This window comes from Schistocerca piceifrons, chromosome 2 (assembly GCF_021461385.2).
Source record: "Schistocerca piceifrons isolate TAMUIC-IGC-003096 chromosome 2, iqSchPice1.1, whole genome shotgun sequence".
NCBI lineage: Eukaryota > Metazoa > Arthropoda > Insecta > Orthoptera > Acrididae > Schistocerca > Schistocerca piceifrons.
Window position 1 is genome coordinate 394767745 of NC_060139.1, and position 1110513 is coordinate 395878257.

At 41.7% G+C, this 1110513-nt stretch overlaps 6 protein-coding genes, 2 non-coding genes and 1 pseudogene across 9 annotated transcripts in view; 5 read left to right on the top strand and 4 right to left on the bottom strand.

Annotated features, from left to right (window-relative positions):
* Positions 1–115765: 115765 nt before the first annotated feature.
* Positions 115766–142304, bottom strand: LOC124775063 (DNA polymerase subunit gamma-2, mitochondrial). The gene is made up of 7 exons (XM_047249858.1): positions 142191–142304; positions 118404–118809; positions 117647–117894; positions 117391–117555; positions 117120–117306; positions 116235–116458; positions 115766–116152 (listed from the first exon to the last, which is right to left on the bottom strand). The coding sequence occupies exons 2-7, from the start codon at positions 118612–118614 to the stop codon at positions 116093–116095; spliced, it is 1095 nt and encodes a 364-aa protein (XP_047105814.1). The 5' UTR covers positions 118615–118809; positions 142191–142304; the 3' UTR covers positions 115766–116092.
* On the bottom strand, positions 118662–119183 carry LOC124775424 (glutamyl-tRNA(Gln) amidotransferase subunit C, mitochondrial). Its single transcript, XM_047250257.1, has 2 exons — positions 118894–119183; positions 118662–118809 (listed from the first exon to the last, which is right to left on the bottom strand). Exons 1-2 carry the CDS (start codon positions 119181–119183, stop codon positions 118662–118664), a joined length of 438 nt encoding a protein of 145 aa, XP_047106213.1.
* An 800-nt stretch (positions 142305–143104) lies between the features above and the next one.
* LOC124776214 (GPI inositol-deacylase) lies at positions 143105–323607 on the top strand. Of its 2 annotated transcripts, none has more exons than XM_047251065.1 (15): positions 143105–143432; positions 158518–158671; positions 171704–171927; positions 179286–179558; positions 198311–198484; positions 203091–203350; positions 210001–210148; positions 235226–235494; positions 237393–237512; positions 241221–241439; positions 259422–259616; positions 264295–264457; positions 298271–298788; positions 298868–298969; positions 323225–323607. In XM_047251065.1, exons 1-15 carry the CDS (start codon positions 143295–143297, stop codon positions 323382–323384), a joined length of 3117 nt encoding a protein of 1038 aa, XP_047107021.1. In that variant the 5' UTR covers positions 143105–143294; the 3' UTR covers positions 323385–323607. The 2 variants fall into 2 exon arrangements, with proteins under 2 accessions (XP_047107021.1, XP_047107022.1); XM_047251066.1 differs by lacking the exon at positions 143105–143432 and adding an exon at positions 147039–147068.
* Positions 323608–345211: 21604 nt separating this feature from the next.
* On the top strand, positions 345212–974924 carry LOC124775425. The gene is made up of 15 exons (XM_047250258.1): positions 345212–345596; positions 680815–680930; positions 866499–866826; positions 873683–873756; positions 875167–875382; positions 880032–880165; positions 886936–887020; positions 887125–887220; positions 887352–887524; positions 895556–903266; positions 908035–908097; positions 922929–923114; positions 935798–935957; positions 958226–958366; positions 973113–974924. The coding sequence occupies exons 1-15, from the start codon at positions 345494–345496 to the stop codon at positions 973826–973828; spliced, it is 10302 nt and encodes a 3433-aa protein (XP_047106214.1). The 5' UTR covers positions 345212–345493; the 3' UTR covers positions 973829–974924.
* Positions 358278–358395, top strand: LOC124778670 (annotated as a pseudogene).
* Trnat-ugu lies at positions 602517–602591 on the bottom strand. Its single transcript has one exon. It is a non-coding gene; the product is annotated as a tRNA-Thr (tRNA).
* Positions 691499–691582, top strand: Trnas-gga. Its single transcript is given in 2 exon segments — positions 691499–691538; positions 691548–691582. It is a non-coding gene; the product is annotated as a tRNA-Ser (tRNA).
* A 34802-nt stretch (positions 974925–1009726) lies between the features above and the next one.
* LOC124776345 (WD repeat-containing protein 13-like) lies at positions 1009727–1099773 on the bottom strand. The gene is made up of 10 exons (XM_047251294.1): positions 1099660–1099773; positions 1099396–1099451; positions 1086253–1086369; positions 1085984–1086148; positions 1085748–1085901; positions 1085488–1085654; positions 1061402–1061545; positions 1059618–1059796; positions 1012096–1012214; positions 1009727–1010218 (listed from the first exon to the last, which is right to left on the bottom strand). Exons 1-10 carry the CDS (start codon positions 1099739–1099741, stop codon positions 1010001–1010003), a joined length of 1401 nt encoding a protein of 466 aa, XP_047107250.1. The 5' UTR covers positions 1099742–1099773; the 3' UTR covers positions 1009727–1010000.
* A 165-nt stretch (positions 1099774–1099938) lies between these two features.
* The window catches only part of LOC124774918 (ras-related protein Rac1), a 101692-nt gene continuing 91117 nt past the window's right edge, over positions 1099939–1110513 (top strand). Inside the window, exon 1 of the mRNA XM_047249595.1 lies at positions 1099939–1100054. Within this exon, the coding sequence (XP_047105551.1) occupies positions 1100020–1100054 (35 nt within the window). The 5' untranslated portion in view covers positions 1099939–1100019. The remainder of the gene's footprint in view (positions 1100055–1110513) is intronic.

Consider the following 1110513-nt stretch of genomic DNA (forward strand, 5'->3'; position numbering starts at 1 on the left):
CCTCTGATTGAAACTAGAGATACTCAAAAATTGGCTGGAAAAATAGGTTCATCCACTTGTAATTCAGCCAGTGCAAAAAATCAGTTATTGTTATTGCATCAGAATATCCGAGGACTAAGGGGCAAGCTTATTGAGTTGCTTATTTGTGTTGAAGAATTAGTTGAGCAAACCAGTTGATATAATCTGCCTCTCTGAACATTACATGACCACTGGTTTAGGTATGTAAAATGTTGCAGGATTCAAGTTAGCTTCTTGGTTCTGTAGAGAAAATATGGAGAAAGGAGGAGTTGCCACGTTTGTCAGAAACTGTTTTGATTCCAAGAACATTGATATTAATAAATTTTGCTCAGAGCAGCACTTAGAAGCCTGTGCAACGGAAGTAGTATTTCATAATAAGTCCTTTATATTAGTAGGTATATACAGATACCAGGTATATCCTATCCACATGAACCATGGACCTTGCCGTTGGTGGGGAGGCTTGCGTGCCTCAGCGATACAGATGGCTGTACCGTAGGTGCAACCACAATGGAGGGGTATCTGTTGAGAGGCCAGACAAACGTGTGGTTCCTGAAGAGGGGCAGCAGCCTTTTCAGTAGTTGCAGTGGCAACAGTCTGGATGATTGACTAATCTGGCCTTGCAACACTAACCAAAACGGCCTTGCTGTGCTGGTACTGCGAACGGCTGAAAGCAAGGGGAAACTACAGCCGTAATTTTTCCCGAGGGCATGCAGCTTTACTGTATGGTTAAATGATGATGGAGACTCTTGGGTAAAATATTCCGGAGGTAAAATAGCCCCTCCATTCAGATCGGGGCGGGGACTACTCAAGAGGACGTCATTATCAGGAGAAAGAAAACTGGCGTTCTACGGATCGGAGCGTGGAATGTCAGATCCCTTAATCGGGCAGGTAGGTTAGAAAATTTAAAAAGGGAAATGGATAGGTTGAAGTTAGATATAGTGGGAATTAGTGAAGTTTGGTGGCAGGAGGATCAAGACTTTTGGTCAGGTGAATACAGGGTTATAAATACAAAATCAAATAGGGGTAATGCAGGAGTAGGTTTAATAATGAATAAAAAATAGGAGTGCAGGTAAGCTACTACCAAGAGCATAGTGAACACATTATTGTGGCCAAGATAGACACGAAGCCCATGCCTACTACAGTAGTACAAGTTTATATGCCAACTAGCTCTGCAGATGATGAAGAAATTGATGAAATGTATCATGAGATAAAAGAAATTATTCAGGTAGTGAAGGGAGACGAAAATTTAATAGTCATGGGTGACTGGAATTCGAGACTAGGAAAAGTGAGAGAAGGAAACATTTTTTTTTTTCATCAGTCTGCTGACTGGTTTGATGCGGCCCGCCATGAATTCCTTTCCTGTGCTAACCTCTTCATCTCAGAGTAGCACTTGCAACTTACGTCCTCAATTATTTGCTTGACGTATTCCAATCTCTGTCTTCCTCTACAGTTTTTGCCCTCTACAGCTCCCTCTAGTACCATGGAAGTCATTCCCTCATGTCTTAGCAGATGTCCTATCATCCTGTCCCTTCTCCTTATCAATGTTTTCCACATATTCCTTTCCTCTCTGATTCTGCGTAGAACCTCCTCATTCCTTACCTTATCAGTCCACCTAATTTTCAACATTCGTCTGTAGCACCACATCTCAAATGCTTCGATTCTCTTCTGTTCCGGTTTTCCCACAGTCCATGTTTCACTACCATACAATGCTGTACTCCAGACGTACATCCTCAGAAATTTCTTCCTCAAATTAAGGCCGGTTTTTGATATTAGTAGACTTCTCTTGGCCAGAAATGCCTTTTTTGCCATAGCGAGTCTGCTTTTGATGTCCTCCTTGCTCCGTCCGTCATTGGTTATTTTACTGCCTAGGTAGCAGAATTCCTTAACTTCATTGACTTCGTGACCATCAATCCTGATGTTAAGTTTCTCGCTGTTCTCATTTCTACTACTTCTCATTACCTTCGTCTTTCTCCGATTTACTCTCAAACCATACTGTGTACTCATTAGACTGTTCATTCCGTTCAGCAGATCATTTAATTCTTCTTCACTTTCATTCAGGATAGCAATGTCATCAGCAAATCGTATCATTGATATCCTTTCACCTTGTATTTTTATTCCACTCCTGAACCTTTCTTTTATTTCCATCATTGCTTCCTCGATGTACAGATTGAAGAGTAGGGGCGAAAGGCTACAGCCTTGTCTTACACCCTTCTAAATACGAGCACTTCGTTCTTGATCATCCACTCTTATTATTCCCTCTTGGTTGTTGTACATATTGTATATGACCCGTCTTTCCCTATAGCTTACCCCTACTTTTTTCAGAATGTCGAACAGCTTGCACCATTTTATATTGTCGAACACTTTTTCCAGGTCGACAAATCCTATGAAAGTGTCTTGACTTTTCTTTAGCCTGCTTCCATTATTAGCCGTAACGTCAGAATTGCCTCTCTCGTCCCTTTACTTTTCCTAAAGCCAAACTGATCGTCACCTAGCACATTCTCAATTTTCTTTTCCATTCTTCTGTATATTATTCTTGTAAGCAGCTTCGATGCATGAGCTGTTAAGCTGATTGTGCGATAATTCTCGCACTTATCAGCTCTTGCCGTCTTCGGAATTGTGTGGATGATGCTTTTCCGAAAGTCAGATGGTATGTCGCCAGACTCATATATTCTACACACCAACGTGAATAGTCATTTTGTTGCCACTTCCCCCAATGATTTTAGAAATTCTGATGGAATGTTATCTATCCCTTCTGCCTTATTTGACCGTAAGTCCTCCAAAGCTCTTTTAAATTCCGATTCTAATACTGGATCCCCTATCTCTTCTAAATCGACTCCTATTTCTCCTTCTATCACATCAGACAAATCTTCACCCTCATAGAGGCTTTCAATGTATTCTTTCCACCTATCTGCTCTCTCCTCTGCATTTAACAGTGGAATTCCCGTTGCACTCTTAATGTTACCACCGTTGCTTTTAATGTCACCAAAGGTTGTTTTGACTTTCCTGTATGCTGAGTCTGTCCTTCTGACAATCATATCTTTTTCGATGTCTTCACATTTTTCCTGCAGCCATTTCATCTTAGCTTCCCTGCACTTCCTATTTATTTCATTCCTCAGTGACTTGTATTTCCGTATTCCTGATTTTCCCGGGACATGTTTGTACTTCCTCCTTTCATCAATCAACTGAAGTATTTCTTCTGTTACCCATGGTTTCTTCGCAGCTACCTTCTTTGTACCCATGTTTTCCTTCCCAACTTCTGTGATGGCCCTTTTTAGAGATGTCCATTCCTCTTCAACGCCTTACAATCCAGTATCTGATTTCAGAATCTCTGTCTGACCATGATGTAATCTAATTGAAATCTTCCCGTATCTCCCGGCCTTTTCCAAGTATACCTCCTCCTCTAGTGATTCTTGAACAGAGTATTCGCTATTACTAGCTGAAACTTGTTACAGAACTCAATTAGTCTTTCTCCTCTTTCATTCCTTGTCCCAAGCCCATATTCTCCTGTAACCTTTTCTTCTACACCTTCCCCTACAACTGCATTCCAGTCGCCCATGACTATTAGATTTTCGTACCCCTTTACATACTGCGTTACCCTTTCAGTATCCTCATACACTTTCTCTATCTGTTCTTCTTCAGCTTGCGACGTCTGCTTGTATACCTGAACTATCGTTGTCGGTGTTGGTCTGCTGTCGATTCTGATTAGAACAACCCGGTCATTGAACTGTTCACAGTAACACATCCTCTGCCCTACCTTCCTATTCATAACGAATCCTACACCTGTTATACCATTTTCTGCTGCTGTTGATATTACCCGATACTCATCTGACCAGAAATCCTTGTCTTCCTTCCACTTCACTTCACTGACCCCTACTATATCTAGATTGAGCCTTTGCATTTCCCTTTTCAGATTTTCTAGTTTCCCTACCTGTTCAAGCTTCTGACATTCCACGCCCCGACTCGTAGAAAGTTATCCTTTCGATTATTATTCAATCTTTTTCTCATGGTACCCTCCCCCTTGGCAGACCCCTCCCGGAGATCCGAATGGGGGACTATTCCGGAATCTTTTGCCAATGGAAAGATCGTCATGACACTTCTTCAATTACAGGCCACATGTCCTGTGGATACACGTTACATTTCTTTAATCCAGTGGTTTCCATTGCCTTCTGCATCCTCATGTCGTTGATCATTGCTGATTCTTCCGCCCTCTTTGACAAGGCCGTTGGCAGAATGACGCTGACTTCTTATGTTGGAAGTCTTCGGCCGCCAATGCTGATTATTTATCAAAATTTAGGCAGTGGCGGGGATCGAACCCGGGACTGAAGACATTTTGATTATGAATCAAAGACGCTACCCCTAGACCACGGGAAGGAAACATAGTGAGTGAATATGGATCTTCGGCCGCCAATGCTGATTATTTATCAAAAGTTAGGCAGTGGCGGGGATCGAACCCGGGACCGAAGACATTTTGATTATGAATCAAAGACACTACCCCTAGACCACAGGAAGGAAACATAGTGAGTGAATATGGATTGGGGGACAGAAATGAAAGAGGAAGCAGTCTGGTAGAATTTTGCGCAGAGCATAACTTAATCATAGCTAACACTTGGTTCAAGAACCATAAAAGAAGGTTGTACACATGGAAGAATCCTGGAGATACTAGAAGGTATCAGATAGATTATATAATGGTAAGACTGAGATTTAGGAACCAGGTTTTAAATTGTAAGACATTTCCAGGGGCAGATGTAGACTCTGACCACAATCTATTGGTTATGAACTGTAGATTAAAACTGAAGAAATTGCAAAAAGGTGGGAGTTTAAGGAGATGGGACCTGGATAAACTGAAAGAACCAGAGGTTTCAGGGAGAGCATAAGGGAACAATTGACAGGAATAGGGGAAAGAAATACAGTAGAAGAAGAATGGGTAGCTTTGAGGAATGAAATAGTGAAGGCAGCAGAGGATCAAGTAGGTAAAAAGACGAGGGCTAGTAGAAATCCTTGTGTAACAGAAGAGATGCTGAATTTAATTGATGAAAGGAGAAAATATACAAATGCAGTAAATGAAGCAGGCAAAAAGGAATACAAACGTCTCAAAAATGAGATCAACAGGAAGTGCAAAATGGCTAAGCAGGGATGGCTAGAGGACAAATGTAAGGATGTAGAGGCTTATCTCACTAGGGGTAAGATAGATACTGCCTACAGGAAAATTAAAGAGACCTTTAGAGAAAAGAGCGCCACTTGTATGAATATCAAGAGCTCAGATGGGAACCCAGTTCTAAGCAAAGAAGGGAAAGCAGAAAGGTGGAAGGAGTATATAGAGGGTCTATACAAGGGTGAATGTACTTGAGGACAATATTATGGAAATGGAAGAGGATGTAGATGAAGATGAAATGGGAGATACGATACTGCATGAAGAGTTTGACAGAGCACTGAAAGACCTGAGTCGAAACAAGGCCCGGGAGTAGACATCATTCCATTAGAACTACTGATGGCCTTGGGAGAGCCAGTCCTGACAAAACTCTACCATCTGGTGAGCAAGATGTATGACACAGGCGAAATACCCCCAGACTCCAAGAAGAATATAATAATTCCAATCCCAAAGAAAGCAGGTGTTGACAGATGTGAAAATTACCGAACTATCAGTTTAATAAGTCACAGCTGCAAAATACTAACGCGAATTCTTTACAGACGAATGGAAAAACTAGTAGAAGCCGACCTCTGGCAAGATCAGTTTGGATTCTGCAGAAATGTTGGAACGCGTGAGGCAATACTGACTCTACGACTTATCTTAGAAAATAGGTTAAGGAAAGGCAAACCTACGTTTCTAGCATTTGTAGACTTAGAGAAAGCTTTTGACAATGTTGACTGGAATACTCTCTTTCAAATTCTAAAGGTGGCAGGGGTAAAATACAAGGAGCGAAAGGCTATTTACAATTTGTACAGAAACTAGATGGCAGTTATAAGAGTCGAGGGGCATGAAAGGGAAGCAGTGGTTGGGTAAGGGAGTGAGACATGGTTGTAGCCTGTCCCCGATGTTATTCAATCTGTATATTGAGCAAGCAGTAAAGGAAACAAAAGAAAAATTCAGAGTAGGTATTAAAATCCATGGAGAAGAAATAAAAACTTTGAGGTTCGCCGATGACATTGTAACTCTGTCAGAAACAGCAAAGGACTTGGAAGAGCAATTGAACGGAATGGACAGTGTCAAGAAAGGAGGATATAAGATGAACATCAACAAAAGCAAAACAAGGATAATGGAATGTAGTCGAATTAAGTCGGGTGATGCTGAGGGAATTAGATTAGGAAATGAGAGGCTTAAAGTAGTAAAGGAGTTTTGCTGTTTGGGGAGCAAAATAACTGATGACGGTCGAAATAGAGAGGATATAAAATGTAGACTGGCAATGGCAAGGAAAGTGTTTCTGAAGAAGAGAAATTTGTTAACATCGAGTATAGATTTAAGTGTCAGGAAGTCGTTTCTGAAAGTATTTGTATGGAGTGTAGCCGTGTATGGATGGGAAACATGGACGATAACTAGTGTGGACAAGAAGAGAATAGAAGCTTTCGAAATGTGGTGCTACAGAAGAATGCTGAAGATTAGATGGGTAGATCATATAACTAATGAGGATGTATTGAATAGGATTGGGGAGAAGAGAAGTTTGTGGCACAACTTGACCAGGAGAAGGGATCGGTTGGTAGGACATGTTCTGAGGCATCAAGGGATTACCTATTTAGTACTGGAGGGCAGTGTGGAGGGTAAAAATCGTAGAGGGAGACCAAGAGATGAATACACTAAACAGATTCAGAAGGATGTAGGTTGCAGTAGGTACTGGGAAATGAAGAAGCTTGCACAGGATAGAGTAGCATGGAGAGCTGCATCAAACCAGTCTCAGGACTGAAGACAACAACAACAACAATAGCAATATACTGATCACCTTCAGGAAATTTTAACCTCTTCATAAAAAAATCTGGATGCTCTGCTATCCCACCTCATGGTTAAAAAAAAAAAAAGAAGAAGAAGAAGAAGAAGAAAATAGTGGTTGCTGGTATTTTAATGTGGATTTATTGAAAAGCTCTGTCTGTTATTGCAGTCAGTAACACTATCATTCAATTTAGTTAGTACTGTGAACTTTGCTACTAGGATATGTAAATGCTCTGAGACTGCTATTGATAATATCTTTGTAGACAAATCTAGGGAAAAAAGATCATATCACAAAACCAGTAATAAATGGGCTATCTGATCATGACAGGCAGCATCTCGTGTTAAATGTTGAAACTTGTTAGGATAAAAGGCCTATTAAATCTGGGAGTACAGGAGGGTAATAAATAAGTAAAAAATTGAGAAATTCAGGAAATTGCTCAAAGACATGAACTGGATAGATGTTTACAATACTTCAGACTCAAATGGAAAATACGAAGCATTCATTAATAAAGTTACCTCCACTTTTGAAAATTGTTTTCCCCTGAAGGTAACTCAAATCTCACACAAGTCAAAAAATAAACTGTGGATTACACAAGGAATAAAGATATCGTATGGGACAAAACGGAGACTGTATCTACTATCTAGGAACAGCTCTGACGATAGAATTGTTATGCATTACAGAGAATACAGCAAAATATTGAAGCAAGTAATCCAGAAATCGAAGCAGCTTTACTACAAGAAATTACATCAGGCAAAAAAAATAAAAACTGTATAGGATATAGTAAAGACAGAGACAGGTGGGGTCAAAAAGAAAGAGGAACAGATAGCTCTAAAAATAAATGAGACTTTGGAAACAACTGCATGTAGTGTTGCAAACCTATTAAACAAGTGCTTCATTTCTGTTACTGACAGCTTGGGGTTATCACGTTCGGTGAACAGTGCAGTGGAGTATCTGAGACCAGTCTTTAAAAATAACTTCATAAATATGGAAATGCCACTCACATCTCCCAAATCATAAAATCTAAGTATTACAGTGGGTTTGATAACATATCAATAAAGTTAATCAAAGAGTGCTCATGCGAGTTGAGCTGTGCCTTTAAGTTATTTGTGTAATCAATCTCTTACCAGTGGAACATTTCCACACTGGCTAAAATGTGCTGAAGTTAAGCCTCTTTACAAGAAGGGAGATAAAGAGATATCATCAAACTATCGATCAATTTCACTTTTGCCGGCTTTCTCAAAAATATTTGAAAAGGTTGTGTTCAAGCATCTCGTTGAGCATCTGACTGCAGATAATATATAGTCCAAGTCACAGTTTGGATTTCTTAAGGGTTCTGATGTAGAGAAAGTTATTTACACTTATAGTGGGAATATATTTAATTCGTTACATAATAAATTAGAGCCTACTGGCATTTTCTGTGACCTGTCATAAGCCTTTGATCGTGTGAACCACCACATTCTCTTGAGTACATTAGAATATTATGGTGTCACCAGTAGTGCTGCAAAATGGTTTGAGTCTTATCTAGCTAACAGAAAACAAAAGTGTCATTGTGAAATACTTGTGCAGTAAGCAGTCAGTCTTCATCTGACTGGGAATTAATTACATGTGGTGTTCCTCAAGATTCCATCTTGGGTCCATTACTTTTACTTGTGTACCTTAATGACCTCTCATCTGTTACATTGCCAGATGCTAAGTTTGTTTTGTTTGCAGATGATACAAGCATTGCAATAAGTAGCAAGTCAAGTACAGATTTAGAAATAGTTGTTAATCAAAATTTTTACTGGCGTTAATAAGTGCTTTAAAGCTAACTCACTGTCATTAAACTTTGAGAAGACCCACTATATGCAGTTCAAATCCTGTAAGAGATTTCCTTCCAGCATGCGTAAAACATATGAAGGCATGCCGATCGAAAAGGTTGACAGTGTTAAATTTCTGGGATTACAACTCAATAATAAATTCAGTTGGGAATGACATACCACAGAATTGCTTAAGCTCCTAAACAAGTATGTATTTGCAGTGAGAATGATGTCATATGCAGGAGTTATAAAAAAAAATGGAATACTTTGCTTACTTTATTCTATTATGTCATATGGGATCATATTCTGGGGAAACTCACCAAACCGAGCAAAAGTTTTTAGGGTGCAAAAGCATGTGATAAGAATCATTTGTGATGTAAATTCAAGAACATCGTGTAGATACCTGTCCAAGGAATTCTGTTTTATAATCACTGCTTCTCAGTAAATTTATTCCTTAATGAAATTTGTTGCAAGTAATACATCTCTATTTCTGACCAATGGCTCAGTACATAATACTAGGAATAAGAACAATCTATATAAAGACCTAAAACCACCACCTTGGTCCAAAAAGGGGTCCAATATTCAGGAACAGACATTTTCAATAAATTGCCAGCAATTGGTAGGCAACTGTATAGATGAATACCTTAACAGAGACTATTACACCAGCTTAAGTAAAAATGTCCATTAGATTTCAGTTTCGACAGCACTAGGTCACAACAGTCAAGATTAGGTATTTTGTGTGTGATAAATGTATTAATAGTGCATAACAATGTTTCATTCTGACAGTGTATTAATTCTGTAAATATCAGCTGTTCCAGTTTACCACATTGTATTCACCTATTTTGATAATCTCTTGACAAATGATCATGGCAGTAAGTATTATATTCAAATGTTCTATGTTATACTTTCTGTTCCACATCCACGAGAATCATCTCATTTTTTGGGTCTATGGAACAAAAACTGAATCTAATTTAACCTAAAGACAAGAATGTTGCCATATTTTGAATACTTTCATTCCTTGTCATCTTGTGGAATTATTTACTGATGCAGCACAACCAAAGTAAATAAAATATCTTTTCAACAGAAATAAACAGTAAGAATATTATGCTGAGTAAATAACTATACATCTTCCAGAGTCCCTTCTTAAGGACTTGGAATTCTCACACTCAGTCATTCACTCCTTAATGTATTTTGTTGTCAACATTAAAAATTAGTTTCATAAGAACATCACGAAACACAAAAATGATTTCCATGTAGACTATTCCTTCCTGTCTAATGTTCGTAATGGTGTTAGTACTCTCGTGCAAAGTTATTCAACAAGCTCCCATCTAACCAAAAAACTGGGAATCTCTACTAATTCAAAAGGGAATTAGAAACTTACCTCATTATCCGCCTGCACAAGTTTTTTGACTTCCTAGATTGAAGGCTTAAACTGTCCTGTTAACAGCATGGCTAGTAGCAGTGGTCATTGAAAACCTATATAGCAAGTATTTGTGTGTTTTAAAGAGACCCATGTTTTTACAGATGTATGTAACTATTTTCTTTGAAAAATATTAATGTATTCTAGTAAATCTTAAGCTATCAATAAAAGATAAAAAGCAGGTGTTTAATATAACAGAGACAGCAGCAGCTTTCCTTCTAAATTGTTAGGTTACTTTTAGTTGACGTAAGTATCCATAATATTGGGCAGTACAGTAATAGTTTGTGTTAATACAGTGTACGGATGAAGGTTATGCAATTTCCTCATCTTTTGTTAATGTATACTTTGAGTCATGTGTTAATGTCATCTATAGAACAAAATGAATGAATAAATCCACGGAATTTATGGTGAGTTTGAAAATCCTCCACTGCAAGTGGTGGATTGCCAGAGTGTTGAGTTGGAAAAGCAGTATCTCCACTTGGTAGAGGTGTGTTAGGTGGTGTGTAAATAGGTATGTTCATGTTGGATTTTGCACATCAGTAAGATATAGCTGCAGCTTTTATGTCAGCATTGTAGAAGTTCAGTTCAAGAATACTACAAGAAACATCCTCTTTCACAAGAACAGCAGTTCTGTAATTGCCATTCCTGTTGCTGTAAGCTCATTGTATGGGAAAATGAAAGTTCTTAGCAGGCTTGACGTAAGTTACATAAATAGCACAAATTGAAGATGTGTTTTAGCTTAGTGTGAGAGACAGTTATTAAATTTCAGTGACCCAGCATTCCATTATGTTCTTAAACTTTTTTTGCCATCATTTAATCCCTTAAACCTGAATAAATTTCTAAAATAGTGGCACTTTCAAGGTAGCCAAAACACCCAGGAGAATGCAACACTTGTCAAAAGAATTGGTAGCTCCATGCAGAATTAGCACCAACCAGCACTGGCACTCAAAAACAGTTAAACTTCCAATTATTAGCACACTGTTGGTATTCTGGGAATTCGCGACACTCAGCATTAAGGTGTTAACTAATTGGTGCAATGAGGCTGTGTTAACTAATTGGTGCAATGAGGCTGATAATATTAAGTTAAATACTCTACTACCAAGTAAATGCTCCCGGTTGTGGATGTAGTAGTGGTTGTTGTAAAAACTACATGACAAATAGTATTGTATTGTTGGAGAGTGGTGAGTACGAAGGTATTGATGTGATTGATTATGATGTCTATAGATAATGGAGTACAGGTTAGAACTCACCATATAATTGAGCTGCTATAGCTATGTGAACGAGACAAAAAATGTTGTAGGTCTTTCGGGCAATGCCATTCTTAATTGTTACAGGGCTAGCTAGTACAGAGTACATATGGAAAGATAGAGAGAGCACCTAGCTTTGAGAAAGATAATTTCCTCAAAACGTAGCTTTGTTTTCAGTCTTGTCAATGTGCATTTTGACTACTCAACACCTCAGCTATACAGTGAGTTGTTATTTTTACTGCATCCATTATTTACATATTCCACTCAGGACTTGCCATTATCATGATCAGGAAGTTTTTCAATTGTCTGCATGTCAATTGTAACTGTGGGGCATAAGAATTCCAGGACAGTAATGCCTTGGCTACTCCTTCACCTGCAAAAGAAACTGCGGTATTTCTTTATATTTGTCGACAATACATACTGGAATGTTGTACTTCCCATTTTGTATTTATAGCCTCAGTTGTGGCTTCAATTGATACAGTAGCAAACTGGTCCACAAAACTACTGTCTAATGTCTTTCTCATCCATTTTTTACAGAATCTTAGAAAATATTTTGAGCCCAAGTGCAATGAGGTACCTCTAACAGAGAGAGAGAGAGCTTTCACGCCAACCGGCATGGATTCCAAAACTCATCTTCTGCTTTCCTCACATTACATTCTGAAAGTAATGGATTAAGGCAATCAAATGTAAGAAGGATTCATTTACTCCCAAAAAGCATTTGAATCAACACCACACAAAGGTACGATATTAATAGGTGTCCAATAAAAGTTTTGAGTAGATTGGGGGTTCAGAGTGTTATCTCAGATGGAGAGTCTTCAACACCAGGGAAGTGTGTTGGCACCCTTGGTGTTTTTGCACAACAAGGCAGACAATATAAACAGTAAACACAGACATTTTGCAGATGATGCATTTATCTATAATTAAGTTCTCTCTGAAAGAAGCTGCACATTATTCAGTCAGATCTTGATAAGGTTTCCAAGTGCTGCAAAGATTTTCAACTTACATTAAATGATTTAAAATTGTGATTTTCACAAAGTGCAGAAAAGTAGTAACCTTTTACTACTTACTGTGTCCCATGCAACAAAGACTTTGCCGTTTTCCTGGTGGGAACAAACGATGTCACAAGAAACGAAAAACAAGATCTGTTGCTTTCACTAAGAAGGCAACTGTATGAACTAAGATGTACTAACGTCATTGTATTTTCAGTACCACATCGTCATGACCTAGCGGAATGGTCCTGTGTTAACAAAGAAGTGGAAAGTGCAAATAGTGAGATGAAACAAATATGCAAACGATTCGAAAATGTGACTTTCATTGATATAAGCAAACTAGGAAGGAGATTCCATACTAGACATGGTTTCCACTTAAATAGATTAGGAAAAAATTTCGTAATTGCAAAAATAATGGAAATAGTAAATGCCAAAACGAAAGTAAGTTGTGACACTTCAAACGTAATTCCCCTCAAGGGCAAGACCCACAAACTACTTGGCGAATCTGAAAATGAAGCATCACCACTACAAGACAAGTGTGATGTTCTGACATTGCAAGAAAACACCCCAAGTGCTAGCAGTTCACAAGGAAGCATATCAATAACAACAGAACCAACACCTGAAGTATCAGAAACAGATACACCATCATCATCATCATCATCAACAGCAACAACAACAACAACAGAAATAATCAATGACACCGGGAGCTACACCAACAGCAGCAGCAAACAACTCACCATATCCCAGTGAACGACCTACAAGGTGCAGAAAACCTGTCCTTCTGGAGGATTTTTGGTACCTCGCCAGGGCAAGGAACAGAGTATGACACCACAAAATGTAAATACAAATGTAACCAGTTCTCATCCTCATCACCTGCAGATTCTAAGCTTAAACATTCAGTGTCTTAGAAATAAATCATTAGAACTTGAGGTAGCTATGAACAGTGCAAATATTGACTGCATGTGCATTGTGGAGCATTGGTGCAGAATTTTTGAACTAAGTAGCATTAATATTCATCCGTTTAAGTTGGCAAGCCAATATTGTAGAAAAAATACCAAAAATGGAGGTGTGTGTATATTTACCAAAACAAGTATCAGCTATAAAAGAAGGTGTGAAGCTGAATCATTGAGTGTGAAAAATCGTTTTGAAGCTGCAGCTGTGCAGTTGAATGAAATACAGGGAAAAGTCATAGTCATAGCAATATACAGACCACCTACTGGTGATGCAGACATATTCTTTAACCAATTAGAAATATTGCTTAACACTCTGTTCACCGATAAAGCCACTGTAGTTGTGTGTGGGGACTTCAATATTAATCTTATGAGTGAAAGTAGGCTAAAAGATCAGTTCCTAAATCTGTTATGTAGTTTCAACCTGCTTCCACACATACACACACCCATAAGAATAACAAATAATACACTCAGTCTTATTGATAATATATTTTCAAATGTAGGATGCACAGAAGTTGAAGTGACAAATACTGATTTGGGATTATCAGACCACAATGCTCTTGTCCTCAAAATCCCTTCAAGGCCACTGAAAGAGAAAAAAACACACTTCATGTATAAAAGAAATTTTTCTACAGAGACCTGTGTAGAATTCATAAATATGCTAACTAATGAGGCTTGGGCAGAAGTACTATCCCTAACAAATACAAATGATGCATATAACACATTTTCTTCCATGTTCATGGGATATTTTGAAATGTGTTTTCCAAAAAAGCTGTCAAAAATCAGGTCACATGGCAATACAAAGCCAAGTTCTTGGATCACAGCTGGCATCAAAACTTCCTGTGGAACTCTAAAGAGACTAATTTCCAAAATGAAAACATCCACAGACCCACAATTCATAGAATATGTCAGGAATTACAAGAGGGTATATAGAAAAGTAATTGCTAAAGCAAAATTCATGAGTAATGATAGTTTTATAAGACAGTCTGAAAACAAATCAAAAGCCATATGAGGTATTGTGAAGACTGAAACGAGGAAGAGTTGTGAAAACCAGGACATTAGCCTCAAAAATTTAAAAAATGTCAATATTAATAAACAAGATTTGCCAAATTATATTAACAATTATTTCATAAATGCAACAACTTCATTAAGCTTAAAATTTACAAACGAAGAAAAACCTGAATATCCAAAAACAGCTTGTAGGATGAGGGTAGAGCCAACAAATGAGGGTGAAGTGTTGAAAGTGATACAAAGCTTGAAACCCAAAATGTTGGCTGGCATAGATGAGGTGCCTGTGTCAATCATAACAAGGACAGCACCACAAATTGCAAAGCCCTTTGCACGCATAGCCAGTTTATCATTCAGTGAAGGAGCTTTTCCAGAAAGGCTGAAAATTTCAAAAGTGAAGCCATTATTTAAAAACAGCGGCAAGTTTAAGGTAGAAAACTATTGCCCATAATCTCTCCTTCCAGCATTTTCAAAAATATTAGAAAAACTGATGAAACACCAAATCAACACATATATCTAAATGACCAAAATTTACTTAACAGAAATCAGCATGGCTTCCAAGCACGTAAAAATACCGAAACAGCAGTAATGTGCTACACTGAACAAATAATCAAAAATCTAGAAAAAGATTATAGTGTAGTAGGAGTAAATTTAGACCTCTCCAAAGCTTTTGACACGGTGAACCAGGACATTCTCTTAGAAAAATTGAAATCGTTGGGTATACATGGGATAGGAAAAAAATGGTTTGAATCATACCTAAAAAACAGAACACAGGTTGTAGGACTGACATCAACTTACTCCAACCACAAAATAAATTCAGTATCAGAGGCAAAAAATGTAGAAATAGGAGTACCACAAGGCAGCATCGTAGGGCCCATATTGTTTCTTGTCTATATAAATGATTTTCACACCTCAGATGATGCAGCCAAACCAATAATATTTGCAGATGATACTAGTGTGATAATAAGTGCACCAAAGTAGTTGCTACCAACAACTGCTGATAAAGTACTAAATTACATCCACTCTTGGCTCAACGCAAACAGGTTGACATTGAATGTAAATAAAACAAATTATATGCAGTTTGGGAAAAGATGTCAAAATGTAAATCTTGATCTGGTGTGGGGTGACAAAGCCTTAGACAGAGTGACATCCACAAAATTGCTGGGGATTCATGTGGATGAAAACTTAAATTTTAATGACCACGTAATAAAACTTGCACAGAAACTTAATTCAGCCCATTTTGCTCTCAGAATTATTGCAAATGTTTGTACCTCAGAGGGTGCCAGAATGGCATATTTCAGCTATTTTCAATCTCTTGCCACATACGGAATAATATTTTGGGGTTCCACAACAGAGCGCCTAAAACAAATTTTTTTGTTGCAGAAGAGGGCCATCCAAATAATAACTCACAGTCATCCACAGACACACTGCAAACCCATATTCAAAAAGCTTAGAATACTTACTATACCATCATTATACATATACAAATGTGTATTGTATGTCAGGACCCACATTGCAGATTTTCAGACAAATGCCGACTAAAAAAACTACAATACCCGTAATAGCGCAGCACTCCATACTCAGCGAACAAAAAGAATGAATACGCAAAGGCATGTGAGCCATATCGGTGCAAAACTGTACAACGCACTGCCAGTCAACATCAGGCAGTTAGAAGATGATAACAAATTTAAAACAGAATTTAAAAAATTTCTAGTAGAACAATGTTTTTATTGTGTAAATGACTATGTAGCTCAATAAATTTTTTCTGATGATATTTATAAAGGCAAAATGGAAAATACTCAGTATGTACCTAATCATTCATTACCCAATCATTCATTACATTACATACTTAAAGGACAGCTGTTGTGTGATGTAAATATATACTTAAGCGGTGTGGTGTATATAAGGAGTTGCCGTTTAGGGAGGACAAAACTAAAACCTTATGAAAAACAGACTATGCATTTAAAATAACAAGCAGGGATGTATATAGGCTATATTACTTACATTGTATTATTATTAACCTCATTGTATTATTTTGTTTTGTACTTTTTTATGTATATATTGTTTGTGTCCATTTCTTTGAAATGGCTTGACAACATCCATACAATATTTATTGTCAATGGATGGATAAATAAAATAAATAAATATCATGGGGTTGATGGGAAAGTCTCTCATGCTATTCTGCTTTCTGCTTGCAGAAATAAGACTTAATGAAAAGGATTGTCATCCATTACAGAATCCCATTTTGTTTAATATTCTTGGGCTGCTCATTATTAAAGAAGGGATATGGATGTTATGTTGTATATTATGAAATAATTAACTTAAATACTGTAAGTTGACTCAGTTATAAAATTTAACCCAAACTCAGTCATTGATATTTAAATGAAATAATTAAGTAAATAATCTTCAGAGCTCACAGCATGAAACAAATGAGAGCATTATAATGTGTGATGCATTTTGGTTTCAGTCTGGTCGATCTTAGGGTTGAACTGGCATATGATCTTTTTTATCACTGTGAAATTAAGTATCTGCAACTTTCGGATAGTTGTCACAGATTCAGTATTTTCCGTATACCATGAAGGTCAATTTACTTTACACTGCATACCATCAGACAGGACACACAAAGTCGCAAACATACTACCATATACTTTGCTTGAAGATGTATGACACATTGTAACTGTCATCCATTGACACAATTTATTTTAATTATATACATATTGATGTACTAAAGTATATGCAGTATTTTCTGTTCCATGACATTTATACTGTCAAAGTGGTGAAAGAAATGAGAACAAAGCAATATAAAAAATAAAACCAGCAACATAATGAGAGGGGCAGATGGTCATCACTGGCATAATGTTATGATTAATACATTTTCATAATAGCTTGCTTGCATTAAGTATCCAATCAGAGTTGCTCAGAATTAAACATAGGAGGTTAGTAGCAGTTTTATCCAAGATTCAGGAATTTGGTGCAGTGAAATCTTGTTCAGCAATTACATTAGACACTGTTAGATTGATTTTTTTTGTATTGTGACACTACCACCAGTACTACAAGTGAATGCATAGTGCAGTTGGTACCATGATTAAGTATTTTAATTCAAGAAAGAGCTATTATTATTTAAAAAACGTTATTAAATGCAGGTTGTGGTAAAGACAAAAAACGCAACCAAAGATAATGTAGCTGAACTGAGTTCTGAAGCAGAAGTAGGAGCAGGAAAACCAATTGATAGATCCATTAGCACACTATTTCAGTAATTAGAGCTGATGTCTTCCATGATGTGCGATCTAAAGAACTGTGTAGGTGAAATTTTGGAGCAGTGTTGCCAGCAGTGCAGAGTGATATTTCATGCTCTGTAAAGGAGGAGATAATTTGTAAACAGTATAAAATCACAGTAGAAATGGGAACACTTTCAACAAAGCATAATGTTTTTGTGAAAGAATTATCAGCCAAAATAACAGCTTTAAAATTAGCACACATCTGAATACTTCAGACTGTGCAGAAACTATATAAAGAAGTAAATGAAATTTAAAAAATGCAAACCGATCAATCTGAAACTTATCAGCAGTTGTCTCATAAAGAAGACAATATTGTTGCTGAACAAGAGAAATCATTAAGTGATAAATCTGAATCACGATGATGGCAGATGATAACAGATTTTGCTGCTTGGATGTCTGGAAAGGATGCACAAATCCATCAGTTAGCCAGTGCCAAAATCCAAGAAGCTACTGGTAAAATTTCTAACGAGACCATGCCAGAATCTCATCATTCTGGTGGTCAAACTTGGGTTGAGTTGTATTAAGCAACAGAAAAACTCAGCCAAGATACATCACAATGGCAACAGGCTGTTAGTGAGCAAGAAAGAACTAGCAGAAACAATAGTGATAGTACATGACGATAAATTAGTTGTACAAGGTTTCAAGGACATTTTGTTCGCAAACCTGTGCTGCACAATATGTAGTGTGTGCAGGCGGAACAGTCAACTCCATTATCGCACAATTCAGCATGTTATATGGGAGCTGTGCCATACTTGGCTTATTTAATATGGCACAGACAGTTTCAAGTGTACTTGCCAGACAAGAAAAACGCCCACCCAGTCATGTTTATAAAAGCATTTTGTGGAGGAATGCTGCAATCCTGATCAGATTCAAAAAGAAGAGTATCTATCATCAGTTTTATCCAGGTTGATGGCACTTTCTGGGCAATAGATGTAACAGAATACTGCAGGACATTTGAAAGTTCTTTTCTAGTCAAATATTTATCAGCTGGAGTGCAGAAATGGCTACAAAAAGAAGTTTTTAATCCAGAATCGTACCAAGGCAACCTTAGGAAATATTTTGAAAAATAAACAAGACTATGTACGGGAACAATCCTATGTTGAACTGAGATTTGGTGAGAATACTTAAGGCAAAATTGCCCATACACTGCATGGAAAAAATTGATAAATGTGTCCAATTCGAACATGGAGGAATTCGTGTCAATTCTAGATTCCATTGACTTAATACACAAAAATGCAAAAGTCATGTCACAAATGTGAGATGTGACAGAGAAGACCATTGCACAAATCATACTGGTCAGCATAGTGTGTCAGGAGATCAGTGCATTAATAAATAGAATAGCAACAACACTCAGAGCCATAATCATGTTGATAATAATAATAATAATAATAATAATAATAATAATAATTTTATTGTCTTTAAGCCATTACAGCAATAGACAAAGTCATACATATAATACAATACAGTACAGTACATGCTATAGAAGGACAGAATTGTTAAGAACTTTACAGTTTAATATCACAGGTCATGAAATCCTTTACATTGTAGAATGGGTTTACAACTAACCAGTCATAAAGTGTTTGTTTGTATTGTTGCTCTGGTAAATTTTGTATACCTTGTGGAAGTTTGTTAAATAATTTGTGGCCCATAAGTTCATAACTGTTAACTGATTTCGACAGTCTGTGGTAGGGCGTATAGATAGAGCTGTTTGTCCTAGTGCTGTAACAATGTATATTTGCCCTGCGTTTTACTTTAGGTAAGTTCTTTTTTGTGTAGATTAAAACATAATAAATATATAGGTTTATTACTGTCATGATTTTTTGTTGAGTAAACAAAGGTTTACAATGAGCCTTGTATGGTGAGCCTGTAATTATCCTAATAGCTTTCTTTTGCAGCAACAGTATATCATGCACACAAGTGGAGTTTCCCTATAAAATAATGCCGTAAGATATTATGCTTTGGAAAAATGAGTAGTAAGATACTCTAACATAATTTTTAGGTACACAGTGCATTAATCGCCTTAACAAATAGATTACCCTAGACAATTTACCGCTAATATACTTAATATGTGGATTCCAAGAAAGTTTATCATCCAAATATACCCCCAAAAATTTAACACAACTAGGATCATCTGATGGAAACTTGTCTTTTAAACTAAATACCATCTGCTGGGTTTTGCTTTCATTAAGCAAGAACCCATTTGCTTTAAACCAGAGTGAAGCTTGCTCAATTGTCTCTGTAACACATGTTTTAAGGCTATTAAGATCATTACTGCTGTTCAGAAATGTTGTATCATCAGCATAGAGTACTGTTCTGGATTTGATAAATGATGGCAGGTCATTTATCATTATTAGGAAAAGGAAAGGGCCCAGTACGGATACCTGCGGAACACCTACCTCAACTTGTTCTATACTGGACATTTCTTTCCCAACACAGACAGCTTGCTTACGGTTTTGTAAATATGATCTTAATAGCTTAAGGCTGTTACCTTTAACACCGTAAAAGTCCATTTTTTCGAGTAGCAGTGTATGTTCTACACAGTCAAAGGCTTTGCTTAGGTCACAAAAAGTCACTTGGGCAAAGCATTTATCTTCAAATACTTGATGGATGTATTTAACAACATTGTCTATGGCATCAATGGTTGACAGGTTTTTCCTAAAGCCATACTGTGATCCACTTATTAATCCTATGTTATCAAAGTAAACAGATAATTGTTGGTAAATTATGCATTCTAGAACTTTTGAGAAAACTGGGACTATGGATATTGGCCTGTAACTAGAGACAGAATTTTTATCTCCTTTTTTATGTACTGGAACTACCCTAGACAGTTTAAGCTCATCAGGGAAAAAACCCTCCAGTATACACTTGTTTATACAATATGTTAGGAGGTACACTATACAGTCTATTACTTTCTTAAGCATGTTACAAGACAGGTCATATATGTCTACACTGTCTGATGATTTTAACTGCTTCATTATTCTTAACACAAAACCAGGTGAGACCTCAGAAAAATTGAAGGTACTTGTGTTTGTTGATGACCTAGCAATATTTTTTGACAGTAACTGTGATGAGCTGATTTCAGGTTTAATTATAGCACTTCCTACTTCCTCAACTGATTTAATAAAAAAGTCATTAAATTCCTGGGGAGAGATACTAATTTTGTCACTTCTTTTATCTTTGGCGACACTATTTATTAGAGTCCATGCTGCTTTGCACTTATTGGTGGATTTCTCAATACTTCTGAGATTGTGTGCTTGTTTGGCTTCCACAATTGCTTTTTTGTACTCATTCCTAGATCTAACATAAGCTAGTTTAGCATGGTTGGTTTTCAGATTTTTATAAATATTGTACAACAACATAACTTGATTTTTCATAGTAGACAGCTGTTTTGTGTACCATGTATTTTGTCTATTTGGAACTTTTGCTTTTAGGACTCTGTCAGTTACTTTGCATTTCTTTATTGGTATGCAGTCATTAAAGTGTCCCAAAAATGCTTTGAGAAACCTATCAAATAGTACCTTTGCTGGCAGATAATTGCTTAGAGTATAATGTGTCTCATCATAACACAGGCCAAACCAATCTCTGTTAGAAAGGGACGTACGAAACCGTCAATTTTCTCATCTGTGACTGGTCTAGTGACCACAACTTCTGGGACAAACTTATTTACATAACTCTTATCAAGAGGGAACCTACTTGTATAATTTAAAGATACTGAATCATGATCAGAATACGGAAATACTGTCACAAAACATGATTCTTCTGTTGTTTTAAAATTTACAAAAATATTGTCAAGACATGCATGTTCTCTTGTAGGTTTGTTATTGACTGAATGTGAGTTGCACTGTCTTAGTAGGTTTTGGAGTTCAGTGACAGTACGTTTTTGTGTTGTGACATCGAATTCAGCATTCACATCTCCACCTATCACAATATCATAATGTATCCATCAAGTATCTGTAAGTACATGTAACAGCAGGTCCAGTTTTTCTAAAAATACATTGGTTATATCCTTAGGTGATCTGTACAGGGAAATTATAACTAACTTAAAACTGTCTGTTACTATACCAGCAGCTTCAAAGTTCTGTTCATCACACAGAAAATCTAGATCTAATCTATTGAATGTACCGCTAAATGACTTGTTAACATATATTGCCACACCACCTCTTAAATGCAATTTTCTGCAGTAGCTACTGGCTAGAATATAATCATCAAATTTAATAAATGTAAGTTCACTCTCACTAGCCCAGTGTTCACTTAAACAAAAGATATCAAACTTATTTTCTAATCCAAAGTCATTGACAATAAATTCTTTATCCCTTACTCCTTCAATGTTAAGATAACAGATTATAAAATCAAACCTGTCTTTCTTTACAGATGCACTATTTTGCTGAGAGGCTATTAAATCTCTGGCACTATTTATCTTATGGGCTTCTTCCCCTTGCTGCCTTCTACTAAAAAATCATTTAGACGTAATGGAGGTACAGTTTTCCGTTTGCCCGCTACGCTTGATACTGCTTCTACTCTTGGAGGTCTCTTCGCGTCTTCTTGTTCATGGCATGCTGTAAGTGGCTGGGTTCCCACTGTAGGTAGTTCAAATGTTGCTGCGGAATGGACAGCTGGATCACCTGTTGGTACACTTGTTGCTGAATGTGCTGCCACTTTTGCTGTTTCTGTTATCTTAGTTCCTGAATGAGGTGTTCTACCTGTTGTAACTGTAGTTACAGCTTCCTCTCTCCCAGCACATTCTTTTGTAATCAATGATACCTGATGTTGTGTTACTGCTGCAACTGGAGTACATGGTAGGGAAGATACTTTGCAGGCGTCCTTTACCAGTGGTAGTGGAATAGGATCACTTTTCTTACATATAGGAGAAACAATATCCACTACCATTTTGATCTTTTGACTGAGCAGTGATTTGCCGCATTTATTTAAATGCATACCATGTGTTGTGAAGTGCTGTCTTTCAAGATCGTCAATACTGAGGAAAAAAGCGTTTGAAGTGGTCTTGCAGATCCTTTCATACATCCTGTTTGCTTTTTGGATTTCTCTGTTCACACAAGAAGATTCAGTAAGGTCATGTCTGTGTGGAATGCCTACAACAATAACTTTTTGATCCTCTGTTGTACGTAGCACATCTCTTAGCACTCTGTTTGCTACTATTAGTTCATTCTTATATACATCGTTTGCACCGCCCAATATTACAATGCATTCACTTTGTGTCACATTATTATTGTTTTTATAGTTTTTCAAAACTTCTTTTAGGCCTGCTCCAGGTTTCACAACACTTGTCACATTGAGATCCTGCTGGAAACGAAGAATTCCTGCAATTCCTCTTCTGTGGCTGTCAGCAAGCAAAACTGTAGGCCTACTAAAGTTTTTAGGAGTCACTTGTTTGCAACATCGAGACAGTTACGTTTTACTGACTTATTGCGTTTTGTAAATTTCCTGTCCGCCAATTCCGATTCGTAGTCTTGGTGTGAGTTGCTTGTTTCAACATTTTTAAGTTCACAATCTGTAATAAGATGTTGAAATCGATTTCTTAACGGAACTTTTAACGCACTGGAAACAAATTTAGGTTTTGCACATTTCTTTGGTTCACTGTACTCTTGAAGTTGACCGAGTTCTTTATGTGATGGGTCAGATAGACTTTTAATAATGTTTTCCAACAACAGAGCATGTTCTCTTGTGGCTTTTAGTTCTTTCTGCAGTGATTCGAATACTATGATTTCACGATTTGCACGGCACATTTCACTCGCTGCCAGACGTCCGTTACACTTTGTTCCACACGTACACGAGATGTTTTCTTGATAGGAGTAAATAGAAAGATCATGATAACACTATAATCAGGATTACATGAATCACAGTAATAGTAATCAGGTGCAGTGTTAGGAGTACCAACCAAACCAAAATTGGTGTGGTACGATTCCAGGAGGAATGTGATGGGCAATGTTAATTGGCCATTGACTTCAACCCAGGAAAACTAAATGCAACCACATTAGGCCTCAGAATGGTGGTTGAGATATGGAATAGGGACAGTAGCAATCAGTTCAACTAATTGGGTATCATCACATTTCAGACAAGCTGTATTCCACCATCGCTGGCTTTGGTATGACACATGACCATGTCGCAATCTGCCTTAGAGGAATGCATTGGAAATATTCCAGCCATGGTTGCACTGGATAAAGGTGCTGCAATCAATGTGATCTTGACCATCTTATTCAAAAGAGTTGTGAAGATGTAGATGTTCGTATCCTTTCCACTGATAACTATCAGATTCTGGGAGCAGTAGGCACCAGATCATGAAATGTGATGTGGCAAGTATGCATACATATTAAAATAGAAAATGTAGGGACTTCAGGCATGTTCCTAAGAATAGATTCTCTAGTTGTGGACTGCATTATAGAGGTGGAGTTCCTTCATGAGGAAAAGGCAAATATTAACTTCTCCACAGGGAAATGTAAATTAGTAATTGACAGATTGGAGGTAGAACTAGATATAGTGAAAACAGACATTGGTCATGGTAAATATCACCCAGGCCTGAAGGTGGGACTTATAAGCAACAACCTATGGCAACTGCTGCTACCACTGTAAAGGGCAAGTAGTGAATAAAGTAAAGGAATCCACTTATTTAAGTGATGATCAACGTACAAACTTAATATCTATTTTGTTAAGTTATTCCAAGATGTCTGAGTAGAGAGATGACATAATACAGGACATCATTGTCAGTCCACACGGGATATTCTGCCACATGTCTTATTCCATCCCCTGGGCCAAAAGGCTATCTGTCACAAAGGAGATTAGAAAAATGTTTGAGTGGGATATCATAGTGTCTTCTATGAGTGTGTATTGTAGCCCACTGATAGCTGTAGCAAAACCTGGAAAAAGCACCCAACGTGGTTTCATTGCGATAGCTATAAATAAGATTGTTGTACCTGTTTGGACAAGGCCTGAGAATACTGAAGAGCAGATACAAGGGTTTGACAGAGTCAAATAATTAACCACTATTGAGAGTTAATGCTCATCTTATTGAAAAGTGCATTAGATGAGGAGTCATCGAAAGTACACAGCATTTCTTTATGGTGGACATAACTATCAATTTACAGTATTATCTTGCAGTCTTAATGTCAGTGCCAGTGTGTTTATTGCCACACTGGATTCTGTGCTCAGCCTAGAGCTACTTGAGATAGTGACGCTATTTGTCAGTGACCTCTTGATCATGATGCAAATGTGGGAGGACCACAACTGTATAATTCAGAAAGTACTGAACAAATTTCAGGAGGCCAGCAGAACTACCAATCTCCAGGAATTGAAATTTGGACATGGGAGACGAAAATTTGTATAATCACACCTCAAGGAATCCTTCTGGGCAATAGTAAAATAAGAGAAATTAAGAACTCCGCAAACCCCAAAATGATAACAAAAAAATGAAGGCTTTTATATGATTAACATCATTTCATCTTCGGTCTGTACTACACCAGCTGCTAAAGAGCAAAACCATGTTGAATCTGCAAAGAAAGCAAGTCACATTATATTGGTCAAAGGAATGTCAGATAGCATTTGAGAAAATTAAGATGCATGCCATGTAATTTGGCAGGTGAGGTCTGGACATGCAGAAGCATGGACACATCACGTGACCTGCTGACCCATAGCAGTCAGCAGCACCCAAGTTCACTTTGTACAGTGTGGAGTGAGTTTACAACTGGTTTTAGATTCTCTGTAGTATTCTTTCAAAACTTATTTGGAGGCCATCTGAGCAATAAGAGTGGCAAAAGCAAACCTAACTCAATATTACACTAGCAGCGAAAGAAATAGTGTTTTGCATGTATCAGTTCTTTAGATGGGAGTTGGAAGCAGCATTGACATCTGATCACAGAGAATTCCCTGTGTTGCCAAGTGCCGGGAATGAACAGCTGAGGCATGCAGTATCGGTTGAGAACTGTTCGATGGATTGCGAGTGAAGCCAACATGTCTGTTCAAAAGAACGGTTCACCTATTTTAAAGTGACCTCCTGTTGATATGTCAGTCTCCTCACATTCCATTGGCAACCTAACAGCAGAATGGAGATCCTTAGGGGTACCTTTGCATAATTTTCTTCATTTATCCAATGGTAATCTTCTTAGGAATGTGTCCAGCACTCTTTGCTCAGCTGTCTGCAGCAAAATTTTATTTGGTTTATCATTCTCTCCCAACTCATATGCATGTATTTTCACCTTCCTTATTCTATCAGCAAGATCTTCTAAGGGTTCTCCATGCCTCTTTGTAACACTACTCATTCGTTGCTGAAAGAACCATGCACTGTTCTACTTTTTGTACCTCCGCAGAAGACCTTGTTTCAACTGCTTGAACATTTCTGCACTCCTCAATGCTTCTGTATATCTTGCAAAGGTTTCTACTTCTCCCACTAAACATAATTTTGCCACCCGTAATAACTGATTGTTGGACCTACCACCCTTACCTGTTGATGTCATCAGGTCCTCCATAAATGACACCACACCATCAGACAACATTCCAGAAAAGGTAAGGATTAGACTAACACCAGCTCCATCTACCTCATGGTCTGATGACTGAAGCAATACTATTTGCTCATCATTAACTGGGGTTTGCCCCTGCAGTCCATGTCATCTGCTGACAACTGTGCTATCTTTTCTGTCAACAAACACACTGCCTTTGATTCCGAAACATCCCACGTCTCTGACCCACCCATTCAACATTCTTACCCCTCACTCGCACACTGTATAAATGTGCAATAATTCACAAATTGAAAAAATTAACACCAAATGAAATTTTATGTGTTATCGTTAACTATATAGACTCCCCACATTGCCTTGTGACACAAACATAATAGTGGCAAACAAAACAAATTACAGCTACTGACTCAGCACATGGCATGGAAAGCTCAAGCAGATGCACTGTGAATATCTAACAGACACCAAGTAGCAAGGTGGTGGTGACACAGAAAGATGTGGATGTCCAAATAAATATTTTATTTTCTGCTCGTACATTAACACATCAGTGTGGGGCAGCTACCGCATCTGTACTCCATGGAGAAAAGGGCTGTGTGGCCAACAAGAAATCAGCTAGTGTCTGACCAGCTGGCTGGTACATATGCACGCCCAGTTTTGATAAAGTCTGTGCTTAGTGCATGGCATGTGATTTTGTTGCACAAGTCGTGACACAAACACGTGGAGTCAGTGGCACATGAAGACGGCCGGAAATCTTGCTGTGGTAGCCAGCTCTGTGATGGATGACTATTTCCCAGTGGCTGTTGGTGTACAGTATGGGGGCACACCCACTACAGTGGCAGAAGACATCTGCCATCCACGGGATGCGACACACTGCCCCCTGGGCAGCCATTCGGCTCACTGCTGGAGTGGACCTGGGAGGCCAGCTGCACTGTGGCACAAAGTATGGTGGGTAGGATTGGTGCTGGAAACTGGTACTGCAATGGAAACTCAGACTCTTGACTGCTGCTGGCAGCCTCATATCACCCCCTCACTTGACATAGCCTCCATGTTCTGGTAGAACTGCTGGGCTGTGAGTGTAACTGCTACAAAAATAACGGCTATTTATACAAGATAGCAGCACACCTATTATGCCAATGCACTGATTCTAATCATGTACTCGGCAACATCACTGAACCCCCCCCTCCCCCCCCCCCCCCTGATGGAGACATCCCCTTGTTGGTGCTGTGTATTACTGTTGCATGGGCAGGTTTCATTGACTGACCCTGGCACATCTTGCAGTAATTCAAAAGTTCGGGTGCTATAACTGAAATGACAATGTACACCTGTTGCCTACCAGCAGTTGCTCCCGTACTCCTCCACATGTTGTTGTTGTTGTTGTTGTTGTGGTCTTCAGTCCTGAGACTGGTATGATGCAGCTCTCCATGCTACTTTATCCTCTGCAAGCCTCTTCATCTCCCAGTACCTACTGCAGCCTACATCCTTCTGAATCTGCTTAGTGTATTCATCTCTTGGTCTCCCTCTACGATTTTTACCCTCCACACTGCCCTCCAGTACTAAATTGGTGATCCCTTGATGCCTCAGAACATGTCCTACCAACTGATCCCTTCTTCTAGTCAAGTTGTGCCACAAACTCCTCTTCTCCCCAATTCTATTCAATACATCCTCATTAGTTATGTGATGTACTGTAACGGAACTGAAATGATGGTGGGCTGACACTAATTTGGAGCCCGCGCGTCGGAAACGGGCGCGCTGGTGTGAGACTGCCAGGGAGTGCACCCTGATGCCATCTATTGGCGAAACTGGGAATTAGCGCTGCCTGTCAGACAATGCACTAAGCTCTCGGAGTCAAATGTATTCTTTTTCTTGGTAATTATAAGTTATTACTGTATGATTTAATGTTATAAGCGCTAGTAGTAAATTATTATGACTGGTATGAACTCCAGGGTAATAAATATAAATATTCTTAAATACTAAACGATTTCGGTGAAAAGGTGGTAGGGGAACGCCCCCACTCTTGGTGATACGAGCGTAGCTAGAGGTAGCTGGAGACACAGGGACTGAACAATGGACTGGCCTGGGGAGTGTTGACGTGATCGGACGTGCATAACTGTGCTCACGCAAAAGCGATTGTGCAACAGCGAAGAGGCGAGTATCGTCGCCGTTTGTGGAGTAGAACGCAACGAAAGGTTGTCGAAGCCGTCTCTATGCCACTGGGGCTGATTGTAAGAGTTCCTGCACCCAGATTTCATGGCGGACGTGAAGTAGCTTATATGAGTGCTACAGCTCATAGTTCCAGCCGCCATTGAGGGCGTGAGGCGTGAAGAGCTGCGTTAGCCACATGCATCTCACCACCAGCACCGACACGTCTACCCAAGGCAAGACTGCTTGCAATTGTTAAGTCGAACTTTGTATACATGTAAAAGGAGAATGCCAGTTTTCTTTTGTGCAAGTGCAGAGGACAGAATATAGTAATGAGTAAAATTACGACGCATGTTGTTCATTGTAAAGTGTAGTAACCTGAAACATAGTGTAGTGAAATCAGACTGAGGCAACCATCGCCTCTTTCATTTACAATTCTTTTGGTTGTAGAATACTTTAGCGCATAAGAATGTTGAAAAGAGCAATGGTCACACCAGAATGAGTCGCCTATTTATAGTTACTTAAATTTTTCTGAGTAACCTTTCAAGTAAAGTCACTTAACTAATTCTATATCAATTGTCCAAAGAGTAATATCCAAAATCATTAAATAAGTTGAAGGATAGAATTTTGTTAACCTAAGTTGCATAAATTGTCTTGGTGGTAATTACCAAGCCAACTCACAGAAATTGAGAGAGTATTTGCTTTGTAGAATCACCTAGAATGATCAGAAATAGTAATATTCAGAATTAAGTTTAAATTCAACTCAAGCCGTTTCACTTTGAAACGAGCCAAAAAATTGATTTATTCTTTTGCTCCTTCAGAGCTGGCGACCGTAGTTATAAGTATTTTCAGGAGGATTCGACGGTAAGTCTGCTGCTCTCGTCGTGCTGATAGGATTATCCACTGCTGCTAGCAGTGGTGATTGGATACGTAAGCTCACTACCAAGTTAAGTGGGTCAGGTAGGCAGTGTTACCGTGTGAACTGTAGGGCACTGTAGGCCGTGGATCGAACCCGTTCAATCATCACAGCTCTTTGTGAAATAGTCCGGTTAGGAGTGTACTAATCATTAGGTAAATACTGGCGAGTAACGGTCAAAAATGTATACGCAAGTGAATTTAGCAAGGTCCATGTAGCACCTAGTTAATGTGGTGCAATGGCGAGGGTAGGAGTGGAGTAAAAGTGAGCTGAGTTTGTGGCAGCTGTGCTGTCTCCAAAGATTAATAACGTGAATTCACTACTACCTCTTACCAAGAGGGCTGAGCTATTTACGGTTACAATACGTAGCAGTAAGCGCAAAGGCGTGACAGCTACAAGTCCGTATTGGCTTTATACATACGGAAGTAGGAAGCGGGTCATTCCGTCAGTGGAGGGGTTAAAACAACCGAGTCAGTTGAGAACATACCCCATTTACTGATGGAAAGATCCGGCGGTTCGGTCGCAGTACCCATATAACTTCAGCATTGTTCTGTAGCACCACATTTCGAAAGCTTCTATTCTCTTCTTGTCCACACTAGTTATCGTCCATGTTTCACTTCCATGCATGGCTACACTCCATACAAATACTTTCAGAAACGATTTCCTGACACTTAAATCTATACTCGATGTTAACAAATTTCTCTTCTTCAGAAATGCTTTCATTGCCATTGCCAGTCTACATTTTATATCCTCTCTACTTCGACCATCATCAGTTATTTTGCTCCCCGAATAGCAAAACTCCTTTACTACTTTAAGTGTCTCATTTCCTAATCTAATTACCTCAGCATCACTCGACTTAATTTGACTACATTCCATTATCCTCGTTTTACTTTTGTTGATGTTCATCTTATATCCTCCTTTCAAGACACTGTCCATTCCATTCAACTACTCTTCCAAGTCCTTTGCTGTCTCTGACAGAATTGCAGTGTCATCAGCGAACCTCAAAGTTTTTATTTCTGCTCCATGGATTTTTATAACTACTCCAAACTTTTCTTTCGTTTCCTTTACTGCTTGCTCAATATAAAGATTGAATAGCATCGGGGAGAGGCTACAACCCTGTCTCACTCCCTTCCAACCACTGCCTCCCTTTCATGTCCCTCGACTCTTATAACTGCCATCTGCTTTCTGTTCAAATTGTAAATAGCCTTTCACTCCCTGTATTTTACCCCTGCCACCTTCAGAATTTAGAGAGTATTCCAGTCAACATTGTCAAAAGCTTTCTCTAAGTCTACAAATGCTAGAAATGTAAGTTTGCCTTTCCTTAATCTAGCTTCTAAGATAAGTTGTAGGGTCAGTATTGCCTCACATGTTCCAATATTTCTGCGGAATCCAAACTGATCTTACCCAAGGTCAGCTTCTTCCAGTTTTTCCATTTGTCTGTAAAGAATTTGCGTTAGTATTTTGCATCTGTGACTTATTAAACTGATTGTTCGGTAATTTTCACATCTGTCAGCACCTGTTTTCTTTGGGATTGGAATTATTATATTCTTCTTGATGTGTGAGGGTATTTCGACTGTCTCATACATCTTGCTCACCAGATGGTAGAGTTTTGTCAGGACTGGCTCTCCCAAGGCTGTCAGTAGTTCTAATGGAATTTTGTCTACTTTCAGGGCCTTGTTTCGACTTAGGTCTTTCAGTGCTCTGTCAAACTCTTCACGCAGTATCATATCTCTCATTTCATCTTCATCTACCTCCTCTTCCATTTCCATAATATTGTCCTCAAGAACATCTCCCCTGTATAGACCCTCTATATACTCCTTCCACCTTTCTGCTTTCCCTTCTTTGCTTAGAACTGGGTTTCCATCTGAGCTCTTGATATTCATGCAAGTGGTTCTCTTTTCTCCAAAGGTCTCTTTAATTTTCCTGTAGGCAGTATCTATCTTACTCCTAGTGAGATAAGCCTCTACATCCTTACATTTGTCCTCTAGCCATCCCTGCTTAGCCATTTTGCACTTCCTCTCGATCTCATTTTTGAGACGTTTGTATTCCTTTTTGCCTGCTTCACTTGCTGCATTTTTGTATTTTCTCCTTTCGTCAATTAAATTCAGTATCTCTTCTGTTACCCAAGGATTTCTACTAACCTTCATCCTTATACCTACTTGATCCTCTGCTGCTTTCACTATTTCATTCCTCAAAGCTACCCATTCTTCTTCTACTGTATTTCTTTCCCCATTCCTGTCAATTGTTCCCTTATGCTCTCCTTGAAACTCTGTACAACCTCTGGTTCTTTCAGTTTATCCAGGTCCCATCTCCTTAAATTCCCACCTTTTTGCAGTTTCTTCAGTTTTAATCTACAGTTTATAACCAATAGATTGTGGTCAGAGTTCACATCTGCCCCTGGAAATGTCTTACAATTTAAAATCTGGTTCCTAAATCTCTGTCTTACCATTATATAATCTATCTGAAACCTTTTAGCATCTCCAGGGTTCTTCCATGTATACAACCTTCTTTCATGCTTCTTAAACCAAGTGTTAGCTATGATTAAGTTATGCTCTGTGCAAAATTCTACCAGGTGGCTTCCTCTTTCACTTCTTACCCCCAATCCATATTCAGCTACTACGTTTCCTTCTCTTCCTTTTCCTACTATCGAATTCCAGTCACCCATCACTATTAAATTTTCATCTCCCTTCACTACCTGAATAATTTCTTTTATTTCATCATACATTTCATCAACTTCTTCATCATCTGCAGAGCTAGTTGGCATATAAACTTGTACTACTGTAGTAGGCATGGGCTTCGTGTCTATCTTGGCCACAATAATGCGTTCACTATGCTGTTTGTAGTAGCTTACCCACACTCCTATTTTTTTTATTCATTATTAAACCTACTCCTGCATTACCCCTATTTGATTTTGTATTTATAACCCTGCATTCACCTGAGCAAAAGTCTTGTTCCTCCTGCCACCAAAATTCACTAATTCCCACTATATGTAACTCCATATATTCTCGCCAATTTGCCCACGAAATGGTAGCAGCCCTAAACGACTGATTTACTAAGGAAATCTGTATATTATGACTACTTGGAATTTATATGAAATTGTTAGGAAAAAAACTCCTTTTTTGATGAAACTCAGTAAATGTCTCATGACACTGTGTGCTCTCTCTCTCTCTCTCTCTCTCTCTCTCTCTCTCTCTCTCTCTCTCTTTCTCTTTTTTTTACAATTTCCTTCTGGTTTCCCATGAAACTAGATCAGATGGTGAGGCATAATTATAAATTTTTAAAAAATCCAACCTCACAAGCAGAAATGTAAAAATGACAACCCTGATTGCATGTTATATCAGAAAAATAACACAATAATAGTGTGAAAAATGGGATACTGACTTGAATGTAATATATAATAATCAAACTTTATTCAGTATTAAAATGAGAAAAACATGATGACAACAAGCAATGTTCACATATACAGAATGTAACATAACAAAATAATAATCTGTAACTAAAGATAATCTTATCCTAATCTCCTCAAGTCAAACCAAAGGCAAGATCAAAACCCAGTGTGAAAGAAAATAATTTATAAAACCAAAAATAGAAAAAAATATATAAATAATAGCAAAAGCATGTAGAATTAGACTGCCATTAGGATTGTTTACTATGTAAATAAAGGCTACGACCACTATGGGCATTGTAATGTATCTTATTTAGATCATGGTTGTATCTTATTTAAAGTATGTACTTCATAATACCTTTTGTTAAAGTTTTGTGTTGTAAACAGTCTTATTTAACAGAATGACATTTAACTATCACTGTCTTATCAGACACACATTGTTTTATGCTCTTTGGTGCAATGGAAGTGTTGTTTATCACTGTTAAGTGTTAAACTGTAGACTTTTAATAAACCAATGTTTTTGAATGAAGAGAAACGTGTTACTCCAAAATAATCAAACAGGTTATGGGACCAGGTGTGCTACTGCATAATTTAAAGTTAATTGAAGAAACATGAGTTGTAAGTTTCATATGTAAATGAAGTAAATTTTGAAATAAGTATATTGCAATTTTTGTACATCGGCATAATGTTTGGAGTCAGCTTGTGAATTTTTACTGTGAATTCAACAAGATTGATAAGCATTGATTTGCTAGAACGACAATCAAACTGCAATAAATGGTAATACAAAGCATATGTCTGTGTATGTGATATTCCTGGAGTGCTTGGTGTTATTGAAGGTAGGTAGTACCTGCAGAAGATGCTATTGGTCAAGTAAAAGAGACATAAGCACACATTGCATAATTATCTTAAGGCAGACAGCAATGCTTTAATTGTATTGACTATGAATATGATAGAGGAAACATTGCAGGAAATAATGGGCCCTATATATCACGAGAAGTATGGCCAGAATTGCATTAATTATTTAATGGTGTTTCTGAAGATAAAGTTCATGACCTTTGTGACTTTTTGAATTTGTGAAACATTCTAATGATGCAGCAAATCATATATCACAGCTGAAAAATATGTGGAATGATTTGGAGCAAGAAATGGCCAAAGATGTAGAAAATAATCCAGAATTACCAGATTTATTTTTAGTTTGTAAAATGTTAAGCACACTACTGGTTGAGTATCTTTCATTCAAATCAAGATTGATGCTTATGTCAAAAAGTAGTAGGACTGCTGATAACTTGACAGTTCTAAAAAGAAAATTATTATTTATGATTGAAAGAAGCCAAATCATGATCAAGATATGCTGAAAGTTGATTGCAGATGGTAGTTCACAAAAGCATTAGAAAAATGATGTGTCGGAAGCTGATGAAACCCCAAATATGAACATGGTTCTCTTTGCTGAATCTTGGGTTGTTCCATTATCTGAGTGTGATACTGTTAGCTGGTTTATAAATAATGGTGCAACAAGTCATTCCACCAATACTGACGAATTTTTCAAGACACTTTAACCATTTACTGCAACACATACAGTTATATCAGCAAATTGTGATACTGTTGAGGCTTTTTGCAAAGGCACCATAGAAATGGAAGCAGCAGCAAATGAAAATCACTTTAAGTGATTTATGGTATGTACTAAAAAATTAAAAAGTAAGTATTTTCTGTCTTATTAACACAAGATGAAAAAAATCAAAAAATTACATTTTTATTCACAACAGAAAAGCATTATTTTAAAATTGGTGAAACCAAAAAAATAGTTGGCAATAGTGATCATTATGGAGGACTGTTTAAATTAATGACAAGAAACATTAGAGAATGCCTCCCTTGGGATCAAAGATGATTTGCCTGTTAAATCAGCCACAGTGACCTCACAGATCAGAGATAGAAAAGATTAATATGATTTTAGTAAAATGCAGGAGCATCCAAGGAAAGGTCCCAGAATTAGTATCACTTAGTGAAGGTTACAATGCACAGATAGTATTGGGAAAAGAAAGCTGGTTGAAACCAGACGTCAATGACAACAAAATCCTAAGTTCCGACTGAAATGTTTGTCATAAGGATGGGTTAGTCGCCAATGGTGGCGGCTTGTTTATTACAGTACAAAATTCAATAAAATCTAGCAAGGTTGCCACGGATTCCAAATGTGGATTGGTTCAAATGGCTCTGAGTACTATGGGACTTAACATCTGAGGTCATCAGTCCCCTAGAACTTAGAACTACTTAAACTTAACTAACCTAAGGACATCACACACATCCATGCTCGAGGCAGGACCTCTGACCAGAGTGGTCACGCGGTTCCAGACTGTAGCGCCTAGAACCACTCAGCCACACTGGCCGGCCAAATGTGAATTAATCTGGGTGAAAATGAATATCAAGGAACGGTCAAAAACTGTGATCGGATTCTTTTATAGACCACCTGGGTCAGGATCTGTAGTTGTAGAATACTTCAAACAGAACATGCACAATATCATTAGTAATTTTCCTGATTATGCCATTGTAATAGGGGGTCACTTCAATTTGCCAGGTACAGATTGGGAGTGTTATGTCATCAAAACTGGTGTCAGAGACAGGGAATTGTGTAACATTGTTCTGGACATATTGTCCAAAAATTACCTTGAGCAGGTAGTTACAGAACCAACTCATGAGGGTAACATCTTAGACCTCCTGGCAACAAACAGACCTGAACTTATCGAATCAGTTAATGTAGAGGAAGGTATCAGTGATCATAAGACTGTGACAGCATCTATGATGATGGGTCCTAGAAGGATGTTAAGAAAGGTAGGAAGATATATTTGCTCAGCAAGGGTGACAAAATAGAAATTTCAGAATATCTCAGCAGTCAGCATCAAATATTCGGTGATGAGGATGAAAATGTGGAGAACAAATGGAAAAAATTCAAAGGCATGATTCAATATGCCCTAGACAAGTATGTTCTGAGTAAGATTTTAAGGGATGGGGAAGATCCACCATGGTTAAGTAGCCATGTTAGAAAAGCGCTATGTAAACAAAGAGGACTTCATCTCAGATTTAAGAGAAGTAAAAACCTAGCTGACAAACAAAAGCTGAATGAAGCAAAAATGAGTTTAAGGAGAGCAATGAGAGAAGCGTTCAATGATTTTGAAAGTAAGACATCAACTGACCTGAGTAAAAACCCTAAGAGATTTTGGTCTTATGTAAAATCAGTAAGTGGGTCAAAATCATCTATTAATTCTCAGCGACCACACTAGCATTGAAATGGAAGATAACAGAGAGAAGGCCAAAATACTGAATTCGGTCTTTTGAAGTTGTTTCACCGTGGAAGATCGTAACACTATCCCTCCTTTCAGTCATCATGCAAACATTGAAATGGCAGATATTGAGATAACCGATTACTAAATAGAAAAACAGCAAAAATCATTTGGTAGTGGAAAGGCTTCAGTACCAGATGAGATACCTATAAGATTCTATAAAGATTATGCGAAAGAACTTGCTCCCCTTCTAGCAGTAATTTATCATAGATCGCTTGGGCAACCAAAGGTACCTAATGACTGGAGAAAAGCACAGGTCATTTCCGTTTTTAAGAAAGGCTGTAAGGCAGATCCACACAATTATAAATCTACATCATTGACGTCAATCTGTTGTAGAATTATGGAACATGTTTTATGCTCAAGAATTATGACGTTTTTGGAAAATGAACATCTCCGCTATAAAAATCAACATGGATTGCAAAACAGAGATCCTGTGAAACTCAGCTCACTCTGTTCCTCCATAAGATCCACAGCACAGTGGACAATGGCTCTCAGGCTGACGCCATGTTCCTTGATTTCCGTAAGGCATTTGACACCATCCCGCATTGCCATTTAATGGAGAAATACAAGCTTATGGAGTATTGGAGCAGATCAACGATTATATTTAAGACTTTTTTGCAGATAGAACTCAACACATCGCTCTTAACAGAACTAAATTGACAGATGTAAGGGTAATATCTGGAGTACCACAGAGAAGTGTGATAGGACCGTTGCTGTTTGTAATATATATAAATGATCTAGAAGAAAGTATTGGATGCTCTTTAAGGCTATTTGCAGATGAGGCAGTTATCTATACCAAAGTAGCACTGCCAGAAGATAGTAAGAATTTGCAAAACAACCTGCAGAGAATTGATGAATGGTGCAGGCTCTGGAAGTTGACCCTGAATGTAAATAAATGTAACATATTGCACATACATAGGAAAAGAAATCTACTACTGTACAGCTAAACTGTTGATGACAAACAGCTGGGGCAGCATCTGCCATAAAATATCTAGGCGTAACTATCAAGACGACCTTAAATGGAATGACAATATAAAACAGATAATGGGAAAAGCAGACACCAGACTCAGATTCATCGGAAGAATCTTAAGGAAATGTAACTCATCTTCGAAAGAAATGGCTTATAAGATGCTTGTTCGCCTGATTCTTGAATATTGTTCATCTATCTGGGATCCCTATGAGGTAGGACTGATAGAGAAGATCCAACGAAGAGCAGCACATTTCATCACAGGATTGTTTAGATGGCGAGAGAGCATTACAGAGATGTTAAACAAACTCCACTGGCAGACATTACACGAGAGGCATTGTGTATCACAGAGAGATTTACTATTGCAGTTTCAGGACAGCACTTCTCAGGAGGAGTCAGACAACATATTACTTCCCCCCACATACATCTCACGTATTGACCCCGACGAGAAAATTCAAGAAATTATAGCCAATACAGAGGCTTACCGACAATCATTCTTCCCATGCACTATTCGCAAATGGAACAGGGTTGGAGGAATCAGGTAGTGGTACCGAAAGTACCCTGCGTCACACACCATTACTTGGCTTCCAGAGTATGATGTAGAGGTAGATGTAGATTGCCAGTCTACATTTTATATCTTCTCGACTTAGGCCATCATCAGTTATTTTGGTGCCCAAATAGCAAAACTCGTCTACTACTTTAAGTGACTTGTTTCCTAACCTAATTCCTTCAGCATCACCTGAGATCCAGGTTTTAAATTGTAAGACATTTCCAGGGGCAGATGTGGACTCTGACCATAATCTATTGGTTATGAACTGTAGATTAAAACTGAAGAATCTGAAAAAGGTGGGAATTTAAGGAGATGGGACCTAGATAAACTGAAAGAACCAGAGGTTGTACAGAGTTTCAGGGAGAGCATACAGGAACAATTGACAGGAATGGGGGAAAGAAATACAGTAGAAGAGGAATGGGTATCTCTGAGGTACGAAGTGGTGAAGGCAGCAGAGGATCAAGTAGGTAAAAAGACGAGGGCTAGTAGAAATCCTTGGGTAACAGAAGAAATACTGAATTTAATTGATGAAAGGAGAAAATATACAAATGCAGTAAACGAAGCAGGCAAAAAGGAATACAAACGTCTCAAAAATGAGATCGACAGGAAGTGCAAAATGGCTAAGCAGGGATGGCTAGAGGACAAATGTAAGGATGTGGAGGCTTATCTCACCAGTGGTAAGATAGATAATGCCTACAGGAAAATTAAAGAGGCCTTTGGAGAAAAGAGAACCACTTGTATGAATATCAAGAGCTCAGATGTAAACCCAGTTCTAAGCAAAGAAGGGAAAGCAGAAAGGTGGAAGGAGTATATAGAGGGTCTATACAAGGGCAATGTACTTGAGGAAAATATTATGGAAATGGAAGAGGATGTAGATGAAGATGAAATGGGAGATATGATACTGCGTGAAGAGTTTTGTGGCGGCGTTCGTAGCGACAAACAATTCGCTGTAGAAACGGCTTACGAAGTCACTGCCACACTTTTAATAGCGGGCCGACCGGTCCGCTGGAACAGTGAACAGAAAGATGAAAACCCAAACACTCTGATTAAATAAAAGTCGGTACTTATCTTTATTGATGAAGATACAGAAACAATAGTGAACTCCGTGTCTACAGAGATCTGTCTAGTTCGAGTCGGAGCGGCTAGGTCAGCGTCGGCTGACGACAAACAACAACTCTGCTGCGATGAACACACAACTGACCAGCAAGTACACAAGTTGGTGGCGTGTATACAACTGAGCGGCGAATACAGAACTGTCCTAGCGCTCGCGACTCCAGTGCTTAAGAAGCCAGAAGCCAGCGGTGGCGCGCGCAGCCTTGCGGCGATTTCCTGTCTCGCTGGCGCTGCTTATGCGGACGGCGTCCGGACTTTGATGCTGCCAACCTTTTGGCAGCGGGCTCGGGTGGCATTACTGGCTAGGATATAACAAAGAGTTTGACAGAGCACTGAAAGACCTGAGTCGAAACAAGGCCCCGGGAGTAGACAACATTCCATTAGAACTTCTGATGGCCTTGGGAGAGCCAGTCCTGACAAAACTCTACCATCTGGTGAGCAAGATGTATGAGACAGGCAAAATACCCTCAGACTTAAAGACGAATATAATAATTCCAATCTCAAAGAAAACAGGTGCTGACAGATGTGAAAATTACCGAACTATCAGTTTAATAAGTCACAGATGCAAAATACTAACGCAAATTCTTTACAGACAAATGGAAAAACTAAACCAACCTCGGGCAAGATCAGTTTGGATTCCATAGAAATATTGGAACATGTGAGGCAATACTGACCCTACAACTTATCTTAGAAGCTAGATTAAGGAAAGGCAAACCTGCATTTCTAGCATTTGTAGACTTAGAGAAAGCTTTTGACAATGTTGACTGGAATACTCTCTTTCAAATTCTGAAGGTGGCAGGGGTAAAATACAGGGAGTGAAAGGCTATTTACAATTTGTACAGAAAGCAGATGGCAGTTATAAGAGTCGATGGACATGAAAGGGAAGCAGTGGTTGGGAAGGAAGTGAGACAGGGTTGTAGCCTCTCCCCAATGTTATTCAATCTGTATATTGAGCAAGCAGTGAAGGAAACAAAAGAAAAATTCAGAGTAGGTATTAAAATCCATGGAGAAGAAATAAAAACTTTGAGGTTCGCTGATGACATTGTAATTCTGTCAGAGACAGCAAAGGACTTGGAAGAGCAATTGAACGGAATGGACAGTGTCATGAAAGGAGGATATAAGATGAACATCAACAAAAGCAAAACGAGGATAATGGAATGTAGTCAAATTAAGTCGGGTGATGCTGAGGGACTTAGATTAGGAAATGAGACACTTAAAGTAGTAAAGGAGTTTTGCTATTTGGGGAGCAAAGTACCTGATGATGGTCGAAGTAGACAGGATATAAAATGTAGACTGGCTATGGCAAGGAAAGTGTTTCTGAAGAAGAGAAATTTGTTAACATCGAGTATAAATTTAAGTGTCAGGAAGTCGTTTCTGAAAGTATTTGTATGGAGCGTAGGCATGTATGGATGTGAAACATGGACGATAACTAGTGTGGACAAGAAGAGAATAGAAGCTTTTGAAATGTAGTGCTACAGAAGAATGCTGAAGATTAGATGGGTACATTGTATAACTAATGAGGATGTATTTAATAGGATTGGGGAGAAGAGAAGTTTGTGGCACAACTTGACTAGGAGAAGGGATCGGTTGGTAGGACATGTTCTGAGGCATCAAGGGATCACGAATTTAGTACTGGAGGGCAGTGTGGAGGGTAAAAATCATAGAGGGAGACCAAGAGATGAAGACACTAAACAGATTCAAAAGGATGTAGGTTTCAGTAGGTACTGGGAGATGAAGAAGCTTGCACAGGATAGAGTAGCATGGAGAGCTGCATCAAACCAGTCTTAGGACTGAAGACCACAACAACAACAACACCTGAGTTAATTCAGCTACATTCCATTATCTTTGTTTTGATGTTTATTTTGTATCCTCCTTTCAAGACAATGTCCATCCCATTCTTTGCTGTCTCTGACAGAATTACAATGTCATCGGCAAACCTCAAAGTTTTTATTTCTTTTCCCTGAACTTTAATTCCTACTCCAAATTTTTCTTTGGTTTCCTTTACCGCTTGTTCAGTGTACAGACTGAATAACATTGAGCATAGGCTATAATCCTGTCTCATTCCCTTCTCAACCTCTTCTTCCCTTTTATGCCCATCTCTGATTACTGCTGTGTGGTTTCTGTACAAGTTGTAAATAGTCTTTCGCTCCCTGTATTTTACACCTGATACCTTCAGAATTTCAAAGAGAATTTTCCAGTCAACATTGTCAAAAGCTTTCTCGAAGTCTGCAAATCCTATAAAAGTAGGTTTGTCTTTCCTTAATGTACCTTCTAAGATAAGCCGGAGGGTCAGTATTGCCTTGCGTGTTCTTCATTTCTCCAGAATCGAAAATGGATTTTCCCCAAGGTCAGCTTCACCAGTTTTTCCACTATTCTGTAAGGAATCTGTGTCAGTATTTTGCAACCATGATTTACTAAACTGATAGTTCAGTAATTTTCACAACTGTTAGAATCTGCTTTCTTTGGAATTGTAATTATTACATTCTTCTTGGAGTCTGAGGGTATTTTGCACGTCTCATACATCTTGCAAACCAGATGGAAGAGTTTTGTCATGGCTGACTCTCCCAAGGCTATCAGCAGCTCTGATGGAATATTGTCTACTCCTGGGGCCTTGTTTTGACTTATGTCTTTCGAAGCCCTGTCATATTCTTCTTGTAGCATTGTATCTCCCATCTCATCTTTGTCTGTGTCCACTTCCCTGTCTATAATGTTGCTTGCAAGTTTATCTCCCTATGTCGATATTGTAGACATAAACAGATTGGAGCGAAGGTTCCATACAGTCCATGGACTTCATTTAAATACGCCAGGAAAGAAATTACTAGCCGAAAAAATATGTACTCGCATTTCGAAGAAGAGTGAAGAAAAAACTATAAGTGACAAACAAACGGAGAATAAGAAGTGTTTTAGATGAGTTCCAAGCTGTGCCATCGGCCAAACGCGAATTACTAGGTGGTTCAAACCGATTAGGCAAAAAACAATCAATCAAGTCGTCAGCCAAACGAAAATTACGAAATGGTTTAAACCGAAGAGGACAGACGCGGATGAAGCAAAACTTATACAAGCTCCAGAAGTTAACTCACCTGCTGATTGCCACCAGCGAACAGAAGCCACACACAAGAAACATACAAAAAAATTTTTAGGGTAGGTGCTGTATTAGAAATGCCATTAGATAAAGAATCAGAAACCGTTTCAACTAAAGTTACTAAGTACCCAGATTTTGCTATACTACACCATAACGTTCAGTCACTCACAAATAAAATTTCTATGTTGGAAGCACTACTCCAGTATGCACTAAACATAGATATAATTTGCATTACTGAACATTGGCTATGAAATGACGAAGTAAAATTAACCTCAATCTCAGGATATAGATTAGCAAGTCATTTTAGCCGAGAGGTTTCCAAACATGGTGGCTCTGCTATCTTTGTGAAAGAACAAATAAAGTTCTGTGATGTCAGTAAAAGTTATATTGACTCAATTGAAAAAGACTTTGAGCTTTCCATTACCAAACTGCCAGAGCTTAATTTAATAGCTATTAACATATACAGAGCACCAAGTGGAAACCTGTCAGTCTTCATAAATAAACTAGAGGTTCTGTTGAACAAGATCAGTACACTAAATATGAAGATAGTACTTTGTGGGGACTTCAATATTGATTTTTCAAAAGACAGCAGCAGCAGAGATGCTTTGATAAATATGACCAACACATTCAATATGATTCCCACAATACACTGTCCAACAAGATTAACAGAATGCACAAATTCCATTATTGACCAAATATTCATCTCAGAAACAACTTACAGATTCACAAGCAGAGTGCTGAGCATGGGTTATAATGATCATGAGGCACAGCTGCTGTGTATAGAAATGCCAACAAGTAGTGTCAGTTCCGGAAAAGTAGTTGAAAAAATAACCTTTTCTGAAGATAACATCAGAATTTTTGAAACTTCCTGGCAGATTAAAACTGTGTACCCGACCGAGACTCGAACTCGGGACCTTTGCCTTTTGCGGCCAAGTGCTCTACCATCCGAGCTACCGAAGCACGACTCACACCCGGTACTCACAGCTTTACTTCTGCCCGTACCTCGTTTCCTACCTGCCAAACTTTACAGAAGCTCTCCTGCGAACCTTGCAGAACTAGCACTCCTGAAAGAAAGGATATTGTGGAGACATGGCTTAGCCACAGCCTGGGGGATGTTTCCAGAATGAGATTTTCACTCTGCAGTGGAGTGTGCGCTGATGTGAAACTTCCTGGCAGATTAAAACTGGGAAAGCATCGCCACTCAGAACAATGTTGATAGCATGTACATGAGTTTTCAGAGCATCTTTGTTCACTATTTTAATTTAGCATTTCCAAAAGTAGTAAAAACAGTAAAACCTAACAATAATAAGCAATGGGTAACTAAAGGCATAAAAATTTCCAGTGAGAGAAACAGATTTCTGCAGTACTCTTGTAAGAAATATAGAGTAACCCAAGAATTCGCAGATTATTCAAAAGCCTACAAAAGAATCTATGGTAGAGTAGTCAAAGAGGCAAAAATTATGTGGAACGACAATTTGATAAGAAACTCATCTAACAAAATGAGATCCATGTGGAGAGTTATAAAGAAAGAAACTTGTAGTCCAGTTCCAAAGAAAAAGAATGTATCATTAACACTAGAAGGCTCAAAAGTCACAGACCCAAATTCAGTTGTGGAAAAATTCAATGAATACTTCACCTCACTAGCTGAAGACTTCATTCAAGTACACTGTCAAGGGCCAGTCCCAAGTTTCTCCAGCAAGTCAGCGACCTTCAATGCTTCTATGTATGTGTATGAAACAAACCCCAATGAAATTATAAGTAAAATTAAATCATTAAGCAATAAAATGTCAAGTGGTCTTGATGAAGTACCTGATCTCATATTAAAAGCATGTGCTCACCACGTAGCAAACCCCTTGGCAAAAATTTTCAACCTCTCTTTAAAAACTGGTGTATTCCCAGATATTTTTAAAATAGCAAAAGTTTCACCACTGCTAAAAAAAGGTTCTTCTCAAAAATCCTAGAAAAACTCTTCTATGACAGGCTTTTAAGTTTCATAAATAAATATGCACCTCTTACAGTACAACAACATGGTTTTAGAAAGTCTAAATGTACACAGACAGCATTTTTCGAACTCTTAGACTGCATTTTAAAATCCCTTGATCAACATAAATTAGCTGCAGGTATTTTTCTAGATCTATCAAAAGCCTTCGATGTCCTGGACCATAACATTCTGCTCGAAAAATTAGAAAGACGAGGAGTAAGAAGTGTAGCACATAGCTGGTTGTGTTCATACCTAAAAAACCGCAGGCAGAAAGTATCACTTCAGTATGAATTCAACAAAAATGAATAAAACAAGAAACAACTCCTTTCTTTCTAGGGAATTACCAATAAAATATGGTCCACTACTCTTCTTGATTTATGTCGACGACTTAGTTGAAAATATGAGTCCCACAAAAACTATCCTGTTTGCCGATGACACCAGCATATTGCTCATTGGATCCAGTCCAGAAACCTTGTGGTCCACAGCAGAAAGTTCTATGAAAAGACTCTCTGAGTGGTTCACAAAAAACAAACTCATTATAAATACTGAAAAAACTGTGTGTGTCGATTTTCATTTAATTCCTCCAACTAATCAAATGTCTATTCAAGCCCAATTAAAAAATGATCCCCTAGAAAATGTAAGTGTCACAAAATTCTTGGGTCTTTGGGTTCAGCAACACTTAAAGTGGGACACACATATAAATAACTTGTGTAGAAAACTATCTTCTGTGTGCTATGGCCTAAGAATTTTAAAGGCTACAACAAGCAAAACAACAGTACTACAGGCATACTATGCACAGTTCCACTCACTAATCCGATATGGGATCATTTTCTGGGGATACTCAACTCACAGTGTAAAGGTTTTTAGAATGCAAAAAAGAGCTTTAAGAATAATTTGTGGCCTTAAAAAGATGGAGTCCTGTAAATCCCATTTTACTGAGCTTGGTGTTCTAAATGTTCCAAGTTTATTCATTTATGAAACTATCTTGTTCACTAGGGACTACCTCCTGAAAACAGGCAAACTGCTACAGAACAAAAGTGTACACAACTATAGTACCAGAAGGGAATCAAATATACATCAAAAATATCACCGAACAACCACCTATCAGATGAGCATAATTAACATTGGTGTAATACTACACAATAAGATACCAGAGGAAATAAAAAAATACTACTCATCCAATATTTAAAGCTAAACTAAAGGCATTTCTAATAAGGCACTGTTTCTATTCTGTCAGAGAATTTCTGAATAAGCAACAAAATTAATTGTAGTAGGTACCCAATTTTAATTGCTAATACTATGTATTATTGTAACTTATCTTTGACCTGTCCAATATCAATTGTACAATTTGTGCTATATGATAAAACTGGACCAATGAAAAATCAAATCAAATCAAATTCATAGGCCCTCCATATACTCCTTCCACATTACAGCTTTCCTTTGTTTGCTTAGGACTAGTTTTCTCTACTCTCTGAAGGCCTCTTTAATTGTCCTGTAGGTGGTATCTAACTTTCTCCTAATGAAATATGCTTCTAAATCCTTACATTTGTCCTCTAGCCATATCTGCTTAGCCATTTTGCACTTCCTGTCAATTTGATTTTTTAAACGTTTGTATTCTCTTTCACCTGCTTCATTTGGTGCATTTTTAAATTTTCTCCTTTCATCAATTAAATTTGATATCTCTTGTGTTATCCAAGGATTCTTACTAGGCTTTGTATTTTTACCTGTTTGATCGTCTGCTGCCTTCACTATTCCATCCCTTAAAGCTATCCACTCATTTTAGATTGTATTTTTCCCTCGTTCTAGTCAACCACTGCCTAATGCTCTCTCTGAAATTCATGGCAACCTCTAGTTCTTTCAACTTATGCATGTCCCATCTCCATAATATCCTACCTTTCTCCAGTTTCTTTGGTTTTAATCTATAGTTCATGATCAATAAATTGTGGTTAGAGCCCACAACTGCCCCTGGAAATGTTTTACAATTTAAAACCTGGTTTCTAAAACTCTGTCTAACCATTATACAATCAAGCTGAAACCTTTCAGTGTCTCTAGGTCTCTTCCTTGTACACAACCTTCTTGTGTGATTCTTAAACCAAGTGTTAGCAATGATTAAATTATACTTTATGGAAAACTCTATCTTGTGGCTTCCTCTTTCATTCCTTTCCCCCAGTACATATTAACCTACTATTTTTCCTTGTCTTCCTAATCCCACTAACAAATTCCAGTCTCCTTGACTTTTAAGTTTTCATCTCCCTTAGCTATCTGAATAATTTCTTTTATCTTGTCAAACATTTCTTCAATCTCTTCATCACCTGTGTTGCTCATTGGCTTACAAACTTGTCCTACTGTGTTGGGTGTAGGCTTTGTGTCTGTCTTGGCTGCAATAATGTGTTCACTATGCTGTTCACAATAGCTGACTTACATTCCTATTTTCTTATTCATTATTAAACCTATTCCTGCATTACCCCTATTTGATTTATAACCCTGTATTCACCTGACTAGAAGCCCTGTTCTTCCTACCACTGACCATCACTAATTACCACCATATCTAACTTCAACTGATCCATTTCCCTTTTTAAATTTTGTAACCTGCCTGCCCTTTTAAGGGATCTAACACTCTACACTCTGATCTGTAGAATGCCAGTTTTAATTCTCCTAATGATGTCCTCCTGAGTAGTCCCCACACATAGATCCAAATGGTGACTATTTTACCTCCAGAATATCTTACCCAAGAGGACACCATCATAATTTAACCATACAGTATAGCCTGATGCCCTTGAGAAAAATTAAGGTTGTATTTTCCCCATGCTTTCAGCCATTTGCAGTTCCAGCACAGCCAGGCCGTTTTGGTTAGTGTTACAAGGCCAGATCAGTCAATCATCCAGACTTTTGCCCCTGCAACTACTGAAAATGCTACTGCTCCTCTTCAGGAACTAAGTATTTTTCTGGGCTCCAAGCTAGTGCCCCTCTGTTGTGGTTGCTCCTACGTTATGGCTATCTTTATGACTGAGGCATGCAAATCACCCCACCAATGGCAAGGTCCATGGTTAAAGGATGAAACACATGACTGATTCCGTGTGCCAGGGATCTGACAGATTATTGGTAGGATTATGGAAGTATGTGGCATTAGATGTCTATGCACAGGTCATGAAATTCATGTAACTAAAGGACCACTGATTTACGTATGCAGTGATGATGCTTAATAGTTACTCAGATGGGATCCATAGGACTTACATCAGGTAAATCTGGTTGCTGAGACATCAATGTGGGTTCACCATAATGCTCCTAAAACCACTGTAGCATGGTTCTGGCTCTGAGACATGGAAAATTGTACTACTGAGAGGTGACATCGCCACCAGGGAAGACATCAAGCATGAATGGATGCAAGTGGTTCATAGCTGTCGGTGCGTCTTCATTTACTACTACAGGTCCCATAGCATAATACTGCCAGTGAGCCTGTGTCTATGGCACGCTGCATGTTTTGAGCTGCCATTCACCTTGATGACAGCATTTGTGGAGACAACCAGTGACCTAGTGAAAAAAAAAAAAAAAAAAAAAATGTGATTCACCTTACGAGTCAACACATTTCTATTAATTGACCGTCAAATCCTGATGGTCTAGTGCCCACTGCAATCATAATTGATGATGTTGTTGGGTCAACATGTGAACACATAGGGATGGTCTGCTGTGGAGCTCCATGTTCAACAATGTACAATGAACGGTGTGCTCCAAAACACTTACACATGCACCAGCATTGTGCTCTTTAGGCACAGATATCACAGATCACCATCCATCTTACTTTACACAGCAGACAAGCCTCTGAACTCGACATTGTGTGAAGAGTCATGGACATTCAACCATTTAGCACTTAGTAGGAGTTTCACTGTCCTTCTACCTCTTTCCATAGCTGCTCACAACAGCAGCAGGCGAACATTAGACCAGCTTTGCCATTTCGAGATACTCATTCACAGGCTGTGCATAATAACAATCTGCCCTTTGTCAAAGTCACTCATCTCAATGGATTTCCTAATTTGTGGCCCATATCTTTGCTAGGATGATCTCCTGTCCATGTCTGCTCCACTTACATAGTTTTGTTACCATGTCATGTACCCACAACACCACCAGGAGGCATGCAACATCACAGTGGGTGGCAGTCATAATGTTTCGGCTGGTCAGTGTATAATATGTCATGCATTTCAGTTTCTGTCTAGTTGGTCTTATGATTGAATTGACATATGATCTTTTCTATCACAGTGAAATTAAGAACCTGCAGCTTTGGAATAGTTTTCGAAGAGTAAATTTTTCCTTCAATTTGCTTTACGCTGTGTATCAACAGATGGAACAGGCAAACCTAGTAACATAGTTTGCTTGATGACACATGACATATTATAACTTCCTAGACTTGTGTCATAGAGTTGAGAACTAGGTCAGGTGTGCACTAACACATCAGAAGCTGTTACCCAGGTAGCTGACTGTGTGTGGGTTGCACACAAAGATTTTTTTGTATTAGGTGAGTCTCCAATCAGTCAGTGGAAGATCCAGAGAAATACTCCCAATAGCTGAGAGTTTTAAAATACTAGTGGTTAAGTGCTGAAGTATAGTCTGAAACATTCCTAAAAAGCAGGAAAGCTCATATAATACTAGATACAGAAAGCTAGTTACAACCTGAAGTTGACAGCAGTGAGACTTTTGGGGAAAATTTAAGTGTGTTTTGAAAAGATATAACAATGGCAAATGGAGGTGCTGTACTTGTTGCTGTGGACAAGATGCTCCAGTCCACCAAGAAAGAAATCAAATCTGTATGCAAAGTTATTTGGACATGACTTAGTAACAGAAGTGGGCATAAAATTGTAATTGGATCCTTCTATCAACCAGCCTCCTGGTGCAGCCAAAAACTGTAGAGAAAATCTCAGTTCAGTTGTACATATGTTCCCAAATCATACTGCAACCATCAACGGAAACTTTAATCATCCAACTATCAATGGGAATAATAACAGTTTTACTAGCCATGTGAATGACAAGACATCCTTCTCTGAAAACTACCAAGGACATACAGATCAGATTCCCATTCATGATGAAAATATAGTACATCTAATGGCAATAAATAGACCTGACTTCTTTGAGGATGTCCCCTCATTGAAATTGGTATCACTGACCATGAAGCAGTTGTAGCAACAATGGTTTCCAAAGTATAAAGGGCAAATGAAACTAGCAGAAAGATTTACATACTCAGTAAGATAAATGAAGAAGCAGTGGTGTCATATCTCAATAAGGAACTTTTAGCTCATTACAGGAGCATGTAGAGGAACTATGGCTCAAGTTTAAAAGAATATTTGACCACACACTGGATAGATTTGTCTGTATTAGAACAGTTCATGATATATAGTCAAGGTAAAGAAACTACTGAAGAAACATGGACTATTACATAATAGGAGTAAAATAAAGCATGGGACTACAGATAGAGAGATACTGAATGAAACATATTTTGGATGTCGAGAGCGTGCACTGACCACCACACTAGAATATTATCGAATAATGTTTCACAAAAGCAAAAGAAATTCTGGTCGTGCGTAAGGATTGTTAGTGGCATCAGAGATAGTGTCCAGTTAGTCACAGGTGAGACAAGAAACTGAAATTGAGGATAGCAAAACAAAAACAAAGGAAAACTCTGGAGAATTGCCCTGATTTCTTTCTTGTACCACTGAACAGGTGACTGGAACAAGTATTAGTTTCAGTGGCGTTGAGAAACAACTGAAACAGTTAAAACTGAACAAAGCACCATAACCCAATGGAGCCCCTAGCAGATTCTGTACTGAATTTTGGCAGAGTTAGCCCATCTTTTTACTATAATCTATCATAGGTACCTCAAACAAAAACCTGTACCCAGACGTTAGAAGAAGGCATAGGTCACACACATCTACAAGAAGAGTAGCAGAAATGGTCTGCAAAACTAGCATCCAGTATCCTTGCATTTTGACTTTTCATAGAACTTTAGAACATATTCTGAGCTAAAATGGAATGAGGTATCTCAAACAGAATAACCAGAATGAATTCTAAAAACATTGATCATATGAAAACCAAATTTCACTTCTCTCACATGACTTACTAAAAGCCTTGGATCAGGGCAGCTAGGTAGATGCATTATTTCTCAATTGTTGAAAAGCATTTGACTCAGTAACACATACATGCTTATTATCTAAATTAAACAATGGACTGACAAGGATGGAATAATGATATTGTGAAAGGGATGGTTTGCTAGTCACCATCAGACAGGTAAGTGAAAAGATGCTATACATTTTAGTTTCGTTCTGCTAAAATATAAAACACTCACACAAGTACAACTCACACACATAACCATTGTCTGTGGTCAGACTCAGTTGTAACTGTGCCTAATGGGATGGAGGTGAGGAGAAGGCATGGGATAGTGAGAGGGGGATAGCAGGGTGGGGTGGGGGAAGGTGCAGAAGAAAAGGGAGAGAAGGGGAGAAGAACTAGTGGGTGCATTGGAATAGAAGGCTGTGTTGTGCTGGAATGGGAGCAGGGAAGGGGATAGGTAAGTAGAGGACAGGAACTAGTGATGGACGCCAGGGGGTTATGGGAACATAGGATGTATTACAAGAGAGTTCCCAGGCATGCAATTAAGAGAAGTTGGTGTTGGTAGGAAGAATCCAGATGGTGCAGACTGTGATAGTCAATGAATTGAAGCACATTATATTGGGTATAATGTTCAGCAACTAGATGTTCCCGCTGTCTCTTGGCCATGGTTTGCCAGTGGCCTGTCACACAGACAGACAGCTTGTTTGTCATCATGTTTATATAGAAAGCAGCATAGTCATTGCAGCTTGGTTCGTAGGTCACACAACTGCTCTCACAGGTAGCCCTGCCTTTGATGGGATAGGAGGTGATGGTAGGAGGATGCATGGGACAGGTCTTATATCTAGGTCTGTTCCAGGGATATGAGGCAATGGTTTGGGAGCAGGACTGGAGGAGGGACAGACATTGATATTGTGTAGGTGTGGTGGGTAATGGAATACCACTGTGGTATGGTTTGGAAGGAGAGTGGATAGGATATTCCTCATTTCAGAGCGTGACAAGAGACATCGAAACCCTGGCAGAGAATGTGGTTCATTTGCTCCAGTCCAGAGTTATTCTGAGTCATGAGGGTGGGGGAGGGGGGGGGGGGGTGCTCCTTTGTTGCCAGACTGTGGGTATGTGGGAGGTGGTAGATGACTCGGGAGACAAAGCATAGGAGATCTGTTTCTGTACAAGACTGGGAGGGTAATTTCAGTCTATAAAGGCCTCAGTGAGGTCCTTGGTAAATTTGGAGAGGGACTGCTCATCAATGGAGATGTGACAACCTTGGGTGGTTAGGGAGCTGGCCCATGAATATGTTGACATAGGATGGTGCACATGGGTGTGCATTGCTGTACCACAGATTTGTTTGTAGGTGATTCCTTCAAAGGAGAAGCAGTTATGGGTGGGGATGTAGCTGGTCATGGTGACCAGGAAGTATGTTGGAGGTTTGGAATCAGTTGAGCATTGGAAAAGGTAGTGTTCAGTAGTGACAAGGCCATGAACATTAAGGATGTTAGTGCAAATGTAGGTGGCATCAACAGTGATAAGCAATGTGCGATGTGGTAAAGGAACAGGAACTGTGGAGAGCTGGTGAAGGAAATGGTTTATATCTTTTTTATGGGAGGGGATGTTATGGGTAATAAGCTGAAGGTGTTTATCTATGAGGGCAGAGATTCGCTCAGCAGGGTCATAGTGATTTGCGACAGTGGGGCACCTTGTGTAGTTAGGTTTCTGGACTTAAGGAAGCATCTGGAAGGTATGAGTGTGGGGATTAGTGGGGATGAGGAGAGAGATAGACTCAAGAGAACAGTTCTGGGATGGACCTAAGAATTTGAGGAGAGACTGGAGATTCTGATGCATTTCTGGAATGGGGTCACTGTGATAAGTTTGTAGGTGGACAAGTCTGACAGCTGGTGGAGTCCTTCCCCTGGACCATTCCTGTGGTTCCAAAATTTCTTAACCTCACATCTTGTATCACCAAAATCCCCATACAAGGAACCAACCTTATATGCACAGAAAGAACCATACTCCACCACTTAAAAAACTGATCCCAACCTTATAATCCTTCCTGCTGAAAGGCTCCACGATTGCGGTTCTGAACTGCAGAGATTATGAGATTACCTGGGTAGGTGGCGGGAATGCCAGCTGTCAGATTTGTTCATGTACAAATCTTGCCATTCCAGAAATCCAACAGAATCCTCAAACTGTTAGACCCATCTCAGAACCTATCCCCTAAGTATACAATTCCACACACTCCTGTCTTCTAGATGCTCCTTACAGTTCATAAGTCCAACAATGCAGGATGCCCCATAGTGGCTGATTACTGTGCTCCACTGAGAGAATCTCTGCTTTCATGGACCAACACCTTCAGCCTATTACCCATAACCTACCCTCCCATTTCCTTCCCTGACTCTCCATTGTTCCTGTTCCTTTACCACATGGTACCCTGCTTGTCACTGTTAATGCTACCTCCCTCTACACTAACATTCCTAATGCCTTTGTCCCTGCCCTTCCCAATGTCTGACTGCCTGATTCAAAACCTGCAACTTCCTTTCTGGTCACCATGACCAACTGTATCCTCATCCACAATTACTGCTCCTTTGAAGGCATCACCTACAAATAAATTTGTGGTGCAACCATTGCCATGCACATGGGACCATCCTATGCTAACCTATTCATGGGCCATCTAGACGAATCCTTCCAAAATCCTAAACCCCTCAGCTGGCTCAGATTCATTGATGAGGTCTTCATGATTTGCACTGAGGGTGAGGACACTATCCACATTCCTCCAGAACATCAACACCCTCCCCTCCTCCACAATTCACTTCACCTTGACCTCTTCAACCCAACAAGCCACTTTCTTCAATGTTGACCTCTACTCAAAGATGACAACATCAGCACCTCCATCCATATCAAATCTACTAATCATCAGCAATATCTCCACTTTGACAACTGCCACCCATTCCATACCAAGAAGTCTCTTCCATACAGCCTAATCACCTTTGGTCATCACATCTGCAGTGACAAGCAGTCCCTCTCCAAATTTACCAAGGGTCTCACTGAGACCTTTACAGATTGAAACTACCCTCCCAAACTTGTACAGAAACAGATCTCACATGTATTGTCTCCCCAACCATTTACCACCTCCCACATACTCACAGGCAGGCCACAAAGGCTTTGTGACTCAGTACCACCCAGGACTGGAGCAGCTGAATCATATTCTCTGCCAGGTTTTCGACTAGCTCCTGCCACACCCTAGAATGAGGAATATCCTACCCACTATTCTGTATTTCTAAAATTTTTCTCAATCCTCCCAAAGTCTCTATCACATAGCAGCATTGTGTTCTACCAGAGGGAAAGAGTGCTCTACAGTTTTAAATTTTCCTGCTTCAACAAGGTAAGGAAAGGACCCAACTAAAGTCCAATTTTTTTCCTTGGCCTTTTCAGTTGCCATTAATTAGGTGCAAATGTTGGATCTGTAATTTCCAAATACTTTTATATGCAGCTGCCTACCTCATCAGATCCTCTTTTTGTATTGCACTCATCCCACAAAAACATATAACCGGAACCAGTACCACAATTATAGATCCCTAGATTGTAGGTCAATACATTCTGATTATAAAACACTGGTCCATTTGCCAATTTTGGTGTTGGAAATGTTTTCTGTAAATCAAATGCAAGTGTCAAATGCTGTTGGTGCTCATTCTTTGTCGATGTGGTCACTTTTCTTATCATCTCCTGTCCAGCATCTGATTTGCATTAGTGAATATTGTGCTCCATTTGAAGTTTCTGAAAATCATCTATTTTCCTATCCATTTTGGCTAGTTTCTTTAAAATGTGAAACTCGTCACATCTGCTGCTTGCGTGAGATTGAGGGTGTTCAAAGCCTACATTAAATCCTGTTTTAAATACGTCTGCAAATCTGGATAGTTAGACTTTCTGTAAATTAGGGTCAAGGCAATACTCAGCATATTTATCACATTAAAGACTTGTCAGTGACACATCATCATCAAAATATAGTTTATTGGGATTTTTCTCTCAGCTCTAATAGATGTTATATTCCGGAATTGAGCTTAGAAAATCTCTTACACCTTGTATTGCAGCATATGGATTTTTTTAATGGGGTTTCCTGCGTGACCTGAAAGAAAGGAAAAAATTAAAATAATTTTTGGATAAAATATTTTATTACAAGTAAATACTTCTGGTTAACATCTGTGCCTCTTTTTCTTTAGGTGAAATTGTATGACCTCTCAATTGGTTTTACCGGTTCTTGAAATATCCTGTGTTATTTTGCAGTCCACAAATACTTTAAAATGTCTCTTTGCATACTTCAACATCAGTTCCATTGATTTTGAAACTTTACTGAAATATTACGCCTCACTTTGATCATTTATTCTTCTGTTTATTTGGATATCTGTAAAACAATTTTTTTAATTATTTACAAAATAATATAAAATAGTAAAATCATATCATAAATAATCCTGATGCTGGCCTAATATAGTGAAATTAAGAAAGGAAGACATGTGGATCAGTCAGTTTCATTGTGCATAAGTGCATTACACTTTATTTGAAAACCTATCAAGTAGAATTCTTTCAGTTTTACACTAAATTGAACTTATAGCTATTGTTAATGTTTGTTGGTGCAACAATGGGTTTCTGAAATTTTTTAACTTTTAAAAAATGTGTAAGTAAACTAAACTATCTTCTGCATGATATTTTACAATCTTAGTTTCAATATTCATTGGTTAACTGAATCTATTTAGATAACAGCAAATTATTATAAATAAACCACTTTTTTAAATGTGAGCCATAGGACTTATTGTTCTTCACCTTCTCAACATTTTTTGAAGAATTGCAGTTTGAGCCTATTTCCTTCACACCAAAAATTTGGCCTATTTTGTCAGAAATGTACTCCATTTCACTATTTCTCCTACACTTAGCTTTCTCCCCTTTCCACTCAGATACACATCTGCTTTTTTCAGGCGTTTAGGAGCTTTAGTAGGGGTTTCTTCTGGAGATTTACTTGTTAATGGTATATTCTACATGAAAGGAAAATATCAATAAACTGAACCCTAAGCCACATTTATTTCAAAATAGGTTCTTTGCTACAGTGAAAAAAGGAAATTAAAATTTAATAAAACATGCATGGATAAATACTTGAGACTCATAAACTTCCATTACATTTAACAATCTTCAATTTTGTTTTTTAAAAATGTAATTTAGTTTTATATTTTCAGAGTGATGTAAGTCTAAGCAACATTCACTTTAAAATTATTAATAAAGATCAGATTAAGCTTCCCAAATGAGAGCTATAATGATGGCCACTCTGAGGGACAGTATGCAGACTTGCTGGAAGAAAAATCTTTAGCTCAAGACTCTTCTGGATCAGAGTTCTCCCCGCTATTACCAGTGTGTAGCTTCCTACTTGCCACCATCATAATTTGGGATAGGGTTCTTTCAGATGGCAAAGGTGTACCGTATTTACTCGAATCTAAGCCGCATTTTTTTCCGTTTTTTTTGTAATCCAAAAAACTGCCTGCGGCTTAGAATCAAGTGCAAAGTAAGTGGAAGTTCTGAAAAATGTTGGTAGGTGCCGTCACAACTAACTTCTTTATGCCGTCAAATATATGTAGCGCTACACAGGCATGCTTCGCAGGCACAAAGATAAATACTGGCGCCAAAACCTCTGCGTCAGTAAATAAATAAAAAAAAAGGTGGAAGACGAGCATTTTACTTCACCCCGAGTTTCGATCACTGCATTTTTATACATTATCCAACGAAGTGAATATGAATTCTGTATTGTTCATCTTCGAATGTAGCAGCATTTCAATGTACTACGAAAATCCGACTGGCAAGACTGTTTGGGATGTTTGTCAATATGGCCAACTCTACGTTCTGAATTTTTTCCTGCCTGTGAGAAGAGATGGTTGCTAATAGGAACTTTTATGAACTGTGAATCACATGCAGTATTCTCTTCACCATAAGAATAATACGAATATAAACATTTTGCCATGTATTGTTTCGTGTTTTCTGGTATCTCATTTAAATCCTGTCTGCCTAATGCACTACGAAACTAGAGTGAGACAACAGCAAACGCGGAAGAATATACATATGTCATGTTTATATTCATATTATTCTTATGCCTAATAGTCATACAGTCAGAAATGAAACACGGCAATTGACTAGATTTTTAGATCTAAGATGAATCTAATTTTTGTGCAGAACGTTATGTACGAAAGAGGCATCTGCAAAGATTTTCAAACAGAGAAAAATTTTCGCTAAACTCTCGTTCAGAACTTCTATCATACGCAGCATATTATTTGGTTCTTGTTGATCGTTATCAAAGAAAGCAGCAGTGTAAGTAACAACAAATAGCAGTCTCTTGCCATTGTTTCACCAATGAGACGATTCCTCTCTCTCTCTCTCTCTCTCTCTCTCTCTCTCTCTTTTATTTTTTTTTGTATTTAATTATTTTTTTCTCCCAAGTGTAAGCGGTGGTAGCGTGCACAAAAGCAAGCCATGCCGCGAGCGGCGACAGGCCGTAAACACCCATTATCAGAATGCGACAAACAGTGCATGACACAGTACAGTTATGCATTTTCAGCTTAGAGTGACGTAAACACCTATAACAAAGAGAACGGCTCTTATCAGATCAAAGAAAAATAAACAATCAATTCAAACCAGACGAAGCACGTGAAAAAGGAAGGGTACCCGTATAAATAGGGACGGAGCGCGTGACGCATAGCAATGGCTACCTGGTAAAGCTTAACTGCTAAGCTTACGACTCGAAGCATACTACTGTAGCTGTATCGTCATTCATTCGACCTAAATTGTGTCTCGTATTACAATGGACCAACTTTGTTTCGATTTGGAGGTGCGGCCTAAAACTTTTCTCTCCCCTTGAATTTCGAGTCCCCTTGAATTTCAGGTGCGGCTTAGATTCGGGAAATTTATTTTTTTTTTTTTTCCCCTCGATTTCAAGTCTCATTTTTTAGGTGCGGCTTAGATTCGAGTAAATACGGGTATGTGAGAAGGACATTTGAAACAATCACTTGAGTATTACTGCACTATCTGTTGAGAAATCAATAAATAACTTCACCCGTAGATGCATTTAGCTATTCTCAGTCTCATTTTTCAAGACAGTGAGGCTTAGACTTGAATCATTCTGACCACTTCATATAGCTTATGTTCTCATAACCCTCCTGGTCTCATTCTTTGCTAGTCCCTGCCCTTCACTTACCTATCCCCTTTCCTGGTCCCCCTCCAACACAACACAGCCTTCTATTCCACCAACAAACCCTCTATCCTTTTCCCCTTCTCTATTTCTCTCTTTTTCCACTTCCCTTCCCATTTCCAAGTGCACGTAGCAACTCTACCCTGTCCCCACCACGTCTCTTCGTGCTCCCACAAACAACAGTGCACCTTTCCCCATTCCACCGTAGTATCCCCTCCTCCCTATACCATTCCTCCTCCCTATCCCTCCCACCAGATTGCCGCTTCCATCAGGCTCAGTTACAACTCAGTCTGGTGATATTGGCTGGAGACGTACATCGTATGTGTCTGAGTTGTGCTTGTATGAATGTTTTCTATTTCAAAAGATGGCCTTTTGGTGAGAAGCTAAAATGTATAGCAGTCTTTTCGTTGATCCTGTCTGTTACTCAACATCTCCTCTGTGTGTTGAGTAGCAATCTAGCCTTTTCATAATATTGATATTACCTGAATTACAATCACATGGGGGCCTCAATGAAAATTTGTGACTGGATTGAGGATTTTTTGTAGCTAGAAGACAGCATGGTATTTTGGGTAGTAAGCCATCAATAGCTGTAGAACTAACTTCAAACATGTCTCAGGGAAGTGTATTGGGATCCTGCTGTTCAAAAAAATGTTCAAGTGTGTGTGAAATCCTATGGGACTTAACTGCTAAGGTCATCAGTCCCTAAGCTTACACACTACTTAACCTAAATTTTCCTAAGGACAAACACACACACACACCCATGCCTGAGGGAGAACTCAAACCTCTGCCGGGACCAGCCGCACAGTCCATGACTGCAGCGCCTTAGACCGCTCGGCTAATCCCGCGCGGCCCTGCTGTTCATGTTGTATATTAATGACCTTTTGGACAATATTGAGAGTAACCTCAAACGTTTTGCAGACGATCCAGTTATCTACAATGAAATACTGTCTGAAAGAAACTGCACAAATACTCAGCCATATCTTGAAAATATTTCACAATGGTGTAAAAATTGACAGATTGCTTTAAATGTTCAGAACTGTAAAACTGTGCAGTTCACAAAATAAAAAAAAATGTAGTATCCTGTGACTATAATATCAATGAGTCACAGTAGGAATTGGTCAATTCATACACATACCTGTGTGCAGCATTTCGTATGGATATGGAATGGAACAATTAAATATGTTCATTCATAGGAATATCAGCTTGCAGAGTTCAGTTTTTTGACAGAAAACAAAGGAAATGCAATAAGTATACAAAGGAGATTGATTATGAATCACTCAGCCAACCCATCCTCAAATATTGTTCATTTGTATGGGACCCTTACCAAATAGGACTAACAGGGAATATTGAAAGTATACAGAGAGGGGAAGCATGAATGGTCACAGGTTTGTTTCACCCATAGCAGAATGTCACAGAGATACTGAAGAAACTGAACTGGCAGGCCCTTGAAGGTAGTCACAAAATATCCTGAGAAATCCTAGTGTCGGTTGGTCACAGCCAGTGAGCTCCCTGCCATCATTGGATAAGCAGCAGCAAGTCGCACCCTTAGCTCACTTATTTGTTTTATAGTTTAATTCTTAATTTCTTTGCACGTTTTTGGGTACTTGCATAGTTTAATTCACAAATTTTGGGTGTATTATGGTATTTGAGAGTTGTAGCATCGTGTTTTAGTACCCATATAGTGTAAATTCATGTAGTCATCAGTCATCTGTTTGTTTTGAATGGCCTGTGAGATAAAAGAGAGGGAAAAAAAACTTGTCAGGGATGGATAGGGACTGCGCCTGTTGTGTACAGATTCAGGGAGAACTGGCTACCATCTGTAAACAGCTGGAAACTGTGTTGGTTGTGGTCAACAGGCTCCAGGCTGCTGCCCTGGGCCGCGGTGACATTGGGACACCCGAGGCGAGCACTTTTGTGCCTCTGGAACCTGTAGCATCACCTGGGATCTCTGGTGCCACTGTGCCCTCAGATTCAGACATCTCTGCCAATCAACACTTGCCTGACGGTGATTGGCGAACCATGGCAAGGTCGCGAATCCCTGGGCAGAAGGCGAAAGTTGGCTGCAAAGCTGTACCCTTACGCCTCTGTAACAGATTTGAGGTACTGCCCACTGCTGAAAGTACTTCCGAGCCAGCAAGGGTGGCCTTGCCTGTTGCGGCAGTGGCCGCCGGTCTTCCTGAGAGGTCCAGACAAGTGCAAAGGGTGGGATTGCTTGTCATTGGGGGCTCCAATGTCAGGCGGGTGATGGAGCTCCTTAGGAATATGGCAGCTAAGGACGGGAAGAAAGCCAATGTGCACTCCGTGTCCATACCAGGGGGAGTCATCCAAGATGTGGAAAGGGTCCTTCCGGATGCCATGAAGGGTACAGGGTACAGCCAACTGCAGGTGGTGGCTCATGTCGGCACTAATGACGTGTGTCACTATGGATCAGAAGAGATTCTCTCTGGTTTCCAGCGGCTATCTAAGTTGGTGAAGACTGCCAGTCTTTCTAGAGAGATGAAGGCAGAATTCACCATCTGCAGCATCATCGGCAGGACCGATTACGGACCTTTGGTACAGAGCCGAGTGGAGGATCTGAATTAGGGGCTCAGACAGTTCTGTGACCATGTAGGCTGCAGATTCCTTGACTTGTGCCATAGGGTGGTGGTGTTTCAGGTTCCGCTAAATAGGTCAGGTGTCCACTACACACAGGAGGTGGCTACATGGGTAGCAGGGGCTGTGTGGTGTGGACTGGGTGGTTTTTTTAGGTTAGACAGTCTCGGGAAAGATCAAAAAGGGCTCCAGTGTCAAAGGGTACAGAGCAAAGAAATGTTGTTGGAGAAGTACCATAGCTTCAAGTGCTGATAGAAAGCACTGAAGCTGAAATCGTTATAGGAACAGAAAGCTGGCTAAAGCCGGAGATAAATTCTGCTGAAATTTTTACACAGGCACAAACCGTGTTCAGAAAGGATAGATCGTAAGAGATGGAAAAGAGCCACCGTGGAACAACAACCAAGTTAGAAAACTGCTACGGAAGCAAAGGGAACTTCCAAGCAAACATAAACATAGCCAAAGCCTTGCAGTAAACAAAAATTATGCGAAGCAAAATGTAGTGTGAGGAGAGCTATGCGAGAGGCGTTCAATGAATTCGAAAGTAAAGTTCTATGTACTGACTTGGCAGAAAATCCTAAGAAATTCTGGTCTTATGTCAAAGTGGTAGGTGGATCAAAACAAAATGTCCAGACACTCTGTGACCAAAATGGTACTGAAACAGAGGATGACAGACTAAAGGCCGAAATACTAAATGTCTTTTTCCAAAGCTGTTTCACAGAGGAAGACTGCACTATAGTTCCTTCTCTAAACTGTCGCATGGATGACAAAATGGTAGATATCGAAATAGATGACAGAGGGATAGAGAAACAATTACAATCGCTCAAAAGAGGAAAGGCCGCTGGACCTGATGGGATATCAGTTCGATTTTACACAGAGTACGCGAAGGAACTTGCCCCCCTTCTTGCAGCGGTGTACCGTAGGTCTCTAGAAGAGCGTAGCGTTCCAAAGGATTGGAAAAGGGCACAGGTCATCCCCGTTTTCAAGAAGGGACGTCGAACAGATGTGCAGAACTATAGACCTATATCTCTAACGTCAATCAGTTGTAGAATTTTGGAACACGTATTGTGTTCGAGTATAATGACTTTCCTGGAGACTAGAAATCTACTCTGTGGGAATCAGCACGGGTTTCAAAAAAGACGGTCGTGTGAAACCCAGTTCATGCTGTTCGTCCACGAGACTCAGAGGGCCATAGACACGGGTTCACAGGTAGATGCCGTGTTTCTTGACGTCCGCAAGGCATTTGATACAGTTCCTCACAGTCGTTTAATGAACAAAGTAAGAGCATATGGACTATCAGACCAATTGTGTGATTGGATTGAGGAGTTCCTAGATAACAGAACGCAGCATGTCATTCTCAATGGAGAGAAGTCTTCCGAAGTAAGAGTGATTTCAGGTGTGCAGCAGGGGACTGTCATGGGACTTTTGCTGTTCACAATATACATAAATGACCTGGTGGATGACATCGGAAGTTCACTGAGGCTTTTTGCAGATGATGCTGTGGTGTATCGAGAGGTTGTAACAATGGAAAATTGTACTGAAATGCAGGAGGATATGCAGCGAATTGACGCATGGTGCAGGGAATGGCAATTGAATCTCAATGTAGACAAGTGTAATGTGCTGCGAATACATAGAAAGATAGATCCATTATCATTTAGCTACAAAATAGCAGGTCAGCAACTGGAAGCAGTTAATTCCATAAATTATCTGGGAGTACACATTAGGAGTGATTTAAAATGGAATGATCATATAAAGTTGATCGTCGGTAAAGCAGATGCCAGACTGAGATTCATTGGAAGAATCCTAAGGAAACGCAATCCAAAAACAAAGGAAGTAGGTTACAGTACGCTTGTTTGCCCACTGCTTGAATACTGCTCAGCGGTGTGGGATCCGTACCAAATAGGGTTGATAGAAGAGATAGAGAAGATCCAACGAAGAGCAGCGCGCTTCGTTACAGGATCATTTAGTAATCGCGAAAGGATTATGGAGAAGATAGATAAACTCCAGTGGAAGACTCTGCAGGAGAGACACTCAGTAGCTCGGTACGGGCTTTTGTTAAAGTTTCGAGAACATACCTTCACCGAAGAGTCAAGCAGTATATTGCTCCCTCCTACGTATATCTTGCGAAGAGACCATGAGGATAAAATCAGAGAGATTAGAGCCCACACAGAAGCATACAGACAATCCTTCTTTCCATGAACAATACGAGACTGGAATAGAAGGGAGAACCGATAGAGGTACTCAGGGTACCCTCCGCCACACACCGTCAGGTGGCTTGCGGAGTATGGATGTAGATGTAGATGTAGATGTAGATTAAATAAAGTAGTAGGTGGTGTTTTTGTCTCTCTTGGTAGTAGATTATCTTGTAGTGAAGTTGAAATAGATCGTTCCTGCGAATTACTATGGGTAGAGGTTTTACTCAACAGCTGTACCAAAATAATAATTGGCTCCTTCCACCAACCCCCTGACTCAGATGCTATAATAACTGAACGGTTCAAAGAAAACTTGAATCTCATTACAAATAAGTACCCCACTCATACAGTTATAATTGGTGGAGACTTCAATCTACCCTCGATTTGTTGGCGAAAATACATGTTCAAAGCCAGTGGTAGACAGAAAACATCTTCCGAAATTGTACTAAATACTTTCTCTGAGAATTGCTTTGAACAATTAGTTCATCAGCCCACATGAATTGTAAATGGTTGCGGAAACACACTTGACCTCTAAGCCACAAATAATCCTGATATAATAGAGAGCGTCATGACAGATACAGGGATTAGTGAACACAACAAGGTCATTGTAACAAGGCTCAAAACCATATCAACCAAAGCCACTAAATATAAACGCAAAATATATCTATTTAAAACAGCAGATAAAAATTTGCTTGATGCCTTCCTAAGAGAGAGTCTCCATTCCTTCCAAGCTAATTATGTAAATGTAGACCAGATATGGCTCAAATTCAAAGATACAGTATCAACAGCAATAGATAGATTCATACCACATAAGTTAATAAGAGACAAGACAGATCCACCATGGTACACAGAATGTGTCAGAACATTGTTGCAGAAGCAATGAAAAAAAGTATGCCAAATTCAGAAGAATGCAAAATCCCAATGACTGGCTAAGTTTCACGAAGCTCGAAATTTAGTACGGGCGTCAATGCAAGCTGCTTTTAATAGTTTCCACAATGAAACATTGTCTCAAAATAGGGTAAAAAACCCAATGAGATTCTGGTCGTAGGTAAAGTACACCAGTGGCAAAAAACAGTCAATACCGTCACTGCTCGATAGCGATGGAAATGTTACTGATGATGGTGCCACTAAAGCGGAGTTACTAAATACAGTTTTCCATGATTCCTTCATGAAAGAAGACGAAGTAAATATTGCATAATTTGAAACCAGAACAGCTGTTAGCATGAGTGACATAAAAGTAGATAACTTAGGTGTTACGAAACAACTCAAATCTCTTAAGAAAGGCAAGTCTTCCAGTCCAGTTGGTATACCAATCAGGTTCCTTTCAGAGTATGCAGACCCAATAGCGCCTTTCTTAGCAATCATATACAACTGCTCACTTGACGAAGGGTCTTTTCCTAAAGACTGGAAAGTAGCACAGGTCACACCAACGTTCAAGAAAGGAAATAGGAGTAACCCATTGAATTACAGACCCATATCCCTGACCTCAATTTTCAGTAGGATTTTGGAGCATATACTGTACTCAAACATTATGAATCACCTTGAAGAAAATGACTTATTGATACGTAATCAACATGGAATCAGAAAATATCGTTCTTATAAAACACAGCTAGCTCTTTATTCCTATGAAGTAATGAGTGCTGTCAATAAGGGACCTCAGATCGATTCGATATTCCTAGCTTTCCAGAAGGCTTTTGATACCATTCCTCACAAGTGACTATAAATCAAATTGCATGCATATGGTGTATCGTCTCAGTTCTGTGACTGGATTCGTGATTTCCTCTCAGAGAGGTCACAGTTCGTAGTGATAGATGGTAAATCATGGAGTAGAACAGAAGTGATATCTGGCATTTCACAAGGTAGTGTAATAGGCCCTCTGCTTTCCTTGATTTACATAAATGATCTAGGTGATAATCTGAGCAGCCCCCTTAGATTGCTTGCAGATGATGCTGTAATTTACCATCCAGTAAAATCATCAGATGATCAATTCCAATTACAAAATGATCTAGAGAGAATTTCTGTATGGTGCAAAAAGAAGCAATTGGCACTAAACAAAGAAAAGTGCGAGGTCATCCACATAGGTACTAAAAGAAATCTGATAAATTTTGGGTAGACAATAAATCGCACAAATCTAAGGGCCGTCAATTGACTAAATACCTAGGAATTACAATTACGAGCAACTTAAATTGGAAAGACCACATAGATAATATTGTGGGGAAGGCGAAACAAAGACTGCGCTTTGTTGGCAGAACACTTAGAAGATGTCACAAACCCACTAAAGAGACAGCCTACATTACACTTGTCTGTCCTCTGCTGGAATATTGCTGCACAGTGTGGGGTCCTTACCAGGTAGGATTGACGGAGGACACCGAAAAAGTGCAAAGAAGGGCAGCTTGTTTCGTGTTATCGTGCAATAGGGGTGAGAGTGTCACTGATGTGATATGCGATTTGGGGTGGCAGTCACTGAAACAAAGGCAGTTTTCTTTCGGCGAGATCTATTTACGAAATTTCAATCACCAACTGAAAATATTTTGTTGACACCCATCTATATAGGGAGAAATGATCATCATAATAAAATAACAGAAATCAGAGCTCAAATAGAAAGATTTAGGTGTTCCTTTTTCCCACGTGCCATTCGAGAGTGGAATGGTAGAGAAATAGTATGAAAATGGTTCGATGAACCCTCTGCCAGCACTTAAAGTCTGAATTGCAGAGTAACCATGTAAATGTGGATGTAGATGTACTTCAGTGTTGCTGCAAGTTTCCCCAAGTAAAATTCCCTGATATTTTCCTGATTTCCAGATGAGTTTTAGCATATTTCCATGACAAATTTTGATATCTCAAGGTTGAGTTAAGAAGTAAGTTGACAATCCATCTTTGCAGCTATGGTACACGAAACAATAGTACAAATGACGAAATATCCAGAAAAACTTGCAAGCAGATGGTGTTTTCTGATGTGAGCAAAATTCTTTAGTACTAACATCAGCATCTCTTGTAATGAACTGATTTTAGATGGAGAAAGCAAGCCAAATGGTATTTGTGTTTCATTAGCACCACTCACATTATTTTAGTTCAATAAAACAAAACACATTTGGTGACAAAAATATGCATTTCCTTGAAGTCACAAGACAGATTTAAAATATCTTCACTGATTTAAGAAATGACCTCAGGAAAAAGTAGGCCGCTTGAAAAGAATGTATAAGGTGGGGAAGAATTGTGTAATCCAACAAAATAAATGCCAATAAAACACTGGTTCTACTTTGTTTGTTATTATCAGTTATTACCCACAGTGTTATATCTATTATTTTTCTTTCTAGAAATATGTGCGTACTGCCTGTGACTAATAATTTTCTTTTTCTTATCGTCCACATTTTCTAATATATAAACTATTTTTGAAGGGTCAAAATGTTCTAGAACAAATAAAATGATTGTAAAACACCACAATGTACAATGAACTTGTGGTGAGACAGTTGCAATTCCTGAAAACCATCACTCATGGCCTTTGGTCTGCTGATGAGCACCACAGTCCTGGGTCTGTGGATAAACCATGAAAATCTGCTGCATTACGCCACACACAGACAACACAAACAGACCCAGCATGCGGGCAGGTTGGTGAGACTATATCTGACGTGCAGTGCATGCACATTAGTGGGAACCAAAGGGCTTCAGATTGGCAGGCCCAATCAATTAGAGATACCCACAGAAGCAGCCTGCACTTTTATCCCATCGCACTTAGAAAAGAATCACACTCTGACAACTAAATTTTCAACCACAGCTTTTGTCAGAAAATGAGAGCACACACACATTCACTCAGACACAACTCATGCACACATGACTGCCATCTCCGGCCGCTGTGTCAACAGTCTCTGAGAATCAGATCCAAACAAACCACTTCTCATGCCTCCCTGCCTCTCTTTGGTAGCTGCTAGGCTAGCAGCAAGAAGTGGTGGCAGCACTGATTGCAAGCCGATGGGAGTGATAGGAAGGGGGAAGCAGTAGGAATGAGGGAGTAGGGAAGTGGCACATGTACTCAACTGCACCCAGCCACTGACGAAGCATGGCATCTCAGTAACCAAACCATTTCATGTACTGAGACGATATGTTGAAAAACAAAGTGGCAGACACTTTTTGACAGGCTCTATGAAATTCACAAATGCCTATTTACAAAGCTTTAAATCCAAGTATTAAGTGACACTCGCACAGTTGTGTAGGGTCAGTTTTTGTACGTTGCATGATCTTCATATCATGCTATGAATAAACGCCCTCTTCCCCCATATATCACCATCTCCAGCCTGAACTACATACACCCTCACCTGAACTACATACACCCTCGCCTCACACACTGTGATTTAAGTGCCTCTTGGGGCCATTGGTGTACTCTACACCTAGAATCATTTGAAAAATAATTTTGACTTGTCTAATCACTCTACACACAAGGATTTTTTTTTGAGGCATCAGTCTTCTGACTGGTTTTATGTGGCCTGCCATGAATTCCTCTCCTGTACCAACCTCTTCATCTCAGAGTAGAACTTGCAACCTATGTCCTCTATTATTTGCATGGATGTATTCCAATCTATGTCTTCCTCTACAGATTTTGCCCTCTGCTGCTCCCTCTAGTGCTCTGGAAGTCATTCCCTGATGTCTTAACAAGTGTCCTGTCATCTTGTCTGTTCTCCTTGTCATTGTTTTCTACACATTCCTTTTATCTCCAATTTTGCACAGAATCTCCTCATTCCTTACCTTATCAGTCCACCTAATTTTCAGCATTCATCTGTAGCACCATATATCAAATGCTTTGATTCTCTTCTGTTCTGGTTTCCCACAGTCCATGTTTCACTACCATACAGTGCAGTGCTCCAAACATACATTCTCAGAAATTTCTTCCTGAAATTATGGCCTATGTTTGATATCAGTATACTTCTCTTGGCCAGGAATGCCCTTTTTGCCAGTGCTAGTCTGCTTTTGATGTTCTCCTTGCTCCATCCATCATTGGTTATTTTGCTGCCTCACGACCATCAATCCTAATGTTAAGTATTTTGCTGTTCTCATTTCGGCTAGAGCTCATTACTTTTGTCTTGCTCTGATTTACTCTCAATCCATATTCTGCACTCATTAGACTGTTCACTTCATTCTGCAGATCATGTAATTCTTCTTCACTTTCACTCAGGATAGCAATGCTATAAGTAAATCATATCATTAATATCCTTTCACCTTGAATTTAAATCCATTCCTGAATCTTTCTTTTATTTCTATCATTGCTTCTTTGATGTAGGGGCAAAAGACTACATCCCTGTCTTGCACCCTTTTTAATCTGAGCACTTGGTTCTTGGTCATGTACTCTTATTATTCCATCTTGGCTCTTGTACATATTGTATATTACCCATCTCTCTCTACAGCTTACCCCTATTTTTCTCAGAATTTTGAACATCTTGCACCATCTTACAATTTTGTACGCCTTTTCCAGGTCGACAAATCCTATGAAAATATCTTGATTTTTCTTTAGTCTTGCTTCCATTATCACCTTCAAGGTCAGAATTGCCTCTCTAGTGCCTTTACCTTTTTTAAATCCAAACTGATTGTCATCCAACACATCCTCAATTTTCTTTTCCATTCTTCTGTATATTATTCTTGTCAGCAACATGGATGCATGAGCTGTTAACCTGATTGTGTGATAATTCTCACACTTGTCAGCTTTTGCAGTGTTAGGAACTGTGTGGATGATATTTTTTTGAAAGTCAGATGGTATGTCACAAGACTCATACATCCTACACACCAACCTGAATAGTTGTTGTGTTGGCACTTGGCTCTATGACGTTAGAAATTCTGATGTAATGTTATCTACCCCTTCTGCCTTATTTGATCTTAAGTCCTCCACAGCTCTCTTAAATTCAGATTCTAATACTGGATCCCCCATCTCTTCCAAATCGACTCCTGTTTCTTCTTCTATCACATCAGATGAATCTTCCCCCTCATAGAGGCTTTCAATGTACTCTTTCCACCTACCTGCTCTCTCTTCTGCATTTAACAGTGGAATTCCCAGGGCCGGCCGCGGTGGTCGTGCGGTTCTAGGCGCTCCAGTCCGGAGCTGCGTTTCTGCTACGGTCGCAGGTTCGAATCCTGCCTCGGGCATGGATGTGTGTGATGTCCTTAGATTAGTTAGGTTTAATTAGTTCTAAGTTCTAGGGGACTGATGACCACAGCAGTTGAGTCCCATAGTGCTCAGAGCCATTTTTTTTTGGAATTCCCATTGCCCCATTGCACTCTTAATGTTATCACCCTTACTTTTAATTTCACCAAAGAGTGTTTCGGCTTTCCTACATGCTGAGTCAGTTCTTCCGACAATCATTTTATTTTTTGATTTCTTCACATTTTTCATGCAGTCACTTTGTCTTAGCTTCCTTGCACTTCCTGTTTATTTCATTCCTCAGCAATTTGTATTTCTGTATTCCTGAATTTCCCTGAACTTTTTTTACTTCCTTCTTTTGTCAATCAGCTGAAGTATTTCTTCTATTACCCATGGTTTCTTCACAGTTACCTTGTTTGTACCTATGTTTTTTTCTTTGCAACATCTGTGATTGCCCTTTCTAGAGATGTCCATTCCTCTTTAACTGTACTGCCTACTGAGCTATTCACTATTGCTGTATCTATAGCCTTAGAGAACTTCAAGCATATCTTGTCATTCCCTAGTACTTCTGTATCTCACTTCTTTGCATATTGATTCTTCCTGACTAATCTCTTAAACTACAGCCTACTCTTCATCACTACTACATTTTGATCTTAGTCTGTATCTGCTCCTGAGTACATGTTACAATCCAGTATCTGATTTCGAAATCTCTGTTTGACCATGATGTAATCTAACTGAAATCTTCCCATATAACCCAGCCTTTTCTAAGTATATCTCCTCCTCCAGTGATTCTTGAACAGAGTATTCACTATTACTAGCTGAAATTTCGTAGAGAACTTAATTAGTCTTTCACCTCTCTCATTCCTTGTCTCAAGCCCATATTCTCCTGTAACCTTTTCCCATTATACCATTTTCTGCTGCTGTCGATATCACCCTATATACGTCTGACAAGAAATCCTTGTCTTCTTTCTGTTTCACTTCACTGACCCATACTATATCTAGACTGAGCCTTTGCATTTCCCTTTTCAAATTTTCTAGCTTCCCTACCATGTTCAATCTTGTGACGTTCCATGCCCCAACTCATAGAATGTTATCCTTTCGCTGGTTATTCATGCTTTTTCTCGTGGTAACCTCCCCCTTGGCAACCCCTCCCACAGATCCAAATGGGGGATTATTCTGGAATCTTTTGCCAATGGAAAGATCATCATACCACTTTTCCAGTTACAGGCCACATGCCCGGTGGATACATGTTATGTGTCTTTAATGCAGTGGTTCTGACTGCCTTCTGCATTCTCATGCCGTTAATCATTGCTGATTCTTCTGCCTTTAGAGGCAGTTTCCCACCTTAAGTACAAGAGAATGCCCTGAACCTCTGTCTGCTTCTCCGCCCTCTTTGATGAGGCCATTGGCAGAATTGAGGGTAACTTCTTATTGCAGAAGCCTTCAGTCATCAATGCTAATTATTAATCAAAATTTAGGTAGTGGTGGGTTTCGAACCAAGAACCAATGGCATTTTGATTACTAATCGAAGATGCTACCCGTAAACAATTGGTGTGCCCACAAGGTATCCATGTCCAATTGTATACTTCATGTAGTTTCCCTCTGAAATGGATTCAGTTGGACCTGCATTCAGTGAAAAGCATTGGTTCCTGTAGGGTTTGAAACTGTTTGTCCTTGACAAGACACAACACATCTTTGGTCTCTGTCAGTTAAAGGACCACTCTTCTTATACCTCATTACATGGCTGCAAGTAGTATACTATTCCTTGTAGAAGCATCGGCCAAACTTCACTCATGATGCGGTCAATGTCATGTCCCAACATAATAGTTCATTTTGGTCATTCTGTCACCTCATGTCATTTTACTGAACTTATTTCATACATCTGACCAGCACACTTCACTGACATGACTTTGTCAGCAGCGGAGGGTCACATGACTAACTGGTACCAGTTTCACTCCTTCAAAAGCACTCCAAAGTCAACAGTGTGCTCTTTTACAGGGGAGACTATCATTTCATCCTGTGAGCTTATTACTCTGTAGGTACCAACAGATTAACTGTCAAGGGCTGATTGCCTACACCACAGCCACATTAGTAAGTTACAGGGTAAGTTGCTCTCACTCAGTTAAGTGGGGCAATGATTTCCAATTAGATTGAAAACTTACTTCACTACCTGTCACACATTGTATGTTATTGGGCAAATGATCATCAATTTTTGTTGTTGCAAACTGAACTCCTTTCCAAGTCATAGCTTTAACAACGGGTTATGAAGATAATTTTTCCCTCTAGTGTTGTAGGTATGGAATTGCTCTTCTCCTCAAACTGTGATGGATTATTTATGACAAATTTTATCAGTGAATATATGAACTGTGATGGCACAGTTAAAATGCCTAGCTGCTTGAAGAAGTGCCTACATGATGCCCATGGTTAACGCCACATATTATTCTTACCACTCACTTCTATGCTATCAATACTTTCTTTCTAAGTGATGAGTTGTCCCAGAAAATTATTCAGTACGGCATTTTGAGTGTAAATACATGATGTACATCAGGAGGCTGATATGTTTGTTTCCAAAATTAGCAACTATACGAAGAGCAAAAGTAGCTGAACTCCATTGTTCGAGAAACTGAGTAATATGTTTCTTCCAGTTCCAGTTTAGATCAATATGTACACCCAAAAATTTGGACCATTCTACCATACTTACTGACTCCTGTTCACATGCTACATCTGTTGTTGGTATAACTCTGTTTGTTGCACAGAACTGAATGTAGTGTGTTTGTTTAGGAGAGTCCATTTTCACAGAACAACATAATAATTCTTTGGAAAATATCATTTACCAACTCTTCTGTTGTTTTCTCTCTAATGGGATCTATTATAACTCTACTATATCTGCAAAAAGTACCAATTTTGTTTGTTGCATGTTAACTGGAAGGATCAGAAGTGGACCCAAAAATTGAACACTGTAGGACTCCCTTCTTGATTTTTCCCCTGTCAGTAAAATTTTCTACACTTCTAACATTGACTGAATCATTTTTTACAACCTTTTGCAATCTGTATGTTAAGTACAATTCAAACCATCTGTGCATAAAGTCATCAGTTCCACAATACTTGAGTTTTTCTGATTATTTGATTAGCGAGTTATAACTAGTGTTCTCAGTCAAACAACCCTTCTGGAATCCAAACTGTGATATGCTAAGTAAATTGTTTCCACTTAAATGTGTGACTACTCTTTAGTCCATTACTTTTTTTGCATATTTTGGAAAAAGTATCAGTAAGACAATGCAGTCATTTGACACTGGTCTACAGGTCACCACACCTGGTCAACATCAATACAACTAATCTGGTGGGTTTGTTAAAACAAATATTGCTTTACCTCCGTGTAAGAGTGAATCTGAAGTAGTAAAGTGTGGACAATAGGGTTTCTGATGTAAGGAAATTGTATTAATAGATGTGGGGTATCATTTCCTGTAGTAGTTGTGATAATTCCAATACCTGTAGTCATGGCAATAGTAGTAGGTGAAGAAACTATCTTTGTGGATGTACTCCTTTGAAAAAAAAATGCGAGAATGATTTATGGAGCAGGTGCAAGAAGAGCTTCATAAAATGAGGAAACAGATACGTGGTTTAAGTACTGTTATAAAACAGATGGATAGTCGACTAAATGGAAGAACAAAAAATGGAAACTTCAAGTAGGAATATCAGTAATGGAGGGAAAGTTAGATTGCTACTTACCATAAAGATCAGTAAGACAATGCAGTCATTTGACTCTGGTCTACAGGTCACCACACCTGGTCAACATCAATACAACTAATCTGGTGGGTTTGTTAAAACAAAAACAAAAGTTGCAAACAGGCACAATCAAAAGACGCTTAAAAATAAGCTTTCCGCCAAAGCGTTCATCAGAAAAAGAGAAACAAACACCATTCATTCACACAAGCAAGCACACCTCATACACATGTGACCACCAACTCCGGCAGCCCAACAAGGATGCAGTTATCATGTGGGATGGAAGTAGCAATCTGGAAGGTGTGGGGAAGGGGAGGGGAAAACAGTGAACGGGTGACAGGGAAGAGGGGCAGAGAGCACTGTCTGGCAGTGTGTGCAGGGACCAGAATGCCAACATGCACAGCATCAGGAGGTTGTGGGGCAGGGAGGGGGAGGAAAACAGAGAGAAAATGGAAAAAAGTGGTAAAAGATTGGCTGGTGCATTGGCAAAAAAAGATGGTAAGAGATGAGAATGGGGAGGAGATAATATGACAGAGGGGGTGGAAATTGTTGGGTGGAGCGTATGGGAACAGTATGATACTATAGGTTGAGGCCAGGATAATTACAGGGGCAAAGAATGTGATGTAAGGATTACTTCCATCTGTGCAGTTCAGAAAAGCTGGTAGTGAAGGGGAGGATCCAGATGGCTTGGGTAGTGAAGCAGCCATTGAAATCAAGCATGATATATTCAGCTGCATGTTGTGCCACAGGGTGGTCTACTTTGCTCTTGGCCACAGCTTGGCACTGGCTGTGCATACTGGTGAAAAGATGGTTGGCAGTCACGCTAATATAAAAAGCTGTGCAGTGATTGCAGTACAGTTGGTAAATTACATGGTTGCTTCCACAGGTGACAGGACTGAAGTAGGAAGTGCTGGGTGGGTGGATTGGGCAGTTCTTGCACCTGGGACTTCCACAGGGATACAATCCTTGTGGAAAGGCACTGGGGTTTGGACTGACATAGAAATGGACTAGGATACCATGATGGTCAGATGGGCTATGGAACACCACATTAGGTGTGGGAAATATCTCAGGTAGGATGTCCCTCATTTCAGGGCATGATAATAGACAAACAGAGCCCTGGCAGAGTGTGGTTCAGTTGTGCCAGTCTGGCGCATTATTGGGGGATAAAGGGAGCACTCCTTTGTGGCTGGTTCTTGGGATGGTGGGAGGATTGGGGTGGGAGGAGAAATGGTATGGGGGATCTGTTCTGCAGACTAGGTCTGAGGGATAGTGCCTATCTGTGAAGGCCTTGGTGAGATGTTCAGCATACTGGGGATGGGAGTTCTTGATACTGCATGCATGACCACACTTTGTGGGAGGGATTTTTTGGTGTGAAAGGGATGATAGTTTCCCAAATGTAGGTACTGTTTGGACACACATCAAAAAAAGTTTTGCATCAGTCAGGTTCCCAGAAATCCTGAAGACAGACATTGACTGTGGATATTGTATCACAGACACAGTCCCTTTGACTGTTTAGAGATGTCACTAAACCTGCCCAAAGATGTAAACAACCATGCATGAGAGGAACCTATTAGATGGAGGGGGTCCGACAGCCGATCAGTTCCAGTCATTCCACCAGGAAGGAGGTACACGACTCGTGTAGTCTGTAGTTCAACCAATCCTAGAAGATCATATCCGTGTTGTTACTTTGTGCCAGGAAGGGCTCTCAACAAGGGAAGTGTCCAGGCATCTCATAGTGAACCAAAGTGACGTTATTTGGACATGGAGAAGATACAGAGAGACAGGAACTGTTGATGACATGCCTTGCTCAAGCCAATCAAGGGCTACTCTTGCAGTGGATGCTGTTACCTATGGGTTATGGCTTGGAGGAACCCTGTCAGCAATGCCACCATGTTCAATAATGCTTTTCGTGCAGCCACAGGACATTGTGTTATGACTCAAACTGTGTGCAATAGGCTGCATGATGTGCAACTTCACTTCTGACGACCATGGCGAGGTCCATCCTTGCAACCACAACATCATGCAGCGCGGTGCAGATGGGCTCAACAATGCACCTGATGGTCCTCTCTCGACTAGCATCACATTCTCTTCATCGATGAGTATTGCATTTGCCTTCAACCAGACAATCATCAGAGATGTGTTTGGAGGCCACCCAGTCAGGCTGAATGTCTTAGACACACTGTCCAGCGAGTGCAGCAAGGTGGAGGTTCCCAGCTGTTTTGGGATGGCATTTCGTGGAGCTGACGTACAGTGGTGGTGGTCATGGAAAGTACCGTAATGGCTGTATGATATGTGAATGCCATTCTCTGACCGATAGTGCAACCATATCAGCAGCATATTGACGAGGCATTTGTCTTCATTGACGACAATTCGTGTGCCCATCGTGCACGTCTTGTGAATGACTACCTTCAGGATAATGACATCACTCGACTAGAGTGGCCAGCATGTTCTCCAGACATGAACCCCATCAAACATGCCTGGGATCCATTGAAAAGGGCTGTTTATGGATGTTGTGACCCACCAACCACTCTGAGGAATCTACGCCGAATCGCTGTTGAGGAGTGGGACAATCTGGGCCAACAGTGCCTTGCTGAACTTGTGGATAGTATGCCACGATGAATACAGGCATGCATCAATGCAAGAGGACATGCTACTGAGTATTAGAGGTATCAGTGTGTACAGCAATCTGGACCACCACCTCTGAAGGTCTCGCTGTATGGTGGTATAATATGCAATGTGTGGTTTTCATGAGCAATAAAAAGGGCAGAAATGATGTTTATGTTGATCTCTATTCCAATTTTCCATACAGTTTCCAGAACTCTCAGAACAGAGGTGATGCAAAACTTTTTTTTTATATGTGTAGTTGGGGGGTTTAATGTTGACCAATGGTGCAGATGGAGCCATCAGAGAGGAGGAGGTGAATGACTAGGAAAGGGGTATGCTGGGTTGCAGAGGACCAGGTGTAGCGGATGGGAGAGAAGGTGTTGAGGTGCTGAAGGAATGAAACAGAGTGTCTTGGTCCGGAGTACAGATCATGTAAATATCATCAATGAACCTGAGCTGGACCAGGGGTTTGGGGTTTTGGAAGGCTATGAAGCTCTCATCTAAATGACCCATAAACGGGCTGGCAAAGGAGAGTGCTATGTCAGGTTAGGAGGGCAATGGATTCAGGGGAGAGGTTCTAGGGAGGACCTAAGGCTTTAAGCATGAACTGGAAGTTGTGTTGGACTTCTGGTATGGGATAACTCTGGCAGAGCTTACAGATGGAGGAGTCCAATGGTTGGCAGAGACCTTCTTCCAGGTAGTCACTGGAATTCATAACAACGTGGTGGAATGCTTGTATGCAGTAGGATGGTCAGGTCAGGATTTGTTTTAAGATTGTGTACGGCTATTCTTCAGTCTGCTGAAACATTGGAGTTCTTAGGACGGGACCCGGGGAAGGGTGGTGAGGCTAAATTGGAGGTAAGGAATTTCTGGAAAGTGGCCAGCAGGTGGTTACGTGGGAGGGAGGGACTATTACAGTTGGATGGTGTAACTGGTAGAGGCAGGGTGCAGTGTTGGAATTAGGTTGGCTTTGGTTGGAGGGATTGGCAGCAGAGAAGTGTTTCCATTGTAGGAATTGGGAGAAGGAGAGTAGGTCTTTGACAAGTCCAGTGTGGTTAAATTTCAGTGTAGGGCTAAAGTTGGGGCCTTTGGATAGGGCTGAAACTTCTGTGGAGCTGAGGATTTTGGTGCAAAAGTTAACAACAGTGTTATGGGAAAGTTTTGGCTCTGGATTTGGCGGAGTGTTGGTAGGGAGTTTTTGGAGGATGTGGCAAGTTGAAAAGGTCAGCTAGGCAGAAATTAGGTGCTATGAGGGGTGGACAATGAGAAGCATTGTGGGTAGGATAGGGGTGTGATGCCTGTGCCATGGAGATGTGTTTTTGCAGTACCAGGTTTGTGAGGGCCAAGGATTGGCAGAATCTGAAAAGGTGAAGAAATTTTTATGATTAGGCCATTTGGTGGGATTCCATGGCTTATGCTGCATTTAAGTAATAGGATGTGGGAATGAGTTTCAGCCATGGAAAGGAATACTTTTCTGAACTGGTGCAGCAACATGTAGCAGGGGTCCGTCATGGCAGGAATTGTGTAAAGGAAACAGGAATGATGCAGAAATGGGCAAAATAAACCATCAACGTCTATTTTTCCCATTTCTAAGTCATTCCCATTTCCTTTACCCCATTCCTGCCACAGTGGGCCCCCGATCCATCTTACTGCATCAGTTCAGAAATGTATCCCTCTTCCTGGCTGAAACCCAGTTCCACATCCGATTTCTTTAGTGCAGCCTAAACCATGGAATCCCAACCCTTCGAAATGGCCTAATCATAAATATTCTTTTCTCTGGATCCCATTCCTTCTTTCTCAATATGCTCCACCTTCTCAAATTCTGCCAGTCCCTGGCCCTCATAAAACTGCTACAGAAAAAAAAAAATCACCATGGCACAGGCATCCCACAATCACCTTTGCTCCCTCTGCAAGATACTACAACTGTGCAATCTCTGCTTCATAAATCCCATCTCTGAAATTAAATCCCTTGCTCTCCAGCATCTGGAGGAGCACTCCAGACACCATCTCCATAAGTTATCCAACCTGTCACTTCAGGGCACCACTGTACAACCCCTATGCCACCCACAGTGTTCCTCCTCGTCCACGCCTCAAAGCACCTAAACACTGCCTAGCTGACCTTTTCACCTTGCCATATCCCCCAAAACTCCCTACCAAAGCTCCACCAAATCCAGAGCCAAAACATACCTGTAACACTGTTGTCAACGTTTCCACCAAAATCCCCAGCTCCACAAAAGTTTCAGTCCTATCCAAAGGCCTCACCTTTAGCCCTACACCCAAATTTAATCATGCAGATTTGCCAAAGACCTATTCTCCTTCTCCTGATTCCTGCAATGGAAACACTTCTTTGTTGCCAATCAGTTCAACCAAAGCTAACCTAATTACGATACTGAACCCTGCCTCTACAGCTCCACACCATCACCCAACAGTAATCCTCCCTTCCATCCATGTAACCACCTGCTGGTCACCTTCCAGGAATTCCTTACATGCAACTTAGCCTCACCATCCTTCCCCAGGTCCCTTCCTAAGAACACCAACCTTTCAGCAGAAGAAAGAATAGCCATACACAGCCTCAAAACAAATCCTGACCTAATCCTCCCCTCATCTCCTAAAGTGGTGTTCTGTGCCCCGCACAACCTCCAAAACAATCTAGGCCAACCCTATGCCACTCCCAATCCCAACCCTTGGCCACAAGGATCATATCCCTGTGGAAAACCCAGGTGCAAGACCTGGCCAATCCACCCAGTGAGCACTTCCTACCTCAGTCCTGTCAGGGGCCAGGCCACCTGTGAAAGCAGTCAGGTCAGTTACCAACTCTGCTGCAATCATTGCACAGCTTTTTACATTAGCATGACTACCAACAATCTGTCCACTAGTACGAACAGCCAGCATCGCTTCACTACCCAAGCAATCTGGGTACTCCCCTTCACAACCAGCTTATCAGAACTGCACACATTCTCCACTCCTGTAATTATCCAGGCCTCAACCTACAGTAACATACTGTTCCCACACCCTCCACCCAACAGCTTCTTCCCCATCTGTCATATCACCTCCTCCCCATTCTCATCTCCCACCCTGTTTGTTTGCCACCCTCTACCACTGCACCAGCCAATCTTTTCCCACTCCTTTTCATTTTTGCTCCATTGTCTCCAAGTCTCTGACCCACAACCTTGTGATGCTGTGCCTGTTGGCATTCTAGTCTCTGCACACACTGTCAGACTATACTCCTCCCCCCCCCCTTACAATAATACCCCTTCCTTTCTTTACCCCACCCCTTCCAGATTGCTGCTTCCATCCCACATGGTAGTTGCACTCTATCCTGGCTGCTGGAGTTGGCGAACGTGTGTGTGTTGTATGCTTGCTTGTGTGAATGAATGGTGTGTGTTTCTCTTTTTCTTGGTGTACATAGTAAAATAATTCCTTTTATGATACAGGAAAAACTGTTAGTGAAATACTGGGGAAATGTGTCTTATTGAAGCAGTTAAACACTATGAAGGAATTGAATAAATTATTGAGGATATAGGTGAAACAACTAGATTTAATCAATATAAAGAATCACAGCAAGGACAAATGATATAGCAAGAGTTCTCCAAATTGAAAGGACAGGATTAACTGTAACAGAGAAAGGGCAGAAAATGTGGAGCCTTCTAGGTTGGCGCTCAGGACCCAAAGAGGCATCAGCAAATGGATCCATGAAAGTTAGTTCAGGATTAATACAGTCTGTTAGTGATAATCAACTCAGCTACATACTTTTGGAAGAAAAGGAAAACTGGTGAATAACCATTTTTAACAGTTTGTGTGAGGTCTCCTGGAAGAAGTATCAATGATTCAGGTAGTGCAATATACAGTGTGGCATCGATAGATCACATCGACCACACAAATTACAATCTTTGGAACATTAACTGCTCTGACAAGCCGCCATGTTTAATTCAGTCTGCCTTTGTACTTCATAGAGGGTTCATGTGTATCAGTCTTTATGGTAAAATACATGTGTATATAGAAAATTTGGGAACTGTTTATTATGTATATTACAATCTGTATCCAGAATACCATAACATTATGCAAAGGAACTTTTTAGATGAGAATGAGTTTCAGAACTGGCATTAATCTTACAGGTGTAACAGGAGTGGTAGGTAGATATGTTAGGAAAGAATGTTGGAATTCAAGTTACATCCGTGTAAGTTTGAGCAACTGTGTCCATGCTGTTTGTCAGAGGAATTGTTTATAAATAATGTGGCACAAATGGATTTCAAGAAATGGTATGTGAATATACACCTGGAAAATCATATAAAGTATTTAGCATTAAGGAATATGGAGGTATAAGGAACTAAGATGTCCAAGAAAACTGGTGTGCAACTGATTGAAGAAATACATTGTTGCATTATTCTGACTTTAACTTACCTTTCTGTTTATCCACAAATGCTTCAGCTTATGGGTTTTCAAAGAAGTAGAAAATGAAGTGGGTATTAAATAGCACATGATTTCCTTTGTGAGTAGAATGATGACAGTCATTGAATGGAACTATGGAGTAACAGAAAAAGAAGCTTTGTCATTATCTGTGCTTTCAAGAAACTTAACTCCTTGGTAATGGAAAAATACACTATAGTTTACACAGACTGTCAATCCCTCACATTTTTAATGAAAAATAAATTACTTGACAGCAGTTTAACCCACTGGAAATTCTTCCTACAAGAATTTCTATTTTACATTCTATATATTTTGGGATATGATCTACTATCCAGGTCGCCTCTTAGATTGAAAGGGGAACAAGGCCTTTCAGAGAACGGAAAGTTAAATGTATTTTTTATAGTGTCAAAAGTGCAAATATCAATTACGACTTTTTGTGAAAATTAGAAGCTCTGCAGAAAAAGATGAGAGGCTGCTACATGTAATTAGTAGTCTAGAAAGGGTCTCTAATCATGGATTCCAAGGATAGAAGTTTCAAGGAATACTTTTTGAAACAATTTACTCATTTTATAGGAAGTCGTTATTAAGTACAGTATAACAGAAGATTGTTTATCTGGTACATTTACAACATTTATATTCATTTCCAGACCTGTAAATGTCTTATGTGTATGAACAATCATCTTCAGAAACATGTTTAGAGGAGTGAATAAATTACTCAGGAAAAGTGCTGTTTGCCAGAGTTTAGTGGCAGTAAGTATAGAAGGTCTATTACATAGAGAAAAAACTATCTACATATTCTTGTGGAATGTTGGGAAAAACAGTTGAAACTATACCCCCATGAAGAATACCAGTTCTGAGGAAATGATAAAACCCATGTTGGATCATTATGTTAAAATGTATGTTAATTGAAAAATATTACATCAGGCATTGGTTCACAGTCTGTAACATGAGAGTCCAGAGAATTTTTGGAAAGGAAAAGGGGTGAGACATGTTAATATGAAGACATCCACAAGCCATTCCATCTGAAAGAGTAATGAAGAGTCAGGATGGATGTGTAGTACCTTGTAGGGTGGCAACAGGAATACCATGTGGGTGAAATTATGAGGACATGCTCAAAAGTAATACCTCTTGAGTTTTTTGTATGAAAACTCTTAAAGCCTGTTAAATAAAGGAAACTTTATTAACATTCTACATCTTTATTCTTTATGTCTACATATTCATTTCTCAACATAGTCACCCTGGCAACAAATAGACTTCTCCCAACAAGAGACCAGTTTGTTGATATCATCACTGTAGTATGTCCGACTTTGTTGAGCCACAAACTCACCTCTGCTTGCACTGCTTCATCACTGTAAAAAGGAAGTTCTCGAAGCAGTTCCTTAAGTTTTGGAAACAGATGGAAATTGGATGGGGCCAAGTTCGTACTGTATGATGATCGATGACAGTGAACCCGAGACATTGGATCTTTGCAGATGTCGCAGCACATGTGTGTGGTCTGGGATTGTCAGGCTGAACGAGAGGGTGCTCTATGTGTGGAAAGACCCAGTTTTCTGAGGGTCTCACAGCACCTTTCAGAGTTTATGGTGATGTCTTTAGGCACAAATTCCAGATGCACAACACCTTGAACATCCCATGTGAGCATGAATTTGCCTGCAAATGGTGTGGTCTTGAGCTTTTTTTGGCATTGGTGATCCTTGTGGCAGAAGTCCATTGATGCTAATTTGTTTTTGGGATCAAAATGGTGAGCTCCACTTTCATCATCTGTCACAATGTTGTTAAAGGACCCATCACTATCACACTCGAAGTGCAAAAGGAATTATTGACAGATGTCCAATCACTTCTGTTTCATGTCACGAGTGACCATTTGAGGCTACTTCCATGCATACAGTTTTCTGTACCGCATTTCTGCAATGATAGCCTGCGCACGCTCTCGTGATATGCCACACTTACCTGAGAGCTGTGCCTGTGTCATCCAAAGATTTTCTCTAATGAGTTTATCAACCTAATTCCGATGAGCATCATCAGTTACCACATATGGTCATACACTCTGAACTCTGTCACACACATTGAAGTCAGCACCACTGTTTCCTTCATTAAGGGCACAAATAACCAAAGTCACATGTGTCAATGCAATCATCACTGTATAAGGTTTTCATTCTTCTGTGGCTTTCAGTTGTACTTAATTACAGCACACAGTTTCTCATGCAATGACATGGCTACCTTACACACTGCTATGTTACATGCTACAATTCAGAGCCCTCTAGTAGAAGATGGTTTCAACTTGTGTCTGCCAAGTGGGAAAGTCAGTGAATTATATAAATAGTACCAGTCTTCAAGATCATATACTGTGCATTGAGTTACCACACACCACCAAAAAATTCTTACCTTTACTGATCACAGACAACCAGACAAAGGGCAAACAACTGTTGAAAAACGTGGTTTGGCCATTAATGAATAACAGGCAGTCCTGTGATTTTGAAGCAGCAGGGTTTGAGGTAGTGGGCACATTGTGGCCCCCTGAAAATATTCTAAGTTCAGAGATGGCGGCCACCACTGGGGCCGCTCGGCAAGCCGCGGCTCATTAGCAACCGCATGATGCCGCACAACTGCCGGACCACGTGGTCCATCGACCGCATGGCTGGGAATTTCATGGAATGCTGTGTCCATGAAGCAGACATGCAAGGAGTGCCAAAGATGGCAGACTTTGTGAAACCATCATGGCAGACATTTCACAGTTCATACAGAAATTAATAGTAGCCAGATGAATCATGAAACCTCAAAAAGAAACATGTACATTACCATTATTTGCATGATGATTCTAATGGTGTAATCAGATTTTCAGTATCTTTATTAGTTTAAAGTTTAGTATCTGATGATAAATTAACACCCAGCAACGAATTTCCACAATCTAAATGGTTCATCCGATTTTGTCGATCGATGTGTCTTTAGAAAGCTATTAGTGTAAACCTAAATCGGTATGAAATACAGGTGTGTAACTTGAATAGTACATGAGTTATTGGAGGTCAAAGTGGCTGATTACTATCGATCATGTCAGGCCATAAGTACTCCACAGTGACATGAAAAAATGGTGGTAGCATGCCTATAAATATATTTATTCATCTATGTCTTTGTTTATATCCAATATATCCTATTCATGAAGAAATTGATTAAATATTTACTGTGTTTTAGAAAGCACAGAGACATTAGGCTACTGGCCTACCTTTTGTTGCTATTCCTTTGATATATGTCTATTTAATTTGTTTATGTATTTAATAATGTGTGTTAGAGCGTGTTTATGGTCCAGCTGTCAGAATATTTATTTAATTTCAAGTTATTTAGATGTAAATCCAGTATTTTGAATGTGTTTCAAAATGTTTGTGAGTGTACATTGGCTTGGAGACATGACGGGAGTGCTATAACCAATCACAGCACTCGTTACTAAGGGAGGCGGCTAGCGAAGTGAATGGAGGGGGAGTTCTGAACAGTGCAGCACGAGGGACAGTGTGGGAGAGGACATGTGAGAGTCCTGGACAGTATGGCGCAATGGATGCACAGTCGTAGGAAAGACTTGGAGAGTGGAGCAGTTTTGCGCATGGTAGCGGAATATAGAAATATTTTGTAGTGCTGACCTCTGCACTTGTGAGATTTCTGTAGCTTCTGAAGTGAAGACGTAGTATGTGTTTAGAAGTGAATATCTTGCGAGCTATGTTGTTGTTTGTAACTGATTATGTGAAGTAAGAATCTATTATTTTCCTGTTATTCAACTTATATTTTATTTAATTGCTGGACCATCGACACCAGTAAGTGTTTCCAGTAATGAACGGCATTCTAAAAGGTACTTCTTCTATCGTAGTCATCATTTATAGTCATTAAGATAGTATCTGCAGATTTTATTTAATTGCAATCTTTCATTTATAAATTACTAAGTTGCATTAAAAATTCACAATTGCCAAGTGATAGGAACCTTCGACCATTTGATTCATGTTCTATTCATACTGTACACTGTAGACTCAGCAGTATTTGGCTTGTAATGCAGCAACTATGTATCCCAGGCCCTAGACAATGAAATCAGCCAAAACTTTTAATATTTCAACTCTGAGTCTGAGGGTATGTAGTTGAGGGTCACCAACACACGACGTCATTTCATTTTATCATTATTTGAAAGCCCACAAGGGTGACAGGCAGAAAAGACAGTGTGGCAAGGGAAAACCTTTATAACACATGGAGAGAGATTTACTATTGCTAAGGAGCCATAAATTAAATACAGGTGTCACATAAAACTGGGCTGATTTAAATGTAGTGAAACAGAATGAGGACTATTTTGTAAAACATATTCAATCACAACAACAAAACAATTGCATACTGCCATTTCATGCACTGTTCATGTTTTGAAAATGATGTAGGTGCCCACTACTGTTACTATGACACTCAGATAATCAGTGATGTAAATCATTCATGGCATATTCAACCATCTGTATAAGAATGTTTCTGATTTCTGCTCAGATAGTGTCTTTCAGTTTCACAACTGTGTGTAGAGGTCTAGCATACAATGTGTGTTTCAGAAACCTCCACAGGAAGTAATCACAGAATAATGAATCAGGAGATCTGGGAGGCCACAAAAGTCCCCATTCCTGGAAATAATATGGTTACCAAACACACTGCACACTGCTGTCATCAAAATTTGAGCACAATGAGAGAGAGCACCATCTCACTTAACCCAAAAGTCATTTGCAAGTTCAGGAGTAAGGAACGTGTCAACCATGGCAGCATGCTGCCGAAATGTGGCTGTGGTTACTTGTCCATGTTCAACCTCAAAAAAGAAAGGGCCGATTATGCCAACTGCAGATACAGTGCCCCACACTGTGACTTTCTGGTTGAATAAGGGTCACTGTTGGAGTTAATGAGGATTATCCTTGCACCAGTAATGGCAATTTTGTTTGTTGAATAACCACTGAGTTGAAATGCCTCATCAGTCATCCATAGCAAATTTAAGAAGCCTTGATTGTCTTTAATTTTAGTCAACAGTTCAACAGACAAGAGTCATTCACTTCTCATCATCACTTTCATTTAACTGTTGCACAACCTGTATCCTGTATGGTTCCAACTCCAGTCATTCCATAAAATTCTGTGCACACTATGGCTGGACATTCCCCCTACTTCTGGAATTTGTCTCGCAGAATACTTTGGACTGTTGGTTACAATGCCCATTCAGCAACAGCAACACAGTCACCGTTTTTGTAAAAGTCCTTCACAGCCACAGCACGTTCAGGCCTCCTCCAGCATTCCATCTCAGCAAATGGCATATCTGTCTGAAATGTATTACAAACATTCAGCGTTTCCAGAAACACCATTCCACCTTTAAAGACTAATTAAAATGGCCCGTTTTTCTGCCACTCTGTATGAAAAGTGGCTATGAAAGTTTTACATTTATACAAGGCTCACTTTGTGGGGAATCAAGTTCCTTCTCTGCCTAGTAACAGTGGTGAGTTGGTGAGAGAGATAGGCATTCCCTGCTCCTTCCACCCAGCCCCAAGGTCAAGCCAAGCGTGTTTCTGCGTGGTCTTATACTAAGCAGAGAGTTATGCAGTGGTGTGATACAAAATTTTAATATTGTTACAGTTATGTAATGTATAAGTAGAGTGTTGTAGGAGTAACGAATACCAAGTCTGAGCATCATCAGATAAATAGTTTCCCTAAAAAGCACTATTTTACACCCAGCATGGTTTAAATTTACAGAGTCGAAATTTTGAAAATTTGTGTGTAGAAACATGATGTGGAAGGTTTCATAAAGTAATCTTCAATCATTTTTGATTTTTTAAAAGAAACTGTAAATTATAGCTATAACTCAAAAACCTTAGTAGATGATTGACTATTTAAGCACAAGCTAATGTACAGAGATTACTGCAAAATATTCTGTCTAGAAAAAAATTACTATGTACCAAATTTCAGAACATTTAAATGAGTTAACAAGAGTACAGTGATGACAGAATTGACAGTTCAGAGGATGAATACCTCTCAAAGTGCCATTCAAAAAATCATACCCGGTATATTAATTAAGATATAAAAATGAAATGCTCTTGAAGCATGGATCTACAACAGTAAAAATTAGAGTTGATACTATCCCAGCTGGCGAAGTTATTAATAATTTAGTGAGACGATAGGGCACTTTCTGAGCAAGGAGACAGGAGCACTGGCGTTTTTGAAGCAACCATACTGTTTCACCATCCACTTCCAACAGAACAGAGAGTATATACGCAATTTCTGAGGTTGCTCATCAGTTCATTCACTCAAAGATTTTTTCCTCAATGAGCTTCACTATGGGGTGCACTGTGCCGTTAACCACAAATGCAAATTCAAGCCTCAGACAGCCATGTATGGACACTCTTTGAATGATAATGAGAAACTTTAAGATCACACTTTCATAAAACTGTTTTGAAATTGAAATTTTGCATGAAATGTAAATAATTAAAAGCCTCTTTCATTTCAGTCTAGCATGTTTTGTACATAATCCATATTCCAAAACCAAATAGCGAAATATTGAAGACTTCTGCTCTTAGGTGAGCAAAACTTTATTTTGAATTATTAGAACAATCTGTTGCAAAACAGGAATTTATAGATAATGGTGCTTTGAGGAGATCTGGGTTCTGCACTGTGGCAGGTGCTGATTAGGGCAGTAAAAATTAATGTGCTTTATAAGCAAGTTTGTGCTTGTGGAACAACAGTATTTTTTGTATTTACTTGTTTATCACATACAGTCAACTTCCTTATTTTTTGCCACTACTTCCTCACTCACTTCAAAGTAGTATTTTTTGGTCCTGTTGAGCTGTTATGTGGACTAGCGGACTGTTGATTGTGAGTGACACCTTTCGGACTATTTTCTGTTGCTCATCTAAATATTTTACAGACCCTTGTGGCACAGTTGAAATATCCATATGTAGAATCTTATACAACCCGTCCCTCCATGAGCCTTGGTTCTTGCCATTGGTGGGGAGGCTTGCATGCCTCAGTGATGCAGATAGCAATACTGTAGGTGGAACCACAATGGAGGGGTTCTGTTGAGAGGCCAAACAAACATGCGGTTCCTGAAGAGGGGAAGCATCCTTTTCAGTAGCTGCAGAGCCATCAGTGTGGATGATAGACTGATCTGGCTTTGTAACATCAACCAAAACGGCCTTGCTGTGCTGGTACTATGAACAACTGAAAGCAAGGTGAAACTACAGCTGTAATTTTTCCCACGGCATGCAGCTTTACTGTATGGTTAAATGATGCTGGCATTCTCTTGGGTAAAATATTCTGGAGGTAAAATAGTCCCCCATTTGGGTCTCCAGGAGGGGACTAGTCAGGAGGACGGCATTATCAGAAGAAAGAGAACTGGTGTTCTACAGATTAGGGCTTGGAATGTCAGATTCTTTCATCGAGCAGGTAGGTCAGAAAATTTGAAAAGGGAAATGTATAGGTTACAGTTAGATATAAAAGGTATTAGTGAAGTTCATTGGCAGGAGGAACAAGACTTCTCATCAGGTGAATACAGGGTTATAAATACAAAATCAAATATGGGCAGTGCAGGAGTAGGTTTAATAATGAATTTAAAAAAAAAATAGGAACACTGATAAGCTACTACGAACAGCATAGTGAACATATTATGGTAGCCAAGATAGACATGAAGCCCACGCCTACCACAGTAGTACATGTTTATATGCCAACTAGCTCTGCAGATGATGAAGATACTGAAGAAATGTATGATGTGATAAAAGAAATTACTCAGATAGTTAAGGGAGACAAAAATTTAATAATCAGGAGGGACTGGAATTCGATAGTAGGAAACAGGAGAGAAGGAAAAGTAGTAGGTGAATATGGACTAGTGGTAAGGAATGAAAGAGGAAGCTGCCTGATAGAATTTTGCACAGAGCATACCTTAATCATGTTTAACACTGGGTTAAGAATCATGAAAGAAGGTTGTATAATGGATGAGGCCTGGAGGCACTGGAAGGTATCAGATAGATTATATAATGGTAAGACACAGATTTAGGAACCAGGTTTTAAATTGTAAGACATTTCCCACAATTTCATGGTTGTAAACTGAAGATTAAAACTGAAGAAACTGCAAAAAGTTAGGAATTTAAGGAGATGGGACCTGGATACACTGAAAGAACCAGAGATTGTAGAAAATTTCAGAGATATCATTAGGGAACAATTGGCAAGAATGGGGAAAAGAAATACAGTAGGTGAAGAATGGGTACCTTAGAGAGACAAAATACTTAACGCAGCAGAGGATCAAGTAGGTAAAAAGACAAGGGCTCGTACAAATCCTTGGGACAGAAGAGAGATTGAATTTAATTGATGAAAGGTTAGAGAGACAAAATACTCAAGGCAGCAGAGGATCAAGTAGGTAAAAAGACAAGGGCTCGTACAAATCCTTGGGACAGAAGAGAGATAGAATTTAATTGATGAAAGGAGAAAATATAAAAATGCAGTAAATGAAGCAGGTGAAAAGAATACAAATGTCTCAAAAATGAGATCAACAGGAAATGCAAAATGGATAATCAGAGATGGCTAGAGGACAAACGAGACAAGGTAGAAGCATATATCACTAAGGGCAAGATAGATACTGCCTACAGGAAAATTAAAGAGACCTTTGGAGAAAAGAGAACCACCAGTATGAATATCAAGAGCCCAGATTGAAATCAAGTCCTAAGCAGAGAAGGGAAAACAGAAAGGTGGACGGAGTATATAGAGGGTCTATATAAGGGCAATATACTTGAGGGCAATATTATGAAAATGGAAGAAGATATAGATGAAGATCAAATGGAAGGTATCATACTGTGTGAAGAATTTGACAGAGCACTGAAAGACCTAAATGGAAACAAGGTCCCAGGAGTACAAAACATTCCATTAGAACTACTGATGGCCTTGGGAGAGCCAGCCATGACAATACCCTTCCATCTGGTGAGCAAGATGTATGAGGCAGGCAAAATACCCCCAGACTTCAAGAAGAATTTAATAACTCCAATTCCAAAAGAAAGCAGGTTGACAGATGTGAAAATTACCAAACTATCAGTTTAATAAGTCACGGCTGCAAAATACTAACGTGAATTCTTTACAGACAAATGGGAAAATTAGTAGAAGCCGACCTCGGGGAAGATCAGTTTAGATTCCATATAAATGTTGGAACATGTGAGGCAATACTGACCCTACGACTTATCTTAAGAAGATAGATCAAGGAAAGGCAAACCTACGTTTCTAGCATTTGTAGACTTAGAGAAAGCTTTTGACAATGTTGACTGGAATACTCTCTTTCAAATTCTCAAGGAGGCAGGGGTCAAATATAGGGAGAAAAAGGCTATTTACAATGTGTACCAAAACCAGATGGCAGTTATAAGAGTCGAGGGGCATGAAAGGGAAGCAGTGGTTGGGAAGGTAGTGAGACAGGGTATTAGCCTATCATCGATGTTATTCAATTTGTATATTGAGCAAGCAGTAAAGGAAACAAAAGAAAAATTCAGAGTAGGTATCAGAATCCATGGAGAAGAAATAAAAACTTTGAGGTTCGCCGATGACATTGTAATTCTGTCAGAGACAGCAAAGGACCTGGAAGAGCATTTGAACGAAATGTACAGTGTCTTGAAAGGAGGATATAAGATGAACATCATCAAAAGCAAATGAGGATAATTGAATGTAGTCAAATGAAGTCGGGTGATGCTGAGGGAATTAGATTAGAAAATGAGACATTTAAAGTAGTAAATGAGTTTTGCTATTTGGGGAGCAAAATAAGTAATGATGGTTGAAGTAGAGCGGATATTAAATGTAGATTGGCAATGGCAAGGAAAGCGTTTCTGAAGAAGAGAAATTTGTACATTGAGTATAGATTTTTAAGTGTCAGGCAGTCGTTTCTGAAAGTATTTGTATGGAGTGTAGCCATGTATGGAAGTGAAAGAAGCTTTCGAAATGTGGTGCTACAGAAGAATGCTGAAGTTTAAGCGGGTAAGTCACATAATTAATGAGGAGGTATTAAACAGAATTGGGGAGAAGAGAAATTTGTGGCACAACTTGACTTGAAGAAGGGATCAGTTGGTAGGACATGTTCTGAGGCATCAAGGGATCATCAATTTAGTATTGGAGGGCAGTGTGGAGGGTAAAAATTGTGGAGGGAAACCAAGAGATGAATACACTAAGCAGATTCAGAAGGATGTAGGTTGCAGTAGGAACTGGGAGATGAAGAAGCTTGCACAGGATAGAGTAGCATGGAGAGCTGCATCAAACCAGTCTCAGGACTGAAGACAACAACAACAACAATAGCAATATACTGATCACCTTCAGGAAATTTTAAATTACAGTAAGGTGGGCTGCCAAGCACTCAGACTACAACCTATTTGCTTTACACCTAAGAAAGGTACTTTCTGTTTCAATGGTTGGCTTAGTGCTTACCACAAACAAACTTCCAAACATGGTAAGCTTACTGAAAGTCTGAAGTTATAATGTTCTAAGTTATTTCAGTGTACAAATTACTGTCGACTGCGTAAAGGCATGTAGTATCCATAATGCTGTGTTGTAAAGCGATGTGTGTTGTAAACATTTGCCTCTTTGTCAATATCCACTGCTTTATCACAACTGGTTTTTTATAACCCTGCTGGGTGTGCAGATGGATAGTACAGACTCATCAATATGTGTAATGTTACACACATCCAGTGAGAGTACCTGCGTCAGTAATAAGGCTGATATCGTAGGTCGCTCACATGAGCTTCCGTGGTGAACCAAATATAAGGCTATCCAATGGCAGTCTCTGCATCAGTTACTGTTATCTGACTTGCCTATAGGGAACTTTGTTTATGAAGACCGCATTATCTGCCTAAGTCATGCTTTGGCTTTAGTCTTTCATTCTGGAATAACCTCAGAATAATTTCTATTTACGGTTCAATGAAAATTTCATCAAGAACTATTACTGCTTGGTTCATGGACTAATTGACTATTTATACAGAAACTATTTATGTACAATAATCATTGTAGTCTGAAGAGAGAGTTACAATGTTGGTGGTCATAATTTTGCTTCAAGCACACTGCCATTGGCACCAGCTTCAGCAGCAACAGTTACATCAGCTACAATAACAGCAAAAACTGCAACAGGATCAACAGCAGCAACAGCTAAACCAGCACTTACGACAGCAGCAGCAGCAGCAGCTTCAGGACTTGGTCAAAAACTTAACTTGTCCAACATAGCAGCAGTTCTACCAGCCATTCCAGCATTCTAGTCATTTAACAAGGCTTAAGAAGACTGAGAAGTAAATCAAGAATAACTTGCACTGGTTTTTCAGGCAAATGAGATTAAATGCCCAGATCACCAATGGGCCTTTTTGCTGTGAACGAACTGTCAGTTATAGTCTTTGGTTCAAAAGTTAGCCCTTTTTTCCAGACTGTCAGTGTTACATCTGTCTGGCATATTCTCTGTATCTCCTGAGTATTTTCCCAAGAAAATGCTGTGGTTGGCAAGGCTGAGATTCTTACATCATCACAAGGCTAAAGCTGTCAGCAGTGAAGCTTAGATTGCAGAACTGCCTTCAGACACTAAGATGAAAGTGCCTTTATCTCTCTGATTATCTTTTGGAACTTTTTTTATGTGTCCTATTGTAGTTAGCTCTAAGCTCCTCATCTGTCTTGACTGTAAGTTCTCTGTGAAAGGTAATTCCTTGTACCATATTCAAAGTTTTATGTGGAGTGATAATCACTAGTATGTTGCCAACTCATTCATATGTCTAAACTGCTTGCAACTGTACAGCAGAGGAGGCTTTAAGCAATAGTGATCCAATACACATTTTCCCCAATGTGTCTACCTCTCTAAATTTATCTTCTGTTTGTCCCATAAAAAATAATGCTTTCATAGCTGTAAAAATATCACCCTCTCTTCTAGTACACACCAGGAATTTAATAAACTGATTTGTCCCAGTCTTCTGGCTTCTCTCTTGGGGGTTGCAAGAGTAGAGAAAGCAGTTGGTTGTAACTGTCCACATTGAAATATTTATCCCTCTCTGTTGAGACAGCCGCCAGATCAGTACAGCCATTATGATGCTTCAGTTTAATTTGTGTCATGTGCAAAACATCTGCCCTGATATCACCTACTGTGATCAAGGGCTCTCCCAACATGTGTCACCCCACCTCAGCAAAGGTCATCGGCGTGATGGCCCTTGTCGAGAGTCCTGATGCCCAAGAGGATGGGTGTCTCCTCCATAGCATGTGTGTGGAGCTAGCAGCTCAAGTGTCAGAAGTGTGACCCCTGTGTTTTCAGGGGGCTCTACTAATCTGGTAAGAATCTACACAGTTATTGTGGTGCCCTCCCTAATCAGTTCGCATTACAGGGGGAAAAAATTAGAAAAATAAAGGAAAGACCCAAAAGTGGAACCAAGCATTACTTCAGCCAAGATGTCTGATATAAATGAAATGGATAAAGGTGTAAATGAATCTAGAGAAATAGCTGGGTAGCATCAAAGACTGCCACCATGGGTTTGAGAGTAAGAAAAGCAAGAATAATCTGAGATTGATGATTGCAGCACAAGAAAGGTAGTAGGTGCTGCAATAGGTTGGGGCCTTGTGTTAACCACAGCTATGGTAATGTGTGCACTACACTGTTCATAGTTGCTTACCCACATTCCTAGCTTGTTTCTCATTAGATCTGCTCCTCCAATACTAATTTTGTGTGGATCTGATCATAAGTCCTGCCATTGTAATTTCCACTACATCCAACATCAACCCATCCACCTCCCTTTTTAAATTCTCTAATCTTTTTATTCGATTAACAGATCTAACATTCCATGCTCTGACCGCAGAACATCACTTTTGATTCTCCTGATAAAATCATTTTCCTGAATAGTCCCTGCCTGGAGAATGGGATACTATTTTACACCCAGGATATTTTACCGAAGATGACGTCATCATCATTAAGTTATGTCCTCACCAAATATGACAGCTGTAGTTACCCCTTACTCTCAGCTGTTTGCAGTACCAACATAGCAAGGCCATATTATTCATGTTAAAAGGCCAGATCGGTCAATCATCCAAACTTGCATGAGCTACTGCTGAAAAACCTTATGCCCTTCTGCAGGTTCTGTGTTTCAGTGTAACTAGATTAAATTAGATTTACTTTCATTCCAATTGATCTGTACTGAGGTGGTCCTCCAGGATGTGGAACATGTCAGATAAACAATAATACGAGGGTCACTCCAAAAAAATGCACACTATTTTTTTAAAATCCATCTTTTATTCTACATGTTTGAAAGTTTTACAGTGTGCAGATACATCCTTTAGGAACAATATTTTCATTTCTCCACATAATTTCCATCCCTCTCAACTGCCTTACACCATCTTGGAACCAGCGCCTGTATACCCGCACGGTAAAATTCTGGACCAACCTGTTGGAGCCACTGTTTGGCAGTGTGCACAAGGGAGTCATCATCTTCAAACCTTGTTCCACGAAGAGAGTCTTTCAGTTTCCCAAAGAGATGATAGTCACATGGAGCCAGGTCAGGACTGTAAGGCGGGTGTTTCACTGTTGTCCATCCGAGTTTAGTGATCGCTTCCATGGTTTTTTGACTGACATGTGGCCATGCATTGTTGTGCAACAGCAAAACATCCTGCTTTTGCCGATGCGGTTGAACACGACTCAGTTGAGCTTGAAGTTTCTTCAGTGTCATCATATATGCATCAGAATTTATGGTGGTTCCATTTGGCATGATGTCCACGAGCATGAGTCCTTCAGAATCGAAAACACCGTAGCCATAACTTTTCCAGCAAAAGGTGTGGTTTTAAATTTTTTTTTCTTCAGTGAATTTGCATGATGCCACTCCATTGACTGACTCTTCATCTCTGGTGAAAAATGATGGAGCCATGTTTTATCACCTGTCACAATTCTTCCAAGAAATTCATCTCCACCATTCTCGTACTGTTCCAAAAGTTCACTGCATACCATTTTTCTTGTTTCTTTGTGAGCCACTGTCACCATCCTGGGAACCCACCAGGCACAAACCTTTTTTTAACGCCAACACTTTCAGTATTCTGCAAACACTTCCTTCCCCTATTCCAACATAGCATGACAATTTGTTCACTGTGAGCGTCTGTCAGCAGTCACCAGTTCGTTAACTCTCTGCACATTGTCTGGAGTGTGTGCAGTATGAGGCCTGCCACTGCGAGGACAATCCTCAATATTGCCATGCCTGCTTTCATCACGTAACCTGCTTTCCCACCAACTAACTGTACTGCGATCGACAGCAGCATCTCCATACACCTTTTTCAACTTCTTGTGGATGTTTCCCACTGTCTCGTTTTCACAGTACAGAAATTCTATGACAGCACGTTGCTTCTGACAAATGCCAAGTCTAGCAGCCATCTTGAAGACATGCTGTGACGGCGCCACTCACGGGAACAGGTTGAACTAAGTTTGAAAACAAGCGGGAAGGATGGATCTACACACCGTAAAACTTTCACACATGCAGAATGAAAACTGTATTTTTACAAAAATAATGTGCATTTCTTTTGGAGTGACCCTTGTACACGACAAAAATTTACAACTGAAACAAATAAGCTAATGTATGTACCTTGCACAGGTCCCAAGTGGAATGATCATCTTTTTTTTTAATGAAGACTATATGAAACGATCATTTCACAATCAATGGAGTAGAAGGAGTTGGCCACCAATAAATCCTGTAGGCTTCTCTTAAACGGAATTTCATTGGTTGTTAAGATTTTTATAGCTGCTGGTAAGTTATAGAAAATGTGTGTGCCTGAATAATGCACAAGTTTTTGTACAAGAGGAAGTGACTGTAAATCCTTGTGAAGATTATTCTTATTCCTAGTATTGATTCCATGAACCGAGCTGTTGGTTTGAAAAAGTGACATATTTTTAATGACAAATTTCATTAAGGAATAAATATATTGGAAAGCAGTTGTTAGTATCCCTAGTTCCCTAAACAGACCTCTGCAGGATGTTCTTGAGTTCACACTACATGTAACTCTTATTGCACGTATTTGTGCCGAGAAAACTTCTGCTTGGCTTGATGAATTACCCCAATAAATAATCCCATATGACATTATGGAGTGAAAGTAAGCATAGTATGCCAGCTTTCTCATTTTTATATCCCCTATGTCTAACAGAATTCACATTGCAAATAGCGATTTGTTTAGATGCTTCAGCAGTTCTGTAACCCCAAGAATTTAACACTGTCCATTTCTTCTGTCTGCTTGTCATCATATGTTCGGCGTATGGATACTGAATACTCCACAAGTGTGGTTGTACCTACTGTATGGCTATACATAATGAATACTAGCCATCCCACCTCAGCAATGTCAATGGCACTTGGGAAGACGGGGGCTGGGGGGGGGGGGGGGGGTGGTGGGGGGATAGTAAGAGTAGAATATATAAAACATCTAAAAATATAAAAATGTGCTTATATCAGTTTTTAGTAAATTTCTTTAACAGAGCTTCCAAGAAATACCAATCCAGAAAAATACATAATTTGTAAAGCATTTGTCTGAATGTTTGAGACATACCACTGATAACACAAAAAAATGATTGCCACTCAGTCTGGCCAGCTGCCCTAAAATGTTCACCTCTCCCACTCCTCACTAAAAAACCAACAGAAAAATTCCTTTCAGGATGAAAATTCAGAACAAGTTTTCTACAAGTGTGGAATCGGTAAAGTGGCCGAGCATTATCAGACTGTTTTAGGCAATGTTAGAGTGTATATTGTTGTTGATTAATCTCTCTCTTATATTTACTATTATGTTCAATAAACTATGCAAGACTCTATTATTACTTTTAGTTAAGTAATCACATCGTTGCACTCCTATTTCCACTTTCCTGAATTATGATGAGAATTATTTATTTGAATTAATACGATAAGCACTCTGATTTACAAATATGTTATAATCCAGCTAACAATGAGTAAAGTTAAAATAAAGTAATGGTACTTTAGATTCATGAATGAGCAGCATACTGTATGAACAATCTCTGCAAATTTTAGAACCATGTGCCTATCTGTGCTGTAGCATTACACCTCAACAATTTTCTTGTGAATATTTAGTGGCCTAGAGGCATCATTGCTATGGCATGATACGGGAATACATTAATAACACTCTCTGCTGACTTTGGGCTGCCCCATAGAAAATCGGTGCCAAACTCAGTTTTGTGAACCTACGATTATTTCATGTTATGTCTGTCTTCCGCATGCTGCAAGGTGAAAAGCTCTTCAACAAAGGTGCTTTTTGTTTTTATTGACAAAGCATCAACAGCAGTTATACTGTAACCATTACAAGTAGTGATACTTGTCATTCTTGTAGTATTTATGGACTGAACAACAAATTTGCTTACGAATGACTTATTCTGGAAATTACTGTCAAAATTTTGTGTCTGTTGTTCCATATTTTGATACCAACTGCTTTGCCTTTAATGTTAGCAAAAACTGCAATTGAACTTGTACAGCACACTGATGTACCTTCAATTGTGATGTGTGCGATTTCAGAGAGCATGTGTCCATACAGTTCATAGGCCCACTTACAAAGGCCACCTGAGTCAGCCTCTTGGCACACTCTGGTGAGCCACCTAAGAAACAGCATTACTTAAGTGATCACAAACAAGTGGCTTAGCCTGTTCTTTACACCATATCCCTGTTGTCCAGTCAAGGTGTTTAGGGCGATGCACATCCTGTATCTTACATGTTGCTCTATAAAGTACTATATTCCATACATCGTTTTTGTTCTTGCTGTAACAAACTTGGCGACAAGTGAGGGTTATGTTTTCTCTGCATGTTAGTGTCAGTGTTAAGTCAGCTGAGAAACATCTTCATGGAAGAAATACTCGAATGTCTCTCTGCCCAGAAGTAAGCTTTCACCGAACAACGCAGGCTCTTGCTACCACTCTCAATCAGGCTCTTGCTACCATTCTCAATCAAGTGGTGTCTGTGTGTTTACATGTTACTCTCCTGTCAGAGCAACAATCGCCCTTCCCGGTGTATGATGAATCGGCTGAAGATTGGGACTCTTGCAAGAAAGTTACACCAACATTTCCAGATTCTTCATATAGGCAATGCTACTCTGTGTGGGGCTTTCTTCCTTCCCTGGCTTTCGCAGCGCGTGTCTCAGTCGTTGTGCCAACCTACACCTTTGCAAGAACCAGCCAGCTTATCTGATGAAATGTGCAAGCTTCTCTCAACCAATTACTGTGACAGAACACAGATAATTGCAATGTATGTAGAATTTTACCATTGTCAGAAATGCTCAAACCAATCTTACAAAGCTTGGGCTGCAGAATTATATGGATTGAGCCATCATAAATTTGTCACAAGTACCCATCACACATCCTACACTGATCACATGGTGCATGATGATGTTATTTGTATGAGCACAGACTGGGATGTTCACAAAAAAGCACTTCAGTGTGAGAATCTGACACTTATGGAGGTGCTCATTATAGCACATTCTTTTGAAGTGTCACAGGCTGCAGGCAATCAGACTGCTGCACGGGGGGAGGTATCGGAAGTTATTCAGTCGACCCCTATTAGCCGTGCTACAAACGTTTAGGATAACAGGGAAGCCATTGCAGCAATACAACCTTCAACTAAGCGTCGCATGGGGCAACACTGGTTATGGCCGCAGCAGCAGACACATCACAGCAGTGGCCACATGCCCCCTTCTGTCTTGCTTGTACTGCTTCGTCCAACATGAGTGTGCTGCAACAAGTGTTGTAGAAAAGGCCACACTGAACTGGTGAGTAACACCTGTTCAAACATGGCAGACACAGTAGTACTGTTGGACATAAACTGTATCTCTACAATGTCTGTTTCACCGAACAAATTGTTTATTGACTTGTGCATGCTTAATAAACCACTAAAAATGGAAGTGGACACAGCAGTTGCAGAGACTTTAGTAAATGCACAAATGTACATTGACTTGGGCTCTCCTCTCATCACACTTGTTTCATGGAAGTTGGTTAGCTACAGTAAATGATCCTAGGTCAGATCTCCAATCCTGCCACTTACAAATCTGTTGTTCGCAGTCTCACCTTCCTTGTGGGTTATTTCCATGCCACAGACCTGTTTGGGTTAGATGTGTTTAATGCTTTCAGGTTCTCCATAGCCAAAGAGGTAAATTTAGTGTCAGATCAAGTTTCGTTTCAGCAACTAGAGTCCCTCTGCTCTGAGTTTTTATCTCTGTTTTCCCGTGGGCCAGTTTGTGCTACCAGTATTTTAGGCCCACATTACCATGAAAGAGATCAAGCGCACTTGCTTTTTTCGGGTGGGGCAGTCGCCTGTCGCACTGTCATGGCCAAATGAGACCGTTTGATGTCACTCAACATCATTCAGCCTATTTCTTCAGTGAATGGGTTTTTGTGAATTATTGTTTATTTGCCTCCAAACATACACAATCTAAATCATTTGATTCAGGTATAAGAACATTTCAAACTGTGGTAAAATTTCGCCATAAACAAAGAACAGCTGATGTTAACAAACAGCATAATAATAATAATAATAATAACAATAATAACAACAGCAACAATTTTGTTACATATACATACAATGAAATATAATACTTCATTACCCCTTGCTTAAATTATCATTTCATCCTCTATGAATTCTTCTTTTGAATAGTAGCATTTCTCCCACAGAATCTGCTGGAGCCCCATTTTTAAAATTTGTATCTTCATATTAAATATGTTTTTGCCCATTATTTGTTGTATGTTGTTATCCCCGTCTACTGCCGAGTCCACAAACATAATTTCAACTGGTGCGTGGGTAGCCTAAATATTTTATCATTTCTTGTGTTATACAGGTATGTATGATTAAAATGATTCTCAAATAATTTTTGTCTGCTGTGTAGGAAGATTATAATTTCATATATGTATATGAAGGGAACAGTTAGGATTTGTAGTTTCCAAAATAATGAATGACAAGACTCTGTTTGCTGTGGAGTAAACACATATCAGACTATTTTCTTTTACAGTTTCAGTATTCGAGATACACTACATCTACATCTACATCTACATCTACATCTATACTCCGCGAGCCACCTTACGGTGTGTGGTGGAGGGTACTTATTGTACCACTATCTGATCCCCCCTTCCCTGTTCCATTCACGAATTGTGCGTGGGAAGAACGACTGCTTGTAAGTCTCCGTATTTGCTCTAATTTCTCGGATCTTTTCGTTGTGATCATTACGCGAGATATATGTGGGCGGTAGTAATATGTTGCCCATCTCTTCCCGGAATGTGCTCTCTCGTAATTTCGATAATAAACCTCTCCGTATTGCGTAACGCCTTTCTTGAAGTGTCCGCCACTGGAGCTTGTTCAGCATCTCCGTAACGCTCTCGCACTGACTAAATGTCCCCATGACGAATCGCGCTGCTTTTCGCTGGATCATGTCTATCTCTTCTATTAATCCAACCTGGTAAGGGTCCCATACTGATGAGCAATACTCAAGAATCGGACGAACAAGCGTTTTGTAAGCTACTTCTTTCATCGATGAGTCACATTTTCTTAGAATTCTTCCTATGAATCTCAACCTGGCGCCTGCTTTTCCCACTATTTGTTTTATGTGATCATTCCACTTCAGATCGCTCCGGATAGTAACTCCTAAGTATTTTACGGTCGTTACCGCTTCCAATGATTTACCACCTATGGCATAATCGTACTGGAATGGATTTCTGCCCCTATGTATGCGCATTATATTACATTTATCTATGTTTAGGGAAAGCTACCAGCTGTCGCACCATGCATTAATCCTCTGCAGGTCCTCCTGGAGTACGTACGAGTCTTCTGATGTTGCTACTTTCTTGTAGACAACCGTGTCATCTGCAAATAGCCTCACGGAGCTACCGATGTTGTCAACTAAGTCATTTATGTATATTGTAAACAATAAAGGTCCTATCACGCTTCCCTGCGGTACTCCCGAAATTACCTCTACATCTGCAGATTTTGAACCGTTAAGAATGACATGTTGTGTTCTTTCTTCTAGGAAATCCTGAATCCAATCACAAACCTGGTCCGATATTCCGTAAGCTCGTATTTTTTTCACTAAACGTAAGTGCGGAACCGTATCAAATGCCTTCCTGAAGTCCAGGAATACGGCATCAATCTGCTCGCCAGTGTCTACGGCACTGTGAATTTCTTGGGCAAATAGGGCGAGCTGAGTTTCACATGATCTCTGTTTGCGGAATCCATGTTGGTTATGATGAAGGAGATTTGTATTATCTAAGAACGTCATAATACGAGAACACAAAACATGTTCCATTATTCTACAACAGATTGACGTAAGCGAAATAGGCCTATAATTATTTGCATCTGATTTATGACCCTTCTTGAAAATGGGAACGACCTGCGCTTTAACTTCCCCAGAAAATTATCAAATATCTAATGAGAGATTCCAAACAACTATGATAAGCAATTTTTCGTGAACTCTAGTCAGTGGAATTTGCTAGTATTTGCATTGCAAATGCAAAACTGCTTAGCTTATTTGATAGGAAGTCAATATGAGTATTCCAGTTTAAGTTCTTGTCCACATTTAGTCCCAGGAATTTGACCATGTTAACTTCTTTCATAGGTTGATTGTTTTTGATTTTAATTCGAATGTTTGGTTGTGAACTGTACAATATGGGTTTTTGCAATGCTTAGTTTCAGCCCATTTAACTGGAACCAGTTTTCTAACATTCTCAGTGTGCTTATGTAAGAGCTCTGATTTTTTTCTGCATTGTCATCTTCAATTAAAACAGAAGTATCGTCTGCAAATAGAATTGATGGGGAATTTATATTTATGGGTAAGTTATTTACACAGAATAGGAAAACTATTGCCCCCAAAATGGAGAGTACTCCATTTATAATAATGATTCACTGCATCTGAGGTTATAGTTACCCTTTGTTTTCTGTTATGTAAGTATGATGTTAGCCAATTTAGAACATTGTCCTTAATCTCGTATTTGTCTAACTTGTAGATAAGCAAAGTCATGGTTCAGGGAGTCAAATGCTTTTGTGAGATCACAGAGGATACTTGCAATTTTATTCCTCTGATCGAATGATTTTCCTATCCTTTCAATAAAGTTATTCACTGCATCCAGAGTGTTTGTTCCTGGTTGAAATGGAAACTTTATTTATAATAATATCATTTTTTATAATAAAGTTTTTGGTCTGGTTTGCAGCTACTTTCTCAACACTTTTGACAGGACTGAAAGAACAGGAATAGGCTGATAGTTTCCCATGTCTTCTGTCAACCCTTTCTTGAACAGATGTATGACTTGGGCATAGGCCTACTTTAAAACATTGGAAAAACAACTCTGTTCAGAAGACTGGTTGAATATTTTAGTTAGGCAAAGTGCTATTATGCCACACACTGTTTTGATCACTTTTGACTATCCCATCCAACCCAGCAGAGTTTTTATTTTTTTAATGATAGTATAACATTTTCCACATCCTTTATTGACTTTTTTAAAATCCAAAAGATACTCGGCTTCTTGGTGGATTCCATAGGGATTTATTTTACTCTGATACTCTGCTACATCAACATCTGACTTTGCCACATTTATGAAGGATTCATTTAAACATTCTGATATTTGAGCCGGTTTTACAGCAAAGCTATCATCTACTTGAATCCTAGGTATTAATTCATTACCACTAACTCTAACACCTAACTATGATTTGACAACAGACCACACTGCCTTTGTCTTACTTTTATGTTGTACAATGAACTTCTTGTTTGCCATTTGTTCGGCTGCTTTCACAACTTTTTCAAATATAACTTTATAATAATGAACATACTCAGTAAAATGTCTGTTTTTATTATGTTTCAGTTCATTGTGGTGTTTCCTCTTCCTGGCATTAGAAATTTTTATACCCTGGGTTATATTTCAGTTTATTATTCATTTGTTGCATGTGGTTCTAAGTGGAAAAGTTTCATTAAATATTTCAAGTAAGCTACTTAAAAAATTATTAAAGTTACTATTACTCAAAATACAGCTGTTGTAAGGCCATTCACTCTCTCTTAACTTATTTCTAAATGTAACAATTTTTTCCACTGTAGTTCTTTTTCATATGGCTTTTGTTACATGAAATTTCATTCTTAATTTTTCGTAGTTCAATGAATAATGCAAAGTGGTCAGAGATTCCCAAATCTATGCAAAATTTATAAACGTCTTCAAATACACAATTTATTAGAATACTATTAATACAGATAGCTGACTGTGCATTTACTCTTGTGGGTTGCATGAAGTTTGTTTTGAAGCCAAAGTTTTTTATTAAGTGAGTGAATTTGAACATGCCATTCCTTTCAACTATGATATTAATATTGAAGTCAACAGCTGTTACTATCTTTTTCCTTTTTTATTTGCCGAGCTTTTCAAGCAGGCAACATAATTTCACCAGAAAGGCTTCAATTGTGGCTTGCTCTGGTATTCTATAAATAGAAACTGCTACAACATTTAGGTCCCTTAGTTCGATACAGCAGCTTTCAAATATGCACTCTTCACTCAAATGACTAAAGTCATTTCATATTTTCTATCAGAATGAGTAAGTATGCAAGAGCCTCCATGTGATTTTTCTAGTCTACAAGAGCTGTTGGTTAATTTGAAATTTTCAATTTTATTAAGAATTTTAATATTGTCTGATGTACGCCAATGTCTATTGAGACAACTAACTTTGACATCTCTACATTCAGATAGAATAATTTGTAATTCGTCCACTTTATGACTTTTGTTTGAAAAGTCAGCACTCAGACCACTTATATTAAAATGTAGGGACATTCTTTTCTATTTAGGGTCTCAAGTAAACTCTTTCTTGGGTATCATTTCAATCTTGCTGTTTTCGTTACCAAACACTGTTTCTCATCCCCACCATTTCTTATAAGTCTTCCCAATTTTGCAGAATTTACATGTATCAGCGAACATTTTACTACAAATTTTGGATCCTAACCTACCTTGAATGCAGACCATCTTTAGCCAAACATTTATTGCTTAAGAATTTATTAGGATTTATGAACACAGCTCCTAGAGCGTTACAATTTTTGTTTAAATCGAAGTTTATTCTCTCAATATATTGATCGCTGACTGATCTTCTGTAGATAATACGACTCACCTCAATTCTTGCCATTTTATAGAGGATACTGGCAGTTTGAATTAAATTTTGTGTTTCTCTTACAATTTCCTCTTCAGTGCTGCTTCTAAGAGAATTTGTACCAATGTGGATGCAGTCTCTTCTCTAATTCTTCTGAGATGTCTCTGCTGAACCATCCTACAAGCTATACAGGTTGGTCCACTGATCGTGACTGCGCCTAACATCTCACAAAATAAGCGTCAAATGAAGAAACTACAAAGAACAAAACTTGTCTAGCTTGAAGGGGGAAACCAGATGGCGCTATGGTTAGCCCCCTAGATGGCACTGCCATAGGTCAAATGGATATCAACTGCGTTTTTTAAAATAGGAACTCCCATTTTTTATTGCATATTCGTGTAGTACGTAAAGAAATATGAATGTTTTAGTTGGACCACTTTTTTCGCTTAGTGACAGATGGCGCTGTAATAGCCACAAACATATGGCTCACAATTTTAGACGAACAGTTGGTAACAGGTAGGTTTTTTTAAATAAAAATACAGGACATAGGTACATTTGAACATTTTATTTTGGTTGTTCCAATGTGATACATATACCTTTGTGAACTTATCATTTCTGAGAAAGCATGCTGTTACAGCGTGATTACCTGTAAATACCACATTAATGCAATAAATTCTCAAAATGATGCCCGTCATCCTCAATGCATTTGGTAATACGTGTAACGATGTTCCTCTCAACAGCGAGCAGTTCGCCTTCCATAATGTACGCACATGCATTGACAATGCGCTGACGCATGCTGTCAGGCATTGTCGGTGGATCACGATAGCAAATATCCTTCAACTTTCCCTCAGAAAGAAATCCGGGGACGTCAGATCTGGTGAACATGCGGGCCAGGGTATGGTGCTTTGATGACCAATCCACCTGTCATGAAATATGCTATTCAATACTGCTTCAACCGCACACGAGCTATGTGCCAAACATCCATCATGTTGGAAGTACATCGCCATTCTGTCATGCAGTGAAACATCTTGTAGTAACATCGGTAGAACATTACCTAGAAAATCAGCATACATTGCACCATTTAGACTGCCATAGATAAAATGGGGGCCAATTATTCTTCCTCCCATAATACCGCACCATACATTAACCCACCAAGGTCGCTGATGTTTCACTTGTTGCAGCCATTGTAGATTTTCCGTTGCCCAATAGTGCATATTATGCCTGTTTACGTTCCTGCTGTTGGTGAATGACGCTTCGTTGCTAAATAGAACACGTGCAAAAAATCTGTCATCATCCCGTAATTTCTCTTGTGCCCAGTGGCAGAAATGTACACAACGTTCAAAGTTGTCGCCATGCAGATTCTGGTGCACAGAAATATGGTACGGGTGCAGTCGATGTTGATGTAGCATTTTTATTTATTTATTTTTATTTATTTATTTAAATGTCAAGTTCCGTACGACCAAACTGAGGAGCAAATCTCCAAGGTCATGGAACGTGTCAGTACATGAACTTACAACATAAAAGTAATAACAGATAAAAATAAATGTTCATGAACCTGAAAGAAAATCAGTCCATAAGTTTAAGCAAACGCTATCAGCAATACAATGAGAATCAGCTTAATTTTTCAAGGAACTCCTTGACAGAATAGAAGGAGTGACCCATGAGGAAACTCTTCAGTTTCGATTTGAAAGCACGTGGATTACTGCTAAGATTTTTGAATTCGAGTGGCAGCTTATTGAAAATGAATGCAGCAGTATACTGCACACCTTTTTGCACAAGATTTAAGGAAGTCCGATCCAAATGGAGGTTTGATTTCTGCCGAGTGTTAACCAAGTGAAAGCTGCTTATTGTTGGAAATAAACTAATATTGGTAACAAGAAATGACAATAAGGAATATACATATTGAGAGGCCAATGTCAAAATACCCAGACTCGTGAACAGAGTTCAACAAGAGGTTCGTGAACTCACACCACTTATTGCCCGAACCGCCCGTTTCTGAGCCAAAAATATCCTTCTAGAATGGGAAGAGTTACCCCAAAACATAATACCATACAACATAAGTGAATGAAAATAAGCAAAGTAGACTAATTTACGTGTCGAAGTATCACTCACTTTCGATACTGTTCGAATAGTGAAAATGGCAGTATTAAGTCTTTGAACAAGATCCTGAACGTGGGCTTTCCACGACAGCTTACTATCTATTTGAACACCTAGGAATTTGAACTGTTCAGTTTCACTAATCATATGCCCGTTCTGTGATATTAAAACGTCAGGTTTTGTTGAATTGTGTGTTAGAAACTGTAAAAACTGAGTCTTACTGTGATTTAACGTTAGTTTATTTTCTACAAGCCATGAACTGAGGTCATGTACTGCATTACTTGAAACCGAGTCAATGTTGCACACAACATCCTTTGCTACCAAGCTAGTGTCATCAGCAAACAGAAGTACTTTAGAGTTACCCATAATACTAGAGGGCATATCATTTATATAAATAAGGAACAGGAGCGGCCACAACACTGATCCCTGGGGCACCCCCCACTTGACAGTACCCCCACTCAGATCCCACATCACAGCCGTTATCAACATTGTGAATAATGACCTTTTGCTACCTGTTGCTAAAGTAAGAGGTGAACCAATTGTGAGCTACTCCCTTTATTCTGTAATGGTCCAACTTCTGGAGCAATATTGTGAGATCAACACAGTCAAATGCCTTTGTTAAATCAAAAAATACGCCAAGCATTCGAAACTTTTTGTTTAGCCTATCCAGTACCTCACAGAGAAAAGAGAATATAGCATTTTCAGTTGTCAAATCACTTCTAAAGCCGAACTGTACATTTGATAGCAAATCGTGTGATATAAAATGATCAATTAACCTTACATACACAGCCTTTTCGATAACTTTAGCAAACACTGATGGCATAGAAATAGGTCTAAAATTATCTACATTATCCCTTTCTTCCTTTTTATAAAGCGGCTTTACTACTGAGTACTTTAATCGCTCAGGAAACTGACCATTCCTAAAGGAAAAATTACAAATATGGCTAAATACAGGGCTAACATGTGCAGCACAGTACTTAAATATTCTACTAGACACTCCATCATAACCATGAGAGTCCTTAGTCTTCAGTGATTTAATTACTGACTCAATCTCCCTCTTGTCTGTATCACAGAGGAGTATTTCAGACGTCAATCTCGGAAAGGCATTTGCTAAGAAATTTATGATTTCCTGTAGAAACTAAATTTTTATTTAATTCACCAGCAATGTTCAGAAAATGGTTGTTAAATACTGTACATATATCTGATTTATCAGTAACATAAATGTTATTACTGCGAACTGACTTTATATCATCAACCTTGTGCTGCTGACCAGACACTTCCTTCACAACTGACCATACGGCTTTAATTTTATCCTGTGAATTAGCTATTCTATTTGCATACCACATACTTTTTGCCTTGGTAATAACATTTTTAAGCACCTTACAATACTGTTTGTAATGGGCTACTGTAGCTTGATTGTGACTACTTCTAACATTTTGATATAATTCCCGCTTTGTTCTACATGATATCCTTATCCCACTAGTCAGCCAACCGGGCTGTCCATTACTGCTAGTACCCCGTTTAGAATGTTCTAATGGAAAGCAACTCTCAAAGAGCATGAGAAGTGTGTTATGGAAAGCATTGTATTTATCATCTATATTATCGACACTATAAACATCTTGCCACTCTTGTTCCTTGACAAGTTTTGAAAAACCCTCTATTGCTGTTGGATTAACTTTCCTACATAGTTTGTAATTAAATGTGACATTGGTTTGGGTACAAAAACCTTTTAGTGTTAAAATTTGTGCATCATGGTCTGATATACCAATACCCTTTTACTAACAGAATGCCCATCTAGTAATGAAGAATGAATAAAAATATTGTCTATGACTGTGCTACTGTTCCCCTGCACCCTAGTTGGAAAAAACACAGTTTGCATCAGATCATATGAATTTAGGAGATCTACCAACATCATTTTTTTTGCACAATCATGTACAAAATTAATATTGAAGTCACCCATATAACTGCTTTCTGGTACTTCCTGCATAGTGAATCAAGAACCCTCTCTAGCTTAAGCAAAAACGTTCTGAAGTCGGAGTTAGGGGACCTATAAACAACAGAAATTAGAAGTTTAGTTTCACTAAATTCAACTAATGCTGCACAACTTTCAAATATCTGTTCAGTGCAGTGTCGTGATACGTCTATGGACTCAAATGAAATACTGTTTTTTACGTACAGAGCCACTCCCCCACCCCGCAAGGAACTCTTTGAGAAACAGTCAGCTAATCTGTAGCCTGGTAAAGGAAGCCTCTGAATTATCAAACTATTTAAGTGGTGCTCTGATATACCAATAATTTCTGAGTTAAAATCTATTAGCAGTTCACTAACTTTATCTCTAATACCTCCTATATTTTGATGAAATATGCTAATTCCTTCTCTACTTGGAAACATTACATCCTCTGGAGGTGAGCCCTTAGTTAGAGGCACTTCCTTTAAGCAGGTATACCTATCAGCTGAGTTCAGTCTAAAAAAGGTGCAGCTCTAACACCAACTACTACAGGAATTTTTCCATGAGTGATACCACTACCCTCCCCCCCTCCCCCCACTACACTGTCACCTATAAGCTTAGCCAGCCTCCCCTTCCCACACCTATTGAGGTGCAGGCCATGCCTAGTGAAACCCCATCTACTGATAGACCCAACTGGCACCACTGAGATGTGATCCATGCCCTCCGCCATCAGTGCCCTCCCCAGCCCCACATTAACACGCCTAACAGCCGCATTAAGGTGAGGCCGATCATGACGCTGAAACAGTTGCATGAAATGCACATTAGTGTCACCAGTTCGAGTAGCTATCTTAACCAAGTCACCACTGAAATCATATTCCCCGTCCCTATCGAGACTGTTCCCTGCTCCACCCACAATCACTACCTGATCCTCTTTTGTAAAATTCTTACATAACTCCCCTATGCTTTCAGTCACCGAGCGAGGTGGCGCAGTGGTTAGACACTGGACTCGCATTCAGGAGGACGACGGTTCAATCCCGCGTCCGGCCATCCTGATTTAGGTTTTCCGTGATTTCCCTAAATCACTCCAGGTCAATGCCGGGATGGTTCCTCTGAAAGGGCACGGCTGACTTCCTTCCCCATCCTTCCCTAATCCGATGAGACCGATGACCTCGCTGTCTGGTCTGCTTCCCCAAAACAACCAACCAACTTTCAGTCACCTGAGCCAACCCTGCACTAGGCTTCACAATGCTGGTGACCTGGTACTCACTCTCCAACACTTCCTGCAACTGCTGGCCCACACCTCTACCGTGGGAACTACCTAGCAGCAGAACCTTCTTTCAGCTAGACTTTGCAACTAACATAGGCCTCCTAATTGCTGAGGACTGCTGCATGTTACCTACATCTACGGCTACACAAGGCTCCTCTCCACTCAACTCTGACAGTTGGTCATATCTATTGCATGTATGCAAAGTAAAACTGTCTGAATACCTCCTCTTCCTAGCTACCTTCTTGTCAACTGCCAGATCCCGTTCCCCACCACCCTTCACCCTCCTCAACCTATCTAGTTCCTCCTTTGCGCATTGTAACTGCACCTGAAGGGCACAGATCTTACCCTCCTGCTCCTCTATTAACTTGTTTCTACTACAGATTCTACATTCCCAGGAGAGGATTTCCCTAAAATGACCACTGGCTTCCCCACTGCATACCCCCCAATGAAAATACTTTGAACAAATCCCACACCGTAATCCACTACTCACAAACTTACGACAGAGCCCACACTTTTCACTCATGGTAAAATTTTACAGTTACTGAAAAAAAACTATACGTCTACGTTACCAAAGTTCAGTTACACCATTAGATCTATTTAAGAACTAACAATAATGGTCTCGAAATTCTCTGCTACTAAGAAAGCAGCTACTTGTATTAATACTACTACAACACAGCCGATACCAATACCAGCAAAACTTCACAAGATTATTAGCTAAAACCAAAAAATTAAAACGACCACTGTAACACTAAGCGAAGTTAAAACACTAAATGAAAATTTTAGTGAAATATTTCACTAGAAAGAATAATAAACGGCAGTTGAAAACTAAAGCACGAAATTTACTAAACGACTTCAACACACTGAAAACTCTATAAAACACCGACGTTTTTGAGATTTCCGATTCTCGCGCAGTTTGTCTGCTACTGATGTGCGGATTAGCCATGACAGTAACTAAAACACCTACTTGGGCATCATCATTTGTTGCAGGTCGTGGTTGACGTTTCGCATGTGGCTGAACACTTCCTGTTTCCTTAAATAACGTAACTATCTGGCGAACGGTCCGGATACTTGGATGAGGTCGTCCAGGATACCGAGCAGCATACATAGCACAGGCCCGTTGGGCATTTTGATCACAATAGCCTTACATCAACACAATATCGACCTTTTCCGCAGTTGGAAAATGGTCCATTTTAACACGGGTAATGTATCACGAAGCAAATACCGTCCGCACTGGCGGAATGTTACATGATACTACGTACTTAAACGTTTGTGACTATTACAGCGCCATCTGTCGCAAAGCGAAAAAAATGGTTCAACTAAAACAATCATATTTCTTAATGTACTACATGAATATGTAATAAAAAATGGGGGTTCCTGTTTAAAAAATGCAGCTGATATCCGTCTGACGTATGGCAGTGCCATCTAGCAGGCCAACCATAGCACCATCTGGTTTCCCCCTTCAAGCTAGACGAGTTTCGTTCTTTGTAGATTTTTCGTATGATGCTTATTTCGTGAGATATTTGGCCCAGTCACTATCAATGGACCACCCTGTATGTGTTACTCTAGTGTTTCTTCAACTGGTGGGTCTTCAGTCAACACCACTAGTCATTGTTAAGAAGCTGACGGGTAAGCTTCACCTATGCAGTGACTTCACTGTCATGATTAATTCAGTGGCCGTGGTAGATGCATACGCTCTACCCTGCCCTGACAAGTTGTTTGCAAAATTATCAGGCAGCTACTGCTTTTCCAAGACTGATTTGTCAGAAGCATACCTCCAGCTCATCTTGATTGAGGCCACTAGGTACCTTCTGATTGTCAAAGCTCCTTTCAGCCTCTACCAATATCAATGCTTGCCTTTTGGCATTGCTACTGTGCCCGCAACTTTCCTGAGTTTTTTTATAACAGCTGACAGCATCTGTACACAGTTGCATCAATTACCTTGACAATATCATTGTTTTGGGTTCTTCCACCAAAGACCACCTTAGCAATCTCTGATGGTTGTTTTCTGTTTTGCAGTCTGAAGCTCAGCAGAGCACGCCAGGGGGCCGACCTGGGTTACCTCTGTAAGTGGGCCTGTGCACTGCATTGGTGTACTCTCTCTGAAATCACGCATGTCATGAGTGAATGAACATCACACACATTTTCATCTTGGCTTTTTGGGCCAGCTTTTTCGATAATTGTGTATGCTTTCCTGGCACAGTAGATGTTCTTTATTTGGAAATTAATATTATTCATACCTTACGACATTTCCTACACCCATAATGATCAAAAAGACATGTTGCCTACTCATGATGTTTGCAGTACAACCACTGGCGAAGTTCCAAAAATGGTGAATCCTGTCTGGTGAATGAGATTGTCCATTTTCAGTATGCTTAAGAGAGAAAAACTTAGCATCTTGTTATCAGTTTATGGTTTTGACTCCAAAAAAAAGTCATTCCACATGGAAATTGCAACTAGCCTTGTCTTTTACATTGGGAGTTAGCTGTCCTAGCCGTAACTGAGGCAAGGGAAAGAGAAACACATCTTCGGTAGCTCTTAGCTAACGGAGTCTCACAATGAAGTGAAAGATGCAAGGCAATTTGTTCAAAGATCACTGGAGGCCAGCTTTTGCACCCAGTCTGTGATGGAGCAACAAGCAGCCAGACTGGAAATGAATAAGCAAATCCCAAGGAAACTTCTCACTATTTGCAGTACCCCATAGCAGAAGGACAAAAATCTTACAATTTGATAGTGCGTTTTTCTCTTTCTGATACATTTTTCTTATTTTTGTGGATACACAGTTTTATTTATGAAATTGTGGTAATGAATAATTTGGGTTTCTTTGTGTGTCCACTCCAATTGCCTTGTTTCCATACAACTGGAATATGATACAGGACAACACATGAATATAGACCATTTTTTTGCCCAAAGTGTGTGATACACTACTGGCAATTAAAATTGCTACACCGCGAAGATGACGTGCAACAGACGCGAAATTTAACCAACAGGAAGAAGATGCTGTGATATGTAAATGATTAGCTTTTCAGAGCATTCACACAAGGTTGGCGTCGGTGGCGACACCTACAATGTGCTGACACGAGGAAAGTTTCCAACTGATTTCTCGTACATAAACAGCAGTTGAACAGCATTGTCTGGTGAAACGTTGTTGTGATGCCTCGTGTCAGGAGGAGGAATGCATATCATCATGTTTCCGACTTTGATAAATGTCGGATTGTAGCCTATCGCGATTGCGGTTTATTGTATCGCGACATTGCTGCTCGCGTTGGTCGAGATCCAATGACTGTTAGCAGAATATGGAATCGGTGGGTTCAGGAGGGTAATACGGAATGCCGTACTGGATCCCAACGGCCACGTATCACTAGCAGTCAAGATGACAGACTTCCTATCCACATGGCTGTAACGGATCGTGCAGCCACGTCTCGATCCCTGAGTCAACAGATGGGGACGTTTCCAAGACAACAACCATCTGCACAAACAGTTCGACGACGTTTGCAACAGTATGGACTATCAGCTCGGTGACCATGGCTGTGGTTACCCTTGACGCTGCATCACAGACAGCAGTGCCTGTGATGGTGTAGTCAACGACGAACCTGGGTGCACGAATGGCAAAACGTCATTTTTTCGGATGAATCCAGGTTCTGTTTACAGCATCATGATTGTCACATCCTTGTTTGGTGACATCGCGGTGAACACACATAGGAAGCGTGTATTCATCATCGCCATACTGGCGTATCACTCGGCGTGATGGTATGGGGTGCCATTGGTTACACGTCTCTGTCACCTCTTGTTTGCATTGACAGCACTTTGAACAGTGGATGTTACATTTCAGATGTGTTACGACCTGTGGCTCTACCCTTCATTCGATCCCTGCGAAACCCTACATTTCAGCAGGATAATGCATGACCGCATGTTGCAGGTTTCTGGATACAGAAAATGTTCAACTGCTGCCCTGGCCAGCACATTCTCCAGATCTCTCACCAATTGAAAATGTCTGGTCAATGGTGGTCAAGCAACTGGCTCGTCACAATACGCCAGTCACTACTCTTGATGAACTGTGGTATCGTGTTGAAGCTGCATGGGCAGCTGTACCTGTACACGCCATCCAAGCTCTGTAAGACTCAATGCCCAGGTATATTAAGGCCGTTATTACGGCCAGAAATGGTTGTTCTGGACACTGATTTCTTAGGATCTATGCACCCAAATGGCATGAAAATGTAATCACATGTCAGTTCTAGTATAATATATTTGTCCTATGAATACACGTTTACCATCAGCATTTCTTCTTGGTGTAGCAATTTTAATGGCCAGTAGTCTATATTACTTATTAGAGCTGATATAGGCACATTCACATAACAGAAATTTTATGTTTTATTAAAATAGATATACGTTGTAAGGTTATGGTAGTGAATTGTAATGAATTTGTATCAGTAGAGTGGCGATTTTAATAGCACTTCCCTTTAGTTTATTGAATGCAAGATTAGAGATACAGATCAGGTAGTTTCTTGATTCCATGTCTCTAGAAACCAACTCCATTGAGATGAGGGTGGTGTCAAGCCATCTTTGAAGTGCAGTTTCATTCAGAAATGAATTTTCTTGATAGTAATTCGATAAGGAGCAAGAAAGATGGCCATTTTAGGGCACCAGATCAGGAGAGAAAGTGTGCAAGGAATGACTTCCCTCGACAGATTTATTTTTGAAATCAGTAGTGTGAGGATTATAATATAATAGCAACAGTTGCTGCGGTTTTGTTGGTCGTTTTTTCTAACATTGTGACCAAAAAGCATCTCGGTTGTTGGTAACAAATGCCAGCTGTGATGCACACACCTCTGGGGAGCATTCATAATGTACAACACTCTTCTGTTTTACCAGAAGCAAAACATTATCTGTTCACATTACCCTTTGCTTAAGACGGTGTCTTGTTAGGGTGCAGCCATTAATTTCTTCTTAATAAGTTAACATAAAGGCATCATAAATCATCACCAGTAACAATATTGCTCAATGAGCAATCTAATGACATTCAAATAAAAATGCAGTAGTAGTCAACAATTTAATTTTTGTTGCTTTTAATTAGAGTTTGCAGTACTACTACGCCTGACTTCTGATCATTGCCTACTGAGTGGAAATGTCTCACAAAGGTTACATGGCTGCAGTTCATCAGATTTGTCAGTTATCAAGATGTCTATAGTGTGGAAAATTATTCATGCCAGAATGATCTTTCTTGGAGCAAGAAAATCCTTTTCTGACGCAATTCATCTGATAGCAGTCACCGACACAGGACACAAATTTTTCAAGCTGCCTCCACTGCCTTCAGTCCTGTATTAAACCCAAAGGGAACAACATGTCACAAATGTTACCCTTTTCTTCTTGTGACTAATTATGATGCTTGACAAGATTCATATGAACCAACTAGCTGTGCCGGGGCACACACTACTGTGGCTCAGTCTGTTTAAATGGGGAAAAAGTGAGAGAGAGAGAGAGAGAGAGAGAGAGAGAGAGAGAGAGAGAGCATGTTTCTCATGTGTATGTGAATTGGATATACTGTATGTCATATTCTCCTTCTCTCTGTCCTCTGTCTATCTCCCCTCCTCCCCCCCCTCTTCCTATCTTCTCATCCCCCCCCCCCCCCCATCTCCATCTCCATCTCCTCCTACCTCCTTTCTCAGTCCGTCTTCTCCCTCATCCCCCCTTCCTCCCTCCTCCCCCTCATTTCGTATCATTTCCTCCCACAGTGCCCATCTCTTCTCCCCCCTCTCTCTGACCATGCACCTTGTTTATTGTGATATATATAGAATGATTATAATTAAAGTTAAATACTTTCAAACCGCTGTACAAAAAATAACACCACTGGTCAGAATGACATCAAACTGCAATCTAATATTATCAGAGAAGGGGGGAAACGTATGGCAGAAGAAAAATAAATAGTTACAAAATGTAGCAACAGATGGCGCTGTAGCATCATAATTTAATAGTGTCGACAACAAATGACGAATGAATCATACAATGCCTACAGTGTATGTTTGACGTTAAACAAACTGTACTACTCAGTGTGCATGGGTGTACAAGTGTGATACTGTTATGTAATCAAGGCAAGGTCATATCACTTCAAATGGGAAAAATCCAGTTTTAATTGTCCTGAGGCCAAAAACTGCATAAAAAGCATGAATCAAAATCAAATCAGATTATTAATTTCCTTGTGACTGGCACAAAACATGTTCAGTATGCTGTCCACCGTTTTCTGCAACAAGTTGAAATCGAGAAACAGCACGTTTCACAACTGACTGAAGTGTTTCCAGGGCCACATTCAGAATGTGTTGTGCACTGCATGCCTTCACTGTAGCTAAGTTTGCAATCGAAACACTGAACACAAGATCTTTCAGAGAGCCCCACAGCCAGAAGTCACACAGAACAAGATTAGATGATCAGCGTGGCCAGGCTATGGGGAAATGGCGGCTGATAATTCTAGCATTTCCGAAATGGCACTTCAGCGTCTGTTTAAAGTGGATTTGCAATGTGTGGAGGTGCGCCATCTTGCATAAAAATGATCCCATCCACACATCCATACTGTTGGAGAGCTGGAACAACATGGTTGCGCAAAAGACACTCATAGCGCTTACCAGTGACAGTGCAGGTAACAAGACCAGAAGCACCTGTCTCTTTGAAAAAATATGGCCCTATGATAAACGATGCTGTAAACCCATGCCACACAGTAACCTTTCCAGGATGATGTGGTATTGGCTGATTTGCGTATGGATTTTCCGTTGCCAATATTTGACAGTGCTGCATATTGAGATATTCTGTCACATGGAAGTAGGCGTTGTCTGTGCACAAAATCTTCCACGGCCAATCATTGTCCACTTCCATGTGAGCAATAAATTCTAAAGCAAAGGTCTCTCTCGCTGGCGGTCAAGAAGCAACTTGTGGACATGAATTTCCAGTAGGTATATAAAAACACGAGTATTCAAATGCAATGTTGTGTCAAAATTTCAAAACAATCTGAAGGACTTCAGAAGATCCGAGATTTTAAAGAAACAAACATCTTCATTTGTACTTACATAGAAACTGTAAATGTTTCTAAATGCAAATCTCTAAATTTTTTGACCAAATACTTTGAAATTTTGACAATATTGCACTACAATATGAATTTGTTTTTATATACCTATTTGAAATATATGTAATGTATAATTTTTTTATAAATTTAATAACGGGGAAAGATTGTTATGAGAAACTTGCCTGTATTAGAATGCCACATTGTGTCAAAACTTCAAAGCAACCAGTCAAGAATTTCCAGAGAGATTCTGAACAAACGATCATTTACATTTTTATTTATATATAGATTAAGAAAAAGTAAATTTGTCACAGAAAATGACAGCTGATGAACACACTCATACTAACCTACATATGTTGTTTAACTGCATGGTTTTCACTGAGTTTATCAGAGTTATTTCACACAGAAAATGAAACTACAATGAGAAACAATTTATGCTTACTAATGCGAGGGCATAAATGTGCCCAAGAAATGCCATGCTGCATTCATCTGAATGGATGGCTGCCGGCATCAAGCAGTTGGTGGCGAGTGGCCAATAGCCATTACAGGATGAGGAAACTCCTGAGCATAAAATGTTCTGATCTAGATGCAGCTATGAGGTCTTTCATGGAAGGTTTCATTATTACTAGTGGTTTAGAAAGTGTAGCACACTGCCTTTGTGGCTTTCTCAGACTGATACCTTTAGCAGATAACCAAAATGAAGTTAAAAAATGACTAGTTAAACTTGCTTCTAGGTGCAAAATTTACCACTAGACCATGAGCAGGCACAACACTAACAGCTCAGCAATGCTTTCGCCAAACATTTTCACATCCTACGTTGTTGCCAGATCGTGCAGATGGCCAGACAGAATTCTGATGGGAGACCAATTTTTTTGGTGTCGAGTGCACAAGTGCCTTGCAGTTGTTTCAAGAGCTGCTACAGCAAGTTGACAATGCCATAATTTTCACAATATAAAATCAAACTTTCCATCGGCCATTACCAGTATTTCACTCATTACTACAGCTGTGATCACTGGTCAGATGATTATGGCTATGGCTATGGCTATGGCTATGTCAGCATGTAATTGTGGGAATATGTTTTATTGTCATCTGCATATGTTCGTTCATCTGTAATGTATGTACATTCTGCAGGTTCCATAGTTGGGGGTTTTTGTCTTTCTGTCTTGTCTACCTCAACTCCCTGTGGTTTGCCAGCTCTACCAGTAGGCTCACAAACCTGGTATGATTTATTATTGACAGCACATAATGTTTTCTGCTGTGAGGCAAGCTATAAACCCTTCTACATGGGCTAGCCCTCTTGCAAGCATTGAAAAGCATAATGTGTCAAACATGGCTTGAATTTTTCCATGATTTCCTGTCATTGTAGTTTTCATGCTACTTTATTCCACAAACGTCAGCTCAGAAATGGAAATTGATATATGAAAAAATCTAAATACTTACAGTAAAAAGCTCGTTGAGGAGAGGTGGGGTTGTCATTGTATCTGCACCTTTCCATCATGTTCCCAATTCCCCATTAATGATTTTTTTTTTCCAGAGAGTGCTTCTGCTGTTGATACAAGGTTTTCTTTGAACAACGCCCATTTCACTATGGGTAGTGTTAGTATTCCCTCTCCCTCTCACTTTCATGTTTCATTCTGTAATACCCCTGTGACTGTCATTATGAGTGCAGGGTGTGCAATATTTATGTTACAGCAGTGTATTAATCTGATAAATCTTACTCTCCATTTGAGATTTCTTAGATAATTTTATTGCTGATTAAACTGGTAACTACATTACAATTATCAACAGCAGGAGGAGAAATCAGACATAATAACTTTCAGTCTTTATTTACCATTACATATTTACAGTAATAAGATAATGGGAAAATTTAATGTATTTACACTGAATATTGCATGTGTATATATTTAAGACTTATGGAGTAAATAATAAACAATGTAACTTAGCTTCTAGTTTTCTGTCTGCTGCATTTTTGCAGCATGCAACAGTGAACAAAGACGAACTCACTGAACGATACGAGAATGGCTTACTGGCAGTCTTCACACAACAAATGAAATACTACTCATATTATTGCCACAAGCTGTCAGTTACAGTGTATATGAGTATAAGCTATTCCATATTTCCTATAGAAATAGAAAGCATCCAAAGCAAAGTCAGCAGACATCTGGTTAATAGTTCTTTAAAATTTTCTCCATGTACCCTCTCAGTTTGCTTATGTGGACCTGTTCCTGTCAGCAAAGTGTCAAAATTTTATATTATGAGGTAGAAATTAAAGAAGACACAGTTATAAAGTGCAATATAGCAACTTACTTTCAGAGTAGTGTCACGATTTCTGAGAGTTATAATGCCATTCTTAAGTGACGTGTCATTAAGTACAGCAGTGTATGGAATGCCAAGTTCATCATTGCGTACAAATTGTGATTCAAGAGACTTCTTAACCAAATCTGGTAACAACAACGTGGAAATTCCACTATCACGTGTTTGCTTTGTTAAGTAAACTGCAAGCTGATTTAGTTCTTCACCTGCAGATGAAGCTGAAACATATAATGCAAACAACAGCTGAATATCGAAGTCTACACACACTGGTATTCTGTATGACTCTACAGCATAATTTTTAAAACTTACTGTAAATGGTGACAGACTGTTTAATACTGTGTGATGTGTGATACTTCGAGCACAAAGACTGTATCAGCATAAAGAAAAGGAGTGTCACAATCAATGTGAAAACGATCAGGTCACTAGTGCTATTAAAGGGGTCAATAAAGATAACTACTGTTATAGTTCTGCATTTAGTCTTTCAGAAGGTGCTTTATAAACTGATATTTGCTGTCTGACTTACCATTTATTAAAATTGTGCGTGTGCGTGTGCGCGTGTGTGTGTGTGTGTGTGTGTGTGTGTGTGTGTGTTTCCTGGTTCAGTACTAAACTTTAAGTCACCATACAACAATGTGTATGAACTGATTCACAGTTCAAACAAAGGCAATGACATTCTATCTCCAGAAGGACAATGTCTAGTTGAGATGTGTTACCACAAATCAAACTTCAAGTTTATGCCTGCTTTACTTAATTATAATCACCACACGGAATTAATAAACAATGAAAAACGTTGTGGCCATTATGATATTTTTCAGAATCATTAAGTGTCAATCAGTACTGTGACAGCTGTTCACAGTCTGCTGTACAAGAACTACTTACATGATGCAGATGCAGAAAAGCTCAATTTGAAAGGTGCTAGCTTTCTGTGGAATCTCATTACTTCCCTTGGTAATCCAGCAAATGCTGTTTCATCATATGCATCACAAAGGAATGTAAATACAGCACATTCTACAGACAAAGTGCTTTCAACAATGTGAGGTGTAACTTTCTTCCGTCCATCTTTTGCCTGTTCAGAGCATATGGCAAATGTCTTAAAATAAACAGAGAGAGTCCATCATAGACAAGAAATAGTGCTACAACTTCTACATACTTCAAACGCAGTTCTGATAGCCAAGTCTTGATCTGCTGTTGTCCAGTAACTTAGTGTTTCCACATTTTGTGAGCCCCATGGGAAATTGGCTTGAATATGCACAGACTGGCTTTTCTCATTGTTTTGTACATCAGACAGGACAAAACGACTTGGGCAGGCTGAAAACTAGTCACAAGGATTTTTCTCATAAATTATCTACATTCTATTGTGCATAAATCTGAATATGTTTTTAAATACTATCAATTAGCATCATTACCTTTCTCCACCACATTTTTCTATGTCTTTGCCACCGATAATAAAAATGTGTTGCCTTTGACGGTGCCACAAACATAAATGTTTTCAAGAATGTGCATTTCTTAGGGTAGAAGTATAGACTTTCATCAAGTATATGCTGCTGTTTCTCGCAATATTTATCTGCACAGAGATTTGGCGTCTCAACTACTACTCCAAATGGCAACTGTCCACTATTTAAATTTCTCACATATTCATATGCTTCTTTCAAGTCTGGTGGAGAAAAAAGAAAAATGAAGAAATTAGAGATAAACATTACTACCTGATGCACTGCATAAAAGTGTAGCAATACTAATAGTTTTCCTAAAAAAATTAGCAATAAGTGACTCACTCACAGTGCTTCTGAAACTTTGTTTGCACTGGATCAAAATTCTTTCAAACTGTAATTAGAATAAACTACAATTTCCTGGCATAAAGTTTACCTTCACAGATGGGAAATAGTAGTTTTCTCCTGAATGTAAATGGCAGTGCAATTAATTACCACCACCACCACCACCACCACCACCACCACCACTAAGGTGACAGAACTATTACTTATCAGAATTGATAACTATGTTCATTTACTTATTCAGTGCTGCATCGTCCATGAACAATAAACTACCAAATGAACAATTTTGGAAAAGAATCACCTTTTAATAATATATGGGATTGCACTGCAGAAATAACTACCATTTTAATCAAAATGTTACATGCTGAATGTACATTACTATGATTAAGCTCACCATGAATGGTATGTCCAGCATCACTTCTGCTCACATAATGAGGGAAGACACCTATTTCAGAACTAATCACATTGGCATGTAACCATTCATGGCATAAAAACTTTTTCAACAGTTCACCAACTGGCCCAAATTTCATACAGTACAAAGAGTTCTCAGAGAAAATTGGTTTTGCCAGTGAATGTCTTTCACATATCTGCAATATTTTCTGCATCTTTAACAATTTTTTGCACAAACTAATTCTATTCCGATAGACTCAAATCATTCTTCAGATTTCTTGTATCTTGGTGTAAACGGAACGTTTCCTGTAGGAGCAACAAAATATTCTTCCTCTGTAACAGAAGCATTTGCCATCACATCTTTCCGCAAGTTTCCTTCTGTAACTTTGTCATCTCGAAGATATAAACTCCTAGAGATGAGAAAAAGAATACCACAATGAAATTAATTGTCAAAGCTTATCATTACTGCTTCAGTAAACGAAAATAATGCTTACATGTCAAGAACTGTTATGAGAGGGTCCACATCTGTGGTATCAACCAATCGAATCTGATCTGCAAATCTTATAGCTTCCTCAAGTTGTTCAATCCCTCTCTCATTTGCAAAATCTACTAGTGACAATCTTTCAAGAAGTTCTATGGTATTTTGATCAATTTTTGTTTCTGGTGGGAGTGAGTGCTTTTCAGTTACTGAGTACACTGGTTTCTGTGGCACTTTAGAAGACAGGAATCTTGCAACACTCCCAAAGACATATTCCTTTACAATCTGTTGTGTCAGTATTTTCATTTTTTAAATAATGACAGACTGAAATAAAGTCATACCACTATTAGATTTTGGAAAACCATGAACAAAAAATTCCAGTATAAAACATGCAAACATGAGTGGGTGGGAAAAAAAGGAAAAAAAAGAAAAAAAAAAAAAACCAGCAGCAGCCTCCTTAACCATAGACCTGTCGCGTGGGGTCTTCAGAAGCCTAGCTTCTACATAAATGTCAATTACGTACTTTTAAAAGTTTTCCAGCAGTCTGTTACTCTTGGTAGCTTCCTAAAAGGAACAATACTTAACAACCATGCTGGCAACAATCACTCTGCACACGTGTGCCATTGGGTACAGGCGTGTGTTTCTGCACGAGGCTCTAGGGACCCCACGCGATGACTAGCATAAGTGAAGTTCTACAGGTTTCTTTATTTGTTTTGTGACTTTAAGTTTCTTTTGTTACAGTATTTATAGTAATGATTCATTCTGTTGAAGAGCGGTTCAAATAAAATAAACATGGATGAATGATAGCATGAATGAATTCTGAGATGGCTGGAAGAGGAAAATGACGAAATTATTGGTGGGGAGGAAGATGAAGAAGAGAATGTCGATTTTCCGGAGGTAGTTAGTGGTCACGGCACAGAGTCAAAGCAAGACTGCAAAGATAACAGTTCTCAAAACCATTTTCAATAACCAGAATCTTCATATAGTGGTGAAGATGACATTTCATTATCGAATTTATCGTCGCATTATTTCTATTCTGTCAAAAAAAGACGGAACCTATGCTCCTTACCAACAGGCTGCTAGAAGATGACTTCATAATATTGTCACAGAACAACCAAGTGCAGCACGTGAGGTTAGTAACTCTTTAGAATCTTGGTTATTGTTTATTGACTTAGAAATGTTGCAGCACATAGTAGACTGCACAAATATAAAAATAACATCAATGTGGATAAATTATGACAGACAACGAGAATGCGGGCTTACAAATTTGACTGAGTGTAAAGCTTTGTTTGGCATCATGTACATAAGTCGTCATATACACTCCTGGAAATGGAAAAAAGAACACATTGACACCGGTGTGTCAGACCCACCATACTTGCTCCGGACACTGCGAGAGGGCTGTACAAGCAATGATCACACGCACGGCACAGCGGACACACCAGGAACCTCGGTGTTGGCCGTCGAATGGCGCTAGCTGCGCAGCATTTGTGCACCGCCGCCGTCAGTGTCAGCCAGTTTGCCGTGGCATACGGAGCTCCATCGCAGTCTTTAACACTGGTAGCATGCCGCGACAGCGTGGACGTGAACCGTATGTGCAGTTGACGGACTTTGAGCGAGGGCGTATAGTGGGCATGCGGGAGGTCGGGTGGACGTACCGCCGAATTGCTCAACACGTGGGGCGTGAGGTCTCCACAGTACATCGATGTTGTCGCCAGTGGTCGGCGGAAGGTGCACGTGCCCGTCGACCTGGGACCGGACCGCAGCGACGCACGGATGCACGCCAAGACCGTAGGATCCTACGCAGTGCCGTAGGGGACCGCACCGCCACTTCCCAGCAAATTAGGGACACTGTTGCTCCTGGGGTATCGGCGAGGACCATTCGCCACCGTCTCCATGAAGCTGGGCTACGGTCCCGCACACCGTTAGGCCGTCTTCCGCTCACGCCCCAACATCGTGCAGCCCGCCTCCAGTGGTGGCACGACAGGCGTGAATGGAGGGACGAATGGAGACGTGTCGTCTTCAGCGATGAGAGTCGCTTCTGCCTTGGTGCCAATGATGGTCGTATGCGTGTTTGGCGCCGTGCAGGTGAGCTCCACAAGCAGGACTGTATACGACCGAGGCACACAGGGCCAACACCCGGCATCATGGTGTGGGGAGCGATCTCCTTCACTGGCCGTACACCACTGGTGATCATCGAGGGGACACTGAATAGTGCACGGTACATCAAAACCGTCATCGAACCCATCGTTCTACCATTCCTAGACCGGCAAGGGAACTTGCTGTTCCAACAGGACAATGCACGTCCGCATGTATCCCGTGCCACCCAACGTGCTCTAGAAGGTGTAAGTCAACTAACCTGGCCAGCAAGATCTCCGGATCTGTCCCCCATTGAGCATGTTTGGGACTGGATGAAGCGTCGTCTCACGTGGTCTGCACGTCCATCACGAACGCTGGTCCAACTGAGGCGCCAGGTGGAAATGGCATGGCAAGCCGTTCCACAGGACTACATCCAGCATCTCTACGATCGTCTCCATGGGAGAATAGCAGCTTGCATTGCTGTGAAAGGTGGATATACACTGTACTAGTGCCGACATTGTGCATGCTCTGTTGCCTGTGTCTATGTGGCTGTGGTTCTGTCAGTGTGATCATGTGATGTATCTGACCCCAGGAATGTGTCAATAAAGTTTCCCCTTCCTGGGACAATGAATTCACGGTGTTCTTATTTCAATTTCCAGGAGTGTACTTCGACTGATGACATTTGGATTACTGATGGAACTGGCCTTGATTTCCGTTGTGTTGTTATATCTAAACAGCAATTTCAGTTTTTACTTAGAGCTCTTGGATTTGATGACATTCACACACATTGAGAGCGAAATCTAACAGACAAGTTGGCACCGATCAGGCGATTATACAATGTCTTTGTCAATGATTACGAGAAACATTATAGAAACAATGTGTACGTTACAGTGGATGAGATGCTACAGAATTTCTGAGGATCCTGTCGATTTCATCAATACATGTACAGCAAACCTGCAAAGTATGGAATCAAGGTGTTTTCTTTAGTAGATGCTGTTACATTTTACACCAGAAAATTAGAGATTTATTTTGGTAAACAGCCGGAAGGACCTTTTTATCAAGACACTTCGACCAACGCACTTGTCAAGTGGCTAATTGCTCCCATATCAGGTAATGGATGAAATGTGACCCTGGACAAATGGTTCACAAGCGTTCCTTTGGCAGAAGAACTACTGAGAGATCACAGATTGACAGTGGTGGGTACACTTCGAAAAATAAACCAAAAATTCCAAGCGAATTCAAGCCAAAAGGTATGCAAGAATGCCCAGCAATTTTTGGCTATCAACCAACAATCACTTTGCTGTCTTATTGCCCAAAGAAGAACGAAACAGTAATACTTCTTTCACAATGCATCACACTGGCGTCATAGATGATAGTGCCCACAAAAAACTTCCTGAAATTGTTAAGGTTTCCCCCCCCCCCCCCCCCCCTCAGTAAAACAGAAGGGGGAGTTGATGTAGTGAACCAACTTATCCACAGCTACTCTGTTGTGTAAGTTTGCCACTGATGGGCACTGCAGCTGCTCTTTATGCTCTTTACTTTTCTGGACGTTGGTACGCTGAATGCTCACATTATACTGGACACAGCAGTCAATCAGTCACACAAAATGTAACAAAGTTTTCTTGAAAACATTGGCATTTGAACTGTGGCCCTCAACTGCATTTACGAGCAACTATAATGACTTTGCCTCACGAGTTGAAACAGTGTACAATGTGATTCACGGATGTACCACCTGATGATAATGATTTTGTACCAACGAAAAAGCATTGCATTCTTGTCCAAGACGAGCAGATAGAAAATTCACATCTATTTGTCATTTTTGCACGGGTAATATATGCCCAGCTCATGCCAAACCAGTATGCACCGTATGTGTTCGAAACGAAAACTAGGCCCACTTAAGTGAGTGAAAGTTTATACATTTTTTATCAGTTCATGTAACTTTGTATTTTTAATTAGTTTTACGTCTGTGTTGAACACAAATAATTATAAGATTTAAAGAAATTGCTTAGTTTGCATAAAGAAAGGAATATCATGATAAACTTGTTCCAAAGAGACTATGTGTACACAACATAAATAAACAACTGTAAGTTAATTACTTCTTTATATCATTATGGTACTATTACAGAACTAAATCCTATAAAATAATATCCAAAACATACATCATAACAGCAATAAGGTGCTGTTTATCCTTTTGGGGTCCCGCATGACCCCACGCGATGCCTCACATTACGAGAAAGACACGACGGGTTGAGGTTTAATAACTTACTCAGTGAAATTTTGATAAGCACAAAAAGCAGTAAGTAATAGTGACAGTTTATTGCTGATACCTATGCAGTTTGTTTCTATGATGTCTTTGTCTTATCTATACGTGTACCTTGACTTGTTACATGTACCCTGAAGGTTCCCTACCTTGGCAGGATTTGCAGCACATAATAAAGGAATGAATCAATTAATGAATCAACACATTTAATGGATTTATCACATAGATTTAGCCTTGGATAGAGCATGTGGTAGACTTTTGTTTATTGGTAGAATACTGGGGAAGTGCAGTCAGTCTACAAAAGACATTGCTTATGAATCACTTGTGCAACCAGTTCTAAAATATGGCTCAAATGCGCAGGGCCCATATCAGACAGGACTAACAGGGGATACTGAACATATACAGAGAAGGGCAGGGCAGCACGAATGGTCACAGGTTTGTTTCATCCGTGAGAGAGTGTCACAGAGATACTGAAGGAACTGAACTGGCAGACACTCTATGACAGATGTAAACTATCCTGAGAAAGTCTATTAACAAAGTTTGAAGAACGGGTTTTATATGATTACTCTAGGGACATACTACAAACCCCCTACATATCACTCACATAGGGATCAGGAAGGTAAAATTAAAATAATTACTGCACGCATAACAGGAAGAAAGTCTAATAACTGATACAATTGATACAATGGGACGTACCCACTGCCATGCACTTCACAGTGGTTTGCAGAGTATAGATGTAGAAATGAGAAATTCTGTGTTCTTTCAGTGTTCTGGATAAACAGTCTTTTTTTTCTTCTTCTCCTCTGCTTATGCCTTCTATGTTCAGTTGATAAATTCATACTGAAAGTCCAACCTTAAGAATCTGAATGTCCTACAAAGGACCTCTTTGGTTATCTTTCCTCCATGGGCTCTGACGGAAATGTTGTTTAAGTCCCTTTGGTCTCATCTTAATAGTTCTTGCTCATATAGCACCACACAGGGGACACATGCATGGTAAGAGAGAGGTAATACCTGCAGCTGTGAGCCAAAGTCCTTTATCTCACACACTCCAAAAATGCCCAATGACGTGCACCACAGAGCCCTAACCAGAGTTCCCCACAATCAGCACTGTGCAATAATTCCCCAGAAAGGATTGTTCATACCCATCATACACTCCTGCCCAAAGCCAAGACGGAACTTTAAAAAAGCATACTGATCTTAATTTTCCAAACAGATGCCAACATAGAATGGGAAAAGCTCAGCTTCGAGAACTAACCCAGATTCATTGGCATACTGGAAAGCGCAGCAAAACAATGCATATTAAGAGGTTACTGCAATGAATACATTCTTGGTTGAAATGAGGATAGCAAAAGGCTCCTCAAGGATACGAATACAATGGTGATCCTACTACTGTCTCTGACCTTCCACAATTGCTAAATGAGAGCTGACAGAACAGACAGAAGGAAACCGTACCCTCCTTAAACCATACTTACTTCAGCAGGAAAGAATGGTTCTTAATCAGAAAGCTAAATACAGCAAACACCACCATCCGACATAAATGTAACATAAATTTAGATGTTATGGCGAATTACACAACCTCCCCCAACAAGTAAACCCAAGATAAACATATCGAAAGCGAAGCAAGACATCTCTTAAAAGTAAACAAATGGTCAGCTCCACAAATATCCAAGTTTTCCAGCACAGTTCAATTGGAAGAGATCATAGAAGCTATGAACAACACGAAAAATAGAAAGGCAGCAGGCACTGATGGTATTTACCACCAGTTTCTATTGCACTGTCATTCTGCTAGTTTCAAACAGCTTAAAACCTTTTCAAACATCTTGGGGACAAGTCATCTGCCATCTATCTTTGAAAAAACTAAGATCACTGATGTACAGTAGCCAAATAAAGATCCTTCAAAAGTTGAAAACTACTACACCATTACTACCCTTCATGCCATGTTCAAGGTCCTTCAGAGGACCATTTGTAACAGCATCTGCTCAGCCATCAACAAACAAGTCCCTGTAAAGCAAGCTGGCTTTAGTGTAGGAAGAGGATGTAAGGAAATGGTTCTAGCAATAGCAACTCATGTCAAAGATGGCTTTCAGAATCAGAAGATGAACATGGGGATCGTATTAGATTGAACTGCAGCTTATGACACTGTCTGGCATGACAAACTCATGCTCAAATACATCAATGACATTCTGTGTCACAGACTAGCCACTCTAACTGGCAACATGCTGAACAACAGAGACTTCCAGGCGTTATAAGAGAAGTCTACAAACAGAGTTCACAAAATAAATTATGGTATCCCACAAGGTTCTGTTTTGGCCCCACTCTTTTTTAATTTGGATACATACGACCTTCCAGAAATGCAGGCCAGGAAATATATTGACACTGACAATACTGCTCCAAATGCTCAAGATCAAAGCTTTGGGGAAGCTGAAGCAACACTAACATGATACCTGAAGATGATGGAAGAATACTTCAAACAGCTCTCTGTGGCCAAATCCTCAAAAGCCCATTGTATCAACTTTTTACCTATGAGAGAATTAAGCAAACTACAAACCTAACATCACATTTAGAGATCAAACTCTCCAATATTGCAACACTCCAAAATACCTTCGTGTGACCCTAGACAGTTCTCTGACCTAGGTCACAACTAAAATCAAAACTCTGAACTATATAGTCCATCAGTTAACAGGAATCACCAGGGTGCCATGCAACAATCCTCATATCATAAAATTTAGCTTTTTCTTACTCATCCATGGAGTACTGCTGTTCCACTTAGCTAAACAGTATTCATACTAAAAGTATTGACGCACATCTTAAGCAAATGCACCTCATCACTGGGTGTCCCACAAATTCACACTGGATGGTCCTTAGTAATATTCCACCGCCATCCACAACATGATCAGCATCATTGCTGAACAGGTGGACAAGAATAAAAAAACAACCCACAATTACCAATTCTTTCAAAATTTCATCGTCAGAACCCCAGTGACTGATGTCATTGCGCCATACAGCAAACAGCCTGAAGTGTAATAACTTCAACATGCAAGAAGCCTGGAACAATCATGGTAGGAACAATCTTCCATGAAGCATCACCAATTAATCAAAACTCCCTAGGAGTGACCAGTAGGTTTTTATCCACCCCAGTGACACTGGTGCATACTGTATCAGATCAGAACTCAACTGGAAAAATGTGGAACACTGCTACACCAATGGGGATGGAAGTTCTGCCCTGGATGTAACTGTGGCGAAGAGCAGCAAACAGTATATCACATAACATCTGAATGTTCCCTCAGAGCATTCAGAGGGACAATGGGAGACCTTCACAAGTTGTCTGCAGAAGATTCTGACTGTATTTCAAACCTGGACTTGGGGCTATGAACCCATTGCAAATTTGATATTGTGTTTATCTGTGTAGAAGTGTACATCTTTGTTGTAAATATGTCGTTTAGCATTTCTCCTTTCGTCATACTTCTGTATATAGGGTCACACCATGCTGTAAATGGAGTTTCTGCATTAGTAGACCAAAAGGAAGGCTACTGCAACCTCCACACTGGTTTCATCTGCTTAGTGACAAATAATGTAGTACACTGTATGACTATAAAGACAGAAATTCTTTATGTTAACTGAGTCGCCACAGAGCTTTTGCACAAGGAGATATAAATATTCCTGACAATGATATAACAAGAAGTCCTGGGTCAGGAAAGGTAAAGCGTAGGCAGTAATTGACAAGTGAAAGTAACAGCACACAACACAAATGGTAGAAAATATCATGAGAGGAAGGTGTGGGTACAAGAAGAAAAACATAGATAAAATAATTTAAAAAAAGAATGTCAGCAATAACAAAGGTATTTCCTTCTAACAGTGATCAACACTATATTATTTGCTATCCTGGGGCAATAAGAAGCCAAAGTCAAGCATCAAATGGAATGCTGAATAAACTTTAGGAAATTTTAATTAAACTAAAACTCTAAAATAATCATTAGAATCATGAAAACCATGTCAATCTTTCTGAACCTAAGGAATTTTATGACTCAAACTGTGAGCTTTTGTTAGATATCCTTAACCAATTCAGGGTTGATTTGCAACACCTAGACACCATGGTGAACGCAAAATCCAAAGAGATTATCTGTCTCATTTGGTTTTATCGAGCCCATTCACAAAATTGACATCTGAATCTGGAGGATAGTACTAACAAGAAAACTAATAAGGTACACTGAAAATAGGATCCAAATGTAAAATAATCAAGGAAGATTTAACTGACAGCATCACTGAAAGGATCCAAATCAACCTGCCAAAGGAAATCACCAAACAAACCAACTTACTTCAGGAAGTAATCAACATCAAAGGTGCCCCACTAAAACTTCAGTCAAAATACTGATACATCAGAAAGTAGAAACACTCAAGCATATAGGAGAGACCACAATGAAAAATTACCTGAATAAGAAAGCATTTGCAGAATGATTATGCAGTCTTACGAAAGAAAACCAAACATCATGCTTTTCAAATACATCATATGATAGTTCTGAAACCAGTAGTTTTGTATACAGCTGAAACATAATATCTTAGAGGTGGTACAGGATTCCTCAGAAAGAGGGAGAGGCAAGAGTGCAAAATCATTAGAATAATTCTGGAAGACAATTACAAGTCAACAGTTGTTATAACAACAAAACAACCACATAGAAGTTTACAGTAAATTGCAGGAACGATATGCAAAATATGAGCTTCATTTCATGGTTACCACAAAATAATGGGCAGAACAGGTTAACTAATGCGGCCCGAGATGCTGGAGTCGGCAGTCATGTGTGCAGGTTGCTTGCATGTATGAATGGTGTGTGTGTGTGTGTGTGTGTGTGTGTGTGTGTGTTTTACTGACGAAGGCTAGGACCAAAAGCTTTATGTAAATGTTTCATTGTGTATGTCTGCAACTTAACGTGTCCTCTTTATGGTAAGTAGCAATCTGTCTTTTCCTACATTGTTGATGTTACTACATGGAGTCTCCGTTGTTTGATTTAACCAAAAATATATTTGACTTTTACTACAAGACACCCACAAATGACATATCCAAACAGTAGAAATCAAGCACAAAAATGGTTACAAAAAGATATCACCCACCAGTGGGATGAACTGATGTGAGATGAACAATAGCCAAGATGCAGTGCCCTCTGGATGAAGGACTCCACTACTGGAGGAATTTTTGGGCTTAGAAAAATTGTAGGTCACTGCCAAATGCAGCAAAGTTTTACATGGCCCAAGTAAGATTAAACAAATAAACAGAAGTGTATAACAAAATTCAACAATCCAGGTTGGAATGTAACAGTGTTATGAAAAGGATAGTTGCTGCTCACCATAAAGCGAAGGTACTGAGTCACATATAGGCACAACAAAAAGACTGTCAAAAGTGAGCTTTCGGCCAACAAGGCCTTCATCGGAGATTGAACATGCACAGCGCGTCTCTGGCGGCTGAGGCCACACAAGTATGTAACAAAAGTAGTCATCAACTCTATTATTAGCTTTAGCATAACAATGTTATACTAAGCATAATTCTATTACAAATGGGTTCTCTTTGTCCTCTGTTCATCTGACAACTAACTCACCCAGCAAATTATAGGAGACATGGGCTGGTCAAATCTATTTGCAGTATGTCAACTAACTGTGTAACCATCAAGTCAAAGAAAAAGTACATTTATTAAAACACCACCTGTTACCAACTGCACTCGCATTTCAGTACAATAAGTAAAGGAGAATAAGAAAGCTATTGTACCTGCAACAACATCTGCTATCCCCACATGTCTGCTATTTGCATAAGCACAGCTTGTGATGTGCTACCACTAACTCCACCCCCCCCCCCCCCCCCCTCCACCTCCTGTGCCTCCACAACTGTCCCAAAGCATGACGACGTGGCACGCATACTGTGTTGCTGCCGAGCACCGCATGCAGCCAGGTGAGGGCAGGAACAGACATCTAGGTATCATGTTGCTGAAGTGTACAAATTTTACAATGTATACACTGTACAACAAATTTAATAATTTTTTAAAAGTGATCAATGTTCATCCACTACTTCACACTTTAAAGTGTTGACTATTTATTTATTAAGCTGTCTTGGTACCAAATTTGATCAAAATTGATTTAGTCATGAAAACTTTTTCACGTGTTATAGTACGGAAGTACGCATTAAAAATACTGAGAATTTTATAAACATTGTATTCATTATGTTGAATTGTATTCTGCAGGATGAATCAATCAATAAAAGCATTTTCACAAATATGATAAAGTTCAAATGTTGGAGAGTAAACAGCCTTTTCAAATTTCATCAAAATCCATTCAGCAGTTTAGTCATGAAAATTTAACAGACAAACACACTATCATATTTATAAAACTTTAAATTACAGTATATTTCTTTCCCTGTCCCAATTTTGATGAAATAAAGCCTATATGTTGCTCCAAACTGCATTCAAGTTACCTGTGGAAGTCCCATGAAAATTTGCCTAACAGTTTTGGAGGTTAGCGTGTTCAACCACGCAAACAGGATGGCTTTAAATAAAACTTAATTACTGTATCTTATTTACTGTGATCTTATTTTGTTGAAATAAAATCTATATGTTGCCCCGAGCTAGACTTTATTTACCAGAGAAAACCCCACGAAAATTCGTAGAGTAGTTCTGGATATTAGTGTGTTCAAATACATATGACAGTTTTACAGTTTTAATAAAAGTGCAGATAAGAGGCATGCACTGAATGGATATTGACACTAGTAAGAGGAACACAGAGAGAATGATGTCAAGTGTACATTAAATATAGGAGGTACGTCTGCAGAAGAGTGTGGGGACAAAAACAATGAAGTCATTACCAGGAATTATACTCATGTGGACGCAGAATCGAGTAGAAGTTTGCATCTATCTGGTTTTCTTAGGCACAGACCACCACTAATATTTAAGATATTTAAGTAGTGTCCATTTTTCTAAGCTCAGATAAATTACAAATGGGACACCATACTCTGAAATTTAAACGTCTCTTCCTAGCGTAAAAGGTGATTATAATTAAACTTTCAAAATGCTGTAGAAATAACACCACTGATCACAATGATGTCAAATTGTAATGGAATATTATCAGACAAGGGGGAAAACATACAGCTGAAGAAAAAAAAAATTTGTGTGAAATTGATCAACAGATGGTGCTGTATGTGTCAGAATATGTAAATGAAAACACCTGTTGTGCGCATGATCCACTGAAGTTGGTATAAAAATGCCAGGTACACAGCATTTCCTCCTTTTGCATCTGCAAAGTTTGCCATGACCCTCTCAATGCAGGATTGCACTTTGCTTGTAAAGCTGTATTACATGAATGATGACTGAACATCCCACTCTGCAGCAGTTCCGGACTCTGAAGGTTTTGAAAAAAGGCGTTGGTCTGATGACTACCATGCGTCTGGAGAAAACGATTTGGAAATTCAAAAAGAAAGGTTCTTTTGTTATGCAATCTGGTAGAGGGAGGAAACGAACTAATTCGATGTCAGTGGAAGCAGTGGCCACAGCAATGCAAGAGGAGATGAGTGGTGGTGTGCAAACATATAGTGCATGGTGAACTGCCCGTACATTGGACATAGCCATGAGCACAGTGCATAAAATCCTATGAAACATCCTTCTTTGCTATCCATTCAAAATTATACATGTGCATGAGTTGCTTCCTGTTGACCTGCCAGCAAGAGAGACCTTTGCTTCAGAATTTCTTGCTTGCATGGATGTGGACAAGGATTGGCCGTGGATGATCCTGCGGACAGACAAAGCCCACTTCCATCTGACAGGTTATGTCAAATCCACACACAAAACAACCAACACCACTTCATCCTGAAAAGGTCACTGTGTGGTGCGGGTTTACGACATCATTTATCATAGGGCCATATTTTTTTGAAGAGAGAGGTGCTTCCAGTCCTGTTACCTGTACCACCACTGTAAGTGCTACAAGTGTCTTTTGTGCTACCACATCATTCCAGCTCTCCAATAGCGTGGATGTGTGGATGGGATCATTTTTACGCAAGATTGTGCAACTCATTGCAAATCCAGTTAAGCAGCTGGCTGAAGTGCCATTTCAGAAATGCTAGAATTATCAGCCCCCATTTCCCCACAGCCTGACTGTCCCAATCACCTGATCTTAACCCGTGTGACTTCTAGCTGTGGGGCTATCTGAAAGATGTCGTGTTCAATGTTCCGATTGCAAACTTAGCTGCATTGAAGGCATGCACTGCGCAATACATTTTGAATGTGACCCTGAAAACACTTCAATTAGTTGTGAAACATGCTGTTTCTCGATTTCAACTAGTTGCAGAAAACAGTGGACAGCATATTGAACATGTTCTGCACCTGTCACATGGAGATTAATAATCTGATTTGATTCTGACTGATGCTTTTTATATGGTTATTGGCCTCAGGACAATTAAAAACCAATGTGAGTGATGCTTTTTATACGCTTTTTGGCCTTAGGACTGTTAAAAACCGATATTTCCCATCCGATGTGATATGACCTTGCCGTGGTGGATGGACTTACGCAACCAACAGTATCACACCTGTACACCCATGCACACTGAGTAGTACAGTTTGTTTAACATCAAACGTACACGGTAGGCATTGTTGTATGATTCATTTGTCATTTGTAGTCAACCACTATTAAATTATGATGCTTACAGCGCCATCTATTGCTACATTTTGTAACTATTTATTTTTACTACGCCATATGTTCTCCCCCTCCTCCGATAATATTCCGTTGCAATTTGACGTCATTCTGACCAATGGTGTTACTTCTACAGCAGATTGAAAGTTTGACTTTAACTATAATCACCCTGTACTTTAATATTCTTACCTGCATATTCTCCCCCCCCCCCCCCCCCCTGGATATGTGAATGCAGACTTTCTCATAATATAGTACTCATTAAAAGTTCTGGGATTTAGGCATATGCAGCCAAATGGAAGCTTTAAGTGTTGAGATAGTATGTGTTCCAATATTTACAGAGTTTGAACTGCTGAAAAACAGTGAAGCTTACATAATACTAGGTACAGAATGCTGCGTGAAACTTGACATTGATAGCTGTGAGATTGTGAGGGAAATTTTATGTGTATATCAGAAGGATAGGGTAATGAGAAATGGAAGTGGTGTATTTGTTGCAGTAGACAAACTCAAATCCACTGAGACAGAAACTGAAGCTGCATGGGAGATTGTTTGGGCTAGACTCAGTATCTGGAATAGGCATAAAATGGTAACTGTATCATTCTATCACACACCCAACTCATCTCCTGATGTAATTGAAAACTTTAGAGAAAATCTCAGTTCACTTACAAGTAAGTTCCCCCAACCATATTGTAATCATCGGCGAAGACTTTAATCATTCAATGATCAATTGAGAAAATAAGACATCCTTTGAAACAGCATTAAATGCCTTCTCTTGGGAACTACCTAGAACAGATACTTTGAAACCCGCTCATGATGGAAATACATTAGATCTAATGGCAGCAAATACTGACTTCTTTGAGGATGTCCACATAGAAACTGGTATCAATGACCATGACTCAATTGTGGCAACAATGATTACCAAAGTAAGGACAACTAAAACAAGCACAAAGATATATACATTTAGTACATTAAAAAAAATCAGTAGTGTGATATCTCAATAAGAAACTAACTTTCAGAAACTGAAATTGAGGGTAGGAAAGCAAAAGCTTAAATACTTAACTCCATTTTCAAATGTTAATTTACAAAGGAAAACTCAGGATAATCCCCCAATTTAATCCTCATACTACTGAAAAGACGAGTGAAATAAGTATTAGTATCAGTGGTGTTGAGAAACAACTGAAACCATTAAAACTGAATACAGCTCCAGAGCCCAATGGAGTCCCTATCAGATTCTACATTGAATTTGCGGCCAAGTTAGCCTCTCTTCTAACTATAATCCATAGATCTCTAGAACAAAAACCATTCCCTGTAGTTGGAAGAAAGCACACGTAACACCTGTCTACAAGAAGGGTAGTAGAAGTGATCCACAAAACTACCATCCAATATCCTTGGCACCGATTTTTTGTAGAATCTTAGAACATATTCTGGGCTCTGAGATATCTCTCTATGCCAAGCAGCATGGGTTCCAAATACACTGATGGTGTGAAACCTTACTCCACTATCTCACGACATACTGAAAGCTCTGGATCAAGGCAACCAGGTAGATGCAGTATTTCTTTATTACTGAAAAGCATTTGACTGAGTACCACACCTAACCTTATTGTCAAAAATACATTCGCGTAGGATATCAATGAAATTTGTGACTGGATTGATAACTTTCTGGCAGGGAGGCCACAGCCCATTATCTCGGATGGAGAGTTACCATCAAATGCAGAAGTAACTTTGGATGTGTCCCAGGGAAGCGTTTTGGGACATTTGCTGCTCACTTTTCAGACAATATTAATAGTAAAATTAGGCTTTTGCAGATGATGTACTTATCTAAAATAAAGTCCTACCTGAGAGAAGCTGCATAAATATTCAGTCAGATCTTGATAAGATTTCACGCAGTGCAGAGATTGGCAACTTGCTCTAAATGTTCAGAAACGCCTACACAAAAGATGACGAAGTAAATATTCCAGAATTCGAATCGAGAACAGCTGCCAATATGAGTAATGTAGAAGTAAATATCCTTGGAGTAGTGAAGCAACATAAATTACTTAATAAAAGCAAGTCTTCTGCTCCAGACTGTATACCAGTTATGGTTCATGTCGGAGTACGCTGATGCATTAGCTCCATACTTAACAATCATATACAACCATTCGCTCGACGAAAGATCTGTACCCAAAGACTGTAAAGTTGCACAGGTCACACCAATATTCAAGAAAGGTAGTAGGAGTAATCCAGTCTAATCTAAAAGCCGTAAATTCAACTAAATACCTAGGTATTACAATTACAAACAACTTAAATTGGAAGGAGCACATAGAAAACGTCGTAGGGAAGGCTAACCAAAGACTGCGTTTTATTGGCAGGACACGTAGAAAATGTAACAGATCTACTAAGGAGACTGCCTACACTTCACTTGTCCGTCCTCTTTTAGAATACTGCTGTGTGCTGTGGGATCCTCACCAGATATGACTGAAGAGTACATAGAAAAAGTTCAAAGAAGGGCAGCACATTTTGTATCATCACAAAATATTGGAGAGAGTTTCACATAAATGATACAGGATTTGGGCTGGACATCATTAAAAGAAAGGCGTTTTTTGTTGTGATGGAATCTTCTCACGAAATTCCAATAAGTGACTTTCTCCTCCGAATGCGAAAATATTTTGTTGACACCGACCTACATAGGGAGAAATGATCACCACGATAAAATAAGGGAAATGTGAGCTCGTATGGAAAGATATAGGTGTTCGTTCTTCCCACATGCAATATGAGATTGGAATAATAGAGAATAGTGAAGGTGGTTCAATGAACCCCCTTGCCAGGCACTTAAATGTTATTTGCAAAGTATCCATGTAGATGTAGACTGTACACTTCACAAAAGAAAAAAAAATGTAGTAACCTATGACTGTAATATCAATGAGTCACAGCTGGAATCGGTCCATTCATACAAATAACAGGGTGTAACACTGCAGGGATATTAAATGAAATGATCACATAGGCTCAATTGTGAGTAAAGCACATAGCAGACTTCAGTTTATTTATAGAATACTGGGGAAGAGCAATCAGTCTACAAAGGAGATTGCATACAAATCACTCATACCACCCATTCTAGAATAATATTGCTCAAGTGTGTGGGACCAGTACAAATATGACTAAAAGGGGATATCGAAAAATATACGGAGAAGGCCAGTACAAATGGTCACAGGCTTGTCCGACCCGTGGGTGTCACAGAAACTGACCTGGCAGACTTCTGAAGATAGTAGTCTTTCTCGGGATAGTTTAGTCTAACTAGCTAAGTTTCAAGAACTGGCTTTAAATGATGACTTTATGAATATACTGCAACCCCCTACTTATCACTCACACAGGGATCGTGAGGACAATATTAGAATAATTACAGCACGCACAGAGTCATTTAAACAATCATTCTTACCACACTCCATATGTGAAAGGAATGGGAAGAAATTCTAATAACTGGTGCAATGGGATGTATCCTCCACCATTCACTTCATGGTGGATTGCAGAGTACAGATGTAGATTATTTATTAGTGATGTGCCACCTCCACCTAGCCTGAGGCAGCTGGAGCCACGGACAGTTTGTGGAGGTGCACCATTGTTATAAATACTGGGACATTTATAATATCTCGACCCTTTACCAGAAGATGATGAGTATCACACCTGCAGAAATGCTGCGGTATCTTTAAGACTGCAAACCAGTTGGAAACCCGTGAGCTTTTCGTCATCAACAATGGAAGCTAACATAGTGGTATGGCTCCGCTGGTTCTGTGAACAGGTACTGTGCACTGCTAGTAGTAGTAGTAGTAGTAGTAGTAGTAGTAGTACAGCCCCCATGGAGGTCAATACATTTTCTGTATCCTGAAGAATTTACCTCTAGCAGCAGATTCCTGAACCTGTTATTATGATTATATGTAAGAGCATGGGGATCTGAAGAAATTTATACAAGAGGAGACAGTATTATAATACTGCCATTTTTTTGAAACATTTCTTTATTGTGTAATGATAGTGAAATTCCTGAATGGAACAATATAAAAAATAAGGGAACGGCAACCACTGATATATGGGAGACTGATGCGAGGCACACAGGCCCACATAACAGAAAACAGTATTCACTACCTTTTGAACTCTGGCTCTTATTCTAGTAAAAGTACACAGAACCACACAGGTATCCAAACACACAGTATCAGACTCGGCACCACTGATTACTGAGATCAGCTGCCTGGGCTGATGGATGGGAGGGGAGAGTAGGGAAGGACGCACGAGGCAAGGAGGACATAGTTGGGTAGTGCGAGACAGCAGTGGGAAAGACAGACGACTCACTCACTAGACAGCATGACAGAAGGAGTTCTGAGAGGATAGAGGATATAAGAGATATGGAATAGGGAGATGAGGGAGAAGGGTTAGCCGAGGTTTAAGGAAGGGGAATTGTGAGAACACAGGATATGCTGGAGAGATAATTCCCGCCTGTATTCGGAGCATCTTGTCCTGGAAGGAAGTATCCAAAAGGCACATTTAGTGAAGCAGTGAAAGCCATTTGTGTTGTGGTGTGCTGTCTATTTGGCAACTGCATCACACTAAGTTCGCAATTGGCCACCATTTCATGGTGAACATTCATGCAAGAAGACAGTTGTGACTTCTGAAATTTTCCCAGCATATTTCTTCTTCCAGTAATTTTCAGATCTGCATCTGGATACCACCAACATTCTGCCACGATATTTCAGCCCAGAGACATCCGGCCATCCTCACATGAGTAGACGAAGTACTGAAGAGACCTGATGCAGTCATGGTATTTATAGCGAATTCCACGCATGCGAACAGTACTGGTGGTTTACGGTACATGCGTTAGGAGGTGACGTGCGTGAGGCAGCCAAGTTGTATGTGCTGCCCTCAGTGGTGAAGTAAGAACAAACTAATCGCAAAGTATCAACTGAGTATGTCGATTACATTGTGACAGCATCATTTTAATAACAGGATTCCAATTTTTATCAAGCTGAAAGCCGTTGTCACAATTCATTAAATTATCAGCAAGACATTATTTCCATGGATTCTTTAATTACAGAGTCCCTGAGGCTGGAAACTGGTGCTAAAATTTTGGTGTTGTCGTATTCAATTGAATGTCCCATGGAAATGCAATGTTCTGCCACTGCTGATTTTAAAGGTTGCCACAGATGGGTGTGTCTTTCGTGTTCTACACAGCGTTCGTGGACCGTTTGTGTCATCTGACCTATATATGCAGAGCTACACTCACAGGGAATTTTATAAACACCAGGGTTCCTCAATTGTAAATCGTCTTGGATCCAATCCATGGAAATACGTCTTGCTGATAATTTAATGAATCGTGACAACAACTTTCAGCTTGATAAAAATTGGAATCCTATTATTAAAATGATGCGGTCACAACGTAATAGACATGCTCAGTCAATACTAAGCGATTAGTTTGTTCTTACTTCACCACTGCAGGCAGCCCACACAACTTGGCTGTCTCGCGCATGTCACCACCTACCGCATGCGCCATAAACCGCCAGTACGATTCGCATGCGTGGAAATGATGGGATCTGGCTGCAAGCCCGAAAATTACTGGAAGAAGACAGTTGGTTATCTGTCATGCCCACATAGACTACTGCACAGTAACTGCAGCATAAATGATATATAACATGGCTGCTTTTACATCTGACCCTACCTTTTATAGGATATGAAATGCCTGCAACAGGAATGTGGCACGAGGTGGTGGGTCAGTGTATGGGACAAGTCTTTTACCTGGGTCATCCACAAGGCAATGACACAGGTGTTGCAAGATTGATGGCAGGACTGGAATAGGAATAAGGATATTCTATAGGTTGTGTGTGCAGCAAATCACTACTTTGGAAGATGAGTGCATGATGAGAGGTAGTTGAAATACTAGTGAAGGATGTGGCTGAATTTTCCGAGGCCCTGATACTGAGGGAATAGACGAGTGCCACTCAGAGGCTGGTTAACAAATTACTGGTGTTGGAGGAGATGGCATGGAAGATCTGTTTATGGATCAGCTGGATAGTATATTGCCTGTCAACAAAGAGTCTGGTAAGTTATCAGTAAATTTCGATAACTCCTGCTATCCAGTGCTATATGCAGCATTCATGGCTGGCAAGGCTATTAGTAAAAGACTTTTTTACGTGGAATGGGGACAGATGTCAAAGGGAAAGGTACTGCTGGTGGTTGGTGCACTTCATAAGAACAGACGTGTTTATGGAACCAAAAGAGAGCTGGAAATCAACATGTACGAAGATGGCTCATTATGTTGAGAAGATTCAGGTGAAGCTGATTTTGGAGTAGGTTTCAAGGTTGTGGAGAAAGGAACAAAGGTTATCCTTGCCTTGAGCCCATATCATAAATGAATCTGACGTTTAGGCCTATAGATTTGAAATAAATCTGGGACGCGATGTGGTTAGCTAGAATTACAAAAAAGGTGATGGGTTTGGTATCAGGAGGATGCCAAGGAATACACATGGTATGTTGGTATACAAGGACATCACATTCACAGTGACCAACACAAAGTCTGTGGTAATGGGACAAGAACTGTGGGAAGGTGGTGAAGGAAGTGAATGGTGTCCTGGATGCAGGATGGGAGGTTAGAAACAACAGTTTGGAGGTGTTGGTCAACAAAGGCAGTAACCATCAACAATGATACAACTATTAGGGAGACATGTGGGATTGGGTTCGTGGAGTATGTAAGGGGTAGGACCGCGGGAGTTGCTGGTGTGAGGAAGGAGATAGATTCAGGTGTCAAGTTTTGGGATGGACCTATGGCCTTGAGAAGCTGCTGGAAGTCATGTTCGGCTTCTGGGATGGAATTATAGCCCTAAGATTTATGTGCAGAAGGTGCAGTAAGTTGGTGAAGATCCTAAGTCACATAATCACTGCAGTTCATGACCAGAGTAGTTGAGCCTTTGTTCACGGGAGGTATGATGGGATTTGATGGTCTGGATCGTTTTCATGTTACAGATAACTGAGTATCCACAGAAGTGATGTTTGACTCACCAAGGTGGGATTTGGGAAAATAAGATGAGGCCAGGTTAGAAGTGGGGAATTCTTGAAGGACAACCAGGGGATGATTGTGTGGGAGGGAAAGATTATCATAGTTGGAGGGAGGTTAAAACTGTTCTAAAACAATGTTCCATGTGGAGTTTTGTTTGGCTGTTGTCAGTGAGCTGCACGGCACAGAAATGTTTCAACTACGGAGAACGAGTAAAGGTGAGCAGGTCCTTTACAAGTCCACTATGGTTCAATTTATGTTTTGGGCTAGAGGTGATGCCTATAAACAGTATTGGGACTTCTGTGTGTCTCTCCTGCTCCTCCTCACATTACCGCACTACACTGCCCATGTCTTGCGTGCCCTTCTCTGAACCCTCCACACATATATCAGCCTAAGCATCTACTCTCAATAATCGATAGGCCCCCCTCGATAATAAAATGTCACTGAGGATGCGGTTGTGTGCGTTTTGGTGACTGTGTGGATGTCTGTTCTACCAACTAAAAAAAAAGAGCCAGAGCTCAAAAGCTAGTGAACACATACCACATATCAGTTGGCTAATGGTGGGCAGCTTCCTGTTCCTTATTTTACTTTAAAAAAGTAAAGATTTGTGCACTAGAAGGAAAACGTATGTCCTAAACAGCAATTATAGTAATATACTCAGTAAAATGATTAATGAAAACCAATTCATCTGTAATGTTAAACGTCTACTGTGTTACAACTGCTTTCATGTGTAACTTCATCAGGTTGCCAAACTGTGTTTAAGTCATGACGCGAATGATCTGGTTATCATATGTAATGTCAAAGACCAGTTCCAAAAACACTGATTATAAACTATCTGTCAACCACCTGGTAGAAGTATGCACTCTGCACACAGTTTATGAATAAATGTGTGATAATACAGAAGAGATAGTTTCTGTTAATCACTAACATTAGTGTCAGCTGAGGTGCTGCACATGATCAAGATTATTCTCAATATATTTCTGAAGGTAAATTACATTGATTATACTAGTAGCATACATGAAAAATGCAACTTGTTATATAATTAACACAATTATGTACACCACTTGTTTTGATTAATCTGCAACTACATCATATGATTAAATCACGAGTATCCAGCAAGTTAGGAAATAGAACCAAAACATATGCACAAAATATATTTCTATTCATATACCAATTATGTTAGGCTCACACAAAATACTAAAATCTGGAAACAAGAAAAGAAGTCACAACTTCATAAAAATATGTTTCCTAGATATCAACAAAAAAAAAAAAAAAAATAAAATAAAATAAAATAAAATAAAATAAACAACCAGCAAAAAATGCCACTGATTAACAGTCTTCAAAGTGGAGAAACAAGGAATAAAATTCGAAAAAAATGGCTTATATGAATTGCATTATACAGCATCTGCTTAGAAAACTTGTCTTTGTATCATATTCTGGGTTTACTGCATTATTTTCATACCTTTAATTTTTTAAATTGTGACCTGCATAATTCAAAGTTAAACAAAATGTGTTTTGAAAGCTTTATTTTGGGATTATTTGTGTAAAACTTGATCCAGACCCGGCATTCAACCAGATGAAAGTGGAAAACCACCCTAAAAACACACCGACAGACCTAACTTAACATTCTTCGACTGAATTGAGACATTCTTGTCTCCCAATTTGTCACATTACTGTGTAACCTTGCCAAATGGGTTGCAGTAGTCTTAACTTTTATGACTGCTTATTCCACTATGTTTCACTCTCTAGAATTTTTAGAAGGTACAAACTCCGAGAATGAACATTTTTTTGATCTTGAAATTTCACTATTGTCTTCCTTTCTTAGACTACAAAACATTTTCCTCTTTCTGACTTTTTCATTTGGATCTCCACATGAAGCACATTTGAGCACATCTACAACATAAAATGACCATGTTCTGGAGTCTACTAAATTTGCTTTACTGTGTAAAACTGAATACTGTTTCATCAAAGCATCATTGCACATATCTGTGGATGGACAAAACTCGCAAATTTACGTTTTACTGCAGGAAGAGGGAGAGCGTCCTTGGAGGAATTACGGACAGGTAATGTCAAGGTATGTTACAGCGATATTCATGCTGTATAGCGAGGGACAAGAAGACATCCCTTGTAATTTGCTACAGTACTTAGCATCAAGATCTCTTACCAATCCCTTGCTGCAACTTGGAAAAGACTGTATAATTAAGTGACACGGGAAAGATTGTGGAATTTTTCAACACCATAATTTAAAGGTTCACAACTGCCTTCACGACAACACAGCACCAAAACTGATGCTGCGACAAGGAAACAGCACCGTTTCTCACGCACAACCTTACAGACACAAAATGCTAAGTTATATAATGATTGCTAAAGTCACAGCATTTCCCCATCACACTTAGCAATTCTAAAGCTGTGGTTAATATAATCTTAGACAATCACTGATATAGATAAACAAGGAGTATGTAACAATTTAAAAGCGTGGAACCCTGGCTCCTGGAGGAAGTAAGTGATCAACTGTTGCCACCCCCTTTCAGACACCTACGGGCATGAGTGTGTTGTAATTTGGGCGGGGGGGGGGGGGGGGGGGGGGGTTGACATACAATTACAAAGCAAATATATCACGCATGACTTTAAATGAATGGGAGACACAAATATAATTTTGTGTGGGCTTCGCTCTCTTTTCTGGATTTGATATGATGTTATGTAGTAGTCTGTTGCAATCTTCAGTCCAAAGACTGATCTGATGTATCTGTCCACATCAGTCTATCCTGGAAAAACCTCTTCATCTATACGTAACGACTGCAGCTACATCCGTTTGAACTTGCTTGCTGTATTCTTGCCTAGGTGTCGCACTACAGTTTTTACCCTTCACACCCCCTCCAGTTACCAAACTGAGTATTCCTTAACATCTCAAGAAGTGCCCCATCAACGAATCCCATCTTCAGTATACTTCTATATCACCCCAATTCAAAAGAAGCTTCTCTTCTTGCATTGATCGCTTCTCATCCACAATTCACCTCTATGTAAGGCTACACTCGAAGCAAATTCAGAAAAAAAGACTCTTCAATTTATACTCTTAGGTACTTTGGTGCAGAAACATTTAACAAACTAACATCTAACATAATGCAAGAATCTGGGAATCCCTCGGAAGTCAAAATTAAGAACACCCCGCATCTAACCTGAAATTTCCTGTTGGCTAAAGAACTAGCAGTATTCATTGTAAACCTGAATTGACAGTGGTAGTGTACTGTACTCAAACCTCTGGTTGTAGACAAAGTTAACTATTCTTTGAAAAATAAAATTAGTTAACCATTACCCACTGCTCTCACACGAATGGATATAAGAGACAAAAGGTGAGTATGCTTCCTACACAGTACACAACTATACTTTCATTCTAAGGCATGAAAAAAAACTGCTTTAAAAAAGAGAGTACGCCGAACATGGTAGTAGAAGACTACCTGCTCCTTTCAAACCCCTCCGTACTTAAAGATAATCACTAACCAACTAACTCGTTAAACTATTGGCCTTCGGCAAATAAATGGTGCACTAAAAACATAGTCGTAATACTACAACTGCCAAAGTTTCTATTGCGAAAGCTGCGCGCTCGACATTTTTCTACCTCTCACTGGCATTTGAAATACACTTCAGAAAATATAAATAAATCCTGCCAATGCGGCAATTTCTATCCGTGATAAAGTTTGTTGCACAATAGTTTTGTAAAATATTTTTAAAAGCTTATTTCTTTGACATGTCGCGTTTTATTGTAAAATGTAAATGTCAAGATTTCGTGCAATAATAAGCAAGAACTCATCGCAATTAACTGAAAATTTTACTTAAAACGCGGTAAATCGTATCGTCGATCTTGATTTGGGGTCTAGGGTCTTGTCAATTGGAGCCAATAAGCGTTTTAAAGATCCAGTAACTTACTCGGTGGAACTTGGCACTGTTGCTTAATGCTTTAGTTAGCTAATTTCTCTTTAACTTCCTTCCTTATTTCACTAACGAAGCTCTCCCGTTTTTGTTGAATTTATGAAGCGTTTGTCGATTTGAACTCGTAATGTTGCGAATTTTTGAATCTGCCGTATTTCATGATGATGAATGAACAGTAAATGCCAGCAACACATTCAATGAAACTGTTTCTCATTAAATAATTAAATAAATAAAAAACAAAAACACCAACTGCTTTTCGATGGAACAAAAAAGTTTTCACAGGCGACGATACGAACTTTATTTGGTTGCACTACAAGGCGCTGACGCGCAAGTGCCGGCATGCCGGGTGAAGATGTATATTTACAGCGATAAAATAAATGGAAATATAATTTGTGTTTATTACTGTACTGTTTGCTGTGAAAGAAAATGAACAGTGTCAAACAAGGAGAAGTTTTTGTAACGTGTCATCTCTATCTGCAGGAGATTAGTTATGGCTGCAGTGAACGCCTTCGTAATCTTATCCTTAGCCGTATTTATGATTTTCTGCATCGGCATTCGTAACTTTTTAGTAGATTTTGAAGAAAATGGCTGTGAAATGACATATATGTTCGAGTATCCTCAATATGTCGTAAGTACTAATTTAAATATATGGAAAAAATGCAAGGTTATGTTTACTCCGAGGTACACAATTATTTTATGTGCTACCGCCTTTCCGAAGAAGCAGCAAACTTAAGCTTGAGCAGCAGCAGTAGTCCGAACTCTAGGATTCGTAAAAAAAGCTACATCCTAAATTAAGATATAAAATTCTAGGCAAGCGAGTGGCGTTTTAGAAAGTTATCTGATGTAATTGTTTTATTACTCAACTTCTGTTTGATAAGCATCTACAGGTTTCGTCGTTGTTGCTTCTACCTCGGACACAATTTAAATTAAGATTTCTCGTTTCAGAGGTAGTTTTTCAGGACAACAGTTTATTGTCCACGCATACAGATTTTTGGTATCCTAGATTACTTTGCTTACAGGACAGAACAACACTTTAACACTGAAAACATTTTGTCCCAGTTGTTTCTCTTCATGGTTTTGATACACTGTTTTATTGCATTTTATGTACATGAATCTAGCTTTCCAGTCTTCATTTCTCAGACAGAAGCTTCTTCTTTGGTACCTTCAGTAGAATATACCTTCTTTGTTTCAGTTCCAATAGTTTGAATGGCCTCCTCCGTTTGGAATGTTTCTGCCTGCCTGGATGTTTTTTGTGACCACAGAATATATGCATCGAGAGCTGTGCTGTCCACCATTTCCATAAATATTTGATACAGCCAATGATTTGCTTTACATACATAGCTGTATTGTCTTGTCTTCCTATCACTGTATATACTCCTTTAGACTCATTATAGTGAGCAATTAATAGTACTGTTTTCATTTTATTCCGCAGAGTCGTCATGGTGTTGGTTCGAAAGCAGAAAAAGATACTTGTTTTTCTTTGGAACGTTTTTCTCTTGTGTTGCATTAGACCAAAACTCTTGTGGTATTTCTCTTTTATTTGCTCCAAGAGTTCCAATTAATGCTAAGTCGTGAACCAACACTATTTCAGATAGTGGTATGTGAGTAAAAAAGTATCTTCCGAACTGAAAATATGGTCTAGCCATATATGGCACAACACATTGCCCTTGATTTACTTCTCTCTGGTTGTCCTTCATGCATATATATAATTACATTTCGATTTTTAGCATTTGCAATACCCAAATTTTTATTCCTGGTTTCAATGTCATATATACTCAAAATGGCATCTGCCGTAGAAAGTTGCCAGTTTTAATCAACAGTGAGATAGTCGATAGGCTTATGTATGCATTCACAAACATATCAAAAACCTCTCTTATTACCTCAAGCTTGTCATTTATATTTGCAATTCTAATGTTGCAAGTTCTTATGTCATCAAACTTAAAAACAGTTGATAATTGATGAAAACTGGCACTTGACTTAACAGCCGTGAAACATGGATTTCAAGAAGATGGGTGGCTAGTCCATAGCTCGGAAACACCAGTGCAATTTCCATGTCTTTCCTGCCAGTAATATGGAAATAAATGCCAGCAACTGCTGATTCGTCTTGTGCTATTCTTTTGATTGTTCTTGGTGCAATTATTTGTGTAGGCCTATATGAAATACTTCTTGACTTTTTCATTAATCCACATACATGTACTGTCGAGCATGTTTTCAGGAAGAAAGAGTGCACATACATTTGTAATTGAATCTATAGTTTTACTGCCATGTATAAGTTCAGGCTTTTGGCGATCAATATTTTGAACTGGCCTCTTTGTTAACGGAAGAGTGTAGAATGTCATGTTAGACCACTTCTAGATTTGAACACAGTCTACCTAAAATAGTTGGATCTTCTTCCTTGGTGTCATTTTCTGCTAAATTTTCTTACACTGATAGATCTGTTATTTGATGCATTTCACTCATTTCTGTGACATCGTCAACTTCTTCAATAACTTCAACATTATTGTTTTCATCTTCATCATATCACAAATTGTACATGTTGCAGTCTTAGTTACAAAGATAATCTGGATTATCAGTATTTTTAATCCTTTAAAACTCCTTGCACACTGTAACCTTATGCTCAGAAATACAAGCTAAGACTGCCACAAATGAAAATAACAAGAGAGACCCATTATAAATTCATTGTTGCTATTCTTTCCCTATCTCAACAATGAAAATCATTGTACTATGTGACAATAATATTTCTGACAGTATAATTTTATTGGTTCTGCATGGAATAACAAGGCTATAAATGAAATTCCATTAGCTACAAATCTCATAGCAGACAGCCTGTGTGCTGTAATAGACCAATTTTGTATTCATGTTCTCTATATGCCTTATAATCAGCCATCTATAGGGAAATTATGGATTAATATGGATCCAAAGCAAAGTAAAATGTCTAAACAAAATGAGAAAGTTTGTCCTTGGCAACTCCTTCTACCCTGCTGAAGAATTTCTATTTCTGTAATGTTTAAAATGTGCTGGATAGTACTTACTAACTACAACATCTGTGTATCTTCTTTTTGAAAAAGAATTGGGAATGTTGAGAATGTATCCATTTGTACAAATTAATTTGTGATATGAGTGTAAAATGACTCATTCCACATAATTAAAATATGTCGTGGAAAATGATTCACGGAACATAAAACTAACTAGGCTAACTAATATTACATACAAGCTAACAAGAAATCCACTTGGACACCAAAAGGGTGGTTAGGGCTACATAATTCACGACCAACACAATACACCAATTTTCATAACTTTCAGATGGAAGTTGACTTCTTTGCTGATGGATAGATAGTAAGTGTAGTTGTCAATGTTAAGACAGTTGCTTCTGCCTGCTATTGTATAACTTTACTCTTCCACCTCCCTAAATGCTCACCTTCATGGTGAGATCACAGAACACAGTGAGTGAGTGAGTGAAATGAAAGGAATTAATGAATGAATGAAGTAGCACAAAACATATGTGGAGCAATATGGATAAAATAGGTTGAGAAGACCATATTATCTGAGGCTAAAATGAATGTGTAAAGTTACAGACTAGGTGAACAAAATGAAGTGATCGTACTTAAGATCAACAATGGAATATCTGAAAAAACCACGCATAGCTAGATTTGCATCCACGATATCATTAAAGCAAGAGCTATATTTTTTCCATTCATTTATAAGTCACTTAGATAGTTAAAACACAGCTTTACCTCGAAGTTTCAAAACTTTTTGCTTACTGTTTTGAATACAATATGTTGCATGTCTATCCAGAAATTTGACGTATTTCTACAGTTCCTAACACTTCTTCATTTATTTCACACATTTATTTCTAAACATTTAAATCTCGCTTTGAACATACTATTGGTAATTTTTGTACACATTTTCGGTAGACAGCTTTTTTGTGTTTCTTACAGATGCCCTTGGTCTTCTTTCTTTGCACACTCCAGTCTGATAGTCCTTTGCTTTTTTTATTATTATTATTTGTGTGCTCTCACAGCCTCTTCTTCATTTGATTGATGTTCTTGCTACTGTCCCACCCTCTGTTGTTTTCTGTTCCTAGGTTCATTTACCAGCTGATGAATGAATGCCACCCCCTTTTGTTTAACTGTAGAACAGCCAAGAATTTACTGCTGCCATGAGTATTGTAAAAGACATTCATCAGCCATTTCCTGTAAACAACCCTAGTTGAATATTTACAAATCATTTGATCAATGACATCCACAGCATGATACTACAAAAGGTAACAGTTTCTGGTTTCTTCTCTCCTTCATTTACTGTTGCTTCAGGCTGTAATGTTCTGAGAATAATGACATTATCCTTCTTCTTGTAGTGTTAAGGAACTGTCCCGGCAATTGCCGTAGTGATTTAGGAAAACTCAAATCAGGATGGCCTGAAAAGAGCAACTCCACAATCCCGAATATGTGATCAGTGTCTTAACAGCTGCACTGGCAACGATTGGTCCCTGTTGTACAGTGTTTGTTGGTTTACACACAATTTGTTCCAGGTAACTTGTGATAGCCTTGGAGACTCCTAGATTGTGAAGATGCTACTGTGCCCCTTGCACTGACTCTAGTCCTTTCGGAAAGCAGATTCTGTGCCTTTACACATTCAGCCATGCTCCTCAATCCTCCTGAGAAACTAAGGAGTCGGCAACCTCCCATGATGAGTGAGATGTTGAATTCAGGAGAATGACAATACATTACTGTTGTACATACTGAATCTTCACACATGATTTCCTTGCGAAAGCATTAAACTGTGATCATTTATGTGTTGTAGTTATCCAGTTTCATTACTGCCCATTATTACTCTGAGTGCTGTTAGAAATCTTATTGTGTAGTGTGCATTACTTATAAAGAATATTTTGACTGCCTTTTTAAACAGATGTATCTTTTTCATTTCCGTTGGCACTTTAATGTTCGATTTTGGTCTGTGATGCAAAATGCTGCTTGGGTGTTTTTTTTCCATGGTAAATGGAACTCCAAGCTGACTCTTGTTCGATGTATAGACCGATTAGTGAAATACTTGGTAATGTTTCCCCTGATATACACCACAGATGGGCAGATGTACTCATTTGGCATTCTAAGGATGTCCAACTTTTTAAAGTAGTCCTTTACAATGAGTGCAGCTGCTAGTTCTAGCTGCTATTCGTATGGCCTTTTTCTGTAGTGTAAAAACTTTATCTGTATTTTGTTCCCTTGATCCACAGAAAAGAATACCATAGCTAAGAATGTAGTGCACCCAGGCATAGTACATCGCCACAAGACTTAGGCTGTTACAGACAGACACTAAAGCCCTAAGAGTGTAACATACTTACGACATTCTTTTTGCCAGTACCTTTGTGTGTGCTCATTCCATTTTAGCTAATGATCTGTATTCATCCACTAAATCTTGACCGATGACCTCAGCAATTTGGTCCCTTAAGAATTCACACACAAAATCTTCAGGCTATAAGTTTTTCATCAATGCTTAATGTGACAGACGAGTTTTGTACCCTTTTTATAATTGTATATTGCAGCGTTACTCAACCTTTTCAGTATTCATGCCTGGCATGAGGCGAAATCAAAAGACTATCTAGTAAGGAATCATTCTCTGAATTTTGTGCAGGTTTTGGATGAAGAGTTCTCTGCTCTGAAAAAATAGCATTTCGTATGTTACCGTTTTCTAGGTCCAGCTTTTGCGAAACTGGATTTTCGGCATTGGCTGTTTTGAAGACAAAATATTGATCTCAGCTAAACAAAGAAAAAGAACTCGGAGTGCCTATTTATGATATTATTCGTAGAACTTGACTGTGATGTTGCTGTCATCTACAAAGAGAAATTTTTCAATGTCGGTAAACTTAACTATCCAAAACTATCGTCTGTGTTATTCCCAGGTTTGTTTTGCATAAAAACCTGCATCTTGCTTTGCTTGGAAGTAACTGCTTGTCATTTGCAATAATTTCACCAGGGCAGTAACAGTGGAGGCAGTTTTGTCCATACTTCCTCTGTATTTCAGAAATAAAGAGCAAACTTGTTGAAAGCATAAAAAATCTAATAAGTTCGTGGAATCTCTCTCTCTCCATTTTGTTCATGATAAAATTAGGCCTTTAGCACAAGAAGCCTCTCTGGAGAACAGATTCCAATCATGCCTTTAAATCCTCTAACAGTACGTTTCAAATGATTTTTTTTAATTTCATTCTGAGCATTTGATTCTGTGTGCTTTTTATAATATGTAATATTGATTCATTAAAAAGAAGCTGGAAGGCACTTGATGATGGAATCATCTGCTCAGTGACAGGCATATGCAGTTAGCACCCCTTTCTCCTTCCGGATGTTCCAAGCAGCTCTTGTAGGTGATGACATGTTAGCTACCTTCCATTCCATCCATCCCATCCCATCACATCTATAGCTCCCATCTTCACTGCTGTGCCAACCATCTCTTGACATTGTTGTGAAAAGGATTAGGATGAGAAGACATCTACTGAAGGTAACTCCTCAGTCTCATTATCTTTGTTATCAGTTATGTGTGGCATAAAATCACCATCTGAATCCAAAAGTAACTTCTTGATTCACTATCTGAATTCTCGAAAACATGCTAAATCTCTTCATTAGTAAGACCAAGCTCACATAACATAATTGAAAATGCCTGTTACACACACACACACACACACACACACACACACACACACACACACTCACACAAAAGTAACTTTGTCTACCATAAGGCGACTAACAACAGAAACATAAAAAAATATGATTGAAAAGTTAAGTTACAACGTCCAGCATAGGGACGTTTCCTGCAAGACATATAACATATTTGAGGTACCAGTTTCTGAGTAGAGAAAAATACAATGCAAGTACCTTTGTACTTAGGAAAACAGCAATATTCTACAAAGAAATTAATTCAGGGGACAGTTGACTGCTCCCATTGCTGTGTGTACTTCATGAAATTGTGAAAATTGCGCAAATTGCTATACATTATAGTCAAAAATAGTAGAAATGAGAAAAAGTAACAAAATTTGATGGAAATATGTTAAAACTGAATTCATTGTTTTTACTTTGAATTTCTGCACATCAGAGTAATTTATGGGTTAACAGAACATAGCTGACAAGCATAACCCATCTTAGGAAGGATCATCACTGCCACCTGTAGGATTTCGCATTACATGACTTGAGGCAGAAGCAGGTTGTTGCAAGCATGAAAATGACTTAGGAAATATTACATTACCCTATCCAGAAATACAAGCTTAAAACTATTTATCTGTCAACTGTTTGAAAAAGACAAAAATTTCTCTGAGCTTCCCAATGGAAATATATCTTAATATACATATAAAACAGGATGTATGTACATACTAGGTATGCCCAGCATCTCCTCCTAAACCGTCTGATTGATTTCAACCAAATATGGTACGCATGCTGCTTGCTATATGAGAATCGGAACTGTGTAGGTTAGAACATACTAGCTCCCATAGGAGTGGAGACAAAAGGGTTTTGTGCACCTGACATGTAAGCTGCCCTGCACAACAGGCATGTTGTGTGGGTACCACCAGCATGTCTTTCAGGGGCTGCACATGCAGATTGAAATGGCTGAGCAGAGGGGGGGGGGGGGGAGGGCAGTTAGTGTGAGGGGGGGAGGATGAGGTGCAGGGAGAAGGGCAGAGGAAGGTATTGGCAGGGAGAGGTTTTAGGATGAGAGATGGGCAGAGGGAGAGTAAGGACAAAGAGATGGACTGAAAGAGGATGAGGAATGTTGTGTGGGTAGTATCAGCATGCCTTCTAAACGCTAAGTATGCAGATGAGCATGGATAAGCATAAGGGTGGACAAGAAGAGGGTTAAAGAGAGTGGTGAGGGTAATATGGTTAGAAAGAGGGGCATAGGAGATGGACAAGGAGAGGGAGAGGAGGAGATGATGACACTGGAAGAGAAAGGAAGTAGGGAAGAGGAGATGGACAGACAGATGTGTGAGAATAGATGAATACAGAAAGGGAGGAGGAGAAGATTAGTAGTGAGGGGGAGGAGGAAAAGATGAACAGTGAGACAGAGAAGGATGAATGGACAAAGAAAGAGGGTGAAGGCAGTAGAGGGGTAGGGGTAGAAGATAGACATAGAGAGAGAGCATGGAGAGACAGGTTGGGAGGGATGGTCAGAGAGAAGGGCATGAGGAAGTGGTCAAAGAGAGGGGGAGGGAGGAGTTTGACAGGGAGAGACAGACAGAGTCTGGGAGGAGGAGGAGACGGCTAGAAGCACTTAGTTCCCATAGAAACAGAGGTAAGGGCAAACACGTGTTACTTCAGTACATGCTACAGGCTACGCTGAATGACAGGCATGTTTTGTAAGTAGTATCGGACTGTTTTTGGAGGGACTACACATGCTGATGGGCACAGATGGGGGAAGGTTGATATGGATAGAGGAAAGGAGGACAGAGAGAGGGGGCAGGAGGGGACGGGTGGGGAGAAGGAAGCTGGAGGCATTGAAAGGAAGAAATGGGGATGGGGTGATAGACGGGGAAAGGGAGGGAGGGAGGAGGAAGGGAGAGACAGAGAGAGGGGGAGAATGTTGTGGACAGAGAGAGAGGGGGGGGGGGGGGAAAGAGGAGTGAATGGACAGAGAGAGGATTGGGGTACAGGCAGAGAGGAGGTGATGGACATAGAGAGGGGTTGTGAGCATATGGACAGAAAAGGGAGTGGTGAGGATATGGTCAGAGAGAGGGCCCAAAGGAGAAGGGGAGATGAAGAGAGAGAGAGAGAGAGAGTGAGAGAGAGGGGGGGGGGGATGGGGCAAAGGAGGAAATGGACAGGTAGAGTTGGGAAGGTGGGATGATGAGGTGGACAGAGAGGGGGGGACATAGCAGTGGACACAGGGTTGAGGAGGAGACATGTCGAACATTTGTGGAAGCAAAGCCATGGGGGAAAGACTAGTGTGTGTGTGCACCTTGAGTGCTTGCGCACATGTGCCAAATTTGGCACAGACATAGCATGCCTCAAGAGTATCAGTGACGTGAGGTTTATAATCTTCTGGCTCCGATAGCAACAGAGATGTGGGCAAAAACATGTTGTTCCGACCCCTAGCATATAGGTTGCCCTGCACAGCAGGCATGTTGTGTGGGAACAATATCGGCGTACCTTACTGACCTGTTTGCAGTGCAACATACATGTTAAGGGTAAGAAATGGTTTTCCATCTTCTGAAGTGACAGCTGCCCTGCATAACAGGTATGTTGAATTGAATGTTAGCGACTTAGGAGACAATCTGAGTAGCCGTCTTAGATTGTTTGCAGATGATGCTGTCATTTACCGTCTTGTAAATTCATCAGATGATCAAAACAACTTGCAAAATGATTTAGATAAGATATCAGTATTGTGCGAAAAGTGGCAGTTGACCTTGAATAAGGAAAAGTGTGAAGTTATTCACGTGAGTACTAAAAGAAAGCAGCCAAATTTTGATTAAGCGACAAGTCACACAAATCTGAAGGCTGTAAATTCAACTAAATACTTAGGGATTACAATTACAAATAACCTAAATTGGAATGATCACATAGATAATATTGTGGGTAGAGCAAACCAAAGACTGTGATTCATTGGCAGAACACTTAGAAGGTGCAACAGGTCTACTAAAACGACTGCTTACACCACGCTTGTCCGCCCTATTCTGGAGTATTGCTGTGTGGTATGGGAGCCGCATCAGGCGGGACTGACGGATGCCATCAAAGAAGAGCAGCTCGTTTTGTATTACCGTAAAATAGGGGAGATAATGTCACAGACATGATACGTGAATTGGAGTGGCAATCATTAAAACAAAGGCGTTTTTCGTTGTGACGGGATCTTCTCATGAAATTTCAATCACCAGTTTTCTCCTCCGATTGCGAAAACATTCAGTTGGCACCCACTTAAATAGAGAGAAATTATCATCACAATAAAATAAGAGAAATCAGGGCTGGTACAGAAAAATTTAAGTGCTCGTTTTTCCCGCGTGCCATTCGAGAGTGGAACGGTGAAGATACAGCTTGAAGGTGGTTCATTGAACCCTCTGCCAGGCACTTTATCGTGAATAGCAGAGTAATCACGTAGATGTAGATGTGGATGAAGTAACCTGCCTTATCGATGTTCATTGCAGAATTGCCTTTAAGTCAGTGGAAAAAAGTGGCAGTCAGGCCCCTGATCTGTAGGCTGCCCAGCATGACAGTCACATTGTGGCAATAGTATGTGTAAGAGATGGACAGAGAGAAGGGAGGAGGATATGCAGAGACAGAGAGGTTATGGAGGAGGAGATGTATAGGTAGAGGTGGGAGGATGAGATGGACAGAGAGATGGAGGAGGAAGAAGTAAACATGGAGAAGGGGAAGGGAGGAGGAGATTTATGCAATATATGTGTCAAATATTGACATGAGCATAGCCACAGAGAAAAGACTAATATACATTAGCCTTTTCTCCATTTCAACATTATTTATATATGAAATCCCTTAATCAATTTCAGCTAAATTCGGCACTCCAAGAGCATACTTCAGGAGTATCAGTACCATGGGGATGACAACATCCTACCTCTCATAGAAGCAGAGATAGTGCCAAAAACATGTATTTTCCCACCCCCACCCATGCAGGCTGCCCTGCATGAAAGGCATGTTGTGTTGGAACAGCCTCAGCTTGCCATACCAACCTGCTTTGCAGGGCAGCCTACACGAGAAGGCCAAGAAACCATTTTTCAGATCCCAGCCTGTAGGCTGCCCTGCATTTTAACAGGTGTGTTATGTTGTAGAAGTATCTGCCAGCTTTTTTAACCTGCTTTGCATGGCAGCCTATACATCTGGGGCAATAAAGATTTTGAAGTCCCCTAGGGAAGGAGGAGGCACGAGCTGATGGACAGAGAGGGGGAAAGGAGGAAACAACAGAGAGAAGGATGGGAGGATATGGACAGAAGTAGAGGCAAGAAGGCATATTGCACGAGTCGTATTTTTGTGTGTGTGTGTGTGTGTGTGTGTGTGTGTGTGTGTGTGTGAAAAGCATAGAGGGGTAGTGGACAAATGGAAAATGTAGAGGGGGAGTGGGCAGATGGAAAGGAAGAGGGGGAAGGAAATGGTCCAGAGAGAAGGGGAAAGAGGAGATGTGTAATATATATGTGCTGAAAGCATGTGTGATTGAAGATGCAGGGAAAGTGGCAGTATCTGTATGTGTGGGAGGGGGGGGGGGGGGGGGAGTGACATGCATGTGAATGTGTAAAGTGGCATGTATGTCTGGAATCTTCTGCCAAACTCCTGGATCAATTTCAAGCAAATTTCGCACACCATCTGTAAACCTCACAAGTATCAGCACTGTAGTGTTTGTAATCTGATTGCTCCAGTAGGAGTGGAGATACAGGCTGAAACTTTTTTTTTTTTTCTGCTGTAGAGGCTACCCTGCACTACAGGTGTGTTATGTGGGAATAGTTTCAGCCTGCCTTATCAATGTGTTAACCAGTGTAGCCTACATGTTAGAGGCAAGGAAGAATTTTCCAGTCCCCAACACAGCTGGTGTGGGAAGTTGAGGTGAATAGAGAATGGGATGGACAGAGAGAGGAAGGAGGATACGGGGGAGAAGGATACGGGGGGTGGGGGGGGTGGAATGGGAGAGGGAAGCAAGAGGGGATGGTCAGGGATATGGGAAGGTGGATATGGACAGAGGGAGGGGGTGGAACGATATGGTCAGAGAGGGAGGAGGATGAGGTGGAGAGAGAAATGGGAAAGAAAGAGGGAAAGGAAGGGATATGTGCAATGGAGAAGAAAGAGATGGACATAGAGAGGGGGTGGAGGGGCAAAAATGCAATGTACAGGGTGTCCCACTAAAACCTCCCTGATTTCAAAGACCCAGGAGAGAAAAACCACAGCAGGTACGACACTGTAAAATGCACCACATTGTAGGGCATCTCAAAGAATTTATATTCCCACATCAGAAGTGGAAAGTATCGTCGCCAGAGTGCAGCATGTTTGCACGAAGTGAAAATGGTGACTCCACAGCAGTGCGCACAAGCAGTAGTGTGGTTTGCAGAAACAAAATCAGTGATTACTGTGCAAAAAAATTATCGTCGTGTCTATGAATGTGATCCACTTGATGTGAAAACAATTAAGGAATGGTATAGGTAGTTTCTGACAACAGGAAGTGTTCTGAAACGTTCTGGCAGTGCACGTTATGGAGTTTCAGAAGAGATAGTGGAGGACATTAAGTCAATTCGTCAAGCATCTAGGCAACGTGATATACCTTGATCAACATTGCATTGTGTAGTTCATCAGCATCTTCGTATGTGTGCAAATTGTGCAACGTCTGACACTGAACAACAAACCACACGGGCAACAATTGTTGTCATTGAACATGTTCGTGATAGCCCTAAACTAAATGTCTGGTTTGGACTAATGCACGACAGGGATGGATGGTGATAGTGTGGGGGAGTAGTTGATGGGAGAGGCAGGTGGAAAGTGTAGAGGGATATTTGGTAGGTGGAAAAGGAAGATGGTGAGGAGGGGATGGAAAGAGGGAGAGGTGGAGGAGATGAATAAAAATTTTGGGGAGAAGGTTATGGACGGATACAGATGGGAGGGTGAGGTGGACAGAGAGCTGGGAGAGGGGGAGGGAGAAAGAAATGGACACATTGGGGGGGGGGGGGGTGTACAATATATGTGCTGAATGCATGTGCGATTTTAGCGCCCGAAAACTTCAAACCACACACACACACACACACACACACACACACACACACACACACTCTGCATGTGCGAGCGATGCCATGGGGAACAGTTAGTATCAGCGCCTAGGGTTTATAACTTTCTAGATCCAATAGAAGCAGAGATACAGCAGTCACTCTGTTGGTGGTTTTTTCACTAGATGTGCAGCCTACACATTAGTGGTGAGAAACAAATTAGCAGCCCCTTACATGTAATCTGCCCTGCACATCAGTCATGTTGTGTTGGAGTAGGGTCGGCCTGCTTCACTGACCTGTTGAGGAGGGCTATATTTGTGGAGAGGCATGGATGAGAGATGGATATAAGGGTTGAACAGAGGGAAGGGGGTACGGTGGATAGGAAGAAAGGGGGCAGGAGGGGACAGACAGAGGTGAGGGGTGAGGAGAAAAGAAGAGAGACAGAGAGTGGGGAGGAGAAGGTGGACAGATAGAGATTGGAAAATAAGGTAACAGGGAGGAGATAGGAGGAAGGGGTGGGACACAGAGGGTAGGGAGGAGAAATTGTGATATGTGTGCTGAATGTGTACACACTGAAGCCATGGGGGAGGCCAAGTATATGGATGAGGCGTCTCAGATTCCAAAAATCTTCTTATTGATTTTTTATGGTTTTTCCACAAACCACAAAAAATGTTTCTACAGGTTGAATCAAACAACGCAAAGTCCAGGTTGGAATAACAATGTAAGGAAAAATAGATTGCCACTTATCGTAAAGATGATACTTTGAATTGCAGGTAGGTGCAACGAAAAGAGACTTACTCTTTGGCCAAAGACTTTGTCAGTAAAGGAAACCCACACACATTCGTTTACACAAGCAAGCTGATTAAGGCTTTGGGTGAAAGCTAGTGTGTTTCCGTTGTGACTATCTTCTACTCAAGAGTGTGTCTTCCTTACATTGATGTTTCTGCAGGTTGCTCAGAAAAAATCTGAAAAGCTGGTAAGGGTGTTGCAGGGTAGGTTGTGGTGAGAAATAATTGTTAAGAATAAAATTCAATACATTTGCAAGTTAATTAGCTTCGAAGTTATCCATTCAGGTTGTTGCACTCACACATTCAAGCTGTCTGTGTTATACTATTAGTGTCAGTTGTTATAGCATAGGGGACAGTGCATGAGACTGCTTAGTCGTTGGCTTAGGTTTGATCCTTATTACCATCCCATGTCCAATTTTTGTATCACTCTTTTGTTCAGTTTTAGGAAACCAAATGTAGAACGTGTTTGGTAACACCATATCCGGCAGGCCACTTGAATTTGTGCATGCAACAGCATGACTGTCTCACTGCAATGTTATTTACCTCGGAAACAGCGCAATTTATCATATTTTTTCTTAACATTTATTTCTCAGAACAACCTGCCCTGCAACGCCATCACAAGTTCTTCAGACTATTTCTGACCACCCTGTTTAAGGCTTTCTTAAATAATATGCTAAAATCTATGGGTCAAAAAATAGCTAATAACACAAAAAATAAGACTGCAAAGTTTGATATCTCAAACTTTATGCATTATGACAAAATGAGGCATAGTATTCTGGATAAGATTTTATGTGAATCTATACACTCAAGAAGGTAGGTTTTGTTGCAGCTCGGTGATTGGAGGGTATTTTGCAACAAATACTAACAAACCTTCTGTGTTAGAGACAGCTTATTTAATTATTATCAAAGGTTTCTTAATGTGGTTATAATTTATCTTATTGAATATTGTTAATCTCCAAATCACAAATAAAATAACAAGCCTTAACTGTGGATAAGAATAATCAGGAAATAACAACACGAAATTAACGTATGAGTTAAACATAATGATCAGAGTAATTATATTAAAAGAATGAAGGACTTGATGCCTTTGTTCTTTATATCCTCAATTCATCTTCTAGTTCATGAATGTCATCCTCACTTTCAGAGGCTCCAAAGTGGTATAGTTCCTTTTACACGTTATGTCTTTATAATATGACATGTTTTCATTGTCTGCCCATTGAGCACCCTAATGTTTAGATAACAGTTGGTTTACAACCTGCAACTTTTCTGGTTTGACAGATGCTCCACATAGCAACTCATCAGGGGGTCCACCAAAGAATCCTTTTCCAGTTTGGATAATTGGTCGATACACTGAAATGTCAGACATGTATGATATTTCTCTTCTTACTACAAAAGATGACTTGCTTTTTTTTATGTAGAAGTGTTTGCACTTGGAGAGTTTGCAGTGCCAAAGTGGTGGATGTTTCAATGTTGCATTAGCTAGCAATTTCCAGTCTCTTACTTTACACACATCACTTCCTAACTTTTTGATGGTGCCTTCATTTGAAGAAGCAGAAGATGATGATGATGATGATGATGATTTCATGATCCCGCAGAAGAAAGAAGTGGCCAATAACTGGGTAGATTATTCACACTTCTTTGACATTAGGTGGAGTTTCATTGCACAGCCAAATGCAAAGCATTCCAGTTAGTGCAGAATTTTCATCTTGTCATGGACAACCATTGCAGAATAATGCAATGTAATTGGTGATATCGCAAACTGAAAAGTTGTCAGGTAGTTAATCAAGGACCTCCTGAAAAGTAATGTCTCTTAATTTTTTATATGAAAACTCTTAAAGCTGTTTTTAAACAAAACAAACATTTTACCATTTTACATCTATATCTTCATGTCTACATATTTGCAGCCCTCTGCTGTTAGAGACTTGTGAATTGTAGCATGCAACAGAGCAGTGTGTAATGTAACTATGTCAGGGTGTGTGGGAAACAGTGTGCTGTAACTGAGTTTTGAATTAGAAGATTTCATTCATAAATGGAGAACCCTGTGCTTTCAGGGCAGCCTGCAAGTCAGAAACAAGAAACATTTTTCATTAGAATGGTAAAGTTTTCATCATTCTTAGAATTATGGTCAATATAAATGTCTCATTCAGTATATTTCGCCTTAATAACAGTGTAATTCACATGACACTATATTCTGTGCACATATGTAGCATCAGTGTGACTTGAATATGGAGTAAATCAAGTCACAATATTTGCTTTTGCAGAAAATCTCTCTCCCACAAAATGTAACAAAAAAGTACAGCCGCTATGGACTGTATGCTTATGGAGAAGGCCAGTTTACTGAGAAATTGAGACATATGATATTTAATGGCGTACCAGTACTCTTCATTCCAGGAAATAGTGGTTCCCACAAACAAGGCAAGTATTCACTTACCTTAATTATATTCTTATTGGAGAGCTGCTGTATCTCATCGATTAACACACAGAGGTTTATGTAATGAATAGAGAGTATAAACAAAAGAAACAACCATGGAAATGAACTGTGTTAACAACAGTAAATTAATAGAAAACTTTTGCAAACAAAATGGAACATGTGACAAAAAGTTATGCACTCGTGATAGCAGATGTACCATAATATGAAATAAATAATATTCGACCTCACATTGAAATTTTGTGTGAACAATAATAATGTGAAAAGGAATTTCTGTCTCTTGTGAAGGGGTATTAGCAGAAAGATGCCCATGCTATAATGTCGTTAGCATGCCACATGCTTGACTATATTCTTATCTATGCAACCAGAGGATTAACCAAATGTAGTCATAACAAAAACATTCAGAACACGACAATAATGAGTTTATTTGTGCACAAACACCGTGTTACAAACCAAATGTAGGTTGGGGAAGGTTTGTATATTGTGGAATTCGTGGGCCTGGGAAGTGGTTGAAATTGCAGCTCTCTCTTTCACTCCTACATGATTTAAATATATTTTTTGATGCAGAATATATTGTAATATTCTGATTCTATTAAGTTCTGTTTAGGGTCAGCTTCCAATTCTTGTATCAGATGCTGATTGTCTTAAAGCTTCCTTTCACAGTGCCTCCCGTTAACCCATTTCCAGATGGTTTATATCCGTGCTGAAGCTGTAACACCTGTCCTATCCACCCATATATCCTTTTCCAGTCATGTAACAAGTACTAGATAGTTACAATTAAAGTACAGCTATTCACAGAGGTTCAGTGTGGGCTGTAATTATTGTATGACAGTGAAACTTGGTAAACATGCTAAATTATTAACGTGGAATCGATTATACTGATAATGTTAGTGAACAGTATGGCTATCGAGAATAGAGACCGTGCACTGTTAGTGAAACTGTTTTCTGTGGACTACAGGAATTACAGTGCTGCACGGAGAGAGTACCGCCAACTGAAAGGTCCGAGGAGAGGCTTGATTGTGATAATGAAACTGGGATGCTTTTAAACCATGTGCTCTGCATGAAGAGCCATTGCACTTGGCGTACATGACTGTGTGGTATGGATTCAAAATCACTGTTATTCTCAGTCCATTCGTCTTCTTTTAAGAGAATATAGCCAGATGCCCTGTCAGTTGTACTATAACATCTGCACATTACAAGGGTCTCCTTGTACAGCATGTGATTCCTGGTTTGGAAAAGTCCAGCCATGTGGAAATCAGTGTTTTCAGGCAAGACAGAGGCAACACATCTCCCTCACCCAGTGAAAGATCTGGTTAATGCAACTTTTCACAAACTTGTTATCTCCAGAGGTTTTCCAGATGCATGGCCTGCAAGACCACTTAATCTGAATCCATGTGACTTTTGGCTCTGGGGATATCTAAAAGAATGCATTTACTGGGGACGTGTTTGGTCTCTACTTTACCTAAAGGCCAGTATGCGGGACCATGTTGCTCAAATTCCACTGGAATTGTTGCGAGCAACTGTTGATCCTGTTGTTTTATGGAGGCAGCATCTTGGTGATGTCTCTGGTGTAGATGTTGAATAAACTGTATAAGTGGCGGTTAATAATAAAATCAACATTATGCCTTTCTCACTTGTTTGACCTTTTCTGTCCACATCCTGTTCCTTGGACATTACATATGGGAACATTCCTATACCTCTTTCTTGTGTTCACTGTGCCATATTTGCACCTGGTGGCCAAAACTGGAAGTAATTTGTTTTCTAGTGTAAATTGGTTCTGCATTAATGCATTATAATATCTAACAAGTTTCATTGCCATATGATAATTACAGCCCACACTGGGCCTCTGTGAGTAGCTGCACTGTATTTATAACCATCCTGTACACCCTACCTCATTAGAGGTAGGCCTATCTTTGAAAGAAGTCATGTCAAATACAGACTCTGCTGAAACTTCTGCACTGCCTCTTATGTGGACACCACTGGCTGCCATATGTCTGCGCATTTCAGTGTCTGCTTCACAATGTATACCACCTGGATCTCTCCTACTGCTTCCTAATTATCTTAATGATATGCATAAGAATTGTTCCTCCAATACATTTTTCAATCTTGCAGCTATCCTTGCCTCAATCTCCTCTAGCCTCTTATCACATATCCATCTCCAACCCCTGGCTACTTCTTCACCCCATTAATCTACACCCACACTACTCTCTCCCCAGTCTCCCTTTTTCTCTGTTCTCTCCCACCTCTGCCACCCCCCCCCCCCCCCCCCACACACACACACACACACACACACACTGAAACATGACCCTCCATTTCAACATGTGCCACATACAATTTCATCATCTGCATGCAGCAGGATGGGCTCTCAGGTCTCATATTCTTCACCTGTTCCCAAGCTGGCTTCCTCCTAGCTGTCACTGTCCTTTCCTAATGCCTCCACCACTCCCTTCACCTTCCTTCCTCTCACCTACTCCACCTTACATGACCCTTCACTCCAGTCAGTCTGCAGTGCAGAACAATGTAACAATACACTTGTATATATTTTTTTCATGAGTCCTTAACCTCCTAGAAAGAATATTGTTCGAAAGCTTAGCAGTAAATTCAACCTTGTTTACATGCTTCAGTTACGTGGAGAGTGCTTACTTTAACTCTGTTCATTACTTTACTTTACACATACTTATCATTGTTCCTTGGTTTCACAGAAATTTCAAAGCTGAATTCTTCAGAAACTTGATAACCCTTAAAAACTTTTTATGTCACCACCTTATCAACCTAAGCACAAAATGCATCTGAGTTAACATCACAGAAAGTACTACCATAAGTAGCTTTCAGCTTTTACTTCAGGTTTTAATACTGATTTTCACTGGAACTGTAATCATTTTTACTTGTTGCTCTGTAAATTTGTGAATACTCCAGCTAACTGAGAAAGTGTGTAATAGTTAAAAAACTGAATCATCCTACATCATATCAAGAAGTCGCAAATGTTATACGTACAATGCGCAAACAAGTGAAATAAACATTTATGATATTTACCTTCCTATATAATAAATAGACATACTGCAGAGATCACAACAATCTCAGCTCTAACAATGAATAAAGTACAAAATAATCATAGAAGTTGGAAAGCTGCTAAGTGAGAACCAACAATCACATACGTATTTGAGACTGAATAGTGTGAAAGGTGTTGCACAGTGCACTGAGGTGGTGTTGAGTGGCAGTAAGGCACAAAGAAAATGACTGCTAGATATTATTCATCAGACATAGCCAGCCAAACACACACTTTACTCAAGCACACCTCACAAACAAATGGCCAGAGTTGTGCCAAGGCACTTGAGCATGACAGCAACTGCATAAGGGGTGAGCAGTGATTTTTGCTTGGGTGGGTAGTTGGGGCATAGAAGACTTTCGGAGCAGGGAGGAAAAGCATGGTAAGGGTGGGGGAAGATGCAAGTCTTGCATGTGGGTGCATGCAGGGATGTAGTGTAGACAGAGTAATGGGCTGCTAGGTGCAGCATTGAGTGGCTATGCTGTGCAGGAGGGAGGGGGCAGAAAAATTGGAAAAGGGGAAAGGGCTATGCAGGTGCACCGGTGAGATAGAAAGCATGTGTAGAGCTGGATTGGGAGTAGGCAAGTGGAATACAGGGATTAACAATGGTTGAGACCATGAGGAGTTAGAGGAATAAAGAATATGATGCAGGGAGAATTCTCAGCTGTGCTGTTCAGAAAATTTTGTGTTGGTGAGAAGAATCCAAATTGCACAGGCTGTGAAGCATTGCATGTCTGCCATTCAGTGCCACCTCTATGTGGTGATTAAGAATGTATTCTTTTCATGTTGCTGTATTCCATCTTGGATTTTCCACTGTTCAGCATATTTGAAATTCAGAGAGCTGAGTTTCTCCCAACATATGCAATGTTCTACATCTACATCTACATTGATACTCCGCAAGCCACCCAACGGTGTGTGGCGGAGGGCACTTTAAGTGCCACTGTCATTACCTCCCTTTCCTGTTCCAGTCGCGTATGGTTCGCGGGAAGAACGACTGTCTGAAAGCCTCCGTGCGCGCTCTAATCTCTCTAATTTTACATTCGTGATCTCCTCGGGAAGTATAAGTAGGGGGAAGCAATATATTCGATACCTCATCCAGAAACGCACCCTCTCGAAACCTGGCGAGCAAGCTACACCGCGATGCAGAGCGCCTCTCTTGCAGAGTCTGCCACTTGAGTTTATTAAACATCTCCGTAACGCTATCACGGTTACCAAATAACCCAGTGACGAAACGCGCCGCTCTTCTTTGGATCTTCTCTATCTCCTCCGTCAACCCGACCTGGTACGGATCCCACACTGATGAGCAACACTCAAGTATAGGTCGAACGAGTGTTTTGTAAGCCACCTCCTTTGTTGATGGACTACATTTTCTAAGCACTCTCCCAATGAATCTCAACCTGGTACCCGCCTTACCAACAATTAGTTTTATATGATCATTCCACTTCAAATCGTTCCGTACGCATACTCCCAGATATTTTACAGAAGTAACTGCTACCAGTGTTTGTTCCGCTATCATATAATCATACAATAAAGGATCCTTCTTTCTATGTATTCGCAATATATTACATTTGTCTATGTTAAGGGTCAGTTGCCACTCCCTGCACCAAGTGCCTATCCGCTGCAGATCTTCCTGTATTTCGCTACAATTTTCTAATGCAGCAACTTCTCTGTATACTACAGCATCATCCGCGAAAAGCCGCATGGAACTTCCGACACTATCTACTAAGTCATTTATATATATTGTGAAAAGCAATGGTCCCATAACACTCCCCTGTGGCACGCCAGAGGTTACTTTAACGTCTGTAGACGTCTCTCCATTGATAACAACATGCTGTGTTCTGTTTGCTAAAAACTCTTCAATCCAGCCACACAGCTGGTCTGATATTCCGTAGGCTCTTACTTTGTTTATTAGGCGACAGTGCGGAACTGTATCGAACGCCTTCCGGAAGTCAAGAAAAATAGCATCTACCTGGGAGCCTGTATCTAATATTTTCTGGGTCTCATGAACAAATAAGGCGAGTTGGGTCTCACACGATCGCTGTTTTCGGAATCCATGTTGATTCCTACATAGTAGATTCTGGGTTTCCAGAAATGACATGATACGCGAGCAAAAAACATGTTCTAAAATTCTACAAGAGATCGACGTAAGAGATATAGGTCTATAGTTTTGCGCATCTGCTCGACGACCCTTCTTGAAGACTGGGACTATCTGTGCTCTTTTCCAATCATTTGGAACCCTCCGTTCCTCTAGAGACTTGCGGTACACGGCTGTTAGAAGGGGGGCAAGTTCTTTCGCGTACTCTGTGTAGAATCGAATTGGTATCCCGTCAGGTCCAGTGGACTTTCCTCTATTGAGTGATTCCAGTTGCTTTTCTATTCCTTGGACACTTATTTCGATGTCAGCCATTTTTTCGTTTGTGCGAGGATTTAGAGAAGGAACTGCAGTGCGGTCTTCCTCTGTGAAACAGCTTTGGAAAAAGGTGTTTAGTATTTCAGCTTTACGCGTGTCATCCTCTGTTTCAATGCCATCATCATCCTGTAGTGTCTGGATATGCTGTTTCGAGCCACTTACTGATTTAACGTAAGACCAGAACTTCCTAGGATTTTCTGCCAAGTCGGTACATAGAATTTTACTTTCGAATTCAATGAACGCTTCACGCATAGCCCTCCTTACGCTAACTTTGACATCGTTTAGCTTCAGTTTGTCTGAGAGGTTTTGGCTGCGTTTAAACTTGGAGTGGAGCTCTCTTTGCTTTCGCAGTAGTTTCCTAACTTTGTTGTTGTACCACGGTGGGTTTTTCCCGTCCCTCACAGTTTTACTCGGCACGTACCTGTCTAAAACGCATTTTACGATTGCCTTGAACTTTTTCCATAAACACTCAACATTGTCAGTGTCGGAACAGAAATTTTCGTTTTGATCTGTTAGGTAGTCTGAAATCTGCCTTCTATTACTCTTGCTAAACAGATAAACCTTCCTCCCTTTTTTTATATTCCTATTAACTTCCATATTCAGGGATGCTGCAACGGCCTTATGATCACTGATTCCCTGTTCTGTACATACAGATTCGAAAAGTTCGGGTCTGTTTGTTATCAGTAGGTCCAAGACGTTATCTCCACGAGTCGGTTCTCTGTTTAATTGCTCGAGGTAATTTTCGGATAGTGCACTCAGTATAAGGTCACTCGATGCTCTGTCCCTACCACCCGTCCTAAACATCTGAGTGTCCCAGTCTATATCTGGTAAATTGAAATCTCCACCTAAGACTATAACATGCTGAGAAAATTTATGTGAAATGTATTCCAAATTTTCTCTCAGTTGTTCTGCCACTAATGCTGCTGAGTCGGGAGGTCGGTAAAAGGAGCCAATTATTAACCTAGTTCGGTTGTTTAGTGTAACCTCCACCCATAATAATTCACAGGAACTATCCACTTCTACTTCACTACAGGATAAACTACTACTAACTGCGATGAACACTCCACCACCGGTTGCATGCAATCTATCCTTTCTAAACACCGTGTGTACCTTTGTAAAAATTTCGGCAGAATTTATCTCTGGCTTAAGCCAGCTTTCTGTACCTATAACGATTTCAGCTTCGGTGCTTTCTATCAGCGCTTGAAGTTCCGGTACTTTACCAACGCAGCTTCGACAGTTGACAATTACAATACCGATTGCTGCTTGGTCCCCGCATGTCCTGACTTTGCCCCGCACCCGTTGAGGCTGTTGCCCTTTCTGTACTTGCCCAAGGCCATCTAACCGTGTCGCATCACCAACAACTGCCAATATTTCTACAGGCACACACCCTGTCATTTTCAAGGCAAAACTTCAGCAAAAGAACAAAGGGGTTTCAAAAACCTTGGTTTGCAGTGCAATCCTGGAAAGATATTCCATCACACAACCAAAGATGACCGACATCAGAAGTTACCAATAACAAAAATTAATAACTAGCAGGTGAGGTAGCATTAACTCTGTTTTTTAATGATGGAGAGAGTGGGATTCCATGCAGAATTTAAGCAAAAACCTCCATCTCTATTTATAATGTTACTTGCTAATTAAATTAAACTGCTTCCTTGACAACACTATCCCAGTAGCTGGAATTACGTGCCAGAATCTGCATGTTGTTATATTCCACAGGGTGACCAGTGTCAGGACAGTGTTCTGCAACAGCAGATTTACTTGGCTGTTGTAAATGTGTGTGATGCTTATGCTTGGTACACCTGTCCTCCACGGTTCTAATAGTCTATCTGATGCATGACGTGACACAACTGCAAGGAATGCAGTCATTTATGGCAGGGGTTCTCAGACTTTTTCCATTGCACCATCCCTTCTGAAATAGAAATTATTTTAACCCTCCCTTCCCTCCCCATCCCCTTTTTCTTTCCATCATCCTCAGCACTTCCATTCTCAGCACAAAAATTACCCATGATATCTATTTACATCTGTATAATTATTACAACTGTCAGTTACAACAACAACAACAACAACAACAACAACAACATTGTCCTTCAAGCACATCAGAGTTAAATATTTTTATTAATTATCACACATTTGTATTATTCAAAGGTGGTGAAAGTTAATAATTACAAATGCTTTATAAATAACCATGGCTGTGTGTGCAATTACATATATTTCACTATGTATTTTTATTATGAATTAGTTCACAATCTGGTCAATTAAAGTTAAATTGTTTCCATATATATTGCTTTTAAATCAATCAGAATGTTTTAATATTTGTAAGATCAGGGGGTACAAATGATGATAGAACAATAGACAACATTTAAATGCCAGTTTAAAAACCATTATATTCAAACTGATCATGCAAAAAGGAAATAAACAAGATTAAAAATGCACAAGGTTCAAGATTTGGAAATTTTATGATGTTTGTACATTTGCCTGAATTTGTGAAGAAAGCAGTTCCAGTCTTGGTTGGATCTTTGAAACAGCAGCTCACACATGCAATTCGAGCTAAGGTGTATACTGATGTTTCGTCTTGATTAATGCCATTGCAAGAAATGATGACTCATACCAGTAAGTTGTTGCGAAAGGTAATAACAAGTCCACTGCCCTTCTTGCTAAGTTGGATTATTCATTCCGAGTTTGCACCCAAGGAATTTGAAGGGACTTTGATTTAAATTCATTTCAAAATGTTCTGTCACTTGAGAGTTCTATGAACTGCTCCTGATCTACTGTTGGCAAGTGGCCTCTTGTGTTCATATCGAACAGATTATGGATCCAGTCATGCTTAGATAAAGGTACTGGAAATTTATTCTTCAATTGTTGACAAAGGTTTTTGAGATTTATTACATCCAACTCATTTTTCCTTTATGAAATCATTTAGACAAGAAAACGTCTTGCAGTTATCCTCTTCCACCTCTGTTTTACAAAGTCCAAGTTTTCTATTAAATGCAAGTATTTTCTCAATTAGAAAGATATTATCATGTCAGCCTTGAAGTGATACATTAGGTTCATTCAGCTGTTCAGTACTAAAAGATGATGTTCATCCTTCAGCTTTACAATGCAATAAAGAACTTTACCACAAGACAACCGCTGTATCTCCATGTTCAATACAAGCAGGTCATCAGTAGAACCTGTCTCTCCCCAAAGAATGGAAAACAGCATACTGTTTATAGCTTGTGCTTTCACACAGTTTACAGCACAGACTGCATCGTTCAGCATGTTACTGACTTCTGGTTATACTGCCTTACAAGCCAATGCTTCCATGTGTATCATGCAACATGTGAATTTTACAGAAGGAGAAACAGCACACACTCTTGTCATGAACCCCTTTTTAGTTCCAGTAAATGCTGGTGCCCATTTGTACAGATACACTATGTGATCAAAAGTATCCAGACACATGGCTGAAAATGACTTACAAGTTCTTGGCCGTCCTCCATCGGTAATGCTGGAATTCAATATGGTGTTGGCCCACCCATAGCCTTGATGCCAGCTTCCACTCTTGCAGGCACATGTTCAATCAGGTGCTGAAAGATTTCTTTGGGAATGGCAGCCCATTCTTCATAGAGTGCTGCACTGAGGAGGGGTGTTGATATCGGTCGATGAGGCCTGGCGCGAAGTCAGTGTTCCAAAGCATCCCAAAAGTGTTCTGTAGGATTCAGGTCAGGACTCTGTGCAGGCCAGTCCATTACAGGCACGTTATTGTCGTGTAACCATTCCACAGGCCATGCATTATGAACAGGTGCTAGATCGCGTTGAAAGATGCAATCGTCATTCCCGAATTGCTCTTTAACAGTGGGGAGCAAGAAGGTGCTTAAAATATAAATGTAGGCCTGTGCTGTGATAGTGCCACACAAAACAACAAGGGGTACAAGCCCCCTCCATGAAAAACACGACCACACCATAAGACCACCGCCTCCAAATTTTACTGTTGGCACTGCACACTCTGGCAGATGATGTGCACCAGGCATTCGCCATACTCACACCCTGCCATCGGATCGCTACATTGTGTACCGTGATTTGTCGCACCACACAACATTTTTCCACTATTCAGCCGTCCAATGTTTACGCTCCTTACACCAAGCGAGGCATCGTTTGGCATTTACAGGCATGATGTGTGGCTTATGAGCAGCCGCTCGAACATGAAATCAAAGTTTTCTCACCTCCTGCCCAACTGTCATAGTACTTGCAGTGGATCCTGATGCAGTTTGGAGTTCATTCCTGTGTGATGGTGTGGATAGAGGTCTGCCTATTACACATTACGACCCTCTTCAACTGTCGGCAGTCTCTTCAATCAACAGATGAGGTCGGCCTATATGCTTTTGTGCTGTATGTGTCCCGTCGCATTTCCACTTCACTATCACATCAGAAATAGCAGACCTAAGGATGTTCAGGAGTGTGGAAATCTCATGTACAGATATATGACACAAGTGACACCTAATCACCTGACCATGTTCGAAGTCTGTGAGTTCCATGGAGCATCGCATTCTGCTTTCTTATGATGTCTAATGACTACTGAGGTTGCTGATATGGAGTATCTGGCGGTAGGTGGCAGCACAGTGCACCTAATATGAAGAATGTATATTTTTTACGGTGTCCGGATACTTTTAATCACATTGTCGACCAACACAGTTTGTCCATGAATGGTTGTTGTCAACAAAAAAGAAATTCACAAGAAAGATAATATCATCATCTGTAGTCCTTCCTTCCATAGCTTTACAAAATAGGAAGTCCTCCTGCATTTCATTTTCATAGCAGTAGTGCACAAACCCAGAAGCTGGAAAAGATTTCCAATATGAGTAATGTCATCAAGTTGCAGGGCAAATTTTGGGTTCTCCTGAAAACATGGTAGTGATTGATTTTTTATGTGAGTGGCTATTGCGTCACTATCATCCAAGAGTGTTATTGACTTTAGACACTTGGTAACCTTTTTCGTGCATAATTTTGCAAATTTTGACAGCTTTGGGAAAAAGTGGCTTTAGTTCTATAGGCTTGAAACTATTGCTGACTAAAATCTCCTGACAAGGAACACATTGTGGCCGGTCCTCATTATTCAAACAGAATTCTGGTAAAGCTTAATTTCAGGCAATCATCTTGAGTTTACATACTTTAGTTTTGCATTTAGAACTAATATTGCTGTTGATAGGAACAGAGGAAGAGGCACGTGAAAGAAGAATGTACTTTGATGAAATTAGAATCTTTTTCCTTATTAGAATTGCACACTTTCAAAGGAGAAGAGACACTTGAGGAATCACTTACACGGAATCTCCTGTTACCATTGCAAATCAACCTCTTATCCATGGCAATGGCTATTTTAAATCCGGTAAGCTATTTTCAGTGAACCGTTATTAGAATGCAACTTTTAGCTAACACACTATCTTTGAACTGACTCTGGAAGTCTTGCAATCAGTGTTGCAAGGAAGCAGTGGTCCTGTTGTCAAGTGGTTTGTTGTCATTAGTGGTTGTTAAATATTTGGTAAGTAGCTAATCCTCTGGATGATTGGTAATGGGGGTTGTGTAATGGAATATTTCATTACTTTTCTCACTGTTCCTACTGACAGGATCAACTGGTCAGTTCTTGTGAAATAAGACAGCAAATTAATGATTTTTTTTTGGGGGGGAGGGGGGGAGGCAGTGTGCTTTCTAACTTGGTTCACGTCAATGAGAAACTGATGCAAACAATATTAATTTACCAAAAGACTTATTTCTTACATAATACGAAATATAAGTATTTCCATGAAAGCTGGGCAGCCTCTCTATTACTCATTGTACCCCATCCCCCCCATAAGGGGGTCACATCCCCACTTTGAGGACGACTGCTTACAGAAACCTAAAAAGACCCTAATCTTAGATGATGATCGAAAAACACATTTCTGATGATATTTCCACAAAAGATGACTAATCCTGCTGGATATGCTTCCTGCTTAGGGCGAAGAGGCCATGGACTTTGGTGCCGCCTCAGTATTATCATCACTCACCCAGTGCACAGTTGGCCCCATAGCAGTGAGAATTTGAACAACTCTTTATAACGCCTGGATTCAATACACCAGAATATTCATTTCCTGATGGGGGAGGAAAAGGATTGATGCCTGGTGATAGTATGGTGGCACATGCGTTTTATTGGAATGCTACTCACACAGACTTGCAGATACAGGCTGATAGTTGTGATTGCTGCCACCATCCAGCTGAGAATGAAGGGGTACTTCGTACCTTGGTTCACAGGATCCACATCATCTCAAACCCTGAGAGCTTGTCGGCTGAGTTAGCCGATCCTCCTTTTGTCAGAACAGTTGCAGTGAAAGACAGATGAGCATTGAGCTGTCAAGCAACCAGGCATCAGATGAGTGGTGATAATACCAAGATGGTACCAAAGTCTATGACCTGTTTGCCTTCTGCTGGGAGCATTTCCAATGTGGTTAATAGTATTTTGTGGAAATGTGAAATATGTTTTTCGATCACCGTCTAAGATAAGGGTCCTTTTAATTTCCATGAAGGATAATCTTGGTTTGTGTATTGTATTCCTTGCAGTTGAGGCACATCGTACATTGGTCACATTATCAGAACCATGGAGGATTGGTGAACTTAGCATAAGCATCATATGCGCTTACAACATCTGAACAAATCTACTGTTACAGAATATTGTCTTGGCTCCAGTGATCTCATGGAATATAACAACACAGAGACTCTGGCATGCACTTTCATATATTGGGATAATGTTAGTAAGGAAGCAGTTGAAATTAAATTAGCGAGTAACCATATTAATTTTCACTATCGATAACTTTTGATATCGATCATCTTTGGTTGTGGTGATGATGATAGGTCCGAGAGAGAGAGAGAGAGAGAGAGAGAGAGAGAGAGAGAGAGAGAGTAAATTTTGCCTTGAAAATGACAGGGTGTACGCCTGTCGAAATATCGGCTGGCTGCATTTCCATTAAGTTATTCAAACATATTTGAAAAATGTTATTTACATTCACTGAAAAATGGGAAAATTTGTATGTGTTTAGTACGAATCATGTACATCATTTGAAGGTTACTGTACAATATGGAAAACACACCATCACCTTACTGACAAGCTATACACTAATGATATTTTACTTGAAATGCATATGCAGTAATGGCTTTTTATTATGTTATCTGTCTGTAAGTTTTTTATTGAGAGAGGAAGAAGATGCATTTCAGATAAGAAATACTGAGATTCAGTACATCTCTAATCTATAATATTTTGAATATAACAGAGGGAAACATTCCACGTGGGGAAAAATATATCTAAAAACAAAGATGATATAATATTTTGATGTTGACCATACCTTTCAAAGGAAGCTTTGAGAATAACTTTGAAAATTAGATGTGCTACAGAAAATATACTTCACCATAGTGAGTGTAGACTTGGCTTGTGCACTTGTAATGATTTACAATTGTTATGAATTGTGATTACTTCCAATTTCTGGTAATATGTGGCTAAATATATGTAATTATTGTTGAATATCTGTACTGTCTATTAATAACTATTTTTCCCACCTGCAGTCCGTTCATTGGCATCTGTCAGTCTCAGGAAAGCTATTTCCTCACATTCAAGGTTTCATTTTGATTATTTCTCATTGGATTTCAATGAAGAATATTCAGCATTGTTTGGAGGGGTCCTTCAAGAGCAAACAGAATTCCTTCATATCAGTATTAAGAGAATTCTTTCATTATACGAGAGAAGTCCGTCAAAACCAAATTCTGTTGCACTTGTTGGACATTCAATGGTAAGCACACATTATGGATTTTTCTTTAATACAAGATAAGTTGTTTTTGTGCAGCAGTTACTTCCTTCTATTAATTCTGTTTTAAAAGGTTGTTTCTTTTTCTATTAATAAAGAGACTTGTATTATATTTGTTTGAGCCATCAGGAGCTGATGGATCCTTAGTTGGAATGCACTGTCATAGTATTTGTGAGGTCAAAATAAAATTCACTTACAAAAATTTAGATTTTTATTTTTTATTTACATAATCGATTTTGAAACACCTGATCATTGTGGGTTTTTTTCCCCCCTCCACATCTCCTCCTAAACCATTGGGCCAATTTCAACCAAACTTGATACATGTATCCCTTACCATGAAGCAACAGTTGTTGTGGGGGTAAGAGCGACCTACCTATCATAGTGCAAAAGCTACGATGTCATGAATAATGAGATGCGTGAAAACGTGTAGCGACATGCATAGTGTTTAAATTTATCCCTTCTTTGCTGGTAACTCTATTTGCAACATATTTCACTGACACTACTCACATATGCTGCTGAGTGTACCAACATAAATATAGTATCATTGTAAGCCACGTAAACACTGAGATACATGAAAAAATGCAGCATCATTGATGTTCTTTACTACTAAGACACTCCTACAGTCAATTCAACTTAAGGAAATCCCTGACACCTGGCAGCACTCGTGACAGCTTTCAACTGAGAAATACAAACGGGTGTAGGTGAGAACAATAGCCTCTATAGAACTAACGAAGAGGCGTTGCCACGAAGATGTTCACAAAATCACATTGTAGACATGTGAAGTACCTGTGCACAATGTACAGAAACTGTCCGGGATCGTGTTTCTTAGTTGGATACCCTAGCATTATATTTGTACATTATGCACTTTTATTTTCACAACTGTTTCGTAACTTCAAAGGCGTTTTAACAAATTTATGGAAATAAATTTTTTATACTTCAGTACAAATACAGTTTATTTTTCATTCTCATTTTGAATAGCAAATTTGCAAAATAAATACCCAGGTGATGCCAGGTTGGTTAGGTAGTTGCTATTAAATTTTTTTTTCCCCCATTGATCTGAATGTTTTGGAATAGTCCACAAAATATGACCTGTGTATAATTACCATGAAAGCATACTACTATTTGCTTGAACAATAGTCCTGTATGGCATAGAGTTAAGGATCAAACCTTATACTATTAGCCACAGAAAGAAAGGAGAAAGGAAGAACTGATAACTTCATTACTGCATATTATAGTGCACACATACATTCAGAACTCCAGCAACATTTTAATTTGAATGAGTATTTTTGTAAAAAAAGAAAAAAAAAACCCTCCCTGTATTCAAGTCATGTTCTTGTGTATGACCTAATTTATGAAACATATGTAACCCGATTATCTATATGTTCCTCTATGTTTATTTATTAGCCATTCAGCACGTTTATCATGCAGTTGGCTTTGTCAAAATACATCAAGCAATGTATCATAAAGTAATGAAAAATTAAAATATCTAAATATTTAGTCTGAACCTAAACATTATAATAGGCGATGAGTCAGCCAGCCAGCCCTTATCATGAGTACTACCTTGTATCACTTACGTGGCACAATCCGAGGCAGAACTCCATAATTCAGTGGGCTATGTTGATTTCCCCTCATCAGCTATAAAACTTACTGCCACTTGATTTTTTTTTTTTTGTGCAGCTCTGCCAAAATTGTAGAACAATTAACAGAATCTATTACAATAATTATTTGGTTGGAGGTGGGAAGTAGGGCCTGTCAAAATATGACTGTACATTGTGTAAACCAGCCACAAGCTTAGTTATCAAGTATATTATACTTAGCCCATCTTCCACGTAATTTCACCTATAGTGACAAGATTCACAGTGAGGGGAGACAACATGTCCTGCATCAAATTGGTACAGCCATAAAATCGTATTCATAACACAAGTGTACACTTGACTCATATAAAATGGCGGTACTGCACTGTCACCTACAGATGCATTTTACATGCACTTGCAAGGATTGATAACATAATCTGCATGTAATAATTGTTGTGGTGAGAGGGAGGGGGGATGTGCATGCACATAAAACATTTTCCAGCTCAGCATATATGCACTTCATTGCCTTTTCCTTTTATTTGCTAATGATGAGTTATAATGTCAAGATGGCTTTCAAAGAGACTGGCCTTTTTCTTATTTTATGGCTGCATCATGTTTTCATTGTACTATGGTCTTTAGTTCAGTATTCTATAACATATTCCATTAAAAATTGTGAAATAACCAGTCTGATTCGTCTAATTTGTCAAGATGCTGCTGATGCCAGTGCCATTGCAGTGCTACTTCCAACTTCACATCAGGCACATCATCTAAAAAATATAGCTGCTGAAATGAAAGAAGTATAATGTTCCAAAGACATACTTTATTTCAAGAACATAAATATTCTACTTAAAGTCCTATGTATTATGCAAGTTCATAACAATCCTTTTGGACATTGTCCAGTTTCACAATGCAATCTCTCTCCTGTTACAAACACAGGCAAAGATTGTCTCTCTTCGGTCCAATGCACCATGTGGCCGGAGCTGCTGTGGTTAGTTGCAGATCCACTCAAAGACTTACGTTGGAATCACCATATTTCATCCATCTTTTATCAGCTGTATAGGCTTACCTTATTTTCTTCAGTCTGATATTGATCCATTTTGTTGATGCACATTTAAAAAGTTCTCTGAACGCTCCAAATGGGTGGCTTGTGAAAATGTTTCTCTCTTATTATTCTCTCTGCAGTGTTACAACATGCAGCATGTAGGTGCTACAACATATTTGATAAATGTACTTGACTCCAGAAGGCTATAACTGATATGTAATTTGTACTGTTAAGTTTCCATCTTTTTATGCACTTCCATTATCCACATTTAAGGTGAGCTACCTGACAGGTGGCAAGGGTAAAATACAGGGAGCGAAAGGCTATTTACAATTTGTACAGAAAGCAGGTGGCAGTTATAAGAGTCGAGGGGTATGAAAGGGAAGCAGTGGTTGGGAAGGGAGTAAGACAGGGTTGTAGCCTCTCCCCGATGTTATTCAATCTCTATATTGAGCAAGCAGTAAAGGAAACAAAAGAAAAATTTGGAGTAGGTATTAAAATCCATGGAGAAGAAATAAAAACTTTGAGGTTCGCCGATGACATTGTAATTCTGTCAGAGACAGCAAAGGACTTGGAAGAGCAGTTGAACGGAATGGACAGTGTCTTGAAAGGAGGATATAAGATGAATACCAACAAAAGCAAAACGAGGGTAATGGAATGTAGTCGAATTAAGTCGGGTGATGCTGAGGGCATTAGATTAGGAAATGAGGTGCTTAAAGTAGTAAAGGACTTTTGTTATTTGGGGAGCAAAATAACTGATGATGGTCGAAGTAGAGAGGATATAAAATGTAGACTGGCAATGGCAATGAAAGCGTTTCTGAAGAAGAGAAATTTGTTAACATCGAGTATAGATTTAAGTGTCAGGAAGTCGTTTCTGAAAGTATTTGTATGGAGTGTAGCCATGTATGGAAGTGAAACATGATAAATAGTTTGGACATGAAGAGAATAGAAGCTTTCGAAACGTGCTGCTACAGAAGAATGCTGAAGATTAGATGGGTAGATCACATAACTAATGAGGAAGTATTGAATAGAATTGGGGAGAAGAGGAGTTTGTGGCACAACTTGACGAGAAGAAGGGACCGGTTGGTAGGGCATGTTCTGAGGCATCAAGGGATCACAAATTTAGCATTGGAGGGCAGTGTGGAGGGTAAAAATCGTAGAGGGAGACCAAGAGATGAATACACTAAGCAGATTCAGAAGGATGTAGGTTGCAGTAGGTACTGGGAGATGAAGAAACTTGCACAGGATAGGGTAGCATGGAGAGCTGCATCAAACCAGTCTCAGGACTGAAGACCACAACAACAACAACAACAACCTGACAGTACCATAAATAAAAATATTAGATAAAGTTACCTTGGATTTTCTGATTGACAGTTAAGGTACTTCTCTGCAAATATCATCATCATGAGAAAATCTGAGTATTGCTTGTTCTGTCTGTTGGCTCATACCGTATTTTGAGAACATGAACAGTTCTGCAACAAATGCTTGAGGTCATTCGACAAAACTTTTCTTTATGATGAGCTCTCATTGTCCAGTAGCATGTATTGAATACTTTGTTTCTTCAGAATCTGTCTCTTGCAGCTGAGTCCTGTAATACTAGGAACTTGGCAATTAGCAGATGTAGCAGTTATTTTTTTGAACTTTAATTTTGAAAATAGAGCCCTGTCTTGTCAATGTAATTTTCTGTTTGTGAATCACATACACCTTGTTCTTGAGTTGCTCATATTTTAAGTTAAATATTGTGTTTCTGCGAAGAAGGTGCAGAACAGGATCAGTATTTGGTTCAAGTTTGGAAAACTGCCTAAAAACCTCACTTATGCTGGCCAACTGGAGCTGATTAATTTGGCTTGTGGATTTGATCAGGGTTTGCCTCAACCCCCTCTCCCCACCTCCCACACCATCTCACAAGCTAACATGTAGTGTATTGAGCTATACTAGCAGGTCCACAAAGTGCATCTCTTTCATTGTCACAGACATGCCTGCTTTTCAAAATAACAATGCAAAGAATTAGCAAGAAAATTGTATTAAAATTTTGAGACATTCAACACAGAGTATAAGATTTGTAATTTCTGGAAGGCTTTGAGATTTGTTTGTTTATGGGATATTGTAATTTATTAGAAAATTTTGTTTATGTATTAATAGAAGGACTCTGTGCTGAGGCAGGCAGTTCACCTCTACAAGTACTTTGTATGTGCTCAAAAAGATGTTTTCAGTGTGCTGTGCTGCAGCTCAGTGTACCCAGTTGAACATTAGTACATTGGGACAATGTAGCTGTACTAGTCATCTCTGAATGAGGAGAGTGTCTGAAACCTCATAAATGTTTTTGATCTACCTGTCCACTGCTCAGTGCCTCATATGTACAATAAGGGTCTGTATTTATGCTGTTGTTTGCCAGTGTTAAACATTGTATCGGAGGTAAAAATGCTTTATTGATGTCAAATGTTGCCATTTCACAGAATTAGCATTCAGATGGAGCAAGTTCAAGACTGTCATAAATCTGGTTTGTCGTATCTTCCATAATAGTGTTACAGAAATGTATTTCTGGAAAAACTTATAGAAAATATATAATTGAACCATAATCCTTTAAGTTGTCCATAAGGTGCAAAATCATCATGAGATAAGACCAACCTCATCTAAATTGCAATTTTAAACAGAGCTTCATCTCAAGTGCTGGCACAAAGTTTGAGCATTGTTACAGGCAGGCCATTGATTGCACACCAAAGATGTATTTTCTCACTTCCGTTCATACTGTTGTAATGGTCAGGTCAAGTTTGCATGAAATACTCTGAATTGAATACTACTTGTCAGAGTGCATAATTTAAGGCTACTCCAGAGAACTACAGATGTGACAATATTGGAAGCCACTAAGTATCATGGATATCACAATTTTTCTAGATTGTGATACTCATTATTTACATCATGGGAATTTTTGAGCCCAAATTGTTATCTTTAATTAAAAAATACTTGAAATTATATTTCCACGTGTTACTTCCATGTAATATTCAAGATTTGTTTTCTCTGATATACATAGTACCATTTCTCTGGCATATCTATTCAAATTACCTGATGAAATTAAACACACAAAGCTCTGCAACACTTATGGATGAAATGGATGAAGTAACTTAACGTATTAGCAACTTGGTGCAAATGAATGAAAGTGTGGCAGCATATTGCTGGAGATCACCCATTTGTGTACAGAAAGCTGGATGTCTCATGGTGTGAGGTCAGCATGACTATAGCACAATGGGGGCTGGCCCAACAACATGAGGTAGTTGAAGGAATGGGAAAAGAAGACTGTGTGTGTCAATCAGCAAGCAGTTATGGTACACTATAGCGTTATTCTTCATTACAGAATGGTCTGGAGACGATATTTGGATGTCTTCTCACAGGGAAGAGTCATTCAGAAACTAGGAGGATGATGAAGTGTGATGACCATAGACCAGGATTTTGTTGTTTCCAGCAGCGTTATTTCACACGCCTGGGAAGTGTTCTGAATCACAGGCACTGCTGCCTGAAGGAAAGGAGGTGGTCAACCATTGTCAATGACAGCAGCCGAAGACAGCTACATTGTGCAGTAGGCAAGAAGGGACCCATGTCAAACAGTGGGTGCGATTACAGTCACATTTAACAGCAGGGCACGCAGTCTCATGCTCCACAGTGCCACGGCTACTGCATTGCCTGATGACTCATATGTTGTGTCTCAGTGACACCCGCACATCAGCGACACAGTTTGTGATGGTGTCAAGAGCATAGGAACTGGACCAATGATGTGTGGGGTTGTATGCACATCTTGGATGAGAACAGATTCTCACTCACAGTAGTGACTGTGGATGTACCCTCATATGGTGAGAGGTGGAACATGTAATGCACCTAGGAACGTTGTTGAACCTGATTGTTTTTTTGGCCCAGGTGTTATGGTGCATGGAGGCATAATGTTGCATGTGCATACTGATTTTCAAATCTTTTTGGACACCATACTCATCCCCATGTGTGTCTTTTCAGGGATGAATTCAGCCCGACTTTATTTTTGTGGATTATAGTGTGCAACTACCTCAAACAGTGCAGGTGGGTGAGCTCTTGGAATGAGAGGGTATCTGGCAAATGGACTGGCTTGCTCACTCCCCCAACATAAATCCCATCGAGCATGTGTAGGATGCATTGGGAAGTTCTGTTAACTCATCTGAATGCATCAACAACCATCCAAAAGCTAAGTGTGTTGGTGAAAGACTGGAAAACTCCTTACCAGCCTTGTGGCCACCACGAAAGCATGTTGCAGAGCATGCATTGCTGTAGTAAACAAACACACTGTTTAGAACCATGTCGCGCCATTTCTAATGTCCACTATAAATTGCTGTGACTTAAATGAAATTATTGTCTTTTAATAAAAATATCTTTTCTGTTCATCTCATTGTGTATTTCTGTGAATTGCCTTCTGTACTACAATACAGCAGTTCTTTTATGTATGGTTCAAGTTTCATTGAGATATGTTACTTGGCAGTGACACATCATGTGAAAGTTACTTTCATGCTTAAGTTTTGCACACCAGTGTATTTAGCAGTTCCTGTTCTTATTTATTACTCTACATATACAATTGTTTCTTTGCATATTTGTAGCTAAATAATTAATAAATATAATAATAATATTTAATAATTTTATGTAGCTTATTAGTGTGTAAATTAAACAGAACTTTCAGTAACTTGTTAATGTTTTTCACTGTAATGTATTTTTAGGGTGGTGTAGTGGCAAGAGGCTTATTCATGTTGCCTGATTTCAATACATCACTTGTAAAAGTGATAGTGACATTAGCAACACCACATGTATCTCCTGTCCTCTCTGTCGACTGGCATTTATCTTCATACTTTGGTAAAACCAACGTATTTTGGGGAACACACAGGAATGATCAGTTGAAGAATGTCACTTTTGTTTCACTGGGTGGAGGACACCGTGATGTTATGGTTCAGTCGGCACTTACAATTAGTTCCTCTGCTGACATCAACATTCTGGTAAGTTACTGTTTGCATTTGTCTTGTTTGTTTCCAATCTGCTTTAGAGAATGATTTTCTTGCCACACTTGATGACGATGATAATAATAATAATAATAACAATAATAATGTTTTATGGTTCTTTTTTCTGGTAGTGTAACCTGTAAGTTTCAATAAGTCAGGAGAATACATGAAGAATAGCAACAGAAAGAATATACTAAGGATTCTGTTAAACCTTTTTGTTCTGTTTTATTTCATTATTCTACTTATGTCAAAAGTTGGAGGGAAGTTTTGAAAATCTCATGATATTTTTATGTATTGACAACTGTGAAACAAAGGAATTGAAGTAGGATTCACCTGATATTTATATACAAAAAATTACAATAAATACAGTTTACAATATGGGTACAATATTGTAGACAGATCAGTAATGATAATTTACACACATTCAGTAAATAGTTAATAAATATACAGGGTGGAGACCTACAATCTGATAATAAGTTTAGAGCACGGTAGAGGATGTTAAAGAGATCAAAATATTCCATTTAATCATAGGTCAGAAATATGCCATTGTGGAGTTCAGCCATAAAATGACAGCCAATCGGTGACGAGTATATGGAAGTGTGTGCATTTAAACTAACTTGGTCCCATTAATACTAGTTGTGCTAAAGAGTTCAGTTGCTAAGTAAATTAGCTGAAGGTAATTGTTTCAGGTGAACAGTCAAAGCTAGGCAAACTTTAAATTCTTATTCATTGCTGGTTATGTTAAACAGAATTTTCTGTGTTATTTATGAGTTAAACCGTGACTATTAAATCAACTATCCTGAAAGTACTCTAATGCCATCAATTTGTTAAGATAATAAGCTGTACTGCAGAGACAGCAAAGGGGTAAGATAGTCAACATGTATTACTGAAGAGTGTAATGTTGTTAATAATGAATCTGGGGGCCCTATATTTTTATTTTTGCTAATGAATTTTTATTCTAACAGTGCTTTAGATCATTAAGTGTCAACTAAGACAGTGGTGAAAAAGGAAACCAATATTCAGTTTTAATCATTCTTTTTATCTCTGACACAAATTTAAAAGCAAATGATTAAAATTTCTGCCTCCAGCATCACACTAAAGCTGATGTCATTGAATAAATGGTTGGAAAACCCTTTCAAAAATTCCTGAAATGTCACAAATGATTCTCATAGCATCAAAAATTGTTGTGACCAGCTGTTCAGAGCTGTTGACTGGTGTCTGATTGAAGTAGTCTTTTGTAAAGCCTCTCACAAAAGAAGTCCAGTGGTATTAAACCGGGCAGTTAGGGAGACCACTCTCAAAGTCCACCACACCTGACTAACACATGCATGAATACTTTATAGATTTGTCGCCTGTCTTCCAGAGTTTCCAGAGTGGAATGCAGCTGGGCACCATCTGGTTGGAACAATATCCTTTGGCATAAGTGAATAGGAATGTCTTCCAACAGTACTGACAATTACACTTACAGAAATTGAACACATTTATGTTGATTTAATTGGGGTGATGATTGTGGACATTAAATACTGCTTCCCTAGTAAAAGTAGCCTCTTCCTTAAACAGGATAAATTAGGCAGAATTCACATTGTTGGGTCACTGCCTTAACAGCCACACATAAAAATTTATTCGCCTTGGATCATCTATTTAAGCCTTGGTCCTTTTGTGCATGATAAGGGTGTAAACAGTTTGCTTTTGTGACATTCCAAACAAGCTGATGAATGACACAAAATAAATTGCTCTGGTGCTGGTTGCAGGCATTGAATAATAATGCTAGAGTATCTCTTCATCAAATTTAAGAGTCCTCTGTTCTTGGTCATCCTGTACCAATCTCTCTGGGTGCAAACATACATTTTCTTTCCCTTTCTGGATGGGGAATGTTGTACTAGTCAGAAAGTGAGAGGAGGATACAACCTGGCATATTTGTTTGTGAGTGAGATCTGTGGGATAGTGTGGGAGAGAAAATTGTGGAATAGGTTGTTGGTGTAAGTGTTGAGGGATTCGGTGGTGTAGTAGATACCCTTGCCACAGTTGAGTAGGCTATAGAAAACAAGAGTGTTTGAGTGTAGGCAGAGTGACAGCTGTCAAAGTACAGATTTTGTTGTTTATTGTTTGTTTTTGTATGAGCAGAGCTTTTAAGTTACTGTAGGAAGTGTAGTAGTTCTAATACATAAACATTCAAGTAAATCATGATGAGAAACTGAAAAAGGTAACATTTTAATTTCTCAGCTTGAGTAGTCTTCTGTTGATTGATATATATCTTGCTCTTTTATTTCAGTCCTATCTACAACATTTGTTCTCATGAAAAGGTATTGCTGTTTAATAGTGACATTTCTTCAGCACTCACTGTAGATTCAGAATTAACTTCACACCTCATTTAACTATGCTGATAATTTCATGATTACTTCTACCTTCTATGTATTTATTTTATTTATTTATTGTATGGCATACATCACAATCCTTATATATTTTATTCATATGTTAATTATAGATTGACATCAAGACATTTAATATAATCAGTTGCCTCCTCTGTTGCAGCGAGGAAAGGTTCCCTTTTAGGCTCAAACTGGGCATTTTTCCACTATGTGTCAGACTGTTTGTTTTTCAGTGCCGCAGTCACAATTTGGTGTTGGTATCATTCCTCACTTGTAGGGGGCATCAGCTCATCTTCCGTGGCCAGTAAGTATGCGGTTTAGAGTTGTCCACACTTTGCGCGACTGGTTGAAGCCAGGTGGTTTCTCAGCTGTCATGAAACTTGGCATTTTGGTGGGCAGTGTTCTTGCCAGTGTTGTTTCCACAGATTGTTGACACCAAAGTTGGAGTTCGTCATCTCTTTAGCAGAGAGTAATGCTGGTCTTCTTGATCTAAGTCTTCTGCACTCCAAGTCAGCTATGTCGCTGTGTATGGGCAGTTGTGGGTTATTAGTTATCTTGTTGAGCTCACTGAGAAGAGAGTGTTTTCACCACATTTCTGGGGGTGGTATGTGGCTCAGGGTTGGCAGCCGTGCAGTGGGCGTTGATTTTATTGTGCCACTGATTGTGCGCATGGTGTCATTTAGTACCAGATCAGCCCTGCTTGTATGCGGGCTGTTAATCCACACAGGAGCGCTGTATTCTGCCACTGAGTAGACAAGCCCAACTGCTGATGTGCGGAGTGTGCTTGCTGTGGAGCCCCATGTGGTGCCACACAGTTTATGGATGATGTTGTTTCTTGTCCTTGTTTTACCTGCAGTCTTTGTCAGGTGCTCCTTGTAAGAGAGCGTTCTGTCCAATATGACTCCTAGATATTTGGGATAGTTATTATGGCTAAGGCATTTCCCGTGAAAGATGAGTGGTTGCAAAGATGGAAGCATGATATGTCAGTCTTAGTCGGATTTGGTTGCAGTTTCTATTTGCAGAAATAGCCACTCAGCAGCTTCAAATCGGAGCACAAGGTGTCTTCAGTAGCCTCGAATGATTCATGTAGCACAGCTATAGCCCAAATGTCTGCATAGCCAAACTTCCTATATTGTGTGTTTGGGATGTCAGAAGTATAAAGACTGAAGAGCAATGGAGCAAGGACTGAGCCTTGTGGTGGCCCATTGTTGAGAAGTTTGGTAGAGCTCATTTGTTCTCCAGTGATCAGTTGAAAAGCTCTCCCGGCAATCATGTTATTGATGAGTCTGATGATATTGCTGCATGAGATTATATGTATGAGTTTGTACAACAGGCCTTGTCTCCAGACAGTGTCGTAGGCTGGGCTCAGGTCTATGAATGCAACTGATGTTTTTTGCTTTTTCTAGTAGCCTGCTTCTATATGTGTTGTCAGGTAAAGTACTTGATCAGTGCAGCTTCTATTAGGTCGAAATCCTGATTGTTTGTCAGCAATTGATTCCAGTATTTTTGGGCTCAGTCTGTTACACAGGAGTCTCTCGAGCAGCTTGTATATGACACTGAGAAATGTGATTGGCCTATAACTCTTTGGCTGATCACTTGGTTTTCCTGGTTTAAGCAGTGTGACAATATTTGAGTTCTTCATTTTTTGTGATATGTTCTCTGTTGCCATTACATTTGAGTAAAACTCTCCAAGCTATTTTTTGGCATATTTCCCACAGTGAAGAAGGAATTCTGGGTGTATTCCATCCAATCCAGGTGCCTTTCCCACTTTGACACTCTTCAGCACTTCTCTGACTTCATTGGTGGTAAATTTCGAGGAATACTGGTCCAAAGGTGTACTGTTTTTCTTAAGAATACTAAATTCACAGAGTATTATTCTTGTATGTTTCTTGTCCGTTGGCGCTCTAGATGTTGCCTGTATGTGAGCTGAAATCCTATTTGCAGAAATATCTGTTGAGTTATGATGTAGTTTTTTAGCTCCACCTAGTTTTCGGAGGAGAGACCAGGCCTGTCTACTAGATGTCTTGAAATCAAGTGAATCAACAGTTTCAATCTATTTCTCTCGCCTGTGTTGTTTAGGCTGTGCAGCAGGTCGTCTGCAATTTCAGGGGCTCCACTCCCAAGTAGTCTCTGATACTTATTTTCACACTCCTTGTCCCATCCTGGTACATATTGTTTACTGAACCCCCTTGGGACAGCAGCTTTCGCTGCACTTTTAACTGCGCGTATGAGTCTGTCATAATTACACGCTGTTGGGTGAATCCATCCCGAGCACTTATCCAATTTTTCCACATAGATATCCCACTTTGCCTTTCTGAAATTCCACCTTGGGCGTTGTATGGTTGTTATTAGTGGGATATTGATTCAAATTTCAATCAAGACTGGGCGGTGTTGGCTATGAGGGAAGTCTCTTAATACATGTCTTGTAGCTCTTAGTGGTGTATGGTTATTGCCAGTCGTCACAAAGCATAAATCTGGATTATATTCCTTTCTCCAAGCTGCTGATCTAAATGTTCCTTGGTCCTTTGGGTCAAAAAACTAAAAACAGGTTGTTACTCTCTGCCCAGTTAGTAAGAGCCTCACCATTTCCATCAGCTGTTCTATATTTCCACAGAGGGTGGTGGCTATTAAAATCCCCCACATATGTTGCTGGGTATGGCAGGACATCTTGAGGCCAGGGAATGGTTGGTGGCTTGCACACATTGCTCTCTGATAGATCTCCTATCTTGACAACAACTTCATGTTACACGCCATATGCACGATGTTGCATTGCACTAACTAGGTTGAAGCCTGGAATCATATCTGTGATATATGATGTAGAATTAGCCAGGAGATCAGCAATCAAGATCGATGATTACTTGACCATCTCAAAATGACTGTTCTTTAGCATCACTTGGGACACACGTGTAGCTTATGGTATGCTACGGATGTTAACAGTCATTGTCTCCCTATCTTCTGTGTGTAATCAGTTGACATGTTTTGCACTTTTTTGTCGGCATCTAAATCAGTCTTACATGCTCTTGTTGCTTCAGGAGAATTGCTTAAAGTCAGAAAATATTCTGTGTTTGCAGTCCAATTTGAGTCTTTATTTCTTTGCCTCTTTTCTACATGACTCTCTTTCTTTCCATGTGATGTGCAAATACTTTTCCATTTATTTCCACATATTAGAAAGAATTTCAGAAGGGTTGTTGTGCACTATATTTATGTTGCTTTCATGCCATAGTCCACTTATCTGAAGAGGTTGAGATCTCTTGTGTAAATTTCAGAATGCTTTTTTATGACTTATGCTCAAACTGGTTAACAGAGATCTCAATTAACCCTCTGTCCCCACATCCTCCACCCAACATTTTCCCTTCCTCTGCACTATAACCCCCCTCCTAACCCACTTCTCTAAATCACCTTCATTTTGCACCATTACCTATCGGCTCCAGCACCCATACATCATAAGCTACCCCTTCCTTCCTGCATTCCTAACCAGCACACCAGCTGCTACCCACCTCCAACACCTCTTCTTCCCCATATAAAAATATCACTGAAACAATGTTTATGATTTATTTTACAGAGAATTAAGAACTTAAGTTTTGGGGTCTCATTTTTATTCGTCTAAAGGATGTTTAACAAAAAGTTGAAATATACTGTTGATGGTTTATAGGGCTTCAGTTATGAAGTTTGCAAAAAAATCTTGATCCAATCATATATATATATATATATATATCTATTTCCCTCACCCCCCACTGTGTGTGTGTGTGTGTGTGTGTGTGTGTGTGTGTGGTGTAGCAGTTTCATTTCTTTTGTTGCTGAGACAGTATAAAGGAAATTTCCATTCACAAAAAGACTGATGCACCACCCAGAACTTACATCTAGGAGATACAACTTCCAGAATAGTTGAAAGAAGTCCATAAAAAATACATAACTTTTGAAAACCGCATAAGACCACAGCCCTTCCAGCTTTCAAAACTGCAGGTTCTTACTTCAGGAAGAACAGAGGAATTCATTAAGGAGGTAGGGCACTCCAAATCCATACTGAGGGTACCCCCATGGTCCTCCTCCAAAAGCAGAGCCATCTTTATGTATGTTGATTTGCAGCTCATTAAGATTGCTTCCCAACTTTGGTCTACATCAAAGCAACAACAAATAGCGATATTTCCACTTTGACAGGTACCATCCCTTCCATGCAAATGCTACCTTTTATAGTTACTTACAAGAAGCATATCTGTTCCAACACTAAACTCTTCAGCACGTAGTCGCTAACCACCTGTAGCAATATCTCCCAGGTTCCCCACTGTAGCTGTTGGTGATTGTAATTTTTATGTTACCTATTATATCCCCTTTACTTCTCACTCCTTTTTTTCCTTTTTCTGCCATTATTTTTGTTACCCCTTTCTTCTCTCTCTCTCTCTCTCTCTCTCTCTCTCTCTCTCTCTCTCTCTCTCTCTCTCTCTCCCTCCCCCCCCCTCCCCCTTCCTCTCCCCCGCCCCCCCCCCACCTTTCTGTGTTAAAATACTTCTTTTGCATTACTAATATAACTTTTCCATTTCTTCTAATATATCTTTACTTCTCACTCCTTTTCTTCCTTTTTGTGTCATGGCTGAGAGAGCCATGCCAATTAATGTGCTACGAGTAGTAATAATAACCAGTAATCAAATAAACATTACAGTCAGTCATACTTGAATCAACATGAATTGGTTCCAATCCACTGATAGTCACTGACGTAGCATTGGGACAGTACTGACAAGGGCGACATCAGTGTGGCCAAATTGTCGGAGAGCAGTAGCTATCAATGTAGTTCACGGGGTGGGTAAAACTCGTAGTCAGTTCAAGGTAGCTTGGCTGCTGTGGGTGATGCGGAGAGATGGGCTCTATTGGATGAACTGTGGATGCAGCTGGTGTAATCTGGGAGTGAAGATGAGTTTCGCAGAGACAGGCTGCAGATACACCGATGTCTAGTACAGTGTGGAGAACTCAGAGGAGATGCTTAGTGAAGACTTGGGATGAGGCTCGGAATGAGGGTATTGGCGGCTGGTATGGAGAATTCAAATGAAGCATGAACAAATATTCAGACACGGCTTGGAGCAAAGACGTCATTGGCCAGTGTGCAGAACTCAGATGAGGCACAGAGTGAAGGTTCGGAAAATGGCTCAAAGTGAAGGTGTTGGTGGCTGGAGAACTCAAACGAAATGCCAAATGAAGACTTAGATGTGCTTTGTGCAAAGGACTGTGCGGGAGTGGGGAGGGGGGGGGGGGGGGGGCTCTGATTGAGGGACTATGGATGGTCGGGATTTGACTCAGATTGACTCCAGATGCAAACTGGCTCTTGTTGTCTGGTTTGGCTGGACAGCATCCTTTATAGTGCCTGGTGGGCGAATACTGCCACAGTGATTGGCGTTCATGTCATCTACGGAAGAAAAAATTGTGCTGACAATGGCAACACTAATTGGGGCAGTGTCTCATGCTTCTACTGGCAAAGATGATGACACGTGGCACAATGGCATCTGCAGGAGACGCAGCTGACAGAAAACACAATGCACATACGTTGCGGACGTCTGGTCATTCTGCTTATCCTGTATCTCCCACAGTGGTGGTTACAGTGGCCTGGAGGAGTGGCAATCAGCACTAAACATCTATGTTGCATAACAATGGCTCACAGGGATACCATATTCCTGTTATTATCTCTGGACTGAAGATGCACAGTACTTACTAATGTACTGTATTGTCTTCATGTCCTCTCTGACATCTTTGTTTCCTTCTTTTCCCTCAATTTCTCCTCAAACAAGATAGATGTAGATTCCTCCTATGCTGGTGTCTGAGTGACCTACTCCCTTCCCCTGCCCCTTCCTTGGTCAAATATCTCCTAACCAATTTCTTTTGCCTCCTTAAAGGCGGAATCAGCTTTTCTGGTGGCTCAGAGTATTTTCGTCTAATATGTTTTAATTGTTTGTATTGGAAGTTGTACATTGAGAAGGTGAGTACTGACCAGTGGAGAAGCTTATATTCTGCGTGACAAATACTGTATTTTACAGACTATAAGACATTCGTTAATTTTAAGCAGTTTTTTTAAAATAACATTTTTACCATTTTTATTATTGCATTGCAAAGCCAGACTAAAAAAATTCTTTGTTTATAAAACCAAACTGACCATTACAATTCCTGAAAATCATCACATGAACTTTCTTCTTCTTCGTCATCCTCTTCATCGTTATTGTTGTGCTCTTATATATAAGATGGTCTTCACTGCCATCGAGACTGTTACTTATGCCACACTTCTTGAAAGTTTAACAATAATGTCTTCTGTCACTTTAGACCTTGGTTCTTTTATCCACTGACACACTTGTTTGATTGTAGGTCATTTTAAATCTCCCTTTGGCAATAATTCTTTTTTTGTTTCATCAATCACCTATGTGTTCCATTCCTGTCTCATATGCACTTTAAATTGTTTATTTATTGAGGCATCAAGAGGTTGCAGTTTTGAAGTAAGTCCTCCAGGGATAACAGCAAGTTCTGTATTTCCTTTTGTCAGTTTCTCTTTCACAGAATTTTTCAAATCACCACTAAAACACAAGAAGAGAACTCTTCTTCAGTAAAGCACCTTTCATTCTCTCACATACTCTGTTAATCCACACTTTCATATCAGCCCCATCCATCCAACCCATGTCATGTACATGAGCAACACCGAATAGTGGTATTTCAGAAGGTTTTGGCATTGTTTCACACTTGAAAATGATCATTGATTAAGTTTAGTACTGTCATGACAACGTGAAGGACAACAGTGTAGCATATTTTTTCATTTCCACATTTGCTTATAGTAACAGTTTTAGTACCTTTCATGGCAACAGTTCCGTTACTCGGCAAATCAAATGTCGGAGGAGTTTCATCCATATTCATTATTTGTCCTAGTTCCACACTAATTTTCTTTTGATGTTAAATAATAAAGCAATGGAAAGATAATATTTTCTTTCATACACTTGTGGCATTTTCTAGGGTATTTTGGTGTGAGGCTGCATGCTTCATAAAACTTTAGCACCAACCAACTCTGCCCTTAAGTCCGTTAGGTTCCACTGTAGCGCTAACTTACGGGCATGTATTTGAATCATTTTTGTATTAATTCCAATGCCATTATGATGGTGTCCTTGAACCCATTTCAGTATGTCATCTTCTAGTTTTGGTCATTTTGCATTCAGTCCTCTATTCACATATTTAGTCTTCTTCATTTTTTTTCAGGTCTCCTTTACTAGCCCACCAATCGCGATTGGTTTTTTTCTGTTGATGGGGAGGCCAAAATGCTGCTCAGCTGCTCTGTTTCCATGTTCTTCTGCAGATGCTGTTTCTTTCAGTTTATAGCCTGTAACATACGAATACCTTTTATTTTTTTTCCATTTCGAAACTAGCTACTGATAATAATACTGTACTGTTACTGATAACATAAATCACTTTAAGTTCAAGTTCACTGGCACTGTAGACTGTAATGATGCATCATAGGCTAGACAGTGTTCTCGGTTTATGATGGCAGGGTGGGAGGGAGACAGTGTTAGCAAGCATGTGAATCCCCATAACTCACATTCGTCGCATTGGTGCACCGTTGCTGCCAGTTGAATAGAAATAGGTTTCCCGTGGCATTGAATATATAGGCATTTTTAAGACTGGCAGGAATTTTAAATCAAAAATTGGACATTTTTATATTAATTTTGAGTATAAAGTGCACCTTAATTTTGGAGGAAATTTTTCAAAGAAAAAATGTTTTATAGTCCATAACATATGATATCTATTTTCAAGCAAATTAATAAAGTTAACACTGATTTTGTTGATTAGAGAATGGACCAGATTTCTTCAACTTTTGTTATATGCAGTTAATTGATTTTTTTTGTGTACAGAAATGTAATCTATGGAAGACTGGCTTATATGCATTTGCATGTTGCATATGCATTTGCATATGTGGCTCCTTTTCACCGGTTATTGTATATTTTAACTAAAAACTAGTGATGATGCATATTTTTGCTGTATGTTTATAATATTTTAAAAATTTTTACAGGTGGTCTCTTGCTCGATCTAGTTTTGATGTCTCTCAGATTGACCACGAACTGGAACTGCATGCAATCGCTAACCGAGAGACCACTGCCTAGTGAAATCATTACAGAAGAGGAACAGAGACAGGCAACAGAGTCAATGTTCCTGTGCCTGCACCCCCAGTTAATCCCCTCTGCGTCTAGTGTTGTAAAATTCCCAGAAATTTAAAATCGAGGAAATATTCCCATGGGAATATTGCTGGCAATATTCCCAAAATTCATAAATTCCTGTGAATTTATGATTAATTAGCAAGATAGCTCAAAAAAACTGTTAATAAGTAAAAAGCAACATATGGTTAAATCTCCTCCTTGTTAAAAATAAACAAATTTTTTGGTTTTCAATGTTTTAAGTATCAAAGAATAAGCCCTAGAACTGCCAATCATTGACGTTTATGACACTTATGTTTCCTAGAACCGCCAATGTCGAGATAATGAACCTTTAGAAAAACTGAGTTTATAATATTTTATGCCTTCTAGTAACTAAAGTTACTAAAATACACAGGGAAGTTTGTTTATTCAATTTGTTAAGTTTTCTGTCGATATTAGAGGTATTTTAAGCTATAAAGTTTAAATTAAACTCATGCAAATTTTGTGAACATTAGTCATTGAAAATGACATTTCGGGGAAAAATTGTGTGAGTAAAGTGGTCGAAATTTATGATTTACTTGAAAATACAAGTAATTTTATTGACATAGAACATGGTAAAATAATAATTAACAATTCTAAAAGTGAAAGTGATTGCTATATTTCAGAAAATAAATTTATAAATCATAATTCATCACATGAAATGAGGAGTCCTTGAATTCTGAAAGTGAAACACCTCTTGTCATCTGCCTGGAAAAATTAAAAAATACTACAGGTAATGGCCGGTTGAGAATTACATCTCCAGAGTAATATTTTGTAAGTTTAGGTTTCGTTCACAGAAATGTGGGGTTTCAACTTGTCTAAAAATAGTAGGCCTAACGAATATTTTAAATTATTTTCTCTGTCAGAATTACGGTAAATGATGTTTTGCATGGAATTTGCAAGGAAATTAATGTATAGAATGATAAATCTTGGATTAAAATGTGTGAATTTACTTAGCCTAGTTTTAAGGTTCTTTAACTGTATAAGTGTTAAAACATTCCAAATCTAAAAATTTTCATTAACTCCCAGTTTTTGGGAATCTTCCTGGGCCAAAGAAATATTCCCAGCAATATGCCCATTTTATAAGTTCCCTCCTACTGGGAATATACCCAGCCCACATCACTATCTGCTTCTAACATTTTTGACAACTAAGAGTCTGTGAAGTGTATGTGCAAACTCCCCACTTCTCTTACACAAGTTGACTTACTTGGGGATGCGCAGCTGGATAGCCAGCTTCTGGAATCTCTACAAACTACTACTCTGAAGAATGATGCTAGTCACAGGAACCTGTAAGACTTTCTCTCTCTTTGTGAAATAATGAGGTATTCAAAGAATACTTTTCAACAATTATCGGTATATTTGAACTTCCCCAAAGGACAAAATTCACACTTCTCACGTAAACAATTGACTTCTTGTAAGTCACCCGTTTTGTCTCATATTAGAAACAATTAAGTTACATTTACAATAGAGTTGGCTTGATAACCATAACTCTATTATACAGGAATCATACACATGTCTGACCTCTAACAAATTCAAGTTAAAAGATACTAAAAATCTTTTTTCACTAGCAATAGTCACAGTTACAAAACAGCACAGAATAACACTGAAGTTCCTCAGTGTTGCTGTTTGCTTCCATGGACTGACCGACAAGTACTTGTCAGTGCCATTCGACTCCCGTGTCTACCGTCTTCGTACAACAAACTTCAAACCTGCACACACAGACAGGTGATGCGCAGTAGACAGGGTTCCTTTCTCCCACTCACATCTAAAATATCGTGTGTTCAAGACAGTGGAAAGCCAAGTGATTCTAGGATTTACGCAGAAATTCTCAAAACACTAAATATCCCCCCCCCCCCCCCCCTTCAGATCGGACATGCGATATTTTATACATAATCATTATGTAAATAACATCACTCACAACAACATTTCATATCATAACAATAAATATACTTTTCATATACATGTTTCTACATACATCTTTCACTTCAACAACAATCTTTTCTTTTCTCTAGAACAATCTTTAGCTGAGCGTTCCTTTATTCTGTTCTTATTTCACCTTGACATCAAGACCTGAACATTTTTCCGTGTTTTTAGTAATCTTTTGTAATATTTAAGAATTGTGAGGACACTTTCCTTATTACCAATCATAAACTGCAGGTATTCATGATACTTGCGTATTCAATTTTCTATTTCTATCCTCTGTACTACGCTCCATTATCTGTTGTAGTGTGGAGGAACTCTGGGCAAAATGAAAGTGATCTTTTTGACACTCATGAACTTACATAAAATGTAATGCTCATTGTGCATAGAATTCAAACTTTCCAGAATAATCCCTACAAAATTATGTAACTTTTCTCACGATACTGTCCCTTTCCCCTAGGATCAGTATCTATACCTTGCCTGTGGGCTGACCATATGAGAGCACGTCCTCTTTCTGTTTTGGTAGGTATGCCCCTTTATAAAACATTCCCTGTTATTTCAAGCCACAGGTCGTCCTATATCCAAGTAGGTACACCAGCCCCATATACTTAGCAAATGCCAGGTAAGCCCCCCTTATCCTGTCTGAGCAGGCCTCATTGTTCATTACCCCAGCATATGTTCCTATGTGTACTATAACTAAGTATTGTCTTGTAAAGTTACAAATCTACATTACACTTCGCATATATTTCTTAATACTTCATCTAATCCCTAGAGTGCTCCTCTACTTACCAACTTCTATACTTCCAGCAGATACCATGTCTGTATAGACTCTTCAATAGATAATATGTTTACTTAGGCTATTCGAGTCCCACTACCCTACAATTCGTCACTTTATCTGAGTATGTATTATACTGACTTTTCTTAGATGACTACCAAGACCAATTTTTGGTTTCATATATATTGCAAAATAATTTCAATGTTTGTGTTTAAATGTCTTCTTGTGTGTATGTGGATGTGTGTTCGTGTAGTCTGATTCTTTGGCCTTCTTATTAAAAGATAAGATGTAGGTTATTTGAAACGACAGAAACTAGGAAGGACTGTGATAGAAGTAGGTGAACATGGAAAGAGGGAAAAAATATATAGGTCCTCAAATGAGAAGTAAGAAAGGAAATAAATAGAAATTGTTGCTAAGATTGAAGAAGAGAAAGAAGGTAGCTCCAAAGACAGGAAACCCTTCCCACCCCCCTTCCCCAGGATCCCTACCTCGCATGTACTTAAGTGAGACGCTGGAGGAGGTTTGGTGTGAAATCGTCTCCTACAGAATGGACATTCCCACCTTCACCCTTGAGGTCTCCAAAGGAAATACTAGCAACCCTATGGAAATGGCAAATGGTGAAGAATCAGGCACACTTGTTTGCGAGGGTTGTCTGAAAGGTGTGATGTGTGTGTATTTGCTCTTGTAAACCATGCTTTTATGTACAACACTCACCACTTTCAAGCTTAATACAAACCCTCCCATTCATATCACATCTTCCAAGAGGCATAAAATATTCTATACAAAATAGAAAATCTATATACTATGGTATATTGTTCAACTAGTCACACAATATTATATTTTCTACAAACATAATATTCCATTCAGTTCACTTTATCTAAATATCACTTTTTACCTGTGATTCTCTAGGATTGTTTTCTATTTGACTGTCATATTCAGTTAAGATATGAGATTACAGATAGTTTAAGATTTTAGGAATAGATGACAGAATAGTTTAAGATTTTAAAGGAATTCAGTGCAGGAAAACTATTTTGGAAGAAACACCGAAAACAACTTGGGATCCAATGGTCATCACTCCGCCCATTAACTCAGAATGTTAACATCCCTCGGGGATATATGACACCGCCCAGGTCCCATTGATCTGATATTAACTTTTCTTGTGCACTGGCAGACCAGTATTTCTCTTTAAACTTCTTTTGAAAGTCTCCCCACTGCAAATCAGTCACCACTTCACTAGTTAACACAACATTAGGTGAAGATACTCTTTTTTCAACTTTGTCTTGTACAAGTTTGAATCACTAAGTTCAGAAGATAGAATCGGGGATATGTTTCTGGATGTTACTTTCTTGGAAGCTTTCCGATCTACAAGTTCTTCCACCTGTTCCTCCAAACTATTTATATTTATGATATCAGAGTGTGCTATTTTCTCTTGGAAACTTCTTTCTACATTATGCACTCGTGTACTTACACATGTAATTTGTGATTGAATTATTGCCATTAACTTATCTTGCTTTTCAACACTCTCTTTTAAAGTATGCAATCCCTGCTTTACAGCATCAAACTTAACATTGCATACATTTTCAAATGATCCTAACTTTTCATTGATTTGTGTTTCTACAGCATTACATTTTCCCTCAATATCAAGTTCTAACTCTTTTGCTAAATCTTGTAATTGATCATTCTGTTTCGGACTAAAGTCAGTGAACAGTTGATTTACATGAGCATCCAATTGATTGGTTAATTCTTTCTTTAAGTCTAATTTCAAATCCTCTACTTTACTATTCAAGGTGTCAAATTCAGTCTTTAAAGCATCCATGCCTTCGCATAGATTACTAAATTCTTTGCTCTGTGAGTCGACTTTAGCATTTAACAATTCTGAATCCGTTTGGGCATTCAGTTGGGACTTCACCAAGTCTAGGTCTCTACTTAAAGTCACACCCTGTGCATCTAGTTTTTCACTTAGAGCAGCATGTACTGAGTCTAACTTAAGATTCTGGGTGTTCAAAGCTTCCCTCTGAGCATTTGAATTAGAATGTATTGAGTGTATCTTAAGATTCTGAGCTTTGATTAGATTTACTAACTCAGACTAGTCAGGCCCTTCTTTAATAATTCTCATAGCCCTGGCTGGTTCCGACATCTCTCCAACTTGCTGAACGGGATCCATGATTTTACAAGCTTTAGACCTTGTGAGCATTTAAAAATTAATGTTAAATGTAATAACTACTCTAAAAGTCCATTAAATAGTTTGTATCACTTCTTGCTAAGGTACTAAAGTTCTGTTTTGCACTCACCCAGTGCGGAATTCTTGCAGCATAGGTGAGCGGATGTGATGGCAGGTCAGCACAAGTAAACAGCAACTTGTGCCGGTGGTGTCTGATGTTGATTTCCGCATCTGCGTCCCCACGAGGCATGTGAGAGCTGTATACTCCCTAAACCTGATCATCTTAGTCAGAGTGATCTCGGCATATTTCTTCTTAGAGAAACACACTAGAATCTTCTTAGCTATTTCTCAATTCAAATTTTTTTTCTCTTTTGAATACTTGGACATGTTCCAAAGTCTCGGAGCAAATTCCTTATTGCGTCTGGTCCGATCCTGTCATGGTCGCCAAGTTCTAAAGATTTTGTGACGACTTTTTATATAGGCCTTCTCTTCTAAAACTGTGCTCTTTCTGCTCTTTCGACAACACCGTCAGTATATTTGGGCTCCATGCACAATAACAAATTTGCATGTTCAATATAAATATTAGATTCTTGTAAGTCACCCGTGTCATCTCACATGAGAAACAATTAAGTTACATTTACAACAGAGTTGGCTTGATAACCATGACTCTGTTATACAGGAATCAAACACATGTCTTGCCTCCAGCAAGTTCAAGTTAAAAGTTACTAAAAATCTTTTTTCACTCAGTTGTTCTTTTGTCACTAACAATAGTCACAGTTACAAAGCAGCACAGAAGTTCCTTGGTGCTGCAGTGTGCTTTCATTACAACTTTCGACCACCATGTCTACCGTATTCGTACGACAAACTTCAAACCTTCGCACACAGACAGGTGACATGCGGTAGGTAGGGTCCTTTCTTTCACTCACATCTAAAATATCATGTGTTTGAGACAGTGGAAGGCTGAGTGATTCTAGAATTTGCGCGGAAATTCTCAAAACACTACATGCTGTCATACTGTACGCGTCGGCAGCAATTAAATTAAACTACGCAAGTTTTTAGTGTTTTTGTTTCAGTTTAGCTTTCTATTTACTTGTAGACGGTAGAATGTGTTTACAACATGTATTGTGTAATGTGTTGTGCGCCATGCTGCTCGAAAAAAGAAACATCGTTTTGTGGTTAGCTGACCATCGTGAAACATTTACATATGATGGAATTGTTTTATATTGTTGATTTGTGAGAAAAACTTTTTGTGCAAAAAAAGTTTCAAATAGACCACTATGTCAAGACAAGTCTTCATATCACAGGAATGCAGAATGGGGCATAATAACTTCTGCCAACAGTAAGTTGTGGTAGCAGGGATTTGTCCAAAGGTAACCAAAAAATTTGGTTTAACATGAATCTGTGTGAAGCATTTATTCCTCTTCACAAACTTAAAACCCTATCCTCAAAGGCTTCATGTACAAGTATTGCTTAAATGAAAATATACCTGACAATTTAGCTAAATGTTCTGGAAGAAATACACAATGAACACAAGGACAGCATTATTTGGATTTCATTTGATGAAACTTCGGACACTTATGGCTGTTACATTGCTAATTTAATTGTTGGTGCATTAAAAGAAGAACCTTCGTTCTCCTATTTAGCAGCCTGCAAAGAACTTGAAAAAGTAAATCATTCTACAATCACCAGATTAGAAAAATATTTCTAGAATCGTCAGCAGATGAAAGGGTGTTTGTGTTTATTTCACATGTTGTTCCCTATGTGATCAAAGCAGGAATAGCACTCCATGCATTTTATCCCAATTTGATTCATGTGACGTGCTTTGCTCATGGAGTTCATCGCCTTGCTGAAGAAGTATGTTCCAGGTTTGTGAATGTGAATAAACTTATTTCATCCGCAAAGAAAGTGTTTCTAAAGGCTCCTGCTCACATCGAGACCTACAAAGAAAAACTACCAAATGTGCCTTTATCTCCCGAACCAGTGGTAACTCGTTGGGGTACATGAGTCAAAGCTGTGTTGTTTTACAATGAACATTTTGAGGCCATTAGAGGGGTAGTAAATGCCTTCGATAGTGCAGGGGCTTTGGTAGTTTGCCAGTGCAAGGAAGCTTTTAATGATTCCGGTGTTAAAAAAGACATTTCTGTGACTAGCACTCATTTTTCCCTTATACCTGCAAGTATTAAAAAGCTTGAAACTCAAGGTTTGGCATTGAATTAATCTATTCAGCTAATGAATCAAATTCTTCTAGTGAAATCTTCATTGCCAGAGGTATTCCCAAGAAAACTTAAAGAAAAGTTTGAAAACATTTTAAACAATAACCCCGGATTTGAACCCTTATGCCAAATTTATAGTTTTATTATTGGGACAGGTGAACTTTTACCAGAATCAATAAGTGCCAACATAGCACCCAAATTCAAATACTGCCCAGTTACCTCAGTTGATGTAGAATGGTCCTTTTCTGCTCATAAAAATGTTTTGAGTGATCAAAGACACAGTCTTACTACTGAACATTTGGAACAGTACTTGGTTATTTATGTGTACAATAGTAGAAACATTTGAAATAAATTGTAAATCATGCTTTGGTCCAATAGTATTAATTAAAAGTTAATGCTGTTCAAAAGCATTCATGGTTGTATGTTTTTTAAATAAAATATTACGGAGTCTTTGAGCGTGCTCTCTCTGCGTGCAATGTATCTCGGATTTGGTCCTGCATATATCGATTGTTTCACTGTGCATCCGCATGCTACCGACAACAATAGCAAAGAAGGAACAATTCTTGAAATGTGGTATGCATCCCCAGTTTGCAAATTTTTGAAAAATAAACCCCAAAAGGCCCCCTTCCTAATTATTGCCAGAAAGTATTCAGAAAATGATATCAGTTTTCTAAATGCGCCGATTTTTCAAATGGCCAGCACTCTTCCTTGTAATTGATATGCACAGGTTTGACTTTGAGATATAATGCATGCAGTAACTACCATGTTTTTTTATTATTTGAGCTTGGATATTTCGACACTTTTATGAATTTCTAAGTATTTTTATGCATATTTTAAGGTTTTTATGATGCATATAATCTGGTCTGTAATGATCACCAATATTTAGGTGACAGCATCTGTAATAATTTATTTGTTAATGACAGTCCATTTATTGAAGTCAGATTGTCTTAACTGTTTGAGAATATATGCAATTGTATGCTTTGTTTGTAACTTGAGTTACTCTCATAATGAAGCATGTCAATTCACAGTATGTTAATATCACTACTTGTTGATTGTGACCATTAGATATAACCTATTTTTCTCCTTTGTCACTCTTCTCCATATTAATTCCACTCTATATTGCAGACAACAGATGTGCCAACTGTTTGGCTGTCCACTGACCATCTGTGCAGTCTGTGGTGCAAACAACTTGTTTTGGTCCTAGTGAGAGCTTTTTTTGATATTGTGGATATTTCAACAAAACAAATATCTGACAACCCAGTACTTCGCAAAGACATTTTCTACTATCACCTAGTCCATGTAAGTAACATATAAATATATATGTTTGTAGTAAATTGTAAAGCAATGTTTAACCTACATGTGACTCTGGATAACGCTAAAGACTTATCTACTTATGTTCTAGTTATTCTTAAGTACAGGGTTCAAGACCTCTTAAATTATGTTTGTGGTAATTAATATAATGGAAAAATATGTAGAATGCCTGATTGGGTACAGAAGAGGTCCTGGTGGTCCTAATCTTGTCATGATAGATAAATCAATAAGTAAGCAAGTAAATAAATAAAATTATGATCATCCACAGATGTCATCCAGTCTGAGCTGTAGCAAATGACCATTCATTCATTCATTCATTCTTAGGCCCCTTTAAGAAGGAGAACCTCCAGAGATGTGGAACGAGTTGGCAAAAAGCAAACAACCCACAGAAGCTAAAACTGTACACCATATTAAAAATAAGCTACATTGGAGAGCCAAAGAAATTAGTAAACCTGCCTAATATCATGTAGGGCCCCTGCGAGCATGCAGAAATGCCACAACATGGTTTGGCATGGACTCAGCTAATGTCTGAAGTAGTGCTGGAAGGTACTGACCACACGAGTCTTGCAGAGCTGTCCATAAATCCGTAAGTGTACGAGAGGGTGGAGATCTCTTCTGAACAGCAAGTTGCAAGGCATCCCAGATACGTTCAATGATGTTCATGCCTGGGGAGTTTGGTGGGCAGCGGAAGTGTTTAAATTCAGAAGAGTCTTCCTGGAGCCACTCTGTAGCAGTTCTGGACATGTGGGGTGTTGCATTGTCCTGCTGGAATTGCCCAAGTCTGTTGGAATATACACTGGACATGAATGGATGCAGGTGATCAGAGAGGATACTGCCATACATGTCACCTTTCAGAGTCGTACCTAGATGTATCAGGGGCCTCATATCACTCCAACTGCTCGTTCCCCATGCCATTACAGAGCCTCTACTAGGTTGAACAGTCCTCTGGTGACATGCAAGGTCCATGGATTCATGAGGTTGTCTCCATACCTGTACATCTGCATCCACTTGATATAATTTGAAACAATATTCGTCTGACCAGGCAACATTTTTCCAGTCATCAACAGTTCAATGTCAGTGTTGACGGGCCCACGCGAGGTGTAAAGCTGTTTGTCGTGCAGTCATCAAGGGTACACGAGTGGGCCTTTAGTACCAGAAGCCCATCTTGATGATAATTGAATGGTTCACACGCTGACACTTGTTGATGCCCCAGCACTGAAATCTGCAACAGTTTGCAGAAGGGTTTCAGTGCTGTCACATTGAATCTTTTTCTTCAGTTGCAGTTGGTCCCATTATTATGGATCTTCTTCTGGCCGCAGCGATGTCAGAGATTTGATGTTATACCAGATTCCTGATATTCACAATACACTCATGAAACAGTCATATGAGAAAATCCCCACTTCATCGCTACCTCAGAGATGCTGTGTCCCATCGCTTGTGCGCCAACTATAATACCGTGTTCAAACTCACTGACATCGTGATAACCTGGCATTTAGCAGCAGTAAAACGTGAAGTGTTCAGTGAATTCGAAAGTAAAATTCTATATACCGACTTGACAGAAAATCCTAGGAAGTTCTGGTCTTACGTTAAATCAGTAAGTGGCTCGAAACAGCATATCCAGACACTCCGGGATGATGATGGCATTGAAACAGAGGATGACACGCGTAAAGCTGAAATACTAAATACCTTTTTCCAAAGCTGTTTCACAGAGGAAGACCATACTGCAGTTCCTTCTCTAAATCCTCGCACAAACGAAAAAATGGCTGACATCGAAATAAGTGTCCAAGGAATAGAAAAGCAACTGGAATCACTCAACAGAGGAAAGTCCACTGGACCTGACGGGATACCAATTTGATTCTACACAGAGTACGCGAAAGAACTTGCCCCCCTTCTAACAGCCGTGTACCGCAAGTCTCTAGAGGAACGGAAGGTTCCAAATGATTGGAAAAGAACACAGATAGTCCCAGTCTTCAAGAAGGGTCGTCGAGCAGATGCGCAAAACTATAGACCTATATCTCTGATGTCGATCTAGTGTAGAATTTTAGAACATGTTTTTTGCTCGCGCATCATGTTGTTTTTGGAAACCCAGAATCTACTCTGTAGGAATCAACATGGATTCCGGAAACAGCGATCGTGTGAGACCCAACTTGCTTTATTTGTTCATGAGACCCAGAAAATATTAGATACAGGCTCCCAGGTAGATGCTATTTTTCTTGACTTCCGGAAGACGTTCGATACAGTTCCGCACTGTCGCCTGATAAACAAAGTAAGAGCCTACGGAATATCAGACCAGCTGTGTGGCTGGATTGAAGAGTTTTTAGCAAACAGAACACAGCATGTTCTTATCAATGGAGAGACATCTACAGACGTTAAAGTAACCTCTGGCGTGCCACAGGGGAGTGTTACGGGACCATTGCTTTTCACAATATATATAAATGACCTAGTAGATAGTGTCGGAAGTTCCATGCGTCTTTTCGCGGATGATGCTGGAAGATCTGCAGCGGATAGGCACTTGGTGCAGGGAGTGGCAACTGACCCTTAACATAGACAAATGTAACGTATTGCGAATACATAGAAAAAAGGATCCTTTATTGTATGATTATATGATAGCGGAACAAACACTGGTAGCAGTTACTTCTGTAAAATATCTGGGAGTATGCGTGCGGAATGATTTGAAGTGGAATGATCACATAAAATTAATTGTAGGTAAGGTGGGTACCAGGTTGAGATTCATTGGGAGAGTCCTTAGAAAATGTAGTCCATCAACAAAGGAGGTGGCTTACAAAACACTCGTTCGACCTATACTTGAGTATTGCTCATCAGTGTGGGATCCGTACCAGATCGGGTTGATGGAGGAGATAGAGAAGATCCAAAGAAGAGCGGCGCGTTTCGCCACAGGGTTATTTGGTAACCGTGATAGCGTTACGGAGATGTTTAGCAAACTCAAGTGGCAGACTCTGCAAGAGAGGTGCTGTGCATCGTGGTGTAGCTTGCTGTCCAGGTTTCGAGAGGGTGCATTTCTGGATGAGGTATCGAATATATTGCTTCCCCCTACTTATACCTCCCGAGGAGATTACGAATGTAAAATTAGAGAGATTCGAACGCGCACGGAGGCTTTCAGACAGTCGTTCTTCCCGCAAACCATGCGTGACTGGAACAGAAAAGGGAGGTAATGACAGTGGCACGTAAAGTGCCCTCCACCACACACCGTTGGGTGGCTTGCAGAGTATAAATGTAGATGTAGATATAGATGTAACTGATGTAACAACTGCACCAGATACTTGTCTTATATAGGCTTTGCCAACAGCAGTGCTGTATTCTGCATGTTTACATATCTCTGTCATTGAATATGCATGCGCCTATACCAGTTTTTTTTTTTTATTTTTTTTTATTTTTTTTATTTTTTTTTTTTTTTTTTTTTTTTTTTTTTTTTTTTTTTTTTTTTTTTTTTTTTTTTTTTTTTTTGTGTATGATCATACTACTTAAACTATGACCATACTGCTTAATATTATTTATGCTTATATCAGTTAAATGTAACCTAGTCATTTAGCAAGAAAGTCATTATTTTGAAAAAAGCTCTCTGTGTTATATGAAATAGCTGCTGTTTATCCTCTATTGGTATTTCAACACTTATTTGGTTACATTGGTAATCTTCAAACATTCCTACTTGTCACCCAGCTTTACAGTTACAGTTGCCATGTAGCTTACAATTTTTCAGTCCTTGGTTCTAGATATTCAAATAATTTATAGGATTGGCTAACAAGGTAATTTTTAATTTTCCACTGTGCTGGTAGTTTTTCCAGTTTCTTGCTTTTATTTTCAATAGTAGCTTGTTGAGCGCCTTTACAGTAGAATGCATAACTCCACTCTGAACCCTAGACAAGATGGCAAAGTCTGCATGAAAAAAACTATTTTTGTGTCTTTTAGTGTGATTGCACAAATCACAATCCAGCTGGCATGGAGTTTTATTACTAACAACAAAAACATTAATGAGTAAAAGTACTGAGAAGTGAGTGTACAAATTCTGAGATTCTTAAAGAGACCTTTGCAAGATCTGCGGTTATCTGTTTTGCAGAATATTTTCACTGCTCACTTCCGCTGGGTTAATACCGTGTTTTAATTTAAGTACACTCCCCAAAACATAATTCCGTAAGACGAGAGTGTATGCTTTGTCACCTTACCAAAACTTACTAATCTTTATGCTTTTGTTTCTGTCCTTAGATTACTTTTGTTCCTTTAACTGTTTAATAATACTATAGCATCAAATTATAAAATGAGAAATATTGAGCCCAGTAAATGGTTTAACAAATCAAAGTACCCTTAGCTAAAAAGATTAGAAGTTGATGTACCAGTAGTATGAAATGGAGATCTTTTCTATTTTATATTTGACAGTATTGTCACATATTATACAGTCAGCATAGCAGACTAAATATATTTTTAAGAACCACCGAGTCATGCCCCACCACAACCTGCCTTAAACTCATAATAATTTTTTGTGTATTAAACTTGTTATATTAGCTGCATTACTTTATTGAATTATTCTAGTAAAAAGAAAATGATTCTAAATGTAACGTCCATTTTCAATACTTTTCAGAGAACAGGTGGCAAACGTTTCTCCATATCGGAGCATCCACATCAGTTGCTGTTAAGTGCAGATGCAGAATGGGAGGAATATCTTCAGAGAAAGCTATCAATATCAGAACCATATGGACTTCGAGGCACACGTCATACTATGGTGCGTTTGATGAATGATGAGAAACATCATTGGCTTACTGTAGTTGTCAGTGGTCTAGAAGCCAAAGACTGGATCTTTGTATGCTCAGCAGATGTTGTTTGGAAGTCTTCAAGAATGTGGTATGTCTTTCACTGAAAATGTAGTCATATTATCTGCCAATTGTGTAGCCATAGTATCTGCTGATCTTGCTCTTTGTGCACATATTCAAAACTACTTCATTGCATTGCCCTTAGATTTATCACTTTGTTTGAATAGATGTTGTGAAAAAAGAGTAGTACATTCTTGCTTTAATATACAATGATCACATAGGCTCAATCATGGATAAAGCAACTGGCAGGCAGTCTACAAAGGAAATTGCATATAAAACCCAAGTGCAGTCCGTCTTTATATATTACTCAAATGTATGGCACCCATACCAATAGGGCTAATAGGAGATATTGAACATATACAAAGAATGGCAGCATGGTTTGTCACAAGTTTGTTTGACCAATGGGAGAATGTAAATGATTAATGGAAAATCTCATATAAGATGTGAAACAAATACTAACAAAGAGATAGAGGGGCTGGCCAGTACTTACCTCAGCTCAGTACAGCCGATAGATACACTGATGAAGGAACAAAGTTCCGAAAGCTAGGAATGTAAATTTTCAGTTCTGTTTTATGTGTATCTATCGGCTGTACTGAGCTGAGGTAAGTACTGGCCAGCCCCTCTATCTCTTTGTTAGTATTTGTTTCAATGGGAGAATATCACAGAAATGCTGGGAAACCTGAACTGAAGTATTTGAAGATAGACATCAGCTATCCTGAAAAACCTTCCATATAAAGTTTCAGTAAACACAACTAAGGAGCAAGTTGTACACCATAGTACCCTTAATATCATTCCTGTAAGACCTGCAAGATTGAGTTTAAGCTAATTATAATATCCACAGGAATATGTAGGCTGTTCTTCACACGCTCCATGTGTATGGAATATCCTCTGCCATGCAATTTATTTGTATACGTATTCTGTACAACATTTTATGTGTGTGAAATGCTAGGATGAGGCATGAGTTAAAGAATATGTAAATGTAGATTAAATAGATTATGGTACAGTTAATGTTAAAACATTGTTTCAGGGAAAACGAAAGCATAAAACTAGAACAAAACAGAAACAAAGTGAAACTTCTCACATCACAAATGTGCCAACGAGATGGAAAATCTGTGACTGCTCGTATTTTGTTTGGATTGGAACAGACTCCAAAGACTCTCTGAAGGTTCAATAAGGTTATCATGCAGCATCTTCTGCACTTCTTCCCAACTTACCTGTTGTTCAGCCAGCGATACTTTATGTGCATGCTGGACAGTTGATGGATGATCACGGTGTTAATTCAGTGTTTGGTTACAGACCACATGGTGCATCTTTTCTCCACTACGGATTTGAAAGCATCCAAAAATTCACACAGAATGCCAGTCACTTGCTGACATTCTTCCTCATCCTCAGTCAGGCCAGATCCTATTGGCAGTTTGACAGTAGCTTGCCCCCCCCCCCCCCCCCCCCCCCGAATTACCTGTAGTGGTAGCAGAGCACATTTGTTTGTCATGAAATTATGAAACTAGGCTGCCCTTTCTGGACTAGATTAGCTGTCCCTATGCACACATCTTTAGGGGCGAGGTGTGGCTGCTTGTTACAATCAGTTATGCATAGCTCTGTGAAAAGCAAAGTTGTTACCATATTGTGGAGGTGCTGAGTTGCAGATAGGCACATCAAAAAGACTGTCACAAATATAGATTTTGGCCAGTAAGGCCTTCATTGAAATTAGATGACAAACACACACAGACACACTCTCACAAACGCAACTCACACACTCGTCTAATTTTCACAAAGGTCTTACTGGCTGAAAGCTATATTTGTGACAGTCTTTTTGCTGTGCCTATCTGCGACTCAGCATCTTCGCTATATAGTGAGTAACAACTTTCCTTTTCACAGAACTATACATTGCTGATTGTAACAAGGAGCTACACCTCTGCCCTAAAGGTATGTGCATAGGGCAGCTAATCTAGTCCAGAAAGGGCAGCCTAGTTTCATGACAAACAATGGTGCTTTGCTATCGCTACAGATAATGCAGGGGTGAAGCTACTGTCAAACTGCCAATAGGATCTGGCCTGACTGAGGAAGAATGTCAGCAAGTGACTGCCATTCTGTGTGAATTTTTGTATGCTTTCAAATCCGGAGTGGAGAAAAAATGCACCTTGTGGTCCTTAATAAAACACTGAATTAACACTGGGATCATCCACCAACTGTCCAGCACTCACATAGAGTGTTGCCGGCTGAACAACAAATAAGTTGGGAAGAAGTGCAGAATATGCTGCATGATGACCTCATTAAACCTTCAGAGAGTCTTTGGAGTCTGTTCCAATCCAAACAAAATACGAGCAGTCACAGATTTTCCATCTCGTTGGCACATTTGTGATGTGAGAAGTTTTCATGAAGTGTCCTTGTTCTACAAGTGATCCAGAAAGGATTTCTGTAACAAGGAACATCCCTTGTGAGAAGTATTGCAGGGAGTCGCAACTTTCCTTTTCACAATATTGTACATCCTGGATTTTCCACTGTTTGACGTATAGTTCTCCTTGACCACCTGTAATGCTTATGATCTAAGCTGTTATGGAGATTTATTTTGTGAGCCTGAGTACCTTTTTGCAATTGACAAAAGCTTCACAGTTTAACTGAGCATATCGGTTAATGACTGGAACTTAGTCTTGTTGATAAGTAAATCTCCAGAGGCAAACAACCAACCACAACAGTCTTTCTTATGTGCACGTGTTGGAACATCTTTGTCAATCTGTAGTTCTGATCTTCCACTATCAATGACAGCTTGTGATGCTTGCAAGATGTCTCATCTGAGAATATCATGGTTATGTTCTGTTAAAATGAGGAATCTGAAGTGCTGTATTCTGTCATTGACTTTTGCAACTTATGTTCCTATCAGCTGGATGTAGTCCCAATTGTGACCTTCAGCACAATCACTTTCATATCACAGAACATAGTTTACTTTAGCTGACAACAGTAAGCATTTGACATTACAGAAAAAGAAATCCCGTAAGTTGACTGGCACCTGGACATGTTGGCCATTGCTGATGATGTTGATGAGATTTCTTGTCATCTTGGTAACTGTCATCCATGGTGGATTTCCATCTGTGGCTGCCTCACCTCCATAGACAGATGGCATGCTTAGCTTTCCTGATTTCAAGGGCTAGGTGAGCAACTGGTACCTACGTACAGCAGCAAGGAAAGGCCACCAAATGTTGTGGAGTGACCTCGTGCAGGGTATGGTAATGAACTTTGTTCTACAAGTCAACTACAATAATCTGCTGTTGACTGGTACAAATAGGACTGTTGTGATGGTTGATGTCTTGCAGTGCAATAGTTGTTGGATACTTATCTTCTTTGTCTGCATTTGCATACAGTGTGTCCAGGGTGCCCACAGTGAAAACAGACTGGGTGCCCTGTAAATGTCTGTTCTCCTGTTGGGCAGTTTACTTGGCAGAGGAGAGTTGATTGTACCTGCGTTGGTCAGGTGCTGGGTTGTTGTTTGACAGTGGTGGCAGAGGTCAGAGTTGGAAAAGTCCTTTCTTCATGATATGTTCAACTGGTGGTGAAGATTGGTGCCAAAGATCACTACATCTCCTCTTCAATATTCTCTTTTTATTTGTTTATTTATGCGTCAAGTTCCATAGGACCAAATTGAAGAGCAAATCTCCAAGGTCATGGAACACGTCAGTACATGAAATTACAACATAAAAGTAAAAACAGATGAAACTAAAATATTTATGAACCCGAAAAAAGTCAAGGCATAAGTTTAAGCCACTATTTTTAATGTACTAGTCTGACAGTTCTAGCTGCCGTAAAAGACTGTATATCTTGTCTTACAACATGATATATGAATGAAGTGAGGTCATAATGGTCTTCCACCACTACCATAGGGACAACAATTGGGAATCGATCATACCTGTTTCATCTGACTCTTTTCTGTTGCCTTTCCTTGATATGCTGGCACCACTTGAATTCATCTGTTGTTGTGACATCCTTTACCAGACAAGCTTGGTTTATGTCTTCTGGAACTCCTTTCATCAAGTGTGAGATTCTGTTCACTTCTGTCATGTTGGGATTCACAACATTTCAAATGGCTAAAACATTCTTTGTGTAAGACTGTGTCATTTTACCATAACACTGGGGCCTGATCATCAATTGTTTTTCCACTAAGCAGACTTGCTATTGATTGTTGACAATTTTTTGCTTCAGCTTGACTGGGAATTTATCCCAGCTATTGAGCTACACTTAATTTTTTTTTTTTTTTTTTTTTTTTTTTTTTTTTTTTTTTTTTTTTTGAACCATTGCTGGGCTGTGCTGTCCAAGTAAAAGTATACATTTGTTAATCACAACATGTCCCCCAATCTGTTGTATTTGGTAACTTAGTCGATCATTTCAGCCATTTCATCAGGTTCAGGCCAAAGTCTCTGGGGAACACTGATGGATGCCGTATTTGCAGCTGATATGGAATACATTGATCTTCTGAAAACATAGACCTTTGGAACAATGTACTGATTGTATTGCAGTTCCTACCTGTGTAGGTGACAGCTATTACATTATCTAACTGGGGCCTTGGTGGTATTGATATTTTGAAGACCTGCTGTATCACCAAAAAGTGTCACTTCATACACAGAACCAATTTCAAACAGATGTTAAACCCAAATCTTCCTTCCTTAAAGCCAAAATCTGAAAGCAGGATCATCAATGAAATACAGCACTTACCACTGCAAGCACTTTATTATTAACACCTAGATATAACCAGAAGAGAATTGACTTCTTGGGTGGAAAGTGCGGCTATTTACACAAACTTTGAATATCCCAGAAACTGGTATTTATACATACATCAAATATTCCAGAACGTACAAGCACTGCAAACATAGGATATTTCAAGAACCTTCCAAAACTGATATATACTAAATTTGTTGGTCATGTTTGAACTGGTGACCCAAAGCAGCCAGCAATGCTAACCACTATTCTACATCTCAGGGTAATGTTATAGCCATAGGATAGTTCTATGTTTTCTCATCTTGAAGTTAGAAGTTTAGTTAGTTTCCCACTGTCACTCTGATGCCGTAGTGGCATGCTTTGTTGCTGAGTATTTTGTGATGCGTACAGTCTAATGCCTTAGAAAGGTCACAAAAATCCCAACTGATGTGAAAGTCTTTGAGGTGCCTCACAGATGTGGAATACAGTACGTTCTCTAGGCTTTTCACAAATGTAGTCAAGAGAGAGAGATAGGACAATAGTTTATTGCTTGTGTTGTGTCTCCCTTTTTGTGGAGAGGCTTCACCATAACAAGCTTCATTCCATCTGGGAAGACTCCACACTTCATAAAAGCATTAAATGTAATGTTTAAGACATAAACATTACTATTTTTACATGATAAACACTAACACCAAAAATGAAAACTTACAGATAGAATAAAAAGCAAATTTTGTGTAAACCAAAGTATTATTCCAGATTGTAATTTTCACTCTGCAGTAGAGTGTGTGCTGATGTGAAATGTCCTGGCAGATTGCAACTGTGTGTTGGGCTGAGAATTGAACTTGGGACCTTTGCCTTTCGTGAGCAAGTGTTCTACTGATTGAGCTACCCAAGCATGACTCACAACCTGTCCTTACAGCTCAACTCCTGCCTGTACCTTCCAAACTTCACAGAAGCTCTCCTGTGAAATTTTTTGCACTAGCGCTCCTCGAAGAATGGATATTGTGGGGATATGGGTTGGCCACAGCCTGGGCAGTGTTTCCAGAATGAAATTTTCGCTCTGCAGCAGAGTGAAAATTTCATTCTGAAAACATCCCCCAGGCTGTGGTCAAGCCATGCCTTTGCAATATTCCGTTGAAATGCTAGCCCTGCAAGTTTCACAGGAGAGCTACTATGAAGTATGGAAGGCATGTTGGGAATTATTGGTGAAAATAAAGCTGTTAGAATGGGTCACGAACCGTGCTTGGGTAGCTGAGCTGGTAGATCTCTTTACCATGAAAGACACTGGTCGAGTTCGAGTCTCAGTCCAGCGCACAGTTTTAATCTGCCAGGAAGTTTCAAAGCAATGTTATTTGAAATAGTGCCAATACAAGACATCAGCTCTCTTGTATCCCATAAACTATATACTGATAATTACTTTATCACCTCCTATTTTGTCATGTAATTTAGCTGTTTTGTTTGCATTGAGTTGCATATATTTACCTTTTTCATAGTACCAGTATTTATAAATAAATTATTTGTAATGACACATGTAATTCAGGGGTGTTGCACATAGGTATACAGCATGGTTCATGAAGGAGTTACACATTATTCTCACCTGATGGCAGTTGTTATTTGTAGAGCAATAGAAAACACTGCTAAATGAATGATTTAATAGGTTAATGAAGAAACCGGTATCATTATATATGTGTCTCATTCCTCTCCACTTCTGCATATTTTGTATCCTATATCTCTCCAAATTTCACTCCTCATTTTCACTGTGCAACACAAAATTCTTTCAAAATATTAAATGTGGCTGCAAAACAGCAGCTGTGTAATTCAGAATAGAATGAAAAATCAGCCAACCAGTTGCAAATAAAGGTTTATTATCCCTTATTCAAAAATTCTTTCCTTAGATGCCCTAAGAGATGATCTTTTGTGTTTTGTTTATTACCCAGTTCACATCTTTTGACATTTCCAATTGGAGCAATTGATCACAGACCATTTGTTTTTCAGTGATATTGGTGTCAATCTCTCAAATGAAACAGTGTTCCTTCCTTCTGCATCAGTGAAGAGAAAAATGATACATGTGGACTTACTGAAATTGAAGGCTAACACATCATTCACCCATGTTGTGTTACGGTTATTACCTACAAGTAATCCAGTAAGTAAATGATTGGTTTGTATTTATAAACAATGGAAATACCAGATAGGAATACCACCAATGTAGGAAAAGCCAGATTGCTACTTACTATAAAGAAGACACGTTAAGTTACTGACAGGCGCAATTAAATGACACTTACATGAAGTTTTCAGTCACAGTTTTCATCAGTGACATATTAATGGTGTTTGTTTCTCTTTTGCTTGTATACATTTTGCATCACATGCAGTATACATTTAGAACACTTGTAAACATTTTAAAAACTGCACCAGACTGAGATCAAGCTAGTGTCCATATGCTGTGTGAACTATGTTCTTTTAACTGAACCATATGTGGAAGCTTTGTACACTGACTGGACATTTCAGCCTGCTACTGACCATCTTTCTGTACTTCCTGTTAAGTGACAGTGTCATCATGTTTCAAATTCACAGTCTAGTTAATGTCCTGCTACTCTGTAAAGAATGCCAGTTTTAATATAAATCTGTGATAAATGAATGTCAAAATAAATTTTAATGATGTTTGATACTGAAGGGGAGAAACTAGTAACTGAGCAAATAAAAGCAAAAAACTGAAGCAGGTCTGATGGGTACATGAATGAAAAAAATGAAAAAAAACCTTGTTTGAATCTTTGGTAACAGCCTTGCTGCAGTGGATACACTGGTTCCCATGAGATCACCAAAGTTAAGTGCTGTCGGGCGTGGCCGATACTTGGATGGGTCACGATCCAGGCCACCATGTGCTGTTCCAAATTTTTCGGGGTGCACTCAGCCTCGTGACGCCAATTGAGGAGCTACTCGACCGAATAGTAGCGGCTTTGGTCAAGAATACCATCATAACGGCCGGGAGTGCGGTGTGCTGACCACACGCCCCTCCTCTCAGCGTCCTCTGCTGCAGATGGTGCGGTGGTCGGATGGTCCCCATGGGCCATTTGTGGCCTGTAGATGGAGTGGTTTGGTTGAATCTTTGGCCTTTAAAAGTTCACTCTTCAGGAGAATAGCAAAACTCTGAAACAGAGCAAAAAAAAGTAAGTGTACTGGTGCTTGATAGAGGGGAAATTGCACAATCTACATTTGTACCCTGTCTTATTCACATTGCCACCTTATGTTATGTCAAGGAAGACTGTAGTCTTTTCATAACTGGAAATATGTCCCAATCTTTCTTTGTTTATGATTTATACTAACTGTGCTTTGTGCTAGATGTTACCAGGCGAAATAAAGCCACATATTATTTCTTAAATGTAGAATCACAAGTTTTCTCACAAGACTAAAATGTTGCTGCTTCCTTTGTTTGTTAATGGGGGACAAATGTATGACTGTCAAAAGTCATAAACTATGATGAACGCTGCAGATGCAAGCAAAACTTTTTTTAATCTCATGACCACTTTAACACTTGCATCCCATGCACAGTTTCTTTTAGGAGAGAGAGGGATGGGGGGCATGGAGAGAGGGGAGGGGTGGGAAGAAAAATAATCTTTGGTATGAAAGAAAACATCATTAAATCATTCACAAACAATGGTTCAGGAGAGTCGTGAACTAAAGGGAAAGGTTTGGAAATTATTTTATTAAAAATTTTGAAAGCTGTAATATTTGTCACTTTGTTTGTCTCTTAGACATGCTACAGTTTTTTCCTACTAAAACATTATGTAAGTAGACACAACTCTTTTCTGTTCTATTTTTTAAAAAATGTTATAGTGTGAAATTTTCATGCAACTTAAAGCATAGATTATTTCTTTGAATAACTAGGTTTGTATGAAACAGCATTAACTGTGAAGTCCATCATATATTATTAGTATCAAATAAAACTTCTTCATTTTTTGTTCTATCTTTGTTTTGGCTTCCTTTCATCCTTTATTCCTTATGTTATCTCTGTCTTGTCCAACAGATTTCATCTCTCAGCATTTTAAATGTCACCGCTAATCTCTGTATACCCAGAAAGCTATTTCCCCACTACTTTACTAGCATTACAGTATCCCTGGCTTACTTACTGAGATACACTGTAGAACCAAAGAAACTGGTACATCTGCCTAATATCGTGAAGGGCCCCCAGAAGCATGCAGAAGTGCCACAACATGACGTGGAGTGGACTCAACTAATGTCTGAAGTAGTGCTGGAGGGGACTGACACAATGAATCCTGCAGGGCTGTCCATAAATCCGTAAGAGTATGAGGATGTAGAGATCTCTTCTAAACAGCACGTTTTGAATTGGAACTGAATTTCATTTGCTCGTAACACGTAATTTTTACATGCATGTGCCTTTTTTAACAAAGTATATGAAGAATAAATGTGAAATTTTTGCAATTAGAGTTTTCATTTTACATTATTTCTTATTACATTATAAATGTATATAAAACAATAAAAATTAATTTCTTATTACATCATAAATGTATATAAAGTATATAAAAAATAAAAATTAATTTTTCCAATTAGAATTTTCTTTTTACATTATTTCTTATTACATCTGCTTTCTTATTACTTCATGATTCATTTAGGTCTAGATTATAGGGGCATTTTTAATAAGCCACTGCTTGATGCACTTTATAAAAGTATGGCCCGTCACTGTTTTCATTTCATCTGCTAATGAATTGTGGAAGACAGCTCCGTGGATATAAGGACATTGTGCTGTTAGAGTTAATCTTCTGGTAACCATATGAAAGTCTTTTTTATGCCTTGTTTCATAGTGGTGGATGTCCATATTTCTTTTTGTGATCTTAGTGTCGTCTTTCACTAACATTATAGTTTCTAGTATATACATGGCATAAACTGTAAGAATATTGTGTCTAGTGAACAGTGTTTTACAAGAGGTTCTTTGTTTTACTTTTGCTACAATCCTTAAGGCTCGCTTTTGCAGTGTGAAGACTCTTTTCATATTTGTTTGGCATGTTCTGCCCCACAGTACTATCCCATATGACAAGAAACGGTATAATAACCCATAATATACAGTCCTTAGAGTTTCCGAATTGAAATATGGTGATAATCTTCCTAATACATATAGTCTGGATGTTATTTTTTTGCAGACATGGTCAGCTTGCTGCTTCCATGAGAGTCTGTCATCTGTGTATAGTCCCAAGAATTTACAATCTGAACAGCTATTCGACAGAGTTTTCTTAGTCTCAGTGTTATGCCGGTTTATAGCACTGGGTTTAAAATGAATGTTATTTGTTTTTTCTCTGTTTACTTTCAAGTTGTCTTTTTCGAAGTGTGCTCCTGCCTTTTCAATAAAGCTACGAATTTCTTTGACTAGGCCGGTCTCACTGTCTGCACAACAAACACCAGATGTATCATCGGCATACATAGTGGTTGGTTGGTTGGTTTGGGGAAGGAGACCAGACAGCGTGGTCATCGGTCTCATCAGATTAGGGAAGGAAGTCGGCCGTGCCCTTTCAGAGGAACCATCCCGGCATTTGCCTGGAGTGATTTAGGGAAATCACGGAAAACCTAAATCAGGATGGCCGGACGCGGGATTGAACCGTCGTCCTTCCGAATGCGAGTCCTGTGTCTAACCACTGTGCCACCTCGCTCGGTGCATACATAGTGACCAATTGCTTACTGCCTAGAGAACTTGTGAAATCATTTGCGTAACATATGAATAGGACTGTACCTAAAATGGAGACCGGGAAAACCCAAAACGTATTTTTCTTATACTTGACCTTTTCTGCTCTCCATTATAATATAGGGTTTCTGTGCACTGTTGCCTGCCTTTTAAATATGTTTCAAGCAATTGCACGAGTTTTCCAGTGACACCATTCTTCGCAATTTTTGACAAGAGTATATTGTGATGTACTCTGGCAAAAGCTTTTGATAGGTCCAAGAATACTCCTGCCATTTGAGACTTTTCATTTACGTTTTGAAGTACATGGTGAACAAATTGTACAGCTGCTGACATAGTACTTCGACCCTTCCTAAAACCATGTTGGAAATCCCTTAGTACGTCAGCGTTATTGTAGTGTTCCAGGATTCTTTTTAATATTATTTTTTCTGTTAGTTTGCTGAGTGTTGATATCAGGGCTATGGGCTTGTCATTCTGTACATGCTTTCTTTCCCCTTTTTTGTGTAATGGTTTAATTACAGCCAGTTTCAACCTGTCAGGGAAGACACCTTCTTCGTGTGTACAGTTTATAAGATGAAGTAGTGGTTTCAAAAGTTCATGTTTGCATTCCTTCATTAGATATGGAGAAATTTCATCTATTCCTGCTGATTTTTTGTTTTTGAACCTATCAATGTGCTGCAAAATATCATAAGCACTTACTGCAGGTAGTGTACTACTGCAGTTCTGTTTGTCACTAGTTATGAATATGTGCTGTTTATCCTGTTTCATACAGACATCATTTTCGACGATGTCTATGAAGTAATTATTGAAAATATTGCTGACCAGAAAGGGATCAGAAATGACATTATTGTTCACAGTTAATTCTATATTATTAATTTTGGTGTCTGTTTCCGTATTTCTTATTTTATTTACAAGTGACCAGCAAGACTTTGAGGCATTATCTGAGTTTCGTATCTCTCGGCTGATTCTTTCTGCTTTTAATTTTCTGACTTCTTTGCGGTACTTGTATTTGTACTGCTTGTAGGTTTCTTTATGTATCTCTGAGTCAGTTAGTCTGTGTAAGCGATACGTGTTTTCCATTTTTTCTTTTAGATCTTTTGTTTTACAGTCCAATGGCACAGGTTTTGATGTTAAAGGTTGGTTTTTGTGAATATTTACTTTTGCTATTGGCATGGTCCTATTTAGGTGCCCAGTCAGGATTTCTACAAATTCATTCCATTTATTGTTTACTCCATTGGTAGTAATAACTGATTCCCATGATTCCTGACTTAAACTAAGTCTTAGCTTGGCAATGTTGTTTGCAGATAGTATTCACTTGTGCTCACACATTTTTCTTGGTTTGAACTTGGTATAACATTTTAGTACTAGTGTTTGGCCTAAATGATCTGAAAGGTGACCATTTATGATGTCTGCTGAGATGATATGGTCATAATTTGTAATGATATGATCAATTCATGTAGGTGTGTTAGACATTCTAGTGGGTACTAGTCCAAGAATGTCTTTAGCCCCATAAGAAAGGATACAATCTGCAAAACACATGCTTTCCTGGTTGTCGAGTAAGGTTTATGTTCAGATCTCCAAGTATGATAACGTTTACATTTCTGCAACCTGACTTTGATTTACTTAGAACGCCATCAAGTAATTCCAGGAAAGCGTCAAAGTTTCCACTTGGGGATCTATATATACCTATAACAATGAACAAAACAGTACAAAATGTGAGTTTAAGAGCTGTAATTTCGAAATCTTTGTCAACATTGAATTTTTTTGTCCAAAACACTTTTTCTGTGGCTGTTATTAATTTACATTTTCTCACATAAATGGTGACACCACCACCTTAATTTTTTGTTATACAGTAGAATGTTGCTAGGTTATAGTCTTCTAATCTGAAATGATGAATGTTGTCTTCTGTGTTTTGGTGTTCTGTGACTATTACTACATGTGGAGCTAGCTCTGTGATGAATGATTTAAATGCATCTATTTTGTTTCCTAAACCCTGTACATTATAATGAAGAAACGATAAATTGCACTTGTTTGAACTGAGGTCTGCTTCAGGCATATGTGGATCACGTACACTTGCATCTGGTGTTGCTCTGGTGGAAAGTTTTATTGTCCTAAAAAAAGTCACTTTTGTCTTGCTGATGTATTGTATCACTGACCTGGTATTTCGTGGCTGATTCATCAGTGAATTTGTGATTTTTGTCCTTGAGAGGGATGGCCACTGTAGCATAACACTCTACATTCAGTTTGTTGTTTACTATTTTTTCAATCCATGTTATAACCAAGTCTTTTCCTAGTTTGTTGAGGTGTAGACCATAGGTTGTGTGGAATCTTCTTCCTATGCTGCTTATGTCCACAAATGTTACGTTTTCGAATCTCGAGCATATATTTTGTATTTCCTTATTTGCTCACCGCACGTCTTCATTTAGACATGACCAATTTGGTAAGTCGTGTCGATGTGGAACCGAGAAGATGATAACATTTGAGTTTTTAAATTCATGTAGCTTCCTTTTGAGTGAGATTATTAGGCATTTCATTTCTTGCTACATCGTTCGTTCCCGCTAAGAACATGAAAAAGTCTTTGTTTGTTGATGCTGTTTTCTCAACGTAAGTTGTAGAAGTCACTGCTTGAAATGTTGCACCAGGTTTCACTGTACTAGTAATGCTGTGAATGCTTCTACACTGAAATTCAGATGCTATGTTCCTCCCCTGACTGTGCGCAAACAGGTTTATTTTCCCAAAATTTGTTGGATGGTGATTTGGCCTACCTGAACTTTTGTGTTGCCTGTTGACACAGTTTGTTTCTTGTCATTTGTTCAGAGCAGTCGATAATCCATCTTGAAAAGTTGTTGATTTTGAAACACTGTCGGCGACCACACTCACGGTAGAATTGTATTTTCCCTGAGGCTTAAAGCGCTTTTTTTTATTTTTTATTTATTTATTTATTTATTTATTTATTTTTTTTATTTTTATTCCCCCCACCCCCCACCCCGTTGTCTTTTTTCCCATGTGGCTCGACACATTTTATTGTATTATTACTGTATATAATTGAGAGCACTTCGAAAGCATTTTCATACACAATGCTTACATTGTCGTTACATTTACTATTCACACAATTTTGCAGTTCTTGAGTGTTTTTCTTGTATGTGATTTTAGTCCACTTTTCACTGGCAGCAGCCATGTTTTTCAGAACTTTTTAGAGAATTCGGCTCACTTTTTCTGAGCTGAAATTTCAGAATATCTTCTTTCATAGCACTGATTATAAATTGGAGGCTCGATACACGTTCCTTTAACTTTGTTATTTCGTCCTTGCAATTTATACACAATTTCTTTTTACCGATAGAATTAGCTTTTTTCTGCGGAGAAACATGATGAACTTTCGAGTTGGTCGCCATCTTCTTACAACAACATGGCAAGGCATCCCAGATATGCTCAATAATGTTCATGTCTGGAGAGTTTAGCGGAAGCATTTAAACTTGGAAGAGTGTTCCTGGAGCCACTCTGTAGCAATTCTGGATGTCTGGGATGTCGCATTGTCCTGCTGGAATTGCCCAAGTCCATCAGAATGCACAATTCACAGTAATGGGTGCAGGGTCAGACAGGATGCTTAAGTCAGAGTCATATCTAGATGTATCAGAGGTCCCAACTGCGCACACCCCACACCGTTACAGAGCCTTCACCAGCTTGAACAGTCCCTTGCTGACATGCAGGGTCTGTGGTTTCATAAGGTTGTCTCCGTACCTGTAAACGTCCATCCGCTCAATACAATGTGAAACAAAACTCGTCCAACCAAGCAACTTGTTTCCAGTCATCAATAGTCCAGTGTCAGTGTTGACGAGCCCAAGCGAGGCATAAAGCTTCGTGTTGTGCAGTCATCAAGGGTGCACAAGTGGGCCTTCGGCTCGGAGACCTCATATCGATGATGTTTCAGAATGGTTCACATGTTGATGCTTGCTGATGGCCCAGCATTGAAATCTGCAGCAATTTGCGGGAGGGTTGCACTTCTGTCACATTGAACGATTCTTTTCAATCATCATTGGTCCTGTTCTTACAGGATCTTTTTTCGGCCACAGTGATGTCGGAGATTTGATGTTTTACCAGATTCCTGATATTCACAGTACACTTGTGAAATGGTCGTACAGGAAAATCCCCACTTCATCGCTACCTTGGATATGTTGTGTCCCATTGATAGTGCGCCGACTATAACACCACATTTTAACTCATTTAAATCTTGATAACCTGCTATTGTAGCAGCAGTAACTGATCTGACAACTGCACCAGGCACTTATTGTCTTATATAGGCATTGCTGTTTGCAGTGCCGTATTCTACCTCTTTACATATCTCTGTATTTGAATTCGCATGCCTATAGCAGTTTCTTTGGTGCTTCAGTGTATGCCATATTGTATGATCTCTTCACTATTTTTGTCATTCCAGAAAAGCAGCAGACAGTTAATTTTTATAATCAGAAGTAAAAAAATGGGAACTAAATTTTGTTTAGTGTGTGATACTTTTGCTACAAAACTACTTCAGCACAGAATACTGAATGGAGTAGTCTTACAAAGTCAGTTCACATCTGGTCTCTAACCTGTTACTCCTTTCTGTATGTTTACAAATCCAGGTACTAACATGAAATGTGAAATCAAAATGCAGGGAACTCCTGCACACAACAAGCTAAGCCATTGTTGAATCAGCATTCCTTTCTTCATTAGGTATCTATGAATACACAGCAATAGTTCTGTCTGCTTGCTCTGCAGACACCATGCCCTGTGGTTGATTTTGTTTTGGAAAGCAATTTTGAATTTAGAACACTGTTATTTTATACAGAGGATGACACGCGTAAAGCTGAAATACTAAACACCTTTTTCCAAAGCTGTTTCACAGAGGAAGACCGCACTGCAGTTCCTTCTCTAAATCCTCGCACAAACGAAAAAATGGCTGACATCGAAATAAGTGTCCAAGGAATAGAAAAGCAACTGGAATCACTCAACAGAGGAAAGTCCACTGGACCTGACGGGATACCAATTCGTTTCTACACAGAGTACGCGAAAGAACTTGCCCTCCTTCTAACAGCCGTGTACCGCAAGTCTCTAGAGGAACGGAAGGTTCCAAATGATTGGAAAAGAACACAGGTAGTCCCAGTCTTCAAGAAGGGTCGTCGAGCAGGTGCGCAAAACTATAGATCTATATCTCTGACGTCGATCTGTTGTAGAATTTTAGAACATGTTTTTTGCTCGAGTACCATGTCATTTTTGGAAACCCAGAATCTACTCTGTAGGAATCAACATGGATTCCGGAAACAGCGATCGTGTGAGACCTAACTCGCTTTATTTGTTCATGAGACCCAGAAAATATTAGATACAGGCTCCCAGGTAGATGCTATTTTCCTTGACTTCCGGAAGGCGTTAGATACAGTTCCGCACTGTCACCTGATAAACAAAGTAAGAGCCTACAGAATATCAGACCAGCTGTGTGGCTGGATTGAAGAGTTTTTAGCAAACAGAACACAGCATGTTGTTATCAATGGAGAGACGTCTACAGATGTTAAAGTAACCTCTGGCGTGCCACAGGGGAGTGTTACGGGACCATTGCTTTTCACAATATATATAAATGACCTAGTAGATAGTGTCGGAAGTTCCATGCGGCTTTTTGCAGATGATGCGGTAGTATACAGAGAAGTTGCAGCATTAGAAAATTGTAGCGAAATGCAGGAAGATCTGCAGCAGATAGGCACTTGGTGCAGGGAGTGGCAACTGACCCTTAACGTAGACAAATGAAATGTATTGCGAATACATAGAAAAAAGGATCCTTTATTGTATGATTATATGATAGCCAAACAAACACTGGTAGCAGTTACTTCTGTAAAATATCTGGGTGTATGCGTGCGAAACGATTTGAAGTGGAATGATCATATAAAATTAATTGTTGGTAAGGCGGGTACCAGGTTGAGATTCATTGGGAGAGTCCTTAGAAAATGTAGTCCATCAACAAAGGAGGTGGCTTACAAAACACTCGTTTGACCTATACTTGAGTATTGCTCATCAGTGTGGGATCCATACCAGATCGGGTTGACGGAGGAGATAGAGAAGATCCAAAGAAGAGCGGCACGTTTCGTCACAGGGTTATTTGGTAACCGTGATAGCATTACGGAGATGTTTAGCAAACTCAAGTGGCAGACTGCAAGAGAGGCGCTCTGCATCGCAGTGTACCTTGCTCGCCAGGTTTCGAGAGGGTGCGTTTCTGGATGAGGTATCGAATATATTGCTTCCCCCTACTTATACCTCCCGAGGAGATCACAAATGTAAAATTAGAGAGATTCAAGCACATACGGAGGCTTTCAGACAGTCGTTCTTCCCGCGAACCATACGCGACTGGAACAGAAAAGGGAGGTAACGACATTGGCATGTAAAGTGCCCTCCTTCACACACCATTGGGTGGCTTGCGGAGTATAAATGTAGATGTAGAACACTTATTTGCAGTTTTCACTGCTAGAGATGCAATTCCTAGTGTCACTTTGAGCTTTCAGAACTTCTTCAAGAAGGAAAAAGGAGTTGGTTGGAAAGATCAGAAGTTGGAGGAAAAGGGGATTTGGATTTTGGGGGGAGGATCACAGGTGACAAAGAGAGAAGCAAAGATGAAGGAAAAACATGAGTTGTTTCATTTGATACTTTGTGTTTAACGTTATAGAATTTACCAAAGGAGTACATGGTAGTGGGTCAGTGCATGAGGCCAAGGGGGTTTTACAGCAGAAATTATTGGAGGTGTAGCAACCTTGAGATAAGGTAGTGCTCTGGGCATTTTTTTCTCTATTCTTCAACTTCTGTATCATTCCCAGTCTTTGTTTTTATCCTTCTTTGCTTACTCTATTCCTCTCTAGACTAAAGCTGGAACAGTACTTACCAGTGTACTATATATTACCGAGTTATCTCCGTGACAAATCTACCAAATTATCTTCCAGACAACTTTTCCTTCATCTTTACCTCCTCTTATCCTTACAAAAGGTGGGTCCTCGCATCCTAGAGTCTGAGAACCTGCTTGTCCACCTGCCTGCTCCCCCCTGCCCCCTCCTCCTGCCCCCCCCCCCCCCCCCCCCCTCTAACTTCCCCAACCAGTCCATCTTTTCTTCCACAACAAGGAATGTGTAGTTCTAAGAGTGTTATCATCTAATGGAAGCATTTTTATCAGCAAAACAAGGAATTTTGCTTCCCTTTTTGTCTCATAATGTAAACAATTTTTTTCAAGTGAATTTCTTATTTCATATACTTGTACAGTTTTTGTAACAAACTGTTATTTTTGTTTTATCAATTCAGTCATTACTTTCTTGTCTAATGCCTTCTAATTACAATTGTGTAATCACCTGTCTGTTTTGATTTAACTTACAACAATAAAGTTACTGAATCCTCACACATTCCCACCTACTGCATTTTTCTACATAGTACACTGGGTTCACAGTGGTATTTTTATGTAGTATAATGTGATAAAACCATTTTAATAAAATTGTGACAATGATCACATATTTTGCAATCAAAATTAAAGAGGAATCTTCCGTTTATGCATTACTGTTGTGGGTTACAAATTGTGTGAATGTGTGTGAATTTGAAAACCTAACCTGGCTTTCTTAATCAAAGGTTTTCGGTCAGAGACAAAATACACTCATGCTCATAAATTAAGGATAATGCTGGTAATGGTAAAACAATGCTCTGGTGGGCGGTTTGCGGGTTTAAATCACCTCGGGATATGACATGTGGTGCATTTGACCTGCAGTTGTCGCACGGTGGTGTTGGCAGCAGTCCACATATGCAGAGGTGTGTTGGTGCATGTCAGAGTACAGTGCAGCGAGTAAGTGTGCAGACATTTCCAAATGTGCTAATGGTGACTGTGTTGAAAATGTTTAAAAGAACACATATTGATGATGTTATGAGGGTAGAATACTAGGGCGACTGGAGTTTGGTCAAACACAGCAGCTCGTAGCCCAGGCCCTCCGTGTGCCCCAAAGTGTGATCTTAAGATTATGGCAGCAATTCCAACAGACGGGAAATGTGTCCATGTGCTACGGTATGGGACGTCCACAGTGTACAACACCAAACAAGACCGATATCTCACCTCAGTGACTGCAGACAGCCACGGAGTACTGCAGGTAGCCTTGCTCGGGACCTAACTGCAGCCACTGGAACAGTTGTCTCCAGACACAGTCTACAGACAACTGAACAGACATGGTTTATTCACCCAGAGACCTGCAAGGTTCATTCCACTGACCCTTGGTCACAAGAGAGCACATAAAGCCTGGTGTCAAGAACACAGTACATGGTCCTTGGAACAGTGGTCCCAGGTTATGTTCACAGACGAGTCCAGGTATAATCTGAACAGTGATTCTCGCAGGGTTTTCATCTGGCGTGAACCAGGAACCAGATATCAACCCCTTAATGTCCTTGAAAGGGACCTGTATGGAGGTCGTGGTTTGATGGTGTGGGGTGGGATTATGATTGGTGCACGTACACCCCTGCATGTCTTGGACAGAGGAACTGCAACAGGTCAGGTGTATCACGACATCATTTTACCCCAGTATGTCCGCCTTTTCAGGGGTGCAGTGGGTCCCACCTTCCTCTTGATGGATGATAACGCATGGCCCCACCGAGCTGCCATCATGGAGGAGTATCTTGAAACAGAAGATATCAGGTGAATGTAGTGGCCAGCCTGTTCTCCAGACCTAAACCCCATCGAGCACGTCTGGGATGCTCTCAGCCGACGTATCACTGCACGTCTTCAAACCCCTATGACACTTCAGTAGCTCCGACAGGCACTGGTGCAAGAATGTGAGGCTATACCGCAGCAGCTGTGAGGCTATACCCCAGCAGCTGCTCGACCACCTGATCCAGAGTATGCCAACCTGTTGTGTGGCCTGTGTATGTGTGCATGATGATCATATCCCATATTGATGTCGGGGTTACATGTTCAGGAAACAGTCGCGTTTTGCAACACATGTGTTTTGGGACAGTTTTCTCTACTTATCACCGATACTGTGGACTTACAAATCTGTGTCATGTGTATTCCCTATGTGCCTATGCTATTAGCACCAGTTTTGTGTAGTGCCACGTTGTGTGGCACCACATTCTGCAATTATCCTTAATGTATGTGCATTAGTGTAGATACAGTTTTCCCATATGCATAGTTTGTATTTCAGCAATAGCTAAATGCATTTATATACATACTGTTTGACTGGCTGTTAAAAACCCTAATATTTGTTCCATCCTTTGCATCCTGTTACAGAGCTGTGCTTTCTGAGGTGCAATTATTGTGTCTGTCACTACTGCTGAGTACATGATGTTACCAATATTGTAAGCAATTATGCTGATATATCTTGTTTGCACCCATCCTCTGTCATCTGCTCAAGAATATTTCTTTATATTAAGATTTTTTTAAAACCTGTTGAATGAAAAGGTTGTCTTGTACATACGTATGAGACATGTTGTTAGAGGCTGATAAGGACTGCAATAATCTTTGGTTTCTGTGCATCTCTTAGTTTCATTTATAGACACTACAGGAACACTACATCATGCATTATGTTGAACAACTCTTTCAGCAATTGAGGATAAGAAGGATAAAAGTGGTATTATAAAAATAATATGGTATGGGTGGGAAATATGTGGAAAAAAATATTACTTTGAAGTGGAATTTTCATTTGTATGGAGCCATCATGGAAGATTTCCTTTGATCTACTTCTTGCTTGCCATTCAGTGTTGTCACATGTGAGCAGGTAACATGGGTATTTAGAATAAAAAGACACATGCGCACTGCACAGCACATACTTGACTCTCACCTACAATTCCCTTTCAGTGTAAATGGTAATTGTAATCACTTAAACAACTCCTCATAAATATTAAAACAGATCACATAAGAATGTAGATTTGCACAGCTGTTGCCAAAGATTTTAAAACCACTTAGGCTTGGTACTGCATCATTCTTGCAGAATCTTCTTAACTGATGTTTCTGCTTTCCTGTTGAAATCTTCTTTTGTGAACTGCTTTGCACTGGCATACATTTTTCTAATTTACAGACAGCATTTTCCATATCTATCACATAGATGTTGATGACTGACTATTTAATGACATTGTCATGATGATGGAAGTGTTTATTGTTATACCGGTGGGCTGATGTGTGAGAGACACTTTGTTAGAGTTTATATTTGCATTCACCAATAACATTCTTATAGTACTGACTGTTGAGGCATTTAGCAGTCTGTATTACCTCTGACTTTTCATTTACATTGATATGAGGCTTTTGCTAAAATATGAAAATTTGTGAGGCCTATATTCTGACCACAGTTTTTACTGTGTTCATTTACATCTGACTTGCTGGTTTGCTTGAGGCAGTCATATTGTTTATTCTCTTTTAAGCTTTCATTAACTCCACAACCTGTATCCCTTCTGTATGCTTTGTTACACTTACACATGATGTCATATGCTCCAGCAGTGTGTAGCAGTTCTGATTGATCTTACATTTTGTGATTGCCCGAAAAAAAATTGGCTTCAGACATTCATGTCAGAGGATCTTCCTGATTTGATCAATCACACTCTTTAAAAGTTGAAGAAACATGAACTGTCACGGTGCTAGGTCCTCTTCCCATGTCTTGCCTTTTACTTTCTTCTAATTGAGAGTTCTTTGTAAAGATTTGTCATCATAGCCATAGCACGGCAAACTGCAACACAGAAGGTACTTCATACCAGTATATGCAACTTTTTGTACTATTCCATTTCTTAGATTAGATTACATTAATTATTCATTCCATAGGCCCACAAAAGAGAGGCTCCTTCTGGGTGTGGAACATTTCAGATAAACACATTAGAAAAACTTGAGTTTCATTAATTTTAATGATCCTCAGTCAATAAACAGTAAAATTATGTGCATGAATGAATGAATACTGAGTGAGGCAATGAATGACCGTGTATGTTCCTTGGTATGCATCCTAAACTCTCATATCTTATTGTGATGGACCTTGTGGTTGGTTTGTGATGGCTGCAGTGGAATTGTTCTCTAAACTGCCTTGATAGCCAGTGCCCTAAAATTCTCAAGAATGAAATTTCCTTTTCTCCAAATTTCCCTTTTAAGTTCATTGAGCGTCTCTCTCACACTTTTGTATGGGCTACGCTGACCTACTTAGAACCTAGCAGTCTGTGCTAAATTCTTTCAAAGTCTGTTATCATCCCTGTTCAATAATAATTCCAAAGGCATTTGTAGTAGAAGAGTTCTGACAGACCGTTCTGCAGTTGGACAGTGTGGGGTGGAGGTTGTGTCGGATGGATTGGGGTGAATAGGGGGAGAGAGAGGCGGGAGGCAAGATGAGGGGTTTGGGGTAGGTAGCTTGCAGTTCAGAGGGAGGTAGCCAGTTTGCTGGCTAGGAATGCCTGAGGCAGGTGTATGGGTGAGGCATGTGATGGGCATGTTCTATAGTCGGCGGGGAGTGGCACACGTTGAAGATGTCATGGAAATGTGAATTGGGTGTGGGTGATAAGACAGAGGAAGGGAAAACTGTTGGCTGGAGAGTGTGGGGACAATGGGTTAATAGAGATGGAGGCCAGAAGAGTTACAGGAGTGAAGAATGTGTTGCAAGGATAACTCCCAGCTGTGTAGTTTGTAAAAGCTGGTGATAGAGGGAAGGATTCAGATGGCCCAGGTTGTGAAACAGCCGCTGAAATTAAGCAAGTTGTGCTTTGTTGCATGCCGTGACACTGGTTAGGCAACTTTGTTCTTGGCCATAGTTTAGCAGTGGCCATTCTACATCTATGTCTACATCTATAACCTGCAAACAATCATGAGGTGCATGGCAGAGGGTACATGCTATTGTACCAGTTATTAGGGTTTCTTCCTGTGCCATTCACATATAAAGCACAGGAAGGGCGATTGAATGCCTCTAAGCATGCAGTAACTATTCTAATCTTATCCTCATGGTTTCTGTGTGAGCAGTATGTAAGGGATTGTAATATATTCCTAGAAGAAATTGTTTGAAGCCGGTTCTTGAAACTTTGTTAATAGACTTTCTTGGGATAGTTTATGTCTATCTTCAAGAGTCTTCCAGTTCAGTTCCTTCAGTACCTCTGTGACACACTCCCATGGATTAAACAAACCTGTGACCATTTGTGCTGCTCTTCTCTGCATACATTCAATATCCCCTGTTAGTCCTATTTGGTATGAGTCCCACACACTTGAGCAATATTTTAGAACTGGTCACACAAGTGATTTGTAAGCAACCTCCTTTGTAGACTGATTGCACTTCCCCAGTATTCTACCAATAAACAAAGTCTGCCGTCTGCTATACCCGCGACTGAACCTATGTGATCATTCTGTTTCACATCCCTACAAAGTGTAACACCCAGGTATTTGTATGAGTTGGCCAATTCCAGCAGTGACTCATTGATATTATAGTCATAGAACACTACTTTTTTTTCTTTTGTCAAGTGGAAAATTTTACATTTCTGAACATTTAGAGCAAGTTGCCAATCTCTGCATCATATTGAAATCTTATCGAGATCTGACTGAATATTTATGTAGCTTCTTTCAGATAGTACTTCGTTATAGATAAATGCATCATCTGTAAAAAGCCTGATTTTACTAGTAATATTGTCTGCAAGGTCATTAATATGCTATATGAACAGCAAGGGTCCCACACACTTCCTTGGGACACATCCGAAGTTACTTCTACATCCAATTATGACTCTCCATCAAGGCTAACACACTGTGTCCTTTCTAATAAAAAGTCCTCAATCCACTCATAAATTTCACTTGATATCCCATTTGATCGTACTTTTGACAATAAGCATAGGTGCAGTACTGAATCAAATGCTTTACGAAAATCAACAAATACTGCATCTACCTGGTTGCCTTGATCCAAAAACTTTCAGTATGTCGTGTGATAAAAGTGCGAGTTGGGTTTCACACAATCAATGTTTTTAAATTCTACAACAAATTGATGTCAAGGACATTGGATGGTAGTTTTGTGAATCGCTTCTATTACCCCTTCTGTAGACGGATATTAGATGTGCCTTTTTCGAAGAACTGAGCACGATTTTTTGTTTGAGGGATCTAAAAGATAGTTTACAGTTAGAAGAGGGGCTAACTCAGCCGCAAATTCAGTATAGAATCTGATAGGGATTCCATCGGTGCCTGGTGCTTTGTTCAGTTTTAATTCATTTTATTGGACAACTGGTTTGTAGACATTCCAACATAAAAAGATGTGCATTGATTGCAGAAGAGTTGGTATATGACATGGCTGTTATCAGAGGTGGGCCTGCCTGTGGTGGGGTAGGATGAGCCTGTGACAGAAATGGAGTAGGAAGTGCTGGTTGATTGGATTGGACAAGTTGGTAGTGGGAGTGTTACAGGAATGGACTTGGGTGTTGTGTAGGTTGGGTGGGCAACAGAAAACCACCTTAGGAGAGATGGGAAGGATCTTGGGTAGGATGTCCCTCATTTCAGGACATGATGGTAGATTATCAAAACCCTGGGAAAGGATATGATTCATTTGTTCCAATCCCGTATGATACTGGGTGAAGAGGGGTGGCACTCCTTTGTAGCTTTTTCTTGGGGGTGGTGGAAGGATTGGGGGGATGTGAAGATGTTGTTGTGGTCTTCAGTCCTGAGACTGGTTTGATGCAGCTCTCCATGCTACTCTATCCTGTGCAAGCTTCTTCATCTCCCAGTACTTAATGCAGCCCACATCCTTCTGAATCTGCTTAGTGTATTCATCTCGTGGTCTCCCTCTATGATTTTTACCCTCCACGCTGCCCTCCAATACTAAATTGGTGATCCCTTGATGCCTCAGAACATGTCCTACCAACCGATCCCTTCTTCTAGTCAAGTTGTGCCACAAACTCCTCTTCTCCCCAATACTATTCAATACCTCCTCATTAGTTATGTGGTCTACCCATCTAATCTTCAGCATTCTTCTGTAGCACCACATTTCGAAAGCTTCTATTCTCTTCTTGTCTAAACTATTTATCGTCCATGTTTTACTTCCATACATGGTTACACTCCATACAAATACTTTCAGAAATCAATACTTGATGTTAACAAATTTCTCTTCTTCAAAAACGCTTTCCTTGCCATTGCCAGTCTAGATTTTATATCCTCTCTACTTCGACCATCATCAGTTATTTTGCTCCCCAAATAGCAAAACTCCTTTACTACTTTAAGTGTTTCATTTTGTATTCTAATTCCCTCAGCATCACCCGACTTAATTTGACTACATTCCATTATCCTCGTTTTGCTTTTGTTGATATTCATCTTACACCCTCCTTTCAAGACACTGTCCATTCCGTTCAACTGCTTTTCCAAGTCTTTTGCTGTCTCTGACAGAATTACAATGTCATTGGCGAACCTCAAAGTTTTTATTTCTTCTCCATGGATTTTAATACCTGCTCTGAACTTTTCTTTTGTTTCCCTTACTGCTTGCTCAATATACAGATTGAATAGCATCGGGGAGAGGCTACAACCCTGTCTCACTCCCTTCCCAACCACTGCTTCCCTTTCATGTCCCTCGACTCTTATAATTGCCATCTGGTTTCTGTACAAATTGTAAATAGCCTTTTGCTCCCTGTATTTTACCCCTGCCACCTTCAGAATTTGATAGAGAGTATTCCAGTCAACATTGTCAAAAGCTTTCTCTAAGTCTACAAATGCTAGAAACATAGGTTTGCCTTTCCTTAATCTTTCTTCTAAGATAAGTCATAGGGTCAGTATTGCCTCACGTATCCCAACATTTCTACGGAATCCAAACTGATCTTCCCCGAGGTCGGCTTCTACCAATTTTTCCATTCGTCTGTAAAGAATTTGCGTTAGTATTTTGCAGCTGTGGCTTATTAAACAGATAGTTCGGTAATTTTCACATCTGTCAACACCTGCTTTCTTTGGGATTGGAATTATTATATTCTTCTTGAAGTCTGAGGGAATTTCGCCTGTCTCATACATCTTGCTCTTCAGATGATAGAGTTTTGTCAGGACTGGCTCTCCCAATGCTGCCAGTAGTTCCAATGGAATGTTGTCTACTCCTGGGGCCTTGTTTCAACTCAGGTCTTTCAGTGCTCTGTCAAACTCTTCACGTAGTATCATATATCCCATTCCATCTTCATCTACATCCTCTTCCATTTCCGTTATATTGTCCTCAAGAACATCGCCCCTGTATAGACCCTCTATGTGCCACTTCCACCTTTCTGCTTTCCCTTCTTTGCTTAGAACTGGGTTTCCATCTGAGCTCTTGATATTCATGCAAGTGGTTCTCTTTTCTCCAAAGGTCTCTTTAATTTTCATGGTATATATGTTTGTAGTGCAGCTTTGGGGGGCAGGGGAGGTAGAGGTAGTGCCTTTCAGTGAAGGCACTCATGAGACTTTCAGCATATTGGGCAAGAGAGCTCTTGTCAATACAGATACACTGCCCACATGTGGCCAGGCTGTATGGGAGAGATTTTTTGGAGTGGAAGGGATGGCAGCTGTCAAAATACAGGTACTGTTGGTGGTTCGTGGGTTTAATATGTACAGAGGTATGGATGGAGACTTCAAAGAGGTGGCACTCAATGACCATGAAGATGTAACGTTGAGTTGAGGGGGACCAGGTGAAGAAGGTGGGAGAGATGGTGTGATGTTGTGGAGGAATGAGGACAGTGTGTCTATACTCTAGTGCAAGAAAGAATTGACTCCAAAAGTTAACAAGTTTTCTTTCCCATTTGTGGTCAACAACTCAATGCTTTTGCTATTGAGTGGTCTCCTTTACTGCCTAAAATTATTTGCTCTTGCATTTCCTATACAGGTGTGCTGCATTCACCCAGAACCCTACCCATGTGTGTAGTCTTCCATTCACACTGCTGATTTCATGTGATTATACTATTTCATATCATTTCTTTATATTACTCCTAGATATTCAGATGCCATATCAGGCTCTAGAAGATTACCGTTAATCATATAATAGGGTACTGTTGGATTTTTTTCTCTTTGTTATGCACTTTATATTGCATGTATTTAATTTTAAAGAGCTGACATTCAGTACAATATGTTGACATACTCCCTAAGTGGTATTGCATTTTCTTACAATTGTTCAGCTGCAGACAACAGCACCACCAGTAAATAATCTGAAAGTGCCCCTTCTATTTATTTTATTTATTTATTTATTGTTCCGTGGGACCAAATTAAGGAGAAGTCTCCATGGTCATGGAATGAGTCAATACATGAAATTATAACATGATATTAGAAACAGATAAAATGAAATATAAAAAAACATATTCAGGTGAAAAGTCATAAGTAAATGAAGAAAATCAACAATGTAACACTGGAATTTGCTTAATTTTTTAGCTCTTCCAGGAGCTCCTCGGCAGAATAGAAGGAGTGAGCCATGAGGAAACTCTTCAGTTTAGACTTAAAAGAGTTTGGGCTACTGCTAAGATTTTTGAGTTCTTGTGGTAGCTTATTGAAAATGGATGCAGCAGAATATTGCACTCCTTTCTGCACAAGAGTCAAGGAAGTGCATTTTACATGCAGATTTGATTTCTGCCTAGTATTAACTGAGTGAAAGCTGCTAACTCTTGGGAATAGGCTAATATTGCTAACAACAAACGACATTAAAGAAAATATATACTGTGAGGGCAATGTCAGAATTCCCAGATTTCTGAATAGGGGTCGACAAGACGTTCTCGAACTTACACCACATATAGCTCGAACAGCCCGTTTTTGAGCCAAAAATACCCTTTTTGAATCAGAAGAATTACCCCAAAAAATAATACCATACGACATAAGCGTATGAAAATATGCGAAGTAGACTACTTTTCGTGTTGAAGTGTCACTTATTTCAGATACTGTTCTAATGGTAAATAAAGCAGCATTTAGCTTCTGAACAAGATCCTGGACATGAGCTTTCCACAACAGCTTACTATCTATCCGAACGCCTAGGAACTTGAACTGTTCCATCTCGCTTATAATATGCCTATTCTGTCTGATCAAAATATCGGTTCTTGTTGAATTGTGAGTTAGAAACTATAAATACTGAGTCTTACTGTGATTTAGCATCAAATTATTTTCCACAAGCCACGAACTTATTTCATGAACTACATTATTTGTTACTGTTTCAATATTACACACAAGATCCTTCACTACCAAGCTGGTGTCATCAGCAAACAGAAATATTTTTGAATCACCTGTAATACTAGAAGGCATATCATTTATATAAATAAGAAACAGCAGTGGCCCCAGCACCACCCTTGGGGAACGCCTCACGTAACAGTGCCCCATTGGGACTGAACATTACTACAACTCTCAATATTGCGGACAATTACCCTTTGCTTTCTGTTCTTAAAGTAAGAGGCGAACCAATTGTAAGCTACTCCCCTTACTCCATAATGGTCCAACTTCTGCAGTAATATTTTGTGGTCAACACAGTCAAAAACCTTCGTTAAATCAAAGAAAACACCTAGCGTTCGCAACCTTTTATTTAATCCATCCAAAACCTCACAGTGAAAAGAGACTATAGCATTTTCAGTAGTTAAACCATTTCTAAAACCAAACTGAACATTTGACAGCAAATTATGTGAATTTAAATGCTCCAGTAACCTTGTATATACAACCTTCTCGATAACTTTAGCAAACACCGATGATGTAGAAATAGATCTAAAATTGTCAACATTATCAATGTCTCCCTTTTTATAAAGTGGCTTCACTACCGAGTACTTTAATCGGTCAGGAAACCGACCACTCCTAAAGGAAAAGTTACAGATATGGCTGAGAACTGAGCTAACATACATAGAACAATACTTCAGTATTCTGCTAGATACCCCTTCATATCCATGAGAGTTCTTGGTCTTTAGTGATTTAATTATTAACTCAATCTCCCTCTTGTTAGTATCATGGAGGAGCGCTATATGATTCCCTGTTGGGACTCGGTTTCTATTTAGTTCACCTGCTATATTCAGAAACTGATTATTAAATACTGTACATATATGCGACTTATCAGTAACACGGACATTCCCACTACGCACTGATTCTATATCCTTGACCTCTCTCTGCAGACCAGCAACTTCCTTTACGACTGACCATATGGTTTTAATTTTATCCTGAGACTTAGCTATTCTATCTGCATATCACATACTTTTTGCCTTCCTAATAACATTTTTAAGCACCTTACAATACTGTTTGTAATGGGTTGCTGCATTTAGATTTTGACTGTTTCTAACGTTTTGATATAATTGCCACTTTGTTCTACAAGATATTCTTATCCCTCTAGTCAGCCACCCAGGCTGCCTGTTTGTGCTAGTACCCTGTTTTAAATGGAAAGCAACTTTCAAAGAGCATGAGAAAAGTCTTGAGAAAAGCATTATATTTATCGTCTACTGTATCAGCGCTATAAACATCTTGCCACTCTTGTTCCTTTATAAGGTTTACAAAGGTCTCTACAGCAACTGGATCAGCTTTACTGAACAGCTGATGACTATATTTAACACGTGTTGCAGCACAAAAATCTTTTAAAGTTAAAATTTGTGCATCATGATCTGAAAGGCCATTTGTGCATCATGATCTGAAAGGCCATTCATCTTTTTGCTAACAGAATGCCCTTCTAGTAATGAGGAATGAACAAAAATGTTGTCTATGGTTGTTCTACTGTTCCCTTGCACTCTCGTTGGAAAGAATACGGTTTGCATAAGATTATATGAATTAAAGAGGTCTACCAGCATCCTCTTCCTTGCACAATCACTTATACAATTAATATTGAAGTCACCAAATATAACTAACTTTTTGTATTTCCTATAAAGTGAACCAAGAACCTCCTCTAGCTTTAACAAAAATGTTGTGAAATCGGAGTCTGGGGATCTATAAATAACAACAGTTAGAAGTTTGGCTCCGTCAAATTTAACCACACCTGCACAACATTCAAACACCTTTTCAGTGCAGTACTTTGAAACATCGATTGACTCAAATGGGATGCCGTTTTTCACATACATGGCTACTCCCCCACACCGCAAAGAGCTCCTCGAAAAGCTGCCAGCCAACCTGTATCCTGGTAAAGGAAGCCTCTGAATTATCTCCTTATTAAAGAAGTGTTCAGATATACCAATAATTTCAGAGTCAACATCTATAAGCAGTTCACTAACTTTATCTCTAATACCTTGTATATTTTGATGAAATATACTAATTCCCTCATTACTCGGATACCTAAGCTTTGTCAAAAGTGATTCCCTTGTTAGAGAGACTTCCCTTAAGCAGGAATACCTATCAGCTGACTTCAATCTAAAAAAGGTGCAACTCTAACACCCACTACTGCAGGAATTTTCCCATGAGTGATCCCACCAACCCCACCTATGCTGTCACCTATAAGCTTTGCCAACCTTCCCTTCCCATACCTGTTGAGGTGCAGGCCATGTCTAGTGAAACCCGTCCTGCTGATAGACTCCACCGACACCACTCTTATAAACTGTTTCTGTTGATGGAGAATATTACCAGTGCTGTTATGTTTCCAGTGTAACTTTCATTTCTGATGAACTTTCGTCATCTAGTATAATGTACTGTTTTCATTAGCCATGTTCTTCAAGCCATCCACATCTTTGAAAAGATACTCCATATAGTTGTACATTGATTATTACTTGACACTGCCATACAGTTAACAGTAATCAGTATCAACTACGTCCAAGACATTTTGTGTGAATAAATTAACTGTCTTGGTACAAGTGTTTTCTGTAAACCCATATTATTCTTTGAGAAAAGCTTCTTTTCTAAGAATGGCATACTCTCTGAGCTTCTAGGATCGTGCAACAGACAGATGTTATATATTGATCAATGGCAGGTTTGAGAACAGTTTTCCACCTGAGCAATTTTTCGTTCAATACATGTCCATCTCCCCCCTCTCCCCACACCCGACTCCCACCCTCCATATTTTCTATCGTACACTTTTACTCATGTCATTTTTCGCTATTACTTCTGAGACACACTTTATTCAAATCTCTCACTTGGGATTCCTTCTCAGCTTGGTGCTCCAAGCTGCTGCTGCTAATTGTGATACGGTCCATATAGAAATCTTATAGTTGTTGTGCCCCTTCCAGCCTGGTGCCCTAAGTGGCAGCTTGTGTCTGTAATTCAGTCCGTTCACTGTTGTACTTTTCTTTATAAATAGGTGTGACCTACATTCTTTTCCAGACATAGAATTGTTTATTGCTGGAGATATTCTCAATAAATATGAGCTAAATGTGGATTTAATTCCAGAGTGTCTTCAATGTAAAATCTGACTGGTATACCATCATCAGAGAGTGATGTATTTTTCACTTTGAGTGGTCTTATTTTTCAGTGCTGGATTATTTCAGTGACACTTTTTTGTAATTTATGCAATGGTCAAATAGTGATATGGTTGCAATTTTCTCATGTCTTTTTAAATGTGCTTCAAAATATCCGAGCTCCAACTACATTGCACAGCCATAGGAATAGCACAGGAGCTTCAGCAAAATTCTCAAGTACCGGCAGTTCATGACCTAGTATATAAGCTGAAACAATGTCAAAATGAGTTATAGAGTACACTGTGTTAACAGTGAACAAATTGATAGATATGCCCACTTAGTTATACATCATTTCACAATTAATATATGCATGAAAATTTTCATGCCTTAGTCAACATGAAACTTTCACTGTGTTCCTTGCTTTATTCTCTCAGCACAGCCCATTGTAGATGATGAACATATTTTTTCTTTAATGCCGCCAAAATCTGGTTCTTGGAGAATGCCAAGTAACTTAACATTCTCTATAACATCGTATGCTGGCTGTTGAAGCAGTAATGGCTGGAACTCTTATATCTTTGTGGCTGTTACTGATTTTATCCCATGGCCAGCTTTAAACATGGCTGCTGAAATTTGCAAACATGAACAGTATCCATCATTCTCTCTATAGAATTTTACAGTTAGAGGCCATGCTTACTAATGAAATCTTCACTAGTATTTCCACAAGTTATCACAGGATGCAGATTTTGGTTAGCAAAAAGAACGTGGAATATATGTATAGACAATTAATGAAAATTAATTGTTAACATATTGTAAAGAATTAGTTTTTAATAGATGCTTCTCTTTATTAATGTGTACCTTGAAATATTCCACACACTTAAATGTTCTCCTTCATGACAAAACTGTTAGTAAAAGAATGAACAAGTTTACTGTAAAGCAATTCAGTCATCATCTTTGTAATGTATTTTCATTGATTTTCTTAGCTGACGTCAATCTGCAGAAAATTTTTGCATAATGCAGACCACATCATATTTTAAATTGATGTATCAGTGTTTGGGCCACTATTGTAGATAGCCCTCTTCAGGGTATATCCCTGATATCCTGATTAAGGGCACTTACAGCAGTGGCCTAAACATTGGTACATCGTTTTACAACAAGACACAGTCTTCAGCAAAAAAATAAAAAAAATAAATAAATTAAAAAAAAAATGAAAATCTTTGCAATGACTTGACCTGTTGATCAACTGTATCTAAAATCTACTGTTCCATAATTTTATCTTACACTTATTATTTTTTTTGTATCTTTCAGCTGCAGCTTCATATAGATGTCCATTCATCAGAGCGACATTTTGTAGTCCCATTGCCACCTTTACTGCCATTTTCACGTCCAGTTAGTATATTACCAAAACTGACAGATGAGAAGGCATTGCATTACCGATTTTATTTGCCAGATCTGGAAAAGCTATGGCAAGCATACCTACTTTATATAAAACCTGTTACTTGCCGCAGTGGTGCACACCAAGCAGTTGCAAAGTTTTATGTGCCATGGAATAAGGAAGCAGTTCATAAACTTGTGACGTAAGTTGAGCTGAATACTTAAAATGCTGCAGCCTGCAGACGTACTTTTATAGTGCAGTCTGCATGTTATTTATATTTAAATATGTGCTTTTCAAATTTCTATATTCAATTTTTAAGCAGATAAGTAATGGATCTCTTATTTTTGAGTTTATCTTAAAACAATAAACTGTTGGGGGTTGGAGGGGAGGGGGATAAATTTTTGCACATCAGTTAGGTATTAAGTGGGCTTTTACCTGTTTCATTTATAGGTAGTTATGTCTGACATTGTGCAAAGAATTTACTTCTCCAGTTTAACAAGAAGTAAAAGTGAAAATGGAAAAACTAAATTAAATTTTTTCAAGTATAAAACTTCGGTTGCTGTGTCGGGCCTTTGCATTGGATGCACACAAGAACTATCATATGTTGCGCAGACACACACACATACATATGTACATAGGTATGTAGGGATTTTCTGGCTGTAGGCTTGCATTCTGACTTCGACAACAGTACAATTGTCAAGACATCAGTGCAGTTGTCAAGAGAGCTTTACATTATAGTTTGTTTCTTCATAGGTAGTACTACTGATTTTCAACATGGTTGCATTTTGGATAACTTTATATACTCCAGTGTTGTGGTCAAGTCGGGCTGCTACAGGCATGTCTGAAGATGAAATTGTGTAGTTCTTAAATCTTTCATGAAGTAAACAGTGTGAACAAAACAGCTGAATGGATTATCTAATAACAGTGTATCAAGCCACTTCCTTCTGCTATTAACCTCAGCTTTTTCAAATGTCATGGCAAATTGCTTGTGTTTACTGTTAATGGCTACAAAACATTGCTGCTAAACTAAAGTAATGTCTCTGTCACTTTGATTTAAGTGTTTATAACTTAAATTACTTTTTAGGACCAAGAATTAACTGACTTCAGCAAACAATATATGTTTTTTCTCTTTATCTTCTATCATTTCATGATGAATGCCCACACAAGGAATAATGGTTGAGACAGCAAAGAGGAATAAACCAAATTATCAGACATGAAAATGTCAAGGAAGTGTGACATTTTTCTTACTACCGAAAATGTTGTTCTTGATATGCAAAAAGTGTATTTAAGATTTGAAAGTGCAAATAAAAATTAACTTGTTGAAGTAGATAGGGACACAGTTATTTTCTACCAAAAAATAAATATTGTTTTTGACTCCTCTACTGGCAGCAATGTAATATTTATTTACAAGATCTCATACATTTAAGTCTGTATTTTACAACATAATTTTTTAGGGGCATAATTAAATATGGGTTCTATTTATGGAATAAAATTGGAGTATCTCTATACATCTTTTATATGTTTTCAGTCTCAGATAGGGGTGGTGATTTTTTGCCCATACCAGTCCCTCCAGGATGACCCCAAGTCCAGTTAACCTACTAGCAGATGAGTACTGGGGATCTCTCCCAGGGGTAAAAGGTGGCTGGGGCAATGCCCTCCCCCCACCCTCCCCCTGCTAGTGTCACACTGAAGAAAGGCTGAACTCTGCCTACAGTCAGACCAGTAGCTCAGTCACGGACTTTCACCACAGTCTTTACTTTTTTTATACATTTATGTGTCTGAAACAGGGAAGGTATGTCTCGATGTATGTGTAATAATTATAAAAATAATTTATCATTATGTTTATTGATCAGTGCTTTCTGCAATAAGTACAGTGAAATCTGTGTATCAGATTACTACTTTTTATTCTACATCGTGTTATATTTTTAAATAAATGTTCTGATAAATTTTCTTTGACATTTTAATATCCTTTTCTCTAATTTAACATTTTTCCTAAGTTGTGAATGCTCCAGCAACGTATGGATATAGAAAAAAAATCAACTGTTTACCTTTTTAAGTTCCACTGACCCCTAAGAAAATCATATCTCACTAATGTTTTAGCGGCAAGTCAGCAACTCCATTGAAGGTGAAACTGCAGTCACCAAAGCCAGCATTATACAATGGATCCAAACACCCACACATTGATCTAATATTGGATGCTTCTTGTCAGTACATGTTAAGGTAGGTACTTTCCATTCTAAATGATTTCTTCCTCTCTATTTCCATAAATTATGAGACCTGTCACAGAAAGATTTATTGAAATTAAATTGCTAGACTTTAGTTCCTCCTTCCTCTTCTCCTCTTTTTCCTTCAGTTTTCCCCTTCTTTAAAATTTCATTATTGATGCTCTTAGATGAAATAAATAGAAATTTGTAATCAATATTTCTGTATGATGTGATGTTGTACAATAGCCCCTTAACTGTTATAACACTGTAGCCTTACTTATGATAAATCAAAATCTGAATCCAAAAATAAAATAAAAGTTCATTAATAATTTGTAGCCGTAGCCTGATTTTCTGATTTGTTTAGTATTCATGATGTACTTGTTCTGGTTTGTATGATGACTTTATTTAAGCTCTATATTTCTATTGATAAACTGGTTTGAGCTGTAGATGATTGCCCCAAGTAACCACTGATTATCACTCAAAATAAGTCACGTTCTTCCTTTCAAAATAATTTTATTCCAGCCTTATTTTTGTTCAATAACAAAAAAATGGTGTTGATTGCTAAGTGGTTTAGTAACATAGGAATTATTCCAGTGATGCCTTGTGCACTGTCATCAGATATAAAATGTTTGGCCATCAGTACAATGTGAGTGTGGATTGCAGAATGACAAGATACTCTCATCTGCAGATGGCATTTCTGTGGGATCTGTGCATACATTCATGCAAGATGACCAGAAAATGTCTTCTATGTGTGTGTCGCAAATCCCGATAAATGATGTCAAAGCTCTGCACATGGCAATTTGCCAGTCATTGTTGATGCATGATGGCGGCATGAATGAGATTCCTTTTTCAATAGTTGTGACAATGGATAAAACGTGTGTCATTTTTCAAGTACCAGTAAGACTCCCAGCCACCGAGATAATTTCAGGTAAAGGCTATTGGCAAAAAAATGATGGTGGCCACATTTTGGGGCAACAATGGCCTGACCATTAATTGATTGTGTTCCAAACCATACTATGGTGACAGGTGCAAACTATCAAGGTATGTTGAAGAACAAACACCCTTCAGCATTGTGAAGAAAATGGCTGGAAAAGAGTGTGTGTGTGTGTGTGTTCTTTCACAAGACACTGCATTATTGCATCAGATAAATGAGACAGAAGTATTTCCTCATGAAGACAGATTTAAATGGTTTTTCAGACTCATTACTCTCCCGCCCTGGCTCCTAACAGTCTTTTGGGTTATCCAGTGATGAAAGATGAACTCCAAGGTCACACTTTCTTCACTTGTACCACTAAATCAACAGTTTTACAGACTCCTAAAGGAGCATTTGCTGCAGGCATAGCATCAGGGTGTCAACATTGTGAAAATGTGTAGGGCTGCAGGAGATTACATTGAGAAATAACAGAAGTTTCAAAATTTTTTGTGCGACTATGGTGATGATAATAAAAAACAGAAATGAAGACCTTAGAACTTGAATGTACCTTGTAAATAACAATTGTTAGAATGATAATGTGTTGTTCATAACACAGGGAATGCAACTAAATACTTAATTACAGGAATGTTGACAAGACGTTTAATGGATATGTAGTGAGGTCCCCCATCATTCATTGATATAGTTCCCAGTTTAATAATGTGGTATCATTGGTGTAGTGTGAACAGATTTAACATCTACAATCATGAGTAATGTGAAGTACGTATAAGAGGAATTTGACCCTAGAGCTGCTCATCTGTCGACATACATTCAAAAGTAGTAGCTGAAGATTTCTACACAGGCAATATTGAAAATGTTCAAGACAAATGAAGATGACTTTTCCAACCGTCACATTGTAAGGATGAATACTAACTTTACCATTGCAAAAACAAAAGAAAAGAGCAAGTAGTGAAAACACTTGATTCCCTTTCACACAGACACATTCCTCATCCAAGATGATGATGCAGCATAGAAAAAGAATTAACAGGGCACCACAACAGATCTTTGACAAAATGATGCAAAAGGCCAACAATGATGGTGAAATTTTTGAATTCTCAATATCTTCCTTCATCTACTGCATTTTTTCAGGTCACCCACTGACTTATTCCTCTTTCTTTGACTGAAAGAATTACTGCACAGGGTGCCTTCTGTGTTGGAGACCTGTTTTCAGAGTCACATGTGGCACTCCTACAGTAATGACATATGACACGCCATCATCTGCGACAAAAATCTATAAATTTGAACAGATTGTGTATAAGAAGGTCTGGTAAATTTCAAAATTTGAAATCCTCCTTCTTTTCTTTCTTTCTTACTTTAAGGCAAAGTTTACAGCTGGATGTGGAAATTGCTATACCCATGTGCAATAAAGGAAAAGTCACTCAAATTTCTGATAAAGAAATCTAAACGAGTACAGTGTCTGGGCTCTCTTTTACGTGTTGAATTGAATGTAACAATTTCTGTGTTCAGGATGAAATGTTTATAATAATTTATGGCCTTATGTAGATATTGGGGGCTGGTGAAAAAGGGAATTTGTACATGCTTCTACCAGATAACACATACTTGAGGGCCTTGTCGTAAATCTTGCTTCTTCACCAAATTATGTACAAATAAATGAGAGATAGTAAGAGTTGCAGACTCTTCTGAAAATGTAAGAAACAAAAAAAAAAAAAAAAAAAAAAAAAAAAATCTGTATGTGGATACCTATTTACAGCACTATGGAAGTTTGTTGAATAACACTCACATTAGAGGAGCAGTACCTTGTATGTAGTTTTGGCTGGGAATCACTTGATACAAACCACGTTCTTGATGCACCCATATGCTGCCAGCTCATTCACTGAAAACACAACTATTTTTCGAACAGTGAGTGGAGACAGTACTGCTTTAGACAGATAGACAAGTTTGTGTGTAAACCAAATGTTGCCAATAGGTTACAAAAAAGTCCAAATAACAGTCCAGAAGAAAACAATGCAACACTGGGTTGTAGTCAGTAGGTACACCAAAGAACTTATAAACGTCAGCTGGTTGTGAAAAGTGAGGCTGCAGCAATTTGGGGCAGCCCCAGTGTTTTGCCAAGTCACTTGGCACTGGCAGGTTTGTGTTTCTGCACCCCACCTTGCCAGATGTATTATATTGATTGACCCATTGATACACCCAGCAGGATTACAAAAGCCTGTATTTAAACTATACTCTGTGAGCTCGTTATGAAAGTTCAGGAGAGTTAATTTTTTTTTTTAATTTTTGCATCTTATTGTGTACTTCTCATCTCTAGCTTCAGACTCTCACATTATATTTCATAGTTGTAGTGCACATTTGTTAACAATATGTCAACTGGCTTTTGGTACTCGTATGTTACCTGATAAACTTTCCCGTTAAGTCTGTCACACCATCTCACACAGAAAAAACTATGTAACAAAAGTTTCCAAAAGCTTCTGCTTTGGGAATATGAGTGTAAAAGTGTGTTTTACTCCTCTGCTTTGGACTTTAGAGTGCTGGTGATTGTTTTGTTCTCATATTCCCAATGTTCCCAATATTCTGTGCTGGTGCAAGTAATCAGTGTTTGTTACATCAAGCCTGAGTTTTGTATGAAATTCTTCATCTTTTGATTGTATTAATGGTCAGTTACTGTGTACATGTTTTATTCTTACTACCATTTCTGAGAGATCAGATATCTTCATGCACATATACCCACAATTTTTTGACATCTATTAAATTATTATGTAATTACAATTTACAACTTCTGTGTATTTTGTACAGCATCCAGCCCTCCATAGCTGACAGTCTTGGACAGTTAGTACGATTCTACTCACCTCAGCTGCCAGCATATGTGGCCACCATACTGTTACTTGTACTGCGCCAGCAAATAGTAGAACTCTCAAAAACTGGAAGCTGTGTCATGTTTCATACTGCTTTGGGAACAGGTGGCAAAGCATATAACTTGTTCTTTGTTGCCATAATCACTTCTCAAATACTTAGGTATGTATTACTGGTAAATTGGTATCTCATACTATATTTAATGTTGTAAATAAATGTTCCATGGCAATGAATTTTTTGCTATTATGACCTTTATTATAGCTTTTGAATAAGATCTGCATACTTGTGTGAAAAGCTATATCAATGCCTGAGCCATTAACAACAGCAAAACAAAGTGACCCAGTAGTTTTTACAATACACAAGGCATCAACAGAAAATGATTTACACTTCATCAAATAACTAGAGAGAATCAGTTGTGTCCCAGGTACAAACTGCCAAATGGAAGTCGGAATCAATTACAACTTAGAAGATTTATTCTGAAAACAAGGTGAAACATAACTCAGCATAATCACTCGTGTCCAGGTCCATAGCCAAAGTTCATCTTCCATAAATATTGTCACAGTAACAACATCGCAACTGAGAATAGACATGTTCCGTACTCCAGGAGGCTCACCGGATGACTTCCCCTCTGGGCCGCGATGACGCGACTTAATCATGTGGCACTGCATCCTGATTGGCTCGGGCAACTCCAGCTGTATCTCTTGTGGCACCCTCCACCCAAATGCTAATCCATGAATTCCTCTCCTGCGCCAACTTCTTCATCTCAGAGTAGCACTTGCAACCTACATACTCAATTATTTGCTGTCATCCTCCGCAGTTTCTCCCTCTACAACCCCCTCCAGTACAATGGAAGTTAGTCCCTGATGTCTTAACAGATGTTCTCTGTCCCTTCTCCTTGTCAGTGTTTCCCACATATTTTCACTACCATACAATGCTGTGCTCCAAACGTATATTCTCAGAAATTTTTTCATTAAGGCCTGCATTTGATACTAGTAGACTTCACTTGTCCAGGAATGCCCTTTCTGCCAGTGCTAGTCTGGTTTTTATGTCTTCCTTGCTCCATCCATCATGGGTTATTTTGCTGTCTAGCTAGTAGAATTCCTTAACTTTAAGTACTTCATGATCACCATTTCTTATATTATGTTTCTTGCTGTTCTCATTTTTCCTACATCTCATTACTTTCGTCTTTCTTCAGTTTACTCTCAGTCCATTTTATTTACTTCTAGGCTTTTTATTGGAGTTAACACATCCTGTAATTGTTCTTCACTTTAAGTGATGATAGCAATGTCATCTTTGAATCTTATCAGTCAAAACCTTTAACCTTCAATTTTAATCCCACTCTTGAGTCTTTCTTTTATTTCCGTCATTGCTTCTTCGATGTATACATTGAACTGTAGGGGCAAAAGACTAAATCCCTGTCTTAAACACCTTTTAATCTGAGCACTTCATTCTTGGTCTTCCAACCTTACTGTTTGCTCTTGGTTCTCATTCATATTTCTCTTTAGCCTACACCTAGTTTCCTCAGAATTTGGAACAGCATGTAACCATTTTACATTGTCGAATACATTTTCCAGCTAAACAAATCCTATGAACATATCTTGATTTTTGTTCAGACTTGTTCCCATTATCAACTGCAACATCAAAACTGCCTCTCTGGGTCTTATAATTTTTGCACTTGACAGCGATTGCTATCTCCGGAATTTTGTGGATGATGATTTTCCAAAAATCTGATGGTCTATGTTGCCAGTCTCATACATTTTACACAACGTGAAAAGCTGTTTAGTTGCCACTTCCCCCAATGATTTTAGAAATTCTGATGGAATGTTATCTATCCCTTCTGCCTTATTTAATCTTAAGTCATGCAAAGTTCTTTTTCTCTTTTATGGCAACTTCTGTTTCTTCCTCTATCACATTGTGAGACAAGTCCTCCATCTTGTAGATGCGTTCAGTGTACTCTTCCCACCTATCCACTCTCTCCTCTGCATTTAACAGTGGAATTCCTATTGCACACTTAATTTTACCGCCCTTGTTTTTAGATTCACCAAAGTTTATTTTGACTTTTCCATATTCTGTGTCAGTCCTTCTGACAGTCAGTTCTTTTTTGATTTCTTCACATCTTTCATGTAGCCATTTCACCTTATCTTCCCTACATATCCAGTTCATTTCATTTCTAAGTGACTTGTGTTTCTGTATTCCTGAATTTTCCTGAACACTTTCATATTTCCTTCTCTTGTCAATCAGTTGAAGAATTCCTTCTGTTAACCATGGTGTCTTTATGGTTACCTTCCTTGTACCTATGTTTTTCTTTCCAGCTTCTGTGATTGCCCTTTTTGGAGATGTCCATTCCCCTTCAACTGAAGAGCTTATTGTGATATTACTTACCGCAGTAACTACAGCCTAGAGTACTTTGAGCATATCCCTTCATTCCTTAGTATTGCTGTACCCTCCTTCTTTGCGCGTTGATTCTTCCTGACTAGTCTCTTAAACTTCAGCGTACTCTTCATCATTACTAAATTGTGATCAGTGTCTATATCTGTTCTTGATTTTGGAATCTCTGCCTGACCATGGTGTAATCTGACTGGAATTGTCCTGTATCTCCTGCCCTTCTCCAAGTATACCTCCTCCTCTTGTTATTCTTGAACAGAGTATTCACTGTTTGTAGCTAAGCTCAGTTAGTCTTTCTCCTCTCTCATTCCTACAACCAAGCCCATATTCTCCTGTAACCCTTTCATCTAATCTTTCCCACACAACAGCATTCAAATTTCCAATGACTATTTGATTTTCATATCCTTTTATGTACTGAACTACCTGTTCAATATCCTAATGCATTAAGGTAAATTAAAGGCACTTAAAGTTACTGATGCTCAGTTGTGGTTCCGACATACAGGAAAACTCTGTAGAAGGATTCTGTACACAGTAAATTTGTATTAGAACTGCCACATGCAACCCATATTACATAGTGTTTAAAGGTCATCTATATTAATAACCAGAATGAAAAATGTTCCTATCACAGCATAAAAAAGGTGAATGTATCTTGGGTAGGGTTAGGGGTATAAAAGAAGAGAACTAGCTTTTCAATTTATCTGGCAGTTTCAAAGACATTTAAATGAAAACATTATGACATATTTGTGCTTTTTGCTTGTTAGCATACTATCCATGTCATGTAATATAATGGATCATGTCAAGTGAAGTAATTATGCCATCATTTCATTCAGCGTGGCATCTGTCATGTCGTGCAAAATGACACATTTTTAATGACATCATTAAAATTTAGGTTGCAAGCATCCCCGCTCTGGGATACTTCCTATTATAAATGCATCCCCACTCTCGGATTACTTCCTACTGCAGATGCATCCCACACTCAAGCAGCATATAAATTTATGTCTGTCTGGTTTTACACTCACACCATACATGTAATCGGGGGGGGGGGGGGGGGGGGGGGGGGGGGGGACAAATGATCCCCTTGGGGAAAAGAATCAACTGCCACCTAGGAATCAAAAACTTGTTTTAGCATCTCCCCTCCTCCCCAGAAATTTTATCCTCCCCTCCCCCCAGGAAAGCTTTTTTAGCTATTATATGTATGCTCTTCAGCTATATGATATCATACACTGAGGTGACAAAAGTCGTGGGACAACAATATGCACATATATAGGTGGCAGTAGTATTGTGTACACAAGATATAAAAGGGAATTGCACAGCCGGAGCTATCATTTGTGCTCACCGTGACTCATGTGAAATGTTCCCCCATGGTTATGGCTGCACGATGGGAATTAACAGACTGAACGCAGAATGGTAGTTGGAGCCAGATGCATGGGACTTTCCATTTTGGGTTCTATAGGGAATTCAATATTCTGAGCTCATCCATGTCGAGAGTGTGACAAGAATACCAAATTTCAGGCATTACCTCTCATCACAGACAACACAGTGGCCGTCGGCTTTCACTTAATGATCGAGAGCAGTGGCATTTGTGTAGAGTTGTCAGTGCTAACATACAAGCAACACTGCATCAAATAACCACAGAAATCAATGTGGGATGCACACTGAATGTATCGGTTAGGATAGTGCGATGAAATTTGGCATGAATGGGCTGTGGCAGCAGATGACCAACATGAGTGCTTTTACTAAAACCATAACATCGCATGTAACGCCTCTCCTGGGCTCATGACCATATCGATTGGACTGTAGATAACTGGAAAACTGTGGCCTAGTCAGATGAGACCCGATTTCAGTTGGTAAGAGCTGATGGTAGGATTCGAGTGTGGTAGCAGTCCACGAAGCCATGTACCCAAGTTGTCAACAAGGCACTGTGCAAGATGGTGGTGGTTCCATAATGGGTGCAGGCTGTGTTTAGAAGGAATGGACTAGGTCCTGTGATCCAGCTGAACCGATCATTGACTGGAGACCATTTGCAGCCATTCATGGACTACATGTTTCCAAACAACGTTGGCATTTATATGGATGACAGTGCGCCATCATTGGGCCGCAGTTGTTTGCAGTCACTTTTGAAGAACATTCTGGACAGTTTGAGCGGATGATTTGGCCACCCAGATTACCCAAGATGAATCCCTTTGAACATTATAGAGAGATCAGTTTGTCACTTTAAGAATGATGGGTGGCCGTAGAGGCAGCATGGCTTAGTATTTCTTCAGGGGCTTCTGATGACCTCTTGAGTCCTTGCCACATTGAGGCCGCTGCACTACATTGGCAAAAGGAGGTCCGACAGGATATTAGGAGATATCCCATGACTTTTGTCACCTCAGTGTATATTGTTTACTATGGCTGGCAAATCTTCTGGATTTTGGGCACAAGACTGAACTGTAGTCAATAAATTCCAAGGTCCAGGTTCACCAGCACCTTGCAGCTAAGACAACTCACTGCACTGGCAATATAGGGTAAAAGAGTGCAAACATGTCAAGATATTTTGATTTAAATTTTTTTTAAGTTGAAAAGCTATTTCTCTTCTTTTACATCCCTTATTCTGTCCAGGACTTATTTGCCCTTTTTGTGCTACGATGAGCCTTTTTCATTCTGGATTCCAACTTTCACTCAACCATAATTTTGATATTAGACCATCATAGTTTGGCAACCAATGTAGATTTTTGTTGACTCGTGTGACGAATAACTGTCTTTCGAACCGTGTTGCTCGAGTTGGGCATCATTAATCTGTCTCCTCTATGTTTACCTGCCTGGTATGTTTGAAACTGCCCAGTATAGTCTAATGTGTTGTCCTCAGAGCACACAGGCCTCACAACCACATCAACGTCACATGCACATGGGAAGGGTTTTGTTTTTTTATTTTGTTTAGTTTTTATCACTTTTTTAATTGTTGTTTTATAGTTAACACATTTTATACATCCATGCCTGAGGCTGTATATTTTTTTATTTACTTATTTACACGTCAAATTCCATGGGACAAAATTGAGGAGCAAATCTCCAAGCTCATGGAACATCTCAGTACAAGAAATTACAACATAAAAGTAATAACAGATAAAAATAAAATGTTTATGAACCCAAAAAAAGTCCATCCATAAGTTAAAGTAAACGCAATCAACAATACAACAAGAATTAGCTTACTTTTTCAAGGAAACACCTCGACAGAATAAAAGGAGTGACCCACGAGGAAACTCTTCATTTTCAATTTGAAAGCGTGTGGATTAGTGCTAAGATTTTTGAATTTGAGTGGTAGCCTATTCAAAATGGATGCAGCAGTATACTGCACACCTTTCTGCACAAGAGTTAAGGAAGTCCGATCCAAATGCACGTTTGATTTCTGACGAATGTTAACAGAGAGAAGGCTGATTATTCTTGGGAATAAGCTAATATTTTTAACAAGAAATGACAGTAAGGACTATATATATTGAGAGGCCAGTGTCAAAAATACCCAGACTCATGAACAGGGATCGATAAGAGGTTCGTCAACTTATACCACTTATTGCCCGAACTGCCCGTTTCTGAGCAAAAATATCCTTTTAGAATGGGAAGAGATACCCCAGAATATAATACCATATGACATAAGTGAATTAAAATAAGCAAAGCAGACTAATTTTTGCATTGTACAATCACTCACTTCAGATACTGTTCGAATAGTAAAAAATTGGCCGCATTAAGTCTTTGAACAAGATCCTGATCGTGGGCTTTCCACGACAGTTTGCTATCTATCTGAACACCTAGAAATTTGAACTGCTCAGTTTCACTAATCATATGCCCATTCTGTGAAATTAAAACATCAGGCTTTGTGGAATTGTGTGTTAGAAACTGTAAAAACTGTGTCATACTGTGATTTAGCTTTATTTATTTTCTACAAGCCATGAACTGAACTATTTGAAACCAAGCCAAATGTTCCACACAACATCATTTGCTACCAAGCCAGTGTCATCAGCAAACAAATATTTTAGAGTTACCCTTAATACTAGAGAACATATCATTTATATAAATAAGGAACAGTAGTGGCCCCAACACTGATCCCCTGCCCCCCCCCCCCCCCCTACTTGACCTTACCCCACTCAGATGCCACATCACAGCCATTCTCAACATGGAATAATGACCTTTTGCTGTCTGTTGCTAAAGTAAGAGGTGAACCAATTGTGAGCTACGCCTGTATTCCGTAATGGTCCAACTTCTGGAGAAATATTTTGTGATCAACACAATCAAACGCCTTAGTTAAATCAAAAAATATGCCTAGCATTCAAAACCTTTTGTTTACCCCATCCAGTACCTCACAGAGAAAAGAGAATATAGAATTTTCAGTTGTTAAGCAACTTCTAAAACCGAACTGTACATTTGATAGCAAATTGTGTGATATAAAATGATCAATTATCCTTACATACACAGCCTTTCCAATAACTTTTACCGAGTGAGGTGGCACAGTGGCTAGCGCTCTGGACTTGCATTCGGGAGGATGATGGTTCAATCCTGCATCCCGGCCATCCTGAGTTAGGTTTTCCGTGATTTCCCTAAATCACTCTAGGCAAATGCCAGGATGGTTCCTTTGAAAGGGCATGACTGACTTCCTTCCCCTTCCTCCTCTAATCCAGTGAGACCAATGACCTCACTGTCTGGTCGCCTTCCCCAAACAACCCAACCCAATAACTTTAGCAAACACTGATGGCATAGAAATTGGTCTAAAATCATCTACTTCATCCCTTTTTCCACATTTTATAAAGTGGCTTTACTACTGAGTACTTTAATTGTTCAGGAACTGACCATTCCTAAAGGAAAAATTACAAATGTGGCTAAATACATGGCTAACATGTTGACCACAGTACTTTAATAGTATGCTAGACACTCCATCACAACCATGAGAGTCCTTAATCTTCAGTGATTTAATTATTGTCTGTATCACAGATGAGTATTTCAGATATCAATTTCAGAAAGGCATTTGCCAAGAGAGTTATATGATTCCCTGTAGAAACTAAATCTTTATTTAATTAACCAGCAATGCTCAGAAAATGATTGTTAAATACTGTGCATATATCTGATTTATCAGTAACAGAACTATTTTTACTGCAAACTGACTTAATATCGTTGACCTTGTGCTGCTGACCAGACACTTCCTTAACAACTGACCATATGGTTTTAATTTTATCGCCGGCCAGTGTGGCCACGCAGTTAAAGGCGCTTCAGTCTGGAACCGCGCGACCGCTACGGTCGCAGGTTCGAATCCTGCCTCGGGCATGGATGTGTGTGATGTCCTTAGGTTAGTTAGGTTGAAGTAGTTCTAAGTTCTAGGGGACTCATGACCTCAGAAGTTAAGTCCCATAGTGCTCAGAGCCATTTGAACCATTTTTTAATTTTATCCTGTGAATTAGCTATTCTATTTGCATACCACATACTCTTTGCCTTCCTAATAACATTTTAAGCACATTACAATACTGTTTGTAATGGGCTACTGTAGCTTGATGGTGACTACTTATAACATTTTGATATAATTCCCACTTTGTTCTACATGATATCCTTATCCCACTAGTCAGCCACCTGGGCTGCTAGTACCCGGTTTAGAACAATCTAATGAAAAGCAACTTTCAGAGTATGAGAAATGTGTTAAGGAAAGCATTATGTTTGTCATCTATGTTTCAGCACTATAGGCATCCTGCCACTCTTGTTCCTTGACAAGGTTTAAAAAACTCTCTATTGCTGTGTTAACATTTGTGCATCATGGTCTGAAAGGCCATTCACGCTTTTACTATCAGAATGCCCATCAAGGAATGAAGAATGAATAAAAATATTGTCTATGGCTGTGCTACTGTTCCCCTTCACCCTAGAGGGAAAAAGCACAGTCGGCCTCAGGTCATATAAATTTAGCAGATCTACCAACATCCTTTTTCTTGCACCATCATACACAAAATGTATATTGAAGTCACCACATATAGCTAATTTCTGGTACTTCCTACAAAGTGAATCGAGAGCCCTCTCTAGCTTGAGCAGAAATGCTCTGAAGTCAGAGTTAGGGGACCTGTAAACAAAAACAATTAGAAGTTTAGTTTCACTAAATTCAACTGCCCCCGCACAATATTCAAATATCTGTTCAGTGCAGTGCCATGATAGGTTTATGGACTCAAATGGAATACTGTTTTTTATGTACGTAGCCATTCCCCCCACTGCAAGCAACTCCTTGAAAAACAGCCAGGTAATCTGTGTCCTGGTAATGGAAGCCTCTGATTTGTCAAAATATTTAAGTGGTGCTCCGACATACCAGTAATTTCAAAGCCAACATCTGTAAGCAGTTCATTAACTTTATCTCTAATACCTCTTATATTTTGATGAAGTATGTTATTCCTTCTCTACTTGGAAGCATGACATCCTCTGAAGGTGAGCCTTTAGTTAGAAGTACTTCCTTTAAGCAGATATACCTATCAGCTGACTTCATTCTCAAAAAGGCACAGCTCTAACACCAACTACTATAGGAATTTTTCCATGAGTGGTACCACCACCACCCATACACTGTCACCTATAAGTTTTGCCAGCCTTCCCTTCCCATACACACTGATGGTGCAGGCCAGGCCTAGTGAAACCCAATCTACTGATAGACTCAACTGGCACCACTGAAATGTGACCCATGTTCTCTGCTATCAGTGCCCTCTCCAGCACCATGTTAATGCACCTAACAGTCACACTAAGATGGGGCCGATCATGACACTGTAACAGTTGCATGAAATGCACATTAGTGCCACCAGTTTAAGTAACTATCTCTACCAGGTTATAACACTATCACTGCCTCTCATATGTGTTCTGAAACTAATTTGTTAACCAATTATGCTGTTTAGAAGCTGTATGATGTTACCCTCGGTAAGGATATTTGTGGATTTGATCGTGAAATGCCTAAAGGGTGTAGCCTGTTGGACAAGAAATTAACTTTATGAAAAACACACAGAAAGTAACAGATCTAATTTAGAAACTGTTTTAACTACTCAAACTTACTCAAATAAATTAGAATATGGCCACTAGCCTAATTAGGCATAGAAATTTGAAACATTTCTTTTAAAGAAAAGGTAGACAGTTTTAGTGGAAAAACTCAGCCTGCACTTCTTTCCTACAAAAATGTAATGAACCCAGTCACAAGCATTTAAAAATGGTGAAGTGGGTACTAACAGTCATAGTAAAACAAACCTGTCCTCACAAACACAACAGACACTATTACACTCTTCAGTACTAAATACTTTGTCAATCTGCGCAACTTCATTAACACTACAAATGTAAGTCAATACTAGACTGGCATTTGTGCATGGACCTAGTCTTATGTTATCAGATACTTTCTACACAGCGCAAATTTAAATAAAATTCACTTGTATAGATAATCACTCTATTCTTTAAAAGCAGTGAAGTAACAGATTTCATAGATAATGTTGTTTCTTGTAACTTTACCTTCAGTAGGAACAAAACAACAAGTGGGTGCTCATAAACTGGTATTACACCTCTTCACACATACAATGAGCATAAAACTCGTCATAAATTTCAAGACCAATTAACATTTTATTTTATATAGTAACTTTGTATATTTTGAGCACAGAGCACATATTACAGAGATTACACTTCCTGTCAAACCTCCTTTGTAAGATTCCTACATAACTCCCCTATGCTGTCAGTCACCTGAGCGAACCCTGCAGTAGGCTTCACAATGCTGGTGACCTGATACTCACTCCCCAACACTTCCTGCAACTGCTGGCCCACACATCTACCATGCGAATTACCTAGCAGCAGAACCTTCTACTTTCTGTTTGACTTTGCAGCTAATCTAGGCCTCCTAGCTGCTGAGGACTGCCGCATATTTCCTACGCATCTACGCATACAGCAACAAGAGGCTCCTCTCCACTTAACTCTGACAGTTGGTCAAATCTGTTGCATATACGCAAAGTACCACTGTCTGAATACCTCCTCCTCAATTTATCTAGTTCCTCCTTTGTGTATTGTAACAGCACCTGAAGGACACTGATCTTACGCTCCTGCTCCTCTGTCAACTTATTTCTACTACAGATTCTGCAATCCCAGGAGAGGATCTCACTAGAATGCCCAATGGCTTCCCCATTGCATTCCCCCCCCCAATGAATGAAAATACTTTGAACAAATCCCACACAATAATCCATGGCTCACAAACCTACAACAGAGCCCACACTTCTCACTCGTGGTAAAATTTTACAGTTACTGAAAAAAAAACTAAACATTTGCGTTACCTAAGTTCAGTTACACCAGTAGAACTATTTATAGAACTAACAGCAGCAGTCTCAAAAATTCTCTGTCTACTAAGAAAGCAACTACTTGTATTAATACCACTACACCACAGCTAATACCAATACCAACAAAACTTCACCAATTATTTGCTAAAAACAAAAATTCAAGTGGGCACAGGAACTCTCAATGAAGTTAAAACAGTGAATGAAAATTTTACTGAAATATTTCACTAGAAACAATAAGAAACATCAGCTGAAAACTAGAGCACGAGATTTACTAAATGACTTCAATGCACAGAAAACTGTAAAACACAGCAAGTGAACATTTCCAAAAGTTTTTCAGTACTTGGCTTTATACTCACTACAAACTTATAAAAATAATAGTAAATGCTCAATACAATACACCTAATAACAGTAAACGTAAATACGATACTGAACAAATTATTAAATACTGTGCGAAGTTTATGATGTTAACATCTGTAAATAGTTTATATTATGTGAATGATCTTACAGTATGACCATATTACATAAATAAACTCACTTAAAAGCGTACTATATGCAAGCTGGAAGATTTATCTGACAAATAATAAACTACTGAAAAGCATGTATTGTGTTATTATTGCTCTTAACGTTTTTATCATTGTTTTTAAAAGTGTGCAATAATGAAAACTGAAAATTAAAACACTGCTGCTAGAAAAACTCGCATAATAATTTTGGTAGTAACTGTTGCAACAATGAATCCAAATTAAGCATGAGTAAGATTGGCTGAAATAAGCAGAAGACCTGGAAACAATGTATACACGACAAAATACTATCAACTTTTCAATCTCACACAAAAATTAATGAAATTAAGTTTGTTTTGTCATCAATTAAATTTTCTACGAGGTGGCATAGTAATTTTTGAACGAAATTCAGTAAGACATTTCTTTTGGTTAGAAACAAGGTGACCTTTTTCTGACAATTATTTTTATATCAATTTTCGTTTTAGTTTAACTTTTTGTGTTGTGATCAATACAGCTTTAAATGCTCGATGAAACAGTAATCATTTTCTACAAGTCTGGGTGTAATTTTGGTTTTGTACATGCACTGTTTTGTATGTCCAAACATTTTTCGATGATTTTAAACCATTGGTGAATAAAATCTTTTAACATATGAAGAAAGAAATGATAATCAACTGTAATAATTAATTTTTTTAAAACTATATCCAAATGCAGCATAGAAAATGCAATGAATTTCTACAAAAAACAGTTTCATGTGCAAATGTGTTGTTTTTCACACAAAAACCTGGACTGTGAAATATTTTTACAATTGCTTCTTACAATTACCACAACAATATATTTCGTATTATTATCATCATCCGTACTGCTTTCAGCTATATCAGCACGTTAAATTTGTGTAAGACCGGGTTTTACATGCAACTTTAGACTGAAATAACATGGCATCAGATAAAGTTTTCACAAAACAACAGGATGACCATTAATTACATATATTTGTTTTGGCTTCTTACAAAATGTGAAAAAGTCGACACAAGCTTGAAACACAGAAATGGTACACGCAAAAAACCTCATGAAAAATGTGTTTTTTGCATGTAAAATCCAAATGAAGCTAGATTTTTGAAAAAGAGTTCTCAATTTTTTTATATATATAATTTTTTTAATTGACTCCCTACAAACCGTTTCCCTGCATTCAACTCACATAAGACTTAACCATCGTATTTCTACAACAGATGAAGCTCACATAAGACTTAACCATCGTATTTCTACAACAGATGAAGATTACTGTATAAAAAATTTCATTTTGACTTTATCCATGTATCTACCAGTGTGCAGAGTTTGAACTGATTCATACAAGTCTAAAGTATAGAAGTGCTGCGCTTCAAAAACCTCCCATAGAAATGTGGTTTTGCACATAAAATCCAAATTAAGCAAGATTTTTCACACAGTTAAGACCAAGGTCAGATTCACCTGTGGACCAAATCTGAACCATCAGTCTTGCTCCAGTCCGGTGTTATTTAAGGATGAATGTTTTTGCACATAAAATCTATAAGAGGGTGACTGTTTTTGCACATAAGAAACCAAATGGTGCACATACAAATGGTACCATTAACTGAGCATTAATGTCAGCCCAATTAAAATCTTTTGCAAAAAGAATTAATTGATTCACTTAATTTGACTAGGCGTGAGCTCCGGTTCATCGTCCAAACCCTGCTTAATATACTGTAACATAGCTATGTTAAGACAGATGTTCGAATAACCATACAAATGGTTGTTGGTCTATGCTGTAACAATAAAACCGTAAAACCATCATGTCTGTCTGTTTGAACATATTAATCTCCAAAATTACTGGATGAATTTTCATGGAATTTTCATATATACCTTGAGCATAGCTTGGGTCAATGTAGAGGCTTAATTTCATCAAAATCGGATCACGGGGGGTAAAAAGAAAGAAAGAAAAACCTTGATGTAAAATTTTATCTAAAATCTTCAATCTGTCTACTAGTATATGATATTTCTGGTATTAGACATGTTACCCTAGAGACAAATTTTAACATCACTATTACTACATCCATTGACTAACCTGATTCATGGTTCATGGATCCAGTTGCTTGTTGCCTACCTAACAGCTTCCAGAAGCAATAGAAGTCAGATTTTCATTCAATTATAGACCAAATTTAAAAACTTAAATGCTGTCATATTCTACTCATTAAGAGGTATACTCTTATGTTAAAGGTTTAACACAATAAGAAAAGTATTACATTCCATTAACTGTGTACGTATCTTGTGGCAGCGTAGCTCACTGTGTGCAAATTACCTCAACTAAATGAATCCCGTATTTGAGAATGAGAACATTTTCCTACAAATTTTACACGTAGTGTGAAACCTTTAAAGAACTTTTTCTCACTGACACCCCTCACAAAATGACGAGAACAAAAATGTTTATCCTTTACCACATTTTCATAATTCTTGCAGTAAAACTTCAGCATCAGGCATGATGTTTCAATTTATTACTCTGTTACTACTAAACCTCACCGCTGGGATGTGAACTCTATTGGAATGACATGTTGCACATAGTATCCACTTTACCACTGTGTGTGCCTACCAAATTATATGATTTTGTGGCACATAGTTTAGGACATATGATGTCATAGACATTGAGATGCACAAAAAACAAGCTTTTGCTTAAAATGGAGTGCAAATTAGCCAGACTATATTCATACAGTGTTTCATAATGAGAGCACTTCATGACTTCCAACAAGCTATAAACATAATTTCAAGCCTTTTCTAAACTTTTTCTCGTGTACATGCTTAACATCAAATATTTAATACATTAAATCATTTGTAAAGCAGTCAGATGTTTGAAGGTGTTTTATACTGGGAATCAAATTCTTTGAAGAATTGGGAGTTTACTGGTTGATTAGTATTCCGCTTTTAATTGCTGATCACTCATTACTGTGCTATACACTTCCTCGTATATATGAGGGCTGTTCAAAAAGTAAGGTGACTTTTCAAATTGCTTGGGAAACATACATTCGATTGTCGATTTTTGTTTTGTTATGTTGGTACCCAAGTATGTTCACAGTTTCAAGTGTTAGCATACTTTGTTTGCTTTTGACAGATAGAAAGGTTAGACGTATTTTAGTATGCTCAGCAATTTTCAGTTATTATGAAAAAGTGGAACAAAGAATTTGCATCAAATTTTGTGTGAAACATGGAATCAAGTGCCCTGAAACACTTGAAATGTTGACAGTGGCATATGGTGAGTCTGCTCCGAGTTAAAAAAAAAAAAAAAAAAAAAAAAAAAGAAGAAGAAGAAGAAGAAGAAGAAGAAGAAGAAGTTTACAAGTGGTACAAGCTCTTCCAAGATGGCTGAGAAGATGCCAATGGCGAACCGTGCTCTGGATGCTCCAGCATGTCAACAACAGATGATAATGTTGAAGCTATGAAGAAAATTGTTTTGGAAAATCATTGAATTATCATAAGAGAAGTTGCTGAGAATGTTGGCATATTGGTCGGCTCATGCCATGAAATTTTTTTTTGATGTTTTGGGCATGAGACATGTGTCAGCGAAGTTTGTTCCAAAACTTCTCAATTTTGATCAGAAGAATCATTTCATGAGCATTGCTCAGGAGCTCTTGAATGACATCAGTGATGATCCTGATTGGCTCAAAAGGCTCATAACTGATGACAAAACATGGGTTTACTGTTATGACATGCAAACCAAAGCCCAATCATCCCAATGGAAGCATCCCGGAGAGCCAAGTCCAAAAAAAGCAAGCCATGTTCAATCAAATGTCAAAGTTTTGCTCACTGTTTTTTTTTTTTTTTTTCAATTACTGTGGCATAGTGCATCATGAATTTTTGCTTCAAGGTCGTACGGTCAATAAGGAGTATTACCTTGACGTGTGTCGTTTGCGAGAAAAACATCCAGAATTGTGGAAAAACAATTCATGGCTTTTGCATCACGACAATGCACCTCCTCGTTCATCATTGCCTGTGAGAGATTTTTTTGGTCAAAAACAAAATGACCATATTCTATGGATTTGGCCCCCTGTGACTTTTTCCTGTTCCCAGAACTGAAGAGACCTATGAAAGGATGAAGATTTTCAATGATTGAGGAAATAAAAACTGCATCGCTGGAAGTACTCAAGGCTGTACCAAACAGTGCTTGTGAGAAGTGCGTAGAGGATGGAAGAAGTGTTGGCACAAGTGTATTGTATCTGAGGGGGCTTACTTTGAAGGGAACAATATGAATATTGATGAATAAATAAAAAGCACCACAGAGTGCTTGCCGAGAGGAGAGACTTTGACAAAGCATACAGCTGCCCTTTCTCCATGCAGGAGCTGAATTTAGGAAGAAGTAAATAATTTTTTTTGGCTTTTTAATTTTATCTGGGTGATTAAACATTATCCTGTCTTTTAGAGGGATACTGTTTCTTTCCCCCTCTTGAAACTTAGGAAAGGTGATTGTTTCTGGGTTAGTTATTGTATCTTACCAGATGCTTAAGAAAGACTTCAGAAACAGATGGTCAGTCATTTTGTTGTCTGTATATTCGATCCAGACAAGTTGTTAGTCACTTTCAGTGCAGATTCAGAAGCATCTCTCCACCACTGGAGGTCAGCTACCAGGTTTGATTAGTAGAAGAGCTAGAGAAGAACCTATGAAGAATGGTGCATTTTGTCATGGGATCATTTGGTTAGCACAAGAGTGTTGTGGAGATGTTCAACAAACTCCAGTGGCAAATGGTACAAGATGTCACTGTGCATCAAGAAAATTCTGAAAGAGTACATTCCGTGAAGACTCAGGCACATACCCACAAGGAACTAAAATAGAGGATTACCTACAAATATTCTTCCCATGTGACATTCGCGAATGGGACAGCGAAGGGGGAAACAGATAGAGAAACCAGCAGTACACTCTGTTATATACCAATTGAAAAGTATTGCTGTAAATTCAAATGTAAAAAAGCTGCATTGACCACTTCTGCAAGGTATTCTATGCTTTCTAAAATGTACATTTAACAGTGGACAGTTCCTTGCTTCTGTTGCTAAGGTATAAGTGGACAATTGTACAGCCAACAATGACACACATTTCATCCAGATATCACTGTCTGCCATTCATTTTCATAAGAGGACACACTGGCCAGATCATGCAGATGGAGTGCACAGCAACATCAGGGATCCCAGAATACCAGAACAGCACAGACCTGCAGCCTGTCAGTTGCGGCCAGTGCAGATTTTCGTCATTTCCTGAGAGTGGTTGCAGTGAGACCGCTAAACAAAAGATAAAACTACACATTTGTGGTGCTCAGGCTGTGCAAAGCCGCACTACTAAAATTATAAATGACGAGGAATAAAAACAAGCAAATTAAATGAGCCTTGGTGTTTTGTAGAAAGTGATAACATTAATTAAACTCTTCCTTGACAGCAAAGTTACAAGATACTGGGTAAGAACTGAGCATTGCTGCACTGTACAGAGGCAGACAATAAAAAATTAGTAAAGTTTTCGCTGAAAACTTTTCATCCTCATCGACTGTTCAAAATATCATTTCCTTTACTGTGTCTGAATGATGTTTTAACATCCTTCTCTAGCACTATATATCAGATGCTGCCAGTCTCTTTTCCTTCCTTGCTCATCAGCCCCCAACACCCAAAAAACCACTTCTGTCAGTCATTTTGTTGTCTGTATATTCGATCCAGACAAGTTGTTAGTCACTTTCAGTGCAGATTCAGAAGCATCTCTCCACCACTAGAGGTCAGCTACCAGGTTTGATTAGTAGAAGAGCTAGAGAAGAACCTATGAAGAATGGTGCATTTTGTCATGGGATCATTTGGTTAGCACAAGAGTGTTATGGAGATGTTCAACAAACTCCAGTGGCAAATGGTACAAGATGTCACTGTGCATCAAGAAAATTCTGAAAGAGTACATTCCGTGAAGACTCAGGCACATACCCACAAGGAACTAAAATAGAGGATTACCTACAAATATTCTTCCCATGTGACATTCGCGAATGGGACAGCGAAGGGGGAAACAGATAGAGAAACCAGCAGTACACTCTGTTATATACCAATTGAAAAGTATTGCTGTAAATTCAAATGTAAAAAAGCTGCATTGACCACTTCTGCAAGGTATTCTATGCTTTCTAAAATGTACATTTAACAGTGGACAGTTCCTTGCTTCTGTTGCTAAGGTATAAGTGGACAATTGTACAGCCAACAATGACACACATTTCATCCAGATATCACTGTCTGCCATTCATTTTCATAAGAGGACACACTGGCCAGATCATGCAGATGGAGTGCACAGCAACATCAGGGATCCCAGAATACCAGAACAGCACAGACCTGCAGCCTGTCAGTTGCGGCCAGTGCAGATTTTCGTCATTTCCTGAGAGTGGTTGCAGTGAGACCGCTAAACAAAAGATAAAACTACACATTTGTGGTGCTCAGGCTGTGCAAAGCCGCACTACTAAAATTATAAATGACGAGGAATAAAAACAAGCAAATTAAATGAGCCTTGGTGTTTTGTAGAAAGTGATAACATTAATTAAACTCTTCCTTGACAGCAAAGTTACAAGATACTGGGTAAGAACTGAGCATTGCTGCACTGTACAGAGGCAGACAATAAAAAATTAGTAAAGTTTTCGCTGAAAACTTTTCATCCTCATCGACTGTTCAAAATATCATTTCCTTTACTGTGTCTGAATGATGTTTTAACATCCTTCTCTAGCACTATATATCAGATGCTGCCAGTCTCTTTTCCTTCCTTGCTCATCAGCCCCCAACACCCAAAAAACCACTTCTGTAAATACTCATACTTACTGTGTGACTGCTCCCATTCCTGTCCACTCTGAAATCCCATGATGAATTGTAACAAACACCTAATGGGGTTAATATGGAGATTGGCAAAGTGACGGTAACACTGTGTACTGCTAACAAGTTATTTTTTTACTAGCTACAGCATAACTTTGAAAATTTTGCAGGTGGTGCATGGATATAATGCCCTTGTCATTCCTCAAGGAATCAGGTGTGATGCCTGTGCAGTATTTAGACACTGATACTTTTCTTTTGTCATCAATACTGTATATGGTTTCATTCACTATCGTCTTCCTGATGGGAGTGTTTTGCTGGGCAGCCATTATTCTGTCTGGGCAAGCAGCTCACAAAATGGCACTGAGGTGAGTTGAAGTGTTATTTAGTTCATTATCTTATCTAGTAAATAAAAACTGTGAACATAAATGTTAGTGTAAAAAGGCGAGACCAGGGGCAGTTGTAAAGTTTTGATCATCACATAGAACAGAATATTTTTATTTGCCTTTCAGTATTTTTCATACTATTGGCTTTGTCTAAGTTTACAGTGGTGTCAATTACATATACAGAAAATAACTAGTTTATATAAGAACTGAAAGATTTTCTCTATTACTCTGGAAAATGGTTATGTAACACAGTTTTAGTTCATTTGCAAGTAGGGTAGATGGTGGTAAAGCTGTGCAATTTTCAGTTTTTCTAACACTGTGATCAGTGGGAGGGGGAGTAGATTTCCCCACAATTTCAAATTGAGTTGTTACCCATAACCCATCCGAATTCCAGGTCTTTCTGATTATTAGTTGCAGATAAATTTACAATTTACCAAAAAAGAAAGAAAAATGTTGGGTTTTACCTCACAAAATGGGATCTTTGTACCATTTGAGATAGACATAAATAAAAAGGATGATTGCATACTAAAAAACTCTTGAAATGATCCTTGGTGACATTTGTGTGAATGTGTGGTGTCTCTTCTTTTGGACATGTCTGAAAGAACAGACACCACTTATTCATATAACTGATTCGCCTCAATGGGCAATGAATCCACAACTTTAGAGTGGACGCACAACACCGTTCAACCTCCAGTGGGAATCCAGAATTAGCGAGCATGGAGGACATGGACAAGGGCTGCAGATGGGTGACAGTAGGCAGGAATGTGAGTCAGCCAGGGAGCGTGCCAAGATAATCCACTCATCTGTGTGAAACAGTGTTTCTAGATAGTGCAGAGGTTAATGCAACTGCCTGGTAAACAGGAGATCCCAGATTTGAGTCCAGTCCAGTTCACATTGTCACTCGACACTGCTGATTGCGCATAAAGTTCCAATGCAGCTGCTGTCACTAGTTCCTTCCCTTCTCTTTCCTTTCTCCTCTCTCCATCTTCAATTTACTTTGTAACAGTATTGTACTGTAGCCAAGTTACTCAATAAAATATTGGTTCAAATGGCTCTGAGCACTATGGGACTTAACATCTATGGTTATCAGTCCCCTAGAACTTAGAACTACTTAAACCTAACTAACGTAAGGACATCACACAACACCCAGTCATCACGAGGCAGAGAAAATCCCTGACCCCGCCGGGAATCAATAAAATATTGACTTTAAATAACTTATAAATGAGAACATAATGTTTAAAAATATTTGTACAAAAATAATACTTTCTTTTTCACAAAAGGAGAATTTATAGAATAATCTGAAAGAGTTCAATGACTGAGGCTAAGTTGTCTAGATACCTAGTAAATAATGTCATTTTTTTGGTCCTCTGATAAAGAGAGAGAGAGAGAGAGAGAGAGAGAGAGAGAGAGAGAGAGAGAGAGAGGGAGAGAGAGTGTGTGTGTGTGTGTGTGTGTGTGTGTGTGTTTTATGGAACTGTGCTGTATACATTCCGTTGGGTTTTGATAGTTTCATTGTCACATCATCAGTGCCAATGACTCTTCTTGTGTCTCAGTAAATTTTTAGGCTCCTGGATTTTTTTTTGTAAAACACAGCTTCGTAGCCTTCTCTTGGTACAACGTATTGATGTTATTGTAGCCAAAAAGAGCCGGAGTGAGTTTCTGGTTCTACCCTGCACTTTTACTGCAGTGAAGTCATTGAGTGATGGGAACATTTGATTCTCCCTTGAAGTTTCAGGCTCTTGTTACTCTTCTTTGGGTACTTCTTCACTGAATAGTAAGTCCATATCTATATCTGAGCTACTCTCATGAACTGAGAAGTCTGAATCTGACTCTAAAGAACATTAACTTGGTGTTTGATCTGTTTTCTTCCCTCTTTGTTTGGCAATGATGTGAAATTCTTCGCCGGCCGTTGTGGACGAGCGGTTCTAGGCGCTTCAGTCCGGAACCGCGCTGCTGCTATGGTTGCAGGTTCGAATCCTGCCTCAGGCATGGATGTGTGTGATGTCTTTAGGTTAATTAGGTTTAAGTAGTTCTAAGTCTAGGGGACTGATGACCTCAGATGTTAAGTCCCATAGTGCTTAGAGCCATTTGAACTTTTTTTTTTTTCCCCCCCATCACGTCATTTTGTTTCTATTGCAAGCTCTCTTCTTTCTTTGGTACATCTTTCCTTCTCAGTAACAAGCTTTACTTCTCCCATGGATTCTTCTTCTATCCTCTTAAATTTTATTTTGGGCAGTGGAGTTATATCTACTAGTGAGACAATCTCACACAGAGTGAGTTGAATGTCTTTTGTGGAGATTATCATATAAGAATTATCATCACAATTTTGGAGCTACAGGGATTTACCCCAAAACACCTTTGGGGTTTTGCCCCATTCCAGCATTTTCTAAAGGTACAGCATGTGGTTTTTAAGGAGCAACTACAACAATTTTGTCCATGCAAAAATGATGCTTAAATGCAACAGTATCAATGTGTAATTATTGATTCTTTTCAAAACTTATATTATACATGTTCAAGTAGAAACACCATGAAAGTTATATGTAAGCAGTATTAAAAAAAAAAAAAAAAACCAGACCCCTTTTTCTCATCTTTGGAGTGACCTGCCAGGCAGGCTTTCATGGAATGGTCAATTACAATAAGATACACCTGCCACCTGGTGGCCAACTGCTGAGTTGATGTACTCAATTCCAAAACTCGATGCGGGTTTTTACCCCATCTTGGACTACCACCATCTGCTTTAAATCTTAGAAGTCTTGAGACACATTGGGATCCCTGCACCACAGTACCATAGCACACCCCAAGAAGACCCAAACCAAAACAGGGCAGACCATTGATAAAATGGAGAATCATGTAGTAATTCTGTTTCAGCAGAAGCAAAAATATTCCAGCTCTGTTAAGTCTGTGCAGATGGCTAAAGAAGTTATCTGGAATAGCCTGACACAGCTGCAACAAATCTGCTAGTGCTGAGAAAGCGAATTTCCACACAATACCTCACTTTATCAATGGACTGCCCCACTTTGTTTTGTTCCTCTAGTGGTGTGGTATGGTATTGTGACACAAGGATTATGACATGTACAAAGACTCCAGACATGTACCTGTACTTCCAAAACAAACAAAAATTTATTATATAATGTTATTTTTTGAGGTGGTAATTAAAACTTTTTGACTACCCCTCTTATAGATACAGTGTGAATGCATACAATGCATACAATCTTAAGATGTTTATGTAATGCAAGAGAGAGATGTGAAGCATCCTGTTGGCTTAAAGCTGTGTCTTGGACTGGCATTTAAAACCAGATCACTGGCTTTCATAGGCAAGTCTTTACTATAGTGCGAATGACATAACTTTGTAACTAACAAATTGCAGATACAGGGAATAGTATTGCCAGTGTGCAGCCAGCCATGCTTCACAAAGCACTACATGTAATTACAAAGCTAGTGATACAGTGAGCACATGGGCACTCAAGAAAAAACTACAATTGGTCAACAGCGGGACACTACACTGCAACTCGCTGAAACGTCAACAGCGAAGTTATTTGAATGAGAGTGCAGCTGAGCAGTCTGAACGTGTTCCACAAACTAATACAATACATTAATTTGTCAGTGCCTGCCTCCCCCTTCCCTGTAATCTACAGAGCCTATAGCTTACTGCAAGGGATTTACACCTTTGGGAGAGAGGACACAGTGAGGAGTAGATTAGCCACAACCTGAGGATTAGTTCCACAGTGAAATTCTCATTCTGTAGTGAAGTGTGATGTTGGATGTAAGCGAGTGTAGAATGTGTCAGATGCTATGAGTGTGCATTTTGATGAAAATTTAAACTGGAAAAATTGTGTACTTAATCCTTTCAAACACCTCACACCTCTGCATGATTGTACTGTCCCAGCCAACTACCTTGTACTGGCACTGTAGCTTGACTAGAGCGAGGGATTATCATGTTCATTAGATTAAACACTTTAGAGAAATGTATAAAAACTTAATATTTTGATTTGTCACAGTCCACGGTAATAAGAATGTAAATTAGGAAGTTGAAGATATTGGTTCAATAGGTCCCACTTTTTCTTTCCCCACATTGAGTTTTCTAAGTAATTATATCACTTTTATGTGTGTACCCTATCATATATAGCTTGTTTAATGGCTCTTGGAAAAGCTAGATAATAATTCAGTTGGTGTGTTGCTTTGTATACCATATGTCACTTCCTCTTTATGAGGGGTTTTTACAGTTCAGTGTTTGACATTTATTAGGAATATTCTTGCACTCAGGGAAACACTGGTGATAATGGTTCACTGAAAGTTTTTCTTACTTCAAAAGTTCTTATTTGGGATACCATGATAATCATATGGTGTTTTATTTCATAATTTATTGATAGCTTTTGTTATTTCTGTTATAGTTACTGATAATAGATGTGGCACTTTCATTTAAAGAAACTTTTACAACATTATTGCAAAGAGATTGTAAAAACTGTTGGAGATAAATAAATTTAATATTGGTGATACTTACTACATTTCCCTAAGATCAATCATTATATTTGGTACCACATTCTTTTAAAAGTTTTACTGGCATTTGCTCACAATCTTTTCATAATTGCTTTATATTGTCTTATTAGCCTTTCTGTCTTATGATTGCTGAATTATTGTTTTTTTGTATACTGTGTTGCAGATTTTTGGCCAAAACTGTAACAGGTGTTATTGTTTTGTCTGACTGGACTCTGTCAGCATTGTCTCACCTACCTGCCACTGTTGCTGTAATTCTTCTGGCACTTACATTTAGTACATGTGGTTCACTGAGCCTCTGCATTGGATTATTTTTCTTCTTCTTGATGGTATGTATAACCCAGAATTTTTAAACTGATACTTGTACTATTCAAAAAATGCTGGAAACCACAGTTATTACAACTTATGCAGTTTTTTCTCTTTACGAGGCAAGAGAAAAATTTATATTAGTATTGGCAGGAGCATAAATTTTAAACTTGAGTCCTTGTACACACACACACACACACACACACACACACACACACACACACACACACAAAATTGTGCAAGTCAACTGAGATAAGTAGTTAACTTTGATATATCTGGTGGGCTGGTCATGAAAGAAGCAAGAGGAAGAGACAAGCAAGAATTGAAGAGAGGTAGGGACATCAAGGGAAATGGATATAAGAATAGTGTGTTGAGTAAGTTTACTAAGAAAATAGTATGCATGAGGTCCATGCACCTACACTCCTTATTAAAGTGAGAGAAAAAAAAGACCTTTGTGGTTAGCGTAGACCGGGCCTGTGTCCTAGGCATGCCCAATGTTAACTGACTGGGCACGGCCCATGCTGCCGGAGTTGTTGTTGTTATGCCGGCAGAGGTCGCGTCCAAATTCTCGCATGCCCTCTGGTGGACGGGACTGTACTTGCGGCAACCACCGTCCATGACGCGCCGTGCCGATGTGCGCCTCCCGCGATCTTTCTGGTGGCTACTGCACTCCTCCTCCTTCGGGGAGTGAAGCCACTGTGATCCACTGCGTCGGAAGGTGGAGCGTCGGGCAGGAGTGATGATATCCACATCCATTGGAAGGCCGGAGTCGAGGGGATCTGCCAACCCTCGAGCCGGAACCTTCGAATACGGCTGGAAGTGACCCACACGAAGAGGCCCCCGTCGTCCCACAACCGGAGCCCGGGACAGAATGGGCGACAAGCTGTCGAACTCCGGATCCTGTTCCACCTCAGGAGGGACAAGACCCAGTGGCAGGGACGATGGGGAAGGGACGACCACAGGTGAACCAGCCTCCTGAGAAAACGGGCCTGCGAGGGGGGCCGGCTCTCGCTGGGGCATCTCGAACGATGGCGATGCCAGTGCTGGAGCTACTGGAGGCTGCCAAGGCTGAGAACCATCGCAGTGCGGCAGAGTCACAGCGGGGAGAGGCGGTAACGTCCCCTGCGAAACCAACACAGGTTCCGGCATGGGGAAGCCGGTGTCCGAGAGGTCGGAGGGTGGGTGCCCAAACATGGATGTAGCTGATTTTGATGACGACGTACCACCCGGTACCCCGCCTGCAAGGTATAGAGCCGGCGGCCATTTCAGCGCAGGACCACCGCCGGTATCCAACGTGGATTGCGACCAAACCCACGGGCCCAGACCGACATACCCAGTGGAAAGCCAGGTACTCCGTTTTGCGAAGACTGGCGAGGACCAGGCCGGAAGAGGTACAGCAGAGTCCTAGGGTGACGCCCATGGAGGAGCTCTGCGGGGCTGCGTTCTCCCATTGGTGTGGTCCAGTATGCCGTCAGGAAAAACGTCAATGCTTGCTCCGCAGGAAATTCGTGCACATACTTTTTCATCTGCATCTTAAATGTGTGCACCATGCGCTCAGCTTCCCCATTCGATTGTGGATGGAAGGGGGTAGAGCAAACGTGCCGCATACCGAAGCGCCTACTAAAATCCTGGAAGGTCTGCGAAATAAACTGCGGTCCATTGTCCGAGACCAGGGTGATTGGCAAACCTTCCACAGAAAAGATTTTTGCTAGTGCAACCACATATGGGAATCGGGAATAAGCATCAATGACAATGAGCCATAAGCCATTGAGAAACGGGCCCGCAAAATCGATGTGAACATGTTCCCATGCTTGGGTTGCTTGCGGCCATGAAGAGAACGCTGCCCTGGGAGATACCTGTTGGCTCGCACACTGGGAACAGGCAGCCACCAAGTGCTCAATTTCTCTGTCAATACCGGGCCAGTACACATGTCTGCGAGCCAAGGTTTTAGCACGGGAAACACCCCAGTGCCCCGCATGTAATAACGTGAGGACCTCCCTTCGTAAACTTGCAGGAACAACCACGCAAGGAGCTGTATCATCAGTAGCCAGAAGGAGAACTCCTTCCAAGACCGAGAGGCGGTCTCGTAGAATAAAATAATTACGAAGAGGGTCCGAGGCCCGGCCTGGAGGGCGGGATGACCACCTCTGCTGAATGAGGCGAACTACTTGCCGGAGAACTGGGTCAGCTGCCGTTTCCCTGGCGACTCGAGAACTAGTGATCGGGAAGCCATCAACCGCTTGGCGGGACGCCACATCCAAATGAAAACACAGAATCTCCTCTCGATCGAACGTAGGATCCGGGCCCACTGGAAGACGGGAAAGAGCGTCGGTGTTGGCATGCTGTCCGGTAGGGCGAAAATGAATGTCATAATGGTACTTAGAGAGGAACAAGGCCCAGCGCTGTAGTCTGTGGGTCGCCCTATCCGGAATCTGAGAGGCGGGGCCAAATAACGATATTAACGGCTTATGGTCAGTGATTAACTGAAACTTTGTGCCATAAAAGAAAGGGTGAAACGTGGTAACAGTGTAGACAATGGCCAAAGCCTCTTTTTCCACCTGGGAGTAATGGGCCTACGCGGGACTAAGAGTTTTAGATGCAAACGCCAGTGGTTGCTCGGAACCATCTGCGTTGCGATGGGCCAGGACCGCCCCCACCCCATACTGCGAAGCATCTGTAGCCAGGACCAACGGCTTATGGGGATCAAAAGTAGCCAAACAAGGCGCTGACGTGAGGAGGCCCTTCAGCGAGGTGAACGCTCGCTCGCATGCAGGCGACCAATCAAAAGGAACACCCTTGCACAGAAGGCAGTACAGGGGGCGGGCTATGGTGGAAGCCCGGGGAATGAACCGGTGGTAATAGGCTATCTTGCCTAAAAAAGCTTGTAACTCTTTCAGCGAAGTGGGCCGAGGAAGGTCGATGATACCTTGGACCAAACTTCCTAGTGGCTGGATGCCGTGCCGAGAGATGGTGTAGCCCACATACTCAATGGATGGTTGGAAGAAGTTTGACTTATGCAGGTTGCAACGCAAGCCCACAGACCTGAATTTGAGAAAGAGGGTGCGTGGGTTGTGCAAGTGTTCCTTCGTGCTGCGGCCTGTGACAATTATGTCATCCAGGTAATTAATACAATGAGGGATTGTCAACGTGACGTGCTCAAGATAACGCTGGAATATCGCCGGGGCACTGGATATTCCGAAGGCCAACCACTGGTATTGGTAAAGGCCAAACGGGGTGTTGACGACCGCCAGCCGTTTGGAGTCCTCATCAAGTGGTATCTGATGATAAGCCTCCGAAAGATTGATTTTCGAAAAATATTGGCCTCCCGCCACGGTGCAGAACAATTCATCAGCACAAGCAAAGGATAGGTGTCCACCACCAATTGGGAATTAATGGTGGCCTTGAAATCGCCACAAAGACGTAATTTTCCCGAGGGCTTCCTTACAATAGCGAGGGGCGAAGCCCACTCACTAGAAGAAATGGGAAGAACGACTCCTAGGGCTGTCAGCCGGTCTAGCTCTTCTTTTACTTGAGGGCGGAGAGCCAAGGGAATCTGCCTCGCGCGGAGAAAACGTGGGCGAGCCGATGCCTTCAACGTTAAGTGAGCTTCCAAATCTGAAACATGCCCCAGGCCCTCCTCAAAAATATCTGGAAAGTCTGAGGTCAAAGATTCCAATGATTGATAGGGAACGTCTTCGGAGGCCAACTGTATGGTGTCAGCGATAGAAAAACCGAAAGCTTGAAAGGCATCCAGGCCAAAAGGTTAGCGGAGCTTGCATCACTGACAACAATAAAAGCAGTAGCCCAAGTGACTGATTTGTAAGTCACGTCGGTAGTGAATTGACCCAGTAGGGGAATGAACTGTTTACCATAACCACATAGACACCGGTAAACTGGCACCAACGGGGGCGATCCAAGGTCGGAATAAGTTTGTGCATTCAACAACGAAACTGCCGCGCCCATATCTACTTGCAGTTGTAACCGGCGCGACCGAACCGACACCTCGATAAAGAGTTTGCGTGCCGATGCGTCGGGAGCCTGGCCCGATGAAACTTCCTGAATGTCAACGTCCATGTCCTCTGTACCTGCTTCCTTCGATTCTTTTGAGGCTGAGCGGCAAACTTTAGCAATGTGACCTTTTTTATTACATTTGCAACAAACGGCCCAACGCTGGGGGCACTCTGACCGATCATGATGTATATAGCACGACGCACAGGACGGCAACAGGGGCCGGTGGCCGGAATTCTGTTTACGCGCCGCCCTGAACCGCCGCGACGTCGCACCACGCTTCCAGCTGTTGACCTGCGGCGTGAGAGACTTCATACGATTGAGCAATGGAGAGGACTTCCTCGAGGGAAGGGTCTTCTAACTGCAGGGCCCGTTGCCGGACCTCCCTATCAGGGGCCGAACGAACAATGACGTCGCGTACCATAACGTGGGCATACGACTCTCGCGACTGCTCCATGAGAAAATGACACTTGCGACTAAGACCGTGCAGGGTAGCGGCCCACGCCCGGTAAGACTGATGGGGCTGTTTCTTGCATTGATAGAACTCGACCCTAGCCGCCACAACATGTGTGCGGCGGCGATAATATGAAGACAGCAATGAACACAATGCGTCAAAAGACAAGGACGAGGGTTCCTGCAACGGCGCTAGCTGCCGCAAAACTTGATACAGCGAGGGAGATATCCAAGACAAGAAGAGAGCACGACATACCTCCGCATCGGCAACATGAAACGCCTGAAAATGCGGCCGAAGGCGATGTTCATATGCGTCCCAATCCTCCGCTGTCTCGTCATATGGGGGAAAGGGAGGAGGGAACAGTGCTGGAGCAGACGGCGTGGAGAGCAACGCCGGAAGCACTTGTTTCATGGTGGCCATGAGCTCCGTCTGCTGCTCAACCAAAACCTGCACTAAATCCTCCATGCCGTGGAGAAGCTGCGAAACCGGAACAACGATGCAACACGCGAAAGAACGACCCTACTCGTCGCCAATTGTGTAGTAAACCATTCACGTTTACGTCGCACTTCACTTAGCATAGACCGGGACTGTGTCCTAGGCATGCCCGATGTTAACTGACTGGGCACGGCGCGTGCTGCCGGAGTTGTTGTTGTTATGCCGGCAGAGGTCGTGTCCGAATTCTCGCGTGCCCTCTGGTGGACAGGACTCTACTTGCGACAACTACCGTCCGTGACGCGCCGTGCCGATGTGCGCCTCCCACGATCTTTCTGGTGGCTACTGCAGGAGGGGGAGGGGGGGAAGGGAGGGGGCAGGGGAGACTGGATATGTCGTGGAACATGGATGGAGTAACGTGGTGGATATGGTGTACTGTTGATTGGGGCCAGGAGCATTGTGCAACTGAAGGGTGCACTCCGGAGGGACAGATGTCACTCATGCAGCCTAGAAAAGTTTTTGTTATGGGTAAACTCTGATGGCACATATTGGGAAGCAATCCTTGAAGTACAACATATTGAGCTGAGCAGTATGTTCTACCACTGGGTGGTCAAATCTGCCCTTGGTTACCATTTGGTAATTGTAGTTCATGTGGGAGTACTCACATAATGATCCACGCAACACGCCCTCCTGTATTGGTAAATGACTACTGGGAGATAAGCTGAATTGATGCATGGGTTAAGTGTTGCACCTGGGTGTTTAAAATTGACAGCAGATTTTACTGGGCCTGAGCTGAATCTAAAAGTTCAGGAAAGAGACTCACTGAAGCAAAAAAAGAACCACATGAAACAGATCAGAGAGCAAGATGTCCAAGTTATGAAATGATAAGAACAAAGTGCCTTTGCACCAGGTCATAAAAGCGTCATCTACAAATGTGATCTCTGATTCAAAAGTTAGAGTCTTGGGTTCCTAGGAAGGATTTCTCTAAGTGGTGCATAATGAAATGAAATGATCGTATGGCATTTATTGGCTGGGATTTCCCCTTGGGGGTTCGTCCGCCATATTGCAAGTCTTTTCAGTTGACGCCACTTCAGTGACTTGCGTGTCAATGATGATGAAGGACACACAACACCCTGTCCCCTGCTGGGAATCGAAAAGCTTCAGTCCATAAATCAGCACAGATTTATAAAGCATCGCTCACACGAAACTCAGCTTACCCTTTTCTCACATGATGTCGTGCAAACAATGAATGAAGGGCAACAGGTAGATTCCACATTCCTAGATTTCCAGGAAGCATTTGACATGGTGCACCACTGCAGACTGTTCCTGATATGTGAATGGCTCAAAGACTTTTAAGTAGTAGAACCCAGTATGTTGTCAACAGCGAGTGTTCATTGAGGACAAAGATATACTCAGAAGTGCCCCAGGGAAATTTGACAGGACCACTATTATTCTCTTATGCAGAAATGATGTGGCAGGCAGGGTGAACAGCAATTTACGGCTGTTTGCTGATGTTGCAGTGGTGTATGGGAACGTGTCATCATTGAGTGACTGTAAGGGAATACAAGATGACTTAGACAGAATGTCTGGTTGATGTGATGAATAGCAACTTGCTCTAAATATATAAAATAGTAAATTAATGTAGATGAGTAGGAAAAACAATCCTGTAATGTTTGAATACAGCATTAGTAAAATGCTGCTTGACACAGTCAAGTCAATTAAATATCTAGCCACAATGATGCAAAGCGATATGAAATGGAATGAACATGTAAGGACTGTAGTAGGGAAAGTGTATGGTCAGCTTCATTTTAGTGCAAGAATTTTGGGAAAGTATAGTTTATCTTTAAATTGCACATTGAATACTAGTGTGACCCAAACTTAAGAACTGCTCAAATGTATGGGATCACCACCAGGTCAAATTAAATGAAAGCATCTAAGCAATTCAGAGGCATGCCGCTAGATTTGTTATCAGTAGATTCGATCAGTATGCAAGTATTATGGATATACTGCTTGAACTCAAGTGGCAATTCCTGGAGGGAAGATGACACTCCTTTCATGAGGCACTATTGCAGAAATTTAGAGAACTGGGATTTGAGACCAACTGCAGATCAATTCTACTGCCACCAATGTACATTCAGTGTAAGGACCATGAATATAAGATGAGAGAAATTACTGCTTGTATGGATACTTGCAGCCAGTTGTTTTTTCCCTCACTCTGTTTGCGAGTGGAACAGGAAAAGAAATGACTAGTGACTAGCAGTCATATGTGGTGCCCTCTGGCAGGGATCTTATGATGACTTGCGGAGTTTCTATGAGATGTAAATATAGATTGAAAGCAATTTAACAGGTACTGGTCCTTAAATACCATTTTTGAAAAGATTGTTCCTCATGTGAAAATGTTCAGGTAAAGTCTGCCTGACTGTGTTTCTTTGTTGATTCTTAGACTGTCAGCAGTGACAAAAATACTCAACTGATAGTCTTTTTGGACTCAATCTCCAGTTTTTTCACTATTTTTGTCCATTGTTCATGTTGAGGGTCACCCTAAATGTGACTCGTCTTCAGTCTCTTCTTGTTCCTCTTTGAACTGTTTAAACCACTCAAAAACTTGACTGCATTAGTGACACTCCTCACCATACCTTTATTTCAATTAAGAATGAGCATCTGTGGCAGACTTCAAAGTTTCACTAAAAATTTCACATTGATCTGCTACTCTCCCAAAATGCTAAGCATGTTTTTCGACAGGCTGCAGGTATACTGTGTGACATGAACATTGGCCACAGCCTGAGTGAGGGGTTGGCAGGTCAGTGAGTGATGGGAGTGGAGAGAGGAATGTCACATGACTTGGCAGTGTACAGTCTTAGACATAAAAACTGACTACCAGCCGGCCACCACAGACACCAAGTCCGAGTCGTTCTCTTAAGGTGACCAATAAAACCAACCACCCCTGACAACACTAAGTCCGGCCATCTGCACAGTATGGCAACACTGTAAGATGTCGAAGTGTCAGGCGGAAGTGTGGTCTACTTGCACGATGCTGTCGCGTTGTGTGAGCCCATGCATTCGAAACGTATAGTCGCATGTTCGTGTCTGACCGTATCATCATCATCATCATTATTATTATTATTATTATTATTATTATTATTATTATTTCTTTCCTTTCTCAGACGTTATGTCTGGTTAAAAATGGAAAGTGACGTGGACCTTGATCAAGCATGACTTCCTTCTAACTGTATGGTATATGTTACATAACATTTAGGAACTTTCGGGTAATTGAACATGTATCAATAATTACAGATTTCTGTAGTTGTATATATACGTTTGGATGCAGCTGTATTGCATTGATGTACTGGTAGTTGATAGTATAATTGGTATAATGTCAACTTTATCCTGATGCCACATGTCTTTGACTTCCTCAGCCAGTTGGATGTATTTTTCAATTTTTTCTCCTGTTTTCTTCTGTATATTTGTTGTATTGGCTATGGATATTTCGATTAGTTGTGTTAATTTCTTCTTTTTATTGGTGAGTATGATGTCAGGTTTGTTATGTGGTGTTGTTATATCTGTTATAATGGTTCTGTTTCAGTATAATTTGTATTCATCATTCTCCACTACATTTTGTGGTGCATACTTGTATGTGGGAACGTGTTGTTTTATTAGTTTATGTTGTATGGCAAGTTGTTGATGTATTATTTTTGCTACATTCTCATGTCTTCTGGGGTATTCTGTATTTGCTAGTATTGTACATCCGCTTGTGATGTGATCTACTGTTTCTATTTGTTGTTTGCAAAGTCTGCATTTATGTGTTGTGGTATTGGGATCTTTAATAATATGCTTGCTGTAATATCTGGTGTATATTGTTTGATCCTGTATTGCAATCATGAATCCTTCTGTCTGACTGTATATATTGCCTTTTCTTAGCCATGTGTTGGATGTGTCTTGATCGATGTGTGGCTGTGTTAGATGATATGGGTGCTTGCCATGTAATGTTTTCTTTTTCCAATTTACTTTCTTCGTATCTGTTGATGTTAAGTGATCTAAAGGGTTGTAGCAGTGGTTATGAAATTGCAATGGTGTAGCCAATGTATTTATATGAGTAATTGCTTTGTGTATTTTGCTAGTTTCTGCTCGTTCTATAAAGAATTTTCTTAAATTGTCTACCTCTCCATAATGTAGGTTTTTTATGTCGATAAATCCCCTTCCTCCCTCCTTTCTACTTAATGTGAATCTTTCTGTTGCTGAATGTATGTAATGTATTCTATATTTGTGGCATTGTGATCATGTAAGTGTATTGAGTGCTTCTAGGTCTGTGTTACTCCATTTCACTACTCCAAATGAGTAGATCAATATTGGTATAACTTAAGTATTTATAGCTTTTGTCTTGTTTCTTGCTGTCAATTCTGTTTTCAGTATTTTTGTTAGTCTTTGTTTATATTTTCCTTTTAGTTCTTCTTTAATATTTGTATTATCTATTCCTATTGTTTGTCTGTAGCCTAGATATTTATAGGCATCTGTTTTTTCCATCGCTTCTATGCAGTCGCTGTGGTTATCCAATATGTAATCTTCTTGTTTAGTATGTTTTCCCTTGACTATGCTATTTTTCTTACATTTGTCTGTTCCAAAAGCCATATTTATATCATTGCTGAATACTTCTGTTATCTTTAGTAATTGGTTGAGTTGTTGATTTGTTGCTGCCAGTAGTTTTAGATCATCCATGTATAGCAAATGTGCGATTTTGTGTTGGTATGTTCCAGTAATATTGTATCCATAATTTGTATTATTTAGCATGTTGGATAGTGGGTTCAGAGCAAGGCAGAACCAGAAAGGACTTAATGATTCTCCTTGGTATATTCCACGCTTAATCTGTATTGGCTGTGATGTGATATTATTTGAATTTGCTTGGATATTAAGTGTGGTTTTCCAATTTTTCATTACTATGTTTAGGAACTGTATCAATTTAGGATCTACTTTGTATATTTCCAATATTTGTAGTAACCATGAGTGGGGTACACTATCAAAAGCTTTTCAGTAATCAATGTATGCGTAGTGTAGCGACCTTTGTTTAGTTTTAGCTTGATATGTCACCTCTGCATCTATTATCAGTTGCTCTTTACGTCCTCATGCTCCTTTGCAACAGCCTTTTTGTTCTTCATTTATAATTTTGTTCTGTGTTGTATGTGTCATTAATTTCTGTGTAATGACTGAAGTTAATATTTTGTATATTGTTGGTAGGCATGTTATGGGGCGATATTTTGCTGGGTTTGCTTGATCTTTAGGTTTCAGATAAGTTATTCCATGTGTAAGTGTATCAGGGCATGTGTATTGGTCTGCAATGTAACTGTTAAATAATTTAATATGATGGAAGGAAACATTCCACGTGGGAAAAATTATATATAAAAACAAAGATGAGGTGACTTACCGAACAAAAGCGCTGGCAGGTCGATAGACACACAAACAAACACAAACATACACACAAAATTCAAGCTTTCGCAACAAACTGTTGCCTCATCAGGAAAGAGGGAAGGAGAGGGGAAGACGAAAGGAAGTGGGTTTTAAGGGAGAGGGTAAGGAGTCATTCCAATCCCGGGAGCGGAAAGACTTACCTTAGGGGGAAAAAAGGACAGGTATACACTCGCACACACGCACATATCCATCCACACATACAGACGGATGGATATGTGCGTGTGTGCGAGTGTATACCTGTCCTTTTTTCCCCCTAAGGTAAGTCTTTCCGCTCCCGGGATTGGAATGACTCCTTACCCTCTCCCTTAAAACCCACTTCCTTTCGTCTTCCCCTCTCCTTCCCTCTTTCCTGATGAGGCAACAGTTTGTTGCGAAAGCTTGAATTTTGTGTGTATGTTTGTGTTTGTTTGTGTGTCTATCGACCTGCCAGCGCTTTTGTTCGGTAAGTCACCTCATCTTTGTTTTTATGTTAAATAATTTAGTTAGATGTGAATGTGTTGAGGTGAACTTCTTTAGCCAGAAATTTGCTATTTTATCTTTTCCAGGGGCTTTCCAATTGTGCGTGAAATTAATTGCTCGGGTGACTTCATGTTGCGAAATTATCACTTCAGGCATTTGTGGTATCATCTTGTATGTGTCTGTTTCTGCTTGTATACACCGTGCATGCCTGTTATGTTGTACCGGGTTTGACCATATGTTGCTCCAGAAGTGTTCCATGTCTGTTATGTTTGGTGGGTTGTCTATTTTAATGTGTGTGTTATCTATTGTCTGATAAAATTTCCTTAGGTTTTTGTTGAATGTTTGGTTTTGTTTCCTTCTATTTTCACTTTTTTTGTATCTTCTAAGTCGTTTGGCCAATGCTTGTAATTTCTGCTTCTTTTCATCTATTTGCTCTATCGCTTCTTGTTGTGAGATTTTACCTAACCTTTTTCGTTTTATGTCTGATATTTCATTTCTTATAAATTTTGTTAGCTGTCCGATGTCTTTTCTCAGTTTTTCTGTTTTGATCTGTAACCTGTGTTGCTATGCTGGTTTTGTGGGTTTCTTCTGTGTGTTGGTTGGTTCTGATCTCTGCCTAGTGTGTATATTTAGTGTAGTGAGTGCTCCTTTATAAACCAGTAGTTGTAACTCTTCCATAGTTGTCTTTTCATTTATTTTGTTGTGTGTGATTGTGTTGATAGTTGTTACTGTTGTTTCGACTTGTGGGTTATTTGGTGGTCTATGCAAGAATGGTCTAATGTCTGTATTTGTGTCTTTGTATTCTATATATGTCAGCTGAAATTTTTCTTCTATATCTAACATGTGTGTCACTTCGTGTTCTATTTGTGCTCGTTCTGGTGGCTGTCTTAAGATTTTGTTTTGCTCTGATTGTTTAATTGATGCGCATTGTTCTTTGTTTGTTTGCTCTGGGATGTTTCAGTCCATTACTGTAATTTCTTCTTCTTCTTCTGATTGCACATTATTTTGTTCCAGTATTTGTTGTACTTGTTGTTTGATGTTTTCTAATTCTGACTAGGGTATCCTGTTATTTTTGATTATTACACTGATCTGATCAGCTAGTCATTGTTCTGTTAAAAATTTTAATTCTGGGTATCTGGTAATAAATGTTGTGTATACTTGTGATCTGTATCCAGTTGTGTTGGTTCCTAAGTTTGTTGCTTGGTAATAACAGAACATGAGGTGTCAGTTAACTTCATCTGACCATCTCATCCTCTGTCTTTGTTTTCCTTGTAGGGTGGTTGCAGGAAGCATATCCTGCAAAACACCTCTATTTGGATTTAAATCATATTCCATGTGGCTAGCAGTGTCGTTACCATTGTGGACGGGCATAGGGTTCAAGCGCCGTCCCCGACCATGACAGCGCTTGTGCAAGGCTTCATTAGTTCTGTCCTGAACCAACTAATCACACTAAAAGGGGGGTTAGCCCTGTTAGTGGTTTGTTCTTTTCGTAGCCTTTTACGACTGGCAGAACATACCGGGGGCCTATTCTTTTCCCGGGCCTCCATGGGGTTTATTATTATTATTATTATTATTATTATTATTATTATTATTATTAGTATTATTATTATTTTTATTTTTATTTTACTATATTTCGGCCCTCATCTAGTGTTATGACTCTGATTAAACATCAACTATAATTTGCTTCTCATTCTACCCACCAGTAATAACAAATACTTCCAGAAAATATTCCACAGGACAGTGCGTGGCTGCGTTGTGATCAGAGCAGCTTACGCTTGAACATTTCCCCACGCTGCAGCGGCTTCCGGCCACTGGCCAGACGTCACCTGCTGCCTGAAATTGGGTGACGCCCAGGTGAAAGCATCATGATGCTGTTATTGTATGTATCAACTGTCATTTTTGAATCTGAAGTTCTAGTTACCATCATGCAATTAAGCATTGGATTTTCATACTTGAAAATCATTAAATACGGTTAAGCGTTGTAAAATTGGGTCGCAAGTGGAAAAAGATGTAACATCTGCAACACAATATTTACTTTTGGTATAATAGGGGGGGAATGCAGAGGAGGCAGCTCGAAAGATTTGAACTGTGTGTGAAGCGAGAGCTTTTGGGAAAAATACGACAGAAAACGATATTCTTATTTCAACAGAGATCGTTCTGGCATGAATGATTTTCCACATTAAGGAAGTCTCAATTACTGATATAAGTGATGGATTACCATTTAACCACTTTGTGACATTTGCATTCAACAGGCATGTTCAGAAATCTGGTGTAGGAGTACTGCATTCTCTAATTCGAAACAACAAAAATCAACAGAGTGACTATTATTGCAGTTTCGCTTGAACATCATCAAGTTCGTCATTGAGCATTCCTGTGCAGTACTGTTACTGGTTACGAGCTATTATGCTGTTATCATTAAGTTCCTAAAAAGAAATGAGAGGCTGAGCCCTACCAAAAGACATAAACTCAAGCAAAGATTAGTGTGAACGTAATATTTTCCATCTGATAGCTCCAAAACTGTGTTCTGCACTATGAATTCTTCCCCAAAGGTGTGCCCCTTTCAGGCACTTGTATTGATAGGGAAGTCATCTCCCAGGCACCTGTCCCTCTGGCCATATACTCATAATCTTTTACCTTTCCCACTCTTGGTTGATCAGCTGTTGAGGCAATTCATTTGTAGATGAAAATGCTCTTCAAATTAATCTGGGTTAATGATATCGTTGGAATCAGTAGGTTTATAAAAGCGTAGAATTTGTAAACTACTTTAGCACTGTGAGATTGTGTTATATCTTGTGAAAGAATGTACGGTTGCTAATTAATTTCTCTTTGATGATTATTGTTGTGTTTAATAAACTAATGGAAAACACAATTAAAATATACACTGTACTAATACAAATTAAATTCAACTTACAACAGAAACACCATGACGGCAGTCAATCTTAATAAAGAATTATATCTACAAACAAAGATGATGTGACTTACCAAACGAAAGTGCTGGCACGTCGATAGACACACAAACTACACAAACATACACACAAAATTCTAGCTTTCGCAACCGACAGTTGCCTCGTCAGGAAAGAGGGAAGGAGAGGGAAAGACGAAAGGATTTGGGTTTTAAGGGAGAGGGTAAGGAGTCATTCCAATCCCGGGAGCGGAAAGACTTACCTTATGGGGAAAAAAGGACGGGTATACACTCGCGCACACACACACACACACACACACACACACACACACACACACACACACATATCCATCCACACATATACAGACACAAGCAAACATATACAGAGACAAAGAGTTTGGGCAGAGATGTCAGTCGAGGCGGAAGTGCAGAGGCAAAGATGTTGTTGAATGACATGGGAGGTACGAGTGGCGGCAACTTGAAATTAGCGGAGATTGAGGCCTGGTGGATAACGGGAAGAGAGGATATATTGAAGAGCAAGTTCCCATCTCCGGAGTTCGGATAGGTTGGTGTTAGTGGGAAGTATCCAGATAACCCGGACGGTGTAACACTGTGCCAAGATGTGCTGGCCGTGCACCAAGGCATGTTTAGCCACAGGGTGATCCTCATTACCAACCAACACTGTCTGCCTGTGTCCATTCATGCAAATGGACAGTTTGTTGCTGGTCATTCCCACATAGAATGCGTCACAATGTAGGCAGGTCAGTTGGTAGATCACGTGGGTGCTTTCACACGTGGCTCTGCCTTTGATCGTGTACACCTTCTGGGTTACAGGACTGGAGTAGGTGGTGGTGGGAGGGTGCATGGGACAGGTTTTACACCAGGGGCGGTTACAAGGGTAGGAGCCAGAGGGTAGGGAAGGTGGTTTGGGGATTTCATAGGGATGAACTAAGAGGTTACGAAGGTTAGGTGGACGGCGGAAAGACACTCTTGGTGGAGTGGGGAGGATTTCATGAAGGATGGATCTCATTTCAGGGCAGGATTTGAGGAAGTCATATCCCTGCTGGAGAGCCACATTCAGAGTCTGATCCAGTCCCGGAAAGTATCCTGTCACAAGTGGTTCCTCTGTGGGATGTTCTGGGTTTGAGAGGATAAGGAAGTGGCTCTGGTTATTTGCTTCTGTACCAGGTCGGGAGTGTAGTTGCGGGATGCGAAAGCTGTTGTCAGGTTGTTGGTGTAATGGTTCAGGGATTCCGGACTGGAGCAGATTCGTTTGCCACCTGTCCCATGCACTCTCCCACCACCACCTACTCCAGTCCTGTAACCCGGAAGGTGTACACGATCAATGGCAGAGCCACGTGTGAAAGCACCCACGTGATCTACCAACTGACCTGCCTACATTGTGACGCATTCTATGTGGGAATGACCAGCAACAAACTGTCCATTCACATGAATGGACACAGGCAGACAGTGTTTGTTGGTAATGAGGATCACCCTGTGGCTAAACATGCCTTGGTGCACGGCCAGCACATCTTGGCACAGTGCTACACCGTCCGGGTTATCTGGATACTTCCCACTAACATCAACCTATCTGAACTCCGGAGATGGGAACTTGCTCTTCAATATATCCCCTCTTCCCGTTATCCACCAGGCCTCAATCTCCGCTAATTTCAAGTTGCAATCTCCGCTAATTTCAAGTTGCCGCCACTCATACCTCCCCTCTCATTCAACAACATCTTTGCCTCTGCACTTCCGCCTCGACTGACATCTCTGCCCAAACTCTTTGCCTCTGTATATGTCTGCTTGTGTCTGTATATGTGTGGATGGATATGTGTGTGTGTGCGAGTGTATACCCGTCCTTTTTTCCCCCTAAGGTAAGTCTTTCCGCTCCCGGGATTGGAATGACTCCTTACCCTCTCCCTTAAAACCCAAATCCTTTCGTCTTTCCCTCTCCTTCCCTCTTTCCTGACGAGGCAACCGTTGGTTGCGAAAGCTAGAATTTTGTGTGTATGTTTGTGTTTGTTTGTGTGTCTATCGATGTGCCAGCGCTTTCGTTTGGTAAGTCACATCATCTTTGTTTTTAGATATATTTTTTCCCACGTGGAACGTTTCCTTCTATTATATTTATATCATTAATTTGAACCCAACAATTACGTTTGTTATTGTCACTGTTGCATTTCGAAATCTTTTCTGTCGTCTTATTTTCTCTTTTTGTTTTTGCCAGTATTTTCACTTTGTATTCACCTTCTCCTTTTTACTGTAATCTACTATACAATTTTATCCCGCCTATATATGCTCAACAATACGTCACCCACTTCCAAACCATAACCAAAAAAATATTTTTCCGCTTTCAACACTACCGCTGCTATAAAATCCACCGTTTCTAGTCCACAAACAGTTTCTTTCACCTATTAAACAACCATTTCGTCTAGTTCTGATAACTTTCGCTTTATTTCCATTTCCGTTTTTCGCACATCACTGATAATTTTTAGCCGCTTCCCACGGGTTTTAACGTCATTATTTCTTCGCCAGACAGTTGTTAGCCTCATTTTCATAATCTGCCACCACAAAACCACTCCTTTTAATACATTTACACGCAGTTTCTTTGAAATTTTCCCGAATTTCTCCATCCTTTAACGTGTTTTGGCGGCAACACAACCACCTAACCTTTGTGAACATTGTTGTCTACCAACCCAAGTTCACCACAGGATCAACATAGCCCAGCTTTAACCAACATTTTTTCGCCTTTTTTCACAACAGATCTCCAGTTACTTTCTCCTGTTATTTTCATTTTCATTTCAACCTCATGTTACACTTTCCGCCTTCTAATACCATGTCACCCTCACAACACCCCACAATGACCCCATTAAGTTTTATTTACATTCCCTCCGCAAACATGCCTTCACCCTAGCCAGATTACGCTCGCATATTTTATTTTCTCAGGCTTGTCTGACATTTTGCATTACCCCCAAAGGCCTCACACTTAAAGTTCCCATCTCTGGCTGCAACCCTTCTTTCCATGAGTCCCTATACCAGTTCCAAACTGAACAATCCATTGCCCTCACCCACCTAATCCTTCACCTACACATCAACTCAGCCAATGAAGACACCCGTCAACTCCTATCCTTAATAAAAGTCCTCAATCTTTCCTCTCCCACATCCACACTGGCTATTCAGAGCATCCTCCTACAGGCCAACCGCAAATTAGAACAGCATGCCACCCTTCACCTCAAAAAACTATCCAATCTCCTGGTTTCCCACCTCCTGAAAGGCAACTCATTCACCCTTCACAACCTTTCCAGCAAACCTCAACCTCCTCTCATTGCACACAAACCCAGTCTCTCCCATGTACTCAATCTCCCACTTCCAGCTCCACTCCCTCCAAAACCTCAAAATTCCAATCAACACACTCTGGTACCACAACACCCTAATTCAGTAGTTAACCTTTCCTCCAAACCTCTCTCCCAATCCGAAACCTCTGTCCTATCCAAAGGCCTCACCTTCAGCCCCACTCCCAGATTCAACCAAACAGCCCTCGTCAAAGATTTACTGTCCTACACTCGTACTCTCTGCTGGAAGTATCACTTTGCCATGAAGAAAAATGACCCTAATCCTACCCCTAATGATCCAACTACCCAAGACACTATCCAAATTGAACCCTGCCTGGAACATTCCGTCCTCCGTCACAGCGGGACCCACCTCCTCATCCTCAAAATCACCCTCTCCAAACCTTCCAGGAATTTCTGACTTCCAGCCTTGCCTCTCAATCCTTCTTAAAAAACCTTAATCCTACTCCCAACATCACCATTGCTGAAGCCCAGGCTATCCGTGATCTGAAGGCTGACCGGTCCATCGTCATTCTTCTGGCGGACAAGGGTTCCACGACCGTGGTACTTGATCGTCGGGCGTATGTGGCTGAGGGACTGCGTCAGCTTTCAGACAACACCACATACAAAGTTTGCCAAGGTAATCCAATTCCTGATGTCCAGGTGGAGCTTCAAGGAATCCTCAGAACCTTAGGCCCCCTACAAAACCTTTCACCTGACTCCATCAACCTCCTGACCCCACCGACACCCCGCACCCCTACCTTCTACCTTCTTCCTAAAATTCACAAAACCAATCATCCCGGCCGCCCCATTGTAGCTGGTTACCAAGCCCCCACAGAATGTATCTCCGCCTACGTAGATCAACACCTTCAACCCATTACATGCAGTCTCCCATCCTTCATCAAAGACACCAACCACTTTCTCGAACGCCTGGAATCCTCACCCAGTCTGTTACCCCTGGAAACCATCCTTGTAACCATTGATGCCACTCCCTTATACACAAATATCCCGCACGTCCAGGGCCTCGCTGCGATGGAGCACTTCCTTTCACGCCGATCACCTGCCACCCTACCTAAAACCTCTTTCCTCATTACTTTAGCCAGCTTCATCCTGACCCACAACTTCTTCACTTTTGAAGACCAGACATACCAACAATTAAAGGGAATAGCCATGGGTACCAGGATGGCCCCTTCGTACGCCAACCTATTCATGGGTCACTTAGAGGAAGCCTTCTTGGTTACCCAGGCCTGCCAACCCAAAGTTTGGTACAGATTTATTGATGACATCTTCATGATCTGGACTCACAGTGAAGAAGAACTCCAGAATTTCCTCTCCAACCTCAACTCCTTTGGTTCCATCAGATTCACCTGGTCCTACTCCAAATCCCATGCCACTTTCCTTGATGTTGACCTCCACCTGTCCAATGGCCAGCTTCACACGTCCATCCACATCAAACCCACCAACAAGCAACAGTACCTCCATTATGACAGCTGCCACCCATTCCACATCAAACGGTCCCTTCCCTACAGCCAGGTCTTCGTGGCAAACGAATCTGCTCCAGTCCGGAATCCCTGAACCATTACACCAACAACCTGACAACAGCTTTCGCATCCCGCAATACCCTCCCGACCTGGTACAGAAGCAAATAACCAGAGCCACTTCCTCATCCTCTCAAACCCAGAACCTCCCACAGAGGAACCACAAAAGTGCCCCACTTGTGACAGGATACTTTCCGGGACTGGATCAGACTCTGAATGTGGCTCTCCAGCAGGGATACGACTTCCTCAAATCCTGCCCTGAAATGAGATCCATCCTTCATGAAATCCTCCCCACTCCACCAAGAGTGTCTTTCCGCCATCCACCTAACCTTCGTAACCTCATAGTTCATCCCTATGAAATCCCCAAACCACCTTCCCTACCCTCTGGCTCCTACCCTTGTAACTGCCCCCGGTGTAAAACCTGTCCCATGCACCTTCCCACCACCACCTACTTACTCCAGTCCTGTAACCCGGAAGGTGTACACGATCAAAGGCAGAGCCACGTGTGAAAGCACCCACGTGATCTACCAACTGACCTGCCTACATTGTGACGCATTCTATGTGGGAATGACCAGCAACAAACTGTCCATTTGCATGAATGGACACAGGCAGACAGTGTTGGTTGGTAATGAGGATCACCCTGTGGCTAAACATGCCTTGGTGCATGGCCAGCACATCTTGGCACAGTGTTACACTGTCCGGGTTATCTGGATACTTCCCACTAACACCAACCTATCCGAACTCTGGAGATGGGAACTTGCTCTTCAATATATCCTCTCTTCCCACTATCCACCAGGCCTCAATCTCCGCTAATTTCAAGTTGCCGCCACTCATACCTCCCCTCTCATTCAACAACATCTTTGCCTCTGCACTTCCGCCTCGACTGACATCTCCACCCAAACTCTTTGCCTCTGTATATGTCTGTATATGTGTGGATGGATGTGTGTGTGTGTGCGTGTGCGAGTGTATACCCGTCCTTTTTTCCCCCTAAGGTAAGTCTTTCCGCTCCCGGGATTGGAATGACTCCTTACCCTCTCCCTTAAAACCCAAATCCTTTCGTCTTTCCCACTCCTTCCCTCTTTCCTGACGAGGCAACCGTTGGTTGCGAAAGCTAGAATTTTGTGTGTATGTTTGTGTTTGTTTGTGTGTCTATCGACGTGCCAGCGCTTTCGTTTGGTAAGTCACATCATCTTTGTTTTTAGATATATTTTTTCCCACGTGGAATGTTTCCTTCTATTATATTTAATAAAGAATTAAGTGTTTGTAAGATGATTGTGCCTATTTTGACATGAATTAGTAGGATATTACCGACTTTTCATAATACTCAAGTATTATGAAAATGTGACAGCTAACAGATAAAATTATGTATTCACAACAACAAAAAATGTGTTGGCAGAAAACAAAAGTGGTATTATGAATTTTGCAGTACCATAAAGTTTTCGCCCTGACACTAAGGGGTACTGAAAGTAGCAAGACAAATTTTGCTCGAGCATTGTCTTACGATTCCCTTATTGAATTTCTATTTGCCTGCTTGTATCTCTGTTACAAACGAATTAAAGATCTGACTTTCAGCGAGTTTCAAAAGGTAAACTAAAGCAGCGTGTACCAGGTAAGCGAGCACATTACTGCGGGGCTAGTGAAGAGGGGCAGTATACATCCTACTTAATGACCCAGAAATCGCTATGCTAGATATATTGCAACATAAAAGACAGGAGTAGTTGTATTTCCCGTGTTTAATGACTTTCATTGGCTGAAAAGTATTAACTGATATCCTTACATCACATCTCAAGAGAAAATTACTCACATTATTCAGTTGAATATCAAGTGAATCTAGCAGGTTAGTTCTATGCCTTCAAGGAAGTAATTCATCAGTCACACAGTTTCCAAACATATTCTGCATTCTTGCCAAGTTACAGTTTCACTACTGGGAAGGATATCAGCTGATCGGTTCTGTGAGTGACCTCGGAAGTGACTAAAGCTTCGCCTCATCTACATCTACATCTACATTGATACTCCGCAAGCCACCCAACGGTGTGTGGCGGAGGGCACTTTACGTGCCACTGTCATTACCTCCCTTTCCTGTTCCAGTCGCGTATGGTTCGCGGGAAGAACGACTGTCTGAAAGCCTCCGTGCACGCTCTAATCTCTCTAATTTTACATTCGTGATCTCCTCGGGAAGTATAAGTAGGGGGAAGCAATATATTCGATACCTCATCCAGAAACGCACCCTCTCGAAACCTGGCGAGCAAGCTACACCGCGATGCAGAGCGCCTCTCTTGCAGAGTCTGCCACTTGAGTTTATTAAACATCTCCGTAACGCTATCACGGTTACCAAATAACCCAGTGACGAAACACGCCGCTCTTCTTTGGATCTTCTCTATCTCCTCCGTCAACCCGACCTGGTACGGATCCCACACTGATGAGCAATACTCAAGTATAGGTCGAACGAGTGTTTTGTAAGCCACCTCCTTTGTTGATGGACTACATTTTCTAAGCACTCTCCCAATGAATCTCAACCTGGTACCCGCCTTACCAACAATTAGTTTTATATGATCATTCCACTTCAAATCGTTCCGTACGCATACTCCCAGATATTTTACAGAAGTAACTGCTACCAGTGTTTGTTCCGCTATCATATAATCACACAATAAAGGATCCTTCTTTCTATGTATTCGCAATACATTACATTTGTCTATGTTAAGGGTCAGTTGCCACTCCCTGCACCAAGTGCCTATCTGCTGCAGATCTTCCTGTATTTCGCTACAATTTTCTAATGCAGCAACTTCTCTGTATACTACAGCATCATCCGCGAAAAGCCGCATGGAACTTCCGACACTATCTACTAAGTCATTTATATATATTGTGAAAAGCAATGGTCCCATAACACTGCCCTGTGGCACGCCAGAGGTTACTTTAACATCTGTAGACGTCTCTCCATTGATAACAACATGCTGTGTTCTGTTTGCTAAAAACTCTTCAATCCAGCCACACAGCTGGTCTGATATTCCGTAGGCTCTTACTTTGTTTATCAGGCGACAGTGCGGAACTGTATCGAACGCCTTCCGGAAGTCAAGAAAAATAGCATCTACCTGGGAGCCTGTATCTAATATTTTCTGGGTCTCATGAACAAATAAGGCGAGTTGGGTCTCACACGATCGCTGTTTCCGGAATCCATGTTGATTCCTACATAGTAGATTCTGGGTTTCCAGAAATGACATGATACGCGAGCAAAAAACATGTTCTAAAATTCTACAAGAGATCGACGTAAGAGATATAGGTCTATAGTTTTGCGCATCTGCTCGACGACCCTTCTTGAAGACTGGGACTATCTGTGCTCTTTTCCAATCATTTGGAACCCTCCGTTCCTCTAGAGACTTGCGGTACACGGCTGTTAGAAGGGGGGCAAGTTCTTTCGCGTACTCTGTGTAGAATCGAATTGGTATCCCGTCAGGTCCAGTGGACTTTCCTCTATTGAGTGATTCCAGTTGCTTTTCTATTCCTTGGACACTTATTTCGATGTCAGCCATTTTTTCGTTTGTGCGAGGATTTAGAGAAGGAACTGCAGTGCGGTCTTCCTCTGTGAAACAGCTTTGGAAAAAGGTGTTTAGTATTTCAGCTTTACGCGTGTCATCCTCTGTTTCAATGCCATCATCATCCTGTAGTGTCTGGATATGCTGTTTCGAGCCACTTACTGATTTAACGTAAGACCAGAACTTCCTAGGATTTTCTGCCAAGTCGGTACATAGAATTTTACTTTCGAATTCAATGAACGCTTCACGCATAGCCCTCCTTACGCTAACTTTGACATCGTTTAGCTTCTGTCTGTCTGAGAGGTTTTGGCTGCGTTTAAACTTGGAGTGGAGCTCTCTTTGCTTTCGCAGTAGTTTCCTAACTTTGTTGTTGTACCACGGTGGGTTTTTCCCGTCCCTCACAGTTTTACTCGGCACGTACCTGTCTAAAACGCATTTTACGATTGCCTTGAACTTTTTCCATAAACACTCAACATTGTCAGTGTCGGAACAGAAATTTTCGTTTTGATCTGTTAGGTAGTCTGAAATCTGCCTTCTATTACTCTTGCTAAACAGATAAACCTTCCTCCCTTTTTTTATATTCCTATTAACTTCCATATTCAGGGATGCTGCAACGGCCTTATGATCACTGATTCCCTGTTCTGTACATACAGATTCGAAAAGTTCGGGTCTGTTTGTTATCAGTAGGTCCAAGACGTTATCTCCACGAGTCGGTTCTCTGTTTAATTGCTCGAGGTAATTTTCGGATAGTGCACTCAGTATAAGGTCACTCGATGCTCTGTCCCTACCACCCGTCCTAAACATCTGAGTGTCCCAGTCTATATCTGGTAAATTGAAATCTCCACCTAAGACTATAACATGCTGAGAAAATTTATGTGAAATGTATTCCAAATTTTCTCTCAGTTGTTCTGCCACTAATGCTGCTGAGTCGGGAGGTCGGTAAAAGGAGCCAATTATTAACCTAGTTCGGTTGTTTAGTGTAACCTCCACCCATAATAATTCACAGGAACTATCCACTTCTACTTCACTACAGGATAAACTACTACTAACTGCGATGAACACTCCACCACCGGTTGCATGCAATCTATCCTTTCTAAACACCGTGTGTACCTTTGTAAAAATTTCGGCAGAATTTATCTCTGGCTTAAGCCAGCTTTCTGTACCTATAACGATTTCAGCTTCGGTGCTTTCTATCAGCGCTTGAAGTTCCGGTACTTTACCAACGCAGCTTCGACAGTTGACAATTACAATACCGATTGCTGCTTGGTCCCCGCATGTCCTGACTTTGCCACGCACCCGTTGAGGCTGTTGCCCTTTCTGTACTTGCCCAAGGCCATCTAACCTAAAAAACCGCCCAGCCCACGCCACACAACCCCTGCTACCCGTGTAGCCGCTTGTTGCGTGTAGTGGACTCCTGACCTATCCAGCGGAACCCGAAACCCCACCACCCTATGGCGCAAGTCGAGGAATCTGCAGCCCACACGGTCGCAGAACCGTCTCAGCCTCTGATTCAGACCCTCCACTCGGCTCTGTACCAAAGGTCCGCAGTCAGTCCTGTTGACGATGCTGCAGATGGTGAGCTCTGCTTTCATCCCGCTAGCGAGACTGGCAGTCTTCACCAAATCAGATAGCCGCCGGAAGCCAGAGAGGATTTCCTCCGATCCATAGCGACACACATCATTGGTGCCGACATGAGCGACCACCTGCAGATGGGTGCACCCTATATGGGTGGCAAGGGCTTGATATCCTCATTATATTTGAATGAATCGTATTCGCATTTATGTAAGTAGGTTTAGGGACTAGAGTGTAATTACTTCTAATACATCGATGCACTGAGTGCAAACAAATATCATAAATTTATGACTGCAACAATTATTTGTGTTTTACTATCTTAATACGACCGAAACCTCGGTAGCATATTCACTAGATGTGATTCACAATTTTGGAGATTCTCGAGTAGTTGAGTTGTCAACATATCTTTGCTATACAATATTGTTATTGAGATCACTGTCATTGGCACAGCACTTCAGAAGACAGGCATGACCTGGCTTCTTGTTGTCTGCTTGTCTCACAGATATTCTGCTGTTGCTCGAAATGTGGAGACATAAGATGAATTCAAATATTCCATATGGCGAAAATCTGATATTTCACTTCTTCCAGCTCTGACATTCAAAAAATAGTTACAAGAAGCAGCAGAAAAGTGCCTGTTAACCAACAGTTAATAATGCACTCATAATTAGTGCAATCTGACAAACTCCATCTGTCGTATGATAATTGTGAAAAACTACTTTTTTCACTTGCACAGTACCACAGTATGACCTCAAGGCTTTTGTAGGATTCCTATACTTAATTTTGTTGTGATCGTTTTCAGTGACAGTAGAGTAGGAGCGAAACCATCTGACTTGAAATGTACTTTTCCAGCGGGATATGAATCTTTGGCTACAGTTGCAATAGCATATCCAGTGAGGTATCAAGAATGTGAGCATTCACTCATTGCTGTAGTATAAGATAGGGCAGAAAGAAGCATGTTTCCCACAAAGTAATCAATGAGAGACACTGAAATTAACGCATAAAGTAATCATCTGGCAAACATAAATTTTCCAAATCGCTGTCACTTATTAAACATGAATTTTTCAGAAAGTTACAGTTATATCTAGTGAAATGAGTAGGTTATACTGCTCCTGTCCATCTCCATCACTATCACTGAGTTGACAAACATTTTCTGAGTAGCACTTAAGATCTTAAGATAGAATTTTGTGTGTGTGCGTGTGGGCAAGATAGAATTTTGTGTGTGTGTGTGTGTGTGGGGGGGGGGGGGGGGGGGGCACATGCACGCTTGGTGTCTGTTCTTTCATACATGTCCAGAAGAATGGACACTACAAATCGAAAGAGACAGCCTTGTTAATCAATTAAATATCGAAGGACAGATGTCCAGGCTGTCACAGCTACAGTGGCAGATGAAAATTTGTGTCTGACCAGGGTCAAGCTGACATTTATGGTGTTTTTTCTTTCAGACATGTCCAAAAGAGCAGACACCACACATATATGCATATACAGTATGTTTCAGGAGGAATAGTAGATACTCTAGCAGGTGGTAGTATAGACGAATTGCATAAAAAAATCCATATAAATATGTCCACTTTTTATTGAGTACAGAGATACAGCTGCTATTACATAACCTTAACAAACTCAAAGCAAAGGCAAATGAGGACGTTCAAAGTTCATTTTCAAAATTTGTCTCAACGACTTCAATGCACTTTTGACTTCTCTTGATAATGCTACATGTAGCTCTTCTGACGTTGTCTTTGCATTCTTTTTTGAGGCCTGCACTATTCATAATCCAAATGATCAAATCGGCTCTTGGGCTTACTTTTTCTATGTAGACTTCACCTTTCAACCATCCTCACAGGCAAAAATCCAAAAGGATAAGGTCCGGGGACCTTGGTGGCCAAGAAAAGTGCCCTTATCTACTGATCCATCTTCCGGGAAATATTATGTTTGGATGATGTGTCACCTGACGAATAGAATGTGCAGGAGCCCCATCATGCTGGATGACCATACGCATTCCTGTAGCCAAAGGAACCTCTTCCAGTAATGCTGGCAGCTTATTTTCAAGAAAGTGTAGACAACGGGGTTCTGTAAGGACCAACAAACAAAATGAAAATGCATTGAACCCAGCTGTAAGTCCTCAGTAGAAATTGGACACGTGTTATATGGCATTTTTTCTGCAATTTGTCTATACTACCACTTCCTACAATATTTACTATTCCTCCTGAATCATCCTGTATAATTATTCAGGTCTCGATGGGCCATTGAAAGTTTTCAGTGCTAGACGCACATCATCATCTGAACCTTCGCGGGAATACATTGTGGCTGCGAGCAAGTGGAATAATGGATGGGGGTACCGCATATGTGGAATGTGGCAAAGATAGGAATTTGTGTCTGACGAGGAGCATATTTAGATAGTTCCTGCAGGGAGGCTGGCCACTGTGTCTCGATAGTGCAGCGGTCAGCGCGTCTTGCTTTGTAAGCAGGAGGTCCAGGTTTGAACCCCAGTGGGGCACAAATTTTTATCTGTTGCTGTATTTCAACACCCTGTGACAGTGTGGACATCTGCCCTTCGATGTTTAAGATGCAATCGTTTCTTGAGGCAATAAGGTGATTTGCAAACATTTGTCTTGCCATCAGTGTAACGGGACTTCAACGGCATCCATTCCTTAGTCATTGCTTTGTGCTAACCCATGTCATATACATGCGAACCAGATTGTAGTGCATATTTAGTCAAATAACGAATGGTCAATATAAAAGTATTTACGAACAGTAGAAGCAGGATTGCAGCAAGCTGATCACTTAACCAAGTGCAACATAGAGTACCTGTGTAGTGAATCATTTCAGCTGCATAACTGACGGTAATATCTGTCAAGCAATTAACTGCAAAATTAATGTAATACCCGCACAATGATCCCCGTAGTTATACTGCATCATTAGCAACTTGTGAATGGAGTGCTACATTCGTTAAATCAGATTACTCAAGCTGATGCCAAATAAAGAAAAGCGACGACACCACCACATTGTCTTTACTTAGGTAGTCAGTGCTAGATTATGTCACCACCATTAACATTACTGTAAGCAGTTTGACAGCATAACACTACCATATCCACTGACGACCTATACCAGTATCATCACACAGTTTTTACTCTCAGTGATTACAAGTTGCTGATGTTTGTCAAGAATTGCAGAAAGCACCTCATAAATGTGAAGTTCCATTTGCATTATGCCTTGGACAGAGAACCCTAAATAACAGTAAGAGATTACCCAGCTATTGGAAGAGTCCATGTATTGTCTCGAGTTCTAGCAGTTTGATATTCATGCAGTTCCCGATGTTTTCACACTAACAGGTTTTTTTGGCTATTGGAATACTCATGGGAATTATCAAAGTGCAATTGCTAGAACACTCAACTACCTTAATAACACCTCATTTTGGATTGAATATGATGTGGAAAGTGACATTGATTTGACGTTTCCGTCTGTCTCCTGATGACATAGTGAATGAAGTGTAAAGTGCACTCATAGTTGTGTTGCCTGCCACATGAATTCTATAAAGTCTTGTGGCAGCTGGCAGTCATTGCTGTATACAGACATGTGCAAATATCTTCGCTACTATAGGGGAACTCATCTTTGTTGCATTTTGTCCATACTGTAGTAAGCACAATAACATAAGGCTCATTCTGCTGAAGAACTTGATGCCTGCAAGTCCTTAAATAAGAATCTGCGAGCGGTAGTAATGTATGAAAGGAAACAGACTGTTGGACAAAAGAATGAAGAGCTCCCTGCTTTTTGCATTTCCAATAGAGCCTATGATAAGAATCTGGTGTCATTAATGCTTCAGAAGCCTAAACTGTTTATTTTTTTCACTTGATACTAAAACAAAAAGAGGAAATGGCTTATATCCTTCTCAGAAGCTTTAGTTTTTGTGTTTATTTTCTCACTTCATGCTAAAACAAGGGCATTGATATGAGAGGAGAAAATTAAGTATACGCTTCCAAGGCATAATATTTCCTTGTGTCCTACTACTGCGTGCATGAAAGCCCTGCAGTTAATTTTTGTGTGTTAGATAAATTTTGATATCACCTTACATTACTTTCCGAGGAGGTTTCTATTTTCTTGGGATTAAAATAGAGTGCACACTGGACATTTCATCACTGGTTAATATTCTGATGACTAATGGCATGATACCCATTTCAATTGCTCCATGGCACCTGTGAGTAGAATCTCATGTTGGTTACTATAAGAACATGCAGGCAGTGATGTCCGCTCACGGCAGTCAGAGCCAAGGTGATTTCTTTCTGTTTATGGCAAAGTGTCTGTTGCAGCGGCCCACAGCCGACGTAAACAAATCACGGCGGCATTGGGCACTGCTAATTGCTGCACTTGTCGCGAGCTGCAACAACAAGAGCGCACTATCTCTGCTAATGAGATTATGGAGTTAATACATCTTACTTACTTAACTTAATATGTAGGACATGGGTTGGATAATAATTCAGTTTCTAGAAACTCGCCATTGCATTAAAATAATTTACAGTTATATTTGTTGCAATATTTATTGTTGCTTGTCTCTCTAATGTTAATAGTATTGATTCAGATTGTGCATGAACATGAAAACACACACACACACACACACACACACACACACACAATTTTATCTTAAGTGCTACTCGGAAAATGTTTGGCAACTCAGTGATAGTGATGGACAGGAGCTGCATTAACCTACTCATTTCACTAGATATAGTTGTAATTTTCTGAACAATTCATGTTTAATAAGTGAAAGCGATCAGGAAAATTTATGTTTGCCAGATGGTTACTTTATGCGTTAATTACAGTGTCTCTCACTGTTTACTCTGTGGAAAACCTGCTTCTTTCTGCCCTAGCCCATAATACAGCAATGAGTGAATGCTCACATTCTTGATACCTCACTGGATGTGCTACTGCTACTGTAGCCAAAGATTCATATCCCGCTGGAAAAGTACATTTCAAGTCAGATGGTTTCGCTCCTACTCTACTGTCACTGAAAACGATCACAACAAAATTAAGTATAGGAATCCTACAATAGCCTTGAGGTCATACTGTGGTACTGTGCAGGTGAAAAAAATACTTTTTCACAATTATCAGATGACAGATGGAGTTTGTCAGATTGCACTAATTATGAGTGCATTATTAATTGTTGGTTCACAGGCACTTTTCTGCTGCTTATTGTAACTATTTTTTGAATGTCAGAGCTGAAAGAAGAGAAACGTCAGATTTTCGCCATATGGAATATTCAAATTCACCTTTAAGTCTTCATGTTTTGAGCAGTGGCAGATATCTGTCAGAAAAGCAGATAACAAGAAGCCAGCTCATGCCTGTCTTCTGGAGGGTGTGCCAATGACAGTGATCTCAATAACAATATTGTATAGCAAAGATACATTGACAACTCAACTACTGTAAAATCTCCAAAATTGTGAATTGCGTCTAGTGAATACGCTTTCAAGGTTTCAGTCTGATTAAGACAGTAAAACACAAATAATTGTTGCAGTAATTAATTTATGATGTTTTGTTTGCTCTCAGTGCATTGATGTACTATAAGTAATTGCACTGTAGTCCCTAAACCTACTTACAGAAATGCGAATAAGACTCATTCACATATAATGGGATATTCAAGCCCTTGCCATCCACAACTTTGAAACGAAGCTTTACTCACTTCCGAGGTCAATCACAGACAATACCAGCTTGTATCCTTCCTGGTAGTATAACTAAAACTTGGCAACAATGCAGAATATGTTGGGCAACTCTGTGACTGACGAGTTACTTCCTTGATGGCACAGAACTATCCTGCTAAATTCACTTGGTATCATCGTATCATTTCAATTGAATAATATGTGTGACTTTCTCTTGAGTTGTGATATAAGGATATCAGTTAATGCTTTTCAGCCCACAAAAGTCGTTTGCCATGAGAAATACAACTACTCTTGTCTCTTATGTTGCGATATATCTATCACAGCAACTACTGGGCCACTAAGTAAGACAAATACACTGCCCTTCTTTGCTAGCTCCATGGTAACGTGCTTGCCTACAAGGTACGAGATGCCTTGATTCGCCTTTTGAAACTCACTTAAAGTCAGATTTTTAATTCTTTTGTAGCAAAGATACAAGCAGGCAAATAGAAACGCAATAAGGGAATCACAAGACAACGCTCGAGCAAAATTTGTCTTGCTACTTTCAGTACCCCTTCGTATCAGAACAGAAACCTTATGGTACTGAAAAATTCATAATGGTACTTTTGTTTTCTGCTGACATATTTTTTGTTGTTGTGAATACTTAATTTATCCATAAACTGTCACATTTTCATAATACCTGAGTATGATACAGGACATGAAGTAAGCACAGACATTTTCGAAGCCAAATATCGGTAATGTCCTACTAATTCGTGTTAAAATAGGCACAATCATCTTACAGGCACTTAACGCTTTATTAAAATAGATTGCCTCCATGATGTTTCTGTTGTAAGTTGAATTTAATTTGTATTAGTACAGTGAATATTTTAATACAACAGTAATCACCAAAGAGAAATTAATCAGCAACAGTATATCCTTTCACAAGATACAAAACAGGCTGACAGTGCTAAAGTAGTTTACAAATTCTATGCCTTTAGAAATCTACTGGTTCTAATGATGTCATTAAACCAGTGTAATGTGAAGAGCATTTTCGTCTAGAAATGAATTGCCTTGATGGTTCTACATCTACATCTACATCTACATTTATACTCCGCAAGCCACCCAATGGTGTGTGGCGGAGGGCACTTTACGTGCCACTGTCATTACCTCCCTTTCCTGTTCCAGTCGCGTATGGTTCGCGGGAAGAACGACTGTCTGAAAGCCTCCGTGCGCGCTCTAATCTCTCTAATTTTACATTCGTGATCTCCTCGGGAGGTATAAGTAGGGGGAAGCAATATATTCGATACCTCATCCAGAAACGCACCCTCTCGAAACCTGGCGAGCAAGCTACACCGCGATGCAGAGCGCCTCTCTTGCAGAGTCTGCCACTTGAGTTTATTAAACATCTCCGTAACACTATCACGGTTACCAAATAACCCTGTGACGAAACGCGCCGCTCTTCTTTGGATCTTCTCTATCTCCTCCGTCAGACCGATCTGGTACGGATCCCACACTGATGAGCAATACTCAAGTATAGGTCGAATGAGTGTTTTGTAAGCCACCTCCTTTGTTGATGGACTACATTTTCTAAGCACTCTCCCAATGAATCTCAACCTGGTACCCGCCTTACCAACAGTTAATTTTATATGATCATTCCATTTCAAATCGTTCCGCACGCATACTCCCAGATATTTTACAGAAGTAACTGCTACCAGTGTTTGTTCCGCTATCATATAATCATACAATAAAGGATCCTTCTTTCTATGTATTCGCAATACATTACATTTGTCTATGTTAAGGATCAGTTGCCACTCCCTGCACCAAGTGCCTATCCGCTGCAGATCTTCCTGCATTTCGCTACAATTTTCTAATGCTGCAACTTCTCTGTATACTACAGCATCATCCGCGAAAAGCCGCATGGAACTTCCGACACTATCTACTAGGTCATTTATATATATTGTGAAAAGCAATGGTCCCATAACACTCCCCTGTGGCACGCCAGAGGTTACTTTAACGTCTGTAGACGTCTCTCCATTGATAACAACATGCTGTGTTCTGTTTGCTAAAAAACTCTTCAATCCAGCCACACAGCTGGTCTGCTATTCCGTAGGCTCTTACTTTGTTTATCAGGCGACAGTGCGGAACTGTATCGAACGCCTTCCGGAAGTCAAGAAAAATAGCATCTACCTGGGAGCCTGTATCTAATATTTTCTGGGTCTCATGAACAAATAAAGCGAGTTGGGTCTCTCACGATCGCTGTTTCCGGAATCCATGTTGATTCCTACATAGTAGATTCTGGGTTTCCAAAAACGACATGATACTCGAGCAAAAAACATGTTCTAAAATTCTACAACAGATCGACGTCAGTGATATAGGTCTGTAGTTTTGCGCATCTGCTCGACGACCCTTCTTGAAGACTGGGACTATCTGTGCTCTTTTCCAATCATTTGGAACCCTCCGTTCCTCTAGAGACTTGCGGTACACGGCTGTTAGAAGGGGGGCAAGTTGATCGATAAAGAGCGGGAAAGGTAAAAGATTATGAGTATACGACCAAAGGGACAGGTGCCTGGGAGATGACTTACCTATCAGTACAAGTGCCTGAGAGATGACTTCCCCATCAGTCTCCTGGATACTTTCGTTTCTCAAATCAACAGAGTGCGTTATCATGCAGTATCACACGTGGTGTAGTTTTGTCTGTCGATTTTCTTATATTGTGACCAAAAGGTGTCTCAATCATTGGCAACAAATTCCAGCTGTGATGGACACATCCTTGAGGAAGACTTTGTAGTGCAGAACACACTTTTGGAGCTATCGGATGGAAAATATTACGTTTACACTGCTCTTTGCTCGAGTTTATGTCTTTGGTAGGGCTCAGCCTCTCATTTCTTTTTAGGAACTTAATGATAACAGCATAATAGCTCGTAACCAGTAACAGTACTGCACAGGAATGCTCAATGATGAACTTGATGACGTTCAAGCGAAACTGCAATAATAGTCACTCTGTTGATTTTTGTTGTTTCGAATTAGAGAATACAGTATTCCTACACCAGGCTTCTGAACCTTGCCTGTTGAATGCAAATGTCGCAAAGTGGTTAAATGGTAATCCATCACATATATCAGTAGTCGAGACTTCCTTAATGTGGACAATCATTCATGCCAGAATGATCTCTGTTGAAATAAGAATATCTTTTTCTGGCGTATTTTTCCCAAAAGCTCTCACTCCACACACAGTTCAAATCTTTCATGCTGCCTCCTCTGCATTCACCCCCCTATTATACCAAAAGTAAATATTGTAGTGCGGATGTTACATCTTTTTTCAAATGCGACCTAATTTTACAATGCTTAACCGTATTTAATGATTTTCGAGTATGAAAATCCAGTGCTTAGCTGCAAAATGATAAGTAGAACTTCAAATTCGAAAATGACAGTTGATATATACACTGACAGCATAGCGCTGATTCACGTGGGTGGCACCCAATCTCAGGTGGCAGGTGGCGTCTGGCCGGTGGCCGGTAGCCGCTGCAGCGCGAGGAAATGCTCAAGTGTAAGCTGCTGTGATCACGAAGCAGAAACATGGTGTCGTGCGGAATTGTTTCTGGAAGTGTTTGTTATTTCTGGTGGGTAGAATGTGAAGCGAATTATTTTCGATGTTCCATCAGAGTCATAACTTTAGATGAGGGTCAAAATATGGTTAAGAAAAAAAAATTTACAGTTGGACGCGTACACGCGACTATACGTTCGAATGCACGGTGATTACCACCAAACCATGGGCTCACACAACACATCATCTCAAAAGCAGATAACACTTCCTCCTGCCACTTCCACATCTTACAGTGTAGCCAGATTGTGCAGTGTTCTCAGGGGCAGTTGATTTTATTGGCCATCTTCAGTGAATGAGTCAGACTTCGTTCTGTGGCAGCCGGCCGGCGATCAGTTTTTATGTCTAAGACTCCACCATTTGACCTTTAGGCCCACACTGTTTGTCTGTTGAAAATCAGTCCAGTTATTTCTTTGCTGAACTTTGTATTTTCGACAAACCGTGTGTTCTTCCTTTTTTTCCCAAATTCATGTCAGTCATCAGCTTTCCACATGGAGTCATTTGAATGATTGATCTGTTTCCTCAGCACTTGTTGCATGTCATTTGTATCATGATGTGTGTTCTCAGAGTGTCAGGTATGGTCACTTCTTCAGTAGAAGGGTGATTTATAATATGATGGATGTACAGTGCTTATCATTGAAGTCTAAAGAGTTAGATAAAAAGAATGTGATTTTTTTAGGAGACCTATTTAATCACCAGTTTTATACAACTGATTTTTCTTTGTAACTCTCAGCCATGAAAAGCAGCCTTCTGATAATATCAAATGATTTCTTTAATCCTAAGCTTTAAAATCATGATTTATCATTAAATCAGTGAATAATAAATTTAATTTTAAATGCTTAGTACTACTAAGATGTAAAAAAGAAATCTGGACAGTTCAACAGTATATATCAATCTATAAAATTGTTGTGTCTCTATCATTTCCCCATTTCTTTCTAGTTGTGCAAAATGTATGAAGATTACCTTGAGCAACTTGTGAGAATGTCTCTCCATTTCATTGCAAAAACTTTGAAAGGTGCTACTAAAAAGAAACAGAACCTGCCAGACAGGAACAAGGAAGAAGAAAAGGAAGAGGACAACAATATAGAAGATAAAAAGAATGAAGAGAATAAAACTGCTTTGGAGAACACTAGGAAAGATGATGACAAAATTCCTGGAATAGAGCACAAAGAAAATGATACAAATAATGATGTTACTAATAATGATGTTACTAATAATGATGCTGCCCAGGATGATGACCTCAATGAGAAGAAAAATGAGAAGTATGGAAGTAATGGTAATGAAGAAAACAAAGTAAAAGATGAAACAGAACAGGGAGCAACTCCAGATGCAAAGGAAAGCAAGGACAGTGACAACTCTCTTTCTGCACTCCATTTTAATTTTACCATTTTTATAATCTGGCTCACAGTGTGTGCTCTTAATGTGCCAAGTGCCCTAGTGTGGGCTCATAATTACAGGTTTGTACAAAAAATAATGTTTATGGACTTGATAATGCAATATTTTGTTGTATTCTTATAGCTTTTTCCTTTAATGTAGGTATAATAGAAGACTGGAACCTGATCCATCACTGCCTTTAAGTGTTGTTCTGTGTACTTGTGCAGGATTTCTGTGGCAGACAAATGTGCCAAAAAATAATTTGTAAGTATATTTAACTAGTTAAATATTACATAGTTGTAAAAAACAGGAAGACCAGATTACTGTTTAATAGTTCACTGATATGCGTCAGAAAGATATCTTAAGTAAATAAAGTGACTGCTGTTGTATCAGCATTTATCATACAGTTATGATCCTGAGAGGTCACACACAAAAGGAAAAAGTCTGCTTTGGTTTTAGAATGTTGCCACCATGCAGTGCACAGATTTTTCCAAAACCATCACACTACTAAAATGTAAATACAATTGTTGGCTATGAAATTCCTAATTCAGCTCCCTAAATCAAGAAGGTTTTCTTAATTCACACCAAATGGAAGTCCAAGTGTTACTTTCACTCTGACATATTTTGTGTAGGTGGGAGATATAGAGAAATGTGTGGAGAGTGTAGCATTGTGTTTAAATTTTTGGTAACAATGAAACAAGGAGAGGAGAAAGAATGGAACCTGATTCTGGCACATAGCACTAAGAGGGTCAGATGGACCTGAATGTCCCGACCTAAATAACAGATCTCTGACAACGGTTACTCCTCTCATTCCACAAGATGGGATATGCTTGGAACTTAACGCATAACTTCTGGTGCACTATCTGAGGGTCAGGAACTTAACATGTGTTCTCCTTTTCATGGGTGGGGATTAGAACTTTTTTGTAGAAATGAATGAGAGGTGTAGGATGGTCATTTCATGAATGCTGTAGGAGTTGGTCAAGTAGACATGGCACAGCCTGTACATGTTTGAATGGAGGTCATAACCAGCCTGTGCTAGTGAAATCTTTGTCTTCTTCTTCTTCTTCTTCTTCTTCTTCATTGATTATTGCCAGATAAATCCCAAATATCACTCGTCACTCCTAGTTTGGCTTTCATACTTCTCTAGTAATATCAATTGCTCTACTTTCCAATTGACCATTATGTATAACTTTCCAAGAAAACTGCAATTATAGTTTCCCATTACAAAGCGTACTTGGATTCATTCCATAATTCTAGCTATAGTAAGTGTCAGTCGTAAGCGCAATGGAAAAGTTATCCCAACCAGTCTCTCCTTCCCAAGAGCAAAAATTTAACTGTTAATGAAAAATAAACTGTTGTCCAGGCTAGTACTTGGACATCAAAATTTTCCAGCCACTCTTTTTGAAGTTTAATTTAAGCAGTGCCTCATGGGCCTTCGTCACACGCCATATTGTCACCATCGTCTCCAGATTTGTTCTAAGCTCCGAAGAGACTCTTTGACATTCTTTGGTGAAGAAGAATATGGCTCAGGTTATAAGTCTGTGAGCCAATCAAAAAGGTATATCTTGCTGAAACTAGTACTATATCTAAGCAAAAATACTCTGTGAAGGTGCATAATCTATTTACAGATTTAAACATGTAAAATCCAGGTTGGAATAATGACAATATTATGAAAAGGAAAGATTGCTACTCATCACATAGCAAAGATGTTGAGTTGCAGGCAGGCACAACAAAAAGAGTACTAAGCAAGTAAGTTTTCGGCCAGAAGGTCTTCTTCCTAAACAGACAACATACACACACACATTCATGCAAATGCAGCTCACACACACGACGACTGTCTCTGGCTACCAGGTTCCAAACTCCGAGCACGACAGAAGAAGCAAGCTGGGATGGGGAGGGGAGTGAGAGCAGGTTTTGGGTGGGGGAGAACAGCTGTTTGTGGGAGTATACTGGGACGAGATGGAGAGATTGTAGGGCAGTTACATGCAGTCGGGAAGTTGGACAGCAGGGTGGAGGGAAGGGGGGTTGGCAGAAAAGGAGAGAAGTGCACTTGCTGAATAGTTGATTGTAGAGTGGGAAAAGGGAAGGGGCTAGATGGTTGAAGGACAATGACTAATAAAGGTTGAAGCCACAAGCGTTATGGGAACAAAGGGTATATTGCAGGGAGAGTTCCATGTGTGCAATTCAGAAAAGCTGGTGTTGGTAGGAAAGATTCAAATGGCACAGGCTGTGAAGAAGTCATTAAAATGAAGAATGTTGTGTTGGGCAGGTGCTATGCAACTGGGTTGTTCAGCTGTTTCTTGGCCACAATTTATCAGTGGCCAGTCATGCGGACAGACAGCTTGTTGGTTGTCATGCCCATGTAAAGTGAAGCACAGTGGTTGGAGCTTAGCTTGTACATCACATGACTGATTTCACAGCTATCCCTGCCTTTGACTGGATAGGTGATGCTTGTGACCAGACTGAAGTGGTGAGAGGATATATGAGATAGCTCTTGCATCTAGGTCTACTACAGGGATATGAGCCATGAGGGAAGGAGTTGGGAGCAGGGGTTGTGTAGGAATGGACGATATTGTGTATGTTTTGTGTCAAAATATCACTGTGGGAGGGATGGGGAGGATAGTGGGTAGGACATTGCGCATTTTAGGGCACAGTGAGAGGTGGTCGAAACCCAGGCAGAGAAGCCAAACCTCACACCTCAGTAGTGTTTTTACATTTCGCAGCATGCAGTTGCAACTGTAGCGGTTATAAAGCTAAGTACTGACAAAGTTATTTGTGCACTGTTATACAGTTATTAAATTTAATAGTTTTCAACAGTTTTTCATGCTGTTTGTGGCAAAATAGCGATTTGATAAACTTTTGGAAATGTTTGCTGTGTCTTTTAGAGTTTTCTGTGCGTTAAAGTGGTTTAGTAAATTTCGTGCTTTAGTTTTCAGCTGACATTTCTTATTGTTTCTAGTGAAATATTTCAGTAAAATTTTCATTCACTGTTTTAACTTCATTGAGAGTTCCAGTGTCTGCTTGAATTTTTGGTTTTAGCTAAAAATTTTGTGAAGTTTTGTTGGTATTGGTATTAGTTGAGGTTTAGTAGTATTAATAAAAGTAGTTGCTTTCTTAGTAGAGAGAGAATTTCGAGACCACTATTGTTAGTTCTGTAAATAGTTCTACTGGTGTAACTGAACTTAGGTAACGTAGACGTATAGTTTTTTTCAGTAACTGTAAAATTTTGCCTTGAGTGAGAAGTGTGGACTCTGTCATAAGTTTGTGAGTAGTGGTTATGCTGTGGGATTTGTTCAAAGTATTTTCATTGGGGGAATGCCGTGTGGAAGCCAGTAAGCATTCTAGCAAGATCCTCTCCTGCGAATATAGAATCTGTAATAGAAGTAAGTTGATAGAGGAACAGGAGCATAAGATCTGTGCCCTAAAGGTGCAGTTAAAATACGCAAAGGAGGAACTAGATAACTTGGACAATTTGAGGAGTAGGTATCAGACAGTTGTACTTTGCGTATATGCAACAGATTTGACCAACTGTCAGAGTTAAGTGGAGAGGAGCCTCTTGTTGCTGTACATGTAGGAAACATGCAGCAGTCCTCAGCAGTTAAGAGGCCTAGGTTAGTTGCAAAGTCTAACAGAAAGAAGAAGGCTATGCTGCTAGGTAGTTAGCATGGTTGAGGTGTGGGCCAGTAGTTGCAGGAAGTGTTGGGGAGTGAGTACCAGGTCACCATCATTGTGAAGCCTAATGCAGGGTTCGCTCAGGTGACTGACAGCGTAGGGGAGTTACGTAGGAATTTTACAAAAGAGGATCAGGTAGTGATGTGGGTGGGGCAGGGAGTAGTCTTGATAGGGACAGGGAATATGATGTAGGTGGTGACCTGGATAAGGTAGCTACTCAACTGGTGGCACTAATTTGCATTTCATACAATTGTTACAGCATCATGATCGGCCCCATCTTAATGCGACTGTTAGGTGTGTTAACATGGGGCTGGAGGAGGTACTGATGGCAGAGGGCATGGGTCACATTTCAGTGGTGCCAGTTGAGTCTATTAGTAGATGGGGTTTCACTAGGCATGGCCTGCACCTCAGTAGGTATGAGAAGGGGAGGCTGGCAAAGCTTATAGGTGACAGTGTATGGGTGGTGGTGGTACCACTCATGGAAAAATTCCTATAGTAGTTGGTGTTAGAGCTGTGCCTTTTTGAGAATGAAGTCAGCTGATAGGTATATCTGCTTAAAGGAAGTGCCTTCTAACTAAGGGATCACCTTCAGAGGATGTCATGTTTCCAAGTAGAGAAGGAATTAGCGTATTTCATCAAAATATAAGAGGTATTAAAGATAAAGTTAATGAACTGCTTATAGACATTGAGTCTGAACTTGTTGGTATGTCAGAGCACTATTTAAATAATTTGACAATCCTTTACCAGGATACAGATTACCTGGCTGTTTTTCAAGGAGTTCCTTGCACGGAGTGGGGGTGTGGCCATGCACATAAAAACAGCATTCCATTTGAGTCCGTAGATGTATCACGGTACTGCACTGAACAGATATTTGAATGTTGTGCAGGGGCAGTTGAATTTAGTGAAACTAAACTTCTAATTTTTGTTGTTCTTAGGTCCCCTAACTCTGACTTCAGAGCATTTCTGCTGAAGCTAGAGAGGGTTCTTGATTCACTTTACAGGAAATACCAGAAATTAATTATAAGTGGTGACTTCAATATTAATTTTGTATATGATTGTGCAAGAAAAAGGATGTTGGATCTCCTAAATTCTCACGATCTGATGCAGGCTGTATTTTTTCCCTCTAGGGTGCTGGGGAACAGTAGCACAGCCATAGACAATATTTTTATTCATTCTTCATTACTGGATGGGCATTTTGTCAGTAAAAGGGTGAATGGCCTTTCAGACAATTTTAACACTAAAAGGCTTTTTTACCCAAACAAATGTCACATATTATTACAAACTATGTAGGAAAGTTAATCCAGCGGCAATAGAGAGTATTTTAAACCTCGTCAAGGAACAAGAGTGGCAGGATGTTTATAGTGCCAACAACATAGATGACAAATATAATGCTTTCCTTAACACATTTCTCATGCTCTTTGAGAGTTGCTTTCCATTAGAACATTCTAAACGGAGTACTACCAGTAAAAGGCAGCATGGGTGGCTGACTAGTGGGATAGGGATATCACATAAAACAAAGTGGGAATTATATCAAAATGTTAGAAGTAGTCACAATCAAGCTGCAGTAGCCCATTACAGACAGTATTGTAAGGTGCTTAAAATGTTATTAGGAAGGCAAAGAGTATGTGGCATGCAAATAAAATAGCTAATTCACAGGATAAAATTAAAACCATATGGTCAGTTGTTAAGGAAGTGTCTGTTCAGCAGCACAAGGTCTAAAGTCAGTTTGCAGTGCTGGCCTGAGTGGCCGAGCGGTTCTAGGCGCTACAGTCTGGAACCGCGTGACCGCTACGGTCACAGGTTCAAATCCTGCTTCGGGTATGGATGTGTGTGATGTCCTTAGGTTAGTTAGGTTTAAGTAGTTCTAAGTTCTAGGGGACTGATGACCTCAGAAGTTAAGTCCCATAATGCTCAGAGCCATTTGAACCATTTTTTTCAGTTCGCGGTAAAAATAGTTCTGTTACTGATAAATCAGATATATGTACAGTATTTAACAATCATTTTCTGAGTATTGCTGGTGAATTAAATAAAGATTTAGTCTCTACAGGGAATCATATAACTCTCTTGGCAAATGCCTTTCTGAGATTGATGTCTGAAATACTCCTCTGTGATTCAAGTGACCACTGGTATAGATGTGTTAGACATTTCAGGATTTAAGCTAGCTTCCTACTCCTGCAGAGTAGATATGGATGGAGGAGGAGTTGCCACATTTATTAAAAACTGCCATAAATTCAAGAACATTGACATTAATAAATTCTGTTTAGAGCAGCATCTAGAAACATGTGCACAACAGAAGTAGAGTTCCATAACAGATCCTATATAATATTAACTATTTACCGAGCACCTGCAGGAAATTATAATCTATTCATAAATCATCTAGAAACTCTTTTGGGTTATTTAACAGGAAGAAACAAAGAAATTTTGATTGCTGGTGACTTTAATACAGATTTTCTAATGCAGCCTTCCAGTAAACATTTACTGCAGTTAGTAATGTCTTTCAATCTAACTCACACTGTAAACTTTCCAACTAGGATCACTTAAATCCTCAAGGACAGCCATTGATAACATTTTTATAGACAAATCAAAAGAACAAAATCATATCACAAAACCTGTAATAAATGGACTATCAGATCATGACGTGCAGCTCCTTGTTTTAGATGTAAATTCTAAGCAGATTATCGAGAATGCTAAATCTGAGTACAGGAGAGCAGTCAATCAACCAAAAATTGAGTGTTTTAGAAAACTGCTCAAAGATATGAACTGGAAAGATGTTTATAGTGCTCATGACATGAATGGAAAATATAACAAATTCATGAACAATGTCAGTACCATGTTTGAAAACTGTTTTCCTCTAAAAGTTACTGAAATTAAATAGAAGTCTATGATAAAACCCTGGATTACACAAGCAATAAAGAATTCCTGTAAGACAAAAAGGAAAATGTATTTGTCGACCAAGAATAGCTCCAATGCTGATGATTTAGCTAAATACAAGGAATACTCATCATGGCAGGGTTCAATGTCAAATTATCCGGAGTTTCAACTCCCCCACTCGGATCTCCGGGGGGGAGAGCCTTGAACAATGCCACAAGTAAATACAAAAATAATGCAACAATAGCAACTTGGAATGTAAGATCATTATACCAACCAGGCAAAGTAAATAATGTTATACAAGAAATGAAACGCCTAAAAATTAACATTTTGGGTGTAAGTGAAACAAGATGGCCTGACTCAGGAGAAATGACCATTGACAACATGAAAGTATATTACTCGGGAAATTCTGATAGCCAGCACAGGAATGGGGTAGGAATAATTTTAGATGAGTATGCTAGTAAATCTGTCAAAAGCATTTTACCAATCTCAGATAGAGTAATCAGTCTACATTTACAAACAAAACAAACAAATATTAATTTAATCCAAATCTATGCTCCAACAGCCGACAAAGACCAAGAAGAAATAGGAAAATTTTATGAAGAATTAACACAAGCAATAGGAACCTCAAAAAGCAGAGACATTATTATCATCATGGGAGATTTTAATGCCAAAATAGGTGAAGGAAGTGAAGGTGATCTTATTGGACCTTTTGGTTTAGGAACAAGAAATGAAAGAGGAGATTTGCTGTCACAATTTTGCCAGGAAAACAATCTGTCTATTACAAACACATTTTTTAAACTCCCTAAACGAAGACTTTATACTTGGAAATCACCAAGAGACTGTAATGAAGAAGTTTGCAGAAATCAAATTGATTTCATACTTATAAACAAGAGGTACAAAAATTCTATTCATGGTGTGAAAACATATCCAGGAGCTGATATATTTTCTGATCATAACCTTTTAGTAGCAAAGTTCCATGTGAAACTGAAAGCCATACAAAAGAAACAAAAGAAGGACTATATAAATACAACTATTCTAAGAGACCCCTTGACTAAACAAAAGACTTCTGAAGAGATTAATAAGGAATTAGTTAGGATAAAGAATAATCAAACAGAAGACATTGATGGCAAATGGGAACTTATAAAAGACACATTAAATAATGCATGTAAAAACACAATGGCGACCAAACACGACAACATGAAAAAGAAGTGGATGACAGAGAAGATATTACAATTGATGGAACAAAGAAGAATACTTAAAAATAGAGATGAAAGTGAGTATAAAAGATTACATGCAGAAATACGAAAAGAAACACGGCGAGCAAAAGAAGAATGGTACAAGGAACAATGCTCTGAAATTGAGAGTTATGAAACAAGACATGATAGTTTCAACTTACACAAAAAAGTTAAAGATTTAGCTGGACTTAATAAAAAGAAAAGCACAAGTTTATTGTTAGATAAAAATGGCAAAATAATTCCTGATGTTAAAGGTAAACTGGACAGGTGGACAGAATATGTCAAAGAACTATTTGAAGATACAAGAAAAGATAAAAAATTTTATGATATCATGATCGGAGAACGAGGACCAAGCATATCGAAAGAAGAAATATTACATGTTATCAACAAATCAAAGACAGGAAAAGCCCCTGGACCGGATAAGATACCAAATGACATCCTGAAACTCATAGGAATAGACCATATAGATATATTTGTACAATTGTTTAATGATATTTATAATTCGGGAATTATTCCTAGTGATTGGTTGACATCTACCTTTGTTACATTACCCAAAAAGGCTAATGCCAGAACTTGTAATGATCACCGTACAATAAGCTTAATGAGTCACACCTTAAAGATATTTCTAAAAGTTATACACCAACGAATATACAAAAAAGTAGAAGAAGGTATAAGTGAAACACAATTCGGTTGTAGAAGTTCCCTCGGTACAAGAGAAGCATTGTTTGCTTTTAACATAGTAGCGCAACGATGTATGGAGGTTAACCAGCCACTATATGTGTGCTTCCTGGATTATAATAAAGCATTTGACAAAGTTCGTCATGATCATCTCATAGAATTGTTAGAAAAGAAAACACTTGATAAGAAAGACATCCGCATTATATATAACCTCTACTACAATCAAACCGCAACCGTGAAGGTAGAAAATGAGTTATCGAATGATATAGAAATAAAGAGGGGTGTGAGACAAGGTTGCGTTCTCTCACCCTTATTGTTTAATATGTATTCAGAAGACATAATCCAGGCAGCTCTATCAGATGAAATAGCTGGCATTAAAGTGAATGGGCTAAACATTAACAATGTTAGGTTTGCTGATGACACTGCACTACTAGCTGGAAACCTCAAAGATCTACAATTACTTCTTGACAAAGTCGCAGAAGAATTTGGCTTGACTCTTAACGTAAGCAAGACTAAGTTCATGGTGATATCTAAAACACACCAACAAGAAAATCTTACAATCAATAGGGAAAGAGTCGATCAAGTACGTAAATTTAAATATCTTAAATTTAAATATCTCGGAACAATTGTAAATGAGGAGATTGAAAGCTCAGAAGAAATTAAATCGAGAATAGGACAGGCCAGAAGTATCTTTAATAAGATGAAAAATGCATTCTGTTCGAGAGACATTTGTTTAAACACAAAAATGAGGTTGCTAAGATGCTATGTATTCTCAAAATTATTATACGGAATGGAAGCGTGGACATTGAAAAAGAAGGACATGAACAGTTTAGAAGCTTTTGAAATGTGGGCATATAGAAGAATACTTAGAATTAGTTGGGTGTCGAGGATTACTAATCAAGATGTCCTAAGAAGAATGGGAAAGGAAAAAGAATTAATTAAAATTATTAAAGTAAGGAAGCTACAATATTTAGGCCATGTTATTAGGGGAGTAAATTACAAAATATTGCAAATAATACTAGAAGGGAAAATTTGTGGGAAGAGAACGAGGGGTAGAAGACGGACATCCTGGATTGACAATTTAAAAAATTGGTACAACTGTTCAACGTCAGAACTCCTTAGATCAGCCAAATCAAGATCAGAAATTGCCATGATGACAGCCAACCTTCTTGGAGGAGACGGCACATGAAGAAGAAGAAGGAATACTGTAAAATAGTAAAAAAAGTAATTCAGACATCTAAACAAATGCACTACGAGAAGAAGATAGCAGTGTCAGAGAACAAAATAAAAACAATACGGGATATAGTGAAAGAGGAGACTGGTACAACCAGAAAGGAACAGGAACAAATAGCAGTAAGGGTAGATGACACATTAGTAACCGATGGGCATAGTGTGGCAAATCTATTTAACAAGTATTTTATATCCGTTACTGATAAAATGGGATTGTCAGGATCAGTAAATAATGCCCTTAAATATTTGAAACTAGCCTTTACAAATAGCTTCAGGTACATGAATATGTCACTCACTTCACCAAAAGAAATAACTTCCATAATAAAATCTTTAAAAACAAAGCATTCTAGTGGTTACGATGAAATATCAGCAAAGTTAATTAAGGCATGTTCTTGTGTGTTTAGTACAATTCTAAGTTACTTGTGTAACCAGTCAATTATAACTGGGACATTTCCTGATTGGCTAAAATATGCAGATGTTAAGCCTCTATTCAAGAAAGGGGATAAAGAGATACCATCAAACTAAAGACCGATTTCACTTTTGCCAGTATTCTCAAAAATTTTAGAAAAAGTAATGTACAGGCAGCTTCTCAACCATCTGACCACAAATAACATACTATCAAAAACATAGTTTGGATTTCTGAAGGGTTCTGATATCGAGAAGGCTATTTACACCTACAGTGAAAATGTACTTAATTCATTAAATAACAAATTACAAGCAGCAGGTATTTTTTGTGATTTGTCAAAGGCATTTGATTGTGAACCACAACATCCTTTTAAATAAATTAGAATTCTATGGTGTCACGAGCAGTGCTGCAAAATGGTTCAAGTCATACCTCGCTAACAGGAAACAAAGGGTGTCAGTGCAATGGACTAGTGAATTAAGTCATCAGTCATCATCAGAATGGGAAGAAATTACATGTGGTGTCCCACAAGAATCCATCTTAGGGCCATTGCTTTTTCTTGTGTACATTAATGATCTCTCATCAGTTACACTGCCAGAAGCAGAGTTCATTTTGTTTGCAGATGACACAAGTATTGCAATAAATAGTATGTCGAATGTAGTTCTAGAAAGATCTGATAATGATATTTTCATGGATATTAATAAATGGTTTAAAGCCAACTCACTGACCTTAAACTTCGAAAAGACTCACTATATGCAATTCAGAACCTGTAAGAGGTTTCCACCCAGCATAAGCATAAAGTATGAAGAAGAGCAGATAGAAGAGGTTGCAGTCTTAAATTCCTGGGATTACAACTTGATAATAAATTCAGTTGGGAGGAGCACACCACAGAACTGCAGAAACGCCTTAACAGATCTGTATTTACAACTCGACTGTTGGCTGACATAGGTGACATAAAAATGAAAAAGTTTGCATACTTTGCCTACTTTCATTCCATAATGTCATATGGTATAATATATTGGGGGTAACTCTTCAAATCAAACAAAAATTTTCAGAGCCCAAAAGCGTGTAATACGTATTATTTGTGCAGTAAATTCACAGACATCCTGTAGAAACCTCTTCAAAGAACTGGGTATACTAACTACTGCCTCTCAGTATATTTACTCCTTAATGAAATTTGTCCTAATAATATACCTCTTTTTCCAACAAACAGCTCAGTTCATACATACAATACCAGGAACAAAAATGATCTGCACAAGGACTTAAAAGTACTTACTCTAGTTCAAAAAGGTGTCCACTACTCAGGAACACTCATCTTCAATAATTTGCTAGCAAACATAAAAAATTTAGTTACAAATAAAGATTAGTTTAAAAGGAGCCTGAAAGACTTACTAGTGGCCAACTCCTCCTACTCTATTGACAAATTTTTTAATAGAGACAAATGATGTATTGTATATATTCATACTATTAGTATTGTTATTTCAGCTTTTTCTTTTTTTTTTTAAAAAAAAGAAGAATTGACATGTTCCACATCCACGAGGATCTCCTCAGCATGGATCTATGGAACGAAAAACTAATCTAATATATTCTAATCTAATTCAGACAAGGGAGAGATTGAGTCAATAATTAAGTCACTGAAGACTAAGGACTCTCATGGATATGGTGGAGTGCGTAGCAGAATATTATAGTACTGTGGTGCACATGTTAGCCCTGTATTTAGCTACATTTGTAATTTTTCCTTTAGGAATGGTCGGTTTCCTGTACGATTAAAGTACACAATAGTAAAATGACTTTATAAAAAGGAAAAAAAGGGATAATGTAGACAATTTGAGACCTATTTCTATGCCATGAGTGTTTGCTAAAGTTATTTATGCCATCAGTGTTTGCCCAAGTTATTGAAAAGGCGATGTATGTAAGGATAATTGATCATTTTATATCACACAATTTGCTATCAAATGTACTCTTTGGCTTTAGAAGTCGTTTAACAACTGAAAATGCTATACTCTTTTTTTCTCTGAGAGGTACGAGATGGATTAAACAAAAGGTTTTGAACACTAGGCATATTTTTTTTTATTTAAGTAAGGTATTTGTTGCTCTGTTGAGAATGGCTGTGATGTGGGGTCGGAGTGGGTTACACTCAAAAGGGTGGAAAGGGGCGGGGGGGTAAACCACTCCTGTTCCTTATTTATATAAATGATATGCCCCAAGCGACTCTAAAATATTTCTGTTTGTTGATGACACTAGCTTGGTAGTAAAGGATGTTGTGTGCAACAGTGTCTCAGTTTCAAATAGTGCAATTCATGATATAAGCTTATGGCTTGAGAAAATAAACTAACGTTACATCAGTAAGACTCAGTTTATACAGTTTCTAACACACTATTGAACAAAACCCGACATTTTAATTTCACAGAATGGGCATATGATTTGTGAAACTGAACAGTTCAAATTTCTTCGTGTTCAAATACGTAGTAAACTGTTGTGGGAAGCCCACGTTCAGAATCTTGTTCAAAGACTTAATGCTGCCATTTTTACTATTCGAACATTATCTGAAGTAAGTGATCGTTCTACGCTAAAATTAGTCTACTTTGCTTATTTTCATTCGCTTATGTCATATGGTATTATATTTTGGGGTACCTCTTCCCATTCCAAAAGGATATTTTTGGCTCAGAAATGGGTGGTTTGGGCAATAAGTGGTGTGAGTTTGCGAACCTCTTGTCGCCCCTGTTCACCAGTCTGCGTATTTTGACATTGGCCTCTCAATATATATAGGGTGTACATAAAGTCTGGGAACACTTTCAATTATTTATTGCACAAGAACTAAACCTTGTACAGGTGTCATACATATTGCAAATTGAAGGAAACTCTGAAAGTTGTGGGGTTTTTTTTAACATTCGATATGTGAGCCATGAGTGACCCGGAAGACATCAATACAGTAATCAAATTCTTACCATACTCGTCCCAGCATGGCATCGTCGACTGTGGCAGTCACTTCCTGTATTCTCTTCCAGAGCTCTGCTACATCAACCCGTCATAATGAATTTGTTGTGCCAGTGGTAAATGGCCTTCCTTGGTCTAAACATCCATTGAACAGCTGTAGCACACTTGTTTTTGTCTAACTCCAGCACACAGAAAGCTCGCTCCGCACCTGAACTCACCATGTTTGCAACTAGCGCTTACTATCGTCAAATTACCAAACTACGCTGTGGTGGTATACAGAAAAAAAAATTCAGGGTTTCTCTTCAAAATGACATATGTATGATATCTGTACAATGTTTGGTTCTTGTGCAGTAAATAACTGAAAATCTTCTTGGACTTTATGTACAATTTGTACATTCTTTACTGTCATTTCTTGTTAACAATATCAGCTTATTCCCAAGAATAAGCAGCTTTCGCTCAGTTCATATTTGGCAGAAATCAAACCTGCATTTGGATCGGACTGCCTTAACTCTTGTGCAAAAAGGTGTGCAGTATACCGCTGCATCCATTTTCAATAATCTTAGGAGCAATCCATGTGCTTTCAAATCAAAACTGAAGAGTTTCCTCATGGGTCACTCCTATTCTGTCGAGGACTTCCTTGAAATGTTAAACTTATTCTTGCTGTATTGTTGATTGTGTTTACTTAACTTCATGGCTTGACATTTTTTGGGTTCATAAACATTTTATTTTTATCTGTTATTACTTTTATGTTGTAATTTCATGTACTGACATGTTCCATGACCTCGGATTTTTGCTCCTCAATTTGGTCATACAGAATTTGACGTGTAAATAAATAAATAAGCATGTGATGCAGTTCTCCAGTCCTGGGTGGTGCTGAGTCATGAGGGGAATGCTCCTCTGTGGCAAGATGGTGGGACTTCAGGAGGTGGTGGGTGACTAGATTGATAAGGCGTGGGAGAGATACAGGGCTATTACAAATGATTGAAGTGATTTCATAAATTCACTGTAGCTCCATTCATTGACATATGGTCACGACACACTACAGATACATAGAAAAACTCATAAAGTTTTGTTCGGCTGAAGCCGCACTTCAGGTTTCTGCCGCCAGAGCGCTCGAGAGCACAGTGAGACAAAATGGCGACAGGAGCCGAGAAAGTGTATGTCGTGCTTGAAATGCACTCACATCAGTCAGTCATAACAGTGCAACGACACTTCAGGACGAAGTTCAACAAAGATCCACCAACTGCTAACTCCATTCGGCGATGGTATGCGCAGTTTAAAGCTTCTGGATGCCTCTGTAAGGGGAAATCAACGGGTCGGCCTGCAGTGAGCGAAGAAACAGTTGAACGCATGCGGGCAAGTTTCACGCGTAGCCCGCGGAAGTCGACGAATAAAGCAAGCAGGGAGCTAAATGTACCACAGCCAACGGTTTGCAAAATCTTACGGAAAAGGCTAAAGCAGAAGCCTTACCGTTTACAATTGCTACAAGCCCTGACACCCGATGACAAAGTCAAACGCTTTGAATTCTCGGCGCGGTTGCAACAGCTCATGGAAGAGGATGCGTTCAGTGCGAAACTTGTTTTCAGTGATGAAGCAACATTTTTTCTTAATGGTGAAGTGAACAGATACAATGTGCAAATCTGGGCGGTAGAGAATCCTCACGCATTCGTGCAGCAAATTCGCAATTCACCAGAAGTTAACGTGTTTTGTGCAATCTCAAGGTTTAAAGTTTATGGCCCCTTTTTCTCCTGCGAAAAAAAGCGTTGCAGGTCACGTGTATCTGGACATGCTGGAAAATTGGCTCATGCCACAACTGGAGACCGACAGCGCCGACTTCATCTTTCAACAGGATGGTGCTCCACCGCACTTCCATCATGATGTTCGGCATTTCTTAAACAGGAGACTGGAAAACCGATGGATCGGTCGTGGTGGAGATCATGATCAGCAATTCATGTCATGGCCTCCACGCTCTCCCGACTTAACCCCATGTGATTTCTTTCTGTAGGGTTATGTGAAAGATTCAGTGTTTAAACCTCCTCTACCAAGAAACGTGCCAGAACTGCGAGCTCGCATCAACGATGCTTTCGAACTCATTGATGGGGACATGCTGCGCCGAGTGTGGGAGGAACTTGATTATCAGCTTGATGTCTGCCAAATCACTAAAGGGGCACATATCGAACATTTGTGAATGCCTAAAAAAACTTTTTGAGTTTTTGTATATGTGTGCAAAGCATTGTGAAAATATCTCAAATAATAAAGTTATTGTAGAGCTGTGAAATCGTTTCAATCATTTGTAATAACCCTGTATTTGTGTACAAGGTTATGAGGGTGATGATGGTCTGTGAAGGCCTCATTGAGACCCTTGGTATATTTTGAGAGGGACTGCTCATCACTACAGATGTGATGGCCATGGGTAGCCAGGCTTGTATGAAAGAGACTTCTTGGTATGGAATGGGTGGCAACTGTCGAAGTGGAGGTATTGTTGGTGGTTGGTAGGTTTGATATGGACACAGTTACTGATGTAGCCATCTTTGAGGTGGAGATCAACGTCAAGAAAAGTAGCTTGTTGGTTTGAGGAGGACCAGGTGAAGTGAATGGCGGAGTTGAGGTTCTGGAGTAATGTGGATAGGGTGTCTTCGCCTTCATTCCAGATCACAAAAGGTGTCATCAATGAATTTGAACCTGGTAAGGGTGAACTGCACAGGTGGAAACTCGCCCCGCAATATATCCTATGTTCCCGTAACCCTCCTGGCCCCAACCTTAGTCATTGTCCTTCACTCACCTATCCCCTTCCCTGTTCCCACTCCACAGCCTTATATTCTACAAGTGCACACACAGTCTTTTTACTCCTCGCCCTTTCCACCCCTCGCCATGTAACCTTCCGATTGCACCTAGCTGCCCTACCCTTTCTCCAACTCATCTCTGGTGCCTGTATGCTCCCACAAACAGTACTGCATTGTTACTGCTCACTCTCACCCTCCCCCTCCCCGTCCCACTACCCAATTGCTTCTCCCATCATGAGCACTTGCTCGTATCCTGGCCCCGGCAGCCAGAGGCAGTGGTCATTTGTGTGTGAGCTGCATTTGTGTGTGTGTGTGTGTGTGTGTGTGTGTGTGTGTGTGTGTGTTTTTATTGCCTATTTTGGAAGAAATAAATGTTTAGTAGTATTTTTGCTGTGCCTCTCTGCAACTCAACATGTCCACTATATGGTGAGTAGCAATCTTTTGTGTTCATAATATTGTCATTGAAATGTGGAAGATACCATATTTTTGTGTAGATGATGACTGTTCTGAGTTTAGAGGAAATAGAGACATGTCTGAAGTTTCATGAATTCAAGCTATGTGACTGAATTTACCAGTGGGGAACCTTTTATCTTCACCAGGTAACTTAATCGCTAACTGGATAATACGTATGTAGTAGAAGTACCTGCATAGAAACAGAGCTTTGCTGGAGTTTAGGATTCAGTTTCTAAAACACGTTGCACATTTTAGATATAACTATTTTAATGCAATCATGAATTGATTAACTGGAGAAAGTTGAAACAAACACTAAAAAAGTCTCTGAGGAAAAACTAAAACAGCTCAATAAAGCAAAATATGGCCTCCAGCGTGACTTAAGTGTGGTACGTGTACAGCTGCAACCACAACCCATTCTTTGATCATACATTTTGCTGTTAAAGTAACCACCTTTTCCAATTATTTTTTAACACCTGATGGATTTGAATCCAGTGCACTTGCATGATCCGACTGTGAACCTTCATGCACATACATGAAGTCTTTCCTTTCCTGTCGATAGCGTCAGTTGCTGGCCGGCAGCAGTTGAGTGAGGGTAGGTAGTGCTTGCATCGGTTTTTCATTGCAAGGGAAATGATGGAACGACTGGAGCAGTGCGCTACTGCATCAGATTTTGTGAGAAGCTGAGCAACAGCCAGGTGAAAACCATTCAGAAGATTCAAATGGCTTTTGGTGCAAGGCTGTGGGCATAATACAGATTATGGCGTGGTACAACTGGTTTAAAGATGGCTGCACATTGGTGGAGAGTAAGCCACATCCCATTCAGCCGTCAACAAGCCAGAATGACCAGGTGGACACTGGTGATGCCGGACTGTCGTGTGTCTATCAGAGAAGTTGTGGAAAAGGTGGGCATCAGCACTTTTTCAACATATTTCATTGTGACTGAAGATTTGGCCATGAAGAAAGCGTTGGCAAAATTCGTGCCTAGGCTGCTGGCAGTGGAGCGAAAGCAACTTTGCGTTGAAGTCTCATAGGACAGGCTGGATTCCACAGTTACCCTGACTTCATGAACACCATAATCACTGGTGATGAGTCCTGGGTGTAAGAGTACGACCCAGAAACCAAATCCCAATCATTACAGTGGAAGCATTCCTTGTCATCAAGACCAAAGGAGGCCTGACAAGTGTGCAGAAACATCAAAATGATGCTGACTGCTTTCTTTGACTCCCGCAGTGTAGTACACCACGAGTATACACCAAGGGTCAAACACTCATCAAAGAGTACCACAGGGATGTCCTCCATTGCATATGCGTTGCAGTGCAAGAGACCAGACTTGTGATCAGCAGGAAATTGGCATCTCCATCACAGCAATGCTCCAGCACATTCCTTGTACTTTATTCAAATGTTTTTGGCAAAAAACCAGATTTGTGTGCATCAACAGGCTCCTTACTCTCCTGATTAGGCCCCTCTGCGACTTCTGGCTGTTCGCCAAACTCAAGAGGTCATTGAAAGGAACTCGATTTCAGACAGGAGAGGACATTGTGGGAGCAACGACAGCCAAGCTAAAATTCATTGTGAAAGAGGCTTTTTCGGTGTGCTTTCTAACAGTGGCTGCACTGCTTAGGAGAAGTGTGTGGAGTCCTATGGGAACTATAATGGGCATTCAAATGAAACCCGGTCACTAGTGTAAAGTAGCAGAAATGATTTTACTAACTCAAAATTGTAGTTATACACAGTACACATACTCAAAAATAGTTGCCACAACTGTTGGCACATTTATCCCATTGCGACAGTAGCCAGTTGATTCCACCCTTGAAGAAGCTACTAGGCTGCTGTCAGATCCATGCCTGGACACAGTCACACACTCCATCATCCATTGCGAATTGATGTCTGTGAATAGCTTGTTTTAGAGGTCCAAACACATGAAAGTTACACGGTGAAACGTCGGGACTGTATGGTGGGTGTTCCAGCATTTCCCACCGAAACTGCTGCAATGTCATCTCCACCACATTGGCCTTGTGTGGGCGGGCATTATCATGCAGGAGGATAATGCCATTGGACAACATGCGTCAGTGTTTTGACTGGATGGCTTGTCTAAGGTTCTGTAAAGTGGCTTGATAACGCTGGGCATTGATGGTGGTTCCTTGTACCATGAACTCGACAAGCAGTGGGCACTTGTGGTCAAAAACGAGGAGGACATCATGATCTTAGCAGAACTCTTGTGCACAGCTGTTGATTTCTTTGGAGGTGGTGAAGTCACATGTTTCCAATGCTTGTTCTGACACTTGCTTTCCAATTCAAAATGGTAACACCACGTTTCATCACCTGTGACAATACGTGACAGAACGCTGTATTCCTCCTCATGATAACATTGCAGATGACTCAAAGACAGTGCCACTTGAGTATTGCTTGTTGGGGAACCCATTGCACACAGATTTTTTGATAGTTAAAGTGTTGGTACATTATGGTGTGGGCGGTGCCATGCTAATACCCAGTAACCAATAGATCTCATCGATGGTGATTCTGCGGTTGTCCAAGACTAAAGGATTCACTTCCACAACCACTTCAGGTTTGATGACACGATGAGCCCGTCCAGGACGAGCATCGTCTTCCAGTGACTCGTGCCCCTCAAGGTATCGTTTGTGCCATTCCACAACACTTGAACTACTCAGACTGTACTCACCATACACAGTCTTCATCCGTCGATACATTTCACAGCCTCCAACTCCCTCCACCACCTAAAATTAAATCACTCCTCCTTGTTCTTGCTTACTCGCCTGCATGTTCCGTAGTGGACAATAAGTTGTGTGACCACCATCTCTTTGGTGTGAAATCACAATGGCACAATGCAACATCAGACAGTGTGCACCTGTCAGTCTCTCTACCAATAGGTGGTGCCACCTTATGTGTAAGGCAAAGATAGACGCACTGACCAGATTTCATTTGAATGAACCTCACTTTGATGGTGATTAGGTGTCCACCACTCCAGGTAGGCCATTTTTTTCCCTGTCACAGGTCAGATACTTTCCTAACAGATGTCTTATGTACAAAACTGAATTGATGTGTCCCATAATAATAATAATAATAATAATAATAATAATAATAATAATGGGTCAATCTTCTGCTGGATAACAAGGTCAGGATTAGGATTTGATTAAGTTACATCATCTTTAGTTTCCAGTATTGTTATTAGATACCAAATGTAGCTTGGATACACAAACAAGTAGCATTTCAACACAACCATATAAAGTAGGTGGCAGTAACACCCTCTGCATTCCCTGTTTAAGGAAATATTAAGCATTAGCTTTATCATTCAGAAACCACATTTAAGTACCGGTTGGTTGTGAGAAAATTGTGATATGACTCATGCATTGAGAAACATGTATCAGAATTAGATAGAGGTAGGATCACATGGCTTATCAAGACTGTGGTTTATCATTCTACAGTATTGCTGCTCACAATTACTGGGATCCTATGGCTGTCATGCAGATATGAAAATGATTTATTCAGATTGGCCACACTCAAGTCATACAGAATCTCAAGAGCTCCATGTGACAATTTCCTGAGTGGACAGACATATTGGCCACTCTGCCACGCAGAATCATGCAGTTACGCCATGTCCCATGAGGCAAGAAAGGGGCGTGTACATAGCAAAACACGGGTAGTGCGATGACATCTGGAGCACTACAGACTGTCAGCATAGCGACCATTGCTGTGGCTTTTATTGACACAGAAGAAGAGACTGTGGAGTACTCAACAACAGCAGTCGACACAGGGGGTGACCCCACACTGTCTTTTCAGGTGGGTCCAAGTTTTGTGTGCAGTATCATAATGGACATATCAGTGTGTGGAAGCTCTGAGTAGATTTAACATTGCTAGATTGCATTCATCATGCACCTGGTGTGGTACGTTGTGCCATTCAACACACAACATGACTGTGCCTCTGGTTTGCGTAGCCAGTAATTTGGACATCAAATTTCTAATTTCTGGCATGTGGAGGTTAGCAAATGCAGTCTGTCTTCGAGGTCTCTATGATGATATCTTTCAGCAAGATAATGCATGACCACGTGTTGCCCATGCAACAGTGACATACCTCAATACAGAGGTCAGTAAATTCTCTATATCTCTTATGTACGTAAAACATCTGGTCATGGATTGCCAATAGGCTGGCACACACCATTTGTCACTCACTGGAGCTATGAACTCTGGCATAAAGTTGAAGCAGCATGGAATGGCACACAGGGTGCCCATAATTAAAGTCCCAGTTTCAAAACACCGTAGAAAGAGAACCACTGCTCAGAATGAGGTCAAATTTGAATAGCATATAATCAGGGGCCCAACATGACTGTCACCATGCAGGATTGTGTGCTGCTGATAAAGCTTTTATAAAAGAACAGTGACTGTGCACCAGTAGCCCAGCTAGAAGTTCCGAACACGCAAGGATATGAAAAAAGGCAGTTGTCCAATGTCTACTAAGGATTTGGAGAAAATGATTACAGAATTTGAAAGAAAGGTCATTTTGAAGTACAATGTGGCAGAGGGAGGAAAGCATTTGATCCAACATCTGTTGAGGATATGGCCACAGCATTGCAGGAGTTGTTGAGCGGTGGTGTGCAAACGTACAGTGCGCAGGGAATTGCCCAAACATTAGACGTGCCTGCAAGCATGGCACTTAAAATCATATGAAACATTCTGCACTGCTGTCCATACAAAACCACCTATGTTCAGGAGTTGCTACCTGCTGACCTGCCAGCAAGACAAACATTCACTCTGGAATTTCTTGCTCACATGGAAGTGGACAGTGAATGGTCATGGAACACTCTGTGGACAGGCGAAGTGCATGTCATTTCCAAGGACATGTCAATACACAGACTTCCAGAATATGGGCAACGAAAAATCTGCATACACATCAACTGGTATCATTTCATTCTGGAAAGGTGACTGTGTCGTGCAGGTTGATGGCATTGTTTATTGTAGGGCCGTGTGGTTTTATATATATATATATATATGAGATGACTCCAGCAGATCCTATTACCAGCACCGTCACTGGTAAATGCTGCGAGAGTCATTTGCGCACGAACATCATTCCAAGCCTCCAACTGTGTGGGTAGGATCACTTTTGAAGCAGTCGCTGCAGAGGAATTCAGAAATGCTAGAATTATAAACTGTCATTTCCTGCAGCCTGGCCATCCAAATCACCTGATCTTAATTCTTACAACTTCTGCTTAATCCTTACAACTTCTTGCTGTGAGGTTATCTGAAATATGTTGTGTTCAGTGCTCCTATTATGAGCATAGCTGAATTGGAGGCACACTTTCTGAATGTGACACCAGAAATACTCCAATCTGTAGTGCAACATGCTGTTTCTCAATTTACACTTGTGGCAGAAAACAATTGAAAGGCATATGTAACATGTCTTGCACCACTCTCATGATAACTAGAAACTAATGTCATTTTACTTTCTTGTGGTTTTTGGCCTCGGGATAATTAAAAACCAACTTTTCCCATCCATTGTGGTACAAACTTGCTGTGGTGAATGGGCTTTTATAATGAACAGTGCCACAACTGTTGACTGTGAAACTTGTTCAGTCATGCTCATTGAGCAGTACGGATAGTGTATTGTGCAATTCAAACACTACCCATCATATTGCGATTCATCTGTCATTTGTAGCCCACACCATTTACATTAAGAGTCAATAATAAGCTCTTCAAATTTAGCATCATTCTGCGCAGTGGTTGTGTTTCTACAGCGTTTTGAAAAGTTCTACTCAGTGTCTAGCCATGTTAGAGCCATTGTTGCTGCTACAGGTAGCAGCTCTGGGTACTAAAATTGCATCCTGTGCATTGGCAAATTACACACACGTTTAACCATGTATTCATCCTACTATACCGTGTATGCACAACAATTAAAATGTTGTTTTGACAATTCTTCTAAATGCTGTAATTTTAATGGCCAGCAGTGTACTTGTTTCTTTGATCCAGTAACATTTCTGATAATTAATAACTTTTGAAAACATTACTGGAAATCAACAGTGATATGATAGATGATTAAAAAACTAATTAGTCTTGATTTGTGATAATTTTGAGGGAACTGTGGGACTTCCACACGTGCACAGCGTTACAGAGGTTAATCTGCATGAAGTTACAATGAAAGGGCACTGATAAATAGGCAATCACAGTGGTACACAAAGCAGTTCTGTATGAGGTCACTCATCGAAAGATGTGCTGCAGTCAGTCTTTACTCCATAACCCTACAACACTGACAAAAGCAGAAGTAATCAGTTACATTTGGTTTGCTGTGTTTGATCAGTAATGCGTTTCAGTAAAGACTGTAAGGCAGGGGTGTAGAGACTTACTGATCCCACAGGCTGCAAACCAATCCCTCGGACTATGCACGGGGGGAGATATTCCGAAGTGGGATGGGAGATATTCCGAAGTGGGATCCCCCTGCCTCAATTTCAGTCAGTGCCTCACAAGGACTAAGTTCTATATGGTCCACCCTCTACTTTCTGGGGGGTATGAAGGATGAGTAAAAAAGTTGACAAGAACAAACAATGAGGGACAGGCCATTGTAAGATCGATGAGGGCCGCTCTGTGTCTGTATCATTTGAGAGATGTTCAAGACAGAAGGGTAGTGTGTCACCACCATTCAAGTTGTGTACAACGGCAGAGTTTGAAACTTCATGACAGAGAAGTTACAGTTGCCAGAGGATAGGCTGTACACACACATTCTCGAGTTCTTAGAAGATATATAAGAAGCATAGGTGATGGAAAGATTGATAAGTAGCCCCGTGCTCCTGCTCTACATCCACAAGTCACTGTGCAGTACCTACTACAAAGTACATTCTACAAGTACCAGTACTGCACCACAACATCCTATTCTATTCCATTACAAATGAAATGGGCATACCTGCTAAAATCTCTCTTTGATCCGTATGTGAAATATGGAACAAGGTCAGTAGAATTCTTGTACAGTCTACTTCAAATAATGGTTGTCAAAATTTATCCATAGGATTTTATAAGATCCATAATATCTTTCTTTAGGAGAACACAATTTAAATTTCTTGTCCATCTCTGTTACAGTTTCTTACGTGCTATACTAGCCTGTTAGGCACAGAAGCTTGTTTCGTAATTCACTGAATAAATGCTGTCAATAACGTGATAAGGATCCCAAACGCTCTGAGTACTCCCCTAAAATTGGTCGCACAAGCATCTTCTTTGCAGTTTTGTTACAGAAAGCACTGCACTTTCCTACAACGCTTCCATTTGTCCTCCCTGCTACTGACTTTTACTTCATTTTGTAAAACTTCATAATTTTACCCATCTGTATTTAAACAATGAAAGAGGCTCCAGAAGTTTACCATTAATATTGTAACTGGATGCTAGTGGATTCTTTCTGCTGTTTTATTGACATTGTCTGTTTCCCAATTATTCAAAGTCTTGCTAGGAGTTAAAGTTCACATTTCTCCAAACCCATTTCATACTATAGGACTTGTATGCTCAGTAACACGCACAACAATTCTAATGGCGTTTCATCCATCACCCGAAAGTCTGCTATAACATCTTAAATATTGCTGTTGAAATGAGTAGTGCAAGCTGGTGTGACATTCTCAGAAAAATCCCGTTTCTGATTCCAATGGTGTAGGCAGAATGAGGAATCTGAGAATTACAGTGAACAACATGTCATGGGCTGCACCAACATTATGACCACCCCAAAAACACCACTCCACACGGTTGCAGCAGAGCCAATGACATGGTAACAGTACTTGACTGATGTAGTGGAGGGATGTATGTGGCTTTTAAATGCCAATGGGAGCCACAACTTAATTTGTTAGGGCTTCACCTTTTTCACAGAAGTATCTGAGTAGCTCAGACAGTGGGAGATAAGTCATTACACAAATCAAAATACATACGGTAAGCTTAGGACACTACCAGGAGACATGTAGCTCAGAGAGTGCCACTACTCATGCATTTTACTGCTATCTACTTCATCTTATCCTTGTCCACCCATGGCAAGAAATTCCTACCATTTCACATCTTTTGATGTCTTGACTTTAATGTTAACAAAAATTACAACAGAATATGTGATTGTTTCTTAACAGTTATTTTATAAAGCCCAAACATATTTGATTATATTTTCGGGTATGACATCCAGCTTGTAGCTACTTAGGAGCAAGTAACTCAAAATTAAGACTATTTTGATTCTACAGTCTATAGTGTGGGTGCTATGAGATAACTTATACTATATTTTTGCTTTCAGAAAATACTACAACACTGTCTCAAAAATGTTGTATGGACTTGCGGTCTTTGCTTTGTGCTATGGCCCATTGTCACTTTATGTAATGAGTCCTGTATTGGCAACAGCAGTTGCTATTGTTACCATTCACCAAATGTTCTTCCCATCTTCTTCATCAATGTGATATTTGATGTTTAACATATAGACTTTATTTTCGTGTGTTCTTATATGTGCTTTTTTGCTACTTAACAAAGACTGTACAAAATTTGTAACAAAGAACAGATGTGATATTTATATGTTTGTTATAGAGATGTATTTGTAGTATTCATGGATTGTGAATTAGATACTAAATATTTATAGGTAATTTATATTTTGTGTAACATGAGAGTAAAGCAGAATTATGAGCAGTCTTGCCTCAATATTTTTTAGAGCACTTACTTTACCATTTGCTTCCTTTTCCCTCATATTCCTTGGTGCAGTGCAAAAATAGAAATGTTTTCTCTGGTTTGCTAAACATCCTGATAAACTTCAGCTTTCAACTCCTACAATTAGCTCTACAGCGTTCCACCACAGTAAAATCAAGTATGTCACTAAAATAAATACCAGATCAAACATGCTCAATCTGTGTGTGTCTAACTCAGTGGTGTTAAAACTTCTCGACAGATTAAAACTTTGTGCCTGGTTTGGCCCCTTCATGGACTTTTCCCAATGTGAGGCTCTCTGCGTGCCATGATTAAATGTGAAGCAGCACGGTTCTTGCTCTCACTTACACTAGAGCAAATATCAAGTACAAAGATGAGTGTTGCAGGGATGTGCAGTGGTAAATGGAAATACCTGAGCGGACAGGTCAGTCACTGGCAATTTCAGCAGACATTTGTGAAGGGGGAGAAAAAAAAAAAGTATGATCCAATGCAGAAATTACATGAAAAGCACGCATGAGGATTGGCAGAAGAGGAGTAAAAGTGTGTGTTTGGGACAAAGATAGCAAGAGAGACCGAGAACAAATTATCAATGTCACAATGCACTGTTCTTTTTTCTCTGCACAGTCTTCATCTGTGCACACTACTCAAGCTTCTTCATGTAACAAAGGGTGTGAAATATTTGGCCAATAATAAACTAACCCAAAAAACAAATGATTTAATGTCTGTATTTAAATGTGCTGCAGATAAACATGTAAATACTATAAAAGGTGTTGGAAAGTGGTACTAATTCTCCAGCTGCATCATTCAGCAGCTGTTCATTGGTAAAGACTTTACATTTATGTAAATATGTATCTGTTAAAAGAAGGTTATATGTCTTGTAACTCATCGTCATCAGCCATTTGACATCCAAAGCTGGATAAAGGTGTCCTCAAGGCTTTTTCATGTTATACATTTCTGTGTGTTCTCCTGCATGTTTTCTGATGTTATGTATGACCTTCCTTCAGGTCACCGTGTTAGTCTTTTCTGATCTTTTGGAAGCCAGCAAATAACTTAGTCTATATCTCATCAATTTCTTTGGCTACACTTCCTGCCAATATCCATTTCATTTTCATTACATTTATAATTATGTCTCCCTATTCCACACTATTTCTTCATACATTTACTTGTTTTCCTTTCTCTTTTAGAAATTCCTGTCACACAAATCTCCCCTGCTCACTGAGCAACCCTTAGTTATGATTCCCCCCCCCCCCCCCCATATTTTAATATCCATGTCTCCCTGTCACAAGTCAAACATGATAATACACACTGATTGTAAACTTTAAATTTTTTACTTTCTTACATACTGAATGTTTAGTTTGGGACCCTGTTTAGTAGATCAAAAGCATCCCACATCATTTTTACTCCTCCGTTTATTTCTTCTCCTGTACAGCCAGATGTCATTTTCAGCTATCATCAACAGGTTTTACTATTTTAGTACTACTTTGTAATATTTTTTATTTATGTATTGGTTGGTTGATTTGGAGGAGGGGACTTTTACTGTCCCATGTCCCAGCAGATTAGGGAAGGAAGTTGGCCGTACCCTTTCAAAGGGACCACCCTGGCATTTGCTTGAAGCGATGTAGAGAAATCACACAAAGCTGTTTCATGATGGCCGGACATGAGTTTGAACTGTCATCCTTCCGAATGTGAGTCCTGTGTGCTAACCACTGCAGCCACCTCACTAGGCGTTTATGTATTCATTGTGTGTCTAAATGTAGCTTTTATTTCCTAATACATAATATCCTACTATAGGAGGGTCACTCAGAATTGTTGGCGAATGGACTGCCATTGTGCATTTCTGCACTTTGGAGGACAGCTGTTGGGATGGGATTCCATTTATGTTCCTAACATGATATCTCACTGCCATGGGCATTAAATTAGACAGTAAACATATCTGCATAATTGATTTTTATTATTTCAAAGTTGATTTGCTTGTGAATTTGTGTCAACAGTGATTTGCAGCAAGACAATTTTGAACAAAATGCATTTTTTGCTCAGTAATTAAAGTAAGATGTTCTGCATGTACTAACATGATTAGAGTTGCAATTCTCTATGACAGATAAAATGACCAGTCAGTTACGTGTGGAAAGTCTCACTCTTCCAATATTTTGGAGAGGCACAGCTGTGTCTGGCATCATGATAGGTGGAGCCATCGGGTATGTCCCTGCTGGTAGTGATTAAGGGAACTCTGCAGGCATAGTGGTACTTCAGACATCCTGCACCCTCATGTGTTACCTCTAATACGACAGTATTGTGATGCCATTTTTCAACACAATGATTCTGAGGTGCTCCTATGGCCAACAACATTTAAGGCGGTTTCCGGCAACTCCTTTCTGAGTCCTGATCACACGTACTTGGAGGTGCTTTGCCGATCTTCTTCTAAGGATAGTTGGCTGTGACGATCTGCCCAACTTCTTCTCCGAAGATATGATGGAGTTTGGAGGAATTTTCTCTACTCTTAAAATTATTGTGTACACTCAGGATACTTTTAAATCAACCCTACTATATTTCACTTCCACAAACGGAACACCACATAACAGTTTCACATCAATGAATCATATTTCGTAAATTCAATGACTGCCAGTCCGTCAGAAACTATCGATTACTTTTACAATAAATAAGGATCCAAAAAATCTCTCAAGGTTTTCACAAGTCCACCATCCGCAGCTCTAGAGAGTAAGTAAGTAAGTAAGTAAGTAAGTAAGTAAGTAAGAAAAAGTAAGTGTTTTTTTGTTTGTTTTTCACAATTCAACTGTTCCTAATAATGACTGTTATAGCACCGTCACGGAGTAAGGCACTTGCTACTAGTGCTGAACATGTAACTTCTGTGACGAGCGAGACAACCACTTGCTCACGCTGATCAACCGTTCACCTTATGGCATTCTCTTGACACACGTCCACCTTGCGCACACAGAAAACCGGCGCGAGGTAGACACTCTCCCGTTTTTCACGCTTGTGCATAAAATATCGGGTGTTCGAGATGGTGGAAAGTGGAGGGTCTCTAGAATCTGCGTCGAAATTCTTGAGATACTACATATCCCTCCCCTTAGCTCGAACACTCGATATTTTATACATATTCAATATGTACATTGACATCATGCTTAGTAACAACCCACTTCTTTGAGATATTCAGTTACTCAATTCTTGAACTTCACAGGATAAGTTCCCTCTTTCAATTCCACTCGTAAATTCCAGGTGTCATGGACCCTTGAACATTTTATCTATCCTATACAGCTTTCTGTGGTTTGGAGGAACTCTGGAGAAAATTTGGAACAGTACTTATCCCTTACCTATGGGTTGATCGTATGGGTAACCTTTATCCTGCCATTCTAATAGGTACACCCCTTTCATCTTCCTCTATTCTATGGTACAGGTCAATACCCTTCTTGGTGCCCCTGCCTGCACAGGATACAACAGTCTCTCCTTGGTCTGCCTATCTGCCCTTTTTGAAGAGAATTTGGTGTAGGAAAATTAATATGGATGTAACACCGAACACAACTCGGAATCTGACAGTTGTCACTCCGCCCATTAAGACAGAACGTTAACATCCCTGGGGTGTATACCACATTGTATCTCCCTTTTTCTTCTCCTGTTGTAGGATACACTAAAAATAAGGTTTTTGGGTGGATTGCCAATTGTACTTGGTAAGGCCCTATGTACTTTTGAAAAAAAAATGTGTGTTTCCTTCTTCAGGGCAGACCTCTGAAGATGCTGTTTTACTAGGTCATCGATCTTATACTGAGGTTCGATAGCCTTCACGTTATGTTTATTTACTCGTTGTTGTGCCCTATTACTTCCAAAGGTGTTAATCCAGTTGATAAATGTGGTAATTCATTTAAAATAAGCTCAAAGTCTCTAATTTTTATTGTCCATGACGTATGTTCTTTATGGCAGTATGTTTGGCATAACTTCCCAATTTCTTTCATAACCCTTTCACACAGGTTAGAAGATGGATTATAGTTGGAAATTCCCAAGCTAGAAATTCTTTAATCTCATTACTAGTGACCTGTTGTCCATTGTTGGAAAGGAACCGCTTCGGTTTTCCTATCTCGAGAAAGTTTTGTTGCAGATAGTGTATTATTGTTGGTGTGTTTGCTTTCTTTATAGGGTACAACTTAACATACTTCGAGCAACATTTCTATGAGGACAAAAATGTAAGCCACTCCTCCCTTTCCTTTTGTAATTGGTCCAAAGAAATCTGCAGCTGTTAGATCGTGTAACGCTTTAGGGATGATTCGATACATTTTATATTTACGTGAGTGTTATCCTCTTTTACCTTCTGACATATTTCACAAGTTTTAATGACTGATGCTATTCTATGTCCTAACTTTTTAAAGTAGTAGAACTTATTCATATGAGCAGTACATTTCTTTACACTGAAATGCCCATACCCCTTATGAATGTACCACACTAACTTGTCTTCTACTAAATTCGGTATACACAAACGCCAATTTTGTGTTGTCTTGCTGTCTTTCCAGAACAAATTATGTCCTACAGTCTTCCACTGTCCATCTTGATTAGGAGGGAACAACTTCCTAATACACATAGAAATATATCTGTAAAATAAGGATCAAGTTGGATGTTATTTGTTATCTTCTGAGCCAATTCTTGCGCTTTGTTGGTGGATATCCCAATGTTAAAAAATTAATTGTAAAAATTACTCTAGGTCCTCCTGTATGCTTTAGTTTATTATATTTATTTAGGGTGCACGTGTCCAGTATTAGCCGCACACCTCCTGTAGCCTTTTTCACTACTACCAAAGGATTGTTTATAACACTCATACTGTGTTCTATTATTTTGTTGTCTATCATTTTACCTATCTCCTCCTTAACCACTTCCTTTAAGCTTACCGGTATCGGGTAAGGTTTACAATAAAAATGGAGTATCACCTTTGATCTTAAATTTACATACGTAATCCCTAATGCTACATGGACTATCAGAAAATATCGTTTCATATTCTAATGGTATTTTGGTTAAATCTGATTTTTGATCGTTGGTTAATACTAGGGATTCATTTACTGTATTTTGTATGTCAGCTCGATGTGATGCATGACTTACGTTTTCCATTTCTGGTGACAATTGCGCTGTCACTGTTAATTGCAAATGCTGGAGTTCAGTTGTTTGTTTACCAATATAACTGTCTGCTATAAACTTAACACAATATTTATCATCACTTAGTCCAAAATAAAGACAACTCTCTTTAAAATTCAATATAAAGTTAAATTCTGACAGCCAATCTAGGCCAAATAATACCTCTCTATTGATGTTATCAACACTAAAGGTGACTGACGAAATGGGACATTCCCAATGTTGCAGTTTACCTGAGTCTTGTGTTTGACAACTTTGCTCTTTGTTCCTGTAATACCTACTATGTATACTCCTGTTACTGGTAACAGTGGTAAGTTATGTTTAGTTTTGAATGCATTAAAGAATCCACTAGAAATAAGTGACACTTCACTACCAGAATCAATAAAGATATTGACTTTGAAATCCTCTACTTTTCCAACTATAATCAGTTGCGGATTAACTGTGGTTATGCCAGGTTCCTCTAGTTGTAACCATTCTGTTGTTGGTGCTGTATGTGTAAAGGAAGGATAATTATTATGAGGTTTTCCTCATTATTGGTAATTACTGGCTGGTTACCGAATCAAGGTATTACATTTCCATTTTGATCTCTATTATTACTGGGTAAAAATTCCTGTGTAGTTACTGGGCCTATATTCGAAGGTGGATGTCTTTTTTTTTTATAATTGTCGTTACCACTATTCCGACTATATCGGTGTACTCTAGCTAAATTAGTTTCAGGTCTTTTAAAATTACTATTGCTATTATACGCCCGCTACATAATATGTCTTTCCTAGCGTAAGTGGGTAATTGCCTTATCAAAATTCTTACCAATCCCACTTCCTCCTAAATATTTTGCCCTTGTTAGATGCCAGTCCAAATATTTTCTCCTTGTACCCATGTATTGTTATAATACTTTGGGTCCCACAAATCACATATTAACTTTTCTTGGGCTCTTATTGACCAATACTTATCCTTAAACTTTTTCTGAAAGTCCATCCAAGACGAGAAATTCTCTATATTCACTGTGCCCCACTCTGAGGCCTCTCCTGGAAGGTAACCTACAGCGAATTCTATCTTTTTTGCGTCTTCCCAATTCTTCAACAAGGCTTGATTAAACTGTTTTGAGAAATGGGTTGGGTGTACGTCTCCATCTGGTTTAAATTTGGGAAATTGTCCGGACAATCGAGAATTTGCTTCCCATTGTAAATCTGTTACCAGCTCGCTAGTCAACACCACATTCGGTGAAGCCACCTTTTTCTCTACCTTATCCTGGATAAGTTTAAACTCTTTCCACAAATCATCCATGCCTCTCTTAGCATCATTAAGTTCTGAAGCTAAACAAGCTGCAACGTTGTCTGGGTTTACCCTTTCAGCAACTTTTCAGTCAATTATTTCCTCTACCTATTCCTCCAGACCACTTATATTTATGGTGTCTGAGGTTGCTAGCTTTTCTTTAAAATTTCTCTCCATGTCATCGACTCGAGTGTTGACACTTGCAATTTGTGATTAACATATTCTGTCTTTCTACGCTATCATTTAAGGTTTGTAGTCTTTGTTTCACTGCATCGAATGTAACATTACACACACACACTGAAATTATCCTTATTTTTCATTAAATTCAGACTCTATAGTGTTAAAATTATCTTCAATATCATATTCTAATTTCTGCATCAACTTCTGAAACTGATCATCCTGCTTATGGCTAAAATCTGCAAACATCTGATTTATTTGGACAGTTAAGGAATTACTTAACTGATTCTTTAAATCTAATCAACTTAGAATTTAGAGCTTCACCCTGTGCTTCTAACTTTTCATTTAAAGTGGCTGTATCGGGCTTCTGGTTATCCAACTTAGCACTTTGGTCATCTACCCTAGCATTCAGTTCTTGTCTCTGGTTATCTAATCTAGCATTCAGTTCTTGTCTTTGGTTATCTAATTTAAGGCTTAGTGCTTTAATTACATTTGCTACCTCAGTCCAATCAGACATTTCCTTTGTTACAGTCATTGCCATGGCTGGCTCTGAAGCTTCCCCAACTTTCTGAATATTATCCATCTCTCTACCTTTTTTTGACCTTGTAATCATCTAACCTAAAATACAATATTCTGTACAATACATACACTCACAGTTTATAGTCCCTCTTTCAACTTTATCAAACAGTTATTGGTTTTCGCTCACCCGTCGTAAAGGTCTAGGCTTTGTCGGTGAGCAGGTGTAGGATCGGCACCGGTGAACAACACGGGCAGTGGCAGCAACAAACGGTGGTTGCGGCGTCGGTGCCCTAACGCAAAGTCAGCAATGGTCAACAGCAGTTGCATACGGCAACGGCGGCTGGTTACTGCGTATACGTTAGCTGGGTCATCCAAGTTGGTCCCGCATGTTCTACCAGGGGACAGATCTGGGAATGTGCAGAGCCTCGAGAATTTCGACGCAAATTCTAGGGACCCTCTGCTTTCCACCATCTCGAACACCTGGTATTTTATGTACGAGCGTGAAAAACGGGAAAGTGTCTACCTCACACCGGTTTTCTGTGTGCGAAGCTGGGTCGACACCAGATCATCTTGGTCAAACTATTCTCTGCATCTTCGTTTGTTCAGTGCTTTCTAACTTTTTCACTCCTTTTTTCTTTTAGGCAGAATGCAATTCTGCGTAACAGTTTCTTTATCTTCTTATCTCAATTTCTGTCGTAAAATTTCTCCTTTCTGAGTCCTGATCACACGTTCTGGCAGTTTCCGGAGACTACAGGAAGCAATGTGGTGCTGGTGTGCAAGACTCACATGTCCCCTTCATCATTTGACTTACTTGGAGGTGCTTAGCCGATCTTCTTCTCAGGATAGCCGGCTGCGACAATATGCCCAACTTCTTCTCCAAAGATATGATGCTGTTTGGAGGAATTTTCTCTACTCTTAAAGTTATTGCATGCATTCAGGATACTTTTAAATCAACCCTCCTTTATTTCACTTCCACAAACAGAACACCACATTACAGTATCACATCAATGAATCATAGTTCGTAAATCCAATGACTTCCGGTCCGTCAGAAACTATTGATTACTTTTATAAATAAATACAGTTTCAAAAATCTCTCAAGGCTCTCACCAGTCCACCATCCGCAACTCTAGAGTGTCAGTAAGTAAGTAAAAGTGTCTTTTCTTTTACACAATCCAACTGTTCGTAATAATGGCTGACATAGCAGCATTATGATGTAAGACACGCTTGCTCCTAGTGCTGGTCATGTAACTTCTGTGACGAGCGAGGCAACCACTTGCCTGCGCCGATCAACCGTTCACCTTGTGGCATTTTATTGACACACGTCCACCCGTCGCACACAGAAAACCGGTGTGAGGTAGACACTTTCCCGTTTTTCACGCTCGTACGTAAAATACCAGGTGTTCGAGATGGTGGAAAGCAGAGGGTCTCTAGAATTTGCGTCAAAATTCTCGAGGCTCTACACGTTCCCAGATCTGTCCCCTGGTAAAACATGCGGGACCAACTTGGACGTCAACTCCACCCAACTGTCAGCACCCAGAATATCAAGTACCAGTTACAAAAGCTGTGGGCCAGCTTCCCTTAAGAGAGGAAACAATGGCTTTACAACACTATTCCTAACTGAAACTGCATATGCATCCAAGCCCTGGGGGCTGCAATGTCATACTAATGAATGGTCTCATTCTGTAAAGTTCTTTATAAACTTGACTTGATTCTGTAATCACTGAAATAAAATCACATACTTTCTCAACCCATGAAGTTTTATTTCATTTCCTCCTCCCCTTCTGAGCGCTTCACTTTTTTATTTAGGCAGCATATAAGGGTGGATGAGAAGGTTCAGTGTTTGGAATTACGTCAACACATCTCTATAGTTTTAATTCAGGCAGATCAAAATAAATATCCAGCAACACAGCTGGTGATAATACAGCTTAATCAATCACACAGACTGAGAGCATCTAGTGAAACTTCTTTTTTAATATATGATGATGAACTATAATTCTTCCCATACATTTATTTCAAACTCCAGCAGTCGGTTATTGATTATCTCAAGAACATCACCACCTAATTTGCTGGAACATTACAGTCCACAATTTTCTAGGTAATTTACAAAATATATTTGTTCAACATAAATAATTAATATCCATTCTTTCAAGTCCCTCTTTCTACATCTTCATTGCAAACCACCTTAGGGGGTGTGGCAAAGAATGTGCCTAGTACCACTATTATTTCTCCCTGCCCTCTTCCAGTCTGGAATTGTGTGCGTGTTTTGGGAAACCTATGTATGAGCTCTAATTTATTACTGTAGTCTATTGTTGCATTTGCAACTATAAACTGCAATACAGAATTAATGTTCAGTTGTTGCAGAATAATCTCCACTTGACATAGTGTCGCGCTTTCATAAAAGAACTCAAATTTCTCACGAGTAATATGTAGGCAGAATGGATACTGTCGACATTTCAATAGTGACCCTCATGGCAGTGCACAATGCCTCTTCTGTAGTATTTGTCAGTAGAGTTTGTTGAGCATTCTCATAATTCTCTCACACTATCTCAGTGATCTCGTTTTGATACAGACCATTCTTTGTTGTGCCTTTGCTTTCTATTCTATTAATCCAACGTGGTAAGGATCCCAAACTAATTAGCAATACTCAAGAATATGCTAAACAGGCATTTTGTAAATCACTCTTGTCATGTATGAAGCTATTTCTTTTAGGTCCTTTCATCGAATGTCAAACTGGCATATGCTTTTCCTACCGCCCTAGTTTTAAGTGGCCATTCTCCTTTAGGTTGCTCCTAACAGCTCCTGTTGGTTATTTAATTTTTTTGGCTCCAGTGATTTTTCACCAACATTGTAATCAACCAGTAATGAATTTACACGTCTATTTATGCACAGTATGTTACATTTACTGTCATCTGTCAACCCTGCATCATGTACTGATCTTTTGCATTTGTTCTTGCATTTTGCTACAATCTTCTAGCATTGCAACCTTCCTTTAGACAAGAGTACTGTCTCCAAACAGGCTCACAAAGCTTACTTGTTATCCACAAGAATATTTGTATATTCTGTAAACTGTAATGTCAATTTCGTACCATCCCACAAATCTTGTCTGAGACTCAGTAAGCCCATACTTTGTTCCCTAAACAGCAGTACAGAACTGTACTGAATGCCTTCCTGAAGTCAAGGAACTCAGCATCAACCTGGGTGCCGTTGTCTACTATGATCTGGATCATGTAGACAAACAAACTGAGCAGACAAACTGCCTATTGGCTTCTGTCTCGGGTTCTTCGGCCGACGTTCATAAAAATGATTTTTCTGATGTTTCACCAGCACGAGTGCCTGGCATTGTCAAAGCTTCACCCTCCATTGCCGGTGGTGAACTGGAGCCAAGCTCGTGGCCACAGATCCGACGCAGCATATCACACGGAATACAAATCAATTAATCAAGGCGTCTTCTCTGCTGGCGGACATACAGAAAAACCTGTGCAACACAGAAGCCCTACCACCTCAGGTGTATGGATTACCCAAGATCCATAAGAACAACATTCCACTGAGACTGATCGTTAGTGCTCCTGGCTCACCGACGTATAAACTGGCAAAACACTTGGCCTCTGTGCTCCAGCCACACGTGGGGAAGACCGACACATACATAAAGGACTCAGGACATTTCATTGAGAAGCTGAAGAAACTGAAACTTGCACCAAACGACATCCTGGTCAGCTTTGATGTTGTGTCGTTGTTTACGAAAGTACCACTCAGTGACGCTCTGGAGCACATCGGTTCCATTTTCCCACAAGACATCAAAACCTCTTCCATGCATGTTTCACCACGAGCTATTTCACGCGGAATGGCAATTTCTACGAACAGCTGGAAGGCGTCGCCATGGGTAGTCCTCTTAGTCCAGTGGTGGCCAACTTCTTCATGGAACAATTCAAAGCTCAGGCACTGGACTTGGCGACTTGCAAACCTAAGGTGTGGTACAGGTACGTCGATGATACTTTTGTGGTGTGGAGCCATGGTGAAGAACAGCTCGGTGACTTCCTAAGACACTTGAACAGCCTCCATACCAACATAACATTTACCATGGAAGTAGAAAAGGACAAGAAACTGTCATTTCTAGACGTGCTAGTCACAAGGGTCGGCGAAAACCTGGGACACAGCGTGTATTGAAACCCAACACACACGAACTGATACCTGCACAAACTATCAAACAACCACCCGAGCCAGAAAAGGTGCATGATTAGTACACTCGTAACGAGAGCAGGACGAATTTGTGAGCCGCAGCACCTCAAATGAGAAATGCAACACCTGGAAAGTGTTCTGAGGAGCAATGGGTACTCCAAAAATTATATTAGAAGTGTAACAGAGCCAAACACTCGGTGAAGTAAGGAATCAGGAAAAGAAATGTCGCGTACGGCCTTTCTGCCATACATTCCCAGAGTGAAGGGACAGAATCGGCCGTATATTGCGCAAACACAGCATAAAGACGTTTTTCAAACCAACAAGGAAGATCAAAGAGTGTCTTAGATTGGCGAAGGAGAAAAGGGACCCACTTGCAATGTCGGGAGTATACCGTATACCATGCATGTGCGGAAAAGTTTATGTTGGAATGACTGGACAATCAATTAACACCAGGATCAAAGAGCATAAGCGACATTGCAGGTTGGGGCAGGTGGAGAAATCGGCCGTGGCAGAGCACGCACTGAATGAGACCGACCACATAATAAAATTCGCAGACACGGAAGTTCTGGCTGTAGAGAAGCACTATCACACGCGCTGGTTCAGAGAAGCTGTAGAAATACAAAAATACACAAACAGTTTCTACAAGAGGAAAGCCTTGAGGTAAACATATCCCAGCTTCCTGTACTGCAGCAAATGACCGTCGCAGCTAGGAAGAGGAGAACTGCACTGGAAATAGTTGCGGAGAAGCTCTCGGATATTGGCCGCCTGGTACATATAGTCTGCGGCTGCGACCTTGGCTCCAGTTCACCACCGGCAATGGAGGGTGAAGCTTTGACAATGCCAGCCACTCGTGCTGGCGAAACGTCAGAAAAATCATTAGATGAACGTCGGCCGAAGAACCCAAGACAGAAACCAATAGGCAGTTTGTCAACAAGTGGCCACGAAAGCCTTAACAATTTTGTAAACTGAGCAGAGTTTCACGAGTTCTCTGATTGCAGTATTCATGGTAATTTTTGTTCTCCAAAGACATAATGAGTGAGCACAAACAAACTGACATCAGCAATCCTGGCCTTCATTGTTCCAGTAACGTACGATTTGTATGTTGAACAGTATGGATCTACATCTGCTGCCTGAACATTTGATGTTGCTGCTACTTGCTACATAGTCAGAGGGTATCCCAAATAACCTCATAAATAACAATATATTAAATGCATATATTTCCTAATACATTTGTCAAGGCTTATGAGACTCTAAATGGTCATAGACCTCTTTTACCATGTCAAATGGTTCTCACTACAGACTTAATTACTAAAATATTCTGTACCCTCACAAGGTAATGATCAACCATGCAGCTGCGTCTTTCCCAAAGTCATTCATCTAACTAAAGTGGAAAGATGTTCAGACAGGCACAATTGAAAGACACATACATGAAACTTTCGGCCACAGCCTTCAGCAGCAAACGAGAAACAAACACCATTCATACATAGAAGAAAGCACACATGACCGCCAACTGTGGCCCAAGCTGCTGGTCACATGCGCGTGTGGTATGCATGCTTGTGTGTATGAACGGTGTGTGTTTCTCTTTTGCCGATGAAAACTGTGGCCGAATGCTTTGCATAAGTGTCTTTTAATTTTGGTGGTCTGCAACTTAATTGTGTCTTCTTTACGGTAAGTAGTAATCTATCTTTTCCTGCATTGTTGATATTTCTACCTGGGGTTTCTATGGTTTGATTTTAATGTGGAGAGAGGAAGGAGAATGGACTAAAGACTGACATGCAGGTGAATAAGGTACAGTAACAAGCACAAAGAGGGAAAATGTTCCCATAATACAGTTTGTATGCTCACTGGATGCGAAGATCGCATGCATTACTGTGTGTCTCAAATCAAGACACTATTGCACCCAAATACAGTCTGGACAATGACAATCTGATTTGTAATATAAAAAAATAAAAAAGACTTTTTTGAAACTGTTTACTTGTGAAACAATCCTTGTACAAATATCACAGAAGGCAGTTCATGGAGCCTTCACCAAGTTTTTGCATGCCTTGGTGCATACAAAATGAATATAGAACATGAAGGTAATTGTCTGTAAACATCACATCTTTTTAACTTCCATAAAACTTTAGGAGTAACTGTATTAAGAAATATTTGCTGTAAGAGTCACATAAGCTTTGGAACAGTTTCTTTGCAGCAGACCTGGTATGGACTGATTAGTATTCTGTAGAAGCATGCATTGGCATTACCATTAGAGAAAAAAGAATACGGACATTGCTGTAAAAATGTTGTAGATTTGCCACTAACAATATATGTCATGCAGGAATGTTTTTTTTATTTTTTACCCCCTTTGCTGTGCAAGAATCTGCATGAAGATCAGGTTGCTGCTGTACAGTACTGCATGGAAAGTAATAAGGAAACAGCAGCTGCACTCCTACTATTCACAGGAAGGGCAAATTTTAACTCCTGCTTACTTTAGACCCATGTATTGAGCCGATGAGTGCAGTAGCACTTTCCTGTATATATAATTGTCTAACAGGGAAACCGTTGCACCAAACAAAATACTCGGTAGTTGGAACTGTCATCTATGAATTGTTGAAAATCCTCACTCCACAGTTGACACAAGTCATTAACACAGATTTTGCCTGTAGATGACTGATAGCAGGCATTACAAAACTTTGTGCAATGATGTCAACCAGCATAGAAGCTGATGAACACTATTTAGATCATTTGTTTATTGTGGCACCTTGTGCAAGTTGTGCATGTAAATAAAATTACTACAAAAATGCATCCAATTAGATTTTTATCATCTGCAGCATACAGGCAGCAGTATATGAAATTTACACATTTTCACTTATAATTTTTTACTTGTCCACTTCTGGATTAGGGTTTTTTATCACAAATTGTTACATTTGCCCTTTTTTCATCTCTGAAAGATTGGAAACATACTGTATATACAGTCAACTTAATGGCTGACCATTCAAAGTGCACATTTTGGCTCAAATGCACTATAAATTTAACAAAACAGGCAACCATAACCACATTTTTCTGTAAATTTGTACAATTTTCTTTTGGATTCATTGATGACACATTATTTTAGTCTTCATACAACTGATTTCCATACTAAATATCAAATTTGTTCCATTATGTCTCAAAGTTTGCCTGAACTAAAGACAATTAGTGCATTATCATAAGAATGAAGGTGGTGTAGATATTCCCCATTAACATAAATTGTTTGTTTATTTCAGTTTACATATCTGACATCTTTTCTGGTTGCTGAAACTAGTACTCATAATACAATATCTTCTTGCCAGACTCCTCTTAGACTTTTTAATTTCCCACCTTTGTGCTGAAGTGTAATGAAATCTGAAATATTGACATACATATTCTTAAAGTGTAGGATATACAGTATGAAGAGGTCGACAGAAGCGTCCGATCCCACGCGACGGCTTTGACCCGTGACGAAAGGGTGTTGTCATGTGTACGTCATGACGGCGCAGAGTTTGGTTTGTGAGTGTGGCGTGTTTGTAGATGTCGTCCGTGTTGTGGTTTATTGTGCTCTCTGGTGGTATGTTCAGGGTTTTCGTTTGTGTGGTGTAATGGGCTCAGTTTGCTCATTATCCAGAATTGTTCAAGTGTTGGCTGTGTTTGTAGTGGAATTCGTTTCAGTGAGTTAATGATTTTGTGTGAAGGTTAATTTAGTGTTGTTCGCTGTACATCATTTGGTAATTTTAGTAAAATTAATTGGTTGTTGTTTTTGTTCAGGAATGGATATGACGGATAAAATTAACAGTGCGCAAGTCAAGGGAAGTGTTCGATCCCAATGTGTGACTGTGTATGTTGATATTGGTATCGGGAGATGTTTTTGAGCTATGTAGGCCAAGGGAAGTGTTTAATCCTAATTTATGGGATCGGGAGCTGCTGTTGAGCTATGTAGGTCATGGGAAGTGTCCGATTCCAGATGATATTGTGTTTAGTGGTATTTGGGGAGTTTTGTGATGTCGGTTTTTTTCGTCGTTTTGTGTGGTTTTGTATGGTGGTGGGTGTCTAAATTTGATTATATTTAATTTGCCCCCACCCAAAAACACCCCATTTCCCGCGCTTGACCCGTTAGTGTCATTAGGCTTTTTGTGGAAAGTGTGTGTGTTTTTCGATGTATTTTCGTCCTCATAATGTGTACGTACCAACTTTATATGCGCCATATTGGAATCGTGGTTTATGGTCGTTTCCGCCATATTTGTGACGTCATTGGTCAAAGCAGACGGGTGGGATCGGACGCTTCCGTATTTCCATACGAAGTACTGGTAGAATGTAAATGTGCATTGTGCTACATAAATTCAAACTGCAACTTTTCCTTTGTTCCATTAAAATCCAATCTCTCTTTCTCTCTATCTATCTGCCAATCAGACACTAAGTTATAATTTTAGTGAAAACATTGTTCATTGTGGAGAGGAAGCTGATGGCTGTAAATGTTTTTATTCTTTTTACTTTTCTTTCACCTGTACCCCTGTGTTTACCACTGTCCCATTTTTGGGACACAAATATTTATTTCTATACAAGTAAATAAACTTTTAGCTTGATGGTTGTACAGACTGCTATACTGCCTGCAAATTGAAAAGAAATAATTTTTCTCTAATTAATTCTCTTTAGGAAAGGAATTAATTTGCCTAATTTCTATCTTTGCACTTGATTGTGATTTAGTTTTCAGGGTGTGTTTGTCATGAAAATACAGATTTTCATGTCACATTTAGTATATGGTACTTCTTATTTCCTGAAGTACCATAAGTGCAATATCACTATTTTGTGTGTCCCAATAATGAGACAATGGCATGTTACTTTTTCACTCCTTTGTTGATGTGCCACATTACTGTAAAGACATCTTAAATACAAAAAAATTACTAATTACATTGCTGAGAACTACTTCCTTTACATTGTATAGATTTCCTCCAAGGTTAGGCAGTAGAGTAAAACATTCCCTTTCACATTTTAAGATTCCAACAGGCTAGAAATGTGCTACATGGACTCACATTTGAAGTTCTAGCAAAATTGGAGAGCTATGAGGCGAGTGCGGATGGAACTGTTGACTTAGAAGTGGTGATTATTTTCACCAAACTGTGACAAGACAGGCATCAAACTGGAGTCTTTAGGTGCATGGAACCTGCATGATTTCACAATCAGAGTATCGAAATTGCAAGTTTTTCTTTGACAACTTTTTCACCAGAGCTAACACATTCATCACACTGGGAAAGAGGAAAATGAAAGCTGCTGGAACAATAAGATATATGTGAACTACTGTATGCCCCTTGGCTTTAATGTATATAATATAAATATATGTTGAGAAAGAGAATGAAGTTCAGGTAGTGTATCTCCCTTGAGATGTACAAAAAGATACTTGCAGGCAAAAAATGAGAAAATATCTGTTACAATGCTAAATCTCATGGTAGAATGCAGCACCCATATGGGTGGCACTGATCTACAAGACAAGCAATATCACATTATAAGATAAGTACAAGATCAAAGAAGTGGGGGGGGGGGGGGGGTATTATTCACCCAGATGATTGATATCTGCATGGTAAACACATGGCACACATACCACATTGCTAACCTACATGAGAAGCTCTCAATTTTGGATGTGCTAAGGATAACAGTGATGATGTACCTTTCAAAGGACAGGATCAACACAAAAACAGAGGACCACAAACAAACAATTCTCAAACCAATGGTAGGATGAATGAGCACAGACATATGACTAGATCCAGGAAGCCACTTGACTGTGCCAAGTAAAACACAGAAGAGATGTACACACTGCAAGGAAAAAAGAAGCCACCAAAATATGTGATAGGTGCAATGTTAGTGTATGTGATATGTTTTGCTTCATTTCATATGGAACAGATATTCACTAATACTACAAACAGTGTTTTTATTTTGTTCACAATGTTTCTTACAGTTTTTTGCATTGACAATAATATTGTGCATTTTGATAGCTAATTTTGCCAATGTCTTAAAAATGGGATAATATATGGTTTTTGTACTAATACACTGAAATTTTTCGAAACAGCTTTTTCTTTCATTTGTCACTTAAGAGTATCACAGTAATATAAAAAAGGTCGAAACATAAAGTTTTGTCAAATAAGGGGTAAATCATTTCTCTTGGGATATTATCACTATCACATCATTTTCATTGTTTCACAGATAGAATAACACGCATTGAGAGTCAAGGTTGTTGTTTTTGTTGTGGTCTTCAGTCCTGAGACTGGTTTGATGCAGCTCTCAATGCTACTCTATCCTGTGCAAGCTTCTTCATCTCCCAGTACCTACTGCAGCCTACATCCTTCAGAATCTGCTTAGTGAATTCATCTCTGGGTCTCCCTCTACGATTTTTACCCTCCACGCTGGCCTCCAGTACTAAATTGGTGATCCCTTGATGCCTCAGAACATGTCCTACCAACCGATCCCTTCTTCTAGTCAAGTAGTGCCACAAACTCCTCTTCTCCCCAATTCTATTCAATACCTCCTCATTAGTTATGTGGTCTACCCATCTAATCTTCAGCATTCTTCTGTAGCACCACATTTCAAAAGCTTCTATTCTCTTCTTGTCTAAACTATTTATCATCCATGGCTACACTCCATACAAATACTTTCAGAAACGACTTCCTGACACTGAAATCAATACTTGATGTTAACAAATTTCTCTTCTTCAGAAACACTTTCCTTGCCATTACCAGTCTACAGTCTCTACTTCGACCATCATCAGTTAGTTTGCTCCCCAAATAGCTAAACTCCTTTACTACTTTAAGTCTCTCATTTCCTAATCTAATTCCCTCAGCACCACCCGACTTAATTCGACTACATTCCATTATCCTCATTTTGTTTTTGTTGATGTTCATCTTATACCCTCCTTTCAAGACACTGTCCATTCCGTTCAACTGCTCTTCCAAGTCTTTTGCTGTCTCTGACAGAATTACAATGTCATCGGCGAACCTCAAAGTTTTTATTTCTTTCCCATGGATTTTAATACCTACTCCGAACTTTTCTTTTGTTTCCTTTACTGCTTGCTCAATATACAGATTAAACAGCATCGGCGAGAGGCTACAACCCTGTCTCACTCCCTTCCCAACCACTGCTTCCCTTTCATATCCCTCGACTCATATAACTGCCATCTGGTTTCTGTACAAATTGTAAATAGCCTTTTGCTCCCTGTATTTTACCCCTGCCACCTTTAGAATTTGAAAGAGAGTATTCCAGTCAACATTGTCAAAAGCTTTCTCTAAGTCTACAAATGCTAGAAACGTAGGTTTGCCTTTCCTTAATCTTTCTTCTAAGATAAGTCATAGGGTCAGAACTGCCCCATGTGTCCCAACATTTCTACTGAATCCAAACTGATCTTCCCCGGGGTTGGCTTCTACCAGTTTTTCCATTCGTCTGTAAAGAATTCACGTTAGTATTTTGCAGCTCTGACTTATTAAACTGATAGTTCGGTAATTTTCACATGTGTCAATACCTGCTTTCTTTGGGATTGGAATTATTATATTCTTCTTGAAGTCTGAGGGCATTTCCCCTGTGTCATACATCTTGCTCACCAGATCGTAGAGTTTTGTCAGGACTGGCTCTCCCACGGCTGTCAGTAGTTCTAATGGAATGTTGTCTACTCCCGGGGCCTTGTTTCGACTTAGGTCTTTCAGTGCTCTGTCAAACTCTTCACGCAGTATTGTATCTCCCATTTCATCTTCATCTATCTCCACTTCCATAATATTGTCCTCAAGTACATTGCCCCTGTATAGACCCTCTATATACTCCTTCCACCTTTCTGCTTTCCCTTCTTTGCTTAGAACTGCGTTTCCATCTGAGCTCTTGATATTCATGCAAGTTGGTTCTCTTTTCTCCAAAGGTCTCTTTAATTTTCCTGTAGGCAGTGTCTATCTTACCCCTCGTGAGATTTGTCCTCTAGCCATCCCTGCTTAGCCATTTTGCACTTCCTGTCGATATCATTTTCGAGACGTTTGTATTCCTTTTTGCCTGCTTCACTTACTGCATTTTTGTATTTTCTCCTTTCATCAATTAAATTCAGTATCTCTTCTGTTACCCAAGGATTTCTAATAGCCCTCGTCTTTTTACCTGTTTGATGCTCTGCTGCCTTCACTATTTCATTCCTCAAAGCTACCCATTCTTCTTCTACTGTATTTCTTTCCCCCATTCCTGTCAAGTGTTCCCTTATGCTCTCCCTGAAATTGTGTGCAACCTCTGGTTCTTTCAGTTTATCCAGGTCTCATCTCCTTAAATGCCCACCTTTTTGCAATTTCTTCAGTTTTAATCTACAGTTCATAACCAATAGATTGTGATCAGAGTCCACATCTGCCACTGGAAATGTCTTACATTTTAGAATCTGGTTCCTAAATCTCTGTCTTACCATTATATAATCTATCCGAAACCTTGTAGTATATCCAGGGTGCTTCCATGTATACAATCTTCTTTCATGATTCTTGAACCAAGTGTTAGCTATGATTAAGTTATGCTCTGTGCAAAATTCTACCAGGCGGCTTCCTCTTTCATTTCTTAGCCACAATCCATATTCACCTACTACGTTTCCTTCTCTTCCTTTTCCTACTGTCGCATTCCAGTCACCCATGACTATTAAATTTTCATCTCCCTTCACTACCTGAATAATTTCTTTTATCTCATCCTACATTTCATCAATTTCTTCATCTTCTGCAGAGCTAGTTGGCATATAAACTTGTACTACTGTAGTAGGCGTGGGCTTCGTGTCTATCTTGGACACAATGCTGTTTGTAGTAGCTTACCCGCACTCCTATTTTTTTTATTCATTATTAAACCTACTCCTGCATTACTGTCAAGTAAGTCAAGGTACTGTCCCACTAAAGTGTACACCATGGCAACATGTCCGATTCTTACAATCAATTGGGGTCTAGTGCAGCAGGGGATACAACCCGTCGGCTTTGGACAATGACGTCACAAGTCGCCAGAGAGCAGTTTACCATTTTCGCTTTTGCTGTTATGTTTCAGTTTCGTTTTTTTACTGATTGCTTAATAAAGTGGATCTGTTTATTCTATCTCGTGAGATTTTTTTTTTAAAAAGCCAAAAAACACTTATCAGCCACTGAAGGGAGCTACAACACTAAGAAGAATCGCTTCTCGATTGGCCACTTGTGACGTCATTGTCCAAAGCCGACGGGTTGTATCCCCTGCTACACTAGTCCCATCAATTGAAGGGCAGTGAACACTGACATGTAAGAAAGTGGTAAATATTTTGGGGGCTGATACTGAAGCCCTTCAACTAATCTGTACATAGCGGCGCCTAAGGTCTAGGTTAGGCTGGATGGTTAAAATTTGGTTGAGAGTTTGTGAAGCCAACGATTGTGATAAGCTATAGCTGGAATCTACATTTTGGAGTAGTGACGGGTTGATCTACGACGTAGCCCAACATCTAGGTTAGGTTATAAGGTTGGAAATGCATGTTAAAATCGTGTGAGTATATAAAAACGAAACATGTTTAACTGATATAAACAATACTTGAAGGAAGACTACTAAAAGCGTAAAAAGATTAGTTTGCAAGATATGCGACCATATCGACGAGTAACTGATCTGGCTCAGGAAACTGTAGTTGAAAGGAAAGTTTGAACGGGCAAAATTATTACACATGTAAATCAAGTTACAGATGTTACGTGTTGACGTGAGGATATTTCCATAAATTTGAATAGTTTGATGCCAAACAAATAAAAATATTGAAGATTGAAACACCCTTACAAATAAGTTTGTTCTTTTGGTAATGTGGCGAAGGGGAGTACAAGTATTCGTCTAATGTCAAGGTGACGTGGAGCTAAAACAAAGAGAGCCCTTAAACATTTCGTAGTTATTTCAGTCTTACCTCCTTACATGTAATGATGTAAAGATAATTAAGTTAACTGCACTAAGCTTTCTTACTGTATCGTGTTCAACAGAATTTCGTGTTGTTTACAATAATATAACCTACAATTATTTCATTTGCTCATATGACACAAACTCATCTGTTTGACGTCATGCACTTAACAAGTTTATAGAGAAGTTTCCATCACAACAGTCTTAGCCAATAATTTTATCATCCAGTTGTCTCACTTCCGTAGCAATGTACAATCTCGTACAACACTCAGTACAACAACGACACAAAAACAGTAAAACTCTAAAACAGAAATATCAATACCTCGCACTCTAAGTTAATACAACGCCGTCGATAGTCGCCGATGGCGAACGTCGACTTACATATCGATACTTGAGTTCCGATACCTGTATCTCGATAGCGTATCAACGCTACAGTCAGTGTACGAAGAGCTGGAGTGTGGTAATGTTTGAGTGTTTGACATATGGCTTCGCGGCTGGATTTACTTCACAATGAATGTCGAGAGAAGTGGTTCACAGAAACACTAGCCTTGTGTTTATATGGATCTTCCCGGATAAAGAGTGTTGTGTAAATCGAGCGTTTCCTCATCGGCAATGCGATTCAAGTGTGCTTTGCCACAATGCATACAAGTTACATGTAGTGGTGTACGGGTTGCTCGTTTTTATTTTTGCTTAGGTCAGTTAAAGTAATGAGAATTTCGGAAGAAAAAGCATAATGTCTAACACCATGGTGAAAACTCCGCGTATATTGTATGTGTACCTGGCGTTCTATCTTCTGCACATCTGCAGCGGTTTTCCAGTGGATGTACGCACACAAGGTAAGTTCCCCTTACATGTTGCTAGTACACACATTGTAATAGTTGTAAATACATTTAAAGACCACAGAGTCAGTGGAATCGTGCTTTGATGGACAATTTCCTTGTTTGTGTGGCGAGTTTCATGATATTGTTTGTTGATACTAGAGAGCAGTAGGCGTTACTTTATGCTAAATGAACTGTTTAATCTAATTTAATAAAAAAAAAAAGAAATTGAGCATCACTGTCGCTGGAGTGGCATGATACATGTGTTACAGAGATGTTCGCAACTCTTGTTTTTTGTTTTTTTACTGACTTCAAGCATACAAACTTTTTAGCCATCACAAATAAATGTACTGACACGCATAACAAAGTAACATTTTTTTCTTTGTCATACATACCGTTTAGGGCATACATTCATAAGTTTTCAGATTAAAAAACACAGTTGACTGCTAAAAATTTATTTGTTAATGAAGTTGTTTAGTTACGTTCAATTCATTTTAGATTTTTATGTCTTCTTTCGCCAGAAACCGAGATAAGGCATCATATGGTTCACAACTCAAAGACAATTTCAGTGTAATTTCTAGAAGAGAGAAGAATCATTTTTAGTTAGAGATTAAATGTGTAACACTCTTTCTCGCTTCAGGGACAGGAACTATCTTTAAACTATATTTATTCCTTTGGATATTAAGTGATTTATAGAAATCGTAATATGTATGAAGTAAGGGGGGAGTATTTCTTTTTATGTATTAAGGGTAAATGTTTATCTGTGCAGGAGAGAACAGTCGATGCCAGTTTGAACCCATAAAAATAAATACCTGCCATCCAGACTTGCAAACAGTTTTCAAAAATAGTAGGAGTAAATTGATTCTTATGTTGAATACCATGTGTGAATTTTATTTTAGTATCGTCTCATCAGTGGAACAACAAATGTTGCATCTGTCTGAGGTGGTCTTATGAAAATAGTGTTTTTAATTGCACTTGGACAGAAAAAAATGTATATCAACCTGCAGCTAGTCACTATAGAATGACATAAGCAACCACAGAAATTCAGCAAGAGGCGGCAGCGTTTTCGAAAACAGTAATGTAATTACTATTTACCCTCCTTTGTGTGCACGCTCTTCTGCTAGTGTTAATCCATCACTACCTGCAGCTGGATGCGTGTTTAGTCTGTATTTTGCCTTAATTATTGCTTCTATTTCAAAATTTTCCACGTAATTTGATCAAATTGATTGTTGCTGACGTGAAAATGTCACTTCCTCGCACTCTGGCAACAAAGAATAAACCAGTCTCGAGATGAAGCGCTTATATGTTGAGCCAAATAACAAACTAACGATAAGTTAATCTCTGGTCCACGTGCGTTAGGGCCTGCTCTCCCTAAGGTAGGCATATCTATTACCACTTCTGGTACCCATAAATAGTCAACGGACAGTAAGTAATATGACAGAATCTCACCGTGATTAACGTACGGCCAGTTTCCAAGTGTGCTGCTGGCAAGCTACCAGCGATTATAATCTTCGCTGTTTTTACCCATCCATTTGTGAATTCATTTACAACCGGTGCCTGCATCTTCCATCTGGTGGTGCTGTTTCGTACATATAATGTACCAGGGTCAGTGCTAAGGTCGTAAGTTGCTAGGGTCTTCCAAATTTGTGATGTTGCTTTGTATGTCAGGCTAAAAGGGGGCGACAGGCAAAGTAGTAACAATAAAATCTCACAAGAGAGCTCAGTCCACAGAAGGTGATTCAGACACTCGTTCCCAATCTGAAAGTTCGTAGTCTTAAACTTGATTGTGTAAAGTTTTTTTTCCCTTCCTTTTACTGAAAGCGGATGTTAACGTTTGACAAAACGCAGGCTATGTAAAAGTTGCACTAGGATTCCTATTCTGGGCTATTTTGTAACCATCTAGGTCAAAAGGCTGTATGAGCTGTGTGTTACAAGGATTTCTTTGACTCGCGAAAGCCAACGCGATAACGTAATGATTAGATTAGTGAGTTGTAACTATGACACTAACACACAAATACTAGTCAGACACTGAGAGCATACGTTAATTATCGTGTGAACCAAGGGTTTGGCGACCATGAGCAACAGTCTCACAACCTTTCGATCTAAGTTTGAGTCTATGTCCACCCTCACCAGCCATCCCCCGGCATCGGAGAAACAGAATTAACATCACAAATGCGAACTGTCACTCGATGTACTTTGTTTCGACAGGCAATAGTTTGCATGTAAAATGTATGCTTTATCTCAGATTATAGTAGGATGTGCCAAAAATCCTGCAGTGTTTGATGATTTTCAGTTAGAAGCAATGGCGTAACCGCTTCTGTTAGTTATATGACTCTCCGTGCGCGCTTACAGTTGTTAAGAGCAGCACCACAGTTTTTGTGTATGCTTCTCAAGATGATGTGCCGTGATAGTTTCAAGATATTGGTATAACAAATACAACTTTGGTTCGGAAATTGCGCTGGAATTATTTGACGCTCACTGACACAGACCGAATCGAAAAGGTTCCGTGTTAACTGACACTGCTGAGCAAACACAACATATACAAGCCAAGAGAGGAACGAAGTGGTTACGAAGAGAGAGTTCAACGTCCCGACGACATTAAGGTTGTTGAGTACAGCACGATAGTGCGTTGAGCAGGAAATCTACGCCGACATTTTACTTTTTCAAAACACCGTCCCAGTATTCGCTTGATGTCATCTAGGGAAACTTAAATTCACCTGGCTGGACGGCTATTGAACCTCTAGTTCCCCCCGAATTTAATGATGATCAAAATTCTTCTTGGTGTTTAATGCCATAGCCACTGCGCCACTAACAGTCTTGAATCCATAAAGCCCTGATTAAATGTCTATCTACCCGAGAATTATTGCACCGCACCTGTAGATCAGAGTATGAAATTGTGCCGACTGTGACATAGTAATCCTCACTCTGTCACCGGATAGAGCGATTGTAGTAGGTAACTTGATAAGTGATACTGGAAGGAAATCACATCCCCAGGATTTGATCAGAAAGTGAAGAGGAGGTATTACTTTTAGTACCTGATCACTTGATTGTGCGTTAGTTTCCAGTGTTAAAAAGCCAAACCACTCCGTAGTTTCTCAGAGCGTTAGGCCGTATGACACTGTTGATGGTTATATGTCCCTTGGTTGGGGACTAACCTACCCTAAAGTACGGCTCCTCCTCAACTCGGCGGCCCAAGCGGCTGCTTGTGTCTCGTGGTCCTTTAAACCACCCATGCGTAAAACCGAGATGCTGGATGACTCTAAATGCCCAGGAGAGATTCTTCAGTACGCGTGCGCAGTAAACTGTGCATCGAACAATACGTGGCGCATGTCAGGTACTGTGCTGTTCTGCCGTGCGCCGCAACTCACGCCCCTGTACAGAATCTGTGTGTCAGAAACAAGCGCTGTTCTTCATTACCCTGCGTCCCCAATGTGTGCTTGGTCTAACAGTATACTGTGATTGGCACATCCACCCCTTCTCTGTCCCTGGAGGTAGCTTATGAAATTCTGGATTAGTTGTCTCGAGACTCTTGAGCAGAAGAATTTCCGATTTCAATCAGCAGTACACAGCTGACAGAGCACGAGAGACGCAGTGTGGCAGCATAGAGAGAGAGAGAGAGAGAGAGCAAGCGGAGACGATTCCGCACGCGAGCCTAGTGACTGTCAGTTGCAGCAAACATGGAACGAGGCCAGCAGAATTCCCGAACGCTGCGTGTGGGCCTGCAGCGAGCGCTTCGCGGCCCATGCTACTGAGAACCTGGCGAACAGAGCGCCAGTGGAGCTTGCACGTAAGTTTCAGATACGACCGTGTTCCCAATATGTTCGAAGAAGTGCAAAGTTGTGTGATATCTTCGCGAAAAGAAATTCAGTCGTACTGCATCGACCTGGACAGGTACGTTGCTATTCGTTAATCCATCTCCACAGAAGCGACATTTTTTGAACGGAATGACAATAAAAACAGGAAGACGTATCGTTGTTGCACACAGTCATCCCATAACGATACTCTCAGTGGCACAGTTCAGAATCGTCCCCTTGTCGTCACTGACGCAGGCTGATGTGGAAAAAAAACCGTTATTTGCTGATTGGGAAATGTCTCAGTGCCTAGGCTGTCGATACACGTAGCAGTTCAGTTGCTTTCATAGGAATTACAGAAGTGTCTGTATTTTCCTCGTGAGTGAATTTCAACCCTAGTATCTCTGGAAACCAACAGTGTCAAGTCGGCACTGCTTACATATAGTCCAGAATATCTTTTATGATGCTTACGTAACAATGAAGACCGACAGACTGTGTTATTGCAGTGAACTTGTTTCACAGCTGTATTTGCAAAATATACCAGTTTAAGTATTCACAAACGTTATATTCACCTTTTCAAGATATTCGAAATGTAATTGGAAATGTGCACAACTTTATTCTTTAAAAATGTTCTTAGATCAAACTTTTCTATGTTATCAAATAGATTGAGATAAATCAAATCATTTGCATTTTACTGTTGTAATCCGTCAGTATCACGGGCTGTTAAAAACAGAGGACCCCACCTTAAGAGCGACAACCTGAATAATTTGCACCGGACACAATAATTGACTCGGACTTATAGACATGAGCAGTAGGGTTTAAATTTTGGCACGGCCACATTATGTTAGTTTTCCTCAGATTCGCCAAATCACGTGGATGAATACCGTCGTGGTTTCTTCACAAAGCTCGCTTCCAATTTCATCCTTGTCCAGTGTCCGTTTATATTGCGTCTCGATTTCGTTGTCCACGAGACATTGACTCCCAAACTCATCTTCTTTGTGAAGGTAGTGGAAGAAAACAGTAACAATGTGCCTTGGGAAATACACTTCCTTTTGAAAAATTGCTGTGTGTGGGCTCCTTCAAGAAACACTGTGGCACTGCAGACACGCTTGACGTTGATACACAGGGTGGTTCAAAAATATTCATCGAATCTCCCACTGTATTTTATGTATTGGTGAAGATAGAAAATTGGGCTGAATCTCATCTTCCGCGCAGGACAGAGAAGTTTTTGATTTCGAAAGAACTATCCGACTTTACGAAGCTACATCTTCTACGTGCACAGCCTTACGATTTTGCGTTAAGGATCTAAGTTTTCATTTAGTTTTCATAAATATTCAATGCGCCCTCCACCGGAAGCACGACAACATCCAGATGGTTGTCAAACTCGCCCCATACGTTTGTGAGCATGTCTGTAGCTGTTGTATCCACTGGTGTCACTGTGCGGTCTCGCAGTTCACACAGAGTTGTTGCAAGGGGAGGCGCATACACCGAGTCTTTCAGAAGAAACGCCACTTAAAAACTTCAGTCTCATAGGCCAGTGGTCTAATTCGAAATCCTTACATCACTCCATGGTTCAGGTGGCTCATCTGTATACTAAGCGGCCAATACGAAAGCCGATACCTGTTGGAGGTTGCCTATCTGAGAGCTTCTAGGGACAACAAAAATTTGATTTTCGTTACGAAGTGCTACCCGAATGTTCCCGGAATATGTGAGTAGTTGGTGAAGTCCAGTTAATACGACGAAACGCCACCTGATGATACCTTATGTATCCTTTGAGAGTGTGTGTCTCAAGCGGCTTTCTCAAAGGTTGTCACGTGTAGTTTTTCTGCTCATTTTCCAATTTTCGTGCGTTGTGTGTCGTGCGAAACTGACGAAGATAGTTGTACGGGAACAACGTGTGAACATAAACGTTTGTTTTAGTCTCGGAGAATCGCTACTAAACGCATGACGTGCTGAAGCATTTGGAGAAGTCGCCATAGGTCACAGTCAAACGTAAGCTGTTTTAAAAGTTTTCAAGATGGCAGCCATGGCCGGCATTGCTCCTGAGGATACAGATGCCGTTCGGAATACGTGATTTGGCGATGGTAGGCAAACCATCTAGGAATGTTACGCTGAGTTTGTAACAAAAAACAAAATGCCAGTTGTTCCTCATCCGCTATATTCACCGTGTGACTTTTTTTTAATTTGTTCAGACTGAAACTCAAGTTAAAGAGCCGAATGTTTCACACAGTTTAGTAAATTGGAACAGAATCGCAATTGGTACTAAATAGGCTCATGAAAACTGCATTCCAACGATCTTTCGGATCATGGAAACAACTAGGAACGATGTATGCATCTCTCAAGTGGAGTACTTTGTAGGTTATGGTGACAAACAAGATCTGGATAAAGGGTGACTTTATTTATTCGGGTATTCCGGGAACTTTTGGGTATCACCTCGTATTTAGCGTAATTATTGGACCTAATTAAAAAAAATTAAATGCTGTCATAACCTACTCATTAAGAGGTATAAACTTATGTTAGTCTTTTAACACATTACGGCGAGTATTGCAGTTAGAAACTATGCATTTGTCTTGAGTCAGCGTAACTCAGTAAGCTTAAATTACCTCGACTACACTCATCCAGTATTTGAGAACGAGAGCTCTTAGCGACTTCCAACAAAATTGCAAACCTTCACGACACTTTTTCTCGCTGACACCCCCCACAAAATGATAGAAGGAAAAAAAAGTTATCGGTTATCGTCTAATACTTATTCGCTATTCTTGCAGTAAAACTTCAACATCGGTCACGCCGTTGTAATTTACTATTTCTTTACTAACTCTATTCCCAACACATTTTGCATGCGGTGTCCACGTAGACTACGTGACTTCATAAACATTGACATGCGTGAAAAACTAGCTTTTGCGCAGATTGCCCAGATTATACTCAGCCAGTGTTTCATAATGAGAGCATTTAAGGACTTCCAACGATCTTTAAACGTAATTGCAAAAATTTTCTAAACTTTTTGTCGGTTACATGCTTAGCATCAACATTTTAACTTATTTGTAAAGCGATCAGAAGTTTGAAACTGCTCCATACTCGTATTTTCGTTTCATTAGAGAATCAGGATTTTACTGGTTACTGGTTTTTAGGAAACTGGAATACATGCATATACGGTGCTCCGCTTTTTTCGATGTGCCTGTGGCGATGAATCCGAATCACAGTGAAACTTTGCATTTTTATCAACACACTAAGTCATGTTAGGTGCCAAAGAAATTTATGGAGAAACGAGAATCTAATAGTGCACCTTTTTATTTGTTGTTTGACATTAACTCCACTCCACTATTCATTCCCTTCCGCCTCCCCCCCCCCCCCCCCTCCCACCAAAAACAAAAATCTCTGTCGCTGGTATTGCTCTCAAATTTGTTTACATGTAGAGCTGCATCTGAATTGTATAAGCCACCATATGATGTGTATTAGAGGGGTCATATTGTACAAGTATCAACCCATCTTATACCATTCACGGATTGTGTAGGCTTCTCATTTGCGTGGTGAAACGTAGTTCCTCTGGCAACCCTGTTATTTTACCGTAGATGAGAGAGTATGCCTTGTACCTCTATCTGGTAACAGTGAGTTTTGTTCATTGTATTTCCGCACTTAAATTATTCGTGTTTTAATGCTAGGATGAAGATAGAGTACCAGACATCATCCTTACCAGGTGTCGGAAACAGCATGAAACCACACTTGATCGTCAATTTGGTAACTGGATACCATATTGTCAGTGGCTCAGAGAGGGGTTCAATGTGCAGCAATAAAAATTTTTGATCTTTTGCCCTGCAACGTAAAATGTGTCACAGATAGCGAAAGAAGTTTTAAATCTAATTTAAAATCATTTCTCCTGGATAACTCCTTCTGTTCCATTGAAGAATTTCTGCTTAGAAACTTGTGACCAGTAAAAAAAAAAAACATTTTTAAGTGTAGCTGCATGAGTGGACATAAACTGATATGTTCATTAAGGTCAGCACTAATTATGTATACAGGTCCTGTAAACTGATTCGTTCATCATTTCGACAAATGGTTCTGAGCACTATGTGACTTAACATCTGTGGTCATCAGTCCCCTAGAGCTTAGAACTACTTAAACCTAACTAACCTAAGGACATCACACACATCCATGCCCGAGGCAGGATTCGAACCTGCGACCGTAGCGGTCACGCAGTTCCAGACTGAAGCGCCTAGAACCGTCATTTCGACAAAAAAACCGTTCAGATGATCTATGTAACTGACTAACTAAGCAAATAACTTGATCTGGTTCATGACCATGTCCCGCAAAAAAGCTTTATAATTTCTTGATTCAGAAAAGCATTTGACAGTTTGTGACAACCATTTAAAATTGCTGAGTATCGGTCCACGTTTGTGACTGGGTTCAGGACTTCAGATAGAACTCAACATGTCGGTTTTAACGGAACAAAATCGAAGCTGCAAAGGTAATTTCAGGTGAACCTCAAGAAAGTGTGAAAGAATCTTTACTGTTTACAATATCTGTAAACGATATAGTGGTTAACGTCGTAAGCTCCGTAAGACTCCTCGCAGGTGATGTGGTTGTGTATAAGAAGACGGTAGCGAACTGCAGGAAGACCTGTAGAGGATTAATGGCTGCTGTAGGAACTGGCAGTTGATCCTGAACGTAAAAAGAAGTGACTTATTGCGTATAGACGAAGAAATCCACTACTGTACAACTGTTCTATTGGTGACAAATCACTTGAACAGTAAATACCGTAAAACACCAAGGAGTAATCATGCGGAGCGACCTAAAATGGAATGACCGCTTAAATCAAATACTCGTAATAGGAAGAGCAGATGCGAGCTGAGATTCATAAGAGGAGGAGACTAGTGTTTAGCGTTCCGCCCGACAACGAGATCATTGGAGATGGAGCTCAAGTTCGGATTATGGAAGGATGGAGAAGGAATCGGCCGTGTCCTTTCAGAGGAATCATCCCAGCATTTGCCTGAAGCAATTTAGGGAAATCACGGAAAATCTAAATCAGGATGACCGGAGGCGGGTTTAAACCGCCATTCCCCCGAATACGAGTGCATTGTGCTAACCACTGCGACAACCCGCTCGGTTTTATAGGAAGACTCTTATGGGCATGTAATTCTTCCACGAAAGAAGTACCTTGAAAAACACTTGTTCAACCGTCTGGGACTTGTACCAGGTTGGTACAATAGAAGAGATTGAATGGTGCCGAAAAACCTCACAATTGAGCAGGACAGTCGAGGAAACGCGTCCCTTTGAACTTCTTGAGAGGAATGCCAATGACTACTAATGGTTCAGTTACGGGTGACAGATCCTGGGTTTTTGGATAAGATCCTGAGACAAAGGGGCAAAGTAGGGAGTGGCACAATGAGACATCACCTCGACCAAAAATAAAAAAATATCTAATGTGTAAATCGAAGATCACAACAATGTTTTTCTTTACAGTAGGGGTATAACTTGTTCCTCCAGGACAAATCATCAACCAAGCGTTTTACAAAGTGTCCTTGAAAGACCCAGGAAAAGAGGAATCGAGTTGGACCAGACATTGCAGATAAGTGGATTCTGCCCCATAACAACGCCCCATGTCACACGGCCGCTTCCATCACGAAATTTTTGACCTCAAAAGACATCCCTGTCGTTGCACAGCCCACCTGTTCACCTGATCTGAGTCCTAGTTACTTTTTTCTCGAAATTGAAAAACGAAGTTAAAGGACGTAATGAATTCATTCTGGAGACAATTCAAACGAATATGACCGACATGTTCAAGGTCCTACGAGCCTTTCAGCGCTGGTACCAAGACCAGGAACGACGAGTCAGGCGGTGTATAGCTGCCGAACGGAGCTGCTTTGAAGGATACAATATTTTTGTTGTTGCTTTTTTAATTGTGGTAGGTCGAGAAGCAGTCTCATTACTTTTCTCACACATCTCGTAAGATGACTTGCAGAGTATACAGGGTGAAAAGTGTTTAAACCGACAAACTCTGGGAGGTCGTAGGGCACATCAAAACAAATATTTTCCCCTAATGTCATTTTTTCCTATGAGGAGTATTTAAACCGGTAGAGGAAGATTTCTCTGGCGGCAAATTAAATAAACCAACAAACACTTTTCCATTTTTTGTGACCAAGAGACAACATATTAACACAACCCAATTTCAATTACAGTAGATTTTCAAAAATGCCTCCATTGACACGTAAACAAAGGTTACACCGTCGGATCATGTTCTGTCTGACACGGGCAAAAACCGCAGGAGTATCCTGAATTGTTCCTGCTGCTGCTACTATCCGGGCAACCAGATCCTCTTTTGATGCAACAGGAGTTGCGTAAACAAGGTTGCGCATCTCTCCCCAAATAAAAAAGTCCAGAGGGCTCGTATCTGAGGATCGAGCAGGCCATGGTACGGGACCACCTCTGCCAATCCACGTTTCTTGGAACCATCGGTCCAGGAATCGACGCACACAACGACTGAAATGTGCCGGCGCCCCGTCATGTTGGAACCACATGCGTTGTCTTGTAGGGAGCGGGACGTCTTCCAGCAATTCTGGTAATGCTCCGTCGTGAAAACTGTAGTAGTGCCTGCTATTTAATGGCCTTGGTAGCACATACGGCCCAATTAAACAATTCCCAATAAAACCGACCCACACATTAACGAGAAACCGCACTTGATGTGCGCTAGTAACTGCGGCATGTGGGTTATCCTAACTCCAAACATGCGAATCGTGCATGCTGAAGACTCGATCACGCCCGAACGTTGCTTCATCGGTAAACAAAACAGAGGATGGCAATGTAGGATGCATTTAACACTGTTCCAGGTACCACTGCGAAAACTGTGCTCTGGGTGGATAATCAAGTGGTTCCAGGTTGTGGACGCGCTGTAAGTAAAATAGACGTAACAAGTGCTCTCGGACTGTTCTTACATTCTGATTCGTCCCCATGTTACGTGCAATTGCACGAGTGCTGATTAAGGACCCCGCGCCACATGCTGCAAGGCAGCTTCCCCAACATGCAGCTTTCTTACCGTGCGACGGCGTCCCTGTCCAGGTAATCTGCTAAATGACCCGGACTCACGCAGACGTTGGTACACAGCAGCAAAGGTTGTATGATGCGGGATACGGCGATTAGGATATTGCTGTTGATAAACCCGCTGTGCAGCTCGTCTGTTGTGGTGCGCTACATAGTACGCACCAACCATATCAGTGTACTCACTCCAGGTGTGTCGCTCCATTAGTAAACAGAGACAATGCACTACTACACTGGTGGACAGCAGTTGCCTACAACTGAAGAGCGTAATACGCCGTCAAACAACTGAAGATCGTAATACGGCCTCTAAGAGCGTAATACGGCCTCCACCGGTTTAAATAATCCTCATAGGAAAAAATGACATTAGGGAAAAATATTTGTTTTGATGTCCCCTACAACCTCCCAGAGTCTGTCGGTTTAAATACTCGTACTTTTCACCCTGTAGATACTATACTAGCGGCTCCGGCAGTTAACCCGGTGAACCGCCTGTTGTTTTGATGAGGTACTCTTATCGATCCCTTAGTAAACGCTGACGTAAGGAGTTAAACAAACAGCACCCCGATTACAACCTGGTGGCGCGGTGTCCGTGGAGCAGGCGAGCTGCAGAGCGCGGTAACGGGAGGCGAGCGGTTGGTTAGAGCCGGACGGCGACGGCAGGCGTGTGCACGTGTAGGCGCCCGAGAGCGGCTGTGCGCGGCTCCGTATTGACCGCCCTGCACGCTTCCCGCCGCACGCTTCCCGCCGCCGAGCCGAGCCGAGCAAACAGCCGCAACGCAGCGTGGAGCTCACCAGCTCCGAAGAGCGCAAGCTCGTTTTCTGTACAGCCGGCTTATCCACGCAGCGCATGGCGCGGACCCCGCGCTGTCAGTGGCGCCACAACGCGTTGTTTATTTTACCACGTTTCTGTTAGTTCGCCTTCTTGTCTGTTCGCTGTACAGATTTTGCAATTGATTTTATGCCAACTTACCGATGAGGCAGAGACTTTAAATTTTACATGCAGCTCGGAACAGGGTGACAATGCAATAATAATGCGCTTTCTTGTCTCTCTGATACACCTAGCTTCTGTGGGAGCGGAGGTGAAAAGAATTGGCAAAGCATGGCATTTCGGTTGCCCCGCAGGATCGGTGTATTGTGCGGGTAGTACCGGAATGTGTTCCAGGCGATATGCGAGCGGATGGGCGCATCTGAGCAGAGAGAGAAGGGAAGAGGGGATGGAGAGAGCTTGTGTGTCTAGTACAAATGTCACAGTGGTTTTAAACTAAATTTCCGATGACCTGCAGCCTCGAAATTTTAAACCTAACTTAGAAGTTAATGACAATGCAATATGAACTCGCTTCTACCTGGTAGTTGGTGGCGTGTACTTTGTATTCCACTCCCATCCCCCCCCCCCCCCCGTCCCCTGCCTTATCTGGTCCAGTCGCAAATGTAAGCTCGAATCACTGATTTTTACCTTCATGGTCTTTTTGCGTCATGTACATAGGAGGAAGCATTATATTGGTTGAGACAGGTGACGAAAAACCGAAATAAACCTGAAATCTACCACGCATCACTGTTGTATTCTCATCAAAATATTTGAAATCAGTTGAATATTTTCAGGTATACAAATCTAAAAAGTAGTAAATAATTATGTAAACAACAATAAATGTTTAAAAATGGTTCAAATGGCTCTGAGCACTATGGGACTTAACATCTGAGGTCATCAGTCCCCTAGAACTTAGAACTACTTAAACCTAACTAACCTAAGGACGTCACATACATCCATGCCCGAGGCAGGATTCGAACCTGCGACTGTCGCGGTCGCGCGGTTCCAGACTGAAGCGCCTAGAACCGCTCGGCCTCAACGGCCGGCAATAAATGTTTAATATACCACGTTTTCGTGGGCAACGGCCTTGCCGCAGTGGATACACCGGTTCCCGTGAGATCACCGAAGTTAAGCGCTGCCGGGCGTGGTCGGCACTTGGATGGGTGACCATCCAGGCCGCCATGCGCTGTTGCCATTTTTCGGGGTGCACTCAGCCTCGTGATGTCAATTGAGGAGCTACTCGACCGAGTAGTAACGGCTTCGGTCAAGAATACCATCGTAACGACCGGGAGAGCGGTGTGCTGACCTCACGCCCCTCCTATCCGATCCTCCTCTGAGGATGACACGGCGGTCGGATGGTTCCGATAGACCACTCGTGGCCTGAAGACGGAGTACCACGTTTTTTAATTGGACTAAAAAATATAAAATAATTTCACTCATCCCTCGACAGATGCCTTACCCCCATACAGATAGTCCTGAAAATTCGTGACTGTGAATTTGTCATAGCTATGAAAGTACTTGTAAGATTTATAACGAAACACGAGGGGCCGTTGCAGTATATAATTGATACATGAATAGTTCACCTCCCTGATGTTGCATCTGCCTTAAGTTTCTTTATTTTTAAATCTTACAAGTATTTTCATAGCTATTAAAAATTCAAATCACAAATTTGCAGCACTACCTGTATACGGTTTGTAATCTATTCGGGGCTAGGGGAAATTATTTTGCACTTTTTATTCCGATTCTTATGCACTTGGCCCACATGTAGCCAAGGTTCTTGCGACTACGCTGCAGAAGTTTCCCTTACGCATCCTCCATAAAGTCCCGATCTCTCCCCGGCTATTGTCATATCTTTGCAGCCTTGAAGAAAGAAATTTGTGGCCTTCTGTTTGCCTCAGGCAAAGAGGTGCGCGCCAGTGTACGATCATTATTCCGCTTGCAAACATTTCTCCAAGAAGGCATTAACCGTCTTCTCTCATAGCAGGAGAAATGCGTTAACAGTTATGGCGATTACTTTTGAAATAATAAACGGTTTACTTACTCTTTTTCCGTCTGTCTTCATCTGAGTGCCCCTCACAGAGTAAATACATCGTCTCCGAATAATATTGTGTTTATAAATGTGTAATTCATTTTTGCGTCTGTTTTCTGACTACTTCATCGATTTACAGGGTCATTCAGCTATGCTGTTCACCTCAGATATTCCCTGTACCGTTTAAGGCGTGATTTTGTTTTCACGAGATAATTTGTGAAAAAGTCCTCAGTCATTGGCGTACAGTCTCTTCTCATAACTACATTAACGAAAGAGTTATCGGTATCAACTTCGCTTTTTCAAACGGTACTACAGTACTTTCTGCACCTAGTATAGTAGTTGTAAAAAATATGAATACAACGGCAGCAATATTGCAGATTTCTTCTGTTTCAAGTGGATGACACTATTTATAATACTGAAATGCTAAGTATTTCACGAGAAAAAATATTTTGAAAACGATATATTGAAAATCGAAGTGCGAACTTATTCCCGAGATTTTCTCATGCCTCTTCATTACACCAAGTGAGCTGTTCTCAAAGGGGGCATTCAGATTCCCGCAATGTGATACACACATGACGCAGTGCATCATTGATAGAAAGAAATATGCGCCGAAGTCTTTATACTGTTCTTTTCCTCCATTGGTGTAGCTACCATTCCGTGAATGGAGATGTTTAACGTCCAAGTGTGCATCTTCTGGAGTAATCCCGGCCGACGCATACAAAGTTAAAACGGCAAGTAGCGATAAGCTCTAAGCTTCTCAAAGGATTACGTTTTACGAAGACTAGGGTTATCGAAGTGACGCAGCACGCAAAGATAAATCACACATACTCCCACCGTCCACATCAACACTGGGATGCCTTGCTGGTGACCAATAACTGGATCATTTGTAGGGACTATATTAGTGAACAGTTTTTACATTGAGCGTGGAAGATCTCGGGAATTTAGTGTGGTTTCTTTACCGTGTCAAGAGTAGTTACTGCCCCTTCCTTTATGTAAACTCGCCAGGATCGTAGAAATTGCGCAGCAAATCCTGCAAATGTACGACGGAAGTACCGCACCACTGTTTCCCAGTCACTAATACATCATGAATTTCGTTTTCTGTACCCCTCGACAGCCCACATTGTAATTTGCTATCATAGTCAGGCTGTCTGTATTTTTCCTCAACGGGGACGGGGTAATTACCCATACAGTATCTACCTTAATGAGCAATGCGTTATATGTGCGGACCGAAGTGTAATTTAGCAGTTTCTGTTGTAGGTTATGGAATGTAGGTCTTAAAACAAGTAACTGTAGGCTGTAGAGTACAAAGAAGACGGTACAGTTTACTTAGCTCGGCATTACAGTGAGGTACCAAGAAAACTGGAGGTAGTCTCAAATTGTGAATGGAAGTCGTCCTTCCCTTCCTCCGGTCTTCGCAATGACGTACCAGTCAATTTTACGGGACATACAGTTAAACGTTCACTCCGACCTACGGCTCAACTTTGCATTTTTCACCCACACAAATAACTGCCAGAGGTGAAACAAGCGATAAGCGACAGAAAGAAGTCACGGAGGATTGCAACTGAAGCCCGCTGAGCCACCGACAAAGCAACTGTTTAGTAGCGCGTTGGTCCACCTGTGTAACGCAGTAGAGCGGCGATTCTGCGTGGCGTGGATTCAACAGGTCCTTCGTTTTGTAGATGTGAGTGGTGTCAGCTCCGTCTGTCATGTACTACAGAACAGACACCACTCGCGATGAATCAGGCGAGACATGTACATAAATAGGCTAGTTGTTGTGAGAGGAATGGAAAGGAAACGGGATGGAAAAAGATACGAAGTAAGTAACGACTTCCAGCCGGACACGTCATTGCTGCAATACAACGGCGAGAGGGTTACCGTAACCGACTCACCCATGCGGACACGCTTTCCATCAGATTCAAATTCCCAACTTCCCGCTCACCGCACTGCAACGACTCCCGCCCTTTCATCCCCGTACTCGCAGAGTTCTGATTCCCGTAGGAGTTCGGATGTTGATTGTCCATCCGCAATGAAACATTTTCATCAGGCAGTCGTTGCGCCCATTGAATTATGGATATGAGTGACGTTTGGTGAAAAAGTTTCAGTGAGGATGCACACCCAAGTCTGAATCTTGCGGGTATCAGAAATCTGCAAGTAGGGGGTTAACGGGCGGGAGTCGTTCCGGTGTGGCGAGCGGGAAGTACGAAATTTGGATATGACAGAAAGTGAGTCCGCATGGCTGAGGCGGGTAAGGTAACCGTTCTAGAGAAGCGGAGCATTCGGGTTCGAGTCCCTGCCCAGCACAAATTTTCAACTCTCGCCGTTCCATTGCCCCAATGCCCTGTGCGTCTGAAATTCATTATTTCCTTCCTATCTTTTTCTCAGATCGTTTCCATTCCTTTCACTCCAGCTACACCACTGGCCATTAAAATTGCTACACCAAGAAGAAATGCAGATGAAAAACGGGTATTCATTGGACAAATATATTATACTAGAACTGACATGTGATTACATTTTCACGCAATTTGGGTGCATAAATCCTGAGAAATCAGTACCCAGAACAACCACCTCTGACGGTAATAACGGCCTTCATACGCCTGGCCATTGAGTCAAACAGAGCTTGGATGGCATGTACAGGTACAGCTGCCCATGTAGCTTCAACACGATACCACAGTTCATCAAGAGTACTGACTGGCGTATTGTGACGAGCCAGTTGCTCGGCCACCATTGACCAGACGTTTTCAATTGGCAAGAGATCTGAAGAATGTGCTGGCCAGGGCAGCAGTCGAACATTTTCTGTATCCAGAAAGGCCCGTGCAGGACCTGCAACATGCGGTCGTGCATTATCCTGCTGAAATGTAGGGTTTCACAGGGATCGAATGAAGGGTAGAGCCACGGATCGTAACACATTTGAAATGTAACGTCCAGTGTCCAAAGTGCCGTCAATGCGAACGATAGGTGACCGAGACGTGTAACCAATGGCACCCCATAACATCACGCCGGGTGATACGGGAGTATGACGATGACGAATATACGCTTCCAATGTGCGTTTACCGCGATGTCGCCAAACACGGATGCGACCATCATGATGCTGTAAACAGAACCTGGATTCATCCTAAAAAATGACGTTTTGCCATTCTTGCACCCAGGTTCGTCGTTGAGTACACCATCGCAGGCGCTCCTGTCTGTGATGCAGCGTCAAGGGTAACCGCAGCCATAGTCTCCGAGCTGATAGTCCGTGCTGCTGCAAACGTCGTCGAACTGTTCGTGCAGATGGTTGTTGTTTTGCAAACGTCCCCATCTGTTGACTCAGGGATCGAGACGTGGCTGCACGATCGGTTACAGCCATGCGGATAAGATGCCTGTCATCTCGACTGCTAGTGATACGAGGCCGTTGGGATCCAGCACGACGTTCCGTATTACCCCCCTGAACCCACGGATTCCATATTCTGCTAACAGTCATCGGATCTCGATCAACGCGAGCAGCCGTGTCGCGATACGATAAACCGCAATCGCGATAGGCTACAATCCGACCTTTATCAAAGTCGGAAAACTGATGGTACACATTTCTGCTCCTTAGACGCGGCATCACAACAACGTTTCACCAGGCAACGCCGATCAACTGCTGTTTGTGTATGAGAAATCGCTTGGAAACTTTCCTCACGTTGTAGGTGTCGCTACCGGCGCCAACCTTATGTGAATGCTCTGAAAAGCTAATCATTTGCATATCACAGTATCTTCTTCCTGTCGTTAAATTTCGCGTCTGTAGCACGTCATCTTCGTGGTTTAGCAATTTTAATGGCCAGTAAAGTATTCATTTGTAAGTCCTTGGTAGATATCCGAAGTACCCTGTGTGGCACCAAATGTCTACACATAGGTCACACAGTACTCTTGAGTCACGCGCCGGTGATATGTGGACGCAGAATTGGCACCGTATAGCGTCCCAGATGTGTTGCATCATGTTGACATAAGGCGAATTTGGTGGTCAAGAAATTAACGTGAGTTCACTATCACGCTCCTCAATCCACTGTTGGACGATTCTGGTCTTGTGATACGGACAGTTACCACGCTCGAAGACGCCGTCGTCGTCGGGGAAGACATAAAGCATGGAGGGATGCGGATACTTCCCAATAATGTTTACTTAGTTCAGTGCTTCATTGTGCCTTCGATTATTACCACAAGTCCCATGAGAGCTCAGGTGAATGTTCCCTTTGCACAATACTGTTGACACTGGACTGTGTCCGTAGTGCGGTGAATGTTTCGAACACACGTGAGCCTGGATGACGGTGTATCCGTCACGACCGTCGACCTTGTGTAAGAAGGATCGTGATTCATCCGACCAGGAGATCCGTTTCTATTGATCTGCAGTCCAGTCTCGATCATCCCGTTCCCTACCAAGGTACTCGTAATAAACGATGTCGTCGGTTCAGGAGCATATAGGGGCTGCGGAGCACTGAACGGTGTGGTTCAAAACACTCGTCCGTCCTGAGCCAGCATTGTACACTGTCATCAGACCTGCCACAGATCCCCGTGTATACACTGATAATCCAAAACATTATGACCACTGCGCACCGCGACCTTGGCTGCGGCTTGGTGGCGTTGCGGGTACCTTAAGCGGTAACGGAAGTATGTAAACGGAGCAGACACGGACGAAGGATCATCCTAGCGAAGATAAGGGCTACAAATGGGAAAATCCTTTGAAATAAGCGACTTTGACAAAGTGCAGACTATTATTACGCAGAGCCTGCGAAACGGCGAAGCTGGTCGAACGTTCGCGTGCTACTGTCGTGGGCATCTACGGAAAGCAGCAGTAGGACATTGAACTACCACTAGGTGCTAAATGGTAGGACGTCCTTGACCCTTCACAGAACTTGAGGTTTTAGGCTTGTCTGCTGTGTAAAATAGGACAGTTGGCGATGTGTGGCAACTCTGGAACTAGCACTTGGCACTAAATGGTAGAACGCCCTTGACCCTTCACAGAACTTGAGGTTTGGAGGCTTGTCTGCTGTGTAAAATAGGACAGTTGGTGATGTGTGGCATCTCTGCCGAAATACCGCACTGCTGATGCGTCACGCACAAGTGTTTCGGAGCACACCGTTCATCGTAAATTGTTGAATGTGAAGGTCTGCAGCAGAGTACCCCCGTGTGTTCAGATGACCAAACGACGACGTCAATTACGATTGCAGTAGGTCCGAGACCATCGGGATTCGACAGACGGTCAACGGAAACGCGTCAGCTCGTCCGGTGAATCACGTTTTTTCTACATTAAGTCGATGGTCGTCTCAACAAACGCATTCTTCGAGGTGAACGACGGCTCGAAACGTGCAGCGCGCCACGGACGAAGGCTGGTGGGAGCAGGATCATGCTACGGGAGACATTGTCCTGCGCTTCCATGGGACCTGTGGCAGTAATCAAAGACGCGCTGACAGCCGAGAACCACCTGCTTCCCTTCAAGCTTGATGTCTTCCCCGACGATGATGTCATCTTTCAGCGATATAATTGGCCGTGTCTCGGAGCCGGAACCGTGCTACAGTGGTTTGAAGAGTATTCTAGGGTGATCAAGTTCGCCTGATATAAATCCTGTAGAACCCGGATAAATCCTGTAGAACCCGGATTGCTATCGGGCGCTATCACCGCGTACGCAAATCAGCGGCCCGTTATTTACGCGAGTTGTATGACGTGTGCGTAGACATCTAATGCCACATCTACCAACAAACTGTCGGATCCGTGATATGCAGAATCAGTGATGTATTTCGTTCGAAAGTCGGGCAAACAACCTATCAAGCAGGTGGTCATAATGTTTTGGATCATCAGTGTAATTCCTCACGGAATGGGCAAGCCTCGACGTTCTGTGGTGAGACGTGGACGTCCAACACCTTGTCGCCAGTTCGTGGTTCCACCCTCCATCAGTCACCTCCACAGATGATCACGACTGTAGCAGGCGAACAGCTGACCAGCATCCTCGTTTCAGAGGTCCTCGTTCCCATGCGCCAAGTCATGCCAATCTACCCTTTGTCAAAGTCGCTTATTGCTGTGGACTTCCCCATGTGGCCCGTATCGTCGCTAGAATGAGTCCCCTTTCGTCTCTTCTCCGCCTGTGCACTTTCCTTACCGTGTCACGTTCCCGCAGTGCCAACAGGCGACATTTAGTCTCGCGATGGACAGTTGTCAACGTTTTGACTCGTTCGCAGTATTACAACGGAAACCAAACTAACTTCCACGCTTCCAATGAATCGTCACACATCTATAATTCTTCTTCTTCTTCTCCTCAGCGATCACAGGCCCTGTAGACAGACCACGATCTGCTTCCACCGCCTTCTATCTCTCGCAGCCTCTCTCCACCCTGCAGAAATTCCTAATGCTGCGATGTCCTTCTCTATGTCATCTTTCCACCTTGTACGAGGTCGGCCCAATGGTCTTGTTGCCAGGAGAGTTCCTTCAAATGATTTTTGGTGATTCTGTTGTTCTCCATTCTTGGCACGTGTCCAGCCCATTGCAGTCTCCTCCTTTTTAATTTCTGGATGATATTGGGTTGCTTCGTTAACTGATAAATTTCATTGTTCTTTCGAATTCTCGATACGCCATTCTCCAGCACAGGTCCCCAAATTTTTCTCATTATTTTTCTTTCGAAAACATTCAGTTTTTCTCTTTTATTCTTTGTAAGCGTCCAGCTTTATGAACTGTACAGTACTACGGGGCAGATGATAGTGTTGTATATCTTCATCTTTGTGGTGATTGACAAAGCTTTACTTTTGAGTGGGTCGCTTAGTGAGTACAGACATGTTGATCCTGAGGCTATTCTTTCATTTGTATCCATTGTTATGATATTTTTACTGTTGAAACGTGATCCAAGGTATTTAAACTGTGGAACTTTTCTGAATTTAGAATGTTGGTCAGTTTCAAAGTAAGGATTTGGGTTTATGACTCCACCTATTTCCATATATTCGGTTTTCTCTTGGTTAATCAAAAGCCCGATTTTGCTGGCGCTGTACCTGAGAGATCTGTACATGTCTTTCAGTTCTTCTTCAGTTTCACTCAGCAACACTATATCATTTACATAAGCCAGGAGTTTCACTTCAGTGTGTTCGAATCGGAGACCATTGTATAGATGTAAATTACTCTCCCGAACCACTTTCTCTAATGCAAGGTTGAAGAGGACACATGAAAGAGTATCTCCCTGTCGTAAGTTGTGATAAGGTTATAAATTTCTTTGTGTAGTTTGCTTCCGCCCCCTTTTAACATCTCTGCTGATACCTGGTCCTTGGCTGCTGCCTTGCTGTTTTTGAGCTTTTGAATGGAGTGGATCACTTCCTGTTCTGTGATTCTACATTCGTTATTATCAATGCTGTCACTCTCAGACATTGTGTAATTGAAGGTTATGATCGGATCAGTGCAATGTAACATTTCTGAGAAATACCACACATATTGGCATTCGCTATAGCTGACATGTTTTGTATACCGCTGTGCCCAGATGGGTGATATCAGGTAAACGAAAGTAAATAAACGTCATCTTTGCGAATGAAAATTTAATGGTAGAGCGTAAGATTAATACACGTATGTAGTATCCGCACGGTCGTGACAGCGCCGACTCACTACGGGGGCGAGGAGATACATCACGGGCCGACGGTGGCTCGATAATAGGGAACAGAACCCCGTGCGAGGGAAACCAAATCGCCGTGTGAGTCGATTTACGGGAAGCAGTGTGTCTGTACCCACGTAGGGACGAGCGCGGGAAGAAAGCGCGCAGACCGCTAACTGCTAAGCACACGCCACAGCACACGCCCAGCCTACTACCGCCCGCAGGTAAACACCTCCGCCAGCGGGTCTGCCCGTAGAATGTGTCGCGTGCGCCCGCCATGGCTTGTTTGCACACTATCCTGCTGTGTTACCCACGCCCGCTCGTCTGCGCCCATCGTGATATTCGCTGGCGGGGATACTAAAACCTACATTAGGAATGCTTTCAGAGTATCATTAATGTTTCAGTTAAAACTATGCGAATAACATTCATTTGGTAACAAGGATGTCTGTCACTTCATTCTCTTTACCGAGACTGTAGCACAATTTGCAACATAAATTGTACATAAGAGTCTAATATCCTTCTTCGGATCCATAGTAACAGAGCTCACAACCCATTAGACATTGTATGGGATGCTGAGTACTCTCACGTAAGGCAAAAAAAAAAAAAAAAAAAAAAAAAAAAAAAAAAAAAAAAAATTATAAGCAGAATCCCGTATATATGATGATCTTGCACTTTCTTAGATAATAACCACATAAACAATGTAACACACCATCCTGCATGACCTGGGAACCGGTTGAAATTGTCCCGCTGACGGAAACAGATAAACTTTCCCATGTCATGCACGATGCCGTGTTATATTGCTTATGGTTATTATCTAAAAGAGTGTACGATCATCATACACATAGGATTCAGTCTTTTTTTCCCCACAACGTGAATGTGCTCAGCACTCGATACAATGTCTAAGATGTTGCAAGTTCAGTGACTATGGATTTGAAGATTACCATTGAACTGGCTGAAACTGGTTGCTGGTTGTCTGTGTAACAAGACCTGCGATCTAGGCACTAAAGTGTTCTAGACTAACAAATATAGAAGATCGTCTCCTGCTTCACTGACGATGTCAGGTAATCACAATAAATTATACAGTGACTCGCCGACTTTATTTCACAATAAATCTGTAGTAAAAAGGTGTTGTATTTAAAAAGTCTAAAACGACGCGTGCGAACCTTAAAATTTACGAGCGACCCGTGAAATTGTTCTCAACACGAGCGGAAATACTGGAGAAGAATTTTGTTAAAGGGACACACACACACTGGATTCGTTAGACATCGCTGAACAAACCTATCTCATCCAAACGTGCAGAAAATATGCTTTTATTTTTCGACAGATCTTAGAAAGACAAGGAACAGGCGCACGTACTATGGTGATTTTCTTGGTGGGTAAAAAGATTAAGATTTATTCTGCACTTCTGCGTATTTCATATTAAAGAAAATGCTCCATAATTTATAAAACAGAAGACATATAATACGTACTGTATCTGGCAAAGGTGGGATACTCCCTTTTTACACTTTTTCTCCCGCCTCCCGATTACTCCATTATTTTTCCAGATTTTTAAGTTGTTATCGTCAAAGATATGAAGAAGCTTGGAGATGAAGAAGCTTGCACAGGATAGAGTAGCATGGAGAGCTGCATCAAACCAGTCTCAGGACTGAAGACAACAACAACAACATCGTCAAACCTAAGACATTTGTTTTGAAAATCCCAGTCTGTTTTACTGACCAGTCTTCGGAAGTTAATTAGTCATTTTTAATCGATATTCGTATCAAAGTTTATAGAAACCAGGAAGTCGGGTGCGACCTGTATATCGATTGTTCTTTTTCTCCTTTACCGCGCAATTTTTTAAGTAATGTATACTCGTATTGGTCAATGTGCTGTTGTGCTTGGATTTGTGTTTCTGTGTTGTCATTGTGCGTAAGTGAAGTCGCCTATTATTCAACGTTTTTATAATCGGTATAAATTTTTGGGGCGGAGGTTATGATTGTTATTTTCTTCCCTGAATCCCTGGAATGCTGTATTTTTCTGTAAGCGGCTATATATATTTAAGTATAACTGAATAGTAATAAGCTACATAACTAAGAGTTAAATATTGTGAATAAATTACAGCTTTCTTTAATGACATGGTTTTCTTGGAAATAAGTAGTATCAGCTGGCTTTAAAAATCCTGTCATATAATGTCTTAAATTTTATGAGGAGAAAGTAGATTTACGGTAGTTGGAAGAGAGAGATATCGAGATCGCTAGTGGGAGGATTCTACGTGTATATGATATTCGCAAATTTCCTCCCTTCATACCACCTCGGTGTTACCACAGATGACGTGTCACTGATCTCATTTTAACTAAGATTGCAGTACACACGAGGTGCCTATTTACTTCCACGACCCTGAGGAATGCGTAAGTTCTGAATAACGTTCACCAACCTGCAGTTCAATAAGTTTGTTTGTATGGGATGCCACTCACTTTTTATTAGCAGAAGACGAGAAACTGCAGAATTATATCCCCCTTTACGAATCATAAATAATTTTCGTTCTTCACACTTTAATATAAAATAAACAAAATAATAAACTGCGTATTTGCGTAATTACTATCGAACTATTCTCAATTACATATCCAAATAACGAGAGACTGTTAATTAACTCCTAAACCGATACGAACCAAGGTAGACCACATCTTTGTCTTCCGAGATTGCCGAACCAGCTCTGATCTTACTGCCGAACCACTTCGCCCGCCATCCAAGTTACTCGCGATCCGAAGGTCTCCGAAGTGCCTCGTCTGCTTTTACATTTAGCAACTGTTTGTCGTTCTGCTGGTAATTAACGCTTTTGAAAGAATGGAATTACTATTAATGCTATTGAGAGATGCTTTTATATGAAAGACAGGTAATCTCACTGTTTAGTTTTCTAATATTAATAACAGAAATTTATCATTTTGGCGTCCTATTTCTGAACGTAGCAGCCAATCGCGGAGGAGGACCACAATTTAGGCGGTCTTTCCCACCATACACGTACCGAATAAACCATTTGTCACCGATACCTCACACCTCATTACGTCATCTTCCCACTGCTGCGTTCTGCACTGCTCTAAGAATAGCTTCTTGCAGCCGAATGTGGTGGGTTTAATGCAGAAATAGTACAGATTCTACCCCTGAAACTTGGTGAAGAAGCGGTTTTGTCAGAATTCCAAAATACGCCCGAGAGCCTGTCGGCGAGACTGTTTACAATTTGCATGTGTATCTCACAAAACAATATGGCGGACAGTGTTTTACAGCTGTCATACTTCTTTTTTCTTGAAACAAAAAAAAAATTATCACAACCTAGTACCGATTGCCTTGGGCATCACTACAGGTAAGGGCTATGGAATCAGCATTTTGGGTACTTCTAGTTTTTGAGTTGTGTTGTTGCAACCGTTATATTGCTTTATGACGGCATAGGGGATTATGCTGGAATGAACCGCGATTTCTGAACATTCGTACTTCATGATTTTTAAAATTGAATGCCCTGGTATTCTATTTTTGAAGGTTGTCAGGTATACATGTATCGTACAACTGCGATTCGGGTCATACATCACAAAATAGCTCTTGTTCCGTAGCAACTTCTTTTATAGAGTAAGAGACGCCCGAATCGTGCGTGATAGTTACTTTTCTGCTGCCTAGCAGGTGACAGAGCACTTTAGAAAAATAGTTTACCAGATGGGGAACTACCCATACCCGTCGACCTTGACGTGTTCTGCTCCAGGCATCCCAGAATTAGCTGCAGCTAGTTGTTGTCGCCTCGTACGGCAGGTTGAGCAAAATGACAGCTTCTCAGCTGCCTTAGGCGGTGATAAGCCGTAGCATCGCCATAATCTTATCGTGGCCGTGGATGACGCCTTCTGCCAGTGCCATTTAACTGTGGCCAGCATCCTTGGAATGACGCATCCCTGCTATTCAGCAGGGTGTGAGCTCAGGTTGCGATGCTTATCTGGCATGAGATACGGTCTCGTGCTGCGCTGTTGACGCCGTGTGAATGTAAACAGAAACTTTCTTCGTGCTGCGAGCGGCTACAGCAGGAAGTCCTCTCCGAGCCGTGGAGTACGAAGGAATTCCCGTAGTTGGCAACCGCTCGTTCCTTCAATAGCGAAGCAGAACATTGTGCGTGTTCACTCGGGAATTCCATGGTGGTCTCCCAAAAATTCGCTGTTGTGGACCAACGAAGGCCTCGTGCAGCAAACTTAATAGCAAGGGTACTGAGATCGACACTCGGTGAAACGTATTGTAAGTGGTGAACGAAGAACGCTAGAAATGAATTAAGTTGCTTCATTATTTTGTTCAAGTTGTATTTTTCACAATTATGATACATAAATATTGGTCAACTGCATGAAGAGCACCATTAATTTTTTGTATGATATAATTTTTATCACCATATTTTATATGGGAGTGTCATAGGGACGTGCAATACTTACCCATCTTGAAAAGGATGGGATGTGCCGGCCATGGTTGGATTTAATCACATGTTTGAACTTATATGTTCTGCGCTCCATCTATAAATAGATCTAGTAACTATCAGCGCTACCACGCAAGTCACAATTAGCACAGGAAGTACTCGTCAGTAGCTGTGGTAGTTTGAAGGTACACAATTGCCGAGGTGAATGGCACTCCATAGAACGTCCATGTTCTGCCTTCGGAGGTGTTTTATTCACTAATATTATGCTTGGCGTCAAACATTAATGTGGCATGAAGATTATACCTACCACTGAAAATAGTTGCTGTTAATGAGATGGCTTGATTGCACAGGCTCGTCACAGGACCAAGTAGGTGTAGGCAGACCAAGGCAGCAATTATTCGTTAAGATAAATCACACGTTACATATATTGAGAGTAGTGAGGATGCTTAGCAGTGTAGTTCACTTGCACTCAACTGCCTATGAACACTGGTCTAGTTCTCAACACAGTGAACGAGAACCAGTAGAATGTACAGTTGGGTTCTTGCGGGTAGCGACGGTAGATACGTCCTAATACTGTCGAACGAAGTGTGGTTACGCTCTGCCGGAGTGGAGCCGTGCGCCCTCTTGTGTCCTCATTTGGCGGATGGATGTTCACTTGGCAACTATTTGTGTCACCCAATGCGGAAGCATAGTATAGCCGGTGTTGTGTGCGCCCTCTGTGGTGTTTGACCGTAACAATATGGCGACACACTAGAGCAGTGGTAGTCAAACGTTTTTGCTCAAGAGCCAACACTGAGATTGTGGACTGGCACCTCGGCTCGCAGATGTATCGATTCAGTTATTAATTGGTAACCTGCATAAGTTGTTATGTTGCGATCGCCCAATAGTCTTTCTGTAGTAAGGACGTGACAAGTTAGCTGATCGTTAAAAGTCTGCATTATTCGCACCACTTAGTGTCGACCGTGGTCTGTATCAGGTAGTTGCCTGACGAAGTGTTGTTATGTTGGCTAAGTGATTAATAACATTAATTATATTTAGATTTAAAAGCATTATACAATATTAAGCACAATCACAAGTGTATTTTAAATGTTTTGAATGCTATGTTTCCCCTACTCATTGCGGTGTATTACAACAGCCATCATTTAATTTAATTTCATAATTTTGTTTGAAGATAACCTCTATAATGCGCATTTACGAATCCATGATAATTCCGTTTGAAATTTATACCGTAGCAGCTGTCCAGTTCTAGATGGACACTCCCGTGAATTGTCAGTGCTGGAAGACAAACAATAATAAAACATTTCGCCTATCACATCCTCCAACTCCGCACTACTTACGTGCGACACAGCCCCTGATGTAACCGGGCGCCACCACTTAGCTGACTGCCGAATTAACCAAAGTCAATTTAAATTAAGCACAATTCAAAATACTACTGCATTTATAAGTCTTTTTCTGACCAGAAAAACTACACTCTTAAGAAGGTCTTACCGTTAGTTGCTAAGTGCATGTTATAATAAACAGCTGAGAACCGCGAGCCGCACGAATACTTGAATAGGGCCATAGGCTGACGACCAGTGCTCGATAGTGGACAAGGTGACCACATGGAAACGGGCTTTTTGTAATTTTTTATATTTATGGTACGTTAAGTTCATAAGTCAAAATCAATCACTAAAAGCAATTCAATGCAGCTCTCAAAAATTCACGAGAAAATCGACTTTGAAGTTTTACAAGCTGCTTTAATAAGGTGAGGTAAGGTCGATTTTTCGACAGGTAGCATGGCTCTATGATAGTGTGTGCGCTTTCCATGTGGTGGGCCTGGGTTCGATTCAGGCTGATACAAATGTTTAAAGAGAGGTGCATGTTAGGGGAGAATTTCGATGAATCGTAAAATAGATATATGGAAGTCCGCAGCTCGTGGTCTTGTTCTCGCTTCCCGCGCACGGGGTCCCGGGTTCGATTCCCGGCGGGGTCAGGAATTTTCTCTGCCTCGAGATGACTGGGTTTTGTATGTCTTTCATCATCATTGACTCGCACGTCGCCGAAGTGGTGTCAGCTAAAAAGGACTTGCAATTCCGGCGGCCGAACACCCAGCAGGGGTGTCCCGGCCAACAATGCTGTACAATCATTTCATTTCAGACATATGGAAAAAAATTAGTAGCGCCCGAGACTGATAATCGCTGGATCACTGGTTCGAGTCTCGTTTCTGTAATTATTTCTTGTTTTCCTTTTTTCCGTTCAGTTCGAATACCTATGCCACTTAAGTATAAAATTCATCAATTGTACGCTAATTAACACATATTTGTCATTTTTATAAAAGTTCACGTATCCTTATTTCTAAGTACAGATCACTCTCACAAACTTTCGTTTTCATTGCATATATAAATTCTTAATTACCACTTTTTATAAAATATAGTTAGTAAAGGTAATTAAATTGAAAAAATACAAATTAAATTTCTTTTATCCATATGTATTTTAATCCCCATGGAAGTGCTCGTAGAACATTGCGATGTTCATTAAACGTTTCTCATGGGCGGATGCATTTTATTTCATTTTTTTCTATCATGTTTTCTTTCTCATTCTTTTCCTTTATGGTTGTTCTGTTGTAGGCATCTTTGTGTAATTTTTCTGGAAGGTTTGTTATATGCTGTGCTGACGCTATTTTCCTCATTTTCTGAATAAATAGGTTGCCAGAAATGGTATAAACCATTAAGGCGCTGATAACCAACATAACTTAAAAAAGACAAGCAAGTGTTAAACGGGTTAGATTTCTGTAACAACCTAGAAAACTGTCACAGGTGGCACGCAATTACTTTTAACATTTATACATGATGATTTACATGTTAAACGCTGCTTTGTTACTAGGTTTTTTTGTTGGTTTTTCTCATGCTTGACCTAAAATTAACAGAATTGCTGCAATTCCCGAGATAGAGGCTTAACCTTTTCGCGGTTTTTTGTCACGGCTGGGACACTAAACGCGTAGATATTTCCGTAAATTAACTGCACCTTTTGTATCTTACCTTTCTTTGAAAACTGAAGTAGTCTAAAAGACAGTATCCTGCTTTTTAAACTTTGACACCCATTGCAAATGGTCAGAAAGTGGATTTTCTGTTTAGAAAATAGGTTTAGTATTACATGACGGATTACATGTTTTACTGTTGTATGTATGATAACGAATGACAATTTCATGAAATCCATTCGTGTAGATACTTAAAATTAAAATCCCAATAAATTTCAGCTGGGGATGCGTAGGTGGTGCTCGCAGCCTGGTGAAGGGTGTATAAGGACTGTCTCGTCTCTAGTCTTAAGACAAAACCCTCACCTAGAGAGTTGAGAGGGGGTGTTCTGCAGAACATAGACATCGGTGGTTCCCAGTCAACCTTGCCCCCTGATCATGATGATGACTCGGTTTTATCTCAGATTATTTAAAGGATCGTCTAAGCAGGCGCAGAAATAACATTTTAATAACGATTTGTTGGAATCCCGTGCTTACAGCAACAAAAATAAAAGATATGTGGAACAGTAGCCTATTTTGTGGATATCCCGGAGACAGAATGGCGTAGGAAGGCGCCGGGCCTCGTTCTCCTAGCGGCGTGCGAAGCGTGTGTATAAAGGGAGTACCGTTTGCCAGGCTTCCGCGTTCCGAGGCTGTTTTTACCCGAAACGCTTGTTCTCTGGACCGTTCTGCGCGCCTGCCGTTGCCGCCGCGTCTTTCCCGATCACTGTCTCGGAAAGAGCGCGTGAGCCGCGAGGACGACGACGCTTTGCTGCAGCCGTTCGTCCTGGAAAACTGTTTCCTCCCGCGGCTGCGAACGTGTGCCGGACACGGGCGGCACTTTGACGCAACACCGGCGCACGGTTCACCTGTCGTCGATCCCACGGAGGAGTGACATAACGCACGCGGAAAAGCCGGTACGCTCCTCATAGCTTCACCCGTACCCATTAACACCGCGCCGCTTGGCCGCAGTCCAGGCATAGGTTACCTGCACGGGACTGTGGTGTAGGCTTGGCACACGGCTTCTGCAGAACACTTTTTAACCAGGCACAGCCATCGCTTTGGCAGGCGACACGAGATCTATTCTAGGGAGTGATGCGATTCGCGTTGCCGTTTCTTTCCCGTCTCTGTTTTCTGTTACACTTTGTGCTGCGTCATGTGACATGGTGCGTTGAATTTTTCCGGATTACAAATTAAAATAGTCGCTTTTTAACTCTCCCTTTCGCTTTTGTCGTAATCTCTCCCGTGTGCGGATCTATCTTCCATCAGTAGTTCTAAGTTTTCTTATGTTGTTCAGATTCAGGTGCGTTTAAAACGTTGGCGTGTGCGCTTTTTATGTGACATACAATAGACTGCCCGTATTTCAGATTGAAAGAATAACTATAACATTCATAAATTTGAAAAACTGGGCTTATCTTGGAAAAAGATGAATGAAATGTGTCCACTGCAACATTTTTCAGTCGCAAGGTGTCGTCTGTAGACCGGCAACAATTCAGAACATAATATGTATCCGAAAAGCCGGCCGAGGTGGCCGAGCGGTTCTAGGTGCTAAAGTCTGGAACCGCGTGACCGCTACGATCGCAGGTTCGAATCCTGCCTCGGGCATGGATGTGTGTGATGTCCTTAGGTTAGTTAGGTTTAACTGGTTCTAAGTTCTAGGGGACTGATGACCTTAGGAGTTAAGTCCCATAGTGCTCAGAGCCATTTTTGTTTGTATCCGTAAGTCCCTTAAGGCAAATGTCGGATTGATTCCTTTGAAAACTATACGCCGTTTTCTCTGTATCTAATTACGTCGTCGTCGACGGGACGTTCCAGCATAGTATCCTTTTTTCTTTCTTATTGAGGATCAGCAGTCTTTTTATCCTCTTCCGCGCTTCCTGATTTAGGCTTCACCATGTCGCAAAACAGCTTTGAAACTACTATCCGGTTACTCATTTAAAGAAACCACTGGCGATTTTGTTTCCCCACTCTTTTGCTGCCCAAGAGTGGCTGCGTCTCCGAAGACCTCGATAGGACTCTGAAGACCTCGATAGGACTTCAGATTCTAATATTCTTTCCAAACATTCCCATCTTTCATGTCTACGTGTGCACGTAGTATGCTAGAACTGATAGCGCAACACGTTTTCCTACAAAGACTGTGTGCCTCTTAGTGTACAGATCGTACTCTGCAGTTTATTTTACACAAAGTTGAGCGCATACCATCATTACTTTCTTGTTGCTCCGCAGTTCTGCTCTGAGGTATCTGTGTCAGCGCGACTGATTCCGTTTGTGGGTTGGTAATTCGATAATCAGACGTTCAACGCTGCTCCATTTCTGTGTTTTGCATCAAAAGCAACAAATTACAGTTTTAGTTAGACCAGGTCGGTCTATTATTCGTGCGAATTTCTTACGCCCATACCCTTCCCACAGTTCAACTAAACAGCAGCATTGTTCGCTGAGACAACCTTTGACTTTCGTAGCTCAGGCACTGCCCCGGTGCCCGTTTCGAAGGGGTGGATGGAGGTTTGCTACTCCTTCTCCTCCTCCCCCACTGTCACATATAATTTACTTTGAGTTCCACACTTAAAGTACCACAGACGCTTTAGGAAATTAATAATTAACGCTGTGTGGCGGAGGGAACTTCTGGTACCACTAACTGACACCCCTCCCCCTTCCCTGCTCCACCCGCGAGTGGCCCATGGAAGCCTCTGTGTTAGCTCTAATTTCACAATTTTCTCGTCGTCATTACTTCGTGAGATGCGTGTGGGAGGAAGTAAACTGTTGTCCGATTCTTCCCGAGGAGTACTCTCTCGAAATTTCAATAGTAAACCTCTCCATGAGGCGCAACGCCTCTCTTGTAGCGTCTGCTACTAGAGTTTATCGAGCATCTCTGTAACGCTCTCCCGCCAATTAAACAATCCCGTGACGAAACACGCAGTTCTACGCTGAATCTTCCCTCCCCCTCTCCCTCTCCTCCCTCTCACCCCTGTCCTCCCTCTCCCCCCTCTCCTCCCTCTCCCCCTCTCCCCCTCTCCCCCTCTCCCCCTCTCCCCCTCTCCCCCTCCCCCTCTTCCCCTCTCCCCCCTCTCACCCCTCTCTCCCCTGTCCTCCCTCTCCCCTCTCCTCCCTCTCCCCTCTCCTCCCTCTCCCCTCTCCTCCCTCTCCCTCCTCTCCACCCTCTCCCCCTCTCCTCCACTCCTCCCTCTCCTCCACTCCTCCCTCTACCCCTCTCCTTCCCCCTATTTCCCTCCCCCCTCCCCTCCCTCCCCATCTTTCCCCTCCCTTCCCCCTCTCCTCACTGTCCACCTCTCCCCCTATTTCCCCTCCCTTCCCTTCTCCACTCCCTTTCCCCTCTCTCCTCCCTCCCCCTCTCCCCTCAATCCCCCTCTCTCTACCCCCTCTCTCCTCCCACTCTCCCCCTCCTCCCTCCCTTCCCCTCCATCCCTTCCTCCCTTTCTGTCCCTCCCTCCCTTTCTGTCCCTCCCTCCCTCCCTTTCCGTCCCTTCCTCTCCTATCAGCCCTACTTAAGGATCTCATACTTATGAGCAGTACTGAAGAATCATTTCTTTTGTCGATGAGTTACATTTCCTGAAGATTCTTCCTACGAATCTGTATCTTGCAACTGCTTTATCTACTGTTTCTTTTTTGTAGTCATTGCACTTAAGGTCGCTCTAGGTAATTAGTCCTAGATATTTTACGGTAGATACTGTTTCCAGCAATTTGTAACCAATATCGTACTTTTATAGTAAATGATTTCTTTTCCTGTGTATGGGCAGTTTGTTAAATCGATTTACGGTCAGGGTTAGTTGCCAGAGCTAGAACCTGCACAATTCGTAAACCCTCTGTAGGTCACTCTGCAAAATCGACATTTTTTTGGCGTTGCTGCTTCCTTATAGACAATCGCATCATCAACGAACAGTCTTAAAGAGCTTCCGGCGTTTTTAAATTTTAAACGGTAAAGGTTCTTCACATTTCCTTAAGGTGCTCCGGAAATTATCTTTACATCTGTCGATTTTGTTTCTTTAAGGGAGATGTGCTGAGTTCTATCTGCAAGGACATCTTTAATACAGTCGCAAAACAGAGCAGTGGTTAGCACACTGGACTCGCATTCGGGAAGACAACGGTTCAAACCCGCATCCCACCATCCTGATTGAGGTTTTCCCTGATTTCCCTAAATCGCTTCAGGTAAATGTCGGGTTGGTTCCTGTGAAAGGATATGGCCGACTTCTCCCCATCCTTCCCCAATCCGATGGCACAGATGACCTTGCTGCACAAAACGGCAGTGCGAGCCGGTGTCAAATGCTTTTCTGAAGTCAAGGAACACGACATCAACCTAAGCGTCGTTGTTTGCAGCGTTACGGATTTCATACAAGAACGGAGCCGGCTGATTTTCGCGAGATCTCTGTTAGCGGAGTAGATGATTTTTATAGGGGATCTCCGTTGTCCGAAAACATCATGATTCTTGAGGATAAAACATACTCCATAATTCTACAGCAGATTTACGTTAACGATGTAGGCCTCTAATTATGTGCATCTGTCCAGCGACTCTTCTTGGAAACGGGAATTACGTGCTCTTTTTTCCAATCGCTAGGTACCATTTGTTGCCGCAGCGATCGACGATAAACTGCTGCTAGAAGGGGACCAACTCCTTTTGCATAGTTTTTGTAGAATGTTGTAAGTATCCCATCTGGTCTTATGCCTTTCCACTACTAAGCGATTGTAGTTGCCTTTCTGTTCCGGTATCGGTTATCTCAGTATCTGACATTTCTGCTTTCGTACGAGGGTTGAAAAATCGGACCATGTTACGATCTTCCGCGATGAAACAATTTCGGACGACCGAATTCAGTATTTCGGCCTTCTCTCTGTTATCTTACGTTTCGGTGCCTGTGTGGTCATTGAGTGAATGAATAGAGGATTTCGAACCGCTCACTGTTTTTTACGAAAGACTTCTGAGGGTTTTTAACTTAAGAATTATGATAGGAAAAGACTCTCGCAACTTCGACAGTGTAGTACCTTACATGATACAAAATCGAAGCGTGCACTTACCATCACTAGCATTTTTCTTTGTTCCACGATTGTGAACACAAGACTTGCAGACTGTGGCTATGCGTGCATGTAAATTTTCCTTCTATGTTCGGGGAAGTTAGCCCTCCTTATTAGTGGAGGGTCTTTCACATTCCGTCTTGTCTGACTAGAGTTTCGTTAGTTTGCCAGTTCTCTCTGTGGACTCCAGAAGGTCGTCGCATTAGTTGTTGGCAGCAGTGTCAGACAATGAAACGGCGCCTTTAATCATCTGGAATGTTATTTGCTGGCGCTAACCCATCCACGTGAGCTAGCAATTGAAAAGTATGTTGTGTTAAACATGGCTTGTGATTTTCTAGAGTTCCTCGCCATTTTTGAGACTCCTAAAGTGGAGACGGCATCAGAAGTACCCTGACATCCCGCAGCGCTGTTGCCAGCTTTCAACTGCGAAGCGCTAACGCCTGTAGGTGAAAACAGAAGTTGTCTAGAGAGTTGTGGCAACCCTGAGACGATGCCGTCCGTAAGACGTCTACATCGCGTTACGTTACTGAGTGAGGCGAAGCCGCCGTGTCCATCCCACTCCAACTGTCAGGGACCAACATACGCCGACTCAGACATAGTTGTCGTGCCACTTCATTCGATCCCAAAGTTGACTGAGAAATTTTGGGGACTTGCTTCATTTTAATCTTTCATTCTCACTCCAGAAGGGAGAGAGTAGGCTGATGACAGAGCATGGACCATTTTCAGTCATAGGATTTGGTTACCCTGTTTTGGCACAATTTATTTACTTTTTGCCATGTGGAAGTATTTTCATTTTATTTGGTTCTTTTGCAGTCCTTTCGTTTTGTTGTATTCCTTTCTTCTATGGTTTGTTATGATCTGCTTGGTTCTTCTTATTTATTTTGGATTCTTTCGTTATTTAATTTGATTTGCTTTAGCAGTTTTGTTGTCTTTGTATCTGGGGTGAATAAAACCCCGGGATTCGCCTTACGAGCAGGGGAATTTCCTCTAACACCTCACCTGAGGCTATTGATTTATATTTGCATTCTTGTTTCTTTTTTGTGGCAAATAGTTTCTTTAATTTCATATATTTCACTTTTGCTTTGGTTTATATTCTTCCTTAGATTAGCAGATGATTGATGTTGTTGGTGGGTCCAGTTTGTAAGCCAGCTAGGTTTTCATTTTCTTCTGTAGCTCTGATGCATTGTGCTACCGTGTGCAAAGGGTATGGGTGGTGGAACTTCGGGAAGTTGAAGGTGATGGTGATATCCTTGAGGAGTTCCGCAGTTAGTGTACTTATGTTTATCCTGCTCAGTCTAATTCTGCTAGTTAGACCTGTGCGTCTATGTTGTGGTGGTATGATATTTGCTACGCCTTAAGTGGCGTTGTTTGTTGTTCTTGGGGTGGATCTTGTGGCTACTCGTATGATTTTTCTTTCTGTGCTTAGGATTCTAATTATCTGGTATTGCTTTGTCATCCACACAGGTGCTGCATATTGTAGTAAATGTCGGATTAGTGTTTCGTGTGTGTTCACTAGGGTGTCGTTCGAGGCTCGTCTTCTGGCTTTTGTTATGATGTGATGTTTCCAGGAAAATGTTGAGTCCATATTTAGTCCGAGGAACTTCGCTTCTGGTATGATTTTTTTATCCCCAGAGTCTTAATTTTACATTGTCTGGTGATTCTTGTTTGCTGCTGAGGTTTTTGTGTGTAAAGACGACTAGTTGGCTTTTTTACTGTGGGAGAGGACGCTCCCAGTCCTCATTTGGGTCCGCATGCAATGTCCAGACGTGGAAGTACGAAAAGACGAGCAGCAGATAATTACGCCACACTTGCACTGCTACATGCTGTAAGCAATGAGCTGTCGCCCGCCTGCCCCTTAGGAGCAGCAGCAGCTCCACGAATTGGTGGCAATGTGTGGGTTGATAAAGTGGCGCTCACGTGCCAAGGTCAGTGCGCTTTCCACGAGGCGGCAGCAGCAGCAGTAATAGTGCAAGCAGCCGCTGCCCCGCCTGCTGCAGGCGTTTCTGCCTCAGCGTCTCCTATACAAACGAGTAGGGTTGGAGTACAGTGTTTCGTTGTCCGCTACAAGAAGCTCACGATTATTCGGTTGGCGGATTATCTGTTTGTAATTCGGTGACTGCTGAAAAACATAAGAAAGATGCCTGTATATTTTCGTTTTAAATACACCTCTATGGATGTGACTTATGTCTTGTCATTGGGAAACGATTGGAGCGCTAATCTCACCGCCTGACATCCCTGAAGTACTTTCCGGCTGCTTCCTATTGCAGTTTCAGCTAATTGAGGGCCCTCTACCCTTGTAATCGCTGCCGATTTCCTGCGTATATGTTTGCGTATGTCTTCCCTTAGCTAAAGGTCGACAATTTCAAAGCTGTTATTTCCACTGAGTAACACGTGAGTAATACTGTGGGCTTTCAAGTGTCACATATAGCATGTTTTGTAAATACAAGAAATAAGTTTCCGATAAATAACATGTGTTATTTGGTTTATGCATGTTTTTCGGTTATCCCTGCAGTTTCGGATCCGCATTAACCCGGATAATCGTAAGTTTGCTGTATATTGATGTCCGTCCTGCACGTTTGATGGGATGTCAAATCATACTACAGTGGCTCCTTTTGCAACGTTTGAAGTAGTAGTCTGCATGATTCTGAGGTAACATAACTGTAATTCTTGTTTACTTCAGTTTCACGCAGAACGAGGCGCCATCCGTCTAATATTTTACGAAGTTGAAATCCTCGTCGGGACATCCGGATTTAGATTTGCCGTTGTGTCCTCAAAGCTCTTATGACCAATGACAATTATTTTGAATAAGACACATCTGATTCCATTTTATGTATTTGACTAATCTGGACTCGTATTCCTTTTGTAATGACGTAGCGTCAACGGGACGCTAAACCTCAATATTTAAAAGTATTTTTTTTAATGTTTCGACACAGTCACAATTATCTTTACAGATGACCCATTTCCACCGTCTCAAACGGGCGTCTTCAGATTTAAAAATAAAAATGAAGATGTCTATATAATTTGAAGGGTCACATGTAAAATAGATTAACGGTATAAAAATAACGGGATTATGAAATTCTCATATCCAGTTGCTACACAAGAGAACTATGCATTATCACTAACTTAACACATTTCTCCTACACTTTATATAGTAGTATTGAAAATAAAATAAAAATCCATCTATTATCAACATCTGGCGGTGATTAGAAACGCTGCGACAGATTAAGATACGTAATGTATTTTTATCCTGTTTGTAACCACAACTATACGTCGACGACGCCTGCAAACTCTGAATGATAAAAATGTTTGTTACAGAACCACTTCGTAAAACAATTTATTTACGGAAGAATGGAAATACGCGTAGAAACAGGCCCATGAAAAATAATAGTTCGAGTTTTGGAGAAATGCAGGAACACGCTAGGTCATGTTGTCCGTCGTCGTAATTGTCGTAGATAAAAGAATGAAGAAAGGAAATCTATCTTCATTGCATTTGTTAATTTAGAGAACGCTTTTTACAGCGTTGAATGGGCTGTACGTTTTGAAAGTAACATGATAAAATACAGGGAGCAAAACTAATCTAAACTCCGTCCGAACAGGACTCGGAAGGCCCACGCCACCGACTGACCGCCCTGTCGCCTCAGCCGATAGGCATCACTGGACGCGGGTATGGAGGGGCATGTGGTCGGCACACCGCTCTCCCGGCCAGTTTCAATTTTCGTGACCGGGGCCGCTATTTCTCAAACAGGTAGCTCCTCGGTTGGCGTTGCGAGGACCGAGTGTACCGCGCTCGCGAACAGCGCTCGGCCGACCAGTAGGTGACTCGTCCAAGTGCTAGCCAAGCCCCACAGCGTTTAACTTCGGTGATCTGACGGGAACCGGTGTTACCACTGCGGCAAGTCCGTTCTCGTTACACGGAGTGAAAGGTTATCTGCAACTTGTAGAGAAATCAGACTACAAGCATAACAATCAAAGGACATGAAAAGAAAACAGTGGTTGAGAAAGCATGAAGAGAGTGGTCTAGCCCATCTCCAGTGCTATTGAATATGTACAGCAAAGGAAACCAAGGAGGAATTTCGAACTGGAATTTAAGTTCAACAACAGCAAAAAAAGTCATGTTTGTCTGTGATATAGTAATTCTGTCGGAGGCAGAAAATGACTTGGAAGAGCAGTTGTGCGGAATGAATAGTATCAGCAAAAGTAAAACAAGGTTCCTGCCATGTAGTCGAATTAAATCAGTCAGTGCTGAGTAAACTAGATTAGAAAAGTAAAGAAAATTCGTATGACATTGTTGGCCGGGAGATCACAAGTGGTGAACTCAGCCGCCTAGTCGAAAAGAGTACTTCCTTCCACCATGCACAACGGCCGTTTCCTTGCGGACGTGATAGTTGTCTTAACGTATATTTGTTGAGTGTATGTGGGTGTAATACATATGTGTATAGTGTGGTGTTATGTATGTGTTGTATAGAGATGACCAGAGAAGGAGAGGTGGAAACCTGGTACCGGCGCACAGCCGACTCCTCTCGAAGAGCACCAAGGGGACCGCCGAACTTAACGTAACACCCCACCCGACTGACGGATCACCATCAGTGATGTCATAAGCCCTCACTTCATGATACACTGCTAATCGCCGGCCGGTGTGGCCGAGCGGTTCTAGGCGCTTCAGTCTGGAGCCGCGCGACCGCTACGGTCGCAGGTTCGAATCCTGCTTCGGGCATGGATGTGTGTGATGTCCTTAGGTTAGCTAGGTTTAAGTAGTTCTAAGTTCTAGGGGACTGATGACCTCAGATGTTAAGTCCCATAGCGCTCAGAACCATTTGAACCATTTGGAATTTAATCCAGGATACTGGCGCAAAGTCGGGCGATCACGAACTTTACACCATCACCTCTCCTCCCCTCGCTGACCAAATACAGACAGTGAAAATTACATCCTCCCCAGGATTCGAACTGGCATACATGCAAGTCGAGCGCCACTGCACTTCCGTATGCTATGGTGATCTCGGCTACGGAGCTGACTTTAATGGAACACTAAACGTAGTAGATTAGTTTTACCGTTAAGGCAGCAAAATAACTAGTGGTGGACAATCCACATTGAATATATAATGTAGACTGTCAATAGCAATGAAAGCTTTTTTCAAAAACAGAAAGTTATTAGTATCGAATGTAAAATTAAGTGTCAGAAAGTCTTTTTGCATGTATTTGTGTATAGTGTAGGCCTGTACGGAAGTGAAACATAGTTGATAAGCAGATGAGACAAGAAGAGAATAGAACCTTTTAAAATGTAGTGCTACAGAAGAATGCTAAAGATGGGATAGGTAGATCGTGTTGTAGACTGGGGCGGACACATTGCTGAAAATCTGGCTGCCGCTGGAAAAGACATGAAGATGTCCTGATAGGACGGATGTGTGGGTTCTAGGGCAGCACACACTCACACACACACACACACACACACACACACACACACACACACTAGTCAATAGTAAATTATGTTGCTCAACTTTGAACGCTGTTTACAGCAATTGTAGAATGCAGATGAATGAAGCCTATCCCTCCCTACGTTGACTACAGTTCCATTAACACAAATTAAATCATGTTCTCTGAACTAACGCCAGTAGAAAACTAAACTTATGTCATGATCTACTATTCGAAGAACGGCTCCAAACTAACAATACTGGCAAAATATCTGGCTGAATTACTTAGCCCCTTTGTACATAAATGCCCTCACCATATCCGTAATTCCGTGAAACGTCTCGACAACTTCAGACTGAAAGACACTGATATCCTAGTGAGCTTCGATGTGGTTTCACTCTCCACCAGGGTGCCTCTACGAGAGTCAGTCGAGCTTATTGGGCAGAAATTTGACGAGAAGACCACCGAACTCTTTGGGCATGTCTTGACCTCAACGTATTTTCTGTTTAATGGGGAATACTATGAGCAAACGGATGGAGTCGCAATGGGCAGCCCACTCTCGCCGGTGGTCGCGAATTTGTACATGGAGTACTTCGAGGAGGAAGCCTTGGCGTCATCCAATTGGAAACCTACTTGTTTCTTCCGTTATGTCGATGACACGTTCGTCATCTGGCCCCATGGTAGGGACAAGCTCCTGGATTTCCTTACACACCTAAACTCCATACATCCAAACATCAAATTCACTATGGAGACCGAAGCAGAAGGAAGATTACCTTTCCTGGACGTCATGGTCAAGAGAAGAGCTGATAGTACCCTGAGCCACGGTGTGTACAGGAAGAAAACGCACACTGACCTGTACCTGCATGCAGACAGCTGCCACCACCCTTCTCAGAGGAATGGAGTACAAAAAACACTAGTACACAGGGTGCGCAGCATCTCAGACGCAGAGAATCTGCCCCAGGAATTGGAACACCTCAAAACCGTGTTCCGAAAAAACGGGTATTCGGAATGGCAGATTAGACGCGCTCTCCGTCCCACCACCACAGCACAACCTGTGGAGACGGATGAAGTCACGGAAGAAGAGGTAGCCACTGCCTTTGTTCCGTACAATGGCGCACTGTCGGGGGAAATCGGCCGTATATTAAAGAAACACCGAGTTAAAACCGTCTTTTGCCCGCCCAATAAAACACGGGCATTACTGGGAAGTGTGAAAGATGACCTCGGTTTGAGGAAGGCCGGCATATACCAAATTCCCTGTGAGTGTGGGAAGACTTATTTCGGACAACAGTACTCACCATCGAAGATCGTTGCCGAGAACATCAAAGGCGCACTCGACTGTAATATCCAAATAAGTCGGTGGTGGCAGAGCACTATTTGTCCGAGAAACACGAGATGGATTATGAGCGTACCAAGATCCTGGCCCAGACCTCTCAATATTGGGACAGCGTTGTAGGGGAGGCTATCGAAATTCGCACCTGGGAAGATCTTATCAATCGAGATTGCGGCTACAATCTCAGCAAGGCTTGGGACCCGGCTTTGAATGTAATTAAGAAGACTCTCAACAAGAAGTACGAACTGGCGACCAGAGCGGACGTAAAAAGCACATCGACGCTACCACAGATTCCGACGCCCACGTCTTCGCGACCGCCGGCGCGCGTTCGCGGACGGCGAAGAGAGCGGTCCCCCGGAGTGAGGAGATTTAAATCGGCCGCCCGCCCTCAAGAGCTCAGTTCGTCAGCGCACCTCACGATGGCGACATGTCTGATCGCCGAAATATTGTGCCCGTTGGACACTATGAACCGGCAGTATACCCGTGGACTGTTCGAGTAACGATACTCAGTTTAAATCTCTAAGCAGGTGGTCTCTGTCCATAAACGATAACATATTCACAGTTACATTTCTACTGTCTGTCTATCGGCCACTTTGTATCTCACTCGACGACCTGAAGACTTTGAGGACACGATGAACGTTCTGCATGAACCCCCTAGCAAGACCCGGACTGACTGACAACTATCAACTGACGACTTCCGCTCGTGCACGGTTACTTAAGCGCGCGTCTCTGTTCCTGGTGGCTACAGAGGGAGTGATTCTAGCAGGCAGGGTGGTGCTTTGCGCGCAGTGATGTAGCTGCTGTGGAGGGACGTCCACGGTACTTACGGTACTAATTGTCGCAAATTCTTCTTCTGTGGTGTTTGAGTACACCACAGATCGAGTTACTAACAAGCAGGTTGGGGAATAAAGAAATCGTTCACACAGTCTGATTAAACGAGAGAATCCGTTGATTGGACACATCTCGAGGCATCAAGGAATCGTCAGTTTGGCAATGGAGGGATGTCGTGGGAGGTTAAGATCGTAGAAAGAGATCAAGACTTGAGTACAGTACGCAGGTTCAAATGGATATAGTTTTCTGTAGTTACATGAGGAGGCTTACACAGGGTAGACTAGCGCGGTGAGCTGCGTGCAAGCGGCCCTTGGACTGAATATCACAACAGCAACGAGTAGCGTCGGTATAATTTGCTACATGAAGGTCGCAGAACGCTAGATTTACCGGGAGAAACGGCGTGCCCTTGGATGGGCCGCTATTTTAATAAGAGCTAATGCGGAGGGTCAGCTGTTGGCAGCGTGGTGCGCGGGCTGCGTGCTCGCAGGGGCGCCGGTGGGCGGATGTTGCATATTGGCGCCTCGGCTGGGGTCGCGTGCGACGCCGGCGTTAACCGCCGTGATCTGCCCACGGGACTGCACGCGCCGCTCTTATCTGACAGCGATCTGTCAGCCCTGCTACCGATAACGGTGCGTTTCCGTTTTGCATCGACTCCTCGCCTCGATCATATTTGCGTTCCGTAGATCTGCGAGTTGGCCCAGCGGGGTTTAAGTCCTCGCCTTTCTGCCGTTACATCAGGAGAACAACAAATAAGTTTGGACCTAAAAATTGAACGCGATGTAGTACTAAGCTATCTGCACATGGAGCTGCTCTAATTGTTTTGTCACGCGAGTTGGCACAGGCTGCTTAAAAGTAGCTTCCTGTGTGATTCAGTGGAATGATGCACACGGCTCTACCAGACAGAAACTCTTAAGTAACCAATTCTCAACCAGATGTGACTCTTCAAGCTTTCCCGGGGGATATGTTGTAAATAGTCTTCATGGGTTTGCCGCCGGATGACGTGCAAATTTCACTATGTTTCCTGAGAGCAATTGTTCCATGTATTCAGATGTTTGACCCTTGCTGATGGCTAGTCGTACCTAGTCACCAGCAAAGTTCAACCACCTGAAGATGTTGGACAGGTGCTCGGAGGACATATTGTGCAATATGCACAGTGTCATCTGGCGGCAAACCCGTGAAGACTATTTACATTTGTAAACAGTTGCATGCTAATCGGCGCGGCGATCGTCCGGGACTGTTCCGAGGGATCAAGTGCGTTCTTCTGTTGGCGAGTGAACGGATTTTTAACATTTCACATTCGGTCGTGTGTCTTTCCTCTGCGTAATATTTAGCTAAAAATTATATTCATATTATCCAGATTTTTTTATTATGTTCCCATAAAGTAGTTCACAAAGAGAGTATATATATATATATATATATATATATATATATATATATATATAGAGAGAGAGAGAGAGAGAGAGAGAGAGAGAGAGAGAGAGAGAGAGTGTGTGTGTGTGTGTGTGTGTGTGTGTGTGTGTGTGTGTGTGTGTGTGTGTACGTACAGTTTTATTCCGAACTTGATGAAATTTTGCACACTTAAGCATCAAGAAGAGAGGAGGATCACGGTCAACATAAGATTTCGGAATCTGACATATACATGTACGTAATCTATGAAGGGGGAAGGTTGTTACAAAAAAAATCTCTAAAAGCTCTAGGCAGATTTACTTCAAATTTCTACATTCATAAGAAACAATGAAGGAAATTAGTAATAAATTAAATGCCTAACAAACCAAATATATCGTGGTAAATCAACTGTAATTTCTATCGCGAGAGTGTTGGAGATATGACTATCAGACGTCGCTAGATGGCGGGACTGTCGAAAGCTCCATAATTTGACAGAAACATCATTGAAAACTCGTATTTATTCATTAGTTGCCCTTGTTATATATGTGAGCCTTGGAAGATATTTTAGTCCGTGTTTCACAGTTGTTTTATTAAAATCCACAGTGTCATGCAAACGCTAAGCCAAGTCGTGGATATAGTACCAACAAAAGTCACTAGATCGCAGACCGATCAAAAGTTCGAGATACTTAATGCAAAATGTAACAACAGATGCCGCAACTCGACATCTTTTCATAGAGGTGAAGAAGTATCCATTCGTCGCATTCCGTTGACACCCAGTGACTCATATATGTCCTTCGATTTAAAGCGATTGCAGTTTCCCATGCAGCTTGCATTCTCTATGATTATCAACAGGGCAAAGGCCCAGTCACTCTGTGTGGCAGATATTAAACATCCCGAGCAACACTGGGCACTGCAGCTGGTCATCTGTAAAATACACTGTCCAGTTATATTAATGTGGCCGCCTGTCAAAAGCCTGAATAACAACCTTTTGCAACGCGGACCACTGCGAATCGTGCAGGAAGTGTGTCAGTGAATTTCTGCAGAGTACCGACAGTGATTTGGAGCCATGCCGATTCCAGTACAGTGACCAGATGCACTAGATATCTTGGTTGAGGATCCATGGCGCGAAGAGTCCGCTTGACGAGATCACACAGGTTCTCAGTTGGGTTTAAATGCGGGCTGTTTAGTGGCCAATGGAGAGCGATAAACTCACCCGGTGCTCTTCGAACCAAGCACGTGCATTGCGAGTTGTGTGACATGTTCAGTTGTCTGCCATCGTGCAGAAGATAAACAAACTGCATATAGGGATGGACAGGGTCCCCAAGTATAGTGCATACTTTTGTTGATCCATTATTCCTTCCAGAATGACGAGGTCACACAAGGAATGCCACAAAAACATTCCCCAGACCATAACGCTCCCTTCTGCGGCCTGGACCTGAATGGTTGTTGCAGAGTGTTTGCTTTCTGCCCGATGCAGCATAAAACGTGATTCATCCGAAAAGGCCACCTGTTTCACTCAGTGGACGTCCAGTTGCATTATTGGTATGCAAATTTCAGCCTTCGTCGCCTCAGAACAGCAATCGACATGGGTGCATGAACCAGGCGCCTTTTGCGAAGGCCCACATGCAGCGACTTCCGCTGAACGATCGTGGAGTAGGCGCTGTTGGTAGCCCTGTTGTTCAACAGGGCGGTCAGGTGCTCAACAGTTGAACGTCTATTCGTAGGTACGCATCTCCGCAACCATCGTGCGCGCCTGTCATCTATGACTTGTGGTGCCCCACTGTTGCCTCGGCGCAGGTTTTGAATAGCGCCGTTTTGCCATGCACGGTATACTGTAACCACGGCGGCACGCAAACACTTTATAAGCTTAGCAATTTTGGAAATGCGTCCACCCGTACCCCGAAAGCCAGTGATCATGGCCTTTTGGACATCTGATAAATCTAACCGTTTCCACACTACGACAATGACTGGACTGTTCCCCCCCCCCCTGGCTCCCCCCCTCCCCCCGTCGACACGCTTTATATACCTTCCACTGCTAGAGCTGCCACATGCCGTCTTTGAGTTGTTGGTATACGATGACGTCGATCATAGGCGTTCGTCATATTAACGTGACTGGACCGCGCAGTAGGAAAGAGCGCTGTCATTTTCATCATACATTAATCTCGATGGGGATGAAATGTCAAGGCCTGCAAGCAGTATTATAGCATAGCTAGTTTCGATAGAGTAAACATCCTCCTGCCCAGTAACATCTCATAGACAGTGCAGTATGATTCGTATTTGAAGTATGTTGAACCACTATTCCCCAATATCTCATTTTCTACTTGCTTTTGCTCCAGCACACCATTAGAGTCTTTACGATTTCACACTGTTCAAAACGTTCGGAAATCATTATCCAACCTCATTACGGTACCAGAAGGAAGGAGGAAGATTAGAGTTCAAGGTCCCATCGGTAACGAGGTCATTAGAGACGAAAGACAGTCTTCGATTACGGAAGACTGAGGAATCAAATTGGTCGTTTCCTTTCAAAGGAACCGTCACGGCATTTGCCTGAAGCCTAAATCAGAATAGCCGGACGCGGATTTGAACCGTCGACATGCGGAATCCGATTCCAATGTGCCATCTGCTGCACCACCTCTCTCGGTTTCATGGTAGGGGCACCATGGTAACTGAAGCAATGGACACCTTTAAAATATTAGTGAATTGTCTTCACGTCATGTCGAGGTATTATCATATATTTTGTCTATTGATCTTGGGAGTCCTTTTTTGCGCCTTCTTGTGAGTAGCTCCGTGTGCGGACGGTCATAGAAAAGCGTCGGTGAGTAGCATCTTCTTGACAGTTATATGACGCAAATATTTATTCTGTCGATGCCACTCGTCTGGTTTGACCCAAGGCCTCATCAAAATGGAGGGCATAAACCACTCAACGAACAACAATATGCGTGTCTTGCAGGTCGTAACAAGAATTGTAACTTCCATAAGTAATCCATTCTGCAGCGGAGTGTGTGCTGATCTTTAACTTCCGCTCTCATTAAAATTGTCTTCTGGTCCCGGACTTGAAGTCGGGACCATGCTTGTCCATCGGGTTTTGAGTAAATCCCTGAATAGCTCAGTCGGTAAAGCGAAATTTCGGACTCTATTCTCGGTCTGGTGCACACTTTTTAATCTGCCATAAAGTTTCAAGAATTATAATTTTTCTCATGGCATCACACTCATTCGTTTGGCTAAATCACAATCAAACAGTTAGCTTCCAACATAACCTACACCTCGGGGTACGTTACACAACATTCTGTACTCCAAAACGACAAGGAAAATAAATATTGTCCGTATTCTGTTCTACCCCTGTTTCTACACTCTTGACCTCACACACCACATCACCATTAAGTCACGACTTATAGAGCCACTTCTGGTATCGGTAGGTTCAACTCATCCAGATTATTAGGCCAGCCACAAGGAGTAATTGACGGGTAAAGCTTGTTAACTGCACTAAAGCAACCATTACCACGTTTGGCTAAAGGGTATTGTGAAAACCTCAGTAAATCTAAACTGTCAGGTGGATATTACATCACTCCATGATACACGAGTCCAAGTGAGAACTAATAACGTCGATGTTGGGCGTTTCAAACGTAAATAACAACCATTCAACGAGCCCATTGTCATAACGACTGTACCACCGTCTCTGTAGCGCAGCGGTAGCGTTACCGCCTATCACGCAAGGGGACCGGGTTCGATTCTCGGCAGGGGACTGGGTGTTGTGTGTCCTTCATCATCATTTTCATCATCATTGACAGGCAAGTCGCCGAAGTGGCGTCAACTAAAAAGACTTTCAGTACGGTGACCGAACCCCGAAGGGGATATCCCGGCCAGTAAATGCCATACGATCATTTCATTTCATCTCGCAAGCTGAGCAAAGATTGCTGTAATGGAACTCACCGTGTGGTCTGCAGTAATGTCATCAAAAGTCGGAACACTAGTTCAGTTAGCGTCGGTGTATTACAGTCCCAACGTTCGTCGTAAGTGATTAAAAGAAACTAAGAAAAGGTAAATCTAGGTCGCTGAAAGGTGATTCAGACCTGACTTCTTTCGAATGCGTGGCCAGTGTCTCAGTCATATCGATCTGTAATCAGACACAGTGCTTTTTTGTGTTAATACTGAAGTTTTCCGTTGCTGATAATTACGAGGGTAGATAAATTATGTCATTGGCCAGCAATGACGAGGTCGTTAAAAGACGCAACACAAGATGGGGTAGGAGAACTGTGGGAAGGAAATGTGACGTGTTGTTTTCAACGTGACCGATGCGCTCGACCACGGAAAATTTTATTCAGGGTAAATGACTGGCGGGGATTTGAACGCGCTGCTCCCGAAAGCGTGTGCATTACCATCAACACAGTGATAACTCGCCCAGTGATGATGATGATGATGATGATGATGATGATGATGATGATGATGATAATAATAATAATAATAATAATAATAATAATAATAATAATATCTATCGGAAAAATGCTACTATCGAAGCACAAAAAGGCAAGTAGTCTCCCGTTTATTTAAAGGGACTATCAGTTGCCTCATTATACCTTCCTCAGCACCATTAAAAATAATCCAAAAAATTTTGGCATGCGAACTTAACGCGCTCTTCTTAACAAGCAATTCAACTCAAATTCCCACAAGCTTCCCTAACTATAATTTGCTCACGCCCTCCAGTTCATCGCCTTAAGTCACTCATACCTGTTCACTCCCACTTGCCCATTCTCTCACTCACTCATTCACCCCAACTTATTGTCAATATCTCTTTATGTCTGTCTGTCACTGTCTGCTGTCTCACAACCATTGCCTACTTCGTTCTGTCCAGTTGCTGTCACTGTTACTATCTCTGTCGTTGTCATTGTCACAGACTGTATCTCTCATTATCCGTTTTCTCTTTCTCTCTATTCAATTGTCGCACTGGCACTGTCTGCATCACTCATTTCCTGGCACTGTTCTGTCGCTGTCAACTACGTTATACTGCGACAGTGTTCCTTCCTTTCTCTTATACCGCCTTTGTCTCTTTCGCTTCTTTACTCTACAACCACTGTCTACTATCTTCCAGTATATGTTACTTTTCTGTCTCTTTGCCACTGCCACTGTCTTCTTCCCTCTCAGCATAAAAAAGGGCGAATATGTTCGCATCTCAAATTTTTTGGGAAAATTTTTAAAGACTCTGAGGAAGGTATAATGTACCCCGATTTTCAATCCGTCTTTTAAACAGAAGCATATTCGCCTTTTTCGTGCCTCGATAGGATCATTTTTCCGCTGGTTTTCTTCTTTTCCTGCCACAGCAGGGAATGTCACTCGTGTGAAAATAACTTATGGGTCTGTAAAATTTTGATAATTTAGTTATGTGAAATTGAAATAATACAAAACTGATTTTACACCTCAGACCAGATTTCAAAGGAACGAAAATTCTGCGTGTGCTTCAGTCCTGTGACAACATGTCTTTCTCAGACCCTTTTTGCTGATATTGAAGACACTTTACAGCATATTTCCCCATACTGCATCACTTTATAGAGCATGTTTTCGTCTCACGCCTGGTTTTACGTGTATGTGGAGTAACTTTGAACCTCTGTATCTCTAAAACGAATAAAGATTTCAAGAAAATTTTCAACATTGTTCGAGACGAGAATATGCTGTAAAAATTTCAGCCATTTGCTGTGCATAGCCGTCTTAGAATCCATGACTCGGTTTTGGTACCCAAAAACCATGTTTTTCAGGTTCCCCAGGTTCCGAACATGAACTAAGTGGCGCCTCCATGAGCCCTTTAAGGCGCACCGTAGATCACACGTAATGCAAAAAGAACTAACCGTTTTTCTCCATTTGCCTAAGCTGGAAGAAGAGCGTAATAATCAAAATTTTACCCCGTACTGTAGGGTAGTTCAGTAAGATGATCCTCCAGTTGGTCATACAAATGGCCTCTCGTGCAGGGGCTATTCAGAACATTGGATCCTACCTTTTTATCGCCAATGTCACCCGAGGTATAAGCTACGGAAAAATCACGTTTTGTGCACGGCTTTTTGGAACACATTAGATAGCGCTTGCTGCCGCAATATTATCAGGTCGAAAACTCAATCTCTTATATATAACTCATGCAGGGACAAGTATTCCACGTTCACTTCTTTTTTTAAAAATCCGTTATTTTCCCTTGATTTCTACATCTGCGTGATTACTCTGCTATTCACAATAAAGTTCCTGGCAGAGGTTTCAATGAACCACCTTCATGCTGTCTCTCTACCGTTCCACTCTCGAACGGCACGCGGGGAAAACGAGCAGTTAAATTTTTCCGTGCGAGCCCTGATTTCTCTTATTTTATCGTGATGATCATTTCTCCCTATGTAGGTGGGTACCAACAGAATGTTTTCGCAATCAGAGGAAAAAAAAATGCTTATAACCGAAGTATTTGAAGTTTGGTTGCCAATAACAATAACTGCAAATATTTCGCGTTAGTATTAACACATCAAATAGAAAATTAAACATATTGAATACAACACTCACTCACGTCATCTTAAGTCGTAACATAATTTTTTTTAATCTAATGGCTATAATGTATAACTGGTGTTTCTTATTGAAAAAACATCAACAGAACATATCGTAAAACGCTAAGGGGACGCACCTGTTGCTTGGAACTATGAAAAATACTTGGGATTTTCGCTAGTGTTTGTGCAGGCGACATAGAAACAGAATGCGCTAAAAAGTACGGGACCGCTGGCAGTATGCCCCAGCGAGGTAGCCACAACCTATTTACTGCGGCCCTCTTGGTCGGGAGATGTATCGCTGCGTGGGAAGACTACACATTGTAATGATGCTGGTTCTCTGTGTAGATCTTAATTAGCCCTTTGTCGCTATCTCCGTGCCAGTGTAGGCAGAAAGGGAGCATTTCTGCCAAGCGTTGATGCGGTCCGGAGTGTTTGTGCAGGAATCCTTTGTGTTTAAAGAATTGTCATAGCGCTGGCAGTTGTTAATGAGTCACAAGAAATACTTCTCTCTGCGGCTGTGCACAGGCGCCCTGTTGCAACGATTCCAAACGGTGTTTAGGGAGAGGTCTGCGCCGAAGGTTTAACGTTCCCTCGTTGCTGGGTGAAGTAACTTCGTGATGCTGTATTTTGGCAGAAAACGAATTTCAGTTTACAGTAATACACAGTAGAACCGAACTCAAATCAAATAGCAGTCATTTGAAAAGTTACTGTTACTTGGTGTTACTATTACTTGTTTTATTTGATGCTTTTACTTGACACTTTGAGTGCTTCCAGGCGTAACAAATTGTGTGTTACACATTGATAGGAACAAATTATACATGTAAAAAAAGCGCGGAATCATTTCTGATGTCGGTGAATGGAAGGCTTGAGATTCTTTAGGAGTTTGTTATGGAAATGTCTGTGTTGCGTACCTAGGAAATCCCACGCAGTATTCTCAAGTAGCTTGTTGTTCAGTCCAAAAGAAGAGCTGCCTGAAGGAAGATATAGCAACTGACTGTGTCGTTAAGCATAAGGTACGCCACCCTTCTCACTTGAACAGATCATTTTTGGGTTTATAATTTATGTCCAAAACTTCCCATTCAGCTGTGATTTCAGTCAATAGATTACGAACTACCGCATTTCTTGAATATGAAATTTTTCGTTCTTAGGATGCCACAGACGCCTTTCGTGGACTAAATTTTTTCAATTAAAATACAGAACGTAGGTACGTTTGAACATTTTATTTCGGTTGGTCCAGTGTGATACATTTACCTTTGTGAACTTATTATTTCTGAGAACGCATGTTGTTACAGCGTGATTACCTGTAAATACCACATTAATGCAATAAATCCTCAAAATGATGTCCGTCAACCTCGATGCATTTGGCAATACGTGTAACGACATTCCTCTCAACAGCGAGTAGTTCGCCTTACGTAATGTTTGCACATGCATTGACAGTGCACTGCCGGCTTGAGTGGCCGAGCGGTTCTAGGCGCTACCACGCGTCTGGAACCACGCGACTGCTACGGTCGCAGGTTCGAATCCTGCCTCGGGCATGGATGTGTGTGATGTCCTTAGGTCAGTTAGGTTTAAGTAGTTCTAAGTTCTAGGGGACTGACGACCTCAGATGTTAAGTCCCATAGTACTCAGAGCCATTTGAGCCATTTTTCTTGTCTAGCGCTTTGTACAAGGAACTACAGACTTTTTTAAATAGAATAAAGTGATTTTTAATGGTCATCGACAGCAGGTGAAATGAGAATTGTTTCAAGTTGTGATAAACCGAAAGTATTTTTCGAGAGATTGCTCTGACATTCACAATAGGTGTTGGAATCATTGTAAGAATTATGGCGTCAACTACCAAAATCTTGTGGAGTTGTTCAAAAAAATGTTCAAATGTGTGTGAAATCATATGGGACTTAACTGCTAATGTCATCAGTCCCTAAGCTTACACACTACTTAACCTAAATTATCCTAAGGACGAACAGACACATCCATGCCCGAGGGAGGACTCGAACCTCCGCCGGAACCTTGTGGGGTTGTCACCAGCCACTCCACATGAGAGTGACTGTTGAAGCTGATTTTCCATTTTCATTCAATCATACTAAAAGCAACCGCAGATCCTCATGGGAAATTCAGTATACTTCATGTTGGGCGATATGGGAAGGAAAGAGAAGATGGTAGATTTTATTCTTCTAATGTATTTCGCTTGATGCAAGAAGGGAAGCTTCATATACCGCCAGACTCTCTCACGGCAAAAGAAATGATGTGTCTTGCCTTTAGTGTTCATTGGAGATGAGGCATTCCCATCGTCTAGACATTTTATCAGATCTTACAGTAGATCAGTAGATGGATATTACATGTAGGGAAAGAATATCTCAACAAACTCTTTTCTGGATAACGCCGTTTTATTGAATGTGCTTTTGGAATAATGAGCAATAAGTGAAGGACATTTTGGAGGCCGAAATGTGTATGCTCTCCACAGCGCTGAGTGTCGATGAGCAACATACAGCAGCAATAGAGCGTTCTATACAAGGTACTTGTCAGACAGAACGAAACTTAAAAGAGCTTCAAATGAAGCTGTCCAAATGAGACGGTTTTGAAACCTTTTTTTTCGCGTAATAAAACTCAATTTTCGTATGGTTGTCTGCTGTGCTACTTCAACTTATTTATCGCCTCTCGTTTTGAGACAATAAAAGAAATGAGAGATTTAGGAAATGTACTCCGTACCAAAATAAACCAGTTGTGATGATACTTGTTTCCCTGGTCCCAAAAGGACGCCGAGTAAAAACAACGTTTATCAAGGTTTCCGCTGATGCCATTTCTCAACAGTACTACAATCGAAACACGGGCGCCAAAAACAGTACTGATTCTGCTACGCACAGCAATGGCCGAATGCTGCCGATGTTTTCCGAATGCAGCCTGAGTCACTCGAACGCCTTAGTCGCCGCTCTGTAAAACGAACATGTTTGATTCGCTTGGCGCCGCTCTGCTCCGCGCCACTCTGATGCGCCACTATAACCACGCGCAGTGAGCAGCACTGGTTTGTTGCACCAGCTCTGCTGTTCTGTGCTCGCCGCGCCGCTCTGGTCTTGCCGCACCGCTCCGCTGCAACCACAGCTTTGAGATGGAAGGACGTTACGTCGAATCGGCAGTACTACACGGTCTGTCGACGGCAGTCAGATTGCTGGCAGTTTGAATGAGGAGCGTGAGGAACTCATCTTTCCCAGAAATGTACTGCGTCAAATGCACCACATAGGCTTAAGCAACCGATGACCCTCTGCGGACACTACACAAAGCTGAACGACTGAAATGGGCGTACAGTGTGTAAACTTTTAGATGGCAGACCTCTCCCTAGTCCTGAATCGGTAGAAGTCGGTAAACGTCAGGAGGCTTCTGTAGGCACGCAGTTTCGACTGCTGCCAACATTACGTAGCTGACTGTGTTGTACAAGGTAGCCATTGTCGTCTGCTTCGTTATTGTTTTGGGCTGTACTGTTCTGCGTGTTTTTATTGTGCAGTTGTGCTAAACATTATCAAAATGAGTGAAGAGGCAGTTGCTGGCCCATCTCGGTAGTCGCCAACAACCCCTACCGGTAGGCCTACGGTTAGAAGGAAACCAGTATTACGTAGCGATACTCGCAAAATTATATTGCGTGTGATTGAATGCTGCGAAAGGGAAAGGGAGCAGAAAAAATTGTTTCACCCCATTTACAAATCTTCAGTGAGAGCTGCTACATACACAGGACAAAGCATGCGTAGCATTGGAAGAGTTTCCAAGATTCATCCTGGCGTATCACCACAAACGCCTGGCAAGAAAAGGTGAGTTTCCATTTCAGATATTTTGTTCGCGATCACTTTGAAGGAGCCCCCTATTTCGTCCGAATTACCTTATATTTCATGTACATGACGATTTCAGTTTCGTTTACGAACAACATTTAAAGCGAATTTTACTTCCAAGCCTTTCGTCTGCTTTCGTGTAAGCATGACGCGCAATTTGTAGTGCCAGCACTGCAACTGGTAGGCGTGCCTTGCCCCCCCCCCTCCCCCCAACGGTTCCTCTCCCCTCGCCAACCAATGCTTGCTTCCTCCTCTCCCCGCACAACTTTCCCGTCTTACAGTTAACACACTGTACAATCTTCGTCGCTGCAGCTCGGAACAGCGGTGGTCAGCTGATGCCTCATTTTCGTTTTATCCAGCTGATAGAGTACTGCGCATAAATCGTCGACAAGACTTGTTACTGTGTGATTACACGATTACAGTTACCGGAAGCAGTCTTGTCTGTTGAATATCATGATGTATGCGTGCGGGGCGATTTAAAATGGAACGAACACATAAGAAATCGTAGTAGACAGGTTCAGAGAGATAATCGTTAGAAAGTGTGCTCCACGCACAAAGGATACTGCTTACAAAACCATCATTACACCGATACTTTGCAAGATCCCCCCACCCCCGTGATACTAAACCTACACCTATCGTCATCGATACTCCGCAACCCACCGTACGGTGCGTGGCGGAGGGTAGCCTCTACCACTGCTAGTCGTTTCCTTTCCTGTTTCAGTCGCAGATAGAGCGAGGGATGAATACATCTCCGAATGAGCCCTAATTTCTCGTATCTTATCTTCGTGGTCCTTAGGCGAAATGTACGATGGCCACAGTAGGATCGCTCTGCAGTCAGCTTCGAATGTTGGTTTTTATAAATTTTCTCAATAGCATTTCTTGAAAAGAACGTCGCTTTCCCTCCAGGGATTCCAATTTGAGTTCCCGAAGCAGATTTGTAACGCTTGCGTATTGTGCGAATCTACCGTTAACAGATCTCGCAGCCTGCCTTTGAATTGCTTCGATTGTTTTCCTTTAATCCTATGTGGTGGGGATCCCAAACACTCGAGCAGTACTCAAGAATAGGTCGGACTAGCTTCCTCAGTGTGGTATCCTTTACGGATGAACCACACTATTCCTCCCAATAAACTGAAGTGGACCATTCGCCTTTCCTAACACAGTCCTCGGATGCTCGATCTATTTCATATCAGTTTGCAAAGTTAGGTCTTAATGTTTAATCGGCGTAACTGTTTCCAGCAGCACACTGCTAATGCTGTATTCGAACATTAAGGGTTTATTTTTGCTACTCGTCCGCATTAACTTACACCTTTCTACATTTAGAGCCAGCTGCCATTCGTCACACCAATTAGAAATTTTATCTAGGTCACCTTGTATCCTCCTCCACTCACTCACCTTGGACACGTTCCCGTACACCACAGCATCAGCAGCAGACAACCACAAATTGCTGCCCATCCTGTCTGCCAGATCATTTATGTATGTAGAAAATAAATGCAGTCCTATCACATTGCTCCGGGGCTCTCCTGACAGTACCCATGCTTCTCCGTCGAGAACTACACACTGGATTCTGTTACTTGAGAAGTCTTCGAGCCACTCACCTATCTGGGAATCTATTCCGTATGCTCGTACAGTCGTTAACAGTCTGCAGTGGGATACCGTGTCAAATGCTCTTCGGAGATCTACAAATATGGACACGCCCTGTCGCCCTTCATCCACAACTCGCAGTATATCGTATGAGAACAGGGCCAGCTCAGTTTCACACGAGCGATGCTTTCTAAAACCATGCTGATTCGTGTACATAAATTGATTCATCCAACCTCTATGGATATTTCTCAGTCCAGCCTCGATATGTAGCAAGCGATATAGGCGACTTACAGTAGAATTGCTGGTTCCTTCCCACTCGAGACTCCAAATGTTAAATTAACCCATTTCTGGATCAACTTATTGAACTGACGATTAGCACTCCTTACTACGTGTTCTGTGCAGTTTTCTCGCTGATATACTTCCTTGAAACAGTTCTTGAAGCGCCGTTGGATTCGTTTGAAGATGCAATAAGGCTAGTTACACGACTATAAATGGATATGCAGGTAACTGATCTACCTTAAATTAATTCTGAATTGCCATTACGGTGCTTTTACTGACAAAATCCGTAAAACAATTAAAACTCACGTTTTGAAACAGAAACAACTCGAAAATAGGAGAAATCGAGAGCAAGTCTTGCACAGAAGTCAGGTCTGGATTGCATTCTAACGCCGACTGACTAGCATGACGCGCAACAGAACTCTTTAGTACATTTCGTAACTACAGCGATATTGTCGGTAAAATGATTATTGTCGTTTGTTTTCCGATATAAATAGTTTACTGTACATTGGCGCAGTAGTATAAAAGCTTTCATGACGCTTCTGGTTCTCTGTAGCACTTAATATGGTCAAGGTGGCTTTTAATAATTAATAAAGAGAACAACTTGGCTTCACGCCAAACTGTTGGGGGTTCCCGGCGTGCAGAATCTCCGAGTAAGATACATTCTCGCTGCTTACTTATAGTCCCTCATCCCACTACCATATTTCAGCGCCATATGGCGCGGCCTGTGTCGCTGCTTGGTGGTCCGGGCGGTATAGCTGCATGTGTTCCGATCGTAAGAACGATTTCTTACTCGTCGCTATACTATTCTACCCTGTTGCTTAAGAAAGCAGTTTCGGTGGTAACTGTTTCGTCCCAATAAAACGTTAAAATTAGCGAATAAAATATCCCAAAATACAGGGCCATTCAAAAAGAAGAAACAGATTTCAAACATTTATTGCTTCTAAACTACAAAAGATAGGAACACAATTCCAACGTTCCCGAAAAGAGAGAAGTTCAAATTTTTATGCATTCAGTGTGAGCACCATGTGTTACACGACAAATATCAAAACGGTGTCTCATTTCCTGCCACACATGAAACTTCGTTAACGGTCTGCAGTGGGGGGTACCGTGTCAAATGCTCTTCGGAAAGCTAGAAATATGGAAACTCCCTGTCGTCCTTCATCTACAACTCGCAGTATATCGTGTGAGAACAGGGCCAGCCGAATTTCACTCGAGCGATACTTTCTAAAACCATACCGATTCGTGTACTTAAGTTGATCCATCCAACCTCCATGGATATTTCTCAGTCCAACCTCGATCTACGATGTCGCAGACTTTCAAGAGTGTTAGGCATAGGGGAGGAAAAAAAAACAAAACAAAACAGGATCTTTACATAACCCCACAGATAAAAGTCATAAGGGGTGAGATCTGGAGACCTGGGAGGCCACCGGCGATGAAGTTCACCTTCTGCTCCTCCTCCTTTTCCAATCCACCGTCCTCGAATGGGTGTCATTGAGATAACGCCGGACGTGCTTAGAGGTGACAAAAAGTCATGGGATGCCACCTAATGTCGTGTCAGACCTCCTATTGGCAAGTGTAATGCAGCAACTTCACGTGGCATGGACTCACCAAATCGTTGGCAGTCCCATGCAGAAATGTTGAGTCATGCTGCCTCTACAGCTGCCCATAACTGCAAAAGTGTTGCCGATGCAGGTTTTTGTACGCGAACTGATTTCTCGATAATCTTCCATAAATGTTCGTTGGGAATCATCTCGGGCAATCTTGGTAGCCAGATCACTCGCTCGTATTGTCCAGAATGTTCTTCAAATCAATCGCAAATAATTGTGCTGTGGTGAGGTGGCACACTGTCATCCAAAAAAATTCCATCGTTGTTTGGGAACATGAAGTTTATAAATGGCTGCGAACGGTCTCCAAGTAGCCGAACACCACCATTTCTAGTCGATGAGAGGTTCAGCAGCACCAGAGGACCCAGTCCGTTCCATATAAACACAGCCACACCATTACGGAGCAGCAGGGGTCTGCGCCCATTCGAACCCTACCATCAGCTCTTACCATTTGAAATCGGGACTCATCTGAGCAGGCGACGGTTTTCCAGTCGTCTGGGGTCCAACCGATATGGTCACGAGCCCAAAAGCGGCGCTGCAGGTGATGTCGTTCTGTTAGTAAAGGCAGTCGGGTCGGTCGTCTGTTGCGAGAGCACATTATAGCCAAATTTCGCTGCAGTGTCCTAACAGATACGTTCGTTTTACGTCCCACATTGTTTCTACGGTTATTTCACGCAATGTTGCATGTCCGTTAGCTCTGTCTACCCTACGCAAATGCTGCTGCTCTGGGTCTTTAAGTGAAAGCCACCGACCTCTCCGTGCTAAGAGGTAATGTCTGAAATTTAGTATTCTCGGCACTCTTTTGACACTGTTAATTTCGGAATATTGAATTCCCTAACAATTTCTGAAATGGAATGTTCCATACGTCTACCCCAACTACCATTCCACGTTCAGTGTCGTGCGGCCATAACCACGTCGTAAACCTTTTCACACGAATCACCTGAGTGTAAATAACAGCTGCGCCAGTGCTCTGCCCTTTTATAGCATGTGTACGCGATACTACCGCCATCTGTATGTGTGCATATCGCTATCCCACGACTTTTGTCACCTCAGTGTTTAAGCGTGCGGTATTTGGAGATGGTAATGAGACAGGTGGCCACATTGGAGCGAGACTCTGCAGCCAGGCCTGCGAACTGCGAGGCCGCAGGGGTCGGTGGCAGGCTGCGACCTCGCGCCCGGCCCGCCCTCCGTGCCTTCCGGAACTGACGGCCCTCGGAGCGTCACGGCGCTGCGCGTGCGTCGTGGCCGCCGGGCAGAGATGCCACGCCACCCGTTTCCTGCTGGAGGCTGCCGGGCTCACTTCAGCTGCCGCCTGCCAGGGAGACCGCTCCACCGGCCGACTGGGTGGCACTTGTTCCGTTAAGTAGAGCAAATCCTTGCTCCGTACCAACTGGGGTGGTACAGTACGTCAGGCACTCGACTCGTACGCGGTCTAGGATTCCCGTCTGGCTATACAGATTTTCGTTTCTCATTTCATGATGGTACCTTTATAAAGGAGACAATCATCGTTTCCCACATGTGAGAATTAAACAAAAATTGAAAAATACGGTAGTCGAATGTTTTGTGAAATGATTTGTCTAAAAGCAAGAAATAAAATAGATTAGGGAAACACTTGACTCTCCTTTGCCGCGCGGGATTAGCCGAGCGGTCTATGGCGCTGCAGTCATGGACTGTGCGGCTCATCCCGGCAGCGGTTCGAGTCCTCCCTCGGGCATGGGTGTGTATGTTTGGCTTCAGGATAATGTAGGTTAAGTAGTGTGTAAGCTTAGGGACTGATGACCTCAGCAGCTAAGTCCCATAAGATTTCACACACATCTGAACATTTGAATTCCCCTTTGAATCATAACTGAAATTATGTACAGCAAATAAGGTGCCGACTGAGAATTTGAAGTTCAGTGTTTATCTTAGAGTATTGAAATTTTAAAGAATAGAAAGAATAGAAATTTTAAAGAATGCAGTAATAAGTGCTATCGACAGGGGATGTCAAATTGATTCCATATTTTTAGATTTCCAGAAGGCTTTCGACACCGTTCCTCACAAGCGTCTTCTGATCAAACTGCGTGCCTACGGAGTATCGCCTCACTTGTGCGACTGGATTCGCGATTTCCTGTCAGAAAGGTCACAGTTCGTAGTAATAGACGGAAAGTCATCGAGTAAAACAGAAATAATATCCGGCGTTCCCCAAGGAAGTGTTATAGGCCCTTTATTGTTCCTGATCTATATTAACGACGTAGGACACAGTCTGAGTAGCCGTCTTAGATTGTTTGTATATGATGCTGTCATTTACCGTCTTGTAAAGTCATCAGATGATCAGAACGACTTGCAAAATGATTTTGGTGGTTTGGACAAGAAGAGAATAGAAGCTTTCGAAATGTGGTGCTACAGAAGAATGCAGAAGATTAGATGGGTAGATCATATAACTAATGAGGAGGTATTGAATAGGATTGGGGAGAAGAGAAGTTTGTGGCACAACTTGATTAGAAGAAGGCATCGGTTGGTAGGACATGTTCTGAGGCATCAAGGGATCACCAATTTAGTATTGGAGGGCAGCGTGGAGGGTAAAAATCGTAGACGGAGACCAAGAGAAGAATACACTAAACAGATTCAGAAGGATGTATGTTGCAGTAGGTACTGGGAGATGAAGAAGCTGGCACAGGATAGAGTAGCATGGAGAGCTGCATCAAACCAGTCTCAAGACTGAAGACCACAACAACAACAATATCTCTGTGGTGCGAAAAGTGGCAATTGACCCTGAATAAAGAGTACTAAAAGAAATCAGCTAAATTTCGATTACGCGGTAAGTCACACAAATCTGAAGGCTGTAAATTCAACTAAATACTTAGGGATTACAATTACAAATAACCTAAATTGGAACGATCACATAGATAATATTGTGGGTAGAGCAAACCAAAGACTGCGATTCATTGGCAGAACACTTAGAAGGTGCAACAGGTCTACAAAAGAGACTTCTTACACAACGCTTGTCCGCCCTATTCTGGAGTACTGCTGTGCGGTGTGGGATCCGCTTCAAGTGGGACTGACGGATGACATCGAAAAAGTACAAAGAAGGGCTGCGCGTTTTGTATTATCGCGAAATAGGGGAGATAGTGTCACAGACATGATACGTGAATTAGAGTGGCAATCATTGAAACAAAGGCGTTTTTCTTTGCGACGGGATCTTTTCATGAAATTTCAATCACCAGTTTTCTCCTCCGATTGCGAAATCATTCTGTTGGCAACCACCTACGTAGCGAGAAATGATCATCACGATAAAATAAGAGAAATCAGGGCTCGCACGGAAAAATTTAAGTGCTCGTTTTTCCCGTGTGCCGTTCGAAAGTGGAATGGTAGAGAGACAGCATGAAAGTGGTTCATTGAACCCTCTGCCAGGCCCTTTATTGTGAATAACAGGGTAATCACGTAGATGTAGATATTTGTCTGGTGGAATTTCACTCAGTCGTTTCCGTACGTCACTAAGGTCTCAGCTGCTGTACGTGATTTTGACCATCATTCAAAGGTGAGTCAGATGTTTTTCGACTTGTTTTATTTTGTACTTTTAGACATATCTTAACACAAAATATTTGACCACTTGTTGCACATTGAATGAAATACACTGCTCAAAAGAATTAGGGAAACACATATATCAACGTCCGGTATGTTTAATAACTTTTGATACTGGCGATACCTGTGATCTTACTGCGTAGCTTGAGATTTTCGCTTTAAATGTATGCAGCTGCTAAAATCTTTCGCTATTTGTGGATGTTCCACTCAACCAGGGACATGCAGTGCGACATCTTAATGCAATGCGAGCTACAAGGGCAGTCTGTCTGACCCAAGAAGGATGGACTTTCCATCGTCTTGCTACAGATGCCAACATCAATCCGCCATCCAGAAGTTGTGGACACGTTGTAAGGAGACAAGTAAATACACAAGGCGAGATGGACAAAGTGGCTGACGCATTACAACCCCACGGGAAGACCAGAATCTGGCCACCTGTGCGTTGCGGCGTAGTACGGCTACCGCCAGAGCATCGTATGACGGGAAGAGAAGAACAAAAGTTGTCATCCCGTCGACATGGTGGTCATTAGAGAGGGAGCACAAGCTCGGATTGTGGCAAGGATACGGAAGGATATCTGTCGTACTGTGGCAAGGGAACCATCCTGGCATTTGCCTAGAGCGATTTAGGAAATCACGGAAAACCTGAGTCTGAATGGCTGAACGCAGATTTGAACCGTTGTCCTCCCGAATGCGAGTCCAGTGTGTTAACCACTGCACCACCTCACTCGGTCCATCTCTGCGTTGCGGCATCGCCAGACCACCGCAAGAAGGGCCACTGGAGCCGCTGTGTCCCATCAGACTTTAAGGAACAGGTTACAAGAAAGGAATCTACGACCCACACGTCCTGTTAAAGCACCGCGCTTGACATAATGTCTCTAAGCTCGCTTTCATTTCTTCTGTTCGCATGTCAACTGGTAACTTCGTCAGAGATAAAACGTGTTATTCACAGACTATTCCAGATTTCCTCTGATGCAAGGTGGTGCCCATGTTCGTAAGTGGAGACGCTGTAGTGATGGTACATGCCAAATGTTGTCCAATAAATCTACAGCTTCCGCCAAGGTTCTGTGATGGTGCGAGGAGGCATCAGTGTTGACGGCCTTCAGTGTTCACGGCCGTACGGGTCTTGTCGTTGTCCATGATCATCTTACCGCCAGGCTGTATTTCGAATAGATCCTGTTGGACCAAGTGGTGGCTGCTGCATACGATGGTGTCCCCGAATTCCTTGTCATGCATGACAGTGTCACAGTCCATGTGTCGGGCATCACCAAGGATGTCTTGCGAAACTTGGACATCGAAGTAACGGAATGGTTAACTTTGAGTCCTGAGCTAAATCCCATCGAATGTGTGTGGGACATGACAGATGTGTTCTCAGTCGTCCTATTTGCCACAGATTCAAAGAACTCTCAAGGGCCCAAATTGAACAATGGGATCGAGTACCGCAAGGTGACCTCCGTAGACGTATACGAAGCATGCCAGGTAGGTGTCAGGCGGTGATAAACGCTCACGGAGGACATACAGGTCATTGTAACCCTCAAGGTCCTGTGTAAAGCACCCAGAGAGAAGGGATGAATGTTTGTTTGCACTTTGTTTTTGACACCTGTCAGACATTTCAATTATTGTTACGCAAAGGAACGGCCTTGTAATGTTGTTTTGTTGTGTACTTCATTCGTGACAGATAAAGGTATAATTTGGTAACACACACAGTCCTGAATAATTGTTCAGTGGAGTTTGGCAAATGCCCTAAGTCGTGTTTCCGTAATATCGATCGCTATTCTATTAAAGCAGAGACGTTTCAATCTATGCTCTGTTTTGAAAAAAAAAGACACTTCATTTACATAGCTAGCAACAGCTGATCGTGAAGTATTTCAATTTTTACTCACATCACTAATTAAGTTTTTTAATTATCTTGATTACTTTCAAGCAATTTTTTTTTCAAAACTAGAAACTAGACCTCGCGCTGGTCAGTTTGATAGCCCATTTCTCGCTCTTCTTCTGGCTATGAAATTTCGAACACAAATCCATTACGTAGTTTCTAGCGAGTCTTGTTATCGCTCCGCTCAAACACTTGACCAACAAATTATTTGGTAATGGTGACTGCAGGACACTATTTGTAACTCTGAAGTTAAGAGGCATATAACACAATAAGCGTAAGGGTAACTACATCTTATACGTAAACTCGCCTTCAGTCCTAAGACCTAAAGGGAGGCACTAGTTCAGAAGACAGTGAGACATAGTTTTTGCCTATCTCCATGTACCTTAATCTTAACACTGAGGAAGAAGTAAAAGGAAACCGGAGAGAAACTTGGTAAAAGAATTGACGAAATGAAAACTTCTATGGTTTATAATTTCATCAGAGACGACAAAGGGTGTGGAAGATATCTTAAACGGAATCGAGAAAATAGGTTCAAGATGAACATCAAGAAAAGTAAAACAAGGATAATAGAGCGAAGTCTAATTACACCAGGTAATGCTGAATGAATTACACCACGAAATGAGACCATAAAAGAAGTAGATGCGTTTACTATTGGCGTAGTAAAATAACTGACAGTAGCAGATAAAGAAAACTGGCAGTGGCAAGAAAAACATTCGCGAAAAAGATAAATTTGTTAAATTCAATTATTAATTTAAGTGTTAGGAAGTCTTCCGAAAGTGTGAGTCGCAGTTGCAATCAGTCGACTCGTAAATATACTACAGTCTCTTGTATATCGTTTCATAAAAAAAAGAAAAAAAAACAGATTACACCAGTTGCTACGCGCTCAGAGTCGTTTAAAGCAGTCACTCTTCTCGATCTACATTCTCGAATGGAGCGGGAAGAAACTATAATAAGTGGTGCAATGGGAAGTGCCCCTTTCTATGCACTTACCAAGAATTTGCCATGTACGCCTGCATTGGCCACTTTCGTTATTTCCGCCGTGCGCTCAGCAGTGTTTAAGTGCGGTAGGAAAGGCACTCCGATTGTATATCAAGAGCCGGCCGAGCCCTTCCAACTCGGCCTTGTTTGTCGCTTTTTAGAGGGCCACCTCCAGCCGGACAGAAAACGCGCTGGCCGGAGCGGGCGGCGGGCGTTTGTTTGCGCCGTGTAGTTTTTCCATTCACGGCGCGACCGACCCCGCCAGCTGCGGTGTCGCTTACCTTACCTCGCCTTAGCTTACCTGTCCTGCACGAAGCCCCGCTGCCACTGTCCACTTCCTGTGGCTTCACTCGCACGGCGGGCTTTGTCCCGTCTGGACGGATGTTCTCCCCAAACGCCGAGCTACTGCACATACATCACTCGTGCTGTTGGCTACATGTGTACGCAGCAAGCCACCTTACACTGCGTACATATGTTATCGCTTTTCTCCCCTTTTCCACTCGCGAATGGCGCCTGGGATGAATGATTGCCGATAAACGTCTGCATGGTCCCTAGGCTACGGCACGAGTGCGGTGTGCCGCAAAGCGGACAGAACGCTCGATGACGTCATAACGCGAACCGACGCAGTAGTGCCCTAAGTTGCAGTTCTTGTGTAATAGCGTCCTGCAGAGATCAAATAGTAGAGTCGGACGCATTGCTATCTTATTTGATAATGGAAAGAAATATGTTTCTGAAAGTAAATTTATTCAGTGTAAGGAACTGTCCAAGTAGTCTGGTGAAACAGAGAATTGTTTTGGGGTGTTTAATACATTGTACGAGAGTTTACAATCAGTTCCTAATAAAGACCCTGAACGCACGATAATGTCTGAGTCTACATTTGATTACGTTTTGAAAAAGATCGGTGTACGCTTGAGAGTACCCTGCACCAATTTCCATTCAACTGTATCGCCAGAGCAAAAATTTGTGGTTAACTTGACATAAGTAAAAGTGAATTCACTTTTGCATTTTTGAATTTCATTTTTAACTACAATAGTGGCACTCAATTTAAACAACTGCATCTAATATCACGAGTGGCGAGAAATGTGCAACACACACACACACACACACACACACACACGCCCGAGGGAGAATTCGAACTTCCGGTGGACGCGCGATTCGTGACATGGCGCCTCTAACCGCGTGACCACTCCGCACGGCCATGTTTGCCAGTTACATTTGTCAGAATAGAAATATTTACTTAATAAAAATAAAAATCGTCAGCACTGAGCTTCACTGCCATTTCACCCCATATCTTCCTTCCAGGCGATCTATTTTTATGCGGAGAGTAACTAGACCGACAAATTTCTCTCGTTTCTTGTCGCGCTTTGATAATTTCTTCAAAGGACCCGCCGCTAGTTGCACACTCCAAAAACACAGGCTGGTTTGCGTTGCACGCGCACGCGCCCCGCAGTACGTTCTTACTGCCAGCCGCACACGGCTCCCGAAACGCTTGCCGCCAGTGTACTCAACTAGGTTTGGGTTGCGCGCTGTATGGGAAGCAGCGTCAACGCTACCCGCCCCGCTCCACTCGGGCCACGGCCTTTTAACTTCTGCGATTTTCACACAATTGGCATTTCGCGAGACTTATACTGGAGGAAATAATATGTCGACTTTTTACTTTTTTTTTAAAGGCCTCCTACTCAATTTCAACGTCAAATCTCTCCCTGATGCACAACGCGTGTCTTATAGCGTCCGTCACTGGAGTATTACCTTCCGACTGCGTTGGACTGCCAACAGCAGTCAAACCATTTGACGCCCTGAGTGCAGTTGTCTGCCACACAGCTATGCAGCGCTGAATTGGCGTGGTGTGGTTTGTTGTTGTGCGGCCGTCGAGATTTGCTATTTAATTTTCCTGCGTTATTATGAGACACGACCGTGAGAGTATCGGTTTGGTCAACGCCGTGGTACAACGGAATAATAAAAGTACACACAGTTGTAGATCCTTAGTTTTGTAGGTTTGCACACTTTTGAAATCGGAATTTGTAAAAAGAGAAAAATTTATTCTTGTTGACGTGTTAAATGAGACGTTGATATGGCACAATATAACCACATAGGAAATAATAATAATAATAATAATAATAATAATAATAATACATCCTTGCACACATGCATTCACTTAATATTACTAATCATGCATAAATAATAATAATAATAATACATCCTTGCACACATGCATTCACTTAATATTACTAATCGTGCATAAAGCAACACTACTTTTGTAGCAAAGGATACTCTGCAGTAAGTAAATGATCTCTATTCTATATGACAAAAAAAAGTGAAATACAATGAACTTCTGATCTAAAATTAGAATTATTTTGGCTTCTATTTCTTTCTCGACAGGTTCTCAAAAGAAATGTTCGAAGAAAAAAATAGTTTTGTTGAAATTACTTTCAGTCATTCAAAATGTAATGAAAAAATGGTGGAGCAGCTGCACCTTGTAACAAATTTCTTGATAAACCTAGCTGGGTCGGCGCATTGTTGACATGGGCGTGGCGTATTTTCTGACATCTCTGTGGCATTTTTACATTTCGTCATACATTTCTTCTTCTGCTCTCAGTGTATCACCACCGCAATTACGACAAGTGACGCCCTTCTTCCAGGTAGCGCGTTTTCATACCACTGCATTCCAAGCTTACACACTGCCACATTGCCAGCCAGCCACAGAGTACTACTATTCGACGGTCGTGCAACAAATAAAGTCTTGGTCCCACCAGAACAGATCTCTTAGAGACGTAATTATGTTTACAGACGTTTGTCTTCCTCACTACAGTTTCTGTGGTTGTGTGTGGTTTCACTTTATATAAATTGCTTCACAAGTATAATAAAATTGCTCCGAAAAAAATTAAAACATTTATACAAAGAGTTCGCTACGCCACTAACGGGTCGCACTTTCTGTTACGTTTATAACACCTAAGTGTATATGTTGAAATACTTCATACATCGTATTTAAAATTTGACGGATGAGAAGAAGAGAAATATATTCTGTATCACTGTTTGGGCTGCGTGTATACATGTTTTAAATGTAAACTGTCGTCTAGGATTTACTATTTCATTACACATGTACTTCTTTCGCACCTAGTTGTGGTATTTCGAGGTCAGTTTGAATGCAGTAGTATTGGCGTTCTAAACTCAATCTATATTTAGTGAAGCCTGAAACTGTCAAGGACGAGACGGTGGTCTTAATATAGTGTATTAAATAAATTTTTCAATGTAAAAAAAAACTTTCAATGCCTAGACCGTAGTTTTCTCTATACAAGCACATAATACATGTTATATTTACAGGAATTAAAAGTTTTTACATTAAAAGTGCTTTAATTAATTTATTGGCGAATGGTATTTCAATGAACTTTGTTGTCAGTTCAGCGTCAGCTTTTTCACCAGACCTAAACCAAACTTCGCCATTCGTTGTAAACCCTACATATGGTGATTCAGTGTACAGTGTGGTACAGGATTTCGTTGATAGATCGGTGTTAGCACCGTAGGAGAGATTTCTCTACACCGTTTGCTTTGTTGTAAATTCTATAGTTCACGTTTCAGTACACAGCGTGTGATTTCTCTCAATTCTGCATCTTTCCATGTTGGAGGGTGAGACTTCATTGCTTGTTATTGCTGAAGTAAAGAGTGAAAATTTTTTAAATAAATTCTGCTCAAGACTATACCGTGGCCAGTTCAAACCCCGGTATGGTAAAAAATCTGAGAGATGGCGGGCACATCTTCCGTGTCCATCGCGTGGAGAGAGGCGCGGAGATGCGACACCGTAGACACAGCTAGATCTCACACGTACTGTAACAGCCATGGGGTTAAACATCTCCGTAGCGCTCTCGCGCCGACTAGCTGCGTATGTCGTTGAATGACGATGAATACGCGGCTGCAGCATCCACTGGCACTACTCTAGCCAGTTTTTGTTTGCACTGCAGACTCTATTTCATATAATGTCCGTAATTTAGTTTGACGAGTGATTTGGTAGCTCTACTAAATAAGGAAACAAGTGGTCGAGTGTGCGTTCACATACGGTTTAACTGGTACTCAAGTAACGATTTCTGCGAGAATGCGTTGCAATATGAGACGGGGGGGGGGGAGGTGAATCAAACAACACATCTCGCAGCAAAAGCTAAACATGGAAGATGAGTATAAAGAGGAGATAACGGGTACGAAAGTGGAATTAGCTGAATAGATTTGCATGGAGCTCCAGTGTATTTGTTAGAGAACATACAGTGCTTTTCCACACACCGAGATATTCGCAAATTTACCGCATGCTCGTCAAAAAGAGAAAGCATCAAAACAAAACAGCATGCAGTGTTATACCTTCTTGCTGTTGGGTACAGTTTAAGAACGCAAACACACCTCTTTCGAAAGAAAGAAAATGGGGTTTAACGTTCCGTCTACGACGATGTCATTAGACATGCAGCATAAGCACGGACTGGGAAGCAATAGGGGTACAAGTCGATCGCTCCCTTTCAAAAGAAGCGTTCCGGCATTAGCCGGAATTGCTTTAGGGCAATCACCGAAACGCTAAACCTGGATGTCAAGAAGCATGTATGAACCAACATCTACTCTTATACTTGTCGAGTGTCTTACCGCTACGCCATCAAGCTCGCTTCGTCTTTCGGTTGTGGAAGTAATCTTGACCGTCCTATCACCACCCCAACGAGTCGTGTTGTCGATCCAGTAGAAACAAATGGCGGGGAAGCAAGAGTGGAACGAAAACGGACTACTAATGCCGCCTACTCTGACAAACAGCGGTGCTTACGATTGACCAGTGATGAGTGAGGTGGGGAGGGTGAAGCTATTTAACAGATCTACATCTATATCGATACTCCGTAAGCCACCGTACGATGCGTGGCGGAGGGTACCCTGTACCACTACTAGACTACTAGTCATTTCCTTTCTTATTTCGCTCGCAAATAGAGCTAGGGAAAAACGACTATCTATATATCTCCGCATAAGGCCTAGTTTCTCGAGTTTCTCTTCGTGGTCCTTCCGCGCAATGTGTGTTGGCGGCAGTGGAATCGTTTAGCAGTCAGCTTCAAATGCCGGTTCTCTAAATTTTCTCAATAATGTTTCTCGAAAAGAACGTCGCCTTCCCTCCAGGGATTCCCGGTTGAGTTCCCGAACATCTCTGTAAACTTACTTGTAGTTCGAACCTACCGGTAACAAATCTAGCAACCCGCCTCTGAATTGCTTCGATGTCTTGTTCAATCCGATCTGGTACCGATCCCAAACACCCGAACAGTACTTAAGAATACGTCGCACCAGCGTCCTATATGCGGTCTCCTTTGCAGGTGAACCACTCTGAATGTCACATGACAGATTACTATGCAACTTAATCCATCGGAACAACTAAACCATTTTAGCAAACTAACCTTTAGTTACTAAATCACTCGAATAAATTGCAGAAATATTCTGAACCAGCTGCAAGTGTTTGTTTTTCTCACGTGTTATAAAAAAGATAAAATAGTCATCGACCCGGAGATTGGTTTCAACACCACGGTACTTTACCTGCCTTCCTTCGACCGTCGCACCGGTTTATCCAGCCAATTGTAGCGCCATCTACAGTTTAAAGTGGATTATGAACCACAGTGCTGTTTGGCATTTTTCGCATTAACGAACATCGACAAAGGTGAAAAAAAGATGTGTGACAGATAAAAATCTTACGACCGACGTGATTTCGAACTCCAGCCGTTTGGGTCTGTAGTCTGGCGCTTAATCAGTGGGCCATCGAGCCAAATACTCCCATTTGCTAGTATGCAGATAAACTTCGGCTTGTGTTGCGCTAAATCGTTTGGTTTCTTTTCTGACTTCTGGCTCATCTAGTTGTAGACGGAAGTAGCATAAAGATAACGTGGGAGAGAGGGGGGGGGGGGGGGAGGGGACAGCGAAATAGAACGTGATATGAGAGTAATTTGCTTGCAAATCTTCTTCGTGGAGATGACATTACTTTGTACACTGCCCAAAGCAGGGAACTTCATTCTGCCTTCCATAATAGATTGGAAGGAGTGACCTAGTTTCGATGGCACGATCAAGTCGGGAAATCGATCCTTTCCGTCGTCTCTATTCCCCGCCAAGTACTTCCCTGTCGCCTTACGTCCATCGTTGTTCTTACTGCAGCGCGACGCCAATTCGTGACTGCTGGTGACAATAATTTCACAAAGACGGTGATTTACATCTCAGATTGCCCGCACGGGAACAGAAAAGTCTGTAAATACGTTCCGTACGATCTGTGTTTACTGCAAAGTTTTAGTTCCAAACTGAACTTCAAAGCTTTTAATGACCACTTTATTCACTTTCGTGGGTAGGAGTATACAAATGGCATTTCAAGTTATCTGGTACAATTTCCGTAAGAATTGTCTTCATAAACTTGTTTGTAAGACACGTGCACTTTAGCTGCAGAGAAGATGGCCACAGGAACAACAAAAGGAGGAAATGTAGTTTCTGGAAACTGGTTAATGATACGCTCTCTCCTGCTGCCCATCTCTTTCAAGGATTTCTGTAATTTTCCTGATTCGCTACGCCGAAGTAAGTATACGGCAATCGTTCTTCTGTGAAGCTGAAGGTAGGACAGATGTAGTGGTGTAAGTAAAGCCGAGAGGATGTGCCGTTGGTCGTGGTAGCTCAGTCGATAAGAGCATTGGCCGCGGACAGCAAGGTTAGGCTTCGAGTTCCGGTCCGGCACACATTTTAATCTGCCAGAATGTTCTTTCAATTTATCCTTGTTCTGTATATTTTTCTATTATTAATAGCACTCCCTGCTCTTTCGTCTCGTAATCATTTATGAATTTGTTTGTTGTGTTGCAACATTTTACCGATCTGAGGAAATTAATTTCCGATGCTTGTGTTTAAGGTCTTCCTTCTCTCAGCTTAGCACACTGACTTTTACAATAACTTAAAACTATCCAGCACTTCGTAAAACAGTATTTGGGCCTTGCTTTTCCACTCGGTGTCCTTGCGATGTTTCAGTTTTTCATGTGGTAGGTCTTAGTCTTGTTAATAATAATTTTATCTTCTTCATAAGTTTTATCGCACCCAATTTAATGGGAATGTGTCGTTTGCTCGAGTGTCATCCGAACGATGACGATTTTTTAAGTACCTGGATTGTTTCTCAGGAGCGCCTTTACTTTATGTTTGGTAGCTGAATTTTAAAACTGTAAATGGAGCTTACTCGATGTAGTATATACATCCCTATTTGCAGTATATCTACGTTTTCGTGAATGACTATTAGATCGTCAGCATAGTTATGTTCAAACATCACTGATTTCTAATTCTCAAACCCGGAGAGGCGGCCTTTTCCGTCCTGATTCTTATCAAATTTTCCAACTGAGACGTTGAATGTGTACTGTTGTCTGTGTATGACAGTCGTTGTTAATGTAGGCAAATATCTTATGCAGTTAAAATGTAACTTATCTTGAATATGCCTCTTTTGGACAACTTCTCCTAAGTTGAGTCAGAACGGCTTACGGTTCCTAAGGATGGAGTTTAAATAGAGGTTAGTGTTCGCGGGATTTGTTTCATACTTTACCAGTGATTAATTGCTTGTCATTTTTATTTTATTTATTTAATTTTATTTATTTATTCATTTTTGCTTATTTTACCTGTAGATGACTTAGCAAGCACGTCAAGGTTGAAACTCGTGCATGTTACAGTTATAGCCGTGGTGCGAGGTACTTACTTACAACATTGATTTTGCTTCATTTCGTGTTGTACATTGGTATAGAACACACACACACACACACACACACCACACACCACACACCACACACTAGTGAGACATTTAAAAACCATCTTCATGGCGGAGGTGAAGCTCCAAGCAGACTCCCGTGCTTTTCGAGCCAGTGACACACACTACTCTCAGTACTACGGTGGGGGCCTGTCGGTGGCCGAGGTGCAAAGATAACTAAAGCCGTCGGCACACGCACCGCGCTCTCGAACATCAACGTGGAGCGCGCCGAGTTCAACGTGCTGCGTAACGCTCAGAAACGATGCAAATTGTGCATACAACACGTGTGCCTCAAGGTGTTATCGCGATCTAAGCGCGCTCCAGCATCAGTTGCCGGCTGTATCTGGTTCGCAAATCAAACTGTTTACGAAATGGACCGGTGTAAAAATTCCTACGTCAGCTGCATTAAAACGTACATTTCCTCCCTTGTCCGTATCCTGGTCATGTTATTTTGTCTGCAATAGACAAAAATAAAAACTTAAATATCCATGAACATCTTATAGGACAAAAAGAAAAGTGCCACGTCCAGATAGTAAGGAAATCCGCTTATAAAAGTTCCATTACAAATAGTGCGATACAAATTTCCATTAGTTCACTACATAAGATAAAAATTATTTCATCATTCTCACTTTTTAGTAATACTTACTTACTTGATCATAGGAACTTTACAACACGTGAAACACAAAAGTACATAGTAGTACAAGCTGTCTTGTAGATAAAGCCGATCGAACAAACTCACTCCCTAGAAAGAGCGTCGTTGTGTTTACATAGCATCGAATATTATAGAACATACTTCTTAAACTAATAAAAAGTACAAAACATCAGAAAACGCGGACGTTAGTAAAAATAATGTTTGGATCCAGTGAGACCTGGTCCAGCTACTGATGCCACGCAATTCTACGAATCTACTCATTACGCTAGACAGACCATGAATGATTTACGACCATAGTTAGCATCTCCTGGAAGCTTTTGTTGTAGATATGTTATCTAATTATTAATTGTAATTATATGTTATTTAATTATTAATTATATCAATTTGTGACAGTGACAACGTGTTTTTGATGAATCTTCAACGTTACATTGCCCTGGAACGGCATAATTTCGTAATACACAAGCTACAATGATTCTTTAACCACCAATGTAATGTTTCCCGTCATTTTATTACAACAAATCATACAATAAACGACGGGTTTTCGAGAGATCCTCAATTTTCTGGTGCTTATAAATTGCACGTGCAGAATGAACATCAATAAAACCAAGAAATTGCAGAGACCCATTCCTGACTAGGAAGTGGAGGAAGAAAGGTCGTATGAACATGTATCTGGAAATGGGCGGTGTGCTTGCAACGCCAACAAATCGTCCCGGAACAGAGTACAGAGCCGGCCGGAGTGGCCGAGCGGTTCTAGGCGCTACAGTCTGGAGCCGCGCTACCGCTACGATCGCAGGTTCGAATCCTGCCTCGGGCATGGATGTGTGTGATGTCCTTAGGTTAGTTAGGTTTAAGTAGTTCTAAGTTCTAGGGGACTGATGACCTCAGCAGTTAAGTCCCATAGTGCTCAGAGCCATTTGAACAGAGTACGGAGCTGTATCACATCCACATCACAACAGATCTTGAGACAGCCTCCATGGGATCGTAGTTGATACTGTTAGTGGCGGTTGTCATGCATGATACACTTAATCGTATTTTTTGCTTGTACCATGTTGGCGGGCCACTTGCCTGTAACTTCTACTAAAGTTCATCTCAATATCCGGTACACCGTCCATCCCTTAGTGCAGCGGATCCAGGAAAGCTGTTACTTGCTCACTCTTGATGGAGCCACTGTGATGTTTGTGTTTGTTACTGGTCATGTCGGACTGACAGGAAACGAAGCCTCTGACGCTGCTGCAATGGCTGCAGTCCTCGTACCCCAGCCCGCTAGTTCTTACATTCCCTCCGATGATCTCTGTGTTGGCGTCTGTCAGCAGGTGGTGCCACTTTGGCATCACCATTGGTCCTCCCTTCATGGTAACAAGCTCTGGGGAATTAAGTCTCTCCTAGAGGCCTAGACGAATTCCTCTCGGCCTTCTCGTCGCGAGGAGATCAGTTTAGCTCGGTTGCGTATTGGGCACTGTCTTTTTAGCCATCCTCCGGCCGCTGTGACCGAGCGGTTGTAGGTGCTTCAGTCCGGAACCGCGCTGCTGCTACGGTCGCAAGTTCGAGTCCTGCCCCGGACATGGATGTGTGTGATGTCCTTAGGTTAGTTAGGTTTAAGTAGTTTTAAGACTAGGGGACTGATGATCTCAGATGTAAGTCCCATAGTGCTTAGAGTCATTTGAACCATATTTTTTAGCCATCCCCATTTGTTAAGTGGTGCTTACCCACCGCTTAGTGCTCATTGATCTCAACCTACGATGGTCAGCCATTTCCTGAGGGAATGCCCTTTTTAAAATCACTTACCTTCTCATTTGTGTCGGCCGTTTTAGTGAACGACGCGCGGGCTGTCGACTGAGTTTTTCTTTTTATCCGTCGTAGCAATACGGCGAAGGACATTTAATCTTTGCTTCAGGACCTCCGTTTCTCTATGGCGTATTTTATAGACCTTTCTCCACGTTGCTGTTTTTAGCTGTCTTCTCTTCCATCACTTGGGATTAAAATGTAGTCGTTTTTAACTCGTCTCTATGCCTTCGTGTTCTACAGTTCTGATTTGGGCGCTTATGACCCTAGTTAATTTGCGTCCTAAAACAAAACAAAACAATATCCAGTAGAACTCGGTCCTCCAAATCTGGTGTACGCACATTCGTCTGCCTCAAAGGATCCATGATCACACAAATGCCTAAAAAGGGCTTGAAAGGCTGTTTGACCCATTTGGTTTCTGTGATTGTACTTGTTTTGCTATTGCCGTGCTGCTTCTCGACCACTTACATCTGTTTGGCCGTACAGAACACCATCTCGGCTTGTTCCCGACATGAATACCGGACCATTCTGCTGCGTACAGTTCGCTGCGTCGATCACAAAGCATGCAACACACAAGGAACGCACGGCACATGGTCAGAGGTACAGTCATTTGTCAGCGCCATCTACCGTGGCAACATGTATTTCCGGAATCACGTTCATAGGACCTTTTTTCCTCTATTTCAAGTCAGAAATCCTTCCATGCAGTTTGTCAGTTTTACTAATGTTCACCATGTATACATACAGGCTTGAACTGAAAGCCAGCATGGCGTCTCGCAACTCAGAACTGAAGAGAGACGGCGTGCCTATGACATGGTGGCGTTCTTCTGTCTGCTTAATCTACATTCAGACGCACGTTCAGTATATCTGTGATCCTAGATATTTCTCTGAACGTCCGGAAAGACCCCTCAACGTGCTTTTTCCACGCTACGATGTCAGAAACTCAGGACGCTCAACGTTCGATTGTAGTAAGATCCCTGTGCTTACTCCTTAATAAGTGTGAAGGACAACGTGTTCGTTAAGATTTGCAGCGACGGCAATAGACCCATGAGGTTTTGTGTTGCCATCGTCGCAGGGTGGGATTTTAATCCCGATATTCTTTGTCTACAGTCTGCCGTGCGTGCGCTGCCTTTCAGCGAGGGGGTATGCGCCAAAATGAACCTTCTTGACAGATTAAAAGGTATGTCTCTTGCGAATATCGATCCCGGATGTATGCCTTTCGGAGGAAGCGCGTGAATGTCCAAACCATCCGAGTGCGTCTCGCGGTTCATTTCAAAGCTTTACTTCAGGAAGATTAATTCAAGTGCAGACTCAGATGCGGAGTGCGAGTTTATGCCTGACCATATCTTTCCTCGCAGGCGTGCTAGTCCCAGCTAGGTGCTCGGGAGAACATCGCAAAAAACGAGGTGGTGTACTGTCAGGTTGATACTTTTATGTCTGCGCTTTTGGCGTCCTTTGACGGAGCAGACTATGGAACGTAATATAAAAATCTGCCTCCGAATCTCGGGCTGACGCACAGTTTCAGTCTGGCAGGAAGAATCATAAAATGCAGAACCATAAACTGCTGTTTTCTTATTGTTGTTGGGCGCCAGAGTTAATTAGGCCTCTTAAGACTGCGGTGCGCCGGAGTTACTGAGACCTTCTAACTCTTAAGTCGGCGGTGATGACGAATACGAAGTCGTCCGTATTTTTCCCTTCTGCATTAAATATGGTGCTAGACGGAGAAAGTGAGTTTCCTGATATAGCACATTTTTTAGCTGTAGTGAAATTTAGATCTGATACTTCACAGTAAGAACGATCTCCAGTTTCACTGGCACTGAGATGTGAAATTTACTTTACGTACGTACTTTCACTCTGTTTGGTGTTGTGGTGTCAAATTATAGGACAACTTTATGTATTCACAACTAAACACATCAAAAAAAGTTTTGCATCACCTCGGTTCCGAGAGTTCCGGAACCTGTACAGAAAATTGGAAAAGAGATCAACATAAAGATGATTTCCGCCCTTTTTATTGCTCATGAAAGCCACACATTCCATGTTGTACCACCACCATACAGCGAGACCTCTAGAGGTGGCGGTCCAGATTGCTGTACACACCGGTACCTCTAATAACCAGTAGCACATCCTCTTGCATTGACGTATGCCTGTATTCGTCGTGGCATACTATCCACAAGTGCATCAAGGCACTGTTCGTCCAGTTTGTCCCACTCCTCAACGGCGATTCGTCGTAGGTCCTTCAGAGTGGTTGGTGCGTCACGTCGTCCATAAAAAGCCCTTTTCAATATACAGGGTGTTACAAAAAGGTACGGCCAAACTTTCAGGAAACATTCCTCACACACAAATAAAGAAAAGATGTTATGTGGACATGTGTCCGGAAACGCGTGATTTCCATATTAGAGCTCATTTTAGTTTCTTCCAACTACGCTCAATGGAGCACGTTATCATGATTCATACGGGATACTCTACCTGTGCTGCTAGAACATGTGCCTTTTCAAGTACTACACAACATGTGGTTCATGCACGATGGAGCTCCTGCACATTTCAGTCGAAGTGTTCGTACGCTTCTCAACAACAGATTCGGTGACCGATGGATTGGTAAAGGCGGACCAATTCCATGGCCTCCGCGCTCTCCTGACCTCAACCCTCTTGACTTTCATTTATGGGGGCATTTGAAAGTTCTTGTCTACGCAACCCCGGTACCAAATGTAGAGACTCTTCGTGCTCGTATTGTGGAAGGCTGTGATACAATACGCCATTCTCCAGGGCTGCATCAGCGCATCAGGGATGCCATGCGACGGAGGGTGGATGCATGTATCCTCGCTAACGGAGGACATTTTGAGCATTTCCTGTAACAAAGTGTTTGAAGTCACGCTGGTACGTTCTGTTGCTGTGTGTTTCCATTCCATGATTAATGTGATTTGAAGAGAAGTAATAAAATGAGCTCTAACATGGAATGTAAGCGTTTCCGGACACATGTCCACATAACATATTTTCTTTCTTTGTGTGTGAGGAATATTTCCTGAAAGTTTGGCCGCACCTTTTTGTAACACCCTGTATACCAGGCGTGTTCGATAGGGTTCATGTCTGGAGAACATGCTGGCCACTCTAGTCGAGCGATGTCGCGTTATCCTGAAGGAAGCCATTCATAAGATGTACACGATGGGGGCTCAAATTTTCGTCCATGAAAACGATTGCCTCGCCAATATGCTGCCGATATTGTTGCACTATCGGTCGGATGATAACATTCACGTATCGTACAGCCGTTACGGCGCCTTTCATGACCACCAGCAGCCGTACGTCGGTCCCACATAATGCCACCCCAAAACAGCAGGAAACCTCCACCTTGCTGCACTCGCTGGACAGTGTGTCTAAGGCGTTCAATTGTCTGGTTGAAGGCATATGCGACACTCATCGGTGAAGAGAAAGTGATGCCAATCCTGAGCGGTCCATTCGGCATGTTGTTGAGCCGATCTGTACCGCACAGCATGGTGTCGTGGTTGCAAAGATGGACCTCGCCATGGACGTCGGGAGTGAAGTTGCGCATCATGCAGCTTATTGCGCACAGTTTGAGTCGTAACACGACGTCCTGTGGTTGCACGAAAAGCATTATTCTACATTGTGGCATTGCTGTCAGGGTTCCTCCGAGCTGTAATCCGTAGGTAGCGGTCATCCATTGCAGTATTAGCCCTTGGGCGGCTTGAGCGAGGCATGTCATCGACAGTTCCTGTCTCTCTGTATCTCCTCCATGTCCGAAGAACACTTTGGTTCACTCCGAGACGCCTGGATACTTCCTTTGTTGACAGCCCTTCGTGACGCAAGGTAACGATGCGAACCGCGATCGTTGAGCTATAGACAACACGAGCCGTGTACTTTCTTCCTGGTGGAATTGGAACTGACCGGCCGTCGGACCCCCTCCGTCTGATAGACACTGCTGATGCATCGTTGTTTACATCATTGGGCGGACTTAGTGACATCTCTGAACAGTCAAAGGGACTGTGTCTGTCATACAATATCCAACCTTTAGGAGTCCTGGAAACCGGGGTGATGCAAAATATTTTTTGGGTGTGTATCTTCCGTGTTTACTTCCACGAGTATACTCCGCAGGTCATCTTATGGTTTGTGGTGGAGGGTTTCGCGTTTCACTGTCGTTTCGCCACTTTTCCTCTTCCGTTCACGGAAAGAACAGGCAGTAGGCTTTTTTGTTGAATTTCACTGATTTTACCGTCAAGATCATTACGCGTGATATATGTGGGAGGAAGTAATTTGTTGCTTGGTTCTGAATTTGCATTCCACCTCTCCGTGACGCACAATGCCTCGCTTGTTGCGCGCACCCACACACCCACACCCACACACCCACACACACACACACACACAGTGACACATCGTGCATTGTGAATAACGTTGTTCAAGAAGCACTAAACACTGCAGCAAATTGGTCGTCGTGTGGCTTCGCAGTGGGTTGCCGAAGACAATGTGGTCGATGTCCACCTCTGTGCCACAATCAGATAGGGGTGAGGCAGTCACGTATGGCTGTAGAGGTAGTAGGAACCATACGTGGTTAAAGCGAAGGCGGAATATGGTGACCAGAAAGTTTCTGTGGTGCTTGCCAAGGGAGTACCACGCTCGTGCAGCGATGCTCGGTAGTATGGTTGCATAATGATATCCCCGTAACTTAGACGATAGGCGCCACTTGTTACTCCGTAAGGTTCTTATCTGCCGTAATTATATTTCGTGCAGAAGTTCCTTGTAAGGAACAAGCTTGTACTATTTTGTCGAGTGATGAACAGCACTCTTTGCAAGAGCGTCGACGAATTCGTTGCCCCTCATTTTCCCAGCATGTGCGATTTTTTGTCGCGGTGGTGTAGTTCAGCAATCCGGTGTACAACCTGGTACACGAAGTAGTTCTACATTCTACATTCTACATTGATACTCCGCAAGCCACCCAACGGTGTGTGGCGGAGGGCACTTTACGTGCCACTGTCATTACCTCCCTTTCCTGTTCCAGTCGCGTATGGTTCGCGGGAAAAACGACTGTCTGAAAGCCTCCGTGCGTGCTCTAATCTCTCTAATTTTACATTCGTGATCTCCTCGGGAGGTATAAGTAGGGGGAAGCAATATATTCGATACCTCATCCAGAAACGCACCCTTTCGAAACCTGGCGAGCAAGCTACACCGCGATGCAGAGCGCCTCTCTTGCAGAGTCTGCCACTTGAGTTTATTAAACATCTCCGTAACGCTATCACGGTTACCAAATAACCCTGTGACGAAACGCGCCGCTCTTCTTTGGATCTTCTCTATCTCCTCCGTCAGACCGATCTGGTACGGATTCCACACTGATGAGCAATACTCAAGTATAGGTCGAACGAGTGTTTTGTAAGCCACCTACTTTGTTGATGGACTACATTTTCTAAGCACTCTCCCAATGAATCTCAACCTGGTACCCGCCTTACCAACAATTAATTTTATATGATCATTCCACTTCAAATCGTTCCGCACGCATACTCCCAGATATTTTACAGAAGTAACTGCTACAAGTGTTTGTTCCGCTATCATATAATCATACAATAAAGGATCCTTCTTTCTATGTATTCGCAATACATTACATTTGTCTATGTTAAGGGTCAGTTGCCACTCCCTGCACCAAGTGCCTATCCGCTGCAGATCTTCCTGCATTTCGCTACAATTTTCTAATGCTGCAACTTCTCTGTATACTACAGCATCATCCGCGAAAAGCCGCATGGAACTTCCGACACTATCTACTAAGTCATTTACATATATTGTGAAAAGCAATGGTCCCATAACACTCCCCTGTGGCACGCCAGAGGTTACTTTAACGTCTGTAGACGTCTCTCCATTGATAACAACATGCTGTGTTCTGTTTGCTAAAAACTCTTCAATCCAGCCACACAGCTGGTCTGATATTCCGTAGGCTCTTACTTTGTTTATCAGGCGACAGTGCGGAACTGTATCTAACGCCTTCCGGAAGTCAAGAAAAATAGCATCTACCTGGGAGCCTGTATCTAATATTTTCTGGGTCTCATGAACAAATAAGGCGAGTTGGGTCTCACACGATCGCTGTTTCCGGAATCCATGTTGATTCCTACATAGTAGATTCTGGGTTTCCAGAAATGACATGATACGCGAGCAAAAAACATGTTCTAAAATTCTACAAGAGATCGACGTAAGAGATATAGGTCTATAGTTTTGCGCATCTGCTCGACGACCCTTCTTGAAGACTGGGACTATTTGCGCTCTTTTCCAATCGTTTGGAACCCTCCGTTCCTCTAGAGACTTGCGGTACACGGCTGTTAGAAGGGGGGCAAGTTCTTTCGCGTACTCTGTGTAGAATCGAATTGGTATCCCGTCAGGTCCAGTGGACTTTCCTCTATTGAGTGATTCCAGTTGCTTTTCTATTCCTTGGACACTTATTTCGATGGTGTTGCTGGTGTTACTGGGCACATAATGACGTAGGAGCAGCAATGCTGGTTGTGTCTCCATCAGAATAATGAGTTTATTAGTATCTAAGTGAGCTGCATAATTAAGTCCCTCTAGTATACCAGAGAGATCTGGCGCATGTAACGAGGTTGCCGACGGGATTTGAACCTTTACAATATGGCGTGTCGGGTCCTCACATGCGCTTCAGACGCCATCTAAAATACTGGATCCATCTGTGTAGAGACGGTACGCATGTCCCCCAACGACTTAAAAATTCCATTAACACTTGCGGGCTGTGTTAGTTTCCATGCATGATAGATCTGTCCGGATGCCAGAATATGTTCTATTCCTGTAGTCTATATGATGAAACTGTGATGGCACGGAGCTGTTGCAATTCGGTGACAGTGGTGAAATATCGTAAGAGACATATGCCAACGGTTAATATCTAGTCATTTAAAATAATCGCAGCATTTATTCAGTGAAAACTAGATAGGATAACTATGTCTCCAACATCGTGCGGAAAAATGTGCACTACGTAGGAGATTCCATTTTCAAAAAAACTTTCAACAGAAATTAAGAATTTGAGTGATAAACCGTAGATTTACAAATCAAAATTGAAAGCGATTCTTGCAGCACATTTATTTTATAAAAAGTGTTTCTCGCTGTAAATTAGTGGTGTTCTATTAATTGTTTGAATGTACCACAACAAATCTCGTGTTTTCGTGTCTTTTTTTATTTGATATGTTATGAATTAAAAGGTGCACTTTATGACCAGTCACATGATGGCATAGTTTTGGGTTTGATGATCTATAAGAAGCTAAGAAAAAATAAAATTAAAATTGTCATACATTCTCCTGTTCTGCGAAAGTTACAAGGGGAGGCCACGACACTGGAATCACAGATTTACTTCAAACTGTGTACATCTTTAGTAAGCCATTAAAAGACTATAATGTGCATTAGTAAAGTACCCCACTGTGGAAATTTCGAGAAAATTGCAAGAGAAATTTTACGTGACTATTATGTAACTGACGTATTTGTGCGTAGGAGTCCGACGTTAGAATTCATCGTGGTCAATTGGTTAGCTTTCGAGTTGCACAAGACGAACGTCTATAAGGCAACGGTTCGACTCCTGCTCAAACTTAAGTTTTAATCTATATTTTTTTCATCAGTGGTCATATTAGTTAATTTAAATGCCATTTGATAGGTAATATAATTAAAAAACCATGTGTATTTGCATGAGGTTTTAGTGAATTTCATATTATTTGACTACCTATTATTTTTAATTAAATTTAATTATTTGAAGAAAACATGTTTGTAACTCATAAAGTTACCTTTCATTAGGAATGTGGATGCTCTCAACGACCGTCATATGACTTTCAAAATGATGGAGCACAGCAATCAGTCGTCCTTTTCTTTCAGGTTTTGTTAAGCAAATCTAGATTTCGGCTAGTGCCTAACCATTATCAGTGCACTACTTCATAGTATCAATGCATGTCCTTATACGTCAGTCGCCTGTTGTTCGGGCTTCTGTCACAGTTCATTCAAGACTATCGACAAGCAAATAAAGAAACACACAGAGTTTCCCTTGAAAATGTATGCTTGTCGTGATTTGCGAAATCCCTTATACATGCAGACTGTTGAGGCACCCGGAACTGCTTTGCACCTCGACGCTTCGAGCTGCAGACACAGAGGCAGACCTCATTGGGCAGTCAACCGGCCTAGCAGTGAGACATTGCATTTGTAGGAAGTGCGAATATTGTAGGTGCAAATTATTTGACTATTGCAGAATTTACACTTGTACTATACAAAAATCAAGGTTTGAGCGGGAGTCGAACCGTCGCCTCATACAAGTTTGTCTTACGAAGCTCAAAAGCTAAGCACCTGATAACCACGAACTCTTAAGGTGCGGCCCTACGCAGAGGTACGTCAGTTACATAATAGACTTGTAGAATTTCTCTTGCAATTTTCTCGGAGTTGCCAGAGTAGTGCACTTTACTACTCGCACATTCTGTTGTTTTAATGGCCATGCTAAAGGTGTACAAGGTTTGAAGTAAATCCTTGATCCCAACGTCGTGGCCTCCCCTTGTTAGAAGTCTCCGTCAACTAACGTTCACACCAGAATCAAAATGAAACTCTCTTACTCGACAGTGAGGGTTGCGAGCATCACTGAAGTGGAGGTAGTTTACTCTTGCCTGATTCTGTAGCTTTACTGCCTTAACAGAGAAAATGTAGTAACCGGTAAACTTTGTTCACTTCATTATTTTGTGTGTGTGTGTGTGTGTGTGTGTGTGTGTGTGTGTGTGTGAGAGAGAGAGAGAGAGAGAGAGAGAGAGAGAGAGAGAGGTCAGCGAGGAAAAGTTACGTAAAGATTTGAAAATATGTGTAAAGTTTGCTGGATGTTGCTACGTACTCTCAGTTTCAAATACTGGATGAATGTACACAGCTGATGGAAGTCATGGGATAGCGATATGCACGTATACAGATGGCAGTAGTGTCACTTACACAGGGTATAGAAGGACAGTGCATTGGCCGAGCTGTCATTTGTACTAAGTTGATTCATGTGAAAAGGCTTTCGACGTGTAATGGCCGCACGACCTTGATTAACAGACTTCGAACGCGGAACGGCAGTTGGAGCTAGATGAATGAGACATTCCATTTCGGAAATCGTTAGGGAATTCAATATTCTGAGACAGTGTCAAGAGTCTGCCGAGGACACCAAATTTCAGGCATTACCTCTCACCGCGGACAACGCAGTGGTCGGCGGCCTTCGCTGAACGACCACGAGCGGCGGCGTTCGTGCAGAGTTGTCAGTGCTAACAGTCAAGCAACACTGAGTGAAATAACCGCAGAAATCAATGTGGAACGTGCCTTTGGAACTCCTGGGCTCGTGACCATATCGGTGGGACCACAGACGACTGGAAACACGTGGCCTGGTCAGATGAGTCCCGATTTCAGTTGGTAAGAGCTGATGGTAGGGTTCGAGTGTGGCGCAGACCCCACCAAGGCATGGTCCCAAGTTGTCAGCAAGGCACTGTGTAAGTTGGTGGTGGCTCCATAACGGTGTGGGCTGAGTTTACATGGAGTGGAGTGGACCAACTGAACCCATCATTGACTGGAAATTGTTATGTTCTACATCTACATCTACATCTACATGGATACTCTGCAAATCACATTTAAGTACCTGGCAGTGGGTTTCATCGAACCACCTTCACAATTCTCTATTATTCCAATCTCGTATAGCGCGCGGAAAGAACGAACACCTATATCTTTCCGTACGAGCTCTAATTTCCCTTGTTTTATCGTGGTGATTGTTCCGCCCGATGCAGGTCGGTGTCAAAAAAATATTTTCGCGTTCGGAGGAGAAAGTTGGTGATTGGAATTTCTTGAGAAGATTCCGTCGCAACGAAAAACGCCTTTCTTTTAATGATTTCCGGCCCAAAGCCTGTGTCATTTCTGTGACACTCTCCCCCATATTTCGCGATAATACAAAACGTGCTGCCTTTCTTCGAACTTTTTCGATGTACTCCGTCAGTCCTATCTGGTAAGGATCCCACACCGCGCAGCAGTATTCTGAAAGAGGACGGACAAGCGTAGTGTAGGCAGTCTCCTTAGTAGGTCTGTCACATTTTCTAAGTGTCCTGCCAATAAAACGCAGCCTTTGGTTAGCCTTCCCCACAACATTTTCTATGTGTTCTTTCCAATTTAGAGCGGTTCTAAGCGCTTCAGTTCGGAACCGCTTGACTGCTACGGTCGCAGGTTCTAATCCTGCCTCGGGCATGGATGTGTGTGATGTGCTTAAGTTAGTTAGGTTTAAGTAGTTCTAAGTTCTAGGGGACTGATGACATCAGATGTTAAGTCCCGTAGTGCTCAGAGCAATTTGAACCATTTTTTTTTCCAATTTAAGTTGTTCGTTATTGTAATACCTAGGTATTTAGTTGAATTTACGGCTTTTTGGAAACCATTTGCTGTCATTCATGGATTTCATGTTCCCAAACACCGATGTAATTTTAATGGATGACAGTGCGCTGTCACCGGGCCGTAGTTGTTCCTGATTGGTTTGAAGAACATTCAGGACAATTCGAGCAAGTGATTTGGCCACGCAGATCGCCCGACGTGAATCCGATCGAACATTTATGGGACGTAATCGAGCAGTCAGTTCGTGCTCAGCATCTTGCACTGGCAACACTTTCGCAATTATGGACGGCTATGGAGGCAGCATGGCTCAATATTTCTGGAGGGGGCTTCCAGCCGGGCAAAAGGAGGTACGATACGGTATTAGGAGGCATTCCATGACTTTCGTCATTTCTCTGTGGTCTGGGTAATTCGTGCGCTATAATACTTATTGTGTTAAACCTTTGGCTCAAGATTATACCTCGTCAAGAATAATTTTTTTAATTTAGTATGTTGAATATAGAAAATCAAATTTTTGTTGCCGCTGGAATCCGTCATAGAGGCAATCCGCAACCGGGACCATGTTCCGGGTTACCCGTTTCGTAGCATAGATAAGGACACGAAAAAGGTGTCGCTGCTTTGAGTTGCTTCAGGATTCCTTGCTCGATGAAGTGACTTTTAGTTGCTCGAGGTTCATTCTGATGGTTTCGCAATGTGTGCGTTCGATGTTTTGGCCAAAAAACACGAATTTCGAGGCACAGTCTAAAGGGTTGGGGAGGTGGAGGGATCGAGACGTAATTGAAAAGGGAGGAGGATCTGTAGGATTCTCCGCCATTCGAGAATTTGACGGCGTCGATAACAGGTTCGCAGCCTTTTCTCCGTTGAAGGCCAGTCCAGACGTTTGTAGCCCTGGGAAACACGGAAGCGGCGGCGCGGTGAGTGACTGACTGCGGCCGACCTGGAGGCAGTATTTCAGAGCCCTGACTCAGCCGGGGGCGGGGGCGCGGGCGCCTGTTTACACATCTCCGCAAGTCCGCGCTGCCTTCGCCGCCGCCGCGGACCTGTGGCGTAACCACAGCCCGTTTGGTTCGCCGCCACACTTTACGGCCGCTTGTTTTCGTCGTCCCCTGACTCACGCGTCTATTCCGAAACTCCAAACGGAGTGTGTCTAAACCTGCCGCTCCGGACAGATGGTCAGAGCAGTCAACGCGGGAGGGCCTCCTGTCCGTAGCCCCTCTTGGCATTTCCACGTGGCACGAAGGCACGGGAAAGAAACGCACCTTTGCGAAGCCATAACCGTGAAACGACAGCCAACCAGCGATGAGCGCTCGGAAGTGTGTGCGTTTAAACCAACTTGCCCCAGCGAATACCTGTTATGACAAAGAGCCCTGATGTCAGTTAAATTAGCTGAAGTCGGTGGTTTAAACTGAACAGTCCAAGCTAGGCATACTTTAAATTCGTATCCACACCTGGCTATGTTGGACAGGAAGTTTTTGTAATGTTTACCAAGTAAAACTTGTCTATTAAACCATCTATGCTAAAAGTTCATGTAACGTTATTAATTTGGCATGATGATAAGCTGTACTTCAGATTCAGTACTGCAATAAAATAGTCAACCTGTATTAATGTAAAGTGCAATGTTTTAATAATGAATTTTGACAAAGTACAGAGCACACGAATGAACTTCTATTCTAACAAGTATTGTAGCTTTAAATGCGGACATTTTATGTGATGAGGCTTTACCGTTACTGTTATTGGTATCAGATGAAATGAAATCTGCGTATGACGTTATAGTCCGGGAGTGTGGGTTAGGGGCGCTCAACGTCGAGGTTTTGAGCGTATTGGCCAGGGAGACCCCATAGGGATGTTCGGCCTCTTGGTGCGAGCAAGTCTTTTTGTTTCACATCACTTCGGCGACTTGGGCGTCGGTATTGATGAACTGATGATGAGGAAAAACCCACACCCAGCCCCGAACGGAGAAGATCCCCGACCCAGCCGGGAATCGAACCCGGGCCGCCTGCCGGAGAGGCCGTGCGGTTCTAGCCGCTACAGTCTGGAGCCGAGCGACCGCTACGGTCGCAGGTTCGAATCCTGCCTCGGGCATGAATATGTGTGATGTCCTTAGGTTAGTTAGGTTTAATTAGTTCTAGGCGACTGATGATCTCAGAAGTTAAACCGCATAGTGCTCAGAGCCATTTTGAACCCGGGCCCCCGCGATCGAGAGTCAGCAACGCTAACCACAAGACCAAGAGCTGCTGACATGGACGTCAATTGAAATTACAAATTAACTATTTTTTCCTTGTTTTTTTTTTATCGTTATGTATTCCGAAGACTGTTTTGATGCTCCTCACCATGCTAGTCTATCCTGTGCAGGCCTCTTAGTTTATGCATAAGTAGTCTGCCTATGTCCATTTGAACCTGCTTACTATAACCATGTCTTGGTCTAGTTCTAAAACTTTTATTCTCCACACTTCCTTCCACTATCAACTTTCTTTTTTCCTCATTTCGATTAAATAACTCTCCATTAGTTACTCGATCTATCCACCTAATCGTCAGTATTCCTCTATAGCACCACATTTCAAAATTATTGTCTTCTTGTCTGAATTGTCTCGTCCACGTTTCGTTTCCGTACTAGGCTAAACTTGAGGCAAAAAAGTTCAGAAAAGGCTCCGTAACACTTCAATTTATATTCGACATTGACAGTTACTTTTTTCATAAATCCGTGCCAGTAACTATTTATTTTATTTTCGCAGCGTGTTTCACAGGTGTAAACCTCCGTCATCAGGTGGATTTATCTCGATTTATGTCCGCCCGCTTAGCTGAGTGGTAACACGCTTGCCCACCATGCAGTGGGCTCGGGTTTGATTCCCGGTCGGGTTGGAGACTTTCTCCGCCCATGGACTGGGTGTTGTGCTGTCATCATCATAACCGACGCGCAAGTCGCCCAAACGTGGCGTCACCTGGAATAAGCACTCGGCGGTCGACCTTCCTCGGACTGGGCCTCCCGGCCGACAATGCCACACGATCATTTTTTCGTGTCGATTAATACAGTGAAGCGCCGAAAAAACTTCTATAGGCATGCGTATTCAAATACAGAGATATGTAAACAGGCAGAATACGGCGCTGGATCGGCAACGCCTACATAACAAGGGTCTGGCGCAGTTGTTGGATCGGTTACTGCTGCTACAACAGCAGGTTACCAAGATTTAAGTGAGTTTGAACGTGGTGTTGTAGTCGGCCACGAGCGATGGGAGACAGCATATCCCAGGTAGCGATGAAGTTGGGATTTTTCCGCACGACCATTTCACGAGTGTACCGTGAATATCAGGAATCCGGTAAAACATGAAATCTCCGATATCGCTGCCGCCGGAATAAGATGCTGCAAGAACAGGACCAACGACGACTAAAGACAATCATTCAACGTGACAGAAGTAAAACCCTTCCGCAAATTGCTGTTTATTTCTGTGTTGGGCCATCAGCAAGTGTCAGCGTGCGAACCATTCAACGAAACATCATCATAATGGGATTTCGGAGCCGAAGGTCCAATCGTGTACCCATGATGACTGCACGACAACAAAGATTGACGCCTCGCCTGGGCCCGTCAGCACCGACATTGTACTGTTGATGACTGAAAACATTTTGGCCTGGTCAGACGAGTCTAGTTTCAAATTGTATCGAGTGGATGGAGGTGTACGGCTATGGAAACAACCTCATGAATCCATTTGACCCCGCATGTCAGCAGGGGACTGTTCAAGCTGGTGGAGGCTCTGTTATGGTGTGAGGCGTGTGCAGTTGGAGTGAGATAGGACCCCTGATACCTCTAGATACTACTCTGACACGTAAAACGTACGTAAGCATCCTATCAGATCACCTGCATCCATTAATGTTCATTGTGCATTCGACGGACTTGACAATTCCAGCAGGACAATGCGACACCCCACACGTCCAGAATTGCTACAGAGTGGCTTCAGGAACACTCTTCTGAGTTTAAACACCTACTGGCCATCAAACATGAACATTATTGAGCATATCTGTGATGCCTTGCAACATGCTGTTGAGAAGAGATCTCCGCCCCCTCGTACTCCTAGGAATTTATGGACAGCCCTGCTGGATTCACGGTGTCAGTTCCCTCCAGCACTACTTCAGACTTTAGTTGAGTCCATGCCACGTCGTATTACGGCACTTCTGCGTGCTCGCGGGGCCCTACACGATATTAGGCTGGTGTACTAGTTTCTTTGGCTCTTCCGTGGAAGTCGTTTATATGTTGTGTGAACGACTTAGAAGTAACTTGTGACGCAGTCTAGTAGCAGAAAACAAAAGCAAGACACTTATTTTAGTAGAAGGCTTGGCTGAAAGTTCAAGAACAGAACACGAAGCCCTCTGATTATTGTGTGTGTGTGTGTGTGTGTGTGTGTGTGTGTGTGTGTGTGACAAGTGGGAGAGTGTAAACTGACGGCGGCGACTGTTAGTGTAACTGCTCTCGTCTAGCGTACTGTAGCACGTGTATAAATGGACGCCTGCAGTCCGCACCAACCCGCGCTGCAACCAAGGTAGCGAAGCCCCGGCACTGCCTTGCAGACCAGTCTGGCAGCATGGAGGAAAGGACCTTGGCGGACGGCTCTCGCTCGCATCGGAACACGCGAAAGCTGTGACGTAGGCCGCCACCGACAGGCTCTCCCGTCCAGAGACCAGCCGGACAGCTGCGGCCTCTTGCCCGTACAGGTCGAAACCTCGAGCCGCGTTGCCACGGAGTTAGCATACGGACGACAGGCGCTATCAGGTAGTGGATGTGACCATTGCAAATACCATCGAAGTCTCCTTCGGTAGGTGCGCGGTCATCACGAAGAATTGAATTACTGCGCGAAGGGGTCGGTTCGATTCACGGCCAGGACGGAGACTTCCTGTGCTCAGGGACTAGGTGTTGTGTTGTCCTTATTTTCGTATCGCCATAACTGACATTACCGTTGAGATTGCTGAGTGGGCACGACCCGAAAGCCAATTAAAAAAAAAAATCGACAATAGGCTACGCATTGACGTTGTTGCGGCAAGTGGAACTCATCCCACGGTTATTTTGCAGTCCACTTGCCGGTCATCGTGAGCAGCTTGTAGCTTGCTGTTTCGTTTGTGAGACACTTGTTTTATTACCAGTTGATGAAAACAGCAGCATCATGTCATTCTAGTGGAATTGCGGCGAAACCACGAATTTTAGTAATGCGACCTGTCCTTTCTCGCGAAGTCGAAAGTATCCTAAGATTGAGAGAAGTCAGGCGATAATATCTGAAAAATACTATAGTCATGCAATTTCACAAATCAGATACTTGGTTCCACGGAAACAGACCAGATAATTACTTCAGCAAACCTAACCTAGACCATTCACTGAATAAAACTTGTCTCCCGTGTAGCACAAGCATTCAGAAATCATAACCGCTGATAAAAGGCATAAGTTCCACTTGTCACCTCACAGTACATTAAAACTACCCTCTTCACTCTTCGTAACGGATCAGAACTTGACTGTTGAGTCAAGTCCAGAGTAATTCCTGAGGGAGGGGGAGGGGGGGGGGGGAGCTAAGGTAAAAAGGGGAGGCTAATGCAAGAGTATTTTAAACGCATGCTCCCGAGAGGTTAAATGTGGCGAACTTCAGCCCTCACTAATAATCTACCGACAAAGAACACATCTCTGCTTGCATACCGGAACATCCGACATGGAAATATGGCAATGGAAGTGTGCTGCAGACTAATTAATGAGGAATTACTGCCAAGTTGCTGCAATCTCACAAACCTGTCTTAATGTGCATAGTCACTATGGAAGGGGCAGTACGAATGGCTATATCTGACTTGACTTGGGAGCACTCAAGGTGCCCTGGTTTGTGAACTCTTGGCCACTGCCAATATCTATCAGGTCCAATCTAATTGTAATCTTTGTAAAAGAATATCATGAAATTAAATAAATAGGCACAATACACGAGACTTCTGGCGACAGTTATTTTACAAAAAGTTGTGACTGATTATAGCGGACGATTATAGAGAATTTGGAGGGTATGTCCCTTGTTTGAGCTGGAAAGCCAGCCGGTAGCGTTCCACTGGCCATGCTGTACCACGTACGGACTATTCCATCGTGTCTCGTAGGCACGCTGCGGCTGTAGCCTCACAACAGAGTTGACGGAAGTAAAGCCGTTACAGTGTGGGGAGTACCAAACATAGACTGGACTATAAATTCTGGCAACACTTCAGGTACACCGACGTATGAACAGTAACAACCCGTCACGATTCTAACGGCGCGTCCCCATAACCATTTCCACAATCCTAAGTCTTTCATTCTAATACTGATTCTAACTATTCGTTCATTTGAGGGTCCGCAGCTCGTGGTCGTGCGGTAGCGTTCTCGCTTCCCACGCCCGGGTTCCCGGGTTCGATTCCCGGCGGGGTCAGGGATTTTCTCTGCCTCGTGATGACTGGGTGTCGTGTGCTGTCCTTAGGTTAGTTAGGTTTAAGTAGTTCTAAGTTCTAGGGGACTGATGACCATAGATGTTAAGACCCATAGTGCTCAGAGCCATTTGAACCATTTTTTTCTCATTTGAGGTGGCTTATTGGTACTACCTCTAAATATTTAAACGCTGTGACGTATACCAACCCGATTCTATCAAGTTGATTGTGCTGCTTGTGATGCTGCAGTTCACATTGACGTCCTGTTCGTAGCCAAGCCTTTTATATCTGATGATGGTGCACAAGGCATTGAAACAAGTCATTTTATACTAAAAATACTTTGTGATCGAGACAGAAAGTTTTTGTGTTAGTAATAGTACTCCCTGGCGATTGTGTCGCTGCTTTAGCCTTTCGATTCTGTTGAACTTTTCCCGTCCAGTAGAACGTACTGCTGTCTACTAGTCAAATATTCGTTGAGCCAGCTGCACACCTACGAAGATATTCCATATGATAGTACCCAGGGATTTAATGTGTGTCGTCCCACGCTAAGACCATTGCGCAACAAGACTGGCACATTGACGGAAGAGAGTAAATGTGTCTGGTTTCCCGTAGACAAATCTGCCACAGTCGCGCGGATAAAATCAAAGTGTGCAATTGAAACGGCGCGGCAACTGAAAATGTACTTCAGAGTTGAAGAATGCGGGAGTAAGATTCTCGTAATCGCCCAATTCTAGCGGTATATGGACGAAATGCGATGTCGCTTCCAGTCGTAGCGAAATGGTGCCAGTAATTTGACTAGGGCCGCACGGACGTGGGTGATGCTCATCAAAAAGTGCAAATCCTGCTGCACCTTACGATCTCCATCTTTTCGGCAAGCTGGATAAGAAGTTGGGGGGGGGGGGGGCGAGAAGGAGGGGGAGGGCAGTGGAGATTATCCAACGATGTGGACGTGCAGACAACGGATCTCAAATGGCTCCCGTGACCAAGAAGCTGATTTCTGTCCTCGAGGTATTGAATGTTTGCTAGAAAGTTCCGACCGTTGTTTATGGAGACTTCGTGACTCTGTTGAAAAGCAGTGTCAGATGTTTTTCCTTCATGTGAAGCCACGGCAATATAAAACTTAAGGAAGGATATAACTGCCATTTGACTGTGTGATGTGCTTTATTACACGATCTAGATTTCAATCATAGGCCATTTTCAAATGTCGCAATTAGAATAAATGAATACACATTTATGCATGTTTTATCTTTGACTTGTGTTCCATACAATCAGTCGTGTAATCTGTGCATTAATTATATATTTGCCCTACTTTTCTGCTATTTGTACTTTTACTGACATTCATTCCAAAGCTAAAGTCTAGAGCATAAAGCATATCACACAGTCAGACGGCAGTTACACTACTGGCCATTAAAATTGCTACACCAAGAAGAAATGCAGATGATAAACGGGTATTCATTGGACAAATATATTATACTAGACTGACATGTGATTACATTTTCACGCAATTTGGGTGCAAAGGTCCTGAGAAATCAGTACCCAGAACAACCACCTCTGGCCATAATAACGGCCTTGATATGCCTGGGCATTGAGTCAGAGCTTGGATGGCGTGTACAGGTACAGCTTCCCATGCAGCTTCAATACGATACCACAGTTCATCAAGAGTAGTGGCTGGCGTATTGTGACGAGTCAGTTGCTCGGCCACCATTGCCCAAACGTTTTCAATTGGTGAGAGATCTGGAGAATGTGCTGGCCAGGGCAGCAGTCGAACATTTTCTGTATCCAGAAAGGCCCGTACAGCAACTGCAACGTGCGGTCGTGGATTTTCCTGCTGAAATGTAGGGTTTCACAGGGATCGAATGAAGGATAGAGCCACGGGTCGTAACACATTTGAAATGTAACGTCCAGTGTTCAAAGTGCCGTCAATGCGAACGATAGGTGACCGAGACGTGTAACCAATGGCACCCCATACCATCACGACGGGTGATACGTCAACATGGCGATGACGAACACACGCTTCCAATGTGCGTTCAGCGCGATGCAGCCATCATGATGATGTAAACAGAACCTGGATTCATCCGAAAAAATGACGTTTTGCCATTGGTGCACCCAGGTTCGTCGTTGAGTACACCATCGCAGGCGCTCCTGTCTGTGGTGCAGCGTCAGGGGTAACCACAGCCATGATCTCCGAGATGATAGTCCATGCTGCTGCAAACGTCGTCGAACTGTTCGTGCAGATAGTTGTTGTCTTGCAAACGTTCCCATCTGTTGACTCAGGGATCGAGACGTGGCTGCACGATCGGTTACAGCCATGTGGATAAGATGCCTGTCATCTCGACTGCTAGTGATACGAGGCCCGTGGGATCCAGCACGGCGTTCCGTATTACCCTCCTGAACCCACCGATTCCATATTCTACTAACAGTCATTGGATCTCGACCAACGCGAGCAGCAATGTCGCGATACGATAAACTGCAATCGCGACGGGCTACAATCCGATCTTTATCAAAGTCGGAAACGTGATGGTACGCATTTCTCCTCCTTACACGAGGCATCACAACGACCTTTCACCAGGCAACGCCGGTCAACTGCTGTTTGTGTATGAGAAATCGGTTGGAAACGTTCTCCATGTCAGCATGTTGTAGGTGTCGCCACCAGCGCCAACCTTGTGTGAATGCTATGAAAAGCTAATCATTTGCATATCACAGCATCTTCTTCCTGTCGGTTAAATTTCGCGTCTGTAGCACTTCATCTTCGTGGTGTAGCAATTTTAATGGCCAGTAGTGTATATCTGTCCCTAAGCGTCGCGTATGTGTGTCACTTTGATGTGAATTGCAGCATTTAATAAAAGGTACTTGGGCTCCCGTAATAATGTGTAACTAACTTCTTGAAGCCCCCTAGTATTGTGGTTACTAGTCGACGATGTGACACAGTGTGAAACACCTTTGCCCCTTCCGTTAAGTTCTTTGGCTTCGGAGCGCATCCACGGGCGTGTCGAAGTCACGAAGTCGTCCTAGACGTGGAGTTTCACATTCGGGGTAAAAAGCCCGCAGTTAGCGCGCAGTACCATAATAGGACCGGTTTTTTCGTCCGGACTGAGAGCTGAGACTTGAGAGTGGCGCCGGGTTTGTTGCACGGCTTGTTCGCCGCCCGCTGCGCCAATCGGAAGGGACGCGGACCCGCAAAAATGGTGTAACGGGCCGGGCCGACGCGACGCCAGTGGGCCGTGAAGCGGGAATACCGCGGCGAGGCGGAACCACAGCCGTGGGCTCTTCCTACAGCACAGCGCGAGCCGTCTACCCCTGCCGGTGTTTCGCCATCGCTAGGTATGCCTCTCCGCATGCATCGCGCCTACTAGTCCATCCTACCCTAACCCACGTCCTGTTGCATTGACGAATAAGGGAATGCTGGAACTTCACTTGCAAAGACCCTGCTATACAAGATAGGCAATGACCTGAAGGATCAGTACCCTCGAGAGAAATGAGACCCTCTACACTCTCAGAGTTGGATCGTTACTATTCGACTGGTAGAAATTATTAATAGATGGTTCCAACATGTCAAAAGCCTCTACAGAACCGCATTTTTTGAAAGTCAAACAGGGCCAGGACAAACCTTTTTGCATACAGAGGCGATGGTACCAATTGCAGAGTTGTTTTCCATTCACCAAGCTATTCTTTACATAGTCGATTTACAAGTCGAAGGAAAAAGTAATTCCTTTGGCACTCCATATAATGAGAAGTTTCACCAGAGCAGAGGTGCTGGATCAACTGATTTGTCTACGATGGACAGCAGGACATGTTGGTAGTAGGGGCAACGAACGTGCAGCCTGACATGCTAATTGCTTCCCACCGGCGAACCCCTACTGTTGAGTGATTACCATAGCACTCTTGCCAGTCAAGCAAAAACGGAATGGATGGTGCCAGTGAATATGGACCGAAACATCAGAGGTACATACATAACAGTGAATAAGTTACCAACTGCTTCACCACCTCTCTTTCTTTCTCCGAGAAACGAAGTTATTAACAAATTAAGACCAAGTCACATGAATAATAATAAAATGAGACGTTATAGAATGCAGGCTTCCACGACCGATATTTGCTTGATTGCTGATATTTGTTTCATGGACCGTGTTTCAGGGCATAATTCTCTGCCTAATGTTTCGTCTTCCAGTGCTGCAGACATCGTCAGAGGCTTTAACGACCCAGAAAGACTTACAGACTCGAACAACCTCAACAATCCGATTTGTTTATATGTATCCACACAACGCACCTTTCATGACAGCTTCAGACTGCTGCATAAGATACATTTTCCTGGGTGCAACTATTGTAACGATTTTTAATGATTTCTGTTGAACGATAATCATTGGTTACCATTTTGCTTGGAACGTCTGCGATTTATAGATTTTTCATTAGGCTCGTGTTTCCATTCGCAGTCACATCGTTCTAGCGAAGTACAAAATTGTAAAGGCTTTCGTGGCTACCGCCTGTTGGCTTCTGTCTCGCGTTCTTACGCCAACGTTTGTTTGATGATTTTTCTGACGTTTCGCCATCACGAGTGGCTGACATTGTCAAAGCTTCACCCCCCATTGCTGATGGTGGGCTGGAGTCGAGCTCGCGGCCGCAGATTATACACTGTGTTCTAAAGTATCCGGACATCTGGCTGAAAATGACTTAAAAGTTCGTGGCGCCCTCCATCGGTAATGCTGTAATTCAATGTTGTGTTGGCCCACCCTTAGCCTTGATGACAGCTTCCACTCTCGCAGGCGTACGTTCAATCAGGTGCTGGAAGGTTTCTTGGGGAATAATAATAATAATGGCGTGTGACAAGGGCCTCCCGTCGGGTACACCGCTCGCCTGGTGCAAGTCTTTCGATTTGACGCCACTTCAGCGACTTCCGCGTCGATGGGGATGAAGTGACAGCCCATGCTTCACGGAATGCTGCACTGAGGAGAGATATCGATGTCGGTCGGTGAGGCCTGGCACGAAGTCGGCGTTCCAAAACACCGCGAAGGTGTTCTATAGGATTCAGGTCAGGACTCTGTGCAGGCCAGTCCATTACAGGGATATTATTGTCGTGTAACCACTCCACCACAGGCCGTGCATTCGTGTTGAAACATGCAATCGCCATCCCCGAAGCGCTCTTCAACAGTGGGAAGCAAGAAGGTGTTTAAAACATCAATGTAGGCCTGTGCTGTGATAGAGCCGCGAAAGGCAACAAGGGGTGCAAGGCCGCTCCATGAAAAACGCGACCATACCATAACACCACCGCCTCCGAATTTTGCTGTTGGCACTACACGCGCTGGCAGATGACGTTCACCGGGCATTCGCCATACCCACACCCTGCCATCGGATCGCAACAGTGTGTACCATGATTCATCACTCCACACAACGTTTTTCCACTGTTCAATCGTCCAACGTTTACGCTCGTTACACCAAGCGAGGCGTCGTTTGACATTTACCGGCGTGATTTGTGGCTTATGAGCAGCCGCTCGACCAAGAAATCAAAGTTTTCTCACCTCCAACCTAACTGTCATAGTACTTGCAGTGGATCCTGATGCAGTTTAGAATTCCTGTGTGATGGTCTGGATAGATGTCTGCCTATTACACATTAGGACCCTCTTCAACTGTCGGCGGTCTCTGTCAGTCAACAGACGAGGTCGGCCTGTACGCTTTTGTGCTGTACGTGTCCCTTCACGTTCCCACTTCACTATCGCATCGGAGACAGTGGACCTAGGGATGTTTAGGAGTGTAGAAATCTCGCGTACAGAAATGACATCCAATCACCTGACCACGTTCGAAGTCCGTGAGTTCCGCGGAGCGCCCCATTCTGCTCTGTCACGATGTCTAATGACTACTGAGGTCGCTGATATGGGGCACCTAGCTGTAGGTGGCGGCACAATGCTTCTAATATGAATTTTTTTTGTTGAGGTGTCCGGTTACTTTTGATCACATAGTGTATGTACCTGGTGCGCAAATACCTGCAATGGTCATTCGCTGCACTACGGGAATCCAGAATCCGTTCACCTTGAGGCTTTCTTCTTCCCTGTTGAAGCTATCCTCTTGTTTTTGTATTTCTATAGCGTCGCTGAACAAGCGGGTATAGTAGTTCTTCTCTACAGCGGGAGCTTCTGTGTCGGCGAATTTTACTATGTAGTCGGTCTCACACAGCGCGTGCTCTGTGACGGCCGATTTCTCCACCTGCCCCAATCTGCAAAACCGCTTATGGTCTGTAATCCTGGTGTTGATTGACCGTCCAGTCGTTGCAACATAAACCTTTCCGGATGTACGTGGTATATTTCCAACATTGCAAGTGGGTCCCTTTTCTCCTTTGCCGATGAGAGACACTCTCTGATCTTCTTTGTCGGTTTATAAATAATCTTCACGCCGTGTTTGCACAATATACGGCCGATTCTGTCCGTCATTCTGGGAATGTGTAGCAGAAAGACCGTGCCCGACGTTTCCTTTACCGATGTGTCACTTCGCCGAGTGTTTGACTCTGTGACACTTCTTGAGTAACTGGTGTAGTATCCATTGCTCCTCAGAACACTTTCCAGGAGTTGCATCTTGTGTCTGGGGTGCCGCGGCTCACATATTCGTCTTGCTCGCGTTACGAGGGTATTAATCATGCCTCTATTCTGACTCTGGTGGTGATTTGACAGTTTGTGCCGGTATCGGTCCGTGTATATCGGTTTTCGACACATGCTGTGTCCGAGTTTTTCACCATCTCGTGTGACCAGCACATTTAGAAAGGTGGTTGTTTGTCCTTTTCTACTTCCATGGTAAATTTTATGTTGGTGATACTACACCAATTACACAAGAAGTGTCACAGTCAAACACTCGGCGAAGTGACACATCGGAAAAGGAAACGTCGGGTACGGCCTTTTATGCCATGCATTCCCAGAGTGATGGACAGAATCGACCGTATATTGTGCAAACACGGCGTAAAGACTATTTATAAACCGACAAAGAAGATCAGAGAGTGTCTCTCATCGGCAAAGGAGAAAAGGGACCCACTAGCAGTGTCGGCAATATTCCACATACATCCAGAAAGGTTTATGTCGGGTTGACTGGATGATCTATCAACACCAAGCTTACAGACCACAAGCGGCTTTGCAGGTTGGGGCAGGTGGAGAAACCGGCCGTCACAAAGCACGCGCTGTGTGAGACCAACCACATAGTAAGATTCGCCGACACAGAAGTTCCTACTGTCGAGCAGAGCTGTTACACCCGCTTGTTCAGGAAGCTATAAAATTACACAAATAAGAGAACAGCTTCAGCAGGCAAGAAGAAAGCCTCAAGGTGAACGGATTCTGGATTCCCGTAGTCCAGCGAATGAATATTCCAAGTATCAACGGGAGAATCATACAGGAAATTACCACGGAAAAGCCCTTGGACGTTGGCGCGCCGGGTACATATAATCTGCGGCCGCGAAGCTGGACTCCAGTCCACCATCAGCAATGGAGGGTAAAGCTTTGACAGTGTCAGCCACTCGTGCTGGCGAAACATCAGAAAAATCATCAAACAAACGTCAGCCAACAGGCAGTTTGTTCTAGGGAAAGTTAATTAAATGAGTTTAAAGTTCAATAAGCGTAAAGGAGTGTTACCTGAATGCCTTCTGATAAATGAGATGGAAGACGACGAAATACGATTCGAGACGTATGGGACGAAAAGAGCCATAACACACCATATGTCGTAACTCATCACCCATCTGCGTGAGGTATGGATGGGAAAAACCAACCGGTTAAAACCGATATCGGTATTTTAGTTGGACGAATTAACATGAAAAATATAGTTCCCTCAATCTTAGTTTTCTTCCTTGAGCACTAAATATTCGGAATGACCAAATAGCTGTATGATCCTCAATTATAACATTACTTTCTGGCAGAGTTTCAAAAAATTAGAATCAGTAGAAGAATAATGGTCGTTTTAGTAGTATTCAGACATTAATTACTTTTAGAGAAAAGCATCGAATGGAAGGTGGACCAAGTTTTCTTATATTTGCCTATTTCATTTAATATTTTGATTCGATGTACCTTGAAACTGAGGAAGTCACACTTTTCAGTCTTTGTTCGATTTGCACGTCTATTGCAAGAAATAATGGAAATGAAAAACCGAAAAGCATTTATTTCAGAAAACTGTTATTGTGAACGGTTTTAACACACAGGGTAATCTGACGTTGGAAAAAAAATGATATAACCGAAAATTGGTTGTTTCAGCGATAACTACCTTCCCTAGCGAATAAAAGTCTTTAGAATCATACAACAGAAATCTTTAACCTGTAACACCAGATGAAAAACTTGCTTTTACCTTGAAACAAGTGATACTGTTATTTACACTCTGTTGTCTTATTTTCAGAACTTACATATACTGAATAAAAAAGAATAATAATAAAAAGCATTATATATTGAACAAATTTATTGAAAGATAATGTCCCATATATACAAACAGTAGAAAAAAAATTCTACATCCATTAATTTATGTAAGAGCTGCATCGCGGATGGCAAAATTTTCGGAGGTTAAGAAGGAATATGAGGTTGAGAGGAAGTGATTGAGGCACAACAGTAGCTCAAGAATCACTGCAAAAGCTTTGGCTATTGCAACTATTGTATTAACTCCCTCAGTTCAGTTTCCAGCCTTGTTATAGCGTGTAACGTTTCAGTTTTTAATAATTCCTGTAGAGAAGGTGCTAATTTTTTAAGGATTTGGCCAAACTTTTTGAAAAAGAGGTCATCATCATCATAATCATCATCATCACTTTCTTGTACAAGCAACGCGATCATAATTTGATTTCGCTCAGACTGCCTCATTTCTGTGGTGTTAGCAATTTTTTTTTTTCTATTGCTTGATCTTCTTCCTCTGAGTGTTGCGGTATTATAAGAGGACGGATCGACGTTGTTCTTGGCGTCACTGTGGAGGTTTTCTTCGCAAGCTTAGCATTGGTGTTGAGATTTGCATCAGTGAAATTTCCTCGTCACTTGGCGAAGGTGAATCTGCATCCTTTTGTTGTGACAGTTTGGGATTGAAGAAGTTCCTAGAAGGAACTCTTGTATATACTAATGTTGTAAGATTTGAAATAAGTGGTTCATTTGCCGCATATTCCAGCACCGATGGAAGGTTGGGCTATCGAGTCAGCGAGTTAATAGAACCGACCGAAATTAATTACTGTAGTATTATTGTCATCCATGTATTACTGCTATCAGAAAAATCTTGCCCCGTTGATCTCAGTTACGAACAAAATGTCATGAACTTTTTAAAACTGTCTTATAATAATAATAATAATAATAATAATAATAATAATAATAACATCAATAAAGGTGTTTAAATAACAGAGAACAACTTGTTTTTCCAACTTTATTGGCGATGTCAGTCCATATATTGTCCTTGACCCTTTGATCTTTATAGGACGCATTCGACAGCAACCATAGTGACGGATGATTAGACACTTCATCGACAAGATTTTCGTCATCTGTGGCAGAAAACGAAGGAGTTGTCATGCACGTGGTCTTTCACAACAGAAATCGGTAGCGACAGACGACTAAGTCAGCCATCTCTCGCACAATTACCCTACACCAGTGGCAAGACGCAGTCAATACCTTCACTACGCGATAACACTGGTGATGTTATTGATGACAGTGTCACTAAAGCACAGTTACTAAACAGAGGCTTCCGAATTTCCTTCACAGAATTCGAATCAAGAACAACTGCCAACATGAATAACTTAGAAGTAGATATCCGCGGTGTACCGAAGCAGCTTAAAACACTAATACGCACGTTTCTTGCGTCCTTCTTTCGTGTACGTTAATCGTGAGAGGTCGAATCGATAGTCCCGGCACGTGTGAGGTGTGATCTCAGAGCACAATATATGCATCCATGTGTAATTCATCGTCACATCCCGGAAGCGTATGATGATGTGTCAGATGAATCAACATCATGGTGCCGATGTCGCAAACACAATGCAAGCCAGGCGGACGCCAAGGGAGAGGAATTACCTGGCCGACCTCCGGTGCTCAGGTGGTACTTTTGGATTTATTCATCAGAAATAAGCGACGTTTCGAAACTGGAAAAAATTAGGAGAACATTTTTGAGTGCGTGGGCTCGTGCAGATAAACACTCATTACTTATCGTAGTGGATTAGCTACAAAAACTTAGAAATGCAGATTTCATATCGTCTTTCCTTATTACGGATAAGCCTGAAAATGTCTGGTTACTCTGTGGGAAATTACTCGTCCTCCAACATGTTTTCTCAGATACGAATCAAATCATCGAGGAGAATGTAGTGAACGCGTTGACACTAATCACGTTTCTTTTGTGTAAGGAACACGCATCGTCCTACTGAACGCCCGAACGATAGTGTTGACAGCACCAGGACAGTGTACGTGGCATAGAAACTGGCGAATAGGCATATAGAGTCTTATAAGGATCATAGTAGGAAACGGAAAAACATTAAAGCTATTTGTTCCAAAGCCATCGAGATCATTGGAGCACTAGCTTGGGCTGCAAGTGAGTTTAGGAAGGAACCAGCCGTGACGTTCAAATTACAACACCGGAATTCTCAGAAAATTATTTATATGAACCACGTAATCAATATTAGGATGTCAAGATCCGTGATCCTTTCGAATAAAAGGTCTGTTAACAATTGTCAAAATTTGCCTACAGTGTCCATAGTCGTAATTTCCGAACAGAGGAAAGAACAAAAATTTGTGGAGCACTTAGTGGTTATGGCAAGTAACATTGCCTTATTTGTTATTCGAACACGGACGATATGGGTCGTTTGCATGGGTGTTGATGAGGAACTTTTTCCTTGTCCCCTTCTTCCCTCAACATAGCTCGTGAAATGTGTGTATATGTTTTGTGAGTGGCAAAGTCTTGTAAAATCAGTATTAGCGAATGCGAATGGAAGACAGACTAATTACGTGAGGTTTTTTATCTTATATGGACCCCTCCTTCCACCTTGGTGAGATTTGATGGAATCTCCGCCCTCTCTCTCGCGAGAGATTTACTGTATAATTTTTAAATAATTATGTTTATTTTATATATTCACGTTTTTGCTTCATACCACTAAAAATACCTATTAGGTTGCTGGAAATTAACTTTATAAAATAAAGTGTTATCCGTTATAATAATGGATCTTCTCTGCCATTTGGCAGCTTTCAAGACAACTAATTTAATTAAACTCGTTGAACTTATTGGTAGTTATCATTTTCATCTCTAATTTCACAGAAAAATATAGTAGATAGCTTTATAAAAGTGTATCAAGCAGTGTTTTTAACACGTTATTAAAAAAAACTTTGTTTGAAACATGCCAATCCTGGACAGTATTTGGACGTTCAGACAGACGGACAGAAACGCTCGACGAAAATGGCAGTAACCGTTTGGACGGAGCACTAAAATTTGAACTTCTGTTGATATATTACATACCTGTCATTGAACCTTTACTTGTTTTGCAGATGAAAGAAAACATTGTTCGTACATTTCTTTTAGCCGTATGATTACGTAGCTTTTCAATATTTTTATTTGATCACTAAGAGAATTATTGCCGGTGATCTTGAACTTAGCTTCCTTCGACAAATGATTAACTTCGTGCTGGCACCTTTGTTTCGATTTGTCGGCAAGGCGCTTACTATAAGGGCTGTAAAAGTTTTTATACAAACTCATGTCGTATGCAGTAACTTCGGCTTTATACACTTCGCAGAATTTCACGACTGATCTGCGACTGACACGAAAGTGATTTCGACTGGCGCGGCAGGTATCTCCGCAAATGAAATCTGACACGCGTAAAGCATTCAGCTCAGTTCAAAGAGGCCACAAAGACTGGTAGGCTGTTTAGTATTGTCCATAATAATAATAATAATAATAATAATGTATATTCCCAGAATTAAAAAATTGACATGAGATTTTCAGTACCCCCCCCCCCATGTTAAATAAGATTTACTGAGATTTTGCCGAGCCTCTGCCCCCCTCCCCCCCCCCCCATCCCCCTTACCCATTTAGAGGGCATGTATTAATGGACGCCGCGCGCTATTAGCCGAGCGGTCTAGGGCGCTGCAGTCATGGACTGTGCGGCTGGTCCCGGCGGAGGTTCGAGTCCTCCCTCGGGCATGGGTGTGTGTGTTTGTCCTTAGGATAATTTAGGTCAAGTAGTGTGTAAGCTTAGGGACTGATGACCTTGGCAGTTAAGTCCCATAAGATTTCACACATATTTTTGTAATTAATGGACGCCCCTTAGATTAATTGTTGGAAGGGCTATGGGAAACTTCGGTGCATCCGTAAAGAAAATCTCATACGAAAGGCCAGTGCTACCAATTATGCAATATTGTTCCAATTTTTGGAGTCCTTATCAAGTAGATATAACAACAGACACCGAGTTAGTTCAAAGATGCGCTGCTTAGATCGTAGCATGTCGGTGTGTCCCATAGTAAAGTCTAAAAGAAACCTTGAAAGAAAGACATAGCTCCCGCGAAACACTCTTCGGTAAATTTTAGGGAATCTGTTGTAGGAGAAGACTCGGCGATCATTATGCTCCCACCAAAGTACATTTCATTTAGCCATCATGAGCAAAAAATCAGGACGCATACATAGGCAGATAGGTATTATAATACTGGTACGATGTTCCTTCCACAGGCGTAGTACAGCAATGGCCTGCGGAGTATTTAAGCAGAAGTAGATGAAATAAGATTAGGTGGTTCCAGAGATCTTTTCAACTCTAAAAACATGTAGGATGGTATCTACTGCCTGGAGCTACGAATGAAAATTTGTAGCACGGTCGGCTCTCCTGCTCACTAGGCAGATGCGCTAACCACTACGCCACCCTGGCACAGCGTCTTTGCACAACTGCACAGACTATCCTAGCGCACCTCCCCGCTCAACCCAAAGCCCCATTCACGCCTCAACCTCGCAGTTCCGTTCGAGTTCAGCGGTGTGGAAGGGTGGTGTAGTGGTTTGTGCATCTGCCAAGTGAGCAAGTCATCCAGGTTCGAACACGTGCCGCTTCAGTCTGCACGTACACATGTAGATGAAAGTTGATTGATACTCGTTCTAATGAGAAGCTTGTACTTCGGGCTCAAAGGTGCGGATGTTGAAGCACGGGTAGGCAGGATAGAAAGGCGGTGGCATGAGCGTGCCTGGGAGGCAGGGTGACCAAGTTAGTTACTGGGGTGCAGCGCGGTTAGTTGAGCCGGTCTCCGCGAGATGCGGCGCAGTGTGTGATGACGTCAGCGCGAGGCTGCCACCGCGGCTGATTCACGCGGCCCGCCATTCACTCGGCGCTCCATTCAGCTGCTGCTCCAGCTACCAGCCGAGCCGCTCACGTGACTCAATAATGGCCGTCGCTCCCAAAGGGTGCAGGGTGGAGGGTGGCTGGAGCATCTGCCGCCGGCCGCGCCTTGTTACCTCGAGATACGCGGGGGGCCGCAGCTTTCACGTCAGTCGTTACAAATGAGCCTCTCCTCAGCCACACTCCACACTCGCCGAGGCGGACGAAATCGACCTTACAGCTTACAGAATGTCCTGGTTAACAGGCGGGGGTGAAAGATAGTGTACAGTGACAGGTGCTGGAATAACTGACGCAGCCATGAACATCCGGTGGTGTCTGGCTCTAATTTTACGGTTATTGTATTGGCTGTCTGCAGCAGCATTTCGTTTCGAAATAACTACAGTCGCCCTAATCGTCTTTATAGCCTGTCCCATTAACTGAACACATTTACACGTAACAGTTATTTATTCGTATAATTATAATTCAAGGAAATTCATCGTGTCACGAATTTCGCCTGCCTGGGGGATCCCAACTGGTGAATGGTGGTAGGAGTTTATTACAGAATGCTTAACTTGCGACACAATGTCGTGCAGGCATGCGACCATTACACAATTAACTGAGCACACCCCTGACACTGCTTCAGTTCGCTAAGTAATAAGAATCCACCTGTTACAAATTCACTACGATATTCTAATGATGGGTCATGCCCGAAGCACGTCACTAGAGTGTTTATAACAAGTGGATCCTTTTTATTTAGCGACCTGACTTAAAAGCGTTCTCAGTTAATTTTATCATAAACGTCAATACAGCGCGATTTTCCTTACGTTCAACTAGAAATATATCATATACTCTCAATGTGCGGTGTCGTACTGAATTACATTGTAGAAAAAAGCATATCCTGTTGCTGTATCACTGACTGTGTTCCTCCGCACTGTCGTAGAACGTATGAAAAATGTGGCTACTAAAGCTCCTTGAGTTTTATTTAGATCAACTACAAAGATCTATTTATTTTCTGTGTCAGATAAAGTATTCTCAGCCAGAAAAAATATTAGCTATTTTCCTTCCCATGTGTTCGACAATATCGGACTTCAAGTAAATTTGAAGCCGAGTCACTTACAACTTTAGATCGTAAACCAAACTGCTGCTTTCAAATGTTTTGCAGTAATTGTTTTGATATTGGATGAATAAATTAATTTATTTGTTTCTGTACGTGACTCGTAATTTTATTTGTATTAGACCCTCATCACCAATACTGCATTTACGTTATACACTGCAATGCGATGAAGTCGGCACAACGTAGCACGTCACATTGTTTTGTTATTATGGTTGTCTACATTCCGTTACTGATTTACATACGTGGCAGTTACCCGGCAGACATAAAGCACACAAGCGCCACGCCACTCATAAATTTTCTACTCTTTTTGATGAATCTCCTCCTCAAAAGAAAGGCGATGACTTGTGGTTAATACTGAAGCCTTGTGTTGCGCTTTCCACCACAGCATTGGCTGATTCGACTTGTTTGCGCTATTACTATTTATGAGGGAATCAGCGCAAACTTTGAAATGAAACTACTCAAGCTGAAAACTATTGAGGGGATATTATACGAATATGTGCTACGAAACTTGTAAATCTGTGTTGCTTGTGCTGTTCTGTTTTCGTGCCGATATTCAACTTACTTTGCAATAATACAATACTTATAATTACACGGAGCAAAATTAAATGTGGTAAATTAATATTTAATTTGTGTCACATTTTCGTGTAAAGGAGTTCTGTAAGCTGGATGTGAAACATTGGTTGGATTACTTCTGGTGAAAACTGTAGAAGTTCGTGATTTTATAAACCCAAGAGAATTTGCTTAACGGGTAGGCACGAATCCGCCCGGTGGATTAGTGTCGACGTCCGGTGTGCCGGCCAGCCTGTGGATGGTTTTTAAGCCGATTTTCCATCTACCTCAGCGAATGCGGGCTGGTTCCCCTTATTCCGCCTCAGTTACACTATGTCGGCGATTGCTGCGCAAACACTGTCACCAAGTACGCGTACACCATAATTACTGTACCACGCAAACATTGGGGTTACACTCGTCTGGAACGAGACGTTCCCGGGGGTACCACTGGCGACTGCACCGCACAATAACCCTGGCTTCGGTGTGGGGCGGCGGCGTGGTGCGTGGACAGCTGTAACCTGTTGTGGGGTTGTGAACCACTGAGGGCTACGGCGGGAACGAAGCCTCTCCGTTGTTTCTAGGTCCCTAGTTCCATACATACATACAATACATTAGCTCTCCGGAGTCCTTCCCGACTTCGCCTTTCCATGGTTGTCGTAACTCACTTCCTCAAATATTGAATTGGATCGGATCGAATCCTTCCATTAGGCCACGACAGAAGTTCGCCCAACATCTTTACCCGAGTCGTTCGTAATCTGATTTCGACGGTACGATAATTTACATCCGCCTTCATCTCATAATCGATACGGAAAGATGGAGGAAATAATTTACCATTAATTGTAACAGTAACACAAATAAAAATAAGCAGTTCGCGATCGCTGAGGATATAATTTTTACAAGACCATTTCTAACTTGTACAGAGAGAACTCGTGCTAAAGGAGCAGATGTAACAAGATATGTGAAGGTATTTGAAAGGGAACAAGGTAGAAATGTTCAAAGGTGTAATCTCATTAGGTTCGGAATTTTTGTTCATACATTTGCTCTTGCCGAAAAATGCGGTCACGGACGATTCAAAAAAGGGAGAGGAAAATTAAGACTTAAGGTGCCGTCGACGACGTGACCGAGGGAGGGAGAGGGAGAGAGAGAGAGAGAGAGAGAGAGAGAGAGAGAGAGAGAGAGAGAGCAGGAGCTCGTATTGGACATGGATATGTGAGAAAACCGGCTCTATCTTTTTCGGAGGAGCAATTCATACATTTGCCTCTGGTGGTTTAGAGAAAACACGGAATACCTAACTCTGAATTGCCGCATGCGGAAATGAACCGCGGACCGCGGTCAGCTCGAATGCACGCCTAGTAGCTTAACTACTTCGCTGACTCTCGGTGAAGAAAGGAAAGATACTCGTAGAATATCAGGGATTCTTATGAGATGTTTTGCCGAAACAGGTAATCAGTGTTTAACAAGTACAAAAAGAAATAAGTCTTTGGTATTGCGGAATACCTATCGATACGGCATTGTGGGGTTTGTGCTTCTTATTGTACCAATTATGTCCAATACCAGTCCGTTACCCTGTAGTTCATTGTCGAGACACGCGCCAAGTTCTAAGGGAAATTTGTGACGTGACGTTGCCTACTAAATTCTGGTAGTGACGCAGGTCATTAGGAACGTAGTGATAGCTCAAATTGGACTCGGTGAAGGTGCGTTTACACCTGTGCGGCTTTCCGTGCGCACTAAGCGCATGCAGCAGTTGCATGAAAAGGCAAGGAGGCGTATGCACCGGTGCAAAATCGCGCATACCTCTGAATTATGCGCACGGGGACGCAGGAGTCTTTCTATACGAAACGGGGAGACACGTGCCTTTACTTGCGTGTGGGGCAAGCGCAACCGCACGGCGAGTAGCCGCAAGGCGCACAGGTGTAATCGCATCTTAGGGGAAGGAAATATGGCCGGGCGTTTTGGAGGTAACAACTAACAATTCAGAGCAGTGATTGAGAGAAATCGTGGGAACCCAAGTCAAGTGTAACCAGGAATAGATTACAAGCCAAATCTCAGGAAATCCTAGCCATCTCGTTCGGTAGTCGGTAGAAACGCTCTACATTGGGAACGGAGAAGAATTTAGTCCGGTATTTAACGGAGATTCGCATCTACAATCACAGTACAGGGATACAAGAAATAACGGAATTCTGGAGAGCATTTTCTAGACCAGTCGGTTGAGCTACCCGCGTGTGGCTCACGGACCTAAGCAGGGCGTAAACATACGATTACCTTTCTTACTCTTCACTACATTTGTGGGTCCCAGTTATTGGAAGTCAGTTCAGTCATTGGGAGTTAATGCAGTGCCACTGATCAGGAGGTCCCGACGACGTTTCTTATTACTTTGGAAGTTATGGTGTAAATAGCGGTAATGGGAAATCCTGTCAGTGTATAGCTTCAAGTAGAGCGTAATTAGCGGAAGACGAAGCAATAGTAATTACATGGCCTGTTACTCACGTAGAAGGGGCGATAAAAAAGTTTACGGTCGAAGACCGTATAGTCCAGAATGGTTATGCCAATCACACAAAATCGCCGCGAGCATTGAGGCAGTAATCCCACCGACGCACCAGTTTGAAGGTAATCTTTCGGTGAAACACCGTGTCCTGTTGCGTGAAGATATCAACTGTCTGCTGCATATCCTCGTCCGACAGGAACAGTCGACCCTTCAAGGCCTTTTTTAAAGGGCCGAAGGCATTATAATCACGTGGAGACAGATCAGGGCTATAGGGGGCGAGTGTTTCCCAATTGAGTTACCGTAACTTCTGCGTTAAGACATTTGCGACTTCGGGACGCGGGTTGCAATGAAGCACCAGCACCCCTTGTCGTGGTCGTTTTCGACGTACATGCTGTACACATTCTTCATTTCCGATGGATTTGTACCGGTGTTTATTCTTCGGTAGCCAAGAAAAGAAAAACACGTTGGTCCTGTACGGACACATTTGATAATAATGTCGCCGTAGTTCGTTTCCTCTTTTACCGCAAGGACGTTAGGAAGACACGAATAACACAATAATCCTTTCTCTAAATGTCGCTGCTTATATACCCGCATCAGAGTTGCGCTACGTTGCATAAACGCTGCAACGATACCCTCATTGGTAGTTGCTACGTGCACTCATTTTCAAATACTGGATGAATGTACACTGAGCTGACAGATGTCATGGGATAGTGATATGCACATACACACATGGTGGCAGTATGGCTTACACAAGCTATAAAAGGGCAGTGCATTGGCGGAGCTGTCATTTGTACTCAAGTGGAGTGCTCAGATGAGGCCCGATTGCAGTTGCTAGGCCTAATAGCTGAAGGTAGGGTTCGAGTTCGGCGGAGACCACACGAAACTATTGAGCAAGTTGTCAACAAGGTACTGTGGGAATTGGTGGTAGCTCCGTAATGGTGTGGGATGTATTTACATGTGGCAGTGACTGGAAATGGTTATTTTCGGGTACTTGGAGACCATTTTCAGCCATTCAAGAATTTCGTGTTCCCAAGCGACGTCATGTCACCGGGCCACAATTGTTCGTCATTGGTTTGAAGAACATTCTGGACAATTCGAGGGAATGATTTGGCCACCCAGATCGCTCGACATGAACCCCCTCGGACATTTACGGGACATAATCGAGTGGTCAGTTCGTGCACAAGATACTGCACCGGTAATTCTTTCGCAATATTGGATGCCTATAGAAGCAGCATGGCTCAGTAATTTTACAGGGGCTTCCAACGACTTGCTATGTCCATGCTATATCGAGTTGCTGCACTATGCCGGGCGGAAGGACATTAGGAGGTATCCGATGACTTTTCTCACCTCCGTGTAAGTCGAGTGCGGTGGCGTACAGTGAGTGATTATTTTTTTTTCTATCTTTCTATACGGCAATTGAATGAGAGAGGGATTGGGTGAAATTGTAAAGACGTGCCCTCTCTCATGCGCCGAACATTGACGTACAAGTGTCGATGTAGCGAAACAAATACTTCTCGTGTGCCCCTGCACATCTTCAAGCCCCAGGAGCAGTCAGTCACGGCGGTCTGTCGGCGTGCTGTTGACTGTAGCTGATTAGTTACACGAGAAGCGACAGGACAGAGAATCGGATCCTGTTTGTAGGGTAGGTGGGTGGCACAGCACGGCACGGCACGGCAAGGCACGGCGGCGCACGCCGCGCCGCACCACGCCACGCCACGACGAGTGCTGCGTTGGCGTTGTGCCGCTGGTGGCAGTGGTGGCGGCAGCGGCGGCGGCGCCGCGAGGTGAACGAACCCGCCGGCGGGCGTGCTGCGTGCTTGCTGCCGCCCTGCGCGCCTGCTGCCGCCCTGCGCCCTCTCCGTACGGCCACCACCTTCCCACATTCCGGTGCACGTTTCAACGTGATGTACGGCCCCTGTTCTACAGTGCGGTAACAAAAGTCACGGGATAGCGATATGCACACGTACAATGGCGGTAGCAACGCGCACACAAGGGTAGTGTGTTGGCCTTCACTTAACGACCGAGAACAGCGTAGAGTTGTCAGTGCTAACAGACAAGCAGGACTCCGGGAAATAATAGCAGAAACCAATGAGGAACACGAAAGTATCCGGTTGGAAAGTGCGGCAAAATTTGACGTTAATGGACTGTAGCAGCAAACGACCGTCGCGAGTGCCTTTGCTAACAGCGTGACGTCGCCTGCAGTGCCTCTCTTGGGTTCGTGACCATATAGGTTGGACCCTAGACGACTGGGAAACCGTGGTCTGATCGGATGAGTCCGCGGATTCAGTTGATAAGAGCTGATGACAGAGTTCGAGTGTGGCGCTGACTCCCACGAAGCCATTGTCTCAAGTTGTCAACAAGGCACTGTGCAAGCCTCGGTAATGGCTGTGGTGGCTCCATTATGGTGTCGGCCACGTTTACACGGAATGGACTAGGGCCTCTGGCCCAACTGGACCGATCATTGACTGAAAGAGGCTATGTTCGGCTACTTGGAAACGATTTGCAGCCATTTATGGACTTCCTGTCCCTAAACAACGATGGAACTTTTGTGGATGTTAATGCGCCATGTAACTGGGCTGCAATTGTTCGCAATTATTTTGAGGAACATTCTGGACAGTTCGTGCGAGTGATTTGGCCACCCAGGTCACCCGACATGAATTCCATCGAAGATTTATGAGACATAATCGGGAGGTCAGTTCCTGCCCAAAATCCTGCACCGGCAACGCATTTGAAATTATGGAAGGCTATAGAGACCGCATGGCTCAGTATTTCTGCAGGGGATTTGCAACGACTTGTTGAGTCCATTTCACGTCGATAAGCTACGCTACGCCGGACAAAATGAGGTCCGACACGACACTAGTAGATATCCCATGACTTTTGTCACCTCAGTGTACTAGGCCTTCTGTTTTTGCTGATGCTGCTAATGCTCATTGTGGAGGTGGTGAAGGTGATGTTGATGGCTGGAGCATGCGCGCATCCAGCGAGGCTGCGCAATGGTGAGGCACGGGACTCTTATTCAGCTTACGGAATAACAAGATGGTTGCTTTCAAATTTTCATCATGGTCATTCCACTATACGGCTGATTTTTGTCTGTATTCGCAACTGAGATTACATTTCGTTTGATCTCTAATAGCTACAACATACTTCCAACGTCGGCACTAGAGCTGTTGGAAACAATCAGCAAACGCTTCTTGTGGAATCGCTGGATGCACCGTAGTCGCGTGCTGTTGGATGTCCGCAACGTCTGCCAGTGTTCGTGAACAATGGTGCTTATCTTCAACTCTTCTGTTCTCATTTTCAACGACACCCGCTGATCATCTACAAACATCCGTCGCGCTCGTCTCGTGGCGTGCGGGATTATGAGTGTTGACCCGAACGCAGCTATCCTCGACCTTTCCGTCTCTAAAGCGCTTAAACCACTCAAACACATTTGCTGCTTCAACGCCGCACCCTTGCACTAACATTCCATGACTGCCTGTCGCCGGTTTCCCTAATGCGGACCAAAACTTCACGTAAACGCGTTGCAGCATTTTGCAATGACACGAGTGTGACGAATGCTTGCAGGTGATTGGCGGCTGTTTTGGAGATTGAGAGCAGAGGAGTGGAAGATAAGCAAAGAAAGTGTGAGCACCATTATTTACAAAAATTCGCAGACGTTGCGGATACCGCAACAATGCGTGACCACGGTGCTTCGAGCGATTCCACAAGAAGGGTTTGCTGGCGGTTACCAAGAGCTTTACAGTTGATGTCAAAATGGTTCTAATGGCTCTGAGCACTATGGGACGTAACATCTGAGGTCATCAGTCCCCTAGAACTGAGAACTACTTAAACCTAACTAACCTAAGGACATCACACACATCCATGCCCGAGGCAGGATTCGAACCTGCGACCGTAGCGGTCGCGCGTTTACAGACTGAAGCGCCTAGAACCGCTCGACCACAGCGGCCGGCCAGTCGATGTCAGAAGTATCTTGTAGCTAATGGTGAATCTTTGAAAACCAGTAAAGGTATTTTGTTTGTAAGTCTTGTTTCCTCTAATTTCTGAGACCGTTCAACGAACTTTTCAGATGCACCTTGTAGTTACCAGTAGAGACAATTACAGATCGGGTTTGTTTTTATGCCGTTTGCCAACAGCCTCTAGAACTAAATGCCAACGCTCGTTATCACAAATTAATTCGTTGGCCATCCATTGCAAATTCGTCATAAAACTTATTACCGGAAAGACAACTTTTCTGCTTTTACTACGGTTTACGAACTGTACGGGCGAATGGTTCTACCGGGGGAATCCCTGTTAGGAACGCATTGTTCGCGGCATCTGAGTGATTTGCGATCACGGGCATTCCTGATGCCTCTTACCGGTCAGCGTAAGCTCCATTGCTTTTTGCGGCCTATATGTGCGTAAAAATAAACGAATAGGTGGCTTTTGCCACTAATTTGCGTAAAATTTTGTACTAATGACGCAGACTGGTTTTAGAACACATTTATTCGACGGCACATCCTGTGAGAGTGTACACGAAAAGTTCACACACGCTGCCCACAGTATTTTGCATGTGCAAAAATAACTTCACTAATCACAGTAAATTGTACAATACTGCGGGACTTTAAACTGATTTAACCTCATATAAGTCGACCTTACATTTTAGTATCAGAGAAATTTCAATCCGACATGGATGTGCTAACAAGATCATGTCTCAGCAACGACTGGTAACTTGTCTTGGGCGCATACGTACTCATAACGTGCAGTAGCAGTTAGTACAGCAACGTGACGTTCGGAAATGATCTTTTGTCAGTACAACCGTCGTTTGCTTTAGTTACGACTGAACTAATAAAATATTGCTTATCACCGTGCCATAGTTAAATAGACAAATAGTTTTCGGAATATCTGTGTGTCTTCTAGTTACCAGTTTCAGTTAATAGTTAGCAATAAGTACAGGTGCTTTGGAGGCGATCTCGATAACCTCTTCCCGCTATGTCGTTACTTCTTGCTTTTCACTGGCACCTGACTCCTCCGTGAAACGTTCGTTTCGTCCGCCTTTGAAGCTTCCGTGGCGTCGAGCGCAATCATATCAACATTCGTAGTCGCGGCCTTGACTCACGTCCTCTTGGCACAGTAGGTGTGCGAAACATATTAATACGAACATATTCAAAATCAATGGAGAAAATTTCACTGACAAAACATCACGCCTAAATTTCCAAGGAAACGAATTAAATTAATGTCTGTGAATTAATCCTAGCCAATTCCGTCACTTTTATGTAACAACGCTTTCAGCTACCTAATGTCCTCACGTTGTAGTCTGAGCTCTTCTTCTTCTTCTTCTTCTCTCTCTCTCTCTCTCTCTCTCTCTCTCTCTCTTTTCTCTCTCTCTCTCTCATTTTTTTTCCCCAACCGAAACAGCGCACGCTCATAAAAACGCGACACTCGCATAGAAAAACAGTAAAGTGCTTAAGCATAATTCTACGGCCGCGCCGGGGAACGAATTTTCAGTTGTCTGAGTATTCCGTACTGTACCAAGTAAGTTGGTTGACATGACCCCGACGGATCTCCTAGTCTGCTTCAAGAAAGACACAACGAGAACTCCACCGCCGCCTCAGAAGGCCACAAGGGCTGCCTGCCGTATCGTCCATTTCGCGAGCTCCAAACCTCTCTAACGAAATTATTTAGGTTTTTTAGCCAATACGAATCAGGAGCAAAAATGATTCAAATGGCTCTAAGCACTATGGGACTTAACCTCTGATGTTATCAGTCCCCTAGAACTTAGAACTACTGAAACCTAACTAATCTAAGGACATCACACACATCCATGCCCGAGGCAGGATTCGAACCTGCGACTGTAGCGGTAGCGCCTAGAACCGCTCGGCCATATCAGAAGCATAATGTAGGCATTCTCATTGCCAATTCCCTTCTCCTGCCTACAGAGCTTATGTGAGGTGCTGCCTCTTTGTAGGACTGTCCGAACTTTTTCTTCAGCTGCCGTCATGCACTCTCCTTAAGCCAGCCATGTCGGCTCCGACCACAACCCATTCAGGATTATTAGTGAAAAACCCGGCGCATCAACTCCAGGCCGGAGGACCTTCTTCCTCAAGAACCCTACCCTGTCGTATACAATGGCCAAAGGAAGGGCACAGAGACACGGCCAGGAAATGAGACGTTACAAGCGGTCGCCTACGGCTACTAGCCATCTGCCGCTGCACTGCACCATATGGTCGGCTCTCAGGCGGGAAGAAAGGGGTAATACAAGGTTTACGTACATGGTACGTTATCTGCCGTCGAGCAGATTTTGAATTTTGTTAAGGGGACCTGTTAGTGAAAAATGACCAAAGATTTTTAAAAAAATCCTACTGTATAGAAAAAAACATTTCATGCTGACTGCAAAACCGTATAATTTATGGACATTCTCACGTTCTGTGTTTGAACGTAATGTTGCCGCTGTGCCACACACCTCTGACATTTTAAGATGCTTCAGAATACGTGATGTTGTTTTCTTTTTTTAAAACAAGTTCTTAGACGTGGATAGGAAACACACATGTATTCGGCTCTGACTACCGGAATCTCTATACATGCATATCTAGAAGGCTGGGGCTTAGCTGCAAGCAAAGATCTTATATTTGTTTACTTCATGCTTTCGGAGTTATGTTTCAGTGTATGTGTTTTGTGTGTTAGGAAGGCCGAGAATAAAGAAATTTAACACCAAATAGAGGTTTCAAGGCAATCATTTCAAACCAACGTCAAATGAAACACATCTTTTGATTGAACATTTACCCACAAAAACTGGCTTGACCAGATACACAATACACCAACAAGCATACCATGCTGTTAAGGAGGCAATGAAGCCTAAAGAATGGGATCTGTTAAATACAAATTTTAGGGGATATCTCCATGGTTTCTCACAGAATCCTTGTGAAATCTTCAACAGCTGCATAGGGGAGCGAATACCGAAATATGAATTTGTCTGGCGGACAGTGTTGAAGATATGTGTGATGTATGCAGTAGTAACTTTCAATAATGGCACTGATCCTACGATTTCTGTTCGGAACAAATGTAATATACAGGCTGGAAGGAATAGGTTTCAGATCTGTTGGTAATCGGCTGCAAGTAACCGAACCAGAGAGAGCTGCAGAAGCTGCTATCAAGGAGGCTAGGATGTATTAAAAAAGAATATGAAGGGTAAAGAAACAGATGACCAATACGAATATGCAGCTTGAATTATCTAAAACTGAATAGTGGTAAGCTAATAAGTTCGCGATTTTTTTGCGATTTATGGGAAACCAGAATTTTTATGCTTTAGGTATACTTTACTCCTAAAAGGCTGAATTTAAAGTCAGCAAAATTGGCACGTATAATTAGAAAGGCCTTCTCTATCTCCCTTACCTACTGTTTTCAGAAAATTCTGATGTGTGATGATGATTGTTGATCTAAATTTTTAAATGCACTTCTCGCAGTAAAATAAATTTTGTACACTTTTCACAAGGCAGCATGAGAAAAGGAAATTGGAAGTATAACGTAGCCAGAGTGTTTTTCTAAACCGTCCAGTCAGTGGTACCAAAGACGATGGTACTTCAGTAAAAACAACATTTTATAAATATAGTTGCCAACATCACAATCTAATAAATATCTTACTGTTTTTCTCAGAAATGCTTCGACAAATAACCCTCGTTGTTTTTATAAATTTTGAGCTACTTCTGCTTTATAGGCGGCAGTACTCTCTGGAGAAGGAGAACTTTAAAAACGCAACCTGTTCAGGGACGTTTCCTCTTAAGCTTTTATTGCTATGTATCGTAGCAAAAAATGGTTCAAGTGGCTCTGAGCAATGTGCGACTTAAAATCTGAGGTCATCAGTCCCCTAGAACTTAGAACTACTTAAACCTAACTGACCTAAGGACATCACACACATCCTTGCCCGAGGCAGGATTCAAACCTACGACCGCAGCGTCGCGCGGTTCCAGACTGTAGCGCCTAGAACCGCTCGGCCGTTTCGTAGCAGCTAATGTATTTCGTTCCTTACTACGATTCGATAGTGGACTAGTCGTCCGAAAGTAGTCATCAAGAAATAAATAAAACTACACAACTCAAGACGGTTCCTCTGACAGTTCTTGTAAGCAAAGAAGGAATTACTTATGTAATTTGTTTAGTTGATAATTATTACACATAAAGGAAAACCGGAAATCGCATTCAGACAGTACCTATTTGTTGAAAAAAAAGTGTTGTCAGGAGTAAGGGAAGCAAATAATACTTACAGTAAAAAAAAATTTATGGTATTTGAATAGGCTGCCAGATGCAGACTGGAAGGCAAAGAGGGAAGCGTTTCACTGGAGGGGAGTGCACAGGCGCGCGGACTGAAAATTATGATGATGATGCTCGTGCGCCGGTGACTGGGACGGGTGTGTGTGTGTGTGTGTGTGTGTGTGTGTGTGTGTGTGTGTGTGTGTGTGTGTGTGTGTGTGTGTGTGGACTGGGGAGACACTTCCCTCAGGCCTTTGGAGCCGACTGGGGAGTCGCGGTGCTCCCGTCAGTAATAACGCACCGCATTCAGCCGCGCAGCACTTCATCCACCCTGGGAGGATCGCCTTCCCGCGAGTTCTTTTCTCGGCGGCGCGCCGGTCGATCCTGGCGCTCGTCTCGCAATCTTCCGTTCGTCCGCCAGCCCGCTGAGTCGCGCGACGTGGCGCCCGGCAAGCGGGTTCACTGCACGGCGTCCGCACTGCTCAGCAAGTGCGAACGTCACTGCTGAGTCACTACTCCGCCGCTGCGTCGACGACACAGGTGGCTCAGCGGCCGGCCGATCCATTTAAAACAGGTGGAAACACCAGTGAACCCGCGTACTGCTCACTCGATGAGCTTGTACGTATATAGATACAGACAACTGTAATTTGTGCTCAATCTTTTGCTTTTCATTTTTCTTTCGTCGCGTTTTCTGTATGTAGTGACAATACCTCCGAGGAGACGTAAAACGATCAATCAAATGCAAAGGCTGGAAATGTAAAACAAGGAGACGAATAGAAGACTAGCTACACTACGCGAGAGAATAGCTAAATCTACACTGATCAGCCAAAGAAACTGTACATCTGCCTGATATCATGTCAGGCCCCTGCGAGCACGCAGAAGTGCCGTAACACGACGTGACGTGGACTCGTCTAATGTCTGAAGTAGTGCTGGAGGGAATTGATTCCATCAATCCTGCAGGGCTGTCCATAAATCCGTAAGGGTACGAGGGGGTAGACATCACTTTTAGATTGAAGTCAGCTAATAGGTATACCTGCTTAAAGGAAGTCCCTCTAAGTAAGGGCTCATCTTCAGAGGACGTCATGTTTCCATGTAGAGAAGGAATTAGCATATTTCATCAAAATATAAGCTGTAGTAGAGATAAAGTTTGTGAACTGCTTATAGATGTTGACTCTGAAATTATTGGTATATCGGAACACCACTTAAATTATTGGACAATTCAGAGGCTTCCTTTACCAGGATACAGATTACGTGGCTGTTTTAAAAGGAGTTCCTTGCGGAGTGGGGGAGTGGCCATGTACTTAAAAAACAGTATTCCATTTGAGTCCATAGACGTATCACGGCACTGCACTGAACAGATATTTGAATGTTGTGCAGGGGCAGTTGAATTTAGTGAAACTAAACTTCTAATTTTTGTTGTTTATAGGTCCCCTAACTCTGACTTCAGAGCATTTCTGCTGAAGCTAGAGAGGGTTCTTGCTTCACTTCATAGGAAGTACCAGAAATTATTTATAAGTGTTGACTTCAATATTAATTTTGTATATGATTGTGCAAGAAAAAGGATGTTGGATCTCCTAAATTCTCATGATCTGATGCAGACTGTGTTTCTTCCAACTAGGGTGCCGGGGAACAGTAGCATAGCTATAAACAATATTTTTTTTCATTCTTCACTACTTAATGGGCATTCCGTTAGTAAAATGGTGAATGACCTTTCAGACCATGATGCACAAATGTTAAGGCTAAAAGGCTTTTGTACTCAAACAAATGTCACATGTATTTACAAACTATGTAGGAAAGTTAATCCAACGGCAATAGAGAGTTTTTTCAACCTTGTCAAGGAACAAGAGTGGCAGTAGTATTCAAAGAAATGTGACTGACGCCCGAACAAAAGGGACTTAAATGCGTCGAGAATAGAAAATAGTGCATTGAGAATGGCTAGTCACTAGCTGAAATCTGGATTTGCGTAATAAAATCTAAAAAAGGACGACTGATTGCTGCACTCTATAATTTATAAGCCACATAACAGTCGCTGAGTGCACCCACTTTCCGAATGGAAGGTAACCTGACGAAAAACTTCGACGTTTGCCGATGACTTTGTAATTCTGTCAGAGACAGCAAAGGACCTGGAAGAGCACTTGAACGGAATGGACAGTGTCTTGAAAGGAGGATATAAGATGAACATCAACAAAAGCAAAACGAGGATAATGGAATGTAGTCGAATTAAATCAGGTGCTACTGAGGGGATTAGATTATGAAATGAGACACTTAAAGTAGTAGATGACTTTTGTATTTGGAGAGCAAAATAACTGATGAAGTTAGAAGTAGAGAAGGTATAAAATGTAGACTGGCAGGCATGAAAAGCGTTTCTGAAGGAGAGATTTTTTAACATCGAGTATAGATTTGTCAGGAAGTCTTTCCTAAAAATATTTGTATAGAGTGTAGCCATGTAAGGATGTGAAACATGGACGATAAATAGTTTGGACAAGAAGAGAATTGAAGCTTTCGAAATGTTGTGCTACAGAAGAATGCTGAAGATTGTATGGGTAGATCACGTAACTAATGAGGAGGTACTGAATAGAATTGGGGAGAAGAGGAATTTGTGGCAAAACTTGACTAGAAGAAGGTATTGTTTGGTCGGACATGTTTTGAGGCATCAAGGGATCACCAGTTTAGTATTGGAGGGCAGCGCGGAGGGCAAAAGTTGTAGACGGAGACCAAGAGATGAATAAACTAAGCAGATTCAGAAGGATGTAAGGTGCAGTAGTTACTTGGAGATGAAGTAGTGTGCACAGGATAGAGTAGCATGGAGAGCTGCAACAAACCAGTCTCGGGACTTAAGACCACACCACCACCACCAACAACATATTTCTTTTTTTCACACGCAAAAGCAAGAAGAACTATACGTGCTGCAAAGTACTGCAGTCAAATGCCCCTATAGTGTTCCCCGCTCTGTTGCTTCGCTGGAAGACGCAGAAAATAAAAATGAAGTAGGTTGTTCCTCTTAAACAGACGGAAGTTCTAGCGATGATTGGTTTCCTGATTTGAAGAGAAAAGCCAATAATTTATTGTGAGGTGATAATGACTTATGAAGACGATGGAAACAACTCCCCAAGAATGGCACAGCTGTTAAGTACCATAGACGTTTCAGTACGGTCGAAGAGTGTGGAATGAGACAAGAAGCCACAAACCCTTTCTCAGCTAGGAACGGCAAATTGCCAGGCAAGTGAACGCCCTGGCATTTGCAGCCAGGAGTGTTTCTACCTAGCCAATTTCGGAGAAAGTGTGCAGTAATCATGGATCAGTGATAAACATCGAAGGCCTCTGTCGCTTGGGGACTGCGCTTTCTCACGCCGAAGTAAAAACGACGCAGCAAACGGAGCGTCAGTGAAAATACTGACGCTTTTCCAGGTTCTGACGATTTTTTTGAGCAGCTGATAGTCGCAGATGAATGACAAAGTTCTGACACGCAGACCAAGCAGTGAAAGCACCAACTGTCCCCACAACCGCCGGCCGTTGTGGCCGAGCGGTTCTAGGCGCTTCAGTCCGGAACCGCGCTGCTGGTACGGTCGCAGGTTCGAATCCTGCCTCGGGCATGGATGTGTGTGATGTCCTTAGGTTAGTTAGGTTTAAGTAGTTCCAAGTCTAGGGGACTGATGACCTCCGATGTTAAGTCCCATAGTGCTCATAGCCATTTGAAACATTTTCTCCCCACAACCAAATTAAGCGCAGGCAGACTTCATCGAGGAAGGTCATTTTGCGATGTTTTGGGACGGCCATTGTTCCGTTGGCGGTTACTGATAAATACTGCCAGGTTCTCCTTAAGAGAGATGAGCAGTGGGGCATTTCTTAGGTGGCCTAAACGGAGAGTTTTTCGATCCAACCGAGCATCTATTGAAGAAAGGAGTTCGTAATTCCATGTGCTGAATATGCGCGCGAAGGACTATCTCCAGGACGGAAGACCTTTGATGGCAAGAATAGGGTTAACTAAAGTACTCGATACTCAACCAAACTATAACCTTCCAACCTAACGTAGACCTCGTGCTGCGCTGCAGGTCTGTCACCGTAACCTTCGTTCCAAAAACTGATATAGATGCAAAAAAATGATTGTCAGCGTTTTGTTTGCGTACACACACACACACACACACACACACACACACACACACACACACACACACACACACTTACACACTTCTGTGATGTTTGGGATTTAGGAGACGAATTACTTGCGGAAGTAGAGTTGCTAGGACGCGTCATGAGTTGTGCTTAGGTAGCTCAGTCGGTAGACCCGCGAAAGCAAAGGCTCGAGTTCGATCTCAGTCCGGCACACAGTTTTAATCTGCCAGGAAGTTTCACGTTTCACACATGGAGTGATCAACAGGTGGTAGGACTGTGAAGGTCTTGAAGCTCTAGTCTACACCCTCGGTGCACTGCAGATGTTTTCGTCAGCCTTGATGAGTGGGTTTGTGTGAACAGAGGAGCCGGCGAAAGTAGGTCGGTAGGTTGTGGTGTTTCGGAGATGGCGGTCCGTTAGACGGCAGCGGCGACCCGCCCACCAAACCCGAGGCCGCCTCAAGGCCACATCGCCGCCCGTCTCGCCAGCAGCTCACCTCACCTCAGCTAACTCTCTGACTCAACGACTCTCTCTGACACCCGCGCTGCCAGCTTTCTAGCTCACCTGTGGCTCGTGAATCACCAGTGTGGGCAATTAGTTGGAAGAAAGCGCAAGTCACAACCGTCCACGAAAAGGGCAGTAGAAATAAACTACAAAACTACCGACATCTTGGGTTGTCGGGTGTTCTGCCGGATATCAGCGTCGTACTTGCACGATATTTCGGTCACGTAGCTCGAGACCTTCATCAGGTGCGACCTGAGACTGCTCCTCGAGTGGATCTGGTCCAGTATTTATGCCTATGGACTTCCCCCTCCACCAACGGCTGCAGGCGCTTCCTCTGTGGTCCGCGCCCATTCCCTGTGACCTGCTGGAGCGTTGCTGCTCCGTTTTCCGTCCGCTGCGGTTCTAGGTGTTCCCTCTGCGGTCCGCGCCCACCAAACCCGCTCCTGGGGGTTTCATCTACGGTCTGGGGTACCAGGCGTTCCCCCTGCGGTCCGCGCCCGCTCACCACGACCTGTTGGAGCATTGCCGCTCCGTTTTCCATCTGCTGCGGCTCTGGATGTTCCCTCTGCGGTGCGCGCCCACCAGTCCCACTTCTGGGTGTTCCATCTTCGGTCTGGTGCTCCTGGCAGTCCGTCAGGGGCTCGTTTACCATCTCCATGTCTCTGGTTCTTCTGTTTGTGTAGTGTTGCAGCTGGCCCCGTTGCTCCTTTAACAATTCCAGAGCCGGATCCCAAGCTCTGCTTAGCTGGTACCCTGTGTCACGATTCATAAGATCGTCAGCCATTTTAATCTCAATCGATTCTCTTATGACACTGTCCCAAAATCTGGGTGTTTGTGCTAGAATCTTGGTATCCTCATACTTCATGGCATGATCTAGCTCTAGACAGTGTTCAGCAATGGCTGACTTAGTCACCTGTCTTAATCTAGTGTGCCTCTGATGTTCTTTGCACCTGATCTCCACAGTTCTTGTCGTCTGGCCAATGTAGGACATGCCACATTGGCAAGGTATATTGTAAATCCCTGGTTTTCGTAACCCCAGGTCGTCTTTGACACTCCCCAGCAGTCCCCCGATCTTGTTGGATGGACAGAAAACACACTTGATATTATGTTTACGCAGGATCCTACTGATTCTGGCAGAAATAGAGCCAGCATAGGGCAGATATGCCACCTTCCTTGCTTCATCTTGGTCTTCTTCAGGAACCTGTGGTATAGTGGCTGGTCGGAGTGCCCTCTCAATTTGTCTGTCCATGTATCCATTCTTGGAGAAAACTGTTTTGAGACGTTCTATCTCTATGGGTAGATTCTCTTGGTCTGATAGGGCACGTGCTCTGTGGACCAAAGTCTTCAGAACCCCATTCTTCTGTGCAGGGTGGTGACAACTGCTGGCCTGCAGATATAAATCAGTGTGTGTAGGTTTTCGGTACACACTGTGGCCAATTGATCCATCTGCTTTCCTCTGGACTAGTACATCCAGAAATGACAGCTGGCCATTCTTCTCCAGTTCCATGGTGAACTTGATATTAGGGTGGCATGAGTTAAGATGTTCAAGAAACTCATTGAGCCTGTCCATCCCATGTGGCCAGATCACGAAGGTGTCATCCACATACCTAAAGAAGCATGTGGGTTTAAATGTGGCTGTCTCCAATGCCCTCTCCTCAAAACTCTCCATAAACATGTTGGCAACCACAGGGGACAGTGGGCTGCCCATAGCTACACCTTCAGTTTGCTCGTAATATTGGTTTCTGTACAGGAAATACGTGGATGTCAGTGTATGACTGAACAGGTCCAACAGAGCACCATCAAATTTCTCTGCAATCAGTTCTAGTGAGTCCTTCAGTGGGACCCTGGTGAACAGCGATACCACATCAAAACTAACCATGATGTCCGAATCTGTGATGCGCAGTTGCTTGAGGCGTTGCAGGAAATCTTCTGAGTTGCGGATGTGGTGAATACATTTCCCCACATATGGAGCCAGGAGACCCTTCAGGTACTTGGCTGTTGTGTACGTAGGTGCCCCAATATTACTGACAATAGGACGTAGGGGCACACCCTCCTTGTGTATTTTAGGCAGACCATACAGTCTGGGTGGCACTGGCGCTTTTTCCCGTAGTTGTCTGATGATCTTATCGGGCATCCCTGTTTCCTTCAAGAGAGCACTAGTCTTCTTGGCCACCTTGTCCGTGGGGTCACACTCCAGAATTCTGTATGCAGGGTCCTCCAGAAGTTGGCGTACTTTCTCATCATAATCCACTCGCTGCAAGATGACAGTGGAGTTCCCTTTGTCTGCTGGCAGTACCACAATGCTGTTGTCTTCCCGTAGTTTCTTGAGTGCAAGCCTCTCCTCGGTTGTGATGTTCGATTTCGGCGGCCTGGCCTTGGTGAGGGCCCTGCAGGTCTCTCGGCGGACTTCCTCTGCCACATTAGGTGGAAGTGTGGCTGCAACTTGCTCTACTGCACTGACGAAACCTGAAATGGGTACGTTTCTAGGGGTCATAGCAAAGTTGAGACCCCTGCTGAGTACCTTTAAGGTTGTATCGTCAAACTGTATGCCACTCAGATTCGTCACCGTGCGTGTCTCTTCCATCTGCTGTGCTTTCTTGCTCATGCGGTCAAACTTTGCAGATTGGCAAGATGAGGCATTCCTTCTAGCACACTCAGCTAAAGACCAGGAGGCACGGTCTACCCAATGTCGAGATGGAGAAGTGGTACCAGTATTTGCCAGAATTAAACATCACATCAACTCCAGAGCGGCGAACAAGATAAAACGCAGAGCTAGCATGGCACTGGTGAGAGAGAGGATTCGAGATATGCGCCACAGGTTAGATGTTGTGGCCAGGAAGCTGTTACACATTCATCTGTACATGGCAGCTTCCTTAACAAGAGAAGATTGGGATTGGGTAGACCGTGCCTCCTGGTCTTTAGCTGAGTGTGCTAGAAGGAATGCCTCATCTTGCCAATCTGCAAAGTTTGACCGCATGAGCAAGAAAGCACAGCAGATGGAAGAGACACGCACGGTGACGAATCTGAGTGGCATACAGTTTGACGATACAACCTTAAAGGTACTCAGCAGGGGTCTCAACTTTGCTATGACCCCTAGAAACGTACCCATTTCAGGTTTCGTCAGTGCAGTAGAGCAAGTTGCAGCCACACTTCCACCTAATGTGGCAGAGGAAGTCCGCCGAGAGACCTGCAGGGCCCTCACCAAGGCCAGGCCGCCGAAATCGAACATCACAACCGAGGAGAGGCTTGCACTCAAGAAACTACGGGAAGACAACAGCATTGTGGTACTGCCAGCAGACAAAGGGAACTCCACTGTCATCTTGCAGCGAGTGGATTATGATGAGAAAGTACGCCAACTTCTGGAGGACCCTGCATACAGAATTCTGGAGTGTGACCCCACGGACAAGGTGGCCAAGAAGACTAGTGCTCTCTTGAAGGAAACAGGGATGCCCGATAAGATCATCAGACAACTACGGGAAAAAGCGCCAGTGCCACCCAGACTGTATGGTCTGCCTAAAATACACAAGGAGGGTGTGCCCCTACGTCCTATTGTCAGTAATATTGGGGCACCTACGTACACAACAGCCAAGTACCTGAAGGGTCTCCTGGCTCCATATGTGGGGAAATGTATTCACCACATCCGCAACTCAGAAGATTTCCTGCAACGCCTCAAGCAACTGCGCATCACAGATTCGGACATCATGGTTAGTTTTGATGTGGTATCGCTGTTCACCAGGGTCCCACTGAAGGACTCACTAGAACTGATTGCAGAGAAATTTGATGGTGCTCTGTTGGACCTGTTCAGTCATACACTGACATCCACGTATTTCCTGTACAGAAACCAATATTACGAGCAAACTGAAGGTGTAGCTATGGGCAGCCCACTGTCCCCTGTGGTTGCCAACATGTTTATGGAGAGTTTTGAGGAGAGGGCATTGGAGACAGCCACATTTAAACCCACATGCTTCTTTAGGTATGTGGATGACACCTTCGTGATCTGGCCACATGGGATGGACAGGCTCAATGAGTTTCTTGAACATCTTAACTCATGCCACCCTAATATCAAGTTCACCATGGAACTGGAGAAGAATGGCCAGCTGTCATTTCTGGATGTACTAGTCCAGAGGAAAGCAGATGGATCAATTGGCCACAGTGTGTACCGAAAACCTACACACACTGATTTATATCTGCAGGCCAGCAGTTGTCACCACCCTGCACAGAAGAATGGGGTTCTGAAGACTTTGGTCCACAGAGCACGTGCCCTATCAGACCAAGAGAATCTACCCATAGAGATAGAACGTCTCAAAACAGTTTTCTCCAAGAATGGATACATGGACAGACAAATTGAGAGGGCACTCCGACCAGCCACTATACCACAGGTTCCTGAAGAAGACCAAGATGAAGCAAGGAAGGTGGCATATCTGCCCTATGCTGGCTCTATTTCTGCCAGAATCAGTAGGATCCTGCGTAAACATAATATCAAGTGTGTTTTCTGTCCATCCAACAAGATCGGGGGACTGCTGGGGAGTGTCAAAGACGACCTGGGGTTACGAAAACCAGGGATTTACAATATACCTTGCCAATGTGGCATGTCCTACATTGGCCAGACGACAAGAACTGTGGAGATCAGGTGCAAAGAACATCAGAGGCACACTAGATTAAGACAGGTGACTAAGTCAGCCATTGCTGAACACTGTCTAGAGCTAGATCATGCCATGAAGTATGAGGATACCAAGATTCTAGCACAAACACCCAGATTTTGGGACAGTGTCATAAGAGAATCGATTGAGATTAAAATGGCTGACGATCTTATGAATCGTGACACAGGGTACCAGCTAAGCAGAGCTTGGGATCCGGCTCTGGAATTGTTAAAGGAGCAACGGGGCCAGCTGCAACACTACACAAACAGAAGAACCAGAGACATGGAGATGGTAAACGAGCCCCTGACGGACTGCCAGGAGCACCAGACCGAAGATGGAACACCCAGAAGTGGGACTGGTGGGCGCGCACCGCAGAGGGAACATCCAGAGCCGCAGCAGATGGAAAACGGAGCGGCAATGCTCCAACAGGTCGTGGTGAGCGGGCGCGGACCGCAGGGGGAACGCCTGGTACCCCAGACCGTAGATGAAACCCCCAGGAGCGGGTTTGGTGGGCGCGGACCGCAGAGGGAACACCTAGAACCGCAGCGGACGGAAAACGGAGCAGCAACGCTCCAGCAGGTCACAGGGAATGGGCGCGGACCACAGAGGAAGCGCCTGCAGCCGTTGGTGGAGGGGGAAGTCCATAGGCATAAATACTGGACCAGATCCACTCGAGGAGCAGTCTCAGGTCGCACCTGATGAAGGTCTCGAGCTACGTGACCGAAATATCGTGCAAGTACGACGCTGATATCCGGCAGAACACCCGACAACCCAAGATGTCATTAGATCGCCGGGAAAGCCTGAAGAGTTACTACAAAACTACCGTCTAATATCAATGACATCTGACAGGTGTAGAACCTGATAACAATTCTGAACTCATTAAAACAGTGCCTCGAACAGAGCGACCTTCACCCTCCATGACAACAAGCATGGATTCTGAAGGCATGGATCATGTGACAGCCAACGCCCGCTTTTCCCACGCGACTTCCTAAAAACCATGGATCAGGGTAGACGGAATATATCTTGATTTCCGAAAACGATTTGACTTCTACTCACGAAAGAGCGGACACATGGGATATAAAACGAAATTTGTAACTTGGTTAAAGACAGTTGCCTCATCTTGCTATATGAGGGTACGTAGTGCGCCCAGGAACATTGTACATTTTGGAAACGAACGGTCCAAAATAGCTCCAATACGTTTAATATTTTTTATGATGGCAGCTGTTTTGGCTTTATTGCCATTCTCAAGTAGCCAGCGAATACAACATTGGCGAAGTTTTCTACATATATGGTGGTTATCCATGTGAATATTTATACACTGGAATCGTACATTGGTACTTATTTTATTTGACGTCCATACTCCATGTACAGTAAACTGTCATTGCTTCATTCGTAGAGTTACGTGACAAGTAGTAATAATAAAAATATGGAATACGTTATTAGATAGTTCGTTTAATATAAAGTGCGATTTGACATTTATTTAACAGTTCGTCTACTCTGATGATATATGTTCACAAAGTATAACCGGCTGAGCCGGCCAGGGTGGCCGAGGGGTTCTGGCGCTTCATTCCGGAACCGCGCGACTGCTACGGTCGCAGGTTCGAATCCTGCCTCGGGAATGGATGTGTGTGGTGTCCTTAGCTTAGTTAGTTTTAAGTAGTTCTATGTTCTAGGGGACTGATGACCACAGATGTTAAGTCCCATAGTACTCAGAGCCATTTGAGCCATTTTTATAACCGGCTAAGCAACAAAAAAATGGTTCAAATGGCTCTGAGCACTATGGGATTTAACATCTGTGGTCATCAGTCCCCTAGAACTTAGAACTACGTAAACCTAACTAACCTAAGGACATCACACACATCCATGCCCGAGGCAGGATTCGAACCTGCGACCGTAGTAGTCGAGCGGTTCCGGACTGAGCGCCTGAACCGCTAGACCACCGCGGCCGGCGGCTAAGCAACAATAATTTTATATTTCACTTGATGGATTTTGCTGTGAGGTATACCTTTGGTCCGAGTATGTTTTGTTGTCCATATGTATAGCCTTTTTCGTGTTCTAGTATGTCAGTAAAGTTTTCCAAATAATATTTATGTGCAAAGTCTGTGTGCTTGTTTAGTATTTTGTCAGGTTAACCTTTCCTGGGCCCAATCGAACGAAAAATATCGTCGAAGGTGATCGTTTTGGTAATCCACGTGTTATGGTGTGAGCAGGCATAATGTTGCATGGGCGTTCTGACCTCCAAATCTTTGAATATGACGCACTCGCCGTTATCGTGACAGTGTACTTTTTTCCCATGTGCTTCTTTTCAGCGGTGCATTAGGCTCCGACCTCATTTTTATCGAAATGTGCTGGTGGACGAGCTGTTGGACTTAGATGATGATCGGCGAATAGACTGGGCTACCTGTTACCCCAATTTAAACCCCGTCGAGCTCGTTTGGGATGCGTTGGGGAGGCGTATCGAAGCTCGTCCACGACCATCCAACAGTTACCAACCGCACTGGTTGATGAATGGAAGGCCCTACAAACTTGTGGCCAACATGGGAGCACATTGCAGAGCATGGATTGCCGTTCATGGTGATCACACACCCAGTTAAGAATCATTTCCCGTCTCTTGTAATGTCTAGGGCAGCATAATACATCGCGGTGAGTTCAATGTAATTATTGCCTTCGACTAAAAATTTAATTTCTGTTCGTCTCATTGCGTATTTCCTTTAGTCGCCCACTGTACTGTATTATACCAGTTCTTTCTATGTATGCACCAAGTTTGCAGAGCTGTTACTTGGCAGTGACTCATGTGAAAGTTACCTTCATCTTTAAGTTTTGCACATTACTGTGTATAAATGATCGAACAGACAATACCAATAATAATCTCGGTAGATGATGCTGCTGTTTATAATGCACTGTCTGGAAAAAGCTGCATAAATATTCAGTCAGAACTTAATAAGTAGTGCAAAGATTGGTAACATGTTTTAAATGTTCAGAAATGTAACTGTGGACATAACAAAAGAGACAATAGTATACTCTGAGTACCATATCAGTAGATCTCCGGGCCGGCCGAAGTGGCCGTGCGGTTAAAGGCGCTGCAGTCTGGAACCGCAAGACCGCTACGGTCGCAGGTTCGAATCTTGCCTCGGGCATGGATGTTTGTGATGTCCTTAGGTTAGTTAGGTTTAACTAGTTCTAAGTTCTAGGGGACTAATGACCTCAGCAGTTGAGTCCCATAATGCTCAGAGCCATTTTAGATCTCTGGTGGAATCAAACAGCTCATAACAAATACCTGATTATAACGATATGAACTGTGACGATCAAATGGGCCCATTCGTAAGCAGAGCAGGTGACATACTTTGGTTCATTGCTGGAAAATTAAGGTAATGGAGTCAATCTACGAAGGAGATTCCTTACAAAACACTCCTGTGACCCGTCCTGGAATATTCCTCAGGTGTATGGGACCCGTATCAAACAGGACTAACAAGGGATGTTTAACGTTTACAAAGAATTCGAACTGTCAGGCGTCAGATATACCGCTGAAGCTTGCTTACAAAGTTTGAAGAGGAAATATTACGTGGAGAATCTAGGACGTAATGGCCGCGCATTAAAACTTAAAACGAATAGGCACGCGCTTAGGGATATTTAAACATTCAGCCTTCCCTCGCATCAGGCGCGAATCAGCAAAAAGAAACTGTGATATTTTGATGTACTTTAGCAAGTCCCTTCTCTCATGCACTTCACAGTGGTTTGCAAAGTACGTATGGACCTATTTTTTAAGTCAAAATCAGCCAGTGAACCAAACAGTGAGTGTTGGGCTCCCAAAACTGGCTTTTCGTAAACCGCTTTCCCAACACCACATCTGTTTGGTCTTCGATTCTGGAAATAAGGATTTGGCTGTCGGATTTAAGCTTCCGCGTAAACGCTGTGCCACATTTGAGTCGTGATTAGCTTTTGATGTTGCCACTTCCTTAAAAAAAAAATTGTTTAATTTAGACAAAGCCATTTTGTGTGTAGTGAAGGAAAAGTTGAACTGAGCAGAAAGTTAATAATTTTCTTTGTGTTATTGGAGAAGAAACACATTTTATTTTCATTACATAGGAATAGATACACAAATTCTGATATGTTTGTTGAATTAGCAAAAGCGAGCTGATTTGTGACAGCCCGGTTTTTTGCGCAGGTGAGTAATTCGTAAACTGCTGCACTCGTCAGCTCTTCTAATGGGCAAAGGCTGTCGTATTCTGTGCATGGCGGTCGTTGTGTTTCTTTACTCATTCAGAAGTTTTCAATGCAAGTCTCCAAAATGTTTTAGTGTCAAATGTGTTTCTGTGTCGTATAGCTCCCAAAAGTGCTTATACCGTACTGTGTCGAGTTGTTAATGGATGTGTGGAATCAAGCGGTGAGAGTAGCCATTTGCCTCACTTCAAGTGTCAACAATATCTGATAATCACCAGTTAAATTTTATTTTTAAATTGTGTGCTGTATTTGTACTTGCAAAAGTTTTTCAGTTTTTGCTTCAAGTTTAAACGGAGAGAGATAGTACAATGGTTTCGACACTGAACACTATTTCGTCAGGAATCTTGTTCAAATCTTCGTCCAGACAGTCCTATTTATGTTACCTGCCGTTTCGCTCAATCCCTGCAGACGAGTGATGGGATAGTTCCTCCAGATAGACCAAAACCGATTTCGTGCCTCACCCTTGTGCAGTTATCTTTTGTTCCGTATATAATGACCTCGACGTCGACGTGGTATTCAGTTGTAACCTCCATTATTCTATTTACTGTTCCATTTATACGACTTCTCCATTTTAGCTGCAGAGAAAATGCAAATGCGATACGCGTTTGGTACCCATACGGCTAAGTAACAGTCCAAAACAACTGCATTCTTAAATTTTGTTAAGCGGCAAACAGGATGTCGATGGATGCTACCATGTCTCCTAGGATCTGGAAAGATTTCTTAAAAAGTGTTTTGTTTGCTGGCAACTTGTGACATACTCTGTCTTTACGCTCTCTTCGCGCAGAAGGACTTAATGAAGTGCGCGACCGATTTTCAAAGGTTTTTGGCTTTATATGCGTCTAGACAAAGGCCACACGCTTATCACATTTCCCTGTTACTTATAACTTCCTATATCTTCATTAAATTGCAGGCTGGATTATGTCGTTAACACAAGTTGGGTACTGTTCAGTAATAAGAATATTTAACGCTTGCTTGTTAATGTGAGTGCAGCAACATACAGATCTGCGAGATCGATCAAGAATGCACAAAGACTGGCACACCACGCTGCGTGTTCAAAGTTAAAGCTAAGAAACCGGTTGTGAATAAGTTTTCAAAGTCCAAGAGCCAGTGTAGAAATTTTAAAAGTCTTTAACATCACGTTCCTGTTCGGAGTTAAAGTCCACGAATCTATACAGAAGTTTTGTAGATCTTTAACTTAACTTTGCTGTTCAGGATTAGTCCACAAATGCGCTGTTCAGAATCAGTCCACGAACGCGACTATCGATAACTTGTCTAAGTTTCCGAACTGCTTCATAAATTCTACAACTCTCTAGACCTGTCCACGAAAAATTCTAAACAGTTCAGCCGTGACTGGCACGCTGCAGACACGCGCATGTCTTCGCTCGCGGATCTCACACAGCCAACTAACCTTTTAATAGGCCACCGTCATCGTATAGCTTCGACTTGCCCTTTCAAAAAACATATAATTACACGTACCGCATATATTCCTTTGAGATGAGTGGGTTTTTGTGTCAGTAAATCTAGCATAATGCTTTTGGTTTTTTGCATGTGGATTTAATAACGAATGTATATCATTAACTTTATCGCCACTGTAGGTGTTACCCAGTAATTAGCCCTTCAATTTCATCACCTTTTTCGCTGTTATATTAGTTTTTCTCAAGGGTGCTTGGTTTTTGGGCTATTTCCATCTTACTTAGTGAAGCGATCAAAATTAGCATTATTTACTATTACCTATTTTGAACCCAAGTAGAATCAGACATACACAGATTTATTGTTTCGCTATTTATTTTTTACAAAATTGCATTTTTTGCCCTTAGAATCGACACTTCGGCCCACAACTCTAATTGTATTGCTTAAACAGGAATTTACTGATACTGATATCGCTTCCGATACGAGAGAACAAGGGAGCGTGGAAAAGTCGAAATTAAGAAACTTGGAAGTGCTGGCGCGTTCCGAAATTGCATTCTGTAGCAGGACTGAACAGTGCTTGGACAGATTAAACTTCCAAGTTGTGGCCGGCCGGTGTGGCCGTGCGGTTCTAGGCGCTTCAGTCTGGAACCGCGTGACCGCTACGGTCGCAGGTTCGAATCCTGCCTCGGGCATGGATGTGTGTGATGTCCTTAGGTTAGTTAGGTTTAAGTAGTTCTAAGTCTAGGGGACTGATGACCTCAGATGTTAAGTCCCATAGTGCTTAGAGTCATTTGAACCATTTGAGCTGGGTTCTTTCACAAAGTAATCGGATGATGTCCATTGAATCTACAGTTGGTAAAGTAGGAAAGGATAGGAGATACAGGGTTTAGGCCAAATAAAAAAAATAATGGGATCTTTCAGTCTATAGTTTCCTAATGTACACGACTTCAGGCCAAGCTGGAAAATCGATTTGTCTGTGTATCTACTTAAGCTGTTATTCTTTTTGTTTAGGGGTATTGATGTCATCAGCATCCTGCCTTTGTTAAAGTCATGGCGTTTGATGTCGTATGAAGCGAAACTGAGGACTGCACAAAAGCTTGTTAAGAGCCGCCAGCGCTAGCGGTAGGACAACGTGCAAATGAGGAGATGAAAATTAAAAGCTTCCATTTGGTAAACCTCTTATCGTTTCCACCAGTTAGCTCTTGTCAAAGTTTCGGAGAAGTGACCCATGTCTCCTTTGGAGATAAAACTTATTAATGTATCTTCGATCACTGTTCACACCGCGATGAATTGAGTAGACATCTCTTGAAAGATTTTTTTCTTATTATATGGCTAAAGTCCACATACACCAGTCGTCTGTACTCTGTAAAACACTGGAAGCTGCACGGCAGAGGGGATTTTTTATTGTGTGATGTATTACTGTTTCTTGCCGTTCCATTCGTAAATGGAGTGCGGGAACAATGCCTGATTGTTTGTCTTTGTGTGAGCTTCTATTCTGCCCGACCCTGCGGCGAGTCGGACAAATCTGTGGCCATTCGGCTGCCCATCTTGCATACGCTCTATGGTCCGGACACTCTTCCGCTCATAATGAAAACTTAGACCTACCATTGCGATTTGGCAGATTCCTGATTTAAATATCTCCTGTTAAAAATGTTTCTAGTTACTTGCCCTGAAATTAACACTTGGGAGCACTCCCCACATTGTGACTTAGTGAATTCATTGCTGTTTGAATATTTGTTTAAAATCAGAACTACATGCTGGAACAGGGTTCGAATTCGCGCACTTGTTTTTCAGTGTACGGTGACCGGAATTTCACCGGTTTTATCATTTTTCTGTACAATAAAAGATTTTTTAAAAGTTTTCATACGCCCGATTATTGATTATCTCATTGCTGCACAAACCACTGTCGTGCATGAGGTGATACATCGTTGTTTCCCGCCATCCTGTTAACTTACCTACACAGCCAACTATTGCCAGGGATGTAAGAAACGAGAAGTGACCAAAAAAGTCCTGTGACTGGGCGAGGATTTGTTGTGTAACATTCGGCAAGTGAGGAACACGAGAACGTAATCGTAACACTTAGCCAAAAAATGCTATCTTCTGCGGGCAGTGGCGCGGTAATAGAACCGCAGTAGGCTATACCCTAGCACCGAATAAAGGTGTGAGTGTACATTTATGTAGGAGCTGTGATAAATGGTAAGAGCGTCGAAGAGAGCAAAGACTAAAGCGAATTGTGACACTTGGTTTTTACGGGGCGTTCATGAAGTAACTTTGATGACAACGAGCAGCTGGGTGCTGAACACTTTATTTGTTTTGGCTTTCGAGCCGAAGACAAGGTAGTCCTAAATTTATCACGTAAGATTTTTCATTTATTTCGGGTTGCCGTGGTGGAAACAAAACGATGTGCGATGAACGATACTACGGTAGTGAAAACCTCACTGCATAACTATAAATTGATGCCTCTATCATAGTTTAGGAGATATGACGTCATAAGCGAGAAAAACTGCCGCATCATCCGTGATGTTTAAATTTGTTCCTTACGTACTGCTGACTGTATTTGTAATAAATTTCGCAGTGTGTCCACATACGTCACTAAATGCACGTACAAAATTATACCGTGGTACCACTCACAGCTGGGAGGATATGACGTCGTAAACAATGTGATACATTTTAAATTGGAGCATTCTGCATGACGTTTAAACTTACTACTGCTTTGCTACTAACTCTATTTGCAACACATTTTCCAGACAATATCTGCATATGCCTCTGAATGTATCTACACGAATACATCATTGCACAACACATAGTTCAAGAGAAATGACGTCATGAATACTGAGATGCGTTAAAAAAGCCACATCATGCATGAAGTTTTAATACATTTATTCTTTACTGCTAAGACACACGTACAGTCGAGTCAATGTAAGGGAATCAAATGGTTCAAATGGCTCTGAGCACAATGGGACTTTACATCGGAGGTCATCAGTCCCCTAGACTTGGAACTACTTAAACCTAACTAACCTAAGGACATCACACACATTCATGCCCGAGGCAGGATTCGAACTTGCGACCGTAGCAGCAGCGCGGTTCCAAACTGAAGCGCCTAGAACAGCTCGGCCACACTGGCCGGCTTTTAAGGGAATCTCTGACACGTGGCAGCCCATTTGACAGCTTTCAAATGCGAAACGCAGACGGTTGTAGGCGGAAACAGGAGTCGTCTATAGTACTGTGAAGTGCTTTGCCGCAGAGACGTTTAAGCAATGGGTCTTTTCACAAGTACATGGAAATGAATTGTTTTCGATATTTCACTACAAGCACAGTTCATTTTTTGTTTTCGTTTGTAATAGAAAACTGACTAATAAGTACCCTGTCAATTCCGGGTTTGTCAGTTAGTACATGATAAATTGAAAAAAATGCATGTACTTTAGTGAATTGAGATGGCTGCCGGCTTGTCAGTCAGTCATGTAAGGGCCTGGTGTTTTCTTTTCGTGTTGATGAAACGGCTGCGGACATTGTAAGAGGGGTAGCTAATGCTATATGGAAACATTGTCAAAAATGAAAATTTTTGTCTCTATTGTCCGGCAGTGTACTCCTGAAAAGTACTTTACCAATACTCGTTACTAACGAAGAATGCTCGAGCAATTAATTGTCGACGATCTAATCGCCGCGTAGTTGAGATGCGTGGCTCACAATGAGACCACCTGGCAATCGGATTTTTGTTTTCTTTTATATTTGTCGTACGTGAAGTTCGTAACTCAAATATCAGTCACCGAAACCAGTTCGATGGTACTCTCGAAAATTCTCGAGTAAATCGTCTTTGGAGATTTCCCAGGAAATTCAGTCCACTAAAGTTAAGGTAATTTTTCGCGGCGGCCGCATGGCTCACCCACTAGCGTCGGAAAATAGTTGGTACATAATCAGCGGGTCGCCTTTTCAAATCTTGGTATGGTATTTTTTCTTCGTTTTATTGTTTTCGTTCAATTCGATTACCTACATACTTTAAATATAAAATTCATTTATTTATTTATTTATTTATTGTTCCGTGGGACCACATTTAGGAGAAGTCTCCATGGTCATGGAACGAGTCAATACATGAAATTATAACACGATTGTAGAAACACATAAAATGAAACAAGTCGTTAGTTTAAATAAAGAAAATCAAGAATGTAACACTGGAATTTGCTTAATTTTTTATCTCTTCCAGGAGCTCCTCGACAGAATAGAAGGAGTGAGCCATGAGGAAACTCTTCAGTTTAGACTTAAAAGTGTTTGGGCTACTGCTAAGATTTTTGAGTTCTTGTGGTAGCTTATTGAAAATGGATGCAGCAGAATACTGCACTCCTTTCTGCACAAGAGTCAAGGAAGTGCATTCCACATGCAGATTTGATTTCTGCCTAGTATTAACTGAGTGAAAGCTGCTAACTCTTGGGAATAAGCTAATATTGCTAACAACAAACGACATTAAAGAAAATACATACTGTGAGGGCAATGTCAAAATTCCCAGACTATTGAATAGGGGTCGACAAGAGGTTTTCGAACTTACACCATACATAGCTCGAACAGCCCGTTTTTGAGCCAAAAATACCCTTTTTGAATCAGAAGAATTACCCCAAAAAATAATACCATATGACATAAGCGTATGAAAATATGCGAAGTATACTACTTTTCGTGTTGAAATGTCACTTATTTCAGATACTGTTCTAATGGTAAATAAAGCGGCATTTAGTTTCTGAACAAGATCCTGAACATGGGCTTTCCACAACAGCTTACTATCTATCCGTACGCCTAGGAACTTGAACTGTTCCGTCTCGCTTATAACATGCCCATTCTGTCTGATTAAAATGTCAGTTCTTGTTGAATTGTGGGTTAGAAACTGTAAAAACTGAGTCTTACTGTGATTTAGCATCAAATTATTTTCCACAAGCCACGAACTTACTTCATGAACTACATTATTTGATAATGTTTCAATATTACACACAAGATCCTTCACTACCAAGGTGGTGTCATCAGCAAACAGAAATATTTTTGAATCACCTGTAATACTAGAAGGCATATCATTTACATAAATAAGGAACAGCAGTGGCCCCAGCACCGACCCTTGGGGAACGCCCCATTTAACAGTGCCCCATTGGGACTGAACATCATTACCACTCTCAATATTGCGGAGGATTACCTTCTGCTTTCTGTTCTTAAAGTAGGAGGCGAACCAATTGTAAGCTACTCCCCTTACTCCATAATGTTCCAACTTCTGCAGTACTATTTTGTGGTCAACACAGTCAAAAGCCTTCGTTAAATCAAAGAAAACACCTAACGTTCTCAACCTTTTATTTAATCCGTCCAAAACCTCACAGAGAAAAGAGAATATAGCATTTTCAGTTGTTAAGCCATTTCTAAAACCAAACTGTACATTTGACAGCAAATTATGTGAATTTAAATGCTGCAGTAACCTTGTATATACAAGCCTCTCGATAACTTTAGCAAACACCGATGGCATAGAAATAGGTCTATAATTGTCAACATTATCCCTGTCTCCCTTTTTATAAAGTGGCTTCACTACCGAGTACTTTAATCGGTCAGGAAACCGACCACTGCTAAAGGAAAAGTTACAGATATGGCTAAGTACTGAGCTAATATACGTGGAACAATACTTCAGTATTCTGCTAGATACCCCGTCATATCCATGAGAGTTCTTGGTCTTTAGTGATTTAATTATTAACTCAATCTCCCTCTTGTCAGTATCATGGAGGAGCATTTCAGGTAACAGTCTCGGAACACTTTTTTCTAAGAGCGCTATATGATTCCCTGTTGGGACTAGGTTTCTATTTAGTTCACCTGCTATATTCAGAAAGTGATTATTAAGTACTGTACATATATGCGACTTATCAGCAACACGGACATCCCCACTACGCACTGATTCTATATCCTCGACCTGTCTCTGCAGACCAGCCACTTCCTTTACGACTGACCATATGGTTTTAATTTTATCCTGAGACTTAGCTATTCTATCTGCATACCACATACTTTTTGCCTTCCTAATAACTTTTTTAAGCACCTTACAATACTGTTTGTAATGGGCTGCTGCATTTAGATTTTGACTGTTTCTAACGTTTTGATATAATTGCCACTTTGTTCTACAAGATATTCTTATCCCTTTAGTCAGCCACCCAGGCTGCCTGTTTGTGCTAGTACCCTGTTTTAAACGTTCTAACGGAAAGCAACTTTCAAAGAGCACGAGAAAAGTCTTGAGGAAAGCATTATATTTATCGTCTACTGTATCAGCACTATAAACATCTTGCCAATCTTGTTCCTTGATAAGGTTTACAAAAGTCTGTACAGCAACTGGACCAGCTTTCCTAAAAAGTTGGTAACTATATTTAACATGTGTTGAAGCACAAAAATCTTTTAGACTTAAAATTTGTGCATCATGATCTGAAAGGCCATTCACCTTTTTGCTAACAGAATGCCCTTCTAATAATGACGAATGAACAAAAATATTGTCTATGGTTGTTCTACTGTTCCCTTGCACTCTCGTTGGAAAGAATATATATGCTAATTAAGAAATATTTAGTAATCATTTTTATGAAAAATGAATGTCTTCTTGATTATAGTTACACAGGGTGTTACAAAAAAGTACAGCCAAACTTTCAGGAAATATTCCTCACACACAAAGAAAGAAAATATGTTATATGGACATGTGTCCGGAAACGCTTACTTTCCATGTTAGAGCTCATTTTATTACTTCTCTTCAAATCACATTAATCATGTAGTGGAAACACACAGCAACAAGACGTACCAGCGTGACTTCAAACACTTTGTTACAGGAAATGTTCAAAATGTCCTCCGTTAGCGAGGACACATGCATCCACCCTCCATCGCATGGAATCCCTGATGCGCTGATGCAGCTCTGGAAAATGGTGTATTGTATCACAGCCGTCCACAATACGAGCACGAAGAGTCTCTACATTTGGTACCGGGGTTGCGTAGACAAGAGCTTTCAAATGCCCCCATAAATGAAAGTCAAGAGGGTTGAGGTCAGGAGAGCGTGGAGGCCATGGAATTGGTCCGCCTCTACCAATCCATCGGTCACCGAATCTGTTGTTGAGAAGCGTACGAACACTTCGACTGAAATGTGCAGGAGCTCCATCGTGCATGAACCACATGTTGTGTCGTACTTGTAAAGGCACCCGTGGAGGCCAATCAGCTGCTGATAGTGTCTGCACACGCTGTACATGGTACGGAAACAACTGGTTCTCCCGTAGCACTCTCCATACAGTGACGTGGTCAACGTTACCTTGTACAGCAGCAACTTCTCTGACGCTGACATTAGGGTTATCGTCAACTGCACGAAGAATTGCCTCGTCCATTGCAGGTGTCCTCGTCGTTCTAGGTCTTCCCCAGTCGCGAGTCATAGGCTGGAATGTTCCGTGCTCCCTAAGACGCCGATCAATTGCTTCGAACGTCTTCCTGTCGGGACACCTTCGTTCTGGAAATCTGTCTGGATACAAACGTACCGCGCTACGGCTATTGTCCCGTGCTAATCCATACATCAAATGGGCATCTGCCAACTCCGCATTTGTAAACATTGCACTGACTGCAAAACCATGTTCGTGATGAATACTAACCTGTTGATGCTACGTACTGATGTGCTTGATGCTAGTACTGTAGAGCAACGAGTCGCATGTCAACACAAGCACCGAAGTCAACATTACCTTCCTTCAATTGGGCCAACTGGCGGTGAATAGAGGAAGTGCAGTACATACTGACGAAACTAAAATGAGCTCTAACATGGAAATTAAGCGTTTCCGGACACATGTCCACATAACATCTTTTCTTTATTTGTGTGTGAGGAATGTTTCCTGAAAGTTTGACCGTACCTTTTTGTAACACCCTGTATATTACTTGCCAAATGTCAGTTTTCATGCCAAATATAATATCTTAATTAGTGATATTTTCAAAAGTTGTTAATAAGGATTGTTTAAAAAACATCACACATTTATTAACAATCTTGTATAAAATATTGATAACTAGGAATTTATATTTGCAATGAAAACTTATATTTCGTGTGTGTGTAATTACAATCAAGGAGACATGTATTTTTCATTGAGACATGATTATTAGATATATGTTACTTAGCATATATATTAGATGAATGTTATGTCTAAACAATGTGGCTATTCGAATAATGACATTTCAGCAGCCTATTGAACTTCACGCACCATGAATATTAAAAAACAAAATACAAAAGACCGATTGCTGGGTGATTTCCTTGTTAGAGCGATGCTGCAATATAAACAGTGTATCCCCTCGGCAGCTGCGCGGTCAGCATGGCGGATTACTAAGCAAATGTCGCGGGTTAGATTCCCTACCGGGTCGGATGTTTTTCTCCGCGCTTGTCTGGCTGTTTTGTTGTTCTTACGTTCATATCGTCATAATTGACATGACACTAGTAAAATGGCTGAATGGACACGGCCCGAAAGCCAAAGAGGTTTATTTTGCCTTTGTTTTATTTTACATACAATTTTCACTCTTAAGCTTACATGAATATAATATATACAGCAGTACTTAGAGTATTCACCAAACTTCTTTGCTTAGGAGTGAAGTAATCGTCAGTTTACTCTGCAATGTATTTGCCCAACATACTTTCTAAATTACGTTCTGTGTTCATTATTTCATTTGCAGTTTCACTACTCCCACCCCTAGCTTTGTAGAACATGTTCACAATTCTAATGACTTCTAAAGCGTCGCTTACAGTAGGGACAGATACTTTGATTCTTTCGTCTTCATCGTCTACATCGCTCATTTCAACGGTCAGTGTAACTCTGATTATCACTTCATTTGCAATCTCATCTCCAGTTTGCACTTCGGTTGTAACAATCATCTGTTGTTGCATACATTTCACAGTCGCACTGGTTGAGAATAACACCGTCGATTTGTGGCAGAAATTCAGAAAGCGGCAGATCGTCAGTGTCATCGAACGTGTCTTCCGTTTCGGCGACATGTATTCCTTCAGATGTGGTTCCTGCATGACGAAAACAGTTCTTGATGGTTTGGGCTGTGACCCGGCTCCAAGTTTTAGTAACGCATCTGATCGCACCCATTACTGCAATAGAATAATCTTGCTTTTTCTCAATGCATTGTATCATTTTCAGTAATATGAGCGTACGGTAGTGGCATTTCTGTTGCCTAATTACTCCTTGGTCCATCGGCTGCTATAAGCTTGTCGTATGTGGAGGAAGGAAAAAAATCTTAATATTCTCCAGACCAGAGTCCAGAATGTGCTAGACAGTTGTCAACAAAAATTAGTATCTTTCTTTTTTTACTTCTAAGTTCGGAGGTAATCCAGGACTTTTATTGGCATTGTAGTGCACTGGCAGATTTTTTACGTGCTTTAAACACCTAGAATTTTTTTTTATTTACCTACCACAAGCAATTTTTTCTTAGTTCCATATGCGTCAACACAAACCAAATGGTTCAAATGGCTCTGAGCACTATGGGACTTAACTTCTCTGGTCATCAGTCCCCTAGAACTTAGAACGACTTAAACCTAACTAACCTAAGGACATCACACACATCCATACCCGAGGCAGGATTCGAACCTGCCGCCGTAGCGTTCGCGCAGTTCCAGACTGTAGCGCCTAGAACCGCTCGGTCACACCGGCCGGCGATAGTGTCTTATGTCAACGTCATACACACTTCTGCTGGTTAACAAACTTATAACGAAGTCAATAAATCTGACAACATCGTTCACAAGTATGCTGAACTATCTGTCCACATAAATATTTTAGCACACTTAATGGAGTAAAACAACAGTCTGCCAATCTGTAAAATAGGCGTTTGTAGTGTCCCCATCAATCAACAGCATTATCCCCAAACTGAAGTCAACTAGAAACTGCACACTTACCGATTAACTACTGATAGATTCTGTATCTTCATTTACTCACATAGCACACAGTATGTGCAAATGAGTGTCACATTACCTGTACTTGTCACAAAGCACATTGGCTTCCCCTCCCCCCTCCACGCTTTCTCTCTCTCTCTCTCTCTCTCTCTCTCTCTCTGCCACACACACGCACACACACACACACACACACACACACACACACACACGTGCGAATACCCACACCCCTTTTATCTTTTTAACTAACTGACCACAGCTTTCCTTCCTTTAGTTATATTTAAATATATGCAGGAAAGCTGAAAATACTTCCAGTTATTTTATAGCAGATAAAAAGTATTTATTACTTTTGCATTTAATCAACGTAAGAGAGAGGGACCACAGTCTTTCAAGCATATAAACCTCAGTAAGAAAAAATGAGTCCTTTTAGCAGCCCAGTATGTATTAATGTACCAACCGCTGTATCTCTAAAACTGCAATTGATCATCAATCGATAATTGGTAAACCCATTTTACATGCCATTTTTCTGTATTTCTTCCATCTCTTTTAGATCATCTACTCTCCATGGGATGCCAATGCTGTTTTATTGGTTTTCATATTACCGAGATGCACTAGTAGAATCGTACACTGGGCGCTTCTACTATCCACATATATAAGCCGAAATTGCTTTAAACAAGTTTCTCGATCTTAAAATAGTTTACACAACACAGTCACAATGTTAACAGCTGTGCAGTCGATGTAAATTTGCATACGGCTATATAAAAGTCATCTCTGGAAGGCGATAAATTGGTAATGACTTCTGGTGGTTCCGCCTGGCGGAAGCAAAGTCACTTAGCTACATTGTTGTTCTAGACAGAGGGCTTTGCGGTGCCGGTATTATCCCATTTACGCGTTGGCTTCTTGATACATTACAAAATCTACTATTATAGTTTTAGTAAGTGTGGAAGAGTTCCAATATGAGCAGACTTTTGTAATTATCAGTAATCATTATTCACTCGTGGGAGAGAGCGCTTTTATATTTACAAACACCGAATATTACAGAACATACGAAGGGCGTTCTATAAGTAATGCAATACACTTTTTTTTTCTGAAAGCAGGTTGATTTTATTTAAGATTCTAATACACCATATTATTCCCCATTCTTTTGGCTACAAAACCCTTATTTTTCAACATAATCTCCGTTCAATGCGACGGCTGTACGCCACCGTACTGGGAAGGCCTGTATGCCCGCATGGCACCACTCCACTCGTCGGCTTCCGGCAGAGTGCATCCTTCATTGGGCAAAACAGATGAAGTCGGGTGGTGCGGGATCTGGACTGTAGGACGACCAATGAAGTTTTTTGAGCTCCTAACGGGTGCGCAGACTTGTGTGAGGCCTGGTGTTGTCACGGAGATGGAGCAATTCGTTTGCATTGTTGTAGCTACAAACACGCTGAAGTCGTTTTTTCAATTTCGTGAGGGCAACACAACACATTTCAGCGTTGATCGTTGCACCATGAGGGTGGACATCAGACACAATAACCCCTTCAGAATCCCGGAAGACCGTCGCCATGACTTTACCGGGTGAGGGTACAGGTTTGATTTTTTTCTTCGGAGGAGATGTGGTTCCACAGAGGTGATCTTTCGTTGCTCTTTGTGGTATTCTGTTAGGTGGCGAGCAACCCAGCGGGTACAGACAATTTTCAGTGGACGAGTGTGTCAGCACTACCAACAGAGAGTTCTCGTTGAGCAGCGAGGTGTTTGATTGTGATCTGTCACATGTCGAATGAGTGTGTCCGCACGTTCCAGCATTTCAGGAGTCACAGCTGTGTGCGGCCGGCTGGCATGCGGGAGATGTGACAGGTTTACGCGAACTTGTTGGGATGATGACAGAGGCCTCGCCCAACGACTCACCGTGCTTTTGTTCACCGCCAGGTCGCCGTGCAGTCTGCAAGCGCCTATGAATGTCGGCGAGACTCTGGTTTTGCGCCAAAAGAAACTCGATGATAGCTTTCTGCATGGAACGCACCGAAGTTACAGACGCTACTTTCAAGGATACGTATGGTGCCGCCACCTATCGGAACTTAAGAAACAATACGGGCTGAAAGGGGAATATTGCACGATGCCCCGGGACAAGTTCCGCATTTTTTAAACCGAAATAGGCCGAGAAAATGATGTGTTGCGTTACTTATTGAACGACCCCTACACTTTTATTGTCCCAAAATCTTTTAAAAAACGAAGGTTAAAAAAAAGGTATTCGAGTAGGAGACCGCGAACCAGAGCATCAGCTGCACTTCACTTTGTGACCATACACCTCTGTCCACTTCGCCAAGTAAATAGATACAACTCGTAACCGTGTATTTTAACTTATATCTCTTGAGGGCTTTGACCGGCGATCTGTTATTGTCTTACATTTATTATAACGAATCTTACCAATACCAACGAGTTTTCGAGAGATATCTTGTGCTGTTGGTGTTTTGAAATAGCGTCTATTTCACAGGTGATAAGTTATTATATAAAATGCATCAAACACGAATTTCAACTTAAACCACAAAATTAAATGTGATTTGTAGAATACAGGCAATTTGCTGTAATATACAAATCATTTTCTTGTACGGCTGCTGGCTGACTGCCATGTTTAAAATTGTATAATGTAATATGGCGTCTGCCACTTCTCAGAACTCGAAAAAACGACGAAGTCGATACACATACCAAATGGCCGAAACTGGCCATGTACACGTCATAGTGACGTCACTGAGAGGCATCACTGCGGTGAGCCTTAACGTCTCCAGTTTGAAAGTAGGCCTGTGTATGTTGCCTGGCGGCGCGGCGCAGCTCCACTGGCTGGCCTATGCGCTAGAGGGGAGGGGCCGGTGCGGCGCACAGGGGCGTATGTGGCCGGCCATTCGCCGTTTTCTGAACAACCGGAAGAGCCCAATTCGGGCGGCGCGGCGCTGCGAGGTGGGCGGCGGCGGTGGCTGCGCGGCGGTGCGGTGTTGAGTTGCAGCAGATGGAGATAAATGGCCGGCCGCTGCCATTGTCCGCCAGCCGCTGCGCCGCCCGTGGAACCGGCGCGACGCTCCGCCACTCGACGCGGTGATTTCCCTCGCGGAATCCTTTGTCGGAGTCTGCGGGAGCCTCCCGAGAATAGCCCTCTCGTGTCGCGAGCCGCTGCCTCAGTCTGTAATTCCTTTCTCGAATGAGAAGTGCGCGGAACGGATTGTTTTCTGTACCCGGCCTCGGAAGGAGTTCCGCAGCGAGGCTCTGTGTCTTCCGAGCGAATACTGGATAACGAAGGGGGTGTTGCCGTTGCTGCCTAAAAGGTTTGCCGTGGTACAAACATACAAACAGACAACCGTGGTGAATGACCATAGCGAGTGTCAATCGTAAAGTTATGCTTATCACTTCGAAAAAGTAAAGTAATTAATCTTTTTTTTTGTTTTCTTCCAGGTGCGTGTTCAGTGCCACCTACACACTGTTTCGTTTTTGATGGTGCGTTGCTTTCGTACACTTCCACCAACTCAGGATGGAACGTTGTAGCGTTGTTTCCCTTCATACGCAGAACGATGTGCCTGTTTATCATTGGCCTGCGCTTCCTATTTTCCCGCTTTCCACAGCCAATTTCTTTTCTTGTCACATAAAAATGTTAAAAAGTTGGTATCTCCATAATTATGAAATTAACTTATTCATTTTCAGAAATTTTTCACTTTTCGAAATAAAATTTACGCTACAAATACAATAATTTCCATGAAATTTGCAAAACCTACTGTAATTCCAAGTGACGCACTGCAGCAGTTGCATCTTGTTCTCTCGTCTTTCTTTCTTTCGTCGAACACAAGTGACAACTGGTATATATTTGATGAAACTATGTAGTTCCAGAGGCCTTTTCAAGTTTCAAACATCTATGATGTAAGGTTTTTAACATGGCTCTCAATCAGCGACTGTTGTATATTACAAAATTTTGGAAAACACAGCCCTCAGTCGCGAACACAATTAATTTGTGGCCTGGGTTTCGGTATCACACGGGACACCTTTTTCGGACAAAATTAAAACTAAATGTTACAGCATAACGTACCAAAAAATACGAAAGCTGCGGTCATACCTGACAGCGTCAGTTGTGTGTTGACTGTAGCAGAGGACACATGGCAGCCCCTAGTGGCTTGCACCCCTGTTGCATTTTATTTTAATTCTGACTATCTGACGCTGTCAGGTATGACCGCAGCTTTCGTATTTTTTGGTACGTTATGCTGTAACATTTAGTTTTAATTTTGTCCGAAGAAGGTGTCCCGTGTGACACCGAAACCCAGGCCACAAATTAATTGTGTTCGCGACTGAGGGCTGTGTTTTTCAAAATTTTGTATCTGTGATTTATATAGGCAAAGTGAAGCGTCGAATGAAAATTTGTACTGCGGACAGGGTTGGAACCCGGGTCTCCTCCTCACTAGTCAGATGCACTGGGTTTCAGGCACAATCCCCCGTTTCGTTCGATGCTGAGGAGCTAGTTCAATACAGTTGGAGACTTTCCAATGCCGTTAGAGTTTAGAGGGAATACTAAGTAAGCTGAGACGTGACTAGGAATTTGAATTGTGGGAGGCGTGCTAGGGTAGTCCGTGCGGTTTTGTGCCAGGGTGGCGTAGAGGTTAGCACATCTGCCTAGCGAGCAGGAAACCCAACTTCGAATCCTAGCCAGCTTTTCATTCGACGCTTCTGTCTTCATATACGGGGGAACCTTTTTAACGTTCAAGAAACCCCGAAGCGACGTGGATGACGCTGGCGCAAGTAATTTAATATGAAGCACATGGACCACAAATGTCGGGAAATACCTCTAAAAGTGGATGACAAATGTTGAATATGTGACGTCACCAGCTGACTTACCTCTATGGCAGGTGCAGTGGTTCGGCTTGTCGATTGTAACCTCGCTGGCAGGGACAGTTCTACACATTGCTTCACTAGGGCACTCTGTATTCATTCTTCCATTATCCAGTGTCGTACGGTACTGTTCGCGGTAGTGGTAATACAAGACTACAATGAATCAGTTTGCATTTACCAAAACAGAGTAACCTAGCTGAGGGATGTGCAGCACTGCGCCCTACCAGTGAGGGTAGGACCGACAAGTTTAACCACTGCACGCGCGGCGAGCAAGCTACGACATTTGGTGATGTCACATGTTCAACACTTGTCATGCACTTTCCCGCTATTTCCCTATATGTGTTTTATGATAAATTACTTGTCTTAGTGTCATCTACGTACGTCGGTTCGGGGGTTTTTAAACGTTAATAAGACAGACCCTTTGTACTGTGTATTTGTTCCAACATGGGTATGTAGTCCTCTACTTGGAAAAATCGTACATTGTCTGGTACGCCCTTTTTACAATTATTTACCGGTATACAATTCGACCTCTCAGTCAGTCATCTAAAACGGGTAGTACTACTCATTACAAAATGGCTACTGTATTTAGTGGAACTCGCGTCCGGCCATCGTGATTTAGGTTTTCCATGATTTCCCTAAATCGCCTAAGGTAAATGCTGGAAAGGTTCCTTCGAAAGGGCACGGCAGCTATCCTTCTCCATTCCTCTCTAACCTGAGCTTGTGCTCCATTTCTAATACCTCGTTGTCGACGAGACGTTAAAACACTAATTTCCTCCTCCTCCCCCTCCTCCACTTCTGAAGAGCTGCGTTGTGTTTGGATAACACTCCTGCGCGCTTCTGATACGCGGATCGTAAGAGATCGAATCGATAGTCGCAGCACGTGTGAGATGTGATCTCAGAGCAAAATATATAAGCTGTGGATCCATACTACAAGAAAATAATTGAAAATGGCGCCACCTTACGATGAAAGAGGGACCTAGTTCACGAAGACACATAAAGGATACGTAGCTAGATTAAATGAAGATTGTAATTTAGAAATAAAAATGATACTTCTCCTATTTACAGTACTGATGTATGTAAGACACAGCTGTATGCAAAACACAACCAAACTAATCATATTGCTAATGTAAATACGCATCGAAACTGCCTTTCGATATTCTGACTCTGAAAGTGCTGATATAAAAACCGTCGACATTCCCCAGCCTATTACATAGTTGTGCTATGACGTGCATTTATCATAGAAGCTAGTAGTCTATTTGACCAGGAAATTCGACTGCCTTTGACCTCCCTAACTGTGCTTCTTGACAAGGTGGGTTGCACTTATGATGGAAAATAGTCACGGGACAGTGGATTCATTAACATATACTGGAACAACAATTTCGAAAAAATGCTGCCGATGTGATTGTCACAGCAGCTGAACATAAAACTGAAACATCGATATGGTGACACCTATATCAATATTTGCAGTAGTTTATGTCAGACGACGACGAGTCCCTAACGAGGACAATCCTAGAGCAAAAACATCGACCAAATTCCTTCATGAAGTTAAAAATGGAAGGAGAGAGTAATACTGTCGCCAAAACTCTGTGAGCTTCGACCGTAGCAGTACAGTGGGCAGCTACTGCGAATGTTTTTGCACTACGAACGAGGCATAATCCTGCACGCTCCGGACGACTGCAGAGTACTCTGTAACATTTCGTATTCGCATCATCAGTGATATCAATACCAGCAGCTACTCTCCAACTTCAAGTACTTGTTAACAAGTCTCGTTTTACAGGTGACAGTCCTCGACTCCTTGCTAAACGTACGACTTAGCAGATATCTGACACGGTTCCTCTCCGGACCTTCTCGCCATTAACACGTGTTTGATGTTTGGACGACCTAAAAAGCTGTTGCGGAGAAAACTGTTCTGTAGCGAGGAAGGGTTATATTGGTCACTGCAGGAATAGTTGTGTAGACAACACCTGCAACTGCACCAGAAAGGGTTTTGCACCAGCGGGGCAGAGAATCAAAGAATAAGTCGTATGAAACTAAAACAATGGGAAATCAAAGGAAAATAACCAAAATAATGACAGTCTGTTGGAAAGTGCACACATGTCAGATTAAAGTGTGCTGCTGTGTAACATTCAATACTGTGTTGTTTCACCCTGGGCATTGTAACGTGCTTGGATCCTCCGCGGCATTGTAACCGCAGGCAGTCGAGACATTGCTGTTCAAACATGTCCCAATCTTCGACGGTAACTCTTCCAAAATCACCCATTGTAAGTTTCTGCAACGATGCACTGCAGATTTCAATTGGTCCCAGGCATGCTCAGTAGGGTTCAGGTCAACTTTAAATGCAAACATTTTAGGTTAGGCTTTACCGTGACTGTTATTGACATTAAATGAAACAACAAGTTTACTGTTACCAGTCACCGGTGACCGGTAACAGTAAACTTGTTGTTTCATTTAAGTGCTCAGGTCAGCAAGCTGTAACATTCGGAAATTGTGAGCTTCGACCGTAGTAGTACAGTGGGCAGCCCCTACGAATTTTTTTTTACAGGGAAGGTGGTGCATTATCGCTTTGAAAGACGAACCTTTCGTCTTCAAAGACTATATGGGTGTACAATAGATTGGGGGATTCTGTGCCCGTACTGCTCAGCCCTCTAATTTAACCCTCAGTAGCTATGAGATGCGTCCGACATTCGTACCTGACATATGAGGGTGGTTTGGTAAGTCTGATAAATTTCCATGAAAGAATCGGACATTTCTGTTGAGTCTTCATGGTTGATAAGCATGATTATTTCAAGGATAAAGTAGTTCACCAATGGACAGCGTAAAGTTCATTGTTGACAGCCGTCTGAATTGGTCACTGTGTCGACTGCGATTGAAAATAGAGAATACCGAATTTCGTGCTGCCATTAAACATTTTCATCTAAAGGGCTGGGCTGCTGCATATATAAAAACAGAACTGAATGTAGTTCACGCGGATTCTGCACCGTCATCGAAGACCATATATTCGTTGTTGGAATGTTTAAACTTGTGTTGGCTGGAAAAAGACCAAGGATGACATGCAAAAAAGTGCTCTTTCACCAGGATAATACACAGACCAGCGATAACAATAGCCAAAATGCACGATTTGAGCTTTGAATTGGCTCCTCATCTACCCTGTTCACCAGTCTTACCCCCAAGTGACCCGTAACTTGAAACATTTTCTTGCTGGGAAGAAATTTTCATCAAATGAGGGAGTGCTAGTTACAGTGAATGAGTATTTTGCAGAATTGAACAGAACCTACTTTCTGACGGAATGAAAAAGCTGGAGGGTCACCGGACCAAGTGTATATTCTCAAAGGAGACTATGTCGAGGAGTTGTTTACGAAACAAACATTTCTGCATGCTCTTTTAACAGACTTATCAGACCACACTCTTAGACCCAAAACAAGACTGACCCATCTCACTGCTGACCATGTGGGACTGCAGACCTGCGACGTGCAACGGATGGCACCTCACACTTGTACGACGATCATCTGGCATCGCACAAACGTTGCACTCGTCGGTGAAGAGAACCTGGCGCCATTGAACCAGATCCGGGATTCTCTATTCCCGCCTTCTTCGCTCACCATGGCAGTGCGGGCTGCTGCTGCTGTTTGTGATGGACTGTCTAGAGGCTTGAATGTTCGTATGGAGACGGCCTCCCACTGCCTGCGGCGACATAGTTCTCCCAGTTGCCTCCAAGAAGGCAGCGCTGGTGGTCCATTGATCGTGACCGGGCCCAATATCTCACGAAATAAGCGTCAAAGGAAAAAACGACAAAGAACGAAACTTGTCTAGCTTGAAGGGGGAAACCAGATGGCACTATGGTTGGCCTGCCAGTTGGCGCTGCCATAGGTCAAACAGATATCAACTGCGTTTTTTTTTTTAAATAGGAACCCCCATTTTTACATATTCGTATAGCACGTAAAGAAATATGAATTTTTTAGTTGGACCACTTTTTTCGCTTTGTGATAGATGGCGCTATAATAGTCACAAACATATGACTCACAATTTTAGACGAACAGTTGGTAAAAGGTAGGTTTTTTAAATTAAAATACAGAACGTAGGTATGTTTGAACGTTTTATTTCGGTTGTTCCAATGTGATACATGTACCTTTGTGAACTTATCATTTCTGAGAACGCATGCTGCTACAGCGTGATTACCTGTAAATACCACATTATTGCAATAAATGCTCAAATTGATGTCCGTCAACCTCAATGCACTTGGCAATACGTGTAACGACATTCCTCTCAACAGCGAGTAGTTCGCCTTCCGTAAGGTTCGCACATGCATTGACAATGCGCTGACGCATGTTGTCAGGCGTTGTCGGTGGGTCACGATAGCAAATATCATTCAACTTTCGCCACAGAAAGAAATCCGGGGACGTCAGATCCGGTGAGCGTGCTGGGCATGGTATGGTGCTTCGACGACCGATCCACCTCTCATGAAATATGCTATTCAGTACCGCTTCAACCGCACGCGAACTATGTGCCAGACATCCATCATGTTGGAAGTACATCGCCATTCTGTCATGCAGTGAAACATTTTGTAGTAACATCGGTAGAACATTACATAGGAAATCACTATACATTGCACCATTTAGATTGCCATCGATAAAATGGGGGCCAATTATCCTTCCTCCCATAATGCCTCACCATACATTAACCCGCCAAGGTCTCTGATGTTCCACTTGTCGCAGCCATCGTGGACTTTCCGTTGCCCAACAGTGCATATTATGCCGGTTTACGTTACCGCTGTTGGTGAATGACGCTTCGTCGCTAAATAGAACACGTGCAAAAAATCTGTCATCGTCCTGTAATTTCTCTTGTGCCCAGTGGCAGAACTGTACACGACGTTCAAAGTCGTCGCCATGCAATTCCTAGTGCATAGGAATATGGTACGGGTGTAATCGATGTTGATGTAGCATTCTCAACACCGACGTTTTTGAGATCCGGATTCTCGCGCAATTTGTCTGCTACTGATGGGCGGATTAGCCGCGACAGCAGCTAAAACACCTGCTTGGGCATCATCATTTGTTGCAGGTCGTGGTTGACATTTCGCATGTGGCTGAACACTTCCTGTTTCCTTAAATAACGTAACTATCCGGCGAACGGTCCGGACACTTGGATGTTGTCGTCCAGGATACCGAACAGCATACATAGCACACGCCCGTTGGGCATTTTGATCACAAGAGCCATACATCAACACGATATCGACCTTTTCCGCTATTGGTAAGCGGTCCATTTCAACACGGGTAATGTATTAAGAAGCAAATACCGTCCGCACTGGCGGAATATTACGTGATACCACGTACTTATACGTTTGTGACAGCGCCATCTATCACAAAGCGAAAAAAGTGGTCCAACTAAAACACTCATATTTCTTTACGTACTACACGAATATGTAATAAAAATAGGGGTTCCTATTTAAAAAAAAACGCAGTTGATATCCGTTTGACCTATGGCAGCGCCATCTAGCGGCTCAACTATAGCGCCATCTGGTTTCCCCCTTCAAGCTACACGAGTTTCGTTCTTTGTAGTTTTTTCGTTTGATGCTTATTTCGTGAGATATTTGGCCTGGTCACTATCAATGGACCACCATATATATATATATATATATATATATATATATATATATAGTTGTAATGCACAGTTTTGCGGTGTACACCGATTCGGCGGGCGGCTTCAGATATTAACAACATTATAAAGTGAGATTACGCGCGCGGTCCACGGTTGAAATTACTTTTAATGGCTTGTTGACAGACTGAAAATCGACACCTGAGTGACAAATCCATCTGGGTCATTCTGACGTTTTTAAAGCAGCCTAACTCTACTGTTGATTATGTGATTATGAAGTGGAAACGCCAATCCAAGACCAGCAAGACCTGACGTACTGACGGACAGGGACCGTCGAGCATTGCGGGGGCTGACTTTAAAAAATTGCCTGACGTACACGGAAGGAATCACTTGCGAGTTCCGAAGTGCTACTAGCATCACTGTGCTAGACAGTTGAAAAGGGTTGGACACAGTGGCCGAACATCTCCTCGTAAGCCACACATTTCTGTAGTCAGTTCTGAGTAGCGCTTGAGGTGGTGTAGAGATCAACGCCGTTGGGCAGTGGATGACGGGAAATAAGTGATTGGAGTGATGAATCACGCTATACGCTACGGCACTCTAATAGCAGCGTTTGGGTAAGGCGAATGCTGGAGAACTGTACCTACCATCTCATATAACGTCAACAGTGCAGTACGGATGAGGTCGTGCCACACTTTTCGTCAGACCCCAGCGTCCACCATCATTACTTTCTTCTGTTTCTGTTCTTCAGGAAGAGCGGACTGTCATTCCCTCACAAACATTCAGACACGTCATTGGAACTTTCGCCAGCGGAGTTCAGTCCTTCGTAAAAGCAAATGTTGGACATACCCCATAATTAATGTTCACTGATAGGTGTTCACTTACGAGCAGACAGTGAATACTGCTGTATAGCATTTCCTATGTTCAAAACAGTACTGGGAAAGAGATTTTCGAGATATAAGGAAAGGAACACGTGCTATGCAAGTCATCACGGCGGTACACAATTTTTTTGAGCAGGCCTTAATTATCAATATTCCAACTAAAGAGGACCGTGTTCGTTTGTAGTAGACGGCGCAGGCGAATGTTAGAACCTTCTTACAAATTTGTCACAACTGAATGCTTCGGAAAGGGAATGATTTGAAAAGTCTCACTGAAGTAGCCGTTACGTGATCGTTCGACCATCGAAAAATTAAAAAAAAAGAGACCGTCAGAAAATTACGAAACAATGCTCTTTTTCAGATATTACCACACTGTAACGAATAAAGTTTTCTGGACATGTTGCTTTGCTAGTTATTCAGAAGCAAAGATAGGTGGGTTTCCTAGAATTACCTAAAATCAGTGCCTGGCGTTACTTTAGTAATATATGTAAGGACGTGTTGATTGGGGGAGATGTAATAGATACACCCTCGAATATAGTGCGATGTATAATTCTTATGAACCATTATCAGTGAGTGTTAAGTGCTTTTAAGAAGCAATAGTGCCATCTTCGACTGTTGAGATTACTTATTTATAATGCCTACGATTGCAATTTCAAACGTTGACATTTTCAAGAGGAACAGCTTGATTTAGTGCTGCAGTGTTTCACTTGAAAATTACCGAAACCCGAAAGTGTATCGTACATTTTAAAGAAAAATCATTTCAACAGTTGAAGATGGAATGATGAATTTTAAGAAGAACCCGGTCCAAAAAAAGATACCAGTTGCTTGAAGCAGCAGGCTAGCATTTTCCAGCGCAAAGGCGATTCCAGTGTTTAAAGATCGGACTAACAAGTCTCAGGTGCTACATTCGTTTTAGCAGAACATCAGTTGCATTCCAGGTCCGATTGTACTCAGTTATGTTTTTGCTTGCACCACTGAGTCATCATTCGTGTCGTCAAATCCTATCGGACAAGCTCTGTTTGTCACGCTTAATGACGGCAGATCGCTGCGCGCTTATCTGCCTGTCACGTCTCGGGAGACTTGAACCGAATGGATTTGCTCGTCTGGATCTGATAGGGAGATGACTCATCGCTCAGAAAATATGTGAGCTACCAAAAAGTTCGAAGTTCTTTCTCTTTAATTTGTATTATGGTTGCTGTCTCGGCTAGCAGGATAGCGATAGGAAAAAAAAACTTTTATATTCTCAAGATAATATTGCTCACAAACCCGAATATCAGTGCTTTCAATAAATGAAGGGAAACAATAACTCAAGAAATGTATGTCGAATATGAACAAATGTAGCAGACGTGTAAAATATGAGTAGCTCCACTAATTAAAGAAAAATTACCTACAGTTTCAGATTATTTGTATTCGAACTTAGAACATCAGTGAAATACACGCAATGAACAGGTGAGATTGGTGTAGCACAATTAACGTCAGTAGGGAGTGTATTTTGGCCGAGCAATAGCTAAGCATATATTGCGGTTTGAGGAATGGCGAGAGAGAGCATTTATCTTGATGGCTACATATGTTGCTAAATAAGTGAGTACCACCTTTCTTGCATAGGTGTTATCAGTGGGGAGAGGGTACAGGGAGGTGCAGCGAAGAGAAAAGCTAGCGGCCACAACCTTTTCGATAGCAGCAGTTCGTGAGCTTGTGGTTACCGTTGCTCACTCTTGATCATGTGGCTCCGGGTTCGATTCCCGGCCGGGTCGAGAATTTCTCCGCTCGGGACCCCCACCTCTCTCTCTTTCTCTCTCTCTCTCTCTCTCTCTCTCTCTCTCTCTCTCTCTCTCTCTCTCTCTCACTCATGCCACGCGCCTTTTGATGGCAAAACACAGAGAGAGACAGAAGAGTGTACACATGGCATTTCTAGACCTAGAAAAGCTTTCGATCGTATCCCACACGATCTTATTTGGCGAGCTCTTCGCTGCCATGGCGTCCCTGAAGAGTATCTAAGCTGGGTGCAACTTTTATACTGTAATTCGACTAGTGTTGTTCGGAGTCCTGCTGGAATTTCTCCGCCCTTCCATATCACTGTGGGTGTTCATCATGGTTCTGCCCTTTCACCATTGCTATTCATCCTTTGCATGGATAAGGCAACAGCTGACATACAGACTTCACATCCCTTTTCTTTATGCAGATGATGTGGTACTTGCCGACCAAGCCCGCCCTGAACTCCAGCACCAGGTTCAAACGTGGAAGGACAGACTGGCTGAAAATGGACTGCACCTCAATGTCCAGAAGACAGAGTACCTAGAACGCGGATCCCAAACCAGAGACACCATAAGTATCAAAAAAATGTTCAAATGTGTGTGAAATCTTATGAGGCTTAACTGAAATCTTATGGGGCTTAACGGCTAAGGTCATTAGTCCCTAAGCGTACACACTACTTAACCTAAATTATCCTAAGGACAAACGCACACACCCATGCCCGAGGGAGGACTCGATCCTCCGCCGGGACCTGCCGCACAGTCCGTGACTGCAGCGCTTAGACCGCTCGGCTAATCCCACGCGGCCCATAAGTATCGGCAAAGAAGACCTGCAGAACACCATGCATTTTAAGTACCCAGGGTCTGTCGTGACCTCAGACTGCGACACAACTCTTTATACTCGGACGAGGGTGATGCAGTTTGGCTCAAGTGGAGACAGGTCACTGAAGTCCTCTGCGACAAAAAGATGCCTAAGTACCTAAAGGCAAAAGTATATAAGACCATGGTACGTCCAGCAGCAATGTATTGGGACTGAGTTTCGCTCTATGATGAAACAACAGGAGCAAATGTTACACACCATGGAGATGAAGATGCTTCGATGGTCCATGGGACTGACACGATGTGACCACGTAAAAAATACAGACGTGCGGCAATGATTTGGTGTCGCGCCGATCACCGACAACGTGAGGGAAGCGCATCTCCGCTGTACCGCCACGTCATGAGAAAGCAAGACAACTCAGTCGCAAAAACAGCGCTCCACATCAACCCGGGAGGAACAAGACCACGAAGAAGACCGGCAAAGAGATGGACGGACAACGTCAGGGGAGAAATGAACGTTGTTGGCTTAAGGCCAGAAGATGTCAACGACAGGGAGAAATGGAGGAGATGTAGCAAAACAGCAGACCCCGGAAGGGATTAATGCTTGGAAAGAGAGAAAGAGAGAGAGATGGAGAGAGAGAGAGAAAGAGAAAGTGTGTTGTCATCATTTCATCATCATCGACACGCAAGTCGCCGAAGTGACATTAAATAAGAAGACTTGCACCAGTCGGCCGAAAATGCCATGTACACATTATTCCAGTTGAGTGACTTTCAGGTTGGAGGTGGGAGCTTATCACTCTATGAGCAGAATTTGAAAATGTGTATCCAGCGTGTGGGTCCAGTCACGTCGCACATTATCGTCTTGGAGCGTTAAATCATTGCCTGTTGTGCTACATAAAGATCAAGACTGTCATTTCCATAGCCACATTTCCTTTTGAAAGACATGGAGGTATCTGCGTTCATGTTACAAATGTGACGCCCCAAACAACAAAGTGCTGCTTCGTCTGAAGGCACTCGTTTGGCCAGTGTTTGTTGGATGCTAACGGATTCCGGCTTTTCCCCAAACGAATTGCGCCAGCATTCACCTCGCTAATCTAAGACTTTCCTGTGAATTTTGCTTTCTAGGGTTCACCGTACAAGGGCAGGGATTCACAAATGGCTGATCATCTTATACACGCTACGCGCATGGAGCGTTTTGCGTTAGGTGGTTGTAGCTTTAAAGTCGTGGGGATGGATTAGCGATCCTGTGATTTAGACTGGTAAACAGCAAATACTGGTCATATGCGCGTTGCAGACGCTCGAGCTGCTTGATACCTAACGTACCTCGGTCTTCTGAATAATGTTAAGGCGAAAATCTAACCATGTGACCTCCACAGTGAGAATTTGACGTGCCTCTGACCTATCAGTGGCCCCCCAAAGTAGTTCCGCTTGTAAATTACGGTAACGCATTTAAGCTGAAGTGGTCTGTCGCTCTCACAGCAATAGCTTCTTTTGTACACTCCGATATTCTTTAGATTGGTTTGTAAAGATGGTACAAGGTGATAGCAACGCCATCAGAGTGCATAGTGTGGTTTTGTATATCAGTACTATCATATAAAGACACTAAACACTCTAGTCAGTTTTTTTTGTTTTCGTTTTCCCAAGTTAATACTATTTATTTTCTCTTAATCTGCGAAAACCGGTGTATTCATTGTACTTTTACGAGATTAAAACTGTATACTGGGTTTGTACTTTGGCACGCTCGTCATATTTTCCGCCGCTTGCATAAATGGCAGTAATTATTTAGTTAAAACGCCGTTTAGAAAGTGCGCAATCCACGTTCCTTTACAAATCTAGCCAAAAGTAAGCATACAACGAATAGTCATAAAGTTTTAATTATCCCCTTCAACAAAATGAAGTTACGTAATGAATTTCTTGTTTGCCTGGAGACCTGGTATACATTCTAGTCCCTGCACCACAATACCAGAAGACGTCGTTGGAGGAGCCAAAACAAAATTTCGGAGGCTTATACCTTCATCATCACGCGCCACCCAGTAATTTATTAGTCTTAAGCCGTGGGTATATGGCGGGCGGGCCAGTCAATCACAAGGGATCAAACACGCGCCTATGCGACACGTGAGAACGTCGGTTCAGCTAACGGCGCGCCTCCCTCTTCAACAGACAAGGAATGTCTTGTTTTGACTGTGCCGACGCTCCCCTACGTCGCATAGACGTGTTTTTGATCCCTTATGATTGACTGACACGGGCCATACACCCATGGCTTGGGGTAAAAATTATTTGGTGGCACGTGTTGATGGATGTCTCAGAAACTAGTCGTGCAAAGAAAGATACATTATGTATAGCTGAAGCAGATTTGTAATTCAATTAATATGATCCTCAGTTGCGGATGTTCTCAAAATCAGATTTTGTGCATCGATAACCTGAGGTATCGTGAGGTAATTTGATTTCTGCATTTGAAGGGGAACAGCGGTGCGACTGTCCATGCTGAGTTGGTGCAAGTGTATAGCAGCAATGCACCAGAATATGACAAAGTGCTTGAGTGGCGCAGACGCTTCCTGTATGGTTAAACAAGCCTGAATGATGGCGAATGAAGTGTCAGACCGTCTCTGTGCAGAACCGGGAGTCAAAAAAGAAATGGTGGGCCTGGCCCTCGAAGACCGGCGTATAGCAGTAGACACTGGAAAAAGTGGAAATCAGTCATTAATGGGTTTGCGACGCTTTGAACGTGAGAAAGCTCGCCACCCACTGGGTTCCTCGACTGCTCACACCCACTCAAAAAGTTCGCAAGTCGCCGCGGCAGCATCGGCAAGTGTGCAGCTGTGTCAGGCCATTCCAGATGATTTCTTTAGCTGCATAATCACCACGCACAACTGCTGGGTGTGTCACTATGACTCCGAGACAGAGGAGCTGAAATGTGTGGATTCACCACCGCCAAAAAAGGCGAAGACCTGTCCATCATCGGACAAGTGTTGGCGAGGGTTTTTGGAACGGCCATGGTGTGCTGCCGGTAAGGGGCAATACGTCGCAGAGCCATACTACCGAAATCTCTTGACTTGGTTACGAGAATCTGTCAAGACGAAGCGTCGCGGGAAGCTCCCTTATGGGGTGTTTTTGCACCAGGCAACGCTCCAACTTATTTTGCACGGGACACAGTCACACATGGTGCTTTCTTGGCCATCATATTCTACTCCAACGGCCGTACTCGAATAACATGGCACCCAGTGACTTCCTCTTTCTTCGGTGAAGAAATATTTGCTGTGCAGCTGGTCCCGGCGGAGGTTCGAGTCCTCCCTCGGGCATGGGTGTGTGTGTGTTTGTCCTTAGGTTAGTGTGTGAGCTTAGGGACTGATGACCTTAGCAGTTAAGTCCCATTAGAAATCACACACATTTGAACATTTGAAGAAATATTTGCGTGACAGGCATTCCCAGAATGACGACGAGATTACTGTCGAGGTGTAAAGTTTCCTTCGCAGCCAAAAAGTAGGCTTATTCAACCAATCGTTGTGAAAAGTGTGTCGCAATGAATATGTAGAAAAGGACTAACACCTTCACCAAGTTTTATGTCGGCGCTTGATTTAGTGGGGTGATATTTAAAACTTTGTGACCACGCGTGATATGTCGGTCACATGGTTCCTCTCGACCTTAGGTAGGTGAGCGCTCGTCTTTCTCGCTAGAGCACTGAGCATAGCGGCCAAGTGGCGCTGGCTCTCGTCTCCTCGTGACGCCGGTGGTCACGGTACGCGGTCCGCTCCGTGAGAGGGAGCAGCGGCCGTGGCGGCTACCGCATACCAGGTGCCCATCTCTTTCAGGGCCTGCAACCTAGCCACTAGCTCAGCGCAACGCCAACATTCCAGTCGCGTCAGCATCCTAGTGAGATACGTTAAACAGACATGTCGTTCGTCATTATTGGTTGGGCCACTGCCGAGCATATGTTCAGTCGTCTAACTGATGAGTCAAAACCTTATGACCACCTGCTCAGTGGCGTGGTGGTACACCTTTGCGTGGCCTTGATTCGAGGAATCCTTGGTAGATTTCCGGAGGTATCAGGCCCAAAACTTCTGTGTACCGGATACGCAATTCCCGTAAATGGTGGGCGATTGGTTTTTGGGCGCGGAGTTGGCGCCCGATAGCGTTCCAGATGTTTTCCATCGGATTCATATGGGGCGCATTTCGTGCGCAATACACAATGTCAGTTCAGCATCGTGCTCCTCAAACCACTGTAGCACAATTCTGGCCTTGTGACATCGTCAGCTATCCTGTTGTAAGACGCCATCGCTGTCGAGGAAGACATCGAGCTTGAAGAGATGCAGTGGCCCGCAGTAATGTCCACATAGGCCACAGTACCATGGTACCTTTCATCACTACGATAGGTTTCGTCTGTGGCCGAGCGGTTCTAGGCACTTCAGTCCGGAACCGCGCTGCTGCTACGGTCGCAGGTTCGAATCCTGCCTCGGGCATGGATGTGATGATGTTAGGTTAGTTAGGTTTAAGTAGTTCTAAGTCTAGGGGACTGATGACCTCAGATGTTAACTCTAATAGTGCTTAGAGCCATTTGAACTGGTTTCGTGGAAGCCCAGGTGAATGTCCTTCACAGCATAGTGCTGTCTTCACTGACCTACGTCCGTGGCGCAGTGCATCTTTCGAAAGCTGTTCGCTTGGATGAGACGTTATTCGACACGACCATCGACTTGGTATACCGAGAAACGTGCCCATCCGACAAAGCGATACGTTTTCTTTTCTCTACAGTCGAACCTCGAGTACCCTGTCCCACTGCAAGGGTAACAGACGATATCGTTCGGGAATTCGTAGCAGTCGTCTGCTACGGATCCCCATGTTCAGCGGTGTGCTCCAAAACACTTCTACCTGCATCAGCATTGTACTCTCTCGTCAGATCAGCCACAGATCGCCGCTCATCTTGTTTTACAGAGCGGACAATCCCCCAATCTTCACTTACTGGGATGACGCGTGGACGTTCTATACTCTGTCGCCTACTCGTGGTTTCAGCGTCCTTCAACAACTTTCCATAGATGCTCGTGATAGCAGCACGTTATAACAAACTACCAGTTCGCCGATTGCTAAACGCTCGTACCCAGAAGGCGGGTCACAAGAATCTGCCATTGTTAGAATCACTTTAGTCGTTCGTTTCTCCCATTTTCCAGCCGTTTCATCGCTATAGTTGTTCCACATTCGTCTCTGCTCTTCTATTACTTCCCATATCGTGTCGCACGTCCGCATCGCTACCAGCAGGCATTTCGTCTCGGTTCTCTTGCCTCAGTTAATTTACTGCTGCAGTAATGACGGGTAGAGTGTAGATTCAAGTTTGTGTTGATGATGCCGACGAGAGAGATTTCAAAGAATCAAACATGATGCCGGTACATAACCTGCATCTATTAGATACCTTCGGGTGCAAGAGAGTTTAATGTCCCTTGCTGGCAGACGGATCACCTTCAACAGTTGCCCTCTTGCTGGCCAAATACTACCTGATTATTTGTCCTAGCGCTACGATTCCCACTTCTTCACAAAAGAGCGTATCCGTGTTAGCCTGCGTTATCGACTTGAGGTTAGGAAGTGAACAAGGGCCTCGGTGAGGCTTGCTGAACCTTACAGATTGAAAGTATTGCAGAGGTAAGCTGTCATGAACCCTAGGTATGATCCAGTTTAAGGTAGTTTGTTGCTGTCATTCTGCACGCCGTGAATTGGGTTACCCTGTCAATTATAAAGGGACCTGCAGTTTTACATGTACTCCAAACAGGTAATGAGTTCTAATTAAGCCACAGTGGTGGCGTTAGTCTCATCTGAACACGGAGAGGAATAAATCGGTCGTAGTCTTCTTAAAGCTACCCTGTCGTTACTGAAGAATAACGTAAATCAGGCTGTTTGGGCGTTGTGTCCAACCTTGCTGTTTTGGAATAGATACCATTGTCTTACGCCATCTCACTTAACCCAATCAGAATGGTTCATATGGCTCTGAGCACTACGGGACTTAACTGCTAAGGTCATCAGTCCCCTAGAACTTAGAACTACGTAAACGTAACTAACCTAAGGACATCACACACATCCATGCCCGAGGCAGGATTCGAACCTGCGATCGTAGCGGTCGCGCGGTTCCAGACTGCAGAGCCTAGAACCGCTCGGCCACCCCGGCCGGCTAACGCAATCAGAGGTTACTTGTTGACATTAAGCTGTAAGTCTTGCTTAAGGGCAATAGAACCAGTCACGGAATGTCACTGGCGTAGCTTAGTGACATGAGGATAGTGATGAGCGCAATGAACAACATCCTGACAGTGAAACAAGTAGCTGTCCAATTAGTCACCTTGGTATGCGAGCTACGTGATGATTGGCGGTAAAGCACGGATCCGCATGTAGGTTGGTCTCTCTCTGAGGTCGCATCGTATGATATTGGGCGCTCATCTCAAAGCATTAAGCGAGCAGGACGCCTCAAGACGTTGATTGCTCCATATAGTACTGCAGCTAGCATTCAATGTGACCTTTTGCCAGAAAGCCAAAACTTATTTGCTTGTGTTCGATGAACTTACGAGTGAGCAAATGAAGGCAAACTGGCAACTCCTTGTCGGCATCTGCCTCGAAGCTCCTTTCCGAGCAGCTGAAACGGACCATATGGATTCTGTACAGTTGACTTCCCTCCTCGTGACATTTGCATCACTGTGTCACAAATACGACGGTCATCTTTTAAGTTTGTTTTTTAATTTAATAATTGATCTATAGATGGCGTTCCTGGGATGTGACATTAATATTGATGTAAAGGTTTTCGCTGGATAATTTTTTACAGTTTTCGTAAAGGCCTAACACAACTATGTTGCCTCGAATCGCTTCGTTCAACTTTTTGTAGTCAATCACCTTCGGAAAAGACGGTTTGCTGTTGGTATACAAGTTGTCTGAGATGATGTCGCGTCTTGTAAAATAACTGTCACTGAATAAAACTGACGTTTCAGTCACGATTTCTGTGGTCGAAATGTCCGTATTATTCAGTGACAGTTACTTTACAATGTGAATTGGCGCCATATCCAAAATTTATGTTAACGGTATGGCCACGGACGCCTACACAGTTATTTTTATACAATTATTGATTTGCTGAATTTCATCATGCTTGTGCTTCCTTCAGCTTTGACTTCCGTGAAGGTCGATTGTTTTGCCAAAAAAAAAACATCGATTCCGTACGCAACTTGATTGAAGAGGAAACTTTGCAGCAGTCAGTTGTTTGTTCAAAGATGAACTGAAATGAACAAAAGTGGTTCGTTGGCGAAGCACTTCTAAGAAAATCATTGTTTGTTTTTCTTTGGTGATACTGGACATGTAGTGACCATTCCCATAGGGACTCGAACTATAGTTAACGCTGAATGGCACACAACAATTGGTTTGCCATAGTGCAGTAACGAAATCAGTAAAAACGATGGAAATACTCGCATAATTCTTCATCACGATGTCAACTGTTATGGTGCTTCCATACGGGCTATATTTTACGGCAGTGTGTGGCGGCAGTAGTTTTGCCGTCAATATTACTGCAATGTGGCTGCAACACATGGTAATATTGCTCATGGATTAGGGTGTTCTCCACTAGGGGTGGAGAATCTTTCGTATGGCCGGGCCGTACTACCTCTGCTCGCGTCTGTTAACGCTTCCCTCTCAATCTCAACCTTGCTTCCTGTTTCTCACGCCGACAATGCTGCAATGCCAAGTCACTTTATCTGAGCGGTGGGACAATATTCACTTCGGAAGTTGGTACGCGTGTGTCCAAGTACTCGATGTATTTGTCGTCTGCTAGAATGTGGAAGTGACAAACGACAGAACCATGAACTGTAAACACGCGATACGTACATCTGCAACCGGAGCTATGGAACACAGATATTTCGGAATCTGGGAAAGACATTCTCGCTGCTACCGTCATATATGGACGCGACCTGCAACGGTGAGAAATAATTAAAATCTGCATGGGTTGTTTGGACATCTAACATTTATGTAAGCTTCATTGCATGTGTTTCCGTGTTCATGGGCAGTGACTTGCCAACTGTCGTTTTTTAGTTTACGTTCTTTGAATACATTACTTTCAACATCGTGTAACTATGGTCGTAGGAGTATCAAATTTATAAAATGCATAGTTCGCTCACTGTATTTGTTGACCACAATGAAGTATTAACATAAACATTCGATTCTTATTTCTAAGTTAAATCAGTGAATTCCTTGAGTAGTTCAACCAAAGCGTTGCAAAATTTTGGTACCAGCAATAATTCGGTGAGAAGTGCACTTCAGAAGTACATCAGACGTCTGTATAAAACAGCAGTAGCCAAAAAACCGAAGGGTGATCGCCATTCTGGTTGTAACTGGTGCACAAGAGTCTTTCATGTTGGTATTGGGGTTACGAATTGTCAGAACAGTTGCTGTTACGTTATATTCAAAATCGTGTTTGAACATTCCGGACACTGTAGTATGCATCCAGCATCAGTTGACGAGTTAGAAGTACTACAACCAGTTCTAAAACAAAGAACGCACACACGAAGCCCGCTTTCTGTTTTTCTTGCTAACTTTTATTGCTTGTGGAATTCAAATGCAGGAGGGCTGCACTCAACTTCCATTTGCTCCTTTCGTCAATTTCGCGGGAATTCTGTGGACTGTGAAACAGCACCGGCTCGTAAACGTTTTGCTACAAACATTGCCGGGCCACTGGCCGGCAATGTTGCTGAATATGTGGATGCAATTCGAGCGGCGGGAAATGCTGTCGGGCAACATTGCCGGACCATATTGCGGGAAATATGCAATTTATATGGCCCGTGTATACTGCCATGCAGTTAACAGTTTGACGGAGAAAAACATGGAATTGGTGCGTGGAACAGCGATTTTCATTCAGAAGAAACCGTTGAATCCTTCCTGAACCCAGATTGTGAGTTACCCGTTATTCTCCGCGAGTGTCGCGAATTAATTAGTGTGGACTGGTTTTGTAAGATAAGAGCTCAAAGGCGAGCTTGGAGATATTACCTAGCTGGATGTGGTGTTCGACAAATGGGGCCTACTTGGCTAGTGTTAATTAATACGTACAAATAAACTTCTTTTTTCCGTGAAAAATTGAGAGTAACGTTTCTTGACTGATCTTTCCCGTATTGATTTTGAAATGTGTTGCAATTTCATTGTTATGGTGGCGCTTAACGGCAGTTACGAGTGGCCAGTTGAATGTGGTATATTGAACTGTTAGCGGTGGATTCTTACAATCCATTGGTGGGATCTCAGAACCTAGTGTAGCTGAGTACCGGCGTTGCCTTGGCATGTATTTATTCCAATCTTCCATTACTCGATTTCCTCCTCCCCCTCTCTCTGTTAATATACCCCTCCCAGCTCTGTCCATCAAGTCTTTCCCCTTCTATCAGTGCCCTCCTCCATCTCTGCCTCCTCCTTTCCACTTTCCCTGGCCATCTCCTCCCCTCCCGTATCTCTATCCGTCGCCTTCATTCTTCTCCTATATCTCCTCTCTCCCCCCCCCCCCCCCCCCCACCTCGCCGTCTGTCCATCTCATCCTCCCCGCTTCTCTCTCCACGTTATTACATTCACACCAATAGGAGGCTGGTGGTTCTTACCCTTACGGCATTTCTTTCCAGATTGTAGGTAATTAATATGTGTATCAAAGTTGATGGAAATGGGGGGGGGGGGGGTTAAGATGAGCTTTTTACCCGTGGTTTTGCCCGTATAGCACACGTTTTTGTAAGCATATTTCATTTGAATGTCTAGCGAATTTCACGTGTAGTTTCATTTTCATACAGTTAAGTGATTACGACGTCATATCTCAAGAACTACAGTGATAGATTTTTGGTGGTACATTCGGGGTTTTTTTCTGCGAAATGTGTTGTGAGTAGCCTTAGCAGCAACTAAATAGGACAGTTAAACGTCTTGTATACTTTTTCTCTCGTCTCATTGTTTATGACGTGATATCTCTTGAACTGAGTGTGGTACAGTGATGTAATTTTTATTGCTCATTCAGCGGTATATCTGAACACAGCCTGGAAAAGTGTCGCGAATGCAGTGAGTAGTACATTGAAATGGAAATGTCGTGTGGCTAAGGCCTCCCGTCGGGTAGACCGTTCGCCTGGTGCAGGTCTTTCAATTTGACGCCACTTCGGCGACCTGCGCGTCGATGGGGATGAAATGATGATGATTAGGACAACACAACACCCAGTCCCTGAGCGGAGAAAATCTCCGACCCAGCCGGGAATCGAACCCAGGCCCTTAGGATTGACAGTCTGTCACGCTGACCACCCAGCTACCGGGGCGGACAGTAGTACATTAAATCGTCATGCTTGAGGCGCGAGGCCTACGAGAAAGACAGGCCGCGGCGCGTACGTCACGAAGGTAGGCCGAGCTCGCTCGCTCGCTCAACTCAGAAGAAAAAAACTGCGTTTCTACACCTGTTAACTCGTAACTGGCTGTGTATTTACAAACGAGGACTGCATCTTCTACTGGAATACACTATTATGGAATCTTACTGTTGTTAGTCCTATAGTGACAGAAAGTGCATGGGCCTATTAATGATTTGTTACAGCTGCACTGGGGTACAATAAAATGAAAATCATGTCAAAATTATTATCAGTTGCCGTCCTGGGTGGCCGAGCGGTTCTAGGCGCTACAGTCTGGAACCGCGTGACTGCTACGCTCGCAGGTCCGAATCCTACCTCGGGCATGCATGTGTGTGATTTCCTTAGGTTAGTTAGGTTTAAGTAGTTCTAAGTTCTAGGGGACTGATGACCTCAGATGTTAAGTCCCATAGTGCTCAGAGCCATTTTCGAACATTCATACGTATATTCATTTTTGTAATTTGTACGAGTTCAGTTGTGAAGTTTAACCCTGCCTCGTGGGTCGAAACGAGGTTGGCAACCCTTATTGAGACTGATTTTACAGTGCAGGAAATTGATCCGGCTCCGTCTGTATACGTTAGCTATTACATCTGCGGCGCAGCAAGTCACTTTATTTGCCTTGCGCGCCGCACACCGCTACGAGGGCGTGGCGTCTGGTCGCAACCGCGAGTGTGACTCGTGCAACGCCACGGAAGCGTCGAGGACGGACAAAGGGATCGCTCCAGCGCTTGAGCGAACAATGTGCCGGGTCGTGTCAGCGAGATGAGCGCAGCTAGCTAATTAGGGAATGGCGGCGTTTTTTGAGCCCGAGGTCCACCTGGGTTCCGGCTGAGTCAGCTGCTAGCGGCCCGGGAAGGCCGGTTTTAGCGCGTGACTGACACACACACACACACACACACACACACACACACACACACACACACAGGGGGGGGGGGGGGGGCTGAATCACACAGCGGCTGCTGGTGACCCCGCCGGGTACGCACCTGGCGGCCGCGCGGGTCCCGGGCCGCGGCGGCCACAGCGCCTCTGTGTTTACAGCGGCCGCTTTTAGTGGACTGCCGCCCCACGCGTGGGCGACCTGCCCTTGCCAGACGCCGCAATAGCCGCCGAGGCAGCCATCCAACCTGCCCCGCCGCGTCACTGCCACACGAGACACACACACTCAGCGCTGCAAAATGCCGTATCATTGTCCGCCAGCTGTGCAACTAAAAGCAGAGCTTGCCGCGACACCACAGCAGCTCCCGCTAAAATGTGGCCTTTCTTGCAATTTACGTAATCCGTGGCTGCCACGAGTCGTAGTCGCCGAATAACGCTGTGTGTCCATCATGGAATACCTTGTGTGAAATTTGATACGTTCCTTCGGTAACTGATTCGACTTTTCATCTTGTGACGGTCCTCTAATTTCTAGTGCCCTGCAACGGGCGCCTTGTGTTCCATTCGTTTCATTTAAAACTCACTCCCCTTACGGTAGATAACACCAGTCACAGAAGCAGATTATAGCTATACTGTCATACATAAGCCATGAAAGCCACTACAGTGCACATGGCCCCGAAACATCCTCGGACGCAGTATCTTAGAAAAATGAGGAAAACAGGGAGCGATCCCAGTAAACTCCGATCGATAAAAGCCTGCACCAAGAATTGGACATCACTCCACTCCTCAGAGAGGAGCTCAAGTCGTATGTCGCAACCGTATAGGACGTATTTAGGTCACACGCAGCTACGTACTATGGCAACATTGACAAACGACTAACATTACAACTTCAGTAATCATTGCCGCAGATCCTAGCTGACTACGCAACGAAATCGGCTCGTTTGTGAACCTTAGTATGTGAAACTGGGTATTACCACTTGACTTGAAGCACTCCTGGCATGGAGTTGGGTGATGGACTCCTCCCGCCCCTTGTCCTGCTCCCCCCCCCCCCCCCCCCGCCCCCCCTCGTCCAGCCCTCAGAAGCCATCATTGGTAATGGAGGCAAATGTTGGAGGTAAAACTAGTAGAGGGAGACGAGGACAAGAATACGGTAAACAGGTCCGCTATGGATGTTGGTTATAGTAGTTATGCAGAAAAAAAGAAACTTGCTCAGGATAGACTAGCACAGAGCTGCATCAAACCAGTCTTCTCACGATAATACCAACAACAACAACAGCAATAACAAGTCATAAGCGACAGGCTTCGACACGGAGTAACTTTTAAGTTCCAGGGGACCCGAACGAGGTAACAAACGCGGGGGAATACTTCCGTGTTAAACTGCACAATGAACAGAGTGTACACGGCAGCTATCCGCGTAACCGCGATAACGAATCTTAACAAGTGCTGGAGGGTCAGTGTACTCATCGCCACTTGTCTGTCATCTTTATCACCTGTGCCTGGGAAACGCTTTGCAGCACTGTCCGGCATGTCTTACGAAGTCACCTGGGTTTGCAGACAAACGTGAAACGTAATTCCCTTAAGTGCTGTGCCTAGCATTGCTGTTCATCTCTGATGACTTCGCAATCATCTGTGTGCTAAACTTTTCTAAAAAAAGACTATCTTTCAAATCTTTCGTATTCGGAAATCCAGACTTCGTGTATTTTCCATAAAATACTATCTGTCCATGCTGTACGAGGGCGCTCACATTTGATGCAAAATACGAAGTTTCACGTTTTGTTTTTAATTTCATACTCAGAAATAAAAAATCGCTTTAGATAGTACGATCTTCTTGTCTTCGGCCGCTTATTTCAGTGAATCACTTAAGTTACATTGCCTCTTCACATATTCACTTCCATACTTGATTTTGATTGGGGATATAATTTTCTCGCGAAGATATAGGGAGCGCGGCCGACAATTCATTGTTGAATAGGATATTATACGTTAATTCGAAGTGCTCAATGAAAAATTGTGAAAAGAAGCTAAACTAAGAACGGAATTCATCTTAATCAACTGATAATTAAATGAGCCCCGTTTCACGTCAGATCTTTAAGACTCGGTTGCTCAAAATAGGCCGTGAGTCGCGCTTAAGTGAGACGCAGTACTTGGATAGCTGATAAGTTTACTCTTTGCAAATAACGTGTTCATAAAAAGTAATAAAACTAGAACTCAGGCAATCGTCTTTCCATTACTTCAGAAAAAGAAAAAAAATATTTTGCAGTGAAAGAGGTTGTGGCAGTTGCTTTGCGTGGACCAACATTTGGTAGTTGTCATTTTAACAAAGCGACGATCGCATATGACACCACTTCTCAGTAAGAGTCGACAATCATCAGTTATCAGCGTTTCTGTGTTTACTTTACGCCATGTGTTGACTGGTCTTCTGCAAATGATCTCATCCTCAACTTTAAAAAGACACAGCATATTCAGTTCTGTGCATCTAGAGGTACTACAGTCGTGATAAATGTACACATGGTGAGAAAATATTAAATAAGGTGCAAACTTCAAAATTCGTAGGCGTCCATATCGATGAGAATTTAAACTGGAAAAAGCACATTTTGGAACTCCTAAAACAACTTAGTTCGGCCACAACTCACTTAGAACCTGTACAGATCTTGGCAATAGACAAATTAGTAAGTTAACATATTTTGCACATTTTCATTCAGTAATGTCATATGGGATAATGTGCTTCGGTAACTCATCTTTAAGAAAGAAAGTCTTCATTGCTCAAAAACGCGCCGTAAGATTAATATGTGGTGCCCATCCACGATCGTCTTGCAGGCATCTGTTTAAGGAGTTGGGAATTCTGACTACTGCTTCACATTGTATGTATTTATTCCTTCATGAAGTTTGTTGTAAATAATCCACTACAGATCAAGAGGGACAATGAGGTACCTAATTACAATACCAGAAGGAAAAATGACGTTCATTACTTCACATTAAGGTTGTCTTGAGTTCAAAAGGGGGTGCACAATGCTGGAACTAAAATTTTTGATCACTTACCCAGTAATAAAATATGTTTGGCAGACAGCAAAGTAAAATTTGAAAACAAACTGAAAACGTTGCTCTTTGATAACTTCTTCTATTCCGTAGAATAATTTTTGTTATTGTTTTGTGTAAAATGTTGTGGGTAGGAATTACAAACTCACAAGTGTACGTTAAAATAAAATAAAGTAACCCTAGAAATTCTCAGGATGCAGCCAGAAATACAAAATTAATTTGCGATGTCAATACAAAATATCATTACGATTTATAGCGCAAAAGATCCATGAAACGTGAAACTGACTATAACTCTTGATTTAAACTACTGTGAATACAAGGAGTTCGATATGAGCGGTTATTTAAAGAATGTGAACGAGCGATGAGGCATCATAGTAACTCGTATGTATGCGATGGAGGTTCAGCAACAACACGTAGCCAAAATTCACACTAGCAGCGAGGGAAAAAAACAGGAGGTTCCTTGTTCTAGATCCCCCCCCCCCCCTCCCTCCTCAAGGAAAAGAACTTTCCCTCTCTTTCTCACTCTTCCTCTCCGTGTTTGTTGTCCGGTCTTACAAGGAGAGGTCCCTAATGGTGGGATCGACTTTTTGAAACCAATGATGTAGATTATGATATTACACCATACAACCATTCACCATAGTGGGCCATCGTTTGCGAGTAAGTGATGGAAAAAATTCGTAATTTTGCGTGATGCTATATAGCTTTAAAAAAGTTGTGTTTTCGGAACAGGTTGCGTAGCGTGATAGTACAATACTATGCTCATACGCAAGAATTTGTGGGTTTGAGTTTCGTCATATGCTTCGAAATTTTTTTTAAATTTTTACCTAAATGACTTTGGTCATTATTTTTATTCAATCAATTGGTTTGAGTGTATTTTGTCACGTTATTTTAATCACCGTATTAACTGTTTCAATTGCTCTCATTTTTAATTCCCATCATTTGTCTTCCAGTTGAAATCTTTGCACATTTGGTTTTAATGATTGCCATATCCTTTTCGTCATCCCATATTTTCGTGCATGTTGTTGCATTCATTATTTGTATTCCTCATTTTGTTTGACTTTCGCATTATTTATAACCCCTCATTTCATTTAAATCTATATCTGCGCCCATAGTGCTACAAGAATTTATATTTTACATGTATATGATGATTACCATCCAAGAAAATGTATATGTTGTAACTAAAATTACGTTTTTGAAACTACGACACATATAGATAGATTATCTTTTGCTTTTCAACCGATAGATCGGCATTTTCAGTTGTTTAAATATTATCACAGATAAATAAAAATAATTAACTTCATATACACAAAGATTACAACTTGAAAATGGGTGATGGAAATTAAAAATAAGAGCAACTGTAAAAGTTAATACGGTGATTAAATTAACGTGGCGCAGGAGTAGAAATAAAAAATACATTTAAACGAATTAATTAAGTAAAAATAATGATCAATTTCATTTTTATAGATTTACATGTATATGGGTTTTAAAAAGTCGATCCCACCATTAGGGATCTCTCCTTGTAAGACCGGACAACAAACACGGAGAGGAAGAGTGAGAAAGAGAGCGATTTCCATTAGAACTACTGACGGCCTTGGGAGAGCCAGTCCTGACAAAACTCTACCATCTGGTGAGCAAGATGTATGAAACAGGCGAAATACCCTCAGACTTCAAGAAGAATATAATAATTCCAATCCCAAAGAAAGCAGGTGTTGACAGATGTGAAAATTACCGAACAATCAGTTTAATAAGACACAGCTGCAAAATACTAACGCGAATTCTTTACAGACGAATGGAAAAACTAGTAGAAGCGGACCTCGGGGAAGATCAGTTTGGATTCCGTAGAAATGTTGGAACACGTGAGGCAATACTGACCCTACGACTTACCTTAGAAGCTAGATTAAGGAAGGGCAAACCTACGTTTCTAGCATTTGTAGACTTAGAGAAAGCTTTTGACAATGTTGACTGGAATACTCTCTTTCAAATTCTGAAGGTGGCAGGGGTCAAATACAGGGAGCGAAAGGCTATTTACAATTTGTACAGAAACCAGATGGCAGTTATAAGAGTCGAGGGGCATGAAAGGGAAGCAGTGGTTGGGAAGGGAGTGAGACAGGGTTGTAGCCTCTCCCCGATGTTATTCAATCTGTATACTGAGCAAGCAAGAAAGGAAACAAAAGAAAAGTTCGGAGTAGGTATTAAAATCCATGGAGAAGAAATAAAAACTTTGAGTTTCGCCGATGACATTGTAATTCTGTCAGAGACAGCAAAGGAATTGGAAGAGCAGTTGAACGTAATGGATAGTGTCTTGAAAGGAGGATATAAGATGAACATCAACAAAAGCAAAACGAGGATAATGGAATGTAGTCGAATTAAGCCGGGTGATGCTGAGGGAATTAGATTAGGAAATGAGACACTTAAAGTAGTAAAGGAGTTTTGCTATTTGGGGAGCAAAATAACTGATGACGGTCGAAATAGAGAGGATATAAAATGTAGACTGCCAGTGGCAAGGAAAGCGTTTCTGAAAAAGAGAAATTTGTTAACATCAAGTATTGATTTCAGTGTCAGGAAGTCATTTTTGAAAGTATTTGTATGGAGTGTAGCCATGTATGGAAGTGAAACATGGACGATAAATAGCTTGGACAAGAAGAGAATAGAAGCTTTTGAAATGTGGTGTTACAGAAGAATGCTGAAGATTAGATGGGTAGATCACATAACTAATGAGGAAGTACTGAATAGGATTGGGGAGAAGTTTGTGGCACAACTTGACTAGAAGAAGGGATCGGTTGGCAGGACATGTTCTGAGGCATCAAGGGATCACCAATTTAGTATTGGAGGGCAGCGTGGAGGTTAAAAATCGTAGAGGGAGACCAAGAGACGAATACACTAAGCAGATTCAGAAGGATGTAGGTTGTGGTAGGTACTGCGAGACGAAGAAGCTTGCACAGGATAGAGTAGCATGGAGAGCTGCATCAAACCAGTCTCTGGACTGAAGACCACAACTACAACTACAGATTTAAAAATGAAAAAAGTTCGAAGCACTACCAAGTTTTGAACACAGAGTCTCTCGTATATGATGGTAGCACCATTAACATTTCACTGAGTTACCAGTTCGTAGAAGACCACTTGTTTAAAGCAGTAGAGCATCACGCAACATTCCGGTTTTTTTTCCATCACTTACTCGCAAACAAGGACCCACCAGGGTGAATGGTTGCAGTCTGTAATACTTGGGACCTTAACCAACATCTCCGTATAGATGGTTTCAAAAAGCCACTCCTACCGTTGGGGACCACTCCTTGTTAGTTGTCCAAGCCTTCAGTGGTCCATTCTTACGTACTATTCGCGTATATAAAACGGATCTGGACAGTAAAAGACGTGGTTTGGATGTTTGTGACACATCTGTACATTGAGCCTACACGTTTTTGCCTATGCTGTTCGTTTCCAGTAAGAGACAAGCCTCTGTAAGTGGGTGTGGATTGTTTCCCCCATGAACGCGAGCGTGTCGTCTTGATTTTGCAAATATACAATAAGCTCTTCATGTGTGCAAAAAAGAACGACTCACTTCAGCTGCTTGTTGTTTCTACCAACAGTTATAAATCTTTCCATTTCATTTTTTCGTCCTTTTTTCTCATTTCGTGCTTTCTGGAGACATTCTGTTCAATATCTATACTCACAGCTCTGTGCTTTGTCTTCTTTGGTCTGATTCAATGTGCCGACCGCTAGAGTTTCTTGTTAACATTTTGTCGATGTTTGTACCCATGTATAAGTAGTATTAAATTAAGATTATAACGTGTATTATGAATACAGAGTAACTTTACAGAGCTCTTATGGGATAAAAAAGTATGTCTTCCGGATGATCATATTCAGAATTCGCGTCTCATTATCTTTCGTTTTGTGTTCATGCTATGCTACTCATTACGTGATGTAACTGTGTTTTAATAATATATTTCTCGTTGCAGGTATGTTCTGACTCGTGATCTGCTGTTTCTTCTGCAGCTTCATAAATGTAAGTAAGGCAGAACACACAGACTTGTCTACATCGAAGGCAGTGAATTTCCAATTGTCGCTAAGCGCATTTAATTCATTAGGAGTTTTAAATTGTTAGCTCGAGTATTGTGATGGCGTAATACTTAAGTTATTTTAAATTTCCAATAACTGAATCATAAGCGTTTGTGTCATCAACATTTTTCATACGTTAATGCTCCGGTAAACTGTTAATCCCGGAATCAGATTGAGAGATTTGATCAAAGCTGTGATCTGTTTACAGTTACTCTTTATACTTCTGTCTGGCAGTGAAATGTGAACCAATGTTATCATATACCTAGCATCTGTGCCACTATGATGCGAGGATTCGTGTTGTGGCTTTGACCATTAGCTCGTCCACTACGTCTGTATTCACCATAATTGAGCAAGGTGCTACATGGGTTCCTCTGAACTGCTGTAGCCTACGCCGCATGAGATGAACAGTAAACCAGGTTTACTTGACCACGATATTATTGCGCCTAGGAGTGATGGCGCTTCGGTCTTATCGCGAGTTTTTATCGTGATATTTCACGAGCACACGCTGAAACACTTCATAGTATATGCACAACTGTCTTGAAATCATTCTCACTGCAATGCAATTTCCTTAGTCACTGTTGTACTTCTTTAGTGTAACGTCACCACGTGTTTCCGATAACGCCCACGGGAGGCCAAGTGCAATAATGTTGTGGTGGGATAGTACCATTCACTTTGAGATCGAAGTCTACGCTTGTGCCCGAGTTTGTTTACCAGCAAATTTCATTTTGGATATGTTACGCCTTCAGCAAACACATTTTTTCTTCTTTTTAGCCAGACATGTTTCGCTGAAGTTCTTTTATATTAAATAACAGAAAAATTAGTCTTAGGTACCTGTCGATATATACATTTCAATTATGAAGAAAAACACTGAAAGTGTTTGGAAACAGACAAATTTTATGTATCCTGTCGCACATGCTGTCGTTTTTGTGGTTTTCTGTATTTTGGTTACAGCAGTTTTTATTTCAGTTTGTCATCTGCATGCATAAAAACTTAATGTAGAAAGTTACTTAGATCTAAAAATTAGGACTGGGACTTTCATAGTTAACATTATTTTATTCTTCTGTGTACGTGTGTGTTTGTGTGTGTGTGTGTGGGGGGGGGGGGGGTGAGTGGGTTTAGATGTTTGTGTTTCTGTATGCAATATGTTTCCACCTGCTTTTTCTGGTTTCACCATTTTATCTTCTCTGTGAGAAATCGGTTGGTCGTAGAGTCTTGTTTGCTCAAAGTGAGGTTATATCCGAAGCCGCGACCATCTGTCTGGTCAGATTCAAAAGATCTGTGCCCCAGTTAAACTCAAAATCGGATATCACTCCTCCAAACGCTCATGGCTGGCTCTAGACGTGTGTGTATTTCAGTAAAGACTGCAGCAGACATGTGGCATTCGGCAAGCCCCGTCTCGCTGCTCGCCGATGTGTTGCGGAGAGTTTGCCAGATGGCGAGCGCCTTGAACCAGATATGCGCGCAATGCCGTGCATCGAGCCACCCTGCGGGTAAGAAGTACTCGCTAATCTGAAGGTCTGCGGAATGGAAAGCTGTTCGGTACTCATAATTAGAACATTGATTTCATATGGCAGTGTGCTAAGGAGGAAGAAGAGGAAAACAGTTGACGTTATTACTTAATTAAAGCAGATAAATACAGGGTAATTTAGCCGCACCTACCGCTGTCGTTTTATGCAGCCTTCAATGTTATATCTGCCTTTCAAAAACCGCGCTCGAGATTTCCATATTGTCTCGTTCTCTACGCGCAAACTATTAATCCTACCGAGCAGGTGAACAGGACTTTGTCGACTCCTAGAAAAGCATACTTTCAAATAAAAGGTTTTTCAGAAACGCGTCGTTAATGACAGCTTCTAGGTACGCCAACGTAAGACCGAAGACGTACAGTAGTTGTCATCTACGACAGGACTGCTCATTGTAATTTGGAAGTTTGCCGGTGCGCGTCCTGCTTCACGCATATATTTTTTATTCATCACGTTTTTTGAAAGATTCTGGGACCTTCTTATTAATTTAGGAGAAGTACGGTCTGACAAGAAGAAGGGACCGGTTGGTAGGGCATGTTCTGAGGCATCAAGGGATCACATTGGAGGGTAGCGTGGAGGGTAAAAATCGTAGAGGGAGACCAAGAGATGAATACACTAAGCAGATTCAGAAGGATGCAGGTTGCAGTAAGTACTGGGAGATGAAGAAGCTCGCACAGGATGGAGTAGCATGGAGAGCTGCATCAAACCAGTCTCAGGACTGAAGACCACAACAACAACAACACGGTCTGTAATGTTCGATGTTATGTGTAAATAAGAGCTCTCCTTTCCCACGAGTATGTTAAGATTTTAGGAGCGTTCCAGGGAACGTCGGCCACTGAACTGCTGGATTACTATCTACATCACTGCCAGAGTTGGCCGCAATCAAGTACTGTATGTATAGTATTGTTTGTAATGGAATCTGATGCACTTAATGACTGGAAACGAAACGTTTCTTTTTGCCTAGTATCATATTTCTGAATATTGGAGTTTCTGTTTATTTGTGCGGAGCTGATGGACAGTGGTGCAAAATGTACGTTGTAATAGAGATAATGGAGTAATTCTACACGGGTCCATTTTCCTGAGCTGTGTGGTTCCAATGGCAGATATAGGCAACTGCCGCCGGAGAGCGCTGCGGTCACAAGTGACGCTCCGCTTCTTGTAGCCAAGAGGTTAGAACAAAAGGGGAGATCGCGTTATATGTGCCAGGCATAGATGTCAGTTGAAAGCTGTCAGCCACCCTGACGAGTCTTAGAAGTATGTTTCCCCGTTAAAGCCACAGTCAAACATAACAGTCGCTACGCTCCGTCTCTTTTCTGTTACCCACTGCAATTGTAGCGCGCCAAGCGGCCAGGAAGGTATACTATTGAATTTGGTGAGATCTTCTGACAGCGAAAGCGAATCGTAATTGTTTATATTTGTCTGTAGAATAGTTTTTACAGACGGGAACGTCTGCAGCGCAATATATTGCGGAAACGTCAAGGAGAGGGCACCACGTTTGTCTCTTTCTTCAAGAACAAAATATTGACAGTAAACAATAGAAGACCTAATTTCTTGCCAAAAGGCGTGGAATATCTACTCAAGAACGCGAAGCTTTCTTCAGTACACTTCCAGTCAAATCAATGATTGTGGAACATAGGAAACGTATATTGAATGCAATGCGTACATTATTTAACGTAGCAGATAAGCTGCAGATAAGCTATGACAACTGTTGCTGAAAGAAAAACCAAACAGAAGAAACCAATTCCATAATTTATTGTTGCTGCGTCTGAGCCACAAATGGCATGAATTTCCAACACGTTTGCTTTTGAAGCAAAAGTAATTACATTTACCACAATATTTAGTGTTAGAAAGTCGAATGAAGTGTAAGACTGTGCGAAACATTGGGCTCCCTACAGTGTTGTTACGTGTCAAGAAAAGTACCTGTCGTAATAAGAACAGACAAGAAAAGAACTATATTCATCTCGTGCATTAACTATGTGTTCATATTCTCTTGTTTTCAGCCGACTAAGCTGCACTTATGCACATATTGGAAAGTATTTCTTCATCATTAAGTTATAGCTTATGTCACTGAATCAGGAGATTCGGCTGTTTTTACATGTATTTCATGATCATTCATATCTTTTGATAATTTACTAATACTTGGGACGCAAAAATGTAATAACTATTTCGCTAATTAACTAACAAATATTTAAAAACAAACTTTAATTTTACGACTGATTTCTCGCCGCTTGGGACACTTAGTGTCGCACCAACTGTCAGACGGTAACAATTTTCACAACAGTGAGTGTCGCGACTGTATATGTTACACTGTGGTTAAAGCCCTGTGTTAAAGCTACCCTCTTAGCTTGAATGTGTTGAACTGACAGTGAGTTCTGAGTGTGTACTTTGAAACAATATACAGGGTGTTCATAAATGAATATCGGGGTTTTAACGCTTTATAATATTTATTATATTACACTTACAGCTATAACTGATATGTCAAATGAAAGAGCAACTCAAACAGCTTTACCAAGAACGTTATAAATGTTCAATATGAGCACCATTTGTCATACGGCACACATCAAGTCTATAGCCGAGTTCTTCCCAAAAGTTGATACGTGTGTCTTCAGTGATCGTAGCAACAGCTGCTTCAACCCGGTTTCTTAATTCAGGGGGGTCTGCTGGTAGCGGACGCCTATAAATACGATCCTTGATGAAGCCCCAAAGGAAAAAATCGCATGGCGTTAGGTCGGTTCAACGTGGAGGCCATGCAAAGCAAGCCCTGTCATTGGGCCCCTTGCGGCCTATCCAGCTCTTGGGTACAGTGAAGTTCGGATTGCGGCGGAAACATTGCGCGCTGCGCATGCGCACTGGTGCCAAATACAACTGTTTTGAGTTACTCTTTCATTTGACATATCATTTATAACTGTAAGTTAAATGTAATAAATATTGTAAAACGTTAAAAACCCCGATATTCATTTATAAACACCCAGTAGTTTCGTTGCTGAATACTCTTCGTGAATCAATTGAAAACTTAATTTTTAACGCCAGTCCTCATTCGTCAACCATGGTGTACATCGTGGCAAAATAGCCGAACATTTTATTCCTGTTTTAAGTGAAATCGAAGAGCGGAACTGCAGTACATTCACGAAGGCTAACCAATATGGCGGACACTGGTTGGACTTCTTCGGCATAACGGCGTCTCCCTATATTTCAACCTGCTTGGTTGTAGTAGCTCGCTTCCGAGCGTACACTGATCGCGAAGGCGTGTTGCGCTATGAGAAACACGTCTGTTGTGCGAACGGCCTTAGCTGAACGGGCGACTGTAGTTACCGCGAGGGAAACCGGACACAAAGATAAAAATAGATTTGCCAAATAATGAAGACAGCTGACCTCGTACGACGGTGTCACGCTGTCAAAATGAGTGTTGTGACTCGTGGGGAACAGACGCAGATGGTTATGGCGGTGGCGACTTCCTTGACGCCGGCCGCACAGAATGTGTGTGCGTGCATGTGTGTGTGTATGTGTGTGTGTCTGTGTGTGTTTCGCTGGCGCGGAGCTGCGGCAAGTTCGCGATCTCCTGGGCTGGCCGCCGGCCGTCTGCGTGGCAGCCTTCCAAGTGATATTTCAGCGCGCGGCCCGGCCCGGCGCCGAGGATCGACCGCCGCTCCCCAGGCTGCTGCCGCAAGAGCCGAGCGCGGCACCCGATACGAGGCAGGTCATTTTTGCAAGCCAGGTACGCTCAGAAATGAGCCTTGTAAGACCAGACAGGGGAAAGAAAACAAGGGTGTTACGGTTTAACGTTTCGAAGACAACGAGGGCGTGGCCCAAAGACGTCCTCACACGGGACGAGGCGGCCAACGTTGACGTGGACGCGACATTCCACTTAACGAGAGAGAACGCCGTCTGTACACGGGACGAGTTGGTTTAAGGGGAGAAGGACGTCAAACGGTTCGACTTGGAGCAGGAGTGGCACCACGGGACATTTTAATTTCCACTGTCTGTACTTTTACAAATAAATTCATAAAACTTCGTCAGCATGACCAGGAAGGCTTCAGGATTCACACTCATAGCAGTGGAAGTTCAAAAACATAACAAAATAATATTTTTTTTTACATGTGAAATTTCATCATTTTTTTCACTTACTAGTGGCCGCATTTGTTGCTATTGGAGCACTTTTCTTCATAAGTAAGAAAGATTCTTCGATGAATTTTGCACAGCATACAAGCCATACTTACAGATGTATGAAACTCTAGAATTTTCCAAAGTATTAAAAACTGTGGTAAAAATTGAGACAATTAACGACGAGGGTGGGTCAAATGAAAACCTTAAATATTTTTTTAAAATATTATTTATTGTGCAGAAGTGGTACAAAGCTGTATCACTTTTCAACATAATCTCCCCCACGCTCAATGCAAGTCCTCCAGCGCTTAAAACAGTGCATAAAGTGCTTTGGAAAAAAATTCTTTTGGTTGTCTGCGCAACCACTCATGCACCGCGTGGCATACCTCTTCATCAGAACAGAACTTCTTTCCTCCCGCTGCGTCTTTGAGTGGTCCAAACATATGGAAATCACTTGGGGCAAGGTCTGGTGAGTATGTTAGATGAGGAAGACACTCAAAATGCAGGTCTGTGATTGTTGCAACTGTTGTACGGGCAGTGTGGGGCCTTGCATTGTCATCTTGCAAAAGGACACCTGCTGACAGCAATCCACGTCGCTTTGATTTGATTGCAGGCTGCAGATGATTTTTTAGCAGATCTGTGTATGAGGCACTGGTGACAGTGGTACCTCCAGGCATGTAGTGCTCCAATAATGACGCCTTTTTCGTCACAAAAGAGAGTCAGCATAACCTTCCCTGCTGATGATTCTGTTCGAAACTTTTTTTGGTTTTGGTGATGAGGAATGGCGCCATTCCTTGCTCGCTCTCTTCGTTTCCGGTTGGCGGAAGTGAACCCAGGTTTCGTCCCCAGTAACGACTCCTGCAAGGAAGCTATCACGTTATCGTTCAAAGCGCGGAAGAAGTTCTTCACAAGCATCAACACGTCGTTCTCTCATTTCAGGAGTTAGTTGCCGTGGCACCCATCTTGCAAACACGTTGTGAAACTGGAGCACATCATGCACAATGTGGTGTGCTGACCCATGACTAATCTGTAAACATGCTGCAATGTTAAAAAAAATGGTTCAAATGGCTCTGAGCACTATGGGACTTAACATCTGAGGCCATCAGTCCCCTAGAACTTAGAACTACTTAAACCTAACCAACCTAAGGACATCACACACATCCATGCCCGAGGCAGGATTCGAACCTGCGACCGTAGCAGTCGCGCGGTTCCGGACTGAAGCGCCTAGAACCGCTCGGCCACCGCGGCCGGCTGCTGCAATGTTATTCAGTGTCACTCGGTGGTTTTCCTTCACTATGGTTTCAACTGCTGCAATATTCTGTGGAGTCACAACTCGTTGTGCCTGACCTGGACGAGGAGCATCTTCCACTGTAGTCACACCATTTGCGAACTTCCTACTCTATTCGTAGACTTGCTGCTGTGACAAATATGTATCACCGTACTGAACCTTCATTCGTCGATGAATTTCAATAGGTTTCACACCTTCACTACGCAAAAACCGAATAACAGAACGCTGTTCTTCCCTGGTGCAAGTCGCAAATGGGGCGGCCATCTTTATACTGATACTACGACGCTATGTGTGCATCTGCAATATGCTGCCACCTACAGGCCATTCTGCACGCTGTTTGTAGCACGCTTACCAAATTACAGGATAACGGCGCGAAATTTCGATTTGTTTTTACAAATTTAAGGTTTTCATTTTGACTCACCCTCGTATAAAATTTGAGTTTTTGCTAAACATGAAGATTAAAATGTGACAGCTCATTCATGTTTTCGTAAATTAAATAAATTCTAGACTTTCATACACCTGTAAGTATGGTTTGTATGCTGTGTAAAATTCATTGAAGAATCTCTTACTTATTAACAAAATGTACCTATAGCAAAAAGTGCAGCCAATAGTAACTGAAAAAATGATAAAATTTCACACGTAAAAAAGAATATTTTGTTATGTTCTTGAACTTCCACTGCTGTAAGTGTGAATCCTGAATCCTTCCTGGTCATGCTGACAAAGTTTGACGAATTTGTTTGTGAACGCTTAGACAGTGGAAATAAAAATGTCCTGTGGTGCCTCTCCTGCTCCAAGTCGGGCCGCTTGACATCTTAACCCCCCAACGTGATTTGCGTTCTGAGCGCTCTCCAGCGGCAGTCTGCGGCATCTGGTGGGGCGTCTGGGGCGCAAACCACACAGTATCTTTACGAGAAAGGACGCGCCTACAGTTGCTCCGTTAACTGTTAGCGATTTTCAAAGAAAAGCCGAGAAAATGGCGAAGAAGATTCTAGACTCGTCGATGACACGAACAGCGAATAATGTTGGACGACGATCTGACATGCTTACTAATAGAAGTTATTCGTTAACTCAGTTGATGCTGCATTTCGGATTCAGATTTAAATTGAGTATAGTTATAGTGTTTAATGTCAGTGTACGCCTTCGTAATACCCTTATTCTCGAAAGTGCAATGATAACCATTACTCTGAAAAAAGTACTAAATAACATAATTTCAATGTCGAGAAGAGTTTCGTAGTTCCCATGTGAGTGCACCATGAGATTTTTTCCGAAGCCGCTCGCTACAACGAAAAATATATTTTCCGACAAGATACAAATATGAGGCAGTCCATAAAGCCAAGAGATAAGAATATTTAATTTACGCGAAGTTTCAAAAGAGCAAAAGCTTCCAATATGTAACATGTGTTTTTTTTCTGACATAGACTACCAGTTACGTTCAAGGGCGCCCATACCCGTCGGGAAGGAAGGCGTAATCAGGTGTTCTTCCTGTAAGAAATCGATTTAAAAGTCCACATAGGTTTTTAACACTGCGAGAGGACGGCTTAAGGGAGTGTTATAGTAGCATTACTTCTAACTAATGTATATATTATTTTCAAATCTCCCGCTCCACGGTAGGCGCAGAGCGGAGATAAGGAGCTCTGACGTATGTGCTTTATACTAGACCACGCATTGTGAAATGTTTCTCGTATTCGTTGTCTGATTCTCTCCTACGTGACGGATGGACGTCCTCTTCAATGTGTGGTGCGGCGCTTCCGTGGAGCACCAAAATCAAACCTCCCTCTGCCGAACGTACCACTTCCTCTGGTATGTTACTGTAGGCTGACGAAAATCGTATGTGATTACAACAATGGCTGACGACGGCGCCCTCTTCTCAGTTTGTGTGTGCACCGTGCACCGGAAGACTTAAGTGATGCGATCTTCGACATTATTTTATTTCCAGGCGGTACTTTTCGGGACACGGGTTCCTTGTCGAAACTTTTATCTACTAACAAGGGAAACTCTCCATCGCACCCCCTCCTCTCTCCCCCCCTCCCCTGGGATTAAGTGGTAAAATGGCCCAGTGGATACTGCGTCAGAAACTGAACACAGATCAACGATGAAAACAAGAAGAAGGGGTCCTGAACTGTGAAAAAAGAAGCAAAATAGAAACGGTGAACGGTCCAAGCTCAAGATGTGCATCGTCGAGCGACTCGCAAGAACCACGACGTCGTGGTCGTGTGGTCACGGTGTTGGACTGCAAAGCGGGAGATCCGTTTTCACATCTCCCTCCTGTCCCATTTTCTTCTTTTTTCACAAATTTATGATCTGTCCGTCCGGTCATTGGCATGTCCGTTTTTCTTTAGTCTTGGCAATTGTCAAACTATAAGATTGGTTATAGAATACGACTCATGTGGAAGGAATATGGTTATAGAATACGACTCATATGGAAGGAATATATTACCGTCACAAGTAAATGTGATGAGTAGTGAGGGCAGCCAAGATGCCACATAGAACTCTCACAGAAAAGAAAACGACGGTTCAAACCCGCGTCCGGCCATCCTGATTTCCCTAAATCACTTCAGGGAAATGCCGGGATGGTTCCTTTGAAAGGGCACAGCTGACTTCCTTCCGCATCCTTTATACAATCCGAACTTTTTTCTCGATGGCGACGAGACGTTAAAACCAATCTTCCTTCCTTCCATTACCTTCCGCCAGTCAAGGAACATGGCATCACCCTGGGCGCCGTTGTCTACGGCGCTATAGATCGCGTGGGCGAACAGGGCGAGCTGAATATTACAAAATCTCTGTTCGCGGAATCCATTTTGACTTTTGTAGAGGATATGGCACAACCCATTGATGAAGTGGAGATGGGCCGCAGCATATTGTTTTCGCTACTATAGCGGCGTGCTAAGGTACCAGCACTACGTAGATGTACCTGCAAACAAACAAAAAATTAAACCCGTAACTTTATTATCTCCAGGGGTAACTATTTTACTACGTCTCGTAAATTGTTTTGTCTTATTGTATTTGTGTTCTTGTCTTCGTATTTCGCTAACATATGACAACTGACGCTCTCGCTTATTAACGTTTTCCCTTCAGTTTGGAAAAGAAGTGTGGGAGGAACAGGTAGTCTGCTGCTTATTGTCGTAAGCTGAATCTCTATTCCGCAAACTACCTTATGGTATGTAGCGGAGGGTACTTTCTGTACCACTGCCACTTCCCCCTTTTCCTGTTCCAGACACGAATGGTTCGAGGGAAGAACGATTGCGGGCAAGATTCTGTGTCGGTTCGAATGACTCTAATTTTATCTTCTTGGTCTTTTCGCGAGATATATGCAGAAGGAAGCAGTATATTGGTTGACTCCTCTAAGAATGTACGCTCTCTGAACTTTAACGGTACACCACACCGTGATCCAGAACATCTCTCTTCCAGCATCTGCCACTGAAGTTGCCTGAGAGCCTCCCTGACGCTTTCGTGCTTTCCAAATGAACCTGTAACGAAACGCACTGTTCCTCTTCGGATCTCTCCTATTTCATCTGTCAATCCTATCTGGTACGGGTTCGGTACTAACGAGCAGTACTAAATATTGGTCGAACGAGGGAAGTTTATGAAGTCGTCCCATTTTTAATTGCTCCGTACGTACGTTTCTAGGTACTTTATGACAGTAACAGCTACCAGTGATTGTTCTGCAATCGTGTTCTCATTCATTATTGGGTCTTTCATGTACTTGAAAACTAATGGTCCAACTCTCCGTTGACAATGATGTGTTTCTTAGAAACGCTTGAATCCAATCACATCGCTGGTCTGATATTCCACATGCTCGTATTTTATCATTATTACGAAAATTAATGCTCTTATAACACTCCCTTGGGAAATGCCCGACGTCACTTGTACGTCTCAAGACTTCTTCCCGTTGAGAAGACATGCAGTGTCCTGTTCTCTAGAAACTCTTCAATTCAATTACTCAGTTGGTATGGTATTCGGCACCCTCGTATTTTATCGCTAAGCGGCAGTGGGGAACTGTACGGAATGCCTTTCGGAAGTAAAGAATTGTGGCAGCTACATTGGTGCCTGTATCGACCACTTTCTGGTTCTGACGAGCAGAACTAGCTGGGTTTCATAAGATCGTTGTTTTGAGAACCGATGTTTATAACCACAGAGCAGATTTGCGTTCTCCAGAATACGCGAGCATAAAATGTCCCAAAAGTCTACATCAGATCGACATTAGAGAAGTTTTGTGTGTCTGTTCGACGACCATTCTTGAAAACTTAATAGCTAGTTAGGCGAGATGCCAGGAAGAGAAAGTCTGTCCAGGGCCCTGCATAGCATTTTGTAAGCCCGAACTGGGAAGGGTGGCAACTTGGAGAGCGGGCAACACCAGCGCAAGGAAGGCAGAGTGCACGCCCATTGAGAACCTGACGGTCCCGCCCAGGGACAGTGGGAATCCGGAAGCAGCTGCTGGTGTGAGAGGCTGGCAGGCGCAATGCGGAAGGAGGAAGCGGCGCGCAGGGGGAGGCGGCTGATGTGTGGGGCTGTGGCCTCTGGGAGGCGCGGCGGCTGCCGGAGGGAATCCTCTCTCACTGCGCCACTCCCCTCTCCAGCATTGTCGTCGTCTTGCCTCGGTGGGAATTAACTCGGCTGCGTCGGGACCTACCGTAGCGAGGCTACATGTAAAACGTGACCTCCGCCAAACAGACGTTTTTAGAATCAACTATATTCATTTGACATTCAATGAAAAAGCAGTTTTATTATTCGTATTCGCATGTCAATTTCAAAGCGTATTATAATTTTCAGATATTTTACATAGGTTATGTCCTTGTTCCTGAACACAGTTTCCAGTATTGCTGAAAATCTGCGTATACGCATTCCAACATCTGGCGATAAGATTTTGCCACGTATTGGTTGATTGCCTTCCGCAGGTCGTGTAAAGTACGAGTTTTGTGAGTAAATACATGTAATTTGGGTTATCTTCACAGAAAAAGTTGCAAGTTGTACAAACAGGGAATGTAGGGGTCCTGGGGATGTCGGCAAAACACTTCCGTGAAAGATGCTACGAGCCACACCCATTGAAATGAAATGTGGTGTGGCTAGGGCCTCCCGTCCGGTAGACCAGTCGCCTGGTGCAAGTCTTTTGAGTTGACACCACTTCGGCGACTTGCGCGTCGATGGAGATGAGATGATGATGGAGACAACACAACACCCAGTTCCTGAGCGGAGAAAATCTCCTACACAGCCGGGAATCGAACCCGGGCCCCTTGGCATCACAGTCCGCCGCACTGACCACTCAGCTGTCGGGGCGGACACCACGATAATCGTATAGAGGGTTACAAGTCAACATTTTTTAGTGTTGAGTAGACATCGTAATCTCAGTTGTGAACGCAAAGAAATGCTGCATATGTGAACAAAACATTATGTGGTGACTGTCGCAATAGTACTGTTACACGCTCTGAATGGAGACGTCTGCCACATTTTACGCGGATTCTCATTGGTCCAGTAGTGGAAATGCTGTTTAATGACTTCGGCAATCAGATGAAAATGGGCGTCATTAGTAACGACGGTAATTTCCCGTTTTATTTTACTTCAAGCAGCACTTTCTTTCGAACTCACGAAAGTTCTCTCGTTCCTCAGCCAGGAACCAGAACCAGGTACTGAGCAGGAGCTAGCATATTGGGAATGTAATACAGGTGATCAAAAATGTTTGTCGGCACCACCTACGGCGAACTATGTGTGTCTTAGTTGCTGAGCGTTGTTACCGCGGTCGTTAGATAAGACGATTCATGTGTTGCTTTGGAGCGCATTGCGATCAAGATTTACATGCTATCACTTAACCTGCTCCATCAGGTTGTGTTACGGAAGGAAAGAAGGAAGGACGATTAAGGTTTAGCTCACTGTCAACGGCCCGCTGATAGGAGGCGATGCAGCTCTCTTGCAGTCATTTCAGTCTGAATTTTAGTTAATCCTTTCTGCCGAAAAAGTGTATGAAATGTTCGATAGTTATCTGGAAAGTTATCTTGATTTCTGAGTCCAGCTAGCTACTGTAATCTATATTCTGTTTATTGTATATAGCGTATTCATTGCATTACCATGTACATTTTTTTACACGGTCAGACACTTAGGTTGTTAGCAGATGATGCTGTAACTTACCGTCCGAAGACCAGTATCAGTTGCAAAGCGATTTAGAAAAGATTGCTGTATGGTGTGGCAGGTGGCAATTGACGCTAAATAACGAAAAGTGTGAGGTGGTCCACATGAGTTCCAAAAGAAATCCGTCGGAATTCGATTACTCGATAAATAGTACAATTCTCAAGGCTGTCATTTCAACTAAGTACCTGGGTGTTAAAACTACAAACAACTTCAGTTGGAAAGACTACATAGATAATATTGTGAGGAAGGCGAGCCAAAGGTTGCGTTTTACTGGCAGGACACTTGGAAGATGCAACAAGTCTACTAAAGAGACAGCTTACACTACACTCGTTCGTCCTCTGTTAGAATACTGCTGCACGATGTGGGATCCTTACGAGGTGGGATTGACGGAGGGCATCGAAAGGGTGATAAAAAGGGCAGCTCGTTTTGTATTATCACGTAATAAGGGAGAGAGTGTGGCAGATATGATACGCAAGTTGGGATGGAAGTCATTAAAGCAAAGACGTTTTTCGTCACGGCGAGATCTATTTACGAAATTTCAGTCACCAACTTTCTCTTCCGAATGCGAAAATATTTTGTTGAGCCCAACCTACATAGGTAGGAATGATCATCAAAATAAAATAAGAGAAATCAGAGCTCGAACGGAAAGGTTTAGGTGTTCGTTTTTCCCGCGTGCTGTTCGGGAGTGGAATGGTAGATAGATAGTATGATTGTGGTTCGATGAACCCTCTGCCAAGCACTTCAGTGTGAATTGCAGAGTAATCATGTAGATGTAGACATGTGAACTGTGCTTTCGATTGTGATTATTCAATCTGAAGAGCAAATTTTGTCATTGTCTCAATTTTTTCCCTCATTGTTCGTATCGTGTGGCTATTTCTACAAGGAAAATACAACACTGAACGGGGCTGTTCTGAATACAGTTGTCACTGAGAGGACTATATACTGATTCCTTCCTTCCTTAGTGTTGACGTCATAGCTGTGACTTGCAGGTAAGCTGTAGGAAGCGCGCACACGCGGACCATTCGTTCCACTGAAACGTCCCAGACACCGCAACTGAGGAAGATTAGGCTTGAGCTCTTGCCGCTGGTGCCCTGAGCAGGGATTTGTAAATTTTGTATACGGCGTCGTACACGGGCACGTGTGCGAGTAGAATGCGCAGTCCGCGTAAGCGCGCTCCGTAAAGCTCATTTGGGAGAGTGGTGTGGTGCGCGCCGTGAATCAGGAAGGGGGACGGCGGCGCTTCCTCCGGCCGACCGGCGACCACACCCTTTCCGCATTGCAGCGGTCCGCCCGGTGCCACAGGTTGCCGCCAGCGGGCGCCGAGCGCTCCGTGAAATCTGGCGTGGGAAAGCTGCCCGCCCTCTGCAGGCCGCGCCGCTTTCCACCACCAACTGCACCTCCAACATGGCGGTCTCCAGTCGAAATTGTAATACCGAGCTGGTTCGCCGTTTTCCAGTAGGTGTGAACCGCAACGGCTGCGCCGAAAGTACAGTAAGAAGTACTTACAAGTTTTTTTTTAATATTGTTAACTGATTTAGATCGTTAAAATTGCACATGCAATTGCCGTACTTTTTCAGCCCGAATTGCTGCCTGGAGTTTGAAGATTGGTTTTAAACAGCTCTCCTCGCATCTAAATCTATAGTCGTTATTCAGGGTCATGAAAGGAGCTATCATTCGAAGCAAGATGTCTAGTAGACACGGACTCTAAAATACATACCTTAAGACCTATGACCACTTCATCATCCACATAGATACTCCGCAAGCCACTGTAAGGTGCGTGGCGGAGCGTACCCTGTACCACTACTTGTCATTTCCCCTCCCGTTCCACTCGCAAATAGAGCGAGGGAAAAACAACTGTCTGTCGATTTTCCCACGCGCCATTCGAGAGTGGAATGGTAGAGAAGTAGTATGAAAATGGTTCGATGAACCCTCTGCCAGGCACTTAGGTGTGAATTGCAGAGTAAACATGTAGATGTATGTTGGCGGGAGCAGAATCGTTCGGCAGTCAGCTTCAAATGTCGGTTCGCTAAATTTTCTTAACGTCATTTCCCGAAAAGAACTCCATCCTCCCTCCAGGGTTTCCCATTTGAATTCCCGAAGCATCTCCGTAACACTTAGGTTTAGATCGAACCTACCGGTAACAAATCTAGCAGCCCTTCTCTGAATTGCTTCGGTGTATTCCTTCAATCCGACCTAGTACGGATCCCAAACACTCGAGCAGTACACAAAAATAGGTCGCGCCAGCGTCCTATACACGGTTTCCTTTATAGATGAACCACTCTTTCCTAAAATTCTCCCAAAAAACCGAAGGCGACTATTTGCCTTCCCTACAAAGGTTGGTCCACCCCATATCGCTTTGCAACGTTACGTCCAGATATTTAAACTACTTAACTGTGTCAAGCTGAACACTAGTAATACAGTATCCGAACATTACAAGTTTGTTATTCCTACTCATCCGCATTAACTTACATTATTCTACATTTGGGGCTAGCTGCTATTCATCACACCAACTGGAAATTTTGTCAACGTCACCTTGTATCTTCCTACATTCTCTAAAACTTCGACAACTTACCGTACATAACGGCATTATCAGCAAACAACCGCAGACTGTTGCCCACCCTGTCCACCAAATCATTTATGTATTTAGAGAGCAACAGCGGTCCTATCACACTTTCCTGGGGCACTCCTAACGTCCCGCCGGAGGTTCGACACCTCTCGCGGGCATTGGTGTGTGTGTCGTTCTTAGGATCAGTTAGTTTTAAATTAATATAAGTAAAATGCAAGCTCTTTGCTTTCTATGTTGTGGGAAGTGCTGATACGCAAGACAAGAAAAAAATGTCGACTGAATATGGACTCTAAAATACATTCCTTAAAAGATATGAGCACTTGTTCATCCTCTCTATTGTGAAAGGCATGTTTTCTACTGAACAAGTTGTCATAGCTCACACACGAGTAATATATAGTGTACATTAAGTCCGGGAACGCTTTGAATTATTTATTGCACAAGAACCAAACATTGGACAGATATCACTCATACGTCATTTTGAAGAGAAACCCTGAAAGTTTTTCTTCATGTATACCGCCACAGCGTAGCAGTGTAGTTTGGTAATTTGCTGATAGTCAGCGCTAGTCGCAAACATGGCGAGTTCAGGTGCGGAGGGAAGCTGTTTCGTGAAATGTCCTCCCCGATCACCATATCTCACTCCGTGTGACTTTTTTTCTGTGGGGACACATTAAAGATCTGGTATATGTACCGCCTCTCCGGGAGAGAATACGGCAAGCGACTGCCACAGTCGACGATGCCATGCTGGGATGGGTATGGCAAAAATTCGATTACCATATTGACGTATGCCGGGTGACTCATGGTTCGCATATCGAGTGTTTGTAAAGAAAACTTCCAGAGTTTCTCTTCAAAATGCAATATGACGTCTGTACAATGCTTAGTTCTTGTGCAATAAATAATTGAAAGTGTTCCTGGACTTTATGTACACCCTGTACATAGATTTTTTACCTGTGGCTTTATGCATGTACACGTATGTCGCATATAGTGCACACATCTCCTCTTGCACCCTTTCTCTGCTCAGCCTTGCCCGTCCACTCGCGCGACACGCAGGTTCTGCAGGGCAGCTGAGATGTCAGGCGTTGCCGAACTTTTCACCCCCAGTACTACCCGTACGGAACAGACAAGAAAGTGACTTAATAATGCATTGTTATCTAGTTTTGAGCGATTTTTAAAATTTCATATCTCTGGTTCATCGGGAAGTTACTTTCAAATCAGTTACAAAAATTGTACCGAAGGCAGACAAGAATCGACGTAATGAGAGTGTTTTAAAATCAACATATCAAAATTAAAATTGTACTAATTAACAATAAAGTCATAGAACAAATTTTTTCGATAATTTTTGTATCTATGGAAACTAAAGAAACGCCTGGATGGACTGAACAACGGGGAGATGCATGTTTGGAATCACCGGCAGGAAAAATGGATCAGAAACACGTTGGGGCGGATGCCGTAATTACGATCGTAATTAAAATGGAATAGAGGTATGTGGGACATAAAGTCAGACGAGAGGGTCTACATGGATCGAGGAAGTTATATGCGGGATTCCAAGACTTAACAAAATGTGAGAAACTGACACAAAGGACTGTTGATGGATTCCATTCGAGGACCCCCAAGAGCAAGAAGGATGCTTAAAGATGAAGATAGTAGTATACGGAAAAGCAAGATGAAGTCTTCAATCAGCAAGAGATGATGAATGGTCGATGATGACGATAGAGGAATCTCACTCTTGAGGACTGCCTAGAATATAGCCCGGATGTTTTGTAAGCGTATCTCGATATTATCGGAAGAGGAACTCTGAAAACACAATTGGAATTCACAGTTAAACCGAAGCATATTAAATAAGGTATTTACAGCACAGCGGCAGGAGAAGGACTAACATCGAAACGTGACCTTTATAAATCTAGTGAAGATATCTGACTACTTTTAAACGCGGTATTAAAAAAAAAGTCTTATTTACATATGTCAAATGAAACCAACTCAGTGAAGAGAAGCCGTAGTTGGGAAGGGAGTGGGACAGTGTTGTAGCCTATCGCCGATGTTACTCAATCTATACGCTGATCAAACTGTGATGGAAACCAAGGAGAAATTTGGAAAGAGAATTGAAATTCGGGGAGCAGACATAAAAATTTTGACGTTTGCCGATGACATTGTAATTCTTTCGAAGTGGGCAAAAGACTTGGACGAGCAGTTACCGGAATGGATAGTGTCTTGAAAGGAAATTATAAGTTGAACATCAGCCAAAGTAAGACAAAGGTAATGGAATGTAACTAAATTAAGTCAGTCGATGCGCAGGGGAGGCATTAAAGTAGTAGACGATTGTTTTTTTTCTGTTTGAGCCCCAAAACTTCATAATGGGCGGGGTAGAGGGGGAAGTTAAACGTGGGTGATAATCACTTCAGACAAGAAGAAAATAGAAGCTATTGAAATGTGGTGCTACAGAAGGATGCTGAAGATTACATGAGTAATTCGAATAGCAAATGAAGAAGTACTGAATCGAATTGGGGAATAATAAATTTGTGACGCAATTTGACTAAAATAAAGGACATGTTGATAGGAAACATCCTGGCGCCGGCCGCTGTGATCGAGTTGTTCTAGGCGCTTCAGTCCGGAACCGCGCGACCGCTACGGTCGCAGGTTCGAATCCTGCTTCGAGCATGGTTATGTGTGATGTCCTTAGGTTAGTTAGGTTTTAATCATTCTAAGTTCTAGGGGACTGATGACCTCAGATATTAAGTCCCATAGTGCTCAGAGCCATTTGAACCATTTTTGCCAATCGGCATTAGCGACATGGGTCAGTAACTCATCAGATTACTCCCACTTCCCTTCTTGGGAATCAGCGTGACTTGAGCATCTTTTCAGGTACGGGTCTTTCGACGAGCTAGCTGTTGTAAATGACTGCTGAGGCTTTGTATAAGCTTATTCTGAAAGGAACGTGTCTGGTACGGAATCTGAATCGGAGGTCTTGACTTTATTAAGTGATTTAAGCTGCTTTGCCAACACGAAAGATGACTACTTCCAAGTTACTCATGTTGCCATTTGTTCTTGATTCGAATTTTGAAATATTCGCTCCGTCTTCTCTGGTAAAGAACTACGGAAAACCGTGTTTAGTAACTCTGCTTAGTGGCACTGTCATCAGTAACGTCAACATCGTTATCGGCAGCGAAGGTATTGATTGTGTCTTGCCGCTCGTGTACTTCGCATAAGACCAATATCTCTGGGTTTTCTGCCTGATTTCGGGACAGAGTTTCGTTGTGGAAATTATTAAAAGCATTTCGAATTGAAATTCGCGCTAAATCTCGAGCCTGTGTAAAACTTCGGAAATGTTGGGGTTTTTGCGTTCTTTTGAATTTGGTATGCTTTTTTCGTTGCTTCGGTAACAGTGTGCTGACCTGTTTTGTGTACCATCGCTTATTAATTTATTTGGTATATATCTCTCAACTGCCGTCGATACTATTTCTTTGAATTCGAACCACCGCTGCTCTGCGTTTACATAGTTAATAAATAGCAGTAAATAAAAAATTAATACATAAATAAGTAATTTCGTAAAGTGGAGTTTTGTGCGGCTATTAACAGTAGCGATTGGCAGCAGGTAAGTGCGTTCCGACATTGGGCGTTGGCCGAGGCGCCTCTCAGCTGTGGTGCGGGGAGGGCGGCGGTCCCCGTGCCCACGGAAGCTGCCGCCGTGCTGCAGCGTGGCGCGGCACGCATGCCGCACGGTCATTGCACCTGCTGTAGCCGCCGCCGGTCAGGGGGCGCTTAGCAGCGTCTAGCAGCAGGCCGGCAGCGGGCGCAAATGATACGCACCTCGTCGTGCAGCTGAAGAATAGACTACGATATTTATTCTCGAGTCAGAAACATACAAATTTACAGTAGCCATACACATCAATATACAGGGTGTTACAAAAAGGTACGGCCAAACTTTCAGGAAACATTCCTCACACACAAATAAAGAAAAGATGTTATGTGGACATGTGTCCGGAAACGCTTAATTTCCATGTTAGAGCTCATTTTAGTTTCGTCAGTATGTACTGCACTTCCTCTATTCACCGCCAGTTGGCCCAATTGAAGGAAGGTAATGTTGACTTCGGTGCTTGTGTTGACATGCGACTCATTGCTCTAAAGTACTAGCAACAAGCACATCAGTACGTAGCATCAACAGGTTAGTGTTCATCACGAACGTGGTTTTGCAGTCAGTGCAATGTTTACAAATGCGGAGTTGGCAGATGCCCATTTGATGTATGGATTAGCACGGGACAATAGCCGTGGCGCGGTACGTTTGTATCGAGACAGATTTCCAGAACGAAGGTGTCCCGACAGGAAGACGTTCGAAGCAATTGATCGGCGTCTTAGGGAGCACGGAACATTCCAGCCTATGACTCGCGACTGGGGAAGACCTAGAACGACGAGGACACCAGCAATGGACGAGGCAATTCTTCGTGCAGTTGACGATAACCCTAATGTCAGCGTCAGAGAAGTTGCTGCTGTACAAGGTAACGTTGACCACGTCACTGTATGGAGAGTGCTACGGGAGAACCAGTTGTTTCCGTACCATGTACAGCGTGTGCAGGCACTATCAGCAGCTGATTGGCCTCCACGGGTGCCTTTACAAGTACGACACAACATGTGGTTCATGCACGATGGAGCTCCTGCACATTTCAGTCGAAGTGTTCGTACGCTTCTCAACAACAGATTCGGTGACCGATGGATTGGTAGAGGCGGACCAATTCCATGGCCTCCACGCTCTCCTGACCTCACTCAACCCTCTTGACTTTCATTTATGGGGGCATTTGAAAGCTCTTGTCTACGCAACCCCGGTACCAAATGTAGAGACACTTCGTGCTCGTATTGTGGACGGCTGTGATAAAATACGCCATTCTCCAGGGCTGCATCAGCACATCATGGATTCCATGCGATGGAGGGTGGATGCATGTATCCTCGCTAACGGAGGACATTTTGAACATTTCCTGTAACAAAGTGTTTGAAGTCACGCTGGTACGTTCTGTTGCTGTGTGTTTCCATTCCATGAGTCAAAAAATGGTTCAAATGGCTCTGAGCACTATGAGACTTAACATCTGTGGTCATCAGTCCCTTAGAACTTAGAACTACTTAAACCTAACTAACCTAAGGACATCACACACGTCCATGCCCGAGGCAGGATTCGAACCTCCGACCGTAGCAGCCGCGCGGTTCCGGACTGCGCGTCTACAACCGCTAGACCACCGCGGCCGGCATTCCATGATTAATGTGATTTGAAGAGAAGTAATAAAATGAGCTCTAACATGGAAAGTAAGCGTTTCCGGACACATGTCCACATAACATCTTTTCTTTATTTGTGTGTGAGGAATGTTTCCTGAAAGTTTGGCCGTACCTTTTTGTAACACCCTGTGTATATATATATATGTATATATATATATATATATATATATATATATATATATATATATATATATATATATATATATATACAGGGTGATTCAAAAAGAATACCACAACTTTAAAAATGTGTATTTAATGAAAGAAACATAATATAACCTTCTGTTATACATCATTACAAAGAGTATTTAAAAAGTTTTTTTTCACTCAAAAACAAGTTCAGAGGTGTTCAATATGGCCCCCTCCATACACTCCAGCAATATCAACCCGATACTCCAACTCGTTCCACACTCTCTGGAGATGTTAGAGAATTGGCTGTTCCCTCAGCTCGAACAAGAAGCACAACAATTCATATTTCAGCAGGATGGAGTGCCACCATATTGGCACTTATCTGTCCGTAACTACCTGAACGTCAACTACCCGAGGCGATGGATCGGCCGCCAGGCAGCCCGTGACAGAGCACTTCATCACTGGCCTCCAAGAAGCCCTGATCTTACCCCCTGCGATTTTTTTCTTATGGGGTTATGTTAAGGATATGGTGTTTCGGCCACCTCTCCCAGCCACCATTGATGATTTGAAACGAGAAATAACAGCAGCTATCCAAACTGTTACGCCTGATATGCTACAGAGAGTGTGGAACGAGTTGGAGTATCGGGTTGATATTGCTCGATGTCTGGAGGGGGCCATATTGAACATCTCTGAACTTGTTTTTGAGTGAAAAAAAACCTTTTTAAATACTCTTTGTAATGATGTATAACAGAAGGTTATATTATGTTTCTTTCATTAAATACACATTTTTAAAGTTGTGGTATTCTTTTTGAATCACCATATATATATATATATATATATATATATATATATAAGTTGTATTTATATTACATGTTCTCAGTACTTTGCAACCTCCAAGGCGCTTGGAGTGGCTTGCATTAGATCAATCTTCGTGCGTCATGTAGGGCACAAAAGGCACTGGAGCATGTGGCTTGTGGTTTGTTCTTGTCCACAATCACAGGACGTATTAAAGATTTCCACACCAGCCAGCTCTCGTTGTGTCCAGGTGGTAGTTCTTCAGCTTCTGGCGTCTGCGTGTGAGGCGTCGACTTCTTCCATAACTCCAGCCTTGTCTTCTCTTGTGAAATGGTGAGCTTCTCGGATGTTCTCAGGAAGCTCTTTCGCGATCTCAGCCGTTGCTGTGGTGGATTATGTCCGTGCAGTGGATGGACACTGTCCTCTTCCACTTTCAGTCTCTCCTTGTTGGCAGCCACTGTTCTGCGTACCCATGGTGACGCTATTCCAGCCAGGCAGTAGAGCTTTTCAGTTGGGGTAGGTCTTAAGCTTCCTGTGATCAAGCTGCAGGTTTCGTTGAGAGCAATGTCTACTTGCCTGGCATGAGATGACCTGTACCAGACTGGAGAAGCATATTCAGCAGTAGAAAAGCACAGTACCATTGCAGAACAGCGAATAGTTTGTGGATGTGATCCCCACTGTGTCCCCGCTGGTTTGCGAATTAGGTTGTTTCGATCGGAGATTTTTATTTTGGTGTTCTTGCAGTGAGTTTTGAATGTCAGAGTTCTATCGAGAGTGACTCCCAAGTATTTAGGTGTGGGATGATGCTGGAGTTGGATGCCTGACCATGCAATATGTAGCTCACGATTAGCTTCCCTGTTCCTTAAATGAAAGGCACACACTTGTGTCTTCGAAGGGTTTGGTCTGAGTTGGTTCTGATTGTAGTAGCTTGACAGTGTTCCAAGTGCTGTTGTTAGGTTTCTTTCCACTCTTTCAAAGCATGAGCTCTGCGTAGCAAGGGCTAGATCATCTGCATATAAGAATCTCCTTGTACCTGGGCTCAATGGCTGGTCGTTGGTATAAATGTTGAAGAGAAGTGGAGCCAAGACGCTTCCCTGGGGTAGACCATTTTTCTTCGCTCTCCAGCGACTGCGTTGTCCTGGAAATTCAACAAAAAACCTGCGGTTTTGAAGGAGGGTGGTTTGAGAAGCTCGTAAATTTCCATCAAAGAACGTAACATTTTTGTTGCGCCTTCATGATTGGTAAGCTTCATTATTGGTAAGCTCCATTATTCCAGGGATCATATAAAGAATTTCAACAAAATACAGCGCACAGTTCATCGTTGACAGCATTTGGAATTGGTCAGTGTGTGCACTGTGATTGAAACCGAGTTTCGTGCTGTTACTAAACATTTTCATTTGCAGGGATGGCTTGCCGCACAAATCATAACAGACTTGGATAATGTTCACGTGGACTCAGCGCCATTATTGGAGACCATTTACTTTTGGATTAACGAATTTAAACGTGGTCGGACAAGCACCGAAGACAAATCGCGCTCCGGCCGTCCATTTGAGGTGACAACAAAGGAAACCATTGACCAAATGCAAGACCGCCAAATACAAAGTCGAATGGTTGCTGAGGCTTTAGCTATCTCAACTGAGCGAGTGCGTAATATCTTGCATGGAGGATTGTTTATCAAGTAACTGAGTACCCGGAGGGTGCTGCGATTGCTCGCAGTTGCCAAAAGCACGTCCGGTGCCACGTTTCAGCACCTTATTTGGCGATGTTTCTTCGCAGTCCGCAAAACGTGTTGAGCCGATTTGTGAGAGTTGATAAAACCTGGATCCGTCATTACAGACCAGAGTCGAAACGATAGTCAGAACAATGGACAAAGCCTGGTGAAAGTGCATCAAACGCAAATACCATTTGGTCAGCGTGTAAGGTGATGGCCACTGTTTTCTTGGATTCCCAAGGAATAATACTCATAGATTTCTTGCAAAAGAGGGGAGCTATTTCGTTGTTGGGTCATTTGAAACTTGTGATAACTGAAAAAAGACCAAGATTGGCCCGCCAAGTGCTCCTTCACCAGGATAATTCGCTATCCCACACATTAGCGATACCAATCTCGATAATGCGTGAATTGGGCTTCGAATTGGTTTCTCATCTACCTTATTCACAAACTTCGCCCCAAGTGACTTCTTCGTGTTTCCTAACTTGCAAGCCAGCCGGAGTGGCCGTGCGTTTCTAGGCGCTACAGTCTGGAACCGCGAGACCGCTACGGTCGCAGGTTCGAATCCTGCCTCGGGCATGTATGTGTGTGATGTCCTTAGGTTAGTTAGGTTTAAGTAGTTCCAAGTCTAGGGGACTGATGACCTCAGATCTTAAGTCCCATAGTGCTCAGACCCATTTGAACCATTTTGAACCCGTAAATTCCGGAGAGAGGGGTGATGAGCTCTGACGCCGCGTTCAAGCACATCCCCGACGTGTTCCATCGGATTTAGATATGGCGGCCTGACGTCGGGAAACATGATCACCATGAAGGGGTATACGTAGTCTGCAACCACTGTAAGATACTCCATGGCCTTCACGGTGCCTTGCACGAACTCCACTGGACCAATGGATGCCCCGTGAATGTCTGGAAGATGACCGATTCGCGCCCTTCCATCGGCATGATGAAGAAGATATCAGATTTATCAGACCATGCGACAGTCTGCCACTGCGCCAACGTCCAGTGCCGATGGTCATGTGCCCTGTTCAGTCGCAGTTACCAATGTTGTGGTGTTAACATTGTTGGCGGCTACGGAGGCCCATCGTTAGGAATGTTCGGTGCACTGTGTGTTCAGGCACACTTGAACTCTGCCCAGCATTAAAGTCTGATGTTAGTTTCACCACAGTTCGCCACCTGTCCTGTTATGCCAGTTTGCCCAACCAACAACGTCCAACGTCTGTAATGAGAGGTGGGCGCCCGACCCCACGACATCTGGGCGTGGTTTTGACGTTGGTTCTCCTCTTACTCACCACAGTACTCCTCGAACACCCGACAAGTCGTGCAGTTTCCTAAATGCTCGTGCCGAGCCTCTGAGCTTCACAATCTGCAATTCGGTCAATCTCAGATAGATCGTGCGCTTTCCTCGTTCTACACACAGACAGAACGCTCACTTGATGCTACACGCACCGTGCGTGCGTCTGACTAGCAGTCATTCCTCGCCAGATGACGCTGCTACCAACAGGAGTGGTTTGTGTCGATAGTAAGTTGGTGGTCATAATGTTCTGGCATGTTCAATGTCGGTATATTCTTTAAAACTATACGATAATATTTAGTTCAGTTCCCATTACGCAGACTAAGATTGTAGTTTTCCTAGTAGTTACAGAGATGGAAGTGTTACACCACAGGCGGCAATGCGGTTCTAGTTCATCACTGCGTTTTACAAAAGTCATTCATCCACGCGGAATTCGTCAGCACCGTTCCCCATAGCTACCGCTGATATGCGTACACCACCTTTTAGTGGAGTTACTCAGACAGTTGAAATTGTCACTTAAGCGCACGGTTTTTCACTAAATACCCTTCCTGATAAGTAGTACTAACACGGCAAATAATACAGAACAAGGCAATGCTTTGTGTAGGGTTCCATACTGTATTTCCTGTACAAAGCTCACGAGAAACTATGAAAATTGTTTTCTGGTTGTATGTAACTCAGGTTTTTGTTGTGTCGAATGGGGACTTCAGGAGTTGCGTACACCACGATCACCATACCAGTATTAGTAACAACTGGAGGATCAGCATTGGCCATTGAAGTGGAAATCTTTATTTCTGTTTCAAATCGATATCAATTTAGGATTAGGTGCAGTTTGGAGGATAATTTGTTCTACAGACTTGTTGCTCAAATGGAGAAGGAAATAGAGAAGGAGTTAGTGTTACGCGAAGGTAAAGATGCTCGACATATCCTATCTGGTATTTCAGTTATGGAGAGATGAAAGGTATTTGACATTTAAAGAGAAGTATTGAGGACGACACAGACTAAGAAACCCACGAAGAAAAGAGAGCGTGTAAAAATTACGCCGCCTCTCATGTCGCATGCAGTCCAGCTGAGTATAGGAATAACTGATATGATCAAACAACCGAAAGTTGCACTCATACATTATCTTCGCAGCTATGAAGTTTGTTGGCTATTTTATCTTATAGTTGTATCGTAATAAATTGTGTATGTTCAAATGGTTCAAATGGCTCTGAGCATGATGGGACTCAACTGCTGAGGTCATTAGTCCCCTAGAACTTAGAACTAGTTAAACCTAACTAACCTAAGGACATCACAAACATCAATGCCCGAGGCAGGATTCGAACCTGCGACCGTAACGGTCTTGCGGTTCCAGACTGCAGCGCCTTTAACCGCACGTCCACTTCGGCCGGCAAATTGTGTATGTAACTATATGCGTTTGATAGGTCGCTTGGTAACTCAGTGCCGTAAGACAGCAGGTCAGTAGGTTCCACGTTGATTCCTCTGTGGATCCTGAATTTTTCTACTAGTGTCTGCTTTCAGCTCTAGCAATGTGAAAAATTTCAGTCTGCAGCGTCCACGTAAAATTGTAGCTCCATTGTAACTTGCTACGTAAGTCACTTCCACGAGGCACGGCATATCACCTCCAGTAGAACAATGTTCAGTAAACCACTTGGAATTGAAGACTACTTTACACGTAGGTATCTGACTGGTCACAATTATGAAAAGTTTTAAGCGCTTGTTGTTGTGGTAGTGGTCTTCAGGCTGAAGACTAAGTTTGATGCAGCTCTCCAAGACAGTCTACCCTGTGCATGCGTATTCTCCGCACGAGTCCTACACAACACCTGCATGATTACTCTGCAATTCACACTTAAGTGCCTAGCAGAGGGTTCTTCGAACCACCTGCAGACAATTTCTCCACCGTTCCACTCTATAACAACGCCCGAAAAAACGACACTTAAACCTTTCAGTGCGAGCTCTGCTTTTATTACGATGATCGCTTGCCCCTATCTAGGTTGGCGACAGTAAAATATTTTCGCAATCCGAGGAGGAAGTTAGCGATTGAAATTTTATATTGAAATCTCGCCGAAACGAAAAACGCCTTTGTTGTAAGATTGCCACCCGGATTCGCTTATCATATCCGTGACATTCTCTCCCCTATTTCGCGATAGTACAGAAAGAGTGGCTCTTCTCTGGACTTTTTCGATGTCCTCCGTCAATCCTATATGGTAAGAATCTCATACCGCACAGCAATAGCATAGCAGAGGACGTTCAAGATTAGTGTTGACAGTCTCTTTAGTAGAGCTGTTGAATGTTCTGAGTGTTCTGCCAATAAACGCAGTCTTTGGTTTGCCTTCTCCACTACATTATCTTTGTTGTCGCTCAGTATATGTTTTCCGCAACTTTAATCCCTAGTTTTTAGTTGTAAAAATGTTCAAGTGTATGTGAATTCCTAAGGGACCAAACCGCTGAGGTCATCGGTCCCTAGACCTACACACCACTTAAACTAACTTATGCTAAGAACAACACATACAACCATGCTCGAAGGAAGGCTAGAACCTCTGGCGGGAGGGGCCGCGCAAACCGCACGGCCACTCCGCGCGGCTTTTAGTTGTATTGGCAGCCCTTAGATTTGTATGGTTTATCGTCTAACCGAAGAGTAATGGATTTATTTTCGTACTCATGTGTATGACTTCCCATCTTTCGTTATTTAGAGTCAGTTGCCTCTAAATGATTTTGCAATTTGTTTTTGGTGTTCTTATGACTTTATTTTACGGCAGATGACAGCATCACCTGCAAACAGTCTCAGACGGCTACTCAGACTGTCAGCTAAATCGTTTGTATAGATTAGGAACCGTAGAGGGCATATAGCACTTCCTTGGGGAACGCCGGACATCAGTTCCTTTTTACTCCATGACTTTCCTTCAGTTACTACGTACTGTTACCTTCTGACAGGAAACCACGAATCCAGTCGCACAACTGAAGCAATAATATATAGCCACACAATTCGATGAGAAGTCTCTGTTGATAAACGTTGTCAAAAGACTTCTGCAAATCTAGAAATTTGGAATCCATTTGAGATCCCTTGTCGATAGCACTCGTTACTTCGTGAGAACAAAGGGCTATTTGTGTTGCACAAAAACAATATTTTCTGAATCCGTGCTGACTGTGTATCAGTAGGCCATTTTCTTCGAGGTTCAAACGCAGTGTATGTTCCAAAATCCTACTGGAAAACAACGTTAGTGATATGTGTCTGTAATTCATCGGATTACTCGTACTTACTTTTTCGAGTATTAGTGTGAAACTGTCCATTTGAAACTGTGTACTATACTTGAGCCTAGGTACCCGCCACAGTCTTCAACAGAAGACAAACGGGCCCTACAGGTTCGTCTATGACGTCGCACAGAGAACATTAACCTTCGGCGAATCTCGTTCATGTGTCATAATTTCTTGAGGATATCCAATGCTCCATATTCTCATATTGCGTTGTTTAACCTATATAGATAAATGGAAGGTTACTTCATCGCTGATTTATCAGCTTGGGGGCGAAATGTTCATCTTCATGTGCTTCCTATATTGTGATGCAAAATTGACGACACCGGCCATAGTCTTCCGATTTTAATTGTTGCATGAGCTGCAGACGGTACAGTTTGAAATGTAACCGGCGTCGTAGAATCTTCCACACAGTTTGCAGCGGTATTCCAAGTTCACGGTTTGCGTGGTATGTTGATGTTTTTTGACGGTGTACGGAACTTTTCCTCGCCCTTACCACGGTTACGTTTGGCTTACTTCGTCGACTGGTACTTTTCTGTTCGCAGAAACAACCAGTGTATCTAAATTGTGGATGTCAAAGCACAGTGCTTTGTTTACATGGCTGTTATTTCCCATAATTTCTTCTGAACTCACGGTGCATGGTTGTAACAGATAAACATCTCCCATAATGTAATACACACAAACTTTTTACTTACTTTGTCGCCATTTTGTCAAAGCACTTTACTCGTAGTGCCAACAGGTGGGCAAATGCAAAATTGGTGACTTTATGGTTCTGTTCATGTATCAGTTATATTTCTACATGTACTTTGGAAAATATGGAACTTTGAAAACGAATCAATCATTTACAGTGGCTCTGTATATCCGTTTTGATTTTAACTGTGTTGACTCGTTTTGCTGTTGATGTTTTAGAATTGAATCCACAGTCTGTCTCAGAATTTTTTGTAGTATCGCTCGTATTCGTCTCTAGCAATGATCATGTATGTGATGAAAGGCCAGTTTGCACCATAATTCTGAGTCGACGTTTCACATATAAGTAGGTTGAGGAGAGCTTTACCTCGTCCTCAGGTATGTCGTCTCCACTTGAATACCATATAGTGCCCTCCGCCTAGAAATGAATGCTAACATTCCGCTACTTAGGTCAGCTAGAATGTACAGGGGCCCACGGTAAATACGGGCCCCGCAACGAATTTGTGACGTCACACTAGTACCCTGACCGACGTACGTTGTGAACGCTCAGCGCCGGCCGTGGTGGCCGAGCGGCTCTAGGCGCTACAGTGTGGAACCGCGCGACCGCTACCGTCGCAGGCTCGAATTCTGCCTCGGGCATTGATGTGTGTGATGTCCTTAGGTTAGTTAGTTTTAAGTAGTCTTAAGTTATAGGGGACTGATGATGTTAGGTCCCATAGTGCTCAGAGCCATTGTAACCATTTGAACGCTCAGCTGCGTCCGGGGCTAGGCAGGAAATCAGTGAATAGGCACCCATGAAAGTTCTTAACTTTTTCATATGTTATCGAGAACTTGAGTCTATTAAACGTGCAGCAACGAAGTACTGAAGTGGACTCAAACAGTAAGTCGCTTCACACTGGAGACGACACCGCAACTATTAAGACATGTGATCTCATGTGCTGTGAACTATGCCACAGGGCCCGTGTATCTCGATGGATCCGGAACGAGTAGGAGAGAAAACAACGGGGCCTGGACTGATGCCAGCAGCGCTACCGATAATCAGTTCATAGAGTGCTACTTTGTATTTGCCCGTCATTATCCAGGAGATTGTTCCGCTGTTTAGGTCGTCTGAATGTTGTGCAGAGTGAGCGAGAAGCGGACATCTTCGGCATATCGGCGCCCTGGAAGCGAGCACGCTCGCGTACACGTCGCAGCGGCGGGCCGCGGCGAGGCATGCGGGCTGGCGGGCATCCGCGTACCGCTGCCAAACAGTTGCGCGCCAGGCGGGGCCTGGCTGGCTCAGCCAGTACTGCTTCTCTGCGCGGCGACGACACGCCGGCCCGGCGTTCATGTTCCTCAGTAGCGGCTTTCTGTCATTTCCGTCCTATTGCTGCTGTTGTCAATGGGAAGTCCATGCAGCTACACCAGTAGTCAACCAGTAAACGGCAAACGAACTTCAAGATGAGAGTTTTTCCTTCCCAGGGAAACGGGGCATCACCCTTCTGACTCGTTTGATGCGGCGCATCAGGAATAATTCTCCTGTGCCAACCTCTTCGTCTCAGAGTACCACTTGCGTCTAGTGTCTTTAATTATTTGTTGGACATATTCCGGCCACTCAGTTCCCCTACAGTTTTTATCCTCTACCCCCCCCCCCCCCCCCCCCCCCCCCCCGCCTATAGTACCATACAAGTTATTCCTTGAGGCCTTAAGATGTCTCCAATCATCCTTCTTCTTGTCAATGTTTTCTTTACGTTACTTCCTTCCCCGATTCTGAGGAGAACCACCCCGTTTCTTATCTTGTCACTCGAACTTATTTCCTGCATCTTTCTGCTGTATTCCATCTGAAACGCTTCCATTCTCTTCTTCGCGGTTTTCACACTGTCAGTGGTTTACTGAATGAAGTCGTATGACTAGGGCCTCCCGTCGGGTACACCGTTCGCCGGGTGCAAGTCTTCCGATTTGAAGTCACTTCGACGACTTGCGCGTAGATGGGGATGAAATGATGATGATGATGGTGATGATTAGGACAACACAACACCCAGTCCCTGAGCGGAGAAAATCTCCGACCCAGCCGGGAATCGAACCCGGATACTTAGGATTGACATTCTGTCGCGCTGACCACTCAGCTACCGGAGGTGGACAGTGGTTAACTTACATACAGTGATGTGCTCCAAACGTACATTCTCAGAGAGGTATTCATCAAATTAAAACCTGTGTTTGATACTGTGAGGAGCGATCAAAAAGTTTCAGTGTGAAGGCCGTACAGTCCAGAATCGGTTTGCCAATCAAGCGAAGTCGCCGTTAGCATTGACGCAATCATCCCTCCGATGCACCAGGTTGAAGACATCCGTTTGGTAGAACACCGTGTCCTGCTGAATAAAGAAGTTCGCAACTGCATGCTGCACGTACTAGCCCGACAGGAATCGTCGACCCTTCAGTGCCTTTTTTAAGGGACCGAAGGCGTGATAATCGCATGGGGAGAGGTCTGGACTACAGGACTGATGCTCGAGTGTCTGCCACTTGAGTTGGCGTAACTTCTGCGTTACGACACTTGTGATACGGGAACGTGCGTTATCATGAATCATCAGCACCCCTTGGCACACCATTCCGGAAGGATGATTTTCGGCAGACATGCTGCCTCATGCACATTCTTCACTCTCCAGTGGAAGTTTGCCGGTGTTAGTCCTTCGGCAGCCAAGAAAAGGATAACAGCACGCTGGATGCATTTTGTAATAGAGTCGCCATGTTTCCGCATGCCCACACCCACGTCCGCAAGACACGAATGCCACACTAATCCCTCGCCCGCAAGTCGGTGCTTATACAGGGAGGTGTTCAGCCACACGTGAAACGTCAACCACGACCTGCAACAAATGATGATGCCCAAGTACGTGTTTTAGCTGCTGTCGCGGCTAATCCGCCCATCAGTAGCAGACAAATTTCGCGAGAATCGGGAATCTCAAAATCGTCGGTGTTGAGAATGCTACATCAACATCGATTGCACCCGTAACATATTTCTATGCACCATGAATTGCATGGCGACGACTTTGAACGTCGTGTACCGTTCTGCCACTGGGCACAAGAGAAATTACGGGACGATGACAGACTTTTGGCACGCGTTCTATTTAGCGACGAAGCGTCATTCACCAACAGCGGTAACGTAAACCTGCATAATATGCATAATTGGGCAACGGAAAATCCACGATGGTTGCGACAAATGGAACATCAGCGACCTTGGCTGATTAATGTATGGTGCGGCATTATGGGGGGGGAAGGATAATTGGCCCCCATTTTATCGATGGCCATCTAAATGGTGCAATGTATGCTGATTTCCTACGTAATGCTCTACCGATGTTACTACAAGATGTTTCACTACATGACAGAATCGCGATGTACTTCCAACATGATGGGTGTCCGGCACATAGCTCGCGTGCGGTTGAAGCGGTATTGAATAGCATATTTCATGACAGGTGGATTGGTCGTCGAAGCACCATACCGTGGACCGCACGTTCACCGCATCTGACGTCCCCGTATTTTTTTCTGTGGGGAAAGTTGAAGTATATTTGCTATCTTGATCCACCGACAACGCCTGACAACATGCGTCAGCGCATTGTCAATGCATGTGCGAACATTACTGAAGGCGAACTACTCGTTGTTAAGAGGGTTGTCGTTACACGTATTGCCAAATGCTTTGAGGTTGACGGACATCATTTTAAGCATTTATTGCATTAATGTGGTATTTACAGGTAATCACGCTGTAACAGCATGCGTTCTCAGAAATGACATGTTCTCAAAGGTACATGTATCACATTGGAACAACCGAAATAAAATCTTTAAACTTACCTAAGTTCTGTACTTTAATTTAAAAAACCTACCTGTTACCAACTGTTCGTCTAAAATTGTGAGCCATGTGTTCTTGAGTATTACAGCGCCATCTATCACAAAGCGAAAAAAATGGTCCAACTAAAACATTCATATTTCTTTACGTATTACGCGATTATGTAATAAAAATGGGGGTTCCTATTTTAAAAAACGCAGTTGATATCCGTTTGACCTATGGCAGCGCCATCTAGCGGGCGAACCATAGCGCCATCTGGTTTCCCCCTTCAAGCTAGACGAGTTTCGTTCTTTGTAGTTTTTTTTAATTTGATGCTTATTTCGTGAGATATTTTGCCCGGTCACGATCAATGGAGCACCCCGTATACCCGCATCGGAGTCTCGCTACGTTGCATACGCGATGCAACAACGCCCACAAACGGTAACTATCTGATCGCCCCTCAGGGTACATATCTGTTGACTAGGAATGCCCTCTCTACGTGTGCGAACCTACTTCTGATGTCCTCTTGCTTCGTCGGTCAAGTTTTACTTTGCTTCCGCAGAAGCAGAATTCCTTCATTTCCTCTACTTCACAGTCGCAAAATTCGATGTCAAGCTTATCCCTGATCTCATTTTTGCTGCTTCCGATTACTTTCATCTTTCTTCGGTTTACTCGAAATCCGTATTGTATGCATCCCAGACTAATCATTCTGCTCAACAGGTCGTGCAATTCATCATTTTGACGGAGGGAACAAATGGTTCAAATGGCTCTGAGCACTATGGGACTTAACAAAAAATGGTTCAAATGGCTCTGAGCACTATGGGACTTAACATCTGAGGTCATCAGTCCCCTAGAACTTAGAACTACTTAAACCTAACTAACCCAACAGCCCGAGGCAGGATTCGAACCTGCGACCGTAGCAGTTCCGCGGTTCCGGACTGAGCGCCTAGAACCGCTAGACCACCGCGGCCGGCGGACTTAACATCTTAGGTCATCAGTCCCCTAGAACTTAGAACTACTTAAACCTAACTAAACTAAGGACATCATACACATCCATGCCCGAGGCAGGATTCGAACCTGCAACCGTAGCAGTCCCGCGGTTCCGGACTGCAGCGCCTAGAACCGCACGGCCACTGCGGCCGGCACGGAGGGAACAAGTGTCATCAGTGAATCTTATCACTAGCATACTTTGATCCTGAATTTTATTCCCACTCCTGAACCTTTCTTTTATTTCCGTCATTGCTTCTTCGTTGTGTAGATTCAACAGTACGGGTGATAAACTGCCTCCCGTGTCTTACACTTTTTTAGTCCCAGCAGTTCGTTCTTGTGTCCTTATTTTTTCTGAGTATTTAGTCTCTAAGAAAGAATTTTTACGTTGTACAGCAAAGAAAGTAAAGGAAGGGTAGTAAACTCACTCATGAAATACTGAGGTAATTAGATAAGTTAGGCAGCCGTTTGGGCAGCAAAATAGCTAACATCAGACACAAATAGTTTTATGTGGCGTTTCAAAAATATTCTTCCTATTTCGCAAGACTATCTTTTCTACCTGAATGAAGATATAGACGTCTACAGTCGTATGTATTTTACAAGCAGTTCGTACAACCTTAAGCACTTCTTACAATTGCGTCTACGGCCAAAGTTTCCATTTACCTTTCACAGATGTTCAATGTGCCCTACACAGGACGCATAACAAACATCCGGACGACAGCCAATACTCGTCCTACACTTTTGCGAGCATGTCTGCGTTCACTGGTTCACTGGTGTTGCGATGCATCGCCGCAGTTCACCCAGAATTGTTGAAAGGGGAGGCACACAGGCGGAATCTTTCACAAACCACAAAAAGAAACCACCACATACCGTCAGATCAGCCAACCTCGAAGGCCAGTGGTCCGGTGCCAGATACGGACGCTCCTCACAGCCAATCCACCGTAGGGAGGTGCAGTCACGAACTCCGGACGAAAGTCACGCCGCTCAGCTGTAGCTGAATTGCTCCTACATTTGTAGAAGCGGAGAGCATGGAGTGCCTTTCGTTACGGCGTTCTCGCTATCTCGGTACGCGCGCGATCAGGGCGGCGGATTGCTAACTGAAGGGGCCCGGGATCGATTCCCTGCCGAATAGGAGATTTTTCTGTGTTCGGAGACTGGGTGTAGTGTTGTCCTTATGTTCGTACCCTCATAATTGATACTGTACTATTGAGATCGCTGTATGGGCACGTCCCGAAAGACGACAAATTAAAAAAAAAAAAAAGGCTAGTGAGCGAACGAGCTCTCCAAGCGCTACTACATGAATCGGTGACTTAAAACTGGCGCCAAGGAAAAGTTTTATTTCACACGCTTGAGCTGAAATGTGCTACAAATTTCCATGTTATTTCGTGTAGAAAATATTGTTTGAGAACAACAAGAAAAGAATTTCTAAAAACGGATAATTTGTTGATGTAAAAATATAATTCAGTGCTGTGGGGTCTTTCCTGAAAGTATTTATCCGGGATTTTCTCTTATATGGAAACGAAACGTGGACCATAAACAGTAAAGGTAAAAAGGGAATAGAATCCTTTGAAATATTGTGTTCCACTATAAAAATTAGATGGGTAAACCGAGTTACAAATGAATACATTAAATCGAGCTGTAGAGAAAAGAAGTTTATGCCCAACTTGCCTATAAGAAGGGATCGCTTAATGAGACATATCCTAAGACACCAGAAAATAGTCAGGCAGTTAATGGAGGGAAGAGTGAGGAGTCATTATTGTAGAGGCAGACTTGGGCTTGACTACAGCGAACATCAAATGGCTCTGAGCACTATGGGACAACTTCTGAGGTCATCAGTCCCCTAGAACTTAGAACTACTTAAACCTAACTAACCTACGGACATCACACACATCCATGCCCGAACCAGGATTCGAACCTGTGACCGTAGCGGTCGCGCGGTTCCAGACTGAAGCGCTCGGCCACTCCAGCCGGCACAGCGAACATCTTCAAGTGGATTTACATGGCAGGCTAGCGTGGGTAGTTGCATAAAACCTAACTTATAACTGAAGACGACAACAGAAACAACAACAGCAGCAGCACCAGCACAACTAGCTAAACAACTATTTTTGCCCAAAATTCCACTAATTTCAGTTACCGATCGGAACACTGAGGTAGAGCAAGTTTATTGCGGGACATCTTTATATTCATATGAACATTTTCTCACAGGCGTTCCAGACTTTATAAGCTGCTTCTGAATGTCAAGAGGCGTAAGATGGCGGAGCATTTGAAACCTACAGAAGACGTGACCTGCATGACCACAGATACCGTCGTTATCGCACATGCTTGCACATATTTCGTAAATTGAAGCAGGACGGAGTAACGAGTGTGGGGACGTTGTACTCCATAGTACACAACATACGGGTTCGCATAAGAACGGCAGTGGCGCCTGAAAGAGAAAACTCGAGGTGAGAACACTGGCTGCGTTGCGACAATAGTTTCTCAGCGCAAAAGGCGCCAGGAAGTGCAACTTACCTATGTAACTGAATCCTAGAAAATGCGCTTTACATATAATATTTCCAACTTTGCCGTTTTCTTTTTCTGCCTCTCCCTATTAGATTTTCTGTTTTTTTTTTCTTTCTTTTTTCAATTTACGTTTTATTGCAGTTCCAGTTCTTGGCTAACTACAACGTTATTTGTCTAAATATTTTTCACTTGTTTTACTTTCTTGCGTCACCTACGGACAAACTCGGGTTGCATTTCGCAATAACGTTCATTCGATATACTGACAGCGTAACCTCGCGAGGGCTGTTATGAGCCACCGTGTCCTCCTTAATTATCCGCCTCCAGCATGTCCCACGCGGAGTACCTATTTACGTCGCGCGTGTACTTCTTTGTTCACTGTAAACTTAAAGCTTTCCGTCATATGAGATTTACACTTTTGAACATCTACATACAATTATAACTGCCGCCACTGTTTCCCCTTTATTTCTGGTACATTGCGATTAAATATTTCGCGTACTTTGGTAATCGTCAAACATGAATGTGCAATTTATGTTTACTCCAAATCTGTATTCGATCCCTCTTCTTGTTTTTACCACTCAGGAAATCTCGTATTACCGCACAGAAGGTAATATCCCAAGGATGGGAACTGCATCTTATCTGTACTCCGCAAACCACATTATGGTGCGCGCCGAAGGCTGCTTCTCGTGTAACTATCTTCGCCCCCTTCATTGTCACACTTGCAAATGGAGTGTGAAAAAAATGATTTGGCGGTACAATCCGTATGAACTTTTGGTTACTCTGATTTTCTCGTTGTGGTGATTTCGCAAGACTTATGTGGAATAATATTTTCCCCGACTCTTTCCGGGTGGTACTCTCTCAGGATTTCAGCAGAAATTCTCTCTTGTAACACATTACCACTGGAGTTTGTTGAGCATCTTCGTAACGCTCTCCCGCCGAGTAAACGGCTTCGTGACGAAATGCGCCGCTCTTCGTTGGATCTTATCTGTCTCTTCTATTAATCCGGTCCCAGACAGATGAACAGTAGTCAACAATCGGTGGAACGAGTATTTTGTAGGCCAGTACTTTGTAGGCCGATTAATTAAATTTCCTTACGATTCTTCAGCTGACTCTGTCTCGCATCAGCTGTTCCTACAATTTGTCTTATGTGGTCGTTCCACTTTAGCTCCAGGTTGTTACTCATAGGTACTTTACGGTAGTTACTGGTCCAGTGATTTGTCATCAGTGGTGTAGTCGGTCAATAAGGGATTTCTTCAGCTATTTATGCGTAATTCTTTACATTTATGTACTTTCAGGGTAGTTGCCGGTCCCTGGTCCTCTGCAGGTCGCTCTAGAATCCGGTACAATCTTCTTCTGGCTTTACTACCTTCCTATAGACAACCGTGTCGTCTGCGAATCATCTCGTGGAGCTTCTGACGCTATCCGCTAGTGACTAGATCATTTACATATAATGTAAACAGCAACGACTCTGTCGTAAATCCTTGGGGTACTCCTGCCGTTACCTTTACATCTCTCGATTTTGTTCCGTTAAGAGCGATTTGTTCAGTTCCGTCTGCAGTGAAAGCCAGAATCCAATAACAAATGTAGCCCAATACTCGGTAAGTTCGTATTTTTTCATTAAACGACTGTGCGGAAATGTGTCATTGGTTACTTGAAGTCAAGGAATCACATTCAGTGATGTCTGTGCTAGTGAAGCGACATCTAATCGTAAATTAGCTCACCTTTAGTTTTCCGGTCCTTGTTGAAACCTCTGTCCTGCGTAATAACTGGCTTCATAAGGAGAGATTGAGCGACGTGGTGTTCTCAACAAATATTAAAGGAAGCTCGTCTCTGCAGCTGAGAAGGGTTGACAGACCTGTGTAGGATTAAATCTGTCCGCCTCACTGGTTGAAAAGACAGATGCTTAACACCTGGAGCGGATGAGAGAGAGAGAGAGAGAGAGAGAGAGAGAGAGAGAGAGAGGGGGGGGGGGGAGCGGGGGAGGGTCTTGGAACGCTTTGTATAGGTTGCAGTTTCACTGAAATTGATTTCATTGAATGTGGTTCTGCCTGGGTTCACCAGTAGGGATAAAATTATTTAAACTCAGTCTTGATCGCAGCCGATGATACCATCTGACTGGTTTCGCCCTTTTAATTACTTTTGTTATCACAGTGCAAACTCTGATGATGGCCCATAATTAAAAATCCGAAACCGGTCAGAAGTTAACATCGGTTGCGATGAAGACTGCTTTTAAATATTTTGTATCACAATAAGATCGCTCCAGAATGAGATTAAAACTGTGCGCCGGAACGAGACTCGGACTCGAGACCTTTGCCTTTCGCGGGCAAGTGCTCTACCATCTGAGCTACCCAAGCCCGGCTGTGAGCCCCGTCCTCTCAATTTCACTTCTGCCAATACGTCGTCTCCTATCTTCCAAACCTCAGTTTCATATAAGCGCACACTCCCCTGCAGAGTGAAAATCTCATTCTGGAAACATCCCCCAGACTAAGGTTAAGCCATGTTTCCGCGATATCTTTTCTTCCAGGAGTGCTAGTTCTGCAAGGTTGACAGGAGAGCTTCTGTCAAATTTGGGAGGTAGGAGACGAGATACTGGCAGAAGTGAAGCTGTGAGGACGGGGCGTGAGTCGTGCTTGGGTAGCTCAGATGGAAAGTTAGGAGCTGGATTCCTCGTGGAGAGGGGGTGGGTTGTGTCACGTTCCCGACCCTAACCTCACCTGCAAGTCACACATGAAAAATAAATCAGTAGTACAGCAGAATACAAGAATATGACGGCAAACATCTGGGATCTGTTATAAAGGAAGATCTTGAATTTCCTAAGGACGTTTTTTAGAAGGCTGGAACTGACAAAAATAACAAGGCAGTGAAGGACTTTACGATGTCGCTGTTCGGGACTGCTCTTCTGTCCGCGTAATTTATCCTGGAAGTAACACACATCAAGGATTTACTGAATGATTAATTTGGGTCTGGGAAATGATGATGAGGAACTTCAGGCTGCAGAAGAAGAAAATGTGCATGCTGAACTGCCACCGGTTGAAGGTAACAGTGGAGGTGCTAAATGTGTGCTACTGCTAAAGAATGCATATCATTCCTCATTCTTTGAATGCTGTAATTTATGACTGCAATTGTCTGTCACCTTATTTATGTCATTTCATTGTAAGCTAGCCATTTTTGTTACTGTTTTTGTGGAATTAAAAAAAAATAAAAAAGATGATAGAGCACTTGCCCGCGAAAGGCAACGGTCCCTATTTTGAGTCTCGGTCCGGCACACAGTTTTAATCTGCCAGGAAGTTTAATAAGATCGCTGTCCGCCGAAATGTTATTTAAAATTATGGACCATTTGGGATACTTTTTGAGGATCTCTGTCCTTTGTAATAGAAAGAATGTGCACTAACAGTGCAAATGGAAGTTGGTTGACATAGCTCGTCTTCAAAAACACATAAAAGGATAGTAAAACTTTTGTTATATTTAATAATTATAATTATTTACTTTTCTGATATGAGGATGCTGGTAATTAATTTTTCGCTTCTTAAAAAAACGATTCATTTCTAGTTGTGCATAAATCTTGGTCTAATGATAGCAAATTAAGTCCTTCGTTATAGTGAAGTGTTTGTTACCTGTTGTATTTATCCCCGTGTACAGCGCATCACTCTAGTCGAGAGATATTCTCGTTATGTCTTCCCGTGTCTTTCGTCTCTGAGGAGTCACAAATCAACGTTAAACCCAGTGCTCGTTACGAGTTTCAGTGTCTTAAATTACCGTAAAGACAATGGATATCTGCAAAAAAAGTTCTTCTCTGGCGTAGAAAAGTAACCCCCCCCCCCCCCCCCTAGACAATGTGAACGCTCCGATGAAAATGAGTTACCTTCCAGATCAACCTTTACGTAATGGCTCTGGCTGAAGCGATCCCAGTCACGGGCGTCAGGTCAGCTGCAGTCGATTAACAAACAGCCTGCACGAGAGATCGATATGCCGGGCAGCTGGCAGCGAGTCAAAATTTCTCCGGCTGCGTTGCGCCGCGCCGCGCCGTGCTGCGGCATTGGCGGTGGGTGATCGCTGCAGGCGCCGCTTTCGAAAGGTCACCTGCTCGACTTCCGGGCCGGCCGGCGCCGCCGATCGGGAGCGCTTTGCCGGCCGATTTCTCCTGCAGCAGCACTCGCCGCGACGCCCTGTCTCCGAGACGTTCAGTTTTAATGCCTCCTTAATTGAATATTCATGTGAACGCGTTTGTTTTTTGTATTTAGAAAGGCCAGTGGAAAAATGCTCCGATAGGAGCACTGCTCTGTCAATATCAGCTACAGCTACATTGCACTGCCTCTCTCCCTCTCTCTCTCTCACACACACACACACACTTACTCACATTGTCTCCTTCGTTCTTTCTATAACGCGACCACTGTCTTCTATCTTCCAGTATTTGCATTTTTCCCGTCTCTTTACACTGCTACTGTCTTCCTCTGACTCAGCACAAAAAAGAGCGAATATATTCGCGTGCCAAAATTTTTGGAAAAATCTTTAAAAGGTGCTGAGGAAGGTAGAATGAGGTAGCTGGTACCCCTCTTTCCATTTAGAGGATTTTAAATAATCAGGAACATATTCGAAAGTGTAGAGCTTTATTTGTTTTGTTCGTGACGGTGGGAGACAAAGGAGGAGGAGATGGCGGGACGTGAAGCCAGCACGCAGTCTATTCCTTTAAAAAAAGCGAAGATAGTATCCCGAGCCTAATGCCAATGGGCGACACGCGAAGCGACATTGACAGTGACATCGACGTCTATACTCCGTAGGCCACCTTGTGATGTAATGTGTGTAGAAGGAGTACTTTGTGTGCTACTGTCACTTCCCCCCTTTCCTGTCCTAAGTTGCGAACGGTGCGTGGAAAGGACGCATATTGGTAAGTCTCCTCATGGTCGTAGGTAAGAAAAATACTACAGGAGTAAACTTGTAATAAACCAACAAACTATAGAAAGGGTAAAACAATATACTTAGCATGGAACCATAATATATGAAAATTTGGATAACTCGCAAGAAATCAAAATTCGCTTTGGGAAAGCAAGAATTGTGTTTCAGAAAATGAGTACTGTCTTCAATGGCCATAATCTAACTTTAAGAACAAAAATCAGAGTTTTGTACTGCTATGTATATTCTGTCCTCCTATTATGGGTAAAGACATGGGCTTAAAATAAAAACATGGAGAAGCCACAGGGCTTTGAATTGTGGATTTATAGGCGGATAGTAAGAATTCCACGGACCCAGAGAGTGAAAAACGTAGAAGGTTTCAGAAGAGTGAACACTGCACTTAATCAACATAGTGGAATGCCGAAAGTTGCAAAATCTAGAACTTATCATGAGGAATAAAAATAGATATGATTTTATAAAAAAAGTACTTCAAGGGAAAATGAACCGTAAAAGAGGTCCTGGCAGAAGACGAATATCTCGGTTTGACAACCTTGGGTGCTAGTTCAATATTTCTTCAACAGAACTATTCCGTGTTGCTACCAACAAGAGGAGAATAGCCATCATGATCGCCAACATCCGAAATGGATAGGCACCGACAGAAGAAGACCTTTCCCAAGGTACGAATGTGATTGATTCGTGAATAGAACCGTAAACAAAAAAAATTGCATTTTGCGCTCTACAAATGTTCTATGAGTGCCCCTCTGGTCACAACACAATAGCCGCGCGGTCTAGGGCGTCTTGTCACGGTCCGCGCGGCTCCCCCCTTCGGAGGTTCGAGTCCTCCCTCGGGCATGGGTGTGAGTGTCGTCCTTAGTGTAAATTAGTTTAAGTTAAGTAGTGTGTAAGGTTAGGGACCGATGACTTCAGCAGTTTGGTCTCATAAGACCTTACCACAAACTTCCAAATTTTTTCAGAACACAACGCCCAAGCGGTAGTATAGGTCGTTCCATACTTTAGGGAAAAATCGCAAGGCTTTAGGTCAGGAGACCTGGGGGTCAAGCGAACAGTCCCTCATCATCTTCACCAGTGCGTGCAGTCCAACTATGTGGAACTTCGCCATCGATGGTCCAGTGAATGGATGCACCATCTTCTTGGAAGATGAACGTCTCGGAATTAGCAGTCAGCTGCGGAAACAACCACAGCATATCCAAGTAAGAGGTACCTGCCGGAATCGTCTCACAGAAGAAAAGCGACGTTACAGAGAAAACGTGTACCTTTCGCTAATCTCGTTCATGCACCACAATTTTATGAGGACTTTCAGCGCCCCACACAGTGGCATTGTGGCAGTTAACCTTATCAGATAAATGGAAGGTGATAGATAAACATCTCGCATAATCCAACACACAAAAACTCTTTCCTGGCTCTGTCACCGATTTGTACAGGCACTACAGTTGTAGCGTCAGGTGATGGGCAAAATACAAGCTGGGCGACTTTACGGTTATATTCATTCATGAATGGTATTTGTACATGGAATAGTTCGGAAAATACAGAACTCTGAAAACGAATGAATCATTTACTTTAGCCCTGTACTTTCTTGTGGGAGTGCTAATTCCGCGTCTGTAGGAGAAGTTCTTTGAAGTTTGGAGGGACAGCAGAGAAAGCATTTTTATTGTAATGTAAGAAAAAAGTTTTGGTTGGAACTCTCACTGTGTTTTCGACGACTGCAGGGCAAAAGTGGAATACACGACTATCGGAAGAATAGGTGCTTTACAGGTTCTGTGTGACAAACTCCGGACAAATTGACAGCCGAGATATATTTTATGCAAGCCACAACAAAACTAGTGTTTACAAACTGTGCTGTGATCCACAGTGTAAACGCGACGTAATAATTAACATCGAAACTCAGTGATCGCGTTGCAGCTTCTCGGCTGGTATACATGTATGTAACAGTTTGTCTTGAAATGCATATTTCATGTACGAAAAACACAAAAAATCACTGGTAATTCTCTCTTGTGTCATGATTGAAACGGCGATGCATCTGCGGACTGCACGTAATGATTTCCAGGGCTGCCGTTGCTATCACCTTGTCTCCCGATTCCAGCCCGTCAGCCCGTAGGACGTGTGCTACGTCGTGTGGCAAATTCATGAAAACGAACTAATTCCGGACTCTAAGTTATTCATATTATCTCTAATGGTGATAATATGAGCATTGTTACCGCCCGTTGTTAGACAGTTGTGTCGTCCAATGTGAGACATTGGCAATGATGTGATGGTAACGGTGATCCGAAGCAGACATCGATACTTGGCGTAGCTAGGTGTCTCGGACCTTGAAGAAGACACAGCTTTAAGAATAGGGAAAAACGACCAGTTAAAACCTATACCAGTATTTTAGTTCAGAGTAAGGGGTATTTTTTTGGTCTCGGTTGTAACACATTTTTTAATTTTTTACTAGTAACCGGCTAAATAACGAGCGTATCAATTTGCAAGAATGCTGAATTTTTTGGTTTCTAAATAAAACTTTTTACAGACGAGTAATTTTTATTAGTAAAATTTCCATTGTTTTGAAATATTGGGTTGTTATAGACAATGGGGAACGCTATCAGTGCTATTTTAGCCATCGCAATACCGAGGGGGAGGGAGGGGGGGGGGTGCATTATGCCCACGTTCTGGAAGTCTTGTAATCTACTCATGACCTTTAAAGTTTAGAGTTTTGACAAATATATTTATTGTTTTTAATGTTTTCTTATAGCAGATTCCGTAACTGTCTGAATTTTTCAGTAAAACGTAACCCAAAAACTGAAGTCTTAGCGTTGAATGTGACTTTTCACAACAAATGTCCAATACATATCTCCGAGTTTAGGACACTTCCACATCTATATATCTTTAAAAAGTATGTTGCGAGTAAAAAATTGATGGTGATCATAACTTACCACTCAACATTACGGAAAATGCGTTGGTGTTGTTAAGATTGTGCTAAAAGATATTTTCAGGTTCTGCATGCTAGTTACACCTATTTTAAAATATGTTGTTAACAGAAGTTAACAACAATTACCGAAATGTGTTGTGTTTGTTCGTTTTTTTAATTTTTTGTGGTGGGTACAAACTACCCCCTCTCCCTGGTAGTATGCGTTATGGAAAATGCGTTGGTATTGCCAGGGTTAATAACAACGCCGACAGCTAGAAACGAGCGACAAGACAGCGCAGGACTTGCCCCCACTTGGTCTGTACGGTAGTTTCTCGCCGTCGTCGTCGTCGTCGGATATGAATTTTGTTGCAGAATGGCGCCATGCCTAGTCTGGAAGAATTTTATGAAGTGCGGTAGCAATACGGGATGAGAAATTGATACCATCCGAAAGTAACGAAACAGGAAAGTCATCGACTTGTGAGATTTCGTGAAGGTATGTACCGGCTATGCAACTAATTGAAGGCAGTTTGTTTATTGCCATACGCGTTTCGCTACTTTTATTTGGGAAGCATCATCAGTGGCGGTTTCCAGCGCTGTTATGCTTCTGGTCCTCCTGGAGACACTAAGACCGATTTGTTCCACAGGCTCAACGTTGTATGGATGAAGATCTTCTACTCCTTCACCTTCATTAGAATTTTTCAATCACATTTGAAGTCTCTACTTTTATTGCTCGAAACTATACAATTAAAAAAATCTGTTATTTCAGAAACCAAATACTTTGAGCAGTTTTAACAGCCAGGTTAAACTTGAGCAGAAAAAAGTATAACCGAAAACTGGCTGTTTCAGCTAAAACCGTCCTGAATAAAATCTCGGTTTTCAAGCGGCGTTAATTCGAATAAAATACTCGAGCCTTCGATTACTATGCCCGCCATCGTCCTCAGTGGTTTAAACTCCTGACGACGGTGGCGGAGATGGTAATCGAAAGCTCGAGATTTTTTGCGAATTGACACCGGTTGGAGACCAAGAAAATTTTAAAGTGTCATGCCGTAGCGGAAGACTCAGAAGACAGATATAACCGCCATCCCTGCACAGCATAGCAAGTCGGCAGAAGCTGTGAGAACACACGAGCACGCGTAGTGCTAGATTCTGCTCATGCCGCTCGCCTCCCTGCGGGCTGCGGGTCCGACACGTTTTACGGGCTGCGCTGTGCTCCGCCGCGCCGCGCCGCGCCGCGCCGCGCCGCAGCCGTCGCAGGCAATTGCGGCCCGCGGAATGCCCTGGGCCGGCTGGCCGACCAGCCGCACAGCTTCCTTGTGTAGCGCCGCAGCGGCACGCAATTATCGATTACGGGGCAGCGCGCGGCGGGGCGGGGCGGCTATCAACCCTAGGACCGGGCACGCCGCTGCAAGCGCGCCCCTCGCCGGCAATCACTCCCCACTTCCGTACCCTCCACGGTGGCTCGTCTCATCAGCTGTGGCCTAGCTATGCTAAGTTGATAAGCTGAGCTTGATCACGCAAGTAATGCGTACTCTACTCGCAGGGCCTGTCTTACACTGCCTCACCGACTGTACGAAGGGCCTTTAAACAGTTTTACCTGTCGCCCTGAAAACATTTACGAGGCGTGTTTTTTTAAGTAAGTACCGTTTTTAAATTTAAAAAAGACGTTCTAAGATATCTCAATAATTTCATTTTTACATAAAGACTGTACCTCAATCTAATTTTCTACATAATTTCCGCCAATATTGAAGCACTTGTCATAACGTTGTACCAGTTTTTGAATACCCTCCTCATAGAAGTCTGCCGCCTGACTTGTTAACCACTGTTTTGACTTTGTCATCATCTTGAAGACGCTTACTGCCCAGGTGTTTCTTCAAGTGCAGGAACAGACGGTAGTCACTGGGCACAAGATCGGGGCTGTACGGAGGATGATCTAGAGTTTCCCATCGGAAAGATGTGATGAGATCTTTGGTCTGATTCGCCACATGCGGACGGGTATTGTCTTACAGCAAAACGATGCCCTTGCTCAACTTCCATGGACTGTTTCTTTGATTCTGGTGTGACGTAGGCCACCCATTTTTCATCACCCATAACAATTTGGCTTAAGAAGTCTTCACCGTCGTTGCGGTACCGCTCAAGGAAAGTCAATGTACTGTATAAACGTTTGGTTTTGTGCACATCCGTCAACATTTTCGGCACCCAACGTGCGCACAATTTTCAGTAATTCAAGTGCTCGGTCACAATGCCATACAAAACACTACTAGAAACATTAGGAAAGTCATCCCGCAAGGAGGAAATCGAAAAGCGTCTGTTTTCTCTCGCCTTGTTGTCCACTTCCTGCACCAACTTTCATTAACGACCGAAGGACGCCCACTCCGTCGTTCACCATGCACATTTGTGCGGCCATCTTTAAATGCTCTCACCCAGTTTCTTACCATTCCATCACTCGTGACGTTTTCTCCGTAAAGTGCACAGATCTCACGATGAATATCGATCGCTTTTAGGCCTTTAGCACTAAGAAATCTTATAACAGCCCGTACTTCACAGTCGACGGGACTCAAGATTATCGAAGGCATCTTAAACACTCAGTACACAACGTAAACAAGGAAGAAACAGTCAGTAATGGCGTCAGTGCGTAGATTAAGGTACAGGCTTTCATGTAAAAATAAAATTATTGAGATATCTTAGCACGTCTTTTTTTTAACTTGAAAACGGTACTTACTTAAAAAAACTCTCCTCGTAAATCTCCATGCCACAATACGGTAGCACACCGCTACAGTAGCCAAAACAAAATTGCTCTGTTCATTCATCTTCATCTAAGACGGGCGATCAGTAGGTAATATAAGACACTTTTCTTTTTCGGCCAATTTAGGTTGAAAAAAATGCGGAATTAGTTGTGCAGCATCGTGCAATATTCCCGCTTCAGCACAAATAGATTCAGGAAGTTCCGATAGGTGGCTGCACTACACTTACCTTTCAGAATGGCATTTGTAGCGTACGTGCGTTCCAATTAGAGAGTTTCTTTTGTGGAAAACCACAGCATCGCAGATATTCATTGGCGCTTCCAGAACGTCTATGGAGGCCTGGCGGTGCACAAAAGCACGGCGAGTAGTTGGGCAAGACGTCTGTAATCATCGCAGCAAGGTCGCGCTGACCTGTCCGATCTCCCGCATGCCAGCCGACCGCACACAGCTGTGAATCCTGCAGTGTTGGAACGTGCGGATATTCTCATTCGAAGCGATGGGCAGATCACAATCAAACTTATGGCTCCACAACCAGATGTCTAAGTTGGTAGTGCTGGCACAGCCATCTACCAGTTGGGGTACTGAAAAGGTGTGCGCCCGCTGGCTTCCTCGCCGCCTAACAGAAGACCATAAACAGCATCGAAGAACCATCTGTGCGGAATCGCTTGCGCGTTACGAGGTTGATCGTGACGTTTTTTTTGTCCAACATCGTCGCAGATGATGAAACATGGGCTCGTCACTTTCAACCAGAAACGAAACGGCTATCCATAGAATCGGGCAACACCACCTCCCTCCTCCGAATAACAGGTTCAAAGCCAAACTCTCAGTTGGTAATGTCATGGCGACGGTCTTCTGGGACTCTGAAAAAGGTTATTTCGTTTGATCTTCTCCCTCACGCTGTAACAACCTTAAGTGTATTGTGCTACCCTCAGGAAACTGGAGAAACGACTCCAGCGTGTTCGGCGCCACAAAAAAGCAAACTTCTCCAAGACAGCGCGAAGCCTCACACAAGTCTGCACACCCGACAGGACCCCACAAAACTTCATTTTCCTCATCCATCTCGCATCTTCTGACCTCCATCTGTTTGGCCCAATGAAGGATCCACTTTGCGGGAAGCAGTCCGTCGACAACGGGGAGGGTAGTGATGCAGCAAAACGTTGGCTCCGATGTCAACCAGTGGAATGGTACCAAGGGTGCATGCAGGCCCTCCCAGTAAGATGGCGTAAGGCCGCAGCATTGAACAGAGATTACGCTGAAAAAATACGGTTTTGTAACAACAAGAGTGGCGAATAATATGGTGCACTGGAATCCTGATTAAAACCAATCTGCTTTCACCAAAAAATGAATTGCATTACTTATCGAACGCCCCTCGTACGTGATCACCCTGCAATTCACACTTAAGTACCTGGCAGACGGTTCATCTAACTACTTTCACACTATCTCTCTGCCATTCCACTCTCGATTAGAGCGGGGAGAAAACGAAGAGACAAATCTTTCCGTGATAGTTCTGATTTCTCTATTTTATTACGATGATCATTTCTCCCTGTGAATAAGGGTCAGTCAAATAAAAACGGATCAAATGAAAAAAAGTGAAAAAATGTTTACTATCTCAAAAGTAATCTCCGTACTCTCGTTACATTTATCTCATTGTGAGAGAAGACAAGACGGTCAGTGCCTCCATGCAAAAATATTTGCGGATGCGGACGTAGCCATGATTGTATCCAGGCGTACACGTCTTCGTCCGAAGCTAACCGACTTCCACAAAAGTCTCTTTCGGAGCTCCAAAAATATGGGAAGTGGCTGGGAGCAGATCTCGACTGTATGGAGGATGTGTAAAGGCTTTCGAGCGAATCTTCTGCAGCATATTCGACACAACCTTGACAGCATGTACGCGGGCACTGCCCTGCAACAGAATGATAGCGGCCGTCAACATTCCTGGGCGTTTGGACTTGATGGCGCACTTCAATATTTGCAAAGTATCCACATAACGCTCGGCGTTAATTGTGGCACCAGGTTTCAGAAAGCAATTGAGCAGCAGGCCCTTGCAGTCAGAGAAAGAGGTCATCTTTGCTTTTAGGGAGCTGTCGTGCCGGTTTCTACTATACCGCGGAAGTTTCACTGGGAAGCCCTTACACGTACTCCATACAGCTTCTCTCTCTCTCTCTCTCTCTCTCTCTCTCTCTCTCTCTCTCTCTCTCTCTCTCTCTCTCTGCGATTTACATATTTTTGGAGCCCTAAAGCACAACATTCGTGGCCGTCGTTCTGCTTCTGATGAAGAAGGCTCGCCTGTATACAATCATATTTACATAGACAACCGCAAACATTTTTCCATTAAGATATTGACCGTCTTGTCTCACACTGAGCTAAATGTATCAACAGTTACGGAGATTGCTTTTTAAATAATAAAGATTTTACTTACTTTTTTTCATCTGTCTCGTTTTAATTTGACTGTCCCATAGTAGGCGCAAGTCCAAAGAATGTCTTCGCATTCAGAGGAAAAGTTAGTGAATGAAATTCCGTGTAACGGTCTCGCCGCAACGAAAAACGCTTTTTTAAAATCATTGGCAGTCCAACACAAGTATTATCGATGACATTCATTCCCCTATTTCTCATCAGTGCAAAACGAGCTCCTCTTCTTTCAGTTTTCCCATGTCCTCCATCAGTCCTCTGTGGTATCCCATAGTGCACAGCAATACTCCAGCAGAGAGTTGGTACAAGTACTTTTCTAACAGTTTTCTCACATAAAACGCAGTCTTTGGTTCGCCTTACAACATTGTGTGTGTGATCGATCCAATTTAAATTGTTCGTAATTGTCATCCCAAGGTATTTACTTGACAACCTTGATTTGTGCGGTATATCGTGTAACCCGACATTTATTGGATTTCTTTTAGTAGTAATATGAATGACCTGACATGTCTAAATCATTTTTTGTTTGTTTTGATCTTTCGATTACTTAAGCAGACAGCAACATCTGCAAACAATCTAAGGGGGCTGCTCGGACAGTCTCCCAAGTCGTTTATGCGGATTAGGAACAGCAGAAGGCCTATAACACTTCCTTGGGGAATTCCAGATCTTTCTATTTTGCTCAGCGCCTCTCTGTCAATTAGTATGAACAGCAACCTTTGTGACAGGATATCACGAATCCAGTCGCAGAACTGAGAAGGTAATCTATAGGCGCGCAATTAGATTTAAACGGTATCAAAAGCCTTCTGGAAATCTAGATATGCAGAATCCGTTTGAGGTACCACGCCGATGAAATTCATTACGAGAATAAGGAGCTGGTTGATAAATTTGAGTGTTCTTCGGTAGTACGTTTTCTGCATTTAAAGGGGAAGATTGCCACAGCAGTCCACAGTCATGTGAAAAAGTGGTTAGATATCGCAGACACCTCCAGTATGGCCAAAGAATGGCTAACAAGGGAACCTCCCCATCGCACCCCCCTCAAATTTAGTTATAAGTTGGCACAGTGGATAGGCCTTGAAAAACTGAACACAGATCAATTGAGAAAACAGGAAGAAGTTGTGTAGAACTGTGAAAAAATAAACAAAATATGCAAACTGAGTAGTTCAAGATAAGCAACAATAAAGACAATAGGAACGCAGGAGCGCCGTGGTCTCGTGGTAACGTGAGCAGCTGCGGAACGAAAGGTCCTAGGTTCAAATCTTCCATCAAGTGTAAATTTTCATTTTTTATTTTCAGTTTATGTGACAAACTCTTATGTTTTCATCACTTTTTTGGGAGTGATTATCACATCCACAAGAAAACCTAAATCGGGCAAGGTAGAAGAATCTTTTTACCCATTCGCCAAGTGTACAAGTTAAGTGGGTCGACAACATATTCCTGTCATGTGACGCACATGCCGTCACCAGTGTCGTATAGAATATATCAGATGTGTTTTCCTGTGGAGGAATCGGTTGACCTATGACCTTACGATCAAATGTTTTCTGTTCCCATTGGAGAGGCACGTCCTTTCGTCTACTAATCGCACGGTTTTGCAGTGCGGTCGCAAAACACAGACACTAAACTTATTACAGTGAACAGAGATGTCAATGAACGAACGGACAGATAATAACTTTGCAAAAATAAAGAAAGTAAAATTTTCAGTCGAGGGAAGGCTTGAACCAAGGATCTTTCGTTCAGCAGCTGCTCACGCTACCACGGGACCACGGCGCTTCTAAGCACATTTCGTCCATGATGTTGCTTATGTGGCCCATGGACTACTCAGATTGTATATTTTGCTTATTTTTTCACAGTTCCACACAACTTCTTCCTGTTTTCTCAATTGATCTGTGTTCTGTTTATCAAGGCCTATCCACTGTGCCAACTTATAACTAAATCTGAGGGGGGTGCGATGGGGAGGTTCCCTCGTAAGAACGAAGGGGCATACATATCTCTGTGAAGAGCCGCGAATCACAAGATAAATGGATGGCCTGGTGGTGGAAGATCGGTGTGCTAAGATTGAGACATTAGGGGAAAAAGAGAGATTCAGTCCTGGGTCACTTTTCGGCATCTTGCACAACACTTCGAACACGGAAAAGTAGATTCGGTCAGCCCATGCATCCAGCTCTCTCGTTTCCGCGACGTCGTCAGCATAACTCACAGCTGGACTGAAGAGCTCATGAGCGAGGAGATTCGATCGACACTGCCAAATTGTGGTGATGATTGCCTTTCAATACAAACTGCACCCACGATAATTACACGTTTAATGAATACAGTATTTCCTCATAATATTTTGATCTTTGCATTTACTTCCCGTCTTTAGCATTACACTTTTCGTACGTTGAGCCTGTGTCAAGAAGAAAAATTTTTGTCTGTTTTAACCGTACAAAATTTAAGAAATTGTTTCATGACTCTTCACTGAATATTCTTTACGATGTGCCCTACGGGTAAGGCTTTGCATACCTCTCTATGGCATTGAGCGTAACCCACAGGACTACAAGTATCGCTTTCAGTTTGTATCTGGAATTGAAAATATTATAAATATACATTTGCTTTATCGAATACAGTCCCGTCTCGTTCTCTTACCACTTCAAAATCATGAAGCATTTTTTTTTTTCGAAATCTGAGGGCAAGCAAAAAACAAAGATATTATTATGCTGATTATTCCCGTGATGATTACAAGCTGAAACATGGCGGAAAGTTACTTCGGTAAGTAAGAAATATTATTGACATTTTTCCATGCAATCAAACGAAACCTTTTTTCTAAATCTGTTATTGTCATTTATTTTAAGTTCTAGTTTCCCTCTTTGGGGTTGGGGGGGGTGAAGGGGGGGGGGGGGTTGTCTGTCGATATCCGTGACCGTTGGTAATGGAGTTTTTTTGCTTTATATTTAAACTACATAAGACTATGAGCGAAAGTAATTCATCAGTTACATAATTTTAGCCTGTTGCTGTTCAGAAACTATAAGATGGGTGAAAATAAACTTAGGCACTCTCATTTCAAATAGTTGTATGGTGAACAAGGAAAACTTCAGGAAAATCGGATACATTGGTTTGGGAACCTCTTTAGTCTAACCTTAAATAACGGAAATTACTGATAAAATTAACCAACTAGTTGCAAAGCTTATATTTAAATGTCAAACATATTCATGTGCTGCCCTCTAGCAGCCATGTCATCTGCTCTCCGTTCAGAGAAGGCCCATATCCTGTACAGCTGATGTTCAGTTATGTGGTTTATTTCGCGCGAGATGTTGGTGTTATGCGGCTGACAGTGAAGTCGTTACTGATCGCACCAGTTATTGTCGTACCGTCCGTAGACAGCGAACTTGGTCTATCACTGTCAGTGGTGTAACTTTGTACAACTCTAATATCTTTAAAATTTCCTACCCTCTACGAAGGTAATTCGTTGGAATGGCGTGGAATAGGAAGGAAAATTGTTGTCGTTAAGCAAGTTATGCTGTGAAATCAGATAAACATCGAGATATATCTACGGCCGTTTGTATTTCTATGAATTCCTTGCGTTGACAAGTCAATATCTCTACAAACTCATAGCGCTTTCGTGTTCCACTAGATCGTGCAGAAATTTTCCAACTGCTAGCAGGCAGCTACTGTCCGCTGCGTGTCTGATTTTACGTCCCTTTTTAAAAAAAGGTGAAAAAATCCAAGAGGAATGCGGCCTTGCTTCCTGCTACTGCCACTGGTCAGCTGCGTCGGCCTTCGAATAATTTTTTCCTCACTTTCCGGGGAGGTTTTCGTATCTTATTTATCTCTCCACCGCGCAGTGTATGACTACCGTCAAGTTGTCGACGTAAATTGACAACACAAACCTCTGCATGGTCTGATTGGTTTCAGAACCTGGTTGAAGTGAGAGGGAAATTAATTAGGGACGCTGGAGACTGTACTCTGCCCTCTTCGAAGAGCTTCGTCCATGCCAGCTACACTCCGGGCATTGACATTTGAGACCTTGGTGCGATAAGCATAGAGTTTACTGTTGCGGAGCTGCAAAAGTCGCCACCCTCTTAAGTCAAAGCAGTATATTGTATACTGCACATTTGCCTACTTGCTTATAAAAACTCTACATCCAGACGATCTGTATATGCACCACAGCACATTACAGTGAGAATTGTGCGTCTCCAAATCGTCCTTGAAGCATTGTGGAGCATCTCAGGAGTTACATTTCGAAAGGCTTCTTCGATACTTTAGCCGATATTTAGCCATATGGGATTGATAATTCCCCGTAATTAGTGTCTGTCTTGGTAAGGACTGGGATTCGTGTTCGCCATTTCAGTGGGGCTGGAGATGCTGAACGACGCCAAGTTCAGTGGCCTCGGCACCCGAATTGTAATGTGTGCTGCAGCTCCGCCCTACTGTGACCGCACGTGATCCACGAGCCCCTTGTCTTCGAGCGACTTGTCAACCACGTTTGCATAATGAACAAATAAGAATTTCAATTCGCGCACCATTAAAATAACGCCCTAACAGGTATCGTCACGAGATCCCGGCCCATATCGTAACATGAGGCCTGTTTCTTTCCAACTCTTGCACATAACGGGAATTCCCATAAGACCAGAAAATACTGTCAGCCTATGAGAACTGCGATATATCGCACATTTATTAGGAAATAACACTCTTAAACGGTTGGATGTTGGATGATCGGTTGATTTGGGGGAAAGGATCAAACAGCAAGGTCATCGTTGTAGGGGAGTATGGGGAAGGAAGTCGGTCGTGCCTTTTCAAAGGAACCATCCCGGCATTTGCCTGAAGCGATTTAGGGAAATCACGGAAAATCTAAATGAGGATGGCCGGACGCCGGTTTGAACCGTCGTCCTCCCGAAAGTGAGTCCTTTGTGCTAAGCACTGCGCCACCTCGCTCGGTCACTCTTGAACGAGACACGCCAGTTGGGAAACGTGCTAACAAAGTACGGCAGGCTGCAAACCGTTGCTTCATGTCGTTGTCAGATAATTCATTCACAGACACCGGACTGAATTCTCTCCCTTTCAAGTTTTTTGATGTAGTCATGCGTTATAATTAAACGTTTCCGTGAGACATTTAAGTCTCTTTTTACTATCTACGATAATGATCGAAGCAGACGACACGAATTAAAATTTGTGCAGCGGCCGGGACTCGAACACGGGTCTCCTTGGCAGAAATGCTAACCATAACACTACCACAACACAATGGTCAACATTGCTGCACGAACTACCTAAGATGAGTGCCCTCCCCAACACAAACTTCAATTCATTTTTCCCTTATATATTGCCACTACTGCCGGGGCTCTCCGATATTGGCAAGCACCCCAGCATTGGACGTAATGGGTCGTCCCTGTACCATTGATGATCTTATAGATCTTATAATTAAATGTTTCCCTGAGACATTTTTCTTTTTATTATGTACGATAATGATTTAATTATAAGGTCACCAATGGTACAAGGACGATGTTGACCATTGTGCTGTGGTAGTGCAGTTGTTAGCATTTCTGCCTACAAGCAAGAAGACCCGTGTTCGAGTCCCGGCCGCAGCACAAATTTTAATTCATTTCGTCTGCTCCGATCATTATCGTGGTCATGCGTTGTTGACCACGGTGCTTTTGAAGTTCAACTGCTGTTTGGCGAATGGATTTCATTGGAGGCTGCCGAACCGATGGAGCGATGGTGCCACAAGTATGCTCTCGCTTTTCTTACGTCCGCTTCGGGGCCTGTCTTTGACTTTGATTTAAACAAAAGTGCCTTTCCCCCAATTAAGCACTGTTGCTTTACGGGGCAGCGCCTAGGCAAAGCACTCTGTAAACACACTCATGAACATTGTCAACGATACAATACTGCGACTCTACTTGTAGTCAGCTTCAAAGCAGAAGTAGCAATAAAATGTTTCCACAATTGTACGACATCGAGAGGGGTACGGGGGCTTCTCGAACACCCTGTGTATAAAACGTATGGTGAGTGGTTGCGAATGTGGTGTGCTTCCAAGAGGCGTAATGCGCCTCCAACACGTTCCGGTCGTCGGCAGTGTCGTTACCGGTCACGCTAATGGCGCGACGGCCATATTGGTACTGAACGGTAAATTGATCACCCCAAAAGTAGCTCGAGTCTATAATCACCGTCGAAGCCAGCGCTGCGGCAGCAACGTTGGCAGTGCTAACGGCACATTCAAGAAAATTTACACTGCGAATGTACACGGCAAAAAGAACCAGGAAGATTTTATTGCACTGACGCGCCGCGGAAACATTCATTTGCATAACACTTAGTACTCTCACTAAGACTGAACATTACGTACATTAGATTACGAAAGCTGAACAACATGCACGGGGCATAATTGTTGCGACATTGTCGCGAAAAGTACTGTCTGCAGGGAACCGCCTCAGCGTTGGCCCTTTTTGAAGTCTAACTTTTCTACGAAAGTTATTTTAAAAATCTATTACGTCTTTAAGCAGGTAGAATATCTGCTCTTAATTTTAATTTTCCGATATGGAAATTAACGAGATTTCCCCTTTCGGGAAACAGCTTTAAAGCAATCATGTCATACGTCGAAAACTCTGGAAGTCACTGAAATGCTTTTTCTTTTTGTTGATGGCTAAAATATTTCGCTTGGAAATGCGTTATTAAAAATTTGAGTATTGCATTACGTTCTGTTCTGTATAAGCTTGTAAAAACGGCGTTCTTTTTGCAGTTTTGTTGTTATTTAACTCTTAGAACTTAAAGTTTAATAGCCGCCCGGATAGACGTCCGTCTTAAAGCGCCACCTCCGAGTCGGGAAGGTGCGCCAGCCCCAGAACGAAACCGTCCGGCGAATCAACGACGAGGGTCGGTGTGCCGGCCAGCTTGGATGTGGGTTTTAGGCGGTTTCTCACATCCCACTGGGTGAGTACTGGGCTGGTACCCAAGTCTCGCCTCAGTTACACGATTCGGAAACATGTAGAAAAACTTTCACCAACTTTCACATGAAACGCTTAGAAAAACCCTCACCAACTTTCACGTTAGTAAAACTACGCACAGACAGTTGGGGTACACGCATCGCATATTCCGTCCTGGGGTGAGGGGGGAGGAGAGACAGAAAAGGCATTCAACCACTCCTTAAATTAACTATGCCAAAACCGTTCATAATCACGCCGACCCTGCGCCGCTGCGAGACAAAGGCACAAGAAAAATCTGTCTCACACAAATAACTCATTCTGAAATTCACGTACGATGTAAATGTCTACAGAGTCTCTCCGATGCCCCTCCTCCGACTAGTTTCGTCACACAAGACACAAAATTAAACTTTACACAAATCTCCTTCTGCAACGGCTTTCTGATACCTGGCAAGCACAACCCTTTCCTCACCGAAGTAGCAACACATTAGGAGCACAAACAATGCAAGCCTCGTACTACTACATGGCGAACCTTTCCATCAGCATCTCAACAGAATCCGTCACACTGTGCATTGGTCACACTAGGCTCATCCAAGATTTTATCATTTAACAAGAAAATCCACCTCGAGTGAATGCAGTCGTCTTTATACTTGTCTGATGTAGAAGGAATTAAATTGTCAGGCAAACCCTGCTTCACAGGAGGGAAAGCGGCTGAATAAACTTCAGCGTACCCTGTAGTCCTATGTTGATGTTGGGGATGTATGCTGAGGGTGAGCTACTCCCCCCAACGTCTACCTCCTCTCCCAAATCTTTTAGTGCCCCCTTTTTATCAAGACTACCAAACATCAGCTACTTATCCCTAATGTGAGGCTTAGGTGCGTACGGAACGAGTCTTTCCCCACAGATCCAGCTCACAGAGGTCTGCAGCAAGGTCCTCCCTTACTAGAAAAGGCCATCAGAAACCCAGATGTTCTTGTTGCGTTACTCATTGAGCCTACTTCAGTATAGTACCGGCATAGTTACCTCTAGTGCGGAAAACAGCCACTGTTCTTCCTCCGCATCACTGGTGTCAGCTGAGGATTGCGCGGTCCGAGGGACTGTGCGTCCCGTAAAACAAAGGTCAACATCTTTATGTATGCGAAATGGAAATGGAGGACGTAGGAGAGGGATCCCACGTAATCACAGGACAAATTCTGAGAAACAAAGTGAGAAAAACTCAGAAGCATGGTGGCATTTGAATGCCTAGTGGAGTGTCAATTACGAAAGGAAGGATGGTTGAAGTTCAAAACGCCATCAACGGTGTAGACAGCAAAGTTCAAGCAGTAGGACAGGTAGACGTAGATGTGAGAATAAGTCTGATGTGGTCATCTTCAGTACCATCCAAGCATTGGCCGTAAATAATTCAGGGTAACCACTAAAAACGAAAAGCAGAAAGGGCGAGCGAGAACTTGTGAATCCCTACCCTGTTTACAATTCGATTCTATGCAAGTGGATCACAGAATGGCCGGCCGGTGTGGCCAAGCGGTTAAAGGCGCTTCAGTCTGGAACCGCGCGACCGCTACGGTCGCAGGTTCGAATCCTGCCTCGGGCATGGATGTGTGTGATGTCCTTAGGTTAGTTAGGTTTAAGTAGTTCTAAGTTCTAGGGGACTGATGACCATAGATGTTAAGTCCCATAGTGCTCAGAGCCATTTGAACCATTTTTTTTTTTTTTTTTTTGAAAATATGTGCACATCAGTTCAGATGCTGACGTTATGAGCAGTGCGTCTTGTTTGGAAATAAAATTCTTCCATTTTCCCACCGTACAATTGTACAAATGTGTATTATTGACAACAATAATACACATTTTACTATTAGCCCGCGACTTTGCACTTAATATTGCTATGTTCTGTCACAGTTTTTCAGCAGTGATAGGTACGTTGGTAGGGATCCATGGCAATAGGGATACAGTTTACTGATGGAGTTGGCTCATATCCACTTCGTTTCGGCTTTCATTCACCGAGTGCCGTGGAAGAGCAACACATCACAGTTCTTTTGAAAATGAAGGTTGTTTCATTATTTTGGGTTTTGTGTTGTACGTGTGGTGATTGCATATTACAGACTTCTTCACTGTTTTGAAGGCATTTTTACAGTAACAAATGTAATTTGTGTAAAAAACCGAATAAATGATGATTACTGTAGAATCTACTCTGTAACGAACCAACAGAGAACACAAGCGTTTCACGCCAAAATGCTCTGAAAATATCCCCGAAGACTTTCGAAATTTTGTCGGTAGATTTTTGGGTTCACGCTGCATTTCGTTACAGTACGCACATTCCTTATTACAGTGTATCTACATCGTCCGTCCAAAAGGTTCCGAGACTGATTTTATTCCTGGAGTCTAATCGACTTCAGCGCAGTAACTACGGTGCAGCTTGAACTGACAACTGTAAGCAACAGACTTGCATTCGACCAGTCAGTTGTGAGGAGGCAGTGTTAAGTAATGCGATCTTAATATATTAGCGTTGTTGTGTCACAAATCGCAATTTAGTGACAACATTAAAACAAGTGTTCAAGATATTCTCCAGAATGTTTTGAAGAAGAGAAAAGTGTATGCAAAGTTCGTCCCGCACACCTTGACTCCCGATCAGAAGCAACGACGCATGGACGCCATCCACGACGTGACTGAAATGCCTAAAGCGGACAATTCTTTTCTGGAAAAATCACCACAGGTGACGACAAAGTGAGACACAGTTCAGAAATACAGCTGAAGGATCAACCCTTTGGCCACATATCTGACTTTCAAGTCAGTCTGATGCGTGAGTTGATATCATCCCGAAGGAGGACTTTTAACATACATGTTGTTATAACTACCACTTGTAGAAACAGGCTCTATTCTCACAAAGCGGAATGTGCGTGAAGTAGGGTCCGTCTCTACTTGATTATGATGAAGACTAACTAGGGATGATTCTGGCATCATAAATACGCGGCCTTCTGCGAGTGAATCATTCCATCGATCTCTGAGTGTTTAGCGAGACATAAAAAAGGCGTCTTCCTTTACTTAGATTATACGCGGTGGAACCGTAGAACCAATTGAGTCGTAATACATGATGCTCAGCAAAGCTGTATCTGAGGTAAGCTGTAATGTAGCTTCACTTAAATCCTAGACGGCTGGTGCGTGACACTCTGAGGGCGTTGTAAGGCTTTAATTTTGGTGAAGCCCCTTTCCGTGAGAGTGAAGCCTTCAAGAGAGCTCATCGAAGCTGGCGAAGCCTCAGAGTTCAAGGCTACTCTTCAATTCTGGTCGCCTGTAATTAACAGTCGCCGCTACTGGTACAGCTACCGTGACAAAAACTGCGCAACGCTCTTTACGTAACGCTTTCCTAGAAGGCGGTTCTTGCAACGCCCGCAGGCTGCTCCTGTGCTGCATCCTCCTGCAGCTGCGACCGCTCAGCCATGTTTACCTCTGCAGGTGTCTGGCCGGCCGCGAGCTGAGTCTTCCCACTAAGGTATAAGCTCCGTATAGGCTGCAGACGTTGTGGCAGTCTCCTGACGCCGACGATTATCCTGTGCCTCACGTTAGAAACCTATGCCGTTATGAAATAAAACCACAATTCATATTAAATAAACTTCTGTCTTTAGATTCTGAGTAATATCATGATTCCCGCGTTACAGGATACCGGCCTACAGCCAGGGTTGCTAGGTGCTGGGGCCGCCACCTTATAGTATCACAGAACACTTATTTTTCTTTTGGTATTGTGTCCCCTTAGATGGTTGATTTCACTACAGCTGTGGATCCATCTCTCCCAGGTTTTGTAGGATGTTCTTCCCTGTTTTTCATCGGAGTTGGCTTCCCTAAGCCTAGGAGCCGCCGCCGTCCCCCCCCCCCCTCCTCCCTCTGCCCATTACGTCGTACATTGCTCCTCGCCTGACTCCTGCCTAAGAGACTTGTCCGGCTTGGGTGGCCTGTGACACGAGCTTAACCTGCCGCTAGCACAGCTCTCCTGGTCCTAGCAGGATGCGCAAACCTCACCGCCGACCGTAAGGCGGCAGTCTCCGAGTCCGCAGAGAGACTCTACTAAAGATATATAAGGATATGGCTATACCAGTACTGAGCACTGCTCTGTAAATGCGAAAACTAGACTCTTAAGAAGAGAGGTGAAAAGAGAATAGAAGCACGTGATATGAATTTCCTTAGATACGTGGCTGGATATTCTTTGTTGGATGAAAAGAGAAATGATGGCATCCAGGCGGAATTGAATATGCAATTCTTAATTGTCATAATAAAACAATATCAATTAAAAATATGGCATTTCAGTCTTTGCTCGCACGTGATATGAATTTCCTTAGATACGTGGCTGGATATTCTTGGTTGGATGAAAAGAGAAATGATGGCATCCAGGCGGAATTGAATATGCAAAACTTAATTGTCATAATAAAACAATATCAATTAAAAATATGGCATTTCAGTCTTTGATCGCTATTTTTTACTTTCAATGACTTGTTAGACAAAGTAACAGATCTGAAGATGGGCAGCTAACCTGAAACCGGCCATTGAAAATAAAAAATAGCGATCAAAGACTGAAATGCCATATTTTTATTTAAAGAACTATCGCGGCAATCCCATTAAGACAATTATGTCTAGTTTTAATATCAGTTAAGATGGTAAGAACATGTAGACCGTAAGCCATATGCAAGAAAAGCCATAAAACAAAATAAACTAAAAGGTAGAAGATCTTTCGGAAAACCGATGAAAAGATGGCTTGACTAGTTTCGAAGAAGACAGAAGAGACCAAAAGTTCCAGTCATGGATACTGATGTAGAAACTTCCGTCACCATTTTGTTTCAAGTGTGTATGAGCTTCGTCAGACGGCGTCCATCCACCCCAAACTTGAAACAGACGTGACAGCCAAATTCTGTCGTTCTCATCTTACAGCTTGCGGTGATTTGTGTTGATTTTATGTTTAGTAATACGAGGGTAATCCCAAAAGTAAGGTCTCCTGTTTTTTAAATAAGTACATGACCTGTTCATTTCTACAATGGTGTACATCAGTTTACAGCTTGAACATTTAGCAATTTTTCAACATAATCATTTTTGTCGATGCATTTTTGTAGACGCTGTGTCAGTTTTTGTATGCCCATGTCATACAAGCTCGCCGCCAGCTCCGCGGCTTTGACGAAGAAGGAGGCTGCCACTGGCATGATTGTTGCTTGGTCTCAGGTGTAAAGTGGTATGCCCAGGTTTCGTCACCCATGACAGTTGAGTCCAGAAAGTTGTCCTGTTCGGCTGCAAGGCAGTGAAGAAATGCGCGGGAAGGGTCAACTCGTTGCCGCATGTGGTCCCCCGTCAGCATGTGTGGCACCCATCTTGCACACCCCTTCCGGTAGTTCAATGTTTCCGTTAAAATTCTATGAGTGGTGCTTTGGGAAACCTCAGGAACCAACGTTCAGAGATCATCCAGGGTGATCTGCGGATCTTCACGCATGCTTTGCTCAACGTTCAACACCGTCTCCTCAGAAACTGATGGTTCCCGCTCCTTTGTTCGTCGTGAATTTCGGTCCGATCAGCTGCAAACTCTCTACACCACTTACGAACATTTTTGACTTCCATGCACGACTCACCATACACTTCCGTCAATTGGCGATGGATTTCAATCGGTGCAGTGCCCTTTGCGTTCAAAAACCGAGTAACTGTGCGCAATTCGCACTTAGCGGTAACATCCAACGGGAGCTCAATTCTCAACGGCTGCCAAGCCCAGACTGAGCGCCTCAGCGCGGTGTGCGCATGAATACACAAAGCGCGTGAAGCACTCTTCATAACAGTGTGACCAACTGCCACACGAACAGAGTTCTGCACTTATAAAAAAATAGGAAACCTTACTTTTGGGATTACCCTCGTATGTTCAGTAGATTCAAGTCTCAAGTTTGTGAGTTGTTGTTGCGTGTCATTGGGCTTACACCACAATAGCTACCAAAAAAAGAGAGAGAAAATTTGAAGACAGTAGGTATGATTGGGGAAGCTGTTAGTAAGGCGAGCAAGAAGTCTTAATTGGGCCGAAAAGGAACTCATACTATGCGTGCAGAATATTTCGAGAAAGTAATTCCCAGACAAATCCTATTTACAATGCAGACAAGGTGTTTCTATAGCAGTTGTACGCCGACGAAGCATCTGTTTAGAATGACACTGACTGCGACATCGGTGTAACACACAGTCAATGGTTCAGGCAAGACTTGAAGTAGCAGTCATACCCTCTGTGGAATGCGTGGTATCGACTGCTGCAGAGAGAGAGAGATCACATCAAAGGGCACCCATCACCGGCAGGTCTTCCTCGTCGATGCATATAAAGTCAGGTGCAAAGCCTCCATAAACTTGTTACTGTTGTATGCGTGATCTCCATTCGAATTGTGTATATTGAATAAAAGATTTATCCATTCGGAAATTAATTTTTATTTTCTTAAGGTAATCACTGATGAAAGTACCTCATTTTCACGTTAAATAGAACAGTTTAAACAGTTTCAAAAAAAAAAAAAATATATACCTCCAACGAAGCCTTGGAAACTCATCTCCAGATGGCTGTAGTAGGTTTTTATGAGGTTAGCAAAACACACTGAGGTGACAAAAATCATGGAATAGCGATATGCACGTATACAGACGGCGGTAGTATCGCCATACATGAGTTATGACAGGGCAGTGCTTTGGCGGAGCTGTCATTTGTACTCCGGTGGTACATGTGAAAAGGTTTCCGACGTGATTACGGCCGCAGGACGGGAATTAACAGACTTTGAAAGCGGAATGGTAGTCAGAGTTACACGCAAGGGACATGCCATTTCGGCAGCCGTTGGGGAATTCAATATTCCGAGATCTACAGCGTCAAGACAGTGTTGAGAGTATACCACATTTCGGACACTATCTCTCACCACCGACAACGCAGTGAGCGACGGCCTTCACTTAACGACCGAAACAGCGGTTAGTGTAGAGTTGCCAATGCAAACAGACAAGCACAGAAATCAATGTGGGACAGTGCGAAGTAATTTGGCGTTAATCGGTTATGGCAGCAGGCAACCGACGCGAGTATCTTTGCTAACAGTACAACATCGCTTGCAGCGCCACTCCTGGTCTCGTGACCACGTCAGTTGGACCCTAGAGAACTGGAAAACTGTGGCCTGGTAAGATGAGTCCCGATTTCAGCTGGTAAGATATGTTGGTAGGGTTCGAGTGTGGCGTAGACTCTACGAAGCTCTGGGACTACGTTGTCCGTAATGGTGCGGGCTGTGTTTACATGAAATGGTCTGGGTCCTCCGGTGCAACTAAACCGACCACTGTTGGAAATGGTTATGTTCTGCTTCTTGGAAACCATTTGCAGCCATTCATGGATATCATGTTCCCAAACAATTACGGAATTTTTATGGATGACAGTGTGCCACGATTGTTCGCGATTTGTTTGATGAACATTCTGGACAATTCGAGCGAATAGTTTGATACCCGGATCGCCCGACATGAATCCCATCGAACATTTGTGGGACTTAATCGATAGGTCAGTTCCTGCACAAAATCCTGCACCAGAAACACTTTCACAATTATGGACGGCTATAGTGGCAGCATGGCTCAATATTTCTGCAGAGGATTCCAGTGAGTTGTCGCGTCCATGCCACGTCCAGTTGCTGCACTACGCCGGGAAAAAGGAGATCCAACACGATATTATGAGGTATCTCGTGGCTTTCGTCATCTCAGTGCATACACGTAAATTGGTTTGCTCGCAGCAACAAATTTTGAATCATAATTTCAATAAAAATGACAACTTGTTATATTTAGAATTTTCTAATGAGACAGACAGGCATGCGAGATGTCTTTTATATATATATATATATATATATATATATATATATATATATATATATATATATGTGGGCACCCGGTGTGGCCGAGCGGCTCTAGGCGCTTCAGTCTGGAACCGCGTGACCGCTACGGTCGCAGGTTCGAATCCTGCTTGGGGCAAGGATGTGTGTGATGTCCTCAGGTTAGTTAGGTTTAAGTAGTTCTAAGTTCTAGGGGACTGATGACCACAGAAGTTAAGTCCCATAGTGCTCAGAGCCATTTGAACCATATATATAATACTCTTCAGTCTCTGAAAATAACTAAGTTTTTCATTTTCTGTTTGGTGTTTCGAATTTCTTTTGTGAATTCTCGCATATTAATACCTGTACTAATTAAGAATGTCCACCTCCTTAGCTGAGTGGTCAGCACGGCTGACTGCAATGCGAAGGGCACGGATTCGATTTCCGCTACTGCCAGGGATTTTTTCTAAGCGGGAGGGATGGGACGGTGATCACTTGGCCTCATGATTCCATCTGAGAAGGTTCTTGACCGAGTAGTAGCGATCCACGCTCCTTCATGCCACACTGAGTGATGCCACTGGCAGAGGATGACACGAAGGCCGTTCGGTGCCGATGGGTCCGCCAGGATCGTTACTAATTAAAAACGAAAAATGCATTTATTAAAAAGTTGTTATCAATATTTGTTAATGGATATTTCCATTTGTTACCAAATATAGAATCTAAATAAAAGGCGATTTTACTGAGAATAGATAGCACTCCTGGAAGAGAGGAATTTTGATATCAGCCCACACGGCTGCCGAGTGAAAAATTCCTTCCTTCCAGGCCCATAGTCTCACACGTTTTCAGGAGAATTTATCTGAATTTGGAAGGTAGAAGAATCAGATACCGGCGGAAGTAAATCTCTCAGCTGTGCTTGGGTAGCTCAGTTGGTAGAGCACTTGCCTGCGAAAGATAAGGGCCCCGAATTCGAGTCTGGGTCCGGCACACAGTTTTAATCTGTAGGGAGTTTCAGATCGAAGATTGCCCGTCCATGGAACCCTCTTGTTACATGAAGATCTTCGCTGGAAAAATATGTAAATGTTGCGTGTGGGAAAAGTAAGCAGTCCATTATACTTGCCTCTACAGTTGTCCACAATAGTATCTAATAAAAACAGTAGACTGTGGGACGATGTTACTATTTATGAATCTTGGAATATATCTTTGGAGCTATACTGCTGATGCGCACTTCGACAGACTAGTAGAGCTGCAGAAGTGAGCTGTTACGCTGCTGTACAGTGTGGTGTTCAGGGTGAGCTGTCGTGATGCTCTACATACGATCATAATTAATAGCGCAAACTGACACGGTGATAACAGAAGCAAAAAAGTTCCTGTAAACATGGGTCGGCAAATGAGCCGTTATGCGAGATAACTGCGAATGAGTAATCACGTGCCACCACGGACTTCAGTACGAAGTATTGTCGTAGTCAGTACAAACGTATTTGAAACAAACTTTTTGATTACGTTCCCATCTAACTGGCCTGAAGTTTCAGTTGTGCTTCATATTTGAGGAACGCGGTAGACTCATAATAAGGCACCAGCACATTTTGCTGCTGCAAGACGACATGTAATGCACCAATATGGTTCCAAGGGATATAGCTTGAGCAGGGCTTCCAAGATCACTTGAACTCAATCCTACTGATTTTTCGTATCGAGGTCATTTCAAATATATCCCTTTGATACGACTGAAGAACTATAAGAGCGCAATATACAGTCTTGTCAAGCCCTAGGGGATGATCCTGGGGCATTTAAAAGAATTCGTAAGTAACTGCAGAGACAAGTACAGTATTGCATCCAGCTGCACGAGGACAACACTTGAAACATCTGCTTTGAGGAGTGCGAGTTTACATCATAGCTGGAGTAGGAGGAGGGAGTGTTGTGCCTTGGAACACTTTCCAGACTTCGGCCTTCAGCAGATCCTGTAATAGAAATTTAATATATTTTCTTATTCCGTGTTTAAATGATAGCATTCACTTTTTGTATGCCGCAGTCTTTTTCTGAAATTGCAAAAGTTACTCCGAAAAAGTAAGGTTCTTCTTAATGGGAAAAACAGTTCCAGGATACAATACGACCATGTACATAGGAACAAATATTCTGTTGAAATTTAAAAGCGTTACATTCGAGATAATCTTGACAGTACTGTGTTCAACAGTCTGTCAGTTACATTATTACTCTGCTGCACACACTATTCAGAAAAGGGAAATCAACTGACGTAGAAGTAATGTCAAAAGCAACTTACAAGTTAAAAGACGTTTTGAAACACAAGTTATTGTAATTATCATGAATTTTCTTTTTTAAGAGAGGTAAAATTGTTGAAACATTAAAGAAATTCAGTTAATTTGCAAATATCGCACGTACCACGTACCGTGATAAGTGACGTTGTTCCATTTCAGGCTACAAGATCATTCATGATCAATCGTCCATATGTTATGTAACTAGTTTTAAAAATATATAGAATTTTACTTACCATAAAACTCTGTAAGTAAAGAATTAACAATATTCACGAAATAGCTTTAATATATAATACAGCACTTAAATGTGTAGAAGTCAGAGTATTTACAGATGGTGCATAAAACACAGTCTCATGTCCATGTGGCCCCAGCCTTTGCAGCATTTTTTTCCTTCTGTGCTGCATGTCTATCCTCTTGCTATTATTTTTCCCCTCCCTTGGGGAACATGTCTGGGATGTTATTGGGAATGTTCTGCATTGTCTGTCGCTGACGTAAGAACGGTCTCACCTTCGTTTTTCGCTCCCTTTTCCTTTCTTTGTTTCCCTTCTCCTCTCCTTCCTCCGCTTCGGCGTTTGAGGTGGTTCTTTTTCTTCTTCCTCCCTGTGCGCTCCTGAAGGCCGGCCCACGCGTCTGAGGCGTAACAGGTGACTGGATAACGCGTAGTTCCCAACCCCGGTTAGACAGGTAGGGTTCGCACGTACCTCCTGGTACAGGCCAGGCCCAGTAAGGGCTGATTGCGTGAGCTGCAACGTTCCCAAATTGCCGATTGGTCCCTCTGTCAGGTATTCGGGAGGTGTGAACAATCACCTAAGACGGGTGCGCCCCCTTGTGAAGGGAGCCCCCAGTTGGAAGGAGCGCGCCATCGGAGACGCTGGCAGTCATGGGGTTTTCTCGCAATTGGCCAATCATCTTACCAATCAACGTCTATTAAACTTAAACGTAATGAGGCTAATGATTCAAAGACCCTTCCCTCTGCACCACGGTTCCTCGTGGTCTCACGTACTGAAGATGGTCAGTCCTTCGCCGCGTTAAATCCGTTTATAATTTAGAAAGGTGTTGATGCAACTGCCGGTGCTGTGAAATCCTGCTCCCGTTTACCGAATGGCACTTTGCTTTTGGAGACTACTTCTGATTCTCAATCACAACAACTGCTTGTTGCCTCGCTTCTCCAGGGTTACCCTGTTCGTGTGGAGGCCCATGGAACTTTGAATTCTTCCCGTGGTGTAATTTACACCAGGCTGCTCGACAGACGAACTAGAAAAAATTTAATGCGTCATGTGGATCCGTTTAATGTTTCTCGTTCTGGCAGAGCTTTTCTGGTAGAGAAACATTATTCCATTTCTAACAGGGCATCCATGGCTGGAGATCACCGACGGATAACTGGACACTGTCGGTAGGCGAAAACGAAACTGTGCTGCTGCACAATACCCTCAAGGTACAGGGTGCATGACTTCGTAGCGTTTTTTCATAAGTTTAATAAACACAAAAGATACACAAACGGAGACTTTAGTCATCAATAATACACTCCTGGAAATGGAAAAAAGAACACATTGACACCGGTGTGTCAGACCCACCATACTTGCTCCGGACACTGCGTGAGGGCTGTACAAGCAATGATCACACGCACGGCACAGCGGACACACCAGGAACCGCGGTGTTGGCCGTCGAATGGCGCTAGCTGCGCAGCATTTGTGCACCGCCGCCGTCAGTGTCAGCCAGTTTGCCGTGGCATACGGAGCTCCATCGCAGTCTTTAACACTGGTAGCATGCCGCGACAGCGTGGACGTGAACCGTATGTGCAGTTGACGGACTTTGAGCGAGGGCGTATAGTGGGCATGCGGGAGGCCGGGTGGACGTACCGCCGAATTGCTCAACACGTGGGGCGTGAGGTCTCCACAGTACATCGATGTTGTCTCCAGTGGTCGGCGGAAGGTGCACGTGCCCGTCGACCTGGGACCGGACCGCAGCGACGCACGGATGCACGCCAAGACCGTAGGATCCTACGCAGTGCCGTAGGGGACCGCACCGCCACTTCCCAGCAAATTAGGGACACTGTTGCTCCTGGGGTATCGGCGAGGACCATTCGCAACCGTCTCCATGAAGCTGGGCTACGGTCCTGCACACCGTTAGGCCGTCTTCCGCTCACGCCCCAACATCGTGCAGCCCGCCTCCAGTGGTGTCGCGACAGGCGTGAATGGAGGGACGAATGGAGACGTGTCGTCTTCAGCGATGAGAGTCGCTTCTGCCTTGGTGCCAATGATGGTCGTATGCGTGTTTGGCGCCGTGCAGGTGAGCGCCACAATCAGGACTGCATACGACCGAGGCACACAGGGCCAACACCCGGCATCATGGTGTGGGGAGCGATCTCCTACACTGGCCGTACACCACTGGTGATCGTCGAGGGGACACTGAATAGTGCACGGTACATCCAAACCGTCATCGAACCCATCGTTCTACCATTCCTAGACCGGCAAGGGAACTTGCTGTTCCAACAGGACAATGCACGTCCGCATGTATCCCGTGCCACCCAACGTGCTCTAGAAGGTGTAAGTCAACTACCCTGGCCAGCAAGATCTCCGGATCTGTCCCCCATTGAGCATGTTTGGGACTGGATGAAGCGTCGTCTCACGCGGTCTGCACGTCCAGCACGAACGCTGGTCCAACTGAGGCGCCAGGTGGAAATGGCATGGCAAGCCGTTCCACAGGACTACATCCAGCATCTCTACGATCGTCTCCATGGGAGAATAGCAGCCTGCATTGCTGCGAAAGGTGGATATACACTGTATTAGTGCCGACATTTTGCATGCTCTGTTGCCTGTGTCTATGTGCCTGTGGTTCTGTCAGTGTGATCATGTGATGTATCTGACCCCAGGAATGTGTCAATAAAGTTTCCCCTTCCTGAGACACTGAATTCACGGTGTTCTTATTTCAATTTCCAGGAGTGTATATTCTCCTTGATTATTTACAACAGTCTGCCAAGGCTGGGGTAACTTTTCGATTCCGCGACTGTAGAAACGTGGTTTTGAGGCGACGAACTCGTCGAGCCGTGTTTGTAGCGCATTTTCATCCTGGAAGGAAGTTCCTTGAACGTTGTTAGATAGAGAGCGGTAAAGGTGAAAATCTTGAGGGCGCAAGATCAGCTGAATAAGGTGGCTGCGGACTGATTTTCCAATCCAACTCTTGTATGGTGTTTTTTGTCAATCTGGCAGACTGCAGCATAGGAACGGTGGGTTTTGTTCATGAGCCAAGTGACGACGAGCAAGCAGAGATGCACATGCGGCCACCAGCAGATTTGTGTGATTTTGGCTTTAAGCACTAGGTCCCATTCAGATTTTTGAAAATTCGCCACTGCATGCAAATGTCGCACGATGGTGGAATAATTACAGTTCACCACATCTGCCAATTCTCAAGTACACTGACGCGGATCATTGTGGATTACCATCTTCATCAATCCATGAAGGTGTTCCTGAACGTGGAGAGTCACTAATGTCAAAATGATATCTTAAAACGAGAAAACCATTTTCTTGCCGTGCTCCGTCAAGTGACATGATCTCCATACATGGCGCAAAGTGTTTCTGGCTGCCTTCGCTCCTGTAAACCCTCTATTGAACTCATAAGCAGAGGAATATGTCAGAAGTGTTCCCATTTCTCCTCTTGAGTCTTCATTTTCTAGCGCCCACATCTGCACTCACTATTTCCAAATGACAATATGTGTGAACTCCCATAGCAACAGCGAACTACAAGTAAAAAATGACAATCGATAAATAAACCCATAATAGCCGGACTACCAACAAGCAAAACAAAAACGCTACGAACTTATGCACCAACATAATATTTCTTATTCAAGTAGAGCATGGGTGACATTTTTACCGCAGCTGGATGGGGACTTAGACGAAAAGTTGACATTCAGATACGTTTGTACTAATCAGGACCATATAATTCTGAAATGAGTGACTGCTCGTAACCATACATTCAGAATTATCTCGCAAACTGCTTTTTTGCCGATACATGACGTAATGAAACGCTCTTCCTTGTACTGTTACATACACTACTGGCCACCCAAAATGCAGCATCCTGAATGAAGCATCCAAATCAGGTGAAATTTGCAGTATGCGTTTGCGGCGACGAGAGATGCACATGATTAGCATTTCAGCGCAGGCGCACATTACGGGAGCCAGTAGCATCAGCTGCAAGCGCTATATTGGAGGGGGGGGGGGGGGGGGCAGACTGCCATGTGAACGTGCTGGACTTGTTCTTTCGTGCTGTTGTTTTGCGTAAGCAGGTTTAGTATGCCTCGTAGAAGACAGCGTGCGTCTTTCGAGCACGTTTTGGAGTTCGACCGAGGAATAATAGTTGCGTGTAGGGATTGTGGATTATCCTTCAGAGAAACCGATGCTAGTGTTAGACGGAAACAAACAACTGTGATGTTGATCTGTAATCGCTGGATCGGGAGATGGGACCGATTGCGCCCACCTCGTTGCACCACTACACGCGATGACAGGCATTTTGTGTACATGAAAGTGATTGATCGCTCTGTCACATCACGAACCTTATCACAACAAGTTTGGTATGTTGCGTAGCAAGCAGTGTCCGCGCATTCCCTTGGATTGTCCACAAGGCGTCCATTGCTGCGTTTACCACTGAGTCGACGCCATAGGCGTTAGTGCCGGCAATGGTGCGAATGGGACGACTTTGTATTTAGCGACGAATCCCGATTATGCCTGCTCCCACACATTGGTCGTATTAGAGTCTGAAGACACAGTGGCGAGAGGTAGTTGATCTGTTGCCTTATCCATCGCCATACTGGACGTGCGCTCGGAATTACGGTTTGGGGTGGCATTTGATTTCACTCCCGCACCTCCTAGTACGCGTTGCCGGCACACTAACCAGCCAGCGTTCCACCTCTGAAGTGTTGAAGCCTGTTGTTCTCCCGTACCTTCGGAGCGTGCCTACGGCTAGATTGCAACAGGATAATGCGCGACCATACGAGGTAAGCAATGTTCAGGATTTGTTCGTTGTCCATCGGATTGCATTGCTACCTTGGCCACCCTGTTCTCCCGATCTGTCGCCTGTCGAAAACGTTCGGTCGATAATTGTCGAGCTACTGGCGCGGGATACACCACCTGCTGCCACAGCAGATAAAGTGTGGCAGTATGTGGAAACAGCGTGGAGCGCTGTACCCCAGCAACACATCCAGAGCCTCTTTTATTCAGTGGCGAGGCGTGTGGCAGCGGTTATAGCCAGCGAGCGTTGGCGGCAAAACTAAATACTGATTTCATCAACTTCCTTCCTTCAGAAGGCGCTTTAATTTGTTGTTGAGTTGTTTTTAGGGAAGGAGACCTGACAGCGAGGTCATCGGTCTAATCGGATAAGGGAAGCACGGGGAAGAAAGTCGGCCGTGCCCTTTCAAAGGAACCATCCCGGCATTTGCCTGGAGCGATTTAGGGAAATTACGGAAAACCTAAATCAGGATGACCGGACGCGCGCTTTATTTTCAGTCATGTGATATTCATAGAACGTGTTATCCCCCAAATCAGTTTTGCTGTGCTACCTCCAGTCCTTCTTGGTGTTGCATTTTGGATGGCCAGCAGTGTAGTTTCGATCTTGCCAGCTTCCACTGTGTGTGTGTGTCTGTGTGTGTGTGTGTGTGTGTGTGTGTGTGTGTTTGTTGAAAGAAGCACATTAGACGGATGCCTAAGATTATGGAGTGTGCGCTAGTAAGTAGCCAGCGGTTGAACTTAAAATTTGGTGGTGTGTAGTGTAACTACGTCGTTCTAACAGTGGCAACAAGGACCTGTAATGTGCCTTCTATGCCTGCCTCCTCCAGACAGAGTACGCGGCGGTGTGTTGTGTTGCGTGCTCGCCGCCAGACGGCGCTAGCCTGCGAGTGGTACGGCTCATAATTGGATCACGAGAGCTGCCTGCGTATTGCCGCCCTACACTCGTCCCCTCCCTCTCCACGGCGCTGTCTTATACGTCTTTATGGCCGACTGCGGACGGCACTGCGTCTTGAAACGTTTAGAACGGCCTGTATTAGCCTCCTAAAGGTTTATACTGTCACTCGTACCGGTATATCATGTCGCTCTCCTCTTTAACGCACGTTGATGTGGGGATGCTAGATACGGAGGTAAATGCTTGGAGTACTAGATCTGGAAGCACTTTTGCTTTGCGAGCGTTTGGTCAGAAAGGGGGCGGGGGGATGGGGGGGGGGATGAGGAAAGTCGTATAGCTTGAATGGCTGGAAGACCCCGAATGGCAGGTTTTCTACATCTACATCTACATTTATACTCCGCAAGCCACCCAACGGTGTGTGGCGGAGGGCACTTTACGAGCCACTGTCATTACCTCCCTTTTCTGTTCCAGTCGCGTATGGTTCGCGGGAAGAACGACTGCCGGAAAGCCTCCGTATGCGCTCGAATCTCTCTAATTTTACATTCGTGATCTCCTCGGGAGGTATAAGTAGGGGAAAGCAATATATTCGATACCTCATCCAGAAACGCACCCTCTCGAAACCTGGCGAGCAAGCTACACCGCGATGCAGAGCGCCTCTCTTGCAGAGTCTGCCACTTGAGTTTGCTAAACATCTCCGTAACGCTATCACGGTTACCAAATAACACTGTGACGAAACGCGCCGCTCTTTCTTTGGATCTTCTCTATCTCCTCCGTCAACCCGATATGGTACGGATCCCACAATGATGAGCAATACTCAAGTATAGGTCGAACGAGTGTTTTGTAAGCCACCTCCTTTGTTGATGACTACATTTTCTAAGGACTCTCCCAATGAATCTCAACCTGGTACCCGCCTTACCAACAATTAATTTTATATGATCATCCCACTACAAATCGTTCCGCACGCATACTCCCAGATATTTTACAGAAGTAACTGCTACCAGTGTTTGTTCCGCTATCATATAATCATACAATAAAGGATCCTTCTCTCTATGTATTCGCAATACATTACATTTGTGTATGTTGAAGGTCAGTTGCCACTCCCTGCACCAAGTGCCTATCCGCTGCAGATCTTCCTGCATTTCGCTACAATTTTCTAATGCTACAACTTCTCTGTATACTACAGCATCATCCGCGAAAAGACGCATGGAACTTCCGACACTATCTACTAGGTCATTTTTATATATTGTGAAAAGCAATGGTCCCATAACACTCCCCTGTGGCACGCCAGAGGTTACTTTAACGTTTGCAAACGTCTCTCCATTGAGAACAACATGCTGTGTTCTGTTTGCTAAAAACTCTTCAATTCAGCCACACAGCTGGTCTGATATTCCGTAGGCTCTTGTTTATCAGGCGACAGTGCGGAACTGCGGAACTGTATCGAACGCCTTCCGGAAGTCGAGGAAAATAGCATCTACCTGGGAGTCTGTATCTAATATTTTCTGGGTCTCATGAACAAATAAAGCGAGTTGGGTCTCACACGATCGCTGGTTCCGGAATCCATGTTGATTCCTACAGAGTAGATTCTGGGTTTCCAGAAACGACATGATACGCGAGCAAAAAACATGTTCTATCCTTTGCGCACGTAGGCACCTTTCCTTCGCCGTGTATGAGAACTGTACGTAATCGTATCTATTAATTGTTGGTGATTGTGATGGGTATGAGTGTAGTGTAGTGTAGTGTGATGCCATGTATGTGTTGGATGATGATGATGATGATGAGAGAAGGGAGTGAGTGAAACCCAGTACCGGCACATAGCCTACTCCCCTCGAAGAGCACAAAAGGGCCGTTGAACTTAATGTCCCCATCCGACGGGTGGGTCACCGCCAACAGTCTCTGACACTGCGGAGTGATTTGGAATTGAATCCAGGACATTTGGCGCAAAGACAACTGATCAGGCACTCCGCGCCACCACCCCCGTTTCTTCTTTACCGTAAAGGCAAAGAAGAAAATATCAGCAGCGAGCGGCGTACCTGGACCGTCACCCATCCAATTACTGGCCACACCAGACGGCGCTTAACTTCCGTGATGTGACGGGAACCGGTGTATCCACCTTGGCAGGGTCGTTGACAACAGGAAGGAAAGCTAGCGGCGACAATTTGTGATCGCGACGCCTTGCGTTTTAAATCCCAAACGTCTCCACAGCAACTCATGGGATGTGGGGTTTGTGACACTGTTGGCGTCATCATTTCGTCGGATAAGCAGATTTAAATTCGCCGGCCGTCTAGGAGTTATCCAATTGGTGTAAGCTGTGTGCCGTCACTGGCTTTCATTGTTTCTCTTCCGTCCCCTTTGTGGCCAGTTAGAGATCAGTGCGTGATCAGCGCAGACCACGAGAGTAAGAGGGGCTTCCTGGACGCTTCGGGTTTGAATTCTGAAGCATTTAGGTACCAAAATACAAGTTCTAACTTTATCCACGATAGATAACTAGGACGATGCTGTGAGACACTGTTTGTTTCATACTGAAACGTGTTTCACGTCCATTCACCCTCATAAAATTTCCTTTGGTTTACTTCTGCGAACCCAATCTGCTTCTAGGGGAAAAAAATGCATGATTCGTTTTGTTAGTCACTGAAAGATATCGTAACAATACTATATAGCTAAAAGTCTCCGGTAACTCCACTGAACTCACCCAGTGCGACTTCAGGCTCTGTTAGTGCAGACGCGATGCATCTACTCCAGAAATGTGTTTTCTCTCAGGATAAAGCAACGGAGAAGGCGGTTAGCGATTTTATTTACGAACTGGAAGCGCTTAGGATGTTCCTTCTTTTTATAAGCCTAAAAAATTAACTGATAGCACAATATTTAAAGCGTGCTATACAAAACAGTCATCCAGTGCACAAGACTTCCGTTGCACCTCTAGTACAGTGGTCAGTGAAGAATCATGGTACTCTGTTTTCAGGAAGCTCAGAAGTTTTTGATTATAAGAACGGTGGGGCGACATTGCTTAGCTGGTGCAGATAGGCCCCCATTGGTCTGTGAAGCAGTGGGAGCTGATTTAATGCAGAGACGAAGCACAGCACGTGATGTGCCACTCAGATTGGCACATGAGGACATAACGATTGCCTCGAGAATGGTATGTAAATAAGCCTCTGCTACTCTTCACGAAAACCTGTGGCTGGTTACGAAATAGCGTTACTTAACAGGTCAAAATTGTATAATGCATTCTTTGTATTAAAGTTCCATACGATGTCTTTTTTGTGTTCAACTTCGCGCCCATAAGCAGGCCGAAGTGGCCGAGCGGTTCCAGGCGCTTCAGCCCGGAACCACGCGACTGCTACGGTCGCAGGTTCGAATCCTGCCTCGGGCAAGGATGTGTGTGATGTCCTTAGGTTAGTTAGGTTTAAGTAGTTCTAAGTTCTAGGGGACTGATGACCTCAGATGATAAGTCCCAAAGTGCTCAGAGCCATTTGAACCATTTCGCGCCCATAATTTTCCAGCAGCGCACCTATGCATTCGCATTTGGAGTGTATGATTTCCTGGAAATGAAGGCAGTGCGTAAAGCGCCTAGCTAGCCGCCTTCGGTGGGAATCTTTGCGCTTTTTAGCAGACGACAGGCAACTGGGACCCTTACGTGTTTGTGTAGTGTGTTGAGGCTATGCTGTGAAGCGATTTATGTGCAGTAATGTCTGTTGGCTTCAAAGGAAGCACACGTAAGTTTAAAGATAATTACAGGCAAAGAAAAAAAGCCATATTGGATGCCGCTTCTGAAGATTATTAGAATAAAAATTTGAGATGTGTTACCCTGTGCGACAAGTATGAGGTAAAAAAATCTCCAATCATGTTACTGTACAGAATAAGATACCGTAAGTATCGAAAAAGGAAAACAGAGAGAAATAAGCAGAAATTTATAAAAAGTATGTATGAAAACTGTTGATGAATATACATGCTGTGGCGACTTAAAAGCACAACCGATCAGCCCGACGTCTGAACAAAAGAAGTGATGGGGTATGTGTAGCTCCTCAATAAATCACTAGAAATGAAGCCCATTGATGATGCAATAAATACAAAATTGAAAAAGGAAACTTCCGTTATATTGGATTCTGGCGTCAATGAAATTCCCAAATTTATCAAGTCCGAGAATGTTAGTCTACATACCATCTTACATGATTAAAGTTGTATAAATAAATACGTAGTTCAAACTGGTCTATAAGTTGCCGGTTTCTATAGATAACGAATTTTTTTAGCCCCCCTTATCGCTGCATTTTCCCACCAGACAATCTAAAAACACTCTGTGACCACCTCCTGAAATTTGCAAACAAAACGTTGTCATCACTTTGAATTTGTCGTACCTCTGTTATTTAGAAATTTCTTTACCTACAGTCACTTCTACGTTTTCTTTTTTGTCGCCTTTTAATCGCACCAAACGCAACAAAAACTCCAAAGCAAAGAAGGATATTGATAGCAGACTGCATGGACAATGAGGCAACGACTGGACACGAGAACGCCCATGCTTACATGCGTCCTTTCCACAAATTTTTGTGCGCGCCCTTTTATTACCGTGCGTCTGCGATTGCGCACGACGAAAGAGCGTAGTGCTGACGTACCTTAATTGATATCAGTCTTAGTCAGCGAACTAATATGCAAAATAGAGGGGTGTGTTGTGAAATGCTTGAAATACAAACTGGCTGCTGAGAATTGGAGCTTGTGTAAAAAAGCAGGGCATTTCTCTTATCTGTTTTGTGCCGTGGAGAGCATGTCTGACGTCTAAGTTGTTTAAGACGTCAGGTCAGTCCTTTCAAGGTCCTCATTTGAAATTCCCATGGCAGTCAAGACTTACTTCTGAGCATTGCCACCACCTTCACCTCTCAAAAAGCTTTTTCTGCATTTGCAAATATCAGAACCACCCGCAGTTTCCATGCACCATAAAGCTTAATCCCCGTCACATGCGCTGCTTTTTTCAAATCAACGTGACGTATTGTATGGTATGGTATGGTATGGCTGACTGGAAGATCCCGAGGGACAGGTTCAGCTACTCCAGTGGAAAGGTTTTTCTATCTTCGCGCGCAATGGCACCTTTCCTTCGCGAAGTATGAGAGTTGTGTATTAAAATATATCTGCTGAGTGCAGGTGACTGTAATGGATGTGTGTCTATAGATGGGTGTCACGTTGTGTTGTATGACGCCCAGAGAAGCGAGGGGGTGAAACTTGGTGCCAGCACAAATTCTTTTCCTTCTGAATACCGTCATGGAGATCGCTTAGATTAACGTCCTCACCCGACGGAGGGTCACCATCAACTGTTTCACATTGCTTTATTCCATGATACACAGCGGAGAGATTTGGAGTTTAGTACAAGACACTGGAGTAGAGTCTGGTGATCCAGGAACTTTCCACCATCTCGTCTTCTCAACCTTGCCATCCAAATACTGGCGGTGAAAATTTCTGCCGCCATCAGAATTCGAACTGACGTCCGCTAGCGACTTCGACGATAGAGGCGGCTCGATGCTTGTGTATTTCGAGCAAACCAAAGAAGATACAGAGCCTTCTCTTACGCCATTCTGGAATGAACATGTCGTTTTATGATGCTCTGGTTACCAGCTTGATGTGTAGTCTTGGAGAGCATTTTTGTCGGACCACTTACTTGGTTCTGAATAGCGAATTACGTATTATGAAATACATAATGGTATAATGATGTACTTGTTAGTATTCATCACCAGTTTTTTGCGTTCGAGATAGTTTCTTAAACTGCAAGATTATGTAGTTCTGCAAGATACGCTACATATCACGCTTAGGGAAACGTGATATTTCTTCGTAAGCAATTTATTGATCATTTCAGAACCACTGAGGTAATGGTTCGACGGTAAAAGGACACGTTCGAAACTAGTCATCATTAACCAAAGTAGTCAGTGTAACTGAGACAGAAAAATAAAGAAATTCCAGGAAAGTTGTCATACATTACATAAGTAGCTTAAGCACAACCCGAACTCATTGTTTTGAGTTATTGATAGCAGCTGTATTAGATAGTTTTAGGTAGACTAGGGTTCGTTGGTCTGAAACAGCTGTGAAAGTAGGATAAGGTTATTTGGAGGAACAACTGGAAACCAAGATCAAGAACGCTTAAGTGGGAAATCGATTCCATTTTGTCTTAATAAGGGCTCGAACATGTTTCCTAGTAGTCGTTCATTAGATTTAAGTCTGCTTTGACTTCGCGCCTAGAAGACACAGGAATAAGAAAATATTCGTAATTTAGAAGTGATTACCGTTTTCAGGTGGTATAGTGCCACGAGGAACGACAGTTCAACGGAGGAACCCTTTTTTTCGCTGTAGATACACAGCAGGGAAACGAAAGATGAAGAGAGAAGCGTTAGAAGAAGAGCAAGCGAACGTGATGAAATCTATGTTTCCGAGAGTTTTGTGAAACGCCCGAAAATAAGAGTAAGATTGCAGCGTTTAAGCTATCACGGGAAGATATTCGCGGGATACGTCCTACGTAATTCAGCAGTCGCTTCCTCTCCACTCCAGTGAAAGCGAATCGTCCACTGATGCAGGGCTGCTTTTCTCGTAGTGGCGTCTCAACGAAAACGTCTCAATAATATGGAAATAGGTCCTGGATTTCCTTTAGTCGTCTGCGCTAATACCTCAAATAACTTACCGTGTAGCCGATTTGCTCGGTATGTTGTATACCTGCAAGCAGATCTACATGTCGACGAAATACGTAGATAAAAAATAGTGGAAGAACACTGCCTTGCAAGAGAGAATTTTTTGTTTTTTAGAATATGTATGTATGTTCGTTACTATTTGTATTAGTTGTACGCTTTGTTGCCGTATTAAAAATACCGGTAGAAAATAACTCATTCCATTACAGTTCAGCATTTTTTAAGCGCTACGGAAATTAGATTTAGTACTTAGAAGTATTGGTCCTTTCCTGACGACTCTGTATCTAATTATTGTCTCCTGTTGTTTCAGGTAAGCCACTGTGGATGGTCAACCTGTCACCCTACTACACCAACGTGGACTCATGGAATTCCTCTTCGAAACCGGGGGATAACTTCAGTTCAAAATCAGCTGTTGCCTGTGTGAGTACAAAACAATGAAATTAAGTGATGTGTTTCCATGGATTCGTCAATTTTTGCATCCTGATTGATGCAGTGTCTGGACAATCCACGTTCAGATAGACCGTCAACAATCACAACCAATGGAAATGTGTCAGCACGAGACGAAGCAGGCAACACAAACATTTGGCAAACTGATGAATTTTCACGCTAATCGAATGGCTTGATTTCTTTTTCAAAAGTACGGTAGGTGGCACACCTCTCTCCAAATGATGCAATTCGCCGACATTGTCCACAAAACTTTCATAAAGCCAGCATATGGTAGGAAGCCTGTTTTATTTCGATCGTGAGAGTAAAAGGCATTTGCGAGTCAAAAGACACCACAGTTCTGGCAGGACAGGCAACAAATCGATGATGGGATTTTTTTGGGATCGCAATGAGATGAATTAAACGTATTTTCTCGTAAGGGAAACAACACTTAACAAAGAACAATTCTTTCTTTCCTGGACAAGTTGCAACGTATTTTACAAACAAAAAGACCAAATTTACACACGTGAGATATACAAAACTCTGTTCAGCCGTCGCTGGTGTTCGGAAGATTTATAACCAGGTGGAGGTAGCAGTTGTGCAAACCCCATACTGGATAGAGTTAGGGTCACCCATCTTGTGTATGAAGATGCAGTGTAACACCGAAATCTATTGCAACTAAAAATAGACACATAAATACAGCTGCAGGTATGGTCATTACTACATAAAGACGTACTAACAGCTTTCGTACAGTGATCTGTAGGAAGATCGAAAATTGTTTTTGTTTAAACGACTGAAGACTTTTTTGCGTGAGAAAAATTTCCATGGCTGTAAAGAGAGAGAAAATGATGCAATTATCAACCTCAAGATTTTTTCCCATGTCCGTTTACGACTGATCCCTCGGCTTTCTTTTGTTGCCATAGCAGTTCGTTATTCTGCTAGTTAAACTAGGTTTCAATCGCTCTATCGATTGAACTTTGTTTTTGTTTTGACTTTTTGGCTCTCATAAAAGACTCTGTGGCACACTAACAAAAATCCTATCATCGTCCTTGACTGGTTTGGTCGTTTACGCTTGACTTTTCGATACATTTAAACCTTTCATTTCGCACAAAAAAGAAAGAGCAGCAAGCCCTCGTCCGCCGTCCAACCACTATCACCTTCTTAGGACGTCAAAACACTCCGCCCCTGCCGCTGCTAACTTTCGACAACATGTAACTTGTTACGTACCAGTCACGTCTCACTTCAAATGGTTGAAATGGTTCTGAGCGGTATACGACCTAACATCTGAGAGCATCAGTCCCCGTGAACTTAGAACTACTTAAACCTAAGTAACATAAGGACGTCACACACATCCATGCCCGAGGCAGGATTCGAAGCTGCGACCGTAGTGGTCGCGCGGTTCCAGACTGAAACGCCTAGAACCGCTCGGCCACACCGGCCAGCCACGTCTTACTCACGATAGTAATGCTGGGCGCAATTGGCAGAACAGCATCGTCGGAATGCAATCCTGAGTCCACAAAAGTATTCAAGCCCAACTTACACACTAAGAATCAGTACTACTAACAGCTTATACTAGCTTTTACACTACGATTAACACTGAGCAAAAGACGAGTGAGAGTATACACGACTGCAGCATCAATCCACATCAGTAACGAAATCGTCCAAGTGAGAGGACATGGCTGCAGTTATAGCTAAGGTTAATGACTACTTAGTTTTCATTGGCTTTCTCTTATCCTCCAACCAAAGTTTCACCAAGAAAGTATTAAAGCTAAGGCTCAGGAATATTTAAGACTTCGGTGAAAGAGAAGTCAGTAGTGCAGGAAACCGTTTCTGAACACTATATCCCCTTTTAACAGAGAAAACTGATCTGAACCAAGGGGCTACAGCATTAATGGCAACTATTATATGATGTCGCAGCAATCCTCTGAAGTTACCAACCTTAACCCAGGAAGCTATGTTGCAATAATTTGCTGACAGCTGTATGCAAGAGACTCTTTGTTTACAGCCTGTATGGTACGAGCCGATTTCTCTCCTGTTTCTGTCCGGAGACCCCAACCTGACGGATGACGTTTCGGTAACATGCAGCTATCATTGTCAGCAATTCACCTGCGTCACCCGCAACGCTTCTGTCATTAGCGACAACCATAGCGTCGCTGCCTCCAAGCCTTACCCCACCAAGATACGCGCCCATATGTCAGTTTTTTATCGGCCTCTTGGTTCCTTAATGTGTTTAACCGGCACTTGATTCAGAAAATAATTTACGTTACACTGAGTTGACGATAGTCACGGGATACCTCCTAATATCACGTCGGACCTCCTCCTCCCCAACATATTGCAGCAGCTCCACGTGGCATCGACCCAACAAGTCGTTGCAATCCCACTGCAGAGATATTCAGTGTCAGTGCAAAGGTTTAAAATTTCTTTATGCTTTAAAGAGCGGGACAAAACATTTTTGCTCGTTATTTATGTTGACATTCTGTAGTGATTACTGCAATGGATTTTGTGAAATATTCTGCGGAACTTTTCCGTGACACTGTGCAATTAGGGGAAGTCACGGTCCAGGTTGTCACATGTTGCCTATTGTTAAATATAAGTAGCGCATAACAAGCTTTGCTCCATACAATCGCGTTCAAAGTTTGACGAAAATCAGGTAATAACATTGACAGTGTCATGTAAATTTTAATCTCAGAGTTGCTATTATTGAGGCTGTCCGCGTGTACAGTGTGATTCAACCATACGCAGTGCGATTCAATCAAGCTGTTCAAGGGGACCGTTTGTGATGGCGTAAATCCGTTTTCACCCACACTAGTCCGCAGCTCGTGGTCGTGCGGTAGCGTTCTTGCTTCCCACGCCCGGGTTCCCGGGTTCGATTCCCGGTTGGGTCAGGGATTTTCTCTGCCTCGTGATGACTGGGTGTTGTGTGCTGTCCTTAGGTTAGTTAGGTTTAAGTAGTTCTAAGTTCTAGGGGACTGATGACCATAGATGTTAAGTCCCATAGTGCTCAGAGCCATTTGAACCAATCACCCACACTAATTGTAATAAAGTCCTTATTAAACGACGTTTAGTATAAGTCATAGCTATTTAATTACAGAGATGTAGGTATTAACATCGCTGTTTCCAATGTAAAAACGATAATTTCTGTTGATAGTATTGTAGTTCTAAAACAGTCGTATTCAGCGGCTTTGCTCTCTTCAGAACCAGTGTAATTGTAATAGTTAGAGCTTAATTTTATCTGTTGCGAACATGAAACCGATTGATTTCTTATTCTGATATTGGTGATTTCATAGCAAAATAAGGAAATGAGTCCGGTACAATAGTGGCACAAAGGAAATGTAGCTTTCATTCTGTCTATGTCATTCACGTGTCACTCGACACACGAGTGCTTTTCAGTTTGAGCAAATAAATGTCTTCCACACACAAAGACAAAATAGATATGCTACTTCTTTGTGGAGAATGCGAAAGGAACGGGGAGAGAATAGTCTTGTTGCGCGTAGGAAGGTATCGCGACAGATGGTCTAACAAGAATGACAAGTCAGCGAACGTATAAAAAAAATCGTTATTGAAGGGGCACTGGAATACTAGGCAGAGGGCAAGGTGCAAGCCTCAACGAGCGGAACGAACGAAATAGGTTTTTTGGAATCTGTTGCTGATAGTCCACATGTTATCTCCACAGAAATTGTGAGCACCTCTGGGTAAGTCAGCTCAGCGCTGTTCATATTTTGCGTGTAGCTTGTATCCGTAACCTGTGTCACTTCAGCAGCAGAGTAACCAGCTGGACTGCAGAAGTTTAACGGAATTCGGTCGCTCTGCTTTGGTGTGACATCAGGACAGTAGGTTCTTCTTCAAAAAATTGTCTGTGTACCAATAAAGCTATGTTTACAAAATAAATATTGGGCCACTGAGAATCTGCACTGGCTGAGGGCAGGTTGAACATCGGAGGCAGTGCAGTGCGAGCGTTCGGTGCGGAATCACTGGAGACTACGTGATTGGTGCTTGCTTGATTGGAGAAACCTTAACGGGTGAAACAGCGCACAGTTTCTTACCGAAGTGCTCCCGGCTTTCCTAGAGGAAGTACCCCTTGAAACACGTGTAATTTATAGTGTTTAATCTCTATTATTAATAGAAAATAAAGACTGAATAATAAACAGAATAGTGTAATACATTCATCGGAATAAAGTTCACTAGCTAGTAACATTCGAGAAGCCAGAAAGCAAATAATAAGCCTACAAAATTAATATAGCACAAAAAATAGGACTGCAGATAACATTCTAAAAGATTCTGGTAGCAGATCCTCTACTAATCAACTATAACTGTAAATAACAGCAAAGTAAAAACAGTGAAACAGCTTAAATACCTAGGGAAAATTATAACATACAACTTAGACGAGAAACCTGCATGGCAAGAAAAAACTAACAAAATAACAAAACCTCAAAAATTAACATGGTCTACATTCAATAATAATGTCTATCAATCAAAACTAGATCAGAACGATGATTCAACCAGAGGTGACATATGGAAGTGAAACTCTTTGCAGAATCACCCAGAAAAACATAAAATCCTCAAAGTAGAGAACGTAATAGTTAGAACATGCAAAAATATCAGAAAGATGGACAGTGGCGGATAGTGCCAAATGAAGTGGCCCGCAGCGAACTGGAACCCATTCCAGATACCATACTGAAAAAAACATCACTTTTTTTTGTCACATTATGTGGACACCAGAGAGCAGATTACCATGAAAAATTATAGAGAAACTTTTGAATGTGAAGCAAGAACTATGATGGATAAATGAATTAGAGAAGATATGAAAGAGCTAGAATGAACTACGTACGATTTGGAAAACAGAAATTTAAAGAAAGCGAAAAACATAAAAATAAGATTTAAACCTATAGCAGACAAATGACGAAGTTGTGGTCATAAGAAGCTTGTATTCTAATTTTTTATTCCCTTTTGAGTATTTCTTTTATATTTGCTTAATATTTTCGTGGTATGATATGGTACCAGCAAGATGGGAACCCTCTTTACTACTTGCTTGTGGCTAGGAAAGCACTCAGCTCATTAGTGGTCCTAGTTATGTCGTAAAGACATTATCATTGGAGTATACATCGCTTGATTTGACGCTACTGGATTTGTTTTGTCTAGGGGAAACTCGAAAGGTGAAATCTAGGCACGTTCCGACAACCCAAGACGGTTTAAAACGTCTCGTTGTTCCATTATGTTCAGTGATGTCAAAGGTGTCTCATCAGTCTGTGCACAAGGCTTCGCACCGTCGAATGTAAACGTGTGTGGCAGTAGAAGGTGGGCATTTCCAACACTTGATGGCATAGATGGAAGTATTCACGAGACCACAATTTTTTGATTTCCTGTTTATTGCTGCTACTGGTGTAATTTTGAAATGTTAGTGTGTATCTTGACATTAAACTCATAGCGCGAAGTTATTTAACAATCGCTAGACGTGAGTTCCCAGTTTCACAAATCCATTCAGTTTTTAACATGCATCTCTCTTTCAAGGTGCCGGCAAAAACAAGAGCACAATTGTTGAATCATCCTTAGGTGCCAAGTGCTTTGCCTTCCATTTGATGAGTCGATGCAGCCAACTTTTTTCCACCATTCCGCTTTTGTAAGTAGACTCTCTTAGCTGCGCCAAGCTAAAGTACTCCGTCAACCTGACGCGACAATTCCGTATATGAAATGATAATTAAATCAAGACGCTAAGCTGTCGACAGGCGTTGATACACATCAACGGGGACAGTTGAAAACATGTGCCCCGACCGGGACTCGAACCCGAGATCTCCTGCTTACATGGCAGACGCTCTATCCATCTGAGCCACCGAGGGCACAGAGGATAGTGCGACTGCAGGAATTTATCCTTTGCACGCTCCCTGTGAGACCCATATTCCCAACTTAATGTCCACACACTACATTAGTAGTGTCCCTGTCCATTATACTCATTACTCGCGGCATATAATCTTACCGAGTCCCATAAGAATTCGGGCAATGCGTGTGCACCCAGCACAGAAGAAGAAGGTCAATGGCTGGTTAGTCTTAACTGTATGAAGATGGTATCTGTTCTTTCGGTTCTTTCGGACATGTCCGGAAGAACAGATACCATCTTCATATAATTCCGAATATGTATAAATCTTCCATGGCTGTCATGTTCAAAGCAGATAAATACTAAGTTCTAAATATTGTGAATATTCCTAAACTGCTAATCGGGTTTTGATACGTGAAAGGCCGTTGATTTAGTCTCTTTTTAGATCTACGATAATAGCAGCAGAAATTACCACAGTTCCATTTGGAAAAACGAAGTTGATACCACTCTCTCTGTAACTGATACAGATATGAAAACAGGCCGTACGTCATTTAGTGAGGATGTTTCCCCAATTCGTTTGGGTGAAAACAGAATTACGATATCTTAAAGGGCTGAGGAAATATGAGAGGTGACCAGCATGCCTTGATACGCTCAGACTTGTCTACCCTGCTTTGACGCCAGTTAGATGGTGACATGCTTCACGCGACACAAATAGAGCGACACCCGCGGTGATTATTGTGTGTCCTCTTCGTCAGGCTTTCCTGGTGGCCGTCTCTCAGGGTGCCACTTCTGTTCCCCCAGCAGCTGCTGTAATCAGAGGCGACCATTGAGCGAGGCGGCGCGGCGTCGCGAGATATGAAATTAGTTCAGGCGCAGGGAGGTGTCGGGCGCATTAAGCGCACCCGGTGGCGCTGTCAGTAGCCATCCTGCGTGCCAGACCCTGGCGTAGTTAGCGCCCGCGCCGTGGCTTTCCTGTTGTCTCAACGGTGAGTGGAAGGCGACAGATGCGAAAGAATACGGTCTCTGCGTCACTACTAATACAGCAGGTAGCTGAGAAGAGAGTGCCTGCGCGGGGTGTGGGGAAACACTCCTGCCCCTCTCTCCCTTCCGTCTCTTGGCTGCTCTGTCAGTGGTCAGTGATAACAGGTCATCCGGAAAATATTGCCCCACTATTAGAGTTAATTGCCAGTCCTGCTGTGTCATGATTCGTTCTTCCGTTCAACTGTATATGCAAAGAAGGGCAGTACGTACTGACTCTGAAATGAATATTTTATTCATAGTAATAACTGTGTATTTAGGCAGTGAATTGCGTTTTTTATCTTCATATTGAATAATTAGGATCACGTAACAATTTCATTTTCTCTTCTTTTCTGTTTCCTGGTTTTCCAGTGCACCATTGTCTTCTCCCCACGTTGTCTTTTCCTTCCCTTTGCCCATGTCGTTCCGGATTTCTTACTTGTTCTGCCTTGAAAGCCTTAGTGTTTTATTGTTAAAAAGGTTTCATTCTGTTCATTCTGTTAGTTCGCATTCTTCGATGTTGTTTCTATTTAGTTCTTTTCTTATTTCTGTAAAACGCCCGGTTGTCGATTTCATTATCTAGAAATACAGGAATATTTGTTCCATTAGCTTGTTATCATTCTTTCGGTAGAGGTGTCCAAAGAAGATTAATCTTCGCTTTCCCATTATTTGCTATATTTTCGTAGATATCCTCTTTATTGCTCATCTTCCAGCCGCCTGTGTTTTGTATTGCACCCATTATTTTGTCTAATAATCCGTTTTTTAGAAACCTCTATTCAGTCCAGCTTATAGTTCATCGTTAAGCATTTACGTGCATGTAAACGTTCTGGTCTTATCACTTTGATATAATGACTTAGTTTTGTTTTCTCCGATATGCATTTCTTATTGTAGAACTGTTTGTCAAAGTTACGCTCTTCCCATTTTATTAAGACATATGGTTTCCTCAAGATATTTGCATGTACTAATTCCCTCTATCTCTCCTATCTGTGAATGTATGTATCTTGGCGAATTTTTTATTTTTATTGTGCATTTATCTTTATCTTGAAATTCTGAAATTTTTTTCCGAAACATTTAGTCGAATAACAGCATGTAACAGTTTGCAAAATCTTCTGCAAAAGACATGCAGTTTACCTTAATTCCATTCGTTTTTCTTCCCAAATTTATTGGTTCAGTTTTCTGATTTTTAGCTTCAAATTCCAGGTCCTTAAAACTTTTTCTAAAACGCAGTTAAACAGTGAAGGTGATTAGCCATATCCTTCTCTTACACCAGTTTTTCTTTCAAATGGCTCAGATATTTCACCCATAAATTTAACTTTTAGGTATCCCGTTTGTTGGAGTTTCGCGAATTATGTTTGCTAATTTTGCTTTAACGCCAAACTATCCAATGATTCCATCTATCGTTTCTCTGTATACCGAATCAAATGCTTTCTTGAAATCAATAAGCGACATTGTTACAGATGTGCTGGTTAACATTCTGTGACGAATTATTATTTTGAAGTTATAAATCTCTTCAGTGCAGGATCTTCCCTTTCGAAAACCGTCCTGATATTCTCCCAGTTGTTTCTCTAAACTCTTTAACTCTGTTGAGAAGGATTTTTGATAACATTTTGTATGCCAGTGTGGCGTTGTGTCTTCTCCTTCTCGCTTACGAAGGGGTGTGTTGTCCTCTTATCCTTTCACACAAATTTTACTTTTGATGCGAGTGTTCTAACACGTTTTTTTTTTTTTTTTTTTTTTTTTATTTTGAGCATCAGTGCCAGCAGTGAAATTTCTTGTGGAACATGCGTGCAGACATCAAAACCTCATTATAGGCGAGAAATATAAGGGGCGTTCAAAAAGAAATGAGCCGGAGGCATAATTACAGAAACCGGTACCTGTATGTTAGAAGCATTGACCCTGGCTGTTGAGAGACTCTGCCCACTGTGAAACAAGGCGGTGAATGGCTGCGATGTTAACCAGTTGCGCGCGTACAGCTGGACGTCGCCGTCCGAGGTGAATCGTTTGCCCCCCTTCTGATTCACTTTCTGCAGCCGATCAAATCAAAATTACCAGGCAATCTCACCCGTGGAGTCACTCTGCTCCACGACAATGCAAAGCCTCATACGGCCAACACAGTCGCGGCACGCCTGGGGAAATTCAAATGGGAGGTTCTCGGCCACCCTCCATACAGTCCGGGCCTCTCTCCCTGTGATTACGCCATTTGTGCTCCGATTAAAAAGGCTCTGAGGGGCAAACGATTTATCTCGGACGAGGATGTCCAGCTGTACATGTGGAACTGCTTAATATTGCAACCCCGGGGACTTCATGAGACAGCCATTCACCGCCTTGTGTCACAGTGGGACAAGTGTCTCAACAGCCAGGGCCAATGCTTCTAAAATACAAGTACTGGTTTCTGTAATTATGCCTCCGGCTCGTTTCTTTTTGAACGCCCCTTATATGGGACCCCTCTCTCCTGTTTCGGTGTTGTATTTGAATAGGGAGGTAAGTGTCGTGTGACGAAGAAAAGCATTTCATTAGTTGCATGCACAGCAGTAGTATTAGTAGACAATTAATCCAGCAACTACTGATGTCATAGACACACAAACGAAGAAATGGACTTGTTATTCCACAAATATCAATACGCTGAAAAGGTGTGATGGCTTTAATACATTTACGCAGCTTGCATAGCCGCACGGGTTAGCTATGCGGTCTAGGGCGCCTTGTCACGGTTCGCGCGGCTGTCCCTGTCGGAGGTTCGAGTCCTCCCTCGGGCATGGGAGTGCGTGTTGTCCTTAGCGTAAGTTAGATTAAATTAGACTAAGTAGTGTGTAAGCCTAGGGACCGATGACCTCAGCGGTTTGATCCCATAGTCCTTACCACAAATTTCCAAATTTGCAGCTTTCATGTAAACAAGCCAGTAACACAATGTTGACATCGTTGCGTAAATGTCAATATTTTCAGATCGCCGCATACTGTTCTATTCACTATGCACACCGCGTTGGCTTGCGTGCGTTCTTTTCGGCAGCCGACAGTTGTAGGGACTGGTTTTGGTTTTGGGTCGAGTCGGCGAGGTTTTCAGTCTAGTCTAAATCTAGTCGATTATTATGGTCAAGAATACTAAAAAGTTTAAAATTACAGCTTTAATGAAAATAAAACGTTCTCTTAAAGCTAAGGCATGGTTCACTAAGCAAACACGTTCGTATCTTTGCGGTGGCACGCGCGCCTAGACTGGGACGACTGGGAATACGACGAGGTCACAGGTCAGTGGCTTAGGCACAGCTAATTGTGATTCGTGGTTTGAGAATGACCAAACAGGCTGAAACTGGTTAGCCGTGAATGTAAAGATAGTGAAGAAGTTTTACTGACAAAATATGTGTTTGTGCCACATTTCGTGAGATACTCACTGGAATGAGGTTCTAATGACCTGAAAACGATTGCCTGGTCAGTCAAAACCAGACATCCATGTATAAATTTGCGATCAAGATAAAATAAATTTTAGATTACACCATAAACATGACCATGTCAAGATTCATAATAATTAAGAGTATTTGCAGCAGATGTGGTTTCCTCACCAGACTGAGCAGTTGCGACATCAGTGAAAAATGAATAAACTTTTAACGTTGAAAGCGTAAGAAACAGAGTTCCCATAGCTATTGATGCAGTACCTATACGAGAGACTAAACTGACAAGTCTGTGCGAAAACCTAAATAAGAAAAAAAAGAAAGCTGCTGAGAAATTTGGGGTTTGAAATGCGAAAGAAGCAAGCGGTGCCATGTGCAAGGCAAGTCAGTTGTGAAGGCAAGTGCTCGTAAAATAAGAAGGCAGATATTGAGGAACGCCTCGTTAAGGAAAGCACTTATGACGAGCTGCAGTTCTACAAGTTACTCCAAAAGGCGGGTGAGGGATCATTCATTGGATTTTCTCAATTATTAGTGAAGAAATTGATCTTAGAGCCAACTGAATCGGATTAGGAGTTCCGATTTTAAGAAGAAGTTGATCTGCAAAGATGCGTCCTACATCAGTTCCAGCTTTTCATCACAATAAAGTCGGTGTTGAATAAAAAATAAATAAAGAAAGCTAGGAACAACAGTTGTGAAAGTATCAGTTACATTCTGTATTTCTTTGTGTGTGTGTGTGTGTGTGTGTGTGTGTGTGTGTGTGTGTGTGTGTGTGCGCGCGCGCGTGCGCGCGTGCGTGCGTGTGCGTGTGCGTGTGCGTGTGCGCGCGTACTTGCCACCTGTGTTCTACTTGGGGAAGCGGAGGGTTCTCCAGTGGAAACTACTGTACACTCGTACCATGCTGTTAACCATGTCGATACCACTCTAAATCACTCACTCCAGCAAAGGTGGAAACTCCGCATATTGCGATACATTAGCAAGGACTTACTTGACCGTAACAGCTTAACAGCTTATTTGCTACGAGGATATGGGCTCTGGTGTACACTGTGTTGCATGAGGGAAATAATAATGGCTTACCATATACGCGGTATTTACAGTGCCTTCCTCTTAACGTGTAACAGATCATCCGTAAGAAATTTTCAGTCTATATTTCAGTAGTTGACGTAAGTTATAGAGAGATCACTTCGTTCTTGTTGTCGTTAGCGATATTATTATTAAAAACACTTAAGCTAGGTTTCTAAATCTGTAACCCAATATTGCATTCGTCTGTTAAGGTCGACAGACAACAGAAATACATGGAATAATGTTATCAAAGATCTCTCATAGTCTTTTTCTGCTCCTCTTTTTTTTATTTTCCTCTACGTTTTCATCCTGTCTGTATCACTGAAGTCTGGACGTGCACATGTTCGACGACTGTATTTAACTCAGAGCGAAACGAATGCAACAGTGTGTTTTGTTTTAGTTGTTAGAAGCTCTTTTTCGTCGGTGGTGAATATTAAGTGTGATTGTGTTTAAAAAAAAAACACTTGTTTACGACACTTAAGAATGCTGTGATGCTGTGAGATGGTGCTCCTTATACACATTTCCTTTCGGCTGAATTATAGAATGTTTTCCTCCAGAGATTCTTGTCTAGTGAGCGTATTTCAGATTTACAGATGACGGTCAAAATAAGCTTAAAAGACAATTGTTCCCGACTAGTGTTACTGAAACGTATTAATTCGCGTGTTTTGTTGTTTTGCTTCTTCGAGCTAAGCGGCAAAGCGAAGTTTGTATCAGAATAAACAGCTCAGTGTGCAACTGTCCAGTGGCATGTATCTTTCTTATGGATCCCTTCGCGCCGGCCGCAGTGGCCGAGCGATTGTAGGCGCTTCAATATGGAACCGCGCGACCGCTAGGTGTCAGGTTCGAATCCTACCTCGGGCATGGATGTGTGTGATGTCCTTAGGTTAGTTAGGTTTAAGTAGTTCTAAGTTCTAGGGGACTGATGACCTCAGATGTTAAGTCCCATAGTGCTCAGAGCCATTTTTTTATCCCTTCGCGGTCCTAGCAGCTCTTCGAAGGGCGTGTACGGCCTGTGGGGATTTGCGTCGATCGACTCCTACTTATTCTTCTAGCAACGGTCGAATGTTTCAGTATGAACGTCGATTATTTTAGCATTTTAAGGTTTTTTTCATATAACACGGCGAAACGTTAGTAAGCATTTAAATGAAATTTTGCGTTTATCGAGCGAGGAATAAGGCAGCTGGCTCCCTGTGATGTGAGCTGTATTTTATAAAACAGTGTTGAAGCCAACCAGAGAGCGAGGTGGCGCAGTGGTTACGACATTGCTCTTATATCCAGGTAGAGCAGGGTTCAGATCGCTGCTCTGCTAACCAGAGTTTTAATTTCTGCGGGTTTACTTACGAGTAAACACTTCGGGTAACCTAGGAAAGATTCTTACAAATGTGCCACGCCCTATTTCTGTGTTCCATACTCGTGTAATCGAAGTTTCTCTTCGTCGGCGAGACATGAAACTGGCACCTGATTGTTTTTTATTTTTTGCAACTTCCGCTTTTCAGTTGAACCACTTTTCGAACAGCCAGCTTGCTTTGCACTTGGAGGATATCTTCACTCCGTATTTACCTGGAAATTAACGATGTGGTAAGCTCCAACGTCTAATTCGGCTAAAGGCGGTGGTACAGTGTACTGTTTGTATTAAATGAAGTGATACACAAAGGTCTCGGAAAATGGAAGCATCGTCTACAGGGCACACAGCAATCAATAAAAATTTAAGTACAAATAAACTGTCGGAGGTGTTGTAACTTTTGTTTTATTGCTGTTTTAACGCTACAAACGAGGGCTTGTCCAGACGCTCGTTGAACTCGTAGTAACACATTACAGGTTTAAAGCTCCGTTCAGCGCCACCATCATTCCAGAACACCATTTTGCTCTCATATTGGTGCTGAGTAGAGTTATGAACTTTCACGTGTTGCCACCGCAAGGGCAATGAGTGTTTGAAGACACTTCCGTTACTGCGAGACGTGGTCATAAAATTTCAATTATCATCTCTTACGCACAAACCGCTACTTGCTTTATTACTAGTTTCACTCTACGACGGGTAGTCGTGTAGTTTCAGTTATCACCCCGAAGAAAGTTACGTAATTAATTTTTTGTTTGTTCACAGGTGCTTGACTGTTGCCCTGGTGCACATTGAAATCCCCGTACGGCAGTATCGCAGCACGCTGCTAGAGTAGGATTTCCCAACCAGAAGAGAATAAGTGCTTCGCCAGAAACTTTTAACAATATGGCGGCTGTTTCTCGACAGTTTGACGATACTAATGATTTTAATTGTTATATCTGTGTTATGAGTTTTGATTAAAATTGGACTAATCACTGAATAAAAGAAGTTTCAACTTTAAAAAAATTATCAATCTTCAGAACAAATAAGGTTTTTCCTTAAAGTAACAGGATTCTCAAAGTGTTCCGTCACAGCAGAAGTATGGGACCCTCTTTGCCAGAGGAATGGAAAGAAAATGGCGCAGAATGTTTCCACGTTATCAGTGGGCTGCACCATTTTCTTTTGGTTGCTCTAGCAGCTTGCTGCGATAATGTGGTACGGGGATTTCAGTATGAACCAGACACGTACCTCTGCTACTCTTTTATCGGGGTGGTAATTAAATCTATACGACCAACTGTCGTAAAGTGAAACTAATAATAAAGCAAGTACCGGTTTATGTATTTCTTGACGGGGGTTCTAGTTTCCGGCAGCTTTTCGCTTATAGAGTGCGCTCTTCAGGTTAACGTTCGTCCCGTTTTACTTTGACACCGAATTTCGCGTACATGAAGTTGCTCTCTCGTGTCATTACTCCCGAGGCCAGTAAGACGGCTTGTAGTTTGTAGCCAGTGCAACATTCAGAAAGGTGGCGGCCGGCTGGTGTGGCGCCGGCCCGCTGTTCTGTGCTAATGGCGGTTGTCGCCGCGATAAACACGCGCTTCGCGGACGTCAGTGCTGTATAATTCAAGGTCCCGCAGGCACACGGCGCTGTCTGGCATGACGCCACGCTCAGCGTAACCCGCGAGCAGGGGCGAGCTGGCTGGCGGACGCACCAACACTAGCGCCTGCTGCTCCTCGTGACGCTCGGGGAACAGCAGTCTCCATACCGGAGGCTGGCAGGACAGTCGAAACACTCCAGCGTGACGTCACACACACACACATACATACGCACATGTCATTTTAGGTAACTCGTTGATCCATTTCTGTCTTCCATTCCCCGAGTAGTCTTTCATGGCAGCGAACAGGGAGAAGATCTGCTACATATCGGACATAGGCCTCGGTGGCTTGTCTACCCGAAGCTACTACTCCGCTGGAACTGCCCGCCGTAGCTGCCAACAGTGGTGATTGCCAGTTGACTACTGTTTTCAGACAGAGTAACGGAGGTATTGCCGCTGGAACTGTTAGGCAGGCAACGGTCGCGATGTCATCCATTCAACCTCTCACTCGACTCAATCACTCAAATAGCAGAAAAATGTGGGGCACATGCAGAAGGTAATACACTACTGCCCATTAAAATTGCTGCACCACGAAGATGACGTGCTACAGAAGCGAAATTTAACCGACAGGAAGAAGATGCTGTGATATGCAAATGATTAGCTTTTCAGAGCATTCACACAAGGTTGGCGCCGGTGGCGACACCTACATCGCGCTGGCATGAGGAAAGTTTCCAACCGATTTCTCATACACAAACAGCAGTTGACCGGCGTTGCATGGTGAAAAGTTGTTGTGATGCCTCGTGTAAGGAGGAGAAATGCGTACCATCACGTTTCCGACTTCGATAAAGGTCGGATTTTGGCGTATCGCGATTGCGGTTGCGGTTTATCGTATCGCGACATTGCTGCTCGCGTTTGTCGAGATCAAATGACGGTTAGCAGAATATGGAATCGGTGGGTTCAGGAGGGTAATACGGAACGCCGTGCTGGATCCCAACGGCCTCGTATCACTAGCATTCGAGATGACAGCCATCTTATCCGCATAGCTGTAATGGATCGCGCAGCCACGTCTCGATCCCTGAGTCAACAGATGGGGACGTTAGCAATACAACAACCATCTGCACAAACAGTTCGACGACGTTTGCAGCAGCATGGACTATCAGCTCGGAGACCATGGCTGCGGTTATCCTTGACGCTGGATCACACACAGGAGCGCCTGCGATGGTGTACTCAACGACGAACCTGGGTGCACGAATAGCAAAACGTCATTTTTTCTGATGAATCCGGGTTCTGTTTACAGCATCATGATGGTCGCATCCGTGTTTGGTGACATCGCGGTGAACGCATATTAGAAGCGTGTATTCGTCATCGCCATACTGGCGTATCACCCGGCGTGATGGTATGGGGTGCCATTGGTTACACGTCTCGGTCACCTCTTGTTCACATTGACGGCACTTTGAACAGTGGACGTTACATTTCAGATGTGTTACCACTCGTTGATCTACCCTTCATTCGATCCCTGCGAAACCCTACATTTCAGCAGGATAATGCACGACTGCATGTTGCAGGTCCTATACGGGCCTTTCTGGATACAGAAAATGTTCGACTGCTGCCCTGACCAGCACGTTCTCTATATCTCTCACCAACTGAAAACGTCTAGTCAATGGTGGCCGAGCAACTGGCTCGTCACAATACGCCAGTCAGTACTCTTGATGAACTGTGGTATCGTGTTGAAGCTGCATGGGCAGCTGTACCTGTACACGCCATCCGAGCTCTGTTTCACTCAATGCCCAGGCGTATCAAGGCCGTTATTACGGCCAGAGGTGGTTGTTCTGAGAACTGATTTCTCAGGATTTATGCACCCAAATGGCGTAAAAATGTAATGTCATGTCAGTTCTAGTATTATATATTTGTCCAATGAATACCCGTTTATCATTTGCATTTCTTCTTGGTGTAGCAATTTTAATGACCAGTAGTGTAGTAAGGAGATGAACTATTGATACATCAATTACATATTGCTTCTGCCCCCTCCCCTCTCGTTTTTCGTAATAAATCGTAAAAGTATTGTCATAGCTATTAAAAATTCATTAGCACTGTTTTTCAGGAGTATCTGTATGGCTTAGGAAAGCGGATGGGACGAGGGGAAATTTTTTTATACTTTTTAGTCCACTTTAAAAACATACTATATTAAAAATATTATTTAATTAATTATTTACTACTGTGATATTCAGTTAACAAGATTCTGCGTATATGAGTAGCTGCTTTGAGTAAGAATTAGGACCACTCTGAATACTGATACATTTCTTGATCGTAATGATTCCTTTGTAGGTTCCCAGAAACAATTGTTGAATGTATCTTGTACTTCAGTTCCGCTGAGACCCGATTTTTGGGGGGAGGGGGGGGGGATTTTTGGGGGGAGGCGGGGGGGGGGGGGGGGTAAATTGACTTCTGCGTCAAATTCGTAAAAAGTGTAATACGAAACCGAGCGATGTCGTCGCCGCGGTGAGCAGTTTATATTAGGCACGCAGGCAGTAGTGGTCGGCAGATCACTTCCAATCACCCCAGTACGTAGTCGCAGCGAAATAGTACTGTAAACAACACGCGCTTCTGGTAGGCAAAGCAGGTGAGAAAAGCATTTGCGGCAGCAGTATTTCAGTCCTGTCTGGCTACGCGGCTGTATGGTTGTTTGAAGATATATAATAGTTGTTAGCTAATACGTTCATGTCATGGAAGACAACTGATTACAAGCCACCGGGGCGGTAAACAGACTCGTTCCACGAAGCCTCTCATCTTGCGATGTAGTCCTACAATCCAAGATCAGTGAGGACTCTAGGCAGTTGGAAGTAACTGCGAGTGCTCTTCTGCGTTACATCTGCAACATCCATCTATTTGACCATGTAGATGCTTCATGTGCCCAATTAGGTTGGTTGCGACCAGACTAAATACGTGGCTACTACACGTTATATCTACTTCATCGGCTTTTCTAAGTGCGCGTGCACCCCAGTACCACGCATCAGAGATTAAGTAGCTGTCATCTCATGACAGTAGAAACACAAGATCTCACATATCTAGTTCCCGAGCAGTGCTCATCCATAAAACAAAGACCTTCGCACCCTCCTCCGTTGATGTCCCCCGCCTCTGGGACAATCTGCCCTGTTACAAAACGTTCTGCGCAAAATTCTTTGCCATATTGATTTTTAGGAGGAGCTGAGGCACTTCCTCGTGTCATCTCCGTTACGTTTCTCCAAAAATTAACTTACATGGTCAGTTTTCCCTCTGCGACTGCTAGACGTCGGAGCCGACGTCTTGTTGCAGCAATGACGTCCCCATCACTCATGTACTGCTTCCCAAGTAGCGCCCCCTTCTTTGAGCTAAACACATGGAAGTCGGAAGGTGCGAGATACGGGCTGTAGGATGGATGAAGATGAACATTCTAAAGAAGTTTTGTGAGCTCCTCTTGGGTGCGCAACCTTGTGTGGGAGCTTGTGATGTAATGCAGAAGGAGATGTTCGTTTTAATTTCCATGGCGACGAACACGCTTCAGTTCCCTGAGGGTAGGACAGTACAGTTCAGAGTCGATCGTTGCACCATGAGGGAGGACATCAAACATAATGACACCTTCAGAGTCCCAGAAGACCGTCGGCATCACTTCACCGGCTGAGTGTGCGGCTTTGAACTTCTTCTTCGGAGGAGAGGTGGTGCAGCGCCACTCCATCGATTGCCGTTTCGTTTTCGATCGAAGTGATGAACCCATGTGAAATGTTCGACAAAAAATTGTCACAATATTCCTCGTAACGCGCAAGCAACTCCGCACATACGGTCCTTCGTTGCTCTTTATGGTATCCTTTAAGGCGGCGAGTAACGCAGCGGCCACACGCCTTTGAGTACCCTAACTAGTGGACGAGAGATTTCTCATTCTGGAAACATTCCCTAGGCTGTGGCTAAGCCATGTCTCCGCAATATCCTTTCTTTCAGGAGTGCTAGCCCTGCATGGTTCGCAGGAGAGCTTCTGTAAAGTTTGGAAGGTAGGAGACGAGGTACTGGCGGAAGTAAAGCTGTGAGGACGAGGCGTGAGTCATGCTTGGGTAGCTCAGCTGGTAGAGCACTTACCCGCGAAAGGCAAAGGTCCCGAGTTCGAGTCTCGATCCGGCACACAGTTTTAATCTGCCAGGAAGTTTCATATCAGCGCACACTCCGCTGCAGAGTGAAAATCTCCACATTTTTTCAACCTTAATTGGCCGAGAAAAAGCGTGTGTTGCATTACTTATAGAACGCTTTCGTAAAATACGCAGAATGCCTGGTTAGATGTACCTAGGGACTTCAGAAGGTAAGTTACACATGACGTCGTGCGCTAGGAGAAGGGCTAACAAGAGTGCCACGTTGTCAGAAGAGAGTACATGTTATGGGTTTCCAGCAGACACAGTTCTGCTGCCATAAGTATAAAGGGTGCTTCACTCTGTGCGGGTGATATTGCACGTCAATTGGAAGCGTACCTCAGAGTTGAAGTGCGCGGCACAGTACGATTATCCTGGGAAAAACTTCTAAATTGCAGACATATTCAGCGTAAAATTCTGGCGATATTCGGACCAAATGCAATGTCGCCTCCATCTGTAGTGGAATGGTACCAAAAATCCGACCAAGGTCGCACAGAAGTGGATGATACTGATCGAGAAGTCCAGAGCTTGCACCATGTGGCTTCCATCTTTTCGACAGGCTCAAGAAACATGTGGGGTGAGAAGGGGGACGAATATATGTTTACAATGATTGGAACGTTCACGCAGCGGTTCTCGAATATCTCCTGACCAAGCTGTAGATTTGTCACTTTTTTTTTTTTTTGAGTCTTGCAAGACATGAAGAATAGTGTCATGTATATGTGTAACACTGAAGTGCATTACATTGCGGCATTCCGTAAAAATGGTTATGATGCAAGTCGCCAACCATTACGTTCGAGGAGCCAAATGTTATGTCTTTGTTGCTAATGATAAATGAGTGGAAGCTGGCCAAAGGAAGGTGTCGCCATTGGAATCTGGACAGGCGACGCAAAAGATTAGTTGATACAGATCCACTTTAAATAACTATGTTTTACTCAACTTGTTGCTGAAGATCTGCTACACTGGTGAGAACTAGTGGCAGCCGTGGCTAGTGAATGTTTTTCGGTAGAGCTAGCTATCAACAGGTCGGTGTAACGTTCGGCCCCAACTAACAACATGGAACTAACCTCGAACTAGAAGATGCCTACCGCATGTAACAACATCTTGGCGGTCTTCGTTGTTCGGTGGTCTGCAGGTTCTTCATTCGTAAAACCTCCTATTGGTGACGAAAGCGCCGTTCGCGGCGCCCGCAGGAATCTTCGTAAAGCCGTCGGCTCTTGTAGTATCGATGTTTACAACAACAATTACTTGACCTGCCATAACAATGTGTAGCTTACTTTTTGAAGTTCCCTCGTAAGAGAGGACCTGATGATCCTTATATTACTCACTTAAATAAATGGATTAATAAAAATAAAAAATAAGTAAAATGATCAACAGAATAAGATAAGGGTGACTATCAGACCATTACAGCACGAATCATTAAGCCGCAAACCATTAGTTATCCAGATATTCTGTCAACGTAAAGCAGCCTTGTCGAACATATAGGCATCGTGTGAACGAAGCTCGTTTTGTTCATGAATTGATTCGGTCACACTTTTCAGTGAACTGTGCTGTGGCTCCAATGCAGTAACTGCAGGGTTCTGTTGAGCCTCCGTCACCTGTTTGATGCGTCAGTTGAGACTGCTAGCTCTCTTAGCTACTGTTGTTTTGCGTCAGGGTATGTATATTGTCATTCTGAGTTAGTATAGGTTTAGATACTGTAGAAGAAACCACGTAAATATGTTGTTAGTGATTATTGTATGAATATTGAATTACGTGTCTCAAACTAATAATGACTGTCATGTAGTTGTTATTAACGTTGCAGTGTATTTTAGTATTCCTATGGCATACAACTACAATTGAAAGCAAGCAATTGAGGGAGTGAAACAACCACTTGCAGATGTGCGTCCCCACCACCAGAATTTTTGAGGTAAGGAAGAGAAGATATTTTTCGTTCCTCCGGTATGTGAGATGACGGTAACGGAAATTACAAGAATACAGTTTCATCTAATACCCATAACAAATGAAAATTGTAAAGCACGTTCTTAGTTATCAGTATTGGTACATGTAATCCCCAGATTAGATGACTTTGTGGCAAAGTTGCGTATTTAGAGTCAGGAAGAGTTAGAATCTTCGTTGTGATAAATTTTCCCGTTATTTTCATACATCGCTCATAGTGAACACGATATTTGCTTTAATAAGGTTCCAGCGCGTAACTGTGCTTATTCTTCGTAACAAATTCAGTACATGTTCCGTCCCTAAGGACTTCACCGTCTGCTCCCCGTAGAACATTAACGACAAAAACGAAAAAACCCTATAATCGCCCTCGTAGCTCCAATCATAGAGAAATGACATTCGATATTTGCATATCAACAGCTTCGAAAGGGCTCGCTGTTTCTAGTTCCAGTATCCTCTAAGGAAGACTGGCAACTTGATCTGCTCTCTTAGCCTCGCACGTAGTAAGTAGATCCAGGAAAAAAAAAGAAACGCCGAGTAATATAGAGCGTTAACACGTACTAGATGATCAGCAAAGCATCGCCGAAACATAAACGGCAGTATTATTTTTAAGGAAGAGGAACGGAAGAGGTTCAGCTTCTGAACAAAAGCAAAAAACCTTTCTCTTATCTAAACTGCTTTTCTGCAAACATTTTAACGGCCTTGAGTCATTATGAAGCAGAACTTGCAAAGAACTGCTTACCGGTTACGTCACAGAGTAATTCTTTTCCCGCAGGAAAAAAAGAAAGCAGATAGCATTGCATAGAAAAGGGCTCAGAACAGCGACCGTATTTCGTGCCTTCAGGGCTGTCTAACTTCAGGCTCATTGCAGGATAATTTCTGGTAGAGGGTAGTCTTGTACTGCCGTAAACACAGTGCTGTAACCGCAGTAATTGGACGGTAGCGCCAAAGTCGGGTACCACGTGCGGCGTATATGATATACTGCCGAAAACAAGCGTTATTCAGAAAATCTGTGTCGCAGACTCGAGCTTAATATTTGTAAGACATAAACGAACGAGACGATGTAGATCTTTCTGACAAAATTCACGAGGTCTTGTTTCATTTTCTTCATGAAGAGCCACGAATCACTCACATTTGATAAACCACAAAATTTTTTTGTCCGCCTCTGTGGAGTGTTATCGTGTCGGCGAAGGTTAATTGACTGTTGATATCTGTAGATCGCAGGTTTTCAATATGTATGTCAAACATGTCGTGCTCCTGAAACGCTGATAACACTGCTGTAGCTACTACAGTGTGACATGCCGCTGGGTGATAAAGGAGACTGAATTCCTTCTCACGCCACGCCCATGAAATAGATGCTATTCTTATTACACCTTTTCGGTAAGACATTAAATTTGAACAAAAATGTCGTCTTTTGTACCCTTTTAATGTTTACAAGCTAAACACCATACGGCGTTTTTCATTTTCAACCTGCTGGAAAACTCCCAACGCAACAGCCAAGGATGCAGTGGCAATATCGAGAAGTAACCATCCCCAAACTGGTGGAGCCGACAGCGGTGGAGGATGAAGCTAGAGACCGGCAGCGATGGACTAGCGTCGGCAGTACATCTCCTCTCTGTTGTGGCTGGCTGATTTCCTTTTTTATTGTGCTTTTGTAATGTGTCGCTTTATATCTTTTGTAGTGTGCTCGTGTTTCTCGCTTTGTACTGGTATTTCTTGTGCTGCTTCTGCTGTAGGCCTTGAAGGTTCGTTAATACAGTAAATGACGACGATCACGATGATGATTATGATGAACTGAATAGATGCATCCAGTTATGGAGGATGGGTGGGTGGGGGGAAGACCTGTACTTAAACGTGAACTCACAACCGTAGTAAAACTTGGTGTTTTCGACTTCAATGAATCATCGCCAGAAACCAAGTGACGGAAATAATCGTTGGGCTACCGAGGACTGGACTTGTAGTCTGTCACTCGCCCACTGTGTCACGAAATCAACCTGTAGCAACTTAAACAGTACAGATATAGCTTCTGTATTCCTGCAAGGCATCAGAAAGCGAAAGAAGCACGTACTAAGAAACGCCGACTACTGGCACTAAAACTAGTGTGAGAAAAACGAAGTTTGAGGTTACCCTTTCTTCTCATAATTTTAGTTCCTTGTTATAATCTTGGCATAAATAAATGTATACAAGGTTATTTTGAACGACATAATTAGCGATGGACAACCCCAAAAAGGATAAGAAAGGATGAGAAACAAATGAGTCGACGGAATAGTGCGCTAATCCACAAGAGCGTTATTTTGAGATCTTGCATATTATTTAAAGACAAGAACTTAAATACAATGAGGCAAAACAATTTACATTTTTGACAGCGCTTTCTACCGTTATGTAACTACTTGTTGCAGTGTGTGGCATATTCAAAAACGCAACAGATAAATGATCTGTCTCATTCTTACTAAATTGAAGGTTAGCACTTTCTTGCTCCAACACCTTCATTAATACGTTGCAATGAACAGTATTCATGGAAAACGCTGCTGCCATCTGTCAGTGAACCCCTGTATGCTGTTCACAGATACGTACTACTCAGGGTGCTACATCGTGCGCATGGAAAACGCGTCATTCGCAATATATGTTCGTTTGATATTTGTTCCCATTCTTCGTTCCTCTGTTTGACATCAATCTGTGTAAACAGAATTAGCTTAAATATACACAGCAACAGGTCATATTTACGGAATAACATTGGGCACTCCACGATATTAGCTGAAGTCAATAACTAATGTGCATCAAACAACTGTTTAATTTCCCAGGTATTTACTGTAGATATTTAATCTCCAGCCCCTCGGTATTAATGTACTTCCTTATGGGTGTGGTTTTCCAATTTGTTTCCTATAATACGAGAAAGTAGCGTGAGAAGTCATATACATTATGTCGTTGTAGCGAAGGTGAAAGAACGGAACTGTGAACACTTTTCTCACAGATTATTAACTGCTCTGTATTTCAAGTTTACTTTTCAGCGTTAGTGTTTCGTGAATGAAGGAATGGATGCGGCATCACGTGTATCTTTGTCGCCGTTAAGACATTTAATGTCAGGGACCATCAGACAGGCATTGACCAGCAAAAAATTTGCTGTCGTATTATTGTCTAAAATTTTCTTTATCAAATTTGCGCCACTTCTGTCGCTGTCAGCCATACCATCCCCATTTACGATGGAATACCGCTATTCTCAGTGCAACCGTGCTGCTTTTAATTTATGTCATATTGCTTTCCTGTGACCAATTAAGTATCCTTCAGAGTCTGTGTAAGAAGCGGTGGATTAGAGAAAGACGATGAAATCAAAAGAGGCATAGAAATTCTTATTGTCATGTAACACTTGTATTACGCGTCTAAGAATGGTACTTGATAGTACTTCCACCACTGCAGGTTTGCCGTAACCCTTGGACCTTCACGTTGACGATGAAAGACAGAAATTGCATCGGGATTAGTACCCGAAAGGTACTACGCACGTTGTGGTTGGAATGGTGAAATCCACTTCAGTACCTTGACTTTCAAAAGTCGCTCCACTAGGCTTGAGGAACAACAGGCTAGCATTAGAGTGTGGGAAAGAACTTCGTACTCAGAATGAAATTTTCACTTTTCAGCAAGAGCGTACGCTGATATGACATTTCCTGGCAGATTAAAACTGTTTGCCGAACCGAGACTCGAACTCAGAACCTTTGGCTTTCGCGAGGAAGTGCTCTATTAATATAACTGAGCTTCCCAAGCACGACTAACGAGTTGTCCTCGCAGCCTTACCTTCGACAGTACTTCGTCTCCTACCATCCAGACTTCACAGAAGCTCTCCTGCGAAACTTGTAAGACCAGCACTCCCGGAAGAAAGGATATAGTGGAGACCTGACTTGGCTTCTGAAAACGCCTGTGAAGTTTTAAAGGTCCCGATTTCGAGTCTCGGTCCTGCACACAATTTTAATCTGCCAGGAAGTTTCAACTTCATACTCCCATATTTCTAAGAACACTTCCAGTCCACTCCATACTGGATAACTCTCCACGCTCCAGCCTGCAGACCTGTGTGGAAACATGATGTCCTGAAGCACAGTCAACCCTTTCTCCAGAAGGAGTCATTGAAGAGAGGTGGAATTTGAACAAGGGTTTTCATCGCAGAGGCTACAAAGACTCCACTATATCAGCACCACGGTAAGAACAATAGAGGAAGATTTGCTACCGGACTGGAACAGGTCATGCCAGTGGTAGCTCCTGTAGCACTCCAACAGACGAGAGACTGGGAAACTTACTGACATCGTGGTAACTAGAACTGGGGCTGGTAGATGAATGCGTGATATTGATCTAGATTTGTGACTGCGGAATGCTGCGTCAAAGTGATACTTTTTGGTAGCGTTTGTTTGTTTTGTTGTTTGTACTTTAGAACTTGCATATCTGAGTTGCCAGATGACAAACAATAAAATTAGCTATGCAGAGGAGTATGAAAAGGATACCGGGGCGTGCCATTCCCAAGAGCTGGCGCGCGGCGCAGCCTTGCCGGACCAGTGGCTACTATTAGGAGTGGCGCCAGACGAATGCGTCAGCGGGATGCCGACATGTCCACCTCACCTTAGCCACTGGCCCAGACGCATAGCTGGACGCCTGCCACGTAACACAGACCCCGCCGTTGGCACGCTTACTGACCGCTACTCGCGCGCGCCATTGATCTGTACAAAAGCTATCCGATAAGTAAGTTCAAAGTAAAGCCGCTATCAGCGACAATGTCGATATGAGTACAGTGCCGTATGAGCCACGGTGCTGTTGGAGATGGAATACCCTTGCCCTTTTCCGACATCGGATGACCCAACCTCTTACAAGAGGACTTGCAGGATAACGTAAGAGTCCGTGTCCTGCTTTAACTTTTTTTTCCACATACGATGTGTGTGAGAAAAGTAATGAAATGATGAACGAGCGATATAGCAACGCTATAATGTTCTACTTACGTAGACCAGTGTCTTCATTCTTCCCAGATGCTCAGTCCAAGTTTCACTTCCGGACAGCCATCACGTACTTTTTGAGAGCGTCATCAGTGCAGTTGTGATTTTGTTGTGTGTTACGAAAATGGAACAACGGAATTTAGAGCAACGTTATGTCATCTAGTTTTGTGTTAAACTTAGGAAATCCACAAGTGTGGCCTCTGAAAAGTTGAAACAGGATTATCAAGAGCACAAGTTTTTCGCTGGCACAAATCCATTTTGGCAGGTCGAGAAAACGTCGAAGATCGACCTCGCTCTGGGAGACCTTCAGTTTCAATAACAGAGGAAACGTAGAACGTATGCGTGCTCTTGTGAGATAAGGCCGACGTTTAACAATGCTGCTGAAGGGAACTAATTTGAAGGGGACAATGTTGTTGTTTGAAACAAAGATTTGGTTGATAAAAAATCAGTCTCATGACGTTTCTCACACACCTCGTACATGTACATACAGATTTACAAGAAACTGGTCACCTAACCATCCAACAAAACTTCTAGACAAATCTGAGATCGAACTTCGAACCTTCGGATTTGTACTCGGACAGCCGTTGATTCGAATTAATTCAATAATGACTGTACTACAGAAACTTATACAGTAAATACAGAGTACTGTAATAACATGTACCCATAGAACAATCAGACTCGTATTGTCTTACGTCACGTGCGATTCTCTTGCAACACTATGCTTCTCCCAAGAATACTAATTTATTGCGAATCGGTTGTTTGCCACACATTTTTAGACACGAGTCGTTTCTCACCAAACGGGCCCAGATATGAATAGGGAAAGATACGAACTATGAGACGGAGGGCGTGTGACATGCCAGTTACTCTTTACCATTCACCCTCCGGTTTTTCCCTTCTTTCTTTCCTGATATGCAACGCCGTCATACTGAATGCGTTCCAGCCTAGTTATTCGATATTTACGAGAGAATGGACATCAAGCAGTGATGTATCGGCAAACTTGGTCTTCACATTTGATTCGTCTCCTGGCTGTGGGTAACATCAACGTACATTATATCTCTGTACTCCCATTTTTGACATCAGAATGCCCTTGAAAAGACCGTTGTGGGTGAGGCGATGGTGAGCTAAACACCACTGATCTTAAAGTTTCTCGGTAGCTTAAAAAAATCGAGACAGGAGAGTGACCTTGCCACAGAATACCCGCCCAATTTTCGAAGCTCTCTTTCGGCGCATTGAACGGTTTCATAAAATATTAGTGGTGTCTGCGATAGGCGTGACATCTGTACAAACAGTTTAATTTTGGCCGCAGTCGTACAGGTCGTATCAGAGCTTCTGGACTGGTAAACGTGTCTGAAAGTTCAGGTGACATCATTGGCACTTTATTATGCGTTCACTCGCTACTAGTCAATTACCGGTTACATGTTCTGGCGTTCTTCAGATTAATGCCAAACTGATGTTCCTGTCTGTCAGGCGAGGCAGGATGAAATTTCGTTTTACAATTTTTTTTTTTTTTTTCCTTGGGGAGGGTAGGAGGGAGCAAGCAGACATCTCTTTGTCTGCCCCCAGCCCCAGTAGTTACGCGGTTGTAATTATTTTCGCGGGTGACAAATGTGGAAGGGACATGTAGAGGGACCTTGTGGTATAGTAGCCTAAGCGCTCGATGTTTCTCGTTTTCCTGCCCGCCTGGGCTAATGCTAATAGGTGGTTGGAGGAGGCTGTGGCCAAAGGATCGGCTTTACACAGGTTTCTTCGAAGTGAGTAAAGTCTTGTTTCGTTTGTTCCGATAAAATCATTTTGGATGTTCGGCCGCGTCATTATAAAACACTAAAGTGAAATGGTGACATTTCGGCTGACTTTGCAGCGGTTCTTTTGAGGGAGAGAAACTATTGCATTCTGCTGATGGTATTTCCCTATTTACTTTTTTAGTTCTGCTGTCAGGTGCCTATCGACGTCACATTCTGGGATGTCGTTGGACAATTCGGAGTAAAGATTACTGTGGAGAGGTTGGCTGCAGCTGTACGGTAGTCAGTTGCCTGTGCTGCTCTGCCAAGTGATTAGTAAGCGCCGGCCCATGTGGCCGAGCGGTTCTAGGCGCTTCAGTCCGGAACCGCGCGACTGCTACGGTCACAGGTTCGAATCCTGCCTCGGACGTGGATGTGTGTGATGTCCTTAGGTTAGTTAGGTTTAAGTAGTTCTAAGTTCTAGGGGAGTGATGACCTCAGATGTTAAGTCACATAGTGCTCAGAGCCATTTGAACCATTTGATTAGTAAGCAATGGCGACTCGACAAGTTGTACACAGGGATAAAGGTTTCTTGCAGCGAGACGTTGATGCGGTAGCTTGTCAGTATCATTGAACGCTGGTCGTGTGGTGTAGCTGGCTGGTAAACGAACGCGGCGCTATGGACTGGCATCGCTGTCAGCCAAGCCATCCGTGAATTGCAGCTGTCCTTACTGTTCATGCTGTTAGGGCGTTTAATTACAGACATCGGTTCCGAGAGTTCCGGAAACTGTACAGAAAATTGAAATAGAGATAAACATCATTTCCACCCTTTTTATCGCTCTTGAAAACCATGCATTACATGTTGCACCATCATACAGCGATATCTTCAGAGGTGGTGGTCCAGATTGCTGTACACACCGCTACCTCTGATACCCAGTAACACGTCCTCTTGCATTGATGCAAGCATGTATTCGTCGTGGCATATTAACCACAAGTTCATCAAGGTACTGTTGGTCTAGATTCTCCCACTCCTCAACGGTGATTCGGCGTAGATCCCTCAGAGTGGTTGGTAGGTCACGTCGTCCATTAACAGCCCTTTTCAATCTATCCCAGGCATGTTCGACAAGGTTCATGTCTGGAGAACATGTAGGCCACTGCAGTCGAGTAATGTCGTTATCCTGAAGGAAGTCATTCACAAGATGTGCACGATGGGGGCGCGAATTACCGTCGATTAAGACGAATGCCTCGCCACTATGCAGCCGATATGGTTGCACTATCGGTCGGAGGATGGGATTTACGTATCGTACAGCCTTTACGGCGCCTTCCATGACCACAGCGGCGTACGTCGGCCCCATATAATGCCACCTCAAAACAGCAGGGAACCTCCACCTTGCTGCACTCGCTGGACAGTGTGTCTAAGGCGTTCGGCCTGATCGGATTGCATCCAAACGTGTCTCCGACGATTGTCTGGTTGCAGGCATATGCAAAACTCATCCGTGAAGAGAACGTGATGCCAATCCAGAGCGGTCCATTCGGCATGTTGTTGAGCCGATCTGTACCGCACAGCATGGTGTCGTGGTTGCAAAGATGGACCTCGCCATGGACGTCGGCAGTGCAGTTGCGCATCATGCAACCTATTGCGCTCAGTTTGAGTCGTAACACGACGTCCTGTGTCTGCACGAAAAGAATTATCAACATTATTCAGCGTACCTCCGAGCCATAATCCGTGGGTAGCGGTCATCCACTGCAGTAGTAGCCCTTGGGCGGCCTGAGCGAGTCATGTCATCGACAGTTCCTGTCTCTCTGTATCTCCTCCAAATCCGAACATCATCGGTTTGGTTCACTCCGAGACGCCTGGACACCTTCGTTGTTGAGAGCCCTTCCTGGCACAAAGTAACAATGCGGACGCGATCGAACCGCGGTATTGACCGTCTAGGCATGGTTGAAATACAGACAACACGAGCCGTTTACGTCCTTCTAGGTGGAATGACTGGAAACGATCGACTGTCGGATCCCCTCCGTCTAATCGGCGCTGCTCATTCATGGTTGTTTACATCTTTGAACGGGTTTAGTGACATCTCTGATCAAGGAGACTGTGTCCGTGATACAATATCCACAGTCAACGTCTATCTTCAGGAGTTCTGGGAGCCGGGGTCATGCAAAACTTTTTTTTGATATGTGTATTTCGGTAGCCTCTCTTGCTTTTCGCTGCCGAGCAAGCACAAGAGGTTCTTGAAAATTAATTGATCGGCCACAACCCTGGTGGTGTTCAGCTATAGCTGATTTGCTGTGTTGCCCCGGTCGTATATTACGTATTTGCATTTATAGTTAACTCTTATCCGAGAACTTTTGTTTTCAGATATTCAAGGATGTACAGACATGCCAGTAACCGTCTAAATGGAGATGGCAAGCAGAAATTAAGTTTTCGTCCAGTGGTCGGATTTGGAGTTCCCTGAATGCAGTCAGTGTGTATCAGGGCTGGTATGAATGTTTTAGGCGTAAGGCTATTGAATGTTGTTACGAAGCATTGAAAAGAGGCCGGTGACTCTTACTGGACGTAATATTGGAAGAGTATGATCCCGATATGCATAATACTCGTAAATGTTTTCCTTACTGACTATCTGATAACAGAACTGCGTCCGTTCCACATTGTGTGTGTAGTGTGCACGACGGCTGTCAGCATTTCATGTTCGACGACGCGGAGGAAATGAAGACTCACAGTATGTGTTCAAGGACCGGTCTATACACTGATTAAAAGTATGTGGACATGCTTGTGTAATGCGGAAGTGACAACAAGATTTCACGAGAGGTGGACCCACAAGTACAAAAGGAGGGCGGGGAGTGTCGTGTTGTCAGTAGAGAAGTAGTAACAGGAGAATGGGTCAGTTAAGAGGGCTCAGTGACTTCGAACGGGGACTAATCGTTGGATGTCACTTGAGTAACTAAACCATCAGGGACATCTCATCCCTGCAAAACTGCCCAAATCGACTGTTGAAAATGTGTTTGTGAACTGGAAATGCGAAGGCACAACCTCAGCTAAACCGAAGTTGCTTGGGCCATTGCATACTGAAGGCTCTCTGCCGACGTCTCCCTTCAGGAGCTTCCGATTTCAGTAACCACCCTCCACAGTGCTCAACGATCCTCATCCTTCAGCATATGAGGTCTGCCTCCAGACCTCATGTGCTGATGGACGAGGATCGTTGAGCACTGTGGAGGGTGGTTACTGAAATCGGAAGCTCCTGAAGGAAGACGTCGGCAGAGAGCCTTCATTATGCAATGGCCCAAGCAATTTGTGTGTCCCATCGTCAATGCGAGTGTGCGATGGTTACAGTAAACTGACAGCGGTGCATCGGTTGCAAGCTACTGGATACCCAGGAGAGGTGAGCAGTTCAGCTGTCTCAGTAACTGTGTACTGGGAGTTAAAAAGCATTGGGTACAATGATGGAAGACTCGTTTCTATAATCATTGGTAAACGACGGTAGAGGTGGTGTAAAGAGTTGCACCACTGGACAGCGGATGAGTGGAATCCAGTGATTTGGAGTGATGAAACACATTTTACGCTATGGTAATCCGATGCATAGATGAATTTGTAGAATGCCTAGTGAACGTCACTATTTGTAGTGCCAACACTGAATGAGGTAGTGTTATGGTGTGGGATAACTTTTCAAGGTTAGGGTCTGGTCCCTTTATTCGCTTAATGTTGTTGTTGTTGTTGTTGTGGTCTTCAGTCCTGAGACTGGTTTGATGCAGCTCTCCATGCTACTCTATCCTGTGCAAGCTTCATCATCTCCCAGTACCTACTGCAGCCTACATCCTTCTGAATCTGCTTAGTGTATTGATCTCTTGGTCTCCCTCTACGATTTTTACCCACCACGCTACCCTCCAGTACCAAATTGGTTATCCCTTGATGCCTCAGAACATGTCCTACCAGCCGATCCCTTCTTCTAGTCAAGTTGTGTCTCGAACTCCTCTTCTCCCCAGTTCTATTCAATACCTCCTCATTAGTTATGTGATCTACCCATCTAATCTTCAGCATTCTTCTGTAGCACCACATTTCGAAAGCTTCTATTCTCTTTTTGTCCAAACTATTTACCGTCCATGTTTCACTTCCATACATGGCTACACTCCATACAAATACTTTCAGAAACGACTTCCTGACTCGATGTTAACAAATTTCTCTTCTTCAGAAACGCTTCCCTTGCCGTTGGCAGTCCTACATTTTATATCCTCTCTACTTCGAACATCATCAGTTATTTTGCTCCCCAAATAGCAAAACTCCGTTACTACTTTAAGTGTCTCATTTCCTAATCCAATTCCCTCAGCATCGCCCGACTTAATTCGACTACATTCCATTATCCTCGTTTTGCATTACGCTTAAGGAGTCACTGAATGAGGATGGATATCAACACGTTTTGCAGCTTTGTGTACTGTGTACAGTAGAGGAACAGTTCGGAGAGATGATTGTTTGTACCCTGTGATAAAGCAGCATCTTTGAGACAGCGGTTTGTGGGAAAATAACGTTCTTGAAATGGACTGGTCTGCCCAGGGTTCGGGCCTGAACCCTGTTGGGATGAGTTAAAAAATCGACTTTGTTCGCGAGCCCCGGCGTCCAACGTCAGTACCTTGTCTGGTTTCAGCTCTTGAAGAAGAACGAGGTGTCATTTTTCTACAGACATTCGGGCACCTCGCTCAAAGCGTCGTCAGCAGAGTTCAAACCGTTCATAAAGGCGAAGGGAGGACACACCGCGTATTAATGTTCACTAACAGGTATCCGGACACATTGATCAGGTATGTTTTATCTACCAGCTGGTGGAGTTGCCGTAGCGGCAAATGTTCTCCTGTTGGACAAGAGCCCTGCGGGGTTATTTATAGCAGAAGAAGTGTTGTTGGTGCTGCCAGGTGGCAGATACGCCCATCGATTCTTTCCTTTTTTAAAAAAAATAATAATAATAAAGTTGCCAGTGAGGCTGAGAACCCGTATTCCGCTTTCCTCGTGCCGAGCTGTGTCGCAACCCCGCCGCTGTGGAGAAACAGGAGGCGGGGAGCAGAGCGGGATGCGCGTGGCGGCCCGGCGCCAGGCCTGGCCGGCCATCCGCGCTGCCCGCGCCCGCCGCATTCCGCGTGCCCGCGCGCTGACTCACGGCGCCGCGAGCCTAGGGGCTAGGCTGGCGGCTTGCGCAACATCGGCCGCGGCCGAAGGCGGCCGCTGCTGCGGTTACCCTGTCTTGACGCTGCTGCTGCCAGGATCAGCCCAGGCGCTGAAACCGCCTCTCATTGCCGCCCGCTGCCATCCACTGTCACATTATCGGCCGCACTGCCCAACAAAGTATGTGAAAAACCGACACGTTAAAACCGATACTGGTATTTCACACTGAAGTGCGAATGAATCGGATACAGGCATGTTTATTCAAATACAGAGATATGTAAACAGGCAGAATATGGCGCTGCGGCCGACAACGCCTACGTTAGACAACAAGAGCCTGGCACAGTTGTTAGATCGGTTACTGCTGCTACAGTGGCAGGTTATCAAGATTTAAGTGAGTTTGAATGTGTTGCTAGAGTCGGCGCATGAGCGATGGGACACAGCGTCTCCAAGGTACCGATGAAATGGGGATTTTCCCCTCGCGACCATTTCACGAGTGTACCGTGAATACCAGGAATCTGGTAAAACACCAAATCTCCGACATCGCCGCGGCCAGAATAAGATGCTGCAAGAACAGGACCAACGACGACTCAAGAGAATCGTTCAACGTCGCAGAAGCGCAACCCTTCCGCAAATTGCTGCAGATTTCAGTGCTGGGCAATCAGCAAGGGACAGCGTGCGAACCATTCAACGAAACATCATCGATATGGGCTTTCGGAGCCAAAGGCCCACTCGTGTACCCTTGATGACTGCGCGACACAAAGCTTTGCGCCTCGCCTTGGCCCGTCAACGCCGACATTGGACTGTTGATGACTGGAAACATGTTGCCTGGTCGGACGAGTTTAGTTTAAAATTGTATCGAGCGGATGGACTTGTACGGCTATGTAGAGCCCTCCCGGTTGGCTGTGCGGTCTAACGCACGGCTTTCCGGGCGGGAAGGAGCGCCTGGTCCCCAGCACGAGTCCGCCCGGTAGATTTGTGTCGAGGTCCGGTGAGCCGTCCAGTCTGTGGATGGTTTTTAGCCGGTTTTCCATCTGCCTCGGCAAATGCGAGCTGGTTCCCCTTTTTCCGCCTCAGCTACACTATGTCGGCGATTCCTGCGCAAACATGTTCTCCACGTAGGCGTACACCACCATTACTCTACCACGCAAACATAGGGGATACACTCGTCTGGTGTGAGATGTACCCTGGGGGGGGGGGGTCCACCGGGGGCCGAACCGCACAATAACCCTGGGTTCGGTGTGGGGCGGCGGAGGGGTGAAGTGGACTGCGGTAGTCGTCGTGGGGTTGTGGACCACTGCGGCTGCGGCGGGGACGGAGCCTCTCCCTCGTTTCTAGGTCCCCGGTTAACATAACATAACATAACATGACGGGTATGGGGACAACCTCATGAATCCATGGATCTTGCATGTCAGCAGGGGACTGTTCAAGCTGGTAGAGGCTTTGTAGTGGTGTGGGGAGTGTGCACCTCTCGTATGTCTAGATACGACTGTGGCACTTGACACGTACGTAAGCATCCTGTCTGATCACCTGCGTCCATTCATGTCCATTGTGCATTCCGAAAGGTTTGGGCAATTTCGACAGGAGAATGCGACCCTCCACACATCCAAAATTGCTGCAGAGTGGCTCCAGGAACACTCTTCTGAGTTCAAACATTTCTGCTGGGCACCATCTCTCCAGACATGAGCATATCTTAGATGGTTTGAAACATGTTGTTCATAAGAGATCTCCAGCCATTGCACTCTTACGTATTTATGGGCAGCCCTGCAGGATTCATGGTCTCCCTCCAGCACTACTTCAGATAATAGTCGAGTTCATGCCACGTCATGTTGCAGCACGTCTGCTTGCTCGCAGGGGCCTGCACAATATTAGGCAGGTGTACCAGTTTCTTGGGCTCTTCAGTGTAGTTGTGAATATCTAATTTTTCGGTATTTATTTGGTCTCGGTTGTAATAGGTTGTAACAGGGCATCCTCCTCTAGCATTACTTTTCCTCAAAGTAATTGTCGAACCAGTATTATTTTTCGAATTTTGGATAGGTTAATACTATCTCAAGTGCTTTTCTGAGAACTTTCATATAATTTTATACACGGTATGGTAAACTTCAAGCTAAAATTTATGAAAAGGAATTGCTTTATAAAAGCTTTAGTTTCGAAGTTATAATCGATAAATGATACCTCTGAATGTACAGTCAAAATTATTTTTTTAGAAACATTTGAAATTACGAAATATTTGCACATTTAAAATTTCTATTATTAATTGCGCAATTCTGTACTGTTTACTATGTTTCTTTTAAGGTCCATTTATGAAATAATAATAAAAATAATAATGCAATGAAAGCTAGTAGGTATTCATTTGTTAAGAAAATTTCTAGACGCTTTGGAACTTTTTTTTCCGGAGAGTGTTAAGAGTTGTAAGCATGCCTCTGATGTGATCGGACATATTTTTGTGCGAACACTGCAATTTCGTGTTTGTTATTGTGAAAAATCAAAATACCGTATGATATACTAAAATGTGAGAAAATATATGTGGGTAAAGAAATGTTGCAACAACAGTCTTCAAATTTATTTAGTTCAAACCAACCGTCAGGACCTGATGTGACATTAAAATCTTTAAGAATCAGACCCCTAGACAAGAACTGGAGCCAACTCAACATTGCAAGGTAAGTAAACTAGAAAGTTTATTGTAATCTTTGCTCCTCTCAAATCTTCATAAAAGACTTTGCTTAATGTGGACAATAGAAGGAAGTAGTAAGGGGGGGGGGTAGATTACAATGTCTTTTTTTCTATTTTTACAACCCATCGGGTGAAACAACCGAAATATCAATTGGACACAGCAGTAGCGCTAAAATTCTTGTTATTTAAGTAAACCTTTTTTTAAAAACAAGTAATTTTATTCGTAAAATTTCCATTGCTTTGAAATATTGCTTTATTATAGAAAATGAGAAAAGCCATAAGCGCTAGTTTAATAACAACGAGTATCATAGACGTGGCATTAGAACTGGTACAGCATTGATCGGACAATAATGTACCTGTTACCATGTGGCGTGGCCTTTATGGTACGCGTGTTATGCAGTGTGCACCCATCTGGTCTATACGGCAATTTCTCGCTGTCGCTGTTGTATCGAAAAATAGCACTATCCCTAGTCCTGGAAGTATTTTATGAAGTGCGGCACCAATGAAGTACAGTGCTCCACTTGATTTAAAAGCTTAATTACCGGCGCAGCTATAACAAACTTGGAAAATCATGTAAGGAGAAAACTTAAAAGCTTAACATTTCATTCATACTTCACAACAAAAATAAAAAGTAGCTGATGTACTTCCAGTGTCTAGATAATATGCCTCTCAGAGTTTAAAAACGTAGGCCCAGTAAGGGAATACTGGTGATTTTTTTTTTTCGTTTTGTAATAATCAACCTCTGATCACAAGCGAACAGTGAAGAATCTAGGTTTTCTTTTGTAATGTAATATTTTGATACTATTTGTCTTTAAACTGAGGGAGTTCAAAATTTTCCAATCTTCATTCAGGTTCTTTGTTAATTACATGAAACAACAAGAATAAAAACCAAAAATCGATTATTTCAGATATCGCATGTATTGAGCGGTTTTATCACTCTCATTAAATTGGCATTGAAATACATCGACATAACCGAAAACCGGTTGTTTCAGCGATAACCGTCATCCCTGTGCACAACACCTTCCAGCATCCTTAACGTTTCTTCCTCTGCCAGGCTATGACCCACTGAATATCCAAACTGATACGCAAATCGTTTGAGAATTTCCGCCGGCCGGGGCGGCCGAGCGGTTCTAGGCGCTACAATCTGGAGCCGCGCGACCGTTACGATCGCAGGTTCGAATCCTGCCTCGGGCATGGATGTGTGTGTTGTCCTCAGGTTGGTTAGGTTTAAGTAGTTCTTAGTTCTAGGGGACTGATGACCTCAGAAGTTAAGTCCTATAGTGCTCAGAGCCATTTGAACCATTTTTTGAGAATTTCCTGTGGAAAGGCATCGTTCTTGAAATCAGTTGACACGTAACAGCCTAAACGGCATTAGTAGGAGGGTAAAAGCATGACGAATAATGGCAGTGAACCTTAAGCGCTACTTGAAAAGCAACAAACATAGTGGCAAGGTGAAATTAACGATCAAACGTCCGACAGCTCAGAAGACAAACTACCATGAAAGTGTAAGGGGTTAAAAAATTGACATTGTGTTAGAAAGTGGCGTACCGTCAGTGATCCGTAACAGTGAGAGCAAAGCACGGTTGTTATAATTTAACCAGGCCCAAAAAAATATGCGGTTTTTAAATTAAAAAACGCCAAAAAGCAATAAAATCAAACTAAATTCAATTATGAAAATTTATTGAACATACAAAATATTACATAGTTAGCCTTACACAAATCTAAAACAATTATCATATATATATATTGAGGCAACAATTTATTGTCATAAGAATGTACTTTATTGATGTTGGTGATGTGGAAGCGAAGTAAGTCTAGCGTGGGCACAGTGCCAACATGTTGGTCGGGTGCTGGTGGTGGTGGAGCGGTGATGGGCAAGGAAAGACTCTCATTCATCGGGAACGGAAGGTAACAGGTAACGCCGGATGAAGCGTTCACAGTAGAATACGAAAGCGAAGCCCGGGAGGCAACAAGGATGCAGAGTTTGGCACATATTGGCGATCATACGTATTAAGATAAATAAAAAAGCATAAGGTAGATGGCTGCTGTTGACAATATATATTCGAATTAAGGACCTGGCAGATAACAGCTGTAGCTGTGTTTACATCTATAATTATACTCTGTAAACCACTCTGAGGTCCACGGCGAAGGGTATTTAACATTTTCAACATGTTGGGAGTTCTTCCCGTTCTACTCGCGTATGAAACGCGGAAAGAATGCTTAAATGTGTCTGCGCTATCTTGTCTTCGCGGTACCTATGGTAGCGGTATGTGGAGCGCCGAATAACATTCCTAGATGATTTGTGTAACGTCGCTTAATTTAAACTTCGTCCCTCGCCGCTTCAGAGTAAATTTATTCAAAAGCCCTCCGAATACAATACTGTCACCTCATGGTTCCGATTTTCCATCTGAATTTTCTTAAAACTCTGTAGCCGAAGTCGCTAACGCAGACTACTAAAATGCCTCACGCCCCACAAAACGCTCGTTAGTCTTGGCGCATAAAAAATAAATACTTTATTAATTTTAAAAAATCACTAATCTTTGGTCGTTAAGACCAGAGCCTATGAAAAATGTCAAACTATTAGAAATTCTCCGTGAGTAATGGGCTGAAGGTGTGTGACTCCGCTGATGGCGATCCACTATAGCATAGAGACACTAATTGCGACGATCTTTTTGTTTCTATTCGTGAGGATGTGGAAAGATAATTTCACTAAGGTACTTTCACCCTCTATCAGTACAATCACCGACATGATACAGTTACACAGCTGACATGATCTACAAATTGGATGGGCGAGCAATGCCAACCCAACTCCAGTTGCACCTTGTCAAGATAACTGTGTATATAACCAACATTGTAAATCTCGGCAGCGAATACCGTAAGCCAATCATATCCACTCTAGGATTCTACATAGTTTACCACGGTCGTAAGTGTAACAGTGGTGGTTTTTAGAATGAAATTTTCACTCTACAGCGGTGTGTGCGCTGATATGAAACTTCCTGGCAGATTAAAACTGTGTGCCGGACCGAGACTCGAACTCGGGACCTTTGCCTTTCGCGGGCAAGTGCTCTACCGACTGAGCTACCCACGCACGACTCACGCCCCGTCCTCACAGCTTTAATTATGGCGGGGGGTGAGTCGTGCTTGGGTAGCTCAGTCGGTAGAGCACTTGCCCGCGAAAGGCAAAGGTCCCGAGTTCGAGTCTCGGTCCGGCACACAGTGTTAATCTGCCAGGAAGTTTCAGTGGTGGTTTTTTTTCCGACACAATGCCTTATGTGCACGTAGAAGTTACCGAACGAGAGTTTTCATGAAAAAAGTTGATTATGCAGCAGTTCTGTATTAAATATCACAGTGTTCTTTTTCTGGGTAGTCCCCCATGACTTTATTGGTACATTTCGTCCGGAGTTCGATCCTATAGCCGGCCGTTGTGGCCATCTGGTCCTAGGCGCTTCAGTCTGGAACCGCGCGACCGCTACGGTCGCAGGTTCGATTCCTGCCTCGGGCATGGATGTGTGTGATGTCCTTAGGTCAGTTAGGTTTAAGTAGTTCTAAGTTCTAGGGGACTGATGACCTCAGATGTTAAGTCCCATAGTGCTCAGAGCCATTTTTTCGATCCTATAGATTACTAAAATGCTCTCATCGTCATCTGTACGTTACAAATGCCCACGCCTTCAATCCAGTCGTGAAGAACGAGTAAACACGAAGCCAATCTGCAGATTCAACAGTTAATCTTATTTTTCCGGTGTCCCCTGCCGTGTTGATTAGAAACAGGGTAAAAACCATACGAAACCAAAGACAAATATATCACCTCTCTTAAAACATGCTTGGAGTAGACCAATTGTTCCGTCACAACAGACAGCAATAAAATTGGGCGAAAGGAATACCGCAATATAGAAAAATTTAAAGGGGTTGTAGAAGACAGCGTAGAAGGGGGGCGGGGGGGGACTGCATCTAGCTGTTCCCTAATGCGGAACGACCTTCCAACTGATTGAAGTGTGTCGATTACAAACTCTGACTTTGTGGTATTACCCGTTTTATCTAGAAGCTATAGAAGAATACATTTTGATTTCTTGATGCTCCGAGATTTTTAGATTGATCTTTATAGACACACTTTAAGTTCTGCAACGCAATTTTGTGTGCTGTGTTTATGTATAAAATATGCAGACGTCTTTGACCGTGTTGTTCCAGTCATCATAAATGCATTTCTGACATCTTTTTCGCCCTTATTGCCTTTTCTGTTTATAGAAAAGTAACCTTAATCATCACGTTGTTCATATAAAAATAACTTACAGAGAGACATTCGTAACTGTCGTGTATGTGAGTGTCCCCCTAGGAAAAAGGAGGAGGGACGAAAAAGAAGAAGAGGATTTACAGCTGGCGCCTGAAGCAACAGAGTCAAACACGTCTGTAAAAATAAAACACAAAATATCAGTTGCAAAAGACTACTGTCCACTAGTATTTCGACTTTCAAATATATCTTCACCGTGAGTGCGGATAGATGGGTCCACGCCAGAACAGTTTGAGATGCATATGGCTAACTTAGTTCAAACACTGCTATACAGTCACAGTCCATTGATGAATAAAACTACAGTTCATTTCTTAATTTTGTGAAACAGGTTATTACGTTGTAAAATTTGGGTACGTGTTTGGACTCACTGGCTCGTATTGCATTTCTGCTTCTAAGAGTCTCATTTATCGCAGTTTTTTTATGACGCCTAATGCCTTACCATAATCAACCAACGACTCCAACAGTGACGATCCGGCTTCATTGTCGCCTATGGCGTGCGCATTAATTATGCAGTTGCAATTATAGTTTGTCATGACGGCGCATTTAGCGCGTTTAATTTGTGCCAAACTCCCTTTACCTGCCGTATATATGCAGTGACTATTTTAGGGTTTACTGCTGCACTCTATAAACCAACGTATTCACGAAGATGAAGATACTCGTTTCGGAAACGCTCTTCGGAGAGAAGAGTTAGCAAACGATTGCATATCCGACCGACCTTAGTTTTTAATTGCCGTTTACGTTTCTGATCGTTCGCTGTAAACTCCTCTTTTACGATTGTGTTGTTGCGATACCTGCCCACGTAATTTCCAGTGGTAACTTTCTTGTGGCTAAAGTTGAGGCATGAATTTTGAGCGGTGTTTTAATTCTAGTATCCAGTTATTACTTGTTGAATGACTTTGTGAAATTGCATCAATCTGTCGTCTGCGTCTACGCCTATACTCCGCAGATCACTTTGTTGTATGACAGAGGATACTGTCGGTACTATTATTACCCACCTTTCGTGGATGATGGGTAAGAAAATCGCCGTCAGGAAGTGTCCACATGAACTCTAATTTATCTTATTTCCCCGTATTGGTCATTTTGCTTGAAATGGGAGAAATGAATATCTTTTACATCTGCATCTACGTGATTACTCTGCTATTCACAATAAAGTGCCTGGCAGAGGGTTCAATGAACCACCTTCAAGCTGTCTCTCTACCGTTCCACTATCGAACGGCACGCGGAAAAAACGAGCACTTAAATTGCCTCTTCTTTGAACGTATGATGTCTCCCTTCTGAACGGATCCCTGACGAAATGTGGTGCACTTCTGCGGATCACCTCTATTCCCTCTACTAATTCTACTTGGCACTGGTCCCAAAGTAACTGGCAATACTCAACACTCGGTCGAACGAGGGTGTGGTAAGCTATCTTTTTATTGGGTGAATTACATTTCCGTAGGATTCTTCCAGTGTCTCAGCCATAATCTTTTTCGATAACTAGTGTAACGTGGTCGATCCACCTAAAGTGACTCGGGAGACTACTAGCTGTTTTAAGATTGCAACTATTTCCAGGGATTTTTCGTCTTTAATGTGACCGAACATGGGTCTTTCTCTCGATTTATGCCAGATACCCATTATTTACAATGAAGTCTGACATTGCAATTTTGCTTTCTATGTTTAAAGTCCTGGTGGTGATGACTCGTTAAAGTCGAAACCGTTAACTGTAGCAAATACACCGAATGCGATTAAGGCATTTGTGATCTAAAGAGCAACTCTATTTACGTTGAGGACCAACTGGGAATCCCAGCACCAAGCGTCGATCTTCAGCTGGTTGTCCTGCATCCCGCTACAGTTTTCTGCCGTTGCGCCTCATCTATATACGGCAGCATCATCCGAATCATCCGGGAACAACTTGTGCTATAGACTAACAAACATTGTGTCCGAGTCAGAAAATTTAAACTGTAATATTTCATAATTAGTTTAGAATATCTTAACAAGATTTTGTGCTAATGATAGTATGTGAAAGGAGTAAGAATTTTGCTGTGTGTTAAATGTTGTAACTCTTTATGTACGGACATACGGGATGTCTGACTATAATAGGCACAAATGAAAGTGGTGAATAGAGAGAAACAAGCAAATTAACCCTATAGGCATGGGTCCGGAAACCAGTGGTTACCTCAATACGACGCGTGTACAACACTCATAAAGTCTAAGGAAGATATTCCTTATGGTGAAAGGATGCGTGTGTGACACGTGCGTGATAGTGCACTGCAACTCTTTCATGTGGCTGTTCGGGAACAAATAGCATGAATCTTCGCTTGGAGTCCATCTGTATCATGTCCTCCAAGGTCACCAGACTTGATGAAGCTGCTGGAATTTTTGTAAGGATATATTAAAAAGCTGTGGTGTATTCCAGCCCTGTTCGTAGTGTCGATGAACTCCGGTAACGCATTGGGGATGGTTATCAGTGCATTCGAAACACGCCTAGGATTTCTTGAACGTGTACGGATATCGACGAGGAGACGTGTTGAAGCCTGCACTCACGTGATCGTTAGCCATGTGGAACACTTGTTGCGATGTGCTTGTCCTCGACTCCGTATATGCAGTTTGGATTCTCGAGGACTCTGTTATAAGGCGTTCATGTACTCAGTCGGAAACGTCGTATTGGGGACCAAAGTCGATTAGGATTATTTGCTTTTTTTCATTGTCCTCTACTCGTCCCTTTCGTGTGGTATGTACCTATTATAGTCACACGTCTTATGTATAACGAATATATGGAACCACTTTTTTAATGTAATTACGTGTGATTTTAACGAAATTGAGAGCATTTGTAGTCTTCATTTTTGTTCTATTAATGACTTCTAAGATTTACCAGCACGTTTCATTTTAATCTGGCCTCCCATATAAACGCCGGATATAACGAGACGCAATCTGCTCGGTGACAACATTCTTGGTGTTCATATTAAACATATAAGTTATCTCGAAAATGATAAAAATGGATTTTTTTATTGGTGATTATCATGGTTTGAACTATACTTTTTTACGAATGTAAAGTATGTCAGACGAAACCCTTATTTGTAGGTCCTAAACGTCAGTTTAATACACAGCTTGTCGAGTGAGGCACGCCTACTTGTTCCTTTATGGCTTCTTTTCTTTGAACTCATATGCCCAAGAAAATTTGTTTTGGGGCAACACTCATTTCGCAAGACTGCCTGAGAATGTGACGTCATTTTGACGTTACACGCAATATCGATAACTGCAGGAACTGCTGTCGACTATCGTTAACGTTCAAAGCCGGCCTCTCTCGCGTGGATAACAGCTCACACAATTAATAGCTCCAGAAATGTACCACACGGAAGTGCTATTTATTTGCAGGAAGACTTGCTAGATGAGAGTTACCCGCGAAATATTCGTGACAAGGAAGAATGTGAATGTTACTTCTTATTGTTTCACTCGCAGCAATTTAAGCTAATCTCTTTAGGTTCCTGCCTCACCACACACTTGGAAATCGCCACATATTCGGAAATATACAGCCAAATATTTTATTTTATCCTTCTTTCTCTAAACAGACTGAAATGCTAAGTAACATATTGCTGAACATGCTTGTATTACATTCACAAGAAAGTCCAGAATGTGTTAACAACTCTAAGATGAAAAAAAAAAAAGCATACTGTATAGCGGGATGCGAAGCTGCACCCTCCGACACCGTAAACCACAACATTATCTGCTACGCTAAAGCTTTATCATGCTGTTTCTGTCTCATGTCTCGGTTATCATAATGTTTCTTGAAGTTTAATATCACTGATGCGTTAATAACAGCCATTTAATGATAAGGGTGAGATGTTTGTGATTGATTTTCAATGCGCCGTTGCCTTGAAACGGCATACTGCAAGTTATTATACAAAAAGAGCTCCTTATACCGAAATGAATATGGCGCGTGCTGCAGCGATTGTCGATGTTGCGTCTGACGTCACGTTTGCAGGAAGTCTTCTGGGACGGGTGTTACTAAATTTTTTTCCGTTGCTTTGAGCTTTCAGCAATTGGCTACATTATTTCTTGTCCTGTACTCGGTTGTTTCCTTTTCTTACACTTAGTAATAACGAAGTAGGTTAAAACAAACCTCCTTGGTAATAACGCAATACTTGGGTTATTTCTTTCTATACAAAGAAATGCTGAGATCGACTTTAAAAGTTTTGTTGAATATGTCTTGAGGACCTAGAAGGAAGAAAATAGTGAATGTAATGAAAACAGTATTAGATTTGTGCGTGTCATGCGTATAATGGAAAGAGAGTAACAGGAAAGCAAACTTAACGTGCCATCATGAACTTACCAAGCCCTCTTACAAAATTTCTGAAATATAATTCTCTACTGCATGCTGCTGGCAGATCAGTGGTGGAGGATTCTATGACATATACAGTGAAAGGAACTTTGAAGTTAAGTCACGAGTGCATAGCAGGACTGTATTAAATGCACTTTCAGTGCATTTGAACTTTAAACTCTATTTCCCGTAACTTTGATGTTTTTCTGGCTTTATGTAGGCTACCATTTATCCCTGAGCAATTAAATTCTAACAGTCATTTGTCTTGGTACAGCCGGCCACGGTGGTCTCGCGGTTCAGGCGCTCAGTCCGGAACCGCACGACTACTACGGTCGCCGGTTCGAATCCTGCCTCGGGCATGGATGTGTGTGATGTCCTTAGGTTAGTTAGGTTTAAGTAGTTCTAAGTTCTAGGGGACTGATGACCACAGATGTTAAGTCCCATAGTGCTCAGAGCGATTTGAACCATTTTTGTCTGGTACACGAGCATGGAGTGACATTTTTAGCGGTATTATAAAGGATATTATAGCCTTTCCTTATTTTAAATAATTGTCCGAAAAAGGGTTATTAAAACTTTTTTCAAAGTCACAGTTTCAATATATTATTCATAAAAATGTCAGCATGTTAGCAAACAGTGAAATATACTTCAAAACATTTCTGTTTTCTATTGTTAATACTTTCTGAGGAAAAGTACAGTGGAAACGCTCGATCTAACATGGTAGAGGTAGAAGGTACCTTCTCCCTTTAAGCAGTCGCCGTATTTCCTCATGCAGAGTGTGAGTACGGTGTTAAGTAAACTACACATGACGCTGCTCATTTTTATGAGCCCGTAAATGGGTTTATGAGAAAGTACATTATTCAAGTTTTAAGAAAAGCTGTTCCAATATTCGATAGCTTTAAACGTAGCACGGCATTAACGACACAGCAACATGCTCGTTCCTCTGAACTGTGCCACTTGCAACATTCTTTCAACATCTCGAGCCGTTTGTGAAATAGGGGGGACGCTCACATTAGTGTGGCTGCACGTACGTTTTCAGAAACAGCAGACTTGAAATCAGTTTTTATTCTCGGAAAGTGTGATACTTTGAATTATTATACATTCTACTGTATTATTATTTATTACACCTTCTTATGTACTATACGGAACGCACTCTAACGTGCTTCAGGTCATACGACGAAAAGTTTATGTATTGCGTGCCTGAACAAAATATATTGTCTGCTGCCGAGCCCTGGCCTGCTGCGCGCAGGCGGTGACCTTGCGTGACATGCGTTTTGTCGATATATTGATGCAGCCCTTAATTTAACGATGTCTCGGTGACTCATATGAGTAAAGTACTTCTTGTGTACGTTGGTAACCACTCATCACATTCTAGCCGCGTGTTACGATATTAGCCGCTTAATTGCATGGTGAGTTATTGCAATGACAATAAGCAGCGCCTTTCCATTTAAATGCTTCACTGTTTCTCTGTTCAAAAACTGATTTGCCATTGCCTTTCTTAGACATATAGTTGATGAGACATGTAAAAAATTGTGTCGTCTAAATGACTGTAATGACTAATGATCTAACACACGTACAAAGGTGTGCTGGTATTGGTTTGGAGAGCGAAACGCCATGTTGTCACCAGACTTGAATTTCTGGAAAAGCACCAGCAGCTACGAATCGCCCTCATGATGTCGGAAGACACTCAGTAGTGTGATACTTATGCCGCAACCGTGCTAAGATGTACAATTAAATGGACAAGGGAGTGCTGAAAAGTAATGCCTCCGAAATTTTCGTGTGAAAACTTTTTAAGTTTTTCAAATAAAACAAATGTTATTAACATTCTACATCTTCATTCTTCATGTCTATAATTTGCAGTTCGTTTTCCGCTAGAGGGCTCCGTATTACAGCGTATAACATGGCGGTGCGTGCCTGAGAAACGGCGTGCTCTAATTGATTTTGAATTCCAGGAGTTTGTCCGCACTTGGAGCACACTCTCCATCATGACAATGCTAGATCACACAAGAGCGCTGCGACATCTGCAATAATCCGACGCATTGCGTTCGCTGCCATCAGTCCTCCTCTGTACAGTCCCGACGTGGTCCCATCCGACTTTCATCTGTTTCCAAAATGTAAACACCACCTTGGAGGATTTAACTTTGATAGTGATGAAGCGGTGCAAGCAGAAGTGAAACATTCTACAGTGACGGTATAAAACAGGTCTCTCGTAGGGAGAACTATGTTCGTCGCCAGGGTGACCGTGTTGAGGACTAAATAAATAAATAAACGTGAAGAATAAAGATGTAGAATTTTAATAACGTTTTAAGGAAGAAAATATGCTCCAAGAAGGCTCTATTCTTTTTCATTTCTGTGTAATTGTTCAGTTTCAACCGCGGTCATTTTCAAGTATATATCGTAAGCTTCCAGCTTCGTTTCATGTGCTTGAAAATGACTCTTGGTTGAAATTGGCCAAGTACACACACAGAAAATAAAAAGAATGCAGTCTGCGTGGACCATCTTTTCATTCTCAAAACATGCTGAGGTTGTGGACCCCACAAAAATAAAATTTTAATAACGTTTGTTTTATTTTGAAACCTTAGAGTTTTCACGTAAAAAATCGGAGGCATTACCTTTCAGCGCACCCTCGTAGTTCAGTGGTGCACAGTCTAGTGATAAGGCGTTCTACACTGCTACGTCTGCTTTGGTTTGTGGCTAAAAATTGGTGGTGAAAATACTTTACATTAGTACAGTCGAACTAGCTGCATACTGCTCGATCGCTAATGCCTCGCCCCGACTTAAGGACTTCGCCAACGGAAACATATTCTAAATACATGTATCTGTCGATAAAATAGCCCCGGTCTTCGGAGTTCTGAAGTTATCAGGGATAAAGAATACCTTGCGGAAGGGTATCTACAGCTTACGCAGAAACTAGAGTGCATTTCTGATAGTCGAAGGGCTTGAAAGGTAGGCAGTGAGCCAACGTTGTGCAGCCTATTCTGTCCTTTTTTTCAGTCTGGATACTGAGTAAGAGCTAGATAAAGCTAATGAGAAATTTGGAAACTGAATTAAAGTCTAGGGAGAAGACATAAAAACTTTGGTGTTTAATGGTGACATTGTAATTCTTTTAGGGCGGCTAAAGACTTGGAAAATCAGATGCTCAAAATGGATAGTGTCGTGAAAAGAGAATATAAGGTAAACGTGAACGCATGTAAAATAAGTGTAATGGAAGTTAATCGAATTAAATCATGTTGTGCTGAGGGAATTAGGTTCGGGAAATGACACGCTGAAAGTATTAGACGAGCTTTGCTGTTTGGGCAGAAAAATAACAAGCGATGGCCTAAGTAAAGAAGATAGAAAATGCTGACTTGCAATAACAAAAGCGTTTCTCAAAAAAGAGAAATTTGTCAACATGGAATTTAAATGTCTTAAGAAGATTTTTTTCTGCATGTATTTGACTGAAGCGTACCTTATACTGAAGTGAAATGTGGATGTTACAGTATAGACAAGAAGAGAATAGCTTTTGAAATGTGATGCAATAGAAGAAAGATGAAATTAGATTGGAAATTTGAGCAACAAAGGAAGAGGCACTGAATAGAGCCGCGCGGGGTTAGCCGAGCGGTCTGGGGCGCTTCAGTCATGGACTGTGCGGCTGGTCCCGGCGGAGGTTCGAGTCCTCCCTCGGGCATGGGTGTGTGTGTTAGTCATTAGGATAATTTAGGTTAAGTAGTGTGTAAGCTTAGGGACTGATGACCTTAGCAGTTAAGTCCGATAAGATTTCACACACATTTGAACATTTTGAACTGAATCGAACTGGGGAGAAAAATCTTTGTAACGCAGCCTGATGAAAAGAAGCGATCGGTTGAAGTGATCGTGAGGCCTCGGTGGAATGGTTAACTTGGTTGTGAAGAAGGCAAGCGGACGGTGTAAAAATTATAGAGAGGGGCCATGGCTTGAATTGAGTCAGCAAGTTCAAGCAGATTTAGTAGGCAATATTTTTTTTTCAAATATTAAAGGACTCGTGGATGAGAAAGTAGCGTGCAGAGTAGCATCAGACCAGCCTTTGGGCAACATCATTCATATAGCTTGTCCGCTTCATATTTTAATTATTAGCAGGGCTGCACAAGTTAAAGCCGAAATGTGTTGTTCGGTGTAATTACATTTGCCTTGTGTATATACTTCCTGACATGTTTTGCACCGAGTTAGTCAAAGGAACTTGGGCATTGGGGCTGAATCATACATCATCGAATGTTGATAGGAAAGTCACGAGAAAGTAGAAACTCGTCGTCCCCCAGGGTAAGGTGAAAAGTGAACAATTAAAAGCTCTTTTTTTATATATACACGTATCATGCGATGTATTCCGTATTAGGCTAATACATTTCGTTCAAGGTTTTCCAGTGTTTCGGCCCGATCTGCAATTATGGAGAGTCTGCAAGATATCTATCAACAAATATTTGTGTCATATGCAAACGGAAAAAGTTCACCGTCAGTCAAAGGATTTGTCCAAAAGTAGAACCTCGGTGTACCCCACCGTTCACTCCAGCCTCTCTTGTTTTGTACTGAATATACTTAAGCTAAGGAAGAATCGCTCACTGTTCCCTCGGTGTGTGGTCAGTGGAGAGTCCGCTGCAAAAATAACGCCTGTATTTTCACTGTGGTCGCAGTGCCAAAGTGTTTGCACTTGTTTACGAGCTACGTCTGCGGTAAATGTGAACTGATACGTTGTGCATACTCCGTTTCGAAATTATTACAGTTTTTAAATTTAATTCCCAATATCTTCCCACCAGCGTATTGCTGAGCTCTCGGGCCTTTGGAAAATGGCTTGTCTTTGAATTGGTGCCAAAGTGCTCCGTCTACCTTTATGTTTATGTGCCCTTCCAACTGCGTCATCATTTTGTGTAACACGGAAAAGTACAGTGGTGTCTGTTTAACACTGCTAGGAGCTTGACAGTGAAACTGTATTAATGAAAAACCGTGTGGCATACGGTTTTCGCACGCAATACCAACAGCTCTGGTATTTCAAGAACTGTTCGGTTAATGAATTCGAAAGGAAAATAATTGGCTAATGAAGATGCGTAAAGAGAACACATAGCGATACGACTTAGATTGTAGCACATGTTCGACCATTTTAGTGGATTGTCGCGGCAGACTAGAAGACCATTACAACCACCCATCTTTTATTATGGAAGAAATTCCCGGAGGTGAATCGAAAAGTATTGAAACTCGAAAAAAGGTAAAGTTTGGAAATTAGAGCGAAAACTTTGTGTAAATATATACAGAGGTTAGAAAGTAACATAGTCAACTCCTCGAAAGACTGTATTTGATAGTTCGCAGCTCGTGGTCGTGCGGTAGCGTTCTCGCTTCCCGCGCCCGGGTTCCCGGATTCGATTCCCGGCGGGGTCAGGGATTTTCTCTGCCTCGTGATGACTGGGTGTTGTGTGATGTCCTTAGGTTAGTTAGGTTTAAGTAGTTCTAAGTTCTAGGGGACTGATGACCATAGATGTTAAGTCCCATAGTGTTCAGAGCCATAGTCCTCACTAAATGAAGAAAAGTGGCTTTCCATAGTTGTGTTAATTACTGAGACTGATTTCACATTGAAATAAGGCAAATCCTAAGTTTAAATATTGTAATTTCTCCGAAACTGCTAATCGGATTTTGAACAGTAAAATGCCGTTGAAATCGCCTCTTTCAAAACTAACGCACTAGCCGCTGAGTGAAAACGGAATTACAATTTTTGAAATGGTTTTTAAATCAAAGTGAAAAGACTACCGCTACATGACAATTAGTTCGGAGAATATGGATAGAATAGTGATTCACGAGGAAAGGAGCTTAATCGTTGGGCGTATTTTTAGGGAAGTGCGTGGGGATGGTATGAAATATGTGAGGCGTCGCCATAGGATACGGTTGGATTATTAATGTGCACAGTAAGATGTTCGTGTAGCAGAAAGCGTAAAGTTAACTGCACACTCCGTTTTGCTGTTTCTTTGTAATTTGCAATCACACACATGTCCCAGGTTCGAATCTTGCCTCTGGCATGGATGTGTGTGTGATGTCCTTAGGTTAGTTACGTTTAAGTAGTTCTAAGTTCTAGGGGACTCATGACCTCAGAAGTTTAGTCCCATAGTGCTCAGAGCCATTTGAACCATTTTTTTGTCTGCACGCGTGTGTCATCGTGCTGAATCCATAGAACTAGGGAAGCGTAAGTTCGCGTCAGGTCAGGGTATGCGACGTATAGCTATGGTTGAGTGTATTACTAAGCCATAGTGAGAATAACGGAAGTATTGTTAATTGCTGTCTGCGTGAATGAAACTTATTCGGGATTCTAAATAGCCCAAAAAACTGGGTTATCTTCATTTTCCCAGATAAATATTTATGTGTCGCAGTACATAACAGCGATTAGTTTTCACCGTGGAAAATGAAACAATCCTGCAGAAAAGATGATTTGTTGGTGGAGAGTGCCTTAAAAAAACAGACTGTAACTTTTCTGCCCATTTTCTCATTAGTCCAGCAAAGTTTTTCCCATTTACTAAAGAAAGTACGTCGGCTGCGGCACTGTGCCTGTGCTTTTTGTGCTCAGTCTGGCTGTCTGGTGTTTCTTTTTTAGAGCAGCACGTAAATTATTAGATTATGAGTGTAGTGCGCCGTGGTGCGCGGGCTGCGGTGTTTTATGTGACGGCACGGGGTGTCCCTGAGGGCGCAGGGCGTGCCCGCCAGGTACAAACTCGCGGCGCGCCATCGATCGGCCTCGCCCCCCGCCCCTGCCCGCCCCCACCCGCTGCTCTGATGTCAGTCGCTAACTTGGGAAAGCACAGGAAGAGCCCGGGAGAAGCCACAAGCCCCCGCAATTAAGGCTGAGCCGCTGATTGAGCACCCCACCCCATCAGCGCCACGAACTCGACACCCTCTGGCGTCAAGCAGTTTTGCTTGCGGCTGCACCGCCGCAGTGGCTCAGCGATGACGACACTGTGACGCATCGACTAATTCCATGAGGTTGGATTCACGGTATACGGTACTTAACGAAATGACAAAACATTTTGTACGATACTGCAGTGCCTGTGATGATGAGAAGAACCGTGCAATGTTCCTTCGGACGTGCATGTATGTCCGAAGGGACAGGCATTGTGGCGACTACAGCCGTTATCAAATACATGAAATGTATTCGCAGTTGCGAATATGAACAACCATCAGCTGCATAAGGGAATGACAACAGTAAAAATTTGTACCGGACTGGGACTCGAACCCGAATTTTCCGCTTTACGCGAGCGGTCACCTTAACCGCTTTGGCTATCCGTGCGAATGTAAAATGACTTTTCCCACATAATTACGATCTGTCGTGCGAAATGATCCATGGAATACGTAACTAACTGCCCGCCGGCCGTTGTGACCGAGCGGTTCTAGGCGCTTCAGTCCGGAACCGCGCTGCTGCTACGTCGGAGGTTCGAATCCTGCCTCGGGAATGGATGTGTGTGCTGTCCTTAGGTTAGTTAGGTTTAAGTAGTTCTAAGTTCTAGGGGACTGATGACCTCAGATGTGAAGTCCCATAGTGCTCAGAGCCATTTGAACCATTTGAACTAACTGCCACAGCCAAAATTCCAAACGCAAAGCGGAAAATCCGGGTTTGAATCCGGCACAAGTCTCCATTGTCGTCATCCCTTATACAGCTGATTGTTGTTCGTATTCGCAGCTGCGAATACATTTCGTGTAAAAGATTTTGTTGCTCCCACCCAAATACGTAAAAGTTGATCATCGTAATAAAATGAAACAGAGCTCACAAGGAATGAATTAGGGGATCACTTTTCCACGTGCTATTCGACAATGGAACGGCAGAGAAAGAGTCTGAAAGCGGTTATATGAACCTTCTGAGAAACACTTGAGTGCGAAGGTTTTAAATGAAAACACTGGCGCCATTTGACCGTATGCAACCGCAAAAGAAATCCGTACATGTCAGACACGTACGAGGTGTGATCGAGGAGTAACGGGGATTCTTTTAAAAATATCGCGGACTTCATACAACCGATTTAATTTTGTTTAATCTGTTGGTACACATGTTCCTGATGTGTGTTAGCGTTTTTAGCTGTTTTGAATATTTAGTTTATTGTTGATAGTCGAAAAGGTTATGTGCGTTTTAGCAATGGATAACGCACACAACTCGCATTCTACAGGAACCGAGCTCCAACCTTCGGCTATTGGCCACCCAGATTCAGGTTTTTGGTTCAAATGGCTCTGAGCACTATGGGACTTAACTACTAAGGTCATCAGTCCCCTAGAACTTAGAATTACTTAAACGTAACTAACCTAAGGACATCACACACATCCATGCCCGAGGCAGGATTCGAATCTGCGACCGTAGCGGTCGCACGGTTCCAGACTGTAGCGCCTAGAACCGTTCGGCAAACCCCGGCCGGCTTCAGGTTTTTCTCAGCTGCCTTACATCGCGTAAGGAGAATGCCAAGGTGATTAATTTTAATTGTACATAACCGCTTTCTGTCCTCACATTTCCGATCTGAGCTATACTGAGTTACTAAGTGACATTAAAAGCTAATATCCCTTCCTTTCGTTTGTATTTTTATAAAAGCTTATTTTGTTGCAGTCATGGAACGCCCTATCGCGCACATAAAATAGCCGTTCTTGAGCAGTCGTCTGACGGAAACTTTCCAGAGGCCGGTATCGGTGATTTTGTCGTCGGTGAGACGTCAGCCAGTTTGTTTGGAACACAAGACTGAGTCGACGAGGTGCGCGAGAGGATGTTTAGACGACGGACGCGGACTCGAGTGACGCGGTGTGGTCTCGGCTAGATAAGGCGACGAGAGAACATGTCACAGCACGTGTCCTTCGCGCTGTTAAAAATCGTCTCTGGAAACCGAAGCAGAAATAACACGAACAGGTGACTATTTCCCAGCACTGGTTTCTTGTGCAAAACCATTCAAATTCACGGAAAGAGCTGAACCCGAAGGTTATGTTTCAGAAACCTGATATCACTGTCCACATTAAGGTTTGTTGGATGTTAAGAAATGTTTGTCATGAAGGAAATAGGCGTGTCCGTTTAGTCTGGCTCAAGCAGGAACAGTGAAAAAAAAGTGATTATCCAAAGCAATAACGTAGTACATTACAGCGATGTATGATGCTTTTAATGATAGTATACGAGCGAAGATCCGTGGTGTAGTAATCAAATCGTCCTGGATTCGATCCCAGTCGCTGCTTAAATTTTAAATAAAAATCATCAGCAATGGAGGCCGAAGACTTCTGTATAGGGAGTGACGCTCATTCTGCCAACGGCCTTGTCGAAGAGGGCGGAGGAGTTAATAGAGGTTCAGGGCATCCTCTTGCCCATGGGGTGGGAAACTTCTCATAAAAAGTGGAAGAATCGACAATGACCAGCGACACGAGGATGCAGAAAGCAACTGAAACCACTGAATTAAAGGGACACGTCTGATAATAATTCAAAAATAAAATGACGACGAGGCAACTACAACTGACCATTAGGAGGCTGGAAACCTGGGCCCAGACAACTGGTTTTCGGTTCTCACCTGAGAAGACTGTGTGTGTGTCAATTTTAATCGTGCTCGTCGGAGTTTTAACCAACCAGAGCTTACAATGGGGGACCGTATTTTACTTTTTCAAGACACAGTGCGCTTTTTGGGTTTATTATTTGACACGAAATTAACATGGCTCCCACACCTGAAAGACCTACGAACAAAAGGTTTCCGGTTGTTGAACATTTTGAAATGCCTTGGCGGAAAAACATGGGGAGCTGACAGGTCCCGCCTCCGACAGTTTTATAGGGCATTTGTTCGATCACGCTTAGACTACGGCAGTGTCGCCTATGGATCTGCCCGTCCTTCCTACCTCCGGATGTTAGATGCTGTCCACCGTGCGGGCATTCGGATATCGACTGGAGCCTTTCAGACCAGTCCGGTTCAGAGTCTGTGTCCAGAGGCTGGTGAACCACCTCTCTGGATTCGGCGACGTATCCTTTTGCCTCGACAGGCGCTGAAAATCTCAGCGTCACCCCAGTCAACCCGCCTTCGAACGACTGTTCAGGAATCGGCCCCAAGCGACCCAGCCATTTGGTATACGTGCTACGGCCTGCCTCAAGGATCTGGATCTCTCTGGTATGCAAATACACACCCAGGAATGGAACGCACTGCCGCCTTGGTGTCTTCGGAGGCCCAAAGTGATTTTAAGCGTGACTCAGTACCCGAAAAATTGTACTCCAGATATGGTTTTTACAACTTTGTTTTCGTCTATTTTAAGTATGTACCATAGTTTTATCTTTATTTATACAGATGGATTCCAGCAGGAGAATTCTCTCGGTTGTTCTGTGGTTTTCCCTGATAGGGTTTTTAAAGTGCGTCTTCCAGAACAATTTACAAATTATGATGCGGAGTTATATGCCATTCTAATGGCACTGGAGAGGGTTCACAGACATCACCGTACGAGTTTTCTTGTGTGTTCCGACTCTCTTAGTGCACTGCAAGCGCTTCACCAAATGTATCCGGTAGACCCTCTGATTCAGCTCATCCTTGACTGCTTACAGCGGCTCCAACGCCGTGGCAAGGAGGTGATCTTTTGCTGCGTACCTGGCCATGTTGGGATACAGTGTAACGACATGGCTGATACAGCTGCCAAGGAAGCATACTGGGATGGTGCTGTCCATCAATGTCCCATCCCGTTGCACGCCATTATCTCATTTTTCTGACAGATGCATCACGCGTAAGTGGGAGACTGAATGGTTGCAGGTGTCGGACAACAAACTGCGGTCGCCCAAACCTACCACAAAAGCTTGGCGGACTTCGTGGAAGGAGGTTTTGCTTACCAGACTGCGCATCGGTCATAACCCTTTCACACATCGCTTCCTCCTCCGGGGGGAGGATCCACCTTTTTGTGAAGTTTGTGGCGTGCCGCTTTCAGTTCAGCATATTGTGGCTACGTGTGTCCTGCATATTTATAATAGGGCAGCCCTTGGTCTCGCTGGATATCTGCCCACCGACCTCGCAGGTACCGATACCAGTGTTAACAGAGTGGTGAAATTTTGTGAACTATCAGGCCTCATCCCTAAACTGGTGGGGAAGGTCGGCAGACTTTAGTGCATTATGAACTGCTCTGCATGTGGGCATAGTCTTCGTCCCCACCCATGAGAATTCATGTTCACCTTTCTTAAGGGTACTGATGACCGTGATGTCGAGCGCCCCCTCAACCCAACTCATCATCATCATCATCAAAAATAAAGGACAGGGCGTGAATGCTATGCGTTATCGGAACGGTGTGGCTGTGCCATGTGTAAACAAAACACAGTATTGTCGGCTTTTGCCCTGTTGTACGATAACGTAATCAGTTACACCAGAAAGAAGACGTGTATAAATATCAAGTATATTATCATCTCTAAGCAGCCAAAGCTCTCCCAGGGAAGAGGTAGTCCGTTTAAACATATATATGAGCGCTGCTTCGTCCGAAGTTCTCTCTTTCATGCGTATCTGACGGATGATAACGAGTTCCGCCATGTCTCCAATTTAAAACATGAGTGCCATCACTGTTAAAATTACGTGTACCACGATGCTTATGCGAAAATAACATTCTTCCATTGACACATCTTAGGACGCGGAGCGAAAACGCTCCCACTAGACGCTACAGTTCAGTGATCACGCACTCATGACTTTCGACGTTCATGATGCTTTTTGCGTCTAAGGATAGTTAGAACGAGTCTACATCTGCGTTTGTGTTTCAAGTGCATAACAGCGAATCGCCAGTTTACCAACGGCTCCTCCATACAGATTGTACAACGAGTAGATACCACGATGCCGTTTGAACAAATAGACGGACCCAGGGGTTCTTGATATCGACTACGTGCGTGGTTGTGTAGGGGAAAGAAATTCCATCATGCAGGTAATAGCTCAACTTTCAATGCGGACAAGTTATGGTTCAAATGGCTCTGAGTACTATGGGACTTAACTGCTGAGGTCATCAGTCCCCTAGAACTTAGAACTACTTAAACCTAACTAACCTAAGGACATCACACTCATCCATGCCCGAGGCAGGATTCGAACCTGCGATCGAAGCGGTCGTGCGGTTCCAGACTGTAGCGCCTAGAACCGCTCGGCCAACCCCGGCCGGCGAATAAGTTATGTACTATTGTAAAACTAGCATACAGCCGCTAGGTCAGAGTCATGTTTCAGTGACCGTAATCAGTATTATGATTATTATAATTGTTATAATAATGATAACAGTAATAGTAATAATAATAATAAACAGTACCAGTTGAGACTTACGTCATGAGCACACATGAACAAGTGACATCTAAGTATCCTGTGCCTCATTACAAACTGGAATGTATCCGCATAGCTCAGTTGTTGATGTGCATGAACTGTTAACACGTAATGTATATCATACCAGTTGAGCTATGCGGATCCTCTTGGCATTGCGGTGGCTTACAGGGCACTTGGACATCTCTAAATCAGGTGTTACAGACGTTGTCTAGAATGTTTTGAAGAAGAAATAAGTGTGTTCAAAATTCTTCCTTTACACCACTACAAAGACGCGTGGACACTTCCCGCGACTGGACTGCAACCCAAATCGCGGGCATTTCCTTTCTATATGACACTCGGTGTTACGTCAAATCGACGAAGTGCACAAATCCACTCTAAGGGTCAACTCTTTGACGACAAAAGCGACATTCAAGTCAGTATGAAGCGCGAGTTTAACAACATCCCAAAAGAGGACTTGTCTTGACAGTTCCACATGGTTCTATGGACGTTCTGTGCGTTATACTCAAGAAGTTTCTCTATTTTTTATTAATCCACTCTCGAAACTGTTTGAAGCGACGGGATAGATATTGTCTGTTGTATGCAAACGATGCAGACACGTTCTAGGTTCAGCGGTTCACCTGTAGTACTTTTGTCTAGCGCTAACGTAGTAACAAAATCCTCCATCTTCTGATTGGCATATCGTCATACCGCCTTCTCCTTGCCCCTAATTTACGCAAAAGTGTATACAACAGTTGAGTGTGATGCTTGATGAAGAATCTGTTACAGCGTGCTAACAAAGATGTTATCTGTAGTGGACAGGAGGTTGCTGTTGTTAATGTGTACGTTGTAACATTGTACTGAAATAGGTTCGGATATCGCTAAAATAGATGCGTAATCGTACTCTGACACAGCTTGTATCGATATTTCATTTTCTAACAGTAATGTACACTGATATTGAAACAGTGTTACTGTTTTTCACAGTACAATTTTATTTCCATGTGTGAGGAATAACAGTTGTTTGACAACGTGAGGAACTGCCCTACCGGCACGCTGGCGGTTACGTTAACTGAGAACCGTTCCCTTTCCCGGCGACTCTCCAAGATGTGATAGCATCTGTGAGCTTCCTGCTGGGATTCTGCAACGGCGAGTGCCACGGTGGTTACGCAGCAACGTTACGTGGCCTACAGGATTACTCGACGACGCAGGCCGCGGTGGGGAAGCTCGGAATTGTTCACGGCTGCCGCGGGCTGCTTAATTTATACACTGCCGTTGAGGAACAAAGGTGGGCCCGCGCTCCGTCCTAGCGCAGAACATACTTATTTGTCAGCCAGGCACTAAATGTAAGCTGTGTCGTCGCTGGCGACACTGCTTGATCACTTTTCGTCGTGAAACTATTCCATTTTCGTTCTGTGTATCAAACTTTTCGTCTGATTTAGTAGAACCCTGAATGAAAGGAATTCCTATGAAGCAGATCCTTTTACTCTGTTCACAGAAACTCTGAAAATTAATATTAGCAATGTTGTTGTTGTTGTGGTCTTCAGTCCTGAGACTGGTTTGATGCAGCTCTCCATGCTACTCTATCCTGTGCAAGCTCCTTCATCTCCCAGTACCTACTGCAACCTACATCCTTCTGAATCTGCTTAGTGTATTCATCTCTTGGTCTCCCTCTACGATGTTTACCCTCCACGCTGCCCTCCAATGCTAAATTTGTGATCCCTTGATGCCTCAGGACATGTCCTACCTATACAACGAAATCCACCATGTTATGCCGTTTCATTGCATTCATTGCATTACATTTGAATGAGATGTACAGCGTGGACTTCTTTCCACATTCCACAAGCCCCTCTGGCCTGCATCCATGCAAGACGACTGATGTAATGTACGTACGATGTCCCGCGTGCCTTGGGTAACCCAAATACACCATAACTATTGTAAGTTTTCGAAACAGCTTTTCCTCATAGTGATAGTACACAGAGGGACGAGTATTTATCTATCGCGATAATGAATCAACTATAAACCGGAAATAGTTTTTATAAGTTTATTTAAGCTTCAGAAGAAATCGCGCACACGAACTTAGTTTTCTATATACGTAATCTCCTGAACGGGAAACATGTTTTTCCCAGCGGATCCCGTTTCCGTAAAATGAACGTGGCTCTCGCAGCAGCCAGTTGTGCATGAACACGATCCTGGCTTTTTGCATTATTTGGTGTAGGGAAACTGAGGGATGCCTTTCCTCTCCAATTCTGTACAGAACCACCTCATTCCTTACATCATCAGTCCACCTAATTTTCAACATTCGTCTGTAGCACCACGTCTCAAATCCTTTGATTCTCTTCTGTTCAGGTTTACCCACAGTCCCTGTTTCACTACCATACAATGCTGTGCTCGGTAATGTCCTCCTCAAATTAAAGCCTATGTTTGATATTAGAAATGCCCTTTTTGCCAGAGCTATTCTGCTTTTGATGTCCTCCTTGCTCCGTCCGTCATTGGTAATTTTGCTGCCCAGGTAATAGAATTCCTTAACGTCATCTACATCGTGACCATCAATCCTGATGGTTTCTCGCTGTTCTCATTTCTGTTACATCTCATTACTTTCGTTTTTCTTCTATTTACTCTGAATCCATATTCTGTACTCATTAGATTGTTCATTACATTCAGCAGATGATGTAATTCTTCTTCACTTTCACTCAGGATAGCAATGTCATCAGCGAATCGTACCATTGATATCCTTTCACCATGAATTTTAATTCCACACCTGAAGCTTTCTTGTATTTCCATCAATGCTTCTTCGATGTACAGATTGAACAGTAGGGGCGAAAGGCTACATCCTTGTCTTACTCTCTCTTTAATACGAGCATTTCGTTCTTAGGCGTCCACTCGTATTATTCCTTCTTGGCTCTTGTACATATTGTATATTACCCGTCTCACCCTATAGCTTACCACTATTTTCTCAATATTTCTCAGAATTTCGAACATCCTGCACCGTTTTACATTGTCGAACGCTTTTTCCAGTTCGACAAATCCTATGAACGTGTCTAGATTTTTCTTTAGTCATGCTTTCATTATCAACTGCAACGTCAGAATTGCCTCTCTGGTGCCTTTACCTTTTCTAAAGCCAAACTGATCGTCATCTAGCACATCCTCAGTTCTCTTTTCCATTCTTCTGTATATTATTTTTGTCAGCAACTTGGATGCATGCGTTGTTAAGCTGATTGCAGTCATGGCGTGCATGATGTTTTTCCGAAAGTCAGATGATATGTCCCCAGACTCATACATAATACACATCAAAGTGAATAGTCGTTTTGTTGCCACTTCACCCAATGATTGTAGAAATTCTGATGGAATGTTATCTATCGCTTAGGCCTTATTTGATCTTAAGTCCTCCAAAACTCTCTTAAATTCTGATTCTAATACAGGATCCCCCCTATCCCTTCTAAATCGACTCCTGTTTCTTCTTCTATCACATCAGACAAATCTTCCCCTCAAAGAGGCCTTCAGTGTACTCTTTCCACCTATCCGCTCTCCCCCCTGGATTCCCTTTGCAGTCTTAATGTTACCACCCTTCCTTTTTGTGTCACCGAAGGTTCTTTTGATTTTCCTGTATGCTGAGTCATTCCTTCCGACAACCATTTCTTTTTCGATTTCTTTACATTTGTCATGCATCTATTTCGTCTTAGCTTTCCTGCACTTCCTGTTTATTTCAATCCTCAGCGACGCGTGTTTCTGTATTCCTGAATTTCCCTGAGCATTTTCGTACTTTCTTCTTTCATCGACCAACTTAAGTATTTCTTCTGGTACCCATGGTTTCTTCGCAGTTAACTTCCTTGTACCTATGTTTTTCTTTCCATCTTCTGTGATTGCCCTTATTAGAAATGTCGATTCTTCTTCAACTGTACTGCCTACTGAGATATTCCTTACTGTTGTATCTATATCCTTAGAGAAATTCAAGCGGGTCTCGTCATCCCTTAGTAATTCTGCATCCCACTTCTTTACGCTTTGATTCTTCCTGACTAATCTCTTGAACTTCAGCCTACTCTTCATCACTGCTACATTGTGATCTGAATCTATATCTGTTCCTGGGTACGCCTTACAGTCGAGTATAAGATTTCGGAATCTCTGTCTGACCATGATGTAATCTAACTGAAATATTCCCGTATCACCTGGTCTTTTGCAAGTATACCTCGTCCTCTTGTGATTGTTGAACAGAGTATTCGTTATTACGAGCTAAAATTTATTATAGAATTCAAATAGTCTTTCACGTCTCTCATTCCTTGTCCCAAGTTCGTATTGTCCGGTAACCTTTTCTTCTACTCCTTCCCCTACCACTGCATTCCAGTCCCCCATGACTATTAAATTTTCATCTCCCTTTATATAGTGTATTACCCTTTCAATATCCTCATATACTTTCACTATCTCATCATCTTCATCTTCCGACGTTGGCATGTACACCTGAACTATCGTTGTCGGTGGTTTGCTGTCGATTCTGACGAGAGCAACACTAACATTAAACTGTTCACAGTAACACACTCTGTACCATATCTTCCTATTCATAACGAATCCTACTCCCTTTTTCTGCTGCTGTTGATATTACCCTATACTCATCTGATCAGAAGACCTTGTCTCCTTTCCATTTAACTTCACTGACTCCTACTATATCTAGATTGAGCCTTTTCAAATTTTGTAGCTTCCCTACCACATTTGAGCTTCTGACATTCGACGCTCCGACTCGTAGTTTACGTTGATAATTCAATCTTTTTCTCATGGCCACCTCCACCTTGGCAGTCCCCTCCTGGAGATCCGAATGGGGAACTATTCCGAAATCTTTTGCCAGTGGGGAGATCATTATGACACTTTTTCAATTACAGGCCACATGCCCTGTACATACACGTTATGTGTCTTTAATGCAGTGGTTTCCATTGCCTTCTGCATCCTCATGCCGTTAATCATTGTTGATTCTTCCCCTTGAGGGGCAGTTGCCCACCCCAAAGACAAGAGAGTGCCCTGAACCTCTGTCCGCCCCTCCGCCCTCTTTGACAAGGCCGTTGGCAGAATGAGGGTGACTTCTTATGCCGGAAGTCCTCGGCCGCAAGATGCTGATTATTAATCAAAATTTAAGCGGTGGAAGGTTTCGAACCCGGGACCGAGGACCTTTTGATGATTAATCAAAGACGCTGTCCCTGGACCACGGAATCAGTACTTACAATATTGTAAAGTACCGTGAGCTGTCTCATGGACGCGCTACGCTTGCTGAAGATTCGTCCAATTAATCTCAGGCTGTCATCTGCCCTTCCTCCGATTATGTTTATATGATAATTCCACTTTATATCGCTCTGTGCGCTTACTGTTAGATACATTGTAAGGCAGAAAAAGGTCCACCACGATGGAATTATCCGAATGGTACGGAAATCGGTATATGTGATGTACATGTACAGACAAACAAATGATTGCAATTTCAGAAAAAAATTGGATGAGTTATTTAGGAGAAAGAACTTCACAAATTAAGCAAGTTATAATATGTTGGTACATCTCTGACACTTACGCAAGCAGTTACACGGTTTGTCATTGATTGATAGTTGCTGGATGACCTGCAGGCTGTCGTGCCAAATTTTGTACAGCTGGCGCGTTACATCGTAAAAATCCCGAATTGGCTGGAGGGCCCTGCCCATAATGCTCCAAACGTTTTCAAATGGGGAGAGATCGGGTGACCTTGCAAGACAAAGTGGGGTTTGGCAAGCACGAAGACAAGTGGGCGGGTATTATCTTGCTGAAATGTAAGCCCAGGATGACTTGCCATGAAAGATAACAAAACGGGCCGTAGAATGTCACTGACTACCGCTGTGCTGTAAGGGTCCCGCGGATGATAACGTAAGGCGAAAGGGGTCCTGCTAATAAAGGAAATGTCACCGCAGACCATCAGTCCTGGTTGTCCGGCAGACTGTCAGGTTGGTATCCCACTCCTGATAGGGGCGTCTCCAGACACGTCTTCGGCCTGGAATCTCACTGACAGGAATAGAATTGTCTTCAGTGATGAGTCTCGCTTCGAACTCAGACCTGATGACCAGCGAAGACATGTCTGTGGAGACCCCAGACAGCGGTGGGAGACCAACCTGACTGTGACCCGCCGTACGGCTCGTCAACCAGGAGTGATGGTCTGGGGTGCCACTTCTTTTCATAGCACGACCGCTTTGGTTGTCATTCGTGGCACCCTTACGGCACAGAGATACGCCAACGATACACTACGCCAGTTTTGCAGCCCTTCATGGCAAGCCATCCAGGGCTTACATTTCAGCAAGACATGCCCGCCCGCACATAGCGAGAGTTTCTATTTCGTGTCTTCGTGCTTGTCATACTCTACCTGGCTTGCAAGATGGCCGGATCTCTCCCCAGTTGAGAACGTTTGGAGCAACATGGGCAGGGTATTCCCAACCAGCTCGGTTTTTTGACGCTCTAAAGCGCCAGTTGGACAGAATTTGGCGCGGTATCCCTCAGGAGGACGTCTAACACGTCTTGTCAGTTAATGCCAAGCCGTATAACAGATTGCGTGAGGGCCAGAGGTGGACCAACGCGTTACTGACTTGCTCAATTTGTAAAGCTGTTTCTCTCGAATACATCATCCAATTTCTCTAAAACTGTAATCATTTGTTTGTCTGTACATGTACGTCACACTTATCGATTTCCGTCCCATTCGGATGATTCCTTCGTGGTATTATTTTTTTTACAGTGTGCTTAATGAATGTGGCTGCTTCCAGTGATTGTGCGGCAGCTGTGTAATCAAACAATAATGGGTCCTTCCGCCTTTTCTTTATGCGTAATTCGTTACGTTCGTTTATATTGAGTACCTACTTCCATCAAGGGTCGATTAACTGTGAGTCTTTCTGCATTTCGGAACATTTTTTTACCGTTTTACTCTGTATCCAATGTCGTCATTCGTCAACAACGCCATGGAACTAAGACATTATCCACGTGGTCTCTTGTGTATAATAGAACAGCAGCGGTGCTGTAGCAGTCTTTTGGGACAACCCGAAGATGTTTTTATGTTATAAGATTTCTCCCATTTCGGAATTACTGAATTCTGTGTTCAATTTGCTAGGAACACTTACAACCCGTTCATAAAGCTGTAGTGATATTCCGTACACTTTCATTTGGTGACTAGACCCCAGTGCGGAACTGTTCCGAAAATCAAGGAACACGGCTTCAAAATGCCTTCTGAGTCTCGTGGATGAACAGAGCGAGCAGAGTTTCACAAGATCATTCTTTGGGAAATCCGTACTTTTTGCCACAGCGTAGATTTTCGGTCCCAGAAAAGATGTGTGCATGAAAAAGCTGTGTGCATGAAACATATTCCAATTTTGTACAACAGATTAATGTCAGCAATATAGGCCCTAAGTTGTCTACATCTGTTCGACGACTCATCTTGAAAACAGGAATGACCTGCATATTTTTCCAATTATTCGGAACGTGTCGCTCCTTGAGCGACCTACGGTAGACTGTTGTTAGACGAGATGCAAGTTTTTTCGCACACGCCATGTTGGATCGTAAGCTGTCTTCCCGCGGCTGAGCGAGTTGATTTTTTTTCATCCCGCAGTCGCTATCTTTCGTTTTGGTGTCTGTGCAACAATGGAGAAAAACAATCTTAGTACGACCATCAGTGAACAATTTCGGAAACCGGTATTTAGTATTTCGACCTTCTCTCTGTCATCCGTTGTTTCGATGCCAGTGTGGTCATTATATCAAAATATACATGCCATTGATCCATTCACTTACTTCACCTAAGACTTTTTGTCAATCGGTGAGAGAATGTTGTCTTCATATTTGCTGAAAGCTTCACACATGGCTCTCCTTACGCATATTTTGGCGACTTTTAGTTTTTACTACCCAACAAAGCTTTGGCTACTTTACCATAAAATCTATAGTAATGTTCTCTATGGTTTCAGAGCAAGTTTATCACGGCTGTTGAACCACCCCACAAAAATTTGTTCGGTTCCGGTCTTGTTCCAGCAACACCAATCGAAGGTATAGAGTTCGCTTGTGAATTTTTCGTACAAGCTTCAAAGAGAAGCGACTTATTTTCATTTACCTGTGTCTTTAGTAGTTCAATTCGCAAATTTCTTGCGTGTTTTCGTGCTTGCTAGGCGCAGTCTAGTGTTTAATAACTGTAAGTGTCTAGTTGCGCCTCTGCACCGTCACAGACGTTTGTTGTTTTGGTGAGAACAGCCAGACTCAGAGCACTCAGTAAGCCGGCAGCACATGTTCCAGCACCACCACAGCGTAGGACACCATTCGTTTGTGAATTAGTGTACGAACGTCAGTGCAGCTCCAGCCGCAAAGCAGAGAGGACGTCCCTGCAGCTGTACTAGTTTGTCTGATACACAGTAATTTAGTTCAGTTTAGTTTGTTTCCCACGTCCTTCTGCGGGGAAGTGAATTTTACCTGTGTATTTTAGTCTGTGGGCTACTATTTACTGACTTAATCTACGGGTTCTTCTGCGTAAATTTTACTGCTTAGCTTTGTGTGTGGTAACACTCTCGGGTAGCTCCCGGCCGCCAGAAGAACTTCGTCACGTGACTCGGTTTAAGTCTCTTGTTAGAACACAGCATGTAGTTTAGATCAGTCGGCTAATTTTCTCTATTGCAGGGGTCTGTTTGTAAGTTCTCGGTTGCTCCTGACTCTTTTGTTTGTACTTTTTGAGCTCTTATTCAGTTTTTTATACAGTGCAGTGTGGCTAACGACTGTGCTTGCTGTGAGCGAACACAAGGAGTAATGACTGCTGCCGCGTGGGGTAGGCGTGCGGTCTCAGGCGCCTTGTCACGGTTCGCGCGGCTCCCCCTTTCGGAGATTCGAGTCCTCCCTCGGGCATGGATGTGTATGTTGTCCTTAGCGTAAGTTGGTTTAAGTTAGATTAAGAAGTGTGTAAGCTTAGGGACCGATGACCTCAGCAGTTTGGTCCCATAAGATCTTACCACAAATTTCTAAATTTTTATTGACTGCTGTCCGTAAACAGCTAGAAGCTGCATTAGCAACAGTAGACAGGCTTCTGGTTACTGCTCAAAGCTGCGGCGATACCGGGGCGCCAGTGGCGAGGCATGCGACAGCATTGGTGCCTTAGGGAATCCCCTGGTGATGGGGTTGTCGCTGTGTCTTCCGATGCGGAAGATCTGAACGGTCCGTCTTACTCGTGAGTGGGTGGCGGACAGTGGTAGATTCGCGTGTCGTAAGGGTGGAAGGCGAAAAAAAAAGGCCGCACGGCTGGCTTCTTGTACTTCAGCTATAGGTACGACTTGCTACCTAGTGTTGATAATAGTTCTGAGCCAGCAGAGGTTGTCTCTCCAGTGGCCAATTTTTCTGCCCAGTCCGGACACGTGCAGAAGGCGGATATGGTAGTCACTGGGAGCTCCATCGTTAGGGGAGTAATGGAGACCCTCAGGGAAATAGCAGGCAGATTGGGAAAGGACCCCAGTGAGCGCTCGGTGTCTTTGCCGGAGGGTCTCATCAGTGACGTAGAGGCGGCTTGGCCGGCGGCTATCGAGCGCACTTGGTGCAACGGGGTTTTGGAAAATAATGTGTTCGAACATTATGAATTACCTCGAAGAAAACGATTTATTGACACATAGTCAAATGGCTCTGAGCACTATGGTACTCAACTGCTGAGGTCATTAGTCCCCTAGAACTTAGAACTAGTTAAACCTAACTAACCTAAGGACATCACACACATCCATGCCCGAGGCAGGATTCGAACCTGCGACTGTAGCGGTCTCGCAGTTCCAGACTGCAGCGCCAGAACCGCGCGGCCACTTCGGCCGGCTGGCACATAGTCAGCACGGATTCACAAAACATCGTTCTTACGAAACACAACTAGCTCTTTACACTCATGAAGTAATGAGTGCTATCGGCAGAGGATGTCAAATTGATTCCATATTTTTAGATTTCGAGAAGGCTTTCGACACTGTTCGTCACAAGCGCCTTCTAACCAAACTGCATGCCTATAGAATACCACCTCAGTTGTGCGACTGGATTCGTGATTTGCTGTCAGAAAGGTCACAGTTCGTAGTAATAGACGGAAAGTCATCGAGTAAAGCAGAAGTAATATCCGGCGTTCCCCAAGGAAGTGTTATAGGCCCTCTGTTGTTCCTGATCTATATTAACGCATCAGGTGGGACTGACGGATGACATCGAAAATGTACAAAGAAGGGCAGCTCGTATTGTATTAATGCGAAATAGGGGAGATAGTGTCACAGACATGATGCGTGAATTGGAGTGGCAATCAAAACAAAGGCGTTTTTCGTTGCGACGGGATCTTCTCATGAAATTTAAATCACCAGTTTTTCTCCTCCGATTGCGAAAACATTCTGTTGGCACCCACCCACATGGGGAGAAATGATCATCACGATAAAATAAGAGAAATCAGGGCTCGCACAGAAAATTTTAAGTGCTCGTTTTTCGCGCGCGCCGTTCGAGGATGGAACGGTAGAGAGACAACTTGAAGGTGGTTGACTGAACCCGCTGCCAGGCACTTTTTTGTGTATAACAGAGTAATCAGGTAGATTTAGATGTAGCTCCTGTTTTGGTGCTGACAGGATTAGTGAGTGCGACGTTCAGTTCTCCAGTGAATTTTGCGACTGTCGTAGTCCTACTTTTCGTCACAATCCTCTTCAATGGCCTTCCGGCACAGTCACTCAAAACACACTATATTCCGCGGTGCGACATAGCGGATGATGTTTTCCCGCTTTTCCTGTATGTGGTATAAATCTTCGATGGTTACGGAAGTATCCGCCATACATGCACCAACAAGAGTCGTGCTTTCGAATTTACTTGGCTCCGGCGTGACGCACTCACAGCTACACAGAGAAGTGTTTTGACCATGACTGACACTTGCAAATTATTGATAACACCGTGCAGGTACCCTTCGTGGGCAAATACAACAGCGCAACCTACAGACTTGGCCATCATCTGCATTTGTATTCAGGCATGTATTTCTCGCGGTGTTTCCATAATTTGTCCAATCCCTGTGCTGTACTATTACAGCGCTGGGTGTAATGTGTAACGAGCTCGTATCCGTATCGAAACAGCGTGGTAGAAGTGCCGAGAAACTACGACGTGGCTCCGGTCGTTATAAACTGTACGGTCCTCGCTGTTGGTGGGCGCCATCTGCAGCAAGCAGCTGGGGGGACGGGCCGCAGATGGGCCCCGTCGGCGAGCCGTGCGGAGCTGAGGAGCTGGCTGCTGGCTGTTGGCCCATCTGCTCCCTCAGGCGCGCGGCTTTCACGGAGTTTCTATCTACTCCCACACTGTCACTTTACGTTACTTGTGTACACGGAGAACATTCCTTGTTGAAAGAAATTTTCTTTCCTGCTTTTATATACGAGGCGCGTTTTTTAAGTAAGTACCGTTTTGAAATGAAAAAAGACGCGCTAAGATATCTCAATAATTTTATTTTTACATGAAAGCCTGTACCTTAATCTACTTTTCTACATAATTTCCGTCAATATTGAGGCACTTGTCATAACGTTGTACCAGTTTTTGAATACGCTCCTCATAGAAGTCTGCCGCCTGACTTGTTAACCACTGTTTTGACTTTGTCATCATCTTGAAGACGCTTACTGCCCAGGTGTTTCTTCAAGTGCAGGAACAGATGGTAGTCACTGGGCGCAAGACCGGGGCTGTACGGAGGATGATCTAGAGTTTCCCATCGAAAAGATGTGATGAGATCTTTGGTCTGATTCGCCACATGCGGACGGGTATTGTCTTACAGCAAAACGATGCCCTTGCTCAACTTCCATGGACTGTTACTTTGATTCTGCTGTGACGTAGGCCACCCATGTTTCATCGCCCGTAACAATTTGGCTTAAGAAGTCTTCACCGTCGTTGTGGTACCGCTCAAGGAAAGTCAATGCACTGTCTAAACGTTTGGTTTTGTGCACATCCGTCAACATTTTCGGTAGCCAACGTGCGCACAATTTTCGCTAATTCAAGTGCTCGGTCACAATGCCATACAAAACACTACGAGAAACATTAGAAAAGTCATCCCGCAAAGATGAAATCGAAAAGCGTCTATTTTCTCTCGCCTTGTTGTCCACTTCCTGCAACAAACTTTCATTAACGACCGAAGGACGCCCACTCCGTTGTTCATCATGCACATTTGTGCGGCCATCTTTAAATGCTCTCACCCACTTTCTTACCATTCCATCACTCATAATGTTTTCTCCGTAAACTGCACAGATCTCACGATGAATATCGATCGATTTTAGGTCTTTAGCACTAAGAAATCTTATAACAGCCCGTACTTCACAGTCGGCGGGACTCACGATTATCAGAGGCCTCTTAAACACTCAGTATACAACGTAAACAAGGAAGAAGCAGACTGTAATGGCATCAGTGCGTAGATTAAGGTACTGGCTTTCATGTAAAAATAAAATTTTTGAGATATCTTAGCACGTCTTTTTTTAAATTTCAAGTCGGTACTTACTTAAAAAACACGCCTCGTACTTCAAGTAATGCTCGACATATTTATGGCAGTGAGACCAAAATGAAGAGTGGTTGACTGGGAACGTAGGAGTCTTCCGAGGGTGGCTGTCGCTGATAACGCTCTTCTGCTTGTAACGACCTGAAGCGAATGCTTTCACGTTTAGGAACTAAAAAACGTTGAAGTATTTCTTCCCTTGTTTGTCCGGTAATTTATGGTATAGAACTTGATACGCAGCAGGTATGCCCCACTTTAAGTATCTAGAACAAGCTACACACCGATATAACGTCCTCGACAGCCAGAACAAACATGATGCACGGTATTAAACAAGGGCTAATTATAAAACGAAAAGACAGCTGACTGTACGTACCTAGTGTTGACGTCAGTCCGTGGACTGTTTTCTGATGCGAAGACATACAAATCTGGAAAAATATTGAACTCTAACAGAGCTCGAACGCAGCGGATGGTCCTCCCTTACTGGAAGCATGCAGCCCATAAGTGGAACCTTGATGGTTGGGTCTCGTCCGTAACGTACGGTGTTTCACGTAGGACATGACGTGATGTGGCGTCAGCTAGGCGACGTCACACGTGGAGTGTCATTTGTGTCAGCCTCACATACCACGTAAACTACAATACAACCCATACTAAAATGTGACAGAAGTACTGGCGAACTAAGATGGGTATTCTTGAAAGAAAAATGACGTAGTTCTCTCGAAAGTCTTTCAGGGAAATTAAGAAATCATCTTTTCAAGGAAAACTATGCGATCATTATTTTTCACCATCGAATATCTCGTTAAGGAATGTACAGAGCCATATAGGTAGTCGCTTTTCCCTCGCTGAATACACAAATGAAAGAGGACAGAGAATACATAATATTGGTACAAAGTACCCTTCGCCATGCATTGTACTTTCGCTTACGGAGTGTATACGGTATACGTAGAAGAAGATAAAGAGGTCCAAACCAGTTCTGGATTCGGCAGCCGGAGATTTAAGTTCATCGTAAATAAAATCCACAGGTTGCGCTGTTATATCTGACAACGGGCGGCACCCCCTCCATGTCCTCAATACGTTGCAAGTGTCAGTCGTGGTTATGTTCATGTAGTTCATCTGGTTGTGAGTGCACTAAGTCAGAGCAAAGTGAATTGCTGCGAGGGCAAGTTGTTGATGCTCGTATGGTGCATGCTTCTGTAACCAAAGCAGTCAAAGTGTTTGATGTTTCAAGAGGCAACATATCGAAAATTTATACCGCACACAGGGAAAGCGGAAAGTCATCATCTGCTAAGTCACAACGGGGACGAAAGTGTTTGTTGAGGGATCGTGAAAGACGGTGATTGGAGAGGATTGTGGAGAAAAATGGGAGACGACAGCAGCAAAAGTCACCGGTAGAACCGAATTATGCACTCGCGAACTCTGTCGGCATCAAAACAACGTGGAGGTAGCTCCGTAAGCAGGGAATTGCACGGCGAGCTGGAATTTCGAAACCACTCATCAGTGACGAAAATGACCTCAACAGGAAAAAGTGGTGCCAAATCCTTACAACTTGGGTCATGGAGCAGTTACACGACAAGGTCGCAGTACTGGCAAGGATTCTGTGACCAGTTTGAGTGATCAGGTCCGTCTCACGGTGCAGTGTTTGTTCCACAGTGGTGATGCGTTCAAAGACCCAGGTCCCTCGTTCACATATCGTCCAGGACTGGCTTTACGAGCACTAGGATAATCTGTCGTATCTTCCCTGGCCACCAGTGACCAGATCTCAATATTAACTACTTTGGAGAGAAGGGCACATGATTGCCTTCTACGACCGCATCGTTTCCTGAACTTGCCACTATTTTACAGGATGAATGAATGGCATAAGATTCCTTTGAAAACCATACAGGTCCTGTAGTTATCCACTCCGAATCGACTGAAAGCTGTTTTGAATCCCAACGGCTTTCCTACGCTGTATTGGAAATGGTAATGACTTAATGGCGTTTCCATATTTTTGTCGACCCTCTGGGTCGCGAATCCTTTAAGGGGACCGGTTTTTATTTCCTAAGCTCACAAAAAAGGAGAAACGCAGTGAGTTTGTAGTTTCTTAGTGAGAGCAGCAGTAGTGAAGGAAGTTATAGGTACGCGGACAGCAGCCGCAGCTCGGCGCAGGCGGTCGCGCTCGACCGGCTGCGGCCGTGCGTGGCTTGGGCCGCTCCACTGCTGCGGAACCCGCAGTGGCCGACACTGTGCATCTCGCTGCTCGGGACTGGCTGCCCGACATTGCCCGTACCGCTATAGTATAATAAAATAATGAAATAGATGATAATAAAATGCGTGGCTTCTTAAAATGTATTGAATTAATGAGATTAATTTTTCGGCGTGAATGACAAGCACAATAAGCTGAGCTGTGCCTGGAAATAAGTCCGTATTAGTTCATATTATTTTGCAGGGCGGAGTAGTTTCTTTCTCCGCTGTAGATTTGTGCTTACCATTCTTTATAATACTATGTTTGGTCGCCGCGTTCACCTTTGAAGTCTTGACCGTGTTCCTATTAAGCTTATCGGATCTTCGTAATTTTCCAAAGTACACAGGTGGGCTTCAGTGGTTGTAATTATTGCACTATTTGAAATAACAACTCACACGACCTTTCTGTTAATAAAACAATACTGTATTTTTCTAAACGGTGCACATATAAAATCCACACTCCTCACTTATTCATAGCGACCCCAAAATGGCGGTCTACAATTACTCGCTAAAAAATTGACGTGCTTCTCACTCTTTCACTAGCTGAGCGCGAATCCCTCCTTCCTCCTACCGGTACCAGAAAAAATCCTCTGTTTAATAACAACTGAAAGTCAAAAAATACATGACGGTAGGCATAGGCTCTATGATGGGCTACCGCTTCATCTTGTCTCTTTGCCTTTAAGGAAGACGAAAACATAAAGGAAATGCAAAAGGTTTATCACACCGCGTGTTGTCTGGCTTCGGTTCACTTTGGGCCTGTTTCAATTTTCGGTGGTCAGACGACTTCGTAATGGTACTTGTACACTGATTCTGACGAAATATCTCGTGCATCTCTTTTTGGTAGGGAGTATTTCCCAAAAAGTAGCAAACCTTCTTAGCTCCAGAAAGCGAAAGTGACTTTCTCCACAAACAATAAGCTACAACAGAGATTAGTTCATTCCTTAAACTATAAAAAAAAATTCTCAGACTCAGTAATATACAGAATTTCATGTAAAAGTTGCTCAAGCTACTACATAGGACAGATTGACAGGATCTCTCATAGTAGATACAATGACCGCATCAGCTTTTACACATAAAACCAATTCACAAAATCAGCCCTAGCAAAACACACAAGAAATACTCGTTCACAAACAAAGGAGATGTTAAGACACTCCAACACTTCCAGAAATCATATCCAGTGTATGTAATGTAGGAGCAGGATCTTTTTTTTTTTTTTTACAGAGCAAAATGAAAGAAAAAATTATCAACCATAAGCTCGGTAGTGACTCAGTTAATTTCTTCAAATATTAACCTGTATATAATAACTATAGCAAATGTGTAGATACGTCCATACCTTTATACAGTCCACTCATAATTTGAAGCAGTAATTTAAATAGTCAATGATATTAGTATAGTGGTTGTAAGCAACAACTTGATGTAAATTAGAGAGGGTGGGGCAAATAAAAGTGGCCCGCACGAGCAGATATGATCGGACGTGAATGCATGCAAATAACTGCAACCAGTGACGCGCACACCACGTGTACTTCCGCCACGTGATCCACACCGATTCAGAGTGTAGTGCATGCTGTGTCAGTGTGTGTGGAGCAGTGCAGAAGGGACGACGGTACGCGACGAATGTTCGTTGTGGAAAGTTGCGTGACAACAGAATCGTGGAAACGGTGTGGTCAGTTGTTTGCTGAGAAGTTTAGTGGTGTCAGAGTGCCAGCAAAGAGTGCCGTGCAAACATGCAACGCTTAGTCTGAAAATGGCGTCAGACAGGTTCTGTTTTGAGCAAGCCAAAAAAAGTTCCGAAACGTGCTCGCACACCAGAAAATGTCGCTGCAGTTCACCAGAAAATGCTTCAAAGCCCTACCAAATCAATCGGAAGCCTGTTGCAAGAGACCGGCGTAACACGTCGATCATGCGGTCGAGTATCCAGCGTGGACCTGCACATGCGTCCCTCTCGATTGCCTGTTGTTCATGCATTAAAATCAGAAGATGCTTCTCAGCGTCTCCAGATAGCGTATCATTCGTTTCTGTAAAGTATTCGAATACTTATAAATGTATTTTAATAATTAATCACCATTTATAGATTGCACTTTGCCTCATGTCATCTTTTCTGATACTATCGTCACAGATTCGGGAACATCTGGAAAGCGTGCGTTTGTCAACGTAATTGTTAGACACTCTCTGAGTAGATATTGATTGTATTCGAAAAACTTCTCTCTCTCTCTCTCTCTCTCTCTCTCTCTCTCTCTCTCCCGTGTGTGTGTGTGTGTGTGTGTGTGTGTGTGTGTGTGTGTGTGTGTGTAATGCAAGGTATGTTCAAAAATTTCTGGAACATTCGCAATTTCGCGCCAATGGTACGTTGGAGCGGAATGCGGTTGGCAACTCAGCACACCCGTGTGTTTGATTAGTAACTGCCGAAAGGTTCATTGTTGCATGTCTGGTACTTATTGTTCTGTGCCATATTCAGTAGAACGTTGTGCAGCACTATTTGCTAATTTCGAGGTTGCAGAGTTAGAGGGGCAACACGTCTGCGTTAAATTTTACGTGAAACTCCAGAAAACCTTTACCAAGACACGCCAAATGGTGATGAGCGCTTAAGCCGTACTCGATGGTAACGAATGGTTCACATGGTTTAAAAATGGCCGGACGAAAACTAAAGATGACCTTCGTTCAGGACGCCCGTCGACGTCTACCGACGACGCTCATGTCAGGTATGTCAACGAAATTCATGCCACATGGACGATAAACTGTTAATCGATGGCACTATTGGGACGTGTTGCGACGCGTGCGAGAAAATGTGAGAAGCAAACCGTCTGAAATGTGGCGAGACAATTCATGGCTATTGTATCATGACAACACCCGCACATTCATCCCTGTTGGTGTGAGACTATTGCACAAAAATGAAAATCACTGTACTGCCTCATCCTCCGTACTCTCCAGACCTGGCCCCTGCGGACTGGAAATAAAAAAAGCTGAAACCCCGTTGAAAGGACGAAGAATTGCAACGATAGACGAGATAGAAGAAAATTCTCAGACGGCGCTTATGGCAATCAAGCAAGAGGCGTTCCAAGACTGCTTCCGGAAGTGGTAACGGCGTTGGGAGCGGTGTATCAATTGTGGAGGAGAGTATTTTGAAGGATACTACGCACGATAAGTCAAAGGTAAGCGTAGAAAAATTTTGTCGACGAAGTTCCGGAATTTTGCAACAGACCTCATATATAAATATAGATCTCTATCAACACAACAGCATTCCAGTCAGGCATTATATTGGTATATAACAATAGTCATGCTCAGTATTTGCTTATGTCATTTAGGCAAGTGCGACATTTTACTATATTTCAACCTGCGCTTCAGAATGGCTATAAAGCCGTAATCATGATCGTGTGAAATAAATGAACAGCAATTTACAGTTTAATGGCGAAAATTTCTTTCAAAACGGTTGCGTATATAGCGGGAACGCCGCTAGTCCGCTGTTGCGAACTCGTGTACTCGCTGCCCTTTCTGAACGAGTTGAGTCCACTTGTAGCCGACGGCAGACTGATGACGATGGGGCTGCGCTGGCGACTCAAGAGTCGGGTCGACGAGCACACGGAGCGGCGGGATCGGACGTGACGTCATAGGACTGGCAGGCGAGTTTAAAGCGAGTATACGGATCTCATTTCTGACCTCCAAAATACACGCAAACATCACTTAAAATACCAATGTGTCAGTATTTACACTTGATAATGAGATAAATTCTCGAAACGCGTAATGCTGTGCGTGGAAAAAAGCTGTAACTGCTGCAGTGTTTTATTATTTAAATCACCCCATACATGCATCCAACATTTACTTAATGACATACAATACTCACAAAAATGGTTCAAATGGCTCTGAGCACTATGGGACAACAGCTGTGGTCATCAGTCCCCTAGAACTTAGAGCTACTTAAACCTAACTAACCTAAGGACAACACGCACATCCATGCCCGAGGCAGGATTCGAACCTGCGACCGTAGCGGTCGCGCGGTTCCAGACTGAAGCGCCTAGAACCGCTCGGCCACCCCGGCCGCCTAAAATACTCACAGATAAAGGACAGTTTGACTGTTGTAGGCCATCCTCAATTACTGTAATAAGTGTTATGAATTTCATGATGCTCAGTTACACATGCTATACAGTCGAGTGACTTACCATCACGTATTTCGCTAAGGGACAGCTTTAGAATTGTTACGTCTATGTAATTGCACAACGTGTATGAGAGTATATACGGGGCCAATTTTAATCAGTTTTGTTGTCGAGGTTTGATAACATTCTACCGGTTTCAGTGCGCCAGTTTACTTATGTTTTGACAACCGTTTCCACAGAGCAGTGTTGTGTTGGAACAAATAGTAAACGTTCGATCATGGAGCAGAATCGCGCGGCTGCAGGTAACGCGTTGGGGGTGTGACCCGGAGAGTCAAAGTGTTTTGCAGCAGTAAATCTGAAAATTGCCGGTCGGAGTGGCCGACCGGTTCTAGGCGCTGCAGTCTGGAACCGCGCGACCGCTACGTCGCAGGTTCGAATCCTGCCTCGGGCATGGATATTTGTGATGCCCTTAGATTAGTTAGGTTTAAGTAGTTCTAAGTTCTAGGGGACTGATGACCTCAGATGTTAAGTCCCATAGTGCTCAGAGTCATTTGAGCCATCTGAAAATTTAGTTCTTTTCTTGAAAGACGCTAAAACATTCGGACACCGGTGCCACTGTACTTGCGACTGCCAAAATTTATAATTATGTTGACAATGAAATAATTTAAATATTGACTAATAGCGTATTGACTAATAGTGTATTCCAATTATGCAAATATTGACGCGTATTCCTGGATGCTTGTTACACTACTGGCCATTAAAATTGCTACACCAAGAAGAAATGCAAATGATAAACGGGTATTCATTGGACAATATATATTATACTAGAACTGACCTGTGATTACATTTTCACGCAATTTGGGTGCATAGATCATGAGAAATCAGTACCCAGAACAACCACCTCTGGCCGTAATAACGGCCTCGATCGCCTGGGCATTGAGTCAAACAGAGCTTGGAGGGCGTGTACAGGTACAGCTGCCCATGCAGCTTCAACAAGGTACCACAGTTCATCAAGAGTAGTGACGGGCGTATTGCGACGAGCCAGTTACTCGGCCACCATTGATCGACATTTTCAATTGGTGAGAGAACTGGAGAATGTACTGGCTGGGGCAGCAGTCGAACATTTTCAGAAAGGCCCGTACAGGACCTGCAACATGCGGTCGTGCATTATCCTGCTGAAACGTAGGGTTTCGCAGGGATCGAATGAAGGGTAGAGCCACGGGTTGTAACACTTATGAAATGTAACGTCCACTGTTCAAAGTGCCGTCAATGCGAACAAGGGATGACCGAGATGTGTAACCAGTGGCATCCCATACCATCACGCCGGGTGATACGCCAGTATGGCGTTGACGAATACGCACTTCCAGTGTGCGTTCACCGCGATGTCGCCAACACGGATGCGACCATCACGATGCTGTAAACAGAACCTGAATTCATCCGAAAAATGACGTTTTGCCATTCGTGCACCCAGGTTCGTCGTTGAGTACACCATCGCAGGCGCTCCTGTCTGTGATGCAGCGTCAAGGGTAACCGCAACCATGGTCTCCGAGCTGATAGTCCACGCTGCTGCAAACGTCGTCGAACTGTTCGTGCAGATGGTTGTTGTTTTGCAAACGTCCCCATCTGTTGACTCAGGGATCGAGACGTGGCTGCACGATCCGTTACAGCCATGCGGATAAGATGCCTGTCATCTCGACTGCTAGTGATACGAGGCCGTTTGGATTCCGGACGGCGTTCCGTATTACCCTCCTGAACCCACCGATTCCATATTCTGCTAAGTCATTGGATCTCGACCAACGCGAGCAGCAATGTCGCGATACGATAAACCGCAATCGCGATAGGCTACAATGCGATCTTTATCAAAGTCGGAAACGTGATGGTAGCATTTCTCATCCTTACATGAGGCATCACAACAACGTTTCACTAGGCAACGCCGGTCAACTGCTGTTTGTGTATGAGGAATCGGTTGGAAACTTTCCTCATGTCAGCACGTTGTAGGTGTGGCCACCGGCGCGAACCTTGTGTGAATGCTCTGAAAAGCTAATCATTTGCATATCACAGCATCTTCTTCCTGTCGGTTAAATTTTGCGTCTGTAGCATGTCATCTTCGTGGTGTAGCAATTTTAATGGCCAGTAGTGTAAATCTGTCATTCCAGATTAAATTTTCACTCTGCTGCGGAATGTCCATTCATTTGCAACTTCTTGGCATTTTAAAACTGTGTGCCGGACCGGGATTTGAACGAGGGACTTTTGACTTTTGCGGGCAAGAATGCTCTACCGTCTGGGCCATCCGAACACAACTCACGACCCGTCCTAACAGCTCTACTTACACCACTACGTCTTCAGCTATCGTAAAATAGTCATTATTCGAGTGCGACAGTAATTACAGAAAGAAACTGTAATACGAGGAGTAATCATTAAGTTTTAATTACCACGTCGGAGAAATATATTTTTATTTTAGCTACATGTCCGGAGTGGTACACACTGAAATCCCCTTGGGACGGTACCATAAAACGGCGCAAGAGGAGCCAAAACAAAACACGCACTACGTTGATAAAGGGCGGTACCGTGCGGTAATTTACTGTCTCAACAGCAGCGGGAATGTAGCTGTGTCGAGTGTCGAGCCAATCCTGACGGCCTATGAGGTCAGAATTAGAAAGGAAGTAAATATTCCGACGATCACTCACAGCCGCAGTACGAAATGGAGATCTTGGAGATATTTTTCATTTGTCATTCATTTGAAATGCCTACAGACAACTCTAACGTAAAAATATTTCCCATTAAGGGAAATAGACCTGTGGCTAGAATGGAAACAAGGGCAGAACCTTCGTAAACCACGCCCTCTATTACAGCTGAGTGGCGTGCGTGGTCGCAGGTGGCGAGGCGTGCCGAATCAAAAACCTGCTGCCGTCTTGCAGGTCGACCCTCCAAATATGCCGCTCCGTTCGCGATGGAGGCAGCCGGTGAGAAGCATGCTGAAATTTGTCACTGTCTTACCGCAGTGACGTCAGCAAGCTGCGAAGGATCGCCAGACCGAAGATGGGCACACCTTCTTGTCATTCCAAAGTTTCCTACGTAGTAATCCTGCCACGAACGCTGTCGTCTCTCCGTGGTAACAAGCCTGTGGGCGATTCTTCGCGTCCATCTCGTCGCGAGAAGATAATTTCAAGTGGACCACGTAGACCTAATGGGCACTGTCCTTTCAGCCAACATTCAAAGATAAGGGGAATTAGAGCTCATACTGAGGCATTCAGACAGTCGTTTTTCCCCTCGCACGATCCATGAGTGGAACTGCGGTGGAGTGGGGAATATGACTTTGACGCGAATAGTGCCCTGCGCCACACACCGCTTGGTGGCTAGCGGAGTATATATGTAGATGTAATTCTGTTAAGCAGCGATCGCGCGTCACTTATCCCTCACTGTAACGAACCACAGATGGCGAGCCGCTTTTAACATGTCACTTTGTTATTGCCTTTTGCTTTAATCATCCTAAAGCAGTAGGGTCGTTGTAGTGATCCATTTCACCTTCTACTATGTTTGTTGCTTTTTGAATACGTTCTAAGTTCACTGTCAGTATTCGTCATCGTTTTACCCACCTAATAATGCCGTTTAGGCTCCTCTGCGTCAACTAATTTCAAGAATCGAGGATTTTTTTTTCCCTAGAAAACTGCCCATTTCGGTCTTGGTTTGGGCTCTTATGACACCTGTTATGCGCTCTAACTCCCTGACACCTGTTATGCGCTCTAACTCCCCTACCCCTGCCAGTAAAAAGAGTGGAACTGCGAACCGTTACCGACCCCTTCTCTTTCGTTTTTCCAGTCACGTACGGATCGGGAAGATTTGACTATGCGTGCTGTAATCTCACGTATCATGGTACAGTCTGTATCCAGCTTCGACTTAAACTTGTGCAGTAGGGTTTCGCGATAGTCGTCCTATTTTTTCCGAAGTTTGCCGCTTCCTCTAACCCATTTCGTGTATTTTTCGCACTTCATATTGCTTCGCAGTGTTACGCCTACACATCCAGTCTATACAGGGTAATTCACAACTCTTATTACAGACTTTAGTGGTTCTGCAAGGCACTTAGTAGATAATATTTTGATAAGGACTTAATGACCGGGAATGTTCCGTTCGGATGTAAAAGTAACTTTGAAAATCGAATCACTTTCAAATCTCCCGCTTCGTGGAACTCAAACAGCAGGGACAATGAGCTTTGACCCGTATGCTCCACAGCAGCTCTTGGCATGAACAATTTTTCGTGTACTGGTCATCGGGTGTCTTCTACGTGACGAAGGACGTCTCCTTGAAAGTCGACAGCGCGGTGCGTCCCTGGAGCACCACAGTGACTCGCCTAATTGCGAACGTAGCATTGGTCGCAGCCGTTGTAAAAAGGAAGGATGGAAGATTAGTGTGTAACGTCCAACCGACGTTGAGATTATTAGAAACGCACCACAAGCCCAGAATGTGTCGAGAGTGGGGAAGGAAATCGGTCGATCCCGGAATTCGCCTGGAGCGATATCGGGGAAATAATGGAAAACGTAAATCTGTTTGGCTGGAGGAGGATTTGAACCATCGCCCTCCCTCCCGCGGTGCCGTTGTTATAGCCCGACGAAAATACTATACAATAGCATAATTACAACAGAGACTGAAGGCGGCGCCCTCTTCGCAGTTTTTGTGCGTATCGTGAAGCGGGAGATTTGAACGTGATCAGATCTTCAGACTTATTTTATATCCAAACGGTACATTTCAGGACTCCATTTCCTCGTAAAAATATTGTATACTAACTGACCTCTACAATCCCTGGAAGCGTGGATTAGGAATTCTGGACACCCTGTGTAATAGGATCAGTGGCTCGGTGGATGGGTAATAGTAAACAGTAATCTATGGGAAGATTGGTTTGACTACCAGGTGCTCGAAAAGCCATGGTCCTATTGAAATTGGTATATATTTGCCTTTCTCCGACCTTTGAACTGAGCAGCCAGTTAAGGGGCCCTACAATTTAATCTGGACTCTAAACCACGTTGAAACTCGATATTATTGACTTTACAAATAATTAGCAGTGGTGAAAGAAGTGAGACACAAATAGTCGTAATAGAACTACAAATCCTAGGTTTAGAGTTCTATGCACTGTCAGTCCTAGGATTTTTGCTGTCTCTTTGTATTTGACTATATTTGTTAGGCAAAAAGCGGCATGCTTCGTATTCCGTATTAAACATCAGCCTCCGCCCCCCCCCCCCCCCCCCAATAGTTGGCTGGGTAAGTCAGTTCAAGATATGGAGGAAGGCACATCATCACCTCCAGTAGGATCATGCCCAGTAAACAACTGTGGTGTTTAAAACAACCTTCGGGTTGATTATTGATGTACTTGCTTACGGTTGAATCCAGTGGCATATCATTAACACTGTACCCATAAACTGAATAATTCGAAAGCTATTAAAGCGCATTATCTTGCAGTTATGCACATTTGCTATCTACATTTTACCTAAATCATTCTGAAATTCCTTGCAGTTACACATCAAGCTTACTTTCGTGTACACGACTGCGTCAACAGCAAGGAAGCTGTGTATGCTGCTCGCGTTGTCTGACAGTTCTTTTGCAGTCTGTGTACAACGACGTCTCGTTCCAATTTCTTTTTTGTAATGTATGGATAGAGTCTGTCCAAAGGAATCTGTTTTATGCGACGCCCACTGTCAACGGAAACGTTCGTCTTGGCTGTCACTATCAGCGAATTTTCGTTAAAACGGCAATTTTGTGGTTATAATAAATAGGGGGGGGGGCGGTAGAATTTATAAGGTGCGACATCCGGTTGTTTCTCGTAGGTAATGGTAAACAGGAAGAGTAATCACAATTTCCAGCATGGACTGATAGAAACGTGTGTTGCGCTATGCTGCCCACACAGCATATACATGGCTCAGCTGAAATTTGTTTATACTGTAAATACTGATTTTGTGATTGATCTTCGTTTTTTGTTATTAACGTCAATAAATAATTAATTTGGATTGAATATCGAACTGTACTACGTTTAGGCCACACTATCCATTGGGGAAACAAAATTACACTTGTAATGAAAATCGAATGGAAATTTACCGTTCGTATTAAGGTGTGTAACTCTACGTAGACATTACAAAAACAAAACTGTAACTATGTCCTGAAAAAAAAAGACGAAAAGAGGCACCTAACGTCGGTTGGACCATATCCAGTGCAAAAAGTGCGTGGGTACACCTAGTATTTCATTAATTATCAAAATTATGGAAAGAACTGTTTCAGTGCGCCGTAGTGCACTAAGGAGCGAATATTTAGAGTTTTTACCCACCGAGATGTTCAAGCAGCAATGTACTTCTTTAAATTTATAAGGAAACACTGTACTTTAGTTTCGGCATTCGATAGCTCGGGTAAATAGGAGTACGGCGATGTAGCTCCCGTAAAGGTATGGCAGTAAAAGTTTTCCACTGAAATAACGGAATATTGTAGAGCCATGGCTACTATGTCGTTGTTTCAGCCCCTTTACGCCACGCTTCTGTGAAAGTGCACGAGAAATTGCACTGCGCCGTTGTGTTCTGCCTCACTTTAGACGCAGTTAACGTGCGGCGAATTTTTTTACGCTGGTAATATTGGCGTGTGTTACAGCACCGTTCTTTTCTTTTCACTAGCTACGAACCAGTACGTTAATGTATTCCAGAAAAGTTGGTCCATTAACTCGGTAGAATTTTTTTTAAAAGAGCGTTAAGCACACAGCAAAACACTCCGTAACACTGCGTAATCTCACTTGCTGAAACTCTTGTTTTTGTATATAGAACTTTTTGTGAAGTGCAGGGTGCTTCAAAAAGAGTGACCTGATTTGAAAACTCCACATTTCTGTATAAAAACATACCACAAACGTGGGATAAATTGCTTAATCTTAATTTTAGCTATATTACTTACTACAAATGCTCTCTGTCACCCAGCAGCACCATGAACAACATCATTTTACATTTTTACCACGAATTTTCAGTGATGAACCAACTTTTCATGTTATCGGTAGCGTGCGCATGTGGAGGCTCCTGAACCCTCATAACTTTATTGAACACGAAAGAGACTCACCTAAAGTGAACGATTTTCGTGACACTTCTCGCGAAAAAGTGTCCGGTCCCTTCTATTTTTAGGAAACCGTAGTGGCTAGAATTAACTACTTTCAAATGCTATGGAACTGGTTTTTTTCCACAGCTTCAGGAGGACTCCGATGACTTCGTTTTCCAACAGGATGGAGTTCCACGACAACAACGGTCGCCAGTTTCTCAGTGACGCTCTGCCTCAACGCTGAATAGGGCGCACGGGACCCCGAGATATTGCCCTGTATTTTTGGCTTCCAAGATCGCCAAACATCACCGCATGCAATGTCAAGCAAAGTGTGTTCATCTCCCCTTTACCTCGTGACGTAGAAGAAGTTAAGAACAGAATAACAGCCGCCGTAACGTCTGTAAAAGCAGATACACTGGGTGTAAAGTTTATGACGATTTTAACTATAGTCTGGATATGTTCGTTCTGCTGTTAGTGGACACACAGAGAATTTGTAATAGCGTAGATAAAACTTCCAGATTTTATGAGTATTTTGCAATTCACTCCATGTTTGCAGTATGTTTTTATCAATAAATATGGGTTTTTTAAAATCAGGTCATTCTTTTTGAAACAGCCAGTATTACTTTTTTTTATTTAACATGGAACATACTGTATTTTGAAAATAAGAGCGGGCCTATGACAACGGAATTGGTATCACTAAAACGTTTTTGGTGCCAGTCTTGTATGGACGAAAATATCCCGTATTCTCATTTCTTCTTGACTCGCTATTAAAATTCCAAACGGCAGTAGACGTTATTGTTTGTTTATTAGTTGCTGGTATACGCGGAAAGAAATCATATCCTAACATTTTATTGTTTATAATAAGTACTCTTTTATAATTTTATACAATTTTTCAGCGAAGTAACATACTCAGCAACTTCCTGTATTATTACGATGTCCCGAGCGGTTCTAGGCGCTACAGTCTGGAACCGCGCGACCGCTACGGTCGCAGGTTCGAATCCTGCCTCGGGCATGGATGTGTGTGATGCCCTTAGATTAGTTAGGTTTAAGTAGTTCTAAGTTCTAGGGGACGGATGACCTCAGATGTTATGTCCCATAGTGCTCAGGGCCATTTTGCGCGGTGAGACTGCGCTGCAACGTCATTCATTCATCCATCGGCCACCAAAGTTTACAAATCCGTATTTTTTATGTTTGCCTCTATGAATATCAATTTTTCACCAACTCGGTAGTACGTCGTTTGTTTTTTGCTATTATTATTATTATTATTATTATTATTTTGTCGTAGAGTGTATTTCTCTGTACTGAAATTTCTTGGAAATTATGTTAAGGTGCTGTATTAAGCACTGATCTAAACATATTATTATTATTATTATTATTATTATTGGTTTGGCCTTTCTTTCCAGTAGTTTTCCTCCTTTCTGTGTGTTGCTCTCTTCATTCTTCTTTTCATATTGCGCCTGCCTTTTTTTTCTCCTGTCTCTCTTGGAAACCCTTGAAACGTTTTACTTTTGCTGTGAACTTTTCTCTTTCTCCTGTTTCTTTCTCCATTATTTCCATATCCCTCAGGTCTACTTACACTGCTCTGATCCATGTCATTGGAAATTTTTGGGTTTCTGTAAAAAAAGTTAAAAATTCTTTTGTTATAAATTTTTTATCTAGCCTTTTAAGTGTCCACAGAATAGAACACCTCTCTTCCTGAAAGTGTGTGTTCTTTCATAAGCCTCTTTATTACTTCTCAATTCCCATTGTTATATTTTGGTCCCAATATTTTCTTGGTTGTTTCGTATTTCACCCAATTGTTTGGCTGTATTTGACGACAGGGATTCTGGTCTAATGACTGTGTTGTAATGTTATAATTTTGTACTCATGGATAAAGATTTATTGTTAAACTGGCGTTTTGTTAATTGAAAAGCCACTTCGTTTTTCCCTACCCTTGCTAAGCTTTGTCCTTTGTCCAGGGATAGTTAAATTTTGTAGTCTCTCTTATTCTTCCATTATTATTATTTTATTATAATTATTAAGTTTTAAAATTTTGTAGCTGTATTATTAAAATCATTAGCATCTGTGGCATGTTAGAAGTCAGGGTGATAAGTTTTATGGGAGGCCACTAACAAAACGTGAACCTCCACCCCGCACCCACCGTCTCACCTCTCGTCGTCGTATAACCAAACCCTGACTTTGTGCCTTCCTTAAAGACACACCGTTTCTTTACTTACCTACCACATGATGTGAAGGAGAATAAACCCTGGCCTGCCTCAGTGGTCGAGCGGTTCTAGGCGCTTCAGTTCGGAACCGCGCGACTGCTGCGGACGCAGGTTCGAATCCTGCCTCGGGCATGGATGCGTGTGATGTCCTTAGGTTAGTTAGGTTTAAGTAGGTCTAAGTTCTAGGGGACTGATGACCTCAGAAGTTAAGTCCCATAGTGCTCAGAGCGATTTGAACGAATAACCCCTGGTCCACAGAAGTCATAACTCCCAGCACTTTACAGTGGCGGTCAGGCAACGGCATGCAGCTCAACACACATCTACGTCCCGTTCCTCACTTACGTTTATTTATATAATTAATTCTTTATGGCGATCCAGTGGAACTCTCCTGGTCCCAACGTCATTACTTAAGTTATTATATGTGGTGTGTAAGGTGCCCCTCGTACTGCTGCCGGTGCTGAGGTGTCGGCTGTGCTGTTGCAGATGGCGGCGCGAGCGCCGGGCTGTGGGCGGCGCCGCTGGTGTCGGTGGCGGTGCTGCTGGCCGCCGTGCTGCTGCTGCTGGGCTGCACCTGCTGCAGGCACAACAAGGGCTTCCAGGTCAGTCCCCGCCGCGGCCGGCGCAACAAGTGCCCGTGGGGCGCTGCGCTCAAACACCACCCACGCCTGCCGTGCTTCCATAGATGGTCATCGAACCTACTGAAATCTGTCGGTTAAGCGAACGTAAACAATAGTTCACGTACATGACGGTTGAAGTAACACCACACTCACGTGACAAAAGTGATGGGACAGCGAAATGCACATCAACAGATGGCGGTAATATCGCGGACACAACGTGTAAAAGGGCAGTGCATTGGCACAGCTGTCATTTTCACTCAGGTGATTCATGTGAAAAAGTGTCGACGTGATTATGGTCGCACAACGGGAATTAATACACTTTCAACGCGGAGTGGTAGTTGGAGCTAGACGCATGGGACATTCCATTTCGGAAATTGTCAGGTAATTCAATATTCCGAGATCGGCAGTGTCAAGAGTGTGCGAGAGCACCAAATTTCAGGTACAAACAACGAAGTGGCCGACGTCTCTCACTTAACAACCGAGAGCAGCGGCGTTTGCATAGCCTTATCAGCAGCATGGATGAAATAACCGCAGAAATCTTTTTGCGACGTACGTCAAACTTGTCTGTTAGGACAGTGCGGCGAAAATTGGCGTTAATGGGCAATGGCAGCAGGTGAGCGACGCGAGTGCTTTTGCTAACAGCACGCATTTCCTGGTCTCGTGACCATGTCAGTTGGACCCTAGACCACTGGAAAACTGCGGCCTGGTCAGATGAGTTCTGATTTCAGTTGGTAAGAGCTGATGGTAGGGTTAGAGTGTGGCGTAGACCTCATGAAGCCATGGATCCAAGGTGTCAACGAGGCACTGTGCAAGCTGGCGCTGGTTCCATAGTGGTGTGGGCTGTGTTGACGTGCAGTGAAGTGTGTCCTCTGGTCCAACGGAGCTGCTCGTTGACTGGAAATTTATGCTCAGCTACTTGGAGACCATTTTCAGCCTTTCGTGGGCTTCATGTTGCCAAATCCGCCATGTCATCGGGTCACAGTTGTTCTCGATTGATTGGAAGAGTATTATGGACAATCCGAGTGAATGATTTGGCCACCCTAATCGCCCGACATGAATCCCGTCGAACGTTTATTGGACATACTCGAGAGGTCAGCTGATGGACAAAATCCTGCACCGGAAACGAACATAGAGGCAACATGGTTCGGTATTCCTGCGGGAGATTTCCAACTACTTGTTGAGACCTTGCCACGTAGAGTTGCTGCACTACGTCGGCCAAAATAGCTCCGACACGATATTAGGAGATGTCCCATGACTTTTGTCACGTCAGTGTATGTATGTGCATTACCACAGCACAGTCAGTGCATTAGTGTTGAATACCTCAAATAATTATTTTCCCAGAAGAAAAATAAAAAAAAGTGTCAAGCAAATGTTGTTCAGGTACCAGGCAGACATTAACCAGCATGATTGACTTTCTTGTAACATTGTTCGTTACGAAAGCATGAACGGCGGTGAGTTTTTTTTTTCCAAATGGCTCCATATATATTTTTATCCAGTAATCCACTTCCTCTGTTCACCTGTTCAAAAAAGTACCACAGTGTACCATTCATATACAGTAAACATGCCGCTAATAAAAACGTGACACAAAACTGACTTCGTCCTGCACTAGCACAACGTAGCTCGTTCACATGCTGGATTTGACAGTAAATAAATGGGAACACGGAGAACACGTACTCCAGTCGTTCAGTCAACCGTCGGGAAGGTATCACCCTCTAAGAGTTCCACTGACTGAGCAGCATTATTCCCACCTTCAACCAGAATAAAAGAAAAGTAATGCTGATGCCGCTTTTAGTAAAGGACTGCCATTACTACGCACAACATATTTTTTGAAAGTACTTCAGTACTGTACTACATGTGATGGTGATGGGCTGTACTCGCTGACGAGTATGATTGTCTTCTACGAAACTCAGTATCCATGGGATCTTAAGTCGCTGCAGAGGCCAATTCTGGAATTGTGTATTTCTCCACATTATCGACACACGTTTGTTCTGGTAAGTACTGGCTGCGTAGCGTTGCTCATCTTCAGGAGTTCCCGTTGTTTCCTAGCATTGCGCTTATCAGTTTCTGTTTTCCGCCTCAGTTGCTCGAAGCGCTGGATTCCTTCCCAAACATTGCGACGCCATACTGGGCGATTAAGAGCAGTAGTTTCCCAGTACCAGATTCAGTTTGACATCCTTTCATGTTGTCCTTTAATGAACCTTTGTACAGTTTCTTTGGTCTTCCTGCTTTTCATTGACCATCGTTTAGTTGGGAATACGTAATTTGTTTTAGTAGACGGGATATAGGCATACGAACAATGTGGCCCGTCCAACGGAGTTGATGCTTGATTATCATGGCTTCAATGCTAGTGCGCCGTTCTTGCCATTCCACTAGTAAAATCCTTCTCAGGCACAGCTGGTGGTACTTTTTCAGCAAGCAGTCCATTCTTCGCACCCATGAGAGAGATGTTATAACAGTAGCTTGGAGCTTCGTCTTCATACTAATGGGGCACATTTGAGGCGGTGTTGTATTGCAGCATCAGTATTTGCGTCCTTCATTTACCCGTATTTTAATTGAGAAAATATTGTTACTACAAGCTGAGTAGCATTTATACTTCGTTCGTGTACATTGAGCAGCTCACACACAAACCTTCAACTGAAGACGGTTGGCTGAGTGATTGGTGTGCATTTCCTTCGTGTTTCTCCTTGTTTACTGTCATCTGCAGCAAGGGGACGACCTACGTTACCCCCGGATACCAGCGACTTCTGCTAGCACACGAGAGCTAGTCGATTTTGTGGTACGTTTTTGGAGAGGTCTTGAGGGGAGGAAGTAGGTTACGGAATAAAAAATACAGGTGTGACTCAAAAAAGAAAAACAGCTTTAAATATCTTCGTAACGAACAAAGATACAATGTAGGCAACCATACTGGTTAATGTCTCGCTGGTAGCTAAACAGCATTTGCTTGATAGATTTCTTGTTTCTTTTTAGGCCAAAAGTTATTTAGAATGATTAAGATAAGTGGGAATTTACTCAATAACTGCAACCAGTCTGTGACAGTGATAATTCTTATGACACGCAGATAAGAATTTCAACTTTGTTACTGAAAATTGAAACAGGTAGTGAATAAAAATTATAGATTACTTCAGCAGCGGAAGGTGTCAGTCAAAGAGTCATTCGTGCAATATATCACAGCTGTAGAACATTGTGTTCAAAAATCATGGATTAACATAACCACTATTGAGTTGGTGTGCTACCGGACCTCCTTGACCAATCCATTGTCCATGAAACGTTGGAGTGAGGTACTGCCGCACGACCCGTAGTGAATGGGATGAGGCCCCATCGTGTTTAAACCACAGTCGCATTTCTGCAAGAGTAGCGTTCCGTCATAACGCTGGTAATTCCTGGAGAAGAAATAGGTGATGCCAACACCCGTTAATCTGTTAGGTAAAGCGTATAACACCATGAGTCTGTCAGTGACTACTCCTGCTTATACATTGGTACTAAAGCGATCCTAATGCGTCATCTCCATGCTTGTTAGAGGATTTGCTTGTGGACACTCGTGAATATTATTGTAATCTGTTGCGAATAGTACTGCCGCCGCCACCGCCACCGCCACCGCCACCGCCACCACCACCACCACCACCACCACCACCACCACCACCACCGTATCGTATACATTACTCGTCAGAAGTAAAACGGTCCACATCTCAAACGATATTGGTTTCGGAACATGTAATTTTACAAACTGTTCTTCAAGTTTTGATGGATACTACCTCCTGCAGGAATGTGTGATACCTTTTTCAACACTCTGACGGTGAGGGTCAATTGCGAGGCCATGCGCGCGAACTATCGATCCTCGACAAGTATTCCAGTATTTCGCTACAGTTTAATGCGGGTAAATGATCAGCCAGAGACTGGATATCTTTCTAATTGTCTCAGACGTCTGACAATTTCTTAGCCATAATCGTTGACGACGGAAGGCCAGGCAGTAGTAGATTAATTCTGGGGTAGGAGTGATATTTTCTCTCTCTCTTTCTCAGCATATATCCAGTGGTACAGCGTACGCCTTTTTTATTTTTTTTATTTTTTTTTATTTTAATTTTTTTTTTTTTGCGAAATTTATTTTCTGTTAAATTTTGTTACCGATATCCTGTCTGTCGGCATAGTCTTTAGTTAACCTACGGTATCGCTGTGACTCGGATAAACTTTGTTCTGTGTGCTATCGTGATTCCTGAGGTGGAGATTGCAGACCAGCCTAGCATTTGCATGAACGAGCGTGGAAAATCACTGACGCCCATTACTCATGCTAGCCAGAGTATCAGACCAACGGTCGTTAATCCGCGTCGCGGATTGGATCCGGTTCTGGCTCTCTTCCATGTCTCGCAAACTGTCTCGCTGTCCGTACAACTCGCCGATAGTTATCCAGTGAGTTACTTTATCCCATGGCCAAAACTTTCTCTCTCTCCCCCTCTCCTCCTCCCCCCTCCCCATCACCCCACCCCCTCTCCCTTCCCTTCCCCTCTCCCTGTGTGTGTGTGTGTGTGTGTGTGTGTGTGTGTGTGTGAGAGAGAGAGAGAGAGAGAGAGAGAGAGAGAGTGACGTGTAGAACGGTAGAGATCATAGGCGTATGGTTATTCAGTAGCGCCGTTGTATCGACTGAAAAAAGGCCACCCTACGAACTAAAATCTTGAAGACCGTGTTGACATTTTCGAGAGCAAATAAAGAAGCTGCCGTTAGACACCGTGGAAAAAGTGCAACCGCGTTATGTTTTAAACCCGCTGCTCTGCCTGCGGGTCTAGCTTACCTACGGGCCTGAGCAGCTGACCGCCCGTACTGGTGAAGTCAGCGCTTCTGGGAAGCGGCGGCCGCCGCCTCAGCCTGCGCGACGCGGCGAGGGAAAGCACGAACCTGCGAATCAGGGCCGCCCCGCCTCTGAGTCACGTGCCCACCTGGGTGGCCGCGCGTATAACCACCGTTACGTCGCTGGCGCCTTCGCCGCGTCATCTTCCAAATTTTCGACTGCGCGGGAGTTTGCTCGTCACTTGACCCTTTCACTGGCACTGGGATGTATATGTCCCACGATAGGTTGTCAGAAAATCCGTAGCAATCTGCTGTATGTTGTTGCAATGTGTCAAAGTCCCTCTTAGTAAAGGCATCCCTGCTTATGGTATCCAGAATTCTTATTATTACAGTCGCACCGGTAGGTTCCACTGTCTTCAAACGCATCGAATTAGTTCGCGCCTGCAGATAAGCAAGTCAGTGAACAGATTTGCAAAGTGGGCTGCTGTCCTGCCTTCCCGGTCAATTCCTATCAATCGATCGCATGAACGGGTTGACGTTTGGCTTGCCACAAACGCTCACCATATTGAGCACCTGTAATGTGAGTTAAAAAGTTATAGAAATGCTCTATCGACTGACCTGTCTGTTTTCTCTATGTCTTGTAGTTTTAGCACGGTCGTCTCCTGAACTTCGGAGGTACTTATGCGGCATGAGTCAGTTGCCCCTACCGTCGTTGTTTTCCGCAGCCAGCAATGTTATAGATGACCTCCATAAACCTCGTGCGAAATTTTTGTATTCTCTCACTCGCTGTGGGTAAACTATTAGCCCTACAGGAAATAAGAACAGGACCTTCGTGTAGGAAATTTAATGTATTTAACTTTTGTACTGGGATACGTTTTAGCTAGAGGGCGTAGTTTCGGAGTCACTCAATAAAAACGTACAAAACTTATCTTCACCCCCCCCTCCCCCACTGCCACATTCAGCCCCCCCCCCACCAGTCTGGATTTCTAGTACGTTAATCTGACACTCCCTCCTATTACTGTAAAAGTGTTAGCGACTTCACGAATTAATTCGTACGTTCGATCTTTTTTTATCTCCATTGATTGGTCTTGTTACGCCACCGGCTTAGTCGAACTTGTGTAAATTTTACCTAACAGTTTTGTGAACCTTAACAGCATAAAATAAACAATTACATCGTTGTATCATCAGTCCTTCTGACTACGAAACTATCGTGCTTGTAAAGGTTGTGTTTGGATCGAATTGTCAACGTAATTAGTTTTAGCGTAACGTTTACAAAAGTCGTTTTTCTTTCATTACCCTCACGAGCACGGCTAAATTAATAATGTTAACGAAGTAGCTGACTATGCTGGTGGCGTAATAGCCCAATCAATAGAGGTAAATGGAAATGGAAATGTCGTGTGGCTAGGGCCTCCCGTCGGGTAGACCGTTCGCCTGGTGCAGGTCTTTCGATTTGACGCCACTTCGGCGACCTGCGCGTCGATGGGGATGAAATGATGATGATTAGAACAACACAACACCCAGTCCCTGAGCGGAGAAAATTTCCGACCCAGCCGGGAATCGAACCCGGGCCCTTAGGATTGACAGTCTGTCACGCTGACCACTCAGCTACCGGGGCGGTATCAATAGAGGTAAAAAAAGATATAACATCGGAAAGAGTTCGTGTAGTCGGAAATTCTAGTAATGCTGACTCATGATGGATGACTGTGGGGGTGGAGGTGCATTCGAAGGTCACTTGTGTACGTTTTACTTGAATATTTCTAAAACCGTGGCCTCCAGCGAAAACGTTCCCCATTAAAAAAAATTACTGCATTAAATTTCCCACAAAAAAGGGCGTTCTCGTCTTTGCTGTAGGACTAACAGTTGGCGCGTAGCGAGCGAGAGAAATGTCTGAGTGCCAGCTATAACACTGCGGGTTGCATAAAACGATAGCGGCAGGGACAGCTTAACCACCCTGTGTATATAACCCCATATGACCTCCCCTCAAGGAAACGGAACGGAGGGAAATATTTTATTAATTCTGCCTACGACATAAATTGAAATTTCCACCAATAATGTCTTTCACTTCGAAAAAAAAAAAAAAAACTGGTCCTGAAAGGGTTAAAGCTGAAGGTGTCATCTAACGGATTCAGGCACACAATGCTACCAGATCTGTAAAATCCGGTATGAAAGTGTAATAGAGGTGACCGGGACGTTAAATGGGTATCTTTGGTAGAAAGGCAATATTGTTTTTTCGAAATCTCGTTGGACAAATTTGGACAACGGTAATTGCGGTAATTTTTTGCAACAGTATTGCTACCACCATTGTCTATCGCGCACGTAAACATTCATCTTGGCTAGGGACGTTACCTAGCTCAGTAGATTAATGGAATATAGCAGAAAACCGGTAATTTTGGGGCCGAGGTATCATCTGCTGCGGATTGTATAGCAGCTTGTGGAATGTACATGTAACTGTAGATTAACCTGACACATGGTGTGAACACCACAGTGCCTTACTGGGCATGCTCCTACAGCAAGTAGGATGCTCTTGTCTTCCTCCGACCTTTGATCTTACTTTCCCAGCCACTTACAATGGGATCTGCAGCCTAGTGTGGAACCAAACTATGGTGTAGATTGCCATTTTTCACGTTAACAAATTATTGATGGACGTCAAACAAATGGTGACAGTGAAGTCCTAGGATTGGCACCGAACCTTTGAGTTTTTTGACTTGACGCTTAGCCAGTTACTCTGTGTAACTCGCATAATCACAGTACATTTTCTGCTTTTTAGTAACATTTGTATTCACTTTTAATGTACTAGTTGTGAGCGATTTATAAAGAAATGAGCACGTAAAACTAAATGTAAAAGAAAAGCTGACAGACTTTCTTTGAATGAGTGTTAAGGAATTTTAATTCATCTACGAAGTAGATACATTACAGGGCCCTCACTCGACCGATTCTTCACTAGTGCCCTATATTTCTGGACCCTTACCAAGTTGGATTAATAGGGGAGAGTGAGATTATCTATATGGTGATCATGTAGATAACCTATAAGGGGTAGCGAAATGAAAAGGAGACGTATGGGGGAAAATAAGTAAACTGCTTATTATTTTAAAAGTATGTGCCACTACTGTAAACACACACATCCCACTTTAAGACAAGGATGGTCGATGTTTTCATGCGAAAAAGGACACGGTTGCCTACGGAACCTTAATTGTAGCGAGGCGTGCACTTCTTCGTCCGAAGCAAATTGACGGGCAGGGATGTCTTTTTTTTTAGGTCTCCAAAGATATGGAAATCGCATGGGGAGAGATCGGGACTGTATCGAGAAAGTGTAGGGGCTTCCCAGCGAAACTTCTGCTGTGTGGTCGAAACAATCTAGGCATTACAAAAACAATTTCGTAACAGTCACTCACTTTGTTCTTCTGGCGTGGCAGTCTCGTTGTGATGAGCTGAGGTGTTTCCATTTCCGTGATCAAGAAAGCCAAGAGAGCCACGGAAATGGAAACACCCCAGCTCATCACAACGAGACTGCCACGCCAGAAGAACTAAGTGAGTGAGTGTTACAAAACATTTTCATGCAAACATCAGTACAGCTTCCAAAGTGACATCGCCTCTTTCTACGTTTCCTCTTCTTCCACAGGATAACCACAGCATAGATGAAAAGACTATGTAATATCAGTATAATCTTATTGTGAAATTGTTTTTGTAATCCCACTTAGCCTGAAGATGAGGTATTCCCTCGAAACATGTAGCAAAATAAATAAATAATACAATAGTTAACCAAGTTTGTGACTGGTAGCGGTAATTTAAAAAAAACTTTACATATTTCTTGTGATAGTCACCATCGAAAAATAGTCAAAATGACTTCAAATTCTTATGTTTCATAGTTTTATAGCACTTGTTAATGGTTTAATTAGTCGAGAAACATATTGTGGCAATTTAAAAAAAACTTTACATATTTCTTGTGATAGTCACCATCGAAAAATAGTCAAAATGACTTCAAATTCTTATGTTTCGTAGTTTTATAGCACTTGTTAATGGTTTAATTAGTCGAGAAACATATTGTGGCAATTTAAAAAAAACTTTACATATTTCTTGTGATAGTCACCATCGAAAAATAGTCAAAATGACTTCAAATTCTTATGTTTCATAGTTTTATAGCACTTGTTAATGGTTTAATTAGTCGAGAAACATATTGTCGACAGTTGGAGCGGAGCGTAACGTTCTCAGTATTGATTGATGAGGCAGTTGTAGAATGGTTCCACAGTGGATAACTCTGAGAAGTAGTTAATGATTTCACTCAGGCAAAGATGGGCATCCCGTCCATCAAAAGCAGTCCGCTTCCACCTGTTCTCTTCAGACCAGATACATTTCCATATGCAGTATTACATCAGCAATCTGGGTTGAGTGTGACCGCATAGTGTGGATTAGCTTATAATTAACTATAATTTGAAAAACGAATTGTCAATTATTGGATGATGTGAAAAGGCAGAAAGGAATGTTTTAAGTAGCGCTGTGTATGTTACAGGTAAACAGAGTAGTCGGAACGCTGACTCTAAAAGTATCCGATACGCAAAACCGTGTTTCGTTATCGGTATCAAACTCCAGCATGCATTCAAATGCTAAGCAGGCATTGCCTTAGTCAGTGCCAGTTGTCGTAGCGGGATGCGGTCACAAAATTAAGTCTCCCGCTATGTGTGATGGCTTTATAAATAAGCGACTGTTTTTCTGTTTTGCAAAGAGCATTAACCAATGACGTCACGTACGATCTTAGGAGAGCTGCTTGCTCCGACTTTGTTCCATGTTCGCGTCAGAGCTTCGTAGAATTAGACACGTCATGAGTTCTGTTAGCCGTGCAAACGCTGAAAAATGTACACATTCTTGTGCGTGTGTGTCAGTCACTGAGAACGCTAAAAGTGCAAACTACAAGGCGTAAGAGGAAAATGCTTTTCCTTAGGGCGGCGAACTTGAATTATAATGTTCGGATGAACAGAAGTTGTCCCTCACCTTTACCAAGTGAACATTGACCGTGTTCCTGGAAGCGCTGAGCGTCACACCGAAAAATTGCCACAAGGTCTCTGCTGGAATAGGAGGTCGTTTTCCTGAATGTGACGAGGTGGGATGTCGCAGAAACGTTGCATCCGTGTTTCACCCGTCACGACTTGCGAAACTTTTATCCTTGTAATTATACACTGAGGTGACAAAAGTCGTGGGATAGCGACATGCACATATACAGATGGCTGTAGTATAGCGTACACAAGGTATAAGAGGACAGTACATTGGTGGGGCTGTCATTTGTACTCAGGTGAAAATGTTTCCGGCGTGATTGTGGCAGCACGAGGGAATTAACAGACTTTGAATGTGGATTGGTAGTTGGAGCTAGAAACATGGGACATTCCATGTCGGAAACCATGAGGAAATTTAATATTCCGAGATCGACAGTGTCAAGAGTGTGCCGAGAATACCAAATTTCAGGTATTACCTCACAGCACTCACCACTCAGTGGCCGATGGCTTTCACTTAACGACCAAGAGCAGCGCCATTTCCGTAGAATTGGCAATGCTAACAGACAAGCAACATTGCGTGAAACAACCGCAGAAATCATTGTGGGACGTACGACGAACGTATCCGTTAGGACAGAGCGGCGAAGTTTGGAGTTAATGGTCTATGGCAGCAGGCGACCGACGCGAGTGTCATTTCCAACAGAATAAGATGCCTGCAGCGCCTCTCGTAGGCTCGTGACAATATCATTTGGACCCTAGACGACTGGAAAGCAGTATACTGACTAGCCGGCCCGGGTGGCCGAGTGGTTCTAGGCGCTACAGTCTGGAACCGCGCGACCGCTACGGTCGCAGGTTCGAATCCTGCCTCGGGCATGGTTAGTTAGGTTTAAGTAGTTCTAAGTTCTAAGGGATTGATGACCATAGAAGTTAAGTCCCATAGTGCTCAGAGCCATTTGAACCAGTATACTTGGTTAGATGATCCCGATTTCAGTTGATAAGAGCGTGTGGCGCAGATCACACGAAGCCATGGACCCAAGTTGTCAACAAGGTACTGTGTAAGCTGGTAGTGGCTCCGTAATGGTGTGGACTGTGTTTACATGGAATGGAATGGGCTGGGTCGTCTGGTCCAATTGAACCGATCATTAACTGGAAATGGTTATGTTCGGCTACTTGGAGACGCAGCCATTCATGGATTTCATGTTCCCAAACCACAATGGAATTTTGTCACTGTGCCACAATTGTTCACAATTGGTTTGGAGCACATTCTGGACAGTTCAAGCGAATGATTTGGCCACCCAGATTGCCCAGTATGAATCCCACGTAACATTTACGGGACATAATCCTGCACCGGCAACACTTTCGCATTTATGGACGAGAGGCAGCATGGCTCAGTGTTTCTGCAGGGGACTTCCAACGACTTGTTGAATCCATGCCACGTCGAGGTGCTGCATTTTGCCGGACAAAACGTGGTCGGACACGACGAATCCCATAACTTTTGTCACCTCAGTGTAAATCTAGACCTTAAAGATTCGCAACTTTGGCACATTGCGGAAGCTTCTTATGATACTCTATTGCCTACGTCCCATTCTTTTTCCAAATATCGAAAGTGTTTAAAAGCGATAACTGAGAGTCAAAGTGTTGATCTAGAACAATAGCATTGGCTGTGAACTTCGTCTTATTAATAGAGCGATACATGCCAATGACACGTCGTGCTAAGTTGCTTAAGAAATGAGTTTCGTTTTCTATTTGCGCAGCGCCAGAGTAGAAACCGGAGATCGCTTTAAAATAGTTGAAGAATCCAGTACGTAGTAAGTTATTTAAAGAAATACTGAAGTAGTGATGTTCAGTTTTAACTCGAGAAACGTTAGCGTAGCGTGCTGTGAACTGCACCTTTTAGGATTTTGCGCCTAACTGTTCTTACAGCAGAAGTGTTACACAATGTCTGTCGATGTGAAGCGTGTGAAGTATTGTGGGCGTTAAGCATCAGAAACTGATTCCTGGAACACATCTCTGTTGCTCGTAGCTCTCTGTAGCTCAAAAGTTTTAATGGCCATGCTAAGGCAAGCAGCATTTGTAAGAGTAATAGCCTCTGTTGTAAACTAAGCGGACAGTAAAAAGTATTGCATTTCGTAGCTGTTATTATTTGTTACCTCCGCGTCACAGTATTATTGGAAAACTCACATTCTTAAAGTAGCTCTGCTTCATGTAATTTTACACAATATCTCTTCTCGCTTATCGCCTAATAATTCACTGTTGTACCATAAAAGTAAATGGCGTTCGGGGCTGTAGAGATTGTCGTTTGCACTCAGGTAACATGTTTCTGCGTCGTAGTCTCCTTTTGTTCTTTGTCAGTCACTTTTCGAGGCCTGCATTTGCTCATGTCTGTAGCAACTTGACTGAATTAACGTATGCATTCCAGATACATGAAGTCGGCGGCATTCGTGCGTTGTACACTATGCGTCATTTTTCGCCCGAATTTTTGTATTGCTGCTGGTGTGGGAACTCTAAAATAGCGAAATATTTCGCCTGTTGTGGAATTACAAACTAACTTTTGGTACTGATTCCCTAATACGTGTTGTTAATTGTGAAACAAACTGACTGACTCCAGAATGAAATTTTCACTCTGCAGCGGAGTGTACTTCCTGGTAGATTAAAACTGTGTGCCGGACTGAGACTCGAACTCAGGACCTTTGCCTTCGCGGGCAAATGCTCTACCAACTGAGCTACCCAAGCACGATTCACGACACGTCCTCGCAATTTAAATTCCGTCAATACCTCGTCTCCTACCTTCCAAACTTCAAAGTAGTTCTCCTGCGAAATTTGCGTGACTAGCACTTCTGGAAGAAAGGGAGTTTCGTATCAGCTGACAGTCCGCTGCAGAGTGAAAGATTCATTTTGAAAACAATCCCCCAGGCTGTGGCTAAGCCATGTTTCCGCAATATCCTCTCTTCCAGGAGTGCTAATTCCACGTCTTTCGCAGGAGAACTTCTGTGAAGTTGGGAATGGGAGACGAGGGTAATGACGGAAGTAAAATTGTGGGAAGAGGTCGTGAGTCGTGCTTGGGTAACTCAGTTGGTAGAGCAATTGCCCGTAAAGGTGAATGTGCCGAGTTCGTGCCTCGGTCTTGCACGCAGTTATTATCTGCCAGGAAGTTTCAAAGTGTTTGACTGTTCTTTACCACTATGCAAGTCGCGCTCGTGCTGTTACTTCCGAAACTCAAATTTGTGTTGAGTTAAGGGCAAATAATTTCTGATTTCGGACTATTTGACTCGAGACACTGGGAAGCCGAATCCACTTTGTTGTCTCTAGCACTTCTAAGTCGTAATAACTGAAAACTTAAAGGAGGTCACTATTAGATTCTGGTATCTATTTTCACGTCATTCTTCCCACCTGCCCTGTCAAGAAATGGAGCACACAGAAGCAGTGATACACCGTAATTGCCGAAGTCGTCGACACCCCTGAATGATGGAAATTTCATCTCTGACGATGGCTATAATTGCAGTAGTGTGACTCTTATATTTGTGTCGTGCTTGGATTGCTATGTATTTCACCACTGTTTTTTTCGTGTGTCCTCTTGAAACACCCCTTTTGTCAGTCTCTCGGAGCTCCCCTGATGTCGCGGAAGTCTCTTTGCGACGTGCAGCCCGCGAGACAAATAATGGGACGTACTGCTCAGCGGACTCGATTGGGAACGGTAATTGGCGGACAGGCGTCCGCATTAAATCGCTGCTCTACTGCACTATCGGGATCGCCAGCCTCGCTTTGACTCGCGAGACTAGGTTAAACGTCTCACAACTCCAAAGTCAATAATTGAAGCACCTGTGATTATCGAACCACTTGCAGGAAACATTCAGAGATCCGACCACTGAACTGGAACATGTTCACCGCAAACAGTTCAGTACACCAAACCTCACCGGCTACTAGCAACTCCCGCCGATAATAACCACAACAACAAAACGGGGATAAATTTCAACGTCAGTAGGGAAAGAGCCGCACAGGACCATCAGTCTCAAATGTTCACGGAAACATATAATTTATTGGTTTCTACTAAGCCTGTCGTGTTCCCTGGAACTCTGCGTCGACGTAGCTACTGAGTCGGCGATCTGCTATCAGGGCTCTGTCTACCGATCCTGTGCGCACTCGCTTAAAGGCGACACGTAGAACAGTGGAAAATTCAAACCGAAATCCATTCCCGCGCCTGGGAATACACTTGCGGAACCTGTCAAGAAATAACGCGGTTAATCAAAAAAGGAGCCGCGTCTCCCAACATCACGTCCGCCCAACGAGGCCTGCCGGCTAACTCTCCGATTCTGCGAGTTACAAACCACTTAACGAAATTATTTCACATTAAGACCCACAGCCAGTCAGAATCAAGAGCATAATGCTGGCATTTTCATTGGCTGTTTTCTGCTGCCGCTTACACCGTTTCTGAAAGGTGCTGCTTCTTGGCATGACTTTCAGAAATCTCTCTGCCACGAATGATGGAAATTACTCGTCCTCATGGGGAAATTACTCGCCCTTAAAATCCACCTAGCTGATTCCAACCGACACCCATTTAGGAGGATTACGGAAAGACCAGCCCATTTTATTCAGGCCGAATAAATACACCTTCCTCCTGGAGCCGGAAACTGGCCGAGGCGACTAAAATAGGCAACGTCGCTCGCACTGATACTTGAACAGGAAATATGTCACTCTCACACAGGTTTGAGATTGCCCTCCAAGTTCTCTTCATCTAAGAGTAGCACTTACGACCAATGTCCTTGAATAGTCATACAGTTTCTCGCCCTTCACGTCAGCCTCAAGTACCACGGAAATAATTCCATGATGTCTGAACACGTGTTCCCTTCACTGTATAGCATGGAGAACTTAGTGCGAATTTTGTGCAGCTCCGAAGAACTGGTGTGGTTTATGCACTGTTGACCCCGTTATTGTGACCATCTCACGAATGTTGGTACCCACAGTACGTCGCTTATGAAGTGTGACATGGTATTTGCCCTGGCGAAGAAGTTCTTCTTGAGGGGACTCGTAAACTGCCACTACTCATTTCAGTCGCCGCGGTTAGAATTAAAGGAAGCCAATTACACGGATCGAAAACAGGTATAACGTCGAATCTCGGGCGTGATATTTCAGGAACAGGATGTTTGTAAACTGGAGGCGGCAGCATGGTAAAAATGTATCCTTACTGCAGCAGAAAGTGCCACCAATGTGAAAGACTGTCGCGAAAACTGTGAATCTCAGTTTGCTATGGACAGATTTGGTGAACACCGATTGCGACACTGTGTGAAGATCAACCGATGCCTTTTATATTGGAACAGCTCATAGCCCAAATGAAGCAGGAGGCGACCAAGCTCGTGCTTGCTACAGCAGGTCAGTGAATCTTGCACACTATGGGGCTTGGACTAGCTTTCACGGATGATTCGCGTTTTCTGCGTTGTAGGGCGTCGTCGTTTGCGGCGAGAAATTTCAGAACGCCACTTTTCAACTATTGGTGGAAGAATGCAGAGCGGCGAGGGCTGTGTTACGATCTGAGCATTCACTAACATCGTTGATCTTGCGAAAGGCATCCTGGTCCAATTCATTCTCGAAGCTCACATCCTCCTCACAGATATTCTCTTTCTTTCTTCGCAACAATCAAATTTTTCAGCAAGACAGTAGACTACGTTTTTCCACGTGGGTAGAAGTGTTGAGAAATGGCTCGGAGAACAGGCTCAATAATCTATTGGCGATCACTTTCGCAAGATCACGCTCCTTGCCGTGCTACAAAAGGCACATTCGTGGATTCTTGATTTCAGATTTGCAGAATACAAGTACCCTGCTTCTGAAACATATTGAACATGGGTGTAGCGACCTGTCTGATACGTGTTGATACACACTTTAGTAATGAAGTAATAGTCTGCGAGTTCTCAAATGTCTTTAACAGTTCGTCTTGTGATAGCTGGAAGCGCTTCAAAAGTAAATTATAGTTGATGCATTATCCCTGTACGGCCACATTTTCATTCCTAAACAGTTACTGTTTTCAGTATCTTTCATCCGTTACCAACTAGTTATCGGAAGCGTGCGACTGAAACGATAGTATACATCAGAATAATTATTACTGCTTGTCAGGACTTTTATTTACTTTGGAAATTACTCGTTTCGGAAATTAATTCAAAATTCAAAGTCTTATGGTTGGATAAATGTGTCGCTTTGTGTGTTTAAGCTTTTGTATCGTCTTGTAATAGTAACTGTAGTGAAAAATTTTCGATACCGACTTTTCTATCCCTACAGATATGAGAAATTAGAATGTTGGTTTACGTGCGTGATTTTGAGTATCTCGCGATCGTCACTTGCACAGTACACTTACGCAAACAAATAAAGTGAATCATTGACGAACAAACAAACAAGACACAGAGATATACTGTTCACCAACAGAGCTTGCATAAGATTTTTTAGGAATATAAAGAATAGTACTTGCTAACGTAATAACGTCATGGTCACTTTTTTCTTCTCGGCATTTTTTTTCTCACACCCTATTTAAAACATTTTCGAAGCTTCACTAATACTTAATTGAGTAACTTTCGAGTTTTCACTCAGTATTCTGTTTTCATATTGTTTGAAATATCAGTCGTATCCAGCTTTTATAACAAAGTTTATGTTGTTGGCAAGTAACTGGGAAAGTGACGATCGATATGCGTGCGTTTTTACGTAACAGACACAAAAAATTTCTGAAGTGAATTTAGTTACTAGTTTCGTAGTAACTGTTCGACAAGTTGCATAAACAACGATGAATATTCGCACGATTACGCTACAGCGATATTTCCAGAACAATGCAGCAGCTCACATCAAATATTTCGTAAAATAATAAAATGTATATACCAAAAAGATGGGCAATGGCGGATAGTGCCAAATGAAGTGGTGTATAGCGAACTGGGGCCCATTACAGATGCTACACTGAAAAAAGGATCGCTTTTTTTTTTTTTTTTTTTTTTTGGTTACGCAGTGAGGATATCAGAAAGAAGATTATCAAGATAAGTTATAGAGAAACTTTGGAACATGAAGCAACAAGTAGGATGGATAAGGCAAATTAGAGAGGGCGTGAAAGATCTAGAATTAACGCTCGGCGATTTGCAAAACAAAACAGAAAATTTAAAGAAACTGAAAAACATAAAAGTAGGACTTAAACCAAGCACAAAAAAGATCAAAACGAATTAAAAGATACTGGACAACTCGTGAAGAAAACCTATTGAAGAAGTTGGCCAGGAAATGATTGACTGAAGTGGTCCAATGGGATTGTAAAAGAAGAAGAAGAAGAAGAAGAAGAAAACAACGAGCTGCAAATGGGGATTATTTCCCAAAAGACATCGCGTGGATAGATAAGTAAAAATCATGACTGACATTTGCAGTTATTTTGATCCTAAAAACTGGATCAATGGTCCTCATCAAATGCCTTTTCGGAGCGCACGCACTTCCGTAATTCTGATGTGGTGGTATAATAGCGGTCTGCGCAACGGTGCTGTCCCCAGAAACACTACACGACAACAAGAGGCAGAGTGGGGCGGCCTTGAGCTCCACTTGTTTGGTGAGAGACACGTGCGCACGCACCTGCTGGCTGGGTGGCGTGCCCGCCGCGTGACTCACGCAGTGCTGGTTGGGGGAGGGGGAGGGAAGCTCTCGTGAATGGAGCGCCCTCTCGCCACAGCGCGCCGCGGCCGTGTCGCCTCGCATTCCCCCACAAACGCTCTCTGCTCGAGTGTTGCACACTGATAAACCTGCACGCCCACCTTCTGCACCCTTCTGCTCTGTCTGAAGTGCTGTTGACGAGACGCAACGCGCACGGGGGTAAATTTAGAATTTGAATGGATCCGTGGCAACAACTCTACATCTATATTACGCAATCCACCTTTCATTGTGTGCAAGACGTACGTCTGGCTCCACTATCACTAACATCCTTCACTGTTCCATTCACGAATGGTCATTTGCAAGTAAGTAATATTTTGCGTGACTTTTCTTTCGGAACTTCAACGGTTAAGCTCTTCGTGATACACAACGCGTCTCTTGCAGCGTCTGCCACTCGTGTATGTTGAGTATCTACGCAAAGCTATCATGCTTTCCAAACGATCCAGTGACGAAGATTATGTTAATCCAAACTGGTAGGAGCCCCAGGCTTATCAACAATACTTAAGAGTCGAATTTACTGTTAGTTTGTAAGCCACTTCTTTCGTGGATGAACTAAATTTCTTCAAGATTCTGCTATTGAATCTCACTCTAGGTTCTGCTTTTCTGCAACTTGGTTAATGTGCTCTAGATGGATTTTACGGTGGTTATAATTTGCAGTGATTCATCGCCCTTAGTTTAACTGAACATTGATGGCTCTTTCGACATATTTATCCACAATATGACATTTTTATTCACGTTAAGTGTCAATTATCAGCCCCTGCACCAACTTCAGTCCTCTGCTGATCATTTTACGATTCGCTACAGTCTTCTTCCGTTGAGACTTCTTTGGACAACAGCTTCATCCGAGAACAAATGGTTCAAATGGCTCTGAGCACTATGGGACTCAACTGCTGAGGTCATTAGTCCCCTAGAACTTAGAACTAGTTAAACCTAACTAACCTAAGGACATCACAAACATCCATGCCCGAGGCAGGATTCGAACCTGCGACCGTAGCGGTCTTGCGGTTCCAGACTGCAGCGCCTTTAACCGCACGGCCACTTTGGCCGGCATCCGAGAACAGCCCCACGGTGCTTCCAACGTTACCAACCATGTCATTTACACAGAGGTTTTTAAAAAAAGTGTCGAATACTTTGAGAGATGGTAGTACTCAACGAAACTAGAAAAGTAAGTTCAATAAACACTTGTTTACAGGAGGTGTTCAACGTGGCGTCCATTCATGACAATGCATACCTCTGCCATCCGGTGAAAGGAATGACGCATCATTTGAAGTATACCCGGTTGTTATACCTGCTGGCATGCATTGAAGACGCGACCCCATAGTGCACACACATCGTTGACAGGTGTGGCGTGGACCAGTTCCTTCAAGTGTCCCCCTAACCTTGAAGTCTAGAGGATTGAGGTCTGGGGAACTAGCAGGTCAAGATATACCTATCCAGCGACCCCGAAATGTCTGCGTCAGATGTGACGAAAGTGCGTTGGTGCGCTATGATGCATGCATCAAATTTGTATTCGTTCCTGCAGGGACACAACCTCCAGCAAGGTAGGCAATACATCAATGAGAAAGTCCAGATATGCGCCCCAGTTAACCTTTGTGGTAGCAGTTATGGCGCTATTAATCTATCGCCAAGTACACCTGCTCATGGTCCGCAGCTCGTGGTCGTGCGGTAGCGTTCTCGCGTCCCGCGCCCGGGTTCCCGGGTTCGATTCCCGGCGGGGTCAGGGATTTTCTCTGCCTCGTGATGACTGGGTGTTGTGTGATGTCCTTAGGTTAGTTAGGTTTAAGTAGTTCTAAGTTCTAGGGGACTGATGACCATAGCTGTTAAGTCCCATAGTGCTCAGAACCACCTGCTCATACGTTGATTGAGACTCGGTGTTGGTGCCCTCTTTCCTGATTTGCTTGGGGATTAACATCTTCCCGTATTTGTAGGTTATGGAAATTCACACCACCATTTTTTGTGAACCCTGCCTCATCGGTAAATAAAATTATGGATGTAAACAGTGTATTTGCGACACACTACTGCAACAGCCATTGACAGAACCGCCGTCTTCCATGATGATCCTCTAGATTTAGGGCCTGAACGTGCTGTAGATGAAACTGCTACAGCAGTTGTTCATCAAGTACCCCCACCCCCGCCAGATAAGAGAGTGACACACACTTTCTATTCTCCTGCTGCTGCCGGCCGGTGTGGCCGTGCGGTTCTAGGCGCTACAGTCTGGAACCGCGAGACCGCTACGGTCGCAGGTTCGAATCCTGCCTCGGGCATGCATGTGTGTGATGTCCTTAGGTTAGTTAGGTTTAAGTAGATCTAAGTTCTAGGGGACTGATGACCTTAGAAGTTAAGTCCCATAGTGCTCAGAGCCATTTGAACCATTTTTTCTCCTGCTGCTAAGGGTCGCACACTGGCGCCATGGATTTCTTCCACCGAACGTTGCACACGTTCCTCCGTGTCAGGCGTGCGGACTGTGCGGGGCCTTCCACTGTCAGTCTTCCGAGGTGCGGGGGTACCCGTGTCCCTCCGACGCTGGAAAAGTCTGTCGAACAGCTTATCAGAAGACACATTATGCTTTGGGTATTTTTCAGCGTATAAGGCACGGGCTCGCAGGTTATGTGTATTTGCCAAATCATAGCACAATATCATATCCGGCATTTCACTTGTAGAGTAGTAGGCTTCCATTGCTAACTACAGGGTGTCCAGAAAAGGGCTCCCTGATTTCAAAATTAAATATCTCGAAAACAAAGATCGATAGAGGATTGCAGTAAACGGTATGTTTATTGGGAAAGCTGTAAGAAGTTTATACAGCAGTTTGAAATAATAGTTACAAAAGCTGCTAACAGATGGCGCTGTACGCTGTACAGCTCATATCAGCATACATAAGTGAAATAATCGTATGAAAACAATCTTTGCAAACAATCGCATCACAATGTTTTCAAAATGTTCACCATTGGCACTACAGAGGAGGCGCAAACGAAGAATGAAATTCGCCATCACATTTCGTAGTGTGTCAACCGAAATGGATTCACATGCCACAGAGATCGCCGATTCAAGCTCGTCCATCGTGGCGGGATGCTTCGGGTGGTCCATGTCTTTCACTGTGCCCCACAAAAAAAAGTCACAGGGAGTCAAATCCGGCGAATATGGAGGCCAATCCATGCCTGCACCAGTAAATTTGGGATATTCCAAAGCAATGACTCAATTCCCGAAGTGTTCCTCAAGAAAACGAAACACTTGTTCGGTCCGATGTGGTCTGGCTCCATCTTGCATAAACCATTCAGTACCTGGTCGATTCTCTAACGCTTGCTGCGTGGCGACAAATTGTTCCAAAATTGCAACGTAACGTGCACCAGTGACCGTTTCTCGAATGAAAAAAGGGCCAATAATGCCTCTGCTGCATACTGCAGTCCAAACACTGTAACTTTAGGAGAATACAGGGGTTTCGCTTCACACCAATATGGCTTTTCGGAACCCCAAAATCGCCAGTTCTGCTTATTCACGTATCCATTCAGGTGGAAGTGTGATTCATCTGTAAACCAGATGCAGCCAACATCAAATCCTTCACTATCAATCATTGTGAGCATCTGATTAGCAAAAGCAACCCATTGTTGCACAGCTCGTACGGATATGACCTGGTGCGTTTGAATTTTGAATGGAAACATGTGTAGGCTCTTTCTCAGTATTTTCTGCGTGCTGGAACGCTTCAAACCAGTCTCAGATGCATTCTACGGACGGATGACATTGGATTTCGCTGAATAATTCCAGAAACTGTGGCGATATTTTCAGGCGTAACTGCGGTTTGCTTGCGGCCAACATGCCCCACTAGATCATCAGTTATGCTGCCTGTTCGTTGAAATTTTGCGAAGAGCGTACGAATGATTTTCGCATCGGGTCCTTTTGGAACATTAAATCGTGCTTGAAAACTTCGTCTTGTTGCCGTAGGACTCTCTTCTAACCTGTGGTACTCTAGCACCAGAAAAACGCGTTGTTCGATGGAGTACATGGTTTTAATCTCTTCCTTCGGTACGCTAACCTCCTTTCACGTTTCAATAGTGGAACTGATCGCTCTGGGCTTCCGATCACTGTTTATGCTAGGCATTACGTATGGCGATTACAGCGCCATCTGTTAGCAGCTTTTGTAACTATTATTTCAAACTGCTGTATAAACTTCTTACAGCTTTCACAATAAACATACCGTTTACTGCATTCCTCTATCGATCTTTGTTTTCGAGATATTTAATTTTGAAATCAGGGAGTCCTTTTATGGACACCCTGTATGTACAAACAGCGCAATGACAGTAAACACATAAGTGAATCAGCGTTTGGTAGAAGGTAAAACACCATGATATGTATCCAGGGTTGACAGTACTGCACAATAAGGCAAACAAACACGACGAAAACTAACGTAGCCAACAATACGACTCGAACCATACAAGTGACTGCATACAACCTAATGGTAGGTAGAGTACTGTAAGACATAATAATACCCTGCAGCCACATTTGACGGAGCGCCAATGCCAACACAGTGGTAATACAGACAACCAAGAGTCGCGCGGCCCTTCCTATAAACATGTGTTTCTCTGGAAGTATGCGTTTCCGGACCAATGTTTATTGGACTTATTTTTCTTGTTTGGATGAGTACTACCACCTGTCAGATACTATTTTTTGAACATCTTGCATATACCGGGTGATTAAGCTACCGCTACCTATGGGTTTTATGCAGCACACAACACCTTCTGATGCCACGCTTAAGATTTTCGTATTCTCTTGCTCGCTACTTGCAGACTATTAGTCCTACAGATAAAATGAACAGGACCTTTTTGTAGGAAATTTTATGTATTTAAATTTTGTACTGCGATACGTTTTCGCTAGACAATGTAGTTCTGAAAATGTTTTGGGGAAGGCTAACCACAGACTGCGTTTTATTGGCAGGACACTTAGAAAATGTAACAGACCTACTAAGGAGACTGCCTACACTACGCTTGTCCGTCCTCTTTTAGAATACTGCTGCGCGGTGTGGGATCCTTACCAGATAGGACTGACGGAGTACATCGAAAAAGTTCAAAGAAAGGCAGCACGTTTTGTATTATCGCGAAATATGGGGGAGAGTGTCACAGAAATGATACAGGCTTTGGGCCGGAAATCATTAAAAGAAAGGCGTTTTTCGTTCGACGGAATCTTCTCACGAAATCCCAATCACCAACTTTCTCCTCCGAATGCGAAAATACTTTGTTGACACCGACCTACAAAGGGAGGAACGATCAGCACGATAAAATAAGGGAAATCAGAGCTCGTACTAAAAGATATAGGTGTTCATTCTTTCCGCACGCTATACGAGATTGGAATAATAGAGAATAGTGAAGGTGGTTCGATGAATCCTCTGCCAGGCACTTAAATGTGATTTGCAGAGTGTTGATGTAGATGTATTCAAGAAAAAAAATGCGCTTTTCTTGACTGCCTCAATAGACGTGGTCGCCAGCAAAAAATGGTGTATTAAATTTCCTACAAAAAAGCCCTGTTCAATTTTTTTCTGTTGGACTAATAGCGTGTAGTGAGCGTGAGAATGTGAAAACCGCGCGTGTGCTTTTTGAAGGCGTTGCAGGTTGCATAAAACCAACAGGGGCAGCTATATCATCCTGTGTGATCGTCAGCAGTAATGGCACTAAATGGTTCAAATGGCTCTGAGCACTATGGGACTTAACTGCTGCGGTTATCAGTCCCCTAGAGCTTAGAACTACTTAAACCTAACTAACCTAAGGACATCACACACATCCATGCCCGAGACAGGATTCGAACATAATGGCACCAAATCACTCATCAGGTGCTCTATAAATTGCCTTCACATTTGCCTATTTCGTCCCATTAAAGGCGTGTTGAGACCTGCTTGTATGCCATACCGTTCAGTGCGCTAGTTCGCGGAACAGGGAGGTGGCCCAGACCCGAATCGAATCCACAGGGCAAGTTAATGGTTTTGCGGTGATACATTGGCCAGCCTAAAAGGGTGAGTGATGGACGCGGTTAGGTTGAGCTGCGCTGGTCCCCAACTTTCGCCTCAGGGAATACGAAACGCAAAAAATTAACCCATTAGTGCCCAAGATTATTAAGTTCTGTTTTTCTGCTTAAAAATAATTGTGGGTTGTTGTTTTGTAGCAGATTTACAGAAAAATATAATTTCAGTTTAATTTTCATCTATACAGTCATGAATATTAATGGAAACTAAAGTTGCCAATGGGCACTTAAGGTAAGAAATGAAACACATTTCCAGATGTAGTACAATTTTTATTTTTCGAACTGTTTCTATTATACATTCTTACTTTATTTGAAAAGAAAGGATATTTAAACAGTCAAAACAGTTTTGAATCATTAGAGAAATTCTCTTCTGAATCTTATCTTGCAAGTATTTCAAAATATACGAAACCCCTTAAAATAATCTGGATGAAATGATACCTGGTATTTCACACATATATAGACAGTTCGATTCTTAAATACCTGACACCTACGATACTTAGATTGTTCATTGACGATGAGATGATCTTTACTGGCCTGTCTTATATCATCTAGTGATAGAAATTGTGATCTTGGACCAGATTGTGGTCTTGGGGTTCCATGGGTTTTCAAAATTTGAGGCAACTTGCCTTCGAAACTGAAGATACGGCAAATCATCTGCCAACCTCCGATATAACAACCATTCCTCTTCGCAACATACGTCAATACCCCACGCAAACAGAGACCACTAACGTTTTTTAATCCTCACTTTTGTCCTTTAGAGTGCTGTGAATTAATCATTCAGATCACCTTCTTCCACATGCTGATTATATTATTTCACAGCATCAGGCATCTTTATCGTTACTATCTTTTTTTCCCTTACTGTTAAATCTTTCCACGCTTCGTAAAGGTTCTACATAATCACAGTTGGAAAGAACTGCTTCTACTGCATTGTCATTCCATCTCATTGCAGACACGTGGCCGCGTTAGATACTGAAATACATTTTCTTTTTTCTTGTTTTCCAGACTCATTCTTCGATGTCAAATTCAGCTGCTATTCATCTCTGTTCTCTCGAATTGTCCCTGTACCACCAAAATTTTCTCTACACTCTTGTTCCAGCAGCGGAACTGACTTAAATCAAATTGCCAAAGTAGATTTTTGTTCCACTTGGTATATTTCCATGCCGAATCAAACCAGTCACTACATCCCCACCCTCACCAAGGCCAGTTTTAGGTATTTCCGTATGTGTGCCACAATAAGGTTCTGCATGTAGTCATCAGGATTTGCCAAAATCCTGAGCTTGAAGGCTTGGAGGCTCTGCAGAATCGTCAATATCTTCCACTGCTTCGTGTCCTTGGTTTATTCCCCTCGCTGCAAAATTTTTACTTAACCTCTAATTCTGCTTTCCCTTCTTATTTATGACAGTTGATGTGGTTGGAGTCTCTGCGCAAACCTCATCTTCTACCTCTTTTAGCCCTTACTTTCTCCATTCACTGCAAAATCCAGATTTTAGGCGTGCTTCCTATCCTTCAGTATTTGCAGCAGGAAGTGTAGTTTGAATGTCTGCGGGGTTCACAATTTCTTCTTCTCGCTTACTTCAGTCACTCACTGCAAAATCTTGCGAACATATCCTTCTTCATGCAATTTTTAATTTTGCGTCTGTTTCTTCATACTTATTGTATTAAGGGTTTTTTGTACGTGATCTTATGAGTCACAGATGTCAAGAACACCAATTAAAAGTTTTTTTGCGAAACATTATTCTTGCTTTATTACAATACAGAACGATAAACGGCATAGGTCTTTAGAACTCTTATCATGTCTCCAATCAGTTACGCTTTAGCCCTCTTGGTCACCAAAGGCCGCCGATTTCACGATTTAGTAACTATAAAAGCATCAGAATACCTGACTGACTTCGTGGCTCCGTCCGCCAAAAACCGGTTTTCTTGCAGCTCGTGCGCACATAGTCATTTCTGTAGCGATCTTTCCTGCGTGAGTTCAGTCAAGGTGACCGCGAAACGGCTGTTAGGCGGCGAGAAAAATTGCCCAGCACGCACAGCTCAACTATTGATTATACGTGTCATAAGATGATTATTAATGTTAAATACCTTGTTGCCTTATGTTGAAGCGCGTCAGAAATTATTGCCAGCCTTAAGTTGGTATTTTTGATTAACAGAACAATACTTTTGAGTACATTTGTGCCAGTCTACCAAATTTTATTGAAAATATTAGTAAATACTTGTCTAATGATTGAAAATGTAACGTCTTTTTTATCTCAGTTTTAGGTCATAGTCCAGCTGCGGCTCTTAATTAAAGGCTCTGAGGCGGAGCCGCCCATAAACATATATTAAAATGATCGCATTTCACATATTTCCCACACTGATTTAAATAATACTGGTCTACGTTTTTATAACTGTTGATATGTGATACCAAGCGATGTTTTTGAACGGGTACTAGTCAGTCTTAGGCTGTGCCTTGAAATGCCGCTTAGCTCTATGTAGCAGCGGTTTGGGTGCGTTTTTTCCTCGGAATACAGCCCTTACGGACGTCCCGAGGGCTCTGGTGTTTCAGCCTAATGCTGTCCTACCAAAGTGGACACAGTTCTCACGCTCCAACGTTTACATCAAAAGGGAATGAACGGAGTTGGTGAAACTTCGGCATCGGACCCCGGTCTCTCTGTTATGCTTCGATGTGTCATTATCGACGTTTTGATAGAGTTATAGACAGTTTTTTTCTGCCATTGGATTTGCTATCTACCCTTGGAATAAATTTGCAAGTGTCTCGCCAGAGTGCGCTTGACTACGGTAACACAAGTTTCATCACCTGGTGAGAATTTCACGAATGATTTGAGCAAAAAGCGCGCAAAGTAAAACCTGTGCGCAAAATATATCCCGTTTCTGTAGTTTCTTACTTGCTGACTGCGGGTAACGCACATTTCATTTCTTGCGAATAAGAGCAACATACCACGAGTTCGAAAACAACACGGTATGAACTCCGTGTGAAATTTATCAGGTGAAATTTTGGAACATGCGGTTAGGATGAAAGTGAAGGAAATTCGTGCGCTCGGACCCGATGTAAACACGAATCAAGAATAAAAACAGGCAATGGTATACACGCAATTTTAAAAGAGCAACGTACAAAGTGGAGCTGAGTGGTGCGGCTGCTCGGGTGGCTCATGTCAGCCAATCACAGCAATAGATGCGTGACGTCATGGCAACATCGCTGTTTCGTCAAACAAGATCATAAACGGCGCGGTTAGAGTGCACAAAGCATCAAACATCTGAAGTTTACCAGGAATATCAAGCATGGACCGAAGCTAACATGCACGACATTAAAGATCTCTCCAAAACGCGTCTTGTGCTATGCGTTGTTGTGGTAAACTGTTGGGAAATGTGACGTTGGAGGATAAAATAAGCATTTTGGCCGGCCGAAGTGGCCGAGCGGTTCTAGGCGCTACTGTCTGGAGCCGCGCAACCGCTCCGGTCGCAGGTTCGAATCCTGCCTCGGGCATGGATGTGTGTGCTGTCCTTAGGTTAGTTAGGTTTAAGTAGTTCTAAGTTCTAGGGGACTGATGACCACAGTAGTTAAGTCCCATAGTGCTCAGAGCCTTTGATAAAATGAGCTACCTATAGATTTTATCGTATAGTTAGCTTTTGATGGCTGGCCGCAGTGACCGAGCGGTTCTAGGCGCGTCCGTCTGGAACCGCGCGACCGCTACGGTCGCAGGTTCGAATCCTGCCTCGGGCATGGATGTGTGTGATGTCCTTAGGTTAGTTAGGTTTAATTAGTTCTAAGTTCTAGGCGACTGATGACCTGAGAAGTTAAGTCGCATAGTGCTCAGAGCCATTTTGAGCCTGTGCTAAGCCCAATGATTTTGTAAACCAGTAATCGATATGTCTCGATTTTCTGTGGACTGAATCCGGCAACACTGTTTCTCTTCTGAGATGTTTAATCGTGTGTGACAACACTCCTTGCCGCGCTGGGATTTCCGGGCCACGATCTACCAAATGTCTGAGTCGGCTTACTGACCTTTTCAGATCCACGACTTATCAAACAAAGTATTTTCCCCTGTCCCTCACAGTATCAAAGGCTGCCACTCAGGGCTGTGGAAAGAAATGTGGGAACACCAGGAACACAACACATTACCACGCCTCATAAACTGTAGAAAAACTGTTGGCATTTAACAGATCTCAGTCGTCTCGGAATGAATAAATACTACTCCTGTGTGATCTTCAAGGGAATCTTACGCCATCCTTCTAGCAAAACAGTTGCAAGTAAAATCGTCACATAATCCTTGGCCGTAATGCGGCATTGCAGAGTAACTACGGGACCCGTGGAACGCTACGATACGACTGCCCATATCATCATCGAATCCCAGCCATATTTCACTCTTGGGACGTAAACTCGGCCGAAAGTTAGTAACAGTGAGAAACAGGACTCATCCGACCAAATGACTTTCTTCCGTTGCTCCATAGTTCATTTTTTATGCCTTCGGTACTAAGCTTTCCTGTTACGGGCATTTGCATCACTGATAATGGTTTTGAAATTCCAGCTCGCCTTGCAATCCCCTGATTGCGTAGCTCCTGTTTTGTTGCTGACAGAGTTCGTAAGTGCGACATTCAGATCTGCAGTTACTTGCGCAACTGTTGTTCTCCCCCTTTTTTCCCCCCCAGAGTCCTCCTCAGTGATGTTCAGTCACGATCAGTCAACAAACGCTTTCGTCTGCGTTGTGCCTTAGCGGATTACGTTTATCCGTTTTTCCTGTGTGAGGTAAGGACCTTCGAGACGGTGCCTCTTGAAACACCAAACACTTGGGCTGCCTTGGTTATGGAAGTACCCACAACAAGTGCAGGAACAAGAGGCACACATTTGAATTTACTTGCCTCCGACTTAATGCACTCACAACTACACAGAACAAACACTCTTGAGACCACGACTGACACTTGCAAGTTCAAATTCAAATGGCTCTGAGCACTATGGGCCTTAACAGCTGAGGTCATCAGTCCCCTAGAACTTAGAACTACTTAAACCTAACTATCCTAAGGACATCACACACATCCACGCCCTAGGCAGGATTCGAACCTGCGACCGTAGCGGTCGCGGGGTTGCAGACTAGCGCCTAGAACCGCTCGGCCATCCTGGCCGGCCATTTGCAAGTTATTGAGAACATTGTACAGGTGCCGTTTGTGATCAAATTCAGCAACACAACCTGCTAGCATCAGCATTTATATTCAAGCATACATTTCTCGCGGTTGTCTTCCATCCATTGTAATTCTTGCGAGTGTGTTCCGTATTTCAAGGAAACCAGTGTATATTTTTTTCCTGTTGCAAGATTTTACCAAGAACAGTAGTTACGTGTCTATCTTTATGTGGACGTACTGAAGGCGTTGATATTCCGTCTGTAAATCAAGTTTTTCTCGACTTCCAGAATTTTCTCTGGAGAAACTACCAGTTACCACTGTTGGAAGAAATTCATTTCTTGGTGCACTATCTGTCAGTTGCCCATCCTAAACGACGAAACGTTCCACTTAAAGAAAAGACCATGGTTTTGTCAAGGTTACACACACAAACCGTTTCAGACTATTAATCAGTATATAGAGCAAAACCATCAACTCGTATGCTATACAGTAAAAGCAGACTCTTTGCCAGGTTAAAATCAAATATCTGAGATTTTTTTGTATATAGGGAGTAGGTGCTTATGCTAATGACTTTTGATTATTTAAATTAATAAAACAGTGCTGCGAGCAACGAACGATCAGTTGGATAACAGCACAGTGCCAATATGCCGGCCGGAGTGGCCGTGCGGTTCTAGGCGCTACAATCTGGAACCGCGAGACCGCTTCGGTCGCATGTTCGAATCCTGCCTCGGGCATGGATGTGTGTGATGTCGTTAGGCTCAAGTAGTTCTAAGTTCTAGGGGACTGATGACCTCAGCAGTTAAGTCCCATAGTGCTCAGAGCCATTTGAACCATTTGAACAGTGCCAATACCTTACGCAAGACGCAAGAATCCTAACGAGGAAAAAAGTAAAATTGCCCTGTCGGCCATGGAGTAACGGCGTTACGAAATTTAGGTAACAGTGACAAGGAAGTGCATCGGGCGTCATCACAGCGAAGCTTTTCCTCGTGGCAGGGGGGGGGGGTCTGAGCACTATGGGACTCAACTGCTGTGGTCATAAGTCCCCTAGAACTTAGAACTACTTAAACCTAACTAACCTAAGGACAGCACACAACACCCAGCCATCACGAGGCAGAGAAAATCCCTGACCCCGCCGGGAATCGAACCCGGGAACCCGGGCGTGGGAAGCGAGAACGCTACCGCACGACCACGAGATGCGGGCCCCTCGTGGCAGGGGCCAGGGCGGTTGTCGCGTCCAAGTCTGTTGAGAATTCAGGGAAACGTTTGAGGAACTGCACGGCTTCGTGGAAAATGACCAGCGAGTCGCAGAAATGACGAATTTTTCTTATTAGGTCAACGATGAGATGTGTCGTATGTGTACTTGGCGTAACTGTAATCACAAAGATCGTAAGCTGGCAGTGGAACGTTTTGCAGAGAAATGCATAATTATGTCGAGAAAAACGTAATGGTGAAAAGTTGGAATTTTTGCGCGAGTTATTAATAGTACTCTTTGCACATTAGAATCTTGTATATTAGTCGTGCTGTGAAACTTCGGGACTCTGCTGCAATGCTCAAATGAAATCCTCTGAGGGCTAGTAAAATAAAGGGTAGGGGTAATCAAGTAAAAGATTCGATTTAGAGTTAGTCGTGAAACTCAGTTGTTTAGAAAAAAAACTGTAATCTGTAAAATTTACTATTAATTACAAAGTATTATCGTCCTCAGGAGCGATTACACATCCACTGCTCCATTGTCTTATGCAACGTCGTTTACTCACATTGCACAGAATATGTGGGAAAAGCGCCACAGGGAGAATGAAGTCCCTGGGGTTACACTGCCTCTAGATATATTACACGAGATTAGTCGCGTAAGACGCAACGCTACTTCTATTTCGTGAATGGTTTAAGACATCGAAACACGGTGTTCGGCAAGAGGCAGTACGCAGAGGGGCATGTAAGTTTGTTACAAGGTTCTTACTATTTACTCTAGCATCGACCGAGATTTTGAAGCAAGCATTTTTTAACTATTTAGTATTTCTTAACCGCATTCAAAAGCCATTGAAATCACGAACAGTAACATGACGTTTGTTAATTTTGGCGTTGAGACTTTTCGCAATGTGGTATGGTGCCCCTGGTGACTAGGGGAGATGCGACAATGCATTCTCTTGCGCACAAAATCAGTCTTGAAGGATGTGAGCCACGTAACCTGGGCCTTTTCGTCATGGAACACAGCATCACGATTGGGGAAAAACATTGTACCACGCGATGGCCCTGATAAGCGAAAATCGTCACATAATCCTTGGCCGTAATGCGGCATTGCAGAGTAACTACGGGACCCGTGGAATGCTACGATACGACTGCCCATATCATCATCGAATCCCAGCCATGTTTCACTCTTGGGACGTAAACTCGGCCAGAAGTTAGTAACAGTGGGAAACAGGACTCATCCGACCAAACGACTTTCTTCCGTTGCTCCATAGTTCATTTTTTATGCCTTCGGCACTAAGCTTTCCTGTTACGGGCATTTGCATCACTGATAATGGTTTTGAAATTCCAGCTCGCCTTGCAATCCCCTGTTTGCGTAGCTCCTGTTTTGTTGCTGACAGAGTTCGTGAGTGCGACATTCCCTGTTGACCAGTTGTGTCGTGTATGAGGGTAGGGAGAAAAGAGAAAGGAAACGTGATAACTGGAGAGAAAATTGCTGCTGAAGAAAGGTTAGGAGTAAATGAAATTTCTGCCGACACGAAGCTCATTTCAGTGATACTTACAAAGGAACCTCCCCATCGCACCCCCCTCAGATTTAGTTGTAAGTTGGCACAGTCGATAGGCCTTGAAAAACTGAACAGAGATCAATCGAGAAAACAGGAAGAAGTTGTGTGGAACTATGAAAAAATAAGAAAAATATACAAACAGAGTAGTCCATGAGCAAGGCAGGCAACATCTGTGAGAATGTCCACTCAGGAGCGCCGTGGTCCCGTGGTTAGCGTGAGCAGCTGCGGAACGAGAGGTCCTTGGTTCAAGTCTTCCCTCGAATGAGAAGTTTACTTTCTTTATTTTCGCGATGTTATGATCTGTCCGTTCGTTCATTGACGTCTCTGTTCAGTGTAATAAGTTTAGTGTCTGTTTTTTGGGACCGCACCGCAAAACCGTGCGATTAGTAGACGAAAGGACGTGCCTCTCCAATGGGAACCGAAAACATTTGATCGCAAGGTCATAGGTCAACCGATTCCTCCACAGGAAAACACGTCTGATATATACTGTACGACACTGGTGATGGCGAATGCGTCACATGACAGGAATATGTTGTCGACCCACCTAACTTGTACACTTGGCTAATGGGTAAAAAGATTCTTCTACCTTGCCCGATTTAGGTTTTCTTGTGGATGTGATAATCACTCCCAAAAAAGTGATGAAAACATAAATGTTTGTCACATAAACTGCAACAAATGAATGCAACAGTTTCACAGTCGCACAGTTTTCCCTGTGCTCTGTCAAAACGTATGTTTTTAACGTTTTCAAATTTTTCCGTGTGTAGACCGTCAAATCCAGCATATGTCCAAGCAAATCTGAACATGTCCTGGAATTTTGGAGAGCGAAGTTGATTATATAAAAAATTAAAGTTTTCACACCAAGGACCTCTCATTCCGCAGCTGCTCACGCTAACCACGGGACCACGGCGCTCCTGAGCTCACACTATCCTTGATGTTGACTATCTTGCGCATGGACTACTCAGTTCATATATTTTGCTTATTTTTTCCATAGTTCCACACAACTTCTTCCTGTTTTCTCGATTGATCTGTGTTCAGTTTTTCAAGGCCTATCCACTGTGCCAACTTACAACTAAATCTGAGGGGGATGCGATGGGGAGGTTCCTTTGTAAGTATCACTGAAATGAGCTTCGTGTCGGCAGAAATTTCATTTACTCCTAACCTTTCTTCAGCAGCAATTTTCTCTCCAGTTATCACGTTTCCTTTCTCTGTTCTCCCTCTCCTCATACACGACACACCTGGTCAACGGCTGTGCCGCCTGTCCCGGGCCCCCCTCAGTGATTGGCGTGCGACCCTAGACTGCAGGGGAGCAGAATCTAGATGGGCGGCGGGCCGGAAATTCCTCGTTTCACGCAGGTTGCGTGCGGCGCACGCCGGACCGGGGGGCGACTGCAGCCTGACCCGCGGCGCCGCGGGACGCCTAATTGTGTTTACTAATTGCGTCCGTTAGCGCCTGTTAAGACGCACTATCGTTCTGAATCTGGGCCGCCGGTTAAGATTATCTGCCGCCGCTCTCCGCGGCCGTGTTCCAGATTAATTAACCGAGCCAAATTACATCACTGCTTTCGACGGGCTCCTAAATAGCTGGCGGCGTCTTCCGTAAACAACTTTCTTACCGCCTTCGTCTTAACGAAGGGAGGATACTTTCACTCAGCTATTCGAGAGTGTTGACAGCCTATGAGAGTTAATTGGGTCGCCCTCCATTCGGCTTGTCGTGTAAAAAATTACGTTGGTGCATAACATCTTTTTCCATAATTTAATGAACACAACAAACAAATATAACAGAGACTTCGTCATCAATTGTATATTCTCCTTTTTGAGGCTAAGAACACGTGTAGCCATGCTCCGAGCGCATTTTCATCAAATGGGTCAAATGGCTCTCAGCACTATGGGACCTAACATCTGAGGTCATCAGTCCCCTATACTTAGAACTACGTAAACCTATCTAACCTAAGGACATCACACACATCCATGCCCGAGGCAGGATTCGAACCCGCGACCATAGCAGCCGCGTGGCTCCGGACTGAAGCGCCTAGAACCGCTCGGCCACAACGGCCGGATGCATTTTCATCCCGAAAGGAAGTTCTTTGAAGGTTGTTCGATAAAGAGCGGGTAAGTTGAAAATTCGAGGGCGCAAGACCAGGTGAATAAGGCGGGTACGAAATGGCTTGTCGACGCAACTTCTGTATAGCGTTTTCTGTCAGTCAACAAAATACGGGCGGGCGTAATCGTGGAGTAGCATCACTTCATGTAGTCTTCCTGGTCGTTGTTCTGGGACTGTGTCTGCAAGACGTTTCAACTGTTAACAATAAATGTCAGCAGTGATGTTTGCATCTCGGCGAAGCAATTCGTACTGCAGCACACTCTCGCTTTACCTCCAGATGCATACAAGTAACATTATCTTTTGTGGACCAGCGCATGTCTTTGTACGGGGAGGTGATGCTTTTTCGACGAACAAGCAGAGACGCACATATGGTCACCCGCTGATTTTTGTGATTTTGGCGTAAAGCGTGCGGTGCCCATGCACCCGATTTGTGAACCTTCTCCATTACATGGAAATGCCGCAAGACGGTGGAATGGTCACCGGTCATCACATTCGCCACTTCTCGAGTACACTCATGTGGGTCATTGCGCATTAATGTATTTAAACGGTCTTCATCTAACCCCGAATGTTTTCCTGAATTTGGAGAGTCAGTAATGTCAAAACGATCCTCCTTAAAACGAGAAAACCATTTTCTTGCCGTGTTCAGCCCAAAGGCGTTATCCTCATAAACGTCACATTCTGGCTCCCTCCGCTGATCACCCCTCTGTACAACTCAAACAAAAGAATATATCGCAAATGTTTCAGTTTCTCCAGCCAAAGGCCTTGCAGCAGTGGTAACACCGGTTCCCGTCAGATCAAAGTTAAGCGCTGTCGGGCTGTCCTAGCACTTGGATGGGTGACCATCCGGTCTGCCGAGCGCTGTTGGCCAGCGGGGTGCCCTCAGCCCTTTTGAGGCAAACTGAAGAGCTACTTGATTGACAAGTAGCGGCTCCGGTCTCGTAAACTGACATACGGCCGGGAGAGCGCTGTGCTGACCACATGACCCTCCATATCCGCATTGAGTGACGCCTGTGGGCTGAGGATGACGCGGAGACCAGTCGGTACCGTTGGGCCTTCATGGCCTGTTCGGAAGGAGTTTAGTAGTTTAGTTCAGTTTCTCCACCTGGCACTCCGTTTTCTAACGTCCACAGCTTCACTCATTACCTCCAGACGACAAAATGACAATATGTAAACTCAAATAATAACAGTGAACTACAAATAAAATATGACAATAGATAATTAAACCCATAGCAACCAAAATACTAACATCCAGAACAAAAACGCTACGAACTTACGCACCAATCCAACAGTACGTGTTTGTGTTCGTTACTCGAAGCCTCCGCTTGTGAATACCTTTCTGCCAAAAAGTTAAGACAGGTGCATAATTACGAATCGCGGTGTGTACTTCGAGCACTGTTGAAGATTTCACGATTTATTTGATATGCGTCCTATTGCCGCCTAGAAATTTCGGAGAAGAATCGGAGGTCTAAGTGGTGAAGTATTTCGACTTTGATACACCCATGAACACGTAAGGACAATGTCCAGATGGACTGGATAGCGTGTAACACAATCAACTGAAACAGATTTGTCTGCTGCGCCAATTTAATGCGGCAAAAACTCGTACGACAGAAGCAACGTATAGGCATCAGGCTTTGCTGCAAATCGCAACAAATGACACTGGAGACGCATGAAACGTTGGTGAAAGTGTGCAGTTCAGAAGCCTTCAGTAGAAAATATGTTTACGGCCCGTTCAACCCATTTGGGAAGAAAACTAAATGGAAGGGAAATTACTGTTTAACAATCTATCAAAAAGCGCAAGCACAGAATGGACCATGATGGGGAAAATAATTGGTCAGTGTCCTTTTGAAACGAAACATAAGGGCATTCGCCTTGGAGGATTTCGGAAACACGGAAACCTAAGAGTGTGCGACTAATCAGGGGTTTCAACTCCAGAATACGGCAGTGTGTGTCAAACACTGCGCCACATTAATAATCTAAGAGGCGACAAGTAAATTGTGCACATTGCACCACGGCGACTTTCGAGAAGCATAACGACAAAATGTCGAACGCGTGCACAGCTGGGGGTCCAAAACCAGCGACCGTCCCTGACGTAAGGAAATGCTCAAACACATTCGTTTTGCACAAATACTGGAAATACTTTGAAACAACTGCAATTTACTAGAAATTCTGAGCGTAATAAAACTTCTGATTTATACGGGATCGGCGACTCAAGTTCTGTTAAATTCCCTCAAAATCGTTGAACTTCACTTATGACATTGAAATGCTAAAAGAGGTATAGACGGTGTTGTGACGTGATATTTTCCGAAGCCCGCACAGAGCCAAAAGGCAGCAGAATTTGAGTTTAGAATCTGTTTGTGGACCGGCGAAGTTTTGCTTGTACATTATATTCGGAATTAATTGTTGCATTTAATTTTATTTATTTTTAATATCTATACGTACATTTTTGTTCAGTTTTTATTACCATTATAATCGGTATTGTAACAAGCTGAATAATTTCATATATTTCGTTGTCGTGGTACGTAAACAGAAAAAAATATATTTATATGATCTGTTGTTATCAACTTCAGAGCTAGTGGTGCAAGTTGATAGGATCAAAAAATGTTAAAATTATATACTATTTTCATTGTTTGGTAATACCATGCAGCTTAATTTTGGTGCGCCCTGTATACTTGCCCTCAAATTTATCTGCTAATTTAGCAGGCATTTGTGTTTGCTTAGCATCTTCAAGCTAACTGTTTTGTCGGCATGGAAAGTCGCAGTTAAGGGAAATAAAGGTGTTATGATTCGAATAATGTTTTGAAAACAACAGTGTTTTTCCCCTATTCGATAACTTAACACTTATCGCCGCTACCTAGTTGTAGCAATAACTCTGGTACCCAGTGCTACATTTCGACGTGTTTCGAATGGATACAGATGCTTGGTCACCTGTGTTACAATGTGTAGATTGTCACCTACACTTCTACAACAGTGGTTCCCTATTTGGATTGATGAGGACCAAGACTGCGCCGTTATCGAAAAAAACGCGAATAATCCAAAATACTTGCGTTTTGTTACAGGAAAATTGTTATTTACTGTATTTAGGAAAAAAAACTAATTATCACATGTGCAAGCCAAGCTACTTACGCGCTACTTCCCAAGGACTTCATTTACGGAAAATTATGTCCAGTACTTTCTGTTTTTCATTCCTTTTTTTTCCCTCTGAGCCGAAAAAAGCGGAATAGTCAAATGAATTTTGTCGCGTATACTCTAACAATAGATCATCTTACTTAAGTGGCCCGGTGTGCGTGATAACGGCTCCTCGATCGCCTCGCCTCGTCTCTCTTCCTCTACGGGACACACTGTATCCGCGTCACTTGATCTGTCCAGATCTCAGGTCATAGACACATCGCTGTGTAGCCAGCCTCGGAAATTTTTCGTTATTACTCCAGCGAACCAGAAATTTGCTTTCTAAAGTTCCCAGTTATAACAGGTTACATTAGACACGGTTTTTTATTTTATTTTTTAAATCTCTGAACTATATGCAGGTAATTCTCAGGCCGGACAATACGAAGCTTGCTGAGCTGTACTGTTCATTGTATCAGTGCATTACCGGTGCACTCTGCACTCACGGCTGTTGCTGTTTTCCTGTGTTACACGCCGAGACTTGGATTACGCCCTGTTTCGGACGCTTCCGCCGCAGCGGCTGGACTGTGATCTCCAGGCTACTCAGTTTGTCCAGCTGCGCAGTGATTGCGGCCCCCGCGGCAGGCGTCCCGGGCCTCACTTAATGAAGTTGCCCTGTAAGCGCGCCACTGAGGCAAGGACGACCCCCCCCCCTCTTTCCCGCTCCCTCTTTCTTTTTTGCCTGTCTTTCCTCATCTCTTTAATCGCCGGCGGCTTTGAGGAGCGGCACGAGTTCGCGGGCGGCAGGAGACAGGCTACTGCCCATCTTTTCTATCCCTTCTAATGGACAACGCTGATCAACTCGTACTTTTTGCATACCTTTAAAAGTAGAAACGGGGATGACAGAACTGAAGTGATGGAACGAATAAATCTTAGATTTCACTATATTGCGCATATTCTATTTTATTTGCGCAGACTTAGACTTCACAGCCAATAAAAGTATTGTAGGCATATGAAGATAGTAACTGTTCTGAAAGAACAGATACTAATGATGACCATGCAGCTTCTCTAGAAAGAAGTGATAATTCATCGAAACCCTCATCTGCCAACAGGTGTCGTTGATATACCTCAATGGGGACAGCTGAAAGTGTGTGCCCCGACCGGGACTCGAATCCGGGATCTCCGGCTTACATGGCAGACACTCTATCCATCCGAGCCACCGAGGGCACAGAGGATAGCGCGACTGCAGGGACTTATCCCTTGCTCGCTTCCCGTGAGACACACATTCCCAACTGTCCACAACCTACATTCCGTACTGGTCCTAAAGGATATTTGCTCATTCACTTATCACTCGCGCCAACTAAGGTGACGATTCCCGTAAGGGTTCGGGCAAAGTGTGCGCATTCGCACAGAAGGAGGTCAATGGCCGGGTAGCCTTTAACTATATGAAGGTAGTAACTGTTGAGGTATATCAAATGGCTCTGAGCACTTCTGAGGTTATCAGTCCCCTAGAACTTAGAACTACTTAAACCTAACTAACTTAAGGACATCACACACATCCATGCCCGAGGCAGGATTCGAACCTGCGACCGTAGCAGTCGCGCGGTTCCAGACTGTAGTGCCTACAACCGCTCGGCCGCTTTGACCAGCTTGAGTTATATCAACACCACCTGTTGACAGCTGAGAGTTTCGATTAATTATCACTTCTTTCTAGAGAAGCTGCATGGTCATTATTGGTATTTGTTCTTTCAGCACAGTTACTATCTTCATATAGTTAAAGGCTACCCGGCCATTGACCTTCTTCTGTGCGAATGCGCACACTTTGCCCGAACCCTTACGGGCATCGTCACCTTAGTTGGCGCGAGTGATAAGTGAATGGGCAAATATCCTTTAGGAACAGTACGGAATGTAGGTTGTGGACAGTTGGAAATGTGGGTCTCACGGGAAGCGAGCAAGGGATAAGTCCCTGCAGTCGCGCTATCCTCTGTGCCCTCGGTGGCTCGGATGGATAGTGTGTCTGCCATGTAAACAGGAGATCCCGGGTTCGAGTCCCGGTCGGGGCACACATTTTCAGCTGTCCCCATTGAGGTATATCAACGACACCTGTTGGCAGATGAGGGTTTCGATTAAAGTATTTTAGAATTTGCCTCCTCCACTAGCTCTAAGGTTTATAACTGTTGCCCATTACCCATTCTTCTGAAGACATAGAACTTTGTAATGCGGGCAGCCACAACAGTTAAACTTCATAATGCATGGAAATAGAATGAACCACAAGACAGCTGTAATTGGAAATTTATTTATATTCGCAACCGGTTTCGCTGCTCTAAAACAGCATCCTCAGATGAAAACAATGTCACATTACCCCATCAAGACGCCCCAACGTTCGTACTCAGAAATCAAACCCTTTGATGGGCGAAGGTCGTCAAAATAAATATAACGGGACACCGAGGCAAATGGTTATATTAACGCTTTACGAACGTTTGGGGCGTCTATGTCACTGTGTCAGGGCACTATTTGCTCCGATGCCCCGTTTTATTTGTTTTGGCGACTTTACCCCTTCAGTTGTTTAATTTTTTACTACTAACGTTAGGACGTCTTGGTGCGTTAATGTGACACCATTTTCATCTGAGGATACTGTTTTAAAGCGGCGAAACCTATTGTGACAATAAAGAAATCACCAATTGCAGCTGTCTTGCGTTTCATTTTGCTTCCATTCATTCCTTCTTAGGGTTAATGGCAGAACAATTGCTTCTAAAAGTACCTATACTGTATCCTTCACCGATCCGAGCAGGTGCTCTGGCTGTTGCACTACTGGCCATTAAAACCGCTACACCAAGAAGAAATGCAGATTATAAACAGGTATTCATTGGACAAATATATTATACTAGAACTGACATGAGGTTACATTTTCACGCAATTTGGGTGCATAGATCCTGAGAAATCAGTACCTAGAACAACCACCTCTGGCCGTAATAACGGCATTGATACACCTGGGCATTGAGTCAGAGCTGGGATGGCGTGTACAGGTACAGCTGCCCATGCAGCTTCAACACGATACCACAGTTCATCAAGAGTAGTGACTGGCGTATTGTGACGAGCCAGTTGCTTGGCGGCCACTATTGACCATACGTTTTCAATTGGTGAGAGACCTTGAGAATGTGCTGGCTAGGGCAGCAGTCGAACATTTTCTGTATCCAGAAAGGCCCGTACAGGACCTGCAACACGCGGTCGTGCATTATCCTGCTGAAATGTAGGGTTTCGCAGGGATCGAATGAAGGGTAGAGCCACGGGTCGTAACACATCTGAAATGTAACGTCCACTGTTCAAAGTGCTGTCAATGCGAACAAGAGGTGACGGAGACGTGTAACCAATGGCACCCCATATCATCACGCCGGGTGATACGCCAGTATGGCGATGACGAATACACGCTTCCATTGTGCGTTCACCGCGATGTCGCCAAACACGGATGCGACCATCATTATGCTGTAATCAGAATCCGGATTCATCCGAAAAAATGACGTTTTGCCATTCGTGCACCCAGGTTCGTCGCTGAGTACACCATCGCAGGCGCTCCTGTCGGTGATGCAGCGTCAAGGGTCTCCGAGCTGATAGTCCATGCTGCTGCAAACGTCGTCGAACTGTTCGTGCAGATGGTTGTTGTTTTGCAAACGTCCCCATCTGTTGACTCAGGGATCGAGACGTGGCTGCACGATCCGTTACAGCCATGCGGATAAGATGCCTGTCATCTCGACTGCTAGTGATACGAGGCCGTTGGGATCCAGCACGACGTTCCGTATTACCCTCCTGAACCCACCGATTCCATATTCTGCTAACAGTCATCGGATCTCGACCAATGCGAGCAGCAATGTCGCGATACGATAAACCGCAATCGCGATAGGCTACAATCGGACCTTTATCAAAGTCGAAAACGTGATGGTACGTATTTCTCCTCCTTACACGAGGCATCACAACAACGTTTCGCCAGGCAACGACGGTCAACTGCTGTTTGTGTATGGGAAATCGGTTGGGAACTTTCCTCATGTCAGCACGTTGTAGGTGTCGCCACCGGCGCCAACCTTATGTGAATGCTCTGAAAAGCTAATCATTTGCGTATCACAGCATTTTCTTCCTATCGGTTAAATTTCGCGTCTGTAGCACGTCATATTCGTGGTGTTGCAATTTTAATGGCCAGTAGTGTAGCTGTAGCAGTGTGCACGCAAAAGAACGCTGGTGGGGCGATGCGCGCTGCCAATGTACCACGAGACGCGCCACTCTATAATGTCCTTCTGCTGCATTTGAGTGTAGCGCACGCTTCGCGGTGCGATTAGGACATAATTATGACGTTTTCCTCATGTAAGGTAGTTGTGGTGGAAGTACTTAGCCACTGTAATGTTCCTTATGGATCGCGTAAAAGAAACAAGACAAGTATTCCGTTAAGAAGCGACGCGGACAATTATTGGAGGAAATAAAGTTCTCCAGAGAAACCATAAGCAGAATAAGTAGCTCAGTGTTCCGCTTTGTCCAGTGTCGCCACTTTCCAGGATAGGCACGGCTGGAGAGACAGAGAGCACATCGGCGTCGCCGCACAGTATTCTCCGCCCCTCTCTGCGGAGAACGCACCACATACCCGCCCCTGTGCTTTTACACTGTTCCAGTGCTCTAGTCGTACCGCTTGAAACAGCGAAACTCGAGAAGTGAGGCGACACTGCAGTGACCTGCGAGTGAGTCGCGGCGCGGCTGGAAGGTGGGAGAAGCGGCCTGCCCTGGAAGGAGACCGGCGCACAGCCGTCCTTGTCGCGTTGGCGCAGGTGCGGCGGCGCGGCCAGCCGTGCGTGGGACGGCGCGTGGGATCCGCTATTTATAGGGGGAGGCGCGAAACGCGATAACCGCCGCCCAGCTGTCTCCCCGTGTAAACAGAAACACAGCGCTCGGGGAAGCGGACGGCCACCGCTTTACGAGCCATTATAACCGGAAGACTGTCCACGGCCGTGCACACTCGCGATATCCCGACTGCGTCGTATTACAATGAGGTGACAAAAGTCACGGCATAGCGATATGCAGATATACAGGTGGCAGTAATATCGCAACACAAACTATTAAAAAAACGCAATGCATTGGCGGAACTGTCATTTGTACTCAGACGATTCATGTAAAAATATTTCCAACGCGGCGATGGCCGCGCGACGGGAATTAACCTACTTTCAAGGCTGGGTGGTAGTTGGAGCAACACGCATGGGACGTTCCGTTTCGGAAATCGTTTGGGAATTCAATATTCGGAGATCCACTGCGTCAAGAGTGTGCCGAGAATACCGTATTTCATGCATTCCCTCTCACCGTGGTGAGCACAGTCACCGACGGCATTCACTGAACGAACGAGAGCAGCGGCTTTTGCGTCTAGTTGTCAATCCGAACAAACAAACAGCATTGCATGAAATAACGACAGAAATGAATGCGGGACGTATGACGAAAGAATAGGGCAGCGAAATTGAGCGTTATGGACTACGGCAGCGGACGACCGACGCGAGTGGCTTTCCAAACAGCACATCACATCACGACATCACCTGCAAGTGCCCATCCTTGGCTCGTCACCACATCTGCAGAAACCAGAACGGTTTTAGGAAACAGAGGCCATGCGAGACACAGCTGGCCCTCTTTGTGCATGATATACAACAGGCTCTAGATACCGGCTCCCAGGTTGATGCCATATTTCTCGACTTTCGAAAGGCGTTCGACTCAGTTCCGCACTGTCGCTTGCTAAAAAAAGTGCGCGCTTACGGTCTATCCGATGACATATGCGGTTGGATAGAAAGTTTTCTAACAGACAGGGAGAAGCATGTCGTCCTGAACGGGGTGACTTCAACAGAAACGGGCGTAACTTCATGTGTGCCCCAGGGCAGCGTAATAGGTCCTCTGCTTTTTATGATTTACATAAACGATCTGGTTGATGGTATTGACAGCGGCCTTAGACTGTTTGTCGATGATGCTGTAGTCTACAGGAAAGTAGTATCACACGAATGTTGTGAACAAATCAATGAGTATCTGCAGAAAATAAATGGGTGGTGTAATGACTGGCACTTACCTCTCAATATTACTAAATGTAACCTACTGCGTATAACAAGGCGAAAATCCCCATTAATGTACGAGTACAAAATAAATGCCGTCTTTGGAAGCGGTAACATCCGTCAAGTATCTGGGTGTGACTATTCGAAATGATCTCAAATGGAATGATCAGATTACACAAGTAACGGGTAAGGCGAACTGTAGATTGCGGTTTATTGGTAGAATCCTGAAGCGATACAGTCCTTCAACAAAGGAAATAGCTTACAATACGTTAGTTCGTCCAGTCTTGGAGTACTGTTCGTCTGTATGGGATCCTTACCAGTTGGGTCTGATTCAAGAGATTGAGAAAGTCCAAAGAAGAGCGGCAAGATTCATGACTGGTACATTTAGCCACCGCGAGAGCGTTACAAATCTCATAGAAAGTTTGAAGTGGGACACACTTGCAGATAGACGGCGCGCTAAACAGAAGGGGCCGCTCACTAAATTCCGAAATCCGATCTTCACCGAGGATGTAGAGCACATATTGTTGCCACCAACTTTCAAATCGCGCTATGATCACCATTCAAAGATAAGGGAAATAAGAGCTCGTATTGAGGCGTTCAGACAGTCGTTTTTCCCTCGCGCGATCTGCGAATGGAACAGGGGGGGGGGGGGGGAATATGACTTTGGCGCGAATTGTGCCCTCCGCCACACACCGCTTGGTGGCTAGCGGAGTATATATGTAGATATAGACGACTGGAAAACCTTGGCGTGGTCAAATTAGTCCCGATTTCAGTTGGTAAGAGCTGATGGTAAGGTTCGAGTTTGGCGCAGACCTTACGAAGCCATGGACACAAGTTGTCAACAAGGCACCGTGCAAGCTGGTAGTAGCTCCATAACGGTGTGGGCTGTGTGTACATGGAATGTATTGTGTCCTCGGGGCGTTCGAGTACTGGGAGACCGTTTGCAGGCATTCATCGACTTAATGTTCCCAAACAATGATGGAATGTTTATGGCTGACTATGCGATATGTCACCGGGCTACAGTTGTTCGCTATTGGTCTGAAAAGCATTCTGAGCAGTTCGAACGAATGATTTGGGGTTCACAATTATGGACGGCTATAGAGGCAGCATGGCTCAATATTCTACAGGGTACTTGCCACAACTTGTTGAGGCCATGCAAAGTCACTGCTATACTGAAGGGAAAATATCGTACCGAATAACTGTAGTAGTACTGTACAGGAGCCCGCGGTACGGACAAGGCCAGAATAAATCGCTTCGACATTTGTAGGTGCTATCTTTATGCCATTTTTCAGCCGCTTGTTAGACAGTAATGGACTGGTTCATCGAATTAAACAAAATGCTGATCACTGGTCGCAGTGGAGTGCTGTAGATGGTATATAACTAGTATCAGGGTGTCATGTGAATCCCCACAGCTGAGCTAAGTCATGGAACTGAAAAGATGTGTATTCTGTGGAATCGGCACTGTAAGATATGGGGACACGGAGACGCGATAGAATGACAGAAAGGAGCTATAGTGTGCGGACGTGCCCATGATGACACTACGAATGTTGTTGCCGATTTGTTACTTTATCGGCGCGTAATGCCCAACTTATATACAAAGAAAGGCACACCACTGGCAGCTGTGTAAAGCATCGTAAGAACAATGGTCGTAAAAAGGTGCAATGCGACAGGGTCCAGAGACGAGCGTCACGCCTTTTCAGTGACTGTCAGTTTCAAACCCAAGAGGAGTTTCTGCCGTCAGTGACAGCAGGACAACCTCAACCAGATTCCAGGTGATCATTACGAAGGGAACTGCATGCGAAGGACGTTTGAAGTCGGCTATCTCGCAAAAGGCTATTTCAGTACGTAGAGATAAACGCTTCCATTGTGCCAAGCAACACGGAAGCTGACTACAGGTGTGTAATATCGTCTCACGAGTCGCGATTTTGTCGAATTTCAGGTGATGCGTGGAGTGCAGTGGCGGCTTAGTGTATTTTAACATTCTACGTGACCAAGTTCACCCTTTCTTCTACATCTATAAGATGCAAAGGTCCCGAGTTGGAGTCTCGGCCCGGCACACAGTTTTAATCTGCCAGGAAGTTTCATAACAGCCCACACTCCGCTTCAGAGTGAGAATCTCATTCTGGATCTGTAAGATGAGTTTGCTGTGGACGCTGCTGTCTTTCGAGATGGCAACAGGCGAGTTCACAGAGCTGCACGCGTACAATGAAAGAATGTCTGTGACTCGTTGGAACAGTTGGGAGACGTAGAAATCAACATACCCGCAATTTGGTTTCTGTGCGGGATCTAATAATCACCGTGTGGCTTCGGCTAGCTATGCTATACCTGAAGAAAATTGTGGACTCTACTTCTCACTAAATGATGGTCACTGTCAAGGCCAGACACGATGCTACAGATTATTACCGTAACGTCTTGCGGTGGTGACTACTTTTCGTTTTTAGCCACTGTGATACCTAGGAAGTAAAAGAGACACTGATTTCAAATCGTGTTGCTACTACTGCTCATTTAGTTAGTCTTTCTGTCTATCCTCGCGATGTCAAGTGGGACCATATAATTGATGCCGAGCTCAAAAACGCTGCCTTTGAGTGCTCTGTAGCCTCACCGACCGCTCACGCCTGAAGGTGGTCTTCAGTCTCCAATAGCTTCGTGCACGCAGAAGCTTTTTATTGCAAAACGCGTTGCTCGCGATCTTAATTCAGTTGTTAACATATCGTAATTCAGTTGTTAACATATCGTAGCCACCTACACTAGAGAGACATTCTTAAGGCGCAACACACACTTCACGAAGGAAAATGGCCATAGTGCGCGACGAAGGAAAACGTTTCCATTTAGGCAGTCTCTATCGCAGCCAACAATGGTATAAGTCTTGACTTGACTCCCATCAAATCTTCCACGAGCATTTTGATCTATTGCGTCGACTGATGAAATAAGAAAATTGTTGAAGGCCACGTTACTGCAATTGTTAATACGCTCCATGTCGTAGAAATATAATGAAACTTAGGCTTTTCAGTAAGTTAAGTCTAGGGTAATATAGCGAAATATTTAACTTAAATCCTCGATTTATGTATGTTTTTCAGCACTTCGGTCATTTCCAGCCACCGTCTATATCGGACATTCGGACACACCAAGTCGAACCGTTAGATCGTAGATTCCTCCTCTCTAGCACTACCAAACAATAACGTCTGCTCGTAGATGTTTGTTTCATTTCGCTGAGAGAAACGAGAGGGGCCTCCCTAAAGAAGTTATATGGGATCCAGCGTACTGCAGCACACGCACATAAGCATTCATTTTTTTCTGGCTAGTGCCAAGAATGTATCACTGAAGCCGTCGGCAGCACTATTTAAGCTGCACTGGGCACGTTTCACTGTTATCTGAAGAATGCTCTCGGACTGTTTTGCTCTGTTTTCATCTCGTAACTTCTCGAACAGTCAGTTACGACTGCTGTGGGAACACAAATAGATAGAAATAACTTGCCTCAGCCGAAAGCTGTTACTGGCTGGAGTACGCTCTTTGGCTTCGAGGGGTGTACTCTATGGGGTAAAGCGTGCGGCATGCCAGAGTCTTCAATTCCCATTATCTGTATTACAGTTAGACTGGTGCTTTAGCTTTGGCAGTTATCACTAACAGAAGTTACCGTATCCACTAAATACTTGGCTTGGTAACTGTATATTGACTGATACGTTTTGAATCCCTATTTCTACCATGGTTCGTGCTCTAACCACAGTGTCCTAATGTCCAACAGTCATTATGATACAGAATTCTCTAGTCTTTTTAACTACTAAAGAAAAACAATTCTCGTACTAATGATATACTGCTTCGCCAGAATTGTTAGTACTTACATACATAGATGGACAGATTCATTGGCTTTGCTTATCACCCAATGAATGATCGACTGAGTAAAACATAGATGAAATTTTGTCATGTCCTTCAGCCGTCATGTCAGAAACGGGACTGGCGGATAATTCCCTTATGAATCAATTTGACATTTTTTTCGATAAAGGTAATAGTGCACTAAGCGAATACGATTAAGAAAATTATTTGAGAAACACAAACAGATAAGTAGATGATGACTAGAGCCAATGAAGGAAATGAAAATATTGCACTCCGTTAGCAGTTTCTTCCGGAACACTAATGTTAATAACACCCGTTACATTTTGTGCGTGCGTGCGTGCGTGCGTGCGTGCGTGCATGTGTGTGTGTGTGTGTGTGTGTGTGTGTGTGTGTGTGAAACAGCGATGATTCCATCATCTGGGTCATGAATTATTGCTATCCCATGCATTCACTGTTGAGCTTTATGTTCCCTCTCCACTGACTCATACCGCCTCTGTGGAACCTAATTCAACTGTGTATACAAAAAAGGTAGTCAGTGTCTTGCCTATAAAATAGAAACACTAATTTTGAATTAGCAGCGGCGCAGTTAAAGGCTGGTGGCGCAAGCGTGATTTTAGTCATAAACAGAACGGATTGGGAGGAAGTACTACCAACTAAAGTTTCTGGAATACAAGAGAGTAAAAAAAACCGCCACATGCAACTAGAATCACACGAAGCAAATTGTAGACCAGGAAACGTATGGCAAGATTGGAGCCCACTACGAGCAAGAGTTGACGGAATTCGAGAAGGGAGGGTAGGTCTTATCAACCTTGAGTACCCCGATCGGTCAGGAACCGGTGCTCGCAGAATTATCGCTGACGTCAGCCAGAGAAATTGTTGTGCCGGTCAGGTATATAAGGCAACGCACGAGGCCGCACCTACTGATACATTGACCTCGCCTTGCACATACAGCAGACATTAAACGCTGTGTCAATTCAGTGGCGTGTCACTCGCCCTTACTACCACGATCGACATATTTTGAGTTCTGTAGGCGTTTAGCGCAGAGAGAACTCTTATCACTTCGTATTTGGAAGGATGGAGTACGGAAAATTAAGTGCTAGCGTTACGAAATGTATGAGGCAGGGATGCAGTCTTTCTGCCCAACTGTTCAGTCTATATATCGAAGAAGCAAAGACGAAAATTGAAGAAAGGTTCAGGAATGAGAGTACAGTTCAGAGTGAAACGATATCAGTGGTTATTTAAGTTGATGACGTTGCTATCCTTGGTGAAAGTGAGTAAGAATTGCAGGACCTATTAAATGTAATGAGCGTACACTGTGGATTGCAAGTAAAACAAGGAAAGACAAAAGCAGTGAGGCGTAGCATAAATGGGAACATCGAATAACTTAACATCAAAATTGGCGACCATGAAGCAGATGAAGTAACGAAATTCTGCCACCTTGTAACCAGATTAGCACACGACGGTCGAAGCAAGGACGACATGAAAAGTAGGCTAGCACAGGCAGAGAGGACATCTCAGTCCAAGAGAATCGAGGTGTTTGAAATAAGGTGCTATAGAAAGATACTGAAAATTATGTGGACTGATAAGATAAGAAATGAGGTGGTGCTCAACAGAATCGGTGAGGGGAAGAACATTTGGAAAACATTGACAAGAATGAGGGACAGGATGATAAGACGTGTTGAGACATCAAGGTATAACTTCTGTGGTACTGGGAGCTGTAGGGGGTAAAATCTGTACAGGAAAACATAGATTGGAATATATCCAACAAATAACTGAGAATGTAGGGTGCAAGTGCTACTCTGTGAAAAAATTACCACAGAAGAGGAATTCATGGCTGGCCGTACCGAATCTATCAGACAACTGATCGAAAAATTAGTGGTGTGACAGAAGAGTAGGGGGCGATTGCTTGTATTTAAATACGATGCAGTGTTTCTTGTGACATACATGCATGTCCGCAGCAACATTGCATCGTACGTCGGAATAATACAGTCACTGCAATATTGTACTCAAAAATGGTTCAAATGGCTCTGAGCACTATGGGACTTAACTGCTGAGGTCGTCAGTCCCCTAAAACTTAGAACTACTTAAACCTAACTAACCTAAGGACATCACACACATCCATACCCGAGGCAGGATTCGAACCTGCGACCGTAGCGGTCGCGCGGTTCCAGACTGTAGCGCCTAGAACCGCTCGGCCACTCCAGCCGGCTATATTGTACTCGTATTTATCCGCCGACACCGGGCAAGGGACTTAAAATTAAAATTTCTCCACTGTACGGCAATATACCTATGTAATGTCTGTACGAGTACATGTTATAGACAAATGGTTGACGACACGTGAGGGTTTGGGTCTGGCAGTAAGTCCCTCTCGGGATAGCCGAATCGTAATGCGAACGCCTGCAATAAGCGGGAAATCCGGATTGGAGTCGCGGTCTGGCACAAATGTTCATGTCGTCATTCAATTTATTTATTCTCAGAAACATACAAATTTACAGTAGCCATACACATCAATAAATATGTATATATTTATATTACATGTGCCCAGTACTTTGCAACTTCAAAGGCGCTTGGAGTGGCTTGCAGGAGATCAATCTTCTTGCAGGATGTAGGGCACAAAAGGCACTGGAGCATGTGGCTTGTGGTTTGTTCTTGTCCACAATCACAGGGCGTATCCTCTGTTATGAAGCCCCATCTCTTCAGGTTGTCTCTGGATCGTCCAACTCCTGATAGTAATCTGTTTAAAGATTTCCATTCCAGCCAGCTCTCGTTTTGTCCAGGTGGTAGTTCTTCAGCTTCTGGCGTCTGCGTGTGAGGCGTCGACTTCTTCCATAACTCCAGCCTTGTCTTCTCTTGTGAAATGGTGAGCTTCTCGGATGTTCTCAGGAAGCTCTTTCGCGATCTCAGCCGTTGCTGTGGTGGATTATGTCCGTGCAGTGGATGGGCACTGTCCTCTTCCACTTTCAGTCTCTCCTTGTTGGCAGCCACTGTTCTGCGTACCCATGGTGACGCTATTCCAGCCAGGCAGTAGAGCTTTTCAGTTGGGGTAGGTCTTAAGCTTCCTGTGATCAAGCTGCAGGTTTCGTTGAGAGCAATGTCTACTTGCCTGGCATGAGATGACCTGTACCAGACTGGAGAAGCATATTCAGCAGTAGAAAGGACAGTACCATTGCAGAACAGCGAATAGTTTGTGGATGTGATCCCCACTGTGTCCCCGCTGGTTTGCGAATTAGGTTGTTTCGATCGGAGATTTTTATTTTGGTGTTCTTGCAGTGAGTTTTGAATGTCAGAGTTCTATCGAGAGTGACTCCCAAGTATTTAGGTGTGAGATGATGCTGGAGTTGGATGCCTGACCATGCAATATGTAGCTCACGATTAGCTTCCCTGTTCCTTAAATAAAAGGCACACACTTGTGTCTTCGAAGGGTTCGGTCTGAGTTGGTTCCGATTGTAGTAGCTTGACAGTGTTCTAAGTGATGTTGTCAGGTTTCTTTCCACTCTTTCAAAGCATGAGCTCTGCGTAGCAAGGGCTAGGTCATCTGCATATAAGAATCTCCTTGTGCCTGGGGTCAATGGCTGGTCGTTGGTATAAATGTTGAAGAGAAGTGGAGCCAAGACGCTTCCCTCAGGTAGACCATTTTTCTTCGCACTCCAGTGACTGCGTTGTCCTTGAAATTCAGCAAAAAACTTGCGGTTTTGGAGGAGGGTGCTGAGTAGTCTAACGAGGTGGGCGTTCTTGATCATATTGCATCATTCTGCATGGAGTAACCGATGATAGACAGTATCATACGCTGCTGTGAGATCCACGAAGACAACGCCCGTTTCTTGACGGGTTTCAAAGCCATGCTCTATAAACTGAGATTTCATTATACGGATATACTCAATTGGCACAGAAAAAATCTGATATCACATGTTGGATGCACCACTATACACGCGATTATCACAGAAAAGCTGTGATATCATAAATTGCGTCAAAGGTGGATATCGAACCGACCAACATAAAGAACAAGGGATGTCAAGTAGACGAGCGTCTTTGAAACGCTGGAGGTGATTTACTTTAAAGTTTTTTTTTTTTTTTGGTGGACAACGGTTTGAAGATGACGAGTAACTCGAACCGTCTTTCTCATCCAGTCTATTCAGGTGGGTGGAACGGGCTTATGCAAGGTTTCGAAAATCACACACAAGTGAACGGTGGTTACTTGAAGAAATGAAGTAGGTTTTTACGGATATGAGACCGTGAATACACTTTTGTTTCTTACGAATAGAATTGTTTTTTTCTTAGTTGAACGGTACTTATTATCTAATATGCCTCGTACGAACGTTGTACGTCTATACTCCTCAAGCCACCTAATGGTGCGTACCGACGAATACTTTACATATCACTGGCAGTTCTGCCTTTTCCTATTCCAGTGGCGAATGGTTTGCTAGACGAACTATTGTTGTTAAGCTTCCGTGCGAATTCGAATCTCTCTAATTTTACGTTCATGGTCTTTTGGCGAGATTTACTTGGGAAGAAGCAATACAATTGGTCGACTCCTCTAGGAATGTAATGAAAACCGTGACGCAGAACGCATCTCTTGCAGCATCTGCCACCTGAATTGGCTGATCATCTGCGTAACGCTTGCGCGCCTACTATGAACCTGTAACGAAACGCGCTGCTCTTCTCTATTTTCTGTATCCGTCACATTTTGTACGGATCCCAGACTAACGAGCAGTATTCAGGTATTGGTCGAACGAAGTTTTTTTGTGTTACCTTTGTGCACTTGCTAGGTAATTTGAATGTCAGCCCTGTATCTACTGTATATGCGATTAGTTTTCTATGGTCGTTCCACTTTAAATCGCTCGGTACGCATGCAGTAATGGGTCTTTTTGCCTATTTGTGGGCAATATATTAGATACATTGGTTTCCTAAATTAAAGCAAAAAACCTCTGTTTCCCGTTCCGGTGTCTAATTCACGCTATAATCATACAAACTGCCAACCAGAGGTCCGTACGATCGTGTTCTGCACGGAAGATGGCATTCCGGTCAACGGACAACGATGCCAACAATGACGGGTATTCCTGTCAACGGACAACCATGCCGACGATGACGTCAGGACACCTATGGAACGAGATAGTGTTTGCAGGATAGTCCCACATCCACAATCGCTGTGTACACAGTTACAGACGGTGTATGCAGTATGGCGCAGAGAAGATGGCTAGCAGACACTCTGCAGTGGAAGGCCGTAGGAAGAAAGGAAGCAGGACAGTCGCAAACTGATTTGGCCCGATGGCTTAATGTTAATCGTTCTGTTGTTTCTCGGACGTGGCGACGGTTTATAGAGACCGAAACGGTATCCCGAAGACCAGGGCAGGACCGACCACGTGTGACTTCAGGGCCGTTATTTGGCTGTAAAGACGCGACGTTACGGCCTTAGTACTGCACGGCAACTGGCACGTGAGATCGCAGCATTCACTGGACGTGTTATATCGAGGTAAATGGTGTGCGGATGTCTTCGGCAGAGTGGTCTTTCTTGTATGTCTACCTCTGATGCGTCTTCACAGAAAGGAACGTCTAGAATGGAGTCATCAACATTCCACCTCGGCGGTCGAACAGTGGACCTATGTTGTTTTCGCAGATGAGTCCCGATTTAGTCTGGAGAGTGATTCTCGATGTATTCGCAACTGAAGGGAACGGTGAAACACGATTTCGCTACCCAGACATTGTGGAAAGAGATCGAGATCGATCCCTAGTGGTGTGAGCAGGGATTACGTTTGCCACTCGAACCCCTCTTCAAGAATTGTACGGGTGAATCGGCAAGGTTTAACTGCTGCCAGGTATCGTGAGGAGATCTTGGGGACCTCATCTGCGGTTGTTGGAAAATACTGTGGGCCCAGACGTCGTATTGATGGAGGCGTGACGTGCTCGCTCTCCCGATTTCAATACCATAGAGCATGTCTGGGATGCACTGGGGAGACGGCTTGATCACGTTTGCATCCACCAACCACTCTCCAAGACTGCGAGCAGCTCTCCAGGAAGAATTGGCATTATTGCTTCAACATGAGACTGATGACATCATTCACTCATTCACAGCATGTCCCGTTGGTGTCAGGCCTGTATTGCTGCTAGAGGTGGTCCCTCATATTGAGCACATTAACCAGTTATCGGAATATGTGTGCAAATGCGTTAAGTTGGAAAAAAACTAAGAAAATTTTTGTCTACAGTTATGCATGTTGCAGTCATTTGCATTCTGTTTTTTAACATTGTTTGTATTTTACTGCACTGTTTACACTTTTGTGACAAAATAAACGCAACCTTGCAAAATTTCCTTTTCTTGCTTTGGTTTTGGACCCCAGTATATTTTTATGTCGTTATTCAACTACTAATCGCTGCACCAAGCTTCATTCTTCTTGAGGTCTCGTGCATTACGCTACAATTTTCTCGGCTACGACTTCACTATATACAACAGTATCATCCGCGGAAAGCTTCACGAAATTTCTGATGTTATCTATTAGGTCGTTTATATGTACTGTCAAAAGTAATGGTCCTATAAAACTCCCTTGGGGAACGCCAGAAGTTACTTTTACGTCTGAAAATATCTCTCAGTTGAGAACGACTTGCTGTGTTCGGTCCAATCACAGCAGGTCTGACATTCCGTACGTTCGTATTTTGTTCATTAGACGGCAATGCGGAACTGTGTCTGAACACCTCCCGGAAGTTGAGAAACGCGGCATCTACATGGATACCGGTATCTATTGCTCCCTGGGTGTCGTGGACGAACAGAACGAACTGCGTTTCACACGATCGTTGTTTTGGGATGCCAGTTGATTGTTGCAGGGTAGAGTTACTTCTCTGTCAGTCAGTCAGTCTGAATATATTCGTACTGCGTGCTAGCTACAAAAGTGAATGCCAGAGCTTTATTTATTATCTCTGTCTTGACCTGATGAGTATTCTTTCTACACAAAATATGTACCTCTGACAAATTTTACGTCGTTGGCAGTTTACAACAAAAGCACGAAAAATTTCAACACATTGCAACATAATTCCGTTCACGTTTACACTTCTTTTATGTTGCAGGAAGTCATAACCGCGCCAAATTACTATCTATAGAATTAGTAGCTCCTAGTTGCGTATAGTCCTGCCAAATTTGGATTTCACGATATTCAGAAATCTGCTGTTTCGTTTGGCGTGGTAGCAAGTAGCGTTCCGTCTGGCGACAAGAGAATCGAGCTTACGTAAGGCGCGGATTCCTACCTCTTCTCTGTCCTTCGTCGCGGTTTAGCTAACATCCCGCCAACCGGGAAGACAGCACACTTCGTCACAGCCGTGCCATTCCGTTGCTAACACAAGCCTTCCGATCCAACCCGATAGCTCTCACGCTATGCACGCCACTGCTGTCACGCAGAACATTCGAACAATGGCATGTCTTGGTTGTGTTGAAACCTAAACGTTAATTTTACCTGGTAACAAACTGAATGATTGAGAACACTGTACTAAAAAATTACAATTTCGGAAACACATGAATTCCCTCAGGTACTAGCACGAATGTAGCGTTGTAGTGGGACCATTGTTTATCTAACGTTACGTCCGAACGGAAAATTAACTGAGCTCAGTCAACATAGTAGAAGTAGTCTTCCATATTTTTGTTGGAGTTTCGTACGGGGAAATTATGTACAAAGTGCTTGAAGGAAGTAGGAAACTATACTTCTAGCGTCCAGGAAACGAGTCGTTTGACGTATCATTCAAACTCTTCAGTACATGCGTGAACATCTAAATACTATATACACAGGAAGCACCAGTTAAGTTCACGCTTGCTTCACACAAAACAGAACGGTTCTGCGGCTGTATGTTTTATTTGTTGGCTGAAGCCAAGCACCTTTTAATTGTAAGACGTTGCGTTTTTACGTACGCTTCTGGTATTTCGGTAGACCCTTCCCTGAGAAGTAATTACATAAGGCTGACACATAAAATGCCGAGAAGGAAATCGATTGCAATATGGTTACACGGTAACAGAGTTTTTATTCACAGCTACGGAAACATATATTAAATTGTGTGAAAACTGCAGCTCGAAGTAGGATACATGCAACGGAAGGGAAGCCTTGAGCGTCATGAAGAGATTTATTATTAAAATTCTGAGAGGCACAGTTTACGAAGAGAGAGGCGACACTTTACTCCTTCCCACATACGTGTCACGAAGTGACTGTGACGTGAAAATCAGAAAAATCAGAGCTGTCAGAGGTTTGCCGACAGTCATTCTTAGCATGGGGGCAACGGAGAAGGGGAGGAAATGATAGGCAAAGATGTAGAAATATTACACTACAGATTGAGTACATAATAATACACAAATGATTAATGTTAGAGAGCTGCATCTGAATTGTGACTGAGAATTGAGTATGGCGTCACTCTGCCACGACTTGCAGCACGTACTGCAATCTGGGCCTCTAATTGTCGTGGTTCGGAGTCAAATAGGACCAGGACATGTTGCTGGACAGTTTCTGTTCGTGCGGTTTGTATGGGAACCTACAAAACCATCAACAGTGGTTGGTTGACGTCTTGGTAGCCAACCAGCCGTAACCTAGACAGTTTTGATGGTAGCCAACCAACCGTAACCTAGACAGTTTTGATGGTAGACACATCTGGCTCATTGCGTTTTGAAAGAAGACCTCCACTCTGCACGTCGGATTTTCATCTTCTGTGGCACCACATTCCAAAAGCTTCTATTGTCATCGTGTTTGTCTTGGTTATCGTCCAGAGTGGATTTAAATCAGGCGATGTTGAGGGAATGAGGTGAGGAAACGACTTCCCAACAGTAATAGGGAAGTTATAATATACGCGGAAATATAGCCGACGGGCGAAGTAGAGAAGATATAAAGTGGAACAGTTAGTAAAGCATTTCTCAAAAAGAAAAAAAGGTTATCGAGCATAAATTTAAGGTTTAGGATGTCTTTTCTGTAGGTATTTATGTGGAGTATAGAAAAGCAGAGAATAGATGCTTTTTAAATGTAATACCACGGAAAAATGCTGTAGATCAGACGAATAGATCGACTAACTTATCAGGAGGTACTTAATGAAATTGGGGATAAAACTAATTAATGACTGAAGTTGGCTAAAACAGTTTGAAAAAGAACTGTGAAATGTCTTGCGAAATGATTTGTCACAAGTTACGAAATTAACAGGGGTAGAGAAACATTTGATATAGGCCCTACCTTTGAATATATGAGGGCTATTCAGAAAGTAGGGAACGTTTCCGTCTGACGCGTCTAGGCGGGCGCCGATCGCGTATATTTTAGTATGCGCGTGCTCGGCAGTTAGTCGGCATCCATCCATGACAGCGGGAGCGTCTCTGCGCGTCTGGTTTTTTCGTTATTCGAGTTTGAAATGTGCGCTGCTATCGAAAATCCCGCCAATTGTGAGGTGCGGTCTGTGATATGGTTTTTGTTGGCAAAAAGCCTAAAACCTATAGAAATTTATGGTGAACTGTGCGAAGTTTACGGAAACAACGTAATGAGTGAATGTTCCTTCCCGAAATCGTGTATTCGGTTTAAAAATGGCCGAACCGAAGTTCATGATGAAGAGAAGAGAGGACGCCCGCCCATTATGACTGACGATCTTCCCTCGAAAGTTGATGAAACGATTCGTGAAAACCGTCGCTTCACAATAACGGAGCTTCGCTTTCTTTCCCACAAGTTTCACGGACTTTGTTGTTTGAAATTGTCACTCAAAAGCTAGGCTACCACAAATTTTGTGCACGATGGGTGCCGAAAATGCTTACAGAGCATCATAAAGAACAGCGAATGGGGACAACGTTGACATTTCTGGAGGCCTACCACAAACTTGGTGATTCATTACTGAATAGAATTGTAACCGGTGACGAGACTTCGGTGAAACACGTCAATTGCGAGACAAAATTACAGTCCATGGAGTGGGGGCACACAAGGTCCCTCCAAAAAACCAAGAAAATGTTTGCAAACTGGCAGCAAGGAATTCGATGGCGACAGTGTTTTGGGATAGGCAAGGTGTGCTTCTTATTGATTTTCTCGAACGTGGAGCAATCATAAATTCTGCCCGCTACTGTCAAACTTCGCACAGCCTTAGAAGAGCAGTTCAGAACAAACGCCGAGGAAAGCTGATGAAAAATTTTGTTTTTGCAAGTAATGCCCGACCGCACACTAAAGAACTCCTTAATTCATTCAAATGGGAAATTTTCCCCCACCTGCCCTACAGCCCCGATCTTGCACAAAGCGTTTGCCACTTGTTTCCCAAGATGATGAACTGGCTTGCAACGCACCGCTTTGATGACGACGCGGAACTCCAGGTGGGCGTGACTCACTGGCTGATGTCTCAAGCGGCAGAATTTTACAACGAAGGTATTTCAAAGCTTGTCCACCGCTATGATAAGAGCCTCAATGTGTTTGGTGACTACGTGGAAAAGTAGTATGTTAGTCGCTCTTTCAGATGTATATAATAAAATATATTACTTGTGCTCAGTTTTTTTAATGCCAAAACGTTCCCTACTTTCTGAATAGCCCTCGTGTAACACCTGAGATACTCATACGTTAGTTACGTAAAGAGACCGCTGACTTAAGTTCCACCAGACCAATATCCTGTAGTACGTTTCTAACTTCTAAGATTCTAAGCTAAATGTTGGACTTTAAATTCCCAAACATCGCCTTATATGTCGTAAACGATTTCGGGTATTATTCAAAGGCGCTACAAATGTTTCACGAATTTGCTTGATTTTGAACTTTAAGACAAATCACTTCACAAAACATTTTACCGGTTTTTTTTTCAAATTTTTAGCTTTATTTTCATGTTCCGTTCAGAAAGAACGAAATATGATGTATAGGCTATCCAAATGATGTAGAAACTTCCACTTATTGTATTGTGGTTAGATACGAAATTATTATATCTATGGAAACAACAACTCAGGGAGCTTTTTTGTACCGTGTTCACAAATGTTCAGTGTGTGAATCGCTAGTCACACGGCACACGTCCTGCGTACAGTCCAATTTAGCCCAATCACTTAGTCTTCACATACATGTCAGTCATGGTCGCCCTGATGTGTCCTCGTAAGTCAGCGGTGTTATGGGGAAGTGAATGTGTGAACACAGTGTCTTTGATACAATCAGGAAGTTAAAAATCACACAGTACACAGTGTCAGATCCAGAGAACGTGGAGAGGAGGGGGGAGGGGGTCATGCCAGCTACTGTAGATAGCCAGGTGATGCAAGACCGATCCATCCTCTTACTAGCTCAGTATCCAAGAACTCACTAACATCGTTGTGAAAGGTCAGTGGAGCACCATCGTGTTTAAAAATGAAGTTATCATTGTCTCTCGCAATTGCGGCATGAACTACACAAACTGCCTTTCTGATGGTGTGGCAGCCACGTTGATAGAGATCATTAAAAAAAATAATCTTGAGCTGGTGTTTGCGTACATATAATTACATAAAGCCTTCCCTCTACACAAACAATTTTTTTGGAATGGCAGAGAAGTTTCAATCTGTGCTGTGATTTGATACTTTTTGACACTTCATTTACACAGCTACCGACAAGTGTTCGTGAAATATTTCAAATTTCCCTCATATGAGTAATTAATTTTTTTCTGAAATTACCCTGATTTGCATGTAACTCTTTTTCTCTCTAAACTAGACCTCGCGGTGGTCAATTTGGTACCTCTTTTGACCTTTTCCCACTCTTTGTTTGGCTATGAAAATTCGGAAAAAAATTCATCGCATAGTTACTAGGGCGTCTTGTTTTCGTTCCGCTCTAACATTTGACAGTTGATGAGACACACACGGAGACATCAAGGAATCGTCACTGCGGTAATGAGGGAAGTGTGAGGACGAAGATTGTAAAAGGAGGCCAAAGCTTGACTACAGTAAGCAGGTTGGTGATTCCGCGGAGATGAAGCGGTTGGCCAGGGTAGCATAGCGTGGTGTTCATAGCGTGGTGTTCATCATGAAACCATTCGTCGGACTGAAGACGAAAACAACCACGCTGTCGTGTAAGAAATTGCTGACGATATGGTTGTCTGACGCGTCTGGAGAGAGCGACGACAGCGCCGTACAGAGTCGGGCAGCGGAGAGAATGCGGAGGCGCTCGCGGCGCGCTGCCGCTGGACGGCCTCCAGGCCGGCGCCGCGGGCCCACGTCCGGCCGCCGCCTCGCCCAGGCGCGCCGCCCACGCCGGGGCTTTGGCACCGCCGCCTCCTGCCTCCGTCTGCTGCCGAGGTGCCACGTGCCCTGCTCTGCTCTGCTGTGGTACGGCGTGCCACGCATTTGCTCGGGTCTCGCATTCTGTGCGGCAAGTGACCGTACACCTTACCACCTTATCCTTACCTGTACGAACCGAAACAAAATACATCTGTACCCCACGAACCACTGCAGAGTTCAGTGCAGAGAGCAGTTGCCGTTGTGCCACACATTTCTTCCCGCTTTATTCGCATACGGGTACGAGGGAAGAAAGACTGTTAGATACCTCCGTGCTTGCAGTATTAGTGATCATTTTGCTGCCTTTCTTTGTAAACGTTCAATACCGTGCTTTAGAACTGTTTTATACGACTCCCACACACTTGACCATCATTCTAGGCTAGGTCGTACGAGTGTTTTGCAAGCATTCTCCTTTGTAGACTAATTGCTTTTTGCAAGTATCTTAACAATGAACCGAACTGTGATGGATCAAACGACTCTTCACTCGCTCTGTAAAGATAAACCTTACATTTACTTCAAATATCGTATGTAGGAGAACGAATTTAGAGATATAGTGTAGTATACTACAGAGTCCAATTATTATGACGACAGGTGTGACGCCAACTATTCCTCGTTCACGACTTGTCACGCACTATACAGGTTGGCCCATTGATCGTGACCGTGCCAAATATCTCACTAAATAAGCGTCAATCGAAAAATCTACAAAAAACGAAACTTGTTTAGCTTGAAGGGGGAAACCAGATGGCGCTATGGTTGGCCCGCTAGATGGCGCTGCCATAGGTGAAACGGATATCAACTGCGTTTTTTTAAAAAATAGGGACCCCCATTTTTAATTACATATTACTGTAGTACGTAAAGAAATATGAATGTTTTAGTTGGACCACCTTTTTCGCTTTGTGACAGATGGCGCTGTAATACTCAAGAACATATGGCTCACAATTTTAGACGAACAGTTGCTAACAGGTAGGTTTTTTAAATTAAAGTACAGAACGTAGGGCCGGCCGCGGTGGTCTAGCGGTTCTAGGCGCGCAGTCCGGAACCGCACGGCTGCTACGGCCACAGGTTCGAATCCTGCCTCGGGCATGGATGTGTGTGATGTCCTTAGGTTAGTTAGGTTTAAGTAGTTATACGTTCTAGGGGACTGATGACCACAGATGTTAAGTTCCATAGTGCTCAGAGCCATTTTTTGAACAGAACGTAGGTACGTTTAAAGATTTTATTTCGGTTGTTCCAATGTGATACATGTACCTTTGTGAACTTATCATTTCTGAGAACGCATGCTGTTACAGCGTGATTACCTGTAAATACAACATTAATGTAATAAATGCTCAAAATGATATCCGTCAACCTCAATGCATTTGGCAATACGTGTAACGAAATTCCTCTCAACAGCGAGTAGTTCGCCTTCTGTAATTTTCGCACATGCATTGACAATGCGCTGACGCATGTTGTCAGGCGTTGTCGGTGGGTCACGATAGCAAATATCATTCAACTTTCGCCACAGAAAGAAATCCGGGGACGTCAGATCCGGTGAGCGTGCTGGGCATGGTATGGTGCTTCGACGACCGATCCACCTCTCATGAAATATGCTATTCAGTACCGCTTCAACCGCACGCGAACTATGTGCCAGACATCCATCATGTTGGAAGTACATCGCGATTCTGTCATGGAGTGAAACATCTTGTAGTAACATCGGTAGAACATTACGTAGGAGATCAGCATACATTGCACCATTTAGATTGCCATCGATAAAATGGGGGCCAGTTATCCTTCCTCCCATAATGCTGCACCATACATTAACCCGCCAAGGTCGCTGATGTTCCACTTGTCGCAGCCATCGTGAATTTTCCGTTGCCAAATATTGCATATTATGCAGCTTTACGTTACCGCTGTTGGTGAATGACGATTCGTCGCTAAATAGAACGCGTGCAAAAAAATCTGTCATCGTCCCGTAATGTCTCTTGTGCCCAGTTGCAGAACTGTACACGACGTTCAAAGTCGTCGCCATGCAATTCCTGGTGCATAGAAATATGGTACGGGTGTAATCGATGTTGATGTAGCATTCTCAACACCGACGTTTTTCAGATTCCCGATTCTCGCGCAATTTGTCTGCTACTGATGTGCGGATTAGCCGCGACAGCAGCTAAAACACGTACTTGAGCATCATCAATTGTTGTAGGTCGTGGTTGACGTTTCATATGTGGCTGAACACTTCCTGTTTCCTTAAATAACGTAACTATCCATCGAACGGTCCGGAGACTTGGATGGTGTCCAGGATACCGAGCAGCATACATAGAACACGCTCGTTGGGCATTTTGATCACAATAGCCACACATCAACACGATATCGACCTTTTCCGCAATTGGTAAACGGTCCATTTTAACATGGGTAGTGTATCACGAAGCAAATACCGTCCGCACTGGCGGAATGTTACTTGATACCACGTACTTATACGTTTGTGACTGTTACGGCGCCATCTATCACAAAGCGAAAAAGGTGGTCCAACTAAAACATCCATATTTCTTTACGTACTACACGAATATGTAATTAAAAATGGGGGTTTCTATTTTAAAAAAACGCATTTGATACCCGTTTGACCTATGGCAGCGCCATCTGGTTTCCCCTTCAAGCTAGACGAGTTTCGTTCTTTGTAGTTTTTTCTTTTGATGATTATTTCGTGAGATATTTGGCCTGGTCACTATCAATGGACCACCCTGTATACTACGAAAGGGTGAATCCGGACTCTATCGACAATCTTACCGATATTTTTAATTACTAGCTTTGACTTGTAGATGTAGCCATTTCTAATATACGAGAAATACTTACCAAACACTGACAGTAGGCCTTTTGCCAAACGCGTCATTCCATTCAGAAATCCGTAGGGCAAGTTTGCCAGCTGAGTTGTAAGACTTTCATTAGGTTCATGATGTCTCACGTAAATGTGATAACTTGCACAGAGTATAAAAAAAATACAATATCATATTTAATCCTGATGCCTGCTGGTACCAGGAGCGTTTTCACACTGAGTGATCCCCTCTATCCCGTGATTCTCAATTACTGGAGCTGGACGTCTGTCGCTTGTTTGTGCTGTTAACACCCAGGTATCATACGGTTAACGTCTTCTTCGTCGCGACAGTCACTAGGGGCCATTCTTTCTGTCTGTCCGTTGTGTTTATCTGAGAATAGGACCGCGCCCGAGAAGCACAAGACGATTTTTGTCCACGGTCCTACTGGTTTGGTAACGACTCCTTTCAGGTTGGTCATGAAATTTCCTTTATAAACAATATGCGACGTGTTTTATGAAGAAAATGTTTCAGTTAACTCAACAGCACCCACTGTTGTCAACACAGGTAAATGCCTCCTTCCCTATTCATCCCTAGACCTGACCTCTGAAAACTATAACTGTCGTGTTCTCAGGAGAAGAATAACGAAGAATTACATAAACAAGTGTAAATGCAGGAACCCTGTTAGCTTACGTCACATGCTTGACTCGGTATTCTACTCCATTTTGCAATGAGGAGGAGGCAGTGATGGCCCTGGACGAATTTGTCCCCGATCGCCGTAGAATACCTCTCCGTTCCTTAAAAGCGACGCAAGTCATGAAGTTGCCCTTTGCGACATCCCAGTGGCATTTTCTGCCTCTAGCTATGACTGTCTATCTTGTGTCTTACGGGTTGTAGCCTGACGCTTTGTACTATATTCCTCCGTATAGAAAGAAACTCCAGAATCTAAAACACTAACATCCAAAACGGACAACCCCTGGGACTGTCGCATTTGGCCGAAGCTCCACTTGGCAGGCACATGTGAATATGATGTATCTGTGTGAGAGGAACTATCTTTTTCATGCTACTGCAGACAACTTTTTGCCCTGGACGGAGCAGGATATAATTATTGAGTAGCCACTGTTCGCCTGTCCCTGTCAGATCTAATTTATTTGAATGTAATGAGGCACGACTAGAGAAAGTAGTTACCTGCGATCCGCTACAGCTACATAACAGCGTTCCGTTCCACGAGTCGGCACACAGCCACAACGCGCAGGTAGGCAGGTAACCTTGGCGAGTGAGTGTCGGCCGGCACACGCCCTTGCGCTCTGCTCTGCATGGCAACGGTCTGGGGGCCGGAGCGGCCTCGCGGGGATAACCTGGCCAGGCCGGCAGTAGGGCAGTGAAATATCGCACGGCGGCGTGCGCGGCATCAGGAGCAGGAGGAATCGGAGGCCGATGCCCCAAGGCTGGGAGAAAGCGCCACGCCGCGGGGTGAAAGGCACCAGCTCTGAGCTCTGAGCACTGTGCCACCGACCAGCCACTGCCAAACAGGCTTTCCCGAAGTGTCACAAAATATTGGCTTAAACTGGCAACTTATACAGAGACTAGTTCCAACTAAACCCTGTTTTCTGTGCGTATCAAATGTGGCAGTAATGCTCAGATTGTTGTTCGGCGAAGCAACCCTATGTAGTGATTTAAATACAAGGTTATTATAAATGATAGACGCGATTTCGCAGTTTTTCTGTGGCTATATTATTTGACATATCGTCACAGGTCTTTGCACACACATAAAAGAAAAACTCAAAAGTTTTTTTGGGCATATTACAACTACTCCATATGTGCCTCCCCGTTACTGATTCTGCAAATATCAAGTCGACAATCGGGTCCTTTCCACGTTCGGCGAAGCTCGTCCCTAACAATCTGTTCAGAAGCACTGTTGATGCGAGCTCAAGTTGTGGTAGGTTTGTCGGTAGAGGAGGCTAAACACTGAGTCTTTCACACAGCCCCACGCAAAATATATATGTATGGGGTTAGGTCGGGAGAGCGTGGAAACCATGAAATGAATTGCTGATTATCAACCCCACTACGACCTATCCATCGGTTTCTCAGTTTCCTGTTTAGGAATTCAGAACATTATGGTGTAAATTGGGTGGAGCACCATCCTGTTGGTCTCCAGTTGTGGCAGCAAACAATTTTCCATATATATATATATATGTGTGTGTGTGTGTGTGTGTGTGTGTGTGTGTGTGTGTGTAGGAAGATCGAGGTCATTAGATGGTTCAAATGGCTCTGAGCACTATGGGACTTAACTTCTGAGGTCATCAGTCCCCTAGAACTACTTAAACCTAACTAACCTAAGGACATCACACACATCCATGCCCGAGGCAGGATTCGAACCTGCGACCGTAGCAGTCGCGCGGCTCCAGACTGTAGCGCCTAGAACCGCTCGGCCACCCCGGCCGGCGAGGTCATTAGAGACCGTAGGAATCATCCCGACATTTTCCTGGAGCGATTTAAGGAAAAGCGCGGGAAACCTAAATCTGGACGGCCGGACGCGGGTTTGAATCGCCGTCCTCCCGAATGCTAACCACTGCGCCACCACGTTCTGTGTGTCTTGCAACTGTCTTTTCGCAGAAGAAAAAGGGACCGTAAACTTTAAGACGTGAGTCTGCGCAGTTGCAGGTGGTGGATGTTTGTGGAACTTAGTTCTGAAGCGTCGTTGGACTGTTACGGCAGACCGACATCAATGCATTTCAAGCACAACACACACTTTCTCGGCGCCGTTCCCCATCTCGCCTAACTGCTAGGAGCTGCGCTCTCGTGGCAGGAATCTGAAGTGCGGCTGCAACAATATAAAACTTTTGAGTTTTTCTTTATGAGTGTTGAGTTTTGTGATAATGTGTCAATTAATTTAGCACAGTGTATTTACGAAATCGCTTCAGTTACTTGTAATAACCTTGCAGTAAAACACTGGAACAAATGCAAATATTTACATTAATATTCTATGAGATTGCTGCGTGTGTGGTGTTCTGCTTCTCTTGCCTTGCAGTCGTCTTTTTATGATTTTACTGCAGTTCTTGGTACTTGTTAGAAAATAGTATATATTCTTGTGTATCTACTTACAGGTATTGTGCCTCCTTGATTGAGCAGGCATTCTAAGTCACGCAAATCACCAATCACACTGCTAGTTTCCGTAAAATGCAGGATGCAAAGATATGGCGCCAGTATTGCTTCCCGAAGAGTTTGGATACAGTTGGGCTATTCCCATTTTAGTGGATTACATTACTTATATAAAATTATCACCTTAACTTCTGTCAGTTACTGACAGAAGAATGTAATGAAGTTCTCAATCCAGTCACAGATCTGGTCGGTTATGCATATTCAGTTGCATTAAGGAACCGACTCAATCCAGTTCAATTTCGGCGAGAACTCTCCTATATCATCAGTAAAACGTACCTCAGTGACTTTCTGTCCTAGACAGACTAGGAGATGATTGATAACTCCTTCGAGAACCCGGTACTGTTGATGTTGTGAGCCACTTTTCCTTGAAAATCTTGTTCAATGAAAATCCGATGACGAAAAGTACTTCGGAAGTGTAATAAAGTTCAGAAATAACAGCGGTATAAGTTTATCATTCACTAACATCGAAATTCGGCTACTTTATCTTAATATTCACTGTTGCAGTCTTCAGGCTAACCTCGGCTTCTGGCTAGGCAAGAGAACAACACAAGAAGACTACCAGTACCGGCAGCGCGGAGTAGTTCCTTCCTTGTGTTTCTCACCGTAACAAACAGCTCAATTTGGATCACTGGCGGCCCGGAGGACGATATCGGCCGCTTACTGGAGCGAAAGTTCATCGTTGTGAAGGCCGATTCCTATAAATTAGTTCACTGGCGGGTTGCCATATCACGAGAGCGCTGTCTCAGTAGTCCAAAAGGGCAGTGATTGTATGGAATGGAAAATGTCTGCCCCAGTTTTAACCGATTTCGCGAATCTAGAAAGAGAGAGAGAGAGAGAGAGAGAGAGAGAGAGAGGGAGAGAGAGAGAGAGAGGGGGGGGGGTGGAGGGAGGGAGGGAGGGAGGGAGTGTGAATGGTCATCGGACGCGTCACTCGTAGACGGACTGTTGGCGACTGTCTGGTACGTGATGTCTGTCCTCTTTTGTGTTTGGTTTTTGTGGAAAATTGCAATGGTCGTGCAGCAGATGGTATGGACACCCTTCAACTAATAGGGCGTAGCACGTTGTCCTGGAGGCCGAGTCCTCATCGCAGACACGCGTATTGTCAGGGGTACCCGAGGGAGTTGGGTGTGACAGGACCTCTTACTGTATATACGAATGATCTGACTGATGGCTTGAGCAGCAATTTACGACTTTTTGCTGATGACACTTCTTATGTGTAAAAATCCATTGTGATTGTTCATAGCTACAGCTACATGCTGTGCTAACGTTGAGCGCAATCTGAATCATCTAAACGTAGCCTCGGATAGAAAGTTGTTGTTGCAATTTCATCAGTTTACGAATAGAGGGTTTTATGCAAGTAGCTTACGATATGCTCGTGGAAATGATCACCATTTTGAACTAAGTGCGCCACTAGCCCAAAACCAAAAGTAAATTAATGTATGTTCTATCCCTGAAACCATTCGCAATAGGGCATGTGTCCATATAAAGATTTTCACCTCAAATGAGCGTTCCTATCATATCCATGAATACTGATCATTACTCATAGGAAACACTGTATAAAATAGGCGGTCAATAGTTGAAATCTAACTAAAAACTGGTAAGGGGAAAGAAAGAATACAATGTAGAGAGTATCCTTTGGTGTAGTTTGAAGATGGCCCAAAAGTAAATCACGCCGCCGCGCCGCCCCTCCCCCCCCCCCCCTCCTCTTTCCCAGTTTAACGTATGTGTAGCTGTCGACATTGTGACATACATTCCATCACACGCTGCGGAGGTGTTTGGAATTTAATCCCGCGTTTTGGTATACCGCCAAGTCGCCCCTGTTCCCAGTTAATCATTGGTGCTGAAAATTTCTTCCACCACCAGGATTCGAACCGGTTATTTCAGGGCCAAGCGAAACAGCGCAAATGTACGTTATCAATCTCGGCTAGAAATTTGTGTTCCATTAAAGCATTTCTGAAAATGGTGTATTAGGAAGTATTTTCTGAAGGTATTTGTCTGGCGTGTAGCACTGTACGGAAATGAAACGTGAACGATAAGCTTTTGAAATGTGATACTACGGAAGATTATTGAATAGTAAATAGGTACATGGAATGCCTAATGAGGACACACTGAATCGAACTGGGGAATAAAGAAATTTATGGTTCAATGTGACTAAAAGATGAGATCGGTTGATGGGACACATTCTGGTACACCGGGGAAGCCTCTGTTTGGTAATGGAGGGAACGGTGAGGGGCGGAGGAGGGAGAGAATAAAAATTGTACAGGGAAACCAGGCTTGGATACAGTGAGCAGGTTCAAATAGATGTGCGTTGCACTAGTTACTCAGAGAAGAAGATGCTTGGATAGGATAGACTAGCATTGACAGCCGCATCAAACCGATCTTCGGACTGAAGACACAACCATCGCAGCAGCAACACTAGTGACAAAAATACACTTCCGTCTCTGGATGATTTTGTTCTACATTTTCATTACTGTCACTGCTAAATAGCTGATTGACTGCAGCGGCAAGGTCATTAGGTGCAGTCCATTCCTCCCTGCACCTGTTTTCCGCTCAGCGCGCTGCACGTTTCGGCATCGTCCACTGTCAATCATCTGAGGAGACCTATGAAAATGCAAATCAGAACTTTCGGTCCAAGACTCTGATTGGAGTACCTTAAAGTGTAAGAGTACAATATAAAATCATTAATACGTCCAGTACATTTTCTAGAGAGCTTGCTACAAAAGTAAAGAAACTATTAATAGCGATGCGGAAAAAAGCCAGTGAAAGCTGTATGTCACTTCTACATTTTCACAAAAGTAGGTAATACAATCACCTTACTTCTGATGTCCACCAATATTTTGAACCGTAACTAGTGTCCTATGGTCGCGTCACAAGTTGTCTGCTGTCAGAGGGGTCAGGGGGACGCGATAAGAGAAAAATGTCCTGTGCGCATGCGCAGCTCGAATAGTGACGTCCTAGCGGCAAACTCGAGCCATCTTTTTTTTTTTCGGTGCGGTAAGTGGGCCACTGGTGGTAGTTCAGGCTGTAGCGGCGGCGCCTGCTGAGAGACCTACTATCTGATGCCACTTCTCCTGGTGCGGGTAAGGTAATCAGTAGAGTATATCGAATGAGACTATAGACAAGATACATTTGGTATTTTAGTTGTAACCAGTGTAGTTTGTGAATATTGACAGAGGATGTTGATTCAGACTCTGGCTCTAAACACTATGGGACTTAACATCTGAGGTCATCAGTCCCCTAGACTTAGGAACTACTTAAACCTAACTAACCTAAGGACATCACACACATCCATGCCCGAGGCTGGATTCGAACCTGCGACCGTAGCAGCAGCGTTGTCCCGGATTGTGAAGCGCCTAGAACCGCTCGGCCACAGTGGCCGGCTGTTGATTCAGGAACACCAAGTGAAACTAAAAATTTACCGTAAGCCTAACAGCGAAACCTAACTTAAAATGTTCGGATTGAGTGACAAATGCACACTGACTTTGTAAAGTGTTCATGACAAAATGAATTTCTTTATGGTAAACTGTCAGTCAGGATGGTGCAGCGTGTTTAGACTGGCGACCAGGAGGGAGAGTAGCAAGGTGGCACTGTGGTTAACGTACTGAGCTCGCATCTAAGATGAACGGGTTTCAAACCCTCGTCCGGCCACCGAGGTGTACGTTTCCCATGGTTTACCCAGATAGATTAAGGCGACTCGTGGTAAGGTTTCTTTGAACAAGCATTCGTACTGCTATAACTATCACGATACCGGTATAATAATTCTTTTTTCATTGTTTGTATCTCACGTTGTTGTTGAACTCTTCAGTCCGTAGGTTAGTTTGATGCATTTCCCCTGTCCTTTGGAAGCCTCATTATATCTGCGTAATTACTGCATCCATTTGGTCCCCCTCTAAAATTTTTGTTTTCCTACAGCTCTCTTCCTTGGCAAATTGACTATTCCTTTGTGCCACAGGATGTGCCCCATTTTAGTCACATTGTACCATAAATTTATTTTCTTTCCAGTTAGATTCATCATTAGTTATCCTGTCCGCCACATTTAAAAAGCTTCATGTCTTTTCTTGTCTGAACTGTTTATCGTCCATATTTGACATCCGTAGTAGCCTACGCTCCAGACACATACATTGCCAGAACTACTTTGAGTACCATCACTTACTTTGCTGCCCTAATAATAAAACTCATCTGCTACTTTTGGTGTATCATTTCCAACCTAATTCCTTCAGAATTGCCTGATTTAATTCGACTACATTCGGGTATCTTTGTTTTACTTTTGTAGAATGCTATCTTACAATACACAACATAAACTTTCGCGAGACTAAATAGTCCGATTAAAACTACGTGACAGTTGACGTCTGTCACTTGCCGCTACAGTGTTGCCACATCGGCTGCCGGCTACCGCTGAGGTCAAGGGTACACAAAAATAGGGCGGGTTACTTCACAAATGCTGTTAATTTGCAATGCGGCCGCCGCGAGGTAAAGCAGAAATGCGAGATGCTCTTTGGAGAGCTGATTTTAAGCGACCAATCACTGAATTGCAGCAGACGACGCGTTTTGTAGCCCCGAATTTAAACTCATGTCCTAACCTATCCATAACCTCGCGATGTGCAATGTATCCGAGAAAACGACAGTCAACAATAATCTGCGCCAGAACTAAAACCACGTTCGCTGTGTTCCCCGCAATTAAAAGCCAACCTCTACTAGCAAACTCAAGAAAGAAAAATTTCAGTTTCAGCGCTAAAACCAAACTGATATTTCTCGCTGTCATTGCGTACCTGAAAATATCCTTACACTGGCGACAGGAGCTGCCATTTTGACCAACCGATGGGCAGTCCTCGCTGGCAATTGGGTGTAGATTATAGGCGACATCGGCAGGTTCAGAACGAAAACAGTGATAGAGAGAAAAATATTGGCGAAAAAGTCAATACGATGATGAAAATGACGCAGCGAAGTAGTAGATAAAAATGCGCTTAAACCCATTAATTGAATTATTGTTATTATTATAAAGTCTTTCCATTGGATTTAGAAATAAAAAACGTAATGTATTTTACAAGATTCAAACCTAAAACAATCTACACGTCGGGTTTATGCAGTAACCACACTATTTGTGTGTGGTTATGTTTATGACTCTGGCATCCCAGTCGCAACGTTGAATTGCAGCTTTCTAAAATTTGACTACATGCAATGTCGTGCGGAACTTTGTAATGTAAGCCATTCTCTGTGATTGTAATAACTGTATAGGTGACGGTGAACCGCATCTTGTGCGGAAGGATGCGGTAGTGTTTGGTCAGTGCGATGTATGAAACGTGTGTATTTCTTTAGCATCTGTGTGTGTGTGTGTGTTTTTGGTGTGGTTATCATGTGTGAAGAAATACGAAGTAGAAGGGCCAGACCGAGGATGCGGGGTTCAAACGATTCAAGAAAGAAAGACGGAATATGAATTCGAGGCGAGCTAATCAGTTGTTGTGGCAGTTTGGCAACGGCCAACGGTTTGACCGTGACGTTGTGCGCTCTGATCAGAGAAAACCAACTCCAACGCGTTAAGTGTCAATTATCAAGTAATTTTAACAGGTCTATAATTACAAGAGGGCGAAATTACAAACAGTACACATTGGAGGTGCAATACATATTGCTATTGCAGTGAGGGTACGCAAGTAAAATTCCTACTCTGATATGGCGTCATGCTCGCTAGAGCTGATTTTTTACACAACATGTGAAAAAGCTTTATCTCGTGCGGAAGCGACGGTTGCGCAGGTGAAAAAACTTTATCCCGTGAGGAAGTGACGATTGCGCAGACAGGAGCTAGTTTCCCGTTTCCGCTATCTGTAGTACTGCACTATGCGAGACGGCGCTACACAGGAGAAGAGCGCAGGTGTGGGCGTCGGCGGCGGCTGCGGCTGCGGCTGGCTAGCGCGGGCGACACGCGACCCCACCCACGGGGTCAGCGGCGGGTCGGCGGACAGCGGGCAGGAAATAGCCCGCCGTCTGTTGTGGCGCGAGCTGCTCCGAGCCGAGCCGCGCCGCGCCGCGGTGAGTCACCGCGCCGCGCTGCGCCGCGCCTGGCGGCCAGGCAACCCGCCCGCCGCCGGCTCCCGGGCCGGCTCTGACTAACGCCGTCTTGCATCACCAGGGGCGGGCCGAGTCTCCCAGCTGCGGCCAGCCTCACGGGCGCCGCCTCCAAACCGGTTCGTCTCAAACTCCCTCTCAGCGGTGCCATCATCTCATCCGAGACCCGCAAATCTAATATCGCATCAATAGAAGACGCGTAAAAGAGAGGAACCCAGCGCCTCGCTTAACACAGACTGCGGCGCTCTCGAGCCACTTTTAACCGAAAGACCAGGGCAGGGCGCGTGATCTGCCCACGGGCACTGAGGGCATTTGTATCGCCGTGCTCGAAGCTTGCATTTTTCTCTTACTCGCGAAATGGACCGAAGACTGCCGATAATACGCGATCGACAGCTGACGCTCAAATTTGTAGTCACGTTAGATTGTTAGAAGTATTATTTTCGTTGTCACAATTATTATAATTGAACGGTTTAAATATAGATGTTGTTGAAACTTCCTGGCAGATTAAAACTGTGTGCCCGACCGAGACTCGAACTCGGGACCTTTGCCTTTCGCGGGCAAGTGCTCTACCATCTGAGCTACCTTCCAAACTTTGGAAGGTAGGAGACGAGGTACTGGCAGAAGTAAAGCTGTGAGTACCGGGCGTGAGTCGTGCTTCGGTAGCTCAGATGGTAGAGCACTTGCCCGCGAAAGGCAAAGGTCCCGAGTTCGAGTCTCGGTCGGGCACGCAGTTTTAATCTGCCAGGAAGTTTCATATCAGCGCACACTCCGCTGCAGAGTGAAAATCTCATTCTGGATAGATGTTGTTGTTGTGGTCTTCAGTCCTGAGACTGGTTTGATGCAGCTCTCCATGCTACTCTATCCTGTGCAAGCTCCTTCATCTCCCAGTTCCTACTGCAGCCTACATCCTTCTGAATCTGCTTAGTGTATTCATCTCTTGGCCTCCCTCTACAATTTTTACCCTCCACGCTGCCATCCAGTACTAAATTGGTGATCCCTCGATGTCTCAGAACATGTCCTACCAACCGATCCCTTCTTCTAGTCAAGTTATGCCACAAACTCCTCTTCTCCCCAATTCTATTCAACACCTCCTCATTAGTTATGTGATCTACCCATCCAATCTTCAGCATTCTTCTCTAGCACCACATTTCAAAAGCTTCTATTCTCTTCTTGTCTAAACTATTTATCGTCCACGTTTCACTTCCATACATGGCTACACTCCATACAAATACTTTCAGAAACGACTTCCTGACACTTAAATCAATACTCGATGTTAGCAAATTTTTCTTCTTCAGAAACGCTTTCCTGGCCATTGCCAGTGTACATTTTATATCCTCTCTACTTTGACCATCATCAGTTATTTTGCACCCCAAATAGCAAAACTCCTTTACTACTTTAAGTGTCTCATTTCCTAATCTAATTCCCTCGGCATCACCCGACTTAACTCGACTACATTCCATTATCCTAGTTTTGCTTTTGTTGATGTTCATCTTATACCCTCCTTTCAAGACACTGTCCCTTCCCTTCAACTGCTCTACCAGGTCCTTTGCTGTCTCTGACAGAATTACAATGTCATCGACGAACCTCAAAGTTTTTATTTCTTATTTCTTAAATATAACGTACATAGTAATTGGGGAAGTGTAACCTCCCTGGTTTGAAACAATTGTGCCATCGAATGAAAAAGTAACAACAATTAGCTTATAACAATTCTGTCGTGAAGAAAAGCAGATGAATTTATGCTAGTATACACGCTTTTATGCGGCAGTTCGTCTCACAAGGCTTTCCATGTTAGTTATTAGGTCGTAAAACAGTCGTGTTTTCCTATATTTTTCAGTGAGCGAAATTTTATGTTTGATTTTTTTTTTTTTTTCCTCGTGCGACCGGCTCGTACCCCACGTTCCACGTTCCTCTGAGCTCAAAACTACCGCTATCGCTTCCTTTGAAAAAACTAAAGGCAGATATACGTTCAGATAACAGCAGCAGATGACAGGAAATCTACTGACCGTGTGCAGTTCGACTTTGGTACAACACAGCGAAAAAGAAACAAATAAAGTTTTCACTTCATATTGTCGTAATAAGTACAGCACAGCAGCGCCGCAAAGTAATACAGTGCATAGGTTGGCAGCAGGCGCAAACAGTGTGAAACGCTGCAAATTTCCAGATTGGGTCGTTCTGTTCAGTGGAGAACCGGGGAGAGGGGATGGGATTCAGGAAACAAGAAAACGACAGTAAAGTATCAGGCTTGTTAATTTAATTTCCTGTCCAAAAAAAAAACACCAACATAAAGTAGTAAGCAAAGAATACATGCTTTTTTTTTAAAAAAAAAAGACCTGTTAACTTAATACACGTAATCTTACTGAGATGTATCAAGTTCGAAGAAGGCACGCCTTGCCGCACGCACCCCGGTGTCAAACGAGCGTAGTTGGCAGACAGGTGGTGGAGAAACTCCCGTTTCACGGTGCCCACGGGCGAGGAGTGCGGGCGCATATGGACGCCCACCCCTGCGATAGACTTTCTTGTCTGCGTTGACCACTCGAGGCAACTGCGTCTGCTGCAGCCCCACTGGCGTTTCCTTGTATTTAATCTCGTCTGTCCCGATTGCTTGTATCAAATGGCTCTGAGCACTATAGACTTAACTGCTGTGGTCATCAGTCCCCTAGAACTTAGAACTACTTAAACCTAACTAACCTAAGGACATCACACACATCCATGCCCGAGACAGGATTCGAACCTGCTTGTATCCGTTTACATATCAGAACCAAAATTGCGGGTGTTATGACAGCTTTCTGCTGTGCGGTTGGCATCTAAACGGTGAAAGTGAGATTATGAGCCGCGCGGGGTAGCCGCGCGGTCTAGGGGGGTCTTGTCACGGTCCACGCGGCTCCCTCCGTCTGAGGTTCGAGTCCTCCCTCGGGCATATATATATATATATATATATATATATGTGTGTGTGTGTGTGTGTGTGTGTGTGTGTGTGTGTGTGTGTGTGTGTGTGTGTGTTTTGTCCTTAGCGTAAGTTAGTTTAAGTAGTGTGTAACCTTAGGGACCGGTGGCCTCAGCAGTTTGGTCCCTTAAGATGTTACCACAAATTTCCAAAATTATGAGGGACTATCTCTTTTTACGAAAAATCTGAATACAGTACCAAAATCTGGAAGAAAGCTATTATAATAGTATATATTAATGAACGAAGCAAAAATTCATCGTTGATGTTCTTGTGAAAAGTCGCGTGGTAGATTGTCAACATTCCTGAAAACTGAAAGCCGGCCGGAGTGATCGAGCGGTTGTAGGCGCTTCAGTCTGGAACCGCGCGACCGATACGGTCGCAGGTTCGAATCCTGCCTCGGGTATGGATGTGTCCTGCCTCGGGTATGGATGTGTGTGATGTCCTTAGGTCAGTTAGGTTTAAGTAGTTCTAAGTCCTAGGGGCTGATGACCTCAGAAGTTCAGTCCCATAGTGCTCAAAGCCATTTGAACCAAAACTGAAAGAATAGGAAGAGTGACGTCCAAACATTTTTTATAATATACATTTATCGACAAAATATGTACTCGCAAACACACAAAATAGTGTCTACAACGTCGTACACTGAGATGACAAAAGTCATGGGATAGCGATATGCGGTAGTACCGAGCACACAAGGTACAAAAGGGCAGTGCATTGGTGGAGCTGTCTTTCGTGCTCAGGTGATTTATGTGAAAAGGTTTCCGACGGGAATTAAGCCTTCGAACGCAGAATGGTAGTTGTAGCTAGACCTGTGGGACATTCCATTTCGGAAATCATCAGAGAATTTATTATTCCGAGATCCACAGTGTCAAGAGTGTGCCGAGAATACCAGTTTTCAGGCATTACGTCTGACCACGGACAACTCAGTGGCCGATACCTTCACTTAATGACAGAGAGCAGCGCGTTTGCGTAGAGGTGTCAGTGCTAACAGAAGAGCAACACTTCATCTCACTGGGCCACAGTTGTTCGTGATCGGTTTGAAGAACATTCTGGACAGTTTGAGCGAATGGTTTGGCCACCCAGATCGCCTGGCATGAATCCCGTCGAACATTTTTGTTGTCATGACCAATGTGTCTGGATGGCTTAGTGGACAGCGCAAGCAAGTAAGCAAGAGACGTGGGTTCGAATCCCAGTGCGGCACAAATTTTCAACTTGTCCTATTAAAATATATCAGTGCCCATTGGCAACTAATGTCTTTAATTCCTTTGTGTCCTGATTCTTATTTGGTCTACTCTTGTTACTTCACAAAGTATTTTCCACTGTAAATAATTCTTACTGTTTCACTGTTAAAATAACTTTTAATTAAAACACATTTATCTACTTGCGTTCTTATTCACGCATAGTGTAGGCTTGTTTCTGTAAAACGTAAATTTCTTTTTGCTTTCATATTTTTCTTGTCTCATGTACCAGAACCAGTGTCACGAAAACAAAGCAAACAACACAACAAAGATTAAGAAGACACGAAAGCAGAAATTCCATTTCCGTAACAGGAGTGAGCTCAGTCGGAAGATGTTAACGTCCCATGTTAGCAGATTGACGGCATTAGAGTAAAGTTTATGTGACCATTATCTGCAGATGCCAGCCCTTGTTTCTGCGCATGCGCAGTGTACGGCATACTTAGAAATTTAGAACTTCACACTCGGCACAGCCTATAGATTATTTGCATCACAGACAAACTTGAGACTTGGTTGGCTGATGATTTACACGGAGGGGCGAAAGGTAGCCATTATTGAGCGGGATGTCGCTCATGTAAAACAGACTTGATCATGAAATTCATTCATTCTCTGGACCAGATGCTACTTTATTAAAACTTATTACAAACTGATTAACATTTTCTGCTTTGCAGCCATGATAGGATCTAATAATTGCAGCCGTGACACGTAATGACTACGCACATACGTCGGCGTATTTCGGGCTTTTTTATTTATTATGAAATGAACAGTTTTCTCTGCAATTTCACCTTCTTTCTGCTTGTATTGGGTAGTCTCAATTCGAGCCATCATCAGGTCGCCTCTGATACATGTTTCCTGTAGCAAGCAGAACCATCTCCGAAAGTCGAGATTCTTTGCATTTAAGAATCTGAAGATGTCTATTATACTGCAAGGCCAAGTTTTTGGTAGTCTAGTTTCTGTAATCGTAGTGTGTTTCAGCCAAATATGACCCCATTTATACCGATTTTAATTTTTTTTCCAGAACGTGTATTGTGGGTTCGATGAATTAATTTTAACTGACCAAACTAGTTCATCCTAAATTCCCCAAATGCATTTTAGCAAACACGAAGTTCTTTTCCATATTATTTTAATGTAAAAAGTACTTGACTGAAAGTTGTTTTTCTTTCATTCAAAGCTTTTCTTTGCACTACGATGAGTACCACCAGAATGTGGTTTTTAATATCCAGTGAGCCATATTTTCTTCCTAGTACCCTAAATTTAGAAAGCCTATATATACTCCTAAATGGCCTCAAGTCCTTAGCATACATTTCCACACACTTGTCAGCCACAAAGTCTTTGTCCTGTTTCAAAATGTTTATATGGTGAGGAAACTGCTGGTCAAATCTGCAAACATGTCCTTACATACTCGAGGTTCCCGAATGAGGTTTTAGTAACTTTTTAGCCAATTTCCATTGCGAGACACGTACCGATTTATTTGAAACTAGTCCGCCCCTGGTAGCTGAGTGGTCAGCGCGACGGAGTGTCATACCTAACGGCCCAGGTTCGATTCCCGTCTGGGACGGAGATTTTCTCCGCTCAGGGGCTGGGTGTTTTGTTGTCATTATCATCATCATCATCATTTAATCCCCACCGACACTTAAGTTGCCGAAGTGGCGTCAACTCGAAAGACTTGCACCAGGCGAACGGTCTACCCGCCGGGAGGCCGTATTCACACGGCATTTCCATTTGAAACTGCCTCATAAACGCACGAACTTTTTCTCGCTGCTGGACTTGGACTCGGCTTTGTGAATGGTACATATTCCCCAATTCTTCATTTTCCCTCAATCCCCTGTATGTTTGGTTTGTTTATTTTGCTGCTACTTTGAAACTACCTACGTGAACATGTACGTGGCAGGTCGCGTTTGACTGATACCGCAGTCTGTTGTCAGGTGCAGCGGGCTGAACGGATCCCATGAAGCGTGCAAGGTTTGCGGAAAGCCAAGCTGGCCTGCTTTAACCACTGTGCCTCGGTACACATGTACTCACGTGTCTCCATTGCGGCAAGTTAAGCAGTTGCGGCGGAGTTAGGGGCAGGCAGGCTAGAAGGAGAATTTGTACACCTTTGGTGTCTACTCAGCCGACACATGTCGGTCAGTATCAGGCTATATGAATGTCCATTGCAAGTGTTTTCATGGCTTCTTGCAGCGCACAACTACTATTTTGATAATCTTCGCAGTGCCGGCGTGTGTTCTTAAGGCGCCCTACTTGTGGGCCCCCTTTTAGTTGAGGTATAGTAGCCTGGCGAGTTCCGGACACAAGCAGCTGACGACACTTGGCGTTGCGGCAAGGTCCGGCCGTGCGTCAGAACGGCCGCTGGGCTGGTAGCTGCTAGCTGTTCGCTGCAGCAGCGGAACTACGGCCTTGTACGTCACTGGCCGAGAGGAGCGGTGGGGGAGGGGGAGACGGTGCTTGCGTCACGGCAGGCTGCGGCTTCTCTGGGAAGGCCGGCGCCGGCGCAATACCCACGCACACGTTCGCAGCACACTACTCCCGCCTGCAGAAGCATAGTAACTTCTATCCGCAATTTCTTGGCTATCTTATATGTCTTTCGTCCCCATCCAGCATATGGACTATGTTAAGCCTTAAGCCGTCGTCTCACGGGACGAGTCTTACGAAGTTGGCACCCGACTGTCCAAAAATATACATTATTTTTTTCAGATATCTTCATAGAAATACCATGAAGGAACTGCTCGGATTAAGAAGACTCAATTGGTTCAAATGGCTCTGAGCACTATGGGACTTAACATCTCAGGTCATCAGTCCCCTAGAACTTAGAACTACTTAAACCTAACTAACCTAAGGACATCACACACATCCATGCCCCAGGCAGGATTCGAACCTGCGACCGTAGCGGTCGCGCGGTTGCAGACTGAAGCGCCTAGGGCCGGCCGCGGTGGTCTAGCGGTTCTAGGCGCTCAGTCTGGAGCCGCGCGACCGCTACGGTCGCAGGTTCGAATCCTGCCTCGGGCATGTGTAGGGAAGCAGCCTACTCACGCTGTAGTAAATTCACATCAGTTTCCATTGTGTGCCAGCCAGTCTGCTGTAACTAGCTCTGACGTCATAAATGTTCGCAATACCTTAAAAATCAAGCAAATGACCTAAAACTTTTCTAGCATGTCAGGAATAATACTAAATTAATGTGTGTTAAATATCAGTTCGATAACTTCAGCCATTTTCGAAATTTGGACGTTTTTCTGAAAAAATCATTGGCGCAACAGAAAAGAGCTAGAGACTTCAAAATTTATATTTAGATTCATCTTTCATAATGATTTAATAAAAACAGTACTTCGGATTTCACAAATTAAGACTTTAGTGGAAATTCATGATTTTCTGGTTTTCGTCTCAAAACTGAAGGAAGCAAGATAGATTAAGTAGGCTAATAAATAAGGCTAGGATGTTTAGATTTAAATACACTCCTGGAAATTGAAATAAGAACACCGTGAATTCATTGTCCCAGGAAGGGGAAACTTTATTGACACATTCCTGGGGTCAGATACATCACATGATCACACTGACAGAACCACAGGCACATAGACACAGGCAACAGAGCATGCACAATGTCGGCACTAGTACAGTGTATATCCACCTTTCGCAGCAATGCAGGCTGCTATTCTCCCATGGAGGCGATCGTAGAGATGCTGGATGTAGTCCTGTGGAACGGCTTGCCATGCCATTTCCACCTGGCGCCTCAGTTGGACCAGCGTTCGTGCTCGACGAGCAGACCGCGTGAGACGACGCTTCATCCAGTCCCAAACATGCTCAATGGGGGACAGATCCGGAGATCTTGCTGGCCAGGGTAGTTGACTTACACCTTCTAGAGCACGTTGGGTGGCACGGGATACATGCGGACGTGCATTGTCCTGTTGGAACAGCACGTTCCCTTGCCGGTCTAGGAATGGTAGAACGATGGGTTCGATGACGGTTTGGATGTACCGTGCACTATTCAGTGTCCCCTCGACGATCACCAGTGGTGTACGGCCAGTGTAGGAGATCGCTCCCCACACCATGATGCCGGGTGTTGGCCCTGTGTGCCTCGGTCGTATGCAGTCCTGATTGTGGCGCTCACCTGCACGGCGCCAAACACGCATACGACCATCATTGGCACCAAGGCAGAAGCGACTCTCATCGCTGAAGACGACACGTCTCCATTCGTCCCTCCATTCACGCCTGTCGCGACACCACTGGAGGCGGGTTGCACGATGTTGGGGCGTGAGCGGAAGATGTCCTAACGGTGTGCGGGACCGTAGCCCAGCTTCATGGAGACGGTTGCGAATGGTCCTCGCCGATACCCCAGGAGCAACAGTGTCCCTAATTTGCTGGGAAGTGGCGGTGCGGTCCCCTACGGCACTGCGTAGGATCCTACGGTCTTGGTGTGCATCCGTGCGTCGCTGCGGTCCGGTCCCAGGTCGACGGGCACGTGCACCTTCCGCCGACCACTGGCGACAACATCGATGTACTGTGGAGACCTCACGCCCCACGTGTTGAGCAATTCGGCGGTACGTCCACCCGGCCTCCCGCATGCCCACTATACGCCCTCGCTCAAAGTCCGTCAACTGCACATACGGTTCACGTCCACGCTGTCGCGGCATGCTACCAGTGTTAAAGACTGCGATGGAGCTCCGTATGCCACGGCAAACTGGCTGACACTGACGGCGGCGGTGCACAAATGCTGCGCAGCTAGCGCCATTCGACGGCCAACACCGCGGTTCCTGGTGTGTCCGCTGTGCCGTGCGTGTGATCATTGCTTGTACAGCCCTCTCGCAGTGTCCGGAGCAAGTATGGTGGGTCTGACACACCGGTGTCAATGTGTTCTTTTTTCCATTTCCAGGAGTGCAGGTTGGAGGTCCGCTATGACTATGAAGATGTGAAAAGTTTCTTTTGAATACCTATAAAATTATAGCGATAGCGGATCTCAAAAGGGCCAGTTCAGAGCTCGTCTACTGCGTGCAGTGTAATTTAATTAATTCTCTCGCCCAAAATATTTAACTTAGCCACGTTAAAATTTTATTATCAATACTTACCTGCGTGCTGAATGCACGTTTAAATTAAGAGCTTCATCGGCCATCAGCAAAAGAAGCTATAAATTATTATGTAACTTGAAGTGGTGCGTTACTAGCCCAGCGGCTAGTCGGGAAAGCCGATTTGATCAGGCGGTCCCTTAGCCGTCCGCACCGCGGCTTTATATATAAGGACGCTGCGCGAGGAAGCAAGGCCCCAGTTCTCTCCAGACGCTGAATGCCATTTGTGTCGGGAGTCGCGTCGCATCGGTATCACTGCTACAAACAGCCTCGGGTGCCGTATTAAGTTACTAGAGATACGCGGAACCATGAAATCATTTCAAGTGAAGGGTTAATTCTGGGATGATTTTCATTATCTAGCTTCAGTTTGCGTATTGTCGTATTTTCACGTGCCGTCGCGGAACAGACATTCTACCAATTATTTAGCGTGGCGTTTGATGAAATATTTTCATCAAATTATGGCGAGCATTCTTTTTAACATTTAATTCGGACATTTATAGTTGCATCAGCGCATTAGACTCTGAACTGCTCTGTTAGTTAGGTTGTAGGGATACTTGTGTTTTTTATCAGTGAATTTCAGAATATACTAAACTATTTTGGAAAATCGTTTTGATTAGAAATCCCGGACAATCTCCTAATTCCTCAGAGCTATAAGCTGCAGCTATAATGGTATTCTCAGATGAAGTGGGCACTAGGAACTCTAATTACAGGCTTCACGTTTTGTTAAATCACTTTCTGGGTGCTAAAAAGTAAATAGAGAGCCAGTGTTGAGAACGGCGAAAGACAGCATTAAGAACATTCTAAAAGCCTGAAACGGATTCAACATGCAAGCATTTATACAGCAATTTATTTTTACAAATTAACCGCCGCCCCACACATGGATATGTGTGATGTCCTTAGGTTAGTTAGGTTTAAGTAGTTCTAGGGGACTAATGACCACAGATGTTAAGTCCCATAGTGCTCAGAGCCGTTTTTGAAGCGCCTAGAACCGCTCGGCCACCCGCGGCCGGCGATTAAGAAGGGTGTAAGACAAGCATGTAGTCTTTCACTCCTACTGCTCAATCTGTATATCGAAGAAGCAATGATGGAAATAAAAGAAAGGTTCAGGAGTGGGATTAAAATTCAAGTTCTAAGGATGTCAATAATAGGATTCGCTGATGACATAGCTATCATGAATGAAAGTGAAGAAGAATTACATGATCTGCTGAATGAAATGAACATTCTAATGAGTACAGAATATGGATTGAAAATAAATCGAGGAATGACGAAAGTAATGAGAAGCAGCAGAAATGAGAACAGCGAGAAACTTAACATCAGGATTGATGGTCACGAAGTAGATGTAGTTAAGGCACCAAAATAACCAATGACGGACGGAGCAAGGAGGACACCGAAAGCAAACTAACACTGGCAAAAAGGGCATTCCTGGCAAAGATAAGTCTATTAGTATCAGGCAGAGACCTTAATTTGAGGAAGAAATTTCTGAGAATGTACGTGTGGAGCACAGCATTGTATAGTAGTGAAACATGGACTGTGCTGTGGGAAAACTGGAACAGAAGAGAAAAAATTGTTCAAATGGCTCTGAGCACTATGGGACTTAACTTCTGAGGTCATCAGTCCCCTAGAACTTAGAACAACTTAAACCTAACTAACCTAAGGACATCAAACACATCCATGCCCGAGGCAGGATTCGAACCTGCGACCGTAGCTGTCGCGCGGTTCCAGACTGTAGCGCCTAGAACCGCTCGGCCACCCTGGCCGGCAACAGAAGAGAATCGAAGCATTTGAGACGAGGTGCTACAGACGAATGTTGAAAATTAAGTGGACTGATAAGGTAAGGAATGAGAATGTTCTGCACATAATCGGAGAGGAAAGAAATATGTGGTAGATTGATTTAAAAGAGGGGGGGAAGGGACCAAACTGCTAGATCATCGGTCCCAAAGGTATACGTGGAAAACACTGACAAGAAGAAGGAACAGGGGGATAGGATATCTGTTAAGACATCAAGGAATGACTTCCATGATACTATAGGGAGCTGTAGAGGAAGACAGAGACTGCAGCAAATAACTGAGGACGTAGGTTGCAAGTGCTACTCTGAGATGAAAAGGTTGGCACAGGGGAGGAATTCGTGGCGGGCCGCATCAAACCTGTGAGAAGACTGATGACTCAAAGTCATAGCTCTAAAGCTCTCTGTACCCAATTTGAATAGTTCTGTAGAATGTCGCGAAGGAAACACTTGTAACGGGGAAAGTTTTAATCTTGTACCAAAAAATTGAGAAATTTGCGAAAAAGAAAGTAATCACAATTCTGAATAGCACCCCAAAAATTCTACAGAAAACCCTAATGACATTTTTTGTGAAGATAATAGTTTGAGATAATTGGGGACCCATATGCACAGTGCTGTGAAGCTGGCATCCCATTTTCGAGATATATCCATTTTGTCAGAGTTATTGGCAGATATGGGTGTAGTTCTAGAGTTCTCTGTAAACATTTTAATAGTTCTGTAGAATTTTGCGTAAAAAACTAGGATCACAATTCTGAATAGCTGTGAAGCGGGCAACCTATTTTCGAGATACATACTTTTTCCACGGCGTTTTATAAATGTGCTATAGTTATAGATTTCTGTCTAGCTAGGAGCTGGTGACGTCACGGCGTGGAATTCCATCTTCCAATACACTGCGGAGCGTGAAATAAAGACTCTGGCATGTCCGAGTTTTGCCTCGTGGAATGGAACGTGGCCAATGAGACGGGTCAACGTTTTACGTTACAAGCCGAACGCAGGAGCTGCCATGTTGTATGGTCTTTCAGGTTCGCGTCCACCTCCTTCTAAAAAATTTATTTTCACCTTTCGTGTCCTAAAAGATTATGGGTCTCTTATATGTTTGATGGACGCATTGTCTCAATCGTCGATGTTATTTATTATAAACAATGTATTTGCTGCAGTTCTTGTTGAAAAGGCCAACAACTGGAATGATTCCCTGTGGCTATTATGAAACATTCTGTTATATATATATATATATATATATATATATATATATATATATATATATATATATATATATGTGTGTGTGTGTGTGTGTGTGTGTGTGTGTATGGGCTTAGGAACTGACTCGTGTTTTGTATGTTTCCAGTAAATCTTTTTTAATGATGGTCAGCTTCGAAAATATCTCCTTCCATTCGAATGAAACTACGAAAATCTCTGTGATGAACTGCCTTATTTCAAATTGTCAGTAGTCATGGCAGCGTCAAGAAAATGGATATCATGATGCGCAAAGTGACATGGGACTCTATACCTTAACCATATTCTATTAAAAGCCGGAAGTGGGATGAAAATTCAATTGAGTTGCCGAATAATCTCGGCTTAAATGTGTCTCATATCGTTGTGTAGCATTATGTAATGTTGTTCTACCAGCAGTTCGCTGTTCAAGCCACCGACGAGTCAAGACTCTTCTTCACAATTTTCTCCGCTCTTCTCCGATGATCGATAACAGAGTTAACGCAGCTTTTCTATGCACGTCCATTTTTGAAAAGAAACTGTATGGTTTGCGGGCCAAATGTAGCCGACGACTGCCGCTGGAGAGCGCTGAGAGCTCGATGACGTCAACCAGCTCGTCCCGTTTGACGGCACTGTTTCTTGTGAGGTAGTAGTAGTAGTAGTAGTAGTTGTTGTTGTTGTGTAACATACCGTTTCCAGGCCATGCTAATGGCTGTTGTGTACAGCAGAGTCAGTTTCCTGGGCTTGGAGCGAGGTGGTCTAGTCCTCCTAAATGGGTTGTGTAGGAGGCCTACAGGGCGAAAAATGTCAAGTTGTCGCAGCTCCCAGAGGTAATAAAGTTTAGAAGTTTCCTGCCAGGAAGCTGTATTTTACAGAAGGGCGTTAGCGCGAGCGGGAAATAGCCAGTAATGTTATGAAATTAACGCTGCATGCGGATACGTAGTCTCATAGGCCGAAAGGGCTGCATGTTGAAGTAATTTGGTGGAACGGTTTGGAGCTCGAGAAATCAAGGAGTCGGTCGGAAGCCTTCATTGGGTGCAGAAGTCGTGCGTTCTGAACGGGAGGGGGGGAGGGAGGTACTGATTTCATAGCGTCTTTCTGAAGTGGTGAGTTAGTGGTCCTTCTTGATCAGCAAAGCTACTTTTCGCAAGAAGGAAGCGGACTTTGCGAGATTAATTGAAGCAAATAAATTCAATTTGTTTCTGAAGAAATTTTAATGTCTATACCTATTAATTAGCTTTACTGTTTTTGTGTTTGTGGGGATAATCAAAGGAATTTAGCAGGAAAGAGATGGAGGCGGTGTGTATTATCTAGTGCAGTGATCGGATCGTGTAATCTATCCTGAGAGTTGTTAGGTAGCTACAGTGATTTGTGTTATTGACTTTGAAGTACTGACAAACTTTACCCTATCCCGCGGATGAAGCAGAGGCTTGCGACACTTACTTAGACAGATTTGTTGTTCTGGGATTTTGAAGGGATTACTCTGTATGATTTCCACACTCTTAGTGCAACGATCAACTCTGAAGCGTATTGTGCCGCTCTCAGGAAACTGAAGAAACACCTCCAGCGTCTTCGTCGCCAGAAAAACGCAAACTAACTTCTCTTTCTCCTTGACAACGCAAGTCCTTGCACCCGAGAGGAGTTCACAAAACTTCATTGGACCGTTCTTCCTCATCCACCCTACAGCCCGGAACTCCCACCATGCGACTTCCATCTGTTTGACCCAATGAAAGATGCAGTCCGCGGGAAACAGTACATGGTTGATAGGGGGTTTTTTGTTCCGGCATTGGCGCAAGACGTTGGCCCCGACGTCGACCAGTAGAGTGGTACTATGCGGGCGTACAGACCCTTCTAGAAGGTGGCGTGAGACCGTCGTACTGAACGTAGATTATGTTGAACGGGAGGGTTTTGTAGCCAAAGGAGTGGGAAATAGTATGGTGTATTGGAATCCTGAATAAAACCAACCTTATTTCAGAAAACAATCTATTGCATTACTTATTGAACGCCGCTCGTGCTTCGTCTTCCTTCCAAGGATTCCATATTTCAGTTCTCCGACCATTGCCGTTTCATTTTCGTATGAGATATACTGCTCTTTTGCGATCCTAGCAGCGTGTCTCTAAATAGGTTAGATATCTGTTGCCGTGCCTACTTGATAAGGGTCCACAAACTTGAACAATACTCTAGAACTGGTCGCATTAGCCTTTTGTATGTCTACATCTACATGGATACTCTGCAAATCACATTCAATTGCCTGGCAGAGGGTTCATCGAACCACCTTCACTGTTCTCTATTATGCCAATCTCGTATAGCGTGCGGAAAGAATGAACACATATATCTTTCAGTACGAGCTCTGATTTCCCTTATTTTATCGTGCTGATCGTTCCTCCGTATGTAGGTCGGTGACAACAAAATATTTTCGCATTCGGAGGATAAAGTTGGTGAATGGAATTTCGTGAGAAGATTCCGTCGCAACGAAAAACTTATTTCTTCTAATGATTTCCAGCCCAAATCCTGTATCATTTATGTGACATTCTCTGCTATATTTCGCGATAGTACAAAACGTGCTGCCTTTCTTTGAACTTTTTCGATGTACTCCGTCAGTCCTATCTGGTAAGGATCCCACACCGCGCTGCAGTATTCTAAAAGAGGACGGACAAGCGTAGTGTAGGCAGTCTCTTAGCAGGTCTGTTACATTTTCTAAGTGTCCTGCCAATAAAACGCAGTTTTGGTCAGCCTTCCCCACAACATTTTCTATGTGTTCCTTCCAGTTTGTTCGTAATTGTAATACCTAGGTATTTAGTTGAATTTACGGCTTTTAGATTAGATTGATTTATCGTGTAACCGAAGTTTAAGGAACTGCTTTTAGCACTCATGTGGATGACCTCACACTTTTCGTTATTTAGGGTCAACTGCCACTTTCACAAAATTCAGATATCGTTTCTAAATCGTTTTGCAGTTTGTTTAGATCTTCTGATGACTTGATTAGTCGATAAACGATAGCAGCGTCTGCAAACAACCGAAGACGGCTGCTCAGATTGTCTCCCAAATCGTTTATATAGATAAGGAACAGCAAAGGGCCTATAACACTACCTTGGGGAACGCTAGAAATCACTTCTGTTTCACTCAATGACTTTCTGTCAATTACTACGAACTGTGACCTCTCTGACAGGAAACTACGAACTGTGACCTCTCTGACAGGAAATTTCCTTTAGAGATTCATTGCATTTTTCCAGAATATTTATAACAAATCTAAGTCTTTCATTCACCGTCCCTACCACAGATTTTACTCGACGGCTTCATTTCATATCGATTCTTAATGTTACTCCTAAATACTTTTACTATGTGACGTGTTCAAGGTCTTCACCACTAAATTTGTGAACAGATACTGAGAGGTTCTTTCTCGTTTTGTTGTAAGCATTATCTTCCGTATATCCATATTTAAAGAGACTTGTCATTCATTACACGAATTTGAAATTTTATCCAAGTCCCTCAGAATCTCCTTACAATCGTCCAACGGCGATACCATCTGCAGGCGACACCATCGTCTGCGAAGAATCTTGCACAGCTGCTGATCCTGTATGATAAATAGTTCCTGTATGTACTGAGAACATTGTAGGTCCTATTACGATTTCATGGAACCACGCGACGTTACTTTAGGCTCAGTATTGCGCATAGCCAGTAGCAGAAAAAAGAGATCTAAAACGATCTTGGAGATATAAAATCCCTGTGGCACGGCAGGTCCGAACCGGCGACCGATCGATGTTGACAACTACTGCGCCTTTCAGTGTCGCGCAAACGCCCGTGCAGCCCTTGTACTGGCGAAATGCTACGGCGGCCAGCAAAGCCCTGGCCAGCATGGTGGGTGACCTGAGCGCATGCGTCAGCGAGTGCGCCGTGTGAACTGTGCGTGCGTTCCCCGACCATTGTCTGGCGCTCCTTTCTTTGGAATCGCAGGCGCCAAGCTAAGTACGTCACCCGCCAGGCAAACACGTCACTTAAGAAACTGTTTACTTCAAATGCTCCCTATTCTTGCATTTATCAACCCGCGCGACCTTCGCCAATGTCAGCGAGGTGCAAGTAATAGTGTCGGTGGCGTTTAATAAACAGCTTTGCTTCGGCTACAAAGCACGCTCAGTTCTTTCAGCCTAACAAACATTATTACACTTAACTTGTTCAATATTAATGACTTCCTCAACCTGATCAGAAAATGATCTTACGCATTCTGTGAGGGAAGGCAAGCTACTCGTAGCTGTTACGCGATGAGGTGTGTTGACGAATTTTTGAGTTGTGCGTAATTGTACTAGTGCGGGGTTAGAATGTGTTGATGTTTCTGCGGAGCCAGAGACGCTGCCGGTAGTTTTGTGCTTTCACGTTCGTTGGCTTCGCCAACTCACAACTAAATTGTCACCTCCCAACCTAACCTAGACCTCGGGCTAAGCTACAGACACCTGGGAAAAACCGTTCATCGCAGCAAGAACCCCAGGCTTCGACGAAGCGTTCAATCCCAGTGTTGGCAGCTCACTTGATGTTAAGGTTATTTTATTTTGTTAAATAGCTAAAATTGGCACTTCCTTTGGACACCTGATCGTTAGTAAACGATTCTAGTATAAGAAAGGAAGCTCTCAATATTTATGTAGCCTTATTTTCCTCATGTATTAGTGTCCAAAGCCGAATAGCTGATTTTTTTTAGCCGCTATAGTGATTGAAACTAATTCGCTGTATTTTCCGAATTGTGTTGCCTCTGTGTACAAAATAAAAGCGAGTTTCCTAGGTTAGGTAGTATTACAGGTAATGTGAGAGTTAGCAGACTTACTCATAATTGAGACACCAAAATACTGATGGGCCGCTAATATATCTTCTTCCACTAGGCAAAGTTTTGTGGTTACTTTTTTTCGTTCGGAACAGTTCATAGTTTTTGGTTATTTCCTTACGCTCCATGAGATGGTGTCGCGAAGCAACAGTTCGTGCAAGACACGGCGTTCTTCAAATTGTGCAGCTAAGTGCTCGTTTGTGGCAGAGATAATCAGCGTACGTGAACTCCTGCAATATTCGAGGTAGCAATCAGTTACACCTAAGAAAATTTTTGAGGATTATTTATATTGACAATAACTGTAAGAGTGCTATACAGTTTCTTATCTATGCTAATAAAGTTTAAGTACCACTGACTGCAGGCAAATAATAGCATTATAATAGTTACTCAGTTTTAAATTCTTCAATTTAAATTGAATTACTATTGTAATGCTACAATATTTGTGTGCAGTTATCCTTTTATAGCTGAATAGATATCTTGGTGGTCTAGTGGTAAAGAGTGTTACTTGAAAACCGAATCCCTGCCGGACCAAGCAAATTTTTAGTCTGCCTTTAATCGAACCATCACTCCTCAATGATGGAAGGAGTCGCTAGGAACGACCGTGGTTCGAATTTCATGTTAAACTGTGGGTCCCCTTTCCCCGCTTGGATAACTAGTGGTAGATTGGAGACACTCAAGTCGTCAGACTGGCGTCCTATTGAAAGACTTGCACGCGGATATCGAGGGACTCGAAATTGTTGTTACTGTTGTAATTCTACATCACTTGCGCGTAGTCAGTGATACTTGAAAAATAATAGTGAAGGAACTGCACAACACATTTATTTATGATCGATGTTTAATAGGTAATAGGGTGATTTAATTATTATGTGGCCTAAATATTTCTCCTGATGCCTGCAGACACTTGCAGTGCGTTAAAAAAGAACTTCAACTTCGGCCAGATGGACAGTTTGCTTGCAGCACAACATATCTAACAAAATGCAGTGGAGTTATTTTAGAGATCACGACGTATAAAGAATATCCAACCGTATGCTATTTTTCGCTGCGATCTAAGTGTTGCAGGTAGCGCCAGTGCTAGTCGCTACAGTCTGAAACCGCGCGACCGCTACGGTCGCAGGTTCGAATCCTGCCTCGAGCATGAATTTGTTTGATGTCCTTAGGTTAGTTAGATGTAAGTAGTTCTCAGTTCTAGGGGACTGATGACCTCAGAAGTTAAGTCTATAGTGCTCAGAGCCATTTGAACCATTTGAGCAGGTAGCGCGTCCCATGGATGTAGGTAGCTGTCTTTTTTAAGAGACCGGAATTACTACCGACACTGAAGGAACCGGATTAAAATCTTCGCCCTGTTATCATTACTTAGACTCCCCGTGTCTGCCCAAACAATACTTATTTAATGCCTTCATTAAGTCTTTTCTAGTGATTTCTTCTCTAGCCGACAAATTTCTCCGTCTATAATCTATATAATTAAAAATGTAAATTGTGAATACAAAAAGAGACAGCCAGAGCTGCAACTAAAACGGATGTTTATTTAATCGGTGACGTTGTAACATAATGTGAAATGAGTTGCTGTTCTACAACACTCAACACGATAGAGTTACGCAAACGTGTAAATGTTCGTGTATTTCCGAAAGTCCTCCATCGATTGCTTTGAAATTTTGACACAACGTTGCGTTCTAATAAAGGCGTGTTTTGAGGTACCTATTTCTTTACCTTATGATATATAAATACACTACCGGCCATTGAAATTGCTACACCAAGAAGAAATGCAGATGATAAGCGGGTATTCATTGGACAAATATACTAGAACTGACATGTGACTACATTTTCACGCAATTTGAGTGCATATATCCTGAGAAATAAGTACCCAGAACAACCACCTCTGGCCGTAATAACGGCCTTGATACGCCTGGGCATTGAGTCAGACAGAGCTTGGATGGCGTGTACAGGTACAGCTGCCCATGCAGCTTCAACACGATACCACAGTTCATCAAGAGTAGTGACTGGCGTATTGTGACGAGCCAGTTACTCGGCCACCATTGACCAGACGTTATCAATTGGTGAGAGATCTTGAGAATGTGCTGGCCAGGGCAGCAGTCGAACATTTTCTGTATACAGAAAGGCCCATACAGGACCTGCAACATGCGGTCGTGCATTATCCTGCTGAAATGCAGGGTTTCGCAGGGATCGAATGAAGGGTGGAGCCACGGGTCGTAACACATCCGAAATGTAACGTCCACAAGAGGTGACCGAGATGTGTAACCAATGGCACCCCATACCATCACGCCAGGTGATACGCCAGTATGGCGATGACGAATACACGCTTCCAATGTGCGTTCACCGCGATGTCGCCAAACACGGATGTGACCATCATGATGCTGTAAACAGAACCTGGACTCATCCGAAAAATTGACGTTTTGCCAATCGTGCACCCAGGTTGGTCGTTGAGTACACCATCGCAGGCGCTCCTGTCTGTGATGCAGCGTCAAGGGTCTCCGAGTTGATAGCGTATGCTGCTGCAAACGTCGTCGAACTGTTCGTGCAGATTGATGTCTTGCAAACGTCCCCATCTGTTGACTCAGGGGTCGAGACGTGGCTGCACGATCCGTTACAGCCATGCGGATAAGATGCCTGTCATCTTGACTGCTAGTGATACGAGGCCGTCGGGATCCAGCACGGCGTGCCCACCGATTCCATGTTCATCGGTGGGCTGATGTAAGCCACCGATTCCATATTCTGCTAACAGTCATTGGATCTCGACCAACGCGAGCAGCAATGTTCAAATGGCTCTGAGCACTATGGGACTTAACATCTGTGGTCATCAGTCCCATAGAACTTAGAACTACTTAAACCTAACTAACGTAAGGACATCACAAACATCCATGCCCGAGGCAGGATTCGAACCTGCGACCGTAGCAGTCGCGCGGTTCCGGAGCAGCAATGTCGCGATACGATAAACCACAATCGCGATAGGCTACAATCCAACCTTTATCAAAGTCTGAAACGTGATGGTACACATTTCTCCTCCTAACATGTGGCATCACAACAACGTTTCACCAGGCAATGCCGGTCAACTGCTGTTTGTGTATGAGAAATCGGTTGGAAACTTTCCTCATGTCAGCATGTTGTAGGTGTCGCCACCGGCGCCAACCTTGTGTGAATGCTCTGAAAAGCGAATCATTTGCATATCACAGCATCTTCTTCCTGTCGGTTAAATTTCGCATCTGTAGCATGTCATCTTCGTGGTGTAGTAATTTTAATGGCCAGTAGTGTATATGTAACTTTTGAGATTTTTATATAAGAATATTTCCCTATTACTATAGACGCATGTAGACTATATACATACAGTACTGAAACGTTGTTAGCAAACAGTGAAGTTGTATTTATGCCTTGTTAGTTTATGATTGGGATGCTACTACAGAATCTGAATTTTCAGTAACAATAAACAAAGTACAAGGTCGGTGAGAATGGGGCGAGTGGGGGGGGGGGGGGGGAGATGGTCAGAGGAGTGGGAGTAAATGGACATATTGTAGAGAACGGGAAGGAGGAAGACGGCAGAGAGTGTGAGGGAAGCGGAGGTGATGGACAGAGGGAGGGGGAAGGAGTAGAAGATGTACAAAGAAAGGGGAAGGGCGATGTGGACAGAGACAAGGGAGAGGAGAAGATTATGACGTATACCCAATTATTAGAAACGTGTACTTTCTCTTTTCTTTCTTTTCCATTTTAGGCTAGAGTGGCCGGGTAGAGCTAGTTCCTCACAAAAGACGAAAAAAAAAACCGAACTAGAATTTCAAAGGGTAATCAGCAAATTTGCATTAAGTCCGCATCTAATTCGATGCTAATTTGTTTCGCTACTCGCGGACAGTAACCATTTGAGAGATTATTATGGGCGGTTGGGGGCGTCGTTGTGGCAGGAGGTAGGAGACTTAGCACAATTAGACCCCTGACTGCCCGCGGAGAAAGCGGCCGAAAGTGACGGTGGCTATACGGCGTGTGCCGAATCGCCACGGCATCGGCAGTCGGCCAGCCCACGCCTGTATGTGGCCCTGCACTGGCCCGGCGTGCCCCTCAACAGGTGGCAACGGGCGCCGTTCATTCGTGTGGGAGGGCGCGGTGCGCCCTCGCCCTACATCTACACCCACATCTACATAATCAGCAAGCCACTGTGCAGTGCATGCTGGTCGGTGCATCGTACCAATATTGTCAGTTTCATCTCTGTTCCAACCACATATTCACCGAGGGGAAAATGACAATCTATACTCGTCTGGACGTTCCCTTTTCACTTTAATCTCTCTATATCTACGCGAGATTTACAGTGGCGATACCATAATGATCGCACAGTCCCGTTGATCATATTTTCGACAACTTTGGTCATGTCGAATTATAAATAATATAAATTTTCTCTGTGAAAATATGGTCACTTCTTGACCATTAAAATAAATTAATTTTTTATCTAATATTACTCTACAATAAAATTTAATACACTACTGGCCATTAAAATTGCTACACCACGAAGATGACGTGCTACAGATGCGAAATTTAACCGACAGGAAGAAGATGCTGTGATATGCAAATGATTAGCTTTTCAGAGCATTCACACAAGGTTGGCGCCGGTGGCGACACCTACAACGTATTGACATGAGGAAAGTTTTCAACCGATTTCTCATACACAAACAGCAGTTGACCGGCGTTGCCTGGTGAAACGTTGTTGTGATGCCTCGTGTAAGGAGGAGAAATGCGTACCATGATAAAGGTCGGATTGTAGCCTATCCTGATTGCGGTTTATCGTATCGCGACACTGCTGCTCGCGTTGGTCGAGATCCAATGACGGTTAGCAGAATATGGAATCGTTTCAGGAGGGTAATACGGAACGCCGTGCTGGATCCCAACGGCCTCGTATGACTATCAGTCGAGATGACAGGCATCTTATCCGCATGGCTGTAACGGATCTGTTGAGTCAGTTTGTATTTAATCCTCGTATTTCATCTGACTCAGAAAGTATTTCAAGAGTGTAGCTGTGTAAAGCGTCAGAGGTTTATCTTTGCAGAAATACAATGGTCTATTGTAGAAGCGCTGAAGATATGACACGAAGCGTGAATTGCCTACACGTTTGCCGTCTCCCAGAATGACATAAGACACTAAAACCTGAAACAATCGCGCAATAAATTATCAACTATTGTACGAATAATAATAAACATAGTGCTCTAATAAAGGTAGATGCCATGGGAGAAACGCAGGGCAGACACTGCAGGGTACAACAGGCTTAGTTCACCCAGATCACAAATATTCTGAAGTCAAGAGCGAGTCTTCTACAAATAACGTAGAACGTAGGGGCTTTACGGACGGATTTTGGCAACTAAGACGTCATAAGCGCTGTAGACGGATCATGTAACAGTTTATTTAAATACACAGAGGGCCGGCCGGGGTGGCCGAGCGGTTCTGGCGCTTCAGTCTGGAACCGCGCGACCACTACGGTCGCAGGTTCGAATCCTGCCTGGGGCATGGATGTGTGTGATGTCCTTAGGTTAGTTAGGTTTAAGTAGTTCTAAGTTCTAGGGGACTGATGACCTCAGCTGTTAAGTCCCATTGCTCTCAGAGCCACTTGAACCACACACAGAGATGGAAGAAGAAGAGCAATTGTAAATGGACTGTGTAACAGATTATTTAAATATAGATAGATGGAAGAGGAGAAGCTGTTGTATGTAATCAAAGACCGATTTTTGGCGTGCCTTTGAGTAAGCTGTATATTGGTTTTGTTTGAAATGAAGTAGCTTTTGCTTCTGTCAGTTACGATTAGCTTTTACATATTTCTTATATGAACAGTTTCAAGATATGATTCTGATTCCGAACTGCATTTTTCTTATATTAAGGCATCTCTACGTTATATCATGCATAAATGCTATAATACATGAAAAACCTACTTGCGAATGGGAATTATTTTCCGAAGCGGTTCATGCAAGAAATATTTAAAAGGTTGTGCTTACGGTTACAGCCTTTCACCTACTATTTATAATAGATGAAATTTAGACAAATAAGCTATGTAAATCTCTAACTGAATAGATTCCTTCTGTCTAAAACATTGGGTTATGCTGCGCCTATTGCTGCTGTTGGGAGCTGGGGATGTACTAATAACTGTCTATAGGAATGCTGAACGCCTTGGTAAACTGATACAGAGACAAAGAAATCAAAACCAGGCGAAGAGAGAAGCAAAGAATGCAAAAGTAAATATCTTAGCCGACCGCCCTGTCCGTAGTCTGAGAGGCTTACTTGTACTTCTGCTTACATTTGTATTAACGGATCTACAACTTGATTTGTCGCTTATATCTGAGCTGAGGGTCCGATGGGATGTTGTTACGAGTCATTGGGGAGGGGCGCCAGCAGAAGATCAAAGTTATTAGCTCCATTTGTCAGTGTTACGGAAACTGTATGTAATATTCTGGTTTATTAACATCGAATGATTGCTGTTGCAGCGGTATTGCTCATTATGAATTACCCAGCGTCGATGTTATTGCTAATGAACACACATTTTATATGCTTTTTTTGCAAAAGAGAAAGCAACAGGAATATTATTGTGGAAATAATTTTGAAAATTCAAACTATAATTAAAAGCTGCGTTGTATTGCCATGCTGCTCTAGCCTTATATTTTTTCAGTATTTTCCTACACCCTTTGCGCATTATATAATTTGAAGATGACGATGACGTAGACATTGAAGTGGGAACTTAACTCTAGGTAAAGTGTAATTTACTGTAAGAAAGCTGCTGCGCTATCTTTAGTTAAACTTTTTGTAGCCTTCGCACAGGACATGAACATCCAGTGTGTTGCAAAGAGATTCATCCGATACGACAAGACTTTATTTTTTACATGAATGAAGACAGAAAATGGGGGGAATTTTACTTTGCTTAGGAGTAAAAAATTTTCATTTTCAAAAGAAGCATCCGACGGAATTGCCGACTATTATGGATTGTCCGTAGTTCTTACGGATTTATCGCCTTAATTACGGAATTACGGGATGTTACTAGAAAATTACGCAAATAGTCATTTTACATTTTCATGTTTTAAAAAATCGGAAAATGTACTGTTTACATTTCGCTAATAATATGTTGTTTAGATGTTTTATAGATTGCAATGATTTCCTTCCTGAGCACGCAGTAAACTTGTCTACTAATGATTTCGTTACCGTGGCTTACTAAGAGAGGTCATACTGAGTCGCGAGGAAAATGTTTCATTCCGCGCGTTGCCAGCGTAAAGAATACCCATAAAACTGCTTTCGGAACAACTGAAGTCACAACGTTCAGGACATACGACTGTAAGCTTTTAAGGATTTTCTTACCAAGTGACGTTACAAGATACGCAGTTCACCCTGTCCATACTTGATGATACACACCACGCTGCACCAGAGTGACCACTACCAGTAAAAATGTCAACCGCGGAAACATACACCTATTTTCAGTGCGTACTTAAAAACTCACCCCAGGTGAACACAAGATGCAGTCGGATGAATCTTTTTGAAACATTCTGTGGTAAAAGCCATTCGTTGTGAAATTTCATCAGATCAGTGGCAGTGTGCGCGTGCTTATGAATACCGTTGTTGCGATGTCACTTGGAAATATACCCAGCACGGAGCAAGGTACCCCTACAGGACTTAGTAGTGTTCTGGCAGCTTAACCCTTTCACTACTCTTGTGAGGTGCATATCCCAAGATAGGCTATCAGAGAACCAGTGGGAGCTTGCTGCATGTTTTGCTATGTATCAAATTTCCACCGGTAAAGAGAAGCTTGCTAATGGTTTGCAGAATTCTTATAATCACGACTCGCACCTGTAGGTTGTGCTATCTTTAAGTTTCATTGTTAACGCATTGCCCCGCTGCGCTCCGTATTGTCGCATGGAATGAGTTCGCTCCTGCAGATAGGGAACACAATGATCAGATTCGCAACGCGGACTGCTGTCACGCCTTCCTGGACGACTCTGTCCAACAGATTCCACGCATATATTGCTGTTTGCCGCGCCACAAACTTTGCCCGTATTGAGCATCCGTAATGTGAGTGAAATACTTGGAGAGATACTGTGTCCACTGATGGGTGTGTTTTCTGTATGTTGTGTAGTCTTCTGAAATCTCAGAGGTACTCACCCATCCCTACGTTGGAAAACGAAATACCGTAAACATATTTTTGCTTATTGTCGCTCTACATTAATTAAAGTAATCAAACATTAATGCCGTCACTCCGAAAAAGATGATAGTGAAATGGTTTGCCTGGCCCACTGGATTGTGATCCAAACCCTGACTGACTGACTGAATCTGCACCAAAATTAACTAACATTGGTCTGGTAGGGCGACCCACCTGTTGGGACTTCTAGACTCTACTACAGTACTACACTCACATGTGCAAATATCGGGTAGGTGTCCCCACTCGCGCCAGACTTAACAGTTAAAAGACGAAAACCGAGAGCATATAGTTAACGGACATATAAGAGTATTCAGCGTACTCTCTCATTTTAGGTTAAATAACGAAGTATGGACGAGAATGACACCTGGCCACATAAAGTGCTCACATCCAGTGTGGTGTAGAAATTGAGTATATTTGATCACTCATCTTGTCCCCTCAGATATAACAAAGTAACTGAAATTAAAAAGCAAGTATCTCACAATGACAAGAAGTTTACATGTGCAAACTTCTTGTTATTTGGGAGATAACATGCTCTTAAATTTCAGTTTTTTGTTTTTTTTTTTATATCTGGGGGGCAAGATGAGTGATCAAATAACAGTTTCCAAAACGAATTGTTCTGCAAACATCGTGTTAGCATCCAGTCCCCTGTATTCAGACGAACTCACAAAGTTGTTAGCGTACGTGGAGAACCTGACGCATAAATCTCCACTATCGTACTTTTGTATACAAACAGTTGCAACGATAGCGTGAAGCATTACTGCACTAATACTGTTACTTCACAGTCCTTATTACAGGCCTAGTGATATTGTTTATACACCAATAGTTTCTGATCCCACCTCGCCTCTTCGACATAGATTGTCATTTAGCTCCCTCCTGGGATCTTCCACCAGCACTTAGCATTGTAGCCATTCGTTGTGATGATGTGAGTTTCATCGACACTGTTCGACGCGATATGTGCGTCGCCCTCACAGCATTTGCTGTGTCGGAAAAGCTTCCATAGTATAGCTGTGAAAATATTCACAAAATTCTCAGAGACAGCCTGTTGCTAATAGTTTCAGATATCCAGGGATTTTTGCTAGGCCCTGTCTCTTAAAACTACGCATTCGTCTTCTGTTATGTTCCCTTTCCCTGTTTCATACCAACGTTGCTTGATGTACCCTCTGAAGCCTTGAACAATCTTTTGATTCCTTCGATTTCTTTTGGTCCCGTCTCCTTAATTTACTCCCTTTTCGCAGTTTCTTCAGTTTTGCGCTGCAGTTATGAACAAATAATTTATAGTCAGTGTCCCCTTTTGTCCCTCCACAAAGTCTTACAGTTTAAAATTTGATATCGAAATCTGTCTTCCATTATACAGGATGAACAAGAATTTCGACAAACGTTCAGAGGTTATTCAGAGATACATTCTGAGAGTATTTTGGTATCAGAGACCCAAAGGTCCCCGGCGCTTCGTTACCGAGTTATTGCATTTCGTTTGGTTTCTTGCCCAAATTAGCTTTGAATCCGAAAATAGGGGACAGCCGTGCTTGTGTCGACGGTATGCTGTGCATGTCGTGTTTGAAAATAAACTTATTCCATTCACTCTCACGGTACTTGCTTTTGACGACAGTAACGCCCACTTTACTCTTCACTCTCAAACCTGCACCCACTACTGGCTCGGTCATGTTCTAGGGTTCGTTTTTCCGGCAGTACCGCAACCACATTACAGTCTTTTTTTTTACATCTATACATCGGTGTCTAGGAGAAATCAGATGTGTTATAAGTTTTAGTAATTGCATATTACAATCTTTTCCATTGTTTTGACGGCATTTGCTTAGAAACTTAGGTAATTGGCGCAGCGAACTGAATAAATTATAATTACATTGTTATTCTGTAACGAGCTCCGGGTGCCTCATACCAGAATACTCGTACTCAGAAGGTATCCCTGAACACCCTCTGGAGTTCTTGTTCAGCCTTTTAATCTATCTGAAACCCTGCAGTGTCCCCAGGTATCTTCCCCGTTTACAGCGTTTCATGATTCTTAATTAGTATTGGCGTTCCCAGAATGAGATTTTCACTCTGCAGCGGAGTGTGCGCTGATATGAAACTTCCTGGCAGATTAAAACTGTATGCCCGACCGAGACTCGAACTCAGGACCTTTGCCTTTCGCGGGCAAGTGGTAGAGCACTCGCGGTGAAAAAAAGAACGCCTGTAGTTTCCCGTTGCTTTCAGCCGGTTGCATTACCAGTGTAGCAAGACCATGTTGGCTAATGTTACAAGGCCAGATCAGTGAGTCATCCAGAGTGTTGCCCATCCTGCTGCTGGAAAGGATACCTGCCCTTCTTGAGGAAACACGGGTCCGTGTGGCACTCCACAAATACCCCTCTGTTGTGGATGCACCTGCGGTACGGCTATCTGTCTCGTTGAAGCCCGCAAACCAACCCGCATCGGATAGGTCCGTGGTTCATGATAGGGTGCTAGCGTATAGTCTACGTAAAAAAAAAAAAAAAAAAAAAAAAATCTTTCTTGTATTGGCGCGGCGTTCATGAGGCAGACTCTGATGGAGAGGACTCGGGAATGCACCTTCTTCGTAGAATTGGTAATTGCGTTTTGGCGTATCTCGTGACAGACCAAGATTGTAACGATCGCATGTCGCAAATTTCCGGAGGTAATTGGCTCAACAACTTGTTGCTTGCGAGCTCGTGACCACTTCTCGTTCCTAAACGCACGATGTGCTTTAGCTTGCCCTAATTTTTGCAATGAGATCAGAAGAAAAATTACTCCACTTCGTAAGGTATTCGTGTAATTTTTGTGATAACTACGGTAATTGTTTGATAAACAGCTACATAGAGATGATGAGCAGGACTTTCTGTTAAACACAAAAAGTTTACTGTTGCGACAGTGTGTACTGATGAAACACTATCACGACACTGTCACCAATGTTGTACCTTCGTTAACAGGACATAGCCTCATCATCGTAATACGACTTTAGCAATTATTGCAGTCACAATCGGTAGGAATAATTTCGATTACTTTTTCGCTGTTATTTTTGTTCATGCGCCATTTATAGTGGATACAGCTTTCATTACTTAATAAAAAAGGACAATGCGTTCGTCTTGTAAATTGTTCGCTGCGAACCGTACAACACTTAACACAGTTAACTACTTTGGTAAAACCAAAGTTTGATGATCAGGAAAAATCTCTTGTGGTACTTTCTCCAAATATTTATTTTGTGCGTGTGGGAGAAAAAACTGGTTCAAATGGCTCTGAGCACTATGGGACTTAACATCTGAGGTCATCAGTCCCCTAGAACTTAGAACTACTTAAACCTAACTAACCTAAAAACATCACACACATCTATGCCCGAGGCAGGATTCGAACCTGCGACCGTAACGGTCGCGCGGTTCCAGACTATAGCGCCTAGAACCGCTCGGCCACCCCGGCCGGCGTGTGGGAGAAGATAAGAAAAATCGTTTGTACTAAAGTGCTGTTATAACCTTCCCAACAAACAATAATTTGAAATATCGGAGAATTCCATACTTCAGTGCTGTTGCGCATGTTCCTACTCATCGCTTTATGCATGAAATGCAGATTGTCGACAGGATCCTGTGCTTCAAATAGAGGTACTAAGTTGTGTAGTTTTGAATGGGATTATGCGAACGTGCTAGAGTAAAGACTTATGTTGCCAGATATTTTTTCTAGCGTCGATTAAGGTGAGAAGCACTGGAAGGAAGTAGCTCCTTACAGGCGAGGATTTCGGTAGATGGTGTGTTATATATTACTATTCGGGACTTAATGATCATCAGTGGACAATAAAGTTATTGTGCTGGTATGGAAGGCTTAAAAGAGTTTGCAAATTTGTTCCCGTGAGCGGATATGGAAAACTGATAAATAAGTTCGATTTTTTTGACGAGTGTACAGACTTAGAGCGTGAGTTTTAGTATGGTATGGTGGGGCTGTTAACGAGCTTAAGGTCGTGTTTGGTGGGAGAAACGGGTGTGTTGAAGTCTAATTAGAGGTAATAAACTGCATTTGTATCCATAAAAAGTCGAATTGTTTTGATTTTGCGTCTCTCTTGATCCTGGCATAAAATGCTAGAGGGAATTTACAGTCGGTATTGTAACCTCGATTAGCGGGTCATAGTGAGATGCTTTTTGTCATCAGTCTTCGGACTGATTTGATACGGCCGCCACGATTCCCTCTCCTGTGCCAACCTCTTCATCTAGGAGTAGCACTTGTACCCTACGTCCTCAATTATTTATGAAGTATATTCCAGTCTCTGTCTTCCTTACAGTTTTTACCTTCTACAGGTTCCTCTAACATCACAGAAGTTATTCCCTGATGTCTTAACATATGTCCAATCATCCTATCCTTTCTTCTTGTCAATATTTTCCATATGTTGCCCTCCTCGCCGAGTGTGCGGAGAAACTCCTCATTTCTTATTTCACATATCCTCCTGATTCCACAATTCTTCTATAGCACAACATCTCAAAACCTTCGATTCTCTTCTTTTCCGGTATTCCTACAGTCCGTGTTTCACTACCATACCAAACGTACATTCTCAGAAATTTCTTCTTCTCATTGAGGCCTATGTTTGAATACTAGTAGACTTCTTTCGGCCAGGAATACCGTCTTTGCCCGTGCTTGTCTGCTTTTTAAGTCGTACTTGCTTCGTGCGTCATGGGTTATTTGCCTACAAGGTAGCAGAATTTCGTCACTTCATCTACTTCGAGGTCCCAAAGTTTGATATTAAGTTTAAGTTTGTCGATAATCCCACCCCATTTACACACATCTTGCAGTTCTTCCTCGCTTTCACTGAGGATAGCAATGTCATATCCTCTAACCGTGAATTTTAATCCCATTCTTGAACTTTTCTTTTATTTCAGCCATTGCTTGTTCGACTTACAGATCAATGTAGCAGCGTGGAGATATAACAAAGTTCACTGTATATGAAGTTTCGTAATCAGTGATGCAGTATAGCGCGTAATTTGCCTCGCCGGCGGACCTTATTAGCAGAGCGTGGATTCTGGCCGCATCGTGCCGCCTACAGCGCCAGAGATAGGCTGTTCCGGCGCCTATGTTTCTTATATGAGCATTACACCATGATCCAAGGCATCGACTCAGGAAGCAGTTATAGTCTCCTAAAAGCTGATCAAGCCGAACTGCTTACACGTAAACACGCAGCGATCGGATCGTGGCTTCACAGACCGCTGCCTGAATACGGTTTCCCAAACATTTTCTCTGACGGAAAAGTTTGAGGACCCTGGTACTTTGATGGAACACCCTGTTTATTTTGAACGTTAATAAAATTAATAAAATCTTAGAACATGAGAAAAACTTGTTTTATTCAATCATTACTTCAATTTTGAGTCATAACTAATAGAACAGAAATCATAATGAATTAAAAAAAAGACGTCGGAAGAAAACGCCATGTTATTAATAGTTCTTCTCGGAGCAGTTATACACTTGCCGCGAAACACCAGTGTTCCGCGGGACACAGTTTCAGAAAATGTGCCCTAAACCGCGGAGTCACGTTTGCTTTATTTAGCACTAAGGTTCACAACTTGTCTAATTTCAATCCTCCTCCTTCTCTGCAAGAGTCGTTTTTATGCTTTTGAATTTATGTGGTCTATCTGCACATTGTAGCATTGTCAAAACTATAGAATCGGGGAAAGAAATTTGATTGTTCCCTCGTCCCAGTGCATGATGCGTTACTGGAGATTTATTAGCTGCTCTTGTGTATTCAAGCCAAGTATAAATGCTTCTTTTACTCGTTTCTAGGTACATCTGACTGGACGTCGAAAGGGTTTTGCGTACAGCTGTTGATGCGGCGGGCTTAGATCTTCTGCACTGTTCAGATATTCATGTCGGATTAAAGATCGTGTCAATACGGCGTCATCTTAGCACTGTCTGACGGGCTCTGCGAGTAGGCAGCGGTCTGATGACGTCGGGACTACACATAAGCAGTTCTGCTTGCAGAGCCTGTTCCAGGGATTTTGCCGCCTCGTGTGGAAAGTGCACTCGCTCTCCCGTCCCGCTCCATACGTTCTGAGACATCGTCTTTCTTCTGACAAAGGTTGAATTTCATCTATGATGATCACACATCAGACTTATTCACACGTCTTTCTGACTTGAATACCTCTTTAAGACCAGATCCAGGCATGGGACACCAGCCAGTGAAACAGAAATACCCGTATACAGTGCATATTATACTTTATTTCTTACTAAGTGTTTTTTTTTTTCAGCGATATTGCTATAGGAGTTTAACGTTGCTGTATAGGAACTGTTAGGCCATCACATGCTAACGTTCATCTTTATTGCGAGGACGAGCTGAAAAGTAATGCCTCCTTTTTTTATGGGAAAGCTTTTTAAATAAAACAAACATTATTAACATTCTACATCTTTATTCTTCAACATAGTCACCCTGTCGGGGAACATTTTACCCAACGAAAGACCAGTTTGTTGATAACATCTCTGTAGAATGTTTGACTTTATTGATGGACAATCTCACCTTCGCTTTCACCGGTTCATCACTTTCAAAGCAAAGTCGCCGAATGTGTTCTTTAAGTTGTGGAAACGGATGAAAGTCGGATGGGGCCAAGTCGCGACTGTATGGAGGATAACACGTGAAAGTGAACGCAAGGCGTCGCATTGTTGCAGGCGTAGCAGCTCTCGTATGTGGTCTGGCGTTGTCACGCTGAAGGAGATATCGCCCCGTGTGTGGACGAAGTTTTCAGAGGTTAGAAGCTCGATTACATTACGCAGTTCCTCACGCACCAACATAGATGGGTACCTGCACCGTCGTGTTACCCACTACAATACGGAGCCCTCTTGCGGCCGTGGGCTGCAACTTGCGTCAGCGAAACCATAAAGTCAACCGAGTAATATGCATGACATAATACGTCATACATCAACCAATATAAAGCACTCCAACGTCAGGCCACGAGTGGCCTACCGAGCGGCCGACCGCCGTGTCATCCTCAGAGGAGGATGAGGATTGGAGGGGCGTGGGGTTAGCACACCGCTCTCCCGGTCGTTATGATGGTATTCTTGACCGAAGCTGCTACTATTCGGTCGAGTAGCTCCTCAAATTGCATCACGAGGCTGAGTGCACCCCGAAAAATGGCAACAGCGCATGGCTGCCTGGATGGTCACCCATCCAAGTGCCGACCACGCCCCACAGCGCTTAACTTCGGTGATCTCACGGGAACCGGTGTATCCACTGCGGCAAGATAGCTGACGTAGTATTGTGTAGAGGTGCATGGTAGAAATTCAGTTGACAACACTGCCACTAGTAAGCTTTGCTAGTTTGAAAAAACGTACCCAATGTCACCAAATCCAACGTTTCATTTGCGGTCTGTTTCACAATTGCGTATATGGTTTCCGGTAAGACACTAGATTTTATGGCCGGCCGGAGTGGACGAGCGGTTCTAGGCGCTACAGTCTGGAAACGCGCGACCGCTACGGTCGCAGGTTCGAATCCTGCCTCGGGCATGGATGTGTGTGATGTCCCTAGGTTAGTTAGGTTTAAGTAGTTCTAAGTTCTAGGGGACTGATGACCTCAGAAGTTAAGTCCCATAGTGCTCAGAGCCAGCCACTAGATTTTATGAATGATTGTATTTCCAGCTTATCCTCATATTTCTTTATTTATCTAGTTTAATTCATCCTTTTGGAAACGTATTATTTTGCCGCTCTGTGTGGTGGCACGCCCCCCCCCCCCCCCCCTTCCTCCCCCCCCCCCTCTTCCTCCCCGCCTCTAGAACCGGCCCTGCCTGTCCACTGAGCTTGTTTAAGTTTGAAATTACTGCGTCTTTACAGTCTCTGACGTCGTCTCCAGCATTAGGAGATGGGACGTTAAGCACGGAAACGCGGCCTAATATCCAAGTCACAAAAATCACAAGGATGCAAAATTATCGGCCACGAAAGTCGACTTTGAAAGATGGGACGAAGGAATGTTTCAAAGGCACTCTGTTTTCGAGAGCGTATTGCGCAAAATGCCCTCGCTAACTAGCACCCCTTTGTTGACAACTTCGAGAACGGCGTGCTGGCTGTGGGCTATTACGAGAGGTAGAACACGGACAAGGATGGAAACTGAAGGAACGATACAGAGGGCCAGGCCGAGGAAGTTGGTTGCGCGCCGCGCGTGCAGCGTGGTGGGTGTCGGGGCGGTCCCTGGCACAGCTGTCGCTCGCTGCAAACGGCCCGGCCGCACGCCACCCTCGACCGGGAAGCGGCGGCTGCAGTCGGGCCGAGCGTCGCAGCGCAGCGCCTCGCCACTGCCGCGCAGGTACGTCTGGCTGCCTCCCCACCTGCCCACCTAGCAGCACCGCTTGTTGTCAAGCACCGGCCGAACACACGCCCCGCCGCACGACTCACGCCGCCTCTACCACCCACAAGTGTTCCTTAGTTGCTTAGTGCTAGGACTCACAGCCGTGTGCGCAACACACCAAGCAAGTTCGAACGCCAGTTTCCCGCAAGTATCACGCTTGTCCCCGCATCAGAAGATACAACAGCGTACGGAATTATTAAAAACTTTTAAAGAGCTTGTGTACCATTACAGGTTAGCAGGCTATGTTCCTATAATCGGCTAGCTACTGTTTGCTCTGTAGGTCCTTACCCAATATTTTTATCTTCCTATTTACTACTTACGTAATCAGCTGATGGTATGCACACCAGATATGAATAAAATGATGACGACGACTATGAAGATGATCGAATTAGGCCACTAAATAGCACAGTTATCAGAGCCCTTACCGCATATCAACATAAACAACTCTTGATTCAACGACGTCTATTATCGCTAGCGAAATTGCTACGACGATCCCCGGGTAAAACATATTAGCACACGCTATGCCCCAACTCGTACGGGACTTGGTAGATTAATCTGCCACGAGTAATGAGTGTAATGGGCAAACATCTATTAGGCATACTACGAATGTAGTGGTGTGGACGTGTTGGGAATGTGGGTCTCACGGGGAGCGTGCAAGGGATAAGTCCCTGCAGGCGCACTATCCTCTGTGCCCTCGGTGACTCAGGTGGATAGAGCGTCTGCCATGTAAGCAGGAGATCCCGCGTTCAAGTCCCAATCGGGGTTCACATTTTCAACATGCCCTCAATGATGTATATCAACGCCTGTTTGCAACTAGGGTGTCGATTTAATTATCATTTCATATTAGCAAACTTCTTTAGAATGTCGGGCAGTATCGACACAAATATGTTGTTCGTCATTGATTAAATCCTATTGATCAATTCCTTTGCCATGTGCTCAGATCCAACAATCTTTTGTAAAAAAACGTGCTTATTGTACGCTAAACTATGACACTTAAAATATTCAGCTCCCCGTTTCTGCGATGGGTTGGTACTTAGTCTGATTTGTAGTGTAGTTGATCTTGATTTGACGTGTTGCGTAATGGAACGAGAATGTGTTAAATAAAAAGCTAACACTGCCTGTAATATGTGTAAGACTGGATAATTAATAAAGAATAGTGAACGAAACATCACTGTCATTCTCTCCCAGACACATTAGGTAGGGCGCCCAACACTTCGCAAAATTTTAAAATACGTTGCACCGCTGCCATTCTTGGCTTGAATGGTGAACTCTTCGTACATCCATAGTTGATGTGGAGGACAGTGGGACATCAACTGGTATAAATTTATATTAAAAATGGAGAAATACCTCCAGCTGTATTTAAGGTGCCGATTTTATTTTGGCAACTAGTTGCAACGTTGTAACAACGTCATCTTAAGCCCCCATAGACTTGTTGACGTCAGCTGCGTGCGGCTGATACTAGAAGTCAGTGCTGAGATACGGACGTGCTCCGTGTGGAAGGTGGTTAGTAACTAGTATGAAGTTTAGACCGGTAGTTCAGAGATAGTAACCAAGATGATTAAAATTCTTCTCGGTGTTGTACAGCGTCATTTTATAAAATATTAACTGTTTTAAAATACGAACTATAAAACCGACTTTTCGGCCGTATTACAACGCCCCTCCATTGTTTCTACTGTAGGGAAGATGCCTCTATTTACTGCAAACTATCTGTGTCAGTGCGTCATATTTCTGGAATTAGTCATGACGGGAGGGAGAGGATACCAAGAACGCTATTCGTGGACTATTCGGCTCGTCTATGGTTGGCGCCTGTCTACAAATCTGCGCTTGGCTTCTGGTGGGCATGTTTCTTCTTCGTGTGCGCGGAAATGCAGCGACAGTTCTTATATAGCTGTCGAGTCCACGCCCGGCCCGGCGAGGCGTCTGCCCCACGACCGCTCGCGGCCCGTTGGACTGCGATAACCGGCAGCCAGGAAGCCGAGAGTTTGTAGCCATCCTCTCTATTAGTGTTGTGGACAAATTGTCATGTTCCAGGAAGCCCGTTTATTGCCGAAAGAGTCGTGGGCGCGCCGACGCAAAATACGAGAGGCGACTGACATGAAGCAGCGTTACAACGTTAATATAGAAGACGGCGACAAACTTCCGGCGTCCTGGCTGCCAGTTACCTCAGTCCGACGGGCCGCGAGCAGAAGCCTCACCAGTTACTGACGCGACAGTCTAACAGCTATATAAGAATTGTCACTGTATTGCCGCGCACACGAAGAAGAAAATACGCCCACTAGAAGCCAAGCACTGATTTGCAGACGGGCACCAATCACCGGCAAGCCGAATAGTCCACAAATAGCCTCCTTTTTACCGGATCCCTCTCGTCGTGACTAGCCTTTTAGATTCTAGGACCGACAACTTCCAGAAATACGACGTAGTGACACCGATAGTTAGCATAAATAGGGGTACTTTTCCTCCAATAATATCAGTCTTGTCCTGAAGAAAGCCTTTGTAATAGGACCGAAACGTCGGTTTTTATAGCTTATATTTTAAAATATATAATGTATTTTATACAATGATGCGATACAAAACTAAGAAGAATTTTAATCATCTTAATAAGGTTAGACTTAGTTCATCCGGGTATAGATTTCCCCGTGATTGTCCTTACGGACACCTATTTCTCGCACTGATCATGTCAAGTTGCCATACTTAGTCTGGTTTGTCAGTTCAGACTGCAAACGCGTTTTACTGGACAGTCTTTATATCGGCAGTACATTCAGCTTCTACATACAAGTTCGGGAGTAGCGAAAGAGCAAGGGTCGTGAGGCATTGATTGACAAACAAACGACGTAAATGTTGCTTAACCGATGTATCTATACAACAAATACTCTCTTGTCCTCGTGACGTCACAGGCACAGGCACCCTATCTCCGAGGCAGGCACCGACGACCCGACCAGGAGGTATCGCGAAGGTGGTACGATGTTCAGCGTCGTCCCGGCTTGCAGATACGCCGCGTCCATCCATGCTTGTGCAACACATCACTTCATCAAAGTGATATTTTATGCTATACCTCATTCAGTACAAAGACGCTGCGGAGTTTGTGAATGTAGACTATTGACTTGAGACATTCTCGAGAAAAACAAACAAACAAACATACGTCGAAAGTGGTCAAACCAGGGGACCTTGGTGTCTAAGGATGTCGCTGAAACGTGAAAATATTCTGAATCATGCGGAGAACCACGCTCATTGCAAATCGTACATTGTGTTGCCTTGCACATTCTACTGGAAATGGATTATTTAACGTTGGTTTGACGTCTTCTCCGTCTGTGTACGCAAAAAAGCGCCGAGCATGTGATCGCAACGTTCAGCGGCGTCTATTACAGTAATATTATTTTCTTCGTCTTCTTTATAATACACGCCAATCATGAGGGAAATGCCAATTAAGTAATACACCGTAACAGGCCAGTTTTACGAGGATTCTCATTAGCCACGCAGTGGAAACTTTAATGATTTTCTCATTGCAGATGATTATTATTGCATATTATCTCTCGACATTTTCCCGAGTTGTTAAAATCTTACAGCCTTATCCAAATAAAGTGCCTTGTACTTTCCAATACTTCCAGTTGTTCTCAGACCGGGAACTCACTTGAGATTCGTATTGGGACTGTAGACAGTACTCAGATGCGTCATCTTGAAATGAAAGCGAAAAAGCCTCTGAGCTATCGAGAGTGGCTCACTACTTTTCCACATACGCGTCGCATGGAAACTTGCTGTTCTCTGTCGTACACTGCTCCACGTCTATTGAAATGGAAACGTATAGCGAGACCAATGAGTGCTGGATCCCACACCCACATACATCTAGGGGACAGGTACTACTTATTTGAAATATGTCTGGTTCCCGTCTGTCACCCGTATAGTTTGTGAAACTTTCCAGTAATGGCTGTTGGAGAAACGAGATGGACACACTTTTTGTTGTTCTGCTAAGTCTAACTGTTGGGACGGCTGCCCACAGCTGTCGTCTGCACCGTCATTGCGACTACTCTCGGGAGCATCGATAGCTGTTCATTGGTAAGTACCATACACGTGTGAAAATTTTGTAGCGGTTATATAATTCCATGAGCCAGCGATATGAAATCGCTGGTTATGGGCAACATATTAGCGGCATCCAGTGCAATGTGTGTATTCATTGGTTGAAGTGGTTGCACAACCGACAACTCGTTAGGTCCAATCATAGCACATCAACACAATGTCATCTTCCCCCGTGAAGTACACAACTACATCAAACCAACTGTTTCAGTGAAAAGCATGTAGGCCATTTTTTCGGGGCAATTTCAGGCACAATATCCACATCAAACTAGTTACAGAAATGACAGAGGACAGACCTTTATTCACTGGGAGAATGAAAGAAAACTTTACTCATGTAGAATTGAGGTAGCCTACAAGATAAGCTCTCGATTTCTACGTACTGTTCATCAACCTGGGACCCGTACCAATTAGAAGTGACAGAGGCGGCAGAGAATATTGAACGACTCTCTGCTCGTTTCGTTATGGGTTCGTATAGCTACCGCCAGAGTCTCAAGGAGATGGTCAACCAACTCCTGTGAGAGATGCTACTACAATCATGGGGTTACTCGACACGGACATCCTTACAGTTAAAATGAGACCGCAAATTGACATCGGTTAATGAAGACAGAACGTTTTTGGACTTTTTGTTATGCCCCACATAATGCAATAGCTTTGTAATGCACAGTTATTGTAAATAAGAGTGCAATATACGAGACGCTGTTAATGAGAAGCCTCGCATCTATTTTGAGAGTTGGATGTTGAATTTGTACTCACCTTCCAGCAGTAACTGCAGCACTTCGGAAAAAGAATTTCGGTCGGAAGAAATTGGCGAGTGTGCTGAAATAATGTGAGCGATATTAAACAACATGAAGTCTTGGCTGTCGATCGTTGTTTGCCTCGCTACTCGACATCACGGGAAAAAACCATCGGAACATCGCAGAGGGAATCAAACAGAAAGCGCTAAAAATTGATCAAGCGATGTTGGGACGAGCACACGCGGATTTGCAGCAAAACTCGAAAGCTACGTCCAAAAAAAGAAAAGACATCACCTGTCTGACAGTATCTTTAAATCTTACTACACATTGAAACTTCCTGGCAGTTTAAAACTGTGTGCCGGACCGAGACTCGAACTCAGGACCTCGAACTCGGCGCACTTGCCCGCGAAAGGCAAAGGTCCTGAGTTCGAGTCTCGGTCCTGCACACAGTTTTAATCTGCCAGGAAGTTTCAAATCAGCGCACACTCCGCTGTAGAGTGAAAATTTCATTCTACATACTTACTACACATGAATGACATGTTGTAGAGAAGTTTTCTATGCAGTAAAGTTGGTTTTACATTAAAAACTGAGTCCTCTGCGTTTCAAAAACAGTCGCTTTCCGTCGATTGTCGTGTATCTTTTGGCGATACCATCTGTCACATTTGAGTGGACGGAGATGGAGAGCACCATCGAGACACTGTTAGCTGCATGCCGTCACAGTGTGAGTCGTCGGCAGCGTGAAGCGGCAGCAGCGTTGCGGGCGCCGGCTGCAGGGCTCCAGGGGAGGAACCGGAGGGGCAGCGGCGCCGCGGCGAGTGCTTGTTGGCCGGTGAGGGCGCGCCTGTTGGTTAGGCGTCCCGCTAATGAGGCCGCGCCGCCTGCTTTGTGGCGCCGTAGCGAGCTGACCCCGGCCGCCGGGTCGCCGCTCTTCTCCGCCGATGCCTGCCTGCCTCACACCAGAAAACCCCGCGCTGTGTTTTATCATCGCGTGCTTTGGAAAAATCAGTAGGGGAACCCGCCCACTGTCTTCCTAATAGCGTTTTTACTCCGCCGATTGCTTAGGTTTCAAGTTGTCTTAATGTTATGACTGTTGATGTTTTTAAAATTATCGCGATCCGATATATCCATATTTAAAAAAATATCATTATCGGCGCTCGTTATGTCGAGAAAAATTATCGATACATCGACGGAAAAAATATCGGCATTCCGGCCCATAAAAATGTCGACTTCACATTGTAAATATACTGCCGGTTTTAGAGCTGTACATTTAAATATTGATTTATTATTAGAGATTCTGTACATCAACAGACAAGCAGCCTGCCTGTCCCCCTTAGTGCAATAGCTGAAAGGAAAACGATGCACGTTCACGCTTGGCGATAACCACATTGCTAACAATGGTAACTGCGTTTAAGCCAGCAAGAGTGGCCGAGCGGTTCTAGGCGTTACAGTCTGGAACCGCGCGACCGCTACGGTCGCAGGTTCGAACCCTGCCTCGGACACGGATGTGTGTGATGTCCTTAGGTTAATTAGTTTTAAGTTCTAGGGGACTGATGACCTCAGAAGTTGAGTCCCATAGTGGTCAGAGCCATTTGAACCATTTTTTTGAACTGCGTTTAAGTGGCACAATAAAAGGTGTCCCGTGGGTCCGTCGCTCTGTTTCGTCACATCTCGAATTTGTCGGGAACACTTCATCATTTCCCCTCACATGTCTCCGCCCATCGCAAAGATCAATCGTGTCATTTACATTTTTGCTCATTACTTTCAGCAACTGTTCTTGAAGAATGCCGATGTGAAGAAATAGCAAACAAGTTGCACTAAAAATTGTTTTTTAACGCCGGCGGCGTGCAGTTTCTTCCTATCTGAAATATTGTTAACACACCGTCAAAGACTGGATGTGTTGAAAGCTCAAATAGTGGCAAGACTTTGTTATTTTACATTTTCAAAAGAACAAATATGTATCCAAAATGTTGAAAAAAATAAAAATAAAGGAATTCGATATTGCCTTTTCAATATCGAAATATCGGGGGAGAAAATACCGCCGTTATATATCCATATTTTATCAGCAGCCCTAGCGCGTACACCCTAGGCCAACGAGTGATGAGATTGGATTCGGTCAAATAAAATTAAAGTCTGTCTTGAAGCTCAATTGCAATATGGACTACTTTACACTTTTTTTCCAAATGAAAGCTACATATTTCGAATTTTATTGAATTTTGTAGGCCCTAAAACTTATAAAGATAAGACTTCCTTTAGGGCAGATGTACTTGCAGCAGGAAGTTAATACCCACTCCCAGTATTGTTTGTTTCTCTTTGTCGTTCACGGTGAAAAGATGTCAATAAAGAGACTATTTTCTTTCTCACATCGTGCATATCACTTTCTAATAGCTGAGTTGTTCCCCCGCCCAACGTCTACTTTTTTCAGTTCGTTTTGTATAATCGCAGTTCGGAGGGGGCCATAAATATTCCCATTAACGACCAAACTCTATCCATTTTTATGCATTCCATATTCCACTCTATACTCCAGTATTATTAAGCACAATAAATGCCCGCCGTTAGGCCGGTATTACGCTATCGTATTTGTTGCAAAAGTTGATATGTCAAATATTGATGCCAAAGAAATTTGATGGTTTAATACGGAACTTTGTCAAATCTTGCGTGTCGTCAAATAAATGTGATCAAATCTAGAACCTCGCCATAGATTTGATCATAGAAGTCTCGTTCGTCTTTTGTTCACTGCAATGTGAAATGTAACAGCTTGGAGCGCTGGCATCGCTGCAGGTCTCTGTTGCGTGTTTGTAAACTTGGCTTCGAAGTTCTTGTCTTCCTTCGACACTTTTCGCCCTCTCTTTTTAATTTTTAGTAAACTTGCTTCGACTAGGGTGTGGGTGAGCAAGGGGCACATTACATTCTATTAATTGTGTGTTGATGGGCAGATGGAATATGCTGCAGGCGACTTTATGCCCATCACCGCAACAGCCGTCCATTTCTACATCTGGAAACATCCAGGCAGCTTTTCAGCAAGCCGGAATAGACTGTGTGGACGTTCTCTAAAATAAAAAAAAATCCTCTTAGCTATCCGCTCTGCTTTGTCTATTTTTAAAAAAGCGCTTCATCTGTTTCGTACTTTTTATTAATTTTGTAGTTGTTGGAACACTAATTCCATTAATTAAATTATTCATAAATGAAAATAGTTCATATTGCCCATATAGTGTACGAAACATTTATTTACCTTCACATATTCCCACGTTAGTGCATTATAAATCGCTTCACACATTTCTGGTATTATTTTGGTTAATGTGTAATGTGATATTAGAATACTGTGTTGTAAAGTAGAGTAGCTGTCTCATGCATCAAGAAATCACAGTGTCACAGTCCGCCTATCCTCTGCACGAATAGCATTTCTCAAGAGAGTATTCTGTTTCGTAATGTGAGAAGGCGCTTTACTGAGCAAATAATGAAATACGCCCTCAGCCATTCGGAAGTAATTTATATACAAGACTTAACGTTCTCCACTTGCAGCTCTCGTAACAAATTTTGCCGAATGTTTTTACTATCTCGACGTAATACCTATGGTTTCATACAAGTGTGATTCCTTTTTTTCGCCGCTTTTCTTCCAAATACACACACAATGCAATTGACGTGACGTAACAAGTTGTTGTTCGCCATCTTGACATTTGACGAAAAATATGACGACAGTGATAAGTGTCACGTCAAAGCTCTTTTCCAAAGAAATTTGGCGAATATTTGATCATATTTCTTTGTCAAACAAATATGATAGTGTAATACCGGCCTTAGCGAGATCATCCACTGCCTTCGGGGAAACAGCGACTGTTGAAATTAAGTTTTTTTCAGGATAGGCACAAGTCGCCCTCAGTATGTTCAGTTTGACCCCAACTACTGTACTTTAAACATAAATAACACAGTTTCTGATGATGCTGTTGTGAAAGTGAAAAGCGAAACCGGTCAATAAAAAATACTCAGTGCGACTTGTGGCTCTCCTGAAACATTTAAAAACACACCTGGTTTTGAGAGAGAACAAATCGCTACCGAACCAACGAATATTCGACCCCGGCGTCCAAACTAGGAGAGGGATCCCAACGCCAAACAAACGCCAAGGCTTCGATGTTACCGCCAGCAGACTGAACCGCAGCAATGCCAACTGTTTCATTGGCTCAAATTTGCCTCCCGTACATAAAGCAAATTTCGGCCAACGAAGCGATTGGCTGCTGTTCTTTGCCCAGTCCGTACGCTCGTTAAGAAACCTCACTGGGATGCCAACAGTCGAGGAACGGCGTATGCATGAGAGCTACCGTGCGTTCATATTGTAGTTTGTGAAGTTGGGGGTGGAACATACACTACCGGATCAAAAGTAACCGGACACCTTTCAGTGGACGTTAATATGAGATGTGCTCCTGCTTCCCCTTTATAGCGGCTTGAACTCTGTTGGAGATGCTTTCAGTAAGATGTCTGAATGTCTGTGGAGGAATGGCAGCCCAGTTTTTCCTCAAGAGGCAAAACCAGTGAAGACAGTGATGTTGAATGCTGGGTATGTTCCATTGGGTTCAAGTCGGGACTGTGTGCAGGCCAGTTCATTTCAGAAACGCTGTTCCCCACATACCAGTCAACGACCTTGCCGCAGTGGTAACACCGGTTACCATCAGATCACCGAAGTTTAAGTGGTGTCAGGCATGGCTATTTTCGCGTGTGCCGAACACTTGGCAAGCGAGGTGCAATCTGCCCTTATGAGGCCAACTGAGGACCTACTTGGTTGAGAAGTGGCGGCTCCGGCCACGAAAACTGACACCGGCCGGGAGAGCAGTGTGCCGACCACATGCTCTTCCATATTCGCATCCAGTGGTGCCTATCGGCTGAGGATGACACGGTGATCGGTCGGTAACGATGGAACTTCCGAGGCCTGGTCGGACGGAGTACAGTTTTTTTATTCCCCACAAACAAGTGCCTCACACAGTTGTGCTGCTTTATGACAGTGTGCATTGTCGCGATGATACAAACATGACCGTTTTCTTAAGCGCAAGAAGAAGATTATAGTCTGACCACGAAAAAAGCCCTATACCTTAACGCCAACTCCTCTGTACTTCGTTTTTTTTCGATTATTGGGTTTCTGGCCGTGCACATTTAGCCATCTCAATAGTAATGTCAATTACGCCGATACGAAAGTAAGGTTAACACAGCACCCAGTCCGCCCCTGGTAGCTGAGTGGTCAGCGCGACGGAATGTCAATCATTAGAGCCCGGGTTCGATACCCGGCTGGGTCGGAGGTTTTCTCCGCTCAGGGACTGGGTGTTGTGTTGTCCTAATCATCATCATTTCATCCTCATCGACGCGCAAGTCGCCGAAGTGGCGTCATATCGAAAGACTTGCACCGGCGAACGGTCTACCCGATGGGAGGCCCTCGTCACACGACATTATTATTAACACAACACCCACTCCCCAAACAGATAAAATCTGTCACGACCGGGAATCGAACCCGGCCCCCTTGCCGGCCGGAGTGGCCGAGCGGTTCTAGGCGCTTCAGTCTGGAACCGCGCGACCGCTACGGTCGCAGGTTCGAATCCTGCCTCGGGCATGGATGTGTGTGATGTCCTTAGGTTAGTTAGGTTTAAGTAGTTCTAAGTTCTAGGGGACTGATGACCTCAGATGTTAAGTCCCATAGTGCTCAGAGCCATTTTTGAACCGGCCCCCTCCGCTGAGCAATCCGTCGCGCTGTCCGAGCAGCTACCGAGGCGGACAACTTTTTCATTGTTGGCAGCACACGTGATGGCAGGTAACGTTCTCTATGCATTAGCGAAACCTGAACCCTTCCATCGGATTGCCACATTCATCGCTTCAAATCAAGCGTCGCTTAGCATCGGCCACGGAAATGTGTGGCCTGTGAGGAGACGCTCTACCGTTGTACCCATTCCTTTCAACTCCCTACGCACAGTAATTCTGTGTACGTTCCACCACAATTTTAAAATCTGCAACTAACGACGCGCCGGCCGAAGTGGCCGTGCGGTTAAAGGCGCTGCAGTCTGGAACCGCAAGACCGCTACGGTCGCAGGTTCGAATCCTGCCTCGGGCATGGATGTTTGTGATGTCCTTAGGTTAGTTATGTTTAACTAGTTCTAAGTTCTAGGGGACTAATGACCTCAGCAGTTGAGTCCCATAGTGCTCAGAGCCAACTAACGACGCACTGTAACTCCCAGAGTTACACGTTTCTCGCGTGTTGACATCGTACTGAAAGTCCTTGGATAACAACTGAAGCCCTGACCAGTGAATCTGTTCTTTAAAATGCATACTGACAAAAATGCTGTTGTAAACACAGCAGACAAACTTAGTTTTCTATTAACGTCATTGTGTCTATTTCGCCAAGAATAGTCGCTGCGGCTACCATGAAATCCTATGTTTTGTGAGATATTCTTCAGAACCCAATTTATGAAAGCATTTATTGTCGCCCCAGCGCACAAACTATTTTCTGCATAGGAGAATCCTTTCAAATCATTAATCTGGGCTGGAGGAGGAATAGGTATAAACTGCTCTTATCTGAATCACCTTAGATTTGCTGATGACGTTGCTTTGTTTGCTTCCCATCGAGAACAATGTCAGCGAAAGATGGAGCAATTGAACAGAGCAAGTATGACAATAGGCCCGAAGGTCCAGCAATCCCCTGCCAAGTATTCCACATTGGCCTGTTCCCCTCGGGCAGCTCGACTGCTATTTGACTGAAAAGAGGTGAACTCTATAGTCATTCTGTACAAATAATCAATCGTTCCGCTAGATGATATACACTCCTGGAAATTGAAATAAGAACACCGTGAATTCATTGTCCCAGGAAGGGGAAACTTTATTGACACATTCCTGGGGTCAGATGCATCACATGATCACACTGACAGAACCACAGGCACATAGACACAGGCAACAGAGCATGCACAATGTCGGCACTAGTACAGTGTATATCCACCTTTCGCAGCAATGCAGGCTGCTATTCTCCCATGGAGACGATCGTAGAGATGCTGGATGTAGTCCTGTGGAACGGCTTGCCATGCCATTTCCACCTGGCGCCTCAGTTGGACCAGCGTTCGTGCTGGACGTGCAGACCGCGTGAGACGACGCTTCATCCAGTCCCAAACATGCTCAATGGGGGACAGATCCGGAGATCTTGCTGGCCAGGGTAGTTGACTTACACCTTCTAGAGCACGTTGGGTGGCACGGGATACATGCGGACGTGCATTGTCCTGTTGGAACAGCAAGTTCCCTTGCCGGTCTAGGAATGGTAGAACGATGGGTTCGATGACGGTTTGGATGTACCGTGCACTATTCAGTGTCCCCTCGACGATCACCAGTGGTGTACGGCCAGTGTAGGAGATCGCTCCCCACACCATGATGCCGGGTGTTGGCCCTGTGTGCCTCGGTCGTATGCAGTCCTGATTGTGGCGCTCACCTGCACGGCGCCAAACACGCATACGACCATCATTGGCACCAAGGCAGAAGCGACTCTCATCACTGAAGACGACACGTCTCCATTCGTCCCTCCATTCACGCCTGTCGCGACACCACTGGAGGCGGGCTGCAAGATGTTGGAGCGTGAGCGGAAGACGGCCTAACGGTGTGCGGGACCGTAGCCCAGCTTCGTGGAGACGGTTGCGAATGGTCCTCGCCGATACCCCAGGAGCAACAGTGTCCCTAATTTGCTGGGAAGTGGCGGTGCGGTCCCCTACGGCACTGCGTAGGATCCTACGGTCTTGGCGTGCATCCGTGCGTCGCTGCGGTCCGGTCCCAGGTCGACGGGCACGTGCACCTTCCGCCGACCACTGGCGACAACATCGATGTACTGTGGAGACCTCACGCCCCACGTGTTGAGCAATTCGGCGGCACGTCCACCTGGCCTCCCGCATGCCCACTATACGCCCTCGCTCAAAGTCCGTCAACTGCACATACGGTTCACGTCCACGCTGTCGCGGCATGCTACCAGTGTTAAAGACTGCGATGGAGCTCCGTATGCCACGGCAAACTGGCTGACACTGACGGCGGCGGTGCACAAATGCTGCGCAGCTAGCGCCATTCGACGGCCAACACCGCGGTTCCTGGTGTGTCCGCTGTGCCGGGCGTGTGATCATTGCTTGTACAGCCCTCTCGCAGTGTCCGGAGCAAGTATGGTGGGTCTGACACACCGGTGTCAATGTGTTCTTTTTTCCATTTCCAGGAGTGTATTTGTACATGTAGTCAGTGTGTCAGTGCGTATAAATCGGAAGAGAATATAATGAAGTTACCGATCCCAGGACGGATGCACATTCCTACGACACACGTCGCGTATGGAACATACATTTCGTAAATGACTGCTAATGTGGCCGTTCTTGATTCCACTTGAATAAAAGTTTTCAGTTGTCTTTACGCGTAAATAGTCCCGTTTCCGACCCTCAAATTATCATTACTGTACGTAAATTCACTTTCACAGGAAATTCGATAAAACTGATGTGACATCAATTCCTGAAGTCGCATTCCCAAATTATTTATTTCGCTAGACGTATGCTCGTTACCGAATCAAGATTCGGAGCAAATTTTTAGTGATAAAAGCTATTTCGTAGTTAAAAAGTAAAATGATGTTTACTGAAACTGTTGACGTAACACATCTGACAACTATGTTTTTTATATATGGGAAAACATATTTAACGATTCAGTTCATGTAAAGATCATTTCCATTTTTTTTCTTTTTTTTGTGTAGGATACATTTCTGTACCCGGATCTATGTAGAAACATAATTTTTAAGTTTAATTATACTCGTTATACCAACAGTATGTGACATTTTGATAGTTAAACCTTATTTATATTCTTGTGGCGGATCCCGGCAGAGCAGTTCAGTTCCATTTAGATCCCGGCAGAGCAGTTCAGTTCCATTTAGTCTATGTTGAGAGGCAGTATTTGGTGTGTCTTCTGCCCAGTCTGCTCTGCTATGTCTCTGTCAGATACGATATACGTAAGGAAATTTCCTAATACACTGAAGTTGAACTGAGAATCCAGTGTACAACCTTTTCATTAAATAGAGTTCTACAGTTTTGTTTCTGGGCGCGAATTGAATGCATTAGGAATGTAATGCAGAGAGGAAGAATCGACGCTAACCTCCCCTATAACAACGGAGAAGATCTAAGTAGCATTCAGCAACGAATAACCTAAGTCTTTGTCGCATGCTTTTTAAAAGGGATTAGATGCCAGAATGCAAAATTTGATTTTTTGTCATTTTATTTAAATATCTTCAGTAGAATGTTACAAGTACTAGCTCTAGGGTGTCAACTACACAGAATGTACGAGTCGTGTTTTTTTAAGTAAGTACCGTTTTGAAATTAAAGAAGAGACGTGCTACCTTAATCTACTTTTCTACATAATTTCCGATAATATTGAAGCACTTGTCATAACGTTGTAGCAGTTTTTTTATACCCTCCTCATAGAAGTCTGCCGCCTGACTTGTTCACCACTGCATCACCACTGGTTTGACTTCGTCGTCGTCTTGAAGACGCTGACCGCCCAGGTGTTTCTTCAAATGCAGGAACAGATGTTAGTCACTGGGCGCAAGATCGGGGCTGTACGGAGGATGATCTAGGGTTTCCCATCGAAAAGATGTGATGAGATCTTTGGTCTGATTTGCCACATGCGGACGGGCATTGTCTTGCAGCAAAACGATGCCCTTGCTCAACTTCCATGGACTGTTGCTTTGATTCTGGTGTGACGTAGGCCACCCATGTTTCTTCGCTGGTAACAATTTGGCTTAAGAAATCATCACCATCGTTGTGGTATCGCTCAAGGAAAGTCAATGCACTGTCTAAACGTTTGGTTTTGTGCATATCCGTCAACATTTTCGGTGCCCAACGTGCGCACAATTTTCCGTAATTCAAGTGCTCCGTCACAATGCCATACGAAACACTACGAGAAACATTAGAAAAGTCATCCCGCAAGGAGGAAATCGTAAAGCGTCTGTTTTCTCTCACCTTATTATCCACTTCCTGCACCAAAGTTTCATTAACAATCGAAGGACGCCCACTCCGTTGTTCATCATGCTCATTTGTGTGGCCATCTTTAAATGCTCTCACCCACTTCCTTGCCATTTCATCACTCATAATGTTTTCTCCGTAAACTGCACAGATCTCAGGATGAATATCAATCGCTTTTAAGCCTTTAGCACTAAGAAATCTTATAACAAGCCGTACTTCACAGTCGGCGGGACTCACGATTATCGGAGGTATCTTAAACGCTCATACACAACGTAAACAAGGAAGGATCAGACCGTAATGGCGTCAGTGTGTACATTAAGGTATATGCTTTCGTGTGAAAATAAAATTATTGAAATATCTTAGCACGTCTTTTTTTAATTTCAAAACGGTACTTACTTAAAAAAAAAAAACACGCCTCGTAGTTCATCCAGCGTTACTTTGGCAACGTGATTAGCATCAGTGACATTCGCAAGAAACTGAGCGTAATGAACGTATTTACATCATAATTCGTGGAGAAGGAATCATGTTTTTCTTCAGTAGTGGTTGAGCACTTTTGGCAGAGAACCTACCGTAGTTGGGAACATCCTTTGAATTGTTTTTGCCCAATTGTCATATCGAGGGGCAACGAACGACTCGAACTGGCGCACCAGCAGTCGTTGTCAGGCGTACGTACGGAAGGAGCAATAGACTGTCTGTCGGTGGCATGTGAGCGACGATCTTCGCAGAGATGAGACTAAAGCAGAAACTGCAATACTTACGCGACATTTGCCCGTAAATTAGACGAATGTAAAATACTGTACGTTCAAAGCTTCACCGTGTTTGTACTGTGAATTCGCGTCCAGCTAAACGTGAGGAGCAGCAGAGTGCGTAGTTTGTAGAGCAGCACGCAGAGTGATTGAGGAAAGCCGTTCCGTGCAGCAGCCAGGGGCACTGGAGCGCGGCGCCAGCCGGCTTCCGGTCTCGTCTCCACCGTTACACAGCCCATCTGCAGACCCACACAGCCCGCCTCGTAAATTTGCTTGATTTACAACAGCGTAGCGGCGTAAACTCTCTGTTGCGTGCAGTTTTGTCTGTGACATGAAACAAAGCGAGATGCTTCGGTGCAGCGTGACAGATCAACAGGTGGCTGCGTTTTTCCTCTTCGGGTTTCAGCTCTTCTAGCATGTAGTATATGCCATTTCCAATTCTCACGGAGGAGGAGTTGAGGTCAGAGTTTAAATGTCTTGTCAAAGCCGTGGAAGGTCATGCCATGAAAAGTGAAGATTTTGTTAACGCCTTAACACTTCCTGTTCCATCGTTCAGTGCCAAATCAATACAGCGCGCCTCATCATCAAACTTTCGTTGTATGCAATGTCATACTCAAGTTTACGAGGGAGGTTTGATAAGTCTGGTAAATTTCCATGAAAGAGCGGGACATTTTTGTTGCTCCTCCGTGATTGGTAAGCTCGATTATTCCAGGGATCATATAGATAATTTCAACAATGTGCACCACACAGTTCATGTTGTTGACAGCCGTCTGAATTTGTCAGTATATCGACTGCGGTTGAAAACGGAAAAAACTGACTTTCGTGCTATTATTAAACATTTTAATTTGAAGGGTTGGTTCGACGCTCAAATCAAAACAGAATTGGATGAAGTTCAAGCGGACTCTGCACCATCCTTGAAGACCATTTACTTTTGGATTAATGAGTTTAAACATGGTCGGACAAGCACCGAAGACGAAACGCGTTCCGGACGTGCAGCTGAGGTCACCACGAAGGAAATCATTGACCAAATCCATGATATGAAAATACAAGACCGCCGAATAAAAATTCATGAGGTTGCTGAGACTGTATTTCAATGAGCGAGTGCATAAGACACGGCACGGAGGACTGCCTGTGTGCGAGGTGGGTGCCCGACTGTTCAGTCAGCCAAAGCGCATCCGGAAGATCATTTCAACACAATGTTTGACCATGTGTAATCGCAATCCGCAAGACTTTTGCGCCGATTGGTGACTGTTGATAAAAGCTTAACCGTCATTACACACTAGAGCCAAAACGCCAGTCAAAACAATGGACAATGGCTGGTGAAAGTGCACCGAAGAAGGCGAAGCAATTTTGTAAGGTGATGGTCGCTTTTCTCGGAGTTCCCAAGGACTAATCCTCATAAGGGTAGAACCATAACTGGACCTTATCATGATTCATTGTTGGATAGTCTCAAACTTGCACTGGCTGAAAAAAGACCAAGATTTGCATGCAAAAAATTGCTATTTCACCGAGATATTGCACCATCCCACACGTCAGTGATATCAACGGCAAATGTGCGTGAATTGGGCTTTCAATTGGTTCCTTATCCAGCTTATTCACCGGACTTAGCGCCGGGTGACTTCATCCTGTTTCCAAGCTTGAAACTTTGGTCCTCTGGGAAGCAATTTTCATCAAACGAGGAAGTGATAGTAGCAGCCAACGAGTATTTTGCACAGTTTGACAGAACCTATTTTTTCCACCGGGATGAAAAGTGGGAGGATCACGGGACCAAGAGTATATCCCTCCAAGTTCTGTCTGCGATGTTTACGAAGCAAACGTATTTTCCTTGCTTTTTTACGAGATTTATCAGACCACCCCGTATCTTTATATTCGTGTTAGTACTTCAGTTTAAAATGTACAAATGTTAGGTCCGCAGCCATCTACATCTATACTCCGCAGGGCACCTTCCGTGTGTGAGGAAAGCTATTTACTGTACCCCCCCCCCCCCCCCCTCTCTCTCTCTCTCTCTCTCTCTCTCTCTCTCTCTGCCGGCAGCGGTGGCCGTGCGGTTCTAGGCGCTTCAGTCCGGAACCGCGCGACAGCTACGGTCGCAGGTTCGAATCCTGCCTCGGGCATGGATGTGTGTGATGTGCTTAGGTTAGTTAGGTTTAAGTAGTTCTAAGTTCTAGGGGACTGATGACCTAAGATGTTAAGTCCCATAGTGCTCAGAGCCATTTGAACCATTTCTCTCTCTCTCTCTCTCTCTCTCTCACACACACACACACACACACACACACACACACACACACACACACACATCTCCTCCGTATGAGCTCTAACTTTCCGATTTTCTCGGAATTTCAACAGTAAACCTCCTCTGGACGCACGACACCTCTCTTGTAGCGTCTGCCATTGGAATTTGTTCAGCGTCCCCGGAGCTCTCTCGCACCAGTTAAACGATCATGTGACGAAATGCCCCCTCTTCGTTGGATCTTGTTTCTGTTTTCCAGAGCAGTACTTAAGAATCTGTTGAGCAGGTGTTTTGTAAGTTATTTCTGTGGTGGACGAATGATATTTTTTTTAAGAACCCTTCAGAGAAACACAACTTGGTATTTGCTTTCCCTACAATTTGCTTTATGTTTTCATTCCACTTAATGTCGCTCAGTCCGCAGCTCGTGGTCGTGCGGTAGCGTTCTCGCTTCCCACGCCCGGGTTCCCGGGTTCTATTCCCGGCGGGTTCAGGGATTTTCTCTGCCTCGTGATAACTGGGTGTTGTGTGATGTCCATAGGTTAGTTAGGTTTAAGTAGTTCTAAGTTCTAGGGGACTGATGACCATAGATGTTAAGTCCCATAGTGCTCAGAGCCATTTAAACCTTTTTTAATGTCGCTCAGTATGCTAACTCTTAGGCATTTTACCGTAGTTATCATTTTTTCCTAGTCCGAGCCTTTGTTACGACTCTAATGACCTCGTTGTCGACGAAACGTTAAACTATCCTTGCCTTTCTTTTTTTAGGTCTTCTTGTATTTCGCTGCAGTCTTCTGGCGTTGCAAGCTTCCTGCAGACATCAGCATTGTCTGCGGACAGCCTTGTGTAACCTCAAGCGTCATCCACTTAGCCATTTATTCTTATCGTAAATAGTAACGGCCCTCTCACACTTATTGGGACACTACAGAAAATCTACATGTTCACCAGAGGTTCGTTTATGGCCTACGTCTAGTCCTTTCTAGATAGTTTTAGTTGTCAGAAATATCTCTTGTTAGTGGCCTAGCCACTACTTCCTAGTGCACACTTGCAAAACCCGTTAGGCCCCCCACGGCGAACTTATGTTTCTGAAAACCTCACACAGAGGCCCAAGAGGAAGTAGAATAATCCTAATGGAAACATGAAGCCCATTGAAACGCAGGAGAGTCACAAAGACACTGGCAACTGGTAAGGTAAGTAGCTGAGCACAAGGTTTGGTGGAGTGGAATGCTGGGCTCCAATAGACGATATAGTAAAAAAAGAAAAAAAATTGACAAAACCAAGCTACAAACACTGGCAACAACACAGTTACAGAATAATACTATCATAAGCAACCGGTGGTATACTCATGGTTACATAATTAATTAATCAAAATTTTAAAAAAATTACAACCCATTTATGCAAATAATTCTTGAAGATGCGCAATATAAACAGCATTACAGCGTGTAACTGTAATAAAAATAGTGTTACTGCTACACAGAATTAACTCTACAAGTAAAATTAAAAAAAAAAACGTAACTACTGATGTAAGTTGTCTGAACGAATTTTGATCCTGGCAAAATAATAGTCCCGTATTGAATGGTTCAAATGGCTATGAGCGCTATGGGACTTAACTTCTGAGGTCATCAGTCCCCTATATCTTAGAACTACTTAAACCTAACTAACCTAAAGACATTACACACATCCATGCCCGAGGCAGGATTCGAACCTGCGACCGTAGCGGTCGCGCGGTTACAGACTATAGCGCCTAGAACCGCTCGGCCACTCCAGCCGGCCCGTACGGAATGTCAGTAGGGTAACAGTTTATAGCAAGCTAGAAGTTTTCAAATTATTCAAATGTAAATTCTCTTGGTGGACTATGCGGCTGATCCTGGCGGAGGCTCGAGTCCTCCCTAGGGCATTGGTGTGTGTGTGTGTGTGTGTGTGTGTGTGTGTGTGTGTGTGTGTGTGTGTGTGTGTGTGTTTGTCCTTATGTCCTTAGGATAATTTAGGTTAAGTAGTGTGTAAGCTTAGGGACTGATGACCTTAGCAGTTAAGTCCCATAAGATTTCACACAAACACACAGAAATTGTCTTGGCAGAAAAAGTGTATGGCATTTGAGCAACCAAAGAATCTGCAACTTACAGAGAAAAGCATAACAACAAATAAATAATGCAGTAACCGGAGAAGAGTGAACTTAAATTAGCGCACTGTTGACGGTTGGGGTTCAACATCGGCCTCGCGTCTGAATTTCGCGCATGAAACCCGAACGGAAACATGAAGCAGCATCTGGTGTACTCTGACAAGAGCTTCTGTAACACACGCAACCAACATTAAATGTACAGTTCACGGAAACAAATCACCACAACGGTAAAGCACAGATCATCAAGGTAGAAAACAAATTGAGATAAGATTCAGCTCAAAGTTTCTTAAATTCGATACTGCGTAATAAACTGCAGCTACAGTTCATGCTAATTTTGCCGTTAAGGCAGCTTGAATCAAATTATCATTCATAAAAGGTAATCTGCTGAGCCACTCAGGACTTTGATCTTGTAAAGAACGAAAATCTGCCCACAGTTTTAACTAGGAAAGATGCTGACCGCCCTTTGACGGCACAAGGTTTTCGGCGAGTTACAACCGCCCATAGGCAGAAAGTGGCACAACAAAATCCAACTTAAGTTGAAAGTTAACCTTTAGCATGTAGGCGAGGAATTCCTTGACAAGTTGTGGAAGTAGCAATTCACTCAGGCAAGATATAAATTCGCCGAATATCGGCCGCAACTGACAGCAATCAAGAACTGATAGCAAACTCAACACTCAGGCAATTTAGAAGAATACTCGTCGAACAAACAGTGTGTTCATGCGGAGCAATCACGGTTTGAAAATTACCCCAGGGAGCTGCCATAGATGTACAAGCCAGGCCAAACTCCGGAGTTCTCGTCACAGCGCAAAGGGGGAACGACTCTTGGGCAGAGCCTTTGTTCACTGGTCACTGTAGCCAGACTCCAGTTCCGCTCGCCAACAGCCATCGGCGCCGCAACAACACCCGTGCGGCAAAGCGGTGAACCACGCGATGCCCCGGCAGACTCGCTACGCACTGCAGAGCGCCGGGCTCCCCGTATCAAGGGGGTGCTCCCCAACCAGCTGGTTGCGAACCATATCTTTCAGACAGAGAGAACTCGGCGAAAGCAAGAGCATCACAGAAGGACACGGAAAAGCAACGTCACTTCTTCGTTTGACCAGATCGGAACTCCAGTACTGACGCTTGGAAAACCGATATGTGATCTTGATGGAACGAAAAAAATTGATACAAGCCTAACACATAAATACGACAGCAATAAAAATATTGATTCTGGTCTTCTGTAAACATACATCTACATCGATACCCCCCGTGCCACCGTACTTGTCCTTTCCTTTCCTGTTCCTCTCAATCAAACATACTGACAAAGTACTAGTTCAATCATACAATGTAGGCTTTCACGGCCGGTGTTGTCTTCAGTTGAAACTTCCGGGCTGAGAGGCCGTGGTCGATGTATAAAATTTCCGCCTAACCCTTCGTCTCCATCTGCGGGAGACATCTTGTGAGGTCTTGCGGCTACTGCCACTGAGGCTCCAGGTACTCTCGCATTTATAGAGCGCATAGAGGGCACCACCATTCGTCACGTGATGCCGACGGTATGTCTGTCTATTAACGGTGTCGATCATTCTCGATAAAGAGTTGTCGATTGTCATTCTGCTGGCGCTACGTCGACATCCATATTTTGTCCAATTTTAAAACTACTTCTTTTCTGTTAGAATTATTATGTTGTTTGTGAATCCCTATTCTTTCTATATACATGCGCGCATGATAATGGGATGTTCGTGCAGAACGCTTGTCTCATTAAATTTAATTTCGTGGTTCCCATCTCGAAAAACACGCTCAGCTACGGCCGATTTTTCGATGTGTCCTAAGCGACAGTTTCTTTCATGTTCGGCTAAGCGGGTGTTTACACTTCTTTTTGTTGTTCCAATATATACTTGTCCACAACTGCATGGAATTTTGTATATCGCAGGTGTTGCTAGGGTGTGTCGGGCGTCTTTTGCAGTTCTTAAATATCCCTTAATCTTCTTGGTGGGTCTGAAGATTGCCAGGTATGGGATCGAAACGATCTTCAGACCCACCAAGTAGATTAAGGGATATTTAAGAACTGCAAAAGATGGCCGACACCCCTAGCAACACCTGGGGTATACAAAATTCCATGCAGTTGTGGACAAGTATATATTGGAACAACAAAAAGAAGTGTAAACACCCGCTTAGCCGAACATGAACGAAACTGTCGCTTAGGACACATCGAAAAATCGACCGTAGCTGAGCATGTTTTTCGATGTAGGAACCACGAAATTAATTTTAATGAGACAAGCATTCTAGCACGAACATCCCATTATCATGCGCTCATTTATAGAGAAGCAATAGGGATTCACAAACACCATAATAATGTTAATAGAAAAGAAGTAGTTTTAAAATTGGACAAAATATGGATGTCGACCGTGCACCAGCAGAATGACAATAGACTACTCTTAATCGAGAATGATGACGCCGTCCAAAGATAGACACACCGTCGGCATCACGTGACGAATGGTGGTGCCCTCCATGCGCTCTACAAATCCGACAGCACCTAGAGTCTCAGTGGCAATAGCCGGACGAACTCAGAAGATGTCTCCTGCAGATGGAGACGAAACGTTAGGTGGAAATTTTATACATCGACCACGGCCTCTCAGCCCGGAAGTTTCAACTGAAGAAAGTACTAGTTTGCCAACTTGATTTCAAAAATGGTTCAAATGGCTCTGAGCACTATGCGGCTTAACTTCTGAGGTCATCAGTCGCCTAGAACTTAGAACTACTTAAACCTAGCTAACCTAAGGACATCACACACATCCATGCCCGAGGCAGGATTCGAACCTGCGACCGTAGCGGTCGCTCGGTTCCAGACTGTAGCGCCTAGAAACGCACAGCCACTCCGGCCGGCCAACTTGATTTCTATCAACGAAAGTTGCACCTTACCCCATACGTCTGCCCCTACGAGACGGTAATTCTGTAGTTTTCTCTGACTCGCATAATACTGCAGTTTATACAATGTTGAGTTGTGGATATTTGTTCGAAGAGCGCATCAGATTAAAATTAGAAACGAGTTGAGAGTTCGCCCGAATGAACGGTCTCGTGTTTCTCGAAGCCACTTCGCGCTCAGCAGCTAGTGCACCCAGTGCTACTGGAACAGTACGGGGAATTCAGGTGCTCAGCGAGGCGCGCCGCTTCCGAACGCTGCTGCGAATTGCGCAGTGGACCGTGGCGGGCGAGGAATGCAGAGGTGCTGCGGGCCGGCGCTGACAACGGCGGAAGCTGGCCGGCCTGCCCGCTGAGTGCTGCCCCGTCAGCAGCCGGCCGCCTCCCGCAGGCTTCTCACACATAAGCCCACCCAGGGGATACACTTCGATTTTGATCGGCTTTGAATATGTTGTAGGGTAAAGCAAAATGAGACATATTTTCTTTCTACGTGCCCGTACAGCGTTCTATGGTTTCTAGCGTACTTTACACGGTGTATCCAGATCTGTCGAAAAAGCTACTTTTTCCATATCTCCTCCGCCCACCCGCCTGCCCACTACTTTATTTTTCATTTCGACACTTGACTGACAGTAAAACGTTCAGCATCGTTAATACCAAATTCAATCATATATGTTGAGGTGGTGTTGCTACTGTTCGGTGTGCTGGTGCACAGAATCGAAGTGCATTCAGCACTTTTTTGACCCGAACAATTCTACGCTCCCTTATTATCATACAGATTTACAATAACGTTACAACAATGATGTACAAACAATTTCAAATATAACACAATTAAATGTGGAAAAGCTACAACTTGAAAACAAGGAAATAACACCAAATGTAAACTTTAGACAAAAATGTAACACAAGTTGTTTTATATCCCACAAAATTAAAAGTAAAAATATATAGAACAATATATATAGAAAATTGCTACACCACGAAGATGACGCGCAACAGACGCGAAATTTAACCGACAGGCAGAAGATGCTGTGATATGCAAATGGTTAGCTTTTCAGAGCATTCACACAAGGGTGGCGCCGGTGGCGACACCTACAACGTGCTGATGACATGAGGAAAGTTTCCAACCGATTTCTCATATACAAACAGCAGTTGACCGGCGTTGCTTGGTGAAACGTTGTTGTGATGACTCGTGTAAAGAGGAGAAATGCGTACCATCATGTTTCCGACTTTCATAAAGGTCGGATTGTAGCCTATCGCGATTGCGGTTTATCGACTCGCGACATTGCTGCTCGCGTTGGTCTAGATCCAATGACTGTTAGCAGAATATGGACTCGGTGGGTTGAGGAGGGTAATACGGAACGCCGTGCTGGAACCCAACGGCTTCGTATCACTAGCAGTCGAGATGACAGGCATCTTATCCGCACGGCTGTAACGGATCGTGCAGCCACGTCTCGATCCTCGAGTCAACAGATGGGGACGTTTGCAAGACAACAACCATCTGCACGAACGGTTCGACGACGTTTGCAGCAGCATGGACTATCAGCTCGGGGACCGTGGCTGCGGTTACCCTTGACGCTGCATCACAGACAGGAGCGCCTGCGATGGTGTACTCAACGACGAGCCTGGGTGCACGATTGGCAAAAAGTCATTTTTTCGGATCAATCCAGGTTGTGCTTACAGAATCATGATGGTCGCATCCCTGTTTGGCGACATCGCGGTGAACGCACATTGGAAGCGTGTATTCGTCATCGCCATATTGGCGTATCACCCGGCATGATAGTATGGGGTGTCATTGGTTACACGTCTCGGTCACCTCTTGTTCGCATTGACGGCACTTGGAACAGTGGACGTTACATTTCATGTGTTACGACCCGTGGCTCTACCATTCATTCGATCCCTGCGAAACCCTACATTTCAGCAAGATGATGCACGACCGCATGTTGCAGGTCCTGTACGGGCCTTTCTGGATACAGAAAATGTTCGACTGCTTCCCTGACGAGCACATTCTCCAGATCTCTCACCAATTCAAAACGTCTGGTCAATGATGACGGAGCAACTGGCTCGTCACAATACGCCAGTCACTACTCTTGATGAACTGTGGTATCGTGTTGAAGCTGCATGGACAGCTGTAACTGTACACGCCGTCCAATCTCTGACTCAATGCCCAGGCGTATCGAGGCCGTTATTACGGCCAGAGGTGGTTGTTCGGGGTATTGATTTCTCAGGATCTATGCACCCAAATTGCGTGAAAATGTAATCACATGTCAGTTGTAGTATAATATATTGTCCAATGAATACCCGTTTATCATCTGCATTTCTTCTTGGTGTAGCAATTTTAATGGGCAGTAGTGAAGGTTTAGAATAAATTTACCTGAGAAAGACTTATTAAACAACGAACATGACGATTGACACTGAAGCTGACAATATCGGATTCGCGTGCGTCGATATAGGGGTATTTGTAGCTTATTTCTGACGATTTCGGCTTTTGAATACCGCTTCATCTTATATGACTGAGTTTAGTATCGCGATGCTATACGTTTTGCTATTAGTCAAATGTCGAAAGTTCGCAGCTCATGGTCGTGCGGTAGCGTTCTCGCTTCCCACGCCGGGTTTCCGGGTTCGATTCCCTGCGGGGTCAGGAATTTTCTCTGCCTCGTGATGACTGGGTGTTGTGTGATGTCCTTAGTTTAGTTATGTTTAAGTAGTTCTAAGTTCTAGGGGACTGACGACCATAGCTGTTAAGTCCCATAGTGCTCAGAGCCATTTGAAATGTCGAAATGAAAAACAAAATAGTGGCTGGAGGAGATTTGGAAAAAAAATTAATTTCGACAAAAAGGGCTGCATCGTCATAACGTACATTAAAAACCATAGAACTTTTATTGGAAGGATTTTTTTTTAAAATTCTGTTACCGTTTCATCGGTGTTGATTCTGAAATATTACACTCATATTTCCAAGAGATTCTTTAACCATCTTAACGGCCGTATGGGCAAGTATAAAAAATATGTATCTCTTAGTTTGCTTTACACTAAAACATAATTGAAGCCGATCTAAATCGAAGTGTGCCCCTTGGGTATGTTTACTTGTCAGCCAGACCAGCACATAAGAAAGAGTTGGTCTATACGCTGAAATGATAGGGGACATCGAATACTATTGTCAACCAGATATATTTTACAGAGCATCCAGAGACCAATTCTCTGACACTTTCAGTTTCTGTTCAAAGCAGATGCGCATTTTCCAACCGAAGACCATTTCGATTGTTCAGTCGACTCGGCGACGGTATCGGACACGAATTTCTCAACCTCTGCTATCGGTTGCAGAATTGTGGGGTTCCCCTTAATAAGTCTGGCATACACTACACGCAGGAAGCGGGTAGTAGGGTAGTGGAGTACGTGTAGCGTGCACAAGGGGCTTCTTTAGGTTAGAGATACCCTTCCTTGAGATCAAAGCCGATTTGCCTGATAAATTAGCCACAATGTCCTCAGCGAATGCCCGTTGTAGCAGATCAGGGATAGAAAAGGTTAATACGATTTTAGTAAGCTGCAGGAGCATCCAAGGAAAGGTCCCAGAACCAGTATCTCTTACTGAAGGTTATAGTACACATATATTATTAGGAACAGAAAGTTAGTTGAAATCGGACGTTAGTGACAACGAAATCCTAAATTCAGATTGGAATATTTATCGTAAGGATAGGTTAGACGCCAATGGTGGGAGCGTGTTTATTTCAGTAAAGAATTCGATAAAATGTAGCGAGGTTATCACGGATTCCGATTGTGAATTAAGCTGGGTGAAGTTAAGTATTAAAGATCGGTAAAAAATAGTGTCGGATGCTTTTATAGACCGACTGGGTCAGAAGCTCCAGTGGTAGAACGCTTCAGACAGAGCTTGCAGGATATCGTTAGTAACTTAGATGATCATGTCGTTGTAGTAGGGAGTGACTTCAACGTACCAGAAATAGAGTGGGAGTGTCGTGCTATCAAAACTGGTGCCACTGGCAAGGATCCGTGTGATATATGTTGTGGAAATCATATACGAAAATTACTTTGAACAGATATATAGAGAACCAGCTCGTGAGGGTAGCGCCTTACACCTCCTGGCAACAAGCAGACCTGAACTTACCGAACCCGGATACAAATTTCAGAGTATCTGAGCAGGCAGCATCAAATATTCTGTGATGACGAGGATGCGGAGAACAAATGGAAAAAAATTCAAAGGCATATGCCCTAGACAAGTTTGTTCCGAGTAAGTTCTTAAGGGGTGGGAAATACCCATCATGGTTTGATAGCCGTATTAGAAAAATGCTACGTAAACAAAGAAACTTCAGCTCAGATTAAAGAGAAGTAAAAACCTAGCTGACAAACAAAAGCCGAACGAAGTGAAAATTAGCGTAAGGAGAAAACCGCTCAATCACTTTGAAAGTAAAACTTTGTCAACCCATATGAGTAAAAATCCTAAGAGGTTTTGGTCATATATAAAATCAGTAAGTCGGTCAAACTCATCTATTCATTCACTCACTGACCATACCGGCACCGAAACGGAAGATAATAGAGAGAAAGCAGAAATACTGAATTCGAGCTTCCGAAATTGTTTCACCGCGGTCCCTCCTTTCAATCGTCAAGGGAACGTCACAATGGCAGATATTGAGATAACCGATCGCGGAATAGAAGAACAACTACGTTGGTTTAGTAATGGAAAGGCATCAGGACCAGATCAGATACCTATAAGATTCTGCAAAGATCCTGCGAAAAAATTTGCTCGCCTTATAACAGTAATTTAACGTAGAGCGCTTGAGCAACGACGGGTACCTAGCGACTGGAAGAAACTGTTTTTAAGAAGGACTGTAGGACAGATGAACACAATTATAGACCTATGTCGTTGACGTCAATGTGTTGTAGAATTATGGAACATCTTTTATGCTCAAAAATTATGACGTTTTGGGGGAATAAAATCTCGTCTATAAAAATCAACATGGGTACCGGAAACAGAGATCCTGCAAAACTCAGCGTGCTCTGTTCCTCCATGAGATCCACAGCGCCGTAGACGACGGCGCTCAGGTTGACGCCGTGTTCCTTGACTTCAGGAAGGCATTTGACACCGTCCCGCACTGCCGTATGGGAAAAAAATTCGAGCTTATCGAGTATCGGAGCAGATTTGCAACTGGATTCGAGACTTCCTTGCAAGACTTTCTTGCAGGTAGAATATGTCACTCTTCAAATGGTTCTTTCGTCACGGAAATGGAACCGCATAATATTGCGCAACGGTATGCCATTTCTTTTTGCATTAAATTAGGTGAAAACGCGACAACAACTTACGGTAAGCTTTTTGGTTTTTTCGGTACGATCCAGAGACAAAACGCCAAAGTTCGCAATGGTGCTGAAAGGGATCACCCAGACCAAAAAAAGCTCGCAGTCAAAGTCAAAAGTGAAATGCATGCTTGTGTGCTTCTTTGATTCCAAGGGAATTGTTCATAAAGAGTGGGTGCCTCCTGGACAAACAGTTAACCAATATTACTACAAAGAAATTTTAGGATGACTTCATAATAGACTTCCTCATGTACGTGCAAACGTTGCTGATAATTGGACTCTGCATCACGATAATGCGCCATCCCATACTGCTCTGTCAGTACAGCAATTTTTAACTTCAAAACAAATTTCGGTACAACCACAGCCACCTTATTCACTAGATGTCGCTCCATGCAACTTTTTTTCTATTTCAAAGAGTCAAAAGGGAGGTCAAGGGACACCATTTTCAAACAACACAAGACGTCCAAAAAGCTGTGACGAGGGTCTTGGAGGATATTACAGAAGATGACTTTCAGAAAAGTTACCATCAATGGCAGAAGCGCTGGAAAAAGTGTGTGCAATCAGAAGGGAACTACTTTGAAGGAGACAACACTAAACTTGACTAAAACGGTAAGCAAAATTTTTTTCACATCAGTCTTATTGCTTTATTGTCGGACCTCGTATATGTAAGAAAGTGAACAAAGGTTCCTTTCTAATGGCCAGCACAAGAAGAAAAAGGGTTCCTTCTCAAAATTCAATGATAAGGTGAATTTCCAAGAAAGCTTATTAGGCACTAGACACTTCGGTATCATCGGCCAAGATATGGTTCAAATCTCCACAAAACCGCTACTGCCCATTCGTGTGTAAATTGGTGTACTCTACCAAAATATGAGGTACGCCGTACGCACCGCATATTGGTAGGGTCCTTTTGCCAGAACACTGAGCAGACTAATGGAACGAATAACCCGATATGCCTCTGTGATAACGGCCTGCCGTTTGTTTTAATGTCAGCAGTGGTCGCGCCATGAAACGGCCGTTGTGGGGGACTTGTATTGTAACGGGCAGTGCAGCCGCGGACGGACGTCGGAACGGAAAGGGGAGCTCGCGATGGTTATCCGACCGCTCATTCAGCGAAATGAGGGGCAGCGCTTCCGCCTACACTCATTCACGTGCGCCTGCCGCCGACCTGCTCACATATGCTCACAAATATCGTTAAAGCTAGTCCCGTTTTACCCTCCCACGTTCTCTTACCCAGCTGGGAGTGATGTCGTTAGGGAGGTCGATCCTCATTGGTCGTCAACGGAACAGAGGGCAGCGTCACCGTCGAATCACACGAGGCGGAACGTTGACATAACGTCGCTTCGCTTACAAGGGCACCGTGCAACCTTCCCCCACTAGTTTGATTCGTATTGACAGCTTTTAAAAGGCACGAGTAGGACTTCAATATATGTACACTACTGGCCATTAAAATTGCTACACCACGAAGATGACGCGCTACAGACGCGAAATTTAACCGACAGGCAGAAGATGCTGTGATATGCAAATGGTTAGCTTTTCAGAGCATTCACACAAGGGTGGCGCCGGTGGCGACACCTACAACGTGCTGATGACATGAGGAAAGTTTCCAACCGATTTCTCATATACAAACAGCAGTTGACCGGCGTTGCCTGGTGAAACGTTGTTGTGATGACTCGTGTAAAGAGGAGAAATGCGTACCATCACGTTTCCGACTTTGATAAAGGTCGGATTGTAGCCTATCGCGATTGCGGTTTATCATATGGCGACATTGCTGCTCGCGTTGGTCGAGGTCCAATGACTGTTAGCAGAATATGGAATCGGTGGGTTCAGGAGGGTAATACGGAACGCCGTGCTGGATCCCAACGGCCTCGTATCACTAGCAGTCGAGATGACACGCATCTTATCCGAATGGCTGTAACGGATCGTGCAGCCACGTCTCGATCCCTGAGTCAACAGATGGGGACGTTTGCAAGACAACAACCATCTGCACGAACAGTTCGACGACGTTTGCTGCAGCGTGGACTATCAGCTCGGAGACCATGGCTGCGGTTACCCTTGACGCTGCATCACAGACAGGAGCGCCTGCGATGGTGTACTCAACGACGAACCTGGTTGCACGAATGGCAAAACGTCGTTTTTCGGATGAATCCAGGTTCTGTTTACAGCATCACGATGGTCGCATTCGTGTTTCGCGACATCGCGGTGAACGCACATTGGAAGCGTGTATCCGTCATCGCCATGTTGCAGGTCCTGCACGGGCCTTTCTGGATACAGAAAACGTTCGACTGCTGCCCTGGCCAGCACATTCTCCAGATCTCTCACCAATTGAAAACGTCTGGTCAATGGTGGCCGAGCAACTGGCTCGTCACAGTACGCCAGTCACTACTCTTGATGTACTGTGGTATCGTGTTGAAGCTGCACGGGCAGCTGTACCTGTACACGCCATCCAAGTTCTGTTTGACTCAATGCCCAGGCGTATCAAGGCCGTTATTACGGCCAGAGGTGGTTGTTCTGGGTACCGATTTCTCAGGATTTATGCACCTAAATTGTGTGAAAATGTAATCACATGTCAGTTCTAGTATAATATATTTGTCCAATGAATACCCATTTATCATCTGCATTTCTTCTTGGTGTAGCAATTTTAATGGCCTGTAGTGTAAATAGCAAGACGCAACTTTCGACGATTTTCGAGAAAATCGATTTCGAAGATTTTACGCGCGTTTACATACCTTTTTTTTTCAATTTATTGGCTTTCTGGCAGTGCCCTTTCAGCCATATCAATAGTAATATCAATTATGACGATGCGAATGTAAGGACAACACAGCACCCAGCCCCCGAGCGGAGAGAATCTCCACTCCGGCCGAGAATCGATCCGATCCCCTTCGCTTAGCAATCTGTCGCGGTGGATTGCTTACATACTTCTTGTGGTCGCTAGTAATCAAGGATTCCGCAGTCAAGCAAGTAAGCGCTTAGTTTCATAAGTACGAGGTCACTGGATCGAATCTCTCTGCCAGTACACTTTTTTTTTTTATCGTTACCACATACTGCTAATAACAGATATGCGTGGTACGCCGCGAAATTGTGTGCTGATCGAGCATACACATGCGAAGATTCGGCGTTCGTTACAAGTGCTGTATGTTGCAATAATTATTATTTCACATGTTTCTGTGATCCGTATCATCTTGATTCGTACAGTGCTCCATAGGCTGCGTATTATACTTGCCACACATGTAGATAGGAAAAATATAAATAAAACAACTATACTGATTTGATTGAAAGTTCTTGTGTTCCATTTCTTCCAATCTCATTAAGAAAAAAAATTTTTCTATTTTTTCATGATGAAGTATATCAAAATAATAAATGAATCATTCAATAATGAAAGGTTGCAGAGTCATAATAATAACGTGGGGAAAGAAAGAAGTGCAGGCCGGGTTATTCGATCCATGGACTTCGTGCTCCTGAAACGAACCGCTCAACACGCTCGGTCACGGACTACTTGAGTACTAGCGACCATACAAAATATTTAATGGCCGAGCGGTTCTAGGCGCTTCAGTCTGGAACCGCGCGACCGCTACGGTTCGAATCCTGCCTCGGGCATGGATGTGTGTGATGTTCTTAGGTTAGTTAGGTTTAAGTAGTTCTAAGTTCTAGGGGACTGATGAACTCAGATGTTAAGTCCCATAGTGCTCAGAGCCATTTGAACCAAAATATTTAAAAACTGTTTAAGTATATCGAAATCGTAGCCGTGCCCTACACATCCTGTCAAATATGAACCAGATCGGCGAGGGAAGTTCATACGGACCCCTTGTTAGCCCAGTACGTAGCAGTGCAAGTGAGATCGTGCGGTACCATTCGTGAAACAGTAATCAAGAATGTAGTATCTGAATTACGGAACTAGCAACAGTAAAGTTTATTAGTGGTCAAAGCAAAATTCATGATTATTTTGACAAAGTTTGTATGTCCACTCCGAGAAGTTTATTTATTTATTTGGAACATGCTCCATTACAATATTTGTAATACTACACGTGTGTGTGTGTGTGTGTGTGTGTGTGTGTGTGTGTGTGTGTGTGTGTAATGTAATGTAATGTAATGTAATGTAAACCTGGTGCCAGCACACAGCCTACCCTGCTCCTCTCGAATAGCACCAAGGGGGTCGCCAAGCTTAACGTCCCCCTCCGACAGACGGATCAACACCAACAATGTTACATGCCCTCACCTTACCGGACACTGGCGAGAGATTTGGTGTTAAAAACAAGACACTGTCGCAAATTCTGGTGATCAGAAACTTTACGCCACCACCTCTCCTCCCAATGCAGTCAAAATACCGGCAAGGAAACCCCCCCGGATTCGAACAGGTTTACCATCAGTTCGCGTGCCACCGCAAAGAGCAAGGTTGGCAACGGAGGCGGGGATATTCCGTGAAGTTAAACAATGCGAAAAGTGTAGTCCAGACAGCTCGGATCCTCGACATTTATTTACTGTACAAAGCGCACTCTGGCTAGCCGGTCTACCAGCCCATATTCTTCGATCCGCCGCGCGGATCCGATCCGGGTCTGGCTAACCCCTCAGTCTCGCAAGCTAGCGCGCTGCCCATTACGCTGTACGAATGGGTCCGTTGAATAACACCCATGCAAAAAATATTTAAATCCTCGAGAAACTTGCAGTGCGTCAGGAAAGCAAACCAAACAATAAATTGAATATAAAGAAGGCGCATAAATACATCACACTTTGTAATGAGAGCGTAGCCCATGTTAAATATATAAAATTCTATCGGGAAATGTTTTAATCGTAACTAAAGCGTAAATTTATTTCTGAGACTGTGAGGCTACGATGTTTGTATCGACTATGAAATGATTTGTGATACAGATCATCACTGATAGAGAATTTCTTTTTTTGACGATGAAAAACGTACATAATTTAGCTGGCGAGATGGCCCCTTGCTCCATCCACTTCTTGTTTGTGATCGCCGTAACCGTTTGGAATACTGAAACAAATTGTTCATGTATCTTCACTGTAACTGTGGAGGTCAAACATTCCGTACATTTCTGTAGTAGGTTGTTTCGTTTCACACAGTTAACTGGTGTAGGGAACTACAGTCTCAATGCTGCCAGAGTTGTCACCGCTCTAATATACTTGTCTAAAGATGGCATAGTGTGAATCGCTTACCAGCTAATAAATTAATAAAAAAGCGACTCGGACTGTCTCGAAAATAAGTTGATTCCTCGACTGTTAAATGGATTTAGTCTGCCTCCTAGACATAAGCGATATTACTTTAATCGCTCTAATTGGTGTAGCGCCCCTTTGCTTAAAGAGCAGCGTCTCACATTTCATTTTAAGACAAGCGTCTCACATTTCATTTTAAGACAAGTCAGACTGGTGTACCTGTAAATGTATTATATTTCGGAACTCGGTATACGCTATGCTGAAATTCTCTTGAAATATATGAAATACAACTCTCTCTCTCTCTCTCTCTCTCTCTCTCTCTCTCTCTCTCTCTCTCTGTGTGTGTGTGTGTGTGTGTGTGTGTGTGTGTGTGTGTGTAACAGTTTTACGTAAATCTTGCGAGAATGTATTCTTGTATTTGTTAAAAGTTCTGTGAAATTAGGACTGTAAATGGAATTTTACTTACTGTATACAAGACAAAGACATATTCTTACCCGATGTGTATCAGATTTCGTGTCAAGGCATTTACAAGGCAGATCCGCTGACGAAATTTCGAGCTGATAAGATAATAGACTGTTTACTGATTTAGTTAACAAATTACCTTGACCACAGAAACTGACATTTTCGTAGTTTTCGCAGCTGCCATCGGATGAATGGAAGACTACAGTGTACCAACGGATCTGCTGAGAGTATTAGCGTTGTACATTACGAAATTGCCGTACACTTGATAGCAATGTGCAACAGAACGAACATCTTAGTTGCATGCCATTTTATTACACGCAGTGAACTAGTAGCAGGTATGGAAATTGCCTTCTACCGGTCTCATATCACGCATATCCCAACATGACTGTACAATACCGCACTTATTTTCCCCAATCTTTGCAAAAGCTCAGGTTCTTGCAAATATGCAAGGAGAATATCGACGCCGTGCCTACGTTCCTGCAAGAAAATTTCCAGTTGGGACCATGCGCGCGCGCGCGCGCGCGCACACACACACACACACACACACACACACACACACACACACACACACACACACACACACCATGTACCCCTCGCTCTTTTGGCATTACTGATCATCAAATTGGGGAATAACATGCAGGCAAGCAGTAGCAAGTGTCGAGTATCAAGTCTTCTTGAAGGTAGTTGCACAGAAATGTGGACGACGAGCAGTTTGGACAAGAAGAGAAGAGAAGCTTTTGAAATGTGGCGCTACAGGGGAATGGTGAAGGTTGGATGGGTACATCGGATGACTGATGAAGAGGACTGAATCGAATTGGGGTGGAAAGTATGGCACAGCTTGACTAAAAATAGAAGGGACCGGTTGATCGGACACATTCTCAGGCATCAAAGAATTATTAGTTTGATAATGGAGGGAGGTGTGAGTGGCAGTTGTGGAGAGAGGACCACCGAGGTTTGACTTCGGTGTGCAGGTTCAAGTGAACGGCGGTTGCAGTAGTTACGCAGAGACGATGAGACCTGCACGGGAAAGAACTGAGCGGCGAGCAGCGATAACTAGTCTTTTGAATGAGGATCACCATAACAACATCAACAACAGAATAAAGGCCTAACCCATTAGTGGATTAAAAATAAAATTGCAAAAATTGTGAATAGCGGATGCTAAAATGATTACGTAAAGATTAGCCAGTCTGTGTCAACGGACATTCCTGCCGCGAGTGCGTCCAGTGTCACCGGTACGGCAGCTTTTAAAAACGGCCTGCAGTGCGAAGGTCGTTACGTCACCTTGAGGCGGCGGCAAGTTGGCAACGATGGCGCACCGTGGACGTCGACTTGTTAAGTCATTGATACGGCCGCGTCCGCGGCCCGCGCTGCGCAGCAGGCGAACAGCCGGCTGTGCCTGTGCGACCCTCAATGGCCCCGGCCCCGGCCCCGGCCTGTAGCTGTAGCCTCGGCGGCAGCGCGCGTTTCCCGGCAATCCCATTTACAGCAGCAAGCCTAGCGCAATTCAGTGAAAGCGACTCCCGCGCCGCCTGTTACCACATCGGACGTGACTCATGCGCCTGGAACACGGAACGTGGACCGCCCGCACCACAGATCTCGCGCCACTTCTAATTTTATCTTTTATTCTATACTCATCTTGAAGTATCTGACATGTTCACACGTTAATATTGCTTCAAGAGGCGGAAAAATAAATAAATAATTAGCGTAGTGAAATTTGCAGCTATTTGAAATAAAAACTGGTGTGAGGAGGATGTACGAAATGGCCTTTACTGTCGAGCTCTGTTTTACAAACAAAGTTGTAAGGATCTAGAATATGGAGGCGAAAAACAATAAATAAATAAATATAATGAATCTAGGCAGGAAATCGAAAGGAATGAAGGTAAACCGCCTAGCCTTTGCAGGTGACTTTACAATACTTCAAAAAGTCTAACAGGATACTCAAATGATCTGGAAAGAATAGTCTATAGACCTAGTCATGATCTGGCAAGAATAGTCTATAGACCTAGTCTCAGAATTTCAGCAGAAAACTTTCAATGAAAATTTAAAGAAAATGCAACAAAATATATATAGACACACAAATAGGTGAAATAAAACGAGGTAGCGAATTTGAATATTTTGGGGAAACCATATGGCAGAATAGAGTAGAAAAAAATTGCTATAGATGTAATAGCCACTAAAAGTATCTACAAGAAGTGCATCTCTAAAAATACAAAACAAAAACCACAATACCACAGTGATAAGGCCAAAATGGTAATATCATGTGTACACTTAAAAATAAAATCGAAACTGGCCAGAATAGATTCCCTTGAAAGAGAATTGTTACAAAAATGACGGTGCAGTACAAACTACGGTTGGGTGGCAAACGAAAAGTAATGAGGCGCTCTACAAGAATATGCAGAAAACATCACAAGTAATGGAAAATGAAAGGTTAATCTTCTTTTGGATGCCATTACTGAATGAATGAGAAGAAGCTAACGAAACAAATAATCCTGAATGTCAACAATAGCATGGACTAGAGAAATAAGAAAAGAACTAGAAACGAAGAATATCAAGGAATCATAAATAACACAGAATACTTCCAAGGCGGATAAAATTGTTTAAAAAAGATCAAAAATCACATATAAAGAAGAAAGGAAAAGACAACATGGGCAGAAAATGAAGGAGAACTAGAAAATTGGAAACATCAAAGAAGAAGAGCAGTTGAAGTTGTTACGGGATTCCAATTGGTCAATGAGAGTATGAAAAAAGAGTAGTATCATATTATCGTTCCGATACGAAACTGACTTACGTCTTTTGGCACTTAAACAAAGGATGGAGAATATGCAACGCAGAGCAAATGGTCTAACAGTGCAGAATTTTAAACAGAGTTCATCATATCAGAGTGTTACAACGGCGGCCTCCTGTCAGCTGAAGAGCCATAGCTAGGCTTGTTGACAACGGAGGTGCATATTGTCGTGTTATCACTAAAAACAAGTACTACGACGACATTCACGGCACTTGGCGTAGAATGTCTTGTACTTGTTCCAATTGTATTAATCTGTCTTTGGTTTATTTCAGAGACCTGCATTTTCTTTCAGTTATCACCCAACAGTCTAAGCTCGTGTGTGCATTCTGTAGTGTTAGTACGAGAATATCACTGATAAGTGCTCCTGTGTCAGTGTGCTCGTAAGAAAAATGTGTGAGTGAAAGAAAGCTCAACAACAAAGATATTTGTTTAAGTGCCAAAAGACGTAAGTCAGTTTCATATCGGAACGATAATATGATTTGTTTTACGATTCCACTGCCGACAATCTCGTTAACCGGCGTCATGATGGCTCCAGCATTAGGAAGATTATTGGTACCTCTTGTCTCTATGTGTATGCTTCGCGCTGTGATAGCCAAATACAATAATTTTAGGGTATCTGATAAAAGTACAGCCTTGAAAGTAACGTTATTGCGCTGTTGGAATTGGATCATCGAAGCTTTTGTTGAGATTACGTGGAGAAGTTGCTAAGCGACATCAACGGTAAACTTAGAGCATAACATAACGCCGATCGATGTTCGATTGTAGGCGACTCTTCCAACGGTACAGTACACCTAGGCGCAGGCGCAAAAGTACAATTGAGGTTAATTTCTAAAGAGAACGGCGAGCGTGTTTAAGTACGAAAAGACTTAGTCAGTTCAATATTGGGACGATAATATATATTTTTTTAAGATTCCACTGCTGACAATATCGTTAATCGGCTTCATGGAGGCTGCGGCATTACGAAGATTATTGGTACATTATCTCCATGTCTGTGCTTCGCGCTGTGATAGCCAAATACAAAGCTAATGTTTTAGCACAATTTTAGCGTATCTGATGAAAATATTACCTTGAAAAAACGTTCTTGCATTAATGGAAATGGATCATCGAAGCTTTTGTTGAGGTTATGTGAAGAAGTTGCTAAGCGACGTCAACCGTAAACTCGTCGATAAATGTTCGATTGTAGACGGCTCTTCCAACGATACATTACACTAGGCGCAAAAATAAAATTGAGGCTAATTTCAAAAGAGAATGGCGAGCCTTCCACATTTTATTCAGTATCACTACTATTCTAAAACAGTCGTTTTTTCTCTCTTTTATTACTTTTTTTTAAATATTGATGCATTCTCTTGATAGAAACACACGAATTGCATTTGAGAAAAAAACTGTTAGTGAAAGGACATTATATTTTATACATTTATAGATCCCGTGGTTTGCAATGAAAAGTTTAATAAAGTGAATATTCTTGCATAGCTTTTTTGTGTTTACACATACTGCAAACCAATCACAACTGTGCCGCCATTTCTTGGAAGAAGTACTGCTATTACTCTTCAGTTAGCAGGGAGTAATTAGCATCTTGATAGTCACCTTCTACATGATCACTGTTAGCATGCTTCTAGCAAAAAGGACGCTAATAGCCTCTTCCCCCCCCACACACACACACACACACACACACACACACACACACACACACACATTTCGTTAGAAAACGTTGTGTCGCAGTGCAACGTACTCCAAACACTCGGACGATGGTTGTAGTCATTATTGTTGCGAGTATCTAAAAATGTGATTCAATGACGAAATTAGATCACTGTTAGAATTTCACTTCAAACCAGCAGATGTGACCCTCTCGGTAACAAGGGTGTTTGAAATATTTCTCATTGTGACAGAATCTGCATTCTTTATTAGAGATGCGTCAATTCGCATGTTACACATTGTCTATCAACCTACTGATAGAAAATATCAGTCGACAAACGGATCCGTACTCTTCTTAATCCCGTAATGGATAACGGCAGAGTTAATTATTCAAGTTTCAAGTATGCATGAAGTTCGCGCCTGCACTCTCTCTAACATAACAATTAAGCCATTCTGTAATATACTTACGGTCAATTGTGTTCGTATTGTGTAAGGAATACAAATAAAATACTAGTCGCTGTGATGGTGTAAGTTACATTAGTCGTGTTTATCAATCTTCACGTATTTCTAAGGAAATATCAGTACACCGAATGCTCTTATTTTCTGAGCAGTTCTTAGTTTTTAGTCGATATAGTGAGTTAATCGAGTGAAGCAGACGGTGTCAGTTGAAACGAGATTGTTACTTAACTATTAATAATATAGCGTGCTGGAAATAAAAGTGGAAAAAATGAATAGCGAGGAAATCGCATTCTTGAGGTCATGGCGGTCATTCTTTGTTTTGTCAGCGCTGGGTTAAGGCGGTCTTCCCCCAGGAATTTGATCTGGTTTACTAACGTTAAACGACACTCTGATGTTCTGTTCACATTTTGTATTATCACAAAGGAATATCGCGAAGGGATTGTCAGAACATCGTTACATGTATCGGCTACCGACAAGACGTCACTATTCACAGAACGATAAATATTTGGAAGCAAACAAAAATATAAAGATTTTTTTACGTGTCAGCGGACGCTACATCGCAAACAGAAATTAACTTTTCTTTTTTTTACGCCGGCTTCTGCCGCCTTGGTGACATCATACATGATGCATTTCAATCAGTGATCGTTATAATACTCCTTATTAAGTGAGCTGACATTGTAATTTAAATGCAAATTTACTCTGTCTGAAGGCAGTTTCGTGTTTCGGAGTGAAAACTAACCAACTGTTAGCATTATAAGCATTACCTACGTGACATTTCAGTGTGTGTGTATTTATTTTACTACGCCACTATCAGGAGTTAATAATATTGATATGATACTAGTGTATATTTGATACTGTAAAATAGAAAACAGTGACTCTATAGAAATACTTTAAACAGAAAAGAGCGTATGTCGTCACATGTTGCGCAATGTTAAAGTGTCACGGATATGCTTAGAAAATTTCTAGAACCAAATTTAAGTGATACATTTATGAGTGCACAGCTTCCTACACATTGCTGTCACAGGGATCACGAGGACAAGACTTGAATAAGTAAAGCGCGTATAGAGGAGTTTAAGCAATTATTCTTCTTGCGCTCCGTACGTCAGTGGAACGGGAAGAAGTCCTAATGGCTTAGGTACAGTGAAATTGGAAGCTGAAGTTCCCGATTATCTGAGCCAGTGCGAACCCGAGACTGTACCAGAAAATACGGATAATCCCAAAATACAGTTTTGATACATACTGATAAAACATGTGGTGCGTAGTAGAAATCTTTTCAGTGACAAATCTAAAGTGTTTAGTGAGAAAAATTTACGTGTGCAACAATAAGACTGCAGTGGGAATGTATCCACATCTGTTGGACGAATGTTATGAAAACAAACACTCCAAACCGACATTTCACGACAATTAATCTGTAAAAAACGCACCACGTGTTATAAGGAAAGCGTGTAAACCGTCTGAAGATGAATCATAGCGATTCGAAACCGGTAACGGTACCCTTTGAAAAAAGGAACTGAAAGTAAGTTTGTGGCTGGTTGCTGTCCCAACACCAACATTTGTCTTCAAATGACAGCCACGGTCTCCAACCATGTCATCGTATGACAAAATTGCATAGTGCTTTGTATACCCTTTGCTGCTGCTGCTACCACCTACCGTCTGTGAGTCATTATAGCACGTTCACGTCAAATATTGGCGGTGGTCACATTGATGTGACTTGACCGTGTATTTCTCTCACACATGCTCTAGAAATAATTCCCAGAGCTATAAAAGTATTTGAAGTGAACAAAGCTATAAAAGTATTTGAAGTGAAATCTTCGGGCTAGCCAAGCTTGTCATGGGAGATCGCTTTGTTAAGTTAAGATTTCCTAGGACAGCGTTTTAATACCATAATTTTTGAAACTCTAATATCCCTGAACCATATTTTTTGATTTAATCACATCTTCCAGCCGTGTCGTCATGTATTTATACTAACAAATATGTAACGCTTTATTCAATGCCCTGTTATGTTATTAAATAAATAATTTTACGTTACTGTTGTGATGAGCTGTTTTGTTAAATGCTTTTAAAAGTTTGAAGTATTTCGCGAAGATATAAGAGTACAGTGCACATTCCTTCATTACTATCCTGTTTGCTATTGCTTAGTTTCACTTTCGCTAATCATCATTCTATCTATTGATTCGCTAATTATTGCATTTCAACTGTTTTAAGTAACAGTACAAAAACAAACAAGTAAGTTGAATCGTGAAAATAAAGGGATTTCAGAGTGAACGAGCTGCGCATGAAGCGTCAGATATGTTTTCGTGCACTCGCTCTGCCGTTCGCACGCTCATCAAATGGCTCTGCGCACTATGGGACTTAACATCTGAGGTCATCAGTCCCCTAGAACTTAGAACTACTTAAACCTAACTAACCTAAGGACATCACACACATCCATGCCCGAGGCAGGATTCGAACCTGCGACCGTAGCTGTCGCGCGGTTCCGGACTGAAGCGCCTAGAACCGCTCGGTCACCGCGGCCGGCGCACGCTCATCGTTCGTTCACATGATGGCCTGTTGGTGCAGGCGCGTTCAGGTGTTGAAAGTGCTGCAAGAGAGTCGTGTGGCGTAAATTTTGGGCAAATAATAAAACTAATAAATCATCACTACAATCATACAATAGACACTGTACAGTACTGATATGGGTAAAAGTATCCAGTGAAAAGTATCGAGTACAAAAGCATCGGTATTGCAATGAAGGACGTCGATTCCGACACTGTATTCGTGTCCCTGTTGGTAGATGCTATGTTGGCACCTCTGCCTGTGGAGGCAGCGGCTCGGCGCTGAAACGCCGGTGTCCAGAGAGCGGAGTGCAGCAGCAGTGAAAGGCGGGCGCGGGTCCCGCTCTAGTTGTCCACCCCCGGCTGCAGCGGACTCGCGCACGCTCTGACCGCTTTCTATCGCCGCCGCTGCACCGCCCGTCGCGATAAACAGGCCCACGCGCGGGGAACACCGAAGTATTACTGCGACCGTTTACACACCCACACAACTTACTCGTCCGTTTTCTTATTCCTACTTTATTTTATTCTACTTGTCATACGTTTCGCCCACGTAGACGACAAGTTTGTCAAGGGGCAAGTATGTAAAATTGGTCAAAAACGCCGTTTTTTTCCACCAAATAGTTCTGTAACATGTTAGAAATATTGTCTCCAGTTCCCAGAGTTTAATTTGTGCTACAGATGGTGTAAAAGTCATATTGTTTCAAGCAACAAGCAGTGCCACATCCAGTTTTCTACACGATACTGTCCTTTTTTACGATATTTTGTTGTTTCCGGCCATCAGAAATGACTACGGTAGAGCATAGGAGGCTATGAGCCCATATACGATGCAATTAATTACCATTTAATGCACGATAGAAGTGGACAAATGGAGGAACACATCGCCCGAACGAAAGTTTTAATAAAGTGACTTAGAAGAGACACTCAAAGATAAAATTTTGGACATTTGTGGTAAGGGCTTATGGGATCAAACTGCTGAGGTCGTCGGTCCCTAAGCTTACACACTACTTAATCTAACTTAAACTAACTTACGCCAAGGACGAAACACACACACACACACACACACACACACACACACACACACACACGCCCGAGGGAGGACTCGAACCTCCGACGGGGGAAGCCGCGCGGACCACCCAGAGATAACATTTTCTCACCTACTACTGGTAGAATTTCCTCATATGATATTTGTGTGGTGTTCCATGAGTGTAACACAAGGAGAAGAGAGCTGCATAAAGACCAAACGTATCGTTATGGTCAACATTAAGGCACCTGTTCTCGGCATAAATGCTAATAAAATATTTTTTCTACATTTCCCGCAGCTTTCAGTTTTAGTTGTATAAGGAACATTTTCTGCTGGGCCACTGAAGATAAAGAGGTGAAATTTGCTAAAGATCTTGTACGTATGGCAACACCACTCACTGTGGCCCAAAATTTGTGAAAGTGCATTACTGTCAAACTTATTTAAAGTTTTGTGAAACAAAAATTTCTATGTATCGTACGCATAATTTTTAAGAAAAAAATTTACAGATTTGTTTGTCTAATTACTAAGAATAACCTGCCAAATTTGGAAAGTGGTAAATACAGTAACCTTTGAGAAAATGTTCCTCATGTGATAGTATGAGTTCTAAAAGTATCCAACGGTGTCCTAATCAAATTATTTGACGAAAAAATCGAAAATAATCCAGATTATAACCCGTAACATAACGGCAGAATGTGCCAAATTTGGTTCGATTATTTATCAAACAGTAAAAGTTAAATTAGCTTTTATGTATACATGTACTTTTTCATACGTCTCCTCTTAGTAGCATCTACAGGAAAGTGAATTTCCAATTCAACATTCACTACTGTCTTGCATAATTAATATATCTCTACACCGCAGCGCACTGAACCGTGTGTGTGCACACTGCGTACGACCAGAGGCCCCGCCCCTTTATGTAAATATTTATTTATTGTTGTTCATTTGTGGACCCTGCTGGACCTTGCGAAGTACTACAAAGGGCGTTTTCAGAGTTTTGCTTTACCTTTTATTTGTGCTCACAGTTAAGAAAGTGGTTCCACAAGAGGAGTCCATTTCAATGACACTATAAGGTGCGTCTGAAAAGTTCGGTGAATGGTCTCACAAAATAATAGAAACACGTGTTACAAACAAAATACTTTTACTGGGCTTCAAAGTAACCACCATTAGCGGTAATACACTCTTGGCCATCGATTGTAAAACTGTTGTAAACTGTCAATATACGCTTCTTACGAAATCACTCGAAGCATTGTGGTCACCCGTTGCTAGATATCCGCAACGTCTGCGAATGTTAGCGAATAATGGTGATTACACTGTTTTTGCTCATCTTCAACTCTTCTGCTGTTATTCTCAAAGACAGCCGACGAGTAACCGCAAGCATCCTTCTCGTTCGGTCTTTGTTTTCTGCGATTGTGTTGACCCGAATGCGGTTCATCCTCGACACCGTCCTAAAGCGTTTAAACCATTCAAACACACACTTTCTACTCTCTGCTCCAACGCCGTACACTTGCACTAACATTCCATGAGTCTCTGTCGTGGCTTTCCCTAATAAGGAGCAAAACTTCATGATAACGCGTTGCGCGATTTTGCAATGAGACGAGTGCGACAGATGCTTGCAGATGATCGACGGTTGTCTTTGAGAATGAAAGCAGAAGATAGTGGAGGACAGTGTGAGCAATATTCTTTCGCGAACATTAGCAGACGCGGATTTCCGGCAACGCGCGATTACGGTGCTTCGGGCGAGTCCACAAGAAGCCTTTGCCGACAATTTCTAACAGATCTACAACCGATGTCTAAAGTGTGTTATAGCTAATGGTGATTACTTTGAAGGCCAGAAAAAGTATTTTGCCTATAACTTCTGTTTTTTTTTTGCGGCGATTACGGCAAGAAAGGATGAAATGCTTCAAATGGCTCGGAGCACTATGGGACTCAACTTCTGAGGTCCTCAGTCCCCTAGAACTTAGAACTACTTACAGCTAACTAACCTAAGGACACCACACACATCCATGCCCGAGGCAGTATTCGAGCCTGCGACCGTAGCGGTCGCACGTTTCCAGACTGTAGCGCCTAGAACCGCTCGGCCACTTCGGCCGACAAGAAAGGAAGAATGAATTGATTGATGGTGTTAATAACGATCATCCTCCTTTACCTCCTCTGCATTACTGCAGATGACGTGTCACTGAGCACATTTGTTCTGTGCATGCAGTACACGTGAGGCGCCTAGTTGTTTCCACTGCACTGTGTGGAATACGAAGATTCTGTTATAGTTCACTAACCTGCTGTCTTCAAGCTGATGTCCCCAGCGCAGAAAACAGCACGCAGGTCGTAGGTTCTGTATCTTGAGGCTGAAACTGACTTTTAGCGTGGTTAGGTTCTGAAATAATGTATCACTTCTTTGGGATGCCACTCGCGTATTTTAATACAGCCACACGAGAAGACTACAAGATCCTAATACAACAGCTTCTGATACAGCAAAGTACATGATCAAACACAATGTTTACGAAAATGTATCTTTACACTATTTGTGGCACGTGTCTGTGCCTCTGACTACCGGAGTGAATCTTTTAATACTGAATACTGGCAAACACATCCTACGACAGACAACATGTCTGTTCTCCTCGACTGCCTAATCCAGAGTGACAAACAGGAACTTAAATAAAAATATGAAACACATCCTACGACAGACAACATGTCTGTTCTTCTCGACTGCCTAATCCAGAGTGACGAACAGCCCGAAACAATTCGCGCGCCATACCAGAAAAAGGCGTGACGCGAACGCTTCCGAAGTGCTTCGTCTGCAATTTCGTCAGTCTTTTGTTTTTGATTTAAATTGTTTTTAATAATTCTAAAATGACCGATTGATATTCAGCTGTTGAGAGATATTTATATTAAAAAGTGAAGTCATTCCAATGAGTAGTTTAACTAATAATAATAACGTTTTGGCGCCCTTGCTCCGAACACAGCAGCCAATCACAGAGCAGTAGCATTATGCAGGCGGTCTTTCTCAGGGGTATGGTACGGAATCTAACATCTGTCACAGGTTCCTCACACCACATTTCGTCATCTGTATATTTCTTGCATCTCCACTGCTCTGAGAACAGCTTCTTGGAGCCTAATGTGATGACTGAATGAGCCAGAAATACTCGTACTACACGATTTATAGAACTTCTCAGAACCACCTTGTATTGCACATAAGCAAACCCTATCCGAACGATCTTTGTGTTATTGAAGACGTAGTATTGTGCTTCGGATCCAGAAGAGGTGTTAACAACTGAACAGAGAGTAACAAAAGGTTTGAAGATTAACTACAGTAAGAACAAGATAATGTACAATTAGCAAGCCCGTAGGGAAATAGTAAAGGTTAATGACGAAGCTAAAGAAACAATTGCATTTCTATACTTGGGACAACTGAAAACAACAAGCAGACGGAAATATAAAAAACTGAAAGCTAAAATAAGATTTTAAGCGACTGGTTGCAATCTCGATAGAAATCATCCACTAATTTAAACCAAAATCACACGGTATTCAGCGTCTAGGATGGATAAGATAGAAAATCGTTAAGTGTTGTTCGTTACGGTCCCTGAGTAGACGCAGTCTGATCATCTACATCTCAGGTGAGAGCTGCACGAGAAAGAGACATATCAGATGTAAGATTGAATCTGATAGTTTGTAACAACGGCTGCGCAGCCTGGCTGGGGGGAGGTGACCACGCGGCCCACGGAGGACTGCAGTAAGGAGCGTCCGCCGCCTGAGTGACAGCGAGGTCACAAGTGCGCTGCTGGGCTGCGACCGGGATAAGTCTGTCCGCACCTGCGTGTGGCCCTCGCAGGTGTTACGCAAGGCAGCGCTGCGCTGCGTGAGTCACCGCGCGGGTGCATTAAGGACTCCAGACGGCAGCCAAACAAGTGCTGTACGGAAAGCGGCCGGCCGGGCTCCTGTTTCCCCTGCCACAGCTGGCGAGGAGGACAGGACACTTCGGCGCCATTCGCCAGCGCCGCACGTTTTCACGTAGACAGTTCGTCCCCGCTCTCACCGACTCAAATATTCGCTTTCGCCAAACATCACTGTATAAGAGTCAACAAGAAAGCCTGCCGATTTAAAACTCTCTGCTGGACCGGGATTCTAACCACTGTGCTCGCAAAAGGCGAGCGTTTAGGGCTCGAGTCCCAGTCCAGCACGTAGTTCTAATCTCACAAGGAGTTGCAAATCAGCGCACACTTCGCTCCATAGCGAAAATTCGTTCTGGGAGAAAACGGGTGTTCGCCCTCATTGTGCAAATAAGTGAGTTACGGTTCGCCTTCCCGTCGGTGACGAGTTCATCGCATGTGAGGAATTAGCTCGGGTGGAAAATGTATGAATAATAATTATGCGCAGTCTATTAAATTACCAATGCAGAAGCTATAATACCAGTTTCCATTATGTGATTTGTGAACACAGAAGACAACGCGAAGTGTCTTCACATTTTCGTCCACCATATCCATTGTTTTGTACAGGATGGTCCATTGATAGTGACCGAGACAAATATCTCACGAAATAAGCATCAAACGAAAAAACTACAAAGAACGAAACTTGTCTAGCTTGAAGGGGGAAACCAGATGACGCTATGGTTGGCCCGCTAGATGGCGCTGCCATAGGTCAAACGGATATCAACTGCGTTTTTTTTTTAATAGGAACCCCCATTTTTTATTACATATTCGTGTACTACGTAAAGAAATATGAATGTTTTAGTTCGACCACTGTGTTCGCTTTGTGATAGCCTGGACGACATCATCCAAGTGTCCAGACCGTTCGCCGGATAGTTACGTTATTTAAGGAAACAGGAAGTGTTCAGCCACATGTGAAACGTCAACCACGACCTGCAACAAATGATTATGCCCAAGTAGCTGTTATAGCTGCTTTCGCGGCTAATCCGCACATCAGTAGCATACAAATTTCGCGAGAATTGGGAATCTCAAAAACTTCGGTGTTGAGAATGCTACATCGACATTGATTGCACCCGTACCATATTTCTGTGCACCAGGAATTGCATGGCGACGGCTTTGAACGTCGTAAGAGAAATTACGGACGATGACAGATTTTTTTCACCCATTCTATTTAGCGACGAAGCTTCATTCACCAACAGCGGTAACGTAAACCGGCATAATATGCACTATTGGGCAACGGAAAATCCACGATGGCTGCGACAAGTGAAACATCAGGGACCTTGGCGGGTTAATGTACGGTGCGGCATTATGGGAGGAAGGATAATTGGCCCCCATTTTATCGATGGCAATCTAAATGGTGCAATGTATGCTGATCTCCTACGTAATGTTCTACCGTTGTTACTACAAGATGTTTCACTGCATGACAGAATGGCGATGTACTTCCAACATGATGGATGTCTGGCACATAGTTCGCGTGCGGTTGAAGCGGTATTGAATAGCATATTTCATGAGAGGTGGATCGGTCGTCGAAGCACCATACCATGTCCAGCACGTTCACCGGATCTGACGTCCCCGGATTTCTTTCTGTGGGGAAAGTTGAAGGATATTTGCTATCTTGACCCACCGACAACGCCTGACAACATGCGTCAGCGCATTGTCAGTGCATGTGGGAACATTACGGAAGGCGAACTTCTCGCTGTTGAGAGGAATGTCGTTACGCGTATTGCCAAATGCATTGAAGTTGACGGACATAATTTTGAGCATTTATTGCATTAATGTGGTATTTACAGGTAATCACACTGTAATAGCATGCATTATCAGAAATGATAAGTTCACAAAGGTACATGTATTACATTGGAACAACCGAAATAAAATGTTCAAACGTACCTACGTTATGTATTTCAATTTAAAAAATCTACTTGTTACCAACTGTTTGTCTCAAATGGTGAGCCATATGTTTGGGACTATTACAGTGCCATCTAGCACAAAGCGAAAAAAGTGGTCCAATTAAAAAAATCATATTTCTTTACGTACTACACGAATATGTAATTAAAATGGGGGTTCCTATTAAAAAAAAAACCAACTCAGTTGATATCCGTTTGACCTATGGCAGCGCCATCTAGCGGGCCAACCATAGCGCTATCTGGTTTCCCCCTTCAAGCTAGACAAGTTTCGTTCTTTGTAGTTTTTTCGTTTGACGCTTATTTCGTGAGATATTTGGCCCGGTCACGATCAATGGACCACCCTGTATATGTTGCTTAACCACGTAACACCGTGTGAGGAGAGTATGTAAAAAATGGTTCAAACGGCTCTGAGCACTATGGGACTCAACTGCTGAGGTCATTAGTCCCCTAGAACTTAGAACTAGTTAAACCTAACTAACCTAAGGACATCACAAACATCCATGCCCGAGGCAAGATTCGAACCTGCGACCGTAGCGGTCTTGCGGTTCCAGACTACAGCGCCTTTAACCGCACGGCCACTTCGGCCGGCGGAGAGTATGTAGGGCGCACATTGTTCGAGGTACAGGATGAGTTAGGAGGAAAGGAATTTGTTTTCAATGGTGATGGTATTGGTGATTCTGAACAAATTCTTCATATGAACAAATACCCTTTTCTTAAATGTATCCGACATACAGCTCTCTGAAAATCACGGCCGTCAGTCACATGTCCCTCTTCAACAGCGCTCACAAGTGAATACAACCAAAGCGACATTAGGCTACGTAGTGTTCTCTTTACTGGCCATTTCAGTTCGCACTTCACTTGTTGGTGGAGTAACGACGACTCTGCTTAGTCATTTCTTGGCAACCGAGGTCACGCGATCCTACTGCATTAGATTGCTGTTTGTGGGGTTGGCTTAGGAGCGAAGTCTACAAGCGCAGAGTGGACACAGGAGGACGAACGCCTGGCTCCTATTTTACCTGCGTGTGCTCAAGTAAAGAAGGATTCGACCCGGGACAGGCTCGCCTCCCTCGTTTGAGCTCGTATCAGCAACAGAATTGGTTCAAATGGCTCTGAGCACTATGGGACTTAACATCTGAGGTCATCAGTCCCCTAGAACTTACAACTACTTAAACCTAACCAACCTAAGGACATCACACACATCCATGCCCGATGCAGTATTTGAACCTGCGACCGCAGCGGTCGCGCGGTTCCAGACTGCAGCGCCTAGAACCCCTCGGCCACCCCGGCCGGCTATCAGCAACAAAGCAGCTGTCTACAAAAACTGCAAATTACACTGCAGTTGACGGTGAACTTATTGAACATGTTTTGTGAGGAAATGTACTCAAACAAGACATTAAATCACAATGTGTCATTCACTGTCATCTGCATTTGTCATGGTCCCCATTGTTTTCATGAGTTTCCGAGGAGTCTCTTAAGAACAGGACATTTGTTCATACGACGGTTTTTGTTCAGTGTGACTAATACTATCACCCCTAAAAACATGTATCTTTCCTCCTGACTCACCTGTATGTATATATTTTGAGTGATAAGTATATGTCTGTATTAACAATGATACCATATATGTGCAATGAATGGCTGCAGAGAGATACAAAATCCTAAATCTTATAAGCATTTTGTAATCACTTTGCAGCCATTCAGTGCACATACATGGTGTCGTTGTTATCACCATCATTGATGGGCAAGTCACCGAAGCGGCGTCATGTAAAAAGACTTGCACTAGGCGGACGAACAACCCCAAATAAGAGTCCCCTGGCCAATAAAGCCATAGATCATTTCATTTTCATTTCCGGTTGACGTATCTGCAATTTCTATGTGTACATATATCAAACTTACGTTTTTTTACGCTTTCCTCTGTCCAGTGATTAAACTGCGAAACGTCGTTCAGAATTACTGATACAGAATTCTAAACATATTTGAGCATAAAGCACAAAATAATTCAATATAAATAATTTAGCAAAGCCTCCACTAATTTTTTTATCCGCGTAACTTGTGGGCGGCAACAAGACCTATTTCATTCCGTAACGGCTGTAACACACAGTTGTGTCGGTTATGCGCCGTACCCTGTACAGCCTATAATAGACAGTGGGAAACATGAGCGGGCTTTAGTTCAAAGTATCGACGAGAACACGTAAAAGAGAAATAGTTCTCCCAAGGCATGTCCTAAGTTCTATCGAGAATACGGATCGGATGTATGGAAAGAAAGTTCTTGTTTTCACCAGATAACTGAGTTACTGGGTGAATAAGCAATGATTCAATTTGACTACGACACGAACTATTTTTCAACGCAATATTCCACTTCCGTTCGAGCACGTTCCTCGTTGCTTCACGTAACTACCGACGTACGTCCACAGAACTTTCTTCATACGCATACCATATATTCTTATCTATGTGAAATGGACAGTCGCCCATTCGTTGTTTCGTTGTAGCAACGAGGCAATGGTAACTTGTAGAACCAAAGTCTGGGCTGTCCACCGGAAACTGGAGAGGTTGGATTCTCCCGGAAGACTGAAACGGTGTTTAGGACGGTGAGTGCGACAAGGATAATTTGCTTCTTTTCGCTCACATGCATTCAGTAGCGGAGTGATAGACCTCTGTTCGTTACCGAACATGATTTGCCATGGAAATTGTTTCAATCAGTTGCAGTGCCGTGATAATCCGTTAAGTTTCTCGGTAACCACCCGCGTCATGTACTGTGATTGATTAAGTCAAAGTCGTTCGCATGGTGCTTCTATAATATTCTTTCGTTTTAGGTCTCTCTTGATCTCCGTGATGTAAGCTGTTCTAGATCTATTTTTCCAAAACCACTGGAATATGTATTGGTTAATCTGTCCTTATTCATTCCGTGTAGGTATCCAAAGATTTCACATTGAGACTCCCTCCGATATTCTCTACCGTTCGGTAAATTTTCTCATTATTTGTCTTTTTGACACATCTTTTCTTGGAATTGCAACCATAATTTTTCTTGCAATTTTTCTTTCTTACATCTGTAGAACATCCCTCTTACAGTTAATTGATCAAAATTCATATACATATACCACTATGATGTAAATGTTTTAGTATTATTTCATTAGCTTTTGTTTGTCGTAGATGTTCTTAGTTACACAAACCATTTGTTGTGTCTACTGATTCTACTAACACCTTTTATTGTACGATTTCCAAGATACTTAAATTTCTTGCCTTTCATATACTCGTATATTGCCTGTTTTTGCTAGCCTGTATTTTCGTGTTTGTTTTATTTATTCCAGAAATTTTTCTCAGACAAAATTCGGATACAAGCTCGGATCACTATTCTCTCATAAAAAGAGACTTTTGTCAAATTTACTGGAAGTATCGCAAAGTAATGTATTTATCTTAATTCCTTTCCGTTTCCTGCCTGCAATGATTGTGATTTTCAAGAAATATATTATGCTTCCTCTAGTGTATACTACTCTTTGACGTGTTGCATATAGTCGAAGAATTTTGTGCAATCAGTCAAAATAAACACAGATTTTTTTTCTTAGTCTCCTGCTCTCTGTTATCCCGCGGAGTATCCAGTTTAGTTCCTGGTTTACCGTCAGTTTACGAGAACAGCGTATACTACTGACATCTGTACGTATCATCGCTTGTCTAAATAATTAACAGTATTGTCTGAGCCAGTAGACTGGTGAAGCGAGATCGTCCGTGCAAATCACGATATTACGGGTCGAATGCTTTCAATTTGAACATTCATTCTAGACCAAGCAGTACAATTTTAAGGTTTCATGTCTCTGTCTGTAAAAACGGAATTCTTGTGAGATCAATTTGTTGCTGTGTCTGTCTGTCTGCCTGTTCGTTGACTTACAAGAAGCATGTTCCGCAGTAAAAATAAAGCAAAAACCCGAAATTGTTGATTTGGAATTATATGACACGAAAAATATTTTTTTCATTTTTTATGCGTCTTCGTCCCGTCTCTTAACATCCTTTTCTGTGGAACTGGTTGGCGTGTGATGTTCAGATTTATGTCACAGATGGTGTCTAGGCGGCATAAAAATTTTAAGCTTCTAAATCGGTGGAATCAAAAGATACGGCCATCTGTGTCGCATATTTTGATACTGGTAAACCTACTCATCAAAACCTGTAGGGTGCTTTCCGTTGACAGAGAATTATGAAATTTTACAAGAAAGTTTCAGAATGCAAGTAAAGGAAAACGATCTGAAACTTGTTAAATTGTAATTATATCACTTAAAAATATCTTTTGCCATTTCAGCATACTACATTGCATTCATAATCCGTCAAATGCATAATACGTAGACGAACATTACAACATGCAAGCATAAAATGTAAGTTGCAGTCGTGTTTTACTAAGTAAATAAAAATGCTTTATTAAATCTTCTGCCTCTACATATATAAACTGAAGTCATCTGCTCGCTTCTTTTTGTATGTCTCGTCTAGTCTGAGGAACTATTGTAGAGATTTTCATACGGTCTTAGAATTATCTTGTCAGTATTGATATATCGATAACAGACAAAAATCGAGATTCTCGAGTGCCAGGATATATGAACTATGTATGTACAAATTATGTTTGTACGGAACCCTCAGTGCGCGAGGTCTTACTCGCACTTGGTCTGTTTTTTGAAAACGAACTTGTTTGGCTTACGAAGTTTAGTCGTAGGTTTTACGATGAAGCTGGACGCTCTAATATGTTGTACTCTTTCCCTGTGTTTTTTGCGCCGTCTAATCTTTTACAAAATACGGACTACGATTAGTTCTTAATAAACAGAGTCGCGCTCTGCTTCCAGCAAACGTGGCGCAGGCAGGTGAGAGCGCATCGTCCCATTCTGCCAACAGCGCGCAGAGTAACATGTCGTTGCTTTCTGGGAAAGCTGCGTACGTAGGTGGTCGGGGGTGGGGAAATGTCAGCAGTGCAGGTCAGATGCGCAGCTCAGGGGCTCGTAAACAAGATTGATAACGCTACAGTTCCGCAGCACTCTGGAGAACAACGAGGAATCCTAACGACACACCTTATTTTTGTCATTATACACTGATCAGCCAGAACATTATGTATACCTACCTTATAACCGGTGTGTGTCCACCTTTGGCACGGCGACGCGTCGTGGCATGGAAACAATCCGGCCTTGGTAGGTCGCTTGAGGGAGCTGGCGTCACATTGCACACACAAGTAAATTCCGGGGAGGAGGCGATGATCTCTGATGCCATGTTCAATCACATCCCAGATGTGTTCGATCAGGTTCAGATCTGGCAAGTGGGGTGGGGGGGGGGGGGGGGGGAGGGGGAGAGGGCAGCACACAACTGAAACTCGCCAATGTGTTCCCCAAACTATTCCATCACACTCCTGGCCTTGTGACACGGTGCATTATCTTGTTGAAAAATGCTACTGCTGTCGGGAAGCATGGTTGTCATGAAGGGTTGTACATGGTCTGCAACCAATGTACGATATTCTTTAGTCGTCATGATGCCTCGCGTGAGCTCCACTGGATCCATGGATGCCCACGTGAATGGTCCCCAAATGGAGCCGCTGCCACCGTGTCTCCGTCCCGCAGTGCAGGTGTCAAGGAACTGTTCCCTTGGAAGACGACTGATTAGCGCCCTCCTCTCGTTATGATGGAGGAGGTATCGGGATTCACGTCCGACATCTGTAATTAGCGGTGTCACCCCACCCCAGGACGTCTGGACGTAGTTTCAGCTTTGTTGCGCTACATGTTGGAGACACAGCGGCGCTCCTCGAATACCCGACAAGTCGTGCAGTTTCCGAAATGCTCGTGCCGAACCTCCGGGCCATCACAATCTGCCCCATAGCACGCCACAGATACAACATGCACCGTGCGTGTGTCTGACTAGCAGTCATTCCTTGTCAGGTGACGCTGCTATCGTCCGGACGGGCTTGTATCTGTAACAGACAGGTGGTCATAATGTTCTGGCTGATTAGTGTTCACTGATGACCCAAAACACAATGACGACTGCACACCGCGGCAATGAGTGCCGCCTGGTCTCATTGCAGGACTTTGTGTGGTAAGGAAATTGTGTAAGTGGAGTAGAGACCAGTGGGGATCATTCTATCGACGATACCGGCCACAAATCCACTGACATAAGCGACTTTGACATAGGGCAGATCATTATGATCCCGCGACTGGGAGCGAGCATTTTGGAAACGGCGATACTGATCGGCTGTTCGAAGCGAGGAGTAGACGATGGGGTGTTGGACGTCCACGATTCACCACAGAGCATGGAGATACAACGTTTGCTCGCTCTGTACAGCGTAACAGCTGCCGGTATATGGCAATGGTTCATTTGTTTTGGTTCATCGGTGTGCGCCACACACGAGACAGAATGCGCGTGACGACTCTTTGAAGAGACACACTGTATGTACACTGCCTGTAAAATGTTAAGCGCGGTGGGATGGCACATTCTCACTATTGTTGGACATGTAAGTAAATGATTAAGAGTTGCGATTCTCTATGGCAGTAGAAACAGAAATACAACATCAAACAGCCAAGATCGCAATTGTGCAGCATGTATTGTGATGACTGGTTTCAGTAAGCTACGTTGCCATCATCAGATCTTCTGCAGTACATTTCACTGAATTTGGATCAGTGATATGTGCTGCAGAAAGTCTGATGACGGCAACGTAGCTTGCTGAAACCGGTCATTACAATAAAAGCTGTACAATAGCGATCTTGGCTGGTTGAAGTTGTACTTCAGTTTCTTCATTAATCTTGATCGCGTCCGAACTTGGTAATGTCAAGCACATACAATAACTCTGTGGCAGATAGTAATGTTGTCGCCAGGCGTTTTATATATATATATATATGTGTGTGTGTGTGTGTGTGTGTGTGTGTGTGTGTGTGTGTGTAACGGGCGTAAAAGCGTCACGTCTTAAGTGATCAGTCTCAGGGACACGGAAATGCCGCGTATTCGGATGAGACAGCATTATAACACCTAACAGACTTCGAAAGATGCCTTACTCAGGGTCGTCAATTGGTTGACTGGTCGAATCGTGCAGTGTCCAGTCGCATTGTGCACCAGGCACATCGTAACCCCTTCACATCTGCGTCCACCATCCGGGGACAAATACCGCTCTCCCTGCAACCCCACTAGAGAACTACTGTCCCTTGCATAGGCTGTCGTGAACACCAGAACACAGGAGAGGATAAACTGGCCTTATGACACGCTTCCAAACCGAATCAGTCCATTCATCGAGACCAGCAGAGGTGCAACGTCATAGTGATAATTTGGCTCATACTGGCAAGATATATGTTAATTTGTTTCGATATTGGAATCATTGAAAGAACATGATGTGCCCTCTCTACCCATGAAGTTTCGTTTCATTTCCTGCCCCCCTTGTGGGTGTGACACATTTTTTGTCATCCAGTGTATATATTTCTGTGTAGTGTATGTCACAAGTTAAGACTTTGTTCCTCCTCCTCCTCCTCCCCCCCCACCCCCCCCACCCCCTCTCTCTCTCTCACTCTCTCTCTCTCTCTGGCGTAGGCGCGCGCGTTTTAGAGAGACAGGGAAAGAGAAAGAGAGGATACCGAATTAAATTATCAGATGGCGCTGCTGAGCGGCTCACGTTGTTCAAATCCTTATCCGGTCCTCTATACTTGGTTTTTGTGTGAGTTCCCTAAATGGATGAGGCGATTGCTGGGACGGTCCCTTTGAAAGTGCACGACCGATTTCCTTCTCTATCTTTGCTCCTACCAGTGCTTGTGCCCCGTCTCTAATGACTTGGTCGTCGACGGGACGTCGAACGCTGATCTTCCTTGGAACGCCTCCCGGAAGTCAAGAGACACGACTTCGACCTGGACGATGGTATCTGTTGCCTTCTGGCTCCCGTGGACGAACCGAACGAGCTCGGTTTCACACGATCGTTGTATGCTGAATCCATGTTGAGTAGAATTTCGCCGGCCGCTGTGGCCAAGCGGTTCTAGGCGCTTCAGTCCGGAACCGCGCTGCTGCTACGGTCGCAGGTTCGAATCCTGCCTCGGGCATGGATGTGTGTGATGTCCTTAGGTTAGTTAGGTTTAAGTAGTTCTAAGTCTAGGGGACTGATGACCTCAGATGTTAAGTCCCATAGTGCTTAGAGCCATTTGAACCATTTTTTGAGTAGAATTTTGGGCCTCCGGAAAGGCTGTAGAACGCGAGCGTAGAACGTTTCAAAAGCCGCCAGTGCGCTGCGCCAGAGGTCAGGCTCCGCAGCAGCGGTTGCCCCGTGGAGCTGCTATCTGGCCGGAACGGCGGTGAGTCACGCGTTATCGCAGCCCCTCGCGTGCTCTGCTAGGCCAGCCCGTGCCCGTGTTCTGCCCCCTCCCCACCTTTATCGTCCGAACTGGCGCGTTTATCTGCGCGCTGGCCATGCTGCTGCAGGGGACCCTTCGAGTTCCCTTAGCCTCTGTGATGAAGTGTCTCTCTACGAATGTGCCGCTGTATCCTTTTAGTCCGTATGCTACGAGCACTATAAACTGCGTCACACTCTTCTAGCCACCACGCAGTGCCTGTGACGGGGGCGTGCACTCTGTCACATGGTAATGAATTATCATCTCCTGGCCGCACCTGTGTCCTCATTAATTAAGGTGCCCGCGGGAAGGAGGTTCTGGTTCAACCTGAAGATTATGCACTGCTCTTTCCGTAGTCCTCCAAAATGGGTTGCAATCGTAGCTGACTAGACTGCTTGAAGGGCTTGTGATTTCCCACGATGACCGTCGTTTACCAACACCGCTTGGAACGAAACTTCCGTAAGTCATGACAGGAAATATCACCTTAAAATGGCCAATGGAAATGACTGATCTTTTGTTCCCCAGTCTGACTAGCTGAAAGGACTAGCTATTATAACTGTTTCGTACAGAGTGACAGCTAGGGGTCGGCCGACAGCCCTGGCGGAGCTGAGATCGTAAGTCGTCAGCCCTGTAGGGCGGAATTAGTGTTGTAAAGTGTATGAAAGTCGGGAGTTAATGATCGTTCGTGACTAACGAAGTTACACTCTTCATGTACGGAAAGCCTATAATAATATTAAGCGCATTCCCGTGTGCAGAAATCGTACAGCCGGCCCCTGTGGCCGAACGGTTCAAGGCGCTACAGTCTGGAGACGCCCTGCTGCTACGGTCGCAGGTTCGAATCCTGCTTCGGGCATGGATGTGTGTGATGTCCTTAGGTTAGATGGGTTTAAGTAGTTCTAAGTCTAGGGGACTGATGAACTCAGATGTTAAGTCCCATAGTGCTTAGAGCCACTTGAACCACTTTTTTTTAGAAATCCTACAAGCCCATTCACCTGTGTGGATGTGGAAACCTATGTGGTCGTTTTCCTGTTTTCTAGGGGACTTAAGACATTTGTGCTACGTTTGCAAGAGATACAACTTCGGGAAGGCGAAACCCGGATTTCGGAAACCGTTTTTCGCCGTCGTGTTTACACATTACGGCCGGTTTGCTAGACTAGTCAACCGTCTATTTTCCGGCCGTAAGTTGTTTTACACGAATGGCCTCTGCAAATCAGCTGTTCCGGATTCTGATTTAGTCAACACAATGGCTGGTTTCTCTTCAGTTAATTATTACAGGTAGACAGCTTCGTACGCAGTCTAAAATTTCTAATTCTCCTTTGGCGCACAAAATGTCTCTCCTTCCAGATTAGCTGAAAAGTTTGAAAGAACAAGACATGAACTGACAAACCAAGCACGTTTCAGAAACGGTTGTGCGTTTGCATAGAACCGAAAATCGATTGTGGAAGATTAAATCCTGCAGCTAGAGCCGAATTTTCAGAATCGATTTTGGAGTGCTTACATGACCAACCAAGAAGCGGTACTGGGAGATAAATCACTTTACTAAGTCCAGATTTGAGAGTTACATGTGAACGCGGTCTTGGCGAACGTGTAAGTGCTCGATAGAGCACGCGTCTTGTAACAGGCCGTGAAGCCACTAGTTAGCGGAATGTAATGTTCACAGAACGAAGCGGACGGAGTGACGCTTAACAGAATCTAGTAAATTCCATTCGTCTTCGAAGTAATTTTAGTAATTTTTGTGTGCCTCTTGATCTGTTAACATTGAATTGTATTCCTGTTTGTGGAGATTATCCGCAAAATTCGTTAGAAGATAGTTCGAAGGCAGTTTACGAGCTGTTATTGGTTTACGTACCCTCTTCAGTATTGAGCAGGTATAAAAAATGCAAGTGAGCTACATTCGTGTTAATGCTCGTTAACAATCAATGATCCTCAAAAAATTTTAGAACTATACTGAATTCTTTTTTTTAGATTATATCATATATTTTAGCTGGGGCCTTAAGCAGAACAGTTATACACTCATCCGTACACTTTCATGTTACTTTATTACCAAGAATGCAGTCATAAACATTACACATATTGTTCATACTTGCTGTAGGTATCAAGATAGCTAAAACTACAACTTGGTACCAACTAATCTCAGATAATTCCACAGGGGGTATATAACCTGTTCTTTGAAAAATTGTCTGCAATTAGTGGGTAGCTAGTTTCCCTCTCTCTGCACATTCTCAGTCTTGGTACATCTAAAAGTGCTGCAACAATACTGACTCCGTAACACTTGTGCTTTTCTCCTATAGTAGACTGAAGCGATTACCCTGGTTTGAACCGAGACATATCCTCAAAACATGACTCAAGAAAGTATTTGGTAAAATATTCTACTGACTTCTTGAGTTCATCTGGGGCTGCTGACTGCAATATTAGATTGGAGGTTACTGGAAGTGTCACCCATCTGAAAACTGAAAGAAGGCAAGTGAGTTTTTCAAGTAAACTGTCTAGTGATAGACAGAAATTCTTATATTTTCTCGTTTCTGTGTCTCCAGAATTAGTATCCTTGTCGAATTTGAGCAAGAGGCACAGTTTCCTTTTCTGATGCACTTTCTTCACTTTGATCTCTTTCTATCAAAGCACCATCTTCATCATAAAATCCATCAAACTCTGTCAGGTTCATCTGGATTACTTCTGTTGACCAACTCAATGATCTCTTCATTAGTCATGCCTGGTAACATTTCTATTGGCGTGGGGTCCACAAATTGCCAGAAAGGTGGTCAAAATGTATAGAAAGCAATGGTCAGTACTTTGAATAAAATGTTTTTACTTTTCAATTCATAATTAGTGTTTAATTTTCACAAAAAAACGCTCATTTCATACCGGTACACCAGGTAAACACAAAACCATTGCTGAGCTGAACACAGCCATTCAGGAGGTCATCGACAGCATCGTTGCTCCGACACGTTAGCGGGTCATGAAGAATTTCGCCACTCGTCTGCGCCACATCATCGCCAATGATGGCAGGCATATCGAACATGTCATTACCTAAATCCGAATATCTGTAGTGATGTTTACATGTCGAAAAAAGTGTGTGTACGCCTTTGTTTATAACTAATTTAAGCTTTTTTTCAAGTAGTTCAGTAACTGTCACGCTGCATTTCCCACGTTCGTATTTTGTTCATAGTGCGGAACTGTATCGAACGGCTTCTGGTGGACCGTACGAGATGTCGATATTGTGAGACGCTAGCCGTGTATTACGGAAGGCGCTGGTTCAAATTCCCGTCCGGCTATCCATATTTAGGTTTTCCGTGATTTCTCTAAATCGCTTGAAGGGAATGAGAGGTTGGTTTCTTCCTTGTCCTACAATCCGAGATCGCGCTCCGTCTCTGATGACCTCTTCGTCGACTGGACATTAAACCCTAAGCTTCCATCGAACGCTTTCCGGAAGCTGGGGAAGTACGGTCGCCACTATACAGCCTTGTAGATCTCCCGGACGATCGAAATGGGTTGTTTCACAAGATCATTGTTTCCGAAATCCATCCACATACTAGTTTCAGTCTCCAGAACGGTCTTAAAACGTGTTGCAAATTCTGACATCAGCAATACGCCCCTTTGGAATGGTTCTTCAGGCTCACCTTCCGGACACACAGCGGCCCCTGAGTACTTGAGCAATGTCTAGGTAAAGTTTCATTCAACTTTGGAACGAGAAATATGAAACGTGGATCCAAATATAGACCGTAAGAAGTCCCACCCTTAGGTGCTTCTCTTGAATTTTGAAATTCCTGTCTTCTTGGGAATCACTTCGAACAAAGAACTCCAGGATAACTCGCCAGGTTCGATTGTGGCATAATACTTTGGCGCCACACTAACAACGCATTATGTAAGAGACACTGGGTAGCATTTTCTCTTGAAACCCAGCGTGGAAGCGCGGTGACGCACAACCCTACAGCGCTTTAACGTCACAAAACGTCCAGCTTAACGCCCTCACCCGAGGTATGGAACACTATCAAGAGAGAGACCTATTCTCTCTCAACATTGCAGGGAAGTATAGAAGTACGAGATCAGCGCAGCATTAGGTTATCAGTAATACTGTCACACCTGTTTCCCTTGTGGATCAAGTACTACACGTGAAAGTATCATCTTCCACCTGACTACATGGCAACAGAGGCTTACCGCACAATAAATAGTCTCTCGGCGACCCCGACAGAGCAAGTGATCATAACCTGCTAATAACTCTAACGTACATCTCGAGAGAGCACAGAGCATTTCCTATGTACCGTTCTGTAACCCGCCACTGGAAAACGAATAGGAGAGAATGGCATATCCGGAGGTTAAGGGCTACTTTCGATGTAGATATTCGCTCGAGAGCGAGATTTTCATATAGAACTTCACACCTCGGCTGTGGTTAAGCTACTCCAGAATTAAACTAAGCGGTTACACAACGAAACGGCTGTGCAGTACGAAAGAGGAGTATGGTACAAATGGTTCAAATGGCCGTGAGCACTATGGGACTTAACTTCTGAGGTCATCAGTCCCCTAGAACTTAGAACTACTTAAACCTAACACAAGGACATCACACACATCCATGCCCGAGGCAGCATTCGAACCTGCGACCGGAGTATGGTACAAAACATTAGTCTATGGCGAAGCGATTCTTCTCCATAACGTGTTGTCTGGAGCAGATAGCATACAAGGAATGCAAATGGCTCTATTTAGAGTCTGAAAAAGTGGTATAGAGGCACTGATAGATTTATGTTTTGACTCGGTCTGTTGTGGGCATTCACGTGCCTCAGAGTATGATGTATAATTGTGATTCATTGTATCGATGTTCGAATCCCGGTTCGGCGTACTGTTACAATCTTTTCAGCGAAGTTCACGAGCGGCGTTCCCCTTTTGTGAAGGTTTAACGACCTGCCACCAGAGAATTGAGTTGTGGCACGTATCAGGAAAGATTTTCATGAACCAGCAAGAGAACGCAGAGCTGTTCTGACCGCGTGCTTTTGTTTCTTTCGAAAGAGTTGCTTATCCGTTTATCGCGACGCACTGCCCACGTTGAGAACGGTTCGTGGAAGAGTCACGTATTGCTGACTGCCGGGTCAGGTCAAGGAACCCGCGACAGCGGCGGACGGGGAGAGCTGAGCTGGCCGCTGACGCGCAGCTGATGCTCTGACGCGTCAGCAGGGCGCGCGCGTGCCGCCGCCGCCGCCGCCGCCGGCTCGGAATTAATGGAGAGCTGCCTGCCGCCTCTGCCTCTGCTTCTGCTTCCTCTTACCCTTGCAAATGTGTGCAACCGGCCGAAAGCTGAACGCAAACACTCACCCTTCTGGACATGTGCTGGCCTCAGGGGGCATCAGCACGGTTTCCTTCTCATCCAATGTAGCCAGTCCCATCATTGACCCATAGATAGTCCAGTATTTTACATTTTCTGCAGCTCACAGCTGGTTAGAAATTTCTCCCTCTCTTATTACATGGAAAAATAACTTGCATAATATGTGCTATTCAGTTTTTTGGGCCGACTGTGCAGATGCTGATACCGAGATCTTGGCGAAACAACGAGGTCAGTATTGCGTGTCTTCAACAAGTAGCGAGGAACGCAAGTTCAAGGTCCAAAACAATAGAGAAGAGTTCATGAATTATGTAGTAAGTGATCAGAGTCGGATAGTGTAGCAAGAGATGTATTAGAAAAATCTATAATTTTAAGGTGATTGTACAGTAATTTGTTTATATTGACTTGTTATAAAAATTTTTCGTACCTCTGAACTTGTGTTCAGACTGTCAGTCCCTGCTTCAGGTATATCTAGAGATAAGATGAAACGAGTTGTATCAAATGAAACCACGTGGATGAAGAGCCACCAACACTTCCACTCTTTTCTTACATTTGGCATAAGTTCGAAGACTTTGGACTTGTTTGTAAGCATCGAAAGCCGTGTTTCCGAACTCAGTGGCATCAGATTGCCAGCTTTTTCGCATTCCGATCTTTGTAAACATTACTTTCGATGTCTTATAGTTCCTCTTCTTGATGCAATAATTTACTAACAGCCGTATGTATTGTAGAAATTTATTTTATTTTATGAACTTCTATGTGCTACCAGTTTCGGCATTACATTGATGCCATCTTCACGCCTCACTCGTCATAGTCGTAAAGTCGCTATACCCGGAAGTAGTTGTTGCAGGACGATTTGATTCACGGATCCAGTTATATGGTTCCTTCCGTGTATAGCGATTTTACGACTATGACGAGTGAGGCCTGAAGATGGCATCAGTGTAATGCCGAAACTGGTAGCACATAGAAGTTCATAAAACAAAATAAATTTCTACAATACGTACGGCTGTTGGTAAATTATTGCATCAAGAAGTTCATGCCAGCCGTCGTCCCACGATTCATAATGGATCAACGAAGATCTTATAGTTCCAGTCGTAGGTGGCTCGAATTTATAAGCATTGTAGTTCGCTCATTTGACCACTTATCCATTCTTATACACAAGCAACAAACTGACGTGCTATACACAAACAAATTCAGAGCGAGAAACCACGAAACAAAAATCTGTATAATATGTACGTGCAAACTTCCGAACAAAAGCGAAATCGCTCAAACACTTGACTGCAGGCGCTGTCGATGAGAGACATAGGAACCAAAGATGAGAGCCGGGGGAAGCATTTGCAGAGTAGAACATCGAGAGATACTGCTCTGCAATACGAAATATTTTCTACCTCTGGTGGACAACACGGCAACCCTGGGCAATTCGTTGGCCGCTACTTGCAACATCGGCAGTATTGCCCACCCACACCTCAAAATTGCTGTCTGTTGCAGTAACATTGCAGCAATGTTGACTGCAACGCTGTTGCAGTCAAATATTTCTGTAAAATATAGTCCATTTAGACGTACCTTAAATGACGTAGTGGTCGACGAAATGTTAACTACTAATCTTCCGAACTTCTTGAGGAGAAGCGAATTTCAAATCGCGACCATTTACTTGCTTTTGAATACATTATGGGAGTGACAGTGATCAATGTGTTACAAATATTTACTATTAAAAACAGTCTTGATCACGATTTATTTATTAAGGTGACTGGTTTCGACCACTACTGTGTTCATCTTCAGACCATTGAGTAGGAACCTCTTTTTTGCTGGAGAATCACTACTCCAGCAGAAAGAGGTTCCTACTCAATGGTCTGAAGATGACCACAGTAGTGGTCGAAACCAGTCACCTTAATAAATAAATCGTGATCAAGACTGTTTTTAATAGTAAATATTCGACCATTTACGTTTAGTCTTTTATGGCGACCGCAGGTAATGCAAGGCGAGTGCCCGGCTGTTTCCTTTATCAAGTCGACTGTTTAGTTCCTCATTCTTCACCAACTTGACTGCTGCTGCTCTGTCTCTAATGACTTAGACACTGACGAGATGTCTCCACATAATCTACATCCCTTCCTGGAATAATTACCACGGCACTTCCTATTACTCTCCAGTTAAGACGCGTTTCTTAATCGTATCGGTAACCAAATACGACGCACACGAACCTTTCCAAGGTTCACTGAAGAGCTCACTATACGAAATTCCAGTCGACGTCCTTGTAAATCTGGTTGTTTAGATTGATGCAAAGGCTGAAGTTATAAGGAAAAGAGCTACTATTATGCAGTCGCATATAGATGAAAATGTTGTAGTGGTATTCTTTCCGTAGTTGCTTCAGTCCATCTCTTACCTAGTATTGTTCGTTGTTGTTGATGATGATACCGCAGACAGTAAATTTAATCACATGTAATTACTTAAATTTGCTTTGTAATGGATCTGAGAGTATCGGTTATAATGCAAAACAGATAGCTTATATTACTGACATATCAGGATGGAATTACTCGTTTAGTGGTGTGTGAACCATACGGTCTTTTTATGGCAATACTCAATTAACGTCTCTGGCAAGACACTACAACTTACCGTTACCAGTCCACAGGTTCTCAAGGGTTCGTTAAGCTTCTCCCTGATCGGCAGCAGAATGATCTGCTAGAAACAAAGATGTTCCGCAGGCAAAAGATTCGTATCGGTACAGTTTTAAATTTTTGTGTTTAATATTACATTAACTGGACTGGATGTTATCAGAAAGAAGTAAACAGAGTTACTGTCAGACAGAGAATCACGTGGTCAAAATAACATTTAATTATTATGATAGAAAATTGTCATAGGCGCGTCTTTACAAAGCTAAGTTTTGATGAGGGGCTTTCTGTTGTAAATGACGCTAGTTTTAGGTTTTCGATGTAGCGAGATCTCCGTTACGAAAATGTTTGCCTAATTTTGACACTAGTAATAACGAATTTGCAAGTCGTAGGAGTATATCCACCGACAACGTATTCCCAATGTAATTTTTTCGCTGTCTGTCTAAAATTTAAAAAAAAAACTGGAGACACTTTCTTTACCATGGAAACTGTTTCACAGATATTTCTATACAACACGTATCTTCCATTGCAATAATACGGAATTCTAAATGTCCATCTACCAAGTGAACTGGAAGTACCCTATCCTGACCAGCCCAAGAATCCATCTTCAGCAGCAACGGATCGGTAACTAAAAACAATAGAAAGAGGAGGTTGGAAGCTATGGCTTTAGGTTGGTAACTTTTTTGATTCAGTTGCGTGGGTTCTGAAGGAAACACGTATTAGATTTTTAACGTCTCTACTTCGAAGGCATTAGAGAGAGATAACTTGCTGAGTGGGGAAAGGATGGAGGGATGGAAATCGGTATGCTTACATATACAAGTTCAGTGTTTTTAACCATTGCGTTGTCCGCCCCGGTAGCTGAGTGGTCAGCGTGACAGACTGTCAATCCTAAGGGCCCGGGTTAGATTCCCGGCTGGGTCGGAAATTTTCTCCGCTCAGGGACTGGGTGTTGTGTTGTCCTAATCATCATCATTTCATCCCCATCGACGCGCAGGTCGCCGAAGTGGCGTCAAATCGAAAGACCCGCACCAGGCGAACGGTCTACCCGACGGGAGGCCCTAGCCACACGACATTTCCATTTCCATTTACCATTGCGTTACCTCGTTCGGTGGGTGAGCGGACACGCCCAGTGATGTAAATCACTTCTAGACTTAACAGGCATTTCTAAACTTACTCAGTGGAACAGACAATTACGTGAAATAGTGCTGCTGGAAACTGCATTTTGCAGCACGATGCGAGCTTACTGCATCTACGAACCCGTATGTGTGTGGGTAGTTGTGTGTAGGTGCACTAAGACTGGTTTCGCCGTGTTGCAAAGGCAGGTTCCCCGCAGAATCAAAGGCAAGTAATTAGCCACCTTATCCATCATTGGAGACTTACGTGTGTCCAGTTCTGTGGATGAGTGTTGTATCCCCCGATAAGATAAGGGGAAAGTCTTCCTTTAGACTTCAAAAATGGTTCAAATGGCTCTGAGCACTATGGGACTTAACTTCTCAGGCCATCAGTCCCCTAGAACTTAGAACTACTTAAACCTAACTAACCTAAGGACATCAAACACATCCATGCCCGAGGCAGTATTCGAACCTGCGACCGTAGCGCGGTTCCAGACTGTAGCGCCTAGAACCGCTCGGCCACACTGGCCGGCCTCCGTTAGACTTTTCTGGGCACCTGTGTTAGAGCACATGGTCGGCTGGTTCGCTGGCGAGGGTTTTTTTTCCTTCCTAGTGTATTTATCCGCACGACAGGTGATTCTGTGGGTGACTCATGAGGTTCGTGAGCTATTTAGAGATTGTGGAGAGTGGTGCACATCATCAGAAAACGTAGGATGCGAGAATTTAGTGAATGGCACGGAAGGCCATCATATCTTTCTGAAACAGTTATTTTTTACGATTGCATGTAATTTCTCTGGTTGTCAATCGCGAAGCAAATTATACCGTTCATACCTAGTCAGCGATATTGTCAGGATTTGCTAGTCCGAAACAAAGTGTTTTCGGAGGCCTTAAATACTCGTATATCCCGTAATTCATATACTCTTCGGGATTCCAGAATTTGCTGCAAGACATCGTTCTTAGAAGGCGAATGTTTGGACATTTTCAAAATTTGTGCCAGAATAGAACTGGAACTCACCTAGCAAGATCTACGTGAAGTAATAGGCCGGCACGCGTGCCGTAGCGTTTTGTAGAGTGCGCAAACAGCTGAACTAGCAGACTGAAGTTTCGAAACACAATGATGGGCCGAGCGAGCTGGGACACTGGTCGGCACATTGGACTCGCATTCGGGAGGATTGCAGTTCAAATCCGCCATCGGCCATCCAGATTTATTTTTTCCGTGATTTCCTGGCAAAAACAGGCTCGGTTCTTTTGAAAGTGCACAGCCGATTTCCTTTGCCTTCCTTAACAGAACAATGAGAGCTTGTGCATCGTCTCTAATTACGTGGCTGTCGAACGGACGTTAAACCATAACCTTCCTTTCGCTAAAGAGTGAAAGATTCATTCTGGACTCTACTGGGAGGGGTAGGGGGTCGGGGTGATAATGACTGATGACGACGACGTCGATGATGATGATAATGATGATGTACACGACATAATCATCTTCAGCACTCCGAGAAGTTGCTGTCGTTATTTATATGTTTTCAGTATAGTGAGGCTATCGTTACGAAAAATTTTGCGTAGTTTTAATGTGACATTCGTAATAATGAATTTACGAGGCGAGAGAGTATATCTGTCGATTACATATTTACAAATACATTCCGAAATTTGATTCAAAAATTGCAAATCGAAATTGATTTCATTTGTTTTATTCATCGGTGACATGAAAATTTGTACTGGGCTGGGACTCGAATCAGTATCTCCCGCTTAACGCGAGCAGTCGCTTTAACCACTTCGGCTATCCGAGCGCACTTCCAAAATCGACCCAGACCTCCACAGGTTCACTTGCTCACATTTCCCAATCCTCGCCCCCCCCCCCCCTTCCCCCCGCGCCCCACACGCACACACACTATGCGATTCCCCGCCAAAGAGGTAAGTTCGATGTGATCGTCGTTTCAACCTGGGAAAGTATGTAATAGTTCTTCTCTTATTCCACAGTGTCTGTGTTAAACAATTCACAGTATGCACTGTCCCTTCAGACATCACATAGAATGTCCCTCTTTGGTGGGTATCACATTGAGAGAGAGAGAGAGAGAGAGAGAGAGAGAGAGAGAGACAGACAGAGAGCGAGCGAGCGAGCGAGCGAGCGAGCGAGCGAGTGAGTGAGCGGTCCTGAAAGTGTGCTCGGATAGCCGAAGTGGAAAAGGCGACCGCTCACGTTAAGCAAAATCTGGTTTCGAGCCCCGGTCCGGCGCAAATTTTCATACCACCGATAAACAGTACAGCTAAGTCAGTTTAGGTTCTCAGTTACGAATCAAATTTCGTAATATTTAATGAGCAGCTGTGGATTGTCACACAGTGACTGTTCTTTCAGATTTGCATGCGTGTCTGAAGAGACATTGTATAATGTGAATTTTCAACAAAGACATTATACAACAATATAATAAGTGTGTATTTTCAAGGCTACTGAATTGCTTTATGTGTAAAATAAAACACTTAGAAAAACTTCTTTAGTTACGTAAAATAATAGCTATATAGTTTGGATCTGATAAGGATTAGCCGCTCTCGTCCTTTTTTTGGTGCTGATCTGAGACAGTCAAATGTAATAGCTTTTGTTTAGTTTTCGTGATAGGTCAATGAAAACGCGTATGTGTCCACATATACTAATATAGGATACAATTTTCCTAATTACATTTGAAGCTTCCCATCTATAGAAAGAGAACCTCCGCGATTTCTGATGGAATATAGACTAGGTAATACCACAGGAGGCCAATGATGTCTCTTTGATAGTAATGAAACTGAAACTGAGCAAAACAACTAAATCAACGCAGACATTGCAAGTACAAGTAAAGTAATTAGGAGCATCTACCTCTTGTAAAAACGTGAATTTCACTTCCATCTTCAAAGTAATTCATTCCCTTTTTATTTAAAATGGTGGCTGTACAATAAAAAACACATTGCCGGAAAAGGTCCGAAATTGTTAGAAATCTCTTATAACAAAGGAAAAGCATCAGCAGTACCGCCAAAAGATATTTACAAACCACTGGATGATGAGCTGTTTAAAACTAGGTACACTGACGTGTTATTTAAGAATGGAAGCGTTATTACTGACTCTAACATTGAACACTGAATACGAAGAAAAAATTCCGTATTGTTACTCTGGGAAGAATGGCAGTCAGCGTACAGCTCTTTGTAGTGTTCGAACCCTGACCTTTGGGTTTTCAAACACGAGTCCTTCCGATAGGCTTCTGGATTTGCAGAAGACTGAAATACCCGGAAATAATTAATGAAAGCAAATTTGATGAATTTAGTGCCTGTCGACAGTTGGAAATGAAGAGTAATGGTTACTTTCACCCGCCTTTGATGTAATGGCTTGCGAAGATGATGGATGGCGAATCTTAAAAACAGTAAAAGGTGAAAGTGGATGAAATAGCCAACTTTTTGCGAGTAGTAAAGAGTCAAACAGAGTGAGTTTGATCGCGAGTTAGTAACTTTTTTTAGCCTACTTTACTTATACAGAAGGTATTACGATGTATGTTCAAAAAATAACTGGAATTTTTGTTTTTTGGAAAGCATTTTGCTTATTCACGTATATCAATGTTATCACTTACAAAATAATCTCTATTAGATATTACACACTTATTCAAGCACTTTTTCTAATCCCCGAAACACTTCTCAAACTTGATATTTAGGATGGCGTTTAGCCCTATCAGCGATGCGTCTTTAACCCCATTTATATTTGTAAGCTGACGGTCCTTTTAATTTTTGGGAACAGAGAAAAGTCACGTAGAGCCATGTCTGACGAATAGGGCGGCCGGGTCATCATTACAGTATTGATTTTGACCAAAAGTTCACGAATAAGCAACGAAGTGTGTGAGACATACTTTATCGTGGTGCAGACGCCATGTCTTCTTCTTTTTTTTTCGGAGTTCTTCATGCAGACAGCGGTGAACTCGTAAATAGTACTGCTCATAGAGCCTTCGACCTTGTGACGTGAATTCAGATGCCTTGTGCCGTTAAAATCGAAGAACACAGTGAGTATAACCTTCGCATTTGATCGCACTTGAGATTTTTTCAGACTAGGCGATCAAGAACGCTTCCACCGAGACAACAGAGCTTGAATTTCAACGTCATATTCGTAAACACATAGTTCTTCACCTGTTATGCATCGTTATTGACTTCATCTAACGACTCCTGATGAACTTTGAAGTCGTTGCTACTTTGTTCGAAATTAAACAATTTGTGAACACTTCTTTCACGATTTCATCGGCTGATGATAGTTAGAGCTTCCAGGGCACTTCTTATCTTCATCGTTTTCAGGCCTTCTTCGAAACGCTTGTACCATTCGTAAACCTTTCTTATACTCATAGCAGGCTTTTCAAAAACGATATTTAGGATTTCTACAACTGTGCTGTACTTTAGCCATTCTTATAGTGAAATTTAATAGAAATACTGTGATTATTTTTGTAGAAAGTAACTAATCGCCGATACTACCCAACACATGTAACCTTTTTGACAGCTGACAACAGACTAAATATCCGATATTGTGGTAGATCCTTATCAGACATGTTTACCTACACAACAACGAAATAAACAGCGCAGATCAGACTAAAAGACATCCGATATTACAAAATTCACATTACTTTTTGAGCACACCTCGTATGTCTGTACGTGTGGCAACGAAACTCAATCGCCTCGTAAAGAGCTCCAGAGATTAACAACAGGAAATAGGCCCAGAAGAGGAAAGTACATTGACGACAGTTGTACAGCTACAGCTTGACATTGCCAAAAGGAAAGAATCGATCATTTAAATTTCTGTCACGACATGAAAACAATGATTTTTCGTTTGCACTTAAAACCATCGAATATCAGTGGTTACGTAATTGATAGTTGTTTCGTTATAGGATGTACGAATATATTACTTATTAAAATAGCAGTTATGATGAGAAGTTTTCTTAGGAGAAGGGTTCATTTAGATCCCAGTCGTTGTCAGCCAAAACACTTCCTGCAATTTCTGTACTGGTGTTTACTGAAAGAACTAACTTAAATTTTATAGATGTGGTTATCGTTCAGAGGAGTCTTTGAAGTCGTACCTCTAAAAGAGAATATATTTGGCTAAGATTGCCCTGCAGAACCAAAGGAAAAAAAGTAATGCTGTTTTCACAGGTGTGTGTTCTTTGGTGGGAAACCTGTGTATGGTTAGCAAAGCATCTCGTTTTGAGATTAGTTACGACATCGGTACGATGGTATCATCTTTTATAATTGCCTTCCTAATACATTAGCATATTTTGCTGATTGTTATTCAACTTGGCAAACATGTCGCATAAAATAATCCTGACAACAATTTACTCCATTATGCCGTACATCGTCGTGATTTTAAGGTGTCCAGTCGTTTAACTTTTCGACACATGTATAGGAGATAAATAAACGGTCACTACTATTTCCTTGGTGGATCAGTAAGTCTCTTCCCCCTCCCCCTCCCTCCCCCTGTAATGATGTTCTATTAACAAGGCAGTAATCTGAAACGCTAACGCGCAATTTCTAGGTCCGCGGCAGCTGTTTTTCTTCTACCTGTGTGTGTGTGCGTGTGTGTGTGTGTGTGTGTGTGTGTGTGTGTGTGTCATCTTCTAGGTGGTGCCAACTTTCGTAAATACCGGTGTATTATCTTGACGTATGAAAGAAACAAGTGCGTGGAAAATGTTACTAGAAGCGACGGAACACATGGGTTTGCTCTTGGCTCCGTAGTCCAAACGAAAATCTAAGAAATGAAAACATCTCGATTCGCCAACGGAAAAAAAGAAAAATTCTCATAGTTCAGTTGTTTGAAGTGCAAAGTATGTTGAATCTGTTCACGATTTAACTTGCTGCAGTGTGAGTTTTTCCTGTCACGAACAGCCGTTACCAATGAAGCGTATGGCAAAACTATCGGCGGATAATGTGTAGCCATTAAACAGGAGACGACAAGACGATCAAGTGCAGGTGTGCGAATTCTGTACATTATTGCATTCTCTCACCCATCAAAACTAACAAACTTCGCTGGAGAGAAAAAATAAGTTGGCAATAAGGGAAGATCTACTACTCTCTTGATCTTAGAAGAAGATTTTATGCGGAAGCACATTCGAAGTCCAAAACACATTACCATTCGCTCTCTTGTGGTTCGTCAGCCCTCTTTAGACACGAAGTGTACGCTCTAAGCAGGTGCCGCAGCAGGAGAAACACTAACGGTGATTACATAAATAAATAAAAAAATAAACTGCTGTACTTGTGTTCCATGGCTTATTTTCAAATCCTTTTTAGAAAAAGAGGAGAGTGGTATGACGCTTTTTACTGGAAGACCCTGAGAGATTTACTGGAAGACGCTGAGAGATTCATCAACCACTAAATTCTTTATTGTCCATGTTTCGCTTCTGTCCAAGACTAGACTCCAGACAAATAACTCCATAAAATAGTTCCTAAAGCTTAAATTAATATTACTTGTTTGCAAATTCCTCTCTTTCAGAAACGCGTTTCTTACTGTTACCAGTCTGCATTTTATATCCTCTCTACTTCGGACTTACAAGTTTTCTGCTGCCCAAATAGCAAAAGAAATCCGCAACTTTTAGTGTCTGATTTCGTAATATATAATTCCCACAGCAAGGTATGATTTAATTCGACTACCTTCTATTATCGTTGTTTTACTTTTTATGTTTGTCTTATATTCTCTTTTCAAGACGCTGTCCATTCCGTTCAACTGCTCTTCCTAGTCCTTTGCTGTCAACGAGTGGGGTCGCGCAGTGGTGGCACGCAGGACTCGCATTCGGGAGGACGACGGTTCAAACCCGCACCCGGCCATCCTGATTTGGGTTTTCCGTGCTTTTCCTAAAACGCTTCAGGGAAATGTCGGGATGGTTCCTACGCAAGGGCAAGCCGCTTTCCTTCTCCATCCTTCCCTAATATGACCTCGTGCTACGTCTCTAACAGCCTTGTTGTTGATGGAACGTTAAATGCTGGTATCCTCCTTTTCTTCCTTTGCTATCTCTGACAGAATTACAATGTCAACGGCAAATATCAAAGTTTAAAATTATTCTCCTTGAACGGATATTCCATCACCGTATTTATCATTGGTTTTCTTTACTACTTGTTCAGTATACATACTGAATAACATCAGAGACAGGCTACAACTCTTTCTCACTCCCTTTTCAACCACTGCTTCTTTTAATGCTCCTAGACTCTTATAACTGTCGTCTGGTTCTGTGCAGGTTGTAAATTGCATTCCCTCCCTGTATTTTACCCTGCTGCCTTCAGAATTTCAAAGAGTGTATTCCAGTCAGTATTGTCAACAGTCGCTGTAAATCTACAGATGCTATAAATGTCCATTTGCCCCTCTTTAACCTACTCTCTAAGATAAATCGTTGAGGCGGTATTACCTCGCGTGTCCCTACATATCTCCGGACCCAAACTCATCTTCCTCAAGGTCCGCTCCAGTCATTTAATAATAATAATAATAATAATAATAATAATAATAATAATACAGAAAACAGAATTGACAGCAAGAAACAAGACAAAAGCTATAAATACCTATGCTATACCAATATTGACCTACTCATTTGGAGTAGTGAAATGGAGTAACACAGACCTAGAAGCACTTAATACACTTATACGATCACAATGCCACGAATATAGAATACATCACATACATTCAGCAACAGAAAGATTCACGTTAAGCAGAAAGGAAGGAGGAAGAGGATTTATCGACATAAAAAACCTACATTATAAACAGGTAGACAATTTAAGAATATTCTTTCTAGAACGAGCAGAAACTAGCAAAATACACAAAGCAATCACTCATATAAATACATCGGCTACACCATTGCAATTTCATAACCACTTCTACAACCCTTTAGATGACATAACATCAACAGATACGAAGAAAGTAAATTGGAAAAAGAAAACACTACATGGCGAGCACCCGTATCATCTAACACAGCCACACATCGATCAAGATGCATCCAACACATGGCTAAGAAAAGGCAATATACACAGTGAGACGGAAGGATTCATGATTGCAATACAGGAGCAAACAATAAACACCAGATATTACAGCAAGCATATTATTAAAGATCCCAATACCACAACAGATAAATGCAGACTTTGCAAACAACAAATAGAAACAGTAGATCACATCACAAGCGGATGTACAATACTAGCAAATACAGAAGACATGACAATGTAGCAAAAATAATACATCAACAACTTGCCATACAACATAAACTAATAAAACAACACGTTCCCACATACAAGTATGCACCACAAAATGTACTGGAGAATGATGAATACAAATTATACTGGAACAGAACCATTATAACAGATATAACAACACCACATAACAAACCTGACATCATACTCACCAATAAAAAGAAGAAATTAACACAACTAATCGAAATATCCATACCCAAGGAGAAAAAAATTGAAAAATACATCCAATTGGCTGAGGAAGTCAAGGACATGTGGCATCAGGATAAAGTTGACATTATACCAATTATACTATCAACTACAGGAGTCATACCACACAATATCCACCAGTACATCAACGCAATACATCTACATCCAAACGTATATATACAACTACAGAAATCTGTAATTATTGATACATGTTCAATTACCCGAAAGTTCCTAAATGCAATGTATCATATACCGTACCGTTAAAAGGAAGTCACGCTTGATCAAGGTCCGCGTCACTTTCCAATTTTAACCAGACATAATGTCTGAGAAAGGAAAGATATATGAATAATATATTTTCCGATATTATGTACTCATTTTTGAGTAGGTCATCATCTAGATCAGTTATTAACGCTTGGAATTGAACAAAGTACTTCCTTGGCCAATCTACATTAAGTCGCCTGGCCATATTTTTCTGCATTTCAGTTTCATTACGTCCTCCACTTCGGTATATTTGTTTTCCTCTATATCCTTTTAATTCTCTGTAAGCATCTCTATATTGCTCATGGAGTAACACTTAGTTTTGAATGGTTTTCACGTGTAAAGTCGTTATTTCGCCGTCATAATGAAATACCGGTAAAACGCGCTGTGAACTGAAAGTTTCACATACACCTAGAAAATTTTGTTTTGGAAACTCTTTGCAGTTTACCAGAAGGACTCCACTCGTTGTTGCGAGGCTGGCATTAGGAATGGGAAGGAGATTGCGGGCGTTGACGAACTGCGGAGACGAGGGCCGCAGGTGCCGATAAGAGCTGCGCCTGGGCGCCGCAATCTGCAGAGGACCCCTGGCGATGCCAGCACTCCACTCCACTCCTCTGCAGCACAGTCCACTGTCGCCTGCCCGCAGGATGTTTGTCAGCGCCCTAAGTTCCGCCCCTTCCCACTTCCTCCAACCCTTTCTGTTCGCCATTTCACGGCCGCCTTCTTTCATTCGGAGTGGATGCAGACGGTGGTGATGGCGTGGGAAGGGGTGGGGAAGGGATGGGTGGGCGGGGGGGGGGGGGGGGGGGGCGCACACCACACAGAAAACGAAGAAGGGAAACGGGAAGGAAGGGACAAGGCTTTAGAACAATTGTCTTCTTCGAAGTCCGAGGGAGATAAACGACGACGTGGCAGGCAGACAAAGGCGGCTGCAATCAGTCCCGAAATCGTGCCCTCTGGTACGGGCGGAACACTTCGTTGCCCGTCTCACTTTCAAATAATCCAGAACAACTAAATTTTTTCAAAAAAATATTAATCTCGGTCTTTGTGTATGGGCAAGGCTGTACGGTTGTTGTGTAGCAGTCTACACGTGCAAGGAATGTTACCAGTTTCTCGCTTCCGCTATCAGATTACAAAGATACACTGACGAAAAAAAAAAAAGAAAAAAAAAACCACCGCAGCACCAAAAAATAATTAATGTAGTGTAACGAAATTTAGTGAATGCTTATGTCTGCGTAACATATTTAAGTGATGAACACTGCAATATAGCCGGTTAATGAAAGCGCGAAATACGTCATTGGAAATATGAAATGCTGGTACATTAACAACCGGTGTAACGGCCAGAATGTTGAATACAAGCATGCAAACGTGCATACATTGCACTGTACAGGTGCCGGATGTCATGTTGTGAAATGGAGTTCCGTATCTGTTACACATGGCCGGTCAGTACAGGGACGGTTAATGCTGTATGTGGATGGCGCTGGAGTGGTCGTCCGACGATGTCCCATATGCGCTCGATTGGAGACAAATCTGGTGATTGAGCAGGCCAGGGCAACATGTCGACACACTGTAGGACGTGTTGGGCTTCGGCAGCGGTATGTGGACGATCGTTATCCTCTTGGAAAACACACGGTGGAATGCTGTTCATAAATGGCAGCACAACATGTCCTCGATGGTGAGTGTTCATCGGGGATTATCATCTGCAGTGCCCCAGGGAAGTGTGGTAGGTCCGCTGTCGCTTTCTATCTACATAAATGATCTTTTGGATTGGGTGGATAGCAATGTGCGGCTGTTTGCTGATGATGCTGTGGTGTATGGGAAGGTGTCGTCGTTGAGTGACTGTAGGAAGATACAAGATTACTTGGACAGGATTTGTGATTGGTGTAAAGAATGGCAGCCAACTCTAAATATAGATAAATGTAAATTAATGCAGATGAATAGGAAAAAGAATCCCGTAATGTTTGAATACTCCATTAGTAGTGTAGCGCTGGACAAAGTCAACGTCGATTAAATTTTTGGGCGTAAAATTGCAGAGCGATATGAAGTGGGACAAGCATGTAATGGCAGTTGTGGGGAAGGCGGATAGTCGTCTTCGGCTCATTGGTATAATTTTGGGAAGATGTGGTTCATCTGTAAAGGAGACCGCTTATAAAACACTAATACGACCTATTCTTGAGTACTGCTCGAGCGTTTGGGATCCCTGTCGGGTCGGATTGAGGGAGGACGTAGAAGCAATTCAGAGGCGGGCTGCTAGATTCGTTAGTGGTAGATTTGATCAAAACGCGAGTGTTACGGAAATGCTTCAGGAACTCGGGTGGGAGTCTCTGGAGGCAAGGAGGCGTTCTTTTCGTGAATCGCTACTGAGGAAATTTAGAGAACCAGCATTTGAGGCTGACTGCAGTACAATTTTACTGTTGCCAACTTATATTTCGCGGAAAGACCACAAAGATAAGATAAGAGAGATTAGGGCTCATATAGAGGCATATAGGCAGTCATGTTTCCGTCGGTCTTTTTGGGAGTGGAACAGGGAGAAAAGATGCTAGTTGTGGTACAAGGTACCCTCCGCCACGCACCGTATGGTGGATTGCGGGGTATGTATGTAGATGTAGATGTAGAATCACCGACTGACGTACAGATTTGCAGTCAGGGTGCGTGGGATAACCACAAGAGTGCTTCTGCTGTCTGACGACATCGCGCCTCAGACCATGACTCCAGGTGCAGGTCCAGTGTGTCTAGCACGCAGACAGGTTGGTTGCAAGCCTTCAACTGACCCCTTCCTAGCCAACGCACGACCGTTACTGGCACCGAGGCTGATTCACATCAGACCTCCACGCTGCCCTCCAATCTTCTCTCGCTTGACACCACTGAAGTCGAAAATGACAGTAGTTAGGGTCAGTGGAATGCACGCTACAAGGCGTCTGGCTCGGAGATGTCGAAGTAACCGTTTATTTGTAACAGTGCCTTGTGTCACTGTGGTGCCAAGTACTGCTGAGATCGCTGCTGCAGATACAATACGATGCGTCAGAGACATACGCCGAACACTATGGTCTTCCCTCTCGGTAGTGCCACGCGGCCGTCCGGAGCCTTACATTCTCGTGACCACTGCTGCTAGCAGTCGTGTACCGGGGCTACATTCCTGCCAAATCTTTCTCCAATACCGCAGAAGGAACATCCAGCTTCGTGTAGCCCTATCAAGCGACCTCGTTCAAATAATAATGGCGTCTCTGTCGTCTTAAAGGCTTGACTAACATCAACTCACCACGTCCAGTCTCAGATGTAACTAACTCTCAAAACCGTTACTACGTGTATTTAAAGCAAACGGGATTTGTATTGTATTAGCGCCACTCTTATGCGTATGATGTGAAATTTGAACAGACATCATCTTTCAGATGTAGAATCAGTTTCGTGTATGTCGCACAACTCTTCCTTGGTGTTGCGATTATTTTTCCATCGGTGTGTACAGGATGTCCCAAAAGATACTTTACAACTTCAGTGTAATATAACTCGACTCGTTATGAGACAATGATTTTGTCTAGCTGTATCGTTAAGATATTTATCCGCTTCTTTTAACACATGTCTCTTTTTTACTTGCACGCCTCCAGGAGAACGAGAGGAAGGTCATTAAGGTGAGTAAAAATTTGTCTTTAGAAAATATGACGGCTTATGCCCCTTGTATTCAAGGGCAACCATCTCTTGCCTGTGTCATCAATTTTTCTGATAAATGACAATGTAAAAGAGAACTAAGTTGAGTGTTATCTTGGGTCATCGGCGCCAGTGGTAACATTTTGTATCACCCTGTAACCTGTGGTTGACACAGTTCATCAAAAACACAACCACCACCAGTGAGAACAACAGAAAGGTGCAAGATAAGGAATAACTTTGTTTATTTAATTTTTATTAAGCAAGACCTCTGTCAGTGATTTGAAATCATAGTATAAATCTTTGCATGCAACTTATTGAAATGAAAAAAAAATCAGCATAACAACAACGAGAACAATAATAATAATACAAAATATAGGAATCTGTTCCATTTAGCAAAATTTAATAGCAAAACTTTGAAGGTCTGCATAAATTGCAATTTCGTATTGTGTTATATATATTGGTGTGTTTGTGTAAGTTCTTACGCAGAAACTGGCGGAATCCAACAGAAGCTGTTGAAGTTGAATAACGAAACATCGGAGACAATTGAGTAGTTTTGTATAGACTGTTTAAGACAACTACAAATTCCATTAGATAAATTAATCGCTTTTTGTGGAGGCAATACCAGTACCAACACCAACGTCGGAGGGTTTCACCGATGCGGTCAGCGGAATGTTTTTCACTAAATTAAAGAACTCGGAAAAAATTTAGAAGGAATTGGATGGCCTGCCCATGTTGTTCACAATACTATATCAAGTGCTGCTGGAGTCTTAACTGTCGACATTGAAATAATCGTCATGAAAATATTTAATTATGGCAATGATGGCAATAAGAGAAAGGTTTAGGAGTGGAATCAAAATTCAAGGTGAAGTACCAATGATAAGATTTACTGATAACGTTGCTATCCTGAGTGAAAGTGAAGAAGAATTACATGATCTGCTGAATGGAATGAGCAGTCTAATGAGTTCAGAATATGGATTGAGAGTAAATCGGAGCAACACGAAAGTAATGAGAAGCAGCAGAAATGAGAACAGCTAGAAACTTAACACAAGATTGATCGTCACGAAGTAGATGAAATTAAGGAATTCTTCTACCCAGGCAGTAAAATAACCAATGACGGACGGAGCAAGGAGGACATCAAAAGCAGGCTAGCTCTCGCGAAAAGGGCATTTCTGGCCAAGAGAAGTCTACTAGTATCAAACATAGGCCTTAATTTGAGGAAGAAATTTCTGAGAGTGTACATTTGGAGCACAGCGTAGTGTGTAGTGGTAAATGGACTGTGAGGAAACCGGAACAGAAGAGGATGGAAGCATTTGAGATGTGTTGTAGACTGTTGTTGAAAATTAGGTGGACTCATAAGGTAAGGTATGAGGACGTTCTACGCAGAATCGGAGAGGAAAGGAATATGTGGAAAATACTGGCAAGGAGAAGGAACAGGATGATAGGACTTCTGTTAAGACATCAGGGAATGACTTCCATGTTACTAGAGGGAGCTGTAGAGGGCAAAAACTGTAGAGGAAGAAAAGATTGGATTACATCTAGCAAATAACTGAGGATGTAGGTTGCAAGTGCTACTCTGAGATGAAGAGGTTGGCTCTGGAGAGGAGTTCTTGGCGGGCCGCATCAAACCAGTCAGTAGACTGATGACTCAAAAAAAGCTTAAAACTTTATGAGTACCCGTCACACAGTGTTCCCTAATTTATGGAACGCGCTGTTGTTGAGGTTGTTATGTCGTTCAGCCCGAAGACTGGTACTGGTTTGATGCAGCTCTTAATGCTAATCTCTCCTCTGCAAGTCTCTCCATCTTAGAATAACGGCTGCAACCTACATCCATTTATCCTGCGTACTGTATTCATTCGTTGGTCTCCCTGTTTAATTTGTACCCCCTACACTACTATCCGATACCAAATTGACGATTCCTTGATGCCCGAAGACGTGTCATATTCACTGATCCCTTCTTTAAACGAAGTTGTGCCTAAATTTCTTTTTTTCCCAATTCGACCTAGTACTTCTCCATTAGTTACCTGATCTACACCTCTAATGTTCAGCATTCCTCTACAGCACTACATTTCAAAAGCTGCTATTCTCTTCTTGTATAAACTGTTCAGTGTCCACGTGTCTCTGGCATACAATGCTACACTCCAGACAAAAACCTTCAGAAAGGACATCCTAACACTTCTACCGATACTTGATTGTAACAAATTCATCTTCTTCAGAAATGTTTTTCTTGCTGTAGTCAATCTTCACTTTGTATCCTCTCTGCGCCAGGCATCATGAGTTATTTTACTACCAGGGGCATTGCTAGGTGTTTTACCGCCCTAGGCGAGAATTGAGAAATGCCGCTCCGTCTTTTTTGCTACTATCAGTCTCCCCATATAATTGTCCCGTCCCCCCCCCCCTCCACTCGATACCCCCCCCCCCCCGAGCTCCACTGCCACCAACATCGCACATGAAATGCAATCTCCTATTATACTTTTGAAACATTCCCTTAGAAAAATTTATGAATGATTGTGCTGATAAACCCCTTACGTAATTTGATTTTCAAACAGCTGAGCAAAACTGAACGTACTCAGACATTACTCACTTTACTTATTCTGATCAACACTAAACTGATACACAATATTTTTTTAGCGCAACGCAATCTGACTTTCAAAAATCCCTACAAAAGAATGACCCTGACTAACAATAACCTATACCTTTCATAAATCACTTACCTCACAAAAATCTTCGTTACTCGAACTACTGCAATACAGCGGGCGCCAATACTGCCAGCTAAATAAAAGATTCTAACTACTGAAGTCACGAACTACTGATAGGCATAGTTAGCAAATGAAAGATTTTGATAGAGAACAAACGATGTATTTACCTTCATAGTGTTCAAAAGTCATAATATATATATCGGTTCATGACATCAAGTCTCACAAATTTACTGTCTCTGATGGACACACGTCCAGATCACCCGCTCTCGAAACTCCGCCATCTCTCTCCCCGCATCCACCACTGCTGGCGGCTCACCTCCAACTGCCCAGCGCTACGCGCTGTTCACATTCAACTGCCCAACACTACAGTAGCGAATATTTCAACAATGCCAACCAGCCACAGACTGCACACAGCACAGCCAGTGATTTTCATACAGAGCGCTACCTGGCGTTACCAACATAAAAAAACCTAAACAGCCTACTTACACCTAAACAGCCTGCTTACACTTTTAATCATTAAACTGTGGTGACCAGACGTCCTCAGTTTCTGGGGATAGTCCTCAGTTTCCATTACTTTAAAATTGACTGAGGACAACAAATGTGCTTGATTTTTTTTTTTCATCAGTGTTTTAATTTTTCCTCTTTTTTTTATTTTTTCTCCTCATTTGCTCAATTTTTTCGTTGTTTGATTTGAAATTTAATTTTTACCTCCCCTAACATTTTGCCGCCCAAGGCGGCCGCGTAGCCTTACCTAATGGTGGAAACAGCCCTTTTTACTGCCCACCGAGCGAGGTGGCGCAGTGGCTAGCACACTGGACTCGCATTCGGGAGGACAACTGTTCAATCCCGCGTCCGGCCATCCTGATTTCGGTTTTCCGTAATTTCCCTAAATCGCTCCAGGAAAATACCGGGATGATTCCTTTGAAAGGGCGCGGTCGACTTCCTTCCCCGTCCTTCCCTAATCCGATGAGACCGATGACCTCGCTGTCTGGTCTCCTTCCCTAAAAAAACAACAACTTTTTACTGCCCAAATAATAAAACTGATTTCTTTCTTTCCTAGTGTAAGTTCCTCAACATTCTCTGATTTAAATCGTCTATATTGGAGTCGCCCTTGTTTTACTTATGTTGATGTTCATCTTATAACCTCTTTTCGAGTCAGTGAGGGTGGTGTTTTCGTGTGCGCGTTTTACGTGTGGTGCCTGTGTGTGCGCAGGAGTTCACGGACAGCGCGTCGAGCCACAGCCTGGCGGGTCCCGGGCCAGCGAACGCGACGCCCGCGGCAGCCGCCGGTCCTGGCCCCGGGGGCGGCGGGGGCGGCGTCGGCTACGTGAACAGCGCCGCCAGCTCCGCGGAGTTCACCATGTTCCCGCCGGCGGCAGCAGCGGCCGCGCCCGGAGACCGCTCCTCCGTGGTGCACTTCGAGCCGCTGCCCGACGTGGGCAGCGCCCGTCTGCAGCCGCCGCAGGCGCCCGCGCCCAGCCGCAAGCCCGCCTCCTTCAACAACGTCGTCAGCGGCGGCCTATCCGCCCGCGACTGGCTCGGTAAGTCGCGAGGGACAGGCGCAGCATCCTGCAATACCGGTAGATGCCCTCGAGGTTCAGCCTCTCGTCATCCTACACTGTGGTAGCCACTCTAGCAGGCCAAGTACTCTGGGGTGACAAAAGCTGTACGATGCCGGGGGATGTCTGTGCGGTCACGTTATCGTGATCCTACTCTCTAGCAGGCCGACTGAAGCAGCAGCTCGTTACTTCTTCGAGAGGAATTTCCGTGGCACATTTAGAAGCTGTTGCTGCCTTTTCTTCATTCACACCTGAGAATCTGCGAGCTCCATTCTGACAGCAACTGAATAAAACACAATTTTAGTGCCCTACGGGTTTCGCCTTTATTTTCCACAAGGCATCATCAGTGGCAGGTTGCGTGGACAATTTTTACATTTTACGCTCCTGTTGCATAACCTTTTCATAGTGGCTGCTTCTGTTTGGTTGTTCTTATTGTGTGTCTACCGTGTTTGTTTTATTATGCCTTTTATTTCTTCTTTTACTAGTTCTCTTGCCAGTCCTATGTTTATTCCACAATTATTTTGTTGTTCTTCACGTGTAAGGATGAGTTCAGTTTCTATTATGAGATTTTCTATGTATTGATTGTTCCTCAACAACGCCTTGCAGAAAGTAAAGGCGAAACACGTATGGCACTAAAATTGTGTTTTATTCAGTTGCTGTCATACGGTCCACAAGTAAAAATTATCAATATACCATAATATTACACGCAACTGAGGAAGACAGGACTACAAAAGTTGAAGATGTCCATTCTTGCGTCTTACGCGACAAATGAGTTTGCGACTCACACTGAACGAAAAAGAGAACAGAGCTATTCAGCTTAAAGAGGGAAAAATACACTCAGGTGGCAAAAGTCACGGATTACGTGTCAGACATCCTTTTGTCCGGTGTAGTGCAGCAACTAGATGTGGCGTGGACGCGATAAGTTGTAGGCGGCACCCTGCAGAAATACTGAGCTACGCTCCTTGTGTGGCCGTCCGTAATTGCGAAAGTGTTACTGGTACGGAATTTTCTGCAGGAACTGACCTTTTGATTATGTGCCACAAATGTTCGATGGGACTGATGTCAGGAGATCTGGTTGCCCAAACAATTCGCTTGAATTGTCCAGAATGTTCTTCAAACCACTCGCAAACAATTATGCCCCTGTGACAAAGCGCATTGCCATCCCGTGAAAATTCCATTATTGTTTAGGAACGTGGAAGTCCGTGAATGTCTCCAAATGGTCTCCAATTAGCAGAATGTAACCATTTCTGTCAATGATCACTCTGGTTGGACCAGAGTCCATTCCATGTAAACAGCTCCCATATCACTGTGGAGCCACCGCCAGCTTGGATAGTACCTTGTTGACAACTTGGGTCCGTGCATTCATGGAGTCTGCACCACACTTCAACCCTACCGTCAGCTCTTACCAACTGAAACTGGGACTCATCAGACCGAGCCACAGTTTTACAGTAATCTAGGATCCAAGTGACTCGGCCACGAGCTAGGAGAGGCAATGCAGTCAATGTTGTGGTGTTCGCAAAGGCACTCACATCGGTCGTCTGCCATCGTAGACCATTGTCGCCAATTTTGCCACACTGTCCTAAAGGGTACGTTAATCGTAACTCACACATTGATTTCTGCAGTTTTTTCACACAGTTTTTCTTGACTGTTAGCACTGACAACTCTATGCAAATGCTGCTGCTTTCAGTCATTAACTGGAGTCAATCGGCCAGTGCTTCATTTGTGGTGAGAGGTAATGCCTGAAATTTGGTATTCTTGGAATGCTCTTGACACTGTGGATCACGGATTACCGAGTTTCCTAATGATTTCCAAAGTAGAACGTCCCGCGTGCCTAGCTCCAAGTACCATTCCACATTCAGTGTCTGTTAATTCTCATCATCCACCCGTAACCACATCAGAAACCTTTTCACATGAATCACCTGAGTGTAAATGACAGATCTGCCAATGCTCTGCCCTTTTATGCCTTGAGTAAGCGATACTACTGCCACCTGTATTTGTGCATATCGCTATCTCATAACTTTTGTCACCTCAGTGTAACTCCATAAAATTAAATGTGGATAAATATTTCATAGATATCATAACAAACACAAAATTTTTAAGACTTAATGTTGATTATGAAGTGGAATGAACATGAACATACACTAGGAAAGAAAATGCCAGCTGTGTGCTATGCCCATAGGCCCCTGTCTTCAATGTGTAACAGACAGTACCTTATGTTACGTACTACTCCTATATGCATTCCATCTGTATCTGTGGAACCATTTTTTCAGAGGTTCCCATACACAAAACATGGACACAGTCTTCAAACTACAAAAAAAGGACTATTAGAGTAATACCTAACTATAAATAGTAATGATGGAGTTCCTTGTAAAGATCTGTTTAAACAGCTGGGGATTCTAAGTGCACCATGTGAATATCTCCACCACACTCTTATGTGCATCAAGAACATCAGTAATTATTTCACAAACAGCAGCATTCGTGATCATGGAACAAGAGCTGGAGTAAACTGCATTTACCAGGAGTAAACAAACGACACCCATCAACATTTTCTTCAGTGAAATAAAATTATACATTAAATTACTGAAGCAGATTAATGAGACAATTAAAATGCAAATATGTAAATAGCAAATGAAGACATGCATCTTCAACATAATTCATACTTCAAAGTCAACAGTTATTTAGATAACACTGAAAAGAAGGTGGTAAAAAATTGACATTTTTTAAATACAAAACACTGTTAGTCAGTACTGAACTGTAATAACTCAATTATGCTCACTGTCAAATCCTATGCTCAGGTTCTGTTATAGAAAATTCTAACCTCTTTTCATGCTATTGACCTCAGTCTCATTCATCTAGGTATGGTACTAATTCAGCTTTTTAAGATCAGCCAAACGGTGTGTAAAATTATTTTTTTGACAATGTAACATTGCTAAATGCATCAGCTATTTATTTTTTTTAAATTGTTTCCTGTTTAATGAACATTACATGTATTATATAATTTTATAAATCATCTATAGATACATAAACAACCATCTATCTATTTATGTGATGGTATGCATACGTTTAAGTGTTAGTAACTGCCCACTTTGCTGCTCAGTTGGTAAATATTGGTCTACTAACTTAATAATCTGGATTGATGCTCTGACTTTTTTCATTCATCTTCTTTCACATCTGGCAGTGATTTGTTATCACAAAAAATTGTTAACTGCACCATGGAATGAAGTCCACATTATACTGGACAAGGCAGTTCCCCTATTGGTAGTCTATGATACGTGTGAGTATTTTGTTAGTAGTTTCACTCTTAAATAGTATTTGCAGCATGCTTGTTTACAAATCTAAAATCAATTTCTACTTTCATTTGGATCTTCAATTTTTTTATGGTTCCACTGTTCAGTTTCAAAGTCTCTGTCACCATGGAGAGCTTTTCTTATCAAATTTGCATCTGCAAGGTGGGCACAATTCTGTTCTTTCATTCTTTGACAGACATTGCCCTTTTTGAGGATGGGGAGGGGGGGAGGACACTTCAGCTCAAGTACATGACAGAAACTTTTATGAAAAATGATGCTCTGTTGGTAACAAGTTGATGCATATAATAGGCAACTATTGTGTTTAAAAACTTGCAAACTCTTTACCCACTTTACTATATAATACAGTCTGACTATTGCCACTATGAAAGACCATAGTAATGTGACCAGATGGCTAAGACTGCAGAGAATTCTATCAGTTTGTGCTTAAAACCATGGTGCTGCCTTTCTTAGGATATCAAGAATGTTAGCCAGTCAGCGTCATATGTACAGGAGACAGGCAGCCTGTCTCTGGTGAACAGCAGATGGTACATCTCATTACTCTTTTACTTCCTCTGCTTTTACTATGAACTTTCTCGTGAGGGTTTGGTTTGCTAGTTCTGATTCAACAGAACAGATGTAGCACACTTTCACCTGGTGTACCAGGTATTGATGTTAGCCTTTATGGTTCTCATAGGTCATGGCATTGAAGTGGTGTTTATGTCTCATTCCCTTGTATGGAATCAGGGTCAGCATAGAATGTCATGGAATGGGGCTATCGCATTTGGATGTGCCCACGATGATGCTGTGAATGAAGCTGTCTGATTTGTTGTGTTTATCACAGAATGTCCAAAAGTCTACAAGAAATGGTATACCACACATACGTGTTTTAACATGGTGTAAGAACAATAGTTGTAAAAAGATCCTACCAACGGGGACTGAAGATGAGTGCCACGCCTTGCTAATAACAGTTGAGTTCAAACGGGATAGGTGTGGTCACCACATATACGTGTTAAACAGTTTCTTAGACAATGTTTTGGAGGTAAATGCTTGAATGGACATTTTGAGAACCTCACAGTGGCACGTAAAGCTGTACATTGTGTGTGGCCAAATCAGTACAGAAACTAGACATTAACTATCTGGAGGCATATAGTGTGATTCACTGAGTCACGATTTTACCTCTTTTCAAATGATACAAGCTGTTGAGTACACCGATAGCACAATGAAGTATTTAAGATGCACTGTGTAGAAGATGTAGTTCACCCAGAGATGGTTCTGTGATGTTTTAGGGGTGACTTTTGTACCATGACCTGGGCATACTCACTCAGATATCCATAAACATGAACCGTGACTTATATTTTGACATTCTTGGTGATTATTCTACACAATTTTTTTGGTGACTATCTTCCTCACTGAATTTAGGCCTTTATCCAGGCTAGTGGCTATGAGAGACATTATTAGTGTGATAGGATAACTAATTGCTTGCCTTGTGAGCTTATCGTTCCCTGGCTGTGCTATGGGGTCATCTTTGAGATTGTTACGGATGCAGAGCTGGTATATAGTGAAAATGTGCATTGTCTAACTTACAGCTGATGGGCAGGTCTGTTAACAAACCTAATTTGATTGATGGTTGGAGCCTACTGCACTGATTTAAGGGCTGCTGACTTTTGCAGTACAGCAGATATTCTCCAGCAATTGTTGGAAATAAACTTGTCAAAAATCCTGGTGGGAAGCAGCACTTCCCAGAGGTGTTGTCTTAGTGGCAGAAGGTAATGCATACCACTCATGAATCTCAGTGGCAGGTAGGCCCAAATGTTTGAACATTTTTGGAAGTTGTTGGACATCAGCAGTTTGGGAGGTCAAGTGGCAGCACTTCTTGGTGAAGGAGATGAGGTGTGGGCTGGAGGTGATGTTTAAAAGTTTTATGTGTTTCAGGTAGGAGGTTACTGATCTTCAGTGATCAATACAGAAAGTTTAGAGGAATTTGCATGTGCATTTCTCTGTGCAGATTTGGAGTTTTCAATTTTTATCTATTTGAATGTTGTGGCTCAGTGATTGTGCACACAGTCAATAGGCAGCAATGTTGTGTCAGCTTGTGGTGCCATTAGCTAGCCGGAGGTAGTTTGATGAAAGAGGATGGATATAGTGACATCTAATTGAAGCTAATCAATTGGACTTCTTTCCATGGAATCTTGAAGTGTTGTGTTTTTGTATGCCTTGGGACTTGTTCACTTTCACCTATCATCCCAGTTTGTCTTTGAACAGATTATCAGCAGAAGGTGCAAGGGATCAGTTAGAAATGACATATCAACTATTTGTGCAGCATGTTTTCCAGTTAATTGGTCAAATTTCAGAATATTTCTAAATACAGTTAAGTTATGACAGGACATTTGAGTTTTTGTGATGATATAGTGATAACTTTAATCCTTTTTTGCAGGTCAAAGCAACATGACATCTTATTAAGACTGGTTTATAAGTGAAACACTGTTGATAATTGCATCTGATGTGCTAATAAACATTTCCTCATGAATTGACAAAGTGATGTATCATATTACTTATTTCATATGCTGCACAGTGCTACAAGTGCATGTATTATGGCTGTGAACAGGAGTGAGATATTTGATCTCCAAGAATGAGACATAGGAATGCTTAACTGGGAAGTTATTGGCCTGCTGCTGATTTTTCTCCATCAACTACTGATCAGATCATAATTTGTAGCAAAATATGCTATTACTAAACATGTCAATAAGGCAATTTCAGTTTTGGTTAACGCCTTCTATTAATGCTTGAAAAGAAGTTTACAGATAGGACCTGTCAATTCAGATTGCAATGACTGTTTCTAGGACGTGACTTCTAAATTTCGTAGCGTGTGACCTGCATTATAAGACTGGCAAAGTAGATATGTAAGAAAACTCCCAGCTATGTTGTTGTTGTTGGTGGTGATGGTGGTGATCTTGGTCTTCTCTCAAAAGACTGGTTTGATGCGGTTCTTCACACTGTTCTCTCCTGTGAAAGTCTCTTCATAACTATTGCAGCCTACATCCAATTGACTCTGCTAACTATAGTAAGCCTTTGTCTTCCTGTACAGTTAACCCCCTTCCCCTACCAAATTAACTATTTCTTGATGCCTCAGGTTGCGTTGTGCCCATTCTTGTAGTCAAGTTGTGCCATTATTTTTTTTTTCTCTGACTTGATTCAATATTATTTCATTAGTATCTGACTGCCCATCTTTCTGGAGCAAAACATTTCAAAAGTTCTGTTCTCTTCTTATAACATGTATTGTCCACATTTCACTTCTGTGTAAATAGGAACCAGTCTAATAAAAGAAAAGTAGATGCTATAAAATGAAGATGCTGATCAAAAAATATCATCCGTGTGATGTATTTTACATGTGATGTAGCAATTGGTATACATTCTTCACACATAAAAGCATTTTGTAATTTTTATATCAAATTAGGATACTTGTGTTGTTTTCTCTAGGATAGTGTATCTGAGAATATTGTAAAATAACTGAGAGTTTGCTTTACTTTAAATGACAATGTATTTTGTTTCAGAAGATCCCCATGCAAATTTTCCAAGACACCAGCTGAAGTATCTTAGAGAATTGGGTAGAGGGTGGTTTGGTCGGGTAAGTAGAAATTTCATAATATTCAACTGTTGAACAGTACTAAGATAAACACCATTACTTTAAAGCAGCTCTGAATATTTTGAGTAAAGTGATATTAAGATCATTTTTAAAGATCTGGTACAAAACTTGTGTTTTTTTGACATTTTTATCTGTGCTTATACATATTTGTGTATAGACAGGTGCTGTAATAGCCAACTTTTATGTAAATAATGTGTGACGGTACAGCAAACACTAATTTAGATGTGTACAGAATATCATGGTTTAAAAATCATCCTTATTCAAAAAGGAATGGAAGATGAGACTGCAAAATGTGCTGACGATAAACAGGAAACTATTCCAGAGAAATACATGTCCCTCTGTAGTCTTTGCATGTTAGTTGAGATGAAAGCATGTTTGATCTGAGAGCTCAAAACACTGAATGTCTTAAAGTTGCATTCTTTCTGATTGGAACACATCATTTGAATGGAGAATTTAAAAACTATGCCAATGGCTGAATTCCCGCTGTATTGACCTCTTTTTGCTTTGGATCTAAGAACTGGATCACAACGTAGGATGAGATTTTATTTGAGAAGCTTTTTTAAAGTTTCTAGTTGTTTATGAAGAACAAATGCTTTCACACAAATATGTAAATATACTATGTAGTTCACATATATTTATTATTATATCTAAAAACACAGATGATGTGACTTACTGAACAAAAGTGCTGGCAGGTCGATAGACACACAAACATACACACGAAATTCAAGCTTTCGCAACAAACTGTTGCCTCATCAGGAAAGAGGGAAGGAGAGGGAAAGACGAAAGGATGTGGGTTTTAAGGGAGAGGGTAAGGAGTCATTCCAATCCCGGGAGCGGAAAGACTTACCTTAGGGGGAAAAAAGGACAGGTATACACTCGCGCACACACACACATATCCATCCGCACATACACAGACACAAGCAGACATTTTCCTTTACAAATGTCTGCTTGTGTCTGTGTATGTGCGGATGGATATGTGTTGTGTGTGCGAGTGTATACCTGTCCTTTTTTCCCCTTAAGGTAAGTCTTTCCGCTCCCGGGATTGGAATGACTCCTTACCCTCTCCCTTAAAACCCACATCCTTTCGTCTTTCCCTCTGCTTCCCTCTTTCCTGATGAGGCAACAGTTTGTTGCGAAAGCTTGAATTTCGTGTGTATGTTTGTGTTTGTTTGTGTGTCTATCGACCTGCCAGCACTTTCGTTCGGTAAGTCACATCATCTGTGTTTTTAGATATATTTTTCCCATGTGGAATGTTTCCCTCTATTATATATTTATTATTAATCACACAATTCTTCTGTGATGTGTAAGAACATATTTTTATTGTTTTTGATGTGTCAGTTTTCATATACATTTTTTTATTTTTTATTTTTTTTTTTTTTTTATTCATTGCAGGTTGTGGAAGGTGAGGCTCAAAATATAATAAATAGTGAGAAGAATTCAAAGGTAGTGGTGAAAATCTTACGTGAAGATGCTACACCAACTGATCAGATGTACTTCCTACACGAAGTACGGTATCATCGGGATCTAAACCATCCAAATATTCTTAGGTTGCTTGGGCGGTGTCTTGAGAAAGATCCTTTTCTGCTGTTGTTGGAAGCTAGTCCAGGGGTAAGATTTTTGAATTATACCACTTCTGAGCATCTAAGTAAAAGCAAAAGGAAAAAGGAGAAGAGGCTCTTAAAAATACCACAGATCAGATCATTCAGTGAATTGTACTTCCACCTTAAGTTATAACATGAAAATTATTTGTTCTGTCACATATGAAAACAGCCATGAGCTATACCTAGTAAAAACAGCTGTCAGCATCTCTCTTAATACTTTTGAATATATGTTGGCAGAGAAGACAGCAGTGGACAGATTGTTAATGTAGAGTAAAAGCTGAAATATATTTGTAGAGTTTGTGATGTGACACAGTGTCCACATCTGCAGGAAACACATGGAAATTATGCTCATGTGGACCTTTGATTGTCACTCCCGAGTTATCCAAATTGTTCATAACATTTTCATTTTACAGTGCCTGATTGGCTTCACTGTCCATTAAATTAGAGTTTCAGAGTGAAATTTCTGTGGATATATGGTGTGGAATGCTCTCAGTACTAATCCCCCTAAGTATCACATGTTCCTCATTGCAGAGATGGAAGGACTACATGATATGTTAACAATAAAGATGGCTGGAGTTTTACTTAAGGCAGTTGATATTTTGTGTCATTGGATTAACACATTGGTAGGTAGATGGAGTTTCTGTTATTTACCATCATTTTCACTGTGTCTAGTAAAAAGTGTTTGGTAAATACGTTTGGATTAAAGGAGACCACTCACCAAAAAGCAGAAGCACTGAATTATGCCTATCCAAAACTTGGTGCATATGGTCCAGTCACTTTAATGTGACCACCACCGATGGTCAACATCTTTGTGCAATAACCATTCACAGACAGCAGGTGGCAGCACTAGCAGTGGAGGCCATATAAAGTGGGTTAGGGCACGGAAAACAGTGAAGTTGTTGTCATAATGCAGAAAAGGAGCAATTTATCTGACATCCAACAGGGCATGACATTGGCTTTCAGGCCAAGGGTGGAAGCATTTCGAAATGGCTAAGTTTGTAAATTGCTCACTTGCTGCCTAGGTTAAAGTAAACTGTGCATGGCAAAATGGCACTATCCAAAACCGGTGCCAAGGAGACTGTGATGCACCACAAGCTATAGATGAGAGGAGTGAATGATGGCTGCAGATATTTGTACTGGTGAATAAATGTGCAACTGTTGAGCAAGTCACCACCCATATGAACCAAGGGGCTACTGCCAGTGTTTCCTCAATGACCGTTCAGCAAATGTTGCTGTGTATGGGACTCTTCAGCAGGCACCTGGTTCATTCAACCATGCTAACTGATCTTCATTGGCGATGAAGACTGGAATCTGCATGCCATTACCACAACTGGACAGCAACTGAGAGTGGCGACAAGTGGTCTTTTCAGATGAATAATGTATTATGCTCAATGCGACAAATGGTCTTTGGCGTGTTCAGACCTGCAACAATTGCTGGAAAGGTCCAGGCCAGAGGAGGGAGCCTTATGGTCTGGGAAATGTTTTGTTGGAATTCCCTGGGTGATCTCATCATTCTGGAAGGCACAGAGGATTAACAGAAGTATGCAGCTATCCTTGGGAACCATGACCACCTCTGCATGGAGTTTCACACAATGGAAAATCCAGGATGGAATAATAATAATTGCATTATGAAAAGGGTAGATTGCTACTCACCATATAGCAGAGATTTTGAGTTGCAGACAGGTACAATAAAACAACTACTAAACACGTAAACTTGCTGCCAAAATACGTATATTGGAAGGAGACCTTCTGGTTGAAAACGTATGTGTTTAGTAGACTTATTGTTGTGCCTGTGTGTGACTCAACATCTTCACCCTACATGACGTTTGTTTTTCCTCAGCACAGCATGATGGCATCTACCAGCAGATTAACGCTACATGTTAACACAGCTTGCAATGTATGTGTGCAATTTGAAGAGCACCAGGAGGAGTTGACCATAGTACCCTGGCCACTAAACCCTCCAGATTTAAACCCAGTTGAGAATCTGGCTGCTCACACCATGGATCCCAACCATAAAATCTAGCATAATTGGTCATGCCACTGGAGGCGGCATGGCTCTGCATTTCTGTGAGTACCTTCCAGAACCTCATTGGCTTTTTTCCTGCACATTCATACTGTAAAAGGTGGCTATTCAGGCTTTTGATTGGTGGTTACATTAATGTGACTGCTTCATGTGTGTTCTACCATAACTTGTTTTTGTATTTTTAGAACAGGAATTTGTCATAATTTCTGTTAAATTCTATTTTACAAAATTGAGCTACTTGTCTGCAATATAGAAATTCCATGTTGTGGAAACTGTTTTGAAAGACAGTAGTTTTTTGTGATTATCAGTGTAAGAATTCATAATTAACTGAACAGAGAGAGAGAGAGAGAGAGAGAGAGAGAGAGAGGGGAGAGGGCAAGAATGTGTAAGCGAGAATGTCTCAAGCATATTGAGAGATATGTGCTTCCTGTAAAAGTGTTCTCAGCAAAGAAAAATGGACTATACACCTTTTCCTGTGAAACTGCACAACACATTAAATTTTGGAGAGTCCCTCTCATGTTGTACAACTTCATGTGGTTGTTCCTACCCCATATTCTCACATTATGACAGTTGACCTTTCTATTTAAATGGAGTGTTGCCTCGTCACTAAACACTAAGTGTGGAAGAAAACTGTCATCCTCCATCTCGCCAGTATTACAGCACTCCACACATTGTTGTTTGTCACCTTCATGAAGAGCTTGCAGTAGCTGAATTTTGTATGCTTTCATTTGTAAATGTTGATGAAACACAGCAGATGGACATTGGGGGATGTTGAGCTGTGGACCTGCACAGTGAATGGATTTCTGCGGACTCCTCATGAAACTATGGTGGATGCGTTCAAAGTCTGTGTCAGACACTCGGGGACGGACCAGCGATTTGCTTTTACACAAACAAACTGTTTCTCAGAATTGTTCATGCCATCATCTAATGCTCTGTGCTGTAGGAGGAACCACATCATACCTAGTATGAAAGTCATGCTGAACAATTATTACTGACCTGCACTGAACAAAATGTAGAACACAAAATGCTTTCTGTTGTCCCAACAGCATTTTTGCTAGAACTGAATGGGCACACACTGCTGTACCAAGCAGAAACTGTGTAAAACTTAGGAGTTTTCTATTTTCAACAGTATGTTGTTTATGACACATATCTCAAATAACATAGTATTTATGCCTTTTTTTTAATTGTATGGTCCTTTTTGATTCACCCTGTATACTGACGGTCACACTGATGCCTTTACAGATCATAATTACCCTCCCCACCTTGTACAAAAACAGATTCCCATGCCTTGCAGTCACCCAACACCTCCGAAAGCCCCACCATCCGGCCACAGAGGAGCAGTCCCCTCGTGACTCAGTGCTACCCAGGACTGGAGCAACTGAATTATATTCTACGCCAGGGTTTCAACTATCTTCCGTCATGACCAGGAATGAGAAATGTCCTATCTGCTATCATTCCCATTCTTCCCACAATGGCATTCCGCCGCCCACCGAACATACACAATATTCTTGGCCACCCCTGCACTGCCCCTGCTCCCAGCCCCTTGCCTCATGGTTCATAACCCTGTAATAGACCTAGATGCAAAATGTGTCCCATACATCCTCCCATCACCACCTACTCCAGTGATGTCACAAACACCACCCATCCCATCAAAGGCAATGCTACCTGCGAAAACAGTCATTTGATATACGAGCTAAGGTGCAACCACTGTGCTGCATTCTATGTGAGCGTGACAACCAACAAGCTGTCTGTCCGCATGAATGGCCACTGACAAACTGTGTCCAAGAAACAACTGGACCACCCTGTTGCTGAGCACACTGCCCAATGCAATGTCCTTCATTTCAATGACTGCTTCACAGCATGTGCCATCTGTAAACTTCTCACCAACACCAGCTTTTCTGAGTTGTGCAGGTGGGAACTCTCCCTGCAGTACATCCCATGTTTCCGTAACCCTTCTGGACTCAATCTTTGTTAGTCATGTCTGTGCCCATCTAGCTGTTTCCATTCCAGCACTACACAGTCCTCTGTTCCCCTAATGCACCCAGTATTTTTAACTTGTCTCCTTCTCCTCTAACCCCCCTCTTCTCCCCTGCCCTCTGTCTAAACTCCCAACTGCACTTAGTTGCCCCACTCTCTATCTCATCCCTGCACACTTCCAGCACCACTTTACTGTCCCACACTCCCACCCCTACCCTTCTATCGCTCCCCTTCCCTGCCCCAACCTCCTCCTTACCCCCGCCCGGTTGCCTCTCCCATAATTCCCTGCTGCCTGCAGTGTGGCTCTACCTGCCAAGTACTGTGGTCGTGTGTGTGTGCGTGTTGCATTTGCATGAGTATGTGCTTGTGCGAATGTTCTCTGCTTTTGACAAAGGCCTTCTTGGCTGAAAGCTAACTTTCCAACAGTCTTTTTGTTGCACCTTTCTGTGTCTCAGCATCTCCACTATATGGTGAGTACCAACTATCCTTTTCATTACATTGTTACACTCCATCCTGGATTTTCCATTGTTTAATACTATTTAAGATTGCATTGTAATTTGTTACTACTGTTACAGGCAGTTGTTTTTGCAACTGTGAAGTGCAATGCTAGTACTTTTTTTGTATCTGTTTCACTGTAGGAAGATATTTTATTTTAGGGAGATGTGAAGACATTTTTGATGCAGAATGCATCAACAGCAGATGTTCTTAATCAGCAAGGTGTGACATTGAAAATGGCCTGCAATATTGCAGCTGGTTTACATCATATGCATTCAAAAGGATTTGTACATACGTAAGTAGTTTTCATTATTTTTCTGCAAATCAGCCTCAACATGTATCCAACTGTGTTGGTGTGTGACTTGTTGGTAAAATATATAAAGTTTCAGCTACCTGAGGTTTTACACTTAATCAGTTCTCTTTCTCTGGTTCTACTTATTTATGCTTCAGATTCTCCTTCTTTTGTATTCAGACAGATCAATCACACCTTTACATTCACACAAAAAATATCTCGGTGACTATATTTTTTACAAAGGATATTCATAAATTAGCCTCAGATTGGCTGTTAGAAAAGAAAAACTACATAATTGTTTTACATATTAGATTGATGCATAAATTTGTAGTGTTTTTCCATAAGTTTAATAACCATAACATATACGCATAACAGAGGCGTAAGTCATAAGTTGTATATTCTCCTTCACTATTTACAACAATCTCCCAGTGCTAGGGTAACTTTTGATTCTACAATTGTAAAAGTCACCTGATTTTGAGGCAAAGAACTCATCAAGCCTCATTTGAAGTGTATTTTCATATGTAAGGGAAGATCCTTGAAGATTGTTCGATAGAGAGAGGAGTCTGCCAGAATGCGAGCAGGCGTTATTGTGGAGTAGCATCACTTTCTGCAGTCCTCCTGGTCATTGTTCTTTGATTGCATCTGCAAGACATCTCACTTGTTGACAATAAATGTCAGCAGTGATGGTTACACCTCAAGGAGCAGTTCATACTGGACCACAGAGTTGCTGTTCCACCAGACACAGAACATTGTTTTGTGGATGCACGCAGGTCTTTTATGGGGAGTTACTGCTTTGTTTGAGCTCAGCCATTCCTTTCTTTTCCTTATACGAGGGCTATCCACAAAGTACATTACGTTTTGGAATTAAAAATAAATGAAGTATTGGAATTTTTTTTTGTTATATTCAGATGAAAGCCACACTTAAATACTACTTTTCTACATAGTTGCCATTTAAATTAAGGCACTTATCATAGTGATGGACGAGCTTGGAAATTCCTCGGTCATAAAATTCGGCTGCCTGCGCCTTCAACCACGTGGTTACCTCTTCTTGAAGCTGTGCGTCGTCATCAAAACGCTGCATGGCCAACCACTTCTTCATTGCTGGGAATAAGTGGAAGTCGCTCGGTGCCAGGTCGGGACTGTACGGTGGATGAGGAAACAACTCCCACTTAAAAGATTCGAGAACTTCACGAGTGGCATTTGCCGTGTGGGCCCGGGCATTGTCGTGAATCAGCAAGATCTTTGAGCTCAACTTTCCCCTGCGCTTGTTTTGTATTGCTCTTCTGAGGTTGTGCAGTATTGTAGTGCCTCTTTCCAGGAAATCCACAAAAATCACACCTTTTCTGTCCCAAAAGAAGAGGTAACCACATGGTTGAAGGCGCAGGCAGCCGAATTTTACGATGAAGGAATTTCCAAGCTCGTCCATCGCTATGATAAGTGCCTTAATTTAAATGGCAACTATGTAGAAAAGTAGTATTTAAGTGTGGCTTTCATCTATATATATTAAAAAAAATTTCCAATGATTTATTTATTTTTAATTCCAAAACGTAATGTACTTTGTGGATAGCCCTCGTATTAGTATAAAGGCACCTATTCTTGTGATAGGAATGTTCGGTGTTATTCACGAGCCAATTGACGTTGAGCAAGCAGTGATGTACATATGGCCACGCACTGATTTTTATGATTTAGGCCTAGAGTGTATATCTGCATACCTGATTTTTGAACATTCCTCATTGCACATAAATGTTGCACAATGGAATGATCATAGATCATCACATTTGCCAGTTCTCGAGCACTCCGACATTGGGGCATTGTGGATTAATGCATTTAAATTATCTTCGTCAACCCCCGAAGGTCTTTGTGAATGTGGAGAGTCGCTAATGGCAAAACAATCCTCCTTTAAACGAGAAAACCATTTTCCTGCCATGCTCTGTCTAGTGACATTATTCCCATACACAGTGCAAGTGTTTCTGGCTGTCTCTTCTGTTGTCACCCTCTATTGAACTCAGACAGAAGAATGTCACAAATGTTCCAACTTCTCCACTTGGCACTCCACTTTCTAGCCTTCACAGCTCCAGTCACCATCTCTAAATGACAAAATAACGACTCAGATAGCAACAGTGTTGACATTAGTTCTTCACAAAGACAATGGAAATTCAATGATTTGTGCTATTTATTAAAGGACATCATCTACACACCATGAGCTATACTAGAAATGTTTATTTGCCAAAACCATTTTTTGGGTTTATAACGCATCACTAGTGGTGTATTATGTACGTTTATAGCACTGATGATGGGTCATAAGCCTGAAAACCAGTTTTGGCAAATAAACCTATCTAGCTCCATTCATGGTGTGTAGGAGATGGCCTTTAATAAATATCTGACAGCTGCAGATCACCAGGCATGCAAGATTTGCCATATTGTGACACCAGCTACATTATCCCTTCCTCAAAGAACAGTGCCGCCTGGTGCTTCAGCCAGCTGTTGACAGCATCCTTGAGTACATCCTTGGTCATGAAGTGCTGAGCTGCCAGCCAGGCCTTTATCTTCGTAAGAGACAAAAATTGCTTGGTGCCAAGTGTGGGCTGCAGGGAGAATGTTGAAAAATCTATTGGCCTGAAAGTCTGAATTTTTTCTTCATTCAATTTGCAGCATGTGGTCGTGTATTGTTGTGAAGTAATAATGATCACTTCGGTAATCATCATGTACTGTTTTGTTTTGGTTTGTCCTTCAAAGTTTCATAAAGAGTCTCACAATAAACCTGTGATGTTGCAATGTTCTCGAGAAATATTCTTGTGAAATCGATTGTCAAAATTTCTTTGTGATTCCAGAAAACTGTAACAATCATTTTGTGGTTTAACAACATCTGCTTGGACTGCCCTTTAGTTTCAGAGTTCACGTACTGCACCCTTGTCTCATCCCTAGTCACTATTTTGTTCAGAAATTTCTCTCTCTCTTCATGTAGCATTCAAGTGGTGTTCGGCTGAACACATTACTTCAGTTTTGTGATCATTGATAAGAAATTTTGGTGCCCATCCAAGCTCAGAACTTCTGCTAACCTAACCTTTCTGTGATGTTAAAGAGGGTGGTCCTATAAGTCCAAGCCACATCTTCAGAAACTGTGTGAACTGTGGATAGACAACTTGCACTCACAATTTCATAAACATGTTGCACAAGTTCATCAGTCACATCTGTGTGTCTTTCTTGAGAGATTTCATCATGCACATCTATGTGACTGTCCTTGAATTTTCTGCACTATTTCCTCACAACACCATCACTCATAACCCTTGCCCCATACACACATCACATTGGTGATGAATCGCAGCAGCATTGACTCCATGTGCTTGCAGGAAATGAATGACAGAATGTATATCACAGTTGATGGGAGACACACTAACAACATACATTTCAACTGCTTTGTAACAATGAAGATAATTTGCTGTTTACACACTGATAAATGAAATAATGAGCTGGCTGATGCAACATGACATCCTTTTTCATACACACAGTTATCATGAAGCTACAAGCAGTTGTTTATTTTTAATAACCACACTGAGTTTAATGTATGAGTAGCCCTCGTATAATGGCAGTTTTTTTATTTTATTTTTGCAAATTTCTTACTGCAATTTGCTCAAAGATTAATCAGCTGTTTCTTACTGTGTGCATTGAATCTTTTTTATGCTCTTTCCTTTCCTACTCCTGGGAGTTTATTTAAAGCCAGAGTTGCTGTAAGAACAGTTTCTTTATTATCAATTATTCTCTAATGCTAGATTGTAGGAACCAAACAACATCCATATTTCAGTCAGTTCTTATTTGAGTGTCTCCTACCTATCAAGGCAGGGCCACCTGTGAAAGTAGCCATGTGATCTACCAACTTAGCTGCAACCTTTGTGTTACTTTCTACATGAGAATGACAACTAACAAGTTGTCCACATGAATGGCCACTGTGCCAAACTGTGGCCAAGAGACAGCTGGACCCCCTAGTTGGTGAGTCTGTCACCCAACACAGTGTGCATCACTGTAACAACTGCTTCGCAGTCTGTGCCATTTGGATTCTTTCCACCAACTCCAGCTTTTGAAGTTTGCACATGTGGGAACTATGTTTGCAACATGTTTTTCATCCCTGTAAACCTCTGGCTTCAACATTCGGTAGTCCCTGTCTTCCACCTGCTTACTGGAGGTCTACATTTAGCATTTGTGCTCACTCGAATTAATCGGTGCATGTAATTCAGTGAAAGTTTAGCAAATGTCAGTGTAGTCACTTTGCTCACAGGGAGCAATTGTGTTTGACTTCCCTCATGCTTGTTCAAGCATCCCACGTTAAAATGGCCTGATCATCCTCTCTGGAAAAAGGGGAAAAATCCACTTCTCCAATTTTCACTCTGTAAAACCACTACAAGGTATACAAGACTATGCTATGCCATTTTACGAACTTATTTTTTCATCAAAAGCTTTAATTTTTGTGTGTGAAAAAGAAAATTGCTAATCTTCATTTCATATTTGTTTTCAAAGGAATTTTCGATAGCGTTTCTCAGTCAATTTTGAAGTAAGTTTATGATTAAAAAAACTGATTTTTTTCGCACATGGTAGTATGAAATCTTAGCTTCTTAATAAACCATTTACCTTTTCATTATTTGTAACATTCAAGCACTTGATTTACAAATATTGTATTGAAAAAGTGTGATAGTGTGCACCGTACCGATCACTACTTTTAGACAATACATTACTCTGAGTCAAATGTTCAAGCAGTGTTCAAAAAGTAAAGCAACACATTTTTCTCAGCCAATTTCAATTGAAAAAATATGGAATTTGTTGTGGGACATTGTGGAATATTCCTGCTTCCGCCTCTATAATTCCATGAAGTTCTGATAGATGGCGGCAATATACATAGCCTTCAAAATGGCATCTGTAATAGAGGTGTGTTCCAAGCAGAGAACTGTCATTGAGATTCTTTTGGCAGAAAACCAGAGCATCATGGATATTCATAGGCTCTTGCAGAATGTCTCCAGAGACCTGGCAGTGAATAAAAATGCGGTGAGTCGTTGAGCGAGGCATCTGTCATCACCACAACAAAGACACACAACGCTATCCGATGTCCTATGTGCTGGCTGACCCCACACAGGTGTAATACTGAAGAAATGACTTCATCATGTTCATCACCACAACGAATGCAAACAAATTTCTTCTCCATGACAGTGCAAGATCACAAACAAGTCATCAGCCGCTGTGGCCGAGCGGTTCTAGGTGGTTCAGTCCCGAACCGCGCCACTGCTACGGTCGCAGGTTCGGATCCTACCTCGGGCATGAGTGTGTGTGATGTCCTTAGGTTAGTTAGGTTTAAGTAGTTCTAAGTTCTAGGGGACTGTTCACCTCAGATGGTAAGTCCCATAGATCTTAGAACCATTTGAACAAGTAAGTCAGTGCACCTGAGATGAGCGCACAGAATCATTGGACTATTCTTCCTCATTCACCCTAAAGCCCAGATTCTGCACCTTCTGAATTCTGTCTCTTTGGCTCAATGAATGATGCACTCTGCGGGAAGCAGTACATGGATGATTGGGGGGGGGGGGGGGGGGGGGGGTTATTGATCCAGCAAGACATTGGCTAAAATGTTCACAATAGAGTGGTGCCATGCACACATGCAGGCCCTCCCGGTAAGGTGGCATAAGGCCATTGCATTGACCAGAGATTATGTTGAAAAAGAGGGTTTCATAGCCAAAAGTATGGGAAATAACATGCTGTACTGGAATCCTGGATATGGCCCATCTGTGTTCAGAAAAAAAGCAATGTGTTTGAATAGCCCCCTGTAGCTAAAAGATCAAAAAAGTTTTTTGAAATTGTACTGACACCAAGATCTGCCTTTTTTGCAAGTAAATGTGAGTTATTAAATGGAGTCAATGCTACGATCGCAAGCTGATAGATTCATGTGGGTTTAATTTAGTTTCAAACACTGCAGGAGAGAAAAATGAATTACTAGCAATCACTCAGCCATGGTATCAAACCCTCGTGTGATTTTCACTCTAAATATACATGAATTTTTCCCTTGGCAACAACTGAACACATTGAAGAATCATCTGTTTCAGCCCTATCATAAAAGCAAATAATTCTTGTCTATTTCCAATGAAATTGCAAAAATATATCCAAACAGGTTCTTCCTGCATCTGCATTCTTAAACAGTTGTTATACGTCATTCCTTGTCACTAATTGGCAAGCCATTCGACATAGGTCACCACCTGTGAAGCCATAAAATTTCTCTTCTGTGTGAAAGTAGGTAAGACAAAAGTTTCTTTTTCAATTCTGCACATTTCTTCCAGTTTTCCATGAAACTGATTTTGTGGCAGAAACCTCAGCCATACTGAATGCTTGTAATGTTGATTGTGACATTTTAATTGGTCCTTTCCATACTGTTGTTAACGCTGAACAAAGAGCTCATGGATGGCCCTTACTGATTGACATCGTTTGGGCATCTTATACGTCTTATGATGAATGTCTATCTGATGTATTCCCCCCCCCCCCCCCCCCCCCCCCCCCTTTTTCCAACTTTTCAATGTTGATCACTCTTTTCTCCTTAAACAAGGAACATATAGTTGTAAAATCTATGATTACTACATTCTACGTTAAATGATTTTATTAGCAGTACTAAGTATTGAATCGTCTGAAACTAAGTATTAGCTTAGCTAAGTACTGTCATTCTGTGTCTCTTATTTTATCTATTAGTAACTATGAATTAAGTCATGAATTTATGTAAAACCTCCTTTCTGTTTTGTTTTAAGGGACCTAGCGGCCAGGAATTGTCTCATCACATCAGATTTGACAGTCAAAATTGGAGACTATGGCACAAGCATTGAGAATTTCAAGGTGAGTGGCTTACCTTCAATAAACTGGCATGACATACTGTATTCTTGTATAGATGGTACCCTTTTTATTGGAACAGCGTAGTATATTGTTCTTATGTTCAACAGGACGATTACTATTGTGCTGGAGACATAGCCCTTCCTATTCGATGGTGTGCTCCAGAGACATTACATTGCACAGAAACTACAATTGAAACAAAAGAGGTACACAATTTCATAACTAGATTTTCATTTGTACATTGAACAGAAATATTACAGGATATTTTAATCTTGTTAGTCATATTTGAGCTTGCTTTGTATGTATGTTCAACAGACTTTTTTTTTTTTTTTTTCAGGTTACACCAAATGCCAATGTTTGGAATTTGGGTGTTGTTCTTTGGGAGATATGTGAGTTTGGAAAGTTGCCTTATGCTGAACTGACCGATGATGAAGTAATAGTTAAAGTTCTGGGTGAAGGAACATACCGGCTACCTCTGCCTTCATATATTTCTCCTTACAGGAATAACTTGTAAGTGTCCAAGAAGTTGTCTTCTTTTATTTTCATTTTTGAATTTTGGAATATCTGGGCAAGATCTGCTTGGAGATTTCAGTATTTGAGAACAATATGTAAGTGATGATTTTTGTTATTACTGAGTGGTATGATAGCACAAGTGTACAGCAAGTCAAACATTATTGTAACATAAAAATGTAGTGTGTGTTTCCTCATATTAGAATGAAGTATATATTTTTTTGCTGGTACTTCAGTTCCATCCATTATCTCTACATTTCAGCACATATAGAAGTTCAAAGTGCATATAGTTAGCAGTTTATGAGATATGACTGTCAAGAACAAAAGATATTTTTGTTTTGTAGATATCTTCAGGGAAATTCTTTGTACTCCAATATCCGGGTTTTGCAGCTTCAACCCTATCAAGTAGAATGTTTGGTAAGGTCAGTCTGCACACTCAGGAAAACATTTCCCTCCAGTTTCTCACTTAACAAATCTGTGAGTTTGAATGAATATCCTGTCACCTTTCTGAAATGAAAGAAGCCTTGGGTTGTGATACTGGTTTCAGTATCACTGTTTTTGAGACTTCAGTTCCTTTTTGAGATTCCCTTAATGCTTTTTGAAATATTTTACACCATTGAGAGTAGGAGATTTTGTGTGGTTGCTCTGTCTGACACTGTTTTAAAGTGTAAGGCAGAGCACTTACTTGCAAGTTGCAAGATTTCATTTTGTTCTTCACCAAAACCTTCCGTTTTGGGATTATAGTCTCTAGTTTCAGTAGAACTTCCATTGAGCATAGAAAAGTAGTTGAGATGTACTGGAAGACTGGACTTATTTGGCAGATGAATCACTGTACACTGTTATAGAAGAGAGATTTTAGAGGAGTCCCTGTAAATCTGAAGCTATATCTATCCATGGAACTCCCTTGGATAGCTCATCTAGTAGGGAGCAGAGATCGAGCTTCAGTTCCTAGTGTAGCACATAATTTACAACTATGTAGAATGCACAGATCACACATTAGTGCAAAGTGAAATACATCATTTGGCATGAAATCATTTTAAATTATATAATGATTAAATAATGGAATCTCAGGTTGGAATATCACAATATTAGGAAAAGGATAGGTTGCTACTCACCGTAAATGTGACCGGTTGAGTTTCAGACAGGCCAAACGAAAAGAATGTTACACATTATATCTTTTGGCTGAAGTCTTCTTCAGGAAAGAAGATGCACACACATTCACACAAGCAAACACACCTCCTACACACATACCACTACCCTGGGCATCTCCAACTGGAATCCAGTTGGAGTTGCCTGTGGTAATGGTCATGTGCTCATGAGGTGTGCTTGTTTGTACGTGCTTTCTTTGCTGAAAAAGGTTTTGACCAAAAGCTATTATTTTTAACATTCTTTTAATTGTGCCTGTCTCCAGCTGGAGGAGGTCATCTTTATGGTAAGTAGCAATCTATCCTTTTCCCAATATGTGATAAAATGGAACACCTGCGTTTAGTAATTATTTCAACTTCCGTCATATGTTTGTGTCTTGTTACCATACAATTGGGTCATTATTTTGATTATGATCATCTCCAGTTAGTTTTATTGTGTTGTACATAGTTTGCTTCAATTTAGCTTATTGTTGTACATTGTCTTCTTGTTGTTTACCATGTTTTTAACATTTTTTTTCCAACCCCATCAACGTGGTTCTCTACTTTTTACATGGCTTTGGGTTCACTCTTGCTGTTTCTTTTCTTCAATATTACTCCCTCCCTTAACATTACATCCTGACCAGACTGAGATAATCTATGATTCAATTTTTTGCCCTTACACTTACAGGGACTGGACCAAATAATATACATTTTGCATCCAAAGCAGCAAGAATTCACATGGAGTTTTAATTGTATACAAATCCTAAAAGATGGTTAATAGGATTTTATACTGTTTCTTGTAGAGAAATTATTCTAATTTCTTTGACTGTAATAGGTTCTTAATTGGCTTTCTATATAAACTACAATCGCCAAATAATGTTCAGATATCTCAGGAAATACAAGTTATTTTGTGTCATAATGATCAAACAAATTATGGAGATTTTCAGCCATGTTTATGGGAACATTATCACATTGGAAGAAACAGTTATGTCCTAGAAACAATGCTTGTGACAAAGAGTTAACATCTTAATCATAAAAAATGCTATCTTAACACTTAATAGTTGCTTCTCCATTCAGTCAGGCTATTGAGCCTACTGAAAACCATGACATGAGTGCTTAAACCATTAAAGAACCTTCACAATGCTTCACAGTTTGTCAAAGTATCTTAGACTGCACCCCTTGCTTTGTTGTTTTCCACATCCTTTGACAAGGAATAATGCAAAGTAGGCTTTTCAAATTAATACTACATGAACCACTGGCCAGTATCCAGGTTTTATGGTCATAACACCCCTGAAGCTCCCTTCCTTCCATTCAATTGATTTACTAGAAATATGGTAGCAGGACCTGAAATTTAATGTCATAAATATAATGAAGTTTGCTGTTAACAGATGTGATTTACATAATGAAAATTTTGAAGTTATTTTCGTAACAGTAAATTACAAATTTAATTTTAATTATTTTGAACTGTTGCAGTACAATCACACTTAAATAAAAATAGTACATGTTCTGTTAAAATATTTTCTCGTTGTTTACATATGCTGGTGAACATGTACAATTATCTTCTGCAGGACATCATTATGTAGAATGAACTACTTGTGGGTATTTCTTTCAAATCAGGAAATGAATGTTTTGTATGAAGGCTGTTGGAAACTCACCTCTGTTTTGCTGTAAATAAAATACTGGAATTGGCAAGGTAAATTCATGTGTAAAATTAGAAACGACACCTCCCTATTACTTTGTTTGTATGATCACCATTCAAATTCAAGCATTTATCATCTCTCTTTATGAGTTGTCAAATTCCCTCTCCATAAGATCCTGCTGCAGTCATTGCAGTCAAAGGTTTGGGAGCCAAGCTACTTTTTCATATTCGTGAAAATGTGGAAAACACTCGGAGTCATGTCTGCACTGTAAGGAGGATGTTTAGTAATATTTGCAACTGACAACAATTCTCGTGTCTGTTTAGCATAGTGTGACCAAGCACTGTCATACAAAAACATAATACCTTTGGTTGAGAGTCATGTCACTTGTTTTGAATGGTTCCCCTAAGTTTTTTACGTTTCTCATGAAGTGTTCCAGAACTGGCAGTACTTCAATGTTCCATAAAATACAAGAACAGGTTTGCTTAAGCGTCTCAAACTACAATAGCCATAACCTTCTCTCTCTCTCTCTCTATCTATCTCTATCTCTATATTTCCAAGTTCTTACAAAAAAGAAAATCCAGGGAAGCAGTCATCTATTCAGTTTTATGGTTCTCACATAAGAATTTTGGAATCAGATGAGCACAGAACTTATGATACTCTACCAATTCATTCACGATCTCGTGAGAAACATTCCAAGAAGTCTGTTGAAGGTTGATTGACAGTTGAGATATCATAGAACACATTTTCATCATATCTTTTGTCAGATTTCTGTACCTGTTTATTACCCACTACCAGGTGGATGGCGACTTCTGTTGTCATTATGTCATTGTCGATGCTATCTAGATGACACCTTCACTAATTACACATTTTATACACATTTAATTTTATGATGAATGTCAATAGTTTTGAGTTTGTTTTGTCACTGAAAACCATATACAGAATGGATTTCCCATTTGGTGAAATTTTAAGTTGAAACAATCATTATGAATGCTTAGTGTAGGTGAATAAGAAACAATGTGCATTCCCACTATTGCAACTCTAAGCGGAGCGACCTCTTCTGACATCAAACAGGCAAGGTGGAAATGTGGAACAGTTTTCACTAGAACATACATTATCATTGTGTATACCAGAACTTCTCATTTAAAGTTCCTAAAATCTGGTTATTAGTACCTCATAATATTTTTTAATTTGTCATTCATTGTAGCTGAGACAGTGCACGACTTGTAGTGGCTAATTTTTAAGCTTCGATCAGTGCCTTAATTAAATCCAGTATAAGAGAGAAACACTGTTGGAAAGCAGCTCTCATTGCTTATATGTGCCTTGGAACTTTTAAAAGGTGTATGCAGTAGACGCTAGCTGCATCTAAATTGTGCACTAGCTAAAATTAATCATGCAGGTAAGAAGAGGAAGTATATGCAGATGCAAGATAGACAAAGCAATGAAAATGAAGGAAAACGGAAAAAGAAAGAAAAAATCATTCTTCTGTGGAATATTTTCGTTAAAACATCACAGTTAACCATTTTACTTGCATTAAAGTGAAAAATATAATACGTAGCAGTACAATTTTTTCAATAACAGCTGCAGATTTGGCAACTATCGATCTGTAGTAACAGGCTGATTATGTAGTTACATTTCTGTATTGTTTAAGCAGTCTGTGAGATGAAAGTGATTATTTATGATTTCCAGTCTTTAAAATGTGTTCATCTTGCATTAATTATCTTTAATGGTCATTGTTTCCACATTTTGGCCTGCAAAAACTTGTGTAACTGCCATTTGTTTACCTCTTACTCAAACTCTCATGTTTTTCAATTTCTGGTTTTACTTTCTGTTTTCATTGATTTTGCCCTTGGCTTTTCGGTAATACCTCACCAGCCAACTAGACGGTCACATTTAACATTTCCTGCATGGCAGACTACCTCATGAGATGACAATTACAACTAACATTTGTTGTTTACCCAGCTGGATATCATGACAGCCTGCACAAGGGAAATTTATTTAATGTAAAAGTCCATTAAATCAGGCAGTCTCCTTCCTCACTTCATGTCGAACTGTTATTGCTGTGGATTAAATAAATTTGATAATTTAGGATGGCTGCACAGAATTGCAAAATGTCCAGCATACATTTTTTTTTACTATTTATTATGGCATTAGATGCAATCTGAAAACACAAAGTAATACTCTCCATTAAAATGTCAAATCTTCAAAAACAAATACTTAGAAACAATTCATGAGTTATACATTGCATCCATGGAGGTATGATTCCATCATGGTCTATGTATGGAACAGCTGCGTTGCAGTGCACAATTACATATTAGTTATGATTGCATGTGATTGGCCACATGTAGCCATTTTCCTTATGGTGGTTAGTAGTCAATTGGTATCAACATTATAGTTAGAAAATATCGTGAAATAATTTTTTGTGTATAATCCTGTTCTATGTGGGTAGGAACAGGGGTTATGAAGGCAAACATTCTCCTAAAAGGGCTGCAATCATCCCATCCAAATTGCAGCATCTGTGGCAAGTGCTTAATTGTAGCCTCTACGCTGTAGAAGAGGCAGATCTCGTGCAGTGAAATGTACAGTGTGGATAACTGTTGCCCACTTTATGCAGCCTAATAATGAAAATTAAATTAGTCAGTGTGGCAGAGTTATCACAGCCACACTATTTGCCTCTATCCTCCATTTTTTTCTCGTACTGCACTTCTGTTCCCAGTATGCCCTGCGCTGCCCTTGTTTCAAACACTATTTACTCTCTGTACTACTTCTAACTTTTAAGTTCCGTCTGTTGATAATATTTCAGTATTGAATTACCCTCTTCCTCCCTCCTGCTGGATCTCCATTGAAAGTACTCAGGGAATTTGTTACCTGACCATTGTAAAGTAAATTTTTGCCAACACTTCCTTTCTCGTTTGGCTAGTGAGGAAACCTGAACATCTCGAAGCCAGTGAAATTTTGTATATGCTTTCATACGTCACTGCCTTTGAAATAGATATTTCTTCTGTGTTTATTTAGTGTTTGTGTAATCGCAAATGCTCAATAATTGTATCGAGATTTATATAAGAAAAATTTATAGACGTACTTTGGAAGTTTTATAAGAAAATCCTGGTGAATGTGTACATGGATTAAAGGAGACCTCTCCCGAAAAGCAGAAGTGTTGAATCTCGACAGGCACACAAAAAAGAAAGATGACTTGCTAGTTTTTTTAGAGTAATCTTTCTTCAAGCTACAATATAAACATACACAGAAAAACATACACAAATGAGTGCACCCGCTTGCGTAGCCATGCTGCTACAGTGCACTGACTGGACGAACATTTACCGGCACCATGTAGGGACTTAGGGGTGTGTGTGTGTGTGTGTGTGTGTGTGTGTGTGTGTGTGTCTAGCTCAAAAATGGATTGCTCCAAAAGTAGCAAGTTTGCTCTCTTCTTGTGTGTACCTATCGGCAACATAACAATTCTGCTTTTTGGTGAGTAGTTTACTTTGAAAGTTTTCAGTCCATCAGGTGGTGTTAATTCTGTGAATCATGATCATGTGCAATGTCTTCAGCAACATGCCCTTTTTCTCATCACATTTCTCTATTAGCTTTAAACTAAGGATTTGAAAAGTCAGCACATACAGAAAATTTATGAGCAGGTTTGTGCTGGCAAAGACAACATCTAGTAGTTAAACATAGCATGGAGTACACAGTTTTTTGAATGAGTTGTGAGGAGATCTCATAACTTCTGAGCCAGACTTGGTTACAATGTATTTTGGTGAGTGAAAAGGAGCAAATGTGGACAGGGATTGCAGTGCAAACCATATATTTAGATGCTACAGTTGTAACCATTCTACTCTTCCAGTGTACTGCATTTCAGTAACTGAAATATAAGTTTTATTTGTCGTCCCATGTAGCAAACACCCAGTAGTGACACACATTTTTGAAAACAGGCCACAGAAATAGTCTTGAGAAAATATTGTCACTGTCACAACTTTACTTTTGCTATTCATTCTCATTAAATAACCATTCACTTACACATTTTCTTGCTGCTGTGGAGTATGAAAACATTGTTTCTTTTAAATCTTATGTTTCTTGCAGCCTGCCTCCAGCCTTCTGGATTCTCAGGCCTTGTATGAAGTGTGTATTTCATTCAAACCCATTTTCCCTTTCCTGCATTTTTAAATTAAGTGTCTGAATGTGTAGCTAAAGTGACTCCAGTTGTATCTGTATCATCTGTTTAGTGTTTGTTGTACATTTGAAGCATGGTACACATTCAGAAAGTTGAACAGTATGTCAGATTACTTGTGTCGTTATTTGGTAATGTGAATTAGCCTTTGTTTTAGTTTGGCAGGTCACTCTTGGATTTTTCTTATGTAGGTTATTGCAGTTTTTGTGTAAAGTCTGTAGATTAATGTAGTGTCTTCAGTATATCTGTGGAAAAATGTCGTATTTTCAAATATTTTTGTAACTTTTCACAGTTTCTTTATGTGTAATATGAATGTAATTTCGCATACTGGAAGTGCTTGTTTTGTTTTGTAATTGTATTTTGCTTGATACGTTTGTCATTGTGTTTCATAGAATTTATGCAGATGACCACATTATTTGAAATTTGTTGGAAGATCACACATCATTATATCATATATTAAAAGAAACTTTAAAGACACTGAAACAAGAATATTCTCTGCATACAATATATGTTGCATGAATTCTTGTTACTGAAGTGCATCATGGGAATATTTATTTTTACTAGTTATAAGAGTGGTGGATAGTTTTTTCACAAAATTAATATTATTTTCTTTTTTTGTAAAGAAATGACACTTACTAAATTATTATCATACCAGCAGTCATCTACAAGATATTTGTAATTATGTCAGCTGAATTTCATGATGTGTGTGTAACACAGACATTATTAGAAGATAATAATGCCAGAGTATGTGTGTTTTCCAAGAAAATTTGTCCATTTCAACTGTTTGTTTATAAAAAAGTATTTTGAGTGTGACAAACTTTTCTTATATCATGCAATAAGAGTTTTATCTCATGGAAGGACGACACACAGAATTTTAAACAGTGACAAATTGGACTGTATTTCTTACTTTGTTTTTATTGAACTTAATGTATCTCATTACACAGAAACATGTCATTTTAATTTGGATTTTTTGAATACTTCAACTTTAAAATGGTTATTTATATGTAAATGTTTTCCATATTAATTTACAAGGGGTGTATATTTCTTTTTACATTTTTCATTTACACTACTGATTGCCATTCATAAATGTCATATTTTGCAGGTATCTTCTCATGAAGCTTTGTTGGGAACCTGTTGCGAAGAGGCCAGCTTTGGACCAAGTTGTTAGAATGTTAAACCATCTCCATTTAAGCCATGACCAATACATTGGAGAGGAATCCAGTCTACAAACAGATGAAGATTTTGAAAGGCGCTGGGAATCTTTCAAGCCAAACACCATACCTAAGACTGACAATCACACTTTGCCTAGGCAGCACCATCAAGGTGGCCTGCCCATTTCTTTCATTGAACAGAAGGCTTTTGTTTTGCCACGACCATCTGGAGAAAGCATGGATGTGATGTCACTGTCAATAATTGCCCCAGAAGTTAGCAGTTCTTCACCAATGACAACATCACCACAACTGTCATTGACAAGCAGCTCAGGAGGAGATTTCTTTACCCTAAATTTGCAGCAGAAACAGAAATCTGTTAGCCTTCAAGATCTACATGGATCAGTTGAGAATTTGTGTGAAACATCAATAGATGAACATTCAGATACTTTTGTGAGAACAGATGTTGCTATTGCAGATGATGATAGAAATACAATGAAATTTTCAGAAAGTTTGGGTGTAGTTGAATCAAAGAACAATGAACTTGAAAATATAATATCTGAACCTGATTTTGATTCGTGGCTGCAGGGAGTAGAAACAACAAATGAAGAAGATGCCAAGTTTGTAATGAAAATATCTGAAGCTATAAGAGATCTAGACAATGCTCTTGCTCAAGAAAAAACTTCATCATCATCTTCAGAAGTTTCCAGTCACACTGTTTCGCACCATGAGAGTCCTGCCAAGGATATAGTGGCAAGTGAACAGAATGTTGTTTTGGATTTCAGACTTGGAATTCCAGCTGAAATTGAAACTGGTAAAACAAGAGAGTCAGAAGCACAGCTTGACAGTCTTCAGGAAGAGAGTTTTCCTTACAAAACTTTCCACCATGAAAGTAAAACTACAGATTCGGGAACAGATACTGAAGATGAAACATGGAGGAAGAGGATAGAACGTGGAGAGTTTTCTGAAAAAGTGAAAGAGAAATCAAAGAGTGTAGCAGATCTTATGATTCTAACTCACATTGAGTGCAGTGATGGTAGTGATTCTGAACCTCCTTCTTTGACATGGAATTTTGAGAGAAGTGTAAATAGTAGAAATTCTCTTTCTCGGCAACACAGGGGCTCTGCTGTTAAATCAGCTTGTTTTCCGATAGCTGGCAGTGAAGGTAATATTCACCAGGCAGTATTGGGTGAGGAGTTCTTTAGTACTTTGGTTAAACTTCATGAAGCCCAAAAAGATGGTAACAAAAATAGATTGACAATCAATTCATTGTCATCACAGAGCTCAGAAATTAATTTGACTCCTTCTCCGACGCATGATCCACTCATACAAAGATCATCACCTTTCAGTGATGATTCTGCTTCTGAAGTACATAGTTTATTATCCTCAGACCATCCGCATAAAAAAAATTTTTTAGCCATTAATGCCTCGGAAAGAAAATCTGAACTGACAGATAATTCAAACAGTGCTAAGCCAATTATAAAAGAAGTTTTAATTGATTCACAGTTGACAGAAAGGATAGTCCTACCTGATATGAACTATCAACCAAATAAAAATTACCGTGAGATATCCACAATAGAAAATGCTTTGGTTTCTTGCAGTAAGCAAGAGCCTACTGAACTGAAAAGTTTAATAAATAGTTTTTTAGAAACAGAAAGACAATCCAGCTGTTGTCCAACCATGGGTTCAACTTGCTCGAGGCACTCATTTCATAATAGTTCTGAATTTGAAAGGCTGTCTTGTTTAGATCATAGTGTAGGGCTTAAGGATAATAGTAGTGCGAGAGAAGATACTTTAATAATAGATGATGCAAATAATGACTCTGTTCCTTCTTTGTTACATAATAAGATTTCAAATGTGGATAGCAGTAAAACAAACACTTCTTTTCAATATCCTATCAGTGACAATGAAAATATTGCTATTAAAAAAAATAAAGAAATTTCTGTCAGTGATACTGGTTCTACTATGCTGCTGGTAGACAGTAACACTTCCACTCTAGCACCTGCTAGTGGTTTAAAGGGTTTGTCACCTGAGTTTTTTGCTGATGAAGGTTTTGTCAACAAAGTGCAAGATGTGTTAAGTACAGCTGATGATGAGTCAGTGGAATCAATTGATGCAGTATGTGACCACCCGTATGCTGAAAAGAAAGGAAGCAACTCTATAGATGGACTGAAATTGTGCCCAGATGAAACAAGTGAACAAGATGTTGCTGTTTTAATTGGTGATAATTTTGATAGTGACAATGAGATCCAAGTCAGTGGCCATTCATTACCAACACAAAGTCTAGACGAAAGAGAAAAGAATATACTAATAAGTAATAATTTAAGTATACCACACATAACAAGTTCAGATGAAGATTATAATGGTTCAGTTATATTAGGAGCATCTGAAGAATTTACTATGGATTACTTTAAGGGTCTTAATACAGCCTTTAGGGATGACAGTACATATGGCAGTGACAGTTATGTATATTCTGAGGGAGGTGATGACAGTAAATTAGATTTAGGTATGAATGTTCCATTTATTGTAAAAAAACCTAATGAAATTGCAAAAATGGGTAATGATGACTCCTTGGCACACATTCAATTAATGCTGGAACAGAATGAGACATCACAACCATTAGAATTAAATGGTGAACATGTCTTAACTCATTTTGTGTCATCAGAAAGAACATTATCTTCAACTACTGAAAATATATCTCCATTTCCATTGGAGTACAAAGAAAATAATAATGGAGGTTGTATTTCATTATCACCAGATGAGAGTAATATTAGCATATCATCAGAAGCTGTTACAGAGGTAGTTAAAGAACATGAACAGTTTCCAAAAAAGAGTAATTCAGAAAATGAGAATGATACCAAAATTGAAGGGGAAATAGATTCCATTTGTAATAGCTGTAACAAAGCAGATCCAGGGTTCAGCAGGAGTCTGGAACAAACAAATTGTGGTCAAGAATCGAATGCTAATGCAGATGCATCTTCTGTCGATGCAGATGTTCTTACAGAGAGATATACTCAAGACACAGTAGGACAATTAACTGAAAACTACATGCAGATGCCACAAAGTGATAAATATCTAGAGGAAACCCCAGGGGAGTTTTCAGAACTGGCTGTAACTGATAGCTGTGGTCCAGTTCACTTTACTGTTGATAATGACACCGAAACTATCTGTACTAAAGCGCAAACTGGAGTTTCTGAAGAAGCACTTTATTCTTTGAGCAATGTTCACCTCAATAATCCTAATCCCATGCAAGAGCTCAATTATCGTCCATCATCTGAGAGTACAATTACAGAGTCTACAACCCATAATACAAGCAACATTTGCCAGTGTGAAACTGTGATTGAGAAGGTAACCTTTGCTGGGCACAATGATGACAGTCACTTAGTCGGAAATGAGACAGAATGTGCTGTTGCAGACTTGCTCCATGGAGATCAAAGCAAATCATCAAATGTAAATATTGGAACACTGGCACCAAAGGTAGATGCTACAAAAGCGGAAACAGAAAGTGTAATTCCCCCATTGGTTAATCTGAAACAAGAAGTAAACAGTTCTGCACCACATAGTGTAGAAGCCCAAGTTGGTGTTAGCCTGCCTGATCACATCAGAATTTGTACTACAACTTTAGAAAACAATGTTTCAAAAGATGTTTATACTGAGCCACCATTACTTCCAGAAAGTGAAGTTACAGAGAGCATTAATGTATTGTCTAGTGATTGTTCTTCAAATTCTCTCCATGGAAAAGCAGAATTTTTAAACATTGATGCAGCAAGAAATGACTCTAGCATTAATGAGTGCAAGAAAGAAATAGAAGAGAGTATGGATGATGAAATATGGACAGGCCCTTACCTAGCATCAGGGTACGAAATTCATACTAAGGAACAAAGTATGATTAGCTGCACTTCAGAGAAAGGAAAGATGGGATTAGAAGATACAAAATCTGAATTACAAATTCCACGCTTAAATCTCATTTCTGCCACACCCGTAGATTCAGAACAAACCAGTCCAGATACATCTATTGTGGCTAACATATTTGATGTAGAACTTGTTAGCACAACAAAGCCTGTGGAGGAGCGGAAGACAGGTGAAGATATAGCTTATGAAAGAGAGATTGTTGATGAGTGGATAGATAACACACCCCAGAAATGTACATCATTAAATGAGGAAGATAATTTAAGAGTGGCAGATCCTGAAAAACTATCAGCAATCAGTGACCCTAACTGTGATCTCAAAACCACATTATCAGAATTTATTCTCAAGGAAGTCGTCCATAGTTCTCTAGAAAAATCATGTTTACTTGCAGCAAAGCAGGCAATACTGCCTTTGGTGGAATTAAGTAAAACAGAGAGTGATAAGGAAACTATTTCTGACAGTGGTGTCAGATTATACCCAGAAGAAAAATCATTTCACATTCCTGCTGGCAACATAAATAATACAATCACAAGACAGCTTCACATTGATACTAAGAAAGAAGATCTAGAAATTAACAATTTAGAATCTTTCTTGTCGAAAAATGCAGTACAAACGGATCACGCTGCTCTTGATTTTCTTAGAGGAGGTGTTGATGAAAAGATTGAAATGTGTTTGACATCCAAACAGTTATCATTTCTTGATTCTGGAGAAGATTCATTATCTGAGGCATCACCAAATAAAGTAGAGAAGTGGAACCATCAGCATAAAGCACATATCTCTGGTGACGAAATGCTCCATGTGACCTTTGATGAGAAAAACTATGAACATAGTCGAAAGCTACATGACTATCAGGTACGATTTAACCAAGATGTCATTGTTGAGCTAGATGATGAATTGGGCCTTGATGTTGTGAAACATTCTACACCAGATGACGAACGAAGTAGTGACTCAGGATTTCGTGACAAAGGTAGCCTCAGTGAAAGCTGTGAAGATGCATGTGATGAAAAATACAATTTAGAAGATATTGAAGCTGAACTAGAAGAGACTTTTAATAAAGGTGGATTTAACTATTCTGCTAAAGGGGAAGAATGTGATGAAGATGCAGAACACAGAAGTACTGCTCTTGATTTTCCTGATGACTCTTTCTCAATTCAAGGAAACAGGGATGAAATAGCTAATATTGATATTATGAACCATAAGAAATGTGATTCTGATAAGATTTTGGAAAGCAATATAAATGACCCTGATAAAATGGAAAAATGTGATGTACCAACTAATTATGTAACTTCTCTTGAGCAGTTAAATACAGAATTTTCGCCCCTGAACCTGAATTTGAACATAAATGCCTGGAAAGGTGAAAATGAAAGCTACCAGTTTTCTGATAATTTTGTTGAAGTTAATGTACCTGTGTTGTCAGATGAATGTGTGTCAAAGGATCAGTTAAATACTGATGTTCTTAACAACAAAGACGACTGTGGAAAAGAGGAGTGTAATGAGAGATGTATTTGCTCAGATAATGTACATGTCCTAGCTGCTGTGAGAGGTGTTACTTCAGAAACACCATTGAAAGTTTGTTCAAACTCTGTAAAAAAAGAAGATATATTTTTAGAAAATGACCATTTCCCTGTGACTGATCATTCTGGGTGGTTCTTGCATGAGCCAAATGATAAAAGATTTAAAAATTCTGATGAAGATGAATGCAGCTGCAACTATGATTCGAACATTCCAGAAGAAAATCTAAGCCCTGGAAGTTCAAGTTCAGATAGTTTTAAAAATGATGATAGCAGTGGCAGTGATAAATATGTTCCACTTAGTTTAGATGAAGAGTTTGTGGCTGCAATTAGAAATGAACTTCGTGATAAACTACCATGTGCACAGCAGCAAACTCATCCTGATGAAATAGATGATGTTGATGATGATTTACAAAGAGAAGAAGAACGCACTGATATTACTATTCTTTACAATGTTTACACTGCTCCGCTCTCACCAATTCTTGAAGAAAGAGAAAGTGTCAGTTCACTTACAGCCACCATAAGTGAAAACTATCCCGTTCCATCATCTATCATAAAAGGAAAACAAAAAGACGAATTTGATTCAGAGCCAGTTAGCCCAGTGTTTTTGAATGATATATTTGGAGAATCATCTGATTACTGTGAAGAACAGGAGAAGAGAAGATTTGAAGAAGAAATTCGACAAGCACTGGCAAATTGTAGTGTGAGTAGTGTTGACACAGACAGTGACCAGCACAAAAACAGTGTCATTTCTGAAGACTTGGAGGAGGATTTCCAGCAACCTAATGATGTTGCAAGCATTGATAAAAATGAAAAGACAGTAAAGGATGCAGTAAATCAACATGATGACTATGATGATGACTTTTTAGTTGTAAATACTGAGACTAATGAAGTTACTCTATTAGAAAGCCCAAAACCAAAATCTTATATTGCATTTGTAAAAGAATTTGAAGATATGAGTGAAAAACCTGCCAGTCAGTTAGCAGACAGTAATTCCATTATAAGAAGTGGTATTAATTTCAGCAGAGATATAGCATCAGATGATGAAGTATTCACACCAGATAGCATATCTCCTGGAGGAAATGAAAGAAGTTCCCCGGTAAATGAAATGTTGGATATAACAGGTAGTTTTACCCAAGATGAATCTCATGATTGTGACAGTCACAGTAAAACATGCTGTGATATGAATGAAAATAACTCCACAGATCATATGAATAATGAACCTGCAAAAATTTTGTTAGAACCAATGAGTAGTAGTAAAGAGAAAGCCTGTGTAACAGAAGACCAAGATTATGATGAATTTATTCAGAGACATCGTAAGGAGCAAGTGAAAAGAAGTGAGGAAATGGATGCTGTATCTGTTGATGAAAGCATAGAAGATAAGTCTGAAAGCTTATCTGAAGCAGAAAACAAGACACCAGAAGATAATTCAAAATCTGAGTCATTTAGTGAAGCATTATCAGAACCAATTTCATTAGGAACACATCAAACTGGAGTGGAGAATACACTGAAAAGGCATCAGTGCTATGATGATCTAAGTACAGGTTTTACACAGGATGGAGATTTAACAACACAAGCAGAAGAAACTAATTCAGGAGACCAACTTGATGTGTCCAGTTTTTGTGAAAGAGGCCCCGAATCATATTTGTGTACATCATTTGATAAATCAGCAGACACAGATTCTCATAAAAAGTGTGATATGAAAGAGTTTACAGAACACAATGAACTTCTTAATTCACTTAAAATGTTAATGAATCAAAATAGGACTGATAATTATTCAGAGAAGATAGCAGATAGTGATAAAAATGGAGGAACCAAGCAAGAAGAAAGTGAAACACAACTCATTGATCAAATGAGTGAAAGAGGACCTGTTCTAAATGACACCCTGAAGCTTTTTCGGAAAAGAAAAGAGGCTGAAGCTGCAATCAGTGATGAACGTGACTGGCTTAGTGCAGGCCGAGAAGCCAGTGCCCTTTCAACCAAGGCACCCATGCCTTCACCAGAAGAGGAATCATGGAAACAGTTACCATCAATGTTAGCATTTTCAGCTGATTTGAACAGTGCTGAGGAGAAAGATACAGGTTTTTCACCTGTACCAGCAGCAATTTCTGATGATCTCATGTCAACATCTTTCAGTTTAAAAGAGGAAGACTTTGGTGATTGTTACACTCCAGATTGGGAAAGTGGTTCAGAGGACACAAATGAAGAAGACAACTCCAGTTCAAGTGGGGAATTCATATGGAAGGTGAGCTTTGTAGCATCTTTCTGTGATTTTCATTTGTTAAGAAATCAGTCTTATTTTTATTCTTAATTTGGTGAAACAGTTCTAAAATTTTGCCCCTTACCATTTATCTTCATTGATTTCTGTCCCCATCATGTCCTTCTAAAGTTAAATTTTGCTAGTAGTACAGTCAACCATATCATTGATCTCCAGATATTGTATTTTGCAGCTGATTTCATGTGCTATTTTGTCTAAGTCCATACAGTGAGCAGCTGAGATCTGTGTTTGACAAATCAGAAGAGATATCTGGGGAAGCTGTCAAAATGTAATGTAAAATGATAACATTAAATTTGTGGCAAATTTTTTTTAAAAAATCTGGAGATTATTGCTTGCGCCAAGAAAACCTAGGAGACGAGACACGCGATTTTGTTCTGATTATTTTTTTCAAAAATTGTAAGCATTATTCTCCCTGATTTTATATGTATAGCCAGCCCAGTGTATAAATTTTCAGTGAGCATCCGCAATAACACATACTGAACATATCCTTCCCTGCAAGTAGACAATTTTTCATTTCATTATCTGATCAAAGTAATCTAAAAGTAAAATAGATGAAAACAGGCTTAAGTAGAACACCTTAATTGCTGCAATTAGTTACTAATTCCTGGAAAAAAATACCTTCTCTTCATTGGCTGTATGTTTAAATCTGAATAGATGTTGCCTTCAAGTTTTGCTTGGAAATTATATCTCTCTTTTCTACAGAAAATGAGTGACAAATTGGTATTGTATAATGAAAGAATTTAAATGGTACTTTAATCTAACTTAGTGTTCTGCACAGCCATACATCTCAAACTGGACATAAACAGGGACATTGCTGGGGATGCAAGTGGCAAGGAACTTAAATGCATATATCACTTCTTTTTTAAGGATCATGATACTTGTTTCCATAGTTTCAGTCGCAATGATGATAAGAACAATCAAAATCTTCAGTGTTGTTGAAAATCTGCTGTCAGAAGGAAGGGTTTTCACAACTATGCAGTGTTCAGGAGCAGTGTTCAGTACTCATGTACAGAATTAACACTTTAAAAGATCCTTAATTTTTCTCTGTGTAAGCAAGCCCACCTAGTTATGAGCAAGTCACACACTTTTTTCAGGACAGGTCACTTTAATTTTGAGCTGCAAACCACCACAAGGTAATATCTAAACAAGTAAATTCTTTGGAAGCAGCCAGTATATTTTCATCTTCACTTTCTGGATCATGAGTAGAAGAGATGCTGGTGCCATCAGCTCTATGATGAGGTTTACAATTTCACTAACCTACGTGATTTGGTGTCCTGGATCTGCATCATTGATACTCATTCATCTGCTCTTGAATGTCTTCTTCATCACATTCATGACAATTGAATTCTTTTAGCACATTTCAGACATTAATTCTGTCATTTTCAATTAGAAAATGAGAACTTTTGAAAGTCTCAATGATGCCTTTATGTATATGCTGTAATAAAGAGGTTATGTTAGGTGGAAGAAACATTACTCATCCTATTTGTTTAAGATTTCACATCATGGATAAGTTGGTGCATTGTCAGATAGCAGTAATGTTTTCTCCCTTTTGCCAGTCTTTAACTGACGAGCTTTAGCAGGGGCTACAAAAGCTTCCATAAACCATTCCATGAAAATCTTACTATCCATCTAGGTGCCCTGTTGTGAGATGTAAGCAATAGGCATGGCAGATCACATTAATGTGCTTAAAACAACACAGTTTCTTACTTTTACCAATAATGAGCATAGGCAATAAGTGACTACCAGTAACATTAGAATGGTCTAAAGCAATAATACGATCATTGCTTATTTGAGGACCAAGTGCTGCTAATTCATGACGTAAAGCAAGAATTCTTCTTGGCAAAGCTTTCCTGTTGAGTCCAGTTTTGTCCACATTGTAAATGTTTTAAAGAGCATAATCTTCTTTTCTCAATATTTCCCTAAGTTTGATTTTGAAGGACTTGGAAAACATTTTTCCTCCTTGTATTTGAAGTTCACGAAAGCCATGTGTCAACTATAAGCACTTTAATTAGCGTTTGCTTACTATAAAATTTGACGGTCCTCCAAGATTTTCCATAAAGTGAATTACCACTTCACATACAGTGGAAGTAGAGATAGGTTCTCCTTGTGATCTTTTTTGCATAAACCACTTGTAAACCACATCATCTAGATCCATGTTCATGGTGAGATTCATAATTTAGATATAAAAGTTATGATGCTCTTTTTTTTTTCTTTTTTTTTAATTTGTAAATGTCAACTTACCTTGTACTCATCATCAGAAAACTTGGTTGCAGACTCACCTTCCTCTAACCTTTTATTAACCTTCTATTTATTTCTCGTAGAAAGTACAACACGTTTATGCTTAGGTATTTCATATTGCAAGTTAACTTTGAACCGCAAAGGTGACACAAGTGTTCATCACAGAATACAAACAGTTACTATCGTTGGCACCTCAGCTTTGATCCAGGAGAGAGTGGGAAGGGGCAAGAGCAGTGAAGGGGAGGGCAGAGGGGGGAAATAAGACCATAGCTGAGAGAGGGTGGCACACACAAGCAAGTAATAGTTCTTTAAAGCAGCCGTTCAGTTGATTGACGTTCAGATAATCAATACTCTGCTGTCCCTATAGCAAATATTGATTACAGCATGTTGCTCTTTTATACTGCAACAGCCTCTCCTCTTGTGCCAAACGGAGATGTGCTAATTCTGATGCCAAAAACTGTCATTTTTTTGTGACTCATGATTCATGTGAAGTTGAGAAATTTATCTGCAAGTTCTGCTGTTTCCATTATTTAGTGGTATTTGTTAAAAATGTAGTTGATAGGTAAAAATGCATTAATGGAAGATGCATTAATGGAATTATTTTGAACTGCTTCTTGTTCAGCATAATTTTATGAAGTGAAACTGAACAGTAAAAAGCAGAATTTATCAGTATTCTGTATAAAATAATATTTTCTAACCAGTTTCATCAATTTATGCATTTATCTTGAAGACCTGATCACAGTAAAGGTACTATATTAGGAAATATATACCCCTTCCCCTCCCCCTCACATTCTACCTATTCATGGATCAAGGAATCAGCTCTGCTTGTCTTTTCTTGTGCTGCTAATAGTGCCCTGCCAGGATATGTAAATAAGTATGCTATCAGAATGAATTATTCACAGTACATTGTAGTTTAAGCCGATTGAAACTTGTGGTCAATTAAACGTGTGAAGCAGACTGACATTAACCTATCTGAAAGCTTTATCACAGCAGACTTTACACTGCAGAGTAAAGGCTCATTATGGAAACAACTTCTCATTATGGAAACAACTTTTGTGCTATGGCTAAATAATTCTCCACCGTATCCTTTTTCCTGCCAATGGCCGTGCCACAGTGGTAATACTGGTTCCCGCCAGATCACCAAAGTTGCAAGGGTGACTGTCCTGATCTGCCAAGCACTGTTGGCAAGCAAGGTGCACTCAGCCCGTGTGAGACTAATTGAGGAGCTACTTGACTGAGAAGTAGCAGCCATTGTTATAAAAACTGACAATGGCTGTGAGAGCATTGTGCTGACCACACATGCCTCCATATCCACATCCAGTGACACCTATCGGCTGAGCATGGCATGGTGGTCAGTCGGTACCATTGGACCTTCTGAGGCCTGTTTGGATGGAGTTTTTCCCAGGTAAGCTTCACCAGGAAGCTATGAAGGAGATACGTGGGTAGGGGAGGGGTATTTGCAGATTAAAACTCTGAGCTAAGCCATCAGTCCTACTTGGCTAGCTTGGTTGGTAAGAGTATAGGCCATAAAAGGCAAGAGTACAGGTTCTAGTTCTCATCTAACACACAGTTTCAATATGTTAGGAAGCTTTTAGGATTCAAGCACTCTCTTTTTGATATACTTCATACATGAATGGGAAAAAGAAGATGTATGGTGGCATGGGCCTAATGGGAATAACCCTGAGCTGTACCTGTTCCTCTGTCAGTAATTCATATAGGATGTTCTTGAAAGAGGAGACAATTTCCTTAATGCTAGTCAAACTACAATCTTCATATCTTAATCATTTTCATACTTACATACATGCTACAGCTTCTTTTCTTCTTATTGCTACTTGAAAACATGTTCTTGGTAAAATTCATTTACATATCTCTTTGGTGGCTAGTAACCATGTTTGACTAGAGAAGCACAACTTTTCTGTTACTTTATACTCAGTTTATGTTTTCTTTTGCACATCTTATTCCTTAAGCGCAGTATTACCTTCAGTTATTATTTTTAAATAGTTTTTCTGGATAATTTGTTTCATTTTATTTATTTATTTATTTATTTTATTTTTTGTAAGCATTCTGGTGCTTACATTGGTGGCTTGAACATACTGTCTTGCATGTTTTGGCTAAATATTTAAACAAGTCTGGAATAAGACTTCAGTGCAGTAACTGAAATGATTAAGGCTAATATTTGTAATAATTATTAAAATGTCAATTGCATTATTTTATGCAGTTAATTTGCTCTTGCCATTAAACAGTATCACAGTTTTAATTTCCAGTAGTAATGGCATGAATTTTTTTCCTGTTAATTATTTTCTTAGCTGCCAAAATTTGCAAGAACATGCAGACATGTAACTGAGCTGAAACTCTTGTTAACCTTTCTTAGTAATTGGGTGTTTTGTGTTTATCCTATGTTAATTTCGTCTCTTGAAGTTTCTTTTGTGTATTTCTATCTCTGTGTCTGTCTCTCTCTACCTGTCTGTGTGCGTACATGTGTGGTGGCCTGTGCTAGGAGGGTGACAAAGAAGCACCGGTGAAGGCTCTCAGTGTGACACCCGCCAGCAATCCGTTGAAGGTGAGTTGTTCAGCCTGTCTCTTTGTCGTGTCTACCAGCCTTATTTATGCACCGCTACTCTGAAATGGCTATTGCAACGTATCATTACATGTCCCTGGGTTTTCTTGTGCTCTGCCTTCCTTCGTGTGTTATATGCAAATGCATCATATACCTCAAAACACCTTGCTAACTTCCAAAGTATATAGTTAACATGATACACAAGAAGAGCTTGTGTCTTCATCTTGCACTATGTTTAATGATATTACACTTGACAGGCCTTCATATATTTTGTTGATCTGTCTACTTTTAATCCTTTACAGTGTTGTATTTTCACAGTTCTCTAGTTGGGATAACATCTGTTTGGCAGCTGTATTTCGTTGCATCCTCATGTAAAATTTTACCCATATGTATCAATATAACATTCTGTTTTTGATACAAATAGTTTAGTCTGTTAGCAATCTTTTTTGCCATTATGGATTTTCATATGATGAAATTGCCTGTGGTCGATCCAAGTCAGTGTGTTGGATACTTGTTTCAACCTCATGTGACTCCTTATTTGCACTGCACCTAATGAAGCAGTGCTCTAATTCAGGAGGAGTATGATCCAAATCCCTGTCTGACCATCCTGATTTATGAATCTCACAAATTCTCTAAATCAGTGCTGGTGAAATTGAAAAGACCACTGACAGTTTTTCCCTATCCTCATTCTTTTCGAGCTAGTTCTCCTTTTATCACAACATTAATGTTGGGGAAGTTCAACACTAATCCTTCGTCATTCCTTCACCTGCATGTTTATTGCACAGCAATTTTACCACAAAGAAAAATGAAATAAATGGTGGTTTTAATGATGACCAAGTCACCTAAAGAAAACTTGATTAACTGCCTGCATTTTTTCTTTTCAAATAAACTGGAATAGGATAATATTGCAGTGAAAATACAGTAATATGATACAAAACTGTTGCATGTACACCACTGTTTGTACTGTAATTGAAATTCACAAGCAGCTGATGTGTTTAATATCCCAATCTAAACCACATTCATTGCTCAGATAATGCTTGCTCTTGGAAATTGTTTACCAAAATATATTTGAAATAGCTGTCATTGTTTGGAAAATTTCAAATAGTTATTCTGTTCATACTCAGAATCAGTTAAAAGTTTGCTTATAGATACAGAATAGCATGCCCTAGCAGTACAGTAAGCTCTGTACAGAGTTCATACAAATGCTCAAATGCACTGCAGACACTGTAAACATCTCAGTAATTAACTGCTTCTCAAAAACAGTACCTACATAGTGCCGAGGAAAGTATTTATTTCAACCAAAAAGCTTAGATTGAAGTTATGGTGTGTTTCTCTTAGTTTCTCTCAAAAACATATACAGGACCTGAGTAGACATGGGCAAGCAGTGGCAACTCGTCACATTAGTTCTGTGGTAAATGATGAAATTATTTTGAGATTTCGTGATTCAGGGGATAACTCTACTAGTCAATATCCATTAAATATTCTGACCTTCTTCAAACTAGCACTGAATTGATGGGTCTGGTTTGTTTGACAGGGTAGGATGTGAGTTTGGACAACAATGATTTTTTACAGGAAAGGGGGGTGGGCGGTTGGCAGCTGCCTTGTCTTATTCATAGTTGTGGTTACACTCTTGATTTCTCTGATCACCAGAGGCAAATGCTAAGGTCCTTAAACATATCATTAGCTGATATCCTCCCTCATCCTCACCCAGTCCGAAGTAGTGCACCATTTTTAAACACTCATTGTTGTTGAAGCATTGACCTTCAATATTCCTTCCTTCTTCCTTACAATTTTGTCGCATTCTCTGGCACATGTGACCAGTCATCATTAACACAGACCATTGTATTAACTGGAACATACAAACTTAATTTATTCAACAGTATTTTTATATCTGCTGGCAGAATACATGGACTGAATACTAGCCAATGTTGTCAGATGTTTGACATAAGTGAGACCATCACATATACTGTACTAACCTTTCCAAATATTTTGAGAGCAATATTGATAAGCTTAAAGAAGGAAAGGAATTTTAGAAAATCTTAAATACACATTTTGAGTTTGAGCATGGAAATTGATTTATTAAAATTCTTATCATGGCTTTTTTTCGTGCGGGGGGGGGGGGGGGGGGGGGGGGGAGATTAATGACTGTTTCTAGGCAAAATAAGGTGTATAACAGTACGTATACTTGTGGAAAACATACATTTGGATGACAAGATGCTTGGAAAGAGGATGTAGGTAGGCATTAATGAAGAATTGTTAATCTTGCCATCCATTTCAGTTACATGCAGGATACAACCAAAGTAACAAACACTGTAAATTTATTTGTCTTGATCACAGTATAAAAAGAGCAGTTACACAGCAAGCTTCAATTGTTGAACAATCATCTTCAGAATGTGGAAGGTAATGGGTATTAGTAATGAAAATCATGCTACTGAAAGCTCCAGATATAACAAATTAAAAATCTTTGAAAAACCATCAAAGTCAAAATGAGGCAACATACCACAGAACCAACAAATATTGCAGGATGTACCCAGGACCTGAGATGGTGAAGAAAGGGAGGGTGGACAAATCATATTGTTTTTGCATTAAATGCTGACATAATGTCAAAATTTCACGAATCGAGATGCATTTCGTACTAGTGAATATCCAATAAAATGTTCTGCACTTGTTCAAACTCATACTGAATTCATACATGCATGTGTTTGGTGGGTGAGGAATGAGTTTTGTTTGGCAGATGCATTGGGAGCTGTGGTGTGTTATCCTGTGATTGTCTTAAATGTTTTCAAAATAATTCTGATTTGTTACATAATGAACTATTGCTGGTATGATTTCCCATTTTGGTAACTGTTATCCTCTACTTTTCATAAATCTGAAGATGGCTGTTCAACATCTGAAGCCAGTTATCTAATAGTGTCTTTATATTGTGATCAGGATGAATAAATTTATGGAGAACTGTTATGGATTGCATGTCTCTTTAACATACTATATCAAGTTTCTGAAACAAAGTAACTATTACCATTCTTGTTTACTCAGAGAGGCTACTGAAACCCATAAATATGACAACAGTTTTAACAAGGGTTGGGGAGACTGACACTAAAAATTTTGTGGATTTTACTGTTACGTAGATATCTGTTATATGTTTTAAACCAAACATAAACAAAACAAAATGTGACAATCCATATACTTTTGATGTTGTGTGTCTGAAATATCTTTACTGGCAGTAAATACTGAAACTAACAATGTTAGCTTTAAGGACAAGAGAATGGAGGAAATGCACATCATAAGAGCAGTAGGTATGCTCTGTGGAAATGATTATGGCATACCAGTTATTGCTCAAGTGTACAGTAGTTATTATTTACTTGCAGTGCAGAATGCCTGCTACATTTTTTTTCCTTTAAATAAGTACGATCGAGACACCTTCAAAGAAATCACAGCAAGTGCAGAGCAGAAAACTTGTAAGCAATGTTGTGTGAGTTATTAGAAAAATAAGTAATCAAAGGCCGTGCTGTTCTATTGGGAAAGCTGTGCAAAGAGTTGACAAGGCAGTAGGCAACATATTGTGGGAAAAACATAAATTATGAATGAGACATGGGAAACATCATACTCATTGGAAGAGGATGGAACTAGATGATTTCAGTGTGTTGAACATTCTTCAAGTACTGTGAAGTATAAAAGGACATTCTTCTAGTTAATAAAGTTCTCCCCATTGTTAGAGGCAAGATAACCTTCTCAGATAAAAGCAATGTATTTTGGAGAGCTGTCAAATCTTTGGCAGACACTTATTGATAGAGCAGGGTGTTATTACAGTACAATGTGCTGAATATTGACATACACTATGGCAGACTGAAAATAGACCAAAAAGACCAACAGTATACATGGACAAGATGTCTCCATACTTGGGGTAAAGTAGTGTTGGCAGTATGGGATTTGAGAGTTACTATGAACCGAAGTGCCAGTTAGAAAACTGTTTTAGTACATGCTGAGTATGAAATTGGATTTGCTAAAGACACAGGAATGACTCAAGTGTAAAATCTCAATTACAGGGCTATCATAATGAGATGGAAAATAGTAATTATGTTAGAGTGGTATAAAAACTTATTCCAAATTCCCAATTTAGATGAACTGCTATACTCCCACCCTTGATTCTCATAAAGTGGTCATGGTTGAGAGCAAAATTCTCTACCTTGTCTCCCTTATCATTCCTGGCATTGAATCCAAAGTGTCCTAGTGAAGAGCCATTTTGAAACTTTGTCCCCATTTTTATATTACAGCTGCACATTACCTTGCTCAGTAGTATTATTTCCAATGAGTATCTTTTATAATACTATTCTTGCTATTCTGTTTGGGACTCCTTCAATATCAATAATTTAGTCTTTTATTTTCTTGGTGATGATAAAGCCTACTCCTGAGTTCCTTTCCTGTACCTCTATAGTAAAAGACATTTCCTGACTGTAGTTCTATCCGATTCTCTTCCTTCCTGCATATGTTTGATACCCCCAGTTTCAGTAGTTTATCTTCAGTCCAAACAAGTGTCCTGCTTCTTATTGTCCCTGTATGGGTGTGGTAGAAGCAGTCAACTCATAAGGAGTCAAGATATTTTGTTTTAATCGAACTTTGTGTGCCAGCATTTGAGTACAAAAGTAGTTGAGTGTGCCCTGTTTTAAGAATAAATTACTCCCATTATGTTTTAACCCAGGCCAAGATACCAACATCTCAGGAATGTCCACTTAGCAGTAGGGGTCCAACAAACCTATTTGTGCTAAACTAGCTGCCTGCCTGATGCAAAGAGTTTGGTGAGACACATATCTAATGCTAAGCCTTGCTAGAGCCAGGCTCACAGCATTTTCAGCTCACCTCCAACTGCTTTTAAATGTCGAAGATGGACATCCTCACAAACAGTTCATATGTTGAACATGTGCCGGTAAAGATATATCATCGTATGGTAGGTCAGTTGTACGCTGCAGAAGATTATGTGATCTCTCTTGAAGGTTGTAGACATATATTTTTGATGCTTTTTGTGTTGCGGGTTGGAGAGCTGCCCTTCTGTGTCTGTTTGCCAAACTGAAGTTGGTGGGGTTCATCATCATGTGTGGTTGTAGTATGAAGTGTTGAGGTGTACAGGATATGTGACATGAGATTGGTGAGACATTATGGGACACACTACGGTTAATCTGCTGAGGCCTGTACAGCTTAGAAACCCTGGGCAGTGACCTTGCCACAGCTACACAGTGTAGCTCTCAACTTCATGTGATTACACAAACTCCACCACCCACACAACCAGTCCTATCATAGTGCAGCATCTCCTGGAGGGAGAGGTGAGATATCATTATATACAAGTATCTTTATGGGAATAATATAGAAATACAATCATTGAAGAGCATCAATAATTCTGTTACAGGCATAACAATGCATGCATGAAACAAAATTAACTTTTATCTGATTATTTGTATGTTGCAAAATATTTTAATGCCAATGTTAAGCAGCAATGATTATGTATTGATCCTAGTAGTAAAGGCATGAATGCCTTTTTAATTTCTTCATACAAACCACAAGTGTACAGACAAAAAAAGTATCTTTTTATCAGTTACCAGTACTGAAATTTTGGGTGTTAGACTGTGGCTGATGTACATTGAAAAAGATAAATCTGACAGATCTGAGTGAATGTACCACCTTGCTCAGTCAGATAATTTGAACTATTCCTGAATGCTGTGCAGAACAGAAATCCCAACTGAAACTGAGGAAGTGGTGCAAGTAGGTGGTTGCAGATCATGTCCTAGGAAATTGTTACAAAATCACATTGAACTAAACAAAATTCATGGTCCAGACCACAACATTTTGGAATTCTATAATGAAGGAAGTTGCAGAAATTCAACTTAGTGGCAATACTTTTAATGGAAACTATGTTACTTAGTGGACATAGACAGATAGATATCAGTGAATATAAAGAGACAAGTTGGAAAAATTGTAAATAGTGGCTGCAGATGCAGAAACAGTAGTGCATCACAAATACTCACATCTTCTGGCCATCGGTATTAACAGTTGAATAGATGTAACTGAAAAACTCATTAATTTTTATTCAAAGGGATTGTTGTGAAAAACTATAAGAACTTATTTTTATTGTGCTGTCCTGGACTATGAGCTGAATTATAATTTCAGTTTAATATATAAGATATTTTTTTGCTTTGTGACTTACTTAGTTTCAGCAATTAATTGGCCAATTTTCTCCTCAACCCCCACCCCCCCCCCCCCCCCCCCCCCCCTCCCCCATAGTGTAGTGTTAATCATAAACTCAGTTATATTTTAAAACTGTATTTGTGCAGTTACATACGTTTTTGGTGCTGACAATATAACATCTGTCATAATAGACTTGGTCTGCTTCCCTGTGCTTGCAGGAGAATGAATTAATAATAAGCAAAAATCACCTTCTTGTAGGCAGGTACACTTCAGCCTATTGTTAATCATAACATCAATCATTACTACACATGAAAACAAGTTTAAATTCAGTTGATAATGTAAACATAATTTCTGGGAGTTTGTTTTCAGTAAAGACAATATATGTTGAAAAGAATGTCTGAATCATGACTTTCTATGCTATCTGCTATTCAGAATTGTGTAATTTTCTTCTTAAAACAAAGAAATGCCAGCATTCTGATTTCTAGAATATATTTGTCTTTTAAGAATCAAGATGTGGAACAACTGCATTAAATTCATAGCTATTTTTATTAGAGGCATTCAGTTCTCATCCAGTCGTCCTGACCTTTTTACAGGTATAGCTATCTCTACTGCACAGAAAGATGATTGTAAGCACAATAACTATTTCTTCCCAAAATTCTATTAAACAACTTGACAACAAAATCAGTAAGAGAGAATTGTCAACAATCAAAGTAGCAAAGAATAACTATGTTATAACTCGGAGCTCCTGGTATGTGTGGGTACTTATGACAAACCCACCACATTTGAAAGTCACTGGTGTTTGTGTCACAACTGTTGATTGCCCAGTACCCACTTCAGATAGGGCTGCTGTGGTTGGTATAGCCATTCCTTGACCTTTCTGTTGTACAGGTGCGTCTCTATCAAGCACATCAGCTTGCTTCATCACCCCCACGACACTGTCTGTGACTTATTGTTGTCAAATAGTAAGCATTGCATTGTTGTAGTAATGAATGGTCTTATGTGATGTTTGGACTCATCACACCAAATAAGCCCCTTCTTGCCTAGTACCTGCACTTGCTTGAGTTGAAGGGGCATCAAGTTGCCCTGCAATAATTTGCTGTAGCTATTCAGCTGTGGCTTGCCCTGTTGTTAGCTGGCCAAAATTTACCAGCATATAAACTGTGCTGAACCTTCAGAAAAAAAATCTGCAACAATATTATCCGCCCCTTTTATGTGCCTATTATCAGTGGTAAACTGCCCAATGAACTCCAGCTGGTGGAACTGCTGTGGAGAACAATCTTCTTTCCTCCCCTGAAAGGTGAAGGTAATCTGCTTATGATCGGAATAAACAGTAAACAGCTGAGCTTCGACGTAAGGTCAGAAGTTTTGGATAGCCTCGTAAATGGCCAGGAGCTCCCTGTCATACACACTCCACTTAGCATGTGCTTTTGAAAGCTTTTTTGACAAAAACACTTAAAGTTTCCATCTACCCACAACTTTTTGATCCAAGGCTGTCCCAATCACAGACTGGCTGACTGTCACCAGCAGCACATTATGAATAGGGTGTGACAAAAGGACTGCTTTTTTTAAACTGGCTCTTACCTCTCAAAGGTCTGTTGCATGACAGACATCCAAGGCAGGTTCTGTTTCCCAGTACAGTTGTTACTTGGCAGTGTGGCTGCCAATGGTGCCTTCATCTCTGCCATCCCCACTAGAAACCATCTTTAAAAGTTGATGATCCCTGTGGACCTCTGCAACTGATGATAATTCACCAGTCTTGGGCTGTTTTTAATGGCCTACATTTTTTCTTTGGGAGGACAGATACCTGGTGCTGATCCTTCATGCTCTAAGAATGTGATTTATTTCTGCCAGAGGAGACAGTTAGCTTCATTTTTTACTATTCTTTACTTCTCGATTCTCTCGAACACCATCTTGAGGTGGTCATCGTGTAATTTGGCCATCTGTAAAAATACAATATATCACACAGGTATGTGAAGAAGAAATCTAATTCCCTCAGTACTTCATCAATGAATCTCTGCACTTTTTTAAATCATGAACTGCATGCAGAGAAACTCAAGAGGCTGGAAGGAGTTGTGACAGCAGTCTTGGGAACACCTACTTTGTCCATCAGAATCTGGTTATAGGCCTTTTTGCAACCTACCACACTGAAAACTGTGGCTCCGGCTAACACGTTTGTAAAATCTTGAAGACTGGAAAAAGGGTAGCAGTCAGGGATTGCCTTGGTGTGTAGCGCATGATAATCCCTGCAGGGTCGAACAATTTGCGGTACCAAAATATCTGCTCATCTTGTACACCCGCTTCCTGCCTCTGTCGTCCAAGAGAGGTCTGTTTCTTTGCCACTAGTGCTGAAAGCTGCTTCTGCATTGCATCAGTTTTTAGCTTCATATCACAGACTTGTGCATCAGTGTTAACTCGTGGCACTTGCCTTATTGGTGCAACTTGCACCTTGCTGAAATCTTCCATGCCTTGCGTTATCACTATCATGCCCGCTTACCCCACTGTTTTGTGTATTTTGTCTGCCACAGAGTTGACGTCATCAGAGGTACATGTGACTATTACCATTTTTACAAACAGTGGCAGGTATCTGACCCAGACATGTCATAGTGTGTCATTTGACATTGTCTACGATACTTCAGAGATGCTGCCAAAACTTGAAAGGTGCCTGAATGCAGAACCTGCTACATCCATTGGTATATGGAGTTTCATGGATGTTGTATTACCATGTCTCTCAGGTGTCACTACTGGTCTTGTGCAGGCAGTTTCAATATAACATCTGACTCCGTCTCTACTGCTCATGTGTCCACATTGTTGACAGTCACCAAAAATTTAGTGCTGATGTCTGTAACATTGTTCTGTGTGAATGCTAGTTCCAACATGGCAAACTGTAGCTTGGGCTTCTCTTGTAGGAACTTTCGTACTTGTCTTCATTCATGGGTCAGCGACTGCGTTATGTGCCGCCGTTCTGCAGGCTGTTGCCGATGCCTCTGTAGGTGTGAAATCTAGTCCTCCTGTCTGTAATTTTCAATTGAAAGTCTTTAAATTGTTTCTGCAAATCTCCCTGTAGCAGTGAAATTTATTGTTGTATTTGATTGCATTTGGATTCATAATGCGAAGTTACTATCTCGCTTTCTTGATGTGCTCAAATTTACTGCTTGCCTTGCTTTTCTGGGATCACCGCCTTGCAGGTACAGTCCATTGCACTATCTCTACTGCACAGAAAGATGACTGTAAATATGATAACTATTTATTTCTCTCCAAAATTTCTTCCAACAACTTGACAGTGGAATCAATAACAGAGAACTATCAAAACTCAAACTAGCAAAGAATAACTATGTTACAACTCGGTTGCTTGGCCAAAAATTTAAAAAATGCCATTCCATTCATTGTCCATAGGATCCTTCCCATGTAGTTATTGTCATCCCACCAAACAACTTTAAGTGTTTGCTGAAAATAGTTTATCAATAAGGCCCAGCTGATTGCTCCCCTCATACTTATCCAGCTGTTATTGTATTACAAGGGCCTGTTATCAGTCTGTTGTTCATCTCCTCTTCCTGTGCCTAACAATCACTGTGAAATTTCGCATTTCATTTTCTTTGTTGAAATGCTGAATACCACATTTTTGGCTGCATTTTAACTGTAACTTCATTGTCTTCAAGCAAGAGAAATTTAAATTAAGCTATGTTGTTCTACATTTTTGGCATTAGCTATGAAGTTCGGACATTGGAGACTCAATTTACACAGCTACAAGTGGAGTCCACTTCAATACCAAATGTGATGTTGAACTCTGCTTTGAAAATGTTTATCTTTCATCACAACATGAACTGCACCCAAGTTTTAACCATCCACCATTTCCTGACGGAATGCCCATTTTTCAACCATTTACATTCCCGCTTGTGTTTTCTGTCTGAGTTATCTGCCGTTTAAGCAAACGCCACACAGGCTGTCGACTGCGTTTTACTTTTTATCCATCGTAGCAATATAGTTAAGGTCATTTAATTTTTAGTTCTGGACCTCCATTTCACTATGGTGTATTTTATAGACCTTTCTCCACATCCTTGTTTTTAGCTGTCTTCTCGTAAGTTGATTGGGATTGCATGTAGTCAGTTTTTAACTCCTCTCTGTCTTTGTGTTCTGTAGTTTTGACTTGGGCATGTGTGACCCCAGTTGTTTTTGTGCCCTAAAACAAAACAAAAACAAAACAATTGTGACATGATTTTGGCATTATCCAAGATATTAGCTGTGAAATCTTCTCAGGTTATCAGCCAAGTGGCATCGTCATCTTGTTGCAACATTTCAGTTGATTCCGTATCCATATCTTCAGGTGAAGATGATCCGGAATCCATTGAAATATTGCGACAAGATGATGATGCCTTTCGGCTGATAACCCAAGAAGATTTCATAGCTGAAATACACCAAGACAGCCTGAAGTCACGTGTGTCATAAATATTGTTCTATTTAAATGCTCAAGGAACTCATCAAAGGCAGCACAGTGCATAGGTTTTCCTCAGTTTTTGTCAATGTATTCCAGTGACTTATTTGCCCATCTACACATTCAAAAGCGACAAATCCACTCCAGTTCTTCAAAGCATACAAAGCCTCTACCAGCTTCCTTCTTGGCCAGGAGAGGACCATTCCAGAAGGAATGTGTTAAGTTCTGATTGTAACTTTTTGAATTTGTTATCAGTCAACAACAAAATATGCTGAAGATATTTATTGTCTCTTAATTATGGGCCACATAAGTCCATAAAATGTCCCTTTCACATACCCTCTGATATCAGCATAATTCAACCTCAGTAGTTAATGCTTCTCTCTAGAACCACATAAATTTGCTGCTTCATACATTTTATTTGGAGCATGAACCGGAGTTGTAGGGACATTAATAAGAAACTTAATTCTCATCCTCATCTCCCTGTTAATTTGTGACTGTGTGGAACTCTTGTCCTCAATCTCCCTTCATGCAGTCAGAATGCAGTTCCCTGTAAAGTAGGCGCATATCTTTCTTACTAGTTACCCACTCACTGTTCCAGTAATATTCATATAGGCAATTCATTAATTGCTGTAGAATTCCTCTGATATTTCTAATGTGATAATTGCACTGCAACAGACCTTTATTGGTTTCTTAGTTGCTGATTTCTGAATTCCTGGATAGTCATTACCTTGCATGACTCTTCACACCTGGTTGCACATCAGTTTCATTGATACCTTAATTTTGACAGTTGTTGTTTCTTTTGTATTAAACGTTTCATATTTATAGAACATGACATTTCCCAAATTTGAACATTCACTTAACATATGCCACAAACATTTTGTGTGCATCCACTTTTGATGTATAATCTGGTGATCTTATAGTTAAACGGGTTTTGTGTTGTACTAAACATCGTAAACAACCCTTCAAAAGGTCAGAGGGGCAGCTTTTTTCTTTTTGTGCTGTAACGTGCAAGTTGATAACTATGAGTGATTGTGATTCTTTTCAGATATTCCCTGAAGTGCAAGTGATAAAATAGAATTCATGAGGGAGAAAACTGTGAGAATACTCATACTATCCTTTGGCTCAATTGTAGTTTTTCATGTTGATTGAGTCTAGCATTTTAACTTCCTGGCAGATTAAAACTGTGTGCCGAACTGAGACTCAAACTTTGCCTGCGAAAGGCATAGGTCCCGAGTTTGAGTCTCGGTCCAGCACATTAGTTTTAATCTGTCAGGAGGTTTCATATCAGTGCATACTCCACTGCAGAGTGAAAATCTCATTCTGGAGTCTAGCATTCTTTATTGGTTTGATTAGCTCAGAATCTTTGTTTAATAGGTATCAGACAAACTGGGCACATCAAAAACTCAAGTACCTTATTGTTATACATGTTCCAGAAGCTAAAAACAAGGAAGACTTAAAATTAGCTTTACAGTTCATGCTATTCGAATTCATATGTGCTGAAAGGTTGGACGATGCCTTCTAGCAGATGTTAGACTCTTTACCCTCTTCATTCCTTTCATATTTCCTCTTTCTTGCTGTAATTTAAATTATTAATTTGTGTTCATCTCTACATTGTTCTCTCTGCTCTTTTTTTTTACCAACTAGGATCACATTAACAACTTCAGTTCCTCTTCTTCCTTTGTTGTTGTTTCTTATTTTTCCAGTATTTCCTCATTTTCTCCCCATGAAGTCTCTTCCTTTCTTCTGTCCATGTTTTTCCCGATTTTTTATTTCTTCTGCTTTGAAAGCCTTCCAAATTTAGTATTTTGTTTTTAAAATGGTTTCTTTCTGCTATTTCTGATTCTTTGATGTTGTTTCTTTCAAGATCTTTTCTTACTTCTGTAATCCATGCTATTGTCGATTTCTTCTTCCAGAAATATAGGAGTATTTGTTTTGTTAGTCTATTTCCATCCATTCGGTAGAGATGTCCGAAAAAGGTTAATCTTTGTTTGGCCATTACTTCAGATATTTTCTCTATATTTTTGTAGATCTCCTCATTACTTCTTATTTTCCAACCATCTGCAGTTTTCATTACACCCATTATTTTTCTAATAATCCTTCTTTCCAGTACCTCTAGTTTGTCCATCTTATAGTTCATTGTTAGGCATTCAGATCCATATAAACATTCTGGTCGTACCACTGTGGTGTAGTGTTTCAGTTTTGTTTTTCTAGATATACATTTCTTGTTGTAGATATTTTTGGTCAAACCATATGCTCTTTCCATTTTGTTAATTCTTACATCTATTGCAGATTTTTCTAGTCCATTCTGTTGTATAGTTTCTCCAAGATATTTAAATTTATTTACTTGCTCTATTTTACCTATTTGTGTTTCTATGTATTTTGGTGCATTTTTTATATTTGTCATGAATTTTGTTTTTTCAGCTGAAATTTTGAGACCAGTTCTGTTTGCTAATTTTTCCAGAATGTTTATTTGAGTAACTGCTTCTGTCAGGTTTTCTGAAAGTATTGCAAAATCATCCACAAAAGCCAAGCAGTTTACCTTAATTCCATTTGTTTTCCTTCCCAGAGTTATTGGTTCAATTTTGTGATTTTTTTTAGCTCCGGATTCCAGATCCTTACAATTTTTTCTAGAACACAGTTAAACAGTAAAGGTGATAAACCATCACCTTGTCTAACACCAGTTTTTATTTCAAAAGGCTGAGATACTTCTCCCATAAATTTGACTTTAGATATTGTACCTGTTAGTGTTTCACGAATTATGTTTGCTAGTTTTGATTTAACACCAATTCTCTAATGACCTTATCTATCATTTCTCTGTCTATACAGTCAAATGCTTTCTTGAAATCTATAAATGACACTAGTATTGGTTTGCTGGTTAACGTTCTATGGCAAATTATTGACTTTAAGTTAAAAATTTGTTCAGCACAGGATCTTCCCTTTCGAAAATCACCCTGATATTCTCCTGGTTGTTTGTCTAAAGTATCTACCACTCGGTTGAAGAGAATTTTTTATAATATTTTGTAAGCCACTGGCAGAAGTGACACTCATCTGTAATTACTGACATTTTGTGTGTCTCCCTTTTTATGTAGCGGGTGGATTAATGCTGTTTTCCATTCAACTGGAATCTTTTAAGTTTTCCAAATGTTCTGAAAAAGCAGCTGTAGATCCTTTATGATTTTTGGTTCTGACCATTTCAATAATTCTGCTGTAATGGAGTCTTCACCACTTGCTTTATTGTTTTTGAGTGTTTTGATGGCTTCATGAATTTCTAGCTCTGTTGGCGGGAAATCTTCCTCTAGATTTTAAGGTGTCACTGGAAATTCTAATTTATCTGTTGGAATGGGACAGTTTAACAACTTTTCAAAAAAATTTGCTAAAATTTCACAATTTTCTTTATTATTTAATCCTATTTTGCCATTTTCATCTTTATTTTTTTTTAGAATTTTTTTCTGTTTTTTATTTCTGCTTGTCTTATTTGCTTCCTCCAATACAATTATGCTTCTTTTCATCTGTAATGATTAATGAGCACTTATCTTTAGCCTGTTTTGGATTTTATACATTATTGATCACTCAGCAGATAAAAATCTTTGTCTGCTAACCTCAGCTATTACTTCTGTTGCCCTTTGCATTGTGTGTTCCTCTTTCACTTGAGTGATCCAAATTAAACTATGGCAACATTTTCATTAATTTCTCTATGTTTTTCATTTTTTAAAGTTGCTACAACTCATGTAAAAGACCGGCAGATTGTTTTCACTGAACAGTATTATGCATATTGATTTCAGCTGAGTAACATTAAATCTGAATGACTTTTATTGCACACTGTGCATGTGATGTGGATAAACTTATAACTGAAGAAGGAAAATTAGTAATTTAATAGTGCCATGCTAGAAACATTATCCATTCAGTAACTTGATTGTAAATGTGATGTCCATGTAAATACATTCTCTTTCCTCATTGAAAACTCTGTTTAGGAGAATATGCTAAGATTTGGAAATTACATAAACCACTAAAGACTGAGTGCTAGAAAAACTTAAGGTCTGTGAAACAAAGTACTTTGAAAGATTATATGTGAATGAAATTTTTTTTCAACTTGAGGAGCTCCAATTTTAACATTCTGAATTCAGTGTACTATTTGAACAAGTTTTCATACAACAAACAATTTTCTTTTAATAAAATTTAGCTAAATAAATGTATTTAAAATTTAATGAGACCTCTGCATTGTGCCATGCAGGCCTATGAAGGACTCTCAGATTTTCCCATGGAGGTTATAGAAGAGGAAGAAGAGGATGATGACGATAATGATGATGACGATGATGACAGTTCAAGTTCAGGCAGCGGTGCAGAATTTGTACCTTCTGCATGGAACAGCGAGGCAACACCAAATCGTTCTGCACTTCGGAGCCCAGATAAGAGATCTGTGAGTATGGTAGTAGCATTGTTCCTTTGGCTTGCTGTATAATTATTCTGCTGACATAGTACAGTTTTTTTAACAGCATGTTGCAACACTATTTTGTCTCAAGTTGGCATTTATTAGTTTAGAAAATGAAAGGCTTCCAAGAAAAGTCAGTTCTTCCGCTCTCTTTTTTTATTCTGTGGCAATATAAATTGTTAGTTTTGTTAGGCAGTGTTCGTGTCATGTTAGATACTTTCCTAAATTGAATGAGCTAAAAATATTTCACTTAACAGACTTCCTACATTTGTTAATGTGGTTGGAATATGGACAACAACATGAATAATGAACTATTTGACTCATTCTATCTACCGGCTGCATGTCACATCACATAGTAAGATATATGTGGTCTTTTGACGAAGATGTGACCAAAAACTGTCATGTGGTAGATTACCAGTTAACTGTGGTTATCATTCATGTGCCCAGTACCATTGTGGTGATGCCTTTACTTCACTTCAGTTTTAATTTCCTTAGAGCTGCATTGTGCATACTGCAGATGTAGAGTAGCTTGTACAAGCTCTAACTGTAAAATGTCATGCCACTTGTTTATTTGTAAATACAGATCTGTATTTCTGTTGATATTATGATCAATGAGAACATCTATATATGCACTTGGCAAACCACTCAGATGTTCATGACTGAGGATAGGTCTCGTTGTACAAGGTATGAGAGCTTTCTCCTATTCCATTCATGTGTGGGTCACTGAAAGAATGATTGCTTAAATGCCTTAAGTGTTCTGTACTTAGTCTAATTTTGTTTTTTGGATCCCCATGGGAATAATACATAGGGGGCTGTAACATATTCATAGATTCTTTACTTGAAGTTGATTCTAGAAACTTTCTAAGTAGACTTTCAAGGGATAGTTTATGCCTATCTTCAAGCATCTGCCAGTTCAGTTCCTACAGCACCTTTATGGTGCTTTCCCATGGGCATAGTGGGCCTAACAATCCCATGACCTTTTGTGCTGTCCTCCTTTGTATTTGTTGTGTCCCTTGTTAGTCCTAAGTGGTAAGTGTTCCACACACTTCAGCAGTTTTCTAGGATGAGTCGCACGAATGTTTTTTATGCACTCTCCTTTGCAGACTGATTACATTTCCCTAGTATTCTACCAAAGAACTACAATCTGTCACATGCTTGACCTACAGATTGAGACTGTGTGATAGTTACATTTCATACCCTGACAAATTATTAAATCCAGATATTTGTGTGCGTTAATCGGTTCCAGCTGTGACTTGTTGATATTATAGCCATTGTGAAGTGCACAATTCTACATTTCTGAACGTTTAACAGAAGTTGCCAGTATTGGCACACTATTTTGAACTCTTATCAATATATGACTGAATAACTGTGCAGCATTTTTAGACAGTGATTCATTATCGATAGTTGCATCATCTGTAAAAAGTCTGAGATTACTATTAATATTGTCTGTATTGTCTGCAATTTCATTAATATACAACATGAACAGTAAGGATCCCAACACATTTCCCTGGGGCACATCTAAAGTTGCTTCTACATCTGATGATGACACTCTATCGAAGATAACTTGCTGTATACTCCCTACTGAAAAATTCTAAATCTGGTCACTAATATTGCTTGATACCCCAAATGATCTTGTTGTTGATGATGGTGGTGGTGGTGGTGGTGGTGGTGGTGGTGGTGGTGGTGGTGATGATGATGTTGCTGTAGTCTTCAGTCCAGAGACTGGTTTGAGCAGATCTCTATGCTACTCTATGCTGTGCAAGCTTCTTCATCTCCAAGTAACTACTGCACCCTACATCCTTCTGAATCTGCTTAGTGTGTTCATCTCTTGGTCTCCCTCTACAATTTTTACCCTCCACACTGCCCTCCAACGCTAAATTGGTGATCCCTTTATGCCTCAGAATATGTCCCACCAATCGATCCCTTCTTCTAGTCAAGTTGTGTCACAAATTCTTCTTCTCCCCAATTCTATTCAATACTTCCTCTTTAGTTTTTTGATCTACCCATATAATCTTCAGCATTCTTCTGTAGCACCACATTTTGAAAGTTTCTATTTTCTTCTTGTCTAAACTATTTATTGTCCATGTTTCACATCCATACATGGCTACACTCCATAGAAATACTTTTAGACAAGACTTCCTGACACTTAAATCTATACTTGATGTTAACAAATTTCTCTTCTTCAGACACACTTTTCTTGCCATTGCCAGTCTACATTTTATATCCTCTCTACTTCGACTGTCATCAGTTATTATGTTCCCCAAATAGCAAAACTCGTCTACTACTTTAAGTGTCTCATTTCCTAATCTAATTCCCTCAGCATCACCTGATTTAATTTGACTACATTCCATTATCCTCATTTTGCTTTTGTTGATGTTCATCTTATATCCTCCATTCAAGACATCGTCCTTTCTGTTAAACTGCTCTTCCAGGTCCTTTGCTGTCTCTGACAGAATTACAATGTCATCGGCAAACCTCAAAGTTTTTATTTCTTCTCCAAGGTTTTTAATTCCTACTCCAAATTCTTCTTTTGTTTCCTTTACTGCCTGCTCAATATACAGATTGAATAACATCGGGGAGAGGCTACAACCCTGTCTCACTCCTTTCCCAAGCACTTCTTCCCTTTCATGGCCCTCAACTCTTATAACTGCCTTCTGGTTTCTGTACAAATTGTAATAGCTTTTTGTTCCCTGTATTTGGCCCCTGCCACCTTCAGAATTTGAAAGAGAGTATTCCAGTCAACATTGTCAAAAGCTTTCTCTAAGTATACAAATGCTAGAAATGTAGGTTTGCCTTTCCTTAATCTATTTTCTAAGATATGTCATAGCTCACGTGTTCCGATATTTCTTCCCCAAGGTCGGCTTCTACCAGTTTTTCCATTCGTCTGTAAAGGATTCATGTAAGTATTTTGCAGTTGTGAATTATTAAACTGATAATTCGGTAATTTTCACTCCTCTCAACAGCTGCTTTCATTGGGATTGGAATTATTATATTCTTCTTGAAGTCTGTGGGTATTTCACCTGTCTCATACATCTTGCTCACCAGATGGTAGAGTTTTGTTGTGGCTGGCTCTCCCAAGGCTATCAGTAGATGTAATGGAATGTTTTCATTCTCTTCCATTTCCATAATATTTCACTCTAGTATATTGCCCTTGTATAGACCCTCTATATACTCCTTCCACATTTCTGCTTTCCCTTCTTTTCTTAGAACTGGTTTTCCATCTGACCTCATGATATTTATACAAATGGTTCTCTTTTCTCCAAAGGCCTCTTTAATTTTCTTGTAGGTAGTATCTATCTTACCCCTAGTGATATATGCCTCTACATCCTTACATTTGTCCTCTAGCCATCTCTGCTTGGCCATTTTGCACTTCCTGTCAGTCTCATTTTTGAAACGTTTGTATTCCTTTTTGCCTGCTTCATTTATTGCATTTTTATATTTTCTCCTTTCATCAACTGAATTCAATATCTCTTCTGCTACCCAAGGATTTCTACTAGCCCTCGTCTTTTTACGTACTTGATCCTTGACTGCCTTCACTATTTCACCTCTCAAAGCTACTCCTTCTTCTTCTGCTGTTTTTCTTTCCCCTGTTTGTGTCAATCATTTCCTAGTGCTCTCTCTGAAACACTCTACAACATCTGGTTTTTTCCATTTATCCAGGTCCCATCTCCTTAAATTCCTACCTTTTTGCTGTTTCTTCAGTTTTAATCTACAGTTCATAATCAATAAATTCTGTTCAGAGTCAACATCTGCTTCTGGAAATGTCTTAAAATTTAAAATCTGGTTCCTAAATTGTTGTCTTACCATTATATAATCTATCTGAAACCTTCCAGTGTCTCCAGGCCTCTTCCAAGTATACAACCTTCTTTTGTGATTCTTAAACCAAGTGTTAGCTATGATTAAGTGATGCTCTGTTCAAAATTCTACCAGGCAGCTTCCTCTTTCATTCCTTACCCCCATTCTGTATTCACCTACTACTTTTGCTCTCTTCCTTTTCCTACTATCGAATTCCAGTCCCCATGACTATTAAATTTTCGTCTCCCTTCACTATCTGAATAGTTTCTTTTCTCTGATCATACATTTCTTCAGTCTTTTCGTCATCTGCAGAGCTAGTTGGCATATAAACTTGTACTACTGTGGTAGGTGTGAGCTTCATGTCTGTCTTGGCTACAATAATGCGTTCACTATGCTGTTCATAGTAGCTGACCTGCGCTCCTATTTTTTTTAATCATTATTAAACCTACTCCTGCATTACCCCTATTTGATTTTTTATTTATAACCCAATATTCACCTGACCAGAAATCTTGTTCCTCCTGCCACTGATCTTCACTAATTCCCCACTATATCTAACTTTAACCTATCCATTTCCCTTTTTAATTTTTCTATCCTACCTGCCCGATTAAGGGATCTGACATTCCACACTCTGATCCATAGAATGCCAGTTTTGTTTCTCTTGATAGCAATGTCCTGCTGAGTAGTCCCCACCTGTAGACCCGAATGGGGGACTATTTTACCTCCAGAATATTTTACCCAAGAGGACACCATCATCATTTAACCATGCAGAAAAGCTGCATGCCTTCAGGAAAAATTACAGCTGTAGTGTCCCCTCGCTTTCAGCTAGCAAGGCCGTTTTAGTTAATGTTACAAGGCCAGATCAGTCAGTCATCCAGACTGTTGGCCTCTGCAACTGCTGAAAAGGCTGCTGCTCCTCTTCAAGAACCACACATTTGTCTGGACTCTCAACGGATACCCCTCCATTGTGGTTGTACCTACAGTAAGGCTACATGTATCACTGAGGCACACAAACCTCCCCACCAAAGGCAAGACCCATGGTTCATGGTCACACTTTTGAAAATTCCTACAGACGTGATACTGCGTCAAATGGTTTTAAAAAATCAGGGAATACCCTATCTATCTGACTGTCGTGATAGATTGCTTTCAATATGTCACTTGAGAAAAGTGTGAGTTGCATTTCACATGAATTGTGTTTTCAGAATCCATGCTGCTCCATGGAGCATGTCATCATGTTCAAGACATCTTACTACGTTTGAGCTCAGAATATGTTCTAAGAATCCAACAACAAATGGATGTCAAGGATCTTGGATGGTAGTTTCGTGGATTAGTATTGTGGATCACTTCTGCTGCCCTTCTTGTAGACGGGTGTTGTCTATGCTTTCTTCCAACTACTGGGATCATTTTTTTAATTCAAGGGATCTTTGTTAGGTTATACTTAAAAGAGGGGCCAACTCAGCCAAAATTTTAGTATGGACTTTGGTAAGGGTGCTATTGGTTCTTGGAACTTCGCTCAGTTTGAACCGTGTCAGCCCTTTCGCAATGACAATGACACTAATATCTATTTCATACATCTTTTAAGTAATGTGAGAACTGAATTTGGGTAATACTCCTTGGGTTTCCTTTATAAAGGAACATTTGAAAACAGAATTGAGCACTTTCACTTTCACTTTGCTACCCTCAATTTCAGTTCCTGTCTTGTCCACGAGTCGTGTCAATCACTTACAGGCAGAATTTCTGTCGGTTTTGTGAAAGATCTTTGACAAAATTCTGCTAGTGTAGTCACTGAGGGCTTCACTCAATGCTCTCTTCAGAACCAAACACTTTTTTTCTCAGCATCTCTCTATCTATACCCCTTTGCCTCATTTTACATCCATTATGCAGTAGTCTCATTTCCTTTAGGAGTTTCTTTCTGTAGGAGTTTCTTTACAGTAATAATATACCATGGAGGGTCCCTCACATCATGAACTCTTCTACTGTGTGCATATCTATTCAGTGCAGGATTAAAAAAAAAACCTTTAAACTTCGGCTATAGTTCTACTATATGCTCCTGTCCTAAGCTAAAAGTTTCAACTGATTAGCTTCTCAAGGTGGGATCCACAGTCATGCAGAATTACTTAAAGGACATCATATTTGCCATTAACTGTGGAATTTATTTATTTCACAATTGCAGTTTCAGCCTTTGGGCCATTTTGAAGTGGTATTGCAAAAGATTTTGCTTCAACACATGTCAGACTTTAAAATCCTCCAAAATGTGTACATGTAATTGTCAAAAGTAAGAATTTTCACTGTGAAATACAGTAACATCAGACAAAAATCAAAAATGGAAAGTCCAGGATGGAATGTAACAATATTATGAGGAGGAAAGTTGCTACTCTTCATATAGTGGAGATGCTGAGACAACAAAAAGCCTTGTAAGACCTTACTTCCTTCGAGTGTTTCTCTTGTTGCCTTGAAACTTCTTTCCTGTGTTTCTCTCGTTGCCTTATAAACCCCTTACCTCGTGGCTCATACCCCTGTTGTAGACCTAGATGCAAGACCTGTCCCATACATCCCCCCACCACCACCTACTCCAGTCCAGTCACTAACATCACTTATCCCATCAAAGGCAGGCCTACCTGTAAAACCAGTCAAGTGGTCTACAAGCTAAGCTGCAATCACTGTGTTGCACTATGTGTAGGCATGACATCCAACAAGCTGTCTGTCCGCATTAATGGCCACCGACCAACTGTGGTCAAGAAAGAAGTGGACCACTCTGTTGCTGAACACGCTGCCAAACATGATACCCCTCTTCTCAATGACTGCTTCACAGCCTGTGCCATATGGATCCTTCCCACCAACACCAGCTTTTTTGAACTGCGCAGGTGGGAACTTTCCCTGCAATACATCCTCTGTTCCCGTAACCCTCCCGGCCTCAACCTTCATTAGTCGCTGTGCTCACCCATCCAGCCCCTTCCCTGCTCCCATTCCAGCACTAGACAGTCCTCATTCCACCACCACACCCAGACTTACCCCCACCCACTCGCCACTCCCATCATGCACTGGTACTGCTGCTCCCAGTGTAGTTGCAGTTGCTTGAGACTGCAATCGTGTGTGGGGGGGGGGGGGCAAGCACGTGTGCGCGTGCTTGTGTGTGCGTGTGTGCACACGCGCCCTCTTGTGCGCGCGCGTGCATGTGTGTGTCTATTGGTGACGAAGGCCAATGGCTGAAACTCTTTTTGTTGTGCTTATCTGCAACTCAGCATCTCTGTTATATGGTGAGTAGCAACTTTCTTCTCATAATATTGTTACATTCCATCCTGGATTTTCCATTGTTTGATTTAAATTTCTCCCAGTAAAAGACCAGTTCATTGATTCTATTATTGTAGAATTGTTTGCTTTTCTGATGGAACTATACCCTCACCTCTGCTTGCATTGCATCTTTACTATCAAAGTGAAGTCCTCGAAGGTGTTCTTTAAGTTCTGGAAACAGATGAGAAGTGGGTGGCACCAAGTCATGACTATACAGATGATGATTGATGACAGCTACCAAAGGCATCATATTGTTGCAGATGTCATAGAGTGGGTGTGCGGTCTGAAATTGTCATGCTGAAGGAGAGGATGCTCCATGTGTTGATGAACTTTTGAAATTCATGTATTTAGGAACTCGATTAAAGCCTGCTGTTTCTCATGCACTGACATAGTTACGTTACATACTATGATTCAGAACCTTCTAGCAGCACAGGGTTGCATCAGGAAAGTTGACCGAGTAATATGCATGACATGTAACACCTCGACCTGTATTGAGAACAGAACAAAATATTTGGAGGAATTAGTTTTCAGCGCACCCTCATATTTCACGTGCTTAATGTGAAAATGAGGAAAGCAGATATTGAGAACATTACAGCATTTCAGTATATCACATTGTTAGAAGACACAAGATGTCAAGACTTTAATTCACTGAGAATGCTTTTAATTCTACATGTGGTATTCACAGTTACTTTTACACTTACAGTCTTTATATAGTCTGTGTACAAATATGCATCAAATTATGTGGTGTACAGTTTGTAAAAAGAAAATAGTATGTTTTTGCATGCTGTCTTTTACAAAAAATGTACTTTTTAAAATGGTTACTAGTTTTTAAAATTTATTCATGCTGCATTGGATAGGAAGATGATGAATTATCTGTAAGTACTGTATTATAAAGCAGTTTTTCTCTTAAGAAAATTTGTTTTTACTGGCCAGAGGTTCATCAACAGTCACAGACAACATATGTAATTTATTTTTTATTTTATTATTATCATTAATATTATTGTTATTATTATTTATTTTTATGTTATGTTATTTGTGTTTTTTGTAATTTGATGTGAAGGACAGAAAATTTAACTTCGATCAAAAGTAAGAAAAAACATAAAGAATTTTAGATTGTATTTTGTAACAAAACAGAAGATTTGGCCGTAATGGTTGCGTATTTGCAAAAGTTTCATTTCACTGGTAAAAACAGGTCATGAAGCTAATGTTTAAGGCCCTATTTATTTCAATGTGTCCTCATTTGCAAATATTTTACTTTGAACTGTCATATTTTATGAGATAAATGAATTTTTGTGTGTGTGAGATGAGCTATTACAACTTTTGTGTGGGAAGAGTGTGTTGTAGGCAGAGGTAGTGGGATTGCGGGTGGAGGAGATTGGAAGGTTCCAGTTCATTCATTATCTTAAATTTTTATATGAATTGTGTGCCAGAATAGATTGATTGACTCAAACAGATCAAAAAGTATTATGAGATTCACACAAAAATATTTCTGTTACTATTCTTCATGATTAACATTACTATTATCCAAATGAGCCTTTTTAAATGCTATTTAGGTTTTGTTAACTTTTTATCCATTCTTAATAAATGCTTGATGTCCAGCTAATTAAATGTGCTAATGTCAGCAACATTGGTTGGTAGTTACTGCATCTTAATAGAGAGTATTTTCTTTCACTGATTAGTTTATTGACTGGAGGAGATAACAATTTAGGCAGAAGTATTTGTGTGTCTATCTTGTAATAAACATATTACTTCCTTAACATCTAAATTTTGATAGAACTATAACATTCAAGAGGCTAAAACACCAGCCATTTTTTTGCTTGGCGTGCAGTAGATGAAGAGAGAATGAAAAATGGGATTTAGATCTTCATTTCCTGTATTTACACACTTTTGTCCACTTAGAGTGGTTGAGATAGAATTAGTTCATTGTAAGTTTCAAAATGTAGTTGCTTCTCCTATAAGGTGAGTGGTGATGCAGCTTTTGAGATACCTGCATTACTATTTTGTGACACACACTGGTGGTAATGATATGCCATACTTCATCATGGCACCATGCACTGTTGCACCTGACTATTTCATTCAGTGTCTCTGCAGCTATTTCCTGTAGATGCATGCAGTAGCATTGGTACAGGACTGGATTTTCCTAAACCACTTTGTATTTGCATGTTAAGTGAATTTTTCATTTGGCATGTGTGCAACCTATTGTTGAACATGCAACAGATCATCTAATATAGCTGATACTTTTTGCACTGCAGTGCCACATTTAACCTGTGGTAGTTCACCAGATAGCTTTTCATAATAAGTGAACTCATTTGATTTTGTTACGATGTAAGACGTTTTCCTTGTGGCTTATTCATCTCTCTGGAAATATACCCCCTTGCTTTGTCCCCCTGTTCTTGAAAAAGACACTTGAGGAGAGAAAGACTGAGTCACTTTATTTCCATATTTACTTGTGAATGTCTTGTCATCCAGAGTCCTTTTATAATTATAGATCCCTGAAAAAGAGGTACAGTTTTTAAAAGTTTAAGATTCACTAACTTCAGAAAATTTTCATAAGCCCAAAAGCAAATAAACAGTTAAGCTGAAAGAGGTATTACCAAAGCCAGAACATATGGTACTCTAATTTAGTTCTATATAATAGAACTATCTGTAACTTAAACACAGTATGCTTTATGGCTTGAACACTGATCTGCACATAATTACAATAATGAAAAGTCCTGTATAGAATATAAAAAGTGACCGAGAAAACAGTCCAATACTCAGCAATGTCGAGTGGCACGTCAAACATAGTGATGGCTTCTTCATATTGCCTTATATGACACTCATTTCCTTTCTGATTAGGATGAAGGCCACTCTTCATGAATGGTTGTCCAGACAGATTGGTGTGGCATAGGAGAAGACCGATGACACTCTGTGGCAGTTACAAAATTGGGATTAAATAAGAGAAAGATCAGTAACTACAGAGCTGAAGAGAGAGGGGAGGAGTGGATCATGGGAGATAGAGGCAGGGGGTGGGAGGAGAAAGGTACAAAGATGAGAAAAAAGTAGGATGAAAAATGATAAGAGAAGAAAGGGTTATAGTAGGAAACCAGTAAGGGAAGAGTAGAGAATGGAGGGTGGCAGAGAATTAGGTCAAGGGGATTACCAGAACAGAGAATGTGCTGAAAGGACATTCCCATTCAAGCAGTTCAGAACAGCCATGTGGGACAGATGCCGTATTTACTCGAATCTAAGCCACACTCAAATCTAAGCCGCACCTGGAAAATGAGACTCGAAATCAAGGAAAAAAAAATTTTCCCGAATCTAAGCCGCACCTGGAATTTGAGACTCGAAATTCAAGACGAGAGAAAAGTCTTAGACCGCACCTCCAAATCAAAACAAAGTTGGTCCATTGTAACATGAGACACAATTTAGGTCGAATGGATGAAGATACAGCTACAGTAGTTTGCTTCGAGTCGTAAGCTTAACAGTTAAGATTTACCAAGTAGCCATTGCTATGTGTCAGGTGCTCCATCCATATTTATACAGGTACCCTTCCTTTTTCACGTGATTCGTCTGGTTTGAATTGATTGCTTATTGTGCTTTGATCTGATAAGTGCCGTTCTCTTTGTTATAGGTGTTTACGTCACTCTAAGCTGAAACTGCATTATTGTACTGTGTCATGCATTGTTTGTCGCATTCTGATAATGAGTGTTTACGACCTGTAGCCACTTGTGGCATGGCTTGCTTTTGTGTGTGCTACCGCCACTTACAATAAAAAAAAAGGAGAGGAATTGTCTCGTAAGCGAAACAAAGGCAAGAGACTGCTATTTGTTGTTACTTACACTGCTGCTTTCTTTGATAATGATCAACAAGAACCAAATAATATACTGCGTATGATAGAAGATGTTCTGAATGAGAGTTTAGCGAAAATTTTTCTCCGTTTGAAAATCTATGCAGACGCCTCTTTAGTACATTACATTCTGCACAGAAATTAGTCATCTTAGATCTTCATTTCTGACTATCACTATTCAGCATAAGAATTATACGAATATAAACATGACATAATATGTACATTCTTCCGTGTTTGCTGTTGTCTGACTCTAGTTTCGTAGTTTATTAGGCAGACAGGATTTAAATGAGATAGCAGCAAACACAAAAGAATATACGACATTATGTTTACATTCTTCTAACTTTTCTTTTAATTTATTTGCTGACGCAGAGGTTTTGGTGCCAATATTTATCATTGTGCCTGCAAAGCATGCCTGTGTAGCGCTCATATATTCGACGGCAGAAGTTGGTTGTGGCGGCACCTACCAACATTTTTCAGAACTTCCGCTTACTTTGCACTCAATTCTAAGTTGCAGGCAGTTTTTTGGATTACAAAAACTGGAAAAAAAGCGTGGCTTACATTCGAGTAAATACGGTATTGAAGAAGTTGTTCAAGTAACTAGTGTGGCCTGCAGTGTGTTCTGCAAGTGGGTGATCAAATTTGTCATTGGGGACAGTTTGGCACTGGCTATTCATGTAAGAAGACAGATGGTTAGATCAATGAATAGTAAATGCAGCACAGCTGGAATTTCATGTGTAGCTGTACCCTTGTTTGGATAGGATACACTTGTGATTAAAATGTTGTATGATGTGATGGACGAGCGGAAGTGACAGATTTTGTAACTAGATCCTCCACAAGAGAATGACTGAATGGAGGTAGCGGTCACATAGAGGTAGATCAAGTTATTTTGTAGATTGATAGATGCCAGAGTATTACATTGGGGGATGACTGCGGGGTTTATATTGTGACATGGCGAGAGATAGTCAAAGCACACATGATAAGGGGAGTACTCCACAGGGTCCAGTTTTCGAAGGGAATAGGTTTGGTATCTTTAAGAGGGAAATGTCACAGTAAATCTTTTCCAGGACCAGCTGACAGGACATTGTATTTCTTTAGTGACTCTGATAAGTTTATCAGCATATTTTGGTATCCATGCTCTCCATTGAAAATGTGGTACCCTTGGGGTAAGTGGGACTTCTTGAAGTAGAATTTGTGACAGTTGGTGGTTCTTATGTTTGATATCAACAGAAGTTTTTTAATGGAAACATCTGAGAGATGGAGAATGCCCATTTTATGTAATCATCATGTTACCACTACCTCTGTGAACCACCTCCACCCTTCTTTCTTCTCTTCTACCCCCAGGTAACAGTGTGTAAATGTTCATTGTGTCCCTTAGAACGGGGGGGGGGGGGGGGGGGGGGGGGACTGGAAAAGAGAAATAGTTTACCCAGGAGTGAAGGAACTAGTGGAATATACTTTGTTTCATTCTATGTGTTTGCTCCACATATCAGTCAGCTATAAGTGAATTGTTCATTTTCCCATATGTACAGTAGACTGAAGGTGCAGCAAGAAAGTGTGTTTATACAGCAAAATATTTTAATGCACATACAGGAATAATTTTTCTCTTATATAAAAATTAGTTCCATTGTTACACAGTCCTGTATATAATGTAAGTTAGTGGTTTTATTATTAACAAACTAATTTTGTGTTATTTACTGAAATGGTATCAGAGGAACATTTTATTTAGAACTAAGGCATTTCTATTTTCTTAAATTTTCAGGAGCAGAAGAAAAATGTATCATTTAAAAAGCAAAAATATCATTGTGTTTATGAATATCCTCGGGAAGTAAGTGACTCAGATAGTGAGGGAATAGAGTCACCAAGTCGCAAGCGATGGGACATGTACCAGCCTCCCAGCGTGGACTACGCTAGCTATGCAGGTTTGTATGAGTTGAAAGTTTTCGATTTGCATTTCATTGCATTCATGCAAGTAATGAACTTGCTTTTTTGTCAAATCTCTATATGTGTTTACTGGAAAAAATTGAACAGATTCTTGAAATTTTCTGAGTAGGTTTTCATGAAACATTTGATTTCTTTCTCCCAGTGTCTGCTTTTGTTGTCATCTTCAATTGATCCATTGTAATGTGCTGCCACTAACTGAAGCAGTATTCCATTGTAAGACATAGGTATTGTCACAAAACTGAACTCTGACATAACTATGACATTTGCTAAACTTATGTCTTAACTGTGCTGTTTTGCATTTTATTTACTCACATATTGTTGTCTCGGGTATTTGTTTGACATGAATGACTCTACTTATGACTAATTAATCCATTAGCCAAAGGTTACTATTTCCTTACTGTTTGTGGATATTAATCTCAGTGAGATCTGATGGAATATTTATGCAGTATACCGGGTGGGTGAAATTGAACTTTCCCTGTTTAACATGGAAACTAATTACTGTATGAGTACCAAACTTGGTAGCATTAATGTCAAGGACATGGGAAAGAGAAAGACTGCAGAATCATTTCAGTTGAAACACTTTTATTTGTTACTATGGTACATCTTACCATTGCACACCATTACCATTACTGCTACAAAAGGGGCTCAATATGGCATCCATCAGTGTCAGAAGAGTGTGAAAGCACAGGAATGCATTTTGCACAGACGAACTAAGCATGTCTGTAGGTATGCTGGCTACCTCTCTTGTTATGCTGTGCTTCAGATCAGCAAATTTGTGAATGTTCCCCTGGTAAACTCCACCCTTTAGGTACCCCCATAACCAAAAATCACAGGGAGTGAGGTCAGGTGATCATGCTGGCCAAAAATTTTAAACTGATTGGCTGATAATTCGATCATTTCCAAATATGTTTCAGAGAAGCAGGTGAACTTCATGAGCAATGTGCAGTGGGGCCCCACTGTAGAGTTCAATATTTCTCTCCCCTGTAAGGCGGGTATGACATTCTGGTGAAGCATATCACAGTAATGCTAGCCTGTCACACTGCACGTCTTTGGTCTTCGAGCACCAACTGTTCAAAAAAGAATGGGCCAGTGATGAATGTAGCTGTGTAGCCACACCATACGGTGACACTTTCACCATTCAGAGGAACTTCATGCACAGTCACTGGAGGTGAAGATTCCCACACTCGACAATTCTGTGTGTTCACCTCACCTGTCAGAGAAAAATGAGCTCCGTCTGTCCATGGGATGGTCCAGGGTCAGCCGTCACCAACTTCAATCTTTGTAAGAAAGTGGAGAGTGAAGTCAACATGTTGTTGTGCATCCTTTGGTGCAAGCTGCCATATCATATGGATCTTGTCCAGATACTATTTGAGAGTGTTTCGAAGCACCTTCCATACAGTGGACCATGGATGTTCAACTGTTGTGACACAGCAAGCGCACTGCTTGACGATCAGGAATTGTGCGCAGCATTGCCATGGCAACAGTGATTTCATCAACCACCTGTGGTGCAACTGGTCATCGGCCTTTTCCGGGAGCAACGCCCAGTTCTCCAGTTGATTCAAACTTCTTCATCACACTCCACATGACAGTTGGAGAAAAAAGACACTTCTGTAATCCTTTCATCCGGTGATATTCTTGAAGTGCAGCTGCAGCATTACTGTTGTTTTGATAACAGAGCTTCACCAATAATGCCGTGCTCCTTTTGTCCAAGCTCATGTTGACATGTCAACAAGTGCACTGTGACTGGTCAGGTGCGTGAGAGTATGAATCACAATGACTGATCACGGCACCTGGTGGTTATAATTGGAACTGGACAGTGGCACTGTGATGCACAGAAATCATGCACCTTCTGCTCTGGGTATTAATGCTACCAAGTTTGGTACTTGAACAGTTATTAGTTTTTATGTTATAATGTTTTAAATAGTGAAAGCTTTATTATAACCACCCGGTACAATAGACAGACCTTCATCAAAACATGTATTTTGCAGAAGTGTGAGATCACAAATGATATGCATAAATAGATTTCAGTATTTAGTGCTCTAGAGCATTAATGTTCCTTTGAAGTGAAATGGCGAATTTATTTAGGAATATGGAGTACAGACATATCAGGTGTTTGGGCTAGTAATTTGTTTTTGAAGTCCTCATAAGTACCAACAAAATGAATCAAAATGTGTTTGATTAATATCACATAAGTGCAGCTCTTTCTCTCTGATAAATTAGTCTGTGACAACCACATCCATACAGGTTATCCTTTGAACTTGGATTTGTGGAATATTATATGGAAATGAAAGATAATTATTAGATAGGGGATAAAAATTAATGACTACAATGATATCATAGCAACATTGGTGTGTAGGGTAGAAAAAAGGATAAAAAGCCTGGAAAATCAAATGAAATGTATGTCAGCTTGTCTGTGAAGTCACATATTTATCATTAACTCCATAGGGAAAATGTGGAGTAATTGTGGCAAGAGCTCCTTTGAGTGATAAAGATAATTCATTTTGTTGCTTGTTGATCATTTAAGTTTCAAAATAGATGTGTATTAAATGTCAGCTGCAGTTGTGAACTCTCTTTTTGTATATTATCTTCCAGAACGGTATCTGTCTGGTGCAGTTTGAAGCCGAATTTTATTTCATTCATAATTTAATACTTTTTCTGAGCTTTGATGTACTAATAATGCAAAAATAAGGGAAGCATTTTGTGTCAGTCAGTTATTTATGTACTTATAAACAATGAGTGAATATATTCTGCTAGTGCAGACTATTCTCATTTGTTTGAGGCTGACTGTCCACATAAATTTAGTTAGCAAAGTATACAGCAAAATTTGTTGGACGAGTTCTGAGACAATGCAACAAGGAGAGACCTGATGATTGTGGAATATTTGGGAACTGTGTGTGTGTTAAGTTTTGTGACGTGTAACTCTTAATGTCGTGAGAAATGAATTAAAGTTGTATAGATTGAGCTATATGGGGAGAGATGCAATTCTGCATAATGTAGACATATTTCTAAGAGATATCTTATAATCCTGTGGGCTATATTCTTGTTTGAGAAACACCTTTCATAAATGTGAAAACCACAGTATTCAATGAAGTCATTATCTTTCACAAATGTAATATTTCTTATGTCAACAATACCATATTACTGTAGGAGAATGCTGAAAAGGTGAACTTGTTTTGAGCTCAGTTAAGAAGGGAAGGATAGAATAAGGAAGATATGAGAAAGGAAAACAAATATTGCTTTCGGAAAAAGAGAAGCATAATATAAAAAGAGGGTAACGGAAAGGGTTTAGTAATACACATTAGTAAAAGGGAGAGGGTGCTGTCAGATTTAAATTCAGATATAATGTCACAGTTCGACTGGCATATAGAACAGTACCCAACTATCATTTATTCTCAGATTTATTTTGCCTTTACTTTACATCAGAATGAATGTCATAGCAGGTTTCTCTCTCTTTTTATGGGCAAGTGTCTTCTGTAAAACTTAAAAATAATTCATTGACTTGTGCTGTTTCAATGAAACAAACTTAAATACGAATGAATATCAAAATAATACTACCTGATGCGACTGCATTGTAAACTTTGCTTACCTGCAACAGCATATTATGTTGTGTTGTGGAAGACCATATTTGGTGATTGCAAATAGCCATACTCTTGGGATCGGCATTTAATTGGTCATTTAAGTACAATGATGAGCATCCAGTTTTATTTATTTATTTATTTCGAGCTCTATAGACCCATATGTAGACAGTTCACAGGAAATTGAATGAGTTTAGTTTCACAAATTATTGTTTGTACATGATTACATAGAATTTATGATATTGAAGGTGTATATGAGTAACAGAAACCTATGAGCTACCATATGTTCTTGACTAGGAAGATACAGATATACATAAATTTAAGTTACACTATACCTTTATGAGGTATAAGACTAGGAATGATATTATATCCTTCAAAACACCTCATCTGTGCTCCTGATTTATTGTTTCTGACCAGCAGCTCTTGTTGAAATGAAACTGGTGCTGTAGGTTGCGAATTGAGCAGTGGCTGATCAAGAAAGCCGCATGCCCATTAAAGCTATTATTGAAAGAGATTTGTGTGCTGTAGATGAAGTTAGTTTTCTGTAAACTGTGCAGTTGAGATGAACTAGGAATTTTTCCCCAAGGGAAATGTCAACAATGTTCTGCCCATGATGAAAATTGACATACTTGGTGAAGTTGGTTAGCACCGGCTAGCATCTAAAGCTACAACTGAACAATAACTGCTTCATCATGTGGCCACAAATGACTAGTTATTGACAACTGAATAAAACTCAATACTGGGTAACTTCTGTTTAATATGGCACATCATCACATTTAATAAACAAGATGTACTGTGTTTACAATACCAGAGTTTATATGTCAGGTCTGCCAAGTCATTGTTCACTCTAGCAAATAATCTGGATGACTTCAGTACTGGCAATTTCTATTGTATGTTGTGCAGTTTGGTGATATCTAGTCTCACAAACCCTCAGCAGTTAAAGACAATGTTTCAAAGAGTGACAATAGTAAGACCACAGAAAGGCACAAATTGTGAAGTACACTGCTAGTTGTAGCCTGTCTTCAGAAGTTCCTACCAAAGTGGATTCCCAAGTTCTCACTTGTTTTTTTGGAGGATATATCAAAGAAGAAATCAAACATCATAGTATGTCTGAAAAACAACATCCTTGTGAGATTGTAATACTAATCATGTGTGCGCTCTAGAAAATGTTAGTGTGTTGTAAGCTATGCAGTTGATACAAAGCAAAAGACTTTTAGCAAGGCAAGTTTGTTGAGCAGGTTTATAGAAGACTGCCAGTGGTTTACATTTATGGAGAGCATTAGTGCCCAAGGTGATGACCATGGAAAACAGATGGCATAAGAACTCAGAGAGGATCTAGAAACATCTTCTTTTGTATTATAATTCAATTAAAGTTGCAAAGACTTAACATAATGGCCAAATGACACAGTTTCAAACCTTGCCCATCACAAATACATTAATATGATCTGAATGATATGGAGAATTTGCAACAGTGAGTAATGAGATTTATCATCATACTTTTGACATGTTTGGTTAATGTGTGGCAGAACTACAAAGAAGCTTACATACATGTTTCTTACCATTAAACAATGGAGACAACCTTCGGGTGCTATGGGCCACAGTTTTATGATATTCTGGCGTGCTTGATGTTATTACCTTAGGACAATGTATGATGAAAGAATGTGTGGACATTTTAGGTGAGCAAAATAATAACAACAACACACATTATTATTATTGTTAATAATAATAATTTTATGAAAAGAATAGCTGCTACTCACCATGTAGCAGAGATGCTGAAATGCAGATAAGCACAACAAAAAGGTTGTCAGCTAGTAAGCTTTTGGCCAAAGTGCCCTTCATCGGAATTAAACAAAACACACACACACACACACACACACACACACACACACACACACACACACTTGCGCGAAAATGCAACTCACAAATGCGTGACCACAGTCTCTGGCTGCTGAGGCCAGACTGTGAGCAGCACAGGCTGTGCCATCAGGATCCTTTCCACCAACACCAGCTTTTCTGAATTGCGCAGGTGGGAACTCTTGCTGCAGTATATCCTACATTCTTGTAACCCTCCTGGCCTCAACCTTTGTTAGTCATTATTCCTTACCCACCTAGCCCTTCTCCTGTTCCTATTTCAGCACTACCCGGCCCTATATTCCACCAATGCACCGACAGTCTCTTTATTTCTCTCCGTTTCTGCTGCCCCCCTCCCCTCCTCCAACCTCCGTCTAACCTCCTGACTGCACCTAGCTGCCCTACCCTCTTTGCACCTTGTCCCGGTATGTTCCCACACCCTTACCTTGCATTCCTCCCCCTCCCCAACCCAGGTCCTCCGTACCCTCACCACCCTGTTGATTCTGCCATCATGCACTGCTGCTCGCAGTCAGGCCTTGGCAGCCAGAGGCTATTGTCATGTGTGTGTGAGTTGTGGCTCGACGTCTCCACTATATGGTGAGCAGCAGCTATTCTTTTCATAATATAGTCATTATTTCATCCTGGATTTTCCAATGTTTAATAGTAATGATGATGATAAATCAAAATCCAAGGCTGGCCACCAGACCTCATTCAAAAGTAGAGTTGATGAGCAACATCAAGCCTGTGCTCAGAGAGCTGGAACTATGCCAGGAAAAAAGGATAGAACTTAACATTGCTGAAAAAGAAGTCTTCATATAAAGGATCAACAAGAGAGAAGTGGTGTAACAGCTGTTTAGAGGTGTCTGGTTTTACAACAAATGACCTGTGCAGTTTAATGCCAAACTATGGCAACGTGCAATAGTTTGACTATAGGCTCTGTACACAGTAGAATGCTTTGTGATTAATGGGAAATGTTTGTTTGTTTGCTGTTCATATAACATTCAGTTTTCAGACATTGTCATAGATTTTAGTTCACGTATATGAAGGTTTAGGTAACATACATAAGTGCATGCATTGATATAAATAGTAAAGGTCAGAAATAATCATTTTTTTGTTGCAAAAACAAACTTATGCTTTATACACTGTTTTACAGAGAGACTTGACAACTTGAAATATAAATGCATACATTGATATAGTGTGTGAAGATCAGAAACATAATGGCAAAAGCTGAGGAAAGAAATATGTTAAAGATCTTAGGCCTATTAAGATAGAATTGTGAGTATAGATGACAGCTTAGCAACAACCTGTACATTCATGTGAAACAGTGTGGAGGAGGATCACATTCTGTGATACAGAATACAAATGAACCAGGACTGTGCAAGCAGGCATGTACATATTTTTATTTTATTTATTTATTTTGAAGAAAAAATACCCTATTCACTGAGCTAGAACAGAAACAAAGACATGCAGGAATGAGGCCTTTTCAGAAAGAACTTGGAATACACCAGCACTTCGTAGGAAAGGAAAAGTTGGAAATTGGCAATAAATGGCTCAAGGAAAGGAAGGCAGCTCACAGAAAATGAGTGATAGGATATTAGTTGAAAGTTAAAGTTAAAACTCCAGAAAAGATGCATCTGAAATAAACTGTTCCACAGCTGGCAGAATTGGAATAATAATAATAATATAATAAATTCATTAAGCATCAAATGGTTTTGAATATTCCCAGAACTGGGAAATGGTAGTTTTTAGACAAGCTGTAGATTCACTTATTTTACAGTTACAATTGTTTTATTAATTAATTATTATAAATGATACTCTGAATATTGTTTACACTCTTGAGATTTAATATGTCCGACACCAAGAAACAAACAGCCACAAAATTTTCCACGAGGTTCTGGGATTGCAGCTGGATGACATTGGTATTTCAGCTGACAACCATCGGCGATCATTAGGTTAGTGTTTGCCACTGAAGACTACTAGTTCATGTCCCTACATTTACACCAAAAATTGGTGCAGAAGCAGCTGTGCATAGGTTTCCATGGTACATGCTTGCGGCATATACTTGCATGTGTGATGGTGATATTAGGTGTCTACCCTCTGTTGAGTTGTGAACCAGCTGAGTTAAAATTCATGTGTTACATAAAAAAATGAACTGTCATTAGATGTGTCATTAGTTGCAATGTTTTTGTGAAGGCATTAAATAAATCACTGTCTCCCTCAGCTTACCAGTCAAAAGCCACCATCTCGATTAATGAGATTGTCTGACAAACATATTTCCAAAGATTCCTTAATAACTGTATCCCAGAAGGATCTTGTCAAGACCAATATTTCCATGGCAGCTTAATCTTTAGATGTTCTGTAGAGATAGAATGCCCAGCTGTGGCTGACTTCTTGTGCTGAGAAAGGTGAGAATGGAAATCGTGCCCCATGCACATTTCACATACAGTGAATGTGATCTACCCCAGCCCATCCTTTACTGAGCTGAGAAGAGCAGAGGAAAGGTTTTTGTATGTGGCCAGATTTTACTTTAACGTGTTTCTTTAGGATTCTGCCTTATTTCTATGAAATATTTCCAACATATGAGGGGGACACTCCGAAGTCTTTGGAACAGCTCCTTCTCCTCTTGATCTTCCGAATGGTCATGGTTTCCCCCTCTTTAAAGCTGTACTGATCAGACACAGTTAACATCCATTACCTTTGAATGCAGATTGTAGGTGTTCTGGCTCTTTTGCAAGGTTCGTCCATAAGTTGAGAAAGGTGGTGGTAGTTTGATGTCTGCAAATATAAGTCCACATATAGTCATGCAGTAAATGGAATGACTGATACACTTTCTGACTGAGACATCTAGAAAGGGTAGCCACCTTTTCCAATTTCCACTACAAATTAGATATTTTCAAGGATTGAATTTAGATTATGTAAAAATTGTACCAGCTCTTCTTCACTGTGGGACCATACTACAAAACTATCATGTACATATGCCAGAAGAATTCTGGTTTAAGTTATGTTAGATGGAGAGCCTTCTCCTTGAAGTCTTCCATGAGAAAGTTTTGTGCCAGAGGAGAGAGAGGTCTACCCATGGAAACGTCATAAATTTGTTCTAATAACTCACTCTTCAATAAAAAATTAAGTTATGGAAAAGGCATTATGGAAGAGTACTGTTATATTGGTTTTAATGGGTGACAATGAATCCACAACGGGGACCCTAGTGAAGAGTGAGAATATAAAAAAAAAATATTAATAAGTCCAATTCATGAGACATAGTAAACTCAGTCTCTTGATAAAGTCAACAGAGTTACAAATATGATGTGAGAATTTTCCGCAAAGCATCTCAATAACCATGCACAGTATCTAGTTATGTCATACTTTAGTGTGTCAATGTTTCCCACGATAGGATATAATGGTAGACCTTATAACCGTTTTTTTTTTTTTTTTTTTTTCTGTAGGATCTTTATCAATCTTTGGTACATTGGTTCACTCAACAGGCTGAAACTCTTCTGGCCATAAACTTAATGTGGCAACAAAACAGTGGCTTTCCCTTGACCACTGGAAGAGCTATCATGTGAGGATCTTTCCATGGAGGAAATATTACTCTTCTGAGGAGGAACTCTCGTAAGCATTTCACGCTTTATTCCTTCTGCTGTATCATGGGGAAGAGGACTAACTGCAACTTCAGCAGCACTAATAGGATCAGGTAAAGACAGGGTTCTAGGCATAGCTATAAAGTTCAAACATTTTCCAAGCAGTGATAGCATCATGTTGTCCAAAACTTTGAAATTAACCGTGGAACGTTAACGACTAACATCTTACGCTGATGTTGATGTTGCTCTGTCAGGTGGGTGAACTTTGATGATTATCTCAAAGAAGACTGCTTATGAACCGAGTCTGACTCGACCCAGTTTACTTCATCAACCCTCTCCCAGGAGAGGGATTGTAGATTAGATTGAACTTCAGGCGTACACCTAGAATCTTGCCTTTAACTGATTTTATTAGTGATATTGAAGAAGCTGTTATGTACACTAACAAGAGTTTCTCCTCAGAAAAGTAAAGCATGGTGACTTCAGAAAGTAAGTTACACATGTTGCTAAGACCATTATGCGACAAGCATGATGTACTGTCAGAATGTACATGTTCTGGGTTTCCTGCAGAGACAGTTCTCTTGCAGTATGGATAACAGGTGCACCACAGTGTGCAATTGAAATGACATGTCAACTTGAAGTGTCCACCAAAATTAAAGTGCAGAGGACAATATGTTTTTTGTGGGCAAAATGTCTAAATTGCACTCAGATTCACTGTGAAATTCTGGCAGTATATCGACCACATGCAACATTATGTCCTTCTGTAGTGTAATGGTGCCAACAATTTAAAGACACACAAATGTGAGTGATGCTGATAGGTAACATCAGGGGAGAAAGAGCTTTTCAAACAATGATGACGTTCACACAGTGGTTCTTGAATGGCTCCATGATCAAAGAGCAGATTTCTATCACTGAGGAACTGAACGATTGGTAGAATGTTCCAGTCGCCGTTTACTGAGACCTGATGAATATGTTCACTCTGAAGTGTATTGTAGCATTCAATAATAATTACTTGGCCAGTCGTAATAATATTTAATTTTTGAAATCTCGCGTATTTCCTCCATAGAAAGGCCAACACTAAGCAAGCTACAAGAATATCCTCATGTGATGTCTATCCAGTGGATGAGGGAAACACCAATGTTTTGCTGTCAAATAAAGTCTGTGACCAATAGAATTACAGCCTGTTGTGTGAACCAACCTACCAGAAAACTGATAAATATCCTGCAGCAAAGGTAGAAAGAAAATTCAGCGTTGTTGAGTTTCTTCATCCGTTCCACAAGAAGCTACAAAACTCTGTCCCACACAGATTATACACTGAGGTGCTAAAAGTTGTGGGATACCTCCTATTATTGTATCAGACCACCTTCGCCCGACGTAGTACAGCAACTCGACATGGCATGAACTCAACAAGTATTCGAAGTTCCCTGCAGAAATACTAAGCCGTGCTACCTCTATAGCCATCCATAATTGTGAAAGTGTTGTCAGTTCAGGATTTTGTGTGTGAATCAACCTCTTGAGTGTGCCCCATAAATGTTCGATGGGATTCATGTAAGGCGGTCTGGGTGGCCAAATCTTTCACTTGAATAGTCAAGAGTATTCTTCAAACTAATCGTGAACAATTGTGGCCTGGTGACAAGGTGCATTCCATCATTGTTTGGGAACATGAACCCCATGAATGGCTGCAAATGATCTCCAAGTAGTCAGTGATCTCCAAGTAGTCAGTGATCTCCAAGTAGTCAGTGATCAGTTGGACCACAGGACCCAGTCCATTCCCTGTAGAAATAGTACACACCATTGTGGAACCACCAACAGCTTGTTGACAATTTGGTTCTGTGGCCTCATGGGGTGTGCGCCAACTCGTACCCTACCATCAGCTCTTTCCAACTGAAATCAGGACTTACGTTACCAAGCCACAGTTTTCCAGTCATCTGGGGTCCAACCGATATGGCCACAAAGCCCAGGAGAGACACTGCAGGCAATGTTGTGCTGTTAGCAAAGGCTCTCACATTGGTTGCCTGCTGCCATAGCCCATTAATGCCAAATCTTACCCCCATTGACCTACTGTTTCATACAGTGTTGCCTGTCTGTTACTACTAACAACTCTACACAAATGCCACTGCTCTAGGTCATTGAGTGTAGGTCGTTAACCACTGCATTTTCCATGGTGAGAGATAATTTGGTATTCTTGGCACACTCTTGACACTGTGGATCTCAGAATACTGAATTCTCTAATGATTGATGAAATGGAATGTCCCATGCATCTAGCTCCGCTTACCATTCCATGTTCAAGTACGTTAATTCCCATCATGTGGCCATGGTCATGTCAAAAGTCTTTTCACATGAATCACGTGAGTATAAATGACAGCTTCACCACTGCACTGTCCTTTTATACCTGGTGTACGCAATACTACCGCCATCTGTAAATGTGCATATCGCTGTCCTATGACTTTTGTCACGTCACAATAAAGTTCTAACATTACACCAGCAGGGTGTATATGACCCGGGAGATCTGGGAAAAACCCGGGAATTTTTTCATCCAGGAAAAACTGGGAAAAATCCGGGAATTTTTCAGAATTCTGGGAATTTTTCATTGTTTTAGTTTTCAATTAAATTTTTGTGATTTTACTGTATCCCACTTCTGCAGAATAATACTGCGGCAACAAAACATGAACGAGAGAAAAAAAAAAACGAAAATAAAACTTAAGTCACAAAATAAATACACTATATACAACAACAAAACACAGTGCTCATACAAGTGTCTTCCAACAGCAAAGTGTGTCAAAGGCTTTAGGAAGACTGTGCAGTGCTTCCTAACACCAAATTGCTTCCGATGAGCGTGACACCTGTTTACATTAGTTTCACTTGAGTAGTTGCGGGCGGGCTCTTGTGCATATGCAGTGAGTTGCATATGAGTAGTACCTTCTCCCGCTTTTGGCTACAGATGTGTGGCTGGGCACCACTATCTACGAGGGCCGTTCAGAAAGTAACCTCCGGTTGATTTAAAAAAATACACCGAGTTAAATAAAAATATTTTAATATATACATCTTACAACTACATCTTTGCACTATTTTTCTACATAGTCTCCATAGCGATTGAGGCACCTATCGTATCTCTTCACAAGCTTTGAAATTCCTTCTGCATAAAAATCACCCGCTTGTGCCTGGAGCCAGCCTGTGACTGCATCTTTGAGCTCTTCGTCGTCATCAAACCACTGTGACCCGAGCCATTTCTTCAAATGCATGAAGAGGTGATAATCACTTGGCGCCAGGTCTGGGCTGTAAGGTGGATGGTTGATAACGTCCCACTTGAAGGACTCAAGAAGGGCCGTTGTTCTGCGAGCAGAGTGAGGATGGGCGTTATCGTGCAAAAAAACGATACTGGAAGTCAGCATACCACGGCGTTTGTTCTGTATAGCCCGTCGTAACTTTTTTATTGTTTCACAGTACACGTCTTGATTAATGGTCGTACCACGTTCCATGAATTCAACCAACAACACCCCTTTGGCATCCCAAAACACCGTTGCCATCAGTTTTCTGGCAGAAAAATCTTGCGAGGCTTTTCTTGGTTTGGTAGGCGAATTTGAATGTGCCCACATCTTTGATTGTTCTTTTGTCTCAGGGTTCACGTACTTAATCCAGGTTTCGTCACCGGTCATGATTCTGTTTAACAATGGTTCTCCTTCGTCCTCATAACATGACAGAAAGTCTAATGCAGAGGCCATTCTTTGAGTTTTGTGGTGGTCGGTAAGAATTTTGGGCACCCATCGTGCACAGAACTTACGGTAACCCAATCTTGCTGTAACTATCTCGTACAAGAGAGTCTTAGAAATCTGTGGAAAACCAGTAGACAACTCCGACATTGAGAAACGTCGACTTTCACGAACTTTTGCATCAACTGTCTGAACGAGTTCGTCAGTCACCAATGATGGTCTACCACTCCTCTCTTCATCATGAACGTTTTCTCGTCCACTTTTAAATAAACGTACCCATTCACGGACAACTCCTTCACTCATAACTCTTGGTCCGTACACGGCACAAAGCTCACGATGAATAGCTGCTGCAGAATATCCTTTGGCTGTAAAAAACCTTATGACAGCACGCACTTCACATTTGGCGGGGTTTTCTATTGCAGCACACATTTCAAACTGCCACAAAAACTAAACTAGCGCAGGTACGACGTTCACTTCGACCACGGCTTGATGCCGACTGACCTGTTGAGTGCGTGAATGCACAGATGGCATCGCTACTCCCCCCACAACCCGCACTGTGACCAATCGGAGGTTACTTTCTGAACCGCCCTCGTAATATTGCCCCGGTTTGGAAATATCGGAGATCTGGGGCTGTTCCACAGAGCAGTCTGAGGTGAAGTGGGGAGGTGGTGAGACTACACGTGACCTGCGTTTACATTTAGAGATTTTGCTGTTTCCTTGTCATTTATTGCTCTCACATTAAATGAAAACAAAACAGATTTCTGTGGTTGGAACCTATCAAATGAATTAAAATACATTCGTACAGTTACGGAAGGCTAAAATATGTTACTAGTTTGAGGTTTTATTTCCACTTTTCTACCGAGCGAGGTGGCGCAGTGGTTAGACACTGGACTCGCATTCGGGAGGACGACGGTTCAATCCCGCGTCCGGCCATCCTGATTTAGGTTTTCCGTGATTTCCCTAAATCGCTCCAGGCAGATGCCGGGATGGTTCCTTTGAAAGGGTACGGCCGACTTCCTTCGCCATCCTTCCCTAATCCGATGAGATCTATGACCTTGCTGTCTGGTCTCCTTCCCCAAACAACACCCCCCCCCCCCCCCCCCCCCCTCCACTTTTCTGACAGTCAAGCGTTAATTGCCTTGCAGAATACTGAAGTTATTTTTGTCAGTTTGCTAAAGAGATTTGGCTTTTATTAATCTTTTGCACTGAGGCGGTCAATTTATTTGAAACAAAGTGTTTAATTTCACACTGTTAACTAGTTTCAACTGTTCGCTGCACGTTTTCCTTCTTCTAGCTCATATGGCATTATGCCAAATAAAGAACCGAACAAGAGATAATACAGTACTGGTACTCAAGAAAATTTACATCCGACTCTGGACATACCAATTATTATTTTGCATTTTAATATGGTTCATGAAATTCCGATGCTCTTGAAGTATCCACTAATGTCTTGTTTCTTTTATGACATAATGCAAGATCTTTTAATGTTTTATACATACGAACATGTGGGCTTCCTGCGTCACCGTAACTGCACAAGCACAGTGACGCCCATTACCTTGTGCTCTATGGCAGCTACTCAAATGAACCAGTTTCTAACAGGTCACGGGAAAATATTGCGAATGGTGTTTTGAAAAGCATTACTTTCAAAGTAAATTTCCTTTTATGCAAGATGACTTATGTGTGAGAATGTATGATGAATTTCTTAAATCACAGAGCGTTTGACTCTCATTTAAAAATAAACTCTCTGAGGACGACCATCTAGATGAATTTCGAGGCCAGAAATCAGACATTTACATCATTATTAAAAAATTTACTGGCACATTTGTGTGTATCTTAAAGTGTAACACATGCAAGAAAGATCAACATTATATGTGGAAGCTTAGCTTCTCTTGCAGCTTATAAATATTCGAGACCAATATTATATGTGAAAGCTTTGTTTTTCTTGTGGCAACACTATGTATATTAATTTAAACCTTTAACTTTTCTTATATGTATGTTTGTGCTTCATAAGAGTGATCTTGCTATTGGCTGACTACATCAGCTGGCGAGATCACATGACATGAGCTAGAACTGGCTTAGAAAAGCACGTCACAATCTCGATTTCTGTGCTTCAGAAAGTAACATGCGGTGTTTGGTGGAATTCACATTTATACCTTTGTAACACAAAAATATGCAACATACATGTTGGTGCACATGAAAAATATTTCCAAAACGTGTTCCCCCCCCCCCCCCCCCCCCCCCACCTCCCCCCCCTCCACCCACCACCTGAGTTTAGTTTTCTAAAGTGCTGGGAAATTCTACGTCGACGTATGAAACCATAAACATTCAAAGAATTTATAAGTTTTTTTACAGTGCCGAGGAAAAGTATACTGTCACTTAACATGGAAAAAGTTTATTTTTACCTGGGAGTGTAGTTTCAACTGGAAATCCGGGAAAAACCCGGGAATTTTTTTTCCTTGTTCATGTATACACCCTGACCAGTGAGCAGTACTGGCACACCAAAGTGTAACTTATTTGAATATCTTGCTTTGACTGAAACCTTTTGTGGGAAAATGTTCATATCATATTTGCAGTTCTTCTGACTGAAGTCATTACAACTAAAATTTATTGATTTACCAATAATTTTTGATGTCTTCTCACTCTTTGTTGGGGCCTTCTCATGGATTTGTAGTCACTCTTTGGTGGTAAATTCAAAGCCATTATAATGGCACTTCTACATCATACCCTTTCCTCAACTTACTTTTATTGCAGAGAGAATACTTTGAACAAATTGACAGTGTTGCCATGAGGAGTACGAGGGAGGATCAAAAAGTAATGCACAATAATTTTTTTCTTCTCTCATATTGCAGCTGGAATGTTGAAATTTCATGGCAATATGGTTTGAAGTTTGGTGCTACAGAGGGTATTTTGTTTTCATGTGCAGCTCTAGTGAGAGAAGCCTGAACAATGAAACAAAAAATGCCGCACATTACTGTCATTAACTTGTTAAGAGCAGCACAGTATAGTTCAACATTTCTGTGCCAAATGGTGAAAACCAAGTGAAATTCGCAGTGATGTGCATGACATGTAAGGGAACTACCGTGTGGATCATAGCAATGTCTCCAGGTGGTGTGCATTCATTGAAGAGGGCCATGTGAACTGTGATTTGCCACATTTCCATTGGCTGGTAACAGTTGCAACCCTCCAGAATGTCCCTACAGAATGTTGGAACCATTGAGGCAGCAATTTTGAATGACTGGTGTGTGCAACCACAAACCTTATCTTAGAAACCCAACATTTCTGTGGTATGGTGTATTCATGACATGCTGAAATTTTGTAATGTTAGTGCTCACTGGATGCCTAGGAATATGACAAACCAGTCACAAGGGCCAGCAAATGACGAAAATTTCGTATCAGTTAACGCATTACGCCACAGAAAGGCATGATTTTCTGAAAAGAATCAACAGTGATGATGAGCCGTGGACGTACCACTACACACGCAATACCAAGCGGGCCTCCCCAGTACAGAAAAAATTCAAAGTGACTCAATTTGCTAGGAAAGAGTTGTGACAGTGTTCTTGGCTATACACGATGTGTTATTCAGTGGACTTTGTTGAATACAGGACCACTGTGAATGCTGTAGGCTACATTAAAACTTTGGTTAAGCTGCATCATGCCCTTCGTGACAAACACCTCAACATTTATGCTGACCATGTCAAACTTCATGATATTGCTTGTCCTTATGTTGCTGCTCCTATTTGTAAGAAAATTGCCAAACTTGGGTGGGAGGTGCTCCAGCGTCCTCCATACAGTCCAGACATTGCACCATCGGACTTTCAGCTGTTTGGTTGCTTGAAGAAATTCCTGGTTGGTCAACACGTTGTGACAGATGCAGAAGTGAAATCAGCAATCTGCAGATGGCTATACTCCAACCAAATGGATTTTTACCTACAGGGCATATTGAAACTGGTACTACAATGGGAGAAATGTGCTGAGAATGTTAGTGACTGTGTAGAAAAGTAGGTAAAAGATGTAAGTTAATTTGTGATTTTCTTTTGTTTTGTTACCTATTAAACTTTTTGGTAGTAAAATTAATGTAAATTGCTTTCTGATCTTTCATCGCAGTTTCTCTTCTCTGCTAACAGACTATTTTGTGAATGACTTTGAGAGGAATGCACTAGATTTGGAAGAACTTAAAGCAAATGTCTTCTGGCAAACTGCAGATGATACTTTTGTACAGAGGTGCTGACATAAAAATGTTATTTGGGGGGGGGGGGGGGGGATAGAATCATTGTGGTGGGTACTTGGGTACTACATGTGACAGATAACTTCACATTTGTTTACTTGTGGCCAACGTTTTTCATGTACTGAATGCTCCCAGTGGCAAAACTGGAAGTTGAAATACCACCTATCTGTTTTGACCCATGACATCATCAAGAGAGTGGATGCCCCTATTTTAAGCATAGCCAGCATGACAACCATGATTTCACTTATTACACCCATGAATTTTGTAACTGCAGCAAAAACATGAAATTAACAGGGCAAACACAGGAAGTAGGGGGTTTTGGGTGGTGCAAACTAAAGATACGACAACACCAATAACAGCAAATATTAACCCAAAAATTAAACACACAAAGTTGGCAACCAAAAAAAGCAAAATAAATGGTATAGTAAATTTTCTTTAACAAAATGAAGATCACGATACCAGGAACCACACAAACTTGAAAACACGATTATCGCAGGTTTTCCTTGATCTATGTTGCTCAAACAGAGCCCTTGATACCAAACAACCCTCATACATCTCAAAAACCTAGTATTGAAAATTTTAAATGATTTACGTAGTTCAAACATAGACTGCGATACCAGAACCATAACACTCATATCATCAAATGGCCACCCTAGCTAGGTAAAACAAAGCCCATAGTACACCAAGGAAAACTCATTCCCATAACTAATATCAAACATTCAACCTAACAAATGAAGATAAACCAATACCAGTCCTGGTCTAACACAATTACAGAACACTAACAATAAAAACCCTGAAACTCATAGAAACTTGCATCATCACCTATTTTGATATACAAACACAACTACAAACATACACACACATACCTCACTCCCTCAGTACATGTGTAAACAGTCCAAATAACTGCAAGAACTTGATAGTGGACAATATATCTTTACCCATAGCCGCATACAATGAGCTCCCAGTAAATTTATTTGTCATACCCAAAACTGTCAGAAAAGAAAAATAACTTTAAATTTCCAGCCTGAAACAACACATATCACTTATAATTCTAAACACAAGTATGAATCCACTAGCCACAATTCGCAAAATCAAAGTAACTCACTAGCAAACCAACAAAAACAATTCCAACCACAATTTCACAGATCAAGCTAAGAAAACTTGAATGATTGTGTGTTGAAGGATAATTCCAAGAAGTTAATGGACAAATCCATTATTTCATAATAAAATCTTCTATATTTATTGCATACTTCAGTGAATATATATACAGATGAATTGTTGGAGTCGTCCTATTTCACAAGGGTTTCTCTTTTATGTGTTAGTTTTGGGGAATCAGTGTCCATAACTTTACATTTTGTTGAATGATTCAAAATTATTTCTAATAAATTTAATCAATGTTATAAGGTTGCAGATCACCTTATTGGCCTCCTCTAAGTGTAGGGACTTCCTCTGTACTGCTGTGATCTCCATGACAGTGTGATGAAACAGTTTTACAGGAACAAACAGTTTTACAAAAACTGATAATGTGAAAAAGAAATCAAAATGTCTGAACTGTCATTTTTTGAAACATTTAGAAAAAAATCTGAAGTTCTGTAGAGTCAAAGAAAACTGAAGACAACATCGCCAAGTACCTTATGGCCCACCCAATAGGACCGAGTGATTTCAAATTTGTAGAGGCATCTGCCTTTAACTGGAACAAAAAGATCTAATCTCCTAGGTGAACCTCTAACAAACTGTACTAAATGCCTTCATAACATTCAGTGCATTTTGAAATTCTTGGACTGCTTTCACAGTGTCTTGTAGTGTTTGGTTTAAAAAGTGTGCAAGGCAGTACACAAAAACAGCTCTCTTCTCAGTTTCTGTAAACTTGCCCTGGACACCATTAGGGTATAACCCAGCCATCTTAGCTGACCCATTATAGCACTGGACTCCACAGTTAGACAGAGGCAAATCAAAACATATTAAAATATCGATAATAATTTTCTAAGAAGTGTTTGACTTAACATAGTCAAACTTCCATTTTGTACATCACAGACTGTTCATAGTCAAAATTTAATTTTTTTCATCACGGCCTGTCCATTTATAAGTTTTGCACTGTAGCCTGTTTCATCAATATGCCCTGGTATTGCAACCCCTCCACTACTAAGTAACAGAGGAAGTTAAGATTTTTGGTAAACAAGCTTGGTTTTCATTCATTTGTGTCAGTTTTTCCTTTGAAATCTGGCTAAATACATTGACAATTGATTTTAAGGATTTGAATTTCAGTACAGCTTCTCTATGACAGCACAATGTTTCAGGACTTTCAACTTTTCTACCCATTTCTTCCATTTCAAAAAAACTAGTTGTTATGAAAGCTTTTCTCATTTTATAAGAAAACTGAAAACAATTTTCTTCAATGCTTGTGTGCAAATTTTGCAAAAAAGTACTATCCTTTACTTTTCAGTTATTTATTCATGTAAATTACTGGCTCCATGAGGGCTGGTAACTGTGATGGTTTTTTCCTACAAAAGTGTTTTTCTGTCATTTTCACCCATGGCACCACTGACACTAGGTCTAGGTTCACCATCACTAACACTTTGCACAGTAGCATTTATCTTCCTAATTAAAAAAATTCCCATTTTAAATTGGGCATTGTAGCATGAAAGACTGACTTATAATCTGACCAAGTCACAGTAAAACTAGCTGACCAGTGATGCTATCCACTGTGTGCTGTATTAGTACAAGCAACTCAGATGATTGATTAGTGTTGATTCACACGCAGTATTGTACCTAGTGGTCATCAGTACTATTTATAAAAATGCATAAAGAATCTTTACCCGTACCTGGTCCTTCTAGCAACTTGTCATGAACTTTTGTGTCACTTCTGCAATGCAGCACCATATTACACATTCATTTCTTTTATAAGCTGTAAGCTGGCTGCCCTGGGAGAATGAGGGCAGGCAATGACCTACGGGCCAATCATAAGCTTCCACCCCCAGCATGCTTCCATATAGCAGGTTTATAATCAGTACAAGAGCAGGGGAAATCCTATCAAGACAGCTCGTCACGTGCAGAGGTAAACGCAGTAGCAGAGATGAACTTGTAATAGCTCATTAAATCAGCATTTATTTCATGTTAATGATTACATACTATTATGTAGCAATGTACATGATAGTTTTAATAGATTTCCCAGTAAAGGGAGGAGGGGGGGTGAGAAATGCACATTTGAATGGTGGGAGGGGTGGGAGATGAGACCACTACTTATAAATATTGGGGAGAGGGGGGGGGTTAGGCCCCTAATTCTAATTATCGGAGGGGCAGGGGCCACAAAGTACCTTCGCATGCCTGAGTCACACTTCTGCTTTTGTAGTGAAGCCCCATAGTGAAGAAGAGGCGGCACAATTTTCACATCTAAATTCTATCCCAGAGAATATCCAGTTTACGATGGAAGTGAAAAAGTCTACAGTTCCTAGATATCTTAGTCATTCAGAAAGTGGATTGATCACTAGGGCATTCAGTTTACCATAAGCCTACATACATAGACCTACATCTGCAGGCATCTAGCTGACATTGCTCTTATCAAACTATGAGCATCCTTTGGATGTTGATACACTAGGCACATGCTGTAACTGCTTGAGAAAGCCTTGCATTAGAGCTGGAACAATTGCAGTCTGACCGAGCGAGGTGGCGCAGTGGTTAGCACACTGGACTCCGCATTCGGGAGGACGACGGTTCAATCCTGTCTCCGGCCATCGGTGATTTAGGTTTTCCGTGATTTCCCTAAATCGTTTCAGGCAAATGCCGGGATGGTTCCTTTGAAAGGGCACGGCCGATTTCCTTCCCAATCCTTCCCTAACCCGAGCTTGCGCTCAGTCTCTAATGACCTCGTTGTCGACGGGACGTTAAACACTAACCACCACCAATTACAGTCTGTGGTGAAAGATAGTGGATATACTCCACAACATTTTAGCACAGCTTTAAGAAGGAAAAATCATGACCGCTTAAAAGATCGAGAGGAGAAGGAACTGTTCAAGTCCAGGGCCTTTTTTTCATATGTTATCAACTATCTCACTGAAATTAGACAGAATCTTGAAGAAACATTATGATAAAGTACTCTTCCATTCACCTACAAAGACGTGTGCTTTTCTGAGCATGGTAAAGAATAATCTGGGTTTGCAGAATGCTGGAATTTGTGGAATAAAATGGCAGTGTGGCAAAATCTACATTGGTCAGACCACACACAAATTATGTGAAAGGTGCATGAAATGTGATTGCCACACACATGTTTTGCAGCCAGTAAGTCAACAACAGCCAAGCATTGCATCTCCAAACGACATTCTATGGATTATTCTGCCAAGGAAATCTTGGACACAATGATTAAATTATTAAGGAATGTTTGTTGGATGATCTTATTAATCAGGAGGAGATCAACTGGATAGGTGTGAGACCCAGTGATTTATTTCATGTCTTCAGAAAGACAGCAGTTTACACTTAATGAAATGTTTAACCACAGTTAATTTTATTATGTTGACATTCTGCAGTCCAGCAACTCAACAGAGGAACTGCCTGCAATATCACCATTACGCATGGCCCTGCACACTCAACATGAGCATTATTTAACAGAGGCCACTTATACAGCAGTAACCTATGTGCACACACCTTCATGCCAATTGTTGGTATAAACTTAGTGGCATGCACCAGCAACCTCCAGTATAACTCATTCACCTGAAGATGAATAGGTGACAGCCAAAATATCATAGCAAGATGTTGATGTCACCTGGTTGCAATCCTTGGAAACTCACGGAATACTTGTGATGCCGGGAAGACTTCAAGAATCACATCAGCTACTATGTTAATCAATTCCTGTGCACCTATGACCATATTATTGCAGAAAAGTTTTGCTGACAGAAGGATTTATTTATGTGTACAATGTTTTTAATATAATGGATTATAAACAAGTTAACCATAATATCAAGAAATACTTTCACTGCTGTTTGCAAGTACGGTCTGACGGAAGAGCCAGTACGCATTGATACCTCATCTGGTTTGCCTAATCACATGACTTTGTTATCAATCACCTGTGGTTGGTTTCTTTGCCAAAATGAAATGCTATGATATGTGACACATGGTACAAAATTCCTCTGGAAATGATTAATAAGTTGTGTACATCCAATTAATTGTTAATTAGAGCTGGTTTGAGGCAGTATATGGTGCTCCATATTCAGTGTCAGATTAATCCGTCTGTTATGTTGTTTTTTATTATTTTGATAACCATCCATATGACACTAGAAACTATAACAACTTATCTGGAGGTTGTTTTTTTTTTATCAGATTGGGACCTAGTGTTGGAAGGTGATGTGCCAGAGCAGATAAGCCAAGATACTGATGCAGAACCTGACGTCAAGAAGGCATCATCTATTGAGCAGTTTGACTTTTATAAGCTGAGCAGCGTAGATTACGACTTTGCCTCTGGTATGACAAAGTTTATCATGGTTTAAAATGTTCTAATCCTGTTCTGATGTGGTTGTTTGTAACATCTTAGTATAGTTCATATGTTAAGTACTGCAGTTTAATTTTTAGGAAATATATAGAGATAGATGTAGTTGGAAGGGTTTTCATGAACATCATAAATTCTTGATTTATCACCTTATGTTGGCGAAACCTTGTTTACACTGCACCGTAAATACCTATACTGTGTCCAACATTTTGCAGTTGTCTAATTTTGAAGTTTAGACAGCTTTGTTGTGCCTTTACTCCCTTGCAAATATCAATCCTCTATCCATAAATTCATTTAATAAGTAATAAAATCATGCATTTGTAAACCAACTTCACAGTATGATTTGTACAAGACAGTGAAATTCTCAATTGATGTTTCTGCAGAACAGCATGCACTGTGTGACGTATCCTCATTAGCCTTCATGTGAACTTCCTCTTGCAGACTACAATTTTATATTAATTGTGTTAAAAATTAAAAAAAATTAAAATAATTGCAGCCACAGATGGGCAAGCAACACCCTAAACTTTTTCTGAATTGCTTGTATGAGACGGGAGTGGGGTTGGAGGTGCAGGGGATGACACACAGTATGAGGTATGGCCACATAATATATTAATTCTGCTGCTTATTACAAGTATTGCACTGCCTTTTAATAAATGGACCAATTGCCCACTATCAAACTGTGCCCAGAATCAAGATTGACCATCCAATAGTAGACCACAGCATTGAACATATGGTCATCTTAAAAAGCTTCTTTGCAACCAACACTATAGAATAAAGCCCTTGCCAACAAACAAACAAACAAACAAGCAAACACACACACACACACACACACACACACAGTGTCTCAGAATTATGCAGCTGAGAGAGTTAGGTTTATAGGTCAGAATTAACAATTCTTCTTCATGTTCATAAACTGTATTTTATTGTCTTGACAGAAATTTTGTATGGAACAGACATTAATTTTTCCTACTTTTTTGATAAAATCCTTTGCTCTGTAAACCATGTTATAATACAAGGAAAAAGCTCCCTTAAAATGAGAATAGCAGTTTCTGGTTTCACACTATGTTGGAACTACTGTCCTAAATTTGTATTGTGTGGAAGTGATACTACATTGGCACTGAATTCATGTGCACTTACTGTTATAATTAAAGTACAGTTACTCACAGAGGGTCCAGTGAGGGCTGTAATTATTTTATGGCAGTAAAACTTGGTAGACATGGTAATGTGTTAATGTCAAACTGCTTTCACACTGGAAAAATTAGCTCCAATTGCAGCCACCAGATAAACATCTGGCAATGTTCATTATCTCATAGATATCTCCAGTTCTCATATGGAACAAACTGTGTGTATGCAATTAATAATAAAATCAACATTTTGCTTTTGTCAGTTGTTTGACCTTTTTCTGCCCATGTCCCATTTCTAATCCATTACATATGGAGACGTGTACGTATGTCTGTCTTGCATTCACTTCAACAGATTTGCATCTGGTGGCCAAAATTGGAACTATTTTTTTTTTTCCAGCGTTTATCAATTCCGTATGAATGCATTAGCATATCTAATGAGTTTCACTGCCTTTTGATAATTACAGCCCACACTGGATCTCCACAAGTTGCTGCACTTCAATTATAGCCACCCAGTACAAAATTTAAATTCAGTTGAATAATAGCATCGTGAATAAATATTGATTTAAAATTTAGAACCACATAGGCTCACTTGCAAAACTGAAAAGTTGATGAAAGATTATAAACTACAAGAGGTAGAAGATTTAGAATATCTGATCCAAGCAATGAGTGCTGATCTATGTGATCAGGGAATAGGTACACTACAATCAGAATGACAGTTAAGAAATATTATGCCAGTGAAATGATTTTTATTGGTTCAAAACATTATTTAAATTGAGAATTGGCATCAATTCACTGGCTAAATTTTAGATATTGGACAACGTCTCTACATGTATAGTGAGCAAAGCTGCTGTGGAAAAAAGTTACAGCTGTATTGTGAAGAAGAGCGATTCTAGTAACTGCAACAGAGAAATACCAAAGCTTTCTGTATGTATTTTAAGCTTGCAGTAATTGGTGAATGTTGCACCAAATGATTTCATTGTTTGTACTATGGGTACAAATGATAGAAGGAGTCAGAAGCTTGTCTGGGATCTCGACAGAATTTTTTAAAGAATTAATGAATCTAAAAACACTATAATCACATAGTTTTAATCAAATGAAACTATATGGCTCCAGAGACCTTTTAAAGTCTCAAACATCTATGCTGTACACCAAATTTTATGGAGTATACAGTGTTATGGACTTTGATGCACCTTAATTTTTTAGCAATTTTTTAAAAATAACATTTTCACCAGTTTTATTATTAGATCGGAAAGCCAGACTAAAAAAAATTTCTTACTTTATAAAACTGAACTGACCTTTAAAATCCCTGAAAATCATCATCTGAACTTTCTTCTTCTTCTTCTTCTGCTCCTCCTCCTCCTCCTCCTCCTCCTCCTCTTCTTCATCATTGTTCTCCTCTTCATATATAAGATGGTCTTTGCTGCCATTGAGAGCATTACTTATGCCACATATCTTGAAAGATTTAACAATAATGTGTTCTTTCACTCTAGACTGTGACTGTTTTATCCACTGACACACTTGTTTGATTATAGGTCATTTTAAAGTTTCCTTCAGTGTGAATTCATGTTGGGTCTGATCCATCAACCATTTGTTCCATTCCTCTCTCATGTACACTTTAGATGGTTTCTGTGTCGAGACTTCAAGAGGTTGCAGTTGTGAAGCAAGCCTTCCCAGAGTAACAGCAAGCACTGTATTTCCCAGTCTCAATTTCTCTTTCACAGATGTTTTCAAATGACTGATAAACTGATCTAGCACAAGAAGAGAACTCTTTCTTCGATAAAGCACTTTTCTTCATCTTCCACACACTGTTAACCCATAATTTCAGACCAATCTTGTCCCTCCAATCCTTGTCATGTATGTAAACAACAACACCCAGTGGTATTTCAGAAGGTTTTGGCATTGTTTTACGGTTGAAAATAATCCTTGGATTAAGTTTGGTACAGTCAACACAATGTGAAAGGACAACAGTGTAGTGCATTTTTTCGTATCCACTTCTTTTTATAGTTGTGGTTTTAGGACCTTTCATGGCAATAGTTCTGTTACTTGGCATATCAGATGTCAGAGAAGTTTTGTCCATATTCACCATTTGGTTTAGATCCACACTGGTTTTCTTTCAATGTTGAATAATAAAGTGATGGAAAGATAATATTTTCTGTTCATACTCTTGTGGAATTTTCTGAGATATTCTGGTTTTGGTTCACATGCGAAGTCCATGATGCTTCATAAGCCTGTAGCACCAACCAAGTCCTGCCTTAAAGTCTGTTAATTCCATTAAAGTGCTATATTATGAACATATATTTGCATAATTTGTGTATTAATTCCAGTGCCATTTTGGCGGTGTCCTTGAATCCATTTCAATACATCATCATCTAGTTTTGGCCATTTTGCATTTGATCCTGTATTTGCACATTTAGTCATCCTCATTTTTTTCACTTCTTCTTTTCCAGCCTGCCAACTGTGAATGGTTTTTTCTGTTAGTAGGGGTCCAACATGCTGCTGCCCAGCTGCCCTGTTTCCATGCTCCATATGCTATTACTTTCAATGTATAGCCCGCATCATATGAATAACTTTTATTTTTTTCCATTATGAAACTAGCTACTAACAGAAATATTCTAATGTTACCAAAAACACAAATCACATTTAGTTCAAGTTCACTGGCACCGTAGACTGCAATGACGTATCATAACCCAGGCAGTGTTCTGAGTTCGTGCTGGTAGGGAGGGAGGGAGACAGTGTCAGCCAGCTTGTGAAGCCCTGCAACATTTGTTCATCACATCGGTGCACTGCTGCTGCCAGGTAAATCCAGTGTTGCCAGATAGAGAGAGGTTTCCTGCAGCATCGAGTATAAGGCGATTTTTAAGATTGGTGGGAATTTTAGATCAAACACTGGACATTTTTATATTAATTTTGAGTGTAAGATGCACCTAAATGTTTGAGGAAATTTTTTGAAGAAAAAAAGTCCACAAAATATGGTATATGCAGACTGAAGTGATGAATGAAAATATATACAAAGGCCGGGATTTGAACCCAGGTCACCTGCTCCTGGGTATATGGCTAACCACCTTGCCACTCTGGCACAGTGGCTTTGCACAACTGCACAGTCTACCCTAGCATGCTTCCCTCCCCAGTACTGTTCGAGTTTAGGGGAAATACCAATGGGCTGAGGTGTGAATGGGAATTTAGATTGAGGAGGAGGTGTGCCATGGTAGTCCATGCAGTTGTTCAAAGCATCTGTGTGAGGATGGTGTAGTGGTTAGTGCATCTCCCTAGTGAGCAGGAGACCTAGATTTGAATCTCAGCCTTTGTACAAATTTTCATTCACAGCTTCAGTCTGCATATATAAATCTCACAGTTTTAACACTTCAGGAAGTTGCACATCAGTGCACACTCTGCTGTTGAGTGGATACTTCATTCTGGAATACTATACTCATTGCAATACCCTTTAGACATAATTTAATTCACATCTCTTGCATAAATAAAGATATTGGAAATACAGACATTAAATCTAGGAAGCTGTTTTCACAGTATGCAAATTGCAATGTATTAAATGTAACTGATTTCAACAGAAAACACACTAGCCATGGAATGCACCTCAATAATGAATAGTAGTATTTATGTAACAGAATCAATGAGATAATTAAATACAGACTCCAACTGACTAAAACTTTTGATGTTAAATATTGCATTTTCAACAATGAAAATACAGTTACTGTTTTTGGGAAAACTATAAAGGATAAACGTATCTTTGTAACTGATCTCCCTCCACAGGGAAACTAGTAAAGAGGACCAGCTTCCATGGAATTTTTTCTACAAGTAGTGAATCTTTGAAAGACTGTATACCGTATTGAATTTTGGATCCCTGCAAATACCATAGCCCAAGTAAATGTTTTTACACATTTCAGTTTATAAAAATAACTCTTTTGGATCATTATGTGCACCAAATCAATGTAAAGAGTTTTTATCTGTTCTCAATTATTATAACAACCCTGCAAAATGTGCAAATAACATCTGTATTTATTATCAGATTATTCAGTATGTAAGAGAGAAATTCCTGAATTAGAAGTCTTTTGCTCAACTGTTATTGATGGTGTAGACCTGATGAATTTCACAGAGCACTGCCTGAAGGATGAAGGACTGTTAATTTTACAGTTGACAGTAGCTATTGTCAGTTATGTATTGGTGGCTATGGCTGATTCTTGTGAGAAAAGGGTTGATTTTTGTAAACAAAACCAATCATTTTAATGATGATAAACATTTTGGACACTTTGTGCTTGAAGTTCTTCCTAATAAAGTAACCATTATTTGTGCATGCAGATTGCCTACCAGCATTTTTTTAAAAGTTTTTAGAAAACCTGAAATGTGTGATGGATGTGTATAGTGCAAAAGGAAAGGAAATTATCTTATATGGTGACTTAAATGTTAACTTCTCCAGTGTATCACTAAATTCACTCAAAGAAAGCAACCTTATGACTATATTTAATATGGCAAATATGTTCAGTAATTCCACTAGAATAACTGCTATTTCTAGCAGCACTATTGATGCAATTTTGGTAAGTAGTCTTACACTTCATTATTAAATGTTGAAAGTACATCAAATGGCTTCTCTGATAACCAAGGGATCTTGATGAAATTGGAGCTGTCATGCTGTATTACCTCTTATAAGCCAGAATTTACCTACAGGTGTTTAAATAAAGATCCCCAAAATTTAGATTTATGCTGTATCATGAAGCCTGGAAGGTTGTGTTCAGTGAGGATGATACAGATAAGAAAGCAAAAATATTTCTTGACCTTGTGGCCCATTATTTTAATATTGTCTTTCCTGTTGAAAGTCTGGCAACTCATAGCACAAATAATAAATTTTTAAGGGGTGGATTGCAAAGAGAATAACTGCCTCCTGTGCTACAAAGAGAGAATTATACGCAGAAAGTAAAGCAAGAAATGATCACAGTTTTCATATATTTTTTAAAAAGTACAAAAAGATACTTAGACAAGTCATAAGTACGGCTAAGAAAATCACCAATAATAATTATAAAAAACTCTAACAACATAAGTAAGGCAATTTGGGATGTCATCAGAGCCACCCTTGGAACTAGAGATTTTGAAGGTTGTGTTCATCTAATACATAATGGAACTAAAATATCAAATGCAAAGGAGATAAGTGAAGCTTTTAACAAGCATTTTTCAAGTATTGCTTCTGCTCTTTCATCAGAGATTACTTCACCTGCATTGTCTTTTTCTCATTAGGTTTATAAAATCAGGAAAACCATAGTTTCTAACACTAGTAATTCAAGGGGAAATGTTAAAAACTACGAGCAGAAGTAGCAGTTCATATTCATTTAGTATTGATATGTGTTTTCTTTTATTAAAAATATTGCTCTAGAAATTATATTCCACATTGTGATGTAATTAACAGTTCCCTAATTGCAGGCTGTTTCCTACATGTTTTAAGAATTACTAAAATTATTCATCTGTTTGGAAAAGGAGACGTAAATCATACCAAAAATTATCGACCAGTCTTCATTCTTTCTGCCATACTGAAGATTTCTGTGTAATTTCATTCCTTGATAGATGTTCCATGCTTGCAAAATATCAGTTTCGTTCTCTCAGAAATGGATCCATAAATGAAGCTTTTCTTTTCTTTTACTGATCAAGTTCTGAGTGATTTCAGTCTTTTCATAGACCTGACTAAAGCTTTTGACTTAGTCAGTCACTCTCTGCTATGTGAAAAACTTGAGTTACTTCATACTAGAGACACTAGCAAAATTTGGTTTCAATGTTTCAGTCACACCTTACTAACAGGAGACAGGTAGTAAAGTTCTCAAAGAACAAAGGAAAATCCAGGATGGAATGTAACAGTATTATGAAATATGTACTGTATTTACTCGAATCTAAGCCGCACCTGAAACATGGGACTCAAAATCAAGGAAAAAAAAATTCCTGAATCTAAGCCACACCTGAAATTAGAGACTCAAAATTCAAAGGGAGAGAAAAGTTTTAGACCGCGCCCCCAATTCGAAACAAAGTTGGTCCATTATAACATGAGAAACAATGTAGGTAGATTAGGTGAATATACAGCTACAGTAGTTTGGTTCGAGTCGTAAGCTTAGCAGTTAAGCTTTACCAGGTAGCCATTGCTATGCGTCAGGTGCTCCGTCCATATTTATACGGGTACCATTCCTTTTTGACATGGTTCGTCTGGTTTGAATCGATTGCTTATTTTGCTATGATCTGATAAGTGCCGTTCTCTTTGTTATAGGTGTTTACATCACTCTAAGCTGAAAATGCATTATTGTACTGTGTCGTGCATTGTTTGTCACATTCTGATAATGAGTGTTTACGACCTGTCGCAGCTCTAGGCATGGCTTGCTTTTGTGACCGCTACCGCCGCTTACAATAAAAATAAAAAAAAATTTAAAAAAAGAGAGGAATTGTCTCAATAGCGAAACAACGGGAAGAGACTGCTATTTGCTGTTACTTACACTGCTGCTTTCTTTGATAATGATCAACAAGAACCAAATAATAAATTGCATATGATAGTTGATATTCTGAATGAGAGCTTAGTGAAAATGCGTATGATAAATGATGTTCTGAATGAGAGTTTAGCGAAAAATTTTCTCCATTTGAAAATCTTTGCAGACGCCTCTTTAGTACATTACATTCTGCGCAGAAATTAGAGTCAACTTAGATTTAAAAATCTAGTCAGTTGCCTTGCTTCATTTCTGACTGTATCACTATTCAGCATAAGAATAACACGAATATAAACATGACATGATATGTATATTCTTCTGCGTTTGCTGTTGCCTCACTGTACTTTCGTAATTTATTAGGCAGACAGGGTTTAAATGAGATAGCAGCTAACACAAAAGAATACATGGCATAGTGTTACCATTCGTATTACTTTTAAGGTGAAGAGAATACTGCATGTCATTCACGATTCATAAAAGTTCCTATTAGCAACCATCTCTTGTCACAGGTAGGAAAAAATTCAGAACATCGAGTTGGCCATATTGACATACATCCCAAACAGTCTTGCCAGTTGTATTTTCGTAGTAGATTTTTAGTGATGACTTCAAATGCCGAGTGTGTTGTTGTTGTTCTTGTTGTCTTCAGTCTGTAGACTGGTTTGATGCAGCTCTGCTTTTCTATCCTGTGCAATGCAGAGTAGCAACACTTATAAAATAAGAATGAAAATAACTTAGAAATTAAATGCTGAAATTTTATTAGGTTTGTAATACATCTTATATGCAATGTTTACAATATCAGTCACGATTCTGAATCACTATCACTCGATTCTTTGTTTCTCATTTCTTCATACAGAACATCATCCTCCATACCATCTAGTGCATTGGATATCGAGCATTTTTTAAATGCTTGTTGCACAGTCTGATTTGGAACACACTTTCATGCATCATAAATCCATTGGCACACTTGCTACAAACTTGCACGTTTTACACATCCTGTTGGTGTCAGTTGTCTGTCGCTTTTTGAAAGCCAGTCTGTGTACATGCGTTTAAGCTTGTCCTTAAATAGTTTATTCAAACAGATGTCAAGTGGTTGCAGAATTGATGTCATCCCGCCTGGAATTACTGCCAAGTCTGTTTTGCTTTCCTCTAATTTTTGTTTTACTGCAGGTGTTGTATGGCCTGCGTACGCATCCAATACCAACAGAGTGCAGAAACCGAGCATTGCACCAGGATGAAGATTCCACACACGCCTAATCCATTCCAGCACCATGTCCTCCGAAAACTACCCAGTTTCGTTTGCTCATACAATTACAGTTTTTGGAAACACTTCTGATTTCGGTAAAGTCTTTCGCTTGAAAACTATGAGTGGGGGTAATTTATGTCCACCGGCTGTGCAATCAAGCATGACGGACATCTGCTGTTTTTCACCGCCTGATGTAAGAACACTTATGTCTTTCTTTCCTTTGGTGTCAACCATATAATTTGATGGCATGTCAGAATATATGGGAGTTTGGTCAGCATTTCCTATCTGACCAAGAAGGTATTATTGATTTTCTGTGCGCCGCCTAATTATGAGGTGCTGAAATTCCACAAGTTTTTCTTAATAATTTTTCAGCCACTTCTGTGCAACTGAAGTTTGCCTCTGAAGTGAAAAACCCCAGTGCTTCATAAACAGATAAATCCAGTTGCAACTAGCCTTAATATTTTCGATATTTTGCTCTCTAGCAGTTTCATGTGCAGGAATTTCTGACACCGTTCCTTATCAAAATTATTTAAAGTCACATCTAGTGCACAATATCGGTCACACTTTGGCTCATTAAATGCTTTCCTGCTACTTGAACATTCAAATAATTTGTCTCTCTGCAGTTGCCATTGCTGGATGTTGCTCTCGTCAATCCTGTATTGCAGACCTGCAGCATGATTAGAACTTTGTTCCGCAAAAGAAATAACTCCCTTCTTGAATTTGAAACTATAATGAAAGTGCTTCATTATGGTTCACTAACACCAACAAGCACTTTACAAAATTCCACAAAGCAATAGGTGCTGCTACGTGAAATCTTATTGAGCCCAGCATATCAACTCGTGCAACAATCCTAAAGCCTTGTGCATTGTTGGTATTTTTGTGTAAAGAAATTTATTTTTGTTGCTATGAATAATTGAAATGCTGCTACATTTGAAGACGAACAGTACGGAGTTTCTATTTACTTCTTTGGATAATGTATGAAAATGCAGTGGTCGACACTTGGGGCGGAGAAAAAAAGCTCATCTTCTACCTTTTTTTTTTTAATTTATTTACTGACGCAGAGGTTTTGGCACTATTATTTATCTTTGTGCCTGCAAAGCATGCCTGTGTAGCGCTAAATATATTCGATGGGAGGAGTTAGTTGTGGCGGCACCTACCAACATTTTTCAGAACTTCCACTTACTTTGCTCTCGGTTATAAGCTGCAGGCTGTTTTTTGAATTACAAAAACTGGAAAAAAAGTGTGGCTTAGATTCGAGTAAATACAGTAGTTGCTACTCACCATATAGCGGAGATGCTGAGTAGCACAACAAAAGGATTGTCAGAAAGTAAGGTTTCAGCCAACAAGGTCATCATTGGAAATAGACAACATACACACATACATTCACAAAAACTCAACTCTCGCACACATGACTACAGTTTTTAGCTGCTGAGGCCAGACTGCGAGCAGCAGCGCATGATGGGAGAGGCAACTGGGTGTTGGGGATATGGAAGACGCTGGGATGGTGGGGTACGGGTGGGGAACTGTAAAGTACTGCTTGTGAGCACATCAGGAATGAGGTGGAGAGAGGGTAGGGCAGCTAGGTGCAGGCGGGAGGTTAGACGAAGGGCAGGGTGGATAGCAGAAAAGGACGGAGAAGCTGTCATTGAAATGAAGAACGTTATGTTGGGTGGTGTGCTCAGCAACAGGATGGTCCAGCTGTTTCTTGGCCACAGTTTGTTCATGACAATTCATGCGGACAGACAGCTTGTTGGTTGTCTTACCCATGTAGAATGCAGCACAGTGGCTGCAGCTTAGCTTGTAGATCACATGACTGGTTTCACAGGTAGCCCTGCCTTTGATGGGATAGTTGATTCTAGTGACTAGACTGGAGTAGGTGGTGGTGGTGGTGGTGGTGGTGGCGATGGGAGGATGTATGTGACAGGTTTTGCATCTAGATACATTACAGGGATATGAGGCATGAGGCAAGGGGTTGGGAGCAGGGGTTGTGTAGGGATGGATGAGGCTATTGTGTAGGTTCGTTGGGCAGTGGAAAACCACTATGGGAAGGGTAGGGAGGATAACGGGTAGGACATTCCTTATTTCAGGGCACGATGAGAGGTACTTGAAACCCTGGTGGAGAATTGATTCAGTTGCTCCAGTCCTAGGTGGTACTGAATCACGGGGGGGAATGCTCCTCTGTGGCCGAATGGTGGGACTTTGGGAGGTGGTGGGTGAGTGGAAAGATAAGGCATCAGAGATTCAATTTTGTACAGGGTTGGGAGGATATTTACAGTCTGGGAAGGCCTCAGTAAGACCTTTGTTGAGTATGGCTGGTAGGGTTGGTGGCGAAGCAGTGTTTCCACTTTATGGACTGGGAGAAGGAGAGAAGGTCTTTAACAAGTCCTGCATGATTGAATTTAGAAGTGGGACAAATGGTGAGGCCTTTGGAAAGGACAGATGCTTCTGTGGGTATAAGGCTTTTGGAGGGAAGGTTCATGACTGTGTTTTGGGTCTGTTTAGGTTCTGAATTCTGTACGGTGGTGGTAGGGAGTGTTTGAGGGTGGGGTAAATGTAGTAGGTCTGTGAGACTGGGTTTTTGAGCTGTGAGGGAATGTGGGGGAGGTTTGGAGGTGGTTTGGAGGTGGTTGTAAAGGTGGTTGATAGTGGTAGTCCAAGGCAGGAGGGGGAAGAGAACAGGGTAGAGAGTTTTTGAGGTGGTGTTGTGCACGTTGCTCTAGTTTCTGAAGGGCAAGAGTTTCATTTTGTGATATGGGATCCAGGGATTTGAGATTGCATAGCAGTAGAATTTTGAGGATGGAGAGGAGGTATTGAAAATGTTTGGGGCTGACTGACATGGTTTTGCTGGAGACTGCAGCTAGAGACTGTGGTCGTGGGTGTGCGAGTTGCATTTGTGTGTGTGTGTGTGTGTGTGTGTGTGTGTGTGTGTGTGTGTGTGTGTGTTTTGCCTGTTTCCAACAAAGGCCTTGTTGGCCAAAAGCTAACTTTCTGTCCATCTTTTTGTTGTGCCTTTCTGTGACTCAGCATCTCCACTATTTGGTGAGTAGAACTATCATTTCCATTATGTTGTTACATTCCTTCCTGGATTTCCCATTGTCTAACAACACTTTACGTCTAATGTTGCAGATGACAGAAATCTCCTTTTTTTTAAAATCCATCTCTTCAGGTTGTTGAGGATGTAGTAACAGATTCTATAAACAGGCTAATTATCTGTACACACAGAAACAAACTATTATTAAATAAAATCAAAATTGCCTGCATTCTTTTCTCAGTGCCTCCAAGAATCATCCTACCTTCATGGAGCCCATGCGAATTGATGATGAAACAGTAGATCAAGTCAGTGGGATTCAGTAGAATGTGAGCAGGCAGTAACGTAATATGGAGTATTCATAAAGAAAAAGCTGCTAAAGACATTTGAGCAGTCTGTGCTATGTTTTTCAGATTCTTAGTAAGTCCTGTGATATATAAGAACTAGAAACAGTTTATTTTGCTTTAGTACACTTGATTCTCACTTATGAAATCCCACTTTGGGGGTCAGTGTTTGATAAAATTTTTGTGATGCAGAATAGGGTCTTAAAGATAATGAAGCAAGTTCTCTCCATACTTCCACTAAGCATATTTTCCAGGTATTGAAAATATTGCCTGTTCCCTGCATTTATATCTGAAAACTGTGACCTTTCTTAATAAGAACCAATAAATCTGTTCATGATCATAATACTCGTTCTAGTGCAGACATTTGCCTTATCAGTCAAAGACTGACCAAAATTTTGCTTCATGTTAGAAATGTGGGCATTGTGCTGTACAATTAATTACCTGTATCAGTAGGGAAAATAGAAACACATTTGGGAATAAAGTGAAAAATATATTTCTTAGACATTCTTTTTATTCTGTTGTTGACTGCTTGAAATCAAATTTGTTCTAACAATTCTTGTAATCTTAGTGAACAGTGTTGTGACTGTACTATAGTACAAGGTGCCCATAAATTATCTTACAACTTAAGACTTTAATTCCCTTAAAATAACGCTAGATATTAACAAATGGTTTACAGCATGTGATAAGACAATTTATAAAATTGCCGAGGTTGCTAACGCATGCTTGTGTGGTGGTGCTCCACCTCTGAGGTTAGCCAGTTTGAATCCATTGGTGGGAAAAATTTTCACTGCCAATATTTGGCTGGGAAGGAGAGAGGGTGGCAAAGTTCCTGATCATCAAACTTTGTGTCAATGTCCTGGTTTCAATACCAAACCTCTCAGCAGTGTCTTGTGAAGTGAGGGCATGTGACACTGTTGATGGTGAGCCATCAGTCAGATTGGGAGATTAAGCATGGTGGCCCCCTTGGCGCAAGGATTAGGCTATGTGGCAGCAGCAGGTTTTACCATCTCTCATCATCATCATCATCATCCAACACAAACATTACATTACACTACACACACACACACACACACACACACACACACACACAAAATCATTACATTACACTACACACATACATACACACACACACACACACACACACACACACACACAATATGTACATGTAGTATTACAAATATTCTAATGGAGCACCTCATAAACAAACAAACAAAAAAGCAAAACACCCTTAGTGGCATGGGTAATGTCCAATAAGAATTCCATTTCTCTCTACATATGATTCAAGATCTCGACAGTGACATGTTCAAATGCACTGCAAATGGATGCCTTAGAGTCCTGTAGGTGGTTCTGTACACCAGATCATTTACAAAATCCCACAGGAGGAAGTCCAGTGGTGTGAGGTTTTGGGCATTGCCTGGACGAACCAGCCCAATCACTGAGCTTCTTCCTGTGGTGTCCACAGTTTCACCTGTTGAAAATCATTTGTTAATATGTAGTATAGTTTTAAAGTTATTTAAGTGCTACATTGTAAAGATAATTTACGGATACCATTTATCTGAATGTATAAGTTTATGGAATAGTATATAACTGGCCTGAGTTTCTTATTATGAATTTATTTTTGTTTCAATTTTTAACGTCACTAATTTGCCATTAATTAAGTTTTAAATGTAAATCTAGTCTGATGAAGTGTGTTGTTCTCAGTTATGAGTGTATCATCTCACATAATCTTATCTGTTTAGCAATGCCATATAATTTATAGTTTAAAATTTGTATCACATACTTTAAAGTGAATTTTGTTCAAAAACTTTAAGTTTGTCCAGTATCTTTGTATGTCCTTGTACATGTAGGATCTAGTGGAATAAATAATAGTAATAATAATAATAATAAAGATGCATATTTCACAAATTGAACTCATACAGCCTGTCACGCATTTTGCAACCAACAGTCATGCTTCAGAGTTTCATATATTCTCTGCCATTTATAGTGTAAATTGTGCTTTTCTGCAGCATATATGGAACTTAAGATGGCTATATACTCAACTGTTATGTAAATATGTGACATGTTATCCAAAATGTCATTAAACACAGCTAGTCCTTCAGTTCATTACTCCAGTCAATTCACAACTGAGAAGAAGCAGTCATCTGTGTAAATGTATGCTTTTGCCACCAGTGGTAAAGACTGAAGAACAGGTTATTTCTATCACTTGAATATGAACAACAAATAGAAACTACATCCCCAGTAGTTTCATTTAAACATTTGAAGCTCGTTAGCTATTCATAGTAAACCACCTGTTGATTAAACTTTTTTCTTCACACATTGACTATATCTCCCAAAGCGTTGCGCATTATATCTAAGACATCTACTTTTACTTAATCGCAATAAAAGTATGGAGCAATTTAAATAATAGTTTTCACATAGTCTAACTTAAAAACGTGTTGTTTGTGCTTTAAGCTTTGTGCTTATATTAATGAACATTGAAATCCATAACAGTAAAAAGAATTGTTTTTTTTTTTTCTAGGTGCTGTTCCCGAAGACAGAGAATTTTTTATCAGTAGTACAGCACGTCCATTCCAGTTCAATCCATCAAGTACAGACTCACTTGTTGGAAGCAATGTTAGTCAGTTCTTCCCTGGTAAAGAGTCCATGTTAAGCAGTGTAAAAAGTTCGGATTGTACAAATTTGGAGATACTGCCAGTTCCAAGTGTTTGTGATAGTGAGGCTGACCACACAGATACAGTGAATAATAGTACCTGTGTGGCAGAGACTAGTCCCCAAAAGATTCAGACACAAGGTGTTACAGGTAGCCCAACAAAGTTGGAATTCAAGGACAAGAAATTTCCATGGAATTCATCAAAAATTGAGTCGAAAGATAGACTGGCTACCGACTCTCCTACATTAAGGCCCAAACAGGGGACGCCTTTGACAGTTGATAGGGTAGCAAGGCCTGATGATAGGGACTCTCCCCCTGAACTGCTATCGCCGTCATCTCCTTTATCCCCTTCAGGCCTTGGTGAACTGAGACATACTCGTGATCGCCTGAAGCTTGACTTGCCACCTAGTGGATCTCCCTTCCTCCTTGACCCTCCAAGTGGTGCTAAACGCAGATCTCTGGTGGAAGCTGTTAAAGGAGAAGCGTCGCTGCTTGACAGTGGAGAAGAGACTGAAGACAGTGGGATTGAGTCCAGCAATGGCCATCGCGGTGGAGATGTGATTGAGGGATCTGGTCACATATAAACTGTAGTGACACTTCCTGAGAACGTTGAGTGGAAGAAAATTTTATATCAGTTGCTGGGAAGCTGGCATTCCCAAGGACATATAAATTTTTGAAGGCTGTGACCATTGTTAGTTAACAACAGAGCACCTTACAAGAAAAGGTGCAGTCATGAGACTGTAGTTTGTTAACAGAATTTTCATTTTAAAATTTAATCAGGTTGAAGGTGATTGGTTTGACAAGAGAGACCAGTGCACTGGGGCATGCAGGGCTTACAAAGGCTCTGTTCTCATTGGGGTGTTCCTTCCCCAGGGGTGCTTTTTCAGCACGAGTTTAATAAATGTTATATATGTTTTGGCTCAGGGGTTAATTTTTGTTTAACCCATGTGTAGGGTCATATAAACAGTCTCTGTACACTGTGTGTGCATGTTCGTTACTTTAGATGAAAGATTGTGCAGCAAAGGTGAAGCTGAATTCAAGTGACTCTCCCTTCTAGTTAGGCACGACAACAATTTTCTCTACCACTGATTCAGTCTTCATTGGACTGAGTATTTGTTCTGTTAAAGAACTTAAATTAGAAATGGTATTGTAAAGTAGTGCATCAAAAAATAAAAGAACTTATTGATTAGTTTACTGAAGTTTGCTAACAGAGAAGTTGTGTTAGCAACTTGTTTACCTCTAGAAAGGACAATTCTTACGCAGTGTCTTAGTTAATTTTGTCACTATCATTTCTGGAAAAGCACAGTGAACCTATCTTTAAACGTATTTGTGGAATTACAAAGCTGTACCAGCTCTCTATCAGGACATCCTGTAAATTTCAAAATATAAAAATGACAGCTAAACAGTTTGTGATTATGTGACTCTGACTGTATCTGTGTATTCTACACAGTTGTATCAGACAGTAGTGAATATGATGTAAATGTTCAGTCTGTTTGTGTTTACCAAGAATTTATGATTTATAGAACACAATGCTGTTTTACTGAAGAAATGTTACACTGAAGGCAAAAAGTAACTTTTGTTATCTAGATATTTTTGGTAAATTAAATGGTGTTCCTAAACAAAGTAGTTTTATAAGATATACAGTTCACTTGTTAGAGAATAAATCTTTTTTATTTATAATCTGCATATTGTTTTTCCTGTTCTTTCAGTTTAGAGTTTCTCTTTATTGAAGCATATGCACTACTGCTGCTGCTGCTCCTTGAACAAGCTTAAGTTTAAAGAATAGCTTGTATGTACTCCAAGCTGAGATTCATTTTATTATAATGCTCATGATAGCTAAAACTGAAGCCGTCCAATTAGTAGGTGCTGGATGAAATATTGACATGAACAGTCGAATTTTAAAGGCAACACTGTAAAACTGTAATTATTGGGAAGATTTTCACATTTTAGGCTATGGTGTAATCTTTTCCGTGCATCATCAGATATAAAGGTATCACAAATTGGTGATGATGATTAAAGCTGAGTGAAGTGAATAAATATTGTTTTAATGTATTTAGTTTTTCATATTCACAGAACCTTGCAGAACGTTACCCTCTAAGGAGCAATAATTGGTATACTGAGAACAGTGCACTCATATTCAGATAACACATCAGTATTGTTAATTTAATTCACTAAATAGTCTTTGCACAGATATAAGTGAACGTATTTTTTATACCATGTAATGTGTGTGTTTTTCAGTTTAAACTGTCTCTGTCATTTAACAATGCTGTAATAAAAACACAGGACTTTGGACTTATCCATATATAAACAGTTAGTGTTGCAGAATTTCTCCTTTTACTATTAGACTACTAGAAAAAAATATTTGCACTTTATCTTTGGTTAATTAAAATAAAAGGCATGTCATATGAAGTACGATACTCAAGTGAAATTGTGTGTATTGAATCTCTGGAAATGGGAGCTGGAAATGTGTGTAAATTATGTCCAGATATGATATTCAGCTGTCAGTGTATGACACACTTCTTACCATATTTTTAGACAGTACATTTACTGAATGTAGTGTAAAGTAATTTTCACTTTTTTTAAGACTGAAACTAAGAATAGCCTCGAGTCATTGCAGCTCCCTTTGCAGTTATAATAACCATTGTTTTTCTTTCGAAGTGATGATATCGGTATTGAATTAAAGCTCATGTGTTTGACTGACCTTCTATTCTAATACATTGCCTTAGAATTTGCACACACATTTTAGTTCTTATACAGTTTATTCCCAGGAACCATTTAGGGCATAAGCTGTTGACTCCTCATGGATACTGGCTGTTGAGTTTTCCTTTGTTCCTTAACTTACAATATAGTGGGTCACATATACATGTAACTCTGTCTGTCTCTCTCTCTGTGTGTGTGTGTGTGTGTGTGTGTGTGTGTGTGAGAGAGAGAGAGAGAGAGAGAGAGAGAGAGAGAGAGGTGGTTTGTTCATTCATTCTCTATACAGCATGACCAAACTGAATTGTCAACTCGTTGATGGTATTTCACCATTCCTTATGTTTGTGTGGTTTGTAACTAGGCCTATTTAAATAACAAGAATTCGGCACCACATGCTGTCATTTGCATGATGTACCTAGCTGTACCTTCCGAAATACTTCTTAAAGTATCAGATTTTTGTAACAATTTCTTGAAGGATGTGAAAGGTACCCACAATACTAGGATAATAACTGTACTTTAATTCCTTTTTATTATCTAATAGAATATATGAAGCAGCAATGTTGCCGATCTTGTTCTTTCAGTGGGAACTATTAATCTAAAGAGAATATATTTATTTAACACTGCAATTAAAATAATAAAAGTTTCAGTGTTAGGCCCAAAGTATCTGGTAATTGCCTTTGCCACAAATTTTTTTTTCTTTTTTTTAATAAGTAAAAATTAAGTATTTTACTAAGTTGTGTCTTAAGTAGCACACACATCTCATATGAAGATGGATATACATCCATAATGTTTTGCAATGAATACCAGGAATGTGCCAAACATAGCAGATTTGTTATGTTTTCAAAAGCAACACAGAAGATTTGTGGCAATTGTATTGTAAATATCTACCACAAAAAACTTGCTGCATTGCATTGATAAATTGCTAATTTTCATACTTTACACTTCAGGGATAATTTAAAATGAAGATAACGAAGTCATAATTCTTCAATACACTGTGAGGAATTCTCAACTGTTATATTCATTTTTAACACTTTATAAATAACATACAAAGATTACTTAATTAAATAACAGTATTTTTGTAAAATTTTATTTTTAGAAACTGAGTAGACAGATTCATAACAGAACAATGTAGGTTACAGCTAGGAAAAAGTTTAAATAGCAGCTAAACATATTTAATACCAAGAGCAATAATTATAGTCTGACCTTCGAGTTCTCTCAAAATACACAATTGCAATGTCAGTAGAAGCTCTGACATATTATTGAAAGTTCTAAAAAAGCTAAATGAATGGTTTGTATCTGTTTCTCGTTCTCAGAAAAAAGTGAGAGAAATGTATATCTCCAGAGTGTTACAATCACCACCTGCAATGCCTCACCCATTCTTGTAGAATGAATGACACATCCTTTTCTGTTGGTATCATATCCTATCTATTGCTATGCTAAAAGTTGACTGTAACTTGGGGTGTCCATTCATCCCATTGTTCTACGACTAATCTCATTTTTTCCCCAGAATGTTCCGCTTTTTTTGTGATTCTGCTTTCTTTGTGATTCCATATGGCTAAAGTATTTCATGCTAGCAGTTTACTGTGTAAGTATATATGTTAGAAAGCACCGTTTGTACATCTTGCTCAAAAATCTTAGTTTATTTATAGTTAGTATTTTGCACTATTTGTTGTACTGATTCATATTAAGTTTTATTCTTGATTGGTTTACATAGCACGAATTGTGGTAAGCAATGTAAAGATGTGATAGTGGCTACCTGACAATTTTAAATCAATGCAGTCACTGTTTCATCATGCCAAAACGAAAGTGTAATTTTACCAGCAACCAGAATCTAAAAACGTAAGTTTCTTTTTATCACTGGTAGTGGAGAAACTGCGAAATGTACATGTGTTTTCCTTAGTGAACTCTTCATCATTGGGTGGGAAAAGAAAAAAAAAAAAAAATTAAACTTGAAACAGTGAAGACCCCACTCATCATCGAAACACGTTTGAGTTGTGGTATCGTGTGCTCACTTTTATGACAAAATGCCAAAAGAAAATGCATCTCTTGGTAAAATACAAAAAAAGTGAAAAGTGTAATAACACTGCAGGAAAGTAATTGAAAAATTCATTTGATATCAACTGAGTGTGTGATGTGAAGGCTGACTTCTATGTCTATTAAATTTTGTGAATACATTTTGTGTCCTGTTTTTTTGCTTAAAATTGGCCCAGTTTCTTTTCTAAACTTTTTAAATGTCCCACTTTTTAATAGGAATGAACACCCTACTGTGGCTGGTAGTACTTTCCTTGCCATAATATGTGAAATGGTAAGCATTGCAGATTTCATATATGAATACTCAAAAAAAAGCCTGCACATCATAAGTCAAGGTAAAAAAAAAGAAAGAAAGAAAAAAAAAAGAAAACTGGCATTTAGACTATGGATCAATTGTATAAAACAGCTGATCTTAGATTAGCACAAAAAATGAACTTGGATCAAGCAGAACTCTGAAATCATATTGTATAAATGTTCGCCTGAGACACTTTCATCATGAACTAGGATCAACTCTGAGTAGCAAAATTTCATAGATCAAGTCAAATGCAATCATCTGTTCAGAACATAGTGACACTAAAAAAGAATGGATTTTGTTCTGTGCAAATAAAAGTTGAAAAGTAGTTGTTATCAACATCTGCACACTGCTGAATTTTTAATAACTTTTTCAATGTGTAAGGCTAGATTGAGGATAATACTGGTGACATACATAACAAGTGCAGATAATAATTACTCCCATAAGGATAATTAGAAACAACTTACAATTAATGAAAAAAGTTTGAAAGCAATCCATAGACACTTAGTGGTACAGTAAGAAAGAGAAATTCGAACTAATTGCTGTGAAGTTCAATATGGAGTTCAATAACAACAAATAATGATTTAACATCTCTTACAAAAATACTCTCTAGGCTTGAAAAGTAGTAAATACACATTTCACATTAAATTTTTAGCTGGCAAATAGGTGCTTAAACTGCTATGAGAACTGTCCATGCGTTTATCAATAGAAATAGTAAGAACAATTGATAGTAATTAGCCAACCAGTTGCCAGAAGTTTATTTCTTTAAACTTGACCTACGTTTTGATACTACTATGAGTATCTTCTTCAGGAGAGATCAATTGAAGGTACTCACAGTTGCTATTAACAGACATGTTAAAGATTGTGAATGGGAAGAATATGTAAGTCAATTAGCAAAGTCATATCAATCAACTAATAACAAATTGAAACTATATCTCAGGGGCTCAATGATTGCAGGCACTCGCTCCCCTAGCTAAGTCCACATTCAACCATAGGCCTCCATATATCTGGAAGAGCAAGCCTGTTCAAAAGTCTGAGGAAGGAGAGATTGGTGGTTAAACCAAGCTTCGGGTTAATGACAGCCCAGCATATACAGACAATGCAAATGCACATTTATGTTCCTCTCCACATCAATAGCTTCTTACCGTTGCATAACAATAGTTTAGAACCTGTGAACTATTGGAACTTTTGTCCACATAGAAAGCTGTCTAAATCCATGGTCAACGATCTTTTGTATTTATGTTTTCTTCATGTTCATTGAACTTAAGTCTGTCATGGTGCCATGGTTGTCTACAGCATGTATTCAAAGCCAAATCTGCTGCACCAATTAATAGCCAACAACAGGTGGCGATGAATCTTGGCTACATAATAATGTATTCTTGATGATATTAATTATGAACATATATGACAACGCTGTTTTGAAACCACACCTACTGGATACTAGCTGTTTTCCTAGAGCTCTGGGCTGCTGTGGTGGGCAGCAGACTGTGTTCCTGAGGCTTAAGAGCTGGGGAATTATACTTCAGTGTTTTTCAGCAATGGAGAAGTTTTTTGAAGAAGAGTGAGAAGTTTCTATTGGATATTTTGCTCCGTGTTTACAATATGTATCCTTCAATAATAAATACTGTGTACCTCCTATATGCAATTATTATCTGTGGTGAAAGTGTGATAATTGTGTTGGATGGCTAATTTAGCAGTGTTGCCAAGTCTATCTCATGGTAATTCAGATCAATGTTGAATTCTGTTGAGTAGATCCGAGTTTAGTGTCATACAACATCATGAACTTGTGAACTGGGTTCATTTTCTGAACTAAGATCAAAATTGAACTTTAGTCAGAGACTTTTATACAACCAGGCCTATGTCTGACACAAGGAGTAGTGAGATTCGACAGTTTGCATTTTTTACAAATACTATTAATAATCTGGGTTTTATACCAATTCCAGGAATTAAATAAAATATAGAATCTCCATTTGTGGTGGGAACTAGTGATAGGTGATTACCAAATATTTATATGTGATTGAAAACCACATTAATTGCACAAATATCTGAAAATGTCCATCAGATAGCAGCACAATTACTTAATACATCATCAGTACCCATGAAAACCCTTCAGCTGTTGCATTAGGTCCTCCCCCTGCACACTCTCTCTCTCTCTCTCTCTCTCTCTCTCTCTCTCTCTCTCTCTCTCTCTCTCTCTCTCTGCACTACATGGTAGTTTAATAATACCTAAATAAAAGAAAAACTTAGACCGTTTGGAGAGGACAGCTATGTTACATCCTGCTTAGTAAGTACTACTGTTTGCTACTGCTGCTACTCCTTTTTAAGTGATTTGATGGAGCCTCAGTGTAGGTAACTATAATATCCCTACATAAATACAGTGATCAAATAAACGTGATGGGCTATACATATCTAGAAGAGGCATTTAACTAACAGAGTTGTATATACAAATGGTTGATTAGTTGCTGAGCTTTGACACAAAATCCTGTTTTGGATCTAAGAATCATACAAAGTTCTGTTACATGACACCCATTTGTTCTCATGGTGCTATTAGCTAAAAGTGTGTTAGAAAAAGAAAAAAATGTAGTGATGATGAGAGTGAGTGTTGATCTGTTTTGTGGACAACAGTTTAACTTTGGGAATGGAATATAGAAATTAGGCACCGAGAAATAAGAGTATCTTTGGAGGGACTGTATGTTGTTGGTTGATGCTTGTGCATGGGAGACATACCTTTGCAGAATTGGTCGGTGTGGGTTACAGAGTGGGATTACAGCCAAACGTGTGTTTCAATGGTCAAGCCATAACTTTGGGAGGGGTGGGGATGGGCTGGAAAGAGCTGTAAATAGGTAGGATTTAATTTTGATTAGGGAGGTAGAACATGTGGGCTACAGGAATGGAGCAAAGAGTGAAAAGTGAAACAGGGACTTGCAAAGCAATGGAGTTACATGATATGTGATGATTGGCTTAAACAACAAAAACAAAAGTAAAGTCAAGAAAAGAGTGAAGAGGACAGAATTAAAATGAAAGTGGTGAAGATAATGAATACATGAACTATGAAATTAGGATAACAACAAAATTAAAAATAATAAATATAGAATAGAACAGAAATTGAAGTAAGAAAATATCTTGTGAAACAGGTTAAGAAATGACATATCTAAAAACAAAGATGATGTGACTTACCAAACGAAAGTGCTGGCAGGTCGATAGACACACAAACAAACACAAACATACACACAAAATTCAAGCTTTCGCAACAAACGGTTGCTTCATCAGGAAAGAGGGAAGGAGAGGGAAAGACGAAAGGATGTGGGTTTTAAGGGCGAGGGTAAGGAGTCATTCCAATCCCGGGAGCGGAAAGACTTACCTTAGGGGGAAAAAAGGACAGGTATACACTCGCACACACACACACACACACACACACACACACACATATCCATCTGCACGTACACAGACACAAGCAGAAATGACATTCATAAACAATAAGTCAGCCACCAAAGAAAGACACAGTTTGTTAGTCAGAAGTGTACTGGGCATCTGGTGACCAAAGGTTAGCTACAAATATCGGATCACCACTCATTCTCATCAGCAGTCATGGTCAAGCTGTGAAAATGCAGCAAGAAGTGTTACTAGGGACAAAAGCTATGACATCTCAGGGATTTGAAAGGGGGGATTAGGACATGATATTGCTAAACCCTAAAGTCCAGTGTTTCTACAGATGACCTAGAATGAATCACATGGATCACCCAAGGACTACTGCCACAGACTGCCCCAGGATACATGTGCAAGAGATGGGAGACAAGAAAATAATTCAGAAAAATAGAATGGGCAGAAAATGATAAAGGTAACTGTAATAGAGGCTCAGTAGCTTAAATTGTTTTTTCCTTCTAGTATTATATTTGTGGCTGTTACTGTTGTTTCCAAACTGTGCTTGATCACTGACAACGAAGTTCATAAGCATATGGAGACTCCTTCCATTCACCTCCACCTGTAGCAGCAGACGACGGGTTGCACTAACCGAAAACCAGTGGTCAGCGAAGTGCCTGCTGGCCGAATACCACCGCAGCTCCCCAGCACTCTTTCTAGTCACTTCTGCCCCAGGTAGAGCTTAGACTGCCATGCTTTCTGGGGGCAATGCACACTGAACCATCACTTGATCAGCCTCTGCTCCCGCTTCGATGAGGCAACATCTCCCAGCCATGCTCTTGGCAGCTCATCCCTTGCAACGCCATGTGGCTCATGTCGTCAGCTGTCACGTCTCGCCAGAGTTTGCGCTAACAGGAGGATTTCATACCCACGTCCAGTTTCCATGTTTTTCCGTACTATGGTTAATGTGGGAAGTGCTATTGTGTCTTCTGCACCACATTGCTGAGCTTTGTTTCCTTGAGGGACCTTCCTTGACTGCAGTTATACAAAGTCTGATGCTAGATGCCCAGTTCATCCCACCTGGTATCAGCACATGGATTACTGTGTGTAGCATCATGTACTTTAGTGCAGTGAAAACAAGAGTTAACAACACCTCTGCTTCAGAATACAAAGAAGCAGGTTGTATGCTGCTACAGTATGCCAGTGACAGACTGCTTCCAATACTTTTTTTTTCAAAGCATTCAAGCTTATTTATTTAAGCTAAATGTTCCATTATGTAGTAACATTACATGTTTTCAGTTTTCTTTTGGTAACACACACCAATGACGAATTAAATACAAAGTTTATTAACTCAGTTACAGCATGTTGCAGTACCCATAAACGAATGTTAATGAATACAGAAACAATGTGCATTATAATAGTGGTGCACACATTGTTGTAAATGCTGACCAGGTAACGTTCTAGTTTGCTTTGTACACAATTCTCTGCATTACCAGTTGTTAAATTGTTAATATGACAGTATTAGGAAAACCAGTGTTATTGAAGCTACTATAGTGAAATCTCCATTTTGAGACATAAGACAATGCATTCCAAAACAAAAAGTGGAAACATTTTGAACCACTTCTCCAAACCACCATGACTAAAAGAAACTCTGTCCTCTTATTCCGGGAAAATGGATGATCCACCAGTTGCCACTGCTGCTGTTTTCAAACAATAGTAGCATTATTGCTAATTCAGAATCACCTTTCTTGGGTCCTGTAGCAAACTCGACATCTTTCATTGACACATCAAGCTCTGACAATCCATCACCAGGCTGTAAGTATGACATAAAGTGATTGTTTGCTATCAAACAACGAAAAATTGATGACCACATGAAGCTACAAAGTTTCCAAACGTTCTTATGTCTAAAACCACTTACAAATTTCCCCTCACTTTGCAAAGTGGCCCATATTTTAAGTTCAACCTAAGTTGGATGAATATTTTTGGTTAGTATACTCACCCAAAGAGGAAGGTGCCTTCTGTAAGTACTGTGCATTTTTCACTAAGGTGAGTTCAGGTAAAGGTAGTCATCAAAATGTTGGAGTCCTAGTAACCTCCAAGTTTTTGTGGAAGTATGCTCTTGAATATTTCAACATCCACACGAGTAGTGCTTACCATAAGGCTGCTGTTATCGATGGTGGCAGTTTTGTCCACTTGATGATGAACAAGACAATAGGTATAAAACGTTGCCTGGACCAAGACTTGGTAGAGCAGGAGAGAAAAAATTGAAAATGCACAGTTCCTATCATTGAGGCAATGATTTTCAATGGATGCCGGGAAATTGTGTTAAGGGGACAAAGGGACTTTAGACCTGTTGAAATTGACAAGAACGTGTATAACTTTTGTGCCATTCTAAAATACAGTGTGAAAGGTGACAAAAACTTATGAGCAAGTTTAGAAGGAACTGGTAAATGTGACAAGTGCATCAGTGGCCTAGTCCAAAATCAGATCATCAGTTGCATCAATAACTAACTCCTGGGAAGGAGTGTTTAGTGTGTTAATGATATTTTCCACAGTTCTTGCAAATGAAACTGCTGATGTTGCTGGAATACAGCAACTCTCTCTGTGCCCATTATATTTCCCCAGATCTCAAGATTCATGAAGATTTCCTGCAATTTGTTCCACTGTTTGATGTGACTGGCAAAGAATTAACTGGATATGTAACAGAAAACTTTGTAAAATTTAGTATTGCTGCATTATTTTTTACGAGGACAGGGCTATGACAGTGTTGCATCCATGTCAGGAAAAGCCCATGCATTCATACAAAAGGACTACCCTTTAGCTGTCTGTATATTGTCATTGTGCAGCTCATAATTTCAATTTGGGAGTCACCAACACTAGCAGCATTCCACTTATCAGGACTTCTCAAGGAACACTGGAAATGATACATAATTTCTTTGGGCCACCCAACATGTAGGCAAATTTTAAATGATGCCCAGACTGATGTTTGAATCATGAGTTTGAAATGTACCATACTCGCTAGATGGATTGAGTGTCTTTGCAGTGCACAAGACTTCGTGGAAATGTATGGTTGTATGAATGCGTGGTGTCTGTTCTTTCAGACATGTCCAAAAGAACAGACTCCATGCTTTCATATAATTTGATGGGCCTACTTGGGGAGTGGACCCACCTTCTTCAGTGCGGATTCACAAATACATCTAACTGCCTGAGGGAATCTCAGAGAGTGAACATGGAGAAAATGGACAGGGACTGTGGATAAGTGGTGCTCGATGGGAGTGTGAATTGGCCGTGAGGCATGCCGAGATAGTCCGCGCAGTTGCGATAATGCTGTGTCCCCGATGGCGCAGTGGTTAACGCACCTGCCTAGCACGCAGAAGATCCTGGGTTCCAGTCCCAGTCTAGTACACATTTTCACTCGGCGTCACCTGATGCCATGTAATATCCAATTGCAGCTGACAGCAGTGATCGCCTCCCTTTCCTTTCCTTTCTTCCCCTCTCCACCCTCAACTTACATATAATATACAGTTGTGATGTTTCACTTCTGAGGAAGATTCAAGAATTTGACAATAAGACCACATTCTACAGTTTCATAATTCTGTTAGCGACCATCATCAAGAGAGATTCTGTTGTCTGATCAAGATATAGATTTGCAGAGTTAGTCAACATTGTGAGGGATCTGAAAAGGGATACTTTCAAGAGGCTTTTCTTTGAAGCCAAGGAATTAGCTTCATCCAGTGGAGTTGAAATTGAGCAACCACGCACTTCCACCAAGCAAGTACATCATGCAAATCAGGATATCAGTGTTAATGTACAAGGTTACTACAAAGTGTCAGTGTTCATACCCTTACTGGATGCCTTCATTAGTTCACAGCAGGGTCAGTTATTGACACATTCTGATCTTTTTAACAGCTTTAATTGTCTTCTACTTTGATAAACTGAAGACATAGATATCATTGCTGGAGTTTCAAAACTCCATTTCGATTTAATAATGACAAAGGCTGAGCTGAAACTCTTTCATCAGTGTTTGAGTCAACTGGAGCAGTTGCCTCAAAATGCAATGAAAGCTTTGTCTGTCGGATCTGTTCTAATGTGTTTCGGTTTCTACAACTCTTGGCAACTTGACCAGTGACAACAACCATGAATAAGTGCAGTTTCTCCAACCTTAAGAGAATCAAAGACTTATTTACAGAATACTACTAGTGAAGCATGTCCAAATGTGTTTGCCATGATGACATTTTATCGAGAAGAAAGGACTGATGTCAAAATCATGATAAGTGATGTGATGTGGCAAAACAGAGAGGCTTCAGTCTTCCTTTTGTACTTTAAATTTCTAGTAAATGGTTTAATCATTTGTTCTATTTACCTGTATTAAAGTATCAGACAATGCATATTTTAAATAGTTAAAAGTAGATTAACATGCGGCTAGACTGTAAAAATAGATAATTAACAAAATCAGCACAGAAAAGTCTCTTAGCAATTAGATTATGCTTTATTAAAATTATTCAAACTTCATACTCTTATAAAACTGATTTCATGATGTACCATAATTAATAACTCAATAAATTGTTCTGATAATGTCATCAGTGTTCTAAATAAACAAATGGTACACTTTATTTGTATAATTTTGGACATTTTTATGGATCAATAAAGTTAAATTTCAATTTGAGTTGTTGTAAAATCAAAGGCATAGTCCCCTCCTCAAACAAAATTGTAAATACGCCATGGCTTTTGTGCAACACACACTTTTTTTCCTCAATGACTAATTACCACAGGATCTGGTACCATAGGATATTAGGGAATGAAAATGAAAAGAAATAGTCAAATGTTTGACACATTCCTCTCCAAAATCTATATTATCTGACACAGTCAACATGGGTTCAGAAAACACTCTTGTGAAACACAACACGAAGTGTTGAGTGCTATTAACAAGGGATTTCAAATTAATTCCGTATTTATGGATTTCCGGAAGGCTTTTGACACAGTACCACAAAAGTGTCTTGTAGTGAAATTGCATGCTTAGTATGGTGTGAAAATTGGTAATTGACTCTAAATATCGAAAAGTGTGAGGTTATCCACGAGTGCTAAAAGGAATCTTTTTAACTTTGGTTACACAGTAAATCAGTCAAATCTAAAGGCTATAAATACCTAGGAATTACAATTATGAATAACTTAAATTGAAAAGAACAAACAGAAAATGTAACAGATCTACTAAAGAGATTGTCTACACTACACTTTTCTGTCCTCTTTTTTAGTATACTGCTGCATGGTGTGGAATCCTTACCAGATAGGATTGACGGAGTACATCAAAAGAGTTCAAAGAAGGGCAGCACGTTTTATATTATCCGGAAATAGGGGAGCAGGTGTCACTGAAATCATACAGGGTTTGGGGTGGATATCATTAAGGCAAAGGCATTTTTTGTTTCGACAGAATCTTCTTATGAAATTCCAACCACCAACTTTCTCTCTGAATGTGAAAATATTTTGTTGACACTGACCTACATAGGGAGAAACAATCGCCATAATAAAATAAGGGAAATCAGAGCTTGCACAGAAAGATATAGGCGTTCATTTTTTCTGCGCGCTATACAAGATTGGAATAATAGAGAATTGTGAAGGTGGTTCAATGAGCTCTCTGCCAGGCATTTAATTGTGACTTGCAGAGTATCCATGTAGATGTAGATGTAGAACACAGAAGTTCAGTGATTAAGCCCCTATTTAACCGTATACCTAAGATGTACACTTTTTCAGCAATGTCCAAGCATACAGGTTTGGAACTGCAGACTGCTTCACTTCACTCGACTACACAATACCTATATTCATAGTGTGAACCCATGCATGCTCACTGGACAGTAATAACTCATGAAACTGGAAGAGGAATGCCTAATTTCTTGCAAAGTTGTCAGTCAAATTAATAATTGTGAGAACTCTGGGTTCCTATTGGTGAAGTAAATGTTGTTCTCTGTGACAGCTATCACAGAGTTATGTTATTACTGTTCCTAAACCAGTTGCATGAAATGACAAGCTGTAATCGCATGAAATTGCTATGGCATTTAGCCCATATGATGAGCTCAATTCACAAATGCATGCTTCACTATATCAATGCATGGACTTCAATTCCTAGCTAATAGATAGCTCTGAAATGTGTTCTGAAACACAGCACAGTTCACATGTGCCATTTGGTAACTGGAAGACAGATATCTGCTACTCCAACTTCAGAACCAACACTGCACAGCTACTGCTGGAGAGTGTACAGCTACTGAGTGCTCTGATTACAGGTGACTATCAGTGAGAGCCATCACTGATGACTTTCGAGAAAAACATTTCTTGGTGCAAGTGGCGCTAAAAGGAAATAAATTGTCAAAAAGGTGTGTTAAGTGCTACTCGTATCTGAGTTACAACTTTCCATTGTTCATTTTTCTAATTGAGTGGTTATTTTAAACGATTTCCTGCCCAGTATTTTCACTTGATTTATGTGTTTTTCCCGTTTGGTGTGTATCCACATTAATTATATGCACCTATTGGAATTTTAATGACACATTGTCATCCACGTGATAATGAAATGTTTGTATGTCTGGCAATTTTTTAATCCATATCTCTTTCTACTTATTTATGATTGTAATTTTACTGTTATTTTAAATACATTTTATATATCCAGAGTGTAGTTTTTCACTTGAACCCTACATAGGTCCTTTACACAGTGTTTCTTAATTCTGAGTTCGCTCTCGTACGACATACCATCACATTCGTTATCATTTTGATACAAGATCTTCTTGGGTTGCACACATAAACACATCACTACATGAAACTTTCTGGCAGATTAAAACTGTGTTGCAGATCAAGACTTGAACTCAGGACCTTTGCCTTTCGAGGGCAAGTGCTCTACCACTTGCCTGTGAAAGGCAAAGGTCCCAATTTCGAGTCTCAGTCCGGCACACAGTTTTAATCTGCCAGGAAGTTTCATATCAGTGCACACTCTGCTGCAGAGTGAAAATCTCATTCTGGGGACATCACTACATTCTTGCTCTTTTGTCTCAGGGTTGTTATCTTAATCCAGTCCCAACTTCTTTTCATAGTGATTTCTACTGAGATAATGTTATCTCTTGGATAATGTATATACTCAATGATAAGGTACACCAATCCATATTTTTATGACTTCCCATCATTCTAAAGGCTAACAAATTCTTATCCTGTTAGTCTCCAAGCCATATTTCTTTTCTTATCTAAGTTGACAAGTACTCCAAACCTTTCTTACCAATGGGATGTTTTAGCAACTGAGTGGCCACTGTTCCTTGCTACTGTTTACATGTTTTCACTCTACTTCGCACATGTGCCAGTTGTATGATTTTCACTGCATAGCTTGGCATATTTTTGTATTTTTGTAATTTTCTACTGCTAATTTGCGTATATCTTTCATACTCTATGACTATATATTTTTACACCATCCCTATTCCATTTTGTTTGTGGTTTATTCTTATTTTTGATTTCGCATTAAATGTGATTCATATCTTGGACACTGAATTTGTAGGTTTGCTACATCCCATTAGAGTGACACCATTGTGTTCCATAGTTGTCTCAATAGACCTGATGTACTCATGCCTTATGTCTATGAGCTACTGTTGTTCATATAATTTTCAGTTCATAATTATATTTAAAAACAAAGATGATGTGACTTACCATACGAAAGCGCTGGCAGGTCGATAGAAACACATACATACACACAAAATTCTAGCTTTCGCAACCAATGGTTGCTTTGTCAGGAAAGAGGGAAGGAGAGGGAAAGACGAAAGGATGTGGGTTTTAAGGGAGAGGGTAAGGAGTCATTCCAATCCTGGGAGCGGAAAGACTTACCTTAGGGGGAAAAAAGGACAGGTATACACTCGCGCGCGCACACACACACATATCCATGTGCGAAAGCTAGAATTTTGTGTGTATGTATGTGTTTGTTTGTGTTTCTATCGACCTGCCAGCGCTTTCGTATGGTAAGTCACATCATCTTTGTTTTTAAATATATTTTTCCCACGTGGAATGTTTCCCTATTATATTCAGTTCATAATTATTTATTTATATCTATTTGATGCAACAGTTGTATTGTTATTATCGACCTTATTTTAAACTTTACTGTTTTAAATATTGTTTGTAATCACATAGGGGCCTGAAGAAGACACTACTGAGGCATTGAAACTGGTAGCCTAAATAGGGTTTTCAAAAACGACAGCTGACAGTTACACTTCAGCAACAGTTCGATTGGCTGCTGTTCCTCATTCCATATTTTTATGACGGATTTATGGTTAAGTTATTTCACCTACTTGGAAGTAAAAATTGAACCATCTGTTTATTCATTTTGTGATTGGACCTCTTGCTGACTATTGACAGTTTCTCATACTGAAATAAAGTAAAAGATGTAATCAAATCAACCATAAAATTTCATCAGTTATGGCACTTTATGTAAAAATCCAAATCTTGCATGTACAGTATTATGTATATTTACTTAGAATTAAATGACTGCTAAGGTATATTATTATGATACAGAGGATCATGAGGATCATACAGAAACCTTTGCTCACTAGAAGCTTAAATTAGGATGCTTAATGCAAGTTTGGTCCATTCCATTTCTAGAATATGAAGCAATCAGTGAAAAGAATCGTTTTCACAAACAACTGTATAAAACAAAGTATGCTAGGAAGAAATACTGCATTTATGAAAATTTGCTCACTGAAAAATATGCAAATCTGCAGTACAAAAACCCAATGTTAGCTGCTGGCCACAGACATCAGCTATAACACTACACCATAAACAAATAATGCCAAAAGTATGCACTGCATACCCCCTTCTGTGCACGCGTGCATAATCATTCACCTAGTGGGCATCTGCGAATTCACAGGAGTTAAGAACCGCTGTCTATTTCAGCATGTGGACAGTGTGTGCACTAATTTTTCTCATCCACCTGTTCTGTTGCCAGATGACTGTTGCACTAAGCCAGTGCAGTTTGTGATGGATCGTTGTGCAATATTCCCTGTAGATGTTTAAGAAGATCTGTAACATGTGGCTCCTACTTCAAATTCTTATCAATGTAAACACACAATAACATAGATTATTCTATTTCATCTACTGATTTTCTTTCCTGCATTATTTCTAAGGGTGTGGTCAGGCCTTGTGCAGTACTGCATTTCCATGTATTAAGTGTTATCTGTTCATTTTCAGGGAAATATCGTTTACATTTTCAAGAGCTGATGTCACTCCATTAGACTTCAATGTAATGCTTGCATCATCAGCAGAGAAAACTATACCTGAAGATCTTTTACCAAGAACAAGAGTGGACCAAGTATTGATCCCTGTGGTACACCTTTATTCGGAAGGTGTCATTTCATTGTGTACATTCCCCGAGTCCCTTACTGCAACACTCTGCATCCTTTTTGCTCCATAGAATGAAAACCAGTTACCAGCAAGTTGTCTGAAGCCAAATGTTAATCTCTCAAGATGAATACCATGAACTGCACAATTAAAATCTTTTGACAAGTCACATGAAATAACATTTGGCAATACTATGTCATTTAAACTTCATGTAATCTGTGTAATCTGACCTGTGAATGGAAGAGTACATGTGTGAATGCTTGAACTGTTCTTTAACTCTCTGATGAATGATTATAACTGTCACCTTAAGTGCTAATACGCCTTCTTTGTGTACTGTCCCTGTCTGCTTCTCAACATTGCCTCTGTTCAGTAAGTAGTGAGTCATCTATCCTAATGCAGACACTTTATTGTTTTTCAAATTTAATGATGTAACTAAATCTATCATCTAGAGAATAACAAGTTTAAATAATTATCTCAAAATCTGCTTGACAGCTCAGAATTCAAATTGCTGAAAATTATAATATATACAAGAATGGAAAGGAAAATTGAGGATCTGTTCAGCTTAGCTTTAGGAAAGGTAAAGGCAGCCCAGAAGAAGTTGTGACGCCCTTGATAATAGCAAGTGACTTTCATAGGATTCATCAATTTCGAAAAAGTGTTCGCAATGTACAATGGTGCAAGATGTTTGAGATTCTCAGGAAGATGGGTGTAAGATATATGGATAGATGAGTTATATACAATACGTAAATGAGCCAAGAGGGAAAAATAAGAATGGAAAACCATGAATGAAGTGATCAGACTACAATGGGAGAAAATAGAGATTCAGTGTGTCATCTCTATTAATCAATCTATATATACAAGAAACAATAACAGCAATAAAAAAAAGGTTCACGGGTGAGATTAAAATTTAGGGTGAAAGGCTATCAATGACAAGTTTCACTGGCGACATTGATACTTTCAGGAAAAGTTAAAGATAATTACTGGACCTATTGAAAGGAATGAACAGTTTATTTAGCACAGTATATGAATTGAGAGTACATCAAAGAATGACAAAAGTGTTGAGGAGTAGCAGAAATGAGATTAGTGATAAAATTAACATCTAAATAGGGACAAACAAAGTAAACAAGAAATTTAGCTATTCTGGAAGGAAAATGACACTTCACGGATAAAGCAAGGAGGATATATGAAGCAGACTAGCACAGACAAAGAGAGCACTTCTCATCAGAAGTACCATACATTGTTGTGAATCTGGAAGAAAAAAATCTGAGAATGTACATCTAGTACACAGTACTGTATCATAGTCAATTTTGGACTGTGGGAAAATCAGAAAAGAAGGGAACTGAAGTGTTTTGACATGTCATCTACAAAAGAATTCTGAAAATTATATGGATTGATAACAAATGAGGAGGTTCTTCACAGAATCAACATAAAAAAGAAAATATATAGCACACTGATTAGAAGCTGGGACAGGATGATACGATATGTGTTAATACATCAGAGAAAACCTTTGATGCTATTTGAGGAGGAGGGAGGGGGGGGGGGTGTTGTGCAGTGGCCAAGAATTGTCAGGAAGGACAGAGATTGGAATATATCTATCAAATAATTGAGGACACGAGGACACTGGGTGTAACTGTGGATACTCTGAAATAGGAGAGATCGTGAGCACCATCAAACCAGTCAGAAGATTGGGAGGCACTAACATTTTGGCTTTTATGCTATACTGCTTCTTCTTTCAATACTTCAAACAAAAATGCCGCTATTTTCTGACTCAGCTATACCTCTGTCTATAATCGGGCTAAGACCATTATGTTAAATGAAATCCTTTTGAGCCACTGTCATTTAATAACTGTTCTGTGTAAAGCAACTCTTGATCCACTGATTGAAAGCAACAGATGTAATGATAGAAGTAACATGGCCTCAGCTGCTACTGACAGCCTTCTCGGCAAATCCAACCTATTCAACCTTATCTAGCAGATGATACTGTGGTCACAGTGCATTTAGGTATTTTTAAACAAAAGCAGATGTAACACATGAAATTAAATACCTCAGAAATGTTACTTCCATCCTGGACTCCCACTATCCACCACTTCTACAACAGTCTCCAAACCTCCCCTATATCTCCTCATAGCTAAACCCTGCCTCACACATCTTACTACATTTACTACACCCTCATCACCAAACAGAATCCAGAACCTAAACAGATCCAAAACACAGTCACGAACCTTTCCTCCAAATGCCTTAGTCCCACAAAAGTATCAGTCCTTTCCAAAGGCCATACCTTTTACTCCACTACCAGATTCATCATCCTTGTCCTGGTCCCTACAATGGATACACTTTTTCACCACCAACTCTACTAATCGGACTCAACCCAAAACTAATGTTGAATTCTGTCTGAGTCAATTCACTCCTCCATCCAACTGTGATCCACCCCCCCAGCTCCCAAATCACCTCCCCCCCCCCATTAATATTCCAGAATCGTACCTGCCGATGGAGGCTCAATCACTGTAGTTTTGAACTGCAGGGATTGCCTGACAGAAGAACTCCACCAGCTGCCAGATTTGTCCATCTACAAACCCTGCCACAGTGACCCCATTCCAGAAATCCAACAGGACTTCTAGTCTCACCTCAGATCCTTACGCCCATCCCAAAACCTCTTCCCTGAGCCTCTCTCTCTCCTCACCCATACCATTCCCCATACTCCTACCTTCTACGTGCTTCTTAAATTCCTTAAACACAAGCACATAGGTTGCTCCATTGTGGCTGGTTATTCTGCTCCCAGTGAGAGAATCTCTGCTCTCACAGACCAACACCTCCAGCCTATTGCCTAACCTGCTTTCCTGTTTAAAAGACACCAACCATTTCCTCAACTGACCCTCCACAGTTCCTGTTCCTTTACCACATGCAGTGCCCTGCTTATCATTATTGACGCCACATCCTTTTACACTAACATCCCTGATGCCCATGGACCTGCTGCTGTTGAACACTACCTTTCCCAACACCTGACTTGATTCCAAACCTACAACCTTCTTCCTGGTCACCATGATCAACTATATCCTCATCCGCAATTACTTCACCTTTGAAGGCATCATCTACAAACAAATCTGTAGTACGGCAATGGACAACTGCATGGCACCACCCTATGCCAACCTACTCGTGGGCCATCTAGGAGAATCCTTCCTAAAATTCCAGAATCCTAAATGCCCCACCTGGTTCAGATTCTTGATAGCATCTTTGCTATCTGGATAGAAGGTGAGGACCCTATCCACATTCCTCCAGAACCTCAACTTCATCTCCCCCATTCACTTCACCTGCTACTCCTCACACCAAAGAGCCACCTTCCTCATTGTTGACCTCCACCTCAAGGATGGCTACATCAGTAGTTTCATCCACATCAAATGTACCAACCACCAGCAATACCTCCACTTTGACAGCTGCTACCCATTCCATACCAATACGTCCCGTCCATACAGTCTAATCACCTATGGCCGTCATGTCTGTAGTGACGAGTAGTCCCTCTCCAAATATCCAGGTGTTTCACTAAGGCCCTCACAGACTGAAATTATCCTTCCACCAGCAATACCTCCACTTTGACAGCTGCTACCCATTCCATACCAATACGTCCCTTCCATCAGTCTAATCACCTATGGCCATCATGTCTGTAGTGACGAGTAGTCCCTCTCCAAATATCCAGGTGTCTCACTAAGGCCCTCACAGAATGAAATTATCCTTCCACCAGCAATACCTCCACTTTGACAGCTGCTACCCATTCCATACCAATACGTCCCTTCCATACAGTCTAATCACCTATGACCATCATGTCTGTAGTGACGAGTAGTCCCTCTCCAAATATCCAGGTGTCTCACTAAGGCCCTCACAGACTGAAATTATCCTTCCAACCTTGTACAGAAACAGATCTTCCCTGCTTTATCCCTCCAATCTCTCACCATTCCCTGGAGTCCCACCATCTCCCAGCTACAAAGGAGCATTCCCCTCGTGACTCAGTACCACCCATGACTGGAGCAATTGAATCACATTCTCCGTCAGGGTTTCAGCTACCTCTTGTTGTGTCCTGAAATTAGGCGTACCCTACCCACTATCCTTCCCATCCTTCCGGCACCCACCGAACCTACACAATATCCTAATCCATCCCTCCTCCACACCTGCTCCTAACCCCTTGCCTCATGGCTTGTATCCCTAAAATAGACCTAGATGCAAGATTTATCTCATACATCCTCTCACCACCAACTAATCCAGTCTGGTTATAAGCATCACGTATCCTGTCAGAGGCACGGATACTTGAGAAACCAGCCATGTGATCTACAAACTAAGCAGCAACCACAGTGCTGTGTTCTACATGGGTATAACAGCCAACAAACTGTCTGTCCGCAAGAATGGCCACCTACAAACTGTGGCCAAAAGACAGCTGGACCACACAGTTGCTGAGCATGCTGCCCAGCACAATGTTCTTTGCTTCAATGACTGCTTCACAACCTGTGCCATATGGATCCTTCCTACCAACAGCAACTTTTCTGAATTGTGCAGATGGGAACTCTTCCTGAAATATACCCCCATCCGTGTGGTTAACGGTCTGTAGGACAGCTGTTCACTCAAGTAATTGATTTTTGACTCATTTCTTTGGACGTTCTGTTTTGAATGTTTCTCCAGACAGCTGGTAGTTGTTTGTTCCAGCCACAATATTGTTTTTACCACATTCTACGGAAGCCAGTTCGTAGATGTAGACCACTGATAGGATCATTCATATGATTGGAGTTCACTCCTGCAGTATCAGTTAAAGCCTGAAGATGGTGAACTGAGTCACCGAAACTGGTTGCTATACAATAAAATAACAGCAAAATGATAGCTGTAAATGTTTCATTTGATTATGTTCATTAGTCCCTGTTATTCACCAGCCTATCCCCTTCCCTGCAACCACTCCAGCACTGCACAACCTTCTGCTCCACCAATGCAATCACAGCCTTTTTTTCCCTCTCCTCTACTTCCGTCCTCTTGTACTCCCCCTCCCATGTCTGAAGGTGGTTCGATGAACCCTCTGCCAGGCACTTAAATCTACAACTACATCTACTTCCATAATCTGCAAGCCACCTGACGGTGTGTGGCAGAGGGTATCTTGAGTACCTCTATCGGTTCTCCCTTCTATTCCAGTCTCATATTGTTCGTGGAAAGAAAGATTCTCGGTATGCCTCTGTGTGGGCTCTAATCTGTCTGATTTTATCCTCATGGTCTCTTCGCGAGATGTACATAGGAGGGAGCAATATACTGCTTGACTCCTCGGTGAAGGTATGTTCTCGAAACTTCAACAAAAGCCCGTACCAAGCTACTGAGCGTCTCTCCTGCAGAGTCTTCCACTGGAGTTTATCTGTCATCTCTGTAATGCTTTCGTGATTACTAAATGATCCCGTAACGAAGCGCGCTGCTCTCTGTTGGATCTTCTCTATCTCTTCTATCAACCCTATCTGGTGAGCAATACTCAAGCAGTGGGCGAACAAGTGTACTGTAACCCACTTTCTTTGTTTTCGGACTGCATTTCTTTAGGATTCTTTCAATGAATCTGAGTCTGGCATCTGCTTTACTGACGATCAACTTTATATGATCATTCCATTTTAAATCACTCCTAATGCCTACTCCCAGATAATTTATGGAATTAACTGCTTCCAGTTGCTGACCTGCTATATTGTGGCTAAATGATAAGGGATCTTTCTTTCTATGTGTTTGCACCACATTACACTTGTCTACATTGAGATTCAATTGCCATTCCCTGCACCATGCTTCAATTCGCTGCAGATCCTCCTGCATTTCAGTACAATTTTCCATTGTTACAACCTCTCGATATACCACAGCATCATCTGCAAAAAGCCTCAGTGAACTTCCAATGTTATCCACAAGGTCATTTATGTATATTGTGAATAGCAACGGTCCTACGACACTCCCCTGTGGCACACCTGAAATCACTCTTAGTTCAGAAGACTTCTCTCCATTGAGAATGACATGCTGCATTCTGTTATCTAGGAACTCTTCAATCCAATCACACAATTGGTCTGATAGTCCATATGCTCTTACTTTGTTCATTAACCGACTGTGGGAAACTGTATCGAACACTTTGCGGAAGTCAAGAAACATGGCATGTACTTAGGTACCCGTGTCTATGGCCCTCTGAGTCTCGTGGACGAATAGCGCGAGCTGGGTTTCACACGATCATCTTTTTCAAAACCAATGCTGATTCCTACAGAGTAGATTTCTAGTCTCCAGAAAAGTAATTATACTCGAACATAATATGTGTTCCAAATTTCTACAGCTGATCGACGTTAGAGATATAGGTCTATAGTTCTGCACATCTGTTCAATGTCCCTTCTTGAAAATGGTGATGACCTATGCCCTTTTCCAATCCTTTGGAATGCTATGCTCTTCTAGAGACCTATGGTACACCGCTGCAAGAAGGGGGCCAAGTTCCTTTGCGTACTCTCTGTAAAATGGAACAGGTATCCCATCAGGTCCAGTGGCCGTTCTTCTTTTGAGTGATTTTAATTGTTTCTCTATCCCTTTTTTGTCTATTTCAATATCTACCATTTTGTCATCTGTGTGACAAACTAGAGGAGGAACTACAGTGCAGTCTTCCTCTGTGAAACAGCTTTGGAAAAAGTCTGTCATCCTCTGTTTCAGTACCATTTTGGTCACAGAGTGTCTGGACATTTTGTTTTGATCCACCTACTGCTTTGACATAAGACCAAAATTTCTTAGGATTTTCTGCCAAGAAAGTACATAGAAGTTTACTTTCGAATTCATTGAACGCCTCTCGCATAGCCCTCCTCACACTATATTTTGCTTTGCATAATTTTTGTTTGTCTGCAAGGCTTTGGCTATGTTTATGTTTGCTGTGAAGTTCCCTTTACTTCCGCAGCAGTTTTCTAACTCGGTTGTTGTACCACGGGGGCTCTTTTCCATCTCTTACGATATTGCTTGGCACATACTCATCTAATGCATATTGTACGATGGTTTTCAACTTTGTCCACTGGTCCTCAACACTATCTGTACTTGAGACAAAACTTTTGTGTTGAGCCGTCAAGTACTCTGAAATCTGCTTTTTGTCACTTTTGCTAAACAGAAAAATCTTCCTACCTTTTTTAATATTTCTATTTACGGATGAAATCATCGAAGCAGTAACCGCTTTATGATCACTGATTCCCTGTTCTGTGTTAAGTGTTTCAAATAGTTCAGGTCTGTTTGTCACCAGAAGGTCTAATATGTTATTGCCACGAGTCGGTTCTCTGTTTAACTGCTCAAGGTAGTTTTCAGATAATGCACTTAAAAAAAATTTCACTGGATTCTTTGTCCCTGCCACCTGTTATAAGCGTTTGAGTCTCCCAGTCTATATCCGGCAAATTAAAATCTCCACCCAGAACTATAACATGGTGGGGAAATCTACTTGAAATATTTTCCAAATTTTCCTTCAGGTGCTCTGCCACAACAGCTGCTGAGCCAGGGGGCCAATAGAGACATCGAATTACCATGTTTGAGCCTGCTTTAACCGTGACCTTCACCCAAATTATTTCAAATTTCAGATCTCCGTCAATTTCCTTTGATACTATTGCACTTTTTATCACTATAAACACAGCTCCCCCCTCACTGTCCAGCCTGTCTCTGCGGTATATATTCCAATCTGAGTTTACAATTTCATTACTGTTTACATCTGGTTTCAGCCAACTTTCTGTCCCTAGTACTATGTGGGCATTGTGACCGTTTATTAATGAGAGCAGTTCTGGGACCTTCCTATAGACGCTCCTGCAGTTTACTATTACCACATTAATATTGTTATTCCTTGTTGCGTTTTGCCTACTACTACCTTGTCGCGTCTCAGGAGGCGTCTTGTCGGGCCTAGGGAGGGAATTCTCTAACCTAAAAAACCCACATATGCACTCCACATGTACTCCGCTACCCTCGTAGCCACTTCTTGCATGCAGTGCACGCCTGACCTATTCAGGGGGACCCTACATTTCTCCACCCAATAGCGGAGTCGAGAAATTTGCACCCCAGATCTCCGCAGAATTGTCTGAGCCTCTGGTTTAAGCCTTCCACTTGGCTCCAAACCAGAGGACCATGATCGGTTCTGGGAATGATACTACAAATATTAGCTCAGATTCCACCCCACGAGCGAGGCTTTCCGCCTTCACCAATTCCGCCAACCGCCTGCATGAAATGAGGATGATCTCTGAACCCAGACGGCAGGAGTCATTGGTGCCAACATGAGCAACAATTTGCAGTCGGGTGCACCCAGTGCTATCTGTCGCCACTGGCAGGGCCTCCTCCACATCTCGGGTGAGACCCCCGGCAAGCAGACAGAGTGAACACTGGCCTTCTTCCCCGACCTTTCCGCTATTTCCCTAAAGGGCTCCATCACCCGCCTACCATTACCGTTGGAGCTCCCAATCACTAATAAACCCCTACCCCCGTGTACCTGCTCGGACCTTGCTGAAGGAGCGGCCACATGTCCACTCACAGGCAGAGTGGGTAATGCCACACGGCCAGCCTCCACATTGACCTTCTGCCTCGTGTGCCGCGAACGCCGCTGAACCCGCCACTCCCCTTGGGGAGAGGGTGGCCCAACCACGCCCGGTATCCGCGAAGATGTCTCGACAGCAGGGACCGTGGGTGAAGCATGTAACACCTGAGGTGTACCATGCGACGCACCAGACTCCCCACTGCCGCTGTACTCCAAGGAAGCAGCCTGAAGACGGCTGACCGTGGCCATCAACACGTTCAGCTGTTGGCGAACAGTGGCCAGCTCCTCCTGCATCTGTACACAGCAGTCACACATCCTATCCATCCTAAGAAATCAATTTACTGTAGAGAGTTAATCAACTTTTAACTAGACTGCTATTTCACTAAAGGCAGCTGATAGCTGACCAAACTGTGGTTACTAGACACTTCTTGTTGAAAACAATGAAAATAAGCACTACCTGTCTCTGGACTGTATTCAGAAGAAACACTAGCACTACCGGCACTACAGCTGACTAAAGGGACTCTCTCTGTCTGTATTCAAAGCAAACACGAAATCTATGGAACACTATTACTAGCACTCGAAAATTAAAGCTTCCTAAAACCAAAAACACATGGAACAAGAAGTGACAAGTAAGAAAAACACAGTTAATACTTAAATTAATATAGCTCGCTGCACAGCAGATGTGAAGCAGATGGCAGTTACTTAACTGTGTCACTTAAATGTGATCTGCAGAGTATCCATGTAGGTGTAGATTACTTCCTGACTGCACTTATCTGCCCTACTCTGTCCCCAACATGTCCCTGCATGCTTTCACCCCTACCCTGTTTCCCTTCCCCGCCCTGCCCCAGACTCCACCCTCCCCTCACCACGCACATTGCTTTTCCATTGTGCGCAATGCCTCTCATTTCGGCCTCAGTGGCCAGACATGGTGTACGCACGCGCGCGCGCGAGGCGAGTGTGTGTGTGTGTGTGTGTGTGTGTGTGTGTGTGTGTGTGTGTGTGTGTGTAGTTTAAAGAGAAGACATTTTGCCAAAAGCTCACATTTAGCAGTCTTTTCATTGTGCCTGTCTGTGACTAAACTTATCCTTTTCATAATATTGTAATTATATGTAACTGAGTTTCACATAAATTTAAATTTACTGAGTCAAACATTGGAAAGTTCAGAATGGAATAGCAATGAACAATTATAACCTTCTTTTTCATTGTGCCTGTCTGCAACTCATTGCCTCCTCTATTGGTGAATAACAATCTATCCCTTCCTTATTGGTTAAATAACGACGACTCTCTTGGATTATAGTACCGAAGTGAAGTTTGGTAGTGGCCAGAAACAACTATGCCAAGAGTCTTCTTACAGTGAATATTTGACATATGTCAGCAACATACTAATTTATTTCAGCAGCATATAAACTTGGTTCTTGAGAAAGAACAGACTGCACACCTGACTCAAAGTCATGTGCGCTGTACAGGGTAGTCAAAAACAGCCTGAAACGCTTATGGGGATGTTGCAGGGGAGTTTATGTTAAGAAAAAGATTCAATACGTTGCACTATTTCTGAGTTATTTAGCGTTGAAGTTAGCCAATCAGATCACTGTGTGCAAATGCAAGCAGCCTGCCAGAGGCAGAGCTGTCAAACATTTCTTCAGTTGGTTTCCTCAAACTGAACAAACATGTCTTCTGCTCACATAGCTTAAATTTATCACTTCCGATAAAGACACATTTTAACTGGTAATGAGCATTTCAACAAGTGGTGACTCATGGACTCACAGACCTCTGAATTACTGCATTTTAGTGTGTGCAAGTGCTTGAATTTTCGTGAGAAAAAAAACAGATTGGCTAACTTCAATGCTAAATAAGTAGGAAAAGATGCAATCAAATTTTTTCCTAACAATTATTTCACAGCACAACCTCTCCTCCAGATATTTTTGAAATACCAGTGGAACTCTTACAGGCATTAAGCCAAAGTGTAGAACAAAAAATAAACAAGGACAGAAATAAAAATTTATGTTGCTGGGGCTGTGGCATCAGAAATATGTTGGTTGGTTGGTTGATTTGGGGGAGGGGACCAAACAGTGAGGTCACCGGATTAGGGAAGAATGGTGAAGGAAGCCCGCTGTGCCTTTTCTAAGGAACCATCCTAGTATTTGCCTGAAGTGATTTAGCGAAATTGTGGAAAACCTCGGGATGACCAAATGCGGGTTTGAACTGTCATCCTTGTATGTGCTAACCATTGCACCACCTTGCTCAGTCATAAATGTGCAATTATTATGCTTCCATGGAAAGCAAGAGCAGGTAGGTATGAAAATTACTGCAAAATAAGTGTAGTATCACATGCATCAAACATATTCACTTGAATACTTTATCAAAAAATGAAATGGAAAACTGAAAGTAAATTAAGAGCAAACCAACTTGGTTGTAGGAGTAGTAGTGTCACACAAGAAACCATTTGGTTCTGCTGTCAACAAGAGGGGCAGATTTAGGAAAAATATGGAAGTGTACATTGTATTTGGAGAAAGCTTTTGATAATATAGAATGGAATATGATGTTCTCTATTCTTATGCAGCTTGTTACCAATTACACAGATATGAAAGTACTCAGTTCTCTTTATGCCAAGCAATTTAAATGTAGGCATTGTTTGTTATGGACAGAAAATCAGTGTGATAAGTTTCGCTGATGCTGATGACTTATAAGTAGTAACTGACAGTGAATGGAAACAGATTTGGGTGCTTAGTGAAATGGAATGAGTGCAAGTGATGGCTATGATATGCACATAAACAAAAATAAAACTAAGGTGATGGTATAAACATCAGGTGGGCATGCTAAATGTTAAAGTCAGACAAAATACTTTTGAAGAGGTGGATAAATTTTGCTATCTCAGAAAGTAAAGCAGATAAAGAAGAAAACTTACAAGAAAAATACAGTAACAAGAATTGCTCAGGACAAAAGGACTTTCTATAAAAAGAAACAGCTTGAAACAACAAAACAATTAATGAAAAGTTAGTTTAGAGCACAGCTTTGTATGGGTGTGAAATTTGGAGAATACAAAAATAAAACTTTTTTATGTGGTGTTACAGGGGATTGTTGGAAGATCAGATGAATAGATTGGGTAGAGAATGAAGATGTCCTGCAACTAGCCAATGAGACAAAAATGTGAAATAACATAAAGAACTTGGGGAAATAGAATGTTTGGGTGTATATTAAATGAGTTTTTATTGGAAACTGTAACTGAAGGGAAGTGGAAGGGCAGACATGCTGGGAGAATCCTAGTTAAGAGAATACAATGCAGATTGTTGACAATGTAGAAGGCCATAGTTATGCTCAAATGAAGAGAAGACTTTGCAATGGACAAGAATGAAGTACTGTGTCACGCCAACCTTAGTTTTGATGATCGAAATGTGTTGTGTAAAGCTTAACTCTTGGCTGCCTACCCGTGGGTGCACATAAATTCTACTATAACGGAAAACAAAATTTTGTGGTAGGCTTTCTCTGTAGGAATTAACATTGATTCTGCAAACAATGATTCTGTGAAATCAAGCTCCATCTCCTTGTTCAAAAGACCCACAATCAGTAGGTTCTGGCATGCTGGTTGATGCAGTGAGATCCACAAAGCAGTAGGTACTGGCACCCAGGTTAATGCCTATTTCTTTGACTTTCAGAAAACATTAAATATAGTTCCACACTGCTACTGAATGAACAAAATAAAAGCATACGGAATATCAAAACAGCAGTGTGATTGGATTGAAGAGTTCCTAGTGTACCAGCTTAACCAACAGAAAACTTCAGATGTGAAAGTAATTTAAAGCTTACCTAAGGGAGTGTTATAGGATCACAATATATATAAATGAGCTACTGGATAACACTGGAAATTCCATGAGGCTTTTCGCAGTTGATGCTGTTGCATGCAGAGAGATTGCAACATTAGAAAGTTGGTGTGGAATGCAGGAAGACCTGCAAAGGATCGACACTTGCTGCAGGGATTGCAGTTGACTCAACAAAAATGAAGGTAACATATTGTATGTAAACAGAGAGAAATACACACTATTGTATGATTAGATGATTACAGAACAATCATTGAAACAGTCATATCCATTAAATATCTAGGAGTATGCATACAGAGTGATTTAAATGGAACAGGTACATAAAACTCATCACAATAAAGACAGATGCCAGACTGAGATTCATTGGAAGAATACTCAAGGTGTGTAGTCCACCTATTAATGACGTAGCTTACAAAACTCGTTAGACCTGAACTTAAATACTGCTTGTCAGCCTGATATCTGTTTCAGATAGGACTGATGTGGTAAATGGACAAGGTTCAAATAAAAGTAGCACATTTTGGTACATGTTCATTTAGTATATGTGGGAGTATCATGAATATGCTCAGTCAATTCCAGTTGCAGACACCCCAAGAGAGGTATTCTGCAGCACAGTGTGGCTTACTGTTAAAATTACGAAGCCTATGTTCTTAGAAGATCCAACCAAATATAATACTTCCTCCTACGTACATCTTTCAAAAAGACTATGAAGGTAAAATTAGAGAGATTAGAGATCATAAGGAGGCACATCAACAATCATTCTTAATCCAGATCATTCACAACTGGAACAAGAAGAAAAAGGGAGGGGAGGGGGAATGATAGTGATACACAAAGTACCTTCCACCACATACCATAAGCTGGCTTGAGGAGTATACACATAGAAGTAGAAGCAATACTGAGTCAGCATCACCATTATTTACTACATGCTGTATCTCAGCTGTAGCCGACATCTGTCGATGTTTATTTCCGATGTACTCATTATATAAAAAAATGATATATTAACTTCACTTCCTTAATTTTCTTTTCTTATTACAGGCCTGTTCAATGTCATTTCTTCTTATAACTTGTTGTACCAGATGATCAAGGGTGAAAAGCTCAAAGCTTCTATTTTGTAAAGTGGGCAATAACTGTGCTATTATGTCAACTACAATATTGCCCCACATATAAGATGACCCTTATCATAAGACGATTTCCTTTTTTCAAGAGGCTTTTTGAAAAAATATTATTTTTAACATATTTCGACTAATCATCCTGACAAAGTATCTGCCTAAAAAGTTAACTTACACCTATTCTAAATTTATACCATTTATTGTTTTTCTACATTTTGATAACACAAGCAGAAATAAAATAAACAAAAATAAATGGTTGACATTAATTTGAGGAACATTTTCTTTTCCACATTTTCACTTGCTAGCCCTGTCATCGTCCTAATAGTACAACTGTGAAATTTATTCCTTTGTTGTTACAAATATTTAGCTGTTTCTTCTGAACATGTGATTTCTGAGGTTGTGGGACCTGAGAACACAGCTGTTTTTATCTGAATACATATCAGATTTCACTTCTATTCTGTTGTGAGAATTTTACAATGTCTCTTGCTTCCAAACATGTTGTCTACCCACCACTCTTTCACTGACTGTGCAGGAGCAGCAGCTGACTCACCCCCTTTCGTTCCCATCATGTGTCATGGTAAGTGTCAACAACATTGCAGCACCAAACACATGAGTATACAACTGGTAACTATCTAGACTCTTACTGCCTCCTGGAGAAATGAATACTATTGTTGAGTGTTTGCCCAATTTTAAAGTCAGTTCAATTTTGACTATAAATGTATTCAGGCAAACTGCAGTTTAAACATGGTAGATGTCCCTAAAAACCAAAGTATGTGGTATAGATTCCCATAGTTCGCAATACGATGTAATTCATGCCCAATCACTACTCCTCTTCCTGCACTTGTCTAGTTCTCAGCGAAGCTGGCATAACTGTTCCCCCTCCAACCCCTCCAGAGTGCTGTGCTTGAGAAACAGTGAAACACGGATTACAAATATCTCCCTTGTGCAAGCCATATGCAACTAATACATAAATTAAAGATCACAATCATGGTTCAGTCTAGTTCTCAAACTTTCATTCCTCCTGCAATTTACTGAAATCTTTTGTTACTATCTCCACAATGGGTCTTGTAGTTTATTCTTGTGACAATAGTTAGTTTACTATGATTTATGGCTTAATTTTTCTTCTTGTTTCATCTGAATGTCGCCATCGTGTTCTAAAGCTGATTAAAGCTGGTACTGTAACATTTTTACCTGGTATTCTAATATATGAACAGTGACTGAATTTCTCATTTGGAACCCACATAGTAAATCATTACATTATCTCACAATCAAATACAATACAGATCTGGGTTCTGAAACAAGTAATGTTTTTTGAAGGTCAATATTTCTGCTTTTGAATGTTACCTTTACTTAAAAAACCTGTTCAAGTATAACAAGTGTTTGTAAGATGACAGAATTTAGTGTTGTTTCCTCCTGCATTTCACAAAATTTTCGGATTTTAAGCAGAACAATAGTCTGTTGTAGTGCCTAGTTCGTAGTTTCTCGCATATCCCTTGCACTACTTCCATGCGTATCGAGCACTTCAGCGTATCCAGAAATCTTGAGCCTCTTGGAATATATATTGTTTGCCCTTCCCTGCCCTTCTAAATTCTTCACATTAAATCTGCATGTGACGTCAATAGCCATGGCTTTATCGGTAAATGTAAGATAACCCCTATATAGTCTATTAAACAATGTCAAAATGTTAACCTCAGCCACAATAGTTTAATACACGAACGTAAGATGACACTGTATTTCTCTAATGACAAGTTTGAGGTAAAAACCTCGCCTTATCATCGGGTAAATATAGTCTCAGATGGTCTATGATTCATCTGCCTTTTCTACATAAAAGGTGACATAATCAAGCTGACAGCATGTACACCTCCACGCCTCCTGTCTTATAGTGCTAATGTTAGAGACATTTACTGAATTACAAATCACATCAAGCTTCATTATTCTATGTCTTTTCTTCAAATAAATTACATTGAGGACATACATATTTTTTACACAGGATGTTGTTTTTCTTTTGCTTTATAGATTATGATATTTTAATGAACCATGGACCTTGCCATTGGTGGGGAAGCTTGCATACCTCAGTGATACAGATAGCCGTACCTTAGGAGCACCCACAATGGAGGGGTATCTGTTGAGAGGCCAGGCAAATGTGTGGTTCCTGCAGAGGGCCAGCAGCCTTTTCAGTAGTTGCAGGGGCAACAGTCTGGATGATTGACTGATCTGGCCTTGTAACACTAACCAAAACGACCTTGCTGTGCTCATACTGTGAATGGCTGAAAGCAAGGGAAAACTACAGCCGTAATTTTTCCCGAGGGCATGCAGCTTTACTGTGTGGTTAAATGATGATGGCGTCCTCTTGGGTAAAATATTCCGGAGGTAAAATAGCGCCCCCTTCGGGTCTCTGGGCGGGGACTACTCAGGAGGATATTATTATCAGGAGAAAGAAAACTGGCGTTCTAAGGATCGGAGTGTGGAATGTCAGATCCCTTAATCGGGCAGGTAGGTTAGAAAATTTAAAAAGGGAAATGGATAGGTTAAAGTTAGATATAGTGGGAATTAGTGGAGTTCGGTGGCAGGAGGAACAAGACTTCTGGTCAGGGGAATACAGGGTTATAAATACAAAATCAAATAGGGGTAATGCAGGAGTAGGTTTAATAATGAATAAAAAAATAGGAGTGCGGGTAAGCTACTACAAACAGCATAGTGAACACAATATTGTGGCAAAGATAGATACAAAGCCCACACCTACCACAATAATGCAAGTTTATATGCCAACTAGCTCAGCAGATGACAAGGAGATTGATGAAATGTATGATGAGATAAAAGAAATTATTCAGATAGTGAAGGGAGACGAAAATTAAGTAGTCATGGGTGACTGGAACTCGATAATAGGAAAAGGAAGAGAAGGAAACATAGTAGGCAAATATGGAATGGGAGTAATGAATGAAAGAGGAAGCCGCCTGGTAGAATTTTGCACAGAGCACAACTTAATCATAGTTAACACTTGGTTCAAGAATCATAAAAGGAGGTTGTATACATGGAAGAAGCCTGGAGATACTGGAAGGTCTCAGATAGATTATGTAATGGTAAGACAGCGATTCAGGAACCAGGTTTTAAATTGTAAGACATTTACAGGGGTAGATGTGGACTCTGACCACAATCTATTGGTTATGAACTGTAGATTAAAACTGAAGAAACTTCAAAAAGGTAGGAATTTGAGGAGATGGGACCTGGATAAACTGAAAGAACCAGAGGTTGTAGAGAGCTTCAGAGAGAGCATTAGGGAATGATTGACAAGAATGAGGGAAAGAAATACAGTACAAGAAGAATGGGTAGCTTTTTGAGAGATGAAATAATGAAGGTAGGTCAAGTAGGTAGAAAGATGAGGGCTAATAGAAATCCTTGGGTTACAGGAGAGATATTGAATTTAATTGATGAAAGGAGAAAATATAAAAATGCAGTAAATGAAGCAAAAAGGAATACAAATGTCTCAAAAATGAGATCGACACGAAGTGCAAAACGGCTAAGCAGGGATGGCTAGAGGACAAATGTAAGGATGTAAGGATGTAGAGGCGCATATCACTAGGAGTAAGATAGATACTGACTACAGGAAAATTAAACAGACCTTTGGAGAAAAGAGAACTACTTGCATGAATATCAAGAGCTCAGATGTAAACCCAGTTCTAAGCAAAGAAGGGAAAGCAGAAAGGTGGCAGGAGTATATAGAGGGTCTATACAAGGGCGATTTTCTTGAGGACAATATTATAGAAATGGAAGAGAATGTAGATGAAGATGAAATAGGAGATATGATACTGCGTGAAGAGTTTGACAGTGCACTGAAAGACCTAAGTCGAAACAAGGCCCCGGGAGTAGACAACATTCCATTAGAACTACTGACAGCATTGGGAGAGCCAGGCCTAACAAAACTCTACCACCTGGTGAGCAAGATGTATGAGACAGGTGAAATACACTCAGACTTCAAGAAGAATATAATAATTCCAATCTCAAAGAAAGCAGGTGTTGACAGATGTGAAAATTAGCGAACTATCAGTTTAATAAGCCACGGCTGCAAAATACTAACACGAATTCTTTACAGACGAACGGAAAAACTGGTAGAAGCCAACCTCGGCGAAGATCAGTTTGGATTCCGTAGAAATGTTGGGACACGTGAGGCAATACTGACCCTATGACTTAGCTTAGAAAATAGATCAAGGAAAGGCAAACCTATGTTTCTAGCATTTGTAGACTTAGAGAAAGTTTTTGACAATGTTGACTGGAATAATCTCTTTCAAATTCCGAAGGTGGCAGGGGTAAAATACAGGGAGCGAAAGGCTATTTACAATTTGTACATAAACCAGATGGCAGTTATAAGAGTCGAGGGACATGAAGGGGAAGCAGTGGTTGGGAAGGGAGTGAGACAGGATTGTAGCCTCTCCCCGATGCTATTCAATCTGTATATTGAGTAAACAGTAAAGGAAACAAAAGAAAAATTCGGAGTAGGAATTAAAATCCATGGAGAAGAAATAAAAACTTTGAGGTTCGCCGATGACATTGTAATTCTGTCAGAGACAGCAAAGGGTCTCGAAGAGCAGCTGAACGGAATGGACAGTGTCTTGAAAGGAGGATATAAGATGAACATCAATAAAAACAAAATGAGGATAGTGTACTGTTGTCAAATTAAATCAGGTGATGCTGTGGGAATTAGATTAGGAAATGAGACACTTAAAGTAGTAAATGAGATTTTCTATTTGGGGAGCAAAATAACTGATGATGGTCGAAGTAGAGAGGATATAAAATGTAGACTGGCAATGGCAAGGAAACCATTTCTGAAGAAGAGAAATTTGTTAACATTGAGTATAGATTTAAGTGTCAGAAAGTCTTTTCTAAAAGTATTTGTATGGAGTGTAGCCATGTATGGAAGTGAAATGTGTACGATACATAGTTTAGACAAGAAGAGAATAGAAGCTTTTGAAATGTGGTGCTACAGAAGAATGCTGAAGATTAGATGGGTAGATCACATAACTAATGAGGAGGTACTGAATGGAACTGGAGGGAAGTGAAATTTGTGGCGCATCTTGACTAGAAGAAGGGATCGGTTGGTAGGGCATATTCTGAGGCATCAAGGGATCACCAATTTAGTATTGGAGGGCAGCGTGGAGAGTAAAAATCGTAGAGGAAGACCAAGAGATGAATACACTAAGCAGATTCAGAAAGATGTAGGTTGCAGTAGGTACTGGGAGATGAAGAAGCTTGCACAGGATAGAGTAGCATGGAGAGCTGCATCAAAACAGTCTCTGGACTGAAGACCACAACAACAACAATTCAGAGAATACAATGTGTTTTATTGTCCTCATGTAACAAGCATGTAATTACAGTGTGCCCACCAAAGTTCTTAAGAACATTAACATCAAAAACTCCACTAGGATTCTCGTAAGAAATAGTAACAATCAACATTTTTTCCAAATAAATTAGTATATAAAGTAGTAACAACACACAACAAAAAAAATGATAAGACACTGCAGAAACTGAACATAAATGCTGTAAATAAAATATTGCATTTCATAAATTATTTGTTAAATAGTGAGCTATAGCATATCAGCTAGGATTTCCCCGACATTTCTCACTTCCGGGTCGTTTTTCTCTCTCCCATATTATAACAAGACCTTGATAATCACTTGTTGCTAATAGGGACTCATCATAGTTGAAGCTAACACCCAGTACAGGAGAAGCATGTCCTTGCAACTTGTTGACACAAGCCTTCCCATCACGTTCAATGTCAAAGAAGTACACACAGGAGTCTTCACTTCCAGTAACTGTGAAGAAAGGAAAAGAAAAAATATTATTTAACTCTTCATGTTGAAATTGATATCTAAATTGAAAATTACTAGAATTGTCAATTATGAAAGGAAATCTATAAGTTAATATAAACACATTTTTAACCTCATGAAATAGTTCATCTACATCTCCAATTGCGCCTGTTACATAATGATAATTTTGCCATGTAAGCACTTAGGAAAAAGGTCTCAGAAACCGATAACAATTTTAATAGACCATTTCAGATCTTTGACGGAATTTTCATCGGTGGGAGGAATGGCATCTTGCTCTAAATGTCAATAGATGTAAGGTAATTTGGATGGATAGGAAAGAATTCCTGTAATATTTGATTACAGTGTTAATGGTACACTTCTCAACTCAGTTATGGCAATTACACACATCTAGGTATAACATTGAGAAATAATGTGATACAGAAAAAGGACGTAAAGCCAGTTATAGGGAAGGCAAATGGTTGACTATGGTTTACGGGGAGAGTTATGGGAAAGTGTACCAAACTATGTACAGAAGACTTGTGTAACCCATTCTTGAGTACTGTTCAAATGTTTAGGATCCTCACCAGTCTAGAATAAAGGAAGAAATGTAAGTAAATCAGAGAAATTCTGCTACATTTGTTACTGGTTAAATCAGTATGAAATGCTACATGAGCTTAAATGGGAATCCCTAGAGAGCAGGCGAATGCCAATGAGCATGTTTAGAGAATCAGCATTTGCAACAAACTGCAGAACAATTATACTGCTTCCAGTATTCATATCACATAAGTTCTAAATAAGGGAGATTAGGGCTCATATGGAGCCACAAGGCAGACATTTTCCCCTCATTCCATTATGAGCAGAAAGGGAATGGTAAGCAATGGTAGCAATTACCCTCCACCATGAACTGTACAGTGGCTCGCAAAGTGTGTATATTACTAGATGTAGGTGTTGAAGGTTGATTTTTAAAGTTCACAATATTAAATACAAATAATTGTCCCCTAAAGTGTTGTTAAACATAGGAAACATTAAGTTAGTCTGCATGAAGTACTTCTGAGAACTGTAACAGTAAACTACTTACAGGTTACATTACAAAATCCTGAAATAAAAGATAACATAACAATGTTTGTAAGGCTATGTGACCTTCTTTTTTTTTGTCCTTACAAATACATAGTTTCTAGAAGGTCATGGACAATACACAGCACTGAAGGCATTTATAGTGCAGAATATGTATTAAGGACATCATATCAATCATGTTTACAAAACTAACAATTACAAAGCTTGAATGAAAAACAAAAGGTTAAACTAGAATTAAATGTTATGGTACACTGAGGTTGTTACACAATTTAAAATCTTACTCTGTAGATTCCATTTGAAAATTATTGCCTACAGTTCAATATGAGTCTGCTATATTGTACTCAGATAAAATGAGAGGGGACTCTGCAGCAGGGATCTGTGTTGTCACCATCAGCATAAATAAATTTACAATTTTTGAGAGCAGTTAACATATTTCACATGCACTCTATAGCATTTCACGGTCCATTACCAACAAAATTTTCATATGTTCTTGCAGCAAAGGGAAACAGAAGAAGAAAATATAGCACACTTACTAACAAAATTAAACTTCTGAAAAACTGTGTTTGTTAATCACCAAATATTCAAGTGCTACTACTTCATAATAGATACTTACTAGCCACAATTGCTTAGCTAAGAGAGTGTAGTTTTTAAATATGTTAATGGAAAATTATGTATGGAAACAAATATACAAATAAATTTGACAATCTCATTGCCATCAACACTGAATCATACATTTATGTGTGTGAGAGAGAGAGAGAGAGAGAGAGAGAGAGAGAGAGAGAGAGAGAGAGAGAGAGAGGAAAACTCACCAACACATGCTCCCTGCCGGAAGGACATGATAGGGCAGAAAGTGGATCGCACTAAGTAATTCTTGTGCCTGATAGAGAACTTGCGCCTCAGCTGCAGACTTCCTTCCTTATCTACAACCCTAAAATTTAACGAAAATTAACATTGTGGGTCACATATAATTTTATCAATAATTAATAATAGTCAATAACTAAAACAGCAAGCTATTAATGTATAATTGCAAGAAAATAGAGATACAAAAATATTTTTGTCACAGAATATGTCAACGCAAAAAAGGGGAAAACCAAATACTAGCTTTTAGAACCAGGAGTTCCTTCGTCTAGCAGAAGACAGTAAAGGGTTGGTGGGAATAGGACTTTTCAGTAACTCATTATGAAAATAAATTAGGACTTCAGGTTAGGAAAAATGGCTGGGCACGAATAGAAGGCCTACACCTGCTGCTGCAGATGACCTTACTTGATTGTACTCTTATTATACAGTTCTTTTGTCTTGCAGATGTAAACATTTAATATGTTTAAAATCACTTCCCTTGGGCAGAAGTTCAAAAAGTTATAATGTGGCAGGTATTTACTAAATTAGTTTTGGCAACGCTGATGAAAACAAAATTACATCTGAGTTACTTTGTTTGTTTCTACAGATGATATTATCATTTTATGAATGAAGGTAATTACAACAGGATCAAACATAACACCACGTGTTCTAAAAGGAAACTTGTTTTATGCAGCACTCCATGCCAGTCTCTTCATCTCTGCAGAACTACTGCAACCTGCATCTATTTGAACCTGCTTACTATAGAGGAGTCTCAACCTCCCTCTACCATTTTCCGCTACCACCATTATCATTACCAAATTAACAATACCTTGATGCCTCAGGTTATGTCATATCCCTTTCCTTAGTCTAGCTGTGCCAGAAAGACCTGACTCGATTTAGTACCTCTTCAACAGTAATTCCATCTACTCACCCAATCTTCAGAATTCTTCTGTAAGGCCATGTTTCAGAAACTTCTACATTCTTCTTGCCTCTAATGTTTATCATCCACATTTCACTTCCATATACGGCTAATCCCAGACATTTAGTTTCAGAAAAGCCTTCCTGCGATTTAGAGTTATGTTTGATATTAACGCATTTCTCTCTTTCAGAAAATCTTCCCTTGTTATTGTAAAGGTTAATTACATGAATGTTGCAAAAAGAAGATAGCATATGGCAGAGGAGAAAGAATGTAGCAGAATGCCTGACAACGTGAACACGAGAAGAAGTCGAAGGAAAGGGGAGGGGGGGTGGCGGGGGCAACTGGCATAATATGGTAATTAACGACAGTGAAAAAAGGACAGTGTTCCTAATTTTCTGGAATTCACATGGATCATCATAGAAATGTAGACAAGAGCCTATACAGCAGTGTTATGTAATATTGCCAGCTTTACTGTGGAGAAACCACTTTGACACTTTCTTGAAGAGATTTACGAAACCAGCAGAGAACATACATGATTATCGCAGGGCTGGAATTTGAGCCTACACTGCAGACCATGGGCTAAGTACTTTCTTCTTGTATTTTATTCCTGAGTCAGACTTAGTATACATTGCCACAAACTGTGGTGCATGCTGTAAGGTACAGCAGTTAGTGTCACTGGTTGATAAGGTCACGATTTCAAACCTTAACACCAGAAATTATTTGTTGTTTAGTATTTATCATTTCTGGAAGGTTCTCACAATGTCTTACATTTGTATCATTTGTATCTTCTGGAATATTCAATATTTGTATAAATAGCAGCACTTTCTGTACAGGAGTTCAGTACTATTGTGGTTATATGTTTGTGCTCGTAACAAACGTGCTCTCAGTGCTAGTTAGTTAGTTACTTTCATGTTTCATGGATCATTTTGCATGAAAAATCGTCATGATGTGGAAGAGTCATTTTACATTCATATTGCAAATTAATTTGTACATCTATCTGTACTCTAAACATCACCATATAATTTTTTTCCCTCCGAAATGAAAACAGGATATACAGATTGAGGTAGCAATTCCTCCCCAACACCTTTTACACATTACAAACATAGCAATTCTTCTACAAAATAGAAGGAGTTGTCAAGGAGAAACTTTTTCAGTTTATTTTCAAATTTTACCTTGCTGTCTGTTAGACATTTTATATTACTGGGTAAGTGTTCAAAATTTTTTGTTGCAGCATTGTGCACCCCTTTCTGTGCTAAAGACAACCTTAATGTTGAGTAATGAATGTCATTTTTTCTTTTAGTACTGTAATTATGTACCTCATTGTTCCTTTTGAATTGTAGTGGATTATTTACAACTAACTTGATACGGGAATAAATATACTGTGAAGCAGTAGTCAGAATGCCCAATTCCTTAAACAGACATCTACAAGATGATCGCGAGTGAGCACCACATATTATTCTTATAGAAAGTTTTTGGGCAAAGAAGACCTTCTTTCTTAGAGATGAGTTACCCCAGAATATTATTCCATATGACATTACTGAATAAAAATAAGCAAAATATGTCAACATACTGATTTCTCTCCCCCCAAAATTTGCTGTGATTCCAAGTGCAAATGTGGATGAACTAAGTTGTTTTAGGAGTTCCAAAATGTGTTTTTTCCTATTTAAATTCTTATCAATAGGAACATCTAAGAATTTTGAAGTTTCCACCCTGTGTTTGATTTCATCACCATGTGTTACACTTATCACTGGTGCAGTGCCCCTAGAGATGCAGAACTGAATATGATGTGTCTTTATGAAATTCAGGGAGAGACCATTCGCAGAAAACCAGTCAATGATACTTTTGAGAACTTTGTTCACCATTTCTTCCATTTCTGTGTGTATACTGGGAGTGATAACAATACTGGTCTCATCTGCAAAAAGAACTATTTCTGCTTGTTGTACATTAGATGGTAGATCATTTATGTATATGAGAAACAGTAGTGGACCTAAGTTTGAGCCCTGAGGAACCCCAAACATGATTTCTTCCTAGTCAGAATTATGTCCCTCGATTCTGTTAGTTGAATTATTACTAAGTACAACTTTCTGCATTCTTTTGCTTAGATATGACACGATCCATTGGTTGGCTATACCATCAATCCCATTAAAAAAAACTTCAATTTATCTACCAGTATACTATGATTAACACAATCAAATGCCTTGGACAGGTCACAGAAGATTACCTACCGGTGCTATTTTGTTATTTAATGTTTGTAATATCTGGCGTGTGAACATGTAAATGTCATTCTCAGTTCAGTAACCCTTCTGAAACCCAAACTGTGATTTGCTGAGGATATTATTGTAGCCAAGGTGAGATACTATTCTATAATACATCACCTTCTCAAAAATTTTGTAAAATGATGTCAGGAGTGAAATACGTCAGTAGTTACTGATGGCACTCTTATCACCTATCTTAAAGAGGGGTTTAACAACAGCATGTTTTAGTCTCTCTGGAAAAATGCCTTGAGTTTGTGATGCAATACATATTTTTGACAATACCAGTCTTATTATATGGGAACAAGTCTTTAGTACTCTCCTGGAAAGACCATCAAAACCAGAAGAGCTTTTATTCTTGAGAGAATGTATGACCCTCTTAATTTCAAAAGTAGAAGTTGTTGATACATTCATATGATGTAATTTTATGAGAGTTATTTCTTCAACATATTGCTGTGATCTATCTCTTGAACTGTTGATCCCTAAGCTTTCTACTATGTTTAAGAAATGATTATTAAATACATTTGTTACCTGTGACTTGTCATTTATAAACCTTCCATTCAATTCCATAGTAATGTTATCCTCTTCTGTAGTTGGTTGTCCTGTCTCTTGCTTCACTATATTCCATGTTGCCTTAACGCTGTTGTCAGACATACTGATTTCTGATATTATGTGCATGTTTCTTGAGTTTTTAATGGCCATTCTTAATAATTTTGAGTAGTTTTTGTAGTGCACAACTACTGCAGGGTCTCTACTTGTTCTTGCCAAAAGAAAAATTTCCCTTTTCCTTTCACAAGATACTTTAATCCCCTTAGTGGTCCATGGTTTTTTACATGGCTGTTTAATGTCTCTTCTAATTAGCTTATGCGGAAAGCTATTTTCAAATATTGATATGAATTTACCATGGAACAGATTAAATTTTATATTGGCATTTGATTATTTATAAATTTCACCCCAGGTTGTTTCTTGTAAACTACTCTTAAAAACATTTGCCCTGTCATCATTAATAATTCTAAATGACTTCCGCTGAGGTATATCCACACTGTAAGGCACTATGTCATTTATCCTGACTAACTGTGCATCATGATCAGAGAGAGCATTTGTTACTGGGTAAACAGTTATTTTCTTGCACCAAAGAAAACATTATCAATTAGAAACCTGCTTCTTTATCCACCCATGTCAGAATGTTAACTACTGAGAGCAAATTGAAGGATCCAAATAAGGTTTCTAGATCCTTTTTCCTATCAGGATCCTTTAGAAAATCTACACTGACGTCACCACGGACTTTTAACTGCTTGCTGATGTCTGACAGACAGCACAATAAGGAATCCAGGTTCCTCATAAATAATTCAAAATTTCCCAGTGGGGATCTGTATACTGTCACAATTAAAAGTGAACTGTTTTTCAGCATTAATTCACAAGCAAACACTTTATGTGCTGATCACTACAAAATCTACTTGTGTCAACACACTTGAACTTGTGTTCTGTCTTAATATATGCAACAATACCTCCTTTTCCCATATTAGTTCTGCATGAGTAAGCTGTTTAGAATTATGTATCACCGAAGAGCCTATTTTCGAATTTGAGGTTGTTCTAATGGCTCTAAGCACTATGGGACTTAACATCTGAGGTCATCAGTCCCCTTGACTTAGAACTACTTAAACCTAAGCAACCTAAGGACATCACACACATCCATGCCCGAGGCAGGATTCGAACCTATGACCGTAGCAGCAGAGCGGTTCCTGACTGAAGCGCCTAGAACTGTTCAGCCACAGCAACCGGCTTTTAAGGTTGTTAAGATGTGCAACTGTTTGGAGGAGATCTCACATACTTCAAAACATATATATCACTGTGGCTCCTAGTAGGCAACAGAAAAGTTGTCGCCTACACTGACGGAACCAGAATACAAGTAGTACATTGTTCCTAACATTTGTATATTCAGGAAACAAAAGGATTTCAAAATAGCAACCAGTCACCTGCAGATCAGGCATCCATCAGTGTTTTCTGGAGACACTGGTCAGGATCTGATGAAATGGCTGAAAGGATTTGACCAAGTCACCATATACAGCAGGTGGCAAAGTTTCGTGACATACTGGTAAATACGTAATTTTACTTCTACATCTACATGGATACTCTGCAAATCACATTTAAGTGCCTGGCAGAGGGTTCATCGAACCACCTTCACAATTCTCTATCATTCCAATCTCGTATAGCGCGCGGAAAGAATGAACACCTATATCTTTCTGTATGAGTTCTGATTTCCCTTATTTTATTGTGGTGATCATTTCTCCCTATGTAGGTCGGTGTCAACAAAATTTGGAGGAGAAAGTTGGTGATTGGAATTTCGTGAGAAGATTCCATTGCAACGAAGAACGCCTTTCTTTTAATGATGTCCAGCCCAAATCCTGTATATTTCAGTGATCCTCTCTCTCATATTTCACAATAATATAAAACATGCTGCCCTTATTTGAACTTTTTCAATGTACTCAGTTAGTCCTACCTGGTACGGATCCCACACCGCACAGCAGTATTCTAAAAGATTACGGACAAGCATAATGCAGGCAGTGTCCTTAGTAGATCTGTTACATTTTCTAAGTGTCCTGCCAATAAAATGCAGTCTTTGGTTAGCCTCGATCTTCTGATGACTTTATTAGTCAATAAATGACAGCGTCATCTGCAAACAACCTAAGACGGCTGCTCAGATTGTCTCCCAAATCATTTATATAGATAAGGAAAAGCAAAGGGCCTATAACACTACCTTGGGGAATGTCAGAAATAACTTCTGTTTTACTCTATGACTTTCTGTCACTTACTACGAATTGTGACCTCTCTGACAGGAAGTCATAAATCCAGTCACACAATTAAGACGATACTCCATAAGCACGCAATTTCATTATAAGCTGTTTGTGTGGTACAGTGTCACAAGCCTTCTGGAATCCAGAAATACGGAATCTATTTGAAATCCCTTGTCAATAGCACTCAACACTTCATGTAAATAAAGAGCTAGTTGTGTTTCACAAGAACGATGTTTTCTAAACGCATGTTGACTTCGTGTCAATAGACCATTTTCTTCAAGGTAATTCATAATGTTTGAACACAATATATATTCTAAAATCCTGCAGCATATCGATGTTAACAATATGGGCCTGTAACTTAGTGGATTACTCCTACTACCTTTCTTGAATATTGGTGTGACCTGTGCAACTTTCCAGTGTTTGGGTAGGGATCTTTCATTGAGCGAACGGTTGTATATGATTGTCAAGAATGGAGCTAATGCATCAGCATACTCTGAAAGGAACGTAATTGGTATACAGTCTGGACCACGAGACTTGCTTTTATTAAGTGAATTAAGTTGCTTCACTACTCTGAGGATGTTTACTTCTACATAACTCATGTTGGCAGCTGTTCTTGATTCGAATTCTGGAATATTTACTTTGTCTTCTTTTATGAAGGCATTTTGGAAGGCTGTGTTTAGTAACTCTGCTTTGGCAGCAGTGTCTTCAATAGTATCCCCATTGCTATTGCACAGAGAAGGCATCGATTGTTTCTTGCAGCTAACATACTTCACATATGACCAGAATCTCTTTGGATTTTCTGCCAGGTTTCGAGATAGCACAGTCCTGGAACAGTGAAGAGAAGCTCTGGGGTGAATTCCATGTTGAATTGAAGGAAACGTTTGGTAACAATCGGCAGTAAGAGAAGGGGGCCAATCATGGGAGATGACACAGTCCCACATACAGAATGTTTTGGCACTATGACAGAAGCCAACAAAATCTCACACTTGATGAAAGAGGTCCCAAAAGACACGTACCAAGCTCTTCTGGCAAACAATGTCACAACAACCAATGAATTCATTAAGAGGCACCAGTGTATCAAGGAAATGCAACAAAAAAGAGTGGATGAAAGAAGTATAACCAACTCCTTAATGTGGTCACAATGACAGCTGCTGAAGACCACCATACCTTTCTCTCTCACACACTTCTATTAGTGAGAGAAGAGATACAGCAATCTATAGTAACCAGAACTATTGGACCAAGTAAGCAGGAGATACCTGCCGTAAATATCAACCCAATACATCGGGAGGTACTAAACAATGTTGAAGAAGAGGTGTTTCAATCTTTTAGCATCAATTTCCTCCACCAGTTCAATGTGCCAGGAAAAATGGACTCTGGCGCCAAGTATAATACCTGAAGAAGAACAGAAACTTGGAGGACAGAGGATAACATTCCAGTGTGTTTCCACTGCGGATGCCTTGGACATATCATATGCTGCTGCAAAGAGAGTGTGTGTGTGTGTGTGTGTGTGTGTGTGTGTGTGTGTGTGTGTGTTTGAGGTTTACGGGCGCTAAACAGCGGGGTCATCAGCGCCCAAACGCATAAAAACAGGAACATATGCAGTGAAGGGACTAAGACGGACAGCGAACAAGGGGAACAGCTAAAAGACACAGACCTCACGCAGTTCCAAATCCTCACATACAGAGGCAAAACAAGAGGAGAAGGAGTGCACTAAAAAAGGAAAGGAAACACAAGGAAGGGAGGACAGAAACCAAAGGGAAACAAGGAGGTATTCGTGACTGGCGGACCTCTTACCTAAAATCTGGGTGAGCCAGTCATCCAGCAGCACATTAAAACCCTCTCCCTGAAATCCGAGGCAACAAATTGGACAGGACACAAAACCGTAAAACCTTAACCACAGACGTTGCGTCGTCTTTCAAAATAGAGGACAAATCCGGTGGCAAAGAAACAACCGCCCTCTGGTCAGAGAATAAAAGACAGTCAAGTAAAATGTGGCGGACAGTAATCTGGATGCCACAAGCACTGCAGATTGGAGGATCCTCCCGTCGGAGTAAAAAACCGTGTGTGAAGGGACTGTGCCCGATGCGGAGGCGAGTGAGGAGAACCTCATCCTGCCTGCATGACTGGTAGGACGTACGCAATGGCCGCATGGTGGCCTTGACCAGACGCAGCTTATTGTCACCGACTGCCAGCCACTCCTCTTCCCATTGACACATAACACGAAAATGCAGGAGGGAGGTAATAGCATGGAGGGGGACGGCACATTCAACAACGTGAGGGAAGGAACATGCATCTTTGGCAGCCACATCCGCCAGTTCGTTTCCCCTAATACCCACGTGCCCCGGCACCCAGCAGAAAGAAACCTCCTTCCCCTGCCGTTGCAGGTGGAGTAGGGCATCATGGATGTTCTGGACGACCGTATCCGCTGGGTACGAGTGTTGAATGGTCTGAAGGGCACTCAGGGAGTCAGAACAGATGAGGAACTTACGACTGGGAACACATCTCATCTGCTCCAATGCCCGCAGGATCGCAAACAATTCGGCATCAAAGATGGTAAACGCCGCAGGAAGCCGTAATTGACGACTCGATCAGGGAAAACAACAGCACAACCAACAGAGTCCCCCTGTTTAGAGCCATCCGTAAATACTAGTACATGGTCCGGATGCTGGTGTAAAATATTGGAAAATAAGGAGGTAAAAACAAACGCAGGAGTGCAGCTCCTCTGGTACTCCGACAAGTCTAAAAGGACGCTCGGCCTCTGGAGCAACCAGGGAGGGAGACGAGTAAAACCCAGTCGTTGGGGGGCCACACACTCCACACCAAGGGACGCAAGCAAATGCTTGGCATGAATCCCAAATGGTCCCTTGCCCTGGGACGACTGGAAAAGAGACGTTCCATAGGCGGTCGGGCAACGGTAGGGTACGCAGGGGAGGTAGGACAGGCAAGGAATTGACACGCCCGTCGCACCATGAGGAGATTCCGCCGGACGGCGAGCGGCGGTTCCCTTGCCTCAGCACACAGGCTGGGGATGGGACTGGTACGGAAGGCACCAGTGGCCAGCCTGATACCCTCATGGTGTACAGCGTCAAGAATCTTCAGATACGAAGGCCTTGCTGACCCATACATGGTGTAACCATAGTCAAGACGCGATCGGACGAAAGCCCTATAAAATTGCAGCAGACGCGCCCGATCTGCTCCCCAGGACCGATGGCTCAGACACTTCAAAATATTCAGTGCCTTCAGGGCCCGCACCTTGAGGTCTTTAAGGTGAGGCAACCACAACAACTTGGAATCAAAAGTGAGGCCCAGGAACCTCACAGTGTCTCTAAAAGGAAGAATGGTGTCCCTCAGACGCAATTCAGGGGAGGTAAAAAGACGTCGAGAACGATTAAAATGAACACACACACATTTGTCTGCAGAAAAGGTAAAACTCGTCTTCGCAATCCATGCCTCTAATCGCTTTATCGTAAGCTGCAACTGCCGACTAGCAGTGACAAGACTAGAGGAAGAACAGAAAACAGCAAAATCGTCCACAAACAAAGAGCATTGGGCAGGACTCCGGATAGTGGACGCGATACTGTTAATGGCGACGGCAAAGAGGACGACACTTAAAACACTTCCCTGAGGAACACCATTCTCCTGCACGTACAAATCAGAAAGCACAGTACCAACCCGATATCGAAAGAGGCAGTGGGAAAGAAAGGACCGAATGAAGATGGGGAGACGGCCACGAAAGCCACACTGATGGAGTTGATTGAGGATTAGGCGGTGCCAAGTAGCATCATACACCTTATTAATGTCAAAGTATACATCTAGACAATGCTGGTTACGTAGGAAGGCCTGCTGGATGGCCGCCTCAAGCAGGGTCAAATTGTCGATAGTGGAACGACATCTCTGAAAGCCACACTGAGAGGGGCTAAGGAGCTGCCTGGTCTCGAGCAGCCAAACCAGGTGACGGTTGACCATGCGTTCCAACGTCTTCCTGACACAGCTCGTCAAAGCAATACTCCGATAACTACTGGGATGCGTTCGGTCCTTCCCTGGTTTGAGGAGGGGAACCAAAATCGCCTCCCTCCACGAGTCAGGGTACGTGCCGGATAACCATATCATATTAAAACAATTCAAGAGAACTTCCTTGGAAGGCAGTAACAAGTGCTACAGCATGCTGTACCGGATTTGATCATGACCAGGTGCAGTATCATGAGCCACAGACAGCGCCGAATCCAGTTCCCACATTATGAAGGGGCAGTTGTAGGGTTCAGAATTTGGAGACCGGAAGTCCAAGTGACCCCTCTCGATGGCAGTGCGGTAGCGGCAGAAATCTGGATCACAGTTAATAGTGGCGGTAGATGCCGCAAAATGCATGGCCAGTGTCTGGGCAATGTCTCTCGGCGCCGGGAGAAGACTTCCCTGATGCAGCAATGCCGTGACAGGTAGCTGGCCGAGTTTCCCGGAAATCCTCCTGATGGCTTCCCATACTTTCGTAGAACTAGTGGAGCGGGAGATGGAGTTCAAGAACGATTGCCATGACCGTCGTTTGCTCTCTTTAATCACTCGCCGCGCTTTGGCTCTTGCCACCCGAAAGGCCGCAAGATTGTCAGCTGAGGGACAGCACTTGAAGCGGCGCAGAGCTGCACAGCAGGCTCGGATGGCTGAGCGGCACTCAGCGGTCCACCAAGGGACAGGACGCCTCTTGGGATGTCCGGATGACCGGATGACCGTGGGATTGACAATTCAGCAGCATGGGAGATCACGGCTGTAACATGGTCTACCCATTCGTGGACGCTGGCATGGTGTTCCAAAATAGCCAGTTGGCTGAAAAGTGTCCAGTCAGCTCGGCAGAGGTGCCACCGGGGCGGCACTGGTAATGCCATAGCCTCATCCAGGAGGCGAATCCAAAGGGGGAAGTGGTCACCAGAATCGAGGTCAGCAGCAACCTCCCACAGAGCAGAATCCGCGAGTGCTGGAGAGCAAAAGGAAAGGTCAATAGCTGATGACGACCCAGAAGCAGTACAGAAATGAGTGAGAGCACCAGAGTTGAGGATGCACAGTTCTTCAGACATCATGAGGCTTTCCAGAATGCGGCCCCTGGGGCAAGTAGTCAAAGAGCCCCATAAGACATTATGAGCATTGAAGTCCCCCAGAAGAAGAAATGGGTGGGGGAGTTGGCTAATAAGGTCTGTGAGAGCCTCAGAGTCTATCGCATCCTGAGGTGGTAAGTAAAGTGAACAGACTGTGAGCCTCCAACCCACAAGAAGGTCAACTGCAACTGCTTGCAAGTCTGTAACGAGAGGGAGCTCAGATGATGGGTGCATGTCACGGACAAAAACCGCAACACCACCCTTTGCCCTTTCCCCTGTCAGATCATCCTTCCGATATACGGTATAGCCCCGTAAAGAAGGAGCATCAGTGGCCTGAAAATGTGTCTCTTGGAGACATAAGCACAAAGGGCACTCTCGTACAAGGAGTTGTAATTCGGCTACATGCGTCCTGAACCCATTCAGGTTCCACTGTAATATGGGAGCCAGTGATCAGGGTGGCTGAACTTTCACCCTGCCTCTGTGTTTTGGAGGAGAGCCCGTACTGGCCGGATATTTATTCCTGGGGCGAGAAGATCGCCCCCGGTCGACATCAATGTCCATCAGCTCCGATGACGACCCACGGGAGATGTCAGACAGTACAATGGCCTCGTCATCGGACCGACACTGACCAGTCTCCTCAGGTGGCAAAACCTTCACCTTCGGCGTCTTTGTCTTGGGGGGCTTAGAATGCAGAGCCTTGTCAGCAGGTGGAGCTGTACTCGCCTGGGCAGAAGGCGCCATATGGGAAGAGGCAGGAAGTACCCCAATGTCAGCAACCACGGCCTTGTCCGACGTTGCGGGGAGAGCCGCAGGTTTCAAAACAACCGCAGCAGCACAAGTGCACTGGCAAACGCAGGTATTAGTGCTAACACTAGCAACCTCCGTTTGCGTAGCAACAGTGGCCATTTGTACCGGTTGTTTCAGAGCGGAAGCGAAAGATGTTGTAAACACAGGAGGTTGCATGGCCTTAAAGAGCTTCTTGGCCTCACCATAGGGGATGCGCTTAGATGTTTTGATCTCCTGGATCTTCCGTTCGTCAAGATAGATGGGGCAGATCCGGCTCCAGACAGGGTGACTCCCAGAGCAATTCACGCACTTCACAGGCGATGAACAATCGGCTCCTTCATGGGCAGGCTGACCACATTTACCACAAGTGGCTATCCCATTGCACCCCAACGTAGTATGCCCAAAGCGCTGACATTTAAAACAGCACATTGGGTTGGGGAAATATGGTCGTACTGGCAAATGTAAGAACCCCGCTTTAACATGCTCTGGGAGTCTCGGGCAACTGAACGTGAGAATAAACGAGTCGGATTTGACGAGGTCCCCATCGACTCATTTCATAATATGCTGCACGTCAACAATACCTTTGTCAGCCCACTCAGATTTTAACTCGTCTGTGGAGATATCCACCAAGTCCCTACATGTCACAACACCCTTACTATAATTCAAAGTGGAGTGGAGCTCGGTCTCGATAGCGTACTCTCCGAGACAGGTTGCTTTCCGAAGAGAAGCAACTTGACGGGAACTAGAAGTCTCAACTAACAGAGTACCATTGCGCAGTCGCTTAACAGATTTCAGTGTACCTGCAATTCCCTCAAGACCTTTGTGGATGTAAAAGGGAGAAACCCTCTCAAAGCTACCCTCCTTCTGTTTAATAATCAAAAACACATTCTGATTATCAGCATGTGCTCTGTTACGACAGTCTGATAAATCGCTAGCAACACCAGGAGCTGGAGGACTCGCAGCATGAAGTCGCTTTTTCGATGGGGTGTGTTTTTCTACCAGTGGCCCACCCAATCCACTGGTAGGGGGAAATGTAGAGGTCGAAGGGTCCATTGCGGTCCCACGAGCAGCTAGGGAACTAAAGGTCCGCTCAGACAGAGCCCCGCATGCCTGAGTAAGCCGTATACAACTGGGGTGCGGCAGGTGCCCCAGAGGTTGCCCGCTTGCGACTGTTCCACCCCAACAGCCATGCATCTCATAGGCGCGGAGCACACCGTAAGATTGAGGGGTTTTTATAGAGGTTGGCCTTAGTCGCAATCCAGGCGGTCAAGCCAAGATTACCATTCCCCGCAGCACACAACATTCCACCGCCACGCCATATGGTGGTCGCTGAAGCATGTCCGGGAGTTACGGTGACAGGAGACTGGCGGCGCAGACCAGTCCCCAGCTCAGGACCCCGGGGCCGCCAAGCCCGTACTCAGCAAATGAATGCTGAGCCCCTGGGGGCTGCTGCAAAGAAAGAAGGTGAGTTTTTAATGACTACCTTGCTACCAGTTGATAGCCATCACTACAGTTCTATTGATGCCAATCAAGTGCAGACAATTATAGCTGAGCTGTAGGATGAAGCCCATTGCCAATTGTTGGATGAGGTTCCTGTCTATCTCACCCTAGCCATTCCCTATTGCCATATGGAAGTATCAATTACTGCCTTGCCAACAAATTTACGAAAACTAAGTGAGGAAACCATCTATGAACATGAGGCTGTCAGATATGAAAATCCTTCATGGACGACAATCTCCAAGATGTCAGGAAATCTCATCGTCAGCTGACTTATTGGGGCAGTAGTCAATTCAGGGGCTTCCTTTTCTGTAATGTTGAATAGTTATAGTCATCAGCTAACGATGGCTATGTTCTGTGATGCAAAATCATTGGACTGAAAGTAACAAATGGGAAATATGTTCAGCTGACAGCAACATGTATTGCAAGAATAACTACCAATGTTAGAACACAACCCTTCAAGTTTGTTGTTGTAATGTTATTCTCAGAATGAACTTTTTGCAGGCATCACAAGCAGTAATTGACTGTGGAAGATCAAAGCTCCAGATTGATGAATCTGTTTCAAAAAGTGCACGTAACAAAGATTGCTTTGGACAGGTGTTTGCTCCTGAAGACATTATTATCCTGCCATCATCAACAAGCAAGTTCTAGTCATAAAAGAAGATGCTCAGTTGAACTGTGAAGCTTTTGTCAGTTCCAAAAGGCCATTCAGGTTCACAAAAGGTTTCTACAAGCCACTGAGGATCATAAGCATTGCAGGTGGTCATGGAAAACTTCGGATCACTTAACTGTTACTGGCAGCTACAACTCATCCATAAAGGTATCTGCATAGGCACAGCTGAATTGGTCCAGGAAGGGAAGCTTAGTGCCATTGATGAAGAATTGTGCTCCCTTACCGCTACTAACAACACAGAGAAGCAAGCTACTATCAAACTGCCAATAGGATACGAGTGACGAATGAACAAAGTTAGTGAGTGCCAGCCATTCTGCACCAATTTTCAGATGTTTTAAAATCCAGAGTCAAGAAAAGACAGACCAGACCAATATTGTATCGCCACTGAGGATTATCCACCAATTAGTCAGCACTTGTACAGGGTGTCGCTGGCTGAATGACGGATAATCCAGGTGGAAGTGGAGAAGAGGCTGCAAGATGACACCACTGAACTTTCAGATAGCCTTTGGTCCTCTCCTGTGGTCTTCCCCTGTGGTTCTTGTGAAACAGGATGATGGCACATAGCATTTTTATGTTGACTACCAATGACTGAATAAAGTTACAAAGAAAGATTCCTATCCATTGCGGCGCACTGACAACCCCCTAAAATAGACTGACTGAAACAAGCAAAGTATTTCTCAACAATGGACATGCAGACAGGCTACTAGTAACTGAGGTTGACAAGATTGACCACGAAAAGACTGTCTTCATAACCCCTGATGGCCTCTATGAATTCAAAGTTAAGTCATTTGTGCCTTTTCGTCAGCAAAGAAATGATCTTGGGGCACCTAGGGTGAAGGAGTGCATCTCTATCAACAGAAAATAAGAGCATCTGCAGATTTGCCAACTCCTCAGCCCATTCGTGACGTTAAATGTTTTCTCAAAATGTGCTCATGCTACTGGCAATTCATTTGGGATTTCTATACCAAAGCATGTCCTGTATGGAGACACCAAATTTTCCTGGAATAAGGTGCAAGAAAGATCTTTCATTGTCTTTAGGAAGATGATAACATCTTCTCCAGTCCTAGTTGTTGTATGATGAGAATTCCCAGAGATAACTTCACACCAACATTAGGAGTTGTGGGATAGGTGCAGTTACAGTGAAAATTCAGTAAGGTGCTGAAAATGTGACAGCATACGATTCCAGAATTCTCTCTAAATCAAAGACGAACTACTCTACAACTGAGAAAGAATGCCTTGCAGTCGTTTGGGCCATCAACATGTTCTGGCTGTAAGTGTTTGGCAAACCATTCACTGCTGTGATGGACCAACATTCTCTATGATGGCTGACTAACCAGAAGGATCCATCAGATTGAATAGTAAGATAGACACTGAGGATTCAGGAGTATGTCACAGTAGTACACAAAAGGACGTAAACACAAGGATGCCAACTGCCTTTCGAGGAACCCTTTGGCAAAACACAGCAGCATGGATGAATCTCAATCAGTCCTGCATTAAATTACAATTAATAAACAGAGTATCATATAAGAGGAGCTATGATCCAACAGGGTGGAAATACTTGCTCATGATTCCAGATTATCTGTGGCCAGGTGCCTGAAGTAGTTCCCCAAAACTCCAACATCTGTTTACCTCAGATTCGTGAAGACTCTAGGTAGAATCAGACACAGGTATCACTGGACAGGTCTCTATTGACCCATTAAGACAGTATGTGAGAGCCACATCAAGGAATCAAACAATGGAAAATCCGGGATGGAATGTAACAATATTATGAAAAGGAATGTTGCTACAGTTGCTACTCACCATATAACAGAGATACTGAGTTGCAGATAGGTACAACAAACAGACTGTCACAAATAAAGCTTTCGGCCAGTAATGCCTTCATTAGATAGAGGGCAAGGTGGAGGTGGTGATGGGGAGGGGAGGCGGGAGGGGAGGGGAATAGTGGAAAAGGAGAGAAGTAAAAAGACAGGGTGTGATGCTGGAATGTCCTGCCCACTATCATTCCCACCCCTCCCACAGTGGTATTCCACTGTCCACTGAACCTATACAATATACTCATCCAACCCTACAAAGCCCCTGCTCCCAACCCCTTACCTCATGGCTCATATCCTTGCAATAGATCTAGATGCAAGACCTGTCCCATACATCCTCCCACTCCCACCACCACCACCACCACCACCATCACCACCACCACCTACTCCAGTCCAGTCACAAAAATCACCTACCCCTTAAAAGCATGGTTACCTGTGAAACCAGTCATGTGATCTACAAGTTAAGCTGCAACCACCATGCTGCATTCTATGTGGGCATGACAACCAAGAAGCTATCTGTCTGCATGAATGGCCCCTGAAAAACTGTGGACCACCCAGTTGCCGAACACACTGCCAAACATGACATCCTTCATTTCAATGACTGCTTCACAGCCTGTGGCATATGGGTCCTTCCCACGAACAACAGCTTTTCTGAATTGCGCAGCTGGGAACTTTCCCTGCAATACATCCACCATTCCCATATTCCTCCTGGCCTCAATCATCATTAGCCACTGTCCTCACCCATCCAGCCCCTTCCCTGTTCCCATTCCAGCACTACACAGCCATCATTTGTAACGTTCCCTGGCAAACTCACACATTAACAAACTAAAATTTATTTGTACCATATACGCCGCTCTGAGCATTTGTATATAATGTAATTATTTAACAAAAAATATTATTGAATTTTGCGTAAAAGACATTTGTTATTATTGTAATATTTTTTGTAGTAATATTCTCTCTGTATTTAGGATGGTAATATTTCTATATTAATAATGTAATTGCGAAATGTGTCAATATCTGTGATAACAGAGACGTGAAATTCAGCCAGAGGGAAATAATGTCGTGAAATTACAAAGAAATGTTAATAGTCAGCAATACTATAAAAGCACAATGCACTATGTATTCTTTGGTCTTCCTCGTTTAGAGCTGAAAGCGGTAGGAAGCTGTGTCGATGTATTTGGTGAATGGGTAGACGTCATTTGTCTGTATCTAGATTTAGCCGCCATTGAAGGAGAAATTACGAACTAATGTGAGTTGAATATTTGTTGTGGTAAAAATATATTGAAATTTATAAAAGGTGTGTATTATTAATGTAAATTAGCTTGCCCATGTCATCTATAATATTTCTTTAAAGAGTTTTCAGCATTTTTTTAGCGGTGTTGCTGGGCTGTGCCGCGACCGATCGATTTGCAGCGGCGGCACATTTAAAAAATTGTTCCGCTAAAGGGAAAATCAACCAAACCCATAAATCGGGACCAGATAGATAAAAATTAACAGTGAATTAAGAGAATGTTCTTCTTTTACAGCGATCCAGAGACTGACTGAGATTTTAAAAATAGTTACACATTTGTGCATTCTTAGACGGATAGTTAACATTGAAATTTAACAATTTTGGTTCTTTCAAATAACTGAAATGTATAGCGAAGTAGGTTTGATCAGTGATAATTAAATGTCGGCTTGGTAATAATTAACCATTTTCTGCTAATAGTGATAATCTTGTGTTCAAAAGCTAACGCCGGGAAAGAATTCAGTAAATATTATTTAAAAAAAAAAAAAAAAAATCCACTGCATTTAGAAAATGTGTGCCAAGGCCGAATGATGTAAAGAATTTAATTTTCAACTAAATATTCTTAACCAGTTAATATGAGTTCACGTAATTTTTAAATGTACGTAATTCTTTTGAAAGTGAAAAATTTTTATTACCACACGTAAATAAGAGAGAGGTTCTACAACAAAGTTCGTACGTACAGAAAAGATAAATTAATTAACTTAAAAGCAAATTTTATTCTTTGACGAAAAGATTTTTGCATAGCAATTTCGTTAAATTGGCGCCCAACGTGGAGCACGAATATGCAGTGGCCACTAAATACCCATGAGATAACTAGGGAATTATTATAGTCGGACTTTGTTGGAGAAAATTTAATAATTTTTCCATGTATTGTATGTATTGCATAACCAATATTGTGTGGTAATACCTGTATATGATTTTTTGCATGAGAACACTATATATCCAAAGGCAAGCTGAAGAAGAGAGCTCATTATTTCGAAAAATTAATTACCTACCACAATACCAGGGGGCAGCTGCACCCAAGATAGATCACCAAAAGGTAAAGCTACAGTGTAGTTGTCCTGTGGGTAGTAAAGTAGCCTCAGTGCAGTGTTCTCGGATCATTAGTGGTGTGCTTGTTGTTAGTGCTTTGTTTTAAAATAACAGGACATTTGAGTAGTTAGTCATTGTAGTATATAATAAGTGTGTTTTAACAAATGACCATTTCTTGTGTGATTATGTCAGTGAAACCTGAGTGTTAGGATATTTAGTTCAGATCTTATTTCTTTAGTTTACTATGGTTAGATTGCGTAGTCAGAAGGATATCAACATGGATAATGAACAACAGTTAGTAAGTAGTGATACCGAGTTAGAAAGTGGGACACAAAGTAATGTTAGTGACGTAGTTCAGGAAGTACAATGTGAGAATCTGGGGGCAGAAGGGCAAGAAATGTTGCCACTGCCACTCAGTAATTCAGTTGATAGCGGAAATACTGTGCCACCCGCAAGCACTGGACACGGACCAGAGAGTGGTGAGGTGTCAGAAGTGCAATCATTAAGAGTTATGTTCGAGCGCATGCTCAATTTCCAAGCTGAATTTGTATGTATGCAAGCAGAACGTGAAAGAGAACGTGATGCTAAACAAGCAGAGCGTGACCAGAGATTGGTAGCTGAATTTGCATGTAAACAAGCAGAGCGTGACCAGAGATTGGTAGCTGAATTTGCATGTATGCAAGCAGAACGCGATAGTGAACGTGATGCTAAACAAGCAGAGTGTGATAGAGAACGTGATGCTAAACAAGCAGAGCGTGATCGACGCATGCATGAGAGAGACTTGCAGTTAATGCAATCTTTAGAAGCTATGCAAAGTGAGATTGTTAGTATGAAGCAAAACTATGAAACCTTACCCAAAGCGGTGAAAGAACTAAGCGAAAGAGTAGATAGTATCCAAGTGGCTAACGCCAGTATCGTAGAGGAAATCAGTGTACTGACCAACAGGGTGGAACAATTGGAGATTGACACAAATCAAGTAATTGAGCACAAAGTGTCCGAACAAGTGCACGCCGCGATTGAAGCCAAAGACGCGGGCTCCAATGCGGAAATAAAGGACCTTAAAAAGGCGGTGCACACTGACATTCCGCTATGGCAGCGGAATGTCAACCGTCGTCTTGTCGAGCTAGAAATCAGCTTGCTGCACGGTGACGCGCAGGGGTGTGTCACGCCAGCCAGGTCCAACAATGATAGGCATATAAATACAGCAGTAAAAAATTGCGACTGCGAGACAGAACAGGCAACCAATGTAAGCAAAACAAATAAATGTCATTCCAAAGTAGTGATTGAAGAAAGTCTGATTAGAAACCGACAGTTTCAGATCTTTACAACGGAGAAGAAATCTGTTCACCCTGTAGTGTCTATCAAGGGATTTAGAAACATTTTGCCTAGCGTTTGGAGTCATACACAGAAAATACAGTTCGTTATGTCTTACATACAAGGAGATGCTGCATTATGGGCAACCGAAGCAGCTGACAGTTGCGATACATATGAGCAATTTGAAAAGGCATTCTTGGCCAAATATTGGTCAACATGTATTCAGGAGAGATTACGGAAGGGGGGTATATAATCCAGAGCCGTATTCTCCACGATTAGGCAATTTGCGAAAATATTTTGAGAAGTACATTAATAAGACCCGTTATTGGGACGAGCAGATTTCATCCCGGGATTTGATCAGACTTTTGAAATCACACTTGCCAATACACGTAAAGGAAAAACTTATACACGTGCCCGAAAATGACATGGAACATTTCTTGTCTGTTCTGGACTCAATTGACCTGATTCAGGAGGATGTTAAGGCAGCCTCTGAACAGGCTAGAAGTAACGGAAACAGTTACAGAAATGGTCGAAATAACACGCCTCCAGCAAGTAATGGAAATGGCGGAGGTAACAATAGGAGACAAGATTATGTACAAAACAGGAATAGAGGTAGAGACCGGAACGGCAATAGTCCGCCGGTGAATAATGACCGGAAAAGGAGGTCTGATGACCGATATGAAACAGGCCCACCAAGCAATAGTAGATGGAAAAATGCCAGGGGGCCGTGGAACACTAATACTTATAATGATGCAAACCGAACTTGGCCACAGAACCAGAGGCCCAGTCCGGACCGGCAAAACAGTGAAAGATATGACAATAACCGACCGCCACCACAAAATGCGCCAATTACGCAACCGTGGCGGCCGACGCAACACAACTTACACATAGTGGAGGTCAGTGACACAGAGCAGCCACACCCATCCACCAGCAATAATCCAACAAACTAGATTCAGCCGAGATACGCTCTCCATCGTCGGCTGAGGTTTGGAGTGAGAGCAGCCCGACACAGAACAAAACATCGAGAATCTGTATCCTTAGGTATAATGACGGGGTACAGATGGGACATGAATTAATAACTGAACCATCCACGTGCATAAAGGAGCACAAAGACAAAGTAAAAGCGATAATAGAGATCAAAATTAACAATATTGATGTGCAAGCAATCGTAGATACAGGTGCTACTGTCAGCGTCATGAGTATGGACTTATTCAGAGTACTGGGGAAAGAAAAGCATATGCTGACTTTTCCCGTGAATAATTGTAAAGTCACTGGAGCCATAAGTGCACAGCGACAAATAATTAAACTCCAAGTGCGGGTAGAGATGTATTTAGGGGAAGAAGCCATAGCGTGCTCATTCCTGGTAGTAAAGGGTTTAAAGGTAGCCTGCATTTTGGGGGTAGATTTTTTGAGAGAAAGGGACGCAATAATCGACCTTTCTCAGGGAAAATTAAGTTTGATGAACGTGGATAGGAGGATAGAATTGTCCATGCTCAGATCTGAAGAGGTACCTGTGCCTAATTGTAATACTATTAACATAAAGTGTAGGAATCAGTGGATACTACATCCAGATAATCATTGTCAAGGACAAAATCTCTATTATCCAGATGTACAAAGTGATCAATTAAAAGCAAATGTGGACGCACTTGTGAACAAAGTATCACAGTCCAAAAATTTGAATTCAATGCAACAGCAGGATTTGGTACAGTTATTATCTAATTATGCAGATGTATTTTCAGAACGACCAGGAATTGTTAAGGGATATCAGTACAATATCGAGGTGATACCTCACAAAACCTACTGTCGAGCCTCATACTCCATTCCTTGGTCCAAGAAGGAAGTAGTAGCTAAGGAAATAAGAAAACTGATCGTGTGGGGAATAATAGAACCATCTTTGTCCCCTTATAGTAGTCCTTTGGTGGCGGCAGCAAAAGCAGACGGACAGGTACGGTTAGTATTAGATGCGAGAGACATAAACAAAATTATTGTACCTGTCAGGACTCATCCGGAAAACTTAGATGAGCAAATTCAAAAATTCCATGGAGTGCAATATTTGACATCTATTGATATGAAAAGTTCATTCTGGCAAATCCTGCTCACACCCGAGTCAAGGAAATATACTGCATTTATGTTTGGGGGAAGGAGCTACCAATTTAGGGTACTATCTTTCGGCTTAAATGTAAGTGCAGGGGTTTTCATAACAGCCCTCGACGCAGTTTTAGGTTCGGATTTGCTGCAAAGGGTAACAGTGTATGTAGACGATCTGGTGATTGCTACTGCCACCTGGGAGGAGCACGTAGAACTACTGAGTAGAGTTTTAGAAAGGTTTAAGCAAGCGGGAGTAACAGCGAATCTTGAGAAATCCAAATTTGGACGTAATCAGATTAAATTTCTAGGTCACATAACAACACCACAAGGCATCAAACCTGACAGCAAAAAACTTGACGCAATTTGTGGGTTTCCTAGTCCGAGAACTAAGAGACAACTCAAAGCGTTTATAGGTCTTGCATCCTTTTTTTAGACGGTTTGTTCCAAACCAATTAATGAATAACGAATCTTTATTGAGCCTGTTGCGTAAAAATGCGCACTGGATGTGGACAGAAGAATGTCAATGCGCATTTGACGCTATCAAAAACGCCTTAGTGAATGCAAACATACTGCGACACCCAGACATGACAAAAGATTTTTGCATAGCAACAGATTCGTGTTCATACGGTCTGGGTGCTTGTCTATTTCAGTGGGACAGGAGCAATGACCCCGCAACAATCAATGTAATCGGATTTGCCAGCCGCACACTAAACAGCTGCGAGAGAGCATATTCCGCTACCGAATTAGAGGCTCTTGCAGTGGTTTGGGCGGTAAAGAAATTCAATTATTACATCTATGGTAAAGAAGTCAAAGTATTCAGTGACCACCAGGCTCTGAGCTATTTAATGTCTTGCAAATTATACCATACCCGCTTGCTAAGATGGAGGTTAGCATTGCAGGAATATAAAATTAAGATTATGTACCTAAAAGGACAAGATAATGTTGTAGCTGATGACTTGTCGAGGCTTCCACTAGGGTAATCCTCAATGTCTAAGATTTTAGAACAATCGGAGGAATATCGAATACTCTTAGTACAAGATAAGGTACATAGGAGGGACTTTTTACATATGTGTAAGAATATGTCTATATTGCAGGAAACTGATCCGATTTGGCGAGATATCATTAGCAAAATTAAAGAAGGAACCAATCTTAAAAGTGTTCAGAATTTCAAAATAATAGATGATATTCTGTATTATAAAACGGGTGTGTCAAATGACCATGGAGTCGTGTGTATACCGCAACAGGCTATCCCAGCTGTAGTGTGGCACACGCATTTAGCATGGGGTCACGCTGGGATAGGCAAAACAATAAGGATTTTATCCAGATTCTGTTACTTTAAGGGAATAAGCCAGCAGACTCGCACCATTATCAGGACTTGTCCTCTGTGCAAAAAAGCTAAGTTTCAAAATAAGTCCACAAGGTTTGAACTGCATCCTATAGTGCCTCATAGGCCACTTCAGTTAGTATCTATAGACATAGCAGGACCCTACCCACGAGCCAGGGGTGGATTAAAGTACATTTTAGCGGTGTGTGACCTTTTCTCTAAATACTTAAAAATATACTGCCTTAAATCAGCCACTGCTCATGGAATAGTTAAATGGTTAAGGAAAGAATATTTTACACAAGTGGGTAAGCCTGAAGCGATAATATCGGATAATGCTTCCTATTTTACAGGCCATACCTGGAAAAACTATTTACATGAACAAGATATAAAGCACATACTAATATCCCGTTTTCACCCACAAGCAAGTTTAGTAGAGAGAACATTTGGAGAGTTAAATAAATTTTTCAGGTTATACATTGCATATAAGCACACAAGATGGCCAGATCTGATACCTAAGTTTGTGGAAATTCACAACGCAACCCCGCATGCTCCTACGGGGTATCCACCAAACGAGATTATAATGAATAATAATAGAGTTCTGAATGAGTGGCTGGCACCTTTGCCTAAGGTCCCAGTCATTCCTGAGCCTAAGGAAGAGAAGATAAGAAAAGCAGAGACTACACTGTAGTTACGTAGGACCTTGATAGTAAAGTGTGACATGATTTCAAAGGAGTTATTGAACAATATGCCTGAACCCGGCTGGAATGCACAGATAAAATCTACTCGAACACGAATATAGATGATTTTTGGGCAAACTAATACGAAATTTTAATATTTGTTACCATGTACGCAAATATCACACACCTTGGTAAAGAGTTACGAATGTGCTGTTACAAAAATTGCACAGCGGACATTGTAAATAAAAATAAAGGAACTTAAACAAAAGTGCAGTATTGTGTGGCAGAGACAGACAGTGACTGTTAAACCTGCAGCAATACGTCACGAAGTTGTTGTGTATAAGTAATAAAAAACTGTATTATCGCCGTGTGTACAAGTGGACAAGGAACTAGCACGACACGAACAGTGAGCCGATAACGGACGGTGGACCAAGTTAGTGTCAAACTTTAATTCTTTGTGTGTCAAGGGACGCCAGAAAAGCGCATTGACTACAAAGATACATTTTGTCCTAAGGTGAAACTTGCGTGTGACTAATGACAAGTCATGACATGGTGAAAATTATTGTGTGCCCATAAAACGTGTTACTGTGACAACGAAACATTGTGCAAACCAGACTAGTGAAGGCCTACTGAATAATAACTGCCAATAACTGTGTGCGTTCTTTCCCACAGCAGGAAAAATGCCCATAAGGATAGTACACTGTTTGTGAACTTGTTGCATGTTTGCTGGAGCACTGCAAGAAGACGTCACACGGGCGAGCTGATATCCAACGCGCATCCGGCTACATCAGCCATGCAGCGGCCGCAGCAGCCCGTAGCAGACCAGACAGCCACGCCCCTCTGCGCCGTAGCTGTCAACACCGGGGGCGGTGACCTACACGGAGCCAACGCGCCGCGCCGAGCGCCGCTCAACAATCACTCCGCACCGCTCACTGACTACAGCATTGTTGTCATTTTCCAAAATATTTACACAAACTGCATAACATGTCAATGACTCCATTTTTGATAAACATTGGACATTTATTATGTATGCCTGTGAACTAACAAGTGTAGGAGATGGATTTGTGACACGTAGGTAGTGGGAACATTATAAAAAGTGATGCTGTGCTAAATGATTTCAAAAAGCTAAGTGATATATCCTAGGACAAGTGACCTTGCGGTATATCGTTGAACTGTATGTGACAGTGATATTATGTAACCGTTGATGCCAAACTGTTAAATCAATTCAAAAGAATGACTGCTAAAGAGACAAGATCAATTATGAACCAACTGGGATGGCTGGGCTCCGGCACAGTTTTGCCCAGGTTTCCTGTCTGCCTTCGCCCAAATGGGGGAGCCATAAACATATATAACCCTGGGACTAATTAAAAAAGCCATTCCATAAAAAATACAGAATTGTAAAGAACGTTACTGGCACCATTGTGTCAAAGTATAGAAACTCTTTGCCAAATGCTGCCAGGGGGCAATGTAACGTTCCCTGGCAAACACACACATTAACAAACTAAAATTTATTTGTACCATATACGCCGCTCTGAGCATTTGTATATAATGTAATTATTTAACAAAAAATATTATTGAATTTTGCATAAAAGACATTTGTTATTATTGTAATATTTTTTGTAGTAATATTCCCTCTGTATTTAGGATGGTAATATTTCTATATTAATAATGTAATTGCGAAATGTGTCAATATCTGTGATAACAGAGACGTGAAATTCAGCCAGAGGGAAATAATGTCGTGAAATTAAAAAGAAATGTTAATAGTCAGCAATACTATAAAAGCACAATGCACTATGTATTCTTTGGTCTTCCTCATTTAGAGCTGAAAGCGGTAGGAAGCTGTGTCGATGTATTTGGTGAATGGGTAGACGTCATTTGTCTGTATCTAGATTTAGCACCCATTGAAGGAGAAATTACGAACTAATGTGAGTTGAATATCTATTGTGGTAAAAATATATTGAAATTTATAAAAGGTGTGTATTATTAATGTAAATTAGCTTGCCCATGTCATCTATAATATTTCTTTAAAGAGTTTTCGGCATTTTTTTAGTGGTGTTGCTGAGCTGTGCTGCGACCGATCGATTTGCAGCGGCGGCACATTTAAAAAATTGTTCCGCTAAAGGAAAAATCAACCAAACCCATAAATCGGGAACGGATAGATAAAAATTAACAGTGAATTAAGAGAATGTTCTTCTTTTACAGCGATCCAGAGACTGACTGAGATTTTAAAAATAGTTACACATTTGTGCATTCTTAGACGGATAGTTAACATTGAAATTTAACAATTTTGGTTCTTTCAAATAACTGAAATGTATAGCGAAGTAGGTTTGATCAGTGATAATTAAATGTCGGCTTGGTAATAATTAACCATTTTCTGCTAATAGTGATAATCTTGTGTTCAAAAGCTAACGCCGGGAAAGAATTCAGTAAATATTATTCCAAAAAAAAAAAAAAAAAAAAAAAAAAAAAAAAAAAAAAAAAAAAAAATCCCACTGCATTTAGAAAATGTGTGCCAAGGCTGAATGATGTAAAGAATTTAATTTTCAACTAAATATTCTTAACCAGTTAATATGAGTTCCCGTAATTTTTAAATGTACGTAATTCTTTTGAAAGTGAAAAATTTTTATTACCACACATAAATAAGAGAGAGGTTCTACAACAAATTTCGTACTTACAGAAAAGAAAAATTAATTAACTTAAAAGCAAATTTTATTCTTTAACGAAATTTAAACAGCAATTTCGTTAAACATTCCACCATCACACCTGGTCTTTTTACTACTGTCCCCATGCCCTCCTCCTAAACTGCAGCACTTCACTGTCCGCCACCCCTACCATACTATCCCTCCCTCTCTGCCTCCCCACCCCAGCCTCCTCCTTACCCCCACCCAGTCGCCTCTCCCACCATGCACAGGTGCTGCTGTTTGCAGTGTGGTTTCAGTTGCCTGAGACTGCAGTCGTGTGTGTGTGTGTGTGTGTGTGTGTGTGTGTGTGTGTGTGAGATCGTCTATAGTTGACGAAGGCCTTACTGGCCAAAAGCTTTATTTGTGACAGTCTTTTTGTTGTGCCTATCTGCGACTGAGCATCTCCAGAGCAAGGAATGTCACAGTTACCTCCAGGGCATGTGGTATCATTTCCACCTGCAGCAGCACCATTTCGTGAAACTGGAATTGGTCTCTTGGTGAGATTCTTAGAGTCGAAAAATGTGAATTTATTGATAAGAATGTGGACTGAGTACTTCACTCCCTACACAGCTACCAAAGCTGTGCCAGCTGCTGAAGCTCCAGAAATTGTGAAGCTCCTTGTGGAAAACATCATTTTGAAGCACAATGCACTCTGTGTGATGATATCTGCGAAGTTTTCCAGTCAACGCTAGTATCATAGGTAAATTAAGGTGACCAGAAATCCCATTATTTTTGGGTGACGTGATGTACCATTTTTAATGGGACTCTCCTTTTTTTTCATTCTGTGCCCTGTCGTTCCACAAAATTTTCAACAGGATGCCAAACATCCCATTTTAATAAGCAGTACCCTCATTTATTTGCTTCATTTTGTGTTTTTATTTATTTTTACATCAAAGTAGTGTCACAGACATAGTTTTTTGACATTTTCTTGAGTCTTGCTTTGTCTTCAATGCAAAGACAAAATAAAAGAAGCATTATTTTTGTCATGAGATGAGGTGAGGTGAGGTGTGAACAGAAGATTTTCCGCCATCATGCTCAGTGCCAGTGACTTATGCATGATCTTTGCGATTCGTGTCCATTATTTGCTATTGCAGAAATGACAGACAGATGTAACAAGTTTTTGTTAAAAAATGTCATACGGCTATCAATAGTCAATTTATTTGTAGTTACAAATTATCTGTTCACTGTTAGATGACATAAATATGCAGTAGATGCAACTGACATGATGTCTTCGGACTATTACAGGCAACAATGAGAATTAAGCAACTGTTTCAACACTGGGTTCAGCAACCTTGCTTTAGTGTGCTCCATTGTCTGTCATTTGCTGTGTGTAGTACTAACTCGTGCCCATTAATATGGGGAAAAGAAAGAGTTCTTTCATGAAAACCATTAAAGATGAGTTCCGTTTCTTAATGGAAACTATGAGAATGAAGGCAGAATATACATCGTGTCACTCATTCTCTTCCACTGAACACGAAGGACCTGCTGATATAATGCAGCACACGAAGAAAAAGAAGCACCTGTTCCCATTTTCTGCGAAAATTTCTAGCAGCATAACTTCCTTTGTAAGTACAAATAAACTGCAAACAGAGGAAGACAAACATATCGCTGCAGAAGAAGGTTTGCGTTCCATACCGCAAAACCTAATCATTCTTTCCATTCAATGGATCTCATGGCTCTTCTCATCAGAGACCTGTTTGGGAAGAAATTCTCATGTTCTAGGACAAAATGTGAGTTGATTTTAGTGAATGTATTTATCATCCTATGCAATGCATGAAGTTCAGTCAGAATTTAAAGATGCTAAGTATGTGACTTTGATGGTGGATGCATCAAATCACAAAAGCTTAAAGCTAGTGCCGATTCTAGCTGGGTATTTCATTCCTACCAAAGGCGTTGAGTGCAAAGTAACTGCCTTCAGAACACTGGTGGAGAAATGGAAGAATTATTAGCTAATCATATTCTGGATATATTAAAAAATCAAAATATAGTTGACAAGAGTGTCGCATTTTGTACAGATAATTGTAATACCAATTTTGGTGGGTACAAGAGGGTAGGAACAAACAATGTTTATTCCAAACTAAACAGCATTCTCAAGATGAACATTCATGGCATCAGTTTTGCAGTCCATGCGGTACACAATCGAGTTCATACAAGTGCAGACATTCCTCCCATTGACATAAAAACCTTAGTGAATAAAATTTTTCAAGATTTTCAATTTACACTGTGCATGTGAAGGAACTGAAATCATTACGTGTTTTCATTGATACTGAATACAAGCACGTTCTAGGTAGTATTAAAACTAGATGGTTGTTATTGTTGCCGCAAGTTACAAGAGTTACTGATATGTGCGAACCTTTGAAATATTTTCTGTTTCAGGATAGGCACCCTACATTGATGAAACAGTTTTTTGAGAACCTAGAGTCACTGAAGCCAATGTGCACTTGGTATGTCCGTCAGGTGCCTGACCTGAAATGTGGTGGTGGCCTTGCCTGTGACCGTCGATCATACAGAGTGCAGTCATCTGCAACTTGTGGCTCACGTCGGCACCAATGACATCTGTCGCATGGGTTCTGAGGCCATCCTCAGTTCTTACAGGCAGCTGATGGAGGTACTGAAGACTGCTGGCCTCGCACGGGAGGTGCAGGCAGAGCTCGCAATTTGCAACTTTGTTCCCAGAGCTGATCAGGGTTCTGAGTGGAGGGTCTCAACCAAAGGCTTTGCTGTCTCTGTGTTGGTCTTGTCTGCAGATTTCTGGACCTGCGTTATGAGGTGGGGATTTGTAAGACTCCCCTTGACAGGTCAGGGGTGTACTACACAAAGGAAGCAGCTACTCAGGTAGCAGGGTACTTGTGGAGTGCTTATGGGAGTTTTCAGGCTAGGGTGTAGTTTGAAGTACTCTCATGAACACTCGCCAGTGGATACGCATGTAGGGAAAACAGACTGTGTTCAGAGTAAAGACAGTTCTACTGTACAAATTTTTATCAGTAAATTGTCGAAGTATTCAGAACAAATTCCCAAATTTACTGCCCTCCAGAAAAGTCCTTAACTTCAAATTATTCTTGGGACTGAGAGCTGGCTACAACACAAAGTAAAAAGCTCTGAGAGATTTAGATAATCTTGGAATGTTTATCAAAGAGACAGATTAGATGCCTTAGGAGGAGGAGTGTTCATTGCAGTCAACAAAAATATTGTCTCTACTAAGGCTGAAACTGAGTGAAGTTATCTGGTCACACATAACAGGTCTAGGTGAACCCAAGTTCATTGTTGGATGTTTTTACCAACCACCTGACTCCGCTGTGACAGTTCTAGATTCATTAAAAGAAAGTCTATGGTCAGTTGTGCATAAATACCCGGATTATGCAATACTAGTTGGTGGTGACTTTAACCTACCAAGTCCCTAGACTGGGACGCATATAAATTCACTTCAGGGGGTGCAGACAGACAGTCTTGTGAAGTACTTTTGAACACATTTTCTGAAAACTATCTTGAGCAGCTAGTTCAGCAGCCAATACACAATGGAAGTATCTTGGACCTTGTAGCTACAAACAGGCTGGACCTCATCAATGGCATCAGTATAGAGACAAGGATTAATGGTCATGATGTTGTCATAGTGACTATGGTTATGTAATTTAATAAAACAGTCAAGAGGGCTAAGAGAGTGTCTCTGCTAGAAAGAACTCATAAGCAGTTGTTAGCATCTCACTTAGACAATGATCTGCAATCACACAGTTCCAGAATGATGGCCACAGAGGAATTATGGGCAAAGTTTAAAGAGATTTAAATTGTGCTTGGGACAAGTATGTACCTAGTAAGTGGATTAAGGACGGTTGGTTGGTTTAAAAGTGTGTGTGGGGGGAGGGGTGGGGAGGGAGAGGGGGAGGACCAAACAGCTAGGTCATCAGTCCCTCATTCCGATTAAAATAATTCAGAAGGGAGGGAGTAAAAAAATTGAGACATACAAAACACAATTGGCAGAAAGGAGAAAACCACAAGAATGACAGAAGGGCAACAAACACTAAAATGGACAAAATCGGACAAGAAAACCACAGAGACATGCTAGAAACATGTAGAAGAGATCAAAACAAGAGAGCAGATTACCATGGCTGGCTGACCAATCATGAGAATAAAAAGGAGAAGCCAGCCATTCTGCAACACATTAAAACTTCCACCCTGAAAGCACCAGGGTGTAGGACACAAGAGGGACAAAGGACATGCGCTAAAAGTTAGATCAAAGGATAAAACCCACCCTCACGAATAAAATGAACAACTAAAGCTGCTGTTGAGGCATTGTCTTCTAACACTGAAGTTACAGTGCTGGCAACATTAAAAGTCCACTGCAGAACAGCTAAAGTGGGCAGTCCAGCAAGAGGTGGACGACCATCATCTGTGAGCCACAGCAACACCGAGGTGGGTCCTCACGATGGAGGAGATAATCATGCATTAGCCACTTATGGCCAATGCGGAGCTGGCAGAAAACAACTGATTCCCTGCAAGAGGACTGCATGGAAGACTTCCACACATTTGTAGTGTCCTTAATGACATGCAGTTTGTTGTGCGTACTGTTATGCCATTCTGTCTCCCAAAGCCAAAAAACCCAGCAGCGTAAGACAGAATTCAGGTCAATTTCAGAGATGCCCATCTCCAGAAGCAGTTTTCGCTTAGTCTGTTTGGCCAGCCTATCGGCAAGTTCGTTGCCTGGGATTCCGACGTTTCCTGGGGACCACAAAAACACCACTGAATGACGGGACTGTTACAGGGCATAGATGGACTTCTGAATGGATGCTACCAAAGGATGGTGGGGTAGCACTGGTCGATAGCTTGTAGGCTGCTCAAGGTGTCAGTACACAGGAGAAATGACTCACCAGGGCATGAATGGACGTGCTCAAGAGCACAAAATATGGCCGCCAGCTCTGCAGTGAAAACACTGCAGCTATCTACCAAGGAGTGCTGTTCAATATGTCCTCCATGAACACACGCAAAGCCTATGTGACTATCAGCCATTGAGCCGTTGGTGTAAACTTCATGGCCCTGGTATATGTCGAGAATTGAGAGGAAGTGGTAACGGAGAGCTGCAGGGTTAATGGAGTCCTTAGGCCATGCAAAAGGTCCAGAAAAATCTGTGGCTTAGGTGTACACCACGGAGGTGTAAGTGAATGGACCTCGAGGAGAGGTGGTAATGGGAAGGACTCAAGTTCAGACAGAAGGGACTGGACACGAACTGCAACCGTAAGCCCTGACCTGGGCTGCCGATGCGGGAGATGAACCACCGTGGTTGGGAAAAGGAGACGGTAATTCAGACGCACAGGAGAACTATGAATGTGTGCAACGTAACTGGCGAGCCGTTGTGCACACCTAATCTTCAATGGAGAGACTCTGGCCTCCACCAAGACACTGGTCACCAGTCTCATTCTAAATGCTCCCATTGCTAGGCGAACGCCACAGTGGTGCGCACTGGGTTGAGTAAACACAAAGCTGAGGGCAACGCCGAATCGTAAACCTGACTCCCATAGTCAAGGTGGGATTGAACAAGGGCTCCATAGAGCTGCAGCAGTGTAGAGCGATCTGCATCACAGTTGGTGTTGCTCTGGCAGCGGATGGCATTGTGGTGCTGCCAGCACTTCCGCTTAAGCTGACGAAGGTGAGGTAGCCAAGTCAATCAGGCATTGAAATCCAGTCCTAAGAATGGATATGTCTCCACTACAGCTAGTGGATCATCATTAAGGTAAAGTTCTGGTTCTGGATAAATGGTGCGATGCCGACAGAAGTGCATGACACACGACTTTGTGGCTGAAAACTGGAATACATAGGCTAGAGCCCATGACTGTGCCTTGCGAATGGCTCCCTGTAGGCGCCGCTCAGCAACACCAATAGTGAAGGAGCAGTACGAAATTCTGAAGTCATCCGCATACAGAGAAGGTGAGACCGATGACCCAACAGCTGCTGCTAGACTGTTAATGACCACTAAAAATAAAGAGACGCTCAATACAGAGCTCTGCAGGACCTCTTTTTCTCCTGGACATGGATGGAACTAACGGAGGCACCAACTTGGACACGGAAAGCACAAAGCGATAGGAAGTTTTGGATAAAAATTGGGAGTGGGCCCCAGAGACCCCACTCATACAATGTGGCAAGGATATGATGTCACCAGGCTGTGTCGTATGCTTTACGTAAATCAAAAAAAGATGGCAACCAGATGTTGGCATCTGGAAAAGGCTGTTCGGATGACAGACTCAAGGGACACAAGATTATCAGTGGTAGAGCAACCCTAGCAGAAGCAGCCCTGACATGGAGCCAGTAGGCCAAGTGACTCCAGGACCCAACCCAACCACAGACACACCATACATTCCAGCAGCTTACAAAGAAAGTTGGTGAGTCTGATGGGCCAGTAGCTATCCACATCAAGCGGGTTCTGACTGGGTTTGAGCACCGGAATGATGGTGCTCTCCCGCCATTGCAATGGGAAGACGCCATTGCACCAGATCCGGTTGAAAATGACGATGAGATGTCACTCGTAGTCATTTGACTGTGGATCTGATCCAGCCCAGGACCTGTGTCGGGGCAATGTGCATGGGTGCTGAGGAGCTCCCACTCTGTAAATGGGGCGTTATAGGATTCACTGTGGCATGCAGTGAATGAGAGGACTTTCCTTTCCATCCACCGTTTGAGGGTGCGAAAGGCTGGGGGGCAGTTCTCTGATGCAGAGGCTCGAGCATAGCGCACAGCAATCTCCTTGATGTTAATGCCAGGGACACCCGTTGGGGTCTGGTACCCAAAAAGGTGTCTGATCTTCATCCAGACTTGGGAAGGTGACGTATGGCACCCAATGGTCGACACATACATCTCCCAACACTCCTGTTTCCGTCGTTTTATAAGCTGGCAAGCGCGGGCATCGAACTCCTTAAAGGCAATTAGGTGCTGTGGGGAAGGGTGTCACTTACGTCGCTGTAGAGCTCGCCAATGCTCTTAATTGACTCAGTGACTTCCAGCGACCATCAAGGGACTGTCTTTTGCTAAGGGCACGCTAAAGAACGAGGGATTGTGTTTTCTGCTGCAGAAATGATCGTTGTAGTGACCTGCTCAACGACAACACCGATGGCACCATGTGGGCTGTGACAGCAGAGGTGAAGGCTTCCCAGTCTGCCTTGTTTAAAGCCCATCTGGGTAGGCATTCGTGGGCATGACGCCAAGGGAGTGAAAGGAAGATGGGGAAGTGGTCACTGCCACACAGATCGTCATGTTCTCTGCAGTGGATAGATGGGAGAAGGCCAGGGCTGCAAACCGAGAGATCAATGGCTGAATATGTGCCATGTGCCACACTGAAATGTGTGGGGACACCTGTATTTAAGAGGCAGAGGACAAGTTGTGACAGGAAATTTTCGACCTCCCTACCTTGGCCAGTAAGCATGGCACCACTCCACAAGGAGTTATGTGCATTAAATCTCCCAAAAGTAGGATAGGTTTCGGGAGTTGATCAATCAGTGCAGCCAATACTTTCAGGGGTACCTCACCATCTGGAGGAAGATATTCATTGCAGACAGTTATTTCCTGTGTCATCCTTATCCTGACAGACACAGCTTCAAGAGGGGTTTGAAGGGCCACAGGTTCACTACATACTGAGTTCAGGACATAGACGCAAACTCCACCTGACACTCTATTAAAGTCACTATGGCTCCTGTAATATCCCTTATAGTCACAGATGGCAGGGGTCCACAAGGCCGGGAACCAGATTTCGTGGAGGGAAATGCAGAAAGCAGGTGTACAGCTAAACAATTGCCGTATCCCAGCCAGGTGGTGGAAAAAACCGCCACAATTCCACTGAAAAATTACGTGACCGTGAGAATGGGAAGGCATGAAACACTCAATGAGGCAGTCTATGCCTCAGGGTCATATGCACAGGATGTAGCCTCTCATATTTTCTCAGTGTAGGTCAGACAGTCCAGGGTTTTGTATTCCATTATTTTTCTTTCTTTCTGGAGAATCCTGCAGTCTGGAGAGCAAGGCGAATAGTGCTCTCCGCAGTTGACACAGATGGGAGACGGGGCATGGGGAGTATTGAGATGTGAAGGACGTCCACAACCCTGACATGTGATGCTGGAAATAAAGCAGGAAGACATATGGCTGAACTTCCAACACTTAAAGCACTGCATTGGGGGAGGGATATATGGCTTTACATCACAGCAGTAGACCATCACCTTCACCTTCTTGGGTAATGTCTCACCCTCGAAGGCCAAGATGAAGGCACTGGTGGCAACCTGATTACCCCTTGGACTCCGGTGGACGTGCCGGACAAAATGGACACCTCACTGCTCTAAATTTCCCCGCAGCCCATCGTCAGACTGCAAAAGAAGGTCCCTGTGAAATATTATACCCTGGAACATATTGAAGCTCTTATGGAGCGTGATGGTTACGGAATCATCCTCCAGCTTGTCACAGGCAAGTAGTGCCTGTGACTAGGCAAAGGATGCTGTTTTTATCAAGCCCTCCACTTCCCCAAACTTGTCCTACAAATGCTCCACAAAAACTGAGGCTTATTGGACACAAAAAATTCCCCATCAACTCTCATACATACGAGTTACCGGGTTGAATAAGCTTCGCTGCCATCCTTAGCCTAGCGTTCCTCCCATTGTGTGACCAGACGGGAGGGGGGGTAGGACAATTTGGGGTCATATTTCTTAGCATTGAAGTTAGACTTCGACCACGGTGTTTCACCACCAGCAAGAGATGACAAACTACACTTCCTGGCATGTCATCCGTCCTGATGCCACACACTCTGACCAGGGGCCCTCCCCATGGGCGCCACCCAGCCGCAGCAAAGGTCACCTGGCAGGATGGCCACTGCTGGGAGTCCCAATGCCCCAGGGTGATGGGCATCTACTCCTTGCATATGTGGGGAGTTAATGGCACAGGCATCAGCAGAGTGATCCCTGTGTGGTCTGGGGGCTATAACCAACACGGTACATGGCGGCTCGATCACAACGGAGTGGCTACCATGCTGGGTATCAGGTGCAAACGAGCTAAGAAGTCCATTAATCATCAACAGCGTGGAAAGCAATACTGCACAGAGGATGGAGGAAAACACACCCAGGAGGGTGACCTCGCCCAACAGCTGGAGAATCACCAGAAGTGCAGGTCTACATTGATGAAGGATGTGAGAGGTCTCAGCACATGGGCACTAAGCAACCTTGTAAGGCACCCTTTCCCAATTGGCTCGCTCTTTGGGAAAATTTTGAAAAACGGAGGTCAAACCCTACAGGGGACCATCACATAAAGGACGAAACATGAGAGACTCCTTTTAGTCGCCTCTTACGACAGGCAGGAATACCTCGGGCCTATTCTAACTCCCGGACCTGCAGGGGGAGATAAGGACAGAAAATACCCACCATAGTTTAATAACAAAATCTAGAAAATGCTGAGGAAGCAAAGACTGTTGCACACTCAGTCCAAAAGAAGACGTGCAAATGACAACTGGCAAAGATTAGTAGAGCTTTGAGGACCTGTGAAAAGATCTATGCACGAAGCACAGAACAGCTACCACCATCATACCTTGGCTGAAGCTCTGGTGGAGAACCTGAAAGAAATTCTGGTCCTATGTAAAATCACTAAGCAGGTCTAAGGCTTCAATTCAGTCACTCATTGACCAATCTGGTTTGGCAGTAGAATATAGCAAAAGGGGTGCCAAAGTTTTAAATTCCACATTTAAGAAATTGTTCACACAGGAGAATGTACCACTGTTTGACCATCACACAGGTCCTGTATGAAAGGCATAGTAATAAGCATCCTTGGCATAGAGAAACAACTGAAAGAGTTGAAAACAAATAAGTCGCCAGGTCCAGATGGAATCCCAATTTGGTTTTACAAAGAGTACTCTGCGTCATTGACTCCTTACTTTGTTTGCATTTATTGTGAATCTCTTGACAAGAACAAAGTGTCAAGCGACTGCGAAAAAGTGCAGTTGACAAATTACAGACTAATATCCTTAACATCTGTTTGCTGCACATTCTGAGTTTGAATATAATAAATTTCCTAGAGATCAAAAAGCTCATGTCCACGAATCAGCATGGCTCAAGAACATCGCTTGAGTGAAACCCAACTTGCTCTTTTCTCACATGATAATCTGCAAACTATGGATGACGGGCAACAGACTGATTCCATATTTCTAGATTTCTGAAAAGCAATTCGACACGGTACCCCACTGCAGATTGTTAACAAAGGTATATGCATACAGAATGAACTCCCAGATATGAGACTGCTTGAAGACTTCATAAGTAATAGAACTGAGTATGTTGTCCTCGACGGCAAGTGTTCACTGGAGATGGAGGTAACATCATGAGTGCCCAAGGAAAATGTGATCGGACCGTTGCTATTTTATAAATACATAAATGATCTCACAGACAGGGTGGGCAGCAATCTGCAGTTGTTCACTGATAATCTGATGAGTGGCAGCTTGCTCTTAATGTAGAAAACTGTAATTTAAGGAGATGAATAGGAAAAACAAATCCGTAATGTTCGGATTCAGCATTACTAGTGTTCTGCTTGGCACAGCCATGTCATTTAAATATTTGGGTGTAATGTTGTGAAGCGATATGAAATGGAAAGAGCATGTGAGGATTGTGGTAGAGAAGGTGAATGGTGGACTTCGGTTTATTGGGAGAATTTTAGGAAAGTGTAGTTCATCTGTAAAGGAGACTGCATAAAGGATACGAGTGTGTCTTATTCTTAAGTACTGCTCGAGTGTTTGGGATATGGACCAGGTCAGATTGAAAGAAGACACCAAAGTAATTCAGGGGTGAGCTGCTAGATTTGTTACCAGTAGGTTCGATCAGCATGCAAGTGTTATGGATATGCTTTGGGAGCTCAAGTGGGAATCCCTGGAGGGAAGAAGACATTATTTCGAAGAACACTACTGAGAAAGTTTAGAGAAACAGCATTTGAAGCTGACTGCAGACAATTCTACTGCCACCAACATACATTTCACATAGGAACCACAAAGATAAGATATGAGAAACTAAACAACGAAAAATCCAGGACGGAATGTAACAATATTATGAGAAGGAAAGCCGCAGGTAAGAACAACAAAAAGACTCTCACAATTACAGCTTTCAGCAATTAAGGCCTTCATCAACAACAGACACACATACAGGCGCACGCATGCACGCGCACGCGCGCGCCCCCCACACACACACACACACACACACATACATACACACACACACACACACACACACACACACACACACACACACACAAACGACTGCATTCTCAGGCAACTCAAACCACATTGCCAAGTGTGTGTGAATGTATGTGCGTATGTGCATGTATTATTGATGAAGGCCTTAATGGCCGAAAGCTGTAATTTTGAGAGTCTTTTGTTGTGCCTACCTGCAACTCGGCATCTCCGCTATACAGTGGGTAGCAACTTTGCTTCTTGAGAAATTCGGAGTCATAGGGAGGCATATAGACAGTCGTTTTTCCCTAACTCTACCTGTGAGTGGAACAGGAAAGGAAACGATTAGTTGTAGTACATGGTACCGTCCACAACACATCATATGGTAGCTTGCAAGGTATGGATGTAAATGTAGACTTCTTTGGCATCGTTTCACACAAAGACAATTGAAAATGTTTTCAAAATCCATCCAAAAGTTGGAAAGACCATGATATCAGCTACAGAATCAGCTGAAGAGTTAGAGCTACTTAAAGAAAAAAATCAGTATCAGGAGATATAATAAATTTTCAAACTTAAGTTATTTCTTAATTTTAATTAATTTGGAAAAGGAATGTGTTTTCACTCAGTCAAAATACAAGATGATTACCAATTTATTTTATGACACTTCTGCTACTTATTTAGAAAAGTGGACTTCTCCATTTCAACCTCTGAAATCATTTCATTGGATAACACTGCTTCTTGGGCTGAACTTTCAAACTGTCTGAAAATTCTTAAGACAGTAGATTCAGGTGCAACATTTCAAACACATGAAGATGTATTGTTTGGTGATGTAGGATGTATGAACAACATTGTATATGAGAAACTTGAGAAATGGGAAAAAGCTAATTTGGAAACAAATAAGAGATAATGTGTTGTATTCCATATACTTAAAAGCTCACGTACTTCATATAAAAGTATATGAGATGCTCATGAGTTTTGCACATGCCTTGTGGAAAGGGTATTTTCAATTGTAAATTCCCTTTGGATTGATGAGGAAAACTGTTTTATCACCAAAACTACTGAAGAAATTGTAATAATTAAGACTCATTATCAAGAACTTACCTGCAAGGAGTTCTACAACCTGCTGTTAACCAATTCAAAGTTTTTGAAAGATTTTAAGTCTTCCGATAAATACAAAGTTAATGGCAGTAGTCCTGATACAGTAGTTAAATGGCCTATGGATTTTTGATACCTACAGTGGTGTTCATTTGTTAGAAATTATTCTATTAATTTCTCAACACTTTGAATTATAATCAGTTCTTGGAAAACGATGAATTATCATATGATGCAGTGCCATTACAAGCATGTTTTGAAGTGTCTTGTTAAAATATATGCCTTTTTATGAGTATAAACTTTCGTTTTCATAGCCATATATGTAGAATATTTTCTTTTTGTCAAGTGCCTGTTTTTTCCGCATGTCACATTTTTTCACAAGGAAAATCTGGTCACCCTCAGGTAATTTCATGTTCTGGCATCACCCACAGGATGTCAGCCACATATCACCCACAGTCAAATGGCATCACAGAATGCTTTAATAAGATGTTGACAGACATGCTCTTGATGTATGTTGCTGAACAGAGATTGGGATACAATACTGCCCACCTCACCATGACATTTGTATACAATCTAATGAAGCAGGACACTAAAGGCTTCACATCATTCTTTTTGCTCCATGGTCACAAGAATTAAAGGATAATGTATACATTGTTCCTGTTTCAACCAGATGATACTTGGGATGACTACATGAAACGACTCCTCATCAGGATTGGAGGAGGATGACAGTTGCTTAATAAACCTGGACACCCAAGAGAAAGACCGAGAGCACTGCCACACCAAGCACCAATCAGTGAGATACAGCTTGGGAGACATGGTATGGATTACTACAGCTGAGCACAAAGTGGGACAATCAGAAAAGTTACTAAAGTGATACTCTGGGATATTCACATCCTATGTTGCCTGTTGAAAGTAGAGGATTAAGACCCTTCATGAATAAGTGTAGAGATGTCATACATGTCATCCATATGCAGCCCTACTATAGCTCCGAAGCACAGACAGGTAGTGGAAGCTTTTCATTCAAGCCAACTGAAGACATGGTCAATGACAGGGAAGCTTCGATGGGAAGGGCTATCTTTGGTAATCATCATTGTGGATAGGATATAATAACATGATCAGAAAGTGAGGATCCAATAACAATGCCATGCACAGGACCACTGACAAGCTCTATATCCATGGTGCTCCAGTCAGCTCCAATGAGAACTTAGGAAACAGCAAGTCACTGTTTCTCCACAAAATGGAGCAATACTGCAAGCTGTAGTGCATGCAGTGTGGCACAGTGGCTAGGCCCACTGGCTGACATGCTCCAGGTCACCAGTTCAAACCTGACCATTCACAATTATCTGTTATTAGCTTTTATTATTCCTAGAAGGTTCTTGAAGTTTCTTATCTTTGTGTTGTTTGTACATTCCGGAATATTAAATGTCTGTGTAAATGGCAGCACTTCCCATCAAGGAGCTCAGTTCTGTCCTGACCGTACATTGGTGCTCACAATAAATGTGCTTTCAGTGCTTACTTCAGTTTTGCATGTTTCTCATGACCTTGCTTTCGGATTTGGGCTTGAATGTGGTTACAATGTGACAATATAACTAATGTGCTTATACTTTTCACATGAGTTTAATTAACTTATTGAACACTTCTAGTGGACAGAAAACATTTATACATCTATAGTTTGTTCATTCACAGTGGCTTGAATGGATATTTGTGTCTGTAGCATTCTTTGACTTCTAGCCACTGGGAGCAATAAATTACAGGCCTGATGATCTTACATTACTGTCAGTTAATACTTACTTCACTAGGCTGTAGTGATCATCAGTTAGCACAATGTATTTTCATTTGAGTCTATGGTTTCTTACATGAGTTGCTTCAATTACATATATTAGTTGCTTTCACAGTGTTTGCCAATGAGTGATCTTTTACAATGGCCAAAAGAATGGAAGGTAGGAAGATTAGAGTTTTAACGTCCTGTTGACAGTGCTGTCATTAGAAATGGAGCACAAGCTCGGATTACAAAAGTATGAGGGAAGGAAATCAGTTATGCACTTTTCAAAATAACCACCCCAGCACTTGCCTGGAGAGATTTAGGGAAATCTCGGAAAACCTAAATCCAGATGGCCGGGCAGGTATTTGAGTTGTCATCCTGCCGAATGCCAGTCATGTGCTAACCATTGCACCACCCTGCTCAGTAAGTAAAAAGAAGTCATCTTTCTGTTTCACAGGTACAATGGCTGCATTCAAAAAAATGATAACACCTCCTTGTCAGCTCTGGAAGTTTAAAGATATAAACAATGAGAAAAGTGAAATAGATGAAAAGCCTTCTGACGGCAGTATGGCATTACAATATACATCGCTATGCTGAAAGACAGAAAAGAGTTTCCTTGATTCATAAAAAAAATAAAAACTGGATAAAGGAGAAAATATACAGGCTGATTCTTATTAATGTTAAAAAACACATGAACTGATGTAGACACATGGGATCGCAAATGTCAGGAAATACCACAAAAGTTGATGACAAATGTTGAACATGACATCACCAGATCACATACCTCACTTGCCGCATGTGCAGTGGTTGGGTTTGTCGATCCTGTGCTGCTAATCACTCCACTAGGCTATTCTGTTTTCATTCTTGCATTATCCAATGTGATATAGTAGTGCTCATGGTAGCAGTAATACAAGACTATGATGAATTGATTTACATTTAATGAGCTTGCAGTTTGATACAGTAGTGCTTGTGGCAGCAGTAATACAAGACTAAGATGAAATGATTTACATTTAATGGGCTTGCAGTTTGGAATTCCTGTGTAATCGTCTCTCTGTCAGTCAACAGACAAGGTCTGTCTGTACACTTTTGTGCTGTAAGTGTCCCTTCATGTTTCCACTTCACTATCACATTGGAAACAGTGGACCAGGGGATATCTAGGAGTGGGGAAATCTCACGTACAGACGTATGACACAAGTGACACCCAATCGCCTGACCACATTCGAAGTCCGTGAGTTCCGCGGAGCACCTTATTCTGCCCTCTCACAATGTCTAATGACTACTGAGGTCACTGATATGGAGTACCTGGCAGTAGGTGGCAACACAATCCACCTAATATGAAAAACAAATGTTTTTAGAGGTACCAGATACTTTTGATCACATAGTGTATTTTGCTGGACGTAGTTCTGCAACACATCTGGTGGGGCATCACATGAATGTTCAAAACTTTCACATTTTCTTTTCTTGTAGAATGTTAACTTCATATAACATGAACCAAAACTGTTCTTTTGGAACACATACTTCAGAATATTAATTTTGAAATCCAAGTGGTCCTCGTCAGAATCAGCCTCTGCACACCAATGTATTTAAAACTCCTTTCTTATGGGTTGGATGATGAGAACTCTGGGTGCTAAGATATAAATCAGTGTACATTGGCTTGTGGTATACTGAGTGGCCGACATGTCCATCTGACTTTCATTGTACCAAAACATCTAAGAATCCTTCTTTCTCTATGTCGACAGAGAAATTGGTGTTTGGGTGAAAGCTGTTCATGTATTTGTGGAAGTGCTCAAGAGCTTCTATGTTGTGTGATCGGAACATAAATATGTTGTCAACATTGAAATACAATGAAGGTGGATGAAACGTAGCCAAATTTAACACACATTCCTCAAAATGTTCCACAAAAAAGTTGGCCACTGCTGAAGACAATAGAAAACCCATAGACATTCCATCCATTACTCCATAAAATTTACTGCCATACAAGAAGTAGGTGGTCATCATAGCATGTTGGAACAACTTTAATGTTGCAACAACTTAACTGTTTCACGAGGAAAATGCTCTGCCAGCAGTTACCATGTGCCCTTCACAGGAAGTTTTGTAAATAGTGAGACAACATACAGGATGACTAAAATATTGTTTGGGCCAACTGTAATCTGGTTAAATTTCTCAAGATATATCTGAGCAGCAACCAGATACAGTCATTATCTCAGTTAAATATCTGGCTAGCCTGTAGGTAGGAGAGTCAATGGCACACACAATTGGTCTCAACATAATACCTTTCTTGTAGACTTAAGTAATCTGTACAGCCTGGACGGTCTAGGAGTCCATGTTCTAACATTTTTCATGACATTCTGTGGTAGACCAGAGTTCATGTTCTAATATTTTTCATGACATCCTGTGGTAGACCAGAATTCTTCAGAAGCTCAACCATTTTTTGCGGTGTGACAGATTTGGGTCCCATTTTAGGTATTTGTAAGTGCTATCCTCTAACAATGATACCACTTTGTTGTGATATTCAATAGTATTATGAACAACCATCACATTTCCCTTCTCAGTCGTAAGTACTACAAGCTCGTCACCTTCCCACAATGTATGGAGCTCCTCTCTCTCCAGTGGTTAGCACACTGGACTCGCATTCGGGAGGACGGCGGTTCAATCCCGTCTCCGGCCATCCTGATTTAGGTTTTCCGTGATTTCCCTAAATCGTTTCAGGCAAATGCCGGGATGGTTCCTTTGAAAGGGCACGGCCGATTTCCTTCCCAATCCTTCCCTAACCCGAGCTTGCGCTCCGTCTCTAATGACCTCGTTGTCAACGGGACGTTAAACACTACCCACCACCACCATCCTCTCTCTCTCTGCTCTGCTGATGTTAGATTTGGGTGGCCTGGCTGAGGTTAAAATGTGACTGGTGGTAAGTCTTGCCTCGTCGGTGTCGTCTCGTGAGAGATGTTACACTGCCTTTTCCACTCCACTAATGAGATCCATGACAGGTACAGTGTGTGGTATATGAGTGAAATTTAATACTTTATTAAGGGCTGAAACAGTGCCTTCATCTTCTTGTCCAACAAGCCAATGACAGTGCATGCCATTTTATGAAATGACAACAGTCCCAGAGCCCGGAGTCCTCATCGTCCAGTCCAGAAGACAGCAGTTTTAAATACATTGGTACACAGAGGAAAAACTATTTCTGACAAGGACCACTTGATTCTGAAATTAATTATCTGAAGTTTGTGTTCCAAAAGAATGGCTATGGTTCACGTGACATGAAGTCCACATAAGAAAAGAAAAGAAAAGAAAATGTGAATGTGAATATGTTGAACATTCATGTGATGAGCCACCAATTGTATTGTTTCCTTTCTGTGGCGTTACATCCAGCAAAATAGGCAGACTCCTTGGAAGACAAGGTATAAGATCTATTTTCCGACCTCCTAAGAAGATAAAGCAGACACTGCATCTTGTATCCTTGAGATTTATAACAACTCTTGTGGGTGCAGAAGCAATTACATTGGTCAGTCCATCATACCATTTCTGAATGCTGTGCAGAACATTAATAGCATATTAAAAAATCGATAACTGAAGAAATCTGCAGTTGTTGAGCAAAACTGCACAAACAAACAAAACCTATTGTTTGACAAAATGAAAGGTGTTTCCCAGGGTCCTATATACCCGGATTCTGTAATTAAAGAGGCTGTAGAAATAATGTGAATGTGTGAGAAGAACTTCAACCATGACAGCGAACTCTCCATGGAAAGAAAAGGCAGAGGTGTTCATCGTAATGTTTACGCATGTACGGTGGGGGGGAGGGGGCACCAGTAGCACAGGCATTGACACCATCTGTGACAGAGCAGTATATAATTACTGACCAGTCACAATCTATTTGTGGATTACGTATGGCCAACACAGCAACAGTTTAGACCGTTAGTTGTTCTCGACAAAGACAATGGAGATAATCATTGAAAGCTTGAGGTTTTATCGTGTATTTATGCAGAAAGTAGTCCGAGAATGTTTTATATAACAGTGGTGTTACGAAAAACTCAATTCTAAACCAAACAATAGGACCACAAATTTTACCCAATAATTTAAATGGCCATATTACTCAGTCTTTTTAAGGAAGGTTCTGCCACAGCCACTTGAAGATATTCCTCTGACAGCAAGAGCAAACATGTGCCTACAGCAGGATGGAGCTCCACCACACTATGCCACCACAACAGGAAGGTACTGAAAGCAGGTGTATGCAGATACGTGCATTGGGTGACAAGGACCAAATTGCTGGCCAGCAAGATCTCTATACTTAAACCCACTAGATTTTGTCACATGGAGGAGCTAGTTTACAGCTCACCTCCCAAATGGACCTTATGACCCACATAGCCATTGCCGCTGCAGAGATCCAAAATATGGAGAGTATTTTTGAGAATAAGCTTGAAGAGATGATCCAGAAATGCAATACTTGCATTCAAGCAAACAGTACAAATTTCAAACACCTTTTATAAATGTGATTGTTGTAAACATAAGAGTTACAAAATTATTGTCCTCCCTATAACCAAACAAAAGCTTTTCTTATTTTGTGTTTCTTCCCATTTGTTCCTTCTTTTTTGTTTACAATATTATTTAGTACAGAAATCTTAAGTTACTTACTAGTAATGACACAATTTAGAAGTTTATACTCATTTATTTGTAACATGATACGGTAGGGTTCGTTGTACTGTACTTGCAATAAACCACCATAGACTACACGACCAGTAAATAATATAGGAAAATCTTACCTCAATGTAAACACCCAATTGTCTAAACACAATGAAAAAATACTACCAGCCAGATGCAAGACTCAAACCCTGAGCCCCATACACTAAAGTAGCGGGCGTAGCCCCAGAGTCTTGTCAACCAGAATACTTGACTTGGGTTGGGATGATCAGATGTGACAGACCAATAGGCTCAACCACCGCACATGTGGCAAGGTATGTCATCAAGTGACGTCACATGTTCAACATTTATCATTCACGTCTGAAGTATTTCCCAGCATTTACGACCCCATGTGTCATATTAAATTACTTGTCTCAGCATCATCTATGTCACATTGGGTTTTTTAATGTTAATAAGAATCACCCTGTATATTGTTGATAAAATACAATTGCAATAAAAATGTCAAAATCATCAGCACACTCCATGACAATTTATTTGTTGAAATCAATTATAAGAATGGCGCCATGCAAAAGACAAGTCGTCATAGGTATGCCATACAGGAAGATGGACTAAAACATCCTACGAGAGCTTTTTCTGCCTTTTCTTGGAGGTTGCATGTTTCAATGCCTATGTTCTCTGGAAAAAAATTGGTGATGGAAAAAACAAAATGGAATTCATGATTAGTCTCTGTGAAAAATAAACTCTCTCTTTGCACTGCAAGATCATTTGTTGGCCGTCCATCTTAAATACCATCAGTGACTTGTGTTATAATATTCTACCAAATGTTTCACGAAGCACAACAAAGGTTTCCTGTTGCCATTTCTGACAGATCCAACTACTATGGAGTCAGCTTCATACCTCCCAGTTGGTTTCATAACTCACAATGATTTGTGGATATAGAACGAAAAATGAACTTCACATGGACATCTTAATGTTTTTAAAGAAAAGTAAACCCATCCACAGACCCTGGCAGATGTATCAGTACCACCTGATCACCTTATCACACACTGCCAATGAAATCACTGGATGCAGTACAGAGTGACGTAAGGTTCAGAATACTGCTCTCCTGGCAGTTGTCAGTTTTAGTGACCTGGAGTCCTTACTACTCAGTCAAGAAGCTCCTCAACTGGCATCACAAGGTGAAGTGCACACAATCCCAGCCCTTCCACCAAAGAAAAATCCCTGGCAGTAGTGCAAATAAAACCAAGGTCCTTTGAATGGCAGTCAGTGCACTCACCACTAAGCTATCAAAGTGAACATCTTAATGGTGTAAGACACATAGTTCTTTTATGTGCTGTACCATCTTTTAAAATACTTCACAAAGAAAATGGTCTGCAAGTAGGTGAAAATACAATACAATCTGCTGCATTAGTATATTTTATCCATTCCTAATATGTTTTGATTTCAATTTATACATAAAAACCTACACACAACTGCTTTTGTGCAAGAACAAGGAATGTGGTGCAAGGGTGCCAGCCTCTACAGGGGAAAACTACCTAGTCAGGCTTAGGCACTCACACATAAAATGTCTACTTGAGAGTTTAGGTGAAACCAACAGGCAATGAAATAACTCTTCCAGTTTTGAGGTAGACAATCTAGCTTACTTGCCAACAAAAACCTTTTGGGTAAATGAGAGAACTCAGAGGAATATCAAAAAACAGTTCTGCTGATTCTATTGTCTACCTACCATAGAAGCTATGACAATGAGGTGAAAGATTAGTGTATATAATATAGGAACAGAACAAAAAGTCACTAATATTAATGTGAAGTACCTGTCCCTCCTTCATGTGATAAACAATGTCTAGATTTTCAGAGACTGGCTGAAGAAACTAAGACGAGCCCAGATCTAAATATTTTTTACTAAACCATCTAAAAAATATCAGCAGCCAGAGTTTGCACCAATAACCATCTTCAGCTATTGGATGCTGTACTGCTTGAAACTTCAACATTTTTTTTAGGTATTTTCAAACATTGGAAAATCCAGGATGGAATAATGATTATATTATCAGAATTTTTTGTGATGTTTATAAGCAATTCTAATGTGTGTGTCACTCCACATTGATAAAACATTGTTCCATGCATTTTAGTAACAATAAACAATGTATATAACCTGGCAGCAATTGCAAGTGATAGAAAGCATTTACTGGGCTCAAGTAGACTGGATCATACTAGTTGCTAGACATCTTTGATGTTTGAGAATCTTTATTTGTTCAAACCAAAAATGCAATTAATGATTTTTGCAAAAAAAGTTATTTTTTTTATTTTTAACTAACTGTTAGCTTACTGAGTTCATTATGGTGTTCTGAGTGCTCATAACTATTAGCATGGGAGGTTTAATTTAGTTTTATCCATTATGGCCTGTAAAATGAACAATAGTGTCTGTAAAAACAACTATGAAAGAAATAGAATTTTAATAAAAATGGCTTCGTTATTTTATCAGTGAAATGAGAATGTTTCTCTGAGAAGGATATGTACATAAGTGCTAGTGACAATCAATTTTTAAATGTACATTCTAATTTTATGCAGAAGAGAAGCTATTCAAGAAGTTATCAATCTCGTAATTAAAATTGTATGCAAATACCTGAAAAGGCAAACAACATTTGCAGCACAGTTGACAAGAAGTGTTGGATCTCTCGCTTCCCGACTGATCCATGCTCGCCATGAAATGCAAGTTATAGGGCAATTCTCTGCTACCACAATACGACGACATTTACTCAAACGACCAGTAGCCAGTTCAAACAAGAAAGATACTATCACACCCTGTGAAAGCACACACCAACATAAATTTGCAATACAATGTTACATAAAGCTATCATACACATAATAAATGGTTTAATAACGCTACACTCACAAGACAGGAGCAAAATTATAATATGATTACAATTACACTTGAAAATAAATATTAATGCTCATTATGTTGAGTTTAAGAAATGGTTAATTATTAGACACTCATTGTAGAAAGGGGGAAACGAAAGACAATATGAGAGGAGGATGGAACACTCAGATATGAGACTGGAAAGGGGGGGAGAGTGAGGGGGGACGAGGTTGTCGCTCACCAACAAACAAGGGAATATAAATAAAGGGAATGGCAATATTTGAATTTCTGAAATGAGAATGCTTAATGCTAGTTAACAGATTTCTAAACAACACCAAATAAAAGATATCTGACCACAGAGACACAGAGGAGACAAGGAATATGGACATTAAAAAATTATTCTCATCATTGTATTACAGAATTTTCTAAGTTAGAATACAAAGCAATGAACAGAATAAAACTTACGTTATGATACAAAGCCAAACCAAAAACAAAGGACAAAACAAAGAATAGTATAAGTGGGCAGACAATACAGAAAAGCCTTGTTAGAGTAGGGAAGAACATCTTGTAGACTTGATGTTTGTCAGCTTTTGTATACTGCAAATTATATTACAGCATTATCGCCATCTACAGAACACAGATTTGTGCATCAACTGTGGACTGTTTATGTTATCCACAGTACAAGACCACAAACCTTCAGTAACCTATAAATCTTTACTTATCCTTTCCACCTGACATAGGAACTAGTTTTGAAGTTCTGAAAGTTAGAGGTTTTTTGTCTGTTCCCCCCACACTACTGATTACATTTGTGTCTGTTGGCCAAGCTGTAATTGGTCCATTTTGGCAGTTGGTATGTATGTGTTCCTCTTGACATTTTAGATTCTGGAACAACAGGTACAGAAAACAACAAATGATAATGTAAGGTGGTTGATAGAAAAGATTAGGACTTTAGGATCAAACACACAATTTATGTAAAAGTGGCCTAACAGTTTATGAATATTTTTGCTAGTAATATGCTGTCTTTAGTTTCCTGTTTAAGTCTAATGCATTTTGGAGCTACCACTCCATTTTCAGGGACTACATCAACGTTTTTGGACATAAGACTGTTCCATCTTATCACAAGCACTAAACTGAAACAGATGTAATGCAAAAAAATTCCTTTAATAAAACTGCATTGTCGTTCCAAAACACATTGGACTTATGTAGGAGAATAAAATATTGTGACTGAAGCTGGTATATTAGTGGGAAAAAAAATCTGCAACTATAACCTACATTCACAGACAGCCCTTGAAGAAACGTCTTTACAAAATGTTGCCTTATAATTGTAACAGATTGCTGACAGAACAGAAGTGCCACAGAATCCACTGCTCAATAGGACAAGCAAACTACATCGCATGATACGCTGAATGTACTTAAATTGTGAATGGCATGGGTAAGGACCGCATACCAAAATTACATGAGGAGAGTGAGGCTCATGGAAGGTAATAAAGCAGGTAAGGAACATAGGATATACTTTGTACATTGAACATTAAGAGCATTTATTAGTATACCTTGTCATTTCCCGCCCAAAGCATCTGTCCACTGGAATCAAATGCCAATCCTAAGACTTTGCCTCCTAGCTTGCTGCTACCACCTCTTGGATAGATGCCTGTTGATACATTCAGTACCTCCATCATACCTCGTGAATTACCAGCCTAAAGATTTTATTAAGAAAAATTTCTGTATGTCACTGCTGGAATGAATGCTCTAGTGCGCGAGCGCGCGTGCGCACGCACGCACGCACGCACACACACACACACACACACACACACACACACACACACACGCACACACACACACACACAGGATATAATGATGAGCAATCCACAGCCATGAAATAATGGACAAATATATATAAGAAATGACTGGATTTGCAAATTTTTAAATCTAATTAAAGATATCATGTCTTTGTCTGAATCAGAATACAGCATCTCTTCCAACTTTCTGATGATTCACTTTTAATCACAGTAAACAGTGTTCAGAAATGAAAAACTGCAATATCCCTAGAACCAATTATATCCATTTTCAGTCATCAGTAACTGAAAATCCTCCCAAGAATTTCAAAATTATTTTGATTCCTTTGATCGTACTAATTCCCTAAGCCCTAATACAGTATATGGTACATTGGGAAGTGCTCCCTGCCAAGCACTTCACACTGCTTGTAGAGTATGGCTGCAGATGTAGCTGCAGTCCAATTGGTAAATGTCCTAGAGTGATGAAAAATGCTTGAGAACTGGTCAAACAAGGATCTTTGTCCTCTTCTGTATGTGAATTACATATCTGTAGGATGCCTCCAATAAATATGAGTCTAGCAATGACCTTCCCATGGCGAGATTTAAGAGGTTGTTCCACCTTAAATTGCTTGGACACTTTGACATTTTAAGGTTGTGACTGACACTCCTGAAACTAACCATGATGTTAAATGATATAAGATTGTTTTGTCTATATACACACATATTACCAATAAAGGAAAATACAAATTGCTGCTTACCATAAAGAAGACATGTCAAGTTGAAAACAGGCACAATTAACAGACACTTACATACAGCTTTCAGCCACAGTCTTCATCAGCAAAAGAGAGACACACACCATTCACACACACACAAGCAAGCACACCTCAAGCACATATGAGAGCCAACTCCAGCATCTCGGGCCAGAATGCAGCATCATGTGGGATGCAAACAGCAATCTAGAGGATCCGGGGAAGGAGAAGGGTAATGGGAGGGAGAAGGGGAACGGGAAGGGATGATCTACGGGTGGGGAGAGACACAAATGCTGTCTGGTGGAGTGCGCAGGGCCTGGAATGTCAACAGACACAGCATCGAGAGGTTGTGGGGCACGGAGGTGGGGAAAAAAAGAGCAAAAAAAAAAGGAGAGGAGCAGGAACAGATGAGCAGATGCATTGGCAGAGGGCTGTAAATTAACAGGGTGGATGAGAAAGGGGATAGAGGGGGAGTTGGGGGTGGACACTATTCAGTAGAGGGTGTGGGGACAGTACGTTACCATAAGTTAAGGCTGCTGCTGCTTTGTTTTAGGCACTTGAGTAGGATTGTTTTGAGGGCGGAGACCAGACAGCGAGGTCATCGGTCTCACGGGATTAGGGAAGGACGGGGAAGGAAATCGGCCGTGCCCTTTCAAAGGAACCATCCCAGCATTTGCCTGGAGCGATTTAGGGGAATCACGGAAAACCTAAATCAGGACGGCCAGACGCGGTATTGAACCATTGTCATCCCGAATGCGAGTCCAGTGTGCTAACCACTGCACCACCTCGCTCCTGTGAATTATTATGGGTGGAGGTTACACTCAACAACCGAGCTAGGTTAATAGTTGGCTCCTTTTACCGACCTCCCGACTCAGCAGCATTAGTGGCAGAACAACTGAGAGAAAATTTGGAATACATTTCACATAAATTTTCTCAGCATGTTATAGTCTTAGGTGAAGATTTCAATTTACCAGATATAGACTGGGACACTCTGATGTTTAGGATGGGTGATAGGGACACAGCATCGAGTGACATTATACTGAGTGCACTATCCGAAAATTACCTCGAGCAATTAAACAGAGAACCGACTCGTGGAGATAACATCTTGGACCTACTGATAACAAACAGACCCGAACTTTTCGACTCTGTAAGTGCCGAACAGGGAATCAGTGATCACAAGGCCGTTGCAGCATCCCTGAATATGGAAGTTAATAGGAATATAAAAAAAGGGAGGAAGGTTTATCTGTTTAGCAAGAGTAATAGAAGGCAGATTTCAGACTACCTAACAGATCAAAACAAAAATTTCTGTTCCGACACTGACAATGTTGAGTGTTTATGGAAAAAGTTCAAGGCAATCGTAAAATACGTTTTAGACAGGTACGTGCCGAGTAAAACTGTGAGGGACGGGAAAAACCCACCGTGGTTCAACAACAAAGTTAGTAAACTACTGCGAAAGCAAAGAGAGCTTCACTCCAAGCGTAAACGCAGCCAAAACCTCTCAGACAAACAGAAGCTAAATGATGTCAAAGTTAGCGTAAGGAGGGCTATGCGTGAAGCGTTCAGTGAATTCGAAAGTAATCACACTCCGGGGTGATGATGGCATTGAAACAGAGGATGACACGCTTAAAGCTGAAATACTAAACACCTTTGTCCAAAGCTGTTTCACAGAGGAAGAGCGCACTGCAGTTCCTTCTCTAAATCCTCGCACAAACAAAAAAATGGCTGACATCGAAATAAGTGTCCAAGGAATAGAAAAGCAACTGGAATCACTCAACAGAGGAAAGTCCACTGGACCTGACGGGATACCAATTCGATTCTCCACAGAGTACGCGAAAGAATTTGCCCCCCTTCTAACAGCCGTGTACCACAAGTCTCTAGAGGAACGGAAGGTTCCAAATGATTGGAAAAGAGCACAGGTAGTCCCAGTCTTCAAGAAGGGTCATCGAGCAGATGCGCAAAACTATAGACGTATATCTCTGACGTTGATCTGTTGTAGAATTTTAGAACATGTTTTTTGCTCGCGTATCATGTCGTTTTTGGAAACCCAGAATCTACTCTGTAGGAATCAACATGGATTCCGGAAACAGCGATCGTGTGAGACCCAACTCACTATTTGTTCATGAGACCCAGAAAATATTAGATACAGGCTCCCAGGTAGATGCTATTTTCCTTGACTTCTGGAAGGCGTTTGATACAGTTCCGCACTGTCGCCTGATAAACAAAGTAAGAGCCTACGGAATATCAGACCACATGTGTGGCTGGATTGATGAGTTTTTAGCAAACAGAACACAGCATGTTGTTATCAATGGGGAGACGTCTACAGACATTAAAGTAACATCTGGCGTGCCACAGGGGAGTGTTATGGGACCATTGCTTTTCACAATATATACAAATGACCTAGTAGATAGTGTCGGAAGTTCCATGCGGCTTCTCACGGATGATGCTGTAGTATACAGAGAAGTTGCAGCATTAGGAAATTGTAGCGAAATGCAGGAAGATCTGCAGCGGATAGGCACTTGGTGCAGGGAGTGGCAACTGACCCTTAACATAGACAAATGTAATGTATTGCGAATACATAGAAAGAAGGATCCTTTATTGTATGATTATATGATAGCGGAACAAACACTGGTAACAGTTACTTCTGTAAAATATCTGGGAGTATGCGTGCAGAACGATTTGAAGTGGAATGCTCATATAAAATTAATTGTTGGTAAGGCGGGTGCTAGGTTGAGATTCATTGGGAGAGTCCTTAGAAAATGTAGTCCATCAACAAAGGAGGTGGCTTACAAAACACTCGTTCGACCTATACTTGAGTATCGCTCATCAGTGTGGGATCCGTACCAGATAGGGTTGACGGAGGAGATAGAGAAGATCCAAAGAAGAGCGGCGCGTTTCGTCACAGGGTTATTTGGTAACCGTGATAGCGTTACGGATATGTTTAGCAAACTCAAGTGGCAGACTCTGCAAGAGAGGCGCTCTGCATCGTGGTGTAGGTTGCTCGCCAGGTTTCGAGAGGGTGAGTTTCTGGATGAGGTATCGAATCTATTACTTCCCCCTACTTATACCTCCCGAGGAGATCACGAATGTAAAATTAGAGAGATTCGAGCGCGTACGGAGGCTTTCAGACAGTCGTTCTTCTCGCGAACCATACGCGACTGGAACAGAAAAGGGAGGTAATGACCGTGGCACGTAAAGTGCCCTCCGCCACACACCGTTGGGTGGCTTGCGGAGTATAAATGTAGATGTAGATGTAAGTTAAGGCTGGGATAATTACGGGAGGGGAGAATATGTTGTAAGGATAACTCCGATCTGTGTAGATCAGAAAAGCTGGTGATGGAGGGAAGGATCAAGATGGCTCGGGTAGTGAAGCAGTCATTGAAATCAAGTGTGTTGTGTTCAGCTGTATGTTGTGCCACAGGGTGGTCTACTTTGCTCTTGGCCACAGTTTGGCGGTGGTAGTTCATCCTGGTGGACAGTTGGTCAGCAGTCATACCGATATAAAGAGCTGTGAAGTGATTGCAGCAGAGCTGATAAATGGTGTGGCTTCTTTCACAGGTAGCCTGGGCCCTGATGAAGTAGGAAAACCTGTGACAGGGCTGGAGTAGGAACTGCTAGGTGGGTGGCTCGGGCATGTTTTGCACCTGGGTCTTCCACAAGGATATGATCCTTGTGGCAAGGGTCTGGGATTGAGAATGGCATAGGGATGGACTAGGATGTTGTGGAGGTTGGGTGAGTGATGGAACAGCACTTTAGGAGGGATGGGAAACATCTTGGGTAGGATGTCCCTCATTTCAGGACATCATAATAGGTAATCAAAGCCCTGGAAAGGATGTGGTTCAGTTGTTCCAGACCACACTCCCTTGCAGCTGGTTCTTGGAAATCTCACCAAGGCCTTTACAGATAGGCACTATCCGCCAGACTTACTCTGCAAACAGATCTCATGTGCCATTTCCCCTTTTGCCCCAAATCCTTCCACCACCTCAAGAACCAGACACAGGAATGTCCCCAGTACCACACTGGACTGAAACAATTGAACTACAGCCTTCGCCATGGCTTTATTACCTACCATGATGCCCTGAAATGAGGGACACCCTACCCGAGATATTTCCATCCCTCCTAAAGTGCTGTTCCAGTACCTACCCAACCTCCACAACATACTAGTCCATCCTTAGCCACTCCCAATCTCAAGGATCATATCCTTGTGGAAGACCCAGGTGTAAATTCTGCCTAATTCACCCACCCAGCACTTCCTATTCTACATCTATGTGATTACTCTGCTATTCACGATAAAGTGCCTGGCAAATGGTTCAATGAACCACCTTCAAATTGTCTCTCAACCGTTTCACTCTCGAATGGTGCACGGGAAAAATGAGCACTTAAATTTTTCTGTGTGAGCCCTGATTTTTCTTATTTTATTGTGATGATCATTTCTCCCTATGTAGGTGAGTGGTGGGTGCCAACAGAATGTTTTCGTAATTGGAGGAGAAAACTGGTGATTGAAATTTCATGAGAAGATTCCATTGCATCAAAAGACACCCTTGTTATAATGACTGCCACTCCAATTCACATATTATGTCTGTGGCACTACCTCCCCTATTTTGTGATAATACAAAATGAGCTGCCCTTCTTTGAACTTTTTTGATGTCATCCATCAGTCCCATCTGATGCGGATCTCACACCCCACAGCAGTACTCCAGAGTAGGGCAGACAAGTGTGGTGACGGACAAGTGTGGTGTCTCTCTAGTAGACCTGTTGCACCTTTTAAGTTTTCTGCCAGTGAATCACAGTCATTGGTTTGCACTACCCACAACACTATCTACATGATCGTTCAGATTTAGGTTATTTGTAATTGTAATCCCCAAGTATTTAATTCAATTTACAGCCTTTATGTTTGTGTGGCTTATGACGTAATCGAAATTTAGCAGATTTCTTTTAGTACTCACGTGAATAACTACGCACTTTTCTTTATTCAGAGTCAATTGCAACTTTTCACACCATACAGATATTGTATCTAAATCATTTTACAATTCATTTTGGTCATCTGATGACTTTACAAGATGGTAAATGACAGCATCACCTGCAAACAGTCTAAGACAGCTACTCAGAATGTCTCCTATGTTGTTAATATACATCAGGAACAATAGAGGCCCTGTAACTTCCTTGGTGAACGCCAGATATTACTTCTGTTTTACTCGATGACTTTCTGTCTATTACTACAATCTGTGACCTTTCTGACAGGAAATCATGAATCTAGTCACGCGGCTGAGGCGATATTCCATAGGCACGCAGTTTGGTTAGAAGATGCTTGTGAGGAACAGTGTCAAATGCCTTCTGGAAATTTAAAAATAACGAATCAATTTGACATCCCCTGTCAATAGCACTCACTACTTCATGAGTATAAAGAGCTAGTTGTGTTTCACAAGAATGATATTTTCTGTATCCATGTTGACTGTGTGTCAATAAATCATTTTCTTCAAGATAATTCATAATGTTCAAACACAGTATATGTTCCAAAACCCTACTGCAAATTGATGTTAGTGATATGGACCCGTAATTCAGTGGATTACTCCTATTTACCTTTTTGGGTATTGGTGCGACTTGAGCAATTTTCCAGTCTTTCAGTGGATCTTTCTGTGAGCGAGCAGTTTCATATAATTGCTAAATATGGAGCTATTGTATCAGCATTCACTGAAAGGAACTTGACTGGTATACAATCTGGACTGGAGGTCTTGCCTTTATTAAGTGATTTAAGCTGCTTTGCTACACCGAGGATATCTATTTCTGTTTCTTGTCTTGGCAGTTGTTCTTGATTGGAATTCAAGAATATTTACTTCATATTCTTTGATGAAGGAGTTTTGGAAAACCGTATTTAATAATTCTGCTTTTGTGACACTGTCATCAGTGGCTTCGCCGATATTATCGCGCAGTGAAGGTATTGTTTGTGTCTTGCCAATGGTGTGGTTTATGAATGACCACAATCTCTCTGGGTTTTTGGCCAGATTATGTGACCGAGTTCCATTGTGGAAATTATTATAAGCATCTCACACTGAAGTATGCGCTATCTTTTGAACTGCTGCAAAAATCTGCCAATCCTGGGGATTTGCATTCTTTTAAATCTGGCATGCTTTTTTCGTTTCTTCTACAACAGCGATCTGACCTGTTTTGTGTACCATGGGGGATCAGTACCATCACTTATTAATTTATGTGGTATATATATCTCAATTGCTGTTGATACTATCTCTTTGAAATCATTCCCCATCTTTTCTACTCTTACATTATCAGAACAGAAGGAGTGGAGACTGTCTCTTAAAAATGTGTTAAGACATTTTTATCAGCTTTTTTAAAAAGATGTACTTTGTGTTTCTTTTTGGTGGTTGAGGGTGTTACGGTATTCAGCCTAGCAGCAATTGCCTTGTGGTCGCTAACCTCTGTAACCGTCATGGTACTCCCTATTTGTCCAGGTTTATTTGTTGTGAAGAAGTCAAGTATGCTTTCACAACCATTTATGCTTCGAGTGGGGTCACGCACTAATTGTTCCAAATAATTTTCTGAGAAAGCATTCAGTACAATTTCGGATGATGTTTTGTTCCTGCCGCCGGCTTTAAACGTATAGTTTTTCCAGCATATCGAGGGTAGATTGAAGTCACCACCGACTATAATTGTATGAGCGGGGTACTTATTTGAAATGAGACACTAGTTTTCTTTGAACTGTTCGGCAACTATATCTTCTGAGTTGGGGGATCAGTAAAATATTCCAATTAATAGTTTATTCTGATTGTCAAGTATAACCTCTACCCATACTATTTCGCAGGAACTATCTACTTCAATTTTGCTGCAAGATAAACAACTTCTGACAGCAATAAATACTCCTCCATCAACTGTATTCAATCTATCCTTTCTGAACACTGTTACGTCATCTGAAAAAATTTTGGCTGAGCTCATTTCAAGCTTTAGCCAGCTTTCTGTACCTATAACTATTTGAGCTTCAGTGCTTTCTATTATGTTTGGAGCTTTGGTTCTTTCCCAACACAGCTATGACAATTTGCAACTACAATACCAATCATTTCTGCAGCTACCTTACTGTGTTTTACCCGCCCCCTTTTAGACAAACGCCCTTTTCATGATTTCCTGAGATCCTCTAACCTAAAAAAACTGCCCAGTCCCTTCCACACAGCCCACGCTACCCGTGTAGCCGCTTCCTGTGTGTAGTGGGCAGGTTTATCCTACCCCATCAGGGGGCGGGCCTCCTGTAAAGCAGCCGTGTCATTTACCAGCTCTCCTGTAATCATTACACAGATTTTTATATTAGTATGACCACCAACCAACTGTCCACCATGATGAACAGCCACAGCCAAACTGTGGCCAAGACCAAAGTAGATTAGCTTGCGGCACAACATACAACTCAACACAACAAACTTGATTTCAGTGGCTGCTTCACTACCCGAGCCATCTTGATCCTTCCCTCCACAACCAGCTTTTCTGAACTGCACAGATGGGAGTTTTCCTTACAACACATTCTCCGTTCCAGTAATTACCCCAGCCTCAAACTACAGTAACATACTGCCCCCACACACTCCACCCAACAGTTTCCACCCCACTCTATTCCCATTCTCATCTCCCACCCTGTTTATTTGCAACCCTCTGCCAATGCATCCACCCATCTTTCTCCACTTCTCTCCTTTTTTGTCTCTTTTTTCCTCACCTCCCTTCCCCACAACCTTCTGACGCTGCACCTGCTGACATTCTAGTCCCTGTACACTACACCAGAGAGCATCCATCTCTCTCCCCACCTGCACACCATCCCTTCCCCTTCCCCAGCCCCTCCAAATTGCTGCTTGCATCCCACATGATGCTGCACTCCAGCCTGATATTCTGGAGTTGGCAATCGTGTGTGTGCGAGTTGTGCTTCCTTGTGTGTGGGAATGGTGTATGTCTCTCTTTTATTGATGAAGGCTGTTGCTGAAAGCTATATATGTAAGTATCTTTTAATTGTGCCTGTCTGCAACTTGATGTATCTTCTTTACAGTAAATAGCAATCTGTCTTTTCCTACATTGTTGATATTCCTACCTGGAGTTTCCATTATTTGATTTTTACACACCTATTACATTACACTTACTTACACTTACATCCACCCTCTGCAAACCACTGTGAAGTGCTTGGTAGAGGGTACTTCCTTTTCTACAGGTTACTAGAGCTTCTGGCCATTCTATTCACAAATCAGTTGTGTTTAAATGACTGTGACTGTTTAAAGGGAGTTGAATGCTCTATCCCGTCACTGTTAAATTTAGTGACTATGCTTCCCTGTATTTCAGGAACCACTGTAGCCATTGACATGAAACTTTTACAGGACATTAAACTGTATGTTTTGAGTCTACTGAACTACAATAATTGCATTCAGCCACTGCTTTCAAAAATACAATTTTTCAATTACAGTTAAAATTTTGTGTACTTTTCTTGTACATTATCCTAATCTTAATTATACATAACATCATGTTCTTCTTTTAGCGCAGTAGACTCAGGATATGTATGTTATTACCCCCTGAAAATTTGAATACCCTACTCAAAGTGGTTTCTGAGATTTATGGAAAAATGCAATAGAATAATGTAAATTTTCAGGAATGACTTTTAAAGTTTCAAAAGACGGTAACTCACTTTAAATATGCTTCATTTTTATTTTTAGTCACTCAGTAGCATCCTGCACCATACTGTATGTCATCCTCTTGATCTTTTCCAAGTTATTTCCTCTTTTCTTCTTTCTGGACTCCTTAGTGGCCAACTGTGCTGCATACTCTGCTTTATCAATGCGAACCTTGTCCATCCATTCAAGTTCTCTGATGCAGTTTACTCCAGGATTAATTCCCATATGCTGTAGCACTTTCACCCTATCAAAGTTGCCATCATTAAAAGCAATAACAGCATTGCTGACTCCCCCCCAATTTAGTGTCTTCATTCCAACAAAAAAAATTTTTTGGTAAGCGAGTCCATATAAGATTACTGAATGACTCATTGGGATTCTGAGTCTGACCATGCAGACACTTCTTCAGTAATTCAGAAGGTCTCTGTAAACAAGTTTTATGATATCCCTGACTGCTGCTGGGATTGGATGTTTATGGCTATATGAACTGTTTAAGTACTGTACACTGTGGTAATTGCACCATGAATCAGGTCCAGGAGGGCAAAGGTGGTGTACTGGGTTTTTCATAAGTTGACACTCTGTGGAAGAAGGTAGCCCATACTGTCTGCTTCATTTTCAACAAATCCTCCATATTATTTCTAATGGTCATCCCACAATACTGCTGTGGTTCATCAGTCATTTTATCTGTCAGTCTGCCTCTTATGGTTTTACAATCAGAAAGCTTCTTGTCTCTCAAACTTTGTTTCAACTTCCTCAACCTGGTGCCCATCCTCTTCTGGACATGACCAACACATTCCAGTTTAAAACACAGCAATCCACAGCCTTATATATATATATATATATATATATATATATATATATATATATATATATATATATATATATATATATATATATATATATATATATATATATATATATAAGGCTGTGGATTGCTGTGTTTTAAACTGGAATGTGTTTATATATATATATATATATATATATATATAAAAATTACCGATTTTATTAGATTTCTAAGTAATGCACATAAAAATTTTAACATTTCGAACTGGTGTAGATTTAAAAAAATAAAATACTTCCCATGTGAGTTTATAAGTGATATATATATATCATTTTAATCAGAAAATTGAAAATTTTATAACGAGAGAAAAAATCCAAAAATGTGAAAAACCATTTCTTTCTGTTCTGACTCCCCTTAAATGCCTCTGTGAGCACTGTACAAGAAAAAATTTCCTAACAATCCCTAAAGAAGTGATACATATATTGTTGTTGCATATTTCTAGCATCATCATTTAATACCAGTTCTTAAAACTTTGTAAGTGGGCTATCTCAAGAAAGTTTGCATCTATCTTTAGTTTGTTCCACATGTCTGTGACACTCTCCCATGAGTCAAACAAACCTGAGACCCTTCATGCTGCCCTTCTCTGTATACATTCTGTATTTTCCATTAGTCCTAGTTGGTATGGGTCATACATACTTCAGCAATATTCTAGGATGGGTTGCATGAGTAATTTGTAAGCAATCTCCTTTGTAGACTGATAGAGTTTCCCTAGCATTCTGCCAATGAACCAAGTCTGCCACCTGCTGTATGTACAACTGAGTCTAAGTGGGTGTTCCATTTCATATTCCTAGGTTACCTAGGTTACACCTAGGTATTTGTATGACGTGACCAATTCCAAACATGATTTGTTGTTACTGTACTCATAGGACACTAAGTTTTTTGTTGTTCAAATTGCACAATTACATGTTTTTGAGCATTTAAAGTAAGCTGTCATGCTCTGCACCACTTTGAAATCTTATCAAGGTCTGACTGCATATTTATGCAGCTTTTTCGGACAATATTTCATGATAGATAACTGCATCATATGCAAAAAGTCTGAGGTTATTAGTAATACTATGTGCAAAGTCATTAATATACAATATGAATGACAGAGGTCCAACACACATCCCTGGGGCATGCTCAAAATTACTTCTAATCTGTCAATGACCCTTCACCCAAAATAACATGCTCTGTCCTCCCCAGAAAATCCTCAACTCAGACACAAATTTTGATTGATTCCCAATATGACTGTATTTTTTCTAATAAGCATAGATGTGGCACTGAGTCAATGGCTTTTTGGAAATGAAGAAATACTGCATGTACTTGATTACCTTGATCCATGTTTTCAGGATGTCATGAGAAAAGTGCAAGTTGGATTTCACATGATTGATGTTTTCAGAATCCATGCTGGGTGGCATGGATCATCTCATTTGGTTCGAGATACCACATTTTGTCTGATCCGAAAATACATTCTGAGATTTTACAAGAAATTGATGTCAAGGACATTAAATGATAGTTCCGTGGATCACTTCTACTACCCTTCTTGTACGCAGGTGTGACCCATGCTTCCTTCCAAATACTGGACACATTTCTTTATTCAATGTGACTGACATTAATAACTATTTCACTTATCTTTTTGATGGTATGTGAATTAAACTGGAGCAATAATCCTGGTTTTTCCTTTGTAAAAAAAATTTGAAATTGGAATTGAGCATTTCTGATTTAGCTTTGTTACTATCCTCAGTTTTAGTTCCTGCTGTCCATAAGTGGTTGGGCCCTAACTTTGGTGCCATCAACTGCATTTACATACAATCGGAATTTCTTTGGGTTTTGTGAAAGATCTTTCAACAACTTTCTCCTATAGTAGTCACTGAAGGCTTCACACATTTAATTCAGCGTTCAGCATCTCCGTATCTCTAGCCCAATACTTTGTTTTACACCTATTGTGTGCCAGTCTCTGTTTCTTTAGAAGTTTCTTCACAGTGATGTACCACAGAGTGTCCTTCTCATTATCACCTGTTCTATTAGATACATATCTACCAAATGCACGGTCAACTACTCTTCTACACCTGAACCACAATTATTCTGCTGGCCGCGGTGGCCGAGCGGTTCTAGGCACTTCAGTCCAGAACCGCACTGCTGCTACAGTCGCAGGTTCGAATCCTGCCTCGGGCATGGATGTGTGTGATGTCCATAGGTTAGTTAGGTTTAAGTAGTTCTAAGTCTAGGGGACTGATGACCTCAGATGTTAAATCCAATACTGCTTAAAGCCATTCGAACAATTATCCTACACTACTGGCCATTAAAATTGCTACACCAAGAAGAAATGCAGGTGATAAATGGGTATTCATTGGAGAACTATATTATAATAGAACTGAGATGTGATTACATTTTCACACAATTTGGGTGCATAGATCCTGAGAAATCAGTACCCAGAACAACCACCTCTGGCTGTAATAACAGCATTGATACGCCTGGGCATTGAGTCAAACAGCAGGTACAGCTGCCCATGCAGCTTCAACACGATACCACAGTTCATCAAGAGTAATGACTGGCGTATTGTGACGAGCCAGTTGCTCGGCCACCATTGACCAGATGTTTTCAATTGGTGAGAGATCTGAAGAATGTGCTGGTCAGGGCAGCAGTTGAACATTTTCTGTATCCAGAAAGGCCCGTACAGGACCTGCAACATGTGGTCGTGCATTATCCTGCTGAAATGTAGGGCTTTGTAGGGATCGAATGAAGGGTACAACCACGAGTCGTAACACACCTGAAATGTAACGTCCACTGTTCAAAGTGCCATCAATGAGAACAAGAGGTGACCGAGATGCATAACCAATGGTACCCCATACCATCACACCGGGTGATACGCCAGTATGGCGATGACGAATACACGCTTCCAGTGTGCGTTCACCATGATGTCGCCAAATATGTATGCGACCATCAAGATGCTGTAAACAGAACCTGGATTCGTCCAAAAAAATGACATTTTGCCATTCGTGCACCCAGATTCGTCGTTGAGTACACCATCACAGGCACTCCTGTCTGTGATGCAGCGTCAAGGGTAACCACAGCCATGGTCTCCGATCTCATAGTCCATGCTGCTGCAAACGTCATCCAACAGTTCGTGCAGATGGTTGTTGTCTTGCAAACGTCCCCATCTGTTGACTCAGGGATCAAGACATGGCTGCACGATCCATTACAGCCATGCAGATAAGATGCCTGTCATCTCAACGGCTAGTGATACGAGGCCGTTGGGATCCAGCACAGCATTCTGTATTACCCTCCTGAACCCACCAATTCCATATTCTGCTAACAGTCATTGGATCTCGACCAACGCGAGCAGCAATGTCATGACATGATAAACCACAATTGCGATAGACTACAATCCGACCTATATCAAAGTCAGAAACGTGATGGTAGCATTTCTCCTCCTTACACGAGGCATCACAACAACGTTTCACCAGGCAATGCCAGTCAACTGCTGTATGTATATGAGAAATTGGTTGGAAACTTTCCTCGTGTCAGCACGTTGTAGGTGTTGCCACCGGCACCAGCTTTGTGTGAATGCTCTGAAAAGCTGATCATTTGCATATCACAGCATCTTCTTCCTGTCGGTTAAATTTTGCATCTGTAGCACGTCATATTCGTGGTGTAGCAGTTTTAATGGCCAGTAGTGTATACAGTCCCGTTCAGAGACAAATGTTATTGAGATACAACAGCATTGTCTCCTCCTCTGGTTTGCAAAAATATAAATGTTTCTAACTGTTTTAGATGCCCTTTGCATTTTCGCAATCACTGTAGCTACAACTGCCTTATGGTCACTGATACCAGTTTCCGTGTGGACAACCTCAAAGAAATCAGGTTTGTTTGATGTGTTTCCATCATGAGAGGGCTTCCTATCAATCTGGTCTTGCCTAGTTCTTGCAGAGTGCATTCGGTAATGTTTCACAGGATGTCTAGTAACATTTACCACTTAACAATTGTGATTTTCCCAATTGACAATACTATGCAAAGGTTAGATTGCTACTCACCATATAGTGGAAATGTTAAGCCACAGACATGTGTTGCCTAATTCAGAATAAGGCTTTCTGGCTGAAAGCTTACTTGTTGAACAGCCTTTTTGTTGTGCCTGTCTGTGACTCAACATTTCCACTAAATGGTGAGTAGCAATCTATCATTTTCATAACACTGTCAGTATTCCATCCTGGATTTTCCAGTGCTTAATTTTCTCTGTTGATTGTTGTGTAATTAAAGTTTCTTCCAATGATGAAAGTATGATTTGGGAACTTCTGTACTAGTGAACTTAGTTTTTCTCTAGAGGTTTCAGCTACATATGGAGGTTGAGGTGAATCTGATGGCTGATAGAAAGATCCCATTATAAGATTATGCCCATCCTTGATACTGAGTCTTGCCTAGCGAATCTGGCATGCAGTTTCAATTTCTATCCCAGTGGATTTGTTTTTCCTGTCTACTGTATCAATTATAACACCTCAATTTACTGTTAGCCTATCTTTTCAATATACTATTAAATTTTCCCCAAATATTTCACTGCTATCAATTTTGGGTTTTAACCAGCCATCTCTACAATGTATAGTGGGAGATCCACAGCTCTTTAATGAGAATTTCAAATTCTGACACTTTTCCTGAATGGTTCAAAAGATAACCAATAGGATTTTAACCCTCTTGTTTGTGGGGGGCAATTGTGATTCTTCTGTGGGCCCTTCATCTATTTTTATCTAGATTGAAAAGAGACTTGCCCAGGCTATAAAATAAAATTAAAAAAAGGAAAAATCTTGTGCTCACTCCACATACAGTCCGCTACCTTGGCAGTGGTCTCTGATTTTCAGTGTACGCCTGACTCATTTAGGGGGATCCTAAAGTTCTCAATAGCACAAGTCCAGGAGCGTACAGTCTAGTTGTCACCGAACTTTCAAAGTTCCTGGCTCAATTCTTCCACTCAACTCAGAATCACAGGCCACACTCAGTTCTGTGCACAATGCCATAAGTTGTGAGCTTTATTGAAACTTCATGTGTAAGGCTGGTCTTCTCAAATTTCTCTCCCAGTCATTGGAATGACCCAGGTATGCCCACAGAGCCTACACAATAGGCATCATTTCAAATGTGTGCCACAATCTGCTGTTGGTTACCCAGTTCCCTCAATGGCTGCTGAAATACCCTCTTCAAACATGTTGAATTGGGCCCCCAGTGAATGCACCTGGTGTTTCTTCTGACTGCTTGCACCATATTTGCCAACAGGTGAAGTGAGTCTCACTGGGTCAGTTTCAGAGAAAGAAAGCACCTCAAACTTGTTTGTTAGAAAGATTAGTTTAAAATCTTGGGAATCTTGAGTTCTCCCTGGTCCCTGTCTACCCCCTCCAGGGAAACATACTCTACCACTGACATGCAGCTCCCAGTCAAGAGAATGGATAGTGATGGATTCTTGTAGAGGACATAGGATCCACAGTAGAGAAGAGTACTTGAGTTATATTTGGTGTCTATGGTTTATGACTCTTGGGAGCTCTCGCAACATACACATTTGCAGCCACTTCCAATCATTTGACAATAGTCAGTGTGATTCCCAGGTGCTTAGCACTTTCAACTACGTCACCTCATGTTAGAGAACTGCATTCACAGTGGGACTGCATTGTGGTAATGTTTTACAGACTGGTAAACAGCTTCAACATAGGCCTGCTAGTTCCCTTTGAATTTCTGTATCTGTTAAGTTTAAAGTATTACTAATTCCCTTTAAGAACTGGAGCAGTTAGTACGCAATACAAGAGTTCTAATACGACAACAGAAAAACCTGACATTTATGTTTAGGGTGGGCTACCAATTTTAGCTCCAGGTTCTGATCATCAGCAAGCCCCTCTCATTCTGTAACAAATTTCTAAAGATTGTTGTCAACCTGTAAAGAGCATTTCCATCTGTGATATATGTGGTCATTGTACTTTATTTTCTTCTGGCAATGCTGTCGCATTAAGGATAAAAAACTGATTTCTGTCAACTGGGAAGTCTTCGGTTAAAGTGTATATCCTGCATACATGTTTTGTGTTTACCAAGCAATGCTCTGGAACTATGTCAAATGCTTTCTGAACGCCAAGAAACACAGTATAAATGTGAGCTCCACTTTCTATTATCTTCTGAATCTCATGAGTGAACAGAATAAACTGGGTGCTGTGGAAACCATATTGTTCATTTGATGATAAAATCTTCTCAGGTTCACACCTGAGTCAATGCATCGTTCTCTGGCAATGTTCCAGCAAGTTTCTTACTTGCCATTTTCAGGCAAAGCTGAGAAGGTTTTCTCAATGTGATTTGTCGAGAAAGCCTGCATTCGCATACACGTTGTTTCCTATGTAGCAGATGTTCAGTATCCAGAAAAGTAAGGAAGGAAGATTAGGGTTTGTGTGTCCCATCAATGACAAGTTCATCAGAGATGGAGACGTTTCGATTGGGGAAGGATACCAGCTGTGCCCTATCAAAGGAATCATCCCAGCATTTGCCTTAAGTGACAGAGATTGCAGAAAATGTAAATATGTATGTCAGAACATGGATTTTGATAGGTTACAATATTGACACCTGCATTTTGTTTGAGCAGACCTATAATTTCAGTGTGTAGATGAAGGTTCTCAGTTACGTGAACAGGTATCCCAAGCAATGCAAATGGCCACCAGGGAACTCCTGAGTATGGGTTTTACTGTGTTATTGAATTATGATGAGGAATGCTGAACATGGAGCACTTAACAGAATGAATTTCAAGTCATGAACTGACAGCACAACTTATAAAACTTCAGTGGCAATTGTTTTGTTTCTTTAGAAATATTGCAGGACAGGATGTGTGCGTATGTGGCGGGGGGGGGGGGGGGGGGGGGCAAATGGGTGCACTCTGGTATTACATTTGGATTGGTCGACATATTTAGGGGCTGGAGCAGGTAGATGACATGTTAGACAGTGGGTGCCGATGTGCCTTCACTGGTGTACAGGCAGGACTCTCACTATGCAGGTTGACTCCTACAGAGAAGGCAACAGCAACCAGCCACTTTTTACAATGCTATTTATTTATTTATTTAAGTAGCGCTGTTACCAGTTTTGAACAGAAAGGTTCATCTTCATATGGCTAGTTCATGTTAAGATACATTTTACACTAGTTTTCACTATAAAAAAAGGAAAAAAAATGTCATGTCCACTGTTGTAATCTATGTCCATCCATTCTGAATCATATACTTTGGTTCTAATGTATACCATAACATGTACATCATATCACTGCTGTATTACTTTATAACAAACTGGCTTCCTTATTTGTTTATCTTAATTTTAACCAGTCTCTTTTAATATAAATAGTAAGTAATGGAACATCAGTAATTTGTAAATTCCTACTGTCACATACATATGTAAATATCTAAATATCTCTGTACATCACCATCCCAAGGAAATTTCATCATTTGGGAAAACAAGAGTGAAAGTTAATGTAAAATGTATCTTAACGTGAACTAGCCAACTGAAGATGAACAGTTCGTTTCAAAACCAGTTACGGCGTTATTTAAATAAATAAATAGAATTGTAATTGTAAAAGGTGTCTGGTTGCTATTGTCTTCTCTGTAAGAGTCAACCTATATTTTGCACACAGTCACGGGCTCAGAATGTCAGTTTTCGACAAAATAGCAGAACTTCACTATTTTGCAAGTCCAGTTCACTTCGTGACAGAATTTTTCTGCGATTGAGACCAGAGACAAACTTCAGGGTTTTCATAAGTTTGTGCACTGAAATACATTTTGGAATTAACAATTTGATCAATTACTCGTGACCTGCGAGGGACATCTTGAGTATAACAGAATCATATTTTAATGAATAAACTACTGAATTTCAAGGTATTCCTTGTGTCCCCAAGCTCATTTGATATAATCAGTTCCAGCTACATTAATTTTATTTATATTGTAATCAACAAGTCTGCAAATAATTCACAAATTGGTATTTTTTTTTTTTTTTCAAGGAACTGTTTTGCGGCAGTCAATAAGTCTCTAGACTACAACTGATGGTCCAAAATAATTCAGATGAATCAAACTGTGCATTTATGTTCTCTCTCAGAATATGTTTATCAAAACAGTGGTAGCTATCAATTTGAACTACCGTTTTCCCAAACATGAGTTCAGTCTCCAGAAACGTCATCACATACGAGCACAATACACATTCCATAATTCTACCAGAAATTGACGCCAAGTTTATAAGTCTACAGTTTTGGCTTTCATCTTGCAACCCTTCTTATAGATTGGAACAACCTGTGGCAATTTCCTGGCACATGGCCTGCTATTTTGTTCCAGTTATTTACTCTGAACTATAACAGGTGAGGGGGCAGTTCCTTTGGATATTCAATATAGAACCTCACAGGTGCCTCATCAGTTCCTGTGGTCTTTTTTCTATCAAGTGATTTTAACTGTTTTTAAATTCTGCACCTACTTTTTCCTGTATCTGCCATTTTTGCATCTGTGGGACAGTCAAACATGGAAAGTGCTTTCTAATCTTCTTTGGTGAAAGACAGAGTTTAGTATCTTGGGAAATTCTTTGATCATCTTCCATTGCAGTGTTGTCATGATATACGAGTATCTGGAAAAAAATATTTGTTCTATTAACTGATGTTATGAAGAACCAATTTTTTGGTTCTTTGACGACTGAGTAGGTAAGATTTTGCTTCCAATATCACTGAATACTTCAAGCACAGCTGTACTTATGCTTCTTTGGACTTTGCCAGCAAGGGTTAGGCTTTGTTTGAACTTCTATACAGTTCTCTTTGCTTTCATATTTGCTTCCTAACATTGTTAGTGAACCATGGTAGGTCCTTCCCATCCGTCACTATCTTCCATGGGACCAACTTATTTAGTACATGGCCTACAACAAGCCTGAATTTCTGCCACAGATCTTCTTCATTCTCCTCTCCAGAGCTAAACATTTGCTGCTGACTGCTCAAGTAATTTCTAATCATTTCACTTCTATACTTTTTAAGCAGCAATATCTTTCCACCTTCCTTAAATTTTTGTTTGAGTAATCAAGGATGCTCCAATAACTGATTCCTGTCTCTATAGCCACTGAGTTGAAAAGTTTGGGCCTGTTCATTGCCAGAAGAGCCAGTACATTTTCCTTGGACATGGAGTGTCTCGCCAATTGCTCTAAATAATTTCCAGAAAATATGTTTAGTATAGTGTCACAAGATTTTTTGTCCCTGAATCCCATTCTAAATGCATAGAAAACAGATTAATATCTTTTCCTATCGCAACAGCATGATTGTGGAATTTACACACAGTATCTATTTTCCATGCTTTCCCTCAGGTGATACACACTATGTTACTGGATATGAGAGGCCAGTAGAAACATCAGATTATTATTTCACATCCAAGTTCACTCCATATCTCCACCCAGATTACCTGGCACGTTAATTGTGTATATCTCAGTATATATTATATATTATGAAGTTTTTTTTACAGTGATAAGTACACTGCCATCACTAGTGTCAAACCTATCCCCTCTGCACATATTCCATTGTCAGTTTCACTGCTACTTATTTTTGGTTTCAACCAACTTTTGGTTCCAAGAGTATGCCAAGAGCTGAAACATTTAACATGAAATAATATGAATGTATCAAGAACTGACACATATAATATGATAGAAAAGTCTGATATGACACAAACAGAATTATTAATAAAGTTCATTATGATTACAAACTCATATCAGGAATTTATTTTCTTTACATTTGGATGCATTATTAACTGCCCTTTCCCATGTCCTTCTGAGGGTCCAATCCTGCAATATGTATGAACTAAAGTCTCTATGCTCTCATAACATATGTAAACTAAATTAATGCAGTAATACATAACGTAAGCACAAAATGGATTTGAATTTAATGCTACTGTCCTTCAGCTAAGCTTCCAACTGTCAATTAGCTCAGTGAGCTATCAAGACATTATGCTAATCAACGCAAGACTCCTGTATTTGATGCTACTATTGTCTTCTTGGCTGCACGTCCCCACTGCAAGTGCCTTTTTCAGGTCTGCAGTGCTAAGAATCTATTGGTGAAGATTTACAGAGTGAAAACTTTATGACTAATACAATTACAAACATTCTATGCTATTATAAGAAGTTCTGATGATATGACTGGCTCCTGACTAACATGCCTGTAAGTTTAGATGTCAGCTCCAGATAATGCTACTGTCTGGTGTACATTCTACTATCATAACTGTCACAATTACAAATGGGACAAAACAAAATAAAACAGTCCGGTCTAGCAGTACCTAGAGAAACAAAAAATTTAAAGACCAAAAACTTCAATACTTTCATAAGTGCAAAGTAATAAATTTGCTTGATAAGTTCATTCTTTCTTCTTCTTCTTCTTCTTCTTATGGTGTTATAACTTTGCAAGTGTCTTAGCCTCTTCAACACATTTCCTCCACTCTACTCTCTCAGCACAGTTGTCAGCCATCTTCTGGTGCAGAGATTTTATATCTTCTTCCACATCATCTATTCACTACTTTATGGCCTTCATCTCTGCCTTCTTTCAGCGGGTTTCCATTCAAAAACATTTTTAGTTGTTCGTCCAGTACCCATTCTAAGGGCATTTCCAAGCCAGGCTATTCTCCTACTTTTTACTGTTCTCACAATGTCAACTCTTTGTGTGAGGCAATCCAGCTCAGTGTTTGCTCTAGATCTCTTAAGACCATTGTTATCCTAAACTGCCCCATAGATCTTGAGCAGAACCTTTCTTTCATATATCCTGAGCTGCTGCTCATCAGTACTTGTTAGTGTCCATGTTTCACAACTGTAGGTTACAACTGGCCTGATCATGACCTTATAAATTTCAAATTTCAGCTGGCTATTTAATTACCTAGAGGCCAATAATTTCTTAAATATGTGGAAGCATCTATTTACCATTTAAGATGTGCTGTTTTATTTCAATTGACATGGAATTTGTCCTTTTAGGTCATAAACAGTCAAAGTTCTGCACATGTTGAAAATTGAAACCAGCTGCAGATATAACTCTTCAGGCTTCCCCGGTAATCTAATGACATCTTGGATTGTCAGGTGTTCTGCCGGATACCAGTTTCGTATTTGCACGATATTTTGGTAACGTAGCTCGTAACCTTCATCAGGTGCAACCTGAGACTGTTCCTCAAGTGGATCTGATCCAGTATTTATGTCTGTGGCCTTCCTCCTCCACTGGTGGTTGCAGGCATTCCCTCTGCAGTCCGTGCCCACTCGCTGTGATCTTCTGGGATGTTGTCATTCTGTTTTCCATATGCTTTCATTCTGAGTGTTCCCTCTGTGGTCTGCAGCCACCAGACCCACTCCTGGGTGTTCCATCTTTGGTCTGCTGTGTTTGGAATTTTGTCTGAGGTGCCAGGCATTCCCCCTGTGGTTCACTCCTGCTCACTGCAATCTGCTAAAGCGTTGGCATTCCGTTTTTGGTCCGCTGCATTCCATTTGTGGTTCTTGTGTATTTTAGGCAGATCGTATAGTCCAGGTGGCACTGGTGCTTGTGCCTGTAGTTGTCTGTTGATCGTATCAGCCATCTCTGTTTTCTCCCGGAGAAAACAGAGTTAGTGGGATCACACTCCACTGCTAATACTTTATCCGCTGATGGTTTATCAAAGTTATTATTTTCCTTCCTCCTGAAATTCATGTACTTGGTCTTAATTTCATTAATAGCAAAACCTCTAGGAAGTGTGGCCTCTGTCCGGTCACTTATTGTTGTCTCTAGTGAAACTCTTCTTCTGCTAATATTTGCTATATCATTAGCACACGGACATATCTAGGTTGACTTTCTGCCTTTGTAACCAGACATTTGAAGCTTTTTCAAGACTCAGATTAGAAAGCACAGTAGAGATGGTGTCCCTTGTCCATCTCTTTTACTAATGCTAAACCAGTTTCCCCTTCTACAAGTTCTCCTTAACAAGTTCTTTACAACACAAAAAGTCATGAAAATTCTATCTTTATTATTAATGCCTACTCCATCCTTGACATAAAGTCTGTCAATATACTGTTTTTACAGTATAGTGAATGTGACTCTATGACTAAGTGAATAACTGCCCGACTACAAATCCAGGGACTCGAGTTCAATGCTCTGTTGAGCCTATGTCTTTTTGACACTTACTTTTTCCTTCAATTCTGGCAATGATTTATTAATCTGAAAATTGTCAAGTTGAATCATGTTCTCGAGTCAACATTAAACTGTAGCTCTCCCTATAATTAGGCTTACCTTTCGCTCAGTATTAGCTTGGACAGTTCTGGTTTTTAGTGCTCTCCGGGCTTACAAAAATGTCTGCTGTTTGAAAATTTTACCACTGGGAAGAAGTTTTTTTTTTAATTTTATTAATTTTTTAAACTTTAGTCCTATATGTTTGAGTTCACATTTTTAAACATTCTCTTACGCTGTGCCTCTCTGAGACGACCTTGGAGCAAGCATTGATGGCAATGGGAAAGCGTGCCAAACTGTTCTACCAGTTTTCCCTTAGTCATTTGGTAATACAGCAGGGGCACTGTATTTATGTTGTTTTTATGTTTGAAGTAACTTGTCTACATATTTTGATAATTTTATCTCTATTCATTTTTTGTCTTATCGTTTAGCAATGGGTAAAAAGAAAGAGTGTGTTTAATGTAAACATGCAACACAAATATGAATTTTTGTAATTGTACACTATGAACTGGGGAATTTTCTGTTGCACATAAAGAAAAGGGTGATACTAAAGACTATGTGAACAGCTAAATATACGAGTGCTATTGATACTACTGCTTCACCAAATATAAGAGATTTTCTTAATGCCAAAAATAGGAATAACAGTGATCTGGAGGGTGCTGCTAAAGAGGCTACTCTATCATACCACAGTGCTAGACATGAACCAAGTTGTTAGAACTAAAACTGAGGCAATTATTGTTATATCTAGTGGAGAGTACAACTGAATAAATGAAGTTAATGTTTCAGGACCCAAAAAAGATAGTAAGCCTACTTACAATTGGCTGGATAAGTCAGTTCAAAAGTCAGAGGAAGGCAAAGGTATACCAACAGGACTGTGCACTGTAAAGAACTTTAGTGTTCAAACCTACCTTCAGTGTGAGGACAGCTTTACTTACTTAAATATATATTATTAGCTCTTCTAATAATATCAGTTCATTAGTCATCATGAGCTGAATATTTTGTTTATCCATCACCAATAGAATTAAAATCTAGTCAAAACATACAGTTTTCAAGAATTTACTTAACAATTTCAGAGTGATTTCTCAACTGGCAGTCAGTCATATAACATTCATTAGTTCAGATTTAGTAACAAGGGAAACATAAGTGAACCTTAAGTTTCTGGTATCACCTTCATGAATCTAAAAGAAAAGGTACAAGCACAAATAGTTAGAAGAAAATAAGACATTAATTCTGTAAGGGAAGATAAGGAGTGTCAACTTATTAACTGCTGAAATTATTATTACATCAGCTGGTAAATAGACTCATGTATTCTTCTACTAATAAGAAATACTTCGAAACACCAAGTTCACGTAAACATACATACACGAGAGGGGAGGGTGACAGGGAGGGATGGAACAGAATAAAAATCTACAGTCCAAAATAATACTGAATGCTATTAAGTCTGATATCCTTTTACAATGAATGTGTCAAAAGGATACAACAACCATATTATTATTTGCTGGCTGAAAGAGGCAGGAAAGCATTTCTGAACCCATCTGGTCTTTAACAACTCTTAAACATTTCTGCGTTGCCACATGCCACAAGCACAGTGTCCCATCCAGTGAACAACTTACCATTAGATCATTTGAAACAGACCAATCACAATCTGCAAATTAATTGTTCTTATTTTAATTTTCATGTCACAATTATAAACAGTAGTGGAAAAAGTATAGCTCAATATTTTATGTAACTGACACACCTGTAACAGCTTTCTTATGACCTCTCAAAATAACTTCAACACATGGAGGAGTTGCTGTCACATTGCATATGGAAACAGTTCCATCAAAAGATGCACAACATAAATGAGAACGATCATTATTTGCAAATTTCAATACTGTGACAGCAGCTGTGTGCTGAAAATGCAAGAGAACACTATTGCAAGAAAGACATCATAGGATAAAGATTTATTCCTCCAAATATCACATTAACGATTACCTGATCAAATATATGATGCACTCCAACAAAAGCATAGTTCTCAGCGATTGTTGTGCCACCCACAATAGCTCGTGATGCCTCTGCCTGTTTTGTAGGTACCACTATTCCTTGCTCACTCATAATACTTTCCTGTTGTAGTCTTGAACTCTCAGGAGATTCACTGATCTACCCTGGCATAAATTACATCAACTGAAACAATTCTCCATTTTTATGGATAGTGCAAAAATTTACATAAGGCTTGACATTCTTTGGAACAGTTTCTTTCTTACCCGACTGCTACTCCTCGCACTCCTGCTACGTAGACTGCTCTGATCAAATGATAGGCCATACCTCTGTTGCAGGAGTTGGCTTCTTATTTTGATATACTGCTTTCGCAACACTGTATCCTGTAAGCAAATAACAACCACACATAATTTAACCCACATGTACAATACTTCTTATAGGCAGTACTATGTACTGCTGTACAACTAAATAAACAAAAGGGGGGAAAGACAACTTTGCCTACAGCTGATTTGTGCATGGTGCATAGTCACATGTGACAGTACAGAGAGTTTACTAGAGTTTCAATTAGTGTTCGTTTGAGTGTCTCTCTAGTTGTGTGTGTACTTAAACTAGAAAAAGGTGAGGTGTCTCAAAAGCTAGCAAAGTTTCTGTACTATTACATGTGTCTGTACACCACACACAATCTAAACTAATTTATCAATTAGCTACGTGTGAATCATTGCCATTCCTCATTTTTATTTATTTATTGGTTGGTTGATTTGGGGGAAGTGACTAAACATCAAAGTCATTAGGGAATGATGGTGGAGGAAATCAGCAATGTCCTTTCAAAGAAACCATCCTGTCATTTACCTACAGTGATTTAGGGAAATCACAGAAAATCTAAATCACGATGGCCGGAAATGGGTTTGAACCACTGTCCTTGTGAACGCCCACCCAGTGTACTAACCACTGCACCACCTCATTCGGTTTTTAATTATTATTTCTGTCATTATTGTGAGGTGCATACAAATAATTTATTGAACAGATAAACTATAAAAATTAGGGGTCTCAACTCAAAACTATTCTTCATGACAAGTACACTTATTTTGGTAATATGTCATTTCAAAAAAAAAGAAAATTTTCAGCTACATGAAGTTAATAGCAATGAAAGAAGGCAAAACTGACACAGGCTTATGAATGATGATAGCAACAAACAGAAAATAGTATAAACAATGTACATTTTATATTAAGCAATTCTTGCCGAAATAAGTTCATTTTGAAAGTCAAAATGACTGCATATTTGACAAGGGTACTCTATTAGCTCCTAGACCTTATATAATAGCATTGATCTGTCTTACCAATTTATTTATTTATTTATTTATTTATCTATCAGGCTCTGTGGGACCATGTGAAACTAGCTACTTGGTCACAAAGTAAAGTCAGCACATACACTCCTGGAAATTGAAATAAGAACACCGTGAATTCATTGTCCCAGGAAGGGGAAACTTTATTGACACATTCCTGGGGTCAGATACATCACATGATCACACTGACAGAACCACAGGCACATAGACACAGGCAACAGAGCATGCACAATGTCGGCACTAGTACAGTGTATATCCACCTTTAGCAGCAATGCAGGCTGCTATTCTCCCATGGAGACGATCGTAGAGATGCTGGATGTAGTCCTGTGGAACGGCTTGCCATGCCATTTCCACCTGGCGCCTCAATTGGACCAGCGTTCGTGCTGGACGTGCAGACCGCGTGAGACGACGCTTCATCCAGTCCCAAACATGCTCAATGGGGGACAGATCCGGAGATCTTGCTGGCCAGGGTAGTTGACTTACACCTTCTAGAGCACGTTGGGTGGCACGGGATACATGGGGACGTGCATTGTCCTGTTGGAACAGCAAGTTCCCTTGCCGGTCTAGGAATGGTAGAACGATGGGTTCGATGATGGTTTGGATGTATTGTGCACTATTCAGTTTCCCCTCGACGATCACCAGTGGTGTACGGCCAGTGTAGGAGATCGCTCCCCACACCATTATGCCGGGTGTTGGCCCTGTGTGCCTCGGTCGTATGCAGTCCTGATTGTGGCGCTCACCTGCATGGCGCCAAACACGCATACGACCATCATTGGCACCAAGGCAGAAGCGACTCTCACCGCTGAAGACGACACGTCTCCATTCACGCCTGTCGCGACACCACTGGAGGCGGGCTGCACGATGTTGGGGCGTGAGCGGAAGACGGCCTAACGGTGTGCGGGACCGTAGCCCAGCTTCATGGAGATGGTTGCGAATGGTCCTCGCCGATACCCCAGGAGCAACAGTGTCCCTAATTTGCTGGGAAGTGGCGGTGCGGTCCCCTACGGCACTGCGTAGGATCCTACGGTCTTGGCGTGCATCCGTGCATCGCTGCGGTCCGGTCCCAGGTCGACGGGCACGTGCACCTTCCGCCGACCACTGGCGACAACATCGATGTACTGTGGAGACCTCACGCCCCACGTGTTGAGCAATTCGGCGGTACGTCCACCCGGCCTCCCGCATGCCCACTATACGCCCTCGCTCAAAGTCCGTCAACTGCACATACGGTTCACGTCCACGCAGTCGTGGCATGCTACCAGTGTTAAAGACTGCGATGGAGCTCCGTATGCCACGGCAAACTGGCTGACACTGACGGCGGCGGTACACAAATGCTGCGCAGCTAGCGCCATTCGACGGCCAACACCGCGGTTCCTGGTGTGTCCGCTGTGCCGTGCGTGTGATCATTGCTTGTACAGCCCTCTCGCAGTGTCCGGAGCAAGTATGGTGGGTCTGACACACCGGTGTCAATGTGTTCTTTTTTCCATTTCCAGGAGTGTAGTTTACAGAATGTTGGTTACAAAACTCATTAACAAAGGAATTAATGAAACACAGCAAAATTACAAGGGAGTATTTGAATAAATAACACATTATAGAGAAAAGTTCTCAATGTCTGTGAGGAACTACTGTACAGAATAGTAATAGTGTGCCACAAGGAAACCTTTCAACTTGGATTTGAATATTTGGAATTTGACACCCAATTTTTTTAGTTATGTTGGAAGCCAACTGTAAACAAAACCTACTGAATAGTGCACACCTCAATGTACAATGCTCAAGGAACAAAAGAAGACTAGGGTTTAAAGTTCCATTGAGAATGAAGTCATTAGAGACAGAGCACAAGCTCGCACTGTTTCAAGGCTGGGAAGGAAACTGGCCGTATCCATTAAAAAGGATCACTCCCAGCATTTGCCTGAAGCAATTTAGGGAAATCATGGTAACCTAAATCTGGATGGCCAGAGGGGGATTTGAACTGTCATCCTCCTGAATGCAAGTCTAGTATGCTAACAACTGCACCATATTACTCAATTAATGCCTAAGGAAGTGTTATCCCAGTTTATATTGTTTATCTTTCTAGTGTTCACTGAATGAATGTTGCACTTTCTTTTGAATGACTCAATATGGACAACCAAAAATCCCATTAAATACACTGATAGAAAAAAAATCCCAACACCAAAACATAATTGATGTAGAGTGATGAGATAAGGGGATTACATTTGTCTAGGTAAAATATTTAAGTGATTAATATTGCAGGATTACAAGTTAATGCTGTTACATTAATAAATCATGTAACTCATAGAATGTTGAATGCAAGCATTCAAATACGCATGCAATGTGTTGTACAGGTGCCAGATGTCAGTTTGTGGGATGGACTTCTATCCTGTTGCACTTGGTCCATCAATACAGGGACAGTTGGTTAATGCTTGTTGTAGATGATGCTGGAGTTGTCATCCGATGATGTCCCATAAATGCTTCACTGGAGAGAGGTCTGGTGATCAAGCAGGCCAAGGCAACATGTTGACACTCTACAGAGCATCTTAGGTTACAACAGTGGTATGTGAGCAAGCCTTATCCAGCTAGAAAACACCCTGTGAAATGCTTTTTATGAATGGCAGCACTACAGGTCGAATCACCAGACTGATGTAAAAATTCGCAGTCAGGGTGTGTGGAACAACCAAGAGAGTGCTCCTGCTGTCATACGAAATTGCACCCCAGACCATAACTCCAGGCATTGATCCAGTGTGTGTAATACACAGAAAGGTTGGTTGCAGGCTCTCAACTGGCCTCCTCCTAACCAATATATGGTCGTCACTGGCACTGAAGCAGGTAATACAACAGACCTCCACCCCGCCCTCCAGTGAACTCTCACCTGTCACTACTGAACTCGCAAATGACAGTTTTGGGGCCAATGGAATGCATGCTACAGGGTGCTGGGCTCAGAGTTGTCCTTGAAGTTTCTGATTTGTTGCAATTTGTTGGGTCACTGTGGTGCGAACTGCTGCTCAAATTACTGATGTGACAGAGTCATACACTGAACACAATGGACTTCCCTGTCGGTGGTGTCGTGTGGTCATCCAGAGACCTGTCTTCTTGAGACTTTACATTCTGGTGACCACTGTTGCCAGCCGTCAAGTACAGTGGCTGCATCCTGCCTAGTTTTTCTGCAGTATCACAGAGGGAACATCCAGCTTCTCAAGGCCCTGTTACGTGACCTTGTTCAAACACGGTGTGGTGCTGATACTGGAATCTTTGTCACATTAATGGCATTCTTGACTAACGTCAACTCATTACATCCAATCTCAAAGATAACTAACTCACGACTGTTACAGCGTACATTCAAATGAAACCTGATTTTCATCCTCACAGTGGCACTACTAGTGCCACTCTTATGCGAATGGCATGAAATTTGTATAGAAATCATATTCCAGATGTAGAATCATGCCTACCAACTTCATTTGTGCTGCCCTACTCCTTCTTGATGCTGCATTTTGTGTGTGTGTGTGTGTGTGTGTGTGTGTGTGTGTGTGTGCAAGGATGGCAAAGTTAGAATTCTGTAATATCTGAACAATAGGCTACATGAAGTTTGCAAACAACACTGCCCTTTTCTAAGCTAAGAATATTCTTGCCGAGTGCACAGAATTGCCCCAAAATGTAATACCACAAAAGACAGTCAAGTGAAAGTAAGCAAAGTAAACAAAACTCTGCATTTCAATGTCAGAGATGCTGGACATCATTTCTATAGTAAAGACAGCAGCATTCAGTTTCTACAGAAGATCTTGAACGTAATACTTTGAAGATAGTCTTCCATTCACCATCAGTCTTAAGAATTTAAAATGATCAATTCCACTGACCCTTTAATCAGACCGGGACAATAAAATTTTGCTTTTACAAGATTTCCATGTCAGAAACTGTATGCATTGCATTCTGTTGTAGTTAAGTGTTAATCTGTTCTTTCATGTACTATTGTTACGGACTGCCTTGTTAGCTATATTATTTATATTATATTCCATACTTTTCACAATAACACTTGTGTTATCTATAAAGAGAATAGAAGAAAAGCAATGGACACAGAACGGAACTCTGTGACACCCCTCACTTTGTATAACTCCAGTCAGATGCAGACCTTTCCTCTATTTGTCAATGCTGGAGGATAATTTGCTTCGTACTCTTCAAATATGAAATGATCATTGTTGAGCATTTTCCATAATGCCATAAATGCCAACATATGCAGAAGTATTGCATGATCCACACTCAAATGCTTTTGTTAAATTGAGGAAAATACTTACTGTTATCTACATATTGTTTAGTTCTGATAGTGCAATAACTTTGAGCAATGATCATCAATTTTGTAAACATGCAAACACAAGTAATTCACATACGTATACCATGTCATCTGCACAGACGGTAAACAAAACAATGTTCTGAATGATTTGACTGTGGGGTTTCTGCTGTTTGTCTAAATGATAATGATTTACCATTTAATTTGAAATGAGAAACAAGTTCTTTTTGCGGACAATAGAACTGTTCATTCACGAATATCGTGGTTCAAATCCCCAACCAGTAAAATCCCAGGATTTTCATGCTTGCCCTAGACTGCATAAAACAAATGCCAGGATAATTACTTTGAATAGGACATAGCCAATTTACTTCTTATCCTTTCCTAATCTGAGTATGTGCTGTTTCTCTAAAGTGCCTGTTGTCAGTGAGGCATGTCATCCTAATCTTCTTCCTTCTTCTCTTCACTTCAAGCATAACTATAAATACCTATTATTGGGGCCAGGTCATAGTTACTTCTCTATGATTAAGAGTTAAACTGATTCCTGAGAACGAATTACAAATCTGTTCAGGTATTATCTTAAATGTGTCAGATGTGGTTGACATTGTGTTTTTGGTCAATATGCCCCTGCAAGCATTAGAGGGTTGCTATAGTAGGAAAAGTAAGTTTTTCTCTTTTTGCAGTACTGTTGAGTAATGTCTGTTTTTTTTCCTTTTCTTTTTGTTAAGAATGTAAACATCCTGTCATTTAATGAGCCAATAATTAGTACAATGAAGCTACGATTTCCATAGTTAAAATTTTGTGATCCATACTACCAAACACATTCAACAGGTCACTGAAGGTGCTACGTGTTTTCCTTGTTTGGATTCGTCATAACTACATTAGTGAGATCAAATCATATTTTCGACAGTATACTATTACCTCAATGGTTTTGGAGAAGACTGAAAGACATAGATGCATTCACAATAAGAATTTTTTTCAAAATGTGTTGCTACTCTATACTTCAGTACTTCATAAAGTACACCAAGTCATTGACTGACTGTAAAATGCTCAAAGAAGGTCATATCAAGTCAGTGCAACAGTGCAGTACATCATTAAGCACACTTACTACAACTTAATGATTTCTGCTGGTGGATAATGCAACCAGCTGCCACAAATACTTTTGATTTTAAATACATGTTATTTCAATGCCATAACTGGTTTTACATTATCAAGTGCCTCTTCAGATGGCTAATGTTTCCGATTAAATTAATGCCTTCATCAGCAGTACGTTTTCTGCTCCTGCACTACACAAAAATATTTAACACAGCATGACAACATGCTTCTATTGAAAATCAGAGACATTAGCCATCTGTAGATGAGCATGATAGCCAGAAAATGGTTATGAGATTGAAATATAGTACATTTAAAAGTAATTGTGGCTGTTTGCACTATTCACCAACAATCCTTAAAGGCTGCCAAATTCACAAGATTCAGCAGGGATAAAATAAAATTGATTATTGCTGTAATCATTTTAGTGAGTTTTTCTTTGAAGCTGATATCCCTTAGTAATATACAAGATGTTTTCCACAGTAAATATACCATTTACACTTCTCTCCTGTATCCATAATTGCACTGAAAATATTAATTCACTGGATATGGTGGTCACTAATTTTAAATTATTTTTTATTTCTCATGACTGCAAATAGGTAACAGTATCTTAGTTTTCTTACTTTCTTTTTTCCATTTCAATAATGTATCAAACAATTTCTTTTACTTTTGCAAATTTTTGTCATGCAAGGAGCTGCTTTTCAGTTTCTTTTATGACATGGAGGATGTCACAGTACCGACTGTAGTGCAGCCTCAATTACTAATTCTTAGTACTCTGAATTTGGTACCATCGCCCACCTGACAAACAGTACTTTGATCCAAGATGTGGAAATCCTTCTTCCTCAGTTACCCCTTTATGGTCTGCGAGGAAAACAATACTGAAAGTGCTGATGAAACACATTTAAGAAGGAATTGCATTTCCTGTTTACATTTTTCACTTCTTGTTACTGCTCTCTCTTTATGGTGTGTCTAAATATTATGATACATTATTATGAGAAGGGAAGTTGCTAGCGTATAGCGGAGATGCTGAGTAGCAGGTAGGCACAACAAAAGAACTCTCACAATGCCTAACTGCAACTCAGCATCTCTGCTATATGGTGAGTAGCAACTTTCCTCCTCACAATACTTTTACATTCCATCCTGGATTTTCCATTATAATGATACATTTACTGTTTACAATTCTGTTATACGGTATGCAACCTTTAGTGGCTCAGTCCAACTTGATGGAACACATCATTGTAACTACTTGAACATAATAATTAGACAAACTATTTATCATCATGTTAATATAAGTGACTAGACAGTTGTACCTAAGGAACAGTTGTTGATGGCTTGGATTATCCCACTGTATGTTATTAGTGTGAATGAACTAAAGCTACATATCAATGATTACATATGTTCACAATGATTAGTTAATTACAAAGCCTCATTCCATATTTGTTAGAATAATTAATTAATAAGAAAACTTTACTCTATAGCTCTTCAAATAAACAAGGTAATGACAGTCCAAACTACAGTTTTGTTATCCAACAGATACAACAGAAAAAGGATGCTCTCAGCACATGAATTGTTTATGACACTACTGCCTTGTCCCGAAACTTCACCTTCCTTAATTTCCATTTACAACATAGATAAGATAAGAATGTAACTTCCAGAGTTATGGTTAAACTGCATGGTTTTTTTTTTTTTTTGTTAATTCTTGCAACTCTTTCTTACTATACATTACATCGATTAGAGAAAAACAAAAAATAGCCTAAAGACAACTGTAAGGTAGGCCTACTGGCTAGGTGGGTCAGTATTTAACTAGAGATGTGTTCTTGTACTCTTCTGACAGACAAAAACAGCATGATAGCAGTATCATAATAATTAAAAAATATGTAAACACATCTGCTTGGTGGGCACAAAGAACTGGTAGAATGGGATTGAGGTACTTCACTTACAGCAGTAGTTTTATTCTACTGGTAAATTAAGTGGAAGTTATTGCCCAGATATAGCTTCACTTCCACATTTACCAATGGTGACTGAAACAAAGCAAGACATACTTCACATCAACTTTTCACACCAATACCTGATGGCACCTACAGTACCCATAAACAAAATTGTCAGCTTTCCATCCACTGATGTTACAAGCTAACGAGGGTAACACTGTCCCAATAAATTTGTATGTCAATACCCAGGCCTCTGTATCACTGCCACAGATGTCAGACTTTCAGAGAGCACTGTGGAAATCAATAGTGTGGACTAAAAGCAAATCGCACCAGGATCCAGATACAAGCATGTCTAAACAAATGACAATCTACTGCCTAACATTACAAACATACAAAATGCGCATCAAATGTCAAAAATCCAATATGCTGACTACTGGGGTGTCACAGGAATAAAATTAACCACATGATGGGTGACATAACTTGTGGAGTTACTCAACGATCATTAAGGAGCTTATTCTTGTTCTCGATATACACAAATGATCTTCCAATCACTTTAAAGGATAGAATTGGAAGGAGAATCAGCTTTGGCTGTATTTTGTTGTTTTATTGTCAGCAAAATGCGTTTTCAGTCACTTAGTGACCATCCTCAGTGCTATAATATACAATTAAAATTGGATGGTCACTAAGTGACTGAAAATTGATTTTGCTGACAATAAAACAACAAAATACGGCCAATGCTGATTCTCCTTCCAATTCTATCCACTATTTGGTCGTGGTGCACACATCACTCCATTGATGGCACAATAATATTAATCAATGGTACAAACTCAGCCTTACCAGACTTGAGTCAAATGATAGCTAAACTGACCTACAACTGATTCACAGTACAGAGTTTAAGAACTAATCTCACAAAGACCAGTATTACACAATTTCAAACAAGCAAAAGTGATCAGCTAGCATCAGAAACTGACATTAGTGGTCATACACTAAACAAAACTCTTGTGTAAGCTCCCTAGGAGTTCAGCTAGACAACAAGTTAAAGAGGAATACCACATGAATAAAATAATCAAGAACCTTCGTTCACAATATTTTGTCCTTAGAAATGTCTCTCAATCTGTGTCGCCCTAATGACAAGAGTGTTGGCTTCTTTTGCATTTTTTTCATTCCTTGTTGTCTCATGAACTTTTTTATTTATTCAGTGGAAGTTAGAAGCAAGAATATTGATCCAAATGGATAACCTTGGAGAGGCCTTTTTTTAAAGCACTACACTACTCTTACTTCCAGGTACAGTTACTCCTTAATGATTTTTTTTCTGGCAACAGAAACAGTTTAAGCTGCATTAAAATGTCAGCAGTTGAAACCAAAGAAAATAAATTTTCATGTAGACTTTATATCCTTGTCGATGTTTAGATCAAATTGACTTTGGCATAAAGGTATTTCACAAGCCTCCAACCAAACATAAATTAAAAAATCAGGACTCCTAATCAATTCAAAAGAAAAGTAAAAATACACCTCATTACCCACTTCCACCCAACATCAACACTCGAAGATTGAAAAATTCTTTTAGCTGTACGGCAATTAGCAGTGTACATTGTAATGCTTTATGACAAGTAGTAATGTGTGAATACTGTAAACAAGACACTGTGTTTACAGATGCACATAACTATTTCCTTTGAAAAATATCATTGTAAGCAACTACATATTAAGCTACCACTAGCAGGTAATATAAATAAGAAAGCATCAATTATTTTTAGAGTATGAACTTTGTTCTTAATTTACTTGCTTCAATTTAGCTGGCACAAGCATAATTGGCACTACACAGTATAGTGATAGTTTATTGTTAATACAGCGCTGAGACAAAGTTTGTATGATTTGCATGTTTTTTGTTAATATGTACTTTGACTTACTCCACTTCCCTGGATGTTCTGCTTCATGCAATCTTAGAATCTGCAGAGTATGATTACGGACTGAATGGAAGTTGAGGAGAGGTGGAGGAGGGGGAATGAAACAATTGGGATTCAAAAGTCAAAAGAACATGAGAGAAGAAACAAATTTAACAACTTGGCAGTAAGAGCCCACTTATCTGCATGACGCTGCACCCTGTATGGTCTGGATGGAAAGATATCATACAGCAACTGTATCTGCTACTGAGGTAAAATGGCCCACAACTGTTGCAATGGATTCTTGATATCCTAACTACTGGCACTGGGACAATGTTGACGTCCAAGCTGGTTGCACATACATGTTCTATTGGGAACAGATCTGGAGATCCTGCTGGCCACAGGAGTACCACATCATATCACAAACAGTTCATACAGACATGTGTCACATGTAAAGGAGCATTGTCCTGTTGAAAAATGACACCACAATACTTGCGCATGAAAGGCAACATATGAGGTCGCAAGGTAACTATAATGTGCTATTGTGCTGTCAATATTTCCTTCGAACACTACCAGCCATGACCTGAGGTCATACTTGGTGGCTCCTCACACCACGACATGAGGGTAACACCGTGTGCTTCTCCACACCATTGGAAGAATGGGGCCCTCCTCAGCTTGCCACCATACTTGCAGACGATGGTCATCCAGGGTAATGCAGAACTGTGATCCACTGCTGAACACAATGACATGTCATTCATCAGTAGTCTATGCTTCCTAGTCATAGTACCATTCCAGACAGAGTTGTTTGTGTTGTGGTGTTAATGGCAGCCGACACACGGGATGCTAATTCTCTAATCCAGATGCTGCTAGTCTCCAACCAATGGTGCAGGATGACACAGAATGTTGCTGAGAGTACTTGTTCTCTGATGACAGGTGCAGATGTGAAGCAGTTATGATGTACTTGATAAACAATATGGTGACCCCTCTTGTGGTGGTCAGACATGGTCGACCAGAACCTTGACAATGAGCATGCCTGTGCTCATGTTCCCATGCAGTTGAACATCAGCCCATTGTTACCTCAGATCTCACAAATCTGGATAACGCAAAATTTGTCTAGCCAGCCACAACTAGATCTCTTTTAAACTATATTAGGAACTGATAATGCTGTCTCATTTGAGTACACAACACGTCCTTGTCCTTGGAAGTGAGTGCTCAACAACTGATGCTGCCCACATCCCTTACATACCCTACCAGGCCCGGTAAAAATACTAAGAAAAACACTAATGCACTGTGGCAGCCGTTTTACCTGTCACAAAGAATCACAACTCTAATCATTTACATACCTGGCAATGGTACATACATGCACAAAGTTATACTGACATCCAACCATGTCTTCTGGATGCTTCACTTTTTTTGTCAGATGGTGTATTTCTGGTCTTTAAGTATGGATCTGCGGTTCCAAAATACAGAGATTCATTACTGATAAATTTATGCAGCTGTTGTGCCAATCAAAATCTGTATATATGATATGTGTGGCCTTTCTCTCTTCAGTAACCTTAATTTATTTCAACTATTTAAATACACATAAGTTTATGCTAGCATTTAATGATGTATCAAAGCAAGATCGATAGATATAGAACCCAGATTAATTCTGGAAAACAAACGTCAAGGTAGTGCCAATGATTTTCTGGAACAACTAAATTAGTATTTCACTGATAATTCAGAATCACTAAGTTATAATGGAATCATTAAATTATGAATGACAGATAGCCTAGCTCATATTGAATCAAAATTAAACAATTAAAAATGGAGCATATTAACATGAAAGTTTTAATTACAATTCAAAAAACATATTTGAATAGTGTTTTAGGTAACTGCCAACTTATCATAAAAATAATTTCTTTCTCCAGTAGGTAACCCGTCTGCAAAATACCTTTGATGGTTGTGTATCAAGTATGCTGAGGGCAGATAGGTTTGTACAGAATGTATGTTGGTATATGGGAGACACTTGTACCACGTTCACAATAAAATGATATTCTGTCTACGACAAAATTTACAAATCACAAAGCACAAGATCCACACCTGTTGCATATGGTATCATTAGAAACATCAGTGGAACACTGCTACAGAAACATGCAGAACAGAAGATGTTAAAACATAGGCACACAAAGCTAATGGCACTTTCATCAAATTATTCACATTACGGAGAAGCAATAGTACCTTCAGTACCATTGTGAAACCTGTGATCGTCTATGAATGTGAAATATGGAGCATCATCAAATATATCATGCACAAATTACAAGTGTTTATAGTTGGTTATCTTTGGCAATATTGGTACATTAGTTTCAAATAATTTAGCTGGGTCAGATTCAAGTGAAGACTGATGAGACTATTAAACAAATACTAACCAGTTTAGAAATAAGAGAAAATGGGCCGCAAGAAAATACTGTTAAGATCAAACTATGGTGTTACAAAAAGTGAGGAACACTCCTGAACATCGCAAAACGCAGCGCCATAATGACAAATTACCAGTAGTGTGGTAAAACTTACTGATATTAAGAATTTAGCTAAGAACTGAGCCCTCTAGAGATCTTCTATCAGAAGCGTCTATAATTAATAACATTCTCATCTGGAATGATTCGTTTGCTACCAAGATCATAGGGAGTAAGCAATGCTTATATGGCAGTAACAGGCATTTCTGTCATATTGTTATCTACTAAACCATCCATTTTTCATCGCAATCAATGACAACAACTGCAGAGGGCTTGTAACTTGAAATAATAAACTCAAGACCACATTGTTTAATAGTCGGAGTGCAGCAAATATGCAAACTATTATGGAGTTTTTATTTCAGGAGTAAAAATGAGCGTACATTTGTTAGTTTATAAAATAGTTTTACCTCTCCTTTGGCATACTCTCTCAGAAGCTGGCTTCGTCTGCGAATGTACAAAGTTCCTGTAAAAATCAAAACATTATATCAGTCCTAGATCGTTAGCAGTCTTCTGTGTAAACTCCAAAAACATTTGATATGTTTGTGTTTCTACTGATTCACGAATTGACAGCTCTGCTGGTGCCGTCCCCCCAACAGTGAAACTTTTCATAACCAAGGTTAGAATTTCAGGGATTGTCTACAGCAATTAAATTTAGAGTGTAAGACACATACTAAAGTTTGGATGATTAGGCGCTCGATGAGCATTATACTTTGCATCCAAAGCAAACACCTGCTGTTGCCACACGCCAGCCATTATTTTGATGTTGTAGAATGTCAACTTTTCGGTTATACGAGTGTCAAATGAGAGTGGAAAATCAAAACCATTTTCAATAATATTATTCTATACATACGCGACAAAATGTGAGTGTTATAATATAGTTATTATATGTAAAGAAACTGAAGGAATATTGTTTTCGAAAATAAGTATAGAACTTGAGTTTGGTAGCTATCTCCACCATATTTCTCCCCGCCCATGGATGCTTATTTCCGTTGATTCTGTCAAGGAGAGGAGATACGTGCAGTGCAGTGAAAATGCAAGCTATTAAATGTGTTGTTGTTGGTGATGGGTAAGTTGTTGTGGTACTATTACTTAAAATAGAAGTTTAAGACTTCTGTTGATTCATTGCGGCTTATTTATGGTACTACATGCACCACTCGTCGACTAGACATCGCCGATGTTGGTGTTAAAGCAGTTGCTATGGTCGTGTTATATTTTGTGTGCTTTTGGTATTAATCATACTGTGGAGACTATCTGTTTATTTGAGAATAAGTACATTTTCATTCTCAGGAAGAGTATTTTGCTATCAGTTGCCCATTATTTTGACCTGTATTGTAAAAATCAACACAAAATTGGTCTGTATAAAAACTATTGTAATACGGACTAACATCAGAAACTGAACTCTTCAGGCAACTGTCTTAACACTTAGTTGATGCATACTGTTAACCATCTGATAATTATCCTACAAGTAGTGACTTGGCGACTGGACGGTTTCAGGAACATTTTTCTTCGTGCAACATGGATGTTTTACAACATAATAGTAAAAAAAATGTATTTAAGGAATTTAGGATGTGACGTCATGTCTCAAGAAGCGATTAGCAGATTTTTGCATAGAATCTGTGTATCTTATAGCTAGAACAGATATTTATGCCGCTGATTTCAATATGGAATAAGTTTTTGCACCGACCAGTAGTTCTCGTTTCTGTTCTTTTGAGAAGTGATTACAGAGTAACATTACATTCTGCTATTTAAGGATATCACAGCGAATGGCATTAAGCAATGAAAAGTTTCTAGTTGCATAATATGTTATAGTCCCATAATTGGTTCTAGTCCATTGGCTTATAATTTTATAGTATAGATCAATTTGCTAGTTTACTACTTTGCCGACTAAATGTATTAAGAGAGGTTCAGGAAGCTACAGGTTGGTGGAAGTGTGGCAATTTCTTTAGTTTTTTTAAATGGCTTTCTCTCACTTCTAGAAGGGAAAGTCGTACCATATTTGATTAATTTACGTACAGATGCAATCCAGTTTCATCCTAAATGGGAAATACCAAATAAAATCACATTTACCTCATGAAGTGGTGTAGTTACAGTGACATGGCAGTTTTCTCTTCAGCACTGGAATTTTTTACCTGTTCGATTTGATTTTTGTGTTGTTACCGTAGCTTGTTTGTAAACCGTTCACCACCGCGTTGCCAAATAGAATGCTGCTACTTCAGACAAGTACATCGATGCTGAAATATCTCATTTTAATGCCATATGTAGACTTTTATCATACAGTAGGCTTTACCTCAGCTGGTTTCATTCGTTGTTTACTTTATATTAAAAGTGCTTTCTAAATTGTTATACAAAGGAATATTTAAAAACTGGTAATCTCGCAGCCGTGGCGCAGTTCTAACTGAACTTGAAGTGTGTACCGGTAGTATGAAACCAGTAGATTATTTTCAACTGCTGTAGTTACATAATGTTATCCCGATATATTGTCAGAGCATAGCAGCTAACAAAATCTTTTAATTCACAGGAAGACATTTAGTAACACCGTGAACAAAGCGTCATCACAAAGACGCTTACTGTTATCTGTATTGGATGTCAGTTACAGGAGCCAGAAAACACTGAATGTAGATCTTGGTCTCGTAATTACAGTTTCCTACATTAACCAAACGGGTAAGATGAGTATTAATCGCCTTCCCAGGATATAAGATCTCGACAATTTAAGTTCAAACCTTGGTTTCGACGTGTCAACGAACACTTGGTCGAACTGGAACCTAGTCTTAGGGATGAGGAAGCGGAGTTGAGATTTCTGTGCTGATGTTGGAGTGACAGGTACCGCAGCTTCTGCTTGTACGCCCAGCCTTGGACTGCGGCTGCACACCTGTAAGAGCCGGCTGCGGCCGTCGCCAGGAATTGGGTCAGTTCGAGGGATGCTCATTTTTCCCTTCCGCCAAATCGATTGTGCCAGAAGCGGCCAGATCCACGTGCTACCGCCCCTCATCTCATTGTACACCCCCCTCCCACCATCGGCCCGATGTGGTACCCTTCCCCGGATTTAAAGCCAATCGTTTCTTACTGCCAGCCCAAAATTTCATAGTAGTCGTTTTCGTGATAGCGGATATTTCGTAAACTTTTCATTTGTTTTGGTTTTTAAAATTCGGTATTTAGGACTGATTTAATTGTACTAAATTTCTTCCGTTATCGTTCCCGATTCTAGGCTGCAGTCGACATCGTTGCTGTGGAACGGTGGTATATCTAATAAGGAAAACTCCCCATCGCACTCTCCGTCCCTTCCTCTGATATAGTGGTAAGATGGCCCAGTGGATAGCCCGTCAGAAACTGAACATAGATCAAGCATGAAAACGGGAAGAAGGTGCAATGAACTGTAGGGAAAAAAGCAAAATTTAAAAAGTGAACGGCCCAAGCACAAGATGTGCAACATCGAGCAAATGAAAGTCGCCATGGCGTCACGCTGTTGGACTGCGAAGGGGGAGATCTGTGTTCAGAACTCTCTCTCTCTCTCTCTCTCTCTCTCTCTCTCTCTCTCTACAAAATAGCGAACATTCCGTCCTTCATTGACGTGTCTGCTCACTGTATTAAAATTGGTCTGTGTCGAGGTGCAACGTCTGTTTGCAACAGCGAGTTGTAAGGAAGGGACCTCCAGACGTATGTACATCCTGTTTTTTCTATACGAGTGCCCCATGTTATGAATCTTGCGTTCCGTTTTGTAAGTTTTGACTCTTGAATTCCTTTTATTCATCACATTAACTTGCGACGATAATATATCCTTACACATGACTCATTTTCTGTAACCAGTGTATAGTATGACAATTGCCAAGACTACAGAACGAGAACAGACACGTCAGTGACGGGACGGAAAGTTCATAATTTTGTGAGAAACATGGGGCACGAGGGAGATTTGAACATGGATATCTCCCCTTTGCAGTCCAACACCATGACCACACAACTAAGACGCCGTTCTTGAAGTTTGCTCCATGTTGCAGATATTGAGCTTGGACCGTTCACTTTCCTATTTTGCTTGAGGGGGGGGGGGGGGATTGGGAAGTTTCTCTTCTAGGGCTTAGGGCTTACTCCGTGCCAGTCTTGTGCAATGACTGTCAGGTAGGGGAAAAAAAATTCCCAAAAAACAAGGCATGATTTTTACATTCAGATAGTTTGTGATTAGCGTAATGCATTTAACAAGCTGAAGGTTTGTTTGAACACTACTAAAATGGATCGGTGAAATGTTCTCTCTCCATTTTGTCAAACACTAATAAAAATCCTCCGATACGTCTTCACTAACATATACGAAGTGCCGTGTACGACCGAAAATACGTAGATTATTCTAGGAACAGTTTTTTCATTTGTCTAGTACATCCGCACAAACTTCCGCATCTGAAGTCTTATATTTACTGCATAAATAAAATTGCGTAAATTAAACAAGGAACAGAAGGTAATTGGAGTGTACACATTATGTGGTAAACATGCTTCATTGGCTTGACATAAGAACATTTTCAACGGAAAAATGATTTATAAGTGTGACCGTTGACTGACCTCCAGTAAGGTTAGCGCGAAAATTAAAAGCTTTCAGTTAAGTTTTGATGACTAAGTGTAATGTGAACACCATCAGACCGAGGTTAGTGCCGCAGCAATATGAGATGAGTTTGTGCTTTGTCTCTAATGACGTTGTCTTCGGTTGGTTTCCTTTGGACGCATACATTACTGTTAATTTCTGTGGGTTTTTTTCTAGGAATGAAAAACAGTGCGTAGCTAGAAAGGCGTCCCATCCGGGCACCAGTTCAGATGATGATGATGATGATGATGATGGAATCGAACCCGGGACTCCGTGTTCGGGAAGCGAATAGAAAAATATTTGATGTTGAGCCTTAAAAGGCGCCGTGTAATTGAAATCAACTGCATTATGACTCGTTACAACATTCCATATTGCTTTTATAATCGATCCTGCCTAGAATAATCTACCACTAAAGTGCAGGGAAGGGGGTTCTTGCATGGTAACACATCGCGGATGGAGCAAGGATGGAATGACTGCTTAAATGCCTCAGCACTTGCTGTATACAGTGTACTTTTATCTGCGCGATTCGCACGGGAGCGATAGGTAGGAGATTGAAGAATATTCACGTAATACTTTCTCTTGAGACTTTAAGGACGCTTACGTGGGGTAGTTGGCGCTAACTACTGTTTTTTTTTTCTATTTAGGTTTTTCGTTTCTGTGACGCTCTCCCATAAATCACGAAAAATTGATGACCATTTGTGCCCGCCCTTCTTTGTACGCATTCATTGTTACCTGTTACTCCTATCTCGTATGGGTGGCACACACTGAGCAGTATTCTAATAAAGTATTAGTAACAAATGGCTGATAAAAATTCTAATATGGGCTGCACAAATGTTTTGTACGCAGTCTCCTTTGTAGATTGTATTTTCTTAGTGTTCCGCCAATGAACCGAAGTCTGCCACCTGCCTCAACAACGAGACGTTTTGATCTTCCACTTCATGTTCCTACAGATTTATCCCCTTGTATTTGTATTCCGTTGCCTGATTCTGATTGTTAATCACGGATGATGCAATTTTTTTCTTCTTCCATGTGACGAGTACAATTTTACACCTGTTAAGTTTATAGCGAGTTGCCAGTTTTTACTGCATATTGATAGCTTATCAGTGTCCGATTGAATATTTGTGCAGTTTTTTCAGTTATTTGGTATAGGTTACTGTATCATTTGTGAACAGCCTGAGGTTACTATTCATATTGTATGCCAGGTCATAACTGTGCAACATGAACGAAAAGAGCCAACGCTCGTCCCTGGGACATGGCTTAAATTACTTCTGTGTCTCTTCGTCCACTGGATATTCCTCCCTAAAAAATACTCATTTTAGTCAAAGATTTTGTTGATCGCGCCGTGCAGTCATGCTTTTGTTTATAAACATTGGTGTGTTGGCTAGTCAAATGGTTGTCAGAAGTAAAGAAGTGTTTCATTTATCTGATTAGTTTGATCTGTGGCTTTTAAAGGTATCCTGTGTGAAAAGCTCTGATCTGTGGCTTTTAAAGACGTCCCGTGAGAAAATCGCAAGTTGGGTTCGCAAGACATTGTGTTAATGCTAGCTGCACCACGACTCTGCGTGCCTTTGCTTTGCCTTTGAACCAATCCGATCACCAGTTTCCGCCGCTTCGTAACAGGCCGACGTCTCGTATTCTGTTCGCGGAGTGGGTAGTGGCCGGCCAGTAAGGTGTTGCTTCGATCATCTTGTCGTATCCCGAGAGGGAGTGAAGATGCTGTTGATTAACAACCGTTGCACTCGCAGAGCTGCTGATCACGTTGACAGCTTGCAGGTCTCCCACTGCAAGAAAGCTTACTAGCTAACTAGGGTGATCAGGAATGCGGAGCAAATCTCAAGGAACTCATATCCAATGAAACTGTGGGTAAAAAGGCTTAAAAAGGACTATTTCCCTTGGCACTACTGAACGGCGTTTAACTAACTTCAGGTTTGATGCTAATGTACTCGGCGGCTCTCCCGCAAATTCCAGTATATCTTCTGCTCGATGCTCTTATCTGACATACTTTGATGGTTCTAAGTTCGTAGCCCGGCGCCGACCGTCACAGAGGTAGCGTCCCCTGACGACTACCCGACTGTGTTCGTTTCTCTGGGCGGCCCCTTTTTTGTAAAGTTTGCTATCCTTCTGGACGCTTTCATATGACATACGTCCCTCGCATGTGTTTGATATTACCGTATTGGGAACGGATAAAGAGGGAAAGGTCACGATCACGCGCTGATTGCGGAATTCTCGAGTCATGAGTTGCCTGTCCTCTGACCGCTCCGAGTGTACATAAACTGTGTCCCGCCGGGCGCTAGTTTGTCTCGCTTCTGAGCAGGCGATTGTGCAAACGCGTCCGTTGCCTGTTCCCTACATTTCAAGCTACTACACGAGTTCAATGTTCTGTTCCAACTTGAATACTGATATTTGCATCTGGTTCCTAGGTTTGGAATGTACAAACATTTTTCGCTTCCGTTCAAATTCATGACGCTCAGTCTTGTTTAACTGTGATGAACATTGTATTTGTTTACTGCCCATGGCATACTCGCTACCGTGCCGTTGGTAAAATATCAAAGGCGCAGAGAAAAAGAACAGCCCGCAGGCCAAAATTTCCATAAAAATCTATGAATATGCAGGTCACTGAAGACAGCTTGCCGTCGTTGATCTGTACGCCAATGGCAACAAAGTAGCAATTGGCCGACAGTTACAGCAATCCTGTTAGTGTGGGCTTCAACAGTAGCCTGGACTTCTATTGAATCCTACACACTGCTTTATTTCATCTGATAAACGTTTCCTCTACGGGTACTATGCCGTGACTGTGTATTTCCATTTAATGCTTTTGGCCAATGAGTCACCATCGTTCGTTTCACCTTGAGGGTGAGTCTGTGGCCCGCTGAAATTGGTCTCTCATGCCACTACAGGTTGGAAAATATGCCAACGCGTCCTTGTTCATGCCCAGTTATAGCTGCAGTCAGGTCTTAACTTTACATGGTATCGGATCTCAACACCACTTTCGTGCTGCTTGTACGCCCTTGCCCTTCATTTGCAACATGTGTTAATGGTATTTACGTGAATTCACTTCGATCTACTTCTCATATGGGTTTATATTGTTGTAAGTTCTTGTCGTGTTTTATTAACAGCACAAGAAAATCCTAAGTGGATGTGCCAGGGAAAAGCGAAGGGGGGAGGTGGAGGAGGTAGGATTACGTTGAAGTCTCACGTAGCACAGAATTATTCAAACGAAGGCTGTAGTCAGGCCAAATTATCTAATCTTTCAGATAGACAAACTGTTTTGGACACCACGGATTAGATGTCGGATGACAGTACACGGGTACTCATTCATTTCCGTAAGAAATAAAGTAATTGCTAAACAGCTGCGGTCTCATGTCATAGGAGCGTCGCTTCTGAGATCTGTTGAGACAAGTACTCGTTTAGTGTAAATAAAATATCTGAATTTCCAAGAAATAAGTTTTCTCGAATAAAGGTGTCGGCACTAAGGTGGAGAAAGAATTTCCTTTTTGTCCCCGTTCGTAGCAACACGGTATTGCGTCAGAAAGAGGAAAATGTGGAAAAGTGTGTAATCACGCTTGCAGGTGTCTCAACTATTTGACATTCACTGCTATTTGAAGGCCCCCTGAAGACTTTTCCACAAGGTCTCCAGCTCTATGAGCCGACGTCGCTACTACAGGTATTTGATGCCACCTGACCGCCTTCCATTACTTATTTCGAATTTTTCTTATCTCTTGGATTCCACCTAAGGACATCTTTGATCCATCTACTATTCACTCACCTGGCTATAGGTGCAGCCCGGCTTTATTTTCTTTGTCTTCTGCTCCGAGCTCGTCTCTGAGGCGTTTGTTTGTTTCCTGTCTCTCCCTGAAATTATCAACACTCTTCTCCCCATTACTGAGCAACCCTCAGTTCTGGATGGTTTTGTCATTTCTAGCCCATGTCTCACAGTCACAGTATACACGGATTGTAAAGTTCTCGTTTCAGACTCATCAAAATCTGTGTTTTTAAAAGTCTGTTTGCCAAAAGCACACTAGGCCGTTTCTACTTTGCTGTTGCTCTTGCTGTCAATCCAGTCGTCTTCGACTGTGCTAAATGCAATAACTCGACTGCCTTTGACTTCTGTTATTTTATACAGTTTTGTTTTATATACGTTGGTCATACATTGTCTTAATCTTAATGATTTTGAGTACTCCTAACTATTAAGATCTTTCATTAGTTGTTGAGGTCTACCTGCAGTGTCATCAGCAAAATGGAGATGGTTGAGGTATGTTCCGTGGGCATGTATTCCTTCATTTTCCCATTTTAAAGATCTAAAAACTTCGGCTAGGACTGGTAAAAAGTTTTGATACGGAATTCCCTAGCCTAATACCAAGCGAGGTGCTGCAGTGGTCTACTGGTCTGATATTCGAAAGGACGACATTTTCATTCGATGACTAGTCATCCAAGTTGTGGATTTTCATGGTTTCCCTAAATCGGTTAAGAAAAATCCTAGGACGGTCCCTGAGAAAAGGACAGGTTTGGTTTTTCTCCCTGTCTTCCCCCAAACCGAGCTTTTACTGTCTAATGCCCTTGTCGTACACTAATCTTTTCTCCGCACTTTCCTAAGTTACCTTTCAATTCTAAAGTTCTGATTATCCTCATGTCGAGTGATGGAAACTGAAGCATTGGCGTATATAATTTTCAGTAGGCTAATTTAGGATGAATCACTGCCTTGTTTCTCATGGGCTGTCAGCACTGATTTCTTGAAACTGAGTCAGAAGCTTTCGGAAAGTCCGTGAATCTGTCAACGCAGTAACTGATAACGAGTGTTCCGTTCTAAAATTTGGTTCGTTACTTGCAAGTAACCCAGTGTGCTGTATCCGCTTATAAAGTCATCTTGTTACTTTGCATGATTAAAATAGAACGTTTTTATATGTTTCAGCCCGTAGCTAAAACCATTACTGGTTGGAAAGCAGAGGGACCGTTTAAACGTCAGAATTGGCGCACTGGTTGCGACTATAATACTCCCTGCGAAGTGGGTGAAACGTATTTTTTTGTTTTTTTTGTTTTCATTTGTGTTACGGATATACCAGAAAAAAAGAAACCGCAGAATACTTTCTCAGGACACACTAAACATTACAGAGAAAGCATTGTTAGTGGTGAAGTTTGCGCGCACTTATAGTCTTAGTCTATTGACAACACGCAGATAGCATAAGGAGTAAAATAAATCTTTCTGTTTAAAGATAGAAAACGCATTTCTCGAGATGACAGACGAAGAAATACCCATTCGTAAATTACTGGTTTCCTTCGCTTTCAAATCTTGGTTTTTCTATGGCGACCGTAAACTATATGACCGATTATGAATGCAGTTCCCAGCCCCCCACCAGAATAGTGACACGCCTCTTTTACAAGATACCTTTTAGAATTTACCCAGCACACTCTTCTTAGCGATACCTGACTTTTGACGGAAATTTACTCAGGGATACAGGAACTTGAAGATGTCTTCATTGTATAGCAGAGCTTTTTTCTTTTTGCTCTCCCGGCTGTTGGGATTAGCTTATGTACTTATAACTTTTATTTATGATTAAAGCTGTGAAACCCTCTGCATTAAGTGAATCGGGTATATCTTTGTTTCATTCGTACTTAAAAGACGTTCAAAGTAGGTACCTGGTAACTAGAGCAGAGCGCGTTTGGTGCTGCAAGATAAGATATCAGAGGCATTTTGCGTAGACAGGCTTTATCACGAGATAAGAGATGACTCACCAGGCACCAGTCTGTCAGGTACTGTAGCAAATGATATATTACAACTCGTTCGGGAATTGTGTATCTGTCTTTTACGGAATCTGTTAAAGAAAATTGAAACTTCCTGCCATCATCCTGTAGATGGTGGAAATGTCCGTAGATAGTAGTATCGCATAGGCATATAATCCAATGCTAATGTCAGGTTGAAAAAAGTGTTTCAAAGCATTCAAAGTTGATGTGAAGTTGTGGAAGGTAAATTTATGTAGTGAGATCTAGATTGTGTGAAGCTCCCTTTCAACTGCCCAAAAGTAGTTCGTTTATATTGCTGTCGCTGTGCTATATTATGTCATTCATTGGCAGACTCCATTAATAATTTTTATATCATCGCAAAAGGCATTTGTCACGCCACTAGCTGTTGCGGGAAAAAAGAGATAAGAGCCGAATTCCCACAAAGATAGTGTTGCCTATACACTCTTTCGCACTGATAATTAAGTTGCCGTTAGTACCTTCCATGATCGCAGAACAAAAGTAATGTGTTTCTTTTTAGCAGCCCATTGATTTTGTGCAGCCAGAGGAACTCTGGAGACTTGTGGTTTAGTCAAATGACCAAGCGGCACGCACGCACGCAGGCGCGCGCGTGTGCGCGCCCCCCCCCCCCCCCCCTCCCCCTCCCCCCCCGCCTCCACACACACACACACACACAGTGTTCTAGTTAAAATTGCTGTTGAGGTACGTCTACTATGAACTGATTCTGTAGAGTACTTCAGTTTTGGAGGACAGTTAATTGTAGGCGAATTATGTTAACTTTACAGGGACTGTTCGAGATTGATATTCCTGATACGTTCCAGTACAAGGGAAGTGTGCCAGGAAAGTTGAAGCTTTGGCCGACCCTATGGTGATATACCCTCCAGTGCCTCGCTTTATAACTGATCAGTGCATCTCCAAGTGTGGCTATTGTGTAGGAGCGCTTACCTATTATGCCGATGGACAAGGCATCAGAATGTGAGGTAGAGGATTATGTGGCTTCGGAGAGCAGGGCTACGAAATTGGTGCAGCCTGTCTAGACTTCTGCAATTCCTCCTCCTCCTCCTCCTGCCTCTCGTTCTCGGTGTTGTTTCTTTGCGTGAAAAATACTTGGAAGAATCTGCTTGGATGACGGTGAACCAAAAAGCAAAAACCGAAAGGTGTACAAAATGTTAGAGAGATTTGCAAAACTCGTTGCGGCTACCAATAGCACTGAGGGGCATTACGGAGG

Coding starts and splice junctions, on each gene's coding strand:
- LOC124775063 (XM_047249858.1), bottom strand. CDS start 118,614: ATGCAGAAAATATTGCAGATATGTGAAAGACATTCACTGGCAAAACCA. Junction 117,556..117,646: donor GAAAAATGTGGTGGAGAAAG/GTAATGATGCTA, acceptor CCTTGTGACTAG/TTTTCAGCCTGCCCAAGTCG. Junction 116,459..117,119: donor CTTTTCTGCATCTGCATCAT/GTAAGTAGTTCT, acceptor TATATGTTTCAG/CTTCATCTGCAGGTGAAGAA.
- LOC124775424 (XM_047250257.1), bottom strand. CDS start 119,183: ATGAAAATACTGACACAACAGATTGTAAAGGAATATGTCTTTGGGAGT. Junction 118,810..118,893: donor CTCATAACAGTTCTTGACAT/GTAAGCATTATT, acceptor TCTCATCTCTAG/GAGTTTATATCTTCGAGATG.
- LOC124776214 (XM_047251065.1), top strand. CDS start 143,295: ATGGCTGCAGTGAACGCCTTCGTAATCTTATCCTTAGCCGTATTTATG. Junction 143,433..158,517: donor TCGAGTATCCTCAATATGTC/GTAAGTACTAAT, acceptor TTGCTTTTGCAG/AAAATCTCTCTCCCACAAAA. Junction 259,617..264,294: donor GCTCACAAAATGGCACTGAG/GTGAGTTGAAGT, acceptor ACTGTGTTGCAG/ATTTTTGGCCAAAACTGTAA.
- LOC124775425 (XM_047250258.1), top strand. CDS start 345,494: ATGTCTAACACCATGGTGAAAACTCCGCGTATATTGTATGTGTACCTG. Junction 887,021..887,124: donor CAAGCATTGAGAATTTCAAG/GTGAGTGGCTTA, acceptor TATGTTCAACAG/GACGATTACTATTGTGCTGG. Junction 903,267..908,034: donor GTGGGGAATTCATATGGAAG/GTGAGCTTTGTA, acceptor GGCCTGTGCTAG/GAGGGTGACAAAGAAGCACC.
- LOC124776345 (XM_047251294.1), bottom strand. CDS start 1,099,741: ATGGCTGGCGTGTGGCAACAGCAGGTGTTTGCTTTGGATGCAAAGTAT. Junction 1,085,902..1,085,983: donor TGCATCATATATTTGATCAG/GTAATCGTTAAT, acceptor TTGCATTTTCAG/CACACAGCTGCTGTCACAGT. Junction 1,059,797..1,061,401: donor TTTGGGCGGGAAATGACAAG/GTATACTAATAA, acceptor GTGCTTTCACAG/GGTGTGATAGTATCTTTCTT.